We start from the raw sequence: 1,153,433 nt of genomic DNA on the forward strand, positions 1-1,153,433 counted from the left end.
CCTCCTTCAGATTTATTTTTGAAATAAAACAATGAGATCTACTCTAAGAGCAATTCCTTAAGGAGAAGATTTCAGGCTCAGGGTCCCCAGTAGAAGAGGAGTGTCTGTCTGCTCACAGCCCCAACCTGGGAACTGAAATTCCAGAAGAGAGAAGGGATTGCAGATATGATTGGCATTTTCTATTAGCTTGAAATAGAAAGTTCACAGTGTCTTAGGAAGCTCCCCTTTACTATACCAATTTCTCAGGGAATGCATTACAAAGGTATCAAGTTTTCCACCTAAATGACATAAATGTCCAGTTTTGGGTCTCCATGTGATGGGCTAGATGTGCCTGGCACTAGAAATAGCACAAATAGTAGAAATGGTTTCTAGCCCTGGGTCATGCTCTTTTCTCTCACCCTGATTTATTAATTATCTTGGATCTGATAAAATATGAATCTTTTCAAAGGGCGTGGGAAGAGGACATTAAGATATTAAGCTTTATTATTAGATGGTTTCAGGTTGTTATTACCCTGAAAATTGAACCCTTTTTACATGGCAGCCACTGACTTCATAAATTTTTGACCTCTCCTTAATAAGCAGTACTTGTGTAACCAGGCAGAGGACCAAAACTGTAATTTCACGTGTAGGAAATCTCCAGCCAGAGGCCTTGCATCAGTTTTATGCTGTGTGACTTCCTGGACTTGCAAGGAGTAGCTTCTGACATATTCTAGTCAGATGAGATCAAAATCAGGCCTATAATACATCAAGCAGTTCACTTTGCTGCCTGCACTTCTCTGTGTTGCAGTCTTAATTATGAAGTTAATATATTTATAAGGCAGACATGAATAAAATACTGTAGGAGAACTTGTGGCAGAATATTTTTCTTTAGAGAAAGTATATATGTGACATAAAATAGACACAATCACTTGACTAAATACCACAGTATTTCATAGAGGTATGAACATTAGTTCCATTATCAGTGGATTTTCATTTGTCTCATATAAATGATCTTGCAATTAGAAGTTATAAATGCTCTTCTCTGTACCTGTTGTCTAATGCTCCCACTATCCAGGTAAAATTTTCAGGAATACTGTTTTACCAGTAATTTGCAGATAGAGAAATTATACCTTCCCAATGAACAGGGACAACTAATGACATTTTTACAGACAAGGCCATGCAGTCTGACAAAATGTAGATATCTACATTCAAAAGAAGGAGTCAGAGAATCTGCTTTCCATCACTGCTTAACTCTGATGGCCAGAATGAAAACAGATAAGTGGGACAGCAAATCTTTAGCTGATTGATTGAGGACACTGGCACGGTGCATGTGAGATCTGGATTTTGATCAGTGTTCATTGGACTGTTTATGCCTTGTTACCTTCAGTGGTGTAAGTAAATAACAAACAAACAGATAAACAAGACCTGACCCTGAGAGCAGGCCGTGCTCTTCTGCTCAGATTAGCATCAAAAAACCAACAAGGACCACCACAGCCTCACAAAGACAGGATGATTATCTAACCCTGGGGTTACTGAGTGCCTAAATTTTGCCAACAAGGCGGTAAGGATGCTGCATTTGGGATTAGGGACCCTTCCTTCATCTGGAAATGAAGATGTATATTTGAACCCTTCTCCAGGGGCTGCCGAAGGAACTGAACCACAATTTCTGTACCTTATAGGCAGGATTTGTGCAAAAGAGGCAGACTTCTAACTTAGAAGTTTTGTGTTAACCAGAAGAGCAATTCTGAGGCTGGCTGTAACGCAGTGATACCTGATCTCTTGACCTTGAAAGAACAGAAATAGAAAATCTGACCCTTGTAACTAAGTCTTGTTTCCATACTGAGTTTGCAGGAGCATAGTCCCCTGCCTTGCAAGCCGTCAGCCTGTCTTCAGAAATGACATAGGGAGGCTGAACATCTGCCTACCTACTTTTATTTACCTTTATAGGGTGAAGGGGTATCTTCTTAGCCACTGGCATGCCTATATATTATTCATTACTGTGGTCTTGGATATAACCTGGTGTTAGATCTGATGTTTACATTTCAGCTGAGGTCTAGGAAGCTAAACCTTGGAACAGTATTATATTCTGCCACTGGAAACTGCAGTCTATAATAAGCTGAGGCTAATTTACCTTTCTATGGGAACTGCTGAGTCATGGCCTGAACCACTGATTGAGCACCTGAAGGAAAGCTCTGGTCGTCCCTGGCAGCACAAGCGGAAGGTGATTCACCTGTGTGACTGGAAGGGGTGGAGTTAGGCTGCACCCCTCTTAGATCTCATTTAAGGGCTGACTGCCACTGAGGAAGGTTCTCTGTTGGAGGTTCCTCCTTTTGGGAGTTCCTTCCATGGAAGCCTAGATCTCTGGAGATGGGTGAGCACTCGTTTCCCTTCTTTTTGTTTTGCTGGTCTCTTTTTTTACTTCCTTGTTTGCGCTGGTCTCTTTGCCTTTACAACCTTGTTTAGCTTGCTCAGAGCTTGAGCCAGGTGGCTTTGAGCTACATGAGAGCGTCTTTGTGTCAGTCTGAAGTTTGTAGCAGAAACATACTCAACTGAGGATTACTCTATAACTTAATGCGCTTCTACCAAGTTGCTGAAAAGTAGATGTATGAATGAGTTTTTTGGTAGTAAAATTTCTGATTTAAAAAATAACCTTTAGAGATCTTGGCCTGCCTACTCTAAAGAAAAGTAACTTGAAATAGGAGCTCTTCTGCTACTGAAGAACTTTCAGGAGCAGAAAAATGTAAGAAGAGCTTAACAGAAGAGAGATGAAAACTCCAATAGACTTGATTAGAAATCCTTTAGTTGGGCATCTTGTCAGTTATCATGTTACTGGCAGCAATCACTGTGAATACATCTAAATCTCCTTTCTTTCTTTCTCTCTGAACACTGTTACTTGTTTGGGTGTCTATTCATGCATAACATAGTAGCCCTAGGGTGCAATTAATTTTAGCATCTACAGAGTTTAGCATGACAAAAGCAGTGGCAGTGTCATCTGCTTACACATTTTATTGAAAAAAAAAAAAACCACCAAACCAAGGAAACAAATATATAAATTTATTTATGAGTAGTTTACACATGAAACAAATTATGTTTTCAAAAAAAAAAAAAAGTACAGTCTACTATACATATCTTTTGGAGAACTGCCTAGCAGAAGAGGTGTCTGGTTCTTGGGAAGAATGGAGCGAAAATAACTTCAAAAATAAACTAAGCATGATTGAAGTTGACTATCATTTTCAGGTTGCTACTTAACATAGGAACCTAATTTATATGCTCTTAAAGCTGATGTGGAAGATATGTTCTATAATTTAAGTTAACATATGATTCAGAAATGTTTTCTCTGTAAAACAAAGAAAACCCATATATCTGCTAAGTTTCAAGTTTTATATTAGCAATTTAAAAAACAATGATTTAAGAAAAAAAATCTTTATTGCAGCAGCAAATTCAGATTTTCTTCCCAAATTAATTAAGTGACGAATAGAAAACTATTGCAAAGCTAAATTACTTTTTTGCTTGTGGAGTGTGTAGCACTGTTATGGCCACCTTTGTGGCTGGCTGGTCCTTACTGACTTCTTGTAAAAGAAACAGTAATACCATCCTAAAGGTAAAATCTAACGCTCTAACAATTTTTGGAGTTTTCAAATTTTATTAGTATGTCTACATTAAGCAAAAAAGGTAGTTGTGGGATCACAGTTCTCTGTTCTTACCTCAACTTCTCAGATTACCTCTCTTGCCCTTTCACCAGCAGATCTGACGTTAGATGAGTCTTTCCACCTCACTGAGAGAACTTTTTCTTTCACCGTCCTGTTGGGGGAGCTAAATAGGTGAGTGAGTTTTGTTAGAACTACAGTCGTTTTTCCTTCTACTGTTGTTACTTGTAAAAGAATATTCTATCCATATAAGCTCATATTTATCTCCCTTTCTTACTCAATATACAGGAGGCCACATAGGGACATGTTTCCTACTGTTCCTAGCAGTCATGGACTGTCCTAACTAGTCATCTCATTCTATTTGGCTATTGTATGTAACAAAACAATGACTTGCAAGGGCATTGGAAGTTGTTCAAAACTGGTATGAAAACAGCTCAAACTGATCATTGAACTAGTCCAGGTAGTTTAAAAATTTTTCATTATAATTTATAATATAACACTTGCATCTTCTGAGGGGCTATGAACAAGTCAATGGCATATAATATAGTGATACTTCTAACTCTACTTTTCATTAATATTAAACGAAGAAAGTATTACTGTATGGTTAGCACTGCTAAAGCTGTAAGGGCCAGATGGAGCTCTTCACTAGAATACTCTGAAATACTAAGACTTAAGTAAATCATACAGTAAAAGCTTGTTAATTTTCATTCTGCTAATCTGCCCACTGCATAATTAGCACACACAAAACATTATCTTCTCAGCAAGGATTTTATGTTTCAGTTATGTTATGATTTTGAATTACTTCACAAGTTTTACAAGTTATAACACAGAAAATGTAGTATGACATAACATTATAATTATTAATTTTTTCTATGGCAGTATACATTATATAATTGTACAATAGTTACAATAGTACAATTATTATACAATTGCACCATCAGAAGTGAGCCACTGTTACTTTCATTGATTCTGAAGCACACCACTCACCATTTTATTTATTCTCCATAAATATTAATCAAGTGTGGATAAATGACAGTGGATGCCATTTTTTATCACGTGGAAGGGTTCAGTTCCATAACTTCATTTGCATTTCCGTGTCAGATGCCATTTTGTCAGACTGTCCCTCTGCTGCCATGTGTCTCACAGCAGCAAAATATCACAGTGCATTGGTGGGAAGATTCAACCTCTACTGTCATACCACAAGCATTTGCTTCTAGGCTAACATAATAAAATAGGAGGTATTACTTTCAGAGCAGCTCTCATATTTCCCTGTCAGTAAATACAGGCATCACCAGAAATTTCATCACCTTTCCGGTTAATCTCTCTTCAGTTTTTATCCATGAAATTATAAGACTGTGAAGATAAATTAATTTGAAGTTAATGGCAGCTGGTCTCATGCTATCTTCTTGTTCTAGTATCTGAGATACAGGAATTCACTTAGGAACTATGTTCTCTGATGCTCTAAGCACACATGGTAGGACTAGTTTTTCTTTACTGCAATTACCTAATGTTAGTAACTATATTGTAGACTACCAGCTAGAATACTAGATGATTTTCTTCAGAAGCAAGATGAGAATGACTTATCTGTTGAACTCTCATAGGAGGAACTGAAAATCATACCACTGGAGTTCTTCAGTCTTTTGAAGATGTAAGGGCAACTGATTTACCCATGTAAAAGTTTAATTATCATGCTGTTATGAGACTTGAATATTACTGGCTTTAAACCAGAGTACGCTTCTTTCAAACTCAAAATATTTTAATTATTTTCATTAATATAGCTGCCTCCAGGGAAGAGTTCTGTATTCACAGCTCATATTCTGATGGCTCAAATTTTAGATATAGAGTCCTTCCGCATCTGTCTGATTTCGACTGAGATACAATTATAGAGGGAAAAAAACAAACAGAATTTCAAGAGAAGTTTGAAATGTGGGTCTAGTTCTTCCATGACAATTACTCAGTGATTCATTACAGATTCTTTCATTTTCTCAGGAAAAACTAGGAAGATAGTGAGGAAAAAAATGAAAGTACTCTTCATAACTGTACCATAAAGTTCATTCAAAAATATAATGCTCTGATTATGCATGAGGCAAAAAAGTAGGGTCTTTGCACATCCTCAAAAATGTCTTCAGCAACTCTACTTAGATGATGGCAAGAAATTTGTCAACTGTGCTGAACTGTGTACTTTGCCAATTGGAATGGCATTTTGAAATCACAGGTTATTCAATAACATAGACAAGAAATTTAATATATTACTATGCATCTTGTAATAATATGTTCAAATGCATAAGACCTAAGAACATCAATAAGTCTGAGTGGTCATCTTTTCTCAAGAGAACTAAGTTCTCTTGGCTTTCTGTTAGTATATGCCCTCTTCTAGAGAAACTGTTGTCTGATAATGTCACTCTTGCTGTCCACATATTATACTGGAAGATGTTGTGGTAAGATAATCCAATCAGACCAAGTGCCCTCAGGTCTTGTACTGCTTGGGGAGCATTTTCACCATTTTGATAGAAAGTAGTGTAGAAAGTCCACAGGGTGCCTACTATTATTAGTAACTTTCCACGTGTGATTGGAAAAGGGAGCTAGAAAGAGCCTGTTATGTCAGCAAGGTGCTTTTTTGTTGTTGTTGTTTCTGAATCTGGAACCAATGGAGGCTAATTTTGAATGGGAATATCTATTCAGGGGCTTCATTACAGATTTCATGCCAAATACTGTGCTGCTCTTAGGGCTCTATTCAGCTGAAATGATACACTGACTTCTACGGATTTGGCTTTTGTACCTAAATGAGCCTTTCAGCAGGGAAACCACAAAGAGCAAAACCGCATCTTCACTGAAACAAGATGGTGTGCTCCTGGATGGGCTATATGTGTGTATGTACGTATACACACTTTACCTTTTATCAGTGGTCAAGGAATCAGAATTCTGGGAGAAATTGTGTTCCCAGGTAGCTATAGGTAATGTGGCTTAATTAAGAAAAAAGTGTCTTCTCTTTCAGCTAGTTTAATGACGGTGTATTCCTTTAACCATTGGCACAGAAGCTCAGCACAGACATACTCATTCCCACGTACTTGGATGAGATGCTGACCTATTGTACTCAAATATGATGCACATACTGATTCTCAGCATGCCAAAACTCATGCCCATCTGCTAGGATGGCACTATGCCCACTGCCAAGGTGGGACACATTCTCAAGAGTCCTAGGTGCCAATTGCCTATAAATTTAAAAGGATAGTTTAGAGAATACAAAAAGTGACACATTCTTTGTGTGTGTTCCTTGTGATGCTACAAGCTAATTGAAATGTTGCCTGTGCCTGGCAAAATTCTGCCAATTCTGCCTTAAAGAGATTATCATCAGAAGCATGGTTCCAGAAGCATTTTGTTGACAGAATTCTATACATGAAAAATATTCTTCAATTTTTCTAGGCAGAGTCAGCAACTGCAGGATAGTAACTCCCCAGAGTTGCCCTTATTTTTAAAAGTAAACCATTAGAGAACTGCTGAGGACATGAAAGCTAAGAATCAAATGTATGGGAAGAGGAAAAAAAGAAAAGCACACCCACTGCTGGAATATGAAGATTCATACAGCTGTGTCTCTCTTTCCTTAGCTCTCCTTGCTTTATTTTGGAAAAAGCAGTTTCTTTCAAATCAAAGTTGTTGCACACAAAACTCAATATGCAATCAGTCTGATTTGCAAAGAGACTATGTGTGTACTAAAACAAATTCCTGTGTTCCTCTCTGGAAAAAATAAAGAAATGGAATGGGGAACAGGAGGAATATAATTCTCAGAATATTTTAACTCATTTCACCTTTTTCCTTTTGCTTAGTCAGCTTTAAGGGTAGGAAGTTTTAGTTTGCTTAAGTCTTTAAACATTGAAATCTTAGCGTTTCTGGAAGAAAATAAATACCACACTTTGATATCGGATGTCGGGTTGTCAATACATTTACATCAGAAACATCCTTCATGAGAGATGGGAAGGAATGGGAAGTCACATAGGTTATGGCACTGCTTGTACATGCTAGGGGTGTCTGGAGAGGAAAAATAATGAAAAGTCAGTATGGATAAATGTAAGATGAAGCAATTATAAGCGAATCTTGTTGCTGAGTTGGGTCTGTGTTGCAAAATCACTATTACTCATCACCATCCAGGTCACTGCCTTCTCTGGTTCAGTAATAACACAGTTATGCCCCCAGGATGAGTCATGTTTGACATCTCAGTTGCACCTGTGGGGAAAGTGACACCCCATAGTGTGTCAGTTAACTTTGATGGGGGAGTCCACTGCCTTGCAGGAATATCTGACTCTGGGTATGTAGGCACTTCCAGTGCCTGCATCATAAATAGGTATTACTTTTGAAATCTGAAGGAGCTGAGGATTTTATCAGTATCATGTAGCTGACTGAAGTTATTCTTCAAAACTCTATTTTTCAAAGAATTTTGATCAAGTGATTGTGTTATTATTTTCAAACAAAGCAAGAAATACTATGATTTATTCATGTTAAGCATTTTAAGTTAGAATTTAGTTTGCACACAAGCACATATGTTTCTATATGTGTTTGTATACTCATCAAAGGAAAAAGATTGTTTTCTGCTATGGATTTTAGAATAAATATTGAAAAGCTTCAACTGCATGTGAACAGGGTGACATAGAATCACAGTATGGATTTGTTTGGAAGGAACTTTAAAAATTGTCTAGTTCCAGACTCTTGTCGTGGGCAGGGTTGCCACCCACCAGATCAGGATGCCCAGGGCCCCATCCAACCTGACCTTGAATGTCTCCAGGGATGGAGCATCTACAATTTTTCTGGGCAACCTGTTCTGCTGCCTCACCACTCTCTAAGTAAAAAATTTCTTCCTAACATCTAACCTAAATCTCCCCTCTTTAAGTTTAAAACCATTCCCCCTTGTCCAATCATTATCTGCTTGTGTAAAAAAATTGTTCTACTTCCTGCATATAAGCTCCTCTTAAGTACTGGAAGGTTGCAGTGAGGTCTCCCCAAAGTCTTCATTTCTTCAAGCTAATCAAGCCCTTCTCCTTCAGCTTTTCTTCATAGGAGAATTATTCCTTAGAATTCCAGCACCCTAAGCCCAAGCATTTAATTTTCACTTAAAAACATGACATTAAAAGTGAAATCATAACCCCAAATGTCTAATCTGTAAAGGCATTTAGGTTATAGCTTTAGCAAAGAGAATGAGGAATCCCTTAACTCCAGGTAGTCTTTCACCCATAACATGGAAAAGTGGAACTTATCTCACTTATCTACAGCAATAAGGGAAAAAATAACAATTTTTATCTTGTTGATACGTTAATTTGGCTTAGAAACTTTCGGAAACAAGTCTCAATTTCTTCTAACCCTCTGTTGACCATGTTGCACGCTTTGTGTTTTTAAATTTTGGAAGTACTACTAGCCATCTTTCTGGATTGGTTGCTGTAACCTGACATTAACACACATTATTGAGCTCAATTTGGGATTTACTGGATGAGATGTAATGGGCTGTGATTTACGCAGGTCAGGCTAATGTTCCCTTCTGGCCATCAAACCTTATGAATCTGATTTCCTCTGAAAGCTTTTGCTCTCATCAGAACATTATTTATAAAATAAAAACTGGAATCAGAAACAAGTTTGAAAAGAAACTGCTTACTTCTGATTTCTATTTCAGCTGCCCATCTTGGTGACAGCACAGACAAGATACAGAAAATAATCTGCACATTAAGCATGTATACTTAGCTAATTTTACAAATAGTTCTGAGGTTATATTTGTTATGACTGGCTTTTATATAATGAATGGGTTTATTTTCCCCTCTTTCTTCATCTTTACTTTCCTGCAAAGCAAAGACTGTGCAAGTGGTCTATATCCTCCAGTATATGGTATGTGCACAATTAACTGCAAGAAAAGAGCCAAGCCCACTAGGTAGCTGACAGCTGCTTGAATTCAGGTTGACACCTTTAAACAGGAATAGAGATAGCAAGCATATCCAATGTGGGGATGTCTCCATGGGGAATATGTTAGATTAGCTAGCTCAGTATGTAACTTCTGTTTGCATAAATTCAATCTACTGAGTATTTTATGGACCCGATTCTTTGAAGAACCAGACTGTTAGCATCTCCAGATCCCTCCCACTGAATATGAGGGAAAAATGAAGATAGCTGTATTACCTGGAGCATTTCCTCACATTTTCTGCTCTTGTGGATAAGGTCAATCACTTGTCACCAAGCTAATGGGAGAAAAGTCCTTTAGATGTTTAATTATGTTCACTGAGAAAGGAAGAAAATCAGACAGTGGACAAAAAGAGCACATAAATTGATCCACTGTCTAACCACAGTGAAGTAGGACTGCAGGAGTGAATTGAACAGCAATAGTTCGTGACTGGAAGAACTCCAGAAGGAATGCAGACATTAGCATGAAATAATTTAACTTTCAGTAAGTCCTTCTTCCTTCCGTTATTCCTCTCCTCTCCTTTTCCCTAATGCACAGTTATTGAGAAAAGAGTTCTAGAGCTGAAAACATTCAGAGTAAATCAAGAAGGGATGCCTGATTCATCTCTTCATGGTATGAGTCTTTCCAGCATCTACTGAGTACTGACAAACTTCAAAACACCACACTGAAAAAGAACAACCCAGCTCACTGTGCTGTCACTTCAATCATTATATTCAAATTAATCTTCTCAAAAAGTATCTAAGATTTCCTTGGTTGTTATGATATAGTTAGGAACTGGAACATGATTATCTTAAATCCTAATAAGGCTGGCATATCTGTTGCAAGTATTGAATTGGTACATGTTTAGCAGTCTTTGCCCTCGGAGTTTTGTGCTCTAAGGAAACAAGACAGCCAACAAGAGAGAAGGAAACAAATACCAACATTTCTGTCTGAGTGAATAAAACGCAAGGCATTAAGATTTTGAGCAGTTAGCAAATGACCATACAGGAATAGGTGGCAACTGTAAGATTTAATCCAGCTCTATGGTTACTCATGTCATCAGGAAAATGTGCTAGAAATGAAGTCATATGTTATACTGGTAGGAGACTGAAGATGTAGATCGTGGAAGTTTTGCTGTCTCTGATATCATACAATATGATTTCAGCAGAGACATATTATGATTTTTCTTCATAATTCCTTAAAAATGAAAAAAATGACTGTCGATAACTTTTCATAACCTCCAGGTTCAAATGCTGAATATTTCAGTCTCTGAACTCCTATTTTCAGCAAGAGTTGCTTGGGGGTTTAGGTGTTTTGTTCTTTTCTTTTGTAGAACTGAATGAGAGAATAAATCTGAATAGCTTAGTGGTCAAGAGCATAACCAAAATATATATTATGGGTATCCTAACTGTTAATGGCCATGACTAACTTAGTCAGTCCTCATAATTTTTGGCATGAAGTAGTCTTTGACTGATACAGAGTAGACTGCCTCGATTGGGCGCACAGAATAACCTAAAAGGTTTTAATCTATATTAAAATTCTTCAAGCCAGAACAGCTTTCCCAAATAATCGATTCTTTATTTGACCAATATGCATCCATTTTTTCCATGCGGATTTTGTTCTAAAAGCTGTAATTCCAGTATTTAAATGAATTACTTTCAATTCCATAGCAAATGGAAGTACTACAGAAAATCACATCTCACTTTTGGCTTGTACACGAAAATCTAAAAGCAACTAATCTTTGCTTTGCTGACTGATAGGAACAAAGCATTTCTAGAGGATGAGGGAATGCTTACTGTGTATGTGACTAGATGATTTATTTACTTCCTTACAGACTCCCAGTTTACTTTGTTGCTTCTAGTTCCTCTTTCTCTCTCTTTTTGTTGGACTGTAGGCATGACCTCTTTTTTCCTACGCTTTACTACACTGAGTCTACAGCAATGAACAGGGAGAGTGTTTGATGCTGATATTTGCAGTATGTGACACCTTTCTCTCTTACTCAGTAATGAGATAAGGTATGAAGTGTTATATTTAATATCACTGGGGAGGTATCTACACCAAGGGCTAGATCAGTACTGTTAATTTGGATCCCAGTAACATACCTCTAAAGAGAAAGAGGTGCCAAATCCATTTCACCCTATTAACCCCTTGTTACATCTGTTTGAGGTGGTTATTCTTCCATCTCTTTTTCTACTGTGGTGAGATGGTACAAATGGTTGCTGCTTTTTTATTTTGTATTTGCTCTCTTTCAGTGTGTTTTGCAGGAAAAATCTGAGAACCTGGATTCAGTTTTGTTTCTGCTGCTCAGTGTATAATATGCAGGGAGATAACTCCTATAGTACAGGATTTGGATGAAGGTAGTATTTATGGTCCTGTCCTCAGGCTTGCATATCAAGAAGACCTATGGGGACTCCTTAGCTACAGCTTTGTTCTAGACAGTGTGCTGAATGTAATTATACTGCAATTACATCAGTGTTGCCCTGGTAGTATGAAGGCATCTCTGATCCACACTGCTTGTAAATACTGATGTGTGACATGAAGTTTAGTTATCCTAACAACACATGATCACTTCGCTTTTCCTGAAGTCTCCCAATCAACCAAACCTATTGTAACAAAACAGCTGCTGAATGATTAAAAATGCCTGCATTAAAATCTGATCTTTAAAGTCACCGAAGATAGTTCTTTAAAAACAGTACATTTTAAGATGCTCGTAAAGCAATAGAGGAAGACTCAACGGGAACTAGTGATGTGGCAATTAGACTTGGAAAGACTGGCCTTGGCAGCACCTTGCTCTGCTGCCAGTAGTTGGCATGGTGTTGGGCAAACTAATGGGCCTCTGCTGTTAGAACACAGTAGTAAGAGATGCAGACAGAGAGCCACAGGCAAGCAACAGAGACTCTCTCACGCAAAGCTTGTCCCAGATACAAATGGCCTCATATTTGTGAATATGGAGGAGCTGAGAGCTTTCAGTGTACCATACATAAATTGTCCCCTGGATACTGAAAAGTCTGTCCTTTCCACCTGAAGCTGATAAAAATAATTTCCTAGATCCTGTTGCCTGTTCCTGTCCTGAAGGCATATCTAACAGCTGCTCTCCTGTAGACAGAATACTGCAGCTGTGGTTAGGGAAGGTACGACAGGAAATATAGACTGCATACATATGACAGGGGTCAGAGGTACATTTTCTAGGCACTGCAGTGCATGATGGAGCAATGCACAAAGTAAGAGGCATAGGACTGAATATGGGAACTGGACAGGTACTCATACCATCAGACTATTTGTGCTTACCACAAAAGGAGTGCACACACCTTCAATTTTTGCTTTGGGAATGATTATCGCTAACTCTGGGGTAATTACCTAAGTAATGATGATTATTATTATTGCCATCCATTGTCAGTAAGACAGAGATTTCTCTTTTATGCCCTCTCATCCGTTAGTTGCCTCTTCAGCAGCAGTATTTTCCAGTTATTAGCAGTGAGCGGGGAGGCACAGTTCTTTTCTAGAAGCTCTTTCTGAGAACTCAAGCAGCTTCCTGGCCTGATGACTGCTGCTTCTTCACTGTAACCCTGAAAAGCTTGTTGTGAGTCATATTATGCTTAGAGTCCACAGCCGACAGCACAGCCGGTGCATGGGACTTTCTCCTGACCTGAATTTTCTGATGAAGGGCCAGATATATTCATAAGTGCTGTGCTGACAAAAGCACAGGAAGTTCTTCATCTCCTTTCTCATCACGGGTAGAGGGGGTAGCCTGATGAAGGAGGAGAAAAGAAGAGGTAGTAGCCAAAAGGGGATGAAGGTCCTGACTCTCTCCATGAATTTATACGTCTCTTGGAGCTGTACCTTGGTAGGAGTGTAGCAGACTTGAAGGCTGCAAGAAGCGTTCTGCTTCTGCAGCCATGAGGAGACACTTGAATTAGTTTGTAGATAAATGAAATGGAGTATGGGGTAATCAAAGGTCATGATTTTCCAAGTCAGTTTCTTAAGGTTTGCAATCAAATCTGTTCTATGCAAACCAAATAGAGCTTTTACAGCTTGAGTCACTGCTTTCTGCAAAAAATCATAACAACACATGCCTTAAAATATCACAGGGAATACATTCCCCTGTTAAGATGCAACTTGAACTAACAATCTTATGCTTTCTTCCTAGGTTATAGTAACGAAATAGACCAAGATACCCACATCTTCAAGAGGGTCTTTAAGAGTTTTGAAAATTTATATAACAAGTTAAAGCATAGAAAAGAGGCTTTTTCTGCATATTTTAATGTAGATATAATCCCAAAATATGTGATCTAATGGTCATTTCCAGTGAAGAGCGTATTTCATATTTTATATACCTTGCAGCTACTGAAAGCATATCAATATTTATCTTTCAAAATACTAGTTAGGTTAGGGAAGGAAAAATAATTACCACAATTTGGGTTTCATCCTTTTCTTTTTTTCCTTTATTTTTTAAATTCGCTTTCATCCTCCAAATTTTCCATGATGAATTTGGATATCAGACTAATTGAAAGGGAACCAAACTTTTTCTTCACTGCCTGCAAGGAGGTCTTGATATTTCCTTTTGTTTTGTAACTGAATCTAACTAAAATGTGATTTTATACAGACTCCTTTTGTCAGACTTCACCAGTATTCTATCTAAACCGATCTGTGCACTCACAGTGAAGCTTCATTAAAGATCAGGCCAAGCAGTCTTTAAAAGTACAGGGTTTCAATGATAGACAGATGGTGGCTTTCATGATGTCAGGAAGTGTCAAATATTATGGTTGGCTGCAGAATGATGGCTACTTTCCAAACAGATTGAGAAACAGACAGAAAGAGCAAGAACACCATTTGTTGTATTTAGATACATTGTGAACAGAAGGAAGCAAGACAGAGCATACTTTTACACATCTTTTTTCCACTCCTTGTGAAAACAGTTTAAGATTTGTTATGTTATATTAGTCCTGTCATTATGCAAAACCATGTGAAAGCCAGAGATTTTTAAAAAATGTTTCCATTGTGACTTTCTGTGTTTTTATTTGCATTTCCATGAGTAATTTTTTTTGACATTATAGACAGATAGAAATATGTGATTCCTCCTATTTTTTTCTAGAGCAAAGCTGTGCTATTAAGATAATGTGCAAAAATATTATTTCAATTATTTATTTCTATTAATTTGCCTACTCTTCAGAGCCCTTGCTTGGGAAAGCACTCAATTAAATATTTAAACTATAATAACAGCTTCCATGTCAAATAAGGGTGCTTTTGCTCAGTATCTATGATGATGATTCTGGAACTGACATTTATAATGGTTTTGTAATATAATATGTGTCAATGACTGAGTAATAAGGATTTTAATAAAAACATTTGAAGATTGTGCAATGATCTGTGCTTAGGTAGCTTAAAATATGCAGAGCCTGAATGATATTAAAAATCAGAGATGACTGGGGTTTCTAAGACATGACACAATTCTTTTTATTTTTATTTTTCACAAAAAAAAAAGTTATAAAGATGGAATTCTGTTCTGGAATATTTTTTCACCATGGAATTCAATATGAGAGAAGCCAAAATGAGTAACCTTAATGCAGAAGAGGAATAGGGTGGGACAGGATAGGATAGCTGGAAAGAACCTAAAAAGATCACTGAGTTCATCTTCCTGATGACAACTTGTTTTATAATGTTTTCCTTTGTAGTCTATCAGGCCAGCAATTTTGTAGAGGAAACTGAATGTTCCTTATGGCTGTCATCTTGAAAAGTACACATCCTATATGACTTTTATATCCCCAGTACAATTACTGGAGTGCCTGTCTGCCCCTGTGTCTATAAGGAAGAGCAGTAAGGATCCTCCTTATATACACACATACAGGTTAACTAAATAACTGCAATTGCTGGTCCCTAGGCAGGGAGCTCAAGAAATGCCGTGTGTAACCTGGGAAACAGTTTAATTGAACCCCAAAAGTGGGATGGTGCAAACTAGCCTTTGCTTACTTGTGGCCTTGGTGAGGATGGCCTATTTGTTAGGTGGCTGAGCAATGGCTGATTAAAGGAAAGGGGAGGAACTGACTTAAGTGAGGAGGGAGAAAGAGGGGTCTTTATGGAAGAGACGTATAGAAGTTGGGAACTAGGACAGCTGCCCTGTGTGTGTTCGTGCTCTTTTTATTTATTTATGAGCTTTTCCGTGATACTATTTACTATTTATATAATCAGTCCTTTCTTCCTCATTGCTCTCACAGATAATCTGTTTCTGAATTATCAAAATACTTAGAAAATTCATGATTATGTTTAGAATAATTAAAGTCTTGTAAAAATAAATGACCATATTTGGGAATATTCCTTTTACTTATTCCCTGTTCAACTGTGGACTAGCAGAATCCATGGAACCAACATGTGAGAATAATTTTATACTTCCAAATTATATCAACATTTGCAAACAGCATATCAATTACAGTCCACAAGGAACCCCCTGAACCAGAATCCTGTTGCTCTGTGGAAAACAAAAACTGTAGACTGGAGCATGTTTCTGGCTTGTTGAAGTGTATTTTTTGATAAATAGTGCACAATAGTGGAGTTGAATTTTTATATTTTTCTGCTTTTGCCAAGTATGCTGTAGTACTCAGCAGTCCTCTCTTGGAGCACTGGATATATTTATTGTTTTTATTTTCCTTATTCTGGTACTTTTCTGTTACTGTAAGAATGCGATGTGAATTGCAGGCGGTTTTTATCTAATTCATTTTCATCTATAAACAAACACTGCATGAATAATACAAAAAATGTCCACAAATAATCATTAAAGCTCTTAAATGAATTATCTTTGCCCATCAACAGACAGTCCTTTCATATTCTATGTTGAAAGAACAATCAATTGAATTTTACTTTTAGCAGAAAGGTTTACAAAAAGCAATAATGTAAATTCTGTTTGCATGAGCATTTATAGAAGAATGATTTTGAGAGGGACCACACAAGTGTTTGAACAAGAAGTATTGTTTCTCACACTCACTCAGTTACAGAAGACAATGAGTATGACCTCATTTATCAAACCCGACTAAGTGATAAAGCTTGAATTTCAAATATTTGCAATCAGTACACAGTGTAAAAATTTAGTCTAAGAAATTACAGGCAAAGGATTACTCAGCACTACTGGCAAATATTAAATGAGTGGCACCAAGTTTTTAATTCAAACACTTAAAGAAAGCACCTAATAGCATCTCCTTTTTTTCATCTTTAAAACAGAGGGCTTTATAGATGAAAATTGGCTTCTGCCAAATTGCTTTCACAGAAATGTGACTTCCTCATTCATTGTTTTTACTCAAATTGCCTTAGTTAAGAAGCAAAATCTATTTCCTTGAATTTGATCTTGTTCACAGATTGAGTGTATCCAGGTTCGTCTTTATGGCTTTACCTCAGGTACACTCAGGCTGAGGGTATTCTGAGATAAACAACCTATGGTTGCTCCTGCAGTGCCTACTCTTGAGAAAAATCTTTCTCTGTGGACTGATTAGTGATGTCATTTGAACTCCTTTATTTAGCATATGGATGTTGATCAAGATTTCAGGTTTTTTACTTTGTTTCCCAGTGATTGGTAATGAGATGATTTAGTGGTTGCATCAGTTCTAAATAAATACTGAAAGTAATACTAAAGCAGCATACTAAAAGGTGTATTAATAGATTTTGGTTCGTTAAAGGAATATCATGATGATTGATCTAAAGCATTAATTTGTCTCCAGTTTAGTGTTGAAAATAACTGAGTTGAACCTCTTTTCTGTGAAGGAGCTTCTCTCTCAAGCTGTGAATTCAATAAAATATAAGAAAAAGATTTGCTGAATGGGTGTCTGAAAAATGTTGATCAACTGAGCATTTGGAATATCAAGTCTTATATACCATCTTTTATATGTAAGTCCTATATTCCCATTGCAATTATGGTCTATGCAAATAGGAAAGAAGAGCAGATTAGCTGGCTAAAGTTTTTGACGCTGTCTTTAATATTATTTGGATAAAACAGCATGGTCATGATCATGTTTCTAGAGATCAGTTGTAAAACTGAGTGTTAAATGCACCAACAGCATAACTGTCAAAGGCTGTGAAAATATGTACAGTTGGTTCCTTAAATGTATTTCTTGTTTGTGAGTGTGGTCAGTGTTTTTCTTAATGGGCTACATAAAGGGCCAGGACCCACCTTTGACCTTTGCTCATCACAGCACAATGTGTAGCAGTAACTGCTGAAGTACAGAATTAGGAAGCAAAGCAGTCTTGACAAGGAAAGAAGCAACTTGTGAAAGCAAAACAGAATAAATGAATCAGGAACACGTGCACTCAAGAAAGAATATTCAACTATATAAACAGAGGTTGGTGAACTTGTTCAGGATCAGTTTGGAAAATGATCAGGAAACAGTAAACTGAGCATTGGCCAACGGTATTGTGCTGTTGGAGAAAGGTATTAGTCTAGATTGTGTGACAAACTGTCCAACAAAAATGCCAAGTATTTGAACCAAATCCTGTTGTAGTTGGTGCTAACAGAGCTTTGTCTTTACCTGTGTACAGTTTTAGATAAGAAGATTCAAATGGGAAGGAGTCAAAATGAGTCTAAACCAGTTTGTTAAACATTGGGAACAAAAAGATGAAAGAGTGGGGTTAGTCACAGAATCACAGAATGTCAGGGATTGGAAAGTACCTCAAAAGATCATCTAGTCCAATATCCCTGCTGGAGCAGGAACACCTAGACCCAGTTCAGCCTGGGGAAGTCTGGCAAGATGGGAATCAGGATAAAAGCTTTTAAATTAATTCAAAAAAATCATCTTTCTATAGGGAGGATAGGACAAGAGGTAGGTTTGATTTTCTAAGTTTAGCTTAGACCTTTTATTTTTTATTTTTTTAAGTTTCCATCAAGTAAAGCCCACACAGCTTTTCTGGGGGTGCAAGTGGGTTATTACTTACTAGTTGAAAAAGATGTACAAATGCTTCCCTCTCCTAAGGAGCAAAAAGCAGCCACAGACCACCCGAGATCTCTTCAGACTGTACTTTTTGCTGGCTGTTATGACTGTCCTGTTCCAACTTGGACATACCAGGATACAGTTGAATGTTATGAAGTTTTTGTTAAGAGGGGCTATCTGTATTAACGGATATTAAAGGTAGCTCAATTTCACATTATCTGATTGCAGAAAAAGTACATTGACTAAACAAATTCAGAAGTTTTCAGTTTACCAGCTGCTTTTTCTGAGAGCATATTTCCTTGCAGACTTTTTCAATAGCTATCAAGTTTGTGCAAAATTTAAATAAATGGTTCTGCACAAAAATGGTGCCATCCTTCATGGAACTGCATCAGTGATAGGTCAAATTTATTTTACTCTGTAGCATGATTTTAATATAATTCTGGCCTGCTTTAGGCATAATCAAGTCTTCTGTTGAAAGAGCTCTTGTAAGGAGCAATTAAACATTAGTACTTTAGCTTCCATATTAAATTATATCTTGGAATTTAAGTATCTGAGAATCATCTTAAATCTCAGCTTGAATTTTAGGTGGTATTGTAACTGCAATTTATATTCATAAGTTCATAAGTTCATAAGGTTGGAAAGGACCTATAAGATCATCTAGTCCAACCATCCTCCTATCACTATCTCTACCCAACTACTAAATTAAGTCCTTTAGCACCTCATCTAAATGCTTCTTGAACAGCGCTAGGGATGGTGCCTCAACCACCTCCCTAGGCAGGCCATTCCAGTGCCTGACCACTCTTTCAGAGAAAAAATGTTTCCTCAGGTCTAATCTAAATCTTCCCCAGTGCAACTTGTGGCCATTCCTTCTCGTCCTGTCGTTATTTATCGGGAGAAGAGGCCCACCCCCTCCTCACCACAACCCCCCTTCAGGAAGTGGTAGAGTGCAATAAGGTCTCCTCTGAGCCTCCTCTTCTCCAGACTAAACAGTCCCAGCTCCCTCAGCCGCTCCTCATAAGACTTGTGCTCCAGACCCCTCACCAGTTTTGTTGCCCTTCTCTGAACACGCTCACCCAAAGAGGAAGCACAATAACTGATTACCTGTGTGACCTGGTGTAGGGAACCTGTTGATCTCTTGAGGTCCCTTCCAACCCCTATGATTCTGTGATGGTTCTATGATAATGTCCCAGACATGCTTATTGAGTCCACTTCTGATTTGATGGTATTTACTGTCATGTTTCCAGTCATTAGAAAGTTTATACTAGCCTTGTTGAGACTTTGATGGAAAGTAATTTTACCTGTAATTTTTTTTTAATTGTGGATGATATAACCAAACCCGTGACTGCTACATCATCCAGGGGCAGGTTCAGAAATAATTTCAACAAAGGCATCAATATACAAGTTTGAGATAGAAGGAAAGCTGTCCAACTTTCCTAGTCTGTTCAGTATGGAATTTCTTGTTTTCTAGCATGAGATATCTGTGTTAAGTCAACAAAGTGCTAACTTCTCTAGAGGCTATTCTAATTTCTTAGCTGGGAATTCTAGTTCTCTTATCCCTTATATTCAGCTTTAGCTTTTATTTCTGAATATCATCCCATTTTTCTTAAATTTATTAATTTTAATCCTTTTACATTTTCAATTAAGATATACCAGCATTTTAGCTACCTCGGGACATAAGACTGAGAACAGGAGGAAAAAAAGTACATCATCCTGGTGAATTTACTATTAGAACAGCTTGGGAGAGGCATAATTACTGTAGTCCTATCGAAGCTTAACATAGCTGCAAAACACTAAGGATGGCATTTAGCTGAAATGTTTCTCTGTAGAATTTCACTGCTTTACTTTTATTCACAGCTAAAAGCTTAGCTGATAGCAACCTGTGCCATACTTAATGAAAACTGAAAATTTACATTGCATATTGTCCTTTAGGGTAAAAAAAAAATTAAAACATCAACTTTATCTGCAAAGATGGTTTAATTTCAGCTGCTGCATTTAAGGAGAAAAGTGTGTGCAATGCATATATATTTTTGATGTGCCTCTGTCCCCAAAGAATGGATGAAAGAATGTTTTTGGGCATGGATCTGTTTGGATTTTTGGTTTTTTTTTTGATAAGAATTATGATATTTTGTTGTTTGAACTAAACTGAACCATGAGCACGGATTTATATGCAGTGTGCAAACTGAGTGATGACATCATTAAGAAATTCTACTGAAAAGAGATAGATCAGTGGATTATTAAAGGAGCTTCTTACTTGAGTAGTGTAGAAGAAGATCCCAGCAAATGATTTCACTCTGGGAGTCATCCTGTATTTTGTGGCTTTTGTTCCTGACTATGACTGACAGAGCTGATACAGCAGTAAATAGTGATCCAGGGAGTGAATTTCAACTTTCTGAAAAAATTTCAATACTTCAGTGGTTGTTCCCTGGTCAGCTAATTTCTATGTCACTAAGAAAAATTCCTGCACAGATGCCTTAACAAAGGGCAATGCCTGTATCAGTTCTTTCTCTTGCGCCTCTCAGAACAATTTTTGCGTCTTTATTTCTGTGAACAGAAAGTGGTGGTGATGTCATTTGCTAATCACCTCTAACTTAAAGTGCGTGCAAAAGACCCACTACATCTTGTGTGCAGCTCTCAGGAGTTGTCCTTTACCACCAAAACTTCATTATGTCTTGGCCATATTTTCTACCAGAATAATTTGGCCTTAAATGTACTTTCTCTAGTACAAGGATAATGTAATGAAGAGGAACATAAAGATCTGGAGAATAAAGTATGGAAATATATGAAATGTTCTTGTTGTTTTTTTGTTTGTTTGTTTGTTTTTTAATTACTGTTGTGTATCTCATATCTTTCATTTGCTATGTGGTAATAATCTGTTTTGCCAGGACTCCAGACATTACTTTGCTGATACCTCAGTTCTACAGGAATGATTCTGACCTGTAGATATAGTAGACTTGCTAGCAAATGCCTTATTTCCCAGAGTCAGTGGTTGACAACGCAGGCTTTCCACTGTTTGAAGCTGCTTTTTGGTTTATATATTTTCTCCTGAACACCTTCAAAGAACAAGAAGCTCCTCTCATGGGAGAACTTTTGTCTTCTCCTGGATGTCTTGTACAAGGTACCATTCACTCTGAATAGCAAGTAAATGTTTTTTGAATTCCTTAAATCCTTTTAATATAAGATCAGGAAAATATGTAAGAGAACAGATTAAAAGCAAGGGAAATATATTTTAAAATGTGAAGGCATGAAACCTACTCACATCACTGAGAATTCCAAAACCATAATCAGACCATCAGACACATAGATTCAGTGTTCATATCAGTGCTCCATTCTTCAGATATAATCGTACGTACAGTATACCTTCTACATTATCTCTTCCAGAGCATCTCAACCCATTCTAGTTAAACACCTGGGGCCCTTGATTTTATACAGGATTAGTTTCTATACAAGTGAAAATCCAGGCTGGTCAATATGGAGCTAGACATCTGTAGGAAAGGAAATCTGTAGAAAGAAACCATTCTTAGCTCATTTCCATCAAACAGCCTATGCCTCTTCTCAAAAACTTCTCTTGACTTTTTTTCCTGAGACAGCATATCCTTTGAGTATCAAAGACTGCTTTCCACATAGAAGGGCAATTCTGGCCAATATTATTGCTGGAGCTACAAAAGATAGGTGAAACTCCAGATGTGGGTTGAGAATGTATTTCACAAAGTTAATGATACCTGCTATGTTGCCATCTTCCTGTAGGAACCATGCATGACATAGCATTAACAGAGATGACAGTTCTAGTTATGAATTACACTGCTAGGATAAGAGCAATCTTTACATTTAATTTCTCAGAGATTTCTATGTCCTAGCTTGTGACTGCTTTCTTTTCCTACATCAGTCATGACGTCCTTCCATAAAATGTGAGATACGTTTAGGATTAGTCCCTCTGCAGTTAGCTTTGCATAAGAAAACAAAGAACTGAGCAAATATGCAGACATGAAAGATACCCAGTTGCCATCAAAGTTTATCATTTATAGCCAAGGTGGCCTTATGATTTAGGAAATGACCTGGCACTTGGGAGATACAGATTTAAATTCCATCAATGATTCTTTATTCCTGCTGCAAAATAACACATGTGCTACAAATTAGTGACATACTTAAGCACTTTGCTGCGTCCAAAGCTACAGACCTTGGGCAAATCACTTTCTCTGTCAGATTGTGCAATCTTTTATTCAGCTTGGTGAGCAGTTTCATATATAAGTAACATCATTGATTTTAATAAAGGTAGTCTTGATTTTAATAAAGTTAGTTGTGATAGTAACCACTTGTCAGCCTGAGGCCAGTATCTCACTCTCTTCATCTGTAAAATGGGGTACATTCTTTGACGCATCTCTCAGAAACCACACCATATTACAGACAGGTAAGTTTCAAATTCTCTCTCTCTCTCAAAGTATTTTCACCAGATTTTTCCATTCATGCTTTAAGCAGATTGTATTTTATTTTCTTTCATTGGATGGTGACATAAATAATGGCTTACTACCATACTTAAGAAAGATGAAGTGATATGATAAATGATTAAATAATTCATTGTAGAGGATTATGTTCGTTCTGTTTGCTATGAGTTTAAAACATATTCAAGAAAAAAATCTTCATGTCTCCCATAACGCCAAGCCAATCTGCTTTGTGTCCTCTTCCCCAGGACAGAAGCTACCCTGCAAAGGTTTGGAGAAGAGATGTTTTAAACAACAACAACAACAAAACCTGCGTTATTTATAATTTCTTATTTTTGTTTTTAACTGTGTCTTGTTCAATCTGTTACTTATTTTTTTATGACTTGGGATCTTTTATCATTTGAGCCCAATCAATTGAACTGTGTAAGGTAACCTATTCTGAGCTCCGTAGTGTTCCGTAAATGAGGACTCTTGATTAGGCAGTTTCTGAAAGAGAAAAGTTACAGAGTAGCTGTATTTAAACAAAAAGCAAAAGAGAATAAGTAAAAGAAGATAATTTGAACCCTGAATCGATACTTCAACTTCACTTGGCCCAGCCTTTTATTTAAAATACATGTGTACATATAAGTACTACTTCCTTTGTAATTATGATGGCTCATGATGTCAGAAGTGGATACTTGGTGGTATAGCAGGAGAGGCTGAACCTTCCCACCAATATTCCATTATATTTTGTTGCTGTGCAGCAAATGTTAGGAGAGGATAGTCTGACAAAATGGCGTCTGACACGGAAGTGTGTAGGATGCAGGCACTGAATTCCTCCCTGTAGAAAAAAATGGCACCCATTTACATTAATTGAACCTTGCTGAATGTTTATGGGACTGAACAGTGGATGTGATCACAGTGATGCAGTGGGTGGAGCATTTCAGCAGCGGTGACATTGACAGTAGGGCACTTGTGCTGCTGCAGAGTTTTACAAGTGCGGCATACATGCTCTAGCTCATTACTGGCAAAAATACACAACTAATGGTGGTGCTCATGTTCAAAAATAGCATTTTGTCGCTGAGAATTTTCTCTATCAAATAGTGTTGTGCTCTATTATAGTTTCCAAGGAAAACAATAGGAGGTATTTCATTTGGAGCAAGATAAGTACATTAGTGAATTATATTTGAGTTTCACTGTCCTCTTTTTTTCTTGTCAGAATGAACCAGAAGTGGCTGATTGCAGACTTGTCCTTCCAAATCATTACTAATTCCTTCAGAATATCCACACTAAAATAAAGTCTTTTCTTACACTGTTACTACTTCTAGTAGCCCCAGAGAGAAATTTTTGAATGTTGAAACTGTCAGAATAGAGTCAGTCATTAATCTGTCTAATTAAATGTTTTGGTCAAACACAGTAAACACTTGAGTGAACCTGGACAATTATGTTACAGAAAGGCTGGAATTTTAAAGGACAGAAAGACTGGAAGCACAAAAAGTGTCAAACATCACAGATGTGTTTTTGAAGAAACCAAATCGTCTTTGTGAACTTGACTCCTTCACTAATCTTTTAAAAATGTTAATCTCAAGGCTTGTAATGAAATTTGTTCCACTGTATGCAGTCATGTGCAGCCCTTCATCTAAAGTTATTTGGGCCAGTGGAATCTTTTGTCAGGCTGAACTCCTCTATTATCCTCTAGTACCTAGCTTAACCTTGCTACTCCTAACTGTGTTCCACTCTGTACAATTAGGCTTACTCCATCCACCCACTCCACTTGCTCTCACGTAGGTCTACAGAATGTCATGAGTGATGGATATTTGTCAGAAAAATACAAAAATAATTAGATCAGACTGCCATGGAAATTATGAGAAAACACCAGCCCCAGTGCAAACATCTGCACAGCATTCAGCAGCAAGGGCTTTTGACTCCAGAGCAAGAAAAAGAACAACAGGGAGATATGTATGAGTAGAGGATACAAGAGTATACAAGTTTGTGTAGAAGGTGCAAGAGAAGGCTGAGTATTGCTGCTCCTCCTTTGTGTTGACTGAGTAGAGAAGTGACAGTGCATAGTTTTTGCAAAAATTACTTGCCTCCCTTACCTTGTAGGAAGCAAGGGAGCTAAAGTTTGTTTATTTACATATACATATGTAGGCTGAAAGTGAGAATATTTGGTACAACTCTCACCTCTTGGGATCAAGAATGAAGTTTTCATTTGGTAATCATATTAGCATGGGCTAAAATCTGTTTGCAAGGGTATGGTGCTAAGGAAAGATGAGATATGCCATCATCTTGTCTCTGCGTATCTGCTTGTGGTCTCTTCCTGAACTAAAATCTCATCAAAGTTTACTGTATTAGTATAGACCTCAACTGTGATAAATATCCATTTCCTTTCTTGGGAAAGGAGTTTTCTGAGACTTGGCTAAGCAAAACTATGAATCCAGTGAAAAATATGAATACAAGGATATTTACAATGAACAGTTAACCTGGTAGTGATTCAGTGTAGCCTTGTAACCTGGTATTAGGAAGACACCTCTGCAAAACTACTCTTCCTCTAATAAATTATGTGTAAATATTATTACTGTATAAATTAAAGTTTTCCAGGCAAAACACATCCTGGCATCCCATTGTCCTCAGATGAGTTTTGTCTGCTTATGCTGTGATTGATTGTGCTCCATGATTCCATATGCTGCTTGCTGAGATTTTGCCTAACAAAGAACGTGATATTTTAAAAAAGCATTTATTAATATAAAACAGACAATGCCTGTGAAAATCCTATCCTGGTTGGAAGGGGCTTCTGAAAGCATTCTGTTCTAATGTCCCATCAAAAGGTTTGCATGAGGCTTGGGAACACCTAGGACAGAAATTCTACAGGTCTGTTGGACCATGTGCTGTTCCAAATCCTCCTGTACAAATTTTTTGCACAGCTTAACATTTTAAGTTACATTCTTTGGACATTGTTCTTTGACAGTTGATCTGTTAGAAGAGTCCAGCTCAGTCATCTCTGTAGCTATTTTTTGAGTAGTTATATGTGGCCACTAGAGTGTCTGTAATACAATATATTCTTCTCTAAGGACTGCAAAACAAGTATTAGCTAGAGAGCTTTTTCTTCAGAGCTCTGTGAGAATATATGAAACTCAGTCCTTAGCAGGATCTTCAAAACCTTACCTTTATTTTCTCTGAATTCTGGTGTTCACTTAAGGCTATTGTGTTTCTTTGCTCACATTATGTGCAGATTGTGCTTCAATCCTTTTAGGTACAAATTTACCCTACAACTTAGTCATCAAGCATTTAAGACAAAACTGTTCATCATAAACATTTGAGACAGTTATTTTAGTGATTATATATCAAAATAGAGCATTTGGAGAGAATGATATGGAAATGAGAGTGCTCCTGGGAAGAACTGGAGAATGCTATTAATTGCATTGATGAATAAGCATTCCCAAGTGTCTCTTGGGAAAATCATGGCTAGACATAGAAGTTTGGGTAAAAATATCTGAAATGCCTCAGCTGCCTAGCATATCTTCTATTCCTCCCTGCTAGTACTAGCATAAGAGGAAAGAGAGTCATGCTGCCAGACAAAACTACTGAGACAGAAGAAGGCTGCATGTTGGATTTTTTTTTTAGACAGCTGTCACCAGGTGATGCTGTTCATATGTTAGTCCCTAATGAATAAATAGCACATATGCTATTTTCAAATGTGTATATAAATATAGTTGAATATTTTAGTGTTTAGGAGTCAACTGTAGTAGTAAATGCAGCAGCATCAAGATGTCTTTGAGTTACCATGTCTGTTATTTACATGGGGCAAACAAAAACATCAGCTTACTCTCTCAAGTTTTCAATGAGAACTTGTTCAGAATTTAAAGGGCCTTTTCTCTGCTCACTCAGTTTTAGTTCTGTAACTCTTAAGCTAATTGTACAGAGTTCTTTTGGAGTCATAGTGGAAAATGAGCACTTACAGAGGGAGACCTACCTATGCCATTTCAGATGATAGTTTCACAGACATGAAACCACACAACCTTGTATCATCAAGAAGGGCAGTCCCGCCTTCTACCACTCTCCAGCTTCTTATTTTCAGATTTTGACTTGTCATTTATATTACTGTATGTAACTGTGGGCTACATCAGGAGTCCAATCTGGATTAGTCTTTTATTTGCCAGGATAATTTCAGTTTGGGTCAGTTGCCTGATCTGTTCATAACATTACTGTACTAACAATTATGACAGCACTAGGAGTGAGGATTTACAATGGTAATGGGTAACCCAAAAGGAATAACCTTAAAGAATGATGCTAGGCACCTCAGTTAGAGGGAGGTGAATCACCATCTGCATGCTACTGTTCGGCTAGTTTATGACTAGAGTTGCACCAGACACTTTGGAAAGTAAACTTACACGAAATGAACTCTGCTTGAAATAACCACCATGACTCACATTTTTGGGGACTACTTTTTTCTCTGAATCAGATAGCTTGATCCACTGATGTCTCTCATCTTTGTTCCTTGCATGTTTTAAGGGTTTCTTTTTTTTTTCCTTAAAGTTTAAAATCAATGCATGACTTCTCACTGGTATCAAAACTGAACAGAAAATAGGAAGGAAAAGGCAGAATTTTGACCAAACAGGCAAACGTTACCTTACATCTACACTTACAAGTTGAAGAGTGATTTTAAAATACTTTCATGACCTTCATAGTCAACTACCACTGAAAAATACTTTAATAAGTTCTGTATACCTACAATTGCTACTATTTACAGCTTTCTACTGGTGGGCTTGTAAATACTGAAGTATTGATCCTCTCTTTTTTTTTTTTTTTTTTTTTGGCGTAGTCACATGAATGACTGCACCAAATTTATGGCTTGGAACATTGCCTCTTTTGGAAGAGCTTATGTAAATGTGATGCTAATTTTTTAGTCTGTGTACAATCCTGTTTCTGTGTGTGTAGGAGGAATCAAGTTAAAAATAAATAAATAAATAAATTCATCCTTACTGTTAGCAGTCAGAACTCAATCCTCAAAACTTCTATATGTAAATTTTCTCAGGAACATAATGTCATTGTTTCTATAATGTTTTTAAGTGTTGTTTTATTGCCATATTTTTATACATCTATGTATTAAGGTTTTTTTATACATTCTCATGATCCTCTCACAAAATCTATTTATTTACAGGACAGTTAGAAATAATGCTGTTGTTTTAGCTCTTTTTTTTTTACGACTCCAGTATATCTCCTAAATAAAAAGATCTTTCCTCCTCAAGAACTTCAGGAAGGTGCATCCCAACTTGAAATGTTATATTATAAATGTCTCCGATACTTATATAATGTTTAAAATGCTTTATTCATTGTGAGCAAGTGGGACTGTTGTAAAAATTATCAAATACATAGTTCACTGAAAAACAATAAAATTACAAAGTTCCTTGAAAATATAGAGTAGAAAATATAGTAATAGTGAAACCTAAATATTATAGAAGCTATTAATCTTTAATCTTCACAAGCAAGAGTAAGAGTGAAAATAAAAGCTATCAAAAATATATAACATTTCATTTACCAATTCTTGAAAATTTATCATTTGCATTGTGATAGCTGATTCTTTACTGAAAGTCCCTGATCCTGTGGTACTTAGCTTTTATTTAAGAAAAGAAGTACGTTTCCAGATTTCATAGTTGCACAGAAAAGTCTGTAAAAGAGATCTGGATTCAATTCAGCATACTAGGAACCAACAGTTAGATACGAAAAGAAAGAGAGATTTAATGTCAATTTTCCGAGTTTTGAAATTTTCTCTAAGAGTTAAGGTTCTATATTGAAGTACTATGAATATTACTTCTGGTTCTACACTACAGAATAATGGTATCTCAGTGTAGTGTTAGCCGACTGCATTTTTAAGGCTGAGGGAACACAGAAGGAAAATCGCAGTATCATATAAAAATATAGGTTATAGGGAGTTTTGGAGGCCATCTGGTCCAGCCTTCTGCTTGGATCAGGGTTAATCTCAAATTGGATTATGATGTCCAGGGGCTTGTCCAACCAAGTTTTGAAAAGTCTCCAAGGACAGTTTCCCACTGCTTCTTGGACAACTTATTCTGATGCTCTTAATGTTCATAAATATATATTTTTTTCCTTAAATCCAGTTGGAATTTCTCTTCTGCCTATGAATCCTTTTCTTTAACTGCACTCTTGTGCAGTATCATCTCTGTGTTTTCTGTAACTACCCTTTTGGCAATTGTATACTCAAACAGCTGCCCCCAAAGGCTTCAGGCTTTCAAATCCAGTTTCCTCAGCTTTTTCCTTGTATGTCAGGGGCTCCAGCCCTCTCTAAATCATCATCAGTTTCCTCTGGATCTTTTCTAGTCTTTTGCTTTAGGGAGCCTGAAACCAGTCTGTGGACCTGACTTCACAAGGGCTGAGCAGTTGAAGATAATCACTAACCTTCAGCTGCTGGCAATGCTCTTGTCAGTACAGACCATTCTGTTGTGAGCCTTGCACTCTGCAAGGTGTACAACAGATTTGTGTTCAAGGTATTGTCTACTAGAACCACCAGGTCTGCTGCTGCAAACAAGCTTTTCTAGCCAGCTGGCTCCCAGACAGCATTGATGTTGTATCTCAGGTACATGAATTAGGCTTCTTCTTTGAGTTTCAAGGAGGTTTGTGTTGATCTATTTCTCTGTAAATGAATGCTGAGTTCTCCAGGTCATCTTCTTATCCTTCATGGCTTTCCTAGTGACCTTTAGGAGATTGAAGTGAGGCTGATTTTGTTTTTCTGAGTCTGTCAGAGTTCTTTCCTACCCCTCAAAAATTTTTGAAGCTGCTTGACAACAGCTGTGTTCCTGAATACCTCCATGTGTTTGCATTTTTTTTAAATTTCAGTGCAGTCAAGAATTTTCTTTATGGGCATACTGTCTCTATCTCTTTGATGCCTGCTTTTTTTTCTTGTCCGGATGAATAATTCTTGTGATTTGAAGAGGATGCCTTCAAAGCTTGATCCTCTCTCATAAGTCACATCTTTGGTCTCCAAAGAGTTCAAATTTTGTTCTCCTAAGAAGTGTATAATTTCTTCTAGCTTCTTAAAAACTTCATCTATTTCTTCTGTGTTCTCAGGAGCTCTGCGGCACACACCCACCACAATATTCCTCTTTCTGTCCTCTCTCCTAATCTTGATCCTAAGTCCTCCACATAAATCTCACCCGTCCTATAGAAGAGAAGCATGCATACACCACAACAGTTTGTTATGAAGAGTACAGAGCTGCTCCTCCACCTACCCTGACTTACCTCAAGAATCTGTATTGCAGATATTTATGGTGTTCCACGTCTCTATACTTTCTATGATACTATAAATCTGTAACTGCATACAGTCATTGCTGCTCCCTAAGCTGTGTGTATTACTATATACTTGCATTTGAGATGAGTTCTGAGAAGCCCTGTTTTCTTAAATAGAGTATAAGATCCTTCCTTGCAGCCCCATCTAGTATCTGATTCCTTAACCTGTTCACCCTCACTCTCCCAAACTTCAGTCCCTGTTATCCTAAAAATCTAACTTACATAGGATTGAACTCAGTAGAACAGAACTTATACCCATACATTATTAACTTTATTTTTAATTCATAAAGCATTGCATTTTGACTCTTTCTAGCTTTCTTTAAAACAAATATTACAATATGATGAAAAGAGACCCAAATTTATCTCAGATACAGTGGTAAAATACCTCTGATACTAAAGCAGCCATGCCAGGTCAAACTCTGACATGATATGTTGAATAAGCAAAGGGAAAATAAAAGATAATACATTATATATTAGAAAATGTATACTGGAAACTATTATTCTATGCTTGGAAAGCTTTGGGCATTTTTTAAAACGATGAATATCTCTGTCATTTTCAAAGATGATTTAAAGCAAAGTTTACTTGCAAGCTGTAACCTGAGACTGTTGTGAGTTATACCACTATTTTATTATTCTTAATAGCACCAAGTCAATCCACAGATATTTCATCCTGCAATTTTCTTCTGTTACGAAAATGCATAATGTTAATCTTTGTAATACTTCATAAACTGACCATAAACATTGGTTTATGGTCAGTTAATCATTGTATTACTTTGCTTTAGGTAATTTAGTACATTACCATAATGTAACAATCTACTTAATATAAATTTTAAAGTGAGCACAGTGTAAGTTGCAGGGCATTAATATCTTATATCTTCTAACCAGAAATTCAGAAACACAGCTAAAGTTTGGATGTGAATCAGATATTTTCTGCTTTGATTGAGTTAGTATTTGGCTTGGAGGAATACTGTAATTTTATGATGGTCACTACATTATTATTCACTATTACAGTATGCCTTACAGAAGGCATTTAGAAATCCCAAGAGGATTGGAGCAACCATCATGATACTGCAACATCATATGAGAAAATCTCCTTGAGCACTGCATGGTGTTCAAGTGAAAGGACTTTTTCACAAATACTGAAACATATAAAATCCCACTGAAACCAGTGAAGGTTTTAAAACCATTTCTATTTGGAGTCCGAATGAGAGACAGTAGTGCTAAGAAATAATGACATTCATGACTGTTTTAAACAAATGAATACAGTGGATGGAGGACGATGCCAAATTTGTACAACCTTGTCCTTGTGGAAGTCAATCCTGGGAATTTTAAACGCTATGTGTGTTGCTAGATACAGATACACCTGAATTGATGGATCTCAGCTATAACAACTACCAGAAATACGTAATGGACCACTGTGTTTCTTAGGGAAATCAGGTAATCAAAAAAAAAAAAGAAACTTCCAGGCAAACCAAAAAAACCTTTTAACATCTAAAAACAAATCTGAAAACAACACTACTTATGATTTTGAATAGTACAAGTAGTGACAGCTACTTTTCATTAACTATTTCTTAATTAAATCTCTGCACGTATGACACAGGAGTGTCTTCCTACACAGATGAAGAACACCCTCTCCCCTCCCTAAGAGGAGAATTTTGCAGAATATGGACCTTAGAAGAAGTAAAATAAAAAATGTAAAGGTTAAATATCATCTTAAAAATTATATCAGTATGATTTCTGCTGTGGTTAGAGGGTTAAATAAAACTTTTTTTTTTCTGTAAACAAAAGCAGATCTCATTTTCACAATTGTCTATTTTAAATGCAACTCAGGCATGAAAATATACTTTTCTCCTTAAAAAGAGGTTTATGATACATATCAAGAATACTATTGCTTCTTTATGTAGCTAATAATGAGTACTAATCTTAGCTGTATAACTAGCCTGCTCTATGTGTGAACTGATATAACACTGAGTTACAAGTCTTCATTTTAGCTTGAGGTTGTTGCATTTCAGAATGATGGAAGTAATTTGTACATTTGCAGAGCTAACCCTCTGCTGAAACTGGTACTGTTTACAATTAAATAGAAAGACATAGAAAATGGATCCAATCTCTTCCGACTACTACATGGAAAAGAATGAATTTTAGATATTAGGCTTGATTGCTGAAGACATGAAGCCAGCAAAATCATCATATTAATTATAAAGGATAACACACTACTATTAACTTAGTCTTTCAAAGAAACACAAACAATACTCATAGAAATCACACACTTCTGACAGAAATAATTGCTGCAAGGTTGACTGCTCTTGAGCCCTGAACAAAACCAAGCAAGCATATTTTTGCATTGCCTTGAAGTAGATGGAGAGGTAAATTGTGACTCTAAGATACAATGAGTTTCCTGGCTTTCCCTTTCAGCGCCTGAGCTCTTACATGCTGGTGCAACTAGGTCATGCAGTGCAAGATTCCCTGTTGTGGCTATTCTTTTTATTCGCCCTTATAGCTCCCCTGGGTATTAGTAATAAAGGAGTGTTTTATTCCTTTATTCTCCCTCCTATCCTGCATAGCCATGCAAACTGGGTCAAAATTTGGGACTGTAATTTATAAAATATCTGTGGATCACTGCAATACTTTGTGATCTACATAAGTTTAGCATGCCTGGAACTACATACAGCTTGAAAGCATTTTATCTGGGAGCAGGCATGGAGCAGTCTGAAGTGAAAAAGATCTTATTTTCTTAATCCTTTAGGAGAACCAAAACACTGAAATGGTTTTCATGGTAATCAAATTTACTGCATGTCTGTCACTACGTAGCAACGTTAACAGAGCTGAGATAATCAGTATGATTTCATACTTTATTGTAATGAGATTACACTGAAGTTTAGCTATTGTTCTGATTTACCAGATTCATTACATTTTATCTGGGGCTATTTACATTGCTTCTGCAATAAATGTCTATACATCTCTAAATGTATCCCGAATTTTAGATTTATATGAGTGTAGTTTTCCTCTGAAACAGTGTCTACTTTTGATTTTATTAATAAGTCAAAATACAGCTTCCTTAACTGTTTTCTGAAGTGTGCTTCTAACATACTCTCTGAAAAAGTTCAGTTATTTTAAAAAGTTGTTAATAGAAAAGAAACTCTCTCTATATATAAATATGTAATATTATACAAATATATATATAATATTGTCTCTAATTCTTTTAGACAGAGGTAAAGGCTGGATACTATTTTATATCCACCTTATCCTCAAATATTTGGAAATGTTTTAAATGGCATAAGAGGAAAGATTATGTGAACGTGTTAAATAGAAATATAACCAAAATGATATACAAGACTTGTGATGAAATATGATGCTGCTTTCACTTCAGTCATTCAAACAGTGGTAACAGTAAAAGTCCAGATGTGTCACATAATCCAAATGAAAACTGTATGGATTTTAAATCTAGAACTAAAGGGGTAGACCAAACATATTTTATTATTTTTTGCCTCTTCCTCTTGTGCATTCACATAAACATTGCTGAAGTCAATGTTCAGCTAATAGAACTCATACCAGAAGACCTTTCTATACTTTTTTAGCTGAAAGAATCTAATTCCCTTCCACCAGATATAAATTGGCCCTTCTTGCTGTGGGTGGTAGGCCACTGGGCTTCCCAGCAGCAGCTAAGCAGTCACTGCTTTCTTCTCTTTAAACCCTTGTGTCATATGTCAGGGTCTGCCTACGGCTGGACATACTGAGAGCTAAGTGCTGACTTGATATGCTTACGAAGACTGAATGTTCATCTCATGGATTTGTGGTAGCAAATCTGATGAGAGTCAGATAAAATCCCGCATGCCTGTGTAACTAGAGGCTGGAAATAGAATCAGTCTGAAAAATATTTTTTTCCAGTTAGAAAGTGTCAACTTCTCGAAAAGAACTATTGAAAACAGACATATTTTAGTAAGAAATAGTACAAGTCCTCATGGGAGATGGAGACTGAATAGCATAATTTCTGGTTTCAAAAAAATCTCCAAGTTTTCCCTCAAAAGAGCGGTTCACACAGTGCTGTAGACCAGAAATCAAAATGAACAAGAAAACCAGATTTAATCTGCCACTCTTAGCAATTATATGCAGGACACTGCCTACAAAGAATGTGACTTATTCTTGAAAAAGCTTTGAAAAATGGTTTGGGAGACCGAACGTCATTCTCCATTCAGAAACCTGCACTGGCCTAATCATGCTATCTCAAGAAATGAGTGAAGGGCAAACTCCCCCTGACTTCCCCTATGTGTTGCTACAGACTAGAAACAAAACTGGCATTTTTTTGGAGCAGCATCAATAGTCTGAATCCAAATTTTTATCCCTGGACCTGAAAATCCTGCAGAAACTACTGTGTCACATCTATTTCCAGCAATAAATGTCAGAACTAAAGGAGGTCTTGAGGCCTAGGAATGGGAGTGAAAAGAGAGGAGTGAAAATGAAGGTGGTTCTATCCAGGAAAGAACAAGGTGGATGTGCCTTAAAGATTCAATATAACCCTCCACTGGATATAGTGTTGGATACAAGGAAGTATAGCACTGCAAGGCAATCCATTCACAGGGACTAATCAAATGCATGTACATTTCTACATGGAATTATTGTCAACTAAATTAAAACAATACTCTTAATACTTTTTAAAGGGAGGGGAAACCAAAGTCCCGGCATGTGATCTGGTCTCTCTGCTAACTACAGATTTTCATGAAAATTTGATAAATACAACATTTTGGCTTCAGATATGTTGTTATTCAAGTGCAAACCTCTGAATCTGAGATAAGTAAGATTATCAGTGTATAACAGCCTTTTCCCTAGAACCTCCTGGGTAATGTGGGAAAAACTTGTCTAAATCAAGCTATTTGGGTACAATGAAACTCCCTGGCCACATCAACTATATAAACTGTGATGAGTTTTCCAATTTATTCACCCCATTCTCCACATACCCTTACTGATATTGGATTTTTTCTTTTTCCTGAAAATCCTGAAGTCTGTCTCTCTTCATCTCCATTCCTTATACCTTATAGCAAAAGAAGCTCTCTTCTCCAAAACATCCAAATGGAATAGTTTAGCAGTTGTTCCCTAGGTTAGGCTCACCTATAATCATTGAATGTGAAGTAATTCTCTCTCCTTCTGCTTGTGATACTACTCTCATACTGTCTTCCTTGTATATCCTCTTATTAGACACTTTTCTGTGTCCCATATATTTAGTAATTGGTTCTTTCTATGTTTACTTATATTGGAATTGGGATTTCTGTAATTAGTACCTGCTTGCAGGTGAAAATCTCAGCTATAATAGCAAGGCCTTTTAAATAAAAACAGTGTTTATCAGAGAGAAGGGAAAATTTCTTTAAAGCATTTAGATGAGAAAATGTAATGTTATCTCATCTCAAAAATAAAATAAAATAAAATAAAAAGTAGTCAATTGAATTTATTTAGAAATTGCACAGGGCTTGGGATTTTGTCATCCACAGTGAATTTCTGCCCAAATACATTCAAGCAGTGACTACAGAAAAAATAGTTTGTAGATGCTAATTAGAAATTTCTTTGTTTGGCAGGAAATTCTCTTAGTTTTCCACTCCCACTGAGCCTACCAGCTCTTGTGTGCCAGTTTGTGCATCACCAGAAATCTGAAACATTTTTTTATTCTATAATATAATATTTATTGTAAAATAATATCCCTAGAGACATGTAATGGCATGCAAATGTGCCACCAGTATCTCTTCAATAAGGAAAAGTGGTGCTTCAAGTTTAATACCTAATAAAACAAAGTTATGCATATCAATAAGAGTTATAGAAAGGATGGGAAGGCAGAAGGAGGTAAAAGAGAGACTTCTGGAAAGAAATTCCAGTCCCTGACCAAGGTGCCAAGTTGATCATTTCACTTCTTACCATGACACTATGGCAAGGAAATGAGAATAACATCATAGAAAAATAAAGATCTTTTTTTTTCTCCTTTTTTTCTTTGAATACCTTCTTTTCATCCATATGATCAAATCCATGATAAAATTCTGTTTCCTGAGAGTAACATGTAATGAAAAAGGCCAGCAGTGCACTCATTATGAATAAATTGCAAATAAATATGGCAGCTCTTTTGAAAGAGTATTTTTCTTGTTGACTTGACAAGGTAAAACCCTCCAACTCTAATACATTATGGTCTAGGTCTACTTTTTATAAAATACAATAAAAATGAGCTCAAACTTACTGTATTTTGTATTTTTCCTGATATATTTTAAAACTGCCACGTGTGTATACAAATAATTTCTCAGTGTTCAAGAGTTAAATCCTTGCCTCACAATGACAGTGGCAATAACAATAGTTAAATCGCTACATTCCATGGAAAATAAAGATGTTCTGTTACTTTCAGTAGGCACTGAGAGAATTGTGCATAGGTCACAGTATGTAAGCTATTAAGATCGAAGGCATCTGAACAAACAGCCTTGACTGCTTTTTAAAGGCTAAGCTGCACAATTTGTCTTTCATTAAGAGCTGTTGTGCAGTTTTGTGATTTGTAGCCAACTTAGCTGAGCTTCCAGAGTGTGTACTTCTATTTTGAGATCTTGTCAATAAACAAATAAAACATATGCTTCAGTGAGTCATCTTAGCAGAGCAAGCTATCACAAGAATCAGTTGACCTGCACTTCCTTCCTGCTACTGTATCTCTCTCTACCTTTTCTTGTTAGCACAAAGTGTGCCCCTGAACACCTCACGAAACAGAGAAGCCAGGGATGGGAAGACAAGGTCTCTTTCATCCATATGGCTTTATTTGTGTTCCGTTGGCACCGTTATAGTCATACAGTAACCAACACAAATTTTTAGTTTTATTATCACCTCTAAAAAGAGACAGAAATGTGAAAATTGAAGCCAGAAGGTTTGTATCACAGGATTAATTAGGCAGGGCCAAGTGGAGTCACACTCCTCCTGGCAGTGAGTGCCTCAAGAAGGTGCCTGCCTTCAATTATGAAGCGCACAAAGCAATTAAAACCCTGTTTCTTTTTCCTGAGGTGTTACTTGCTATTTGATAAACCTCTTTTTTTTCTTCTCTTTCCTTTTCTTTTTTTTAAATTCTCTGGAGATCTGAACTGGCTTGAGGTATAATCTACTAGGGTAGATATTCATGAAAAATTGATTTAGCTGGAACCTAAGTGCAATAGGTTTAAAATAAACCTGAAAGGAATGAACAATGTATATCTTGGCTGACATTTTATTGGCCATTTCTTTAACACACATACACTTTCCCCCCCCCCAACCTACACCCTCCCCACAAAAAAAGACCAGATAATTAAGGACTCGTATTATGGATCTCCAGGAAAGAATTTTGTCACTGGGACATATGAATCAAATCAGCCAGCCACACTATGCATTTCCTTAAGTTGTACAGCACTCTTGATTAACCTATTCCTCAGCACTATATATGGAAGATTTGAATGGAGGGGTTGTGTGCACACGTCACTTTTAAACATATATTTCAGGCAGCTGCCCTTTCTCGCCATTTAGAAATTAGTACTCTGTTTCACCTACACCTAGTTTATAGGATGTGATAGCCTTTTGCTGGATTTATGAGCCTCTTTGCTTTCTTGGTATTACCAAGAGTTCTGCTGCCATCACTGCCTCTGACCCTTTATACCAGGACTCGACATCTGATTTTGTGCAGCTGGATCCACATGTTAATGCTTTTGCCACATTCATTTCAAACACCAGCTAACTCCTTCCTCTCTAGTTATTCCCCATGATGGATAAATAATTCAAAGTATGATATAAACTATGGTGCATATCTGGTTTGAATAATGCTCTATCAAGACATGTTTGAGCTATAACAGTGACCTCATACTTCCTGTTGAGGAGGCAGAAGCAAAAGAATATTTAAATCAATAGAATAAGGGAGCCATAGCTGTGGCTGTCATAGTACATATGAGATTTCTTAACAAGTATCATGTGAAGAAAAAAAGAAATAACCATAAAATTTGACATTATAATGATACAAATAGTGGTCACTGGTTTGTTATTGTTTCTAACATTGGAATGCCTATTTTCTCAGACTTTCTCATTAATGCTGCTTAAGAAATAATTATATTTAAAAAAAAAGTAATGAGGAAGATTTTTTTCTCCCATTCTGCACTTTATTTTTATTATTCTCTAGTTTAAATATAACCCACAGAAGAATGAGAAAATTCTTTATAAAGGTCATTAAAATAATGCTGCTGGAACAAATCTTTAAGCAGGATCATCACTGAAATGGGAAGTCATGCATATGGAACACTTTTACTTGTAGTTCAGATTAAACAGTTGGCAAAATAAAGCTTCAGATTGCCAGACATTATGTGTCACTAGAAATCAATTCTGACAGATTTTATTGAGCTTTTTACCCATATTATTGCTGTTGTGATCTTTTTTTTTTTTTTTTTTTCAATTGAAAAAAAAGAAAAAGAGGATTGTCTTTATCATTACAGGTCAGCCCACTTGGCAAATGTTACTGTGTCACATGGCATACTTTTATACTGATTTTGATTTCATGTGCAAAGCATGTTTATCAGAGGTGAATGTCAAGAAGACAGTAGTTTCACATTTCTGAGACACTGACAGAATAGCTTAGTTACATTCTTTCATGGTTATTTTAGGACATTTTAAAAGTTTCAGTAATTCTATCATGCATATAAACCAAAATAAAACAGAAACTTTTTTTTCTTTCTTTCTATTCTTATTTCACTTTTGATTTATGAACTGTTACTATCTGGGGGGAGTAGAGCAAAATATATTCTTAAATTCTATTTGTTATCTTATCCCAAAGAAGCTTCATGACTGGTATAAAAATTTGGTGTCAGTGGATTTTGGAATAGGCTGACAAATTATCCGTAGCTTAGTTTCTTCACATAGATTGATATCTATGCATACACAAAAAGGTAGAACAATTTTTTAAAGAACTAGATTTTCACAACTTCTAGAGAATTATTGGCACAGTTTACTTAAGATGTGTAGTATATCTATCTATCTATCTATCTATCTATCTATCTATCTATCTATCTATCTATCTATCTATCTATCTATCTATCTATCTACCCACCTACCTACCTACCTACCTACCTGTCAGAACAACCACAGGAGAGAGAGAAAAATAGTACATGGTATTTACATTGTAAAATTAATTATGGTATTTACTGTCTTACTGCAAGAACTAGCTAGGATTAAGTTGCAATTCAAGATTCTTAAAAATTATTAAGGAAACTTTTTACATTCTTCATCCATAATAGCATTCATCCATAATAGCTGAGGGCAGAAGTATTCTAGGCTCCAAAGAGTGAGATAGATAGTCATACTAATGGTGAAAATATTTTCAACAGACTGGAAAGAAAAAGATAAAAAGAAAACACAATGAAGAATCAACTGTAGAAATACAAATAACAAAACAACAAGCTGGGAAATAGGCTGTGGGTCTTCTATTCACAGCTGCAGCTGGGTCAGAAGTGAGCTGAGTATTGCGTGTTTCACCTACTAACATCAAATCTTGGCTTTATAAAAGTATCACTGTACTTAGAACTGAGGCCTCATTGTGTGAAAATGATCAGTCTTGACGGTTTTCAGAAATAAAAACCACATTTTTAGGCATCCTGCTTGCTTTTGATCATCTTTCTTCCTTTCCCTAGTTTTTCTCTAGTCAGTTTTCAAAAATGAAGTTCAAAAAGCTCATTTTGGTAGGATGAAAATCATAAAATTGTTGAAGTTACAACTTGGTCTCTCTGGCTTCAGCATAAGGCTGCAGTCTTAAGTAAATGCACATCATCTTGTCAAATGCCTTCTGATGTCTCATACTGAAGAGATACAATAAGACAAATTATTAGGGATAAGAACGTAATAAAATACTCCCCCATTGTCCAAAATAACTAAGCAACTAAGCACAACCAACTAACAAACCAAAATCTAACAAAACCAAGACAGCTGTACTTTCATAACTCAGTTCCTGTCTCTGGATATTGCACCCTTCAGGGATATCTAAGTGTCCTGCTCATGTTTTCCTGTGAAAGAACTTACAACAAGAGCAGCAAATGTGGAGGGACTGTTCTAACCAACTTGTTGTTCCTTCATGATCAACCTATGGTCCTCTGCTGTTACATGAGAAAATATATCCACTGCGACATCAAAGTAAAGGTCACTGGTGGTATTTGAGGTGATCACAGTGGGCCATGAAATGGAAATGTGAAATAGACCTGTGTATGGTGTGAATATCTTCATTTTGTTTGTAGATAGATAGGATAAGATGCATTTTAGTTTTCACATATCTACGAAGAGGTACAGCCACTAGTTCATCCTTGCACTTAGAAGTTCACTGTGTGGGTTACACTTTTACAGTATGTGCATTGTATATCTACTTAAATTGAAAGACATGCTTCTTTTTAATAATACTAATAAAAGCAGCAATTATAAATTAATCTAGCATGTTTACCTGCAGATGAACTTTCTACACACATCATTAGAACTTTTTTTTATATTATAAGTAGCATTTTTGATAGATAAGGAGAATGAATTGACAGATTTAGCAGCTGCTAACACAAGGAAATCTACTTGTGCATATGGATGAGAAAGGGACACAAACAGAAGGAAGTCGGATGTTCAAGACAGGTCAATGGGAAATTCTTCCATGCTCCTTTATTTCAGATATTGATAAACATTAATCAAACTAAAGATCCTTAACAATAAGGATGCAAGCCTTGAGCACACAGAACTTTAACTGGTGAACAGCAGAGACATATGACAGGCAAATCTGCAAAGTATGTTACTTCTAACAATTTTTTTGAGAAAGAAATCAATGTACTCCAGGTCATTTTGGGGAGAATTTTAGCATGAAAAAAATTATAATTTTATATATCTTATTTTTTTCATAGTTCCAGTAAATAAAATTCAATGTAATTATTTGTTGAAGATAAAACCAAGCTCCTGAATTGAAGTATCTGATTTGAAAGTTGTCATGAGCTGAGAACTGTTTGTGTGTAAAGAACAAATCCATTCTCAAAACTATTTCTAGAAATTTATTTAGAATATTTAAATAATATTCTAAATAATATTATTCTAAATAATATTATTCATAATATAAATATATTAATAATTATTAAATCAATATTTAGAAATATTTCTAGAAATATTTTTGAGGACTTGACCTTTGTGATACTTTTTTGTTTCACTTTCTAAGAAAGGAAAATTAGCACTTTAATGTCATAAAAAGTAGTTTGTATAAGGTACATGGCTTCGTTGTAAACTAGAGAAATACTTGACAAAATATTTAATAAGTCAGACATTTCAATTGGAACAGGTTTAGATAAATTATTTCTAAAAATTAGGGCAATTTCGTTATATATAATTCTATTTCAGAAGTATTTGTGGTGAGTCAATGGAAGTGATGTTTAGAAAACTGAAGAGAGGTGTGCTTCATGGGCCATTTCAAGAGCCCTCTTGGAAACATAGTTCTAAGGTCCCCTCCCAGGATTTCACCAGTCTGTAGTAGAAAGACTGACCAGGAATTCCTAGTAACAAATTTGACAAAGCAAAATGTCTTTCTCACTGTTGATCTGGACAGTAAGAATTGCAAACAAGCTCAAGACATACTGCTATGTACTCCTCCTATTTCATTCTCCACTCGTAATATTAATTGATGAATTAAAGATGCTGAAGGAACACAGCAAATCATGGTGGTTTTGATACAATTAAACACTTTTTAAGAGCCTCGTTGAACTGTTGAACATACTATCTAAACTTTGCATTCTCTATCAAATATTTCTAGTATATTTTTATGTGTGGAAGAGTCAATTATAGCCACTATCAGACAGAATCTTTCAATTAATAAAAATGTTTAACATAGTTTTTGCTAGAGATCTCTAATTACAAGGTTTGATATCTACTACTTGTTATTAACGTGGCTTATTTACTTAGGCTTCTTTTGCACAACAATTTACATGTCCTTAGTTACTTCTAAGATCAAAAATAAGCCTAGCCCAGAAGCTGCAGATGTTAAGGTATGATAAATCAGTCATTAGAAGCCCTTGGTAATAGCAAGACTTTTTAATTGCTTGATGAACAGACGAGATAGTTTTCAGATTCCTATTTGTTATTTTTTAAATATGCATAAAACCCACATTATTTATTAATTATCCACTGTGGGATTGTGTTATTATTTTAAATTAAATTTAAAATTTAGTTAATAACTTGCTTTCTGTAGTCCCCGATCAGGATATGTTACTTCCATCATCTACTCAAACACTTAACAGTGCACTCAGAGGTGTCTGTAGTTTCAGCTTTACCTCATGATGCTAAGTGATGACCAACACCACATTTTAACTGTCCATTAACTGTTACCACCAATTTAAATTCTGGGAAAAGTTGCCTTTATATGTGAACTTCCTTCCTATGCTTTTATATAAAATACTATTGGTCTAATAATAAAACAAGTCCATTTTCTTTAATAAATTAAACAGGACTTCCATTGTCCTTTAATAGCAAGATAGGAAGTCCAAAACTTATTCTTAATCCCTTACAACTAGGGGAACATTAAAGTAGATGTAAATTCTCAAACTTAACGGTATTTTTGGTCAGTTATATAGAAAATTTTACTAAAATAATAGCATAGTATGCCACAGTTTTTAAGTAGATCCAGATGGGTCAACACAAGCTAATAAATTTTGATTGACTGATTGTTCTTCATTGGGGAATGAACAAACCATAGTGCCATGAAAAGGAGACATAAAATAAACTAAAATCATATCATTGAATGGTTTATTCTCATGTAGGAACTGTCTAATGGATAAAAAATAAATAACAACAATAATTTTCCTAAAGGTTTTCATCAGAAAAATCAATTGGACTGAGACACTAGGGAGTTATTATTATTATTTTTAAGCAAAAGTCTTATTGAAGGGAATTTGTTTTATAACTAAATGCCTTATAAAATTTCATTCCACAAAAAATAAATATCACAAAGAAAAGGCGAGTCTTGAGTTACATATATTTCTTAAACATAACTACGAAGTCAACTCATGACACCAAAAAATGACAACATTTTCTGATTTCCAATAACATTTTAACATAATCTTTTTTGATACATTCAACCAAAAAAACCCTACAAAGAAAACCAAATCTTACAAAAAGGCACAAGTATTTACAACTCATTTGATGATGACTTTTTTTTTTTTTTTTGGGGGGGGTGGGCGGTGTAATTTAAAAATATCTAAAGATTTATGCACATAAATAACAGAGATTACAAGTATAGATTATCCTATATGGCAATACCACAATTTCCAGTAGACAGCAGATTTTTTGTATTAGTGAATAATGGAGATATATATCTTCTTGTCAGGAAAACATGCTTATTGTGAAACAATTGCATAAATAATTGTTGTAGAAAACAAACCAAACCAACCAACCAAACAAACAAACAAAAACAGACCTTAGAAAGTCTTTCCACAAATTGAGCTGGAGAAAGCTTCGAGTGGCCATCCAGTACTCGAAGGGAGCCTGCAGAAAAGGTGGGAAGGGATTTTTTTATAAGGGTTAGTAGTGACAGGATGAGGGAAAATGGCTTTAAAATGGAAGAGGGTAGATTTAGACTATATATTAGGATTAACTTTACTGTGAGGGTGGCTAGATATTGGAACAGGTTGTCCAGTGAGGTAGTGAATGCCCCCTCCATGGAAAAATTCAAGGCACAGCTTGAATGGGACTTTGAGCAAACTGGTCTAGAAGGAGGCATCCTTGCCTATAGCAAATTGGAAGAGGATGATCTTTAAGGATCCCTTCCAAATCAAACTACCTATGATTCTATGATTCAGAATGTAAAATTATGTATGTATTTTAGGGGATAAAATAATCACTTTAGTACTGATTTGAAAATAACAGAACTTTGGAATAATTATTGGTGGAATAAATTGTGGGTACTTTTTCAGATATCAAAGCAGATGACAGTGAAGAGATAATAAAATATATTTAGGGAATATTCAAAGGGAAATTTTTAGTTAATAAGGCTTGCTTTAGCAGAACATTACTAAGGATTATGATTTACTCTGCTAAGTTTGACACCTTGGAAATTCATCTAACGAACAAAATTACTCAATATACATTCAAAATTTCAATGTATATTAAAAGAAAAATCTCATATATATATATATACATAGAATTGCAATTGCTTAATATGGACACTACAAACTGAGTTTGTTAAGGCTTGAATATATCTGCTTGATGTCATTTTTCATAATGGTTGTGGCTGTAATTAAAATAGTTACACATTTCTGTCTTGGTATCATACAGAGACATTTTATTACAGCGTTTCGTCCCATATTCTTCAGCTGACTGTTGATAGGACTGAGCAATCTGCCCACAGAAGTGTCAGCTTCTGCAGTTCTCCAAACACTGGCAACGTTTCTATTTTCCTTTGAGCACACTTGAACCCAAGCTCCCCTTACTACCACAATGCCTGGGAAGGCATGAGCTATGCTGCAGGCAAAGATTGCAGAACAAGGGACACGGGCCAGTGCTTTCTCTTCTGACAGTTGTGCCCTTTTTTCAGTGCTCATGCTTGATGTTTCTGCCCAGCAAACCCCTTTCCCAAACTGCAGCAGTGTTGTGCTGATGTAGGGTGGACAAAGAGTCAGGATCCCTCTTACAAGGCTGTACAGTGCAGGAATTACAGGCAAAAGAGCAACAGGTGCCCACGCTACTGCACTAGGGACATTCTTGACTTTAAGCACAAGCATAATGCCAGTTATCTGCAAATAAGTGAATAATAGGCAATGGACATTAGTGTTTTTACAAGGTACAGAGTATGAGTAATTTTATGTATGTGGTGAAATAGTTCTGCTTTATTTCAGGATTTTTTTCCTCTTTTCATGATATTTCATCACTTCTCATTTCCCTCAAAATTAGATTGTAAACTAAATTGTTCATTCTTTATTCCAGTCTCACAGAAAAAGAAAAAAAAAGCCAGCTATGTAAAGCAAATCTGCAAAATAAATATTGCTGGTGTGTACATAATGCATAGACTTCAATATACTGTTTATGCTTTTTAGCACATAGTTATGATATATTGGTGGAAATAAACTCAGTAATGTTGACAGAAGAACAAGAATGTTGTTTAATATACAAACAAAGAGAGCTAGATACGAGGCTTTGAAAATGAGCTTTTTTTTTTTTCAGAGAGAAAGGATATTTTCTTATCTTCATTCCAAAATATGGAATATAAATAAATAAAAAGTAACAAAGGATAAAAATCAGAAGTGCCTGTAAACATTCATCAGTGGATTTCTATAATTTAACTGCAAAACAGATGTCACTGGAGAGCTCTAAAATATTTGAGATTACTTTTGTTCTATAGGCCATCGGCACAATTCCATTCTTGTCCTCAGTGACAACTACACATTAATGAAATTTTCAGCAGTGGAAGAAACATAAACCTTCACTTGATGTTAGCATGTATAACCATTTTGCTATGATCTTCCTGGACAGGAACATTTTTTTCTCATTCTAAGATGAAAAGATTATCTTAGAATTGCTTAATGTGAAAGCTTATATTAAGCTAGTAGTGAGCATTCAACAATAAATCAGAGGGAAAAAAAGGATTTGAGTTAGAATTCTATAATTTGGTGAAAACAAGCAGTTCAGAATATCTTTTAATTTGAAAATGACTGATGCCTGTAATAGAACTTAAATTCCTCTTAATCTGCGTCAACACTATTGACAATTTTAGCAAAACCTTGAGCAATGTGACAGCAAAGGCACAAGAATATTGAGATTGAAAAAAAAAAAAGAATAACATGTATAATATTTGATAAATAATTAAGTATTTTGCTTAAGTTTTAGTCTTATCAAACCACAATATTATCTGAAATAATTATCCACACCCTAGTTTCTCACACACTGTAAGTGTAACAATAGTGTAGAATGCTCAGTCAAAAGGGACATTTTGGAGACTGGAGCATGGAAATTCAGAAACAGTAACTTATCTTTTAACCAAGAAAGCTCTCTTCTAGAGTACTCTGCTGATTAACAAAGCTGTCTGTGAAATTCATGATGCTACCACAAACTCAGAGTGGCAGAGGATAAAATGTCCATTTGGAGATCAGTAAATTTACTTTGCTGGCAAGAGGAATGCCTTTCGTCACTGAATAAATGTACTCTGAAATACATTAGAACTTACATTCTGCAGGCACAGTCTTTTTAAAATTTTTTTTTTGTACCAATTAGTATTTCATTTTAATTGCATGCCTGTATAATGCCTTGATAATATATGAGCAAGCTTATGGAAAGTTAAAAGAGAGTCAAAAACTGTCACTTTTCTAACAGGCAATGCTCTTGTTATTCTTTTTTTTTTTTATTTAAAAGTCAAATAAGAGGTTCCAAAGAAATCAGAAAATATTAGGAACAGCTTTGTTCTATCCTTGTTAGCATTATTGTAGCTGAGACAGCTATTAGATCTGGATAAAAACTTTGTAATTCTTCTAGTTGCTAGTGAGCATTTTGCCCACTTGACTCATTAATTTTATTGGATTGTTTTCTCCTGTTAGATTTTGTACATGTCTGTTGGAAAATCCTGGAGGGAAAGCTCCTTGTAGATCACAAAACTACTTATTATTGAAGTCTAGTGCACATCCTGTGTTCTCTGCATACTGCCTGACAACTTTATGTTGCAATCAAGAGTAAGTTTCAGGTGAAGTTTAGGATCCACTCAGTGATAATTCTTTGTCAGAAAAATAGTTAAAAGCAGCATTGGTTTGCTGTCAATCACATGTCTAAGATTGTAACTGAAATTATGAATTTATTTATTAGACTTAATGTATATGTTCATTGCCCCAGCCTATTTTTATTTTATTTTATTTTATTCAGAAACCTTGCTTATCATAACACATCTTGAAATAGCATTGGAAGGTTATATAACCAAACCTACTCTAAAAGGTGTCCTGCATAAGGGGTGACCAGCTGTATCTGCTTGAGCCAATATCTCCCTTGTCCCTGTCCTTGAATAGGGGACTTCTTGATCCATCCCTGTTAAATAGAGGGGAAACCACACTGATAGAAAACCAGTGACAGAATATTAGGAAGATGGTTCAATCTCTACTGTCATAACACTGTTCCACCTCTAAAGTCACTGACCAACATAATAAAATAAAAGGCATTACTTTTGAAACAGCCCTCATGAACTAAAAGCACTTTCTATGAGAACTGAAGGATAGCTTTTGGTCAGCTCACTGAACATCAGTATTTGCATTTACTGCTTTTAGAACACATGTACGCAGCAAAGGGACAAATTAAAGTTTTTTTTTCAGCTCAGGATAGGGCAACTGAATGCATCTGAATAGATGGTCTAAAAGGTTTGTTAAGGGTGTTACTTTTCCTGGGTAAATGGTACAGTAATAACCTATCCTTTTAGGAAAACGATGAAATAATCAATAAAACCCATGAAATATGTTGTTAAGCTCAAGAAGCTTCTTAAAGTAAATAATAAATAAATGACTAGTGATATAAGATAAGTAAATATACTTTAGTGATCTCTGTGAATTCTGCATAATAAAATAGTAGTAAATGAACTAAGTCTTGAAAACAATGGCTTATTCTTGGTTACACACATGCAGAATTTTGTGTAAATACATCTGCAAGAATTTCAGTGACTGTGTCTGTTCTGGAGATAAGTTGTTTGTTGTTGTTGTGTGTGGTTTTTTTTATTATTATTATTATTTGATCAATGTTGCAGAGTATAAAATGTCAGAACTATTATTTTCTATTAACTGTATCTGGCACTGGCATAAGCAGTCAACTTTGCCAAAGAGTTAAGTGGATGAAGTGAGAAAAAGAGAAGAAAATATTTGTCAAACTTACTAAAAACTTTACAATCTACATACAAAAAGACCTCATTTGCTTGCACTTTTTTGTTCAAAAAATAGTTTAGAAGAACAAAATCCTTTTGATATGGTTCAGATAAACAAAAATAATCTCACACATGTAAGGGTTTGAATGTCTGGCTCATCACAATTTTAATTGTAAATCCCAGGAAATGCAGAATATGAAAATTAAATTAGGAAGTGCTCAATGGATTGCAGAGTAGTAAATTTTATTAAATTTCTTTACAAAATAACATTTGGAAAATAATTTAATAACAAGCTGTATGTGTCTTACCAAGAAACAATGAGAAAGATTCAAGCAATTTTTAGTATACCTAGAATATTTTTACAATGTCTGGGGAGCTTAAGCAAAATCTAGCTAGAGAATTGATCAGAATCTATGGACTTTTAATCTTATACATCATCTGTGTATCAGTCATTGAAAATCTGATTTATGACAAGATATAGCATGATTATTTAAAGCTAACTTATACAAACACTTCATGTTAATATCACAAATTGTTTACAACACATTGAGAGTCACAATTTAGTGTTTGTCACAGATAACACACAGTTTCAACTTTTAATAAGCTACAGTATTCAATAACTGTATAGACTTGTGTAGTGTATTTATCAGAATCCATACCTTGTTGTCCAGATTTTTTCTAGTGTAGAAATCCACGTTAGAAGAAAAGGGTAAAATATGAAATTTAAGTATGAGGTTTTTGTATCAAGTATGTGGGACTTCAGCACTACACAAAGATTACAAAGTTTTTAGTAGGTTATCTTTGGAAACACAAAACAATTTTTTTTATTTTTTTTATAGTAAATCTATAAACAAGATATGAAAACAAATACAAGTTGAAAAATACGTTTGCTGATATCTCGGAACAAGTCTATAATATTAGATGTTATTCTTAATGAAATTTATGGGACTTTTGCCATTTGGATAAGTGAGAAGAGGATTTCTGGTTGGATGGGAAGATGATATTAAACCTGAATTTAATCATTCTGGTCGAATCAATATTGCAGAATTGCCTTTCCTGTTGCAGTTTAATGAAAGACACAACAAAGACAAAAACATGTCAATCTTACTTTCAGGTCAGTAATTATCATATAATGCAACTGTATTGTTTGCAAGCTAGACCTCCAAATCCTCCAAGTCTACAATTTCTGAATCTATTCCACTAGCAATTTGTGGCAATTTTTTTGAAGTCAATTTGTCATGTTAGCCCACTGGCTCAAACAGCAGAACTACTTCTGAAAAGAGTGAAAAATGCACAAGTATCTTCCTTCAGAATAAGAGAAAATTCCAATGTTAAATGGCAAAATCCCACTTATTTCTACAAGTTGAAGTTCAAAACAAGCCACAACAATTTTCAGGGCCCTTAGCTTTTGGTCTTGAAACAGCTGGAACCCTGCTTAAATTGATCCACTTGATTAATGTAATTAGTATGAAAAACTATATTATGAACAGAGAATTACCTAATGAATTATTTGTGATACTATCACTGTGTGCCTCCAGTTCAAGAAACCTTTTTTTTTTTTTAAGATAAAAAACAAAGAGAAAGGGAAAGAGAAAGGGAAGGAGAAAGGGAAAGAGAAAGGGAAGGAGAAAGGGAAGGAGAAAGGGAAAGGGAAAAGGAAAGGGAAAGGGAAAGGGAAAGGGAAAAGGAAAGGGAAAGGGAAAAGGAAAGGGAAAGGGAAAGGGAAAGGGAAAGGGAAAGGGAAAGGGAAAGGGAAAGGGAAAGGGAAAGGGAAAGGGAAAGGGAAAGAGAAAGAGAAAGAGAAAGAGAAAGAGAAAGAAAGAGGAAAAACTGTCTTAAATCTTGCAAAATCTTGATTTTAAGTCCTTGGCATTGCAAAGAAGAAAAACATCAAGTGAGACATCTTGTAGGTATCACTTGTACAAGCACACAATGATAGCTCAAGAAAACATTGATGTTAATGTTAATTGATGTCATCTGTTCAGAGTGTGTCACACAGAGGACTCACCCCTCACTGTCCTAGTGCCTTACTTAATGCCTGTACACTTCTCTGTGATTCACTGATCTTCCTTACATTCCTGAGGATCAGCAGAGTGAAGGAAAGCTTTTATTTCATGGCCCATTTCTTCCAGTATCCTTAGAATGATTTACCTCACTCACATTCTCACAGCAGCTATGGAGAAAAGAGAGTTGCAAACGAATCAGTATTTGCCATAGGTGGGTACACAGGTGCAAACACTGCAGCAACATTTTCCTGCTACAAACATTTTCTGATGAGCATGATAATCTTAGCTGATTAACAGGCACTTAGCTGACCCATTTGTATGGACTGAGAGTTGGGTCCTTCTGGACATAGAAGAGTTTTACAAGAGAATTAGTTAAATATGCTTTTTATGTAGGCAACTCCTTATCATTTGGAATTGGGTATTGTTCAGTTTTCAAACATTACTTTAAAAACAGTACCTGAAAGTTACCACCACTGCCTATAATACCAATAAAAAAGTAATGAATTAGATCTATACCTTGTTTTGATATGGAATATAATATTGAAAAATTAATAAACATAGGAAATGTTCCACAATAATCTTAGGTTTAGTAACTATCATCTTTTTACTTTTCAGCCATAGTCTCTTCTTCCCCCTTTCAATGCCTCCCAACTTTTCATTATGAATGATGGATTGTGGTGCACAAATCATGGTACCTGTTGCATAGCAAAGGTTGCTGCCTTACCAAAGGGTCTGAAGTTCCAGTGGAGAAGGACATTCCTACCAAAAGTTGCTGCTCTTTTCATCTGATTATGAAAAAAGTGTGATAAAAAAAATGCTATCATGTTTCCCTAAAACTGTTGTTATATCCATCCTCTTAACTGTACTAGGGATGGAGTCAGTCTGTTGTCTTTTTTTCTGGCAAATGAAAGCTCACTAAATACTCACAAAGGTGAAGAGATGTAGATCAGTTCTGCACTTCCTTGGAGGTTGCTTGCATACTGCATATTAGCATCAAACAGAACAAGATGCAATAGACTAAGGGAGGTATACGAAATCAGCTATGAGGTGAAACCTCAGTCTTCAGCCTTCGACTACAAAATCCCACCTCCCATTAGAGACTGTCCAGACAATATCCTGAGAGGAAAGAACTTTTAAAAGCAAACAAACAAAATGTAAAAGAGAATCACAGAATCACAGAATGGCCTGGGTTGAAAGGGACCTCACAGATCATCCAGTTTCAACGCCCCTGCCATCCTTATTTCTTCTTTGTCTCCAGCCATGCACATCCTTATGTATTCTGTGTTAAAACCAGAATCAACTATGCAGTATTTATAGTGATGTTACTCTCCTGATAAAGTATTACAGAGGCTGTGGCAACAATCTAGGGCTCAGCAGGGAAGCTGTAAGACAGCTATTTTTGTAATGTTTAAAATTATACTAAATTAATAAAAATAAAATCTCCTGCTGGGCTTCCAGTTTTAAATAGCACATTGTGGTGTAAATGATCAGAGCATCAGGGTTCCGTTAATTTAGTATATATTATAACAGTGAAGACATTAAAAGATCATAGCATTTTTCATTATAAAACAACTCTCTGTGAACTGGATGAATAATTTTATATTATGCTAGGAATTGCTAATATATTATCAATAGGATAGAGGGAAATGGGAAACCTGTATATGGAAATTTAAGGGTTTGAAGGCATAAATGTTTCAAATTCTGACAGGAAAGGCTCCTATTCCCAGATCTGAACAGTCTAACTTACTAAATTAGTGCCTCCTAATATTAGAACAGTCCTTTAAAAATAACTACATTTAATCTTCTATTAAAGCAAGATGAAAGATTTCCTAATAAAGAAAGAAAAAAATAATAAAGGAAAAAGGATTGCTTTAGAATTAGAGATCTTTTATTGTCTCATACCTGGCTGCAAAGTGGTTTTATAAACCCCTCCTCAAAAATAGTTGCCACCCAAGTCTTTTAGAATTGGAAATAAAATGCCCATTTACTTCACCTACAAAGAACATGCAGAGGGAATTAGTTGAAATCATTTAGTTATGTGTTGGACAACATGAAATGTTAATGGGAGTGTAAGATGAATATTATACAGAATAATAGAGAGATAGGTGATGACGTTTTCATGGACAGGAGGTAAAAACTCAAAATATTCGCTTAACAGAAAACCCTCATATAGTCTCTGCTTTCATTGTGGCTATTCATTCCTGGCTGAAAAGGATCAGAGTAACTGTAATCAAAATGGGCCACCAGCAACTACACTGTCTTGTGGGCTCTGACGAGATTAGACAGACAGATAAGAATACCAGTGCTTTGCATGTGCTTATTGCTACCACCCACAGGTGGAGCTGTGCCTAAAGAGAATAGGACATTCATAAGGAGAGTACAAGCACAGTCAGGCACTCGTCATCTTCCTTGTGGCAGTTTTTCTCACTCTTTGGCTTTAAAATGGTGAAAGTCACTGGCATTCTTGCCGAGCTAGCTGATACAATGCAACCTGAAACGTGTTTCTTGTGAAGTCATGAAAAAGTCCTTAGAAAAAGTACACCGACATCATATCAGCCTTGTGAAGAAAGCAAAGTTCATATTGCACTGTAAAATACTTAATATGTGTGTATCTTAAAATACTGAATCAGACTAGGAGCAAAATGACTGCAACTTCTTGAGATGCATTTTAGGCAGCAAATCACCAAAATAGTCACTCAAAGCGGCTCGCTTTTCCTAGAAACTCTGAGCCTGAGCAAAGCGCTTTCTAAGCCAGGTCAAGTACATTGCCGGCTCACTCAAGCTTTGATTAAGTGTGAGCTGATTTAGCACACTGTTGCATTCAATAAAAATCATAAAATTTAAATCAGTCTTGCTGTAGTGAACAAAACTGAACTTGAACTTCAGTATTTTTTTTTCATCACTAAGAATAAAAATTTCAAAAGCTGGAATTTTTAATAGACAAATGTAAAGTTTGGATAAAAGCTTTGGTAGTGGGGATGGATCTACATTCCCCTATCCACCATCCTAGTGGCACCACAGAAACCCAGTCTGTATATGCAAGAGCAGCTAATGAAATAGTGGTATGAAGAAGAGAAATAATTTGAAGCTGCGCTTCCTATACAGTATGTCAGCATCACGATTGTGGGTCAAAATTGTTAAGAAGTTGAATATGACTATTAGTCTGTGTGCATGAAAGAGCTCTGTTTGATTTTTGACTTTTGCTAAACTGACAAACCCAATATTTTCTGAAACAGAATTGTGTTTTATTAGCCAGCTCTAACACTGTTTTTATATAGCCTTTAAAAAATCTAGCCTTTTCCAGCTTCACCACTGATTCTGCAGAGATTTTTATTTATTTTTTTCTACAAGACAGTATCTCTGTACTTCCTTTTCAGCTGTTAGTGTGAGGACAGTGCATTTCCCTGCCCTTCCCTGGAGGGCTACAGAAAAGATAAACAGTTTTATTTTTAGTTTTTGTCTTTGATATATCTTTTGACTCATGCTTCATTCTTCTCATGTTTCTGGTAAGATGTCTTGATGTTTCTTTTAGAGAAAATCCATGTCTAAATAGGTGTCCATTCAAATTTAGTTAAATATATTGTTAAGAAACATCTAGTATTTGTGAATTAGTATTTAGAACTGAAATAATATTTACTGCTTTGAGTACAATAACAGGGAAAGTATTGATGCAATGTTGAAGTTTAGGCCAAACATTTATCAACGTAACTAGATAAAACTAAAAAAAGCACTAGGAATAGTTTACAACAGAAATGCAATCAATGGTAAGGGTCTGATGCACACCCTGGCTACTTTTGATTTTGAACACTGTCCTTTTCTGTTTGTGACTGTTACTCATGGAGACCATAGTCTTTGTGCCCTAGAGCCTCTCTTTCCTAATCACTTGCACAGTGTCTGCCATACTTTGTATACAACTGGAATACAAATAATTGCAAATAAGACATGCCCTTGTGAGCACACCGAAGGACAAGATTCTGTAGTAATCAGCTGCAGAAATGCACAGATGCATGGAGAAACTAGTTTACACCTTAGCCTGCAGGCAACACTGTAGAAGAAAGGAGTAACCTGTGAGATGGTGTATTTGATCTTCATAAAATATGACTTATCTTAAAAAGACCTTTAGCTCAGATGTTTCTTCCCAATGCATTTGTGATTTAGGCTTCTTCTACCTCACAGATTGATTCCCTGAGTCTCCACTATTATTTTGAAGAACTTTTTATTATTTTCCAACTCTTATTTGAAACTGCCTCCTTCCTTGTTCTGGCTTATATTCACATGGATTCCCTGTTATTAATTACAGATAATGTTTCTTCTCACACTTGACTGCAAAACCAGACTAAAATGGACATTTATTGAATAAAGACGCAATGCAATTCACTATCAGTTCATATGCTGCTTAGGCAGATTCTGAAGCCTTCCTTCCCCTCTCTACTGCCCCTTACTCCCTTTGACCATAATTTATTAAGTTCAGCAACTCTGTCCAAAATCTGAAACTGCAGCTCAGCAGTGCTAATTGCCAATTCTGTTATTAAAACTGTGATCCGCAATCCCTTGATGCAAAACCAAAGAGCAGCAAGACAAAAGAATCTTGTGCTCCCTCTAAATAAATAAATAAATAAATGAATAAATAAAACTGCCACTTCTACCAAAAACTATTACAAAAATCCAATAAATGGAAACAACAGCAAAGAGTATTTACATATTCTGGGGTTGTGATCCTGGAATTTTATTCAGTTTGGCATAAACACTGCAAGGAACTTAGAGGTAGCCAAAATTTAAAGAACAAAATTCAAGATGCCTATTTAGTTTTGAGGAATTCAAACCCAGAAAAATTGTGCTAAGAAAATATACAGAATTTTAGATAGCCCAGTGTTCTGGAGAATCACAGAAATAATTACAAACAAATATTCAGATTATATATTAAATTAAGATCTCCATGGAGGCAGAATCATATGAGACATTTACAAAATATGGTAAAATACTTGGTTTCTTCTGTCAAGAAGGAGTTTTGTTTGTGTAGAATGAATACAAGACTCACACAGGATTACTGCAAGTAAGAATAAAACATCTAGATAGAGCATAGCCAATAAAGTGCTGTGGAAATCTGAGAATCTGTTTCCAAATGACAGTATATTTGCAGAGTTTTGGCCAAACACAAAACAATCCCAAACCCTTTGGGATGTGGTGATAAAAATGATTACTTGCTTTCTGTATAGACATATAAAGTAGGGAAAATGTTCTATTCACTACTGAGCCTTGAAAAAGTAGGGAAGAGATGAAAAAGACAATAAACATATAGCATCACTTTCACATCAGAGAGAGATCATTTCTTGATTTCATCGAGGATCACTACTAAAATCCATACCTGTCCACTGTATTCACAGGTACCACAACAGATGATGAGATGATCTTGTATATCGATAACACGTTCTTATGACTATGTATGTACAAAGGAGACTGTGACAAACTGAGAAAGGACTTTGTGATTTTGAGTTACGGGAAGAGAAATGGAGGATAAAGTTCAATGCAGATGAATGGTACAGTAATATCCTTGGGGAAGAGAAGAAATATCTCTCATCACTGACTACTGGCTGGAAAGGTGAGCAGCCCTTACAAGAGTACACTCTGCTGCCATATCTCCTGATGCCTCTGCTCAGTCCAAGGGAAAGAAGGAATCCCAAGATACTTTCCTTCACCACAGACCTATACCCGAGCTCCTCTTCTGCCTCAGATACCTACTTCTGCTCCATGGACTGCAAAATAATATTCAGCATATTCTGTGTCATTCTCCCACTCCCTTCTCCTCTTAAAAAATACAAATAAAAAAGATAGCTGTGAAGCTGAAATTAGAATTTAGTATAAGCTATAAAGCTGAAGGACATTGCTATCAACTTAATACTTGATGATGTATTTGGTCACATCACTGAAAACCTTCAATATTGCAACTGTTTATTCCTGTCCAATTTACACTCTCTGGTGACCATTTCCATGAATAGTGGTATGCTACCCTTCATTCTTTGGGCTTACCTATTTATCTCCACCATCAGCTTTAACATGTTTTGGATCCTTACTTCTGATCTACTTTATTTCAAAAAGAAACTTGCTTTGAATAAATTATTTACCCAAGTTCAGACTTTCTGTTGTAGAATACCCATAAGCTAATTACAGCTTTGTCTAATTTATTTCTTTTTGAAAGTGTGAAGAATTTTGTATAAAGAATTTTAGCCCAATGCCTCAGTCAGGCAAGAACTTTAGTATCAAGTATCTTGAGGTCAGATGCAGAGGACCTACATCCAGACAAATTAGTGAACTTTTTTACAAATACAGAATTGGAAACCAAAAATATCACAGCAGTGATATTAGTTGGGGTAAAATAAGTCTGCATTTAAGTTAATGACCAAAGTTTTGGGAGACCAATGCTATATTGCTCACTCTTTGCAAAAATAATTATTCTTCATGAAAGTTAAATATTACTTGGTTAGAATAGACTCTATGACACTGAACAAATCTTGAGAAAAATGGCATCTAAATTCATCAAAATAATTCCAAAATTATTATTGGATTTTTTTTTCAAAACAAACAAAATAAAACAAAAAAACATTTTTTGTTGGTGTTAGAATTCTTTGAGTTGGAGCTCAATAATTTTCTCATTACATGAGCTCTTTAAAGAAGGCTAAAAACATATTTAACTTTGAAAATCTAGATTTATTGGTAATATAGATGAGAAATATATCTATAAAAATAGTGAGAAACTCAGGCTGACTAGGAAAGGCTGAAATAGAAAAGGCTTCATAAAGAGATCTCTGCCAAAATATCTCCCAGATTACTTTGTCACTGCATGGAGAGTCTATTGCAGCTTAGTTTCAGTCAACTTGTTGGCTTTTTGATTTACAGCAAACTGCACAGTAGTCTCTGATCCATGGGAACTTATTGTTTCTGCCATCTCTAAAGCCAAAGCTGTTTCATCATTGCCTTTCACAGCAGTATCCAACTATATCCTCAAGACACAGAGCCTCAGCTCTATTCCGTGACTCTCACCTCCCTGGCTTATTCTCTAAACCAGGAGTTTCTATCTTAAGTGGACCCTGTTACTCCTTGAGAATGAAGGAATCTCTTTACCTAACAAATAATAGTTTCTTTCCTCCCCATGGTGTACTCTCACTCAGTTGGCTTTTATTTTCTCAGAGTCCAAGTTCTGATAATGCCTGGATCTGTCTCCTTTTTCATAGCTTCCTGCTGAGTTTGTCTAAGAGGTGCTGGAGCTGTAAACACAGCTGTCTAAAGCACAGAGAAGCTTCCAGACATCAGAGGAGGCAAAATTGCTAAGCAGGAAAAGGATAATTCTGCTTTCAAAACTCTGAGATGAGATAGAGGCAAGGTAGTGAAGGGATAGAAAAGGCAAGGGGCATGCCAAAATCAGAGCCCTTTCATACAAGACACTCTGAACACCCAAATCATTACAAAATGCTCTTATTAAGTAAATAAGACTTTCACTATTTCTTCCCCACTCTGAATTTCCCCTCATAAAAATGGGAAGCAGCTTTGTATGCTCCTATTAAAATTTTCATAGAAAGCCCTTGGAATTGTTACTAGCATTCAAGTCTAAATAATGTAACAGACTTAGACCAAATAAGACTTAGTTAAACAGCTGCATAACCACAAAAGCATCCAAAAAGTTCAGTAGTCACAAGTTATATGAGACCACACAATATGTCCCATAGGTTACCCTTTCCCAGGAGAAAATTTCATGCTGTAGTTTGCATTCTGTGCACTAGACTAGATGACCTCTGAGAGAATACGAATGTATAAAGATGAGCCACATTTGCACCAAAAGGGATAATTAAAGAGAGGAAGGAAATTAAGCAAAGAAAAAACACACTGCAAAATTCAGAAAATCTACCTAATAGTGGAATAAATGGATTGAGGGATAAATGGTCTCCCAAGAGATACAACAGAAAGGCTATCTGCTTGGATTAGTACTAAATAGGACGAACAAAACACTAAAAATTGCATTGCAAGAAATAATTTTGCACTGACGAGGGAATGGTCAAGACAATCTAATAGTACTGTTCATTTCTAACCCACAAAACTACATGATAAATTATCATGAACAACACTTTTTGGTTCTCTCACTTTAGCACTCCTCTACAGTTGTACTTTTTAATCCTACCAAGAATTGCTTGTTATGTGGTATGAAACTGCTTCCAGTCCTTGATGAAGAGGAGAGTCTATAATATACTTTGGGAGGAGCATGTCTTTACTATCCTGAGGGTTTCTGGCTGTTCTAATATGTCAGAGGGAATGACTGTTCAAGCAGGTGTGATGTTCCAGCAGAGAGGCTGTATTTTCCTTCTTTTTCATTTGCTGCTTTAAAAGGAGTGTGCTACTGAAAGCTTTGCTGTTTTGAGGAAGTTGTTCCAATTGCTTGCAAATGCAGTGCTGGACTTAGAGAATCTGTTGACAAAGAAAATATAGATTTGTAGTTTTTGTTTCTGTTTTTCAAGGAAGAATGCCTCTTGGGAAACAGCCTTATGACAGCAGGCCAGAGGGGTGACATACGTGTGAACATATGTCACCACCCCCTGGGGTAACGTACATGCAAACATATGGCACTGCCCTCCTGGTGCCTATTAGCTGTCAACAGACACAGGAAGGACCTTGCCCTGGTTATGTTTTCTATCACCCATATGGTTTTCTATTGCTTCTGATAGCAGATAAATTACAACTACTTCCAAAAATTCTGTCTAATAATAGTTTGCATTTATTCCAAATATAGAGGCTTACTCTTTGCCTTTGGTACTTCCACAGGATTCATTGAGAACAAGCAACGTATTTTCATCTCACTGCAGGGGCTCTGATGAATTAAAATCAGAGGAAGGAGAGTTCTCTGCAAACACACAGCCAATGAGGGAAATAGTCAAAAGAGGACATGTAACTTAACCTCTGTAATCTCATTTCCACACTATCTACACACCACTGTGGTCAACAGAGGGAAATAACATAGTGGCTCTAGAGTTTCCCTGAAGACTTCTACAAAATTACAGTGTATCAAAAGAACAGTTGTAAGATAATAAAATGAAATTAATTAACATAAATATTCTTCTTCATCCAATGACAGATACATCTACTGGAATTTGTAATAGTCAAGGCTCCACTGGCAAAAGATGGGATCACTCTAGGTAATGCTGATGTTTATGTTATCAAAGCCTAGTTGCATAAACCAGGGAAAAAGAGAATTAAAGGAGTAGTTAGAAGTAGTTCTGAGTTTGCTTAATACTTTACTGTCTCTTTTCAGAATACCAACTCCACAGCTTACTACAATAAGCCAATCCTAAAGTGCAAGGACCCAAAATTTGGATTTGTGTAAAAGCATTATTGTAAGTTGTATTCCAAACTCAAAATAAATGGAAAACTTACAGCTGTCATTTTCCATAAAATCAACCTCCTCATCTCTTCCATTCCTCATCCCCAGATCTCAATCACACTATAGCAGTTAAAGCATCTTCCAAACATACTGATTGACTCATGGCTTCTTCTGAGAAAATATGAGAAAACAGAAGTTGACACGTATTGCACTAAAACAGGGGAGAATTTTTTTTTCTTGAAATGCAGATCTCAGCATAATGATGTATTTGTAGATTTGATCTCTCTGTTCTTTGAATGATGGGTACTTGAGCCATAGGAATTCATAGAAGCACAGAATGCACATCCAATCTAAGCCCTTGAGCTTAAAACCCTTCCCCCTTGTTCTGCTGCTGTCTACCTGTGTAAAAAGTCGATTCCCCTCCTTCATGAGGTGTGAACCTCATGAGGTGTGAACCTCATGAGCCCACCTTTTGAGCTTCTTGAGGTCCCTCTGGATTGCATCCCTCCCTTCTAGCACATCAACCTCACCACTCAGTGTGGTTTCATCAACAAACTTGCTGAGAGTGCACTTGAATTTTGTAGAATCATGCTAAGTGACTGTTCCAAATTAACTATTCCTAGCAAGTTAGAAATATCAACAATAAAACCTAACAGCAAATTTTTAGAACACGTTGATGGTATTGTCTTTTTCTTTCAGGTGAACAGAACTTTATGGCAGGAAGCAATGATAGGCTAATGTAAACAGCTTATTTTGCCTACCTTTGTACTTCAATACAGTAGTTCAATATAACCACATTTCTCCACAGACTCGTATTCTGTTATTGAAAGGTAATGGTGGGAACCAACTTAAGAACATGTAAAATGCAAGATTTTTTAATCAATGAGAAGCTATTAATTTAACCAAGCCTTCCTGTAATAATATTGAGACAGACTGGCTGCCTGGTTTTACATTATAGCTAGCTTTGCAATCTGTATGGAATCTAATGAGGTGTGTACTTTTTGTGAATTTATTGCTTGAGAGTAGTCCTTAGAAATTTAATGTTGCCAAAAACATAGTGTAACTCCTTGATTTTTGAAAGGTTGTTTGCTATGTCTACTTGGCCAACCTGATCTTCTATGATCTAGAGACCTGCCTGGTGGATGAGGGAAAGGCTTCCGACATGGTCTACCTTGACTTCAACAAAACCTTCAGCACTGTCTCCCATACAAATCTCTTGTAGAAGTTGGTAGCCCATGGCTTGAACATGTACACTCTTTGCTGGTTAAAGAGCTGTCTGGATGGCCAGGCCCAGAGGGTAGTGGTAAATGAAGTCACACCCAGCTGGTGACTGGTCATGAGTAGTGTTTCCCAGGGGTTGGTACTGGGGCCTGTCCTTTTCAGTATCTTTAATCATGACCTGGATGAGGTTGTTGAGAGCACCCTCAGTAAGTTTGCAGATGACACCAAGTTGCCTTGAAGTGTTGATCTGTCTGGGGTTAGCAAGGCCGTACAGGGGGTTCTGGAGCACAGGCCTTATGAGAAGCAGCTAAGGGAGCTGGGATTGTTCAGTCTGGAGAAGAGGAGGCTCAGGGGAGACCTTATCACTTTCTATAGCTACCTGAAGGGAGGTTTTAGTGAGCTGGGGGTTGTCCTCTCCTGTAACTAGTGATAGGACTAGAGGGAATGGCCTTAAGTTGTGCCAGGAGAGATTCATGTTGCACAGTAGGAAATACTACTTCTCTGAAAGAGTGGCATTGGAATGAGCTGCCCAGAGGGGTGGTAGAGTTGCCAACCCTGGAAGTGTTCAAGGAATGTTTAGACATAGTGTTGAGTGATGTGGTTTAGTGAGAACTATTGGTGATAGGCAGATGGTTGGACTGGTTGATTTTGTAGGGTTTTCTAACCTCAGTAATTCTATGATTCTATGTTATTGTATCAGTAAGAGTTGCTGGCTTTTTCTTATCACTGCACATGAAACTCATTTAGATGTTCTCAATTTGATCACATTAAGTCAGACCTGATGTCACCCAAAGCATCAGTGATCCAACCAACCAAGATACATTCTAGGAGAGTCAAAGTCCTGTGTAAGATATAACATTTGGTAGACTTAATGAAGTTATGTTGCATATGTATGGCCCAGTAATAATATGAATAATTAAGTGCCCAGATAAACACAGTGAGACTGAATATGTTTTTGACCCTAGTAGATAATTCGCATAGTAGTTAACTGAAATCTCAAAGGAAAATTCTGGAGTAGACAAATATTTAAGACCCATAGAAACTCAGTAGGCCTTTCTAATCTCAAAAATATGTCATAATCCTAACTTCATTATGCATCACTGCTGATTTCAGTAGAATTAGTTCACAGTTGTAGTCCAACGCACAGTTCAAATCTCTAACAATTAAAGAACTTGTTTCTTGCTTGTTGGTTAACTTAGGTTTATTTTAGTTATTTGATGTATTTTTTCTTTGCACTTTCTGGTATTATATCTAAATGTCTTCCATTAGTACATTAAGTAGTATGGATTAACCTCTGAAATACAGTACATACTCAAGAAAAGTAAAGAAAAAAAGCAAACTACTGGTGCGCAGAAAAAAAACAAACAGTTATTATACATTCCTCACTCTTGAATAGAGTTGAAAAGAAAAAATATTATCTTTTGTGAAAATGCCAGGATATTACAACTTTTTTTATCCTTCAGTAGAACAAAGCATACAAAATACAGACAGATAGATCCCCCTTCACCTTATTCGGGAGTATGTGTGAGTAAGGTAGTTTTAAACATTCTCTTGTAAATAAGAGACATAGATGAAATTTCTATAGATTAGCTACCAATGACAACAAAGTTTCAGCTGTTAAGTATATACACGTCAATCCATCATTTCACTGCTTTTTAAGTTCCAGTCTGAGCGATGAGCTTTTTGAATTTGTGATGGAATTGAAACCTCTCCTGGGGTCAGTGTGCTCCAGAGGATATTAGCCTTCTCACATAGCAGCAACACAGACAGTGCTAAGGAAAAGTTAAGACTTCTGTATATTTGGGGAAGTCACATATCATATAGTCTAAAGATTAATCATGCGTTATCTGAATATATTAGTTTGTGTTCCTTTACTACAATTCTACTACAATTTACAATCTACAGTCTACAATTTACTACAATTTAATACAATTGGAACACTTGTTTCTGTTAGACTAATAATAAAGACAACTTTGAGTTTTTTCAACGACAAATTCTAAAGTATTTTGCTATTATATAACATGTGAACCTAAAGCTTACACAAAATTATTTGAAAGCTGAAAGAATACTAAACTGTGGGCTTTACCTGTAATCAAAGGAAAAATTCCATTGAAGTAAAAGGCAGTTTTACTGCCAGTGTATTTTGGACCAGAAATTTATGCTTTAATTTGATTAGAACAGCTTGTTTGATTGAAGTTTATGCTCTTAAAGCCTCAAGTAAATCATTTAATCTCACTTCTCAAGGGAGAATATGCTACAGGCTGATCTACGTTCTGTTACCTGTATGTTTCTATACTCCTGATTTACAATTAATTTTAACTTAAAAATGGGGAAAGTCTGTTAGTGTCTGTTAGTGATTTTCAGTACATGGTCTTTGAAATCTCAAGTCATCCAAGTGCCTCCTAAATGTGATTTTAGAGCTTTTCCTTAAAAAATAAAATAAAATAAAAAATAAAAAAAGTAACAAAGAAAAATTGTGTGTTGCTACATTAGACAACAGCTCAGTGTAAAACAGTTTTCTCTGCACAATGTCTAGAGATCCGCAAACTGAATAATGTGCATACTGTTAATTTGCAAATTGAAATGTACATATAACCTGAATCTAAGTAATTCCAAAATTAACTCAGTGTTTTTTTCATTTTTATGATGTGTTATCAGTTTCAAACACTTCTAATAGAACATTAACAAAGATGATAAAAATAATTATTTAGTAAAAAATATGCTATTTGGTATAGTGCACTAATTTTTATCCCTTCAGATAAAGTGAATATAAAAACAAAAATGTAAAAGGACTTACTTAAATCATCACAATAGAAATAAATATCAAATAAGAATAACCTATGATTGTGTTTCATGGGGAAAGGAGACCTGAGGTGACTGGATACATACTCACTAGCTAACGGTGTATGACAAATGAAACATATTTAAGTAGCCTAATTTTCTTTCTGATTTAATAGGATCCAATAAATGGAAACTGTATGGCCAGAATAATGAAAAGAGCACAAAATTTATCTCATTTTGTTGCGTCCTCTCTGTGTTCTTTTGTCCTTTGATTGCACTGGTGGATAATATTATTTTGTTCCCAAGGAAATATGTCCCTTTGATTAGGTTGCAGATATTCTCTCATTTGTCACTGTTCTATCAAGCTATGCCATGTAACAGCAGGAACCCTTGATTATTTAATTGCTTGTAAGAACTCATTAAATCTTACTATCAATCATTGGACATATGGCAAATATCACCCAATGGCATGAGAGGTTTTAACAATGATCTGTCACTGGGGCATACCCTTTCTTTAGTATCACAGGCCCTTTGTTTAGTTCTCAGATCATAATAATTTTTAATTAATATTGATTTTTGAAAGTGTTCATGCAGTGGCCTAAATCTGTGGGTACAAGGATAACCTTCTAACAGGAACATTTACAATCCTATATAGTCAGAAATCACATATCAGAAAGTTTAAGCATTTTACAATGTTTTCACGATAGTGTTAGTCTGATGATAATCTAATTTCTTGTCAAAATGGATGTGGCTCATAAAGGAAAACATGTCATGCAGTAGGCATTGCATTGACACCTTCATGAAAGTCTATGAAGTACTTGTGGTGATATGAAGGAAAACATTTTATCAAAATATGGAACACTACACCTGTAAGCCAGTAGAGTTAGCAACCTACACAATTACTTGTTACTATAACAAAAATAAGTCAAAGAACTAGGATGAAATAATGTCAAATACTGTTCAGTTCCTTCACAGATGCCAAAGGTTTAGAGATTATAAAGGGAGAGATGAATTTGAATCATGAAAAAAATCTGTGTATGTAAATGCTATCCTGGATTTACCGAGCAGAATTTAGCCGTCATTCTTTGTAATCAGAGCTCTAGTGGCAATTAATTTCACCTAAAGAGACACAAAATAAGCAATGCCCTAAGGAGACATAACATTTCAGTGGTGAAATTTTACAACCACTGTCAGCTGAGCTACTTCAAATTTACAACCATAAAAGTTAGAATTACATTTGAACTTCTTTTCATGATAGACAATTCCTATTGCCCTGGACACAAAATGTTTTAGTGTTCTTTCTTACCTATGGAAACTATCCCAATGAACAAACTATAAGCTATGACTCAGGAGAGGCTTGTCTGGAAATCATTCAGTGATGAATATCTTAGCTTTACATAATGTTTTGTTTTGTAGTTTACATAAATATTTCGATACAACAATACAGACACAGTAATCACAAATTTCAGTGACTTCATAAGCATTCAGTTCATAAATTTCATCCTGATTCTCCCTAGATACTTATTGACTGTAAGAAATCTTTTGATTTCTTGTTCTCCACAACATTTTCTTGAAAATGACATTACTAGAAAATCAAAGGAAGGTAAAAAGTCACCACAAACAAAAAGCAACCACAACAAAAACCCAAACAAAGAAAACAAACTCTTATTTGGTCAGTATATTCAACAAAGCATTTGCCTGCATCTTCCTTATTTTGCCTATGCTCTTTCTTGGAGAGAAACCCTTGAGATCTAAGCAATTACTTTGTAATAACTTTATTTTTTCTTCTTTTTTATTCTTTTGATGACTCCGTTTACAAAACATGAAGAAAAATAAAAACATTTAAGAATACATCAACTGGAAGTTTTCTCTGAGTCTGGCTTCTAATCATGTATGCTGTATGTGGCACTGTATGCTCTTTTTTTGGTGTGTAGCTCCGTATTTTTTTATGACATGTAGGGTTTGCCATAGCAACAATTTAGGCTTGTGCATTGAAAGGTAAATTCTAAAATGTTATTTGAAGGTTCTTGGAATAAATTTTTGGATATGGATCACAGCCGGTGTCAATTGGGTTTGTGGTTTTGGTTTAGTGGGTAAGCTGCATAAATGCCAAAGTGGAGATTTGAGTCACCATAAATAAGTTCATAAGTTCATAAGTTCATAAGGTTGGAAAGGACCTACAAGATCATCTAGTCCAACCATCCTCCTATCACTAACTCTACCCAACTACTAAATTAAGTCCTTTAGCACCTCATCTAAACGCTTCTTGAACAGCGCTAGGGATGGTGCCTCACCCACCTCCCTAGGCAGGCCATTCCAGTGCCTGACCACTCTTTCAGAAAGGAAATGCTTCCTGAGGTCTAATCTAAATCTTCCCCGGCGCAACTTGTGGCCATTCCCTCTCGTCCTGTCATTACTTATCAGGGAGAAGAGGCCTACCCCCTCCTCACCACAACCCCCCTTCAGGAAGTGGTAGAGTGCAATAAGGTCTCCTCTGAGCCTCCTCTTCTCCAGACTGAACAATCCCAGCTCCCTCAGCCGCTCCTCATAAGACTTGTGCTCCAGACCCCTCACCAGTTTTGTTGCCCTTCTCTGAACACACTCCAGGGCCTCAATGTCCTTCTTGTAGTGAGGGGCCCAAAACTGAACACAGTACTCGAGGTGCGGCCGATCCAGAGCTGAGTACAGGGGGATGATCACCTCCCTGCTCCTGCTGGCTACACTATTTCTAATACAGGCCAGGATGCTGTTGGCCTTCTTGGCCACCTGGGCACACTGCCGGCTCATGTTGAGCCGAGCATCAACCAACACCCCCAGGTCCTTTTCCTCTCTAATAGTAAACAGCTATAGATGCTTTGCTTTAAAATAGAGAGAAAAAGAAGTTGTGAGAACAGAGAAAGATCAGCAGGACCTAATTACCTGAGATACATAACTACTTTTAGGCATGGAAATGATGAAGAAAAAAGACAGAAAAGGAAAAGAGACATTTTTGTTTTGTTAATATTTCAGAATTCATTTTCTTTCTTAGTGAACTACTACCTCTAAATGTTTTTGTGTATCCATCTCTGACATATTAATAGCAGTACCAGAAACACATCAGTCACTTGTTTTATGGTATGCTGTTTAAGGATTATAGCACAGTTTTTGCTATGAAAAATTACCAGTTTTGTGTTTTCATGAGCACGTTAAGATTCCCATGTCTTCACATAGTTATATTCATCTAAAATATATATTTATAATCTTAATTTCTTAATGTCTAACCTTCTTCCAAAGAGGAATGATCTATGTCTAAGTAAACATGCAGAATTGAATCATAGAATGGCTTTCTTTGGAAGGCACCTTAAAGGTAATCCAGTTCCAAGCCACCTACCATGGGCAGGAATCTCATATGTGCTTAACAACATTAAAGTAGTTTAAAGGATGTAAAAGAGCCATTCTCAGAACAACTTTCTAGGAATTCTCCATTAGCCTGTCTGAAAATTCCTCTTAGCTACCTATGGAAACTATCCCAATGAACAAACTATAAGCTATGACTCAGGAGAGGCTTGTCTGGAAATCATTCAGTGATGAATATCTTAGCTTTACATAATGTTTTGTTTTGTAGTTTACATAAATATTTCGATACAACAATACAGACACAGTAATCACAAATTTCAGTGACTTCATAAGCATTCAGTTCATAAATTTCATCCTGATTCTCCCTAGATACTTATTGACTGTAAGACATCAAGCAAATTCAGGTCTTCTGTTTTGAATTCTGAACATACTCAGGCTATTTGTTTTTTTTCTTTTTCAGAATTCAGAGAGACTAACAATTTCCATTTTGTCCCATGAGCCTATACCTTCATATTAGTGCTGCAATTTTGGCAGGGTTTTATTAACTGACATTTTGGGTATCAAAGATGGGCTAATGAAGTACTGCTTGGTATCATACCATTATCATAAAAACAGTTAACAGTTAAATTTTTAATTGAAATCAACCAACAACCAAACACCCAACTAGATAACTCTCAAATTTTGCATCATCATCTCAAAGTACTTGTTTACTACATCCCAACACAATTGCTTCCTTACTGTCTAGAAATTGGACAGACTTCTTTTCTTCTGTGTAAACAGTGGAATAGATCTTCACCATAAGATTTGAGATTATGCAAGGTACTTCTTTAACCAATTAAAGCAACTGGAAAAAATTTTACTTTCCTGAAAATAATATTTTAACCGAAGAACTTCACAGACTTAGTCTATAAATAAGAACTACAGTACATTACAGTAACTTCTTTACTTCCAAGATATGCTTGAACCAAGCACATTAGCTGAGGAGTAATGAATGATGCTTTAGGGTAATAGAATTATATATGTCCATGGTGATATTTTGGTGGAAGAGTACCAAAAACACTGAGATTATGCCACAAAGTACAGAAAGTCTTCCGGGAAGCAAATGAATAAGCTTTGCTATGTGAGTGTAGAATAAAACCCATTAAAACCCATTAAAGGAACCCAAACTGCAGACAAAAGGTAGAGGAGGATTGATTTGTTATAGCTGTAAAGGCAATACAATGTCCATTTATTAATTAAAAGTACATTTTATGTATTGTTTTGTGATAAATAGTTTGACTGTTTAGGTTAATTCCCTCAGAAATCCGCTGAAGGCTATTAACACTGGTAAATTATGCACTACTACTTTTTTCATTTCTGATAGACAGTTTTCACAAATATGCTCCATTTTATTTTCAGTTTTAAACAGTAGTTTTGTCTAATCATATTTGACATTTGATTATTGCCACTAAAATCTTCTTAGCCAGAGGAAAAAAAAAAAACCCTGAGCTTTCACAGTTTTAACTCTGCTCTTTCTCCTTATTTTCCTGTCAAACATACATACATAAGAAACACAGTTTCCTGTTTTGAAGGACTCCACTAAAAAGAAATAACGCACTGTTAACTTTATACTCAGATTTATACTCCTTTAACTTGAGGATCACAAATGAAGCAGCTTCTGCATATAAGAAATATTTAAATTATGATAATATTTTTAGATATAAAGAAATAGAAAGAGAATACTGAAGGTATACATGCATGAATAAATCTGTATTCCCTCATCAAAGTCCTGGGAAAAATATATCCGTCTCCTTTTCTTCTTGTAGGGTATTAACTAAATCAGCTATAGGTGAAAAAAGAAGAGCATTTTCAGAGAAATTCAGTTTCTTTGAATATATAATGTTTTCGGTCAAATATCTATATTTTTACATGCATATGTATAAATACAATATTTGTATTCTGATATAGACATGTCTATATACATTCTGTGTATTCTGAGTTCTTAGTAATGAGTTTGTTTCTGAATAAACCGGCATCTGTGTAATATTCAGGTAAACAAAAATCGATATGTTTGCATTTTCTATATATTTGGATGCTTGACCACAGGTATATATGAATGTGTATTGTATAGCTATGTTTGTGTGTGTGTGTGTGTGTTCTGAAAAATAGCTTTCTATTGTCACACTCTGACAGTGGTGATGGAGGGATACCTTTCTCTTTCCATAATTTCTAGAGGCATTTAAAGGGTTTGTTGTTTCAAATCAAGCAGCTATTCATAATAACTAACAATAAAATACAATCCATCACAGTTCTTCATGAGCAGAAGCTTTCACCTTGTGCATATTCTGTCAGGAAGGCAATTTAAAGCTTATAAACACAAATCATATCTTTGGGTTTTAACCACAGAACATTTACAAAGTACTGACTTACCACCTACAGTGTCTCAATATACAGCCAAGAAACAGAGCACTCCACCTGGAATAGCAGGAAAGAACATGAAGGAAGGACTTGGAGACAGTGTGGTTTTCTTAAGACTGAAGAGGTGTAGATGCATCAATTTATGGATAATGAATACATGGATATTATTCCTGAATCCTAGTCATGAAGATAGAGAGAAAAAGATGTTTGTTTCCTTGTGTTTATATCACAGTGTTTATTGGATATAATAATTAAAGGAGTTATTTTGGTGATAGGCATACCTGAAATATGCTTCTATATCTAGGAAGAAGATCTCTGTACCTCCTATTTACCCCTTTTTATGTATGCATTCTCTAATGGTGCTTGTGAGCTAATAACTACACTGACTAGGCCCACAATTGCTATAATACTATAGTATCTCTGCTCAGTTGATTAATTGGTTTAGTCTGTAAAACCAAACCAAAACTAAACTAAACCTAATATAAAAAAATGAAAGTCGCTTAGGAATAATGTAAAGAAATATTTATGCCTGTTTCCCAGAGGAAAATTGGAGCACAGAGATATTCTATTGTTTATGACTATTACAGCAGTTCAAGTGACTTAAAACATTTTGAAACAACTCTCTCAATGGGGTAGCTTAAAAGAGTGATCTTTTCACATCATCTATCTATCTATCTATCTATCTATCTATCTATCTATCTATCTATCTATCTATCTATCTATCTATCTATCTATCTATCTATCGCAACTCCTCTCTTAAGATTTCCTATCTTGGAAAGCTTGAAAGAATGGCAAAGGAAAGAAAGGCTTGAAAGAATATCATCTTCCCAGGGAACTAGTACCCATAAATTCATTAATCATTGTACAATCTCAACTGAGAGGAATCTCTGTAGGTTGACTAAACAAACCACCTGTTTGAAGCAGGGACAAAATAGAAGTTAGGTCCAGATACTAAGAGCATCATCTAACTGTGCTTTGGAGGTCTTGTGAAAAGTCCACAATGTTTTGGCAGCCTGTCCAGCACTTAGCTATCCTCACTGTGAAATCTTTTCCTTCCATAATTAATTTCCATTGCTGCTGCTTGTTATCACTGATGCTCGTCAGTTCATTGTGAAATCTCTGAGAAGAGACTACCTCTATCTCCATAATCATTCATTATGCAAGGAAACAAATCACCTTATTCTTCCCCAACAAAATAGGGTGACAGAAGATTATTTGAAATACAGTTAGTTTTATTTTTGGATAAATAATGTATTAAAGATCGCCTCCAGCAGGTTGAGGGAGGTGATCCTCCCCCTCTACTCTGCTCTGGTGAGGCCTCACCTGGTGTATTGTGTCCAGTTCTGGGCCCCCCAATACAAAAAAAAGACAGGGGTCTTCTCAAAAGAGTCCCCTGGAGGGCCACAAAGATAATAAAGCCCCTGAACTTAGAGGGCTGAGAGACCTGAGTCTGTTCAGCCTTGAACAAAGAAGACTCAGAGGGGATCTGATCCACGTCTATAAATATCTAAGGTGCAGGAGGCAAAAGGACAAGGCTGAATTGTTCTCTGCAGTGTGTGGTGACAGGACGAGGGGAATTGGCCACAAACTGAAGCATAGGAAGTTCCACACAAATGTGCATGGGAACTTCTTCCCAGTGCAGTGACGGAGCAGTGGCACAGCTGCACAGAGAGGTGGTGGAGTCTCCTTCTCTGGAGACGTTCCAGACTCGCCTGGACGCCTACCTGTGCAACCTGGGCTAGGGAGCTGCTTTGGCAGGGGGTTGGACTCCATGGTCTCTGGAGGTCCCTTCCAACCCCTACAGTTCTGTGATTCTGTGATTCTGTCCTTTTAGCATGAGATTACAGTCTGAAAATTACTAAATATACTTCATTGCCCATTAAGATTAAGGGAAATTTTAGCTTTCAAACTGAAATTAAAACAAACAAACAAATAGAAAATCGATTATTAATTGAAAATATAGGTGACTATGTAACAGAAAATTAGATAGTCATTGTAATGTCTAGTGAATTAATTATTAAAAATGGCATTGTTAGTTTTTCTAAAATATCAAAGTCAAGTTGATTTCAAAATGACATATTTAGCTTCACCAATAATTTGAATCATTTTGGGAATAATAACTCCCCCATACAACTGGCTTTTTCCTATCTATCTATCTATCTATCTATCTATCTATCTATCTATCTATCTATCTATCTATCTATCTATCTATTTTTCTGGCCATTTTTGCTCCGTATGCCCTTTGGCTTTGCTAAATGGCTGCATATTGGTTCTGCAATTGTCAGCTGTTACTAGTTTGTTTACACAACTGAATCAAGAACCCAAATGAATATTTTTTTGTTATGAAATGTTTTCCAAAATATTAAGCAGCCAACCAAAAGTGAAAAGGAATGGGTATTCTAAAATCTTGACCTTGATTAATGCTAGCAAATTATTTTAAAAATTCTAAATAAATGGAGCCTGGTGCCAGCTGGAGTGTTTTTAAATTACATATAACTCTAACCTTTCTTAATCTAACCTAAAAATATTTGTAGCTTCAATTCAATTCACGGTGATCCTGCCATGGATATGCAGTAGGATAATGTTTAAATCTTTCCTCCTTCAGAGAACCAAGGATAGGAAAGAAGAATTCAGAGAATGCCAGGAAAGGAGAAAAGGAAGGCCTGAATTCATTCAGTTTCTGTTGTTGATGTTTTTTTGTTTTGTTTTGTTTTTTAAGTGGAGACACATACAGAATCAGTATATTTACAGTGGAAGTTCTGAACTAGCACATATGGGCTGATAAATAAAGAAACAAAACTCAGAGACAACTGAGCTACTTCCATGTTGTAGAATGTACCTGCTCAGGGAAAAGACAGTGACTTGTTGTCATGAGAGCAGGGATAAGGATAGCTGGTACCGTGGAAGCAGCAACTTGGGACAAAAACAAGAAAAGAGAGGTAAATGTTGTATGTATATGGAACATAATCTCTCAAGCTTCAAGAAGCCTGATTTGTCTTATTCTCAATTTATGTAATCAGATATATGAGGTGAATTTGTAAAATTCTGCAGAAAGGAGATATTAGGAAACAGTAACAGAAAAGGCATAAAGTATGCTTTAGGATTTCAGGATGGGTTTTTTTTATGTTTAAAGTAAGTTACTTTTAACTACATTGTCATTTCCCATTAACCCAAAGAGTAGGCATTAAAAATATATATATCAACCAAAGAATAGAGTCACAGAGCATATAGGTTATTATATTAGGTAGCTTAGTTAAACACAACCAACTTTGGATCTTCTGTCCCATAGTTTACTTAAAAGATCTTGTTCTCTTTTTTGCCCCATAAGAATGTCTTGCACATACCAAATCTTTATCACCTTATGGCATGATCTAGTTCTTCAAAATCTGTGAGAAAACCCCCCACTTCATAACCTTTTCTAAAAGAGTAAATAAATAAACACAAGCAGGACTTTTCAGTGCAGCCAAAATATAAAACTGTCTGTTATATGCAAAGCACATCTTTAACGATGATTAAAAAGGAGCTAAACATCTCTATGGGAATTCTTAAAACACTTATCTCTTAGGCCCTTATTTAGTTTTGCAAGTCTTTGTTGTTTAACAAGCTAGAGAAATGGGTCATCTAATGTTATATTAATCAGCAAATTAATATTTTAATTTGATTTTCTTTATAGTTGAGATGCTTGCGGCATCTTCAGTGTTTTCTCTCTTTACATGCTGATGTTAAGGACTATCATTATCATAATGTACCTTGGGGTTGTGAGATAACAGGGTCCAGTGATAGCTCTATTCTTAGGAGAGTGGGAGGTTTATGATGACACTTATACATTTTAAATGACATATGGAGGCTCTCGTGTAATGAAATGTCTTACAGCTGAGTCATAGGCTTTTCTACATTGCACTTTTCAGTTCATATACTCGAAATCACTATTTTAAGGTCCAAGAATGTGATACATTTTGTCAATCTTTTGATAAGATCTTTTTCTTGTACTGAATATCTCCCTCATTCATTTTTCGTTGATTTTTTTTTAATTTTTTTTTTAAGAGTAGTTGTATTTTGAAGGCTTGTTAAATTGCAAGAGATGACTATGGTCAGATGAAAAAGAGAAAAAAAGAAATTAATTCGCTGTTTGATATTTAAGTTCTGGTTAAATATATTTTTTCAAATAATCAGTAAAGCAAATACAGAAGAGACACAAACTTTTATCTAGTACTGTGAGCTCTAATTACTTTTTGAGTTCTGCTTGGAAAAAATCAGAATTTGTGATTAGATTGGACCAGACTGTCTCTGGCCCTTCTGCATCTATAACAGCAGATGACAGTGAAAACTTTCTCCTATTTGCTGTCTTATGTACGACCTTATAACAGGTCAGAACAGTGCTGACGGAAATGGTCCACAGGTCACTCTTAGGTGAATACAAAGGAAGAAACAGTCTTTGTTCCTTTTACCTCCTTAGACAGTCACAATCTGACCTTCTCACCTTCTCCTTTCCCTCTAGACTTCATAATTGAGAATATTTACTGCATCAAAGATCTCATGCCCAGTACAGGCCCCCTCCCTCTGCTACAAATACACAAATCACATGTTCCAGTGCATGTTCGCTTTGGTCCAACGGTAAGTTACATGTCTGAGAGAGAAAAATATATTCTTGGTAATGCTTTCACCTATCAAGGTCAAAGAAAATCACATTTCATATTACAGTCATTTTATTGGCCATACTTCAGCACATCCACCAGAAGCAGATATGACTGTAAAATAGACAGTTATGATGTCTTGAGTTTCATTGTTTTGGTAATGCAGTCATTCACAAAAATACATTGAAATTCAGATTCTATTTATGTTTACAGTTATTCAGTTACAACTAAAATAAACGGACCCAACAGGAATATGAGTATAATGGCACTTTCCTTCTCTCCCTCTTCTCTCTCTTGCTTTTTAAAAATAACTTGAGACTTGGAATGTGAAATAATGTTTTAAACATTTCATAGAGGTAGATACTGGGTTGGGGGATTCAGTCATTGCTCTGAATATATCAGCATACTTATGTCCAGTAATAAGATTTTTCCCATTTCAGGACATTGCTGGAGATAAGTGTGCCTAGTTCTAACAAGCCTGAAATGGAGGTTTCAGAGACTAGAAATTGTGCTTGGGCCATTGTCTAGATGATTCTTACCAAAATATTGTGAAGTTAAAACCAATTCAAGAATATAAATGAATGTACTTCTACAATAATAGCTCGTATGTAATCAGATATGAGATCTATGAAAAAAAATAGTGGTGGTACAATGAAACCATTTTCACACTGTTTTTGATTGGTACTAGTTTCCTCTGAGAAAAGTACTATTTCACTTATTTTTCTTTTTGACAAAAGCTTGTAAGTTGGATAACAAACCTCCCAGTAGGTTTTGAACAAGGATGATGTTCAGAGCCAAATCCAATATCAAAATCCTTTTCAACTCAAGAGTAGTTTTTCTCCAGTTTTAGCATAGTAGACTTTTAAACAACTTCAGATGCATTTGGCTTCATTGTGAACATTTCTTGCATCTCCATGATAAGGTCAGTATTTTCTAGTATCAACAGAACTTGCTTCTGCTTCCAGTTACTCATCACTGAAAGTTCCAGGGAAAAGGTTTGACTTCCTATATGACTTTTAAGACCCTCCACAACAAATTGCATCTTTACTGAAAGACAGTCTGACCAGCATCCAGAACTTGTGAAAGAGAACGTTAATGGACTACTTGAGCACAGACAGAAGATGTCATAAAATTATGGGTGCTCCAGAAGTGAATACATGCAAAAATGAATGAAATGGTTTGCTTAAGGAAAACCAAATAACCTAAGCGGCCTGGCTACACTCCCATTTTTACAGTGAGTACAAAAACAAGTTGAGAAGATGCTTGCTTTAGCCACTTAAAATATAGATTGAAATTCCAATTTTTCTGTCCCAGAAGTACAGCAACATTTTTTCCTCTATTGATTATCATTCAACTTCAGTTGAAACAGTCCTGACTAAGATCAAAATCTCTTTGAAAAGCTGACTTTAAACCTAATGAAATACCAGCACCATTGCACTGTGCTATCATATAAGTATTTTTGGAATATGAAAGTAAATCAATATTAATAATATAAACCAGAATTTGATTGATTTTGCCATTAAATTATGTAATGATGAAAAGCCCATATCTAATGATTTTTGTTAAAGTCTGTAAGTAACATATTAATTAAACTGGATACATGAAAATATCTGAAGACATTTGTAAGACTTACTTGGGTCAACCAATTTTTAAAAGTAAAAGTTATACCATTAATAAATTGGAGAAGGAAGACAGTCATTAAGCAATAGGGATGAAAGTTACATGAAAGGATGATTATGAGAAATTCAGAGAAAAAAAAATTTGCAGTCTCCATCATTCTCTGTCTCTTAGAGTCTAATAAGTTAACTTATACTGACTGGCAAGAGAGGCGATAAAAACTGATAATTCTTTAAATGACACTAATTCCAGGATGTATGCAAAGCCTCAGCAATGCCTTAGCATCTATCAAGGACATATTAAATAACTCAAGATAGTGGATTAATATTGTGTAACCGTCTTCAGAAATTCTAAACCATCCATTCCAACATCCTTACTAGCATTGATTATGAACCATTGAATCAGTACTTTATGTTCATTTCCTTTCATTTACTTTATTTTACACCAGGGAGTATTTGCATTTGTACTGTATTTCTGCTTCAAGTCAAGAACGCTTTAAAATTCATACCTACCTTAATGCATTAGTAACTTTGGTTGCTTATTTTTATCTTTGACAACAATGTCCAACCCCCCTAAATGACAAAAATCCCTGTGATTTGATAACGAAAGTAATATATTAGAAGATAACTGGGAGCTAATTTCAAAGTTATCAGCTAAAATATACAAATAATATTCTAGTAATGCTTTCCAAAGTAAATTTAACAAAAGCAACACCAACAAAGTAAGGAATTAGAAAGCACACTGCAGTAATGAGTAAATCATTTTGAAAAAGAATCAAAATCACTATACAAAAGTGAAAACCACTAAGTCAATTCTTATTGTCAAGCCTAATGTGATCCAATGTACTGTAGTAAGGGAACAGGAAGGAAGTGTCTACACCACACGCTGAATTAAAGGGAATCAACCAGCCATTTACTTTCATTTATTTGGTAACCTTTATGATGAGATCATCAAATATATTATCTCCTCAGGAGTCATAGAACGCTACTATCTCATTCTCTTTTTTCTAGCCCACTCTTTCCTGTCTGATTTTACTGTCAGACTGTTCAATCTGTTTGCACGGGTTTGGGTTTGTTTACCTGTCTTTTAGGGGAAAGAATGTTTCTAACTTTTACATAGTAGAAAAATATAAATCTAAGTAATATTCTATCATATTAATATTAAGGGACTGTGAAGAATACTCTTGGATCTCTGAATATTACAATATGCAATTGTTACTTAACTAGGTTAACTGAGACCAATATGAAATTATTTTACTGAAAATAGAAAGAAACAAAAAGTTTCCTGCAAAAATAAAATGAATCACTCATGAGAAAACCACTGTGTTAAGCAGCCCCTTAGTATGCAAGTCCTCTACTGCTGAAGTAATTTTCTTCCTATGATGGGTCAGACAATCTGCATCTTTCTTCTTTCTCACTTCCAAAGAAGGAACCAGAGACAACAGCCTTAGATGCAGATTGATATTCTGTACTTACCTAAAAGTAAATGAACTGAATTTCATAATGAGAAAGGAGAGTTCTGTACTCTAAGTTGTTGTAACCAAAAATCAGTGGGCAGTAAATGACTCAATGGGTATCTGCAGATGAAGATGAATGATCTGTGCTACTTATCACTGACTTACTAAAACTTACCCAGAGCTTGTAAGAATATCCAAAAATATTTTATTTTGTCAGTGTAGTCCCCTTAGTACTCTTTTCTGTCTAGACAACACTTCCTATTGTGGTTTTGTAGTGAATCATGTTCACTCTCCAGGTGTTTATGCATGTATTGAATGCAATACATTAACTACTTAATCTTTGTAGTTTCCTTCGTCTTCTTCAAATCTACAGGAGTTCTTGTGCATTCAAAAACATGGCTATTTTTCTCAGTTATGGAAGTCAGTCCAAGTGAAGAAACTACCACACTTTTCAAATCTTATCTCAGTAATTTCAGAACGCTGCAGCAAGTTTTGAGAGGGTTTCCCTCTTAGGTTGTGTGTGTATGGTAAGATTAATTTGCATTTCACATTATCTTCAAGACTTGCACTCCTACATATATGATCTTTGTATTGAAATGTGAAAGGGATTGAAGAGATATTACATTGAAGGAATTCACTTATTTATTTAAGAACTGTGCTTAAATTAACTTCTCATAGTAGTAAACTGGTAGTATGAGTTCTGATCTTTAACTGCTTTCATGAAAGCAGCAACAAAACTTCAACTTTAAAATTCAATAAAGGCAAAAATTAAACAAAATAAAAGTTAGAAATGCATCATGTTTTTGTAACTCAGATTATTTTATTATGGAAGAAAGACACAGGTTAAGTTCTTCGTTTCATTTTTGGAATAATTTCAGGGGCTTATTTTCCTCTCTGAAACAGCTTCTGTACAATTCTTTATAGTTTTATCTTGGTAGTGGTGCTGACTATGTGTAACTGAACAGAGTTGGATATATATTTTTTTTAAGTTCATAGAATTTTCAAATTTTTGATCAAACACGGCCAAATTATTATTTTTGTTTTTTAATGTAGAAAACTTCCAATTACTGATGACTGAATTATTCACAATGTATAGATTATCTAAAATAGTATATTATGTTGTTATGTTCCAGATTGTTAAAGAACTTGAGTTCCTATGAATTAATTCACTGTTTTTATTAGATCTGTGAAGTTCGTGTACTAAACTTCAGTACATGTGGTAATTTGCTGTCAATTTACTTTGACTATTCACAATTTTGTAGAGCAAAACTGGCTAACTAAATAGTTTGTCTTTGTTTTGGCTTTCTAAGTAGGCAAATAATTTTTAAACACAAAAACAAATATTGCTCAGCCAATAAAAAATAATTCATACTCTTTCAGTGATTTCTGATTCCCTTCTTCCTCATATCTGTGCAACAACAAAGGTATCAGTGAACATTCAAAACAAAAAAAAATAAAAATAAAAAGCACACAGGAAGAAAGGATTTCCAATTGGTTACTTAAAAGTATTCCATTAGGTGTCAGCTGCCTACATTTCTAAGTATTATATCCCACAATAATGAATAAAGGACTTCCTAATAAAAGGAAGGCTTTTTAGAATGAATGTTATGAGTACCTACTGAAGACTAAGGTTAATTTTATACCTTACTTGAGCACTCTGGCTTGTAGAAACAGAAATAATTTGATTTAGGAATGGGTCGCTATCCTCAGACATGTAATATCCATCTGTCATATGAACAGTCATACTCAAGAGTGAATAAAATTTCTCTGACCAGATCAGAAGAAAATAACTGAGAATTTTTTTGATATTTGAGTTCTCCCCCAGCTGTGAAGACGTATTGAAGCAGCTCTACTTATAATACATTTGTCAGAATGCTAATTGGAAAAATGACTTCATAGTATGAGTCATACAGTCACCTCTGTAGACCTTATTAGATGTAAATGAGCAGACTGAAGGCCTGACTGAAGAGCAATCACTCTGAGCACAACCATATGTTGGTGAAGATCTCTCAGAAACAGGCTTATAGCCAACTTTGGGTACTTGCAAATGACTAGATGGAAGATGGAAGTCTTGGTGGCAGGAAATACATTAGAAATACTCATATATGTGTTCCCCTTCACAACTAAGGACAATTTAAAAATATATCTTCTTTTGAAACAGCAGATTTGTTATCTGGTCATTTTTAATACACTTGTAGTATTTTGAGGACAATGATTTGACATATAGCTCTGTGGTTTGTTGTAGGACAGATGATAGAACTGGTTAGAAATGTTTAGGAACACAACATATTTTTTCTATTCAGTGATGTCATTCTAGAGAGATATCAAAAATTATCTGCAATAATCACAATAAATTATTAGATGACAGTGAGTTACCTTTAGAAGATAGCTTTATGGAGCTATTCATGGAAAATGAGAGCTGTTTCCCATCTGATGTGATCTCCAGCTACAGAACTAGTGCAAAGAGAAAGACAATCTATTACCTCTTTTACTTATTTATTTATTTACTTAAATTGGAGAGGTTCCACTAGTAAGATAGCAGATTCAGAATGATTGAGGGAAATACTATTTGAAGACAATTCACAGTAAACAATACTTGATAATAAAAGCTAAATAGAAGCAATGAGGAATACCGATCACCTTTTGAACTCATCTAAATTTAATATAAACTTGGAATTAGTTTTGGGCTGACTTAAAATTTTTGATTAACAAATAGGGAATTAAATTATATTTATCTTTTCAGAGAAGTGAAAAAAGAATGTAGTCATTAAGATTTATGGAATAATCTCAACTAAAATTATTGACCTACAAGATTTTTATGATTACAGATGTGTCTTACCTTAAAAATATATTTTTGAAGCTGCAGATTAAAGGCATTTATGTAATTTTGAAAGTCTTATGATTTTGACCTTTATGAATTTTATTTCAGATACTCATATACAAGCAAACTTCGGAAAAAAAATGAAAAAAAAACCCACATCTTGCTTCTGTGTTACTGTGAACACAGTTCTTCTATTTGACCTTGAAATAAACAAGCATGAAGAAAACATTTTCTAAAACTGACATCTCACTACAACTAAGCAGAAATAGAATAAGAGACTTTTTAAAACCTACATTGTTACTACAACATCTAAACTAGCAGGTGAGGTTCAGAAAGCTATTTTAAGTAGAACTGCAAAGGCTGAAAATCTTGACATTCCCATCATCACCTGAGACAGTTATATCTACTAAACTACGCCTTTCTGCATGATGAAAAATAAATCTGAGACATGACCCTGAAGCACCAACCCCCCATAAACCTCTCCTCATGTGAGTTATGTTCTTCTAACAGAAATATTTCTATTGCTCTTCTCAGTATCATAATTGGTAGCATAGAGGTGAAAACCATCTCACAAAAATGGCCACAGTTCCTAAGTTCCCATATAAAAAGCATGTAAGTCACAAACAATTTGTAACAATACAAGAAAAAAAAACCAACACAAAAACTAGGAATCTAATACATTGGCCATTGAGAGAGAGAGGCCTCACATCCAAACAACACATGGATCTAGCTATACTTTACTTACCCAGGAGATAGAAACCAGTGACTAGAACACAAGACTGAAAAAAAAAATCACTATTTGAATGCATATAGTAACCTATGTATCTGTACCAAAACACCAGACATTTAGAAGTTCCTGCAATAATTTCATGAAAGTATTTGGGATTCACAGGAGATAATTTTCATTTTTCCTAAATTTCTGATCAGTTCCTAAAATATTCTGCTATTTCTATAGTTAACTTTGGATTTAAATCACAGAATCATAGAACAGCCTGTGTTGAAAAGGACCTCAAAAATCATATAGTTTCAACCCGCCTGCCATGGGAAGGGCTGCCAACCACTAGACCTGGCAGCCAAAAGTTGCATCCAGCCTTGCCTTGAATGCCTCCACCTCCCTGGGCAACCTGTTCCAGTGCATCAGCACCATCTAAGAGAAAAATAAATATATTTACATCGCTAAGATGACTGTAATCACCTAGGCAGGTACACATTCCTTTCTTCTCTAACTGTAACGAACTTTCACAACTGTGATGATCTATCTGAGATGCAGTATGGGTCAGTGGGAATGTCTGTATAAACAACCTGTAGAAAGGAACGTGAATTGCTTAAGACTAAATAATGTCTACTCAGGGTCATCAAAAGGCTACTAAATTTACAGATTAGTAGCTACTTGAAATGTATGCAGCTTTGCTCTTCGACCCTTGTGTAAAAGATATCTCTCATGTCATCCTATCAGTCATGAAATTGGTATGAAGCTTTGATCCCATAGAGTGCCCCAACATCAACTTGAGCTTGCTCACACTGGCTGGTCCAGGGGTGCTAGCAGAGAAAAGAGACATCTGACATCATGATGAAAAACATGAGAGGGTGACAACTGTCCCTGCTGTTGTTTATCAGTGAATAAAATTAAAAATTATCAGTACTACACCTTGTCTACAGGTGTTTTTTCTCTCCCTTTTGTTTATGCTTATATTTCTCATATTCTGTTTGGGCTTAATTATATAGGTAATCAGTGTGTTATAATCCAACATCCACAGAATTTTGTGCGGTGAAAACAACGAAATTACTGAGCCAAAAAGTTGTCATCTGAATATTTCTTCCTCATATATATATATATATATATATATATATATATGAATATTTCTTCCTTAGTTTTAACTCTCTTTGCACTACAGAGCAAATCTGGCATGCACAGCCAGTTTGACCCTGACTATTTCCAAATTCAAGAATTTTCTAGAGACAGACCAGGAATAAACAACATAGAAGGTTATATGAAAAAAATTGTTCTTTATGTCAGTACTACAACTATGTGTCGATATCACTCAGTCTTAGTACCACAACCCCTCTGGATAAAAATTTCTTTGTCCTTAGTATACCAACAAATTTGTTTTTTCCTTCCAGTGTTTGTCTTTGTGTCCATCATTAAATTATTAACAGTTCATAAATGGCAACATCATCATGGTTCTCTGAGGTAAAGTTTAGGATTATTTGTTCCCCAAACTGTGTTACAGATAACAGTACAGAAGGTAGTTATCTTATACAGAAGCTAGCCTCAGCAAACTTCCATTTTTTTCGGAAGTTACCTACTTTTTAATAGCATATTCTTCAGGTGTATTTCCACTTAGCCAGAGCAGAATTGAAATTTCAAATCAGCAGGTGGAATTTAGCCCCCCTGCTACAAATATGCGGACATCTACTCAGCACACTCTTTCTAAATTTGTAAACTTCTGGCACTATCAGTGTTGCTCAAAGCCCTTGAACTTCCATTAAATGGAAAAACAATGCTGTGCACAGAAGTGGATCAATATTTTGAGGCTAGCCCTTACAAATAGTTTCACAAGTCTCATGTAGCATCAGACACAGAAAATGAACTCTCCCTGTGATTTCAAGTTTTCTTCAGCCTGAACACTGACTCTATCAAATTTAAACAAATAAGGAAATGAAATGCAAAAAGCTAAAAAGTCATGAGCCAATAAAGATGTTAAGTAGATCTTTCTTCACATAACATATACTGTGGGTTGAATTTAACATTAAGTTATTGTATTATATAAACTGAAAATAGATCATAATACCTCCATAATCTATTTTAGATGTAAAGCACACCCTTAACTGTGGACCCACAAGTGATGTTTTCATAGAATAATACATAAAATTAATGGACATTTCAAGTATTTATAACATTTCTAAACTTTCGCAAATCAAGAGAAGGTAAAATATTAATTTAATACACAAACAAACAAAAAGAAAAGTAACCCTTATCAAAGTTTCACAGATCATACTGCATTTCAAATAACATTCCTCTTCATAACCTTGGCTAAATGCTTTCAAGTTCAAAGTAGTTTATTTTCTGGTAGTCCAACTTATTTCACAAATCTGCAAAATACCTCACATAACTGGCAGGCAGATACTACAGTTGGTATTACATATATTTTCCCCCCCTTGCCTGTCTGCTTGTTGTCTACAATAAGAAACAACATGGTATATGTATGCAAATTAATCTATGGAAGATAAGGTTATTCCCTCATTTCATCCACTTCACCGCATGGAAATGAAAGATCTTAAATACTGAAATCATGCTCACCCCAAGGCTTATAGACTTCTTTATGGCATATGTTTCCACATATATTGTTTAATTGCTTCTTTGTAGTAATTTTTGTTAAAGTTCCATTATGTAGTAATAATTTTATTGCTATATCAACACAAATGGAAATACTTGCTATAATTAATAAAAAGTGTTTTTTCAACATTTCCTTTTTTTCCTGTTTCTACATTACAGAACTACCCCAAACAGACAATTTCCCCAGCAAATGTCAGTTGGTATACTTCCAGACCTGTGGTAGAGGTGGTTTGCTCCTGTTCCCCAATTGGCTGCTAAATCTTGCTCCTTGCTCACTCCACTCCCCACACCCAAAAGCTGTTGCACATATGCCTGCCTCTTTACTCAGCTTATTCCATCACCCCAGCTCCCTGCCCTCAACCCCCCAGCAGAACCCATTGGTATTTATCTGGCAGAGCAAGGCTTGATGAGCTCCACAGATCTGGAGCTACAGTGCAGGGTTCAGAGCTGGTTTTAGGATGCAAAATTCCACTGAAACCAAAGGGATTTCTTCTGCTGAGTGGAAAGCATGCAGAAGGGTTTTCAGAATCAGGATCCTACGTACCGCACAAGAGCAGAAAAAGGAAAATAGAAATCTTTCCAATGAGTCTGTCTTCTTTGTAATATAAATCCATATAATGAAAGATCATTCACATCAGTGTAATTTTCTAATGTTTTGTACTTTAGTCTTATTTTTCATAGCAGATTCTCTGATTTATCCACTTTTCTTTTTTTTTTTTTTTTGTTTTGTTTGTTCCCTGTTTATTATTGGCATATATTTTTAGTATTTTTCCTTTGGATTTTTTTTTTTAAATTGACAAGATTTCATCTCTGTTTGTTAAAGAGAACCAGCTGTTTTCTTCAAAGATAATTTTCTGAAGCGGTTGTGTGCCATAATTATACTGCAATTACACAGCAATATCCATAAAAGAAAATGAGGATTCTATGTGTCCTTCTGACTCATTAGAAGTTGCAAAAATGATGGATGCTGTCTTTCTAGTTTGACTATTGCCCTCTGTTGGCAAACCCAAGTCTTGTCATGTCAGGAAAGAATGAAAGGTTTTCTCTTATCCCCTTTAAAAGTGGAAAATTTTCCGTTTTGGGGATGGAAACAGTGAAGCAATATTTAAATTAAAAAATATTTTCTAGGTGCATATTATAGAGAACACTTTGCAAGATTTAGTTAATGCTAGCAATAAATCAACATCATATATATTCTGCACTCTATTTTCTGACTAATTGTTATTTTTTACAGGTCAATTATTTGAGCAATCACCCTCCTTTTAAATCAGTCTCAGATTCATATAATTTCCTTACAAAAACCTTCAAACAATTGCTTGTTTTCAAATATGTAATCAGATTCCTTTTAGTTCTGTTCAGCTGCTCTGAAATGTGTTATCTGCTAAAAATCAAAAATATGATTCTATGGGTTTGGAATACCTAAGACATTTATGCTATTTATGTGAAAATAAATAAAACCAGAGACCTTTCTTTCCTTTGGATCAAATCTATTTCCATCGATAACAACAGTCTCAAGGGTTTCAGTTTGAAATAAGTTATCAAATTTTTGAGATGACAGAAGATAAATGTAGAAAGGGGGAAAGTGGTAATGAGGGAAAGTTTAAGGTTTTTTTGGTATTGCTTTTTTTCGTTGATGTTAATATTGACTAGAAATGTTTAATTAGTTTTCTAGATTTATTTTCTAGTTAGGGTTTAGGTGGATGATTTTAAAAGATCTTGCATGATGAGCCTGAGCCAAGTCTGAGAGAGACAATGAAAATACCTGAACTCACTTTCAACATACTCTTGTAGACTCCTGTCACAGCTGACACTTTGTCTCTTACCTTGACTTGTAAGAGACTTCTGGATGAGGCAGAATGTAAAGAAAAAAAAAGTTTTTTTAAAACCTTGTGAAGCTTAATGTGAGTTGCAAGTCAGGAGAGACTTATCAGCACATCCTCTTGCATTCTTTCAGTTTTGATCAGAAATGGATACTGATAGTATTTCAAAACATTTACTTTGGCTTGGGTGATGGGGAATATTCTGCACAAAAGTGATTATTAGTCTTCTAATGACTTTTAGAAAGGGGATCTTGTTTAAACATCAAAGTTAAACAAAACTCCTTTCAGTGAGTTAAAATAAAATAAAACTGAAATGAACACATTTTCAGTTATATTTTTGACTGGTATAGCATCTACAATGCATCTCTTAGATAGCATTTTTTTTTTAATTTATTTTTTGTAGAGACTCAGAATTAAAGTATTCCCTTAGACTTCATGTAAGGACCAGATTTTGTTAAGGCTAACACAATCACAGGACTAAATTTTCTAACATACTATTTATTTTTATGTTATTTTATTTTATTTGTTATTGATAAGTTAGGATGCTTTATAGTTCAATTGCTTCTTGTTTAGCATTACCAAATTGACCTAAAATTATTCTATTTTATCACATTCCTCACTTTTCTGAAACAAGTAATTCATGTTTCTTAGGATGTTTTTCCAATGAATTTAGATTTGTGCACTAAGACACAATGAAATTAAAAAGATACCTACATGAGAAAAAATTGAATTTTGGACAGATGCTACTTTTTAAAATGAGGAACTAGCTGTCTTCGCTCACTGCAAACATTCCATCAATTTTCTGTTTCTGTGTAGTGTAGTGGGTCTTCCAATATATCAGACAATTGCATAATTGCAGGACTCTGCTTTTCTTCCATCTAGTGATTGTTGATTGAACTGTCTTGATTAGCTTTCAGTACAAGGCTTGACAATGGTTCTACAATCATTCTGCATGGCTCAAACCAAGCAGTATGTTTCTTTGTTACAAGAAATACCTGATGAAGCGTATTGTTGCAGTCACAGTTTTTAATCTGCTAGCCTTGTAGAAGCCACCAGTTTCAGTGCCAAGTGATTTTTCTGCAGCTCCTTTCAAATTGTTTCTACAACCACTTTTTATTCAATACTTGATTTGGGGGAGTTTTCTTTTGTTACATTAATTATTTACAGGAACAAAATTAAAGCAACAACAACAAAAAAAAAAACCTCGAAATTCAAACAAACAAACAAACAGACAAGCTTAAAAACAAACCTCCAGTAATGAATAAATAAGAGTCATTTACTTCTGCAAGCTCAGTTTGAATGTATTTGGCGTGGTATACACTTAAAACATGAATATCACAGAATCACAGAATTGTAGGGGTTGGAAGGGACTTCTAGAGATCACCCAGTCCAACCCCCTGCCAAAGCAGCTCCCTAGCCCAGGTTGCACAGGTAGGCGTCCAGGCGGGTCTGGAACGTCTCCAGAGAAGGAGACTTCACCACCTCTCTGTGCAGCTGTGCCACTGCTCCGGCACTGCACTGGGAAGAAGTTCCCATGCACTTTCATGCAGAATTTCCTATGCTTCAGTTTGTGGCCAATTCCCCTCGTCCTGTCACCACACACTGCAGAGAACAATTCAGCCTTGTCCTTTTGCCTCCTGCACCTTAGATATTTATAGACATGGATCAGATCCCCTCTGAGTCTTCTTTGTTCAAGGCTGAACAGACCCAGGTCTCTCAGCCTTTCCTCATAAGTGAGGTGTTCCACACCTTTTATATATTTGTGGCCCTCTATTGGACACTATTGAGGAGATCCCTGTCTTTTTTGTACCAGGGAGTCAAGAACTGGACACAGTACTACAGGTGAGGCCTCACCAGGGCAGAGTAGATGGGGAGGATCACCTCCCTTGACCTGTTGGCCATGCTCCTTTTAATAGGAATAGATAGAAAATTATAATTCAGCCATCAATGCCACTCCACATTTTAAAATGTATCATAAAAAACAACAACAACAATAAAAACTGTTGCATATATATATGTCAGAAAAATATATGCAGCAGTTAGACTTTTCACTTTCTCTACATTCACAGACACTACCTTTTCCTTTGAATTGCAAATAATTAGAACAAGACATTATCTATCATCAAAACAGAGCTGAAAAAACATTGATCCAAAAGTCCTTTTAACCATCAGTATCTGATGCAGAACAGTGCTGAAGTTAAACATAGTTGTTCTAATAAATACTGAAATTTGTTTACAGGCTCCTATGTTTTCATAAATTCTCTTTTTTTGTTGTTGTCAAATTTTGCATGCATCTCAAAATAAGAAAGTTAAGAAAAAGTGACTGGGATATATACACTCTTGTTACTGTATAAAGGATTAGTAAGTGTCTTCACTTCAGAGATATGAAAGGACACCCTATTTCTTTAAGTATCACAGGCATCAGGGAGCAGAAATTCAGGCTCACTGACAAAGTTAGTAAGTGATGCTGTATATTTTTCACCAGTTTTATTGAGATGAATATACAAGTAATAAAGTTTTTCTGGAAAACATCTTACAGAAAACAATGTTGTCTAAATATTAGAAACTCATGACAGAGTGCTTCTGTATCCCCACACCTGAAATCCTCAATGGCAATTGTTTGAAGATGGAAGCAGTAAAATTAAAGTGTCAGATGTTTAGCTGATATATGTCATTGTAAGTGAGTTGACTTGGAACAAGTAAATGCCAATTTTCACCAGCTGAAAATGTGGTGAAGGTCTTCCCAGATAGATAGTTCCATACCTAAAATCTGTCATTTATACCCATAAATTATCTGCTTATAAATGAAAGATACCTTTTAACCCCTCTTAAGTGGAACTAGCAGTGATTCTTCTAGACGTATGACAATCTGTGTGCTATTCAACAGTTCAGGATACTTTAAAACATTTTATTTTTCCTTTTGAAAGTATGCAATACATACCGATTTTTTTACTATTTCTGACATCAGATTATTTTCAGTTTCTTTCTAAACTCTCTATTGCACTCATGTTGTGTACTTAATGATGTTATATATATGTACAGTACATTGCTCACAAACACCATTTGTTTCATTATTTCTGATTTAGCATTCAGATTTGTCTTTCAAATTCACAATTTCTGTCAACTGCAATCATTTTCTGCCTGCCTTTACACATAAGATCAATGCTTTTAAAGTTCAGGTTTCTGCGAATGTCATCCTGAACTTGATGATATTTCTGGTTCTTTATTGCCTTCTGACATATTAGTACACTTATGTACAATTTTTCTCCAATGCCTGAGGCTGAGCTGACTGAAGTGGTCCTTCAGCTGCATTCTGTCATCTGTGTGTTGACCATGACCTTCATGGTTTATTTATGATGAGGAGGTTATGTCTTTCCTACTCTAGCAGTGCTATTATACTGTGGTCCTTTACGAAGTTTCTTACTTCTGTAAGTGATTTGCAAACTTGCAGACTCCTTTGCAAGATATACTCCAGGAAATAATGGGAAGCTGTCCTGAACTTAAAAAAAAATAAACACAACAAAGCATTTATACTTATATATCCAGTATTCACATGCTGTCCTGCAAAATCAAACTGATAATGAACTGTTCTCCTTGCCATCTCTGGATCACATTACTGTACAGTGAATTCTTAGATGAGGTCTTTCTGTGAAGTTTGTATGATCTGATATCAGATATTCTCAATTAAGTATCACCAGGCTGAGTTATATTCTGTCCTGCAGATACTGAAAATTTCTATATGCTATAACTACTGAGTTATGCAAACTTCTGCATAGGTGTCATTAGTGTTTCCATGCATGGAGCCACGTGCATTTGAAGTTTTGTCTGGGATTTTGCTATTGTTTAAACTTACATTTACTTAATGAAAGTTCAGTGATCAGTGTTCAAATGCTGTACTGTGATATAATGTGGCCACAGCAACTGCCATTCACCTTGTTAAGAGAGCAAACACAAGACTTCTGTAGTAATAACTTGAAAAGTAAATAGGATGTAATGACACATCATTTTTGTGCAATTTCTCCCAGAGCAGTCTTCTACACATAGCTGCTTTGATACACTGGTCATCTAAACAGGCAGTTTGCTCCAAAAGTGATGTCTCCTATTTATTTCTACAAAAACTACTAGAGATATAAAGAGCAGAATAACACTGTTTGATAGAGCAAATGCTCAGCTACAAAATACTATTTTTCAACACAGTCACTACCGTTAGCTAAGTGTTTTCACCATCAATGAATGAGAACCTGCACTCATAAAGATCAGCAGAGGTGACACACCATTTCACAGCTGTTACGGTGCCATAATTTTTAGGAAAATGTTACCCAGGCAGTCCATCTTTCATTGGCCTAAACAGATGGAAGCTAGAAGATACCAAATCTGGACTATACAGTTGATGTGGTAAGACAGTCCTGCCAAGACTGGCCGTGTGCTTCAGAGTCTCCAAACTGATATAGTTCCTGGAGTTATCATGTTGCAAGAGAAAGTTTGTCTTGTCAGGTCTGTCTCTGGAAGTTTGAGCCTTGAGCTCAGTCAGCATTGCAATGTAGCAGTCAGAGTTGATAGTTCATCTGAATTCCAGGAAATCCAGAAGGATGATCCCTTTCCTATCCCAAAAGACAGTGCACATCACTTTACCTACAGAGGACTGCAATTTGAACTTTTTCTTTGATGGGGAATTTACATGTCACCATTCCTTGGACTGCCCATTTTGTCTCCTGCTCACTGTGACACCACTTCTTGTCGCAGGTAATGATGTGATCCAGAAAACTGTCACCTTCAGCCTCATGTTGGTTCAATAGGTCACAAATTTCTCATTTCTCTCAAATGTGCAAATGATGTTTTTTTCTATTTCTATGGGAGTGTTTGTGCGACCCATCTGGCATAAACTTTGTGCTTTTCCAACATTGCCACCATCATTTCCAGCTCATGGAAGCAGATATTCAATTCTGTACACAGTTCCCTAATTGTAATTCACCAATTTGTGTGGATGAGCTGATTGAAAAGCACTTCACATTGTGGAGTGACTGCTATGCATTGCTGTCCAGAACATAGCTTGTCTTTCACATCACCGTCACCAGTGCTGAAGTGTGCCACACACCAATTAACTGTGCTCACATCCACTGTTTGGTCTCTGTAAGTGTTCAGCAAGCTTGGACAAATGTCAGTGGGTGCAGTTTTTTCCATGCAGAGGAATTCAATTCTAGACCTTTGATTCATATGGACTGCAATGCCAGATGCCATTTTTTCAGACTAACCCTCTACTGCTATCTGACATATAGCAACAAAATGTAATGAAATATCAGAGGGAAGGTTCAGTCTCTACTGCCATACCACCAAAATCCTCCGCTGATGTCATGGGCCAATGTTATAACATAGGAGGCATTACTTTCAGACGAGCTCCTGTTCTTCCCTTTCATAGAAGATCGAAAGCATTACTCACAGTGTACCACTTCACTTTCTCTGTAAATCCACTCTAAATAAACTGTTGAAATGTAACTTGCAGTCACGAGGTTTTACTTATGAAACGGTTCTATATTTTACTCTCTGTAAGCCCTATGTTATATCTCAGGCACATGAAAAATTCATGAATGAGTTACTGCTCAGGAAAGAGAAGCCAGAGCAGAGTTACCATGGGTAGCTCTGTAAAATCATAGACTCAAAGTTCTACAGTTGACAAAAAAAAAAAAAAAACCCACCACCACCACCAACAAAAAAAACATAAACAAAACACAAATAATAATAATAATAATAAAAACTAAAACTAAACTCTGGAAACCACCGTGTCCTTTGAGAAAGGACAGAAAATGTCATATTGTCACTACATGACTGTGCACAGTACTGATCTCTGTATCAAGGATGTAATGGAGTTAACAAAGGTAAAAAGATTAACAAAAAATGATTGAGAACATGGTGCGGGTGTCTTGACAGAGACGGTCTAAGAAGGGTTAGGCCTTTTCAATTTGGAGCTCTAAGGATGAGCAAGGATATGACATGAGAAGGGCTATGATAGGTGATTGGAAAGATGAATGCAAATTACTGAAGACTTATGTATTTCCATGGCCTGTGCTGAACAGTGAGTGAGATGGACTTATGGATCAGCTCTGCTCAAAATCACATTTGTTTGAGCAACTGAAGGGATATCTTACTGCTGCAAAGTCTTGATTCCAGAAAAGTTCTATATAAATATCTGTGCTTCCTGTCCAAGCATCATTCAATTCAGAAACATCAGGGAAGATAAATTTATGCTCAAGAAGACTTTCTAAGAGACATTTTGGTGCTTATTTCTACCATTAATACACCAAATAAATTAGATGCATAATGAAATGTATTAAAAAATCATTTTGGATAGTTATTTTGTTATTTCCTGTTTGTTTTCTATCTTTTGTGTTCACAGTAGTGTAAAATATGATTGTCAAACTTCAAGCAAGCACTAGGGACTGTTTTAGGAAATTTATTTGAAAATCACTACTTCATTTTTACTTCTTCCTGCAGAAGCCTCTTGCTAGATGTTCCATTCAGAACATTAAAAACCAAAATAGTGTTATCTTGTCAGGGAAATCTCAATGTTTAAAATTATTTTGAATTCTTTTTAAAGTCTCATTATTTACATTTTGGCTAAAAAAAGTGTGCTGTATTCAGTATACAGACAATTCAAAAACAAAAAATGTTTCCATTTCATCTCCTTGTTATGGATTATGAAGCTAGTTCTAAACTTATTAAACTAAACTGGCACTGACCAAAATGCTTGCAATTAAAAGTAGGAGCTGCTTCATTTTAATTAACAACTAAAATTATTCCACACCAATGACAGGGTCTTTACCAACTCAAGAAGTACATTATCTGAAACTTCCAAACTATCCAGCCTCAGCATCTTAAAATAAGTATGATGTTTGGCAGAAAAGAAAAAGAAGCGGGAAACTGCAAAAATTTAGAAAAGAAATGCAAGAAAATTTCTTATAGTTTCTTTGAATTGCCATTGTAAGTCTATTTTGGTATGTACTTAAAACTACATTTCAGGATTCACCAGTCCTTTCATATCCCTAAGTAGTTTTACAAGCCTAGCAAAAGCCCTTATAAAGATTAGTCCACAGAAGAAGTCTTAATGATTGCTCAGATGCTTAATGTGTTTGATTTTCATCAGGTGCCACAGTTGCAGTAATAGTTGCAGAGAAAGAGCTTTATTCATGTTTTGTAAGAAAGGACAAAGCCACATGCTTATAAGAGTCATAGACTGCTATCTCTTAAGACACTGTCATGGCCAGGTAGATAATTAAAAAATAAATCTTTCAGAGAACGACATACAAGTATTTTAAACATAGAACTAATTGAGTTGTATATTCTCTTAGAGATTTGCTCATGTGGTCAAGTTTTCTTCTGCATATACATTTTACAGGAGCAGCTTTACAAGCAGCAGCTAATGGTAAATCTAGGTAAAACTAGGTTAGATATGCATGTTAGCAGAGTTGCATAAAAAAAAATTAAAAAAAAACAGCTATGACTTAGTTGTCAGAAGGAGATGTAACAACAAGGGAGATCATATCATAAACAACAACCAAAATATTTTCAATTTCATTTGAATTGTGAGTTGTATGTATGTAGAGGCTCTCTGAAATGATTTTTTTTTCCCATTTGATTTAGTAATTTAGCAGAAAACTTTTGAGGAACATTGCAAATGATGAGTTCTCATACAAAAAAAAAAAAATATATATATATATAGAGAGAGAGAGAGATAGAGAGGGAGAGAGAGAGAGAGAGAGAGACAAAAATAACCTTAAGCAATTTCAGTTATCAAGACTTACTTTGTATGGCACATCTAAAGGTGTGTGGATTAACATCAGATCTATAAGAAATGGAAGTGCGTGTCTTATTCTTGCCATCCCTGTATTTTTATCAGAAAGTCATTTAAAAAGTTATTGTTTATTTCTAAGTTTGATTCCCATGAAGTTATCATTTCTGGCTGCACCCTTCTCAAGGGCTATTATCATCCTTCTACACTTGAGTTTGTGGCTTGCATTACTGTTTGGTAAAATTATGAAAACTTGGAGACATTCCTGTAGCTGAGGATTTACCATACCTTAAGACTCATTCACAAAGACTTTCATTTCAGTTTTGCCATTCTATCACCGTCTAGGACAAGATCATCAAGTGGCAGATTACTTGGGGTTAATACCTTCTCAGTCTCTAGAAGACTGCATGACAAAGCTCTCACTGGTGTTGGCACTTGAATTAAGCTGAGTCTTTCTCTGGTTATGTGAAACATTTGATTGGCTGTCTGCAAAGCAGTTATTGCTCTTAGCTTCTTGTATTCAACTTCCCAAGTGAAACTGGAAGAGTCTCACAATAGCCAGTAAATCAAGCACTTTGCATCAAGCATCACAAACATGGGTCTGGACACTTGACAAGTTTATCTGACTTGTACAAAGCAACAATTTGAAGATACTCTATTCATATTGTACCCAATTCCTACTTGTTAATTTGAGGCAGATACTTTCAAAATTTTGCAGAAATGTTATTTTTCCATAATAATAGTTTTAAAATGTAAATATATTTTTATTTCTTGCTAAACATGTAACTGTAGGAAGAAATATAAAAGCGCAAGAAACATGTATCTGATACCATTCCAAGCAAAAGTAAAGCTGTTATTTATAGAAATCAGGGGAAAATGTTCTATCAGGAGAAACAACACATCAAAGTAATGAGGTAACAAATGCATACACAAGACTTTAGGGGACTTAATTTCAATATAGGGTTCCTGTGTGCACTTTGGAGGAAGTAGCACTACCTGGTAAAATGTACTCTTTGGGTTAGTCATATCTTAGAAGTTAATAGGGAATTAATCATCTGTACACTAGGGGAGAGTGGTTTGATCAATACAGAAAGTATAATCTTCACTGAGGCAACATATCTAATAAGTACATCTTGAATAAAATTCCTTCATACACTGACTCATTTTTCTTAAAACATGAAACCAATAAGCATTAGAATCTGTTTGGAGTGAGGGTGATCTCAGCAACACTTCTGACTGGTCTAACCAAAGTGTACCCATCTATACATCCACAGATATGCAATAAGCACATCTAATGCATTATTAACATGGAGCAAAATTAATAATGGACCAAGAATTAATCTTTCATGAGCAGCATGAAAGTCTGTTGTTATGCTTATAAAAATAATACAAAACTGCAGTTATCTAAATTAACAAAAAGAGTTAGACTTCCTTTTCAATCAAGTAACTACAAAAAAAATCATATAATTTGAGGCTATTTCACTGGGAGAGCAAATATTGTAAGTGGCATTTTTACACAAATTAATTGATGCATTCAAAGAAGGGAGTTATTAGTCTCAAAAGTGTGATGCAAATCCAAAAATATCCTTTGATTTATTCCCCATTTTTTCTTTCTTTTCTTAAAAATTATTTTTAATAACCATGTAGAATCTCAGTTGGAGTAGCAACTGAAGACTAACAGTAAAACCACGCTTTATTTAATATATTCAAGTGCACACAGAAGGATGATCAAGTTGATCTCTGAATGGCCTAGAGGTTATTAAGTAGTCAGAGAAGTTACTCTAATGATAGTTCCCTTGGGATCTACTAATAAACTTGAATACATTATATCACTGATGCACCTTCCATATTCTATAATAATGAAGGAAGAAATAGGTATAAATGTTGAAAGTTGTTTAGAGTGCTACAAATGAAAAAGATAATAAAACTATGACATTAGTTTTGCTCATACCTTGTTTAAGATTTAAGACAAAACAAAAAACAAACAAACAAAAAAGCAAATAAGTAGTAACAGAGACTGAAACAAATATCTCTGATCTGTCACTGGGAAAAATTATCTTACGACAACTGTGTGGCCCTTTTCTTGGCTATTCACCCTGTGCAAGGACAGATAACCTGCTCATCTAGAAGTCAGTGAAACACCAAAGATTGTAGATTACGTATTGAAGAAAATGCCAAAATTTATAATTTAACTCAATAGCCTGAACTCTAAATTCTTATCATTTACCTGCCTTTATAGCAACAGCCAAGAAAAGGCTGGAAGCTTTGAAGATAGAGTAGGGTGGAGAATCAAGTAAGGGAACTGCTACGGATATCCAGAAAGGAAATCTATTTGATGTCAGAAGTGGCAGAGCTGATGACTGTTCTTACAAAGTGAAAGAATCTCATGCCAGAGAAAAGTAAGGATCTTTGTAGTGGGGGAAAAGAGCTAGTAAATTGTAATAATAATAATAACAAAATTGATGAGGTTTAGTGAAGATAAAATTTTGACAGCGTAATGGATAGAGAGATCTGGAATAACAGTCATAAATCCCAGTTCACTATTCAGAGATGTTTAATATTCAGTTTACATATATAGAGATTTATACAACAAATTATTCCAGTGTCTTACTGTCTTTTACTGAACTTTTTATTACACAGTTTGCCTAAGAGCTCTGTGCAAATACTTGTTTAGGAAATGGATAAGAATGGGTTTTTAAAAGAAACTCACACTTTGGAGATTCTAAAAGAACGATCGTGAGCAGAACCACCCTTCCCTGGGTGATTTTTTGTTCCCATGAGGCAGGTGTATACACCACATGTGTTCCACTTCTTCAAACACAGATATTTCGATCATGAATGTGAATATTAATCACTCTATCTTAATTCTTAAATATTTAATGGTCCCAGATGAGTTTCTATAATGTATTTCTGAGGAAGACTATGGTTGGACTGCACAGGATAGAGATGCTCAGCGAGGGAGCTAAGTTTGCTGCAGCTCACAAGCAATTCAGAACTGTTTTACTACTCAGGCTCTGTTACATGACAGGCAAGGAAAGCTATGCTGGAATGGCAGACACCAATTAAATAAAATCAGCCAGAAGAAATGTGCACTACCATTGGCTCAGGTACACAAGAAGTACTATGGCTTTCAGGCTTGTGAAATATAGAGATTATGGAATTGTGATGACTGGCAGCACCTGCCATTGATAGAGTGGACTTATATACTTATTTGCAGCAGCAGCAGAATGCTATTTTTTTTATTTTTATTTTTTGTACTGCAGTGATCAGTAAAGAGCACTGTGATACTTTGTCACAAGTTATAGAAAGATGCATGTGCTACATCCTGCAAACATAAAACACAGCACTGAGATATGACTTATGCATATCTATAGATAACCACTGTTTCATTTTTCTGCAAAATCTCCATTAAGCTGGCTACGTAGTACCATGTTACTCTATTAAGCAATTATAAGGTACACAATAAAAAAGTGTGAATGGATGGAAATAACTGCAGTCAAAATTCAGTTTTAATTATTTAAATTACAACTACTAAGAAAGTGAGAGACAAAAATTCAGAAGATTATCATGTTGTTCAGTACCACAATCATCTTCACTATCTCATGCTGTGAAGAGCTTGTCCTGTCAAGTTGAGGTTAACAAACTCAGTAAGTGATGTAATATCTCGCTGTGCCTGTTTTAACAGCATCAAATATTATATAGTAACTATCATTTGCTGATAATTCTGAATGAGTCCCTTTAAATCCTGTACCCTGTATAATCTGATTTTTTTTAAATATTATTTTCAATAAATCAATCTCTTAATATAGTATGTCCTTTATATTACCATATCTTGCTTCTAAACAGGTTCCCTTTTTGTCTAATTTTAGATGAAGGCTGAGCCACATAATTTAAATCTTTCTGCTTAAAAATGAGTTCTATATGGAGGAACTTAACTTGCATGTAACCATGTCCAAATTAGTATATAAATAGAAAATTATGGTGTCCAAAGTCAGACTTTCCTTTTGGCCTTACTGGGGGGAAATGTCACTCAGAAGTTGGTAGACGCAACAGGAGGAAAGGATGAAGAATTACAATAACTGCCAGAAGCATGTGCATTGAAGAAGATATCAGGGCCCTGAATAGCTATAAGCTGGGCATTCAGATCTCAGCATTTTTCAGAGTATTTATGACGTCTTTTTCTCCACTCTTTGAGGAATGCACAAAATATTTTTTATTACTTGGGAGGATGGGACTGTTGAAAAATATATTAATTTACACACCAAAAACTTTTTTCTTCCATTTTCATCCCAAGGTTCAAGAACTTCTTTAAACCCCTTTTTTTTTTAAGCCTTTGAAGTGTGGCAGTGAGGTCAATGCGCTTAAGGAGGACACTAAAATGTTAAAACTGCTGTTTCAAAGAAGGCCATTTCCATTCTGATTTGAGTTTTCTTTAAATGCATATCACAGACTTGAGGAAAATGAATCAAAATTATTTACTGAGAGAAAACAACTAGAATTCCCCTAAATGCCAGCATTACAGACTACTTGGTTTGCTCCAAATATAATATTCAATGAGATATTACAATACATACATTTGAAAGTTACTCTACTCATTTTTTGCAAAATCTATATGCATAAATACATAGAATTAAGCATTAAATGTGATCAAAAGTCCATTTCAAATATATCTGTTTACACCAATGTGATATTTGTGTGGAATCTCCTACCTGAAAGAAAAATAGATACATTAAATATCCACCAAATCCTCTTTGAAAGAAAGAAGGTAAGAGGGAAACAAAATTAAATTTAAACACCCCAATTCAGTATTCAACTAACATTTAATATCTGAATTTGTACTTGGGTAGTTGGCTCTTGTAAGTGTTCTCTGAACAGAACAAAACAATCCATCTCTACATAACATAGAAGTGTCACTTAGAACAGCTGAGAGCTACCGACCTTGAAATAAAACACCCTCCTTTTCTCACAGAGCTATAACCCAGGAGGCTGAGTCAACTTGAAGCACTCTATCCCACTGCCTGATAGCCTACAGGTCAGCAAAGCATTCATCAGCTTTCCATCTGAAGTTTTGTTACTGTGAAAAACAAAGAGAACAGGATGCTCATTTATAGAGTCGTAGAATCACTAAGGTTGGGAAAGACCTCAAGATCATCCAGCCCATCTGTCCACCTACCACCAATGTATTTCCCCACTAAACCATATCCCTTAGTACCACATCTAAATTTACCTGAACACCTTCATAGACAGTGACTCCACCAGCTGCCTGAGCAGCCTGTTGCAGCAGCTGACCACTCTTTTGGAGAATAAATTTTTCCTAATATCCAACCTGAATCTCCCCTCTTGCAAACTTGAGGCCACTCCCTCTAGTCCTATCACTAGTTAAATGGGGGAAGAGGCCATTACCCACCATGTCACAACCTCATTTCAGGCAGATGTAGAAAGCAGTAAGATCTCTCCTGAGCCTTATCTTCTCCTGACTAAACAATCCCAGTTCCCTTAGCTTCTCCTCATAAGACTTGTGCTCCAGTCCCTTCACCAGCATTGTTAACTTTCTCTACACATGCCCCAGGCATCAATGTCTTTCTTGTAGTGAGGGGCCCAAAATGAAAGATGCAGACACACCAGAGCTGAGAACAGGAGGACTATCTCCCTCCTGATCCTGCTGGAAACACTATTTCTGATAAAAAGCCAGAATGTCCTTGACATTCTTGCTATCTGGGCACGCTACTGACTCATACTCAGACAAGAGTCAACCTACATCCCCAGATCCAATATCTCCACAAAGTGACATGTAACAATGTATGCCTTTTATCTAATGACAATATGTTGTGAAGTAGAGAAATGCAACTTTGAGAATGAATCCAAATACTTCTTTCATCCATATCCCCTGACTACTGGACTATACAATCAGCTGTACATTTAGGTCATTTCTGCAACCTAACACATAATTGATTTGTTTCTAGAGAGAAGGGAATTGAGTAGATGATCTAATCTCTAGGACTGTCTATAAAAAGACAACTGCACCACCACCTCAGTCTTTGTGCTTTAAAAGAAAGACGTGAACCTTACATCATTTTCATGAGTAAGGCAAAGATACACCCTTCTGAAAAAAAGGTGTCTGAGACTTCTGGTCCTCTAAACACAGAAGAAGGCAGGATTTACCACTTAACATTGTCATCAGAAACTCACTAGGTAAAAAATTTGGTCATTTGTTGGAATATTTCTTAATCTTAATCCCTTCCACTCCTTCCTTACACAAGGCCACTAACAGCAACTCCCTCATATGGAGTGCCAGGTATTCATGAAATCAGTACTGTAGCACTTGGTGCACGTTGCATCTCACTCATACAGAAGGATGGGATGGAAGTAACAGATCCTTAATACTAACCAGATAAAAGTAGACACGCTTGTATGTGTAACTCTTTCGAATGACTTTAGTGGTTCCCCTTAGTTCAGTTTTTTGATTCACAGTCACCTCTATCCAAACTTATAAATGAAGATCACCAGAACTGTGTAAATCCTAAGACTAAGGATCTGGAGTTTCTGTCATTGCTTGCTAATACAGCTTTATTTTACAGCATAAAATTAGAGTCTGACTTTATGAAATTCTGTCCTTTGCCTTTCTTTCCTCCTTCAAAGTGGGAGCGAGAGAGAGCAGGAGAGTAATTAAAATAATAATAATAATAATAATAAAAACAGAAATCAGAAGCATAACATTTCTTCCAATTTATTTTATGAATTTATACTTTACCAAGCATAAATATTCATCTTGAAACGCAGCCAACAAATATAATCTTAACTCCTTTTCTATCTTAATGTTGCTTAGTTTCTAACTGCAGGTGTTGTTTTTTTTCCTCCCCTACTACATTTTGAGAAGTTATCTGCTCTGTGCTTGTTGCATCCGAGTAACTTTACTGAGCTACTGAGTTCCTTTACACATACAGAAGTACAACATCACCTCATAAAACACTTCCAAGCTTCATCATCTGAGTAAAGATATGACAAGGCTGTTTATCAGTAGGTAATAAGACAGATAATTTAACTGTAGAAGCTCTAATTGGTCTAATTCACTAACTGACCTCTCACCACTTGATTCACTAGTACAATTGAGCTCTGATAAAGCCTTTAATTGTAAATTGCACACAGCTGTGAGCTGCTTCTCACGCTGGCACAAAAACACTATCATCGACTGTTTCATCTCTGCGACCTGCTAATTTGGAGCATATGTAACTGTTTTTAATGCTGAAGGCTTGACATACCACAAACAGCAGATGTTGCAGCTGCCCCTGAGACGCTTTATTTAATTCAATTACGTCTTTTGGAGATATGTAAAAAAGCTAGGCGAGATGAGAGAGGGCAGGAGAATGTTAAAAATGGAGCCCCTGGTTGAGGCCCAGGTGGCTCGATAGGCAAATGATTGGGTGAATGTCTAAATGATCTTTTTAATTGAGTAGACTGACGGCTAATCAGGGTCATGAAGTGTTATCACACTGATGAGCTGAGTGGAGCCCTGGGCTGCTCTGCAATTAATGCTGCTTTTGTGAAAGGAGAAAAAGGGAAGATAATGTATACCATCTGGCAATTGTTTATGATAAAAGCAGCAGTTTGCTACAAATTCAAGTTAAATGCTATTCATAGCATTATTTCTTCTGCTGCTGTGGAGGGCAAGGACATGGAGCTCAGGTCTTTGTCTGACTTTCTCATTCTCTTTCAACAAGCAAAACATTCATTTGCTTCCACGTGTGTTGTTATTAATTATTCGCCTGCTTGTTAACGTATGGCCTGAATGATGCTCTTGTCAGAGTACCATGAACAAGTTCAACAATCTATGTTTTGGATGCTTCATGCCAAAGCATCCGATTAAGTGAAAACAAAGAATGTCTGAATTTGTAGTTTAGAAACTGGAGAAAACAAGTTGGTTGTTTTGCTTGTGATGGGTACCCCACCTCCTCATCTCATTTTAAAGAGCTTTCCTCTCTGGCAGACACATATAAGTTTCAGAGAAAAGCATCTTTTGGAGAAAGAAGGGGGCAGCTGAAGTCTGTGAACACCTGTGCAAAGAGCTTTCTCTTGACATAAAAAGGCCAGATTTTATGAAAGAGGAATAACAGACAGCCAGTAATCCAAGGGTCTTGATTCTCTAGCAATTTTTAGAGTAGACAAATATTTATTATAAGATAGCACATAACTTAGAACTAACATCTCTATAAATAGAAGAGTATTCTGGTAATAGATACAAGCGTGTGACTGGTGGAAAATATAATCCTGACAAGCATTCTTTAGCTTTTAATTTAGTTGTAAGCTGGAAATAATATTGCTGGTTGCCTACCTAGAAGGGACATGTAGCAACTGAAGTTAGAGAAAATCAACCACGTGTAGTATCAAATTCTTACAAGTACCTAGAGATGAAAATATGAAGCTATGGCTTAGAACTTAGATGTTAAGAATTTATTTGTTTCTTAGGAATACGTTCTGAGAATCAAATGTTCAGATTCCATTCCAAGTTATGTCACAAATATATTGTTTGTCACTAAGCATGTGACTTATCTTGCATGTGCTTTATCAAACAGAGATCATAATTAGGAAATATCCAGTTTTACTTATCTTTTCTTTAAAACATATACTAATACTAACAGAGTGTCTGACCCTGTCACAGAGGATAGAAGAAACAGAACATTTTAAATTTGCTTTAGTGCTTTGTGGAGTCAGCATTGCTTTTGTTAATTTTGAACATTTTTAAAATGGGACTGAGTTTAAGCATTTCTATCTTTTATTGCTTTAAAGGAAGGTGCTGCTGGATTGTAGTCTAGTAAAAGGAAGCATAGCCCCAGAAGAAAAGAAGATTCAGCATTAGCCTCAAGCTTAGCTCTTAAGACTTTCTGTTAGGTTTTAGGTTCCGTGGAGGACAGGCAAAATATACCAGTAGCTATTTGTTTTCCTGTGTTATTTTCTGTGATTACTAGCTACTGCATACTGATGCAATGGCAGAAATGTTTAACAGGTACCATGTACTAACATCCACATACAGAAAATGAGAATGTCCTGCTAAACAGATTTTATTCTGTAGTTTTCATGCTTAGGACAGGCTTTCAAAGAAACCTGTAGTTATTGTTAATAGTCTTAAGTTGAAGTTATATACTACACTTTCCTTAGTGACATACCAACTTCTCCCTACTCTCTTCCAGATCCTTCACAGTTTAGAACTGGCTGGGAAACTGTTCTCTCTCAATGAAGGAAAGTTTTAGAAGATTATTTATTTCTTTTTCCTTGAACCAGGAGAATAACAACATCAAATCAAGTCAAAGGTAAACAGAAAGAAAAATAAATAAATAAAGAGTGGGGAGAAGGAAAAGGTCAGTACATTATAGTACAATCTAGGACAGGATTTGTCTATGTATTTATCTATTTATTTATTTACTCATCTAATGCTGGTGAAGAGATCCTGAGCTTCAGCTGACATAATCAACATAGAGCATTGTACATAAACCCACCACACCATCACAAATAGGCAGAAAAGAGAGTAGCATGATTTTGGGCTAGTATATTGAAATTGTCAGCAGAGGTAAGTTGTGTCTGTTCAAGAGCAGGATAACATAACCATACTCTTTTTAGATTTTGATTAGTCCATACTGCTCCATCCTGTATGTAAACAAGCAGTCACAGCCTCTTTGTGTGATCTAACCCCAAATTATTAATAACAATTGAATTGATTCTACAGTACTTAGTGAAATAAGGCACTTTGAATTTCCATTTGTACCCAGACTCTGTTCATAAATTTAAATATTTTATATGAGCCAAGCGAATAGTGAGCCAGTGCATTTGTCTTCTCTCTGATAAAAAAATCCTTGCCTTATTGAAATAGTATAGAAGGTATGATCTTAAAAATAATTTAAAAAGTTTAACTCTCAGCAAACTGTGTATTCTGAGAAAAACATTTCAGAAGAAAATTCTCAACTGTGTCCCTTCAACAACTGCTGTTCACTACTTGCACCACTATTGTGCTGGTACCAACAATAGCAGTGTGATTTTTTTTTTTTTTTTTTTTTTGTTGTTTTTCTGGACAACTGAAATAGAATACTGCCCTACTTTATTTTTCAAGAAATGCAGAAAGAGAAAACATCAGGGAGAAATACTGTGATAATAATATGTTGTGAGTTCTGTTGGGAAGAAGTGCCTGCTGAGGGTGTTTTGACAGTACAGATAGTTATCAGATATCATAGCAGGCAGCTACTCTTGTTAAGAAGATGGAAACAGACAGAAACTTTACTACTAACACTGTGCTTTAGAAGATAGCTCAAAATAATACTTAAGATACTCTTTGAGGCACTTTGAAATCACTGTATTAAGCTAAGAATTATGGATGAGTGCTGCTTTACTTTAGTTTAATAAAGGTATCACATTCTCTCAGACTAGTATTAGACACAATGAAAAAAGACATTATTTCCAACATTTAATATACTATATGAGCTCTCTTCCATAATCACAATTTCCTATCTCCTTTCTGATTTTTCAAATATAAAAAAGAATTTGTGATAAAACTTACTTTTGGAAGAGCTGAGGAGTTCTATATTTCATACATATTATGAGACTTTATGTGAATTCTACTGCTTTAATATGACTGTGATGTTACAGATCTTTTTTTCAGGATGACTGGGACTGCAAGAATAACCCAATTTTCAGCCTATGTGTACACACACACACACACACAGTATCTATATATACCTCTTGTAATAAAATAGATAATTTGTTTCAGCTCAAAGTAAAAGAGATAGAATGAATCCCTCTCAGCACTTTGAGTAGTTCCCTGGAAGTATAAATTCGAGTTTCAGGTTTTGTATCCTGGCACATTTGAATACTTTCTGAAACTTATTTCAATAAAAGAGGTTGAGAGAGAACTATCTGAAAATATTCCCTTCCAAAAATTTGGTCCAGGGACATTTTTAATATGTGCTCCCATTCACAGACTTGGGAAATGATTCTTAGGTTGTATTACAAATATTTATATAATAATAAAGCAGGATACTGTTTACAACCCATAGACCTGGCCAATGGGTTCATCAAAACCCTTCTTTCAGTTCAGAATTACTAACTGACAAATCATTTCTCCAAGCATTAGGTAGCCAATACTCTGATCTTAAAATTACCACTGCACGTGTCTATGTGAAGTGCCAGAGCACGATATAAGCAAGAGATTTAAAGAATATAATGTAATTATATGCTGGAATAAATTCCAAGCACATAATAAATCACATTCAGACTCCTGCTAGATACAGTATCTTCTCTAATAAAACCTCAGCAAACAGGAAATGTAAGGTAGACTTATACTTCCGTCCCTTTGAACTTGAGAAATGAAATATTTTTGCCATGTTTTCTTCCAAAATTACTTAGAAATGTGTGTTTAAAGTGAACATAAATGCCACATGATGAGGAAATATTTATGCTGTCTTTTTGCAGACACTTTACTGTGTTTCTTGGGATAATATCCTGGAAATTCTCTTGTCCCTCCGTTTAGAACGGACACCTAACTTTAACCTACTTTAGGCTTCTGACTAAGAGCATATTCAGAACAACTACAGAAAGTCGTACGAATACTCCCCGTGGTTCAAAATGCAAAAGGTAGCTTTGAAAAAAAATCTTCCTTGCTAAGTTTATGTATTCATCCAGTAAATTTAAATTGTGTAGAAAAAGGCCAATTATATTTTGCTATGCAAAGTATAATACTAATATAAATCCAGGAACAAAAATATCCAACTGTAAACACAGATTGATATAACTCAGACGTTCTAGTTGCTCTTGGAAACTTGAGTTTCACATAGGACTTATAAACTGTGTCATCATGACAAAAAACACCAGTAGATCCTGGACTTTTCTGCTGAGATGCTGTTTCAAGTTTATGCTAAAATAAAAGAGAACCATTTTCAAAGGCATAGTAGATGGTTCAGTGTTTTACTCCAGACAAAGAGAACACCTGAGATGATATTTTAAAAGATGGTTTAGGTACCTTGGAAAGATTTCCAAAGCCTCTAAAAAGAGATAGGGAAAATTAAATCGCTGACACCTGAGTGCTTTTGTACCTATGCAAGACAATTTAAGACTGTTCTTCTGCTAAAAAGGCTATTTACAGCTTCTCACTATCCCATGCCCATATACTTAATTGTATTTTTCCTGTCCTGGATCTAGACAACATGAAAAGGGTTTTTTTAATGGGATTTTTTTTAAGTTAGTCTGTGAGTACATGCATAGAAGAAAGTAGGATTGTTATGGACGTAAGGTACTTCCTAAGGTTGAAGAAAACAAAGAAAAATGGGACTGATTACACTTGGAGCTCTAAATTTCCTATGTTTCCTGGTACTAGCTAGGTCTTCAGAAGGGCTATTAAGCATGTATTGTGTATATTAATTAGGTACTAAGCATACTGCATATTTATACTAGATATACTTGAAGCTTTCTAGGTCTTTCAAGATTGTATGCTGCTAAACCCATTCTATTTTATCTTCAGCAATCAAGATTCTTTCTATTGACTTAGGCATTTGCTGAAATTAAAAAGAAATTTTTTTTTAAATGACTTAGAAAAAAAATAAGAGGAAGAGGAGGAGAGTCAGGAGGATCTAAAATGTGGATGGGTACCTAAGGAGAAATCCCAAGCAGCTTATGTATTTGTCCTCAATTCTCAAATGCACTGAACATTTTTTCAGTGTCTATTTCCATTTTGTGCTGCAATATGTTTTAAGATTAAACTTTTAATCTTTCTTAAAAAATAATTTAAAAAAATCCTGATTCTGATAAACAAAACACTATTCATTTTATCATTACCTTACAAGACAGTTCTCTTTTCATAAGGGAATTGAACTATTTCTCCTCAACATTTTCAAAATAAGTATAATTGAATTCACTTACATTTTACTTTCCTTCCACACAATTTTAAAGAAAAACATGTAATTATCAAAATATAATTTTTTATTTTACATTCTGAATTCCTCTTCCTACTATTTTTAAATGTAAGCTGACAAAGATGAAATATATATATTTTTCCATATAGCTTCAGCCTTTCTTTGCATTGAATAAAGTATTTCAAACTTTTTATGAATAATAACTCAGTTTTGATACGGGAACTAAAGTTTAAAGTCTTCATTCTCTGAACAAAACATGTGCATTTGAACGTCAACTGTTCTAGCATCTCTGGTCTGCTTAACTTTAAATCCAAACTTTCCTTCCATGTGTCTTAGCTGAAGCATAGATACAGGTTGTTTTAGTTTTGGAAATTAAGATTATTAATGTCTGAGCATAAAATCTGGATGTAGTAAAATGTAACAGTGTACAGAGTGCTAATGAGATTGCAAAGTAACTGCTCTCAGAAACATTTTTTTAGACAGAGATGGGATGTAAGCAACAAAAGTCTTGGAGAAAGTCAGCAGTATCAGACTGTTTTTCCAAGAGGGCTGAGGCTGGACTGCAGCAACATAAGGCAATATCAACTCCTGATTAGCCAGTTGCTAAAACAAATACAATCAGGGTCTTTGGGGACGCACATCTTGAGTCACTTCCACAAGAGATCACTGGCAGACACTTGCAGAGAATGTATACTCAATATTTATAAGAGGAATGAAGCCCAAAGTCTTGAATGATTTCTTGTCCAAAAGAAACTACACAATATCCAAATTCACATTATGAATGTGTTTTCAGACTATCGGAGTTTAAGTAAGTTTTTAAAAAATACTTAGAAGCAAAACAAATTAACTTTTTACAATAGACAATTTCTGTGATTTTCACTGTGTAGTTACCCTACTCCATTCCTTTTAGAGTTAACAATCAGGGGCTTGAACTGTCTGCCACCCTGCTAACGGTCTCAGTGGGATCACAGCTCTGCTCCCTACCATCCCCATTGATTCAACAAGGAGTTGGCTGGCCGCCCTCTCTCTCCCCTTAGTCATCCTGCAGTCTGGGGATGTATGATTTGCAGCAATGAGAGAGAGCTCATGCTAATGAACCCTTCTCATCATGTGGATCTTTATGCCTAATTCATCAGGCACTTTAGAGTGTGATCAACTCATCAACAGGCACACTGAATTTTTTAACTCAAGGCTGGCGTATGCTCTCTTTTCTGAGCACAACTGTGTTAAAGAGATTGAGTAGATCAAGTGCACATTTATAAAATGAAACATTAACAACACTTCAGCTGACTGACCTACTGCCTGATGGACTTCCTTCTGCCTACTTTCTGGGGGACCTTTTGTCGGGATGGGAGGGGAGGCTTGTCTGCTAAGCTCTGACTCTCTGGGACTCCTTGGAAAAGAGTCTCAGCACCAGTATCAGGCTCAAGGTACTGCCAGATTCACAGCTACACACAAAGAGGACAAATTTTGCCTCAGTTCTTCTACTGACTTTAGATCATTTATACTAATGTAGTAGTCCTTGAGTCTTCTCAACATTCTCTACTTTAGTCAACATTCATTGGAAAAAAAAATAAAAAGACTTTAAGATACAAGTAAACAATCTCAAACTATTAGAAAACTAATTGATTAGCAAGAAAAACAAAATATGCCTAGAAATAGAAAGAAAAAACTATCCTAGTTATTATCTTTAGACTCTCTTATAACCTTGAAAAGCAAGAATAAATTATATGTGTCTTTAGTTTTTGCAATTCAACAAAATATTTATTGAAACAGAAAAGGAAAAAAAATCTTGACCAAATCTTATAAAATTATATCCCTTCTCCCTCATCCCACAAAACCAAAAACTCTCACCAACCTTCACAAGGCAGAGTCTATATGAACTGATTTGTATGGCCTGCATATAGTTCTAGATTCTCCACGTTTTCTTGAAACACTTATTCCCTAGTAAATTAATCTATCCTTTGCTGCTGTTGTGGCTTGCAACTACAGCAAGGCAGCGGATCTTTGGAGGATGAATGTAAGGACAAGCACTTCTCTCAGGGTTCTGATCTGGTGCTAATACTTTGGCTGCTTAGTGTGGATAGCATAGATTGACAAGGACAAGATCAGAGCTTCTCCTCAGTTTCATAATACAAGACTGTATCATATATATGATATGTAAAACTTCCTATATGAAAGGAACATCTTCACATCCTTCTGAAATTATTAATTTCAAGAATTTCTACACTGACAAAGCACACAAAGACCAGTCTGAAAAAGAACCAGGCCCTGCTGATGAGGACCTGCTTGAAGTTAAGTATCTGATGATGGAAAACATGATCACTGCTGCCCACTGTATTCTCAGAATTCCCTTTCTGTCCTATTTTGGGGTCTGGGTGCCCAAACCGGCCAACACATTTTTCAAACCTGTTGAATTCCATCTGTCTTTCACTGCATCTTTTTCCCTTGTGGAAACATGAAGATTCAATTGATATTTGTCCTAGGAATGAAATCTTTATCTGTCTGGGTAGAGTCCTTTGAAGTTTCATAGTTTCAAATTTTATTCTGAGACAATCTGAAGAAGAACATGTGTTTTTCAAAATTATTTAAAAAAATGAAATAATTTTTAATTATTAAATTCACTAATTTTAGATTATATATATTATTATGGTGTGTCATCTATGGTTTAAAAACCTTGATTACATTTAGAAGTGCAGAGATCTTCAGGAAGGCATTTCTAAAAAGGTAGCTATAGAGACCTAATAGGAAAATCTGTTACTAGTTTTGTCTCACAGATCTGTCTCAATATGTTCTTTAAAACTTGAAATAACTTTTTATAATTTTGTCTGCAGAAGATCCAAGCTGAATCAGAACTGTTTGCAAAAGTTGAAGAAAAGCATTTAAGTCTACTTGGCATCATTTCAGTTCTTTACAAATCCATTACATGAAAAAAACCTCAGCTCTTGGGAGCTAAACTATTGTACTGAAGAGGAAGGTCTGACCCAGATATGAATTGTACCCATTATGTATAGACCATCGACTGACAAACAATTGAAAGTGTTCAGACTACCAACAAGAATAAAAAATAATATATATAAAAAAATTGGCCAAAAACTTTATAAAACATCTGAGAGGTAACAAAGAAGCAAGTGCTGTTTTACTGTTAACAGAAGGAGTCTTGCAGTTTTTACTTTGTTTTGTAACAACCTTAGTGGAATTCAAAAAACTAAGTAAGTAAATAAAGCACCTAGCTCTCACATATAATGCTTCTACTAAAGAAAGCCTAGAAAGTTACACAGTGATTCTGGCTGTATGATCTGGACCAATATAATCAGGTGAAGATCTGCATCATTCGTGAAAATGTTGCTAATGCAACATACCTTGTACATACCTTGAACATTTTTGTCTGACATTCATACTAAAATAAAATTTTGCTTTCCATTTCTCGCAGTTCAGAGTGGAGATAAAAACTACTGGAATCAGAGGAATCTTTCCACTGATTTCAATGGTATTTCATTCAACACTTTAAAAATAGCCTGGATTTTGTGTTCCAACGTATAAAGCAACCTAAGTTGCAAATTCCTTCTTTTTGAAGATGTTAATACCTTTCTGAAAAATAATAGAAACAAAATCTACAGGAAAATCTTGTTTGATTTTTTCCCTGTATAACTTCTCCCACTGCAGTCTAAAGCAGAGAATTAGCTGCAAGCTTTCAATGTGAGCATGATATCAAGCACCACAAATGTTCAGCTTAGAACTGTCAAGCCACACATAAAATATTGATACCTCACATTGGCAGGGTTAATACAGTGTTATTTTAATTGCAAACACGCTGTGGGTGATTAGTCAAACTTGGTGCGTCTTGAATCCTAAGATAAAGATGCCTTCTGGCTGGACCTCCTATGCAATTAGCACTATGACCCTCATGTGCTCTGCTCTGTTATTAATACGATTGGCCTAATATGAGATATCATTCATTAACCTGTTGTGAACCATCTCGGAAACCATCTTTGAATAATAGACTGCATTTCTAAATCCATTTACTCGCAGAGACAGAGAAAAGGATGAAGACAAGCTTTCTCCATTAGACTGATTGGTATAGTGTTAAGCGCAATATATAGTGTATGAAATTATGAAAGAGCAAATTAAATAATGGGGCATATCTGGCTCGTTAGTAATGGATGATCAGGTGCTCATTATGTTGAATTTCCACCCTGTTCATAAGATGAATGCACATGCCAGAACAGAAATATGCTAACTGACTCTGCCTGAAAATAAACTAATGTACATCTGGAAGTTCATTGTTTTGCCAGCTTACTACTGTTTGTGCTTGCTTTCTTTCATTCTTTTCTTCTCTCTTCCTTTACTTTGTTTTCTTTTTAAAGCAAGCAATGAGAATTTGAGTACTTTTATTAAACGTATACTTGCCTACATGTTAGTTATTCAAAAATGCTTACTATTATTAGCATTAGGTAACTAAATGAAAAAGAGAGATGTGTTTCAGTAGAGATATAAGGTCATAATCTTAGGGCCAGATCTTCAGCTACTAAAAGTCAGGTACTCTGCTGGCTTCAACAGAGTTATAATTTTTAAATCAACTGAGGAAAAAAAAAAACTACAGAAAAATAACATTATCAAAGGATAACCAGATTGTTAAGTGCAACTGACTTCCCTGGTTCAACATTTTGCTTTAATAGCACTATGCGAATTGAGTATTGCTGTTGTGTTCTTACCTGAAAGCTTGATCGTTTTGAATTGTTTACCCACCACACGCACATAACATTCTCCAATGTGCTTCCATTGTGTGAGGCCCTCCTGACTGTTCTTAAGACACAGCCTGAGAAGAGTGTAGAGTTTATCTGAGCTCCATCACAGAGGAGAGGATGATGTTAAACCACTGAAAGCAGGTTTCAGTGGGATGAAGGATGCTCCCTAGTTTCTGAACTCCTCTAGGAAGTGCTCACCAGTGGTTCTATGAAATGCCATGTACTTTCTCCTGCTCCATTATAAGGGGCCAGCTGTGCTCTGTGCACTGGCATGAGTGGTGCTGGGGTCGCAAATGTGTGGGGTGCATGCCAGCATGAGGATTCTCTCCAGCACAGCAAACACAATGCTGAGACTTGGCAGATAAGCATAGAAGAAAAAAAAAAGTAATTCTGCATAGCAGAAATCAGCATCCCTATTTCATAATCTACATTTGTTGTTTGAAGTCAGATGTTCAGTGTATCTCTACTAACACCTGAGCAAAATCTTTGTGTTTTTAAAGTGAGCCTTCCCACAATGACTATGTATGTATTCTAGTTATCCAGGATGGTATTTTTTTAAGGGTGTATCAGAGTCATTGCTTCTGACATCTGAGTACAAAACATTTGTTAAAGGAATAAATAGCATGTCCTCATCAAATGAGCACTGTGATATTTTCACAGAGGTTGCCAGGGCTGCTTAGAAAGGCAGACAGACGTATTGCTTAAATTAAACACAGTAAATTATGACTTTCTACTGAAATCAGCTGCTAATGACTTAAAACAATTGTTAATCATCTACTAACAACCTGGAGACCAGATCAACTGTTCAGAATTCTAGCAATACCACTGTGTTGAATTATTAAAGTTTTGTATCAAAGAATGAGCTTAAGTTGCTTTGGTCTTCTGTAAAAATTCCTCTGATCTTTGGCAATCATAATTTATTTACAGCTTCCATACGTTCTCCTTCTTTCACAAAGAAATAAGGTTTCTTAAGTATGGCCAGGAGGCACTGAATTTTCATATGTAGTACTGTCTTTCAGTTAGAAAGATAGCAAATTGCTGACTTGAAGGTTCAGCAGCCAGTTTTTCTGTGTGAAAGGCAGGTTATCTAAACATTTTCTTCCCCTGAGAGAGATATTCATAATATTTATTCTAAAATACAAATATTAGGGCTCTTTGCTCTATGTGAATTATCCTTAGGTATAGTAAATACAGTTCAGGTTAAAATAAAATCACAGCATAGCAACAGCTAATGTTTACTCTTACAAAAAGTACATGTGGAAATTATTGGAGGAAAATATTACAGAATTTATTAAAAACTCTCCCTTTTAGCTGGACAAGGAACATTTTAGTGTTTGGACTTGAACCCAAGTTGACTGTAACTGCATTGTGGCTCCCACAGAGTAGCTCTCTGTTTAATGTGGACATCTTCCCAAAAGTTGGGATTAGTTCATTTTGCAGAAAGCAGATTAATACCAAATGTCCAGGTTTATAAATTGCAGAGGACAGTATTTTTTTTTTCAGATCAGCTCCAATCTATCAACCAATGTCTTCACAGTCCTTTAGAGTCAAAGAGTGATAGGATCACCCGTTTATCAGTGTAACTTGTCTCTGTTAGACGTATAATTACTTGAAGAATCTGGTCAGCTAGAGTAAAAATGGAACCAAGGAAAGAAGAACGTATTTAATATGCCACAGCAGATCATACTTAAAACTGAAATACAATATTAAGTAGTGTATGGTACTACTTTACAAAAATGCATATAGAAATATATATTTTTACTTTTAAAGATAACTGACACTACATTATTACTTTGAAGCTACGTCCATCTGTTGATAGTACGTTCACAAAAGATATGCATAAAGACTTTATTTTCTTTGGAAGCAGGATATAGCAAATGTTTCAAGCAAAATGCTTGCCAAACTTTTTTTTTTTTTTTAAACAACTGCTCTCCTTTCTGACAATTTTTGTTTAAAGCTTCTTGTACCTAAGCAAATAAAAGGAACATGGTTTTTAGTTGCTTTGCCATTCAGTCACTAGATAGTAAGCCAACTGGAAGCAAACAAGAGATACTAAAATGGTTCTTACTAATTTTGTGTGGTCTGACTTATTCTTAGCATGGTTTGGTTATCCCAGAAGAAAAAAAATCACGAGGAGCCCCACTGGCTGTTTAGTTAGTATACTCCTTTATCAAACCAAAGTAACATAAAATGCCACTAGACTCTTTCTCAAACCCTTTTTCTTAAATGCTTAGCATTTTAGTCCTAAAGATAAGTTCTGTCTTCTGCCTTTTGTAGATTTTCTCACACAGTTAAACAATCTAATTATATGGGAGGATTGCTCTTAATTACAACTCCTACTGCAGTGCTCCTGGCCTGCTTATTTTCACTCTATAGTGTTCCTTGGGAATAAATGGCAACTATAAACACTTTCAGTTTGCTCTGCCTCTCAAGCAGTCTTACCCATAAGACAACCACAAAAGTGTTCACCTGTTTTTTTAGAGCAGAAATCCACTTTTCACTAAATCAACAGCTCTTGTCATGGACACCTGGGAAAGGCACATCATAAACATCAGCAGGCAGTGCCTTTTGCCTAACTCCAAGCATTCATGTAGCATGCATCTCTATAAATTTCTCTCACTGCACAATTCTTACTGAAATGCTAAGTCTCAATCCAGGAAAATTTCCACTGAGATAACAGCAATTAAATTCCCAGTGCAAAGAAAGCATGAACAAATCTAAATGCTCCTGTATAGTGCTCAGTTGAGGAAGGCAGCTTTAAATGGTTGAGAATCCTGTCAAATCAACATCAGTTCTCATCAGATCACTTTAACATGTTTCTCTTTGCAGTAACAAAACAAATTTCACTTTCTGCCACTTGCATTTTCCATCCTTAGAAAAAAACAATGCTACATGATTATTTTCAACCTTCAAAGACAGCAACTTCTCTCCAAACTTTTCCTACCAAAAAAATGTAAATATATATATACACATACACACACAAAAACAAACCGCTAAGCAAAATTAAATAGTAAAGATGTCAGGAGACTACACGTTCCCAAAAAACTTCTTCCTCTCAAAATTAAAGTTTTAAGAAAGTTAGGAGTAGCAGCTGAAGCTTAGAATGAATTCACTTTTAAATGTTATCTGTAACAACTATTTCACTGTCCTTCAGCACTCAATTACAAAACCACTTCTTATGATTCCCTATCTTAAAGCTGAATTACATATTTAAATCCTTTTATTCATGTATGCAAAATGTAAAAGATACTTTTTTTTTTAAATCCCTGCAAGAAAATGACCTTCATGAAGGTAGCTACCTTCAGATGCTGAAAAAAGTAGCAGCAGCTCTAACTGTAAAAATATGCACATAATTTTAGGGTTTTTTTTTCCAGTTCTCAAGAAATACACTTTTTAATATATGCTATTATATGATTACATGCAAAGAATTATATTTTATTTTACAATATGTAAGCATGCTGAGTTTATCAAAAGCAATCCTCAACACTTTTCCTTTCATTTGGGAAAATTAAAAGAGATATTTTAGAGCTAACTGTGCAATATTATTGTATCTTACATTTAGCTGAGAGAAAAATCAATGAGTTTAAGCTTTTAGAGAACATTTTGAAAAAAGTCTCCCTTCATATTTGAAGTATAGTACTTTGTTTGCATTCAAGACAAATATTCTGTTTAACAATGAATGAAATTAAAATTCCTCTGTCAACTCAAAGAGAACAGCCCTACTTGCAATTTTCACCCAGACAGACCAGAAAAGTGAGGTTTTTGACCAGATCTACTTTCACATACCATGAAATGCCAGATTTCTAGAAATCAGAACAACACACATGGACAGAGCAATAGTTGACATCAAAATCAGGTTAAAAAAAAATAAAGATATGACTCTTCCCTCACAAAAACTCCTAAATCCCTGACAATTTTTTGCAGATCAGCTACAAAAACCGTCTTCCCTGGAATACACATTACACTGAAGTTGAAAAATGTTTTATCTGAGTGTAATTTCTATATGAATCAAAATTGTTATCCATCTGAAATTCAGAGCCAGTATTGTTGTTTTCTATGTATATGCCAAAATGTAACTATAAAATAATGCATTTATATTGGCATACAAAAGAGAGATCATGTGGTTATTCAATTACTCCTGTTAGCAAAGGGATTGGTATCCAGATTAGGGCTAGGAAACATTTAAGCTTAAGTCCTTTCCATTCCCCTTCCCTTACTTTCGTTTCCTTTTTCCTTTCTTTTCCTTTACTTTCTTGTATGAGCTTTCTTGAATTTGAGACAAAATACTCCAAATCTTGTTCATAACACATAACATGTGCTTTAGTCTGACCTCAATTACAATCAATTTATGCAAGGGTAATTGTAGGAAAACTTTGAACCAAAGTTAAAGCTTTTTGAACTTGGTCACTTGATAGCAAACATTTGCATCATGATGCGTCATCACCACTTTATTAAACAAAGGTCATCTCATATGATCTCATATGCAGACTACCAAGAACCATCTTACATTTTTATTTTTTTTCCCCTCTGAAGTATGAGATATATGGATGGCTTTAGTTATTTAAAAAAAAACACTATCCCAAGTAGAGCACGGTCAGCATTAAAAGTTTACTGACTGTTTTTATGAATTGATTAAAGACAAAGCAAGCAAGAGGAGTTGGTCACATACAATACTGAGTTACATAAATTCATCAAATTAAAAGAATCCCAATTTCTCCCTATTTCACCAGTGAACTTTGTTAATATAACAAATTTGTATTAACAAATCTCAAAAGATTTGTTAAGAATAAGAACAACTTCAGATACTAAGTGTACAGGAGTCTGACACCGTCAAAGCCTTAGCAGTCAAAAGCTACACACATTAAACAATCTCTGTATAGGATGAGTGTCAAATAACTTCTGTCTTCAAAATCCCACGAATGTCAAAATTCATCACTGACCTATTACAGGAATGATATTTTCTTCCTGCTACTTATAACCTTGTTAACTTTTCCTACTATAATTTTGGTGGAAAGGTTTTATTTATTCTTTAAACTGAGTGAAGAGGAAAAAAATCCAAAAAACCATCTACGACAGCGTTTGTAAAATTAATAAGGAATTCAGGGAACCAAAACAAATTGTTAAAAAAAACAACCTGAGAAAAAAAATAATCAAATTTAAGCTTTTGATCATTTTTCAGCCATTTCTCTTGGGTCTGGGTTTTACCAACACATCCCTCCAGTAGTTTTACCACAAGGCAATAAAGCATTTCATTTATGATGACAAAGTAAATTATTCAATATAGAAATCCAGGTTTAAGGAATGTATTTTTTCCTCTTTAAATTTATGCAGTTGTATATATTTCCATGTTGCTATTTATCTGTCTAGTGAGATTTTCAAGTATATGAGTGCCTCCTAATGAGTAAAATAGTCAAAACAACAGTAACGTGGTATCTCCTTCCTTCTATCTTATCAGCTGATTAAACCTACATTTTCTTTTGCTTTTTTCCTAGTATCTGCCCAATGATTCTTTTTCCTCAAGACTCTTTCCAAACACATTCTGATACAAATTTCTTACCACTTAATTCTTAATTTTGATTACTTTATAGACAACTGTACAACAAATCAAAAATGTACTTCTTATTTCCTTTTGACAATAGTCAAATCTATGATGTCTTAAATTCCCTTTACTAGTAGAATTCTTGGAATATCTTTTGCACTAATTAGACTTCTAGATTTTTCTACTAAAATGGCTTAAAAAGTAGAAGTACAATTGGAAGCTAGAAAGATAAGGATCAACATTCCCATGTGACTCAAATAGGTTTCAGGAAGGTTTGTCATCAGCATTCTGATCAGTTACAGAATGCTATTACTTATTTTATCTCATACCCATTTGAACATGTAGTAACAGCAGTGCAGAATCTAAGCAGACTTGGGATATAAAACACTCCACTAAACTAAAGAAAAAACTATTTTTAAAATGATAAGAACATGTCAGCCTTTCCTCACATGATTCATTTTGTTTTCTTCAGGACCAAACTCAGCAGCTGTTTTCATCCAGATATTGAATTCCAGCAGGTATGGACTATTTAGAGAGAGGTGTTTGCAGCAGATGAAATTGGGTGTTGTCATAGGACGCTAACATGGGACAGCCATTGTCAGGATGCAGGTTTCAAAATTTACAGCAAGTTCTCATCAAGCTGATTTAAAAGGAGCAACTCAAGACTTTTGTTGTTCTGATGTGAGAAAGCATAGCAAAAAAAAAAACCCTTTATATTGTGCCTTTAGTGAAACTCCTGATATAGTTAATAGTGTGATCTACAGACATACTTGCATGTTCTAGAAGATGCGTAAAGACATCCAGTACAAAAATATACGCAAATACCATGGTCAGAGCTGAACATACATACATGAAAGTAGAGGAAGATCATTCTACAGCTAGTGAAATAGAGCTTTTATATTTTTAAATAAATATATGTAAATTTTATTGAAAAAATGATTAATTATTTTATCTTCTGTTTAACTCAAATCGCTTCTCCTTATTTAATCTCTCAGGAAAAAAAAAAAGAGAGGGATAAAATCTCTAATCTTTAATTTTTTCCTGTTCAGTAAGGAAGCATGAAAAATAAAAATTTAAAGAAAATATTTATTTTCATCTGCAGTTCATTACTTAAAATAAGGACTAAATTTTATTTGCAAATTAAAGAATTACAAGTATTGTTCCCTATGAGTTATCTTTAATAAAAGTTAGGTCTTTTTCCTCTGCTTCTACTTTAAGTAAAAAAAAAGTGCATTACAGGTGATAGTCTTCAAATGTTTCATCACTCAAATGTTTTATTATGAACAGTCTCATACTGCAAGACAAACTTTTTTTCTTTTCAGCTCAGGACTGTAAATCAGATAGGTATATTCTTGCTGGGATAGGTGATCTATAAAAATTCCGAGGGTTTTTTTTTTGGTAAGTAAGCTGAAGTAACAGATACCATTTTAAATATCACATCTTGTTTTATAGAGGAGTTGTACAATGGCATTGTTTGACAATGGCCATAATCCAGGTTACCACACATCTTCCAAGAAAGGAATTAGCTGTAGAAATCATTCCAAAATAAATAAATGTAATTTCTTTTACTATGACTGATACGCAGAATGGGATATAAGCAAGATTTCTTTTCCTGAAACAATTAACTCCCAAAACTAATTGATCTCTTTCAGATTTTAAGATCTTAAGAACAATTCAGAAAACAAGAAACTTCTTTAAGTTCCTGTCTCCGTTTCTTCCACTCCAAAATTATAGAAAGAATAAAGAAATTAAAGCACAGTCTTGCTGTTACTGTTTATTAAGTAATATCTTAACCTGGAAAAGGCAATAAATTTACTGCCTTGAGAAAAATCAGAGGCTCTGCATATATCACTCCTGTATATTCTTGGAACAGAAAACAGAATGCAAGCGTAAAGGGACGGCGGTGCAATAAGTTTCCCTTTTCTCAACATTTCCTACTCCCAGGGAAAAATTAAGTTGGATTATCAGTACACGTGTGCTTATATAATACTCCTGCAGAGAATATATGTTTCCTTAGAGGAATGGGCTGAATATAGCTTACTATAATTCTTATCACCATTACCACAGAATCCAGGTAGCTATTTTTCAGGTGTATCATCTGCAGTCACATTAGCATTTCATGAGACAGTGAGGAACCCTGATTGTTTCTGCAAGGCTATTAGACCATTTATATTTTATGTCAGACTTTAAAGTTGAGTCGTGTTTTTCAAGAATTTTTTTCAATAATGATTGACAGATTTTTGTTTTTATTTTTTCTTTGTTTGTTTTAAAGGAAAACAAAATTACAAAACAAAAAAATTGGATACACAAATTCAATGAGATACCTCTAAAACATATCTCAATTAGTATCTTGCCATAGCCTTCACTCCTCAAATAAGATGAGCAGAAAAATCACACTTTGATCCTGATCAAAGTCTTTTTTTATTAAAAGACTAGGGGAAGGTGAGAATTTTTATAGCAATAGAAGCAAACGGAAATTTTAGGCTCAGTTTCAACATGAACAGAAGGAGAGAAACCCTCATGGGATAATACCCATATAGGATTGAAATTTTATAGCTGTATTATTCCATAACAGTGTCCAGGCACCCCAACCAGGAGAAATGACTTTGGAACTCTGCTACAGTAGGGGCTCTCTAACTACAAATACAAAAAGCAGCTAATGTAGAGGGTTTTTTGTTTGTTTTTCCTCTTTTTACATTACAAGCATTTGTTCTCTTAGCACTGAAATTAAAGTCAAAATTGAAAGAAAGCTGAAATCTGAAAATATTAAGACTTTTTAGTAATAATTACCCCACAAAGTAAGTGATATCAGTGTTAGAGATGATACCTGTCAGAGAAGGTAATCTGTTAAAAAGTAGAAACCTTAGTTGTTCTTAAGACATAGAAAGAATTTAAGTTACTGATTGGGTGAACAGAAATTTGGAATTGATTTACTAGTTGGGAGTAAATGTTGAAGTACTTCAATTTTAATTTAAAAGTCACTAAGTGGAAAACTCCCATTTTCATCAAGAAAAACCTAAGCCTTTTTAAAATGTAAACCATAAATACAATTAAGACATTCTGGAAAAACTGAAAGTTTTCCCCTTTCTTGGAGTTCAGACTTGGATCTCAAGCTTTCCTACCTGTTACTCTACCCTTTCCAAAAGCATCAGAAGTTTTCAAGATAATTTTTCCTGAGACAAATGTTTTGCGTAGTTGAAAAAAAGCCACCTTGAAATGATTACCTATTTTCACACATATAAACTTCTGAGATACTCAGCCTCCACTGAAAACTACTGCTTCTTGAAAATAATTCAGTCTCATCTGTAGATAATGTGAAGAAAGAATTCCTGACTGGTAGTAGCTTTCCTCTAGAGTCATGACATCTCATGATCAAGCAGCAAGAGTAGTTCTCTCTCATCCACCTTCAAGGTTTCTCTCACTAAGAAACTATCAGCTGAGTTATCCTTCAGGTGGCTCCATTGAGCCTTAGTTCCACAATGAAAATAAGCTCATTCTTGTAAATTTTACATTATTCACAGTTTTTTATTTTATTTGAGAGGGAAGCAACACTTTATACACATAAAAGAGAGGCCATTAACAGAGCCAAAAAAAAAACCTTCAGTAATCATTTTTTTTAATCTTTCACTTGCAGTAAGTGATTTAGACTGTCCTATTCTAAAAAAAAAAACCATTATATTACTACAAAGTAAAAAAAAAAAGCCTGTTATGTCCACGAAAAAGGAGCAAGGCATAAGCCCACAGATTTAGTTTCCACACAAATTAGTTGTGCAGTTTATTTAAGAGTTTTCCTCATCACCAACTCCCTTGCTTTTTGGGGAAGCAGGTAGCTGATGTGTTTAGGTTTCAAAACATTTCATTATGATACTACTGCTAATTTAGACACTACCATTAATGATCAGCAACACTGTCCGTAGTTGCTGAAAAAATATATTTTTTTTTTGCTAGGTCCTAGGAAGATTTCATTTACCTCAGAAAAGCAGTGCAGAACAATCACACAGCTAAATGGTAACTGGAAAAGCTTAGCAAGAAGGTCCAGGGGAAAAAAATCACTGCTTGGTGCCATATTTCCTTAACTATAAATATATAACAGGAGAGCAGCACCTTCAGACATATGTTCACAGTGAAATTTGCTTTATGTTTTTAAAAAAATTGCATTTAAGGTATGTAGTTTAGTCAGAAATAATTATTCTCATACTAATTAGCTTCACTACTGAGATTTTAATATTTTTTTTAATACAAATATTTGACTAATAGACATGAAAGGTATTTATTTTCTCTTCACTTGGCTTTCTTTCCTAGGATTAGTATAACGTGACAGATGGCTGATGTCATCTTTACTTGGAAGAACTCAGCTGGCAATAATAGCATGGTACATTTCTGGGGATTTGCGGTACTGTATGTCATGAAGCGGTTTTCAACCAAAAAGAGTCCAAAAGGGAATTCCCAGAAGTAAATATCTGCCTATGATATCCTACTGAGTCTTGTTGATGCATCACAAACAGAAGGAAGCATAGAGCCTTTATAAAACTCCATAAATATTTACAATATTGTTGGAAATACATTGGAAATGCTACAGATTGCAAATGGTATGGGTCCCCTTGGCACTGTATCTTTAATATCGCTGTTGAGTGAGAACAACAAAAACTGGTGCTTTATATACATCAAAATCTGTTATGTATATATTTGAAGTTCAGTGATTTTTGTCACATCTGACATTTGTGTGTAATAGAGTGAAAGCATTAATATTATTAGAATATAGATACCACAGTTGATTGTTTTTCATTTTGCTAATGATTGCAGTGATGAGTAGACTAATGTCACGGTCGGAGGGTTAAAGCTAATGAGAGCTTTCTATCGCACCATTGATTAATAGTGGGTACCATACCAAAAGATTTTCAGACTCCTCTTTTACATAAAGAATGAAGGCACAAATGGGCTGACACCAGTTTAAACACTATCTACAAACATCACCTACAAACCTTCAGCCGTAATTATGCCTAGACATGATCAAAATTGTAAGAAAATATATAATATGTAAATTCTATCAGATTTAATTGAAACAGCTATGAATTTATAAACCTATATTTTCTCTATCTGCCCTATGCTAAGTTGTAATAGATTTTATATCCCTCTACCTAAAAGCATGTTGAAAAGGAGCTTTATCTACAGGTGCAAGAATGTCACCTTATAGCACAACATATTCTTTAATATTAAAAAAAAGATTCTTGCAATGGCTGATTTTGTAATTATACTTTAAATAGATTAACTCCAGTTGATATTTGCCACCCCTTAATCAAGGCTTCATTGTCTGGATTCCAAAGTAAATGCATTCACTGACATCCATAAAATTCTACTGCCTTCGTTCATGTGTTTTGATTTTTGTGAGGTGTGCTGTAGAGCTGGGTGTTGGATTTGGTGATTCTTGTGTTTCTTTCAGCTCAGAATACTCTATGATTCTACAATTCTATAACACTTTTTTTTTTTTTAATAAATATAAATGTAAAAGTGAAGACCTATATCCAGGACAAATTGCAAAATATTTTTATCAGTGATTTCTCACTTCAACAATATCTCCCACTCACCGCTATTACAATAATAAGAAAAAGTTAGCTTGGGAGATACTGGAAAAATAGATATTTAAATAAAATAAACTAATGTTACATTCAAATTTTCATATTGTTAAACAAGTTGTATATGTTGTTTTTACAGTCCAACTAAGTATTTTTCAAAATAGGTTCTGCTGCTTTCCTTTTAGCAAAGAACGTTGTGAGGCTATGACAGGTACAGCGCAAGAGAACTTAATGACTTAAAGCAGGTGTCTATACCTGTCATATTAGCCATTCCTTATGTGTCTGAGAAATGCTCTAATAAAATGTGACTGTGACAAATGAGTATTTTTATTCTTTATTCGTGTCTTATTAAGGAATAAAAGTTACAGTTAAGTTAAATCCTGATCTATCACCTGAACATTATAGCCAATGAATGATAATGAACACCTGATATCTATGTAGGTTTTACTCATTATGTGAACAAAACTGAAATAGAGGTCAGCCTTATAACACGCAGCATAAAGTTGTCCTGTTCCAATGCATTTATGTTGATGGGACACTGAAGAGGCCATCACGCCCCACAACACTGAAAATCGTAGGCTTGTAGCATTTTTAATGCTCTTTTGTGGTACTGTGTATTTCTTTCCAAAGCATGATTAAATAATCATAAGAACTCCTCTAAGGGCTAATCTGCGTTATTTCCCAGATTTTCACCTTGGGGACATATTGTCCCTTGTCACTGAAACCTCAGGGACAGAAGGGTACGCCACAGGGTGGCACAGCAGGAAGCTGAGATACTGATGAAACACTGTTCAGTTAATGAAGGCATGGCCCATGGCCTCTGCTGGTATGCCATATGTTTGAAGAAATGCTAATGACTACAATTCAAATACCTTTTTCATCTTAACTATATGTAAATGTGTTTATAAATGCTCTCTTATAAATATACTATCACATTTTTAAAAGCTAAGTACTAATGTTGCTTTCAACATCTATAATACACAATAATTAAAACTTTAGCAATTCTGCTTAATTATACCTTATGGGAAACTGTACAGTAATTTATAGAAATTAAGCAGAAAAACAAAGAACAGAAATAAAGCAGCAGTGGAAGAACAGAATAATAAATCACTTAGATCATTAATTTACAAAAACAAAATCATTGTGAAAAGACAACTTAGGGCCCAATTCTCAAGCAGCTGAGGTCTGCAAGGGGAAGATCAGTTATAAAACTCAAGGCATCCCATTAAAAAACTCCTTTAGTAAGTTGCTTTCTCTTCCATGCGACTTTCTTGAACTGTCAGATCATTTCTAAAGGAAAGCAAATACAACAACCATACAACAGTAGAACTAGAGATTTTATAGTAAAGAATTGTGTGATTTTAATTCAGCTCTTTTCTCTTTGCTTTGTTAAGACTCTATAACACTGCAGGTGATCATTAGCCACAAATGGCACATTGCAGTGAATCATCTCTACAAGTGGTCAAAAACATATCCACTGCAAAGGCAGAAATGCTATTCAGGGAGAGCAGTTGGTGACCAGGTTAGAACATGGGACAGAAATATTTTTGCTTCAAGACAGGACAACACGTTGCAGTCAAGTATTCCAAAGAAGCCCACTCACACTCCAGGCTAAGGCGTAATATTGGTAACCTTTGAATCTGCTACTCATTCAATTCCTTCTTATTTCCCTCATTTGTTTGTTTGTTTTTCAACTTAAGTTTCTGACCTAAGTCACTCAAATGCAAATACTGCTTTTAATATGTACTATAAAATTCAAACAACCTAAAACGAATAAAAGTTATCTATATTACTAGATCTGAGAACGGTGACTTACCACCCATCTCGCACAAGCAAACCCACAGAATTTAACTACTGCCTAACTTCATTTTCTAACTCCAAATACAGTTCAAATAATACAGAAACTTTCCTAGTGTGCAGTTATAGTTTATAGTTTTAAGGTAGAACATCTATTTTTAATGTTTACATATCTTTCTTTTACATCTTAAAAATTAAGGTGAAGGAGTTTTGTGAACAAACTTGTCCAACTTCAGATAGAATTATGCTATACAGGTGCTGATCTCGCAGTGGAAGATTTTTCCCACTTTTTACCAAAAATAAAAGGAAAAATAAAGTCAAAAAAGTATACTTAAATAACAGAGAGGAAATCTTAAAAAAAAAAAAAAGAAAAAACATTCTGCAATCTTCTAAGTTTAAAATTATGCAACAATTTGAAAAAAGATTTTCAGTAAAATGCTGGAACCTATTTTATAATCAGGGCACTGAACATCTTAACTTCTATAAAAGAGAATTTGAAAGCAGGCTTTACCGAGGAAGACACATTGAAGTAAGATATAATAATATCTACCTTTTCTGGGTTATTAAGTTGCTTCAATCAAGAGGCAGTTTTCTTCTGTATGTGCTCTTTTCAGTCAGGCAAGACGTCCTGTGAGGGTCAAGAATTAGTCCCTACATACTTGACACATATGCTCTGAATGTCTCATTTTTTAACCATTTACACTGACTGGTCTGCAAAGGTGTCACTCTCTTCTAGAAGGTTGGTGAGGCAGGGGTCTTTTGTTGTCCTTCTATACTGAAAAGGAATTTCACATTCTAGCTGTACTTTATTTACTGTGCTAATGGAACCTAAATTCATTCAGTGGAGGAGTAAAATGAATTTAGGTTCCATTACCACAGTAGGCTAACTCTAGCTCTCTAAAAAGGAAGATACATTCTTTTTTTTCCCCTGCTTCATGCAAAAGGAAGGAAAGAGGAAGAGACAAATGACTGCATTTTTTAGAATGGATAAGAGGTGGAAACTTGGCAATTTTGATAGAAATCAAAGCTTTAGATGACTGACCCTCAGAGTACTCAAGTATCATTCTGGGATTTGTCAAGGTGATCTTGGACATTTCCAGGCAGCTCTATTCACAGTGTAACTAACTGTGCATTTAAGAATTACATGAACAGAGAGAAATATTTGTCCTTCTGGTCTTTTTGCATTTCAACAACCCTAAGTGAGCACATACCAGGTACATCAAAATAGCCCTTACTGTATCAGTACGACAGAATTTTGATCCTCAGAAGAACACAGGAGACATGTGGTCCTGAAGCTCTATAATGAATGTATAGCACATCTCCAAGCATTAAGAAACTGTAACCTCCTATCTTCAATTTCATTGTTATTTCTGGGGTATTCAACTCTTGGAAAACTCTGGGGAAGAAGCCTAAATATTTGCACAAGCAATGCCTCCTTGGAGGAATGGGCTTACGGCTTACTAGACGTCATCAGTAGGTGATAAACACTAGACCAAATCCTCAGTCTTCCATTATAGAAATTTTAGTAACCTACTTTGCAGTTACTTGTAGAGATGCTGAAAAGCTGTCATACTTGGGGAAAAACCTTGCCTCAGCAGAGCAGTTCTTGGAACATCAATGACATTCTCAGTGAAACATCTGGATATAAGTAACATCAGAAAGAATATGAAGAAAAGTAGACTGCCCACCAGAGCATTGCTTCTTATTCCCTCTCTCAAGGTCTGTAAAGCTCAATTTCTCATTACTAGCACTCTTTAAAAACATCACCAAGCCTTTTTCAACCAAAGCCATCAAACATCATTAGCCACCATTTCTGAATTAGATAGGCAGTATGACCACTGGAAAAGAATCTAACTAAATTCCACTAAATTGGTGGGAGCCCTTCAATCTGATCATTAAGGTTAATGTGCAGACATATCTTTGCACAATCAGTCCAGCTATATCAACTGTTTTTGTTTCAGAAGAATAGCACAAAAGTTGGCTAATACTGGAATATTGTAAGAAACTTCTGGCCACACAGAATAGATTTTTGAACAAGAATAAAAATAAATTTAGCAGTTTCTGCCAAAACAATTACTTTAGAAGTAAAATTAAAAAATAATGATCTATAGGAATACTTTGATTATATAGAAACATCTCAAAAATTCTTCAGTTCTTGGTTATATATTATGTCAATTTTCAGTGAACTTGAAAGTAGAAATATTCTGCCAGCTTTATGCTTCAATATATCTAAAAAGTTTGATTCTGTCACAATGCTGTTTCTGACAGTTGTGTCTATAATTTATATTTAGAATCTTCCACAACAATTGTATTTTGAAGTGGTTATACAGAAAACTCTGGTACTAGAAGAGAATATTTTGAACTCTTAAAGCTTAAAATAGCTTTTCAAATTAGTATCAAAACTTTAAGGTTCACACCTGGATGCGACTTGGAAACTCTTCCATGAAAGAAGTACAGAAAAAAATCAGTTTTGCTAAAAAAAAATTGAAGTCTCAAGCATCTCACAAGGAAAAACACTGCATCATAACCTCCTGATTATTCAACAGTGATTTTTGTTGTTGTTAATTTGCTCACAGACTATATGAGAGGCTAACTCTAGAGTAATGGTAAGCTCAGTACAGCAAAAGATGCTGGTGCCTTGTGAACACCTTTTATTTATACTAGAAAAAGCTGCTTAAATACAAAAGAATATATAACTAGAAGATAGAAAGCAAACTATTGATAACAGAATAATTAGTACTCTCTTCTCTCTAACTTAGAGGACATTTAAGCTACAGCTTAAAAGCATTTTCATGCCGCCATTCCTTCACTTCTTCTAACACACACTGTGTACCCTTGCTTAGCCATACTTCATTTCACTATTGATAACCAGAAATCATCTCCCAGGAACTTGCTATAATTTCAAGGTTGTGTACAATACATTAACTAATCACACAGCTCCTAGATATTTATAACAACATAGCACAACTCTGAGATTGCATTTAAATGACAGACAGGCATGACTTCTGATGGGTTGTTTGTCAGTGCTGCTCAGCAAGAAAAATGCTACATTACACATTGCCAAAGTCACAATACTTCATTGGTTATGCTTCAGAGATAACAGAAAGCATACAACACTTAATCAGCGTTCACTGTTCCACAGGCTATATTAAATAATAATAACTGAGAAGTACTTCAGGAGGAAAAAAAGACTACAAAATTAATTACAGATTGCAAATACAATGCAAATGGATGCAAAAAAGACAAACAAATGTGCATTTTTCTACCAAACATGGACTTTATATGAAAAACTCAGACTCCCTGAGAAACAGGCCCACAGGTCAGGCCACATATTATCCAAACTGGTTCAGAACTAGGAAAAAGATGAGGATGTCCAAACATTAAATATAGAACTGCTTAAGTTGCTTATATGATTTCCATTGACAAACATACTCCAAATACATTCTCAGACAGTTTAGAATTGTTACATTCTATAAATATTCAATTTAAAAATGCTGAAAACAAGTATTTAGGTCTTCCCCCTGTTTTTGGAAATGGCTACAAAAAAGGAAATATGGATTTTTGAGTTGGAAAGCAGTAAAAATGACGTATGTAGAAACTATAGATAATGCTACTGAGCATGGATTTGTTTTCCTGTGAATAGAAGTATAGGCAAGCAGCTAGTCATTTTATGACAAAAGCTTCCTTTATTGAAGCTGTATTTTATCATGAATATTCAGTCAATAACCAGAAGCAAATATACATGTTTTCTAATCTATAGCTAGAAGTGTCTATCTTTATAAAGAGAAAACAAAGAACAGAAAATAATTCATAATATTTTCAAGAAATAACATTGCCCTTTCAATCTAAAGGAAATTATGATAGATAATAGTTCTCCTTACAATTGGAATGTGAATTATTTAATTAATTGTTCCTGTTCTATACTAAAGCACTAAATATGTTAGTAGGTTGATATGTATTTCAGTAAGTGTATCAGAAAATGTATCTTTTAAATTTAGGGCTATATCATTACCAGACTAAATTAGAAACTAGATTATTAATATTTAACGTATGTTAAAACATCTTGACACTTGTAAGCTTGACCACTGTCCCTCATTTAATGGTTTCATGAAATGCCTGTTTGTTGTTACCCCTTTTTGAAAATAAATGGGTCACCAGTAGAAAGACAAAAACAGAAAAGGTCCATCTTCATGAGAGCTCCAGAGCTTACTTTCTGCTGATCAAGCCAAGAAAAACCTCAGAAATGCTAGAGGAAAATCTAAAGTTTTCAAAACATGTCTAAAAACTGCTGCTGATTTTCAGTTCAAGGTAACTTAAAAAAAGCCAAAAAACATGTTAGAAGCTGTGGCATTTGCCACAGAAATTCAATCTCATCTTGAAGCAAGAAGCAGCTGTTTCTGAGAAACTATTTACCATAAGAGGCAAATGCATGCAGAAAAAGATTCTAATCTGGCATATGACATTATTGAATTATTTTTAAAATATCAGAAAAACAAAAATTAGCAGTAACACAAGCTGTCAGAGAAAAATGTTGACAGTGGGAAAAAGCCATTAGAAGAATGCTAAGTTAACAGGACCTTCCATAACAAAAGTGGAAGGTATAAGATATTCAATGAAACTTGTCTTCAAGATCAGGAAGAGCAAGCCTAAAGAATTAAAAAAAACCGTTTAGTGTCAAGGACGAAACTCTAGGTCAAATGTTGAAGAACCTAAAAAGTTCAGAAACAAAACTGGAACTTGTAAATGGATATTACTATTTAGAAATTGTGCCTACTTATCACAGATTTCTATTCTGTCTTTGAAAAGTGAACTGGAAAAGCTAAGTTAGCTAAATGTAACCTGTACAAGAAAAAAGGTTCTAACTTTGTGTCTTAGATGACAAAACATATATATATTAAGAAAATCTCCAGAAAAATTCTGATTCAAAAGCGATATTTTTTACTATCTCTAGTACTCAGTTTGAAAAAATTGAGGGGAGCAATCAACTTTAAACTGCCTCTCTTCAAAACATAGATTTCTAGTATGTTATTTAAAGTCCACAGGCCAAATTGTCTATCAATTAACTCTGACTTCAAAGAATCAGCAAAACTGCAGCTGCAATGAGTAGAAGCATGATAGGATGAAAATTTCCTTCCTTCTACATGGCTTTGAAAGATCCTCACATCCAAGGCCTCATTTCTGAAAAATGAAATAATGAACTGTGTAGAATCATGGAACCACTTGAATTAGAAGGGACCTTTAAAGATAATTGAGTCCAACGCTTCTGCAATGAGCAGGGACTACTACAACTAGATCTGACTGCTCAGAGTGCCATCCAGCCTGACCTTGAACATTTCCAAGGATGGGGCATCCACCACATCTCTAGGCAACATGCTTTCATGCCTCTCCACACTTACTGTAAAAAAAGCTTCCTTATATCCAGTCTAAATCTCCACTCTTTAGTCTAAAGCCATTTCCCCTCACCCTGTCACAACAGGCCCTGCCAAAGAGTCTATCCCCTTCTTTCTTATAGACACCTTTTAGACACTGGAAGGCTGCTCTGAGGCATCCCCAGAGCCTTCTCCAGACTGAACAGACCCAACTCTCTGCCTGTGCATTTCTGCTACTAACCAGTCTACATTTTTCCAACACAATAAAGGACACTGAACGACATACTAAAGTCCACACAAATATTGAAACTTAAGCATTTGTAAATAATGTCATGAATAAGGGCTCAGACATAAACAACAGTTAATTTCTTTTGACTGTGATGACTTCATAGTCCATCTTCAAACTTTCACATATGAAGAACCACTAATATCAAGAGTAAGTAGTCATTACTTGCTTACGACCTCCCCGTCCATGAAATTTTATAATTTTTCCTTCTATATAACTTTTGTCCAGGGTGTTTTTTTCCATTTTATGTTTGCTTTGTTTTAGAATTCTAATCTAGATTATTGTACCATGTCACAGTCTTCCTATATCATTGGATATCAATTAACTCTGACTTCAGAAAATCAGCAAAACTACAGCCTAGTTGCATGAAAGCTTTCACATCCTGATGTGTTCAGTGCTTGATTATATTCTTTTATTTGCGAATTCCTGCATGCATAATGGCTGACAAACATGCAAATTTCAATGCTATACTAAAAAAAGTACAGAAAATGTAGTGGGTGGCAGTTGAAATGTGTAATTTTTATTTTTGATATCTATAGTACTTTAATTTAGTTATCATAACTGCAGTAGCTTCTCTTTCAAATGCTTAACTGAAATCTTACAGAGAAAAGTTGACATCCAGTAAGAAATTGTCTTAGCATAGGGAAAGAAAGTCAAGTATAGCAAACAGCTAGAGCACTGACTTGCAAAAGGGTATCCACATTTGTTAGACTGCTGCAAAGTGTGTTAAGAACTAATGGAGAACATAGGAAAAACATAAGACAAGCTTGAGTGACATTCAACGTTCGGGTGGTTAAAGAGCAAAGCCATAAGAAAAACAAAAGTGATTGCCTGAGGTGAAAAGATTCTGTCAACATGAAAATAAATTAAAAAAACAATTTTACTCTTTACATTCATATTGAAGACTGTCATCATGATGCAACTGAACTCTTGAAAATCAAATCAATCAATTGTTGCAGCACTTGGTGGCAGAGCAAGATGCAGAAAATAAGAACTTGACAGACTGACCTACCTTTGCCCTGATGTTAACTTGTCAACATTCATGACCCCAGAAGGGTAAATCAGACAATTTATACATTATTCTTAACAGTGGTGACAGCTGCTGCCCTTTTTCTCACAAGGCATGAAAAATTAACTGACTTGATATCAGCATTATCATTACTACTCAAAACAAAATAATAGTCACCTAACATCATCTTCAAGAGATAGATAAAACCATTTTAAATCCAGAAAAATCCAGCCAATTCTTCGAAGTGCTAGTGCAGTTTCATTACACTACCAGCATATAAACAATGAACTGGTTATTGGGAAAGATGGCATTGGACAGGAGCATGACCTCTCTCTTCTGAGGTCTACAACTGTCATTAGAACTGAACAGAAATGACATCCAATGCATTGAAATGATACCACAAGCCTTCTGAGACATAGGAATTTCAAAAGACTGCCAAAACAGTGATAAACCACATCCCCAGTTGAGAGCAGGAAAAATGCTACCAATTTTCGATTTGGTAGCGAAGTCATAAAATTATAGAATATCCCAAACTGGAAAGGACCTACCAGGATTACTGAGTACAGAGCTCAGCAAATTCTGAACAAGAAAAGTAACATTTTCTCTTAACTTTGATGACAGAATCCTTCAGTAACTTCAAATGAATTCCAAAGAATAGAAAAGTCAAGTGTTAACTGGAAAAACTCTCAAACTCAGCTTGGTTCACTGGAGTGTGGCTAAAAGATGCAGTTGAGATTCTTAGCGTTTTACAAGTCTCCCAGTCTTACTGGCTGAGCATACTGAATCCTGAAAAGAGAGGAAGTCTACTAATTCCCAAATAAGGCAGAGATCTTTCAGGACCTTTCAGGTCCATCAGGACTTCAATATAATCTTCACTGGTATAACCCAAATCATTTTTTACATTTCTCTTACTGCAAACTGAAGCTGTGTATTTTAAGGCTTTAGGCACCTTAGTCCAACATGTGGATAGGCTATTCATTTTGGTGAGCTGCTGCTATTCAAGAACTCAGGTGAATTAATTGTTTCCAGTCGGGTATGCAGTATATGTAAAGGGTTTTATTCTTTTGTTAATCACAGAGAAAGCACAGTGAATAAGATGATTATGTCTTTAGAGGTAAAAAAGAACTAAAGCAATTGAGGGAGAATGTCTAGGCATATTAAAGAGCAATGTAACTAGGAAGCTCTAGAATTTCACATCTAAACAATTTGTTGAGGAGGCTGGCAATAAGCATGAAAAGAGAAAAATTTGGACAGATAAGCAGAGAAAACACATGGAATACTAGCTGTCAAACTACAGGAAGTATTTTAAACTACTGTTAGTAAATGCCTCAAACAGTACCCAGAACAGGAAAAAAAGAGTGCCATATATGTATGTATGGAAAGTATGCTAGCTCATTAGAGCAAGAAAGAGAATGGTTGTTACCGTATAAAAGATAAACTGATTATTGGAGCAGTTCTGCTGCTACCCTTCTTACAGAGGTGATAACTGTATGTGGAACCCACACACAGAATAGCTATATATTTATCCAAATAAGTCAGAACTGCTAGTCTAGAAAATATACAGAATGTCTCAACTAGCATTTGTAAGGTGGTTATTCAGTACAAAGACAACACGGTTCCTTAGTGGTAAATGTGACTGCTTTCATCTTTATTCCCTTTAACCCCTAGTTAAATTCAGGTCTGTCTCAAGAAGCTGGATGTAAAATACAACTGTAGTCGCTCAATAGCTAGAGATAACATGCTTCCCTTTCTCTAAAAAAGGGAAGGGAACTAGGAAAAGTAAATGCTTTTTGTTCTCACAAAGGCATCAGATGTTCTCATAGCACAAAACAGGAGGCAGAATGACCCATTGTATAACAGGAACATAAACTAGATGGATTTGAACTCATACAGAACAGACAGCTTTTGCTGTCTGGAACTGGTAGTATTTCAGTCCACCACTCCAACTCACCACCTCACTGTACCTTCCAACTGATACACATTTGACTCCTTTCAGATAGGAAGTTATCTGAAAGCATATTTGGTAATGATATACAAATAGGAACAATTGCATTCTGGATGGATTCAATATTCTACAGAGTAACAACTGCAAACTCTGTCGCTACCTACATGCAGACAGTCAAAAGCAGTCATATACAGCACATTCAGTAACACATTTTCCAGAATGTGTAAAGTAACAAATACAGGTAGACTCCAAGTATGGGATTTAGCAAATGAAAAGCCACAAGCACATGTGGTTCAATTTTTCTGTTGAAACACTAACTTATGATGTCCACTATAAATAAAATTGTGAAAACTTAAATCTTTCATATAATTTACACATTTTCAACTAATCAGAACTGTGTTTTATTGGCTGTGTTTTGTAAATGTTGAACATCAATCCTTTCTTGTACTTTTTTTTTTTTTTACATTCACCAACTGCTGAAGTCTTCATCTACCCTGCACAAATTATCCTTAGCAGCACGTAGGAAGCAATCAGCAAGGTGTAGTTGGCAACAGGTCTAATTTTCATTAGAAGATGGAGAGAGCCAGGGGACATGACATTTGTCCAACATAGTCAGGGAGGACTCTATGAGGAAAATTGACTCTGGAGGACTGTAGTCTTGCTGAGAACACACTGACAAAGGGAATGTGCAAGTGAGGTGGTTTTTGTTTGTTACTTTGTTATGTTGTTTTTATTAATTTGATGTTTTTCTTTGATCTTTAGGGTAATAAAAATACAAAATGTAGTATTAATTTAAAAGCACTTTAAAATGCCAGGAAACACATATGATTCTCCTGCTCTTGGTTAGCCTGAGTATAACAGAATGAAAAAAAAAAATCACAGCAACTCATCAAAGAAACTATCAGTGACAAACATGAAGGAAGAAGATATGAGATTTCTTTGGATGAAAGAAAATCCTGGTTAATTGAATAGTTGCACCCTAGTTAAATTTTTGAAGAAGCAATAGTATAAAACAAGGGCAGGGGAACAACCAACAGACTAACCTTGTAGGGCGAATGCCCTGAACAAATAGCACCCACACAATATAACAAAGATAGACAAAATATTTTTGGACAGATTATCCAGGTAGCATAAAGACAACCAATAAATTAGGAAGGGCTTACCTGTCACTGAAGGTTGAGGCTCGCCTGGAACACCATACAAAAGTGATCTCCAGCAAGAGAACCCTTCCCAGTGGTGGTCAGACCTTAAATGGGATCTGGGAAAGGTGGAGCCAGACTCCACCCCCTTCCAGTCACATGGGTGAATTGCCTTCACCTATGCTCCTACAGCTGACTCAGTGCTCACCTCAGGTGATCAATCAGTGGTTCAGGCCATGATTCAACAGTTCCCATACACACCTAAATTTTGATACTGAAATAAAACACAACATTTAAGAAACTGAATTCCTCAGGGTGTCTCCTGAAGTTGATTTAAGCCTCCTGAAGTTCTTAATTATCTTTTAAAAATTATTCTCTCTCCTCTGGAGTCTCAGTGTCTAGAACTTTCCCCATCGTGTCTTGTTATTTCTTGTTTCAGTTTTCCTTTGAATAATCACTCTGGTGCCTCCCTTCAGTGAGGAGTGTAATAAATTTTAAAGCATTAAGTAAGTGTATCACAAGGATTTTGTTTTCTCTAGAATTGTAAATACAAAGAACTCTTCTAAAAAAATTACTGCCCAGAAGGCTGTATTTTGTTTCCTTTTTAAATAATATATTTGATTGTTATAGGCCTTGGAATGAAGTTTCCTACTCTATTTCAACCCTAAAGTTGAAATACAAGTGCCTTGTTAGCTTTCAGAGTAATAACACATCTTTTTACTCCTACTCAATCAAAATTCCCAGCATAATCAACACTATAAGTTCAGATTTGAATATGGACTTGTAATGGTGTAGTGGCAACAGAACCAACGCAATAAGGTGCTACAAAGAAAGAAGAAAATGGAATACTCACCCACTGAAGATCAAGGCTTACAGGAAAAACTTCACAAAGAAGGGATCTCCAACAAGAGATCCTTCCTTAAGTGGCAGTCAGCCCTTAAATGAGGCCTAAGAGGAGTAGAACCTGGCCTTCACCCGTGTTCCCAGGGCTTTTCTCCAGGTTCCCAATCAGTGGTTCAGACCATGACATACCAGTTGCCATACAGACTTCAGTTGCTGATTAAAGGAATTGAACTGTATGTAGATCTTGAGAAATTATTATTTATGTATATCTTAAATATAATGTTCTCAAGCATATTAATATTCATGTATATTTACCTGAATGAGATCACTGGAGTACAGGTGAACAGCTGTTTTCATTGAGAGCTGTAGAAATGAAATACCAGATTGATTATCAGTGTACCTGTACCATAGCAGGGCATTGAACCCTTGTCTTATGAATGATGGGTTAACATTTGAACAATAGGAGGAGTATGTGACTACTGTCATTAAGTTACGCCTTTAATTTAAAAAGAAAAATAAAAGACTAATCCTTGTTCCTCCACAAAACATGCATCTCTTCAGGGGTGCTAAAGGTCTTCTATAAGCTTCTCAAAGAAATTCTCTCTTGAGGATTTTTGATGGGCCAGGTCTCTGGAATTCTAGGCAACTGACAGTTAACATAAATGTATGAAGAAAATGAACACTGAACGGTTAAGTTGTTGTGAACCTTTTTCTTTTTTTCTAAGCACTTTTATTTAAAGTCTAAAAATTATAAAATGTAACAGATCATAAACAATTGCATAAAGCTTTATTATTAGTTCATAAAAAATCAAATACTCTGATAAGAAACTTAGTGTGACTGCTTAATCAATACAGAGCTGCAAAGCTGGGATAGGAAAAGTGAAAAGAAAGAAAAAATACGAGTGGAATTGACACTATTCTTCACATAAAATCTCCAGCCAGAGAGAACTACTCTGAAGAGTTGACTTAGTTCAGAACAATTCATTCAGTCATGATTTTAGAAAAAGAGCACTCTTAAATAATTTTGAATCTTTTTTTTTTTTTCTTCATATACTACAGGACAATGAATTTCACAGAGGGCACTTCATTACTCTTTTAATCTCAAATTTCATGTAAAGTCAACTATATGTCACAGAAGTTCATTCTGTGAAATACTGGACAATTAAAAAATGATACAGCCGTCAGATATACTGACTACATAGAGAATTCAAGTTATAATTTCACCTTGTTTCAAGTGATTCCTTTATCCCTATATTTTCGTTTAACAATCTTTTACCTCAATTTTTTATTAGGATTTACATTACAAAGACTAAACAAGAATGGAGCACAGTTGCCATTCCTTATCATGATAGTCTGTTTATATCCCCAAATTACACTAACTCTTTGTGATTTTACAGTTACTTCAGCAATATGAGTTATTACATGATGAATTTTCTTGCCATATCCATACACAGAAAGATTCCTTCACAAATAGAGTTAATATTTCAGAATCTAAGTTTAACAGTTTTAGAGATCCCAATCAAAAGTCTTGAAAATAAAGAAATTAAACATGATTATTATGAAATTAACTGTCCATAGACAGAATATATTGTGGACCTTTACCAGCTTCATTGGCCGAGGTATAAGACTCTCCAGCTCAACCTCAAATCCTCATTAACAGAGCATGCATTGTATCCTCTATTCTCTTTGTTGCATGAAGTAAGGGAAATCAGAAAGAACAATGGTGTTAGTTAAAAAAAAACAAATACCAACAACGAGGTTTTGAAATGAACACTGCCAGTCCAAGCTTTCCAACTAATGATCTTTTTGTGGCATTATATTAACTTCAGTGAGCTGCCTTTGAAATTACACAGGTGATTCCACGAAATGAACCAATGGTAGAAACTGTAACAACAGCAAAACCTGCTAACCTTCAGTTCTATTTGATTAATTCATTCATTTTTCAATTCATGTCAACAGATTGAGGTTAAAATCTTTTTTGTATTCTTGAGTAAGTGCAGCAAAATTTCCTCTTTGCTTTCATATTAGTTGTGATGAACCTCTCTACTGCAATATATCTTTTATTTTACCAATGTAAGCATTGACCACACGTGAAAGGCTGAAAGGCAGTGAAATTATATAAGCAAATCTATTCTGAAAACAAACAGTATTGGAACAAAATGAAAGCAGCAAATAAATCTGATCCTCTTCTGCTTTCTAAAACTTTCTCAAGTTCTGAGAGGTACAAGAGAAATGCAATTAAAACAATTCACTAAGTGCTTTATTTGCCACCTGACATTCATTGAATACCTGCTGGTAAAAGTGAGTTTTTTTACTTGCAGATTTGCCATGATAGACTGGAATTATAAAAGTTCATGAGTGCTCCAGGAGCCACATGAGGATAAATATACATTCAATCAAATCAAATCAAATTTAGAAATACAGGGGTAAAAACTGAATTACTTTCAGGTTGTCCCACAGATATTTTTGTTTAATAGAACCAGGATAGTATATGAAGGCACTTTTGTTAAAAATGGAGTAAAGCTTATTATAAGTGATTCCACTATAGTATTGTTTACTATAAAAATGCAAGCTGTTACAATTTTCAAGTGTTTGTTATAGTGTTGGGTGGGTTTTTTTATTGTTTTTTGTTTGTATGTTTGTTTGTTTGTTTTTGTATTTCAGAACTTATCATAAAGAGAAGCTTATAGAATGTTATCTTCATTGATTTTTTTTTAATTGTCCTTTTTGAAGTTATTTTTTTATAGACTTATGGTGTGTTTGTGTGTGACCTATTCCTGTTTTTATAACATCAGATTTACTGGCTAATTTCAGTAAATATGACAAAAGAGATACCAAAGGTTTCATTTCATGGTCTGAGATAATTTGAGATATTCATGCTCCTCAGATCCCTCTCCATCATTTGTAGTGTGGTCATTAGATTCTCAAGACAGTTCTTTTGCCTTACTTATTTACTTTTGCTGAGTTCCACTAGTAACATAAGCTACTATACATTTGGGAAAAGAAAAAGGAACTTTGTAATGGCTAGTACTGAAAATGCTGGAGGTTGGTGGCCCTGCCTGTGGCAGGGGATTGGAACTTGATCCTTAGGGTCCTTCCAACACACACCATTCTATGGTTCGAAAAAGCCCATTCTTCCCAGGAGAGTGAGGATGGGAAAAGATAGAACAGGAAAAATAGAATAGAATAGAGATCATTTTTCTTTATTTCCATTGTTTATAAATTTCCTGGTAAAGGAATCAGAAAGTACAAGAGCAGCTGATACCTACAGGAAAGCCTAATGTAGCTGAGAGTTCAAGATTTGAACAAGTCCAGTTATAACTACTAATACGAGCAACTAATTATTACAGTACAGATTTGTTATTATCTTACAGAGTTCTTTCTATTTAAATGTATCTTCTTCCTTCTTAATGTCTTTTTTTTTTTTGTTGTTTTTTTTTGTTTGTTTGTTTTTAATAATGTGATCATAGCGGACAACTGAATATTCTAACAATGTCAGGCTCTATTTAATTGTTTGTTTGTTTAGTAGAGGGACATTTATAACTAATTCCCACACTGTTTACTAAAATTCACCTCATCATTTTGATCAAAGATACTGGAAGATCTACTATGTGATTGTCACTGGTTTATATACTCCATAAACTATATAACTCTATACCATAAAACCAGGTAACTGGATGGTGTAAAACAGAAACAGTCTCTAAATGCTGAAGTGTACATATAACTGACAGTGACTGTTCTTCCGGCCTTATATTTCAATGATCACTGAATTGATTTAAATTCAGGCATCAAGCACATGTCACAAGTTACCTTAAGAACAATGTAATTCAAGTGTAAAAGCTTTCTTGTATCAAGAAAAGGCAATTCAACAATACTAGTCAATTTTCAATGTTTTTACATCCAGTTTCTTGCAGATCTATAAAAGAACAGCTAAAAGTATAGATGATATCAGCAATACAGTTATGGTGAATGAAAGAGTACATGTAAAAACATAGAAATTACATATCTTGGTATACAAAAAAATTCAAATTGTCATTTGAGGATGTTAAACAGAGGCATGATACATAGACAGAAATTTATACCATTCTGATACAGATCTTTGACTTCATCTAAATACTTCCAAAATTTAAGAACTCAAAGTCAGGAATAAAACAGGTACTTGGAGTCATTGACAAATGTGGATCATTATGAAAAAATGTCAGAATTAGCTAAGTAAATTTCATAAACTAATTTATTTTATGTTAGTATTCTTCTGAACCAATTTAACTTGCTCAGTTTATAATGTCAGCATTTACAATGTCAATAAAAATATAGCGTTATCCTATAATGTTGGGCAGAGTTTCATTTCAGTAAATCAAAGAGATGCCACATTTTCATTTCAGCAAGTCATTCCTAGTAAAAACAAGGTCATTATAAAGTCATTCTTTAAACAGACTGACAGGAAGTAAATCCAAAATGACCCTGTAAGGATTTTAACTAGCATGTAGTAAAGACATAGGTAGGGTCTAAAATGGAGTGGAGATGAAAAATAATACCTTATCTAGTAAAATATTTTAAATCAACAACTGTCTCAGTTTCTAGATTTTCAGCAGGGAATGTTAAATTAAAACTAATCTAAAGACAAAGAATTAACATTAACTCTCCCTGTAAAATGTTAAACGCTTTTATGTGGACCATGCCAATTACATAAAAAAAGAAATGCAAAATAGATATTTTAAAGCTACAAGTTTCATTTAAACTTTGGGGGAAAAAAATGTTAAAAGTTGTTTTTTTTTTTTTCCCTCTAATGAAATGAGCTCTTTACATATAAATTATATTGTAATAACAGAGCTCCCTGGTGGAAAAGAGTTCCTTCTCCTGCTGGCAAAAATTAAAATAATCACAGATGGCTAATGATCAAAAATACTGACTGACAGCTCTGAAGTACAAGGCATAGATAATATTCTCAGAGCTACAATTTATTTATACTTAGAACTGGCTTTAGGCACCCACAATATCTGGGTTTATGATGTTCTATTATAAAAGAGATCTTTTAACCACCACTGCAGATCTGCTGCCAGGGTTTTCCTTCAGACTAAATTGATCTCCATAATTATTTTACCAATTTACTTGTATTCCAGTGTTATTGGAAATAATCTATTATAATTAACTATATTTGTTCAGACTTTAAAGATATATTGACTCCATTCTTTTTATTTGCATTATACTTACAATGTATATTTTCATTGGAGCAATTAGAAATACTGTATTATACTTCAGGACTCATTCACTGCAGAGGTCAGTAAGTGCAAAGAAAGGGTCTCAAAACATTTTAGTTTCCTGTATTTGAATAACGGTGTAAAAAGTGTCCCATCTTTCCGATAGTGTTCAAAAACTTACTAGGTCTTATTTCCATTTAGGTTAATTGAAATGTTTAATTGATTCCAACAGAAGCTAGACAAGTCTGTAGACAACTCTTGGTGTCTCAGATGTTATTATGTTAAAGTTCTACCAAACAGCGTGCTAAACACTTTGTAGAGCAGAAGCCTGTCTCCTATTTCAAATACTGTCAGTGTTGTAGGCTTGCATTAGTTCTTACTTTCCAGTAGGCATCCAGCATGCACCACCATGTTTCTAAGAGAAAGTGTGCCTTTCTAAAGTGTAATTTCCAGCTCTTCTAAACTAGACGAACTTGCTTAGCTTTTGCAGTTCATCTCCATAAGCACCCAAACCTTCATCACCAGATGACAGAACTTGCAGAAGTAATTGCTTAATAAACTTTTTGATTTTAAATTAACCATGAATTTTAAAGTCCAGCTATTGACTTCAGTGCTGACAGCCAGTAGCTCTTCTGGCATGGTGTATAGTCTCAGATGGTAATATTAGTTCACATTCTTTTTAGATGTCTGACTGGACCTCTGCTATATGAGCTGAAAGCTCTGGATATAAGAAGAATCATTTATCAACACAGCTGCTGTTATGCCAGGATAATGTAAATTTTACAATAACAGGCATGGAGCTGGAGTGATAATTAATGCAGGAACATTTCCCAACATAGACAGTGCTACTGTAGATAAATTGAGATTCATTTTAAGCAGGAATAATTTCAGCAAGTAACATATTACTTCCTCCAAACACAAGTGCAGTTTATAAGTTATAGACAGTCTGTGACTTACTAGCATTCCAGCAGCCACAAAGCATTCATTTGCTAGCTAGCTTGATACTGACATCCTAGGACAAAAGCTGGTATAGTAAGCAAGATTATGCAACTTAATTATCCTTACAAAAAAAAGTTTTCTTTCTTTTCTTTCTATTTTTTTTCCTACCTTCTTTTGATGAAAGATATGTTAGGAGTTACAAGTCTTCACAAAGCTGCACTTCTAAAGAGCATATATTCATTCAACCATTTTTGAAATTCAGTTACAGCCAACTACCACAAGTAAACTATTTCACTGAACTGAACAACAATAAACCAAAATTAGTAAAATTATTAAAAACTTGCCTGAGGCAACAGAAACTTTGGTGCTAATTTCCATTTGTTTCAAGTGCATTTGATGAATGATGTGACAAAAGAATCCTAATTAAAGTCAAAATCCTGAATACTAAATAAATTAGAAGTGCCACTACATTCATCTTCTACAATGATAATACTGCCTCTTCTGCTTCTTCTCTGTGCCCCTTTGCTTACATCTGTGGCAGTAATTCAGCAAAGGGCACTACCAGCACAGACAAGGGAATGAGTACTATTCCCCCAAAACAGAGAGATAATAGGACAGAATGCTCTGTTTCTCTTCACCACCTTCAGTTTACACAAAGAAAGCCTACCTGGAGAATTCAAGGTGGTTTTAGGAATTTCCTTTTCCTCTCATGACTTAAAACCTGATAAGCAGCACTGCGGTCTCTACTCTTCAATAGCCCTGTACAAGTTGCTTTGTTTATGGTTATTAATTTTTTATTTATTTTTTATTACAGGAGAATCATTAAGTACATATATACTTGGGATAATATATAATCTTAATGGACTGGGAAGGCAACACTGAAGGGATGAAATTCTATGGCTTGTGTCACACTAGCCAGGCAAGACTATCATAAATGACCTTAAAATCTATGAATCTTTCAAGGAGCTGCCCAATTCAATAAGCAGACTGGAATATGAATTATGACTCTCAGGAGACATTCTTCCCCTGCTACCTTTCTGTTCCAGAGAGTAACTCTGAAATACTTTAGGAGACGTTTACATCCACAGTGTGCCCAAGCAGAAGTCTCATCTTTTTCCATTTTCATTCCACTACTTCTTTCCCCTCAAATACACTAAAAATCTGCCAATGCAAACAGAAAACAGTGGTGCTTCACTGTCTCTAGCTCCCATCTGTACTAAGGCCTCTGACAAGATCAGTCCTATGAACAGGCTGTAGTCAACCAAGAATTCAGAGGCAGCTATGGAGTACAGTCTTCCAACTTTGACAGAGGCTAATAATGGAAGCCTATCAGAAAAATGTGAGAACATGACAAGCATGTAATATTTCTCCACGTGATTCTCCCAGATCACATCAATTTAGGTTCTGACTGGAGTTCATGTCTTAATATAGCTTATGATGTATTGTGTGTATGCATCATGCTCATAACTTCTCCAAAATGACAGAATATCCCACTGCTACAGTAACACAGGCCACAAACACAAGGTATTCTCTTTCAGCTTATCACAATGATACCCCACTTCCTGACTATTTTTAGATGTATGTTTTATTGTATTTTCTGTATGACAGACGAGCCAGAACCCTTCTCTTTTTTTCATATGAAATAAATCGTCACATTGGTTGTATGATTTTTTTTTCCAGAGGAAATGAAAGGATCATCATAATGAAAATGATAGATTGTTTGCTGATTGTTGTCTGATATATTTTAAGATCTGATTTGACTCCTAATCTAGCTAGTGAATTCTAATGGGCTACACTTTTTAAAAATTACTGCAAGTAAACACGCAGCTCGTATACACCCAGAATATAATTTCCACAACTCTTGTCAGCAAGTGAATTTTGTATCACTAATTTTCTCCTGTGAATTTTGAATGGGTCACTTTTTTTGAGTATTTCTTGATCCTAAATTTACTAGTGCTCATTTTGTTGATCACGCTGTATAATTGGACTAATTATCTTCTATAGGTATGCATACATATATTTAATAAATTGCATAAGAGAGATGTACCGAGACACATACTGTTTTGAAGTTATTTATTCAAGTGCCATGTTGCATATGGAAGATTGAATACTGTAGTAGTAACTCTTGAATTTATACTTCATGTTTAGGTACCAATAGTGAGTTATTTTGTTTTACTGTCACTCAAGAAAATGAACATTCTCAACACATTTTGAATGAGGAGAGAAGAATTAATCTTAATGCTTCTCTTGCACACAAACATCCTGTGATACAGATATATAACCTACAGTTTCTTGTATGCTAAAAAAATTCTTAAGAGCTTGTCAGTCATCAAGTTTTTCTTTCTTTTTTGAATGCATATTTATACTGAAGAACAAGGTAAGAAGGAGCAGTTTCAAAATGAGTGCTCCAATCTTCATAATTTATTAGTTTAGGTAGCAGCTTTGTAACAAAAACGTGAGCAAAACCAAAGACTTGTGAATAAACACAGTAGAAGAAGCTTTTTCATACGATATCCTACAGAATACTATATAGTTTAGCAAAGGCCCCTGCAAGATTTTACTTCTTAGGACTAGAGCAGGTTGCATGTGTACTCTACCGTCACTTTGACTTCATCATTGCTGACCTTGATACCTTCTGTCACTGTCTGCTGTGATCCCTGGGGGTTAAGTGCACAAAGGTTATCGACTTATATACATGTATATGAATTGTCATGTCTGGATTCTTAATAATTGATTGTCAAAGCACTTTTGCACAATGCACCTTGCCTTGTTGGCAGAACAAGTGCCAATGTTGAGCTGCTTTTCTTTGCAGTGAGCATCAACAAGCGTGATAAAACATAAAAAAACAAGCTTGTCAGTAATGACCCAGTTGGCGGCACACAGAAGTCTTGGCTAAAAAAATGGGGAGGAAACTTTTTCAAGTTTTTTGCCGTTTTGTGTGTGTGTGTGTGTGTGTTTTTGTTGTTTTTGGTTTTGCTTTTTTTAATTCATAGTACAAGCCATGGCCATCAGGAGAAATTGAGATTTGACTAACGATTTTCAAAGGAAATTATCTCCCTGGAAGGCTAGAAAAGTAAAAGATAGTCTTGTCAGAATTTTCAAAACAGATAAATGATCTGATATAATCTGTAAAATTCCTAATCTTAAGTAGTAGATTTCCAAGATGGTAGTTTTGCTAAGAACTCAAGTAGTAACTAATTATATTAATCAAATTCTAGTTATATTTCATTATAAATTAATAGAGAATAAATTAGAACAAAAATTCAATATGGAAAACTTTTTTTTCCTCTGGGAAAGACCAGATTACATGCAACTAGTGGCCTTGCATGTTGGTCAGGCTTAGAAAGTGAAGTTAACTGAATGACAATTTGAGAAATTTCTGGTGTGTGTCGGAAAGGTTACAATACATTGCTTAAGACAGGCTTTTTTGGGAGGGAGTGTTTTAACCTTTGAGACATAGCAAGGCATCTTTTTGTTGTCAGTGTCTCCTGGAGTTATAGTGTACTGACCATAAAAGAAATCCATAACATACTGGAAAGAACTGTATAATGTTTCCCTATCCTACAGGCTTATAACATCTTTTAGCACAACACAAGTGGAAATTTGGATATTTTATCAACTACTTCAACAAAGCAATCCATTTAAATAATGTGTTTCGAACTGTAGTCTATGGAGATAATCAGTAGCTTATTAACCTCAATCATAACAACACATTAACACTATCTGGTTTCATGTTGACTAATTTACAGAACAATGGGGAAGAGCACACAGCACATAAGACTGTTTCTAGCTCTTGGCACTGCATAATACAGTGACCCTCACTTGAAATGTCAGAGACTTAAAAAAAAGCTGTATCATATGATGAAGGAAGAGAGTAGAGGAAAGAGAATCATGTAATCAGAGAGTTAGTTAAAAAGTAAACACTTGTTAAACCCCTGGACAAAGTGAGATCATCATCAAATAGAAACCTAGAGCACAGAATAAAGGTCAGTTACCTTTTATGATGTTTGTGTAGCTTCAGTTAAACTAACAAGCAGCAGCGTGTGCTTAAGGTCATAGTTAAGCACTTTTGCCTTGATGAATGTGCTCTGTATTCAGTGCTTCCCTTTCAAGAGCATGGTCATATTGGAAGTCTGATCTACACGAAAACGGTAGACATCAGAAAAGGAAGCAATTTACTTGGGAAGTTACATCTTCACTTATTCATTTCAGATGGTAGCAGGAAATAATGAGTCTGATAATAAAATAACAGAAAAAAACCTACAAAAATGCAGTGGATAAGCCTTAAAAATAAAACAATTGGCTCTAATTTTGGAGAACAAAAGTGCAGATTCTGTCGCATCCTTTTTAGTTCCATGAAAAATAAACCAGAAAAATACTAATTTTGGACAACATTTTAAAAATTCTTGAAGAAGATAGTAGCTGGCCAGCCTAAAAGAGCAGAAGTGAAGCAAGATAGCTGATAAAAAAGCATATTTTCACTGAAACTTTTTAATAAATTAGTTCTTCCACAAAACTTTTCCATGCTGTCCAAACGATATTTTACCAAAATTGTTTTAACCTGAGTAAAAGAGTTAAAGTGTATATTGTGAATAACTTTTCTGCTTTGGCTGACAATCGTGATTAGAAACTCAAATCTAAAAATCTGTTTTTTCTGTCTTTGGTTTATTTATTTATTTATTTTCGCAGTGAAACAGGAGCCATCTCATCCTGTTATTTTAATCCAGATCAAAATATTAAGATATTTCAGGCTTTTATTTTTTTGTATTTTAAAAGGGTTGAAATTTAATGAAAATATTTTGCCTTCAATTATTTGCACATTAAAAATACACTTCCTGTAGCAGCACGTCCTAGCACTTGCTCTTAATGAACTTCTTACTTCTAACACATGAGAAACAGCCCAGTTTTAACCACTTCATTCATATGATTCCCACAAACAAAGCCACTGCATATTTAAAAAGAAAGGCACAAATTAAAAAAAAAAGAGGAAAATTAAAATAATTTCCTTACTTTGTAACGTAGGATATATATATATACCATATATATAATATTTCAAGAGAAAGGAAAGAAATTATGCCTTCTATATTATGGAATTAATTTTGCTAAAACTGTTTAAATGTGAAAATCAGTTGATGACAACTAAAAATTTATAATTAGAACCAGTTCTGCTATATCAAGCAGAAGTCCTAACTACTCTGCCTTTTAACTGAATTGTACCATTACATAACACGGTTTTAAGTGTATACTGCACCAAAAGTGGTCACTGAGGGGGAGGAAGAAATGGATTTATTGTATGATTTGCTGCAAATCACAGTTGAAAGGAAAATACTACTTTACAGTGGTAGTGCTGCTGCAGCTATGATGACCTAAAAACAAAGGTGAGTAGATCTTATTTGTAATAGTAGATCAACTGGTCAATCTGAAAAAAAGTAAAATTAGAAAAACAATGAGGACCAGCACTTCAGGTGTGAAATAGAAGGGAGAAAGTGTAATGTGCTATAAAAATATGTTTAAAATGGAAGAAGAATTCATGCTTCCTTCGTAACACAGGTTTCATAATATATATGAAAATTTCTTAAAATATTAACTTAGTTCAAAATTGCGGTGCATCTTCTTCTATTAAAGAAGCTGGAAGTAATACAGAGAATATTTCACCAAGAATTTACTTAATACATCATAATGATTTTGTAATGGCAGATTTAAAAGAGGAAGGAGAAAAATAGCATGAGTGGTAAGCAGCATTCAATGAAACTGAGAACAATAACTGAGATTGATGGAGAAGGACAAATCTCAGGATGCTGTGTAAATAATGGTAAAATTAAAATGAAGCTTAAGCCAACTATTCTTGACAAAATAAAACAATAAGGTTTTGGAGAAAAACTTAATCCAGCAAGACTCATTAGTTCAAAAATACAGATTCACAATTCTCAAGATGAAATTATTGCCATTTTGTTGCATGACTGGTACAACTAAAAATGGCTCAACAAAACAAAACAAAACAAAACTTCTCCACCTTATCCTGATAGCTTCAAGTCATTCTGACTCACTAACAATGTTTTTCTCCTCTATGTCATGGTCCTATCAGTCTTAAGTCACATTTGTGATGTTGTAGTAGCCTATCTGATAAAGCTCTGTTTTGATCCAGGTTCTAAATCTACTACCTAAGCAAGAAAAAGAAATAGTAATTCACATGGGCCACTGAACTTTGCACAGATACAATACATAATGTCAATGATCACACATGAGATATTTAGAATATTAGAATTCTCATACTAGAAAAATAAACTTGCAGAGCTGTGTCTCTGGAAGCAGCTGTCTACAGTTACGTATTTATACCTTCAAATTGTTTCACGATACTGCTCATAAATAAGCACAGGTTCACATAATCTAAAACTATATCTTCATTTTACAGCAGTGATGAAATTTGCAACTCGTTTAGTACGGTTGTACAATTTGAATATTACTGAAACTAATTGTGCCGTGAACAGATTCTACCGTTAATGCACATATGCTGGTCTGATCTGAAATAATGTGGAAAATGCATCTGATTATGCATTACTCTAGGCAAATATTGCCCATAAACTTAAGCAACTAAGATTTTATCTAAACGGCAAGCACAAAGTATAAAAACTGGAATTAGATTTCTGGATGTTATTTGGTATCTAACACTAACAAACTATGAAAATAGAGTGAAAACAAAAGCTGATCTGAACTCGTATCCTATTTTCCTGAATCTTAGTCCTTTATTGTACTATTTGCTTATATCGTTGAAGAATATCAGTTTTGATAAAATTTTAATGTGACTAAATAAAGAAATCATGTTTTTATTTAATGTTTATACTGTTATCTTAAGTATCATGCACACTGCCATGTAGTGACAAGACCAACTACACTTTGGCTTAGTTTCAACATAAAAATTAGAAGGTGTTGATTTTATTACCACTCTGGCAATATATGTGAAAAGATATTAATGAGTACAAGTGTCATGCTTACTCAAAAGTGTTCCTGAAGCCAGAGTGCTATTTTATCTGCTCTTAAAATTACCAGTAAGGAACAGAATAGGGCTATGTATTTTGATAAGCATCCTTTACCCTGTTCAACAAGGACAATTGAAAAGTCTACCTACTGTACTCAAAGATCTTATGTTGCATTTTTAAAATCTCATGACAAAAATAACTGAATTTCAATGGAAATTTTCAAGATAATCCAGAAAAAAAAATAGAAGGAATTGCACTATTTAGCTGAAGAATTTTTCAGTAGTCATGATAAACATTTCTTGAGAATTTATTTGGATTATTTGAAGAAATCCCAAGTACTCTGTACAATTAATTGGACAGAAATCACTATGAAACTATGTTTTCTTTAACAGAATGCTTCATATTTTTTCCTTAACAATTTTTTCAATCCCCTAGGAGAGTGAATTCAACAAGGAATTAGATGAGAATGGAAGCTTCTGCTTCAGAAAAGAGAATGGCAGCTAGACAACAGAAAACAGATGCCAATTATCTGCCAGTGTCTGCTATAGAACAAAACATTTTATGACATTTACTTTGCCTTAGCAAAGCTGCAGTTGATGTCAGAGAAGCACCAGTCAGCAGGTTCTGAAAGCAGGCTCTCCACAGCCCAGGATCTCAAATCATTTCTTACATTTTTCTAAAGATGACAGGATGAAAAATATTACTTTATATAACATAGCAACAAAGTTAGATGTATTAGCACAGTCTCAAGTAATGCTGTCTTACACTGTGAGACCAGACTCACTTAATAGACTAAGTGAAAATAGAATTTGTACTGCTTATACTTAGGAGCCACAGAATGGGATTTCTTTTGTCACATATTGAACAGGGAAGAATTCAAGCTGTGCAACAGAGAATAAAACCAGTCTTTAGCCACTGTATTATCTGTTTTATTTGGCCCAAGTAGCTATGTGTAAAGTGGACTAGCCTGCTTCTGACATCCAAAGAAAGAATACAGGAGTTAGTGGTACTACTTCAAGGTTAACTTAGCAGTAATTATTGAAAATAAATGTTAAGACAGACAGGGAGCAAACAATTATCTTAATTTAGGCTGACACTCAAAACTTTTAATGTCATTTGAAAGTAATTCTGTAACATTTTTATCCAGCAAATATTTTAGATGATTGCACTGTCAAAAATGGCCTACTGCTTATGATAAACCAATCAGCATGAACTATACAGACAAAATGTTCTTTGGAGGTGGAAATTATACTGATATCATGGAACAATACCAATTAAACCTTTATAGCAACCAACTAACTAGATCTTAGGTTAAGAGCTGTCCAAAGCACTGTATCTTGAAAAGCAGTGCTGGCAATGGAAGGCAATACAGTTTAACAATTTTGGCATAACAAGGGGAACATTATATGAAAATATATGAAAATTAACAAGAAAAAAAATCATATTTATTTATTAAATTTTAAAGAAATCATATGATGTAATGCTGCAATTTCTTTCCATTAAAAAAAATTATCACATACTCTTTTAGCTGAAGAATTCATTGTAATGGTGAAGGTGGTGAAGTTCAGACATGATTGAGGACAAGCATTTACATACGACTTATCAAACTCTGTATGTCACACAAGTCCTCATGCACCTGATTCATAAAATACATATTTTGAGGTATTCTTGATCACATCTGCCTTTAGTTCAAGAATCCTTTGTTATGATGGTCTTACTACAGCCCCATCAGAGACTATCACTCACATGTAACCAGCTCATTCTGCTCTTTCCGATCTTCATTCTAGAATACTAACAACTTCAAAGTACTATGACATCCCAACTACTTCATGCCCCAACCATCTCTCCAGCAGGGTACCTGGCTACAAGAATAAACTGCCAATTCTCATTCAAAATGCTTTTAATACAAAGGTCTTCGTGCTCAGTGTAAGCACATTAACAGTTTTGGAGACTGTGTTTTACAGAACTCAAGTAGAAAGAAGTCCCTGTCAGATTTTAGCACAGCTTTCTGGTAATCAATTGACATTATAAAATAAGTCATGACAGAGGACCAGATAGAACTGACCAAAGCAGCCCCAGGGTTGCATTATTGCAGCACAGTGCTGAAACCTATTGTTATTTCACAGGTAATTCACTATTATTTTTATTTATGTTGTGACTTAATGTTCCAAAGTATATTAAAAATACATTTTTATTAACATATAACAAAAATAGATATATAATCTCAATAATATTGACTTTTTTCAGATAAAAAGGAAAAATATTCTGCTAAGAATGTTGAGCTATGGCTCGACTAATTTTTTTATTTATAAAAAGAAAAGTATACTTTCTCTCCTACTTGTCAAGAATTCTGATTATAAGGAATCGCTCTGTCAATTATTACATTTCTCACAGATTTAAAGAGGGGGCTGAGCAGTGAAAAAAGAACCAAGACTGAACTAATCCTCCCTGGATGATGAGCCAGAATGTAGAAAAACAAGGGCTAAAGACTTGAGGAAGATTTAACAACGTCATGAGGAATGTTCTGTATTTCTGTGGCCCAATAGTGCATTTTTTTCTCCCATGAATAGTTCCACTGATTTCAGGTGAATAGTTCTTCAAAATTAAGCCACTGATGATTAATAAGTGTTTGAAAACAAGTCCAAAGCCACAGTCTTATTTTAAGTCCCAAAGACAGGTAGTTTCTATCTAACCTAATAGATCAGAACCTTGACTTGCTCATTAGTTGAGAACCTCTGCCCTTCTTATTAGGCCCAATTCTCTCAGATGAACTGTCAGTTAGAAGCTGTTAAATTGTACACAGGTAAAATTCCATGTCATTAATGAACCTGAGTGTTTAATGATTTTGGATGCATCAAGTTTACCCAACTTCTTAAAAGGTCTTTTCTCAAATATAATAATGGCGGTGGCACCAAGGATCATTTGCACAAAAGGTTGGTACTTCCCAATCCATCAAAACATCAGCTTTATGTAGTTACATGGTGAATTTGTGACAGTTTGTATTAGTTTCTTAAACAGTGGTTAGGATTGCTACTACTAATGCTGATAAGCAAGCAAATCAGGTTCACTGAGATTGGTAAGAGCTTTAAATAATTAAGGTCCACAAAGATTTTAGAATTCAGATCATTAGCTGCAGTATGCAGCTTTCTCACAATAAATGCTAGATTTTATTTAGAAACTTTATTTCTTCAAGTAAAAGTTAATAAGCCAGGAATGTTTTATTTAAACTCATGAACATCTACAAGTAATATTTTTATTTTAGTCTATTTTAAGCAGATGCAAAATCAAGCTTTATAATAGAAAAAGGAAGTTCTTGGCTGAAGTAACACAAGCATATTTGACACTTGATTCTACTATATTTTAATGGACAATTTTATCTGAACTTCCATATTCTCTCTGGTAGACAAGAGCCGAAGTGTTTAGCAGAACTGAACCTGTCAAACTACATAGTAGCCTCTATAAGGCAAAGGGAAGAGTAAATAAACATTCTTGTCCTGGGCTGGCAGAGATTTCATTTGAAATTTTTTTCCATAAGGAACATAGATAAGTAGAGTAAGAGATTTTTGAAGTAAAATTAGCTCAACCATAATCTAAGCACTGATTCCCACTCAAAATGTTTGTAGTCAGGTCTTATTGCTGTTACAGGTACAAATTTCTGACTTCCTTCAACCTTTGGTGCCAGCACAAAGGATCTTTGCTGTCTACAAGGAGTGGTGTCATATTAAAAAGTTGAGAAATTTAAACCCAAAACGCCATGTTTTACTCTCTAACAACAGGGATTGTCTGTTCTTCACTATTTAATCCTTTCTTAATTACAGCAAATTCAGGATAACAATAAATAGGTGATCTCCAGAAAAAAAAATATATATAATGTAAAGAAATACTCTTTAAAAACAAAACAAAAACAAAGAAAAAGGTGGAACACCATCAGGGTACACATAGAAGTTTTGCAGGAAAATATGTGAAGTTGCATACCTGTGGAGTACAACACATTCGTTTCAGCAGCTCTACATAAAGCCTAACTGCCAATGACATTTCAGCTAAGTCACTTTGCTCTCAAGTGATTAATATTCTGATATGCAAGCCTGACATATTTTCTGATATGCAGCCACCACAGCTGGACTGCAGTTCAACAGCTTACCCACCGGTCTAAGAGAGCACCTTACTGGAACTCTAAAATGAGAGATTTGAGAGGAGCTGAGTGATGTTTTAGGCAGTCTAGGAGTTTTGATACTTTCTATTATGGTGGCAGATATGACTTAAGAAAGAGAGAATGGCATTACAGACCTACATTTAAGTATTTTAAAACTCTTTCACTGCTCTAGGTCAGCCAACAGAATGGGTGGGAATCCTGTGTACTGAGTGACATATTGTCTTGCACCAAGTTTTATCAAACACAACTTTTCTCAGTTCTCGTAAAGAAAGAATACTCCTGGCCTTAGGACAGCCATTATTTTTGCCCATAATGTATCTGCTAGGTTAACCAAATTGGTAATACCAAATCATGAGTGTAAAGCTGCGCCATGCAGGACTGAACAATCTACTTTCTGAGAAACACCATTCTCATTCAAAAAATGTTTAGTTGAGATATTTGATTTTCTGATAGAGTTCCTGTATAAAGAACTCTTTCAAATACCATATCACTACTTTTGTTCTTGCAAAATGCTAAATAATTTGGTTCACATAGCTTGAGTTTGGTAAAGTCCAGACTTCAAGATCATTGAGAGAAAGCACCTCATTGGGCTGACAACGAAGCAAGAGCAGGCAGTTCCCACCTGGGTGGTTTGGTTTGTGTTTTTCTCTCAAAGGTAAAAAAATACTGCCTCAAAGAAGTTGTCTCCAAGTTCTTTATGCATCTACTCGCCTTTTTGCAAAGCCTAATATCGTTTTCCTAGTATTCTGAACTCACTAATATCAAGAATTGCCCTCAAATCAAGAACTTGCCTCTGTGAAAACAGTTTGTAAAAGCAGTAGTTTCCAGTCCTCTTCAATCTACTCTGAAGTTAGCACTGAAGGCACAGGGTAATCTGCACCAGGGAGATGTTCACCTTCTACATAAACTCAGAGAGATCTTTTTTGTTTACAAGCAGTATTATGCTGAGTGGCAGCAACTTTCCTCTTCATAGGGCAAAGGGCTGCTTTGAAACTATCTAACTTTTCCTATCTTTGTCATCCTGTTTTTCGTTTTTCTTTTATTATTAAAAAAAAAAATAAGCTTCCTGTATTGACACTTTTGTGTAGAAATGATTCCAGCTCACAAAAACATACATTTTAATATGAAAAAAAAATCTTTTTTTTCAATGTAGTCCATCTTGCTGCTTATGCCGTTCAGTTTTATCCTGATCATTATTACTCCTTATCCAAAGAAGAATATTCTTGGACAATTTATTTGCATCTCCATCTATACTGAAATTTGCTTTCACAGAATCTACCATTCTCTTCCATCATTCCTTCTTTCTTCAGATATCTAAAAATAACCTTGTTTCACCAAGCTTCTTGAGCTAAGTTTGTCAGCTATGTTTCTGATATCTAGATTCTCATAAAAAAAGAAGCAAAAAAATGTCTATATCACATTTAACTTCCCAGCATGAATTTTTTCCTTTTTTTTTTATCAAAAGAGAAAAAGAAAGAAGACATTTACAGTATGCACAAAGAATATTTCATCAGAATAAATACAATTGATTACAATAATGAATTTAACATGCTTCTTCATTCCTAGTGTTGTAAATTACAGAAGGAGAGAAAAAATTTGTGGTGTTTATCTCTGGTTTAAATATGCTACCTTTTGCAGAACACTTCATAATGTCAGGCCGGCATCAATATTTTGGCATTTTTCATGACAAAGAAATTCCATGTGAAGAAGGGGGAAAAGAAAGCTTCAGCTGATAGGAATCTGTAAGAGCATTTTCCTTTGTAACTTTTCCAATCTGACTGTTATTGTTTGCTGATTTGTGGAAATATACTACAGTTGCTCCCTCATCTCATTCAGTATGGCAATGAACAAAGTTTTCTTTTAGTTTTAGCACTGGTATTAATAAACAAGTTGAGAGATCACTTTTGGCATATTTCCTCCATGACAATGTTTTATTTATAGCTCTCTTCTACGCCACTATTTTATTTATGGTATTAAATATATAAAGAGATCATAATGCAGGGGGAAAAAAAAGACTATTATGGAAAAGCAAAAGCTGTTTTTGTCTAAGAGCTATGCTTATGAACAAGGCTACCTGGCTTAATACACACAGATATTTGACCATATACCAATCTTTTCTTCTTGTTCAATCACATACTTTATCTGTGTATCCTCACAGTGAATAAAATACAGCACAATTTCTAAGAATGTTACGTTAATCAGCTCTCATAACTTAGGAGTGAACGGTGTCCTGAGTTTTGTTTTTGAATCAGAGCCTCGAATATCTTTGCTGCCTGGCATTGCATTAGTATTAAACAAAGCATTTATCCCACATTATTATGTAACCATTGTTAATAATATATAAATACCTCAACTTTACCTTAGCCTAGTGCTATGTTTAGTACTGAACTCATTTTATTAACACTTTTTATTGGAGATGTTATTAAATCCATTCACTACCTTCTCTTTAAGGTGGTCAGCTCCTCCTAGTGGATACCTACAACATGCAACAAAATTTGTCCAGTCCTTGCTAAGTAGTGGAACAAAGGTGGAGCTCTAATTTATTTTTCCTCCTTAAAATATAGAAAGAAGGGGGGAAATAGCAGTTGTCAGTTAGAGTCTTATCACCAGAAAGGCCTCACGAAGCAAGTTTTGAGACAAAAAAAAAGAACAGTTTTTGTCTTTCACAACTTTTCAGTTATAAAACAGAAAAAATATATATATTTAATGTTACTTCTTGCATTAAAGCTTTCCATACTACTCATAGACTGAATCTTCTGAGTTATACCAATGTGAAAAGTCCATATTGGTTGATTACTCAGCTGCTTGCCTCTCAGCTTGGCAAACTTCTTGGGGAGTTTTGCAAAGATGAGCAGTAAAATCCAAACTTGTATAAAGTATGAAAGTTTGAAAAAATCTATTTGTAGCAATCTTTTCTTTTTAGACATTCCCTTAATTCAGCAGCACTGCTCATTCAAGTAGTTATGTGTGACTGCATGCTTATTGTAGGGAGGTCTCTGCCACTCAGCCAAGAGCACAGTTCTAATAATCTGCCTGTTTTTCCTTCCCCGTTTTTACTGCATAACTTGCTATTTCTGACATGATATTTCACCTGATGGAACTGCCCAGTAAAACTTTTGAACAACACCCAGTGTTGTCCCTATAGGTTTTTAGAATTTTCCCTTTCTTACTTGTGAGCACTTGCAAGAGAAAAATAGACTCTCCTCTTTTGTATCAACATCGAAGACTCAGGGAATGTTCAAATAAAAAAACACCTGTGAAGTGGCAAATTAGTGCAATGAAAGAACAGCTTACACAGTGCTACCTATATATTGAATTTATTACGTAAGATCTCAAGCTCAAAACTTAGCTATTCCCTGGTATGTAAATCTTTTTTTCAGAAAGAAATGAAGCATTGAAGACAAAATAGAAGAAGCTACAGAAGGATCCAATAATAACAAACTATCAAATGCATGGAAGAATGCAACCCATCCTGTGTAGCAAAGGGTAAACCATCTGCTGCCATTGTTCCAGCTATTCCATGCTATTCCAGCAATTATCAGATTTTAGGTTCTTACATAGAGGCTCTACTATCAGCTAATTGGTAAAGATGGTAAAGATGTGCTCTTGATGTCTATCCCTAAGTACTAGCAAAAATCCTGATTTTCAAAAGAAGGTATTTAATGCGTTCTGAGAAATAAAGCATCATGCTTCATACCAGGCACCTATGGAGAGAGCCAACCCAAATCAATAGCTAGGATCTTAGCAGGAGGTTTAAAACCCACGCACAGCACAGCAAGAAGACAAGCTTCATTTCTGATATATATACACAATACACTTAAGAAAGCCTACAGTCATTGAATCTTCTAGGATCAGTGTAATTAGCCTACTCAAGTATTTTGGTATTGTAAGACAGTCTTGTGTGCCAAAGCACATAGACAACAATTAGCCAATAATTTTCCATCTAATAGAAACTTGAAGGTACAAGCTTCAATATTAGTAAGAGAATACAGAAAAGAGATTTTCCCCTGGCCCCTTATGATTTTTGGAAAAAAAATATAAAATGGTGGGATATTGGTGATCTTGAACAAACTAATATAATTCTTAAATTCACATGTATTTGTAATGTTCTCTGCAACAATCTAGATACAGACATTGTCCAGAGCTTTACTGTTACACAAATTTCCTGGGTTTTTAACTTCTGTGTATATATACTTTTATATAAAGTCATATGATTAATAAATCTTTACGTAGTTGGCTTCAGGCCAATGCTGAAGAATGTTCACCTTAAAGTAACCCCTTGTTCTTTCTGTATCAACTTATTTTCAATTGAACAATTATTATTAGTTATTATACTGATGTCTTAATCTAAACTGAAATCAAGGACCTACTGCATTAAAGGTTGCCCATAAAATCTCTAAGTAGCAGTAATTGAAAAAAAAAATAGTTTGTAACTCATATAAGCAAGAGAGATGCATATGAAATTTATTCCTCTTCCTTTGGAAAGTGAGGTTCATGAAACTTGAGTTGAATTAAAATCTTTATTCTAACCTCTATCAAAAGACTTTTCAGCTCTTAAGGACTATTAATTATATTCATAGAGTTGCTTACAACAAGGACAGTTGTTCTATAAAATCGGTGTTTTTAAAAATGCATGCCAAGTTTGAATTAAAATCTGAAATTTTGTCTTTTCCAATAAAATTCACAGCTTGGATTTTAACTCAGGATTATCAAGTCTTTAATTAATCTGAACTTGGGAAAACAATTGAACAAACAAATCAGCTCTTTAAGAAAACACAGAACACATTAAAGACTGTGCAGATAGATAGTTTCAGAAACGGGGCAAAATCTATTCGTTTGCTAAGATACTGAAAATTCTTTTGAATCTGAATGTGGTCTCTGAAACCATTTCAATTGAAAAGAAAAAATAAAGATAAGAAAGAAAAGGGAGAAAAGAAAGAAAAGGAAGAAAAGAAAGAAGAAGAAGAAAGAAATTATGCAGTTTCAAGGAAAGCTTATAATGCATTTTGCTCAGCCCTTGAGTCAGGACAATTTCTAAAATAACAGAATTGCAACTGATTCAGAACACTCTGTAAAGGTCCCTGAATTCAATATACATTCTTTCACTGAATTCAATGGGCCTCATACGTATTGAGTCATAGCCTCTGTCACGCTCCAATATAAAGGAGGGAGACGAAGGTTCTTAGATTATGTATATACCCAGCGTGAGATTAAGAAGCAACGGTTCAGATGTTTGTCCGACCAGTTTATTACCACTATAAACCAGGGAGAAGGGGAAGGCGGACACTGTTAGGGTGATGGGGAAGGGAAGGCGAGCGATAGGAAAGATAGGAAGGAAGCAAGGGCTTGTACAAAGCAGGGATAGTCACCAGCCAGGATCCCAGGGGCGGTCCGGTTGCAAGCGGCTCCGACGGTCCGAAGCAGAAGAGCAGGGGCGGCAGAAGCGGGGAGAACAGCAGCAGCGACGGGCAGCCCTGAGCAGCAAGCAGCTGTCCATAGAAGCAGCACCAGGTCAGCACAGGAGGAGGGGTGCGGGGTCAGCACGGGAGAAGCGGCGAGGGGTCAACCCCCGGAGGGGCAGCAGCGAACAGTGATCAGCTCGTGAGGTCTCTCCAAAGAGAAGGCCTCTCCAGGAAGCAGCAGGCAGTGATCAGCTCGGGAGGTCTCTCCTAAGAGAAAGCTTCTCCAAGAGGAAGCCACTCCAGAGAAAACCCTCCAACTTCGTGGCTGCAGGACCCCTCTATTTATCTCCCAGATTTCTCCAGTCTACGTGACGAACCCCTCGAACCTCTCCTGCTTGGGCATCAGGCGGGTATCGCCTAAGATGGTTATCTCCCCCTGGAGATGAGTTCCATAAACGAGTGTTCTCCGGTCATTGAGCTGCAGTGTCAGGGGAGTATCACCTGAGATGGTTATCTTCCCTTGGAGGGGAGTTCCACAAAAGAGTGTTCAATGGCCACTGAGCTGCAGCTTAGGCCGCCCCAGGACATGCCCATCAGCTTGTCCCTGAGACAAAGGATTTCACAACCCTTTCCCAGGACTAACTTGGACATGTTCGGACATGTTCATCAGCAACCTTTGAGGCAATGGTAAAAGATATTAGTCTCTTACACCACCCCGTGACTCAAAGGTTGCTTAAAAATTGGGCACTGGTGATCCATGATGGTGAGAAAAAGATAGGAAGCAGAAGGGTAAAGGAGGGAGAGGTGTAGGGAATCAAAATGTTCATATAATTGTTACACACGTTTTTTTTAGTCTTGGTTACAATTGTTGCCCTGATATGTTTCACTTCATCAGCAGAGGAGGTTGTACAGTACATAGAAGATACCACATGATGTTCAAGTTTACAATTGAATAAAACAGGGTATCATACAAGGAACAAACATAAAGAGTTGCAATAACACACAATAAAAATCTGTTTAGCCTTGGGCCACCTGGGAGCCAGGAAGAGGTCAAGGTCTGGGCTTTTCCAAGTTTGGACAGGAACATGTGCTATTTTTCATATACCTTGAACAATTTGTTTGCATCAATCCCATTATCATTAATTTTAGACAAAAAGTAGAATAATATAATTTGCCACAGACACCCCCTTCTTCAGCTAGCAGGTAGTCCAGAACAATGCAATGCTGGAGTACTTCTGCCCGTGTCTGTGAGGCTTGATCTGCAATGAGATCAAGGGCATAACATTGGGCGGATTACCCCAACATAACATACCCCAGTCCAGTTTACAGGTAGTCGTTTATATGCATAATGAAAACAAATCAAATAATGTCCCTTCAGTGCTAGTTGTGAGCTTCCTAACATTCACCCTTCACCCCCCCGCTCACTTGAGAGGTGAAGGTTTCCTGATGACTCTGGTAGTTCTTCTGGTGCTGGAGAGGCAACTAGGACCTAGGGTTTTGCTTTCCTCAGATCTAGTTGGCCATCCAGTCACCAGCATTTCGAGCCTATCTGTTGCCAGTCCATCCATCAAATTTCGTGGAATGCCCTTTTTCCAGCCCAGAGTCCAAAGACCATTACGTTTATGATCAATGTTTCGCCTACCTGTTCTTAGTGGGCATGAAAGCTTTTCAGTCTCATTAAGCTTTGGGCTAGGTGGCCTGAGGACAAGTCTGGCTGCTGCAAGCCTTACTCCTCTTGGCTCAAATTTACTGGAGGAAGAAACCACTGGCCCATATTTTCTTCCATGATTAATTAACTCTTGGGCAACCTCCCCCCATGTCCATACTTTGCATCCTGACTGCAAATTATTAGAGGTTGCAGTTCCTTCTAACATTGCCCGGGTTCTTTCTCCCTGAGGCATAGCCTGTATCTTTCCTTGCAACTGTATGCCTATGGGTTTCAGTGATTCTGGAAGCCCCCTGATTAGAGGGGTCATTCTCTCAGGATCAGCAGGCAACATCATGGGAGATTCATGGTGTAACTGTAGCTTCCTGTCATACATCATTTGGAGACAGGCAGCCTTCTGAACATTCTCTACTAGTTGATCAACAGTTCCAGTAATGGCAAGGGGGTCTCCCCTTTCTAGGGGATTAAGACCACCTGCCCAATAGGCAGCTCTCTGTGTAAGGGACCAAGGAGCACGATTGTTACCAGTAGTTAAAAATACTCCTGGTCCCCAATAGCCTTCAGCCTCCTTTTCAGTTAAAAGTATCTGATCTCCACCTGTGAGGCTGACCCTCCATACGTACTCTGTTTCTGATTCTTTAGGAGAGCGGCCAAAATCTCTTTTCAATTTTGCTAGCTCAGTAGTAGAGAAAGGGATTTCTTTAACGTTCATTTGAGGATCTAAATCCTCGCTATTATCGTATGAATACTCAGTTTTTATTAAAGGACGCAACTGAGCTGGGGAGGCTTCTAACTTGTCTACACTTGCCATTATACCTTGCAGTTCCTCCCTTGGATATGTTTTTTCTTGAGATGCACTAGCACCACTGGCATCCTTACTCGTTAACACTTCCCTTAAAGCTATTTGCAACAGATCAGAATTATGTTTTTCTCTTTCTACTTGCTCTTCTAGGTTTACAATTTGATTTTGCAGAGCTTTTATCAATTCATGACTTACTTTAACTGATTCATGCAATGCTTGTAGAGCTTGGCTCTCTGTTTTAAGCTGCTGGTCGCGGAATTCTACAGCTGCAACCAGAGCTGAACCCAATACTGCACAAATAAATACCTTCCCTTTTCCAGCTCGGGTACGAGCATTCTTTTGCAGAACACTAATACGGTCAGAGACGCTCTGCACGTTATACCAGTTCTGCCGTGCCCAGTCTACCCCTGTTAAGGAGGGTTTAGCACCATGCTTTTCCAAAAGTTCAAATAATACACCTTCACAACTCATTGTGGCACTGTCACACATTTTCTCAATACCCACAAAAGGTCTACACCGAGGGAGAGAGGAGGTATTCAAAAGCACAACTAACACCTCACCCCCACCCAGGGAGGCACAACACACCTATCAAGCAAAGGTAAATACAGTTCCAATCACTCCTCCCTTGAGAGGAGCACACAAAAAGACAAAAGCTAAAAACAACACTTTCTAAGGTAAACAAACTTCTTGGAGAGGTACACAGTTCCCCACTACCCAAGAGGTGCACACGAAAAAGCTTTAGTTATCAAACACCAAATGCAGAGAGGTCTTCCCGAGGAAGCATGCACGTATTTCACAAGTCCTCGAGAGGTATACACAAAAACAGTAAAGTTTCAGAATTTGGAGCGGTCTTCCTGGAGAGGTGCCCACATCTAAGTTTTCAAAAATATCGCTCCTTGCAACTCCAGGAGGTACACACAGAAAAAGGTACCATTTTCACACTTAAGTTACCAGATTCAGAATTTAGAGCGATCTTCTTGGAGAGGTACACACATTTAAATGAAAAAAAAAAAATATCACTCCTCACAACTCCAAGAGGCACACACAGAAGAGGATTCAAATTATACCTGGAAGGACAACACTCTCACTGTCGGGTATCCTGCCGACTACGCCATTAAAAAATGTCACGCTCCAATATAAAGGAGGGAGACGAAGGTTCTTAGATTATGTATATACCCAGCGTGAGATTAAGAAGCAACGGTTCAGATGTTTGTCCGACCAGTTTATTACCACTATAAACCAGGGAGAAGGGGAAGGCGGACACTGTTAGGGTGATGGGGAAGGGAAGGCGAGCGATAGGAAAGATAGGAAGGAAGCAAGGGCTTGTACAAAGCAGGGATAGTCACCAGCCAGGATCCCAGGGGCGGTCCGGTTGCAAGCGGCTCCGACGGTCCGAAGCAGAAGAGCAGGGGCGGCAGAAGCGGGGAGAACAGCAGCAGCGACGGGCAGCCCTGAGCAGCAAGCAGCTGTCCATAGAAGCAGCACCAGGTCAGCACAGGAGGAGGGGTGCGGGGTCAGCACGGGAGAAGCGGCGAGGGGTCAACCCCCGGAGGGGCAGCAGCGAACAGTGATCAGCTCGTGAGGTCTCTCCAAAGAGAAGGCCTCTCCAGGAAGCAGCAGGCAGTGATCAGCTCGGGAGGTCTCTCCTAAGAGAAAGCTTCTCCAAGAGGAAGCCACTCCAGAGAAAACCCTCCAACTTCGTGGCTGCAGGACCCCTCTATTTATCTCCCAGATTTCTCCAGTCTACGTGACGAACCCCTCGAACCTCTCCTGCTTGGGCATCAGGCGGGTATCGCCTAAGATGGTTATCTCCCCCTGGAGATGAGTTCCATAAACGAGTGTTCTCCGGTCATTGAGCTGCAGTGTCAGGGGAGTATCACCTGAGATGGTTATCTTCCCTTGGAGGGGAGTTCCACAAAAGAGTGTTCAATGGCCACTGAGCTGCAGCTTAGGCCGCCCCAGGACATGCCCATCAGCTTGTCCCTGAGACAAAGGATTTCACAACCCTTTCCCAGGACTAACTTGGACATGTTCGGACATGTTCATCAGCAACCTTTGAGGCAATGGTAAAAGATATTAGTCTCTTACAGCCTCATACCTCAAAACTGTTTCTACAGAAAGAAAAAATTTCCTTTTACTTTCAATTAATCAGAGGACTAGGTGTAACTTACGGGTAAATTGGAGTTAGTTGTATGGAGTGACTTGGATCACTTGGAGAGGTCAGTTCAGATACAAACGTAGGTTTTAAAGCAGCCAAATGCAAGCTCTTCTATCTAGAAACAAAAAATAAGGAAAAGATAAGGAAATCTTTTGTTGGTAATAATGATTCTGTCACCAGATTAATAAAATTACTGTCATGGTAGGTGACTGGTAAATTGACATAGTCTTTAATAGATTTAAAAACAAGAAAATATTTGATAAAAGTGGTAAGATGACATTAATCATAATATTAATGGAATTCCGTGTTCAGAATTAGTACCTATAGTTCTAGAAGTTGAATATAATTATAGGTAGTAATAATATATTTCACTTAAAAATCTCTGACTTTGCAACAAGAGATGAATTCATAATAACTATTTGCTGAACCACAGGTTAGATTCAGGAGGTATCCCATCTAAAGAAGACCATACTGATGTAGAAGTTATCAGGTGAATGGTGTGGAAAATTGCTAGGGATGTTGCAATGAATCTACCACGGGTGAAGCTTTCTACATCCAATGTCACCAGTGAATCCCAGAGCTCTTTTTTCCAATTGCAGATGCACCCCACTGCCCTGAGTTCCTCCAGCCACAGAAGCCAGGTCACAAGACGCAAACTGAGATGCAGCATATGTAGAGGGCTGAACAAGATTAAGTGCCTGTGTGAATAATTTTGCTCTGCCTTAGGGATATGTTAAAGGTTTATAAGGGATGTGCTAGAAGCAGTTCATTTAGGCATCAAATAAATCAGGGTCTCATAAGGAGCTTATGCATGAGAGACCTCAAAGAGCTTGAGTACTGGGACAGTAACCAACACAGTATAGAAGCAGGTCTTCCTGGCCTTCACCAGGCTCTGTCAGCTGTGAACCAAGAGATCTCAGTAAATCCAGCCTAAGTCACTTGGTTCAGTGGCCACATTATGTCACATCCAGAAGACAGTATGGGAGGACATTCCTCATTATGAGACTCATCATAATGCAATGATAGTTGTCAGGATAGATGTTCAGGGATTTGATTTAGTAGTTCAGTGGGTAGGGATAGTGATAGGAGGATGGTTGGACTAGATTATCTTGTAGGTCTTTTCCAACCTTATGAACCTATGAACCTAGGATATGTCAGAAGGCTCTAGAACTTTTTCTGTGAGGACCAGGTACATTTTCATATGCCTGAGTCAGAACCTCAGGCACAGATCAAACACCCTGACAGGGCAAGGGAATTTTCCACCAACTTTCCATCATCACTGATGGAAAGGCTGTGCATACTGTTCCCCCAGAAGGATATCCAGTGAAACTATCAGGAGAGAAACATAAGTAATTCAAGTAAGAACTCAGGGAGTCATAGTTATAGTTAGGTATACATTTCTATTCTACTTTACCAATCCTTGTCATAATCAAAATGAATTACACAATGATGGAAAAAAAAAAAAAAAGCTAAAGCCACTAAACACATAAGAAAACCTAAAGGGCACTTAATAAAACTCTTTGATTTGCTATTTCAACTTTTAATATGCTCTATCATAATTAATTTTGATGATCTTAAGCTAAATTAAAAGCAGCAGGTAGCACTGCATGGAAGGAAAAGTATAAGGATACCTTAATGGAGCCACCCAACATAGAGCCCTGTAGGCAGCCATAACTTAATTTAAAAGCACACTTGATATGCAGCAATAGACCAAGTAAAATGGCAGGTGATCCTCAAAACAGAATAAGAAGTAGCTGTTGTATCCATCCTCAGCCACAGTAAAACTGTGTGAACACAGTGCTTTTCATTAAGCAATCAATAATATATTTTATTAGTTCCAGAACACTGCATACAGCCCACAAGAAGCAATCTCACTACACAGTTTTAAGTGTGAATACCACAATTAAACCAAGAAAGAATAAATTAGCTTTTTCTGAAATCTGGAAGTTTTTGAGTTGTAAAAGTCCAATTACAAATTAGCAAGCTGTGAATAATCAGATAAGAAAACCCCACAGTTTCAAAGCTGCATGAGCTTTACTTTTAAAATCCCCAGAGATTTATGAGGTTAAACAGTAATTGGTCGCAAATGAGACAACTGATGATAGCTAACATAGTTAGCTAAGAGTAACTGTTTTAGCTTTTAGTTTGGGGACTAATACTTGGCCTTTTGAGAACACCAAAATCTTTCTGTTTGAAAGATATAAAAATAACTAGTCAGCTTTATGTAATTCCAGTGTACCAACAAATACAGCTTTGTTTGGAAATATTTGATATCCTAGTCTCCCTCCAGTATAGCCGTTGACTTGATTTTTAAATGTATTTATCCACCTGCTACTATTAAATTCAGGGGCACTTGTTAAAAATGTTTGAAAATCTGGTTTTGTTACAGTGTTAGACTGGAGATAGTCATGTCTTCGATTGCACCAAAATCTAGATGTTAAGGACTTCTGAAAATCTTCCTGTATCCAAATCAGCATACTACTATACTACTCAACTTGTATATATTAATAATATTTTATATGGATAAGATGTAACTCTTCATTGCTCTATTATTCCATCACAGTGCTGTACTTAATAAGTTCTTAGAAGAATACAATTTTGTATATTGCTGTCCTTTTAATATGCAAAAATTGAACAGTGAATTTTTCATTCAGTTACAAACTCTCACTGAAGTGAATGACCCTTTAAAATATGATAGGAAACCAGACCACTCAGAATACGAGAGGCACATTTTAGTCTGGTTGCATCGGAAGTATTCAGGAGTAAGAGTGACTGCTGAGGAACATATTTCAGGGTTACAGAGCATCTGTATCCATGGGGATGATAGATCAAATTGTAAGCAAATTGACCCTATAAAGGACAAGCATAAAAATAAGAAAAGCTTCATAATCTAGACTTCTTAATCTATTTATTCAATCCTCTAAATGCTGTATAAAAAGAATTTTACGTATACATTGAATATGAGATGATTATTCAGAGACTGACAGACTAGATTCAAGATTTAGTCTTCTAAAAGCAGAAGAAAACATAGGATATATAGGGACACTGAGACCAAAGGAAAGGTATGGTTGCCGTCTAAGGAGCCGTGTTATATAAGTTCCCATATAACGATATCACAAGCAAAAAAAAAAAAAAAAAAAAAAGGGATGATCCAGCAGCTAGGACATTTGCCAAAGACTTAGAAGTCATGGGTTTATGCTTGTACTAAGCTATAAAATTTCAGCAATTGACTTTAAGGCACAAAAATCTGCTTTCATGCTGGTCAATAAGAATTTCAGCTAGACTCTTTTCTACTGTTTTGAGGAGGACTTGTCCAAACTGCTTACTGGTAACAGCCATTGGTCTAAACTCTTCCAAAGCATGCTTAACAATTAGCTAAGAAAATTTGAGATGATTCTGTCAAAAATTGTACCCAAGAGTATGCCAATAACAGGTAAACTTGCTGGACAACTGTGTGCTTTGTCTAAGCCTGAATCCCATCTCTAATTAATCTACTATTGCAGTTATATCCACTGATGAATGAAATGATGAAGGGGGGAGCTCTGAGTACTGTAACTTATTTCTGTGAAATAAGGAAAATATCAGTGATGTAGTCACGCACTCATGGATTACAAGACATTTAAACTTCTCTTAGATTCTGCATTTCCTATCACCAATTCTTCCTCACGGAGTAAAATACCAAAGGGCAAATATGAGCCCAATATTTACACATGTGTTTTGTACAACAAAGCACAGAAGTCCGCAATCACGTAGCCACGTAGGTAAATTGTGTTTTCACTGAGAAATGCGAGGTACATTTCCTCAGTTTCCACAGTTTCTCACTGGATCAACCAGCCTCTTGATAAGCTTGCCTTCAGACTATCCTTCACTTCAATAAACAGAACAAATCACATTTTGTAGGAACACAGAGGAATTCAGCCTCTCTAAAACTTGCCAAGAGAAAGATGGGTTTTTTTTTAATGGAATTTCAGTAGCAGTGCACTGCAGTTATACCCTGACTTTCAGAATAAATGAAAACTGGCAAACAGTTTTCAATGACATAAGTGATATTTGATTATTTGTCATTTCTGGAAAAAAATAAAATAGAACTAAGGTCACTTGATATAGGGAGTTACCTCTTAATCGATATTATTTCACCAAGAATTTTCAAAACTCACACTGGTATTACATTTCCGCATACTGTCACACCTCTAATACATAGAGTTACAGCAGTAGAAAAAAGTGATGTGACTGTTTAAACATTACTGTTTTTGCCACTAGTTTTCTTGGCAAACTTTGCTGATATTGCAGACTGAATCCATGCCGTGCAAATGATCCTCTATTTCAAAGATATCAGCTTTTAAATGAAGTTCATTTTCTTGCACAGATACAACATAAACAAAGGTTCTTAGACAACTCAACATTGAGACTGAAAAAATACTTTCAATCTGTGCTAGTTAGCATAAAACAACATTATGTTTCCCTGAATGGCTATACTAAACATTTAACAAAAAAAAAGTCTACATTTAGAAGGCATAATTTGACTGGTTTCAGTTGCAAAGCCTTCTGATTACTACTATTAAAAACTTACTCTGAATCATGCAAATTTCTGAAGAAAAAAGATGTATAGAAACAAAAAAATAACAATATCTCTTACATTTTTCATTAAATTATGTTTTTTTCCTACGAATTTGGGGAATTTTAGAAGCTTTTAAAATAAAAATCATTTTTAATTTCAAATTTATTCCCACTCTACATGTTGTCATTATTTTTTTTAATCACCATAATGAAGAGAAAATATAGCACAGTAAAATCAGGATTTAAAACACGGGGTAGAAAAGGCAGGAGATTAGTGGATCTTTACTAAATATAAGTATTTTTTTAGAACTATTTCTCTGTGAAGGAAGATTTTTAATTAATAACTCTACATTTGTGATTAAATTGAAAAGTCAGTTGCAATCAATACATAGGAAAACATTATAGTGCAAATTTTTTGCAGAACTTTCGTGTTTGTTTAAGGAAAGAAAAATATATCAGCTACCCTAAAACAATGACTAAAAAGCAATATTCTCCAGTATAGCATAGTAATCTCTGATGTCACTGCAGTTATCCAGCTGTAAATTTAGAATCACAGGATAACCGAGGATGTTCAAAGAAGAGCTCAGGTCTATCTAGCATCCTGCTGAAAGTAAGCTCAGTTCAAACAAGGCTGCTTTGGCTTTTATCCAAGAAATTCTTGAAGACTTCCAGGGATAGAATCTATCACTGACTTCTCTAAATAAAGACCTTCCTAAGACAGAGAGAATATTCTCCTCTGAGAAAACAATTTTTTTTTCTTTCCATTCATGACATACAAATGTACAGCTCCAGCTTGGTGCAATTCAGCAGCAGGTCTATTGTTTCTCTTCTAATACAAATAGACTAAGCACAGTCCATACTTTAGACTTTCCAGTGATTCTTAGATCAGCCTTATTTATTAGCCACTACATATCAACACCCTTAAGTTACTTGCAAGTCTCTCTTTCTAAAGGTGTGGCATTGAGAATTGACTGAAAAAGTAATCTTGCACAGGAGGACATGGTTTAACCTCTTCCTGGGTTTAAGAAATGTGGCTATTGGCTATGTAAGCATCCTTCCTTGGTGTGTCCATCATGGCCAACTCCAGATGTTGTGCATTGGAATATTGTAATATTTTAGGTATATTTCACCTAGATCATGGAGTCACACTACTCAGATTGTTGCTAAAGGTGAAAACATACTCAAGACTTACTGTCTTGGCATTCAAGGACATTCTTGTTGCATCCATAGGAAGAAGTAGAATCAAAGAATCACTGTACTGAGTTTATGTGGGAAGGTTTTGGTGAGGGGGTGTGAGAGGAGGAGGTGTGGGTCTGGAGGAAAGCCCTCTGGGAGAAGTACCCAGCTGCTCCATGTTAGGTCAGACCCAGCTCCAGTCAACTCTGGCCTCTAGCCAGAGCTCAGCCAGTGAACGACTCTGGGTGTGTCTCTGGAAGAACAGATTTAAGAACGTATTTAAGAAGCTGGAGAGGGGTCAGAAATGAGACACCAAGGTCTGTAGTGGAGCTTACGTAGGTATCTGTGTGAAACCACCACAATCATAGAATGGTTTGGGGTACAAGGAACCTTAAAAGTTCATCTAATTCAACTTTCCTGACATGGGCAGAAGCATCTTTCACTAGAACAGGTTGCTCAGAGTAATCATACCTGAAACATATTTGGAACTGTGCTTGAATACAAAAAATCCTGGACAACAGCTTGAGAAGGAACCAACTCAGTATCTTCTGATAACCTGTATCAGTATAATCTGATAACCTCCACAGCATGGTTATCAACCTGAAACTCATAAATAATACAATCTCCAGTTGAAATTTTCAGATCTGCTTTAATACAAATAATATATTTTCAAACTAACTGTTTTCTTTGGAACTTTCAGCTGAAAAATGTTATAATTTTCAAATTTTGGCTAGTCTGATTTTCATACATAAATAGAGGTATGGAAAACTGTAATGAGTTATATTCAGTAGCTTTATGGTAGTGTTATGTTTGATTTGTCTTTTCATAATGTTATCTCTTGAGATTGGTGTATATATGTGTGCATGTATGTATTTATATGTAGAGATATATTCATAGGTCATTCCAAAAGTAATGCTTCCTATTTATTTCCATGGAAACTGCAGCAGATACAAAGTGCACAATAACACTGTTGGATACAGCAAATTCTAAGCTACAAATAAGAATTTTTCAACATAATCAGCACTGTCTGATTCACCCAAATGAGCTCTTCATTTTGTGGTGTGTCAGCTGCACATGGCCATCCAGAATGTGGCTTGTTTTTCACACTGCTGTTACTACTGCTGAAACACACCACCCACAGCCTCACTGTACTCACATCCACTGTTTATCTCCATAAATATCCAGCAAGTATCAATGAGTGTCAATAGGTGGCATTTCTTCCACATAGAGAGATTCAGTTACTCCCCTTTGCTTCCTATGCACTCCCATGGCAGACACCATTTTGTCAGACTGTCCCACTGCTGCCATCGGTTGCATGGCAAAAAAATGTAATAGGATATTGGCAGGAAGGTTCAACTTCCACTGCCATACCACCAACATCTGCCACCTCTGATGTCGTGGGCCAACATAATAAAATAGGGAAGTATTAATTTCAGAGCAACCTTCATGTGTACATGTCTGTATATATATATATAATATTTAAAACAGTTCATAATCTGCTTACATTAATGTTGAGTAATACTCTAGGTGTCGTTATTCATGTAGTTAAAATGGGTATTAGTATTAAATTTAATTTTCCTGATACTGAATCAGCAACCTTTGTTAAAGTATCGAGGCTATGCAATGAGAAAAAAGTATGGATCATATTCCCTGGCAATACAGAGAGTTCAGGAAATGAAAAGTGCTTCAATCATATATAGCACAAAAATTAGAGCATTTTTAGTGCAGAAGCCTTGCACTTCAGTGACCTACTTACTAGTTATATTTTCATTGTTTTAAAGGCATTATGAATTAGAGTTCTGTAGTTTGAACGGCATTATACACATGAACTAGAACCCCTGTGCTTCAGTTAACCTTAAACAAGTTTCTAATAGCAAGACAGACAGATTTAATTGATATGGTGCCATTCCACAGTATCATACTACCAGAAAGAAGTAACAATATAGTAGAATATCGAAGCGACATAAGAAAGGTATCCTTTAGCTACTAAAGCTTCAGGAAAAAAAATAGTCAAACTTTAGAAGAAAACAGTGGTCTGCTCATCCTAAAAAATCAATTCATTAAAATTTTATCATTATTTTCAGCATTCTGTATTAAAAATCTGATGTTCTTCTATCAGTACCTGGAATAACTATTTTAACTGCTTCCGCAACTTGATGCTGTATGCACTGCAGCTCACAATGAAATCTTCATTCACTTCATTGTATTTCCATTTCTAACCAGCTTCACTGGAAATAAGCCTTCAAGGCAACAAATATTTGCATTCTTGTTTATGATATCAGCAGTTTCTTTCTGCCCTTTTGGAAATTACTACGGCCACAGCTTTAACTGAAACTGTACAAGAATGATTAAGTGATCCGTATGAACTCTATCCAAGTTCCACGAAGCCAGAGGGAGACTTTCAACAGTTCCCACAGGCTCATGATCTTTCAACTAGACGCCTTTATTTTGTTCTTTCCTTATTTTCAGTGCAAAGCAAATGGATTTGAAATCAAGTGTCAGAGGCCAGTATATGGCACCAGGTACATGCTATTTGATAGCAAAATCTATGCGTTATGAGGTTTTAATCTATCTTCTTTATGCAAATCAGATAGATTGATAAAATGCTCTGAAGCGATAAGATAATTCAGCCTGACAGCTGAAAGTCCTGTCAGCAGAGGCCCTGAAAATTGTCTGGCTGCCCCTTGAGAACAAGAGCAGGAACTCTGAAAACTGAGGAAGGAGTTCTAAAATCTCTGCTAATACCACTGACAAGAATTCTTTCATTTTGCTGGATGAGTTCACCTTAGCTTTGGTTGTCATTTCCACTATTGAACGATCTATATTCTGAAAAAGGATAACTACTTATTGATCCCAATGTCAGCAGCTTAAATGCCATTAGCTAGGAGCAGCAGCAGAAGGAAGGCTATGGCACCAATTCTGTAATCTCCTGGTATGCAAGGCTGCATCTCCTCCTATTCTGTCTAGGAAGGCTTGAGGCTCAGAATAACCATGGATCTTATAATCAATCATATCTCCATTGTTCTTTCTACTTTTAATTTAGTAGCAGGCAATACATGTCTAAGATACAGACTGTAGTGGACTATCAGGGTGCCTGAGCTATCTTCTTCTGTTGCTTGGGTATCACAAGCAGCAGTGTAGCTGCAGCAGCGTGGAACTTGGTGCAGGTCAATATTCCCTTAGGAGAAGGAAGGACACAAGGTTCTTCAAGTGCTTGCATTAACTCTTGTAAAGCTAATTCAATTATACTCTAAATTGCCTGGAAAAAAAAATCACATTGGAGATAGCACTGACTTGTGGACTCCAGGTCAATTGGTTTGTCAGTTCTTTCTGCTGAGATTAGCTTGAGATTTTCAATGAGTTTGTTATGAGTTAATTCTTTCTGTCCCAGGAATAGCTAAGAGTACACAGCCTGATTCCTCTCAAAAGAGTTAACAGCCTAATATTACAAACATATGCATCTAAAATATGAGAAGGTTGACTATAACCATGTCGAGTAATAAATATATTTTATGAGAATAGTTCTTGGCACTCTGAAGAATCAGCCCCCATTTTTGGCCTCCAGGAGATCAAAAAATTTCTAAATATCAACCTGTATTTATTCAAGATCCACATACGTGGTCTGAATCTGAGCTTGCTGCAATCCTGTCTCATTTCTAATTCAAAAGACCACTTCCTGGAAGATTTGAAAGGAAAACAATGAGGCATTTCCTTCCTCTTTCCTCCTTTGAATGTTTCCTATTGATTGCTTCAGTGAAATGCAAATTCAACAGCTAATTTCCTTCACAAAAAAAGTGTGTTTAACTTCACTGGGAGCTACAGATCTACACTTTCTCTCAGAATCCAATCCCATCAGGGAGGCAAGGGGAACTAGCAGATTCATGCCTCATATATGGGAGTTTTTCTCTCAGAATTGAATGAAAATTATTCTCTTGTAGCAATCAGAAGGGTTAAAGGTAAACATTTCTCTGCTTTTTACCACTTAGTCCATCTCCTGCATGAGAGCTTCTTTTGCACTGCTGAGTACAAAAAGTGCATCTGGAAAATGTCAACTAATGTATTTCCAAGTTATTACGTGAAAAGAAAAAAAACCCTGACTTTCTTTCTTTCTTTTTTTTTTTTTTTTAAACCTTCCAAGAAAATTCACTTCCGAGATCTGGCTTGAGAATGAACAGGAGACATTTCTCATCCAAAAATAATTTTATGAGAAAGGTTTAAATGTTTAGAAAATATGTTGGAACTGCAATTTCTCCCTTAACCAATAACCTCAATGATGGATTACATGACTGATAGAGTGAATATATGTGTATACACATGTACACACATCATTTCACTTGTTTACCTTTGTATCAAAAATAGAATGTTACAACATTTGTTTTATCATTTTCGATCTCCCCTGAGGCATTGTGACATTTGGTGCATTTATTTTTCCTGTTAAGAGATGATTCTTTAGTTCTTTGAAGCAGGTGCAGGAAGTATTTAGCAGAATGTTTACACTGTGACAACTATACATCGAGGGGGGGGAATAAGGGGGAGTGTGTGTGAACATGCACAGAAAGTCAGAAGTTGATTACATTTCTTACTTCTACACAGTCCAAACGTACAAGTTAGGGAGAATTTCTGTCCCCATTTCAGCTAATAACACAAACATCGATTTCAAAGGGACCAAAGGCATCTTGTCACTAACTTGACTTGAGCATCAAGTCACATATGTGTGAGTCCTCATGTATATGAGTAATCCTCTTACTGTTCAGCTTTGAACACTAAGCTTGAGGTTCTTCCTTGTAGTTAACAGAAAAAGGTAAATTCCTCCAAAATTCCTGTCAGGGAATCAAAAGTAAATTACTATTTTATGCCAGAAAACTTAAAAAACAAAGCTCTTTGTCTATGGAAAATATCTACGAACAAGCAGAGTTTTAGGTTAATCTCTGTGCTTTGGATGTTTATGCTCTTGTTGAACAAGTTTTATGGTCAGGAGCACGCAGAATAGGTAGACATTGATGAACTCCTGAACTCCAGTATTCTACATCCAACCTGAACAAAACTGGAATAGATGTATTAAAATAGGGCTGTGCATCTGTAATTATGTTTATCTAATTACATACCTCAATGCAAATGTCACAGATAGAAGAATCTGAAATAATTTTGCTTCTGACTTTAATGAAGAACACACTTCTATTTGATCTGTCCCAGTGATATTTTTTTTTCCAACACATCAATAATCTGATTATTCAGCAAATTTGTTATTTGTTACTTATACAAATTTGCAGTTAGAAATGATCACTGAAACAGTATCTTCTTTTTAAACTAGATGGCTACCAAGAAAATGCTTAATTTGGCAGTGATATTTATTAAGTATGCAAACGTATGAGGAATTCAAGTCACACAGCAGAGGCATCCACAGAAGACCAGTTCATATTACTGCCAATGAGAGTTAGAATTTTCTATTCTTCAAGCTCTGTTCAAGGGTTTTGCCACTAATCTTGACAAATCCATAATTTGTTTCAACACTCTGAAAGTAATACCTCCACTTTTATTGTTTGCTCATAATATCAGAAGGGGATAGTGGTGGTATGGCAGTATAGGTTGAACCATTCCACCAATATTCCATTACATTATTTTTTTGCCGTGTGACAGATAGCAGCAGAGGGGCAGTCTGACAGAATGCTGTCTGACATGGAAGTGCATATGAAGAAAAGGTGCGTCACTGAATTCTTCCATGAGGAAAAAATGGCACCCATTAACATTCACTGGTGCTTGCTGAATGTTTATGGTGACCAAATAGTGAATATGAACTCAGTGAGGTGGTGGGTGGTGTGTTTCAACTGTAGGCAACACCAGGTCAACTCTGCTGGTGCAGATTTTTAGGCTCTTGTTCACTGCTGGCAAAAATGCATAGTTAATAATGGTGACTACGTTGAAAAATAGTTTCTTGTAACTTAGAGTTTGCTCTATCAAATAGTGCTGTTGTACTCTTTGTATCTGTTGCAGTTGCCACAGAAATAAATAGGAGGCATGCCATTTGAAGTGATCTACATACTTGCTCTTGTTGACCTCTGAGATGATTAGCAGCAGAAGTTCATATTTAACAGGAGAAAAGCCAATCCTAGAATAATTTTCATCTTTCTAAATCAAATATAAGGATATATCAAATATAAGATAAGAACATCCTGTATTAATAATTTAGCCTGATGATATGACACTTTTTTTGGTGATATACTTTTTATGATATCAATGTTCTGATTTGTTATGAAAAGAATGTCAGACATAACATCCATAGACCTTACATATTTTTTAAAGGCAAAAGCAATACTTTGTAAATTATCCAGTTCTTTGCAGCATTCACCAGATTCCCAGGCATCCTCTTTGTTTCATGAAAGTTTTGGTATTGAATGGAGAAATATAATACAATATGTTGATAAAAATGTGTCCTTTGAATTTTAATCTTTTTGCAGAACACACACAGGAAAAGAAATTTGATTCCATGAAGGAAAAGCATTTTCTTTTTCCAGAGTGGAGCTAACTTTTGTTTATGTAAAACAACTGTTTCTTACCTCCTGAACTACTACTGGGAAGCCAAACCTTTTAAAGTATCTTCACCTGCTTTTCATGTCACTATTCAAAATCCTCATGTAGTACATCTCCAAATTCTGTTCTGAAGTAGCACCTAACAGATTAATACATGTAAGCATTAGTAACATCATGAGTGCCATGGTGTAACAGGGAGACAAGATCAAATATCAGAAACTGGGATTCTATCCTTTGCTTCGTCACTGACCAACACTATGATTTTAGGCCACTCAACTTTGATTTTCTGCCTTGCAATCAGTCATTAGTTCTTCTACTTAAAATACTCCACTGGGAAGGTAATATCTTCTGCTGGGTACAGTTACACAGTGTTTCACACGCTGCAGTTCCACATTTGAGTCTTTTAGACAAGGTAGTACTACAAATAAATCATAATAATAATATTCTTAATTGTGGTTAAGATTAAACCTAAAGTTACCTTATTGGAGTGTCATCCTGGTTCCTGTGATATTTGTCTGAACGCTTCTTCTTACGGTATAACACATGTGCTTCAACTCCATTGGTCAGCTTCTTCCTCTAATGCAGACAGCTTAATGGATTTTTCTTACGTACAGTACAGTTTGTTTCTTAGTATTAATTTCAACTTCAGGTTGTGCAAATTATGTCCTAGCTGGAAATTGAACCACGTTGACCACTGAAAAAGAAAAGCCTAATATATGACCTGTATTAGACAAATTTGCCCAGCCAGCAAAGTATGGTTGGATTGATTTTTCACCCTGCCAAAATGAGAGTTAGACAAGTTCTCCACCCAGTGGCTGGAAGCGTTAGTGAAAGCAAGGACATGACCCCCTGTATACCACTGCCTTCAACTCAGGCAAAAGGATACTTCCTTTGCTTAGACTTAAGAAATCTGTAAAACAAAAAATTTTATGGCAAAAATAGACATAAGTACAATAGAGCTAAATACTGATCCTTCCCTCTCTTCCCACAACTCTTCTTGGAATCAATGGAAGAAACAAAACATCGACACTACAATTTTCTATAGGATCTGCTTTTCAGAATGATTTATCATCGTGGGCTCAGAACTATTCTTTTTCATTTTTTAATTTGCTTGTTTGCCTTCAGCATAGAGCAGCAAGTCAGATATTCCCTCTTGCTATCAGCACGGGGGCAATTTTAAATCTTATCTGAGTTATTCAGATAAGATCTAGCAGCATTGAGAAGAATTTGCTTTATACCTACAGAATGTACAGACTGACAAATGATTGATTGTTGCTTCAGCATATGGATTCCTTTTCATCCTAATAGATAACTGTCTCACGTGTCTAAGATTGACTAATACTACAAAGCCCAAAATTTAGGAAGTGGCATTAGATGGGAAAGCTGCTTTGCAGAGGACATGCCTGACATATGGAATGGCTGCAGGACCAGAAACGCTTTGCTGTATTTTTACTTCAAGCTAAGAAGAACAGTGCAACTTATTTCTGTCTCTGGGAATCTCTTTCAGTGTCTCTCTCCTCAAACTACTAAAAAAACAAACACCTGTTCAAACACCTTTTTCCCTGAAAGAATTCCAAGGAAGGTAGAGATCTGGACAGATCAAATTTTGATAGTATACTAATCACAAAGAAAATCTGTTACTATTACTCAAGTAGATCTGCTGGGGGACTATGGGACTTCCCAAAACACTCTCTTCTAATACATACACACACACACACACACACATATATATAGTTTGCTTTCCTTACAAGACTACTGTATTTCCTAAGAATAACCTACTGATCAGTTATATAACTGCTTTTTCTAGTTTGTGACACGAGTCATTTCGCCATGCAAATGTTTCTGTGACTAGCCATCATTCACCACATTCCAGCTCCCCAAAATTGATATATATCTATTTTCCTGTTAAGCACTGCAGTGTTTTCCAAAATTTTGTTCTATCAAAAAACATCTTTCAGGCAATTATTTGTTTTATGCTATAATAAATAAGTTTTCAGTTGGCTGTTTTTTGTAAAGTATCCAGGAAACCTGAAATTGAAAGATATTTGTTGTTTTGTTTTTTTTTTTTAAACACAGTGAGTTTTGTGGATTTTTATATATATACAACACTGATGAGAGAAATTCTGGACAGAAATCTTACTGTACAGATTTTAATTGTAAAAGATTGCAGTGAAAGATGGAAGTAGCCTTACTTTGAATCCCTTTTTCCCATTTCTCCTAGAACCCAAATTATGATTCATTTCCTGCAGGATATTTAAAGTCTCTCCAATAATCAGGGAAAAGAGCAGAACAAATGCATTTAAGCTGACGTTTCATTTTGTACAGATTAAGCACAGCAAAGCATCAAGCTGATGGTGATTTCCAATGCAGAAAGGACTTAGTTTTCTGAAGATCTCTGATCCCCTCCTGACGCGAGGATGTCCAGTGTGTTACATCCTTCAAGGCTGGAAGCCCTTCATCAAGAACGAAAGTACATTGGTTTTTCAATCTGTTAGCCGACTTTACCACCTAGTGGCCGTACAGTAAAACATTTCAACCGAGTGCTAGCAATTAACTCTAAGAAGTAAATTGTATTGAAGAACAAATATTCAACCACAACGCTAAACTGGAATTAGGGCTATATAATTGCACAGGTTTTGCACTTCGGTGCAAGTTTGTCCTTCATTTCTGCCTGCCCCTTCTGTATCGCTCCCTTCCACATTTGACAGATACTAATGGTTGACATTCATTCCCTGCAATGTCTTTTCTAATTATCTCCAGGTGATAAAGTACTTCCCCTGCCTAATACAAATAACTGACTGAGCCTTGCCTGTTATGTTTTTTCCCCTTCTGTACATTAGTTTTAGTACAAATACACAGATGTCACATGTCTACAGATCAGAAAAAAAAAAACCTGAAAATGACACTATTCAACTTTATTTAAAAATATCAGTGTGACAAGCAAATTATTTAGTATAACTGACTCTGAAGTAAGAAATCAGATTTTATCAACAAATCCTTCTCAAAGATGTTTGCTCTAACATCTCAGTGAATTTGCTTCTCATTTGTAACAGAGTATGCATTTAACAAATTTTAGATAAAGCACTGGTCATATATCGTTTCTGAATTCAACTCTGTCTGTAGTTCAATTTGCTTGTCATTAAAACCTGGTCATTATTCTTAGCAATGCTTTGCAGAGTGCAACACCATAGAATACACCATATTTTTACAATCCTGTATTCAAAGACAAAAGCAAGCCACCATCGGGTCTCTGAGCCCCAAATAATATGTTGGTCAAATGACTTGTACATCACAGCAACAGTTGGGCTTATCACTAAATACAGATTGCTTCTACCCACAATGAACAGCTATAATACCAGAAAGACCTCCTACCCTCCTGGTAAAAAACAAAAAAAAAAAAAAACCAAAACACTTTCCTCTAAATTCCAAAGGGTTTCTGTCCATCTTATTAATTAATACAGTTTATTTTCATGATTGTCAGCTGCTGCTTCAGTCTTTGATTAGCTGGCTAGTTGTCTTTGATAGTGCCAGGTATTTTCTTTGTATCTGAATGTGAGTAGTGTGTACCATCAGAGACATCTGCTGTGCTGTCTTTATTTCTAAAACAGGGTTTCTATGGGTGCAGAGCTCCAATCTTGTTACCATTTCAACTTGATCTGCCCTGCTTTTGTGGAATTTGGTTCCTCTTGCCCTTCACAATCTTCCTACCTCTTCTTGCTCTCATACTAGAGATGAACTGACCTCTCAGAGATCCTATCCTGTTCAGAATACAGAGACAGGAGAAAACCTTTCACTTTCTTTGCTGGTTAGACTTTGATCAATATAGGCTCAACGAAGACAAGTAAGAAGAAATGGCAGGACATAAAAATAATAATTAAAACAACAACAACAACTACAAACTTGAGAAAGTTCTGACAACTTTCAAGAACTTTTGGTCTGTGGACTTGAAGAGAGAATTAATGAACTATCACTAAGCATTTATGAAAGTTAGCTATTATTTTGGAACAAGTCTGCCTAAGTCAGTTTAAGAAGTCTAAAATAAGACCTTCATGAGGGAGAGGGTGTTGATCCCAGCTCTCTGATAACAACAGCAGCTTACGAGGGAAACAGCAAGGAGCTACATCAGGGGAGGGTCAGACTGTATTAGAAATAAGTTCGTTGTGAACAGGCTGGTCAGGCACTGCAAGAGGGTACTCAGGGTGGTAGTCATGACCCCAAATCTGTTGAAATTCAAGAAGAAATTGGATGATGATCCCAGATAGACAGTTTAATGTTTTGTTAATCCTGTGTGAAGCCAGGAGTTGGGCTGGATCCTCGTACATCCCTTCTTACTCAGAAGATTCTAATTCTATTCTATCACCAATAAGCTCAGACTTGCAGAGCACCAAAAATGTTTGAATTGGTAAATCCATCAATTTAAAATTGCAGTTCATTTACAGAGGCAACACTGTTTCTTGATTGTATGATGAATAATATTTAAAAAAGAAAAAAAGAAAAGAAAAAGACAGAAGGTTAAAACTGAAACACTATTAATTTTGGAAGAAAGCAGTTATTTTCAACAGATGTTCTTACTTAAGCCTCTATTTTTGTTGAAAAGCAGGTATTATGTTAAATCAACATTTGTCTTTTTTCTCCATAAGTATCATCTCAAAAGCACTCAAGCACTAGCACAAAGCTGCTCCATCTTACTATTATCTTTTATCCAGGCAGATGCTTGGATTCTTTACACATTATTCTTTGGATTTGACACAATAATAGCAGAATACAACACAGACATAAACTTCATTCATAATTATACTGGATGAGAATAACTGAACTGTACCATTTCCTTAATATCTATATACCTGTATCAAGAAAAAAAAATAAAAGAGAAAGGAAAAAATAGCCAACAGATGATTATATCAATTAGAAATATTTTATAGTAATGACATCATCAACCTTCAACTGGGGGAAGAAGCAGCAGATTTTTGCACGTGGTTCTTATATACAAGCCACAATAAATAAATAATTGATGATACATAGAGTACAATACATCTCCCTGGAATCAATCACACTTAAGCTTGTGGAAGTTAGTACAATCAGCAACAGAGAGAATAGCTCAATACACTTGCTAGAAACTAGCCAGTTGCAAAACATCTGAATTAACAGGAGAGAAGAAGAAAAAAAAAAAAAAAGCCTTGGAAGCAAAGAGAAACATTTCTGCCCTTTGCAATATATATATATTTACTTAGAATTTCACACAAGTATCCATTCACACAAAGGAAAGGTGCATGAGTATATCCTTGCAGAGATTTTTCTATTAATATCTCCCATTTTTCTGTGACAGCCAAAGTGATTAATCCTGATTCATACTAGTACGTGGTGAGCAGGATTAACTAAAAACTCCCCCCAGCTAAAACCCCAAGGACAGAAGAATACCTATCCTGAAAATAGAACATCAGGTGAAAAAACTTACAGTGAAAATTGTTTCAGTTCTTTTTCTGTTACTCCTTTTATTAGAGACTGCACTTTTTTAAAAGCTTTTGCATCACATTAATATTCCCACGTTCACACATCTCTGCCTAGTAATGCTGATAACCTCCAGATGTCAGTATGGCTCCACTGCAATTCAACTCCCTTTATAAAGCCCTGAATTGAGCCAGAAAACGTTTAAATGTGACAGCGAATACGTTGCCTAGGGACCAGGACTTCAATATTCTAGTTTCTTAGCAATATTAAATATGATTTCTTCAAACAGTCTGTGTCATTTCCACAGGACTGATTATGAAAGTGATACCTTACAGGTGTTCTTTATACTATATGACCACTTGTTGGCATATAATTATTCCAGTAGAACTATGCAATTTGCCATGATATTTAACACAATTTTCACTCAAGAATAGCTGTAGCAGCAAAGCAAATGATCCACCCACCTTAAGCCAGTTACAAGTATCCATCCACGTTCTCCCCACCCAGATTAATCAAAGCAGCAGCAGCTGAACCAAACTATCCTGAGATTTCGCTTCTCTTACCTAAGCAAAAGTAATAACCAAAAGTGGTTGCATTAAAATATGAATTTCATTCATCTGTGTCCATTTATACCCAAACATCAATCTAGCAGCATAGTGCCAAAGACAGGAGGGCACAGGCAATTGTTTATTTTGTTTATCTTTAGGGAAGGTGACTTTAATTGACCTCTAATTAACACTTGGAAATACTTTTTCTGATACTAAGGCAATATGCAGAAGTATGCAGAAGGATCCTCTTTTCTGGTTTTTGGGCTTCCTTTATTTATTTATTTGTTTATTTTTAGCTTGGCTCTTCTCTATCCTAGTAGAAAGACACAGAATTTATCCCTTGTCCTATTACAACTTGAGAAGAAAGTGTGAGTTGAAGGGGTGTTCTGCACAGTCATTGAAAGGTGTGAGAAGGAAGATAGCTATATGAAAAAGCATAGGAAGATACTGAAAAGTTAACAAAAGTAGTTCTAAGAATTAAGGAAGAGAGGAAAGTGATTGGGCTCCAAATATTTTCAAAAGTTTCCATCCTTTCCCTACCTTGAACCCACCCTAAACCAAGACCTTGTTCTAACTCCTCCAGACCTGTTCTTTTCCTGCCCTTTTTCCAAAGCCTATCATAATGTCAAGAAGTACAATACAGATGAGCATTAGATTATTCTGGGATAACCTGTTGAAATATCCTGTGCTTATTCCTCTGTAACAGTGAGTATCTTCTATTTTGCATCTAAACAAGTCCCCCTTTCACATACCACAGCTCTCCACCAAGAATGTGTCAACACAGGTTCTTTCTGAGTTGTTTGTAAACTGTCTATAAACTGCTCTCAACTAAACAGAATCAAGTAAAATCAGCTCTGCTTAACTCTCAGAACCCACTTATCAAATTCACACAGAATTAAAATTCAAGTGCTTCTTTGTGACTCTTGTTTTATGGGGAAGACGAGTAGGTGATACTGGAAAAAAGGATGTATATTTTTGTTAAAATAAAAAATTAGAATGACTTTAAATAAATCAATTTGGTAATGTGATTGTTTTCAGGAATAATGTGCAAATAACTACTATTTAAAACAGCTAAATTCTACCTCAGAAATGCTCATCATTATAAAGTTACTGTACAATGAAAAATTTAGTTAAATACCTAAGGATGTTGTGGAGAGCAATTCTGTTGTTTATATATTTGTATGTTTTGTTTGTTTGTTTGTTTAAATGCTTTTTTATTATTTTTTTCTCCATTTTACTATCCAGAAAACAAATGCCCACTTCAGATTTAACAAGTCGGTCAAGGATTCTTGTTAGCAAAAGTCACTGATGATTTTCTCACATGGATCATGGTACATTAAACTGAATCTTCTTCATAGAATACTGTCTCCAAAAGATCAGTTTTTCAAAGAGACTTTAATAATATTTTGGCAGAATGTCTGTTCAGCAGGGGGTTCCTAGAATTTCAGACAATCCCAGGATTTAGAATTACTTCATTGCTTTCCTTTGAAGTAAAACAATAGTAGGTGGTTCACTGAAGCATCAATAATACTGCCTCAAAAGCTACACAGAAATCTTGAATAAAGCTGTAGAATAATTGGTACTTCCAAGGATATAATAAAAATTTCTAAGAGATACAGTCTCAGTCAAATATGTTAATTCATATTTCAAAATATCTCCAATTTATTTGCTTATCTCTGATAATCTGTCATTGTAACAGGGAAGGTGTCTCCCTACAAAACTCACAGGTAATATACTGAGACTTCTGTCAAAACTACAGAATGCTTAAATTGATGTTACAACAAACATACAATGTATAGCAAAATTCATGCTTAATTCTAAGAAAAGGAAAATTCTGAACTGCTTACAGTTAACTAACAAGTGGCATGCACGAGAAAAGCCATTTAAGGATTGATGCTGATAAAAGTGGAGGGTGGATCAGTGGGATAAACAAAACTCAAGTGGGAAAGGAGCTAGAGCTGGCTTGTATTTAAAAAGGGGCTATAGGAACTAAGTTTTTCCACAATTATTTTCTTATTTTTCTTCTTATATACAGTTTTCAGTGCAGTCTTGCTCCTATCTCAAAAAAAAAAAAAAAGTACTTTAGATTACATGAACTTCACAGAAAGCAATTGAAGGGGGAAAACTACAGAATTTGTTTGGGGGTTGAAAGTTTGTCATCAAAATGTTAGCTTTGAAGTAAGGATTCGTGTTAACAAAAAGGTTCATCATTTCAACTGGAGCCCTAGATCTGAAATCTGATGTAACTCAAGTGATCATATGTTAACCTAGACAAAATAAATGGGGACCAAACTTGTCTGTGCATCTGTACAACTTTAAAGTAGGCCTAGAGGTTCTGTCAATTAAAAAAAATAAAATAAAAACCTTCAAATTGGTTTAATCTGAGAACCAAAATTTGCTTTAAAAGATTAGTTTTACTATGAGCAATAATAATTTGGGGGTATATTCTTACTGAAGAATGGACAAAACATTTGATAGCTTAGGCGTTAAGTCATAAATTTTAATTTTCCTCGTCTGTAATCTTAAATTTTAGCTGCGTAGAGCTCTCCTAGGGACGAAACACAAGGTGAGACTTTAAACAGTTAATACTATACTTCCTAGAAACTAGGACAAAATTAGTGCTAACCAGAAAAAGAAAATGAATGTCACCTTTCTGGTGCTGGTGGTCTAACCTGTGTTGAAGACTTACTCATGAAGGGGCTACACTGCACAGATATGAGTTAGCATATCTTCACTAAAATTGAGGCTGCTTTGACCCTTGGTCTGCACCATTCTCAGTAATTCTATTGGTCTGCCAATCCTACCTAGAGGACAGTGTAAAAGAGGGAAACAATCCACCCTTCCCTTGAGGGAATGCGAAGGATAAAGGGAAATGTGCAGAGAAAGGGGGAGGGAAAAGAAAAAAAAATAAAAGAGGGAGAAAGGGAGAGGGAAAAAAAGGAATGGGAAAGGGAAAAGAGAGGGGAAACAGGAAAAGGGAAAACAATGGTGGGAAAACAAAGGCAAACTACGATCAAGGACGACACAGCTCTCATGAACCAGCTGTTCTCCAGATATGTTCTTACTTGGATGAATAAGTTTGTCACCTGGTTCCTCTGTCCACCACAGTGGCAGTCTTCCTTAGCTGAAGGGATAAGGGCCAAGGGAGTCATGAAGGCCAGGAATTTGCAGAGTATACATTTTCAAGACAGTAAAAAGTCTTCAGTGAAGGTTGAGAGAACTCCAAAGAGAGAAAAACAGTCTTTTGTTCTGGGGCTTATTTAATTAAATTTTATTTCTAGCACAATAATTTTGGCATGCTCCTCTTAACTTGACTCAGTCAGCTCAATCCATTGACTATGCTAATAAGTGCTTTTTCTGAGCCAGCTCTGTTTTTCATTCTTGACCCTTTGCTGAGTAGCGTAAACAATTTTACAGGCTAAATTGGACTTCAACTGCATTAGAAATTGAGAGCAAATACTTAAGTCATAAAGGAGAGGAGTCTCCAATCCAACCCATGAGTATACCAGCGATGCTTATGTGTACCCTTGGGTCTGTTGTAATACACAACAGGTTTATCAGATTTGGGATGATTTGGAAATATTCAAGCATGCCATTGCTCAGTGGAAAGCCCAGGTATTTTCATTTTCTGATATTTTGTTCCTTCTCACATTTGAAACTTAAAATGTCTCCAATAATCTTTAAAAAAGGAATTTCCAGATTTCAAGAGATCTCTCTCTCAGTTGAAGGCTTTGGAGATAAAAGCTAAATGCATTTCTATTCCTCCTATAATGTGCAATGACATGTATTTTAGGAATCACAGCTGTAATGTTGCTGAAGGATAGCTATATGCTACAGTGAAAATATTGGCTATTGAAATGTGAGCAGTAGCTCTTCCCTCTCTGGTACAGGCAGGGTTGCTATAAATAAAACATCTTTTGTCACTGCAGCATTTCTCTCCTTGCATAGAAAGCTCACATGAAATTTTTACTGCAGCTTGGATAGTGTCAAAGCTCTTGTACAGTGTTCTAAATGAGTAATTCATTATAATTAATCCACAAGGGATGTGCTTACTCCAGAACTGCTGGCCTTTTGATCTCAAAGAATATAACACTTTTGTAGTAGGGATGCCTCAAAGGCTGTAGTGCTTAAATAATACAATCCTTATGTCTACTGCCTCTTTAAAATCAAAAGGTTAATATTCTAAAGTGCTGTAATACTTAAAAACAATCTAAATAGTATCTAATTATAAAATAATTTTTAAATTGTGTACTAAAACTATAGATATGTGGAAATATATGAACTGATTTTAATGCCAATATTAACATCAAGATGCATTAGGTGTTTTACAGAAATATGCACCTCTTTTTTCACAGCCACCAGATGAGTATCTTTATTTTAAGCAACCTCACAGATAACTGGAGTTACTGATTTGACACTAATATATTTATGCTTTTATAAATATGGCTATTATATCCTTTAAAAATCTGGCAATAAAACTTATTACAGTGAAGAAAATTATTGCTTCTAAGGCAGAGAGTTCTGAAGTTCAAGATTTGTAGAAGGAAAAACATCCAGAATGACTTTGCTGTTCAAAATTACTGAGATGTTTCAGTATTACAAAGGGTTATGAAGAAATAAATCTCCACAGCCTTCTGTTTTTGCCTAGGGGACGCTGTTTGCACTTTTTGCTTTCAGAGAGGAGGTGGAGCAATCAAAATCAGAAGTCAATATTTCAGATAAAGGCTTACAGTCTCCTAGTTTTCAAGATTTTTTGAAAGATTGTAATTTAGCCTTTGAATGTTATATTATTTTGTGAACCTCTAGGCTTTATTCTTTTATTTTTTTTATTCTGATGGTTTTTAGTGATATGTGCAGAAATAAATGTATTTTTAGTCTCCTGTATGCACTGGAGAATCACTAATGTACTATCAGTGGATGCTTTCCCAATTTATTTTACTGACATATTTTGCTATGCTTTTTTAAGATACATAAACTAAACTCACACTACATATTAATATTAAAACAGGAAAAGAACAACTTAATAATAATAATAATAATAATGTTTTATATCTTTTTATTGGGAGTCAAAAGTAACTGCTGCCCAAAATTTGGATTTATTTCGCTCAGTTCTTAGAAAAAGCATTTTTTGTCTCCATTAGAGGGAAGACACTAACAAGTTTTGTCTGGTAAGCACAGTGCCAAGAAGAGATCACTTGCTTCCTTCTTTAGCCCTCAGACTGGACAAATTCTCATATCTTTAAGGAAAAATAAAACTGAGAGTACACACTCTATATCAGTGAGACAGAAGACCAAAGTGAAAGGAGCTCTTTGTTCTCCCTGAGACCCAGTATGGATAGTTCTTTATATCATATAAGACATATTTCATACGGCCTGTATCCACTCTCCATTGATTGTTCTTGCCCATATTCTAGTTAAAAGCATACATCATGCTTGACACAGAAAAAGCAATTAATTTCTTGGTATTTCTCTTTCCCTCAGGTTTAGTATCCTGGTGCCATGGGCTTGACTTGTGCCTCTGTCTCTACTTATCTGTCTTCCAAGAATACTCTCAGTGTTTTAAAATTCATTCGATCTTGAATTATTCATGCTTAGTGCATTGGTGACTTCTGTATCTTCACCGGTCTAGTCAAACAATGTTGTCTTAAAGACACAGAAAAAGGAGGTCAAATTCACACACCATTCCATGTACCCAGTAAGCTTTATAGCACAGAGAGAGCACATGCATTAGGAAGGTACAACAGGCATTGCTGTTGGCACGCAAACAGAAGGCAAGGGTGTTACCCTTCCTCTTTCTCCTCTTCTTTCTTCTAAATGAGGATTTCTTCATCTGCTAATGTCATGCAGAAAACACAGCTCTGTGCAGTGTCCAAAAAGCACCACTCTGGCCCCAAAAATATTGTACTGGTAGCCTATCATGACAAAATGTTTTCCAGCACAAAGGAACAAATATTGAGAAATACGTATCTCTCTTACGGTTTGTCCATTCGCGACTACTGTAGATTGAAGAAATTGTCTCCAGGGTCCAAAGAATTGCCAACTCTCAGCAGACTATATCTCTGATGGAATTTTGGTAACTGCTACGGCTTATTATGCAGTTATCTAATTAAGCAGGCACCTTTAGAGAGAGAAAAAAAAAAAGACCTTTCATTTAGCTCAAATACAAAAAATCAAATGAATACAAGGCACTAAATGGTATCCCAACATCTTTTCCTCAAATGAATGTAATATTATAGAAGATGTATAAGTCATTCTAAAATGAGATCTGTAATTGAAATGTGAATATAACATTATCCACTGTCATTTTCATTTAATTATTTTTCCTCTGTTTCAATAACAACAGTGAACTTACTTATTGAAACAACTGTGATTAGCTGCATCAATTTATTCCATTTGTATTATGCTCCTTGATACAGAAAGGGTCAGGTCATGCACTGTCTGTCAGCAACTGTTTAATATGTAAGATCTCCCATGATTTGAGAATATTAGTTTATCTGTTCCTAATATATTTTCCTTATTAAGCACGTGTATTTGTACTTCTTTTTAGTAAGAGACGTGATTTTGTTCTCAGTATACAACAATTTGTTAAGGAAATTACATTGCCAAGCAACATCATGTTATTAACATCTAAAAAAAAAAATGCAGTGGAGAACAGATTACCCCATGATGCAGGCAACTGACTCTCACATTGTAAGCCGTCCTATCTCTGAGAACTTGAATTCTTGTATTTCAGCAAAATGTGTGCATCCATCTTAATGTCTGCCTAATTCATGCTTTCTGATTATAGAACTGATCACCACACAAATCAATATTTTATTAATTTTATTAAGACTGAACATAAAGTTTCATAGAAGCAACCAGAGAAATAATCTTTATCTTTGAGGCAACTAATACATCACATGCACAATATTCCTCCTTTCACTTCAGCACTGCAGATACATTCTGAGACAACTTTTGATTCTTAAAATGTGAGACATTCATTTGGATTCATATTCTTTTTCAGTCAACGTATATATGAGAATTTGCTGCAGTTAATACTTTACTTTTGGATCTTAAACACAATCAGAAGTAATAAATGTAGTTGCAGATGTCCCAATATGTTGTTTTGTCAAGAAAAAATAAAAACCTGAGAACATTTTTTGTCAATTATGACATTCAAATGAGAAAAAATCTGTGAGTAGACCTAACTTAACTGTTTTCTCAGTGGTTTCTACACCCGAGAAGTATATTTGAATACAGAAAAGTATCTCATACCTCATCAGCCTTTTTTTTAATAGGCATAATGCATAATGAAATGCTGGAAAATTTCAAACATGTTCACACAGCACATGTTATGCAAGATATATAAATTACACATACACCCCTACCCAGAATTATTTCTGTATATTGATTCTTACTGTTGAATATACGTGAAAAGAAATGTACCAACATAGATAATCTTAGTTTCTGAGACTGAAGAGGCAAAAATCAATCCACTGATTTGTTGAGATAACACAAGCCAATATTATAGATGCATCTCTAAATGTTCTGAATGGTGAGACAGAAGTTTGAATATTAAGATATCATTCAGTTTAATAGAAAATACAGATTTCTGTGGAGCCTCTTTGAGAATGAAATCCTAACCCACCTGCTTTATACTTACTGATGGAGAAGATCACCTTTCTTTGTTAGCTATGAAGATGACCTCATTGCCCATTTTTCAGATGTGACAAGTCAAGGCCACTGTAGTTGGAAGTCCCTTCCCATACCTACCAGTTAAAGAATATCAGCACAGTGTTCTGTTATCCTTGCAATTAGATTGCACAAGTATCTTCAGTGGGGTTTGATTATGTGAGACAACATCTTTAAGTGCATTTCCTCAATTAGCAATTAGGAATTCTTTATTGTAGGACAATGAAATCATGCCTGAAGCTGAACATAACATGGGATGAGAATGGCTGGAAGACCATAGAGTTAATCGGAACCATGCAAAGCATTGATGCTTTGAATTAAATGCTTTCACCTCCATGTGGCGCTAAGCAAAACTTCACGATCAAAAACTATTAATACAGACACAAAGAGAACACCTAGGTAATACAGCTTTTCTGACTTGCCCTAGAAAGCTGCAGAAGCAAAACATTCTGATCTCATTTTGAATGTAGTAATGGCTATGCTTAAGGAGAAACCACACAAGTAGAAAAATCTCAGTGAGATATTCATAGACATTTCTATACATAAAATCAGCTGTGAACAGATGAACAATGACAGATTTCATTCTCCGCTAAGTTATTTCTATAAGAAATTCCTGAAAAGCCATGAATTTGTCAGAAATTATCATTTTTTGCTTGGTTCTATAGGATAGTAAAAACAAAAGTGGTGTTTTTGTTAATGATTATATGGTTTATAATAGAGTAAAAGAAGCATCCTGAGATGCTTAGACTTACTGGCTGGATAGAAAGCTATGTGATTGCTTGATTTTTTGTAAACATGTAATCCTATGAAGTATGAAAAAAAAAAAAGAAAGAAAAAAAAAAGGTCAAATCTTTCAGCTCTTCCAGTTTAATGCTCTCCCAGTTAGCATTTGCTGGCTATTGATATAGTTTTTCTAATTAAAAATATATGACAGTGTTTAGCATGTAGAATCCTTGGGGCATGATTGCTGAGTAGAAAGAAGTTTTCTACAGCTGTCAATGAAGTTGAATATAATCATTGTTCCCAGTGAAATCTGATTTATGTTTTGCTGAAGAGTTGCTGTTCAATCTTACTTGTTCAGGGAGAGCAGCATCATCATGCCGCTAAAACGGTCCTTTAAGAAAGGATCAAAATCTTAGCTCTGCTTTAACTTATTTTGAAACCACGTACTGAACCACAGAAAAACATCTTACACTCTTCCCAAGTGTTAGGAAATACAAACAAGCCCTTCTGCAGCTGCTTGAAGCGGTAATGGATCATTAAAATCATGCAATTCTTCTATTTATTTTTGGTTTGTACCTCTTTAGTAAGTTGTCTCCAAGTACTTTAGAAATCAAACCTGTAAATGCCTCTTATTCTAAAATAAACAGTACACAACATGCCACAAATGACATTTTGCAAGGCTCCAGGAGAGAGTAAAGTAGTACTGGCACAGTTTCCTTTTTTTGTCTAAATGCCATTGCACTGTTTGATATAGTAACAGAAATCACTTAGCCAGTTGGACAGCTCAGCAGGTCACTTTAGAAATTATTTTAAATCATTTTAGAAAAAAATGTTTCATGCTCACAGAAAAAAAAAAAAAAAGGAAAACACTCCCAAATGGTTCCTAATAGTTTACTTACTCAGCATTTCATTTGCCAAGATTATTGTCTATGTACATAATAAACGGAATTGCGTGTTGCAACGGTCTTATTTATTGATTCAAATGCATGAACAAATTACATATTTATTTTGGTGTTCTTCAGGTTTTTTGTCCACATCCTATACAGAACCCAAATATATGAAAAAATATCATGTATGTAATTCATGCGGTGTATACAAAGGTCATGCCAAAATTATTGCTCCTTGCCCACAGTAGGGCAAAACAAGAAGATAAGTACATCAAACATTCATGAACTGCTGCAGTTTTCAGTGAATTTTAAGAGTTCTGTTGCTTTCTTTGTCATGTAAAGCAGAAGTAGAAAAGCATTAGAGGACATAAAGCTGGAGGACCTGCTGATAATCAGAAAGCTGTTCTGCCATCCAGAAGGTCTTGGACAGGCTGAAGAACTGCACTGGCAGCAACTGGATGAAGTTCAACATGATGTTTTTCCACATGCTTGTGAACTTTCTCCAGAATGATGATCTGTACAAACACTAAGACAAGCCTGCCCCTATTTGAATTTCCTGTGGTGAGAAGCAGAGCTAACTAGATTTACAAGGAAAGCACACATTACAGTGCTAACGTAATCATATTGCTTTTGTCACTAGAGTTACTGTTCCTGTGTGATCTAGAGAAAAATTTAGAAGGCTTTTGTTTGTTTGTTTTAGGGGGAGCACACAACACATTTTAAACTCTAGCTTTCTGTTTCCAGTATTTTAACTTAAAAATATTGTGACATCTATATATTGTAACATGTTAAGAAAAGTTTTTAGGCACTATAGTTTCAAAGCGCTCAGGATCTTCAGATATTTTTAAGCAACCCATATAGGTACCTTTGTTGCATTCTGAATTAATAATCTCTTGAAGCATCTGAAACATCTGAAATCTATTATATCCCATCTAGTTGTGTCACTGCTCAGTACATTTCTTCCATGACTTCATATAATCATCAAGTTGTTTTAGGGAAATAAGTATTATTAGTTTTCCAACTAAATGTATGCTGTACTTACTTAAACATTTTTAAAATGAAAGAAATACCAACCAAACATTTTGGTAAAAACATAGACTCAAAATAGACTGCAGTAGACCACTGGCACATTGTGGGTTTCAAAACATGTACAATGACAGATGATAGCATGGAGGCATCTATAAGCTTTAGTTAGTTTTTATTAAATTGTTATGTTTTATTATCCAGAACCAACCATGAGAGAAAGCTTTTACCTTTCTCAGCCTGAAGCTAGAATTAAGATTTTAGCTTTAAAAAAAAATGGTGTTGTTCAGACATATATATCAATCTACTTGCTTATTGACCGTTTGAAAAACAGTAGTATTATTGAAGATACAATGTTCTTCCTATGAGGATTTTCCTTCTCTTCCTGTTTTAATATCATCATATAATTTTACCACAACTGGAGAGTAGCTACATTTTACAATACTCTTAATTTATTCAATAGCTGTTAGTGATACAGAAGCAGCACAACCATAAAACTCATCAGAATTTCTGACTATGAAAATTGTAATTTCCTTTTTTTTTTTATGTCTTTGGTATACAGTGTTCTAAATTATTACTGAATATTAATAGGCTTAAGAGAGGAGACTGATATAAGAGAGGAGACTGATATGTGAATGAACCTGGAAGAAACTTGCACAGGTTGCAAGAGATAATTCTACAGTGTCACTAAAAAGCAAGTTACCATACACCTGCTCTGCATGTCAGGTACTATTGTAGAATACAATATACATGCTTTAGTTGTTAAAAAAAAAAAAAAAAAAAGGAGACAACAAAAATTCCTGCTATTGCATGAATGAGCAAATTACTGATGAAGCACAAAGAGCTTTGATCAAGTGCTGGTATTAGACTAGAAATGGTATGTGAAGTCAGCTGGTTGTTGACATTTTTTATTGCCAGTACAGCAAAAAGGAGAAAACTAAGTTACTTATGAGAAAATTGCATCTAGTATTCTACAAGTATCTTAGAGCTATATTTGAAGACAATCTGTTACTCTTTTTCTACATATTTTATTATAAGGCATTAACTACAGTCACATGCCAGTGGCTGGTCTGCCTGCACAATTCTCAGAATATAGTTCCCAGATCATCTTCCGGTGGTGTTGGTTACTTTCATCAAAAGTGCTCTTTCATGAGTAGAGCAACACAGAGCTCTTTCTTGTTGGCCATTTCCAATAGAGCTTATTTACACATGAAAACCGTGAAGCTAAGTCTAAGTGAAGACAGGAAATGAGAATAAATCATTACTACACACTTTAAACGCATTTTAGATCTATCACATTTAGATCTCTCAGATTTAAAATGAACAAAAAAAAATTTCCTGCTATGACAGTCACAGATAGAACTTAAGACAACTGAGAATCATTCCAAGTTATTTCCAAATTCATACCCTTAATAACATCAACTTTACTCTCCAAAATTTCCACTTTTATATGTGCCCTGGAGCATTGTTAGGTTTTTGTTTTGTTCTAACAATGCTTATTTTTTATCCCTTCTATTTCTTTTTTTTTTTTTTTTTTTTTGCCTGATTACTACAGGAGAATGTTCCCAAGGGAAATATTTATTTATTTATTTCAGACATCTTGCTTTTTATGCTAAGGTTGCCATTTTTCAAGACCATGACTTACATATCTTCTCAATACTAATTTTAAAGGCAACATTTACTAAAATACTTTCATCTCTGCTAATTTTACTGCAAAGTCAGAATAGCCTTCTTCAAATTATGTGAAGATTCGTCACCTGGGAAACGGACTGAAGTGCTACTGTAACACTTTCTACTGTGTAACTAATGCAGCAAAAATGTTTATTCAATGATCAAAAAAGCCCAGACAGAATTCAGCAAGCATCAGGAGCACCGATTATTGTCTGAATAGTATGTAGTGATTAAAATCCATCCTTCCTTTAACAAAGGAAAAAATTAATAGAATTCAGAAAGAAATTGCCTTCATACTACCCATTTTAGAGGATTTTCGCTTCCATGTAGCACATATGAAGATGATGGTAGATGGAGAAAAACAATGGAGGAAAGAGTAGAACCACTACGGTTACATCCATGTGCTAAAAATTTTCCTTTGCTGAGAACATTTATCAAATATTTATACAAAAAGGTTGTGACTTCTGCCTTTTATAAGCGCTTTTACCATCCCTCTTCTTCATCCAGTCACTGCCTACTTATAGAGTGTCTTTTTGACGAGCATTTTACACAGAACTTGCCAGAAACCCTTGACATTGCTATCCTTTACCTAATCACACTACAGCATGAAGTTTTTGGTTGCAGTTTCTTCCACTAAATTACAATTCTTGTTTTTATAACAAGGGAAATACTGAAACTTCCTTTGTCACTAATTTATTCAATGACTCTCACAATTTCCAGTGAAGAAAAAAATAGAAAACTGAGATGAACCTTTTCTTTAATAGATTTCTCCAAAATTGCTGAATCCTATTTATTCCATAAAAACTACATGCAAACAGCACATTAACACTATTTGATTAAATTTTCAGTTACAAAACAAGAACACCACCATCACTAGAAATGAATGAAAGCCCGCATGCTATGCTTGCAAAATCTGCACGAGCAGAGGTGACTCACAGTCACTGTCACCACTGCTGAAAAGCACCACCACTGTCCCACTATGATCACTTTCACTGTTTGATCTCCATAAATGTTCAGCAAGAATCAATGGATATAAATAGGTGCAAATTTTTCTCATGGAGGAATTCAATTTCACAAAGTTGCCTCACATGCAATTCCATGACAGATGTCATTCTGTCAGAGTGCCCCTCTGCTGTCATTGTTGTACAGGAACAAAATGTAACAGGATATTGACAGGAAGGTTCAACTTCTACTGCCATACCACCAAAATCTACCTCTGATGTCGTGGAACAATACAAAAAAACATTATAACTATGTATATAATAGACACAGGCTAACAGTTTGGAGAAGGGCTTGAAGTTAAAGAAATATTTATATAAAATATTGAGCAATAAGAATTACTCCTGATTTCTCAGTTATATGAGAGTTTTCTAAATGATCCAGTTTGCCTCAGAGACAATTCAGAGCCAGGATGTAGCTTGTCGATTTGTAAGAGTCAGAAGGACTATAGAATAAACTCACTTTCTTGTCATGATGTGACAACATCTGTTGTGGAGATGATTAGTGCAGGCTGGTATCATAAGTTGGTAGCAAGAAATTTCATGTGTTTTTGAATACAGTGATACGACTCAGACTAACTTGCTAGGATTTTGAATGAAAATTAAAAAACAACAAAAAAACAAAACAGAAGTGAGACAATATCTTACTGAGATAACAGTTATGAGACTTTCAGACCTTTACAGATCTTTTCAGTGCCCTGGAAATCCACAGGCAGTACCTGTGGCATAAATAAATATATTGAATAAAGAGAGTACAGAATGTAGAAAACCTCACCTTTGGTTTTAGGGAACCTCACCTTTGGTGACACCTTTACAACACCAATAACTGCAATTATTAAGTGATTATTAAGTATAAACTCTGGCACAGCTTAATTTTTTTATGCAGTATAAACCAAGTAATTAGACTTCTCAACCTAAAATTCTCTAAATGATTGAAATCTGTAGCATAAAACTGAACCACTACAATCAATGTTTTATAAGAAACTATTAATTTATGCTAATCTCCATTTGAAGTAAGTTAAAGCATTTAGTAGCCTTATTTTATATTCCCATTATTTTCACTTGCTGCTAAACTAATGTAAATCTAGCCAGACACTAATAGCTGGACTTGATTCTTATATCACCAATAATACTAAGATAGTGCTTCCACTGTGCTTCATTGATTGACAAGATGAAAACAATGTTCCTTTAACTTGTAGAAAATAACTGCCTTTGAGAATCCTAATGGACTAGAATATGGTAGCCATGGCTTCACCACTCTCCCATTTACAGGGAATTGTTTTGGAATCTAGCACAGTTTTGGCCTGAAGTCCATATTTAATTATTATTTAATTATTAGTTATTTAATTAAGTCATTTTTTGTAACAGACCTGTGGTAGATAAAAGTGTTGATTATCTTACATTTAGGCTGACAAAGAGGGGTCTCCATTGAATACATGATTGCCAAGGAGATCCATTTCAACTGAAAAAAAAAAAGAATTTACAACTGTACTTTAATTATGAGAATTCAAAATAAATACACATTTTAATTCTATTAACTTCAGTTTGAAGGTGAATGATTTAATGACTTAATCAGAGAAGATAGCCAAATAATCAATCTGGGATAATTCATCTCATAGATTTTTAAAGAATCTTGTATTATGAACTAAGCTAGTTACCTTAGAGAAATGCTATTTTTGATATGGATTGAATCTGATGCCAGGCAGTCTGCTGTATGTAATCCTTAAACCTACTTTTCAAGATTTCTATAATTAAATAGATAAAAATGACAAAAATTTTTTTCCTAACAGATCTGAGCAGAAGAACGGCTTGTGAAATTTTATCCTACGTTTCTATATACTAAATTACAAAAAAAAAAAAGCCCTTACAAAAAAAAAAAAAAATGGAACTCAACTATTTAGTCAATCACCATTAATTCAATTACTTAAGCTGATTCATATGTGCACAGGTAGTCACAGTATCATCAGTTGAGCACAGTACACAAGATATCAAGGTGGTGATCAGAGATAGTACCCAAGAGAACAGCATGAAGCTGTGCCAAGGGATGTTCAGGTTGGAGATCAGGTTTTTTTTTTTTTACCAGAGGATGGTCAGGTGCTGGAACACGGTCTCAGTGGTCACAGCAACAAGACTGCTGGATTTCAAGAAGTGTTTGGAGATGCTCTCATATAGTTTGAATTTTACATGGTCCTGTACTGAGTAAAGAGATAACTCCACAAAATTACAGTTCCCTTCCTCCTGAGGATAATATCTGATTCTATGAGTTCAGCCATGTAAATGTGTCAGGCTATTAGAGCAAGTGAGTACCAGCAGAAAGTTATATCACCAGCATTGAATTTATCTTAATTATTACAAATATGCATTATGTGTATTAGTATGTCAGTATCTGATGTTTAAATACATTAACGACACATAAATACTGTTCCACAACATTGCTATACTATGAATTGGTGTAAAAAATCAAAGCAAATTAAAACTACACAAATTCACACCAATATGTTAAGAGAAAATTGGGTTGTAAATAAAAAAAATTGTAAATAAAGTTAAGAAATCCTAGATTTCCTAGATTTAAGAGACTGAAAGTGCTATATGACTCTTATTTAAGGTTTTCACTACAGATTAGCTAAATCTGAGATTATAAATGCAAAGATAGACTTGCTTTTATGGAAATAACAAATTTCTCTTTTCCTCTTCAATCTCTCTTCTACCAATTATGAAGATAATACTAGTTACTACATTTTGGTTTTAAAACCAATCAATTTTAGAGCTAAGAGAATTTACATCAGAGAATGATACTAGCTTTTATCAGCAAAATGGAATTATTGAATTGGAATATGGCAGATTCTATGCCTCACAGGAAAGACTACACAACATGAACTTTGGTTTTACAAACCATTCAGGTGCACATTTTATCTGTTCTCAACCCCCACTAGCTTCAAGAACATGAACACACATTTAATTGCTTTGTTGCATAAGGATAGGTTTAGACAAATGCTTGAAATAAAACATGTTTATTGACCATATACAATAAGAGTTATGATTTATCTTAACATGCTGAAATCTAAATTATTGGAGTTAAGAAATTCAGTGAGCTGTGCACCTGATGGCAAGGCAGAAAATAGTAACACGGTCAACGGTTGCAATGTAAATTGTTCCAACTTGTGAATCCAAGCAATTAAAATACCTGCATGCTTCTTCGTTTGAACTGAAGTTCCCTGGATGGCTGAAACTGTTCCTACATCTGCTGCACATATTTCCAATGACTGAAAAGGCTGATAACACTCTTTTCCTTAAGACTTCCCGAATCCAGGAACTTAAGAATATTGAACTCTTCTAATTAGAAGTCCTCCAAAGGTTTCCAATCACACTGAATAAAATTGCAAAGGTTAGTACTCTAAGATTGCTGTTTAAGAAGATGTTCTCACTGATGTAAAAGTTTATTTTTCTACATATTTAAAGGAACTGTATTTCCTTATTGCAATAAGTTAAGTTGTTCTGGAAATTTATCCAGGCTTACAGATGTTTTGAGGATAAGGGTCCTCAGGTACTGTCTTTGGATATGAACTGAGCTCTGTCATGTAAAGAGCGATGTTCAGTTGTGACAGTACAGAGGAATTACTGAGTACATGCTTAAACAGAAACTGTTCTATAGGAGCCTGAAAGCGTGTGCAGCAGGTCAGGAGCTAAGCAGCCGTGAAGTGAGGTTTCGGAGCTCCTTTGAAGATAAGTGGAAATACAAGAATTTATAAGACAGTAAATGCATACCCCACATTTAATGTAAGTAACAGTATTTCTTTACCCTTCACAGATACAAAGAATTCTTCTCTGTCAGTTTGCAAATAATGAGAACTATTGTTGATTCCCATTTCCATTAAGTAGGTCTTGAAGTTGTACAAGTGCTATTCTGAAAGTAATGCCTCTTACTTTATTATGTTGGCCCACGACATTAGAGGCAGATGGTGATACAGTAGAAGAGACTTAACCTTCCCACCAATATTCCATTACATTTTTGTTGCCATGTGACAAACAGCAGCAGAGGAGCAGTCTAACAAAACGGTGTCTGACATGGAAGTGGGTATAAAGCAAAGGTTCATCATTGAAATACTCCACGTGGAAAAAAGTTGCACCCAATGATATTCATCTACACTTGCTAAACATTTAGAGAAATCAAATGGTGAATTGATCACAGTGAGCTGGTAGGTGGTATGCTTCAGCAGTGGTGATGGTGACATGAAAGACACATTTTACACTGCAAAACTGTCGCATTATGAAATGAAGAGCACCTTGATCAGCTCATACACATAAATCAGCTAATGGTAGCAACTATGTAGAAACAATGTTTTACAGATGAGAATTTGCTCTATCAAATAGTGTTTGTGTACTCTTTTAATCTGTTGCAATTTCATGGAAGTAAATCAGAGGCATTAATTTCTGAGTGACATATGCATAATAAAAATTAAAGGAAATCAAAGTAGGCTGTTCATGCTAACATGCACTGCAAAACTCATGTTTTCTCTACTATATCCTGGTTCTTAAAATAATAAGATTAGTAAATAATGTTTGGGTTACATTCTAATATTCAGGCATGTATGTACAGGCAAATAAAATTTGCAAGCAGGTACACTGTCATGCATACACAAACACTGGAAAAGTTCAAATCTCAGTATTTAGTAAATGATATGAAACTGGGATGCTTTGAAAGCCATATACATTAATAAAAGTACTAATTAAAATTGAAAATAAAAACCTTAGTATGTTGTTTATAAATAAACAATCAAGTGTTTGCCACTTTCACACAATTCATATTACATGTTTACATTGCTATGAATATGTATATTTGCCTCCTTCATACATTATCTAACAATCCACTCTCCTCAATTTCACTGTTGCTGTACTATCTCAAATTCATTTCCAGTATGGCTTACAAGACTTCAAAGTTTGTGACAATTAAAGCTATTTACATCCACTTACTTGAAGCATGTCAGCATGACCAAAGCAAACATTTCAGTTTCTTTCTGAGCTTTAGACTATGCTAAGAATTTAATTTATAAAATATAATCATGCTAAGACTTAGATCAACTTTCAAATTGGTGAGTTATTAATTTATAGATATAAGGTCAGCTGGTTAAACATGATCAAAATATTTTCAAGGCTTGTCTGAGGAAAAGTTACAATCTCACATATACCATATTTCTTGAAATAATGAATATCCTGCAATTAGAGATATAGTAAGAACATTCAGCTGCTTAATCCAAGAAATTCCTGCCAAGCTATCTTTTTCATTTATAATAGCCTTTATTAATCTTTCCTGCAATTAATATTCCCCACAAAATGTCTGCTTTCATTTTTTCCACTCCTCAGTAGGCACAATTACATTACCACAAGGAAACAGGGAGTTTTCAAATTAGAAGCATGCACAGAATAAAAGTGTAGTCCACACCAAATATTCTAATGGAGTTCAGAATTCCTAAAATCTCTAATAAAGCTCAATTGTTTATTGTTCCTGGTCACTCATAGATAGCTCCTGAAACATATTCAATGAGCTGATTAGCACATTCACTATACCCTGTCTTCCAAGCCTATGGTTCCTAGTTCACAAAGTGATATTTACATTTTGGCACAGCTTCACAGAGAAACTTAGAAGCTGTGGTTAGTTGCATTTATGTTTTATGATCCTGGAAGCACAGCATCATCCATCGTTTTCAGCTGATGCCCTGAACAGTCTGCAGTAAGATGCACCTCAGAACAAGCTGCACCTCAGAACTTCACAACTTGCTTAAGGATTCAGCAACAAGCTCTGTGGATGCTCTGACACCTTTCTGTTCGAATGAAACCTTAAGCTTTTAATGTTGTTACCCTGGCACACCCATTCAGCCTGGTAGAGAATGACTATTGGGAATCAGGAGAGACTAAGCTATTAAAGAAAAAGAGAGCACACTCATTTTCAGGTCTATTTCCTTATGTTCTTATTAAAAAAAAAAAAAAAGCGATTCTAAAAGTTGCACTAAAACTTACTATGAAATCATCCCTTTCTTCCTTTTCCAACTAAAATGAATGGAGTAATATCTCACCTGTGAACTCTACAGCCAAAAGGCTTTCTTAATCTACCAGTCTTCTAGGCAAATTCCAGACTCACTGTATCTGCACATGGGGAGTAGCTAATATTGGACAAAATGATTACTTTATTCCCCTTCCTCCAGCAAGCATTCCTCTAGCACTGAAATCTTTAATTGTTCCAGATTTCTAAGACTGCAGTGTTGCAATACTGAGAGCTGTAACAACTTCAAGACTTGTAGAGAGACTTAAAGGAATCTGCTGTCAAAATAGGAAAGTGTTAAGTTCAATCACAAAAAAGAAACTTACTTCTCCCCTGCCTGTCATTATAGCTGTTAAGTGTGGAAATCTTCATGATGTGAGAAAATCTGAAGCAAAACAAAAAGAAAGTGAAATCTAGCATATTCAGCCTATTTCAGTGGATGACTTTTGGGTTTCTAATGCAATCATAGACCTTAAGTTTCAAGTAATGCCCCCACTTATTATATAAAATGCCCTATTTTATTCTTAGAATATTAGAAATAGTTGCCCGTTTAGTATTTTTACTTAGACTTCAGTCTACTCTTGAGCTAAATACATCAATAGTGTAGTTTCACTCCACTTAATGAGACCAAATCTCAAGCTGGATTTTTGTAATTCTTTCCTGACAAGACTTTCTGCAGGATAAACCAAGCAGCAATATTTATAGTTATCACTGAAAGTGCAGGATCAAAATTATAGTATTCAGTTAAAAGCTAGAGGCCTTTGGTTGAATTATTACATCTCTTTGTTTCAAAGATAACTGTTTGAATCTGACTCAGTGTCCTACTTCAGGAGTAAATAAAGACATATACTACTGAGGAATCATTTCAGTAAGATGGTATCACACTCTTCATTTATGAAGCAGAAAAATATATTATAATTCATTTATAATTTGTAGTGCTAGAAAATAATTTTGTTGTATGTGGCTTGTAATTTCACATTTCCAATTAGTACATGAATTTTTATTTTCATAAAAATATGCCTTTGTTTTATTTAAGACCTGATAAATTTTTTGTATCTACACAGATGGAAGAGTTAGCCACCCAAACCGCTCCATGCAAATCAAATCTTATTGCCACAAAAGAACTAGTACGAGCCAAGAAAAATTTTAAAATACTATATATACTGCTGGTGGCTAATACTGCCATCCAATTAGTCAAGCTTAAACTGTTGTAAAAAGGATAAAAGAAATAGGTCAAGCTATCCAAACAAGAAGAAAACCATTACAAAATGCACTTAGTCCACCTGTCTTCTTGGTCAGCCAACTCTATTAATCAGCTAATCAAAGGATTAAAAATAGCACAAGAATAGAGTTTTAAATAGAACCCCTTCAGACTTCCTACCTTCAAATCAGAACTCATAGTCATGAATGTTCATCCTTGTCTTTTGGGATCCAGAGCAGAAAACAGTCTATTTTCTAAAAATCAATTAGCACTGTTCAGGACTTTTCCTTAAAAAGCTCCAGCCAATGACAGGGAATCAATTTCTATAATTGTGAGCTATGATTAGGGCACCAGCCATGGAATAAGCCAAACGCATGTTGCTACACCTAGAATAACTTCACTTTCCCTAACAGAAAAGAAAAGGAAAAAGAGTAAGTGATAACAAAAACTGAGAACACTCACCAAGTATGAGAAAATATGAGCTATGCAATTAATCCACTGTCTCTAGTTATCCAGTGTAAAAGAACCACAATGCAGCAGCTATCTGCTTTTGAATTTTTAGAGCTTTGTATCAGAAGGAAATCATGGAAATGTTTATTACAGTCACATATCCATGTGAACCTAACTGCTATTTATTTACTTTCATAAATGCTATCTGCTTGCATGCAGAGCAGAGCTAGAAATCATGTTTTTACAAAGAGTAAATCTCTGTAAAAATATAATAATCCAATCTTCTGATACTATAAACACCTACCTGGAGTGCTACCACTTCAAACTCTGCTACTTATCTGTGTTAAGAGTATAATTCAAATACATTCTTAAGAAATAGATAGTGGCTAAAATCTGCAGATATTTGCAATGTGAAATACAAACATGGATGAAAACTTTAAACAGGCACTGAAAAATGGGGTTTGGTGCTATAAAGATATCATACTCTGCTGTAAAGCACCTTCAAGAATACCAACATATTCTGCAAGATTTATATATAATACTCATCAATATCCATGAAGAATATTTTTCCCTTCTTACAATTCATTAAGAAGTCTGCAATTTGCTCTCATCCATTTTATGGTCTGCAGTTGTTGTTATCACATAATCAAAGAATTGTAGGGGTTGGAAGGGACCTCCAGAGATCAGAGTCCAACCCCCTGTCAAAGCAGCTCCCTAGCCCAGGTTGCACAGGTAGGCGTCCAGGTGGGTCTGGAACGTCTCCAGAGAAGGAGACTCCACCACCTCTCTGTGCAGCTGTGCCACTGCTCCGTCACTGCACTGTGAGGAAGTTCCCATGCCCATTTGTGGAGAACTTCCTATAAATCAGTCTGTGGCCATTTCTCCTTTTCCTATTGCCACACGCTGCTGAGAAGAGTCCATTCTCGTCCCTTTGCATCCCACTTCTTAGATATTTATAGACGTTATAGATGTTACAGAGACCCCAAGCCTGATGGTATTCCTAATGTAAAATTATATAAACATAGAGAGAAATCATTTTCACCTTTGAAATAAAAGACTTGCATTGCCAGCTAGCCTTTGATCTAAACAGAAACTGAAGTGGTAAACTGTAGCTATTCAACATTCTGAAATTAGCAATATAGTAGGTTAAAGGTATTGTATCCAGACTATCACAGCATCTAAACTGCTTCCATCTTGTCTGTACCCTAGTTAGCTTTGAACCTAGCATACAAATTGTTTAAAAACAGACTAAATCAAATGAAAAATTATTAGAAAAGAAAAAGAAAACAAAACAAAGCATTTTGCTACAATCTGTGTTCTATAAACATCTTGCAAAATGCAGTTCCGATCTCCATCTCAAAAGCTTTCACAGAAGGCAGTACAGCAACTGATTAAATGTATGAAATAGCATCAGAATGAGGAATATCTAAGCATAATAGAGATCTTTGGCTTAGAAAATCAACAACCTCCTCTTTATCTATGACCTTCTATGATTTGTCTTCAAAAATTTTGGCCACTAGTTATGAATAGACACCAAACCAACTGCATCTCTGTTAGGCATGCTGTGCTCATTCTTTCATTACACCTTGCATAACTCTGATAACCACTTATTCTGTCCCCCTAAGTATCTAGTCCTCTTAGGCAATTTCTGCATCTTTCATTAGCTCTCTCTGCTGTGTCATCTGCAGCCTAAGCTACTATGTTTAGACAGCTCATTACCCATCTTGAAATGGGTTGATTCATACAGGGAAAGTGATTAGTATCTAGTGCTGAAAATCCTAGCTTGCTTTGAAATATATTAGACAACAGTTTTTCCAAAGAAGATATTACACCATGAATGTTCTGGCATAGACCAACTAAGATAAGCTACAACAGTGTTGCTGCCCATTTCCAGTTATTTACAAAATTGGGGTCTTTGTTGCAATTGTTTTTAATATTTTTCCTTCTTCAGTATTCTGAAAGTCAACAAGAAATTTATGGAAAATTCTCAGATATAATTCCTTCCCTACATTTCTCTCACATGCCCACTCTTACCAATAGGTGTCAATGCCCAGCGCCATCCATTGGGAGTTAAAATTAGCTGGCCAAAGCTCAGGCCAAAGAATTCTCAAGAAGTGTTTAGAATTTAGCATAAATGAATGATAACAACTGTCATATTAAATATATATATATATATATATATATATATATAAATCTTCTCTTATTAGGTCCTGGAGATTTGTCTGTGCAGTAAACTGCAACCAAAGACTACTAAACAGTCAGAGCTGTTACAGTAAAATTCCCCAACAACTTTTCTTGCTTCCCACCCACCTGTCACACAGATTGCAGCCATCAGAAAAGCTGTAAAAAGAACTAAATTGCTTAGGCAAGCTTTGCGTACTAAATGTAGAATGAAAAAAATCTGTGTTTCACTGCTAAGACACTCAAAAAGTGTTCTGAAATTGCAAACACTCATCAGCTTTAAACATACCGAAAACTTGAAAAACACAGTAGCTGTTCACTATCTTCAATATTCTTCTCTGATTCCAGAGAACACTGGAAGAAAAGAGCATTTGTTTGTTGTTTTTTATCATTAGTAGAGGATACAGCCGTGACCACTGGAGTGATGCAAGGGCCAGCAGTGCTTCTCAGCTGTGTAATTGTAGACACTTTAAGGAGCATTTACCTACTTTCCAGCTGCTTGTTCTTTTTTAAAGAAGAAAAAATGGCCATCTTATTATTAGTTTCCATTATACTTTATAAGTAAATGAGCCAAACTGCACATTTGGTGTTTCTACAAAAAGAAGGCAACAAGGTCAAGGAAATCAGCAGGGACAGTATCAAAATGTGACACAAACCTCCAGGCTACCAGCCAATTATCTAAGGACTAATCCTGATAATGCAGTGGCTCTTTCTTTTGGGTAGACACACTCAGCTAGGGCCCTCCTGTTCAAAGTCACTGAGGGTCAAACTACTGCTTCCAGGAAATGCTCTGATTCCAGGAGGCCGCTGATCTCAGCATTTTAAAAGATGTAGCCTTCTCTAGACATCTTTACAGAAAAAAAATAAATTAATTAATTAAAAGGTTAAACTAGAATCTTTCCTCCAGACCTCAATAACGTGCAAGCTTATGACTGTTGGAGGTAAATACAAAAATGAAACAGAGAGATAGTGTCTAGACTGGATTCACAGTGGCTACTTTGGAGAGATTACCCAAAATGCACATACACAGCATGCAAGAAACAAGAAAATGGCAGCTATGTGTGTATTCGTACTGTATGAGACTTGAATGCACAGTTCAGACTCCAGTGTAAACCAATAAATAACAATCGATGCTATTGACTGATATCAATGTTATAACAATCAAATGCAAATCAGTCCCTGGACCCCTGTCCCTTTCCATTATCATACATACCAGCCCAAGCTGTTTAGGTGGCTGGGCAGCTGCCTGGCATGCTATATTACAGAGAGAGATGGGATGCAGCACTGATGCTGTGGGACATCAGAGTCTTTAGGGCAGCTCCTTGATACAGACTTGCACTTCGGCCTCTGTCCTGTGAGTGTGACACACTCCTACATGCTTTTGCCCTAGGCAGATAATTCAAGGATTTGTAAAAGTTTTTAGCAGCATTCTCCTTCAGAGACTATTCTATAAAGTCTATATAAAATACAGAATATTCTATCCTTTATATAGATATCCTCTATCTATTGGTTTGGCACACACCATGCAGCTTTAAGCATTGCAGGCAGCAGACACAAGCATTAGATCTTTCTGCTCTAGAGAACTGGTAGCTTTGTTTTTTAACAATTTAATGAAGCACTTAATCTACTCTGGAGACCTGAACAGTGAAGAGTGGTCACAGATATGGACTGGTAAAACATAACCCTTCTCTGTAAATGATCTAAATGGCAGAAAGCAACCTGGGGTTAAAGCAAACAAACACATAGATCTATGGCTGCAAAATCATTGCACTGGAATTTTCATATTTGTATATATATGTACTTTTTTTTTGTCTATCTGGCACAAACAAATTAAAGTATTAAAGGTGATTGAGCTATTTTGAAGTTTGACAGTACACTCACACAACTGCAATAAGCAAGACAGCTGATTGTTGCATCATGAAATTGTGTATTTTTTAACTTCCCTTTTTCTCAAAAACGAAGACAATTATGCAAAAATGAATATCTAAGATAACGCACTAAAAATAAAATTCCTTCTTGGTTTACCTTGTATTACGTACAAACATTGCTTCTTATTAAATATTCCAGCAGGTATTCTAACATAAATTGTGAGTATCAACATATACATATTTTATTCACCAAAGTGATATATAGATACCCATTAGTTTTGTCCTCCCTATACTCTTTTGGTTTACATTTACTTGTGTGTTTCATCGTTTCTAAAATTAAGGTTCAGATAATTAGTTATTTGCTCTCATAGTTTATCAATGATCTGCAGTGTATTCATTCATTGTGACATTTGTTGGAATAATTAAAACCAGTAAAGGTAAAACTAACCCAAAGTGCTTTTCGAGGGGAAAAACTACTTTTGAGAAGATTCTATCAGGGCACATAAGTTCTGACACACAAAGCAAGTTTCATTCAGGGATTGAAGCCAAATAATGTCCATATAATGTTATGATTATTTGCCCTGGAGATCAGGGAATTTTAAAAATACATTTCTGTCACTGAATGGTAAAAAGAAGTGAGAAGAATTTCATTATTTACTAGCAATAAGTAGTACTTTTTGTTAGGTAAGCAGTACTAAAATCATAATGACAAGAAACTGTAGGCTACTATAAGATCATCTATATTATCTATATCCTCTCTAGCTAATCAGAAAACTGTCAGCAATCCTTTAATTTCTACATACACATCATAATGGATGCTCAAAGAGCTTTGTAAAATGAGAACTAAAAAATGAGGATAATTTTGGATTGTTTTTAAGAACACTGATGGAATGTCAAAGGAGTTGCACAATCTTCTAAATTTCTGACAACGGAAAAGAATCATCATTTATCATCATGCTTGAAATTCGTTTTTTTCCAAAATCTGCTGGTAAAGTAGACAGTGATGTGTATCTGTCTGGAAAACATATTTGCCTGATACCAAATAATCACTGCAAGTATAAATAAATACATACATAAATAAACACTGATGAATATGAAAGCTTTTTCACTCTTATATATGTGGAGATGAGTAGAAATTCAGTCAAAAATGTCAGCTAGTTTCTAATAATTCTAATAATTAAATAATAGCATTGTCCCAGCAACCTGATGCGTCATCTTTTGTTCATAGTGCACTGCATACTTCTGTTGAGAGACATGATAGATCTGATAGCTCATTTACATTTTAAAATTATTTCCCAAGGGACAAAGCTCCTAGCAGGGACTGAGAAAATGAAAATTTATTACTTCAAGTGAAAAAGTGGTAAAGCAGATAAAAGAAAAACAAGTTTTTTCAAACAACCTTGTCTAAATACCATGGTTAGATGGCATTTGCACTTACCTGTAATGAAGAAAATGTGGAAGTTAATGCCAAGGAATAATCTAAAGCTATATTGACTAAATGTCCAAGTTTTACATCTGAGAATCGTGTTGAACATTACATTGAGGATCATTTGAGGACGCACTGCCCTCAATCTGACATGAACATGAATAGGAAGTAGTTCCATGGAAAGTTTTATATCAACATAGGCCCCCATTCCAACAATAAGTCCATACAGACAGGTTCCCTGCGTAGGCAGCCTCAGATAATTTTCCAGGGCTCTATGCTGACATCTTCTTGTGTATAGATCACTGCAGAGCCAGGACTTTTACATTTAAGAAAGAAATAACCAATCAACTAAAACAAAACAGAACAGCAACAAAAACAAACAGGAAAAAAACCTGTTTGAACATATATATTGTTGGCAACAGACACTCTTCTTTTGCTCAAAACTGAGATGGTAACACTATGAATGAGTTAATTTTGTGCAGATATTCAGATACCTGAATATCTGATTTTCTTTTCCAGTTACAAGGACTTCACCAATATTGATCATTAGAAATCAGACAGGAAAACTGGATTTTTTTTTTTTTTGTCTTTATGCTGTTATTTTTCTTCAAAAGCTAAATAGGAAGTCTAGATTTTTATTATCATCAGACAAAATGCTGGAAGCTAGCATTGTTAACACTGTCTGAGTGAATAATTTTATGGACAATAATAATGTCTCTGTTTATTAAAGGAGCTATAAGATACCTGGAAAATAAATCTGTTTATTAAATGAAATGCTTTTCCACAGTTTCATTATTTGTCTGCTTTGAGTATGTGTTTGAACCAGTAGTTTATTCTTTTGACTTTATGGTCACCTACAAACTATTCTCAAACTAATTTCCTAGTGTTAATAAGCATTCTATAGACAAAAAAAACATTTAAATTCACAGTGAACAATCTGTAGAATGAAACAACATGGCAAGCAGATCCCCAAGATAGCAGTGTCTGGTCACATTCAATTCACTGCTAGTAAAGTGTGATGTCCATGGACTCAGTATTCCAGCTAGTAAGCCTTAATTATCCTCCAAATAAGACAGATCATCCTGTGTCCTCTTCAGAATGCATCACCCAACGTCCCTACTTTCAGGTTGGGTAATACTGGATCAAGCTTGGGTCTTCCTAAGCTAAACAACAACTAAACTCTAAGTGATCATTATTCCATCCATCTTAGACTGACCCAAATGGCCGTATTTCACTTTACACTGAAAAACACAGGAATTTTACTGTTTTCAAAGCCACTGACAAGTTAGTGCTTATAAGTTAGCACTTATAGAAGATATTCAATGCCAGTTTGTATAAAGAATCATATTATAAGTTAAGAGATGATCTTTACAGACCAGGTTTCAGGGAAGGTACCTAGGAAATGTGGAGAAGCCTGTACAGCTGCACTTTATACCACTTCTTCTTAAATAAGCAAGGCAATCAGCAGATTCTATTTGCAAGATCTAATGCCTTCTGTTTCTCAGCTACTTGGTCAAACACTCTCCTGCTATAATTATGATGAATTCTAAACAGCTTTTAAAAAACAAACAAACAAACAAAAAATTATGCTTACTTGTTCAAATGAGTTTGATGCCTCGAGAAGCAGCCACAAATGCTAGCATCAAGCTTGCCTCCCCATGTCCACATCAACACTGAAAGAAGAGATTTCACCAGAGTTCAAATCTATGCTTGACTGCTTGCAAAAGGAATCTTCTCTTCATTGACTGTAGAGAGAAACAAAGAAAATAAATTAAGGTTGCCTAAAATATGAACAGTCTAGCTACTATCTTTTCTTAACCAGGCACATTTCTTAAAGGAAAACACTGTTTATGTCATCTGAAAATATGCTTAGTTTTATTAATGTCCTTCATAGTTTAAGTTTGTTAACAAAAGATGTAGCAGTAGCCAGTAAATTATAAGGAAGAGTATGCTATTTTCAATTTTAATTTTTAATTGCATGCATATTCCTAAATTAGTTAATAAGTACGGCATCTGCTAAAACTGCAATTTATCTCTGAAAAATCCTCCTAAGTGCAATTGAAACTGATACATTTGAAAAGGCAAAGCCAAGATCATATTTTCATGTTTAACCCCATACAGGATGTTGGATTAAGTGCTATTAGCATACAGTGTGAGGTGTTTGCAGACAATGGTTTCTCATTTAGATGAATCGTTTTCAGGCCTGCCTGGATATTTTCCTCTCTCAATTATCCCAGTGAGATCTTACTAACTTAATTCTAAAGTTAATTTAACATGCATAGTTCCAATTATAGTTAAACACCAATATCTTTCATATAGATATGAAAGATATCTATATGAAACCTATCTTTCACCTATCTTTCATATAGATATTTATATCTTTATTAAATACATTTTTTAAAAGATTTGACAAAATGAATAAATCAAAATGCACTATAATTTGCTACTGAAAAATGTATCTCTTGGAAGTATCTTTATTAATTATTTTCAAAAACATAATCATAAATAGTGCAAAAAGTATAACCATATTTATACTGCATAGCAGAAAGAAGGGTGGAACAGATATCCAAGAAACAGCCTAATTAATAAAGATGACTCACATAAACATATTGACTTAAGGTGAATAAAGTAATCAACTCTAATCTATTCTATGATTGATGTGCCAGCCCCTAAAAAGTTCTTGTACACTAAGTACAGACTGAAAACAGACTGTACTTTCTAAATATTCTACAACTAGTTTAAGCCTGTACTATTTTTTACTGAGTCTATATCTCATGTAGAGTGATAGGAGAAAAAGAACAGGAGATTTCATGAGGATTAATATATTTTATGTCAGCTCATTGCTGTTCTGGCCTCCATTCACATGCAACATATCTCTTTGAGGATGCAATGAATCAAATGTGACAAAATGAAAGCCTTTGATGAATAGTTGACTTATTTGAAAGATGTCCATCATGCTATGTCCATTTGTAATGAAAAGAGTTCTGTGCAAACTTTCATTCAGGTCTATGCTAGCTTTGTCTGCTTAGGTACATCTAAGTGGTAACGAGAGGAAATAAGGAGAAGGTTTTAGTATGGAAAAGTCATAACACTTTGAATTACAAGCTCTTCAAGTGCTTTTGCAGTATTTTGCATTTGTTCAACTTTAAAAACAAATGAAAATACATTTAATGCAAAGTTTTAATCCAAGGTATTAGATTTTATCCTCTAGGCTCTTTGATGGCCAATTGGTAAACTCTTAGGAGAGGGGCAGAGAATAGAAGGCATTTAGCAAAAGTCAATGCATTGTAATCCCTTATCCAGTTTTAGGTCAGGACAAACATTTTAGGTCAAGGCCAACATTCAGAAAAGAGTAGAGAACAAATTTAAACAAAACAGGACATTACCTCTCAAGATTTCCTTTCACTGGTGCAAAGCAGAATGAACCAAGTTGAGAAACATAAGTCAGAAACGCCAGTAAAATCAAAACTGTCAAAACATTTAAATTTTCCTTTTGCTGTTAGAATTATTTGATTTTTTGTACCTTTTGAAAATGTGACATATAAATTTGAAAAGAACAAGCCAGTACATAAGTGACAGAAGAGTTAATGTAAAGCAACAAATAGTAATAAAGACCATAGAAGGAAAATCACTTCTAAGGAGGAGCATGAAACGATTTCAAAAAGTTTTTTTTTTTTTTTTTTTTTAAGACAGCTTACAGTAACACTGTTGGGATCTATTACTAAGAAATACTACAGTAATTTACTTTTAACGGTAAGATTCTGTAAAGGAATGCATGGGAAAAGGTTTATTCCTTGTAAATCTAAATGCCATGATTTTTCTTTCACTTGAGAGTCTTGAATATTTGATCTAATTCTTCCATTACCCTCCAGATTCTGTCAAGAAGTTGTCATCTGTCCCAATATTCTGTTCACACCTATTTGTGTCCACATCTAAGTATGCCTGAGAGGAATTTGATATATGCTCACCCATACAGCTTTTGCTGTTCCATTTACCCACAGACTATTTCAATGCCTGTGACAAGGTCCTCTTATTATCACTGTAACTCATGTGGTTTGTCTGCATTATCCATCCTGGGACTAGCAACTGAAGTCAGTCCAAACTGAGGTGCTCCATTCTGCAGTTTCACCTAGACTGTCTACAAGTATGTCCTGAGACTCAAAGATTTGCAGAGCCCTGGAGCTTCTTGCACACTGCAGCAATCAAGGCACTCTTAAATGCTCCAGGTGTGATACAAAGCTAAGACACTACCGAAAACTACAGAAATTTACCAATGGAGTTTTACAGGGGTACACCTGAAGTAGTGTAAATATAATCAGTAGGACTCAAAATACTATTTCTGAATCACATTACTACTTCTCTGTAGAGTATTATCAGGCATTCTGTATTTAATTTTCAGCAACAGTACCTAACTTACCCAATATATAGGACACTTATTGCCTCCTTACCAGAAGGATCAAACTTTCAGACATCACATGCAAAGAAAGATACTACTTCCTTCAGTAGATGGACATATCAGTCAAGACTAAAATTTTCTTTGGGAAGGAAAATAAAAAGACGAAAGGTTAGAAATGCTGAATGAGTCACAGTCAAAGGTATTCTGCATAGGCAAGCATGCCTAGAAACCCTTCAGAGTTAAAAATGTGTCAGAAAACTGCCTTTTAAAGAAAAATAAATATGAAGCCTCCTAAAAGATCTAATGTATTTTCTGAGAGCGTGTGGTCAAAAGTATGCCAAGAATCACTGAGCTGTACTTATCACCAAACTTGAGCGCACCCTGTAGTAATTCAATTAGAACAGGTTAACATGAAAGGGCTTTTAAGGAGAAAAGAAACCTACAACAAAAAAAAGATTATGTGGTTCAAAACCTAATCCTATTGTTGAAGCTTCCTCACAGAAAAGATCTATTGTTACCACCTTAGCAAAATGCTATCAATAAAACTTTTTTTTAATAAAAGAAATAAAAATAAATTGCTTTGCAGGCCCACAAAGACTTATAGGAATATTGATTCATCAGTCTTTGAAATACATTTTGAAAGCTTTTTGAATTAACCCTGAGAAACACAGTTCTGATTTCTGATACCAGCCAAGGAACCTGGTTTCCTCCAGTTTCAATATAACATTGATTTAACAAGACATTACTAAATAGACTCAAATTGAAAGACTCAGAATATTAGAAAAATTTATACCTAGAAAAAACTTCTAAAATCACAATTACAAAATGTCTTCAGTGAAGTTTTATAATTTATAAACAGACAGATGATCTTGTCTTGAACTAAAAGAGAAAACTGAAGAGAACACTATGTTTTCATTTAGACTGCTTTGAAGCAATTTGTGATGACTGAGGCATGTACATATGTGTCAAGGTTCAGTTCCACTCATTTCAAATGTGTTAATACGTCTCAATGTTTTCACATGTTTCACACAATAATCTTTCTCCTGTAACCTCCAATATGCTCAATTTATACACTTAACCTTCTCATCTGCTGAGGTCTTCGTCCAAGAATATTTTTCTAACAGTCTGAGGCCACTGACTTCAATAACAGTATGTATACAGAAACACAATATTCAAAAATCTACACATTATGCTGGCTGAGGTCTAAAAAAGTAGCATTTGAGAACTGTTAGTCACACCTGTTAGTGCATATTAGTCACCACTCTTCAGTACCAATCATATTAGGTACAAAAAATGCTTTTAAATCATGGGGGGGGGGGGGGGGGGGAAACACCACATTATTTAAAAACACAGACCCTTGATTGAAAATCACTTTCTTTCATTATTCAATCAGAAAGATTTTCACGAATCACATAATACAGTTTTTATCCAACAAAGCTTATCCTCAGATGAGAATGAACTGGGCACTTTTCATTTCTAGAGCCTATTATCCCAGCATGAAATCTGTAGAGTGCATAGAAAATAAAAGAGCAAGAGCTTTTCAAAATTATACATTTCTACTTTGAAAAAAATAGCAACATTTCAATTCCAGTCTTGGGTTCTGTTTATCCAAAGGTTATATAAAACATCAACTCATGAAGATTACACAAGCTTCAGAACTAGGCTTTATTATAACTTGTCTATAGGAATTATCTGAACTATTTTTTTTTTTGTTTTACTTAAACATCATGAGAAATTTTAAGATTTCTTCAAGAGGTTTTTCTTCTTGAACACTACAGCAAGATCATAGAGTCATAGAATGGCTTGAGTTGGAAAGGACCTTGAGGATCATCTACTTCCAAAATCCTTTCGTTTGCAGGGTTACCACACACTAGATCAGGTTACCCAAGGCCCCATCCATTGTGGCCTCTAATTCTTCCACTTCACATTTAAAAGTGAGTTTTTAATCTATCTATCAGAAGCACCATAGCTGTAATTGTGGGACCCAGCCTAACAGGACACTCAAAGAAAGAGTCACCTTGAGTTTTTATGTTGGCAGATTGTAGCAGCTGAGCAGATATGATATCATTAAGATATCAGGCTTTATCTAGGTATGTCATTACGCTTTCACTATGAGAGATAACTGGTCTCATAACACATCTAGCTAGCAGGCAAGTTGGATCATCAGGGTTCTCCGAGCTCCTGAGTCTCAACTAGTATTCTGCTTTCCAACATCACTCTGACGTGTCTCAACAAGATTTCCCCCATAACAATGCTCAGGAACAGCTGGGATGCCATATGCCAAAGGCAGCCCCCAGAAATCAATATATAAAGGGAAGGACCAAATAAGGGCTTGTCTCTGCATAATCCTCCAACAGTATTCCAGTAGGATTAAATACCTTAAACATTCCCATATGCCTGCATGCCACACCCTGATATTTATTTCATGCATTCTGAGTTTCACACAGTTCTCATGTTACTTCACGCTACTGACACTTTAAAATGATTCCCTTCACCCAAATGCACACACAATAATAATTTTCTCATTGAAGCCAAGGAAAAATACAAGGAAGATATAGCAGGGAATGATCTCTGCCTCTGTTTTATTAGAAGTACAAAAACAATGCACAGGCATTAGGTAATTATTTGCTTAATTACAGTACACAAAGTATAACTACAACAGAATGATAGGCATAGATCAGCCAGACCAGCTTTTGTTTTTGTACGAACTTGGGAGGTCAGGCAGGGGTTAGAAAAGGGAATATACTAAATGGGTTTTGGAACAATTTTAAGAACTATTGAAGAATCTTTTCAGAAATATTTAAAGAATAGTCCTCCACCCTCTTTTTTTTTTTTTTTTTTTTTTTCCTGACAGATTAAGCTTTGTTCTTAGAGGTAGAAAACGATCTCTAAAATATATATTTCTAAATCCTTTTGTTGTGAAGTACAACATGTAGAGCAAGGTACTTGGGAATGCCTTTGCCCTGATGTATCTAGATAGCACAGATTTAGGACTATGTACAGTTGTTTGCTCCTTATGCTAAGGAATTTAAAATAGCTCAGCAAACTTTAGTTTGCTACATAGTGGTATGCTGGTGAATAGCCAAGGCCATACATACAGTTGTGGAAAAGATAAAATCCAAAGTATGATGCTTGTATTGGTAACCATCTCAGAACTCAATTGTATTAAAATGTGGCTTCCACTCAACAGCATGACAGCAGTGACATGTCATGGAACCCTTCCTGTAAAGCTTTATCCAGTGATAATGAACATACTTGATATCAACCAACATTGTTTAAAGGACTATAGCTCATTCAGCTACTAGGAAAAATCTCTGCTGACATTGTATTTGACACAATTCTTACAGTTGTTACTGATTTTAACTATGAAAGGCACATAATGTGTGACTGAAGGCCCCAGCTGTGTATGCAAGCTGCTAGAAGAATATTTCTTTTCATGAGAGCTGTTTGGAATATTTACTGGTTTTCACAGCAGCATTTACTTTTTGTCAACTAGAAATTCCTAGGGAAAACCGGAGAACTAGTGAGAACTGACTCTACAGTAACAGTTTCGTTTGTCTCTCTGACAGAGATAACAAATCTCAGCTTCCCAGATACTAGGTCAGTGCTTCATATTTTATACTCTTTCACAGTGTTCTTAATGCTTTCTCAAATCTCCAGTGATATTCTTTCTGTAAACCCTTTTTGTAGCTACTATATAATTCTGTATGTAAAAATCAGGAGACACTGTCTTCAGTTGGCAAAGTCCTAACTGAACTGTATGGTCACATTCTCTATATTTCCTGTAAATAAATAAATAAATAAATAAATAAAGCTAAGAACAGCACTGATCAAGAATATCTCTGAAATCACACACTTTTATGGAGGGTGGCTGCACTGTCACCCCTATGAACTGCATTTCCCATTTTTGGAGCTGAGGGCAGAACTTGCCACTACCAGCAGGTTTAAAGTTTGTCCTTCTACTCATGCTCGGGCCATGAGTTTACAAAATTCATCTGTGGCATACCATAGGTTTACATTGGTTTTATTTGGAGTTCAGGATGTGAGCAAACATTTGCCACTTTGTAGTGCCGAGCATTTATTCAACATTATGGTATAGTAATATTCTGATTAAAACAAACTAAAACCATCAAATTATTCTTCCTGAAACATACATCTTGAAATTGCAACATTCTCAGTCCAAGCACTCTAAAAGCTATGCTACGAATACAAAATATATATTTTCTGTTTTGTACTTGAGTCTGTAGCATCCAAACACAAAGTGCTAAAGGAAGCAAGAAGGGAAATCTCAGATAATTTAATACTAATACACTATTTGGAGCATTGGTTATCATTTAGCTTTTAGAGAGAGAAAAAAAAAGCTTAAAAAAATCCACATTGTTATTATATATGTATATATATGCGATTTATAATTTTAAAGAAATACAAAAGAATTATTTCTAGGCTGAACTAGAAACTACAAGAAACTTTTTTATTAAATTAGTAACATTCAATTAACTGAACATGCATTTAAGAGAAAGACATTCAGATAATTGAGTAGATAAAGAACTAAGCAATCTGCCATCTACATTCCACTGCAGTTTTTTTTAATAAACTCAACTATGCCATTGATAAAAACCTGTACATCAACACTTTTTAGAATCAGTACCACACAGTGCCAGATTTCCAATAGACTAAAACACTTCAAAATAAGCGTCCTTTTCAGAGAAACTGACTGTTAAATTCAAGTTAATATTGTCTTTAACTTTGACACATTTCTTAAGTACAGAATAGGCCAATTGATAAAATCTGCTCATTTTTTATATCAGAAATTTGGCCCCTGACCAAGCTTTGAATGCCTCTCTATCTGATAAAAATGTAATTAATTAATATACAGTGACATTTCCTGACTCTGACACAAGGATGGCTGAATAATACATTTCACCAGCCAAGGTGACTTTGCCTGCAGCTTCTCTATGGAGACAGGTGGTACCCATTTGCTCCCGAGGCCTGCCTCTCTCCTCAACATTTTGTATCTACATGTATCTTGGACTCCTCTCCAGCTCACACTTTGATGTAATAACTTCACATTAAAAACTCCCTTCTACTTTCACATACCACATTCTTTAATGACCTTCCTTGCAGTCTGTCAATGAGTGATACTGGAATTTCTCAAAGCATTTATCCAGAATCTGACTAGGGTGAATGTGTGCCTAATCTATTCAATCTATATATTATTTGATCACATTTTCTGGAGTACTGAAATGCTCCTGTAGCCACATTATCACAAGATTAGCTAAACACTATGACTGGAATGTATATATCGGAAGTAATTTGTCATGTTTTAACCTGTCATGAGATCACTTAATAGGAAACTGAATAACCCACAAAGCTTAGCACTCTTTCAGACAAGTCAGCTGCTTGTGGCCACAGCAATATATTCATTGCCTGAGACAATACCTTCTAGGCACTCCTCTTCCTTACTCTTTAGTATGGTTACAAATTCACTTTGATATATTTTCTACACATGCCATATCCCCCACGCCTTGAAAGGACATGAACAGTATTTTCTAAAATGAAAATGGAAAGAATTTTTGCAATTGCTTTAATCTACTTTGAAATCAGACACGCAAAACAAAAAATGCAAGTGGTGAAAATATCATCATGTCTTCCTATCTACAAGCACTAAAAATTCATCATTAAATAAAGAAGTTCATCAGCAATCAGTTTTGTTCCACTCTATGACTAGAAGAGTATGAACCTAGCTTCAATGAAAGAATTGTGTTGTTCTGCTGCTTCTTTGCATTCTTATTTGCAAGCAATGCTTCTCTACATTGTCCAACAACTTAGCAGACTGACAGTTTCTATTTAACTCTAGGAAAATTGCATTGTCAGCTTTTCTGTCAGGGCTGACAGTAAAAAATATCCTATGTACCTTCTTATTACAAACATTTTAAGTAGTCCAGTCACTTCATGCAGAATTTTCCTATGTTATATTTAAAACATTACAACTAAAAAACAGGAAAAGATTAGTAACTTCCTCCCAGGTAAAACTTGCAAAACATTGATGATATTGAACCTCAGAAAAAAATGACAGGACTCAAGTTTGTCAAACAGAATTTAGATTGAAGTGATAAATTGGATACAACCAGGACACATGCTAAGATGCTGAAAGTTCATTGCTTACATTATTAAATTTTTGGAAAAGTCTGTGGCACGTTTATAACTCATAATTATAGTCTCCCAAACAATTCCCAGGTAGCGTTTTTAAGATAACGTTTCAAAAAAAGCAATAGAGGTGACACCACGCAATTTTGACGGACTTCCTCTAGCACAGTTCTTGGGCATTATGCCAACAGGATTGCATCTGCACACTCACGTATATCCTCACACAGTGCAGGAGGCATGGCACTGTGATATTTAAAAACATCTTATTTCTGAGATCACTTACTTTTTAACACAGCTGCACTCAGAATGAGAACCAAGACATCTTACATAGGAAAGAGGTTAAGTTTAGCACCACCAAAACCATCTAGGCAAGATGAGAGAAGGATCTGACTCTGACCGAATCATCCCACTGAGAAATATGAGAATTATGGCTGGTAGAGAAGACTGGGACAAAGAACTCATTGAGTACCTCAGCCTTCTTATCTGTTGTAGCCAGTTCTCCTTTCTCATTTATAAGAGGAGGTACTGAACTGATATCTGTTTAATCACTGGCCCACTATCGCCAAGTACAGTTAGAGGTCAGATTGGAGACATACTTGGTGCTTATCCTTAATTTAAAATGTATATGTATTTTATATATTTATATATTTTTATGTAACTTATACACAAACTAAGCTTTCAAAAACTATTGACCAGAGAGAGTTGTATAAAGGTCCATTTCAGAATAGCAACTATAAGAAATACAAGTGTTGAAAGCTTTGGTTTTATGCTTTCATGTGTCTGGGAAATTATTTTGTAAAATTGTATCACACTAGAGTCTGGAAGGAGAAAATGGAGAGATGTTACTGAGAAGCATAATAGAGTACTTAAAAGAGAGACAGAAAAAGAGCTGTGGCAGACTGCTAAAAGACAGTGTGAGTTTAAAGTGCTGGAGAGAAGGGGCTTAGGATATCTGGTAGAAGCAGATCAGGAGCGTGCAATACAAACGGAAATTAGAGACAGACAAAACCCATAAAGGCCTTAGACAGGCAGACTGATTTTCAAATGCTGTGAAAGTGACACTGGCTGAAGAGAATCAGGTTCTATTTTGTGGCAGTTCCTAGCCCATGAATCATCACTTCTCTTAAGACCACTTATCACTGTACTGTCTCGTTATTGCCCTCAGAGATGTCCTAGTGAAATTCTACCTGCTGTACATTTGCCAGCTGCAAATCTGTTGCTATTCAGCTGTAACAGTCCACAAAAGCAAGGTTACAGAAATGGAAATCACCTTCTCTGTGGCAATGGCCTTGTAGAATATGATACTTTAGCGTTGGGTTTCTGGTGCCTGCTCACGGTGAAGGGACATTGAGACCCGTGAAGAGGTTTAGAAATGTCTGTATATCACAGTGCAGCCTCTCTCTCAAGCTTCTTACCAGGACCTACATTTATTGTCTGCATCCTGACAGTGAATTGAGATGAAAAGTCTACAGGCCACCAAGACCTTCTCTATATAGCTCACTATCAGAACCAGGTACATGACCTACATGATGACCCGACGTACCTAAGAAGACTAACAGCTATCCTAGCTTCAATCTGAAGGAAAATTGTCCCCAGCACGATCCCGAGATGATATCAAAATTGCCAGATATGAGAATCGGGGTTTTCAGATGCTTAGGCACCCTTAATTTCATTGGTAGCTGCTGCAAACAACATATAATGACAATTAGTTATACAGAGATTGTTGATCTGAAAGCATTGGTAACAGGGCTTTTTTACACCTAAAGGCACAGCAGTATTTCATTATTTAAGAAGGCAAATCTAACTCAATAAGAGAAGGCTCCAGAGAGATCTGATATTGGCCTTTCAGTATCTAAAGGGGTACTATAAGAAGGTAGGGGACAGACTCTTTAGCAGTGTCTGTTGTGACTGAAAAAGGGGAACTGATTTCAAACTAAAAGAGGGTAGTTTTAGGCTGTCTGTAAGGAAGAAGTCTTTTATGATAAGGAGCCACTGGAACAGGGTGCCTGGGGAGACAGTGGTTGCCCCATCCTTGGAGACATTCAAGGCCAGACTAGAAGGGGCTCTGAGCAACTTAATCTAGCTGTGAATGTCTTTGTTCACTGCAGGGAGTGGAACTAGATGACCTTTAAAGATCCCCTCCAATTCAAATGATTATATGACTCTGAAAGATAAAAGGCATGTATGACAGTCAAACATACAGATGACTAGGCACAAAAACATATTCCCCTACATGACCTTTGCTAGCAACCTTCTGTTGGGGCAAGTGCACACTTGAAAATTTACTGGTGTGGTCTGACCCATACCATCTGCATTCTGCAACATAGTGCACCCTGGCATGTTTGCTTTACTAGTACAATCTTGGTCAGAGGGTCCAACCTTTGTAGAATAAATTCAATGAAAAACAGAAAGAGATGTAGTGGTATAGAAAGAATAATGGACTTGAGACACCATTCCAATACAAACAACTGACTGAGTCAGAGCAGTCTATTAGTCTTTTTAGTGTCATTTAGAGTACATGATCTGTTAAAGCTGTGAGCAAAATTATAATTTCTGTACACTTTAAAGTACAGGAACACTTATTTTGAAGAACAATATGGCCAGTCTTCTGATGCACTTCACAGAACGACAGAAAGGAAGAAAGAGAAACATCTTAAGTGTACTGTGTGTGTTAGAGGGAAAAAAAGCAGCGATGACATCACAAACCTAAAGGAAGAACTGAGCGAACAGAGTCACAATGAAACAGAGCTGTCTGTTTCATTGAAGGTGTGTCCTCCCTACATCCACAATGCTGTTACACACAGAGGGTCTGAACCACCCATAAATACATACAGTGAACATTTTTACAAAATACAACAGAGAGAACTAATTAACTAACTATATAAAAAGTTTAATAAAGTAATATTTTCCAACTTCTGATTTCTACACTAATCTTATAAGTCTCTCTTTTGATCATACTTTCTCTCTTGCCTTTTCTATGTAATGATTAATAACTACAAAGCAATCCAATTTCCTTACAATCACATTTCCAAGTAGATCTCAGGGGGGTCAAATTCTTTTAGTTGTGTGCTTTGTTGAGTGCAGCAGCCGTCTTTATTTTTGTTATGCCACAGGGCAGATGGCCTTTTTCCAAATCACCCCATATGTACTGGAAAAAGCATGGATACATTCCTCACATGCCAAATAAAGTAAGGATTAGCATGCAGAGTACAACTTTGCATCTTATTTTTCACAGCAAAGGGATTTACCCTTTTTTTTAATAGGTTAGCATCAGTTTTTTGATAATGAGAAATTTATGCTGCTTACCCACATCTGGTTTTTAACCTAAGACAAAAATTGTTACTGGAATGCTACATACATATCAGTAGTGTTATTTATATAATGGTCCACACTTGACCAGGGCTAAAGAGGAACAGCAAGCAAGGATGGGAAATCAGTCTAGAAAATATTAATCTATAGAAATTATCTATCGCCTTACAGAAGATATAGCTAGGATAAGAGGTTAATGAAGGGACAATTTATACCAACAAAAGATAAATCTCACTGAGACTATAAAGATATCATGTTTCTGTAAACCATATTCAAGGTTTACATGTCTAATGCTTTTCCTTGTACAAAACAAGGTACATAGTCTAGTTATTTCCAGTAATAGGAATTGAGCTACCTATGGTAAATGTTGAATGAGACATCAATATCTCGCTGTGATTCCTAGCTTGCATGGAAGATGAATGGCAGATTTCCATATAGAACACCAGATTTTAGACTGTGATACTGTTTTGTATTCTCCAGAGCAGATTCAGAACTGACTTGAAAAGAACTTTTTAGATACATAAAAGAATGAAGTCATATAGTATGTGGCATTCCAGGTTAATGATCTATATAATGATCCATCCACTGGTCTTTACTTCTTGAACTGAGTTTCAGAGAAGCAAGGACACATCAGCTAAGGTCAAGTTGCTTACCCAAATAAAAACATGGAGCTGGAGCCCAACAAAAATGTTGACAAGATCATCTTGGATTCGCTGATTTCCTAACTAAACAATTTCTAGATTAATGTTGCTAAACTATTTTCATTGAAATGCATTTTAACAAAACCAACAAAATTACAATGAACTAAAACATTTTAAAAAAAGATTTCTATTCTGAGTAGAAAATGTTTTCTGGAACTATTTTCTTCAGTTCATCTACTGTTAGAAACTGACTGATCAAAATTGCATGATGCAATGGCTGTTTCCCAGTACTAAATAACCAACAAAAACATATAATCAAAAAAAGAAATACTAACAATTGTTAGTATTTATTCTTTACAATTAAAATGATTAGAAAAGTTTTTAACCTTTTTCTGCTTAAACATCCAACAAAAAATATTCCTTAGTAACCTCTTAACAGATCTCTTCTTCGGAGGTACCTACCGACCAAAAGCTGAAAATCAAGGTGTTAGAAAAGAGTAAAAATCTTTTAAGTGCAATACCAAAATTAAAGCCATTATCCTGTTCAAAAAGCAGAGCTTGGAATGTGAAGAGCTCGAAGTACTGAGGTAAAATAGGAATAAGCTTTCAAATTCTTAGCAGACTGCCAGTGTGTTCTTATACATGCATAAGAGATATGTGAGAAGCTGAACTGAGCTCCCACTGTGCTATTAAAAAAACAGTGTACCAGAACGTAGGTTTAGTCAGTAGTAGTTGGAAAACATGGATCTATGGGAAATTGGCCATTTTCAATAAAACAAGTATAAAAATTGCTTACGGTTTAATTGATTCTATATCAAGTCCGCTATACCATATAAAGCATAAGTAAAGTGAGCTTAAACCAATAAATAATAAATATTGAAGTTATAGCCCTTAATTTGGCACTTGTCCTGCTCTGCATTTTACTTGCAGTAAATATAGGGATTTGTTTTGATAGATTTTCACATGTTGAATGGGACCTAATTAACCCTTGAATAACCCTTGTGTACTGCTGTGCTGGTCACTGAACAGCAGAATCACAATCTCTGATCTCATAGAGATGGCAAAGGAATTGTCCAAGTTCAAAGTCATATGATTAATACCACTATATCTGTTTGTATCTACTTACTTTTAAAAATGCACTTCCAAAGCAGAAAATTTCTGCATATCAAAAGAAGTTGAAGTCTTGTAAAATCTGAGCATGTTACAAGCAACCAGAATGGTATGAAGAACAACAGTAAAGATTTCTCCTCAGAAGTCTCCTGTGACGTCAAAGAAGAAAAAAATCTGATGGAAAATATCTATACCATCAAACTTATACTCTAGCACCTAAGAAGTCCACCTTCAGATCCAATAATTAGAGACCTACAGTTAAACAGCTCCTCACCTATTACAAAACACATTAATTCAGTATTTCCCAGACAGGATAATCTAGCATTCACCAAATGATAAAGACTATAACAAGTACAGATCATATTTTATTTTATTTTTACATTTCATAACTTATACATTATGTAACACATATAATGGGACATCTGATCTAACTTGGACCTCAACAGCAAAACTCCATGGATGAGTTCAGGGTTCAAGGGTTCATCCTGTCAAATGGCAGCTGAAGGCATGTAACCATATTAATTCATCATTGAACATTCCCTAACATAACACTCTCGTCTTGGGGGCAGTATTAGCTCAGGAGAAGCTCCACAGGAACACAGCCTGCTGATCAAAGCTTGACTTCAACCAGCCCTGTTTCAAGCCCACTAATAGAAAAACAAGACAATTCACATGTGCTCACATACATATTTTAACAAAGCAGTTATTATAAAATACATTTTAATAACTAACAAAGTCACTGATTTATCATCACTAGCATTTCTTATATGCGTATAACATTACACAAGGGAAATAACCCTGGCAGTATCTTCATACAAACCTCTCCAAGGAAACAGTATGGTATAGTTTTTCTATACATATTTTTTTCTCCAGAAACACTGCTAGTTTTAACTAATAATAATGGAAAAGGATAAAATTCTTGCCCAAAGGAGAAAGAAACTTACAGTTAATGGGCCATAAAAAAAACCATTGGCGATTTTCTTACAAGTCCCAGAGGAAATATATTTCAACAGTGTTTGTGGTCAATTTATTTATCTTTTATTAATATATTGTTTGTGATTTTCCAGAGGATTTAAATCATTTGTTTGCATAGCTCACACGTGCTGTGATTATATATACAGAATTTTGCCTGTGTGTGGTTAAATTTCTTATAGCTTTACAAAATTGTTGTCAGGTTTTTTAGGGTTAATTTTTCAGATCTAAGTGGTGGCCATAGATAAGACAACTAAAAACAGTTACTAGCTAATGAGAGATATCTTCCTCATATATAATTAAAATTACTGATGGTATATTAACTTAACATGTTTCACTATCTTCCAGCATTTCCTCTACTCCATATCCTCATTAGTGTGGCTGCTCATTTACCTTGATACTGTCCATGGATTATTATGCTTTTCAAAACTTCACAGCAAAAGTGGGGCTAAAGTACATGCAACTGAATGAGAACATACAGTGTTTCATGACATACACATACATGCTTTACAGTACGCATATATATATATAACTTTTTGTTGAGGTACTCAGCTCTGAAGTGGACACATTTCACACTGAAGTAGGCAACTGCCTGAGCTGGTTGAGGGGTAGACTTGTCAGAGAGTAGCTGCCAGGCACTGCATGCTTATGCATACATGTAATGCCAGGCACTACATGTATGGAAATAGCATCCTGATGTCACAGGGGTGGAACCAGGATCCCCACCCACATGTATAAAACCTGCCACTACAAAGCAGATAGAGCCAGGAGCAGCTCAAACAGGACATGGTATGGCAATTTGTGAGGGCACTTCACAAAGGGAAGGTAAGCAGAGAGGGCAGGAGGGAAGAGTTCCTCTGTTCACTCAGAAGACAGCTGATAGTCAACCTGGAGCGTGTATGGTTAACGGAATGAATAATGTCAAATAGTATTGTAGTTGAGACATTTCACAGATGGTATAGGTAGAGAGATTATCACAATGGAAGGAGACAATCAAAATAAAGGAAAATGCTCACCCATGTCCTAGGCTCACAGTAAGAAACTCCAAAGGAACGATCTCCAAAAAGAGAGCCTTCCCAGTGGTGGTCAGCCCTTAAATGGAGTCTAGGAGAGGTGCAGCCAGACTCCACCCCTTCCAGTTATACAGGTGAATTGCCTTCACCTGTGCTCCCACAGCTGACTCAGCGCTTGCCTCCAGTGATCAATCAATCATTCAGGCCATGATTCAATGATTCCCATACAGAGTGCCTACCTACAAATGTGTTGGTTCAAGTCTCTGGCTGTAACAAGTGTCTGAGCCTGTTGCTTTCACTGAAGTGCAGCAGGGATTCCACCTGAATGAGGTCTGAGCATGTGGATGATTGATATGGCTCATTGTGCCGATGAAGCTCAAGGAGGAATATCAGAAAGTGTGAGCAGGAGATAGATTGGTAGAGTAACTCACTGTTGAACTCACAAGAAAAGCACTGGCATGATACTCCCCAAACAGTGGGGAGGAGTGGAAACAGGTCTCAGCTTGGCCTCACAGGCAAAACATATCCTGATCTACCTCAGTTCCCCAGGTGCTGTAGTTGTGAGGCTCTGGAACTTGAGGGAGGAGTATATGATGTGGCAGGAGGTCCACCCTTGAGGTTGTCTAGAGTGGGGCAGTTGACACCACACCAAAAAGATTGCCTCTTCCAAGAAGGACAGAAGGGTGATTGTGGTAGGCAACCCCCTCCTGAGAGGAACAGAGGGCCCTGTACGTTGGCCCAACTTTATCCTCAGGGAAGCATGCTGCCCCCTTGGGCTTGGAAGAGGGATATTTCTAGGAAACTTCCTAGTTTGATTCGCCCCTCTTATTATTACCCTTAATTGATAGTTCAAGCTATCAGCAATAAAATCACTGAGAGAAGCCTGAGGATTGTCAACAAGAAATTCAAGGGGGACTGGGGCAGTTAGTAGTTGGAACAGGTGTACATGTTGGATTTTCCTCTATTCCTTCAGTGTCAGGAAAAGATACTGAAAGGAACAGGAAAACCCATCTCATAAATACATGGGTAAGAGGCTGGTGCAAATGCAAGAATTCTGATGTTTTTATTACCATGGAGCAGTTTACCCAGTACCTGACCTGATGCCTACAGATGGGTCTTAACCTGTCTCAAAGTGGGAAACACATCCTAGCCCAGGAGCTGGCAAGGCTTGTTGAAAGGGCTTTAAACAAAATATGAAGGGGGAAGGGCATAAAACCAGGCCTGCTAGAGATGAGCCTAGAGGAATTATGATGGGTCAGGCAAGGGGGCTCAGCTGAAGTGCATCTACATCAATGTATACAGCATGGGAAACAAACAGGAGGAGCTGGAAGCAATTGTGCAGCAGACAAACTGTGACTTAGTTACCATGATGGACACATGGTGGGAACACTTCCATTACAGGAATGCTGTGAGGGGTGGCTATAAGCTCTTCAGAAGGGACGGACAAATAGGAAGGAGTGGCTTTCTGTGTTAGAGAGTGCTTTGATATTGTTAAACTTGAGGCTGGGCATGATCAGGCTGAGTCTCTGTGAGTAAGTAACTTTCAAATAATAGAAGAAAAAAACATCACAAACACTGTAATTTAAAATAATTCAGATGCATTCCAGGATCTCCAAAGTAAATTTTGGCTTTACAGGTAGGGTAAAGTAGACTCTAACTTTCAGATATTATATGTATTGCTAAATCAAGACAGTCACTCTACAGAAATATAAACTTGAAGCACTTCACTGCAACATTCAATGCAAAATTGCTATAAAGACGCTGATTAGAGCAAGACTTAAACTCACTTCAGAGAGCAGTCAGGCCCTTCTACATTTCCAGAGTCTTCCTCCCTTCTTGTGCTGTTTCCACAGTACTTCATGACAGCCATTTTCCTTATTATTTTCCTGCCTATGAAGAATCTGTAATCTTAATGAAATGCACACACCCCTTCTGCTTTTCCCCTTGTTTTCACTGCAATGATGGCAGACAAGCAATTCCCACTTCAAATCTTAAGTCAATAATTAATGAACAGAACCAATTCCACATCTTGAGATTGGGAAGAGATCAGTGATTTGAGACCTCCAGGAAGTGTATCAGCATGATTTGTTTACTGGATCCTAGCAGTACCTAAAATAAAAAAAACAATGTCAGCAGGGATCCTATATTAATGTTGTTCTGTGTAGACATACATGTGTATTCACACATAAAAATGCACAAGACAAAAGTGAAAGTCTTTACTTTCTGTGCATCAGAGCATTGATTATTCTAGTATGATGAATAATTTGATTTAATTTGCTCATTAGTTTTGCTTAGGGATTTGAAGGTAGGTGAGATATAAATACTTTATATAGCTAAAGTCTAACACTGATTAAGTAGGACAATTCACCTCTTTCGCTATATTCATTGTCCTCAGCACTCGGAAATTACCAAGTCTCTGTCACTGCTACATGGGTTGGAGACAGAGCAAGACATTAAAGGGACTTGTTAATGTGGCAATGAAAGTGTGAAATTTCTTAATGTTCGGATTTCAAACAGAAGAAATAAACTGTGCTGTAAATTCTGCAGATTTCTGCTAGTAATTGCCCTAGAAGGAACTCTTGTTATAGCATATCTGACAAAGGTGTGAGAAGTTTCTATCAAAGTCATATTTTGGACAGCTTTTCCTATTCATGAGCAAATATAAGCAAATATATTTCTTACTAGATATTTCCTGTGAAATGCATTTCAAACTGCACACACATTTGAGCCAATAGCCTTATTTTCAAAAAATTTTTCATGGATGTCTATCTGTTAGTCAACCTGTAAAACTTTTCTCTTTAATCCTCATGACAGCATCTGGCTCCAAAAGTTTTGTTTGCCTCACCAAAAAAAAAAAAAAAAAAAGGGTGATGTTTGGAAGACATTTGGTATTGTAACTGTACAATAAGAAAATATAAAATCACTTCTAGTAAATATGATTTAAGATATTCCCCTCAAAAATAAGGACATATCACTGACTAAGGTTTGGAGAGACGGTGAATAAAGATTGTTCAGGATGAAGGGTTAGGCAAAAAAAGTTATGTGTTACAGCTCGTGCTTGATAACAAACAGTGGAGATTTCTGGCATATTCACAAACCTTTCCAAGGTCTGCTAGAAATGTTTGTTTTGCAGGAATATTTTCTACAATTTTAACTGCTCAAAAGACAGAATTTCTTTCCCAGGATGTTATAAAAACATCTTTGTTAACATTGTTAACTAAGGGGAAGTATAGGGACATAAGGGTCTAATAGTGATAAGAATTGCTATCTGCACCATCAGAATTTGGTTTCAGATTCACTTCAGATCACCACATCATTTCTATTTTCCTCAGAAGCCTAATGCATATAGGATAAGAATGCAAATGATTTTTCAGATATCAGCAGGTCTCATCATGCCTATCCCATCACCTCAGCCAACAGGAAAGGAGCAAGGAAATTTTCAGAGCTTGTTTTTTTTTGTTTTTCTTTTTTTAACTGCATATTTCAATGTTGCATTACAAAAGAAAAGCTACATCAAGATGACTGAATAAACACATAAAAATATTAATAATTGGCAGACTCTTATCTAAGTTTGCAGGTGGCCTAAGCAGGAAAATCAGGCAAAGCCAGACAGTAAAGAAGGTTCTAGGACTGGAACTATCTGCTCCTTAATTAACTTATCAAAAGCTCATTTTTTAGTCATCTATTAATAAGTCATTATTAGATATATGTGTCTGCATGGTACTTCTTTCAAAATGAGCTACAGAAACTTTCAAATAAGGGTAGGCTTCTCATGTTTCTTTGTCCTGTTTAGTTTTGTTGGAATTGTTGCTTAATTCTACATATTGTGCAAAAACAGTAAGAGAAACATTTCTGTGCTGCACTGTGCAAATCTGAGACTGTTGTTTCCTGTCAGAAAGCAGGGAAATCCCAGCCTTGAGTAGATGATTATATCACTTGGCAAATGACTTCATGTAAAATAAAAGGCAGATTTCATTTTCCACTATGCTGGATTCAAGCTAGGAGTTTAACAGTAGATCTTCTAGCTCTCTTGCCTTTCTCATTGCTGCTGGGCTGTTCTCAGGCATTATCTTTGATTTGACCAGAAATTAAACTTCAATCTGAGACATTCTGGCAGTCACTGAAACCAGCATTTTTATATGGAAATTCAAGTTACAATTGGAACTATTTTTTTGTCAAAACTATTCATGATACAATGCGATCAGCATATGACCAGATGCAAGAACATAACCTATTTCATTTCACATAAGTTATTAGTTCTCCCCTTCATCTCTTATCCCAACTGCACAGCACATCTTCCATCTGCTCCAGCCACCAGTGCAAAAATAACAGTAACATATTTTATTAGTTTGTCTTCTCCAGCCTTTTGAAATAAACTGTAATCACCTATGAAATGTGAGAAGTCCAGACTTCAGCCTGTCTTCTCTTACAGACATCTGATTACAGCACTGAGCAGTACACACTTCAGCAGTGATCAGAAATGCATTTCTCCCTTGATCCTTCTTTTAAGCATTACCTCCATGTTTGACATCAGATTCCCCACCCTGCGTCTGGGATCTACAGCTTATTGCAACACTCAGACAATCTTCCTCCTAACACAGCTGCTTCCCCTTGCTTCACTTCCCCCTTCATTTTTTTTCATCTACCCACAGCTCTGACTGGCATCTCTGTGGCACTACATCATACCATTAGGCTTCTCTCATCATTGCCATTGCATGTGCCAAGAAGACAAGAATCACAATGCTTTTGCATGCTCTGACAACTCCTTGTCTTATGTCTGGCTTTTATACATTAATACTTCTCTCTACATTTTTCCAGAGAGCATTTATCTTATCTGATATTTTTTAGTCACAAGAGTGACTAGACTGCATGAGAACAGCATATAAATTGATGCTTGGCTAACACCTAACTACTAATACTCTAAAGTAACGCAACTTCATTGAATATTATAATTAATGTACAGTTTATGAGTGTTCTACATTGTTCTTGCATATTAGTTGTTGTTACAGACAAAGTAAAAAGATCTTGGAAATTTCTGGTAATTTTTGAAGTGTCATATATACTCTGAATATATAGAATGTTCTGATAGAACATTCCTGTTTGAATTCAGGTTGTAAAAAGTCTCTTATTCAAGTAATGTTGTATAGAAAAGCCACTGAATGTTTTTACATTCATAAAGGATCTAAGGACAGACATTTAATTCACTAGGAGCCCTACAAAAGAAAAGCATTTATAATTTACTTTACAGATAGAAGCTACTTCACAATTTAAAAGCAATAGTTAAACATACAAAGAAGAAACAGGTATTATTTCCAGAGTATGCATGTTAAGAAAGAACGGATTTTTTCTAAGGGCTTCATTCTAAGCCAATCTCAGAAGGAAAGCCAGTACATCTCATTAATGAACTGCATTTTACTATAATTTTCTCATGAGATGAGAAAGAATACAATTTCAAAACTGTTAATAACTGAAAATAATAGTCTGAAAAGAGAATTGTTGTTGTGTTTTTTCACGGTTTTTTATTATTTTTTTTATTTTTTGGTTTGTATAATTCAAGCCTATAAAGTCTCAAGCTCCTCCAAAGACTTTGCTTTCCTCAGATGATAGAAAAAAATCTGTAGATTTTAGGAAGCACATCTACATAATAAGACAATATAAAGAGCCTACTCTGTTGCTTTAATCGCTAAAATAAACACTCCAAATAATCTTTGATGTGTTGCTGAATAGATAGATTCTGTAACTGATACTGGCTTATGATATCATGCCTGACATTCAGCACACCTGAAGTATTTGCTGTTAAAATAGAATCCTCATTTCATTTTATACCTGCAGCTCCATGTTTCATTGGTTCTCTTTCAATCAGAATGACAAAACTGATCACCCACCAAATTTTCTCAGTTCTTTCCAAGCTTATAAGTGAGATTTTAAAATCCATAATTAAACTGGTAGAAAAATAACAGAATCTCAGATTATGCAACAACTGAAGGCATATTGTGATATAATGTTTACCAGTACTATGACAAGAACTACTTTTTGTTTGTGTGTGTGCTGTTCCTTCTTTCCTTTCTCCTACAACCTGATATAATCAGACTAAATTAGAATTCAATAGCCCTGGTAAAGGGATGCAACATAAAGATCTGACCAAATATACTTTGAAATACCGCAAATATGGCACGAATTCAGGAAATGTATAAATTATGCATTCTTGTTTGAATTCCTCTTTTGATGTCTTTTCTCCTCAGTCCTCAAACACTTTGACTCCATGTTTTGCAGCACACTTTACACACAGTAATTTAATATTTCAGCATATACCACAGGTGCAATGCAGGGGGCTTTGTACTTCACTAGCTACAGTATCAAAAAAAGCCTGGTTGGATAAGGAGAAAGCGAGGCCCAGTATGGTCAACTGAAACCTAGATGCCAGTAAGTAAAATGTTCTGATTATAAGAAACTTTCCATTTTGAAAAGAACTATCACTGTGAAGTCTTTAGGGTTTTGGGGGGTGTTTGCTTCGGAAAATCGTAATACTATTTGAAGAAATCAAATAAGTTAAAATGTTAGATATGCTTTTGCCCTCAGCAGTTTCTTACAAGTTTAACAGTCTACTTCCTACACGAAGAAAAAACACAATATTTCAAAGACTTGGGAACTGCTGCAGTGGTTATTCAGGGCACTTCGTTACATAGCTCTTGAACATTATATAAACCAAGATGAAATTCCTGCCCTGAGGTTACAGCAAATTCCTTGCTGTTTTCAGAAAGTCAACAGACATGCTTGAAGTACAATTTGTATTTATATTGGGAAAAGAAAAAAATCATGAAGATCTGTACTGAGCCAAGCTATCATTCTGATAATCCTCTTCCTTCTGGTATGTAGACTTACACTCTTATAAGATTCAATTTGTTCTTAGTTTCTGATGAGAGATTCAGTTTAGAAAGCTGAAGAAATTAAATGTACTTGGTTTCCTATTTTTCTGAACATTTAACCTTTTTCTAGGTAAAATGTTGCACAGGTATAGTTTTAGGTTTGGAGCTATTTGGCAGAGATTTCCAAATATCATCACAGCTGCAAAAAAGAACATCGTATGTTCAGAAATTCTTTATATATGACTAGTAGCAATGTGAAAATCAACTTCACAGCTCTTGTGCTTAGCCCTGGAGGAGAGTCTTTAAAGCAAAACAGTTAGCTTTGCAGTGTAGTGCAAAAGTGCAGTACTGTTTTGCTGTGAATCATGCTGGATTCTAGGTCAAGATTTTAAACAGCACCTAATTCAGAGAAAGGAGAACAAGTAGAACAAAAATGTAAAAAAAATAAATAAATAAAAAATCCAGAAATAAAGGTAGGCTTAAGCTAATAGCAGTTTCAGATTGATAGGGTTAGTGAGTTTGGGCTACCCTTGCCAAACCCAGCAAAACGTCTCTGTAGTAAATTGTTAGACAGCTCTACAAAAGGACAGCCATTCACTTACTGTGCTCATAGAGAAGAGAGGAAAATGTTCTGAGCACACTGACCTTACTGAGAACCCACAGTAGCTTCAGACTTCCCTGAGTTATACCACTGACTCACTGTTCAGTAGACTAGCAGGCAACATTTCTCCAGAGATGATAGCTAAATGGTAAAGGTCCACACAGGCAAAGTTCTCAGGCCCTTAAAGGGGATATACCTTTTAGATATTTCCCCTCTCTAGAGATATATTCTGTAGCAATTATCTCTACATAGAATTATAGATTCCATAATGGCAGACTACAAAATTCTTAAATTTCACCTTGACTGTGAAAATCAGACAGTGCTTCTCATTTACTACATCGTTTTGGAGATTATTTGCCCTGCTGACCATACAGCATCATTGGTATAGCAATGAGCAAACAAAACCAAGCAAAATTTACACACTTGTGATTTAGTCAATATCCTGTTTAGCTATACCTCACTGCCAAGACTGGATTCATTTAACCTACTTTTTCAATTAACATTTCATACTGCAAATAGGAATTTCATACTGTAATAGGAAGAGAATTCATTTCTTTCACAGCAGAGTAGTTCTGTGGACTCTTTCTAAGCAGCAAACAAATCCATACAAATGCTCGTATCATAAGCATGAAATTGTAATGAGCCAGATATAGATTAGGCAGATGGTGTTAGTCAAAGAAGCTTGGACAAGAATTATGGCATAAACTTGATAGCAATACTTTAGTTCTTGTTATCTTTTTTTTCCCAGAGTACTGTTGCAACATCCAGACTGTTTTAGGGAATGGTAATTGTCATGTGCCTTTCCCTTCTGACTGGACGCTGTTTGGGAGAGCACAAAAAACACATCAAGTGACATGCTCCTCATTGAACAGTATGAACAATTTGGTTATGGAACAAGTCCACTGAGAAACAACTTTGGCTTGTTCAGGATAGCAGCAGATGTAGTCCTTCAATGCTAAATTAGGTATTGCAGAGCTTAATATTAATTATCTCGTCTGTGCTCCTCTGATTAAGTATCCTCTATATTTATCCTTCGTTTGGTCTGTCTGACTGCCTAGTTAACAGAGATTAAATTGCTTAGTATATACTTTTTCTTCCTACAAATGTGCAAAAAGCTAAATATTGCGTTTCTTTACAGTCGAAGAAACAGATTAAAAAAATAATAAAAATATAGCTTATTTTTTTAATCAAAAAGAAGAAAATATCTGTCTTAATTAATATTAATATAATTAAACAAAAATAGTTAATAACGTGCCTTTTCATCTGTAGAATTTCATCAAATTGTCTTTCAAAGGACATAAAGATCACTATATGCCAAATTAAGAGATGTCAAGAAGCTTGCCTTAATTCACCTAGTAGCTAGTGTAAAATATAAGGACAGAGTTCACCTCCCTGAAGCAGTCCAAAGGCCTGATCATGAAGTAACGCTGCTTTTAGTTTGTGCTAACTAATTATGACTTTGTTATAAACCCAATCACAACAGTTTTTCTCATCCTAGTACTATCTGCCCCCCAAAAACGTTTCCCTCCTAATAATAAACACCCCTCAAATAGTGGAATCCACACCGAGGTCTCCTCAGAGTCTTCTTCAGACTAAACGAGCCCAGCTCCATCAGCCTTTCTTCACAGGAGAGGTGCTCCAGCCCTCTGATCATCTTTGTGTCCCTCCTCTGGACACAGTGTATTTGCTTGTCTTTCTTGTGTGGGGTGGGCCCAGATCTGTATACAGTAACTCCAGATACTGCATAGATATCAATACAGGTGGAGACTCAGGAGGGCAGAGTACAGGAGGACAGTCACCTCCCTCTCCCTACTTATCACTCCTCTATGAATGGAGCCAGGACACAGTTGGCTTTTTGGGTTTCAAGAACATGCTGCTAGCTCATGTCCAGATTTTATCCACCACCAAGTAATTACCCAAAGGGCTGCTCAATGAGTTCTTACTAGTGCAATTAAATAAGAGTTTGTCTGAACATGAGCAGTTCTCCCATACACAGGTAGATGCATTAAAGTTTCTAGATTTAACAGTTAAATCTTGGAAACTTCAATTCTGTTTATTTGGTTATGGCAATAAACTTCAAGAATTCAGTTTACTATTTCCTGAAAACTTCTAAAACTGAGCCCTTCTGGGTAAGGGAAAGAAAAGCCACTAAGTGAGGATGTAATTCTTGTAAGTGGTCAAAATGATAAGAATGGTTTATAAATCTAAAGATTGAAAGTAAACAAAATATTCTAAGGCGGTTAAATAACAAAAAAAAAAAAAGATTCTCAGACTGTTCCTATAATTTGCGTATCTGTTTTCATTACTTCCAACTTGGCCAACAATAACATTCCTTTGTCTATTAAGGCAGCATCATAAATGAATGCAAATTTGAGAACACAGGATGCTACTGTCCAGGCCTGAAGGATACCTATGGAGGAAGAGCAGGAAGCAAGGCTAAGATACTAATGTAAAGAAGAGCATTTAAATGTTATCATGTCGAAGATCTAAAATAAATAAGTAAATACAGTAGAAGAAATAAAATATCCCTTGAAAGATAGCACAAGGGTATCAGATTTAGTGAACAACTGCACCAGTCAGACAACAATTGCAGGAAAGCATGGCTCAGACTGTATTTCCTATTATGCAAGAACAGGTGCAATAAGAAACAAACATAACTTTTCCTCATAGTGATTAAAACATTTGTTTTTCTATCACAAAAACAAAGAAAGTAATTACATCTATTTTAAATTCAGGACATAGATCTGACTTTACAATGCTAAAAGACACACAGATTCTTTTAAAATCATGAGTGTAAGATATCACAGATACAAATTTCACTAGGATTCCTCAAAAGTAGATAAGGCCACAAGTGGTGAGTTAAAAAAGTATTTTTCCAAAGCTCTTAACAGTAGTGATGTCCTGTGTACACAGTGTTCTTAATAATGAACTATACTTGTGAATAATTACTCTATCATTCTTGGGGTTTTTTGTTGATTTTTTTTTTGCTTGTTTTATAGGAGTACAAATTGTGGTGATAGGAAGAAGAGAAATGGTCACAAACTGATGTGTAGGAAATTCCACACAAAAGTGCCTAACAACTTCTTCACAGTGCAGGTGACAGAGCACTGGAACAGGCAGTCTAGGGAGGTTATGGAATCTCCTTCATGGAGATTCCATATGTGGCATCAAGTCACACAGAAACAAAAACAGGGACGAATATTGACCATTTGACTTGTACTGCTAGAGTTCTCTTCAGTGTACAACTCTATAAATTTTCCTTTTTTTTTTTTTCAGCAATAGAATATAATGGAATAAAGCAACAAAGGAATGGGAAGAATAAATTAATATGCATAGAAAAATGGAATCCAGTCTAAATAACAAGTACTGATGTTCCTGACTTTAACATGATCCTCCATTTCAATATGTAATCCATTGTTTCATTATGAAAGCAGAGAACATCAAACAAACTCTTCTCCCTCCAATAGATCACTTGGCTCACCTGGTCAAATCTGTTTATAGAACAAGACTTTGCCCTATATCTTCGAGGCTTATTTTCATTGGATTTTTTCAAAAGTATGAGGATATGAAAAGGCATTTTTGAAAAGCACCAGGGCTTCAGATCTGGAATGCATTCAAGAACATTTACTTAACAGGTTGAAGGACAAATAACTAAATTTTGATTTTGTAAGAAAAAGCAAGTGACTGTTTTGATCTTAATCATATGGTAATGAATTCTTTTGGATTTTTTGGTTTAAGGGTTCTCTTGTGAAGAAAGAAATGTAGGTACTGAAGAAGTCCAGAGTTATAAATACAGCTACTGATGAAAAGCTCTGAGCATCCTACTGAGTACATTCCAACCCTGTCCTAAACAGAAGTGAAGGAAACAGTATATAAAAATGTGTCAGTGCACAACTGTATGTTCCTTCAAGAAAACAATGTATATTAAACAAACAAACAAAAACCTTTAGCATGCTAAGTATATCTCTGTTCCCCAAATACCCATATGTATGTTTTTCAACGTACTTACTGATGTTTGAAAGTGTTGAGTCTCAACTGTGTCTACTGAATACAATGCATGTGTTAGCACAATTCAACATACAAGTCTATACAAGTCTAATAAGCTCTCACCCAATAGGCATGTGTGTAAGATGAAGAGTCTTTGCAACCAAAGAGCTGAGACAGATAGCAGTAATAAGATCACTCATCCTGAATGTGGGAGACCCAAATTCAAGCCACAAGTAAGCTGAAATACTTAGTCAGCATAATGACTACTCAACTATTCATGCTAGTCTTTCAGTGATTATCAAACTGAGGGGTGCAACTGAGAGAGCTCAAGTCAGACTACACAAGCTGAGCTTTTTCAGGAGTTGAAATTATGGTGATAGGAAGAAGAGAAATAGTCATAAACTGATGCATAGGAAGTTCTGTGCAAATGTGTGTAAGAACTTCTTCACAGTGCAGTGACAGAGCAGTGGCACAGCTGCACAGAGAGGTGGCGGACTCTCCTTCTCTGGAGATGTTCAAGACCCACCTGGACGCCTACCTGTGCAACCTGGGCTAGGGAGCTGCTTTGGCAGGAGGATTGTAGTAGATGATCTCTAGAGGTCCCTACAATTCTTTGATTCTGTGAAAGCAGTATGCAAGTATTTTCCAGTCTACTGAAGGAAAGGGAGGTTTGTCCTCCAACAGCATTTTTTTATTTTATTTTTTACAAACCCTTGGGTTTACTTTACTGGGTTCATTACTATGCTGATGCAGATGACAATAGAATTAAGCAAACTGATTACCTGACATTAAAATACATTTTTCCTATATAAACTGGGATATTTTAAACATCAGCAGAGCTGGAACTCCTTCTTTTTCCAAAATTCAGATTCATAGAATCTTAAGAAATGTATTTAAAATCTGAGATATTACTTATGTAAAGTGTTAATTATTTTTATATGGCTCTCAAATAGGAAGAACACACTGTATGCATAGAACAACATTTACCACGATAATCATAAATTATCAAATCATATTCATTATATACATCTTCATTATATAAATATAAATCTGCATTATGAACACATGAATAGGCTCATATAAATATACATATCTGTGTGTATGGAGAGAGAGAGAAATTATATAAATCAGCCATGTTCTATTACAAGAAATTATATTTTAAAAAAAGGCAAAACTTCAGCAAATGGGGGGGAACTGAGAAAAAATTAATCACTTTTCTTGTTTGTATTAGATTCAATAAGTTTTATTTAGGTGTCCAAAAGCTATATCATGAGGCTTCCTCCTTCAGTGTGCAGGTGAACTGTGTTTAGTTGGGCACCTATCTCCTATTTTGTTGACATGCTGTGCAACTTGAATTCATAGCTAATAATTCAAACACTTGTTGAAGCTGAAGTTAATTATTTTTGTGTGAATTTTCTGCTTTTAAAATATGATTACATCAGAAGGAAGATAAAGAGACATTATGCCCATAAAAATAATAATAATACCAAGAAGTGTTATTATTGGCAACTGGGTATAAATCCACTAGTACTTAACATAATTCAAGAATCCCACTTTGACAAGTCTGATTTTTCAGATAATATATTTTGTGATCTGTATAATCAAAATTCTGAAAATTAACAAAGTTAAAATTCAAGTCTCTGCTTCAAAGCAAAGAAGCATAATTGCTCACCAATTATTTATTTCAAATAGAATTGTCCAAAAGTCTCTTAGCAACTCAAAATTAATGAATAACAACTTTTTTCTCCCTGAATTTATAAAGTAGGAAAGTGCATTTTAAACCTCAAATCTGCCTATGCTTTAATTGAACAAAAGAGCTTTTTGCAGTGGAAAATGACCAAAAAAATGCTTTGAATGTGGGAACGACACTACTCTAAATGTGGGCATCTGTGCCATTTATAATGATCCAAGTATTCCTTGGATTAAGCATTAGAGCAGTTTAGACTACATTTGATGATAATCCACTAAGAACATGCAGGTTTCCCACAGGCACAAGAAATAAATGCAGACCACAAGTCTGAGGAACAAAGCATCAGTTTGTATTTTATGTAGGTGAAAGGCATCCCTGGAAATGGTCATAAACACAAGAAGCAAGAGTGCAGAAAAAAATCACTGTATGCTTTCTAAATCTGTCTTCCACATAAAACTGAAGTAACATTTTTGAAGTTGAAAAAAGAAAGATGTTTGCACTGCTATGATGTATAAAAGGAAACACTGGCAAGATACAGATCCTTTTTGGGAATAAATGCTATTTAAGATTTGCATCAGAATACTGCTCTGAGCACTGTATTCCAGGCAGCTGTTTCACATATAAATTAATCCATTAATACTAGTAATTTTACCATTCCTTTTCAAAATTCATCCCCACTCTTATGCTATCAGGGGCATAGCTGCCTACATGAATAAAAAAATGTAACTTCACTTAAAAAAAAAAAATCATTTTCAATTCAAGAAAAGATAAACTGGTAAGATGAACAAGCCTACGCAGATGGATATTTCCTTTGAAAACAAGGGAGCCAAGCCAAGGTCCCTATTTGACATAAATATATTTTTGGAAGAATGTAAAAATTCTTATTTGTACAACTTATGCATTTTTTCTTGAAAACATAATTCATGTCAAAAGTACATTATTTTTTTTAATTCAATCCCAACCTGCTCCTTTTATTCATTTTTTAAGATAGGATAGACTTGGTTTCCTCCCCTGCAATGACCCTTCATGTTCTCTATAGTTTCTATACAAACAGTACTTCAGATATTTCATGATTTTGCAATGAAATTAAAAAATGCTACAGTGTTTTAGACTTTGCAATACTGCTTTTGAAAACTCATAATACTGCTTTTCCAATAACTCTGGTATTATTTCATCATGTCTACATTCCTGCAGAAGTTCTTTTTAACATTGCAAACACGACATAGCATACAAGATCTCTGCATACACATTCACTATTTTAGTAAGACCTGGGTTTTTTGATAGTATCACATCATAGAAAATTTAATGAAACCATTCATGTGAATATAAGTACTCTTCATTAGGTAGACTCTTTCTAAGTTAAAGAAGTGATTTGAAAGATTTTTTTTTTTTGCTTTGATCCTTTAAAAATAAAAACAGATAGCTGGAGAGAGTTGTTTATAAATTCATGCTCTGCAATCATGCTGTGCTGAATTTCAAGCATCTCACCTATCATTTGAGAGAAATTATGGATAGCACTACCTCTAACCTGCACATAATAGATGTTATCAATTTCATGCATTTAAGAATAGTGAAATTAAGAAAAATGAACTTCTGGGGGAAGTTAATTCAAATATAATCAAGGAATTTGTTTTGTCTGCAGAATTCGTAGCTTTAGCAGCCTAATGGCTTTCTAGTAGCTTCACTCTAAATCAAGAAATGTTCAATATTGTGTAGCTAGATATTTATTGATCACTTCAGCTCTACTAGCTAACTGGATAACTTAGGGTGTTTGTTAGCTTCTCCCAAGGAGCAACATAAAAATAAAGTTCTTCATTAGATTGCACTACCTGTTTCTAGCAAACCACTAAGGCAGGATTATTTGTCCAATACAGACTATATTCATTCTTTTAGAGGCTCTCAAATCTTTTTAACTTCAAACGCTTATTCCATACAGCAGTCACATAGGTTGGAATCTATTCAGAGAGTGCCTGACTCTTTCAAATACCTTCATTCCGTTCTCTATGGCTATTACATGCATCCAATACGCAGAGCCAAATTACTTTATTCAGCCGAGAACAGCAAAGAAAGGAGATATATTATGCTTGAATCCCAAGAGAATTAAGTAGTTGGTTGTTATTTGTATTTTTGGCTTGGCTGCAAAGAATGTTACTTCTAGTATATGGAGGTAATAGATGCACAGTTGACATTCTGCAACATGATAGCACTGGACTTGCAAAAGAAACAGCAAAATAAGACAGAAAGAAAGAGAGACAAAGGCAGGCAGAAACAGTGGTTTGGAGGGCACACACATACAGAAAAGAAAAAATCTAAATCTCAAATCCGTCTCATATACAAAAAGATATGGAAAGAAGTTTACATTAAAAGAAAAAACTCTGTCTTTTGAATTCTCTTCAATATGTAATTCTACAGAAGAGTAGCAGAAATGAATGGGGAGCTATGAGTTGCTTGTAAGTATTGGAGCACAGTAAACCTCGGGAGCAGTCAACAAAATGAAGTAATTATTTACAACGTACATTCTCCACCTCAGAATTAAATTCTAGCTAGGTATATAAGCAGGAGAAGTGTCTTGTTCCAGAGTGAAAAAGGGGTCTATGTTTTTGTATTTGGGACTCCGAACAACAATTAGATGTTAATCAGAACAGACTCAGCTCATCACACAGACCACACATTTTGTACTAGGAGCTATTAAATTTCCTTACAAAACTACTTCAAATATGTTCTTTTACTGCTTACATTTGTAACTATGTTTTATAGTTCCACTGCTTCTGTCACTTGAAGAAAAGTAATTATATATGCACATTTTCTACACACATAAGGAAAAAAAAAAAAACCTCATGGTAACAGAATTGATGTGGGAGTTAAATAACTACCATAGGGATGCCTTGGAGTAAATGCCCCAAAAGAAAGCTGTGAAGCCAAGATAATGACAAATTATTTACATTGATTGAATTTACTTGACAAATTCAATCTGAAAGAGAGGGACAAGTTCCTGTGCTGCCATTAGAGTGTAAGGAAGAAAATGAGAAGATTCAAGAGGTGATTTCTCATTTTTCTGTTACAAGAAGGGTTAAAATGATGTGAACATCTGAGACTCTGCCTTTCACTCTAAGTATCACAACAATAGTCTGCCTCAGATTTCAATGACCCCAGCTCGAATTTTACACTATAATCTTCATGAAGTTCCATTCATAGCAGAATATGAGAGTTTTTTAAATTGTTTAAATTGCCTTGGAAAGCCAAAAGCTTTTCCAAGGTAAATGTGCACAACAATAGTAAAATAAAATAAAATAAAAAATTACACTGTGAAAGACAAAACATTTTCCAAAATGTATATTTGTAAAAACAATGTACAATTTCTAGTTGTTTGACCAGTTCCTGATAAATCACTGGGTCCTTCTATCCATTAACTTCCTTCAGTGAGCTGAAGATTTATCTATGAAAATATTATTATGTATTAGAATATTTCTCTTTATTTTACAGCTAAAAAGATTGATTAAAAAAATGTTAAAAGTCAGCTGTTGGTCACAGTAACACTGGATAAGAATTGGCAATCTAAAATAATACACAGTGAAGCTGAATAGCCACTTTCTAGTGAATGTTATTAAAATTTATTATTATTTCACGTTATTGTGCAAAGAACACTGTCTTAATGCCCCAAGCATTTCACTTCTGAAATTAGATTAGGAAGGGAGATAATCAGAGGAAGAGAACTTTACCTTAACCTTTACCCAAGAGGATGCCACAAGTGGCCACAAGTTGCACCGGGGAAGATTTAGATTAGACCTGAGGAAACATTTTTTTTCTGAAAGAGTGGTCAGGCACTGGAATGGCCTGCCTAGGGAGGTGGTTGAGGCACCGTCCCTAGCGCTGTTCAAGAAGCGTTTAGATGAGGTGCTAAGGGATTTGATTTAGTAGTTCAGTGGGTAGGGATGGTGATAGGAGGATGGTTGGACTAGATGATCTTATAGGTCCTTTCCAACCTAATGTACCTATGAACCTATGCAAGAAAATGTTGTATAGGTCACATTTTCTTGCAAATGACACATTTACTAGAGCAGCACACGTAAAAACACATGAAGTATCTACTTTCTTCCTAAAGTCACTTTCAGTTACATGTTTTCTTGTGTAAAATAAAAATCACAACTCATAGTGTTTTTGTTGCCATCTCCAAATAAACCTGTAAGCTACTTTACCGTAACTGCCACATGTCACCTTTGGACTTTGAGGGTAAATGTTAGGCCATACCAACAGGACAATATAGAACAACATATATCCAAAAAAATCAAATCTGTCTTTGTTGTAGTGTGTACAGAGAACAGGAGATAGAGACGTTCAGGAAATTTTAACAGGTAGCGTATAAATAAAAAGAAAATATAGGATAATTTGTCATGAAACAAATGCAGAATATGACAGAAATAAAATGGACAGAAACACAGAAAACAAGAAGAAGACAACAAAAATCAAGGTAAACAGTGGTGAGAGAAAGTTAGAGAGATATTCTCCTCCTTTGTTGGCGAAAATAGTGGTAGAATGGTTGTTCTTCAGAATCCCTTCCTGAAATAATCAGAATTTTTCAATATAGCATATACAGATATTAAAATGTAAATAATTATATTCAAACCTGAGACTTAAAGCAAAATGAATGGGCACAGAAATTAGACAAGGAAATTGAGTTGGGAAAAGGTAATTATTTATTATTTCTACATTTCCCCTTTACATGCCTTGGCATTGGAGAATGTTTCATAGCTGTTGTTTCTGAAAGAGAGAGAAGGCCAGCTAAGAAGTGAATGTTTTCTTTGGAACATATTTAATCAATCCACCCACCTTCACAGAGATAGCACCTAACACCTAAATATTTAAAAGCTAAGTACATAACAGATAAAATCATAACAATTGTATTGCATAACCTGAAGAATCAAGGATCATAACCATTTGGATGAAGTGATTATAGAATGAGTCAGACAGCTGAACCAGAGACCAGGCTTTCTAGTTGCAGGATCCCAAAGGTTGGACTCACTATAATGAGATCTGAATCAACTTTGATTATATTAAAAATTGAAATCAGATCTTAGATCTTCAAGTTGGCTTTTCTTATACTCGCACATAATAAGGCAAAAAGTAAAACATACATCCTAGCTCCAAATTCCAACCAAAGGAAAAGACATCACTATTAGGAATTATATTTACTTTACATAGTTTTAAAGGTTTAAAAACCAGATATCTGTTCTAAACCAAAGTAGTATAGACAACAGTCTGGCAAAACATAATCAACGTGACTGGATGCACCGCCCTTCTGTGCCCTAATTCTTGATTACGATAAGTTCTGTATCTGTGTTGTCACACCTTTTATCCTGTTTCCACAGGGAAACTCAAGTGTGGGCAATGAAAGAAGGAGATAACATGCTCTGACCAGATCACCTATTTAGACAAACAGGAGAATAGAAGCCCAGGCTACTTCAGAGCAACATCAGCCTATGTTTAGACTCTTCAACAACTGACTCCAGTTGGTAATTCAGACAAAGCACTCTCTAGTTAGTTTTTGTCACTAACTTGATCAAATTTCTAATAATTTTACTGTGTAAAGTTTGATAGCTTTTCTAATTTTAAGAGGCTGACTCAAGAAGAGTTTAACTTAGTACCTGTAGTTCTGTTGTTTCACCTCTAGATGTTTATAACACACAGATGGGCAACATCCTCCAAAAGTCTGTGGACAGAAGCAATTTCCTAACTTGACTGTACCTGTGTGGATCTTATCAGCACTGAGAATTCATTTCTTTTCTACCTTTATATGGAATATCATGCAAGGAACAGTGTTATATACAGATAGGAACAGTGTTTCTGTTACAGTGTTACAGACTAAGCAGGCCATATTCGTAACACAGGCAATGTGAGTTGTTAATTACTGTGCCTATTTCACAGATTTCTCAATGGAGATCAGGGTTTCCATCATCCTCATTCTCAAAAGACAGCACTTAAGCCAGGCTATCCAGCACTCCAGATGCAGGATTAAGGACATTAAAATGAATGAGGAAAATAAACAGCCTTATCACCCAATGATCCACAGCACAACTAAATTGCTCATCCAGTAGTGACTGCCTCTGCCAAACAGAAGACAAGCAGTGCATCCTCTGTCTAAATATGAGTTCATTTCCCACTCTGTCAAACCCTCTCTCACTTTTGTCTATTTAGAAGGAAAAGTCATTTCAAGTAAATTCAAATCTTGTCCTCTGTCGTGAGTTAAAAGAAATACAGTAATACAATCATAAAAGGTCCTTAAAATCACCTAGTTGCAGCCAGCCTTTCTGTCATTGGCAGGGATGACATCCACTAAATAAAGCTGCAAATAGCCCCATTCAACCTGGCCTTGAACATTTCCAGTGTTAGGGCATCAACAACTTGGGTAGTCTGTTCCACCCATACATTAAACGATTTCTAATTCTACATTTATCCTCATTTAGTTTAAAGCCATTATTACCTGTTCTATCACTACGTTCTCTGATAAAGACTCCCTCTCCAACTTTTCTGTATGACTGGAAAATTTCCATAAGGTTTCCACACAGAACTTGAAAGGAAATCGCCTTCCTATTTTCCTTCACCCCTCCTCTCCTTTCCGTATCTGAGGTTCCTTGCTAGGAATACCAGCACACTTCAGGCCACAACCATCAGACAAAGAAAATGAAGAATAAATTCATGATATTGAAGGATTGTATAGAGGTTACTGAAGACTATCATGTATATAAAAAAAGCTGCACAGTTATCAAAACTTAAGTGGAATGTGTAGTTACTTACTATTCTTCTGCAATGTTGCCTATATTTTTGAGGTATATACAGTGGATCTTCTCAGAGACACTATGATAAATGATTCCCAAAGACACTACTGTTAGAATACAGATACCTGTACACCCTAGATCAGAATACTACTAACAGAAGTCAGTCAAAGTCCAGTGGTATGGAGCCATTTTGTAAATAAAATGAAATAACTAACAACCAGGTGGATAGCACTTCGGGAACTAGGCAAAAATTATACAGTAAGAAAATTCTAGGCTTCCTAGAATACTTATAACTACTGAATGAGCTCTTATTTGCTGTTCAGACATTTCTGGCAGGAGCTGATAATGGGCATTTTCTTGCAGCAAATAACTATCATTATCAGAAACAAATGCTGTTAAACAGATGCTTTTGTATCACATTCTTTGTGGATGTTAGTAGCTTAAAAGATGAGATCTTTTGAAGATGACAGTGAATTTTTGCCTCACTGAGGTCGCACTAAAGTGCAAAAGAAGAAAAAGAACTGTATTTATGTACAGACTTGCCATGACATTTGGCATCCACTCTGTACAGGTGCTTAGGATTTCCAAGGTGCAGTATAGTAAAAATTCAGACCTAATCTAATATCTAAAGGAGATATTTGGATGCTACTTTAAGCTTCTGAAATTGACATAAGTTCAAGATTTTTAATGAACTCCATCTCCTAACACAAACATTCAGATTCCATCTATCACAGGCTTCTTAATTATATTAGTTTAATGAGATCAGTAAAAAGACTAGATATAGCTAAGAACAGAGCTACCACGTATTTGATCAGAAATAATATTTAAAAGAGAATATGACAGAGGGCAATAGAAATTACCTGCAACCTTTAAACATAATAAGAATAAAACAAAGGTCTGACAAGAAACCAGAAGTGAAATAGAAGACTGCTTGTAATTTTCTTTAAGGCAAGAAATAGATATGAGAATACAAACCATTTCTAAGCTACATATAACAAAGCACAAACTATTCTGTTTCTTACAGCAGAATAAGGGAAGGCAAGGACAGGAAAAAAAGTAAGATGACAATGTAAACATATTTTAGTCAAATATTTTTCTGGAAAGGCAAAAACTGGAAACATTGTTAGCCTCTCCCTCTCAATATGAAAAAATTAAGAGAAAAAGAAGAAAAAGGTTTATTTATTCTCAGTCTCCTTTCTCCATGTCTGTACTTTTATTAGGCACACCTAGTACTCAGTCTTCAGAAGTTTCAGTGAACTTATTAAGTGAGAGAGCTGAATTGTAAAAAAATCTCTTTCATCTTCCTGCCAAGAGTTCAGAATCACTCTGCTAAGCATGTGAAGGAAAAAAACTATTATTTTCAAGAGATGACTCTAAGCAGAAGTACTGTGAGTATCTTGGAAAACAAGTAAGTCAGATTATGTAATGCTGATGATGAGGGAGGGGTGAAAAAGATCCTGAACATAAATGTTAAGAAAATATTTCTAATAGTTTAAGTTGTTTGGCTTCTTTTTTTTTTTTTTTTTTTTTTTTTTTTTTTTTTTTAATAAGCAAGCAAGGCTTTGCACTTTCTTGCACACATAAGCTACCAAAATATTTGCTCTCAGATACTCAGGCATTTTTGAAAAATAAGAGGGTGGCTTTGAGTTATTTTGGTTTTGTTTATTTTTCCCTTTACACAAGTACAAATTAGTCTTCTCTCAGAAGACAGCACTGACATTTTTTTTTCTTCTTTCTCTTACATGCTTTTCAACTGCACAAAGAAAATGACTTTGTCAAAAAGATGAATAGATAATAGGAGAGGAAAGAAGTATATATTTGCCAATGACAATACATTTCTAGAAAACGTACTTAACCAACTTTGTATTTTTAATCATTAAAATAATCTGGCAGGATTTGAATAATGAAAGAGTCAATGTAGTGGACTTGAAATTTTCTATTACTTTGTTTTTATACCATGATGACTGGACTTTAGTATTTTTCAGCTTGGTAAGTCAATACAAAGTATTGCATATATTTGTTCTATTGTTCAGCAATGCACTCAAGCATAAGACAACATTTTAGGTATTTTTATGCACATAAGGTCGAGGATATTCCCACAGAACAGTACCAATGTCACTGTTGTGATGTGCTAAAGGGAGTTCTTTGTTGACAAAAGTCTGGCTGTAAACTGCAGAGAAAAGTCCAGGTTTTTTTTAATAGAATTCAAATTTCTGGCTATAGCTGAAACAGTTCTGACTTCATCAGGTAATCCCTGGGTAGATGAGCAAATATAATTTTAGCATTTCTGAAGTGATGTTTTCCTTTCTGAAAAAGAGTGTCTAAAATCTCTGAAGTATTTTACCAAAAAGAGATTGTCAGACATTCTATATATATTTTCTCATACAATACTGCTCTAAGCACTACATTTCCCTGTTTTTCTCTAGATACTTTTCAGAAACCTACTGCAGTATTTCTGGCAAATGTGAACCTTATTTTTGATTGCCTGAAAGGGAAGGTCATTCACTTGAATACAGTTATGAGTGAGTACTGTATACACAGAAACCTACTCCCTCAGTTCCTCTCTCTCACGCTAAAAGTACATTCTTAAATTAAAACTTCAGCAAAAGAAATACACATATTAAAAATAAGGAGTTGCAATAAAATAAAATCCAAATCTACATCTTTTCTCCTTTCCCTCCTCTCTCAGCATATTAAAACACACTTAACTGGCTTAAAAACTATTCCTTATTGTTTGACTTCCTTTTCTCTCAGAGAAATATTAGAATTATCAAATTCACTTTGAATGGTAACCAACACACCTAACTTAACCCATCTAAAATTCATGTAATATGCATGTAGTGCAAAACAATCAATAAATCTCCTCCCTCTATATTTATGAAAAGGAAAATTATCTTCAGGGATTGTGCAAATATCTCTGTCTCCTTAGGTGGTTCTGTATAAAATCCCAGATCTTCTCTCCACCCAAATATGACTCAGAATGCTAGCCTAACTGTGAATGCTCTTTCATGCACAAATCAGATGCAATTTGGATCACTTTGCATATTGCCTTATCTACCAGCTGGAAAGGTTCTTTCTGACATTTTTCACTGTGAATTTCTTCTTATTTCTTTGAAGCCCCTCCGCCACTTTCAGTTACAACTTCCTCTCAGGTGGGAAGACTCCCTGCCTGTACATAACACTATCACTACAGGTTCTGACCTACCTGAACTATAATATTCTCAGCAGATTGCATTCATTTAGAAGAACAGACTCTTGTGACAAGGAACTTCATGACTCACCAGCAGAAATATCCCCTGCACTTGCTTTCACTTTCATTATCATAATGAGCAAAACCAGGAAAATAACATAGGATCCACTCTACAGAACAGAATTCCAATATTCTCTGTCAGGGCTCTGACAGATGATTCAAACAAAAACAAAACAAAGAAGAAACAAACAAACAAAAAAAAGAAACCCTAAGACATGAATTATTTACATAAAGAGATCAACATCCTATCATTGTTCTCACCATTATTACGAGTTTGAATTACTGGAATGCAAAAGAATGTGTTCTCTAAAACCAAAGAACGAACTGTTTACTACTGAAGTATTGAACAAGAGGCAACATAAACATAAGACAATATTTGGCACTCTTTGTCCAAAATAATATAACTTTTGTCAATATTCTGACAACATCATAAGAAACAACATTTTAAAAATGAGCCACAAGAACGGTCTTGAGGAATTATAGATGCTATATGCTATTCTTGAAAAAAGTGAGAAAAAATTGTACAAGTATAAGCAGAAAATTAGTAAAAATTATTTTACACTCCAGATGAAAGTTAATTCAACTTCACGTTCAAGAACACTGAAAGGTGCTCAGGAGCACTAAGGCTTAATTCTTTGGTGATGGTTCAGAAACTATTATTTTCATTCAGAAGGTAATATACTGAGAAAAGAACATAGCCTTTGAATAGCACATTTGCAAATAAACTGATATAAAATAACATATACTTCATATAAATAACTTGCACACTTTTTCTGATAAGTCATATAAACTGGCACATCCTACCACATTAGAGAAAAATTGTTATTTTTTCCAATATATTAACGGCAAGATATTCTATTCTGGTACTTATTTCTGTTTGTAGTGTCTATTTGGTAGCAGTGAGAGAACAATGGGACTGGTCTAGATGCAGATATTTCTGGAACTCATAATCTTCATGTTTTCTTGTAAGTTGTTCAAATGTTAGTTTCCTCATTTATAAGACTGATATCTTCCTACCCTCTTGTCTTTTTCACTTTAAGCCATGCCACATGATGTTCCACTTTAGATAAAGAAAAGTTACATATGTAATATTAACCATGGATATTTTCCTTATTGTTTTTTCCACTATTTTTTCCACTGTGTTTATCACTGAAAATCTGCCAAATCCAAGCAAAGTATATCATGTTATTGTATATTTTGTAATAATTTGTAATATTAGACAATACTCAGCATGTTTACCTGCATTCTGGACTTCTTGAGAAGGAAAAGGGAAAAATTCATCACTTTGCCAAAATGAACTGTAAGAGACGATCATTACAGTTAAGTCCATAATAAAAGACTTTGCTGTAGCACTTTGAATTGAATTTCTTAAATTTCACCCCACTCAGTTTAGAGCCTTAATATTTAAATGAGTTACTTTTCAGTCACTGGCAGGTTAGTTTCCAGACTATTTTTTAAGAGACCTGGTAAAAATGATCATAGAAACCAAGGTTGGAAAAGATATTACCCTTGCTCTGTGCTATGAGAGCAAAAATTTTTTAAGAGAAACACTCTTTGATTACTATCCAATGGTTAGGGTAGTAAATCAATGAGTTCATTTTCTGTAAAGAGTTGTCTCAGTCTGGTTTCTCGAAAAAATACTTAATGCTACAGAAATTATGACTGCATGCTTCTGTTGGACTCTTCCTAAATCACAGAATCAGAGAATCGCAGAATTGTAGGGGTTGGAAGGGCCCTCTAGAAATCATCGAGTCCAACCTCCCTGCCAAAGCAGGCTTCCCAGACCAGGTTGCACAGGTAGGTGTCCAGACGGGTCTGGTTCCTTTCTGCCCAACTCTCCACCCCATTCAGGTCTCACTGAATGCCAGCACAGCCTTCTGTGCATTAGCCATTCCTCCCCGCTTCTTATCATCAGCAAAATAAAGTAAGCAGGTTTAAGGACAACTGTTGAAGATAAATAGCAAATGAGAGACTTTCAATCTTGAATATGCTTTGCACCTAGTAGTATCATGTTTGCTATAAAATTCATATAGGATTCTACATTCAGTCTGGAGACTAAATTCAGTCACTTGAGCTGAAGATAAGAACTGTTATTCATAGAGGTGGATCTTTCTAATCCTTTTAACCATCAACATTGTCAAAATATCAATTTACTGATATACTGATATGTCAAAAATAGGTAGAAGAGAAAAAGGGAAAGCAAAATCATAATATCAATTACGAAAATAGGAAATAACACTTTGCACATTCAAGTTGATAAATCTTATTAAGAAAAACAGATTTTTTTGGCAGCTTGCTGATGATAAGCATGACTTGAAGCTATTGATTTATACTAATGCCAAGGGTACCTGCTGCCAGTACTGTGTCAAGTGTTCCCATTGTAATAGGGCCAAGTCTGCATGCATATGCATTCATGTGCATCTATGTGTTGGCAAGAGCAGGTGTACATGTTTATCAGCTTTCTTTTATATTATCTGAAACTGCTCACATACAAGGACATTCTCTTTTTCATTTCAGTTATACAACTACTAGATTGATTTACGTTTAACACTGTATTTCTGACATGGTGATGTATGAAAGCTCAAAGTGAAACATTCCTTTTAGTCCATTGTATTTTGCAAAACACAGGAACTTTTTAAAAAGAGTTTGTCTATTTATTTTTGATTGGTCTGTTTTGTTCTGTGGAAATTGTCCTTTACCATGTGACAGGTGAAAAATAGAAGTAGAAACAGTCATCACTGACCAATTTCTTCAACCTTTTTTGAGGCTTGATTTGGGATTTCTTTTTGTGGTAATTGGTATGGTGATCAGTCCAACTTCTCTGTCAACTGTACCAGTAACAAGAATTAACACAGCAGGAATTATAAATATTTCCACCATTCAAGCAATCATTTCCAGTCAACAACACTCTGTTGTTTAGAGGGAATAATGACTTCCAGTAACTGTAGAGGTTTATAAAATCTGGCTGTCATGGTTTTATGATTTTTGGTATTGATATTCCACACCATAACATCATGTAGCGCATTAAGAACTAAAGAGTTAATGCTCCAGCTCCGTGCATCATCGATAGTTATGGGTATACCTGTCTCAGAAGAGAACTACGTTCCCCAGAGGGCTTTGTGTTGCTTTGTATTTTTGTTTTTCTGCTCAGAGGGAAAGATAAAAACTGTCTGCATGTCACGAGACGCTCTCTTCCCTTTGGGATCGACTCAGCAGTGGGTGCTCGCTGCCGTCTCACCTTCAGCGTTAGCGTAAGGCCTCTGGTTTATCAGATACTCTCTCTTGCTCATTTTATTTGATTTATTAGCTTCAATTCCAATTATATTGTATTATATTGTGTTATTTTGCTTTCTGATATCTTATTTAGTAAATTAGCTTTCCTCCTCAGATCGTTGCCGCTGTTTTGTTTCTAGGCCCATTTCCTTTTTCCCTTTCCCACTTCCCCTTTCCTGGGTCATTTGTCCATGGGTCCCCAGCACCAATCGTCACAGAACTGGGCCGAACCTGCCCGTAAACCGTTAACACTGGCGCTGAAAAAGAAACATATTTCTAACATTTTCTCAAACAGTAAGTGCTAAATGAAATCAAAAATCCAAAACCAGCATTTGTCAGAATGTGAAAAGGCTTGTGAGATGGAAAGTCTGTTACCTTCTGTTAAGTGCCTTCCTCACACTGGGGAACTTTATAAACAGCAGCTATGGAGAGATCTATGTTTGCCTCAATTCATGTATTCATAGGAATGGCTTTTCTTATTGATTTGTTATCTCATGTGGCAACATGAGATCATGAGATAAAAAATGTTTTTAGAATTAAAAAAAGAGCTTAATGAGAGATAAACTCTAATGAGAGAAGACTGGGAGACTAACACCACAGCACCAGAGTTATCCCTAACTGCTCCTTTAATCTTTCTCTAAGATTTTTTTTTTGCATGAACAAAGACAACAGAAAGAGAATGTATTATTCCTTAAACATGAATAAGGTGAAATAATCACATTAAAATATTTCAGTCACTGTAGAGTATGAGAGATGCTCTGCTTGAAATAATACCAGAGAGCCATTTGTTTGTCTTAATTTTACAAACTAAATATCACTATTCTCATTTACTTGTGCTCATAAAAACATACGTTTACTTGCATTGATGCAAAGCTAATTGTATAATCTACACAACACTATTGAATCAATGCAAGAGTACACAGTGGCTTCACCTGACACTATCTTCAGAATATGGTGTCCCAATAAAATAAATGCTTTTCAAAAGTATGAGAGGACGTACAGAAAGTCCCTTTCTGCCTCTACATCAAATTTCATAAACCTTACTATAAACTTATACAGCACATAGCCTTAGATAGTTGTCTCAGTAAATGTTCAACAGAGAAACAACACTTAAAGGAAGCAGAAGGGGACCTGGAGTCTGCACAGAAGCATAGATGAATGGAGCTTGAAGTTATATGAGACATAAACTAAACTGCTTAGTACCACTCTCCATGTAAAAAGTTAGATAAATGTCTATGGTGAGTAATCTTCTGACACATATTTTTTCTCCTGTTAACACTGTGCAACTCTTATCTGTGTAAGAGGTCTCTGCAGTATACCTGGAGGATGTTTAGAACAAAGAAATCCTACTGACATCGATTAAATTCCTATGCACAGAAGGGGTACAGAATGAGCAAAAGGAATTCTCAGGATAAATAGTAGTCTTAAAAATCAAGTTCAAGGAAGATGAACTTACCTTGTTCTACAGAGCAGAAGATTTATTTCAGACTTTATACATCTCACTGAAAGCCAAAGACTGCTCTGGGCTTTTACTTATTGTTGCTTTTTTAGGAACACTGAATCAGTTATATTTAGAGCCCGATCGCACAGCTTGCTGTCCAGCAAAGCAAGCACAGACTGTGTCCATGTACAGATGCACCAAACTGTAAAAACTCCAAATTGAGTAAGAATCATAAACATAATGTATAGCTGTGCATTTAGTTTGAAGTGCTCTTGGCAGAAAAGAATCAGGACACAACACTTATGTAACACCAGAGTACTTGCTCTTGTGTTTTGTCCCTTGGTGGTGATGAAGCAGCATAATCAAGCTTGATATAGTGCAAAGCATATTCATCCATTCAATATTACTCCCATCTGTCTTACTTAGGAATTTTCATTTGTGTGCTTTCCAGGATCAAGTGTATTCACCCAATATATGACAGAAATATTAGGGAAATTGAACCCTCCTAATGGTTGTCATCACCACTGATGCAATCCTAGTGTTTCATACAGACCTCCCTTGCTCCTATCTGCTGCAAAACACAGCAGTCAGAAAAACACTAAGATGTGAAAACAACAGCTGAACACAAATTAGAAAGATTGCTTTAAAGAGCATCTGTTAATGCAATTCACTTTGTCTCAAAGCTTCATAGTTAGATAAGTGCTTTTCTCTTCATCTGTGTTAGTACATTCATAGAATCATAAAAACATAGAATCACCAAGCTTGAAAAAGACCTCTAAGATCTTGCAGTCCAACCATCCACCTATCACAAATATTTCCCACTAAACCATGTCCCTCGGTACAGTATATAAACATTTCTTGAACACCTCCAAAGACTCCACCACCACCCTGGGCAGCCTTTTCCACTGCCTGACCACTCTTTCAGAGATTTTCCTAACATCCGACTTGAGCCTCCCCTGGTGCGACTCAAGGCCATCACCTCTAGTCCTGTTGCCAGTCACATGGGAGAAAAGGCTGACACCCGCCTCACCACAACCTCCCCTCAGGTAGTTGTAGAGAACTATAATGTCACTCTTTTCCAGACTGAACAATCTCAGCTCCCTCATAAGGCTTGTGTCCCAGACCCCTCACCAGCTTTGCTGCCTTTTTCTAAGCACACTCCAGGGCCTCAATGCTTTTTTTGTCTCAGTGTGATATTCCAGCATATCACAATCTCTGCAACTCATCCTCTGTAACTCACAACCATAATCAAAATGTTAAAATTAAGTACTCAGGTATCATCTAACAGAAATAAATAAGTAAACAAATAACATATCCATGAGGCTACATGGTCTTAAAGGGTACAAAAGAGATCTCTTCCATCTGCCACAGACTGGAATATTAAGAAATGTTTCAGGAGGCATTTCAAGTTTCAGGTTGAGCTTAGAAAGGACCTCTGGAGATCAAGTAAGCCCAACCTCCTAGCTCAAACAGGTTAATCTAGAGCATAATGCCCAGAATTGTGTCCAGATGTCTTTTGAATATCTCCAGGGACAGAGATCTCACAAGTTCTCTGAGCAGCCTGTTCCAGTCACCCTCACAGCAGAGAACTGAGAGACAGATTTCTCACTCGTCGCCTGCCTTGGCTGATGTATATCCAGTAGCAGTAACTGAGGATAAAAGAGGTGGTGGTAACTTCCATAAGTGCAAAATTCCCATCCTGCATGGGCAGTTCATTGTCATTAGTTTTAATGAGTTATTCAATGCACTTAAAAATATATCGCCATGACTGCAAGCCAAACCTTGGGGGTTCAACTCCCAACTTCAGTAGGCCAATTTGTTCACTTTCAAATGATGAAAAATCATTTTAAAAGCTTAATACAAAACAATAAATTATATAATCAGCTTCAGCTGTTTGCTATGCAATAAGAAATGTCCCAACAATAATCAGTATAATACATTATAACAGAAATGCTTAAAAAACCACAAGACTGAACTCACTGACATATGCCATATTTTAAAATCCAGCTAGTAGAGACTGGAGAGATAATGAACAACAACAACAAAAAATTTAAAGCTCAGATTTAGAAACTTTCTGGATTATCACACTGAGTGAGCTTCACTGACCACAGGGAAAATGCCTTTGCAATCTGTTAGGCAAAATACAGGGGTTTAAGGTCCCCATGTAATTCACAGAGAGATCAGGAGTCTTTGGAAGGCCAAGTCAACTCACTGAGAGGAATGGTGAGTGCAGATAGTATCAAGCACTCTGACCCATCCCCTCAGTTCATCTGTGTTTCAGTCTTTTTAATGGGGAAAACTGTGATTTTTATTTTATTTTTTTTTATCATTCAGAGAAACTAAATGAAGCTAAAATAACTAATGTTTAGAAACATTACTCTGAATACTACTAATTACATTCAGACAACTTATGGAGAAGGTCTGACAAAGAAATCATGCCTGTGATGGTCCTAAATGTGAAAATCTTTGTATCATTAGCCACAGGGCAAGAAAGGGACAAATTGAGTCATTTTTTCCACTTCATGTCACTGTCAACCACAGAACTGTTCCAAGCCATGTCCCCACTAATGAAAACACCGGAAGTTTTCATAAAATTTCCACCCTACATAACCACCTAGATGACAGCTGGCTTTTAAAAGCTCTCTGTCCCTACTAACATAAATGCATAACTCATAACCAAGGTTGATTAAATAGGTAATGGAACAAGGCATAGTGTGACACTGTACTGAAAGATGAGATGGCAAACACAAGTATTCAAACATGACTTCTAGCTCGTGGTAGATTAATCAGGTACCAATATGCATTATACTATTCATGTTACTTTAAATATTCTGCACATCTCCCATAAATCTTTTGTTCAGAATCCTTCTATGCATATATAGAAATGAATCATATCTCATTATTGGTGGCTATGCATTATTTGCTGAGCACACTATGTTTTAAATTGCAAAATCCATTTTTATTTTCTTTTTCATTTGTCACCTCCCCACTGGAAGAATGGTTTCCTGGAGCTTGTTCTGTTTTATGTCTGACAATATCAAGCTTACCTCCAATAAATTAGTATAAAAATTGAGTATAAATAATTACATTTACTTTAGGTCAGTGAACAATAACAGGATACAGAAAGCCTAGTTGCCATGCAACTTGTGCTACAAACCTGTCAGAGGTTTCTTGTTAGAAATACACATACACAAAGTAAGAAGGGGGAAATAACTCAATTTTTAGGGCTCAGATAATTTTGAAATAATTTTATGAATGTTTGGTTAAACAATCTTGATATGTCCTTAGTTGTCTGCCTTCTTGCAACACAGCAACATACTACATAGTGTTAGCCATTCTTTCTCCTGCTGTTAGGAGATTAGGAGATGGGTTTCATCACTGAGGTACTCTCCTCTTTAAATCTGAATTACCACGTCATTCTAATCAATGTATACATTCGACATTAAAGCATTAAAAGTGATCAGTATAAGCAAAGCAGAATGCCTTGTGTCACTTATGTGTTTGAAAAAAAATTAGAGAAGAAGGAAATACTCATAAAACCTGTATAAAGCAGAAAGGATGAGCATCATTTGCAGGACTAAAACATTCTTCAGGATGCTAACAGGAGATCTGTAAACATTTAAAAATGCTGCAAAGGAAAGGGATTAATAGAGTACAACTCTTTGGTTTTTACTTACAACACCTTGTATTAATTCCAAGTATGAAATGCAAAATGTTATCTATTGATTAAGGGATCCTATACATTATTGAAGCTTAACAGGAGGGCACATGAAATTCTCTCTTGATCAGGAATAAAACACTGACCTGATTTCAGCCCAATCAATTTCTTCTTATACTGCTGTAAAACTTGATGTTTCCCAGTCTTATTTCTCTGGGAGACTTTCAAACCACAGACAAACCCAGCCTCTGATCTGAAGAGATAAAATTATTAGAAAATTTAAGATGAAATCAAATATATTGCAACTGAACAAATGAAATATAAATTGTTGCTTTCAATCATCCTCTAGGTCATCTCCCAGTCTCTGTCCTTTCTATTGTTGTAACATGTAACATTTATTATACTTACAATATCTGCCCAAGCCATGGGCTGCCAGCTTCTTCAGGAAAATACTGTGGGAGAAAGCATCAAAGGCTTTGCTGAAGTCTCAGTAGAGACTATGTCAACAGTCTTTCCCTCATCCACCAAGTTGGTCACTCGATCTTAGAAGGAGATCAAGTTGGTCAAGCAGGACCCGCCTTTCATGAACCCATGCTGGTTGGGCCTGGATGTCCCACACTTGCCGTGTGATTGCACTCAAGATAATCTGATAATCTGGCTAATTTATAGAATGTATATTGGATTATGACAAGCAATGAGGAAATATTTATTTTAATTCCAATTATAATCTGGGTTAAATTCTGAACATCTGAAATCTCTCCAATGCTCTTACTAGAGAAATTAAAGACTTAAATACATTTTAAAAGGTAATTCCAAATTCTAATGTGCATTAAGTTAAAATATGGGTTCCATTATTGATATTACTAAATGCTCTTTACTTTTAACAGCAAGCCAACAAACAGTATGTCTGATCAATTAATGTCTTAGTGATGTCTGAACTATGTTAGATAATTGCCAAACTTTATATATTAGTGATGGAAAGAATTTGCACCACAGTAATGAAGTTAGATTTATAATGAACAAATTCATGAATGAAAAAGATCTGTTTCATATTTTATTTGATATGTTCTGAGTAAGAGTCATTTAACATTTACTGCATCTAGAGCCAGACCACAATGATACCATCATGTTACCTCTCTTGAGCAGACAGAACTTCAAGTGATACCCTAAATTATTCTTAAAATTGTAGAAAATATTATGCGATATGCAAAGTAAACATTTTATAGATAATTCACTTCCTTTGGCCTCACGAGGTTTGATAACCTTCAAGGACCCAGTGTGGAAAAGTAACAAAACCAGGGTAGCTCAAGAGCTCCAGCCCCACTGAATCACAACCAGGTGTACCATGGCCCTAGTTTGCAGGCTGATTTCCAGTCTGCCTTTGGCTGTTCCCATCCCCAGGGAGGTATCCAATGTCCAGGGCTGATGTTTTGTTGTCCTTAGCCCACTGATGGGATGCAGCCTGGTTGTGAGGCCCTGCCCTAGCAGCCTCAGAGAATCCCCAAGCCCCCGTCTCATACTGCACTTTGACACCACATCCCTGGAAAGCAACACTGAGCTAGGGTTTCTTTTCTTCCTCCCCTCCCTGCCTAGCTCACTAAGGAGATATCTTCTAATCTTTCATCGTGTACCTAAGCTTGTTTGCACATTTGGCCAAGTAAAGTTACTTAAGTCAGTCTTAGTTACTTCATAGTGCTTACCAACACTGCACATCCAAAGATGCACTGTAGCAAATTATGGGAACATCTAGTTTCAACCAAGTGTATGAAATTAAATGTAAGGCAAGGTTACAAGTCTGTGGAGGTAGGGCTCCATGGGATGATCATAAAGGGAGTCCCAGGAGGAATAAAGAAGATGCTGATGCATGTTCCATACCAGATACCAGCTGGCGGAGAGCAGTATAAAATTTAAACCAAGGAGAAAGGAACAGAAAAGCTGTATGCATTAAATTATAATTAAACTCTTTGCCCTTTTCTCCACTGGTGGGATTAATTCACCTCAAACATAAATCATTTCCAGCCAAGCAAAGGCTGGAAACTTCATGGAAAGCCCCAGGACAACTGAGCCTCAGATGAGGAATGACAGCTCACAGAAATAACTCCATTTTCTAGGGTTATTTTTAGTCCTGCAATCCAAAAGAGAAAATGTTTATAATTTGTAACAGCTGATATTCTGGCTGTGTTTGCACTCAGTATCACATCTAACTTCATCACTATCATAACAGGTAATGGTTATGAGGTAACGTCCAGGATGAAAACTCTAGATAACAAAAGCAGTTATAAGATCAACCTTTTAAAGAATGGTCTCATATAAACACATTCTTTCAAGTAAATGTACTACTTCACATTCATTCAAGTTAGAAAATTTCTGAATAAAAATCAAGTCCAAAAACTTGCTTCAAAACAAGATTTATTTAGAGATCTTTCTTTACATAACTAATTATTCAAAACATCATATGATAGTTACAGAATATTTTCATTTTTCTGAACTTCTAAATATGACTCAGAGCAAAGAAAGTATCATAAAGATGTATTTAAGTTTTACCACATCTTAATAACAATCTTAAGAACAATATGAACCTTCTTGCTACAGCAATAATAGAACTCTATTCATTTGGGAAAAAAAATTGCTCACTATACCTTAAAACAACCATTCAAATGAATAATGTACATATCTCTTCTGGAGAGAACCATTTAGAAACAAATTTGGACCTTTGGAATCCAGACAAAAAGAGTTAAGAATGAATCACCTGAAAACCATATAAGAATGTAGAAATGGCAGATGCAAAAAATGTCAGTGTTGACTTATTGCCCTGTTGGTGACAGTTACAATGGCTATTTTCAGTAGTTCAACTGTACAGCTTTTATATGTCTGTGAATATGTGGAAAGTACCAAAGCTTAACTAGTCAACAGCACTGAAGATTTGGTTACAGTTCACATCAGCAATTATTGAAGTCATTAAAGATCAACTTTCTGTGGCAAGGGCATTTGTAATAGGCAAGCATTTAACTTGGATATATGGATAATTCAAGGTGTTTTGCTGGTTTTATTAAAACAACAGATAAGTCATGATTCAAGGCCATACCTTTTTTTTTCTTTCTTAAGGAAAACAAAACATTACAATAGATATTTTTACTTTATTTAGAACTGTCTGGCCTTATTGGTGGCAAAGCACTGTGGCCCAACATCTCTACAGACCTTCCTGAAAATGTTTTTTAACATAATAGCTTCTGAGATTACATTCATTAATAGAGGAGAGTAGTTATATTGATTAGACTTCTCAGCCAGCTGCAAGGCAAAGAGAAATATAAAGAGTGTGAAGGAACACAACCAGCATAGCCAGCATCAATGAAATATAACAAGCAATCCAGCTGCTGAGAGTCCTAAAGACGTCTTCACCAGTTTTTGTATCTAAGAGAATGCAGGAATTCTACCTACTTTTCCACTGAAAGAGAACTGAAGTCATGAAATCTTCTTGTCATTATTTCAGATACATTCAGAGGCTAAAGAGACACTGGCCCAAATTCTACCTTATATATGTCACCTCCTCAACAAGAACTGTGTAGCAGTTTGTGAGAGTAACAAATGAGTTTATTTACATAAAATTTGAGAAATTGCTTGTTATTAATCAAATATTTCTGTGACATTACAGTGCTGACAGATGGATCCTTAAGTGTTATACAAGTTATTAACCAATTCTTGGAAAGACAGTATCCAGTATTTTGCTGACTAATCAGGAACAACCTACAAGTATAGCACTGAGAAGAGGTTAGTCAGGATCATCCTGAAGGTGATTTGTTTCAGATTTAGAGAGGGAGGAAGGAGCAGCAAAAGCAGGGTCTTGCTGAACCCTATGAAGAGGAAAAAGCTACATGTAGGAAAATGAATGAAGGCAACAGCTCTGTTCCATCCTCAAAATAGAGGCTGCAAGTTCAAACAGTATAGTCTGAGTCTGGATAATCTCAGCAATAGAAAACATGTAAAGGAATTTGAAGCTGAATGCAGATATTGTAAGAACAGAGAGAGCTTTGCTATCTGCTATTATTGTATATTCAGCAATGATGTGTAGGGGGGAATTTACTGCAATTTATTATTAGACTGAAATTAAATTCAAAGAATCATTGCTATCTATTCAATGCAAAGTGTAATCCAAAATATTCTGTGATGTTTGTACCACAAGAAGTTCTTCAAAACATTTCTCCTTTCCTAGTTACTAAGGCTAATATTATCTTCATAGGAATATCAAAGCCCCAAATCCATTCTCTCTTATAAGTGGCTCTGTTAAAGACAGTTGTTTCAAATACCAACATACCAACCCACATTTCCCCTACTGGGCAGGGAAAAGAAAGAGATTATGAGAGGAGATAAGTTATAAATTCCAAGTATAAATTAGATATCCTCTCTTCATTCTCAAATTACATGCCATTCATCTAAATATCTTTCTTTTTAATTCAACCCTCTGTATCCTCTCTATGATTATTTTAAGAATTGGAAATAAAAATGCTTAGAATTGCATTTGCTCACTCAAATTCAGTGTATAAAAGCTTGATGAAACAATAAATTAAAAAGGTTTAATCTGACAAATTGTTTCTGAAACTTCACTTTCATTTTAACCTGTCCTTTAATACAATGTATTAAATTGTTTTTAATAACACTAAACTTTTTCCTAACAAGAAATCAAATATCTCTTCCTGGCCAAAACAGTAAAAAAAACAACCCAGAACAATCTTACAGAAATCTAACCAATAAACAAATAAATAAACAGGATATTTTTTTCAGTGCGAGTACATTTACGTTGTTAGCACTATTTAGATCACATTACATGAATCAGATCCTACTGGATTTTTAAAATACTCAGATACTACAGAATGATGCATTCTGGTAGCAAACAAAATCTGTCAGAGGTACAAACAGTGCCAGGTTTTATGGATGTATCTCCTATGCCCCTCCACTGTTTGTTTGCCAAGCGTGTCAGAGGAGAAAGGAGCATATCAGAGCTAGGGAGCAATGCATGTGTGCCCTTAATTTACAGCAGGCCAGAAACTGCCTTATGGTGGGGCATGAACCACCACTGAAAACGAAATATCCAAAATGAGACCTATAGTAGGAGTCCAGGCAGTGTTTTTTGTTTCTTTTAATCAGTGCAACCCCAGTGCAAGACCTAACAAATTTCCCAAAGCACTTATTAAATCCTGATCACAGGGATAGTGCAAGACAGAAGAACGATTACAATATAGAAGAATATAAGATTGCCTATGGAAAAGTAAAACTAAGAAAACTTGGCTATTTTGTTTTGTTATGTTTAAATTATCCTATATATCTTTCTGAGGAAGAACTAGTCCACTACAGATCCATGAATTTGAAAGGCACTAAAAATGCTTGATCTGGACTTCTTTTCAGTAATCCTTTGGCTTTCACATCTTTGCCTTACATCTGCAATTTCCAGATCATTATACTATTGCCAAGCTATTGTATGTATTTCAGGATGCCAGCCAACTTCTAATAATGGCATCTTTAAGAGAGAGCTCTTGCAATGGTAAATTCTGTATTACATTCCTCATTTTGCCAATCAGTGATGTCAGTAATATCCTGTTCTTTAGGAACCCTAATTAAATTCTTTCACTGAAATAATCAACATTTGTGTTTACAACCACTTTACAAGTACAGTAATTCTTTGTCTGCCAGCTGTGAGAATTTCCTATCCTACCCTCTCACATTAGCAAACTGAAAGGGGAAAAGTTCATTCCACGCTTACATAATGAATTCATAATTGAAGTAGGTAACAGACACATTTTGCTTATAATACTAAAGCCTAAGCCACAAGCTAAGACAGCTTGGAATTAACCCAACTCAAATAAATAATTTAATAAATACATTCTTCATAATATGTCTTCAGGAACCACTGTAATTTAATTAATAGATTAAACAGCTAATCCACTCACTGATGCGGAAAGAACATGATCAGTCTTCATTTGGATCTAAATGAGACAAAACTAGAGAACAGTATACTTAATTAAAACTCTTTGCAGAACATTTGCATATGAGCAGGACTCTGGTTCATGATTTTTTAAAATATGTAATCAGCCATCAAAATTTGAAAAACTGTTTGCAAGATAAACTTCAGAGGATTTCAGAAGTGCACTTTCAGAAGTGCACTTCTGCTCTTCTTGCTACTAGCATTACACTATATAGGGCCATGAGCCTAGAACCAGTACGTATTTCTTCTGTAATGCAGACCATATTTGCTTAGCTTTAGCCTGAATCCACCTACAAGGAGAGGCAGTGCCCTACAGCAGAAGCCTGAAGAAAGAATCTGGGTAAGAAGAATGTAAGCTGCTAAAAAATACTGTATAGGAAATATGAAGCGCATAAACATGAGAACCCTTATTTGCCTGAGATTCATACCTTGGAATTGTCTTTTGAAATAAAAAAAATCTAAAAACTTTCCATATTTATGGAAAGACAATTTAGCATTCCTCTATTGTTTTCTATTCTAAATTCTGTAGGTTGCATGTATTAGAGTAGACGAGAAAAATGAAAGGAGGAAACAACTTCAACTATATCTTCGGATTCAAGCTAACTTGGAAAATTAAGAATCAGAGAAAGTTAGGATGAGAATTTTTAATCAGGAAAATTCTGTTGTTTTTTTTTTGTTTTGTTTTGTTTTTTTGGTTTTTTTTCTTGTTATCTCCTATTATCTGGGAAATCTCATGCACAGAAATGTTATCACTTCTCATGGAATCATAGAATGGTTCAGAATTCATAGAATCATGACATCTCCATGTCATGCTTTTATGAGCTGATAGTAAAATTTCCACAATTTCTTCTTTGAGCCATTAAGTCAACACATTATTTTTCTGTGACAGATTGGATGATGGTCCACACTACATCCAAGGATTTCTCTCTAGTCAAACATGCTCTACTTTAATTAAAGGTGTGATTTCAACTCCGTAAGACAAGAGATGTGATAAGCTTTCCTCTATAATTCAATTCGCACTTCACAGACATTTTTAAAGTCATATTCATCTCAGGTTAAATCAACACATGCCAAGATTGAACTGAGAGCAACCTCTAGATGGACTAATTCAAATCATTTTTAACCAATATGAAGCTACACTGGTAAAATTTCACAATGATTTTTTTCACTGACAAGGTGATATGTGCCTTTTAAATGTCAAAGTCAACTGTGGAAATCTGTATTTCTAAAAAGGTTGATGTAGAAAAGGTAGCACAGAAAAACAGAACAGCACTGTCTAAACAGCATAACAAAGATTTCCAGCTTGTACCATCTGAACCTTATTTCACAATTCTGTGGATATGCTTTTATTGTTCTACTTTTTATTCCACCAGCTGTGTCAAGTATTAAACAGTTGAATCCACCTACTACTAGAGCAATCTTTATATTCTGATACATGGGGATATAAATCCTTTCCCATTATCCTCTCCAATACTGCACACAACCTATAGTACAGTTTTAACCCACACAAGTTAGTATTACCCTAGCTGGCTCAGATATCAGCAATAGCATTGCTGTTAGAAAGAGAAGAGCTCAGGCCCACTCTGCAGGTAGAGAAACACTTCAGAAAGCTATGAACATATTCTTAGGAGTACCTAAAGCAATTAGGCCTACAGTAAATTTGAAATGATTCCTTCCAGTAAGTTTGAAATAAGTGCATGCATCTCGAAGGGAAAACAATAACAAAATATCAATAACAAAAATCCATTCACCTTACAGAGCCCAGTACAGCTGCCTTGGCAGTACCACTCTCAGGTTGAAAGCTCAGCTGATTCATCTTTGGCTGGAATTAGCTCCATTAAATTTATGTCAGAAGTGACTTAATGATATTCATCAAAGTTTTCCATCCTTTACCTACTTTCATGCAGTTGACATTACATTATGTTCACACTTCCTACAGCCAAGCTGACTTCTGAAATTCTTACAGGCAGAAAGATTGGCCTGTTTGCTCCTGAAAGAAAGATATCGTCAGAGGAATAAACACTATATGCTCTTATGCATAGCTTACTGTTCAACTGCAATTAGGAGGCTCTTAAGAAACTGTGCTGCATTGAGAAACCTCTGAAAAAACATGTTTTCCTGCTGTTATAAATCCCTTTATCAGGATGAATTTTAGTTTCATTTATTCTTACTGTCACCAGCACAAACATCCAGAGTGGGGAGCAGAAAATGTGCTATCAAAATAAATAAAATAAAATAAAACAAAACAAAACAAAACAAAACAAAATAAAATAAAATAAGGATGGATGGATGGATGGATGGATGGATGGATGGATGGATGGATGGATGGATGGATGGATGGATGGATGGATGGATGGATGGATGGATGGATGGATGGAGGGAGGGATGGATGGAGGGAGGGATGGATGGATGGAGGGATGGATGGATGGATGGATGGATGGATGGATGGATGGATGGATGGATGGATGGATGGATGGATGGATGGACGGACAGATAAAAGTGGTGCTCTGGCCTGGTCAGGCTATGCTTGTGATGCTAAGTTTCTACTGTAGCCTTTTCATGAGTTGTTCTCAGCAATTAAATTCCTGAGAACTCTCTGCCCAGAATAATGACCCATTTCTTCATAACATGACATGAAAGGGCTGGTATGACATCAGAGGCATTGAGAAGTGAAGAAAGGATGCAGGGAAGAGGCCACAACGAAAGGACACTGGAAGAAAGGGGCACAGGCTAACACTGGAGACCCCATATCTACAAGCCATTCAGTTGTGAAACTTGAAGGTCAGTTGAAGAGATGGAGACCCAGAGCTGAACAGAACTGGTTTTATGAGTAAGGAAGAAAACAAAGAAATAATAACTTATTTTAAAGGCACTATATACAGCAAATTCAAGTGTACCATGGAACTGCACACCGATGAAGATGTAGCAAAGGTATAGAAGTATGTTAGCAAATGTACAGAAAGATCAGAGATACCCAGCATGTAAGGCCCTGCATTACCTTCCTTTAAATTTTATTAAATTTTATTTTTATATTTAATATTTATCTGAGACATAAATAATAAAACCTATATTTTAGTTTTTATGCTCAACAGATGTAGAATTAATTTATAAACATAATAAGTTCCTCATATAATTAATTGCTATATAGTAATCCAGATGTCTTAAATTCTTTTGGGATTCATTCAAACTATCCCTGGTATCAAGTAATGAAGGGGCACAGAGTCAATACAAGTTAGACGGATCAGAGAGTATGTAAGCAAGGCATCGATGGCAAATAAAACGTTCACACAAATTTGTTAACATCCAGAATTCAAGTTTTCAGAGAAACTAAGAAAAATATTTTTATTCTAAACTAAATGGTCTATACATGAAAATCATGTTATATTTGTCCTCAGCTGAATAACAGCTTTAGCAAAATGTTGGATCTTAGCCTAACAGAAGGTGCCCTCTAGCACAGAAAGACAAAAATTGTATTCCTAATATTTTCTCTGGGCTGACTATGCCTCACTTTCAGGACCGAGCTATTTGTTTCCCCAGGCATAAAATTACCATAGGTACCATTTCAGTGTCAGACATTTGGATGCTCAGATACTCCAATGCTATTCCTTAGGGGGAAAATAGTGATTGGCAATTGAAGTTTCTGAAGCAGGATTTAACAGTACTGAGAAGCAGGAAGCATTCTTCCACTGACTGCTACTTGACTTCATTGTGAGAATAATTACAAGGCCACACACACATTTTCCTAGCATTCCCACCAGCACGCCAAAATCCTTTTCCAATTGCTGGTGAACATTTTTGCCTTTGAGTGGCTGGCTCCTCCTTGCTGACAAGCAAATATCCGTAAAGCAAAGCTTTCTGTAACCATTCAGTCTGATTTCATCACAGCTCAAAGACAAAGCACTTAACCAAGCACTTGGGATCCTAAAATGTTATGCGTGTACTTAAGAGATCAGCTCACAAAACCTTTCCTAACTTGTTTAGACACTCAAGACACCTTAACAATCTAGTTTCAGGCTTTTATCAGTTGGAGAAAATAATTATCTTCCAACAGGGTAAGAGTAAGGTTGATTTCCTGCCAATTTGCAGGAGTCTGGCTTTAGCCTCAGTGCTTGGTGAAGCACTTTGGAAGCATGGTGGGGATGACATGACTAGCATTTTTCTGCGGTTTGTGTTGTTCTTCTTTCAGCCATCACAGCTGCTGCCCGCCTGCCTGCATTTTCTGTTTTGCTATTTATAATGGAGAAATAATACAGCACTGGGTATTAGAATAAAGCCAGATTTGTGCCCAAACAACATTAAAAACTTCCCAAATCTCAAGATAAAACCATCATCTTCCTTTGGTTCACAACTTGAAATTTGAAGACAGATATTGAATCCATCCCCAGCTGTTTACAGAACTAATAACAAAGTCAGTGAAGATTCTGTAAATAGAAAAGAAGTCAGAATATGCTGTTTAGCTCTCTGAGTTTCATTTCTTAAACCCTGCCTTCCCTCCACAAGGAGCAATTTGAGTAAGTGCTTTCTCTGTAGGCTGTCTTTAATAGCCTTGTCAGGAAGCAAAAAGCAAAACAAACAAATGAAACAAACAATGCATTGAGAAATAATAGCTAATAAACAAGGAAGTGCAGCAATCTAATCTGATTGTATTTTCTGTTTTAATACACTGGGGACCAAATCCAGGAGTGATGTGAATTGGTTAAGACTGAAATTCATCCTACTACTTGTCAAGTATCTCTCAGTGAATCAAAGAGGCAATTGGAAAGGAAAAAAAATAGAAAAGAAAGAAAGAAAACAAATTCTAGTGGAATATTCACATATCAGTAATAGACATCACAAAGTTCCTGTTTTCAGGTAGGGGGCTTTTCTATATACAACATTCTAAAACACTGTAAGAAACAAAGATAAAAAACAAACAACAACAACAACAAAAAAAAAACCCACTACATACATATATATGTCTGATATATGTCTTTTTCTCAGTTTATGCACATATACACATTCGCATGATGAAATGTATATTTACAATTAAAGGTTTTGGTTCACTGTTCCCAGGCACTGGAACACCTTATACAGGCAATCTGCGTGTGGTCCATAAAGAAATGCATGATGCTGAACCAGCAATTCCAACACCTTTGTCAATGAACACAAGTTTCATGGAGAAATACAGCTGAATTAAGGCGTACCCCACATTCTTTCCAGCTTAAATTCTATTTAATCCATCCACCCATAATGTCATCAGCTGGTGTAACTTAATCAAATTTAGATTTTGAAGCTTTACTCATCATGCTATCCAAATGGAAAATAACTTCAAATTCTAAGCACTTAGCCAAATAAATGGGATTAAAAATTTTCTTTCTTTACTAATGCTCCCATATTTGGTAACAAAAATTTATTTCAACAGAGTGGTGGAAGATAGCAGAGAGAAAGTGGTGCATGCTGCCACTAAGAACTCCTTTTGGGATATGCATGTCATGATCAGCTTCCTGTCAGTACAGTTCTGTTGCATATCATATCTGCTTTGTCTTCTCTAATCTCTTTTCGCAATACTGTGTAATGATAATTTTTATCTCTTTCCTAATTCCCTAATAATAAAACAAAGCATTCAAGCAAAAAGAACTTGGCCTCTTACCATCTTTAATCTAATGGCTGTTGGCAACTCTTTTCTAGGTGAAGTCTTATCAGATACTGAGCAATTTTGATATCACACAGGAATAAAATGTTTCACTTTTTCTTCCTACAGTGGCCAGTCCTGGGAAGAAAAATAAATGTGCTTTCAGATACAGATGAGATAATGGCAATAATTTGTTTTGCCTCATTTGATATTTGCATTTTTTATGAATATTTCCCCTTTTATGTTGGTAGCATGTAAGTTCAGTCCTCTGAACAGAAATCAAAATCCTCTCAAGACTGGGCACCTATCAACATTCTGCCACAGTACATTGTCCTATCATTGTATTGCCTTTGACTTCACATAAAAATAGTCCACCATGATATAGCCTGTACTTTTGCAAATTCAGCTAATTTTAACAGCAACAATTTAGATTATTAATAAAATTAAAATATAAGAATTTATTCATGTAGAAATAAAAAATACCTGTCAAATTTATCTGTATAATAGCATCACATTTTTCCTTCTTTACTTCACAACACTTTCAATACTACATTAATGTTCTCAGGCTACTCTAAGAGTACTGGAAACAATTCCAGCCATCCAAAAAAAATAATTTTTGATCTCTCTGCAATAACTTTTGATACCAAACATGTTGTATATCAGCAGAATACAGCCTCCTCTTAATGAAACTAGTTCTAACAGAGAGGGTTGAAACCTGGCCCCAGATTCATCATACTTTTGTTTGTTTGTTTTTGTTTTGCTAATTCTTCCTTGGAAACCAGTCAGAAATCCATTCTTATTACATTACTAAATTTTTATGGTAGGAAATCTTACTGAATTATCAGTGAATTCTTGTGCTAAATTGCCTTTACAACAAAATATTTATAGCAATAATGCATAATCTCTCAGATTGACTGTTCTATGCATGTTCTTTTGCTCTCTCATAGACCCAGTTTGAAATAGGAAATATTGACTGGTATTCATGAGAGGAGTGTGACAGGCATATAGGTCTTTCTCTGTAGCGCACATTTTTAATTTCAGAATACAAATTGCCAGCCAGGCCAGACACTGAATAGTATGGATTCATTCAATGGCTTCTAATTATTTTTTCAAGTATCATTGGAAGTAGTCAAGCATAATAATTGCACTGAATGCTAAAGCATAGTCACTTTTGACTTAAAATTGAATGAAGGTCTGGAGGAGGAAGACAGAGAACAGTCAAATTTCTATCCTGTAACTTTTCTTTTGTTAAGTTTTATTTAAAATTTCAGCCAGCAAAGATGCCTGAACCCAAAGAACATTTCTAACTACAGCTTTATTGAACTCAAAGAACTGAAGTCATTGCTTAAATGTGTCCTCTCATTAAAACAAATACTTTAATTGACTATTCCCAGGGGACAGGACTTTAGTCAGGTTAGATATCAGGAAAAACTTTACACAAAGGGTTGTTAAGCACTGGAATAGGCTCCTCAGGGAGGTGATTTAGTCACCATCCCTGGATGTGTTTAAAATTCACTTGGATGTGGTGTACAGCAACATGATTTCGCAGTGGGTTGTCAGTTAGGGTAGTACGGTTAGGTTGCAGTTGGACTTGATGATCTTGAAGGTCTTTTCCAACCTGAGCAATTCTATGATTCTATGATTCTCCAAATGTGTAATCTGCTGTATGATACTCCTGTTACCTTTATTTCTGTCTTCCTACACCTAGGTGTTTCTCAAAAACTTTTTGCATCCATAGTTAGCAGTGAGAAACATTTCTTACATCTATAAGGTAAAACATAATATATTGGCCATTAAAACAAAATTTTCAGATCTATGCCATATCATATATATCCATATTCAGGCTTCTACATAAAATTGGCTTAAATTTTAATAGTGCTGAACATTTGTGACTCCTACTTACATTGGAAAGAATGTCAGAAAAATCATGCTACTTTTACTAAGACACCATATGTCACTGGGCTTACTCAAGGCACCTCTACAACAGAGGAATGGGATTTGTTGTACTTAAACCACCAGATGTTAAAACTGCCACAGTTGTTTGAGATGGATTAATTAAAGGGCTTTGGTGACAGAAGATCAAAGAAAACTACAGCTGTAATCCCTCCTACAGAATGTCCCCCACAGGCTTGGTTCAAGGGAGGCCACCTTCCTCTCTGTCTCACTGTTGATTACTCTTTATCAGAATTGGACAAAGGAAACAAAAGGTCATCTCTGGCAACATTCATACATCCTTTTCCTATCTGAGTCTAAATGAAATCATTGCTGGATATCTATAACAGGTTATCTTCTCGTTAGCTCACTTCCGTTTTATTCAAGAAATACTAATTCCATTTTGAAAACCATTTCCAAAGCTTTACAGAGAAAATCATACTGTGTACAGGCTACAGACATGCACAAAAAAGTTGAGAAATATCTCTGCCTTTCATGTAACACTCCTGTTACAATCAGGAAGACACTACATCTCAATAGCTAAAGAAAACTTTCAGTGCTATTGAAGCCTATAGAAGTCTTAAAAAATGTTAGTTATGTTCTTTCATATAATATATTTCTTTTGTTTTCCTTTACAATGGAAAAATTTCATAGCTAAATACTCCAGAATATCTTAAATCTACTTGAAATGTTTGGGTAAAAAATAGGAATTAGTGATTAATTATTAGTAGAGAAGTTCAGGCTGTGAAGAACTACATCATAGTTGCAGGGTTGCTAACTAAAGAATGTTTTGGAATCTTCATTATCTGAAGAACATAAAATTCTCTAGACTGGGACAACAAAAAAACACAAAAGGTACCTTTCCTTTCAAAATGAACTTACAAACTTAAAAGAAAACCCATCCATGTTCATTAAGAAAACTTTTTTCAAATAAAAAATATCTATTAGAACTTTAGTAATGAAAGTGCTCCTTCCATGAAAGGTGCTCTCACACTCACACACCTATTAATATTCTAAATAAAATTATTTCCTATTTTAATTAGGAAAAGAATTGTGAAACATGGGTTGTTGGGTTTTTTTCATTAATTCATCTAGAAACATTAATGAATTTCTCAGTCATTGTCATGGTCAGTTTCCACTTGTTTTCAAAGTAATCACAGTGTATTAGTATGTGGGAACTCTAAGTCTTTCCATGAATTTATATATGGGGACAACTCTGATAGCAATGCCTGCTATTTTATTACGTTGGCCCATGATGTCAGAGGTGGATGTTGGTGTTATGGCGGTAGAGTTTGAACCTTCCTGCCAATATTCCATTACATTTTGTTGCTGAGTGACAGATGGCAGCAGAATGGCAGTCTGACAAAATTGTGTCTGATATGTAAGCACTTATGAAGCAAGGTGTGGAACTGGATTCCTACATGAGGAAAAACATGCACCCACCGATGCTTGCTGAACATTTATGGAGAAAAAAAGAGTGGGTTATATGTTTCAGCAGTGGTGACTGCAATGTGAAAGATAAATCATGTTCTGGGTGGCCATGCACAGCTGTCACACCATGAAATGAGGAACATATTGATCAGCTCATCTGCACTGACTACAACCGGAGAACTGTATGGAGCTGAATATCACCTTCAACATGTTGGAAACAATGGAGGTAACACTGAAATATTGCAAAGTTTGTACTAGGTAGGTCTCATGAATGCTCACAAGAAGATGAAAAATAAAGAAATAACATTATACGCAAACTTGTATTCAACCAATAGAAAACTGCAGGTGGTAATTTCCTGGATTGCATCATTATCAGTGATGAGACATGGTGTCACCACTATGAGCTGAAGACAAACCAACAGTTCATGGAGTGGCAACACATGAATTCCCCCTTGAAGAAGTTCAATTTAAAGCCCTCAATGAGTAAGGTGATGTGCATTGGCTTTTGAGATTGGAAAGGGGTGATCATTCCTAATTTCCTGGAACCTGGACAAGTCATCAGTTCTGACCACTATATCACAATGCAGACTAAGCCGCATGAGGACTCTTGTTCACTGCTGATTTAAAAGCATAGCTAATGATACCTAATGGGGGTGACTATTCAGAAAAATAGTGTTTGGTAGCTGAGAATTTGCTCTATTAAATAGTGTTATTGACTTTTTTGTATCTATCTGTTGTAGTTTCCATGGAAATAAATAGGAGGCATTACTTTAGAAACAACTTTCATATTTTCATAATGTTTCACAGACATATACCTACAAATTTTGTAACCATCCAGATGGAAAAAGTCATCTACTGCCAAAAATACAGACTCTTAATAAACCTGTCTTCATGTTTCAAAATTTCCAAGGCAGAGAATGTAATGATAAACTTCTTAAAAGTATTTTGTCTTTAATTCTGTGGAAGAAGCAGCCTGCTGTTTTAATGAATAACCATTAAATGGTTGCTATGCTAGTGGATACTGATTTCAGCAGGGGCTACTTGTCACTTAGGTTGACATTTAATATCTGTTAAAGGATTCTCCTGCTGAGTGACTTAAGCACAAGCATTACATTAGGACTACAGCCAAGGTTGTTGGGATTAGTCATTTTCCTTGAAAATATCTTTCCATCAGCACTGTCAAAATCCAAAAATTAAAGCGAATTTTTGATTCAGTAACATTTGAATGAATTACTACATATTACATAAGCATGTGAAAGGCAACATTTAACTCCTTCCTACTGTTTTTTGCATTGTATACCCTATATGAAGTAACAGACCACCTGATGGAAAACAGTCTGCCCAACAGCATTGCCAATACACTCAGCAGTGCCACATCACTGGAATCATAGAGTCACTAAGGTTGGAAAAGAACTCCAAGGTCATCCAGTCCAACCATCCACCTATCACCAGTATTTTCCACTAAACCATGTCCCCCAGTAAAACATTTATACTGATCCACCTCTCTGGGCAAACCATTCCAGCACCTAACTCTCTTAGAGAAGTATTTCCTGATGTCCAACCTGAATTTCCCCTGGAACAACTAGTCCTATCCCTAGTTACATCAGAGAAGAGGCTGACTCCCACCTCATTATAACCTCCTTTCAGGCAGTTGTAGAGAGTGACAAGGTCTCCCCTGAGCCTCTTCCCCAGATAAAATAATCCCAGTTCCCTCAGTTGCTCCTCATAAGGCTTGTGCTCTAGACTCCTCGACAGCAATCCCAAGGAATGCAGCATACAGTACAATAACATAAAAAAGATAAAAGACTTCTGAAATTAGCCACATTTATTATCATTTTTCTTAGGTTGGTATAAGAGGAGGGGTATAAGTCTCACATATTTAAGGTAAATCACTGAACCACAAGTGTTAGGTGTTCAGAGTGAAAAAATAGTTCAACTTTCTCTTTTCACTTCTTTTGTGGAAAAGATCAGATGACCACCAGAGCTGTGAACCTTGTATTTAATGCTGTAATAGGATGTGTTTGTCTTGAAGTTAATGTTTTCTTGCACTACATTTTGTTCCCTAATTATGCCTCTCTTTGCCCAGAGTGACTGGGCTAGGTGGAGTTCTGAAAAGGTGCTGGGAAATTCCACAGTTCTGGTCTGCTCAAGGCAATGTAGGCTGCAAGCTGGGTGGGTAGGAAAGTTGCAGCAAAGACTTGGGAATTAAGTGCATACAGGTGGCCTCAGAGAAGAGTTAGAAAACAGATCATACTGCACAGTTTGCTGCTATACAGAAAGCTGAGTTGGCTGGACACAAGGACCTTCCTGAAATGCTCTGCTGTTCATAAACCCTTTAGCTCTGTTCCTCTCGGGAACCACTTTGACATTTCAAATTTGGGAGTTTCTGTTGCCTGTTTTGTTAAAATTGTTTTTTGACTTAGGATATCTTTTAGTCTTTAAAAGTCTCCTAGGACTACTGTGTGATGTGAAGATCTAGGCAGATCTACCTTAAAGCTGTGGTCACCTAGTGGGTCTGGTTAGAATTAGATTTAGTAACTGTCTACTTACTTTACCTATATCTGATAATACCTGCTATTATCTGCATTTTCCCATGTACATCTTGGATATGTCATACTTGACAACTAATTTACAGCTGACACTTCAAACTACATGGCAGGCTGCTTGCAAGTCAACCCTTGCCATTCTAAGTTCCTGCAAGGATTTAGCACAGGGCCTAAGAAAAAAAACATTGCCTTTTTTTTTCTTTTTTTTTCCTGTTTCCACTCTGTATAAGCATCAACATAAACTTCCTAAAGCTATGTTCTTCATTACTGTGCACTTCTGCAAAATTTGTATTAAGATCATGCTCATGTTAACATGAGTATCATTTGACTCACTTTGCACTGACATGAATGATGACAAAATAGCAGGCAGTGAAAAATCAGTTCTATAAATAGGTTTCCTAGGAATCTTCTGTCTAAGCTTTTCCAATATCAAATTAAAAAAAAAAGAAAAAAAAAGAAGTTTTTGAAACTTTTTCCTTCTTTTATTCCGTTTTCTAATAAGAGCTCTTCTGTAAATTCCCCCTTACCATTGAAGTTCTTACCAGAAGTCCACACAAGATCTCCTCATCACCATATATTGTAATCTCCTATAGCTATCTGCAGCTCAACAGACAAATGGGAATGGAAACTTTTATATAGAAATATATAAGTAAGATTTGTTTTCTGTCAACATCCAAGAAGTGAACTTCCGGAAATTTCGTAATGAAATATTGCCAGAAAGTCTGTTTTTTGTTTAGAACAAATAAAACATCTAAAAGCCCTAAGGAATACTGAAGATGAAAGGGTAAATTCCATTTCGGGACATGCTGCTTCTGATATTAACTTCATTTCATTACAACAGTTGAGAAAATTATTAAAGAGTTTGACATAAGGATATGTTACTGAGTTAAAGCAGTAAATCAGAGCACAATACTTTTTAAAACAGCATAATAAAGAATTAACAAGTCCTAAGTTGAACTGAATCGATGATGACCAAGAAGTTTTTTAGTATAACTCCACCAAAACAAACACATACAGTGAGCTTGTTTTGTTTTGTTTTCCTATTGTTCTATGTATTTTACAGCCTGAAATCATCACTACAACTCTGACGGTCTGATCTCTTACCAAAAAAAGCACATAGAGCCTCAGCATTAATTCAGTTGAAGTTTGTCATATCTATTAGAACAAAAGTAAAACAACACTGATACATGCATAGATTGTGCAATAATGGAAAATCCACCTCAGCACTATTCAGATGATTCCTTACGTAAACTTTTCAAAAATGAGCCCATTACTGTATTTGTCTAACTAGCTTTAAGGCAGATCTTGCTGCTCAGTTTATTTATTTATCAGTAGATCAAAATATCAAGAGTTATCTAAATCCAGAAATATGACCCTGGGCTAACACTCCTTGAGTCACTATTTTAAAATGTTTTAGGGAAAAGTATAATTGTAATTACCAGTCTCCTTAATATCTCAAAGCAGATGTGAATCATCGAATTATAACTTTGGATCACCTTTACTATTCCTTCAAAACCACTCTCTGATTTGGAGGAAAGCGTGTTCCTATGTAAGAATGTAAAACAAACTTGGTAAGCTTAAATGTCTGAGGCCAGACTCTTAACTGTGCAAGGACATCTTCAATTATATTTCTATGGCTTAATAAATAAATAAACAAACAAACAAAAATTTCAGGTGGACATTATGCTATGAAGTGGCCACAGATTTGTCACAGCTTACTCATTTTTATATTATTTCTTGGTCATTTGCTCTCATTTCTCATCCTTCTTGTTCTTTTTTTCTTTTATATGATTGGGATTTCTTTTTTTATTTTTAACAACAGATATAGAAAAGAGTATTTTTTTCATTTCTACATCATGAGTAGGAGGTAGGTGGGAACAAAAGATGATTTCTTAGGCACCTCAGCAGACCATTAAGCAAGTAATGAAATGTTTATCTGAATCCTCAGTGGACAAGCCCGCTGAAACATGTAATTAATCTGAATCTTCTGTTGAATCTAAAGTAACAGTCACTGTATGTATTGCCTGAGTGTTACTGAACAGATATTTTTTCTGTTTTAAACTACAATTACAAAGAGAGTTGAAATAAACAGTATCTAATTAACAAATCTGCACAGGAGAAACAAACTTATTGTGAAAATAAATGACTACAGAGCAGCATTTCAGTATTTTCCAAAACCAGAGCTCTGTGTTACATTAACACATTTTTGCACACTGCACTTCTCTGCTGAAGTACACCACTCTTAAAAGGCTTCTTGTGTGTTCTTATGGGCCCATTCCCCCTGGCACTAGGATTTTAATCCAAAACCCATTAAATCCAGTGGTACTCTGTTATTCACTTCACTGAGTCTTGGATCAAATTTCTACAGAAAGCAGAGAAAAAGGCTTCTGAATTTCTTGCAACACTCACATTACAAAAGCATTTCTATCTGTAGTACAAAGACACCCCAAAGGGCCAGATATGATTTGCAGTTTCTAATTATTTGTTCTAAGAAAGCTCTACATCTCATTTATTATATTTGTGTAATCTTCTCCTGAGAGCAGTCCCAACATGAGCAATGCTCTCCTTATTCATAACACTTCAGAAATGTGCTGGGCTATTGCCCCTTCCACCTCTGCATCCTCAGGGCACTGCTTGTCTCAAATTGTACTCCTGAGTGAATCTGGCCCTGAGCACTGTGTTAACAATATATTAGCTACGATCCGCATGTTATAACTCAAACAATCCCACGGTGCCCCTGGGCTTGCAGCTAAGCACTTTGCCATCTGAAGCACTCTTTCCATTAGTGATGGAGCTTGGGGTGTTGTTTTTTGGTTTGTTGTGGGTTTTTTTCTTTCTCTTTTCTTATGGCATGCAGCTCTGTCTTTTTTCTTTCCTTTTTCAACTTATGGTATCCTTAAGCTATGAAAAGATACAGGTTTGCTTTTTACATACAGTAAAGCTGCTGCTTTCAATGAATAGCTTGCAGTATATGGAAAAAAAAATACAAGGGTCACAAAGTGCCCCTTAGTGAAGCGTTTGTTGGTCAGCTGCCACACAAATATATTTCCAGTATCTCTCTTTCTGTTTGTCCTCAGAGTCTGTGCACTTTGAAAACTGCTGTTACTTTATATTTGATCTTGCAAGATTAGGAAGGTGGAATCCAGGAAGAATGCACACAAATGCTAATGATGGCTTGCCTGCAAATTCACAGCATTTGATTATACTTTTTTAACCACAAGCTCCCAGCATGTTTTGAAAACATTAATTAATTACCCATTCTGGGAGTCTCACACATATTATAGTCTAAGTCATGCAGCTGAGGAAACTGAGGTTCACCCAGTGTTTGTTGAGGCTGGGTACCCACCAGTCCCAGTGAATTGGAATTACAAGCATTCAGTACTGGCAAATACCTTCCCACAAGGTTACCCATTAAAAGCACTGCAGATTTGGAATAACCGAAGCTCTGACTCCCAGCCCCCACACTCATCAGATGATTGATTTTCCCACAATCAAAGAAAATTAAACAGTTGGCTTCAAACAACATAAGTAGTTTCAGACATTTCAGTTACTGACAATGGCCAAATCAATTACATGAGCTTTAATATAGAATAGCTAAAATTTATCATCACTGACCTAAAGGTTTTTGCTCCAAAAATAATGCCTCCTATTTATTTATATGGAAACTACAACAGACTCTAAGAGCACAATAGCACTATTTGACAGAGCACATTCTCAGATACAAAGCACTATTTCTGATAGTCACCACCATTAGCTATGCATTTTTCCAGAAATGAAGAAGAGCCTGCATGCCGTGCTCATAAAATCTGCACCAGTAGAGGTGACACGCTATCACAGCTGCAGAAATGCACCACCCACCACCTCACTGCACTCACATCCACTGCTTGTTCTCCATAAACCAAACATCACTGAATGTCAATAGGTGCCATTTTTTCTGCATGGAGAAATGCAGTGTCACCCCTCAGCTTCATACACACTTCCATATCAGACACCATTTTGTCAGACTCCCCCTCTGCTGCCATCTGTCATACAAAACAAACTGTAATGGAATATTGGCAAGAAGGTTCGATTTCTACTGCCATACTACCAACATTCACCTCTGACATGGTGGGCCAATATAATAAAACAAGATACTAATTTTGGAGCAGTTCTCATACTAGTAGAAACATCAAGAGAATGGAATTCTTTCTAAAAAGAAATATAAGTAAAAAAAAAAAACTGTATAGTCAGATTTAAAAAAAATAATAATACAATAACTGTTTTTTTTCTACCCTCTTTCTCACAACAATATTGCATGTTGTTGGCAAAATGCTTTTAGTTCTGCATATTCAGGAAGTTCCATAGTATTTCAGAACAGGGGAATTTCTGAGGAACTTTCTCCTTTTTAAGGCTAGACAATGGTACATTGGGTTTAGTTCCATTAATGTTTTAAGAAACAAGTAAAACACGGAGTAAAACCCTTCCTCGCCACCCTAGCAGCCTTAGTCCCATCTGTACTTCATTTCTTCAAGAGGCTGCTGTGGTTTCTAAAACCCACATCTGTGCATCTCAAGCTCAACCAGCTCTAAGGTCGGGAAAATCACTGAGGGATTTTAGGCATCTTCTCAGAGTCCTCTCATTAATGGTGGCCTCCCCAGTCTGATTCCATATGTGTGACTCCAGTTTCTTGCACAACTGAAACCCCTCTTTCAGGGCTGGTGGAAGCTGAGGGCAAGATAGTGTTGGTGTGTGAAGTGTGATGATCATCCACCTGTCAGGTGAAGGTCACAACTAATAGATAACAGCGCAGGCAATTTTGTGATACACACTGGAGAGACCTCCCCATGTAATCTTACAAAACAGGAAGAAGAATATGATTGGAATAAAGCCTAGGTTTTTGCTGTTCAGATCTGTGAAAGAACTTTATTGGTGGGGCTCAGAACATCGTTTTCTGCTCTTTTTCACACAGATTTTCAGGTACTGAAATTTTTCACTCTAGATATCACGTTAGACCAGAGAGAGAAAAAAAAAAAAAGATAACGTATTTGTTCTATGTGCATATATTTTAGATAAGAGGGTGGAAGATTTTTTAATATTTATTCATTTAAAAATGGAAGTGATTCCAGTCTTTGAATAAAAAATTGACTTCCTTTTTTGTCTGTCAGTGGAACACAAGAAAAGAAAGTAACCATCAAACTGATACTGGGACATATCGTTTCTACAAACCCAGGTTTGTAGAAAGTAACCCTTGCTACTTTGCTAGAACTGTAAAAGAGCAGTAAATGTGCTTCAAATATAGATGCTCGAATAGGATTATAAAGATGCAATTTGTTTGAAATATGAGGCCTCTGTGGTATGCAAGATTTCATGACAAATACAGTTTAAATATATTTTCACACTTTCACTGTGCTCCTACTATAGTTGCCTAAAACTGTCTCTTTAGACAGCTGGAGTTTTTATTTGGCACGTTTTTCCGTCCACGCTATCCCTTCTACCCTGGCACTGTTTACTGCTTTAGTAATAAAGGCAATATCATAGAGAGGTTCTGTAGCTCTTTTTACTTCCTCAATCAGAAAAAAATATGTGATTTCACCAGGTGATGAGCTATGGTAAACTTTTTCACTACTGCATGTGTGGGGAGAAGGAGTGGGAGGGTTGTACACAGTGGCAATTTTTAATAAAAGACAGACTGTGAATTTAAATGAATTCTTGTGCCATGAAGAATGTTACTTCATTTCTGTTCGTTATTTTAAAGCCCAGAAATTCCTTGAGCTATTTATTTTCTTCTCTATCTTATGAAATTTTTAGACTAGATAGCATGATTTCTACATCTTGCACAGCAGTGAGCACAGTACCAGTCTTAAGCAAATAAATAACAATAACACAAAATGCTATGCACATTGGAACACAGTTTCCTGGCTCTAAAGTGGAACCGTCAACATTTCAAAGGTCTGGAGGTTCTGTCTGTATAAGCGCGTTGAGTCAAAACAATTCTCCAGAGATTTACTTTTGAGCAAATGCATCTTCCCAGAATGTTTCAAACCCGACTGTGAAATCCAGACTTCAGGATATAATAGCTGGATATGAATTATTTCCAAATTTTCATTGCCTCAGAGTTTGGCCAGTTACAAAGAGAATACTTGAGCTGATGTCAGTAACACAAGAACATTTTCTATCATATTTTTAAAATGACAAAGCGTTGAGCCTTGGGAATATATATTTTGTTGTTAGTTGCTTAGAAAACTCACAGAATAACTGTAAAAATAAATAAACAGATAGCAACTGAAAATTAAGCAGAGTTTTCTGTTTTCTCTAGTCTCTGAATCAGAGACAAAACCTGTGGCTGCTCTGCGGAAAGTAACCAGGTAAATGTGACTAGAAAACAGAACAAATGAGCAAAAAAGACTGCATGTGATGCACTTAACCTCCATCATTCTTAAGTATGTGCATACGTAGTATGATTCTTAAAATGTATTCAAATTCCATACATTTGCTTTCTCTGTTTGTGAGACTGTTATGAAATATCCCTGACATCTACTGTTATTTCAATAGACAGATGGTATTGGCATCAGCACTGGAAAATAGGTATTTCCTGACAAACTTTTACCAAAATTCAAATATAACGCTAAAATTTAGTTCATTATTTTTTACAGAAACTTTTAAATCATGGTTGTTATGGTTACCTTATACTCCTTTTTGAAGACAACAAAGGTTTGTATACTACAGCGTCTAGATTTGATAAAACCTTCTCTCTTTTTTTTTTTCATTAATCATAATCTGACTAATGTAACATTTTTTTTATAAAATTATCTGCTTCATTCTGACAGGAGCAAACTTTGTTTCTAACCAAATATTCCCCCTGATGTCTACAGTGAAGTATTCACTTCATCTCCATATTCATTGCATTCTAATGGGACTGTAACATAATAAATAATCCCTCAGAAATACCCTAAATTCTACTCATCTGACAGTGGCAGACTTTCTTAGAATCTTGTTTGTTAAACAGCATTAACAAAAGAGGTATTCTTTCTCTTATAATTGTTATCGTTAATCTAATTTTATATTTGCATTATGTTATTAGTGAAAAGTTATAACATACTTTTCCCCTTTTCAGATTTGGTCTGTTGTTCATGCTGAATGTTCTGGAAGAGATCATTTTAATTTTAGAAATATAGCAGCAAAAATACACTTAACTTAAACTGACAGATATCTTAATGAAAAACTACAGAGAGAAAGGAAAATTCAGAAAACCATTACAGAGTATTACTGTCCCAATTCACTGTTTGAATAATTTTAAATAGTCAGCGTGAGTTGTAACTGAAATAAAAATGCAAAATTGTGCTGCACTTAACGGTGAATTTAAGAAACTGCATAAAATCTATATGCTGTCCAGAATGAATTTTTATAAGATTTGGAAAACTTCATTTGACAAAGCTCCGTTGAAAATCACAGTCTGAGCTACATTAATTTATACCTGAATAAATGAAAGGAATGTGTATGCTCATGCAAAGGTTACTAATGAGGTGATTTTCATCCCAGATAAATGTTATTTATTCTGGCATATATTGGATAGATACAAGGAATATATGCCACTTTGATTTTCTCCTGCACTGAGGATCAAAGTAAAACCAAAACATAGCTCTAATCATGCCCTCAGTTTTCAGAACTCCTTTCCACAGTAAAACCCATTCAAACACACACAAAAATCACATTCCAGACTCTTTTCCATTTATTTTTAAAATAAATTCTTTCCATTTTACTTTACTTTTAAAACTACACATTATTCTTGACTATATATCCAATGTTCATGCCATCAGTTCTCAGTTTCTACAACTCTGGTCTACAATGGGGCCTCTTCTAAATCAAAATCCTAGCATTCTAGCCAAAGAAGTTTCTTGTTAACAAAGCAACACTAGTATTTTAGAATATACACAAAAATTAAAGACAAATACAAAGCAAATGCATACCTCTTGGTTTTGGCTTCTTACAACATGGCATAATTCCCAATGAAGCATCTGAGTAGCAAATACTTTTTAACAGTCTGAGATTCCCAATAAGCACAAGAGAGACAAAAGATTTTTGCTAAGTCAGCATTTAATTATTAGCTTAAAATAAAAACCTGAATTCCCCATCAGAGACCCATGTCAGGCAAGCTGGGTTAGAGTGACCAATTGGTAACATACAATTTGTAAATTACATTCACAACTGCCAGTTTCTACTTAGCTCCAAATACCATGCATAAAATAGCAAAAGGTCCTTCCCATGGCACAGATTGCTTAACGGGCAGAGTTCACTCAAGCGCTCTCGGTACCACAAGATAGTTCTGGCATCTGCAGTGAGAAAGCCCCTGAGTCCAAGTAACTCTGTAGTCAGTGCGAAAAACACCCTGAGATATCCTTAAGGCAATCCCATTAGGTAATCCAATAGTTTTACTGAGCACAGGACATAGATGAATTACAGAAAAACACACTATAATTCCTGGCTAACTCATTAACATGTTAAATTAGTCTACTTGTTCTGTGGGAAATTTATGCAAGGAGTAGGGAGAGTAGGACAAAAAAATATATATCTGTTCTAGGAAAAAGAATAAAATAAGAAGAAAATCTGCAGACATTTGTGGCCTTACTACTGCTCTATGTTGTTCTGTATTTCACTTATCCAAGCAATAGAAATCAGAAGTAACAATGAAAATCTCAGCTCCTTCTACACGTTTTGTGGCTACTGATGACTCCTGGGAGACATGCCTTTCCTTATAAAGCTTCTCTAAAGACACCAGGCAGATGAGACTGGAAACACAGCAGCCTGCACAAAGGAAAAAATCTCTTCCCCCTTTTCCCTCTTTTGTGTAGCCATAAGAAACCAAAAGGCAGAAAAGAGTACTTGAATGCATTATTTTATTATGTCAGACACAAGAATAGGAAAGTTCTGAGTAAACACACACAAAGAAAATTCCAAAGCTTGGTGTCATTAAGAGGCCCAGTTTCCCCACTTCATGTGTCTGTATATCATTTCCCTTTACTACAAAGACTAAAGGCAGTACTGTGACTGTCAGTGTAGGAAACTGGAACAGCCACATTACCGGGCAATTGTTAGCTGCAGAAGAGCTTTGTTGGAGAGGCACGTACTTCATAGAAGAAAGCTCCCAGTGTTTTTAAGAATTTCCCTGTTGGCTAACACCATCAGCTTCATAAAAACCTGTTTTTTTGTGTTGTTTTTTTTTTTTTGTTTGTTTGTTTGTTTGTTTCTTTTAAGGAATAATTGTATTTAAATGCATAAAGAAGGAAGGTTTTGAGAGTACAGGATAAAGGTGTGTTTATTTTGTGCCTGATTTCTTCCTTACAAAGGACTTTGTGTTACTTGTGTAGTCATATAATAGTCTGGAAGGTAATAGAAAACCCCTGAATAGAAGGAAGAAGAATGGTATTATAACATGAAGACAAGCAAGGATTCAAGTGAAATACAAAGGAAGTACTGTGAAGGCCTGGTCGGTAACCTTGACGAAGTTTTACATCATCTGTATTTGATTCAGCTTCATGATTTATCTGTCCCCTGAAACAAAATGAATTCAGTAATGTTATTCTGAAAAAGGAAGTGTGCAAGAAAGAGGAAGAGGTGGGAGAGGGAAGGTCCAAATTCAGTAGTAAGACTTGCCTTTTCTTTTATCTCTTTCATTAGTACATAGTGTGCATTCTACTAAAGTATTGAATATGCCTCTGGAACTGCCATTTTGAAGACAGAAATGTGATCACGTAAGACTTAAGGCACACATAGAGCCCATTAGATCTGGTTCAAAACCACCTAGATATTTGGACACAAGCTCAGTTTTAGAAATCACAGCCTCCTCCCCAGTGCTCACCCCCCTCCAAAAAAAAAAAAAATCCTACAGAGTGCTTTAGCATAGTTTCATACTGAACCTGTGATTTTCAGTCTGTTAAAATAAGTCTGACCTTATTTCTGCTAGTCTTACAGTTTTCTAAATTGAATTCTGTTAGTTTTAAAATGAATGGGAGATGAAAAAGTTGGTTCTGGGCCAAAATCAACTTCTAGATCAATTAAATACGTTATGTAACACAGTCAGGATTTCATTCAACCTACTGTAAATACAAATGCCTACAGAATTCCTCTCAGAACTGGGATTTCAAAAGCAATCAGCCAACCAAGTTAACTTGAGTTAAATAGACAAAAGCCCTGCCTTCTTGGTTTCTTAGTTCACAGAGCAATTCCTAGGTAATGATGCAAACAGGTCTCACATAATGCTGCCTGTTCTGTGACTTCTGACCTCCATTCTTTGCTGCCCTGCCCTGGTACATTTTCCAGAATGAGCAGAAACCTTTGTCCCATACTTCTTTCAGAATTCCAAGTTTCCACAGGAATGGTGAGCAGATCTTTCATTTGTTTTGTTCATGGAAAAGTACCATTTTCTTTGACATACACCTAATGCTGACTGCAAATATTGTTTTTTGCTTTGGTGACTGTCCAGTCTAAATCTGTTGAGTACTTCAGGCTTAAAATAAACCCCTGGCAGGCTACGTAGTTGGGGATTCCTATATTCTGCCTGCAGAATCAAATCTTGTTAAGATTTGCTCAAAAATCAGAAATTATAATTCTTCTACTCTTCAACTATCAAAAGAAAACAGCATGCAGATGTTAGCATTTTCAGGTAGGAAACCTGGAAATACTGTACTTGGGCAATGCATCTAAATTATGTGAGAGTTTGCACTGCAAAATTTTGTGAAGAAAGGAAAAACTTGGAGATTTCTACCTATGACTACTTTTTTTTTTTAATCTCGAAGGAACACCTTACAATTCTCACTCCTTGACTTTATATGGCAGAGAAGAAGACCCTTTGGAGCACAGCACAAATGCTTTTTGCCTATGTATTAGTTATCTTCATGACAACCAGGGCATAGAAAGAGATGTTTTAGTCTTGTTCCACCACAAAGCTGGTCCTCATTCAGACATACAGTCTTGGCATATCTACATATACAAATGTTAAACATAAGGGAAATCCAGTGACAATATCATATCTGAATCTAAAGATGCTTTTTTGAAGGAAGATTCATTCATTCTTTATCCTAACAGTTATTTTTCAGCAATTTCATGTTGCCTATCCTGACTTCTAACATAACTTGATTTGGAACTACCCAATAAACCTCAGGAATTAATCTCAGAAAAAGCTTTGTGAGAGGCTAACCAGGCAGAACATCATTTCCAAAAGAAGTGAAGAAATTTCAACAGGTTGAACAAGAGTTCAAATTTGGCATGCTCCTATATTCACCAAGATTCAAAAGATTTAGACATCAAAGAATGAAGATCAGCATTCATTTCTGCATTTAGACTACAGTGAAATATTTTTTTAAATATAAAGTAGCATGGTTATATCCCAGGTTTCATTCCAAGAGTCCTGAGACTTGTTCTCTGAAGCAAACTGCTGCAGTGGCTGAAAATGTTACTGGACCCACTGCTTTCTCCTGTCTCTTTGCTTCTGATTGCTAAAGGCAAAATAGATGCCTACAGCTCAGCCACTCCGTTGGGTAGTTTTCAAATAAACTGACCTTTGCAAGTATCTTAAGGATGCATGTGAATGGCACCAGCTGAGACCTCAGCATGATCTTGGTACTGCTTAAGGGTATAACACTGAGCAGATGTGCAAGAAAATCAGCTGATACAGCTGCAGCTGAAACCACTGCATCAAGACAAAGAATGAAGGTAGGACAACAAGGGGCAGAGAACTATGGTGGCATAAGAAAACAACGCCGATCCCCAGATGTGCACTGCCTTTCCTCTGCAAACCTAATGGAGGATTTGCCTGAGTGAGCCCTCTTAAATTATCTCCACTTCAGTGGACAATTTAATATTTATACTGTTTATGCTCCAAAATATGTTGCAACTAAAATAGTCTAAGGACAGTGTGTGCAGGAACCTTAATAAACAGAACTGGGAGAAACAACTAGCCATCAGTAGGGGGAAATTCTGCAAAAGAGTATCTATCCACACAGCCCTTCATAAGGAAACCTCATAAGGATAGAACTTGGATAGAATCAAAGATATTCAGGCATAGCTTCTACAGACATGAAGCACTGGAAATTTCAAGTATTTCTGGTCATCAATCAGTTTATTAAAATAGGAACTACTTTAAAGAGAAGCTGTGTGAAAAACAGAATATTCAAGATGAAAAATAAGTGTTCCAAAAAGGAAGAAATGAATGTTCAGTCACTTTTTTTTGTTGTTGCTATTATTCCTGACAAAGTGGTTGAATTAGCTTGATGGTTGATATATTCCTGCAATTACTCAGTCTGGGAGGATCTTCTGGAGCAAGCCCACACTCAGAGCAGAGCCAAATTTGGTGTTGGATCTAACCTGAAAATTAGATCAGGTTGTTCATCTGCTATGAACGACCAAACAGTGTGAAGAGAATTAAAAACAAATAAATAAATAAAATAAAAATAAAAACCTATTTTTTAAGAGACAGCTTTCTAGCTTTCTTATCCTTCAAATGTAAATAACTGCGCATCTCCTTTATTTCATAGGAATACTCCATCAGAGTTGAAGAGACCAGGCTTCGTGCACCTGTTATTACTAAGGGCTTGATCTTAGAAAAGGAGAGTCCTGGAAGAATGAAGCTGGCAGATCAATGTGCACCACCCATCCTAACTTGAAACCACAGTGAACACAAGACACCTTCCCGTGAGGTAATTACAGTGTGCTGCTCTGCCTGGGACAGACCTTGAAAAGCATCTCTCACAGCACAGCTACAGCAGCACCTCGTCTTGGGATGACTCACTCCTGTTAGTCGAACTGAACTAAAAATATGGCTTATTTAGCATTTAATTAAAGGATTTAAATTAAACATATGTATATATAAATATTTTAAATAAAGAAAACAGCTGTGTATCACAGAGAGGAGCAAGAAGGGACCTGCCTCAGCAACTTTGCTTAAGCTTCTCAGGCTGCTTTTGTTCTGCTTTCTCTGAGATCACTATGCAAATGGAAACTCTTGTTCTGTGTTGTCAGTACAGACTTCCTCTTTATGCTTTTGGTAATGAGGTCAAAAAGTCAACAGAAAAGGGCTATGTTTGCCTGTAAGCTTCACTGAGAATTCAGTGGGCTGCTTAGGGGATAAAAACTATTCAGTGTTACACCATGGCCACACCTATCCACACCTGGGGACTAGGAGAGAAAATAAAGCTTTAGAATTCATGTTGTCATGCCATTGGCATGACTGATGCCAATAACAGAGTGCACAGTAAGATATTTACAGCCCTGATGTAACAAATCAGGGTTGGCAATGCCTGGGAAGTCTTATTTTTAGACTAACAATTCCACCTCAGACGTAATAGGACTCTTACTTTTATTAGGCCATTATTTGGAAGAAAAAAAAAGAAAGAAAGAAAGAAAAAAACCCTTCAAACAAAACAGACATTTAAAATCATATATGAGTAAGAATAATTGCTTTGCTGGATTAAACACTTTTTTTCTATATTTCTTGCCAATCTGAATTATTTAGCTACAAGCTCCAGTTCTAATCTCTCTACCTCTCTGAGAGCTGTTGATAATAGGTGATATTTCTGGCTCTCCAACTGCAATTAGGAATGTTATTCTTTCCGAAAGAAAGGGAAACATCTGTGCTTGTATCACATTTTGTTAACCACCTAGCAGCTGGATCACAGCACTAGAAACATAGTCCAGAAGCTCCAAGAGTCTCTAGAGAATTAGTGCCTAGAGAGCATAAAAAACTGACAAAAGTAGGGTACATAACTATGTCAGACTGTTTGGAAAATACCAGTAATTAGGGGTAGTTTTTCTGCTATAAACAAATGGACAATATAGCATGATAAACCAGGTATACAAGCAGACTGAAGAAATTAAATGGACCTAAATTGTATTGCAGGAATTTAAACTATGATGCAAAAAAACTCACTTCTTTTTTTTCTCCTCAAAATGAAGGCATATTTAAATTCTTTCCCAGAAGATTACTCAAGTCCTTTCTCCCGCACATCTTAGCTTTCTGAAAAATCTTCCTCAGAAGCTTTAAGTACCATTAGCTCTCTGCTAGCAGTCCCACCCCTCTGAAGAAATAACTCCCTGGTGATGGAAAGAAGCAGTTCAGTCGCAGCACGTGTTACGTCTTGCAAGGAGTATGATGACATGTAGCACAAGGGAGGCAGTCACTAAAGTTCAGCAGCTCTTTTCTTCTACATATATGATGTGGAAGCTGGAAGCTTATTCAGAACCCTACTCCAGACAAGATAGTCTGGCAGAGCATCTTTACCAGAAGCTTTATGATTTGATAGTCCTGCATGAGTCTAGTTTGATGGTTCTTAAGCCAGAATGTGAGCACTGATGGTTACTCTGATGCTTTCACGCTTTTTCATAGGTCAGTGAAGTTCACCAGACCCTTGACACCTCATTAAAACAGCCTATGTTTTATGCTTTCAAATGTTTAGTTTCCTGTTACTGTGACCTTAACAGAGACTTAATTTATATTTAGCATTATTTTAAGAATTCTTGCTTATAAGTTACCACTCTGTCATCCCAGACTTGACAGAATTCTCAAAAAGTTATTTCTCACACTTTAAAGCCTTAAATGAAACCGTTCTTTGGAATGCTACATAGAAGCTTTTATCTTCAGAGTGCATTGCGTCAAACTAAATAATAGAAAAATTAAGTGAGGTTATTTAGTCATTGTTTAAGCTCTGAAAATGTCTCACATAGGATTAACATTCTCCATAATGTAGTTTTGTACCTATGTATGTTCCAAATTAAATTAAAGAAACCCCTCTACCTCTCCACACCTTCACCTCTGAGGCATACTCAAAACAGAAATCTCCTCCTCCACACAAGTTGCATTCTTTACAATCCTTGTTCTAAAAGCAGTTTATCCCTTCCTGAGCAACTGCCTTTCCTGCAGTAGGATTTAGATTCACAGCAGTATAGATGACAGCAGCTCCTTCAGATGCACAGCTGGAGAGACATCACCTGCTGTGTGCAACCCAGGCCACACCAGTTGCCCAGTCTGAATGAACAGCTAAGTGAATACTTGGAAAGACGTGCACCGTCAGAGCAGTGACTCTGTGTGAAACCAAACCTTTCTTTTAGATAAAGCAGCAAGGAGCAAAGAGTTTCATTGCCCGCAAACAAGGAAAGACATTTCAAGGCAGTGCCTTCAAGATTTTCTACTTTTCTTTTCACCTTCGTAATGATCTAACTGAGGCAAGGTGTCAGAATTCTGTTTCCTCAGCCTCACTACATTCACAGTTTTTAAAGAATAGTACAGGTCTGCCAACTATACAGAACAATTTTGATTGGTGCACTGGGAATTTTACATACTACAGCAACATGGAATTGTACAGGGCCTGGTAGGAAATTATGGCAATATTTCCACAAACTTACTTTGGGATATCACTAGAAAGGGCTACACAGGGCATGCTTTATTTTTGGTGCTTAGCATAAATTACCCCCAAAATAATTTCTGCTGCTAATAATTTTGCTAATTATAACAACTTACTTATCCCGATTCCCCTACGCACAAATATATATATATATATATATATCATCCATCTTTGTATAATCTTGAAAAAAAGTACCTTAAATATGCTATTATTTTCCTAGCACAACTAATACGCATTCAGTATGAGAGAGGGATCAGCTCAGGCATATCCATTTACTTCTCTTTTGGAATGTGCCAAGAGGTCGGACAGTGCACAAAGGAAAGTAGTTTGTGGGTGTGACTTAACATTTGTAAACCCAACTCACTCATCTGTCTGCATTGCTCTCGTGTTCTGGATGTTCGTCATCCATATTTCAGCAACACCCAGCAGCCCCACACACAAACCAGAACTAAGTGCTGTATCTGCACAAAACAAACAAGGGGCCAACAAATTGTTTCAAAGGCTAAGTCAAGGCTCATCTTCTAGGTTAATTTTGCCTTTTTTGGGTGTGTGGTTTCTGTTTCTACATTAAGGCACAGTATTTCAGCTAATAATTCCAGGGAGGTCTATTTTTGAGATACTTCAGCAGCTTGGAAGTAGGACTTTGTTATCTTGTTATCTTAGTTCCATCCACTGTGGGTTGAAATCAACACACAGCTGTTTTTCAATTGATCTATTTTCACAAAACTAGGCAGGACTGTACAAAGCAGTTTGTTATTCCTAGCAGTAGTGCCACACACTGTTATTGTATAACCAATGGATACAGATTTTCTCAGCACAAAATACCCAAAAAATTCTAGTACTTAGTTACCACGAATGCCAAGAAAGTGAGTTAGGAACAGCAGTAGAAGAGAAAGACTAGCTTATTGGTGACTGGTTGCTTTCAAGCACTTCAGAAAATCATAAGGACATAACCAGGACAAAAATAATGCATGAGCATTTTTCCACACCTTGGTTTGGCACCTCAGACTTTTTTTTGCAAACATGACATTTCTACAAAAAGAATTATTACCATACTGCCATCCAAAATCCATCACACAGAGTGGCTGAGAATGCTATTCTGTAGGTTTTTCTTCATGAATAAAAACAAAGCTTCATTACAGTAAAGTAACTTTCCCTCCATGTCTACAAATTATTGCTGCGCAGGCCCTAGGCCAGATGGCATCATGCACTGCAAATGTCAAGGGTCACACAGACAATTGCATTCTAAGGTTTCAATTTGCTTTTCTAGCCTTTCATATTTGTATAATCTCCTGGGTCTGTGTCTCCTTAGATGTCTTGTAAGATTAGTTCATACGGTCATAACAAACAAGGTATTAAAACCCAGCATATTAAATGAACCTTTGACACCCCTTCTGAACACATAATGTAGAAAAAAAGGACAGTGAAGAAAACAAAGGCAAGGCGGAAACTCCCTGGATATTGTTTGAGATAAAGGGTCAGTGAAAAGACTTGTCAGTGTTTAAACCCATATGATGAAATATCTCAGTCCTGTTCTCCAAATCAGAATCTTGGCTGTGTTTTCAGAATAAATGCTACTTGACAAGAAAAAAATCTCCATTGTTTTCAGAAGTCAACCTCATCTGCTGCTTCCGATACCAAGACTGACTTCAGACTGTCCAGTATAGGTCCTTCCACATCCTACAAAACAAGGCTTGCTTCTCTTTCCCTGTTCATAGATCCAGAATTTTAGCTTCAGCAGACTTGTTCATGGCACTTCCATTAAAAATATCTATTTTATAAATACGGTCCTGACTCTTCACTAATCACATTAAATAACTTTAAATTTTAGAAGGACAAAATATATTTTGATTGGAACATCTATGCATGGACGCATATAATTCAAAAACTTGTATCATCTATTTAAAAGGTAGAAATAAATAATCAGAAAGAATGCACTAATATTGAAAACTACTGAGAACATCAATATGTCGATTTCCAATATGGCTTTCCATTCCACAAGATATCTACTGTGCATACATAGTTTGCACATACAGAAGTTCATAAACTCTGTCACAAACAGTAAGCAGATGGGTGAAATAATACTGGAACTCTGACATAGCTCATCTTTCTATCTGTGATTTAGAATGAAAAAAGACTGCATTTTTTTGTGTCACTGAAGAATTGGTTAGATATTTCTTGGATATGTGGCTACTTTCTGATATCTCTTCTAAACATTTCTGTCATTCTTCACTCATTCTTCACAGTGAATGTTATGTGCATTCCAATACTATATATAAACCACAAAACCCATGCCTGGAACATATATTTATAGCTATTTCGAAAGATGGCATATTTTCCACTGAAGTTACAGAACATCTTCTAAGGGCTTTCTGCTAAATGAAAAACTTGACCAGCTTAAGAGGAGTACAACTGTACTGTGAAATGGCAAGTATGTCTAATGTGGTCTAGTAGAACACTCAGAAAATCCTCTTTACAATCTGCTCTTTCTCCATTTTAAAAGAAGAGGGAAAAAAAACATATATAGAACAGAAGGTTTAGAAGTCACTTGTGATTGTATAAAGATATATATATAACCCCACTTATTTATAAATATATGGTTGCCAAAGCTCTACAGAGCCTCAAAAACAACTGCAGTCAAGAAACATTTCAGATTAATAGGCACCAGAAGATTTTTTGTTCACTACCATTTAATTAAAACCTGTATCATTGTTGCTATGATATTTTCATAGCAATACAAAACTGCTTGGAACACATGGTATAGATATGCGGAAACAGTAACTGTTTTCTTAGTTCTCTTCAAGTCTCACTGTTTTAATCTTGATGCCACAACAAATGCTACTTTGAAAGATAGATTGTGTATCAGCACAAGTATTATTTAATACAATAGATTCAGATGAAGGAAAACTGTACAGAACTTGTGGGTCTAAGAATATTTTTTTCAGAAAATATAACACAACTTTCAAGTGAGATGATAGCATTAAATATAATGGAACTTATACATTAATTTTAATATATATAGGTCACTCTGAAAGCAATTTCTCCTATTTAATTCCATGGAAAAGACAGCAGATATAAAGAGCATAATAATACTATTTGATAGAGCAAATTCTCAGTTACAAAATACTATTTCTCAACATAGTCACCACCATTAGCTGATTTGTATGGGTATGCATTTTGTCAGACTGCTCCTCTGCTGCCATCTGGCACAAAACAACAAAATATAATGGAATATTGGTGAGAAAGTTCAACCTCTATTGCCGTACCACCAATATCCACTTCTGATGTTTCAGGTCGACATAACAAAATAGGAAGCATTAATTTTGGAGCAGCCTTTGTAATAATAAGGTCTAAGTACTACTAAAGCAATCTGGGGAGAAAACAAAACAAAACAAAAAACAGCCTTTCACGTTTTGATTCCTGACGTGTTCAATCAAATATGAAATTGAATATTTTGTAAGCTAAGAGGAGCTATACTTAAGAAATATTCTCCACTCATAACCTAGCCAGTAGCCATAAATAAGGCCATCTGATTAAACAAGCAATTCTGGAAGTATCAGTCTGAATTTTAGTTACAAGCAAGACTAGTTCCATGTGGATTTGTAGCTCCTAGATGGCTGATACAGCTACAGAAGAAAGAAGCAAGACTCAATGAAGATTGTTTTGTGGTTTCATTACAGGATTTATATATTTTTCATAGGAACACGCTCTTCCAAATCTTTGAAGGACCTAAATTATACCTGAGAATTTGACAGCCCCTTTGCAGCCAGATGAAATCAACAAGGTTTAAAACTGACGAGAGTGCACCCACACACAGCATGAATTTTCAACACATCTTTCCCTGTCCTTATAAACTTGGTAAGGTTTAAGGTTTTAGTTGCAGAAAAACGATCAAAAAATATGCTTGATAAGGTAAATATCTACAAGAGCCTTTGTTCTCATTATTTCTCACAGTTGATGGAGTCCAATTTTTGCACATTAGGGGTGAATAACAATCATATATACCTTATCCAAGAAGATATCTTTGTAAAGAATATTTATGTCTGCTAATGTAGATTTATAAGTATTAACTGCTTATGTTACTAATTGCTGAAAGCTGACAAATATTACACAGGGAAATATTTGATTCCCTATGGAGATCTAAGGTACCTTCACAAGACAGAAAAAAATCTTCAAGCACAGATATGCTTTCCCTTCTGTTCATCTCCCTTCTTTACTGGACAGACTCCCCCTTGCACTGTCTTCCTTTCTCTGTCTCACAAAATCTGTAAGCCTGCATCCACCACTTGAGAAAACTTGGACAACTGGCAAATACGACCATTAGCTACCACATCAAGCATAATTATGGCACTGCTACCTTAAGCTCTCCGCCTGCTTCCTAACGTTTGCTATATACAGCTACTCTCTCCTTAGATTTGAAAACATCTCAGGCAGGCACTTTCTTTTCTTCTTTTTGCCTGTACAGTGTTTAGCTCAGTAGGCCTAAGTACATTGAGTGAGTTTTCCAGTGCCACCACAATATAAAATTATAATAATTGTTCCACGCATTTTCAGATCTTGCCTACTACTTGCTACATAAGCAAGTATTAATCAGCCCTAAATATATTGACCAGCAGTAGTTCTTTCCTTCTTGGACTGTACGTAATAATCTTCGGCTGTAAAATGTGTCATATCTAAACATTCACTTCATTAATTTCTTACTTCTTAGCTCATTCCATACCAGAAAAACACTTTGGTACAGATATTAAATAGAAAGTAATATGTTTAACATTTAAGACTGGTGTCATCTTTGTCATCTGAGCTATTCTGTAGTCATGAAATCCAAATTGTAAACAAATTTGCAGGCATTTTCAAGCTAGTATAGGAAGCACTCATGCCCTCTTAAAATGCAGGAACTAGATTAACCTCCATTTTTCACACCAGGAGGAATGCTGCCTTGGTCGGGCACACTCCAACCATACCACAAAGTTCAGCAGCAGCTGCTGATGTGAGGCTCTCACAGACAAAATCTCCCAAATATCTTCCAATTAGTTCACCTATACTCTTCCATATTTCTGCATCGCATTTGTCAGAATTCACTGCTGCAGCCCTGATAAGCTTCACTTAAATATTTCTGTCTCTCTTTATATACATCTTTCTCAGTAACAGACAAAAAAATCCACTTTCATTTTTTGCTCCCCCCCAAAAAACCTCAAAAGATAAATAAATTATTCCCAAGGATCTGTGATCTATAGAGATCAGAAATTACCTGGGCAATTCAATAGCCAAGAAAGAACAAGACATTTGAGAGAGGAAAAGGTTATGTGTATGGAGAACCATAGAAAGAAAATATTTATAGCTCTGTTGACTACATAAGGAAAATATGAACTTGAAAGAATCTAGGCAGAGTATACTGCCATTGATGAAAAAGTAGTCATTTCTTCCTGAATTAAAAAGATTTCTATGGTTAAAAGGAGAAGGGAAGGGAAGGGAAGGGAAGGGAAGGGAAGGGAAGGGAAGGGAAGGGAAGGGAAGGGAAGGGAAGGGAAGGGAAGGGAAGGGAAGGGAAGGGAAGGGAAGGGAAGGGAAGGGAAGGGAAGGGAAGGGAAGGGAAGGGAAGGGAAGGGAAGGGAAGGGAAGGGAAGGGAAGGGAAGGGAAGGGAAGGGAAGGGAAGGGAAGGGAAGGGAAGGGAAGGGAAGGGAATAAGAGAAAAAGAAAGAACTTAATTTCAACTAAGCTGTCCTCTTCCCATGTTTGAATTGTTACATCCATACACTCTGGGACTGAATGACTAGTGCACAGTTTGAGATCCTTCACAGGATAAAAGTAATCTGTTGCCAAATCTAAGAGAGGCTAAGACAGAAGATGTCCTCTTATAGAATTCACAGGAAGTTAGACCTAGAGATTATTTTGAGTGGACAGCAACAAGGGATCTGGATTCATATGTAACCTTCTCTATTTTGAGATATATATTTTCATAAACTACTTTAATTCATATGAGAATAACTCTACAAATTCTACTTGGTCATGAAGTGGCAGCTGCTTCTCTTCTAGAGCAATTTTTCTGAGCATGTTTCATTGGAATGATATCAGTGGCTGGTACATGGGCTCTGGTATAAGACTGATCTCAGGTGATGTCATGTCAAGAAAAAGGTGGTGATTCTAGGCTTCAAAGACAAAACACTAAAGACACACCAGAAAGAGGATATTACAGTCACTGATACATGGTTCCTAGGCAAAAACCTAACAAAATGGGTATTTGCTAATATCTGCATGCCCTGTCTCTTTATTTTTCTGGCTAAGGATAGGAAAAACTGCAGTCCTAATACAGAAAAATACAGAATTTGCTCAAGACGGAGACTGCAGAAATTACTGGTCTGTCGGGCAGCAGTAGTACAGCAAGACCAAACTAAAACTTTCCCCCTGCACTAGCCAGAGGGAAAGAACATTTCTACTCTTGGCATTTCACCTATTACATGATGTTGCTTGTTCCTGCTGTATCCTGGACACAGACATTGACTTTTGTGAGTCATCCTTGCTTCTTTATTCTCTAGAAAATGAGGGGGGAAAAGGTACAGCTGTTCAAATCAAGCAAGACCTAGTTAACACTTGTACTTTAGTAATGCTGTTATATAAAATACAGAGCTGTTTGGCATATAAGCAAGTTATGAGCACATCTGATTGAATGCCTGCAATCACATGATAGTTGTTACATAAGCAAAGTGAAGGCACCAAGCATCTAATTTTTTTTTTTGAAGCCTCCAAATAACCTTAATTCTGTTATCCTGCAGTTAACAGTAGCAATCAGCCGTACTTCGAAACACATTTTCCAAAGCAATCTGTAATTCATAATAAATTTTTTTCTAAGTTCGCAGTTTTCAACATACAGGACCTACTTTTTAGAGATGCATAACCACACTCACATAAAAAACTGAGTTATCTAAAGTCAGCGGAGAGGCATTTGAGGATAGAAGCTACTATTCACAAAGACAGCCTGGAAATGGGACATCAGGCATATGGTCCCTGTCCTTTCCATTCTGCAGCATCAGTCATTTATGATCAGTTAACTCGCATGAAGCATAAGGAGTACACTTTATCTGCTATGAATTAGTGAGTTCATTTGGTAGGATTTGCCCATATTAAGATCTCTACCCTACAGAAGGCAACTATTGACTTCAACTAGGACTGGAACATACATAGGATTAGATCTTACAAACCACCCTTTCCAATGGCAGTCAAAACTGAGATATGAGTTTATACTGGAATTAAATAGAAGACTGATGTAGGTAATAACCTACATCCATCCATTCCTAACAGATTCTTTGAATGACACAAAGCAGGCTACATCATAAATACACTGATTTTTTCCTCCTTCCTTTAAACACCCATAAGGTTAGGTACTTATGCATGCACACATATCTGTGCTGTGACAAAGGACTATCTTTTTCAGGTCTCATACAAAGAGATGTTAAGAATAGTATTTCAGTGTTTCCTTTGGGACAAGAATACTTGGAGCAGCAAGTACTTTTTATCAGCACAAGGAATTACATTCTGCATTTCATCATCTGTACTACTGATTGAACTGGTAGAAGATCAATCCAGTTAAAAAATAAAAATAAAAATGAGCAAAGAAATTACATCAAGCATGAGAAGAAAAAACAACAATAGGTAGAAATCGTTTTTGAACATTTCTACATTTTGTGATGGAACAAAGTAAGACTCACAAGCCTGATTTATATTCTGAGGATTGAAACCTAACCTACAGACCATCCTTCTTTGAAACACTTAAAGGGATCTCCTTGGTTTCCTTGCTTTTCTGCAGTATCAAACAGCAGGATTTTCTTAAGCTGTTCATTTAATAAATTCAATAAATAAATCATGCAGAGTAAATGCAACATACAGAGTTTACTGCTCCTCAATTTCAAAGCAGATACGATTGTCTAAAATAAAATAAACAGTTCTGAGATTGTTATCATATTAACAAGAACATGAAAAGCTAAATGAAAGATAATGTTTTGTAGATACTGTAAGTTTTTAAAAATTGTCTTTGGCTATCAAAGAAAGGCCTGCCTGCAGTTTCCTCAAATGCACAGGTCCTCAAAGCTTTCAACATACAAGGAGGATTCAGCTCTACACAGACCCAACGGCTTCCCGTGTATTCTTTCAAATAATAAGGGTGCGAAGAGCTGAGCCCACTGCAGAACCCACCCTGCATGAACAGCTCTTTACTGGCATAGTACTGCCCCGTGTTTGCACAAACCATCAAAATGAGAAAATAATTTACATGGGGAATCAGACTACTTAGCACTCAGAATCTACTACCTTAAGCAAGGTCTAGAAGCACTGTTGTAAAATTAAAATTGCCACCATTGCACCCTGCACAGCAGAGGGTAAGATGCTTGTAGGCACTCTGCTTTTATTATGAGGAAGATATCAAAACAAGCATTAGTTTGTATATCTAGATCCTAGGTATGTTTTCCTTTTGTATTTTAGCTCTAGGAACCAACCAGCAGCCTTTAATAAGAAGTCTGTTGAATGGCACACAAGCTTATTTCACAGCTGTGCTTCTGCACCACTTGTTCCCCTGATAGACTTTATTCTGCAGCCGTGGATACCATCCCTCCCACAGTACAGCCTGCAACTGAAGCTCAGCTTTTCTCTTCAGATCATTTTGCTATCTTGTGTTTGTAAGGCCACATGACAGACTACGAGCAAGTCAGCAGAACAATACAGACTTTATTTCACTTCCTTTAGGGTCATTATGAAATGGCATAATTACCTCATCAGGAGTGTAGTTGAAACCATAATAAAACAATGGATTTAATGAATTTTACATGTCGATTTCCTCATTGAACAGATAGCTCAGGGCTAGATCTTTATGCTGTTTATAACAGAACATGGAATTAATGAAAAACGGTAATCCTAACAATGTGTTTACTGTTTAAATTACTAAGAGTCTAAGCACTTTGCTTGCCCAGCATCCTATATCCTGTGACAATCTGTGTATAGAGATTTAAAAGAATTTTTGAGTTTGCCGTTTCCCCTACCCCAAATAATTTAATTGCATTGGAAGTTGAATAAATTGTTCTGTATCCATAATTAAATTCTTTCATTAAAGGCTCATTGTAGTTAAATCAGCCCATTACACAAAGCATATAAAGCAATGTATACGGAATGTCTTTGACGTTATTTCCAACCATGATTACAACTACAAGACTTAAAATAACAACAGTTACATGACTACCTTTCCTTAAGGTAAGAAAAATCAAGATGCACTGTGCAGTCGTGGGGAACCCCCAGGGAAACACTGCTTCCATCCCTTACTACAAAAACAGTAGCAGAAAAAAAATCCCACATTCACACCTTCGAGAGGAAGAAATGGTTATTTGGCTTTTCATAAACCACTATAAATACTGGGATTACGAATATTCATTAACAAGGAAAAAAAAAAAGGAATTAAAAAAAAATAAAAGCTTTAGTAGGACCAATGTTTAGTATGCAATATGCTTGTTAAATACTGGAGAAAAGAATCCTGAAGAAGTTACCTAATGATGCTGAAGGTCCTCAAGAATGGTTTATTCCTTTTCTTTTTGTTGCTTGTTTGAGCTGTATATACTGGTCCTCATGAACAGATGCATCTTTTAAGAAGGTATGCAGCCTTGATTTGCAAATAATCATTGCCCTGTTGTGATCATAAACCAGAGTATGCTAACAGTGTGAAGAATGAGGGGTTGACAGTAGTAGAACCTTTATTTCTCTAGCAGAGCACATTCCCCTTCCATGGCAAGACTGCTTGAAATTTTCTGGGAAAAGAGGTTCAAGTAAGGTCTTCTTGAACTCTAGAGAACATGCTTTATTTATGGGTCCTGGATTTGTTGTTTCGAACTTTATTCTTTTTTCTTAATCATTTTCTTTGGACAGAAAATATAACTATCAATGACACTAACACATTCAACAGCACTGTAGGATTAAGTTATCCTCAAAAAACCTTCTTTCCAAAAATAATCTAGTAAGGATAATAATAATTTCCTTGAAAATTTTGAAATCAGAGCCATTGTGAAAGAGATTTATGCAAAAGCATACTGTCTTTGCACACATTCTGACAGGCAGCTCTTCAGATTGGATGTGGTGATAGGTCTGCTGAGCCCATGGAATTGCAGCTGGGCAGCTGGCAAACGCTCATTACAGCTTTGAAAAATGGGTGTCAAAGATGTCAGCCTGGTGCTCCTGGCTGAACTCCAGCAAGACTCTCAACATCCAATCACTATTTTTCAGAGCCTGGAGGGAGGGGAGGGGGGTCCAGTAGTGGGAAAGTCCAAGCAGAAAGACAATGTTTCACTGCCTGGAATGGAAAGGTTTTAACATAAAGACAGAGTATGAAAAAAGTAAACACACTGAGAGATATTCTTATATGGGGTAAAATCCAGCTTGCACATTACATTCTTCTTGTTTGCTTTACTTGAGCTGTTTCCTTGTGACCAAGTCTAAGACAGCATGCTAAGCTCTGCAAGGACTTTCCTGGTATAAGCAGGCTTTGGTTGAACACTACAGCTTTTCATGTACTCTCCAGGACCAATTTAATCTCCTGTGAACATATCCCAGCAAATTACTGAAGCTCTCCCAACAGCCACGTTTTAGAGGTTTCAGGCAGGATGGATATTGCAGGAATGAGTCCTGTCCTCACTGCCTACCCTGGGCCCATGATGACCAGCATACCGTCATCTCTGCTACGGGCTCAGTCAGAGCTTCCAGAGAAATCTGGTGTCTGAGCAGTAACCACTGCAAGACCAGCTCACCAATCTGGTTCCCTGCTGAGCCTCAGAAATTATTATACTAGCATAAAGAAGGAGAAAGAAATAAATGAAAAAGAAGGGGAAATAGCAGAATCTTCCCTCTCTCTTTCTGAAAATAATTATGTAAATCTTCAGGTATTCTTTCAAAGCAAACTATGAGAAATAATTAGGTATGATGTGCCTCCTACAGATTTTGTAGGCCAAAAAGTTGGCTGTTGCTGCCAACACTGACCCTAGCACTGTCCAGGCTCCAGGAAGATCCACTTGTTCTTTAAGCTTATGGTGGTTCACAGATCATATAAAATGTTATTCAACAAGCAGAAGGCACTGGCCTTACTTCAATAGTTCTAGACTATATTCAAACTAGAAACCAGCCTTCTTCATATGACTATCTTGTTTAAATCGTTGTATGATTCAGCAGACCCCTCCCAGCCAAAACAGTCACTACTGGATTAAATTCCACATCAGTCATTGCCCCCAGACCCTTGCTTACATTGTTCAAATAGGTTAGGGGTAAAGATATTTCTCAGGAAAAATAAATAATATAAAGTAAAATAAAGTAAAAATAAATAAATAAATAAATAAATAAATAAATAAATAAATAAAATAATTAAAATATTTATTTGATGCCTAACCACCTACTTGAGTGTTGTGTGTAATTCAGGGGTAACAAGGTAGCATTCTTTAAAAAAAATGATCTTGAGTTAGTCATGTATATGAGCAAGTAAGGCAAAGAGGAAGCAGAACTTAACATAGTTTTGCAGCACTGAGCCTGTTTCCCTATGAACTTTACAATTCAAACAGCATGATGCGTTCATTCATTGGATAAATTGCCTTGAAATAACACCTTTTCACCCATGAGCTGTACACTGTGTAAACATCAGTTCTAAAACTCACGATGATTCCTACAAAAGAGAATGTTATGATCTGTTTTCCTCAAATACTGCTTTTTGTTAATCTTTCTTGAGAGAAGTCACAATAGATTTTACTTTTTTGAGATGTCAAGGGAAACAAAATATTCTACCCATTGTTTTCTTAGTCAGCCAGAACTATATAAAGCAATAGTCACATTAAACTATTTCAATACTGCAATAAAATAAAATTTTAACAGTAAAAAACAGGCACATAACTAGGTGCTGGCCCACGTGTATTCACAGTTCCTCTGAAGTCAAATAAATTACACCAATTTGTGGCATTTAATAAGTTACAATCTTTTTCTTTTTTTTTTTCAAATAACAGTAAAGCAGAAAGTGTGAGAGTTCTGAAAATTACAGAGTATTGCCAAGATTATGAGACTCAATGCATTTTACATGAACATGTACACATTTATGCAGATGGACTATGCATTGTTGGAACTTTGAAGTAGTATGAGTTAGATATTTGCTCTGAGCTTCCAGATTACTTTTCTACTATGGTTATGCTGTTCCTCAATTTCTTTGACCACATATAGAAAAAGAATTAATCATTATGAATTTGTCCCATAGCTGAAAAACATAACTTATCCTTTCTTGTTCCTATGCTAAGATTTTTCTTTTGTAGTGACTGAGTGATGACTTTTGTTGTTTTTTTTTTAATAGATACTTAAGCATCTGTGGTGAAATGTATTTCTAAAGTAAGTAGCAGCACAAGCTGGGTCTGGGGACAGACCACCAGTACGATGGACATAATTACTTCTACTGAATCAAAAGGAAATGAGATTATGTAATTGAAATATAAGAACAAAGGACGTTAATGCTCCAATTCTCTATTATGTGTGCCTTTATAAATCTAGATTTCACAATGTGATTAAAGACAGCCTAAAATATGAGTGTGTATAGCTTATTATACAAGTACATTTTGTCTGTATTTGAACTAAATGGCAGCCTTTGATTCTGTTTAATGACAAATCACTTTTAACTGAGAACAAAGAAGTCTAAATGTAATTACCACTTTGACACTGGTGATTTGTTTTAGGAGCTCCTGTCAAGTAATAAGAAAATAAATAAGTGAAATAGCTACAGTTTCTTTCAAGGAGCTTTTTATGTGCTTATTTACTGCTGCATTTTTTTAAGTCACTTCAGGTACAACAGATAAGAGGCCCTCTTCAGGCCCCACAGAAAATATCAAGGATGTTTGTACAAACTCTGTCTCCAAACCAGAAAATGTAATTAATATCTTCACAAAACAACGAAACCTGACAAGTCAAGATTCCTACTGGTATGAAAAATGTATTTTTCCAGGATTATTTCCACTCACTCAACTCAATTTTGGGGATATTTTATCCCAAATCAAATAATTCAGACATGGAAGCTTAGGAGAATTGGACATTCTAGCAGACTTCTGGAAATTCAAAGAGTGACAAAAACTGATGTCAAGGTGACTCTAAACTTTCCTAGCTTTGTTGATAAGTTAAGTAACCATTTCTGACTGCTAAAAATGGCTGCTAACTGACAAAATAAAGAAAAAAGAAAACCATCCTGCTGCTAAACTGATTGCAGAATTAGCTCAGATGGTATACTGTACTGGAAATGGGATATGAGGAGTTTTTCCAAAGTAACCATTGCTCAAGGACTGGTTGAGAATCATTCTGCTAGTGGGAGATGATAAGTGATTGCCCTTGCATCACTTGCACTTTATTTTTTCCTATTCCCACTTTATCTTGACCTACAAATTTGTCACATTTCTGCTCTTTCTGATTCAATCCCACATCCCATAGAGGAATGGGAGGAAACTGCTGAGAACAATTGTCTGGACACTAAGATGCCAGCCTATGTCTGCCCATCCACATCTGTTTACTACAGCTCATTGAACGAGGATAGAATTTTAAATGTAACCAAAGATGAGATTTGTGATTTTTAGGCACCGGACAGTAGAAAGGTCAATGTTAAATATTATCTATATGGCTGGAGAGTCATCATATTTTTTCAGTTTTCTTTTCCACAAGAATCATTATTCTGTATTGAAACTAGCTTCATTGTTTTGAAGAATTATTGTAATTGGGTATATTTTAAATTCTTTCCAAATATGTACACTGAATTGTAAGAGGGAAAAATTTATACCTTGTGCCTGTTACAATAAATACTGCATAATATATAAAAACGGCTACAGAAGTCTAGGAACATGTCTCAAACATTTATAATCCTTATGTTATGCAGCCATCCAAAGATGTTATACAAAACAAACTTATTATATCAACTTTTAATATCTTCCCCTTATGCCAGACTGCCAGTCATGCATATTTTTCTCTGTCTTGTGAGTCTTTGAAGCTGGACTGTTGAGTGAAGTAAATCCAAGCTTCTTTTTCCTTCCTCCTATTTTCCAATGACTGAAAGAATTTCTGTCAGAAAACTAGAAACAGATTTCTGATTTTATTATGCCCAAGTCTCCTGCTTTCATTTTAGTCTTTCCTGCGACTGATGCATGTCAGAAAACCAGAGACAGTTCTAATATTAAAAGTATATTAAAATAAATACTCCAAAACCAGATAATACTTTCTGTGGGACACTTTAAAGAAGTAGCATCACTGCTATCTTGTGTAGAACACAAACTTTGTAGAAGATAACACATTCCCTGAATATATTTGATTAAATTTTTTTAAGCACATTACTTCTGGTAGACATTTTGAGCAGCATCATTGGAGAAATGGAAAAGAGAACTACCATATAAGAAAGGCTGTGTTTTTCTTACCTAAATTTTCTTGTCTAAAAGTTCAGCATCTAATCCAAGCGTGTCACATCCTCACCTTTTATAATCAGCAGAAAACAATATCATTTTCTGTGTATTGTTTAAATACACTTATTTAAAACCACTACAGAATGGAGTCTAGCACTATATTTCTAATTGTGGAGAAAAATGCCACTTTTCACTGACTAGAGAAGTTGGCTTTCTAAACATTAAATGTCTTGTTCACATACTACTAGGCAGAAAAAAATGGAATGAGCTGTACTGAAAATTCCCACAGCTGAAGGTCCAAATACATCCCTGAATTTGCAGAGTTGGTATCATATTATAATCTGCCAGTCATTAAACATAACATTGTTTGCCAATTTGCTAAAGAAAACAAATCTATTGTAGTTTTACAAGCAGACCATTTCAAAGTTTATATAATGTAAACTAGTGGCGCTTGATTTGTTTTGATTTATAGATCAGTCCTTTGTTCTGTTTACAAATTGGCAAGGTCCATGCACATGGACTAGCATGTTTAGTTAAAACACTGTAGAAGACAGCAACATTTTTTAAGTTTTCAACAAATAGTATCATATGTCAACACAAATTTGACGTCATGGATATTAATCCATGGAGATTGGATTGGATAATAAAAAGAAAACAGGAAAATACCAAGTTACAAACAAACAAAAGAAAAACCTGAAATCCAGCAAAACTCAGGCTGTAGAATCACATTTCGAATCACATGTTTTTAAAGGTCTCCCTCTGGGACCATATATTTCCGTTTTCTCAATTTTTCTTTCTTCTGCAGAATCAGCAGGAGCATTTCCATTTCCCAGGATTGTTCCCAGACATTAACTTCCCTGGATAGTACTGCAGATCTCCAGTTTTGTTTCCAAAACATAGGAACTCTGGCTACTATCACTGCTTGTCCTCTGATTCCATGCAGAATATCCATCAGTTTGAGAGCATTTTGAGCTGCAGGTTACAGAAAAGTAGGGCAATGTTTCCTAATGAGATACCAGAAGGCAATTCCGTATGCAAAAGACACAGTGTGAGCTGAGCTACTTCCAGCGGGCTGCCCCTCTTTCAGCTTAGCAGAGTTAAGTGTAGTGTTTGTTCCACTCTGGGAAGCCTACATGCTGTAATGTGCAAGTTGACATTTAATCAGAGGGTTCCTTCAGACTACAGGTAATCATTTGTGTGCATTTTCTTTCACTCTCCCACTGAATACCTATCACTCATTTTATAATTAGATGACCACAATCTGTCCTCATATTTTACCTGTATTTCACATACATTTAATCAAGCTAGTCACCACTTCATTCAGTCTGCTCCTCCTGCATCAGAAATGAGTAGACCTTGAGACTTGATCCCTACACCAGCCCTGCTCATTTTTAGCATGTCACTTGTCTGAAATAGACAGGAATGGAGGTTTCTGGTGTAGCACCTTGAACACAACCCTCTAAGGTTTACTGGACAATTCCAAGGCAGACACTTAGAAGCATAAAGGTACTATCACACAAGATCACAGCCCAAACATTCCTGCCTCATGGAAACATATAGCAAAAAACACCACTCTCCAACCTTGTCCATCCATTGCAACAGCTCACTCCATGGAACTGAGACCATAATACTGGTTCCCAGAACAGTGCAGATTTTATGTTTAAGAGAGGGAGACTGGTATCAGACTATGCTCAAAATGTCAGCTTGGTTCTGAGACATCACCTGCTTCTGTAACTCCCAAACCACTGCCTAAAGTACAATTAATTTTTAAGTAGGTGGTAAACAAATGTTTCATAGCTTTTTTTTTTTTCTGTAACAATGCCTTCATTCAACTAACTGAGATTGTAAAAAGTTATTCTTCCCCTAATCTGAATAGGCTTTTAAGTACATGTGAGTTGGTCATTGAACAGCCCTTTAAGAGAAAGAAGAGATGGAGGTGACAGCTGTAGATTCACAAAAATCAACATGTATTTGAAACTTCTGTCCCATCATTAACTTCATAGGTGTTGTGCAATGGTGCATTTCCTACCCATTACTTTCTACAAGAAAAATATTTCTTAAAGGCTTTGATTTTGCATTCAAACATTCTAATCCATGAGGAGAATCTTCATGCCTGAAGGTACAAGACAAAGTAGGTAAGAAAGAGGCAAGACTGTTGAAAACTTGCATGCTTCTGCTAATACACAGGGCAAATCCAGCTCTCCTTTTACCACTGGCAGTGCTATAGATAGTCTAAATCTGCTACAGGCAATAAATTTGCTGTACACACTGCCATTTGGTACATGCTAGAAAACTCAGCTTGGGCTAAAATGAAAATAAATCAGTTTTATAAACTTACTATATTAAAATATTTCCTCCCAGAACACACAGTTTGATGGTACAGCTTGAAAAACTATACAACACCAAGTTCTATATATAAAAAAACCCTACATCACAAAACACAGTTGTCCACCAAAAATATCAGTCATAAATACAGGAAACTCAAGAGCTTCTCATGTTCAAGATCACAGCTTCAGATTTAGCATAGCTTTGGTTTTAAAGCAAAAATAGTCATTCTAAAAGGTTTCTGAAATAATACATTTGAAAGGAGAAGTACTTATGCAGGTGTCATGGCAACCCCCAAAATACAACCCAGATACAGCACTACTTTCACTGAAGTGTTTCATTTTCCTTCAGGTCTAAGAAATGTATACTAAATGCTTTTTGTATCACCAAACTAAGTGTAGTTTGCATCAATAATACACAGTACGACGCCTCTGAAGCTGGTCATTTCAGATTCCTGTGTAGACCTTCCACAACAGTTTGCTGCCTGACTAGATGACAGCATCAGATTAAAATGAGCGACAATATCCTTTACTCTTCTGTGAAGATCTGTTCTTCTGATGAATGACCAAAGTACAGACACAGTCACTCAGAAGCTGCACCCAGGGCACTGAGTGTTCACATAACACCTCCTGGCCACTGTCCCATAATGCTTTGTACCTCCTTCCACCGAGCATGATAAGCACCAGTACACAATGATGCTGTTCTCAGAATTAATTTCCGATCTACTTCACATTAAAAATCACTTTATTTTTAAAAGGGAGATAGCACCTAAGTTTGACAGATAAAGCTTAGTAACACAACATAAACCAGTAGTGTAAATGAGGAAAGCTGTCATGAAGCATTCGTATTTTTACTGCCTTAGAAAATTTCACTTGTCCTTCAGATTTCCAAAATCTTTAAAAAGCACCTGCTTATCAGCACATATTCTGTACCATAATGTAAGATCTCTGATACAGCACAATAACAGTTATTTCATTATAAGAATTACTTCTTATGAATTCACACATCACATAAAATCTGCAGGAGCCACTTGTAAATGAAATGCTCACTAAACACAGTTAATTTGTAATTGTTTTCCCTAAAGTCTTACTATAGCTAAATGCATCTCTGTCACTTATTTGGAAGAGATTAAAAGGTGAGCAGGAAAACCTTCTCTCCATTTTGCAGAGTGGCTTTCATATGCATAAACTACATTTACCTAATTTGAGAAACATCTTGACAACACGTACATTTCATATGCATAATATTTAATTTGGACAGCACCTACTTCTGCAGATCAAAAAGGGAAATACTCCTATATATGATGGAAAGAATTAAATGTTGGGTCAAAGCCACAAAAAAATAAGACAATTTTCTTCATTTTCATCTGCCATCATCTAATGCCTCTGAAATCCAAGAGAAACATAAGAAACCCCATAAGAGCGTATTTGGTCTTAAACTAAAGATTATCTAAAAGATAATTATTTTAAAAAATTATCTAAAAGTTTAATAAAAATTTTAATACAGTGCAAAATTAGACACATTCCTGTTACCTTATTTTCAGAATCTTTATTTCATGGGCAAAATGATTGCCTCACTTTTCACAGGTCTGTTTATGTTAGCTGTCATTCATCTGCAAGTTACAACATTTCTGTTATAACCCATTATCACTATTATGCAAAGTTAACATAGAGTGTTTCTCAAGTTCAATACATTAACAAAAACACACGTATGTACAGACATCAGTACACACCCATACCAGTATGTCAGTACACACGTTCCAGTACAATGAAGTCAATCAACTCAATAAGTTTGAGAGTTGTACACAAAGCAAAAATGGAAGGTTAGACAATTAAAATGCTGTTATTGGTCATTCACTGTTCATATGGTTATACTTTCAGTAAATATTCCCCTTTCTCCATAATATAATTCCAACAGAAAAAAAGAAAAAGAAAAAACAACTCCTGCCAGTAACTTCAAAGCATTTTTTTTTCATTAAGACCTAAATAGTTCCAAATCACTAAACTGCAGTTAATGCACAAACCCACAACGAAGGCTTACAATTTATTTTTGCATGCAGTATTGTTCTCTGCCTAGGTTAGGGTAGGAACCAGCACATTGCTTTCTAATTTCTGCATCTTTCTACATGTGAGATAATAAGATTCTGCATCACAAGAAAGAGTAAAAGTTGAACAGTATTATCCCAAATCCAGATGCTGTGTGAACAGAAACAAAATACTTATTACTGAAACGTCACAGCAATTAGTTATTTATAGACACCAATAAGATTTTGCCATCAGTATGAGAGCATACACTACAATGTTCTTTTTGAATAGTCCTTCAGAGCGCTTGAGAAATCTGTTTTACAATCGTGGACCACCATCCAGAGTCATGTATATGTGGATAGAAGAAAAATACAGCTGAGAAGTACACACATCACTGAAGGAATAAAGGATGTCTAATCACTTCCCAAATAAAAGCAGTGCTGAAGTGTTTTTGTGACTCCCACATTCATTCTAAGAGCTGTTCTTGAAGATGTATTACCTTCAAAGATACAACACTTTCTAAATGTGCTGCTATTCTTTTTAAGAGAATGATTTAAAGGAAAGGAAAACACACAAACCTGCCTGTACAAGCCAATAGCCAACAGCTACTAACCAAAAGGCAATTTGGGATCCCAAACAAACTCACACCTGTGCTTAGCTTTGGAGATGCTGCTTTTCCTTACTGTGAGGCCAAAAGAAAGTGCTAGTACCATTCTCTGCCTCACTGACACCTGGTAGGATCTTAGCCTCCTCAAAAAATGTCTCTACCTGACCATTTATTTATGCCAAGTTGTACACAGCTGTGCACTTGCTCCTTGCTTCACAGGAGCTTCAGGCAGAGCTCCCAGTCAGTTCTCAGGTCCCTGAGTTGGATTCTTTTTCCAGAAGATGAAAGATTTTCTGTCATTTGTCCCATAAGGCACAATTTCCTCACAAAATTTTAGTAAGGAATCAGTGGCACAGAAATTTCAGGCATAGGCATAGAGCTGTGGTGGCACATCATGAAATGATAATGTGGCCATGGGAACAATGCATCCACCAGCAGCTCTGCCATCAGTGTGCCACTGAGGCAGCATGACCCTCTGCCAAATCTAAAGGTATTTTGCCTCATAGACACAATAGACTCCTAGGGAAGCAGTATTTGATCCAGGCAGGAACAAATAAGTGCAGAGAATAACCACGGGTATTTGTCTCCTGTTTTTCTGCTGTTGGGATACAGTTCCACATTTTATACTCGCACTCCTAAAAGCACGCTGTATAAATAACAGCAGTGATAGTCCTGTGGAAACAAGTACATTTCATAAGAATGATGCTATGCTTTAAAGCTACGTAGCTCATGATGCAGACTTTGGGAAGTCTACTAGGCTCTTCCTCTCCCACTACATTCCATTTCTCAATTGCACTGAGCTACACTCTGCTCTTTAACATTTACTGATATGTCTGGGATTCATTTTAATGCAGTGTACAAAAAATATCAGTTAAGTGCAACTGTTTTTTTAAAAAAACTTTTCTCAACACTCTTAATTTTTGTAATTTGATATTTGGTCAGACTTTGACCTAGCTTTCACATCTGGATAAAACTCAGATTTGCATGACTGTCTGATAGATAATATATATCAGATTGGCTGTTGGATTTACCATTTTCAGAGCAGAAGTACTGATAAGACGTTATTCACCCAATAATTTCCTTCACTCTTTTTTGCCAAGCAACCTTCCTTCAGTGCCCATTTATATCTTTGAATTCAAGTATCTGCTTGAGATGCAAGTTCAATTTCATTTCTGCACTTCATGCACAGTGCTCACATAATGTCTTTATGTCCCACATAAATATGGGTCAATGTGACTATCAGCCATGGATATAATTTGATTATTTAATATTTGCATAAGGCTAATATTTGCATAAGAATAACATTTGCATGACACCTAGAACAGTGCTAGCAATAATGCCGTCAAAACAAAAGCTGAATGTAGTACTACCTCCACACATTCTTCAGTTCTTCTGCTGCCCTACAATAAAGACAAATTTCTAAATAGGAGACACTGTGGAGAATTTAAAGGCTAAGTCTTTGTCTTTCCTGTCATTATATACATTCCTGAAATAACTGTAAAATTAGAGGTTCTATTAAAAAAAAGATCCTATACAATTGTTCCAAGGAAAATGCATTGTGACATAAATTAAATATTAGATGCAAAGCTTTGCTGTGAGGCTACTGAGTCAGAAACAGAAATGCAGATAATTAATGAGAATGTCTGTCTTTGCGTGTGTGCTTCCCTCTCCAGTAAGAAACCATTAATCTTTAAACATGTATGAAAAGAATGCACAAGTCAGCACATAATACACACACACACACAAAAATTAAGGACACTAAATAAATTAAGGGCACAAGCAACCTATCTTTCACTTCATATTCCTCCAGACCACTTCTGCACAGTACCCTTTCTGGTCCTCTGGGACAGAGGACTGAGTAGAGTCCCAGCCTATATTCCAAACTATTTCAAAGTTTCAGAAGGACATACTAAGGTATTTTTGGCTTTAATGAACTTATTAAACATTTTATACTCTAGATAGACATGCTTAAACATTACAAATGTTGATGTGGAAGTCACATTTATGAACTGAGTCTTGTTAAGGCAACTATCTTACTCCTGGCAGCAACTTCTTACAGCTTCTTCCTTCCCAAAATGTTTGTACTGAGGAGGAGGTATATCCATACTTGGAAGTTAAACTAAGTATTTCAGTGAAACTAATTCTGATTGTAAAAATAAATATTAGGATGAAGGAACGTCAACATTTAAGTGCACTCTCTTCTTATCTCTCCCAAGATCTTCAAACACTTCAAAAACGTGACAGAGTCTGTTACACCCCAAAACATGCTTTGTGAGGTAGGTTTCCAAGCAGCTTATTGGAATATCCAATGAGTAACTAGGCTGTTGAAATGCCATAGTTCTTTCTCCATACCAAACATTAATCAGCTCACGAGGTAAAACACTTTCATTTTAAGCAATAACTCATGCTGAAAGTTTTTTTCCTAAGATCTATGTAACATTTAAGTCTTTCTATGTAGAAAGGCTCTCCCTTCACAAAAGGGCTATGTTGCACTTCACACACTTAGGGCAGAATATTTTGCTCAATTCTTTTAATTGCTTCCAGGATCTCCACCTGGATTTTCAGGAATGCAAGTTACATTTTCATTCCAGGTTGTAGTCATGAAGTTCTTCATTGTGAAATCGGTGTCTTTTCTCAAGAGCCCAAAGTCGAGCACGGTCACATGCCCTGTGTTCTTCCTCAATTGCCTTATGGACATAATGATTTGTATGCCCTGGTACTACAGCACCTCTTAAAGAGAAAGTCTCGTATGTATTTCATTTTCTTACTGAATTTCTCTCTGAAAGGAGGAACTATACTTTCTGCAGCTCACATTGAGTCACACAACCCCATTGGCCTCATCTCATACAAAGAAACATTTGAGTCAGTACTATCATGACTGACAGGTTAGACGTTTAAGGCACAAAGAGTAGGGTTGGCTAAAGATGCTTTGTCTTAACAGCTTTTCAATATCAGGGGAAAAAAGAATTTTGTTTCAAGAAGTGCCTGATATTTGCAATGTTTCACCTGATATACTTCAAGTTTATAAGCTTTTTGTGTACTTGAAGGTATGCATTAAGACATCATGAAAACCAGACTGTGGTTGGAGCTTTATGGTGTTAAAAACAGGGAAAAAACAGCTTTATATTCAAATTATAAAGGAAAAACGTGGCACAGGTGGAAAGCAGTTTCCATATGTCCCGACTTCATCCCAATCATAAGGTCATAAAAATGTAGCCCTAACAAATATATAAATGATCTGGGAATAATTTAGTGAGTATTTGTAATGCTGAAAATAAGAAAGGCCATTCACAGCTGAAAGAAATAGTAAAAAAGCAGGGGACATATGTACTCTAGACTACAGTGTTTCCTTAAATGCAATGAAAAGTTAAACATAGCTTCGGAATATTCCTTCTTAAGTCCATATTTCAGGTTAATGTAAACTAAGGAAGATATCTGAGAATTATCTAAGCAAAAAATGGGGAAAAAAATATTGTAGTTTTTTTTTTTCCTGCTGGTGCATATCTTTTTACATTAGATGCTTAAGCACTAAGCAGGCTTACCAGTAAAACTATTTGGCCAAAAGCTTATCAGACATCCTCTGATAATCAAATAAAATTCTAGTTGTTTAGGGCAATTGTGTGAAATATATTGAAATGGCCTCAAGTTGCACCAGGGGATGTTCATATTAGATATTAGGAAAAATGTATTCTCTGAAAGAGTGGTCAGGCATTAGAAAGGGCTACCCTTCCTAATCTATCCTATCCTATCTTATCTATTCTAGCCACCCTCCCTGGGGGTGTTGAGAAATGTGGAGATGAGGACTAAGTAACATGGTTTAGTTGCCAATATTGATGGTAGATGGAGAGTTGGACTAGATAATCTTGGAGATCTTTTCCAGCTTTGGTGATTCTGTGAAATAAACTGAAATCTTTCCTCCTGAAGTAGATAAAGACTTAAAGGTAATGAAAAAAAAATTGAGGAGAAAATGAGAAACTATTGAGTTACTGGATCCAATCTTCAGATGATAAGGTGATTCTATTATGGACAGCACTAGAGAAGCTTTGGCTTTATTTGTAATTTTATTTTGTTGCTTTCCCTTCACAGAAGACTTCAGAAGAGCACAGATTTCTTTTAGTTAACATCAGAATAATAATTTAAAAAGATTAAATCTCTAAAAATTCTGTGGGCATGAGAACTAATGTAAAGAGCTGAGAGTTATTTCAACAGGAACTGATACTCAACCGAAAACACAGCTGCAAAGTTTACATCTCACAGGACTGTAGAGAGCAGCTGCGTTTAAACCACCAGCCAGCAATTGCTTAGAAAGACAGCTCCAATAATTTGAGAACTGCATTAAAATCTGGTTGGTAAGAGCACATTCCTTAGCTGCCTTTCAGTTACCAACTTCTGTTACCTAAACAACATTTGAATAGTAATCACCCCAAAACTCATAGCTCAGAAGGATTTGGTGTACTCCTGGAATACTGATTTATCAAAGCCTTAGCTGGGAAGCACTATCTAAAGGATGGGCTTTCCCTAGTGAGTTTGAACAATTTAACATTTTGGAGTTTCTGAACAGTTTCTGCCTGCATTCTTTGCACCCATTCTGGAGTTTCTCAGATCCCTTTTGTGAGCTAATTCCACTTGCTAAACTGGAAAATAACCCAACAAAACCAAGTGAATCATTTTCTACTAAGTGATTGCATTGGCCAGTTTCATGAAGTGCCCTGCAAGTGTCAGAGCACCAGGGTCAGCATGCAGGAAACAGCAAGATGTGGAGCAACACATTCTCTTCGCAACAGAAATACAACACTGAAATAGCTCTGTTGATCACAAAGCAGCAACCTAAACCTAACTCTAACCAATTTTTTTCCTCTGAAATAAATACAGGCCAACAATCATAGTTCATATTTTCTTGGTCAAGGCAAATTCTTCTTATACTCTCCCAAGTCTCTAAGTTCAGGAAATACAAGTTGTCTTTTAGGAGAGATACTACTTAGCAGTTTCCAATTACTTAAAAGATCATTAGTTTTAATGGTTTCATCCCTTTGAGAGACTTACACTGATTGACTACAGTTACATGAGGATCAAAGTCTGGAACTTCAGTAATGTAATTACCAACACCTACAAACATAATCATGCTGCCAGTATATGACGAGAAACATATTTAAGCAAATAAAGTGTTGTTTTGATATGCATTGCTAACATAGTCTTATTTCTTTTGTTTTTCTTGATTCACTTATTTGGGTTTGGACAAGCAAAATAAAAAAGCCACCTGCACTAGAACATTTAGCAATTCAGATTTGCATGCAGCATGGACACAGAATAACAAATTAGAATATACTACTTTATATGTCAGGCTTACATAATTCTGAAAAATGGAATAAAATGTTCACTTATAGGTACATTCACATGATCAGTAAATGTGATATGGTTGTGAAACATTTAAAAGCAATGTGCTAGGAAATAAACAAAATATGAACACAGTGGTTGAAATACGAACATTTGTGAATAGTCAGTAATTAATGAGAAGCTCACAGTATTTACAAAACAGCTACTTTTTTTACCTTAGTATTATGAAAGTCATGGTCACAAGATTACTACAGAAATATTAGTAGAATTAGCATTTCAGTGCACACTTTAAAGCTAGACAGATTGCTGTTTCATTCCATAAAAGCTTTATTAAACATAATATTTTAAGCAACCTTCAATATGCCTTCCTTTTACACTGCCAAAATCACAGGTGCAGATCAAGTCATATTGTTAAGAATAGCAAAATCTGTTTTTGTAAAGCAGATCATTCTTATTTTTTTCCCTTTTACTATCTCACTGAATGGCACTTCTCTGTCTACTGTCCAAAGATACAATCTATTCTTGCTTTTTAGTTTTGCTAGTCTGCGTGGCTTTCATTACCAAAATAATCATCTACAACTCCAGGGTTTAATACAGAAGAACTAGAAAAAGACACTTCAGAAGTCTCTAGCAATTTAGAACAGAAAATACTGACTTAAATTTCAGACACATCTCAAAAAAACAGCATCACGTTAGAAGACAATGCTCAACTGCCAACCAAAACTCCAGCTAGGGTGAAATTCTGCAAGAAAGATTGGTCACAAAGGAAAGGACTGGAGTATGAATAATGGAAACAGTAATACATTTATAGCACATATGTTCTGCTCATCATGCCTATGCCACAAATGTTCATGATTAATGAAGAAGCTCCTGAAATCCAACTTCATCTTGCCTACTTTTTTGAGGAAATCCTTGCACAAAAAGCACTAACAGATTGGCCATCTTTCCTGAGTGATGTTACACACCATCTAAGATGCAGATCCTTCAGACTCTCACAATGTACTTGACCAAGCATGCAAATAGGTCAGCTGAGCCCTCATGAGCCCACTCTTGATCATTCTCTTGGAAAAAACATTTCTGTGCTCACAGCATGCTGATATCCACACTAGCAATAATAAAATGTTGAGTTATTCGGAGACTGTGTAATGTATGAAGACCTTTAGCAGCCATTAACTGAGAAGGTTTTTTGTTAGCTTATTTATGACTATAGTTATAACTTAAGGGATCATCCATCCAAATAATTTATGTCTATTATTGCCAGTGATTATAAATATGTATCGTAAAACAACTCCAGCATAATTAGCCAGTCCTATCTTCTATATCAGCCAAGCCAACAGGACAGAAAAATATGAAAAGCTTATTTTCAGTGTGATTTTGGAGCTGCATGAGTGGCTGATCATTAATAAATGATTACTGTCAGACTGTAATGATATACAGTTCACCATTTCATCCTATAGCATCGCAATTATGCTTTAAATTTATTTTTTCCAGGTTCATTCTCTCTATTCTATACTCTTAACCTTTGTTTCAAATGATAAACCCTGATCAGGTTAAGATAAGTTGGTTCAGTAGATATATACCCAATGTGAAAATATAGGAAAAAAAGAAAAAGAATTGGCTAGAATGAAGAGTTTACAGAAGCCTAGAAACATCTCTTGTTTCCCCTAGATTTACCAGAAAATATTTCTGGATTTGGAAAGGATGCTATTTCAGATTTGGCCAGTCCTGGATTCAGGAAAAGTGAGTGTTGGCTTCATGTCGACCCTGACTTCTGGCCTTCAGCTCCTAAGATCACAGAATCACAGAATTGTAGGGGTTGGAAGAGACCTCTAGAGATCATCAAGTCTAACCCCCCCAGATATTGGTCAAACATGAGTATGTGTATGGTTAGGGCAAAAATATTGGACTGTAGTAAGAATTACTCCTGCAAATTATTGGCGCAATATCTTAAATGGATTATGAAAATAGCTATATTTAGTCTGCAACTCTAAATGCTACATGCTTCCCTCACCATAGTAACAGAAACATTTCCTAAAAGAAAGAGGAAGGTTCTTGAATTTTGCAAAGGCTAAGAACAGCGGGGGGAGGGAAAGTGCTCATTTCACAAACTGAAGAACTTCAGATAGCAATTAAGAAAAAAATACTATAGTCATATTTATTCTGGGTAATGTTTTTGCCAATAAAGTGCTACGAGCTCATAGAGGCCTGTTATAGAAAGAATGAATATTCAATGAAAAAAATAAAACCTTTTTTTTCAAACCAAAGTTAGGTATCTGTGTAACGGAGATACATTTCATGGTATTCCAACAGCAGTAGTAAAGGAAGGTGGTTTTTTTTTTTTTTTTTGGTATCTTACCCTTCACAGACAGCAACTTAGCTATGCTGAAAACAGGAGTGGGAAAGAAAATACTGGATCTTCAGTATATCATGGCCACTTGGTGATGGCAGAATATTTGGTACAAGAACAGAAGGATTCTGCTGAACAGAATGAAGGTATAATAATGAAAAATAGGTCTTCACAATTGTCAGAATAAACACTGCTGGTAGAACAAAAGGATGATGCTGTTCGTGGCATTTTGATATCATGATCAGCTAGCATGATTTATGTTTCTCTGGTTTTCTCTGAGGAATTTCATAGAGAGACAGTCAACAACTTTTCCCCAGGAAGGGGAATTTTGCAACCCAGATGCAAGGTTTGCATTTATATTGTATCATTTGTAGCTCGGCAGGGCCACAAGCTAAAGTACAGGTAGTCTACAGATTAGAGCACAATGCCCCTGCTGCACAAAGGCAATACCAGCCTATTCTTTCTGCCTGCCTATATGTGGATGGCAACGCTGGCAGGCAAGGACAATACTGTTCTCTCTCCTCAGAAGGACAGATGGGATACAGGGGGTGCTCAGGCTTCTGGTAAGCCAAGGATCACTGACTGTGCCCTGTTGTACGTCACTGCTTGCGCTGAGCCTAAATCTGAACAAGAGCTTACAGACTTATCGCATGGGCACTGAGAGGGACCAGCTGTTCAGTACAACTGCAGATGTCTCCTGTGTAGTCCAATGAAAACCAAAGAGACAAAACCCATCCTGGGCAACTGTAACTTTGAACTTGTCTTAGCAATGCAATATTGATCAAGACACAGTCTTTTGCGTCATGAAATGTAAGACATTTTAGGGAAAAAAAATCATTTGTCTCATTCTTTCACATGCATCACAATGTTAATCATTAATTGCAGACAGGCTATGCAAAATAAATAAATAAATAAATAAACCCTCTAAGAAATACACATCAACTACTATTAATTTGGAGTAATGTGGTGGAGCTGATTATCCGTGTCTGACACTACATCCACAATCTGAACACAAAGCAGCATGACTCCAGTTAGCCTAAAAGAGGATTAGATTGTCTTATAGTATTGTATGTTATTATTACAGGATATATGATGAGTATGTAAAGAATTGGATCATGACCACATTACATACCCACTCCCAATGATTCTCTGTTTACCTGTGGACTATTATTAATTATCATCCCAAATTCTTTCCAACATATCTGTAGACCATTCATGGTTATTGTCTGTATAGTCCACATCTCATTAGTCCACATGCTTACCATTATTTATCATAATAATAAGCAGGAGAGACAGTCATGCTTCAGCGGTACAGATACCAAATACTTCAACTTCATTAACACTGCAGGACTAATAATGCCTTGCAGGAGACAGAGGTTTTGCTTGGCTTAGTGCTATCCTCAACAGCAAAAAGAAAGTGAGGTACAAGATGGTGAATGCACTTCCAATTATGCAATAATGCAATGTGGATCATTGTGCAAGACTTTTTCAGCTGAAAGATAAATAGGGCAAGGATATATTTCTACTAGAAGAGGAAGAAATGAAGTAACCTGTTCTTCTTTATTAAATTTCCTGTTAATATTGTTATGGTAATGAGGACAAAGATAATATTTGTAAATGAAAGTTCGTTGTAAATAGTCCTACAAACACTTCAGTTTTCCTTATAAATTCAGTGCATCGTAATCAAATCCGAACATGAAAATACTAGGCAACAGGACAGCCTGCATAGGCGTTTAGACTGCTGTAGAACTCACCTAATTAAAAATAAACACACAAATACTATAAACACCTTTCACAATGATGCTTTAGAATGGCACTTCTGTAAGGCACAAGTTCAAGTACCTATCCTCATTCTCTCTCTTATGTATAGCCAATGAGAGATCAGAAGCTTCCCAGACTTACAAAGATGAGAATATTCCCTTTCTACAGAAACGTGTCCTTAGTGAGAAGTCTGCCACACTAACACTACGATCCTCATTCTAAGACTGCAGAATCCATAAGATAAATAAACAAACAAACGTATGAATACATAAAACTCTCCTTAGCCAAAAGTATGGCTATTTGCAAGCTTGTTACCAAGGATTACTTCTGTAGAAGGCTCAGGCTATTTCAGCTTCTGCTACAAGCAGCACACTTCTTTGTGTATCAGAGCATAGTTTCACACTCTTAGTCACTCAGTCTAAGGAGCTGAAATTGATCTGACATTGCCTCCCAACCAGCTGGTGCATCCCTCCTTGCACAGACCCGATTCTAGTTCTATGGTACTTAGTACACTGGCAAGCCAAATTTGAAAGCTTTTGCTTTAGGGTTTTGTATTAGAGTACTATGTGCTACAGAGCCTCCAGAGAATATAGCAATCACAGCTTAGATAGCTGTTTAACATAGTGAATGTTATAAGAAGTGTTTGTCTTTTGCAAATATGCTTATCAGGAACTCAGTTCTGCATGTACTATATGCCACATGTGTTCATTTTCTCTTCTTGCCAGGAAAAGTAAACTGCAGAAAAACATATTGGCAGAAAAACTCATTTCAGAATTGCCCTGTATCATTTAGATGATAAAGGCTACATTTTTTTTTTCCAAAGAATAATCACTTTCAGTGACTGATTATAGTTTTCATGATAAAAATTCAAGATACTATTTCCATTCCATCCAAGAACAACTTGAGAAACATATTTCCAGAAATTAGCTCTGATTGTCCTTCTGTTCTTCTTTTATAAATGAATTTCAGCCTCGGATTTTTGTTTCTTTACATCACTCAGATCTTCAGATGTTTTATCATTCTTAATTTTGAGCAAGGCAGAACTGCTCGAGGATTAAATTTGATTTTCAAACACAGCAAAAATTAACATTTAGGAAATCTTTACTCTTGTTCACCAAACCACTAAATCAGCTCTATTTTCCAGTTTTAATGAGAACAGCTGACTTGAGAGGCAATTCCTAAATTTAGACTAAAAGTAAATTGCTTGAGAAATAATTAGGTATTATTATGTATTGTATGTTGCTTGTCATCCCACTCTTACTAGGGGTGCAGATAATTACATATTCATTTCAAAGTAACTGGCAATATATAGAATCCTAGAATAAAAAAGATCTGGCTTCTTTAACACAAAACCTCAGCATTCCAGATAACTTTTCAATCTTTGGAAGGTTAGATTCAAGATATCTTTATCTTGAAAGCCAAATTTCCATTTCCCTCCATTAATTTAAACAACTCAGGCCAATATAGAATTGCTTTGTTTTGTTTTCTGGCATTTTGCAGTATTAAATACATACACAGGTTCTGCACAGCATTGCAAACCCGAGCTCTCCAAGGCACATACAAACTTACACACATGCCAGATCCAACATGTTCATTAAAAGAATATTATGAAACCCACCTGTGCATATACAGGGGGTGCATTTGGATTTTCAGCTGGCTGTAGATCAGTCAGGTATTTAGACGTTCCAGCCAATGCACAGTTCTTGAATTCTACTTGAAGGAGGAAAAAAATATAGGGGGGTTGAAAAAGAATGAGAACAGTTGAGGAGATAAGGATATCCACACATCGATTATGAACACATACATATTATTTTCATGGAATTTCAGATTTAGTCTCTTCAAAGAGTGCAAATCTATTTCTCTACTACTGCTTGTGACAGTGCATCCCGCAAATTGACAGTATGCTTTGTAGAACATGCTTGAAATCTAAAAGCAACTTTATCCTGTGAGTTAACTCGACACATTTCACAAATTGTCCCATTTTTGAGTTAGTGCAAAATTAAGATGATGTGATCATCATCTCCTAGAGTAGTATGAAATAAGAATTTGCATTTATGTTGTTGAGAAAATAAGAAATCCATCCAGAAATGCTGTCACTTCTGTGAACACATCTACTAGGACAACCTTGCCTTTCAGAGGTTATAGAATCTGTGTTGACATGAAATGTGATAATACAAAAAAACATAGGTGTGAAATCAAAGAAAGCTTTAGTGCAAGGTCACAGCAATGTGTCAAATGCTGTTTTGGTACAAAAGTTAGAATTTCTTTGACATTCACTGCTGTCATTTGAAATGACAAAAAAAAAGTTACAAGTAGTCTCATTCAAACTGGAATAAATTCAGAAAATACAGAAAGGAGGATATTATTAGTGCCCCTGCAAGTATAGATAATCTGTGTTATCTTTCACGTCAGCATCTTCACATTCCAGGTCTTTGTAGTAACCCATAAATGATTTCCTATGACATTATCAATCAGTAACACAACACTATCAATAAAAAGTAACTTGATTATTCCTATCAGAGATATTTCCAGGACTATTATTAGAATTACATAACAGATACCCAAAATTCTGCACAGAGAACTTGTCCTACACAGCTCCTGAGTGGTAAGCACAGCCTCAGTCTGCCTCTGCTTTAGTAACCATGCAGCCCTGAATGAGCACCTCTGGCAAGTGAAGCTGGTTGTTACCTAGGAAAGAAACTAATAAAGGTTTAAACATAAACTGATTTAAGCAAAAGAAAAATGGTTGGATCCTTATGGCTCTATGCAAAGGGGAGGAAAGGCAGAAGACAATCAGAAAATGAAAATAACAAAGGTAATGGCAGTAAAGATTCTTTTTAACCCAGAATTGATCAAGGTTAAACACAGAATATTTTATCACATTTTCTTCCAGCCTGGTCGATTCTTTCATCCGTTTACTTCCTGGCCTCATAACAAATTGCAATTGAGGGATAGCGTGCAGTTGGGAACATGAGGATGGAGGAGACAGTGAGCTCACACAGGATTTTCTTAAAACAGACCGTGATGCTTAAACAAATTCATACATCTACAGACACTGTTTATTGCCTCTTTCCACAGCTCAGAGACAAGAGAGGCATTTCTCAGAATGAATCATCCACCTGCAAACGCCTCCCTTGCCTTAGCAATGGAGCCCCACTGCTTTCAGTAGTTTGGAGATGGTTTAACTCACTAATCTGGCAGAAGACTATGTAGCAAAACGAGTGACAGATTTGTGTCAGACGAAGACAGCCATCATGTGAAATCTCACCCTTAGTGTCTATTTATTACATACTTGTGAAATCTATTAATTTGTGGAGGTAGTATTCAAAAAAAGCAAAAGAGAAGCAGATTTTCCTCCTCATAATCTCTGAGAGATTTACATAGAATTTCCAGACCCTCATTTTGCACACATCTGAGCTTTAAAAACATGCAATCGATGAGGTGGGACACATCTAAGGAGCTCTGCCCTACACAGTGCCAACCCCTTGTCAACTGTGCTGCTTCACAGATGCCCATAGCACCTCTCCTCAACTTTGGACTGAGCTCTCCCTTCCTGAGCTGACTCCTGCAGAGAAGCCACCATCCTCTCCCTCTCCCTCTGGTGCTGAAAGAATTCAAGTTTTCATTCATGCAGGGAAACAGTGGTGTCAGCAACCATGGAAACTGGTCTGATGGGTTCACCAGTCATCCAAAAGGAGATTAAAAGACTGAAAAGATTAAAAATGAGTGAGAAGGGCATTTTTATCTGTTCAAATCAGTTTAAGTTAGATCACAAAGTGCTGTACCAGCTTGGGTAGATGGATCATCTAGTTTACCCTTGTGTAACATGGCATGGTGATGCTACACTGAACTTTGTATGCAGCACACTGAGATCTCAGATCCAAAGGAGTACCGAGTGCCAGTATTCTGGTATTAGGCTGATTTAAGGCTTAGTAATGTGAAATGCTGGCAGCCGATCATAAATGCCTCCACTTCTAAAGCCTCTACAGCAGCTGTCGAAAAACATAAAGGAAAAGCATACAGCTAAATTTTATCAGTTGAGGTGGGGGTAAGAGTTGTCACTAAAAGAACGTGGAGTGAGAACAAGAATTCTAACAAGCACATCAGCTAGGAAAGGCCAAATGTAGAATCATTTCTTTTTCTGAGCCTGGAATGTGACTTTTTGCCAGTTTTTAAAACATTTTTAACAACATGAGGGACTTTGGCACTTACAGAAAATGAGAAGCTTGAAGTCTGAGAAAATATTGCCTTTTCTTCAAGGGCAAACCTGCACTGAGTTGAAGGAAAGTCATTTAATCAAGATGCAAGGAGCTGCTGTGTGATGATCTCAGCAGAGCCTAAGGCCGTTCCATTTTAGTAAGCAGGCGTGTTGGGTCAGGTGTCTTACCTGCTTTTGAGACGTTACCTGCCCTTGTGTAACCCCTAATTATACATTTCAGTAAGAGTCTTCATAAACTACATTGCAGCTGGCACTGTTTAAGCATTGAAAAATTGTAAGTGGCTCAGGAACACATGCCTTTCTTTTGCATTTATCTTTCTTGTCTTTCCCCAACTTTTTCTTCCTCAATGCCCCCTACTTAATTTAAGCCGGATTAATCCTTAAGAAAACTTCCTTCCTTGGGGTACTACAGCCAGGAGAAACATAAATTAGAAGAATTTAAGAATCTAAGTTACAAAATAAATTAGAAATCTATGAGTGGTTAGAGCAAAGTAAAACCAGGATACTCTTGCAAGGCAGTAAGAGGAAGCAATTCACTTCCTAAAAACCTACTAGATGCTGACCATTTCCCTAGAAGTTGGACTCCATTCTTTTTGTATAGTACCACTTCATTTTGCAATACTATCATCTGGTTACTCAACAACGCAATGCAAGAGCATCACAATTTGATGCAAGACTTCTGCAACTTAGTTCAAAAGTACAAAGGTGTGCTAAGTTTCTTCACTTGACAACTTCCCACTCACAGACAAAAGAAACCAAACAACAGATGTTCATTAACAACAGTGTGGAAGTAGAGTCTTGTTATTCCAGCTGTCAAATTCAAGTTGCTCTTGAAATATGCAGAATAAATGATGGAATAAATTTCGAGTTCACAATACTAAATTCAGAGATGAATTTCTAGCTGAAACTAGAGTTTCAGCTCTTTGAGCCCATGACACTGAAAACTTTTGCTGGGACAAAGGATGTCTCAAAACAACCTTTTGTAACTGCACAGTCAAGTCTACTCTGAGGCCACAAGTAGCACATGCATTTGGCCTGACACTTAATTCTTATACGTTCCTCAAATGAAGGACTGCCAAAACGTGATTCTTATTCCAATTACAAACAAATGATTCTGCTTGAGGAACAATGGGTCTAACACCGAGTACTGACGTACTCCCAGGTGTATGCACCATACTCATACTTGGTACATGCCCATCTTTTTCTATGCTTTCCCTATTAATAGCATTAAAACAAAAGCAAATCAGGACACACCCACTCTGCTAGAAGGCAGCAGCCCACAGGTGATGACACAACTGTAGTAATTAGAAGGGTTTTGCCAATGTTTTGAAGGCCAGCCAAATATGTATGCATCCCTTCTAGTAACACCAGTGAAAGCAAAACAAGTTCAAAGCATTCATTCATCAGAAAAACAAATACTGCAGACTACTAAGTGAGGATTACCAAGAGAAATATTTAAATTTGTGAATATATATATACATATTTGTGTGTGTGCATAAGTACATTTATATAAGCATACTTGCTTGTATGTATTCATACACACAAAAATTGCCCATTCAAACAACAAACAAGAAGTCGAGACAATAAGTCTGTGACCAAAGACAGTGGTTTGCAAACAGATGATCAGGATAATGAGGAGCATCCATTTCTACAGTCTCTTGTCCTGCAGGCACCTGTGGAAGATGGACAAATGATTTAAATATTTCTTAAATTCAGAATAAAGGCATAGAGAATGGATGTTGGCTAGGGAAAAAAAAAGAAAAGAAAAATCTCATTAAAAAAAAAAAACAATGGAAAGATGAAGTGCTACAAGAAACAGTCTAAGGGGAAGAAAATCTACAATAGGTGTGATAGAAGGAATTACATATTAAACCAGTGTATCTTGGAAACACAATGTTAGCTTCAGAGGGGAAACAGGGACTCTCCTCTGTTTCAAATACTAAGGTGCTAACCACCAACTCTAAGTATCCCAAGGTTTCCATATGCAGCATAGGAACAAAGCCTTATTGTGGCAAATCATATATACCAGCATGCATAACTTGATTATGCTGTATGTATTATCAATAAAAAAATGAGACTGTAATTCCTGTATACACATGAAAACATACAAAGGAAAGGAATAAAAAACTGTGGGTTTGCAATCTCACTTTGGACTTGGCTCTTCCAAATAGTATCTGTGAAAGTCAAAATAGAACAAGCTAAAAAGGAAAAAGGCCACTCTTCACTCTTCCCAGAAAAGAAAAAAGGGAAGGGAAGGGGAGGGGAGGGAAGCCAAACAGTTCAAAGATGTGCTCATACTGTAGTATACAAGTTTGGATTCCCAGTCCACAGCACAGATCCTGACATGTCTTCAGACCAGACTCTAATTTTTCAACTCTGGACTTTCGACACATTTTCTCTTTCCTACCTCAAAAACCAAACAAAACTTTGTCAGATTTCATGCCTTTCAATAAAATATTTAGCTTTGATAAATCAATGTGTATTAAAACCAGCGCAATTCTAAACAGAGATTTCCTAACAGGTTCTTTTAATTCAGATATAATAACCACTGTGGAAATGATGAGGGAGATGTTAAGAGACTCAAAAAAACAACTAGCAGTCCAATTTTTTTTTTTTTATTAACTCTATTTAATTACATATTTTCACTTTGAAAATCTCACCTCTGGGGCACACATTTTCTACTTTTCTTTTACTTCCTTGCTGTTTTTCTCACTTGTCTAGACATTTCTATGTCTCCAATTGTTTTACATTACCCTTTTCAACTTTCATTAATATTCTCACTTCTCTGTCTCTTCTTTTCTCACTATCCTTGCCAATTTTTCTTTTCACACTGCACACTCTTTAATTGTGTACTGTATTCTCATCCTTCTCCAACTCACTATTTCTTCCCTTCTTCACTAATTTCAGTTCAGAGAATTGGGACAGATTACCTATCTAATCTCAAAGAGATAGGGAAGCTTTGCTGAAGAATAAATAGCTCATAGACATGAGGAAATGGAAATGTATATAGTGTAACATCAATATAATGTACACAGTCTTTAGCTGCCTTTGGTTACAGAACTAAAATATTCTTTAATGTTTCACTTCTCTTTTTAGGCGATTGTCACTTATTTTCTAATTAAAATTGGTGTCTTAGGATCTATTTTTTAAGGCCAAATCATAAACTGGAAGACATTTGAAATTTTTCATAAAATTTTGTGGGAACTTTTTTTCACCTTTAGATGTCAAAGTGGAAATCAAACTAAATTATTATACTAATGCAATACAGGATAATCAGCACTGGTCTGAATGTATCTTAATGCCTTATATCTTCACTTAAAGTTAAAGCCCCAGATACAGAGCATTTCAGTCTGGCTTGGGCAATATTGCACGTAACTGCAGTGCCTCTGTGGAAACATGAGCTGAGAGTATGTAGATGCATGAAGTAACACATTCAGTGAATCTACCAACTCCATTAGGTTCCTCCGAGACCTGAGATTTTGGCAACCTCCTCTCTTGCAACAATCTGACAATTGATGAAATGACAAACATCATTTCTAGCTTGCAATATTTGCTCCAACAATCTGTGCTAGAATTAATAATTATGCTGCACAATGCAGTCATTTTGTTTGTTTGTTTTATTACATGATACTACGCTGCAGGATAATTGCAGGATCAGCAAAGCTTATTCATTGATTTCTACATGACAAATCATTAATAGTGATAGACTTTCGATAATATGTCAGCAAGTACATAAGACTTTGTGGCTGTGAGGTAGCAAATGCCAAAAAAAGTTGCTCTCTGAGTGTCATGTAGAAAAGATATACTGTAGCTTCACGTTTGTTGCTGATAGACAGTTCCAATTATATATTTTACATAAGGAAATCATTCAAATCTCTGTTCAAGTTCAGATGTGAATTCAAAGAACTGCTTTGTTTTTTTTCCATTTGTGAGCAACATATTTTGAGAAAGTGATCAGAAAGTTCAATTTTTTTATCCTAAAATTAGTAACAACAAAAATTTCTAATGAATATGGTACAGAATATGAAGAGTGCAAAGGATGGACCACAAGAAAAGGGTGGACATTAATTTTTTTAAGTGGCTTAATCTGTCTGGCTAAGGCACTGGAATGCCAGAATGACATTTTATTTATAATGACACAAAGAACTAAGTGGCTAAAGACACATTGCAACATCTTATTTTTTAGAATAAAAATAAGTAAATAAATAACATAATAACAGATGCAACGCATTCTGGTCAACAGCGAGGATTTCCCAATATGGGTTGCAATTTTCTGTATCCTCTTTTGCCTTTTTCTCCTTGCTGTCAATCCACTGACACCCTGTAATGTGACCCCACTTTTAAGATAAGATAATGCTGAAGCAGAGCATGGACGTTACTATCTTCTTTTACTTAAGTTGCAAGAGGTCATTAGGGAGGATGTCAATACAGCGACAGTGATTGCCTAATCTGCATCCTCGATACTAACATAAAATATTTCTACAAACTGTCTTCTGCTCTGATATCACTTATCCTACTTTAGCACAGGGAGAAGATGTCCGTCAGAGCTTTGCAGATTAGATATTTTACCAATGCAGAGGGTGTAGGAGTTACAATTCATGTGCTGGTAGCTTTAATGCAACAAATTCAAGCAGTATCTTACTCAACCTCTGAGTGCATTTTTTGAGTCAATTTGATGTTATGCCTTTCAGGAACTAATCTTCTTGATACAAGAGTTATTCAACACCACACTGCCTGAGCTGAGCACCTTCTCCACTGAATGTTCCATGATCTGGAAGTCTCAGATACTGTTTGATCACTGCCACAGATATTCAGAAGACTGAGACATAATAAGGCTTTTAAAAACTAAGGGATCTGCCCTGCTTCAGAAAGCTCCATCAGTAGCAAATTAGCCATTGCCCTCTTAGGGCATATATAATCTTTTCAAAGCTATGTCATGTCACAGGTAGTTCAACTTCACAGGCTCTCCTCTAAAAGGGCCTACATCTCACTACAGCTGCTAAGTGTTGAATATAATGAGTAAATAGAGCTTTCAGAGATTTTAATTAAAAAGATTTCTAAAGTGTGAGGATGCACTTGAAATCTAACAAGCGAGATTTAATCTTCTCACCTTCAGTAATCACTTCACAACATGGGTGCTAATGAACAGCAAGGATGGGATATGCAGTTTTTAACCAATACAAACCAAGGAAAGAAAAGCAATATTTTCTCCTAAACAAGAACTGCACTGAAGACAACTATAATAAACTAAAAGATTTTGCAGTCGTTTTGGTGTGTCCCAAAGATTTTCACTGAGTCAACATTCCACTTAGTAACACTTCTTGTCAACCCTTCCCACTGCATTGCAATTTTTTTTTTCTACACATAGCTTGGCCAAAGAAAATGCCCGAGGCTCCAAACACATCAGTAGACTTGTCTGAGTACACAGACATTAGCAAAGGAAATCACACAAGTCCTTCAAAGAATCAGATCTTTTCTATTTCTGTATTTCTATTGGCAATGCTGCCCACAGCAGGGCAGATGAAATTAGATGATCTTTAAGGTCTTTTTAAACCCAGGCCATTCTGTGATTCCATTATTCTATTTAGTCTGACTGGATTCTTATTTCAAACCATCTAAAACATTGCATTTTCTAGCACGTGCCTTATCAATTCCTCTCAAGCAAACACAACAAAAGTGTCTTAAAATAAAGCAGATAGCCAGAAGCCTTTCAGTTCCATCCTGTACTGCATTGCCTCCAGTATAACCCAGAGAAGAAACTGGAAGAAAACAAACATACGCTTAACATTCTAGTAATCTGTGGCTGCTACAGAACTTTTGAACTGCAATTTCTCCTCCATAAATCCACAGGCAGCCATTACCACATCTAATAGGAAATGAAAAGTTGCCATTTTCTAGAAACATCTTAGAGCACTCCTTCACACCATCACCTGGATGACTGCTCCAAAAAGGCTCTGGGATCAAAAGGTATCAACCTCAGAATAGCCTGGTCGATAACACGTAAAGATATGCCTCTTGCCTCTTACTCTAGACATATACAAATCGTGGTCAGTGTCTATACATTATGAGAATCAGGGACCACCAATTGTGCCACACTGGAAACCTCAGGAGGGCACAGACACACACACACACACACACAAAAACATGTACTAGAACAGAGAGGCTTTGAAGTGTTCTAACACAATGTTGATTAAGGTTCGAGTTTGTGACATTTAAATAATGCATATATATTTAAAAATACATAGTAAAAAAAAAAAAAGAAGAAGAATATGAGCTTCATCTCTTCAATACCTTTACAGTACAAATTCCTCCAGAAATGAAGGGTTAAGAGAATTCTTTAACAACTGAAAGGAACAGAGCCCTTTTTTTTCTTTTGTTTCATTTATCTTCAGAGCAAACATTCAGAGGGAGATTAGTCCAGAAAAGCTGCACTTATAGTTTTAACAGTTTGAGTTCAAATGTACGTGGAGTACTTACCTTTCATCTCCTATTTCTTTGAAGTAATCTTAAATAGAAGATGTCTCTAGTAAGTGCAGACAAGAGCAACAAATTCCAGACTGAGCACTGAGAGAATTCCTATCATAAAATCTTCATCTACTTTTCTTTATAAGGGAGAAGTTAGTTCCATGTATTAATGCTTTTATTTCTAGAAGAGGTCCTCAGTAGTCTAAATACTACTTGTTTACAGTTGTGGGTATTACTAATGCAAGTAATTTAGCAGGGGATAAAAGCACTAAAAAAACAACAACAACAACAAAAAACACACAAAAAAAGTTTAATAACTAAATAACTTCCTTGTTGCATACGTTCTGCTCTGCATCTGCTGAGTCTCATATATAAATGAAGAACTATCCATCATTCCACAGATTAAATGTGAAGCACTTTGCATATACAAAGACTATGTTCGTACAAAGAAATGTCAGAACTATTTTTAGAGATCATACACAGAGTATAGATGGTCTTATGGTTCTTTTTCCTTACATATTTTTTAGAAGAAACTTTAGAGACAAATTTATTATTGTTAAGAGTCATTCTCTCCTTGATGAGAGTCTTCATATTTATCATGATACTAATATTAGATGTTTTTATTTCAATGTCTATGTAATGAATATTTAATCATTTCTATATATCAAATGTTCTAAATGGCTGATAAGTTTCTTCAGTACTAATATTATTTCAAGAGCTAATAGATTTCACTAGCATACTTCACTTGCAAGCAAGTGGAAATTACATCAGTATTTCATATGTATCTTCTTTCCATTTTCAGTTATGTGGATCTGTAACACCAGCTAATGCTAGGCAGAGTACTGTAGGCAGCTGGTTTGCATTTTTACATCTGTAAATCATTGAACCATGGAATGGTTTGCCTTGGAAAAGACCTTTAAAGACCATCCAGTCCAATGCTCCTGCTGCAGGCAGGGACATCTCTCGCTAGAGCACTAGAGTACATTGCTCAGCGTTCCATCCAGACTGGCTTTGAACACTTCCAGGGATGAACCATTCACAGCTTCTCTGGGTAGCCTTTTCCACTGCCTCACCGCTCTGAGTAAAGAATTTTTTTCCTTATAGCTAATCTAAACCTATTCTCTTTTAGTGTAAAACTATTACCACTTGTCCAGGGTACTATACATCCACACCCTAAAGTACTGAAAGGCTGCTGCACAGTCTCCTTGAAGCCTCCTTTTCTCCAGGCTGAGCAAGCTCAGCTCACTCAACCTGTCTTCATTGGAGAGGTGCTCCAGCCCTCTGGTCACCTTCACGGCCCTCCTCTGGACTTGCTCTAACAGGTCCATGTCTTTCTTGAGCTTTCTTACTGAGGAAATATCACAATGCCAATGGTTTGCATTGTTTTGAAGTTTGTTTATAAATTAACACTCAAAATCCTACAAAAATCTCAAGACACTTGGTTCACAAGTTAATTTATCAACATAATTAACCTGTGATAAAAAGTTAAGCTAATAGTCATTTTTTATTTTAATTGTAAAACTTTTCTAAGAGCAAATTCTATCACACAGTTGATGCTAGCTAGTTGATGCTCTGTCCCTTAACTTTGTTACTCATGAAAACATTTTAAAAACACAAACCTTATGCAGAGTGGTGAAAGAGGGAAACTGCAATCACAAAATACTTTCTAGAATCAGAAACCATTTCCTGCCCAGTTTCTCTGATGCACTTTAAATACATAGTAATATATAAAATTGAAATTTATTTATTTATTTATTATAAACAAAGAATAAAGGTATCTTGCTGTTTGATGTTAAGGACCCTAGATTCATAATTTAAAGAGAGAAATTAGCAAATGAAAGAAGATCTGAGTAAACTAGATATAAATCTCAGTTGCCATGGCAGACACATAGAGCGAAATGTAGCTCTTAGTCCTGGTGTGCCAAGGTAAATGTTTCACAGAATATTAGTCAGATACAGAGAGGGAACAGATAATAAAGACTGCTGGGGGTATCTGGAAATTCATGAAAAACAGTGCTAGAAAACACAGTAAGAAACTTTTCTTTCTTCCAAGTCTCATCAAGATCCATTATCACACAGATCTTGCTTGAGACAGGGAGGCAGCTAAACAGAAGTGCAGACACCCACATTTGTTACTCAAATCAGGAGTGTGCTTATGAAGCAAGTATCCCAATTGTACCCACTTCCTGTGCTTTCTTTTGCATTGCAAAACTACCTCAGAGCTTATGAAGATATTTCTTAGAAAATAAGCCAGAAGATACTCTTGGGGTGGGCACCTGATACATACTTCACTGAATGATCACCCTAAAGGACTAAACTAGAAACACCAAGATGTAAACTGTAATGTGCATACTATGGACATCAGTTTCTCCAACCAATTTGCCATAAAAGTCCACACATACTATGCTAACACCTAATATATGTATAGAATAGACATTTATAAATACATACTTGTGTATATGGTTATTTGAGATGATTTTATATATAAAATCTAGAAATCACCGAATCTTTCAGGAAACCCCAAACTTTAATCGTTAAGTGTGTGTTACAAAGATAATTGCAAGCAGTTATAGGTGTATTCTGATGCTCAGCTGTGACCAGTGTAGACTCTTCTCATCTGGGAGCATGAAGGCACAACTCTATTGAAACAGACATGATGACCACTTGTCACAACAGTTGGACTGAGGCAGAAACACACAAACAGAGGTAATGCAACCTCTTCTGACACTTGCACCCAGACAGACCTCCCAAGAAGCAATAGAGCTGCACAGATATTCAGTCTGAGATAGGTTGATGTATTCTCGAAAAAGCTGAAAAATTAACAGCCTCAAACTTCAAATCAATTAAGTCATTTTAAGGTGGGGTCTTGGTAATTTGAATTTGCCACCTACCCACTGAGCACTAACATGCATTTCTCAAAACACTTTCCTGGCATATTTTGTTCTGTGCTAGAGAAACACCTCTGGGAAATGGAAACATAAGACCTCCAGGCTGTTGATCTGAATTTTTAAAATAATAAAATGCTGTCATATTTGTTTTGTTTTTCCTTCTGATTTCCAATATGCAATAGTGCCCAGTTATTTGGGCATTTGATTAAACTCAGGGCAAACTTGGAAACACCTGATTTATTATGAATTTTAAGCAACATTCCTGTTTACAGTTCTCAGGCAGTTGAGACCACATTATGCTGCTGTTAAAGATGTCTGGATATGTGAAAGGAAAGATGCAAGGATGGTTCCTGACATCTGTGCTACCTTCTACAGAAAAAAGCAGTAATTAAAAAAAATCAGTCTAAACTTTGGTTTTTTTCCACTGAAAGCAGGTTTTGAACTTGGGAATCCTGGTGAATGATACTATTTATGAATGAAATGACATCCTTGTAGAAAGCTCATAGTGCCATAGCCTTTTCTCTGCATTTTAGCTCATGTACTGTTCTTGAAGGACTTTATCTTACAAAATTCTTTAAAAAATCCTGTACATGATACAAAAAAACATTTACTATCAGTGTGAACGTGTATGCAAATTTCTGATACCAGGTTGAGGCACAAACTATTCATGTCTTCCTTTTGTCCTCTACTTTAAAAAGGATCATGGGGTACAGATCTTGGGGCTGGAGATTTTATTCAAAAGTTTCTTCAGATTACCTTGCTGAACTCTTAATCCTACAGAAATTCAGTTTCCAGTCTCCAGTATTAGAGCAGCTGGAATGTGATATATCAATTACTCTACCAGGTCACTTAGTGAAGGTCCAGTGCAGTCCCCTTGAAGGTGACAGACATACACTGTGTATTTAAACAGAAACATAAATCTACGTTGTATACAACACTTACATTTATAGAAAAGCATAACTCCTCCTGGAGCTATACCTTCAGATTGAGCATGCAACAAACTCTTGAGTATTTAATTTTACATATGCTTTAAAAGACCATTTTCAGGTATTTAGGCCTAGACTTGAGCATTAAGTGTTTGCATACTGATTTCTATAATTCATATATTTATAGGGCAGAATTGTTACCAACAAATTCAAAGATCCTTTTATTGATATTCATGCTAAAATTTTGTTCAGGCTGAGCCACTTTGCCCTGGACTCCGTACTCCAAGAGAAGCTGCGCCATACAGTAATGGCTTCATGTTATATAATGGAGGCAGTGCTGCTACATTAACTACCTGATTATTCTTATAAGGTCATGCAGCCTCACTAAGTAACCATCAAGTTAAGAGGTGTCTTTCATGATGTACAAAATGAACTGTCATAATTTTTCTCTACATTTGGCCATAATAGCCTTCATTTCTGAGAAAATAACCCAATTTATTTGGAGATGTTCTTCATCACCACTGCAATAAAGAATTATTTAAAAAAATAACTTTCATATTTCTATCTAAAGTGTTTTTAAAGGTTAGCATAGAAATAATGGCCATGGTGTTCTGTGCTCAAAGGAAAAAAAGCAATTATGTTTAATTAGTATGATGAGTAATGGTTACGTAGATCAATGGTGCTGTCTAAAGTTCAGCTCACTCAATCTGTCCCAATTTGCGTGGCAATTACTTTTTCTGTGGACAGATAGCACCAGGTCATGACCTTTATAAATTAGGGTAATGGTACAATGGCTGTCTATATTATTGCCTGCTGAATGGTGTCTTGACAGGTGAAGGTAATTGTTAAATATACACAATTTTGAGAGCACTACAGCATAAGCAGAAGACAGGCCTAATGCACCAATATCTGACATCTTGCTTTAGTGAGAATAAGCAGTTCAGCATTTCAGAAGCCCTCTAGCATGCCAGAAGTTCTCAGTGGAAGCTGGAGCTGAAGGACAATGATGCCTCCAAAACCATTCTACGTGCTTTGGATGTGCCTTGTAGATGTAAGCTGTGGCCATTCTTCTCTAAAATTATCTAAAATTTCAATCTCCAGTGAATACTTACATAGGTATTTTGTCATTTACAAATTTATTTATATAAATAAATAACTTTCTCATCTGTTTATTTTGTTGTTTTTTTTTTTTTTTTATTCAGAAAGCCTTCAAATAATCTTTCTGGTACATCTACACAGCAGCAAAAGCAAAACCCTTACTGCTGTCACAAGTACTTAAAAATGCTTTTTGAGAGTTCTCACCTACAAAGAACGGAAAAGCACTGCTAAGCTTCTAGCTAATCAAAATAATCATTTAGTCTTTTAAGCAAGAAAAGGGGATGCTAATACTGCAAAATAACTTCTATTGTAAATGGTTGTACCGAACATCTCCTTTGTTGGTGAAACCCAATATAGTGGAAATACCATAGCCCACAACAGACATGGTATGATTCTCCACACTATCACTCAGTAATGTACTTTCACTGAGCTAACAGTATTCCAGCATATGGCATGGTGTGAAGCAGTTTACTAGTTTACTACTATCTTTAGAAAATTGATGTTTTTTAAAAACTCTACTTGCAGTGCATAATGTCTTTCTTTGGGATAGCTCATAGACAAGTAATGGTCTGATTTGGCAAGATTATGATTGGCAGAATTTTGCCTGTTCAAAACCAAGGACAATTTGCAGAATTAAATCCAGAAGTAATTGGAAGACAGACACTTTAATAAGCCTTTTATTTTACATTCATCTTTCTATCAAGGCAGAATATCAGATACCTCAACAGGACACCAATTCTTGTGAGATCTGTAAGTAATTTTCAATAGTAAACCATGGGTTCTTTTTTGCTGACAATTCATGCTGACAACAAGCCAAATATTTAGTTGCTTTTCCAAACATTGATATATAAAATTATTTGAGAGTCTCTTCAAATTCTTTCACTAACAGGAATAAGAAAAGGGTAAATTTATTTAATTTTCTCCTGTCAACAGATAAGTTTGCCTATGTGCTTGGGTCTCATCCAAAGATAGCATTCCAAAGTACTTCAGAGAACAATTCAAAATGATATTTTTCATTAAAATTATGGACTCAAAGATTAGTCAATGTGCTTGCATGAGACACTAGTCTCCCACTACCAGCTATGCATAACCAGGGTCCTGGTAGCTCTGCACAACATTGATACATCTGCTGTGAATACACTATAACATAAAGGAAGTTCAAATGCAGAACAAGGGGAACACTGAAGTGCAACTGTTCACTGCCACTGAAAGGTACAGGTCTTCCTCCTCCTTCCCATCTTTCTTTCCATCACAGCTCTGTGAGGTTCGAACAAAGCCCTAGTCTGATAGAGCCCATCTATCACTTCTAGTGCAATTTCTTCCTAGTTTCTCACAGAAGAAATATGAGCAACAGAAAATTAGTTTGAGGTAGACAAAATATGTCTTCCCTTTTTGAAGCAACTTTTTGAAGGACTGAAACATTTGAAATAATGTATTTGTCAAGTCTAACATTCTTTCCAAACAAGAATAGAAAATTAAAACAGATTGTTTTAAACCAAATTCGGCATGCTTAAGGATAATGAAAACTTTTAGATAAGCAAATGGTGTTTTAATTTAACCCAATTTTCAAGGCTTTAAATTGCATTTCCCTCTGAGTTTAAATCTTTGTACAAGCTAAGCATTTATCAGTTTTCTTAACAGATTCAACCTGTGTCTTTAGAAGTTGATTTTGATTTCCTATTGAGTATGACTTTGAAGATATCGACAGGTATTTCAGCACAACTGTCTCACCCTACTTCTAATTTAGGGCTGACCTTCCTTCCATCTGGATAATGTTCCACAGCCACTGAAGATTTCTGTGTTAGTTTTTCATCCCAGACTAAGGGAGCCCACAAAGCTGTGCAGCAGCAAGGACCCCATCAGGCTGCAGTGAATCATGTATCTCTAAAAATAATAAAATGAATTAAAAAAATAATCCTGAATGTTGCTAAACATGTTGAATATTTCATTATTGTTACTCAGTCTCTGTGTTCTCACACACAAAGGAGCTGACTCCAAAGAAGAGCAAAGGCAGCATCAAACAGGAATCATGCTCCCACATGTGCAGACAACACACATCCCAAACATAAAAATTAGCTCTTTGACCACAAGAGAACCCAGCCTGTGAGAGAAATCCTCTCAAAGAGCTGAGCTACCCAGCAGTGTTAGTAATGCCTGAAGAAAGAGCTATGGAGGAAACAAAAGGCTATTCCTTTTGAAGTTTAACTTTCACTTCCCTAAAGCTAGAACTATAATCTTCCATGGAGGTGCCTTGCAGCACAAAGATAAAGCTTTTTCTATGAGACAGCTCATCTGCAGCACTTCACAAAGATTATCTTGCTCTTTCCCTTCTTACCATCATGATGAACTCTTGGGACTGAGAAGTGGTCCTTTGCCACTAACAAGACTTCTGCACACTACAGAAAGCTTTAGGATTGATATTGGTGGAATCTACATCTATGGAACAATTCAGATGTAAACAACACCATGAGGAATTACTGACCCACTGAGTTTTGTCATTTTATGAAATATATAACACCAAGCCTCATGATAAAAATGACAAAGTAGACAGATATGTTGTAACCCTCTCAGCTTAGCAACCTTAAAACATTCTGACAGCTGCTCAGCCAGAAGTGATTTGATCAATGATATTAATGAGAAAATAGTTTGCAGTTAACAAAAGAAAATAAAAGTACGTAAGAACTAATGGAGCACAACCTACTTGTTCTTCACCATTGACTTTTACAAAATTCATTATTATGCATTCTTCAGCTATCAACTTTTGAGCTTCAGATATGAATGCATTTCCAATCACAAGTAGTTGATCTTTTTTTTTAATAAGTTTTAATGAAGTTCCTGCAGTCACGGAAAGTGAACTGCTTTTTCCTTACGTCCTTAGACCAGCTGCCAGGTTCAGTCTGTCTCTTACTGAAGTAGCTGCATCTCTTTGTGATCTTCACTCAACTTCTTGCAATTTCTAGTATCACACATCTCTAGTCTTGTCATGATCCTGTCTCTGGTGTTCTCTGCAGCAAGCCCCAGATAATTCCATAATGCTTACTCCTTTGTTTTTTTCCAAGTATTACAGCCTCCCCATGCTGCTAGTGACAGCATCTACTTTTCCACCTACTTGATTCTATTTAAGAAAAATGGACAATCAATGCAACAAGTATGATGTGTTTTACCTAACATAGAAATGACTCTTCTCTCATTTACTCAGCTCCAGCTGTTCACTGACAAGTCAATGTGAGCAGTCTCCATTTGTTCATGTTTAAATGAAAAGTCAGAACACACCTCACAATTTTCTTTTCTCTGACATTTTCTTTAGGATGCCAGCTCCTGAACATATGGGATAATATAAAAAGCTTGGCTATTTTTTTTTCCCTGAGAGATACGTACTCTGTTACTTGATTGCAAATAAAAAACTAAGAATTTGATTTATTAAAAGCTCAGAAACTAAAACTGAAAGATAACTAAACAAAACAAAACAAGAGTAGGACAGCATATTTTGACAACTATCTTAATATTTTTAATATGTGGCAAGAAAAATATGGAAGATCAATATGACCTTCCTATTCTTAAAAAAATAACTAAACTAAAGCTGACAAGTAAGACTACAGGTATCTCTATATAGAAGACTATGGAAAGGATAAACCCTTGTGACATGTATCACTCACTGAAATGCACATTGAGCTGCACATCAAACATTCAGTGATCTACACAGGTCTATTCTAGCTGCAGTATGAGTACACACTACGGGTGAAAAAACGACTAAACTGAAGTTGAAACTGAAGGGATGTCACAGTGAAAGATGGCAGTGGAATGCTCTGTGATTTACTACCTTCTGACACAACCGTTTCTTACATATGCTATTTTGTGCCTTTAGAAATGTTCGTTATCAGCTTCTGCCATTTTTATCAGCTGACATTTAAGATTCAGACAGTTGTGCCATTTAAAGACTCCCTGGAATAACATTCATGCTTTGTTGATCAGCACAAGAGATTTTATGTCCTTGACCTGATCAGTAGCTCTAGAAGGACTATTGGTTCTACTTCTCACAGGATAATCTGGTAAAGTGCATATATCTTCAGATATTTTGCAGCATTGCAAATCCATTATTCAGAAGAGTTTGACATATTTTCTTTTCTTTTCTTTTTTTTTTTTTTTTTTTTACTTAATCCAAAAAAATCAACAAACAAAAATAAAAGAACTAACGAATCAAATTCTTTGGAACTGTTAAATAATCCAGCATTGGTTATCAAGACAGAATACTTAGTCACGTCTACGTAGTATTTCATTTCACATTCCCTGTTAGATTTTCTTCATTTTTAATACAGAAAGCCTGACTGTAGTCTCAGTTTCCCATTGAGGTTATAACCAAGGGAATGATGTTATAACATATAGTTCATTAGAAGCAGATAATAGTGATATATTTTCCTCCTTAAATTTCATCTACGTCTTTCAATCACTTGCCAAGGCCACTTTGTATTAAATTCTAACTTGAGACCTATGCAATTAATCTTCAAACTATAACTGATTATAATGGTTGCCACCAGATACAGATGTCAAGGGATAGAATCATAGAATCACCAAGGTTGGAAAAGACCTCTAAGATCATCCAGTCCAACTGTCCACCTACCACCAATATTTCCCACTAAACCATGTCCCTCAGTACAACATTTAAACATTTCTTTAACACCTCCAAGGACAGTGACTCCATCACCTCCATGAGCAGCCCGCTCCAATGCCAGACCACACTCCCAGAGAAAAAGTATTTAACATCCAGCCTGAATCTCCCCTTATTCAATGTGGGGCCACTCCCACTAGTCCTATCACTAGTTACATGGGAGAAGAGGCCGACACCCACTTCACCACAACCACCCTTCTGGTAGTTGCAGAGAACAAGGTCCCCTGAGCCTCCTCTTCTTCAGATTAAGTAATCCCAGCTCACTCATCCATTCCTCAAAATGCTTGCGCTCCAGACCTGTTGCCTGTCATGTCTCCTGCACCAAATAATTCAGGGAATTGGGAAACAACAAAAAAGAGTACAAGGTGATTAATTGGAACAGGTAAGAAACAACTACAAGACTAAGCCGAGTTGCTCAGCTTCTGTAAACATTATACAAAAAGGCCAATTTGATAGAAATAGACCTTATTCTCCTTTTACACAACTGACTACACTGGAGTTACTCTGTTTTACAGAGTAGTTGCACAAGTCTAAAGCTCATGCCAATTAGATCAGAATCTGGCCAAATGCCTGCCAATGCAATAGCTTCAGCTTCTGGCTTAAATTGAAACGACAGATGTACTATCACATGGCAATCAGGAAATTTGTTCTGCTTTTTTTCCCAAATTGCTACTGACCCCAGCCATATCCTTATGTCAATAAGGAGGTGTGAAAACAGGAATCTGGGGAAAGAACATACTATTAATCAGCTAAGAATTTTTTTGTTTTGTTTTTTAAATTAGGTTTGTTCCAGAAAGACTTGAATATCTAGTAGCCTTGCTTCAAAACTATTTTACCTTGCTAAAAGCAGTTACCTAAAATTCTGAGTTCTTTCCCCAGGCAGTTTCTTCTATCTTTTATTTTAAACAAATAAATGGGAAGGGAAGGGAAGGGAAGGGAAGGGAAGGGAAGGGAAGGGAAGGGAAGGGAAGGGAAGGGAAGGGAAGGGAAGGGAAGGGAAGGGAAGGGAAGGGAAGGGAAGGGAAGGGAAGGGAAGGGAAGGGAAGGGAAGGGAAGGGAAGGGAAGGGAAGGGAAGGGAAGGGAAGGGAAGGGAAGGGAAGGGAAGGGAAGGGAAGGGAAGGGAAGGGAAGGGAAGGGAAGGGAAGGGAAGAAGCTTTTCAGACACAAAAGAAAGTTAAATGTACTGTAAATAACTAACCCATTTCATTCAGTCTATTCCACTGTGGCTAATTCCATCTTCCCAGCCAAAGAGATAAAAGATTGACTAATCTTCTTCAGCTGCAATGGGCTTTTATGACAGTTTCCATGTACTGGTCTGCTTCTGCAATGGAAGGGCTTCCAGACAGCACTGAAAGACTTCTGCTGGTTTCCCAAGTGATCCAACTCACTGACCCCACTAACAGAAAAACTAGCACAAAGCAAGATTTACCCTTTCAAAAAGTGAACACTTCTTCATGAGACTGAATACATGAGTCAGCAAAAGAAAAGGTTTACAGATCTTGAGACCAGGACAATTGTAGAATCACTTTGCTATTGGCGCTGTTGTAAAACTTGCTCCAGGTTCTGTTGAAAAAAACAGTTTTGTCCAAGATTTTTGTCTTTAAATATTCATGGCTAAAGCTCTCAGAACCAGAAAACTTTGTTTTCTATAGTAAACACAGATCTTGAATGGTACAAGGTCAGTACTTGGCTGCAAGCCACCTACAGAAAGTGGAGATTAAGTATTGCTTGTACTACACAGATGACCAACCTAAGAGGGAAAATAAATAACAACTGATTCTCATTAGTAGAGGCATAAGCATATCCCAGCTGAAAAACAGAAATCTAATGTTAGGTTAGCTACCCCTCTGCATGCTTCATAATGAGCCACTGCCAATGGCTCCACAGTGAGTATTTACAACTGCTTGAATAGCAGTTACTGACAAAAAAGTCAAAATTTGGGGATCGCAGTAAGCAACCTAAAGAGAGACAAGAATCACAAACTGCAGACTGAACACTAGGAAAGCTGTTATTTACTGACAGGATCATTCAGCACTAGGCAAATTATCCACAGTGGACTACTAAATCTCCATCCTTGGCAGTTTCTGAAATTCAGACACAGTCACAATTGACTGGACCAAGAGGTAGTAATAGTTCTTTAAGAGAAAAGTTGACCCTTCGAGAGGTCTTTTCCAATTTTGATATTATTCTGGGAAGCCTCGTTTAGAGATGATCAAAAAGATTTAACATGTTGTCAGAACAAGGTAAATCAAAGAGGAGCAATACATCCGAAAGCTGGGTGGGAAATGGCAGTGCTTCTGCCAGGCCATGGAAAGGCAGGCTCCAATGAAGTCAACAAGAGAGCAATAAATAAGGGAATGTGAGCCCTGAATAGGTGGAGACAAAGTAAAGGACTGATGTTGGGTAGAAAGGGTTTGAACCAGTACATGGTCAGTATTTCCTTGTGAGGCCCACTTGAAAAAGGAATAGGATGTAACAACCAAAGTTAATGACATGCAGCATATTGGCTGGTATAAAAGCTGCCTTACAAAACCTGTTTCTGACTAGAAGATTTGTTCAGCACCACCTGCAGGAAGTCTGGGAAGTGTTGGCTAGAACACCTACATGGGATGTTTTTCTTTCCAGAGATGGGGTTTAGGTCCACAAAATACTTCCTGAAAGAATCAAGATCAGTTTGACATTAATACCACTACTACAGTAAGTATGAGTCAAATCCAAAGGAATTATTTTTTCTAAGTTATAAACAAGGAATACTAAAGAAAAAATAGGGCATCCTTTATTGTTTAAATTGTTCCTACATAAAATCCATTTCAACTAAAAAATAATAACACCCAAAATAGCTGTTCTCCTTAGTGATATGAGAGCTTGTCAGCATTAGTTAACTGCCTGTCATGGAAAATATCATGTTTATCTCATTCATATAGATATCAACAACTAATTGCTTTTTCAGTGTTAATTCCAGATCTCCATTTCATTCAAATTACACTCTACGACCCAAACCAAGTGATCAAAGTGATCTTTCTGTTACACAGGTAGATAGTGATAGGACAAGGGGAAACGCATTTCAATAAAAGTCCAGGTTGGATGGGGCCCTGGACAATCTGATCTAGTACTGATCTAGCAATTGGCAACCCTGCCTGCAGCAGGGAGGTTGGAACCTGATGATTCTTGAGGTCCTCTTCAAATCCAAACCATTCTATGATTCTAACAGAAGCATGACAGGGCTTCTGAGACTCAGTCTAGCATTGAGTGATCTTCTAATGACGCAAAGCAGTCATATCAGCTGCTGTAGCACTGCTTTAGATGAGTGAACTGTTAAGTTGTCCCTGTTTCCTAAACATTTCTTCCATATACACTGGCAACTGCCTTATTGTGAGTAAGAACAGCAGTACTGGAAAACAGGAAACATTTCACTCATCTTCCGTGACTGTAAGTGAGAATTAGGAAGACTCAGTCCATTGAAACTGGAGTGCTGTAAAAAACAGTGGAGTTGGACCCAAGCCCAAACCAGTGTCCTTTTACAGTAATAGTACCAGCTGATGTTTTTTGTATTACATCAGTGTTTTTGTTTCATATGACTGTTACTACCCCATAACGTACTAACCACTATCATTTACGAAAATTAAGAACAATAAGCAAAGCAGAGGTCCATCCTTAGAGAACTGGACGTTCCGTGCTGACCTTCCTGCATGCAGGGAAGATAAAAAAAAAAAAAAAGGATTATTTCCAGCTAATTGTTTATGTCGTAGCCTTTGGCAGCTATGCCAGAACAAGCACTGTGTAACAGTTCTAAAAAGACCAAAACAAGAGAAATTACATGTTCAGCAGATCTTTGTTATTTGAGATCCAGTAGTGTGCTTTGTTTCCTTTTCAGCTGCATTTTAGGGTATTTTTTCAAAGGAAAAGAATCCTGTGAACAAAATATCTGGCTGACTAACAAAAGGGCTGCCAAGTCTGATCCACAGGTGATGAACACTTGGCCAGAAACCAAACTTATGCTAAAGATAATTAAAAAGGACAAAACTGTCCATCTGCTTGTTCCGTTAATATAGATGGAGTGTGAAAAGGTGCTAATAATCTCTAAAGAGAAATCCTTACATGACATGCTCAGACCAAATGTCCTGCAAAAAAACCTCTGCTATAAAAAATGAGTCAATGCAAAAGGTCTGTAAAAAGAATTCTAGCACAACACTAGTGTGAAGAACTCCCTCAAGTTTTCATGTTTAGTAACAATAAAAAAAAAAAAAGGTCAAATAGCCCAGATTCGACAAATTTGATCCTCAGATCTAACATCTTCTCTATTTTAACTGTAGTAGCTAAAGGGATAGCTAGGAAACTCTTAGGAATATAAATCAGCCAGGGACTATAATGTGTACTGAAATAGTATGCATGAGCATCTTCTAAGTCACAACATAGCTTGCATAAATGCAAGACCTCAAAGAGTTATGTATCAAGGAGAGATATAAATAATAAAACACCATAGCCATTTGAGTATGAGATTTTACATAACAGAGATTTAAACTTGGTCAGAAGTACAGCACTTATAACTAAACAGATTTTTTTTCCTTACTTGTCACATTCATACCAATTCATACTTCAAATTACCTAATAATTTGATAGTTATATTCTTGAACAGCAAGTAGGATACCCAAATTCCAATCCTTGCTTAAACTCAAACCACAGAGCTAGCCCCTCTGTCTGCATTTTACTGTACAGCTAAATCCCTCAGTCTCCTGCTGTCTAAAATGAAACCATGTGACCCTGCTGCATTCTCATACTCCATGCTTTATCCTACATCTATAATGCACTGGTTTGGGAAATCAAAGCTTACATCTTTGCTGAGTGAGATGCCCAAACAGGTCTGTGGTGGAGCATCTCAGCACAAGGGCAATGGAAGCAGCTGAGCACATGGTATAGAACAAAGGAGCAGCTAGCAGCTGCCTCTTTCAGCAGCAGCCTGTGGTTATTTCTCCTCAGCACTGTCCTAAAGCTATATCTTAAGTTCCATAACTATTTGAAATGTATGCATGGTGGTCTTTTTGTGTGTCAGTGTAAATAAATAAATAAATAAATAAATAACAGTGGTGCTAACCTTGTTCACTTTGCCTACCCCTTTCCTTCTGCCAGCACTAGCATTCAGGCAGACACGCACTGAGACACATTAGGAAACTCAACCTCTTGAGTTTGAATTTTCTTTTCAGTGCATCCCTTGTGATTTTGCACAGCTACAAACACAATCTAATAAATTCTAGGTTTTCTTCTAGTGGTTGAAGAGATTTGTATCAGGAAGTCCTCATCTCAGAACCTCAAACAATCTGTGAGTTTCTCCTACCAAATGCCTACAGATACCTTAAAAAACTCCTAGTGTCAGTAAAAGTTCAAAGCACTCAACTGAGGCAAGAACAAAGGCTTGAATCCAGCTATAGCAAAAGTGTCACAAAAACCAGCCACTATTAAGATGATTGGTTTCATCTCATAAGAGGATTAAATGGAGGTGAACTGATCTGTCTAAGCATACAACATTTGGCCAGACACATTTTTTCTGTTTCCCACAGTCACTGAGCAGTTTGCACCAGATCTCCATGAACCAAACTCAATGCTGTTCTGGTCCAAGTCACACTCAGTTGCACAGCAGGATACAATTACCTGTAATGCTGCCAGAGCAGCTACACTGAGAGTTTGGGCTACCCAACTCAAACCTTCTCCTAACAGCTTTTAACTCACAAATTTTTCCATTACTTCGTTTTTCTAAATTCCTTTAGAACTCTAAGGGATGTGAGCAAAGGAGGAAAGGAAGAAAGAAGGCTTGCAGTTGTTTCCCAAGAAACCAGCCCAAAAGTGGTAGCATTTCCTCAATTAGGGTTCATACTTTATAATGCTTTTGACAATGGTCTTCTAATACAGTAGCAAAGAACCGTGTGAATGGCAGTTCATTTGTACTGCACAGGTACCAGTCGGTTGCTAAAAGCAAGTAAGACTCATTCAGGTAGGTCTTTTCTGTGGCTGTACCCACACAAAGTAGCTACTCATTTAGGCAAGGTTAGTTAAGGGAAAGTAGTAGAGCAACATAAAGGGGGAAAAAAAGAGAATTTTAGGAAATTTTGGTTTCCAGAAAATTCGTCATCTGCATGCAAAGTGTAAATATGCCAACATTAGTGGAGACAGATATATTTCTTGGACTATATTAAAGCATTTTTATTTTATTTTCCAATTCTGGAACATTTCTGGAACAGACAAACCTTTATACTTTATCAAGCAAGCACAAAGCAGAAGACATGGCTTATGATTCTACTAATGAAGAGAATAACCTTAAAATGCAGTTTTCTTGAAAAGAAGAGTAAAGCTTAAGAACTCCAATACTCAGTCTGAGCACAAAAAGCAGCTTTTGTTTTCTGAAAAACAATTTATAATGTTACACATCCCTCAGGCTGGCTGTTAACTCTCATTTTTGAGAATAGCAAGGTTCTTATCTGTGGATATGCTCTGGGGAAGAAGGGCAAGGCTGGCTGGGTTTTTCTAAATGTGAGTTATCTTAGTGCATATGGCTAACTTACCAGAGGGCCTAACATGTTCCCTTAACCTCAGAAGGTCTGGGCTCACACAACCAGCTGCTCCTGAACTCCATAATTCCAGCTCAAAGCTATTTGTACAACTGAAAATGCAGAGCAAACACAGCAATCATATCCTTATCAGTTCTAGCACTCACAGCTGTGAATCTTTCATTTTTATTGCTGAACAGTATGGGCTTTATTTATTTTTTTTTAAGCCACTCTAATTAACTGAATCCAATGAACTATTTCCAAAGAATCTCCATCAGTAACCCAAGGGTTACTATTTCAACTAGAGAGCAATCTTAAAAACAGAGTCATCATTGGTGGAGAGAGATTAGCACGCCTCCAGCACCATGAGAATGCTGATAGCCAGAGGTATACGCACAGCAAGCACACGACTGTGGCATGAGAAACCAGCCAGGATTGCAAATAAGGTTACACTGCTAATGAGAAACCAGAGGAATCAGAGCACGAGGAAAAGCCAATTTACTATGCTTTCCTGTCTCAACACTGCTCAATTTAACTGCCTCAAAGGGCCAAGTACCTTCAAGTATGCCCATTAACAGCATTAAACTTGCTTCAAGCCTCTCTGGAAACTTTCTTCCCTCAAACCTATGTTCATAGCCTTTTGTTGTTGTTGTTGTTTTTCTTCTATATGTATAAAGCTGGTACTTGTATTTGATAAAAAAATGGAACATAAAAAAAGATTCACTGCTTGCAATATACTATACTCGTGTAATAAGCAAAGGCCTAGGCAAGATATACATTGTCTTCTAACTGCCCACAAAGTTTAACATTAAATATTCAGATAATAAAGAAATCTTTAATGCTGGAATTAACCCAATATTTTAAGTCCACACAGAAGGAGATAATTAACTGGAGTAAAAATATCTTAATGGTAAAACTCAAAACCTATAATAATACCTTAATTACATGAGCTATGATTTGCATCCTCACAGCCACAGAATATGTAAGAATGCTGCCAGTGAATGAAAGAAGAACCAGATAGCAAAAGAAAAAATGTCAGTTTTGTACCAGTGTTTTCCACTATATAATTTCTTTGTGAGATGGTATATCAGGATATGCTTTATTTTTATTTTGTGGTTAATTTGAGACCCCCAAAGTTATTAAATGTTCCTTGAAGTCTCTTCTGTTAGGCCTTAAATTGATATTTGTAATCTGAGACAATAACTAGAAGGGAAGAAGAACACAGTGTAAAGTGACATCAGATGTTCTCCAGTAGCTCACTCAGGGGAATAGGCAGAACAAGACGTGTGCACAGATCTCTTTTCACAAGCTTTTATATTACTGCAACACCAGCTCCATTTCTCTCTGTTAATTTTTCCCAGGAGAAAGAAAAACATTTTTCACGGTTATTGGTAAAATCCACCAGAGACTAAGCCTCAAAGACTCCTACTGAAATGATCATGCCATTTATGAAGCAGCTGATGGCAATACAAACTACTGGAGATTAAGATAGGACTAGGTTGTATTTATTGCTCCTCTGTAGGCTTCAGATGACAGATGAAACCAAACTGATCAAGGAAACTCCCTCACCACCCTCCACTACCTAGTATCTTCTTCACACTGAGCATGTCAGCTGACAAAGCTCCATGCCAGTCTCAGTACTTTAATAAATCTGATCTAGTCAAAGCTTTAACCTGATTTTACTCTTGCAGTGGGACCAAGGGACAGCTAGAAAGCCTGTGAGCAACCTCAGCCAATCTTTTTGAGGGTGAGGCAAGAAAAGTCTTAGTTAATTCACTGGTAGTCCCCAAAGATTACTTTCAAATGGTTAGACTGGAAGGTCAAATGAGTCTGGAAAGTTGACCAAAAAGCAGGCTACCACATATTGCTGAGCAGGGCTTAAAATCCAAACTCTGTGTAAAGTGTTTTCTTCATGTACGTGAATTCTGCAAACACTATTTAAATTGTTCTCGTTAATTTTCTATTTACCAAACTGCTGAAAAGCCAACTAAATTCATTACATTCTGGAAAAAATTACGGATGTATGATAATTAGAGCTACAGTTCGTCAAATGTTAATTGCCAGTGAGAACAAGACATCAGTTGACATACACTGACTTAGCTCCTTTTGAACACGTGAAGCAACACTGATTTATCCAAGCCAGGAATCTTCCTAGAGCTCAGACTTATTAAAATCCTTCTGCTTTCCTATCTTTTTCCTTAAACCTTTTAATAATTATGAACATCTTTCATCCAGTAACTTATCACAAAGTATTCATCACAAACATTATGTTTTCAACCAGCTACTGAATGACCACAAGAGAAAAGCTGTTGTTCTATTTCCTGCTGGGATGATTTTCCAGTTCAAAAAGCTTTTAGGAATGTGACTGCTCAGTTCAAGCACTTGTGCATATATTGACTTGCACAAATATTTGCACGCCAAAGTATATTGACAAGAATTCTCACAACCCATTCCCTATATTTTCCTAGCAAGGTTTCATTTAAAAAATAAAAAATAAAATAAAATAAAAAACACTACAAGCTAATTTGATCACAACGATTACTACTGGAACAAATCCAATTTACATGAAATATATTTGCTAATGCATTCTGCAGTAACTACCAGATGCTAATTTTAAGGCAGAGGCTGAAGTATAGACTGTAAAGAAATTAAAACTGCTAAGGAAGAGATAAATAGGTGATGCTTCTATAACATTTTCTTTTCTATCTAGAGTTGAAATCAGGGTAGGAACTGAACAAAATAGCATTTCTTGGTTAATTTTGTTCCAGACTGTAATATGGCCATTACACAGTACTGGACTGAACAACCCTAATGTCTTCAGGCTGCAGATAGAGTGATGCCTTCTCTCTATATATTCTTCCCCTTACTTCTAGTTGCATGTTCCTATGGTCACCCTGCAGCTGTTCTAGAACAAATTCACCTAGCCAAAAAACAAACAATTTCAACTTGTTAATTCATTAGGAAAAAAAAAAAACCTCATAAAAATAAACAAACCTCAATAGTGAATTCATGTGCCAACCACTGCCAGAGCAAATCAGGGTGAGAAGACAAATCCTTCTGGCTGGGAGCAGGGGATGAGCAGAAACAAGAGGAAGAAGAAAGGATGACCTTTCAGAAACAGCCACTGAATGGTTTGATGTTCATATCATTTTCCTGCATGAACAGTAGGCTACCAGAAAGGACTGTAGTCTTTTTTCTTACATATCTAATATCAGGAGCTGTGGTGCACACATGTTCAACGTAGACTCCCTTGCTAATATTAAATAGATGAAAACAAAGAAAACAAAAACAAAAACAGAACATATCTGGGAGATTCCCTTCTAAAATATTTGGAGTCACTCATGTTCATACAACAAAAGTCTTATGTATGGAACTCTGTTAGCATGACAGGTAAGGAGGCAATCTGCTAGAGTAGAAACTACACTGGAAATAAGGGCATTTCTTTCTTTTAAAATTAGTTACACTTCAGCATTTCCAATGTTGCTTTGATGTATTAAAATGTGCAAGATTCACATATACATCAGCAGTTATAATGCAGGTGTCACTCAAAACTAGCCAAGCATTTTTCCCCACCTCCTTATTTCCAAAGCCAAGAGAAACATCTCTCTAAGCATCATCACTTTTTGCTTGTTTTCAAGCAGAGCAGAAGTAGGTTTCCTTCACTGAGTCATGATAACTTAAAGTGATTCCTTTGCACCTGAAAAGCCTTTTGAAATAAAAATCCTCAATGCTGAAATTGTCCAGAGGGTACAAAACTGAAGAACAGACTGAGTGCTGCACAGAAAGCTAAGAGACAAAGTAGGTGATGAATTTTTTTTTTTACTTGCTCTGTGAAGCAGCTAATTGAGTAGAACATATGTACCAGCCACCCCAATACATTTAGTGCATGCTATTCCCATAGTAAATAAATGGAAGGAGAGAGAGAAAAGGAATCAATGAGCCAAACCCTCAATGAACTCAAATCTACAATAGCATGGTCACTTTCAGCTTTACCATAGAATTTATCCCAGCTGAAATTCAGGATTTTTTTGTTGTTGCAATTTTACACATTTTACACACAACACCGGGGTCAGTGCGGAGCTGCCCCTGCTCCTCCCAACCCATGCCACAGCATTCTCCCTGAGCTCAGGACTGTGAAGCCTTGCTATACACCAGGTGATGCTGATCAACCCAGGCTGCAGCCCAGATTCACCACTGACTGTATTGGCACAGTTCACAAGGAAACGTTTAGAGGTTAGGAAACCAATAGGTAGGTTTGTCCAGGAATTTGCTTAAACTGTTTTTGTCATCTAAGCTGTTGTGTGAAATTGCAGACTGAGAGAGGACGTAAGTCTCCATTGCCATGTTACTTTCTTAAAGACTTATCTGAGCAAAGTATTTGCAATGTTCATTATGACCAAACTGGGAATGCCTCTTGTTTGCAAAATCTTTTAAATTTTACTTTGTTTTTTCACATAAATTATTTCACAACATTTTCCAGATGATCTTGCAAAAAAAAAGAAGTGAGTCTTTGAGGGTCTATTTTTTGGAACAAAAAGATTGGATTTATGTTCCATTCTCTGAGTCTAAGCCATGTTTTTATTGAAAATTGAATTCAATTTAAAAGTTTGCTGCTTTAATTAACAAAATCAAAGTCCCCAAAATAATCCACAGATGCCTCCATTTACCATCTTCATTTAGCAACTCTTTTAAACCTCTTTGACACGTAAAATATTTTAAGGGCATCTAGCCTTTTTCCTTTCTTTAAAGTAGTCTTGCTGATGTGGCACTGCTTCCTGTAGAGTTCCCACAGCTATAACATGCCAAGTCGTGTGCCTATCCCAAATAACTTCTATATTCCACACACACACACACACAAAAATCTACTCTGTTCCAGTGGGATTACTCTGATACATCTCTCACGTACTAAAGGAGCCTGAGAGCATTCCTGAGGCACTGCACGTAGTCCCCTGGTGTGACACTGCTGCAGCTCGCTCCCAGTTTCACCAGGGATGGCTCCACCCTGTTCCAGTGTAATAGAGGTAAATTCATCAGGAAGGTGCCACAAACAAATTCCTTAGCACTGATGGCATCAGGGAGATGTGTCCTTAAGCACTTCATTATAATTAAGCCTGAAGTGCTTTCTTATAACATCCTTAGATCCTTTTCCTTGTAATGGGAAAAACAATTGTCGGCATTATTTGAACTTTAAAAGATAAGGCTTAGTTTTTCTGCACTTGGAGTTCAGGTATCACTTCCTTCAACATCTAAACGGTGTAGGGAGGAGACTAACACTTGATAACCTGACATCTGACATGCTAAGTCAGGATCGTGGAAAAAGGTGAAAATACATTTCTTTAATGAAAGAGTAGCTACTTAACACGCAGGTCGTTGAAGAGTGAGGACTGCCATTAAACTTGCATGTTGTAGAAAGAGTGGATCTTTAAGGATAACTTCAATCTTTATCTGTTCATTGTGTTTATCAGAAAAGCCCAATTCTGGATTCCATTTGACAAACAAACAGCTACTACTTATCAGGTTACTCCTGTTACTGATGTGACAAAATAATTCATAAAGGGATTTTTAACAGTATCTGATTTCCCTCCGGCTATTTGTAGTCAGTAGCACTAAGGGAGCAGCAGTATGAAAGAACTTAAGTTAGAAAATAAATGTAGTTAAATAACCAGATTATCTTTAAAAAACTTATATTGGAGAGTAACATTTCTACAGTAAGTCTGGAAAAAGTACAACTCTGCTTGTATTATCAAGGGAACCAGGAAAAAATAGTTGTTTTGAAGAGGCAGTTAAAATTTATTCTGTTGGTATATTAAAAGACCAATCTAAAATCTGAACTGAAAAATGTGAGAAAGACTTGTAGCATACCAAATTGATATTTGTTTAAATTAAGCTAGACACATAGCTGTCATCTTAATCTCCAAAATACTCCTGAAAAGATCTTTAGAACTATTGGACTAAATCCAATAAAGAGATCAGATGCGAAAGAAATACTCAAAAATGAAAGCTATAAATTTGACCGTACCCAACCAGGCCCCCCATGTGCTGCTTCTACTGAGGGTCTGGGATGAGCCCACAATACCAGGCCCCCATCCAAGCTGCACAGAGGTTACCACTCCTCCACAAATTCCCAACACATCTTGCCCACTTCATCAACCAATAGAACATTTATCTTATTCTGGCAGATTCAGATTTCCCTCAGAGAAAGTGAAGTTGCTGATATTTATTTATGGAGGCTTGTGGTTCTTATATTTAACATAACAGATAAGCGATTTGCCCACCGATTAAAACATAGATAGAGGAGCTAACATCCATATGGCTGTTTTTCATGAGAGTGCTTTTCTACACAGACCATTTTTGAACAGTTCTGGTTAAGCTGTGCCTCTCATTCAGAAGAAAATGCAATGTTCATGGGAGCAAGAAGGGACTGCAATTTCTTGTCAGACACTCACCTGGAAGAAGACAGGCTGCTGGCCAACCTTTATCTCTAGAGTAGCATGTGCATTTTAAATGACTTTCACTGTCACTGGATGAAATGACTGAACCATCTATAAAGGATTTATTTCCTAATTTCCAGGTCACATTTAGCCAGAAGTCCCCTTGAACTTGTATGCAGGAAAAGCCAAGGGAGGATTGTAGACCACTTCAGATGCTGGGCATTTATTCCCAGCCATATGATGTAGCAGTCACCATGCAGCTCATGTACAAGTAGGTTTAATGGGAACCTAAAACAGTGCATAATATATCTTTAAAGACTGCCAGATCTGGCAAGCACTCTTGCACTGGCCCTTCCCATGATTTTTTGCAATCTTTGACTATAAACGATCATAGCAAAGTAAAATGAAACCTACTCTGTTTAAGGTTCTCACACTTACATATGATATATAAAGATACATGCAACATTTCTCAGGCATGAAGACACAATTATAATTGCTTTAATAGAGTGACTTGAATTATTTAAACTTTTTGCCATAAATGAGAAGTAAAAAAGAAAATAAACATGAGACAGAATCTTCTTTTTTTCTCCCAGTGTAATATTTCATGTTAGAAAACTTAAACATTTATGGCTACTGGGAGAAGTAGAAATTATTTTCTGTCAAAATAGCCTTCCTACAGAAGAATACTTTGTTTTTTATAATTATCCCTAGAACAAACTACACTGAATACTTCAATTACTATTATTATTATTATTATTTAAAACTACAAAACCTATTCTTGTGCATTATCACCACTGGCAGATAAAGCACCATAGTTAGAAATTCAGCCTAGGCCATTTCTATTATTTTTACAAGGCTAAGATTTTGATTTTGATTGCTCCTTTTCTTTCATAAAATCAATTTAGTCAGGTTCTAAAATACTAAAAAACAAACAAACAAACAAACAAAAAAACTACTGAACTGATAGTTCACTGTCAGTACAACTTGGGAGACAAAAAAACTGAGCACAGCCCTGACAAAAAGGACTTAGGATTATTCACGGATGGCAAGATGGACAGGAGTGAGCAGAATGCCCTCACAGCTGAGAAAGTCAATTGTATCCTGTGCTGCATCAAAAGCAGCATGACCAGCAGATTGAGAAAACTGATCTAATCTCCACTGATAAGACCTCAATTGGAGTACTGCGACCACATATGGAGTTCCCAGTACAGGAGAGATGAGGACCTGTTGGAGTGCATCCAGAAGAAAGCCACAAAAAATGACCCAAGGGGTGGAACACCTCCCCTACGAGGACAGGTTGAGAGAGCTGAGGCTGTTCAGCCTGGAGAAGAGAAGGCTCGGGGAAGACCTGACAGTGGCCTTTCTGTGTCTAAGAGTTTTTGTACCCGATATCCCAACAGCACAAACCAATGTAAAACACTACTGGGACTTTTATTACCATAAAAAATGATAACACAGAGAAGGACTAAGTTTCCCAGATGAATCTTGCCTGATAATATCAGCTCACACTACTTTGGTGTGATTCTAAGTGCCCAAACAAGTGATCCATGAGCAGCACAGTGGATTAGTAAAGCAAGTAGTCTTTTCCTGAAGTCTTGAATGAAAAGAGTAGCTCCAAACAAGGACTTCAGCGACATTTGAGCTGTAGGGTCTCAGATTATCATAGTGAAGCCTCTTATCCCAGCTAGACCCTTGAATTGCCATTTCAGAATTTCTTCTTCCTCAACGTTATGCACTGAGGGTTTGGTAGTTCAGCACTGGCAACCTGAGATAGATACCTGCTCCGTGCACTATCTACGTGGGAGTTTCAGAGTCAATTAGAGGTGCTGCAAACAAACATTTGCTGAACTTTTACCTCTTACACAACATATTCTACATCCCTGCCAAACATTGCCTGCCTTGGCAGACAGGAATACATGCCTGCACCACAGCTTCTGCACTGCATGAGCTGACACTCCTGAGCTCCAGCCAGCAGGAAGCTCTCCCACTGTCCAGCATTTTCCCTCATCTACAACTAAAAGACGTGTTATTTCTTTTTAACCTACATAAAGTTGACTGTGGTAGTGAAACACTCCAAAAACAAGCATCAACACTACTCAAGTTAGATTTTTATTCTTGCCTTGCTATAATAGCCCTAACACTTCAGGTTTACAAACACAGAGACTGTAGTAGTAAATGCAACCTGCGTGGACTTGCCTGACTCAGCATGAATCTGACTTATGGCATTGTTGCAGTAATGCTTTAAGTGACAATGAGTAAGCCACATTCCCCGTTGCCAGTTCAGACTCATAACTAACTTTCAGCTGGAGCAGAATGCAGATTCAGTTCAGTTCCTCACTCAGGTACACTTGAGCAACCTGTAGCCTCTCTTCTGACTTCAGTATGAATTGTGTAAGTGCATGAAAGGGCACAGTAAAACAGATGGAGTTCAAATACCACAACTAGGTTAGAGATGCTGCATCACCTGCAGAGACAATCTAAATAGAGAGGCAGAGGGGATGGTAACACCTTCTGCAGGGTTCAGGACAGGTACTATTTAAAAATCATTATGTTTCATTACCAAGGTTTGTTTGTGGTTTTGTTCATTTTGGTTGTTTTAATCTGAAGACAAAGTTACAGTCACAAATCTCTTCATTATTCTTTACCACTTTGTTTAAAGGAGACAGACATATGCAAATGTCTCATACAGTCTCTACCAAGAAGCAGATATTGAAAGAAGCTTAGGATTGGAATTCCTGTTTGGAGAATGTGTTCTGTATACCTTTCAGTTATTTATGATCTATCCAGTTCTTTCCTCTTCAATCACACAGAAATCAACTCTCAACCAATTCTCTCCTCCCCTCAACAATTTGTTAGTTTGTTTTCCAATCTCAAACAGTATGCCTGGAGGTGATAGATGTGATTACAAATGCTATGACATTTACTTTTTTTGTTTCCTTGTTTTTGTTTTTAATGGAAGCAGTAATGAAGTATGAAGAACCTGTGAACCATTCAAGATCTCTTCAGACTAGATCTAGACCTCTAGTTACATAAATATGGAACTCAACATCAAATCTTTATTTGTAGTTGATAGATTGAACTCTAAAGATACTTGATTTTGAGGGAGTCGGACTCCCCAGAGATTGGAAAGAATCCTATTAATATGCAAGTTTCCTATCATTAGTTTCTCCACAACAGAAATTATATTTTCATCCTCCACATCAAGTTACTATACATAATATCTTTGTGTATACTGAAAGGGGAGGGGGATCTAAGAGACATAAAATCTTCACTACTTTGGTTGTATGGGTTAAATTTTATGTATTCTAAAAGATCCATCTTCATATACGTTTTAGTTTAGAGAGTTCACTTCTTGTGAATTTTAATGAAGTCTTTAAATTTTGCATTAGAGTACGTCTAAAAGATGGCTACAGTGATGAGAAGAACAGGTCAAGATTCCAGTATAAACTGCAGGAAAACTGCTTTGATAGAGTTACATAGAATCCTTTCTGCATTAAGTTCTCCTAATAACAAACCCTACCCTTTCAGGCATCAGATATTCTTTCAGATGAACAATTAATCCAGTTCAGTCATCTGTTTGTTTCCACCCTTCAGTATTCTCAGCTGAAAGTTCATTTCTGCACAGCCTTTTTCATGCAGCAGTTATTCTCAACTGATGAAAAATGTGTATATTTAAAAATAATCCTTTTTAACCGAGCATAGGGTAAAGGAGTCTTGTACAAGTGCACTAGCAGGTGAACAACATGCAAGTTGATGTGAGATGCCCGAGAGGCTTTTCTTTACCATTAATCACTGATAAGTCCATTTTTGTTACAGGCTTTACCAAGTGGGTAGGTAGCTTGGCAGATCTGAACACATGAATTAAAAGTCTTGGTATAAATAAACTATGTCCAGGATATGCCAGTGCCAACAGTTTCTCTTATAATTGCATTTTTACCTCAACTGATTTGCCAGCCATTAACAGTTCTGCCTCCCCTCTTTCTGACACTGACTTAATCCCTCAAGAAGACGGGTTGCTGCAAAAATTACTCTTGGCTCCAAGAAGGCAGCTGAAGACCTGAGTGCCCTTAAAAAAGAGCAGAGAGAATAATTCCTTCCCTAGGAGCAATAGCAATAATACATAGATATTTGCCTTTCTGTAGAAATGAAGGCTGGGGAGTTCCCTGGTGGGTAGCTGTTACCAGCCATATACTATCATTTCCCTCCAGACACCTCATCTCAGATCTACACAGATAACATGCGCTTCTCATTTAGTACATCCTCATTTACATAGAGAACAATGAATTACATTGACTCCAAGGTCTCAGCTATTTAAAAGAAAAACCAGACAAAGCCATGTTCACATGGCATGTGGCTGGCAAGACTTGCTTTGATGAAAACGCCTTGGATGCTTCCCATTATTTCATTTTTCCATAACCCTTACCAAGCTGTGCTGATGCCAGGTTCAATTAATCCATAACAAAAGGGCACAAGAGGCAAAAAATGAATTTAATAGCTATGTCACAAGCAGCTTCATTCCTCTCTTTGCAAGCACAATAGAATTCATGTCCCACTTTTCATACCGCAGAAACAAGTTAATTCCCTCCTACAGTGTGCTATTCTGGACCACAGTTCTGCCACGTGTGTTGAGGTAGAGCAGAAAACAGCAAAAGAAATCTGATAAGTATATCCCTTGACCAAGTAGCTATTACTTCACTGCTTTCTCTGTCTTACTTCTATTCAGCACGCACAAATACACAAAGGAAAAAAAAAAAAAGGGTGTTTCACCCCAGTGTGTTTTACATCTGATATTCATGATAAAGACCATAAAATGGCCTCAGCTTGAGCCTCAATGGAAGAGAGATCCTTCAAACTTCTGAGGCCAGCTTGTAGTTTACATTCAACCAACAGTTCCCAAACACAGCCATGCTTCTCAGAATCTTTAAGCTTTCAGTCTGGTGTCAGACTACAGTCTGTAATTAGGGATGCTTGTTTAGGAAAAACTACTCAAAAGCTGCCAAAAGCAGAAATCCTTCCCAGGTCTAATATGAAGCAAGCATGCGAACCTATGGAAGTTGATCAAAGAATGACCTTTTCCAGGTTCGTGCCATGCAGAAATGAAGTCCAAACTGGTCTGTATGAATAGCATATCCCTAACTGGCAGGCTGGGGGTCATCCACTTCTCTTTTGGACAAAGAGCAAGATATGTTATTTGACACCCCACAAACAGCTTACCTAACAAAACCCCATCTTCAACCTTTCCCATTTGCTTATGACTACCTTATTTACAATTCTTAGTTCTGTATTCAAGGAGAATGAAAAGCACTTTTGATAAAAGATCTCCAAGCTCATGTTGTTTGAGTAATGAGCAGGGACTAGGCAACAACCAGGACTGCTAACCAGATCAGTCGCAGTGGGAGTTAGCCCTCCCACTCCCCAGAAGGCTAAAGATAGGAGATATTTAATGAGGTTGGCAGCCACTACAACAATAGGGTGGGGAAAAATGCAATCACTAGCAACACACCGGCTTTAAAAAGCAAACACCCTGCGATGTACACACAAACAATGAGCCTCTTTCAGCTCTTCATAGCCCCTGGTTTTGGGCCTTGCACAGCCTGCTTCTCCTGCCATGACCACCTCGTTGCTGTAATCTGGCAGAGCTGTGCTGGGCATGCCACTGGACACTTCCTATCTACACCCAGCCACATCATACTGCCCACTGGCACAGTACTACACCAGCCACGATTTTATGAAGGGTACCACCCAACTCTGAATTGTAACACTTTTAATTAGAAGACAATTACTTCTTAAAAACATCACAGATTACATCTACAAGGCCCTGAGCATTGATAAGGATAAGAAGGGACAGCTGTGTGCTGGGACTAAGTTCTCAGATCATGGTGGAGTTTTGTTGTGATGCCTTCCACCTCACCAAGCTGGAAAGACAACCAACCCATATTAACAGCCTGCCAGCTCAGAGCATTCATCCCACACATGTTGTAGGGCAGTCCAGGAAGAAGTTATCTTCAGCACTGCTCTGGTACTCCCACATTCACCCAGACTGGGTGCCTGCCAGCGCTGGCTGGCACCAGCAGGATGATGCAGGGCAGGAAAAAGGGCCTAGATGGGTCACTCAGTATCAGCTTGCAACAGAATAAGTCTCAGAGCTGGACCGTCACTGCAGAAACCTGCAGACTAAGAAGGACTCCCAGCTACAGCTGACCTGTGTCTTATGGGACTGAAAAGCTGTTTAGGATGAAGTAGAATCACCATGCCATGTCCAAGAATTTTGCTACATACTGTAGTAGAGAAGTGCCATCCCAAAAGAGACTATTCATAACAACCAAGCAGGAAGCAGACTAATAAGTCTGTATTTACACATGTGCAAGGAGCCTGTCAGAGATCTGATCTGGCCACTATCAGATTGGAACACAGAGCTGGAAACCAACAGAGGCAGGCAGGTCCTGGGCTGCTCAGAGGAACTGAGGCCAGCCCCAAACCCAAGTGACAATAATTTCTGGAGGTGCTCTTTTCTAGGTGATAGATATTGCCTGGGCAAGGCAGCCACAATTGTCCATAAGCTCAATTACACTCAGACAAACCACTGCAGCCTCTCCTCATCCCTTCTCCACAATAAGGCACTGAGAAGAATTCTGAGAAGCAATACACTGGCATTTCCTTAAAGCAAAAGGTTTCCCAACACCAATATGTCCAGAAAGCAGAAGCCAGAACAGATGTCTTCAGGGAGGCATCTACAAAGGAAGCAAGTTTAAGAGAGCCCCCACAAGTTGGCCTTCATGCTACCTATTCAGCACCATGTTCTGCTCCTCCATTGAGTCCTGTTTCTTTCAAGGCAAAAGAAGAGATTTCACACTGCTAGCAGCATTTTCACTTCACAACCCTTTCATGACCTCCTCTGGTTGGCTTCTCTCTGAAAATTTGTACATTATGGCTTCAGGGATGTTGTTTTCTATTTGAGTTGTAAAAGTACTTGGAACGTGAAAATAAAATACGCATCCAAAATTTCACAAGCACTCCAAAACTCAAAAAAAAAAAAAAGTTTGTATAGATTTCTTTACATATTTCTTCATGTTTTTTTATGAATTTAACTGAGCAGTTCATAGTACATTTTGATGCTAAAAATTTTTTTCCTTCTACAATAAAATAAAAATATTTCTAATTGAAATTAGGCCCAGTTTAACCCAACTCCATGCTCTGTGAATACAAATCTGATTCAGAATTCCTTCACTCATTTTACTAAATAGTGATGCGGTTAAAAATCCTCTGTAAAGTCCCAGTGCAGCAGTATAAGTACTATGTAGAGGCTCTGAATTTTGAAGAGGTAAATTTCTGGGGTTGTACTATCTTAATGAAGGATTTGGAAACCAAGGCCCACATTCTCACTCTGTTGAGCCTCTGACAGTAACTGAAAGGCATAGTCCAGGTTAAAAGCCACAGACAAAATTAAAAGCTACGTCTGACAGCAGATGACCTGACATGGGCATACAAACTGTTATGAACTCCACGACCTCTTTGGGGGTTTTAGATGGGAGCAACATAATCATCATCTGTCACCTAATATTGACATTAAAAACCTCAAGAGAAAAACAGAAAAACGTGCTTAACATTCTTTTTACATGTAATGTGTGACAAGTCCAAAGATAGAGGAAGTTTAATTCTGCTGAATTGTTTTTTTCCTCCACTCAGTGCAAGCAGCTTTGTTCTGCCATCAGTACAGCATGTTCCTTCCTTGTTTCACTTTTTTTGTGCGTGTGTGTGCGTGAGTAGAAGGCACATAGGAAATTCTTAAAAACAGCACATGCTCACAAAAAAAAAAAAAAATCAGGGAGAACTGGCAGATATTTGTGCTTTCTGAGCATCAGTGGGGTTTTCTAGCTACAAATTCTTCAGATGTTATGGGATTGACAGAATCTATTCCAAGCTTGTTGTTTCCCCCCTCTTTTTCACAGATTTACAGTCGGTGGTGAATGCTATGTGTACCAGCCCAGCTGCTCTGCTCGAGCTATAAAACAGTTTTAGTCAGCTAACTGGATAAGAGAGCTTAAAATAGTACAGCCCTTTACTCTTTATCAGCTTAACATTTTCCAGTACACAACGTTAGAAGCTGAGAAATACAAAACAGCCTGTTCAAAATTTACATACATATTCTGGGGCATTATTTGATGTTGTTCTAATATGGGACTAAAAGAAAATAGGATTTAAACACTTTACATTGTCATTCTAAACAGTGACCAAAGATTCCGGCTGAGCTCTTTCCTATTACAGCAATTATTCGCTAATTAACAGACTGCAAGGATTTTGCCTTTCTTTCAGTTTTAGAAAATGCCCCATTGAGGATTTGTGCCTTGTGTCCTAAGCCAAGTTGTATTTTCTACTCTCTAGACACTGGAAAGAGCCTCAATGTTCACTCTTTGTCTGGTTTTAGATAAAAAGAGTGAGATTCCTTTATTCCTCATCTGCGTAGTTTGATATAGCAGTACGTGGCCAGCACTGAACCTCCAAGGTAAGCAACAAAGATTAAAACCTTCTCCAATTCTAATGATTGCAGAATAAAGTAGTATCAAATGACGGTTATTTTTAAGACCAGAATCATTTTGACATGTTGAATCTCTTAAATCCCCCGTGGCACCATGCCTCTTGGCAAAGTCTGCGATACAAGTCATGCCAATAAAGCTGTTTGAATTGGACTGCCTTTTTGCCCAATCCCTCTAAAACCATAGTAATTGGTTCAGTTATAGTTGCTTAGTTGCTTCACTGAGTGCTAAAGCTGCCAGCCAATCCCAACAGCACGTTTCAAGCCTGGCAAAATTAAATGCAAAGTAAATCTTCCTATTCATGTCACTGGCCTGGAAAGTTTATGCGTGACCATTTTGTCTGGTTTTCCATGTGTGTCCCAGGACTTGGTGGCCAGTGCCAACCAAACAAGCCAGAACAGGAGAAAGGTGCCTAGTTCCTATATGTTTAAGAGAAGAACAGAAAAAGAAAAAAGCTGATGAGCTCCATACCGAAGCAGATTGCACAAGTACAACTCAGAGATCCTTACAGGAAAAGACAAACATCTTGAAAGACAGAAAAATATTCCTTCAAAATCCAAACATCAGAAAAACAAAGGCAAAAACCTTAGGAAGCCACGGTTCAACTCGGATCTTGTGTCTTGTTGAACTATTTGGCTTAACAGCAGTTGTTATTTTCCTTACTTTATTCCATCACTGTCAGAGAATAAATATCAGTGTGCTCCTTAACCTGTGTAAAGTAGAAACATAGTTTGTGTTTTCTTCAGGCAGTTGGGTAGCTTTCTGTGACAGAAGTCTTGTATTAGAAACTGATATTTTCTGACTAAATATGGCTATATATATATATATTTAAATCAAAACCAAATATTAACATAAGTTGTAATTGTTCTCTACACAATTTTCAAGTGATATGTAAAAATATATTGCCATCTTCATGTTTGTTGTTGGGTTTTTTGTTTGTTTGTTTTTTAAATCACAGCACAAACAATATCACGTCTGTACCTCCAGTGCCAGGAATAAGACATCAGTAGTTCTTTAAATATCGAAACAATGACAATATTTTGGCTGATGACTGTGATCCCTATGAGAAAGGAATGCAGTTTATTTTCACAAGCCCACATTTAGAAGACAAAATAAAATATAATGAACTAGTTAAATTAATCCTTTGTCTTACATTGCACACTAGAAATTAAAAAGAGAGCTACAAATTGACATGAAGTAGTATGAATTATTCTTCCCTTTTATGGTCTTTGATTCTATCCTAAACAAAGGAAACCACATCCTTCCAGTTCTACCTTATTTGGAGTTGCTCAGTAATTTATCTCTTATGGAAGCCTGAGAAGGGCTGAAGACCCCAAGGATTCTGCAGGTGTAGTAAACTGCAGTGTCAAGCTTTTCTAACCTTCTACAGAAAACGTAGTTTTACTACAGAAATTTTGTTCTTCCCGTGTCTCTATCAAGAAGGTTCAACAACGTTTTAGCAATTAAAGAGTTTCTAACATAACTGATCTCCTAAGTGTTGGACATACGGATTTCCCCTGGCAAAGCTCCTAATGACGTACCAGTCTTACTGTAACTAGATACGACAGCAGAATAATTCCTCTTATGTGCTTTAATATGCAGCATGCATGACAGTCAGGATTCTAATCTCATTCAGAACTCACCTCTTCAATGATTACAGTACAGTTGGTATAACTAGGGCAATGCTTTTCCAAAAGCATGCCTCTGGACCCCTGAAATTATAATTTTTAATTAGAAAAGGCAGACTATCCATCTTTTAAAGACAGTTATGAATATGGAAACAGCAAATAGCTGTGTTCCATTCCCCAGTACTTACATTCAGGCCTTAGATGTATGTTATTCCAGTGAAATCACTATGAAAACTGGTTACAATCAGAGACCGATGCAAACACTTAGCATCTTCTAGCTCCTTGATTACCAGCATAATATTTTCTCCTGAACAACAGCAAAATGCAAAAATATACATCCTCAAACCAAATATTGGATTCCAGATCTTCAGCTTCAAAGTTTGTCTAACCTCTGTGACAGCCATTTGATCCTTGCTGACTTTGAATTACAGCTAACATGCAAAGCAAGCTCTGTGAGGAATGTGTGCTGACAGGATTTAGTTTAAGCAGCAAGTCTTTTTGTGCTTTTAAGCTTTTGTTCATAGATTAGTCAAAAGCATATGATGTAGTTGCATGCCATTCCTTACTTCCCATTTTACAGAAATGACACTACCTCAGGTTTATTGCAATTGATATGTATAGAGCATGGCATGTAGAATTAGTGATGAACCTTGTCTGTCCATCAATGGATAAGGAAAAATCAGAACAAAATGAAATAACTTGGCTACCAGTAAACAATTAGAAAGATATGCCTGAAGGTATAATGGGTATAAAGGGTACAATGACACTTGGAAAGGTAGAAGAGAGCTCTTCTTCCCAGCATGGTCTTGACATCCTTCAGTTAGGAAAGCAGTATAGATGACCAGTGCCTGAGATACAGCATAAAAGCTGTGTTCACATGTGTTTAAAAGTAAAATAAAAAGACCGAAAGTCAGTTTTTACAAGGAATCATGAAGCAGTTTGAAAATGATGATAGGGCAGGCTGTGCAGAGCGCTGCATGGCAGAGAGTAAGATGAAAGATTTATTCTATCACAGTGTGCTCCTTCTGCAGCCACATTCTTGTTGGTAACAGATGGAATATCAAGCATGCCTTGGGTGAGCTATGCTAACATTTAACATTTTGGAAACTGGTTTCCTTTAAGCTAGTTGTTCATGGAGCTATATGCAACAGTTGTAGCCTTAGAACAGTTTTTCCAAGTTGACTACAATCTTAGGCAGGGGGAAGCAGGAGAGGACTGCAGATGGGGCTCAGTAACACAGGAAACACAGTAACACATGAACACTAAGCAAGGAGAGAACTGAGATTAAGCTGATATAAATTTGGACTGGTTTAAACCAGCTAATACCTCTTTCTTCTCACTGGAACAAGAAGTGCCTATTGATACTGTGCATCAGAAACAAGCTTCAATTTCATAGCTTTTTCAATCAAATATCACTCTTCCAGCATATTTATTTTGATTTTTTATGTGTCTACTTTTAAATCTAAGGCATAAAATACAACAGGACTTACATTAAATCAGTTTACTCATTCCAGTGAAGATGCATTATGTAACAACATCTTTTGAAATTGGAGCAAAATTTGCTGTAAGACCCTTCTGAGATCCACTCTAATTTCCTCAGTATTTGCTCTATTTCTGTATAATGGAATTGTGCCAAAATAAAGGGTTTTTTTCCTGCTGTTGATGCTTAAGGGAGAAAAATAGCAAGCAAAAGAGCAGTGCAACAAAAGGCCCAAAATCAGGCACTACAAAGAGTATAGGCAGGATTCAGATAACATATTTCAGCACTGTAAAGGTACACAGATCAACAGAGCAACTCAAAGCACTTAAGCTAGGAATTTATGTTTCCTCTACAGTGAGTAGAAAGAAATGGATGCCTCTGAGGAACAACTCACGGTGTTTCAGGTTTTATACTGAGGCAGCTTTAGCCACAAACACAAGAGAAAATGAACTAGGCTATTAGATACGGAATCAATAGGGTAGGATCTAACTTTCAGTAAGTATAAAAAAATGCCACACATCAATACACAGCCAATGGGCATTAATTACTGCCTGTATTCTCTAATACAAGTCCCTAAAATTAAGTATAACAGAATTGTGAGAAAAGTTACTAGGTCATCCTTTCCTCCAGCATCACTGCCATGAGAACAAGCTGATGTAGCTCAAGATTCAGAACTTGTCTACACTGCCAAAGTGAACACTATAGCAATTCCACCAAGACAAAACCAAAGGTGCTCCCTGCAGACAGCACAGCACAGAGAGGCCAGCCTGTCAGTTGCACAGTCATACCCCCACAGCATTCAGCATGAAAAAGTACGTGACCAGTGACCACATATGATTTCCCAGCAACTCCCAGATGTGATCTGAAAGAATGAGTCAGAACCAGAACTAGGAAGTTAATTCAGCAGATTGAAGTAAGCATGTACCAAAGCTGTGGAAGTATTTTTCCCCAACAGCATTAAGACATCCTACAAGAGGGGCATCTATCACTGTTTCACTACTCTTAGAAGGGCTGGCTAGCTGAATAGTGGTAGCTGCTCTGCTGGGCATATTGCCCTTTGACATGATTAAGAAAACACTCAGCCATTCTCTGGAGATGAAATTTATATATGGTACTGACTGTTCAAAGCCCTTCTGACCTTCCACTGAGAAAACAAATACAAGTGCCAGAACACTACATCTGAACACACTCCAGGGACTGCTGGTTAGGTTTGTACCAGTGCTCCAGTGCAACAGTCATAAGGAGAGCTTGCAAGCAAATTATGAACATTTCTGCCCTACTGCTTTCCTTCCCTCCTCTTGGGAACAAGCGCAAGTCTGACGTGGACAGGGAAAAAAAACATCCCTGCCAGGGATAGAGTGTAAGGTAGCGTCCAGTCCTGGTTCACGTACCAGTATATTTGACCAATTACATGACAAACACCAAAGAGAATCTGTTCATCACATACGATAACCCTTAGAAGCTTGGCAGGTTCTTTTCATGTCATACGCTAGGAAGCAGCGTGCTGCCAGAGTGATTTCCTCATTCAAACTGATGCTGATGGGAAGGAAGAACATTTGGAAACAGAAGCAGAAAATCAGCAACCACTTGGTAAAGAAGTTTAACCAAAATCTTCTCTTGGATGTGTGTGTGTGGGGGGGGAGATGGTAAAACTTACTAGTTCTTTTTAAAATAGCATTCACAGCACTAATCAGAATGTCTATTTGCTTCTGAATTTCTAAGGGTAGTGTGACCCGCATTTTCTTTCTACTAAAATGATCTCCACTGCTGCTATCTCAGAAGCAGCTTGAAGAATGAAGGAAGTGCAACAACATGAGTTGACTGCTTGATTTTAACCCCAAACTTCATGTAAATGGTTTTGGTCTTTCTGCACAAAGATAGGAAAGTGCTCAGAGTGCACAAATCCAGCAGTACTAGAGCTGCATCTGTGCCTACGTTGAAGGAAAGAGGACATCTAACAACAGAAAAGCAAGGGTGACATGCACGGTAAGAAAATCAAAAGAGGACTGCACACAGTCAGATCCAGAAATCTGTACATTTAGGTATTCATGTCAGTCTTCATTGATAACCTTTATTGATAACAAGTTAAAATTAATCTGAGGATCAAGATACAGTTTATCGGGTTTGAAAATATTTTTTATGGCTTTATCTATAAGAACTACCATTGGGAATTTCTACATGTGTAATATTTTGTATACACATTTAGAAAACCTCTTAACTGGAGGCAATTATTTAAACTTGATTTTCCATAGAACCTCCTTGCAATTATTCCACTGTCAACACTTTCAGAAGGAAAAGGGGAAAGGTCAAAAGTCAGAAGCCAGTCACATGTTATCAAGAATGTCCTCTAGAGGCTTAGTCTGCTGAGAGCCTTACCTAATCCTTCCAAGGTATTCCTTAATGCTCACAAATCTGCACTGAACTCTGCAGGAAACTCCTATGCAGGATGTAACACCTACTTGAGCAGCTATTTATCACAGAAAAGACAAAATTAAAAAAAAATTTACACTTTCTACATACACTGAGATTTTATCCTCTTTATGTGGAATCTCTATAAGCATTACTCAAGTTTGGATATCAGATTTTTCTTCAAGTCAGTTTCCAAATCATACTTTCCCAATAGAGAATGAAAAAAAAAAAGAAAATTAATCTGTAATTTTCAGCCACAAAGGCTCCTGAAATAAGCAGCATACGCACGTCACACAGCAAGTTTGAAACACATCATCTACATCACATGTGGCTCCCAAATAAATTACCTGCACAGAAAACAGAGCCAGAACAAAGCAAGAAGCTACTATCCACCATAAGTTTTTTCTAGGACACACATGAAAAGTCATACAAAATGTTTTCAGACAATATTTAAATTTTCTCTCAGTTTCAGGATAAAAAATTTGGAAGGTTTAAAGGCCATCAAGAGCTGACCAAATATAACTGCCCTTACTCATTTTCATAAACCAAGGGATTATAAAACTACAGAATAAAATGACGTACAAAAAGGAGGTGAAGTGGAAAAAAAGGATTTCATTGAATGTTACCTGCTAAGAAAACATACGCATATAAAAGGCAGCCATAAACTGAATTCAACAGTAGAATCAAAAGAGGAGACTGCTTTTAGTCTAATTAAAACAAAGCTGTGTTGCAGTTAGACTTGTTCTCTTGCTTCCCTTGTAAGGCAGGCAGCATATTGTTCAGAGGAATAGACAGGGAAGCAAACATGGACTATCCATCCATTACCCCTACTGACAGGTATGTGTCCCAGCATGCAGCAAAATTACTACAGACTGGCCTCTTTACTTCCTGCTCTTGATGTGCTGTTAAAATATCACACTGTGTCCCAAACGCTGAAGAATTTAACTACACTTTTCTCCTGGTCTTCTGGTTTGTTTTGATTTTGTATACCTTTCTAATTCAAATCAGATTAAATTACGACTGCTAAACTGTATCTCTTGGGGGTTTTCAGCATGGTTAGCAGCTAATTAAGCAAATTTCTCCTTCAGCATTACTGAATTTTGCTCTTCTTTCCTCTGCATTATGGTTACAGTAGTCATGACCCAGCCAAGCCCCACAGCTTCCACCATTCCATTATGCAAGTTTACATAGGGCCAGTTACACTTTGTGTCTCATTTACTACTGCAGACACGTGCAGAGGCTCAGGAAGATTCCAGGAAGGTGTTTTATTGTCAGAGCAAGGAAGCAGAAGGTGTATTGAAGAGAATCTTGGGCATTTCCAGACTGCTGCTGGGCAAGAACTCCCTGCTGTTCTTTTCCCTGATGAGGCCTAGTTTTGACAAGTCTATAGATTCAATTTAATTCAATTCCTTGATTCATCCCCCTCACGAGCATGACCACATTGAGCTGGCTCTGGAAGCTTACTGCAACACCCACGTTTCTTGCTGTAAAAGGGTTTTCTGCTGTAGAAAGACTGGGAGGTAGCCCTGAGCTGGTATTTTTAGGCTTCACACAATTTATTTTTGGGGAATATCTACTGCCAGAACATTATTTTTATTTACCCTGGCTACATAAACAATTAGGTCCTCAGTGGGCAGTTTTGCTGCATATTGCTTTTGACTTACTTTTTCTTCCCTTGAATTTTGAAAGAACTAGAAAATAGAGAAAAAAAATTGGCATATTTACTTCTTAAGCACAGAAAAGGACTAAAAAATAAATAACCTTATAGGTATCATATGCAAATAATAGCATTTATGAAAACAGGAGTTTTTTAAATACTTGCAAAAAAAAGCAAACAAGCGTATTTGCATTTCCTGTCATTCCCACTATATAAATTCTAAAGTAATTCTTTCAGAATTTAATAAGATGAATATGAAGAGTATCAGGAAAAACAGTATATGAAACATATATGAAATTGAAAATCACTTACTTCATTTTCTAATAAACATTTTCTATTGTTGCAGAATTTCCTAGTTAGAGTATTGCTGGTAATTTTGACATCTGTTGAAAACAATATTGACAGAGTAAGATTTATATATATATATATATTTTTTTTTTCCCCTGTAAGAAAATAGGCCTCTGCATGTGTGTGTGTGTGTGTGTGTATGTGGAGGGGGGTTTAAGCTTATATATGATACAGTTCAGACACACATGCCTACAAGTAGGCACAAAGAACTGAAGTGATAGCTGTGTTACAGCTCACGTGCAGCCCAGAATTTGTTTGTGTGAGTAAAGAGAATCGAGCCTTAGAAGGAATTAAAAAAAAAAAAAAAAGAAAAAAGAACGAAAAGAAAGAAACTTGGTACCAGAACACAACCTAAGGTATTCAAGTGTCTGTTTTACTGGAAATGGAAAGTAAACAACTGTACATAAAGCATAGTGGCTTTTAGTAGTACCTCGTAATAAATACTTTCCTTCCAAGCCCAGCAAGAAACAGAAACGAACTGGCAAGATGATGAAATCCCTTTACACAAAGCATTTACGCTGAAAGCACAGGCAATAAAGAGAATGTCAACCGCAGCAGCTCCAACCTTGTTTGCCACTGGATTAACTAGAGAGCCAACAAGGACAATGACTCAACCATTCATGCCTATTAGGCTTGCTGTGAAAGGCTCCATTCACTCACCAGCTGGCATGACAGAAAGCTATCTAAAGATGTGAACAAGTGCAAGGGATAGAGGCAGCCTGGCCCCACAGCAATCTGAAACCAAAGCTGCAATTAATTATATATGGAATGTGGCCAGGCACTCCTGGCATTGTAATCAAATGAGACCACACAGAGAAAAGAATATCCTTCATCACCTAACATGCATTACAAAAAGACAGTTAAGGTTCTTGTGTTAAATTTATTTTAATTCTTTATGGTACTATTCATGTTGACAGGCTGTATAGCTTTATACCTCGAAGCTACAAGTTTGGTGCTTCTGCTATATCTCTATGTGCCTAACCGTTCCTCTTCCTCTAAAATCTTAATCCCCCGCTGCTCATCCTTTATTTTCTTGATTAATATTGCACTACTATTTTCAATATAATTATGTAACCATTTCATTCCTATTCAGAGGGTAGTGCTGTAAAAATCAATGAGAAGCTGAAAGGTTAAGCAGAAACAAAGTGGTCCACAGACTTTGAAGAATGGTTTACAGGTTATCTGAGGAGGGGATATTACTTCAAACATATTTCTACAGTGTCAGTATGGATGGAATTTCAAGATAGTAAAATGTTGAAAAATAATCGAACAAACGTTATTTTTAATGCAAAACTGTGATGGCAAAGTAAATTGTGTTAACAGTACAAGTGGCAAAGATGTACAGCTGCCTGCTTTATCATAAATTATGCACAACTAAGCTGAGAACCCTCAAAAAAAATACTGCTGCCATTCCCTGTTATGAAGACATCTTAAGCATTCACTGTGCAAAGAAATGTATGATTAAAAGGCATACTGGATGGCACAAAAGGCTGAACCAGACCCAATTTATTGTTTGCAGTTTGGCTCCTCTTTTACTGCTTAGCATACTTCTTGTTGGCAGATGTGATTTTTTGTGAACTGTCACTGTGTATTTTGACTCAAGGAAGAAGCAGGATGATTAAGTGTGCATTCATGGATATATACACACTGCTAAAATACTCAGAGAACCACATCTCTATATAGTGCAGCACATAACACAGCATCAGTTAGCATCTTTGAACAGTAAGCTGGGCTCCTAGGAATACTAGGCTTTATTTGAGGGCTTTTTTGTTGTTGTTGTTGTTATTGTTGTTGTTTTTTGGGGGGAGGGGGGCAGTAGCCCTGTGCAGGTAATGGCACAGGTAACAATGCCAGTGCAGAGAGAAGTAGGAGAAAAACACCCCTGGGGAATGAAGAGCCTCAAGCTGCAGTGGGAGCACATCTGGCTCAGTGCTCAGGCAGAAACCTGAAAGAAGGGGAAGGAGACACACAAAAGGAGCCTTCTGGCAGCAGATTAAATTTAAATCATCTTTCCTGTATTATAAAATCCTACATTTTCCTTAGAGCCAGAGAAATACAAGCACTTCCAGAGTGAGCAAATCCAGACACCCTCATCACATACAGAGGGGACTCATGCCCTGGGCACAGCTGAGTGCTCTGCAAGAGTTTCCAATAAATATACCTGTTGGTTGGTTGGTTGCTTTTCACCTGATACTGAGTATTTCTGGGGCAACCCAGGATTGCTCAACTGTGCAGGATTCCTCCTTGAAAGGTGAAGAAGTACTATCACCTTTCACAGATATAAGAAGGCTAAGGGATGTATTTTCAACAAGATTTCAGAAAAGTAAATAAACACCAAGTGGGATTTTCAAATGCCTGGAGGTAAAAGCATATAATGATCATGAAAGAGAGGGGAAAACAACAAGAGAAAATATCACTACAGATCCCAGGTGGCTAATAACCTGAATCAGTTGTGGTGGATTTGGAGCATATGGAAGAAAAGGATCACTGTAATCCTCTCCTCAGGGAACAGAAGCAACTTTTTGACTGTAGAAGTACCTATCTATTTACAGTCAACACGGAGGATACTTTCCCTGTTAAATAGGACAGCTTCCAATAACATGAAAAAACACTCATACCTGTTGTCCAGGGATTTTGGTAGAGAAGAATAAACAAACACAACCACACACACAACACAAATATTTCATTTCTAAAAATTAACAGATTGCCATTTTCAGCTGGGGTAACCAAACACTACTTTAGGATTAAAATTCTTAATGAGGTCAAACATAAAGTGTTAATATGACAGGTGAACAAAGCCAAATACATTAAGTGGAGAAGTCTGAATTTATAATGACTTACTGAAAAGAAAGTGCAACTGCTCATAGCAATTCTGGTAGGGATGAAGGGATAAAAAGAAGGCAGATAACACAAAATACAACATGAACTGGAACCAAACACCACCAAACACCTGAAGACATCATAGTTTGTCAGCAAAAGTCCTGTTTATATTAGATTCCAGCTTCTACAGTGCAAAATTAGCCACTGTCACCCATAAGACCAACAGTCACGCTGGACATGAGCCTAAGCTGCAGTGCTTTTGGATTCAGCTTCATGTACAATGCTGAGAGACCAGTTTTATGGCGGAAGGACTCCTCAGGAAATTCTGTAAATTTTATTGCTTTTTCAACATCTAATTTACAGCTACTTAATCATTTCTTTTTTTTTTTTCTATAAAAAAGTACACCATTTGTGAAGAAAAAAAACCCCACTGTTCTGTATCAATAAAACACTTTAAATTATTCTGTCAGCACTACTGCTGACAGTAATCCTTCCCTTAGTTTTCATAGAAATGCTTTCATTTGTTTTTGGGGGGTTTTGGTGGTCTGCATTTTTTTTTGTATGGTTGATTTTTTTTCTTTGTTTGTTATCAGTTCCAGACAAGTCTTTGTTTTCCTAGTGCCCCAGTGAAGGCACTCCAGGAGCACACGGTTAGGGCGCAAACAGGCAGCTCCCGTGGATGGACCATTCTCCCACCCTGAGCACATCCCATCTGCACACTGCCTTGGCCACAACTTACTGGCATTTAGGAGGCCGGTACACCCAACCCTGAATAATGGGTTTATAATATATAAGGAAGAAGAAAAGAAGTGTTAATGAGAAATCAGCTCATTGTCATCTCATTTTTTCCGCATATGCAGTTATTTGTCATTTGCCTATGTCCTCTGACTGACAACATCCATGCCAGCTGCTAGCTGAATGGGAGCTTTCCAGCAACGTTAAATAGACTGTTTGTCTTCATTAGTGCTTTGTACTAATTCATTCAGCGAGGGCTTGCAGACTGTCACTAGGCAGGCCCAGTCTTTCAAGTTCTCCTGTCATAGTCAGAGATGCACATTATACAAGACTTTCCCCTGCCTTTGTTAGTTTGGTGTAGAAGAATCTGTTTCTATTACCCTGAGGTAACAAAATACATTTTCAAGAAGGGTCTGCATAAAGTGACTTTCATTGATAAAGGGGATAATACCTTAAATGTTTCTGTAACCTACTATTCAATTTATTGTAATTTCAGGTGCAAGTAAGAGAAGAGGACTCAAGAGGGTCTTCTAGAAGATGACAAATACCAATCCATTCTTCAGATAAATAACTCACATCTGCATTTTGAGAAATATACAATCTGAGTTTTCATCTGAATTCCAAATTTCTACACACACCAAATAAAAATTCATCATACACAGACTTTTATTTAAAAAATCGTTGGAAATAAGGAACCTCCATACATGTACAATAACATCTGCATCCAAAAGCTGTGGCTAGATGCTTAGTTAAATGCTATGTATAAACACCTCATTAGCATTTATTTTTAAATCACTTAGTCTAATTTAATAATTTTTCAACAATATATTTTCAATGTGGAGGAGATAAATTATGTTTGCAGTAAATGAACTAAAGTACTTCAGGAAAAACAGCAAAAAGCAACAGATTTCATGTATCTGAAAATTAAAAATACATCTGTATTTCATGTTCTAGCCAAGGGCTTGAAGTTATGAGCCATGTAAAACAGTGTTTTATTCAACAAAAGGGCAATTTCAACATAAATAGTAGAAACACAAACTTCAGAACGTTTCCCAAGCTGTCCTCTCTCCCTTGGAGATGACACTGGAAGCCAGGTTTTTTTTACATATTTCTTATTTAGTGCATAAGCTAATTTTAGAAATACCATTTACAGCATTTTGGAATCACATTACAGTCTCATGTTCCTTTATTTCAGCATCAAAAAAGATACAAGCACTGAAACATGAGCTTCCTGCTGATGCTCAGCAGCATCAGAACAGCCATGTTAAACTCCCAATGGTTTAACCTCATGCTAGGTGAGGTTGATTCATTCTGGTTTCTTTAAAGATCACATAGGTTCATAGGTTCATTAGGTTAGAAAGGACCTACAAGATCATCTAGTCCAACCATCCTCCTATCACCATCCCTACCCACTGAACTACTAAATCAAATCCCTTAGCACCTCATCTGAACACTTCTTGAACAGCACGAGGGATGGTGCCTCAACCACCTCCCTAGGCAGGCCATTCCAGTTCACTTCACCTTCTCTACTAGAAATGAATTACATATGCAAAACTCAAGTTTTTATTACAAAAAACCCACAAAAACTTAAGATTCTCATGTTATGATTATTAAGCTCTGCAAATTTATTGTAATGAATCAAATCACAAAAGTAACATGAACAACTCCCTTCAGTCACAAAGGAACATCAAGTTCTCCCAGAGGAGATCCTGTATTGCACTGACTCTTAAGTGTCTCTCAACTGTCAGACTCATCTCTTCTGACAGAAGGTATGGAGTGCCCATTTCTAAGAGGATCTTACTTAATGTCCTATTAAACACAATAGGATATTGGCCAAAGAAAAGCAAAGTCTGAAGAGTTCTGATTGAAATTAATTTTAATTAGCAATTTAGGATTCATTTAAAAAATTATTTATAAAATATCTATTCTCCCATTATTTTCCACCATAGATGTAAGTCCTTAAGACAAAATACTTCAAGGTCTAAATCTTGGTTGTTGGAATACAGATTCATTATTATTAATTAGTTTTAGAAATTATTAACAATTACATACTTCTCTGTTTTGATAGTTAAAAAAATAGTTTAGCATAGAAACATAACCCTTAACCTGACTTTGAGATATCAAATTCTCTGTTCTGATCATCAGTGTGAAGGAGACAAACAGAATAAAGCTATTGCCAGGGATACCTTCCCAGCCCAAGCAGGATGATGGACATAAGGTCTGGCAGATGTCTAATTCTTTAATCTATAAAAGACTGTGAGATTGAGCAGTAGGAAGAAGGAAGGGGAATGACGAGCTAGAAAAATTGTAATGGCCATAAAATTTGTTGCCAAAATGTGCTGCTGATGTGAATAAAAAAATAATAGGGACTAGCATTAAAAAAAAAAAGTTTCACATCTAACTGCAAGTGTAGCAGGGCCTTAGGATAGTCTGCCTAGAAAAGTTATGGAATTCATGTCCTCCACAGTTTCAAAGAATACAACCGATAACTGCTGTAAAGCTTTAACAGAGCTGTACCTTTCACATGTTCCTACTTTCTCTGCGGTTACTGAAAATATTTGCATGTGAAAGTTGGAATATCCTTAAGTCACCTGAGTAACCTTAAGTCAGTAGGGACTATTCCCCAACAAGCCACGCCTACAGCGGGAATAAAAGAAAGTAGCCCAAGTTACTTTATACATATATATAGTGACAATTTACTTACACGACTGTATTGTAATTTGTTTCAGTAGAAAAGTGCAAAGCCAGCAATTCTATTATTAATTTATTTCCAACATTTTGATTATCATTTTTCCAATAGACAGTTTTCAGCAAAAAAAAAAAGCTGGTCTCATTCCCCAGCCATAATAAAGATGAAAAACAAGCAAATGAACAAAAAAAACCCTGAAACACTCAACACCAAACTCGACAGGGAAGAAACCAAGGAAATAAAACCACCACTCAAAAATACTGAACTGAAAAAATACTGAATACTGAACAAAAAGAGGATATTCATTCAGAAGAAATATATATCTGTGGCTTCAAAAAATCCTGTAAGTTAATTCTTCCGAAGAATGTTTCCCTATATTGTCATGAATATGCAATTCATCAGACATCTCTTAAGTCACAGATGCAAAACACTCCCTACAACCAACTGAAGGAGTGTCAAGGAAAATCAATTCCTGTGAAGGTTAAAATCCTCTAGAAAGTACTTAAAGATGGATAGGTGAACCAGAAGAACAAGCAGAAAAAAAAATGCAACTAGCTTTCCTCTAATAATCATTTCAAAAAATAACATTGGCCAGAACCATGTCACAAAAGATCCCTGGAAACCCCAGCAGCAAAGAATGTCAGAAGGAAGGGCTCAACATTCAAGACTTGGCAAAAATTTAACTTAAAAAGGTATAGTAATGACTGTGAAGTAACCTAGAAATTTAAGTGCTCACCCTTTCCCCCTTCTTCAGACAGGCTCCTTCAGGAAATGATAGCAAAAATGTCTAGTAAAATTATTTTTCCTCTTCTCTTTATTATGTACCTCACAATCATTTGCACCAAGACAACACTCTGGAGCATGATATTGCAAACAGTAGTAAGAATGCTTATCTGAGAACTCTGGGATAAGAGCTTCATCAACTGTCACTGTTCAACTGGAAGACAACCAGGAGCATACTGCACTGATTAAGCTTTCTAAGAATTCACTATAATTAAAAGTAAAGCAAAAATAAATAGTTCTACTGCTCCTAACTTCCTACATTGTTAACTAGGCTGTATTGCACGAGACCTAGAAAGTTGGACGAGGGCAATATATAAAACTATCCGCTCATCCTTAGCTACTTTGCTCCATTTATGAGTCAGCACCCTTCTGAGATAATGGTACACATAGTCAAGCAAACCTGCATTTACTACATAAGCACAATTAATTACTTCAGCACAAGGAGAGTGTTAATTCTGCTGTATGTGAAGGAATGTCAGTACTCATTTCTCAGCACAGTATTTCCTACAACTGCTTCTCGTGGCTTTCTTTCCCTACTCCTCAACTGAATGTCATTTGCCAAACCTGCTTAATTGCCAGCAATGGCTACACTCACAGTGATATATTCTAAGTGGAAACATCCTTACAAATGTCACAGTGCTGCTTTCTTATTGCTACCTGTGGAAAAACTGTTATTTCAGACAGTGGCTCCAATTACACTAACTGCAGAAATAAGAGCTCCAAACCTCCGACAGAGCTTCGTGTGATACAGTCTGATTCTTGCTACCCATCCGAAAGCTGTGCCTGCCACACTACATCATGCTATGCTGCCAGCAGAGCTCTCAGTAAGGTCAGTACATGGAGTACTTCACTGGGTCACATCCACATGTCAGAAAACCAGGAGCATTTTCATAGCCCATCATACAACAGCATGACTGTTGGAGCTACTACCCAATACAAGAACCTTCATCTGCCCTTTCCTTCAGAATGCAGGTCATTTTCTTGCAGGCAGGCAGGATTATTTAGCTATTATGTGTGGCAAGATGATTGAAAGCCTTGGAGCCCTACTTTTAGCAGGTCGGCCCTTGTGTTGCAAGGGGTGCCCTTAGGGATTCACATGCAAATAGCTTGAGAAATGACTGATGTGGATGAAGGGGGAGAAGGGGGTATTGCTGTTGACACAGCAAGGTCCCACATATCCATGAGAATACATATAGCATAAGAATTATACACATTTAGACTTCAGCATTATTCATACCCATCACATGTCACTATTGTATGAAAGCAAACCACAATCAGTGATTCAGCAACGTTGGACCTCCACACACACAGGCTCTCTTGCTGAATGCAAATGCAACAAACAATGAGTAATTTCAGCTCAGCTTTGTCCTCATTCTCCTTAGGAAGAAAAACTGGCTGTTCCACTCACACAGCATAAATGAAATATTTTCTGAAGTTCAACACCTAGAACTGCAACCAAAATTCTTACATTATTCTGCTCTCACTACAGCTGCTGTTTCACAGCATGCTGACACAGGGATGAACAGGCAAGATATGCTGTCGAGAGAAGAAAGTCGCCTAAATAACATCATTTCAGTCAGTTTTCTCTACATCAGACAGCCTTTGAAATCTTTGACTTTGTCGTTAACAGATGCTAAAGCTTTATGATAAACCTTGACCTCATATGTCCTGGGGGATTTCCTGACCTTGTAGATGATTTAATAGATATCAGCAGTGGGGAAAAAAAAGTGCTAGAAGTGCTCCCGAGTGCCAATAAGGAACATAAAAACTGGAACAGAACAGAAAGCAAAGTAGCTGAACAAAAGGAAAGGACCGATGTGGAAACCTAAACTAAATGCAATGCTAGCACTTTTTTCCACAGTGGTGGCTGACTAAATAATCTACCTACATAACAATCACTTGCATTCTAAAGAAAGAAACATCAAAGTTGTGAAATGAATCATTCCTAACTCATTGCAGTCAGGAGATCCAAGATAGCTGTGAGAAATATCGGGCAGCACAGTCTAGGCAATCATATTGGTCTGACTGGTGCTCACATTCAAGCCCCTCTTATGTCCCATAAGAAACAGTAGTTCATTTCTGTATGCCTAACTTCATGCAGGATTCATACTAAGGAATTCAGTACTGCTTTAATATTTTGAAGCATCTCCCTCCACCTTCCATTTTCTATTGTAACAAAATTTGGTATAGGAAATTTAGAAAGAAACAGCAGAAATTGAGGGTGGGGAGTGGAAATAGGATTAGAAGCCTGTAATATCAAAAGGCAGATACACCAGTTTTCAAATAAAAATAGACAGCAAGTAATTATTTGTCACAGCCACTCGTACAGAAAGAAAATAAAACCCTTAAGCTTAATTTGCAATTGTTAGTTTAAATACAAGAGGAAATTCGGAAGACAGTAAGAAAGAGATGAAACACAAAGTTAGACTTGCTTGGCAGACTGAAAAATCATGCCTGAAGGTTTCTCAGTGTAGGTACTGGCTAAGCACATGTCAGGGAGGGCTGAATCCACTTGACCTCGCATCAGCACACAGGCATGGACAATCTGGCCCCTGAGATTTCCCTCAATTCGCAGCTCAAGACTTTGTGTAAAGACAGAATGGAAACTGTCTTTATCTGAAGAGCTAAGCAAGATTCTGCTCTTCCTTTTTGATTAAGAGAACACAACAGGCCTGTTTCTGCAAATACAATATATTTTAAAACAGCCAAGAAGCTATTGCAACTCCCAGCACTGTAGCAGGAAGAGAATTATCATTTCTGCTGATTTCAAGTCATATTCTCTACCAGACACTCCTCATAGTCCAACAATACACATTTACTGTAAGCTGCAACTTTTACACAAAGCTTGCAGTGAAACCTCATCAAGGTATTAAAAAGATTGTCTTGAGGTCTTGAGAGGTAAGCATCCATGCCCAGGTGAAGCTAGGCAGTCTTTACACCAAGATCATTTGTTACGAGGGGAAAAAAAAGGCCAATACAATTGGTGGCTTTATTTCCTCCTTACACATTTTGAAATTATTCGCTTACACTTGGACCTCCTCAAAGAAGTATTCTGTCAGCCTTCATTAGTACTTGTAGGGCATTCACAATCGCTATTCCATTCCCAAAAGAGATTATTACTACCGTTACTTTTAAATCTTATCCAAACTAGACCTGTCAGATTAACCTTCCAAACAGGACTTAAGGTCTAACACATCTGAAGTCTTCCAATAAAACTTTCAAAATTCTTGCTGTTTACACAAAGAACATTTGCTTTCCTTTTCTGTCTGTTGTAGGTGCAGTTCCCAGCACTTTGAGGAACATCAACCAAGCTTTGACTGTTGGTTTCATGTCTTTTGCTGCTCTTTTCCTTCTGCCTTGACCTCCTGCCCCACCACTCACAGCAGATGTGCATTTCTCCTGGAATTCCAGCTCCAGACCACATCATTCACCTACATCAGAAGTCAGATGTTAAAAGGTCTGCCACCCTCCATTGTCCTACCTGAGCTTCAGTCCAGCCCCACATCTCCCCATCAGCACAAGATCTCCTTTCTCCTGACTCCTGTGAGCTTCTACTGCTTCAGCCCTTCTCTGCTCCCAGTCTGGTGGAGCATTTTTTCCACCAGGTCTGAAATCCCACACCATGAGAACATCCAGGAAGAAATATCCCACACTCCAATTACCCATACCATACATCAGTGGCTGAAACACCATCAACTCCAATGGAGTCCAGGTCCAGTCTACATTTGTAAACAAACTCCTGCATGACCACAAGAATTGGAGTCAGGCAAGCTTTTGTCTAAACACTGACACTGGTTGAGGATTTGATTGCTATCAAATACTTGCACTTAAAAGACTCCTCTGTGGGCAGACCATGTCTTTACTATGTGTTTGCAGGTAGGTAGTACTGTCTCCCTTATTTATTACATTACAGGACTGCATGAGGCCAGAAGTCAAAGTAATCTCTTTTTGCCTACGTTTTACTGTGTATGAAATATTCAGACATTTATAATTTAACTTGTTTTTCTTTTTTTCCAGCCATATAAGAAGTTCTTAATATTTTTCAGGATTCCCTTCCCAGTCACAAAAAAAAAAAAAACAAAAAAAACAACACACACACAGCTTCAATTTTTCCTTTTAGTATTATAAAAAAAAAAACCAGCATCCAATCCTACTGTTTTAAGACATTTATTAACATTAAATTTTTTTCATAGCCAAATTAAATCACTTAAACTTATTGTAGCACTATAATATTTGTTTTATATATTATATGGTTAAAAAAATAAAATCTCTGATGCTTTTATACCCTCTATACCAACACAAACACAGCTCTGCTAGGCAAAAAAAAAAATGATGTTTTCAGTTTGGTAAGTACTAGGGAAGTCTCTACTGTAAAAGCAATGGCTGTTCCAGATGCTCAGATCCAAATGTCATCAGCTGTTCCAGCCTTAAAGCAGAGGTCAGTGGTCTGCTAAGAATAGTGCATGAATAATTAATTGATCAAATAATTTACAGTGCAGAAATAAGGAACATAGTATATGCACCTGAAAAATTCAGAGTTCCCGTGAGAAGGAAGATGCACATCTTTTTAATCAAGATCCTCTTCGACAAAAGCCAATTTCTGCTTTTATGCTTTGCGAAAGTATCCTCAAAAACTCTCTGTACAGAGATTTTTAAAAGACCCATAGAAAAATAGAGAAAGAAATACTATATTTCTTCACACCTGCCTAGCTTATTCTTCTTGTCTGTGCTTGGGATGCATGAAGTGAGGGCTTTTTTGTTGTTGTTGTTGGGTTGTTTTTTAAATCTCAAACCTTATAGTGGTGAAAGATGATTCTGGAGCAGTGGGCAAACAGCATTCCACTTCTAAGGGAGTGGCATCTCTCCTAACATGGCTCTGGGCCCTCTAATTAGCAGAGGTGCAGAGAGGTGAAAGCCCATACCTTTCTCTGAGCCAGCCTACGAACTGGTAACTCAGTGCACAAGGGTTCCTATTGACAGCTCTCAGCCAGGAACTCCTTGGCATGCAGGCAGCACTGCATGGATAGTGCCTAAACTCAACTGCCCACGTATGCATGAAAAACGAAAACACAGGAGTAAATTGGCCAATCAGGATGCATTTATTGACTTTACACCTTTACAGAAATTTTGGTGAATTGCTTCATTTGAAATCAGTAGGTCCTCATCACAAGAAGAAATTGTCAAGGCTACAGAGCAAAAATAAAAGAGAAAATCCATGTCTGTTTACTGTTTCAGCAGTTATTAGAAATGAAAGCAAGATAAAAGCTTTTCTGAATCTGATCTGCTGCCAATTACTGCATTTTACATTAATCACCAGTTTCACCCTGTCACTATGCAACCTGTACTCAACATCACACACAAGTCTTATACGAGACCTTGGCCCTGCCACCCCTCATCTGTGACACGTTACTTTTAACAGCTGTCATGGCCAAATATTGCTGTTGATCATTTAAAGAAAATGCCTTCTGAGCAGAGCTTCCATGGTGAAGGCTCAGATCTTGCTTCTGAAATACATCTGTTGCATTTATGGCCTGGAGTACAAACACAAGCTCAGATCTCTCACTTGGGTCCCAGCCATAGTGCTACATGAGGCTGGGGATGTCAAGGTCTGGAACATACAGTGTTTTCCTTACAACTATTACACATGAAAAATACCACATTAGGCTGAAGAAAAAAAACAACCATCTTACACCTTAGGTTTACTGCCTGGCGTTGGAGTTAGGGAGGTGCACTGAAACAGCACACTCTCAGCTTCCCGACAGGACAACGGAAGACAAAAGCCCAACCTTACACTAATTATATGTTCCCGACTCAGGAAGAGGGATCTTTAAGGGCAAAACCAAACAGCAGTGATTCAGTGGTAGCAGCAGCATGCAACACTGTGGCCTTCTCTAGCGTGTTGATTAGTGTTTCCAGCTATGCATTAAATGCCAAAATATTCTGCTCATGTACTACTAATACTGACTTAAAGCTTAACCCAATAAAATGACAGAGCATGAAGGCACATTGCCTTGCTAAACAAATAGCATTTGTTCAACACAAGGTTGTTTCGTTTCTGTGGGCTTAGCAGTATCACTTAAGCACTATTCTTAAACTTGGAAAGTATTATTTCTGTTAGCAGAGAGCAGTATCTAGCAAGAACTATAACACTTCACACAGGAGACAAGTAGCAACTCGACAGGCCACTAACATGAAAACACATCATAAATTAGTTGCAAAATGAAGTCCCTCTGGATGCAGTGCCTGAGTGCATTTGTTTTGTAATTGATGTTGTAAATCCATACGGAATTATTCAGCCTTCCAGACTTAGCAAGGTTATTTTTTTGCAAACGATTTCTCATTGTTCCTGTTCTATTTTTTTTTCTTTTTCATAAAACAAAGACCCTGAAGTCTTAATTCATTATTTCTTAATTAAGCATCTAATGGCAATGATCTAGAAATCATGATTTGGTATGGCCAGAGACTCCAGATCACATCTCAGTGCTTATAATGGGAAAAACTTCTGGGCAGCTCAGACTGCACACTGTCATGAAATTCGTAAATCACTTTCTTGGGACACAAGAAAAAGGAAATTGATTTCTCTGATCACAGTTCCTGGATATTCCCCATGATCTTGATCTACAGAGCACAAAAGACAGAAATATAACACTCCAAACTATGTTCCCCAGCAACTTTACAAAAGGGAATACGCCAATGTAAGGCAAATGAAAAGTAAACACAATTCATTGACATCTGCAAAAACTTTTCAGTTTGAAGCGAAGGGGTTTGTTTGTTTGCATTCATATTTTATACATAGTTTGCAATGTTTGCCAATGTTGACATTCAGAGTAAATTGAAAGCAAACACTGGAGATCATTCACAAGCAACAACTTTTGATGCTAAAACGTGGGGGATTTGTATAGTTACTGCATGCAAAACCGAAGTCCCAGACTAAGTTAAGAGCCCAGCTGAAAAGACAGAAGAAGGAAAATAGATAATATTGCTGAGAAATTATTCAACACTTAAACACTTCTGATCCGCTACCCATGTGAATTATGTAACTCATCACAGCAGCTCAGCTTTCAAATATCAAAGGTTTCTGTCCCGTAGTAAAGCAGCAGCAGACCAAGGCCTTTTCCCAAAAATCAGGGAATACCTTTGAGAATTGACCATCTATTTGTGAAAAGTGGCTCAGGTAGCAACTCAGAGAAAAAGCTTCATACTCAGACTGCAGCCTGGGCTGCACATGGCCTGAAGCAGATCAGAACCTGAGACCCCAGCAGGGCCCAAGCACCCATAGGAGCACTCTTGAGGACCAAGCACGAGAGATGGGAGACAGGCAGAAATGCAGAGCTGTAGCACAGCCCTACTCTGGTCCTGCAGGCAGGATTTTCATTCATATACTCACTCCCTCCCCACCTCCTTCTTTCCAAGCACAAGAATGGGAAAGGAGCATTAGCCAAGCAAACTGTGTCCTCGCTGCAGGCACCACTACCAGAGGTGCACCACAGCAGGCAGCTTCACCACAAAGCAGACAGGAAATATTGGGGCTGCATCAGCCTGCGTAACCACACTTCCCAAAGTGCCATCCACAGAGTGCTCCAGCCACCCAACTCAGCTCAGGAGTGGGATGCTTGCTTGAACCACAGCCTACACTGCTGTATGAGCAGAAGCTACATGAAGGGAACACAGCACTCCAGACTGCTTTCAGTGCTGTCACAGAATGCAGTGATCAAGTTAGCTACATAAAGACTGTGGCTTGCAATTGAAAATAATATATATTTGTAATATAAATATATATATTTGTAATATGTAACATATATGTATTTACATAAGTATAAGCTATTGGTGCAGACATATATATGACTGTTTTGGATTTTGTTTAATTTTTTGAATATAAATAACTTCTTATCAGCATAAAACTGAAAATGTTTGTGTCTGCTATGAAAAAAAATCTTTATCAAAGGACAACATTTTTCAGGCACACCCAAAGAATAAACCCTACATAGCTCTGTGAATGTTGGAAGAGCCCAAACCCAAAAATAGAAAATGAAGCTTCAACGAAGAAAGGTGTAGATCAGAGATATCCATAGCATTCATAAATTGCAAGGAGGAGAGACTGTTGCTCATTTTCTTGAGGTTTCTGGGTAGCACAGAACTACCAAAGCTATGCAAATAATTTTGAAGCTGCCCTTGGTATGAATTTATTCTCACTGCAGAACTGCTATGTTTCAGCCTCTAATTCCATTCAACTCTATTAATAAATTCTCTTCAGAATTCTCATGAGAGACCTTGATTTTCCATAGAAAATTAACCAAGAAATACTATGTATTCATACACAGCTGTTTGCATGTATATGCACGTGAAATAATGCATGCTGAGATCCTGGGAGAAAAAAAAAACAAAACACCAACAAAAAAAGAAGTAATGCCTGGAAATAACTAGGAACTCTAGGTATTGAAGTCAGTTTGAGACAGAACAAGATAATATATAAAATTATATCATTGCAAGCTTAACTGAATTGGTATGTCTTCTCAATTTGCTTGTGAAAAAAATCATTTAGAAGCCACAATCACTGTCATACACAAAATAACCCACAAAAATTAATTTTTAGGAAATCTTGTCCTGTTGAATAAAAGGTTTGTATTCTTTTAGACTGAAGACACACCAGGTCTAGCTACTTTATATTACCTAAGAAAACTGGGGCTCAAGACTATTTGCCCCACAGACTCATTCTTCATTTTTCATCTAAATGAATTTCTGCATACATATACACAAATACAAAAACACACACGAAGGAAGTCAGCATTAGAATTACTTCAGTTGCCAAGAATTCAGATTTCTGTACTTCCCCTAATTCTACTTCTGTAGTTGCTGTACCAAGGAGGCAGCCAGCTGACCAAACAAAAAATACCCTTTGACCTTGAAGTCATCCTTTGTTTTTGATATTGCAGAACACATTCACTTTGGAAGCAGGTGGGGATTTTGGCTGATGCACGCTTAGATCGAATAGACATTTTCAGTCAGAAGGAACACCTGCTTCACACCTGCATCAAGTGGGAGGCAGTACCTTTAGGAAAAGCAGTTGGGCAAAGGGAAAAGTGGAAAAAAACACTGAAGAATTGAGATTTACAGTAAGAGCAACCATTCTGCAGGAAAGGCTGGCCTAAAACAGTCTTTATAGTCTTCCAAAATTATCTACTGTTGGCTACCATCCATCTTGAAAACACCACAAGCTTTCTCCAAGATGGAGAATTACCACACTGAGTCCATGGACACTAGACTCATGGAAATGTTTAGAAACCCCACCAACCTCAAAACAATTAACAAAACAGTAAGTTTCAATAGCAACAGCCTACACCTGGAAATGCTCTGCCTGATCATCACCCCTCAGCCTGCGGCACCAGACTGTACAATAGTTACGGGGAGAAAAGCATTGAAAACTTTACTCATGAATACCCACTTGTCTTCTTTATTGAGGTAGCTCATCATTTTGAGGGCTCTACTCCTGATCTCTGCACACCTATGAAATAGAAAAGAACTTCTATTTATAAAATCATATAATTTTATTTAATTAATAATATTTTATTTTTTTAATAATTTTTTTTAATTTTTTAATAAAATAATTTATTTTATTATTATTTAAGTGTACTCTCTAGTACACTTATTTTTGCAATGATATAAATTTCTCTTTGGAGGGATTTCCCACCACCAGACACCTATAGCACACTCGTAGAGCAGAGTATTCTGTCATGACTAACTGATTCAGTTTGACTTGCCTTTATCATCTACTTTCTTAATAGTTCTTTCAAGTGAATCTTGAAAAAAAAAATGGAAATCACATTCCTGTTATATAGTGTACTGTTGGAAGTATGTCTTTTGTGCTAGATTTATGACAATACAATTATCTATAGTTTCAAATCAAAACTGTAAGTAAAGAGCTGTAATGTAACAGCTAGAGGAAAGCAGAGTTTACTCTGACAACAAATGATTCTTCTTGAACTAAATCCTCTTCATATAAAAATGATAGTAATTAGCTGTCCTCTGGTTCTGTTCTGGATGCATCTTTATTTCATTTAACAGTGAGAACCTCAGCAGATCATAACTGATACAGTTTGAAGATAATCTTTACTCTCCATTAGCACAGTGAATATAAAATAATTAAAGTAAAAATGGCAAACACCTGGTCCAGGCCTTTTTAAATTCAGGGAAAACTTCCCCACTCATCAATCACTTCAGTAATAATACTTGCCAGAAAGACTGTTAGGAGACTAACTGAAGTTACAATTAAGGTTTAAATATATTAACTAAATTCAGCTGACTTTAAACACAGGTTTAAATGAGTTTTCTTGTCATGCCCACTACACTCCAAACCACTTCTTAGAGAACATCAGCCTAGATTTCCAGTTTATTAACACCAAGCCCTGCTACTATCCATACAGCAGCACAAATGAAAGCTCCGTGCCACATTCCCCATAAGGCTCTCAAAGATGGACTTGCCAAAGCACAGCTTGCTGAAGGCAGCCAGTGCTGCATTTCAAACTTTTTATTAACACGCATCTCAAATGAGAAATTAAATAAAAAACTATTTTTCTTTGACTGGAACTTGGAAAACAAATAAAGAGCTCAGACTAATTTTCTAGGTTATTTATTTTTAAATATCAAACTGCAAAAGGCTAGAAATTTATGATTGATATACACTTATAATTAATGAGAATAAGTCTTATTTTTGGTATTGTACAAATACAGTTTTCCCCAATTTTGGGAATATAATAATTCAAGCGAAGCAAACTTTTTATCTACTCAAGCAGATGAAAACTTGGAAAAATTTGTATTTTATCGAAACGTAATGTAGTTTTTATTGTAGAACCTTCCACAGACCTATATTTATGCAGGAGGTAAGTTTCCAGAAGCTTTACATTTCTGTTGGAAATACTTGGACTGAGTTCATTGGGATAGCCAAGACATCTGCCTAAGGCTGCAAATTTCATCAGGTTTACACCATCCTGGGACAGCAGCTAAAGGCAAGGCAGGGATAACTTAAGTGCTTGGTGCTGTTTGAATTATATTACGCTAGGCAAATGAACTGGGGACTTCCTGGATAGATTATTAAAAATAAGAGAGAGAGAGAAAATTATCTTTTTCTGAAATAGTCTTGTAATTGCCCTTCCTAGCAGTTCCACTACTGGTTGGAGTATTTTCCTGCAAAAACATGCTGTTTCTTTTTATGAAGATCTTATTATTTCACTTTTTTTCCAAGGATATCATCAACATTTATAACATTATCAGCCTTTAGCTCCATAAACAGCTGTGTACCAAATGCAAAGGCTGTGGTGTAGTTGCACATGGACTACTCATGCTGAATTATTGTCATTAGTCAGAGAAGGAAAAATCTCTGTAGCCTCAGCCATTCTTTTAACACGTCCAACATTGTTAGAGCTAACCTGCAGCTTGGTAATTGTGAGGAAACTGTACAAATGCACTCCTCATGCCAAGGATGTGACAAATTAGTTACTATCATGACTGTTTATACAGTCTTGCATATGTACTAGTATACATGCTAGCATTTGGTCTATGAATATTCTAATCTACTTCAGATTCAATTACTTGGTGACTTTGCAAATTGCTGCAAAGCTTATCAGGCATTACTTCCTTATTCTTGCTTTAACATCTGCATCACAGCTTATAAAATAGCAAGCCAAGCCAGTGTAAGCAAGAGTCACACAGGGCTGCGAAAGCCCTGCAAGACTACTTGTTATGACTTCCATCTCAATCCCAAAGCCTGGTTTGTTCAGCTTTAAGAGCTCCCTCAAACCTCTGAAATACCACAGGGGCTTTTCTAATTAACCCTTGGTTATATGACTATACATAATAAGCACCTGAAGGCTGCATTTCTCTTAGTTCAGACACCTTCAGGGAGACCCAAATTCCATCTCTTTCTTCCTGGAGCTGCTGGCAGATACTAGATAATGACTCTTCTGATCAGGCTCTTCTGGGATCTGCCAAGAGAGGAGTGCTGCTTTGCAATCCTAACAGCTGTCTCACAATATCACAATGCAGCCACAGGGCCAGGGGAGAAAAGGATTGGAAACAACTGTTAATGAAATTTACCATGGCAAAAGGTAACATTTCTCCCACTTTACCTGCCCCAAAACCTCTGACTTTACCATCAATGCCCTTATGAGTAGGAAACACATAGGAAATGAAGGGTTCTGGAGTGATCTGTGCCATAGATTAAAATCAACTAATTAGACTTGATAGGTACTTAAGAACTACTGTACATACCCTCGAAACATATCATCTGATGGGATTTTATTTAGTGTTTTTGCAACCCATGATATCCCCCAGGAGATTTTCTGCCTGAAAGCTTACCAGGCTCAAAAAAATATATATTTATATATATACACATATATATATAAAAGTAGTTTTGCTCACAGCTGAAGACAGGGACAGATTACTAACATCACCCAGGACAAGATGCCTTCCTCAACCTCAAGGAGCAGCATTTCAAAGAGACAAAGCTATCAGCTAGATAAACTAGACAATGTTTCAGAGATGAAATGTTGCCCTCCTTGGTAGGAAATTCACCTAAGTAGGGCGAAGTTTCAGCTTTACTGTGTGTTAATCATATATGTTTAGTGTTGATAGACATTAGCAAGAGCTACTTGGTTGTCGGGATTAGAGAAAGCATTAGAACAATTGAGCTTGCTGCTGGTTTACCACCCCTGTGATCAAAGCCATGAATTCAGGGCTATCACTGCATGAAGACCAGCCAAAACTCATTCTCTCTCCCTGGTGTAGTGCCTAAGAGGGAAAAGAATGTACTGCATATTAGCAGCGTGAACAGCTGGAAGAGATGAGCTACATTCCTAACAGTAACCCTTTACTCCAATTAAGTACCTTTCACCCAAACCATCTTCACAGAGAAAAGAATTACCCTGCTTCCACTGAAAGATAGACTAAGGAATGCACACTTGGTATAACTTGTTCAGAAGTCACACAGCAATATGTTTACACTGAATACTATGGGCATATGCCAAGCTGATTAAAGTTTTTTTTTCAGTTCGTGTGCCATGCTGAAAAAAAAAAGTAAGCTATGTGAGCATGTTAGGGCAGCACCAAGCCTGACTGAAGAGAGAAAGCCTTTCACCATGACTTTGTAGCCTTAGGCACAGTACTAACTCAGCTAACGTGGTCACTTGCTTTATAGGTAAAAATGTACGGGCAGATGTGCCTATATCTTCCCCTGCATCAAAAAATAGATAAGAAAGCAAGATTTTCAAACCAGACTGCTGAAAACAAGAGTTTGGCTACCAGATCAACTGAAGCCAGATTTTCACCATCAAGCTTTGACTTGCATTGGCACTAACCAAAAAATAATTTGATGGCATAACACGCAATGAACAGAAGTAGTTTTCAAGATAAACAGACCAGACCACACTGGGATCCAAGAGTAACTTCAGTGTCAATACTGTCACAAATATCAGAAGTTGCAAGGGACTTAAATTCATCCAAGAACCAACAGATTTACATCTGCACTATTGTATTAGGGAGGCTTTTTTAATTTAGACAGACAACAGATGCCAAAATGGGAAAATCCACTGCCAAGCACAGAACAAGTCAATTGAGTGAGCGTAATGTGCTCTAAGAAAAGAGATTTTTGAGAGAAACTCTTAAGTAACTATCAAGTGAGCTAGATGTCCTACTAGTCAGGAAGCTTGGCTCATTGCTAAAAATCCACTATGAACAACAATTGTTATGCCCATTGTTAAAAAACTCCACAAAAATCAAACAAATACTTCAGGTCATGGGAGTAGGAGTAGCAGCTGCACCACCTGGTCTCTACACTATTCCCTAAGCATTTGCAACTACCTTTACAAAGAAGATGGAAGTCAGAAGAATCACCATACTTTGATGACACTCTGATATAATTTAATTGAAGCATTACAGTTCATTTCTTCCTACCTCTCCCATCACATCTTCTGTGATTTTTATTGTTGAATAGTACAGCATCACTAAAATATCCAGTGTAAAACAAAACAAACAGCAACAACAAAAAACGCCGGTTAAACTGCAGCTATGCATAAGGTTTTGGCTTCAGAGCTAGACTTTGATGTGCACTGACCCCAAGGAAGAGTTCAGAGCTGCTTTAGCATGATTTACAAACAAGAATACAGCAGTGGTTAGCCTGATATGTGAAAAGTGGCCATGCTCACAAATAGAATAATGTTACCTGAAAGAAGTGACACATCAGAAAACTAGTGTACACAAAACAAACCCATCTTGTTAAGTGCAAGAACTTTCAGCTAAACTACAGTTATGTAACACACCTCCCTGCTAGAACCATAGTATTTTTTCATCCATACTTAGCTTCTCTCACTATGAACATGAGAAAAAGTATTTGCACCCCAATGAAGGGAGGAATTATTTACCTGAAGAATCTTTCATACCCTAAATTGGCAATGAAGTGTAAAAACAAACACAGATTTTCAGGAGGTAAAGAAAATAGGCACCACTGCTTCTCTGTACCCTTGCCAAGGAGAGTTTATGATTCAGAGGGCAACAAAGCCTTTGTGCACGAGCACCAGGTGCATTTTGGGACGCGTGCTATTCTGAACAGCACACGTCTCAGAGCAGTTCTGAGATGCCATAGTCCATCATGTCACCCTGAGTCACCTTGACATTTCTGAGATTATGCATCATTGAGATGATAGCCTCAAGGCTATAAACCTTCTTTTTAATACATTATTAATGATAACGTCTGTTACAGACTTACTGGATAGTCCTAACAACTTCCTTTCACTTAGAAATCTATCCCAAACTATCGCATGTACTTCACGCAGTGATATCCTGCAGGACAGTATTAGTGCTTTTCAGGATCACAGAAGTCTAGAGAGACTCCAATGTCTCAGAATTAGCTTCTGTCTACCCCAGAAATTGGAGGCTGGAGCCCCAGTTCAGCCCCTTAACCTACATACCAAAGGCTATGAGAACTACAAAGGCTTCAGTAGCTTGATAAAATACCAAATGCAGATCCTGGGATACTAAGCACAGTGTTGTTTCTGATAACCTCACTATTCATTCAAGTCACCAATGACACCTGTAGTGTAAGATATGAGCAACAAACCTATTCTACCTATAAACGCTTGCCCTGCTCTCAGATTGTACCTACAACTGAAGAGTAACATTAATAGCTCATAAAGCAGACAATGGCAATGAAGACTCTCTGCAGCATGATGCATGCTTCAGCTAGGCAAAAAAAATTAAAAAGAAAAAAAAAAGGAAGACTCTCTCCCAAATTACAGGTGGTTTCCAAGAGCAGAGACGGCCTCCTTCTGCAAAGCTCCACGTTCTCGGTACTAAGAACAAACTCTGAATAGTCAGCCAGTTTTTCCACCTACCCCTCCATTGGCTTAAAGGATTTTTTAAAGAGCTGAATCCACCCAGGGAGCATGAGGTCATGTATTTTATCCTTGAGATTTAGGGAGCTGGTTTTATTCTTGCTTAGGGTGGTGCCCACACATCCCGCCTCAATCCTTTTGAAGAATAAAGACAACTGTAAAAATATTCCCTCTCTCCATCTGTAATTAGAAGAAAAAACAGCATCACCATACACATCTTCCAGGGCTTTCTTAGTCAGTTTTCTCAGCTTCTCTGTTTGTGAGGAATAAACCTCCTCAGAACAGCACCAGCCAAATTCCTCCTGCTTGTACGTGCTTTGCTTACTTGTGGGCAGTGATATGAGGCTCTCTGATGTGGAGCCTCCCTTCTGCCTGCTTATTTATTTTTTTCAATCTACCTTAAATAAAGATCAGAAATTTCACAGACACCCCTTTTTTCTAAGTGGGTTAGCCCAGCCTACGTGTTACCAGCAGCAGTGCCTGCCTGAAAGTCTTTCATTATCACCTGAAAGTCAGCGTTATCTGAATATTAACAACATTACATGGATATTCATCTAATGCTTTGATAGCATTATCTCCCAAGCTCTCCTCTGTAGAAGCACATGGCTCACGCTCTGTTTTGCACATCAAAGGAAAGACGCCAATAGCACAGCTTTGAAAAAATGCCTCAAACCGGCCAAAGTACAGAATTCATAAGCAGACAAAGTGTTCTGTTTATCTGGCCGCTGGGTGCGGTCCAGGCGTGCTGTACAAGCGCAGATACGAAGGCAGTGCACGCCTGGCAGGAACACCCCTCTACTGCACTGACTCAGCGGAAAGCAGTGGGAAAGGAAACGTGCTCTTGGGTTTCCAGACCCCGCCAAAGCCCTGCTCCCCCTCCCTGCTGCTGTCAGAGGAAAGGGGCTCCACCAGAACATACACCCGCACACACACAAAGCAATAAATAATAATTAGAAACGATCAGGGGGAAAGGGGGAAAAATGTTACTTAGAAAGAGGAAAAAACAAAACAAAACCAACCCAGACTACACAGCATCAGAACACTTGACTTTCTTTGACCTCAAGCTGAGCCTGCTTTGTATCATAACTCAAGGAGGAGGGGATGAAGCCACACACCCTCCACCTCCCAGCAGGGACAAGAACCTGCTCCTCCTCCCTATGCTCTCTGCAGCTCCAGTATATGGGGTCAAAGGATGGGAGAACAGAACACACACAAGCTTCTATACATTTACATATATGTAAATGTACATGTACTATCACTAGAAGATTGCTTCTGAAAAGCTCTGGGCTGCACCAGCACTGGGCTAATTCCTGCAGCACGCTTCTGTCAGAGCTCAGAAATACAGGGTCAAAATATTTCTAACCCCTCCCCCCCCCAATATTACTCCATGAAGTCTCATTTGGGGTTTAGACAGCTTCCCAGTGGCTGCCAGGCAGTCTTTGCTCTACTCTATTTCCTCTGAAGTACAGTATTTGTTCAATACACGATGCGAGTAGTCACAGATGCAGTGTTTCAAGGAAAGAAAAAACAGCACCAGGAAATAAAGAGAGCAGCATCACTGCAGCTTTCTCTCTGCCTGTGTCTATTTTGCTCAGCAGAACACCACTTTCAGGTCCTGCTAATCAGCATTCATCAGTATAACACGATAACAGGGAGCAGCAAGAGCCCTAGAGGTATTTAGCTTCCTTCTCCTCCAAATCATGCTGCTTTTCAGTGGGTGTTTTCACAAGACAAGAGGGTGGTTCATGAAAATCTTGTCGATCAGCAGTGTGACTTTGGAGTGACTGTTGAAAACAAGAAAGGACAATAGAAATGCTGCATCTCTCAGGAGCTTCGCTCCTTTTCCTATCTGTCACATTCTAGATATGCGATTGTTCTTGTCTCATATCAAAAGAAAAGGTCTGCTAATGGGTATGGAGGATACAGAGAGAGTTTTGTAATGCTGTGAGCAGCCATAAAGGCTCAGAAAAGCAGCCACTGTGTTTATACCCTGGGAGCTCAGGGAGAGGAAGACAGTAGTTTGTTTTGTTTAAGGTGGAATGACTTTGGCACAGAACAGTTTTATTGTTGCTAATTTTTATACAATTAAAATCTTGCATATAAAGAAAAAAAATCAAGACAGCTACAATACAAACTTAGACAGCCAAACAGACTTTACATAGGCAAATTGCAGCATAAATATGCACGGATATGGTCACTATGCATAACAGAAAGTCCTTTTTTCCTTCTTTTGACAAAACATCACACGGTGTAGCGTTATTCTGAACCTTGCAGTTGTACAGGAATCTTGCAGAGCCAGATTCAGGCTGCACATTGCATATTACTGCAGTAACGTTATCTACTTCAGAAGTCTGCTTCTGCATAATGCCCAGCTTCCTCTCCTTTAAATTGCTCTCTTGTTTTCATCCATTCACCCATCCACAACTTCTTGGCACATTTTCAGTTTCCCTCCCCCACCCACCTCATTTATTTTTTATATTCAAGATAGGCTGTTTCAAGTTCTCACCTAAAGCTTCCTGTTTATTTTGTTTCAGGTTCACATTTGAGGTGGTCTCATTAAAATAAAAAGACTGACTTTGCAGCTGTTTTCAGATAAGAGTTACTTTGTGAAGTCAATGAGATTACAACTCCATTAACACTGTGCACCTCCAAGAGAATGACACCATTCTCCTAAAAGAAAGGGAGCACACAGTACTCATAGCACTTAACTACAGTCTCAGTTTTTAGATTAAAACCAGCTTCATAGCACATTTATTTACACATTTAAAGGTTTCCATAATACCCCAATACAAGAGTCTACAGAGGCATTAAAAAACAAAAGTCTTTTACCAGAAAGATCCCATAGCACAATTCTTCCTCCTAAAGAGATCTCAACAGAGCAAAGAAGATGTGTACATGTGTACAGTATTTCTAAGATGGCATGCCTGTTAAAGCAAGCAAATAAGCTATAGCTTGTCTCGTTTCACATGTATTCAATTGGTATGTTCAATGTGTGTTTGGGAATATATATCCTGATCAACTAGAGCACATCTAGGTAGAGAGCTGTGAAGCAACTTAAATGTTGTCAGCCTAGATATTAGCTGAGGAATAGCATCAGGTTAACATGGCTGTGCTGTTTGTCAGTAGAGCTAACAAGGCTTGTACTGTGCCATGTGGCCATATCAGCCACCTCAAAGCCAAACAAGGACTCTGAACTTCACTCCCAAGTGTGGCTACACCCAGGTGCTTGCCCTGAATTCTTGTTTGCTGATAGAGGAGGGCAAAGTACTTTGAGGAAGTTAAATCCTCTGTAGAAAGTCTTCCAAATTCACCAAGCTTTTCCACTGAGGCTAAAAACCCCAGAGGGTACTTAAACGAAATGAAGTAAAAGTCACTTGGCCAAGGAAAAACAAACAAACAAAAATACAAAAACATCTTTCACCTCAGATGGATCAACATACATTAAATCTTGATTTGTGGTGGTTTAAGGCAGGGTCATGTTTGTACACATACATATATACTCCTTATTCAAACCTACTTTCCACTGGTCAGAAGGTGATAAATAAGAGCATGTTTTGGCTTTAACTAGCTCAGATGCCACTACAACAACAACAAAAAAGAAAGCAAAGAAAAAAGAAAGAAAAGTTGTTGGCAGCTAAGTTAGCATAAGATAGACATGGTTTGGGAATTTTAAGTTTACAGAATTCTTAAGCGCTCATTACTGCTTGCTTCTTTCAAAGCTACAGGTTTGAGCCTTGAATTATTTCTATTTGCTACGCACATTTTATGTCATTTCTAGTAGGACACTAGAAAAAGCACAGAGGATGCTAGATGTAGCATAGCTTTGTCTGGAGCTTCCATAAATTGAAGTAACAGACAAATACAGCTGGGTACAAGCCAACATTTAACAAAGGTGTTGTTTCAGCAGCGCTTAAGTACAAAGCTGAACTAACAGGACTTCCTAATGCCAAGTAAAGCCATGCAGCACAAAAAGGCTGCCTACAGCGCTCCAACTCACATGATATGGGTAAACCTAACACAATCTCATCCATTCCAAGTTGGATTAACATTACTTTGAAGGCAGGATGTGACAAGATCAAAAATGACAACTGCATAAGCACAGAGCAATTTAACCCCCAGAACAGCCACATACATACTGCACAGACCTGTGTAAAAAAAATCTCTTGGAGATCAAGTCCAAGAACAAGTCCAAATCCAAGCATATATTTTAGATTAGTAGTGGCAACTAAATTGTGTATGACCTGCTAGTTACTGCAGGTCATTTATAGCTTATTTTTTCTCAAAATTAATGTGAAATGGGAAGACTCTCCCACAGACCTAGTAGCCATCTGGTGCTATTGCTGTACTTCATGAAAAATTCATTGCCACTTCATCATGGTGGAATATTTCAGAGACTGTAGCAATTTGTTTCATAAGCAGAATATTCTTCTCACTTCTGGTGTTTGCAAATCTGCTTCAGCATCACAATTCAATGGATTTTGTTCTTTCTGGCTTCATCCAATAGATTTCCAGCAACCTTGAAGGCAGCAGCAGCTGCTGAAGAATCATTGCTGTAGTAAAAGCTTTAAAAAATGGAAGAAGCACTCTGTTCTTCCCACCCTACCCCCACCCCCAAAAAAGGAAAAAAATAAATCAAAAAGTAGAAACCACTGCTTGTGAAATATGTCCATACATTAAGTGCTGCAGACACCAATTCAGCTGTTCAGTTCAAAACAGAGCTAACTGTGAAGTACTGTGCGTGTTAGATGGCACTCATTCTAGCTCTGAGAAATTCTAACTTTCTGTTATATTGTACTCCCAGGGAACTGTGCACTTAAACACTTCAGCAGGTTATGCAGCGAATGAGATAGAGCAGTTGAGTATGTGGGCTAAAGCCCTCCTTGTGAAGGCTGTGGGGAGCACTGGTAATGCAGTAAGCGACTGAACTCCCAGCTTGTAACCAAGCTTCTGGTGACAACACCTATCCTGATGCTGCCCTATACGACAGTGATACAAACACATCTGCTGTGTATTTTGTGAGTTTTTGGAGTGCTTATTAAGATCTCCATATTTACTTCCCTCCATCCCCCTCAGGCTAGTATGGAGAAGGCCAAAAGAATTTGGGAAACATAGCCAAGCTACTCCTTTAATTCAAATGAGACTGTTTGTGAGAGCTGGCAATACTTGAAAAGTGGGAGTAAAATATGTCCCCAACAATTCAATATGCAACAGGAAGAAGTTACTAAAACAGAGAAGGAAGTGAGTGAATATTCATAAGTTCTCATCAAAACTAAGATCAGCTTTTTAGGTTTTTTTTTCCTTTGACATCTGTGATTACGTTATCAGCCCGCACAAGGCTTCCATCTCCAGCTCCACATGTTATATCAGACATGAATATTCATATATGATAGTAGGCCACCTTTTTTTGTCTTAAGAAAATATCTTTACTCAAGCAAATTCTCAAGGCAATTTATCCTGGGAGTCAAAAACAGATTATATGACAAACCCAAATGTGCTACTTGATGAAATCTGGAAACTTGTAAACAGTGGAAGGGAAATGGGAACGGTGCCTGAATAGATAGGGATGGCTCTAGGGAGGTGAAGTCTCTAAAAGTCAGCATAAGATGCCAGAGGCAACAAACTTCTGCTGGTGTGAAGACAGCAATGGCAATTTTTTAAGAAAACCTGGATTTACTGCTAGATGGGCAGGAAGATATGGTGGCAACTGAAGCAGAACAGACCTTTATTGTCAAAGTTTGTTCTTCTGCCTTTGAGACTCCTATCTAAAAGCAGAGTCTGAGGTTAAACAGCATCTGTCTGGTCACGTGGACTCGTGCGACAAATGAGAGTGCCAAATCTGCAAACCAGTGCCATTGAAAGGCCACTCTTAGAAATCTTTAGAAGTTCAAGGTGATTGCAGGAGGGCTGTAATAGCTACGGAAAGGAAAAAAAAAAAGTCATTACTCCTCCAGAAGGATAAGGAGGACACTCTTGGTTAACCACTGACTTAATCACAGTCTCTGGAAAGACCAGGGAACAAGACTTCAAAACCATTTTCAAGCACACAGTGTACAAGAAAGTCCTGAGAAACAGGCAGCAGTTACCAGAAGAAAACTGTACTTGACTGATCTGATCTTTTCTTCTGATGAGAACAGTAATCCTAAGCAAAGGAAGAGCAGTGGATATAATTTACTGTTACTTTAGTAAAGCTTTCTGGTCACCTTGAGTATCCTGATTAGCCAGGTCAAAGGGGACATGGACTGAGAGGGTGGCATATAAAGGAAGTAGAGGACTGGCTGGATCATTAGGCTCAAAAAGGTCAGTAATCCAAAGCCCTTGGCAACCGGTTACAAGCAGCATTCCTCAGGGTAGATCCTGGGGCCTATCACATCTTACAGTGAGAGGACAAGAACTGTGCTGTTTAGCCTGAAGTGGTGGAGTTTAGGCTGAGTGGAGGGTGGAATTGTTGCTTCCTATTTTAAGAGCTGGTTATGAAAAAACATATCAGAGGTACAGAAAGGGAAGATGAGAATTGACAGGCATAAGGTTCAGCAGCAGAAATTCAGATGAAAGTAAGGAGGAAGGCAAAATAAACATGATCAAACACTATACCAGGCTGGCCGCAGAGGTGGTAGAATCTAAGCCCTTATAAACAACAAGTTTGACTCTGAGCAAGGTTCTCAGCAACCAGGCAACCTGGAAAAATGTGATTCTATGATCTTAAGTATCAAGATCCAGGCTGTTCTTATTCAGAAAGCAGGAAGATATTAAAGTACAACCACATACAAGCTATCTTTTATCTAAAAGGAGGAGAGAAGTAACATGCAGTAAGATTTTTAGAGGCACCCACTTTCCCCTACTTTCCTTTTTTTTTTTTTAAAACATAAAATTCCCATCTCTTGAAGATTCTGAGCAGAATCTACAGATACATCATAAATTGCCAACTTTACTTTCTTAAACTATGCACACTGCAGAACAGCTTGAACTTTCAGCTTTCTTGTATTACAGATTTGTGCATGAATTTCTGAAGATGAACTCAGTCAGTCAAACACATCCTCAACTAACAAGTTTAGAGGGAAGAGGTGTTCTGCTTTCAATCAATTCCTTTCTGCTTAGGACAGAAAGAGACTCTATTCACATATAACAAACTCCTCACTGCAGCACTACTAACAATTGCTGTGGCATAAGGTAGGTGCTTTAGTTAGTCATTGCTTCAAGCTGCTGAGATATATATTTCCCAGGGGACAGAGTAAAACCATTGCAACTGCACAGATTTTCAGTGCCTACTAACAATGCTCTCCAAAGCTATCTATACACTAATGTTGCTGACAGTTATGAGGATTGTCTTCCCCTCCCCCCCCCCAGTACTTCCTCTGAAATTTATTCACCCATTCTCCTCATCAAGGGACAAGTAATAAGGAAGCTTCAGCATGGTTTCCTAGGACACTTAAAGCTTATGGCATGAAAAAAATAAAAATTCAGGGCAATTAAAAAAAAACACACATGCCCATTGGAGTTTATCAGATTTAGATGACCATAATGAAGAAATTTCAGTAGTCAGTGGTGACCGTTCATCTTGCTTTATTACCAATAAGCTATGGCTGCTTCACTGTTCTGAAGGATGCTGGCCTTGCACAGGGCTACATAACACAGCAGCATCTGATCACCACCCTTAGTTTTCTTCTACTTTCCTTCATCCCTTACTGCTCTTTCCTATCCATCTCATTTAGACTAGAAGGCTGAGTACGGACATTTTGGCCTATGTTTGCACAACCCTTTTTATGAACACTCACTGCACATACAAGACAGCATATCAATTTGCAAATTAGACCAGTTAGGCAGCAGATTTCACATCCACACCACACTGTTTCTACTTCAAATTCTAACATTAAGTCATTCTTCTTCCTTATAAATTAAGGGTAATTCAACTACTGCCCCAATTCTAGTCATCAAAATGCAGCAGTGTAACACAAAGCTTCAGTAAGATAATATTCTCACATTCTGAAATAGAACTCTTCTCCCTTAAAAATAAATAAATGGAAAGAGAAACAGCTCAGAAATATTAAGCTGTCTAGTCAAAAGACAACAGGGATAAGATTTCAAGAGTCAAAAATCCTGTCCAAGGCAAGGTAACTGTTGCCTTCACAATCCTGAGAGTACTTAGGCTTAACTATCTCCATCTTTGTCAACTGTGGCTGCTTATTGGTATTCCCCGCGCTAAACAAGCTTGGTTAATAGCCTCAAGAGACGTATGTGTGATAAGCAGCATTTACTTAACAAGGTGATAGCCAGCAGGCTTCAGTGAGTTACTTATTTCTGCTCGTGCTGCAGCAGGCCTCAGATATTTTGTACAGATGCAAAGGAAGATGATAGGATCTGGTCCTCCTTAGCAGAAAGATTCTCTCACATAAGCTAAGAAGAAACAAGAATCTGAGTCAGCACCCACTGAAGCCAGTGGAAAGTCTCCCATCTTTTTGTATTCATTCTCCTGCTCTCCTTTTAAACTCAAGGCTCAATCCAGACATACGCAGGTAAATAAGAGACCAGTTTTATTTTGGGCTGAACATATTGACTTAGAATTTAAGTTTTGGCTTCTTCAGTTTATTTAATTTTGTTTTCCCTAGTGGAAGAAAGAAGGCAATCAGTTTAATAGGTTTTTTTTTTTTTGTTTTTTTTTACCTGTTTGGCTGCATATGGAGGTATTTCAGACACTTAACTGGCTTTTAAAAACTAATCCTCAAAAGCCTTCTCCCTACACACACACACAGTTTGTTCATAATATGACTAAGTTAGTTACAAGGAAGTATCTTCCAGCGCAGTAAATTTAAGCATTTACTTTTAAAGGGTCTTAGCTAAATTGAAACTGTTCACAAATAGATATCATTTTCAAGACTTATAAATTCTTAGTAGAACTTCATTAGCGTAGTACATAATTGTTCCTCATCACAGTTATGACAAAAATAGTATTGTCAGGCAAGTGCAAGAGCAAAGTGCTCAGATTGCATCCAAAAAACAGCAGTCACATTAGCTGAGGTGGCATGAGGCAGCATAACTGATATTTCAGTAACTCACTTTGCTTTTCATTAAGCAAGAAACGCTGATGCATGTAATCTGGCTGTCAGGTTTAGCCAGCTAAACAACTGTAGAATCATTTCCTTAACTTAAAAATGACTGTGCAAACAGTACTGGACACCATTAGTAGTCATCTGCTTGAGGCATATTAGGTAGGAATCCAGGGCATCAGTCCAGAGTCTATTGGAGATGTACAAAAAAGGACAGCCTCAAAATTCAAGCAAAGAGACAATATGCATATAGCTGTTTGTCTAAAGGAAACAGCCACAAACTGCAGCACAGGAGGTTCCTCACAAATGTGTGCAAGAACTTCTTTACGATGAGGGTGACAGAGCACTGGCATAAGCTGCCCAGTAGGATTGTGGAATCTCCTTCTCTGGAGATGTTCAAGACCCGCCTGGACGCCTACTTGTGCAACCTGGTGTAGGGAACCTGCTTTGGCAGGGGAGTTGGACTTGATCTCTTGAAGTCCCTTCCAACCCCTACGATTCTATGATTAACCCAAATTAACTAATTTAAGTGCACTGACTGAGGAAGAGTATTAAGTCCACAGCTTTCCTAAAGCCCACCTGCATCACCTTTCTCCAATTCAGACTTGGTTCTGTACCCATACACACTCCTGCAGTAGCTGGTCTTCCATTTGGGCCATCATACCTGCCTAAGCCCATCCTTTAGTGCTGCAGGAACAGCTTTGCCTGCACTATGCCCTGGCATGCATGTAGAGGAGGTGGCCAGGTGTGCCAGGTCTTTTATCCAGGTGTGCCACAGGCATCCGAAGAACATTCCAGTGAGTAATAACAGAGTTGGTCAGTAAATAAGGCTTGGATACAAGGCTCAAGTCTGTTGTATCCAACCCAGGAAGCAAGCAGACACAATGGAGCAGCTACACCAAGGTAGCAACAACTCACAGTTACTACAACTCTGTAAGCATCACAACACATGACAAGTTAAGGATGTTGAAAAAGAAAGCCAACTTCTTAGGCAGTGACAAAAGGACTCATCTGTACACACAAGCGGCTGTAGCCACACTTACAAATGTGCTGTAGGTCCTACACACACTGTAGAAGGAAAGAGATTTGTAGATCAGATTTGTTTCAAGGAGAAGTGACAATCTTCCCCTTGAAATTAATTTTTATAACTGTTTATCACCATTAATTTATATGATCAGATTCAGATCAGGCACGATGAGAAAGGCCCACTAGAATCACAGACATACTCAGGATAGACTAGTTAAACTGGAAGGTTCTTCCTTATCTGCAGCTTCAAGTTAAGGACAGAAGCATTTGTTGTGGTATAGTGTTCTAACTTCACTTACCTCACCAGCATAATTACACCAGCAGAAACACTCTGTTGTGATCAAGTCTACAACACTGGTACATGTAAAAACAATGCCAAGACGTCATTTTGCATCAGCGTTTTGCCAGGTAGAATTTCAAAGACAGAAACACCAAACCTGGCACTTGAGAAACAATGGGAGAGAGAACTACATACTTGTTGGATCTGGCTTTTTAATATTCTCTACCACAGAACGGTTGCTTACTACAAGAAGGACAGGGATATAAGATACTAAGAGACTGAATGCAACTCGGAGTAACAGCTGGGTACAGAAAGCAGGCAAGTCTCCCACGAGAAGGGATATGGGAGATATCCCCAAAGGCAATACTGATCCTTTATATTTGATCTTATGCCCACGTCATAATTTACACGTTGTTTTTCTGGCAAGGTGACAGGTCAGAGAACAAGCTGACTTCTCTGTCAGCAGGGTGGCTTGGCACAGGTACAAGAGGCAGATATCCTCACAACTGCTGTAAGAAAGCTCAGCAGAACACCTTGTTTACTTAACAAAGTGACATAAACTACACAACCGTGGCCTTTGTTCTTTCCTCCAGCTATCCCTGCTTTTTCTAAAGGCCCTCCCACTAATTTCAAGGCTAGAAAAGTAGCCTGTGAGCCTTAAAGCGAGTACTGCATCTTTTTAGTGTGGGCTGGGTAGCCACTAAGTAAGCATATAATCCTGATAAACCTGAAAATAATTGTTGGCAACAGCAATGTTCCTAGAAACTCCATTTGCGGCTGTCTGTATGTGTTTCACTACTGTTAATAGGTTTTGCTTTCAGAAGTTCAGTGCTCTGGAGAAAGTGGCCCTCATTCACAAAGTGCATGTGAACATCTCTCTCTTCAAGGGGGTTACTAAAGAATTAACAGATACTTGCAACGTCTGTTCCTTGTAATGATGTACATAGAGATCACAAAGACTTCTGTTGATTTTCTTAAGATGTGCTACAGGCATGAGCAGCAAGATCACGGCATCTATTAATCAATTCCACTGAAGATAAAGTCTTGATTTATAAAGGGTGACAGAAATACAATTACCTAATATGATAACAGACTAAGCAGAACATAGCTCAACTGAACTGTAAGATATTTGTCTGTATATCATAAGACAGGCAATTAGGATAATAAAGAGAATCACAACAGCTTTTATCATTATATTTTAAGTCACAGCAGGGTTGTTTTCAGTCATTTCAAAATATTTTTTTGGATAGTGAAATAAAGTGAAACAAATCACGGTACAATTGGCCAGATTTCAAATCAGGTCACATACCTCAACTAAGACTGTTCTTACTTTAGAGAATGCAACAAAATGTCAGCCTATCTATTTTTGTCTAGATAAATACACAACAAGCCAGACAGGACAAAAGGCTATGAGGGGGTAGGAAGTACAAGCTTTCATTATAAATGAAAATACAATTTTGTTTTCCACATCTAAAACAAGGTTTCAGAGAAAGCTGAGCAAAAGGAAGGATGAGGTACCTTCCAGCACCGTGGGATGCAGGAGTATATGCCTCAAGTCAGGGATCTTGCTGAGAGGATAAGGAAGGATGGTGTGTGCTGCAGGCAGTTCCACTGGCTGTGGGAACCACCGGGGAGGTCAGGCACCTTACAGCACCTCACAAGGGCAGCCCAAACTCACAAAACAGTGGCAACAGTGTTAATTTAGAAGGGAGTGAAAGATGCTGAAGCTTCCTTAAATACACACGCCCACATCCCTTTTGAACCCTAATAAATCTACACACAGGAAGTGAGACAATAGTCAACCATGAAAAAAGGTAACTCCTCTGCCTAAGTTCCAGTTTACATAGTCACCAGAGCAGTAAAGTCCAAAGTGATGACTCATTGTTCCCATAGGTTAGAGATGACCCAGCAGACAGCTCTCTTGGCCAGAGCATCTCCTCATACTGTGGGGAAGGCACCTGAACTGCCTAAAACACTTCGCAGACAATGGTGCCCTTATGGCCAGGAGTTTGTACACAGCCCAGCAAGTGTCTCCTGTTGCCTCTTCACCAGCCAGAAGGATGGAAGAAAGAGCAAAGCTGCCAAGGAAAAACAATTGCATCCTGCTCCTTAATATTGTTAGGAAACCTAATTGCCAAACTAAGAGTAGGACAGGTTAACAGCCATTACTGAGCCTTTGAAGAATTTATTTTTATCTCAATAGAAGCTACTGCTCACCTCCTCCTGAAAAGAGAATAAACAATCTGAATCACACAAATAATGGCTCATTTCAAATATTTGATTAAAAAAACCCAAAACATGTTAAAACTGGAAGTAATAGTGACTTACTCCTCATTGTCATCATGAGCTCTCATACCCATCTAAAATTCTCTAGGTGAAAATTGAGTTGATCAGAGATTTGTCAGTGAACAATAAGACTCAAGGAGCAACTAATTCTTGTCCTCAGCCAATACAAGGTCTCCAAGTTTTATCTTCCAGCCTTCAGAGAGGATCAACTTTCCTCATTCTTTTGGGCTTAAAAGATGAGGGGGGTGAGGGAGAGAGGGGAACACATAGCTCCAACTCAAAGAGTCATCACTTCTGATTGACTTTACACTTTTTGTACCCCAGAAATTATCATAATTATCATTATTCTTGTACCCCTAGAAATTATCATTTCTAGGGATTTTATTTAGTAGTTGGGTAGGGATAGTGATAGGAGGATGGTTGGACTAGATGATCTTGTAGATCCTTTCCAACCTTATGAACCTATGAATAAGAAACAAGGTTTATCCATACTCCAGAGTCTCCTTTTGCTGTCCAGATAACTGTTCTTAAACTTTCAGAGAGCTTTTTACATTACAGCATACAAAACTCCTCATTAGTTCTGGGGAAACAAGATTGCAGATGGATCGATGAATGAGACTAAATCACCAAAGGAAGAACTATAGTGGCTACATTCTCAGAAAACGAAGCATTTCCAAAAAATGTAAACACCTTGCTTTGAGATTGAAATAATACGCTATCAGTAGTCTGTACACTGATATAACAGAGGAAAGTACACATTAGAAGACATAAAAATAAACGATAGGAAACTTTAGTAGTCTAAGGGAGATATTCTTAAGAGGTGAACCCTTGCTCCTATGTCTCCTTCAAGAAATGCAGAGTTGAAATTACATGACCAATGACAGCTGTCTAGTAATTCTTCCAGAGTGTCTAATTTTTTTTTCCTTCAGAATTTCAAAATAAATCAAAACTATCCTTCTGCTGAGCTGTATACTTTGTGCATTCAGAGTTCTTTCACAGCAGCAGTATGAGCTTAAGATATTGCCACCATTCAGCGCCACTTATGAATCTGTGCATGGCATCCTGCAGTGTGCTGGCATACAAAGAGACAACTGAGTCTGAATTGATATGCTGGGGATAAAAAGGGGATAACCTGGACATTTTACTGAAGCCACATCAACTCACTTAAAGGTTTTTAATGCAGCTGTACCAGCAATTGTATTAACATCACTACAGGATATAAGGCAACACTTTACCAAACACTTTATGCCATGAAGCTATAGCAAACAATAAGTCAAAAATTATGGTAATGTACCTTCTAACTCATCTTAAGAATTTAAGTCCAAGATTGCACTTTCAAATTCCAGTCTTAATACTGGATTATGACATACCAAGCTGTTCTCCAAAGATTCAAAGAAGAACTTAAACAAGTTACTTTTAAGGATTAAAAAAAAAGAAATTCTAATACATTCTTAAAAAACCTGTAAAATTTGGCTGCAGAAATAGCTTTTATGCAAACAGTGTTCCCCTGGGATAAAGGGTATCCCATTGGTCTCATCACAGTGAAAGAGCTGTGGTGGAAAGGACAGTTTTTAAAACAACTGCAAGCCAAAAGAAAGTATCTACTAGGAGAAGATGAAGGATCTTACTGTAACAAGAACATGCATTTGGTTTTGTTGAAGTTCATATAATTGGCTTCAGCCCAGCAATCCAGCTTGTCCAGATCCCCCTGTAGGGTCTTTCTACTCCCAGGGAGATCAATACTTCTCCCCTAACTTGATGTCATCTGCAAACTTACTGAGGGTGCACTCAATCCCCTCATCCAGGTCATCAATAAAGGCATTAAACAGGGCTGGCCCCAATACCAGCAGCTGGGGAACACCATTCATGACCAGTCACCAGCTGAATTTAACTCAGTTAACTCAATTTTTCCACACTCAGTTCATCAAGAGATGGACTGTGTCACAGAACTGACACCAAGAACTAGGGTTCACATAAAACAAAGCACCAGCTCCTGTGTTCTATGACTGTGACTGGCCATGCTCACCACCAAAACCACCAATCACTGAAGGACAGGAACATCACTCTGCTTCTGTATTCCCTTTATGCAAGGGCCCAAGTCAAAGTCACTAGAATCAGTTTCCACAGGAGTTTTATCAGAGAAGTTAAGTATTTTCAAGTCCTCAAAGGTCAGACATGGCTCCTGGCTGCTCAGACAGAAATGCAATAGGGATGACATCCCTCCTCAGGCCCACAGACAGCAGCTCCAACACAGTCCTGGCCTCCAAGGGGTTTAGCTCAAAGTAATGCTGCTGACCTACCACAGAAATGCAACAAATGGCTCTGAACCTATCACCTAGTGCTACTACCTTTGTCCAGGGGCACTGTAAGAACTAAGCTATTGAAAATCACCAAGTAGAACAGACATACCTCTGTAATTTACCTTGCACAAGAACCAACCCACTTGCACCATCCTCTGGAGTACCACTAGTCTAAAAAAAAAACCCTGGAGTCACATGTTTACTGATATTAGCCTATTAGAGAGCAGTCAGCACGGCTTAGCAAACAGATAAAAAGTTCTGTAACTAAATGTAGCCCAGCACTTACCAAATAACATTTACATCCTCATTCAGTAGCAATTTTTCTTCAAGAATCTTTTAAATATTGCTGTGTTTTCCAGTAAGCCACATTTTTCTTCTTCCTTCATTCACATATCCCCACACTTTAGTTTGTAACAGTCACAGCAAGCTCAAGAAAAGTATCAAGGACCCAGTGAACGAGATCACGATGCATTTTAAAAGTAAGAAGAGCATTCACAAGATTTCCACCACAGAAACAAGTATCTCTGCCCAAACTATCCAAGTATGCTGACGCTGGTGTTATAGTCCTCTGTGAGAGCAAGCTCCTGTACCATTCTCCTCTTCCTCCAGAGGACTGAAAACTCATTGAATCACAGCACGCTCAACACTGCTAAGTGGTTGTGCCATGTCAGACATTATTATTTCACTGCCACAGGCCTGAGAAACAATAGATAAACACTTTCTACAGGTACCAATAGCAGAAGTGAAAGCAAGTTGCCAGGCAATACACAGCTTTCCAGCAAATGTATTAGTTCCAGTCTGGATGTCTTCACAATCAAGGATTAATTCACGCAAGACAGAGAGTCAACAGGATGTTTAGGGAAGCAGATAACATCTCCTTTAGAGTACACATACAGTTATTTTCTCACCACAGATAACTGATAGGAAATCATAGCAGCTGGTCTCCTGAGAGAAAAACTTAAGGAGTTACACCTTTGCTTTGCTTTCACAGGATGATATGGTGATTTCAAGAATGCAGATCTCTCACTCGTTCAGCATAACAACTTCCTTCTTAAGACGAGGCAAAGCAAAGACTAGCACTTTTCCCAGTCTACAGACATACACAACAAACTTACTCATTCAGAAAAAATCCACAGCCCTCAGAGCCATACTCCCACATCTCTGCTTTCTAGGCCTCTTCCTTCCTCACCTACTCCTCCCAGCATTTTAGCTTTGTTTCCTTTCCACTAATATGCAATTTCAGGACATTGCCTCTTATGGTTTTTAATTTCTTCAGCCAACAAAGAGCTTGACCAGTTAAATGCTTAAGAAGGCATCCTTGCCATTTTCACAAGGTAAGGACAAACAAAACCCCTTTTCATACAGCATTTTCAGGAGGTTAAAATATCCCAGAGAAAACAGTCAATCTTACCTTGTTAAACAGAAGGAAAACTGAAGGCCATCAGTCAGTTCATGATCTCTCTGCTCATATCACTCCATATTCATATCTTGCTTCTCTTCCCAGGCCACCTCCACACTACCTCACAGGGAACTTTCTTTTGGCAAGCCTCCTCCAACTACTGGAGTATGATTGCTTATAGACTTTTGATGGTCACATGGACTGATTGTAACCCCCAGCACCTACAGAAACAGGCACAGATGTTGCTAGACCAAATCACAGCATCAGGTGGTAGGTCAGGATTTACTTGCATTTATAAAAAAGACAAGGAAAAAAAATATTATCTAAAAGCATTTTTAATTGGCAGGTTTGTTGCACAATTCTACAGCCTTATCTCACTCCCACTTGAATGCAATGAAAAGTTACCTTTGCATACGTGACTAGTTTGATTGGAGCCATAAAACACCTGAAGAGGAAGTAATTTGGTTTACTGTTTTCTCTAGAGAGGATATCTGGACTTTGAAATGTGATATGCACATTGTGGGCAATAACAGCTCTCACTTCCATTTTTCTCAGTATATAGATACTACTTAACATATCAGTTCTTACATTTTCTTTCTATGAAAAGGATGATGATTTTACAGCATGCAGAAGGGCTGTGGTTAATTTGCTAAGAAAAAGGACTGTAGTATGCTCTCAGCTGCTGTAGATTGACACAGATTTCAAATGGCAGACACCTGCATTTTGCATCAAGGTAACTGGCACAGATTAGAGGCTATCATTTGGGATATAAGTATAGACAGTTGGTGTAAAAGGCAGGTGTCTATATTTGAGTTAATCAGCTTATGCCTCTGTATAGAAGATTGACATATGGTGATTTATCTGACCTACCTTAGAGCCTGCTACTCAATTAAGATAAAGTGTGCCCTAAACAAACACCTTTCAATCTATAGACAATGAAAATATCTAGAGGTGCACAGATCAGACATGAAGACCTAATTTTTAGAGGCTGAATGTTGGATAAAATGAATCCTGATTGTTGTATCTGTGGTACACTGAAAAAAGCACAGCACTGCTAATAAAAAAGCACTAGGCATATGGAAAGCTTTCCTTTGGGAGGTAAATAAGAAAACATGTGGAGTGGAAAGGTACTCTAAGCTCAACCCAAAGCTCTCGAAGTAAGTATGGATTTTCTGACACACAATAGATTACTATGGCTACTCCTACTTTCAGTGGGAAGGCCATTTGAAAGGAGAAGAGAAAAAAAATATATGCTCTGTTCAAAATGGGCTAGGTAAAGTAAGAGTGGAAAGCACATCCAGACCTCTGAGTGCATTCACTGGCACTCCAGATGTGCAAGAGCTGCTTTGTGCAGGCACGTATGCATGACTCCACTGAATGCAAAGGGAGAATAAAGCATTGCAGTTTCAAACAGTTGAATTCTATGTGCCCTGTGCAGAGGATAAGTGAATGCACAAAGAAAAAGAAATGATTTAGGTCACAGTAGAGCAACCATTAATACAGGATCTTTGTGTTAATGCTACCCTTATAGAAAAAAAGAAAAAGAAAAAAAGAAAAAGAAAAAAAGAAAATCAAACAAACACAAGCATTTATATGCAAAAAAATATTGTGCACAGGCAAGCCATACCCTCAGTGACCCTCAGGATAATCTAAGAGTTATATAGATGGGGTAAGCAACAACAAAAAACTCACGTCAGAGCCTTCTCCAAGGATTTCTGTTTGTTCATTTAAAACAAAGAAACAAACAGACAAAAATAATCCACCAGCTTGGAAGTTTTACAAACATGAGCTTTTCCACCTGACAGAGGAAACCCTGCATTTGACTTACATTATATATCATCACTGCCTGTAAAACATACTTGGGTAATCACAGGATTTGAAATTGCATGAAAGCAGCTAGGGATAGTCATATCCATGCTACTACTCTCTGTGTACAGCCAGTCCTACAACAGTTACTTCCTTTGCATCACTATGCTGACACTGATAGAGAACTCTGCTGGCTGTGCATGAGTTCTGCAAGCTCATGAGATGTGTGTCGGACTGATTTGCAAATACTAATGACTACAATTTTTAACTTAAGAAAAATTTTCAAAGCCTGCCACTTGTAACAGTGAGTTCACGCCGTTTCATTTCAATAAACAAAATTAACATTGAAAGGGAAAAGGCAGTGAAACACAATGAGCCTATTTTTCATTTATTTACATTCACTTCTAACATGTATTTTTATTTAATGTGGTAAAAGACAAAGTTAATACTTGGTGCCAAGTTCCAGACAAGTGTGAAATTTCAAGGCTTATTAGATTATTAAGCTTCTGAAATAAGGATTTATGATTGTAGAAGAAATGCTGACACAACCTGAACTCCGAGCAATAGCAAGTCATGTGAACAGCCCAGATTACCTTGCCCTAGTAAAATGAAGGGTTTAAAACAGAGCAAAAAGTTTCAAACCATTGTATTTCTAGTGCTGTCATGTTTGCAGTCAGGCTTGGGTTCAAACGATGTGAAAACATGAACCTATTTATATATTCCAGAGTTACACCCACAGAACAGAATCCTAGAGAAATTCTTGCACACAGGGCCTGCAAGAGTACAAGTAGAAGCACATGTAGGTATGTGTGTCTAGGGATATTATGAATGTAATCAACACGTAAAGCTCCATAATGCTGAAAATAATAAATTTTTGTGTAAGTGTAAGGGTGGAAAGTGCATTTTACATGGATTATCTGCCCTAGTTCCTGTTCTTATTTTTGGAAAGCAATCAGCTCTTCGTGAGAACTCAGCACCGTGCTGAGCCACCCTGGGGCTTTTCATGGCCCAGCCCTTCACTTTGCATTATCATCTGCTAGCAGCCACATCCTGTGCAGACTGATTCATTGCAGCCAAGAGAGGCAGGCAGAAACAGAAGACCCTCTGAATCCCAAGGTCTGAAGTCACTGTGAGATACTTACCTCGCTGTGCTATGTAAAATAAGGCTACCTTTCCCAAGGAATTACCAGGCGTTTTTGTTACTGGTTACTCCAAATGAAAGCATACTTTAAGATGATACATTATTTAAACTCACCATCTCTGATGGAAAACTTTCATATGCTTGCTCTGGAAGGCCATACAGTCACCACAATTTAATTCAAACGCAAAACCAAATATTTTTTGCTTAACAGCTATGGTCAAATACAAACAAAAATCAGGTAGAGATGATTGGCTTTATGAATATTTATTTACTGATGAATATGAAATCAATTATTATTGGCAGATATGCGAATTTTTTTTTGTTTTGTTTTCTCTGAAACTGCAGCTCATGGAGTCAGACAATACAATACATTAAACTTGTATTTTTAAACTCTCAAATATATTACTATTGAAATAGTATGTCTTCCTAACTCCCTGCTTCTGAACACACATTACAAGACAACTCAGAATCAAAATTACTTCTACGCTTCCTTTTCTGAAGTTACAGTCATTCTTTAACAGGAATAAAATGCCCTGAGCTCTCAGTGGGTGAGGACTCCAACCTGGAGCCCTGGCCATCAGCATTCACTCCAGGGCTTTACAAGCAGATGACCCAGCTTGAAGTGTTTGTTTTCAAGCTGCAGCAAACAGTTGAGTTTTCTTAGAGAATCTTTTCTGACAGCTCCTATCCTGATTACTGCAAGAGCAGGACATAGGCAGACACTGTACATAAACAAGTTACATGAGACTGGCAGAAATGCAGCTGCTGTACCATCCTGATGTCTGCAGTCCTACCACAGCACCAAGTGAGAGAAGCATATTGACACAGCAATAGGAGATCTGTCAAAAAGCATCAGTGTGGACACAGTCTGAGAGTCCCATTTATCTCCAGCTTAACACGAGTGATTACAGCTGAATTGCAGAGGCTTTAAATGTACAAGTCAATTTTCTAAGCTAATTAAAATGAGGGAGGCTAGAAGTCCCAAGGTTAGCACAATTCAGCTCCTACACAAAATAAAGTATGATTAAAAACATAATATATATATTCATATTATATTTGTATGTCATATATATATATGTATAATACCCAATTAAAATAGAAATTCATTAGGTGTAGTTCAGTGGAATTGTAACAGTCTATAGATTGCCATTTTACTTATGCCAATTCCAATATAATAAGAACAAAGCAAGGATAAACTGTTTTCAGGGACATTGTTACACGAATTTATGTTTCAGAGAATCAAAATTGTCTTTGAGGAAATGCACAGAAACAGCTTGGATGGCCAGATAAAATATACATTATGGATTTATAAATTCAGCATTACCATTTATAACTGCGGAGACATTATGCTGGCAGTCTGAGGACTATATCTTAGAGATCACCATGAAATCAGTGCCCACGCACGTGACAGTATCCGATAATTAGAAGGCCAGCAGAGTTCAGCTAATGATAGAAACAAGGATATATTTAGAATTTTTCCTTCTGTTATCTTCATCCACATTAGGCCAGCTTTACTAAAAGTCTGTTTTTAGCTAAACAAGTCAGAGGTGAACACTTTTTCCTGACCCTCTTGACCCACAAACCCATCCTTATGGCACCCAGCACAGAGATGCTCCAAGATCAAAGCCTGCCAAAGCCTCTGGGGCAAATGACATTGGCACAGAAAGAGATGGAAAAGCTGCAGTCTGAAAGAAATTATTCTTGTTTATCATTCATAAAATGGTAACAGAAGACAAGCGCCAGGGCTGCAGGACTAGTGGCTGTTTTGGACCACCTCATAGCTCCAGGCTTCATGCTTTCACCTCGCCTGAACTGGACTCTTGCTGTTCTTGGAAAAGACCCCAGACACGGCAGCTGGTATGCCAGCCAGTGTCCCCACACCCATGGGCCTGCCCTCTGTCAGCCTGACCAGAGATGAATGAGTGATTAGGAGGCTTTCTTAAATGAAGTATTGTTTCATTCAGTAATAGGAAAACGTCAGTGCATAAAAGAATAAAGATATACAACCAATTAAGCAGCCTAGAAGTATACGATTCCCTTAGCTTTCAATGTCTTGAACAACTAGTGAGACTCTACAGTTTCAAATACTCTCTTCCTGCATGCCCCCCAGCCAAAAACTGCACTCAGCCCCTCCCTGGAATGGGATCCTGGGCAGGCTGATCTAGCGGGTGGCAACCAGGGGATGGAACTAGATGGTCTTTAAGGTCCCTTCCAACTTAAGCCATTCTATCATATGATTCTCTTTTCTTTCCTAACATTCTATATTTCGTCATCTTCAGCTCTTCAGTCTGGAGGAGCAGCTGTGTAAATATAGCTGGAACTAAGAAGGGGTAATCTTGGTGGCTCAGAGATTAGCATCTTACCTTCCTGAGCTCTTTACAAGCAGGCACTTAGTCTGGAAGCAGTCTGGCCTCCCTGCCTAGGTTCTCAGATGCTGGGCTTGCCTTTCAATAAATTCAATGTATGAGAAGTGAATGAATGTGCATTCAGCTTGGCCAGGCAGTCATACCTCACATCAGTCACAGTGGAACAGGAGCTGACAAGGTAGGATGCTCCCATCTCTAGTTTGCTGCTTGGGATGTTTTGCCTTTTTTTTCTTTGTTTTCCTAGTTAAGTCTTGGAAACTACACTTCTACTTCATTACAGCTGATTTAAGAGAGCCATCTAACACTTCAAAGAAGGGCAAGCTAGCAGCTGTGCACTACATATTGATTCTGTTCTTAGACAGGAGGGATCTATGTAGCTCGTGTGGTAACCTCAAGAATCACCCTGCTGTGAAGTTCGGCTGCATATTTCCCTTCTGTTTCAAAACACACACGGTTTTATCCACACAGTTCTGCAGCATTGTGCAGTTTCTAAAAATAACCACAGCCTGCAGAATCCTGTGAGAGGAACAGGCCTTCACATCCATAGGTCAGTCAGGAGTCTAACAAAATGCTTTCCTCACCGCCCAGTCTAAACACACACGAGACCATGCCCACAGCTCCCCAGACATCCCTTCCTGCAGCAACAGCATTGGCTTTGGCTTGGGAACATGAGGCTGCTGGCTCCCAGAGCATGGCCATGAGCTGTGACCCTCTCAGATGAGTCACAGTGCAGGGACAACAATGTTCCAAAAAGCACCCAGCCATTCCTAGATTTCCCTCTCAAAACAAGCCAAAGGAACATAGCAATATGAGCAGATCCTTACTAACCTCCACGAACTAAGCTTGCATGCTACCTATATATGGTATACCCAGACTGCCTACATTTATTCACACTGTCCCTTATGAATTCCTTCTTTATAGTATCAATGCAGGATGACAGATCCTCGTTAGAAGCCACGAATTGCACCCTCTTCAACAAAGCTTCAGCCAACCTCTAATTAACACCCTGCTCTCTCATAAACAACTGACCCAAGACACAGGTAGATGCCATCACACAGCAGCTTTGGGACCCAGAAGGGTTCATCAGCCACTGACAGCTGCTTTCCATTCTGTGAGCGCTCCAGTACAGCCCCTGTAGGATTAGAGGCTGTACGAGGGAGGGGAGCATCTCACCAAGGCAGCTCGGGGAGCAGGGGGTGGCTGCGAGCACTGCTTGTCACATGGAAAGGATCAACTGGATCTCAACAAGAGGTGAAAATTCAGAGAAACTTCTCATCCATCACCTTGCTGGAGAAAACAGCATCTGTATTTTTCAAACGTAAACACACATTCAGTCCAACAACTTTCTTCAGTTTGAAAGGGTTGGAAGTCCATATAGTGCTAGGCAACTAGAAAACAGAGACCAGACCCCGAAGACTAGCCAACTTTAAATGATTTTATATCCATATACAGCTGAGGCAACAGCATAACGACCTTTGTAATTCCACAGCGGCAGCATTAAGATAACAAGAGCTCATGGCTTGTTTCTAACAGTGCTGCACCAACCTGAATGCAATCCCATGCCTTCTTAAAGTAGAAGCAGTTTCAGGTATTTACCATAGCCAGAACCTTGAAGAAAAGAGCATCATTTGAAGCAGATTTAGCAACGTTTAGCATTTGGCATAACTCCAGCACTGTAAGAAAATGACATTTACTTACTCCCTCAAAAATTTTCTGACACATACCAATAATGTGTTAAATGCTCTGTTGCAATCACTGCTTTGCTCACGACTGGTAACATTGTCATAGTAGTGCAGAAACAGTTTTGGAGGCACCACTACAGTCAGGTTTGAATGCTTTACTCAGGAGTTAACTGTAATACCACGGTCAAAGAGTTCGAATACAGTTATATCTTCAGTGTAACTCACTCCCCACTTGTTATTTTCTACTATTTCCAAGCCAAACACTACAAAAGAACAAGCAAGTCACTTAAAGAACACATTTCTCCACCTTCTCTAAACACTTCCTCCAAAGAAGAGTGCTGGGGTAAAGATCGGTCACCTCTTTGTAGTTAAAAACATTCACTGAAGCTACTAGACGTACAGGAGTAAGGACACTGTCACTGGTTAAAGACTAGCATGTTCAATATGCAGAACAAAATATGATTGCCTTTTTTATTTATTTATTTAATGCACCGTGCCTTTTCAACTGTTCCCAGTAGAAGTTTAATGAACATTGGAAGCAATAATTACTGTGTTTTATAGTTTGCTTCCTGAGTACAAAAACAAACAAAGCAACCAACCAGTCGCATCAGCTTTCTTAACCTAACAGTGCTATGCACGTGATAGGAAGAAAAGTGTTAGCCAGATGATAGCAATTACACCCTAGATTTACGAGGCTAAAGAACAAGCATCTCTCTTTCTCAAGATCCACTGTGAGCAACCTACATTTCTGAAGTGAACAGAACTGTGGGACAGGTTTGGACATTCTTATGCAAACTTAAATTTTGATTCACAGGCTTCTAAATTGAGACGTGTCGACTTCATTAGAGGCCTAATACTAATGAAAACTTTTATTGTGCCACATTCTGCTCCCTGCCCCAGAATCTAAGCAGGAAATTCACCCAAACATGTGAATCCTTCCAATATTTGAACCTGATATACAAAAATCAGGACAACCTGAACGTGCACAATAAATGCCCAACATTATCTACGCAATACTATACATAACACAAGGTATGTTCACTTAGATAAAGACTTCTTCAAACTGCAAGACCCACCACTTCAAAAAGGAGTTTGCATAGTTAGTATCTCTTCTATGAGCATACAGACACACCACTGATTGAAAGGTGTTAATGAGATACCTACAGTTTATAACACAGGGACATTTTTGACCCTCACCACATTCGTAAGATTTTGGTTTTCAACAGAAATATTTCTGTTGTTATTGGGATTAATTCGTGCACAGAGATCGAGGAGAACATATAATTGCAGCAAGTCAGACACCTTCTCTGTAGACTTGTTTTGAATTGTTTATTGAGGTTTAAGAAGTCATCCACATTTCTATAAATATAGACATTACTTGAGTAAGTGACTTACAATGTCACCAGTGCAGGTACATATATAACCAACATACAAAAGCTCCACTGGAAGCTACTTCAGTTTATTCAAAAAGGACCAAAATGTCATTAAAAAAAAAAAAACAGCTGTCACTTTCATTTATTGAAGACACTAAAGTGCATTTTTGGTTACCTCCTGGACAAACAGCTGCTGGTTAAAAAAATTTGATTTTTTTTTTCCCTAAAACATATCTAAGTTACATTGATTGACATTCAGGTTTGTAGCCGTCACCCTCCTGATACATGGCAGCAGGTAAGAAAGCATATCACACTGCCTGTTGAGTAAGAGGAGGAAAGAGTTTGCTTTTTTTTTTTTAATTTAATATTTCCAACAAAAGTTTAAAAGAGAATCTAACATTCTGATGAATTTTTACAGCACCACTAAAGTTAGTCCTAAAAATCCAGGCTCTGTTTTAGCCCTTTTAGTTGCTAACCAAGTATCTAAAGAGTCACTTGAAGCTCTGTACCAGTAAGAAAAACTACCCTCCCTTTTCTGTCAAGCACTATCCTGCCCAGTTAACACTGTTTGCACACTCTGTAAACAAGAACAGCTTAAAGCATAATTAAAGCAGAACACAGGCCCATCTTGAAAATCTTCTTCCCCCACTCCCTCCCTCCCAGTAGTGTCAAATGTTTTGAGTGTATAAAGCATTATTACATTCCTAACCACAAAATACTTTAATAAGAGTCACGATAAAAAAAGCATACGTTGAAGTGACATAGCAATACCACTTTAATAAAATGGGGTATTTTAAGGAGATACAAGAAGTGCTCTGCTAAGTTTAACTTCATCTTTACTTCATTACGATTTATTTTTATTGCCAAAAAAGTCACTAACAGAGCAAACATGTTGCGATGGCTAGAACCACAACAGCCTATGTTGTTCTTTACAGCTCCTTTACTGCAATTAATTTACTTTTGATTGGATAGATTGAGGACATAATACTCAACGTTCAAAAATAAGTTACTAATTTTGAGTATTAGCTTAAACCTGATTTGATGCACAAGGATGAATGGCTACTTCTGAAAAATAAAAATAAACCTTACACATGAGAAACATGCTATATGTTGGGAAATCACTTTTCCATGCTCCAACGTGCTGTTTACATTTTTTAACTTGTCAAAAAAAAAGTCTCTTCTATCGGTTGAAAAATCCACAGCACTTAAACTTCAAGTATTTGAACTGAACGTGAGTCAATTTCAAAAAGTGCCAAAAAAACAAAACAGAAAATAAACCACCCCTACACACGTAGCCAAGCTTCCATAGAAATCCCCAAACAAGATTAAAAAAAAAACCAGCCTCTTGAAATAATGGGTTACTAGCTTCATACATGTTTTTAAAGCTGTATAATGTTCACCTAAACACTCCACTTACGAGCATTAGAAGTTTAAAAAACACAGAACACCTTCAATGCAAATTGCTTGCTGAGGCACCCTCAAACATAGGAGCACAACACTAAGCAGAAAACCCTCGTCTTATTTGGCTATTTAGACATCCATGTCACATATACCCACCCATCCATCCATCCATTTCCTGATAGTATTACATCATCTATTAGGGCTTCTGAAATAATGCAGAGCCATAAACTCAGAAGAGACTATTTAAAAAATAAAATAAAGTTCCATGAGCGCACTGCCTTCCACAAGGCAAGGTTGTGCAACTGATTGTTTAACGTAACTAAGCTTAACGGCATCCAAACAAGCAGGCCTGGGTTTGGAAGCTGTCTTATGTCAAATTTTGACCACGTAACTACTCTGAAATAGGAAGGTCAAAACAGAACTCATCTCTTCTTTTTCTGCTGCCTCAACATCTTCCTTCGCTTAATTATCATATCGTATAGTTTTTCCAGTCCCTCTTTGAGTCCATCTCCGATGATTGCACAGGTTGGCTGCAAATGCCAGGGAGTCGAAGAACTCAGCTCGCTCATCGCTAACATCTTTTCGATTTCAGAAAGAGACAGAGAGTTTCTCAAGTCCTGCTTGTTAGCGACTATAAGGACAGGCACTCCTTGATTTTCAGATATCCTCGTGATTTTGTGCAGTTCCGTTTTGGCCTCCTCCATTCTCTCGACGTCGACGGAGTCCACCACAAACACAATACCATCGGTGCACCTCGTGTACGACTTCCACAGAGGCCGCAGCTTCTCCTGGCCGCCCACATCCCAGAAGTGAAACGTGACCGTTTTCGAGTTGCCCAGCGTCACTTTGATTTTCTCCGTATTAAATCCTTTCGTGGGGACGGTGTTGACGAACTCGTTGAACTGCAGCCTGTACAGCACGGTGGTCTTCCCAGCGGAGTCCAGCCCCAAGATCACAATATGGAAGCACTGGAAAGAAGGCAGGCTGGACAGGATCGGCGTCTGATCCGACAGTCCATTCCCCATCGCCGAGCGGCGAGGTGACAGCGCAATGCCGCTGCCACAACCACGGGCGGGGTCCAACGGCCGCACTCTGCTCCGATCCTGCGGCGACAAACGCAGCGTTACCCCAACCCGACCCGGGGCCGCCGCCGCCCCAACCGCAGGCAGCGAGACCGTAACCGCTCCGCGCCCAGCCCAGCCCGGCCCCGCGACGCCGCGGTGGCCGCTACCGACACCGCAACGCGGCGGGCACCCGCACTCCGTACCGCACAGCCCTACCCCTCTGGCCTACCGCTCGGCCCCGTCCCTCAGCACGGCCACGCTAAAGCCGCCAGCGCCTCCATGCCGCCTCCATGCTGCCACTGACACCACTGCCGAACCTCTGGCGGTAGAGCTGCGCCCGGCTCGCGCCTAGCCCCGTTCGCCCCGCCCCCCGGCCCTCATTGGTACGTCCGTGCGGAGAGGGCGGGGATAAAAGTGCGCCCCGCCTCGCCTATTGGCTGGCGCCGCCGGCCACTCATCGCAGACCCTGTTTCAGGGCCCTCACCCCACGAGTGGGGTGGTGGAGCCTTTCGCGGTCTCTCTGTGCCCTCCACCCGCAACGCGCCCGCTGAGCTGCATGAGCCCGTGGGCTGCGGCTGCTGTCACTCAAGCGGACGCCCCGCCCTAAGCGGTTGAGAAGCGGCTCGGTGGCGCCTCACAGCGCGTCGTCCCCTCCTCACACCGCAGCTCACCCTGCACCGCCCACGGGGGAAAGCCGGCGGCAACGCCCGGCAGCAGCAAGGCGTCCCCGGGTTGTGAGGGGGTGCTGCAGGCTATCCCGCCCTGCCAAAGGCCGCTGCCGTGGCGATGCCTTGTCGCTTAGCAACGTGCTGCACGCGCAGCCCCGCCTTTCCTCAGAGGGAGCCCCGCGGCGCTGCCCACGTGACCTGGCGCCCCACGTGACCTGCTGAGGGCGGCCGCCATGTTGAGCGCCGGCTGTGGGAGGTCTGTACCAACGTGGGGGTTACTTGCTTTAGCTGCTGAAGAAGAGGAGTATTTGAGGGTGTTCTGGCAATGACGCGTTCCTCCTTTGAAACCCTTGCGGTTTATGTTTTAAATGGCTGCTATGATGCGTGAAAGAACGAAGTTGTATAGCGAGACATGGTATGGCATCAGAAATGCCATAGACACATGTGTAGACACGCGTGGTTTGATGTTATTAGTGTGTTAAAATGCCCATCGGATTCCCACTCAAAATAGCGAAATCCTTGTGTGCTTACATTTGAGGTGGATGTTCCACCTTTGGTTGCTTGCCTACCTGTCTTCCAGAAGACCCTTTGGAGGAAGCAGCCTGTTTCTTTTGGAAAGTGACTCTACCCCTCCAGAAAAGCAGGGAGAAGTTCCTACTCTCAGCACCAACTATAAGGTTTCTCATTTAACACCATTTTTTCAATAGCTGTATGTAGCACTTAGAGCTGCATGGCCTACGAAGCACAGACAGAAATAGCAGCAGTAGTAAGTCTTTTGTTATTTCAGTAATTTGAAGTTGCTGCAAACTGGATAAAAACACTTTGTTAAGGGATGTTACCACGAATAACATACTTATTTGTAAAACCTGAGCAGCTGAAATAAATCAACCCGACCTTCCACTTATAAAATGGTTTACTTCTTTAAATTTTATTAGCCTATCAGATGTTTTAGCCTTCAAAACGTAAAACAGCTTTCACACGGTGTTAGAATAACCATCTGATTTGTAATTAATTCCACAAGGAGAGCATGGGCTTGCTAATACCTTTACTGGAAAGTTTGAATTTTTAACATAAAGTGCAGAAATACTGCCCTTATCTATTGCCTTGTTGGAAGTCAATGCGTAATAACATATTTCAGTGCCCTTGAAAAAGGAATGATGCAGAACCAGTGATTTTCTAGAGTATGGCATATCTGATATCTTAAAGAGTACGTGTTTCTTTGGAAGAAGAATTTTATGACATTGGGGAGATAATTAAAAGATTAAGATTGGAGAGGAATTTATAGCAAATTGAGTGTATCTGTGTTTATAAATACATACATCAAAATGATCCACTGCCTAAAAATTGACTGAAGAAGTCAGCTGTTCTGTTTCTCTTTCCTTTCCCTACAGTTAATTTATCTTATTCACCTGTTTTAACTTGCTGCAGACTGAATTATGAACTCTCTGGGGCAGGTACTATTCTTCATTGTGAGTCTTAGCATTTAGTGCCTTGATCTTAATTAATGCCTGTAGGCATTACTGCAAAACAGCTATTAAATAGCAATCCAAGTTGATCAGCTCCACCCATACACTTCATGGTACTGAAGAAGTCAAACGTGCAGACTGGGCAGGTATTCCAGGTGTTACAAAGAGAGTAATGGTATCTAAATGAGTGGGAGGGTAGGAAAGCTGACACATTCAGCCTTAGATAATTGAAGGTGAGGGTGAAGCAAGGCTTTAGAAACTTTGAATGAAGAAAGCGTATGGCAAGAAGTACACTACCTTCTCTAGTATGTAGTTGAATGGGGTATCTTATTTAAACAAGTAAAAAGAATTGCAAGGGACATTTATGAGGAAACAATGGAAAGAGCATCAAGCTGTGTGAAGCCTATAATACAAAATAATAAAGTACTCAATTTTAGTATTGAGCTGTTTCACGTACTGATCCTTACTTTTTTTGCTTCATATTTACCTTGAGTGCTATGAGTTTTGTTCTGACTAGGAGAGCTGTCATACAATAATGAGATCTCAACACCTCTGTTTTTGTGGAAGAGACACATTAATAGTCAAAAAAAAAGAATTCTAACTGTGTGGAAGCCAAGCAGTGTGTATAAAGTAAAATCAGCTGTGTTTCAGTATGATATAATGACACACCTAGGTGAGGGTGCAAAACAATACTTTTAAAATATAGCTTAGTTGTATAAGTTCAAAACTTTAACCTATTTCTCTTACATTATGCCCTAAATCTAAGATGATCAATAAAAATGGTTTTGGGTTGATATTCTGTAATTCTAAAATATCTGATTCCTGCCTAAAATATTACAGCCATTTTATCACAGGTTTTGAAAATCAGCAGTGACAATGAAACTGCTGACAAATTGGGAAACATGAAGTTTTGCTCTTGAGACAGTCTCTGAAATTAGCATACAAAATATTTTGCATTAAGAAGTCTTTTATCATCTTTCCTATGTCTACTGAATTCTTTTATGATAACTTGCAATTTGCATGAATTATTTTGCTTTGATTATTAAAAGTAGTTGGTGGTAGAAAGTCTAATTTATTTCCTCACAATAAATAACAAAACTTAGAGCAGCAGGAGCTGGAATTGCTGCGTGTTACGGTTTAAGTTACTACCCTGATTGGACCAGTTAATTAAATGTATCCAGTTATTAAATGTATGCCTTCACAAGATGCCTAACATTTACACTTTTCAGCTCTCATTTTCATGGACACATTGCCATGCAGCTGGCTAACCAACCAAAAGCCTTGTTCTGTGGCACTGATTCTGAACTGCATCTTGAATGCTGCTTAGGTGTATTAGCTAAAAAAAAAATTACACACGAAAACAAAACAGTACTAACTCATAGCTTTCCTTACTCCTGCTGAGAAGGTGATATGTCTCAGTGTGACTGATGTTATAATCTCCAGCCTCTGAGTTCTGTATGTTTCAGTCACTTCACCCTCCTATAGGACGGCTGTAGTGGCAGACACCAGGTCTGCAGAGCAGGGAGGGCCATGTGAACACTTGTTGTGTGGGTGGGTGCATGTGGGTAACACACCTTCCTGAGGTCAGGTGCAACTCAGCACGTTGGCAGTTTCTCCCCCAGGATCTGTATGCTAAGGACTTGTATCATCTAACTGCTGTACTGATTTTTCATTTACTGGGAGCAAACGATTGAAGGCTGAACGTTGATGCTGTGTTTACAGATGCAAACGTTATAATCACAGTATTTAAACCTAGGCATACAACTAGTTATGGGGCAGTTGAAGAAGAAAGCGTTGGTGCAGGCACCCCCAGTTTTCAGTCTCCATCTTCCTACCTTAACTCATCAGTTTGGGAGGTAATGCCGTGCAACTGAACAGACCGATCTACATGTGCCACTATATACGAGCATTATAGCCTTGGCTTGCATGTTTTCTTCAGTGGCTTCATACTGATAGGACTGTGCATGTATTTACCACAACAAACGTCTCACTCTCTACTCCACACTCCCCGCATTTGTGCCACCGTTTTATTTGTTTCCTAGAGCTACTGGCTTGAGGCAAACAGACTCTTTTACTGGCAGCACACAGCTACTGAATGCTACCACTCAAAAACATCATCAGTTATGGCACTGCTTCCAAGAGATAAATCTCTTTTCCCCAGCATTCTCCTCTTCCCTACAGAAACTGTGCTCTTTAAAGCATTTTTTAATGCCAGAGTTATCCTATTTAAAATCCTATCCAACTGAGGTATTACTATACACTGCCATCTCCTCACAATGCTTCCTTTGAAGAGGGTTGCACAATTTTTAAACGTATCATTTTTCCCTAATATAATACAAGCAGTTTGCAAGCAGATTAAAAGTTCTACAGTTTCAAATACAAGGGCAGTACCTGCTTTGCTCCTGCCTAACTTAACTTAATACGTGAAGATATTTTCCTGACTCCATAATAATAAAGATCCCTGTAGTAGATCAGATCCTGCTGTTTGCTCTGTGTTATTGCTAGCACAGGGCAATGATGAAGAAAACTAAACAAAAAACTGCAGTTACTTTTTTCCAAATAACTTCCTAAATATTTAGAATTTAACATTTAAAGAGTGGTGAAGTTTGCTGGATTTATAAAAGATGGGATAAACAGATTCTTACTAACAACTGAAGATTCATTTTTCTATGCATTTGTGTTTCAGTTGATAACTGTACTGGAGGAAGGACAGATGTTGTGTCAGGCTTTTCAAGGCTGATACTATTAAAATGTTTTGCTCTGCTGGATTTGGTAATTTCTTGTACAGTGTGAGCACAGGGCACATGTATGTGCTGATCATGAATTTTCACAAGATTTGCAGAAATGTTATTGTGTTTAAGACATCAGTGTCTCTGTTAAGACATTGTTTAGTACTTATAATAGATTATGAGGAGCTAGACATACAGATACACACTTGCCATGTACTGTTATGTAAGGTTGTTTCCATTGGGAGTCAAGCAAAAAAAGGAATATGGCATCTCATCATTTGGGCACATGTAACTAAGTGGTAGCTTGTAGGATTAAACACAATTTGAGCCACTTATTCTATAATAGTCCATTCACTTGCAACAGTTACTTATTTAAAATCATAGAATCAAATACGTGCTTTGTGTTTCTGTACCACATATATCCAAAAGCAAACTCAAAGATGGCAGACTCTGTTGTGAAAACAAGCAAGCTGTTGATCTGTGGTGACTTTATGCCAGTCAAGCCAAGAAAGGGAAATTCAATTGCTCTAAGATAGAGCAGCAGTAGATAAAAAAGAACACAGAGATTACAGTTAATGGAAATATTATTTTATAGAAGATATGCCTGAAGTCCCAGGAGGGCTTTGAAAAATCTGGTCTGTCTGCTTCAGCATGTAATGTTAAATGTAACATAGTGCTAATGTTGCATATATTCAGAGGCAACAACTAATATAAATCACTGTTGAGTCAACGCACCAACAATTTATTTCATGATCTCCAACCATTGCTGTATGACCTACCAGTTCTCCTAATAACAGGAGCTTACTAGTGCTCCTGATAAGTGCTGGTCATCTGTAGAAAAATATGTAGGGAATCTAGCTACTCTCTGGCATTCTGAAAGCATCTCTTTCTTAGATGAGTCAAAAAAAGACCTACTGCCTCTGCAGATAGAGTGTTGTTGCTTTAATTTGTCAAAGGAGGCAACAGTTTATTAGGAATTTCAGTCATAACTAAACACAGGTATAGTTGTAATTCATTTAATGACATAATTAATAGATTAAAAGTGTTCCTGAAGATAAACAGCACAAGGTATGCTTTCACAGATAATGCTGTTTTGTAAGCCATAGGTTTCTATGAGCACTCTGCTAGGCTCATCTTCCCCAGCACTTATTTCATTTCCCTGCAGCACTATTGTGCTAGCATTGATGGCTAGCATTAAAATCATACATCAGTCAGCAGAGCGTGATTCATAGAATCACTCAGGTTGGAAAAGACCTCAAAGATCGTCGAGTCCAACCACGACCTAACCATACTACCCTAACTTTAACAATCCTCGGCTAAATCATGTCCCTGAGCACCACATCCAAATGATTTTTAAACACATCCAGGGATGGTGACTCAACCACGTCCCTGGGGAACCTATTCCAGTGCTTAACAACCCTTTCTGTAAAGAACTGTTTCCTTATATCCAACCTGAACCACAGCTAAGCGTTCTAGATTGGATTTTTCTCAAGCTGAAGAGTGTTTTTGGCTGCAGGTGCTAAGAACTACAAAGTCTCAGTGCAACCGAAGGAGTTTTTTCCCCAGGGTCATTGACAGTTTCACCAGCCAGCTGAAACTGCTGCACTGAGGTTTTTTAGTCTCTCAGATGAGAACACAGTGGGTATCTGATACTTTGATAAGTACTGGATATTTGTTGCAGTTTCTAAAATTTCAGCCAAAAAAGAAAAAGCAGTTACTGTTCTCAGTAGCAATACTGAGAGTTCAAATGAGAAATCAGAGCCTGTTATTGTGTGCTACATAAACATAGTCCTAGGGTGCTCACAAGTATTATGCTTAGGTGGAGAAAAAAAAAGAGGAGGAAGAAACAAACAAAGAAAAAAGAAGGATTAAAGGGCAGGGAAGATAAACATTGTGTGGGTGGGGAGCTGGAAGTTCAACTCATTGCTCATCTGTACTTTAGAATTTTTAAGTCTTATCAGGTTAGCATTTCTTCTTTTTCCATTTACAGTAAAGCTGTTGATGGGATGCAGGATTGGGCCTGCTGTCTGCAGAAGTTTAGAAGCTGAGTCAATTGAAAATTGATTTGCAAACTAATCATAGGTGTGCTGGGCAGAATACTTTCCTTCATGCTCAAAGGTTTCAATTTTTGGATGGAAGCAACAGTAAACTCACTTTGAAGACCTTTGCTGTCTCTGCAAAATCATTTTTGCTTTCATCTTACACAGAGTATGATTCAAAGAAATTCAAAGAAACCACATTATACAGTACAGCTTCATAATATCGAGAAAGACCAGCGGTCTGTCAGAGAATTTGGCACCTTACAGTTGTTGCCACCAGAGTTATAAACTCTACTTATGTAGAAAACTGCCCCAAAAATAATAATTTTAAAATACGTACATTTTTATGCCTCATGTTGACATCACAGCTTTTTATCAGAATATAGTCTTCACCTATTCTGGTTTTCATGGCCACACCACTCTACTTAACAGGGTTTAAACAAGGGCTGGAAGGCAGAAAAATGGACATGCTAGAAGCAAATGTTCTTATTCCTCGTGTCAAAGTAAAGAGAAGCCTGAGGATTTTGCTGTTCCTTTGTAAACACAGCTGAGCCTCATCCCCTCTCACTTACCTTCCCCAGAGCAGCTGCTTCAGATCTGAAGAGGAATTCCTGTGGACCTAACACAGATGTACCTGCAGTCGTAACTTACAGGGTTCTCTGACAAGGCAGTCATGAACTGTGCTGCTGCTAGGGTGTTCATATCATCGTTTTTATTCCTCAACTGAGCTTGTTCCAGCCCTCTGTGCTGCCCCAGAACTCCCTTTAGTAAACCTGCCCAGCAGCATACAGAAGTCCCCAGGAAGGGGCTGGCAGCCTGTGGTGTCTGTTCTTGCTCTGAGCAGGTCTGTGCTGCTTGACAGTAATAACCCAGCAGCTGTCTGGATTATGATCAGTACATACAGGGTGACAGCACTGAGAAGTGACTCTGTTAGGTCAAGCATTGTGCAAACACCTGGCAATAGCACAGTTTAAATAAACAGTGGAAGGATGGAAGAAATCCTCATGTAATAGGTAGAGAAGGGAAGCACAGAAATTGAGTGATTTACTTCAGGTTACACAGGGACTCATGGGGAATACACGTTATGAGAGTCCTCGTCTGATGTTATACATGTGCAAAAATTGTCTACCACTTTTCTTCACACAGTTTTGGTAAAGGTCACCTGGAGCTTTGAGTACATCACAGTCATGCCCTCCTGACTGAGTTGAACAACTGATTTAAGAGCGAATGTGCTCTCATTGTGCTTCAGTGAAATCAAAGTTCCTTTGATTTTAGCAGCAAAAGTCCTACCCAGAACAAGGGAAAGGTGTATTATTTGTCTAAAGAGAAAATTACTCTCCATAAAAAAGGAAAAGCTATTATTTGTAAAGTCAGCATGTTAAGGTGTGATCTACCTCTGTTTTTCATTTATTTGTTTTATATATTTATACTCGATTCAATTTAGAAGTCTAACTACAGCAGTGTGCTGAGGAAATAGTTGTATTCTATAGCAATTTTTTTTCCTGTAGGGAAGTGGACACTGGAGAGCAACTTTCATCCATGTAAAATAAAATACTTGATTCTTTTTGCCTCCTTAGAACCTGTAAAAACGACAACTAGAAGATCACAGAGTAAGGGGTTAGTAACAAGAAATGTCCCTGTAGCCATTAGAGGTGTCTGACTACACCTCATAGGCTTTCTGTAGGATTCCTTAGTGCCACAGTCCCACTGTCTCCCATCATTATCGTTTTCTTATTATTGCAGGAGAAGCCTGTGTGAGTCTGAACTGGTAAGATAAACCACTCAATTGAATTTAGCTACCGTTAGCATCATCATTTACAGCAGATCTGTGGCAATAGAATGCTGTGTACTGTGGGTCAAAACAGCATTTAGAGCAGTGATCCCAGTGGCTGTCTCCTCTCCAGTGTTCAATCTGTAGTTATAGTCTAAAATTATGTATTTTATGTGAATGATCAGTACTGCGTGTAATATTGCAGTGTCCTGTTTACTCTAAGGACTCCTAATATGTTTTCTCTGCAATGAAACTGTATTAACATCAGAACAATGCTGCATTTTTGACCAGCAGAACACATGAATACTTGCTGGTTGGAAACGTAATGAAACTGCTAACTCAGGGTCTAAATTTGCTATGAGAAATAGGCTGAGAAAGCTGTTACTCCTTGATAATAATTCAAGACACAGCTTATTCTTGAAAGGACTTCACTGCATACATTTGCACATTTTTTCCTATTGATTCTGAAATGAATGTGTATTTGATATGTGTATTCATAAAGTTAACATGCTTAAATATTTTCTTGAAAATAGCTCAATTAGTATTTCCCAGCAGTCACAGTCCTGTCTTCTTCAGGGAGAGACAGAGAGAAGAAGCATAGCTTTGTATGTACTGCACACACATATATAGATGAAAAATAAACATTCTCACCCGCAAGTAAAACTCAGAACAATGTTACGAGCAGCTCTCGTGCTCAAAGCACAATTGCAAACATTGTTCAGTTATGAGCTCTCCATGTTCTTCTCAGCATCAGCAATCCGTGTGCCAAGACAATGCACTGAAGACCAAAATGCCTGGGCCGGGAGACCACAAAAGCTTCTCTGTCTTGTGTAGGGGAGCTGAAAACAGGCTTTCACAGTGCTGCAGCACATGCTGACAGCCTGCGTAGGGTTCAGAGCTGTCAGCATTCTGGCAGATGTTGATGTACAATGAGAGCAAGTCTTGTTTAATCCTTGGTTAAGGAGCTACTGTAACTGTTAATTTTCAGAAATGATCGTATTCATGTGTCAGAGACAGCCATGAGATAATCACAGACTGCTCAGTGGCCGTATGAAGTGTGCTAGCTGAGTCAATGAAGAGGACTTAGTGCTCTTTCCAGCAGGAGAAGGACATCTCTTCCACTCTTATAGATAAAAAGCCAGACCTATCCTATTTCCTCTAACCAAAAAAAAAGAATCATTCCTGTAGTCAAATCATTTTTGTAAGCAGGGAATTGTAAAACCTAATAATTAATAACGATTGTGGTGGTTCTTTTTTTAAAAGATGAAACAATATGCTTTTAAGTGCCCAGTTCTCAAATTCTCAGTTATTGGGAAGAATTAGCTTCAAAGTGACAAACAAACAAACAACCCCCCAGATTGCATTGTTCACCTAAAGATGAAAGTATCTACTGAGACATCAGTGGGTGCACTGAGCAATAATGTCACAGATAAGAAAATGAGTTTTGCATGTAACAAACTGCTTCATGATTTTATTTGAAGTGAAATGACATCCAGATACAGCCCAGTTATTTAAGAAAGGATTTAAATGAATGTTTAAAGCTGAAAAAAACTCCCTGAATTAACTGATTTAGCTTCTCTTTTTTTTTTTTTGTCAATGTTATTATGAGCTCAGACTAAATTCACTCTTTTGCATTACTCAGATTCAAAGTCACAATCATTTTTTAAAAAAGTAAAAAATAACTAAAATATTCTCCTTCCAAACTATCTTATGACAACAACAACAGAGTTGAAAAGCCTTCATTAAAAAGCCACACTGACATGATTTACTGCTGTACAAATTGTATAAAGCAAACATTCTAGGAAAAATGCTTAAAGCAATGCTGTAGATTTGTAGCAGGAGTTTTCCTAACAAACTTCATGCTGTGAAAGAACAAGGGACTGCTAAGTAAGGCAACCCAGACAAAGTATGGCTTAATTCCAATCTGGTTAAGGCAGAATAAGTATTTTTGAAGCATTTACTTCTCTTTCCACTAAAAAGTAGTGTCCTAAAATGTACTTGAGAGCTTCAATTAAAAAGATCTGGAGCTGGAAGCTGATTCGCATGGAGAAATCTAAAAGAAATGCATTAAAATGAGATAGATAGAATCTAAAAAAAAACCCAATAATTAAAAAAACAACCAACCATAGAACACCTTCATATTCTTACAAGTATACAGTCCTAAGCTCCAATGATAATATCTAGACCAAGGATAGGAAACAAACGTGTTAAGAACAGCTTTGTCAAAATACTCATCTCGTTTGCCCTCTGCCAGACAAAGCTCTGGAGCAGGCATCATCTGAAATTCTGCACCGGCCAAATTATGCACAAAATTATGCTGACCATACACTAAAGCAGCTTCTTTGGCATTGGTTTGAATTGTTAAGGGAAGGCAGAATTTGGCCCATTTCAGCATAGTCAAGCAAACTGATGCACAGCTTCTTTGTGAAGAATTCATAGGGTACATATTTCCTACACAAAAAGCCCCACCCACCTCGCCCAAAATCTTTTATCCTATCCAGTGCTGAGAATGGCTAAGTTATTCATATCATAATATCAAAGCTCAGCAAAGGGTAACAATATCTGCATCACGTTGTTGCATAAGCTTATGCTTAAAAATACTAGAAAATAATTGTGCACTCATGATTCTTTGGCTTGAAGCTGAAGCTCTCTTGGGTGGGTCAGTTCTTCCATTTGTTGGAGTCCCAGGCCAGGAACCAGCCTGTGAAGGTTGGGGGCTCATGCCCCTGCTTCACAATAACGATGGGGGTCCCCTTATCTCTGCCAGAAGGATCTGTTTCAATATAGCGTTTGGCTGAACACGGGGAAATAAAGCACATAAAAGATTAGTTAAATCATTTGGCATTAAAAAAATACATATGTTGAAAGCTCGAGAGAAAGAACCAGGGCTATTACGATAAAGTATTCAATTCAGTTGGCGATTTGTTGCCATTCCTTTGACTGTACGTTGTAGAGTTTGAGTTAGGAATATCAATGCAGTTTCTTTTTATGGAGCTCTCCAATACTCACTTGACAAAGCTCTGGTTAATTTTTCTCTTCGTAAATTTACAGATAAGAAAGATATATGAGTTTTAACTTCTAAAGGAGAAAATAATTTTATCCAGGATTAAATTCTCGTAAGCTCAGTAACTCTTTTAAACAACAATGTAAACAGAACTACATTTCTTCTTCAGTATCTTTTCATTTCTTTAGGCACTATTGATGCTACTTCACTCAGAATTCTGCCAAACTGATTGGATTTACCAGATTTAACTGATTCCTGTCGCTCAGTTTCATTAGCATCTTTCCCAATCCAGACAAAAACCTGCAAACAGAGGAGAGAAAGATTTAGCTTGTGTGTTTCTATTAGGATTTTACATGCAGTAGGCAAAATGCAAAAGAGTTGATTCCACTGGGAGAAATAATATATTCTATGAAAGTACTGCAGAGATACACAAGTCTCATAAACCACAATTAATGTGTGGTTTGTTTGTTTGTTTTCCCCTTTCTAGAGAATGTAGATCTATACTCAACAATTTCACCACTCTCTTGACACTGGAATGCCAGACTTGATGCACTCAGACAAAAGGAACTCTTAATTACCTTTTCCAAGGTCACCTTTTCCAAGTTTGCAAGGAAACTGCTCCTTAGGTACAGGTAAAAGCGCTGACCAGGAGCTCCTGGTCTCTGAATCAGGCATCAATTCTTGTGCCCTAAGACAGATGCTACTCAGAGTAATTGAATACTTCACCGAATAACCCAACTTTCAGAGCCTCAATCTGCAATCTCCTCTTTTCTTTCCTTTTCCTCTTCCTTATCCTTTTCCTTTCCTTCTTTCCTTTCTTTCTGCCAAGGATTCTTTTGGAAACCAGCTACTTTCCCCAGATTTCCACTCATATCTGAGTCAGTATATCCCAACACCTTCCCCACTAGCTCTTAATGCCATCCTCCCCTCTGCTCCATCTTGCACAGGCATTTGCACATTTCTTTGCATTTCCTAAAATCTCAACCTGTTTTCCTTGAAGGTTAGGATGAAGAAGACAGGAAAAGCATGATGTTCTCTTCATTCCCATCCAAGGTGCAGAGAAAGAATAGAATGCGAGACATAGATGTGCTATCCACACTCACACCAAGTTTGCCTGCTATGTAAAAATCGCTCAACATTTTCAGTTTTCTGTGAACCAAGGAAAATGATGGAGATTATTTCTGTCATCTTCACCCCATTTGTCCCATTCTCTAATAAGATTTTTCATAGGTGCTGCTGCTACATTGATGTAATGGCTTCTCTCTACCCTTTTTTTTTTCTTTGCAATAACCTTCTTTCTTAAAATTAATACATTTTAGGGATGAAATCAAGAACATTATCGAGAGCCTTAATCCTGGAGTTTGGCCTCCATTGGTTTTAGTGGGAAGCACCTGCTGTGGCGTCACATTATGCTTAGAAATTCAGTCACATATTGTTCACACTAGCACATCATAGAGCTCAAAAAATACAGCTCCCAGTGATGCAATTTAAAGAAAACAAAACCTCTTTCATTCTCAGAAATAGGATCTTTCATCTTACATGTGAAGTTATTAAGAATAAATTATTGTTACCACTAAAAAAAACAAAAAAACAAACAAAAAAAACCCCAGCTTACCTGTTCCCAAGCATCCAGTAACATGACATCATCTTCAGCCAAATCGTCCTGAGTGAATTCTCCTGGGACCTCCTCAATCTAAAAAGGGTACTCTGGTGGGTATTCTTTTTTTTTTGCTTTTGCTTTAATGACTTCTCAAGATATTCTGATTTTGGACAGACCACAGATTTTTTAGGAAGGATAATAGAAATTGTGACCAGTGTATTAGGACTGAGGTTTGCCAGAAGGAAAAGACAGGGAGATGTCCACAGTGCGACATGTACCAAACTAACGAAATCAATTTTACAGCTGATGTATTCATGCAGTTTACATTCATTAATAAAGAAACTCTGATTGGCAGTGGGTGAGCTGAGTGGTGAAATACACATGCAAGTAAGATTTCACTTGAAAATGAGACATGATAGTGAACTAAGCCATTAAGGATTAGCTCCCAGAGGAAATGCAGACTGCTTGCTTCTTCCAGGGATTTACAGGAAGATAAGAAAGCAGTTTAATTTTCATCTGTATGAGCAGGAGAGTTAATAACGTAGCTAACAGATAGCCTGCTAATTGTGAAGCTGTATCAAGCATTTGGCTATGCTTGGTCATGTAGGAACACTAGAGGGACTGGAATCAGGAACTAGGCAAACCCCTTGTCTTTTTGCATCTGCAGGCCTCTAGTCCCCAGCTGGAGCAGGCTGTGCAAACATCTCCAGTATTAATTCTTCTGTCTACTCTCTTTTCTGGGCTTGGATTGATTCAAAGTATCAAGCCTAAACTCTCTAGCTCTTTCTAAGCATACTAACTACACAAAGAAAAACCAGGTCCCCAAATTCATTTAATATCTGCTGGTTCCCAAGATAAAACATGCCACAAATTATACTATTAAAGAAAGGGGAAGGTATCCATCATGCACTTACAATAAATCTGCCAGTCTTATTAGAACAACCATATAAGCGAGGGGGATGATCTTCAGCCTTTGTCAGAAGCTGTGATGAAGTCTGATATTTTTTTTCACCTCCAAGTGCTTTCCAGAATTCCTCTGAAATATATAATACATAATTTATGTAGCAGTGGATTTAACATTTTGATACTAGTTCAAGAGTCCCTGAACAGTATCTTATTTGCTGCCTCAGAGATAAGTGTATTTGCTTACAGTTCTTCCTCCAGTTTGTCAGCATAACAATAAAGGTGTCATTTGCAGACTGACATGGCACAAAGTCTCGATCCCCTCCTAGTCACCAAGGGCTAAGAAAGGATCACACTGCTCTGCAGCCCTTGCTGCTGCCCTACAGACTTCCAGGGCATTGCACTACTTGTGCACCAGCCAATTCCAGATTTCCATTGTAAAATGTCGGGCTATATATTCGAAGGGAGAGAGTGAGCATATGGTTCTGCTTAGTTGTGAAAAACATTTAGGCCGTATTTCCATACAGCACTGTGTATCCTCAGCTGCCCATTAGAACCACATAGCTTCAAACCAACCTGGTTCCTGGCCTTCATTAATCTTAGCAGTCTGGCATTTAAGAACACTGGCAATGTACTGAGCTCCTTGTTCCTCTTCTTTATTTGCTCCTTTGCCCACCCAGGTGTAACCAGTGTTGTTTGGAAGTTTCAGAACAAAGGCATCGTTGGAATTCAGTGACACTGCGTCAACATCAACCTAGATCAAGAAAGACACTGTTTTACTCTCCCCATTTTCAAATAACACGGGTCACTATTTTGAATGTTTATATAATACATACTGATAGCCAGGTAGACATTATTCCCTTTCGTCTTTGAGATAGGTTGGTCACACAGAGCAGTGGTTTTAAAAGTTGTGTTCCTACCAGATGCGACTGTTCAACAGGGCAGCTCATGGCAGCTGTACCATTTTATTTAGCAGGTGACCTTACCTCAGCAATCCTGGTAACCGCCATCAGGTTCCTGCGGATTTGGAAGAGCCGTGTGGGTGGAGCAGGTTTCTGACCTTCCTTCTTGGATGTCCCGTTCTTGTAGACAATAAGTGGTTTATTTTTGAACAGGCTCAGTAAATGGGGAGGTTCTTTGCCCTGACTGACTCGAATCTGTACATATACAAAGAGACAAAAAAAAAAAAAGAAACAAAAGGACATAGGTGATTATTTTTAGCCTTCGTTGAATAGCATAGAGGATGTTAGCCAATAAAACTAGCAGTACTAGCAAATATAAGAAGTGGCAATCTGAGAAGCTCTAAAAATATAGTTCCAGACACATTAAACTTAGAGTATTTGTGAGATTTGTTGTCAATCACGCTAACACACAGACAGGATTCATACCTCTAACATAATGTCTTGCTGATTAAAATGTCTGCTATCTCTTGTAATAAGAAAATTGCTTTTTTTTTTTTCCAGAAGAACTGTCATTTCATAGAGTTTCGTAGTGTCACTTAATTCCACTAAAAAAAAGAACATGAAATTTTAGGGGCTGTGTATTTAAACACAAGAACGTGGTTGTTTATCCTGACTGTTTTTTTTGTGTGTATATTTATCTGTAATATGAAAAAGATGACCATGAATCCATCTTGCAGAGAATAACGTGGATGACCAAAGGGAACTTCCATTACAGATGCAAAAGACATTGTTGCCATCTCAAAGAACACTGAGCTATGAAGAACTGCTATTTTTAGGTTAATGTACTATAAAAGTTACTTGTGTACAACTGTTCTTTCTTTATGAAGGTAACATCTGTCTTTTCCCACCTAAGGAAACAAATTTGTGACAGCTAAAGACTATATTGTGTACAGATTTTCTATGCAGGTTCCCCTTGCTTTATACATAGATTCATAGATACATTAGGTTGGAAAGGACCTACAAGATCATCTAGTCCAACCATCCTCCTATCACCATCCCTACCCACTGAACTACTAAATCAAATCCCTTAGCACCTCATCTAAACACTTCTTGAACAGCGCTAGGGATGGTGCCTCAACCACCTCCTTAGGCAGGCCATTCCAGTGCCTGACCACTCTTTCAGGAAAAAAATGTTTCCTCAGGTCTAATCTAAATCTTCCCCGGCGCAACTTGTGGCCATTCCCTCTCGTCCTGTCATTATTTATCAGGGAGAAGAGGCCCACCCCCTCCTCACCACAACCCCCCTTCAGGAAGTGGCAGAGTGCAATAAGGTCTCCTCTGAGCCTCCTCTTCTCCAGACTAAACAATCCCAGCTCCCTCAGCCGCTCCTCAGAAGACTTGTGCTCCAGGCCCCTCACCAGTTTTGTTGCCCTTCTCTGAACACGCTCCAGGGCCTCAATGTCCTTCTTGTAGTGAGGGGCCCAAAACTGAACACAGTACTCGAGGTGCGGCCGTACCAGAGCTGAGTACAGGGGGATGATCACCTCCCTGCTCCTGCTGGCTACACTATTTCTAATACAGGCCAGGATGCTGTTGGCCTTCCTGGCCGCCTGGGCACACTGCTGGCTCATGTTGAGCCGAGCATCAACCAACACCCCCAGGTCCTTTTCCTCTCTACATTCTTCAAGCCATTCTGCCCCAAGCCTATAGCATTGCATGGGGTTATTGTGGCCAAAGTTCAGGACCCGGCACTTGGTCTTATTGAACCTCATCCCATTGAGCTCAGCCCAGCTGTTCAGCTTATCCAAATCCCTCTGAAGGGCCTCCCTACCCTCAGGCAGTTTGACACATCCTTCCCAGCTTGGTGTCATCTGCAAACTTACTGAGGGCACACTCAATCCCCTCATCTATAAATAAAGATATTAAACAAGATGGGCTCCAATACCGACCCTTGGGGGACACCACTCGTAACAGGACGCCAGCTGGACTTAACTCCATTAACCACTACCCTCTGGGCACGGCCCTCCAGCCAGTTCTCCACCCGGAGAAGAGTGAACCTGTCCACACCACGGGCTGCCAGTTTCCTCAGGAGAATACTGAGGGAGACCGTGTCAAAGGCCTTGCTGAAGTCCAGGTAGACTACATCAACAGCCTTTCCCTCATCTACCTGTCTGGTCACCCAGTCATAGAAGGAGATGAGGTTGGACAAGCACGACCTGCCCCTGGTGAACCCGTGCTGGCTGGGTCTGATCCCCTGGTTGCCATGCACGTGTCGTGTGATCTCCCTCAAGATCATCTGCTCCATAACTTTCCCTGATACCGAGGTCAGGCTGACAGGCCTGTAGTTCCCCGGGTCTTCCTTACGGCCTTTCTTGAAGATGGGAGTCACATCGGCAAGTCTCCAATCTTGTGGGACCTCTCCAGATAACCAGGAATGCTGATAGATGGCAGAAAGTGGCTCGGCAATCACCTCTGCCAGCTCCCTCAGCACCCTTGGGTGGATCCCATCTGGCCCCATGGACTTGTGGCAGTTCAGATGGAGGAGTAGATCTCTGACCACCTCTGCTTGAATCACAGGGGGTGCATTATGCACCCCGTCCCGGACTTCCAGGTCAGGGCAAGTACCATGTGGATAACTGTCCTGTCTATTAAAGACAGATGTGAAGAAGGCATTGAGAACCTCAGCCTTTTCCTTATCATCTGTGGTTACATTCCCTGCCTCATCAAGAAGAGAAGTTCTTAGTTCTTCTTTTGCTGTTAATATATTTATAAAAGGATTTCCTGTTCTCCTTTACAACAGTAGCCAGTCTAAGTTCGAGCTGAGCTTTTGCATTTCTAACTTTCTGCCTGCAAGTCTTGGCCAGTTCTCTGTAGTGTCCCCAAGTAGCCTGTCCCATCCTCCAGGGGCCATAGACTCTCTTTTTCTCTGAGTCTCAACAAAAGTTCCCGGTTCATCCACACTGGTCTTTTCCCCCTTCAGCTCAACTTACGGGACTCCGGGACAGCCTGCTCCTGTGCCTTTAAGATTTCCATCTTGAGGAGCATCCAGGCTTCCTGGACCCCTTTACCCCTCAGGAGCGAGTCCCAAGGGACCCTCGCAACAAGTGTCCTGAACAGGTCAAAGTCTGCCCCCGTTAAGTCCAAGGTAGCAGTTTTGCTAGTCACCCTCTTGACATCACCAAGAAATACAAGGAAAAGTGGCTTGTATCTTGCATGAGATGAAGGCAAAGGGAAGGATGACAGGAGAGAAAAGCTGAGCGGGGAGGGGGGAAGGAAAGGAAGTAAATGGAAAGCTGCCTGTCAGGAAGGCAGGGAAAGGCAGCAACACAGGGAGGAACCATGCCTGTCTTTTGGGGACCAACCTGCTGTGCTTCCTATGTGTGAAACACCCAGGGGATGTGGCAGTGCCAGGCCACTGAGGAGCTCGGTGTGAGCATGTGCAGAGCACCGGTGCCAGCCCCTGAGCCCTGCCTGGTGAGGCTGGAGGCAGCGGAGAGCCAAGGAAGGGCTGCTGCTGCTGGCAGGTCCTGCTGGGCCGCCCAGCAAGCGCTTCCAGCTGCTGCACTGCTGGACAGGCTAACATTACCCGACAGGGACACCTAACACGTGTGCTTGTGGATGCCAAGCTGCAAAACTGTGGCAGGATTTTACAATCGATAAACAACATGAACGAACAAACAACTAAAAACACGGAAGAAAAGCGCTGAGGGAAAAACATTCCAGCAAAGGAAGCGCAGCAGTGGCGTTTTAATAGTAATTTGTGCTGTAGTGCCATCTAGTGAGCAGAAATAGTATGCTTCAGACCTTTCAAACAATGCTTATACACGTTAAGTATAGGCAACGTATTCTAGGTAAGCATGCATATACATACAAATCCACACATGCATATTTACTTGTATGTATATGTATAAGCGTATACATGCCTACTTACAATTTATTACCTGTACACCTGTGTAGTTATACACATGCAGCTCTAATAAAACAGCTTCTTAATCATAATATTGCAGCTATTTAGTTATGATGTTATTATTACTGCAGTACTGATCATAGGTATAAGACTGCATTGCGCTGAGCTCTGTTCAAAGGCAGAACATATGTTAGGAGTACTTCACTGGAAGTATTTTAAAGTTTCCTTAGTATAATTGCAATAATAAATCACAACTGACTAATAGCCAAAAGTAGAGTCTGCCTTTTATGTTTACTGTACCTTGGTGGGTGGGGGAAACCCTTCTGTTGGTAATTTATGAATGAGAAATACAGAATTATTCCCTGCCTGTCCCTACTCATCTTCCTGCTTGAGCTCTTCTATGAAAATAGGCTTTCCACCTCTCCACCTACCCACCATTGGTTAACGTCAACAAGTAAGAAGTGTATTTGAAGATAAATACGAGGATCAAACAGTATTAGTTGTATGAAGAAAATAAAAGGGAAAAGCAGGGAAGGAAAAACAGATTTTGAACGGAGTTCAAGTAACTGGCAGCTTGGTTTCATCTGAACAAACGGGTAGAGGACAGAAAGACTGTGTGAATGCAAAGTCATTTGTTTTTTTAACTAAGGAGATACATCTATCTTCTGCAAGTAAGCTAAGTGCTATGAAAAAAAAGATCAGTATGGCAACATGCACAATTCCCTGCAGAGTGAGCTGGGAGGTAAATTTACAGTGCTTCGTGGCTAATCATCATGCCATTAAGCAGTTGTAAAATGCAAGTAATTTAAGGTAGTTTATGCACTGAATGGAAGTTAAATATCTTGATGCATGACAAATGTGTGCACAGAAGGAGACACGTTAGCAGTTGATATTCCCCATCTTCAAACACGACTCCTTTCAGCTCTCCTTTCTGCATCCATACTGTATGCTCTGTTCAGTGTCATCCCAAAGACACTAACCTGCACAGCCTGATCATTCAATGACCGGTCCAGCTGAACAGTCAGAAATGCAGATGCAGTCAGTTCATCTTTTGTAGCACAGGCTCCTTGCCTGAGGAAGACGTGGTTAAAAAAAATAAAATAATAATAATACAACGGTTGAGCCCAGTTTCAAAATGGTCTAGAGATTACACTGCATGTCCAATGTGTAGTAAATAACCTTGTATTTACATGTGGCTCTACTCTTCTCAACAGGACATAAAGTCAGTATGAAATAATACCCAGATACTGGAGATCTGTGCAAAGCTGTCTATGCATACCACGTGTAGATGATCTGCCCTTTAGGATAAGTGTAGAGGATGATGTAACAGTCACCACCATAGAACTGTCCATAGGACCCAGGTTCCACAGGAACTCTGCCACTGCTTTCCACACGCCAGATCTGGAGAAACAAAAATCACTGCAAAATGCTAACCTTCATCTTGAGACTCTTCAAGAGGCAATTTATTCTATCATACCTTGAGCAACATTTGCTTCTCTTCACAAACATATAGTATGTGACAAGAAAGATTCTTCACTGAAGTGTATGCTTGCATCCTACATTCTTTATTCTTTACATCATTATTCTACTGAATGAATAATGATCAACAAGCCACTGTAGTACACTTTTCTTTGTCTTGATGCTTTAACATCATCTCACAGTGCTGAATTGAACTTACTTTCTTAATGTCTTCAGGTGATAATGTAACAAGAATTGCACAACATTACGGTTTCCAGGAGAACTATAATAGTGTTTGGGAGAGGTAGTCAAGATAGAGTTTTGCAGAAACTCTAAAACACGCTGCTGAAATTATAAATAAAAAGTGCTTCAGATCTAAGCTGCTGTGGCTGAAATTTATGGGGATCCCAAGTATGAGGTCAGAAATGCAGAAAATAGGCCAATAAGACTGTGGGTATTTATTTCTTCTCTTACTTTCAGGATCCCAACATTCAGACCTTGTATTCAGCAAGGTGTACTGGTGCAGTACCAAATACCCTGTGTAATCCAAATATATTCCTTTGATTATACAAAAGACTTATCCAAAGAGATTTCAGTGGGATATGGATAGATTTAGAAGGACTCTAAAGCCATCATATTCTTTCAAAATCCAGGCTACCTGAGACACCTACTAGGCACAAAGAAGCAGACAGGATAGATACAAGATGTATGTAGATAAATGGATTGAATTTCTGACTCCAAAGGCAAGTTTTCCCATTCCAGATTTCAAGATGATGTGGGCTAGAAGTGTTCCTTTAGGATAGAGGTCATATTTAAAGTATTTCTTTTAGAAATATTTTATAAAAGGGGAGACATTTCTGCTCTTTGATTTCTTCTGATGACTGCTACAACATTTTTCATGAGCATAAAAATAACATTACATGCCAACATACTGCTGACAAAGAGATTCACTTTCCACTTCAAAGTTCCTTGTCTGCTATAGGAATAACCATTAACACAGTTTTACTCTACATTACAACTTAAATGGCAAAACATACAGCAGCAGTTTATCCTATTACAAATAACAGAAGAAATTGGGTAGGTGGAAATTGGACGGGTGTTAATTACAACACAGAAATTACCTGTACTTTCCCTGAGCCATCATCTATCATGTTATGTTGTGCAGCCATTTGTGGAGACTCGTGTAACTTGGTAGCATCAAATTCGATCTGCTCAATTTTAGCCACTCTCTCTGTGACATATACTTTGCCAAAGCCATCGCTTTGATCCTTATCCTTCCAGTCTTTGAAAAATTGTTTGAAAATTGGCGTTTCACCTCCCTCTGGAAGCACTTGAATCTGAAATGAAACAGGAAACTTGAGATGGAATGAGAACAAAGCTGGCACGGTTACTCAGACGAAAACACTTCTGAATAATTTGTCACTAAAACATTGCCCTGATTGACTTATACGCCCTTAAGAATATTTTTCTGCTGATTTAAAAACAAAGCTTTTAACAGAGTTCATTATCCGTTGGTGTCGTCTCATAAATAGATTGCACCTGTGTGTTGGCAGGGTAATTCATCCGCTGTATGAACGCTTCAGCATTCTTCATGGCAGCCTTTCTCTCCTGTGGGTTAGCATCTTTGCCTGGTTAAAAGATAAGGACAACAATGCATGAGAAAAGGCAATGAGCTCACTGACCCTGGAAAAACAAGATGCCCTTGAGCCAGATTCTTCAACATTTCTCATGCCTCCATCTTGACCAAATACAAAAGTAACAAGATCAACATGAAGTTGAACACCCAAAACAGTATGTTAATGCTTTTGAAAAAAATAGTTATTCTTTTGCTTTGTGTGTTTCTGTTGAAAAAAAAAAAAAAAAGCTATTCAAAATTCCTGCTAGGCTTAAGGTATACATCCAATGAGAATATCCGGGCTACTTTCTCCGAATCTTCCCCTCCTGTGCTTCAGTGTTAGATGAAACTGCTCTCCAGAACTGCCTTTCCTTCATTAGGCACCACCACAATTCTACTACTTCCTAGGAAATGAAACTCCCTTTCAGTCTGGCTGTGCAATTTACCACCACTCTTCCCCACCCATTCCTCCTTGCTCAGCTTTGTTCAGTATTAGACATCTCTGAAAGTCTCAGTGGGACGATTTTTTTTTGCATCAGTTCTGTGTTCCAGCTGCCTGTCAGTGACTATGCTTAAAGACTTCTCAGTCTACCGAGATGCTCTGATAAGCTATTCATTGTATTCAGTTTTGAATGAGACTATTAGCAAAGTAATTCACACTCCACAGCTTAGTGGTCTGAAGACTTCCAGCAGAGATGATAACTGCAGCCTCCCAGTGCCACGGTGAGACTTACAGATTAATGGTTTTTTTTCTGACACATTATCATTATCAGTGGTAGCAAAGTGAGGATACACAAAGAAACAGGTAGGGCCACATTCACAAGACCTACATTGTATATAACTACCTCACCCTATTGGTTTTGTTCTTCTAGGAGCTGTCAGTTGAAGAGGGAAAACCAGGAATCAGGCTCTGAGCACAGTGCCCCACCAAATGTTATTTTTTAAAGGTTACATCCCTGAATGCAAACAACTACTCAAGCAAAATGCTTACAGTACTTCCTGAATTCAGAAGTTTGACAACTGCATTGATTAATTACGTGCTATTTCACACAGTAGAAGAAAATGCAAATACAACAGAAGAATTAATACACTGCCTCAGACAGTAAAAATAAAAAGGGGGGGGGGGGGGGGGGAGATATTCAATGTTAAATGCGATAGCATCAACATAGCATTCCAAGTACAGTGTCCAGACCTAATTCACCAGTTCCCCTCCGGGAAAATGATCTGTTAAAATGACTGCAGATAGTCCTAGCAGCATCAATAGTAACTCAGAGAAATATTCAGGAGGAAAAAAACAAGCATGTTTTCAGTTGGTCCGTGGGAAATGGAGATGGTAATTATTACCTTTCAATTTCACACCTCCATGAATAAAGGTATGGAAATACAACACCTACTTGTTATCAAACCTTCAAAGCTCATATTTCTCCCAGAAGACAGAGATTTGATGGCAATACACAAAGCTCACAGGATTCTTGATTGTCTGCTTTGTAATTGCTGCTTAGGTAAGCATTTAAGCATTAAGCTTACAGATGCCTTAAAAATAGACATGGTCTTTGGGCAGGACACATTCTCAAAGCCCTTACTGATATGAGCAACCCTTGTCCATTGACCACACCAAAGCAGAACTGTGGGCTGTGTTCAGTCAGTATAAAGTTTTTGCTCTTCAGTGGATGCTGCACTGACTCCTTAGAACTGTGTTTCTTCTGCATTTTCAACAGAAGTGACCTCTTACCTTTCCACACAAAGATCTTCCTTGCAGCACCGTTGTCCAGGATGAAGCATTCCTCAGACAAAAGCATAGCCATAGAGAAGGGGTTTTCCTCTGCTACCACTGACAACTTCATGGATCCGCTTGCATCTGACACCTAAGGAACCAATAATTGCAACTTCAGATAAAATTCGGTTTTGGTCATAAAACTAATTTTCATTCCCCAAATTGCTATTAAAAAAAATCAGTTACTATTCCTGTTGTATCCTGCTGGAAAGTAAGGACAGTTAACAACCTTTTTAGTTCCATTTCATGTTACATCCAGCAGAGGGAGATGTAGTGTTAATTTTAGCGATCTCACAGCTTTTTCAAGTAAATAATTTTTTCTTACTGTCTCAACTCAAATGCATATACAGTGAACAGTTCACAGTTAAAAACATATGTTAATATCAACCTATCCAATGAGTTAGTGCCTCCTGACTTCGACACTCCGTTATATTGCAGCACTTCTGAATTTGGCTAACAGAGAACTGTTAGTAGAACCTCTTTGCTTAGAAGAATTCTGTGAGACTTCTCAGTATCCAAAATTCACTGCAAATACTCTACTGCAATCTTCACTTCTCAAGTACTGTTTTATTACAACATTTCGTTCCATGCATCTTATTTTTATTATTTATATTTATATATTTTTTTTTATTTTTTTAAGCCCCAAATGTGAGAAATACATGCTAGATTTTTTTTTTGCAAGGTTTATGGGATCTAACCACTAAAAATAGCCTTGTAAGGCCATTCTCACTTCTTTTCTCAAGAAGGCAAAAGAAAGGTGAGCACCATGAAAGAAAGAGAAAATCAAGAGATAAAAATAGTTTGTTGTTTCAATTCTGCAGCTTCTTGCAATGAATCCATACATTTTAATTTCAAAACAGGTTTCTTTTGTGAGAAAAGATGGAATACCAAAACCTGGATCTGATATTGGCACTGTCCCAGTCAGTGTTAACCCACTGGGGGTGAGAAAAGAGAAAAGGAACATTGCAAAAGGAAAGTGTCTTACGTTCAAATTCCTTTGGACTTTGATTTGAAAAATAAAACTGCCCATCTCTCAAGCTTTGCTGAGGATATATGACTATTAAAACTATCAGTTTTAAAACCAAGACAGGCAACACACTTTAAGATTTAAGGCCAGTTAATTGTTCTTTGACCTACAATGAATGGGTCTTAGGCCACGCTTAATTTATTTTCTGACTAAACAGGAAGGTAATCAATATTTTTTCCTCAGTTCAGCTGGGGTGTCTTGATACTGTGTGAGAACCTTGTCCGCTGGCTGCAAATCACCCAACACAACTGCAGTTCTGTAGGTGAAGCCAGAACTCCATATACTACAGTTCAATGTGCACGAAAACTGTTGAGTGTTCCCAATCCCCCTGAATAAAGCTACTTACCATATAGAGCTTAGCACTCTTCCGATTTGTAATATCAGCCATCTCATCGTCATCATCGTTACATTCAGGAAGCTCTGGCTTTTCTCCTAAGACCTATACAACAAGAGATTAATAAAATCAGTGCAGATAAGGTATAGGTTCTACAGTACAAACGCACACGTGCTGTCGTGTGTTGTTCCAGTAATTAATTAGCTGGCATCATCTTTACCCTAGATACAATCTAAATCGAAACCCATGGACGACTTCACCATTTTTTGGAATGGTTTCACTTGTGAAATGTTTGAGAATAAAATGAAAGCAAAGTGAAAGATATGAACTAAAGTTATCCTTAAAAATATTTCAATTGCTAATAAAATATTAGATTGTGAGTTCAAAAATCAACAGCCTTCCTACTGACACAGCAGATTTGCATATACCATGGAGTTGCATGCAAAAACATTGTAAATATTTGATAACAAGAAAGCCTGACAAAGCATATAGCTGCAAAGAACTTGAAAGAAAACAAATGTAGCATAAATGTTTTATAGAAATTTGCTATCTGTGGAGTCTTCCAACCTAGCAAAGCCAGCACACAGCCTTGTTAAGTGTGATTGCTCCAGTTTAATATAAAATAATTTCCTCGTGGCTCAAAGAATAGTGCCCTCAAAGTATAAGAAAGGCATCACTAGGAGCCCTTCAGTAGCATTCAGGCAGCATTCCCTGAATAAGCATTATGTGTCTGCAGGTTTATTCACGTGCAAGCCAAGCAAGGCCTGACTGCCATAGCAGTGCCACTGCACTGGTGAATGACCACCTGAAGGAGAATGGGCAGATGTGGCACACTGTCACAAGTTGTGTTTCCTGACAGTACAGTCAGCGCTTTCCATTGCCATGCATATGGAATACCCATGGCACCAGTTATGCTTTGTTGTAAGCTTCTTAAAGTGATATAAAACCTAGCAGTCTTACAATTTGTGCATGCACAGGAGTCTTTGAGAACTATACAAGTGCCACGCTGAATATTTGTGAGACAAAGTTAGGAGAAACCTGATGCTGTTTCTGAAAGCACCGTGACAGAAGCAGCCTCTCTGCCCACAGCATGAGCTGAGCACTCTGCTCTAGGAAACTAAATCAAACAGATGCTACAATTTAAAAATTCAGTTTTAAAATCGGCTCCAGCACTGTTTAGATTGCTGGCCTCACCTGCTGGTGTCCAAAATGTGCATCTCTGTCTCCCTAAACTAGAAGAAGATTTACTACCAGACCCCTGTAAGTCTTTTCAGTCCATCAGTACTGTCACAGTGACAGGGGACAAATATCTCAGTGGAAAGTGAGGACATCAGTCACGGTGTGAAACAGTCACACTGCGTGTGTGAAATGACAGTCTGAAATACACAGTCACCACACTGGTGACAACTTATGTCATTCCCAACGTGCATCAATTTAGATGCTTTGTTCTATAGACTGTAGGAGGACACGAACAACAGAAGGAAAACCAATGTGTCTGAACAGAAGGCAATTTATGCTGAAAAAAAAAATGTTTTGCCCCAAAGAAATTCCTCCTCAGGGTAGTTGCCTTCCCTCCTTCTAATGGAAATGTCCATGAGAAACACATGGCTGAGTCCACGCATTACCTGCATATCTGGCTGGATGTTGAGACAACTGGTAAATGCTGTTCTAATCAATAAGATTATGAAGAGCCTATCGAGTTGTGAACTGGTACTCCAGGATTGGGTCATATAATTACAGAAGCATATGGCTGGCTGAGGTGCAGCACCGGGTGCCCCACCTTTATGTAGCCACCCCTCATGTGATGCATCATAAAGAAAAGAGATCACGACAGCTGAGGTAGAGTCAAAGGCTCCTGAAGTGGTTCAGCATGGTTGACCTAACTCAACAATTTAAAGGATGTTGAATCTTATGGTCCTTATCAACATACGCTCTTAGTTTCACACACACTGTGTTGGCAACAAGCACAAAACCTTACATGTACAATTCTCCTATGCAGACAGCCCACCGAGTCACACTGACAGCCTAGAGCTGGTTCTCCAGGGCTGCTCACAGGTTTGGGGCCCCAACACGCACACCTACCCAAAATTGAGAACCACAGATCAAACGTACGGATCCCAAAACAGCAGTGCCCTCCTGGGGACACAAAATGGCTGAGCTACATTTACTCCTGGGCTTCCAACCATATCATCAATGCCAAACCACAGCTTTTGAAATTACACAGATTTTGTAACCATTTCTTTAATTTTTCATTATTTGATTGTTCTGATTATTGTTTACCATAGTAGAAATAATCTAAAGCATAACTGGGGGCCCTGAAAGCATAGTTGTGCCATAGTTGCCTCATTCTCTGGGCTTGGCGTCTTTAAAATCTTGCTTGATTTCAGAACCACAGAGACTCCTCACAACCCTTTTCCTGACCTGGCAGTGTCATATTAGGCTGTCAAATCCCTCCTCACCCTCCGCTGCTCCATCCCAGAGCAGTACCCATCCTGTCCCCACCACTGCTTCCTCCGGGTTTAACAGTATCCTAGAGAAAAACACAATCAGCTCTGGGCTCACTAGGGTGCACTCAGGCGTATTTCAGGTACTCTCACATACTACATTAGGTCATTCAACCACCCAAAGCTAAATCTACTAGTTATTTCAGAATAAGACATTCCCAAAGTTGGTTATGGCAGAGCTGTAGCCTGACACTAGCTCAGCTCTCAACGAGAGCATCTGACTGCAGACTTAACGTGTTTTACAATAAGTGTTCATGAATGCCACACTTTTACATCCTGTTTATCCTAGTGGAATAAAATAAAAGTCAATTTACATTACTTCTAAAAGCTTTCTTTTTTTTCATGTTGTTTTCTAAGTTTTGTTAAACTTTTGTGTAGACAGTGGTGGGTTAGTGGAAGAATATCTGTGGAGACCAAGAAAACAGCAGTTATTCTATGACTGCCCAACCAGTAAATGCAACATAGTCTATCCTGCCTGCAAAACTATAGTCCCATTACATCTCCTTGTGTGCATGTCTTCTGCACAAATCTGTACCCTCACAGAAGTATAAAATACAGAGCCAAAGTTTCTTCTGACAATGGAAATGACACTCTCTTACCCTCCAAAAGAATAGGAGGAATCACAGACAAAAGGTTATAACCTGTAGGAATGAGAAAAGGTAATTTTAAGTAAATCAAAAGAAGGAATTTGGTAAACACTGTCTTCACAACTGGAGAAGCCAGATCTGCGTCATAAAATAGGTGATACTGATTAAATGGGAGCAGGAAGTTTAAGGAGCTCAGTGAGGCTGAAAATCCAACAAGGAAAACAATGCTTGAAGAACAAGTCAAGTGAAGGTTAATTAAGAGAGCAAACCAGTTTCATACATACGTTGTGTACATTAGTGCTGTGTTTGTGTTTCTTCTAACTGCACAATTTGGATTAGGTTTCTGGGTCTGAAACTGAACTATTTGTTGTGGCTGTGATCCCAAGTTTGGATCTCAAAAAAACTCCCCTCTTTAAGAGTGAAGAGCAATAGAAAGAAAAGCAAGTGAGACATTTACAGAGCTTACGGCTCCTTTCAGAAAGCATCAGGCTTAGTACCTTGTCAATTACTTTCTTACATGCTTTGACATAAGTAAATACAACTGCTACTACCATCTCCAGGTATACGTGTACTTGTGACAGAGAATAAATCTTCCTTGCAGAATGATGGCTGAGTACTGCAGACACAGTGTGAACTCACTGGCAGATAAAAACTTGGGTTTTTACATTAACCTTCAAAACAAAGAAGAATATTACAAAGAATTCCCCTCTGAAATAAATATCACCTCGAATATCTACTCCAGTAATCAATAAGAGAAAAAATCCAGCTGAAAGGGGAAGACATAAAGGGGGTGATCCTGAGTATCAGCACAGATGTGTGCCTGAGGGGTATCATCGGGCAAAGGTGGCTTTAGGGCTTCTCTGCTAACATTGCTGGTTTCATCTATCACACTGCCTTACTGCTTCTCATTCCAGAAAATGATGACTGCAGCAGATACCTGCTCCAGACAAAAAGTACTTTTGACATTGGCCATGAATATGCTTATTTCACTGTTTTCTGTTTTTGTTTTTAATTGTAACCTAGAGCTCTTTCCATCTATCTGGGCAGACATAATCTTTCAAAAAAAATCACACTTCAATCAGAGAAAAAAAGAACAAAACATCTTTTGCTGAACTGCTCCCAGGTAGTCAGCAGGATTTCTGCCTGAAATTGCCTCTCACCGGCAACTGCCGCAACAGATGTCATTACATGCTCACCCTGAGCAGAGGACCTCCCACTGGTGCCAACGAAGATTGAGAATCAGATGGAAACGCCATAAGGTGCTGACAACCAGACAAAAGGATGCTTGCTGTTAACACACAGTTCTGGCATTTTGATCACTTGTTTGGTTTTACCTTGCAATTTATCAAAAGCACTTTCTGGTGTTAAGGTTTAAACTCGATCTGTATGTATTCAGGATGTTGCATAATAGCAAAACACATCAGCTGCTCGTGGCACTTTTGATGCAGAAATTGGTGCCTACGTTTCTATCCAGTTTCTGTTTTCTAGGGAATTTCAAATGCAAATCATAATTTTATTCATAGTTCTGTGTTCTGCTTCGTAAAAACAGGGCATTAAGCTTTGGCAGCTTATCATATAATATTTGCAACTTTGCATATCTCTAATAATTTGAATACAAAGCCTTGACTTCATGTGATAACGCTATTCTGACATCAATTTTCTGCTCTGTGAAACAGCCATGGAGTAACACATTCACAAAAGCTCACTGAGATCAGTCTGGAGAGAGCAACGTTTGACTCAGAGGTAAAGCAAGACAGCAAACCAGAGAGTGTTTTGATAAGAGATTTGCTAATTCTTCCTGCTAACTCTTAAAATAAATTAATTATGTACCAAAACACAAAAACAGAGAGCAAGAATGGATGTACAGGAGATACAGCCTAAACTCTGGAAACCATTCTCCCTGCTGGTTCAGGTGCCCTTGACTCACTGATTTCCAAAAGTTCCTATACCTCCTCTGATTTTGTGTGAGGTAGCCAAAGGTCCAATGAAGGGGGTCTTACTTACTGTAAGAAAAAAAAATCTCTTATTTCTTGAATACATGCTGGATTTCAGGAACAAATGTGTCTTACTGTATAAAAATCTCAAGACATTTTCAGTTCTTCTCCATGAAATCTCCTGATGCAATAAAGTACATAGAAGTAACTGCTAACAACTCTTTCCTTTGGTCTTGTCTTCTTAATTATGCTCATTTAATAACTGAAAATTATAGCATTTCTTCATCAGTAAATTTCTTAATAGCCTAGCACACAAAAGAAAAAAGCTGTTACAAATTCCATGAGTATTCTAACACGTAATTATAAGATTGTAATTGACTAACACGGCAGCACTACAAGTGCTATATCTGCAGAAAAAGAAAACAAATATGACAGATTTTCCCACCTACAAAAATGCAAATGAGAAAAGTCATAATTAAACTGCAAGCACTTGCAGCAGTTCATGCTGGTTCTAGTTATTCACTGAAATACTTTGTATAGAGGCAACTTTTCTAGCATAAGAAATCAGTTTTTCAACCATTTATTACTGAAGCTGTTCATAAAGAATTTAGCTCATGCCACGCAGAACAATATGCTGGAACATTTTCTGAAGTAAGTTCCTGATGCAGGCACTGAAATTTGCATTCAGAGGCTTGATTACAAGCCTGATTTTCAGAGGTACTTGCCACCTGCAGCTCCCATTCAGTTCCCTCTAAGCACCTGGCTTCAGACAGCCAGGTTTGAAAACTGCAGCTTGAAAAGCATGTCTGGTAACTCACAGCACTCCTGAGGGGTCCTCCTGGCCAGCCTCTGCCCTGCAGGGCAGAACCCCTGCTCATTTAGGCCTGGGGGAAATGCTGGGCCAGGTGATGAGCTGGAGAATCAGCTAAGCTATACTGAAGTCAACTCAGTCAAAGATCCAAGCCGTGTGCAGTTTTGAGTGCAGGTTGCACAACCGAGTCCTGTCAGGGCAAATTTTAATCAAAAAGCAGGAGTGTCCTTAATGAAGGTGAGATCCTCTGCCATGTGAGTGAAAACCAGGCTGCCTGCTTTTGGCAGCTTGCAGCTGGCTTCCTGCAGGGCAAGGGGTTTATACTCTGAATCCACAATTCTCATGAATTTAATATAACCGTGTAACAATTAAGCTTCCATATCTCTGATGGGAAAGGAAGTGCCTTGAATGTTATACATGCACGTATGCTAACTTTACTTGGTCTATTTTGAGTTCATATCCTCTCCATCAGCGTTCAAGAGACGAAGACCCAAATTCTATCCTTGCAGGCATGTGTGTATACCTCAGACCACTTCCTGAAGAAGCGTGTTCATCTTTCTGAGGTGTAAATATGCCACAAAGTTTTAAGTTTCAAATCAGCCTGAGAAAGTTGCCTCTGGGTCCAAGTAACATTTCTGTTGCTATTTTCTGTCCATCAGCGTTCTTAAGTCTTAATATTGCCATTAAAATTTAATTATCTTCTCTCTTCTGTGTGCATCTCACTGCCCAGCCAAGTCTTCTGAGGTTATCTAATCCAATCATCCACTTACCACCAATACTGCTCTCTGAACCATGCCCCTTAATGCTACATCTACACATTTCTTGAACACCTCCCTGGGCAGCCTGTTCCAGTCTTTCCTAATAAAATCCAACCTGAACCTCCCCTGGCACAACTTAAGGGCATTTCTTCTTGTCCTGTCATCCTTGAACACAATGGCATTCAGGAATTCTCAGGATTAAGTATTTCTTAGGAGTTTTAAAGGAAAAAAAAGGAGAAGAAGGCTGTGTTATCAGAAGGGACAAATAGGATCCCTCTGTTACTCAAAAAATATTTAAATAGGTGAATATTTACGGAAGTATTTTATGAAAAGTGAATTTACATCCATGTAATACAAGGCCCACAGAACAAAAAGAAGCACAGGACAAACACAAATGATAAGGACACAAAAGACATTGCTTTTTTTTTTCTAAAGGCAGAAGAGTCGTTTCATTTTCTTGTGGCTTTAAACCTCAGCAGTGAAGCTTCTCATGTTTCACTGTTTCAGCCGTGACAAAAATCAAACAAAACCCAAAAGTCTCATCAGTAAAAACTGCAATAATGCACAAGATTAAAAGCCAGGGCTTTAAGGGAATTATTTTAGGAAAACAATAAAACAGCCCAAAGGATCAGACAGCTTTGACTGTGTAGGAAACAAGAAGCATCTTGAAAGTGTGAGATCACAGAATCATTACGTTGGAAACATCACACAGATGATCCAGTCCAACCATCAACCCATGCCTGTATTAGTTTACCCTACCCTTTATTTGGCTCTTAGACCCTACAGACTGCTCTGCTCTGCCTCATATAGGCTGTCACTGAGGTGCACAGGAAGCTCAGCTATGTAGCTAGAACACTGCCAATCTAAAAATATTCAGGTGTGTAATATTTCAAATTACAGTAAAGTATGAAAGCAAATGTGTTAAGACTTTCTCTTCAACTTCATCTTAGCATATCAGCTCAAAATGTTGATGGGCAACGTGTGGAGGGCTGCACGCCTTCCATCTTTCCCTTGGGTGACTTGGAACAGAACGCTGTTCCTTGAATTACTGCAAGCAAAATCAGCTTTCTGGCCAGCTAAAAAACTTCCTGGCATTTCTGATTCCTTCTTTCTCCTGTTTGTCATTGCTCTGAAAACACAGACACAGTCTGCACTTTACTTGCCATATGTAGCCAACGACTTTACGGCAGAGAGGAAATAAGAGTACCTCAATCATTCACTCATCCCACTCACCATATGCTGAGTAATGGGAAATTGTTTGAAAAAAATAAATGGGAAATGTTTTTTGTTTTTTTTTATTTAGCTTCCTTAATTTGTCCTCTCTTCAGGACTAGAACAAGGGTTCAAATAACAATTAGAAAACTGTCTGTCCCCAGCACAGGCACCTGTTATTGTGGCTGCACTCAATTATCTCAGTGATCTGTTGGTACACAAATGTGATGTTGTGAAATCCCTGCTCACCACTGTGAGGAGTCAGGACAAGCCTCACTGCCAAAGCAGTGTCCAAGGCAGCTTCTGACAGGGCTAGAAACTGAGGATTTGGTCCTGAATTAGTTTTGAACTAATATATTTAGTGTTCTTTTTGGCTTAAAGAAAAAAATAAAAGAAGAAGTGGAGTTGGCTCCAACCCTAATGTGGTCACATGACAGTGACCAAACTGACTCATGATTGCCAAGATCTATTTTTGGATTGGTCCCATGCAGGTGACACAATTTGAGCATTCATGCCGAAGGCTCAGCAGAACGAGTAACTGTTGAGCTGTTTACATGTCAGAATCAGTGCAAAGTTGGCAGCCTGTGAATTCCACTACGGGCAGCAGCAACTGTGGGGAGCAGCCACAGTTACTGAGCAAAAGCAGCAGCAATTTCTCCACTTCAGTCACTTGATTTTTCAAATAACCAAGGCAGCCCTCCTATACAGCTCCTCCTATCTAAACCTGTCAGTACCTCACCTAAAACGCAAACACAGAGGTGAAACCAAGTGGATAAAATACCTCTGATGTGCTTGGTTGGGGAGTTTTAGCCTCATCTTCACAGTGGAAGAATTTCAGTTATTCTTGCAGCACCGTATGAGGCCCTCCATACACCCACAACAGGTCTGATGTCGCCATTTCCTGACTGTGAGCATAGGATGGTCATTGTGTGCTCCCAGGCAGCCCCTGGTCACAGCAGCAGGGGTTGCCACTGTCACAACCACTCACGTACCAGCTTCCAGCCGCTCTATACTCTCCTAGGGTGAGCAGGCTGCATGGGGCTGGCCTGCCACAGCAATTCATCCAGCCCTATAGCATGCTGCAGACAGATCTTTCCCATGGGCTAACTGTGAAAACAGGGCAGCCTGATCCCAGGTCCTTGCTGAAACAAAGCAGTTGGGAGAAGGCAACTGCCCTTGTCAGAACAGTTCACCTCGCCCACAGCTCCCAGGGGGAAAGTGGGCATCCAGGAACCGTGAGCCCATTGCTGCCTCTGCCTGTCCTGTGGCAGGAGAGAAATCTGTCAGGGTGTGCTGAATTGGCCTCTGCATCTTGCCTCAGTGGTGAGGTATAGCACAGTGGTCTTGCTTTACTATTTGGGAGCGACTGCTCTGTGCTTATGGAGTAGGGACAAGACCACCATCAGCTATTCACACTGGTACTTGGGGTGGGTTTGTTGGCTTCGCCTGCTGAACTGTATTTTAGCAGCACTGCACAAGCACATCAAGCCACCAGTATGGAAGCCAATGGATTTCCAGCTTACAGCTAGGGAGAATCATTCCTGTCATTTATCAGAGGAGGTAACTAGGAAATCTCATTCTCATTTCAGCTATACGCTAGATGAAAAAATGATTATTTAATAATACTCTCCCCTAGAAAAGAATACCTTTCTTTTCCCTAGGAAAGCTGAAGATTGAAAAAAAAAAAATCCACCAAGGACTGAAGTAGCATCTTCCCACCACTTGCCCATAACTTTCTGATGCCAAAGGAAGAAACAAGCCTAATGCCAATTCTGGAGCAGTCAGCCCAGGCAAACGCTACAGCAGGTTAGTGACAACAGTGCAGGAACAATGAGAAATCGGTGATGAACGCCCGGAACTGGATGCACAGGGCAAAAATAAGGATTAAGGATTAATAGGCTGTATATGTTCATTAGGTTAACAACCTCCTCGCTCATTAACAGCATGCTTCAGAGCTCATAGGGACTGTGACAGGCACAGCTGAGCTATGGGCACTGTGACATGGGCAGCACTAGGCAGCAAGCCCTGGCTGCTGATGGACTCACCTGAATTAAACTCATGACAGTGGCAGCAATGAAAGCCATGAACCTACTCACATGGCACTGTCATTCCTCTTCCTTCTACCATCACAACCTAAAAGGAGAAGCTGAAGTTTCTTCATACACTGTTGACCAAGTGGTGATTTACTCTGATACACTAATAAGGTACAGGATCATATCACAAACTTGGCACTTTTCCTGCTGTTACTCACTATCAAGGCTCTACAAAACAAGTTGCACACAGTTGGCAAGCAGGTACCAGGGTGGGGCCAGCACATCCTGGCCACACACATCCTTATGGGGTGTTGGCAGCAGCTCTCAGCCACCCGTGTCCTTGGAGGAACTGACATTGCAACTGCAGCTGAACGTGAGCCAGAAAAGAGGTGCAAAGTACAGCTGTTCTGATCCACACTCCCAACTCAACGTGAGCCTATTGGAAATCCCATGCAAGGCCTTGAGCAACAACCCCAAGATGGGCTTGGCCAGAGGAAACGTGCTTGCCAGCATTTTCCTGCAGTGCCACCCAGCCCAGACAGGCTGCAACCTGAGCACACACTGCACATTAGGAGCAGTACCGCAGCTTAACTCTCTGAGCTCCCTGGACTCCTTGCACAGCACAGGTTTTGAGCCCAATCCTGTGAAGCTCCTGAAGTATAACAGCATTTTTATTCACAGCGATGTCAGTAACTGCACATAAACAACACAATACCGTTATGAGCTCGTCCGGTTCACTTCCTTCTTCCACTGTGATTAATTTGGACCTCCCATTGCGTTCATTGTCCCGAATGCCAACTGCAACTTGAGTGGCCTTCAGTCGCTCGTATTTGTTGCACGAAGAGCCACACCACTGATAGATCTCCTAAAATAATTCAAAGCATATATATGTTAGCAATGCTTCAACACAGCAAAATTAAGAAATTTATTAATAATTATCTGACTGCAGCTAAACCATCACAATATCCGTGAAGTTACATTATTCAGCAGATCTTTAATGAGAAGTATTCCTAAGTCACCTGCAGTAACCAAGATATTTATGTAATATAATTTAGTATCTGCATAATAGGGGATCATTCAGTCTCAGAGTAGTCAGTTCTAATTTGACTGAGCTTTGTCCTAATTAGAGATATATCTCCAGCTATCTAAAGAATGCAAAATCTCCTAAATTTGCTGTAAATTGTTCTTATTTTATATCTGCTGCTCTCATTTCTGTCAAGAAACAGAATAATTTTAAAATCTCAAGGAAAATTCATTGTAACTGCACCCCAAAAGTAAAATTATATCTTTCAAATCATTCTTTATTTTGGTGACCTTTTGCTGTACAATACTTGTAATGCACTCAACTCAATTTGTCACTCGTTGCATCAAAGCTCCAAACCAGCTCAAGTGCAAATCAATGTCACAGGCATTTTCAATAAAAAGGCTTCCTCACTGGGAGATTTGTCCTTGGGGTACAGCTGATCCAGTGCTCATAAAAGTTTATTAACCTTGGATAAATGTGAGCTCTTCCGACTGTAGTTATCACAGTTGTCTTTATAAACGACTTACAGAGATGAGAAATACATCTTTTTTTATTATTATTACTATAACCAAGTTACTTAAAACAAGATGGGCATATACCTTCCTGCCTTAGGAACTGACTATAACACAGACAAAATACACATCTGTAAGGGACATCCGCACACAAAAAACACAGCAGCTAGGAGCAAACTACACAGAGCAATTCACTCAATAGGGATTGCCACCTTTACAGGGAGCTCCTCAAACATCACAGCAGTGGCTGTTCACTTCGAAGAGAAAACACTCTGGAGGCAGCAGCTGGCTCCTAAATACCTTATGTGCTCTTCATCTCATCTAGCTGAACAGGTAATGAGTAGGCAGGCCACCCCATGGAAAGGGCAACTGGTTCAGAACAGAGCATGTCTCCTGAGGCACCTCTCAGGAAGGAGGGCCACCAGAACCAGTGTAAGTCAGGTCACCTAACCCAGCCACACTGCAGATAGAGGAGCCTCAATTCTGCATGCCCCGTGCTTCATCCTATACACAAAGTGTTTAAGGATACAGAATTTAAATTCCAGTCTTGATGAAAAACAGAGGCAGAACATGAACTGCAGGTCCCCTAGAGGCTGAGCTAGGAGAAGATAAAGGATATGAATCAGCTTGGCTGGCTGTGTTTTTTCCTTCCCATCTTTTGGAAGAAAGTCATTTGATTTTTCTTGCCATGATTCAAGTAGCCCAAATAGTGCAACGATGAAGGTAAACATTTGTTTTCAGCTTTAAAAAGGGTGAACTGGTTTATGTTCCATTGCAGCGAAAATGTAAGAAATAATTCACAGAGGTTTAAGTTTTATTATACATATATATGCACCTCTATACAACTTAGATTTTAAATGAAAATCAATTTAATTCAGAAAAGCTTTGAGGTTTTTTTTCTTCCTATTACCATTATTTAATAGAACTTGAAAAGGTGGCTTGAGAGAAGTGGGAGAATAAGAACTGTTTCTCAGCACTAGCATACACAAACTTTTAATAGACAGCTACTAATCAGTGCCATCTGCGTGCAAACAGCACCAGTAACTTCTGATAATCACTTTTCAAAACCAGTTTGGACATATTCCAAAAACAAAACAAAACAAAATCCAGCAAAAAAACCAAAAAAACAACCAACAGCTGATAGATCTACAGCCAAACTCTTTTTCCTTCCTTCTGGAAGCTTCTCTCAGCAATGACACTTCGAGCTTATGTCATGGTCACACAGATTCCCAGAACTGGATTGCTTTCAACTTGTAGATGTTACACAGTTATGCTGTGGGGTTTTCAGCCCATATTTACCAACCTGGTTATAGGTTCAAGACCAAATAAAAGAAGTTTCCAAGTTCTGGTTTGAAGAACTGTCACACTTAAGTATCCAGAATCTACAGGCCCATTCTTGGCTTCAGGTCTAAAGCCTATCTTAAATCAGATCTGAAGTTTTTGACATTTCCATGAGAGAATATATGTGTAGATTCAGGGAAACAGAATTTCTAAGGCATTAACAAAAGATTATCTTAGTTGTATGGAAAAAGACAAAAGTTTCAACTCAAGCAGATCTTTTAATGTCACTGTTAGAGCAGTACTGCCTCAGCTATCCATTCCTAGGTTCTGTAAGGCTTCTCAAAACATAGACTTTGAGCTTTGGAGAATTTTACTACTCAAACTTAATTAATTCTCACCTTGGCCTACCTGCTAATTGAGCTTATTTGCAATTAGAGAAAATAGGATGCATGAGTGATATAAAAAAAATCCTGTTTATTGCTGTTATCTCCCACACCTTACAGAAGGAATAAGGAAGACAATAACATATAGAGAGGATGGGCAAATATTGTCTTATCTCAGTGTGTATGCTGAAATAGAGATTACTCATTCATAAAGGTTAAAAGTTCAGCAGCCTTCTCTTGGTCTTTCGGTAACAAAACAAGCAACCTCAAACAAATATTCTCATCTACAAAATATTTACTGACTACACAGGATATTGTGAGACTTAAATTGTCACTGCAAATTACAAAGACCTTTAGTTCTCAGACAGTAAATTCACATTTCCCTTTCTTAGCATCACCTAAAGGTCCCCCTGCACAGCACGTCCTGGCTAACTCACATTCACAGTGAACACACAGCCACCTCTCTCCCACTTTGCCTTCAGTAAGCGACTAAACTGAATTCTCTAAATTCACCAGCCCTACACTTCAGATCAGCTTTTCAGATCAAATTTTCTCCCACAGCATAAAAAATTTGCATCAACAAGCAGTATCTGAAAACATTCTACAACAGGAGTTCACAAATAGTAATTCTGCCCCTAAAGCTCTATTTTCCTTCCTTATTAAAAAATAAGTGCATATATTGGTTTAAAATGCTAGAGAAACAGGAGTCTGAAATTTTTCTGAGAACAAAGATAGCATTCCCTCCTAAAAATGACATCTAAATTTTGGGTACTGAGCATTTAATTTAATAGGAAGAATTGAGCTCCTTGAAGTTGTAAAAGTGTCCTAAGAGCACAATGTTTTATTGTATTAACCATGAGTACTAAAAAAAAAAATGTGAATTTCCATACTACAAGCCCTTATAAACTTTGGTTTAAATCCTTCTGATTTTTAAGTAAAAATCATTTTCTCAGTCATTTTGTGTCTCAATTTGGGCCTCATGACAGAAGTTCAGAGGGATATTTACACATTTGTTTTCTCTACACAGCTTATTTATTTCAGTCTTCAGTTAAATATTGAGCTTTTAACTATTTCAGAGGGGAGGAAAAAAGTTTGAAAACTAGAGTAACTTCTTGACAAGATTAATATTTAGATTTACATAAATATATATCCAGAGTCAGCTAGCTACCTAGCCACATCCAGCACACTACTGAGTTTTAACTTGTATGCTATTATTCATATACTTATTTTTAGTCATAAATATAAGCACTGAACTAGGGCTAAAAGATGGTATTTGGCTTTAATTCACTCAGTGCTTTGACAATTTCTTAGTCGCACTATACCTTCACTATTTTTAGCCTTGTTTTGCTAACCTTATTTTGAATTGGTAGGCTGACAGAAATTGTTTCCAAAATAACAAAAATAGACACCGAGTGTTCACTTGAAGAAAAGAAAAAAAGGAACTTCATTCATCAGTAATTCCTGTGCCAAGCCCAGTTTATTTTCAGAAAGTTGCAGTAGCAGCATTTCTTTTTTTTTCCCTCTTAATCTGATTAACAGAGTTTAAGAGAAGTGCTGTGGAAGAGACCTATTCTACCACCTGATATTGATGAGTGATATCAATATCCTTATGAGTTTGCAGCAGGACAGTTAGCAAGGAAAATGTTACAGTGAATAATCACAGTGATCACTCCATGGCTCCTGAGAGAGATCAGGAAAGTAAAATGGATCTGTGCCACAGACACTGTAGTCACGGCAAGGTCCCATCACATCTATATGTTTTGTAGGAAGGCAGTTGGGTTTTCTAGTTAAGAAGTAGCACCAAGGATCAGGAGTCAGGGGTTTTACTCATGACAGTCGCTGGGCTGGAGAGCAACCTTAAGAAAATCATATGATATTAGATATACACAGAACTTCCCCCCTTCCCGTTCCAAATCCAACTGGGATTTAGAGCTCAAAGAGGAAAAACGGCAACGTACCTATTTCAGAAGTAACATAAAAACAAACCTCTCCCTTCTAACACAGCCACCTCTGTATTTGAGTGGCAGCCAGCTTAGTTTGGCACAAGGGAAATACAGTCTGTGTTCCTGTGTCTTTCCAGTGAATCCTGACCAGGATGAAGAAAGCAAAAGCCAAGAAGCTTACATCAGAGAAAAACTAATTTTATTCTGGCTATAAACATGCTCTGAACATACACATTTCAATCCATATCTTCCCTGAAGTACCTAGTAATCTTCATAGCTGATTTCCATTCTCCTACAGGAATGGACACCAAACAGCTAAGCTAAGGAGTTTTCAAAAATAATTTAAAACTAAATCCTCAAAGCTTTAATTTTCTAGGAAAATATTTAAAATATGAAGTCTCACTAACCTTAAAATACTTAAAAATATAAGCTTTAAAGAAAGACTTTGAGCCAAGTATCATCAGACAATGCATCGCTGGAATTCTTTCTTGGCAAACCCTGATGTAAACTAAACCTGCACATCTTTGCCTACATCTATACTAAAACATGTTCCCATAATGCAATCACACCTCATTTAAGAAAATAAATCAATAAGTACCACTCTTTATTTTAAGAGTCAGCTTCTATAGAGTAGATGCTGCTTTGTCTGCATGACACAGCTTATTCTGACTTAATTTTCATCAGTCAGGATACTGTTTTCTGTTCCTCTGAACCAGGACATTAAGTACAGAGACACAGCTATGAAGCAGAGGGGCTTAGTGTAAGAAAAAACATTTCAGCTAAATATGCTCATTCGTTTAGAATACCATACTATGTTAACTTTATACTCACAGTTCCTGTAAGAGGACTAAAAAGCAAGAAAAGAAGACTTGTAAAGTTAATATTGCCTTAATTCCCTTTTTCTCTTAGGCTTAACTGCTTCTATTTTTGTATAGAATCTCATCAGAGCCTGGGAAAATAACCACATCACAAAGGTACCACAGTGGTTCAGTGTGTTAGAACAAAGTCTGATGAGGCCTGTAAAGAAAGGCAGGTCAGCAGGAGATGAGCAGTGGTGCAGGAGTGACCAAAGGAAGTGGTGCTCCTATTGGAAAAAGTGTTGCCATACAGAGCGGAGCTAGAGACAGCTTGAACACATGAATACTGGCAAAGTTTCTACACATCTTATCACGCCTGTATAGTTGCATCAAAATAACTGGCTTGCACTCATCTGAGATACCATTCATCACATCACACAACAGCTGCTCAGATACAGCAAGAGTTAATGACAGTTGAAGCAGTTCTTTGCTAAGATTTAATCTCTTAAAGTTCATAGACTGAATGGAAAGATAACACAAAATGAGAGCTTGCCAGTAGACTTGAGAAAACAAATTTATTACCTACAAAAATCAAAAATGCTCCCAATTCCTTCCTTTTTTTCCTTAGAATTACTTGTAAAACAAATGCACAGTACCTTTATGTTTGTAATTCAAACAAACAATTCTTGCAAGATTTAAATGGAGAGTTCTAATGCAAGAGTGTGGAGGTTTTGTTTTGTTTTAAAACCAGAAACGTGTGCTAAACCAAGAAAATAACTTCAACTTGTGGGAAAAATAACTGAGCAGTAAAATTGACAAGTGACTACAATACAGCAGTTTTCACTGTTTTTCAGGAATGGACAGATACATCATGAAGAATATTTAAGCTGAACAAGGCTAATGTAGGCTTCTGGAATGTTTTTCTCAATTTCTAAATTATTCAACATTTTTTCCTGTCTTGACTGTCGAATTCATTAGAAAGGCAAAGGGGAAAAAAAAACATTTCAGATATATATTGAATCTGCCTTTCATTTGTTAAAACAGTGCTACAGTGAAGCTACTGAAAGCTGTGGAGTTTTGATTATCCAAAATATACTCTGAATTCATTCAGTCAGAATGCAGCTTAGGCCACCACGAGCCTTGCCCTGGTATAGCTACAACAGAGTCTTTGTAATCAGCCTAGGAGTCTCCCACTTGATTCAACCAGAACAAATCGTCAGGATAAAAATAAGTACCACAGGCATACACTTACACTGTATTTATTTTCTTTCACATTTGTTTTAACAGCATGTTCTGGGAATATTTGTTGCTACACCACACTGCAAAAAAAGGAATAAGTGAAAGGAGTATATTCATTCTGAATGACAGTGTCTCAAATGGCAAGGTGTCTCAATTTCCTACAGCAGCAGGAAGAAAACTAACATAACTGAATTTTTGTGCATGCCCCCACAACCTGAAGGTATCAGAAGTTGTCTCAGCCTTAGAGATGCCTCTCTTTCAGCCATCTTTCTGCATACAAGTTAAGGTGGAGAGTGGAAAAAAGACAAAGACAGGTTTTCCAGTCCCTGAAAAGTTAGATAAACTACGAACCCTGAATACTCCAGCTGAAGAGAAAGAAAAGGCTGTAATATTTATTTTTCTCCTGATGACTTTGGGACCATAACAAGACATCCTCTGGAGGTTAAACTACTGAAACTGTAAAAATAATTGCCTCAGATTCACAGAAAAATATGACATGCCTCATTGCCAAGAAACACTGTGTACAGTTACAGCCACATTTTTAACCCATTAATAAGTCCATTAAGTTAATAAAGCACTAAAGTGGTTTAGTGCTTCAAGCTCTGCTACTTGTTTAACAGCCCCTGCTACAACACCAGCATTATTCTCTCAGCTGGGTGGAGATTGGAAAGAGGTTAGTTGCAGGAGAAACATAGGAATGAAAAACACAGAAAAAAAAGGACATGACTAGTTGAATGTGACAGTGCCAGGGAAAGCACCCAGAGAGAAACTTACAGGCAAGAAGGAAGGAAGATTACAGAATCAAAACTCACTGTTACAAGTTGCAGTGTGATGCTGAATCATACCCCAGTGTCATAACACTACAAAAAGCATATGTGTTCTGCTTTCTAACAATAAAAAAATAAATCAAGAAGCTAGTTTTATTCTTGTAATTCTTTTAATTTTTTAATAGACACCAAGTGCAGTTTTTATAAAAAGCAACTGCCATACAAAAGTGTTCCTGCTAGATTGTTCCTTCAAGTACCTTTATGGATGATAACATGGCTCTTACACTTGACATACCTGTTACGTCAGGAAGTCAAGTGAGACCATCCTGATAGATACATGACGACAACTTTACTCACTGTCATACTTTTGTCTTTGATATCATAATTTTTGACATACATTTTCAACTGTCTCTGCATTTTATCCAAGAAGCAAAGTGGCACAATACTAAAATAACAGTGCACACTTAATTCTTTTTTGTTTCCATTCCACAGCCATTTTCCTCACACTGTCATGCTGCTTAAAGAAATTCCTTGGTGATGAAGGGGAGAAACGTGGCTAATGAAAGCAGCTGGGAGATAGGCAAGCTGTGCCAGGGGTAAACAGGGACAGCACAGAACACAACTAGCTTACAGCCACCAGGAATCACCAAGCCTGTCCTTGTGCTGCTTAAGTGGGACGCAGTGAACTGCTCAGCACTCTCTGGCCAGGAAGACTGGATGGGAAACGTGGCAGAAGACCATGGCTTCTGAGAGGGCTATGTAACAGCCGTAACAGGACAGGATGCACTGAGCAATAGAAGCCAACAGGGTAAGGGCCACTTTACTCCAGGCCTGTGCAAAACCTGCTTGCAACTGCCTTGTACTTGCCCTGCCTGTCCTGTCACGACAGCAGCTCAACTTCCCAGATTGAGCATGGAGATGGCATGGACATTCCTCACAGAAGAAAATCAGAGTCTGACACCCTAGGCATGCTCCTGGATCACTCACTGCACAGAAGTGCTCTCACTGGCTACTGATTTCCCTTCTGTTAAAGACAGGGTTTCTCTGCCATCTGAAGCTATTTTCTTCTCTGGCCTTAGAAGCTCAAAGTAGGAAAGATAAAACCTGGGCAGGATAATTTAAGTGCTACAAGCACGATCTAGCAAGCAAGTATAGCTTCTCACATTAACCATGTTAACCATCAGAAATTCAACTGTAACCTCATACCAATATTTGTGTGCATTTACAGATAGCTAGTTCATAGAAAAATACACTATCACAGCAGAAATCTTAGGCAAGTTTTGTACCACATCTATTTCTCAACGGGCATTTCAGGGAGACTTCCATCTTCATCTTAAAATATATCAGATGTTGCCTTTTCATTTCTCAAGAAAGGTCTGGTTTACAAAGTAACCGATAATGAAATTGCTGCAAGTGGGTGACAATATTTTTTCCTTAGCTTGTTTATCCATCCAAGAAAACATATCCTCCTGCCACCACTGGCATAGCAAGGCTAAGCATTGTAATTAGTCATGTGTTATAACTGTCTCCCCATAGCCCAGTATAGTTCTAAAATGTTCACATCTAATCTTTCTTCCTAAAATGGCACAGGATTACATAATTAACGTGTCTTATCAGTCAGGAAATCAGAAACTAGAGCAACATTATACTAAGAAACTGTAAAGGCTGACAATGTACATTCAGTATAAAAAGAACCAAACAACAAGAATCTAAAGCATTACTATATTGAAATTGCTCAGTGACAGTGCTCTTCTCCCAGTACCTCTCACCAAGCTATACATCTAACACCCACAGTACATCTCAGCATCACTGTCGTGGCTGCACTATGCCTTCAGTAATTGCTTTAGGTGAACTGGGCAGGTCCAGCACAGTTAAGGGCCAAGAGAAGTCAAACTGAAGTACATACACCTTCCACTGTTTGTGGAAGGGTAACTCCAAACTACAGAACTCAAGCCCTGTAAAAGGGAGTAAGTAATTTAGCTCTTCTTTGCCTCCTTAATACAAAGTGACACGCAGAGACAACATTTTGGATACTGACCTCTTGCTCTTGTCTATTCTATATGCTCAGACCATGCATCACAGGAGGAAATGCTGTTTGCCATCTTATCTGAAGGCTGGTAAGCATGATTAGAATGTAGCAGATAATCACTAGGGCTAACTGATACCAATATCTTCATTCATCACAACGTGGGGGGGGCTTTTCAGAGCAAAAAGTAGAACTTGTGACAGGAGTTAAGAACTCTTCTCAGTGGATTAAGGAGCTCTTCTCAAACCTTGCTGAAACCACTGCCCACTTCCTTGTCAAGCAACTGCTGATGCATGAGCACATGAAAAAAATAATTCATCTGCAAGGTAGCATTTTGTACAGGTCAGCATATCAGACATGAGAATGACTTCAAACTGATTACTAACATCTAAAAAGTGTGAACTACCTGCCAGGTACTACCTGTAGTATCAAAAAGGTCACATGAGTTTTAAAGTGAAAGTACAATCCTCTAGGTCATCTGAAGCAAGCAGAATTGTCTTCCCTTGCCCGTCCATGCATTCCTGCACTAAGCTTCTCTAACTGCTTTTTATCAGAAAGTCCTTCCGTACAAGAGTGCTTCTCAAGATCTCTACTCAGTTATAAGCAATCTCTTGAAATACTCTGGCTTTACAACACATTTTATGACCAGCTTATTGTGACAATGTATCTTGCAGCTATTTCTTTAATAGACAAAATCAAAATTAAAAAAAATATATATGAGGAAGTGCTCTTAAGAGAAAAGTGTGTTCTGTTCTCAACCTTAGCACTGAAAGGACTCACTATGAACAGCTTAAGCTTAACACATGAGTAAAAATACCTTAAATTCCTTGAGTGGGAAATAACTATTTCCTGAGCAGTCCATGTGTACTTAAGGAACCATTTAAGGCAGTTTTGAGCTTTGAAAGTGTCACGACAACAAAAGTTAGTTCCTAGAGCAGCATCTTTTCTCCCCTGAAATGCACACTTATTTTTCAGTGCACATTGCTTTGGGAAAGACTTACATTTCCAAGGTCAATAATGAAACAATCTCCTTTGTTGAAGCTGGCCCAAGACAAGGGGACTTCTGTGGCTCTCACAACTCTCCGGCCCTTGATATGGAGAAGCCTCTGGGCACTCAGATCATTAGTAACAACGTGATTAAATCCAGAGGCAACACCACCTGCCTGAATAAAAACACAAAGCATCAAGCTTTACTTCAGCTTCATTTCCCAGAACTTACCTTCTTGCTGCAGCTGAGAAGCACTCACACAGTGAGCCAAAACTGTACACGTTTAACAGTGCTGACCACAGACCAGACAGACATAGGGAACACTTCTGCTGTTGAACTCTCAGGCCTTAACCTGAGGGAGCAGATGTCACCTTGCTTCAAAGGCATTTCATAAGAGTGGAGAAAAGGAAAGCACAGGATTCACTACGTTCTCCTATATAATTCAGGAGATGTTGCAATCCTAACCACCTCATCAAGACAAAAATTAGTAGGCTATCACATAACTGAGGAAAAACAGGTATGCATGGCTCCTTCATAGTTTTCTCAACTTTAAATCTCAGCAGTCCTGGTGCTTCGAGATTTCAGTTGTATGTAGAGGGAAAGGGCAATTGAATAGCAGGACTGTAATTTTCTGAGGGAATATCTGCAGCTTAGGAGATAAGCCAGCTAAGAGCACCAAACTAGGGGAAGCAAGACCAAATTATTGATTTAAACGCCTATAAACTAAGTTAAAGCCTAACTTATTCCTGTAAATTAGCTTAGCTATCTGCCTGCATGAGGCAACTTTCTCTACTCTTTCAGGAGAGAAAGTCCTTTGACTGGAGAGTAGTTTTCCTCCTGAAAGTACAAAGGGAAGAAAAAAGCAAGAGAATGAGCAGTTCACTGTCAAGCTCTCTTACTCAAGGAGAGCTAAAGAAAAATTCCACTAGGTTGTACAGACTGTGACAAATCACAAAGCTCCACAGTAAGGAAAATGGCTGAGTACATAATGTTCCCCATAGCACCCATTTGCACCCATACCTTCACTCTCAGAATACCTTAAATGTCTGAAAAGTATTTCCTTCTGAAATATCACTTGTAGTGACAGTTATTTCTAGATCTTCTTAAAACAGAAAATTTTCATGAGAAGTATGTGGAATTTTGTTAGTTACCTCAAAGAAAAAAAAAGTAGTAGGACTAGAAGAGCTGTTGTATTCAGCAAAAGCACCATTTTTAGATAAAAATGAGGTTTGAGTCTTTTCTGCTGTTCATGTTTTGTTGGTTTTTTTTTACCACTTAAGCACAGTGTGTTCTTCATTTGAAGAAAATGAGTCAGGTTACAGCATAGAAATGGTTTAGGAGACAGTAAATCTTGCAGAAACAGAGACCCATGAGCTCCCTTAGTCACAAGAGCATGCAACTTCATAGTCATTTGACTGGGAAGTATGGAAAGCATGCCTGGAAGAGGTCTGCACTTAGCAGGAGAACTGATAAACAAGCTGATACTCTCTATACATACACTGGGATTCTACAACAGAGTAGGTAGCTCAGATCTAAAACTACTAAGCATTGAAGAAACAATTTTTAATCTTTCAATAACAAAATATTTGATGTTAATTGAGGGGGGGAGTGTTGAAACATTAAAAAAAATGACAATGTGACAAGTGGCTCTTTACCTTGTATTTAATTCCTCCTTTGAAATAGCTCACAAACTCATTAGATTCATATCCTTGAATTTCTCTGCTCTGTACAGGCTTTCCTCCTAAGTAGTCATCCAGTTGAACAGTGAAGATAGCTGCAGCTGTACTTTCATCCTGAGTACATTCTTTCCCTGGAATAAGATCAAGTATTACATTGATTCTTTATAGACATAACTTTGAATTCAGTTGTAGAAATTATGTGACATTCTGCCTCCATCAGATTGCTGCAAGAAAGCACTACACATAACCTTGACCAGCAATCACATGGTCACTCATACAATTTATTAGCTACTTGAAGATCTGTCTTCAAAAGGGGGGCAATACAAAAATAGTCAAGTGCTTACACTCTATCTTTTTCAGAAAGAGTGAATTTTAAGTGAATATTGTGTGTGAGGTACTTTAACTGCAAACACCAGCAACAGTCAGGTCAAAGACCTGATTAGATGGTAAATTATATATCACATACTTATGCAAAGAGCAACTTGCCATGTTAAAAGAGAGTTAAGATAGAGTTAAAATAACTCCTGAAAGCAGTCTTATCAATATTATAAAATGCAAGCAAGCATGTTATTCTGAGATCTCTTAGATACAGGTAATACAGGTTCCTGGCATAGAGCTTCTGGCAGTCTGGATAGAGATCTCTCTCATGGGCTGTAGGAGAAGAGGAATCTGATGATCGTGTTGGTGTTCAAGGAAGCCCAATAAAACAAGAAGGATCAGAGATGCATTGACACAGCACGTCCATTTGTGCAAGCTTTTCTTCACCCACTGACACCTCTGCTCCTCCCTGGAACAGCCTCCCTGGACCACCACACCACTATGGCTTTTGTGGTGATACAGGTACACTAGTAGTCTCCAGGAAGAAAGTTTCTAGGACAAATAAAAAAGGGATGCTAAAGGAGGGAGGCATAGGGAAGAAAAGCACGAGGTCTGCCCAAATAAAGTAAAATTACTGAAAGCAGAACATATCACAGAAAAAGCCTGAAAGAAAAGTTACCATTACTCATTGGTAACACTGCTACATGGTCAAGTTCTTCTCTCTCAGTCTGAGGGTCTCCTTGAAGCTGGTGGTAAGGTGGAGTTTTGTTTGTTTGGGTTTAAATACACTTATTCACATCCATTAGGACTAAATCCCTATATCCTTCAGATTTACTGCTTGCAATTACACAATGGGGTTCAAGGTCCAAAGAAAAATGGCTCTGGAACAATGTTAGAGATAGTAGTTGTTACCAGGCTCATTCTCACAATTACCACAAAGTAAAACAGTCATGGAAAACCTGCTTTAAAAAAAAATGTATATAGATCAGTGAGCATCAATCCAAATCGACTTGTTCTAGCTGGGTTGAAAACAGGTTATATATGTTCATCATCCTATTCCCACTCAAACTCACTTCAGGAGTCATATTAGCATGTTAATACCAGTAATAGTATTAGTCAAAAAATTTTTTTGGAAACAAACATGAGATTTTCAAACTGTCAAATCCCTAAGATCTTGTATCTGGCAGAGATGATGTGCCAAAGTAGCTGTCACAAGGTATGCATGACAGTCTGTTTGCAGAGCTAGCAACCTTTCCATTGAGCAGTTTAGTTTTCTAATTGACAGCACAGGAATTGGGACACCTGAGTGACCAGAAACATTTTTTGGTTCCCAGCCTGAATGCATGTTACAGCTGCAGCATTCAGGTTTAATTTTAAAGCAAACAATAAAATTAGGTCCAGTCAATCTGTGAAGCTGAGCAATTGTAGTCCTACTAGTTTAATTTACTACTATTATTGAGGGAAAGTATAACTTTTTTCTAAAAATATAAAATACACAAGAAGTGTCTCAGCCTGTGTCCATACTCATGACAGCACTGTTTAAACCAACAGATCTCCCATTGGCTGACAAGTTTATGACTGTCTTTTACTATGGTCATATTTACAATTACATATAACAGTGAAACATAAGCATGGACAGCTATACACTTACAAAGACCTTTGACAACAACTTTATTTATAGGAACAGGTACCAGGGTGAGACAAGTAAGATACGGAAACTGACAGGAATTCTCTCCATCTCACAGTGTGACTGCGAATGACTGCTTCTACTGGTCACAGATCACTTATGGGAAGTCTTCAGAAAGAACCCCCTGACATCTCCCTTGCCCATAAGTTATAAAACATTTCCTTATAAGGGAGAAGTCTGGTGAGAATCCCAATGAAGAAGTGGTAAGAATCAAACAATACTACAAAAGTAACCCAGACTTTTGTCCCAGACATAACTACCCTTTCTTGTGTACCTTACGCAAAGCTTCGCAAGGCAGATCAGAGCTAACACAGCTTGCAGCAGTGTTTGTTATCTCCAGCCACTACTGGAGTGCTGCATGAGAAGGAAGGGATTTCCCAGCAGTTTGCCACACTACTGCCAAGCTGCCAGCTGTATAGGGATGTGTGCCCAGATTGCCCGAAGCTATTTACAACACCTGGGTATAAGAATGATACATGCAGTATGCACAACCAAGGGTCTTCAGCCAACTTGTAATTACTACAAGCATCAGTCACTGTTTTGGCTTCATATCTAGCTGCAATCCTTGCACACTTGAACACCCAAGTTGAAGTACCTCTAACTTTGTTAGCAATGGCACAACAAGACAAACCCTGCTTCTGACTAACAGCACTGCTGACATAGGGGCATCTGCCAGAAACTAATTTACGCTGCCATCCCTGATCATACTCTAGTCAGAGCCTAACTTACCCTGTGCACCAGCTGGATAACCAACAGCGAATGCACAGCTGAGCAAGCCTCAAACATTTATGCAGAACCAATCCCAGCAGATAAAACACAAAGAGATCCACAGGGGTTGAGACATGGTAACACTAATACACGTTGACTCATCTCCACAACACCTCTAGTTGCTCCCTACCACTACATGAAGTTGTAGCAATGTGAGGGTCGGTGACTTCTCCCAAATAACTCGCAATAGAACAAGAGGGAACAGCCTCACATTGCACCAGGGGAGGTTCAGGTTGGATATTAGGAAGAATTTACTCTCAGGAGCGGTTAGGTATTGGAACAGACTGCCCAGGGCATTCAAGGAAAGGAGAGATGTAGTACTTAGGGACATGGTTCAATGGGCATGGTGCTGATGGGCTGACTGTTTGACAAGATACTTTTAGAGGTCTTTTCCAGTCTTAATGATTTTATGATCTCTACATGCATCCATAGAGATGGCTGCCCACACGCTAACCTTACAATAACGGGAAAAGAAAGCAGCCTCAGGCTGTGGTCAGATGGGTGACTAGACAAGGAAGTCTGATAAGACTTCAGCAGATGAGGAAGAGACCTGAAACACATCCCATTTAGTGCACCCATGTGACAAGTATCTGTTCCACTGTTAGCTTTTTCTCAGCTGCTTTGGGAGGGGCTCTACAAGGCCATCAGCAATGTCAAAGGGAACCGGTTCTACAGAAAGCCCGGTGACTTCATCTCCAATCTTTAGCATCAGAAGATCAGTCTGGCTGGAAAAGGCAGCATCAGGACATCAAGAAGTGCAGCAGCACCAAAGGGAGAAGACTAAGACAAAGCTTTGGCAGAACCAAAGAAACTTCTCCATCCCGACAGAAGCAAGATTTCACTCTTGGTAAGACACACCCAAGACTTGAGTTTGACCCTTCACCACTTATCCAAACTCATACAAAGCACTCAAACACACACCTCACCGTCACAAGCACTGTCCTCACCCCCAGTGCCCCTTGGCAGCACAGCAGCGAGGTACGGCATCGCCCACACCCCATAATCCCGCTTCAACCTGCGTGCTCCAGGTTGCCCGGGCGCTCTCCGCTCAGGAACGCTGTCCCCCTACTCCGCCCCGTTCCGTTCCCCCTCCGCCTACCGAGCCAGTAGTGCAGGCGGTAAGCGGCGGCGGATCCGCGGCGGACGGTGTGCAGCACCAGGTAGGCGTCCCCGACGAAGAAGTCCCCATGGCGGCTGGGCGGCACCTGGACCAGCTCCAGCCGCTCCACACGCCACACCTGCAGCCCGCTCTCCTGCCCGGCGCCCTCGAAGGCCGGCGGGGGCCGCTCGGGAGCCATGGCGCGGAGCGGGACGGAGAGGAGCGAGCACCGATCGGCACAACCGCCTTTATAGCCCTGGGGCCGCCGCCTCCTCCCAGGGCGGAGCGGAGAGCAGCGCAGAGGACCGGCCCTCCCTCCCTCCCTCACTCCTGCTGGCAGCCCGCAGCTCGCGGATAGCATCATCCTGGCCCAGACTGTCTGGGCTCTGAGTTGAAAGGACTATCGAGCCCAACTCCTGGCTCCACGCAGTTGCACCTAAATCCAAACGCAGCTTGAAGCCTGGCAGCTTGGGACCGTGACCAGAACCAGGCAGTCAAAGTCTCCATTGCTACAACTGGATTGTTTTACTCCATTCGAAATGTAGAATCCAGTCATTTTATTTTGTTTGTCCACTATGGCCAGGATGCTGGCTGTGGGAGGTTATACTTGTTGGGAATCCCAGAGTTCATGTCTCCCTTTCTGGCATTTCTCCACATAGGCTTAACCCCTTTGGATTGCTGTTGTGCTATTTGCTACTTGTCTATCTCTGTTACAGGCGGTTGGTACCATGCTGGCAGGTCATTATGACATGAAAATTATAGCAGACTATTATTGCTTTCACCTGATATAGATAGGAGTTAGATCAATCAAGATGAGATACAGATAAAGTTCACACTGTCATAGAATCATAGAATATCCCAAGCTGGAAGGGACTCATAAGGATTATCAAGCCCAACTCCTGTCAGTTTGTCAGAAGATGTATTCCAGCACAAGTTGTGTTTAGGTGAAGCACCTTCCCTACCTAGCCAAATTCTCAAGCTCAGTAGTTCATGGTTTGGCAAATTATTAGAACAGGGCAGGTATTTACCTGCAGGCAGATCGGAGCTAACACAGTAACCAAGGCCAGGCACTGCTAAATGCAGTGAGGCAGATGGACTGTGGCAGCAAGTTAAAAGCAGCACTACAGTAAGAAATCCCTTTAAACCATTTTCCCTGCCTCCTTTTCATAGTCTGGTGTACAGTTTAGCTACTGAGGGAAGATGCTGTTACACAGTGTACTTTCCTCCACCCCCAGTTTTGGTAAGCATCCTTCCATCAGCTTGCCAGACAACTGTGCTTTATCCCCACTGTCACAAAAGGAAACCTGAAGGTGCTCTGCTTTGTTCAAGGTCCAGTTGAACATGGCACAGCTCACCACCAATGTTTTAACCTTCATTCTGCTAGGACTTTGGAACTACTGGTGCTGAGCCCACTTGATGAAGCACAGTGTGTCCCAAATGAAATACTTTTCTCCAGATTATTTGCCTTTTGAAGAAGAGGGAAAAAAGTAGGAAGAGCATTCAGAAAAAAAAAAAAAAAAAAAAAAAAAAGGAATTGAACAGGTTTGGTTTCAACGCATTACCAGATCTTCCAAAACATTCATGACTGATTTCTCAGGTTCACCCTTCCATTTATCTCACTTCTTTTGACTTTTACTCACGTACAGCGTACATTAGCTAGCTTTAGACAGTGCAGGCAGAACTCATCACAAAGACTAATATTAATTGTATGCATTCATTGTTTCTTCGGAATCTGGCAGCTTGCACTTTAGCAGTGTGCTGAGTTTGCCCAAATGTGAGCTCAGTCAGAGGAGCCTAGCACCATGCAGACTTATGTCTCCAGTCTGTCCTGCCTGTCTTCTGAAAAGCAAGGTATGCTGTGCACTGACTGCAGCTGTCTCTCATTTACATCTCCTTATCTCTATCATTTCTCAGCTGTAGCCCTGTTGCTGCCATGAGGTGCACATTAACGTTATTTGTTTAGCACTGACAGTGCTCAGTATCGTGCATCAGTGGACAGAGGTTAAAGACCCAAGAATATTTTAATTGCTTCATCTTGGAGAGAACTCTGTGGCACTAATCACACACAAAGGGTTTCAGCATTGATGGCAGAGTTTTCTCCTGCCTGTTTGTCTTACCAGGTTTATGTGGTCTGTAATGACTGCTAACAAAAAAATCTTGGGTTGTTTGTATTGTAAGCACAAAGATATTTGTTTATACAGCTCAATATTGCTTTCTGCAATCTCACTCCTGTTACGTATGTCTGCAATTCTATGACAGCTGTGCTGTCTTTTGTCTTGATATACTTCCATCTCTTTTTGTAGCAAAAATGCGCAGAGATACTGTTAATATTGCACAGACTTTCACAATATTTGAAATATTCAGAAGCTTTCTAACATGCAATTATTCAAAAGTGAAATTTTGGAAAAAAAATGAGGTTTATCCTAGAATTCATACTTTCAGAAGTAGTATTTTTGAATTACTTTTAACACATTTTGCCTGTTGCTTCATGTAGCAGTTGAGGTGAAGAGGGCTGAAAAGCTGTCATGGAAGTCACAGGTCAAACTGTGATTACTACACTGAAATTGCACTGGAGAAGAATTTCAGAATATTTAGGCATTATGAAGATTTCTGTTCTAGTTTCCTAAAGAATGTATTTTGCTGATGAACTATGTCTTTCCCAAAAGGATGGCAAAGGCATAGGGCTGTTTTAGCATTGGAGTAACAAGGGGCAATACTCGGGGGGAGTTTCAGGTTGCATATAAGAAACAATTTCTTCTCAGAAGGAGTGGTGAGGCATTGGAACAGGCTGCCCAGAGAGTGATGCAGTCACTGTCCTTAGCAGTGTTCAAGAAAAGGGTTAATGTGGCACTTAGGTACATGGTTTAGAGGACATCGTGGTGATGAGTTGACAGTTGGACTAGGTGATCATAGAGGTCTTTTCTAAGCTTTATGATTCTATATATGCAGGATGAGGGCATGAGTGTGTCCTGTGAAAATATGGAAAGCTGTATACCAAGTTCTCATTTTTTTATGACTTTTGGGATTGCAGGAAAGCAAGGCATTGCTTCCAGATGAAGCTGGAGGGCTCCCAGAAGCTGAACTCAATATTTCCCAGTAGGATTATCTTTCAGTATGGATTGCTTAAGTTTATGTCCTTCTACAGGTCAGATGGCCTGAACTGAATCACAGTTAGAGGAAGTAACAATGGAAAAAGCAAAGAGGAATTCAAAGAATCTTAGAAGCATTTGAGTTGGAAGGGACATTTAAAGGTCATCTAGTCCAACTCTTCTTCAATGAACAGGCTAGATCAGGTTGCTCAAGGTCCAGCCTGACCTTGAAAGTGTTCAGGGATGGGGCATCCACCACCTCTCTGGGCAGCCTATTCTTATAGTAAAAAAACATTTTTCTTATATCCAAATATGAGGAGAGAATATTTTAAAATGCCACGATTCTTTCCTTCTACAAAGCTGATATCCTCTTCACCACATATGCTAAATACTCTCCTGAACTCTGTGACCTCTCCTAAACAATAGGATTACATGGGTTTATTTTGTCATTTAGTTTCATGTTACAAAGATTGGTGTACACAAAATACATGTGTAAAAAGTGCATTCTTCTCCAAGCCAAAACAAGAGGTCAGACCTTGTTCTCATCTGTCCTGATCCTAAGTTACAGCTCAATCAAGTTATTTCAGATTCATCCAAAATGCAACATACCAGTTCACAGATGCAACCTACATTTTCATTTCCAATATACTTAAATAAATAAATAAATCAGTGGAATTGTGCAAGTGATGTATGTATGAAACTGTGTAACCAGAAGGAGAACTAAACCATACAGCTTTAAAAACCAAGTTATCAAAACCAGACTGTAGAGTTATGTTTCCTCTTGCTAATTCTTTCCATTCTCTCATCAGTCCCTCATTAGCCCCATTTCAATAGGAGAGGCTTTAACAAAACCATTACATTCCAAAAGAAGACTGAAAGCTGGCTTTCCTCCTAACTGGCAAAGCTCTAGTCATGAGGCTACCAAAGGACAGGCATGCAGAATCCCAGGACTGTGCATGTGCAGCAGCAGAAGAGCTCTGACTCTTCAAATTCACTCTTCATCAATGGTGTTGTGAAAGTAGGGCATGCCAGGGAAAAATCTGGATGTTGGCTTCACTCAAAGAATTTGGGGAAAAAAAACCCAAAACTTTTATTACTGGGCTACAGAGAAGTGAAATGTTCATTATGGGGTATACTACAGCTCTATCTCCATTATTCCCCAGAAATACTTAAAAAGCAGCATAATCAGAATTTCTTGATCAAACTGTTATATGTTATTACTTATATCCTAAGTCACAATATATTTTATCTCAAGAAGTCAGAGATAAGGAATTGAAGCCCTCCTTCCAAGAAACAGGTCTCCTTATGCTTATGTGATCTGGTATTTCACTGCATGGTCACGGGAATAGACAAGGTTCAGAAATACATTCTTAGATTCATCACTTTACTTGCCTTGACTATCTAGACAGATCAGCCGTCCACATTTCCTTCTTATTTGGTTTACCATAGCAATAAATCTTTCTGTTCTGTATGGATACGTCTCAGTATATTTCACCAAAATAACCCCACTGATCCTTCAGTTGTTTCAACATATTTAGATATAGCGGCCCCAAGTTTGAAGGGGAAACACTCCAGCTCTTTGCAAAGAGGAACATTCAAGTTTGCAAAGAATCAGTACTTTTTGATTGGAAATGGAAAAAGGAAAGACTGCTCTCTGTTAAGAAGGTTTCATAATATTAGGCCTATAATTATATTTCCCAGAAGGTTTAAGTAAGCCTAGGTTTTCTATCAGTTTTATGACTTTAAATCAGTTGATAAATTTGACCATTGCTATGAAAACAGTTTCTCTGTCTTTGATCAATTTCAAAAGTATTTCTGGAATTTGACTGACCATTGCTTTGTGAAACAAGATTCCCCATGAAAAAGGATTTCCATTCATGTCATTTACATGGTGCACAAAAGGTTATAGTCTGTCATGTGGCAGATGCCAGTATCAGCTGATTGCTTCAGCTCTTCCACTTGCTTTGCATAAATGGAAGTGGCACTGTGTCTGATGCACTTTTTTACACTACAAAAGATAGGCATGGCATTACTTTGCATTCCAAGGAATGGAAAGCAGTAGGGCTTTAAATCCCTTGATTTCTTTGTTTCTTGTGTAAAAGTTCAAATTTCAGCCTAAAAGGACTATGTGCGAGTTAGTTACAGAATTGACAACTTGTAGTGTCATAGAGTGAAATTCATCTACTTCCTATTTGACAATAACGTCATTTTGGTCTGGTGTATAATTCCAGAATAACCTTCTGAGTCTGAAGATGTTTTAAGTGAAGTTCCCTATTCTTACGTTGCAGATTTATCTTTGAATTCTTGGAAAATGGACAAGCAAACTGCCACAGTTCCTTTTTACATCAGTAGGATAATTAAAGCTGAAAGCATCTAAGTAAATCTGAGGAAAAAAATCTTAAAGAAATAAGCAATAATTGCAGAAAGCACAATTATCTTCTAGACCTATCGATTAAATATTCAACACCCATTAAGGTCTACTCTCCAACAGGACAGCATAAATATGTGGAGGGATTGTTTGAAGGACTGGATACAATAAGCTAAAGGCTAAATTGGTTTCATACTACCCAAGAACAACACACCTCAGACTTAAGAATTTTGTTGCCATTGTCAGCTATTATGAGTTATCCAAGTTTAATTATGCAAGCACTAAGCACTAGCATCACTAACAAGTGTCCTGTAATAATTTATTTAAATTAATATTCTCAGCATTTTTTCATTTTGAAGAGGACAGGAAATAATCCTTCATCACCCATCCTAAATAGAGCAGCTTATACAATCACTGAAATTAACTGGGGAGCTGCCCATTGAGTTTAATAGATGCAAAAGCAAAGCAGTCTGAAGTAGATGGAAAACGCACATCAATTTCAGTTTCTACATCAGTCACCCAGTTTATAAAACTCATTCTTTCCTTTTTCTTTGAAAGACTGAAACTATACTAATTCTCTAAAAAGCTGCTGAGATCTGCATCATGCTGGAGACAGCTTCTAAAATAGTCACTCTTTGGTAGTGCATGTTTAAGATGAGCTCTTGGTGTTGCTCAAGTAGTCTACAAGATCTATTTTAAATTAGAGCATGCAACTGATTCCTGTTTCAATAGTCTGAGACATACTTACTGGAAAAGGTCTCAACCTCTCTGTTTTCATGCATAGAAATCCTGGTGGTGCTTCAACATTAAGAGTCGTACTGTAAATGTAACATTTATTTCAAAGCCGATTTCTTAAATCCTTCTTAAAGGCCATGATGCAACATTGTGTTAGTGGGTTTTGTTTTGTTTTGTTTTGTTTTGTTTTGCCATGTATTAGAAAGGTTTTATTATAAAGAGGCCTGAAGAGCACATTTCCTATCAACTAAAGTCTGAACAACAAATCATACAAACCCCTCAGCCTTAGACTCCAAGGTAAAAATCTATCAGTAGATTTTCTTAACATTTGGTTTTAAGGAGGCTATTTTTATATGAAAGGTATGTCTTCAGGGTTCAGATACATTATCTTGGCAGACCATGTTCTGCTGACTCTTATTCCAACACAACTGTTCCCTAGCAATGAGCAGATACCAGATAAATAAAGCATGAGGTAAAATACAAAATTGATGTGAGGCAGTGAAGTGCACAGAAAATTTATCTGTACTTAATCCCAGCTACCATTAGGCACAGTTCCCAAAATAAATGCTCTGACTTGCAAACAAACAAACAACTAATTAATCCAATATTTAACTTCCCCATGCTTTTTTCTTGTTGCTAAATAAAATATATACTTTGCCCTCCAGAATAAGACAGAATTTTAACAGCCACAAAGCACTTTTTAGTTTCTCCTCCAAATCAGTGGCTGAGGTACCTCTTTTCCGTAGGCCTCCTGTTTATCCTTCGAGTGGAAATCCATCCCACTATCCTGATGCAATGCTCTGAGGTCTCTGTGCTCTCCTGTCCAGTATTTCCAAGCTCTGTTCCAGAGCTTTCTTGACTAGATCTGCCTAGAAATCAAACAGAAATGTCATTTCTATCCCAACCATTCCCTCTCTTAGTTTTTGTAGATATGAATTCCAGGAGCACATTTCTGAAATTTCCACTTTCCACAAAAGATCCCCAAAGAATAGTGGGGGATGCCAACTATTAGGAGACCTACAGTGTTCTGTAACTGTGATAATCAGCGTGGTGCCAGAAAATAAATAAATAGATAAAAAAGATCATTACTGTCAGTAAATACATTTGATAATTTTCTGTCATTTTTCTATAGTGACACATCAACACAGCACTATGCTTGTTGCCATACACTTGGAATTCTAGATCTGCAAGTCACTTAAGGCTTTGTCCAGCTCTTGCTATATTCAAGAGAAATGTTTTGCTCACTCAGTACAATGTAGCCAACATTATGCCACTACACAGCTCTTGTATGCTTGGCCTTGTGTTCCACATTGGGTATACCAAGCCAGCTTTTAGAGACATGATTGGAGAGGAATGAGCACACTGATAGGCAATTTTAAAGTACACCAGCCCATGATATTCCCTTTCCTTCCATGCCTTTTCTATGACAAAACATTTTCTCAGTTGGTAAAACAAAAATCTCTTAGGTATTCTTGGCTTTCTCTGGCAATAGCTTCTTTAGCTTCTTCCACTAGTAGCACTTTTTATTCTTCATTTTCAAAGACATAGAACTGTCAAAAACAAACAAACAAACAACAACAACAAAAACAGCAAAAAACAAAACAAACAACAAAAAAAGAGCCAAAAACCCAATTATCTTCTCAGCAACACATGTATGGGAATGAATCTATTTATGGCCATGTGTTTTGACTTTTCACTGTCTGCCATGTGATTGTTGTTCTCTCATTCACCACCTGAAATGAACATTCAAGGAACATTAGCACTGCTTACATACTGTCTTTCTCAACTGTAGAGGAAGCAAATGAAAATAAGCTGTAGAAATTTTGTTTTCTTTTCTTCTTAAGAAATAAAATAGAATAGGTAAAAATAGACAGCTAAGGAAAATGGTACAGATAAGTTTAATTTCAGTGGTTGCTACATGACAGACACTTCCTTGCTTTATTTTCCAACCAAGAAAAGGCCTCCATGGTGGGAAAGTAGAACACAATGTTTATAAATCTTTTTGTTCTAAACAGTTGCAGAGTAGGCCTTGTTATCACGCTATGCCTGTTGGTTTGTGACTTGAGGAAATCACATGGTAGTAAAACTGAAGAGTCTCTTTATTAAAAGAGCAATTTACAGGCATCCTGCTGCCACAGCAGCCTTTCCGGCTGATGGCATCCCACTGCTTCTTCCGAGGCCTTCAACCTGAGGATTTCAACTCCCTTCTCTCCAGCCTCCACTTTACCTATTGCAAAATGTGTGCAAAATTCAATCAGAACACTCTCAGCACCTTCTGAGCGATTTGTCATGGGTGGTAAAGTAAAAGAAGACATTGGTTTTATGTAAATAAAAAGTCATCCCAGAACATTTTTCACTTAGGTCTCTCTAATTCAGTTACTATGGCACACCTCTCCTGTGTAGTTCTTAATACAGAGTTAGTATCTTTTTTTAAAAGAAATTCCTTATTTACAGAAAACTATGTTTTCATTCCTTGTATAAAATAAATAGCATATATCTGTATTGTGCTAGGTAACTGTAATTGTGTTACTTTGGTAATAAAATCATTCCACTGCTATCAGCACAACCTGATAAAGTATAATGCTCTAAGGAAAGTTTTATGGAGCAGAGAAGCATCTGGCAGAAAAATATTATTTATATTTTTTTCCAGTAATGCTGATTTTAATTTTAGCCAATAGAAGACTTTTTATTGTAAAAAAAAACCTGCTATGTTTACCAGATTTTATAAATCAGACCTCAGAAAGTTCTTAATAAATTAATAATAATTATTTAAACTCAGATTGTCATTTTATTGTTGTTCGGGTTGGTTGTTTCATGTCTTTATTTTTTTTTAACATTGCTTTGTTCAGCAGGAAAGGCATTAAGTTTGGTATTTCAAAGGCTTAGAATGACAAGGGTGTTAAGAATTTAAATGTGGCCACTAAGACCTGCCTACAGTTCATTTACTATCTACGCACTTTGTGTATGTCCAATTTTTCAAATGTACACCTTTGCGATGGGGGGAAGCTAAAGGGAAGGGTTTTATATAGTTGAATTTGGGTGTACTTCATAGCAAAAGAAATATAAACAAAGTTGAGGAGAGATTGAAATATCTTAGTTTAGAATTAGGAGCCTTGTGTATAATTCAAACACTGGCTTTAATCTGCATGGCAATCATTCACATGAGTAGGATCTCATTTCCAGAAATCAAAGGACACAAGGTTAAATCCAGCCCCAGAGTAGCTTTAGAGGTAACACTGAATCTGAAGTACATTACTGCAGAGAGAACAGTGTCCTGAACAGAGACACTGAAATCTTTCTGTTTCATTTAAATATCAGAGTTTTGATAAACAGATACTGGTCATCACTCTCATGCTGAGCTAGGAGGTGTCCAAGCTGCAGTCGACTGTGTGCCCAAATAACCAACAAAGCTGTCTGCAAAGTTTACTGTGTACCCTCTCAATGAGAATGAGAAAGTAAAAAGGATTAAGAGATTTTCCTTCAACTGCTGAAGCATGAGAACACCACTTTTGCCAGCCTTTGATACAAAAAAATATTTTCTTTGAGCTTTAAGAACTTTGTGAAGAGTGTCAGTGGAGATGGAGATCACCCTGAACAGTAAATATCTCAGGCCTTCTTTATGCTCTGAAGTGACTTGGGTGTGTAGCAGAGATGCTAAGTGAGGGCAGCATGGGAAGCCGCCAGAGCAGCTTCCCTGAGCTCCTACAAACCACTGCAGTGGGCAGTGGCCCTTGGAGATGCAGCAAGAGGCAAAACTAATTCCTAAATCTTCATACTGTACAGCATCATCACCAGATCCTTCAGACCAAGCCAGCGCATTGTTCTGGTAAGCCTGGAAGAGCAGTGGGACTGCCTGAAGGCATGCACAGCTGAGTGGGTGCATTATTGCCTCTCATAGCAGAAGTGCTGTGTGTGAATACTGAGCATTAAATCCACATGGGAATTTGGAAGTTAAATATCCGACCTATTCAGAGCAATTATGATCTTCAAGCTACTGTAGTTTTGGAGAAAATGGAAAAATTAGTGTTCTTAACAGGAGTTGTTGACTTCTTGTGTATGTATATTACATATAATAAATGGATATACTATGTTTAATAATTATATCAAAGTGCTTGAACAAACCAAGCATTTTCAAGGAACTCTTAGGTCCACAGCTCTCTCTCTGTATATCTGTTACAGTGCATTTGACAGTAAACAGCATTAGCCAGGCATAAATTTATTGCAAATACCTCATTTTCCTTAATAGCTTTTGTATCCCAGAGGCTCCAGCAACCTGCACCCTTCTCACTTATGAGCAGCCCTGTGAATGTTCCTGGCTTATCTAATGGAAGTCGGCAGTTGCACAAGCCAGGAAATGCCCATTTGTAACATGAATCTGTCTCATCCCTCACTGCCAGTAAGCAGAAGGGCTGACCTTGTCTTGTGAGAACAAAGGTAGAATTCTGTCATCGATCCACAAGAGATCCAGGCCCTACCCTCTGAAATTTGCTAGCCGTTGAATTTGTACTAAATCCTTGCATTTGCCATGCATGATAGTACAGAGAAAGCATCATTGGCTAGAATGGGTTTGTCTGGCATTAAGAAAATAGGGAACTTCAAAGGCAGGGAAATTTCTCAGGGACTTTATTCTTTCAAAACCCAGGTTTGGGGAACTCCATATTTCAAACTAAACTAGTGTTTGGTAATACAACACAGTTCCTCCCTGACTGGTAGGAAGATGTGTTTAACAAAAAACATATCTTCCTTTTTTTAATATTAATATCCTAAAAAAGTTTTCACTAAGGACTGCATCTGGCAAATTCTGGAAAAAAGCTGAACTCCACAACAGTATGCAGACAGCAATGAGATCATCGCTGAAGGATTTGTCTCTAGTGTCCCAAGATATTCACAATGGTGTATAAATCATTGTCTTTTGGACAAAGGACAAAACAATCCAATATACAATTTTCTTTCACTAGATCACTACCAGGAGTGTATTTTCTTTGTGGCTCACTCACAGTCTAAATCTAGAGATTTGAATCCAAATCTAGTACTGGGTGTGCCCCCAGACCCCTCAGCAATGTACACTATGACTTAAAATTTCATCATCTCCATACCTTGTTTTTGAAAGGAATTGAAATTTCCTGACTGCATTGAACTTCAGCACTCAGCCCAGACTCAGCACTCGATCAGAGCCAGCACCAAAGCAAGTATTTCTATGGAAAGATGAAGAAGCACAAGAGGGTTAATTTTGGCACAGTCTGCCAATTACCAGCTTACAGGTAGAGAGGGAAGGCATCTTCCAAAGCAAGCTCATGATGGTACTCAGCCTCTTCAGTTCTCAAGAGTAGGATGGGCTATGCTATTTATTTAGCCTCCAAATGACGGAGAGACTGGAAGAGAAAAGAATTAATTAATTAGAAGAGTCAGTATGTAATTTTTACTAATGTGTATAGACAGATACAGAAAGTAATTTTAAGAATTAATAATGCCGTCCTCCATGTCATTTCAAAAATTAGAGCTTAAGGGAAAGAAATTACTCGCTAATAAAACCAAAGTGCATTTAGTTCCATGCTGATATTTACAAAAACAAAACAAAACAAAAAAAAAACACAGATATTCCACTAAAATATTTGAATGCAATTGATGAAGGGAGCTCTCTATGACAGCTTTTTGTGGTGCTTGAAGGACCCAGACCTGCTTTGTTACAGTGAGTCAGCACTCTCAGAGAGCTCATACCTGACCTGACAAGACAACACAGACACAGCTCAGGACTGCTGGTATCTGCTGGTATCTTCCATAGAATTTGCAGATGTACAGATTTCAGAGAGCCAGAATGCTGGTACGTTAGCATGGATATGGTTGTTCATTGCTTTCTCTTCAACATCCTCATGTTCAATCTGGGATTTCTGTAAAAGGAAAGACATTGTCATTTAAGTGCAGGCATCGCCCTATAAGGTCACATCGGGCCAGTATCAAATACCATGTAAGAATTACAGCAAAGTGGTTTCATCAGAGAGATCAGTGTTCCCCCTTTGAGATGGTTGTTCTAGACCAGGTGGAAGCAGAAAGTGGTACATTTCACAAACATTTTTCTGTTCCTTCCAGGACAAACAGGCATGGGAGATGCTGAAGTCTGCTGTAAGGTGTCAGCAGCCTGGAAACACTGAAGAGATACACTGGAAGTTTGAAAACTAATCTCCTAACATGTTAAAAAGCAGTTCTGTTTCCATCTGCCTTAGAATGCCACTCACTACAGCCCTGCTTCGAGCAGTGGTTACTCCACACAACCACTTGTGGCCTCTTTCAGAGAGTGAGGTGGCTGTACTGTGCACTCCAGCCTTAATGATCCATCAGTGTCTTAGCCAAGAAGAAAATTTTGCTTATCTCAAATACCATTCATTTCTTGTGTCTTAGGTGCTAGAGTGATTGGAAAAAAATATTCTGATTGCCTCAAGATATCTTCCACACACACGCAAGAAAAATATAGAAACATTTCAGGCAAAATGATCCAAAATGAATTCAACTGATCATAAGACAGACTAAAATGAATAGATGCATTTTATTTAAAAATATATTATTTTATAATACATGAATTACTCATCTTTCTTAGTTTAATAGCAACTACCTGTATCAAAATGAAGCCTATAAGCAAAATTAATGGTGCTAGGTCTTAGTTAAGTAATCTGATGATATTCTGGCCAAATGTGAGTGCATATTGAACTAATAAGAACCAGTTCTGGAAGACATAGCTGTTTGTACAGCACTTCTTTTGTTTTCAGCATCACAATATTCAGAGCTGCTTTCTTCAGCCTCATTTCTCACCCTTTGGGAATGTCTTTGCTAAAACCAGAACATAAAATAGAGCCATTCAAGAGATCTAACAAGAGGTAATTATAGAGAGCTCTGTTTATAAGAGCAGAAAACTGTACTCAAACGGATGTAGTTCTCCAAAAAATATAAGTGACTCCACTGAAGATCAGCATTCTAACCAGCATATTTTTGTTATGTCATCTAGCTCATACTAATGCAGCAGTCTCTGAGGCAATACTATACTGCCCTGCAAGGATAAAGTAAGCCTGTGTAAGTTAGGGTCATTCTGGATGCTGTAAGGATCTCACTTGGTGGTAAACTTTCTCTGCTGTGGACTAGCTCGAGGAAAGGCCAGCACTTTTTGCTCTGGCTGAAAAAAGGCTCGTCTATTCATTTTAACTGGGTGCCAGAGTCCACTCAGTCCCTCCCAAACCAATGGGATTACAGCTTCTGACATCACCCATCAGTTTTTTTCTCATCTAATGCCACTGAACAGCAACAATTAGTTTGGCCTTTGGATAACACAGGATCCAGCACCCTTTTTCTAGCACAGTGAACACTTAATCTTTGCCTGTCTCTTCCTGCTTGCAGCTGGCACAGCTTTTTCTCCACAGGAGAAGCACCACATCACCAACTGTACCTCCTAGAGCAGAAAAGCAGAGGTACATTAAAGTTAACACCATTATGGTTAATAAGAGTTAGAATCAAAATTATATTCTTGAAACACTGAAGAAAACTGAAGGTTTGTATCCCTAACTTCTCCAGAATGGTGCCACTTTCATTAGGACTTCTCAGTTGTCCCATAAATATCACCTACTCTGTGATCCAGAACACTGAAATCAATGTAATTCAGGAGTTAAAAATAAAAATAAAAAAAAATGAAGATAACAATAACAAAATAATTATAAAATATTTTGTCAAAGAGAAAAGCAGAAAGTATTTTTAATCTAACTAATAGTAAATAAAGCAGATTAAGGTGCCCACGGATTCTTTGCTAACAGAAACCTAGGATCCCACTTGCTTTTGCAATGTCTTGTATATAACAAACATCCTTTCAGAGTCTTTTTGCCTTCCTTTCTGTTGTTCATGTCCCAGAACTGAAAACTCTAAGCAAACTACAGGGCAAGCTGTCAAATTCTACGATTTGAAAAAGCTATGTTTATAGTTAATCAGATAGGATTTCAGAAAAGGAGCACTCCAACCTCCATGATAAAGATTATAAGCAAAAAAAAAACAGTTTCCTCTGTCTAAGGTCTTGCTGTGAAAGTACAGTAACGGTGTTTGTGCTACAGGGCACATGGGTGTGTTTGTATTTTAACTACTACATAATTTATTATTATTTGCAACTAAGCTATCCATAAAAGAGGTAAAGCTATAGCAACTACTGTAATGGGCTGACATCCCATTTATGGACTCATTACTACAGCAGGATTGCAAACATGGATTGTTTTATCTACAAGGAGAAGGCACACACTGAACTTTGCCCAGATGCCTAAGAATAAGCCACAATTAAAAGGTGGAAATTGACATCTTACCAGCAGTGTACATCTGTACATCAGCAAGGAGATTTTTGAGCTAGTAGTCCTACCTGTATCAAGTATCTTTAAAACAAAATGTATTTGCATAAATTCTGTGAAATAGTTCCAGTCTGTAATTTAGAGCTTGGAAGGGGACTTTCTCTAATACTGAAATTCAGGGAAAGATTTGCTGTTGAGTTGTTGAGCTTCATCTGAGGCCACTTATTCCTTCTACACAAGTCAGTAGAGACTTACCAATGCTTAAAAGCTTTTATTTTAACTCCAAATCTAAAGGATCTCTGGAATATCTTGCCACAAGATTTAGAAAATTAATTACATACTGCACCTGAAAATAAAAATATGCTGTAACACCTGATAAGCCATCATACCCAGAAAAAAAATAAAAAAATCCAAGTTAACAAAAAAATAAACCTTAAAGATTGGATTTAGGTAAAATAAAAAATATACATTCTTAACAGTTGTAGCATTTCTGTTCAAAAAATGAAAGATTGAGGAGATTTAGTCAACTATTCCATATAAGTCAAACTGCAGGGCAAAAAAGATCTGCATTCTTTTACCCTAAACTTCTTGGAGTCAACGAATCATTACAGTTGCAAAAGAACTCTAAGATCATAAAGTCCAACTATCAGCCCATCACCACCATGCGTACTAACCATATCCCAAAATGCCACACCTACCCTTTCCTTGAACACCTCCAGGAATGGTGACTCTACCACCTCTCTGGGCAGCCCATTCCAGTGCCTCACCACCCTTTCTGCGAAGTTTTTCCTAGTATCCAACGTGAACCTCCACTGGTGCAACTTAAAATCATTACTTCTCACCCTATCACTGCTACCTGGGAGAAGAGGCTGACGCCCACCATACTTTAAACTTCTTCCAGGGTGTTACAGAGAGCAAAGGGACTTTCCTGAACCATCTCTTCTCCATACCAAACAATCCCAGTTCCCTCAGGCACTCACTATTAGATTTGTGCTCCAGACACTTCACAGCTTTGCTGGCCTCCTTTGTACACCCTCCAGGGCCTCTATGTCTTTCATGTAATAAGGGACTCAAAACTGAACACAGTACTCAAATTGAGGCCTCACCAGTGCCAGTTAAACAGGTTGATTGCCTCCCTAGTCCTGCTGACTACACAATTTCTGATACAAGCCAGGATGTTGTTGGCCTTCTTGGCCACCTGAGCACACTGTTGGCTCATGTTTGGATGACTGCTGACTAATACTCCCAGATCCCTTTCCTCCATGCAGCTTTCTAGCCACTCTTCCCCAAGCCTGTAACATTGCATGGGATTGTTGTAATCAAAGTGCAGGACCTGACACTTGGTGGTGTTGAACCTCAGTCCAACAATCCAGCCTATCTAGATCTCTCCGTAGGGCCTTCCTACCCTCAGGCAGATCAGCACTTCCTCCCAGGTTGGTGTCATCTGCAAACATTTTCATTTATATAACTCCTGTCACCATGGCCCCAATCTCAGAGGAGTCCAGTGTCTGGCTGTTAAAATACAGATGAGAAAAAGTAACAGAAATGGAACCCTCTTCTAGAAAAATGAGCTGTAATACTTAAAATATAGTGCATATAGTTCCCTGTAATAAATATATTGCATTCTTTCCCTCACAGAGTTCTTTGCATTATTTTTCAAACCTTTCTGTTAAACTTAATTAATTATTAACATACCTTTCAGTCCAGCGCACTATAATGAGCTTAAGAGATTTCTGTTTCTGGAGAGCCTCTGAGAAGGTTAAAAACAAGGCTGAAACAAGGGGATTATTTAACATCAGAGATATTTTTTCAAATACCCATTATTGTCGTTTGGTAGTAAAAGTGATCTAAAGAGCTGGTGACATTCTTTGCAAGATGCAAGAGAAAACTATAAGTTTGGTTGCTGGCAGCACTCTTCTTTACAAAACCAGGCAAGTGTAGAACAAGATAACACACTAGCACCTTAGTCTTAAAATTCTTATGAGACAAGGTGTCTAAAAAGAGTAAGTTTGCTTAGCAAACTTGGTGTGGATCAATCATGTTGAACTGCAATGCTAGGCATGCAGATTTCATTGGTTGTTTTCCTTGATCTACACAGGTTGGAATAGGCATTACAAAACTGTTACTTTCACAAGATAGAAAACTGATCACCATGACGCACTACAGGTGTCCTTCTCATTTGCATGAATAGGAAGTTAAGTTTCTTCAGTTAACTGAAGAAGATGAAAATTAAAAAATATAAATAAATAAAATTATATAAAATTGTGCAGGTTTGGCAGCAGGATGACTGTCCTGTGAAGTGAGAGAGGGAGCACAAATGCTGCACAGGTTACATGCTGGAAACTTGATGTGTTATAATTAATGTTTAATTGTAGATTGAGATTGACCAGTGCACACTGGAAGTATATAGGAGGGAATTACACAAAAAGGAGACTGCACTCTAGCAATTCACATTTCTTACTTGCTGCCTTTCTCTTAATACACTTATTTTTCAGGTGTTTTTTGTTTGTTTGCTTTACTGCTTGATTTCTAATTTCTATTTTATGAAGTATTTCCCGCTGACCTGAAAAGTGAAAAGGGGACTTCCTATCTGAGCAAATACAGGGGTTGTTGCATAACAGGTAAATCACATCAAAATAAAAAAATTAACACCTCAGTTACTGATTTTTTGTTTTGTGTATGTGTTTGCGTGGGAGTGAGTGTTTAAGTGTACACTTTAGAATTTTGGGCCAAAGTAGCAAGTCTTCAAGTACATTTTTTATTTAGCAATCTTGCACTGAGTTTACTAATTTCCTTTTAAATTCCTGATAATACATCACTAAGTGTTTTCCCCAGGGAAAAACATTGGGGGTAGGGGCAAGAGTAAGATTTCCTGTATCGGCAAGTCTTTAGTTCAACCAAATTTCTACAGAATCACTGTATGTCCTACAGTTGCTATCACTAAGAAGCCTGAAGCTTTAGTTGGCTGAAAATCCAGTGGCATGTCTCAGCAATTAGGCCATGCATGCTATTCTACTTCAGACTTCAGTGTGGAGACCTCTGGGCCAAGTTCTGAGAAGAGTCTGAGGAGATGTCATCAGGAACTTAATTAGGAATTCATGTTTGCTTTTTCCATTTCCTTCCAGATATGTTGACTTATCTATCACCACTGGATTCACTGAAGTGGAATTACACCAAAGGAAAATTGTCAGAGATTTAAGCACTGACAGTTGGTCCTGTAATCCGCAAAGTGCTTGATGCATAGTGAGAATCTGAATCTGGATTTCACATTCACAGCTAAATGCCTTGGCCATGTAGTTATTGGACTTTCTGGAATCAACTGTTGGAGCCTGCTGAAGCAATAGTTTGCTCCTGATTGGAGAATCGTAGTTGGAAAAGTTCTGAAACCTAATCATTTTCTAAGAGCTAAATGCTGTACATTTCCTTGCTATTGTCAAACTATCCTAAGTTCTGACCTTAGGAGTACAACATTAAAGACACAAAACAAATGTGCATTTTTCCTCCCACCCAGCTTCAACTTCTTTTGTAAATTTGCACAGTCAAGACTTGAGAAAAAATGACACATTTACTTCAAGTGAAAGGTTTTATTTAATAGGCTTTAAGAAATTAATCGCAGATATGGAAACTTGATCATTGTGTAATTAAGCTGAGTTTTCCTTGAGACAAAACATTATCGGGCAAATTTCTTTTGGCAGTAATAGCTAACTAGAAGTCTGTTTTTAATTAACTTAGGTGAACTCAAAAACAAGAAAATTAAATCCTTGCTCAAGCAGTTTGGCAAACAAATGAGCACACAATTTTTACTCTCACAAGGAGAGCAGGAGGAAAAAATACTTACTGTTTTCCGTGGAAACATAACACTGGCTATATGCCATCCATGTGGCATGCCAATAAATGATATGCTCAGATACAAATGTTTGCTTTTGAAAGTAGTAAAATTTTTTCTTTATTTTCATAGTTTTGATTCTTACTTTAGAAATAATAAATTTGCTGAATTACTCTGTGGGGAAGATTCTCAAAAGGGGCTGAGAAGGGAGGAGATGGGAAGCTTTGTAACTAAAAGTTAATTTAGTGTGGATAGAGTACTGAATCTTAATAAAAGGTTCTTCTCTCTCCTAACATATCATCTGATTTTAAAAGATTCAAAAAAAAATCTTAAAAAATAGGGAAAAGAAATAATTTAGATGGAAAGTCTCCCTTCCTTCCTTAACAGTTTTAAAGTTAAATGCACACATGCACCAATTTTTACTTATTTTCTTATTTGTTTGCATTAATCCAAGTTGAAGCTTGGATTTTTTTTTTTTCATTTTCCTTCCATGTTTTCTGAACATGATCTGATTTCCATCTTGAAAATGGGATATTTGCTTGTCACATTTTGCACAGCAGTAAGTACAAGAAACTGGTCTCAATAAGGGCTATTAATGTAAAAAATACTGTAAAGTCCTTTCATTGTGCATGTCAAAGAATTCAGCTGGTATCCACTAATCTGTGGAAAGCAGAGGAAAATATGCCATAGAGGTAAAGATGAACTGATCAGCTCTGATGTCTGCACTTCAGTCTGTTCTGACAAAATGAAGCTACCTTATCAGTTACAGAGCAGATTAAAACAGAAAGCTCCAAGCCTAGATTAATCAGATATCCTAAAGGAAGGCCTTTTGAAATAATTCATGACTAACACAGAGTTATGTAACAAAGTTAGATCCTAGCTTCTGGGTGTTCTGGGTTTTGTTTGTTTGTTTTGTTTTTCTTTTCTGCTGGTGAGACTGACATCTAGTGGTTTCATCAATTGATCCCCAAACATTTATTAATTTCAAGCAGTCTTTGCTTTATGAGAGCACTTGCTTATAGTTACGTGGTTTGGGGTCTTTATATGCACCAATCTTTATAATTCTTCACAAGCATCATTTTTGTCTGATAAGGGCTGATCTGTGGAATAGAAATGACTAACTGAGGCAAGTCTTTTCTTTTCTGGAAAAAAAGCACCCTGGACCTAACCTTGGAAAGCTGTTGCATGTCTACTGACTCAGAGATCACTTTCTGCCGCAGTTTCTCTTATCTGCTCCTTGTGGATTCTGAGAAGAGTTAGATGATCTACAGAGCCATGTCTTTCACTAAAGGATAAGAAACAAATGGAAATATGACTTTACCAATGAAACTGTGTTTCTGAATGAGTCTTTGGGGAGTCAGCTTGCAGAAGATAAAGTTTTAAGTCTAAATTTTAAACAGCCTTTTCTTGTTTTGCAGCTAAACAGAGATGCTAGCAGATTCACTAGGCCAGATTTAGATACAAATAAAAATAGGGACTTGCCAAGGTTGGCAACCAGCTGTGTGAAAGAGCAGCCAAGGCTTCTACCTTGTGCCAGAACTGTAATAACCCAGACTTTGTACTGTTACTGCTGCTGTCATTGTGCGACGGGTATTTATACATCTGCTCCTATGTATGAATCTGGAGCAGAAAGGTGCAGATCTGCTGAGGCCCTGGAGCATGTTCAGAGAGGGTCAACAAAGCTCGTGAGGGGTCTGGAGCACAGGTCTTATGAAAAGTAGCTGAGGGAACTTATTTAGTCTAGAGAAGAGGAGGCTCAGGGGAGACCTTATTGCTCTCTACATCTACCCAAAAGGAGGTCGTGGAGAAATGGCAGTTGGCCTCTTGTCCTGAGTAACTAGCAATAGGACTAGAGGGAATGGCCTCAAGTTGCACCAGGGGAGGTTCAGGTTGGACATTAGTAAAACTTCTTCAAAAGGATGGAGAGGCATTGGAACAGGCCACTCGGGGAAGTGGTCTCCATCCCTGGAATTGTTCAAGAAACATTCAGATGTTGTACTGAGGGATATGGTTTAGAGGGAAGTACTGGTGATAGGTGGATGGTTGGACTGAGTGATCTTGAATGCCTTTTCCAACCTCAGTGACTGTATGATTCTATGCCTCTTCTTCCCAGCACTCCTCTCTCCCTGTGACAACATCAATCCAACAGTCTGGAGGCAACAAAATCTGAAGTTTACCTTCACTGCCAAGAAGTCCCAAAGCCATGCAATACTTTTCAGGGTCATAAATGTAACTCTTCTTTTCATGCACCAGAATGCATAGATCGCTGACTTTCTAGTCACACGAATACCCACCACTCTCTTATCTCTCAGTACCTCTATCTGCTTTCTCCAGCTCCAGTTTTCTCCTGAAAGCAAAGTTTTACAGTCAGATGAAATGTCTTTTTTTTTCCAAACTTAAAATGTTCCCATGAAAGCAATGTTATTCTATGATTTCCCATTAATTTCACAACAAAAAGGCTGTGTGTTTCCATGTACCTCAGTTCTACCAGCTTTGTTACCACTGATTTTCTGTGCATATATATATATATTTTTGTAGCTTAGAAACTAAAACTCCTTCATCTGAAGTACATACAGATCCATATGCACAGAAATGAATAAAGAATCCTAATGAGATTCACTGCACAGGAAAGACAGATACCACTCACCGCTCTGCAAAAACAGGGACTTCCTGACAAACTTCAAACGCTGTATCACAGGACCTTTCTCTTTCTTCTTTTCTAGGAGAAGTTAAGCAAAGAGATCAACTTGCAGCACACCCTCATTCACAGAGTTGTTTATTCTTCCATTGTACAAAAGCACTGGAATATATAGTCTACCCATCTGTGTTGCTAAGAAACAGGGCCCTGTTGCCTTGGGACTTGATTCAGAATTCAAAAATGAAAATCGTGTCTCAGTAGACTGCATAAAATCAGCTTGAAACCTAGCAACAAGGCCACAAGTTCAATGTGATTCTCTCACATGTTAGAAAACAAGGATATTAGAATGAAAATTTTACTAAGGGAAGAAAACGTTAATTTGAAAACAAAATAGAGCGGTTGTACTACCAATTATCCTAAGGGATGCACCCACCTTTTTGCTAAACATACTTTTATAAGATATGATGCTTTGCTACTTTGTGCTCTGAGTAAATTCATATTTATTGTAATAAGTGAATACAAAGCAGAAGCACTATTTACAGAAAAACTATTTCCTGAATGTTCAGCTTGTGCAGTATGAAAACATGAGAGTCAGGACAGCAGAATTCATGCCCAGTTTCCAGAAATAATTGAATAGTTATTGCACATGTCTTGAAATGACTACTGTTAAAAAGGCATGGATTGTAACTCAGGGCAATTACTTAACTGCATATATTTTACATCACTCAGCTTTTGTGTATTTGCTTACGTGCAAATTAAGTATAAATAAGAACACAATTCAACTATATATTTGTAAATGCGTTGGAGTACTCTTTCACCCTAACATATGGTAATTACATGCTATTAAAAAAATGTATTGGTTTAATCAGCTACTTCATTATAAAATCTGTTCCCCCTGGTTGCAGAACTACATTACACAGCTGAAACTTTGTCCAGAACTCTGGCAAAGTCAGCCAACCCTGAGCTGAGTTATAGTTCTCAGCTGAGTAAACATGGCTCAGTTGCTTGTTTTTCTTTTTTGATGTTTCATCATGAAATCACAAAGAGCTATTCTTCAGCTATGAGATGTGACTTTACATAGTGGATTTAACTGGAGACTTAGGAGGAAGAAAAGTTTGGTTGCGACAAATCAACTGCTGCCACCTGAATATTTTCACATTTGTTTTTCCTTGTTTTTATTCCTAAAAGTATGGAAAATGGGAGGGGAAGTGGGGGAAAGAGGATTTTGTTTGTTTGTTTCTGACTTTGCAGCACTTTCATGCAGCTTCATCAACATTTCTAAGTTGCAGTTGATTAGAGCATGGGCCAAAAGAGGGGTTATTTGTTTGTTTTGGGGGGAAGGGGGGGGGGAAGGGTTTGCTTGCTCGCTTGCTTTGGAAAGGCACTGAGATCCTTTAGGGAGTTTGCAATGACACAGCGATTTTTTCCGTAGTATTAAGAAAACAAACATTTATTTGGGTTTCAGCTGAAAAGGAAGCTGGAAGTTGTAGCTGAAATTTGTGGTAGATTTACAGAAAGCTCTCACAGTGACTTTAAAGTAAATGGTAAGGTATATTTGCATGATCCTTTGCAAGTCTATACTCTAGAGATATCTGCAGTTTCACTGAAGGGAAAATGTCAAACTATTTCCTTGAGAAAATAAAATCATACTGCATTGCCAGTAGATGGCAGCATGCTACCTGCTTTACAAGGAAAGGGCACCTGCTCTATTAAGAGTAAGAGGGCTTGAAATTTTCCTGCACAACACCACCTCATGTTTTCAGCTAAATATAAGCCCTCCGTAGACTTAAATAAGATTAAGGAGACCTTAAGAATACAAGCTAGGAAAAGCAGTAAAGCTAGCTGGGATCCAGTCTGAGCCGCAGAATCTTCTTAGTGACAAGCAAGCACAGATGGAATATAACACCCAGATTTAACCTCGAAAACTGTAACCAACAGTAGCTATATGCTCTATCATGAAAGAAGGGATTTCAAATAAATAAATAGGTGAATAAATAAAATCTGACCATCCACTATTTTTTATCCTACTCTCTTGCCATTTATATTTTATTCAATTGCCATATCACAAAGAAATACACAACCAAAACCTAGACTGTAAGAAAAACCCAGCACTTGACAGGGTCATCAGCATGACCTTTTGAGCAATTAGTGTTCTTCAACATTTTTTAGGATTTTTTTTTTAACTTTAATTGCTTAAAATTCCCAAGGTTGAAAGAGAGAGGAGATTTGCTTCCGATTTTGACAACAGACAAACAGTCCTTATCACCAGCCTTCAGCCAATGGTGGAAATAAAATGTTTAGTTTCCTTAGGCTGTCAGGCTTCTGCCCCAGTGACTTACATTTTTCCTGTATTTCTCTGGCAGCTGAGCCAAATAGTTTCAGGGCCCATGTTTGCAGTACTATAACAATGCTCCAGTGATAACTCAGGAACATCAGGAAGATGCCAGTAGGTATTTTCAGTTCTGATGTAGTTTTCACACTTGTTCAGAATGCATGGCCATCAAGGTTGGTGTAAAAGCAATGTGAATCAGAATTAATTATTTAACCATGCTGAAACAACAGAAAGGAAAATTAGATTACCGAGGTTTGCATTACTGTATAATGTTATAATCAGTATGTAAAAACAGGGAAATATCATTTTTTCCTCATCTAGGACACAGAATGGCGTTTGAGGGCAAATGTTGGCTTAGTGTTTCCTTTCTATAACTCATGTAAGTAAGGAACAATCCTGCAGATTTTATTAATCCATTTCTTACTCCTGAAATCTTGTTAGTGACTGAGTAGAATAAATCCTGGTTTACCCTAAAATAGCTGTTTCATTTCCTTATTGTGAGTAGCTGTCCATCAAGCACAAGAATTAGTGGAGAGTCTCCCCCCTGCAGAGCGACTCTGAAAGATCCCAGCAAACTCCAGGATCAGTGCCTACGGGGTCCAGGTCAAGGTGACACATCCATTTCAGCTCATTAACCTTCACATTGGGCAACATGCAAACGCTACTCTATTGAATTCAAGTGCTGGAGTGAAGAAGTGCAAGCCAGCTCAGAACTATTTTAGGCTTCTCTATGCTACTCAAGGAGTTGTGAAGATAATTCCTTACCATTCCTTACACAGAGATGAAAAAAACCCACTCAAAACTAGACAGGGACAACTTCTATTTCTTAAAAATACAACAGCAAAAATAGCTGGGTTACCTGGAATAGCAAAACCAGTAAAATTATATATTAATTCAAAACCTAAAACTGTCTCCTACACTTGCCAAATTTTAGTCCCCACAAATTTCTTCTTTTACCTGGCTATGCCTTAAAAATCTCCAATATTGTTTACCTTAAAATACTGTATGACACAGAACTAAAAGTCTCACCTGCTTTTGTTATGAGAGCTATCAGATTGTTTTCCAGAAAATTTAGAAAGTGATTAATTAAAAAATCAAAAACTGGTTTTGTCTTCTCTAATTCATTATGAACTGAATAGAAAATAACCACACAATAGTCAGCAATAGTTATTACAATCTGCAATGTTGTTCCAATAAAAATTAAGTTAGACAGCAATTTTTCCCACCTCCTATATCTCCCCTTTCACTAAGAATAACAAATGTAATTGTGTTTATATGTATGAAGTCAGCTTATACATATTTCGTAATTCTGTAGTTTAAAACAATTACCACTGCATGGTGTCAGCCTAATAAGTCAAGTTACAGCCTTAGTTTTTATCACCAAATTCTAAATCTCTCACTAATAGGATTTAGCATACCTAAATTGCTGACAAAACTAAAACAGGGATTCTATTGATGCCATTTATAGCAGTTTCTGCTGAAGTCATGATGTACCCTTTTCTGAGATTGATTCCAGTGGGATTTGATTCCTTGAATTTTGGATTAATCAAGTCCTAGAAACTATACTAGATAGGCAACAGTGGCTCTACATATATTGATTATATGAATTTGTTTAAAAAATTGAACATATTTCTTATGAGCCAGCTAACTTTGCCATTACACTTCTATCATTTATTTTCCTTGTCAACCCCCTTCAAAATTCTTAGCTTTAATCCAACCACTACTGAAATCAGATAGCCTTTTTCAGAAATTTCTGTAATATCTGTAAGACTAGGAAACCACCAGTCTAAAAGACTGGGAAAAGAAAAAATCACCAGAACGACAGACTTTACATTTGTGTAGATGATATGAAAGGAATAACGTCTCTCATTTGAGTGCACTGATACAGTCAGTTTTTGCACTTATACAGCATATAGTTTGTTCTACATCTGCTAGAAGAAAAATAAAATAACATCATAAATCTGTTGTTAAATAATTTGTATGAGACTGATCCTCTCATGGGTGACAATTTTCAGTTGTTGCAATTCCATTTTAATATACTGATCACACAGTTTAGAGCCCCAAAGTCATGTTAACAATACCCTAAACTAAATACTTGCTATTAGCTGTTTTTTATTTTCATGTTTACAATGCTACAGTCCTCCAGCTCGGGTGCACAGATTCTTTCAACAAGGAAATACCCTTTTATGCTGTACTTGTTCAGCTCCCAGTGACAATACCCCACTGTAGGACTGTAGCTTTTGCACTCCATTACACCATATACCAATACCTACCTCCCACTGGCAAAGAAACACAAAATTGAAACGCTTGAAGTTATCCATTCTTTAAGATGAGTCAGCTAATTCAATTAAGGAGACCACCTGGAGACTAGGCGTGTTTTTCTTTAAAGGAGTGCTGGGACAGTACATGTAGGAAAAAGCCTTGACTTAATTTATTTAGAAATATTTTATCTGAGAAAGGAATGGGACTAGAGTAAGAAGATTGCAGTTTGTTCTCGATAGTGATTTATAGGAAAATTCATACTGCTACTTCTTCCACTTTTTTCCCCTTTCTGCTTTGCTAATCTGCCATTTTTGCCCCTTCTTCTATATGGTTTCCCTGAGGTGCCATCATCTTGGCTGCTGGGCCCAGCTGCACTCTGAGGTGTGACACAATCTTTGGGCTGACAGTAAAATTTACCACACAAACTAATACATTAAAGTACACCTAATTCCTTATAGTCCAAGGTTAGCAAGCCATTAAAATGAAACCAAGCAAACTTATTTTTTGGTTAAGATAACAGTGTATATCTTATTACACATATTAGTATATGCTCTAATAACTGGAAGATATCTGTCCTAAGTTAAACAATACCATAAATGTGAGGTCCTGCAATTTCTACATTCCTATTCAGAGAAAAACACGTAACAGATGGGACATGAGGAAACAGGCTTCACTGCAACATTCATACTCAACAAAAGAATTGAATGAATTAAAACATAACATATGAACTGTGTATGAAACACACACCTTCAGAACGTAATATAGGTTCGTTCTCTTCTACAGATATTGAATATCTGCAAAAACTATGAAGTCATTTAATTGGCAGTGCACTCCCTGAGCTGAATAGTGAAGGGGCAGGAAATAATATCATTAAGTACATGGAAATACAAGACTCTAAACTCTTTAAAGAAACCACAGTAAACACAAATGGGCCTCCAGACTTCAGTTTCCTTAAGCTTTATAGAAGTGTGCATCTATCACAGCACTGTAGTACTGGCCTGCTTCTGTAAATAAAGAGCAATGCAGAACAGTTCATAATCTCATGAAAATATATCCAAGAAGAGTATTTCCCTTAAAAAAAAGAAAAGAAACAGCACACCTTAAATGCAGCATGCCAGGCTCACTGAGCTTAAAGATTCAAAAGTTTAGGTATTTAAATCCATTGTCTACCAGGGTAGTTTCTCAGACTTCCCTTGTTAGTGTAATTTAAAATTTAACTTAATTTTAACTTATTTACCATTTATGGGTATGTCTCATTTAAATGGTTTATACTTGGAAATAATATAGTAACTGGGAATAACCTTAAGCAACTATGGAATACCCTCAATACTGCTTCAACTTTGGGCATAGGATCATAATATGAAGTTTTAAAAAGACTTTCAGAGAACTACTCCAACATCTGCTTTTGAAACAGGATTTTCATATCACATCACATCAGCTCTGGCCTTGCTAATCCCAAAGTCTCCAAGGATAAAAATTCTACAAACTCTTCTGGGTCATCATCATACAAGATGCATATTGTATATTGAGTACTGTATCCATGCCCATCCAGCCTAATCTTGAACATCTCCAGGTACCACTTCTTTGGACAAACTGCTTCAGTGCTGCACTATCCTTATCTTAAAATAATTCTCTTGTATTCAGTCTTAATCTCACCTCTTTTCATTTGAAACCTTTCCCCTTGTTCTGTCACAACAGACTCCATCCACAACATCCTTCTTGCCTTCAGATACAGAAAGGCTGCTATCATGTCTCCCCTGTCTTCACCAGGCTGAACAGCTCCACTTCTTTCCGCCTGTCCCCACTAATTGGTGGGGAGATGCTCCACCACCAGTGTCACCTAAATTCTGAGATAAAACTATGTGGACTTGAATATTTAAGACCCAAAGGCTTTCAACCCTAGTGCACCTTGGGCACTTGACCTTTACCTTGCAGTGTCACTCTGCTGTGTAACTACAGCAACACATCTGTCTTGGGCACCCTATTTCTTTTAATTAGTTTTTCACATGATCCACTGGAGTCTTGCAAATCAAATCCTGAATATCCAGGTCTCATCATTCAATATGCTCTAAGTCAGCCTTGCAGTTTTTCTACCTGACTTGGAGGTACTAGAATGCTGCGCAATACAGTTCCTAAACTGTTCCTCTGGACATACCCTACTGATTCTTCAAGACTCATAAAACAGATATAATTGTATTCTCTTACATCCATGAAAACTTGCAAGTCTGATGGAGGGGCATCTGAATATCTATGAGAGGGACACAGACAGTATCTACTAGGGACACAGCATGTTTAACAGGCTGTGAAATAGGAAGAGGAATTCGTGAGCTGCAAAAAAAGCCAGGGATGAAGGCAGCAGTACAAGAAAGAACTGTAGACACAGAAGTATGTTCCAGATGGAGCATCTGAGACCGGTTTTGATTAGCACAGTATTCTGACTTCATGCAGTCCGTGAACAGGATAAAGCCCTACTTGTTCCATGAAAGAGGTAGGGAACTCGTACATATTTTTGCAAATTGTTTTTGAAATACAGTTTCAAATTACTACCTTGTCCTCATTTGCTAAATAAAATGAGGATTATTTCCCTAGCAGGAAACTCATCTCTTAAACAGCAGATAAAATTTACTAGAAATCAGTAAACTGCTTAACAAAGAAAATTCATTAATTACATAATAGGGCTTTTCCTCTTTCAAATTAATTTTCCAGTAATCCTCATATTTCTCTAGCAGATGAGAATAATTATTTTGGCTCTGCTGAATAACCTTAAGCCATTACATTCATTTAGCTAAGCACAGTTCTATTAAACAGACAAATGAACATTGACTTTGTAATGAAGATCTGCATTTCTGAATGCTTTTTATTGTAAATACAGAATTCTACTGTTAGATGCTGCATATTATTTCAATTAGCCTGGACTCTTTCAGGTAAATTGACTAATCGTTTTCCAACACACACAATTATGAACTGCACAATAAGGTGTTAAAAGTTCTGAATTCCCAAGATTCTTTTGTACAGCATTTCAGAAGCTAAGTGTAATGTACATTATTATACAGGTGCTAATAAATGTACACTGCTTCCAAAGGCTTAGTAGCAACTCAAATAGATGATTTTATGCACAGCTCTAAATCACTTGTTCATTTATAAATTGAAATCATTAATTCAACAGCTATATTACAATAATGTGTCACACCATAGGACTTAAAATACATTTTTATTAAGGTGGATGGAGTTTGCCCTCATTACTCAATATGCTTACACAGACAAAAAAAGGAGAGGAAAATAATGATAATTAATCAGATTAGGTGAAGTAGACTGGTGCATAAAGAAGCCTCGAATTTGGTTATAAATACCTTTCAGCCAACACTCAGATGTTCTCTTTTTGTTCTCATAATCCTTTTCCTTCTGGAGTGTTTGCTGAAAGCACTTTTACACTTATAAAAAAAGACCTTTATATTGGAGCTCCTTTCCAACAGAAGGGTGAATACAGATAGCTTCTACAACCCTCTGAAGAAATACCACTTTTGACCTTTTCTCTCTTCATTTTTTATACTTCTCTTTCTGTCTTAGTTTTAGACCTTTGCTTTTTGTTGTTGTTGTTTGATTGTTTTACTTTATTTTCTCCCACCAAACAGCAAGTAGGTAGATAGAGCACCTTCTGGTGGCTCTGGAGAGGCCGGGCACCTTTATTTCATGACTAAACTGGATGTTAAAAAATTAAAGTGTGTGGCTTTGGCTAAAGTGCGGCTTCTGAAACTACCTTCATGGCTCAGAGATACAGGAACTATTAAAGATGCAGGAAGAGGAAGCGTATAGGAAGCTATCCTTCACAACACTTTGTCCCATACAAGACATTTTTTCAAAGAAAATCAGATTTTACAATTGTTCCAAGTGCACCTTGTAGGAAGCCATTGGAGTCTGATCCTTTCTCACCTCAAAGACAGTGATGCCACATAGGGCTGGTGAACACTTTGTACATAAAACTGTGTATGTGCTATGCCTTAATAGTGTTGCATGCCTCTCCTCCTTACTCTCAGATGTTTCACATCAGCTGCACGGTTCTCTTTGAAAGGAGGAACAGCTTGTTAGAGTGATCACTGATTTGATTATAACAAGAAAACAGTCAAAAAGGCATTATTATTATTATTTGCTGTTTAACTAAGGCTCACGTAGCAATTAGTAACTAATTTATGAAAGGAGAGATCAAATTTATTGCTTGGTGAAATCTAAACATTATTATATACACTTTCTGAATAAATGCAAGCTTAATTAGACAGGTAAAAGCCTTACTGATTCAAATTGCTTGCTCTAAAATATGAATCTTCACAGTACAGCACTCCTTATAGAGTACTCTTAGTTGTCTTGGCCAAAGACTAGCAAAAATGTCAGAAGATAAGGTTATCTACTGAGCACCTTTATTTATAAAATTTTATGAAAGCTATTTAAATTGAAATAAAACAGGATAGCATCTTTGGCACACAAAAGATTACTTTGGAGTATCAATGTGCAAAGTAAGAAATCTTCCACTGTAACTAAAATGATCATACATGCTCATAATAACAGAGATCAAAGAAAAATCAAGATTCTTTTGTAGCAAGAAGTTTTAGATCTTGTATGCCCACTGACTGACAGATGGCCTTTAATAAGGGTTGATGTAGAGGGTTAGATGTTAAAAGCCACAGTAGCATGGCAGAGTTTAGTGAAAGCTGGGAGTGCAATCACAGAAAGTCTGGAATCCATACTGAGATGTGTCAGCTGGCAAAGGTTATCTGTGAGTGTAACACTCCCTAGATGCAATTTGAGCTGCAGTTCTTTTATCAAGCGACCAGCTACAAATATCCCTCACTTTAAGAGGCAAGCAATTCCTGTTCTGCTAGGCTTCAGATATTTCAAATACTCCAAAATGTTTACTCAGTGCTTTGTCTCGAAAACAAAAACAAACAAACAACAACAACAACAACAACAAAACACATGGTAAATATGGAAAAGGACAATCACTGGTTATCTACCAATAATCATCTAGAAACTCATAACAGTTTTTATGACAAACAGAAAGTGGCACGGCAGAGAATGCTGCCTGGAGTCTCTGTGGGTTCAAATCAATGTGAACAAGGATAGCTGAAGGTACAGATGGAGAAGCTATAGACAGAGTTTTGAAGAGCTGCTTCTTTCTTGAATTGGAAGCTCTCACTATTCCTATTAGAATAAAATAGAGTAGAGGAGAGCAAAGATTAAAATGTTCTTTTATAGGCTTCTGTGCTGATGTTTCTGGCACTGGATAAGCCACTCTTCATCTGCATGGTATGCCTGAAGAGTGAGGTAACTACGAAAAAAAAAGCTATAAATATGGACATGCAGTTAAGTGTTGCCAGAATGAATATCAGTACCTGAAAGTTTCATTTTTATTTTCAGTTCACTTTCCCAAGAATAACAGTGTTTACTCTCTGAGTTGAAAAATACTGTTGCTCAGTTAGTTCCCTCTGATTAAGCAGAGAACTAGAAATTAGCAGTCTTAACAGTAAACACTACAGTATGTTGATATATCACAGGTGTGAAATACACGGAAAGGTACAGATTTATTTTGAATATTCAACTTCAGAAGACACAAGTACTATAAACATCCATAAGGAATATGCTACCTAAATGGTGAGCTGTCATGACACCATCCTGGAACAAATTTCATTGCCACGGAATAACCAGGATAAAGCCACAGGAACTTTTTATTTTCTTTGTCTCTGAATCTACAAAGCTCATAATGGCAACAAATTCACTTGCTGACATGGTCAGCATTAATTAATTTAAGGATCAATAGCATTAATTAATTTAAGAATCAACATTTCCATCTCAATTAATTCTCATTTCTGCCTGTAAAATGTAGAATTCCTGAAGTCTTTGGTCTACATAGTAACACTGCCTTCGGCTGCCACTCTCCTCTGCATGGAACAAGACAGACATTTCTCCTTATAGATAGATATTGAAAAGCAAACTGCAGATGGATTGAGTTACCATCTACTGCTCCTATTTCAAGATAGTAAAAAAAAAAATAAAATACTTACCTTCTGCCCATTTTCCAGCTTTGGGAGTATGTTTCTGGTCTCCAGGAAAAATGAAAAGAAAATCTAACCAACCATAAAAAAACCTCAACCCTAAACAATCAAAACAAACAAACAAAAATAAAACAAACCACAACAGATTAAAAAGTGTTGTTTCACTTTAGGCAAAGAGTATCCCTCTCACTTCCTCACCCCATCTCTGCTGCAAAATACATAGTTATAGAGACTTTTTTTTGTTGGGATGCTGAGATAGGTGAAGAGTTTTTCAGAACTGTGAGTCTTAGGAAAGGTCAGAGACTTTTAGTCTGTTTTATTTCATTCACGCCTAGGTTTGTGCTAGGTTCAGCTAATAATATAAATGCAACTGGATATGTGATGCTGACATTAATGTAAAGAACAAATACAGAACCCACCAGAGAACTTGCTATGCCTCCTCTCCCTTTGGCAGGGAGGGAAAAGGGGCAGAGCTGAAATGATAGCTACTGTTTCTTAGAGAAGTGTTTCTGACAAGGTTGGACCATCAAGAAATCAGGAATGAAAGAATGAAGAAGTAGCAGGCTCAGTCACTCAGACAAGGTCACCATTCTGGGGGATAAAGCTATAGGTTCCCTTTACTGAGACTGTCTCTTCCTATGTATCTCTAGTGCCATCTTTTTCCTGAGTCTACTACTCAGATACAGTCAAGGGCAGTTACCCTTGTACTTTTCATGAACTGCCTGTCCCAGTCAGGCATGTAAGTGCAGTCAAAAGAATGCAGGATACACAACTATATCTCCATAGCATTTCACACATAATCAAAAGCAACTTATTCTTGTATAGTGTCCAAGGCTTGAGACTAAATGTGTTACATCGGAGTCAAATATGCTCCCCACATGATTACTCAGTAATAGACAGAAATAAGAATCTATCAATCCTCTTTGTGGCAAATCAGTGGATATGATGGTTGCAGTTTGGTGCTGCTTTCAATGCCTTTTCAACACACTGCTATTTCTATTCCACTCAGGACTTAAGAACATCTCAAATGTAACAGCTGGATAAATGTGGACCATCTTGCATTTACCTACCACATGTGACTGCTGTTGGCAGCAGATAAAGAAAGTAATTGAATTTCCAAAATCTGCATATAGCCCCAATCAGTTTGGTCCAGCTCTGTTAAGTCTCTTCAATCATAGCTGAAATGTGATTAAGGAGAAATCAGCCTCACTTCTCTCACTACTAAGATAACATTTGTTTGATATCATCTGGCCAAGGCTTTATAGTGGTGGTCCTCTTCATCTGTTAGTTGCCATGGGCTACTGAGACCGTACACACACTATATCTTACTTATAAAACAGCACACACAGCTCCTTACAAAGGAAATCAGTTGAGAATGCACAGATCCGTGCTGGTAGGGCCAAACACATAGTAGCCAGAGTAAATGAAGTTCACCGATAGGTCTATATTATTTATTTAGCATTTACAGAACTAGTCCAGGAAAATTGAATAGCATAGCAGTAGAATTCCACAGCAATTAACTTACATTGAGAAATCTTACTAGTCTCCATTTTGCCCCATTGCTTGACCCCAGGCACTACTTTTCCAAAGATTTAAATCAATTTTGGATTATATCTTGATATCATGTAAAGTAAAAATAATTAAAAATAAAATTCTGAGAAGTTTGGTGCCTTGCAACTTTAGGTAGCCATTTCTTATTAACTATAAGTAAATTTGGTATGTAATAACTTTTTTCTCCTATGAAGAACACAGCAAACAATGACTAGGCAATAAACAGTAGAATTGCAGATGACTTTTTTTGCATTCATACAGAAGTTCCACATGGAAGGACTAAATATTTTGATTGACTTTTACTTCTATTAATAATCTTTTGGAAATAGAAATCAAGGTACACTGATTTCCTGGAGCCTTAGAAAAGAGTGATAAAGACATACCTTCCTGATGAACTGAAAAGTAGAGAAGAATAATTCAGACACACCAAAGTCAGTAAGCCCCAGCCAAGAGGAAAGTCCTTTCTAGGAACTGGGAAACAAAAATAAAGTTGCTACAAATATCTGCCCACAGCAGTGTAGAAATATCCTCTATAGATGCTAAAATAGAAGCTTGTGATTCTGTATTGACTTCTTTGCATAAGGAAACATCTCACATTTTCCTCCTAACTCTCCCTTCGGTTTGTTTCAGCTTAATAAGTGGTAACTAGACACGCCCTTCAGAGTCTCAACTGAAGTCACCTCAACAGACCAACCCAAGTGAAGTTGTCAAGCACCATGCCACATACTTGTTCATCTCAGGTGAACATCTAACTGCCCCAAAGCTGAACATAAAGTCTCTTGCTCTTGCCTGGCATTCTGTTCGCTTACTATTCAAGACAAGACAACAACTCAATGGACCTTTGCACTGCCCCTCTTTAACTATTTTATGTTCTGATTATTCAAAAGTGTTAGTGAAGTCAGTTGCTACACCAATAATGCAAGAATTCATGTGATGCTGTAGGACAAACTGACATATTTAATAGTGAACATTTATGTAAGTATTGCTGGGCATCTGCAACATTTGATACTTTCAAGTATTCCTGTTTTATGAAGCAGTTTTGTAGCACATCTAGTTCTCCTCCAAGTGACATTTAAGAGCCAAAAAAGCCAACCATTTTCCTCAGAAAACAAATGAATAAAAAAAAATAGAAATTGTTCAAATATTGTTGTTGAAATACATTCTCACTCCAGTAACCCAGGCACAACAACTGCCCTGGCACAACTCAAAGGGCAGGAAATTCTTTAAACAACACATCTTGAGATTCTGGTATTACCATGTCAGGAGTTAATAGGATGACTCTAAAAAAGAGCATAACTTGTTTGCTTTCACACACGGCTTGAAGCTTCCTATCCACTGAATAATAAATCTAGAATTTCACACAGAATGTATTTAGATAGAATACTCCATGGACAAGATATATGCATATAGATAAGCAGGATCATACTTTTCAGTTCTGTGAGAAGAAAAAAAAACAACCCACAAGATCTGGAACTTACATTAAGCAAGCTGAAAATCACAGCATAATCTTTATGTTGCTTTTAAGTTCACTACAGGTTTTATCCTGTGTGAATTTCAAAATAGATCAACTATCTTTCCACCTTTCAAAGCCAGGAAGTTTTCTAGGCATAACATGATTAACTGAATAGTTGGAACTTCCCAAGTCAAAGGTTTTAGAATTAATTTTCTTAAAAGATTTATGTCAGGTCACTGGTTTACATCCAACCAGTTCACAGCTGAGTAGTTCCTGTTTTTGCCTATCTATGCAAACTTGAAATCCACATAAATAAGCCTTGTGAACATCAGAAAGTTCTGTTTTGTTTTTACAATTCCATGGCAAAGGACACTTCAAAAATTAGTTACCAACATCCCTACTCATTGTGACTCAGAACACCTATAAAAATCAACTTAGTCTGTGGTGATAATGCAGTATCTGTGATAATTTTTTTTTTTAACTTCCTGAGAAGGCACAGGGCATCCACCACCACTACAGAAAAACTGTTCCAGTGCTGCACTACCCTTATCATAACAAATATTCTTCCTTTTTTCCAAGCTAAATCTTCCTTCTTTTAGTTTGAAACTATCTCCCCTTGTCCTATTATAATAGACCCTGCTATCATGTCTCCCCAGAGCCTTCTTTGCAACAGGCTAAACAGCCTCAGCTCTTTCAGCCTGTTCTCATACCAGATGTATTCCATCCCTTGGATCATTTTTGAGGCCCTCCTCTGGATGCACTCTGGAGATGCTTCACATTTCTCATGTACCAAGGACTCCACATCTGGACACAGTATTCCAGGTGAAGCCTCACTAGCACAGAGTGGCAGGATCACCTCACCTCCTTCACCCTGCTGGCCACGCTTCTTTTGATGCAATTCAGAATACTGTTGGCTTCCTGGACTGCAAGGGCACATCAGTGGCTTATGCACAGCTGCCACAGTGCTGTGCTCTATCCTTTCATTCCCCCATATGTACTGCTGTGGGGGTTGCAACTCAGGTGCAAGACCTTACACTTCACCTTGGCACACTGCTAGAGCCTGTCCAGGTCTCTCAGAATGCCATGCCATCCCATCCCTTGGCCACATCATCCACAAATTTGCTGGGGTTGCACTCAATCCCAATGTCAATGTCATTGATGAAGAAGTTAAAGTTCACTGGTTCCAGCACAGTTCCTGAGGGAAACCACTTATCACTGATGTCCATTTGGACTAAGAGCCACCACTCCAAGTACAATGTTGCAACCAGTTCCAAATCTGATGAACAGTGCACCCATCAATTCATTCTTTCCAATTTGGAGAGAAGGATGTTATGGGGGGAGAGGGATGACACCATATCCAAGGCCTTAGAGATGATGTCAGTGGCTCTTCCCTTGTCCACTGATGCAGTTACACAGTCACAAAAAGCCACGAGGTTGGTCAGGCAGGACCTACCCTTGACGAAGCCATCCTGGTTATCCCATATCAGCTTCATCAGCTTCTCCTTTTCCATATGCCTTAGCATAGTTTTCAGTAGGATCTCCTCCATGATTTTCCCTGTCAGAAGTGAGTCTAACAACTCAGTAGTTCTTTGGGTCAACCTTTCTATGCTTCTTACCGAATATATCAAATAAGCATATTCAGTTTTGCATAAAAGAAATGCTACTTCACTGAAAAATACTCTCTGATCCCTAATTCTGGCCTAATAGTAACAAAATACTTTTGTTTTTAGGATAGATAATTTTCCAAGTTTGTTTATGAACTTTATCCATGCATACAATTTAACTTACAGAGTAGCCACACAGTTTTGAACTGTTACATAAATAGTTTTAAGAAACTTCATTATTTTCTTAATTTCTATTAAAAAAAAAGAATTAATACAACTATTTTACAACAAGTTTGTAATTCTCCATGAGATAATTATGATATTTGCTCTAAGGTGTCCTTATAAGTATTGCTATTCACTGTTACCAGCGGTGTAAATAAATAAAATACATATTAGACTAGCACAAATTAATATAGCAAGTCTAAGAAAGAACTTGGAATTTGAAATTTAGTCTTCAAGACAAAATCAGCTTTGTTTTTAAGAGTAAATGGCATATTGTAGAGGGTGTTAGGTACCTGATGTCACAGCACAAATCAGTAAATCAAGGAGAGCATCGCACTGCAGACTTTCCAGAGCTAGACTCGCTCGATTTAGTTCTCTATAAAATTTCTGCAAGTTAGTATTTCTAATGCCTCAGTACTGCCTCAGTACCACTGACATTTAATGATGTTAAAATCTGCCTCCAGATGCAGTAGGAGCTCTTGCATGTCTCTTAGCCTAAGACTGTAACAGCATCCTTTTGGGGCAGCTCATTCACTCCTTGATATTTCTGTAAGACAGCCAGAGGGCACTGACATTGTATTGTTACAAGGTGTGCTGACAACGAAGTTAATCTACACACATTTTATTAAAAAAAAATGCTTTTGAGACACAGAACGTCTTAATCAATAGTGCAAGTCTATACCATCACTTTTATGCTCACCTTGGCATGTCCTCCTACTTTCCTTTTTATTTTCTTCCCCCCTCAAGTTCGATGAATGCTTAACATACTCCTTGCCCACATCACATTTTTTCTAATACACAACTATTTCACACCACGAGCACCTTCAACTCCCTTCTCTTTATATGACACACACAGACTCTGAGATGCAGGTGTCCCAGAGCCACATAGGGTCATAGGAATATTTTGTTCCTTTCCCAGTAAAGCTAACCATTCTGCTTGCTGCTTTATGGCCACAGCAGAGCATTGAAACTATGTTCCCAGAGAACAACCTCCAATACTAAGTTATCTTTTATTAGTTATTGCTACTCAGAAGTGCCCTTCACATATAGTAGGAAAAGGCAATAACCTTAACATTTATTATTTGCATTTATCAAAGTAAAATTTTATCCGCCACTTTACCACCCAGCCATTCACTATACCACTTCATGGCTCACTCCAATTTGACTAACTTGAATAATTTGAATCTTCAGCAAGTTCTCATTTTCCTATTCAATTTTTTCCTAGCTCACTTATGCCTATATTGAACAGTGCAGGTGCAGATTCCTGTTTTTCCTTTTCTTCTTATAATAACTAATCATTTTTGTCTAATGCTTTTTCAAGTATTATAAACAGTTATTATCCTACAACAACTCAATTTCTGGAGGAACATCTGGAGCTAAGACCAGAACATTAGTCACAAGAAGCTGGTGCTCAGCTCCAATTGCAATTTACTTCCAGGTGCCTGAGGAGTTCCACATGGCAAAAAAAACCCACAAAATTATGTCTCAGCATTTTCATAATCCTTTTGGAAATGAACTATTGGGTATCCGAATCATCTCCAAAAAAGATGCAGAAATATAGAACACTGTGGTAGGCTAAGATACAGCTGGGCTTCGTCTGCTGGATATTCTCCCACGTGCCCCAACATCCTTCTGTGATATGGTTCCCTACAAGATTTAGGAGCAGTTTTCACTTGGGTATGTGGCCAAAGGAAAAGAGGAAGATATCCTATCACTTTTTATTTGATGAATATGGGGATTATAGGTATGTCACTGGATAAAATATAGTGCAAAGTCCAGGACAAGAACTAGATAGTTTCAACTAAACGTTTACATAGAAGTAGACTGTAAATCCAAGCTTGTACATCATCCCTGGAACATAAGACTCTTCAAACAAAGTGCTCTTTTAAGTTTTTTCTTATCAATTTGAAGCTCACTGCAGCTCTCTGATGCAGAGGAGTGAACATGTCACTTCTGCTTTTAGGCAGATCTTCAGAGTCAGTACTGTAATAGCATTCAACAATATTCAAGGGCTACGCTACTTCGTTGATGTCCAGCAATTTTGCCTACATCCCCTACCTGTATTCCATTAAGAAAGGAAAATACTTTTGGTGGAAGAGTAAATATTCCCAGCCAAAAATCTGCTGGCACACACTAATTGAAATTTGAAGCCAATACTAAAGTGATGAGGAATAAAGTTTGTCAGAGTTTCAAGGGAGTGTTTTTCATTTCAAATGTTTAAAAATGCAAAAAACAAACAAACACATTTCAAATGTTTTCATTACATATTGGATGAGCCTGTTTCAGAACAAACACGCTTAACAGGATGCAGATTCCTTTTTTAAAGAGTTCTGGTAAAACAGACCCATTATCTGAGAAATATGGAGTCCATCTGCTTTGCTAATCCCTCATTATTTTGTTCTTCGAGGAAAGAGAATGATTTTGACCCAGAAAACACTCTTCATTTAATTACCTTTTCTTTGGGAGAGAGGAAAGAAACACCACAGTCCAAATCAAACATTTTCAGTTATCAAATTTCTTTCTAACACACGGTGCCAGTGACTGTTTCTTTTAAATAAAGTTTAGATATTACTCAGTAATGGAGAAATTTCAAAATATTTTCAGTAAGGATAATACATTGGACAGCTTGGAGAATAATCTTATTCTGTACCATATTTGATCACAGTTCTTCCAACTAAAGTCTGCTGGAACAGGGGAGCCAAGTTGGGCAATAGACCTGAGGTACTGTTGAAACTCTTTGGATTATAGACAGCATACGAAGTTTGTCTATTATCTTTTCTGAAATAGGAGAGAACTAATCAAAAATGCAGAAAGTTCAGAGAATGTATAGATCAGCCCCAAAGCAACAAAGATATAAAGATGAAGTACTCTGAGTCTAGGAAGAAATCAGTACATTACTTCAGCCTATCAAGAATTTGGGTCCCAGTGGGAGGAACAAATATATATTGTCTCTTCAGTGGAGGAAGAGAGGGCACAGAGGCTGATGCTACTCCATTCTTGATGACAAGAATAGTGTAGAAGTGGTCATTCTCTGTCATTATAGCTTGTGAAGTAGTGGGAATGCGTTGCATTTGAGAAATCATGTATTAGGAGGTACCAAGCAAATATATTGTGAATGAATTAACTATAGGAAAATACTGTTTGTGGGAAAAGCAAACAGGGCAATTAACAGCTTCAAAGATGAGTTAATGAGTAACAGGTCCTGATTATCTGTATGCGCATCAGAGAAGCCCACAGATCAGCAGTAACCTGATGCACGTGTTTGGTGGGTTTCTATCCCACTTCCCCAGCAACAATCTCTACTGCAACACCTCTTGACACCTAGCTTTCTTTCCAAACAATGTTTCTTTCCAACATCCTCCACCTTCCCTTTCTTGCATGAGCAACCCAGTTGTCCTTTATGTCTTCACCTCCAAGGCCATCTAGTCCCGTGGGTCACACACCATGCAGGGACATAGCTGTGCTATGGGCATCCTCTGAGGCTGACTTCATGTTCTGCTGCCCACACAGCTGCCAGCTGCCTCAGTGAGCAACACAGCTTTTTTGCCTCTGGTAAGAGTGGAAAGGAGTGGAAAGCAAATGAAAATGCTTAGCAGGACATATGAGGCCTAAGCACTCTACATATACAAGAGCTTCTCAAAAAATAATTCCTCCTATTTTATTATGTTGTCCCCAAAACATCAGAGGCAGATTGCAGTGGTTTGGCAAGTAGGGGTTAAACCTTTCAGCCAAAACTCTATTAAATTTTGTTGCCATGTGACAGATGGCAGCAGAGGGACAGTCTGACAAAAATGGAATTTGACATACAAAGCAAAGGTGTGTCATTGAATTCCTTCACGCAGAAAACATGCACCAACTGACATTCAGTGATGCTTGCTGAGCATTTACAGAGATCAAAGAGTGGATGTGAGCATGGTGAGGTGGTGGGTGGTTTATTTCAGCAGTGGTGACAGCAACACAAAAGACAAGCCACGTTCTTGATGGCAATGCAGATTTCTACAACCGGGGCAGGCAGGCATTAGCTCACCACTGGTGAAAATGCATAGCTAATGATGGTGGCTACAATAAGAAATACTATTTAATAGCTGAGAATTTGCTTTGTCAAAAAATGTTACTGTGCTCTTTGCATCTGTTGTTTCCATGAAATAAGAGGTGTTACTTTCAGAGCAACCTACATTCAAAGAAATAAAATGACTTCCTTCCAGGCAGCTTTCCATCCAATTCTTTTTCCTGTCTCTTTTCAAAGTAAATCTAAGTGTATAAACAGTTTAGAATTACAATACAACATCCAAAGAACTTGGAAAGCAATTTCTCAGTGAGACCTGCAAAGCTGAGGAGACTTCTTTATAACATCTCATGTTTATGCTGTAGATGAAATATGGCTTTGTATAATTCTCCACCTATGATCAGATGTAACACCACAATGGGTCACTTAGTTGAATTACCATTTACTTGGAAAAAACAGAAAACTTATCATTCAGTTTCTGTTTGTAAATAGTGCCAGAGTAGTGTCAATCTATATTTCTTTCTTTTCACATGCCCCTTTCCTTCAAGTATTTGAATTAATCATCACATTTCCTTATTTTTCATGAAGATGAATAAAAGGTTAAAACTGTTCTACATCTGCTTCAGTGTAGAGTCACATTCAACAGCTCACTTAGATTCAATAAGATCTTGTTTTGTGAGTACATAAGATAAATAGTATAAGTCAGCCCTTCATGGTTGATTAATCACACACAGACATGAGCTAATTACAGTTACAAAGGAGTGCATGCAAAAGCACAAAAGAAAACATTCCTGGAATATTTCTTTCAAGTAAAGTTATAAAATAAATCTTCAACCATCTCCAAGAAAATCAGTTATACGCGTACTTATTAAAAGATGATTACAGAAAGCGCAAGCTTTTCTCAACCATGCATTCCTGTAAGCTAGCATATGAGATGCAATCCAAGGGGCTTGCATGCTCAGGATACATGGTAAATGTTCACGTCAACACAGTTTAGATATTCTCTTTGTGGCTGCTACATAACCAACAACAGAAAAAACAAGTCTACTAGACAGGCCTCTTTTTGTAGGACCCAGAACCACTTTCCTGGTTCATTCCTTCCATAATCACACAACATCTTATTGCTTTCCACTCTTTCCCTTCCACACTGCAGAGACTGTCTCCACCTTACACAGCCCAGAACACCCCATGCTTTCAGTACCACATTAATGGCCCAGCAGCCATTTTCTATGTCCTTTCACTTCTGAAATGCTTTCTCAGGTTAAAAGATCTGTGCGCTAGTAGAGCTCTGCCAACAAAATCTTACAGAAAGCATGAAGCATTTGATTTTTGAAAGAATTCAGGTTTGGCACTCAGTTCCACCTCCACTGCTTGCTTGGGTTTTAATGCTCCCAAACCTCTATGTCAGAGTTCAAAAGATGAATGACCAAATAACAGGATGGCCTGAAAGTGATACAGAAAATTAGAAAAATTTGGAAGTCATAAAACTGAGAAGTCATACTGAGATAAGGGATGCCAGAACTGATGCTCTCCCAAAATATGAGAGCATCACTGCAGACAGCTGTGAATAACTACAACTAGCAACTTCCCACATTAATTTTAGAATAGTCTTATGCTGCTTTTACTGTTGCTGCCAGAAATTGCCCCACCAATGAAAAATTGTGACAGAAACTTTATGTTTAAAGATTATAGATGAGATATTTAACATGCATAGCACCTGGGATCTGGTTGAATGAGGACTGCACACTGCAAATGCTCAAGGGGATCTATTAGCAGCAATGCCCTGCAGTGAGAGTACCCAACAAGGTAACAAAATCATTTGTAATAAGGATATTGCCAAGAAAAAAAATAAATCATTAATGTGCTCCTGCTGTGCTAGGAGTATTCATGACTTATAGAGAGACAGCAGTCGTAACTGGGAAGCAGGAGGGAAACAAGGGATCCTTTTTACAAGACTGATGGTGTTATTTCACACCAACCAGGTATAGAGGGAGAGTAAAACCAATATGTGTAATGACATCTCACTAGAGACACTATTTATGCTGTGTTAAAGGAATTCAAATGCTGAATTTCAATAACCAACCACCAAGGAAGTATGTAGCAAGAACAATACATTAAAAGACTTGAGGCTTAGTTCATCTTCCAGGCATACTGTCACTAAAAAGATGCTTATCCTATAGAAGCAATGAGATTTGATAGGTGTTTGATCTTCATGAATCTTTCAACCTCTATATGATCGTGGTGTAGAGTTCAGCAGGGGTTTGACACGAGCAAGAAAACTCCAGATTCAGTGGCTCCTGCCTCAGAGTCATTATTCATCTGTATAGGATCAAGAGTGAAATTCCAGTCCTAGACTAAAAAAAAATAAAAATAAAAAATCACAATTTCAGATGCTTTTATTGAACCGGTCAGACCCAGTCTCAGAATCCTTTCTGAACGTGGGAGTCAAGTCTCATGAAAATGAAAGAACTCCTAATCAACACTAGTGAGCATTTGATCAGAAACTGAAAGGAGAGGAAACTAACGTTATACTTCAATTTTTTCTTAAGTTACAACACTTCTGACAGTAAAAACATGCAACCAGCAACTGAATTTTTTCTGATAAACTATTTTTCATTGGCCTACATTTCAGAATGCCTTTTGATAGTAGAAAGATAATGATTTCCTGGCAATTACAGGCTTCTGAAGATTTTGACTATCTGCTTCACAGAGAATTACTTAAATTTGCTAATGTTTACCAAATGTTTCTGAACCCTCTGAAGGAAAGCTTTAGATAAGGTGACAGTATTGCTGCTCTTCAGCTGATAGCTTAACTTGGGATTTGCCTTGATGCTGAACAGAACATTCAGCACAAAGATGTAAAGCTTCCACATTTAAAGATTCAACCTTACTTCTTAAGCAAAAGAAGGAAAAGAAAGTTGATATTCATTATTTTTAACCCCCTGATGATGATGATAGATGCAGTTAAGAAGAGTTTTCTTCCTCGGTGCTGAGGAAGGAAACATTCTGATTTGACAGCATCTCTCAATAGCATGCTTTGAAAATGGTCCTGGGAGAGGCCATTTACTGATTCCAGAAGCTCAGCATTTACATTAACAGGAAATACACCCCAAGATGATCTGCTGTAAGTGACTAGCTAGTGCCAGGAAATTAAGTGTACTGCTTTATGTATTCTAGTCTGGGGTTTAAGACTTCAGATAAAGAGTGATTCCCTTTATGGAGGAACATGAAATTTCTCATTCTCCATTCCTCTTGAGCATTTTGTTCCTCTTTTTTTTCCCAGAGCTCTAGTGTTTTTTTCCTGTTCATTCATTCAGTTATGTCAAAATATATTAGCATTATTTTGAGATATTATAAACAGACTGAAAAGACCGATGCTTTCAGCATGCTCATTAAGTAGTTCAATAACTCCATTTAATTTTCTCTACTTTTATTCCTGGAGTACAGTATGCTAGCCATTGTCTTCCACTTCCCTACCCACTGAGTCTGGAAAAGGCAAAACACTGAGTAAAAATATTGAGTGAAATAGTTTTTGCAACCAGCACAACATATAATATCATTTTTAATCATTTATATGGCAAAGATGATCAAAAAAGCCCAACATTCATTTCTGGTTTACATTAATTTCTCTTAGAAAACATGAAATTCTTTTAACATCTTTTTTTTTTCTTCTTAAACTTCTGCAGCTCTTCAACATACAGGACTAGTACATTAATTCAAGTGGTTACACACAATAGTTTCAGAGCTTGGTGCTTCTGCTATATTACCCCTCCAATCTTCCTGCTAGTTATTAATGATAAAGCAATATGCCTAGTGTCTACTGCTGAATGACAGTACAGGACAGACTTAGACACACTGATGGAAGCCCAGTGAAGGGCCACAAAACTTACTGTGAGACTGGAGCATCTTCAGTATGAGAAGTGTCTGAAAGAGCTGCGACTGTTTAGCCTGCACAAAAAGCTCAGGCAGATCTTATTCGTGTGGAGATAACAGATTGTTCTCCAGGCAGCTTCAAAGTTTCCTGCATCAGGGCTGCTTGTGGCAATTAGAAGACAAATGTTTCGTGCAGCTCTGTTGTTTCCAAAGTAGTATCTCATCAACATTTTCTGTATTTTGACTGATCTATATTTAAATCACTCCCCTACCCTGACAATTCCAAGGTCTTGGATGGAGAGAGTCATATTGAAACTTTCATGCTGTAGTTTAGCCATCAACAAAGCAAACTTTGACAATGTGTTAAGTAATCCCTGGCAGTTGTTCACGAAGTAACATTCTGCAAGTCCTAAAATAAGAAGCAAAATGGAAAGAAACAATTGAACCATGTTGATTAAGGAAAAAGAACAAAGAAAAACAACAAAAAGATTCAGCTTTCACTTAGTTATTTTTGCTAAGATGAAGACATCTTCCAGACAGCTGTCTTTTTTATTGCATTACACAAACCTGTGATCAGATGAAAATCTGAAGGCTGAGGTGCTTTCTTTTGTATAACACATTTAGCAACCCAGTTTGCGATAGCATTTCTACAGACATTTTTTCCATTTGTAATCTGAATGCATATTCAAGAACATATGCAAAATTTTGTTAATAAGCAGTAGCAGAACTAAGTCCTTAAAGATGAAGTTGGAACAAAACCATTAAAATTTATCATCATATAAGAGCAGACACTGGATTCCGGCCTACCTTCAATATTAAGGCATAAGCCAAATAGAAAAATAATGGACATCCATGTAGTCTGCCATTCTATTTTCTGTTTAACGCTTTTGACCAGAAAGCTGACAGAGTATATCCAATAAGCAATTACCTATATTGTAACAGTCATAAGGCAAATGACAGCTCCAAAAGGAAGATTCCACAAAGAATATTGTATTTCAGAGTTCCACCACAAGTATCACCAGGGAAACAAGAATATTAAGGAAACTGCAAAATGTTAGGAATAAGGAAAGAGGACAGAAAACAGCTGTGGAAATAAAATATCCTCTCTACAAATAAGTTTTTTTTTATGTTATCTTACAATTCTTTTATGTATGGCAGTATCTGCTTGAGGCAGTGCAGATGAATATACTCCCAACATACCAGCTGTTGCTCTACAGTTAGACGTGCTATTTTATGTCAGGCAATAGTTAGGTTTATAAGAAGCCTCCACACAGTTTTTTGGAATAGGTGGCTCAATGGGATTCCATTGCCAGAAGCAGAAAGATCAAATATACTATCTCAAATTATAATTACCAACTTACATTGCAGAAGCAAGAATTAAACTCACAGTCAAGAACAATAGGATGCAGAGGCAATAATCCCACCCTGTGCAGCCACCCTGCTGACTCTTCTTAACCACAATTAAATGGGTAGATATCTGTTAAACACTTTGGTATGTGGTAACCAGCCACATCCACTAACCAGGCTTGATGTGAGGGGGTGAGCACCTCGGTGAGAAATCTGATTAGTAGGAGGTATTTTAAAAACATTTCATTGAAAGTTTTGAACAAGCCAACCCCACTGTGCAACATTATTCTCATGCCCTCTTGGGATTGCAAATAAAGCAAGAGTAGTTACAGCTATAAAAATTTACCATCTAATTACAATGCAGCAAAAGAATTGAATTTCCTTTAGTGACAATACTCAATTTGAATCATACTAGCATCATCATAAGGGGGGAAAAACTATAATGCTCCCTATAGAACTATAGTACTCATGTTTTTCAACACAGCTACCAAACATGGGAATGCACTCAGGCAAAGCCAAGTTATCAGCCAATGGGAAACTATTTGTTGCACACGAAGATGGCCAACCAATTGGCATGAGTATGACAACATTCAGACTGCAAAAACATAAGGACTTTTGAATATACAAGCTAGCACACTGCTGTAAAAATCATGTCTTACATGTATATGTGTTTATTGTCCTAAAGGGTTTACTAGGGTATGGATAACTTTTTTCCAGGTGTTTTGGCTCAATCTCTTTGAACAGTGTCACCTGTGCTCTAGCACTGTCAAATCTCATGGCTTTCTGCATTCATATTTGAAAGATGTTTTGACAAAACAACAAACATACCTATGTGAAAAGCTATTCTAAAGGCTCACATCTGCAATAGCAGAGCATGAAGGGATATGTCAATAAGAAAGCTTGTCAGAGAGATTAAATCAAATGTGTTTTACATGTAAATCTGATACTAGATTGGTAGGAGCCTATGCCTTTTATTGTCCCCATGTTTTCAGCTAGTGATTTGGTAGCTTGTTTCTAAACATAACCTAAACTTTTGTACATAAATAAAACAAGATTTGAGTTCACCACTGAGCTGGCAACCAGCACAAAATCAGCAGGCAAACTGCTCTATTGTTCTCAATCCTGGAACTGGGCAACAGAAAGGCTTCAAAGATAAACTGTACAGAGAAAATTATCACAGATAGAGTAGTAAGAGCAATTAAATCTCCATGCAGCATCTTCTTACAACTCTTCAAATTCATACAGATACAATAACAAATTCAGAAGATTCAGCTCCACATAAGCACAGGAAGTTACTTGCAAGAGCAGGATCCTGCTATCTTCTTCTTCAGCTGTACTTCGTTGCAGAGAAGAAGATACATGGCCCTGACCACAGAAATTAAAAAGAATATTGTACCACACACTCTTCCACTACTGTGTAATATATCTCTTTCCTTCTCATTCAAAAAGATGAACTGCACTGCATCTGTGACTTGTACTCTTGATTTAAAATACCCCTTTTAAAACTTGAAGACAAGTTATGTTTCTTGATTCCACTAAGTGGAAGCAATTTGATTTTTCTTGTGGAGAATAACTCTGATACTGTTTACAGGGATATGTGGGGTAAATAACTCACAAGGATGGTACTCCACAAAGAGATAGTATAGGGAATGGTATATTTTAAGTAGTTCTATATAAACAGTATACAAATAATACAAAAGAGAAGATGGCTCACCTTTAGGATGACAAGGCTCGCAGGGGACTCCACGTGGGAAGTGGTTCCCTGGTAGTGGTGAGCCCTTAAATGGGGTTTGGGAGAGGTGGAACCAGACTCCACCCCTTCCACTCACACAGGTATATCACCTCCACCTGTGCCCCCATGGCTGACTCAGTGCTCACCTCAGGTGACCAATCAGTGGTTCAGGCTGTGATTCAGCAGTTCCCATACAGATACAATAGCTGTTCTGCCTGTTTATGGGATCTGAGGGATCACAGTAAAAAAAATCTGTCTTACAGTAACTTATTTTTGTGATAATACCTGTTCAAATCTACTCCTCATGTTGTATTTCTTATATCAAGCTTAATTTTAAGAAGTATAATTAGTAACATGTGAGCTAAGTCATCAATCAATTATGAGAAATCTAATTTTCTGTAACAATGGCTTTAGGAAACTGGTACCATATACAGACAGAATAGCCATTAGCATATGTAAATGGAAAGACATGGAAAAGAAGATGAGACCTGTCTGTGGCTCTGAAATTATCAGTCTCCAAGACAAGATAAAAGAACAACTTCCCTGTGGGAGACAATGACTTACTTCTTCATGACAGTTATTTAATGCCAATGTAATTCATTCAGATAATAAATAAGAGGAGTTCCCCTGAGCCTGATTACTTGTATAATGTTTCTCCTTCAAATAATTATATGAGAATGAGAAGCTGAGCTGGTGTGTGAGGAAGCAAAGTAACTTCACCACCCACCAGTTCTTCCCATATGGTTGGCTGCTCACCTGGGCAATTGGCAATGGCTCCGTGGCTGATTACAGAGCTTCTCACCTGCAGACTGCTCAACAAACAAATTGCACAGCTGGCTACTCCTTCCAAAATGTATACAAAATTGAGTAATAACCACTTATATTACAGTCAAGTATCAGCTTGAGTATCCTCTCAATCTTTGATCTCTCTAATATTCCAGCACACTTGTTTGAAATTTGATTAACAAGACCCTGAAGCGGACATAGACTAAAAGACAGGCAGAAATACAGCCCAAATAATTTTGTTTCCTTAAGAAATCATACTTAAAATCCATGTTAATATTCTTGGAAGAATAATCTATTCCTCAGCAGAGCTTTATTTCATTCCTCCAGATCTGAGGAATACTCCAGAATACTGACTTTCCTATTTAGTCAGTAGGATACTGAGCCACTGCTATCCTGCCCATACTAGATGCAAAGGAGCACACAGTTCTATCCTGTAGTTCAATTGCTCCTCTCCCATGCATTTCTGGATATGAAAGGCAGTAACTGTTCTAACAAAGAGCTCACTACACATTATTAATTCTCATGTGTCACACAAAAGAATAATGAAATCCCTTCTCAAACAAACTCATATGAAAGCATGCATTCATTACTAATGAACATGGCAACAGATGGCCATTTAAAATGACTGAGTGGACATAATTATGCATATTAAAGGTTAACATCAATAGAGATCCCATACACTGAGAAGTGTACAGCCATACACAAATAAATCAGGTTAACTTTTTAACTCAAAATCTGAGGGAAAAATTCTGCTAGTACAGAGACAAAAGAAAACTTGACAACTGTTTCTAGCCCTGAAGCATTTCAGATCTATTATTAGTCATCAGAAGATTTTTGCCCTGTTCTAAGACCCGCCACTCCTGTATACAGCTTCAGATAAGTCACTATCATGGTTTTCAGGGAAAAAATATATGAACGTCCTGTTAAAACATCATTACTCACTTTAAACTAGCTAACATGGAGAAACAAGGAAATACACATTTGGACCAAAAGGAAGCTCCTGTTAGTACATTTCACCACAACTTTAAGAGAACTAAAACTGTAATTAGAGGTATCATCTCATAAACTTAGAGACAATAAACAGGAAATAAGACTCCAGCATTTGCTGGGTAGTTAAATACTTTAATAACATTTGTGAAAAATATCACAACAGTGATTTAGCACTAATACATCTCCAAATGCAAAACATCTATTCTCATCCTCACTGAAAGTAGTGAGAAAATTGCCATTAATTTCTGCATAAACAGAAATGTTTCAAGTAATGAAAAAGTCAGAGGCACTCACAGCATGACTCAGCCAGAACACTACAAGACTTAAGAACAGTTTACAGGGTTTTTTTCTTCAATCTACCATTCATAAATAAATAGTGTGCCAACATAAGCATAAAAGCATATACACATAAATTTAGGACATATTTTTCTTCATCTAGAATGGTGCTTTAAAGTCTTCTTTATTCTGTCTAACATCTAACAGTGGGAGAACAGTAAATACTTTTTATAATATCAAAGTATATAAGAACTTTCACACGTAGTTATGAGCAGAAGTTTATGATTTTTATAAATTCTCCCTGAAACTCCACACTAATCACAACATTAAACCTTAATATTGAAAACATTCAGTGTGACACAGTAAGAAGATAAAGACTGTTCCCTAGGATTCAGTCCTTCCCAGAAGACACCAAGTAGGCAATAGCTAGCTGAGCATTTTATACCAAGGTGACAGAAGTCCTTCAGCTATTTCCAAATTCACTCTAAAGCCACTTTCAACATGTAAGAGCTATGTAAAAGTATTTTATGCAACTCTGCCTTCTCTTATACACGTTTATATGTTGCTACTTCTACTTACATATGTAAGCAAAAGATTTTTTACATACAGATAAGAGATGAAGGACTTCATTTACTCATTAATGTTTCTAACATATTTACTGAAAGATTAAAATTAAGCCTACGAATAGTGCACAATAGAGTATCAATATTCTACCTCCGACTTAGTCAAGGAAAGCTGGATTGAAAGCTACCATTATTGCCTGAAGATCATCATTAAAGCTGCTTTTTAAATGATACCTGTAACATAATGGAAAGCACAGCAACAAAGCCCCAAGCTACTGAAAACGAGGATAAACTAAAATACAGCAGCTACAAACACAGAAACAAAGACTCTGCATACCCTTAGAAGGCCTCAGGCAGGTAAGAAACTTAAACAAATAACCTTTATATTTACTGCCAACCCTTAAAGGAGGTCTGGGAAGGCATAGATCCTGGCTGCATCCCCTCTGGTCACTCAGGTGCATTGCATGCACCTGAGCTTCCCCTTAGTTGGCTCTGCTTTCCCCCCAGGTGCTCAATCACTGTTTCAAGCCCTGACTTAGCACTTCAGCTACAACACTCTTCACAAGCAGCTACTTGTGCTCTAAAACCTTGCAGTATTTTATGCCTTCTGCATTTCTACTTAGTTCTATTTAGAAAGAGCTTTTAAGAAATTGAAAATGTTGCCAAAGAGTGTTTTTCTTCTTAAAGGATAAGGTTCTGATCTGGTTTGATCTAGTTTTATCTGTACTGATATCTGAGTAAAGAATGCTATCAATATTAAAGAATGGCTTTCATTTTTATAATGTGTTCAGACATTTAGGCTATAGCAACTCAGGATATTTTTGCTTTCTATGAAAATGAAATCACTGCACACAGTCATCTCTTTGACCACTTCAAATTATGTCTGGCTTAGAAATTCAGAAAAAACAAGAGATATTCCTATATAAGTAATGTAAGAGATCTTGTCTGACCAATGAAAAAAGGTCTTTAAATTGGATTGCAAAAAAAAACCCAAAAAACCAACAACAAAAAACATTCTGTTTCACATTTCATATATATCAAGGGGATTCAGTCTTCAAGATTCTTCCAAAAATCCCATTCTTTAAATGATGATTATACTTTTCTCCGTAATTGCTTATATAGAAATAGTCTAAATATGAGGGTGGAAGTGGGGAATGAGTTCATTCAGTTCCAGACATATGGCAGCCTGATGAACCTCCAGTAAGATGCACTTGGAAGGGAGGAAGAATTATTTCATTGCAGGATGCTGCTGTAGCTCTGTAAGCATGATTAACATGAACCAGAAAGTTTTTAAGAAAAATGTGCATTCTTACATTTTTTGTAGAATTTTGGCCCAAAGCAGTCTCTCTGCTTGAGAAAATACAACAGATTTTGGCCTTGAGATATGTTGTTTGCAAGTATTCCTGGAGGCAGCTAAGCTTTCCGTATAAAAGGTTCTCTTTTGAATTTTTACAAAGAAATAAGCATTTTAAAAAGAGAAAACCATAATACTATCAATAAGAGAATTGTAGCTCTTCTTTTGTTATCGTACTGCTATGAGAAATGTCATACTTCTAGTTCCTTATTTTGTATTTTTTTTTGTTGATTTTCCCAAGTGTGTATTTGAAAAACCCACAATATCAGAGCTTTCTAAAAAAATAACAAGAAAAAGAAACCCAGATGCTTTTATCTTCAAGCAATAAGATCTCACTGTCTTTCAGCCGTCTCATTGATAATTTTTTTAATGTCTTTAATGTTTATTCATCAAGCTTTTGTGTCACTCCTTTCTGGTATTGAAAATTGCCTTTAGAGCTACCTCAGAAATGACCACAAATGTCCATGCACAAGCACACACATGCAGCCCTCTCTGTAGGCTCCCAGTGGGGAATGTCACACCACAATATTCCCTGACAGAATATTAGCAAAAATCTACAAAACCTATCTTCTGATTTATGGTGGGATTCCTTAGAAGCAAACATTTTGCAGGCACATTCTAGTAGTTTGTCTTCATTTATGGAGATACGTCTAGGCAGCTATTACTATTCTGCAAGCTATATGAAAAAATCAATCAAATTTACATATACAATTAAAACCACTGAATTTGCACTTATACGTTAAGCTGAAAGCAAACTGCAAGCAGTTGCTAACATTCACTGAAAGATGTGAATTCAGCCTTAGAACAAGGCACAAGGTCTCATGTGAAACTTAATTATTGCACTTGTGCACAGAAACATTTTTCACAATTTTGAGTCACTAATATTCCACATCAGACTAACCATATTGTGTTAGCTATGCTTTTATTTAGACATACTTCCACAGAATGGAGATGCAGACTTAACATTTAATTTGGATAGAATAGCCCCAAAGTGAAATTACAGCTGAAAGATCAGATCTACCACTTTTATTCCCAGTGGGCAACAAATCTGCAATATTTGAAACTTAATATTTTTCTATAATATTAGCCAGATTATCTAGCAATAACTGATAATCCTTTGCTCAGATACTGAAAAGTCCAGGAACAATTACAGAAAGTATTAAATATGGGAACTTTTCAAAATCTAACAAATAAAACCAAGGAAATAGTTAAGTAATTTGAAATGGACTGTCGTAGAACAAGATCAGATTAGAGAAAATCTAAACAAATTGGGCATACACAAATCTATGGGACCTGGTGAGATACAGTCTCATGTGCTGAGGGAGTTGGGCAATGCCTCAATTATCTTTGTGAGGTTGTGGCCACCAGGAGAACTGGAGAAATGCAAGTGTCTCTCCTGCTCTTGAGAACTGTAAGAAGAACAAGATAGGAACTGCAGGCCAGTCAGCACTCCCCTAATTCCTGAGAAGGTGATGAAGCCAGCCATTCTGGAAACCATTTCCAAACTCATCAAGGACAACATGACTGAGCAGAGTCAGCAGGGATTTGTGTCTACAGCATAGACATTTTCAGTCAGGCTAGATGAACATCATCTGAAGTGGCATAGCAACTCAACTTTGGCTTCTACAGTGGCCTACAGTTGAGCATTATTCACTTCAAAGATGGCAAGGAAAAGAAGAATGAACTGGTTCCATAATCCTTGCTCTGTTTCACATTAAGAGTGAGACTGAAATGCTGGATTAATACTGCCAGAGCTAATGATGTAACTATTTTGTGACTCACAAAAGCTACAAAGAAGTACAATTTTCTTATAGAGGGCTCTTGTATTTGCAGAGAGTTTATAGTATCCTACAAACATAAGAAGCAATATATTAAAATTTGTTGCCTGCAATGTGTCTACACCAAACACAAAATTGCATGACATAATGCAGTAAAATATTCTACATAAATGCTTTAGGCAGATTAACAGTTTAAGACACAGGAGAAAAAATAAATCTCCTATATCAATATGTATGCTTTATATGTGAAAGGTAAACACATACATGTATATATGTGTGTGTACTTCATGTATATTTGTATACATAAGTCATAAGAACTACTTCAGACCTTAAAGCATTGGAAGAAGTCTCAGACAAGTGGAAATAAAACGTAATATCAGGAAAATAGAAGGAAAATCCTGAGTTTAACTGTTTTCTAGTTTGCACACTAAATGGTGTTCAGTGGTCTGGAATATTCAAAATTGCCCTGACTTCTGTTAGGCAGAGAGCAGGGAAACAGTGGTCAATTTACAGAGCTGGCCAGAAGACAAAATGTTGTAAAATGTGCACAGTGTGAGTGACAAATAATATCTGACAATTCCTTCTCCTGCTTCCTCCCACCCCACCCCACCCCACCCCAAGTCCATTCTTGCCATTATCATGTCTACTTATTAAAGTGCATGAGTACACACATACACACTAAAGAGATTAGATCACCGAAACAAGATGAGAAATCCCAGATGCAAGCCACGGATGCTCTCCATTTATACATAAAAGACAACCCCTTGGGGAATCTAACAGCTTTTCAATTGCAAAACGTTTAATGGTTCAGAGAGGATGAGGATCTTAATCCTGCAAACACTTAAAAGTACTGCAGTGTAAGCTGTTAAATAGTCCAAAGAAGTCAAGTGTGTAAAACTAAGTATGTAATTTAGTTGCAAATTTAAGGTCTTAGAACACTACAGAATGTAATGCTTAAAGAAAAAAAAAGGAAAGAGGATAGGAAAGGAAAAAGGAAAGGAAAAAAGAGGAGGGGAGAGGGAGAGGGAGAGGGAGAGGGAGAGGGAGAGGGAGAGGGAGAGGGAGAGGGAGAGGGAGAGGGAGAGGGAGAGGGAGAGGGAGAGGGAGAGGGAGAGGGAGAGGGAGAGGGAGAGGGAGAGGGAGAGGAGGGGAGAGGAGGGGAGAGGAGGGGAGAGGAGGGGAGAGGAGGGGAGAGGAGGGGAGAGGAGGGGAGAGGAGGGGAGAGGAGGGGAGAGGAGGGGAGAGGAAAAAGAAAAGAGGAAAAAGAAAAGAGGAAAAAGAAAAGAAAGGAAAAAGAAAAGAGAAAAAAGAAAAGAAAAGAAAAAGAAAAGAGAAAAAAGAAAAGAAAAGAAAAGAAAAGAAAAGAAAAGAAAAGAAAAGAAAAGAAAAGAAAAGAAAAGAAAAGAAAAGAAAAGAAAAGAAAAGAAAAGAAAAGAAAAGAAAAGAAAAGAAAAGAAAAGAAAAGAAAAGAAAAGAAAAGAAAAGAAAAGAAAAGAAAAGAAAAGAAAAGAAAAGAAAAGAAAAGAAAAAAAGAAAAGAAAAGAAAAAACCAACTTTCAGTATATTTTTCCTTAGCAATATCACACAAAGCAGGAAGAGATAATCACAGCTTGAAAATATTTTAGTAGAATTCTTGTAAAACCTAAGATTACACTCAGAAGGGACAACTGTCATAACCTTTACATCCACAGATGCTGAAAAGATGCTGGTGGTCTATGGATTATCTTCAAATACAAAATACTAAGGCTCCAGTTGAACAGCAGGACATTCGTTCTTAGCACAGCAGTAAGGCAGGGAACAGAGGTAAGAACATCAGTAACAGTCATAGATCCATAGAAGAAGAATTCCTAGTTTTACAAACCAGCAGATGCATGTAATATATGTACACTTAATCTGTATAATCAAAGGAAAAAGATGTCAGATAAGGACTAGCTGATTATATTGCCTTTCCAGAGGGCTCAGACACTGGATGTTTTAAATTCAGTAAGCCTGCTCTTAATGGGCTGTGGAGTTTGAAATGACCCCTCATCTTCAAACTACAGGAAAACTGGCTCCTGCATATGCAGGGGTGCTTTGAGAAGAGAAGCCAAGGAGGTTATTAAGTACTAAGTGGGAAAAAAAAAAACTACGAAGAACATCCCCTACTTAAAAATATGTTTAGTTCTAAGACTTTGACACAAGTCAAATAATCATCTCTCTGCCTCCTCTACAGTATTGTCATTCTTCTTAACTAAGACTCTGTTTCTATGTAAGTCTAAATTAGTATGAAGACAAAAATAAAGAGATCTTAAGCGACCTCCTTTGTTGTGTATGTCTAGATACAGCAGCAAGAAAGACAGGAAGTATTTAATTATACTGATCAGCCTAATTCTGTGTTCAGTTTTGAGCAAGTCACTTCAGGTTAATAAACAATCACATCACATTTGCTTTCAGATGAAGTTAGGGAACAGCACTGACTGGGACTATTGCTCTTTTCATTTGAATACAGAGGGCATCTGCTAGGAATAGTCCTACTGTGACACAGTAGATGTGTTTGAGATATCTGCTATCTGTTGATCTGTACATTAAGCTATAAACTGTGATATTATATGTTCTGACAAGGTATTCATAAGCATTATGAATATAATACATTTCAGGACAGGCTACAAAACAAAATTTTAAGAGATGTTTGAGGACACTCAGAAGATATGAGAATTTTTATTATCCAGTGTTCTTCATTAGATTCTGTTTTGCTCTTACATCTGTAACTGTATTTGAAATTTAATAGTAGATTCTGCAAAAGGCAAGAATTAAGTGCAGAGGAAAACTAGGAACACCCAAGCAGGACTGCAAGGAAACCCATTTACATGTGAATTTTTTCTAATTACTACAACTATATAAAATCCTATAATTCCTGCTCAAAGTACAGTTTCTATCAGCACAAAGCCACATAGTTCAGTGGGACCAAATCAGTGGGACTGCTACAACACTAAGCATTTACCCTCCTTGAAATTTCTTCTCACTTTCTTTTCTCAACTTGCCTTTAGACATTGCTGTAGTATAACAGAATAATTTGTCTCTGCTTTTTACGATATTTCTGGTATTTTCTACGATTATTTCATCTGACAGTTTCAGCAAATGGTTTGGTGAATGCATTCTCCTGGTGAATGCTCCTGGATGGTCTTCGAACCACACACTGAAGGAGTTGAAAACTGAATGATAGCCTAACAGGAGACTATTAGTAATAATAAAGTTATTTCATTTTAGTTTTTCAGGCTCATAAATAAATATATTTGGATCATAGGCTGAAAAAGAATGTTCTGCTACTGACAGTGACACAGTATTTCTGTATCTCCTTAAAATAAAGTAGCTCAAAGTTGTTCCAGCTGATGAATTGCACTTAATAGAAAATCTGAGATATAGCAGGAAATAAGACTTTGCTTCAGAAGCACTTTACCTTTCTGCTGCTGACAGGAAAGAAACAAGTTCGTGGCTTTGTTCTGTTCACCTGACAAAACCTGCAGATTTTTGTCAGAACCACATTTCTTCATCAGAAAAAGCACAAGCTGCTGACAAGTCTCCTGAACACTTTCAAGTTTGAAAGAATGCTGTATGCAACTAAGTAGATGAGGACGTGAAGTTCTTGGTTATGTCAAGGACATCCATACTGTAAAATACTTCTGTTCCAGCAATGACACTCAATATCTTTTTCTTTATCAGTTACATATCCATTTACTTAATAATTACTTTTATTTTAGGTAATACATTGTTATTTCTAGATATAAATAGCTGATATACTGCTGTAAACTATTTGGTGCACTGTAAATATAAAATCTATGAAGTCTATAAAGATAATATCTTTGTTAGTATATAGGAGATAATTAGCCCCAAGAGGTTGAAATAAAAAGTCCTTGCTTAAGGAACACAAAGAAGGAGGTAACTGCCTGCTTACCAAATACCAAATGTAACAAGTTAATCAGGATTTCCCTTTATCCGGACCATAGGTATTAACACAGCATCTTTGAAAACAGTGATCTGATTCAGAAAGGGTGTGTTTTTAATTTGGAAAAAAAAAAAAAAGTGTTATAATTATAGGTTTTGTAGGATTAAAGCAGAGATAAATGTCTACAGACAGTTCATGTAGAAGAGGCAACTTGGGGGAAGCCAATAGACTACACCCTTGCTCTAACTGGAGATACAAAGTAGGTAGAGTTTTTTGTTTTTATTTTTTTATTTTTATTTTTTTTTAGGTAGTAGTACCATCTCTGTCTAAATTTCACTGCTGAAGTTATTGCTTTATTCATTACTGATCTATGTAGTCTTTGGTATAAAAAATATACTATAAGGAAAACTGCCAGAAGAACTTCTTTACCATAGTTCCTTATAGTTCCCATCCAATGAGAATTGATCTCCCAACCAGAATCTCTCTCTATAGCTTTCCATCCTGAAACTTCCTGTTGCTTCTCATTGTTAGCTTCACAGCTTAAGGCTCTTCTGAATGTTAAATGCACACTGCCAATTCAGACTTCAGTAGGTGAAACAGGTGCACAAAAAAACTAAAGGCACTGCCCTGAACATACTTGCCAACAAGATGATCATTGAATAGAGTTTTAGTCCAGAGGAATCCCTGAATGCTCAAGGGATGCTTTCCAATCTTTCATAATAAACTTACAATCTGTAGTAAAAGCAAAATCTATGATGTTCCACAGGGAAAGAACAGAATGAGAAATACAGTGAAAACAAACCAAATCCAGCACCAGGAGTAATGGTTATAATTCCTTCAGCAGTGGGGAATTGGTAGAGGCATTTAATTCTCTATTCTCCATTGTGTGTGGATCACAATTATACCGTAAAATATCCTATTAACAATATGATTCAGAGAAGAAAGTCTTTTCTAACTTTAAATATTGTGATTTGTTTCATCCTGAGAGTATTAGTAAAACCCATGCCACCTCTCAGACAGATTAGCACCACTTTGCCTCTTTATATCAGTTTCCAAAGAATCTAATACATAAATCTTCTATGCAGAGTGGTTATGGAATCTACACCTTGTAGAATTTCTTAATTGGGAAACTCTTTGCACTAGTAAACTTAGCCAGTTTAGTCAGAATACACAAAAAAGTAAGTAAGGTATAAATATGACAAAGTTGTAAACTGATAAACATGGCAAAAAAAGAGAGGGTAGCAGACCTGATGCTAGAGGCTTTGCAGCCCAGCAGCTGAAGGGTCCTTTTATCCTCAGATACAAAATTGGGAAAGTGCATATATGTGGGCATGATCTGACTGTCAGCATCAATTTCAGTCTTTGGCAAAGCCTGTATGAAGAATACAAACATTGATCCCAAGATGCATTGGTTTCACTGGGGATTTTGTTAGCAGCTTTGCTCTGTTTTTCTTTTTCTCTTGGATTCATAAAAATGTATTTGCTTTAGAACTCCTCCTCTTCCTTTTCCCCCTGTAATACTTCCTAGTGTGCCACATACACTTCAGCTCATAAGGAATAATCTAACTAGCAACAGTTTTTTAACATATTGTTTACTGCTACTTTGATATGAAGTCTGTGACTTGTTCTTCTGTCAGTATATTTCTGTCATTTCTAGTCATGCTTTTTGTTTTTTAAAGCATTTTTTTTTAAAACAATGGTGTTAACCTAAAAATTCAGATAGCCAAACCATCAGAGGGAAGTTAACAGAGCGACAGAAATTGTTTCTTTAAACAACAGATGATAAAAAAAAAAATCACAATTTGCTGGGCCAAGAAAGTGCCATCTGCAGTCAGATATCTTACTCCCATTCAAGGAAAACAAATAATTTTATCCTACAGACAGGAAACATTATTGTGAGGCGGGGAGAATACATACATACACTAACAGCTCAGATGTCTTCCAAAAACATTTTTCAAAACTCAGAACAAACTGTTTTGTTGGAAGTGAGATCTCTATGAGATATGTTTAAATTTCATTATAAATCAAAACTTCTTAACATCTCCAGTCTTACACCTGAGCACGAGCCTGCAGGAGATATTTCCTTTCTCTACAATGCAGGAAAGGCTTAACACAAGACACAAGCTAACAGCGTAGCACTAAAAGCTGAGGAAAACTTGCTTATCTGTGTTCCTTCTTTCATGATCCTCAGCTGTACACTCCCTCCTCAAGACAGGAATCAGACACTTCATAACAAAGCAAAAGAATGTGCTTTGTCTGCTTTGGTGAATGTATATTTTCCTTACCAAGCTAGCCACACTTTATTTATTTGTATATTCACTGGTATTAGACAACAACCAAGTTAGCATGTATCTCTACCAATGGTGCTGAGTTGGTGTTTGGCCACAGCTAGAGCTGCCTGCTCTGTGGCCTTCCTGATGCTTAACCAAGTAAGCCAGGTCTACATATAAGGTAAAAACCACAACAAGAAGTGATAGGCTCAAAAAGAACAAAGAGAGCTGTTAACACTGCAGTATGGGAGGTTGTTTTAAATCCCCCTTCTTCTTGAGAGATTTCACCAAAACACATTTTAGTGTTTGTAGAACCAAAGCCTTTGTTACTAACAAAAGTAACTGGAGAATTTGAGAAAAATATTTCATTATTTGTTCATCATCATTCTTGAATAGTTCAAGAATATTTTTTCTCACTTGCATTTCAGAAAAAAACATAATTTAGTCAAGAATTCTATTCACTTATATTAATTTATAGTTGACAGATACGGAATATAGTAGTGCAAAAATAAATACACTATGTCAGTAAGACTTAAAGTATATGGTTACTTACAAAACCAGTTCTTTGGTCATGTTCACGGTGTTTCTATACAGGGCAAAGAACTAATTCTATGTTTTCTCCACATTTTTTTAAAAAACCTACAAGTTATTAGGTTGTATGTACACAAACACATCATGTGAGATAGAGAAGAAATAATAGTTCTGAATTGTATCACACCAATGCGATCAATATAATTACATCATTGCTGCAGTTCAGTATGGGTAAAACAAAGATTAACCCATTAACATTCCACCAGTGAAGGGACTTCTCAGACTTCAAACTATTCAGTACATTCTGAAAAAAATACAGCTAATAGACCTTTGAGTTAAATTTCAAGCAACACAAAAGTACTTGTGAACCATAAAAGAGTAAGGGGCTGATTAAAACTAAAACTGAAGTTAATGGAAAGCCTAACACTGATTTTCTTTGGCTCTCAATAGCCCCTCTAAGTACTAGAGACAGATTTCCCCTAATATATATTAAAACTCATACTGCTTATCCAAACCAAATTACATTAGATTTTTATACGGAAGTCCTTTACTGCATAAGTCAAATGCAGTACATGCAGGAGGTCAAATACGAAAGAGAATGAGGAGCTAAAACATATTGAGTATGTCATTACTTCTGAAAGCTAAACAGACTGTCAACACTGAGTACATTTACAGGGCAGATTTAAAAATCCCCTCTCCAATTTTTAAATGCATTTAGAAAAACAAATGCCACTCAAAAGCCATGCAGTTATCAGAAAAAAAAAAGGAAAAAAAAAAGACTCCAGTGAAATAAATATACCAGTTTTAACCTCTTGCAAACATGTAAAGCTTCCTGCAGAATGATCAAAATAAAATAAATAAACGTGTATGACTCTTACTGACTCTCTCTATCTATTTATTTGGTGTCAAATATAGAAATAGGACACAGAACCAAACATCTCATTCTGAACTAGAACTGCCAGTTGATGGGTCTTAGTGATGTTTTGGGACATTCGTTTCAGAACTGCTCTTAAATCAAATAAATCTTAGCTAAGAGTCACACAACCCACAGTTTAAAGGGAAGTCTGGAATTTGACTTTAATGACAGAATTGATTAGATTAGACAATGAATGTTAGCAATCTATTGTTTCTGAAAGGATAAATTCACTTACCATTCACATATAAACTGTCCCAGCTGAAAAAAAAAAAAATTACAAACAGAAAGGACGAATAACATGAAAGGGCAAATGCAAGAAAACTCATCATTCTCAGATGCTTTTGGATCTGGCCAGAGCTGTGGGATATCTCTCAGCCATCTGCTCCTTAAAGGAGAGACATTATCTGCTGAAGGCAACTCTTTCCAAACATCCAGTGTTTGAATTACTACAGCAACCCTTTGAAGCTTTGCAGGAAGATCTCTCCCAGCTTCCAATTTCTGCTCACAGCTTTATTTGGAGTTACTATCCATGTTCTGTCTCTGCACAGATAACAAATATGACAACACAGGCTTAAAGGGCTTATTCAGATTTACTTCGCCTACCATAGCAGACAAGATTAATGGTATAGCACAGAGATTTGTTTAAGACAGACTTCCATTTGTGCTCACAATTTAAAAGAAAAGGCTTATATTAAATCAGATGCAGTGGGCAATTCTAGCTTAATTGGATTCTTCTGTAATTGTTCACCTTTATTTACAAAACACCTCAAAGAACCGCCAAGTGTCAGAGTAGGGTGCTTGTCACTCAAGACAACATCCACTCACACAACTGCTGCCCTCAGCTCTCAGTTTGTGTCCTGCTCCCGTGCACCAGCATTCCCACCAATCACTTGTTCTTCCACCTAGCCTACCACAAGTGCTGCCTTTGTTCTACATGATCACCTTATTTACTTTACTTATTTAGTTGTTTACTTTGGAATTTAGGGCTTAGATGTATCTATACATAACATTAAGTCAAATACTTTTAAAACGCAGAGATGATTTTTCCTTTCCAGTTCACACCCAAACATCTTTCACAAGTATTTGCACCTGTACACAAATTGGCAAATACTGCTGATGGGTATTCCTAAGGCGGTTACCAAAAATGCTTAAGGCATTTAAGGTATTTGCAAATCCAAGTAGAGATAATATAATCTTTGTTAAATACAATATAAGATGTGTATTTTGCATATATATTGATGATGCAGTTAGACAGCTCACTCTACCATGTTGCCAATAGAAGTGGCAGATACAGTAAGAAGTTGCTATGCTGGTTGTATTGAGAGAAAGTCTGTTTTTTCTTCATGTTTTATGAAGGGTTCCATTACATGTATACACACATTGGAGCTGCACAGTCATGGACTTATACAGACAACCATTAAATCAGTTCAACCAAAGTGCAATACTTAAGACTTAGTATTAAGTAAAGCCACCTTCTTTTTATCTGAATTTTTAAACTTCTGCAATGACTGTTTTCAGTCCTAAGTCCCTGCTCCTTGTCACCCAACACATCCACTTTCTCCTGTTTATCACCATCCTCTTCCCTCTTCAAGAAATCAGTCCTTTGCCAGTGAAAGCACTTCTGCTCCACCTTTGTTCCAAGCAGAGTACAGCTCATTCATAGACATAACTAAGAGTCCACCTTAAATTAAATATGTATTTAAAAGCTTCAAGGAACAGACTTACACTGCTGGATTGCTGGATTGCCCTGGGATAATTTTTAGAGCTAATCTAACCTCTCTCTATAATTACTCATCCAATTTGTTTTTGGAAAATGCTGCTTTGTGTCACAGTGTCTAAGTGCTCTGTTGCATCAATACTACTGCTGCCAACTTTGTGTTTTTGGAAAACTGTAAACTGCCTACAACAGTGATGTTCTGGACTACATAATCATGCACATCACCTTAAATTCTTCCTCCATTTTACAACCTTGTTTTATCCACCCAAACACCCTGTTACTTACTTGTATGCTGCAAAACTGGAACATGACTTCATAGCACATCTTGAATGAAGGGTGTTTTCCATAGTGCAAATCTGTTTTACACTGCTTTAATATGCTTTAATAAAACAATGTCAATGTATTACTGTGGAAAGCATTTTCAAATTCCAGCCTGCTGGAAACATCTACGCTGTTAGAAGCCTGACCTAGAATTACTTCCTTTTTTTTTACAGAAATTGACAGTCACTGACACAACTGTCCCCGTGAGAGCCGAATACAATCTTTGTCAGCTCTTTCAACCCCAATATGCTATCGCTCCGCTGTTGCTGCAAGAGTCTTCAAGACTGACAGTGGCCGAGGGATCCAGTAGAGGAAAACCAGGCAGAAAAGATGAAAGGTTTCTTTACTCCAGCAGCCATTATTGTCACCTCTTTTGTCTCCTGCATGATCCATGACTAAAGGTGTTAATCCTTCTGTAAATACCACTCCATCATGATTAAGAGCAGTCAAAGAAGCAGCCCAATGTTTAAATTTTGTCAAAGCTTCACAGTGACTCTTTCTAGTTCTTTATTTTGTAATTGGTTTGGTAAAATACCTCATGCTTTCCTTTTGCCTTTTTAAATAGATGCTGCGGGAAATTTTCAGATGAATACAAACTTCTAGGATAAAACTTTATCATATTTGGTTAAGAGTACAAAAAGTCATCGAGACAGTTATGAAAATTAATCATTAAAATTGCCTGAATGCTTAAGAGAAATATATCTGCCTCAGGAAAACGACAGAAATGAAAAACAGAATTCAACTTCAGACTGTAATAGGAGTGCCTTTTAAAAGGCTGCTGCACCCAAAGCAGAGGATGGAGACGGCCCATCCCACAGTGCTGTACCTCTGTCCTGTTCCTGCCACGGGGCCTTATGAAGAGACACTGCACTACAAAGGGCAACCACACCTTCACCTCCTGGAGGCAGTCCTTGCCCAACACCTCTTGCAGAGCTTCAGTGGCTTTAAGTATGCTGTGTGTGTGTAGGGCTTGGGTGTACTCCCCTGTGACGATGTCATTTATTTATCTGAGTGAGGTCTATGCCTAGATGATAGATGCCTAGGGATGCCTAGGGAGCATCCATGGGCTACAAAGATAGGGAAGGAGCTAGGGGGAGAGATGTGAGAGGAGTGTCTCAGGTCTCTTGGGCTGCTAAGCCCATAGCAGGCTGAAGGGAGGCCACATGGAGGCTGCAGCTCCTCACAGCTCTGCTCTCAGTGCCAGCAACAGGACCTGAGGGAACAGCATGGAGCTGTGTCAGGGGAGGGGCAGTTGGCGGTTAGGGAAAGGATCTGCACCAGAGGGTAGTGGGCATGGAATGGGCTGTCCTGGGTCACAGTCCCAAGTGCTAGAGTTCAAGGAACATTTGGACAACACTTTCAGACATAGTCTGATTTTCAGGTGGTCCCATATGGAGCCTGGAGTTGGACTTGGTGATCCTTGTCAGTCCACTCCAGCTTGGGATATTCTGTTATCCTGTGATTCACAAGAGAGAGTGAAACATCTCTATGGCCTGCTGTATGGCCTTGTGTGCGGGCAGTACTTAGGTACTTAGAACAGCCTGGAGACTTGCAGAAAAAATACCAAAAAAATTATCAAACCTTAGACACTGAGCTATCTGCCAAACATTTCCATAGAGAAACATCTCCCAGCAAGCCTAGAAACTTGGATGATTTGAAACCACTGCCTCCTTTCTGAGTTAATGGTGTCCAACATAGGATTTCAGAGTTATGAAGGACCATCATAAAGTGTTCTGGGTGACCTATGGAAATGGCCACAGCAATAAGAGCAAGCAATCTGAAACTGGCTCTTTTCCAGCCTTTAACCGCACGTAAGAAGACAAACAGAGCTGTGCGTTGGAGATGAGGATACTGACCGCCTCCGAGAGACCCCAGACCACAACCACGGAGCACAACAGCCCCAAGCACAACCCGGACGGGGCCGGCACGGAGGCGGGCTGAGGGACGGGCCCTCCTCACGAGGACCCCCCGAGGGAGGGGCCGCATTAAGGCGGGGATGGGCGCCCGCGGTGCTCAGAACCGCGACGGCAGCGGAGCGGGAAGCGATGGCGGGGGGCGCCCGCCTGTGGCTGTGCGCGGCCGTGCTGGGCTGCCTGGCGGCGGCGAGACCCCGCCGGAGAGGTAAGCGGGGCCGGAGAGGGGCATGGCCAAGAGGGATCGCCGGCTGTGCGGATGCGGAGTTTAGACTGAGGTGTGAAAAGTGTTTTAACACCCTTTCTGATAATGCGATATTAACGCGTGCGTGCTGATTGTTTCCTTCCCCCCTTCCTTGAGCAGGAGTGCTTCGTTCCTCAGCGTTGCAATATTCTCATTGCAAAAACGTGTGTAATCATGCTTTTCTTAACGTTTCTCATCCAAACCAAGGGTGTGCTTGTGGTAGTTACATTTGTTTTTTATATTTCGCTTTTAAAATGTTACCCTAAGTAAGTATTTCAGAATAACTGATTTCAAAAGTCGCCTTCTTTCTAATCTGATATTTTGTTGGAGTTTAAATCCACAAATGTGTTTGAGCTCTCCGCTGCTAGAGACAGTCTAAGCTCTAACTTATGCTGTGGGATGCTGATACACTACTTCCTCTGCAGTCGGTATCACAGAATCACAAGGTTGGAAACATCCTACAAGATCATCCAGTCCAACCGTCCTTGTAGATGTAAGAGAAAGGACACTCGGGATCAGAGTGGGCACAGAGAATCACAGAATGTCGTGAGATGGAAGGGACCCACGAGGATCATTGAGTCCAACTCCTATTGGTTGTGTTTGTTCATTCATACTCGTTGGCCAGGTCCTGGCCTTTAGAGAGCAGAAGGTACAAACTGAGCCCAAACTGCTGTGGCACCGGTCCCTGCTTTGCAGTGCTCCCTGCAAGCTGTGCCCTTCTCTGATTCACACCCAACTGCCCCTGAAAGCTCCCTGTCAGGGGCACAGCCAGAGAGCAGATGGAAACCATGTATCAGCACTTCCCTCAGTGCTTTGGAGGCAGTCACAGAATCATAGGAAGGCTTGGGTTGGAAGGGACCTTAAAGGTGACCCAGCTCCAGCCCCACTGCCATGGGCAGGTTTGCCACCCACCAGATCAGGCTGCCCAAGGCCCCATCCAGCCTGGCCTTGAACGCCTCCAGGAGTGGGATAACTTCTCTGGACAAACTGTGCCAGAGCCTCACCACTCTGTGAGAAAATAATTTTTCCTAAAACCAAAACTAAATGTCCCTTCTTCTAGCTTAAAGCTGTTTCCCCTTGTCCTGTCACTATCTGCTTGTGTAATAAGTCAGTCCCCCCTGACGATTGTAAGCCTCCCTAAGGTACTGGAAGGCCATAGTGGGGTTGCCCATTGGGCCTTCTCCAAGCTAAACAAGCCCAGCTCCCTCAACCTTTCTTCGTAGGAGAGGTGCTCCAGTCCTCTGATCATCTTAGTGTCCCTCATCTGGGCCCGCTCCAACAGTTCCACATCCTTCTAGTGCTGGAGGCCTCAGGCATGGGTACAGTACACCAGATGGGGCCTCATAATGGCAGAGAGTGACAATGATTTCCCTCTTTCTGCTGGCCACCCCTTTTTTGATGCAGCCCAGGAAACAGTTGGCCTTCTGGGCTGGAAGAGCACACTCCTGGCTCATGCCAATCCTCTAATTGACCAGGACCCCAAAGATCTGTCAGTGGTGCTCAGCCTAGTGTCCTGCCTAAAAATTTATATATTGTGTCTAGATTGTGTTTAGAAGACAGTGCCCCAGAAAACAGTTGACACTGTCACTTCAGAGATTTAATCTCTCTCTCCCCAAAATACTTGCTTTATAATCTGTTCAGACAGATAACTAGAAAAATCTGCCTAATATGGAAAGCAACCAGGAAAATCTCAGAATAACCCACTGTAAAATAATGTGAAGTTTAGGACTGAACAGCAGAGATGCATTGTCTAAAACAATTCATTGTGAATTGAGGTTTTATCTACAGCTCAGGTTTTCATAACTCGGGACTGGATTTAATAATGAGGTCTCCATCTTTCAGTTGAGAGCAGTAGCCTAGATTCAGCAAAACACTTTCTGTTACTCATCTTGTACCTCAGTGCTAGCCTTCTATTTAAGATGTGGTGAAAGTTAGTCATTTCTGGGTTAGGGTCACATTTCTCAGAATGTGGCAGGACCAGTTCGATCTGGGATAGATGCAGGCAACACTCTCTGTATTAATGATCAGGAAATGGTTAATAGGTAATCAGATTCTTCTTGGCATGTAGGAACCACTGTTAAAGAGCAACGGAGAGCTGTAAGACCCCACCATATGATGATGGTGGGAAGAAGCACTAAGTATGATAAATAAACTCAAATTCTAGGGTAACAGGTACATATTTTCTCAAGATAGGTTGCTTTTTTGACTTACTGGGCTGAAAATTTAAAGGTTTAATATTTCATAGACAAAACTTATCTGGAACATTACAGCAAGATTGGTCATTCTGAGAGTGCAGTTTGAAAAAAAAAAAAAAAAAGACAGACTGCTTATGTCAATATTAGCTTTTATAAATCCTGAAAAAGGAAGTGAAGATTTCAGTGGAAAATTTAGCCAGCCCTCCTCTTAAAAGTCTGTGATACAAGTGGGTTTGGTCTACAGGGGTTAACTTTCTCACAGTGAAAATAACACTATTATTTTTGTATTTATGTTTCAAATAAATACAACAGTTGTATCTGTTGTTGGTAGAGTTAGGCAGCACAGCAGTTATACGCTCAGATAGGAATATTGTAGTCTGTATTACTGATGATGGCTGTTATTTTCAGTTGTTTTGCAGAGAAGGTGAGGAAAAAAAAATGAAGCAGTGCTAGACAACATGAGATTTCAAAAGAAACAGCTACGGAAATACTAGCATACTTCTAAAAAGGGGGGAAAATATATGAAGAGCTGTGTGACATTTTGAAGTGATGTGCATAATAATAAAAAACGTATAATTTGATCTTTAGTAAGATTTATAACCCTATTACAAGTGAGTACAGTCAGCTGTTTTAGAGATCTATCAAAAGATGATCTAATTAAACTGCAGAGGAAAAAAAATAAAGACTTGTCTCATGTCTAGCTTGATTTATTAATGGAAGACTTAAGAGATATTAATTGTTTCAGGAGTGTTTCAGTAACAGGAAAGAAAACTAATGAGAGTGCTGTATGGAAGGTGGAATTCCAATAAAAAATAGAAGACAGGAAGAAACTTTCACCATGGTTCGTAAACTGCTTGAGCTGAAGCTTGCTTGGAAAAACACTTCAATAACACACATGACTGACCTTTGATTCTTCAAGGGCTTTTCTTCAAATTCCAGTGAGGGATAAATTCTCAATAAGGTCAACTTGTATGGACATGAATTGCCTACAGGCTATGACAAGCAACTCAGAAGCGCAGTGGTGGCACAGTCAATCACATTGACTTCCATCTGCCCTTAGAGGGTAGAAGATAAAGCTATTGTTACCTGCTTGGGTAGCCTAAAGCCATATCAGATTAAATCTCTAGTCTTTGAAAGTCTATAGGAACCTCATACTGTGTGTGAAAGAAATGAGATCTGTTGTTTTGCTAGGGCATCTTCTACATTCAGAGGGGGATATTGTTTGATTTAGAAACTGTCTTAAAATAGTGGTTATCTGAACAGTGATATGAGAGAATGTGCAGTAATGCATCTAGCACAATTTAAACCAAAATGCTTTTCTAATCAGTGACACATTTACACCAAGCAATATGTGGGACAAATATAAAAAGCTCTGGGTGTGAGAACTGAGGAATAGAGTAATAATATTCAAAATGCAATGTTATGTTTATTTACAGTTGTATTTTTTTTAATTCATCCATACTTTGACTTCCCAAACAGATCCCCTAGAAATTGTAGGGTTCAGTTTTATTTCTGAAGGAGTCCGTATTTTTAAAACAGGTTGCTGTGACTTTTTCAGATGCTGACCCCTGATTTTACCTACCAGCAATTCTGAGGTTAATTTGAAGACATAAGTTCACTTAGATGTCCAAAAACCTGTCAGTTTTATTTATTGCATGCCAGTCATGCAAATCTATGATTAAGTATCTATCAATTTCCATACCTTTACTATAATTAGATTTTATACATGCAAACTCTATGTAACTGTAGCATCCATCCATTTGAGGGAATCCTTCATTTAATACACAGGAGCCCTGTGAAGTCTTAGCCTATTTGCAAAAGGAAGATTCTTGAACAGACCTTTCTCATCATGAAGTAAGATTTTGTTCCTCTCGTATATAATACACGCCATTTTTCTTCAGGTTGTTAGGTTTCATAATCGATAAAAAGTCAAAATCCAGAAAGTGCTGACTGTTTAAATTATAAATACTTAACGTGCATGTTAATTTTTCATTTATTGTCTTCTTAAACAAGGGAATATTACTATGTGATGAATTTATTAAAGTTTAGAGTGTTAATGTAGTCATTTGTTGTTGTTATTAAGTTTTCACTATGTTGCTTAGTAAAAGTTATCTCATAGCATGTCATCCTATCTCCATATTGTCTGGTAAAAAAAAAAACACCACACCCTTGATCTCTAACATATTTGTTAAACATTTCATTTTAATGCTCTTGCTCCACAGTTCTTGAATGCCATCCTGGTGGACATCAGATCCTGCAGAACCCATACCGAAGTGTTGATTTTGATTCATCCCACCTCCAGCAGTCAGCTATTCAGGATTTAATATGCGACCATTCCCTAGCGCCAGGATGGTATCGCTTTATGATTTTTGATAAGCCTGCTGAGATGCCGACCAAGTGTGTGGAGGTATTATTGCACCTCGTTTATGAAGAATATACAAATCATTTCATAAGAATGATTACAATTATGGAGGCTAATGTGAAAAAATGCAGAGCACCTTTTCTCTGAATGTGACAATATTAAAATGTGTTAATTGGACGATAAAATTTATGTGTTGAAAAATATTACACTGAATGGAGTATGGCAAAGAGTAACTTATGTCACTCTGAAAGCACCCAAAACCTGTTGTTCTAGTCCCTTCTAAAGGTGATTTTCTCAGTGCTGGCATAGCAGGGCCATCCTGTTTTAAAGCTGCAGCTGTGTGATGGGCAATCTGTTCCTGAAACTGCATGAAAGCGGTATAAAGACTTGAAGCCATATGATCTCAGTAATTATGGAGCTTTTAAAGTGATCATATTAGAAATAAGAGATTACTCCTAAAATGACTGGAACTAACAGAGCTAACTGCTAATTAGTTTCCTTGTCATCTGCAACTCCACTGATATTTGAGAACTATTTAGAACATATAGTTCTCTGGACTTCAGATGCTTGATTTTGGAACTATTTCAATATCTTTTTAGTAGTTACATTTTACAGGGATATATTTTTGTGGCTCCCTGTTTGAAAATGTTTCCTTATTTTAAAAAAGTGTCGCTATCATTAGGATATTTTATCTGTGATCCTGTGATTTTATGCTGAATTGAAATTGCCTGGGCTCAGTCTCTTTAAAACAAAAAAACAAACCAAAACAAAAAACCTCAACAAAAAAATTCTTTAAAAGAAATGCAAAACAGTTAAAATACCATACAAAAATTACACTGAGTTTAGAACTATATTGCAGTGACTTCTATTATATGGGCTGTTGTACTGAAAAAAGCTTGAGCAAAGTGTGTTTCCTGAAGGACTTTTTCAGTTAGATTTAATATGAACAAATTAACTTAATAATAGTATTTCTCTCAAAACAGACACTTCTTCACAAAGAGTTAGCATGATAAAGCAGGAAAAAAACCCTGTGTTTCTCAGAAAAGGAGCGAGCATGAAGTAGTATTTAAATTTCAGACCAAGTGGTGTAAAGATGACATGATTTGAGTCCTACATGGTAGCATTCCTGATCTGAAGACCTCAAATAGCCACAGTGGTGTCAGGAGGATGGGGGGCTATTTCATAGCACTGTTCACATCTTAACAGAAAGCACTGAGCAAGAGTTCTGTATGGGAGAGAGGGAGCAGTGGCTCTCCTACATCACCTGTTGTGTTGGCCTCTGAACCACGGACCTTGTGAAGTCCTCTGCTTCATAAACACAAACAGATTTATGGTTGCAGAAGGTGTGGTGGCTGCTAGTTAAGTTCTTCAGACACTAAATTGTATTCTGCGTATAGAAAGAGATTTCATGACTCTCATATAAGGACTTAAGTCTCTTTTATGTGTATTTGTATTCAGATTTGAGGGTGTTAAAAAGCAAGCGCTCAGTTACACCATCTGAACTTATTCTAAGTGCTAATGCAGGAACATGAGGATTAAATATATATGTACATTAACTATTTTCTGATGTATTTTCTCTGGTGTTTCAGATGAATCACTGCGGTACTCAAGCCCCTGTCTGGTTGTCTCTGAAGGAGTCAGAATCCATGCCTCGTCCTGGTGAGATCAGGCAGCTCTCAGCCTGTGCGACATGGAAGTTTTTCTTCAGCACTTCCAAAGACTGCTGCCTTTTTCGAATCCCTGTCAGTGTGAGGAACTGTGGAGATTTCTTTGTTTACTTACTACAGCCCACTCAAGGATGCATGGGATATTGTGCAGAAGGTGAGAAAGTATGTACTCAGACTCAGTTAAGAGCATATATTTCTAAGTGTGTTTTCCAACTGAACAGCAGCGTTAACTGTTTCTTTCATTTTAACCTTCTTAAAAAGAAGTCTGACACATCTTCAGATGCCTAACATATCACTGGATGTTCTCTGGTGTTTGATCACTTTATAGTTATTCAAAAATAGCTGAAAATAACATAGAATCAGTAACTGATGTTTCTGTGAAAATATGGTATTTTGTAGGATATTTTCCTGATTGTGTCTGGCAATAGTCACACATGCTAAAATTTTCTGTTGTGATAGAGCAGTAATTTCTCAGGGTAAGGTGAATTCACACCACCCCTCTTTAGTTTTATATTTACATTCAATTTTTATTCAAAGACCTAAAAATAAGGGTTTTTTTTTTTTCATATAGTCAGATGGGGATGTAAGACACATCTGGAAGTCAAAATTCAGGCTGCCTGTATTGGCACTCATATTGTGTGTATCTCCATTACAGAATGTCCGTAGAGTTATACGTAAATGTAAATTTTAAGAAACTGACCAAAATAAGTTTGTATCAGTTATTGTTTATTTTCATTAGGAATATTTTTCTTAGTATAATTCTTCTAAAGAAGTTACAGATTTTGTTAGTGACAAGTCAGTGTAGGAGATTCTTATCAGTTCCTGTAACATACTGTTGGTGAAAATGCTTGCAATACTTTTATGCAGGATATATTGTCTTGCTCTAAGTCATGATCTCTATTACCAACTGCTTGCAAAATCTTAATAGCAAAACTGCTGGTAGTTCTTACGTTGCTTTATGGCCCATCATTATCCCTTTGGGATCAATTGTTAAGTAATTTCCTAGAAAAAAAAAAAAAGCTAGAAATAGGACATTTCAGAGTGCAGGTGGCTGAAGTGATGAAGAAATCCTGCAGAATGTGACTTTGCATTTGCTTTGGGTGATGCATTCATGAGAAGAAAGAATAAAATTGGTAGGCAGCAGGCTAGCAAATTGTTACTGCTTTAAAACAAAATAGGCAAGAAACTTGGTTGGCTCTGGTGACTACTCTTGTCTGAAGCCATTTATTTAAAATGGTATTTTTCATGCTAAGTGTTTTGTATTTTTGTGCTGCTTTTTATATCTAGGTTACTGTATGTAATATATTTTCTCTATAATACTTGATAGCTGTGAACACTGGATGCAGATTTTCAGGCAATCATTCCTGGGCAATACCAAAGTGTGAAACATCAAAATCTACTTTTAATTCTTTTTAATGAACAAGGATTTCAATTTTGCTGTTTTTAACTTAGATTCTTTTTATTCCTGTTCAAAATATACAGATAGCTTCTTGTTTAATCAAAATTCCATTGGTGGTGGGTTTTTTTGTTTTGTTTGTTTGTTTGTTTGAATGATGTTCAAAATAGCAAAAAATAAGAGTATGCAAGTATAGATGTTGCTGAGTCCCATATAGGAAAGACTTTTTTTTTCACCTATGTAAATGTGCACTGATTTTGACTGTCAATGATTATATTTAACAATTAAGTATTCAGATGTGGATTCTGAGAGACAAAGTATGCATTTGAGAGAATCGTTTAATTCCTTTTTATTCATTAGTAACATCTCTAGGTATCTGCTATGTACATCCACATTAAAGATGTAGAAGTGGTAAAACGTTCTGCACTGTTGCTCTTTCAACTTGTCATTTAACTTGTGTTTTCTGGCTTATGGTTTTCTACTGACTGCTACCGTAATTGTATATGAATCAGATCATAAAATTTTTTTCTGCTCTGATAGATTTTATTTCCATTAGTGTCTTATAATATGATGCGTTTTTTCTTGTTGTTTTTGTTGATTTTTTAATATATATATATTTTAATAATATTGGGCAGTGTTATAATAGCATTGGTATAGGAATAATCTGTATGTGTGTTAATATACGAGTTAGGAACTATTTATAGTTGTTGCAGATACAAAGCCACAGACCTGTGATCCCCAGGAAATGGAAATTCGAGGTGTCTGTAGCAGTAAGTATTTTCTTTGGATTTATTTATTTTTTTTAAAGATTTTTCTTTGCATCCATGACTCAGTCATGTCAACTTGTAGTTATATGTTGTCTTCAATAAAACAGTTCATGTTATTAACTTGGTCTAATGTAAAATGAGCAGTTTGAATATAACTGCAATTTCAAAAGTAGGTTTTCAGCAGAATGTTTGGAATAAGTACAAAAGTTTTAAAAATAATTTAAATCACTTTGATTTGCAAATGAATTTTGTATCTGACTCCCGATGAATCATGGTGTTGCTTATTCTTTACCTTCTTATATAGGCCATCCTATTTTTTAATTTGTAAGCAGAAAAAATATTTTTGTGTGTCAGCAAAATTCCTTTGGTTGTTACTCTCTCCTATTTGTTAAGACAGTTCACTGCATTTAATTCCCTCAGTATATTTTTCTTCTTCAGCACCTCTGTATGGTCTATAATATAATCAGTTTTACTCATTTTATCAATAAATACAACACACATTTTCTCTGACTCTCTAAACAACTTCTTAAAGACTTTCATGCATCAGAAGAGGTAAGTATTATTATTATAAGGATTTTAACTGATACAGTGTATGGCAGTGTTGTTTCACCCAATGTCATTTGCGCTTTTTATTCTGTGCAAAAACAACATTTTTGTTTAACTAGGTAAGGTGGCTCCTTCAACATCTCCATCTGTGTTACCACCACTACCAGCCATTCCTGAGATTGCAGCAGAGTTGATCAAAGGGGGTATTTACCTGAGGTGTACCTTTGGCATTCCTTTTGCAAACAACTCAGTCGGATTCACTGTGACTTGGTCAAGACTTTCTCCTGAAGGCATCAAAGAAGAGCTGAAACAGGAGACAACAGTTCATGCATTCTCACTCTTGGAGTTAGATGGGATAAATATCAGACTTGGAGAAAGGGTATGTTACAAGTTGTTATAATCTCTTCTTATATCTGTTATGTCTAAAGGCTTATGATTTCATAAATGCTCAGCAGATACTAACAGTTGTTAGAGTTGGAGTGCCAGCATTTTGCTGTTTAATTTCTCTTGGCAGAAGTGAACTGCCTCTATTTTTTGTTTACATCAACACTGCCCCTACAAAGTGGAGATGTCACAAAATATGTCAGTAATTATCACTGCCATTAATGTTTTGAGAATGTCTCAGTGCACTATACCATGCCTCCAACTGATGTTTATTCAAGTTGAATCTTTTTCACTTTCTACTAGAATTCTGTTTGATACTGTAAATAAAGAGGATTTGGAATGTAACAATCTTAAGTGAGTGGCAAAATGAGTTGTGAGAAACTGTGCTGTTGATTAAGCTGATGGATTTCTCAGAATCAATGATGAGCCACTTCTTGATGGCTTTGTGTCTAGGATCAGATATACATAGTTTAATCTCCACCATCCCCCCCCAAAAAAAAACAACAGTGTGAGTGATTGCATTAATTAATTGCAAATTTTGTTGGTAGCAGAAAGAATATCTATGTTCACAGGATAACGTTTTGAAAAGTTAAAGCATTGGAAAGTCAATAAGCTTTCCACATGCACGTACCAAAATACAGTTAAGCTTTCCTGGCCAAAATGAAAAACAAATAAACATGTAGTGTGTGTATTAATACCCAAATGAGTAGTGTTTTCCCAAGCTGTTTTATGTTGACAGGGTTATGGGGCTCAAGTAAAAAGCAGGCTGCTTGAATAGTTTAAGTAGTAATTGCTAATGCTCAAATATCCTTTGAAGAATTTGTGAATAGTTGCCTGATAGTGTTAGGTCAGTGACAGACAAAAGAAAGGGCACAGTTATAAACTAGTACTGTTGTGTTTAATTCTTGGTTTTCTCAAGGTCTCAGATAACACGTGTGGTCATTCCATCTCAAAAAAGAACACAGCAAAATGAGCAAACCAAACAGAAACAGCATCGAAAACACTATGTAGCAGCATGGAGATGGTTCAGTGGAGGGAAATCACAATAAGCTTAGCTTGGAAAAGAATTCAGGCCCATAACACTGGGAAAAAGTTGCAGTGAGAAGAGAGGAAGAGGTGATGATTGTTTTGCGTAATCTATGATTGAATGGTTATTCAACAAAATTAAAAGGCAACAAACAAGAACAGACAAAAAAGAAGTAAAAAATGGGAAAGTGTAAATGCATGTCCACAATCTATAATGTGCAGAAATACTCCAGAAGGGATTAGTTAAATCTGTGGAAATTTAGGTGCTTGGTATACATGATGTTTCGTATGCCAGGAAGAGATCTTAGAATACTCAATCTAATTCAATCAATTAAACAGCACCATTGACAGTTGGTAACTTTGGATGCAGACAGGTGCTTGGGCTTAACAAGTTCATCAAGCTGACACAATATGGCTGAGTTTTATATTCACATGAGCATTTCCTACCACAAATATATTGTACTGCGTTGATCTTGTTCTACAGGTCTACTGTAGCAGTTCTGCTTTCTTCATGGAGAGGCCAAGTGTACAGAGCAGTCCAGTTGAGAGCAAGGAATTTTTTGCTGGCATTAAGGTAATGTGAAAAGAAAACTACTTTTTGTAGTTGGAGTCTTTCTGAGTATCAGTTCAGCATGTATGTAACTATCCATACATTTTCTTTGGGTGTACTAGAACATTATATGAGTAGATAGTTTGAAGATCTATGTGATTATCTTATGCTCTGTTAAGAACTTGTAGGATGCTGAACAAAAGCTGGTGAATTATAATAGCCACAACAGATAGTGAATCCCCTGACCATGTGGTACTCAAAATACATTAATTATCAATTTAACAAAGCATGTTAGCTGTAGTGAACTCAGATTTGTCAAGTAGTGAACAAACAAACATGTTTCTATGTTTCCCTTGAGATACAGGAAGACTGAATCAGCAACTTGTGCAAGATATAACAACCCAGTAAAAGCCTTGACCTCCAGCAACTAAAGTAGACTTCAGTACATCCTCTGTATTTGTAAACTAACCAGGGCCATGGCTCAGACTTCAGCTCTGACTTGCTTTTGACCATTTAGCTGCTTCTACCCTCTCTCACAATTTTAGACTATGCCAACTGTTCTCCCAGAGCGTGACTTACAGAACCTAGGTCAAGGTCTTTTCCCATCTGGCCATGGGGTGAGGGAAGGTTCAGACCAACCTGCTTTGGGCTTAGACTGGGACTCTGGGAAAAGCTTCTATCATGTAGGCATGAGCTGTGCCATGCCAGTTGGTTAACGGTGGAGAACAGGTCCAAAAGAAAACTACCTTAGTTTTAGCTGTAGGCAACACTCTGTTTGTTGGCCAGGAATGGGACTCTTCACACACATTTTGTGAAAATTCCTGTTGACTTGAGTGAGGATTTGCCGCTCATCAAATTAAGTGCATGCTTATGTTTCTGCAGATTCAGGGCCTAGATTAATCTCATTTCATAGGTTACTGCTGCCTGATCAGTAAGGGTGCTGTAGTTCACAAATGATGCTGGCATTTTAAGTATACTTTCTTCTGTGCTAGGTACATCCAGAAGTGTATGATATATCAGAAGATGGCAAGGAATACAGTCTGTCAATAGAAAGCAGAATCCCTATTCCTTGTCCTGAATTTAACCAGGTTGAAAGTGACTGCAAAATATCACTAAGATTGAATACTGTTGATGAAGGCAAGTGTTATCCTGATTTGTGTGTGTGTGTGTTGCATTTTTATGTTTATTGTGTTTTTCTAAATATTCCCTCTGATTTGCCTCCTTGGAGAATCTGGTATAATGTAATATAGTTTCTAAAATGTTAAAACAAAATACTCAAAAGCTGTATGTATTACTGTTGCAAGTATGGAAGAATATGGCCATAATCCATTACTTGTTGAGGTTAGAAGGTTGCTTTGGTTGCTGTATGTATCAGAGCCATATTCTTTGACTTACATAGAAAGAATATCCTAATGTTTATGAAGTTTTTGGTTTTATCACTTATTTAAATGTATTTACTTACTGTCTTTTAAGTATTGAATATACAGTCATGAAGTACTCAGGTTTTACTGTCTTTTTCTGTTGTACTTTGCTATGCCCAATTCGTATGAACATCAGGGGGATCCTTGCCTATTCAGACAGTGATCTACAGTACTACCACAGTTTTCATTTGGCTATCAATGTAGAAAATTAAAACAATTTTCTTGTGTGTGTGTGTAGGGAGGGGGCTTTCCATGATCAAACTCTAGGAAAATGCTCAGTTACTTTCATTTATGAGAAGAAAAATCTCTGCTATTTATAAATAAATTAGTATTTATATTAACAGTAATATACAAGATATATATTGATCAGAGGAAAACTCACTAATGATGTGTTTTCATTAAAACAGGTAAAGAGCAGTTAGGTTTAAACTTGGCTCTTTCTTCTTGTCACGTGGATCTTCTCCAGAAACCCTGCAGTAATGGAATCTGTAGTCAAGCTATAATTTATTTCACTGCTGTGACAGACTTCATGCAGGATGGAGACAGAATTACCAGAATTACAGTCGAACCTATATCCAGTGAGAATTTCCTGTGGAATGGCTATGTTCCAGAAAGCACAAAGGTTGAAAATTTTCACGTTAAGTGCTGTAAAACCAACAAGGCTTGATCTAAATTAAGTTTCTATTTCAGTTGTGAAGTAGTAATCAATTTTCCATCGGTTTATTTTCATTCAAATGCTGCATTTTCATTTGGATTAAGTTTCTTATATTTGAATTTTAATATAACTACTTAGATATAATATAACCTGATTTATGAAATAAATCAATGACGTAATATAAATAATGTGCCTAAGTCTAACTGATACCATTTACTATGCACATTTTTGTTTTGAAGATTACAGTAAAGGATCTACCAACTGCCTACTGCTACTCATTTACTGACCCTCATATAATTACATTTGATGGAAGGTAATCATTGGATTATTGCTTTTAATTTCAAGGGTTTTTGTTGTTGTTTATTTCTTAGTTTATGCTAGTGATGCAAGCTGTAGTTGTCTAAAGTTGTGCTATATAGTTCACACTCCTTCTTTGATAATAGGATAAGCATGCACCAGTTGGTTAAAGCTTATTAGTCCTATTTATATTGTTTATATTTGAAAATACGAGCTTTAGGTTGTGGCAAAAGGAAGAAGCAAATGGACTATTACCCATTTTAGAGGAGTAGAATATGCCAAGAGAGGAATAATAGATGTACAGTATGAATATGAAAGATGGAAATATTATTAAATATGATCAATGATAAATGATTGAATTGATAAAGCCGTTCTAATGCAGAAGTATTTTCAGTCTGCACTGTAGTTTTCACATTTCTGGTATACTTATCTGAATCCCTGTAAGGATCAAGTTGCTAGAAGCTATCTTCTGTCAGTGTGACATTGTGATGAGTTCATTAATGTCACTGACAGCAATTTATTCGCTTCCGTCACTTGCAGCTTCTTCCAAAGCTTCTTTCCAAAGGGAAGACAGCTTCCTTAGCCACAGCTGGCATGGTTTATGTATGCTTCTGTCTTTCAAAGTGTTTCTAATTCAGGGAAGAGTTCAAAACAAATACAGGTTCCACATATGGGAATTGTATATTCCCTGCTCAGCAGAAGCATGTTTCTTCAAATGACAGGGTGAGAGGAAGAGGATACATTGCCTCCAAATAAGTGTGTTTGACCCACAACACGTTCTTTCTTGTGAATTGGAAAGAAAAAAAGATGGGTTGTAATGGATGCTCTGATAGCACTGTGACTAATGATAGTAATAATGTCACAGGAGTTACACTGATTTGCAGTTCTTTCTTCAGTTTTTTTTTTTTCCTTTCTGGGTCTTTTAACCATCAACACATTGTGATCAAGCCTTCTTATGATGCAGTGATTTACTGTGATATATTCCTGCTGGAAGATGGTGCTGCTGGGGAATAACTTTCTTTCTAAGGATAAAATGTTGCTAATTTATTTTACGAACTGGGGAAATAAACAGAAAGGGAACTGTCCCTGCTGAATTACAGGTGATTGCATGTAGTCCCAGCAGTTGGCCATCTGCAATTTGTCTGCTAGGCCATTAAACAGAAGGCAAATCACCATTCTGCAATTAACTGTCAAATGCCATTTAGAGCCAAGAGATTGTTAAACATGCTGCAAAAGTTTGTACTTTTTCTTCCTCTCTTTTTTTTTTTCTCCCCTTCTTCTCACCACTGAATCATTAAATTGGCTATTCTGACCTTGCTTCAGGGAACAAATGGCTAACCCTTAGGGGAAAAAAAAAAACGAAGTCACCTTTTATGGTTTTCATCTTAAATTGTTTCCAAATCTTTGGGGATAGGCATTCTCCATTGTAATAAAGCAGACCTTTTTAAAAGTATCTGACTTTCTAAATCATTCGTCAAGGGTACTTGTACAGTCTTCAGCACCTGCACCTCACATGCACACAGTCAAACATCTTCTTGCTCTTGCTGGGTATTTGCATTGCAGTAGAAACACAAAGGCTAAGAAGCATCCCCTGATTGCCTGTTAGAGTACACATAAGCACAATTAAAATACATCAAAGAATGGTAGTGGCTTCATGATTACCTTTCCATTCACAAACATTGTCTACATATTCCACTCATGATCCTTCTCTTCTTTTTCTGCTGGTTCTGGTTTTAAATTTTTGTTTTAGAGCTGCACAAAAGAAGATATGATAGTATTTGTTCAGAACAAAGTTGCACATATGTTTATGAACTGTACTCCTGTATTTTTTTCCTGATGCATGTAAATGTATTGTAAAGCCTACCAAATATTAGAAGTCTGTTTTAAGTTGCCTACACCTGGTGATGTTATAGCCAAAGTGAAATCACATGCTTTTCTTTTGATTCCAGAGTCTATGATAATTTTAAAACAGGAACGTTTGTTCTCTACAAGAGTACAGCTCGAGATTTTGAAGTTCATGTTCGCCAGTGGGACTGTGGAAGTCTTCAGCATCCAGCATCCTGTAACTGTGGCTTTGTTGCCAAAGAAGGAAGTGATATAATTGCATTTGACATGTGCAGCGGTCAGCTACATGAGTCACAGCCACACTTATCTATAATAAGTAGAGACACAACAGGAAGCAATGTCAGAATCACTGAATCCTACCTAGGAAGAAAAGTAACAGTAAGTACATATAACTTTTGGATGCAGTAGTTATTCCAGTAATTATTTTTACCAGTTCACACCAGCTTTAGAACTAAAACATACTTTATTTTTTGCAATTAAACAATGGCATAATGTTTATTTTTGGTTGTAGTACTTTGGCCAGAGCTTTGCTTTTAAATGATGTTTGAAATGAAGCAGAATGTTTCCACTGCTGTTAATCATACTCTTGGTCTGAAACACAAGCCATAAAAACAGGCCATTTCATCTTGGGTTTGTCTATTCGTATAAGATACTTGGGTTTTATAGATACTAATTATGAAGGGAACGTTAGGCAATAGAGAAGTGAAATTTCTCACTTTTAGAGGTAAGGATACTAAAAAACAGGAAAAGTAAGTGACTTGTTTGGAGCTGTGCACCAAGTTAATAGAAACAGCATTTGAACTGGGAAGTGAAAATCTTGTGTTGTCACCTCAGCTTTTCAATTGTCTATGAATTCTCATGTATGATTAGCTTTTCTTTCTCCTTTATGTGCAAATGAGTTTATTATTCTTTGACTGCTTTTTTTTTCTTTTTTCGTTTCCATGGAGTAAAAGTGTAGCTGGATTGTATTCTTAATTCTTCAGATTAGTAAACTAAAAATTTATTTCCTCTCAGTCTATTTTTAAGATGTCAGTATTTCTGCTGAGCATTGTGAAACAAAATAGTGAATTTTTGAGACTACTAAAAAAAACCTAGGATCACATTTTCAGGTAGAAAATTATTCTATATTAAGCTACTAACACGTAGAATCATGTAACTGGCAAAAAGGAAATGAGAAATGTGCTCCCAAAAAGTCAGTTCGTATTACCAGAATTGTCCCTTTCCATCTGGAGAGTAAGTTGCATTTTTCCTTTGCCCACCTACTCTTTAATTCTCTGTGGTTTTGCAGTCATTCACCTTCCACTCTTTACCTGCTAATGATGGATGAAGTTTATTGGGCCACAGTGCACCACCTAGTTGCTTTCTGCGGTGCACAGGTTTTGTATTTACAACTCTACACCAAAGGGAATAACAAAAGTTGTCTGATTCAGAATAGTCGGAGCCAGAACTTAATGGGATCTCTTTATATGCATTGCTTTGCATCCTTGTCAATGAACGTACCTGATTTTATTAGGGAAAATAAGAATAATTATATCATCCATCTCTTTTTAGGTTTTGTTTTCTTCTGGAGCTTTCATTCGTTCTGATGTGAGTGAATGGGGAATGAGCATAACACTTAGGGCGCCCAGTTCGGATTACAGAAATACAGTGGGGCTCTGTGGCACCTTTGATGGAAGTGCAGAGAATGACTATCACACTACTAATGGGGTTGAAATCCCAAACAATTCTGATGCTCCTTTTTCTTTTATAAAGGAATGGAGGTAATAAAATACTTTTTCAATCACATGGCATCATTTTTGGTTCAGTCTCACCTTTACTGTCTTTAAAAACTTGTTGAAATAAAAGTTTTTAAGTTAATAACTGAGTACATTGAGACTGAAGAGCCAAATTTGTATTTAAGTAGTAAGTATGATGTAAGATGAGTTTTAGTAAGTTTTGAACAAATCATCAGAAAATATCTGCCTTCTTATCTTTTTTTTCCTAGTATAACTTATTCTCATGTTTTTTTTGCAATTTAACTGAGATGCAGTTTAACCATATGCTGTAGATTCTGTAATCTATAAGGATGAAACAATAGGCAAAACAGGCACAGATTATTAAGACAGCAAAAATGTATAGATAAACTGAGATAGAGTATCTTCTTTTTCTTCTCTAGAATTCCACCAGGAGGTAGCTTGTTTGACAGGACACCTGCTTCATTGCCATCTTATAGGAAAACAGATTTCTGTGACTGCACACTTGAAGATGCTGAGTTAGATCAATCAGTGGATAAACTACAGACAGTTTCTAAATTGGAACTTCCCCTGTCTTGTAAAGACAGTGAAAACAGTAGATTTCTGTCTTTGATACCAGGACTGGATGTTACTGCTGAGTATCTCAGTCCTGCTGATCTTGTCAAAGGCTTAAACAAACGTTCATCTGTACATGAAATGAATTCCTCTACACTTCTGCAGAAGGAGGATAATCAAACTAAACTTCACAAATCATCATCAGTGTACACGCATGTCTCTAAAACCTCAGAAATAAGTTCTGCTATAGAAAGAGAAGAAACTTCAAGCTCAGACATTAAAAGAATTCCTCACAGTTACAGTAGTCTTCACAAAAGTCAATCTGTTACAGGCAGAAGGAAGCGACAAAGTTATTATGAATATCATCCAGTATTTCTGTTCCAAAGTCTCAGCCAAACGGATTTAGAGGGGTATAGGTACTTTTTCCCAGAAGACCACACTGCTGACAAAGACAAGAAGTTTCTTCCTTCGTGGCCCACACCTTCTGGCCTCACTGAGTCTGGCGCTCTGGGTCTGTGCCAGCAGGCAATAGCTAATTCCACTATAGGAAGAGCTTGTGGTGGTCTCCTTGGCAGGAGAACGGAAGATGCAGTCAATATCTGTGTGAAGGATTTACTGTTGAAAGATGACCTCAGATGGGCAGAAGCTTCTCTAGCTCTTTTAGAGAATGAATGTGAGAAGAGAGTTTTAGAAGAAATCAGCTACAATCCACAGGAACTTCAAGGGTTTATTGAGAGCCTGCTTACTGCACTGAAGTGTCCCAGTCTGTGCAGTGGTAATGGAGAATGTATGGAATGGGGTTGTGCATGCTTTCAAGGCTATGGTTCATACGACTGCAGTATACTGTCTGGTAGGTGGAAAAAACAATGAGATTTTCTGAAATAACTGTCTCCATGTTTGTGCAACATACGTTTCACTTCACTGTTTCTCTCTCCTGCTTTTATTTTTTTCTCTCCTTGCACTGACAGGGATTCCCTGTGGTGGGCCTGTTCATTATCCAGCAGTCTAGCTCCAATTTAATACAGCCATTATTGTTTTCTATTTAGCCTTCTTGTTTCCCAAGGGGAAAACATGGGCTTAGTTTATGGTATGTCAATTTTAAAAATTTACAACTCGGTTTGCAATCCAGAGTACTGCCTCAAGAGATTAGTGTTTCCACATGCTGTCTTCTTCAGGGAGATCTGCCACATCCATACACTCCTGCAGCCCTTATTAACTGGAAGTGGAATGTTCTTGGCAATGTTACATCTTCGTAAACTGCTAAATGTGGAAGCAGAACTGATGGTGAAGAAAAAAGTTTACCAAGTTTACAAGTTGTTTTCATTAAGTAAGGCATTGACTGAAAATGCAGATAAGCAGATTACACACTGAAAATATGAGAAGTACTAGAAAATTCAAAACTCTTTTCAAGAAAGAAAAAACAAAAAAAGTTAATATTTTATTCTGTAATAGTATTTTTGTCTTAGTAACCTATTTAAAGTAAGTAGAAGAAGAAGTAAGAGTAACAAAAAAAAATCTGCTTCCTCTTTAAATCAAGTAGATGGGATTTGCTTTTAGAGAAAATATCTGAGTAGTTTAAACTCCATCAGTTTTTCATGAACCACACTCCATCTGTGATGTTTTTTGTTTAGGCTTTAAACAATGCTTTTCCATTATAAATTATTACAAGTAACTTTCAGTTTCCTATAACTAAAGCCTGAGATTCATTTGCATTTATACTGGAAGTGTGATGTATAGAATCATAGATGAGAAAATAGATGGCATATTCACAAGAGTTTCTTATCACCTGGATGTTTCACCTGCTTTATAAAACTGAAGTTCCAAGAGAAGACTTGGCTTAGCTTTGAAGGTAAAATTCAAATGTTACTGTTTGTACCTTTTCTCTGCTGACTCCAGATTTTGTTATTCACAGTTTTCTTAGTTGGGTAGAGAAATAAACTTTATTGTCTAAAGTAAATGCATATGAATTAGTTCATTATACTGATCTTTATTGTCTAATCTCTACTTCTAAGACCAAGCTCCAGAAATTACAGAGCTGGGAAATGCTGGGCTATGTGATATTCGTCAGTATGACTGCACATCAGTGAGGGCTTTTGGACATGGCTTCAGGGAGTCATCAAATCTGAAGTGTGAAATTATCAGATTGCATGTAAGTCTCCTTGTATAGTAATAATTCTGTTTAAATCTCTCTGTGAATGAGGAAGAACTATTTAATCATTTTTGTTGGTACAACCCAATGCTTTAGAGGAAGCTAAAGGCAGAGGCACTCAGCACTTTGCAGCAGACACTCAAGTCTTTGCAGGATTGCAATTTACTCAGTGATAAAAGTATGGAACATAATGGGAATGTTCAGCAGCCAAGAGGGAGATAACAGCAAACAGCAGCTATCCATCTGGAAAGGGCAAAGGGAGTCCTATTGGTAGCAGCCAGTACGTTGCTCATTCTTTCTATTTTTTTTTTAAGTGCTGATGGAGAGGAAGTGAAGTACCAGTCCTTTGAAAAAGGACAGCAAGGTTAAATACATTACTAGATTTCTGTCTCAAACCCAACGCTCAAAATAGCCCTTTTATAAACAGAATGAGTCTGTTACAAAAAAAGAAAATGGCATTTTTGAGATCTTGTCGATTTCCTAGGGGCAGAATACCATGGCTATTTAATAATGTCAGCTCTATCCCCTACGTTTAAACAGAAGATTCAAAATACTACACTGTAATGTCAGAGTAGTCTGTACAGACAGCATGCTGTTAGTCAGACCTAGAATTTGCAAAGCAAAATTAAAAGCTGATTTATAAGTGTTAGCCTGAAGCGAACAATCTGTGATTACAAGTTTTTACACCATATAAGACATTCAAATAAAAAAGAACTCACAATTGAAACTGGTTTTCACTTGTGGGGACTGGGGGGAGAGGATGACAAAAGGGAAAACATTCAGTGGAACTTAATGTTCCTGAGGAAAAAAAGCTTTCCTTAGTTCTAGTGGATGCTAAGATTAAGCAGTGTGGGTTACAGATCTTTTCCTTGTGCACAACATTTATCCACTCATCTGCAAGTTCGCTTGAAATGGGAAAGTTATGAGTATAGGTTGAGATAATTTTATACCATCTCACAGACAATTGTTAGGAGTTCGATTGCAACAATTTGAATGGTCTCAGTATTAACTCATGGCAAGATACGCTGATACAACACTCTTTGTGGTAGTATTCATGGCTCTGAACTACACAGACTTTCTAGATAATCACTGTTATTGATGACCTTCTTTGTTGTTTTTAATTTTTTTTCTATTTTGATTTTTTTTTTTAATTTTCTTCCTGAAACTACCAAGGAAAGTAGGTTTGTTTCCTATTAATTTTCTGACTGAAAGAGTAACAGAATCACAGAACTGTAGGGGTTGGAAAGGACTTCCAGAGATCATGGAGTCCAACCCCCTGCCAAAGCAGCTCCCTAGCCCAGGTTGCACAGGTAGGTGTCCAGGCGGGTCTGGAACGTCTCCAGAGAAGGAAACTCCACCACCTCTCTGTGCAGCTCTGCCACTGCTCCGTCACTGCACTGGGAAGAAGTTCCCATGCACATAATGGAAGCTTTGGGCAAATGCCAGTGGAGTTACAACATACAGAACTCCTTGTAGGTATTTTTAGCTAAATTTAACTGATCAAAATTTCATAGAAGCATTTTGGCAGAGTTTAGAGCTCATACACAGACAATTTCTTGTTTCCTATCTTTTTTGCAAATTACAAATTACTTCTTCACAGTCTGTCCTACCATGCACAGTGCTATAAGAGATGATTCAGAGAATTCTGCATTGGAGTACTTCTTAGGTGCATAACTAGTGCACATCTCTTGGTAGAGGTTTGGGCAGGGCACAACCAAGTAGTTTATGATTACACAGTGCCAGAATTTACTTCGATTTTGTAAAAGACAGGAATGTGCATAAAGTCCCAAAACTGAAACACGATTTTAGTTCCTTTTCATTTACATTGAACTGCAGAAGTATGAACTTTGCTCTAGTAGATTTGGAGATTTAAAACTGATTTTTGAAAGATAATATTTCTGAAAAAAAAATCAGAATGTTCCTTAAACAGATAACAAAAAGCTTCTGGAAAAATAGACTGCATCACATTTCATAGCTTCAGTGATCTCAAAATCTTATATTTATAAATGCTTAGTTTTTACATTTTTACTCAGCCCTACCATTAATTTCTTAACTCAGTACTCCTTACATCAGGGTTGGGGTTAAATTAATGTTTCAGTTGGTTCCACTAACTGAAAAAATAGCCAACTCTGTAAAACTTACTTAAGCTCAACATGATTTTGATCTTTCTGTTCTCTTGATTCCTAATCTACCTAACTTTATTTTCAATATGCTGAGCCCTGCTTCATATTGTGATCCATACTTCTATCACCTAGTATTACCATCCCTGTTCTGTTATCTTGAGCTCTCAAGACAGATTGTTGGGTGACTTGCCCTTACGGTAGTTTAGAAGAGAAATGTACAGGGTTAATGGTGTAATCTGTTCATTTGTGCAGGAATTTAGTGGCTAACTGCCAGTATCTGCTGGCACCCAAAATCATAGCTGAGCATTGCCAGAACCTTCATCCATTCATTTGACTAAAGCTTATCCTCTTCTGGGGGCTATAAAGGCACTGCTGTATCAGATTGGTGCCACTTAGAGGATCACCCACTGCTTTACTCTCCCGTCACTCTCCAGATGGAAGAATTCTTCCTGGCAATATTGTGCCAAAGTGCTATGCATCAGGAAAGACTTCTCGTGCTTCACATTCACAGGCTCAGGTAGAAATCTACTTGTGGAAAAACAAAAAAAAGGCATTTACTATTTCCTACAGCAATCTAATCCAGAGACAGCAGACACATCGAAATGCTGAGCATTGCATGATTTTTCTTTGATAAAGGTATTTTCATATTCCATTTCACTTAAAAAAGAATCTTTGTCTTAAAATTTAGTATAGAGATAGCCAGTGGATTCCTGGAGAGCCTCTAATTATGTCAGCTGCCTTCCAAAATGTCAGGACTGTCGACTGCGAGTTACCAGATAATGGCCCACAGTCTGATGTCATGGATCTGGTTGATGATAAACCCATTGCCTGGTGGAAAATAAAGGTATATTTAAATATTCACTTACAATTATTAAGATAATACATTGCACAGATACTGTTCTTTTTTAATGATACTATGGGTGGAACTCATCTTGCTTAACACAATGTCTCATTTCATCTCTTAAGCTTAAATATTGATACAGTTGATTAGATTTTTACTGAATATTATGAGAGTTTAAACAGCTAACCGTAATGCCTGTCACTGAATTGAATCCCATGACAGCAATTAGTGCTGCTAGATGTTGATACCTATATTGGTTAAACTATTTTTACTCCATGTCATGCAGATTTCTAATGATGGAATTCTATATAGCAATTCTAAAACAGTGATAATATATGATGGAGCCTGCCAGACATGTGAACTACAGGAATCTGGATTATGTGCACTAAAGGTATATATTTCATTCTTCTATGTGTATTACAAAATTATGCATCTCTTTAGGTAGAAAGAAACCAAGACAAATCATCAGAACACATCCTGTTCTCATTTACAACAGGGATTTTTCATGCCTAGAAATGAAAAACACTGAAAGAGAAGCTTGGAAGAGACAAATTTGAATTAAAAAAACCCAAAAAACGAACAAATCAAAACCACTGTATATAACAAATAAAGCCAAAGCCATTTGATTAGTTCTAAAATTAGAATGTAGAATTAGATATGATTAGGATTAGATCTGTTAGATTTGGATACTTCACAAAGACAAAATTTTACAAATACGCAATTCTGTGCTGTACTATTTGACAACTGACAATCAGTGAATCACATTGTCATTTCTGTAAAAGGAGAAAACGTGCAACATAGATGGACTCTGTTATGGTGAAGGTGACACGAATCCAACCAGCCCTTGTTTACTCTGCAGACCTGACACATCGAGGTTAACTTGGACAGTTGTTGAAAGTAAGTTCTAAATAGTTCTGATTTTTGTCTGATTTTTTTTCTTCTTTAAGTAGCCAGAAGTTTAGGCTCTACTGAGTTTCAATTTCAGTTGTAAAGTTATCTAATGTATAATGCCAGCAATGTAGCTCTGCATAAGCTAGAGAACAAGCAGCATTTCTGTGTACACGTATCTATGAAAAAGCTGTTTTATACAAGATTTTGTTCCAAAGGCTCTTTGACTTATACCAAACAAAAGGTGAACACAAGAAACTAGATTAAAAGGCAAGTCATGTTAATTAACCACTTAATATTTGGACATAATTCACACCACGTGCATAGATTGTGTGGCCTAAGCAAATACTTCAGTGTATATTTAAGAATCTCATACTTCAGTCCAATTAGAAACCGTACCGTGAAAAGAGGACCTTCATGTACAGTTTCCATTTTCTGTCTCTCCATAGTACAAAGTTCGGGCCCAGAAGCTGTAGCTCTTTGAGTTCAGACCTTAATGACTGGATAGATAAATCAAATTGATCCTGTTGTCAGATGGGATGTGGCTTGTGGCTTTATGATAGCCATCCAGCTTTCCCTGTCAACACAAGTCCATCATATCTCAAATACAATAATTCCATCAGTGTTTCATGAGGGAAGTGCTTGCAAGACTGTGCCTGTATTAGTGTGGCTCTTGTATGAATGGGACTTCTTGTGACTGTCTCAATCTCTTCCTAGTTTTAACTCCTACTGAAAGCCAAGATAGTTACCCTGTTTCAAAAGAATGAAATCTGAACTTGTTCAGCAGTTGCAGAGTGAAGAGATTTCTATGTTAGAGCCATAAACTAAAATTCAATATTACAGGAGTCAGAAACAAAAGAATGTAAAACAGAAGCAATTCCCCAAAACAAAGGAACGCAACCTTTTCTCCAGGCTGGATGACATCAGAAACAGGGTGTAATAATCTTAAGTGCTGAGGCATTGAATACAAATTCTTCTCCCTTTGTGTTTGTGGGTTTTTTTTCTGTATTTTTTTGCCACAGTTGATGGGTTCCTGCTCAGTGTCACTTCACAGTAAACCTTAACAATCTTAATCCCCTTCCTACATCCCAACTTCAAAGCTTGCACTCGCCCCAGGGCTCCCATTTCTCTCTGCTTCCCATTGATCTTTAACTGAACTGGTGCTGGTGGTTTTCCCTGTTTGTTTTTACCTAGTGTCTCTAGATATCTAACAACTGCTGCTCCTGCCAAAGGATTCCAGCAGTGCAGGTGTTGTTAATAGACTTTTTCAGACTTAACAGTTGTGAGTAGGCTATATGGTTGAAATGCTTCCAAGGAACAGTGAGTACCTTACCTATTCTATCACCACATACTCAGTTTTCTAAGATGCTCACTTCAGCTCGTTCCCAAGTAGTGCGTGACCAACTCTGCTCATTTCTTAAACACCAAGAACGTTTGAGATTTATGACTTTCTGTACTTTCATTTTTAAACTGCAACACTTTATAAAAACAATGTTAATTTCAATAAATTCTGGGGCATTTTTCTATGTAAATGCAACCAATCTTTACAAGCTCTTACATACAGTAAGTAATTTCTTATTAATATTTTTACAATTACAATGAAACTGTCTGTTTTTTTTTCTTGTGCTGTTCAAATGATGTTAGAATGTAAAAGAAGTAGTCACATATGTCTTCCTTACCAGAAAGATATGTTCCTTTTAAATTTTTATAAATATATTGCAACTTTTGCCTAAAAGAGAAAATATCTCCTTTGTTGCAGACAACCAGCCTCCAGTGCTTGAAACTTTTCAGGGTATCCTACAGACTTTTTATGGAGAAGATTTTGTATATCAGTTTTTGGCTTCAGATCCAGAGGGCTCTGCTATTCTTTTCACATTGGAGTCTGGTCCTGAAGGTGCCAGTCTTTCCCCATCAGGTCTCCTTTTGTGGAAAGCTGTGTCAAAGAATCCCCCTAAATTAACATTTTCTTTGACAGATGACTGCAATGCGGAGACTAAGGTAGAAATAGAGGTAATTAATATTACAGTAAAATGACACATGCTAGTAAGATGTTACAGTATCTAATTACTACATTCAGTGCTAGTTCATAAAAAGAGAAAACTGTCTTATTTGTGTTGTTTTGTAGGTCAGGGTAAATTCCTGTGATTGTCTAAATAATGGCTCGTGTGTGACAGACATTAATTTCCCACCTGGAAGTGGGAGATACCTGTGTGTGTGTGTGGCTGGATTTGAAGGTGATCTCTGTCAAGTGAATACTGACGACTGCAGACTCAATCAGTGTGGTATTGGCAAATGTGTGGATGGAATAAACAGCTATTACTGTGAATGTCCACCTGAACTTCAAGGTAAACTACTGCATTATGTATTCTCATGTAGATTTTCTGTTTTCCTCTGATGAGTATGGTAAAACAGGAATGTCAGGTTTTGTCCCAGCACACCTGCAGATAAATGGAGTCCACAGAGCCCATCCTCTTTGTATTCTGCAATAAGCAAGATACTCAGAACGTGGTAAAAAAATGTTTACAACAAACATAGTCAGCTGTACTTACTAGATGTACTGAAATGTTTGTATGTACTTAATATGTGCACTTCTTTGTATTTTAGCCAATGTGTTTATTCTGCTTTTATAATTTATAAAAATACTGTCAAAGTCTGGTGACAGCAGTATTATAAAAATCTCTGTTTGAATGCAGGTGAAAATTGTCAAGATGACATAGATGAATGTGTATCCAATCCTTGCTTCCCTGGAGTATTTTGCTTCAATACTTTTGGTTCTTACTATTGTGGTTCATGCCCAAATAATCTACATGGAGATGGGAAGTCATGCTACGGTAATATGATCTGTTTTTCAGAAGAATACTATTATTATAATCAAACAAGATATCCCTGGGTTTGAAATGTTCCTAACAGTAAATTATAACTCTACAGCAGTCAGCAGAAAAGATCTCTCTGACTGCTGGCTCCTGAGACAAAATCTGTATTGGTCACAGTATCAGAATGTAGTGCGTCACATGGTTGTGAACTCCTTTTTAGAATGATTAGAAGAAAATAACTACCAAATAAATGCCCACAGTCCTTTATGTAATACCAGGAACCTGTGCAGTGTATTTTTCTCTTATTTTCATAATACGAGTAACTATTGACAAAATGTTTTGCTTTTAGGCTGCCTGACATAGAACTATTTATTCAGATCAGGACACTTGAGGAATCAGGTGCTTAACATTAATTTACCGTCTGCTGTTATGCAATTTCTGAATAACTTGTGTTTTTAACTCTGTGGCAAATCTTTAAGAAACGTATTTTGCTCTTCATCTGCTGTATGAATGTTGAGTTACTTTTTCTATTGGAATTCTGTAATTTATTTGCTATTGAAATAAAAATATCTATTAATGTGCCTTCTCGTTTTTTTTTGTTTTAGAAACCTTTGAAAACATTTCTGTTGAAAGAAAAGATTCCACAGGAGAAGTTGGAGAGAATAAAGGTGATTTTATTTCATGAAAACAGTGAAATTTCTGATTCACGTGCTGATAAGAATATAGCTGTGAAGTTAAAGGTTTTAGTCAGCTTTATGTTATTCGTGTTAATTTTTCAGTTTAACTAAAATTAATTACTTGGTTTGCATTCTTACTTCTGATCTTACAGTTGACACTGAAATGTCAATATCAATAAATCCCTTAGGTCAGTCAAGTCATTTCGTTGACAGTGTGATGTATGACATTCTTACTGCTGCCTTTTGTTTTTGTGACTAACCACTGACGTACAATAGGTAACATGGGGATAGGGACATCTGTTATTTGAGATAAGCAAAAGTTTATGGCATTATGTTGAATGCCATTTTCATACTTTAATTCAAAAGAAAGGAGAAGAGTATGGCAAATGAAGGTTCTTAATTCTAAAACTCCTTAAACACTATTGCTGGCATTTCCAGCTCTGTGCCTGCTGGGGTGTTGTTCACAGAGAATTCTCCTTGGGTGTCTTTTTCTTCATCTCTGAATTATTAGCAGGGGAGGGAAATGTTCTCTCGCTCAATTGCCGATGCTGGATAATTCTTCATCAGCTGCTTCTAATGCTTTGTTTTTCAGCAGTGGGAAGTGTAGCACTTTGCAGTAAGATTCGGGGAAGTTTAACCTTTGGTTTACAGTTTTCTAATACTGTCCCAAAGGACAGGTCTTAAGTTGTTGAACAGTTTCCTCCAACTTCATTCCTGCTCAAACCCATAGTGCTAAAAGCCCATTGAATGCCTTCTGCCATTTTGGGATTACAATGCCATACTCCTTTCTACAATCCACCAGAGCACCCACATTTTCTGGGCAGAATATGGACCGTTTTTCATTCATCTTGCATTACTATCTGATAGAAGGTTGAGTCCATCTTCGTCATTGAAAACACATACTTAATATTCCACTAATAAAATTCCACATACAGAAACTATGAAAATGAAGAAAAATGTTCAGAGGATTATCAGAGAGCTCTGAGATAACTGAAGTAATTAAGTAAACAAAAACATGATAATACTTTGCTACAAGGTGATGAATTATTCATATAAAAATACTATATGTGATGCATCAGTAAGTGTAAGTGGGTAAGTATATACTGTGACTAAATATCTGCTTCCAGACTCTAGGTTTATTACCTACAGTTAGACACACAGGTGAACAGTAAGCAGTATCTTTTGTTTAAATACCACTGTGGTAATCTGCAGTTACCTGTTGGCATGGCACTAGTAATTGGCTCTGCCAGTAAAGTTATTTGTTGATCCAATATCCAAAAATCCCTGTCTGCCTACTCCAAAAGGCCATGATGAGGGTGGGAAATGGTGTAACCAGAGTACCTTCATCTGCCAGTTCAGATTTATGTCCTACTGCAAACATTTATTCTGTTGTAGTGTATGGGAGGAAGTATGGAATGAATGGAATATGTGTTTTCCTGTTCAGAAGACATTCTTCATCCTTGGAAGAAAAAAAGTCCTGTAACATTTCTATACATCTTTTCTCCTTTTTCTCTAACATTCTATAGGTTTTGAACAGTCATCATTTGACAAGGTCTTGAGCTCTGTTCCCAGTTCTACAGATGTCCCCAAAAGATTTATATCTACAGAAATGGCCAATACTAGCACTCTATCAGTCTCCAGATCAAGAAAAGTCACTACTGACAAGTCAAATAACTCTCAAAGAAGTGCTTCTGTACAACCAGATGTTACTGAAAGCATTGCTCATGCTCTTGGTAGCACCAGGGGACACCTTACGGACACAGAAGGGGCTTCTCCAGAAAACACAGCAATGTCAGCTTCTTCAAGGAGCCGTGCTGTATCAGCTGAGAAGAAAACAAGGGCACAAGTTGAGGCCTACAGTCACTGGGAGACTAGCAAGAAGGCTTCTCTTAGCAGTAGAACAGATACAAGCAAAGGACTTTCTTCTCTGCCACACAAAGTATTTAAAGGTGGAAATGCTCACAGAGTTCAGCACTTGTTAGCCAAGCATAGAACAAGTCCTTTACCTTTTGCTCTTGTTGAAGTGACAGTGCCACCAGAAATGCTTCCCGAAGATTCAGACGAAACAGTGCTTCCTAAAGCAGTAACCTGTGCTGATCTACCTTGTTTTCCTGGAGTACCTTGTGAGCCAAGTCAAGATGATAGAGTCAAGTGTGGTCGTTGTCCTTACGGTTATTATGGAGATGGCTTCACTTGTAGAGGTATTGCAAATGACTACTAAATGCTGAGCAGAATTTTTTGATATATAGGTCACTCTGAAAGTAATTCTTCCTATTTATTTCCATGGAACATGGCAATTACAACAGATACAAAGAACACAATAACACTATTTGACAGAGCAAATTCTCAGCTACAAAACAATAGTCACCACCATTAGCTATGCATTTTTGCCAGCAATGAACAACGTGCCACACTCATATTATATCTGCAGAGGTGACCCACTGTTTCAGAGCTGCTTTGATGGCTTCCTTGCTAGGAAAATGTTGTCCATGCAGTTAGTCTTTCATTGGCCCAAATAGATGGAAATTAGAAGGTGCCAAATCTGAATTTTACAGTGGGTGTGATAAGTCAGTCCTGCCAAGAATGGCAGTGTGCTCCATGGTCTTCAAACTGGTATAGAGCCTGGAGTTACCATGTTGCAAAAAAAAAGTTGTCCTCTTCTCTGTCCTGACTGAAATTTTGAGCCTTCAGCTCAGTTAGTATCATGATCTAGCAGTCAGAGTTGATGATTTGTCTGGGTTCCAGGAAATCCAGAAGGATCACCCCTTTCCTATCCCAGAAGACAGTGAATATCACTTTACTCACTGAGGGCTGCATCTTGAACATTTCCTTCAATGGGGAACTCGTTTGTTGCCACTCCATGAACTGCTGGTGTGACGCCAGCTCGTAGTGATGACACCGTGTCTTGTCATTGGTAATGATGTGCTACAGAAAACTGTCATCCTCAGCCTTGTATTGGTTCAGTAGGTCCTGACAAACTTACATACGGTGTTCTTCCTGTTCCATGTGAGCATTTGTGGGACCTGAATTGCACAAACTTTGCAATATTTTAATGTTGCCACCATCATTTCCAACACATAGAAGCCAGTATTCAGATTCATACACAGTTCCCTGGTTGGAATCTGGCAGTTCACATGGATGAGCTAATCAAGACACTCTTCTTGTTGTACAGTGACAGCTCTGTATGGCTGTCCAGAACGTGGCTTGTCCTTCATGTCTCTGTAACACTACTGAAACTTACCACTCACTGCTACACTGTGCTCTCATGCATTGTTTGGTCTCCAAAAGAATCAGCAAACGTCAATGAATGTCAGTGGGTGCTATTTTTTCCACATGGAGGAATTCAGTGACACACCTGTGCTTAATATGAGCTTCCATGTCAGATGCCATTTTGTCATACTGTCCCTCTTCTGCCATCTGTCACACAGCAACAAATCTAATGGAACATTGTTGGGAAGGTTCAGCCTTACTGCCTCACCACCATCTGCCTCTGACATTGTGGGCCAACATAATATAGTAGGAGGCATTACTTTCAGAACAGCTCTTGTATTCTAACTTGAAAGTACATTGTTAATATGGGATTGATAAAATGCATATAGAATTGAATTCCCTTATTAATTTTTACATAGCTAACAAGCTTTCAGTTGGGGATGCATTTAAAAACATTCTTTCTGATGTATCTCAGGCTCCCCACTTAACGATCAGGGACTTAACTGATTCTCTGTGATATGTTTATTATGCTAAGCAGGACATAGTTATGCTGAAATGTCACTCTTGGTTTCTTTATTCCTCTGACTGTTTTCTTAATTGCCTTTTCAGCAATATGTAGACAAACATGTGGCAAAAATATGGAGTGCGTGGCACCCAATATTTGCAAATGCAAGCCTGGTTATGCTGGTTATAACTGTCAGATAGGTGGGTATGGCATTTTGATTTAGCCCATGGTAGTTCATATAAGTGAGTTAATGATTAAGATGACTTGATTTTGAACAGCTCTATGCAGACCTGATTGCAAAAACCACGGAAAGTGCATTAAGCCCAATGTCTGTGAGTGTCTACCAGGTTACAGTGGCTCCACTTGTGAAGAAGGTAAACATTATTTTCTACTTTTGAATCCATAAATACCCCATGGTTGCTGTTAGTGACTTTCATAACTGTTCATTCTGACAGGAATGCTAATAGAGATTCCTGTGTTCAGTAAGTGATGACAACAAAATATCATACTTTAACTTATGCCTCCCCAGCAGATCCATGGATAGAATCCATTCCCTGTAACCTAGGTGCAATTGCTTAGGTATTGCCATCCCTAAATTGATGCATCCAAATCTCAGTTCCTTTGAGGAAGAGGGTAAGAATACAAAAGGATGTCTCAGACAGCCCTCTGAATTCTCTATAATTCAGCTTCTGAATAATTCATTGTAAATACTTTCTTCTCTGTAATGACTGTATAGAGAATACAGGTTGTCTCCAGGTGGTGACCCAGTCTGATTTCTCATGATTTACTTCCCTGTAAGGACAGGAAACAGCAGCTGTTAACTGTATCCTCTGAGGAAGAGTTCCTAACAGCAGGACATGGTGACACCCAGCTCTGTGTCACAGTAATAGCTAGGATGTTCTAAGTGGAAGGGAGATCTGGATTCCGGTCAGATCACCCCAAAACAGTTTCCCAATCACCAGGCATTATGATATTCCTAGTAAGCTCACTTAGCTTGTCCTTTTGCTAAAGCTTGACCAGTCCATGCATCTTTTTACATGTGCTTTCTTGGACAACTTAATTCTGTTTTCACAGCACACTGTAAACCACCCTGCAAAAATGGAGGCACGTGCTTGGCCAGAAATCTCTGTACCTGCCCCTATGGTTTTGTAGGACCAAGATGTGATACGAGTAAGTAAAAAAATTGTAAGCAAAAAATACAGAAAATTCTCCCTGGTCATTAGGAATAGCAAAGCAAGTTATGGCTTAAATTTCTGATGTAGTTTGTGTGAGACCACTGTCATGCTTGGGCTTTATGACCATCAGTTGGATAGTATTTGTCTATAACTTTTGAAAACACAACAGATTATAAAAATTGCAAGTAGTTTTTAAGCTATGAATAGGAACATAGAAACATGGAATTTGTTGACCACAGAATACTACCTTCAGAACAAACATAGGTGATTAACGTTGTTAATAGATTGTTAGGTTAAAATGGTTAATGCTGAGGTATGTTCAGAAATTGAAGTCCGTGAATGGTGGGCCAGAAAAACCGTGCTACCAACATAACGAATTCAGAAGCACACTGTGGGGTGTCAGTCTATTCAACAACTCCTCTTCCACTAGTGAAATTGGGAAATTTCCACTGTTAATATCTGGTAAAGAACTAAAAAATGAAGTACAGATAAACTGTAACATATCCTTTTTTTCCCCCCTCTTTGACTGATGGATGGTAGTGATCTGCAACAGACACTGTGAAAATGGTGGTGAATGTATCACTCCAGACATCTGCCAGTGTAAATCTGGATGGTATGGACCTACATGCAGTACAGGTAACGAGACAGACCCCACTGCGAACTCCTGCAAGTTCCACGTTCCTGGGAGGCATCTCATAAACTGAAATTGAGTCCCATGCAGTTCAGACAGCAGTACAGGGTGGCTGCTTAATGCCACAGAGCCCCCACACCCCTCTTGTTTCTTTGTGCTACTTCTGATGCCAAGTAGCAGCTCTAGAATACCCATCTCAAATTTTTGGGTAGAGATTAAGTGAATAGTGTAACCTGAACTCATCTGGAGTATTTACTCCCAGTCCTCACAACAGAAGCAGATATTTTATGGATTTCATTTTGTTGTCATGGTTCTCACTTTTCCTGACCCTATTTCTGCAGCTGTGTGTGACCCTGTGTGTCTCAATGGTGGTTCCTGTACTAAGCCGGGTGTTTGCCTCTGCCCACATGGATTTTTTGGAGCCCAGTGTCAGAATGGTAATCTTTTTCCTCCTATTTCCTGTCATTATGAGGTGATCAGTAAGAAAGCATTATTAAGCTTAAGACAGATTTCATAATCGTGTCCTCAGAGAAGTAGTGTACAACATAAATATATGTATGTAAAGATTTTATGGCTGATCAGGATTTTAGGTTGCACTGATTTCCTGGAAGTATGTTGCAACAAAAGCAAATAAAAACAACAGTTTTTCTCCTTTGTATCTTCCAGCTATCTGCAGCCCTCCTTGCAAGAATGGTGGTCACTGCATCAGAAACAACATTTGTACTTGTCCTCATGGTTACACAGGCCAAAGATGTGAAAAAAGTAAGCCAGTATGGAAATCCTTCCACAGCGTGAAAGTAACCAATAAATTACTCTGTAAACCATTAGAAGTATTTAACAGCAAATGTTTTCATTTTAAGGTGTCTGTGAGCCGAGGTGCATGAACGGGGGAAGGTGCATAGGGCACAATGTTTGCTCTTGTCCTTCAGGGTGGGGTGGAAAAAGATGTGACACACGTAAGTATCATGTAGTTAACAGGAGAACCATGCCTTAAAAGTAATATATGGTTAAAGGACAGCTCTGTCAGCAGATAATATGAATTTATTGCCAAAGAGCTCTTAAATATACACATATTGACAAATAGTGATCTGTAACTTGGCAGCAAAATGTTGAATGGGGAACTAATACCATACAACTCAGGCTAAATCATGAGACCAAAATAGCGTTTTAATTCTTGAGTGATATATATTTGTTTCTTTCTCCATTCTTGTCTAAATAAGATGCATCTGTATTTTTGACTACGTACAGCTGCAAAGAACTGGGTCAGTAAAATGAAAAAAAAAAAGGGTTTATATTATAGGACATAAAAAAAGAGACCACAGAAAGAACTACAGTGAAACATTAGAGAGCTGTGGAAACAGTGGGAAATGATTGGAATAGAAAATGCAACGGGCATAAATCCTGTAGGAAAGATAAAAAAGGACTGTGATAGTAGCACAGCTGTGGATTGCCTTGAATCTTGATGAAGTTATAGATGGCACGTAAATAAAATGTGGCAGCTTGGATAAAGGCACAGTTTGTGTGAAAATCAGCATGAGCATGGATGGTAGAAATACAGTGGATAAAATGTGTCTGTCATATCACCCCACCTGAGGCTCAGGTACTGATACAGACAGTGGGGTCTCTGATGGCATGGATGAAAAACAATTTTCCCTGTGTTATTTCCTGTAATTATTGGAATGTCGTATTGAAACAAAAAAATTATCACCCATATTGACAAGGGTTAGATATTCTTGGACTCTACGGAAAAGAGATTTCATCATCATAAGATCAGTTATCAGTGAGAAATAGTGTTTTAGAGTATGGTTTTATAAACAGAGAACGTGCAGGAAAGTGGTTCATAGAAAATAAGGTGATGCGACTCATGCGTATGCAGTCAGCATCTAGTGAGCTGAAACGTAAATAAAAAGGAAAAGTTATTACGTGGAATATAACTAAACTTTGTGATGATGGTTCTTGTGCAGCAGTCTGTCTTCAGGAATGTAGGAACGGTGGAGAGTGCATTGGACCGAGTACGTGCCATTGCCCCGCACAGTGGGAAGGAATCCAATGTCAAACACGTAAGAATGATGTGGCCTGCAATGTACACTTTGTTTCTGCACTGTTAGAATGCTTCAGAAATGCACAGTACCTGCAAGTCCTGTTCCTTGGCTGCATTTTACCACTGATCTGTGATATAGGCAGGACAGAGTGCAGAGTCCTGTGCCCATTCTGTCTAGAACACAAAGACAGTCTGAAACCACGGCTGTATGCAATGGATAGATGATATACTGCAGCAGCAGCCCTGAGAAGCCATTGCTCTGTACTGTTTTAAAACACACTTCACTCCTATGTCTCTGTCCATGTATTCCCATATTAAATTGCATCTTAGTATACAGAGATGGGATAGGCAAAAGAATACTGTTGGCTCCTCATCACCATGTAGCTGTTGCTGGATAACTAAAGCCACATATCCTTCTCGCTTGTGTTAGCTGTGTGCAATGAGAAGTGCCTGTTTGGAGGCAAGTGTGTGTCACCTAATGTGTGCTCCTGCCGGCCTGGTTACACCGGAGTCCTCTGTGGGAAGAAAGTTCAGGTAACTGCAGTGTTCTACTTTTGTCTTCGATGGTTCTCCTTTTAATTTCAGCAGGTTTTGATGTTTTTATGATGTAGAATTCATTTGGAGGAGCTGGAACATACCTAAATTTTGCACTGCTTGCTGATACTATTCTTCTACAATCATCTTTAATTACATGCCACAGTTCATACTAACAGTGTTTTCTTTTAAACACCACTCGGCTCCTTGGTCTCCTGCAGCAACCAAAACAGTGTAATCTATCTTTCTCATTTCTTTTCCTTTTAGTACTTTGCCACAGAGTCTTTTAATGTAAAACCTACACGGTGACTTCTAGCTATGCAAGTATTTCTTAGTGGGGAATAGTTAAAAAAAACAGGGAATACAACAACAGATTTCTACTTTGATCCAAGTTGAAACTATTAGGAGTTCAGATCTTTTTTTTTTTTTGATTGTTCTATTGTGTTGTAAAGGTTGTAAAAGCGAAGAGACCAGTGCAAATAAGGAGATGTTACAGAAGGAAGGAAAATGAGTGCTCACTCATCTCTGAAGATAGAGGTTCAGAGGGAAGGAACTCCACAAAGAAGGGATCTCCAGCAAAAGACCCTTCCTTAGTGGCAGTCAGCCCTTAAATGAGGTCTAAGAGAAGTGACCCCTTCTGGTCACACAGGTGAATCACATTCACCTGTGCTCCCAGGGCTGACCAGATCTTCCCTTCAGGTGCTCATTCAGTGGTTGAGGCTGTGACTCAGCAGTTCCCATAAACATGAACGATATACAGTGCCATTAACATGTCTGGTCAGATGTCAGATGATTTTCCACAGATGGGGTAAATATGTTTAAGAAAGCAAAAGAATAACTAACTGCTCATATATGCCTTGAAAATATAAAACCATACATCACAATCATTGTGAAGATAAAACTGTAATGTCTGTGGCATGGTTTCCAAATTGCAGCATAAAAAATGAAATAATTTAGATTTAAGTATTTGTATAAATATATCCTTCAAAGCATCAGCATTTTTTTCTTACTTGAGAACATACATTGCTGATCAGTCAGACAGTGCTGTACCTCTCACTGATAAAAATGGCACATTTTGTTTCTTAAATAAATGCAGGTACATTATGCACAGCCTGAACTTCATGTTGTGCTTCTCCATACTAGGAAAGCAGAGATTCATTAAAATTGCTTCTTAAACAGATAAATCCATCTGTTATATTTATTTATTTTTCCTTCCAAGGTACAAAGACATCGTGATTAAGGAAAGGAACTGTATCCATTAAATGCTGCCTGGATCTATGACACTTGAAAAAAGCAAGAAGTTTTGAAGGCATTCACAAATGTTATTTAAATGAGAAGAATATTGAGAATGTTTTTTAAAAAATCATGTTAGTTGTGAGTTTTGGAAGAGCTTCAGTACAGCAAACTTGTGGTCATTGTAAGATGTACACCTCTATAATTTTCAGCTACCTCAGAGCCTCTGATTCTTCACCAGATTCAGAGATTTCATGTATCATTCAAACCTCAAATTCTGCAGTCTGTTGATAGAGCCAACTGGACTATTTGTAAGCAAGATTGACATATCTGCTGAGCATCTCTAGGAAAGTAGGCAGCACATCATCTCTTGGGAATTGTACATTTTAAGTGTTGTTCACATAAGTGTTATTTGGATGCACACAGAAGGAAGAGCAGAGGTTTTGGTTTTTTTTTTCTGCTTGTATTTGGCAAAGGGACGAGGCTGGACTCTTCTCTGCAGTGTGTGGAGATAGGATGGGGGGAAATGGTCCCAAACTGAAGCATAGAAAGTTCCTCACAAATGTGCATGGGAACTTCTTCACAGTGCAGTGATGGAGCACTGGCACAGGCTGCACAGAGAGGTGGTGGAGTCTCCTTCTCTGGAGATGTTCCAGACCCGCCTCGTTATTTTTAATTTCATGAACCACATCCCATTTATAAGCCCTAGTTCTGAATAGGAAGAAAATCCTGCTCCTTTTGCCATTTTCTGACAGTGTGGGATGCCAGCTGCCACTCAGTGCTGTTAGAGCTTACATTTCTCCTCACCTTTCTGTAGACCACCTAATCTGTTCTGCAAAGTAAATTGGCATTTTCAAGCTCAGCGCCATTTCAGAATGATAATTTCTAAGCACCCAGTGTGTATTTCAAAAATGTTTTCAATCTTCCACTTGCACTGTAAGTTTCAGTGGCTCCGTAGCTTTTATCTTTAATCCAGCACCCAGGTGGCTGATAGCCAGTGCTGGGAACTGCTCCATTATTTAAAACATGCTTCACTTGGACTGTTTCCTTTCTCAGGGCTCACAAAGACCTCTATGAACAAAACCTGACTGGCTATTGGAACTGATGCCTCAGGCTGAAGTCTTGAATACACAGTATTTTTTAAATGTGGGGATGCTGATATTGCATAAGCTCATTTTGTAGCAACCCCCACTGCGTGCATCGTTTAGCTGCTCTGAAGAAAGAGGTGCCAGGAACAGTGCTTAGGTTAATGACTTTGTGCAGCCCTCTGTTCACAAAACTGAGCCAATACAAATGCCTTTCTAGGATTTCAGGCTAATAATAACTTCTACTGTATCCCATTGATTTTCATTGCTGCTAAAGGTAGAAGTAGCTTCTTTTATACCTTCCAAATGCAAGCTGAGTGAAGAAAAGCACATCCAGACTTTTGCTACACAGGTTAAAAGCTTGGTGCACATCTATGCTGTGTTCCATTAAGCACACAAAGCAGGAAAACTACAAGTTTTCCTGGCATTAGGCATAAGGACCCATTCTTCAAAACTTCCTCATAATTATGTGAAACTCTTGTTATTGCTGTCCATCATACATGAACCAGCATTGACTGAATGTAACAAGAAAGTAGGCCAGAAAGAGCCTGGGGGCTTGGAATGGGGCATCAGAGGGTCTGCTGCAGGACAACTTGAGCCAAGCTGAAATCTCTGACTCCAATTCGTAGCACATCAGGAAGGCTGCAGTAACAGGAAAGGGTTTTCATGTAAGAAAATCATTGTTACAGTGTGCATTCAAAGATTTCCTGTTCAAATGAACAGTCATAAGTCAGCAGAGAAAAGGTGGAGCAAGCAAAAAGTAAACTAAAACAAAATGGCATTCAAGAGTATTGTTCTCTTCACTGAATTTGCTGCATGATTTCCTTATATAATGATGTGTGTCATCTGGCTCTACCGAAATTGCTCTGCATGCCAGCAGAAGTGCCTTTCCTAAGGACAGATGAAACGTTGCCTATGATGTTTAAAATGCTGTGTAATGAGTATCTGCTGAAGGAAGTAGTCACACACATCACAGAAGAAACTACAGATCTTAGCAAGGACTTACTTCCTGCATTTATATGCATGCAACCCAAGATGTCAAAATAAATTAATAATTAAGCATTAACAGTGGGTTACATATATAGAATCATTTAGGTTAGGTTTTCAGTGACTAAAGAGGTTTATGCTGTTTCTCTTCTAAGAATGTGGCACGTGGCATTGTTGGTTTAGTTTGTTCAACTTTCTCTCACTGCTCAGTTTAGAAAAATCATTTAAGTGAACAACTGCTCTGCCCCACCTGGAGCACTGTGTCCAGTTCTGGGCTCCCCAGTACAGAAAAGACAGGAAGACACGCCTAGCCCCCAAAACAGCACGCTGCAACCAGGCAACAAGCACGGTCAGCTTTCCAGCGAGTGGGAGGGGATGGAGAAACAAACAAAAGAAAATAAACACTGACAGCTCTTCAAGTAGACGCACGTGCAACTCTGAAAACAGTCATTTGGATCTCATTTCTAATACATCATGAGTATGTGCGACTCTGAAATAACGACGAGGATATTCACTAAAAATATTGTGGAGATTTGAATGAATCGTCTGAAAAACAACAGGAGAAAAAAAAAAAAACATAGCAAAGCCCTCAGCCAGGAGAGGGCGCTCCGCCCAAGCTGTTTCTACATCACGCCTTCATCCGATAACTGCTTTATTCATTTTAACTACCTCTAAGCAGACAACTATTTAAATTAGCAGCTGTTGGAGCCTGTTCAGAAACACCAACTTCAGGTCTGCTGCACAGGCCTTTGTCTTTCGTGCCTATAATACCTCTTTGGGGTTCTAAGCACTGTCGTTGTCACTTTGGGCTTTATTACTGAAGTCAGGCTTTCCACGAGCAATGCTGAGATGCTGTGCCTCTGTGTGCTTACATATGCTCGTTTGCTCTGAAATCTTGGGGCTGATGCAATTTGTTTTGTTCATTCACTTCCCTACAACTAGCATTTCATTGCAGGTATTCTGCTTCTCTTCTGAATTTCTAAACTATGGCGATGAGTGAGTTGTGATACAGATACAGAATTTCAATGTCATAAAACCTCAAGAAGCACTGATGAAATCACAGAATTGTACGGGTTGGAAGGGACCTGTAGAGATCACGGAGTCCAACCCTCCTGCCAAAGCAGCTCCCTAGACCACGTTGTCCCATATCTTGTATTTCCAATCAGAGTTTGGTAGCCATCCCTGGAAAAATATGTCCTAACTCATTTTCCCTTGGAGAGTTACCACGTTTGCCATTATATAGATAACAGCCCAGTTCAACCTGCAGGATTTGGCAAAGCCTTCCTATGCTGTAGCTGTCAAGAAACAGGACAGGCAAAACATAGAACAGTGCCTGCTGAAGTCTCAGTCAGATCTGCAGCCCACTCAGAAAGCTGCAAAACCCACATCAGGCCAAAACACCCAGGAGGGAAATAAAAGCCTCAGCATCCTCCATGCAGGTGATCTGCAGCAAACAGGGCCCTAGGCCTGTAGTCCTCCACTACACTGCTCTTTCAGACACAATCTTGAATGTGAATCAACATTACATCTCTAGAAAGGAGAAAAAAGTCTGAAAATAATAATCAGATAGAAAAGCACACATCTGTTCCAAAGTATTTTATTTGAAGAGTAAATTTTACTTCAAGGTCAGCCCTATCACCCAAGACATAATAGTTCTGCTTATGAAGAAAAACGAGAACAGCAGAAAAACATAACACTACACACACAAGTAGAGTGCATCATATACTACACACAGCTGGATACTTTCAACAGCTTTATTACCACCAGCAATGCTCCTCTTTCACAGAGGAAAGCATTTACTTGATATACTAAAGACAAAAAGCTACCTGACATCAACTAGTTACCACTTAAGTTCTTCCCTATATCTTTCCCCATATTTCATCTCTGCACGAAGAGATGCAAGAAGAAAATGCAGCTCATCTCTGCTGAAGCTGTTTCATTCCTTCCTTTTCTTTGTGCACTGCAGACCAGAGTAGGGAAGTCGACATCTGCACACGTTTGGAGCTATACATTTCCCTCCATGTTGACAAGGTAGTTTACATACAGCTGAAATGAGACACCAGACACACAGTACATCTTCTGCACAACACAGGATCATTTTTCTTCTTTGTCTTACTGTACTAACAGAATAGTTCCCTGGTGAGCACAGTGGGACAGCATAAATAAAAGCACAATGGAAGAAACAAAAAGCAATGCCTCACAATTTATAGCCTCATGGCCTTCACTGGAATAGAGCGACGTACGTCTAGTCTTATTTGTGCTCCATTCCCCTTTTAAAATACCATCATTTCTGTTGTGTAAAGTTGGACTGGTTTTTAGATGGATAGCTCCACGAGAGTGAGGAGCAATGCAATGGAAAGCACAGCAATAATAGCAGGGCAGAAAAGTCCTAGACTGCAGTAAGCAAAGATAAGTGCTAACACAGTAGACACACAGAGACACAAACAAAACCAACAAAACAAACCACCACCCTTAGAGCAAATAGCAAGGTTCTCTAGTGAGATATTGTTGCCTCCACTGCCAACCCTTAAACAAGGTCTGGGAAGGAATGGATCCTGGCTCCACTCCTTCCAGCCTCTCAGGTGTACTGCCTGCACCTGAGCTCCCCTGGGCTGGCCTTGCCATCAGGAGCTCAATCACTGCTCCAAGCCCTGACTTAGAATTTCTGCTACAGGGAACAACAGCATTTTTTTGCTGAAACTTTTATAATAGCTGTTTTTCAGTTCTTTAGACTGGAATCTCAGGTTACAGAAAATATTTCAGAAATACAGTGTATTCAAAGTACTGAATCAGGCAACAACCAAGATCTGAACTTGAAGTCACTTGAGGTGGAAAAGTTTTGTCTTTCTGACCAAGCCAGAAAGCCATCTATTCCTGACACATACACATAGATCCCCAGTGTGCAGAAGAACTTCTCATCCACTGTTCTAAGACACTTTTCTAGCAGCTTTGTTAGACACTGAAGATTTGAACGCTTCTGTGTAAATCAAACAAGGAGAGAAGGGGATACAAGAAAAATGTCAGAAGTTATTTACCTAAGTGACATGCTCCACCGACCCATCCAGCTGGACAGCTACAAATCCCAGGAGCCACACAAGCTCCATTATTCCGGCAACCTTGAGGGCAAATTGCTAGAAGAAAAGAATGGGAAAGAGAGCAGGATGTATAAAACTGATATGAAAGAATCCTGACAGAATGAAATATTCAGGATGATACGAACCAAAATGGCAAAATACATTTTATTCCAGGTCAGATGCTCAACTAGTATTACTCCTAAAGGCATTTCCAGGACCATAGAAATGGAAATAAATAAAGTATACATATACCACGTAAGTATCTATAAAGTTCAAATGGCAATGTATGCACACTTTAACATGGAATAATTCACAGTATTCTTTCTGAATACAAACCAGCAACGCAGGCTCGATTCTGTCATAATGCAATGACATTTCTGTAGTTATCAGTCAATGAATCTTTTAAAATGTTCTGTCACTGCTGTTACATTTTTATTGATATATCCTGAGACAAAAAAAAAAAAAATCAAACAGCTGAGACTCTTTAAATCCAGAAAATTACTTCTGTTTTTACTACTTGAGTCTCATCAGGACTGATTCACAGGGCTTAGGTACGGTCAGCATTTCCATCAGCTGTGGCAGAGATGAAGCACGTGAGTTCAGTACTCACCTTCCTGACATCTTGATCCTGTCCAGCCAGAGGCACAAAGGCACTTCACGACCCCATTGACAGAGATGCACTCCCCGCCATTTTGGCAGCCCCCTTCACAGCTTACTGCAGAGAAACAGCATGATCAGTACATTCAGGAGCAGCACAGGCAGCTGAGCTATGATCTTTACTGACAGTTCCTACACTTAACAAGAGGGAGAGGGAGATTATTACTTTGACAAATGAAACTATGAGTACAGCCCAGGTACTTTACTAAAGGCCAAATAAGTGAGCCTCCTCACTTCAGAACTGTTCTACATATCAAAGCCCTGAAGGCCTCATTAATTAAGCATTATTTATGCCAGATGTATGATTAGTATCAACTGTGGACAGCAATACTGCCTTTGAAACATGGCATAACCACTGTTACGTACAATCAAATGCATCCTTTCACAAGAATGAGTGTAAATGTAGAAGACACTTTCAGTTTATGGAAGAGAAACAACTATCCTTCATTATAACAACAAATGGTCGGGATGTCTGCTCTATACTACACACCTAAGTTTAAATCTCTCTTCTAACACAAGTTATGAGCATGAATTCTGCACGTAGATTTTTGGTACAAATGCTGAGGCAATCAAAGTCAACATAAGTACAACCAGAAAAGCCCTTCAGAGATTGTTTCGTGTTTCTCTATCATACATTATGAGTTGCTGTTATTAATCATAGAATCATAAGAGAATCATCATTAATAGATCACAGAATCATCATTAATAACACTGCACTTTACAGCAAGCTTGCACAGGCTCATAACCCATTATATTCCAGCACATCCTTTGCCTCCAAGGGAGACCATAAGAAACAGTGGTACATTTACTCAGATAGATATCCAAGTCTTGCATATAGCATGAGCTATAAACAAACGAATCCCTGTTCTGTTTTCTCTGTTCAGCTTATCATCTTCCTTCTGATTCAGATGGTTCTGAAAAGGTTGAGTCCTCCCTTCTACAGAGATCCCACCAACCTACACTTCCAGCTGTTTTTTAAGAAATAAAAGGAATATAATCACATGTAATCACAGAATCACAGAATTGTAGGGGTTGGAAGGGAGCATCGAGTCCAACCCCCCGCCAAAGCAGCTCCCTAGCCCAGGTTGCACAGGTAGGCAATCAGGTGGGTCTTGAACATCTCGTAAGAAGGAGACTCCACCACCTCTCTGGGCAGCCTGTCATTGATTCAGTTTACCTCATCGTTGTTGGTACTCTTACTCTTAAACGTAACAGACAGCCCAACAAGAAGAGTGCAGAGAGATGCAGAATGGAGTCAAGTTCCTTCTCAGGTCTCCAGGAGGTTACACTCCAAGTAAACTCTTGGAGCTATTTCATATTAAGAAAGAAAGAAAGCAAATACCCACAGGATAAACATCATGAGTAAACAGAGACTCCAACAAGGTGCTTCTAGCTGCTCTGACCCAAGACAGAAGGAATGCTCATCAAGTTCTTAGCAACAGCCCAACTAATCTAGTGGCTGGACTCGATGATCTCTAGGGGTTCCTTCAACTCCTACAATTCTCTGATTCTGAAATTTAACAGTGCCTCTTCACTGAGAACTGCTGGCAAGTTTCAAAGACTCACAGAGAGGTTTTCTTACTGAAAGAAAAACAATACTTTCTTCTCATTCACTCTTTGAAATATGTTGCCTGAGTGCAAGCTCAAGTTATGGCAAATAACTGTAGGCAGTTTCACATATTAGCTAAACACAGTCCTGTAAACAGCAAAAAATATTCAGTCGTGCATATCCATTTTGATAATCTGATATTTTTGATAATAAGCCTGACTGTGTCTCCAGTGAATTTGAGAATAGGTTTCAAAACTGTTGAAAAAATCGTCAATCTTTTGCTATAGTTGCAGCTCCATTTTCAGCTGACATAAATACATGACCTGCAAATTTTCAAATGGAGTGTGTTGAGATGCAATCAGATATTCAGCTCAAAAATGTGATGGCATTTCTTTACGTGACCTTTATAAGATCTCTCTTACCAGAAGGAAATATTCCTCTCTTCACAATATTCATGTCATTGCTTTCTGGCTGTACGTACATATGTGAACAACTATTTCAAGGATGAAGCACAGTAAGAGTAAAGTTCCATCAAAAATCTCTGACAAACTCCTTGAGCACTCACTAAGAATTGCAGCCACTGCCATTGAAGCTGACAGATACATTAGTTTCATGAAAATAAGGTCAAGTATCCCACTAGTTTTATGATTTTATTGCTCTCTACATTTTAATAAAAAAAACTAAAAAAAAATGAAAGATGTTCCCTTGCTTATTAGCTATATTACATATGAAGGCTGCTCTAAAAGTAATGTCTCCTGTTTTATTATATTGGCCTACAATCAGAGGTGGATGTTGGTGATATGGCAGCAGAAGGTGAACCTTCCAATATTCCCTTACATTTGTTGTGTGAGAGGTGGCAGCAGAGGGGCAGTCTGACAAAATGGCATCTCACATGGAAGTGCATATGAAGCAAAGGTGTGTCACTGAACTCTGCCACGTGGAAAAAATGGCACCCACTGACATTCATCAGCATTTACTGAAGGTTTATGGAGACCAACGGTGGCTGTGAGCACAGTGAGGTGGTGGGTGGTGTGTTTAAGCACTGGCAACAGCGGGTCATCTCCACCGGTGCAGATTTTTGTAAGCATGGCATGCAGGTTCTTCTTCATCACTAGTGACAGTGCATAGCTAATGGTGTTGACTTATGTTGAAGAATAGTGTTTTAAAGCTGACAATTTGCTCTATCAAAGAGTGTGACTGTGCTCTTTGTACCTGCTGCAGTTTCTGTGGAAATAAATAGGAGGCATTACTTTCAGAGCGACCTATGTATTTTATATGTGGTCCGAGACAATTTCTCCTCATAGAACGTGGCCTAACAGGCTGAACATCCTTGCTTTAGGCCACATATTTTTTGACAGTAAAGTCAGAGGTTTAGGGAATTAAGGTCATTATTTCAAAGATTTGAGAAGTCCCAAATGCATTCATACTGTTCCCAAACACTGAGCCTTTCCATGCTAGCACTTGCTGTGTTTTACTCACCCTTATGACAGTATCTGCCCCCATAGCCAGGTGGACATCGGCATTTTCCAGGTCTCAGGCACTCTCCACCATTTTTGCATTTTGGATAACATGTTGCTGTAAGAAAGACAACAAACAAACCTACGTGAAGCTCATTGAAGCTAATGCTTGAATACATAAGAAATGTGCATTTTTTCAGTCTCCAAATAGGCAGTTTATGTTCACATTTCCTACAGTATGTTTGCTCTGCCATCCCACACTGCGCACAGAAGGCACCATTTTGAAGATTTAAACACTCAACACTAAGGAAGCATTTGTACTGTAGACAGAACAGAGGGCAGATGTGTATTAAAAAGATAAAGGAATACAGCAGGACTGTGATAGAAGCTTTTGATAATTTAAGGCAAGAAATGGCTGGGGAGAAAAGAGGTGATAAAAGAATGACCTGTGTGTCAGCCCAACTTTGCGAAATTCAAGGCAAGTCCAGTCTGACTGCAAATAAATTACCCAACACACAGCCCTCCTTTTGCTAGTACATCATTCCTCAATCAGATCGGCTTTCTGGGAGAACATCTGCTTATTCACACCCAAATTCTAGGACCCTTTGTGTTTCGGTGTATCATCTGAATTATCTGCAGATGCAAGATGAGTTCTGTACATCACATTACCTTATCCTTTTCCTGGATGAGTGAGAATTCTGAAACAGCAGGGAGAAAAAAGATGAGCGCTGAATAAGACCACTGCTTGGTGACAGTGTGAGGGCAAAATCCAGAGGATTTTTCATATTAACAACTGTAGAATGAATACTTGCATGCAAATAAAGGACATCGACATGTCTGAAAGGACCACTCAGCACGACACAGCTTATTTACAGGACACCTTTAGCTCATTGGAAATATCCCACAAGAGCTCTCAATTTGAGGAAAATCCTTTTTTGTGTGTGTTATTTCACAGGTTTACTGTGTTTGTCTCTGTCCCCCAAACATCCATATGGCAGAGGTATCAGAATATCAGTGTGGAGTTGCATACAGAGAGAAAGAGTGGCTCTCCCTTGAAGACCAAACAGTTAAATTTGGTATCACTAGCATGAAGAAAGCATAGCAAGTAGGAATCACTGGTGTGAAACAGGAAAGAAACCAAGAGAATAGCAATGAGATCCTAAAAGGACAGTATTGTGTATTATACAGTGCTGGGACCCTATTCTCATCAGCTAACTGTGGCCATTTGGCCAGTCAAATACTTTGATATATTTATAGGACAGTGCTGAAGACTCTTCACAAGGCTCCACTGTGCCAAAATATCCCAACTGTTCTCTGCCTTCCCTTAATAAGCCTGAGTGAATAGGAAGAACCTGATCTGCAGCTGCTCAACAGAGTAAAAGCTATTCTAGAAGCACCTGAAGTATTTTACAATACTTGTGTCCAGAGATGCAAGGACTCCTAATCTCACCTGTCTCTGCAATCCCATTTGGAGCAAAAAGGCTAAGTAGTAAAACTCTTCTTAAGTTCTCTGCTCAATCAGAGAGAATGAACTGTAGGAAAAGTCTTGCTCAGAATTTTTCTTCCATTATTTCCATGATAAGAAATTCCATGACTAAAATTATTCCAAAACCTGCACTAAGCAAAGATCTGCATATATTACTGGGTCCATTTAGCTTGCCACTATTTAAAAAAAAAAAAAAAAGAAAAGAAATTTAAATAATAATTCAATAAAAATTCAAATAATAGTTTGAAGACCATCTATTATAAAAATGAGCCATTTTTTTCCCCAAATAGTTTTTTCTTTTTGTTTGTTAGTTTAAATGATGGAACAGACCTTTCCATCTGTATTTCAAGAGGCAGTGAATGCAAGAGGCATCCCACTTTTTTTGTCCCACTCTTTCAAGACGATGATATTCACATTGAAAAGAAGCTCTACACACACACAGTCAGATAGATGTGTCTTGTCTTCCATTTGCACGATTTTTGTGAGTGAGAAAAGTTAATTCAGAAGATTATTTTTTTTATGGCGGAACAAGGGATGATGTCTCATTTCTCCCAAACTTTTTTTTTCTACATTGATGGCATCGCATTTCAAAGTTTAAAAGAGTTACACTTCAGATGAAGTGCTCTGAGAACAGGATATAGGATACAAAGCAAGGCAGTTTTTCTGATTACTGAGTGAAACTTTTCAAGACACCAATCAGAATGTGTGCGTGCTGTGCAGGCTCTCGGGAACGAACTTTCCACCCATCCCACCTTCACACTTCCCAGCGTGGCAGTGGGATATCCCAGCAACTGCTTGGCAGGTAACACCTGAGATATGAGCAGCTGTGTTTTTATGAGCACGATGTAGGCTGAATTAGCAAGGGATCCAGGGAGCAGCCTGCTTTCTGCACACGTTTTTGGCTTTTCCCCAGTGCTCGTCTCGCTGATCCCACCTAGAAACATCAGTTCGCGCTCCTTTCGTTTGGACAGCAGTCAAGCCTCAAAAGCACCTCTCCTCACGCAGTGCTCGCACATAGAGAAAAGGACAGAAACAAGCCAACGAGGAATCCTAGGACATTTAGGCAACTTTCAAGCGGCAAAACGTGACCTGCTGACTCCCAGCCCCTCAACCCCGCGCCCCGCCGTTACCGTGCTGGCAGAGCTCGCCCTCGTAGCCCTTGGAGCAGAGGCAGGTGCCGTTGCCGAGGCAAAGCCCGCCGTGCAGGCAGCGCGGGCTGCAGGCTGCGGCCGGGCCCCAGCCCAGGGGCCGGCCAGCTCCTCGGGAGTGCTGCGTGCCGCCGCCCCGCAGCCCGCACAGCATCAGCCACAGCCACAGCCACAGCCCCGGCACCAGGCGGGGTCCCCCGCCGCCCCCGGCCCGCCGCGCCATGGCCGGGATGCTCCGCTCGCCTCCCGCTCTCTGCCCTTTCTCCTCCCGCTCATTGACGCTCCCGTCGTTTTTCTCCTTTCGGTGTTCCTCCACTCCTCCCCCTTTCACCCCCACGTCAGGAGCCAGCCGGGGTTAAACCACCCAGTTGCTCACCAAGGAATTTCACTCGCTGCTTGTAAATCCCAGGGCTCAGTACTGGGACTGGCGCTCTTCATCAGTGGCATTCGCAGTGGGATTGGATGCGCCCTCAGCAAGTTTGTAGAGGTCCCAGGCTGTGTGGTGCAGTCAGCATGCCCAAGGAGCAGGATGCCATTCCGAGAGATCTAGGCAGGCTCCATCAGTGGGCTTAGGTGAACCTTATCAAGTTCAGCAAAGCCTCGTGCCTGGTTTGTTTGCAACTTCACTACCAATACAAGCTGAGGGATGTAAGGGTAGAGCACAGCCCTGCCTTTCGGCAAGGACTTGGGGGTACTGATGGGTGGCAGTGGGGCCAGCAATGTGCCTGCACAGCCCGGAAAGCCAACCCCACCCTGGGCGGCATTAAAAGAAACGTGGCCAGCAGGGCAAGGGAAGTGATCCTGCCCCTGTGCTGGTGAGGCTTAGACTGGAGTGCTGCATCCAGATGTGGAGTCCTCAGTACAGGAGTGACACAGACCTGCCAGGAGCATGTCCAGAGGAGTGTCACAGAAATGATCCAAGGGATGGAAAACCTCCCCCTTAAGGACAAGCTGAGAGCTGAGGCTGTTCAGCCTGCATCAGAGGAGGCTTCAGGGAGCCCTGAGAGCGGCCTTTCAGTACGTAAATGGGACACTAAGAAAGAAGGGGACAGAAGGGGACAGACTCTTTAGCAGGGTCTGTTGTGACAGGACAAGCCACAACTCTTGTAATGTAAGGGATCTCACACCTCTTCTAGACTGGAAACTCTAGCTTCTCCTCATTTTTATCTTGAAGGTCAATCTCAGGCACGAACACTGTGACATACTACTTCAGAGGTGATTTGTGGAAGGGAAAGGAGTGAGGTATTGAACTCGTTGCCGTTTTGCAGACAGGAAGAAGGGAAGGAATATGAATTTCAAGCTGACTCCTCACCTAGCATGAAGTCTTTAGGAATACATTGTTTAAATAACATACTGCAACACGTAAACACAAGTAAATGTTTTAGTTCAAATGAGAAAATATCTTCAGTTACAAGAACACACACACACAAAATAAAAAAAAAAAAAAAAAAGAAAAAAAAAGGAGAAAACATTTTCCCCCTCATTATTGCCCATCTTTCCTAAGCATTTCCTATCATTTTTAAGTATTTCACAGAGAAAGCACATGCTTTCAATGTCAAGATTGAGCCCAAGGGAGTTTTTTTCAGAAGAGTTTTATTGACTAATAGCAATAAAAAGACGGTAAAAGCACTTACACAAAGGATAGAGAAAACATACTTCTGCAGAAAAGTGAAATAAACCTCATGTCTCCTGTAAAACCAGGGAAAAAGCAAGCCTTACTCAAGCAGTGAAATTTGAGTTTGAAGATGAGTATGAAACACCTTGATATGTTGACTAGATGAAGCAGGAGTACGACCTAATAACTGAATTAACTTTGATGGGAAATTAAAGTTTGTAATTGTTGGATAGAATAAAAGGCAGAAAAAGCTGTTTCCGTCAGAAAAATTGATTGTGTATCTGTGAATACATGCTTCCTCGAGAGATGAAAATACAAAGGAAATCTGTTGCTAATATTACAGAGTGCTATCTTGCTTTTTAGGTACAAGTATATATAAAATATATAAAAGTACAAGAGCATACTTACCCTTTCAAACAACAAAGTGATGTGATAAATGATTAAGCAGGAGAAACCTGTATGTGCAGTACTTAATAACTGTCTAAAATGGGCACAAATTCTCCTCTTGCTTGTACCCAGGCAACCAGAGCAACTTCTAGGCAACTCCGATACAGTTATATTCATTGCTGATTTGCCAACAGTCTTTCAAGTAGTATTGATGCTGAAAAGAGAAAAAACACCATTGATGTAATTAGTTGTGCTTAAGTTGTCATAGTTTGCAAGTTTGCTATCTAGAATAAAAGTATCCACATCCTTTTCCTATTGCAGTTCCAGTTGTGTTTTCACATTCGGTATTCCCTCTTGTAAATGTAAGGGTAATTGGATTGTGCAGTTTGAGCACTCTAGGTGAAATTGTTTGCCAGATATATATTAGGGAATAAATTCTTCCTAAATGGAATAGTTCTGTTTATGCCAATCTCACAAGAGCTGGAAGAGAGAAAGACAGTGACTGAGGGCTACATTGTTCTCTGGGAACATCATAAATTTACAGTTTCTCGAGTTCTGCCAATAATTTTGACTGTATTGACTTCTTTGCATAATTATTTTTCTATTTTTGACTTTTCTCCTTATGACTGTTTAGCATGAAAGTGTGCATTTCTGATATTAACGCCCAGCAACAATTTGTTGAACCAAATTCTTCTCAAATTTTAATGACTTTTCTCATTATTCATTTCGGAAGTCTGATTTTTAAAGTGCTGTTTGTTTTCAGTCCCTTATCCCATCTTCTCTATTCCAGAAAGATGACTTATGGTAGCTCAGATTAATTAAGACCTTCCCCCTTCTTTCTCTTCTCTTTTCTTTTTTAATTGCATCTCTTTCCAGGTTTCATTTGAGGATCTTAAAGTAATTAATAAGAAAGGAAATAATCATAGTTTGAAATATGGCAGGTGCCCCTTCAATGGAGGTAATTAAATGCAAAGGCTGTATTAAATATGCTTGCCCAGGTGTTTCATTGAATGAAATAAATTTGTTTAAACATTTATCTTATGTAGGAAGGATTAGGCTGCTTCACCATCTTTGTGCATCTAAATTCATCTCAGGGCTTATCCAATTTGCTGAGTGCGTGTTTGCATTTTAAGGGGCCTTGCATCACATTAACAGGGGTTTTCACTGAAAACAGAAATGCCTCCAAGCATCAGGCATGTTTTAATCCTAGAAGCACAATCTGGTTAAAAGCAAAATGAAACAAAAAGTTGTAGTTAATGAGGTTGCTAACGGAGTTCACTTTGCACAAAGGAAGCTCACATTCGGTCATGTTCTTATTGTTACACTTGACTCTTAGCTTCAAACTGAAAAGCAGGTAAAGCGGTTTTAGAACCAGGGCATTCAGGGGCTCATCTCTTGTTCATTTAAGCAGTTAAGGAAGGATTGTGTACGTCCTTCTGTTTACTGGCTACCTGCATCATAAATAGTAATATTTAACAGCCTCACTGAGGGCGTTGCTCTCCAACCTAGAGAGTAAGGCAGTGATGTTGTCAAAATTGCTCTGTAACCCAAGCTAAGGACAGTATTTGCACCGTGGTGATACACAATAATAATACCTAAGTAGCTCATTAATTAGGTTTAATGAGGTGGGAAGTACTATTAGGAGGTATGCTACACAGCTAACTTCTTTCCCTTCACTGTGCAGCATGTGCAGACCAAAGCACTGCCTCAATCACAGCTGCACTGTTACAGTTGGACTCAGTGCTGTACTTAATCCTCTCTAATAATGTGTGTTGTCTGAATGCACCAACCTGATATTTCATATGTAAGTGTAGTAGCACAATTAATTAATTAATATGTAACTACTTTTCAACATAATTTGATCTCCATTCTGTCACATATAGATGAGCCATCGGGTAACAATACAGTTAAGTAGCTCTGTTCAAAGCTGTATCCCAGCTCAAATTCATGTCAAATCTTTCAGATAATAGGGAATTGTGATCAACATCAGTCTTCATTGTTGACAGTTCACATACTGAACTTACATCTTCCAGTGCTATTGGGCTACAGAGGTATTTGAGAAATATATATAATATAATTCTGCTAAAAGAAGTAAAATGATGAATGAATTTATCTCTAAACATGCCCATGTGTGAGTTAGATGAACAGAAGAATATATAATAATTTATATATGATATAAAAGGGCTGCTCTGAAAGTACTGCCTCCTATTTTGTTATGTTGTCCAATGACACCAGAGGCAGATGGTGGTATGGCAGTAGAGGTTGAACGGTCTTGCCGATATTTCATTACATTTTGTTTATGTGTGGAAATCATCTAGTCCAACAGTTGTTCAAGCAGGTTCCCTAGTGGAATTTCACAGGAAAATGTCTACGTGAGTTTTGAATATCTCCAGAGACAGAGACTCCACAACCTCCCCAGGCAGCTTATTCCAGTGCTCTGTTATCCTCAAAGTAAAGAATTTCTTTCTTATGTTCGTATAGAACTTACTGTGTTCTAGTTTGTGCATGTTGCCCCTTGTCATGTCACTGGGCAACACTGAAAAGAGCCTGACCCCATCCTCAACACCCATCTTTTAGACATTTATAAGCATTGATAAGATCCCTGCTCAGTCCTCTTTTCCAGGCTGCATAGTCACAGGGGTCTCAGCTTTCCCTCAGGAAGGAGATGCTTCAGGACCCTCATCATCTCTGTGGCCTTCTGCTGAACTCTCCTTAGAAGTTCCCCAACTTTCTTAAACTGGGGAGCCCAGAACTGCACACAGTACTCCAGATGTAGCCTCACTAAGACACGGTAGAGGGAGAGGATAACCTCCCTCAACCTGCTGGTCACAGTCCTTTTAATGCACCCCAGGATACCATTGTCCTTGTCAGTCACACAGGCACACTGACAGCTCACGGCTAAGCTGTTGTCCACCAAGACACCCAGCTCCTTTTCTGCAGAGCTCCCTTTCATCACTTCAGCCCCTCACTCTGTATGTAGGACTGTGCACTTGTCTTCCTTGAACCTCATGAAATCCTCTCCACCCGAATCTCCAGCCAGTCCAGGTCTTGCTGAACAGCCTTTGCTAAGCTTATCCTTGTCCTTTGTAAGCTTATCCCTCTATCGAGGGATAGAGTGCAAACTAAAATAGTTCTTCACTCTGATGAGGTATTTAAGTCAGCTTGCAAGCAGATGAAAAGAATTTGATTTTCTCACTACTCATGGGCTCCCAACCATGTCTCCTATAAATAAACAATTTTTTTTCGTTCACTGAATCTTATCTTTTGCCCTCAAAGATATTTGGCATAATATCCAATGAGAAGAATAATTGAATAGCACTTAGTGAAACTATTGAGTGTAACTCAGATACCACATCACTGAACATAGTATAAATACCAGAGACCTAATGTTCTGTAAATTAATTGAAGTGGAAAGTCCACATTCACAATTCATCCTGATAAACTCAGAGAAAATCTCAAGAGAGTAAATAACACCTCCCCCACCCAATATAGAGTAGTTAGTTTTTTATTGTACCCAAAGCTAAATCTCTGCTTCACATGATTCTGCTTTGTATCCATCAACTGTCCATATCAAATGTGATATTAATCATTTGGTATTTATATAGTTATTATTGTACTATAATCCCTGCACACTTTTTTGCTGATGTAAGTCAAAGTAACGCCACTCAAGCTGCCCTGGAGCAAAACCAGTGCCTGAGGAAGTATCCAAAGATTCATCTTTGGGACATAAAGATATCACTTTGTCTGACACAAAGATGTTGCCAACTTCATGGTGAATGTGTCTACTGTTCCACAGTGCTCAGCAACACAACCCAGCAATGTGGCACAGGAAATGGGTAAAAAAAGACCACATCTAATTGATATTTAGATATGGTAGGATGTAATTACTCATGCTGGAATTCATTCAAAGCATCAGCACTGTGAATGCTCCCTTATTGAAAAAAAGAAAAAAGAAATAAGTACAATCACTACTTTACTGCTCACAGACAGATACAACTTTAATTTGGCAACTGATAGTTAATAAATATGGTTTGATACATATTTCTATGTTTTTCATGTTGTTATGTCATTTTATCTCAAATCTACGTTTGACCAAAGAAAGTGGTAGCTCAAACAATTAACACATGGAAGCTTAGCAGCACTTGAGAAGTTTAAAGTTCATTATCAAATTGCCTGTTTCTATTAATTGTCACAGCACTTCTGAGGGATAATTAAATAACACCATCACTTCATAAATGGTGGGGCAACAGAAAGTTGTTAGGCACCTTCCATTTATATCTCCCATTGGAATGGATGCTGTACCACTGAGCAGAGGAGTGCAGAGCTGCTGCAAACAGGATTCTAGCTTGAAAGTCAGTGGGAATAAGCTCAGTGGAAGTATTTCAGACAACTGAAAATAAAATGTTGGTTGAATAAATCTGATGAAGGTAAACCCAATTAAAACCCAGCTGTTTAACACTTTCATATTGCACGTTGCTGTCCACCAATTTACAGGTAGGGTGGACATATGCTCTATGTCATCTTTTAGGAAAAGAGGATTCTAACAGTTTAAAAAAACGACTTGAAATCTGAAAATCAGCTCATATTTGGAGACAAGGGATTCCTTTTAAGACCCTATGCATTGTTGACTAAAGGAGTTTACAAAAATACTTCAGTGGCAGATATCAGTTATGTTATACAATAGACCACTTAATGTAGACTGTGATTGTAAGAAAATTAATTATTAGAGATGATAGACTTGATTATTTCAGGACTGTTGTTTTCTTTTTTATGATAGAACTTCTGAAATTGGATGCTTGCCATGATAAACTCGGCTTCTTACTGTCCTGACACCTTAAAACAATTCAGTCTGAAGATCACAAATCAATACACATTTGCAAGGAATAATGTAACAAAAAAAGTCATGATCTTTTCTGTAGATCGTAGATCTTTCTTTTCAGTTGCTTTGCAATGGCACTCAGAGGAGAAAATGGGTTGAAGATCACAGAAAAAGCGTCATTACTTTGCCTTCAGCCAGGTCACGGGGAGCATTCAAATGTTCCAGGCACAATTTACACTGACCTTTACACCCAGTGATCAATATGAAACATCAGTAATGTTTGACTCACCATTCAAAATGATATTTTTATTATACAAGAATACAAGGCTGATGGCTCTGAGGACACCTGGTTACTGCCTCCTTAGCCATCCAGCTCCAAACATCCCCAAAAGAAATAAGAACTCTTTGTTCATAACATCAACCTCTTAAGAAAGGTACTTCATTCTTCAGGAAGAAGGCAAGAGGTGTAAAAGACACTGTCAAAGCCTCAGTTGTTTACACTCGCATTAATTTTTCTCAGTGAAAAATCAAACACAAACTCCTCCTGAGCAGCGCAGTCAAAATCGGGTAGCAATCGTTTTGTATGCATAGAAGTCATTCCACAAAAACCCAGCTTTATTACCTAGTGCTAGCCAGCAGTAGGCTGATCCCACTGATACTGTGTATATTTATGTACACTATTTCTGTAAGTTATCATCAGTGCTGTAAGATAATGTGAGTAATCATTAGTAATATAAGTGGTACATGGCCAAAACCAAGTCGGACTGATTTTGAAGGTGTACCAAGCAAGGAAAGTCACAAAAGCTACAACTGTAAAAGTTTGGGTTTTTGTTCTGCTTATCAAGTAAGAGTAAAAATAGTCTAAGAGTGGAAGGAACTTTATTTACAGTTTTCTACTTCTAAGAACACCTTCACGGTACAATACAACATTCATGGCTGTTTTTCCTCTTACCGCTGTTATCTGTAAGCTGATGTGGAAGTCAGTGCACAATGCAGTCTAGCAAAGTGAATGGAGAAGTTATGGGAGTGTAAGATATTTTGTTTCCTTTGCAATCCCAGCATTCAGTATTGACCATTATGGATTTGCAATGGACTGAGATGAGAGTCGATATAGTACATCCCATTGTCTCTCTGGGACTTGAGGAGTGCTCAGATCTGGGCTGTTCACATTTCATGTATACAAGAGAGCTAAAGTAGAGAGTAAATACCTAAATGTCCTTCACTGACTTTAGCTCTACATCTATAGGATATTGTATGAGCTGCAACAGATGAATCTATTCAAACGTGCCTTAGACTTCTGCTGATTGTGGCTTTTTGACATCTCCCATCAAATAGCCAATAATTATGTATTTTTGGCATCCCTAAAAGTGCTTCCCATGTCTCTCAATTACTCACCCACAGCAGAATGGCTGCCTTTATTAGCTTCTGCATTGCTATGTCATTTGTGTTATTCCAGTGCCATGTGAAGTATGACTTCCTGCCATTTACTGGCTAAAGGCAGCTAGCTGCTTTTTCCCTGAGAGGCTTTTTTATCCACTAAACATACTAGAGTATGTGCTGACCAGAAGTAGTATTATTCTTTACTGTCAGTGCATTCACTGGTTTCTTTAGATACTCTTCACATCCAGTAAAATAGGTACTATAAATACTCAGCAACCATTGAGCTAAATTATAAAGTATAATTAGTAAGTATTTTCCAAGTACCAAATTCAAACAGCACATAACACATATTCAATGTGGACAAACAAAATACAGCCTAGAAGCACTCCCTGGGACCACTGTGTTTTACATGAGGTAGTAGTACACATGGCTGCCTCATGCTTATTGGTCTCCACCAGCAAAGAGCCATGTATGCTTTTAATATTCTGGTCTAGATGCAGCTTTGCAGTCTTAGCACTGCCCTAATGTGCTGTAAGGCCCCTGCCTTATGACCAAGCAAATTCAGTGATAACCCACTGCCTCACTTTAGTGGGATTTGAAAACAGAAAGTTCCTGATTCAACCCCAAGCAGAAGAGCCCTTGAGTTCAGTGGAATGGCAACCAGCCATTAATTATATGCCAAATCCTATTACAGTGTTTCTATCTTAAACACACAGGCATGGTATTGGGTTACATGTAGAAAGTACTAATTCCGTGGGTAGTGAAGATAGAAGTGCTTAGCATTCAGATAGCAAGGTATATTATAAAACACTGAATTACAAAGGTTAATGCAATGAGAGAATGCTGCAAACAGATTAATAGAGAACCGTTGAGAATAATGTGTGTTAAATGCAGCATCCATACGATTAGACGCTTCCTTCCTGGAGGCAGAGCAGCATTCTCTTCTCAAACTCTTTCAGCTAAGGACATTCCGCTGCTGTCTGTGTGTGTCAGATTAGGTAATAGGAAAAAAAACATTCAAAGTATGTTTTCTTTATTGCTGTTGCAGCTTTGAGGGATTCTTCATGGTCTGATGCAATTTGGGAAAAAGAAAGTAACCTCTGCCTTGTGGGGAGAATGAAGGAGCTCTGATTTACTGACTATGAACTTGATAGTTAAGGCATGAGGTGAGCACTACTGAACTGCTAAATAAGATTGATTTTAATCCCCAGTCCATTCTCATGGTAGTCAAGTTTTGCTCCTAAAATCAAGTTTACAGGCTGTAGCCTAGCACATAGACAACACAGGTATTAAAATTAGTACTCATAGCATTAATCATTTCCCCTACATTTTATAGGGGCAAGTCTTCAATGTAGGTAATAATCATTAAAAACAAAAAACAACAAATCTGTGCAGCAGAAGTAAATGTGCAGAAATGAGAAAACAAAAACCAAGTATTACAACACTTTATAACTAAGATAGCTAGGAAAAAAGACCAGCAATTCAGACACCTTTTAGAGGCAGTAAGTAGCCCTGCCAGTTGCCCAACTCAGAGTTCAGATGTGTATTCATTTTGCACATAATGGAGAGCGCTAATGGTACCTCCTATAACTCATCGATTTGGAGAATCTCCTCACGCATCTCACAGACAGCACACTAATACTTCTGCCTAGGAGCATACAATTTAACGTAGGCTAGAAACAAGATGGATATATATTTTTAAAGGTGATTTCTTACTTTCTTTTCTACATTTTGTTGGAACTAGAATTCTAGACCTCAGTTTGAGGTCACTCATGCCAAGTGTGAAGGATTCCAGTGCAACCTCTAGCACCTGTAAAACAACCACTGTCAACAAAAAAACCTGACACTAACAATACTTACTGCTTCATAGGATAAGCCCTTATAGCTTTTCAGAAGAAAACACAACAAAACCTGATTACAGCTTCAGTATATATATAGTGCATGCTGTAGAACCAAAACTCAGGGCTGCTTTCACCCAGACTGAGCCCAAGAGCTTCAAGCATTTCCATTGAGCAGTGCCAAGGGATTAGGAGCTGATAAGTGTTGCTGAACAAGTACATCTAATTGAAGCCTGCAGGAGCTAATTACTAGGGAGCTAATTACTAGCCATGCTAAATGAAGAGGCTCAGATGTTAAAGTGGGGTAAGGCTCAATTGTTTTAAAGCTGCGATGGAAATTTTAAGGAAATGGGAAAAATTACCCCTTCATGATCCTTCAAGGTCTGGAAAAAATCTATTTTCCTCTTGGGAAATTATTTCAGCTGTTAATTAATATTACAGGTAGAGATTTGTACTTTGGGGTTAGGAGTTATCTATCTATCTATCTATCTATCTATCTATCTATCTATCTATCTATCTATCTATCTATTTGGACTTAGATACCTTATTGACAGACCTTTTGGAGACATTTTGCCAGCTAAAATTAACCCAAATGAATTCTGATTTTGTGTTGATAACTGCCTGGAGGCTGTAGCTCTAGGTAAAGCCCTTGCTTACCTGTGCAGGTGGTATACATACAGCACTTACATTCAGGGCACCTGGCCCAATGAACTGAGTACAGTTGCTCCTGTTAATTAAACAAAAGACAGCAACCCATGCCTTGTCCTTGTTGATGCTCCATGGACATGATTTAAAGGAAGAGCCATACAAAAACATAAAAGCAAGATTAGGAAATGGAAGTTTTCCATAGCTGACTGCAGAATAGGATTTATATTGCCTGTCACTTGCATTTTAAGTTATCACCCCTGTAACTTTGGTAAGGCTTTGACATGGCTACATGTGGTGCTCTCATCCAGAGGCAAGAAAGATGCATTCGGCAGATGTGGAGACTGCCATGGAGTAAGAGCAGAACTGGTTAAAAACACTCCCAGCAGTCACCAGGAGCAGATACCAGGCACCTCAGAGAGGCTGTTTTGCAGAGGGTTCACTGGGATGGTGGTTCATAGGTCTGTACCTCAACCTAACCCCACATTTCCAGCAGCTGAAGCCTGAGAGGATTCAGCTATTTCACATGTATAAGAAAATTATATGCATGAAACCTGAGGAAATGGTGGGATTTTGTGCACCCAGCAGAAAAGGAGTAAAAAGTGATTTTGATCTTTGTTTGTATTTTGTGGTTTGGCTTGTGTAGTTTATGGCTAGCAGCATACCTAGCAGCTCCTGATGCTGCAGAAATAGAGTTCTTGTAACTCCATAGCAGTGTCCCCATGACAGCAAGCGTAGCATATTTTAGAAGTGTGCTTACATTCTCCTTGGGACTGCTGACTTCAGCTCCTAGCACAGTACAGATTTGGGAAAGCTCATATTTGCCTTTAGCCCCCCTTAGCCTGCTTCCCCATGGGCTGCAAATAATGTTTCTTACAAGGTGCAGCACTGAGGCTCACCTACGGGTCCCAAGGAATCTGGGGATTCCCTCCTATTCGAAAATTAAACGAGACCTGTTTAATCTTCTCCCACTTGATTTTCCACTTAATTAAATGATTCAAAGGAGGACCAATAACTGTGGTCTGAACAGTGAGGAGGTGCAGGCAGTATCTTCCATGATCAAAGGAGCCTGTAGGTTCACTCTTCTGAAGCAGCTGGTATTTTGGAACTTAAAAATGAAACATGCTGCCATGAAAAATGTGCATGCTCTGTTACTTGATAGCTTTTTCATCACTCTATGAGTACAAGACACACTTTCAGCCCGCTTACACCTTTGTGTCTTAGTAATGAAAGCCTATGTGGAGAGAAAAACAAAGTAGCTAAGCTTAGAAGGTAGTCGTTACTCTTTTTGTCAGTGGCTGCATCTCAGTGAACTTTCTAAGTAATACTTTTTTTTTCTTCTTCTTACTCCACAATTTTCTTACTTCACTGTCCATTGACACTGTGATTCCTTGTTGGGCTTTACAAAGAGCCAATGGTTGACCAAGAAGGGACAAAGGAGTTTTGTGAATCTGTGTTGAAATGAGGGGCTATGTCATTTTTAACTAAGTTTGAGAGGAGGAAAATGTCATCTAGGAACAAAAGGACCATGTTTAATCCATATGTCAAAGCCTAATAAATCTTGCCTTTGATTTTGTGATTTGTGAATGAATCAGTCAAATGGATGCTACATTCCTGAATGAACCCTTGTAGTTTTTATCCATTTGTGACACGAACATGCTTTCCTGAATGGGGTTCAGGAGGCACGTTCAGACAAAGAGCTGTTGAGGCCACTTTCATTTCCTTTCTCAAAAAGCCCAAGTTTGAAATGGTCTCCAGAGAAAATCAGAAAACAAGACTCCACACTTCCACAAAGTAAGCAGTGAAGCCCCTCAGCACCTGCAATTGGAGTCACACAGCTGGAGAAATAGAAGACAATATAGACAGAAGGTTTTCATTTGGGGTGTCTCACTGGAGTATTTCTGTCAGGTAAAAGCTCTTCAGAAGCTATGGGCCATTTGTTTTCTCCCTTGAACTTTCTGTAGGGCAAGTATATGTTCCCTGCTGCCCTTAGGAAGGCACTGGCTTTGCAGCTGGGGAAACAGGCAAAGCCAAGTGTTGCCACAGCACCTGTAGCTCTAATTCTCCCTTAGAAGGCTCCACTGAGAAGTGGAACACAGCTCTGTCCTTTTTTTGAGGTGACAGGCTGCAAATGTTGCTTCCAGAGAGCCCCGAGGAGAGCAGCAGTGCCAAGAGCAGCATTGCTTCTGCTTCTCGTGACCTCAGTGGAGGCAAGTTGATCAGGACACTGGGGAAGGAAGGCTTTGTCGCATGCTGCATTTAGAATCGTAGTATGGCTTGGGACCCTCTAGCTCCATCCCCCTGCCATGAGCAGGCTTGCATTCATTCACTGAATCCTGCACGATGCTTTTTTGCTGTAGTACTGCAGTACGTTCTCAGGTGCTTGAAACTCAGCACTGCAGGTCCTTTCCTGATTTTGGGATTTCACATGATGTCGCTGAGCTGCATCTTACATGAAATCACAAGGGAAGGAGTGTTTTGATGGTGGACTGTGGCTGGGACAAGGAGAGAGCAAAGCAGAGCCTCCAAATTGAAATGTGAAATCACATCTGTGGGTGAGACAGTGAATTCAAGACGATCCTAATAAAAAAGGGACTATTTGCTTTTAGCTCGGTTCAAGAGAAATGAATCTTATGCATAGGCTTGGCCTGGCTGGCTCATCTCAGCCTGCCTGTTTTCCTCAGAGCCATTGGACACCACTCACCAACACAGAAAATGAGGGAAAGGTTGAGGAGATATCAGGTCCTCACATGTGCTGCAAAAATTGGTGGCTATATAAAAGAGAAAGATCCAAAAAAGTATATTCATTGTAGGAAAGATAGAGCCAGAACATTGCTAGATTTATCTTTCTGACAAACTAATTACTTCTTTTAAGAAGGGCAGGAAGGAAAGTGTGACTATTAAAAAAGTGTTAAAAGAAGGAATACTAGGGGTTCTCAGATTTCCCAAACAAGCGATCCTCTAAGAAACAGAATTAAATTAGTGCCATAAAAAAATTCCACATTTCTGAGATTGTGGGCTTTTTATTTTTTTCCTACGGAAGACAGATTGAGAGGATACAGGCACAGTGCACTGATTAAGGGAAAACAGAAAGATTCTGCTCAGCAGATGTCTTATTAAAACCACAGCAGGCTTTAATCTGAAGTACAAACATTCAGAGCAGCCATGGTCTGAGTTTGACTTGCTTTGGCCACTAGTGCATACAATATTCTGGGCACAGCAGTGGGAAAGATGAAAGAAGTGGTACAGTCATTAAGGCACAAAGCAACTGCAAGGTAAACGCCGCTCTGTGAAAGGAAAAACACAGCTGCCCAGACAGTTTACCATCAAGAGGAGCTTAGGAGCTGGGCACAGCCCTTCCTGGTTGCTAGCACTCACTAGCATCCCAGAAAGGCCCAAGGGTGGGCTGATCTCCATCAGTGGCCCTCCACATGCAGCAGCCATTTTGGGTAAAGCAGGGGCACAAGCTGAGGCAGGTCAGTGGTGCAGCTCCACAGAGACGGTGCCAAGTGTGAGACACCAGGTAAGCTCATCACACAGCCACAGACTGGCACAGCAGGCTGACTTGAACTTAGCTCCAAGGCCAATGCGTGTCTGTGTGAAGAATTTCTGGCCTGAAAGACCACTAAGAAAGAAGACCTTAAGATCTATCAGTCGCTCATGTGTCACAAAAACAGAAGAAACTCTTCACCTTTCACTTTCACCATCTGTTAGCTGTACTAAAGTGCTCCGAGAGGCTTGTTCACGCAAAATTAAAAATAGCAATCCATTTTTGTCCAAAAGCTGGATAGATTTAAAAAGTTATTCCACAGTTCAACAGCTTGGAGTAGTGCAGCATAGCTGCAGGGCCAGGAACGAGACTTCTGTTAATTTACAGTTCAGTCATGGCAACAAGAAAAGCAAGTTTTCTAGCAAGAGATTTAGCAAAAACACAGCTACACTGTGTTGACACATCTATACAAACAGCTCTAGGTCTTGATTCAGTTAAGTTGGCTGCAGACAGTACATTGCATAAAGCCTGGTGAAGGGTTGGACCTACGTGGCAGAGCTTATAGATCCTTTTGAACATTTAGCCTAAGAAATGTATTTGTTTCTTGCTGTAAAGTAATTAAAATACGTTACAATTCTGTGGAAGGCTTGGATATATTATGGCACATTAACTCATCCAAGCATATGTTGCTTGACTATGTAAAACAGAATGGGAATTACGTCCTCAGTAAGAGCCCCCACAAATTTGTTATTTATGAAGGGGTGGATGCATGGCAAACAGAATGTTCCCTGTTATATTTAACAGTTTAGAAACCTAACTCACTTGGGGTTCTGCAAACAAAAGAAAATGGCACCGTCTACAGCTGCTGTGATTACGGGCAGGATTTTTGTTTTTTAAATTATTTTCTTTTCTCCAGCTTTCAGAATATGATCTTGCTGGAAATCTCACCAGGGAGTTTCATTAAATATTAACAGCGTGTAACACATACATGTATTATTCCAACAAAATGCAAAATGACCCAAGGGTACAAGGACGTGAGTGTGCTTATAAAACTGAGTAAAAACACGCACAAAGTCATTGCCTTCAATGCAGGCATGGATTAAGATTAAATAAACAAATGGCTTCTGTCTATGAATGTCAAATACCAAAACTGACAGGACCTGACAAGTGGAGTTTGTCACACTGAGTACAGCAGTTTCCTGGGGAGTGGCTCAAGGGACATTCCTGCAGGACGTGTGCCTGTCCCTCATGCCACCTCACACCAGTGGAGCATCCACAGGGACACTGGTAGCACCTGCTGGGGAAAGGCAGAAGCGTGCAAGAAGTTCTGGACACTCGGGGAGGACCACCATAGCTACTGTGTGCTGGTGAACACAAGTGGATGCTCTGAAACCAATCAATCCTGCCCAGTCCCTCAGTCCTCACAATTCCTGTGGTGAATTTGACAAGTCCACCAGATGAGCGGGCTTGAAGGTCCTCTGAACTGTAGCCAAGGGCTGTGTTGCAGTTGTCCAACAGGACTGTCATGTCACATACATGCCTAAAAGGAAGAGGTCAGAGTGTCTGGGCAGTACTTCACATTACATTACAACCACTGGGTTTTACTTCGTTTACTTGAACTCCCATTTCCCTCGTCCCCAGTTCCAGCTCCACACAGCTTCCGAGCAGAATGCAAACGTTATCACAGCTCTAGAGACACCAGCCTTCCCAGATCACATTAAAAGCATTAGCAGAATTATGACTGTTTCTCTCCCCTTCTCCATTTAAAAAAGATTTATCTGGCATCCACAACATTTGTCTTCAAAGGAAAACAGCTACTTACTTACATAAAATAAAAACTTTCCATAATTTTTGACCAAATATCTAAAAGGAAAAATGCAACATGAAATAACAAATCCAACTAAAAAAAAACCAAACCTGCTATTATTATTTTAAATATGAAATATCTTAAAGAATATACATTTTATGAAAAAATAACTTAATCAATTCAGGTAATATCACAGCACATTCTGAGTCCTCTTCTAACTACATTAAGTTTTGGTCTAGTCCATAACTAGTTTGTAGCAGAGCGATATCCATCCGCTGTTTAACTAGGCAGAGTGAGACATGAAAGGATGCTCCTGACTGAATGCTGTAGGTTTGCCAGAGATGCAGGAATAAGTTCAGCTAACAATCTTTTAAATGAAGTTTATTGACTTCAGATCGCTATGCAGAGCTGAAGCTCTGTTTGTAATTTGTATGGGTTCTGCATTCTGAATGCCTGCACAAGGCACATGCACTCACAACAATAAATGGAAACAGACAATATGGGATGTAATATCTTAAGCAATTTTCTGCCAGCAAAATGCATAACTATTTTCCTTGGAAAGGACAAATATTTAATGCAAGGAAACTAATTGTGAGACTGCTCTGCTGAAAAGTACTGCAGCACAGAGGTGACTGGGGAGGTTAAAAACCTGCAAGATGGAACTTTTTTCTTGAGTCTGTAAATGTGCCTTGTTGCTATCAAGTCATCAATTTCCAGATCCTAGGCATTTCTAATATTTGTTCACCTTCAGCATATTGTGCTAGCTGCCTGCCTGGACAGCCATCTCTTATGGTGCTCTTGACTTCAGCAACAACATCCTACCTGTGTATGACAGCGTAAGGCCTGGAAAGCAGTAAAATGCATTGCATGTATGAACACGTGGAAAGATTTCAGTCTGGATAACCAGAAAATACACAGTATATTTATACAAATGTCAACTTCACTATTCATTTTCAGCTAAACTACATTTCCAGCATCCTCCACCTGACACTGCCGTGGTTGTGACCTCCAGGCATGATTGTGTTTTTACTTAATACGCTTTCAGGTACAGCCTACCAGCCCGACATTTCCATCACACATGTTGCAAATGGGTAGATACCATTTGTAGCCAGGAGTAAGGCCAGAGGAGAGTGGGAAAGGCTGCTGAATAAACTAAATCAGGAAACCGTTCGGACAGCAGCTCTCCCAGATGAGGTGATGTATACCGACATGCAGGACCTGCCCTCAGCTCGGTATACTGTCACATGAAAACTTCAGTCTGTATGTCAGCACAGCTCAGACCATTAGCCATTTTTTCTCCAGTCACCCCTGTTCCAGGGGGAACATCTCTCTAGAGAGCGCTGGCTGATACAGTCATTATTTATCATCATGACATCCCTCCTGGGACGGTTAACAAATGAGTCCCACATGTCTCCTGAAAAATCTGTCAAGACCATCAGTATATTACAAAGAAGGCACAGACAGCCATGATATAATATCTCTTCCACACACACACACAAAAAAAAGTAAAATAAAAAAGAGTGTAGACGATGCAATATTAAAGCCTAACAGCTTATTCATCAGCAAAACAGAACACAGAAAAATAAAAGACAGTAATTGTTAGGCTCTGATATTATCAGTTCCCATTATTCATCATGGGTCTTTCATGCTTAATAGCTAGAACGTGTGCTTATATAGGCATATGTAGACACATGTGCATGCCGTCACAGCGCATCGGAGGTCGAAGTTATAGTGAACTTCTGTTCATCTGAGAGAAAAAAACCCTACAGAGAGCTGTCAGAGTGTCAGCAATGTTGGCACCCTTGCTCTTCAAATGTAGAGACGCAGTGTCTGCTCTCATTTTTAATTTAGCTGGATCCACAAGCCCCTCGGTCCAGCTTTGCCTAAGGAATTCCACACAAGCACCAGTGTTCTTTTGTTTGCCCAGTCCCCCCTGAGACTGTAACGGGTTAAAACTGAAACCTCAGTGTTGGGTAGGAAGAAGTTTAAACGTAACAACCCTTGAGCAAGAGCAATAAGAGAGCACTGATAGGCTGCCCTCAAGGAACAAGATGACTGCAGCTAGATAACAGCCAGAAGAAACTGGATCAGTTTCCTTCAATTAAGATGACTGAAAAGTGCAGTGAGGAAGGCCTTCATCTTTGAGACCCTCACCCACGACCATCAGGAGGCACTACACATGCTTTTGGGTCGGTGTCTATTAAAATGATTTCTCTGAACGAGTTGTAACCATCTGTCCCACTTCTCAGAAGCATAAAGAATTTGTTAAATATGCAGTCATTTCCCCCTATGCTCCATGCAAGTTATGTGGGGCTACCCCCCTTGCACCCAGCACGTGTGTGCAGCGCTGAATAATCAGACATGCTTTATAACCCATATATATCAAACTACAGAGTTTGATTCCACAACTAACCCCAGTGAGGAACCACAACGGGAACTGAAACTGCTTCTGGAGCCCTGCTCCTGCAGCAGGATAAAATTCATTTTAATCAGATCTTTCCTGGAAAGTTCCTCCTCTTCATTCCAATTTCAAATAAAACCTAAATATTTCCCACAAATACCAACTTCTAGCCAGCACTGATAATTTAATTCTAAGACTTAGGCACTGGAGCAGTAATCTGCAAATGTCTGCAGAAGGAGAAAGGATAAACAAGCCCATGTAAGAAAGATCAAGACATTGCAATGACAAAAGCCAGATACATCTCTGAGTCTCTGGGAGACTGTTTGATTCTGAGGTTTGTGGTGCACCAATAAGACAGCACTTCAAATGCATTTGGAAAAAAAAAAATAAATTAAAAGCCAGATAAAATCTTAAGCTGGGAATAGCTGTAAGCTTCAAACTGTCTTGAAAATGCATTTTCAAGACATATGACACTGCTTCCTTGTTATTCTGATTATTTTATGTTACTTTTAATTGAATTAGGGATGAAGAGGGTAACTTACCCTTCCCCCCATACCCTCTCACAGAGAAGTTGGGTTTTCCTATCTAGCTACTTGCAGTTCTATTAAAATTATCTTAATTGAACTCCTCTTTTTGCTGCATTTGAATGCTTTCCCCATGCATGCCACATTTAGGATTTCATTAGTGAGACCTTCAATTTTTCTAAATGTCTTAAAATCATCTGTTTTATTTGTCTATTTAAATGATTGAGAAAGGAGGACACTGGGGGATTTGTAACAGATAAAACCCAAACTGCTACATGATTCTTCTTTCCATGGAAAGAAAGTTAAAAAAAATCCACAATCAAAAGAATTATCTGAGTTGCAAAAATCAACTTTACAGCACTGTTTACTTCACAGTTCCTCCCTCTCACACCTACATGCTGATAGTACTGCTATGCAGGATCTCTTCAAGTTATTATGAATTCAGTTGAGAGGCAGTGATTCTCTGCACAATTTAATTTGTACAAGTTGCACAGCTTTCTATTACCAGTTGCCAAATGGAGAAGTACAGCATTTAAATCTGTTAAACAAGAAGCAATATTCTCTCTCAAGATTAAAGCACTGAAGCCAGAATTTGGATCAGATGTACTGACCGATCTTAAGCAAATAGCTTCATTTCCTAAAGTACTACATAAATGCAGATCTCATTAGCTTTCCATGGGATATTTAAACACTGGTCCATCTTATCAATACACTCAACCTACGTGCAGCATTTTAGTGCAAAGAACTAACAGAAGTAATGCATCACTTCTTCCCTCCTGATCGCTTCCATTGGGATACTGGATATACCCTTACAATAATAGTACCTTGTTTTCCAATGAGCATTTGCCAAAACACCTCTAAATTAATATGTCACATCAGCTCTGAGGTAAGTTATTTGCCCATTTGAGAGAAGGCTTTGTTTATAAAAGCACTATTTCAGTGATATTTTGTGTACTTACATATTCACATCTTTCATAAACCAACACCAACACTTCGCTCATTTAAGATCCAATGTATGAGTATTTGTTACACTTTTTCCAGGGATACTCAAAGCTGTCCAGTGAAGGCACTCATTGATCTCAGGTTAATGTTGCAGCACTACATGATCAGCAGTGATTAGTAGAAATAAAGATCTTCTATGTCTTTTTACGCCATCATCAGCTGCAAAGTCAGCTCTAAAGTCACCCGATGACATCACTACTCATATTCATACAATCTGAATCGATTCTTCAGAGCAAGATTTGCTTACTTCAGCTAATGAACAGTCAGAGACAAATGAAAAGTATTGTTGTACCTTCGAATGACAGATCCCCAAACAGCTGTTTTGGAACAGCATTATGCTAACGATCAATTTTCTGACCATTAGATTTCAGCAGAGCATTCACAGGCTTAAAGGCAAGACTGCAAATGCAATGGATCAGCAGCCCACATGGGAAATGGTGTGTATGTGTGCACACACAGGCTGAATCACCAACCGTCTCATACAGCCCAGTAATAAAGTAATTGCTCTTCTTGACATTTCAGATGAGATTTGGGTCAGATTCTGTACCGTCCCGCTTACGTCTCCTGGCAGTTCCTTGCACACTTCCATGCTTCACTCTGCTCCTGCTATCAATCAGCCATCCTAATGGAGTGAGCACTGCTGCTGCAAGGCAGTGCCATTGTTTGCAGCTTGCAGGAACCCACACCCAGGGACCATACATCCTTATGTGGTGCCTCTTCAATAACTAGCTGAAAGGAACAGATCAGGCTTGGGGGAAGGATAGGGAAAAAAACCAACACAAAATGACAACAAAAGACACCAACACAAACAAAAAAAAGCCTGAACAACTCCCACCCAACAGCAACAAACCTTGCACTGCTGCACCATAGTAATTCGTTACAGATCAGGCCCTGTGTCCAGTGGGATGAACACAACTGCTAGAGTCTCACAATAGCAGCTGTGAAATTAGAGTCAAATTTTCTTGGAGACACAGCAAGAAAAAATCTGGATTGCTGACATTAGTTCATGGACGAAAGATACTGATTATCAAGAAGTGTTAATGGATTTGAAATTCTACCCATTTCCTGTGGCTCAGTATCACAATACTAGCAGTACACAAAGGCTGTCCAGACTGTTTTCTCAAAACACAAAAACTTATATCCATGAATGTGCTTTGTGAAGCCCATCAGAAGCATATCTCATTGTCAGACATTACCCTGTAAGGTTATAGCACTGATAGAACCTATTATTCAAATAGCACAGGAGGGCAAATGGGAATAAAATAATCCAGCACAACACAGCCCTCATTAACTTAAAGTTCCAGAACAGATTGTCTGTTGTATGATCACTGCAAACATACCCTGCAGCATCAGAGATGTCCTTCCATGCCTTACAAATACCTGAGAACTAGGGAGGAATACATGTGAAACATTCAAGTATCAGCTCATTGCATTTGTTGCTTTATTATACATTTACTCTCTCCCAGAACACATTTCTTCCACTCAGCTATTAAGAACTAATTCCATCACTCCAGGCTATTTGCATTGGCCAGATATCCACTTACTACAAATTTAAGCATCTACAGAAAAGAGATGCAACCAGCACATGTAACTCTCAAATATATTCTTATTTATTCCACATAAAAATGCTTTTAGAAAATTGATTTGCATTAAGAGTAATGCTCAGCATATGTATCTTAGAGACTTTATATCATCATAATTCTCTGTAGCAAAAAAGTAAGAATATCCACATTTTCAAAATAAAGGGAGTTTGCTTTTTAGAAGTCACTATTTGAGAGACAGGGAACGATTTAAGGAATTTTTGGTTTATAATAGTGGGTCCAAGCCATTGAGCAACGCATCTGATTTTAAATAAATTACTAGACACAAGCTTCAGTCCGTTATCCAAGTGTGCACATTAAGAACTTCACAGGGAAGTCTGCCTGAGAAACAAGGTCCTCCCAGGCATGCGTCAGAGAATGTATTTAGGATAGAGTTCTCACTGTACTATTAACAACTCACTACTGCTGTCTAAGGAAGATGGTATTGATGAAGATCTCTAGTAGAGAACAGGGTCAAGAACTGATACAATACAGAAAGGTTTGCATAATGCTAAATAAGCTTTCAACGCATTTCCTGAAGGCACAGTGCCATCATGGATTAGAATTCTAGAGATCATTGAGTCCAACCCCCTGCCAAAGCAGCTCCCTAGCCCACACTGCACAGGTAGGCAGCCAGGTGGGTTTGAATGTCTCCAGAGGAGGAGAGTCCACATTGATTCACTGCTGATAACCATAGGCAGAGCACAAAGGCACTACATCAAAGAATTAGGCAGGGACTTAAGTAAAATAAAAACAGTTCAACTTGAATGTCAGACTCGGCTGTGGCATCCAGGTGGTCACAAGAAGAGTGAGGGAAGGGAAAACGGACTTTGAATGTGGTAAGCCTTCTGTAGCTGCACCGACACAGAGCAGGCTGCACGTCTTCCTGCTGCTGTTCAGATAAAACATACTCAAGTCTCATATGCTTCATAATCCTAAATGTGTGAAGGAGAGCATTTCACACATTCAGAGCGAAAGCCATACACTGCTTTTTTTTTTTTTTTGGATTAAATATCCATTTCCTTAGAACAGTTAACTGGAAAGCACTACTCCTTTCTGTAAGGTTATTTTTAGTGCTGGTTGAGTGGTGGTGGAGTGGCCGGGAAGGAAGAAGGATGGCAAGCTCCTCTCCTCGGGAAGCCCTTAGCTCCTCAAGCAGAACCTGAAGCACCCCAGCTCCCATTACAGCTGCGGCCGTGAGCACACAGCTAGGTCATGGCTCCACCTACTGAAGGAAGGCAACAGCACAGGCTGCGTCCACGAAATCCCCACAAGAATGGAAAATAAACTGTTCACAAGTTAGTCTGGCTTGTGTCACAGAGCAGGTGAATATTGGAACAGCAGCTCTGGCCTAACACTGGGCCAGGAGAGGCAGATAGTATGAAGTATGGAAACTACATTCTGCAACCACGTTTGGACTTGTGAGGTTTATTTTAACATTTCTTCACATATATGATGAAAAATTCACAACATCAGTGTCCGTGTGGGAAGTGAAATAGTTCCTGACTCATAACAGCACTGAGAGTGTCAACATGTTTAAATAGACTGAAGTTGAGTGAGCAAATTTGGCAGCCAGCTAGTAACATCCCTAAAAAGAAAACTGAAACAGATTCAGCATTTAAGAAACAATGCATATCCTGTAGAAAGTAAACATCCAAGAATTGTTATGAAAAACAGAGTCAGTAGGTTTTTAACCTATTGTTTTTCTAGACATTACCACCAAAGTAACTCTTACGTTATTCTTCTGACCACTATGAGAATGACAGCATTGTGATAAAGTGAGATAAAGGTAAATTATGTTTATTCTTCCACCTCAACTATACGGCTGTTGCAGCTACAAGCATTACTTCTCCCTGAAAACCTCCCAGGAAAGATACCCTTAACTGCAGTCAGTGAAATGTTACGTTACAGCAATGCTGAAGCTCCTTAATCAAGTTCTAGTTTTGCTGTATTAGGTGATCGACTGCCTCAAGAAAATTGACTGCCTCAAGAAAAAGTAGCTCCATTATGGAGCCGTGTCAGCTCCACAGAGCCCGTGACAGCTCATTAAACTGCGTGGCACCTGCTACCCATACACAGGAAACCTGAGTGAGGTGTCTCAGCTTTCAGGCTTAAGAAACACGGATTCCTGGAGGAAGAAAAAAAGAAAAACAAACAAAGACAAAACAAAGATGTAGATGGATCTTTACCTTATCTGACATCAAGAGACTTCCAGCAAAATTAAACGTGTGGTTTGGTATTCTTTACATTGCCAGATAGACATCATTTTCACACTTGAAGGCAATTAGTGTCATTCATCACTGGCGTACACAATCTTCCCTCAGGTGAACACATTAGCACAATAATGTCTCCTATGTACGTGCTCACTTACACGGTCGCATAGAAAGCTACATGAAATTTTCAGAAATAAAAGGAAAGCAAACCACAGCCAGCCAGAGAATCCTCCAAAATCATTCAGAAACTCATGCCACTGTCAGATCTTTGGAACTAAGTTATTTTAAGATATCAATCCCTCGCCTGTTACCTTGACAAATCTTTGTTACTAAGAAATTTGGGGTCTTTAAACTTGCCCAAATTCATATTTGCTTACCAATTCCCATCTAAATGTATTCTTCACACTCTTCAGAACATGACAAGACAGTGGTTGAAATTTGCCTGGCAGGAACTCCTTTCCACCTCTCTAAGCAGCCCTTACAGCGTTGTGTTTTAGGTTTGTGGCTTGGTATTGGTTTGAGCATTGGTAACACAGTGTTTTTGGCTAATGCTGAGCAGAGCTCACATAGCACTGAGGCTTCCTTTTTCATCACCTCCACCCCTTTTCTCCTTGCCCTACAGGAATTAAGACTGGGAAGGAGTGAAAGAAGCTGAGAGGGACATGCAGGACAGCTGAACCCCTGCTGAGGGATATTCCATATTGTACCACAAGGTCACGCTCAGCAATAAAAGCTTGGTGAAATTAGGACAAAGGGGGACACCAGGGTGATGGTGTTTGTCCTCCCATTGTGAGCACCTGCCTGCCAGCAGGAAATAAACTCCTGATTTACTTTTGCTTCTGCACACTGCTTTGCTTCACCTATTAAACTGACTATCTCAGCTCATGAGTTCGCTCAGTTTTGCCCTTCCAGTTCTCTCCCTCACCCCAGCAGGGTGGAGGTGAACAAGCAACTGGGTGAGGGCTCACCTGCCTGCTGGAGTCACCCCACCCAACAGCCTCAGCTTCTGACTCAGTTACTTCAGTAGTCCAAAGTCAGACAACAGTAAATCATTCACATATGCTGCTTTGCGCTCCACTTTATTACAGGGCCTAACACATTAAAGCACAATATCAAAAAAGGTAGACTGCAGAGTTTTTACACCACACAATGCCAATAATGATAGAAATTGAAATGACACCATTGAAGCTAGATGAAAACCTGCAGGAAAAGAACTGGGGATGAGGAAGAAGAATAAAGTCAGTTTTAAAGAAGATACATGACCCAGACTTCTTTTTAAATAGAAAATTTAATATCATTTTTTGAGTCAAACATTTGTTAAGAACCAAATATCCATAATGAAGTTAAATCCAGATTTTGAACCTCTAAATAATAAGATCCATTGTCTCAGTTAACTTGCATTAAGATAGCTCCTGTCTTACCTATGCCCAAATACTGCTTACAGTGTTTATTTATCATGCTGAAATTGGTAATTTGCCACACAGTTAGTTACAATAACAAGTTTACAATTTTAAGTTACAAAAATAGTTATAACTCATTAGTATTTCTATACACATTTCAAGCTATTGTATGCACACTCTGTACAGTGGGTGTTAACAGTGGTTAAGTTCACTTAAAAACAAAAAGCCCAAAATCACTCATGGTCAGACCCAAAATATGTAGGCACCGTAATGCTTTCATGTCTGCCAATGAACATCCCTACTCACACCAAGCAAAAAGCAGTTTCAGTATCTAAAAAACAAAGGCATCCACACTGCAAGGCCCTTACCACAGGGTTTCAAACTATGCCCTAGGGCTGGACACACCAGCTCTAACTGTACAGATTCCTTACACAGAACAGCTCCTGCCCTAAGGCAGAAAACAGGTTAGCACGACAAAAGGGGCAGCAGAGCAATCTCCTCCATCACCAGAATCTCCATCTAAAGGTTTTAAAAAAAAAAAAAAAGATGGCTTCTCAAGTAGACAAAGAGCAGATGTTTTTGCCATACCCAATAATGGCATTTAACATGTTTGATTGGATTTCAGAACAAGGGCTGTACTCATCTTGTTCACCCTTCCCTTTCAGAAGTGGTAAGCCTAGAAGCATTGCTAGGGTTTGGGGATTTTGTTAGAGGCAATCAAAAAAACGTAGTTCAGAGGTAAGTATTACTGCTAGCCTTAGTTACATCTTAAATACACGTCCAGCCCCACTGATGTGAAGGTTCGTGTAGGTGCCTGACTCATGAAATGGGTGACTTGCTTCAGAGATGCACTGATACCACACAGATACCCCACTACAGACTGCAGAGAGAGGGGAGGGGAAAACAGCAAAACCATAACAGAATCTCCCATCAGCTCTCCACCTCCTAAAAGAAAGCCTTAAATAGCAAGTGAGAAATAACATTTTTCCAGATCTAGAAATCTCTCTCATACTACTTCAAGCACCACCCTTCCCACCACGTGGGCACATTTCATTGTGATAGTTAAAGACCCTAACAGTTCAACCCAAGTGCTCAGAAATTCAGTGGCTAGCCACACACTAGAAAGCCTCGTCATGTTTGCAATGAATTGCTATGAAGAAGTTTATTTACCTCAAGGACTTCTGAGGACAAACTGAAACAAAAACTCTGTCAGCACAAGGCTGCAAAATATGCCACAATTAACATCAAGGTCAGGCACAAACCAGAAGTGCACTAAGAACTCAAAGCTATGCTATGCCGGGTAAGACATTTAATGCTTGTCTTCACATGAAGTTAGGAAGCAAGCAATTGCCCCATAAATACCAAGATGGAGAAACAAATCTTCAAGTTTTAGTGGCTCCATTCATTCATTCATTCTTTAAAACATCACACAATTAATTTTGTTCCGGGGGTCAGAATAGCAACGTAGCTAACATTTTTACTCATTGAAGTGTTTCATGATAGTCTAACTCAGAATTTTGAAATTTTATGGCTATTTTATATGGAATACATTAAGGTTTTGCTTTTTTTATTGTGCCATTACACTCCAGTACCTGTCAACACATAACTAACAGAGCTTTACTTTAAAGTGCAATAGGTTTTGCTACAGGAATTGCAACACAGTTCAAGTGAAAAGGACAGCAGAAATAAATCCCTTGAAACACAACAATACAATCTTGTCATGCATGGATTCGATTGTATTCTAAGATTAAGGGATAAATTAAAGTGAAAAAATAAGTTAATCCATCAGAAAGCATCTTACACAGTTGAAAAAAATCAGAAAAGACAATGGTTCTTCAAGCTGAGCTTCCAGAGAGAATTTAGAATTGGTACTATTTGGACCACAGTGAACCAGAAATAAATATGAAGTCATAACTCTCATTTAAATCCATTCTTTTTACAGCTTGTTTGCAAAACAATGGTTAACAACACGCTGTTATTGCGAGCACAAAGTAACATATTTCTGATGCTCCTGTAGCTGACAATGCAAAGATGCATCAATACTACCAGACTCTACTTCCAGGTAAGAGCTCTTCGTCATTAAGCGATCCCACCACAAATTAATAGTGTTAAAATGTACATTTATTAGGTATCCCAGGTGATAAACAGATATTAAAAATAATAATTCTCCCCCCCAAAACCATGGAAAGAGTAATCCCACTCCCCATTTTTTATTTTAAAGTAGGCAACACAGAGCATTTTAAGCTGTGGGAGATGCACAGATTAAGTATATATTTTGCTCAGCACGTCTGCCAAACTTTTTCAAATGTCAGTCTGAGTTGTGTCACAACACCACATAAGCAAGCAAAAAAATCCCTAAACACATGCCCATCCAAGCAGCATCTGCTACTTTGACCTAATCTACCTACTGTGACCAAGTAAGTACATAACTGTGCCATACAGGAATTTTAGATTATTTTCTCTCCTTTGAATAAAACCTTGGTTGTATAATAAATCTCCACCTAAGGCTGTTTTCTTTTTTTAGTACTTCAAAATTTAATAAGAAAAAAAATACATACAACAAACTCAAGGCTTAAATATTTGTGCATTGAGGAAACAATACTGCTTACTGCTTGACTTCAGATATGACATGGTTTAAAACAGACTTCTTCCCATATGCTCCAACAGAAATGAATCCTTCCACATCAGATAAAATACTAGATGTTACTTCTCTGCTTCTAGCCAGCTCCCTTCTAGCTTGTTCCTGAGTTATCAGCTGGATCTTGTCAGACTGTCAGACCAGTTTCTGCATGTGTTGTATCATCCACAACACTGAACCTGATCCACAGTCTAGGAAGACTAGGAGAGCCAGTTGAGAACTTGTTTGCCTAGTGATTACAAGACATAATGAAGATGTTTAAGTGCTTATTCTCGTATCTAACTTTCAAAACATAACTACAGCAGATCAGCAGAGCCAATTATTCCAGTACAGAAGTTCTTCTAAACTAAAACTCAACATTTGAGTCCTATCAAAAACTATAGGAAAGTGGCAGTTTATGTTCCAATACAATTGTTGGATTTTCCATAGTAATTTGGGATAAGTGCTCACTGCATTCAGACAGGGTTTGTTTGTTTTTTCCCCATACAGTTACTTTTATTTTTCTCCCCCTTAAAAAATAAATAAATCAGTCTTACCTAATTGATTTTCCCCACCACCTCCTTTGGGTCCACCTAAAGAACACCGATGAAGAATAATACAGACACGTAACTACACCAAATTACTGTGGCACGAAGGATCATGAGTTGCAAGAAGTTACTCAGTAGCCTTTTTCCATAGTGTTTATTGCTAATTCATTTTATATAGCTTATTTCCAGGTGATGGGCAGCATAAAAACCACAACATTTCAAAAATTTAGTATTCATTACAATGTAATGCCTCAAATGCACTTTCTTACAGCTTCATCTTACCTAATTCAGAATTAAAACAATCCTGATCCAGTTAATTAAAACATTTTGCACCTAGCCCTTAGAACAGTCGGTTTTCAGAAGTCAAGCAACCATGAACCTGAAATTGACAATTACTGCATTTGATAGAAACCCCAGAAATCCTCATTGTGCAAACTAAACCAATTAACCTATTCTTTATTAGTTTTGTTCTAAGTTAGCATTTATTCTTTCAGAAGGAGTTGTTTTATCCTAACTTTCACAAGTGATGTGAACTATGAGCACTCAGGAGACTCAGGTAACTACTGCACTGCTTACTGAGACTGTGCACTGCATACACATACCCCAAGGTATCAGCACTGACAAGTAGCTTAGATATACAGTATATCAAAACTATACAAATGCTGAAGGCTTACATCAAGTTGCCCAAAGCCACGCTCAAACAGCTTTCTGCTTAGTACCTAACTACACAATTCTGATTTTAATAGCTGGACTCAAAAGTTTAATTGAGAAACAAAAAATGGAATGACACCATTAAAGTCTTAACTCCTTCATTTTCCAGTCTTGAATTTTTCCTTTGTCAGCAGTGATTTTGGTGGGGATTTTTTTTTTTTTTAAACTTTGTTTTAAACCTGGCAACATACATTCTCCTTATAACATCCCAGAGATGGCAGGGGAGCAACATGAACAAGAAGATGCCACATTCTTGAAGTTGCACATTCAAGTATAGTGTCCTCCATGAGAGCTTTCCTGGCTTTCACAGACTGCGTGGCACTTCTGATCAAGTATAGCAAATGAAAAGTAGAATCCCAAACCAAAGAAATACTGCCACTGGTTTACTAATACCATTTTCACACCCAGGTCCCTCAAAGCAATCTTGTTACCTAAGTAGTTACACTGCAAGTCTGAAGAGTCAAATTCCAAGAAATGAAAATATAAACTTAAAAGTTATGAGTATCAATTCTTCTAAAATGCTCATTAGTGACACGTTTCACCTGAACAGACAAATACACAGTTACTCTAAATTGATATACCACACTGTAAAGAAAGGTCCCAATTCAGCTCAGGAATCTGTAATTCCCCCTCTCCCTCCAACCACACAACTTGACAGAAGTGTTTACAGTAATAGAAAGCAAACAGAAGGGGAAAACACAACATTTAACAAGTGCATCTATATACATTTTGAACCTTTTCTCTCCTTGCAATTAAAGTGAACAGGCCACCAGGTTTCTTATGCATTACATGCATGTATTCTCTCCTTTACAAAGTACCAGTCCTATTTAAAGGATTCTTCAAGCATCAAGAAGAGTCATTCCACACTAACCAACAGGTGCTTTTACTGTGGAGGCTGAAGTACATTTAAATATTCTGACTGGCCCAGCTGGTAGGTTGTGTTTCCTCCACAGTCCACATACTGGTATTTCTCTCGAGATATTTGCTCAGAGTGGCCCAAGTAAGAAGTTGTCACTGTCACTCTTAAAAACACAGAACAAAAGAGATGGTTGTTTAGTAAAGAGCTACAGAGTTCCCTATTCTAAAGACACTAAGTTTTTAAAGAGGTTTCTGAACAAAACACAATGTTAGGAACAAAGTTTTAAATAAAGTTAAAAATAATACCAGTTTACACAAGCTACAGATTTTCACCGTAGGATAAAAAAAGTGTCCCCTAAGCTGAGTTCTATTCAGAACTAAGAACACTAGAACAAAAAAACTAAGGACACTACACTAGGAAGTAAATTGATTTCATTTTATCTAAGATACATAGGCAACAGAATGAAACACTTCTGAATAACGTTTCAGTGAGGACTACACGGCTTTAGAATTGTTGCCAACGAATAGGAAATTTCCATACTTACTGCATCATCACTACTATGTTATGCACTTTGATTGATGCTAAAGTACAGAAGTCACTGCAAAAAAAACAAACAGCTATTAGATTTACATCAAACTCTTATAAACAGTTATCAAGAATTGTTGTTTCAACCAGAAATTCCACTGTCTGTACACACAGTCTGTAGAGTCATAATAATGACAGCTAAAGCACTTGCACTGTCCATGAGCATGTACTCAATCTAGGTCTATTTATATACACAGTCCTGCTTTTACAAGTATGTTCACATGTGCTTGCTTGCATGCAATGCTTGCCAACAAAAATGTCTTGTGAAACAACATCCACTTTGTCTTTCAGAAGCTACAAGCCAATCTGAAGAACTACATCACATCATGTCTTCCTTGGTGAAGAACTCTACTATAAAAGCACATGCAGCATCATTTGCTGCAATTTCATTTCACATGACTGGATTTAAACATAAAGAGGAAGTTTCAACACAAAAGATTGTTATTCTAGCTTCAGTAGACTTTCATGTAAGATCAGCAATTTCTATTAAAAAACATCCTGAGGGTTTATACTAGCTCCAAAAATATCACCAACTTAGAAAATCCCCAATGTCTTCTTACAATAATTCACTTCTCTACTATGCAAAGTGATCTTTGCAGATTGCAACATCAGATATTGTTTTCTTAAAATATAAACTTTACAGACTTTATTTTCTGAGCTGTACCTATGTAACAGTTACAGAAGCCACCTCTTGAAATTCAGCTTCAAGAACTGCTGCAAAACTCTCATAGCATTACTGAAGTTAAAGCAAAAGTACAGACTACAGAAGAAGCATTCAGAGGGCGAGCAGATCCACAAGATTCAGGAACTTATAACTACTAGCACATCTTTAAGAGGTGACAGAAATACAATGCTTTATATTTGTTTGAAGTTAGCCTCCACATCCCTGCCTCAAACCTGTTTCAACTTATTCCAACTCTTCAAAGCTGTAAGGTTCTCTTATAGCTTCCCACTCAAAAGGGCTGCCATCCACAACTGTACATATCATCAAAGCCTCAACAGTTAAGAGCCCAGACTGAACAGAAAGTTCTCCTGTGCTGAAATTAACTCAATACTTGGTATTGTTATCAAGATATATCAAGCTTTCAAGCTATGAACAAAAACAGCTTAAAGTTTAAATACAGGCTTATAAATATTGCTTACCACCATGTGTTCTGAAGCATCAAAAATAAGAGTTAGACTCTAACTTGTATAAAATTAAATACACGATTCCTCTACAACAGTAATTTATGGGAAACTGATTAGTGAATGTATTACAGGAGGATATTTATGTTCCCACTCCTGAAGCACCCAGCCTATGCTAGTACCAAGGCCTAAATTATAGCTGAAATAGAGATACCATTCAAAGTCCTGAGCCACGTACAGCTGGTCAGTATATGAAACCAACAAAAATGTTTTTTTCCAGTACTATTAAATTCATGCAAAAAAAAAAAAAAAAGGCAAATCTCTGTAAACATATTTTAGCTCTGAGCACCATCACAACTTTTACCAAGACACAGACATATATTTAGAGGCTGATATGCTTACAACATGTAGCTCATTTCATCTTGTATCACTGTGGGCACCATATAGTCAATCTAAAAAAGTAATAGAAAAAAAAAAAATCAACTGAGCACAGTTAGATATGATTAACATATACCCAAATTCAAAAGCCCATCCTATTTACCTGTTTCATATCCAGAGGACCAATGTTGGTGATGTTGTTTAGTCGTGCTTTGCCAATAACTGTTTTTGAAAACTGAACTTGGGCTGTGATGTTTGCTACTTCAACAGAATAATAGTTGTTGTTTGTTATATTTAGTGTGTTCTGTAAATAACAAAAAGAAGCAAACAAAAAACTTGAACTTCTCATTCTTTTTACCTCAAGGAGCATACATTTTTAAACTTATGTATAAAGCAATATCTGAAATTATGCAAGCATACTCTCCTGACTTCTGAGGCTTTCTTGGGGTGAGGTAGAAGGGAAACAACACTCAAGCCCCTTCTCAGGGGTACTGCTGCAGAAGTTTGCACTTCCCAGCTTCACAACTCCACTGATGACCTCCTTCTCCTACAAATACTGACCTTCATTCTATTCTCAGTTATCTCCATTAAATTTAACAATTTCAGGACCTTTCCTCCATATCTACTTTGTTTCATTTAAAGACACTCATGAAGAATTCCATCAAAACTGTATTGAAAGAACTCCTTAAATTATTTCCTACCCACCTCAAAACTTTTTCTTCAACATCAGTTTTGACAGATGTACAATACGAGCTGCCAAATGGCATTCCTGTATCCATATATCACCCATATTCCCAATATAACCAAAGGAACATCAAAGTGACAGTATACATGAAATCAGAAGACTCAGTGGTAGCCTACAACTACAGCTTTATTAGCTACAGCTATAGGAAACAGTCACAGCAATTCCAGTTACATTTCTCAAAACGCTCATTGTATGTGCTGGTATTTCTTAAGGCACTAAGTTCACCAGGTAGCCCACAATTTCCATGTATATTAAACTGCCCTAGAAGCATCTCTCATTGCACATATTGCAAACATCCAAACAGATGGACAGTCTTACCGTAATATTTAAATATATTATACGTCTGCCCTGCTCATAGTTGACATAAACTGACTTCACACCAATGTATTCAACACCGACTGAGCGAGGAAACAAGAAAAACACACCCAGTCCAGAAAGTAGGAGACATACAACTACAGAAGCAGTCACATAGAGCTCTCTGTGGGAAAAAAGAAAAGCACATTTTAGAGTTAAAAGCACATTAGAAGAAAATAACACCACTCTTCTTGTTCTAGTGATAAGGAACATGACTAAACAATACAACTAAGTTCAGCCCGTTTCCAACTTCCCCTAATCTCCAAAGGGGAGGATAAGAGGGGAAATCATGCTGTACTTCATCCCACGTCACAAATAAGAGATTATTTTCTAATATAAATACAAGAGTATAAGTCTCAAAACATGTGGTTATCTCAACATTCACAAATTTGAAATAAACAGTGGAGGAAAATGTTCATCTGCTTTAAGACAGAAGCACTTCCTTTAAAGCTTATTTATAGTAGAACCTACCTCATTCTGCAGGAATCTTTAGCACACTGTGCTTGTACCAAAACATACCAAGAATAACACTTGAGATCTTTGTCAAAAAAAAAAAAAACAAAAAAACCCCCACCACTTTCTGGGAAAGCGTAGGGAATATCTTAGAATCCTGCTATGAAACTGCAAATCTGCAGTTAACCTAACACAACAGGAGGAAGGGACTTCAAGCAATAAAAATACACAAAAGGCTCTGTATCAGCTGCAGTTTTTTCAAAGTCAGAACACCAAAGGAACTGGTGACATGATAAACACTGACATGAAGACATCACACAACATTACCAACTTTACAAGACACAGTTTGATGACTGTGCACACACCTATTACTGAACAACCCTCCCAAGAGCTAGGAGTGAAGGCTGATAGTACAAGCACAGTTCTTTCAATACCAAACGCAAGAAAACAAATATCCAGTGATAAGAAGAATCAAGCAAAACCACTCTCTCCCATAAAATGCTAGAAGAGAATGTGAATAATGTAGATTCATGTATCATAACTATTAACTTACGTTCTTCTTGGCCTTAGTCTCTGATCACTGTATGGAATTAATGCTACCAGCTGGTTTTCCTGCCCTAGAAATAAAAACACTGTTTCAGAATTTAAACAAAAAGTCATTACTTTTGTTATTACTTCAAACAAGGAGTGGCCTTCACAACTTCATAGCAGTAAGGATGAGCATTCACATTCCATTTAATGGCTCAAGCAGAACATTGCTGTAGCACCTGTACCCATACCACTTTCTGAAATAAGAGTAGACACCAACACCAAGAGGAAAAAAAAACCCACAAAGCTGATGAACACTAAAACAACATTAAAATCTGCCTCTGTGCTGCACTCATGCACAGAAGGCAAAGCACCTCTGGCACTTCCTTCTCTCTCTCTAGCAAATGGTGCCAGGTTTCAGCTCTCTCTGTTAGATTGTGCAAAGTCAGGAACCAAGAACACAAGCACAGAGGATCTATTGAAAAACACATGGATTACATCTATCTTTATGTATTTTGTGATTTCCCATAAAAGAAGATGTAACTGAGATTCATCTATACCAGTACAGAAGCCTACAAACTCTGATCTGCATTTGCAGACACGTGTAGAATTTGACCAGCACTATCACTTAGCAAATCACGCAGAAGTGATTTCAACCTGAATCACAAAGCTGAGCCTTTCCTAAGCATGCAGTTTAAAACAGATTTTCAGTTCAGTGACCTTGTACTGAAAAGTTAAAGCTGCCCAAGTACCAAAATGCAATTTCACGTGAGTACTGAGCAGAATAATCATCACAGTCCATACTGCAGTCTTCCATACTAGCCACACAGTGATTCAGAGAATGCTTAAATTTCTCATCTCTCCCTTGATAAAACCCAAATATGGTTTTTTTCTTAAAACTGAGGAATAATTAAAACAATAGTCTTATTTATTTCAATACCCCATTTGAAGTTCCAGTTTTAATCAAGCTATTTGACTAAAATTTATGAAAAACAAGCACTTATAATATTGTCAGAAGTTTAATAAATTATACGGTTTGTATCCAAAAATCTTCCAGCTAAAGAAATAACCTTTTGAACACAGAAATCCCACTATTGTAGAATTTTTCCTTGCACTACAATGAGTAAAAAAACTTGCCAATGGCATTATCAAATATTTCAAATAAGGAAGCAAACAAACTTACTTCTCCGCAGTCTTTTAGTTAAGATAATTTTTGTTGCATAACTTCACCGTGCTTCCTATTTGAAGGATTAGGAAGGACTCAAAGAATACACTGTTGCATAACATTTAACAGCTACTACATAAATCCCTTCTGATTATTTGCTGCTGTTTAAATATCCTGTGCCCCAACACTTCCCTCCAAGGGAGAAAGTTATTTGTGAACTATATGAAAACTTAACCCAACAGCACCACATGTATCTATGCCGCATCATCTCTGTACAGCAGTCAGTTTGCCCAAGTTGCAAGTTAAAACCAGTTCTTTGAGCTTTTACAACCAATGTTATGACTATTCTGGATAATTCTGGATAAGAGTTCTAACAAAAACAAAGCCTTCCATCAGCTCCTCCCACTGGTAAAGGCACAAGGCCGTGCCTCAGTACACTGTGCAGGAGAGAGTGGTGAATGCAGTTTCTGATACCCTGCATTTTCCCTTAAAAGGTCAATTTCTAAATAGCTATACAGAAGGATTATCACACAGGAAGGAATTGTAATAGAGCAGAATATTTTATTCAATGGAAAGTAAAGAATGAAGGCAGCAAGTAAACAAAATCATCAGTCACAAAGGCAAAGGTGCAACGTACTCCTTCCTGCAGCAGCCAGAGAATGTGTGTGCCTTCCATGCCCAGCGTGGGACAAAGGGAACATAAGCAAAGTGCAGGGCACTGAAAACAGCGATGGCAAAAAAAGTAGCTATGTACAATCAGGGAAAAGTGCTGTAAAGCTTTCAATTTCTCCCTGGTATACAACAAACCAAGATTTTAATCTCCCAGATGCTCTTAAAAAAAAAAAAAAACCCAAACAGTACCTTGCCTATCAAAATCCTACAGACGGAGCTTCTCCAAATGATAACCTGAAGCTGTGGCTTCAAGTAAGTTATGACTCTGGATGATGTTTGACATGCACAGGATTCACCTGTCAAACCAGTTGCTCAAGTGTTGAAAAACTTGACATCTCAGCATTTTTGTTTAAAATACATCTGTACTGAAAGCATTCTTTTTCTGCAATGCAAAACCAAGGGATGCCCCAGGCATACCAACCAGCCTGGAAAAACATGTCATGTTTTAGAACACATTTTTCAAACAAGTTCCTGAGATTTGGTATTCAGTACACAACTTTAAGAAGCAGGCAATTCTCCTCCAAGTTAGAACAATAGCACTCCTTATTAGGTCATGTTTTGGGTGAGTATTAACTACTAACTCTGCACACACAACCACCTGTTTTCAGAAGTGCTACTTGTTCTAAAACTGTCACACAGCTTATACCTCCACTGTCCTGCTGCCCTTATGCCAATACAACTGGCAAGTAAGGGAGGGGCAAGACTGCATTGTTCCTCACAAGTTTTGCCATAAATAACCTCATTTTTATTAATTCTGATTTTTTTTTTTACATTAAAACATCAGATCAGCTTTAATTTATTCAGGTCTACACTCTTCTCCACATGTCTAATGATATCTACATGTAGAAGCAATTGCAAGTATTGAAAACAACATTGTGTATTGCTTCAAATAGTTTACAATTGTTACTTACTAATTGTTAAAAAATAAAAGCTCAGCAAAGTCAACCTGCAAGAACTAGAGATTAAAGCTGAGAAGCAAGGCATACTGCATTGCTTTGACAGGGAAAGAGCTATAGCAGGTGGTAGTCAAAGTTGATTAGATATACATTTCATTCACACAGGGTGATAACACTAAAATGCCTAGTGCTAAAAAGAAGATGACTACAAAATATCTTCACTAGGGAGTTATTTGCTATGGCTTATTATAGTTACTACTGCACGCATCTACGAGGTAAATTTATGGCTTAAAAAGAAAGAAACAAAGGGAACTTACCTCGTGGAATTCTTCCCGTTCCCTGGCAGGTAGGACAAGTGACACTGTCCCTTCCTGTGAATTCCACATATGGAAACTGTGACACATCCCCACATCTGCCATCCTCATTGTGCGATTCTGAGTGAACTAACCCATTCCTCATATTATCCGACACTGTACCTCCATCATAGCCATCTTCCTTACACGTGTGTATTGGTAGGTGAGAAAGAGATTTCCCCATTTCTAAAATAAAAGGCAAAGGAAAGGTTAAACTAGGGTGGATGAGAGGCTCCCAAGGCAGAATAACCTTCTGCTGACAACAAGATACAGCAGTTAAGCAGCATCAGAAAAAATGCCACAGGACACATTGATCTCTATGCAATAATTTCAGGACTTAACATGCTCCAGAAACCAGGCTCATAATGTTCAGCAGAATCTGCACACGCAACTGAGCCAATTCTAAAAGGCTTTTTAGGGCAAACGTGTTCTGAGAACACAGAGTCAGCTAGCAATCTCCAGGCTAGAAAGATAGATCTTCAGACGTTTTACTGATTTTAACGCAAAAGAGGATTGATTTACAGTAAAACCAAGGGGAAGAAAGTGGGTTAATGCTGTTAATATGTAGCATTTCTAAAAGCCTGGTAAAATACTCATCACAAAAACAGTTTGTGCTACCTATGTGAACTTCATAATTTTCTCACAAATGTACCTCTTCAGCCACGCCACTGGAACTACCACAAAATACTTGAAACCAAAAGCCACAATGAAGTGGCAGAAGTGGCAATCTTTCTAATTTGCAACAGGTTTAGAACAACTCAGAGAAAATAAATATATATACACATCTGTCCAGGAATGGTAGTCAGCTGTCCAGCTTAAACCCTGTAACCTCTTATAACTACCCAAGAGAAACACTAAGCACACAGTTCACTGATGTCTTGGAGAACAAGGAGATTTAGAGCAAGTAGGCAGAACTTTGTTTTTTCCACTGCAATTGGAATTTTTGCTAGTAATAATCACACTGGCTCACCAAGAGAGGAAGCACAAGATCAAAAGATCAATGCAAGTCAGACTACTTCAATTACTTCAGACAGAAAAAGATCTAAACTACAGTGATAGTAACATAAGCCCAGCATTAATGCATTGCAGTGCCACAAAAGCTAGGTGAACGTAGGAGGAGAAATGTAATTGAGTTACTGGCAGCAGGTCCCAGTTACTGCTTCAGCAAACACATGATATTTTATTATTTTTTATTATAAGAGTAATAAAACCCATACAGAAGGAAAACTACTTATCCTTCTGTTACTACAGCAATTTTGAAACATCCTAAGTTGAGGGAGCCATTCAGTGTAATAGAAATTATCAAAGTGAAAATTGAAACTACTGAGCTATTGAAAAAAGCCTTCTGAAAAAGCAGTTGAAGTTATTCCATGCACGGTTTTGCTTCCTATTATCCCTGTAGCTGACCTATAGCCTTTTTGCCACAGAACTCAAGTCCTGCAGCTTAGGTAACAGCTGCCACATGTGTAGATCAGTCCCTGGTCCTGCTGCATTACCTCGTTCAATTTACCTATTCTACTAATGGGAGACAGGCTATGCCAACATAAACAAGCAAAGATAGAACAATAAAAACAACGTAGAATTAAAAACAGTTGTTGAGGATCCAGCATCCAATATACACGATTTTGTGAGTTTTATTTCATACCAGCTCTAGCTGAGACTGAACAGCCATTAGCAACTGAAGCACATAATCTACTTTTAGCTTTTTTCAACAGGAAGAGAGTTCACACACTTTCTGATCACACCATGATGTGAACTGAAGTGCAGCAAGCAAAGATAGCTGAAAATTCATTTCACACCCTTGATTTGAATTAAAACAGTAATGCAGATGTATCCTTCAATGCCAAGCACACAAGCTTCAATAATTAGAATTTAATAGCCTTTTTCTACCACCAGTGATTTAGGAAATTAATATCCCAGTTTGCAGATGAGAAAACTGGCAATTTCAAGTGAAACGCATTCCTCCAGCGTGTTCTCTTCACCACTCTCCAACCACACAAGGAGCACTGAACCTTACAACATCTGACCAACACTTAAGAACACCTTGTTCTTTTATCCAGTGCTTGTATGTCAGACAACAGTTCTGAGAAGGAGTTATCTTGGTATCTGACAGCTTCTGCACTGTCAACAAATTCTCACACCCTACTTTCTTTTCTTAAGAGCTGTGCTGGGACCCAGCCTCTCCCCTTGAAACTGATGCATAAACTCCAGTCTCCTTAAACTTCTGTAAATCTCCCTTGAATTCAGAGTTTGTCAAGAGAGAGCTTTGTAAATTAAAAAACAAAGTCATGATAAGGTGGTCTCAAGTAAGACTTCCCCCTTCACATAGCAGACATTCTCACACCACAGAACATAACACCGACAAAACCCAAACAGTGTGAAGCAAATAAAACAACCACATCCTGAGCTATGCATAACATTTTCAACACCCCCTTTTAGTTTCTGAGCTTGGTGAAGTCTTACAGACTTTGACTCAATTGCTGTAGCTCTCCAAAGGACTCTGGATGTCATTGCTACACTGTATATGCAAGCACATAAAGTTGAGGTTTGAAACCTACTTATTTTTCATAACCAAACAAGGCTCCTAAGCATGGCAATTCTCCGTGGATCCATCAGCTGTGGCTGAATCACTGCTAGCAATCAAAACACCGACGAGAGGCACGGCAATGACTTGGCACTCACAAACACGCTCCGCGTAGGCACAGCCTCCCACCAACTCTTAGTGACAAAGAGCCCTTCGCAAGACCGGCGTTTCCAAAAAGGAATCAGCAAGCCAAGCCCCTTCCCGACACCGCCACGCTCTGCAGCCGGCTGCTCTCGTTAACACAGCGAGCCGGGCCCCCCTTCAGCCCTGACCGGTGCTCAGCGCAGAGCGGCCTGGGGCAGCTCGGCCAAACACCGCGGGTCCGCCCGCACCGCACCGCACCGCACCGCCGCAGCTCTCCGACCGCCCCCGGCTGGGCCGCAGAAGCCCCAGGCCGCCTTCTGCTCGGCTCCCGCCCCAGGCCCGGCCGCCCTCCGGCTGCCCCCGTCCCCACCTGCTCGGAGGGCCGGGCCGGGCTGCGCCAAGCACCAGGGGATAGCAGGGCCAAAGGCTCCTAGCGCGACGCTGCTTCCCCGGCCCTGAAGCCGGATCCGGGCCGTGCGCAGGCGCGGGGGGCGGTGCTGCTGCGGGCGGGGAGCGCTTGTTTGGCGGCCGCTGCGCGCTGCTGCGGGCAGTGCAGGGCAAGGGACTGTGCTTGCTTCTTGTAGGCACTGCCATTGTTTTCTCTTCCCTGTTTGGTCGGTGGCAGTGGGGGGTGAATTACCCCACTGCGCTCCTGTGGAAACCAAGTGCTGTGCTGTGACAGGCCGGCGTGTAGACAGCAATAAATAGGCACCGTGCCTCTGTCAGAGGCGGCCATTTGGTTCTGTAATTCATCGCGTTGTATAAGGATCTTGCACAACACTTGTGTGTTCGGGGCATGAGCAGCGTGATGTTTTCCAAGCGTTTTGCCGGAGCAATACAAAGCATATTGGAATGGGATGAGCTTAAGGTTGTTGCTTGCTCTCTCCCTGTGTGCCGGCAGCTGGGCTGTGAAATGGCTGCCCAGGCAGACCGTGCGAGGGGTGTGGGGCAGCCAAGGGACACGAGGCTTTGCAGTGGGGTACAGCTGGGGATGAAGGAGTTTGGAGGAGTGCAGCCCAGCTTGGGAGCCTTGGGCTGACAGCAGAAATGGATCAGGCCTGAGGCTGTGGGAGGGAAAGCCTGGAGGAGGCCACGTACCAAAGTCCAAGAGCAAGCATAAGGGTGGACTTCAAGGAAGTCATCATTGTGACAGCATGGGGTGAGCATGAGGACAAGGCATGGTTCCAGGCTGCTCTGGATGCTGGGATGGGGCACATGGTCTCCAGGACCTGTCCAGAGCTGCTGCAGATATGAGCTGTGCTGGCAGTATCGCTCATGTTGGGCTCTGTGTCCAGGAAAGAATAGACAAAGAAAACAATTTACCTGCAAAATTGCTCAGAAAAAAATGGGTTTGCACATATCTTCACCTGAGCCAATGTCACCCTGTTTGTTTTCTTTATCCTTGGAACTTCCTGGTGTTTTCTGTTAGTTAAAAAGGTCTTGTTTAGCAATCATCCTCACTCCTGATTAGCCAATTTGTGTAAAGGAGAGGCCTGTGTGCGGCTTGCTGGTGATTCCACCTCTGCAATCAGGCATGGTCAAGCATCTGAAAGTAGTGGCAGAGCTGCCATGTCATGGTCCTTGTCCCTCTTGTAGACCTTCAGCCAAGACTTCTGCCAGTCTTCAAGGTTCCTGAAGTCCCCATCAATGCTGCCAGTGCAGTATGGGTGACCATGGTACTCTGTGGGGTTCCTAAATACAAAATTATATTGAAGAATCTTAGAACAGAGCCCTGGCTTGTTTGGAACCTATATGAACATGACATGTTCAGCAGCAAATTTCACATGATGTGAATTTCGTAAGCCTGGCTACTGGCTTCACTGGATATTGACTTCTGGTTCTGTCTCAAGTTTATATTGATCCACATCAAACAGTATCAGTTTACAGCTATCCAAACAGGAAATGAAAACACAGCCTTTACCTTTTGAATAGTATCAGACAATAATGTCAGTCAGACGCATTGATCTAACTCATTATACGACAGGAGACGTGAGAAGTAAGTATAACAGAAAGGTTTTTGGAATGGCTTTGGAAAGAAGTCACACTGAATTTCAACTACTCAGAGTTATTTAGTCTGACAAAGTATCTCAATAAAAATTTATTCTCTTAGCAAATTTGAAATACAGTACAGTCTTGGATCGAATTACATTTTTACACCTTTGATTGCAGCAGCTTTCATCCAACTCTGAAACTAATCTAGAAGGTCAAATGCGGGTCAGGATGTTATGTGGTTGTCTGAGACACTGTTTCTCTTTCCGTGATAGGTTCCAGCAGCTGAAATCTGCAGGAGATTTTGAGTCTGTTATTTTAAACAGTAGATTGTTTTGTATTAATGAGGATTCCAAACTGCCATAGCCTTTCCTTCTGTAGCTTTGATACGTGAAGAGGCCTTGCCTTTTCCTCCTCTCCTCTCCTCATTTGTTGTAGGCTAAATTAATGCAATAAGAACTGAGAGTAAGCAATAATATGAAGGCCCTGTAAAGTCTCACACTCACTATGCAAGTTTGAAAAATATGAGAAGTATGTGGTATTACTGATAACAAGTTGTACACATTAAATTACTGAAATGTGAGAAGAGATACTTGAAAGTGTTACTGAAGTGGGCCACTGAGCTTGGACTGATTGAAACAAAATACCTGTGGTTATAGAAGGGGTATTTTATACATTTTACACTGTACAGCATCCAGTATTGCCAGTTCCTGAAACTGATTGGATTTTGCTAACTACCACTGATTGGGATTGCATGCTTAAACACAGATACATAAATTAATGGGATTAAAACGCGTGATAGGCAAGTGGTGTACAGCATGAATGGCACTGTGAGGGGTATGAAATGGCAACAATCAAATGACAGGAACAGAGAATATGAGATCACCTTTGAACTGAGTTATTGGACAGCTGCATGCACTCTTGGTTCTCACAGATCACTAACCAGGTGCATTTTATACTTCTAGTAGCACATCAGTAAGGAAATCCAGGTGATGAATCAGCTTACAAGTGGAGTTTAGTGGCAGGGATTTGACAAGTGAGTCAAGCTCTTGCAAGAGCTGGAATTAACAATCTCTAGAGCAGTCAACTGCAGCAGTGTGCAGGCTCCCAGTGCATACCTGCATGACCTCAGATGTATGAGAAACAAATTAATTTTAGTTCTTCAACCCCATCACATTGCTTATCCAAAGAAATTTCATACTAATAGCATTTATTTCACCCATCAGAAATATAAGCTACTAGTTTGGTGAGCACTGAAGCTAGTGCAGTCTCATTTACCTCTCAGAGGAGTATTTACCCAAATTATAACAAAATAACTGCATACACCTCGCATCTTTTCCTGCAGAGTATTCTGACAGTAGCATGCACACTGCCACATTCACAAAGAGAATTTGATATAAGTTTCCTTACTGGATAGAAAGTTATTACACATTGACTTCCAAACATTCAGTCCCTTGTCTCTCTTCTGCTTGGTTATCTATCTTTACAAAATTTGTATAAACTTCCTTATCTCTCAGACTCAGCTGAAACTGTCACACACCTTCAAAGTTACTGAGTGATTGCATAGATTTTGTTTTCATACAGCCTGCCAGCCTGAAAATGCGTGGCATGCTATCTGAATGCTGAGCTAGATATGGCATTTTAACTCCGTTTTTATCTCCAACCTGTATCCTAACCTCCGCAAAAATCAAATGAAACCCAAAGGACCTAAGCAGCCAAAACCCATAAAAATAAAATAAATAAACAAATAAATAAATAAATAAGAAGCAACATAAAAGCAGTGATTTCTATCTAATCTAGAATATAAAGCGGCGATGTGGGAGAGTGTGGGTACTGACCAGTTGGTGATAGGAGAGACAGCACTTAAGAAAGCTTGTAACCACCAGTTTATCTAAGGCAAATCAGGCTTTGCAGAACTGTTACAGCTGCCTTTGTGGACTGCTTTCTTCCTCCATCTCTATCAGCCACAGGAGTAATTTTTTTAGACTTCTATCACCTGCTCATCATGACACCCAAGAGAAAATGGTGATACCCTTTACTCCGATTTTCTTTTTGAAAAACTCAGGAAAGTGAGGTTTAAGTTATCCTGATAAAAATTAAAAACAGCTACAATTTTTATTGATTTTGCCCTTGATTTATTACGAAGGCAACAGTCTTATTTTGTTCATAAATCATCCTAATCCCAGGATACATCAAACTGAGCTATACAATAGTTGCAATGCACATGTAGGTGTATGTAATCTGAGGCAACCCTACTCCAGGCACAGAACAATAGAATTCATGGCTCCTCCTGTTATTTGATCAGCAACATACCAGTCACTACACCCTAGTACAGCTGTGGCTGTACTGAATGTTAAGAATTAAAAATACGAAGATCAAAAAATTCCACTGTCTTAATTTGGTCCAGATTTTTAAAAGTTCTGTTTGTGAAACATCCCTTTTTCCCCCTGTGAAGAATTCTCTGTATTTCAGAATTGCTAATTTTAATGGTGTTTTGTGGTAAACACTTTTAGATGCATTTAATGCTTGAGCATAGTGTGTCAGATACTTTAATTGCTACGTATTTTCTGATGGTATGGCCTGTGCTCTGAGTTATTTTGCATGAATAAAACATAAACAGCCTTTTATAACTGATGTATTTCTGATATATTGCACAGCTACTGATAACTGTCATTCTTGCAACACTCCACAGTCTTCAGCAGTGTGTACTTTATAGTTTCTTCTTGTTCATTACATGTGTGCAAACCTTAGATTGTGCATTAGTTGACAAATGAGATGATTATATTCTGTAGATAGATGAAAATTGAATTAGAATTTGTGCCCAGTCCTCCACAATTCTGATGCTGTAGATTAACTATGGCTTGCTTACTGCATTGTGTGCTTCCAGTAGTTGGAGAAAAATAGCCCATCCTTACCCTGTTTGTATATTCTCACCTTCCTTTTAGAGAGGAAAACAAAACAAAACTGGAAATTCAAGAAGCTGGATATTGATGAGGAGAAACAAAAATGACAATAACTCACAGATCTAGACAAAGAGTAATAAATATTCCAATTAGTTGGGTGGAGGACCAAGTGATTATTGTTTAATGCTTACCAACATGGAATGATACCTACTGAACAGCCCCACTGATATTTGACTCATCTAGTTTACATGTGATCTGCGTTGCAATTTCTGACAGAGGAAAGTGCGAGTAAAGAGATTCTAGCTTTATTATTTCAAATTTGTGGCTTGACTAGCTTTAACCAAATGGGCTACATGCAGTTAAAACTTTTACTGGGAGGCTTTTACACTTGCTCATGATGTACAGTGGAATTAATGGAACATTTTGCCCTCTACCATTCGAATTTATTTGATTTTAAAATATATAAAATGTACTACTATAGATATTTGGGAAAAGTAATGACAGTTGTGTAAGTTTCTTATAACTTTGAGGAGAACTAACTTCCTGCATTAGGTAAGACGTGCAAGTGATGATAACCAGTTCCTCACTGGCTTTGTCAACACAGTATAATTAGTATTTTGTGATGCAATGAAATTTGTTTTGTGCTATTGTTATGCTGTTATGCAACTTTTTTGATAAACACACACACACAAATCCACTTGTACCTTTAAGGTTTCCATGTTCTTTCCCTAAAGCCTTTTGGGAGAAGTCTGGTATTCTCTTGCCTTTAAGGCTGGTTTGAAGATTCAGGAGCCAAATATAGAGCTTTGTACAATTCATGCCATCATTTATACATAGAAACTGGTCTATGGTATAAGCAGATAACTGAATATGCAGCATCAGGAACATGAGTATAAACAGATAACATTGAGGAAATTATTTCACACACAGCCTGAATACTTCCTGCCCCTGGCTCTCTGAGTTAAATGCTTTTTATAATAGATATTGCAACAGTAAATATAATATTCCTCAGTAGTATATGTCTATTCAGTATTCTACATAGTATAGAAAAATGATAGTTCAGTGATTATTTAAAATAATTTGAAGTTCCTTAGCCTGCCAGAAAACCCACCTGCAGATATGTAAGTATTTTTGGACTAATATTCAAAACATTGACAGTATAAAGGTCTCCTCTTCCCAGCCACAGACAGCCATGCTCAGCCCTTAGCCTCTTCTGAAAACCTGCCAGGTAAGGTGAGAGAAGATGTGATTGTTCAATTTATTTTTCTTCTGGGAAAATGGACTGAGGCAACCAGTTCACAGGGGCTTAATAAAAATATGTAAGTCTGTTTTAAGGGACCATTCAAAGATCAGTACTGTGCAAGTATGTTTTCTTTCTTCAGGAAAATACTTCAATAGTCAGATTTGCTGTACAAAAGCAGTTCCACTGTTTATGTTTCTATTCACAATAGAGTAATATGTTAGGCAGAATTTTAATGGTTACATATAGAAGAGATGAAATTAGAAATTAATATTTTGTCTCCTCATAATCAGAAAAATAATCTGTGACAGAAAACATGGTCATTTAATTGCAATGAAATTATCTTAATGAGTATAATCTGTTACGTCTGCTTTTTTGTCTACTTTTGCATTACTTTGAAACAGTATCCTATTAAAATGCTTTTCATTACTATCATGACAACGATGTCAAAACATTTGATTGGAAATTTAATCACCCTATTAGTGTCTAATGTTTTATTGCAAAAGTAGTTTGGCCTGAATGGCTTTTTTACAGAGTACTTCGCTACAGAGTAGTGTTTCTAGTCACTACATAATGAAGAAGTATTCATTCCTCTAATATGCAGCATAATTTTATTCATTTAAAAAAGTAGAGGATTCTATTGCAACAAAGAGCAATGCCATCTTTAAACAGGATAATATCACAATAAATTATCCTTTCATTCTTTCCTCTATGACACAGGAGATAACTTCTGTTGTTGCTGGATGCCACTATAGTGATATGAAGAATATGGGCTTACCTGCTTGAAGAGTAACTCCTTTATTTTGTTTTGTTTTGTTTTTTCCAAAAGATCCACTTAGAGATGAACACATTTAAAACCTGTTGAGGTGTGGAGGTTATTGGAATAACAAAGAAATTCTGGAAGGTCAATTTTTTTTAATGGAGGTATTCACAATTTGTTTAGAAAGTGAGAAAAATTCACTGCTGCACTGCTGCAATGCAGCCACTGAAATCTCTAATTCTGGGAAAGTTCATACTCAAAGCAGAGTGTTTGGAATTTCTGTGAGCAAGAAGGTTTTATCTCTCCATTGGTTTTAAGAGACTGGAGAACATTTTCCCAGACTGCCAATTTGATTTGTTCTTGTTTTGTGTTCTAAGAAGACCATTGTTCTCCAGGGAGGGCATGCAGCCAGTGCAAGGCTATATGGAACACGAGGATATCTAGCTAACAGCTTCTCAGCACAAAACAGAAGAATGAGAGGCAAGAAAAGCAATAAATTGAATATTCTGAGGAAGAGGAGATAAACAGGACAATAACAAATACGGGAATCCTTAGGTTGCTGACTGATAGGCCATTGGAGGACCTGCTGAAGCATAGCCTTGAAGAGGTTCAGCCAGAGCTGTGCCTCTGTTAAGAATAGGGAAAATGGGGTTATCATAGATACCTTAGGAATGAGGAAACTTTTAATTGGGTCTTTGAGAAGACTTGTGAAGTTCTGTAAAATTTACTGTGGCATGTTTTAATGATTGTGGGATTGAGCCGAACTTATGGCATGCTTAGGAAAGGGGTGAAATGTGGGGAAAGGAAGAGGTGGAGGTTGATCAGAAACAAGTGGGAAAAAGGAGAGAGAAGGAGGTAGGCGGGTTGGTTGCATTTGAGCAAGCCAGTAGCCAGTGAGTATGTCTGGCCAAGCCCTGTGCTTGATTGTCCCTGTGTTGTCCATTGTTTTATTAAACACTGTTATTCCTGTCTATTTATGAAGTGAATGTGCCTGGCTGACTGATTTTCGTGACAAGTTAGCTGGTGACTGGGACAGGAGTACCAGCTGCTGAATGCAGAGACCATTTGCCAAAGCGACCCATAGGTCTGGGAGCTGAAGGCCACAGAGCTAAATGCCAGAGATCCGCGTGCATATGTGAGATGTGCTAGCAAGCCCTGAGCCAAATTAGCTGGTAGGTTAGAATATGATCAACCACCTGAGGTGTTCATCTTAGCATGAGTGCCTTTGGTTCAAAATGGCTGCTGTGGGAGCAGGGGCGAGCACTGCTCTCCTCATGTTGGCCTTTGTTGCCAGATGTGGGTATCTGCATCTTTGGACTTCCTGACTGCTGTTGGATGTGGGAATGGAAATGGTGGTATGCACATCAACAGAAAAAAATTCCTGGGGTCTTGCAGCCCACATAGCTCAACTTCCCTTCAGCTTACCTTACCAGCCATCCTGATCTCCTTTTCCCCATGCTGGCTTTGTAGCCTACGTTATATCTACACTGTGTCTATTCTGTGTGCAAACATAAGATGAGCTGCATGTCAGCAACTTCAGAAAGCAGTCATCCGTATGGAGAAGTCTGTATATCTGCATTTTACAGCTTTGCTTCTTAGCACCTTCTCAGAGGTGGTAATATGATTTTATAAACATACATATACCACAGGATTTTAAAGTTTGACTTCTCAGAGAATAAATTAAGCTGATGTGCAAATGCAGTGAAGATTTCAGAAATGTCTATCTGAAATCTTAGTGCATTTGCAGGAGCTCTATTCATATATTACAGCTGCACATTGATTTAATATCTCATTTCAAGTCCACCTCATGGATCTCTGGGAATGACATAGCTTTTGCTGTCAATGTGATCAGGCTGAAAAGTTGCTTTTCTGTCTTCATTTTTGTTCCTGAAAATACACTTTTGACACTTGATTTGTGATAGCTGACACCTCGCAGCTGATATATGACTCAAGAGTTAAGAGGCACAGGGCCAGACAGAATGAGATAGCTATAATCTCTAAAACATACAACACTCTCTGACACCAAGTGTGAAAATCATCAGCGTGTATGTTCTGACATATGGAAAAAAAATACTAAAATGAAATGGAAATTTACTTGAATTTTGACTCAGAGCTTTCACATTTTTTTCCTTTTCTTTTCAAGGATGTAGAAAACAGAGTTATATTTCTATATTGTATTTTCTGTGTTTTGTATTCACTCCTGTGTTCCTACAGATACAAAACCCAAATTAAAGAAGGGGAAGAGCCACCAAAATACCGTAAAAAGTTCCATGAAAAAGCAACTAGAAATATATAGAGGAATATGAAAAAAAAAAAAGACAAAGAAACAAAGATAAATACATGATTATAAGCATCAGTGCAATCAAATCTGCTACATACGTTTTGAAAGCAGCCACACTCATGGTTTGGAGAGTGAAATTTGAGTGCATGGCAAAGGCTGTTTCAACATCCTTGAATTACAAAATTGTCATGATGTGTGAAAGAGATCCCCAACTACACAAAGGAAAAAAAAAGGTCAGAAAGTCAGAAGCCAAATTTAACTCCACTTTTGCTTATTTAGTTGCCTCATGGGTTAGAGATCAGAAGAGAGACCATATGTCATTACTGCCCCAAACTGATCAATAAAGCAAGTTTCAGTAGAAAGAGTAGACGCAAAGATATACCAGGTGGTTTGTTTCAGTTAAACATCCTTGAACAAGGACCAAAATCGACCACAGTGTCAGGGAAAAACTTGCTTCAGTCCAGTATGAGATCTATTTTTCATTTTGACGTAACAAAGAGAAGCAGAATTGTTTGGCTCACTAGAGCCTGGATTATGAAACTGAGATGTTTTATGATCCTGTTGGAATGGTGTCAGTCCCACTGAAGCTTACTACTAGCAGTAGGAAGAATACTGCTTTATAACTGTGTCTTAAAAACAAGGAAACTAGTGCAGTATTTTATGGAAGGTTCTCTTCTAGGACTGAATGGCAACTGTGCCATGCTCCCACCTGTTGTTAGATTTGAGTTATTTTGTTAAATTTTGAAGTTTTCGTAAGGGTTACAACATGCACGGATGTCCATTCTTTCTTGGTGCAAGTTTTTAAGTCCTGATACATAATAAGTTATACAATTATCTAGATGTAAGGGGCTTAAACTTGGCTATATTTGCTCTTGTGTAACAAAAGCTTCAGTAAACCAGGCTACTTAAACACATGTAAAGATGTCACTTCTCTTAGCAGCCTGGTTATAGCTTTGGAAAAGATTTTGAAATCTACTAGCAATTGTAAATCAATACATGCCGATTAAATGTACATTTGGCTGCCAGTTTTAATTTGTTCTGTATTTATTTTCTCAGGTTTGGCTGCTACCAGCTGTTTCATCTTTTATCAACCACAAGCAGCATAAACCTAACAATGAAAAATGATGCAAATGTAACGATCCTATTGATTGAACTAGAGATTCCTCTCCTTGAGAAAGATTGAGTGTACCTATTGAAACAGAAACCACTTAGGTAATGGACTTAGACAAGCTAAATAGCAACTAAAACTCCCACAGAATGGACAGCATGTTACATGTCTCATGGGGATATCCAGATAACAGTCCTTGTCAAAAGAACAGAACTTGTACAAAAGTTATACTTCAGAGAGGCTAAAAGTGCATCCTCATGGCCTTCACAGCTTGGAATAGTTCTGATAAATTAAGATGAATGTGGTTTCACTTCAAGGTACTGAGCACAGTTTATAGCTATGGTTTTCCTCAACCTTAAGGAAGATACAGGCTCTTCTTTCCCATCCCTTACTAGTTGCGTGTCTATGTTTCCTGTGGTTTGATTTCAACCTTAACCTGTTATCCTGGACAGCCAGAAGGCTGTGAATGCGCAGTGCTGTAGAGAACAGAAGTATTTCCCTTTAGGAGCAAATAGGGAATACTGCCTGAACACATTATCTACTGATGCATCTATATTGCCTGAAGGAAGTGCTATTGTTAATAAGTGACTAACTCAGCACCCAGCTCTCTACAGCCATTTCAAGATTCTGCTTTGTTATAAATGCTTCTGTAGACAATTGCATCGGCACAGGAAGTTACCACCTCTGTGATGCTATCCTGGTTTAAGTTAAAAAGTATGTTGGAATCTTTGGTTCATAAACTGGAAATAGCTTTCTGCTTTTATTATTTGCTACTTTAGCACAACATCTCTGCCTTCACTATTTCCCATTGCTGGAGGCAATTGGCTTGATCCTTTAATGCTCAGCCTCTTTTTTTTCCTCCCACTTGAACAAATTATCATTCTATTCATGTGTTCAAATGAAATTTTCTATCAGCCTTTTCAGAGTAATCATAATATCCAAGGCTGGAAGGGACCCACAAGGATCATTGATTCCTGCTACTGTTTTCGCACAGGACCACCCAAAATCTAAATCCTATGTCTGAGAGTGTTGGTCCAAACGCTTCTTAAAGTCTAGCAGCTTGGGCATATGACTATAACACTGGGCAACCTGTTCCAGGTTCTGATCACCCTCTCATGAAGGTGTATGTATATCTGTGTATATCCACACAGGCAATACGTTTAAGGTTCCTTCTTTCTTGGAAAACTATACTAAGGATAATTCCCAAAGAGCACTTGGAGGAAGCAACTCTCTTCTTACTTTCTGCTTCTTCATTAGCAAATATATGTTCTGCTGTTGTTGATATTCAACTAGAATATAAAAAGTCAATTTAAAAAAGATCAGTTTCATCACAGATCAAATTGCTTTATTGATTAAGACTGAGAGAAGCGTAACAGATCAGTGATGCAGAGAGCACAAAGCTGAACTGTGCCTATTTAAGGAAAATATTTTACCTCCAGAAGGTATGATTAATATTCAGCTTTCATTAACTGAAATAATACAGGTATATAATGTCCAAGAGGAGGCCAAACCATAAGCATTCTGCTGGATGTAACGACTGTACTATAAGTACCCCTAAGACCCAGTTTATCAGGGTTCATCAGTTCTGTTAAGACAGAGCTGGGGGCTCTGCATTGCCCTTCCCAGTGCACTTGGCTCCAGCAGGGTCAGAAACTGAGTGCAAAGCCAACTCTGCTTTCCACTGACACTGAACTCATGTCTTCTCCTAAAGAGAGCCTTTCAGCACGTCTGTAGGTAGACCTCTATACTGCATATCCAGGTTCCCACTGTACTGTGGCTGATCCAGTGAATTCTTCTGTAATTCCTCAGTATCACCTGTATGGATGGCCTTGCTCGTGTTTTTGGCATAGTTAATCACAATCAACTATGTTACTCACAAAAATAAAGTCGATTCTGTATTCCAGGTCAGGGTGCACATCTGGCACTTACTCATGCCCTCTTTCCAGATCATGTGATGCCTATCTTAGAGTTCCCTTTTGCTTAGCTGTATGATTATGACTCATTTATAGGTTCACATCCACTGTGCCTTACAGTAACCCACATATTATTCAGTGCTGTTACTTCATCAAAGTGCTTTTCAGAGCAATAAGACAGCCACAGCAAGTCAACATTCAGTCTTGAAGAGAAAAGCCTCATTGGTGCTAAATATTTTGTCTGCTTGTTCTGCTTTCCTGCTAGACTGCTTCCATTTTCTTACCCTGGCTTTGTATCTGAATTGCATCCTTATTATATCACTTAATCTTCATCAGTTTATCTCCATATTAAGAGTGTAAAGGCATCAGAAACACAGATACCTTTTAGCTACGTCTTTCCTGAAAAAGAAGTACCAAGGATGCAGACAACACATGGATTGTGGTGTGATGTTAAGGCCTCACTCAGTGACTCATGAAGTATTAACTAGATCAGACAGAACAAAGCTGGGCCTGAGCATAAGTGCATGGAATTATGGAAATGTGGTTTACAAATCGTTACAAAGGCCTTATTCTAATAAGCATGAAAATTAAAATAGATACAAAATGCTATATAGTACATCAGTTTCAATTACGTACAAATGGTTTCATTCAGAGCCTGGGGAAGAGCATGTGCAAACATATTTTTCAGCTCTGTATGAAGATATGATGACTGGGATAGAAAGGACCAACCCTTGATGAACTCTTTTAGGGTCTATCCTGATAAATTTTGTAAGTCACATTATTCCTAATCAATCAGTGTTACCGGTCAACTGTATAAAACAGAAAATGTGATTAACCATCAGTGAAACTGTATAGAGGCAATTTCACACTGTATTGCAAAGTGTACAAAATTCATAAATGATAAAAGAGAAAATAATGATTTTTTTTTTTGGTGTTTGCTTGTTTTCCTCCAGCAACAGGCACATCATAACTACACATTGTAAGAATATGGTCAAAGATTTTGATTGAAATATTGTTATCTATTATAACTCTTGATAAATTATTACACACGTGGAAGTAGTTGTATCTTAAAGTTTTCTTTCTGTCTAATAGTATTTGTAATTTCATAAGACATCCAGTGACTTGGATTTTCTGCACCATGCAGTTTCTACCAATAATCTCCCAAATTAATGCTTGACATCAAATAATCATTTATTCTCTGATGATGCTACTAGTTGGCAACTCAGTCTTCTACTGAAAAACAAAACAAAACAAAACAAATACTAAACAGAAAAACCCAGCACTTCAGTAGGTGAGAAACAGGCACAAGGCAATTGCCACCAGAGATCTTTTTAACTTTGGTTGATAGGGCATCAGTATATCCGATTGCTGAGCCTAATTATAGCAGTCAGGAAAGGTTTTGCTAAAACAAAGTCTAAGTTTGCAGATATAAAGGTAGCAAATAATGAGAGACTGCTCACAGGAAACAGCACTTACTTTGATAGAAGTGGGTTTAAAAATGTTTGCGTTGGTGAGAAACATTATAATAATTTGTTACATTTAAAACACATGAACATTGCAATTTCTACAGATCTTTTAAAAAACATGTGCCCATTTTTGGATCCAGTAAACTGAATATGGTTTACATCAGGTAAGACTTTATCCCATTTCTGAGATCTATATAGATGAAGTTGTAACTCAGAATAAAGGCTATGAAATTTCATACTGCTGTGCTTCTAAAGGTTTCTTACAGGAATAAATCAGTCCGGTATTTTAAATGCCATCTTTGACCGTTGTAACCCATCTGTCCCTGAGGGCCCATTATGTGAACAGCCTAAAGGCAGGTAAACCCATTCTCCTGAAATTCCAGAGCTCTCATGTAAAGAAATGGATGCTTTACACATTTTCATGTTTTTTTTTAAGTCTCACTGGGTGAATTCCTGACCCTATGCAAACCAGTGCCCAATCTCCAGTTGGCTACAAAGGTATTGGAGTACCACCAACTTTTGGAAACTTCTTTCAGTAATTTCAAACATTTATTTTGTTAACACTGTTCAGATATTGCTTCTCAAAATGACTTATTCCACTAAAAAATGTTCATAATTTTTGACATTATTACTACTGCTGTTATTTGTATGGCTCATAATATTTATAGTGTTTTATCAACACTATTTAAATGCATTACCACCACAAATAAAAACAAACCAAATAAAAACAAACAAACAAACAAAAAAAACAAACAAAAAAACACCTCTCTTGTTTCAGTAGACACATAAGTTGTCTATACTTTCGATACATCAGAAAACTTGAAACATTCTTTCTGAGAGCATATCATACAAATATTTTGTTCGGTACTTATATTAATACCTTACTACACTGGACTATGGCATGCTACTGCAGTGGGACACTGGACCCTGCTGGTTAGGTTCCAAAGCTCAGTATTTTAAAGAGCTAGTAATGATGTTGAGGCTCAGCCAAACACTTATGCCATCAAAATAGCAAATTCTTTACCTAAGTTCAGTCAAAAGGGAGCCTAACACAAACTAGAGGTTTCTTCCATTGGTGTTTGTGTACTATGTCTGCTTCAAAAGGGAGAACTGTATCTGGTGATACAATCAGCAGAACACTGTGGAAGTACAGAGCTTAAAACAAGAAAGCAAGCTTCCATTCAAAACTGAATTGTGAGTTGTCATGTGATTAAGATGTGAGACTGTTTCCACATTTAGGGAAGAAGTGTGTACAACGTGTGATCTTTCTTTCATTGTGTATAACTCATGTGATACAATTCATTCAGTTAATTTCTGGAAGTTCTGCTTTTCCTGTTGCTACTACAAATTCAAGTGTTGTTTTTTAAAGAAATTATTATTTTTCTAATTGAAAATATAAATATAAAATATAACATTGCTGTCGCCACCTTTTCAGAGAAGTAAAGAAAATTCAAGGATCAAAATCACAGATTTCCTAAATTAATATTTAAAATTGGTAACGTGTCACCAACTAAAGAATACAGTTAACACAGTGAGAAAAGGTAAAGAGAAGAACAAGGGTGCTGAAAGATACATGAGAAATAGAAAAGCAGATCAGAAACTGTTAGCATCAGAAAGAGAAAACAGATGAGTAATAGGAGAATATAAATTATGAATAATATGGTAATAATATACATAGAAGGAATAATTATTCAGTATATCTAGGAAATAAAATAAAATGAATTTATCAAGTGACAAGCTCAAAACAAATAGAAAGAGATGTTCCTTTGCAAAGTTCAAATTACTCTGAATAGATCGTTGCTATAGATTTTTAGGGATGCTAAAACTTTACAAAAGCAATTTAACACACTCAGAAAAATCCATCAAGTGTTATTTACCCGGATTAAGTTCACAGTGAAATTTCAGGAGGATGAGTTACCCACCTTTAAACTGATATGGTTTTATACTCTCAAGGCCAGATATGTTGCAGTGGTCCCAGATGGCATTTACAACATCAAAGTGATTTATTCCAGTAAGAAATCTTTATAGAAGAAGTACATTGCAAAATTTCATATTGTAGTCTAATTACAAGCTACTTACAAACCTACACTTTCTGGTTGAAGAAATCCTCAGCTGCAGAGCAATTTAAAAAAAATGACTTTATTGGAGAATTACCTCTGGATGTTTACCTTTCCCTCTGTCTTTGGCCACTGTTGAGGACAGGCTATAGACTAAGTGAACCTAATATGAGTACGACTATGTGGCTTGGATGTATATAAAGTGCAAGGTCATTCACAATCTCAGAAGCCATGATTATATATATTTCTATACACACACATATATATAATATTCTTGTAAAAGAGGTGACATTTCAAGAACGGCTTTTTTATTTGTTTTAATGCTCTGCTGGGTGGACTTCTAACAAATCTGCTGAGGTGGTCAACCTGTGTACTGACATAGCAAATGCTTATACATGAACTGCTATTAATTAATATGAGTTGTTCCACCAGAAAGTATTTGAGCCAGTGATGTTACCTGCATGCACAAAACCGCACGTAAGCATCTTGCAGGACAAAGATTTGGGGTAGTATTATCTACGGATGGTTCTATGAGGTCTGTGTCCGTCTGCTATGACCTATCCTGAGACTAACAACTCATTTTACATTAGCTACATTTCATCTTAACTAGCATTTATTGCTAGTCTGAGCAGGACTGGAAATGATGAAATGGGATATGACTTCTTAATGGGCCCATTTCACTTTCCAAAAGCTAGATATGCTAGTATTTATATTTTTTATACATTTATTTGAAATTCAATTCAAACTCATGCTATAGCTGTTTTTCCTTTATTATAAATAATCATGAAATATATAGCAATGATAATTGAATTAAATGAATATATGAATATTTTCATGATCTAATTCACTAACGCTCTTCTCAGGCCTGTTTTAATATGTCTTTCTTAACACCAAAGACTTCTCACTGCACTGAGAGGGGCATTCAGATTCCTCCATATGAGATCAATTCTCCCTATTAGCAATGCGTAACAGAAGCCAGAAATAAAGGGCCATTTTTCATATGTATGTAGCCTTTCCTTCCTGAACCCCAACACATGACTGTTAGTCTCCAGTCTATTCCTTTGAGAATGCTTAAGATTTTGAAAGTATAATTTAGGTAAATTAGTCAATCTTGTTTCACTGGAACCCCCACACCAATGGAGCAGAGGTACTAATTAAATGTTAGCCTCCTCAGGTATGATTCTGCCTTCAGGGAAGGGCTGAGATCACAGGTGTGAGAGTGTGCTTGATTTATCTTCCCTCTCCTGTCTCTACCCTTACCAAGCTGGTTATTTTGCCTCTAAATGTGGGTAGATTGCCAGCAGTTTGCTGTGGTGGGTTTTGTCTGGAGAGCCATATGACAGTAAGCAGATGTGTGTGCACAAAGCTGGGTTTGTTGGCACTGATGTGATTCTGTTTGTATGGGTGATTTCTGTTACAGGCAACAGTTTAGGTATGAAGTAATTTTGTAGACACATTTACTCAATGAATTTCTGGCTAAGCAGAAAAGTCATCAGTAGCATATAATATTCAATGCAAATATAAACTTGCTCATTCCTCTTTAGTCCTAGATGCATTTTATTTTTGCATTATAGTGGTTGGATGTTTGAAAATGAACGCTAACCAGGTAAAGCTGCTTATGAAGTGGATGAGCTGCCTTCAAAGTGTCAAGATGAGACAGAGAAACAAAAGATTAGGATCCCTGAGGCTTGTATGCTCAGAGTTGGGATACTGCAGACGTGTTCCTTTCTTCTTAAATACAGGTGGGTACAATGCTGTAAAGTTCAGCTTTGTACAGACTAGCAAATGCACTATGCTTCTTTCCTCACCTTCTAGTGTTACTTCTACAGGGCTGATACAGCTTTGGCTATACAAACTCTTCAACAGGACAGGTGGGAATGCAAATGGAACAGTACTGACCGTATTAAAGAAGTATTTCTGTGTGACCTACGCCTGGAGAACTAGCTACTACTAAATAGAAGACTTCCGAAGTTCTAAGCTAATACGTGGATTGTTCCAAAAATAGTGCCTTATATTTATTTCCATAAAAGCTGCAACAAAAGAGCACAATTACTCTATTTGACAGAGACATCTGCAGCTAAAAAACATTATTTTCCAACAATAACCACTACTAGCTATGTGGTTCGCAGCTGATGAACAAGAGCCTCTATGCTGTGATTGTAAGAGTCTATGTGGCCATTTGAAACATGGCTTATCTTTCTCAGCATTTTTGTCACTACTGAAACACACTGCCCACCACCTCACTGTGCTCACATCCACTCTTTGGTCTCCATCAGCATTCAGCAAGCATTGATGAATGTCAGTAGGTGCAGTTTGTTTCTCATGGAGGAATTCAGTGGCACACCTTTGCTTCACATGCATGTCCATGTCAGATACCATTCTGTCAGACCACCTCTCTACTGCTGTCTGTCACATGGCAACAAAATTTAACAGAATATTGGCAGGAAGGTTCAGTCTCTATTGCAATACCACCAAAATCCACCTCTGACATCGTGGGCGAATACAATAAAACAGGAGGCATTACTTTTGGACTAGCTCTCATGTAATCAAAGTCTTATTTCAGAAAGTAGCTACAGCATGTCTGTCTTGGTTTGCTAAGTATCCTTTTCTAATATTCTGGATGTATCTGCTATCTTCATAGTATAAATAGACTAAGAGACTAGATAAGGAGGAAAGTGTTGTGGAAGGAAAGGAAGTAGACAATATAAAAAATAATAATCTATTTAAAAAGTTTGTAGATTCTTTTGACTATAAAATCCAAACAAATCACATTTTAAGGTACTTTCTTGTGGCTGCTATACTTATTTTATGGAATATATAATATTTCTTCGATTTGCTTGCAATTTTGCATACTCACTGTAATTGGTTGGTTAAGATACTGTAATGCTCATATTCTGGATTTAAACTAAAATGCAAATTCCAATCCTTTGTTAAGTATAAGAGCCTTAGGGCAATCAATTAATATATAAAAAAGGTTGCTAGGCTAAAAACAATAATCTTGATAATGTAAATCAGAAATGAATACACTTCTGAAATACTTGAAATCAGTTAATGTTTACAGCTTTGTTCAATATTTGAAATCATTTCTGCTGAAGTTTGCCTGAACCACATGTTAGCAAGGTGACAACACGTGGGTTGCTTTCGATATTTGTTTTTAGTTTTTTGTTCTTATAGTTTTGCTCTATAATTGATCACAAGGAAGATGTGGGAGTCCTACAGCTCCCTGTAAACATCCCAGAAACAATTTCCAAGTATCATTGGTTCATCTTTCATGTATAGTTACACTATTACTGTGATACTCTGCATACTTAGATAAAAAGTCACAACAACTTTCTGAGGATGTTTTTTAGGGTCATAAATATTTCAAATTTCTAATAACTGTCAGAAAAAAAATGTTAACAAAGAAAAGTAATTAGAAGAGAAGAAAATACGGAGGAAGTTATATAAGGGCATTGGAAAACTCAGTAGGAGAAATGGGTTCTGATATTTTATTTCAGCTTTTTATGAAAGAATCAAGTCCGTATTTTATGGCGGTGGGCAAGACGGAAATATAGAAACTGCCATTTTTTTTTTCTAGTTTAGAAATGTTTTGGCAGGAGAATAAAAACCTTCAAAACAATTTGAAGAGACTTTCTATCTTTAATCATGGATGTGTCATAGCTTCATTTCAGTCTTACTGCATCCTTTTAGTGATTAGGTATATCAGAGTGTCTAAGACTCCATCAGAGCCATCTCTGTCTTCCTTACTGATTCCTCCCTTAGTCCGTAACATATTTTTTTCTCTCTTACTTTTTCATTTTTTTTTATGGTTAATCTGAACTGAAATGGGTTATCTGATTACGTATGAAATTTGAGATAAAATTTTTGAACAGAATATCAGTCCAGTTTTGAGAAGAAGAGGGAACTGAAAGAAGACTATAAAACATGGACAAGGGGAAGATTTCTAGAGATGCTGATACTGAGTTTGGGCAAAATGCCCTAAGCCTACCAGAAAAAACAGCTGTCTCTTTGAGTTTAGGGAAAAGATTCTTGGGAATGCCTCATTGTTCCACTAATCCATTGTTTTTTAGCATGTTTGAATGCAGATGGAGTAAATTTTAGCATTCTAAAAATACTTTATGGAGATTAATTCTATTTATTATATGCAATGTATGATGAACTTAACTCCTCTGTAAGCATTTCCTTCCCTGTTGCTTATTTCCACTGTGAGAAAAAGGTAATATACTTCATATTTGTGGTTATTTAGTATATTATCAGTTATTTATCAGTTATTTCAGGTTCTTCAGGAATTACAACTTCTCCTTGAGCCATTCATCTTGCTGTAGCAGAATCCCAGGTGGTATTCTAATCATCTTGGTTGTTTATTCTAAGTAATTATCTGCAGGGCACTGATACTGTGTATTTTGTATTTACATTCGCCCAGACAAGCACAGGCAGGAGAAAGTCTCAGCAATAATTATGGTTGCCAATGCCAATAAGGCCACATGGCTGGAACTGGAATGAGATATCCTATCTCTTACTAGTTGGGGACAGAAAGAAATTTCTTGTATTCAAGTGCTGTGTTTAAATTTTGAAATGCTTTATTTGTTCCTTATTGCCTATCTATGTAGCAAATACATTGGTGAGTGGAGTGGTTAGAATGTATTCTGTTTTTCAGTTCTTGTGCTATAACACAGGATATACAGTTGACTGAATATTAATAGAAACACGTATAAAAGTAAATATCTTAATTGAAGCACAGATGTGCTGCTCAACTGAGGAGGAAAAATATTTCAGACTTCATTGCTCAAATCAAAATTAATGTTCAAAAGTTTAAGATTTACTTACTGCTACATGGGAGCTCTTGATAGGGTCGTTACTGGAAGGCTTACTGTATAAGGAAGAATTTTGTAATAGCAGTTGTATGACTCTACATTAGAGCTTAATGGCAGGACCGAGGATTTTTTTTAAGACAATATGTGTGCATTTCTTTTCATTATTCATTTAGAAATTTAGCTGTTCCACTATTACTAATCCCATTAAAAATATAGAACAGTATTTAAATGAGAAGTCTTTATGCTGAAACTTCTGCCCACTGAGGTAAATCCATAAGAAAATAGTGACATTTGGCACTAGAATTATTGTTAGGTGCTTGTGTGCATACATTAAATTAATACTACTCAAACATTTTTTTGACACTGATATCTCATTAGATTTTAACAAAGAAATGAAGTTAAAATTTCCAGAAGCAGAGTTTGGCCCATCTTAGCACTTGAAAGATGCATAAAAGATAAATAAATCAAGACACAATATGGCCATGTTCTTTGTCAAGGATTTCGCCAAAGATTAATAATGACCTAATAAAATATGTCAGTCTTTGGATTTATATAAAGTGGGAACAAAGCTAACAAAACAGAAATGAAGATAATCGCCACTATTACTCTTATGTTTATTTTTTTAATATATATATTCTTGTACTCTGAGCACGACAATAACTAAAGCACTGTAATAAAACATAAATAGTGCTTAGCCACATTTACTGGAGGGATCTGAAAAGCAACAAATTAGTTGCAGTAGATTTATGCCATAGGACATGTTCTAGGATGCAATATCTGTGTCAGTTTATGTACAATGATGACGTGACTGCAATGTCAAGTAAAATAAATGCATCATCTTCAAGCTTCAATGTGTGAAGTGGCAGAATAATGAAATTTGAATACAAATATCTGCAATGTTTATCTTTATTTATCTTTTATCTTTATTTTGCAACCTAAATCAGGCACAAGTATGAGATAAAGCGGTTCAAACAAACGAAAACAACAGAAATGCACCCTGATCTATGAACTCTGCAAAGTTTTGCCTGACAAATCAGTTTGCTAGACCGAAGTGCTAAAAGTTTGTCAAGCCTGTGAGAAAAGGGAAGAGAAGTGAAGTATGGAAACGCTTTAGTAAAAAAATAAAAGGGTTATTGAATTAAATTGAATATGTCTGTTCTTTGAACTTACAAGACATGAAAATGTGTCAGTTCAATATAAACTAGTGCCTGATATCATTGTCACATAAAATGATCTCAGCTCTACCGGAGTTAAGCCTTTGGGGTCTGGTAAGACCTTATAATACTTGGTTTGGCCATAGTCTGTACCTTTATATTCTACACATGCACAGTTTATGGGGGCTGCTTTGGAGTATTCCTGTTAGAAGAGTCAAGAATTCAGAGATAAGTTGTTAGAGAACAGTCTTGCCAATCTGACTCAGGGCTAAGCTCTGAAAAGTGTAAGCTTTCCTGGGTTTAAATTTTAGAGCTAAGAACATGATAGGAATATGACAGCACTTAATAGTTATTTATGAGTTTTTTCGTAACTGAAGTCCTGCTGATTAAATTGTGAAGAGAGAAATTCAGTTAACAAGGTAAAGTGGACAAATGGGTTACACAGAGCCACCCTCTTGATTTTTCTTTCTCTCATTCTTTCATAAATAAATGAAGAAAATTTCAAGCTGTTTGTGCTCAGATCTTTAAGGTAATTTACAACATAAGCAATTGCATTTCTAATAGGATTGAGGGCATTTTTGCCCTGGGTTTTGAGGCCAATATTAACATTTCATAGTTCCTTTAATAACGAAAGGTACAACAGGGAAAACTGGTATCTATCTAATGAAAAAGAATATCTGGTGATTTCTATGAATAAACCAACAGCTCTTCTAAAGTGTGTAATGGCAAGCTGTAGAGTTAAATGAAAGCGAGCAATGCTCATTAGAGTGTGCTATGACACCTAGTTAGATTCATTAGTGCATAAACAAAGGTTTAAACTGCAGAAGACAGGAGCACAGTTTCATCTGCAGTGGGCTGCATTTGAACAAAAAGAAGGGGAATAATTATGAAAGAAAGTGTTATTGTTGAAGTGCCATGTGGGAAACTAACTTCTGCTACTGATTGCTCATCCTTAAAGTAAAATAAAATAAAAAATAAAAAAATACTTATATCCTCATCAACAGTAACATATTAAATACTAATATGAAGGAAATTTAGCACAAGAATTACTTGATGTTGTTTATGCTACTTCTTTTCTTGACTTGGACAAAATACAATGGCACAGTAGATTTCATTGTAATTTATTTTTGCATGTTTAAGCTGTAACATAATGTAAGATAATGGCATTGAATTTAATAATATAGCTGCAGTCCCAGCTCCTTACAACAGGAAGGGAGTTGCTGAGAACTCCTTTTGAATGGATTTCCTGCATTCGTGCCCGCAGCAGTGGGCAGGTTGTGCTCATGGGCACGCCACGTGCCAAAGGAGAGGCAGGAGACCCTGAGGCAGAGAAGAGAAGCTGAGCAGCTGGAGTTCCTACCTCATCTATGTCTTTTGGGGCACCCCTGCTGGGGAAGGATAATAGCAGAAAAGCAGAAGCAGCTGAGCACTGTAGAAGTTCCCTGTTTTCTTGCTGAATCTGTAGCTGTATGTGATTTTCCTCAGCTTTTCTAGAGGGGAACACTCACCATGGGGAACATGAGTTTCAGAGGATCCTCTTTACCCTGTGATCACTATAAGCCACCAGCAGTAACAATGCAGAAACTGTTCTCAAATTTTGTAGGCTACAGACTGTAGTACGTACACTGAACTAGCCTCAGTGATGGAAGCATTAACAATACAACTATAGTGCTGTCTGGAGTTTTGCTCTTCTTCCTAAGGATATTTTTATCTGTAGCTGCATACAGGGGGATAGTGAACTTATAATTGGCATTCCTGAATTATCTCTGGGTTAACTGGACTTAACAGCTATCGCAGAAGAGTTGCTGCACATCCAGGAGCCAACCCTGCAGTGCCTCCCACAGCAGCTGCTGCACACAGGGCTTTGCCATGTGGGAAGAACTGCTGCCTGGGCCTGGCTGCTGGAGCAGGAGCCTGTTCTTCAGGCAAGCATTTGGGAGAAGGTAATTGTGTGGGAGCTGTCATGTTTGAGTATTACTTCATCTCAATTAATAACATTTCTGATTTAACGAGTCCAGTGAGACTGGACTAATGCAAACCTTGGGCCTTTCCACTAGAAAATTCTCAGTGTTTTTCTTAGGCATTCTAAATCAGCACCATTTCCAGGGCTGAAGCTGAATTTCTATTGTAAACTTTGAAATGCTCCCAGTCAGTGTTGTCTGTCATATCACAGCTGTAAGAGTTTCCAAGTTGTCAGGCAAGTTCTGGGGTATCAGGTTTGAAGAAAGGCAAATGACGGGCTTGTTCTGTGATGCCCAGCACAAGAGTCTTATTTCATGCTGTTCTGTAGAAAAGCAAATATTGATGACTGCCTTAAGACAAAGAGAGGAGGAATTTTGATTGTTGGTCTTGGCAAACCAATAAAGGGATGCAAATAACCTGGGTAATACCAGGTTAGCTCCTAACACTGTAAATCAGCCCTTGTAATTTTGTACATAGGCTATTCTACACAATGCAACCCATTTTTCTATGAATATTGGGGAAATTGTTGTATATATATTTTCATAAATATTGTAAGGTTGCGCTTATATACACTATCTATTCATTCATTACTTCTATGTGAGTGTTAAAGCAGTAATGAAAGAATATTCCCAAGATGTTAAATAATGCATTACAGGATGTAATGTTGAGTTCTAGCTCTATATTGTGTTAGTCTTATGGAGTAAAATGACAGTGCCATTTTTTTTAAAATTTCACCTCAGTATCAATCATTTTACACTATATTATGTACTTCACTCATTCTATCCCTCGAGACTTTTTTAACCTTTTTATTTTTTTTTACAAACAGATGGCCTGGTTATATATTTATGCAAAGAGGGAGTGAACTGTCTACATTTTATTAGTAATTAGCATGAATCTTAAATGTTTTTAAAATCTTTATGTAGTAGTGCCTTTTTCTGATCTTATCTCCTATCACACTTACCAACAAGCAACATTATCTAGAAATAACGACGCATAGGCAGGAATATGGAAGGGGATTTGTTTCTTTAAACAGTATTTTTATAGAAAGGTTAAGATCTATGTTAAAACACTAGTGTGGCACTGGAGACCAAGGCTTGACAAAGAGGGGAACTACTGCTCTCAAGCAGATAATCTGTGCTATGTTTAAAGACAAAGCAAAAAGACAAAATCCCCACTGAAATTCCTGAGAATTCCGATTCATTTGTAAAAGATAAATCCGCGAGCTCAGCACTTTGTGCTGCTAACACAACTGGAGTGTAGCCAACATAAGCACAGAAAATACGAATGTTTTTTGAATCCAGCATTCTGGGAAACTTTCTTTCTGATTTTCCCCTCCTTTTTTATTTATTTATTTTTTTTTCCCAAAACCTTCAGCTACTTCAGGAGTCATCCTAAAAGCCATGTCTAGTGTGCCACAGTGGTGGGTCTAGAAAGCTTAATCCTTGCTAAATGAGTTCCGACTATAAAATTATCCAGTTTCATATGAATATAAAGATAATTGAAGTAGTCACTGTTGCACTGAGTAGGTAGTGTGAGTGAATATGTAATTTAATATAGGTAAATACAGGAATAAGCTGATGATTTAATGAAACAATATTATTCCTTTTACCAGAGACTCCAGAAGATGGAAGTTTATTTCTGTTTGTCTCAATTATTCACTTTTCCTGTCCTGCACAATATATGGCTTCCAACTAATGACCCTAACTCATTTAAGGATAAACAAGCACTACCTTCCTGTCTAGTCATGTATGGTATGCTATGACCTACCTTACAATTAAATTCATTTAAAAGCCATAGTTAAAGCTCAGGCTTCAGTTAACAAGGGTCACTCATAAAAACTAAAGCTAAACTTGGATAGATGACTTGCATCAGTTATCTTCTAGTGTAGTTCAAAAACCAAAACAACAAGGAAAAGATAATTGTTGAATATCTGAAAAAAAAATAATGATGCCTCTCCAGAAGACATCAAACACAGATGATAGTTAAAGAAATTCTCTCAAGGATTTTAGAATAGGCTGCTAGGCATAAATCAATATGACATTTAGTATTTTATGAATTAATATGAATAATTTTACTTCCATGCTGCAAATTACAAACATGTTTCATACATTTGAATAGTTCCATTGTAATCAAGCATTCTTGGAGAACAGACACATTTATAAGTATTATAATTAATAAGACCTGAGCTATTTTTATACTGACTACGGTTTTAGATATTGTAACTTATTGTGTTCATCAGCAAATTACCTTCCAGAGCATCATTGGAAAGTGCAGTGGTTTGGAGCATGAAGATGCAGTTAGATACAATAGCCCACAGATGGAGATGGTGCTTTCTTTTGATATTTGTCATTTTCAGAATGAATAACTCTATACATCTATATGCATAACTTCCTGGATGGAGATTTAAAATAGGAGGGGGTCTTAATGTTTATCACTAGATGAGGTTTTTTTCTAAAGAAATGCAAAGTAAAATCTATTGTAATATTTTTTCCTTGGAGCTTTATTAAAACCCATAATATGTTCTGAAAAGATTAAATAAAAGATTAAGTATTCTGTGAGATAGTATTTTCAGCTTTGAGTACAGGAAATGACATTTAATTTTAATATTCAGAGATAATAATTTATATATCAGGTACTTCAATTTTTGAATGAAAAAAAATGTTGAGAAAACAAATAGATGATAGTTTTGCCAGTTATGAGTGGTTTAATATTTATATATTCTTGGTCAGTTTCTCTTCTTTTCATTGCACTTTCTATCCTTCATGCCTTGTAACTCTGCCTCATGAAGCCCTCTGTCATCTATTCCCAGATAAATATTACCGTGTGGACCATTACACACTTTTATGGGATTTCTGCATGAAAAAGTGATTCTTTATGTATTCTGCTTTCATTTCATGCTATCTGAGGTTCTGTAATTCAATTAAATCCTTTAATCGGTGTTACTAAGAGAGGGCAAGTTTCCTCTGGTATATTTAAATTATTTAAAATTTGCTGTTCTTTCACACAGAGGTTTAGAAATCAATAGCTGGTACTGAAAGGAGAGATGATCTAGCATAGCAACTGCTTGCTGGAATCAAGAGAAAAAAAAAATATATTATATATATACATATATATATATTTTTTTTTTTTGGCATGTGATCAATGCTGCCTCAAGAACCTGCATTAACCACTGTGGGAATCACAGTGGAGAAGCATGTGCCTACAGTGTTTTCAATGCAAACTTGACTCAGAAAGGAGGATGCTTGGAGAATAAAGATGGCATGTTTGTAAGTTTTTGACCTGAATGCTGCTTCACAACAGAGATAAGTTTTTCTTGGGAGTCCTATAATCCCAAGCTTTTCCCAATCTTCAGATGTTCAAATTTCCACACAAACTGTCTTCTACATCATGATGCAACACTCGTGGCAGTGCTGATTATCGTATATTCTCCCTGTTTTGTGGGAAAGAATGGGAGAGGAGCATTCAAAAGGATGCTGATGTCCTTTCTATCGAATATGGGAATATGAGTATTTCCCCGCAGCAAGCAAATGCTGCAAAAAATGAGCAAACACAGCACTTTAAGCCATGCACTAGACATCTGCCAGCCGCTTCACACCTTGTCTGAGGTTTTTGCAGCATAATTAAGATATAACTTTCAGTGTTAAACACAGAAATTCTAAACATCTCCTAATGGCATTTCTTCAAAATTCCTCACCCCCGCAAGGAAACTTAATTCTGCCATCTATCAACAGAAAATCTTATCAGTGGTTAAAGCAATAGAGCAAGATGAATTATCAGAATCACCACATGGAAATAACAAATAACTGTCTTATGGATGTTAATAAGAAATGACTGTGAACCTCAAGGTCAACTAATGGGAACTTTAGGCATAATTAGTTAGCTTATTTTCATGCTTGTTGGTTTGATCATTGAAATCTTTTGCCAAAAATGTTGTTTGCTCATTTTTTTTCCTTGTAAATTAATGAGTTCTCCATATTTAGCTTCAAGTAAAGTCCCTAAGTAAAATTCTGAAATAAGCATTATGCTAGTCTAACATAAAGCTAGAGTGTGTAGGTTCACAACCTCTGTGGCCTTAACTGTAGCTTTAGAAGATCAACCACTCTTCTGAAAGTCTCTTTTTCCAGTCTTTGATGTAGCACCAATTTTCTCCTTGCTATTTACGAAGTAAACTATGGCCTTGTGTAACTGTAAAATAATCAAGCTGAAAGGCAGCTGGAGGAAAAGTACAGGAAGCCTGAAAGTTAGCAGCATGCTGGCATGGTGCCCGTTATGTGGGGAGTTTTTCACTCCCAGGACTTAAAAGCAGTCTATTAAAACTCTGCGGAAAGAAAGTGACCAAGCCTGACAATGAAATAGATGATGAAATGATTGGAACTGGTTGCTAAGCAATACAAATGTTTTTGCTAACTGGTGTACCTAAGTGGAGCGCATACATAACAACATCTCTGATCTACTAAAGCTACTAATTGCATTATTGGTTCTTAGCAGATGTATTGAGTATTTTCTTTAAAGAGTACAGTTACTTGTGGCTAAAGGGTTGCTTTTCAGTGGCTGTACTTAGCACTCACAACTCTATATCCTGTTAGCTGTTGTTTCTCTGAATTTTGTAAAGGGCAGAACAGTCATCTACGCTTGCAAGCTTAATTGAGCTGATGATCAGTGTCCAGAGGTTTCCAGATTTCCTTCAAAAGATGAGTATTTTAAGAAATAGCATTGTTTCTGAAATAATAAATGTGGTTAATTTTCCAAACTTCAGATTATTATGAACACCCAAAAATTGGAAGAGTTATTTGTAATGAATCAATGTTATCTGCTCACTCCTGGAACCACACATTATCTAAAATAGACAAAAGTGGGAAGAGGGCTATTTTAGACCACATCTCTATTAGTTGCTTCTGATGTGTGTCACATGGTTCCATAGCAGAGGGTCACTGTGTCTGAGAACAAAACAGGCATGTCCCTTTGCTTCTCAAGGGAAAGATGACTGGCTTGATAACATTACAACACTTCCATTTCATTGCTCTAGGATAGCAAACATATCACACAGCACTAAATCAAAGCATGCTTTCACATATTTCTATTTCACAAGGTGGTCTTTTGAGAAGAATTGCCTAAGTACAACTGTCTGTGAAAAAGATATAAGTAAGTGTTAGTTCTATAGATCATAAAGCACAGTTAGAATTAAGCTTTGCGAAATAAATAAATAAGTTCTAGAAACTTAAGAGGTCCTTCAATATTTAATATTATAAACTTATTTTTCTTAATGTTCTTCACACAAATTGAATGTAATCAACACATTCATTTCTGTTGAAAACAAAATTAGAATTGACCAGGATTGTATTAGTAAAATGAGTGAATCAGCACTGCCTGAAGTTATGGAACACTCTACTTCTGTTTCACGGTAATTAGCAGACCATCTGTGCCCATACAACTCTTCACAAACAAAATGTACTTTAAAACATCGACTTCCAGAGTTGGTTTCTGAGTTTGTTTCAACAGGAAGAATGTTACTAGGGCTGCTCTGAAAGTAATGCCTCCTATTTTATTACGCTGGCCCACAATGTCAGAAGTGGATGTCAGTGGTGTGGCAGTACAGGCTGAATGTTCCCACAAATACTCCATACATTTTGTTGTTATGTGACAGGTGGCGGCAGAAGGGCAGTCTGACAAAAAGATGTCTGACATGGAAGTGCATATGAAGCAAAGGTGTGGAAATCAATTCCTCCATGAAGAAAAAATGGCACCCATTGACATTCATCTGCACTTGATGAATGTTTCTGGAGCCCAAAGAGTGGATGTGAGCACAGTGAGGTGGTGGGTGTTGTGTTTCTGCAGTGGTGACAAAGATATGAAAGACAAACAATGTTCCAGATGGCCATACAGATTTTTACGAGTGCAGTACACAGGCTCTTGTTCATTGCTGGGGAAAATGCACAGCTAATGATTGTGACTATGTTAAGAAATAACATTTTGTAGCTGAGAATTTGCTCTCTCAAATAGTGTTATTGTGCTCTTTGCACCCAGTGTGTTTTCCATGGAAATAAATAGGAAGTCTTACTTTCAGAGCAACCTACATACATTCTGTCCACATATACCAATTTTTCTGACTCACTGATTGCTTTCTTAATACTTATTTTTAGATCTTTCCTTTTTCATTACATTTTTTTTCCTACAATTTACTACTTTGCTGTGCTTTAACTTCTGGTAGAAAAAGAGAGATCTGAAGAAAGTTAAAAATATAGACAGTATCTAAAGATACTCAAGTTTCTGAAACTTTTGTTTTCCCATCCTATTGCCTTTTATGTAACAATACACATGCATTTACACCAAGTTATTTCAGTGCAATTGTAAGCTGGAATTATTAAAACTTTACATTAATATGTTAAATGAAATTTAAGTTATGCCAGTTTTACATGCACCTGTCCTAAATAAAAGGAACAACCCAATCAGAACTGTAATCTGGATTCCAGACTTGTTTTTGTTGTTGTTGTTTTAAGCTTGCTCTTTGCTTTTTGATGAGGTAGTGATAATGAAATTAATTGTGCTTACTAGAGAACCATCTGTGACCAACTCTGTAGAAATAATGATCAGTTAATACTGTGAAAGCATAGCAGCAAACTTCCTTGGTAAAAAATGAATTGGCCAAAGCAAGGCAAGTGAAACCTTCTTCCAGAAAAAGAAATATGTAAATTATACCTAAGATAATCGAATGACTTACTGGTTTAAACAAGCAATCCACAAATATGTATTGCAGGAGTTAACTAAAGAATTTACTGATGCTATAAAACCTAGAATTGACACTTACTAAGTATCTAAATTAAACAGTCGTACGTGTAACAGATTCATATGAAAAGGCAGGGTGAGCAAGAACCAACTTATTCCAGTTGCATTGTGACCTTAAAGGTGATGGAGCCAATGCTTAGGATTTATGTGTATTTATTTATTAACTTTTGAGGAATTAGGGAATTTTTGGAGACTTTTAAGACACTTTACACTGCTTCCATGTTATTTTCAAGTGCAAAATTCTACAGGAAGCACTTGACAGAGTGACATTTCTTTACCTTCCTACACCTCTGGAGAAGGAGAGAAACTTGACATTTGAGGAGGAAGGAAGTCAACTATGAAGGGAACTTCTATGCCACTTGAACCTGTTTTGCTGTATTCATAAGCCAGCATCTGCTCTTGTAAATTGGCTAATTGTGTGTGCAAGCAGGTATTTACTAATTAGATGCTCAATTATCCATTTTGCTCAAACAATGGCCATTTGCATGTATAAAATTAAAGGTTTTATGGACAGCTATCTCATTCCCTGGTAATGAACATTAAGCAGGGACCATCTTAAAGACATCTATCAACATTTCAAGGCTTCAGGGAAGTCTAGGGGCCTGGAATTCTCTTATGAATAAATACTCTGTAGCATTGCTAATAATTAAAGTATATACGTGGCAACATTAATATCAGAATGTAGCAGAACCCAATATAAATGATAATTAGGAGAAATGACAGCTCAGCAAAAAGGAGTGATAGCATCATTAGTGCCACTAGGGGCTTTGTGAAGCATGCTTTCATTGTAGAGCTGTAGAAAAAGAGTGGGAAAGAACAGCCTTTGATTAAACCAGGTAGTTGTCCAGAAATTCAAACCATTCCTTATGTAGATTGATGTATTTTTTTTCATTTTGAAGGTATCTAATTGTGACTTTTATGAAAAAGTTTTCAATTAGCCATCATAAGTGCTTTTTGAAAATAGGACTTAATCCTGATACCAGAGCCTTTCTTCTACATTCTCCCCATATTGTGTTAAGAGAGTTACTTTAGAGTGTCACACTGATATCCATGAGGTCTTTTTAGAATACATTTAAGCTAAAAAGTAATGAACTACTCATTATGAGATACCATGTAGGGTTCTAGATCTCTCTCATTTCTTTCTGAGTCTATGGTGAGGATTTTGTCTGACTTACAGGGATGATATTAGTATTATCCTTGTTCATAAAGCAACTTTCTAATCTTTGAGGCAATTGTATAAGGAAAAAACGTAAGAAAAGCAACAAATAAAGTTGAAAATTGTTACTTTCTAGTCAGCATCATATTCATAACTTTTAACCCAAAACTCTAATCCCTTTATTAACTGTATCAAAATTGAATAAAAAATTAGGATATATAGCTGACAGTTCTGCCTTCTTTTTATATTAAAAAGTAATTGTACAATTCTCTATGCAACTTAGATCCTATAGACCCATTTCTGATCATGCTTGTTGATCTTGGTATGTGGTGTATGTAGAAGAAGAAAGAAAGAAAAAAGAAAAGGCTTTAACTGAAATCCCGGTTCCTTCCAGATCTCAGCTACTGAAACAATCTTCTTGATTCAATACAGCCTTTGAACAGGTCTGATATTTTTTCTGTATGTGTGATTGCTGCTGATAGAAGCCATGGAGAGAGCAATACTTGCTGCAGGCCCCTTCCGAATTGGGGGCCTTGCAACCTTATTAGTCCAGAGGATTTATTCTTCTATCTAAAGAGCAGTGAGCACCCCGTTCTTTAACCTTTAACTCTGTAGTCTGAGATTTTTCTAGGTGGCTTAAAACAAATAAATATCAACTTTAAAAGCCTGGAGTGTTACACTGAAAAAAATATTTGAGTTACTGTTCAGCTATTTGTATTATAAATAAGGTTATTAAACATGTATGTAGTGCGTTAGTCATTGATATTTATTACTTCATCTATTTTCTTGGCTTCTTAGACACGTGAATACATACCAGAGATAGCAGGAAGGAACGAATATCCTCAACAAAGCAACCAGAAATTTTGTTTTCAACTTCAGGGATGAGAAGTAGATGTCAATTCTTGTTTGGTTTTATAAATCTTGTTTTTTCTGTTTTTACTCAATTTTTGATAATGTTACTGATTTCAGTTGTAGCATTTTTTGTTAGAAGTTTTTGTAAGAGAGACAGGTTAGTTATTTTTGTCTTTCCTCTTAGCCATATCTATTCTTTCACAAGAAGCTTGTCACCGGTTTGCGGGACAGTTCGACCCAGTACCGTGACAATTGAGGCAGGGGACCCACGGGCCCACACCCCGGGGAAGGGGAAGGGGGAAAAGGGAAAAAGGAGAAGGGAGATGGGCCTAAGAACAAAACAGCGGCAATGATCTGAGGAGGAAAGCTAGTTTACTAAATAAGATATCAGGAAGCAAAATAACACAATATAATACAATATAATTGGAATTGAGGTTAATGAATCAAATAAAATGAGCAAGAGAGAGTGTCCGATAAACCGAAGGCCTTACGCTAACGCTGAAGGCGGACGGCTGCAACAAACACCCACTGCTGAGTCGATCCCGAAGGGAAGAAGAAAGTCCTGTGACTGCAAGTAGTTTTTATCTTTCCCTCTGAGCGTAAATACGTAAAAATGCAAAGCATCGCAAAGTCCTCTGGGGAATGCAGTTTTTCTCTTCTGAGACAGGTACACCCAGAACTATCGAGGATCCACAGAGCTGGAGCATTAACTCCTTAACTCCCAATACACCACATGATGCCATGATGTGGAATATCAATAATGCAACAAAAATCATAAAACCATAACAAAGCTGAATCCTCGCAGTATCATTTAAACACACAGAAAAATCAACTCTGGTCTGAATAAAATCTGTAAAAATTCACCAAGCATTTTGATAGCTGGGAAAAGAAAATTCCCTAAGGTTTTGGAAGACCCAGTCATATGAATAAACATGCACAATGATTTCTGCCTAGGGGATTTTAAAATACATAAATATAGCTCTATGCACAATCTTGCAACCATTTCTGCTGGGCTGTTTTTACTATGATTTATCATGTTATGGTAATATTTATGAGATACCACTTCACAGAATGACAGTACTCTTCCTGACAGTGAAATGCCTTTAAAGACTACTTGAACAAAAGGCTTACATATTCTACATAACCTAAAAACATCCTAAATACTCTATATTCACATTTCCACAATAATCCTATATAGATTTATATATTATATATTATATATCATGCAGAGTTCATTCTGTTTTGCTGATTGTTAGCTTAGATAACATGTTGAGTTCTGCTCAGTAGTGTTAAAATAGTACTCCGTTTTAATGCCACTGAATTTATATTTTTTTATGTTATGTCATGTTCTAGTCTAGTAGAAAATAGTATATTCTTTTGTACAGAAGACACTGTCATAGTAAAAGTGACAATAGAAAGCAAACAGAAAACTCACTGTTGAAATGCATACCTATGTTTTATGGGCATTCTCTCTTTTGATCCTTTCCCTTGGAACAGTGATATTTCCATTAAACTGAGCAAAAACCAGAGCGATGCAGTCTGCATTTGACAATTCCTGAGCAAACCAATGCAGAAAAGACTACAGTGTATTAAAAATGAACACTTCTAGTGCTCGTATCCAGTTCACATGTGTTAGTGATAAGCTGACCTTCTCACTAGGCCTCTTCCTTTCACAGGGCTAAAGAAAAGCTTATTCCACATAGCTATGTGAGAAGACTGGAGAGAAAAGTAGCACATCTGAAATGAGTGATGCTTTTTTTGTTCTTACCAAAACATTACTGACTTCTTGCAGCACACTGAAGGTTGCTGCTGGGGATACAGTGTTAACTTGCTACAGGCAAATCAAGGAAAAACTCCCTGCTCTTCTGCAACCAGACTGGATTTTTACAGTTCCTGACTGAGCTATGGATTAGACCATTTGCATCTTCAATATGCAATAGTTCACAGTAGATATAAGCCTTGTTTATTCTCCTTAAACTTTAGCCATGCTATTTATCTTGAATTAGGATTATCTGCATGTTTCCAAAGAAATGATGAGAGTAATGAGCAATTAGTCCATAGCAAGCCAGGTTTTCATTAAACTCTTTCCTTCTGTGTATATTTCTCCTACTATTAATAGAAACTGACCTTTATGTTTGGAATTGCCAACTCTCCAGAGGTGCTCAAGTCTTAAAGAAAAAAAAAAAAGACAATGTTTCAGTAGCTTATCCTTGTAAACACCTCTGCCACAACTGAGAAAAAAAGTACTCTGTTTATTAGTTAATTAATATTAAGAAGGTTCATTATCATTAATAAAGTTAATATCCAACTGTAGTTTTATATAGCCTTTACAAGTGCATTAATGGTGTTTAGTAAAGGTTCTTGTTTTCATAAATCAGAGTTTACAATGCTATAATTGACAGGTTTTTGTTTGTGAAATATTGGATGTGCTCTGAAAGACAGAGTTTCAGCTTTCTAGGTTGTTAAAGAAAAGTGCAAGACCAGTACAGAGCACTTTCCAGGAACTTTGATTCAGGACTATACAATCCACCCAGATTCTGTACCACCTCTCCTTTGAGATGTAGGGTTAAAATACTGACATTAACTTGGAATGAAACGATCTAGTTTGTCTGCCCTGTGGAACATAAGCTATCAGGGATATGTATGTATACATATATCATATTTATATATATGCCTTAGTAACCATACATTTAATTTTTCATGAAATTAATAAAATAATCTAATAGTTTAAAAATCTGTCTGTAATTCGTATTTCGTGGAGAAGTGGGTATGTTAAAATCATGCAGATACACAATCATAGAATCATAGAATATCCTGAGTTGTAAGAAAACCACAAATATCATTGATCACCACTGAGAGGAGATCAATGCCCATCTCTTTGCTCCCTGTCATGACGAAGCTGAAGGTCTCCCCTCAGTCTCCTCTAGGCCAAGGGACTTCAGCTGCTCCTCATACATCTTTCCCTCTAGACCCTTCTCTATCTTCATAGCCCTCCTCTGGATACTCTTTAATAGTTTTAAATACTTTTTGTATGGTGATGCCCAAATCTGTACACAGTACTCAAGGTCAGGCCTCACCAGTGTCATGTACAGTGGGACAATCACTTCCCTCAACCAGCTAACAATGTCATGCCTGATGCACCCCTGGTTGGCCCCATGGTTGGCCTTCCTTGCTGTCTGGGCACAATGTTGACTCATATTCAACCTGCTTTTGACCAAGACCCCCAAATCCCTTTTAGCAGAGCTGCTCTCCTGCGTATCATCCACCACTTTGTATGTGTAGCCACGTTTGCTTCATCCCAGGAGAAGAATCCAGTACTTGCACTTGTTAAAATTAATGTGGTTGCTGATTGTCTGGCTCTGTAATTTGTCTAGATCTCTCTGAAAGGCTTCTCCACCCCTGAGAGAATTAACAACTCCTTACAATTTAGTATTGTCAGCCAACTTACTCAAATCACTTTCCAGTCTTACATCCAAAACGTTTAGGAAAACATTAAAGAGAACTCAGCCAGCAGGATGAGGGAGGAGATTGTCCCCCTCTATTCTGCCCTCCTGAGGCCCCAGATAGATACTGGGTCAGGGCCTCCAACATAGGGAGGATGTGGAACTTTTGGAGAGGGTTCAGAGGAGGACCATGAGGATAACCCAAAGGCTGGAGAACTTATCCTATGAAGACAGTCTGAAGTAACTGCAATTGTTCAGCCTGGAAAAGAAAGGGCTAAGAGGAGACCTCATTATCTCCTTGAGGTTCCTTCCAAACCAAGCCATTTTATGATTCTATGATTTTATGAACTGTCCCTAAAATGGAGCCCTGGGGAACCCCACTAGTGACTTGCTACCAGTCTGATAGAACTCCATTTACTATAACCCTTTGACCCATCAAGCAATTGCTCACCCATCACATTATGTTTTTGTGTAGCTTTTTTGTATAGTTTATCCAAAAGGATACTGTGAGAAACAGTACTGAAAACTTTACTGAAATCCAAAACTATAACATCAACTGGCTTCCCTTGAAAAATTAGATTGCTGACCTTGTCATAAAAGGGAATTAAGTTTGTTAAACAGGACCTTCCCCTCATGAACCCATGTTGGCAGTGACCAATGACTATATTGTCCTTCAGGTGTTTTTCAATAACTCCCAGCATAATTTTCTCCATAATTTTACCAGGCACTGAAGTGAGACTGACAGGTCTGTAATTACCAGGCTCTTCATTCTTGCTCTTCTTGAAAACTGAAACAATGCTTGCAAGCTTCCAGTCAACTGGGGCCTCTCCAGATTCCCAAGACTGTTAAAAATAATTGAGAAATGTTTTGCGATGACATTGGTCAGCTCTCTGAGTACTATGGGATATATTGGGATATATCTGGCCCCATGGATATGCATGCATCCATGGTTAGCAGAAAATCCCACACAAGTTCAAGAATGGCTGAGAGTTGATCATCTGTGTAGTCGTGGTCCTTCAACTCAGAGGTCTCACAGGAGGTCTCATACTTCGAAAGCTGTTTTTATAAAAGTGATACTTTAGAAAGTAAAGGTTGAGAAGAATGAATGGATGCTTTGCTGAATTGTAACTATGCAGTCTTCTATATAGGGATTTCCATACTGCTTTTTTAAGGATAAGGTAGACTGAGCTGTCCTGTCTCGTGACTGTCATGGCTGTATGCTATACTATCACATTGGAAAAAGACATGTTCAATGATAGCTTCTTATTTTAAGGTTCAGAAAAGTGCAGATAAGCACTGTATTGCATCATGACATGGACAATGTAATGTCTCCATTGTACCTTTGTTTTTGCCTTAAACATTTCAAAGCAATCAGTCGTAGAGTTGTTTGTGCTGTGTCAACAGTGCTGGAAAATGAATAGATGGCAAACAGGAACACCAATTAATGTCTGTTGTGCTGGTGATTTCTTGAGTAGACTTCTGCTCACTGGAAATTGGAGTGAAGTAACTAATTAATGTCATATAAGACAAAGAATACGTAAAATAGTAATAACTTTGCTCATTTATCACAGATTTGCTGAAATAAGGTGAAAGCCTCCTTTATCCTACTCCAATGTGTTGAATTTCTTAGCTCCAAGACTAGGAGCACGTATCTTCTCTTTAAGTTCCACGAGGAACTTTGTTTCTTTGTTTGTTTTGCATTGCTACAAAAATTCTGGAAGGTTTCACAAGTTATTAACAGATTTAAGAAGGATTTTTCACTTGTTTCTTTGCAGACTCTTCCCCAAAACTGTTGATGCAATTTCTTTTCAGTTCTCATCCTTGATATCTCTAACAGGCCTGAAAAAACATAATGGTATTACAAGCACAGCTTGAAAGGCTGTTAGGTTTGTTTGGGATGAGATGATGATTTTGCAATAGCAGAATAGTGCAGGTTTCAGAGATGCCTGCAGGCTTGCTACTAGTGTGAAACACAAGAATGTCAATATTCATGAGACTTAAGATTACATGCCTTATATATATATATATTATAAACTATGGGTATATATAGATACGTAGAAAGAAAATGCACAGATTCCATTAAGGAGGATAATTCAGAATGCAAATGATATTAATGAGAATATTAGTAAACAATTCAAATATTTTGATTATTTGTGAGTGCAATGGCTAGGAATTGTCGTTTTCTCTCTTTTAAAAGTGGATGGCAGACAAACTAGAGCTTGTGTGAACTTAAGGGAAAACAGTTTCAGTCTAGGCTGCTCATTTTGTCAGTTTTCCCTTTCCTGGTCTCCCTATGAGCTGCTATTCAGGGCTGATCTCTGCATCAGCTATATCCCTGTTGTACACAGGCTACAAGTGCACTAAAAGGTAGACCAGCTTTCGTACATGCCTGAGAAATGACGTCTCAAGAAGATATCACTATTATTAGTGGGAAAAGAAAACACCGTTTAATTACTGAACATTAAGTACTGAACATACACATAACATCTGGGGAAAGTGAGTCTATTTTGTAGATACTGCTGATACCCTTAAAATTATGGCGTGATCAGCTTTGCATAGCCAAATGGGATGTAACTGACTTTGACCTAAATATTTGCTCTTTCTGACAAAAGTAGGAAGTTAGGAGGAAGTTATACTTTGACTGTTGTGTATTGTGTATGTTTCATCAAGAATATCTCTTTTAGAATCTGGATAAGTCATATCAGCTGCCCATTTTCGAGAACATGCTGTACAAGAAGCAGTTGTCACAATCAAACAAGTTGTCCAGAAAAGCTAGAATCTCCATTTCTGAAACCTGGTTAGACTCAACCTAGATTTGAAGTTGCCCTGCTTTGAGTAAGGAGCCTCAAAAGGTCCTCTTAACTTAAATAATTTTGTCAGTGTTTAGTGATATTTCAAAATCATAAAAAATGACCTGCTTCTCCATCTGAAGTGTTAGTTTTATATTTTTAACTAAAGAAATAATTTTAGATTCATTATCCCTCAGATTTAGTTCATCAGATAAGGTGAAACTTGCAAGAGTCTTTGTTTCTGTATCCTGTACTGAAGTCAGTTAAAGATGACTCTGCGCTCTGTACAGCGCTCACTAAATCCAAATACTGAAGTGTAACTTGAATACAACTTCTTATGTTGTACATAGCTTTTCTTAAATTTAATTAAAATAACATAAATTTTTCTAAAAGAAGTTTTTAATAATGAAAATTAAACTGCTTAGCTTAACAAACATTTTGATTACCCATCAGGTTAACATCTGAATCATTTTTAAGTAGTTATTGAAAATGCCATGTTTTGGACTGCAGTCTGTTTTATGTGATAAAATAGATTCTATTATTTAATTTATCACTGAAGTTTCTGAATGCCACTATAGACTGATCTTGTTATTGCAAGGCAAGCAATCAAGTTCACAATTACTCATGGATATTGGTGCTAAGCTTATATTTATACAAGCATTTGACATGGTAATCAATGTGATACCATGCAAGATTGATTAAAGTTGATCATGCCATAACTCATTTTTGCTTTGTGAAACAAATTTAGGGTAGACTGATGAAAGAAAGTGGCTTGGAACATTTAGAGTCCACTGGGTGTCCAGTATTCTTGTAGATATAGTCAATAAAAGTGGCATTGATTCACTGCTTTCCTCAGAGTGTACAGAAATAAAAGAAGTTGGAACAAATGTGGATCTTGCTGTAGCTGCTGCAAGTAAAGGTGACTATTGCGGAGCACTGAGGACACATAGTAACTTGCAGCTTTGCCTGTTTATTTCAGGTAGAACACTGAAGCAAGGCTCTGGGCACTCCTGTATTTGCCTAGCTTTGTCTCTTATCCGCGTCTGGAAAATATTTGCCTGAAAAGTCTTCTTTCTTCAGGCGTGAATCTTCTGACATCCAGGAAGGAAAACCCGCTACTTGAATTACCGCGAAAGGGAAACATAATAACTGTTGGCAGTGCTTCTGTAATACGAATATTCATCTTCCTAAGAAACACTTCTTAAGAAAACGCTTGTAGTGCTGTCATCGGCTGCTTAGTGAGTGCAGAAGTTGAGTGATTTACGCCAGTCCTGGCGAGCGCTGTGTTTTTGCCAGCCATCTGCCCCAGCTAATCTCCGAATTCCATCTCCAAACGGGGATGATTTACAACTTCCTTGATTAACGACATCTCTCATTTTCTTCCTAACGCGGAGCAATTAATCTCACCCCGTCCCTGGGGTCCACCGCAGTGATAGGTTTCGGGGGGGGGGGGAGAAACAGCAAAACTCCTCCTGGATGTGACACTTATTACTGCCCTGCTCTCTCGCCCTTCTCTCCGCGGCGGTGCGGAGTTACCCAGCGAGGTGCGCAGGTGCCGGTTCGGACCGGGCAAAGGGAGCGGGGCGGCCAGAGCTGCATTGCGGATGGAGCCGGCGACTCTCGGGAGGGGCGGGCGGCCGCGTGATGCCGGGGGGGGGGCGGGGGGGAAGGCGGTGAGTGCCCACGGAAGGGAACGTAGACGGCTCGGGGCACCGAGGGGCACGGAGCCTCCGCCCCGCCCCGTCGCGGGAGGAGGGCAGGGAGGGAAGAAGGGGGGCCCTGCGCGGAGCGGTGAGAGCTCTGTTTTGGTAAAGCAAATAATTAGTGTCTGAAGGACGCGAAACAGTAGGCTGGTTTTGTTCAGATCGCCGTGCGTCAGGAGCCGGGCTGGAGGTGCTGTCTGTGTGCCAGCAGCGTGCGCTGCTGTGATGCGGGAGGAGCGGCGGGCTCGGGAGCGCGGGGATGCGCATGGGCTCGGGCACATCCAGAGTGGTGAGGGATTGCTTCTGGAGCACCCTTAAACGACCCAAAGGAAAGTGAACGACAAGGTAGGGTGAAAAAATTCTCTGCTGTAGTTAACGCCGCTGGCGTCACGTGCGAGTTGATGGTGTTTACTTTTAGTAGCTCCTCGTTAAGCGCAGAGTGCGTCCGTGGAACGATGGAAAATGAAATAAAGGGTGTGGGTGCGGTTTGGTGGGGAGTGAGCACTGTTTGAGGTGTAATGCCAGGGCCGGGATGCTGCGTTTTGAGTTACAGTTCAGCCGTGCCTGCGTTTAGCAGTGGGTGCTTCAGCACTAGGCTCGATGGAGCTGCACTGAAGAAAGTTATTTAAGCAGATTGTTCCACTTTATTATAAAACCTCCGGGTTTTGAAACCAATCAGCTCATCACTTAGTTTGTAGGATAATGCAGTAAATTTATTCACTGTCTATATGTGGGTTAGAAGACCCATTCTGTCACTTCCTAATTTTTGGTGTCTTTTCTCATTGATCCTATTGAGAAATCCTTTTTTAAGTCATCTTTTTCCCTCTTTTTTTCATTTTTTTTAATTTTCCTGACAGATCTTGTGAAGGTTACCAATGACACAGAGGGACAAAGTTCATCGAAGTTGCTTGAGAATGATGTGTTGAAACTCGGAAGCAGGGGGTGTTTGAGGTTCATACATGTTGACCATCATTTGATGCTCTTTTCACTATTACTGATTCCATTTCAGAATGACTTGCTCTCTGTTAAGGCCATTGGCAGAGCATTAGATAAGCACTTCTGACTTATATAAAAAAGACTTGTGATTGCTTCATTTTAGACCTGTCCTGACCTGGTTTTAGGGCGAGGTGAGAGTAATGCAGTTTTTTCTGGTGAGGTGGAATTTGACCTTATCCAGATTTGTGGTCCATGGATTGCTCTGAAGGTTAATATTGTAGATGGTTTGTCTTTTTATGCTGAAGAATTTCGAGCATCTTTAGTACTATCAAAATATTCCTTGAGTTTTGTCATTTTACTGGGAAGTACAGAGCAGCAGAAATCCCAGAAAAACCCGGCACTTGATTCACATTTGTCTTCTCACAGTGTGCTTTTTATGATGAGGGGAAGTGGTGGAAAGCTGACAGTGATCATATTCTGATATGGTAATTCTGCAGATTGTATATCAAGTCAACACACCTTATACTGCAGTGGCCTTGAGTAGTGTTGCAGATGTCTGTAGGAATGAAGGAAAGGAACTGTGGTTACATGGATTAGCTCTTCATCAAATACACATGAGAGCAACAAAGTTTTTATTTGCATCCTACTGAAACACTAATGTGAAAAGAGGAGAAAGAAGTAATTTTAAACAGTTTGTACTTGATACCACAAGTCCTTTGCCTTACATGCTTAGCAGTTCCTTTGATAACTATTTAGTCAATGTCATGATTTGAATTCATTGGTATCTACTTCTCCTTTACCTCTTTAAATTGTAGAAGTGCAAGTCACTGCTTTATTGCATTTAATCAATAGTTAATCAGTGTGTTCAAATCATATTCAGAATGTAATCAGAAAGAGAAAGCATTTTAATCTTAACAGAGGCAAAACTATATTAAAATTAATTCTTATTTATAGCATAGTCACCTTCTCCAGCTCTTTTTCATTTGTGTTATAAGATGTCAGTATCTAATGGTATCAGGGGCAACTTGGATTTTTTTTCCTTTAGTAACATGAAAAAAAACCAACAGCCCAGCTTTCTGCATTCATTTTCTTAGTGCTTTCAACTTCTCCCAGCCAGTGTTGGCAACCAGGGTTAAATATAAGGTGAAGGTGGTGCAGGAAAAGATGAGCTGCAATGCTACTATGTACATACATCATGATTTCAATATGCTTTTCTGGACTGTTCTGACATGAAAGTTACCCCCTCTTCCAGAAGTAAAGTTATTCATGAGATGAGTTATTCGATATCTCCCCTGAGCTGTCGACTTTGCTTATCACAACCACAGCCTGTCAGAACTGTGTCCTGTCCTTAGGCTGCCGCAGGCAAGGAGGATGCTCCAGTAATATCAGAGGTGGTTTTCAGCTGTATTTTCATTTGCAAACTGTTAAAAATTCTCCATATGAAGTATGCAGACCTCTATACTACCATTAAACTTGCCGTTGGTAGGCCTTTTTTTCATAATTATGCATAGTAGCCTTCTTGGGAGTCAATAGCATGATATAGGCTAAATTTTTTCTGTTGTAAAATGTTGAAATACATTTGAACTTTCACATGGTTGACTCATGATATGTGGATGTGTAGCAGCCTTCTTGAAAATTCTGGATGAGAACCAAATCTCTGCAAAGGTGTCTTTTTTTGGGAAGGGGGCAGGAAGGAGAGAGGTTATAGTGATGGTGTTACGAGGTGATGAAATTGAGGCCTTGGAATGATGGTATAGTTAATTAGCCCTCATGTTCTTACCATATTTAAGTTTTGTTCTGTAATAGAAACTTAGGGGGTGGTTTAGAAATAAAGGAAATACTCACCTGGGCTGCCAATGTAGTGCAGCAATATAAATTTATAACTTCATTAGTTAGATATAATATATAAATATGTATATATATCTATATAATTTTATAACTTTATGACACCTGTGGAGAGGGGGCTTTGAAAGATCTAATCAAACATTAGTGTCATTGCAGAACTTGTGATGAGACAAAGTATTCTGATTGCTCACGTTTGAGAAGAAATTACTGAAAGTGGACCAAGTGCTGAGAATTAAGCCTGCCTTGCCCTAGGTACAGGGAGATGGTGTTTTGTTTTACCAAGTGAGATGAATGCCATGTAGGATATGGACTCCATCTGTGGCATTGCTAGGGGACTAGCAGCAGAGAAGTAGAACCTGAGGATAAAAGACATTTTAGCACAATAATAACCTGAATAAAGTTTACTTTCAGAAATTCACAGGATATTTCCCCATTAGAGTAAGTGGGTTCTGAAGCACTCACTGGCAGCAGAGAGGGGTAGGGTTTTATTACAGAAGTTTTGAGGTGAGATCTTTTACAGAAAAGTACATTTAGCAGTAGTATGGGCCCAGAGAAATGTTTGCATTTAGTGTCAAAGCTTGAAATGTCATGCCATGTAATGTTCCAATCAAGTTCCCCTTCAATCTGTTTAAAATGTGTTTTCAGATTTATTTATTTATTTATTTATTCTCTTGCCAATGTTTAACCCCTCTCAAGTGATTTCTCCTCTTCTATGTCAGGTTTAAGCTGCTTCTCTGTGCCTGAACAAGTTAAATCAGTGTTGTGTGCAGCCTGGCTCTCCATTTTTGTTGCTTTTGCTTTTCCTCCAGCACTTTAAAGTCAAGAGAGAGATGAATGCCTCTGCTCGCTCATAGATCGGACTGTGCTTGGGACTGGCTCCCTGCCTCTGTGGGACATGATGCACTCTTACCAATTCCCCTGAAATCATGGAATATTTAAATGCTTTCCAAAAAAATTGCTTTTTTTTTTTTTAATATGAATATTAAAAAACTAAAGTGTAGATATTTCCTGATATGCTTTTCTCACTCTAAAATACCAAGGGCAGATAGAAGAGATTTCTCAGAAGTCTGTGGAACTGAAACTCAGATATTGATAGCATCTTAAGAAGAACTTTAATGCCTGCAACAAAAAATACATATATATATTTTGTTAACTTCAATTAAACTGCTTACATTTCAGGTAATAACGCAAGCTTTTATATAGCTCCTACATTTTACTTAGTCATAGGTTCATTGAATGACTTAGGTTGGAAGGGGCCTTCAAGGTCATTCCCTCAGGCAGGTTTGCTGACCACCAGGTCAGGTGGCCCAGGGCTTCATCCAACTTGGCCTTGGATGCCTCCACAGATGGACCATCTATAGCTTCTCTGAGCAGTCTGTGCCAGTGCCTCAGAATTCTCTAAGTGAAAAACTTCCTCCAAACATTTAATCTAGATCTCTTTTCTTCCTGTTTACATTACCCCTTATCCTATCACTACGCTGCCTGATAAAGAATCTCACCCCATCTCTCCTGTAGGCCTCCTTTATGTACTGGAAAGCCACACTGAGGTCTCCCTGGAGCCTTCTTTTCTCCAGGCTGATCAAACCCAACTTCCTCAACTTTTCTTCATAGGAGAGGTGCTCCAGACCTCTGATCATCTTAATGGCTTTCCTCTGTATCTGATCCAAAAGCTCAATGTATTTCTTGTGCTGGGAGCCCTAGACATGCACGCAGTACTGCAGGTGAGATCTCACAAGAGCAGAGCAAAGGGGAGTAATCGCCTCTCTCACCCTGTTAACTATGCTTCTCGTGGTCCAGCCTGTGCTAGATCCAGTTTTATTGTCTTCTTACTATTTATACTGATTTTCTTCCCATTTTGATTCTTACTGATTGCTAATCTTTTTTTTTAATTTATTATTTTTTATTCATACTCATGTCTTTTTGTACTGGAATTCCCCAGAGCTAAGACAACAGAAAGTTTAGACATAAGAGTTGTAATGCTAACGTTTTTGATTTGTCAAGCTTCTATGTATGTAATGTTTCTATTATTATTGAATTGTCTGTGGGTAATTTACAAAAATATAATAATTGTATATTGTGAATGGTATTATATTGTTTTTTACTGTGCTAACTTCTGGGCAGTCATTCATGGAATGTTTAATATTAGTTGTGCCTAATAACATTAGAGGTAGGATGTAGAATGTGCCTGAGGGAGAAAATGAACGCATGGTTATTGCTTCAAATAATTAACAATATGAGTTCTTTACTATGCAAAATGTAAATTGTGTTATCGATCTGAAATGCCAACACTTACTTCAAAATCTCTGATGTTGTAGGGAGACAAAATTACGTTTTGTATTAAAAAAATTGAGGACTGTGTTAGTTGGAGTACCTAGATTCATTTCCAAAAAACATAAATTGCAGCTCATATTTATTAATCTTTTTTTTTTTTTTTTTGTGCCTACTACATGGAAGTCTTTGTATTTGTTCATTTCCAAAAAGAGAATGAAAGTGACCAGGAGCCTATCCTGCATAAGTCAAATAACAATTTTGCCATAATGTAACAGTCGCTTTGATATATACATAAGTTTTATATTCCTATCCTGAGGTTAGCCAGTATCATAAAAAATGTCAGAAATCTGTATTTTTCAAAATGAGCTTCGTATAAATTTCTGATTTCTGAGTTCTGCTTGTTTGTTTGTTTAAAATGTGCTATCTGAATCCTTTGACTGAAAATATCTCTCACTTTGATTTCACTGGGGCTTAGTCTGAATGTAGTGGTTTTGACTTCTCTCTGTCTTTGAATTTACTTCTGTCACTGAGAGTGAGATGCATTCTCTGATTGACTTTAATGTAAGACTGGATTCTAATAGTCCAATAACTGTGTAATTTGGTGTTGTTCCTCCAATTAGATACAAGAAGATTAATCTCAAAATAATAGCAAACAGGTCAAGACATTTTGAGAAATCCACTATAGTGACTATGTGATTATGTGAATTATTAGTTGCATGTAAATCTTCTTAAGGATGATGGATGGAAATCCCAGACAGAAACAGTGGTAACAATACACCTTTTGTGGTCTCTGAAATTAATTTAATAAATGTTTTCGAGATTGACTAATATACATGTAATGACTTTTTTGTTTAGGTCAATGTAAAGCTTAATGTATCCTGGAGATTAGTATTGATCAGGTAAAGCAAAGATCAATCCTAGATTTTGAGGTTCATTATACTTGGAAATAGAATGTGATACAAACATTACATATATGTTAGGCTGTAGTAAGCTTTTACAGTAATTATGGACAAATAAACTTTAAATTACTTGTATCATCTAAAAGTAAATAGAAAACTTGGTAAAAGATCAGTTGTATAAATAATCAGTGAAACTCCATATGTATTTTCTCAGTTTGAAGGGTATTCTTCAATTATTGAAGGGTATTCTTGAAATTAGTATTAGAGTTCCCTTTTGCTTCAGCACGAGAGGAATCTTTCTGTTTAAATTCATGAGCTGGGGCTGAGGAAAAGGTTAGTCTGTCTTTGTTTAGATATATATATACATATTTTATTGGTAAATTGTTTTCTGTCTTGGCTGTCTGTCTTAGATATTCTGGTCGAATTGAATTTGTGAAGCTGGAGAAGTACATGTGTAGAGAAGGGAAAGAGGTAAATTGCAGTACAATGTACCCTTCAAATATTGCATGGTAAGCGTAATTGATTTCACTGAAGGTGAACTACTGCCATTTGCTGGATAGGAAATATCCAGACAGAACGTGCAATATGTATATTTTAACAGATGTTTTTTTTTTTTCCTGATCTAAAATATCTGACCTGATATTTTACCATGTGTTAAAACAGAGTTGGAAATTCTGAAGATATTGGTTAAGAGCTTTCAAGAGAAGTAATTCTTTCTGAAAATCTCATTTTATCATAATGTCTGTTCTGTATGAAGTGAAATAGTGCAAACCGAGCTTTATCCAAGTTTCTTTGTAGAAGAAATCATGCTTTCCCCTCAGATTTTCATAACATGTTAAATATTTTTTTAATAAAAAGTAAATAATACTAATTATCTTTTACAAAAAGTAACCTTTGCCTTCAGAGAGCTTCAGATGGTTCACTGCAACAGACTGATATCAGTGTGATTATACTTTGCACTATAATCTGGACTTATATATCAAAATGATAGTTAAGCTATATATTAAAATGATTGATAGGTTATGCGTTTCAATTTATAAATGTTTATATATTTATAATTTTAATTATATATCTGAATGGAAGTTCATATAAATCAATTTTGGGAGCACTGTAGTCTTGACTTTGAAAATGAAAACTTAGTATCAACAGGTTGCATTTATCCATAAATGATCTTCATAGCTTCCTCACTGATAGATATTTGACTGTTAATAGAGTCATATTCTAGTTTATAATCTGAGAGGTCAAAATGCAGAAGTTAGAAAAACAAATTCCTAGGATATGGAAATCCTTTTACCAGAGCAGCTGATCTTATCAGTAGACTTCCTGAATTTCTCATTATTTATCAGAGTAAATCTGCAGCATATGTATTAATAAATCTGACATATTTATACCTGAAATAGCTAGCACTTTAAAATATATTGACAGGGATTTTTTTAGAGAGAAATCTAATACATGCTTTTTTCTGCTGCACTGAAATCAGCAAGTCCAATACGGTTATTTTGAATTTAGGAGATGAACAGACAAAAAATATATCTGGCAAGTGTTTTTCAGAAAAATAGCTATTAAAAATGTCTCAGAAAAGATGATTTTTCACATAGAAGTATTCCTCTTCTTACTCAAATATTTTGGATGAAATTTACAGAAGATTATTTTCCAATTAGCATTCCCAGGTGAAATAGGATTTAGGTCAATTTTATTGATTAGAAGAAATGTATCCAAAACTTATCTTAATGATTGCTGTTCTTCTTTAAATGCTTATGAAAGAAGATATTAGAATTAGTTAGGAATTGTTGTTCTTTATTCTCCCAAAATAATGACTCAATATAATGTTAACAGTTTCAGAATGGAAGTGAAAGTGAAAGAAAAATGGCAAGGAAGGTTATACTTTCTGTTTTGTGTGTGTTATTTATTTATTTTATGTAACTAATATATCTTGTTTGGAAAAAGTAATCATTCTCCATTATGCCCGACCTTTATATTAACACTTGTTCACTGCAGGAATTATTAAATTAAACACAGAAGACCTCTTCTACCTTGAGCTGCTTAATCATCCTATCCCTGCGGCATGTATAAGTCTGCCATAGCAACCTCTTCAGAGTATGGACTTCAAATGATAACGTGTATCAGATATCAGTCCTTTAATGATGCAGCCATCTGATCTTTCATATTTTTCTAATTGTTGATGGGTCAACTCAAATTAGGTCAGGCTTTTGCTGCAAGCTGACTTTGAGAAACTTTGGAATCAGTATGAAACTTGACCTACATTTCTGAACTGGGACTCCAGAAACTGGGCTGAAGAAAATCAGACTCTTCAGCCTTTTATCTGTGTGCATTTGCCTGCTGCTTTCATCTAATTCAAACAGTTCACATATTAAATATGAATTTTATTTCTTCTTTAGACTTATTACTAGATGTAATTAATTATAATTTATATTTGCATAAGAGCAGCAGAGGAGGGTTAAATTGCATGTAGTTAGGTGCGTATCTACACAAGAGTGTGTTGTATGTCTGAAAATTATTTGCAAATAAGTTTAAATGCTCTGTTGCCCTTCAGTAATGGAATTGAGCGTTTTTGAAGTAAAACCATATTTATTTTAAAAACTACAGATTATTATATCACTAATACTTTGCCATAAAACACTGCAGCTTTGACTGGTATCATGAGTCTCTTCCATAGTAGTTTGCATGAAGTCTGCCTCCAAATATGTTAGTAGGCTGCAATTCAGAAAGAAAACAGATCCCTATCCAGATCTTCCATCTTTTACAATCTTAACTATTGATCAGTTAATAATAAATTTGTCTGACATTGAGTCTGAACATTTTAGAGAAATTTCAGTTCATGGATACTTAGAATAAAATGAAGATTTAACAATAATAAAAGCAAGACCCTAGTGAGGTCTGTTGGTAGTATGGTTTGGTGTGTTGCTTTTACAACCAATAACATAACGCTACTTTTCTAAAGTGGAAACTATTTTCCATCACAAGAATACAGAAAAGTTTATGAAAGGAAAAGAAATACTTGCCCTTAGTGTAGTTTCTGTTTTGCTGATGTACTTCGCTGCTTTCCCTCTGAGTTTCTCCAGCTCTTCCATGATCATCTTGTATATCCCAACAACTCTTGCTTTTCTAAGCACACTGCATGAAAGGATGGCGTGTCCTCAGTTTTTGCCATATACCAGAACATGAAATGATCAAATGAGAGAGTGGTACTCAAGATTTTTGGCAAGGACTGACACCAGTATTTTGTTGTATTTTACAAACTGATCTAGTTAGACTTCACAGGCTTCCCATGAATGTGTATAAATATCCACATAAATGAAGAATCTCGGTGTAGAAAACATCCAGAGAACAAAAAATGTTGGGATAATACCACTGATACTAAAGAAATGGAAAGACTTTGATTAGACTGAATCATCCTGGACCACGCTTATGTACTCTTTAGACTGTATCTAATCCTTTCAATTGCACTGCTTTCTAAGCAAGTTTATTCTAATCTGCGATTTTTGATCTATGACAAATATGGTTTTGTTTTTGTTTAGGAAAGTTTAGTGCTCTTGTGATACTGTTTGTTTGTTTGTACTGATCTGAAGAAGCCGATTCTGACTTCAGCTTCTTAGTTCTTTGACATGCAAATAGCAATTTTGGTGATCCAGTATCAGCTTGCTCCACTTGCTGAATCATAGAAACAACAAGATGTTCGGCTAAAAGAGCAAGTGTTATAAATAATTGTGCTATAACCTACCTTGTATTATGAATTTGTGCCATTAGAGGAGAAGAATTACTTGAGGGGAAATGAATTAAATGTCTGCCACCTGAATAAAATGACTCCTAATGACTCCTATCTGAATGAATGGGTGCCCAAGCATAACTTGTCATAAAAGTGCTACTGATGAAACAAAGGCTTTTTTCTATTACTTTCTATTCTAATTTTTGCTAAATAAAACATACAGAAAATGAAGACAAAGACCACTGACTGTAATCATGTAAAAGTAAAATCAAGTTATTCAACTGATATGGCTAGAATCCATCTGTTGCTTAACTTTTCTGATTTTATTTAGCTTTTGCCATCTCTGTTTGCTTGTTTCTCATAAATAAAGAAACATTCTCACAGAAATGTAAATGGAAAATGTGCTTATGAGTAGAAAATTCCTCTGAAAGAGGATTATGGTACAAAGTAAAACGGAGTTTCTGCTTCCAGGCTTCATCAACTGTTTGGAACAAATTTTTCTTGAGGTTGCAGCTAAAACAATAATTTAACTAGTCTTGTTAAAGAGCTTTGTCTTAATAGACTTCCAAAAGAAATGAATAATTTATGTTAGAAATGGTTTAAAAGAGAGTTTTTAAGCTAACAGTCATTGGTAATCACATTTGTAAAATAGTTCTCCAATAGAAAATAATAGGCTACAATAGGAGAGCTAGTTGTCTGTTTCTGATATGTGAAACATATTCTTCACCTTCCGTGTTGTTACACTGTACTATTGACAAAGAGGCTTATATACTTTCAGTATTTAAATTTGAACTTGGACACTAAAGGATGTAAATAAGTGGAAGGAGTTAGGCTGCAGTTCAGGGTATCCAAAAAGGTGCAGTGTGACCACTTATCAGTTCTGATTAATACCACACTCCTTGCCTTGAATGCCTCCAGGGATGGGGTATGTGCAGCTTCTCTGGACAACCTGTTCCAGTGCATCACCACCCTCTGAGTGAAGAACTTCTTCCTAATATTTAAACTAAATGTCTCGTCTTAGTCCAAAACCATTCCCCCTTCTCCTATCACTATCAGCACATGTAAACAGTTGTTCCCCTTCCTGTTTATCCAGTCCCTTCAAGTACTGGAATGCTACAATGAGGTCTTCCCAGAGCCTTCTTTTCTCCACATTAAACAAGCCCAGTTCCCTCAACCTTTCTTCACAGGAGAGGTGCTCCAGCCCTCTGATCATTTTAGCGGCCCTCCTCTGGACCCATTCCAAGAGCTTTGTGTATTTTCTTGTGCTGGGAGCCCCAGTTCTAAATGCAGTACTCCAGATGGGGCCTCACAATAGCTGAGTAGAGGGGGACAATCACCTCTCTCTCCCTGCTGGCCACACCTTTTTTAAGGCAGCCCTGGATATAGTTGGCCTTTCGGGCTGCAAGCGCACACTGCTGGCTCATGTCCAGTTTCTCATTCACCAGTAGTAATAATAGGGGTCTGGCCAGAAAATGGAGGGCTATTTTATTTTACTTTGAACAGCTTGATAACTATTTTAATGTCCTCTAAATCACTTAATGGACACACAATTTTTTACAGTTCTTGGTACCTTGCAAAGAAGTTTCCTTCAACTCTTGTTACCCGGAAAAAATTTCAAGAAATGAATATGTATTTAGTATAAAGGAATTTTTAATACGTTTAATGCTCTCCATTGGTTGGATTTCATTTTTTTTATTTGTTGCTAGGTGGATTATACTGAAGTTACTAAAATGAAAAATCTAAACATTTTTACTTTAAGAAATGTTGGGGAATAGAAAGGAAAATGTAAGAGTATTTCTAGAGGATTAGCTGAAATTTTTCTGAAACTTTGCAACACTGGCAAATAATTGATTCTTAGGAATATAAGAAACAGAGGTGTCACAATGGGATCTTTTGTTTGGAGGAGACTGTTGGCTTTTCATAGTCAGCATTTTTGTTTTTTCCAAGTCTAGATTTCTGCTGGATCATCATGCTTAATGACTTACGCTTTACCAATATTTGTAATCCTCTTTTGCATTTGAACTTCAGAGTTTTGTGACAATGGATTCCACAAAATTGTTAAGTGTCTGTGGGCCTCTGTTCTTGGCTCTCTTTATGCATCTCTTACCCACGATGAAGACACTTTTTAAAAAAAAAGTCACTATATAACCTCTGAGATTTCATTTTTCACATACAACTAGGTGGTAAAAAATACAGCACAAATACCATGCTATTCTATTAAACACATAGAAGTTCTAAGGTATATTTTTGAATGTTTAGCTTTTCTTCATTCACATATATCTTTATAACTATAGCTATGTGCATATAGACTATATATATAGAATATATATATAGGTGTTCTGCAAATATATATATTGTGGATGTATATAATTATGCTTCCATATGGTCTTTTCATGAATTAATGTAGCTCTTTTACAGATAGAGATCCTGTGTCATTTATATCCTATCATTTTCTTTCTTCTACTATTACATATATGTGATTGAGCTCTAGTAACAGTCTATTTTAATTTTCTATGAATATATTACCATTTTACACACATGTGAGTGTATATACAGATGCTCACACGCATATGCATGCGAATTCACAAACTTCTGTTTTCAGTTTAGTGTTACTAAAGCAGCACAGACATATTTGATGTTAGCTTGACTACCAATTTTTATATATCCTGTTTAATCCACACAGCTGCCATATTTTTAGACCGGGCCATTTTGGTCTAATTTTTTAATTATTCTTCTCAAAATTATGATAGAATGGTAGGAGAGTTCATCCCAGTGTCACAGAATCCGTGGTTCATACTGAGATGCTTCAAAATAGCAGTTGGAAACAAAGATAATTTTTAATAGTTCTATATCCACATGAACAAGATCTGCAGTGCAACTTCTTTTCCTGGAGACAGGGACTTTCTTGGGCTCTGGAATATGTTTACTTCTAATAAGTTTAGACTCTGACTCTGTGATTTTAATCTCTACTTCATCAGGATAGAGCAACCATTCCTAATGAAGTATAATTTTGAAATACTTGTTGTGACAGAAGTTACAAAAAGGAAAATATAGTGGTCTGCACAACTTGATAAAATTCATGTCTTCACCTTTGGCCCTGGCTCTGGGCACTCCCCCAAAGAAATGCTTAATATGTTTTTCTCATCATTCTTGAGATATCCCTAAGTGATGTGAGAATTGCAGATTGAGAAACAGCACCTGTGTGTGTGTCTATTCATCAGAGGTGTAAACAGTGCCACTGAAATGTTTTGTTCATAAGCTGTGCTGCTTCAGTGAAGGTTTTGGCATGATCCATGGGAATCTGAGAGCACCTTCTGTGAATCCTCAGTGTGGGGCAGAGGGAACTTTCTCTGTCATTCCTGTCCTGGTTTTACGTACCAAGGCAGGAGGGACTTGATGGCACCAGAGAGCTTTGCAGGGGCTTTCAGTGAGGGGGAACGTTAGGCCTGGGTAAAAATTGTATGCTATTGAGTTTTGTCTAGCAGGTGCATACTTTGAGAGATCTGCCTTGTTGCATGTATGCAATATTAACACTGCTATTTCTCATGTGTTCAAATATTCAGAGGATTGCATCCATGTTTCATTCCCCACCCTTGATGGTTGTGTCTTTTGGTGTCCTTCCAAGCTGTGAATTTATAAGCGTTATTAAAACATGGCTGTTAGCCCGTGGTGGGTTAGGACATTCTTGCTTTTTGTTTTTCTAGCAGTCAAGAGCAACAAAGGGCCTCTGTGTGCTGAGTACACTTCAAGAAAGGATTTAGCTGTGACTTTCCAAATAAACAAAAAAGGATTGAAGCAATTTTTTTTCAGCTGAGAAGGCACGTCAACAGAATAAATACAATAAAAGGAGAATAATGCCCTGTGTATTTACACAAGCTAGAGGAGTTTTAAACATATGTTGAAATCTGAATGTCACTTTTCTTTCACAATATAGTTGGAGCTGATGAGAGGCACATGAGTTTGAGCTAATGTTACTTAGCCCTGCACTGCAGTGCTTCCAGCTGCAAGCTGTTGGAGAGGAAAACTAGGTGGTTTATTTATTGTTACTGTTATTTTGGGGGGAGAAATATATGCTTGGTAATACCCTGTTTTTATTTATTCTGGCCTCTTTTGCAGTGTTGATTATAATTAATGTTGAACTAGCGTACATCTGCCTTTGATTTTAAAAAGAATGAACTGGAAATCACTGGTTTGGCTTAAGTAATTGTGCTTTGTTTCATACTGAGAAAAGTTGCTGCTTCTTAGGAGAGGAACCAAATGTTTGCATATTTCCAGAAATAGTCCCATTTACTGGATGTGAATGCTTTTTTTTCTTTTTTTACTAATTTGTTCCAATAAAAATAATGCTGGCAACGCAGTCTGAAGATTTTTAGTAACAGTAGAAATACACATGCATATTATCTGTACTTGATTTTTATCTTGCCTACCAGCAAAAAAACTTATGCTTCCCAGTGTGATGTCTGTTAACAGGCTTTCGTCAGGGTAGCACAGAACTAAAGCCCTTGTAGGCAAATAGAAAGCCAAACACCTGAGGGGCTGGGGCTGATTGGTATTTCTTCTCTTAGACCCAGGAGTCGAGACTAAGCCAGAAATGCTGCACTGTCGTCATGGGCACTATTTTCTCCATAGTTTTTTTTTTTTTTATCTAAATGTGAAATTATGGGAAAAGGCAGAGAAGTTCAAGTAAGCTTTTGCTGCTTTGCTAGTCTGGGAATCCTTTTTATCTGCAAATACTTTTTCCTAGCTGTCATTTGAAATAATTAAAATAATTAAGATGGAGAAATGAAAGAGTCTTTGAATGTTTCTCATGTGAGAGATAGTTAAAAATATGACTCTAAATAAAGATTCTAGCATTTATTAAATCACACTGAACTGAAGTTGTAAGGGGAAAATCTAATATTTTTCTGCCAGGAGGTGGTGATTTTCCTGCATTTTGTATTAACTCCACGGAAATAGGCTTGTACTCTTGCTGGTTTTAGACTTGTGAAAATGAACGTGTTGCCTGAAGGTATTATGTGGCATATCTTTAAAGGTCCCTTGTGGCCCTCTTTGAATGAGATTAGCATCCTGCATTTGATTTAATTCAACCAGTTGTACAGAAAGTGCTGAGCACTGGTTAAACTCTAAATGAGACCTGAGCTATTTTCCATCTGTAGGCTATTCTTGCTACAAGTTTCCCTCTAACTTGAATACAAAATAGGATAAGAACAGCTAAAAACTAATTCTCTTCTGAAATTTTGTTACGTTACGTGATCATCTGATTTCAAGTTAAGTACTGTGTTAAGTTTGCCAAATCAGTCCATGCCTGGAATCTTGAAGAAGCTAGTGTTGCATCGCTAATCCTTCTTCAGCCTCATTAACCAAGCCAAGAACCTTGCTGTGAAAGAATGTTTTCTTAGTTGCTTTTCATCATACCTCTTGATTTTTTTTTTTATTTTTTTTTGCCCCTCAGTTCCCTGAGGTGTGATCTTGCTGCCATTTAATTGTCTCTCCAAGCCTCTCAGACCTCAAGTATGTGGATAGCTGACTCCTTTCATTCTTTTTCCAGCTCGCAGTACTGTACCTTGCTTCTTGACCTGTTGGCATGGACTGTGTGCCCCAAGAGTCCCATCAGCACTGCTGTCCTTAGCATGGTTTTTCAGGAAAAAATCAGTTTAATTTGCTTTAAAATCACAGGAGAAACATCCCATGAAGTCTCTCATCCTCAGAGTAATTTGCAACAGGCACAATCTGTCGCAAAGCATTAGTTGCACACATTCATACTGTGGTGCTAAGAAAAGAGCAAGTGAAAATACTGTTTTGGAAACAGTTTAGCTCCACAGTAAATCTGCTAGCATTTCTTTCATTCTGTACACTGTGTGGGCTATTACATAGATGCAATTGTTCAGAAATTAGGTTGCTCTCATTAATACTTTGAATCATAGAATGGCTTAAATTGAAAGGGATATTATAGGTCATCCAGTCCTAACCCCCTGCTATGCGCCGAGCTGTTACCTGTTAGATCAGCTGCCCAGGGCCCCATCTAACCTGGCCTTGAATGCATACAGGGATGGGGCATCTACAGCTTATCTGGGCAGTCTGTTCTGTTTAACTAAGGAGTGCTTTGTTACTGTCTGATTAAAGAATTTCCTCTGGACATCTAATTCAATACCATTCCCCTTGTCCTATCATTATTAGACTATGTAAGATGTTGGCCTCTCTCCTGTTTTAAAGTTACTTCTAGGTGCTGGAAGGCCTCAGCAGAGTCTGTGCAGAGACTTCGATTCTCCAAGTTGCATAGTATAAGTTACTTCAAGCCTTTTTCATATGAGAAGAGCTCCAGCCCTCTGATCATCATCATTATAACCCTCTTTAACCCTCTTTTGGACCCACTCCAATAGCTTCACATCTTGTGTTGGGGGCCCCAGATGTGGACACAGTACTCTATGTAACCCATGTTAAAGCCACTTTTCAAGCTTGTCCAGGCCCCTTTGGATGTCATCCCTTCCTTTTCTTCTATCAACTGCACCACTGAACTTAGTATCACCTGCAAACTTTCTGAGGTTGCACTCAATCACGCTCTTGTCATTGCATGGGTGAAATGCTTGGTCTCAGTTTAAACCAGTGATTGAGTACCTAGTGAGAAGATGCTCAATCCAGAGAAGCTCCCCAATCCAGGGGAGCTCAGGTGCAAGCAATGCATCTAAGTGACTTAGAAGGAGTGAGGCCAGGATCCACCTCTTCCCAGACCTCATTTAAAGGTTGGCAGTGGAGGCAAGACCATCTTGTCTAGACTTCTCTGTTTACCCAAGGACTGTGTGGGCCTTCTTAAGGAAGGTAGCTCCTTTCCCTGTTTTGGCTCCTACTGCTGTTACATCTGAGAAGACCATCCCTCAATTTGCTACTCCTCTTTCTCATAACAAAATAAAGATGTTGAAGAGCATTGGTCCTAAGACTGACCCATAGAGGACACCACTCATCCCTAGTCTCCACTTGGAGGTAGAACCATCAACCACAACTGTCTGGATGAAACAACTCAGTAAATTCCTTATTTACCGAATTTTTCATCCTTCAAATCCATTTCTCACCAGTTTAAAGAATCCTAAAATTTCAGGTATTTGATTCTTCTGCACCTGCAGTAAATGATTTTGATGTTGTATAAAATCAAGTCTTTTGCTGTGGGATGAAGACTCAGGGACATCTTCCACTAAGCAGTTGCCAAACCAACACCAAACCTGGCCTTCAACACTTCCAGAGATGGGACATTCACAGCTTCTTTGGGTAACCTATTCCACACCACCCTTATAATGAAGAATTTCTTCCCTATATGTAATTGAACTCCACTCTCTTTTAAAGTCATAACATTGTCCAATCAGTACCCTGATAAAGATCACTCCTCCCAGAGTTCTTTTAGGTACTGAAATCTTATTTTATAATAACCTACTTTTTTTTTTTTTAATAATTGTCATTGTCACTCTAAAATACTAATGTGTCATTCTACTTCCTTGACGTATGGGAGAAATACCTTTTGAACATTTCTGTCTTTTTGTCTTGAAAATAAGATCAAAGGGCACTCTACAATGTAATTTAGTTATTTTTTAAATCTAACCATGTTAACAACTTGAGTTCTGGAAGACAGTAGAATATTTAGTGTCCAGGCTTGGGGTCCTTAGTATGAGATGGATGCAAAGTGGTTGGAGCAGATTAGAGGAGTGCCACAAAGATGATCAGGAGGCTGGAAGGCTTCTCCTGTGATGAGAGGTTGAGGGTTTTGGAATTGTTTAGCTTGGAGAAGAGAAGGCTCCAGGGAGAGCTCGTTGCAATTTTTTTCAATATCTGAAAGGAGGTTACAAGCTGGAGGAGGACTGACTTTTTATGCAGGTAGATAGTGATAGAGGTGAAGGGGGAATGGATTTAAATTGGAAGAGGGAAGTTTTAGGTTAAAAGTTAGGAAGGAATTCTCTTTGTGCTCCATAGAAGAATGATCTCCTGTTGAGAGGATTCTGGATCCCTGATGGAACCGTTTGGAGGGTTTTGGGCTTTGTACTTTGAAAGCAGATTGTCTTTATCTTCTAGGTGTAAATGACAAGTTGATGTTGAGGCAGAGTCTTCACAGGTGTATTTCATTGTCAGCTCTCAGAATGTGTGAGGCTTCTTTCCTTAACAAATGACAACAAACCAGATTAAAAGCCTGTACATGGTGTTTGGTAACCATCTCTGAAACTTCCTGAGAGCTCTGTTACCCCTTAGTTGTGTGCTGAATTGTCTATAGTCCTTCAAGTTACAAAAATAAGTTATATCAATTTTTCAAGAAGGAAGGTGAAAATTGAAGTCTGTAATAATTTGGGAGCTGTCTTGATTTAACAAATGGTTGATTACTTGAATATGTGAGCTTGGCTGGGATCTTTTCTACCAAAGACAATTGTAATGTAAGTGTTCTTGTTTCTTCCTAAAAAAAATAAAGAAATAAAAGTTGTGCCAGAAATTGCAGATGATCGTGGATATTAATGTGTGTTTGACTGATCATATACAAGAGAGAGCATGTTATGACACATTCATGTAATTCAAAGGCTTTATTTTTAGTCTCATTTTTACAGTTGCTTTCACTATCTCTAGTACCAAATTTCATAATACATAAATTATTTAAGTGGTGCACCTTTTTTCCTGAAATATAAATTTGAGTATAAAATTTATTTTAATATCTTAATAGTATCACTTTTTAAGTCTGTAACACTTACTAGACCCAAATTCTGCTTACTTTCACTTTCAAGTTGTCTCTTTTTAGGAAATATAAAAAAATACTTTTTCATGACTGGAAACTTTTCTATTTTAGTTAGATTTTGATTTAATCAAAGCCATTTATATATTCCTCTTTTCTCCTTCTATTGCTTTAATCCAAGGTGTAAAGATCTGAATTGATATAAAATCTTACAGGAATTTTCAAAATCAATGTCATTGAATCTTAAGGCTTCCTACATTTGCCAGAAAGACAAAAAAAAAAAAACCTTGTGACCGTAATATTGAGTCTATTTGACACTCAAAACTGTTAAGTGTAGATCATCAATAAGATGACTGCTGTTACTTCAGAAATGACAGTGTATGCTCACTCCTGACTGTGACTTGTATTTAGCTTGAGAGACTTCTCAAGGAACTATTTTGTCCTACAAGTCCTCTTTTTAATTTGAATATTTTTCTCTCAGGAACAACACAATTTAAATATATAGCTGATATTGGGAAATATGAATTATGTTTCAGTGCATGTCACAACGGTTTTGCTGAAATTCCTTTTACTGTCTATGGAGAAAGATTTTTGCATAATGAATGCATTTAAAAGCTGTCTTTCAACTTGCAAAAACATTTAATTTGAATCTTTAAAAATGGGTCATGGCAAATAAATTTAATTAGGACATGCTGTCCCAGAAAAGCTCCTTCTTGACTTTGAGGATCTGGAACAAAAGTTGTCATTAGATAGCAGCTGACTACAAAAGAGAAGAGACAGCAGAATTTATATATATTTTTTTTGTTAGATTGATGTGTTTTCTAGAGTACATGTGCATGTGAGATCAAATTATAGCATATTTCAGTGCAAGAGGAGTAATATTATGTTAAACTTAGCAATGGAAAATTAGGCACTCATTGAATGCTAGCAGCGTTGAATTGATAAGTATTAGTAATGTGGTATGTAATCTTTAACACCGTTTAATACCTGTTCCCACACACCTCCCCACCCTAAAGTTTTCTATCTTCATAATATGGAAGTGAAAGAAAAACAATCAGATTGCACAGAAGCTTTCCTGGATTGTACTTAATCAAAGATCTAGACCTTTTCCATTGCCTTGCATGTAAATATGTATATACTATTTAACTATAAATATTATTTCAGATTGTATTCTTGTTTCAGATTACAGTGATATGGCCATTGAGAGTAACTCAGTGGAGTTCATTTAAAATCCACTGTGCTCCATGCTATAGTGGTGAAGTGTTTTCTTGGTTGTTTTGATTTGTTTTTTTTTTGTTTGTTTTTTTGAAAGATAGAAACAACGAACCAGGCATGTATAATTGAAGCAAAGTGCTTTTAAGATAGAGTACTACCTTGGTAGATATAATAAATACTGTTTCTCTCATTTTACTCTAAAAATAATTTAAAAAATGCATTTTTAATTGTGCATATAACTAGGTGGTTAGCTGACCAATTGCTCAGGCAAATATAAAACTAGTCTGTATCATAGTAATGATTGTAATGAAAGTGACTCCCAGGGGGTCTGTCTTGGAACCTGTGCTATTTAACATCATTATCAATGATCTAGAGAGTGGGATTGAGCGTGCATAAGGGATGCCATCCGAATGAACCTGGACAGAACTGAAAAGTAGGCCCATATAAACCTAGTGAGTTGCAACAAGGCCAAATGTCAGGTGTTGTACTTGTATTGGGGCAATTCCAAATATGTGTACAGAATGGGAGAAGGAGAAGAAGGACTAATTTAAAGCCTTATAAAGAAAGACTTGGAGGTTCTTGTAAACTAAAACACAATCAGAGAACTGGAGCACCTCTATTATGAAGAAAGGAAGAGAGATTATTCAAGTGGAAGGCAGGATGGAGATGTTGAGCAAGGCAGAGATCAAAGACAGGTCTGAAGAATGGGACTTAGTTTTTCCTGTCAGCTATGCTAATTTTTTTCTTAAATATAGATATTATTATTTGAATAGCACTTTCTACATTTTCTGGGTTCCTCGTGACTTTAAAATCTCTAAAGCTATATTACAATAACAACAACTTATGTCATTCAGTAGTATTTGGTCCTAGAACAGTTCCATGTGTAAGGTAGATCTTGGAGAAGTCTTAGATATCATATTGTGGTTTTGCTTCATGTGGGATTCTAAATTTTATCTAAATTTGTTCCATGATAAATGAATCTCATTAATACTTAGATATGCTTAAAATAGATTTGTAATTTTTATTTTTTTCTATTGAACTTCTTCATGGTAGGCAGGAATTTTGAATTTTTAAAAATTCTTTTTATGTCAAGCACAAGATGTGAGGACAATAATAACAGTCAAGTATTTTGCTTTTATAACTTTCACTTCTAAACAATATCATGGATAAAAGCAGAAGGCTCATAAATATTGCCATCATTGCAGAGGGAAGTATTGAGTAGTACAGGACAGTTACCAGAAGTATTGAGCTGTTTTAGTTTTTATATTTTTGGCTTTATGTCATGGATCATGGATGTTGTTAAATTAAAACATAAGATTATTTCTCCAAATTTATAATCTACACGTTGGATGCATTAGATTCTATTTCTCAAACCTTTTTATTAAGGGTTTAAAAACAGTACAACTTGATTGTAAATTTCTTTATCCGCTTTTCTATTAATATTTAGTGTCTATTTAGTACCCTATTGAACAGTGTACTACACGAATACCATACCCAAAGCTTGATTATGTTTTTTGATATTCAAGTTGCCATAGATTAAATTATGTCTTGAATTTTGGATTTGGCACTTTCTGCTAGTGTTTCATCTTTCCCTGAGCGCTGTTGTGAAGGGTTGTTCTCAGTTCTGATTGCAGTAGAACTTTGTGCTACCATTACGTGCCCCAAAGTTAGGAAGTTTAGTTTTACATCTGTTCTGAATCTGGATTGAGATACTTCTGGAAGTCTGAGTCTACTAAATACAAAACTGAAATGGTTAAAGTTTCCTGAGTGCAAGGCACAACAATTTTCAACAAGTGTTGTGATGTTAACTGATAGCTGAACTTGTGTGCAGAGATCTAACACCTGCATCAGTAATATTGTCAAATAATAGTAATTGCATATATAATCAAGGCAGTTTGAAATTCCAAAGGAAACATTAAATACATAGTATTCAGAACAAGACAGCAAGATTGTTAGCTTGATTTTTGGTTAATTTAGAGTAATGTTATTATTCTGTGATGACTGAACTTACTGGCTGTAGAGCATTACACTCATAGTATATTCAGCCCTGTTTTGGGCTCACTAGAACAATGAATGAATTAATTATTACACATTCTTCAGTACGTGTAGTTGTGTTTAGTGAGCTATCCAGTGCAAGATAAGAAATAATGGGTTCTCTAACACTCAAAGATTCTTGCTTTAATGAAAAACAGAGTGCTCATAAGCCAAACTTATTTTTGTAATTTAAATCTTTATTAAAACTCTGTGTAATAGAAGAAGATTCTTAATATGGCAGTGCAATGGAGTGTTCATAAGACAGCTTTATATTTTAAGCTTTGAGATGAGAATGCTTTCTCCTACTGGGCGCTGTGCAAGACTAAATCCAATATATGCAAAGGTAAATTGTCTTATGACCCTAATACTTCAACATCTTTAGGTCCACCAGCCATGTTTATGTGCACTTCTTAATTCCTTATTCCATGCCTTGCCTTGCTGCTAAAAAACTTAACTGAAGATGAAAAACAATTCTGTGTATGGCATTGTGCTAATATGAACTTGTGACTTTTTTATTACCTTTGTGTGGAGTGTTTTAGTCAAATTCAAGTATTGTTTGGTCCTATGATAAATATTCATCAGGGATGGTCTGTTTTGTTGCATGCATCTCAGGAATAACTTTATAAAGGTTGCTTCTACTTAGTGTGCTTGTTCAGCATGAAAACTCTTCAGTGGTGCTAGAGCAGTCTGTGTCTGCAGTGTATGTCCCACCTTGCATATTGTTGCAGGAAGTTGCTTGACCAAGGCTGGTGATGTGGAAAAAAAAAAGAGGCTTAATCTGGCAACACCAAACACACTGTTCCCAGCTGAGATTATTCTGTCAGCTTTTCTCAAATGTACAAAAGTAGCCAAGTTGATCTAAGTGACCATGGGGTTCCTTTGGTTTCACCATATCTGACTCAAGCCATCTCTTTCTGGACCCAGTCCTTGCTCTTCTTCCTGGTGATGTGTCATTTTGGGGGTGTCTCCTGTCTCCTTGACTGGGCAGCCATGGATCTACACAGATAAACACATTTCTGAATTAACAATATTGCAGTTAACTAAGTTGCATTGTGTTCTCTTCCCTGGAAGGCTGTCAGGTAACATGGCTATGTGCATGATGTATAAAGCCTTAAGGAACTGCACTATGCAGCTAGCTGTGGTATTTATTTCTTCCTTGACCAGTGTAGTGAAAGCATGGTAAAATTGAGTTGGATACAATGCTCATACAGAACTGGTTGCTGCTGGTACTGTAATTCAAAACGTTGTCATTCTATTGTCATTACTTGACTACTGAGTGATAAGAAAGTTGATTTGGAGTCCCCTGTTTGACATTCAGTGTACCTGTCAACAGTCCTCAGTGAAAAGCTTAAAATCATGTAGCATTTTGTGTAGATTGGCTGTGCACATTTGTAAAGGTAGGCAATCTGGCAGGTAATTCATAGTAAAGTAGATAGATATTTTTATGGAAATGATGATATTGTGTACCTTTTTCTCATTATTTAAAATTTGATTTTAAATGCATATGAAGACTTTGTCTTCACTAATGATTCCACTTACTGGAGAACTAATAGCGGAATATAGCTGTGCTCTAGGGCATTGGAAAATTGCCTGGAGTTTGCTATACATCTCAAGGCATTTTGACAAGATAAGTCTAGGGCTGTAGCAATTCCTGTGACAAATTCATATCACATTTATATATTACATTTCATAGGATAGAATTTACAGTTTCCACTTTTTTGATTATCTGTATGAATATGAATTAATCTTCCAAGACATTAATGATTGGTTATATGTAGGTAAAATATATTTTTCATTGTCTCTGAACAGTTTGTGTTAATGTGTAATGTCTCATATTACACTGATGTAGATTATTAGAATAAGAATAAAGAATTGAAATTATTATTATGAAATAAAAGAAAAAGTAGATAAAATTCAGAACACTGTCCTAGCATTGAAGTTGATGATTTCCTTTGAGGTTCCGTTTCACCCCAAAATGATTGAAGATATCCTATAGAGAGTTATAATATTTTGATTAATATTTTTTTGCTGTCTCAGATTAAAGGAACTTTTTTTCCAGAACGGTTTAGGAGAATATTTACCTCTCTCTCACCTCACATTTACTTTACATACTATTTTCTAATTCAAATCCCTTATTTTTAATTGAGGTAGTATCCTCTAGAGTGCAGTTCAGTAGTATATCTCAGATAGACAGTATGAACACTCTCCATTAGCCAAACTGTATGTCTATGGTTGTTCAGTAAGCTTCAGTGAACTCAGCAGATTTGCATGGGTACAGTAGAGATCGGAATTTGTTTAGTATTCTCAGTGTCTATTCTTTGAGAAGAATAGACTAATGTATTATTCACTTCTTTCATGGAATCACAAGACTGTGTAATGAAAGTGAACACTGTTACTGTTTTCTTGTTTTTTTTCTTTTTTTTCCTCACACGTGGTGAGCTGTTTAATTTTAAGTCCTTTGTATGTCCAACAACAGCAAAAAAGCTCTCACTAGGAGAATTAATTTGGGTTGGATATGCTAATTCTGTAGACAGAATAAGGCCGCACGCTCATACTAATCAGTTAAATCTTGAAAGGAGTTTCAGTAAAGTAAATACTCTAGGCTGAATACAGGAGCAATATTAGGTATGCACCATAACAGAAGAAAATTGCTATGGGCTATATTAGGTAAATGGGGACAATAAGTATTTCTAAGACTTCCCTAGGGAAAGAAAAGTATGGCCTAAATTTTCATTCTAACAAAAGAGAGAGAAAAAAACAAAACAAAACCAAAAACATCTTAATTCCTTGTGTTTTAAGTTAACGTTACTTTTCCAAGACTTGGTTGGAAGACCTTCCTTCCTTTTAGTTTAAGAAAATTAAGATTCACTGATACATTCACATTTTCTCACTCAAATTTCATGCTACTAATACAAGCCTGTCAAGCTGTTTTTCTTTTGATTTTATTGAACGCTACTTTAACCATGTGGTTTCAGATGCAGTTATCTATTTTTATATTACTTCTATTGTGCCCTAATGGTATATATGTCCATTCTTTCCTACGACATCTCTTGTGGAAGATTCTAATTTAAGAACATGTTAAACAAAATATGACTGTTGTCATAGAATGGCTTCTTCAGGCTTTATTTACTTGAAGTAGCTAAATATTTTGTGAGGGGCATTATATGTACCTAACATCACCACAGGCTTGTACTTTTGGAACCTTAATTAAATCAAACATGAGATTTGTTCTGTCTCTGCAATGAAAATGCCCATATTCCCTATGTGATGATGCATTCACTATATTCCAGCAGGTCTAGGGGCACATTTTCCTTCTCCAGATGAGCTATACTTTACCTGCCTGACAGTACCAGGAGAAAATATCCCTTTGGGGATATTTGTGTAGCTTTCTCCAGAAAGAGAGCAAACTTTACATTTCAGATAAAATTGAGAGCAAAGATACTCAAACAGAACAAAAAAGGCCTTTGGAATTCTGATGTACCCTCTGGGGGATGTTCTGGTCAGTCTTCTGTGTGGTGAGTGGGATGCCTATTTCTGGATCTAAGCTCAGGACCTGACCTACTTAAATAAACAAGGTGAAAGTAAAAACTATATATTAGTGATATTTACAGTTGCGTATGTATGTATATGTAATAGCTTTAGGTTCCCTGAATCTGTTAGGCTTGTAATAAAATATTTGTCTGGAATTACTGATGTTTAGCAAGTTAAATAGAGAAATCCTGATTGTGCTGCTTATACAAGGAGCATGTGCTCAGTATTTCCCTCATGTCCAGAACATGTCCGTATACATGCCAGTCTTTTCTGCAAGGATGAAAATTCCATGATTTCCAAGATAAATGGAAGTAGAATCTTGTAGTGTGTACTCTCCCATAATGACAGTTATGACCCCAAATAATGAAGTCTTTTTACCTCTTTGATGACTCTTCGCTATTGCTTTTACCTCTATGTTCAGCGCTACGTTCCTAATGACAGAAAACCAACACATTTTCAGTCTGTCCTTTTGAGGTAAAGAATTCCTCCTCACAATTTATCTCAAGGAAAGGTGCACCGAGGTGAATGTATAGATTATAAGACTTGACACACACCGTGATGAGTGTATATCATGCACCCCAAACGTGCTTCAAAAGCCCGTTTGTTATGAAGCTCACAACCTCTTTCTACTGAAGGTTTGATTTTGTGTTTTCATCCTTTCCTGTGGAGTGGTCAATCACAGTGACATTAGGTAGGATTTGGCCTTATTTACACCCTGTCTACTCATCTTGCTCCAGGAATTGCAAGAGGCAATTTTAAACATTAAAAATAACAAACAAAAAATGTCCTTGCAATGTTTTTCTGCAGTACTTGGCTTTTTCTGGTGAAAATGTGTAAATGTCATAGCCATTTATCTGCTCTTAGCATTTGCATGGACTACAGAGTACTATCACTATTTCTAGTAACTTCAGCAGTCATTTCTTTTATTAGAAACAATAGAACTAAATGATTCTTGATCATCAGTTTTTGGTAATTGTTTTATTTTTGCATATCTCACCCTACCCAGCTTCCAGATGTATGTCAGACTGCTGTATTCTGTTGCTGAGCCACACATCCAGAAAGTTTCTCTTTATATTGAAGAGGATATAGTACTACATAAAGATCTGACTGCCTAAATAGGATTTCTACAGACTCGGCTTGTGTCTGGCCTACATGTTGACTTGGAACTGTCAGTTTATAAACCCTGTTCATTATCTGGAATTGGATAGAAGTTACTGTATATCCTGAAAAATAATGACTGATATTCCCAAGGAATTGTGAAATAATTCTTTCAAATATCAGTTTTGTTGGTATTTTAGACAATAAAATGGCACATTTTGAATTTGTGCAAGATACTATGATTTTGGATGTTTGCTTGATCAAAAAGTGTTGTCTTTGAGTCTGGAAAAGAAAACAAGAACAAAAAGCTTATTCTTTCTTCAAACTATGAAAACAATGTGTTTACTTGTAATTTTTTTCTGAATTACTTACATGGATTTTTTTTTTTTGTGCTAACCAAACCTCTTTGTTTATAGATAAATTGAACAGCAGTCACTATTGTTTTTGTTGGAGAGCTGCTGTTTATGCTCTGTTCCTTTGGTGTAACAGAACTCTGTGCAGAATATGTTATATTTTCCTGCCTAAAAGATAAAAATTCCTCACAGGTGATCCTGAAGTGGTTTGTAGGTTTTACTCTCAGTTTCTCTAAGTTTAAATTAATGAGAGCTTGAAAACTGTTTAAAATGTTTTTATTGTTATGACAGCTGCTTCTGTCTCCTTTACATATTGCATGGGATTAAATTGCCTGGGGAAAAATGGTAGCAAGTTTCCAGCACAATGAAGCACAAAAAAGAATGTTCAAGTGAAGACTGATTTAATATTCTTCAACTGTGATAGGTTTTTTTTTCTTTTTTTAAGAAATGTCCATCAACCATAAATGAATTGCAATATGCAAAACTCAAATAAGATCTCAGTGCATATAGAAAGAAGAATGAAAGGGTATGAAAAGAAGTACAAACCTATTTGTGGTAAAAAAAAATCTATGTGTTATTTGTTTGTTACAAGTTTTTGTTTTCTGATGATACAGAACTGATGGATGTGTTTGGGTTTTCTCTTCTGGGGGCATGGGGATAAGAGTTGGGGAAAAGAAAGACTGAATTGTTTTAGTACTTTAATTGTGTGTCTGATCCAATATAAAACATGAAAAAGTCTGCAATGGCTGGAAGATCAAAGGAGTCATTTCTGCTGTTTCTTATTTGACTTTTTTTATCTTCCAGTAAACATAAGATTCTGAGAATTTCACTGCTCAGTGCTGTTCTAGGCTAGACTTGAGTTCTTCGTATTTTAAACACAAATGCAGTTAATTGGAACGGCACATGAAAATATTTATAGAACAGAAATTTGTCCATCCTAATGATGGTTGAGTCTTTTCCATCTTTCTAGTATTACATCCCTTTTCTTCTTCAGCCTTCTTCAATGTTCCTCTAGCTTCTTCCAGATTTCTGGGCACTTGGAGCTCTTGGCCATTCTTAACTGGCTCAGATGTCATCCTGGATTGTGTATGTTGTTATTTTTTTTCCATTAATAGTAATAGCCTTTGGTCTTTCCCAGTTTATTTCTTGTTAATGTTGGACATACACAGGAAGCCTCCCACAGGATGTTTAAATTAACTTAGTTGATAGAGACATTGACCTGCCTTCTGAGGTCTGCTTGGTTTTCTTTCTATCTTCATCTCTGTTTATACTTGCTATCATGTATTCTTTTTAGCCCTATGCCATTTACTTCATTATTTTAAAGTTTCAAAATTAACTTTTCTACTAGAGATAAGTCCCATGGCTGTAGAAAATAATAAGCTGTGTAATGGCTATATATATCTAAAACCAGTCTTAGTAACTACTGACAGTCTAAAATGTGATGAAGTATTTTCAGACAATGTTTCTTGGCATCTAATTTTTCAGAATTATTGATATTCATGGCTATCAAGTTTACCTGGCTAGTTTAAGATCATTTTTGTCGGTTTAGAAGGATATGTTTTGTTGATTTTTACTAATCTTGTGTTCCATTTCTCTTCAAATGTCCATGCATCAATGCCTACATCATATATTCTTGTTTCTGTTGTTTTCTAAACTATCAACATATTGAAAAAGTTACTGCAGGCTCATCCTATCATATAAGCTGCACAACAATCATACTGTTTTCTCAAATGTGCAAAGCTGTAAGGATCCAGCTGTGGGGAATTGTGCATCTCCATGCCTTGATCATTTATTAAGACAAAATGGGACAAAGGCTTCACACAGTACATTCCTGTATATCACTATTAGACTTTTATAAGAGGTTCCAGACTGTTTGGAGCCCAGAGACCTTCTCAATCCTATGCACGGATTGGATGCTTTCTTTAATTCTGCAGTGTACTGTGATCTTGTTTCTTTTATCTCTTGTTTCATTATATGCCATTCATTTAATTTAAAATATTTGATACACTGTGGACTATTTTCACTTATTTTTAATAATGAGAAAAAATAATTGCACAATAAAGTTACTAAACTAGTATATAACCTTTTTTTGTTGTTTTGTTTTTGAATACAGTGCTACAATAGGAATTCTTTTTTCCCTTAGCCTTTCAACTAAAATAGTAACAACTATGTATGTCAGGTTATAACATTTGTCCTTATCTTGAATTTTCAACCTTCTGATTGTTACACCTGGAGAGGTAAGAGTTAAATTTTGAGCAAAACATACAGTTGCAGACAATATTAAAAGCTTTAAGCCAGTAAAAAAGGACTCTGTGAGGTAGGCTCTTTTCACTGTTTTTTTTTTTTTAATTTTAATTACTTGCTAAAATGTTATGACTTTATACTACTTAACCAAGTTAAGAGCGCAGTAACTGCTCTTTACCCTTGTTCTAGTATAAGGGATCCCCAGGCAATCTTGCCAGCTGTTTAGTAGTGGCTGTTGGCAGTCTTTCCCTGCATCATGCTTTGTCTGATGGAATGATGCACAAGACTCAGCAAGATATTTAGGTTTAAAAAAAGTGTAGTTTGAAGAAAAACCAACACAGTTTATAATAATAGATCAAAGTTACAAAGAAACTAGAAGTTGTTTTAACAGTGTACATTACTCAACAGTAGTGAATCTCCCTATCATCTCCAATGTGTTATGCAGTTTTTGAGTTTGGTCAGTGTGACATGAAATGTGCTGAGCTATGCTCTGTTTTTCTGTTTCCAAATGTAAATACCTAGGGCAAGCTAGTTTCTTACCAGAAACAGTATGACTTGATCCCAGTTTTCATTTTGGATTTGATCCTTGTTCCCGGACGTTATACTGTTGGACATTATACATTAATATCTTTCCTCATCTTTCCCAAGTTTCTTAAAAATATTTATAGTGCCTTTCCTGATTTATGGCCTTAGCCTTTAGGGTGCTTTACCTCCAGCACTCTAAAGGCAGAATGCCTTCACAAATCGTTCTTCTAATTATTAATCATGTTACTCCTTTCAAATATTATAATGCTCGCTATTATTTTTTATAAGGAGAGATCTCTTCTCATTGTCTACAGTTTAGATGTCTGTAGCTGGGCCCTGTAAGCTCCATTACAGCTGGAGGCAAAGGAGAAAGTCAGTGTATGTTTTGTTTCTTGTAGCTATCTACTTGGAGAATGTCATACTTCATTCTTAAGCTGCATCAGCTATGAGACTATTTTAAGCATCTGCCATATCATGCCCATTTTTAGATTATGTGTGTGAGGCAGAATTAATCTAAAGGTGGCAGTGTTCACTGTTCAGCCTTCACTTGAGAGTTCTTAAACTTAGGCTGGCCCATTGCAGAAGCACTTGTTTTAGATGAGATTCAGCATTATCTTAGGAAATAGTGAGTCATATAAGCAAAGAATGCTGTATAAAATTCTAGAAATTGAACACTCAAAGCCAGAAATCAAATAAACAAATAGTCTAACCCAGGTTGGAAGAACTTCTTGGAATTAATGCTTCATCTTTTTGCTGTCCTTCATTGGACTTCCGTAGTTATGTGTGATATATATCTACCAGTTTGATTTGTTAACTTATGTGAGCCTAGGTTTCTGGATAATCTATGCCTTTCATTTTTTGATCATGGTGTTTTCCTTCTGTTCAATATCATTGTGGGGAAATAGTTATTACTACTCATTTCTCCTGGGTGATTTACAGAATTTATTTGGGCAAAAAAGGCATAGATTGAAATCTTCATTGAAGCATCTCAGTGAGCAGTCTCTTTTTCATCTTCCTAAATGTAACTTCCTAAAGTCCTGGCATTCCCAATCACCAGTGGCAGTAACTGCAGTGCAACAGCTAAAACTGAAGCCAAATGCTTGACTAAATCATAATGTACAGCTCACTCACCAGTAATTCCCAGATCTTGAATATCTATGAATAGTTTGTTTTAGGTTATAAGAAATATTAATCTCTAAATGAAGCTCTGAGATGCAAATAAGATGTGCTGAATAAATATCAATTATTATTAATTAAAATGCAAATGGATATGAGCACATCTGAGACAGTTTAAGTGGTCAAAATAAATTAAATAAAGGACAGGACACCAGTAATTAGACTTTTATAACTCACATGTAATATATTGCCATGATTACCGGACACACACATTGTAAAGCTCTGTGTTTGTCCTTCAGCTTTATGCTGTAGCCCTGGAACACTTCTTGTCTCCAGTGACTATTAATATTTAGGCACCACAATTCGTACTAAAATTTTATTAGGTGTGTTCTAATGATAACTTCTCAATGGCAGTAAATTTTAGCTGTATGACTTCAATTCATTTTAATGAATTCTATAGTTAAATCCCTGTATGTTGTCTAAAAAGCCTACTCTCACTTTCCAGAGCATAGTGTATCGGAATATTTTAGTTTACCACTTACAGAGCATATGTTTTCCAAGTTTATATAGGTTTTATATTTCAGTTCTGCACAGGGAACCCATTAAATCCTGTATGTGCAAATGCCAATCAAAGTATAAAAAAGACAATGTTTTTATTTTTTATTTATTTTTTTTTCTGCGCACTCATCTTAAGGGTGGTTTACAGCAACTTGTTTGTTTTAAAATTGGCGTCAGAACCAAAACAAAGTGTACTAGGCTTTTTGTGAAATGGACACAGTTGTAATGTGTTGTTAACTTTTAAATGTCCTTTGAGATGTAAATTTGTAGCAGTCTACTAGTGGGTCTGTAATAACAAAGAGAGATTGCTCTTAGTATAAAAAACATATTGGTAGAAGAATGCTTCATTGAGCCATATCTCTGTGTATGCATACACATAGCTAATTAATACTCAGTTTAGCCACATGTCAACATTTAACCCTTCATTATCTCTTTAGTTAGATTTTAAAAGCAATGAGTAAAATAAAAATAATTCAGGGACTTGGTAATCAGTAACCTGTCGTAGCACTGACATCTAGAAGGGAATAAGATAGAAATATAAATCGAATAACAGTACCCTACCTGCTAATAGCCACATCTTAAAGCAGATTTTTTTTAGCTATCGCTGATAACACAACTTTGCATCAAAAGGTAATTTTTTTAGTGAGTTCAACTGACTGTTCTGTAGAAGAGTTTGTTTTGATCTCCTTGTGGAACAGTATTGTGAAATGTAATCATGTACTATCTTTTCATAAGTAGTATGAATTAGTCTAGTAAGAATGAATATCCTTTTTTACATTTTTTTACATTTTCTCAACATCAAAATGGGAGATTATTTTAATGTTGTTAGAATTAATTAACATATATTTGGTAAATATAAGTTATAGTTCAAATCCTTGATGCATTTGAAATTACATTGAAACTGCAATGCAAAGAGTGGTATTTTATGGAGGACAATCTCCATAAATAGATTAAAAATTAAAAATGAAAAGGTGGGTTTTTTTTTTCAATTTCTGTCAATTGCTGTGGTAAAATGGGAAAGAATTATTGGGTGGAGTTCCACAGAAATGTTGCTGCTCTTTCCTGGAGCGAGCTATTCAGTAGCAACAAAACCAGATACAAAGCAGACTAGATAGTTATCTTGAATTATGATGATGTGAGGAAATGAAAAGGTATCGGAATTAAATATTTCATACCTTCATTCTTTATAAGTATTGAAAAGTATAAAGAAAAGGGAGATTTCAATAAAGTGCTCATTGTGAAAGCTGAGGCAGATCTTGGTTGACTGCCCTTTTCATTTATTGATGTTCGCCCTTCAAATAATTGGAATAGTGGTGTTTGTAAATTTTCACTAGTGTTTGCTTTTCCACCTGCTCTAAATAATAATAATAAAAGGCAGTGGATATCACTTTCATATTTAACTATTTTATTCATTTTATTTATACAAATAGGCAAATGGCATTACAGTCATGGAGACATGATAGGGCAGTTTGTGTGACTGGAATACTGTCATGGATGGTAACATACTTTTAAGGAAAGACAACAGTAAGGCAAGGTGGTGGAGTTTTGAAAGAACAACTGGAATTTACTGAGCTCTGCTTCGGGGGATGTATGACAAATAAGTGGAAAGTTTATGGGTGGTGAGTGAGGGGCAGGTGAATGTGGGTGACACAGTTGTGGGTGTTTATTGCCGGCCACCTGATGGGGAGAAGGAAGTTCATAAGGACTTCTACAGACAGCTGAAAGTAGCCTCATGATTACAGGCACTGGTTCTCATGGAAGACTTCAACCACTCTGCTTTTATTTTTGATGGAAATGCAACAATGCCAGGCACACACGGTCCAGGAGATTCCTGCAGTGTGTGGAAGATAGCACTCTGATGCAGGTGGAGGAAGAGCCAATGAGGAGAAGTGTGTTGCTGAATCTTGTTGGTACAAACAATGAGGGACTGGTTGGGAATGCGGATACTGGGGTTGAGAGGAGCCTCATGGAGAAGGATTTGGTAGTGTCCTTTCATGAAAAATTTAACATGAGCTGGCAAGATGTGCTTGCTGCCCAGAAGGCCAACTGTATCCTGGGTTACATCAAGAAAAGTGTGACCAGCATGTAAGGAGGTGATTCTGCCCCTATACTCTGCCCTTATGAGAACTCACCTGGAGTACTGCATATTGTGTTGGAGGCCCCCAACACAAGAAAGACCTTGAGGTGTTGGTGCATGTCTGGAGGAGGGCCATGAAGATGATCAGAGGGCTGGAGCATCTTCCCTACAAGGACGGGCCGACAGCTGGGTCTTTTCAGTTTGGAGAATAAAAGGCTCTGGGAGAACATTATATTGGCTTTCCAGTAACTGAAGGGGGCCTAAAGGAAAGCTGGAGAGGGGCTTTTTGTAAGGGCATGTAGTGACAGGTCAAGGGGAAACAGTTTTAAACTGGAAGAGGGTAGAGTTAGACTAGAAATTAGGAAGAAATTCTTTTCTGTGAGGGTGGTGAGCCACTGAAGCAGGTTGTGGATGCCCCCTCCTTGTAGGCATTCATGGCCAGGCTGGATGGGGTTTTGAGCATGGCCTAGTGGGAAGTGTCCCTGCCTATAGCAGAACAGTTGGAATTAGGTTATTTTAAAGATCCCTTCCAACTCAAACCATTCTGTGATTCTGTACTTACTGGAAGATTAAAACTAGTTATTTATTCTTGAAAATTTAAAGAAACTCAGTTATGAGATGAGTGTTGGGAGGAACCTGTATCTGCTATCATGTGTGTTTAAATCACTGGAGTTACACTTAAAATATAAGGGTTAGGATCATGAGTCACAACATTATGCATCTTTCTGCTTTTGAGAGAGGTAATGTTCTTCAAATGCAGCCCTCATGTGAGGCTTGATAGACCTCATAGCTGAAATCTGAAGCATTTCCACTTTGAGGAGGGAGTGAGAATCTGAACTTTTTCTTGTTGGTATGTATTTCTCTTTGATCAAATAGAAAGAGCTATAAATATTACAGTTACTGAATGAGAAAAGTATCTCATTCTTCAGATGTAAATTCACTTATTTTAAAATGCCAAGAATAGGAAATCTGTTACTTAGCAGAAACAATTTGATATGGTAAGGACTTGTCAGCATTTTATTACAGTTCCATTCCTCAGGGTATAAAAAATTGCTTCAAGCTGAAAGCTGGATTTGCAGTATCAGCCTTATGGCAAACTTGCATTATCGAGTTCACCTAAATTAGGCTAAACAAAGCAGAAATTGTGTGTCTTACTTCTGACCATTCTGTGTATATTACTGAAATGAACGTTTGTGTATAGCCAGCTTTTTACTGGGACTCATCTGAAACACATTTGATGTTTACTTTAAATGTCTGTCCATTATGGAAACAAAAAGTAAGTACTAACTTTAAGCTGTGGATGTGTTTTTTTTTTTTTAATTTATTTTTTATTTTTATTTTTTTGAGGGAGAGGGAGTTGGCTTTTACCTCTTCTTACCTCATCTGCATATTTGAGTTACTAATCAGACTTATACAGTTTGAACTAAAATTCTCTATATTAAACACGTTAGTCTGGAGTCTTAATGGATAGAGAAGTAGATTTTACATTTCTTTCTGTTACTAAAAGAGTTTTATTGCTTAATGGGTGTACCTATCTCTTAGTGCTAATACAGTAAAATAAAACAAAAGGATATTCCAGTTTCTTTTACAAGTTGGTGATTGCTCCAGGTTCCCCATTTGTGAATGGGCAGCATACTGTTACACAGGCAGCATTAGTTCCTGATAGTCCAGATATCTGCTTATTCTTTGTGAAGAAAAAAGTAAAGCTGTTTTGGCATTTTGAGACTTCAAATAAAGTTGTATTATTATAAAATAATAAGGAATAATTCAGATTGGAGAGTTGTGACAACAGTGAAAATAAACTCTCAATCCTTTCCGAAATTACTGTATTAATAGTATACATAGGTATCATTCTGTTGTTGGACCTTCCAGCAAAAAATATCTGATCTGATGGCATTGCTATTGACACCAATGACTTTATCTTATGTTGTACTACTATGAGGGTGGCAGGAGGAAATTATCAGTTTGGTGGGAAAAAAAATCATGAAGAATATTTAAGTGATTTTAATCTCAGAGTAACAATAAGGCTACGTGAGGGTGCAAAGTTCTCCGATCTGTACACTTTTTTTTTCTTCTTTTTTTTTATAATTAGATTGGGTAGAATCCTGGAGGTGAAAACTTGAGTTTTCTTGACATAATAAACATGGATATAGCTAATGAAAAGTTGTCTATATCACGATCCATCTTAACTTCAGCTTATTTTGCTCTTCTATGTCCTTTATAAGAGAGAGGTTACATGAACAACAAGGCTGAGGATGTTTCTAAACTCCAGCAAAGGAGTGGAATGGGCTAGACCTCAGCAGTAATGCAGAACAAATGGAGTAGAAGAGAATCACTGATAGAGACAATTGGTATTCTGTTTGGTGGACTTATATCTCCTAGCCAAAGAAACTTGGAGTTGTCATTGTATAAATTCAGAATAATTCAGTCTGTACTGTTCATTATGTAGTGCTAATGCATTATATTTTGTATATTGGATTCAGTCTATATTGATTGGTTGCCTGGGCTGGTTCATCTGTCTTCAAGTTGGAAGTTTTTTATATTTCAATATTCCTCTTTGAAGATGTAATTGTAATCACTTGGTGTAGCAATAGCTGACAGGTAGCAGATGTTTTAACTTTTCTTTTTGTTAGTTTAGGCTCAGACTGAAAATGGAAATCTCTTTCAGTATATCTGGAAATGTATGGGCAAGACTAAGCCGTGATTCAGAGGAATGTCCTTTTAAATTAGAGCTATGAAATGGATATAAGTAATGTGATCAGATGGCATAAATAAAAAGAGAAAGGGAGGAAAAAAGTTTAAAGACAGATGCCTGGTGGCAATTTTTCACATTCACAAAAATGTGTGGAATGACCTTCCAGACATGATTAAGCTCTGCAGACTAGAATATTGAGCCATTCAGGAAAATTAGAAGGCATCCAGGGGTATGTATGGCAAAGTAAACTTGGAAAAGAGGGAAGCCATTAAAATATGCTATATTCATACATACTTGGGTATATTGAATTTACTATTGACTGTTCATCATCTCAACACACTATTCATCAGTGCTGTCTCCTTAGTCATGTGTTGGAGAAGCTTGGATGGGCAATCTATTTAGTTTTTGCTGTTTGACCTTTTGCCTTCTTATTTGCAGGTTTCTTCTGAATTTACTGCACAGAGGATTCCCTTCCAGAAGTTGTTGTGATAGTGGAATCATGTCATTTGTAAAGTTCACTGTTAGCAGTGGAGAATGAATGTTTTACGTGGCAGAAAGGTAAGTTTAGCTTCTACTATTTACAACCCTTCAGTCCTGGAGGAATTCCATATAGAACACTTGTCTCTATTTTGGATGTCGACTGCACAATATTTAAAAGGTTTTTTTTAATCAGTGGCAGTTATTTTTGCTTAACAGATACATGATTTACAGATTGAATTACAAAGCTTTTCATTAAAGAGTCTTACAGGCAGACTGAAAAGGAGACAGGATTCTTACAAGGGGTACAGAAAACTGCAGTTTGTCTAAATTAAATGTAGAGAGCTACAGGTTTATACTTATACCGAATAAGAGAATGTATATATTTATATCTATTACTACTGATTTTTCAATGAGTGAAAAAGAATTCAAATAAATTTTATTTAACTGATTTTTTTCTGCTGTGTATGGCATATCTAGGCTCACAATAACTTGGACATTTCATTTTCAAAATCAGAAGGATGTAAACAGTTAAAATTATTTAATTTGGAGGGGAGGGTGGTTCATGTAAAATAAGCAGTGTATGTGATAGTGTAGCATTAGCAGTTGGTTATCCTAGCAAACAGATGTGTTGTCATTCGAAATTTATAGCAAAACCTGTACAATATTCCAAATTTGAAAATATTTGTTTATTGTCCTACGTAAATCAGATATCCTGTGTACTGTCATGATTATTCTAAAACCTCAGTGTTTTTCATTGTATTATTATTGTGTAATTTTGTAATTAGCAACAAAAACTGTGATAGCGTAACCAGAATTTTCAGATATTATCATGAGAAAAGGGAGGAAACGGAGTCTTTTTGATTGCTATATTGTATAAAAATAATTGGCTCATTATCATAATTATATTCTTGTTCATGATAGCAAGGTCAAATCAAATAATAGGGACAGTAGTATAATGTCAGTTTACAGATTGTGGAAGATATTAATTGAGGAAATGAGAGTTTGGTGCTTCTGAAAAGAGACAGCTGAACAGCAAACCCAGAGGACCGTCTCTATACTTCATATTCTTCACCATATGTAGTAGGACTTCCTAATTTGACCATGGACTTGAAAAGGACAAGAGATTGCATCTGATTCTGGTTTTCCTTTTCATTTCAACGTAATATAAAAAAGGAATGTGCATATTTTATTTTAATTTTTAATGCTTTTTTTCTTTAACAGAAACATTATACTCTGAACTCAAAATTATGTGAATGCTTATGTTAACACATAAAACAGACTTCAGTATTTAAAAACGTAAGTTCTAACAAACTTTCCTTGTTTGTTAGCATATGTAATTAGTGATTTCTGCAAAAGGATTTTGGCTGTTTTTTCCCCTTATCCCAGAAATCTTTAATGGTATGAGCAATTATGTGTTTTGACCTATTGAGCAGCGAAAAACAAATATTTTAGAAGGTTTAACTTCCTCCCAGAAAGAGTGCACAACGAGCTTAACATTGCTTCTAAACCAATAATTGATTAACTGGACAGTATTAGGGGACATTTTTATTATTCCACGCTATCACCTGAAATTACTAATAGAGAAGACAAAGTGATAAATGTGTTGAAAGAACTATGTTGAATATGTTATTTTATGCAATCCCCAGTAGTGTACCAGCATATGAAGAATAAAGACAAAATGTTAACTGCTGAATAAACATGAGAATTTTTTTTTGTTTGTTTCTGTGCAGAGCTACTGCTGTGGTATGTAGAAAAAATTTCTTCCAAGTTCTCCAGCTAACTTTGCCTTATCTAATTCGAATTTATATGTGTTAAGTAAATTTTTTGGATATAAGGATGAAATGATAATGCGCCTACAAATCAAGCATTCAGAATGTGTGTCAAATGACACAAATAATAATTTTTTCTTGAGTCTAATTAGCTGGTCTGTTTAACCTAAAGCTTCATAAAAATATCAGCTTGATGGACATATGGAGCTTGAAAACATCATCTGAACATTTGGGAAAAGTAAATGCTTGTTTCAAAAACTCAGAATTGAAACATCTCCTGGTTAACAAGATAAAGTTCTGCATCATATTGCCCTTAGTAGATATCTCAGTGAAGAGAGCACAGTGAGAGGGGTCTGGTAGGCACCTGGATGTGCTGTATCTTACGTCGCCTTCAGACTGACCAAGACTTACCCCTGAAAATATGAAATGGTGCTCACTGAAGGTGACTGTTTTTTGCTGAAGCAGATTACACATGCTTTGGAGTGATTGGAGATAATGCAGATTTCCAACTACATGAAAGGTTTCATTTTTTTCCATTGTGTTATAGAGAACAATGACCACATGGTAAAACTGTTTGATGTGGTTATGTTAAATATTTGGTTTGTGACACTGATATTTTTTGTTTGTTTGTTTGTTTTTATCCACTGAGTGGTTAGTGGTGTGTAAATCAAAAGAAATTTTTTTTTTTAAGACTACCCATACAAAAATTTAAAAATGAGGGAAGTGGATAGTTAGTTTAGTTAAAATTATGTGCTTAGTTAAATCCGTGCTTAGTTAAAATTATGTTGATTAAACAGATTTACATTGTAAATTGTCAAAAAGAAAGCATTTGGGTTCCAGCTGGTAATTAACCCCTGCCACCTCCTCCCCAGCTTCTCATCTTCTGTCAGGGGAGATGTTCTAGACAAGGAGCCTCGTCTGCCTTTTGTCCTCTTTAATTGCTTCTGTAATTGAATGGCCTGCTATATATGGGTGCATATGTATAATCAACATATATATCTGTAATGATTATGTATACATATATCCATTGCAATGGTTGTGACTCCATTTTTCCCTTCAGGAAGATGGTATTATACTGGAATTATTCCTATGGAACTACCGTGGATTGTATTTTGTAGGAATTCTGGGAAAGGAGAGGAAATGTCATTTTGGGGTTTTATTATTGAATTGCTATATTTTGCTTATTCTCAATTACTCTTAGTTTTTCCCTGTGAATATGTGGCAGGTGGTATTCTCCATGCCCAGACTGGGGTGCCATGACTTCTGGCAAGTGACTGCATCAATGCTCACTACAGATCTCTATTTATTATCCACCCATCAACTAAACCTACTCTCTAGGCTCTCAGTGAAGAGTATCCATTAAGCAGTGTAATCTGTTACTGTCCTCTCATCAGTACTGTGCCTTCACCCTGCTGACTTCTACTCTCTCTTTCCCCCTTCTGGACCTATGAGCCAGCACTGTGGAAACTAGCTCCCCCTCCCCCCAGCATCCTGCACATCATATTATTTTTCGCTGGCTGGCAGGAAGAATTATGCAGTGATATAGCAATACCTCAATGTGATGCATTTAATGGATGGCTAGGCTGTCAAATATTTGAAAGCAATGTAAGAAGAATGTTTCTTGCCAGTTTGAATAAGCATTGGGAAACTGGGGTTGGCAGTATGTGTTGGGATTCCCGGCTTCCTGGGGTGGCAGCTGCTTTCAGGAGCTTTGCAACTCAAAATTTAATTGTAGCATGGCTGTGCTTGTAAAAATGTCAATATTTTCCTGCTGTGTTGATGATAAATTTTAGTTCTTGGTGCAAAATGCCCCCTAATTAACCACTGGCATGTGTCTGTCCTCGGGAATGAAATCATTACTTTTTCAGAAAGGAAAGAAGAACTTCTTCACCAGTAGGAAGAATTGACAGCTGTGGTCAATCTCTTTGTTATTGCTAAGGTGGTTTTTGAAAAAAAAATGGGAAGCCAAATTAAGATTTATAAAAGCTGTATGCTAATTTTATTTTCTTATTGGTGTGATGTGTGGCTCTGTGTGGATGCACTGCTTCAGCTGAGTCACATTTCTTTGTCCTCAGAATCCTTCACAAGCAGTGCAAATAGACAGCCCAGAGAAACTTGTATGCTAGTAGAAGCTCAAAAGAGTTTTCCTAGACATTTACGGTGATGACATAATAAAGTCAGGAGAACTCAAAGTTTAATTAGAAATTACAATATAGGTGCTAATCATATGCTACTCTTAAACCATGGGAGATCTTTTCCCATATACATGGCCTACTTTGTCTAAGTAAGGAACTTTTAGGATGGGAAGTCCTGTACAATGCTGGTTAATACCTAAAATTTGTCACCAAAATTTGCACAGACCATTAGTCCTTATAGAATGCTTCTGATGCCTCCAAAATTGGTCTTTTGTTGTTGATGTTTAATATAGTTGCCTTAGCTTTGCTCCACAGTGAAAAACAGAAATGGTTCAAAATTATCTCAATAGAAGTGTTTTTCACTAAAAGGAGAAAAGTCTTAATGAGGGTGTCAGAAAATCTGAAATAGGATTGTTCTAGTCAGATACCAGAAATTATTATAATGAGGTTTTCCTGGATAACTTATTTACATAAATAGGAAATTGTTATTGCTATTATAAAAGAAAGACTTTGAGAAAAATTAATCAAAATTATTCTCCTTTTCTTTCATCATCATTATATATAAGATCTCATGTTTCTGAAATGTTAGAGCCTACCCTGGAGGAACAGAAGCTTTTGCACAGCTGGCACTAATGGTGCAGCAACCAGTGATTTGGAATTGCTTTTTCAGTAATAATGACCAATGGTGAATACATTGGTGCTCCTCGTTACTTTGTTTTTTGCTCTTTATCGTACGCATGCTACTCGGAAGACATGGTTTCATGTTGATGTAATAAGTATCTAAATTGTTTTTCCTGTTTTATGTGGGTATATTGTTAAGTATCCAGACTACTGTAAAACAAAGCAGCTTGAAACTTGGAAGTTGTTGCTAAGAATGTGTGATAATGTATAGATTTTTAAAGTAATTTTTAATTAATTGAAGTTTCCATTATTATTTTCTCCCACAGAAATATTTCTGGATTAGTTAACAATGTAGAATAGTAAAATAAATTCATAACTTATTTCCTAAGTGAAAAGTTTTGGTCAAGAATGATTTCTGACTCGTGGCAATTTCTATGTTTTGAATGATATTTTCCACAACAAAATGATTCCCCAGAAATAGAGTAGAGAGAGAAAAGCTTAAAGGCAAGTTGTACCGTTAGTGAGTGATGATACTTCTCTTTGGCAGCTCAGTCAGCTTTAATAATACAAGGCTCATGTGATTTATTATGGAGCTGAAATAGTATCTACTAATACAACTGTTTCTATAAAAAAAAATAAAGAAACTTATTAAATGGAAAAGACAATGTTTTATTAATTTTTCTTCATTTTATTTCTTGTGCCCTGCAGCTCTAATACAGCTGCTGTAAGTGCAAATACCAATGTACTTAATGGGGTAATTAAAGACAGTGGAGAAAAGTTATGTAATGGATACTTACTAAAACTAAAATGTATTCAAGCCATACCAAATGATATATTACACTACAGAATTGTCTCCCAAGGATGAAAAAGCATTGCACAGCACTTTTCAACTTGTTCTATTCTAAATCTGATCAGGAGAAATATGGCTCCTTCCTTAGCTCTATGAATTCTTGGTTCTTTCTTGTTATTTTACTTGAATAGGAACATTTATTCTTTTTCTCCATTATTAACTCAACTTCCCTATATATTTATAAAAAATCATGTACTGTAATCCTGTCTTGCAGATGCATTATTTGTAAGACCTATGCAGTTTGCAGAAAAGTTGCTTTGTCTCCAGATTGTATTCTGCTCTCTACAGTTTTTTTTTTTTGCAGAGCATACCTGAACATAGCTGAGGACAGAAGCCAAGAACACAATGCATTATATTGTGTAGGGAGGGAATCAGAAGTGACATGTTTAATATGCTCAGAAATCTGAGGCTAGGTAATTAAAGATTTTACTTTCTAAACCTGCAAGTTTTTGAAACTGGACTTTTATTTTTAAAAATAATGTGCAGCATTCTGGGACAAATTCCAATACAGTACCCTTCTCAAATTTTCCCATTGCTGTAATATTTGGGCTAATTGCTAGAATTATTTTCATTTAGTAACGAAGTGCAAAATTCAAGTGGGATAGCATTATAACCACAGCAATAAGATTATAAATTCTGATACATAATTCAATATATGTTTGGATGCAGATTTCTTTCATTTTAAAGATTGGAGCATAAGCTGGCTTTAATATTGAGAGAAATATGTCTTGGAGCACAATTTAATGCATGTTTCAAACAAATTGAAAAAATATTATGCAGAAATTGTACAGAATTTTTGGACTTAATGTCTTATTTTAGTAGATTGTGATACTGGATGTTCTGAAGGGTGTGTTCTGATGGCATATGACAATTTTACAGCTCTTACCACATCATTTTAGGTAGGATTCAGCAGCTACAGCCCAATAATGGTATCATTCACTGTCCTCTTCCTCTCAATCTTGATTTCTTACATTCAATTGCAGTCTAACAATTTATTTCCCTTTTCCACAACCCATCCCCCTCTTGTGGAGACAGTACTGGGAGCACAGGGGGCTGCTGCTCCAGGTGCACTTGACAGTGAGGGCAGCAACTGCCAGGAATAGGAATGTGTGTTCTTGGCTGTTGTAGCTAAGCTTCTCCTGCTGGCAGGATAGCACCTGCCTAATTAATCTGACACATGAGGTGGAGCATAATTGGTGTTAAGAAATCTTTGATCAGAGCTCTCCATTTACTCTCCCTCCTGGGAATTGCATAATTTGTGATTTTTAAACCTTTATTATATTTCTATATGTTTTCTTGTTTTGTGTGGGTCAAGAGGTATCTCTCTGATGCTAAACAATGCTTACTAAACTTCATGCTTCTCTAAGAATATCACAATAGTCTTTTGGAATTAATTTGTTAGTTCTTTATTTTATTTTTTCCAGAACTAGCATCTTGTTAATTCACCACTCCAAAGAAAGTGTCAAGGGAAATAACCCCAAAATCATCTCCCTAAGAGGCACACCAAGGAATGTGTTTGACTGTAGAATAGCTAGATTGAATGTGTAAAACTGGAGAGAATAACAGTAATTTAAAATGTGGTCTTCCAATTCTTAAATAATATCAATCTTAGTCATTATGCTGATAAACTATGTGTTTGAAGCCAAATTTTTAATTGAAGAGCCTTCTATGCACATTACAGAAACATTCTATAAGCGATCTATTTATTTTTATGAAAACCCCAGTCATTTTTTCCTATAATTTCAGAGGAAAAGTAGGAATTTTTGGAAAAATTAGTTTTCTTTTTCTTTTTCTTTTGAATTGTAGGGTTCATGGGAGGTTTTAAAAAAATTATAAGTCTTTGCTTTTAGTACTAAGGCATTTCTTGTGCTATTATATTTCATGTGCATTTCTTCCCTACCTCAAGTTGGTTTTGCTGGGATTTTGCTGTCTATTCTCATTTATGAATGCAGAAACATTCTTAAAAAATAATAAAAAAACCTTCTTCTTCATAGCATCTCCTAGATGTTACTGTATTTCATGCACAAAAATTTTGATTTGGAAGTATTTCCTGCTTACCTAATCTTTTTTACTGAGCTGATTCCTCCTTAAAAAAATAATCACTAGTTAAGATGTTCTATCAGTCTTAAGTGATGCAGTTTATTGTCCCCATCTGAAAATTTTGATAGATTTACTTAATTTACTCTGAGTTTCTCTTCTTGACTTTGACTCAGTGGCTCTTTGTGGCTAGAACTAAACTTGGTTTGAAAGTCTGTTACTAAAAGGTCACTGATGTATAAAAACTGGTCACTTAAAATTAGTCTACAAGATACCTCAGGTCTAATAACAATGATTTACAAAGAAATGTGTGACAAAGATGAGTAAAATAAGGCTTTTTTCAGACACCTAATGGAGTCTTCTGTGAAATTCAAAGTATGAGTTTAGCACTCCATGTTAGCAAACATGGAAGAGAAAACATGAAGAAAAATCAATTAAGTGGATTTAAAACTTGACTTGGTCATGCTTCAGAAAAAAAAGGAATGGAGAATGTTGAAATACTGCGGTGTTTCTATTGAAATAGATGGATATTTTATGTCTTATTCAGTAGCCTGACTTTGAGCTTCAAAATAAGTGTCTATGAAACCTGTGGAACAGATTAGTCCTGGGAATATTTTTAGACTTGCTGGTAACATGAATTTATACAGACAATGTATGACTCAATATAATCAAAGTCAAAACAATGTAGGTCATACTGTCAGAAGTTTCCTGGATCCTTGACCAGTGAAAGCACCAACTTTAGAGAGGAGTCAGGGCAGTTAAAGTAACTTGTGAGCTCCCATTGTGACAGAGTAGTTCAGTCTTTGGCCGTGAAGTAGAGCAGGAAGGTCTGAAAGTCGTCTTTAAGTAGAAAGATTGAGAGATGTGTTCTTTAGTCTGTGATGCTGATAATGGAAGAATTCCTGATGATTGATGTTTATAAGTTAAAAGGGTGCAGAAGAGTGAAGATGTAGGAAAAGGTCATCTAAACAGTACTTGATGAAACTTTCCAGAAAACCTGTCTATTCCATCAACAACAATCTTAATATTACTAGGTGCAGAATACATAAATCCTTTCAGAGGAGAAATAAATATTAGATGCTAAAAACATTTAGCCACAGTAAATGTGTTCCTGGAAGGTGTGTGCTGGAAAATGGATCATATTTAGTGGTTTGGAAATACTTGGGTGAATTTTAAGCTTCTGAAATAACAGTATAATGTTCTGGGCCTCTGATCCCTAGAAACCTGTGTAAAACTAGGGAAACTAGTATTTTGCATGTAATCACATATGCTCTATAGACATAGAAGTATCCATTGCAGTCTGCCTATGTTGTGATGGACACAGATACACAAATCAAGTTTTGACATTTATTCACTTTTGGATGTTCAACTTTTATTTTTATTTTTATTTTTAATTATTAAATATTATTATTACCTTCTGATGTAGAGCTTTATGTGTGGATTTTTGGTTATTTTTTAAAAAATATAAGTTATAGATGAGATAAGGCCTCCATGACTGGTCCATTGCTGATAAATACCTTGCAATATAGTCTTAGACTATCAGGTAAAACATAAGGTGTTCAGTTAATAGTGTTAACTGCCTCGATGGATATATGTATACCCATGTGCCAATCACTCAGCTCTGAAATCTACATTTCAGTCTGGGTTTGGAGAGTATTTGATTGTTTGTGACACACACATTTATAGGACTGCAGGGCTTCTGGATCAGAACAGCAATGAGTGGGAACAGTGCAGACTAGACCTGTTTTCAGTCTTTATGTTCTAGACTATATCTGAACGTAACTGTGCTCCCACTGATAAAGAGCTGAATAACAAATGAGCTAATTCAGCAGAATCATATTTCTATAATGAGACTGCACAGTTCGTTCTATTCTTTGCCTATGCAGTTGTCAGTATTTGTGTGTCAAACTGGCAGCATGGAAAAGATGTTGGAGACATCTTTTAACATCACGGAGATGTTGCATGTTTCTTGTCAAAGCTTTGTAAATGCTTCACAGACCAAAGAAGCAACTGGCTGAAGGGGAAGCTTGTGGGAAGCATAAGAACAAGAACTAGGGTGTTTTTTGAATTAAAGTGTTAAAGAACCTTAATTGCCATATAAGTAAATGTCATTTTTTTAATATGTATGTAATTCTTTTAGAAACAAGGAGAATACTCCAAATCTGAAAGGAAGAGAGTATGAGTTTAACCTACTTATCATATATGTTTGGCTGAGTGGATAATATGATACCTCTTTTTTCATTCCAAGAGAGTCTTGATATTTTCGGACAAGATTCCTCTGATTGGTTTTATGTACATCTAGCCAAAATGTATTGTATCCATCTTATTCATGAGTTCTTTATTAACAGTAATGAAGTATAGCTGAGATGTAGATGTCAGCGATGGATAATCACAGAATCACAGAATTCTGTGGGGGTTGGAAGGGATCTCTAGAGATCATGGAGTCCAACCCCCTGCCAAAGCAGCTCCCTAGCCCAGGTTGCACAGGTAGGCGTCCAGGCGGGTCTGGAAGGTCTCCAGAGAAGGAGACTCCACCACCTCTCTGTGCAGCTGTGCCACTGCTCCGTCACTGCACTGTGAGGAAGCTCCTATGGACATTTGTGCAGAACTTCCTGTGTATCCGTTTGTGGCTTTTTCCCCTTGTCCTATCACCACACACTGCTGAGAAGAGTCTAGCCTCATCCCTTTGCCTCCTGCTCCTTAGGTATATATAGACGTGGATCAGATTCCCTCTGAGTCTTCTTTTCTCAAGACTGAACAGACCCAGGTCTCTCAGCCTTTCCTCATAAGAAATGTGTTCCAGGCCCTTTATCATCTTTGTAGCCCTTTGCTGGACTCTTTCCAGGAGATCCCTGTCTTTTTTTTTTTTTGTATGAATAATGAATCCTATTCAAGAAATCTGCCAGAGAACACCCACAGGAAGTAAAATATTGCACATTTCCATTAAAGTGAATGTACTTTCTGAAATAGTTGTGAGAAAATTATATCCATTCTTCCCAGCATAGCAGCGTGAAAGTTCAAGCATTTCATTAGTGGGGGAAAAATATCATATGCATTGTATAGTTGACTGATTTATGCTGAGAAGTGCTGTTTATCTTAAAACAATCAGGGTGCAGGTCAGATTGGCTTGTGTAACTCTTCCTTTGTTCCAGAACATTCTGTTCAGATATGATTGGGCAGATATGTGCCTGAAAGATTTCTTTCTAACCGAAGCCAAGCAGACTTCTCCAGCTGTTGCCTATCCTGGGTACAGTGAATGCAGCTCTCTTAAATAGCATTAACCTTTAGCTGACATATTGGAGCTAGGGGAGAAAAGAATCGATTCATGATTTCTTAAGCTGTCTCCCTTCATGAATGCTGAATATTTTACTTACCTTTTCTTTTCTGACTTATTTGTGGTTCATAAAGAACTGGTTTTACAGGAAATAAGAAAAAATATTTCACAATTTTTTTTAAATGATAACTAACAAGCATACCCAGAGCCACAAACTTTAGTTAGTTTATAACTTTTGTTAAAAATCCCTCAAAAATTACATAACTTCTGCAAACAAAAACATTTGTTTGCTTTTTAACTGATAGAGTAACTCGGATAGACATTTGGTGAGTGTAATTCTTTATAAATCAATTTTTTACTTTTTTATTAGAGAGTGTTAGTGTCATTTATGCAATGCATTGAAATAGTGGTTCTCTAGTGACTTACTGAATGGGATTCTGGTACCTGTCAGTAGTGTTGTTTTTATCATCAAATGGGAAGTAGGCTTTTGTATCTTTTTGTATCAACTGGAAAGCTGATAAATTTAGTTTGAATTTAAATGAAGTAATAAATAAAAAATAAATAAATGAAAGTCTTCTAATAGCATTCTCAACTTAGTATTATAATGATGAAAATTCCTTTCCTCATCATATTGATATCAAAGTTTTTTTCCTAATTTTGTGAAGCAAGTAGGTAATTGTAGATGCAATTCAAAATGTAGGATTGAAGTAGCTGACAGTATTTATTCACTGACTTTACAAGTCATAACACTGAGTGGCTGGTTAAGGCTGTGAATATTTGTCTTAATGCATGATGATTGCACTTGTGGAGAGTCTTTTTTAATAACCTCTGGAAAACAGTAACTCTCAAGTTTCCATACTGGGTAGCAATATAAAGAGTTATAAAATTCTAGGATAATGTTGTTTTCTACTGTTTTGCTGAATAAAATAAAATAAATAATGTAGATCCTAATTCATCAGCTACTCATTGGAGCAGTTGATTTACCTCCATAACCTGCTTTACCACTTTGAGCCACTTTGTTATCATCTGAGACATAATGACTAAGAGTTTAGATAGTTTTCAGAGTTGTGGCAGAGAGTAAGGGAAGTGTTTCCAGTGATCTGCCATGGTATGTATTTTAAATTGTGTCATTAGATCTTTGGAATGTCCGTGGAAATTCCATTTCAAAAACCAACTAGCATTGATAGGACTGCTAGGTATTGAATTGGTTCATGGTTGTGTTCAGAACGATCATGAGAAAAAATGAAGTAATTTTTGTGGAGGTAGCTAAATAGTATAATGAGATTTCTGGGTTATTCTGGTCCCAGTTTTTTATACTTCCTTTTGGAATTTGCAAAGTAAATTGCTTATTTCAGAATTTGCAGGAATACTGAGCACCTGAGACTTTGTAAATGCTGTCAGTGCCTGTATATGCACAGACCATAATTTGGACCTGAAATTGCATGCCAAATTATTGCACCATTGAATTTATTTAATCTTCCATCACAAATGAACAGTCATCTTGCCATTAAAGGTAATGTGTCTTGCTGTGTTCCTTGGCATGAAGCTTAATCCTATCTGTGGAAGGAAGTTTGAAAGGACTGATGTAGTGCTTGCAGAGTTGCCAAGCGTGCTGTGCCTGCTGTGACCCCACTGTACCTGTCAGCCCTAATGGTCCAGGCACCAGGTTGTGATGTCAGGTGTTTGGCCGGCCTAAGGAAATGGCCAGCACTTGCATTGCTGGAAATATTCTGTCTTGCTATAGAGATCTGCTCCTGATGTGGTGTTGGCATCAGGTGGTCACTGCAATGTGCTGTGTGATGGCGTCACATTCCCTGTCACCCACAGACAATGGCACATGTCCCTGAAGCCATAGCATGCCTCCTCTTGGTGATCTCTCCATTTGCCTCCCCATTGTGCCACCACTGTTCCTCTCAGATCATGAGCTGAAAGTTGTGCTTTGAAGCAAGTACATGTTCATACACATCTAATGATTGTAAAGATAGGAAAAATAACTAAGGTTTTGCTGTAATTGTTAATGAATTAAGAAAAAAGGAGATGAAGGAACAATGAAAACAGATAATTTTTTTTTTTTTTTTGCAAGGACATAACTCAAAGCTTTAAACTGGAGAATTTAGGAAAGTGTTAACAAAAAGTTTTCAGTGGAAACTCTATTGTATAATCTAAAGAAGCATCTTCATGTTATATCTATAGCAAGACTGAATTACTGCAAGATTCTTTTATTCTGCCAGCCTTTGGAGTAAGGCAGCTACACAGTGAAGGACAGGCTGGCAGTAATTTCCAGCAAGTTTGAGCTTTTCTGTATCTTCATACATTAGGAACTTTTGAGAATGCCACTTTCCAGAATGCTTTATAGGAGGATCCAATTTCATATAATATTTCATCTTGTTTTTCTCTCTAAAACAGCTATTTTGTTGGTCTCAAATTCTATTTGCGTATAAATGTAAATATATATTCAACTTAAGCAAAGATTCTCTTATTTTGTTTCCTTTGATAATCCATTCTGTCTTCTTACTGTATTTAAGAAACAAGATGCATTTTTTTTATCTTGTGCACAGTATGATAACTGACTCTTGATGGATGTCCACAGCTGTTTGTAATGGGAAGACATATTCTTTCATTTCAGTATATACTTTACTTGGACTATAAATTAATTAAAGCACTGTATGATTCTACGGAACTTCTGTTCTTTTGAAGGCAAACACATATCAGGATCGGTTTTACTTCTATTCTGTGTACAGTTATTGCATAACTTAATGCTCATTTCTACCTTTTCTGATTGAATCAAGTAAGCCAGAGCTATAAATAAATGTTCTTTTGCTAGCAAAAGATGTTTTAATGGGGTTTAACTTTGTCTTTTTCCTCAGTAGCTCTTACAGTAAATTGTCTTATAATATATTCTTTCATACTTTTAATACTTTGATAAAAAAGTTTTATTGTGTATTAGGATACATATTCCATTTCCTCTTTCACTGTCTTGCCTCCCTCACACTCTTGATAATGGACTTAAAGATAAGATTAAGATAACAGCAAGATACACATGTGAAAACTCCAGGAATATCTTTCACTAACTCAGTGCCATGTTTGAACAGCCTTACCTTTTTTTTCTTGACACAATAAACTACAAAGTTAAAAGTGTCAATAAAATGATGGATTTGTATAATTCTATTCTCATTTATATGTGCTTTCATTTGTGTAAGAGTTGTTTATAAGTTGTAGAGGTAAGATGTAATTTTAACTGGATATTGTAAATATAGAATATAATATTAAAAATATTAAACGTTACTACTTCTAATTCTAGGGAGTTAACAAGGTTTATAAGTAGTTGAGAGACATGATTTGGCAGTCATTTATAATTTAGAATTCTCACATGTTGTATAAGAAATACTTGCCAAGTATATTGCTTAGTAACCTTGACTGGAAGATTTCACAACAGTGAATTTGGATTTATTCCCAGGTCCCTATTTTAACACTGAAGACAGTAGAAGCTGCTTGTTTATTAATATCTTAAACTGTAACCTATAGATTCAAGTTATTAAACACTGACTGAAAGATTACTGAAATTATTTCTCTGCATCTCATCAGCATTCTTGAGATGTTTATGCAGAATAATAAATAATGAGTTTGAAAAAAAAGTCTATAAAATACATAGCTATCATCAGTAAACTTAAACTCTAGTCAAGTGTGGAAGTATAGCTACTGAGAAGTAACACTGGCTGGTGCAAGCCACCTTTCTTTTCCATGAAGTTCCATGAGAGCCACCTATAATAAACAAAAAAACCATACTCTGAAACAAATCCAGAAATTCAAGTACTTTCTGTGCTCATTATCAATATTTATGATTTTCTGTTTCCTGTTGATAGTTGAACATTTTATTTATTTGAAATTCTAAACAAATTATAGTCTGATAAAATCAAACTGTTGATCACTGGTATTTCACTTTGACAATGCAGACTTGTAAAAGAGATCTCAAAGGAAAGTTTTCTTATTAAAAATACCTTTGAGTCATTTATAAGTATTCTAATAATGTTTATATTTCTTTTAAAGAAGAGTTCACTGCAGAATAGCCTGAACTAAATAACAGAAAAATCTGGGTTATGTGAAGAAAATCCTGTTGATTCAGATAACATTCATAGAAATTGAAGTTTATATATATTTTTTTTTAAATCAAGCTTTGACCAACATTTTTTTTTCTTTTCAGCAAAAAATGGATAAATGCCCAAGCTCTCACAAAGTGTTCTGGGCAAGTTAATTTTCAACTTTTCACACGTAGTTTGTAGATGCTAGTCATCAATGAACTCCCAGATTTAAGAGTCAGTCCAAAATTCAGTCTTTGGAGAGCTGTGTTTCAGAAAGAAAGTATCTGATGTGTATTCAGATTAATCTCTACTAGTGTGACATAGTCTTGATCTTCAAGTCTTGTAATAACTCAGTACATGTTAAAATCTTGTGATGAATGGCATAAAGTAGTCATCTAAAAAAATCTCACTCTCTTTAGTCGAGATAACTAAGAATAACCATAACGTGCTGTACTTTTGAGGTGTTCCACAAACATCAGGTTGTTTAGGTCATAATTTTAGTAAGATTTTACCTTCTTTTAAAGAGTTCTGTAATTCTTCCTAAAAATCATTTCTAGAGTCTTGTCAAACTCACCAACATGGTGATGGATCAGATTGCTGCCAGGGTTGTATAACATTTGCTGCGCAAAGGCAAAGCAAAAAGTTGTCCTTAGCTGGAAAGTAAAGTCTTACTTGATAAAGCTGAGTGCAGCCCCTCTCTATATTCAGCCCTATGTTAACGCAATAGCTAAGGAGAAGTAGAAGCAATAGAATAGCCCTGCCTGAACATGGGGCTGAATGATTGCTGCAGCCTCAGGGGTCTCATCTTGAAGTGGCCAGAACGGCTCTGCTCCCTTATAAAGGAGCAGACCTTTGTGGCCCTGACATTGAAGAAATGTTCAGTCAGCTCTAATGAAAACTACTGGTCTCAAAACTTGCACAGATTGAACAAATGTTGTTTCCAGAAGTACTTCTGGTCAGAACGTATAATTTTTTTTTTCTGCTGAAAATAATTGTATTCCAGATGTTTTATATACATTCAAAAATTATACTTATTCTTTCATACTGATAATAGCTTTTTGACAACATGTTTTTCAGATACAGAGTAAACCTTTCTTCTCTTCCCCCATAGTGTATCACAGATGGAATAAATGGGGCTGTAACTCCCATGGGTTTTTAAAAATTCCCTGCCACAGTTCAGTTATTGTGGCTGCATCATTGCCTTACTATTAAAACTGACTGACCCAGTCTGGCATACTGGATGTAAAGCCCTGCTAGATTAAACTGATAGCTTTGCTTAAAATCTCTTTATGGTTTGTTAATCACCAAAACAGAAGCTATAGTGTATTGTAAATATTTACTGGACTGAGAGTGCCGTGATGCCCAGATAATCTGACAGATTTGAGAGTAGTCAGCAGTTATTCCAAATCAAGAATCAGGTATATGTAGAAGTAACTGTACCAATAATTTTGATGTATCTAGTTCAGATATCTTTCAACTTGGTCAGAGTCTCTCTCCCTGGAGTGCAAGGAAAGATTAGAGGATTTACTTGTAATATGATAATGCTAAAATTATACAGGATTCCCTATTAAAATGATTTTTAAATGACAGGAAGGGTGATTAAGTGAAGTGACTAAAAGCTTTGACTGGAAATATGTTGTGTATGTTTCCTATTTTGTGTATTATGTATATTGGAACACAATGCAAATTTGTGAAAAGGCATCTGCTTATGCGCTTCTTTAATTTTTCTTCTACAAAAAAACATGCATGTGAATCTGTGAAAAGTATTTTAAAGACTTTTTACTTCTTTTTCTTCTTCTTTTTACAGAGTCAGTTTTTATTCTATAATTATGGTTTGCTGTCTTATTACTTATGTAAGTTGATATAAAGTTAAGTAAACTCTCATTCAATTTGGTTGTGTAGTTTGTTTCCTGCCAAAGTCTTTGTTTTGAAAACTTCAGTTGTGCTCTACCCTGCACCTTTCCTGGCACAATGAAAAATATCTGCAGGATGTTAATCTGTTAATCTTCCTGGAAAGCATATTAAAAGGAAATGGAGGCTATATTTAAAGCAGGAAAGGAAAGTGTTAACTGTAAGACTGTGTTAGTGAATTACAATTACAATGTAGAGTTAATTTGTCATTGCAAGAACAAAATTATAGCAGGGAAGTATCTTAGTAGAAAAATGCAAATTATACCATATAGTAAGATATGCATGTTGCTAATATAACTCATAGGCTGTATAAATGGCCAAGAAACAAAGGAATGGCTGTTTGCAAATTAGCTAGAGGCCTTTCTCTTAGGAGAGGATATGTTTATATAATAAAAGCATTTGTTAATGTTGAATATTTTGTTATATCAATTACAATTTGCTTTATCAGTTTATTATTTATTTTATTTTGTGCCCTCACTGTGGATAAATTTTAGTAAACAGAGTAAGCACTGCTATATTTCGTAATATCATTTCACTTCATAAATTAATAAATGATGAAAATAATGTGAATGATGATGCATTTTGAGATTAAAGTTTCAAACACTCTTAATATCCTTCTAAACAGTAAATTTTATGCAGTATTTGTCAAGGTATTTATTATAATTTTACATACTAATAAGAATTACTTTCTTGTCATGGATTCTTTCTTTAAGTTAGTTCCAGAAGGATATCAGAAAATTAATTGTTCTATTTTGATATCTCTGAATCTCTGAAAAGTCTTGAACTTTTCCTTCCCTATTAAGAAGTTCACTATGTCTTCTTTAACCCCATCAGAATGATCTGCAATACAACTTGGCAACCTTTCATAGTCTGAAAAATTATGTCTGGCTTTGTGACTTATGAAATATTCTTACTTATTCAGTTTTCCTCATATTGTCATTAAAATTCTTCTAAGGCTGGTGTAGCAATTTGTAATCAAGCAAAAAAAATAACATGGTGTTTTATGAACCTATCAATAATATGTCATTAATGTACAACTCTTTTTTTTTTTTTTCCTGTTTGATGGTTAGATCAGAATCTCTTCTAGAGTTGAAGAGAAGGACCAACTTCCTTTTAGCACCGTGCATGATCGCTTGTCATTAGGTGGGAGCTGCCAGACCTCCCTGGTGTCCCTTTGGTCAATCCACTGCCCCCTTAGCTCTTTCACTTCAGCATATGCCAGGGAGTCCACCACCCTCTGGCCCAGAACACGTGACAACAAAGCATCATTCTTTTGTGATATTTAACTGAAAACTTACTTTTGTGAACTTATTTTTTGTGACTTTTATGTTTTGAATAGCACAAGCACAGGCTTTGCACTTTTCCTGTGCTGATTTCCTGATTGGAAGTCTGTGTGACCTCCCACGCATATCAGCACTGGGGCTATTCCAGTGATTGTTCTGGATGGAGAGCTTAGGAGGAGTCCTCAATAAAGCTAATTTTCAGCAGATTAACCATGTATTTTCTGGATCTTCTGTGTTGCAGTTTATTTATGCAACCTACATTATATATTATGCAGATGTGAATTTAGAAATTACTTTAATTTTCTAATTAAGCAGGAAGCTGTGCAATGTTGACATAGAATCAAATGGAATTCCTAGAAATTTGAGGTTCCAGATTTTTACCCATTTCTCTAATGTTGTTGCTTACTGTTGCAGTAATAAGCTTTGGGCTTGTTTACCAGGAAGATGACAAGGATCTCGTCTGTAGATTTGAGAAGAGAATTAGTTCTGAAGCACTGAGTTTACTGTATGCTGAACAGTAATAAGCATTCATGCTAGTTCAGCTATGCTAATTCTTTCTAAGGTAGCATATATGTTCATGAATTACAAGACCTGCAGTCTTGTTCTGTCAGTAATACCGCTGAATCAGAAGAAATATCAGTAGATTGTAGGACTAAATGCAAACACTCTGGGACAAAACAGTCTTCAGCATCATTTAACTCCCTTTGATGGAAAAAAAATATAGTTTTGCAAAAGTTAGTTATTAAGCAAATATCACTATTAGGCACAACCAAGGCAAATAAAAATAAAGTAACAGTGCATTGTGTCAGACACATAATCTTAAGCTTCACTTGCTTAATTTAGCATTTCATCCCTAGAGTGGTGTTTATATTAGGCTTGCTGTTACAGTTTTTTCACACATGAGTCAGGGACTTATAGCATTGTCTTTATTAGGTGACTGCATGTAAACAAATAAATTTCTATTTTCTTTTTCATTTTCTTTATGTTAGTTAATTGTTTCAAATATGGAAGAAAACAGTTTTAAATGGGTAGGAGAGCAGTAGATTGGACCAAACCTGGAGAGTGGGAAAGTGAACAATGAAGGCATGTTTTCATTAGATTAGGAATATTATTCTTTGGGACTCAAGGTGCAAATTATGCTGTGCCAAAGTGTTCTTTTCAAACACACAAGATAAAATTTGCATATCTAAATTGGATCAGCTTGAATGGGCTTCCCTGCTGTCTCATCTCCTCAGCTGCAATCTTTCTGCAATGGCCTGCAGGTGGATCCAAATAATAATATTTAAGTCTAATTTTAAGAAAATAAATATATATTTTTAATTTTATATTTATTTTTTGCAGGGAACATCAACAAAAAAGCCTCATCTGAGTATAATCTACATGATAATAGGAAATTTAAATTTAACCCAGTTTGCATTGGCTTTAAGAATAATCTCCACTGGCTCTATGAAACCATTTTTTTTTTCAGTGTTAAAATATCAGTTTTTTTCTTTCTTTTTTGAACGCAAAATTTTACATAATATAATTTTTTTTTTTTAATGACGAATTAGGACAGTTTCACTACTGAAATGAAGGCAGAGAAAGACCATGCTAACATCCTTGGTCTATACTTTTGCATTTTTGTTCCTTTTTTAAAGTATAGGATTGCTGTACTGATTCTGATTTCTCTTATCCCTTTCCTTGAATTCCTTTTTCCTAACTTTGATGACATTTTATTACATTTATCTTTGAACTAAGTAAATATTTTCTTCCATTATAAAAATTCTATTTAATGGAATTTCCCAGTTATGACTTTTATTCAGTCTATACAGCTGTTCAATTTTATTTCTGTATTTTGTGTTCATTAGACAGTTTGACTTCTTTTATCTTAACAAAGGTAAGCTGTGAAAGAAATACTTTAATTTGTGTTGCTACAGTTCAAATTTATATATATTTTTAACTCCTACAATAGAGTTAAAGAGATCTAAGGGGTTAATTTTACACTGTTTCTGGATAGATATACTTCAGTATATATTTTAAATATATTTAGTGCAATCTTAAACTGTAACACTTTCTGTAGCTGACTGTAAAAAACAAAGAACAGATGACCAAGTTTATGTCAGTTCAGGTATGCTTGTGTTAAATAAGTTCATTATTTTCATGTAAGGAGAATGCTGTAAACAATGACCTTACGTTGTTTTTAATGAATAGCAGTAGCAGGCATGGCTTTGACATCAGGGGAGCTTCACCAGACCCTGTCCAGGGTGCTGAGCTTTGGAGCTGGTCTCAGTATTGTGAGTAGGGGTTTCAACTGAAACAGGCCGACTCAAAATGTTTGAACTACATTCTGCTGTAAATCAATGGACTAATGCAAAAATATATTCTAGTTTGTGCTGAGATATATATTTTTTCCTAATATAGATATTTTTTTCCTAGCAGCTGTTAGGATGCTGTGTTTTAGATTTATGAAAATACTAATATTAATAACACACACTTCTGTTTTCAGTTGAAACAGAGTTGATTTTCTTCATAGTGTTTGCTATGATGCTATGTTTTGGTTTTAGGAGAAAAAATACTTTGATAATACAGCAGTGTTTTAGTTGTTACAGAGCAGTGCTTACACGAAGCCAAAGACATTTCAACTTCTCATGCTGTCCTGCCAGCAATGGGGTACAGAGGAGCTGGGAGGGGACAGAACCAGGACAGCTGACTCCAAGTGAACAAATGGGTATACTGTATTACGTGGTGTCATGCTCAACAGTTAAACTGGGTAAGATTAGCTGGAGGGAGTGGTCACTGCTTGGGGACTGGCTCCATACTGGTCAGTGAGAGGTGAACAATTACATTATACATCACAATAGTATACTGTTTTATCATTATTATTGTTTAATATTATTACTTTCCTTTTATGTTCTTTTAAATGGTTTTTGTCTCAATCCACAGGTCTTTATTTTGCAACCCTTTCCCACATACTGCTGGGAGGAGGGAGTGACTAAGTGGCCATATAGTCCTGAGCTGCCTGCTGGGTTAAATGTAGAATATTAGAATTTTACAGAAAAGTGAAAGTTGATTTGTTGGTAGTTTAATAAAGGAATGATTAAAACTCAACATTAGTAATTTTTTGCTAGTTTACCTACTGACATGAACTCAGGTTGGTGTTTCTGTTCTTTTCTTTAGGAGACTTGGAGGCTCTATTAAGCTCAGGTTTTATACACATATTCTGATTTATCTTGATAGAATTTTTCTTTTTTTTTTTTTGCTAAGTTATATAAATTAGGATTACTTTGCATGCTGTAAAGATGATATTCTTATAGAACAATGAGAAAATAATTTCTAATTAATTTCTAATTAATATTTCTGATTTTAATATTATCACTGAACCTTTTTTTTCTTAAAAAAAATATTTGTGTGTGTATGAGTATGTGTACTTGTTGTTTGTTTGCTTTTCTGTTTGAGTAACATAATAACTCTCTTCTTGTATCTGAGTGAAATTCAAAGTGGTATTACTGAGCTAGAGCCCAAATAGCTGTCGGTGTCTGATTGATGAAGTCCTTCTCTTTTCCGTTACCACAATAAAAGATTAATCATGATGTTTCTTCAGAAACACTTAATTATCATTATGGGTGAAGAGGTGGGAAGAAATAGGAGATATGCCCCATTGACTGTTCTTCAACTTTAGACTTTGTTCTTTTTAGGTTTTTAGGGAATACAGTAAGGTCTTAATGCTTTCTTTTGTCTTTGCAGAGAACAATTTTATTTTAAAAAGAACATAAAATGCTAGTGTTTTTCAGAGAAGATTCTAACAATACTGGGATGGAGTGGGGAGGAGTGTGAGGATGTGTGGGTAGGGTTTTGATCACAACACAATGTGGTGCTGTAGTGCTCAGTTTGTTATTCAAAATGGACCAAGCAAGGAGGGCTATAGCTTCCCCAGGGAAGCTCCTTGTACATGGCATATATGCATTTAGAAAGTTTCTAGACTTGCCTGAATCAGCACTGTAGTTGACTGGCACAGCTGAGCTGGGTCAAGGGGAGAATGCAGCCCTTACTCTGGGCAGTAACAGTGTTGAGCTCTGGGCATTTGCTCTGTGGCAGCCTGCACTGCTCCTACCTTGGGCTCTCTGCTTCTGCCTGGCATTGTATCTCTGCATAACCAATGTTCCCCCATTAGCTCTATTAGTTTCTGTATTGGGGGGTTAACCAGATAGTTACAGACTACTGATCAAATCAGCCACCAACAATATCAGGGTATTTATAGAAGTTTCAGGTCATGTTCTCCTGTCTTGTTGATCCATGGCCTATACTAATGTTTATTACATTGAATACTTATTTCAACTACCTTTTATCTATAGCTTATTTACTCAACTCTTCATCAGGACAAGGTCATGATGCTCACTTGACACCTCATTATTTATTACTTTAACATAGGTGTAAATTTCCAGAGATAGCATCATGGTTCTTGCGTTGTAATTCTGAAAATACATGAATAGAATAATTCTGTGTTCATCTTTGAGATATTCTGAAATACCATGTTTGCTAAATTATATATGTGTCAAATCTTAGGCAAAAAAAATATCATAATATAATGATTTGTGATTAAATTTATGCTATTGTCTTTCTGGCTAACCCTTAGTCTTTTAAACTGCATTTACTGTTTATGACAATACTGAAGTGTTTCAGTATAGCAAACAGAACACTTGTATTAAATATCCTTTCCTATCTTCTTTTAGATCCATTCAATGTATTATCATAGGAGAGAATGTGGGTCCTTAGTTCTTTATGGAAATAGGGATACAGGAAGGCTAATTAAAAATGAAATACTTACTCTGCCATAAGACAAGGAATGTATTGAAAGTTTAACAATAACCTTTGCTAAAAATTGTATGTGTTTTGCTAAGAAATAATTTGTTCAGCCATGGAGAAATGAATTAGTCTCATCATGCACTAGCTATGCTGAATTGCAAAAGGAACACCAGACTTTGTTGCAGGAATTAAAACTCCATCAGTTGAGTTAATGAAGAGCATACAATGAATATGATCTCATTTGTGCAATGCATTTAAAATTAAAACCATTTAAGAACTGTTGCAAAAAATCATAATTTAGCAGGAAAAAAACAAACAATAAAGCAAATGTTTACTATTTATTTTAATTACTTACTGCTTAGAGGTATGCATTAAGTTTATTTATTGTTTGATTTCTAGTTCTTTCTTTTAATGGTTTAAGACTACAGTGGCTAATGGCCCGTTTTGAAATCAAATTATTGCAATTTTTTGTATTCCATTATGAAAAGCCAAAGAAAACCTTTTGAGATCATTTTATTTAGATATCATCTGAAGATCGCTATTTGAAATTGCAGGTTATCATAGGGAAGACAGTGTGATTGCTTACAAAGAAAACACTACAAAAGTCTTTTCTGTAAAACATTACTTCCTTTACATTTTCCTAGCACTTGGAGAAAGTAAGAAGTGCTCTTTTGGACAAAGACGAGGAATTTTCTTTTTTGTGTATGTGTAAGAGAGAGAGAGAAGGGTTGTCCTCCAAAAATCCAAACTACATATATGTATTTTTCCCTTTAGTAAAGCTTTGCTTTCATCTAAATTTAGAACATGAAGTTGGAAGTCCTGATAACAGAGACTAGGAGCTCACAGTGCATTTTACCAGTGCCTTTCAGAAATGAAAATTATATCTTGGCTAAGAGCTTAGAAATTCTGCCAAAATGCCTATAGCCAAATCAAGAATAATTTGTAGAGATCATGGTAGTTCAGATAACTCAATATAGATAAGTTTTACATTAAAAAAAAATCACAAAGTTGGCAGTCAATTGATATTTCTAGTTTATTGCCAGTAAGCCAATTGCTGGCTTACTTACAGAGGGAAATTGGTGTAGGCATATGCTCCTTTAAACTGTTTGACAGAATTAAGGGAATTCTTTTCTGAATCTTATCATTGTAATATTTTGCTACAGCAACCTTGTAATTTTACAGGAAAGTAGTATGTTGAATTCTACCATGTTATCCTAAGTGAGGTACTGTGTACCCTGCTATTCAGCAAGTTTCAATATTTAGGATGCATTCTAAATCATAGAAATAATAATAAAATATTAATAATTAAACTCCTCGAGCAGATATGGGCAGGCTTCTACATCTGCAACATGTATGACTGCATGTTGGTAAGAAGAATTGAAGCTGTGAGAGATTTTAACATACAATCATCCACCAAGCTCTTCAAAACAAATCATTTATAATGCTTTCTCTAACAGCTTTAGAAGTATGTAGAGCATGTTTGTCTGATTTTGTTTGTTTGTTTTGTTTTAATGATTGTAAAATTCTGGATGACGATTTTGTGATTGACACAAAACTTACTAAAATACCTTCTTTATACATAGAAATTATTTCCTATAGTTAATAGGTGTGATGGGGACATTAAAGTTGGAGTGTATTTAGAAGCATCTGTGGGCAACAGAGTTTGACCTACTGGTGAGAGTATTTTGGAAACATATGGTAAAAATTATCACTTTACTATCACTAGATGGGAAATCTCAAAGGAATAAGCTTCTGTTTAAGTATGGATATAAAAACCAGACAGGCACAGTTGCGTATGTTGTATCTGAATTTATATATGGATGTCAAGTGAATTTAAATTGTCAAAAATTGTGTTGATTTTTTGTTTATATATGTTTATATGCATACATACATATGTTGAGTTTGGAACATTTATATACATGTTATATATATATTTAAATATGTATATATAAATATTATACATGCATAAATAAATATTTATAGAATATACAGTAAAATGAAAGAATCAGAAATTATTCATAAAATCATAGAACCGTTTGAGTTGGAAAAAACCCTTAAAGGTCATCTAGTCCAACTCCCCTGCAATGAACAGGGATGCTACAGTCAGATAAGGTTGCTCAGAACCTTGTTCAACCTGACCTCATGTGTCTCCAAGGACTGGACATCCATGACCTCTCTGGACAACCTGTTCCTGCACTTCACCATTCTTAGTGTAAAAGACTTCTTCCTTATATCCAATATAAATCTCCCCTCCTTTAGTTTGAAATCATTTTCCTTTGTCCTGTCACAACAGACACTGCTATGGAGAGTCTGTGCCCTTCTTTCACTGGAGACATTGAAAGCTGCTATCAGGTCAGAGCCTTCTGTTCTCCAGGCTCAACAGCCCCAGATCTTATCCTTAGGATAACTCTAGGTAATAGTTTCTTACATAAAGTTTGCCTTTTGCTTTATGCATGATGTGCTTTTTCTTCTTTCTTTCCTGACTCTGATAAAACCTGAGTCATTTTCCCTGAACTAAGGCTGTTATTTTACCTGACCTCAGTATCATTCAGATGTTGCTGTTGTAAGTCAATAGGACTTAAACTTTTTCAGTGCTTCTCACTTCTAAGTTTCTTTGTCCTAAGGAAGTTATGGTCCACTCATCCAGCTGGATGCTAACAGCTGAATTCACTTTTGAATTAGATCCATCTGCTTTGAAATTTTCTTGTTCTTTTAGTCTCCATACTGTTTTTCATTCAGTGAAAAATTAATTGTCTTATATTCCACAGAGAGTATGTAGGTGCAACTATCAGTTACTTAGACCAGCGTTAGTTTCAAATTTTATGGAAGCAACTTGTGGAAGTACCAGCACTGCCATTAACAGTTAATTGGAAAGCTTTTCCTCTCATTTTTGAATATACAACTTTAATTGTGATTGGAGAAATCTGCCAATATCTTTTGTTACCACAGAAAAGAACAGTGGTCACAATTCAATGATTTTTTTTCCTGTCTTGAAAGTGTCACATCACCTTAAGCTTGGTTTGATCCCCCAGTGAAGCTCTAATTTTAATGCTAATGATGATAGTTTAGAGAAGATTTTTCTGTAGCACACAGACTGTGCTAAGTGCTTTGTGATCTGTATGCAGAAAATCCAATTATACGTGGTTGTGATGATATCTATTGCACATGCTTATGTTTGGCTATTTGCTTTCTTTTTGCCAGTGAAAAGCTGCTGCAATGGAATGTAGGTAAGGACAGTGCTGCAATAGCAGAGTAGGAAGAAAAGGCAGCACTTAGACGAATGGGAGGTTTTTTTTTGACACAGCTCAGCATTTCACATCTGGTTCTTAATGTTCAAGGTTAAATAGCGACATGGTTTTAAATGGTGTCATCTTTTTTATTAATATAGGCTTATAATTCATTTTGTTGCTTTCCTTTTATTTTGTAACTTGCTACAGAGTTGATTTCAATGACAGTAACGTATGCTTTTCAATAGAAAGACTGGTTGGTAGGAATAGGTATTAATTCCGACCTCATATCAAAATGGTGTCCGATGCTTTAATCGGTTCCCCCAAGTTATATTCCTCTTGTTTATTGATCAGTTGAAGTAAGCATAAAACACACACACTGTACTTTTGGACAGCTAATTTGGAACTCTTATGAAGTTAACAAATCATTATAAGCTATTTCCAACTATATATATTTGTCAGTACTTCTGAATCCATCAGTTTCTGGAAGCCATTAAAAATACTGGCTGATGGGAGAAAAAGAAATAAATAGCAGCCTTATTTAATTTTCTTACTAATTTGTATTAATTAGTTAACTTGAGAACTGATAACAATGTTTGAATGATTTATGTCTTGAAGAAGAAGACCACTTTTTCTCTCCTTGAAAATGGAAATTGACTTGTCAAACGTTTAGATGAAGAATGATCAATCAATAGGATTTTAATAAGGAGAAGGTTTAAAATTGACTGAGGGTGGCTTTTGTTTAAAGGTGATTTGGTATGTGCAAATTACTAAACTATCCCAGGAGAGGATTTTCAAAAGCAATAATGGGCACTGATTTTATTTGTTTGTGCCATTTTCTGTCTTTCTGTTCTCCTTGCCAGGGATTTCAGTACTTCTTGTTGTCTTTGAAATTTCCCTGTCTGCAATTCAAGTATTGTGTATATTCTACTCGTTTATTTTATACTTATCATATTTAACTGTTATTTTCTCCAGTGAGCAAATTGTTTGGATAAGTTTATTTATTTTCAATAAAAAATCATGTTCAGCATAGGGGCCAGCTTCTCCCATTGATTTAAAAATTTTTGAAAAGTATGTGAACACACTGGAGTAACAGAGCTGACTTGGAAAGCCCCATTGACATCCTTTGTTTTGGTTTCCTGTGTGTAAATTTAGTGCAGTGTGCTTGTTGACTGAGAACTGATTCTGTTTATTTTTCTCTATTAGTGAAGTCTGTAATGGTCTTTCTGAAAGTGAGGTAACTGAAGCTAGATTTCAAAAATGCTTCATTCTTTCAGAAGTCTTAATTACATGGGTAAACAAACCATAGATATGTGTCAAATGTGTTGAAAGACTAAAGAGAAAATAGTATACATGCAGAAATTCTGATTATTGCTACTTCCTCCATTAGGTTTCTTATCCCAATTCCAGTCTGCATTCTTAGCTCTTCCTGTCATTTGCTCTATACCAAGCTTTGAATTCTAGTGGCCTAAATGCTAACTTTATGTTTTAAGCTCACTTTTGTACCCAATTTTAAGATTTTTTCCCCTCAGCAACCTCTACTGAATTGCACACTGTTATCACAGTTTCAAAAAGATTTCTAACCAAGTGCAAACTTCTTTTCAGAGGTCGTAATGAAAAGAGGACATGGATCACTTCCGAAAAAAAAAAAAAAACAGAGTTCAAACATCCCACCCAAAGTACCAGTTGCCAAAAAAGTTTTTAAGTGACAAATGTCACCAATTTTATCATGAGAATATTTCTTTTTATATTAAAACAAGAAAGGAACTATGCTTCTCTTCTTCATTAAAAGGAATGGGACCAGACCGAAAGTAATTGTTGTGCTTTTTCTTATTCCTTTCATTATAGGATAAAGTTACTCTGAAATTGAGAATTTGGCAGTCTTAAACTGAGAAATGTATTTGAGAGAGAAATATATTTGAGCGAATCAGACCTCACTACAAAACCTAACCATAATTAGTATTGTGCTTGTTAATTTTTTATTTGATTTGAGTTACTTTTAGGTGTGGACTTTTCAAAAGAAAATTCAAGTACATGAGCTTACTCCATCAGGTTCTGACTAACTGAAAAGCTCAAAATGTCTTTCAGTAAGCTACTATACCAGTGCAGTTGGTTTTCTAATGAAAATGCGTGCTGCTTTTACTACTGATAGACAAGCTGCACCAGAAGTGACTAGAGATATCTGAATTGATGAGAAAAATTAAGAGCTTTATTTCCTGATAGAGATGACAGTTTCAAATAGGAACTTCAGAAATACTTTTGCATCCAGCCCTGACACTTGCCAAAGTTCTGCTTCATGCTGTCTGCTGCTGAAGGCAGTGCAGTCTGCATAGGAAGAACAGTATCCAGACTGTAGAGGCATAGTGGAACTAGTTAATTCAGTGTGACCTTCTGCAGTTCTCTAGCTTTATCTGCTAGCAAGCAGTTCTTCATATTCCTCCTTACCTCCTTACCTCCTTACCTCCTCCATTAAGATGTGCCTTCTTATAAAGAATGTTGGTTTTTTTACATGAAAAAAGTACCCCTTCCAGGCCAGGGGTATTGATTGTTCCCTACTGAAGGGGTTAATTAAAAATATTTTTGGCTCCAAAACTGCTTTAAACAAGCAATACATAAATAGATAAATCGTTTCAGTAATATCTAAATTGCATCCTTTTGAATCTGAGGAAAAATCCTTAAAAATGAAGGACTGGCTAGGCAAACTTTCACCAGTGTACTAGTTTTCAATTAGATTTTAAAGTAATGAATAAACAAACAGTGCAAAATAAAAGGGAAATCTATCAAAGAATAACTTATTTTCCTTAATAAAAAGAAAGCCTTTGTCAAATTAGAACTAGAGCATAGAATCACAGAGTGGCTTGTGTTGGAACGGACCCTTTAGATCTAATTCTAACTGCTCTGCTAGAGGCAGGGACACCTCCCACTAGACCAGGTTGCTCAGAGCTCCATGCTGCCCGGCCTTGAATGTCTCGAGTGTGGGAGCATCCACAGCCTCACTGGGCCACCCATTCCAGTGTCTCACCAACCTCTCAGCTGACACTCCCAAATCCTCAATCCATTCTCCACCCAACCTGTATCTGTGCTTAGGTTTACTCTGATACTGGCTCAGGACTTTGCGTTTGGCATTGCTGAACTTCATCGGGCTGGCATGGACCCACCTCTCAAACCTAAATAATATAAGATTTTCATATAGTGAAAATTTTAAAGTAATTATTTAAGAACACTGAAGAGTTTAATAATTTTTAGTGATTTCTCATGCATAATATTTTCTTACCTCTGCAAAACTTACATATATAACTTAAAAGTTTCCTGTTTTGTCCTGAAAATCTTCAAAAGAATGATATGTTTAAAATACATTGTGGCACTACTTTTGTTTTCCAAAGCCATTTCTCTGTCAAAAACAAAACATTGTGTGAGTAGTATGAAAGAGGCAAAAATCTGCTAATCTCTTTTTTTTTTTAATTACAAGTTTAAAAGAAAAAATATTTAATAATATCACTCTGTGAAAGGATAACATCAGTGTCTATTACCTGCTGTGAAAGAGTGAGAAATCCTTAAATAGTGTATTATGATGTGGTCAAGTGTGACACCTAGAGGCTATATGTTTAGGTTCCCTAAAGAATATTTTTTTCAGCTATGTTTTGTACCACATACTTCATTTTAGAATTCAGGAATGAATCTGCCAGGTTTCAATAGACAAAGTATGTTGTGATATATTCAAAGATTGTTCACACATATTGTATTTCTTGTGTCTTCCTTAATTAGGCTCCCTAGCTTTAATATAAAGAAAAATAATAGACCACTACTGAGCATACTGAGAAGTGCTCAAAACTCAACAGCCTGAAAATACCCTGTACTGTATTCTGGTCTGGAGTTTTGTAAAATTCTTGAAGGTCTTATATCAAGAGAATTATTTAAAAGCACTTTCACCTATAATAAAATGTGTGCAAACAAGTCAGGCAGGATCTTAAGAAATGCAGAGCTAGAAGTTTTGATGAGTGAGTTTATGCAGGGGAACAGAGAGAACACAAACTCATTTAAGTTGTTATTTGGGTTGTTTAGATGATGGAGCTGTCAAACTAAACAAGCATATATGGCAACACGCTCCATCTAATACCTTCTCTAAAAGTCAAGTGTACAGCCCTTACCGTGGATAATCCAAGAGCCCACTGCATCTGTACAGTGGATATATGCATGAGTGTCCTAATATCATGACTGAATCAGGTCAGTAGCTTAAAAATGTGGAACTCCTTTCAGAAATGGGTATCCATTGGTTACTGTTTGTAAGAAACTCATTAAAACCATATCCTGGGGTGTGGTATCTACTAGAGGGAAGGGACCCTATTGAGGGAAGGGGTTGTCCAACTCTGCTCTATGGCAGTGTGGCCTTGAACACTATCTGTAGTTTTGGGTCTCACAATATAAGAAAGGCATGAAACTATTAGAGAGCATCCAAGAGAGGGCAATAAAGATGGGTATGTGTCTAGGCAGGAAGATATATGAGGAGCAGTTGAGGTCCCTTGGTCTATGCAATTTGGAAGAAAGGAAACTGAGGGGAGGCCTTATGGTGGCCTACAAGTCCTCATGAGTGGAGTGGAAGAGCAGTGCTGCTTTCAGCTCTCTGGTGACAGTGATATGACTGAGGGGATGACATGGAATTGGGTATTAGGCGAAGATACTTCACCAGGAGAGTGGTTGGACCCTGGAACAGTCTCCCTTTGGCAATGATCAAATGATCCCTTTGGCACCAAGCCTTCTGGAATTCAAAAAGTATTTAGACAATGTTCTCAGATATAGGGTTTGAATTTTGGGTGGTTCTGTGTGGAAACAGGAGTAGTTGGATTTTATCATCTGTGTCCCTTCAACACAAGATGTTCTATTATTCTAATCCTTCTTTCTAAAGAGGTAGTCAACTTAGTTGTCTTTGGCAACACTTCTTTTCATAGCTATGTGAAGGGAGAAAGTCTTCTTTGATACAAATTTCAATAAGCAGAGATCAGGTTAGGAGAAATTTATATTTCCTAGATAGGAAATGAAACGATTTTCATTCTTTAGAATCTGTTTGAATTTTCTGATATTTGAGTATTCACACAACACAGACAATTTAGAGAGGAAAATGGAAGAGCTTGTAAAATATCTTCTATACATCTAAAAGAACAGACAAGCTTTACTGAAGTTACTGGCTTATGCAGGGCCTACGAAGTTAAAGGTGGACAAAAGAGATGCTGGGCATGCATCTTATTAAGTAATGTTGAGTCTAGAGGCTGATGTGCCATATGTATATTGTAACTTTTTTATGCCTTTTAATTTTACTATGTTTAGAAATACAATGTCTTCAGCACAGATCATAAGATGATCTTGAAGCTCTTAATCATGGGATTTCACAAACAGTGACAGGTTTATGAAATGGTACTGCCTGCTAGTACAGGAATATTCAAGTACTAGCAAGGAGATTCTGTTTGGCAGGCAACATTTCACACGCAGTAGCAATACAATTGGCATTTTATTCTCATTTCTATTTTCACTAAATAAAATATATGGTGCCTTTGTTTTTGTTTCTTGTTTTTTGTTTTTGTCATCCTCTGTTTAATGCTAGAATACATGAACAATGTAATTCTAAAATTTTATGACTAACGCTACCTTGTTTTCATAAATGTCTTTGAGATCAGCCATTTTTCCCTAGAAAATGAAGTGCTGACTTGTCATTCACTTATGAGAGCAGCTTACTTATTCCACATAGTTGCACTGCCTCAAATAAATAAATGTGTGTGAATAGTTTACCAAGATTCATTTGTTGATACTTTAAGGTACAGCGCTGACAATGTAATGTTACTGATACAGTGATTAATATTGATTGCAGTTTATTCCTGTGCTTTGTTGGAGCTTTCTTTTCAGAAGTACAAAATATGTATTTGTGAACGTCTAAACTGCAAATAATTGATAATTTATGATCATTAGATGAAATTTAGAATATGGGTTGTCACTGTGGGCTGGAAATTGTGGTTGCACAGGGGAAGGACCCTTGCCCACAGTGGGCAAATAGGTCAGAGTATATTGGGCACAATGACATGGGAAAGGCTGCCAGCAACTCTCTCATGTTATTACATTTGAAGCCTACAATCTGTATATACAGCCTCCTGTGTATGATGCCTAATTCCTGAGGATAAGTTAGGGTGTATGCAGGCATCCACCTACTCTCCTTTTGCTAGTGTTTTCCTGCTCTGATTAAAAGATGAATTTTCGGGCTGCAAAAATGACATAGCTCAGAGTTGAGTGTTAACCAAAGACAACTCTTCAAGAATCCTTACTGCTATTCTAGACAAACAATTACATCTACCAAATAAGTATTCCCAGTTATGCCTCCTTTGTTTCTCTCTGACATATTTCCAAACAATTTTAAGTGCATCATAGCTTTTGACCAATGAAGGTGAAATTAGTTTTCCATACTTTATTGATCTTTGTCAGAAAAAAAACAGACATAAAAAGTAATGCGCTAATATGAGTTTTTATAATCTATAATTTATCAAAAATTTAAAAGTACGTGCATTTGTTCTTGCATAAATACAAGAAAATGCTTGAGTGTTTGTGTATGTGTATTCACCCTTGCATGATATTGCTTTGTTCTGCTGTCAAAAAACACTTTGATTCATTGTGCTAACTACATGGATGATCTGTTTCTTGATGATGTTTCTGGACAATCTGACTCACGTACAAAATATTTTCACAGATTTTTTTTATACATTCATAGAAATTCTTGGTAGAATCTATTGCTATTAATAACACCGAACATGGTGCCTATACCCTTAGTCACCCCACGAATTTATCTTTTTCCTCCTGGTGTATATCTCCACCTAAAAAAGCCAACATCTTTAATCTTAATTTTTCAAAGGAGTGTATGAGTAATTTGTATTTTATTTTAACAGTACAAGTCAATAAAGTTGCCACAGATTTCCTGGTGGTCATAAAACTTTTTTAAGCCCTTAACTTTGTTGTCATATTTTTCAGAAATTATGAAGATTACACTATCTTCATTAGGTTGAATATTTGATACTTCCAATGTGGCATGAAAAATAGTGTGCACATGAATAACTTAACCTCACATTTACCTGTGGAATTGCTATAAGTCTATAAACTCTGTGGACATTGTTTTGACAGTAGTCTGTCTAGCTCAACAAAACACAGGATGAAGGGTTTTCCATGCTTCCTAAATTGAAGGCAGCATGATGTAGCAGAAGCAATTAAAATCTATTTCCAGAAGTGCTTTAGCTGAGGTTGCAAGTTCTGCATCAGGATGCTATAAATTTGTTAAGATCATGGCTTTCTATGTATCCCTTATCAACCTATAATCTCCTGATTGTTGCCTGTTTTTCAACAGCTGAGGAACAGTAATCCACACTTGCTTATCTCTCTTAATCACAGCCTCACAGTGCTAGAGCTCCCTGAGCCTTTAATTCCCTCTTAGAGGCGTAACAGAGTGGAAAGTAAACAAAGACGAATTTGCAACCTTCAACATTGCTAATTTGCTCTGATGTCAGAATATTTAAGCAGGCAAGGACTTGGGAATTATTTGATCATGGCTGATTTTAATCAAATGCATGTGAAAAGGCTGAGTCTGAGAAGGTTGTACAAAATGACAGGCGTCCCAGGAGAGGTTCACTGAAGGTTTCTTCTTTAAACAACAATAGCTCCATCCTTATAAAACTCTGGATCATGTGCTCCTGCAGTGTGTTTCTGTGGCTGCTTGCATTTTGAATGGAACTTTTTAGACACGGTAACGGTTTCCTTGAAAATCTCTCATTTGCTTTGCAGTTTATAGATGTCTGAAACCTGATCTTTAGGTGTTTGCTACTGCATCTGTTTGCAGGGCAGTGGGTGAGATAAGGATATTTTAAAAGCTATGTCTTTCTCCATGTTTTTGTATCGTCATGACAGCCTAATGTAACCTAAATACTTTCAGATGTAAAACTTAGTGTATGTTTAAAAAATGATTGATAACTTGATCTTCAAATTACTTTAAATTACACAGTTGACATTTTTGCATGTGTGTATGTGTACTGGATAGGAAGGGATGTTATTTTTCATTATATGTTACATGTAGTCTTCATATACCATAGAGATAATGTGCTTACACATGCATGCACAGTAGAGAGATGCATGTTATTACCTGAAACAGATTTGACAAATATGCAAATAAAGTTGTGGGTTGTTCTTTTGTTTTGTTATCCCTTTCATTTCCCTCTGTGGGCACTTAAATGTCTATTTAACGCATGAGTAACCACTTATTTTTTGTTGTTTACAAAATGCTCAATGCGGTATGTATGTTTCTTTCAGGACAAGTGTGCAATGCTTTCCTAATTAATATAATATTGCTTCTCTTCATTCTGGTTGCACGACTCGTGTTTCTGAAGCACGTCTGATGATGATTTCTTTTCTTCTTAGAGCGTGTCATTTGGGCTATTCCAGGGAGAGATGTCTGGGAAGCCAGGCTTTTGCAGTCACTCTGTGTTGAGATTACAGCGCCGGGTTATTTGTGTTCCTCCTCATCCCTGTTTCTCTCTGTCTTGCTCTCTCTCCAGCTGGTGTAAATGACTGCTGCCGCCTCCCAGCGCAAGATAACCTGCTCAGTCAGCTGGAGCCCCCTGCGGACAGCTGTCTCTCTTTTAGCTGATGGAAAACTGTTACTAACCGCTGAATGGAAGAGCGTGGAGCAGCAACCATACTAGCAGCAGCCGCTGTAGCGAGAGCAAGCAAGGACTCTATTGTTCCTGAGTGTTAAACAGTTTTTCCTTTGCAACTGACATGCACAAAAGCAAGAGAGAGGTTTCCGGTCCGCTTCTCCCTGCAAAGAAATTTTGAAGAGGGGAATATTGTTTGGAGAAGGTTTCACGGTCCCGCTGCGGGCTTTGGACGCGGGCTGCTGGAGCCATGGGGCTGAGCGACGGGAGCGTTGCTTTCCCCCGTGGGCCGGGGCTCTCCGCCCTGCCAGCCCGCTGTGTGGGAGTGCTGGTGGTCCTGCTGCTGGGGAGCTGGGGCACCCGGGCACAGAGCGAATTCCAAACTTCGTCCGTCTATCTGTGGAAGACCGGTAAGTAAGGATGCTGAACCAACATAGCAGCGTTGCGTTTAGTTGCTGTTGTAAGCAGTAACGTTCTTATGTGCTTTGTGTGTGTGGGGAGAGAAAGTTAAATGTGTTAGTAATGTTTATGTGTGGGATTCTAGGAAAACAGGCTGGGTGGCTTACCAGGATTCCATCAGCCAAGTAAATATGGCAATTAAAAAAACCCCACTCTTACGACCTTGTCAAGTGTCTTCTGGGTCTGTTGAGTTTTTTGATTTTATTTAGTAGCTCTGCTATTTACATACAACGCAAAGGTCAGGGCTCCAGCGCCTGCTCACAGTGGAAGGGACCATTTGTTACAGTTGGAGTCAGTGGTGTTAACGGTGCTCTAAAAATATTGGCTTTTCACAAAGAAGGATGTAACGCAGTGTGTCTAATCTTTATGCTGTGAGCTGACATGTAATATATTCAGTGTGGTAATTGACGGGGAGTTGGGTTTGTTAAATTTAGGTTTGTTGCTCGGTATATAGGACATGTGAAAGCTAATGATGGATTAGGTGAAATAATCCAACTGATGCCAGATCTCATAACCAAAGAGCCGAAGGCAAACAGGCTGCGTGGATTCAGCAACACACTAGATAGATAATTTCCTTTACTTTGGTGCTGATGAATTACATGTATGATTTAAAGATTGCAGTCATAACACTGTTCCTACCTTAACTTTGCTTTAAAAATGGAAAGGATCTATCTAATATCAGCATATTAAACTAATTCAGAATCAAAACATGGAGAAATATGTGTATTTTAGTTCCCTAATGTAGTGTTAGTTCCTGTGTAAGAATCCAAGTGTCCTTTAGGAAATGAAAAAAATTCAAGCCCAATAGTATTTCACATTGGCTTGGCAGTTGGCTTTTTTCCCTATACACTGACAGCAATAAGCCAATTCCAGAAGCAGACATTTGTTTAAAATTTGCTTTTCTATTAATTAATAAGGTAGTAAGAGAGTGCTAATTAATCATTTCTTTGAAAAACAAATTTGAGAATATGGTCTCTTTCCTGGATGGAGACTTCTGTCATGAAAACAGATCAATTCACAATCAGCAATATCCTGGATTTTTTCGGAGGCTCTATCCATACAGCAGCTCAAGCAAAGGATTAAAAGGAAATTCATTTAAACAAGAAGACAAGCCTTCTAATAATGCTAGAAAGAGAAATTTGAGGAAGGGAGAATCCTTTTAACTTTCACTTCCTTCTGAAAGATGAGTAACACAATGCTGATGACCTTTTTTTTCGTTCTTCTTTTTGAACCATTGAAACATTCCAAACATAATTTATGTTTTCATTACAGATTTTTAAGTACTTGATACACACTTAAACTTCTGCAACATTTATCTCTTTTATAGAAAAATGTAGTAATGATAGTAGCATTTTTCATTTAAGCAAGTTGCTAGACATTTTAGAATGAACTCTCCAGCATTTTATTGTCTCCATTTAATAAACTGTATTTAAAGATGTTAATAGTAACATAGATTGAGTATAATAACAATAGTTAACTGATATTTATGAAAACTAGCTCCCAATCTGCAATAGAGGTGCTCTATTTACTTTGCCTATAGCACACGTGCTCTGAAGTCATCAAAATCAGGAGAAAACTGGATTGTTTTTTGTTTCCTCCAAGTTTTTTCCCTTCTTAAGAACTTTTGTTTAGAACAAGTATGACATGTTGATGTTGTCTAGTGGACACCGAGTTTGTCCTTTTAAATATTTCTTTGTGATCTCTCTGCTCTCTTTAACCCACAATAAGGAGTAGTGTAAACATGTTCACTGTATCACTTTTAATATCGTAACTTCAGTGATTTGACAATAATGTGATGAAAAACAAGTCAGAGTGGTTCTTTTCTAACAATCAATGACAAGATAGAGTGAATAAGCTAGTGCATTAGAAGCCTAATTAAATCTTTGCGCTCCTTTTCTTTGCTATTCCTTTGAGTCAAAAACAAGAAAAAAAAGAGAAAAAAATGCCTTTGCATTTGCAGTGTACTTGTCATTTACACTGAAGGGTTGCTTAGTCTGATGAATATAGGCTATCTTTGTGCAGAAATGGACTTTTCAACAGAATGTATTACTTTTCAATTTCCCACACTTTATTATATTAGTCTTATGATCTATCAGGAATAAGAGTGGAAACAGAATAGCCTGTAGGAAGGATTTGGACTTTCTTGTGTAATATGATAAGCTTTTGCTTGTAATGAAGCACTATACCACTTCACTTGATTATAACCCTATTGCTTTTAGGGGTTGTTTGTATTTCTCCTGGGGAGAACTAGGCATTTCCATGCATCTAGAATTATTGATAAAATATCTTTTCAGCTTGGTCAAGTCATTTGTTACTGTATTGGTCTCTGATCTCACTCTCTCATTTCCCTCTCCCTTTTGCAGGAGAAAGAGGGTGCCAAAATCCCAGACAGTGATCAGGAATCCTCATATACTAAATGCTTTCAAGCAGTGTTTTTCTTTTAAGTTCATCACACAGATATTGTCTTAATCTGCTGGTTCTGTTCAAGTAGTATGTGAGTGGTTTTGATATCAGTAGGTGTCATATCTTTATGGTATAGTTTGTTTAGTCAGGATATTTAGTTGGATTTTGCTGATTCTTTTTTTCCCCCTCCTCTTTGTGTGGAGGTGTTAGAAATAGAGCTAGACAACAATTCATCAGTGATCTGAAAGGATATCTAGCACAAAGTGTTCACATTTCAGCTGATGTATTAGGGGAAATGATATAAAACTGAATTGATCTGTACTGAGTTCATTCAGCTGAGACAGTATTAACTTTCTGTGAATGCAATATAAGTCACAGGAATGTGTGGATAAGATTGTGTGTAGTAGATCAGCTGGATTTTCTTGTATATACAGGTGTGTGTGTGTGTGCCTTTTGGCACATGTTATTTGCAAAGTACTGAGTAGTGTGTGCAGTTCTGGGCTCCTCAGTGCAAGAAAGACAGGGAATGTCTAGGGAAAGTCCAGCAGAAAGCCACAGAGATGATGAGGGGCCTAGAGCATCTCCCTTCTGAGGAAAAGCTGAGAAACCGGAGGCTGTTCAGCCTGGACGAGATTGAGAGGACCTAATCAATGCTCATAAATATCTAATGGGCAGGAGCCAAGTAGATGAAGCCAGGCATTTTGAGTGGTCTGCAGTAACAGAACAAGGAGAAATGAGCACAAACTGGAACATATGAAGTTCCTTAAGAATGTGAGGAGAAACAGTTTACTTTGAGGGTGACAGAGCACTGGAAAGGGCTGACCAGAGGGGTTGTGAGGTCTTCTCTGGAGATATTCAAAACCTCCCTGGATGTTTTATTCTGCTGCCTACTCTATTAAACCTGTTTTAGCAGGGAATTGGGCTAGGTGATCTCAAGAGGTCCCTTCCAATCCTTATGATTCTGTGAAGAATGTTCGTTTACTGAGAAACATGCTGTTTTTGTTACTAAATTTAGTTTGGTACTAGCTTTTGTAACTGACTTGCATGTATCTGTTTTCTGTTTCTGAAGATTTTTTGAAAACATCACATAGTGTATGCTACTCTGTGACTTCTCTGCTGGCTCATTGCAGCGTGTTTGGTTAAGAATGCTAGTCATTAAACTTCAGGTTTCTTACCAAATGTTTGCATTCCATGCTGTGCAGACCTGGTATGTACATTTTCATCAGACAGAAATACGCAGCTGGCTTTGCCCAGTGACAAGGGAAATGAAACCATCTGGTTTATTACAATAAATCAAAGAAAAGTCTTCAACGGTGGAGAATATCTAGCTCTGTAAAGCAAAACGAAGAAACAGCTAGATCCCAGAGCTGAGCTGCTGTGTCTGTCTGCTTGATGATTTAAGGTAGAGAATAGCTGTTCTTGAATACTCATTGAAACAGAATTTAGTATACTGAGAGGCGGTGATTTCTCTGATGTGAGATGGCACACATTGCTGAATGTTGGAGTTATGAAATTGAAAAATATTTATCAACCAGGATGTTGAGCTCTTTATTAATGGTTATGTGAATTGCGACTGTATGAATTTCCTGAAAAATGTGGTGTGCAAATTTAGGAAAACAAAAAAACAATCTGTGTAGGTAAGAGTACGCTTATAGGAGGGATCTAAGATGTTCCCATGTGTTATGTTTTAAATTACTTCATCTTAAATGTAACAACAATAGCTCAGAAAACTTTAACAGAAATGTAAATGTTAAAGGAGTATCTGGATAATTCAGACCTTTGTGGATATTACAGAACTTTGCATACAAATCAAATGTAGAAAAGTTGTGAGCATACTGGGAACTTTATTGAGGCATGAAAGAATAATAAGGTTATGGTAAAAGTTTGAATTACACTTCTATTTTAAATGTTTTGGACCAACAACACTTGATCATTTATGATCTGTGTGTTAACAATAATCCAGTGATCTATTTCAAAATAAGGATTCTTTTTCTAGATCACTTGGAATCCCTGCTTGCATTGGATGGCCTGTTGTATTCGTCATTGATTGCACCTCTCAGAGCTGAATGATTTGTAATTAATTGCTTGGTTCAGGTTCACTGCTGTGTTTGACTTCTGTGGGTTCTTGAAATATTTCAAATCTCATTCTACTGTAACTGTTACAAAACTTTGAGTAATACTGTATGCATTAGAAAAAGAAAAAAAATTGTGTATCTGTGACCTGATATACTAAAAGGGTACTATTTCTATTAAATTTTATATCTGTTTTACTGTGTTATTTTCATATTCAAGGACAACTTATGTTCTTGTTTATACTGTCTGCCATAGTGTCAGATTTTGATCTGTCATTACACAAGGGTTAGTTCACAAGTGATGGCTCCTATTTTGTTATACTGGCCAATGATGTTAGAGGTTGATGTTGGTGGTGTGGCAGTAGAGGATGCACATTACATCTTGTTGTTGCATGAGAGATGGCAGCAGAGGGACAGTCTGACAAAATGGTGCTGACATGGAAGTAGGTATGAAGCACAGGAATGGACAAAAAATTACACCCGTTGACCTTTGTCAATGCTCGAATGTTAGTGGAGACCTGACAGTGGTTGTGAGCTCAGTGAGGTGATGAGTAGTGCATTTCAGCAGTGGTGTAAGCAACATAAAAGACAACCCTAACTCCAGATGGCCCTGCACTACTTTCACACCACAAAAGGAAGAGTGTCTTGTTCAGCTCATCTGTGCAAGTTGGTGGATTAAAACTGTCTGCAGATATGGATATCTGTTTCAGTGCATTGGAAAGGATGGTGGCAATGTTGGAATATCACAAAGTTTACAGGTGGGTCCCATGAGCAGGACCTATAGAAACAGAAAGAACAGTGTATGCAAGTTTGTCAGGACTTGTTGAACTAATAGAAGGCCTAAGGTGACTGTTTCCTGAATTGCATAACTAATGGTGATGAGACATTGTATTACCATTCTGAGCTGGAGTCAAAGTCCATGAGTGGCAAGAATGTGAATTTCTCATTGTTTTAAGATGTCCTCAGTGGGTAAAGTGGTGTGTGCTGACTTTTGGGATAGGAAAAGGATGATCCTTCTGGATTTCCTGGAATCTCAACTAATTACCAACTCTGACTGTGTGCTGTGTTCTGTTTAGTGCTGACTAAACAGAAGTCTTAACTTTCATTATCAGTTTAGATAAGAAGAAAACTTTTCTCTTGCAATGCAACAGTGCAAGGTGCTGTACCAATTGGAAGACTGGAGCATGTTGTCAATCTTGGCTGGGGTGTTCTTTGGCGTTCACCATATAATTTGTGTTTGGCACCTTCTGACTTCCATCTGTTTGAGCTGATGGAAGATGGACTGTGTGGGCAGTATTTTCTTAGCATTGATGCTGTCATAGCAGCTGTGAAATAGTGGGTCACGTCCACTGATGGAGATCTGAGTGTTATATGCAGGCTCTTGTTTATTGCTGATGTAGGTGTATAGCTAATGGTGGTGACAGTGTTGAAAAATAGTGTTTTGTAGCTGAAAATTTGCTCTATCAAATAGTGTTATTGTGCTCTTTGTAGCTGTTGCAATTTCCATGGAAATAAATAGGAATCATTACTTTTGGAGCAAGGAACTGGGGAGTAATAATTCTTAAGTAAAGGTTACCATAGTTGTCGCTCCTGGACAACAAGATGCATATTTTTCTTGATATTTATTTCATGATGCAGACCACATGTATACATTTTCTACGTGCAACTGACTAAGCATAAGCATTTCTAGCTACATCAAAATTCTTTTTTTCTACCCTGTTCCATTTATTTTTGTTAAATCAGCTGCTGCTGTGGTCTGTGATGTGCTGTCACCATTGGATGTAATGCCTGCCTACAGGTACTAATATAATTACTGAAGAGCTGCACAAAGTCAGCAACATTCGATCACACTGTAAAATTGTTTCTTCTGACAGTTTGAGGGAAGTAATGCATGCTATGCTCTTCAACTGGAAGATGCAGCATTGAGTTGATATCTCTGGAATAAAATAAGTCATATGATAAAATCCAGGATGTAATACCTTTGCCATCACTGACTAAATGCTACTGATCAAGTTCCAGGTAGGATAAATCAGTATAGCTCTGAATTATCTGGTCTATCTGCAGTTTTGTGATCACGAAGACTTCTTCTGGATAATAACTGCTGTTGTTTGTTTTCCATGTCTCTTTAACAACTAAGGTAAAACTTTAAATACACTTTTTGTGAATCACAGTGCCTTATTAGGCACTGTGATTCACAAAGGCAAAAAGTCTAAATCCTGAGAACTCTTATAAATCTATTATTTTATGTATGTGATTGCATCTCAGTATGGTAGGTAAGAACAGATCCTTAGGGAACAACTTGCTCAAAGTTCTCCTGGGAGACTGAAGGCTCAGCATTGTCAAATCAGTTCCTCATCCAACAGTTTTGATTGCTAATGTATGTGAACTTAACTGAGTAAAATATTTTTAATTTATTTTCTGCGTGTCCCTAGGACTGCATTTCTTTTTGCCTGACTGAGTGTTCCTAGATCACGTTAATGCCTGAGAGAGGGCACTTCCTAGGAATTCAGTCTAGTAGGCATTTCATAATGTTCCTAAAGGCATACAGACAGGCATGATCACAAAGGAAGAGTGAGAGAAATGAGCTATCTAATAGCTTTCTGGTTAAAGTGCTTACTTTTCAAGGGTTATGTCAACCTGTTTTCCAAAACTCCTCCATCTCGTAGTGTAAAATATCCTCATTTGTTTCAGCACTGTGGCTTTTCTTTTTCTTTTTTCTTTTTGTTTTGTTTTTGTTTTTGTTCGAGACCAGAGTAAAGAATTTTGCAGTAATTGCAACTCGAGATAAGGGACGGATAAGCCTATGTCAGTAAGGAGAAAACTCTTGATTTTAAAGAGATTATGAAGAAATGATCTGAAGAGGCAGATTAGATGTGAAGTCTCAGGGAAAACAGTGAATGAGAAAAGATCTTTAACTTGAATTTTGACTGATGGGAAAGGAATTCATATGGTGTCCTTTGTAATCATGAAAGAGGGTGATGAGGACATGTGCAGTGGAAAATAGAGCTCTAGTTAGTATATTATGAACTTGATCTGGTGTCTAAGCATCCATGAGAATGAAAAGAGAACGTTAAGATTTTTAAAGTATCAATGGAAAAGGTGATTTGAGGATTTTATCTTGTTAATCCTTGCATTTAGTTACAGAGTAGACTAGATGCTACTTTTGTTAAAGTTCCATTTCAGAGAGTCATAGAATAGCTTGAGTTGGAGTGGACTCCAGAGCTCTTCTAGTTCAACCCCCCCCTGCCATGGGCAGGGTTGCTAACCCACAGGGTTACTGCCCAGGACTTTGTCCAACCTGGCCTTGAACAGATCCAGGATTGGGGGGTTATCTGTGTTTTGAAGAACAAAAACTGTTTGAACACAAAGTGATAAAGATACAGAATTGACTTAAATATGAATGATCCAAGACTGAATGTGGTTAAGTGTTGGTTATATATGTATATATAAATTCATATAAATGACGATTAAATTTATCACTTTTATTTTGTTCTATAACATGCAGCTAAGCAACCATGTTGTTTATTGTCTGTCTCCCAGTTAAATCTGACTTTTATTTGGTCAAGGGATGGGTGGGCAGTTGTCTGTCTATGACTTGAATAAGAAAACATTAACTTGCTTATACATGCACACCATCTTATTCTTTGCCCTCATTTATAAAATATTCCTTGAAATATTTTATTCAACAAATTGTGCTATGCAAGTAGTAAGTCTGAACAATGTGATTTTCAGTGCAGTCTCACAATGAAACATTTGTCAGAGAACTCATCTAAAGCATGCTTTAAAAATATATTTTAAATATTTTTAGTAATTTGTTTAACAAAATCAGAGTAAATATTTGTATGTGTAAAAAAAATAAATAAAAATAAAAAAAATTGAAGAAAACCCTACATTATTTCTTATGCTGTTACTTTGCCATATGTGAAATAGGGTTACAGAAAAAAGTTGATACTGTAATCCTGTTCTTTATGTAAGTCATACACTCTGGGCTATTGCTGGACAGCATTTTGAAGTGGTTGGCAATGTACGAAATGGTAGTGGGTCATGTACTGACAGCTGAGGATGTTTGAGCTGAAGATGGATTCTTTTTAGTGGGTACCTTGGAGTGCGTATGCTAACTGGATATGCTGAATCCCTCGGTATATGAGGATACTGGAATAAGGAAAGCCTCATCATTTATATATATTTTTTTCTTCTTAGGCTGACCCCACCACTGTTGGGTTAACTCTGTTTATTGGTATCTTATTCACAAGAACTTAGCTTTACAGTTTGCCACTCCTCTTGATGTGCTTTTTTGTAGTATTTATCTACTCATTTTTTCTGATTCCAGAACCATTTATCTTTCGACATTGTTCTGATTTAACAGAAAGCACAGTTCACATAATATAAAGGTTAATATTCTCAAAGACAAGTAGTAATTTATATTCTGATGTAACATTTCTCATGTTGTAAATTAAATCGTGTATTCAATTAAGTACTGCTGCTGATAACTAATTTCTAGTGTATAGATAATGCATTCATTTTGTTTATTGAAAGTCCTTTACTGTATTCACAAAGTTTCTTCATTATATATGTTGTTTGTTTTCTTTTGTTTTCTCTGTGATGTGTTTTCTGATCACAAACAAGGCCTCTAGGCCTTGGGAGACAGACATTTCACTCCCAGGGTGTGGGAGGCCCTTTTCTGGATTTCTGTTCAATCAAAATATTTGTTTCTCTTCCTTACACTTGTAACAGTAGGAAAAAAAAAAGTTACTGAAGTGGGTAAAAATATTTGATTTCAGACTGTCAGAATTTGAAGATCCAGTTGTTTTGTGTGATGCCTCAGAGGAGGCACTGGAATGGTATAGGCTAAAGTTGAAAGAACAGTAATATTGACTTAATTTTATTTATTTGTTTTTTTAAATCTATTTCTGCCTAGTGAGGCAGTAAAAACATCGAGAGTTACTAAAATAATTGAAGAATTAGAAAAGATAAATATCCTGAACCCTTCAAAAATCTTATTAACTTGTAAAAGCTTTTATTTTTTTATTTTATTTTATCAAACTGAGTTTCCCTGTCAGGAAAGTCATGAGATCTTCTTAAATAAGATTTTAACTTGTCTCAATTAGTATACTGAACTGAATACAAGTAAAATGAAAGCTAATGTGAGCTGTTTTGTTACCACTATCATAAACTACCCTAGAAGCTCCTTAATTTATCACTTTCATGTGGATACTATGCAGCATTAAATGTGTCACTGCCTGAGATTTCACACAAAATCCTGGAGACATTCACTGTAACCACCAGTGGACTCTCAGCATCAGTTACCACTGCGCTAGTCCATGGTATCTGCTTTTGGAGCTTAATCTGTGTGTGTGTGTTTCCAAGGTTGTGTTGGTATCTTTATGTTGAAGGAATATAATGGGAAAAACTGTTCATAGGTTCATAGGTTCATAAGGTTGGAAAGGACCTACAAGATCATCTAGTCCAACCATCCTCCTATCACTATCCCTACCCAACTACTAAATCAAATCCTTTAGCACCTCATCTAAACGCTTCTTGAACAGCGCTAGGGATGGTGCCTCAACCACCTCCCTAGGCAGGCCATTCCAGTGCTTGAAACGTTTTTTTTCTGAAAGAGTGGTCCTGTTGTTTGGGTGAGCCTGGTGCTTAGCCACAGCCCTTACTGACTTGCCCAAGTGGAGAATGGTGCTCCTGGAAACAGCTAGCTTTCAAATGTCCAAATACTGGTAAGAGTTTTCCATAGATATTTTGAAGGAGATAATAACTTTTGTGTATGTTCTTTAGACTGCACAACGATATATATATATTTTAATAATATTAATTGGAAATGGTTTCTAATGTAATGAGGCATACTTTTTAAAACATTTTAAAAGATTGATGACATCTGCGAAGCCTATGACAAATTTCTTAATGAGGTATTATTACTTTCTACTTCCTGTATTATGCAAAATGAAATGTTTATATTACTGAGCAATAATGTAACTCTCCCTATGTGTGCTGGGGAATAGCTATTTTACCACTAAGCCATTAGAGAAATAAAGAACAGAACAGAGAGAGATTGTTTTATAATGACTTTTGTGTTTGTACAGTGCCTAGCACAATTGAGTTCTCTTCAATTGTTGGTGTTCCTGTGTACCACAGCTTGATACAAAATTATATAATTAAGACTTGTTAAAGAGGCTGTTTACAAAGATACAAAGATAAATTATTAACATTGTAATAGAACGTTCAAGTAACTTCAGTTGACAAAAGTATTTTGAATAGCTGATACCCAAGATGTCATACTAGAAGACAATAGAAGAGAAAATTGTTTTTGGGGAAAACAGTGCTATGAAAAACCTTGGCTATGGTTTTTTCTATCAGTTTCAATGTGTGTTTTTGGGAGAAAGATATTTTCAGCAGAAAAAATTCCTAGAAAAAGAAACATTAAAATATTGGCACATTGGCAGATTTGCCAGTCATCCCTTCTTCTATCTATGCAGCAAAACTCTTGTTTAATATGAATGTTTGATTATACTAAATGGAGTTGTCTTTTGATATTGTTACTATACATTTCCCAAGTTATCATCACCTTAGCACATGTGTAGTATTTGTTATGTGCAAGATAAGAAGAATAATATGGAAGAGATTAGGATGTTACATGGGTGAAGAGTAAGCAACTAGTAGTTACTTTCTGTCCAATGAAGAAATTATGAGATTAAGAAACTCAAGAGGCTGAGAGAAGAAAGCAATTGCAATGTGAAAAGATAACTTATGTTAGTTATAAAATATGTTTTTCTAGTGAATCTGTTCTGAATATATTTTCTCATGGCATTTCCAATAATACATACCTATGTGTTCATGCTTGTGCATGTAGATGTGTGTGTGATAGTCTAAAACAATTACTGAATGTTGTTGTATGGGTTCAATGGTACTACCTTAAAATACATGTAATGATGAGAGATTATCTAAGTCTTTGCAGTCTAACTGCAGCGCATCTTGAATCTTTTTTCTCATCTAATGACAGAAACATAATGTTAATTTCATAAAACAAGCTAATGGTTTATTCTAGCTTTGCTAGCTCTGGCTATAACTTACAGGAATAGTTGAAAATTGTCAGTGTAACCATTTCTTTTTTTGTAAACCTAAATGATAGACAGTAGCATTCAAAACTTTAACTTGTTCCTGTTAAGATAATCTCTTGCATGGCATCAAGTATATGAAAGGAGGAAGAGAGAGAGTGATAAAGCAGCTGAGCATACAAGGAAGATTTGTTGTCTTTAACTTGACATGGATGAATGGCTTGTGGCTCTCCATTTTTCAATTTGATTTATGATTATGAACACCTTGGACACCTGAACCATAAAACCAGGAATTTCAAGTTATTTTCTATAATGTGTCTTTGTAAGGAGAAATCTATGGACTGTGCTGCATGAAAGTTTCTACAAAACTCCAATAAGTAGCTGCCATGATGGACTTCTGTAGGTAACTTAAATATTTACTAGTGACATTGAGTTCTACTGAGCCTGCATGTGTACAAAATTATAGCTGAGTCTTGGTTCCACTTTTATAGCACAGATTTAAGCTATTTTGTTTGATCAATTATCAATTAAATGTGATGGAAATAACTAATATCCACACACCAAAATTATTAATAAGAAAATGTTTATTTTAAGGTGTCATCTTTTTGGTCTTTTTCTCATCTTTTCTGTAAAGGAAATTCATATTTTTGCTCCGAGGACGTTATATAGTAAATGTCTTCTCCCAAAAATATTGAATTTCTCTTGAGCAATGTACTACCTAGCTTCTCTCTTAACACAAAAGTTAAGACCTTTATAGAAGGGTTTATAAACTACAGCTGAAGTTGGGTAGTAAGGATATTACCTTTTGGAAGCAGAAGTAGATTTTTCACAACTTTGTCACTGTTGTTGTTTTGTAGCTTTTTTAATTATTATTATTGTTCTTTGTGCTCACTATTATTTATTTATTTAGAGCATGAAATAACAATTTAGCGAACTAGAAACAACTACCATACAAACAGAAAAGATCTATCTTAAAAATGACAAAATCTATTGATTTTAGAATGTCCTTATTTTTGTCATTTAAAAAAAAATAGCTATTTTTATACTGACAAGAAATCTTTAGTTTTAGACTAAAACAGATGAAGCTAGATGTGCGTCTTTGAGAATAACTTAAATACAGTTACTGATAATATGTAAATGATTGGGTGTAAGCTGCTGTTAAGGAAGTTGATAGGTTACTTGCTATTGAAGTCAGTTTCCCTGGCAAAGGTTCTAAGTCAATTTTTTTGGACCATGACATTCCTGCTTCTCTAAACTAAGGGCAGTCTTCCATGTGTGCTCATATTTTTCAAAATATATTGTTCTCTCAGCAAGTAAATGTGCTATTAACCACAAAGCTTATTGTTATCACACTGTGAATACTACGAATGGAATCCAGTCTCTCTGTAATCCCCTTAGAGCAATTAGAAACACTCCTAGAGTCAGGCATTCATTAAACAAAATATGGATGTAAGGACAAATTCAGGCGAAAAAAGGTGCAGCTGAAATGAAAGATAAATTATTAAAAGGAAGAGCCAAACAAACAAAATTTTCATTCCTGGGGTGCCTATATTATTTGCTAATGAATTTTGGTGTCGCAATTTCTTTTCAGTTTGAGAGGGATATTCCTCACCTTTTATGTAAATGTTACCACTTGAGAGATGCATACTTTGAAAAGGGAAGACTAATATATTAAGAACCTATAAAACAAGTGCGTCCTTTTTTCTTTGTAATGAATCAAAAAGTTACCTTTCTGTTAATTTGCTTTTTCAGAGCAAATATGTAAAAAGATACAAGTTATCATTGACTAAAGTTAATTAATTTTTTGGAATGCTGGGGAACTTGTTTAACCTAGAGAGGGAACGCAGCTTAAATTGGAAAGTAGAGCACCAAAGATAGTATGGCAATTTAAAAAATATATATTTGCGTTTAATCACTTTACCTGTGTCTGGAGCTAATAGACACAGAATTTGTCTAATTTTCTGTAGTAGGTCATAAGCAAGGAATCCATTTGAAGTAGTAGTGTGGCTTTTGGTTTTGAATTTTTAAAGTGAAGATGAAGAAGGTTCCCTGAAGAAAGAAACTCATTAAGAAAGCCAAGGGCCTTTTGGAGAATATGTTCTATTCAGGGTGTTTTTGTTCCCCACTATGTGTGTCTCAGAGCACGCTGCAGCTTCTAATGAAAAAATAATGCAGTTCATTAATCTGGAAAAACTTCTGAAAGTAGCTACATCTTCACAGTATTCTGGGAATTAGTTTGAACATAATTGGTTGGATGTCAATATTAAAAAGCTCTCTAATGAAAAAGGAAATGTTCAAACTATGATAGTTTTCTGCTTCTGATGAAAAATTTAATGAGGCTGAATAATTACCCTTTCTCCCTTTTTTTTTTTTCCCAGTCTGCCACGTCTTTCCCAAGCACTGCTTTACTTTTACTGTAAATATTTTAAACAGTAGGGTTTCTGTCATTGAAAGTGAAAGACTGCACTATTGTCTGCATGATGCACTATTTTATAGCTGACTTGCCTTTTTCTGTAATTCTCTTCTTCCCTTTGTGACTATATTCCTCAAGAAGTGTATTTGTCAGCTGTCATGCCCCTCAGCTATCACTTAGCTGAACTGTGCTTAGTGAACTCTAATCTTTCTTGATAAATCAACCTATTAGTGTTGTGTCAGGCAACACAGAATCTGCCATTTACATAATGGTTCCTCTAGTTGCTTTAATGTGACTTTTATATTCTATCTTCAGGTTGAGAATTACTTTCTTCTGAGATGTGATCATTGCCCAGATACATGTACTTCCCAATTACAGAGTTGATTGCTAATCACCCCTTTGAAAAAGTTGGATAGCACAAGAAAGTGGGGATTTCTCATGGGAAAACAATTCGTAGGAGGAGGGGGGGAAAAATCTATGAAACTGCATTGACACTTCACTGAGAGTGGTCAGGCACTGGAACAGGATCCCCAGAGCAGTGATTGTGGCAACAAGCCTGTCAGAGTTCAAGAAATGCTTGGGTACTGCTCTCGTGTGTAAGGTTTGAATTTTGGGTGCTACTATGTAGAGCCAGGAGTTGGATTTGACATTGCTGTGGGTCTCTTTCAAATCAGGATTTTCAATAATTATTGGAATGGAGGGCCTTTTCTCTTTGGAAGTGGTCACAGTGGTATAGTGTTTAGATGTGATGCAGACTATTGTCTTACATATTTTAGATAGCTGCGGTGCAGATCATTCAGTGGAGTTGTGAAGAGGATGAGAAGTGAAACATTCAGACTAGCTCTTTAAAATTCAGTTTTTGTATATAAGACTTGATGTCACGAAAAACGCTATTATGTTTTTAGTGGAAATTATACATTTGTAATTATTCACTGCAATTTCTTGTCTAATGTGTATTAGCTTTTTCATATCCTATCCATTTTCTATCTCAGTGGGTTAATGGATGCTGTATTGAGATGTTTGTTCCTGTGACCTTGGTCGTCGTTGCCCATTCAGTAACTGATCAGAATTCTGGAGAAGTCGTAGGTCCCTACTTCTGACAAGAAATAGTGGTTCACCTTTTGGTCAACTTCTATCAATGCAATTTCCAAGAGAAGAATAAGAAATTTCTTTTTTTCCCTTGTGCTTCCAATATCTGAGAATTTTTATCAAAGGTAAACTGAAATTATAGAACAAAGCCTGAACCATTTTGGTGATGGTATTCTAAATTTTTAAGTTACAAACTTTGAACATCAGTCACATCATGAAAGTGATGCAAAACTTGATTTGAATTTCCACAAAGACCTTTGGTTCTTCAGAAGACATTTACTGATTTTGTAGAGCCTGCGGTCTTGCATGTGACCTGGAATGCCAGATTAGGAAATTGATAAAGCTGAAAGTGGTTTGCTATGCTCTACTTCCCAGGCTACAAGCCACCTTGTCACATGTAGTGCTCATGATACCATCAAATATATGACACTGAGGCAACACCCTTTTCCCCACTGCATAAGAAGTTGAAGAACTTTTAGTGTAATCTGAATAAGCAAAATGTGACACACATTTACACAGTCTTTAAGCTTTTTCTTTTTGTTTTTGCTTTTTCCTAATTTCATTCAATTTAATAATTCTGTGAGGTTTCCCTTTTGATTGTGTTCAAGAGAAAAGGCAAATTTCTAGCAGGGCATCTAGCAAGAATATATTATCTACTATCAGGATCTCAGTTAACAGAGCATTTCTGTGGGATATTTTCATTGAGGAAATAAAATTTTATTTGTGACTTTAATGATGTGACTCAAGCTAACACTTCAGTGAGCACTCAACATCTGATCCTTATGTTCCAGATTTGAAGATAATCAGGTTGTGTTTCCTTGAGTGTAATTTTAGGCATTTACGGAGAAGATATTTAACTATTATTTTTTTTTAAATTTAATTTGGAAACAAATGTTTGATATTTAAATATATGTATATGTATTTTAATATCTATTAGGTGGATGGAAAAAGAGGAATACTTTCTCTGAGAAGTCTCCAAATGTGGTTTTTTTCCTTATTCTGACTCATATTTTATGCAAAATTTTGAAGTTTTATTATTTCTTTTTTTTCAATTCATATTTTGTAGTATTACTTTATTAATCTGCGCAGCTCTCAGTACACTGAGATCTTACCTATATTAAAGTTTAATATAGGTAAGGTTTAATATATAATGATGCAACTTTTCCCATAATGGAAGCCTTCTTCAAGTTTTATTCCTCCTTGTGTCACTGGCACTACTTTTATCTGCAAGAGTGTTCTGTAGAGCATCTTTCTGGAAGCTCATGAACTTTTATTTTCTTGGTAAATGTACAGAAACACACTCTGAATTACTTTAGATTTTTTTTCTTTTTCATTAGGAATGCAGGCTATATTCTTCCTTAACTTTTTCATCGCACCATCAGGGAGTTTTTAACAGTTTTTTGTTAGTTCCAGTTGTCACTGTACTTTGGTTGACATTTAAGATTTTATGAGTTGTGCACTTTTATGTACCTAACCTACTTCTGTCTCCTTTTTGCATCTCTCAGGACCACTGTCTTCTATAGAAATGAAGTAATGATAATGTTTTTTACTCATGTGGTTCATGCCACATCTGAAGTGAAAAAAATAATTTTAGATTTCTTCACGGCACAAGCAAAAAGGAATTTACTCCTCGTTTTTTGTTAAATAAATTGCTGAGACTTTATTCAGTTATAATACCTGCTATTTTGAATTTTTTTGGCCTGTCTGACTTTTGTGCTTCTGCTGTTGATTGTGATTCTCTATTTAGAACTTCTTATTGCTATTCCCTTTTTGAAGAAGAGAATGTCAGGTATGTTTGAAAATAACTGGTCTCAGGAAAAGCTTCAAAACAAGAGTGTATTGTTTTAAAGCACCTGTAATGGAAAAGCTTTCAAATGAAATCTAATTCATTGTAGCCTCTTATGAACAAAGGCAGTTTAGTAGATTCCAAGCTTCTTTTTTTATCAACACTGATAATATCGCATCAATCTTGAGTGCTGGCTAAGATGAAGAAATTGTTCCTACCAGCATAAAAGTACCTATTTTAAAGACTGTGCATGTACAATGACTTTGTGAATATTTCTTTTTATAATTTTCATCTTGTTTTTGTTCAATATTAAACTTGTTCTGTAGATGTTCCTCTTCAGTTTTTTAGTGCAATGTGAAAAGTTAAGCAATTTTTTTAACACAGGGCATAGCTGATAACACAGACTGTGAGGTGAGCACTGCACTTTCACTTCCATTCAAAATAGCTGGTAAAATATTCTGTACATTGTTTACAAGATACTCTATGACCCACTCATACATATGCACAGTATGTCTACTGAGGCTGGTGCAATTAAGAGATTCTTAGTTTACAACATACAAAACTTTATTTAGTACTGACATATTTGTACAAATGCACTTCAACAGTGCAGTCTGGTACTTTTGTTTTACAATACTCTTAATGTGTTTTGGTGATGAAATAAAAGTAGTCTATTGGAAATACTCGTGTCATTATGATACTAAGGAATTATTTAATAAAGTTTTCATTGCTGAAAGATCTTTGTTGTCTGTTTCTCACTGTCAGGATTTCTGACATTCTAACAGATTATTGTAATTTAGCAGATGACTCCAGATTCAATCTTTAATCACTAAATTCAAGCTGGAAGTTTGGAATTTATCCATTTCATTCTTAGCTATGGAATAACAATGAGACAGATGGATTCAGCTCTATTTCTTACAGTTACAAGATAGAACGCTGGTTCAGTAAAAACTACTGTGATATACAGCTAGTACTGTCACAACCTCGTGCAACATTTAAGGGATGCTCAAATAATTTCTAATTAATCTGATATGAGAAGAGGAAAGTTTAGCACCTAAGAATATAGAAAGAAATGTTACATTTAAAATAATCTTTTATATGGCTTTTCAACTTAGATATTGTGTAGTCTTTTTGTTGCTTGCAATTATAGTTCATGAAAATTTGAATTTTTTTGACAGTATGACAGGTATATTTAAAATATCCTGTATTCATATATTCATATATACCAAGTTGTTAAATGCAGAAGAATTTTGCTGTTAGTTGTTGTTGAAGTACATATGTTAAGTTTTTCAGTACAGTACCTTTGTTGAAACAGTCTTTGGCTCAGTTTCAAGTGAAACTTGCAGTATTACTAATGCTACTTTATCAGCATGTTGTTTTCAAACAGTGCTCTCTTTGTGTCAGAGTACTCTGCTGTTTGTTCAACTGTTTTTTTGACAGGTTGTTATAACTGCATCTCGGAATACAGAGGTAAAATGATGAGCTCTCCAAGTATCTGTCAAACACTGCTTGCTTCTGCTTTTAAACTGTAGAGTAACCTTTCTTCAGATTTTAGAAATCTGCTTGTATTTAGTGCTTTGTTATGAAAGATTTTACTAAGTAATAGATAAAAACTGTTTGACTGTAAGAGCAGTGTTCCTGATCAAACTTGTATTCTTTATGCTTCAGTGTTTTCAAGTATGAGTCTTAATTTCATTATCATTGATTCTGAGTGTGTTAGAAAGAAAAAAAGAGTTCTGTTGTCAAAGTCTGTATGTTCTGGCGTAATCTTTCTTCTACTGCTGTTTGTGTCCCAGAGAAGAATGTTGGCTGACTATCTGTGCTTGGAAGTGTAATTTTAAATTCTTGATTTATTCCTGTTGTGGAGAGAGATCGTTGTGGTGAATTAAAATAGTAATTCAGGGATTTTGGAAAACATTATCCTAAATGTAAAATGCTGAATTTATGTAAAGTATAAGCTTCTATTTCTGTTCTCTGGTCTATCTTCCCTAAACAAGGACATGATGATGGTAAATCATATTGCTTTACTTAAACTTGACTATCAAATAGTATTGTTATGCCAGAATACCTACTGGTGATAGATCATGCTAGGAGTAAAAAAATCAGAACAATTATTAGTGAAAGATGGATTTCATCTCTCTTCTTCTACCTCTGAAAGTGTGGTATTCTGGATACTCAATGTTTTGACCTGTATTAAAAAAAATATGCCATATGGTATTGCTTGTCTTTCCTGATTGGATGTAACACCAGATGTTACTCTGCAAATTCCTGAGTAGACATTATAGATTTTGTTTATAAATGTTCAGGCATTTACTTTCAGATTTGCTGGCAGAGTGGATTGCCTGAAAATTAGGTTATGATTTACTTGAAAATATGAGAGGGATCTAAGTATGGATTTTTATTTTTTTTTTAACTATGTAATTTCCATTAACTATTTGTAACCTTGTATGCTAAAGAAAAGCACGCGTGGTGACTTTTTTGTAAAGCATAGAACTTTTATTTTGCAAAGGTGCACATATCAAAGTAATTTGTATTTCAAAATAAACTACAAAAAGATCTCTTTATGGAGTCAAAATAATTATGGAGTTTTCTGTACCAGAGGTAGGATAGTAATAACGTTTAATATTCTACTGATTTTCATGCATCATACTCTGTTGTGAAAGCAGAGCCAGCAGAACTGATGGGTGACTTTGGAGGACTGAGAAAAATAGGGTATTCCCATATTTCCTTGAAAGTATGCAAATATTATGACACAGCAAAATTTCAAGCTGAGAGGCTGTCATGATTTTGTCTGGGATAGAGTTAACATTCTTCATAGAAGCTCTCATGCTGCCACGTTGTTGATTTTTTTGATGATAATAGTGATGATGCACTGTTTCTGTTGTTGCTGAGCAGTGTTTACACCAGGATCTGTTCAGTTTCTCATGTTGTCCTGCCAGTGAGGAGCTGGGAAGGGACAGAGGCAGGACAGCTGATTCAAACTGACTAAAGGGATGTTTGTATCAAGTGGTGTCATGCTGGACAATAAAAGCTGGGATAAAGAAAGAGAAAGGGGGAACTTTGAGAGTGACGGCATTTGTCTTTCAAAATGTCTTTCATGCACATTAATTTCCTGTTTTGCTTTGCTTTGTACGTGCAGCTTTTACTTTACTTAATTCGCTGGCTTTAGCTCAACCCACAAGTTCTCATGCTTCCTTTCCAGTTATTCCCATCATCTTACCTGGGGAAAGTAGATGAGTAGCTGCATTGTGCTGATCTGATGCTTGGGTTAAACCACAACACTTTCATGGTGGAGGTAGTTAGAAATCAAGATCTTTCTGTTGGTATTTTTTCTCAGGATATCACATTTCCCATGACTTGTCATACGCTCTTGTGTAAGACTCCAGGGTTCATGGAAAGAATTTTTACTCTTCATTTGTATCATAGGACAGTGTTTATAGTACAGTTGGAGGCTGTACTGTATACCATGAATTTTCAAGTCTATGTCTTTTTCTTTCCTGCATGCTGATGCGTGAGAACCAGTGTTCCCTTCCTCACTGGTCTTTGGTATTCCTCCCTTACAAAAGCCATAGCAGTTCTCTCACTGCTCTGTGTCCATCATAGTTTGTGGATGGTTTCTAACATTGTCATTCTAGTTGGATGGGTTATTGATGAAATTGCTGTTCAGATTGGATGACAATTTAATACAGTATGTGATAACTGGAATGAATGACCTTTGCTGCAATTGATGTTGGCCTTTCTCCCTGTTAAGTGACCGTTCAATTTATCTAACTTAAAGAAAATATTGCGAATGTTGAATGAACTGTCTTGGATGAAGATACCCACCATTCATCTTGAGAAGGTTGAGTGGGCATTGATAATCAGAAAAGGTCAAAGAGCATGATTTAAGATAGTGTAAGTCCAGTGTTCTTTTTGGAGGTAAAAGTGCACATTGTAACTAAGTATCCAAATGGGATATTGGGTCTGGTGTAGGCAAACCAGTGGTGGTCAAGACTGTTTTGTCACCCAGAGTGTCAGTTTCTAAGTGCTGAGCCAAATTGTTTTAGGCTTGTCTCCAGCTTTTACAGATGAAGTGCAATTGTTTAGTTGTATCATAAAGCTGTGTGGAACCTTTAGTACATATGTAACTACTATATCATAGAATTGAGAGAGAGAAATCATTATCTTTGGGGAAAATGGGTTGATATTGATCAGATAGAATGTGGCCTAAAGATGAATTTACACAGGCTCTTTTTTGAAGCTCTTCTCCTATTGCAGAAGTTAACACATTCACGTGGGGTTAACTACTACTGCTATGCTGAATCAGAAACAGTCAAAGGGAAATAAAGAGCAATCAATGTGCATGCTTTTCTTCAACCAATATTGATTTAAAGTATTAGGATTATTTTTTGTTTGATTATTCTGAATCAAAGTGTTGAATCTTGAAGTGCTTTGTCAGGGTATGGTTAACAGTGATTTTCTTCTCTCCTACTTTTGCTGTTGACCTAATCTCATGTATTGTCTATTTATCATAGTGTTACTTTCTTCTCATTTATTTAATTTAAATCTGACAAATTAGAGATCATGTTTCTTATATTTTGCTCTGTTCTAAGTACTAATTATGGCTGTATGACTTCTGGTGAGTTAGCACTTTAAGACTGAAATTTAAATGGGTGAAAACATTGTTTCAGAGTTGCATAAAAGACCCAGTATACTAAAAGGGTATACTGACAGCTTTCCACTCTAGGCATCTAAGGTATTTAGTTACTTTAGAAGTTTCACTATTTAGACACTAACAAGGTTTGTTGTATTTCTTCATATCATTAAGGTGATGTAATAAGGCTTTATTCATTTTCTCATACACTCAGGTAAAATTAAGTTTGCATTTATCATAGTATTGATACAAGTCTTGCAGAGGAGGGCTATGCTGAAATATATGTGACATATGACCTCATGTGAGTTGTCTTAATTGACCTGTATGAAATACTCTAGAATTAGAAATCACTTTTATTTTTTTTATCTTATCTTGGTCAGTCATAAATTAAACACATTATAAGATACACTGTAGCATATTTTATTTATTATAATATACCTTCATTCATTATGTATGACTGCAGTCATCTTTTCAGTGCCTATATACACACACGTGTATGTATGTTTGTTTGAGTGCACAGTGAGACTTGATTGAAATTTCATTATGAACTTGTTAACAGCTAGGTTAAAGATAGAGTATAGACTCTGGTTGTTAATTAGTTCCCAACAGCAAAATTATTAGTGCAGTAGGTCAGAATTACTACTGCCAAATGAAAGCTGCAATAATCAGTACTGTATCTGGGTCAGAGACCAATCCAGTCATAAATACCATGATTGCTTGGGTCTGGAGGGTGCAGGGCCAGTGTGAGCTGCTCTGCAAATCTGATGATTTAGAATTGTTCCTGTATTACTGATGAAACTATAGTCTGTATGTGAGCAGTAGCTGTTTCCCTGGCCCAAGTCCTTGCTGACACTGGAATATTGCTCATCATCAAGAATGATCAAGCATGAGGCAGCATGTTGCATAATGAATTGTCACCACTGAAGATGTGTGAACTGGCATGTTTGACTGCAGAAAACTGTGCTGATAAGGATCCTACTGCAGGAGATAGTAATTAACCATGAAAATTCCAGGAATAGCATCAAATGGATTCAAACTGAGTTAATGAATCAGACTGAGTTCTGGGCTGTCTTGTTCATGTGTTGTAAGGCTGTTCTTGTTGTTTTTGCTCATGCTTAATTCAAAATGAAAATAATAACTATACATGTACATATCCCTTTTTTGAACATGGACAGGGCATCCTGAAGCAATGCTTCTTATATCTTACTGATGTATCATCTAAATATCTGTTCATATAGTCACTTAAGAGTGAAAGGACAGAAGGAAAATGAGGCTGAAGCAGCTGTTCCTCTCAACGGGTCCCCCAAGCTGTGCAAAAAGAATAACTTTGTTCAGCCTCAAAGAAAAAAAAAAGTTGTGTAATATATCATTTCCATCAAGGTTGTTTTCCCTCTGAACATTAAATGTATTCTCACAGGAGAACGGTTGAGCATCTTCATCTATAAAGAAGAAACATAAAGATAGATTTCCCTTTCCTAAACGGATAGAAACCATGAGTCAAATTTCATCCTAGAAAATGTTGATAATAGTCCCATGGAAATTAAAAAGTGTATTGTAGGTGCAAGAAGTTAATTCAAAGAAATGTTTTGCTATTAGTTTGTTTTCAGTGTAATTTCTAATAATTTCATTTTCATTCTGTCTATTCATTTGAAATGAAGCAGTATTTTTCCCAGTGTTTCAAATAATAATAATATTAGAAGTATTTATATAATTCATTTGAATCTGCCTATCTGTTTTCTGTTCATTACAGTAGACCAGAGCTTTAAAGATGATGTCTCTTCTGACTTTTACTGTTTCCAGCTAAGATACACTAATGTCCGTGTATCAGTGCAACATCCTTTGGTTTGAAAATAGATTTTTTTTAATTACATTTAGTATGAATAAATATATATAAATCCTGTCCTTAAATTTCTAAATTAACAATAGTTCTACAACCATTTGAAATCATTTTGTGGAGTGTTAAACGTGATAATTAAAAAATATATGATGGTGTTTAACCAGAAAGCTGTGCTGTTACACATTCATTTTTCTACATGTTTTTTTCTTTGTGTTAAAGAGAAGTTCTTCACAAAGATCTTTTCTCGGTACTTCCCTTTCAACCAGTGGTCTCAGATGTAGTTTTGGTTTCCAATTTGCATTCATAAGCAGTATTTCTGATAAGGCTTTAGAAGTCGCTGAAAATAATGGAAAAATAATTATTATTTTAGTGCACTATTAATTTGCTTTCATATGCCAAATGTTCAACCAGCAGTAATATATTTTCATGTTTTGTTCCAAAGCCAAAATTTTATGGGTTCAAAATAATGTTCTCCAAACCAAATGTATTTGTCCCTTAATATTTTTGGTTTCAGTACACAGTCTTGACCCTTGATTTTCTTCCCTGTTTATTACTCATTTTTCAGTCTAACTGAGGTATTAATGATACTGGCTATATTAACAACACCTAAATGAGAATGGTTTTATTTCATGCTGTATTTCCTCAATTGATGTATGTACATTTGCCTTAATTGTTCTGGAATTTATGAATGCATTGCTTAGGAGATTTAATCTTCTAGACCTAAGATCTTATAAGTTCATACTATTTTAGAGTTAGTATGATTGATCTTTTCTCTGATGCAGGCTTGTGCTGGCCTGCTTCTTGACCTTGCTTTTGTTCCCTCTACCTTTTCTTTGTCCCTCTTTATCATAGTGCTGAAGGTGTACTCTTAAGTCTTCACCCTCAAGGTCCTATGGTGCTGATGCTTCATTTCCTCTTTAGAGATTCATTGTTCTGTTAGCCATCAGCTTAGTGTTGAAAGGCAGATGTGAACCACTTCTGTTTTCTATTTTTTCTTCTGTTAGGGCTAGGAATCAAGCCAAGGTCCTTTTACAGGGTAGTATTTAGTGCCCTATGACAAAAGGCTTGTGGAATTATTTTTAGTCCTGCCGTAGTTGCCATTCTCATATACTTATTTCTGATTAGTATGATTGAAATAGTGTAGTAAATGTAATGTCTCTGGAAATTAGTGATCTGGGATAGAACTCTTAAGATAGCAGTCCATACCCAGCCATTGTAGAATCCCTAGCCTTAGTAATTGCTGGAATTAATGGATGTTCTTACTTGCAGATTGGGAAGCTGGTAATGGATTACTCAACTAAGAAATAGTATAGGCGGAAAATATATGGGAAATAACATATGCTGTAATATTAATGAAAGCCCAGTTTAGAAATGACAGATCTTTTTATCTCAAAACATCTCTTTATAACTGTTGTCATAACTGTTTTAATATGGCTAGCTCTTATGCCTACCCTCAAGCAACAGCAGCAAATTTAAAGTTTTCTGTCATATTAGAATTAAATATCCAAGGTCAAAGAACTCAAAATGTAAAGTGAATTCTTAGACAAAAATGAATACACAACTTTTGAGCTGGGTTATATGTTTGCATGTCAACTTTCAAATCAGTATTTGGATCCATCTCAATTTTTATGAGTATGTGCTGATAAGGAGAAGCTATTGAATTGCACAAGCAAATGGCTTTGTCATGTGTTTCTGTTCTTCTTTCTTTGTAGCTTTTGGCTTCTCCAGAGCTTATATTTCTCATACAGTGTGTTTCTAGATAACTTACTCTTTTGTCATCTGTTTTGACTAATTTTGGAAAAGTTGAAGCTTCAAAGACAAAAATGTTCATTAAATTAAAAACAAACAAACAAAAAAGTATAAATATGATTATCCAGGGTGGAAAACTGCAAATCAGAGTCCACGCTGAGGGAAAACTTGGCTTTTGCATGTTTTGGTCATGCTTCTACATTTCCTGTCAGTTGTCTACCAGTTCTGTTTCATCATCTATCAATTCCATCTTACAGCTGGAATAAAGGACTTACCCTAAGTTCCCAGTTTGTATCTAATATTTCTTCATGGCTTCAAACTGTACCAAGGGAGATTCAGGCTGGACATTAGGAAATACTACTTCTCTGAAAGGGTGGTCAGGCACTGCCCAGAGAGGTGGTAGAGTCAGTGACCCTGGGCGGTGTTCAAGGAATGTTTGGATGTTGTGTTGAGGGACATGGTTTAGTGGGAGCTGTTGGTGATAATGGAACGATTGGACTAGATGATCTTTTAGGTCTTTTCCAACCTTGGTGATTCTATGATTCATTTAATCCTCTTAGTGTCTCTCCTTGGCCACCAACTGGTGATACTGCAAGTGAAAGACCCTGAGCCTGTGCTGTTGGGTGATGCTGGCTGTTGTCTGAGCTTGGTGCTGTGGACTCTGGTTCCTTTGTGCCTTTTTGGTGATGAAATTACTTAGAGGAAATCCTACTGATGGCTGGACTGGCCATGGCATCCCTTTTCCTCTCTCTCTGAGCCATTAGAGAATTGTTTTGTACTAGTGCCAGATTTGTAAGTTTCATCAAGAAGCTACTGGTACCCAAGAAGGAATAACACAACTTACAGTGGACACTTAACAATATGTGAAAAAACTGAAGAGCTCTGACAAAGCATACTGCATGCTTTGAATTGACCACTAATCTGCTGCTCCTCTTGGAGAAAAACTTTCTTCATGCTGTAATAGTTGCTCCCATGTCTAAGACATGCTTATGGAAATCAAAGAATTAATGGAGACAAACCAAGCAACTAACTGCTTACAAGGCTTCTACCAGGAAGAGCTAGAACTTACATGCTTCTGACCCACAGGTATCTTAAACCTAGAGTTCCATAGTGGTAAAGGTACTAATAACTACAGAGGCAAGTGGGCTGATATGTTAAACACTTGCAGTGTTTATACAAGTTACATCTTCTCTTCTGATTTTAAGGTAGGACTTGGTGCTATTCAGTGTATGTAAACATTGGTATTTGTCTGAACTGTGCGTGGTAGTGAAATGCAAAACTCTGAAGGAGAGCTGAGAAGACGTTTGACTTGAAGTTCCAAGCTACCTGTAGAATACTTCTTGGCACCAAATGTATTATCTAACGCTATGGCGTTACGTTGTAGATTTTTTTTCCCCCAATAATTTTTACATACATACATATCTAAATACAGATCTGTATTTGGTCTTGTTATAGAATGAGTCAGATCTTGTATTTAAAAAAATTAATGTAATGTGAAACAGTAATATTTAATTTATGAAAAACTTTTCATGGTACCACTATAGGTGTGCAAAGAGGAAAGGTCAGAAGGGGGGCGAAGTAAAACATTAAACTGTTAAAATAGAAAAGTTGGATACAAAGTAAAACAGGAAATTGGAGGTGAGAGGGAGGGGAAGTGAGGAGAGGGAATGAGGAGGGTAAAATAAAAAAGCAAAAGTACAATGAAAAATTTAATATGTTATCTGTTGACCCCTCAGGCTGCTACAGTTGCTTTGCTCTGATAGCTACCAGAAACAAACAAACAAAACAAAACAAAAAACAGAGGGATGAATTCTCCATCCTCGTGTTTGTTCTTTTGATGTGGGTATGATGGTGAGGTAAGGTTTTATTTTTTTTTTAAGCTCTCCTCATGGAGGTATCAGTTTGTATTCAGTGGCTGTAGGCTAGAAATGATTTCTTTAAGATGTGCCTTATTGTTTTCCAGTTAAGAGAAAATGTTTTCCTTTGTGACATTATTTCATACAAAACCAATACCATTGGCACCAAATGACATCTATGGCATTCTATATTGTAATACAGATACTGTGAAAAAGGATCTGAAAATGACTATCCTGATTAGAACTTGAGGTTCATAATTGGTGTCCAATAGCTAGTGGTGTGTCCAGGTAAATAGCATTTGATGTCCAATAGCATTTAATGTCATCTTTAATAATCTGAATGATGGGACAGTGGGAGCACTCATCACATTTGTAGATGATGCAAAAATGGAGGACTGCCTGATACACCGGAAGGAAATACTACCTGGGCAGGCTGGGAAATAGGCTGACAGGAATTTCTTGAAAAGGAGCATCACGCACCAGTGCATGCTGGTGGACCAACAGTCCGTAAAGCAGCTATGGAGAAAGGGAACTGGGGGCCCTGGTTGTCAGCAAGCTGAACTTTCACATTCAACGTTTCTGTTGTGGAAAGCTATTGAAGGCTGAGCTGCATAGGAGCAGTGCTGGCAGAAGGCTAATGGAAGTAATCCTTCCTCTCTTCTCAGCACTTATCATCTGGAGTGCTGGGATGAGTTCTAGGCTCCATGGTATGAGAGAAAAATTGACTTTTTGGAGAAAGTCCAGTGAAGAGTCGCTATGATGATGAAAGGTCTGGAACACCTCTCCTGTGAGAGAGGCTGAGACGCTTGGGGCTGTTCAGACTGGAGAATAGGAAGCTTGGGAGGGAATATTATCAATGTATATATGTAAATACCTGTAGGGAAGGAGCAGAGGGGGTGGAGCTAAGCTCTTTTTCAGTGGTTCCCAATTTCACAAAACATGAGAGGTTCCCTTTGAACATCAAGAAACACTTCTTTAAAGTAACTTAACACTGGTGCGGGCTGCCTGGATTAGCTGATTGTAAGCTCATGTCTATTCTATGAAGTGGCAAAAATTTTGCCTTTTTAATCACTCTGTACACCAAGTATTGCCTGGTTGTACATGTAGTGTGACTTCTTTCCAGTAAGTACTTCTACATAGCAACTAAATTGAAATGTGATTGGTCTGTTTAACCTGTTTTTATGTCTCTCTTCCTGCCTATTTTTAGGCATACTAAACATCTGTGTATACTGAAGTCTTCAAGTATTTTCCTCATTACATATACTTCTTTTTGCATGGCATATTGTATACAGTTGTTTCCTGAAAAAAAGTCACAGGTTTCTCTGAATGTAATGCCTCCTGTTTATTTCCATAACTACAACAGATTAAAATAACTCAATATTTTGAAATTTGGCAAAGCAAATTCTTAGTTATAAATCACTATTTTTCAATGTAGATTAGACATAAAGAAGGGAAGAATGTAAGCTTTTTTAAATAGGAATATGATGCCACATGTACTATACTTTATGATGGACTAGTTATTTCCACTTCAGCATTGCTTTTTAAACCTCCAACATTTCATCCTTGAATTATTTTATACGTGTAAAAATATGTCTGATTTCTGAGTTTTGTATCCATAAGTGCCTGAAAATATTGGAAAATCTTCATAATTATCAGAGCAGAACTACTAAAAGGCATAGTTATCCTAGTATTTGTTGTGTTCAGTATTGTAAATTATTAAATTCCATAATATACGTATATTCTATGTCTCTTAAAATCTATACTTACTAGGTTGAATTGAATTGGACATTTGACTGAAGAAAAATGATCAGTCATAGGATGTCTTCTCTCAAGAGTATGTTCTGAGCAGTACCTTCTGTTGATAGCATGAATGAACAGGATCGTATTGTTATTATTAGGCAGACATTAAGTAAATTTTTTTTTTGCAGCAGCTGACTGTGGAAGGAGAAATGCTACCTTGAATGAACTGTTTCTTTTCTGCAGCCTGGCCTCCTCCTTCTTAGCTGTGAAGGTGATAAATCACTCACTGAAACAACAGCAGGGATCCTTATTAATAATGACCTTCATCTTACTTGGCAGTTGCTCCAAGTGCAAATAACACAATAGTAGCATGGTGGTGTTTTGTTGTTGTTGTTTTGATTTTTAAACTGGAAATGATGTATATTTTCTGCTAAATAGAAATTTTGCCTAGAGCGAAGGGAGCCTTCTGTTGCCAGATTTAAGTTTTGACCTGAATTTGGTTTGGTCTTGGTGCTGCAAGTTTTGGACATGAGCTTGTAATACATAACTATGGGTGGGCAAAGGAGGAAGTGGGAAGGTCAGTCTGTGCTACTGTAAAGAGAATTAATTGCTGTTGACTTTTTAGTTACTGAAATTCATGAACTTACCCTTGTCATTCATTGGAGAGAAAGAATAAAATGGGATTTTTTTAAAGCAATGGATTCTTTTTAAAATCTTAAATCTTCTAAACCCTTTAGTAATATTTTTTTCTACCCTTTCTAAAATAAACAGTTTAGTTTTTCAAATTTTACTTTTTAGAGGAAAGCTACTTCTCTGAGGAAAAGTCCAGGCAAACGTGCAGAAGACAGGTAACAATATAAGCCAAATTCAACCATTCTGAGATATTTTATAAGCATTCTGAATCTTCCCATTGTCCTCTGACAATTAACCTTTTTATTTTGGGGTTGCCAGTTTGAGAGGCCTTTGTTTTTCAAGAGCAGTACAATAAGCTAGATATGATGCTCGTGGATGGACAAAGTAGATTATCATGAGTGTTTTAATTTGGAACAAAATTATGCTTTTCCACTGGGTTATGAGTTGAAAAACTCTTAACTGGAAATTCAGTTACACAGACTGATTTATTTTGAATGAAACTAAACCAAATGTTGTTCCTTAGGAGTGTGCTTGATGTGGTTCCTACTCCTAACCAGTATTTGATCCATGAGGCCATACCAGGGTTAGTTTTCTAAAAATGACAACAAAAATATTCTGCAGTTGACACTTTGTTTATTTAGAAACTTCAATTTCATCCTTACTAAGTGGAAGTACCATGTATAGGACTGGAATGAGTAATTCTGTGTTTGCTATAGGGTTATCCAATTTCTGAGATGTTACTTGAATACCTATGATGTAGAAGACTTAAAAAAGTAGATGTTTGCTTTGGCCAATAGTTCTGCTTACTGAGGAACTCATTACTTGATTCTCCAGTAGATTTGACTGGGTCACATGTCTTTGCTGCATTAAACTATTGTTGCAAATGGATGCCACCAAGATCTCTAAACTTCTTTTGATCCTTTTCCTCATTTTCTATGTGGAACTCAAAATGTGAGCTGCTAACTGCAAATGAGGACTTTTTATGGTCTGAACTTGATTTTACCTGTCTTCTTCAGAATTCATCAGTTACAGATCAGTGCAAGTAAGATGGGGAAGGGCAGTCTTTTTAATACAGCAGTTCATTCATTAGAAATACATGTACTTCTGGTTGACCTGGAAGTATACGTAAATCAAGGACAGCTCTGGGAGGATCATTTACTGGGTGAATACCCTTAATAGAAATTGCAAAGTGGTTCTGGTTTGTTGATTTTAGGTAGAGAATGTTATCTTCCAATTTCTGTAGTATAGGATAATGTAGTAAAGACAACCACAACTATTTTCCATGCATGAATGCATATCACATTTCACTGGTATTAAATGCTTTTTAGTAAAAAGTACTCTCCAGGTACTGAATGTTGTTATTCACCTGAAGGTGCTCAGGTGAATTAGAAAAAGATAGACAAAATGCAGAATGATCCTGAATTATCTTAATGAGCCTGTGGGTGAAAATGCCATTCAGTGTGTTGGGCACCTTTCCTAATTTAGTGTTGCTTTCAGCTGCAATGCAGTGTGAGCCACAGTACTGATCCCTGGCGTATGGTGCTTGATGCTGAACACCAGTTACAACTTAGATCACAGTTTACCAGTTTTTGAGCCCTGCAGTCTACTGTTTTCACACCATCTAGTAGTCTGTTTACTCAGTCCTCATCTCTTTAATTAGAATAGTGTGAGAATCAGTAAGAAAAGCCTTCCTGAAGTAGTCATATTGCAGTGCTTTCCCCTTATGTTTGTAACTGGACGTTTTGTCATAGGAATCTTTCCTTAAATCCATTTTGAATGTTCTTGTTACTGCCTTACATGTGTTTGTAAGCAGTGTTGAAGAAGTCTTCATGACTTTTCCTGTGACTACAGTGGGATGAGCCTATCTGTGTGTCCCTGCCCAGCATCAGCATTTTTCCTAGTCTTTCTCCAGTTTTATAAATCATAGTCAGTGGCCTCCATGTTGCATCTAGTCATTTTTTGATGCTCATAGGTGAACCCTATTTGCTCCATGTGTTTCAGTGTGTCCAGTTTCTCTGCATGGCTTCTGGCTTGTTATTCTCCACTTCTGGCTCTTGTTCTACTTCTTTGTGTACCATACTTGCTGTTATGGCCTGTGGAGACTAAGGCAACAAGAGGGTATTGAGATACATCAGATCCATTACTTACTATCCCACAATAAACCCACATTTTTCTCTGAACTACCTTTAGCTACTGTGTACTTGAATGAACTGATTTTAAACATGTTAAACACGGAACATATATAAATTAGGGCATATTTTATGTATACAGTGTGAATCTTGTTTTGGTAATTGAACGTTTTTCAGTTTGGTCAGTTAAATCTACACTATTTAGCAGCAATGCCCAATATTCAGTACTTTAACTGAACTTGAATATTACTGTAATCTTTGTATACTTTGAAAGATAATATTTTTATGCTTTATTCTGGTTTTTTTTTCAATGTCATTTAGCTCTCACATTTTCTCTGTTAAGCAGCACTTCCTTTTATTTTTTTTTATGTGAGCATTCACTTTTCCCGTGGAAAGTAATATACTAATTTAATTTAAATTGAGTGACAGCTGCATAATTCAGTTTTCTTTTCAAGTCCATGAAAATGAATAAACAAGGTAAGATATGTAGGAGCAGAATAGAATTTGCCAGGTTATAAGCAACGATAGTTACAATCCCTTATTGATATAATATTTATAACAATAGATTCAAAGATTTTCTGTGCATGTGTAAATCAGAATGATAAGACAAAATTCCAAAGTTTATTTATTTTTATCTTATTTCAGCATATGAAACTGGATCAGTAAAATAAAGCTTTCACTTATATTAAGGTTGCATTCAAATCAAAACAGAATTATTAACCTTTCTACTAATAAATATGTAAATAAGCCCGGAGTATTTGCATCTGGAAATCAGAATACCTAAATGACAAGATACATATAGGAGTACTGCTAATTGTGTGCTTTAATATAAAAGGAGAAAAGATAGCTTGTTAATGCTGTAGGTGAAACCAAGATTTAAATCAGAATTATTAAAGTTCAGTGGTATTCTGTTCTGTTTCCTGTTTCAGTTACAGAAAATTCAGCTTCTGTATCAAAGAGTGGGAGAGGACCATTTAAGAAATCTTTCAGGTTTCGATGGGTAGAATCCTATCTAATTTGTTGGCAAGTAACTCATAAACGTCTAACCAGTTAGTAGACCAGATTTTTTTAAATGTGAAGGAGTCATCTGTTTACACAAGAACAGTACCTATGCTGCTTTGCATTTTGTTCTTCCAAATGGTCAACTATTTCAATTTATCATCTCAAATGCTGCACAAGGTACTGAGGTCAAACACTGCCCACTGGTACTGCTCAATGTGAAGTATGGCAATATTTTGTTGAGGGAAGGCTTTATTTAAGGCTTAGAATTTGATTCATATGAATTTATGGAATCTGAGCATGGAGCACATGCTTCACTTGTTGATTAGTAGTTCTGTAAAGTCTTTGTGACTGTAGGAAGAAGTAAACCACACACTGGCCAACTCTTCATATATACTCTCATGCAGACTTTTTATCCTGCTAATTCCCTGACAAATGCCACTTCTTACATTGGATGTTTTCTAGTTAACCCAGAAAGTGATTCTGGAATGGAAATGAAAACACTGAAAAATTAAGCAATTGTGCAAGCTTGTGTCATGCTACATGAATAAATGTTTTTGAGCACGTGATATTGCCTAATACAGTTACATCATATGAAAAAAGGGCCCCCAGTATTTTCAAGGCTCAAATTTCCTATGCTAATTTCCTAATTCCAAGTCATCTGTTTTAAAAACAAGAAAGTGTATCAGAGCTTATAAGGTCTGCCTACAAATGATGATGGTATATACAGTTAAGCTTTGCAAGTTTAAACAGTAACAGGATCAATTTCAGGAAAGCCTTGTGGTATCAGGAATTATTTTCTATTGCACCTTGGATTTTGTTTAGATCCAGCACTATGAAAATTCTGTGAAGTCTATTTTCTGAATATCATCATAATTAATTCCAATTTAGGACAATTAGCATATATACACAGAAATCAGTGCATGGTATCTGTTTGCCAGCTGACCTGAAGCCAACATAGATTAAAGATCAAAAGTAGTCAAAAGGGAAACTGTGCACCATAATGAAATACTTCAGTGTGTTTTCTATTATGTGACTAACGAACCTTTAATTTTGTATAAGCTTGTTTACAATTGCAGCTTGATGTTTGATTCACAATTATGTGGTTTTGATAAGCAGAGGTAATTTAGACTGAGAGCTAACCATAAAATGTTTATCTTGAAAGTAAATATTATTTCAGATCCAGGTATAGTGAAACAGGAGTGTATTTTCAAAATTCATGTCAAGTCTTCATAAAACAAAATATATTAACATTTGCAGCATGAAATAAATTGCTTTCAACCATCCCATGAAAATAATTTTCTGTAATATTTGATCCTGTAATGTAAATTCTCATTTTGTCTGCTTCACCCACCTGTGAGAAGCTTTCAGCAATATGCAGAAAGATGTTTCATAATTTAGTAAAAAAAAAAAAATATATTGTTGAAATTGAGGATAAGTGATTTTTAAGCAGATGTTTACATGGACTATGTCTTAAGCTTTCCAGGTAACCATGGAATTTAAAATACTGAAAATAATGAAATTAATTTTTGTTAAGTACTAAGCTTTTCCCCTGGTAATTGTTTCTGGGAGTAACAAATCTTTGCCTATTTTGCCTTGGTGATCCATCATTTTACTTGTCATCTTAGAATTTTTAGAGTATAAGAAATTGCTAATGACAGCAAGATGAGAAAAAGATTTTTAGCTAAAATTATGATGTGGTATGCATGAGTATATATGTAGATTATAAGTGGTATCTTGATATTGTGATTTTATTGTATTCTTTACTGTAGCTACATTACCAAGTTTTAATAATATGTAGATGAGAACTTTCAGTGTTCTTCTCTAAGGAGGAAGCACTCTTAGTTTTACTGTAGAGAAGACTCTAAAGAGTAGGCTTTGTGGTTTAGTGTAATTTCTAGAGGAAAAAACCTAATTTTCAAGTCATCAGTAATTATCTGTGTCTGGAGAAGGAGCTGTTGTATTTTATTTCCTCCCATCTCAAGTTCAAAATCCATGAAACAAACATGAAATATTTTTTTCTCCTCCTACAAATAAAAATTGGCGAAAATAATCAGAGTTTTAAATTTGGCAAATAATGCAGTTCAGATGCAGATGGTGTATACCCTTTTAGAAAGTCAGTTATAATATGTCAAGTGTAAGCAGCAAAGTATCTGGCCCATTAACTTGCCCCAGAGAGAACTGTCGCGGGAGGGTCAAAATTAGCTATCATAATGTGGATGCACACCATTGAAGAGACATTTTCATAGCATGTTAAGTGAGCAACTAATGGAAACTCAATCTGTAGATAATATTGTGTTGTCCCCTTTTGACATATATTCTTTCAGTGAGGACTTGTGCTTTCCAGTTATGTGAAGATGATAATGTAGAATAGTGCAAATAGTAATGCTAATGTAGAACAGAAAATTCTTACCTCCTCGTTTTTTTTTAATCTGAAGTTACTTCTATTTACATTTTAGAGTTTGATCATTTCACGTTTTCTTTAAAAATACACCTCTTGCAGTCTTTGTTAGCAGTTTTATCTTCAAAAACACTGAAACTATTGTTTTTATGACTAGTCTTACAGAAAATTGCAAATGAGATGCCTGAAATATAAAAGCAAAAATCCCGCACCTTTACTGTACCTTAAGATCTTAGACACGTCTTAGTATTAATACAAACTTCCTTGCTGCTTTTTATATGTGTTCCACTAAAAGTGTCAAGGGGAAAAAAAGTGTGAATTTCTTCCTGTTGTAACACAGGAGAGATGAAAAAAAAAAAAAAAGAAAAGGTAAAAGACAAGGTCTTCCTTGCAAGATTGCAGTCGCACAGAGAAAATAGTTATGCATTGCATTTCTTCAGAACAGAACTGTACAGTCAGTGTGTTTTGGCAGATATGCTCCAAAGTCTTTCCACAGGCTTCAAGTAATTGGTGCAATAAGCTAAATACTTTGGAAGAGAGCAAGATAATTATGCAACTGGCTCCAACTTCAAGTCATCATACCATAATATCAGTGTTTTATTTTTAGATAATGATACTTACAATGCCTAATGGTTTGTGATGTTCTGGATTGTATGCCAGCATCATAAAAGGCATCATAAAGCAGTGAATGTTAGTTGCAGCTCCTACAACTTTAAACATATGCCTACTCTGGCTTCAGTTGTATTGCTTTAGGCCACCATTGGTGTATTCTGTGGCTTTGTGGGCTATTATTTTTGTTTAACATCATGACATTCCATGCTTAGATATGAGCATATACAGCTAAAATATAACCAAAGTAGTTTGTCTAATGTATAATGTACTTTTTTTTTAATTGTCCAACTTTACCTTCGGTGGTGCTTGGGCTAAAAATACTAAATTATAAAACAAAAGTAAATTATCATTAACAAAATGATATGCAGGCAGATTGATAATTATTTTTGCTCGAGTTTTTTAAATTTAGTTCAGGATAGAGAGAGACATATAAGTCTACTGATACTCATAAGGCTTCTGGTGTTTTTTGTGTTTTGATTAACTGCTGGTAAAAGAAAAATGGTGCAGAAAATTGTACTCAAGTCTTTTCCTTTTGTTTTGACATGGATTGCATTGAATTGCCCAGTGACTTAAATTTTCTGATACCAAAGGTTCAGGCTATTGTTTGCCCAATCCCTTCATGCATCACTTTCCCATGTGCATGATTGTTTGAGAAATAGACTTTTGTATCTGGACGTTATGTGCTTTGGGAGACTTAAACAGAAGGAGACTTGGATCAAGTTGAAGGAGAGAATGGATTGGGAGGAGTAAGGGAGTTTGCAAAGTAATGCTTACGTTCTGTGCTGGGACTTAGGAGAGCTAGGTTGATGCAGGAAAGCTCTGCAAGGCAGAGGCTGGCCACGACGCAGCCACAGTGGAGGTGTGGGTGGGAGACTGAGTGTTGTGTGCAGTTGGACTGTGGGCAAGGGCCCACCATTGGAACACTCCCCATGGGTAGGGCAGGTCCACATGTGTGGTTCTGATAATTGATCTACATTTTTGGTTTTCAATTTTACTGATACATTTTGATTTCAAGGCTCACGTGCACAGATTTGTTTTGGTTACTGGTATTTTATAACCATATAAGAGAGACTTCATTATATAACCATATAAGAGAGACTTCAAAGAGAATCCTTGTAAGAATAGCACCTCTTTGATGTGGCTCCCCCAGAGACTGTGTCCAAGAACATTGTGAATGGATAGTATAGGTAGTTGCTATTGAAGGAAAAGGCAAAAAACATGGGGTGGAGAACTGTTCAGCAGCTTTCAAGCATGAAAAATTAAGTACAGACTGGAAAGAAGAAAAGAGATAAACAGTTTGAATAATTTCGGCAACTACTGTTTTGTGTAGTGTTCCCAGAGAGTGTCTTCCAGAGGTATTGTAAGCCACAGAATACTTACTGTTCCCCAGCCTCACCTGACAGTATACTCAAGGAGCCTGGTATTTGCTCTGGGTCTTGTGGTGATGAAGCTCTGGAGATCTTTTCAGTAGTGGTGGATCTGTAGTTTGTGACATGTGTTCCTAGCACCCTTCAGACTTCATGAAGCCGTAAATTGACTGTATTGACTTTATTTCATATATAAAGTCAAGGATGCTGATGCTGCTGAGAAAATACAATAAAAATTATGATTTTGCAGCATTGTGTTTCATCTCTTCATTGTGTTGACTTTATTCAAGAGTCTACTTTGATTTTTTTTAATTGTGTTTTTATAAATCTGTATACCTCTTATCATTTATTAACTACTGATTATTAACTATGTAATATGAGTTAAAAAAAGCTATATGGCTGACTGAATCCCTAAGCTGAGTCATTTAGATAGCAAAACTGTTCTTTGAGAACCTCTCAGTATTAGTTATGACCCTGTAGTTACCACATTTGTTTCTCTAGCCTTTTAAAAGGCCCTTTTGATGAATGGGAATTTGTTTACAAGAACTTTATTGGAACAGCATGGCTCTGTGCCCTATACCACTGAAGAAAAAGGGACTTGTGAAATGTCTTATTAGTCCCTCACTGGATGACTGCAGCAGTTGCTTGACCTTCAGAGAAATGGGATGCTGCTGGTGCTCTCCAGAGGCTGACATTATTAGTGCTGGCTGACCTCAGGGAACTGGGTGACCTCCATTTCACTTTCCAATCTCCCAACATCAAAACAAAATAGTATTTTGCAGAGTAATGTGAATAAAAGACAAGGATGTTTGTTGTTATATATAGGGGAAGTGTAAAAGAGGCTGCTATAGGAACAGTGAAAAACACAATGCAATATAAACTCATCAAATAACAAATACGTCCACTACTTGGAGGGCAGTGGACATAAATATCATGATATATGCAAAAATAATTCTTAACTTTTAGGAATAGGATGGGTCATATCGTCTTCTATCAATTACGGAGTCGTCATTCCCATTCCATTCTTGGTATTACATGCTGTGTAGTCATCACATGCATGGCATTAAGTATTCTGTTTTTTAAATGAGTAGGTTACCTATTTTTTCTTACTGAGAAGAAAAACAAATAAAAGGCTGCAGACTTGAAATTTCAGGCTATTGCTAAAAAATCCCCTAATGATTCCACAAGTGAACACAAAAACATAATACGTGTATTTAACCACTACTGTTCTCAGCTCAGTGAAAAAAAAGTAACTCATCTATTATTTTCCTTATTATTAATAATGCTTGTAGTCAAAACCTGTACTTTTTCAAGATTTAAAAAAAAATCACTCAAAATTTTAGACATAAGATTTTCATGCACAGAAGCTTCTTATGTACTTTTCTTTGTAAGCTTGTATGTATGCATGCAGTACAATCCTGCATAACCACAGCATGATATCATCTAATGGTGTCAACAAAAATGAGACTAATTATTTTCTTTTACCTTGTCAGCAGCAAAGCCTGCTATTATTCAGTCTGTTTTTTTTTTTCTTTTTCACTATAGGTCACACTGGCTCATTTCTGGAAAATTAAGTTTTTGGTTAGTGATTTAAAAACTAGGACATGCTTGGTTTGCAATTACAAAGTTTCTGCATCTATCCTTAGTAAAGAATGCATAGTGGTAGTTATGGTGCTATTGAACATGCCTTGTCTTGTCTTCCTTCAGCTTTGCCTGCTGCTCTGGCAGGACTCTGGGAAGTTATTTAGAGGATTTATGGACCAAAGTCTCGAGAAATGGTGTAGGCATACGAATGTTACCAAGTGTTCTAGGGTATAACTTGAGAGTTGTTAAACACCACATGACTAAGAACATGTGTCACCCCTATACTGTCCATAACAGGATTAAAAATGTTTAAAAGTGTTTCCTACTCGGCAAACTGGAAAAGTCATCAAGTAAACTCCAGTGAGACTTGGAGCAGTACAAGTCTTTTGAACAGGCACCTCAGTTTCAAACAAATGATGGATTAACAGAATGTGTCAAATCTGCTTTTGATGTTGGGCTAATTAGCAGTTGCTATTTACCAATGTATTAAAGAAACTTGTTTTGATCCTGCTACTGGAAAGGCTGAATTATGTGGTTTATTGTTCAGGTCTACATGTCACATTAGATAAATTTGCTTTCTCTTACAATTCCGTAGGATGAAAAGCCAGGAAAAGTAAGCACATCCATTTGAGAGGCAAGCGTATGTTTTAGAATAATCTACTTTTCGAGGTAGCTAGCTCTGAGTCCTCTGCTGTACCCTACAGCTTCTAAGTCTCCTTCCCAACATGCTCTGGTAATGGTTCTACAAGTAAATTTCAGTAGGGTTGTTTATGTGAAATTTATTCAAACAGAGGTGTTGTGTTTTAGTATGTTGTATCACAGAAATAATCCTGCTTAGGGTCTTAACTTTTTCTTTATATCAACAGTCTGAAAGTCCTGATGTTTCTTTATGTAATCAAGCTACTCTGGTACTTTTACTTATGTGTGCATGCCTACATGTCTTGTTCTGTTTTCCTTTAGATTGCATAGGAACATTAAACTACTTTTCCTTTCAGGGGTCAAAGTATGTATTGTTTAGAGTTCAGTGAGACAGCGATCTTGTCAGAATATTGAAGCCAGAGATATTTTCAGATTGGAATAGATTCAGCTAATAAAATAACAGTGCTGACTTTTCTGACACTGAAAAGGAGTGATATATTGTAGTATAAATTGGACCTTGGCTCAGTACTGAATAACATCCATAATTGACCTTGGATCAAATAATTTTTGTAGGAGTGTGTGAGGAGGAAGTACTTCAAACTTGAGATGAACCTCTTTAGCAGCATTCTGGAAGGTTTACTAGCAGGTGGGGTGTAGGAGGGAAGCAATTATGTAACTGCGATCCATAAAGTGTATAATATACATATATGTATATTTTTTTCTGATGTTTCTAATAAATGAAAACAGCCAACAGTTAAATTTAATCTCTGTCATGGAACATTAAGAACAAATCCAAGTTGCATCATGGCTAAGTCAACAATCCATTTCATAACTGGAGTTTCAAGATTGAAGTAATTATTTTAGAAGTACACTTGGAGTTTGTGTTTTGTATGTAAATCTTTGGTACTGGAGCTACATTCAGAGCAAAAAGTTATTTCTCTTCAAACATATGTCTGCTTTGCAGGTGGAAATAGTCTGATGAGGCAGTCTGAATCTGTGGAAGTTGTATGAGCTGTATATAAACAGTTCATTTTTCTAAGAAGTGATTATGACTGTGGCAGTCATTTGTTCTTACCAAGCTACGTTCATGCTTTCTGTCTCCTTTACCCAAGAAACAATCAATGTTAATTGAGGACCTAGGAAGATCAGTGATGATGTTTCAGTAAGACCTTTGTTTACAGTCGAGTGTTGTGTTTATTTTTTTTATAAAGTAGATTTCTTAACTATCAAATTGCAGAGTGCAACAAGGAGACAGTTTAATCTTTCCTTTTCAATCCAGCTTTTTAATTAATATTAGGAGTAAGAACTCTAAGCAAGAGTGAGCAACAGAATGTAAATAAGGATTTCTATGCAGCAGAGAACAGGAAGACAGGAGTTTCATCCTGTATGTATGTGGATGTATGTGCCTCAAGAATAGGCAGTGATTGTAGGTTGCTGGGTCATTCTGGGGCTTTAGAGTCCCTAGGATGATCTGGCTAATGATTTCATGATCCCTTGTTGGCACACTTTCTCCCACATCTGAAGTCTTGCATTATTGAGTATCCTTATTTAAGATAATCATTGATGATGGCAGCTGCACTTAAAATGCTTTTAGGTGATGTGGAACTCAGGAATTTCAGATTCACTGCCTTACAGATTTTTTTCTTTTTTATTTTTTTACGGAAATAATGTATTTTAAAAGAATAAGGGAATTTTTTTTTACTTCTCTTTGAATATTATGAATTTAATACTGTGTAAATTCCTGCTTTCCAAATGCTTATTTCTTTTTGAAGGAACAGTCTCAGCACAAGCCAAATCTTTTCAAACAGAGATCAAAGACAATGAGTTGTGCTGAAATAAAAGTGCTGATGAGCTGAAAGCTGTTGAAGATCCTTGGGGTGTTTAGGCCTCTGCTACTTATATAAATATATATATATTTGTCATATGCATATATATTAAATGAGCCAAAAATAATGATCTCATAGGTGAAGAAAGTACTGGGTTCCGCATGTTAGTCAGGCACTATGAGGTGTACAGATACAAGAGTCTGAAAAAGAGATCCAGATACCTAAATATATGTATTACATAACTCACTTGGGACTCTGTTAATAAATAACTCATTCTTTTCAGAAAGTCCTATTTGATGTAATTCGTGTTTTGCAACAGAATTTTGTGCTCTGCAGAGAGGTGATAGCCTGCCCAGGCAACTAGAGTAGAACTGAAGAAATAAATAATCCATTAACCAAAGGCTATGATACGGATGGAAAGCACAAAGCCTATCCGTTTCAGATCCCATGAAGTGTATGTGTTCAGAAGCATGGAAAGATGTTACGTTGGCCTGAAGTAATGAAATTGCATATTGGGTTACATCTGGAAGCTCACTGTGCAGATGTATATGTTTCAAATAAAATAAAAATAAAATCAATTCCCAGTCTTCCTTTCTACAGCCATCTGCTTGTTGTTGACAGTCCCGTGAGGTAGCAGTAGATGTTTGTGAACATTTGTGGCAGTTAGATGCAGCTGGATCACTGTGTTCTTTGAGATGCGTTTTGCTGGATTTTGAACATTCAGCCCAAACTGTGTGTTTGAGTGTATGGGGTGCTTGTTGTTTTTAAATTTCTTGTTTTATTTACATACACAGAAATCCCATTTAATTGCAATAAATTTATGGAGTTGGAGCTTTCTCTGTGCTGATCTCACTCAGTAAATTATTAGTAACATGGGTAACTTTTGACTTCTGGACTGATGTTAGGAAGTTGTTCATTGTGTAGAAGGGTTTTTCCTTCAAGGTTTAAGGAGCTGGGAGACCTTGTTCAGAGCCTTCTATTGCTTAAAGGGGATGAACAGAATGGAAGCTATCTTTTTTACATAGTCTCATGGTGATGGGACAAGGAGAAATGTTTCTAAAGTAAAATTTATGTTCGTTGTTAAGAGAAAATTCTTTTTTCAGAGCGTGGTGAGTCACAGGCTGCCCATAGATTCTTCATCCCTGGAGGCATTCAGGGTTGCATGGGGCCCTGGACAGCCTGATCTGGTGGGTGGCAGCCCTGCCCTGCTCATGGCAGAGGGGTTGGAACTAGATGACCTTTAAGGTCCCTTCCAACCCAAGTCATTCTGTGATTCTATTATCAAACAGCTATTTTTATGCATCAAGAGAGTACTTAGCTTTTTGGTATGGGTGGCTCCAATAGGTAACACCCAGGAAGTGTCTGAGGATCCTGAGCTCAGTGTGAAAAGTGCCTTAGAAAAGTAAGGGAATGGAAACAAAGACAAGTGTTAAGGACTGACATGTTTTCTTCAGTTTGTGTATCTCTTGTGCTAAGTACCAATTATAGCTGTGTGTGGGCATGTGTGTGCTTCAACTGTTATCTAACCTGGAGAGCTGAATCATAAAACCAAAATAGCCCCCAAAGATATGTGGCTGTGTCTGAACTACTTGGCAGGTTGTGGGTTTCAACACTGGGTGCAGATCCTGCATAAATTGATCTGTATGGTTTGTTGCATTGTCTATTTTTTTTCTTTGTTCATAAGGGAATATCCAAAACATACTCTGACTTAGTTATCACAAAAGTAATCACAGTACAAAGAAGACATACAGTGTATGTGATAGCTGTTATTCAACCAAACTGTTGTTACATGACTTGTATTTTTAGAGACAAGGAAACAGCCAGATTCTTATTAGGAACTGCAGTGCAAATGGACAGAAAGCATTTAGGAGTTCATAACATTAGCACTATACCAGATGGTGTTCAAACTCATAAAAATAGACTCCAAAGCTATGATCCATATAAGTAAGAATCTGACAAACATGTAGAAGAGAATAAAACTTCTCACTGATAGCTCTTATTGTCCCATGACTGCTAAACATGATTGAAATGACAAGATCAGTGTCCAAAGACTAAAAGTGAAAATGTTAGAGGATGCACTTTACATACTTCTTACACTACTAAGAGAGGTGGAAGTCTGTAACAGTGTCAGCTGTAGAGAAACTGAAAAAGTTTTCTTTGCCCGTAGAGTCTGAATAGCATCTATGCAAAATAAACAAACAAAAACAGCAACGACAAAAAAAGACAAAATCCAACCAAACTTAGATGGAAAAAATGAAAAAAAAAAAAGCATAAATAAAAATAGATAATAAGATTGCAGATCAGCGGTCTCACTGGAATAAAATGAGGGACTTGTAAAGGAAAAAATAAGGTTTACAGTGCACGGTAGGAAGAAGGCCCCCATGGAATATAAAGCAACTGTAAAAGCACAAAGGGATAGAAAAGGAACCTTCTTTTACTGAATGATTTCAGGTTGATTAATCTGAACCTTCCCAATTTTCATAGCGATGTCAGGAAGTTGCTCGTCATGTAAATCAAAGTGCAAGGCTAGGAATACTGCACATGGAGGAAACAAAGTCTCTGTGGCAGATGGCCTCATGTTTTCAAAGGGTTCACAGGATCAAGAGGTTTATGGACTGAATTGCTGCCTACTTTATTTGGAAAATCCTCATTCCTTCTCTCGGACAAGATGACACTGAGAAAATCTTCAGGGCAACCTCACAATACGCTTGTTTGTGATTTGCCCTGCAAGTGTTTCTCAGTCCAAAATAGCAGGAGTTGGTCTCAAGTCCAAAGGCATAATTTTGTAACTGTGCAGCCTTTGAGGGTATGCTAATAACATGTATTTGCAGACTTACTGTTCATTTTATTTCATGCGATCCATTTTTGTTTAAATTCTTCAAGCTGATACAGCAACATGATTTCTAGAATTTGGGTTACTTTTCCCACAAACGCAGTTAATTTGAATAAAGTAATTCGTAAGCAAAGCAAGATAGCTACCATCAGTCATCCCTAATATATCAGTATACTTAAAAAGCCTGCAGCTGGCTTCAGACTTGATCGGGTTGTTGATATATCTAACTGTATTTGGGTCACAGTATGGCCATGATGAAGTCAAATAGTAAGATGATAGCGATAAGAGAAAGACTAATCACTTACCTAAATACAATTGAAAAGATGGCTTATGTACAAGCCATTGGTTTTCTGCCCTTTGATAAATGCATGTAACTTTCTTTTTTTTTTTATCCCAAGCTTAATCTGCTAATGGTCTTCACAGAAGGTGATTACTTTTTGGCCTGGTACATATTTGATTGGACTTCTGTTACAACAGCACTGATCGTAGCCTTTGGGACAGTCAGGTTGTCAAATCAAAATGTAGCAGTCATCTTCTTTTTTTGTAACAGAAGTCTCTCTAGTTTTTTTACATCAAACAAAACCAGCCTTTTCTGCAGTTTTCTTACTATCCTAAGGCTCTGAACCTTTCTTAACATAAAAAAGCATGAGTGCTGATGTTGAGCTTAGATTTTTTTCTTACAGAAAATACATATACACTTTCTGAACAGCTCAAGTGATCACAGCACCACTGTTCATGTGAAAGCTAAAAAAGCACTGCTATCCTATATACAAATCTCTTTTTAATCTCCTTTCCCCCTAAACTCAGCATTTTTAACAATGTAAGAAGCATATTTTCTCACCATTTAGTAACATTTGAAAGCCATTGAAGATTTGCATTTTGATCGCCATACGAGGAACAGAATATTTTTATGTCAAAGATTTAAATTGCAGTTTCAAAAAGCTAGCAGTAGATGCAAACAATGCTTAATGACAACAGAAATGTCAAAAGAGAGTGTTATGTGCAAAGGAATATTTTTGCAGATGGCCTTTCCTTTATTTAGCCTTCTGGGCATTATGTACTCATACAGTTTTTGGTTTTGAACAAATTCAGGAGGCCAATGTAATATCTTAAAAATGATGTCTTTAGGTATTTTAATTTTTGTGACAGTGCAAAATTGGTAATTATTTTAATTATTGCATTTTTTATTTTTATTATTTTTATTTCTCTATATATCTATATTTCTTAATATACCTTCATGATCATATAATACAAGAATCTAGTCATAAGCATGAAGATCTTCAACCTACCTGCAGGAAGTTTGAATAAGGTTGCTTTATTTACTCAAGCAAAGTGGTACCCAGGAGAGAATGTACTTCACCTTATGCTACAACACATTTTAAAAAAGAATCAGAACAGTACATGCAAAGAGTAACAACTAATGGTATTTGAACAGATGGACTGAAAATAGTCAAATATAAATATATTAGTTAGCAACAAACAGAAGTGGGGAAGGAGTCTTAAGAAAAGGCTTCCAGGTTTTGTACCAGGCCCAGTTAGGGCAAAGGGCCTTCCTTCAGAAAAATTCAGATGCTTCAAAAATTATTAAATATTTATATAGTAGAGTACATAAGATATTTGCTTGAAAAAGCAGAGTTCCGTGTTTGCTGACATTCCTACATCTTTGGTTTTTAGAAGAATACTGTGGGGAAAAAAAAACGGAGGAAGAAAATTGTACTCATATTGCACTGCAGTTCAAACTGCTCTGGATGCAAAAATAAAAAACTCTGCTTGTGCTATCTGCCCTATTTGAATGCTCAGGAGCAATGTGTTCTGTTCTTTGGACCAAACAGGTTCAGCTGCATTTTTGCCCTCACTGTACATGCAGTTTATTGATCGCTGCAAGGCCATTGAATCTTTGTATGTGAAGCACATGCATGATAGTAATATCTGCATTGATTACAAACAGGAAGAAGCAAAAGGTATTGTTAAAATCATGGCACAAATAGGCTTGGTTTCATCTCACTCTTACCCCTTTATCTTGCTACAGAATGAAATAATTATTTGGGGTTTCAAGCAAATTTGTCCTTATCTCAGAAATGAGAATGATAAAAAAAAATGCTTACTTAAATACATTTCTTTTTCCCATTTCTACCTTTTGTTGAATATGGGGAGATTGGAAAGAGAGGCAGGCTGTAACATTCTAAGAGTGCTTTGAACAGAAGTTTGTTCTCCCTCTGTCTTCTGCCACTGAATGCTACCGTATCCACCCAGACATGACCAGAATCCAATATATATCTATCAGCAGTACTTTTCCCAAATACTTATGTTTTCCTCTGCTTATGACTTCCATGTAGACTAAACTGTAGTTCTGGATAGAAATTACTTGTTGAATGCAGCAGCATTTCTCTGCTGTGGTGTGTGCCTTTCTTCTCCTCATGCAAATGCAGGGTCTGAGGCTGCTCATGTATAGCCCTGCTTCTTGAAGAAATCTGGACCCCATAGAGAGCTTCTGCACATCAGAAAATCCCAGACCAGCTTACCCCACAAGGCAGCCCTTCCTGAAAGGAAGATTACATTGAGAATTACAGAAGGTATTGAAGGAGTTGATTCAGTGTCATGGATTTGTTGCAGACGTGTTTTTGGCATGTTCCCTCTTCTCTGTTCTCTCTGTAATCTCATCTGCTCAATGACTTCAGTTGTCATCCACACAGCTCTGCTGGATGCTGCCTTTCACTTCTGACTCTTCTCACTCAGTCCCAGTGTTTTCTGCATTTTCTCTCTGTTTTCTCAGAGCAATGTAAGCTTGTCTATTCACTGTCAATGACACTATGCCAACCTAGGATCTGGTCCTTTCCTTGATCTTTGTATTGGTACTTCACTACTTATCCACTCTTAAAGCTGAAGTAGTATAAGCAATATGTTAAGTGATTTTCTAAACCATTTGATAACATCAAGTAATAAATTTGATATGGAATTCTGTAGAAAAAGTTTATTTTTAATCCACAGCATTTTCATCATTAGAAATCTACCATGTATGTTTCAAATCGTGGTGTTTCCTCATTAGGATTTCATGATACATTTTGTTTCAGCTGACATGTTTAAAATACCTATTGTTTATATTTATCTTCAAGTATGTATAATAGGCATAGAAAAAAATATGCTTGTTTCTATTTGTTTTTGTGGTTTCTGCAGTAAGAAATTTTTGTGTAAATAGGTTTAAGTGATATAATGAAGCAAGTGATTTAGCTAGACTTATCCTTTAAACTCTTACTGCATAAATATCAAGATTCCTTTATGATTGTGACAAGCTGCTAATTAAGTAATAACCTAATAACTTCAAAAATCAGTTATGTTGCTCCAACACTCTCTGACTCTTGCTAATTATAGCCCAATTAGTTCTTGTTTTACTGCCAAAACAAGCTCCTGAAGTGTTTCTCTTTAATGCTGCTAATATTTCTTCATAATATAAATTTCAGTGGTGTTATGCTTTCCTTTTCTTTCAGAAATCAAGTATATATTTTCCTCCATATTTTTAAGTGGAGCACAGAGGAGCAGAGTTTTAATTCTTTGATAGCAAACCTAGCGCTGCAGAATAGTAGATGAACAAATATAATGACATAAGTGTTCACTGCAAACAAAAAAAAGTTCTTCAGATTCAATAATCTGCTGATTTATTCAACCTTCTTAGTTTATTTAGAGACCAATTTATTTTGTTCTCACTATTTTAAGCTTCTGTGTTTCCAACTTCACTTACTAACAAAAAGAAACACTGCATGAATGAAGTAGCTTTCTTATATGAAGAAGGAAACTGGCATAGAAAATGGGCTCATCTGGGATTTACAAATATCTTTATTCATGCTTTTAAATAGAAACTATATGCAAAAATCAGTATAAATTTGATGAGATCATAAAAGATCAAATGCAGTTACAAGCTTGCTGGAAAGTCTGGCAAATAATAATTATTCTGAGAAGAGAAACGTGCATCAATCTAATCCCCTAAAATAATCTCCAAAATAATCCTGAAAATAACTTTTTTGAATTTGTACAAGGATAAAAAAGAGGTATTAGGTTAAATGCATATCATACAAAATCAGAGTAGATAAAATACTCTAAAGCAGTGGGAGCAATACAATTTTGATTCTTAAACTGTGTTGATGGCTGATAAATATATATGTTTACACATACGTAAATATGCATTGTTCTGCCTATCTAAATACCATAAACTTCTTGAAGCATTAGAAGCATTAAGAGCTTCTCTCCTTACAGAGTGAAAAGGTAGTTCAAAAAATAAAATCTAAATTCCTTCTATAGCGGCCTCTATTTTTATATCCAATGCACACTGATTGACTGAGAGCTTCCCAGAATTCCATACATACAGTGGCACTGCCAAAGCAATGGACAAAGTATTTTACTGGGACACATATTTTGAGTCACAGTGAGTGCTAGTGAGTAATTTATAAGTCAAAAGACATTATAAACATTTTAGCAATGCCAAAAGCATTTTTTTTCCACTTCTGTTGCATAACTTGTTAAGATTCATAGCACAAGATTCATTCTGTGTCATATTTCAAGATTCTGAAATTTGGGAAACCTCTGAAAGAGGAAGCAGGAGTTAGAGTGGCTGCTAATGTTTTGAGATTTTATTTCCAGTGTCCTGAAATGTGGAGAATCAACAAAAATACTTGGATTTTATGGTAGGATAGCTAGACTGACTTCAAAACTAAACAACAAGGCACAAATTTAGATGTAGTCTTTTTGGTTGGTTGGTTGTAGTTTCTTTTTGTCTGTTCATTTTTAAATGTATACCTCATACTATTTGGTAGGTTGACTATAAACAGAAACAGAATTTTGTCCCAAATATGTTTTCCAGCTAAAGAAACAATAAATATTGTATTAACGGTATTTAACAAAAGTGATTTCTAGTAGATGTTTTTCAGGAAGATTGTATAAAATTTATGCATTTTTGATCTCTGGGATGTTTCTATGAGTTGAAGTTTGGTTTGCTCATTGCATTAGCTGGATGGTTCAATGCATGCAGGTCCAATGCTGTTTAACTCATGCTCAAGTTTCACATGAGTTGTTAGCTGGCATTCCATGTTCTGAGGGAGTACTGACTGCAGTTTTCAGTTCTTTAGGGACTGGGGAGTATTGTAATTAGTTATTTTTAATTAAGCCATTACAGTGGATAAAGTCTAGCTTTATTATCTTTCATTGGCTGTTCTGAAGTAGTTAGTAGATATACAACACAACTGTGTCCTTCCTGATTTTCTTCAGCTAGCTTCCTTTGCATCCTTCAAGAGGACAGCTTGTGCAGCCTCTGTTAGCACACAAATATCTCTAAAATGTGCACTAATATCCATGTTACTTTACTTATATATGCAGGGATAAACCTCTGCAAAAGCTATGACCTGTTGCAGGATATTTTTGCATTCCTAAAGCTTAAAAAAAGAATTTTCCATTATGAACGAACAAAAAGTGGGTTTCTCTTTTCTTTCTTTTAAAAGATAGTAACTTTTTTAATATGAAAGATGTAGCAATTGGGCATTCATAAAACTACAGTACCATTCAAACTGAAAAGTTTGCAAACTGCAGTTAATGTCACCATTTTAAATGATGTGAGCAATGACACATTAGTGCATCTCATTTGCTCAATAGCATATGACAGGAACTTTGTGCTGATGCTGCTAATCAGAATGAATCGCACTCACTTTATATTCATGCTATAGTCACACAGAGAAATTCACAACAGGAACTGACTAATGTTATAACCTTGCACTCAGGTGCACTGCCAGGATTGAACTAAAAGGTGGAGAGTGCTAAGCATCCTGAGATGGTAGCCAATTAGCACGTTTTGCAATGTGGTCTTGCTGTCATAGGATGAGAGGTTTATTTCCATTAAATGGAAAATATTCAGGCTCCTTAAAGGCTTAGGTCTTCTGTGCTGCTTCATATTTCCTGAGTGGGGTATAATTAGACAAAATGCCTGTCATTCTCTGGAGTCTTAAAATACTCTGATTCTAGTTAGTGCCACATGTGTTTTTCATATTCATGGATTAAAATGGTAATGGATAGAAAATTATTTCATTATTTAGACCTGAGAGTCCTGCCTTCTTCCTAACCAATATTTGTTCTTTTCTCTCCCCATTTAGTAGGACATAAAATTAAAAGAACATGTTAGACCACTTAGTGTGTTGCTTATGTAATACTGAAATTTTATGATAAGAACTTTTTTCTTATTTTCTTGAAAGGCTTTCTCTTGACACTCTATAAGCAATTCCTTTCTGTCTGAAGTAGCACCTTCTGTATAAAAGATGTCCTTTCCCTGTGTTAAGACTGATAGATCTGGTATGCAGTCGACATCATGGGTTTTTCTTTATCTTATGAAGATATACGTGAAGATTTGCAGCGAGAAAGCAGAATTTTATTAATACGATATTTGGAAAGTAAATAATAGTTTTTAAAACTTCATGTAATATTGTTTTGAAACAGAAAGTGTTTAAAGCAGGGAAGTGTTTGACAGTAAGAGCTTAGCAGATTTCACAGAAGGAGGTATTTATATAGTTAATGAGACCAGCCAGAGTCAGGCTGGTCATAGCATGCCAACCCGACCAGTAATCCAGATTTTCCAGGAATATCATAGCACCCTGACAGTGGCAGTTTAAGTACACGAGTCTTTCCTTCGCTCCTCCAACCCCAAGTTGCCTTGTTGTTTTTCTACAGCTTTAATGTGTGTATTTGGCAGACAATTTTTAGGACAGTGATACACTTTTACACTTGTGGAGCAGATCAGTTTACTGATTGTGCTCCTACTGTGCTATTGTGGTGTTAGATGCTTTCTCTAGGTGAAATAGCTGACCTTGTCCTGAGCATTGGAGCAGGCTTAAAATAACAAGGCTGCATGGCATGAAGTCCTTCTGGTGTCTTTGAAGAAGGACATCAACAGAACAGGTAGGGAAGCCTCAGTCTGCACTGTGGCTTGTTTGAGAAGGCCTCTCATTTGAGTTAGATCTCTGTCTGCCCTCTCGTAGATCCCTGTCTGAAAGGAGCTGTGTCTTCACCAGGAGTTGTTCTTTAACCACAGTTGTAGCCAGCCAGGCACCTATGGCAGTGCTGCTATTGTAGCCATCCAGCACTCCCTTAGGTACCTGGCTACCCTGCCTGTGACAGTGTAATCTTGTAATTTTGTCTTGTAAGCTGTCCAAGTACTTACTAAGTAGGTGAGGGTTGGAGATCTGCCTGTTTTGGGCCTAACTTTTCACATGAAGGACATTCAAGGATCTAATGATTGAAGGGGAAGACTGGGAAGCAAACAGCACATTTGCTTACTTTACTTTGTACTGGGACTGAAGAGAGCTGTCTTGCAGAGCTGTTTTTAATGCATTCCAAGAACTGTAATAAATGTCTGACTATTGGAAGGGGATTTTCCTGGGATGTTAAGAGATGAAAGAAAATTTTCTTTATGAGACCATATGTATGAGATCAGAGAGCATGGGCTAACACCTCCTCTGTAATGGTTTGTTTTAAAGCTCTTAATCTGCGTGGTGGTTTAGGGAGGGTGTACAGCCCCTAGCTTTGAAAAAGTTATTTCCCCAGGAAAAGACTCAGGAGAAAGAAAGCATTTCTGGCTCTAGCATTAACTAATATTTATTTATTCATTTATTTGTATTAATGGGGGGAAAAAACTGACTGCTTACATTAAATACTGTGTGTTGTCTGCTGTGAGATGAGGTATCAATGGATAAAGAAAACTTGTGTGAATAGGAAAGAAAGGGTTATTAAGGCCAGATTGGATAACAGGTGGTAATTCATGCTGTTTGGGATCTGGGATGAGACAAATCCACCAGTATGTATGCAACGCCAGTTTGCTTCTCAACTGGGAATAAGGCCCATAGTTGATGACAGAACACTGTAAGTGACCTTGGTGGTATACTAGAAATGTTGAGGTTGCTGCTGTAAAATTTTGTGTCAGATAGGCACTAGTAGTGATGCCTAGGATCTCTGAGATGCAGCTCTGTGTCCTAGAGAGGCAGTTATAACTCAAGGACACAAAGCATGTAGAAGTACATGACTCCTTGTCACTGGAGTGTAGCTTGCACTGACTTGTGTTTGCTGCCTTAGCATACAGTATGTCTCGAAAGACAAACTTATTGAATGGCATCAGCTCTCTCTGAAGGGAGAGAGGAGGCAAAGTCTTGTTTGTCATCACTTTTCATCTTAAACATTTTTGAGAATACTGTTTTGGCCAATTGTGAGTGCCATCTGGGCCTTAAAAATAGAGGAATGCACACTGACTTGGGATAGACCTAAAGAACAGGATGAGAACATGAATGACCTATCCATTTTGTCTACTTCTGTAAACCGCTGGGAAATAAAATCTGTTTTGTAAGTAGTTGCCTGGCACTCTGAAAGTGTGTAGTTTCAAGTCAGAAAACCATTCTCTGTGTGAGCATTAATCATCCAGTATCTTGGACAAAAGCAAACTGAACTGTGCTCTTCTTGGTCAGAGATGAGAAGACAGCCTGATTCTTTTACTCATGTATACAGCAGAGAGAAACAGAAGTGTGAGGGCTTGCTGGAAGCAAAGTATGTGTTCTCTGAGGCTCTGGTGGTTACAACCAATGTATTTCATCTGACAGGTATTCTTTAATCGAGTAAGTTAACTTTTTAGCCAATTAAAAATACAATTACAAAACAGCAACAATTGAAACAAAATCAACTTTTGAGATGTTTATTCTTGATATGTATATATCTCATGGAATCTTTTTGTTGTATCTTCACTTTGAAAGCAGTTCTGAAAGAAATGCTTGTCAAATAATGGCACTGTGCACTTCCAGTGAATCAAAAATGTATAATGGTGGAATGAATTGTTTTTGTAACTGGTTCTTTCTGTATGACTAAACAAATTTTCAGGTACTTAGTTTGACACCATTCAAATGGGAATGACTTTGATTCGAGTTCTTGTAATTTCTAGGTTTATATGGGATGAAAATGAGTCAGTCTTATCATACTGCCAAAGCCTTTCATACAAACTAAAATCAGGACATCAGTACTGATTCTTGCAGCACTACTAAAATGTCATCATTCTCTGTTGGAGAAACTGGTATTTATATGCTGTTGTTTTCAAACCCTTACATTTCATAGAAACAAAGAGGAGCTGAAGAATAATACACCATTTTAATATAAGAAGTCTCAGATAATTTCTATTATGTAAAGAAAATGTGGAGTTCTTTTAAAGAAAATCTCTTGCATTTCCATCCTGATTTAGTCTTATTTCTGCTCTGTAAGTTATGCAATATGGTTGACATTTTTAGTTGCTGATAGTGAAAAGCCTATTGATGGTAAAAAGTGTTTGAAGTGAAACATGCAATTAATATTGAATTTGCTCAGATAATGTTCTATTTCTTACAGAGAAATTATGATAGCTTCTGATATCATTCCCAGTAGCAGAGGAAGATCTGTTAGCATCAGGATTAGTGTCTGAAAGTAAGATCTTAAAGGTCACCAAGGGAGTAGTAGAATCATTGTCTGAACTTCTATTGTTGGATTTTAGCTCTTAGTGTTTGAATTATTGAAAAAAGAGAACAGTAAAATAACAGATTTTTTTTCAAGCCTCTCACTGTAATGTGTGCATTTTATCTGCTTATTTAAAAACTAAAGTGCACTTTTCAGTAACTGCTATTGCTTTAAATATTTAATTCAAATCTATTAATATGTGTAAGTATATTTAGTTCATAAAATAATGCACTCTGTGATTTTAAATTAGTAGCGATTTGTCAACAGCACATATTTCATTTGACTTGCCCTCAGAAGACAAGAAGACAGACATTCCCTATAACATCTTTCAATCTGTGTCATATTTTACTGTTAGCATATATCATGACAGATTAGTTAGTAATAGTGAAAGAATGCTCCAAAGGACATTACGCTAGCCAAAAGTTTTGTGGCCCACTGACAGTGTTTTTCCTTTTGCTTTAACTCCTAACTTAAATGTAAGTGTAGATTTTCAACTGGTGCCTCATTTTTAATATATTGTTTGGTGCAAAAGGAGAATAAGGAACCCAAACCTCTCTCCTTCACACTATCCCAAAACTTCATTTGAAGCCTTAAGTTTTTTGGTAAATAGTACTTGTCCTATCCTAACCAAGTATCTGACATGGGAATCCAGCCCACCTGAGAATGAAAACAAAGTCTCTCTTCGGGTTATGAGTTTGTATTTACATAGTGCAAACATAATTTACATAAAGAAGGAATTTACTGTAGTAACACTGGTGCTTTAATGACTACTGCACCCTTTTTTTTTTTTAATAATATTTACAATTTAAATGGTCAAAAACTTACAGAGCTTTGTTGGATTTTATAAAAAAAAAAAAATCAAGTCATCTGAACATAGTAGAAATACTGATCAATTGATTGTGGATTACTAGCATTTTTTTCCTTTTTTGTTTGTAAAGTTTTTTTGTTGTTTTTTTTTTAGTGAAGCCCAGAAGGCTTCACAGAATTTCCACCAATAACTCTGAAAACTAGATAAGGTTGCTACTGTTACATATAAGAACAGATGTAATGTTATTTACTGGTGTCTGACCAATATCCTTTCCAGTCTCAAAAATCAGATAAATATGAACTTAGCATAGGCTGAGAGAGCTGGGAAAGAGAAGGCTCTGGAGAAACCTGAGAGTGACATTTCAGTATCTAAAGGGATCTGTAAAGAAAGAAGAGGACAGACTCTTTAGCAGGGTCTGTTGTTATAGGACTAGGGGAAATGGATTCAAATTTAAACTTGTGAAATTTCAAATGGATATAAGGAAGAAAGTTTTGCAATACGGGTGGTAAGGCACTGGAACAGGTCGCTTGGAGAGGCGATGGATGCTCCATTCCTGGAGACATTCAAGATCAGACTGTTCAGGGCTCAGAGCATCTGATCTAGCTGTTGGTGTCCCTTTCATTACAGGGGAGTTGGACTAGATAACCTTTAAGGGTCCCTTCCAACTCAAACCATGCTATGATACTATGAAATCAGGTTTCCTCCTGCTATGGATTCCAACTCTGGAATAAGTTTATCATCTTTAAAATCAGAGCTGGAAAGAAAAATGCAAAGTTTACTAATTACTATTTAGTTATTTGCCTCTAATAAGCAGATGCACATGGTTAAGCGTACATTTTATTCTCTTTGCTACCCAGATGACTTTTTCAGTGGTGCCATACTGGATTGGGCTTTATTTTTATCTATATTAATCAGTTGCCAAACAAACATCTAAGACCATTTTCTAGATGACTGTGACAGTTTTTCTCTCCAAGCGAGAGCTTAAATAGTATCATAAAATGGAGAAAACAAACAAACAAACAAAAGACAGTGGTATCAAGGATAAAGTAATGAAGATCAAACTAGGTAAGACAAATTTAGCTCCTGCATCTAATTTATCATTAGTTTATGGAAAACAGCTTCTCCTTGAGATAAATAATAAATCTTACATCTTAAGAGGGAACAAGATCTTCTTCAGTTCTCAAGTAAAATTGGAATTGAGTCAAATTTTACATTATAATGGAAATGTAAGCCAAATGCATGCGTGTCCCTGTTTGGACAAAATTTGTTCTTCCGTAGTGCAAATGAGATGGATAAGATTTTTATGGCTGCTTATGCAGCCTGGATAGATAATTACCTCTTACATATCCTCCAGGAAACAAAACAAAACAATGGCCATAAGATCACTACAAATGTCTTTTAAGACATTGAAATTCTCATAAGTTTTGGGTTGTTGTTTTTTTTTTTTACTTACAGAGCTCAGAAAACATTTTCATGCTAATGAGTTTTTAAAATCATTAGGGTTTCAGTCACTCTTACCTTTTTGTTGCCCTTTTGTAGAGAGTCTCCTTGAAACAAAATGACCTTTCTATTTTTGTTGGTTTTTTTTTCAGAGCCTTTTCAAGATTTTTTTTCAGAGTAATTCAGGCTGATAGGGATCTTAGCATCATCTACTTGGTAATAAGGGTGACTGTTTCTTTGTCCAACACAAACCTTCCTTTTCTGCTAGTTATCTCTGGTGAAGGCTGTTTAATTGAAGTCATCCCTTCTGAAAGATATCTATAGCCCAGTTCTTTATTGATTTTTGAAAGATCCGACCTGTTAAGATTTCCCTGCCAATGAGTTAACCTTCTTGCCTGAAGGTGAATTAAAATGGAAACTGACATTTATAATTTATTGAGTGATATAGCCAAAGGAGCTATGCTAAAGTGCTATACGTTAAGTCAGTCTTTTAAGTGGATAAGATTTGTTATTTAGGGTGATGAGCCTCCTTGTGCTGTGTAGCAATAGATCTTCACTCATTTGCAGTTGCTTTCTCAAATTGTTTTAAAATGAATACTCTTATGTCACAGAGACACTCTCAGATTTGTCACTCTCTCTTGAAGTTCTCTTGTAAAGTGACACCTGACCAATCTGGTGGCCTTTATAAGGAAGTGATGGCAACACTAGACGAAGGAAGAGCAACTGGGCTTGTCTACCTGGAAATGATCAAAGCCTTTGATATGATCTTGCACCATACCATAGCATTTTCTTACTGTCTACTTTCTAGGAGCATTTATTCATTCATTTATAGCTTCTTTTGGTCCTTATCTGGTATAAACTTTGCCATAGTTGTGTGGGGAACTGAGATTCAGGAGCATACATAATAAAATTATTTCTGGCTTATTGATACGTCTATGATTCTCTGAATCACTGAATGATTGAGTTTTGAAGATGCCTTTGGAGATCACCTTGTTCAGACCCTTAACTTATGAGGTCCACCTAGAACTGCTTGTCTAGGAACATGTCCAGATGTCTTTTAAAGATCTCCATGGAGGGAGACTCCATAGCTACTCTGGGCAACCCGTGCCAGAGCTCACTCATCCATAAAACAAAAAAGTGTTTCATGATGTTCATAGGTTCATAGGTTCATTAGGTTGGAAAGGACCTACAAGATCATCTAGTCCAACCATCCTCCTATCACTATCTCTACCCAACTACTAAATTAAGTCCTTTAGCACCTCATCTAAACGCTTCTTGAACAGCGCTAGGGATGGTGCCTCAACCACCTCCCTAGGCAGGTCATTCCAGTGCCTGACCACTCTTTCAGAGAAAAAGTGTTTCCTCAGATCTAATCTAAATCTTCCCCAGGGCAACTTGTGGCCATTCCCTCTTGTCCTGTCATTATTTATCAGGGAGAAGAGGCCCACCCCCTCCTCACCACAACCCCCCTTCAGGAAGTGGTAGAGTGCAATAAGGCCTCCTCTGAGCCTCCTCTTCTCCAGACTGAACAATCCCAGCTCCCTCAGCCGCTCCTCATAAGACTTGTGCTCCAGACCCCTCACCAGTTTTGTTGCCCTTCTCTGAACACGCTCCAGGGCCTCAATGTCCTTGTAGTGAGGGGCCCAAAACTGAACACAGTACTCGAGGTGCGGCCGTACCAGAGCTGAGTACAGGGGGATGATCACCTCCCTGCTCCTGCTGGCTACACTATTTCTAATACAGGCCAGGATGCCGTTGGCCTTCTTGGCCACCTGGGCACACTGCTGGCTCATGTTGAGCCGAGCATCAACCAACACCCCCAGGTCCTTTTCCTCTCTACATTCTTCAAGCCATTCTGCCCCAAGCCTCTAGCATTGCATGGGGTTATTGTGGCCAAAGTGCAGGACCCGGCACTTGGCCTTATTGAACCTCATCCCATTGAGCTCAGCCCAGCTATTCAGCCTATCCAGATCAAAAAATGTTCAGACTGGACTGTTTTTCAGTTTGTGCCAGTTGCCTCTTGTCCTGAGACTGGGAATTTCTGACAAGAGTGAGATTCCATCCTCTTTGCACCCAAACTTCAAGTATAGAAACCTGAACCCAGAGAACCTGGGTTTTATTTACTTTATCGTTTGCATGCCTTTCACAGAAGTATACCTGATAAAGGAAATACTTTCCCACTTATTATCTATATTGAATGGGCTTTTAGAGTTCTGGCTGGCTTTCTGAAAGACCAGAAATTGAATATTAATTTCCTTTTTCCTTTGAGTTACTATAACAGAATTTACAAGAGCTGCCTAATTCTCTGTTGCCTTGCTTTTCTTTATTCTCAGCCCACAGAAGGAATTTCTCTTTCCTCTATATTTTTTTTTCATTTACACAAGAGTTCTGTCAGACGTACATGATGTCAGGATAACCTTCATAAAACATCTTTTTTTTTCCCATCAAATTTTAAGGTTAAGAATATTGGCCTGAGAAATAGCTGAGTGATACCTTATGTTGCATGTTCTGTTTTTAGAGGCTTTTGTATTATCTGACAAAATCAGAGGTTTGCAGCATTTTTTGGGACATAATGTGAACCTGTTAAGGCAAGAACAGGAAGAAAATGTAATATTTGAGGACAGGAAGATAGTAGAGACATAAAATCATTTTGGAGGAAATTTCAGTTATGTTCCTCACCACTGAATTTTGAAAATGTAACCTAGTTTCCAAAAAACTGGCAAATTAATAGAAAAGACAAGAATTTTTTGATTGTGTTTACCTTTCCTGGAGAAACATGCAGTTTACCCCAGTGCTTTATTCCTTATTCAGTTCTCTTATGCCTTTTCTCTTTTTCACCATCTCTTAACTTGGGAGGATTTCCTCCAAAACAGTTGACAAAATGTTTCCAAATTTACATAACAATAAGGTGGTACTTTAAAAAGTAAATAATGTATGTAAAAATTCCCACCTACTATTTGGAGAAATGTCTATCAAGATTAAAAAAAAAATAACAGAAATAGTACTATTTTTTAGAAACATCTACCAAAATTCTGGTGTTAATTCTTATAAAATGACCTCTGTAACTTATCTTCAGAAATCAAAGGTAGTGCTAGCAAGGGAAATGCAATCATTTTTTGTGCTATAACGGGATACAATAGCAGAGTTCAGCCCTTGTGTCCCCATCTTCAGTTTCTTTAATGCACGAGTGTAATTTTAAGAACTCTCCCAGAAATTACTCACATTCTTATGATGCACTCCTAAAAATACCTGTATAATTTTAAATTTTTGTACTTGTGATCTGCTTCATTTTTAAAAGCATGTGTTGGGTTCTTGTAATAGATCAGTGTGATAATCCCAGGTTATATCATGTATATTTTAACAGAAGTCCCTACTGTGAAATGTACTATCAGTGATTAATTGGGAATTATCTTTAAAAGCCATAGTTATAACATGGTCTGAGATGCTAAAATGATACATTAATATTTCATAGAAGATATTGCTTATTTCTAAAGCAAAATTTTGACAAAAATGTATTTGTGTAGAGGAGTTTGATAGATATTGCCTACATCACAAAAAGATACAAAAGCTTTTTCTTTAATACTTTTGTGCAACACATTTGCCAGATGGAAATACATAATATTCAATTTTTAAAATTAATAATTTACCTCAGTTGTGTCTGGAATTAAAATGATCAATTTTAAAGTGCTCAAGTTGAAGCCATCATTTATTTTGCGTATGGTGCAGTGACTATTTTCATTCTATCCTGACAGAATTTCCTCAGAACAAATACAAATGTACCCCCTATCTGATGTGCACTGGCATCTGAACTTTGAATATGTACTCATTGCTGAGTTGATTTTCACTGTATAGACCTATGAGAAAGAAAACACCACTATTTTAGGGGAATGTTGCCATTGAAAATGAGTTTCACAGGAATTCAGCAAACTGCAGATGATAATGAATAATAAATGAACAGAGAATATGCTTGAGAGAATGTGCCTCAGCAAGAGATAGAGTCTTAGTGCACTTCAAAAGGTTTCACTTATTTTTTCTGTCCAATACATAGGCAATTTAAATAAGGAAATATTTAGAGGATATATATATATAATATATATATAATTGAAATATTCTATAATGTTCCGTGCTTAGAGGAGGCAGTTTCATTAAACTTTGCTTTGCTTGAACGAATTAGAAAAAAAAACAAAAATGAGGACAGATCCAGGACATTTTCTAAGCTATATACATGAAGTTCAGGTCTCCTATTTTCTTCCATTACTGCCAGAGAAAACAACTGTAAAGAATTTAAAGACATGAAAAACCTCTTTTTTGATCTTTGAATGTCTCTTAGGTCTCTTATGACCAGGCAGGTAGAGTGAAGATGCAGAGAAGTATTCATGCTGTACACTATGAATGAGACTTTTGTCAAGAGAGCAGTTCCCATCAGGAATTTTTGCTTTCTTATGAAAACACGACTTGCATCAGAATTAGGGTTTAGAGTGAAATGCAAGGCAAAGATATTGAGTAAACTGTATGCCTGAAGAAAGAAAATGATGGAAGGTGAATTTATTCATGCTTTACAGCTGTTTACTTCATGCATGCAGTTTTTCATTGACACAACTAAATGAATTTTAAAATTTGATGTTGTTGTCCTTGGTTTATGTAGAAGAAGGGGTAGTGCAAGGAGAGAAAAAATGGTGCATGTAGATCACCCAGCAGGCTGGGAGTACAACCCAAATCTTTTCCTGATTCGATGCAACTCAATTGCAGACTTCCTGCTACTTGTCTGACATTATACTGCACAGTAAGTCTGACCCTTTAAAACAGTCAGTGCCCACAAATATTACATGTAATTTCTGATGTCTGTCTGTAGTATCCTAGTTGAATACTCTGTGAAAAGCTGTTGCAGTACATTTCTTCATATCTCAGTCAGGGATGTTTTTGGCTTGTTTGCCCTTGGCAAATGCATGCAGAGTGGGACTGCACACTGAGTTCTGGCACAAGTGCCATAGACTGTGCTGATGGATGTGCCCCGTGGTAGCAGCAGCCCGGCAACCTGCACTTCTGGCTATCAGCAGCACAGCAGGAGGCTGTGATGAGCAAGGGGAGGAAATAAAAGGGCAGAAAATGACACACTGGCATAAAAACTGTATTATTTGCTTGGTCTTGATGCAAGCTGAAGCAGAAATGTTTGATCTTCACTTCTTAATGCATCAGCCTGTGTGTACTCACATTTTACAACTCAAATGGCAAAATTATTCATGAACTGATTTAAAGTCCCTGTAACCTGTAACAATCAGTATAACAGATTGTCATGAGATTGCACTGAACGCTGTATGGAAGTAAACTGTCCAGTAGTGCCCAACAATTAGTACTGCAACACATGTCATCAAAAGGAGTGTTGGTGGTTTTGCAACTGATGTAATTGGGGTTCACTCTAATGAAAAGTGAAGAGCAAGGCTCAGTTGTTTGATTAAGCACAAAAATCTCAGTTTCCATGTATGCTCACAATGACTATTATAGTTTCAGTTGAAATCTGCTGAATTTGCTTTGCAATTTGTGGGTTACTTGAAGGTAGAATCCTGACAGGGGAAACCATGAGTCTTGCTTCAAAAACAAAGGGGAAAACCTCAGATTAGTCTATACGAATCAAATCTTTAATGGACAGCAGATCCTGAATTGGTTTTCTCAAGAATGTGTGCTTTGTAGGTAGATTCTGATGCAGGAACACAAATAAGAATTTGTGATGATATTGTTGGTCAAATGACTATAGAATTTTTTGCTGTAAAATACTAATATTTACTCTTGATTGTAGTCTCTGTAATAATTGCAGTAACTACTGATTTCACAGATTTTCTCATAATTTACTTGCTGTTCATGGCATTGAATTGTTTTGTTTCTCCTTGCGTAGTACATAAGAAAAAATTAGGCAAATGTGGCATATTTCATAGTAGCTTTGTACAGGAGAAAAAATAAAAAAAGGAAAATCAAATCTTACACTTTTATTGGTACAATTTTTTTCTAAAATTTGTACCAATATTTTTACAGTGAAGTGTGTTGAAAATGCTGGGAACATGGATGAGTGCCAGGGAAAGCATCATAAATACACACCTATATACTCTTCTGTCTTCAGCCTTTCATTGCTGTAGGACGCGGGAACAGGGCTAGGAAGGTCTTTGGTCTGTCCAGGTGTAGCTCTGTTATGTCCTAGAGGAGATGCAGAGTAGCTTTCAAGTGTTAGTAATCATAAAACAAACTAAAAGAAAACAGACATGTGGGAGATGCATGCAAAGGTTAATGAAAACTTTCATCTAATTTATGAAGCCTATGAGAGTGTTACTATGTTTGATAAAGGTGTTGCCAGAAGAGTATTATCTGGCTTTTCAGACAGCATTGAAACTTGACAGAAAACAAGAGTTGGAGGAATATGCTGTTCTGGTTTAACACCACTTCTAATGTATCTAAGACATGTTCATAATCCAGCTTTATATGTAAACAGTCTAAAAGAAACTGTATTTGGCATCATACAATATCAGAAGTATTTATTGCAATATGACTAGTGGCTCGGAGCAGTTTTTTCTCTTTAGAGCACACTGCTTCAATTAAATATTCCTTTCGTGTGTTCATTCAATATTCATTTTGGCTGCTACTGCTATACTATGTAAATGAGAAATGAATAGTTAGAGAAACTAATGATAAAAAACTAAAAAATAAAAAAAAGTTTGGAGGAAGAACTGATTTAAAATCTGAATAATATTTTGGGAACTAGCTTTAGTTTATGATAAGCCTAAAGGAAAAGATTTCATTACAGGTTGTGACTGTAACAGAAAGCCAGATAGTTCTGCTGTGAGCTGTCAGCCTTTCATGTTTGCGTACATGCTAGAATATACGTCAAGTTATCATATTGCACCACTGCTGCAAGCTGGAGGCTCTCAATAACTTTGATGCACATAATGATTTTCAGGATGTTAGGCTTGCATACATTCACATTGCTTTGAGAAGAACTTTGATATGTGCTATGCAAAGTATGAGCCCTGATGCAGTTTATTTAAAGATTCAAATCTGCACAGCCAGAGCAAGAGAATAAATATGAAAAAGTGGCAAAGAGAAGGAAGTTTGTTTGTTCAAAGTGCTGTATTAAGTTTTCTGACCTGACTATCTAGGGGAGAAGAACATATTAAATAAAGAAGAAAATTATTGAGACAGTTTTGTTTCTTTATATATTTACTGTAGAAACTTTTTACTCTTTCCATCATGTAACAGATGAAAAATATTTCCGATCAGTACTGGGGGAAAGCACATTAAATTATATATATATATTTATGGAGCAAATTTGTTTAAGAGACATCAGTTTTCTAATACACAAAAGGAGTACTTGCTGGATTAAAACAAGTAAAATTGGTTTCATAGAATCATAAGGATTGCAAGAGATGTCTGGAGATCACTGAGTCCATCCTCCCACTGAAGCAGGTTCTCTAGAGTAAGTCGAACAGTAAAGTGTCCAGATTAATCTCAAATATCTCCAGAGAAGGAGACTTCACTTCTGGGCAGACTGTTCCAGGGCTCTGTCACCCTTAAAGTAAAGAAGTCCTTTTGCGTGCTTGTATGGAATTTCCTGTATTCCAGTTTTTTTCCATTGTTCATGGTCCTATTGCTGCACACCACTGAAAAGAGACCGGCCCCATCCATTTGACTCTCACTCTTTAGATGTTTATAAACATCTCAATGTTCTCCAAGCTGAACAATCCCAGATCTCTCAGCCTTTCCTTGTATGGGAGATTTTCCAGGACCTTAATCAAATTTGTTGCCCTTCACTGGACTCTCTCTAGGAGAAGCTTGTCTTTTTTGAATTGGAGAGCCTAGAACTGAGCACAGGACATGGGATGTGGCCTCACCAATGCAGAGTAGAGGGGGGTGATCACCACCCTCAACCTTATGGCCACACTCTTTTTAATGCACCCTAGGATACCATTGGCCTTCTTGGCCACCAGGGCACACTGCTGGCTCATGGCCAACCTGTTGTCCACCCAGACACCTAGGTTTTTCACATCAGATGTTCCAGCAGGTCAGCTCTTAAACTGAACTGGTGCATGTGGTTCTTCCTCCCCAGGTGCAAGACTCTACGGTTGCACTTGTCGAACCTCATCAGGTTCCTCTCTGCCCAGTTATTCCATGAATTGGTTAGGTTATAATACTGAACTGTCCAGTTAGGGAAACAGTGAGTGTAACACTTTTTGTGATTTTCGATGTCAGGATTCAGACTGGTATGGTTTCTCTTTAAGCTTATTTCATATCTGCTGTGTTCATGATTTTAAGTGATATTTCAAACCAAGGTTATGAATTGTATTATTTACTGTACTGTTACTAATAGCACGAACATCACGTTTATTTTCCCAATGGATGTTAATAGGGGAAAAAATGAAAGTGCCTAGACTTATAAAAGACCTTAATTATGTGCAAAGGTGCACATAGAAAGACTTCTGGTTGATTTTATAGACTTTCAAGTTTGCCTTTATCCCATTGTTTGAAAGTGTGCCTAGAAGGTTGGGGGAACAAAGTGAAATTTGTATTTTAGATTCATATACATTGCTGTATTTTTAATGTTAGTTTTTGTATTTCCTTGTTAACCTAGGGAATGCAAAAAACTTGCCCTTCAGATTCTGAAATTGAACTGCAGTGTCTTATACTCCAAGGAAATAAAAATGTTGACCTAGGTGTCATATCATTTGTAGGCATATTTGATTCTCCATTATCTTCCTCTGAATCTCAGACATAGCTGTGTTTTATTCTGTTAACCTCCTTTCCTTTTTTATCTCCCCTCCATATTCGAAATCCATTTTCTTTGATGCAAACATTACCTTGTATGTTCTTTTCAACCTCAGAGACATCTGGGAAAGACAAAAGCACTGACTGCAAACAACAGTCAAGGTGATCCATAGCACTCCAGTAGGGAAGATGCTGGTATGTGGAGCATGCAGCAAGTCCTACAGCTCTCAGGGAGCTCCCCATGGGTGGGAATGATGTGAGAATAAAGGTTTTGTTTATCAGTGTTCTGCTGCCTTGGTACTCCCGATAGTATAAATTATCGAATCCTTGTTTCCAAACACTGCCAGCTTGTCATGTTGGCAGCATCTCAGATTCTATATTAAAAACAAACAAACAAACAAACTAAAAGCTTATCAATAATTTATCTAGAAATGCAGCACTTTATTATATTACTTGTCATTGTGAAAGACAGCACGACTATATTAGTGAAGCCCACTTCCCTGCTTAGACTTTTGCGAATAGCTGCTGTCCGCGATAAAAACGTCCTTTGCAGCAATAGTTGTTTCTCCTACGTCACCATGATAATATAGGTGTGCTGTATCAACTTACATACATGATTTTTGCATTTTAATGTAACGAAGTGGATCTGCCAAGTGATTCTGGCTGCTGCTTTTGATACGGTTCTATTCTCAGTGGCCTGCTGCTGTTCGTTCTGCTCCTTGATGGCTGTGCTATCAGGATCTGCAGTTTGCATTTGTGCTTGTCTCCCGAGTCCTTCAAAGTCTCTTTGATCTGTGTCTTTCTGACCTCTCTTGAGATTTGCTGCTTACTCTTGAGCTGGATCTTGTAATACTCGTGTCCTTCTGTGTCCCAGCTCTGTGTCATCCACTTAACCTTCTTAGCCCTCTTCACAGCCTTCTCATAATACAAAGAAAATTTGAGGTCTCTACCACTGTGTACTAGCTTGTTTCTAAACTTAAGAAAAGTAGATTTCTGCTAATCAGTCTCCCAGTAGTCTCTCTAAATACAATCCTCTCAAAATACTAAAAACTAATCTGCTCATTGTCTTGTGCAGCCAGAGTCTCTCTGGCATTAAACTATTAATGCTACTTACAGACACCAAACTAGTAATACAAATGGGTCAAAACCAGTTCTTGCTGAAAGAACAGCAAAATCCAGCTGAAATCAGTGGTGCAAATCACTCTTGTTAAAAATGAGAGTAACATCTTGTTTGATGTTTTTTAGACTTTCATGGTTGCAAGTTTGACTTTTTTTGTTTGGAGGTAGTTTGGGGTTTTGTATTTTCATACTTGCATGGCGAAAAAAAGCTTAAGGCCTTATTTACCTGGGATTGAAGCTCAAAATACAGGTGTTTTTTTTTTTTTCCTTTCTTTCAAATAGTGTTAATTTTAATATCTGAAGTAATGTATAAGATACCAAATGCTATAATAGCTTTATTTCACCTCAGTTAGCTGCAAGATCATTGCTATTTTAGTGCAGTATTTGTCTTGATTTTTGACTCCACTGTGATTACTTCAAGGAATTCCAGTATAAACTTGAAGCAATGGCTAATTCACTTCCTTTCCTGCTCCCCAACAAAAATAAATGTTAATCCTCCAGAAGCTTAGGAGGAATCTTAATATTGTATTCTACAGTAATCTCTTTAGAAGACAAAGAATTACAAATGACATTTTAAACTCACTATGACTTCAGTGACAACTCCCAACAACAAAAAGGACACAAGCTTCCATTTTTTTCTGTATTTACCATTTGTCAAATCCAATTAAACGACATGCAGGTAATTGATGGTATTTTCTGGAGACAAGTCCAGCTCAGTCCAGATAAACTGCGACACACCAATCTGAGTTTGTTTAAAACAAAATCCCAAGAATGACTACTTCATGTTCACAGCAGCAGCTATCTCCCCACTACTAAACATACATCAAGTTGTCTGCTTGCAACTGGTTCAGCACACAGCAGGAACACCAAATGTGTGTGAGGACTGCTGCTGAGGGAAATAGAAAACCTAAGGAATATTCATAAAGAGCAAATTAAAACATTATATGAGGCCTTGATTAGTCTCGACAGCTTTCCTAAAGAGTTTCTATTGTTGTTGCTAGCGCTTAGCATCAGCTGAGGATTTGTGAAAGAGCAGCTGCCCCCACCCCCTGCAGACTTCATGAGATGGTGGAATGTTTTACTGTTCTTTCTCCTTTGCAGAGTTGTGTATCTTTGCTATATGAGCTTCTGCTAGATTATTTTTTTCCCAAAAATTCTCATGCAAAAATGTCTGCAGCCCATGATGAACACAAATCTTCTTGCTCCTGGCTGTCACTCTGTCTGTATTCCTGTTCTCTGCAGTCTTGTGTATGAATTTCAATCTACAGACCAGTTGCATGCATAGGAAAGTGTGTAAGTACTGCCTATACTAATGATTCATTATAAAAAATATGTTGCAGGAGTTCTGTATTTGATTATCTCATACCTCTAAATGATTTTGATCATTCAAAACCTGTTTTTGCTATTTTTTTTTCATCATATATTGAGAATGTTCAGTGCTGTGTTGACCAGCAGGCAAAGGAATTATGGAGGCATGTGCTGGGTGCTTTCTCTTCAATTTGTGGCAATGAAAACAAAAATTACAGTGGATTAGGATTACTTTGAGATGCATTTTTTGTTATGTGCATCAAATTGCAAAGCCACTTTACTCAGTTCAGAGACATTTATTTGCCTGCTTTTCTGTGATTACTTTCAAATGAGCCACGACTGGCATTGACCCTTGCAATGTCTTTGAGGACACTTAAGATGTGAATTAGCTTTGTAGGTTGGTTTTTCTCATCAGGGGAGAGAGATGGGCATCTGTAAAGGGAATTGCAGATGATCCTATCTTGTTTTACATGTTTTGTATTGCAGATGTAGGGTAACCAGAATCCTCTGGTAGGTGCTTGTGATTAAGAATAGTAACTCCTAGTTCTATAATCAGATGTGGAATAACTTTATGGGAGATTTCAAAGTTGTATGCAACTGAAAGCTGAAACTTTTGGCTAATGTGTGTTTCAGAAATGGCTTTTGTAAAAAAAAATGAAAAAAGATTTGCTATTTCTCAGAATAACGTTGAGCTAAGTTTCTGTTCATGCTGTTAGAAATGTTCACCTCCATTTTATTTTTTGTTTTTTATGGACTAAGGAAAGTAACAAAATGGGAGTTTCTCTTCCTATCTCTTCCTTCCTCCCCTTCCTTCATTCATCATTAAGACAATTAAATATTCTGGAATGAATTCACTTGAAGTTAACTTAAAACTTGCACTTCTTCTGAGTGAGCACTGAATACAAAAGTATTAACTTCTTCTTATTATTCTTAGTATTTTATTTTATAAATATTCTTCCAAACCACAAGGAGAATTTTGGCTAGCTGTGAAGAAGAGTACAACTTTCGATTTTTTTTTCTCCTTGGTCAAAGAAGTAGTTGGTAAAAACGATCTAAATAGGCATGGGAAACAGTGAGCATATAAAGGAAAGAAAGTTTGAGAGAATGAGGGGTATGGCAGGAGTAGATGGTCAGACTGTGGAAGAAGAGGGATTTCTGGGGACTTGAAGCCACAGAACAGAGTTTAATACCACTCAGATGGTAACCATGCAGGTGAGAAGCATAGTGTCACCCCTGAAGTTCAGCAAGCAGGAGAACTGTGTACAAGTCTTTCTCGATTTTGCTTTCAACTTTTTTTAACACCTGCTCCCTTCCCAAGTTTTTATTTTGTGTGTTTATCTAAATAAAGTTTTTATTTTAGTGCGGAAGCCCTTTAGTTTTTTAAGGGAGCTGACAGATGAGCGCCTATCCGAGTCCACCCAAAGCTGTGACTCAATTTTATTAAAATAAATGAGCAGTAGAGTGAGAATTTAAGGTGCTGGAATACTTATAGCCCCATACTTTAAACAGGTTATTTTGAATTTAAAATTAGGTATCAATTTATATGTAGATAAATAGGAGGATCCAATACAACACTAATACTAGCTACGTGTTTATAAACCTACATAAGCATAGAGGTGCTGCTTAGTTGTTTTCTCCGAGAGCCGCATCAATGTTGTTAGCTGGTACTCACTGACATGCTTTTATAAATTTGCATACTACTTTGCATCAAAAGCAGAATAATGCCATCTGTCCATCTACCTCATTGTTATTTTGGATAGAAAAGCTTATTCTAAAAAGAACGGTCTTTTATTTCTTTCCCAATCACGTCACTCACAGTTTTTGGTATTTTTTTATTTTTGGTATTATTTATTTTAAATATATTTATATTGCCAAAGGTAGTAGCCAGTGCATTAATGCTGAGATTTTTAGTAGTTGCATAAATATAAGCATGTCAGTGAGCTGGAATGAAAACACTAACATGTGAAGCATCGTTTTAGAGAGAGCTTTCTTGTATAATCAATAACTAGAAATTTGCTAGAATCCCCCACCCCAAACTGCAAAAAGAGGGGTTGCTTCAGTGAGTGCACATGGTATGCACAAGGTATAGTGATCTGTTAAGACAGAAATGTACAGTTTGCAAGCTGAGCTTTATTTCAGTCAGTATTGTTTTAATATTAAAGTTAATGGGGTTTTTTTGGTATTTTTTCTAGTTTCTTTCAGTGTTGGCAAGTATTCAAAGTGATATTCTGGAGAAACTCTGTAAATACACCTAAATTAAATAGAGCTATGATTATGTCATTTGTAGAAGGCTGGTTAGAGATAGATTAAGATAATCTTGTTGAAATGGAAACTGAAACGTATTTGAATTCAAAAAAATACTTATTTTTCTGTGTGTCTAGCTAAATTAATTCAAACTTTATCTGCAAGAAACAAGCAAAACATTATAATAACCTTAATGCTCAGGACTATAGGGTCAACAACTTTTCAGCTGCAGTGTGCCTTACCTCAGTGTCTGCCCAAAAATGGTATGATGAGAAACAGAGAATAAGTGTTGACATCAGTCCTTTCCCCAGTTTGATACTGAAGTTGATGTTGAGTAATCATTCCAGTTTGGGCTGGAAGGGGTCTTACATTCATCTAGTTCAAACACCTGCCTTGAGCAGGGACAGCTTCCTCTATATCCAGTGCCACCACAGTCACAGTAAAGAATTTATTCTTTATATTTGAGCAAGATTTTCCCTCTTTTAGTTTAAAACCACTACTCCTTGTCCTGCGACTGCACTGCCTGAGTCCCTCCCTATTTTTCCTGTAGGCCTGTTAAGGTACTGGAAGGCATATATAAGATCAGATCTATAAGATCTCTCTGAAGCCTTTTCTTCACCAGGCTGAACAGCTCTTTGTAGGAGAGGTGTTCCATCCCTCTGCTTATCCTCCTCACCCTCCTCTTGACTCGCTCCATCAGGTGCATGTACTTTGTATATTGAAGTAGAAAAGGACAATTATCTCCTGTGACCTGCTAGCTGCATTTCTTTTTATTCAGTCCAGGCTATGATTGTCTTTCTGATCTGCAATTGGTGATATTTGCATTAAAACTGGTGAGAGTTTTAAAGTTAATGGGAATCAGTATTGAAACAGAACTTCATATTCTTTCCAGTAATTAAAAGATAAACTGCTTTAAATAATTTGTATCAGCCATAATTAATTTAATTTACTGGTGTGCTGCACTAGAATTCATCTGTTGACCTCCTTTGGAAATAATAAAGTCTCCACCCTGCAATTCCCACAACTTTACTCACAAGTAGTCTTGGTACAGTCTCTGGGGTCATCTAGATGAATAAAGATTGAGTGGCCTGACCCAGATTTTTCATGGAACAGAAGCACTCAATAGTCAGAGGAAATGTATTCGAGGCAGCCAACTGTCTGCAGGTGGATGTCTTTTCTTTGTGAAATTGTTATTTTTTTTCTTTCTCAACTGCTCATGCTTTTCCTTTTTCACAGTAAGTCAATGCACAATGTGTAAATACCACTCTCCAGATTAGAACTTCATCAGGGGGAACTTAAAAAAAAATAAAATACAGTTCTTTATCATATGATTTGTGCAATTTTTGAGTAGAGCCTGATGAGTATTGCAGTTTTCAATAATAGAAAAAGCAGCCATATGAGCTTTCAAGGATATAGATTTTTATTGATCTGTCTGTCACTAATTATAGAAATGTGTGGGGTATTTATCATAGACCTTCAGGATTTAAAAAAAGCAATAACTTCTGTTCTTTGGAGAGTTGGTATGTCTCTGACTTAAGCATTTCTTATATATAACCATTTCACAGCTTGTCTGATACAAACACTCTTTCTTTTTGCTTTTCCTGTCACAGTTATAATAGAGAAAGAATAGCCATGGCCTACCTGAAATTACCTCTTTTGTCTTTTTTTCCAAAATGCGTAGTTGTGTTCTAATTATTTAACACAATACAGCAGAAAGAGAATGGATACAGAGGGAGTAAAATAGAAATGTGAAGCAAAAGCTAAAGCTAGGACAGTCCAAAAAAGAGTTTTTATGTGAGAGAAAATACTAGATTCATGCCTTGCATATAAGGACTTTGTCTCCTATTTTCCCAGTCAAAGCCACATCTGTGATAGCTCAGTACTTAGTTTTCTAATGAGATTAATTCCTTGGTAAATTCTTGAAATTAAATGTTCAGTTTGCCTAGGGTAAAAAGTGAAATCTATCCATAACCATAAGAGATGCAGAATAATCCAGTATTTGTTTTGCCTTTCTCCAAGCCTGAAGTTCTTATATTGGAAATACAAAACTGATTCCCTCAACTTGGATTCACACCGTGGTTGAAGAACAACTAGCCATGCAACATCAGTGTCTTCTCTTCTTTTCCAGGCCCGTGGGGGAGATGCATGGGAGATGAATGTGGTCCGGGTGGCATCCAGACTCGAGCAGTGTGGTGTGCCCATGTGGAGGGCTGGACAACGCTGCCCACCAACTGCAAGCAGCCAGAGCGGCCAGACAACCAGCAGAGCTGCTTCCGCGTCTGTGACTGGCACAAGGAGCTGTACGACTGGCAGATCGGCACGTGGAATCAGTGCCGGCCCGTCCTCTCCCGCAGCCATGAGAAGCCCCAGGAGTGCCTCAGAGGGGAGGATGGCATTCAGACAAGAGATATCACCTGCATCCAGAAGTCCAATGGGGTGCCTGCTGAGGATGTCATCTGTGAGTACTTTGAGCCCAAGCCCCGACAGGAGCAGGCATGCCTCATCCCGTGCCGGCAGGACTGCATTGTGGCTGAGTTTGCCCCTTGGACGGAGTGCTCTAAGACCTGTGGCAGTGGGCTTCAGCATCGAACTCGGCATGTGGTGGCCCCACCACAGTTTGGAGGGTCTGCTTGCCCAAACCTTACTGAATTTCAGGTCTGTCAGTCTAGCCCGTGTGCTGCTGAGGAAAGCCTCTACAGCCTAAATGTGGGACCATGGAGTGTGTGCTCAGTGCCCCATTCAAGACAAATACGGCAAGTAAGGAAACGAGGGAAGAGCAAAGACAAGGAAAAGGACAGAGAAAAGGCAGTTCGAGATCCTGAGGCTCGTGAGTTAATTAAGAAGAAGAGGAATCGAAACAGACAAAACAGACAGGACAACAAATATTGGGACATACAAATTGGGTATCAAACCAGGCAGGTTACATGCACACACAGAAATGGGAAAACAGCTGCTCTGAGGTAATCACTATTTCTTCACTAGCAGATCATTATTTGTCTCTATTAAATCTAAGGTAAAGCACACGTAAGTGCATGCTTATTTCACACAAGCTCAGTTTACCATGTGCACCATTTCCAGTATGAACATCCCCCATCAAGATAAAAACATTTCTTTGACAAGAAATGTTTAAACTGTGCTGGGGATCATATTAAGCATTACATGAACATGCACTATTAAACTGCGCTAAGTCCATATTCTTTGTCTGTCTACATGGTTTTCTCTCGAAAACTTGATGAAATTTATCAAATTTCAGCTACGTTTCTGTGGATTCAGGCAAGTTTTCACCTGCAGGTTTTAATGAGTCATGCATGTTTTGAACAGGTGGTGTTATTGCCTGCAAGGCACAAATGTTGTAGGAAAATGGATTGAATATGACATATGATAAAAGTGAAAAAGAGGAAGGAAGATGCTACTTGAGAATGAAGCGTTTGTCCAGTATCTTTTGTTTTGAAAAGGAACATGCAGTATTTTTTGTTCTTCTTTTTTCCAAAGGTGAAATTCCTAAAAGTGAGTGTGTGTAACTTCTGTGTACCATTTTCCACTTTTTTCTTTTGCTTCATCATCTTTTCCCTCTTATTTCCCAGCTCTAAACTCTTCAACTCACAGCTGTTTTTGTGTTTTCATTTTATTTATTTATTATTTTGCTTTTCAAGATTTTAGGCGGTTGCAGATGTTTCCATAATTCTTTCCATAGACTTCTGAGTACTTTTCTACAACCATATTATTTTACACTTGTTCATTTTATTTGATGTTTTCTTGCTAGCTCATGTTTTTCCCTCTTATCCCAGAACATCTTTGTCTAACTTGAAGTCTTTCAAACTCTTCTACCTTTTTCTCTCTATGATATGATTCTTTCTACTTTCTTCCCTCTAGTACAATAAGTGATCAATTAGTTTTACTTCAACTGTGAAATAAGATCCCTTGCTGAATCAGGTTGACACCCTTTTATGCTAGGTAGGCTTTTGTAAACTGTTTTCAAGGTATTTTCCTTTGGAGCTTCTGTTATGCCACTGTAATGTTCTGTCATAGAACATGATACTGGCTTCAACCTTTCCTACCAGAAGCCGTGTTACAGCTTTTCAAGTATGATAAACATATTTTTAATTATTTTTTTAAGTGTATTTAATCACAGAACTTCAAATTAATATTAAATTTCTCCATGGCTGAAGATCAGCGTGCAACTACAGACCACGCGCAGAAATATCTGTCAGTGTAAGTCCAGATGATTAATGCTAAAGAGCTGGAAAGTTTGAGTTGTTTAGTTGGGAGATATTATAACTGCATGAGGATGTGTGGTGTTTAATAGTAAGCAAAATCTTGTCACAATGAAGACTGGAATGGGTTAATCTCCATATATCATGGATGTAGAGAGAGAGTAAAAATGGTCTTAATCACTGTGAAACTGAATGAAATTAGACTGCCTTATACTAGACAAAGAGAAGCTCTGGAAAAGATTGCCTGGAGAATGTGTGGTGCTTCCATCTTTGAAGGTTTCTAGGAATAAATTAGAAACACATACCAGGAATGGTTAGGGAAGTGATCCTTGGATAACTCTGAGTTAGGGTAGAATAAGCGTCCATATGAGGAATCTCAAAAGCAGAGTGCTCAGGTTTTGACTGCAGCACAGTCTCAGTAGAGGTACAGAAATAAGTTACTCTTATTTCTTCCCTTCCTGGCCTCACATTATGCAGACCACGCTGTGCTGCAGCCCAAGAGTGTCATTACTCTTTAAATACAAAGAATAATTTATTAAACACACCAGTTGCTAGTAGCTAGCAGCCAGACATTCTGTTTGAAAGTCTCCAAGATTTTCTACATTTAAACAAATAATTCAGAACTACAATATTCTAGGGAAAAAATAAAAATAAAAAAGGAATTTGGTGGGGGGAGCCTTTCTGTGCTGAGATTCAGATAAATGACACAAGAAAGATAAAATATAATTGACAATTGATGACATACATTTCTCATCATCTTTATACTTGCTCTTGAATTCATTCAGATCAGTAATGCTGTCTTAATTGCAGACACCTCAGCATACCACATACGCACTATATATTCAGGCTGTAGCAGGGTAATGGATGAATTCTATTGCCTGAGGCAAAGAAACAATAGATGGGTACAATGTAGGAACAATTCTTCACAGGAGAGAAAATGATATAAATGATGCAGTGGATATTTTGATGTCTAATGAATACAATTTTATGTTGTAAATGTACAAAGGATTTATAATATAATAGTCTTCCCATCAAGTTCAGCATATAATCTTTCTTCCAGTTGCTTAGTGAAAACAAGAAAAAATGGTTAAATGACTCCTGTGAGAAATACTAGCATTGATACCTTCACTTTTAAAGACCAAACTATACGGCACCTATATATCTATCAGTTTCTTTTATTGTGTTCTCTACTCTGTGATCAAAAGCTTTTTTCTGTGGTTACCTTTCCAGAATATCAAACAATAGAATTATTTTTCTACCTGGGTTGTCAGTGCAGACAGCAAAAATGATTTTATAATCTCCGTCCATAGTAGGCATGTTACTAAGTAATATGACAAGTAAGTTGACTGGATAACCTGCTGTGCTCATGTGAAATACTCCTCAGCTTGAACAGTTCATTTTCAGTGAGTTTTGACTTTAGTAATCAGAAACAATCAGCCCCCTGGCAGCGTGACTGGAAAAAGAAAAACCCTCAGGCGAGTAATATTTTTGCAGAGGTAGCAAAATTGATATAGTATAAAAAGGGTTACAAAAAAACAAGTTTCAGAAGGATGCTCCAGAGAAAATGATTCTGTAAAGCTGTCAGCAAAACTTCAAAAAGGCAAATTCTCTGGACACATCAGCACACCAGTCATGGTAAAGAGAAGTGAAAAAGAGAAAATCAAAGTGTAATTTATACACTTTATTGCCAAGTGAACAATACATAGTCTCCTGTGAAGGATGAAATATTGGATTTTGTATTGCTCGTTCTGCAACAAGGTACATGTTACATGGCCTATATTTGCTTTTTGTTTCCTTCAGTCTGAAATTCTGGTGCATTGAAATTATTTCAAAAATAGAATTAGTGGAGAGAATTCAGTAATTAAAGGTGACTTCAAAATGACTGCCCTGGATATGTAACAGAGCTAAAAGAGTTAGTGCTGTTAGTGTAGAGGATTTATCCTCTGAAATGTTTCCTTGTTTCAGATGAAAGCAGAATTTGTCAGAGGTCCCACAGAGAGCCATTAGACTGAAAACTGGCAATATAGAGAAACATAGCTTGTGTGTAAAAATTTGAGTTACAACTGTTTGCACTATTGCAAGTTGTGATGTTTGTGTGTCGTGTTAAGCCTGCTGTTTTCTATTACAATCTATACTCTTTTCATTTGCTTCTACTTTACCAGAATTTTACCATTTAATCTCAAAAATTCCCTATCTTCCTGAGCAGTCTTTCAGAGAAAATGTGAGCAAAAATGATTTGGGTGTTTTTGTACAAGCCTAGGAAATAATATTTTGCATTTACGGTGTTTTAGCATTCACATGACCATTTCACTGAGAGGCTTTGCTAAGTAAGATCCTTCTAGACTGGCAAAAGGATATGGAATTTGGAATGACAGGAGCAGGTTATGGACATAAGCATTTGTAAATGTAGGAATATGGAACAGAATTACTGTTTCTTCTTGACTTGTATGTTTCTGTACTTCAGCAAAAAAATTGGAAATTCCCTGACCAAGCACATTAAGTTCCTCTCTAGTGGTTGGTCCATGCTTATGGTGACAGGCTGTGGCTGCCAGGAGGCAGTTCAAAAGGCTGCAGGTGGGAATGTATGTAAAAATAGTTCTGTTAAAGCTATGAGTAACTGTTAAAAAAACCCACAACCATTCTGGATTTTTTTTTTCATTTGTTTGAATGTCACTTATTGTCTTACTTAAGTTGGAAACAAGAAGCTCCTGTGTGCATGGGGATATAAATGGAGAAGTAGGAAATGGACTCCTGATGCTCTTTGGCTGCAGTTGTCCCTCAGAATGGTTACCAGTCCTGTGTCCCTTACAGCATCTCTGTAGCAGGGGCCTATTTGCGAAGCTGAACGTATTCAGTCTTGATGGCTTGAAGCATCAATGGAAAAATGCATTATTGCAAGAAACAACAGTAACATTTTGATTATACTCAGAACTTCTATTTCTTCGGTGGGAAATCATATGCAATGACAGTGGTGGGTAATAGTGGTAGGAAATAAAAGCATTCAAAATTTTAAAAATTCTGAAGTCCTCCTGGGCAGCTCAGTTTAGCTGCTTTATACATTTTAATAGTACAACCTTTTCGGATTTGTTTTATCTCTGTCCTCCTTGGAGAGTAATTATTTACTATTTCTTATACTCCTCACTCATTCTGTGCATTTGTACAATACCTAGTAAAATGTATCCACACCTCATACTGAATTACTCTCTCTTGGAATGGTATCATTGCTACACTTCACCAAATTCCATGTTTGGGCGAAATTGAGTTTTTGTTTCTTCCAATATTATAGCTGAGAGAACAGAAATGGTAATGGGGTAACAATTACTGTAGTGCCCTGCTGATTTCAGACACACTGATGTATATCAAGCCTGATTTGCCAGGTTACTTCATGTAGACCTGTACATTCATAAAGCAAATCCACAGTACTTGCTACTGACCATAAGTCTTAAGCTGAATACCCAAAGAATTGGAAAACGACTGATGAGCAAGTGATACTCGGAAAGCACTGGCTAAAAAAGAGACAGAATCTGATCCTCTAGGGTGACATTTTAATTTTATTGATCTTTCTCAGTCCTAACTCTGTGCTCATCTTTAGAATCATGCAACAAATTCCTCTTTCCACGATATGAGCTTTCGCTGTCCATTATGAATTGTGTAAAGACAGTGAGTTACAAAAAATACAGTTTAAACCTGTCACTTTCTTGATGATATTTATCTGGAGAAGGATGAAAGTTATCCTGAGGTATATGTTGTGATACAGAAAACAGAGATCATACAATACAGAAGCTTTGTTTTTTGGTCCCTGTAATATGACTATTGCTTAAAAACAGCCTGTAAACTAGCCTGTTCTCTGGGACTCTGTATGAGACAGAAGGCAGAAAGGGCAGCATGTGAAGGTGACAGAAGCAGTGGTGAAGAAGCTTCAGGGAGGCACACTGCAGGAGTCCAAAGGGTTGGATAGCAGTGCCAAGGGGGCTGGTGGAAGAGTTGAAAGTGCATAAACAAACTTCAGCTTGGTCATTGAGGACCTGGTGAAAGTATACATGTCTTCTTGTGTTTCTCTGAAAAGGCAGCTCTGTAGCCATTCTTGTAGTGGAAGTCTCCAGCCTCACCAAATTGTGAGAAGCTGTAGGTGGTTCAGTTGCAGAACATTTCTAAATATCCCATATTTGGATAGTGAGCTGTTTGCATTTGTCTTGATAAATTAACTTGGAATTAGTCAGAGCACACACTGTTAACAAATGCAGAAGAGAGAAGACAATTATCTTGGAAGAAAATACTCCTGATAACTAAAGGCTGAAAAGTAGTTGTCAGATGCATTGAGATATTTAATCGTAAAATTTATATTATAAGATAAACAGGCTGCAAACATAATTGCTTCCCTACCACTTTCCATTGTGTTTTTAGAATTTCCATGATTGTGAAAGTCAGAAGCCTCCTCATAGATTTTAATGTGATTTTGTTTGAGGCAGTAAATTCTGTGGATATGAATATTATTATTCAGTGGGTGTTTCTTTTTATTCTAAGTACCTGCTCCATCATCTTACCGAGGCTGCTGTTTTGACAGTGGCTTGTCAGTGCTGCTCTACATCTGACACACCACACCAAAATCTAGATTTAAGATGGAAATGTAATTGAAATACTGGCATCGAACCATTTATTTACCCACACTGTATTTTAAATCTTTTCATATAACGAACAGAGTTTTTGTTGTTTAGATATATGAAATTCATACTTTTTTTTTACAGGAAGCATCAAGATGGATGTTTTTTGAAATATATTTTTATTCAGATACAAATAATTAGTCTTACCTAGCAAGATAGAACTGTTCATAATATAATGAAAGACAGAATAGATACTCTGATAATCTCTCCTGGCCATAAATTCTACAAATGAACTAATTAATTCCCTGAATCTGATCTAAGTAGAATTTCTAGTCCTAATTTAGTAAGAGATTAAAGATCTCAGGGCCTAATTCTATTTATTACTGAGCATCTTAATAATATTCTTCTGCATTTGTGTGCATCTTTTCTGACTCACTGTAATAGAATAGGTATACTAATTGACTTCAATGCCAAAATAAATATGTAGGTTGCTCTGAAAGTAATGCCTTCTATTTATTTAAATGGAAACTGCAATCACTACCAATAGCTACAACGGGCACAATTACACTATTTGGTAGAGAAAATTCCTCAGCTACAAAACACTATTTTTAATGTAGTAACCACTTCCATGTCAGACGCCATTTTGTCAGATTGCCCCTCTGCTGTCATCTGTCACGTGACAACAAAATGTAACAGGGTATTTTTGGGCAGACTCAGCCTCTACTGACGTACCATGAACATCTGTCTGACATTGTGAGCCAACACAGTAAAATAGGAGGCATTACTTTCAGAGCATTTCTCATCCATACTCACACAATATGTAAAAGGTGATATTTTTAAAAAATATTTTACGTATAGAGTCATAGCATCTTTTGAGTTGGAAGAGACTTAAAGATCATGTAGTCCACCTCTCCTGTAGTGAACAGGGACACCTACAGCTAGATCAGGTTGTTCAGAGCCCTCATCCAACCTGACCATGAAATGTCTCTAGGGACATTCACCATCTCTCTGGACAACCTCTTCCTGTGCCTCATCACCCTTATTATAAAAAGCTTCTTCCATATTTCCAATTTAAATCTCCCCTCTTTTAGTTTGAAACCATTTCCACTTGTGCTACCACAACAAACCCTGCCAAAGGTTTGTTCTCTCTTTTAGCCCCCCTTTAGTTACTGAAATTCTGCTATCAGATCTCCCTGAAGCCTTCTCTGGGCTGAACAGCCCCAGCTGTCTCAGCCTGTCCTTGTAAGGGAGGTGTTCCATCCCTTGGGTCATTTTTTGTGGCCCTCTTTTGGGCATGTACCAGCAGGTCTGTGTCTCTTCTGTACTGAGTACTCCACATCTGATGCAGTACTCCATGTGAGGCCTCACAGGCACAGAGCAGAGAGGTAGGATCACCTCCCTTGCCCTGCTGGCCGTGTTTCTTTTGATGCAGTTATCACGTCACAGTCTTTGAATAGTCCCTCAGTAACACCATGGAATTAATTCTTTTATTCTTTTTATGATTTGACTGGTAAGCATAGGGGACATACAGTATTCTCTTGTTTTCTTCATAAGCTTTATAGTGTTGTGGTCCAACATGCTTGCAGAGCATCCTTCTAGATGGTACTGATAATAAAAAATCCAGTCTAGTTCCTAATATTGACCTCTTTATCCAGACATACAAACTAGAATTGTACAGTAATGTGGACAGACTACAGGAAGCAAATCAAAAATAAAACCTGAAGTAACTTATATTAGTAATACACTTCATATTATTTTAACTTCAATATTGAATAATAATATTCAAAAATTTTGGCTTTTTCTTTGCTAATAACTCCATGAATCTAACTGTTAGGGACAAAGTAAATGCTAATTAATGCCAAATTGGACTTCGCCTACCACCCACTCTCCCCCCCATAGAAAAGATTTAGTAAGTACTCTCTCTATACTATTGCCAAATAACCTCTTGTATCAATTTAAAAATTACTTGTAATGTGAGATGTGCATATGTGTCACTGTATTATTGGAATGTGAAAGATACTGCCTCTATCTACCCAGTTCCACTTTTTTGTCTGCTCAGAATCTTTTGGTATTTGCAACAGAAACACAGCAACTGTTACCACTTCTTGGGTGTAGTAGAAATTCTTGTTGTTTTACTTATATTAACCAATATATTTTCCTTCAACATAGCAATTGTATTTTCTATTTATTTTCTTATATTGCACAGGAAGCTGAAGTGATTTTGTTTTCTTCAAAACTTTTGACTGTATATATTTGTCAGCAGAATGAGTTAAACTATGAAAGAAACATGGGAATAGTGTTGTGAGAAGCACTTATCTGGACAGCATTTGGATTGTAAACAATTAAAAGAGGCCTTATTGTGTGATTCTAGCAGACCATTACACTGTGAGGTACTAACGTTTTCTCAGAACAATATACAGTGTGACCAAGTACAAACATTGCAGCTGTGGGAAAAATGAATCAGAACTATGTCATGAAGAATACTCATTACAATTGCCACCAGGAAAAAAATGCAGGCACATTTTCACTAACCTTTAGAGAAACAAGTGTGTTCCAACCTTAAACTAAACTCTCAAGAATGACTAGACTTTACAGTTTACATTTTTTATGTTTGCAGCAACTTTTGGGAGTGATCTGAATTATGGATTTAAATCAGTTTTCTACTATCCCTGCTGTCTAGCTCCTGTTCATTAAACAGAATTATATTTTTCATTTAATTTTATTTGTGAGAAAATAAACCGGGTTTTCTCTGTAGCAGAGTTTATAACAATCTATTTCAAAATCCAACTGGACCTTCGATGGAATAATGGTAGAAAGTTTGCATTTGTGTTATTTTAGTGATTAATGCATCCAATAGGCATGAAATTGTTGAGGAGAACAATGTGTAGAAAATATAATAGCTTCTTGTAATGAACTGGAACATTGTGTTTGTTTTTTGTTTCAATATATTTACTCTATAATCTCTACTATTTATAAGGAGCATATCTTAAAGTTCCATGGTGGTCAGACAAGGAAGTAGGAGGAGACACTGCATCAGCAATATTATAAGTCTAATCCCAAATAACTAAATTCAGCATGATTGTTGATGGATTTTCTTATGCATTCTTACTGGTGGAGTGATCATTCAAAGTTGCTGTAAAAAATTTCACACATGCTTATGTACATTAGTAACTAAAAGAGAAATGATTTAGAGTAAAATTAAGCGAAAAATAGAACATTCTTGTATTCAAATTCCATCTTCATTTTTTTCACTGTTTTAAGGATTCTCTGGGAGCTGGATCCATGTTCATTTGTGATTCTAGAATGTATTGCAATAGTCCTATGTGACCAGGTTAGAGTTTCTTTCTTTTTTTTTTTTATTTTTTTTTAATTGTACTTTTTATTTTGGAGAATTACAAATTGATCTTCTTTTCTTGTCAGAGACTTCCTCTAGATTTAGTTTGCCTTCAATCAAAAATATAATCTCTGTAAGCCCGCTTGAATTTGCGTGTACCGTGGTTTTCAAGTACGTATAGTGTTGGTATTCTTTAAGCCATTTGTCACAACTCCAAGTCTTTCTACAGGCAGATTTGTTTGGTTAAACGGTCTTATATGACAGTGGTTTTCATCTTATGGCTTGTGAAAAAGGTTGAACACCTTGACTAATGATACAGTGTCTGATGAGATCAGCCAGGAGTCAGGAGAGACTCTTAGTGTTCCTGATGATATCGTTGGTTAGGAGAGATGTCTGATTGTGTGCAGGACATGCAAAACTGGGATTGGGTCACTTAATTCTGCTCTAAGGGAGTCTAATGCGCTTTCATCAGTGTGCTAAAAAAGTATTTGCTTTTCTTCCTTAGTATATAGATTAAGCCACTTTAAAACCTGTTAAAGGATTCCAGATTCCTTAACCATGTTGACTGTGCTTTGAATTGAGCGTTCAGAAGAAGCTCCCTTTTTCTACTCTACTGCTGGATTACCTTATCTCATATTCAGTATGGGTTTCTCTGTGAGATAGCCTAGATTTTAGTCATCATTTTCACTTCTCTTTGAGACTTTAATTCATTCATTCAGTCTTGGGTGTTCAATTTTGTTATGTTGGTTGACTTGACTTTTGCTTTGGAATACAAGCAGAGCTTGTATTTTTATTATGAGCATGGAGTAACATTCTTCAAAATGAATGAAGTTTCTTTCGATTCTGAGGTTGAACTGCTCAGCAAACAGGGGAGAGCTGGATCTACATCCGTTCCTTTGATACCTCTAAGGATGTATGTTATCTAATCCCTGTGTTGCTTTGGTATGGTTTTTGACAACATAGATGCCTATTTGGGTGACTTTTGTGATATGCAGAGCTCTCCTGAGAGTTGTTAGATATAGCTGTGTCCCACATCTGGGCTGAGGAGCAGCCTGGATAAACCTGTAAGTATATCTATAGAGAACTCTAGAGCCTGAAGGCCAAAGGGCCCGTGGATGTAGTCCTCTACGACATCAAATACTGATCCAGTGTTAAAAGATAATAGTTTTCAATTTAAATGTAAAATTCTGCTGAAGTCCTTTCTATTACAGCTCTAACCCCTAGCTTTTGTTTCTTGCAAGTAAGAAAAGTTTATGTTGGTACCTGTTTCCCTGCTGAACCACAGCTATGCTGTTCATTTCAGAAGTATAGGAGTCTCTATATGTAATCAAATAGGAAATCAAATGAAGAAAAAAATAATATCAGAATTACAGGGGAATGTGTACAGTGATGGAAAGTAAGGAGTAGTAGCTCTGAATATGTCATTAAAGAAATACAACTTTGAATGCTGATATAGGTGAAGGAATGGAGAAGACATAGTAGAGTAGAACAGACAAAGAAAAAATGTTGAAGAGTTTGTTTGGCTTACAATGACCTTGTCAATTGAGCTGTATTACTTAATATTTCAGATAAAAACAGTAAATAGCAGTTCTTATTAAATTTCAGCACTGGGTAAATGAAATGAGTTTATTGCGAACAATGTTCTCTTCATTGTACAATTTAAATTTAAATTACAAATGCTGCATTGGAGCTCAGTAGCATTTGACCATGAAGAACAGTTGTTCTGGGAAAAACACCATACTGATCTTCAGAAAGATGTCTCCTTGGTTATAAACACACAGTCATTCGCATGCTGTTATATGTCTTTTCTCATTAACTCTTCAGTTATCAGTCCAACATTGTATGGAGGAAAAATCCATACCCTTACCTGTTAAGGAAGTTATGAATAGCTCATGGAATACAATGAGTTAGGTGCCTTGCTGAAAACATATTATTCTATATAAATTTAAAGATCAGTAAGTGTTCCCATGGTAATGCATTTGGCCTTATCTATTGGGAATAATAATAAAATATTTTTTCTAAGATTCTGTGAAAATAATAATAAGTAAAAACAATCCTAGTTGGATTTCTAGTTGAGATAATAGTCATTTCTTCCATAAATTTATATCCAACTTACAAAATAAATTTTGGGACTAAGACAATAAACACTTGAAAAGGTCATTAGCATATAAAACCAAATTATTCTGATTTTTAAAAATTGTAAAAGCATGGTTCAATCTAACAGAAATTTGGGGGGCTTTAGAAAGAATTGATCTTCTACTTGACTAAGGCATTTTATCACGCATGTAAAAACACAGTGAAAGGGCTACAAACTTGCTCATTAGTACACAGGTACTATGTTGCATTTGCTCCAGGCTTTTCCCTCTAACTTCATTCTCTGTGTGTCTCTAGCCTCAATTATCCCTGAAATGACTTCAAAATCCCCATGGGGAGTGTTCTTATCTGAAACAATGTTTAGTTTTTATTTATTGCTGCAAAGAGCAAGAGTGAGTCTACAGAACGTGACTAAACACAAATTCCTAACCACGCATCTCTAGAAGAGGTTGAGCAGCAGTTATGTTCTATATTTTGCCCTTTGAACCAACATCGTATTTTCTTCACTTCATTTATCTAATTCAAGTCATTGAGGTCAGGAATGGTGTCAGTGCTGGCTTAATAGGAGTAAGACTCATTCAACCCCTGTGAATTTTACTTGGTTTTGCCTTTTTTTTTTTTTTTCACACTGTCATCTACTGTTTATAAACCCTGAGCTTTGCTTCCCTGTCCTATTATGTTTAATTTTAAATGTTACTTCCTCAAAACACAGCCTTGTGTCAAACAGGATAGTACCCTGTACTCTGCCAAAAGACAGATACTTAAGACACTATATTTTGTCAGGACAGGTTTTCTTTTTTGTTGGTGTTCATGCTTTTTGATTGTTTTTTTTTTTTTATTGTTTTGGAAACAAATAGGGGAAAAAAATAACAATAATAAGATAGGCACACAGATCTGCATTAAAAGTAATTCCTCCTATTTTATTATGTTGGTCCACGACATCAGAGATAGATGATGGTGGTATTACAGTGGAGGTTAAACCTTCCTTCCAATATTCCATTATATTTTGTTGCTATGTAACCAGCGGCAACAGAAAGGAAGTCTGACATAACAGCATCTCACATGGAAGCACATATGAAAGAAGGTGTATCACTGAATTCCTGCATGAGGAAAAAATAGCACCCATTTACATTACTGAACACTTGCTGAAAGTTTATGGATACCAAACAGTGGATGTGAGCACAGAGAGGTGGTGGGTGGTGCATTTCAGCAGTGGTGACAGCGACAGTGGGTCATCTCCGCTGGTACAGATATTTATGAGTGTGGGATGCAGGCTCTTGTTCATCACTGGCAAAAATGCACAGTTAATGGTGGTTGCTATGTTAAAAATAATTTTTTGTAACTGAGAATTTGCTCTATGAAATAGTGTAATTGTGCTCCTTTCACTGTGGAAGTAAATAGGAGGCATTACTTTGGAAAGTCATATATATATTATGTATACACAAAACAAGTGGTGCACGAACAATTGCTCACCACTCACTGATAAATGTCCAACCAGTCTCCAAGCAGCTGCTGCCCCCCTGACCTAGTCCCCTCTGTTTTTCAAAGTTTCTTTTGCATGATGCCATATGGTACGGAATATTGCTTTGGCCACTTTAGGTCTCCGGTCCTGGTTCTGTCCCCCTCCCAGCTCTCTATGCCCCTCCAGCCCCCTTGCTGACAGGATAGTTTGAGAAGATGAGAAAATGAGACATTGTCAGCACTTCTTATCAACTAAAACATCAACATGTTATCAACATTATTTTTCTCCTAAAACCAAAAAATGGCAGTGTACCATACACAATGAAGAAACAACTTTGTTCCAGCTGAAACTGGGACACAGTCACTGCTTATTCCTTTCCCATGCACCCTCATCACTTTTCTTCCTTTTGATTTACACACAGATGTCATTCCTATAGACTGTGGGCCATCCATCTGAATTTTCCATTAAGTTCATTTAGCCCATGACTTTGGGCTTCCTCTGTCATAGCAGTATTTCAGAGCAGGAGAGATGATGTATGGTGTTGAACTGTTACTCACTGAATCCAATTCTACTTCTGTTAGAATTCATTCTTCTTTAACCTGGATTATTCTTACTCTAATACCATCAATAAGGCACATAACAATCATAGTAGTGATGATATGCAATATTATACAACTGCTAACTTCATACAATTCAAACTATTGGCCATTGTCACCCAACATCAAATCTCCTTCAGTTCCATGGCAGGATTCCCCATCCTTCCATGTTACCCACCACGTGCACCCATATCCTTGAGCAACGGCAATCCTATGAATAGACTTGCCTCCATGTGAGGCAGGAATAACACAGGCTGTTTCCCCAGCATGTCTTTTCATGTTCACTATGTGTTCTTGATTTCCTTCTACAGTATGTAAGAGGTTTGATTGGGCAGGACTAGCTCAATTGGCTAAGATACAGACTTGGTAAGTGTGTCTCCTAGTGTTTGAATGTCCCAGCACCCACTGCTCTCAGTGTGGTCTTTAGCAGTCCATTGTATTGTTCAGTTTTCCCAGAGGCTGGTTGGTGCATGATAGAGAATGTTATATCCCCACTCAGTGCCATGCGCTTTTGCCCAAGTGTCTATGAGGTTATTTTGGAAATGAATCCCGTTGACTGACTTACTTGTTTCTGAGGTGACGTGTTGCCATAAATCTTGTGTTTCAAGGTTCAGGATAATGTTTCAGGTGGTGGCATGGGGCATGGGGCATACCATTTTGAGCTCTATTGCAGTTAAATGTCTCATTTCTCCTGTCCATCAATCTTCCTAACAGACTGGTACACTTTGTGCTGTGGTGGAGGTTTCCCTTGTCACAAAAGGAAGCGATCTCTATATGAAGCCATTCAGGAATCACAGCCAGAGACAACTTCAGCATTTTTCACAGTTAGCTTCAGTGAAGAAAGAGAATTACTGTTATTATTTTTAGTAAAAACAAAACAAACAAACAAAAAAAAAACTTTCTGAGAATGAAAATTAGTCTTTCTCATGTAACACCTCTCCCAGTGAAAATTTGAAGTTGATGTGAAGCCCACAGCAGAAAATGATATATAACTAATTGATCTCTTTCCTTTTCACCAAAGCTCCTTTCCAGTGGCAATTTTGTGCACCTCCACTGGCAAGATGTATCTAAATAAAACTCAGCCTTGGTCACAGTGTGAGTAAAGAGATTGATTTTATCTGTCACATTAGAAACAAACCTGGAAGGATGTGATGATTTATAACCTGTTCACTAATTTGCAAATACTATCCACAGTAGAATCCATAAGGAATAGATCCATCCTCTAGTCATTAAAATGTTTTCCTTTGTAGATTTAGTCTAATAGCAGAAGTTTAGTAGCTTCTGTACTGAATTTGTCAGTAGTTATTGTACTCTTATGCGAGATGGGACTAGAGGAAAATGAAAAAAAAAGGCCACTGGGCAATGTCAAGGAACAATGTTCTCAGCAGATTTAAGTGTATTTCACTCTAAATAGGGTGTAGTTTCTGTTCTAAAGCATAGTAAATGGTGTATGTAATGTATAACTTTTGTTCTGTTTTGTTTTCCACCTTTCGTGTAATGAGAACATACAATTATTCTCCTTCTGAATAATCACATTTTGTTGATCAAGCCTAGGGGAATGCCCAGAATATACTGTTTAAACACTGTTTGGCTACTTCTTTTTGTCTGTTCCCTTTATATTCCTTCATTATCCAAAGTATATTAGGGATACTGTAGGGATAATGGCAAGTATATCTCCATCTAGTCTTTTCAGTATCCATATATTGACTGCAAGTGTGTCCAGCTCCTTTCAGAACCTGCTAACTCTGACTTTGAAACCAAGGTTTTCTGTTAGCAAGGTGTAGAAGTACTCTTAAACTGTGCAGAGTATTTTCATTTATCTTTTTGAATAGATCTGATAGTCTCATCAAGTATCTCTAGTTCTTGTATCATGAAGTTCTGTTAATAGCAGTGTAACATGATTCTGGCTATGTGTATGACAAAGTTTTTCACAACAGCAGAGTTATTGTTAGCATTAACCATTCTGTGTGATGGTGTGTGTTTGTTTGTTTTAATCAAAACAGTGAAAGAGTGAATTGTTACGATGATTATTGGAGTGGTACAGAATGGGTCATTTCATTGTGCCATCTGCAGATAAATCTTTTTCCTCTCTATCTTAGAAGCCAGAATTTTATTACAAAATAGACATAATATGTATAACCACATTGTAATTATAATTAAAGAGTTAAAGTTATGATCAGTTTAATTGTATTTTGGCATCAGTATTGCTCATTTTCCTATTGTGAATCAAGATTGAAAGTTAGAAATAGATTACTTAGAATATACCATTTAAAAACACAGAGGCATTTAGAAAGAGAAAATTTTGCTGACATTCTATGTAATATGTGATTAAAGCAATCGAAGAATGGAAATGATACGACAGATTTATGTGAACAGGGTATTAAGGCTATGGTTTCACTGTACCAGAGAAGGCTCTATTTTAAGGGAGAGGTTTCTATCATGCAGTATTACTGTGGCAATATACCAGCTGATAAGTGAGTCAACAGCTAGTGTCCAAATATTCAGTATATATGACTTGATTCTGCTATTGGTCTTAATTACCTTTTTTGTTCCAAGAAAATTAATTGTGAACAACAAAAAATGGAAAATAAGTTGTGAAAAAAGAATATATGTATATATTTTCTCTTTTTAACTTCATACATACTTAGAAGATTTGTATTTTAATATAAGACATGACAATGCTAACCATTCCTAATTATATAAATATATAATTTTTTAATTGGTTTGACAAAAAGTACTTTTACCTGACTTTGTCAGATTCTATACCTGTGGACTGGAATATAACAGCTTTATAAATATTTACTGACTTCGCTTGTTGCAACAGACAGCATTTTTCTGTAGGAGTTCATGTCTCTCTGGGCATTTGTATACTGAATATTGTAATGTTCTTTTTTTACAGCTTTTGCAAGCAAGACAAGTTGCCAATTACATTCCAGTCCTGTGTGATCACTAAGGAGTGCCAGGTGTCAGAATGGTCAGAATGGACCCCCTGCTCTAAAACCTGTTTTGACATGACAACCCCTAAAGGGAATCGTACAAGATCACGGACCATTAAGCAGCTCCCTATCGGCAGTGAAAGTGAATGCCCGCAATTAGAAGAAACAGAGCAGTGCATTTCCCAAGGAGATGGTGTAGCACCATGCATTACGTAAGTTGGTTCAGTTCAGTTCTCCCTATACTAAAATAAAGAATTTCAAGTAAGCATAGAGGGCTGAAGTCTGTAAATAGCAGCTATTATAGTGAAATCATTCCTTTCTCTAAATACAGGAACAAAACCCCCAATACTTATTTTTTCATTAGTTTTCACTTTTAAAAGAGAATATGTTTGTGTGTACACAGGCAGAGTCAAGATCATAATAAAGCAATTGTATTAATTTTCCAGTAATCTTCATACTTAACATTTATGCCACTATAGTTTTCTGAAGTATTCCATTGGAAGAAATGCTGACATAGAAAAAAGCTGAGAAATATCTCTTTAGCTGCCAGACTTTTTAATGAGACTCTTTAGAGGACAAGAAAAGGAAGACTGGGCCTTAAATGTAAAGTGGGAGAGCCTAACGTTATCAGTAAATAAAGTAACCCTGTTTAATGTATAGGAGAAATGACAGCAAGGACCTTACATTGAAGAGATTGCTTTAATATTTATCAAGATTACTATTAAAGTCCCAGCTGTGCTTTTACTGTACCAGACTAGCAGGGGGGGCTGAGGAAATGTCATTTGATGTTAAGCCATTTTGCATCTCCATCTTTGACTTGGTGTATATTTTTCCATTTGAGAGTTGAAATGTCATCTTTACCCTTCTCCAGGCCACACTGGGAAGCAGTTAGCTTGATTTAGTCTTAAAGTGATTGTTGGATAAAGAATTGTGTGGCATTTCTTGTGGTTCATAATCCTGACTGGGATTTTAGCTTCATGTAACAGAACTTCTTCCCTGTGCATTCACTGATTAGAAAGCTCACAGCTTCTCATCATTCATCAGTACCCGGCAAGCATGCTTCAGCACTGCAGAGAAACTATCTTCCTCTTGATAGTGAAAAAGGAACTACTGAAATGGTATCTGTAATAATAAAATCATATTATTATTCTGTTACCTTGATATTCATGAGAAACTTCTGTGTCTCTTATCAAAGATGAACTAGAGACTTGGACTTCCTTTTTTTGTGGGTTGTGTTTATATTTCTACCTCTCCTTTTCCATCTCTTATGTTTCTCAGCATGCACATTTATCTGTTATTTTGGTTTGTTTTATATAGACTGTCTAGTTCTAAATGAGTGTTGAAAGTCACTGTCTTTGCAGTTATCTTAGCTGAACATAGACCCATATTTCTCTGTATATGAAGTTTTTCTTCCTTCCAATAAAATATTTATATGTGCAATATGTTTCAGAAATTGGTCAGGAAAGATCTCTCTAAATAGTAATGATTTCAAAAGTCAAATAACAGAGGAAATGTTTCCACCCACATAAAATATCAATCTTAATGCATCTCTGTGTATGAGAAACTGTGAGCCTCAGGCCTTTTAGAAAACAGATAAAGATATAAAGGTGTTTGGGCTTGTATAATAATAACATAATCATATAATATGATGTATAAAAGATCTTCGTGATTTTTGAGAAGCTAATTCATTCAATTTGATCCAGGTATGGCTGGCGGACTACAGAGTGGACAGAGTGCCGCGTAGATCCCCTACTCAATCAACAGGATAAAAGGCGAGGAAATCAGACAGCACTGTGCGGAGGTGGCATTCAAACCCGGGAAATGTACTGTGTGCAAGCTAATGAAAATCTCCTCTCCTATTTAAATACCCTCAAGGAAAAAGAAGGTAAATTGAATTTACTTGCAATTCAATTAGTGTGAAATCAGAGCACTTCAACATTCCATTGCTCTTTGACAGCCGTTGTCTTCTATCACGAGTGCATTGTTACATCACAGGTTACAGAAATCCAAGCTTAAAAAAAACAACACAGAAAATACTAGTTTGAATAAAAATATTTAACTGCAGGGTAAGAGATTTCTTTATGCCGCAAATATTAGTTCCTAGGTATGAGTTACTTCTCCTTAATTTTTACTGAAAAACATTGTCTTATGAAGATATCTCTCAATTAGAAAACAAGTGAGAATGGAGGTCAGAAATACTGTTCCTTCTTCTACTGTTGTTCTCCTGTATGTCCTTATGCTACATGATGAACCTGCAAGGATTGAGATGAAGATGTAACATACCAATTCTGGAATGTAAACTCAATGTAGAAATGTGTGAAAATGTGACTAAATTTCATTCCCAGGGAATTCATTTTTTGTTTCTTGATTTGATCAGGATTTTAAGACACTTTGAGGTCTTTAGGCCAAATAATTTCATGTTTTTTTACACCAAACTGAGAGATTACTCTTTGTTACTGTGGCAGCCTATAGAGCTTCATCAGAAAATAGAGAGTAGCTTAGGAGAAATATTCTCTAATTAGTTTAGCAGTGTATTTACTGAGGAACAAAGCTCAAGTTTTTTTATGTTACTTCTGCATGATAATGCAGCACTATAAATTTAGGAATGTCAGTGACTTAAGCTAACCACATTTAGCTTGTTAATTAAATTTTATCTATTCTCTTCTGTAGCCATTTTGCAAAAACACACAAGAGCATTAAAATAAATAAATAAATACAGCCACATACTCCAGGAAAAGGGATATCCTTATAAGAGCCGTGTGTAATGCAGCATCTGGACCAGAGCTGAGCAAGTAACAGGGTAGCAAGGTTTCTGCTGAGAGTTAAAGGCACTCTCCAGCAGTTTGTGGTGAGTGCCGGTGCCTGAATCTCCTTCAGTACTTGGACTAGCAGGGTGTGACTTGTATGCTCAATGGGCTTCACATATGTATTTATTAAAGACGTTTTCAAGCTGCTTCATCTAATGCAAATCAAAATGCCCAGGGGTTTTTAGTAAATCGCCTCTGTGGAACAAAGTTTTGACACTTCTGCCACAGAGTAAAGAAGTAAGAACTTTCAGCTAAATAGAGGTAACAATGAAATCCGTGGCAGCTTACTGTTCAGTATGGTGATTAGGATTTGGGTAGGCTGTGAAGTCTCGCTGGCTTAGGCGGGTGTGAAATCGGCCCTTATCAGAGTGTGACAGGAAGGCGCAGAGCCCATCCAGAGGTAATCTCTACAGGCCCCAGAAAGCTGATTAAAATGTAGCTAGTCTTTGGATGCATAAACATGAGAACAATTTTGCAGGAGCTCAAACTCAGGATGAAGTGAATCTTCACTTACAAAGCAGCTCTGGGGTGTTTCCACGTGTGGAAGCACATTTAAGAGGTGCCTTTTCTTCACTCCTCCTTCCTGCTCCCCTCACACCGCAGATTCAAGGAGTGCCGGGGCTCCAGAGCTCTGGAAAACAAGCAAACCAGTGTATACTACTTGAAAACTAGGGGTAATTTGAGGATGGGACAAAGCAAGCAAGATGCCTGCTGGTGTTAGCTATGGGGAAACGCCTTCATTTCAGGGCAGTTTGCTGTTGCTAGTAGTTGATACTGTCTCAGTCAGGGTGCTTTGAAGACCTCCGTTCTCACATACTCATGGTAGCGTTTCCCTGTTATTTCAGAAAGTCAGTCACAGAGCAAGTCGAAGGCTAGTGCTGCACCTCTGCTATCCATCACTTTTGAAATAACAGGTAGGTAAATGAAGGCCTCTGACCTGGCCTTTCAGTCAAAAGTGTGACAAGGAGGCAGTGTCCCTTTTGGGGGAACTATGTTGGAAATATGTATAACTGACATGTTTAAGGAGCTCTAAAATAGTTTAATGAATTTATAGATTCATAGATACATTAGGTTGGAAAGGACCTACAAGATCATCTAGTCCAACCTCCTCCTATCACCATACCTACCCACTGAACTACTAAATCAAATCCCTTAGCACCTCATCTAAATGCTTCTTGAACAGAATTATGAATTATCAGAAAATTTAAAAACAATTTGAAAGTGTCAGGCCTGAATTTAAGCAACTGAAGTTCATTATCTCCTATCAGAATTTATAAATGTAGACTTGAGGAAGAAAAGGGAGTGCTGACAATTAGGTGACACTCAAGATTCCTGGAGTCCAGTGTCTTTCTGCCAACTACTTTAGTTGCTCCATCTCTTCACCTGCCCATTTAACTGGTTTGGTCAGGAAGTTTCTGTTAGAATAAGCATGTGACATAGACTGTGTCATCTTTTTCCAAGTACCATTAAAACTCATGGTGTAGAAAGAGGATGGGAAGAAAGTTCCTTTATGAGCACAAATTTACTCTGCATCTAGAAGCACTCAGTTCTTCTGTTAAACACAAAGAAACTGCTTATTTACATCCATAGAGTTATATCATTGTTAAAAGGATCACGTTCTGAGTTACTTGTCATTTGATTGCAGCATTTAATGTTGTTGAAAGACAGGGGAAGAATATGTACTACCTTGTTGCTGTTCATAATGTGTTCTGGGCTTGGATTTTTCTTGTTTTCCTTGAAGTGAGAGCTCTAGCTGGAGAAGCTTCCTTCTGTTGATTGCTGTGAAAGCAAATAACCAGGAAGGAAAATGAAGTTGTGTAAGCTTCTGCAGATGAAAACATTTTGAATAATTTAGAAAATAACTTTTGTCTCCTACTGTTGAATTCATTTGATTTAAAGGGACCACATAACTGACCTCAAGTAAGTCCTTTGGACATCAATGGTGTTCTTAAAACCAGCATTTCAAAAATATTTTATTATTTTGAGTGATTTATTGATACCACTTACAAGACCCTGAAGGACTTGTTGTTTACTCTACACTCTAATGAATGATGGAAAAGATAAATATTTTCAGTATGTGTTTTCATGAATAGTTTACGTACCACTCTTTGCTGGCAAAACCTAGAATTTTTACTGGATAAATATCTTCAAAAAGTTGAAATGGTATTCCTCTTGCTTAAGTTGATCTCTCTAATGCAAAGCACTGTCACAGTTCCTTATATTTTGTATTTTCTTGTCCATCTCAAGTTGGCGTGAATCCACCATGGCTTTTGTAATGAATTACTGCAGTAGCATGGTTGCACCTTCTCTTTTCAGACTCTTAGTCTGGCTCAGATATGAAAATCTACTATTTTAAGCTCCCAAAGCTTAAAGAGCTTTGTTACTTTTCTGAGCGTCATACAATTAACTAGTATGATAGTAAGTGTTTTATCCTGATGCATGCTGGAGATGAAGCAAGGCATTATTCTGAATGCTTTCTGAATGCTTTCCTTGTTCCCTGAGGCAAGACTTTGTCTCAGGGGTGTAATTGACTCTTAATTTCAATGGTCTCACTTGGAAAATTTCCTGATTAAATCAAAGTTTAAAAGTATGGTTAACATTCCTGATTTCCTTTTTTCCTTCTTCATTAAAAACTATTCAATATATACTCAACTGATGGCAAATTATGTTTGTTTATATCCATGTTTTACAGTAGATATGCATGTTGTACTGAATATTATACATTTTAGGAGTTTATGTCAAGTCTATCATAAAATTCAATTTTCTATCATAATGCTTAGTTCTAACATAGTGTTGTAAAAATGCTGGAATAATTTTTCCTGTTACTTTGTGTTAAGAGATTGGTAAACTGGAGGCAGTAATCTTTAATGACCACTTGCTGTCTTCATGCCTCCATTACATGGAGAAAAAGAGAGTAAAATTGTGCTAAAGGAGGACAAATAGGAAATGAGATTAGAGAATTGTGATGATTTTTCATTCTCTTTTCCCCTTAAAAAGTTAGAATTGAGTGCGTTTTCTTTAAGTGGAAAGATCATCTGCTTGGAAGGCCTGAATGGAAAAGGGGCACACATTTATAAATACTTAACTTGATGTTTTATTTAAAATTTTATCTGTTGTCACTGTTATCTTTTTTTCAGAACGATATTTTGTATCTTTTCTTCATTCCAATATAAAGTTATTTTAGAATACATTTAGTCACATAAGTCTTTCTATCAAGGGAGAATATTTGTAGGGGTGATAGAAAGATAATGAGGTAACTGTCCCATGGTGTTATCCAGAGGTAGTAGGATGAGAGTGCATAAAGTTTAGCAATTGCATGTTTCTTCAGCTGGCCAAAGAGGAAGAACGTGGCAAACTTCAGTCTGCATTCTAGCAGATATTCTCTGTTTAATCTAATATTTTGCCCTGTTCTGTATTTTGAAGGAGAGTTAAAATCTTTCTCATAATGAAGTGGTAAACGACGAATTCTGTGATTTCATTTGGCACATTACAGATAAGTCTGAATGTTTCTATAAAACAGGAATAGAAAAGAGTAAGATGTGTAAAGTATGGAAGAAACAGGCTGGCTGGATCTGTCACAGAGCATTACAGATCATTAAAAAGCAGAATAATCTCTCCCTTCACAGATGTCTTGATAGATTAATAATACTTTAATGAAAAGTCACTTATCTTGGGCAAAGTTTCAATATTTATACATATATTATGCATATATATATATTATATGCAAATGTATTTATGAACTGGAACTGCTACTGCACAAATCTGATTGCTGAGTGTGCACTTGGAGGTCTATAGCATAAAAGAAAAAAATTGTCATCATTTTAATTATTTTTCAGGTTATAGCTTATAAATAATCTTCTAATTATTCATGAACCATGCTTTTGAAGTTATAGTCTCATATAAGAGCAAAGGATTTATGCAGCTTTTTGTTCAGTTATTGAAGTGAAAATGTAACTCAGTAAGACAGCAGGATATCAGTTTACTCAGACAGCAGCGTGAACAACCATTGTTATAACATAATCTGTCCATTAAATGAAAGGTCTAAGTCCAAGAGGGTGCTGCAATATCTACAGTCTTCCTGATTCCACTTAATTGGATTTGTCTGTGGTCATGCCTCTGCGTGTTGTTGACTGACTTCTGTCTCCTTTTTTCAGTACAGGCATTTTACTTCATATCATTTCATCAAATTAAAATGATGAGATAGTATCCTTTCTCAGTGAAGGATGGTTCTGTCAATTTAGAGCTGAGCATCATGACTGGTGACATATGAGAAATGTGTTGACTTTTTTTTGACAGCCTCGAAGCCAGTGGACCGGAGGCTGTGTACAGGACCTCTTCCCAGCACCTCCCAGCTGTGCCATATCCCCTGTCCTACAGAGTGTGAGACCTCAGCATGGTCAGCCTGGGGACCATGCACCTATGAAAACTGTGATGATCCTCAGGCCAAGAAAGGTATGTAAATATCCAGTGGAGCCTTTAGTTTCAATTATTTCATATTCCTAAAACATTTCTGTCTATGCAAGCACCCTAATGTGTATGGTATATCCAGTTCCTCTAAGCATCGAAAAAAGTCATCAAATCAAGACTATATTTACACTATTTCTCCAGGAAAGCTTGCAAAAATGTAAACTGATAACCAGGCTCTCAAGGACAATTTGTACTGTTTCAGTTTGATTTCAGTTTTAAAGCTTATTCTCAGACAGAAAGGGTATAGTTTGAATATGTGTACAAAGCACAGTTCTGGCACTGTCTTAAAAGGAGGGCAGAAGCAGCCTCTGAAATGGATAGTGTTAAAGTTGGTAAAAAATTTATAGTTCAGTGACAGCTTAAGAATTCACTGATAAACAATGAAGCATGCACTGATAAAGAGCTGGGATCATTCACTGTTGATAAGAAATACTTTTCTTCTGATAGCAGTACCTCTGTGCTGGTTTCAGCTTTCACATATACTTTACAGTTCAATCCTGTGCAGAACATATTGTACTAGAGTAACATTAAATAGGAAGGCAAGAATACAATGACAAGGAATACATTTAAAAAGTCGTGTGGGTTTTTGGTCATAAATAAGAAAAACTGGTCTAGTTATTGTTGCAGTGTGATTATCTGACACAAGTTGAGAATCTGGATTTAGTTCCTTGAGTGAAAATGGTCATAAGAAAGGGCCATTCTGTATGTCCAGCTAAAGGACTAATGGTAATTGGCATGCTGATGTGGCTTCTATTTCTTGGTATGCTGCTAGCTGCATGTCAATCTGCGTGGCAAATGCAAGTCACACAGTATGTAATGTGATCAAACCTTGATAAATTCCAGAAAGAAAAAGCATTTTGTATTCAAATGTGAACAGCAGAACTGCTGGCTAGTTAGTTTTTGTTCAAATAAGAATGAAGTAGAGATTCAAAAGCTGGTATTTGACAGAAATAATTTTAACAGATCAATTATTTAGTGCTGTTTCTGTTTGGCTGTGGTTTCATGAACTTTTAATCTGCTACCCAACAGGGTAGTTTTACCTGCTTAAGATGATCAATAAACACAGAATCACAGAGTCATAGGGTTTGGAAGGGACCTCAGAAACTGTGGAAAATTATTGCTGGATTTGTTCCATCTGGTTAGCATATTTTGTCTAAAGAATGGCTTTTTCAGTATACCATCCTGAAAGTAAGGGACAAGGTGGCTCAACATCTTTGAGAAATGGCAAGCCAGAACCTAGTGAAGATTTGTTAAATGAGATGGATCCAGCAAGAGTTAGTAATAGAAAATTAATACAGTCTCCTGGGGAACATGTACATCTAGGACAAACAAGAGTTGAAGGCATCGCTTACTGAATATGCTCAAAATTTTGCAGGGAAACAGAACTGTACATTCAGGAGAGAGATAAAAATCTCTTCACATTGTTTTTATAACTGAATTACCTCACCATTTATATTCTCATGGATATTTCAGGCTTTAAACTAAGGAAACGGCGCATCACTAACGAGCCTACAGGAGGAACAGGAAACTGCCCTCACCTGCTGGAAGCCATCCCATGTGAGGAGCCCTCATGCTATGACTGGAGGATTGTGGGGCTGGAGGAGTGTGTTCCTGACAATGAGAAGCCATGTGGTCCGGGTACTCAGGTGCCTGTTGTCATCTGTGTCAATAGTGATGGTAAGATGCTTTTTCTCATGTTCCATAGCAGCCTAGAGTGAGTATGATAACATGCAGACTGAAATAGCATTTTTTTTTTCCTCAGCTTTCTTAGTCCTTAATAAGGCAGAGCCCTCTAGAAGAGATATGTCCTTTACTATTGGTGTAGCAGAAATGCTAAGTTATGGCTTGAACCAGTGATAGAGCACCCTGTAGGAAGGCAGGGCCAACCCAGGGGAGCTCAGGTGCGTGTAATGCACCTGATGACCTGAAATGGTGAAGCCAGGATCCATCCCTTCCCAGACCTCATTTAAATGTTGGCAGTGAAGGTGAGGGTATTTTGCTGCAGATCCCTGTATACCTGAGGTTTTCTGATGGTAATCAGCTATTTTTCTTTATTTTTGTGTCCCTGGCTGTTGCATTTGAGCAAATCCTTACTTCTTGTAGCCTAGGACCTTGCTGCTCTGCTGTCTTTGCTGTGCTTTCCGTTGTGTTATGATTGGTTAGGTAGTATGCTTAGGTAGTTGATTTAGATGTAAGCATTAATTTAAGCATAGATTTCATGATAATCAACCTACACAATGTAGATTTTCAGAGGTTCCCAGAGAGACTTTGAGAGAAGTATATTGAAAACAGCTACTTTTTTCTAGTAGATCAAGTGCATGCCTGCACTGACGTGATTGAGTTTTCTGATATAATCCCACTAATAAATCTGATCCACTGAGGCTAATACCAAATAAAGCATGAATTAGGTAATATATGTTGCTGTAAGCACAGTGGAAAGAAAAAAAATAACGTAGTTACTGAAAAGCATGGTTTGATGTGTGTTAAGTAGTTGATTTGACAGTCCAGGATGTCTTACGTCTTCAAGAGGTCAAAAAGAATACCATCGTTATTCAATTATCCTTCTGTGTGGGGAAAACAGATTTTGCATGACATAATCGTAAAAGCTAATTTTGAAAGCTGCTTACAGAATACTTTAATCTATGGAGGACTCAAGAATTACTGTTGGGAGAATATTCCTGATTCATTAGTAGTGTTATAGTCTGCTCAAATGTAGCATATGGATTACATTAATTGTACTGACTACAGAGTAGTTAAGTAAGAGACTTCTAACTCCCTGTAGAGTATTAAATAAGGAGACACCTCTGGTGTTTAACAACTGCACAGAACGCCTTGTAATTAGATTGGTCAGAAGTAACATGAGGTTATTATAGGGAGATTTCAATCTTAGGCTTTCATGATCAAAAACTTGGATTGTAAGTCTTTTGCTTTATGTTTCAAGGTAGTGTGATTTCCTGTCGGTTTTGAGTAGTGGTGTTTGATCAGGGTAGCTTTTTAATAAATTGTGATAAAAATGTATATATTAACTATAATTAATTATAACTATAATACATTTAGAGTATGCAATAAAGCTATTTTTAACTATATTTATGGATATAGTATCTCATCCTGATTCAAACTTACAGGATTTGTTCTCTGCAATGTAGAGAATTTGAATTTGGCCAAATTTGTCTCAGAAGATTTGTGGTTGCATTTTTTTTTCCCCAGTATTACTCTTTTTCTTTCTGTTTGAGTCTTTCTGAATTTCTTTTTGAGCAGCCCTTTGGAGAAGGACTTGGGAGTCCTGGTGGATGAGAAGCTGGACATAAACCAGCAGTGCACACTTGTGGTCTGGAAGGCTACTTATATCCTGGGTCCCATTAAAAAAGGAGTGGCCAGTAGGGAGAGGGAGGTGACTGTTTCCCTTTACTCAGCTCTTGTGAGGCCACATCTGGAGTACTGCATCGAGGCCTGGAGCCCCTGGCACAAGGAAGACAAAGTCCTTGGAATGGGTCCAGAGGAGTGTCACAAAGATGTTCAGAGTGGGAGCACTATGAAGAAAGATTGAGGGAACTGGACTTGTTTAGCTTGGAGAAGAGAAGGTTCTGGGGAGAGCTCATTGTGGCCTTCCAGTACTTGAAAAGAGTGTATAAGCAGGAGGGGGAATGACTGTTTACATAGGTTGATAGAGACAGGACAAGGGGAAACGGTTTTAAACTATGGCAGGGGAGATTTAGCTAAGATATCAGGAGGAAGTTTTTCACTCACTGTAACAGGTTGCCCAGGGAGGTTGTGGGTGCCCCGTCCCTGAAGGCATTCAAAGCAAGGCTGGATGTAGCTGTGGGTAGCCTTGTCTAGTGGTTGGTGACCCTGTCCACAGCAGGGAGGTTGAGAGTAGATGATCTCTGAAGTCATTTTCAACCGAGGACATTATTTTGTTCTATGAATTGAGTGGCAGTGTACATTACTGAAATTATATAGGCACTGTCTATATCAGCAGTCTGTTTTAGGACCAAGAATTCTAGCTTTGGCTATGTGCCTGTCAGTTTTTGAGATTAAACAGTTGTGAGCACAGTTTCAGTGACAGGATAAATCGTATCACAATTATAGTTATTTTTGCAAAGATCCAATCACCCACAAAGATGTATGCTCAGTATCTTGTGACAGAATGCAAAAGCAGTGGAGAATAACGTAGTGGATTTTCTCATCTCTTCATTGTAATCCTTTACTTCTCATAATAAAAGGTCTGTGCTGGGTCTGGTCTTGTTCACCATCTTCATCAATGACCTCCACCCTCAGCAAGTTTGCTGATGATACAAAGCTGGAAGGAATGGCTGACATGCTGTAAGGCTGTTCTGCTATTCAGTGAGAACTGGACAGGCTGGAAAATTGGGCAGAGAAGAAACAGATGAGGTTGAACAAGGGCAAGCGTAGAGTCTTGCATCTAGGAAGCAATAGCTGTATGCACCGGTACAGGTTGGGGGATGACCTGATGGAGAGGAGCTCCAAGAAGAGGGACCTGGGTGTCCTGGTAAACAACAGGTTGACCGTGAGCCAGCAGTGTGTCCTGGTGACCAAGAAGGCCAGTGGCATCCTGGAGTGCAGTAAAAAGAGTGTGGCCAGCAGGTCAAGGGAAGTGATCTGCCCCCGCCCTGCCCTCATGAGGCCTCACCTGGAGTACTGTGTCCAGTTCTGAGCTTTCTGGTACAAAAGAGACAGGGATCTCCTAGGAAGAGTCCAGCGGAGGGCTACAAAGGTGATAAAGGGCCTGGAACAGCTCCCTTAAGAGAAAAGGCTGAGAGACCTGGGTCTGTTCAGCCTTGAGAAAAGAAGACTCAGAAAGAATCTCATCCATGTCTATAAGTATCTAAGGAGTGGGAGGCAAAGGGATGAAGCTGAACTCTTCTCAGCAGTGTGTGGTAATAGGATGAGGGGAAATAGCCACAAACTTATGCATTGGAAGTTCCTCACAAACGTGTGTGGGAACTTCTTCACAGTGCAGGTGATGGAGTATTGGCACAGGCTGTGCAGAGAGGTGGTGGAGTCTCCTTCTCTGAAGATGTTCAAGACCCACCTGGACGTGTTCCTGTGCAACCTGGGCTAGGGAGCTGCTTTGGCAGAGGGTTGCACTGGATGATCTCTAGGGGTCCTTTCCAATCCCTACACTTCTGTGATGTTCATCAGTAATATCAAGCAGATTTTGCTTAGGACCCCATGAGAAAGAATAGCATAGTACAGTAGAAGCAAACAAAATAACTATCAACCAACCTTAGTTGGTTGGACTTTAGTCTGTCCCTCCAAGCTAGCTCTGATCTATCCATCTCCTTAATATGTCTCCTGCAGTACCCATCCACTGAAAATCCTGTAGGCTACTCTTAAGTATTCCTCTAAGCACACACCACCATCTCTTCCCAGGTAGCTCCCATCTAGTCCAACTCTGGCATATGTATCTCTCTTCAAATAGTGGTGTGAGCATCCAGATTGTGCTCTGTAAAGTGTGGGCAAGAAGCATCTTGCAATTTGGGTGGTTTTGCTGCAAGACAGCTTGCAGTAAAAAAGAGTTCAGAGAATGCCACTCTTGCAATGTCTAAACCATGGTTTCAATTAATCCTCATACAAAATTTGGAATAACAGTGAAGGAAGGTTTTTTTGATCACTTCTTGAAGACTTGTTGACTGTCAGTTAACGTGGTTCAATTAACTGAATAGACAATTTGTGTTGTCATATGTTACTATAATTTTGATCCAAACACAGGGAATTTCATTCAGTTTTGTGGGTGAGAATGATTGTGGAGAGAAACAATGTGTAGAAAGCACTAATTATGACATAAGTTAGCAGTGTTACTTATAATTAAGGTGTTCTTAAATCTACCTGGACATGAGAGGTTTGATAAAAGGAACTAAAGTATATTTAAACAGAGGTGGTTTTGTTTTGTTTTTCCCTGGGTTTTTATTTCATAAAATGAAAAAGGCTAGGGTTTTAATTTTCAGAATGTGTTGTTCTATAAATGTATTGCTCTCGTTTAAGATAAACTCCACGCTGATGCGTATCTTCCCTTTTTGTTAATTGTTGCATTATTATATGTGTTTAAAGCATAATTAGATGGGATAACATGTCTTGACCTCGGTGTTCTACTTTACAATTAGAATCAAATGGCAGTGTTTGTGAGGTTGCTTTATGTAATTGGAATAAGCTTCTCTCGTCAATTTCTTGTAAAGATAAGAGTCATTACAGCCTTTGAGACAGTACCAAACAATAGATTATCCTCCTGTGTTGTTGCTGGGGGCCTATGATTGTCATTCTCTTTCCACAGTGGATTGCAGTAATCAGGGTTTTCATTCAGGCTGAAAAAAATATGACAGTCAGTACCCCAGGTTGTCATTCCACAGGCTATAATAAATTTAGATGTATTTTATTATATAACTGGAACTGCAACATTTACTGTGGAAAGAACTTTCTCATAATATTTATTCTTAGTCAACCTTTCAGGGGATTTTACAAAGAAAGTCCATTCACCAAAAAAGCTCCTTTCACTTGTGGAAACTCTAAGATTGGTTAGAAATTGGTCATTTAAGTCATCTTAATAGTTAGAGAACTGTGTCTGAAGTGTCATGCTACAGATTAGATTTTAGTAGTGACAGAATTAGAGAGATTTTTTTTAATTGATTTTATTCCTGCATGTATACAAAGTATGCAAGACATACTTCCACCCATGCACACGAAAATCGTATACATGATTATTAAATTATTTAATGCCATTTAGAAAAAAAATATTTTACAGTAGATGAATTTGCTTTATTTCTCTGTAGCTATGGCAGTTTGTGAAAACGTTTCAAAAATATTTGTGTGATTTAAAGACTTTAATTTGTGTGATTTAAAGTGAGAAATCTGGCTAATTTTCTACTGCAACAGACACATTAATGTTAGTAGTATGTAAATGGAGCAAAATTAGTTCTGACAGCATTTCCTCCAAATCTATGAAATTACTTCTGCTGAAAATGTTTGCAGAATACTGGTTCACTCTATGTTTTTTAGGTTATCATCTTTGGGCTGAACTCAAGCACAGGTACCAGCAGTGACTATGGTGTCAGTAGTGTGTTTCTGATCTTCAGATACTATCCTGAAATTACTTACTCATTTTGTAGGAAGGTTTAAATAATATATCCGTTTACCATTTTTATAACATAATGGGCTTGCTATCACTGCATGTGTCTATTGATAAAATAGGTCTTATTTTCAAGGGCAGATTTCCTCTGGACCTTATTCAAGCTCAGTAATTTTTGGGTTAGCTCCACAGGGAAGGGGAAGAACTCTACTGTTTTTCTGTCTCTCAGCCATGAGTGATGGCTGACTTTGGGAGCGGGAGCCATGGCAACAGTAAGGCTCTGTGTATGTGCAAATACCTGCAACTCCTTGAAATAGTAAAATTGTTTCTGAAATTCTGTGTAGCTGAGGGCCACAAGTTCCTTTTTTGGTATCTGCCTGTACATGGGTGGCACAAGTCTGGTCTTTGTTACGATGGAATACAAGTTCAAAACTCTAGTAATATCAGTCTATGCTTATGTAACAAAGGTGAGCAGTTCCCTTTTTGTAATGGTAGCGTAATAATGGTGTTGGTAGTTTATAAAACATACAGAAGGCGAATGAACCTGTTTTGCTCAGATTAGATATGAAAAATAAAAATGTCAAACAGATTAAGTTAACTTCTTTGCATGGAGTGGCTCCAGTGCTGTGCAATCTGAAGAGCAGTGTATATTTCCTTTATTTCTCTTATTCAGCTAGCATGACTAACTAGGAGACTATAAGATGGTCCTATAGGAATTTATCACTTTATTTCTCTCTAGACCTAGAACCACTAATTTCTGAAATATTTGTTGTTTCTTTTATTGAATTTAATTTTGAAGAAAGCATGCGTCTTCATGCATTTTACATTCTCTTCTGTAGATTCCTGATTAATTCATTGTTAACATTTCATTTGTTAATTTTCAGCTTGTGGTTTTATGTCTTTTTACAATAGATATCTATTTAAATATATAATCTTCAGGAAATAAACTGGTCTTCTGGTGCAACCATTTTTACTTAAAATATTTTTGGATGGTTTAATATATCCTGTATACTAGAGTTTGGTATATGCTAAATGAGTAGCTGTTAGTCTTCATTCAATTTCATGAAGGGGAAATACTAAGACTCAATGGAAAGTTTATAGGGGTGCCTAGGTTTAAGACTCTATTTATTTTGCCATTTCTATTATGTGGATTGAAATAAGAAACCATCAGTCTAATTCATTTTTTGATGATTATTTAATAATAAATTACCTACTTTGTGTCACTTTATGATGTAGTCCTTTAAGGAGAATCAAGAACCAAATTCAAAAACTAATTACATTGAATTATTGAGTTAATACTGCAAGGGAACCAAGAACAGAATCTGGCCAATGCTCAGCAGTCAATTAGTCAAAAAATATGGTGGCTAATGACAGTTTCTTTCAGCACATACTGCAATACACTTACAGGAACCTGGTTATAGGTGCATTAGTCATCATTTCCCAATATTAATTTCTCAGCTAATGTCATTACAGAATTGATTTAAAAAGTTCTTTTCTGTCTGGCAGCTTTTGGGTTGACTCTCATGGGCATTTTAAAGAAATGTATGATGCATACTTTGTTCTTCACTGTAAACATACAAGATAGTGTATAATCATATCCTTTATTTGTTTTGGTTTGTCTGAAAACAACAAAAAGAGTATTTTTATTAGATGCAAACATCAGAGTTTGCTAGTGATGGTAAGATACGCTTTTTAAAGTTCTTAAAATTGGTATTCTTAGGGCACTGGAATGTTTCGGGGCATTGGATTTTTAAGGCATTTCTGCTGAACAGTATTTGCTTTATTTAATATAAAGGAAATACAAAGAGGATTTAGTGCACAGTACTGCTGAAACTATATGGAATCAGGAAGCTTTATAATCGATAATTCCTCTGTCAATGAAAGGTTGCATTTAATGTCATACCAATTCCTTTTCTGTCTCTTATCTTGACATTAGGGAAATGAACATATCCCTATTAAATTCCATATCACAACGGATGCTTTTAGTGTTTGTATAACAATGCAATTTCATTTTATGAGATGACTTAAATACCTTACTTACTTTCTCAGTATGTGTTATAGTTAGCCTGGAACACGATATGATGATTTCAGTTTAAGAGATAAGTTAAACAAAATGAAAGTTTCATCTAGGTAGTGCAATAAAGTGTTGCAACTGATGTCAGTACAGTAGATCTTTGTTTCCAGTTTGTCAAGTGAGTTTGAATACAGAGTTTAACTTGGTACAGACAATGCCTATAGTGACATGAATGTCCACAATATATATGATTAACTTTGTTTTTTAACTTAACCATCAGATATTTTTATTAGTTTTAATCAAATGATTTTATTAGTTTTAATCAAATGATTTGTTTAGTCAGATAATTTTGCTGAATTTTACATTGTTACTTATAAAGTGCTGTAACAGCTTTGTGGAGAAGTATGTACTCATGTACTTAAAACTTATTGGGTGACTGGAAATAGAGACTTCTGTACTGGGGGAAACACAAATAATTCCAAAATCTAATACAAAGAGTGCAACTACATGTTTCCTATGATGCATACTTCTAGTAATCTGCTTTTGGTTTTGATGGCACAACTGGATGGAAAAGCTGGAAGTTACAGTAACTGCTTGCGTTAGGAGTAGGCAAACTAGGAGGAGGGAATTTGATGCATAAGGTTTCGTTTTCATAGAAACCTGCATAGCAGAATCTTGGTCCTGATCAGACTTCAAGCTTTGTTGTAGTGAAAATACTGGAGTGGAAATTGTGGATGCATTTTAAAGTGTTTGGGTTTGGGGAGGGTCAGTTTTTTGCGTTATGTTATTTCCCTGTGCCCCTTTAAATTTTGCTGCAAGTATGTTAAGTAAATTAAAAAAAAAGGATTTATGACCTTTTGGATGGATTATCATTTCAGTCTCAGGTTTGCGTCATTAGTTAATTACTTAGAATCAGACTCAGAAAATAGTTTAAAAAAAATATATACTCATAGATGTTACATATAATACTAAAAAATATACTAACAATTTTATATATCTATAAAATAAATACCATTTTATTGGGAGATTTTATACAGTGCTAATAAGTAATATATATGGTAAAATGTTCTAGTACAGTATAATCTCATTAGATATTATGTAAGTCAATTTTTCATCCAGGGGAAAATAGAAGTTTCATAGGCCTAATTATATTTTTCTGATTTCCTGTGAACTAATGCTATATTTTCTTAATAAGTGTTGGAACTAATATGTTGATAAATGGTCACATTGAGACAGAATAAATATTTTATTATTTGTTCTTTAAGCCTTAAGTTGCTCCTTTTTTTTTTGACTTTTCTTTCAGATCTTAACATCTTAACTTGTGTTGAGCACTGATTAATATAAAAATCCTCTTACCAGCTGAGAAGTATTTGATTTCACAAAATGAGTGTTTCTAAGGCAATTGAAAGAGCCTGAAGATAATGTGTAAATGCCTCCACTTGAATAATTAAAACCACTTCAAACTAAGAATGAAACATACTCAGCTTCAATTATTATTCCAAAGCAGAGCATCTGAGGAGCACTCTCCAGTGTTCCCAGTGATCCTTTCCAGTTCTGGGGGATTGGTAGCTTTTGAGAGCTACGTACAGACGCAAGAGTGTTGCAGAGGGAAACATATTTATACGTAGGATCTGATGAAACAGGGAGAAAAAGAGGGAGAAACTGGAACTGATGAAGCAATGTTATTAAGAGCTGAGGAAAAGTTGTGTCCCTATTTTTTTTCCTGAACTTACTTGAAACAAAGTGAGAGAATGGAAAATATAGAATGTCTGTATACAGCCAAGACAAAAAGTAAATTTGGAGACAGATTCAGCCTGGTGACAGCGCAAGGATGGATTAGATGAGAACTTTTTGGGGCTGGGTAAAAGAGGCAGTAAGGTAGTTGACTAGGAGTAGCATCTGGAGAATGAGCATGGATAAGAAGCCTAAGAAATTCATTCTTTTTGGAGCTGGAATGCAATGTGTTATTCTACTCCTGCGTTTGTCTCATGAGATCTCTGGCCAGAGCAGTAGGTGTGTGGGGTCAGCCCAATACCTGTGGCAGAATTACTGTTCTTCATTTGGCTTCTGTTTTAAGCTAGAAAATTTGAAAGAAATATTAAGTCAAAATTAAGTAATGTAGGTTGCAAAGTGAAGACGCTGAGCAGTAGGAAATTTGGGTTGTTTCATCCTTAGGAGAATGTAGCAGATGAAGTCTTTAATTATTTAATTGTGCTTGCGTGATGTTTTCCCCTGCTACTAATTTGTGAAACATATATCTCCTTTGGGGATTAAGTGGGCATTTTGTAGTAATGAATGCTTTATCTTTTAGACAGCTAGCTTTGGTTGTCTCATTCTTCGAGGTTTAAATTTGTTCTCTTTTTCTTAAACATGGGCAAAATATAAATATTACTGACCCATCACAGATTAAGTGTTTGGAAAATAAAGGTAATACTGGGCATCTGATAGACATCGTAGAAAGATCTTAGGGAAAAAAATGCAGATTCTGTTTTAATAACAATTTTAATTAATGTATTGTAAACAAAGCATAGACCCAGGCGTTGAATGAAGACAGTAGAACTAAAAATACCAAATAGCTACTCATTAAGGAGCATCTAGTGTGCGAACTGAGGGAGGAAGTGACCCAGTGGAAAAACAAGAAGCACGTGATTACACTGTTTAAAAAAAAACAACAACAACAACAAAAAGCCTTATACAAAGGCAACTTTATTGCTAGCATTTACTACTGTTTAGCTTCCTGATGTAATATGGGAGTAATTCATGGCTTAGCATTGTAATGCTTTCCTTAGGAATTATTGGATATCTGGTATTATTTTAATGACTTGAGGCATAATTTATTTTTACTGATATTTTACTGATAAGTTTCTGAATTAGTAGTTTCAGAAGAGAGGGAGGGAGGAGAGAAAGCGCAGTGCTAACTGGATGCTTCTTACATTTTTGTGGAAGGCTTCTAGAAAGCCAATGAGACCTCTCTAGTAGAGAAAAGGAGCCTAATTTATCAGCAGGTTGCAATTGATTTCTCGAACAGATATAAATCTGTCAAATTTCTGTGACTCCTTAATGTTGCACAATTTTCCAAAACATAGAAGTTGTGTTATCTCTAGGTTCTCAAATGAGTTTCTGTTATTTTTAATTTTCCTGCATGGCAATGATTTTTCCTTAATTTAGCATACGTTTATAAGGTGTATTGCTGTTTACCTCTGATTGCTTTACTGAGAACTCTTTCTCTGAATACATATGCTGAGAGACTGGGAAAAAGAAAAACAGTAGAAGCATGGTTAGTTTTAGTCTTCTACAGAGGAATCAATTATGAAAATATTTCCAAAAGACAAGGTTAATTCACAGTCTGAGCAGCCTAAGGGCATGCTGTGCCTTCCACTTGTAATGATAAGAAGATATTCACTGCAGGATGGATAAAAAGATGTTCTCTGAAGACTAAATTTTATCTGCCAGTAGTAGGACACTGACAGAAGCATCCATGAAATTAATTATAAAACTATTCCTCAGAAATGTGTAAACATGACAGTGGCACTGATCTCCTTTACACCTCTTGAGTCCTCTGTTTTAACTGTGATTGAATTGAGCTGTCATATCACATACAGTGACAAGTCTCTAGAGTGACTAGCTATAGCTGAATGAATAACACAAAGAAAATGTTTATAATAATCTTTTAGTACATAAAATATTTCCTTATTCTCTTAACCTCCTTTTAAGTAACAGGTATATGTGAGTTGTAAGAAGGATCACATGTTTATGAATATCTAATTGTTAACTTAGTGCAAATCTGTGATTTTACAGCAGTAAGATACTAGATAATTGACAAACTGAAAACTTTATGTAATATTCTGTCAACTGTATGTCCTTAGTCATGCTTATCATCTGTGGATTATGCTTTTGCATTAGAGAGAAGAATAATATTTAAATATTGGAGGAAAATATTTGATGAAGTTGCTGTACTGGAGTATGTATGGATACGTTTGTGATGCAACATTATGATTTGTTGAGCTTAGATTTGTGAAGTTTTCCTCCAAAATTCATATTTATGCAGAATATTAGAAGCTTGAAGATCATAAAAGTTACAGATATTTAGCATTTCTCAGTGTAGAGACTGTTGAAAAGATTGACTGTGGCAAGCGCTGTCTTCTACTGATATTGGGGGAGCTGTCACACAGTTTTCATGCTATTGTTTTTGTAGTCTTGCCCATTATTTCTTTCTGATGCTTCTGTTCGTAACTCGGATCCCTGAATTTTAATCAAATTTAGAAGAACATCAGAATTAAGTCATTTTTGGTTGAACTGATTTGAAATCATTGACGTTCCATAGCTTTTTCACAGAACTGTTCTCTGCTCAGTCTAGAGCTTATTGGAGGAAGAGTGAAAGGTCTATAATAATAATTAAGTAAAATGCATGTTAAAATTTTGAAATTATACAGCTCTCTACATGTCCACATCTGATGCATTTAAGTTTGATGATATCCAGTGGAGAAATAATTCCAATTCATTTTATAAACAAACAGACATAGTGCTATGCTAAAATATTTGAAAATGCAAAATTCATCTAATACATCTTAAATCCATTACTAATGTTCAAAATTACACTGCTAAATTTTCTAGAATCCATCAAAGACATTTTTTTCTACATTGTTAAACATTGTAGAATTTCTGTAACACTTTACAAACAATTTGAGTGATTTATTTATTTATTGAACCCATAGTTTCGTATCTTTTTCTGGCTTTGTAAATTGTGGTTGGGCATGAGAAAGGCCGTATAATCTTGAGATCACCTGTATCTGTTTATGGCAAATTGGTGTTTTTGTCAAGTGTTCTTAGAAATACGCTATAAATTTTAAAGAGATCCATCCTTCCAGATTTTCACTGTCTTCTTATTTCCTTATAGCTCTTTCAGCACTTTTCCTCTCTTCTCCACTCTGCTTAAAATGGCCTATTGGTCTGACATATTGATCTCACTTGGTCCCAAGACTGATATTGATTTTTATTCTCAATGGTACCATAGCCTGTCATCAAAATTACTTTTTCTTTCATATCAAGATTGTTTGATTGGCTTATCTGATGCTGGAAGTCGACTGCATTTGGTTATGATCAATACAGTTGCGTTCTCTGTTCTTTATCATACTTAGTAAGACTACAGTAACAAATGAACCTTGAAAATGCTTCAAGTACCTGTCAAGAGGTAGGAAAAATCTTCTTTCTCTGGTTAGGGAATGTCTAGATTCTCCAAGAAGCTATTGAAAATACTGAATTGGCATTCTTGGGTTACGGGTGTTATTTTTTATGCCATTGCCTCAAAGCTTGCTGGTGAACAAGTCTAAGTAAGTTCCGGGCGAGGGTTGGGAAATCCTTTGTCTGAGGGACACATATGAATACATCCTGGGGCAAGGATAAAGAATAAGATACGCTGCAGCTCAGTGGCTGGAGAAGTCTTTTGTGTGGACTCATCTCAGGGGAGATAGCCAACTCAGGAGGTACTCACATGACTCTTACCCAAGCACCCAGGGTTGTCACATAGGCAGGAAAAAGAGGGATCAACAGCCATGAGGATGGGTGTTTGAGACAAAAGGATTTGAGGGGAACGATGAATATAGTCTTCATAAACTGCAGTAAAGGCCTTGGACACCATCCACTCTAAGATCCTCACAAACAATCTGTTGAGGTATGGACTGAGTGGGATCTTAACAATGTCTACAAATATCTGAAGGGAAAGTGCAAGGAAGTCAGAACAGACTCTTTTTAGTGGTGTCCTATACCAGAAAGTATGCAAATTAGGTGCAAAAGAGAATTAATTAAACCATATTAAATGCACATGTGACTTCTCTTACTAAAAATTAAAGTGTCCTAATCTCTGCTTATTAAGATGTTGTGCTTTCATTCTGAATGAGGATAGCCATATGAAATGTTACTACAGACCAACTAATCTTCAAATTTGTATTTTAATTAATTTGGATTAATTTTCAGTATTTCTATTTAGTTAAGTCTTTACTTTTTTTTTTTCAGTGAGACTCATAGTATTACCAACAGCCCATTCAAATATAGCCATTTGATAGATATTCAGTGGTATCAGAACTAGTAAAGATAATTTTTGACAGTGTGCATAATACAAAATAAGCACTGTGTTTTCTCAGTAACTTACCATGCAGTATGGAAGATAAAATGGCTGTTACTTATTAAGGCACTGTTAGTGCTGGACGATCCCTCTCTGTGCCTCTACATGTACAGTGGAGGAGCTGATCTCATGTATAAAAGTGGTATATGTATATTTCCTTTCTATCGGGAGCTTCGCATATTGCCAAGTGTATGATGTGGGGAATTGATACTGGTGCTCCTCTCACAACCAGTTAGGAAATTCTGTATATAAATATATGCAGAATAGAAAAAATCCCTATTTTTGGATGAAACATATATAATTTAGTTGTACAACCTGAGTAAATCTAGAAAAGAATTGTGGGGAAAAAAATGTAGGATACATAAATAAGTAAAACTTGAATATAGATACCACGGTGTTCTCCTTTTTAGGATGAAAAGAAAATTAGAACATTTTTTTCTTCTTTTTTATTTTAGTTTTCTTTGAGTAAAGAATTCAAAGGTAAATAAGTTTACACTTTTGTGGTAAAACGGTAAATCACGTGTTTTTCCCAGATAAGTGTCTCAGGTTACTGTACTAACATACATCTGAGTTAACAAAGTTATAGATTATTATTATTTTTCATACTGCTGTTTGGTCTGGCCTTCCTACATATGTGACAGACAGCACTGCATTCGATATTGGAAAAATATTATTTGAATTAAGATATACCATTCCTTTCCCTGATTTTATTTATCTGTCGAATTTAGTCTGCATCTACATGACTGTAATCCTGATAGATGACTCCAATATAAGGGGAGATACATATATTCTTCTGTTACCAGACATGAAAATGGGATTACTGGAGGCATTAATATTGCATCTGAATGTGTGAGTTCATTATTTTAAACCAGTTATGCCCAAAGAACTTCTAGAAACATTTTTTTATCTGAAACAATTTTAGAAAGAAATACACATTCTTCATTTGCTTCAGAACTGTCCTTTCCTGTCTTTCGTTATTTCAAAGTAAGGAACATTAACTCTGAGTTTGATTGTTCAACAGCTATGTATATGATGCAGGGCCCTACCTTTACCTGGTACATTAAGGAATACCGAACTTGATTTCTTAGTGAAGGATCACTTATCTTGAAAACCCGAGTGACTATAAGTTTAGATGAGCTAATGGACAGGAAAGACATTCTTGGAACTAGTGCTGTCTTATGTCAGCAACAGAACAGCTTTCAAATATTTCAGCTTCTCTATGAATCACCTGTGTTTTACAAGTATCTTACCTGTATCTGCATTCTTTCTACAGAGCTACTAATACACTGTATTGCGAGGAGGGATATAAAACATATTAGTATTTAAACTAGAGCAGAGGAGCAGTGGTAGCATTTATTAGTCTGCTTACATAGAAGCAACAGAAGTGCTTGGATACATCAGCTGGAACTAGACTTTTCCATCTCTATGGGGGTTCTTAAAGTCACTCTTTCCAAGGCCAACAGCATCCTGGCCTGTATTAGAAATAGTGTAGCCAGCAGGAGCAGGGAGGTGATCATCCCCCTGTACTCAGCTCTGGTACGGCCGCACCTCGAGTACTGTGTTCAGTTTTGGGCCCCTCACTACAAGAAGGACATTGAGGCCCTGGAGCGTGTTCAGAGAAGGGCAACAAAACTGGTGAGGGGCCTGGAGCACAAGTCTTATGAGGAGTGGCTGAGGGAGCTGGGATTGTTCAGTCTGGAGAAGAGGAGGCTCAGAGGAGACCTTATTGCACTCTACCACTTCCTGAAGGGGGGTTGTGGTGAGGAGGGGGTAGGTCTCTTCTCCCTGATAAGTAATGACAGGACGAGAGGGAATGGCCACAAGTTGCGCCGGGGAAGATTTAGATTAGACCTCAGGAAGCATTTCTTTTCTGAAAGAGTGGTCAGGCACTGGAATGGCCTGCCTAGGGAGGTGGTTGAGGCACCATCCCTAGAGCTGTTCAAGAAGCGTTTAGATGAGGTGCTAAAGGACTTAATTTAGTAGTTGGGTAGAGATAGTGATAGGAGGATGGTTGGACTAGATGATCTTATAGGTCCTTTCCAACCTTATGAACTTATGAACTTATGAATACTCAGTGAGGACTGTACATAGTCATTAATCATCAAGAAGTTACTACTGCTTGTAAAATTAGTGTTTCACATTTACATGCTTGGAAAATGTGGTGTTTTACTGAGATTTTTATTTCTTAGTTTTTTTTCTCAAGTATGTTTGCATGCTCTAATCCTTCCTTTAAGAAACACTAAATATGGTGGATTTCTAAACTCCCAGATATATTCCTTTTGGGTTGCATTTGTTCCTGCCATGGTAGTCTTTTTCCCTTGCAAGTGTTCGCTTTAAAAAATCCAAAAAACATTTTATAATTTAAGTTTGTTTTTTTGAAGGTAACTGTGTCTTCTATTTTGCATATGCATCTTCAATATTTGCATGGTGAAGAAGGAAACAACGGCCTTCCCTGTGTGTAGGTGTTCTGTATGTGCAATCACAATTAAACTATACAAAGGTTTATGAACTCGTGCTGGGAAGTTTATCATTTAAAATAAAATACAACATCATGAATTTCATAAACATGTATTTGTTTGAATAATGGACTCAACTGCTGTTTTCTTTTAGTAAGGAACAGTGTGACATTTCTTGAATTTCACATTGAAACCATAATGACAGCATATTAGCACACACACAACACATAAGCAGTTTACAGTTCAACATTATTTTCATATCCTTACACTGTTACAATAACTAACTTTCTTACATTTTTGCATAACCAGCAGATGTGAGAAACATTGGAGTATTTGTCTTCATCAAAATCAGTGCCATTTCTACTTAGGCATCTTAGAAGAAAATGACTTCAAGAATATTAACTATCAACTAATTAAGACATACTTAAGATTAAATGCAAATTCTACTTAGCAAAAGCAATTGAGAGAAAGGCATGTGATTAGGGAATTACCAACTGATTTAACACTTAGAGCAACAGAACCTAAGCAATAGAACTGAAAGCAGCAATCCTTGCTTTATAAGAATCACAGAATGGTAGGGGTTGGAAGAGATCCCTGGAGATCATCTGACTCAACTCTCTGATGAAGCTGATTCCCTAGAATAGATAGGTTACATGTGAGTGTGTCCAGGTAGGTTTTCAATATTTCCAGAGAACAAAACCAGTTCTACAGCCTCTATGGGCAGCTTGCTCTGGTGCTCTGTCACCCTCAAAACTTCTTTCTCATGTTTGTATGAAACTGCCTGTGTTCCAGTTTGTGCTCACTGCCACCTGTTCTTTTGCTGGACACCACTGAAAACAGCGTGGCCCCATCCACTTGATTCCTGTGTAGTATTTATAAACATTGTTAAGATTCCCTCCTCAGACTTCTATTTTAAAGGCTGAACAGTTCCAGATCTCTCAGCCTTTCTTTTGTAAAGGAGATTGTCAAGGCATGTACCTCATTCAGCAGCAGACACACATTTTCTCTGGTCTTCTTTTTGCTATTGACATACTTTAAAAAGCCTTTGTTGTTGTCCTTTACCTCTGTCAACACATTTAAGTCCAGGTGTGCCTTACCCTTCCTTGTCACAACCCTGCATGCCCAGACAATGTTCCTATATTCCTTCCACGTGGTCTGACCTTATTTCTGCACTCCATAAATCTTCCATTTGAGTTTTTCTGTGAATTCCTTGTTCATCCATGTGGGTCTTCTGCTCGACTTCTTACTCCTAGGGATACACTGATACTGAGCTTGAAAAAAGTGGTGATTAAATGTCTACCAATTCTCTTGCCCCCTCACCCCCCCTTACCTTCGAATGCCAGAATAGGATATCTCCAAGTAGGTCTTTGGAAAGGTCAAAATTGGCTCTCCTGAAATCCAGGGTTGCAATCCTACGTGTTGCCTTGTTTTTTCCATTTAAGATCCTGGACTCCATTGTTTCATGGTCACTGCTTCTAAAGCAGCCCCCAGCAACTCCACCACCTCACCTTGCTGGTCTGTCTTTGTGAGTTGTCCCTCCCCATCTCTGTGATCACGGTGAGGTCATGGCCCTGTGACAGCACACAGATGTATAATTTTTCCTGTTTGTTCCCCATGCTGAATTAATTGGTAGACAGATACTTCAGGGAAGAAAAGGGAGCAGAGGATGTAGGTGTCACTTGATGGATGCAAGAGGATACCCCATAGCTGTACACACTCTTGAGGTGACTGGCCTCTTCTGGCTCATGTCATGGGAAGCAGCTAAGGAATATTTGACTTTGTTCTGGTTGGCCTCATGTGAGTGTTGCCATTTTGCACCCCAGTCCCCGAGTCCTTCATTTTTAAGCCCACCTCACTAGGACAGCCTGATGTCACACATTGCCCTGCCTCTTCTATACAGGTGGATCCCATCTCTCCCTAAGAGATTATGATCTTCATAGTGTCTTTTATTATAAAATCCTAAATCCTGGTGCTGGCACCATCTACGTTACCAGGAATTGGTAAGCATTGTATGTATCTATTTCTGTCTTCCCTCTTTCCTCCAACTGGCAAATTGAAAGGAAGATAACTTGGGCACCAGTGCTTCACTTGCACTCCCAGGGACTCATAGTCTTTGATTCTGCCCATATTCCAGCTTCCAGTGTCATTCACGCCCATATGAAAGGACAATAGTGGATAGTATTCTGTGTTCTTGGTGCTGTACTCTTCTTGGCAATGTCCCAGAAGGCAGCAAACCTCTTAAGGCTCCTTGTCAGTCTGACAGAAGGGGACCTCAGTGCCAGAGAAAATATAAAAAAGTGACCCATCTTTTCACATCGAGTTTGTTGAAGTACTTTGAAACTAATGAAGTAGAACATATTGACAACATAATTTAAATGTTAACGTTGCTTGATGTTCAGTAGTTAGAGAGGTTTAAAACTTTCCAAGTAGCTGACAATTTAACAGCCTACCTCATGCAGAGAGATTTTTGTTTGACAGCTGGTCATCCTGCCGCTGAACAGAAAACAATTACAAATCGGCTGACATGGTGTTGCTATTTTATTTCATGCATGCTGCCCTTTTACTAGCACTAAAGCTTACACTGACATGCATTATCTTTGGAGTAGATATGAATAAACATTGTCAGAATGTTATGAATACTGCTGGGATTGATAAAACATTCAAGAGTTTCATGCCTATCAAAGTATGGTAGTATATATAAAGTACGGAACTGAATAAATTGTTACGTTATTCTGATACCACTGCATGTGCTAGTTGTTTTTGGTTTTTTTTTTCCTTTAAATACTCTTATTTAAGATTCCTGCACTGAACAAGACAGTCAATGATGATTGCATGTAAATATTATTGTTTACCTTTTTCATGGTTTGTTTGAGTAGGTTTGCAGGGATTAAATTCTAAATTCTCCCCACCGGAAAATCTGGGTCAGCCTTTTTCTATGTGTTTTAATTAGAGACTTGCACTATGAGAAAGACAGCTTTCCTCAGACAGTTTCTCCTGTGTAAGAAAGAATGAAAAAAAAAAAATCCAAACCTGCAGAACTGCTGCAACTTCTTGGTTTAGAAGGAAAAGTTAAATTGCTATAGCAGTTCACATGAGGCAGGCAGGATTTTTCCTTTATTGAGGACTGAGGACTGGCAATTGTTTAGTTGTGTGAACTGAATACGGTAATATTAGAAATGGAAATGATAATGTTAGTTTATTCAAGTGCTTGATTGCTATTTGTTTATTAGCAGCTACAAGGTTCCCTACTATCTGAAAATGTATGATTTTTAATGATTACTTCAATAGCTTTTCTGTAGTGTGAAGAATTGCCCATTTTGTATATGACTAGTCAGCCAACTTGCAGAAAGGGTTATTAGTAATGGAAGTCTCATAAAGAACTTCAGATTTGACCAAGTTTATATGTGTTCTCTGATTCCAGTGATTTGCTTGTTTTTTTTCCTCATAATTTTGAAGAATGTCAGCAAGAAAAAGACCCTTATTTGTGCTGCTTCTATTTGATACTATTTTAATGTACTTATGACGTACTTGTAATTCCAAGGCAATTGGTATTTTCTTGCTTATTTTGTCTTCTGAGTTGTAGCTAGAAGAGATATATCAGATAATTCACAACTGTAAGAAACTTTTTTTTAATGTATTTTTCACCCTCTTGTAGTCAAATTATCTTTGTACATAATGAACAGTGCAATAAATCATAAAACTGTAGCATATACAAACTCATTAGTGGAGAAGTATGCTCAAGTTGGAGTTGAGAGTTGAGGGGAAAGAAGAGAAAAGGAAGTTCTGAAAAGATGATACAGTGGCCTTCAAATACAAGGGGGTCTACAGGAAGGACGAGGAGGGACTCTGTCAGGGAGTACAGTACAAGGGCAAAGGGTAATTGCTTTAAAGTAGAAGAGGGTAGGTTTAGATTAGATATAAGGAAGAACTTCTTTACTCAGAAGGTGGTGTGACACTGGCACAGGCTGCCCAGAGAAGCTGTGGATTCTCCATCCCTGGAGACATTTGCAACTGGGTCAGGTGGGGCCCTGGACAGCCTGATATGGTGGGTGGTGTCCATGCACATAGTGGGGGGGGGGAGCTGTGAACCTACATGGTCTTTAAGGTCTTTTCCAACTCTGTGATTTCATGAAGTTGGTTCCATATGAAAAACAGAACAAACTACAAACCACCTGCTATTGTGTTCTTAATAGTAAGCATAAAGTTATATATAAGTCCTCATCTGAGAGAGATGCGTACTGTGTGAGAATTATTGTGTTTTTTTTCAACCTTTCCAAGCCATGAAAGAGGCAGAGTAAAACTTTCCTGATTATTCTTTTTATAATCAGGGAAGGAAGGAAGGAAGGAAATAGTAAATCAGATTTTAGTATCATATGATGTAGCTGCATGTTTTCCTGAAAAAAAAGGAAGCCTCCATGCTTAGTGGCATTAATGAAGTAAGTTGAGTAGTACCGAGGCCTTATTCACCCTCAAAAGTGGAACTTAAATCTCTGGGAGAACATTACCAAGAATTCTAGGTGCCCAGAAATTTTCCAGTAGATGGTGGGGAATGCATCCTGTTCAATGTCACTGGCAAGACAAGAAAACTGGTAATGGAGGCATCAGCTGAAAGACCAGTTACTGATATTGTTACCTATATATAATATAATTCAGTATATTCCCTAATGTATGTATAAGCAGTACATCCAGATTGTACTGTGCTTTGTACTGCTTATCCTTTCTATATTATTTTTACATTCTCTTTTTGTGTAGACTTAAAAACAGAACCTTTAGTAACACTAAGTTCCTGTGGTCCATTTTGTTTAAAAGCAGACTATCATTATGGCTACTAGAAGCCACAAAAACAAGATATTGCCCTTTTTATTTTCTTAGAGAAGCATTAGCAAATTTGAACACACTTGACTATGCAGTGCAGATGCTGAAGTCTGCAACTGTATCATTAAGGCTCAGTTGATGTCATTAATTGTTTTACAAACCTCAGAGTATAACTGCGTGATTTCTTTTACCACTGTGGTATTCTTTTCCTTCACTGATTTTTACAAGTATTTTAAAAATCACTTGCAATACTTGCAATGTTCAAAGTTCTCTATTGGTTTTGGTCCCATTTATTGTGATTCTATTGTCTGTGGTTTTGACTTTATTACAGCTCAGCCTTTCAGAGACTATGGTTGGCTTGCTGGTAGAGAATTCAGACCAAAATAATTACCTTACTGTGTAGGCTTCCAACAGCATTTTCGTGTTGATTTTTCTTTTCCAGTTGTTCTTCATGCCTCATTGAATCCAGCAGTGATTTTACTGTTCATTTTAAGGCTTTAAAATAATTTTGCCCTCTGTTAACCACTTGCCTTTCCATTTACTACAGGTCAGAATCTGACAGCATTTTTTTTCTGTGCACTGAAGCGTGATCATGTTAAAAGATGCACAAGAATCAAGATTTCCTGCTATGTCTCTCTAGTGTTACTAGCTCTAGGAATGCTTCACAGTGGAAAGATCTTGAACTATGTTACAAGAAACATTAATATCAGACACATTTTACAGATAAGCAAAAGATAAAAATAAAAAATAAAACACAAAATTGCATGATTTGATTGCACAGAACATTCTGTCCATATTGAAGCCCAAATATTAGCATCTAAAGTAAATTTTTGCATATTGTATCTTCTTAGTGAACGTAATCAAACAAGAACTGTGATATGAATATAGTCTGATACTTACAATGAGTTTCTCCAGCATGTTAGTCATAAGCAGTCTACTTTTAATCACTAAAATTTGCTTATGTAGAAGCTTAGATTTTTCTTAATTAAAGCAATCAAATATTTCAGCAGTTTACTCATGACTCCAGTGCATGCACACAAACTAAGAGATCTTTACTCCATAAAAAAGACCATAAGGAGTGTTTGTAGTGACTTTTGTATTCACACTGCTGTTTGTCAAGCTAGAGCCAGCGTAGCAGTTCAAAGAATATATTGGCAGTCTTTACTGATGGTACAAATCTATAAAAATCCCAGTTAAGATTTAAATAGTTTTTGACATTTAGTACCCTTAAAAAAGACAGCCTCTTTTACATCCTGCCATGCCTGCATGCAGTTAGTACAGTTCAGAGAATTTACACTAAAATGTGTCTGTTGCATGAGAGAAATATCATTCTGCTACATAAGCACAGTTTCCAAAGATGGATTACTTCTACCTTTGAGATTTTAATGAACAAATCAACTACTCAGTGGTGAACAGTTTCCTTATTTAATATTCTGTTTTCCTTTTTCTGGATTTTAGTTTTTGTCATTCTGTTGATTAGAACACAAGTAATTCAGGGGAGCGACCTTTTACTCATGTTTTTTTTTTAAGTTTTTCTTTGTCTCCTGTGAAACATAAATGTTTAGGCATAAAGTTCAAATAAAATATTAGACAGCTGATGAAAAGTTTTTTCCAAATGGGACTTTTTCCACGTCTTTAGCCTTTATATTGGCATTGCTCCTAGTAGTTGACTACACCTTGCACTTTATAAGGAAGGCAACAAAGGTCAAATTGTTCATAAAATCATTAGTGAAATGTCAGAAATGATTTAGTCTAAATATGATATTTCCTCAAAGAAATATGCATTATAAAATATTCCTTCCAGCTACATTTCTGTGCTGTTGCCTTCATCAGATAAGAATTGGATTGCTGACAAAAACTAAATGCTCATATGCAATGTATGTATTTCTAGACCATTTTCCCTGTAAAAGGAAAAGATAAGAGCTTTGCTTTGAGAGAGAGTGAATGATTTTTCATTTTAAGTATACAGTCATCAGGGTGAAACTAAAATTAACTCAATTTCTCATTGCAACCCAAAATTCAGCTTTAATTTTGCACTAAAGCTATCTTAGTTGGTAGGTGATAAATAAGCTTGATATTGTAACAGTAGCGTTTCTTGCAAGATAAGAAGGTGAATGTAGCATCTATTTCATTAAATATTACCTGGAGATGGAACAGTCTGAGAGTAAAGTTCAGCCTTTTTCTAGCTTCATTCTTCGTAAAAGAATTTTGCCATTTGCTCCTGGCTCTCGTACTTCACTCTATGCAGTGTGTCATTCTGATTTACTAGAAAGGAAATCATCCTATGTTGAAAACTAAGACTGTCAGAGATTCTTATCTTAGAGATTTTAAGACCTTCACAGAAGCTTGAAGATTCTGGTTAGATCACAGTTTTATGAATTTTATTTGTTAAGATGTAAAATCATAATTTGATGCTTGGGTAAAGTAGTATTTATAGATTTTTGGCTTTGTATACAGCAGTCATATTGCTCACTAATTAGCTTTTCAGAATCCAGGTGGTTTCTTTTATCACTGAGTGATGTATTTATTATTAAATAACAGAATATTTATTGATTATTTCCAACAGATATTTTGTCATATCAAAGACTTATTTCCATTGAAGATGTTGATGAGAAATTTTTTTTGTTGACATTAGCTATTAAAAATGATGTATCATTATAAATGCTATGATACATACAGTCCTGTTCAGTTCCATTGAGACCTCTTGCACTTCAGTAACACTTCTGTAGACAAATCATATCTCAGTAGAAGTTTTAATTCCCTAGTATGGAAAGGATAATGTAATAAATGACATGTAGATACTTTTGGTATGGCATGTTTTTCAGAAAACTTAAGGGAACGAAAAACATTTTCTATTTATAAGTGAGATTATCTCTTCCTGTGCTCAGCTTGTATGTGTTTCAAAGGGCCTCAGAAATCTATGGGCTCTCAGATGAGATGTTTTCAAAGTTCTCCTTGTAACTGATATTATCACAGAATTGAAGGGGTTGGGGACCTCTAGAGATCACCTAGTCCAATCCTCCTGCCACAGTAGCTCTCTAGACCAGGTTGCACAGGTAGGCATCTAGGCAGGTCTTGAATATCTCCAGAGGAGGAGACTCCACCACCTCTCTGTGCAGCTGTGCCACTGCTCCATCACTGCCCTGTGAAGAAGTTCCCACACACATTTGCAAGGAACTTCCAATGCATTGGTTTGTAACCATTTCTCCTAATCTTATTACCACACACTGCTGAGAAGAGTCCAACCTTGTCCCTTTGCCTCCCGCTCCTTAGATATTTATAGACATAGATCAGATCCCTTCTGAGTCTTCTTTTTTCAAGGCTGAACAGATCCAGGTGTTTCAGCCTTTCCTCACAAGCATTTCCAGGCCCTTTATCATTTTGTAGCTCTCCACTGGATTCTTTCTAGGAGATCCCTGTCTCCTTTGTACCGGAAAGCTCAGAACTGGACACAATACTCCAGGTGAGGCCTCACCAGAGCAGAGTAGAGGGGGACAACAACCTCCCTTGACCTGCTGGCCACTCTTTTTACTGCACTCCAGGATGCCATTGGCCTTCTTGGTCACCAGGACACACTGCTGGCTCACAGTCAACCTGTTGCCCACCTGGACACCCAGGTCCCTCTTCTCAGAGCTCCTCTCCATCAGGTCATCCCCCAACCTGTACCGGTACATACAGTTATTGCTTCCTAGGCGCAAGACTCTATGCTTGCCCTTGTTCAACCTCAACTATTTCTTCTCTGCCCAATTTTCCAGCCTGTCCATTTCTCACTGAATGGCAGCACAGCCTTACAGCATGTCAGCCATTCCTCCCAACTTTGTATCAGCAGCAACTTGATGAGGATATTATCTATTGGATTTACTCAATTCTCAGTGCTTTTAGTTGCCAGCAATTTCTGTAATTGGTTTGTAGGATAACAAAGCTATAACTCTAAGACAGTGGATCCAAACGTCTCACTCTTTAATTCAGTGTTTCTTTTATCTCCTCCAAAGTGAAGATTTATACTGAGCCTTTTGTTGTGGTCTGTGAGAAATTTTGACCATGGAATATGCAATTATTCCTTTATTCCTCACTTAATGCATATTAACAGATTTGATCAGGAAGTGATAATACACCATACAAAACTAAGCACTTTGTGATCGGATGCTGTGCAGAGAGTTCTTAAATACAGTGCTCCTGCAATTTATTTATTGAAAATAAAAGCAGTACTTGTATTTAAACACTAGGGAGTTTTTCATTAAACAATTTATACTAGTCTGGATTTCTTTATTATAATGAATGTTAAATTAAATTGATGTAACAGAATATAAATGCAGAAATCTTTTTATACTTCTGTGACAGTAATGTGTCTCTGGCTGGACTAATAAAAGATCTCTATAACTGAACAACTGTCTCTTGATTGCAGCTTACTGCAACTCCCAGTATTTATCCTTTAAATTTCAGGTGCACATCAAAATAAAGATATGAATATATTTATATTTAGATATGAATATATTCATAGATATAAATTTAGATATTAATATAAAAATGATATATAAATAGACATAAGTCTGATTCAAAGGATAAATTGCAGTTTATACAATTGGCTGATCTTTAGGTACTGATATTTTTCCCCTTCTCCCACAAATGGGGGTGAAGATGAGGCGATTAATGTATATGCACTTGCAAACTTGCTGTTTTCTATAGGTGTACTATTTACTCCTTTAGTCATATGTGAATTTTCTTCAAATCAAATATATAATAATAAAGCAAAAGCCTAAAGACCACCCGGGCTTCAGCAGAATATCAAATTAAGCTAGATTTGAGTGTGTCTGAGGCAGAGGAGACAAGTCATTGTAGTAAGAAATCTATTTATCTTGTTTATATAGAAGAACAGAATCTAATTTATTTGTGTGCCCATCTGGGCTAGATTGCTCATTTTAAGTTAATTTAACAAATGATAGACTGCTACTGGCCTTTTCTTTCCCAGGAGAAGAGGTTGACAGACAGCTGTGCAGAGATGCTATCTACCCAATCCCCGTTGTCTGCGAAGCTCCATGCCCAAAGGACTGTGTACTCAGCATGTGGTCCGCGTGGTCCTCCTGCTCACACACCTGCTCTGGCAAAACCACTGAAGGAAAGCAGATGCGTGCCCGCTCAATTCTGGCGTATGCAGGTGAAGGTAAGGTCACCTACTTTTGCAGACTATTGTCTGATTGTGAATACCCATCCATTTTTGTAATGCCATAGTAATTACTTGGTCAACAGAAACAAATTAGGTGAAACTGTGTTGTTATTGTCTTTTTAAACAATAGGAATGATATTTAAATGTTTATTCTAAACTTAATCGTGATACCTAAAGCTATTTTAAAGAAGAGATTTATTTTGTTAGTTACTGTTACTCCTTGTTACTGCTTTTCACATCTTTACATTTTTGATTTCAAATATTTGGTTTTCCTGTTTCCTATTAAAAATTAACAATGCAAATGATTTATCCTATGCAAATTACAATGAAATATATTTACAGATGACTGTTAATAATCAGGTTATAGATCCAATTTTGCAAATATAACTGCTGAAGAGATGGGAGTTTTGTTAAGATGCAAGTAAATGGCTCTTGTAGTTTAGCATGAACACATAATTGCTGCCACCACATTAACACTTCTATACATAGCAAAACTTTGGTGTCTTACCCTACTCAGTAGGTTTTGAGGGACATGAATCTTTTTTTGTCTCCTAAGTCACACCTCCCCTGGCCAGCAAGGAGGTGCTACTGCAATAGAATCATCCAATACTCAGAGGAATAATACACATCAATTATCATTTATTGAGTTAACAATAACTAATTTCTTAACAATAACTAATACTCTATTTGGAGGTAAAATTGGCTAATTTGCTAATTGACATGATTAAGTGCTAAAGGTATCAGAATATCAGGCAATGGCTACTGCAAAGAGTAAAAGAATAAAAGAAAAAAGAAAGAAAAGATAGAAAGTGGAGAAAGAGAGAGACACAGTAAAGCATGTAAAGTGGTTCACCACTCCTCAGTCCAACAATGTCTTGGTGTCAGATGCCGCTCTCCAAAGTTGTGTTGATCAGTTGTCAACTAATGACAACAGTTATAGTCCAGAGTGATTCAACCTACTCTTTTGGAGTGACAGCTTCTGACTTCAGAATCTCAGCAGATATCCTTTGTTCCCATCTTACAGGCCTTGTAAATAAAGTTGCCATATAAGAGGAAGCAAGGAGATGCCACCTTGTATCTTGCTGTCAAGAGATACAATGGTGTCATCTCCCAGTTTTCTGTAGCAAGCTGGAATCATTTGCTCACAGACCAAATCTTCATCCAATAAGCAGTCCTGGGCCCTCCCATTTGAAGGCAAGGAACTTTGAAGAAATGCTTTCAAATGTGAAACTGTCTACATAATGATGTTGATTGCCTTATGTTCATTTGAGACATTCCTTACCAGTCTGACATTTGGTTTTATTCTACAATCCTCATTCATGTGTATAGTTTCCATTCGTGTAAATGATCCTTCTTATGTATCTGAAGCAAATTGTGAAGAGAAGACTTAGCTGGATTATGAAAAAGAAGGAAGAGTTTTAGGTATAGACTCATTTCTATTCCTTGATAATTTTCTATACTTCCTACAACTTTTAATGAAGATGTGGAAGTAGTGAAGTCTTTCTGACAAGTGGAGAAGGAATCAAATAGGCCTCATTACAGATCAAAACACCTCTCCCCTTGGAAACACAGCTAATTTAATTGCCAAGATTATACTGCATGTTTGGCGTAATTCAGGTAATTGCAAAAAGGTTGTACAAGAGCAGACATTTTCATACACTTCTCTGAAAGGGACCTTTGTTAAGGGGCTATGAGAATTGTACTCATTTTAGTAAGTGATTCAAATAATAAATTACTTGGATTAATCTAAGCAACAAAGTAAAAATGCTGTTAAAATTAGAAAGCAAATTGTGTTTATGTTTTCTCTCTCTTTTTTTTTTATCATAGTGTGTCAAATAGATTCATTTTGAGGGGACTACAAGGCTGCATTTTCAGAGGATACTGTAAACAGATATATATCTACATGCTATTTACTTTTCCATGTAGGGCAGGAAAATAGATTTTCCATATGCATATGCATTACTGGAAATAAAAATTTAATGTCATGAATACCATGCCACACAAGCAAAAATGTTAATTAATCCAGAAAATGATTCCATGTTCGTATACTACTTCTTTTTTAAAACAAGCACTTGTTTTATTATGACTTTGGTACTTAACACAGCTCAGGATAATATACAAGATAAACAGATGCAGCAAAGCAGTGAAGTGTAGGCTGAATTTTAAGTGTAGGAATTTTACTTATGTCTGTTGTGCAATGGTCAGTATCAGCAGCAAGTTATGACTATCAAAATTGACAGGTCTCAAGTGGTTGGTAATGAAAAAATCCCTAAAATACTTCTGAGAAATTTAAGTTGTTACCTAGACATTGTAGTGCTTTGTTTTTCTTCTAAGCCTGATTTCTTCATCACTTTTCAGAGGTTAGATTATTCTGTAAGTTTTTAAGAATAGAAGTGATAGAATAGATTCTATTCACTATCTACTTATAGCAGTTCACTCACATCTTTCTCCTTTGCACTCTGTAAAAACAACAGAGAATAAAAACACATAAATAGAAGTTTGCTCCAGAAGTAACGTCTCCTATTTATTTCCTTGAAAACTAAACAGATACAAACAGAACAATAACACTGTTCGAAAACAAAACATTATTTTTCTTTATAGTTGCCGCCATTAGGTCTACATTTTCAACAGTGGTGAATAAAAGTCTGTATGGTGTGCTTGTAAACATCTGCTGTAGCACAGGTGACCCACTGTTTCACAGCTGGTTTGATGGTGTTGTTGCTAGGAAAATGTTGCCCATACAGTCCAGCTTTCATTTTGCTCACACCCACTATCTGTTTTCTGTTCAGCAAGCACTGATAGATGTCAATGGATTTAATTTTTTTCCACGTGGAGAAATTAAATAACTCATTTTTGATTCATATGCTCTTCCATGTCAGTCACCATTTTGTCAGACCACCCCTCTGCTGCCATCTGCTGCACAGTAACAAAAACAGAGTATTGGCAGGAAGGTTTATCCTCTTCTGCCATACAACCAACATCTGCCTTTGACATTGTGGAATAATAAGAATCTTTATTTTTGGAGCAGCTCTGTAAATAAAAGAGTCTTCCAAGGCTTAAGTGCAGTCAGAACTCTGGCTAGGTTGTACTTTTCACTTTTGCTTAAAAAAGCATTGGTTTGTGATTTTGTGTTTTATTTATTTATTTATTAGTGTATGTGTTTCACTGCAATTAGGCTTATTATCATGATGTTTTCACACAAATAGCCAACTGAATTCCATCATGCTGTTCTCTCACTTTCTCTCCTCAAAGGAAGAGGTGAGGGGAAAAAATATTATTAAAGTGTCATGGGTTGAGCTTAGGAAATGTTATTGTAGGAAAAAGATGAAAAAACAACCAAGGACCTTGCAGAAGCAAGGAAAGAGGAACCAATTATTCTGTTTCCTATCAGCAGTCAGTGTTTAGCCACATCTTGGGAAGCATAGCAATTGCTTAGGAGGACAGACATTTACATAAGCAGGCCCCCATTATTCCCCTTTCCCAAATTCTATTGCTGAACATGATCCCATATAATAAGGAATATCCTGCTGGTTGGTTTGGGACAACTGCTCCATCTCTTGCCTACCCCTTAGCAGCTTTGTTAGGGTTGGGAGTCAGCCTTGGTGCTGTGCCAGCACTGCTCTGTAGGCTCAAAAACAGTAGCTCTGGCCACACGTGCATAGCACAGCATTATATGAGCTGTTGTGCAGAAAGTCAGCTCCAACACATCTTTCTGCTCAAGTCTCTTACATCTTTTAGTCATTTGCTGAATATGAACTAACTGAATGACTATTAAACTTCAGAACTGCATGACAGAGATCAGTCATGTTTCCAAAACATAAAGCCCCAATTTCATATCTGAGGCTGGCAGGCCATTTTATGTTCTGTGTCAGAGAATATATTCATGTTTCTGAAAGTCTGTATCCTGCTGTTATAAATATATAGTCATCCTATTGCCAGTCATGGATAGTTCAGTCTACAAACCTAGCAAGTTCAAAGCGTACACAATGACTACTGAGATCCAGCTAAATTCTTGTTCATCGCAGTACTTAAACATGAACATATTATTGATGTTTTTGGGGGTCTGAAAATACATATTAAGAATTCTTGTATTTGGATGTTGGATTACTTCTTGCCACCATTTTCTATGTGTTCAGATTCTCTTCTTTATATGAAAGAATACTGCTTTTTTTGTTGTTTGTTTATGGTTGTTTTTTGTGTTTGTTTGGGGTTTTTTTGTTTGTTTGTTTTGCTTGTTACTACCGTGATAGATCCATGATATTTCACATTTAAGTCTTTAATTCTTGCTTCCCTTCAGTCTGTGCTGCTGAAGTGGTTTAAAGAATCCATTATGTTAGAGTAACTGGCCATCAAGAAAGAGACGCAGTATAATCTATTCCTGGATGACACAGAACAGAAATGCCTCAGTAGTGTTATAACAGTTCTTTAGTTACTAGAATAGCTTCACAGAAAATAAGTGAAATCATATGTAAATTGCACTAGTAAGAAAGTTGTTTAGAAAGCTCATCTACTGACTGTGTCTCTGGCCCCATGCTGCCTGCTCCTCCATCCAGAAACTACCCTCTGTTGTATGTGCTCTTACAAATGCTTCCTTCTCCAGAGCAATATCTCTTCTACGCGGTCAAACCATAAACTACAGAGCCTCAAACGCAGCATGTTGATGCTCAGTTGGAGTGGGATTATTCACATGCACCCACAGGGAAAGGGGAAGAGAGAGTAGTCTCTCTCCCCATTAGAACATTTTATACGTTTTGTGGGATGAATCCACATGGAAACTGGCATCAAAACAATTTTTGATATCTTTTCTGAGAGCGTTGTCCTTAACGTGAAGCTTTGAAGGGTGGAACCATTTATAAATTTCCCTGTCTGTGAGGGTACCCATGGTAATAACTCATTTGTGTTACTGTTCTCAGTGTTATCTGAATTTATCCTCTAGAGGTGCTAGATATTCATAGGTACCTCTGAAAGTAATGCCTCCTACCTATTTCCATGGAAACTGCAAAAGACAGAGTGAGAACAATGGCACTATTGAATAGAGAAAATGCTCACCAACTAAACTCTGTTCTTCAACACAGTCACCACCATTAGTGATTTCTGAAGATAAGCTGATTGAGGTGCCCTTCACTTCATGGTATGGCACCTTTACATGGCTGGTGTTTCACACTGCTGTCGCCACTGCTGAAGTGCTCCACTCACTGCCTCACTGTGCTCACGTCTGCTGCTCAGTGTCCATAAACATCTAGCAAGCATTGGTGAATGTCAGTGGATACTATTTTTTCCACATGGAGAAATTCAGTTCCACACCTTTGCTTCATGTGCACTTCCACTTGCCACATGGCAAAAACATGTAATGGAATATTGGTGGGAAGGTTTGGCCTCTATTACCACACCACCAACATCCAACTCTGATACTGTGGACCAACATAATAACACAGAGGCATTACTTTTAGAGCAGCCCTCCTACATCTTTGTGGTAGGATAAGAAACTCAAGTTTTTATCAGTAGTAAAAATATAATGCTGATTTTGGAAAAGTAAATATTTAAAAAAATCAAAATAAAAAAAAATAATCTAAATGAGAAGCTTAGTGCAATAAAACTGTCCTTCATTCTGTTTTATTTTGTTTGTTTGTTTGTTTTTGTTTGTTTGTTTTGGAAATGTACTTAAAGCAGTTATACATGTGCCATACACATTACACCTACATGTCATTATCTTCTGTGGCTACTGTATGTTCACAGATTACCAGGAAATTATGCCAGAAAGACTTCTCAGGTTGACCTCATATATATCACAAACTATGATGTGTCTCTGAATTAGGTAGCATAAAATATCAGTTGTCTGTCTAATCAGGTATTCTGTCTGATAGGCCAATAGCTCATGCATCTCATATATCTACAGGATTGTTTTACTGAACCTATAAGGAATATTTGGATCAAAGGAGTTCTTCTCAACTCTAGACAAATTCTGATTGACATGCTTTAAAATTTTATTACTGTTAAAATTCCAGTGCATTTTAACTTCATAGCTGTAAAAGAAATTATACTTAGGGTGTTTAAAATTGTTTATTCTTCTTGCTCTCTTTGGTTTTGTTTTTCTTTTCTGTATTTGTCTGTCTTGAAATAACAGCATTTTGTAATTAAATCTGAAAACAGAGAATTGAGTAATTGTTTTTCTAACAAATTCCCTATTCATCTAAGGATCAGTTTTGGATAAGACAAGGATATTTATGAGTTTTAACTGATTTCAACTGAAAAGTGAATACATTGAATATGTAATTTTAGAATTTAAAAATACATGAATTGTATTTTTCGTGACATCTCAGATGATATGATATTTACAGTTTCTTGGTTGCATTACTGTTTTCCAGCCCTAATTCAGAAGTTTAAAATCTCCCTATGGTAAAAAAATTCGAGAATCTAAGTTTTATCCTGTGATCTCATTAGATAATCCTTTTCCTCATGTTTACTGCAAAACTAAAAGTTCCACACAAGTAACTTTGGGTATAAAGCATTTTTGTCTCTTGTGTCAGTTACGGAGGTTGGAGTAATTGAAACAGCTGTTGTCTCTTGTATTATATTTACTAGTTTGTTTAATCACTTCCAATAATTAGTGCTTAAAACTCCTTCTCTCTTGCAAGTCTGTAGGGTAACCTAAATTTCAGTGGCAGGTCAGAAAAGCTAACGTGCTTCCTGATGCGTGCTTGGTATGATCATATGTTTTTCTCCTCAGAGAAAATAAATGTATATTTCATCCACAGGAGCTTATAAAAAGCTTCTCTTCCAGTTAACTTTCTTTTCTAAAAGACTGTTCTTGTCCCAAATTTTTGGATAGATTTTACTTGGTTTTCCATCATCTGGGGATTGGAGTCCCATTGTTCTTGTATAGGCCATGGATGTTTAAGTAAATTCTTAAACCTAGATTCTGTGTGTGTCTAGTAGCACCAGAGGAGTAGCAAACATGATTTGTACTCACAGTGCTAGGTATCTAGTGTCTTATGATCATGTCTAATAAGAAAGACCTCTTCTTGGCTTGTGCAGGACTGGGAGGCTAAATTAGCTTTGAAGAGTTTGAATGTAAGAAACTGAACACATCTGAAATTGGGTACAACAAAGATAGCATTATCTAAGCTTTTCTTCACAATTATGAACACATGAATGCATTTTATTCTTAACCTGCAACAGCCTTTGTTATCTCAGTCTGGACCTGAAATTGCCAGCTGTGCCATCCTCTTTGGTAATTACGTAACATGGATGAATATCCACTGGGAACTAGGACAAGAGCTCCAAAAATCTTTTTAATTGATCCATGAATTAGACATAAACCTTGGTTTCTAGACATACATAACTAGCACATTTAACCATTTCTTCCACTTAGAGCCTTCCTGTGTTATCTCTTACAACATCTTTTAGGGAACCACAAAATAAAAATTCTGTAGATTAACGAAAAAATATAAGGTAAAATAGCATGTCATATAATTTATGATTATTTTATCATGCTCATAATACGAATTTACATTTACTGTCCATTTATGTTTGTTCTTAAGTTTGCCAAAGTGAATATTGGGCATATGAAGAGAAGGAAGAAAAACAACACTTAATGAATGTGATTGACGTGATAAGATTTCATAAGTTTTGGTTTATTCGTTTGTTTTAATAAATCACTTTTTTTATTTTTTTTTTCTCCATTACATGAACTTATGCCCTATTTTATTGTTCCAGGAGGAGTACAGTGTCCAAATAGTAGTGCACTACAGGAAACACGCAGCTGTAACGAACACTCTTGCACTGTGTATCATTGGCAGACAGGCCCATGGGGACAGTGCATAGAGGATGCATCTGTGTCTGCTTTCAACTCCTCTGCCAGCTGGAACGGGGAGGCCACCTGTTCTGTGGGGATGCAGACAAGAAAAGTCATCTGTGTGAGGGTCAACGTGGGACAAGTGGGCCCAAAAAAGTAAAGATCTTAAAAAATTATCCTTTCCTACTTTAATTTGGATCTTGCTGGTCTGTATGTATACACTGAATGCACATGAGGACAAATGGCCCTCTTAATCTTTGTGCTCTTATGAGGGAACAATTTATATTTTAAAAATAGAAAACTAAAGCTCAGTGAAGGCATGTGTGTGGTGTGCAGGCAGTGTAGCAAGATTTCTGAGATGGTTCAGGTAGCTCAAAACAAGCAGTGTGCTATATGGATTAGAGTAGTTCCCTGCATAAACATTTTCTGGGGGTCTGATTACAGTGTAAACTATTGAATATCATATTCTCAGAAGCAAACTGTGGAGGTCAAGCACAGTAAAGCTTCCTTTCAGAATTTTTCCCCATATAGTTTTTGTTTGTTGTTGTTTTTTTTTTTTTTTTTTTTGCTAAGAGATTGCTTTAGCCCAGTGGTTTAATTTCTCAGCATTATTTATGACCAGGGTTAAGTACAGATTAGCTGCTAGTTAAATACATTTGATGATATCTCCATGCAGTTTGTCAATCTGTAAGTAGATCCTACTCAGGAGAGATTTAGGGCAGGAAGAGCTGAGAGCAGAAAGTTCATGAAGCAGCTGTTCTCACACAAAATACTTGCACGGTGCCAGCCATTCCTCGCATTATTCAGCAGTGGACTTATTCCTAATTTACTTTAAATGGAAATATGGGAAATAAAACCAGCCCATTCAGAAACCTAAATTGTTATATATATGCATTAAGTAGTGTTCTATTCAGTCATAATACCATTATATCTTTTATTTGTTATTCACTTTCCAGTTTAAAAAAACTCCAGTGATTTATTTTCCTTTTTAAATGTTAACATCTCTGCCTTTAGTATGACCTTAGATTTTAGAGGAGGACTGTTTTATTACATAAATGAATCAAGTGAAATGAGAAAAAAATTCTTGGCTTATCCTTCAAATTCTCACGCTGAAATCAGCAAGTCATTTTAAAGAACCAGACGTTTTACTTGACAATGTAAATAGGAACCTTGCTTTAAACTCCCCTTAATAAAAAAGATTACTGTGGTATGGTAGAATCAATATTATTGGCCTTATCTACCTCGCAAGTTATGGACTTTAGCTTGTATCTATTTTGTTTAATTTGACCTTGAGTTAGGAATGAAAAAAAAAAAATCAATATGTTGCTGTTAGCCACATATAGAATATACAAACAATGTATAAGATAGAAATTATGTCCTAATTGAACTAACTGTATAAGAGAAATTGTATTTTTTTTTTGAAAGATGAAGTTCTTATTGAAACAGTGAATGTATACAATTCACATTTTTCTGTGTGCTTATAATTTCTATTGTTCCTAAAGGAAAAAGCTGTTAGTAAGCCAATATTCAGTCCTCTTCAGAATCATTTTGAATTTCAATACTAGAGAAACACTCTGAAAATGTAGTTACTGTATGTCATTGGTGACAGATCATTTTGATTATATATAATATAATCTGGTTTTATGAATTTCATGCAAACAAAAAGGCAAAATTTGTGTTAAAAAGGTAGAGTTTATGAAGAGGTGGTGATACTTCACATTAGCATTTTAGGAGAGAAGAAAGAAAGGATAGAGATGTCATTATAAGAGGGCCTTACTACAGCCACAAAGTTGGTGCTGGTTCACAGTAAAACATCATATTTTGAGAATGGAACATGAATTACTCAGAGACAGACAATGAACAAATATTATTGCTGAAGAACTTTTTCCTGTGATGCTGCAACAGCAATTTTCTTCTCTTTTCCCCTATTCTTCCTCCCTTACTGACACAGGTGTAGTTCTATACTGGCAACAGAGACCACATTTTCTTCACAGTTTTTCATTAGATGTGCCAGTGTTTCCTCCAGCTTGGCAGAAAAGATGCCTCTGCTAGCTAACCATCCTGAGTTGATCCAATTCAATACAAAATTAGTATCTTATCACTTTGGTCCAAAATGCCTGGCAGCCAACGAGAGGAGAAAAGTAGTAATGTGTTTTTTTCTAATGAGCCAAGAGCTTCACAATGTAGAAGTGACGTTTTTCATACAATTTTATGCAATTTTCTGTCAGTCCGTGCTGTGCACTTTTAGGGCAATAGCCATTTTGAAATTATTTTAAATATCTGCAGCACTTCTGCAAGAGCTATTGCATCTTTCTGAAGATGTAACACAGTGTAGAGTGTTGATTTCTCTTAATGACAGAATGGGAACACTGAACCCAGGAAATGACCTGGGTTAATGAACCCCATATGTGACAGTTTAATAATCTCTTTTATATACTGATCAAGCTTCTTAAAACATGCAAGATTTTCTGTCCCTTCTGACAGTCTTTCACAGTCTCATTGATCAAACCTGTTTCAAACCCTTTCTGATTTCTGTCATAAGATCATGGCCAGCTTATACTTAAATGAGAGCTAACAATGATATTTATGTCAAATATGTCTTCTGCTAGAATTCTGGTAAATTTATGAAGAGCTATATATATGTATTTTTCTAAGCTCAGCAAGATGTCTGATCCTTACGGTAATTTAGAAAATTAAAAATAACACTCAAAAAGCAAAATCCTGGAATGATGAGGAAGGAACCATATTGTTGAGGTCTTTTTTGTTGTTGTTGTTGTTCAGTCTCCAGGTACAGAGTGCACCAGTTTTGGCTTGTTTCCACCAGATATATTTAATTTCTAACAGGTTTTGTTCCTGAGCTCTGTCCTGGAGAGTACTGAGCTACTAGCACTCCCCTTGTGTGCTTGCAGGCATCCAGTATCTCTTTTGATTCACTGTGTCACTGCAGAGTTACAATTTATTTGATGATGCATATGTATGTATGTATATATATTTTTTTTTTTCAGATGCCCTGAGAACCTCCGACCAGAAACAGTGAGGCCTTGTCTACTTCCCTGTAGGAAGGACTGTATTGTAACTCCGTTCAGTGACTGGACATTGTGTCCTTCTTCATGTCAGGAAGGTAATTTTATCCATTGTGTCCTAGAGTACAGATTTTAAGTAGTCAGACTAACAGTTGGTTTTGTCAGAATACTTATAAAGATCTCCTCCTGAAAGAAGATCAAACTGACAGAGCTGATACTGCAGCTGTAGGGAAAAAGAAGTGTTTCTGTTAGTGAAACAGTATAAAACCATTTTTCAGTAGCTTCTAAAACTCTTTATAAATTATAGTTACAGACTCTTGTCTTAAAAACCCATTCAAGAATGTCTTCCACTTTTATTTATTTTTATGCTACTAAACTCCCTTTTACATTTTCACCTGATAACTCATCATACAGTAAACATCTGTCTCTCTGTATATCACCAACAGAGATACTTCTACAACTGCAGAATTATATCTGAATGTATTTGGATGTATTATGAAGCACTTAGATTTTGTCTTTGAGATCACAAAACCTGAAACTGTACATCCAAAGATGCATATGTATATGATTTGATCCAACTTTTTCCTATCCTTACCCAAAGGGAAAATGAAGAAAAATGTAAAAAAATTAAGCTAATTCTTTTTTTATTTTACTCTTCTGATTTATACATGCATTGCAATATCACTTGCTTAATACACATGACAAAGCCCTTGAAAAGAGTGTGAGTCTCACTTGACTTTTCATTACATTATAATTGCATATATAGTGATAACTGGCTTTATATTGCCAACATTGTTCTGCCTTATCTCTTTTTCTCTTTTAAGCTAAAGAGGAATTATTTTACTAATATGTACCATTACAGACAAAGTCTGTAATAACTCTTGTTCCATGGGGTGCTAATCCCTGTGTGATGTGATGATTACTCACAGCTACCACATTATCAGGATGTAAGATACTGCTACATCAAATGTACACATTTCAAGTATCACAATCAGTTCCTTATGCTTTATGAAGGACATAAGCATAAGTCATTTTCACAGTAATTCATAGTGCCTCTTAGACCATTCTAACAAGTAACATGTTACAAAGATTAAATTTATACCCTTTGAAAAAGAACAGATAATTAATACTATTCAGTCTGAATCTATGAAATATTTGTTCATTATTAAATATTTGTTCTTTTACAGCAATACTAATGGATTAATTGTTCTTTCTAAAATGTTTTTGTTGGAGGTGATCATCTTGGACAAGTGTTGTCCTGTTCTCATTTCTGTGGACTTTAAGAAAATTCATTATAGAATGAGCATATCTTCATGAATATTGACTACAAACTAGGATGCATTCTGCTGGAAAGTAGTGTATTTTTTAACCAACATGGGCATTTTGTCTACTCTATGAGTCAAACAATATTTTCATACTACTATGCAATTTTTATTTCATGAGCTTTAACAATTTGTGTCAGCACTCCAGTCAGCAGCTTTGGGCTGCATGTCTGTCTTGTCCTTGTGCCAGCCCCTGGCTTCTCCTGGAGCTGACAGACTCAGGACCAGATACTTTCCTCTGTGCTGAAAAGCAGCCAAGAAATGGAGAACCACTGCCGGGGTTCTCCTACTGCTTGCTCCTAATTACGATTGCTTGGCTGTGGTCCAGTATGTTGCTGTGTTCAGACACACTGCAGCTGCTGTAGTAATTCACCAAAGCTGGTATCAACCCAGTCAGCCAAATGTCTGTGCTACAGCTCTCCAAGAAAAAAATAAAAAGAAAAAAGAAAAAAAGAAAAAATTTTACCTAGAAATATTTGCATATTACATATCACTATGAAATTAATATACATTCCAGGGGTTTCTCTTCATATTCTTCCAGAAGCGCTGATATCTGAAGTTGATTAAAATCGAAATTCCTCCAGAGATCATTTACTGTTTATCATTAATAATGAATTATTATAATAATTAAAAACTATAAATCCTAAATTTATTATAAGGGGGAAAAAAATAACAAACCTACAAAAATGTAGTGTGTGCTCTTCTGAAGTATTTTTTGTATACATAGCTAAGGCAATGCTTGTCCCAGATGGAAAATAAGAGTGTAGGGAGAAGAATTAAAGCCAAGACTGTGGAGAAGAATGTAAATCAAATTTGTTATATTTCTGGCTATGGAAATAAGGAAAAGACAATTAGATTTTCTGATTTAGTCTGTTAGTAAATGAAATATATATATATATATAATTTATCTCTTCTAACTTCTGTTTCTAGTTTTGCATGCCAATAATCAAAGCAAATTTATATTTTGAAGTGTATCAGCAAATTTTGCTGGTTAGTTTTGTTCTCTTAAACAGTGTTTATTCCTTTATTAAACAGCTGTATATTCATTTGTACAATATTACAGTTGTTTCTTTCTTTTTAGCTCTGCTTCTTGGTCTTTAGCTGAGATTAAAGAGTTTTATCTATTAGGGTAATTTTCTGCTTATGAATAAAATGCCATATCACTATCACAGTGATTGACTCAAATACCTGTTACATTAAAACTTATTTTTCCGTAATTATTACCATTCTTGTATAATACCAATAAAAACAATTTCTGCTGCTCTTTGCAGGTGATGTCATAGTAAAGAAACAATCCCATCACCGAGTCATTATCCAGCTGCCTGCTAATGGTGGTCGTGAGTGCCCGGACACTTTATTTGAGGAAAAGGAATGTGAAGCTTCTCCTGTCTGCTACAGCTACAGGTGGTGTTATTCAACATAATACAGCTTATGCATGATTTTTCAGCCTCTACCACCTGCTAAACTTTGTTGAGTTCCACTTCTTATGTACAATAATTTACATTATTAAATCAAGGTTTTTGAACAGATACGTAGACTCAGTTGGGCCCATAGAATATGGGGCCTGCTATTTGTTTCTTTTCCTTACTTAGGAAATCATAATTCTTTTTATTTTTTTTCATATTTCCTTTGCGCAAAAATTGCAACTAATAAGAATTACATTTCAAGATAAGTCTTTCCTGTCAATTATTTTGAAGTTCTATATTATAATTCCCTTTTAAATTACCTGAACCTGTGAAATGCAGCCTCTGTTTAAGAGAACTGAGTTGTACTACCATGAAGTAGGACTGTTTTCTTCATTTTCCATCCCCATCAAAGCTAAGATATCTGCCTATTGGTACATCCTCTAACATACACAATTCTTTGTGTTGATGTAATATTCACCAGAGAAAGCTGATAAAGGTTCATAACTGTTTAAAAACTTTTGGAGCAGTTTTGCAGTGTCTGTCTGAGTAGCATAGGAAAGTCTGGATGTACTTGACAAAATAATAAAGATGAGTATTTTTAAATTTGTATGTTTCAATTGGTAGCTAATGTTTTGTTTCTCCAGTGTATAGAGAAGAACCCTTGCTAATTCCCATGAAAGAACTCTGTTGTACAGGTACAAATAGAATTCAATTTTACTTTAGCCCCAACAGCTTCAGATTAAAGTAATATGTTGCTTTCATCATCTGGTAAAAACTGTCCTTGCAAATTCATTTTGAGGCAATATTCTAAGTAACTAAAAGATATGAAAATACGTAAAACAGCATAAAGAGGTCACCATAGTGAGGCTTCTAGACATCAAAGAAGTGAGTTTGAAAGCTTTTACTTGTCAGTACAAGAGTTAAAGTAATATCTTTTAAAATACTGTCTGTTTCTCATTGTTATTTTCAGTACATAATTTTACCAGAGCTAGTTCAAGATTATTTGCTAATTAGAAGTAAAGTTGCTTGTGAGAGGTAGATGAGGTAATTTAATGGCATACTATCATACTATCTTCTGTATATTTCCTTCTCTGTATTTGCACTTATTTCAGGTGGAAGACCCATAAGTGGCGCAGATGCCAGCTAGTACCATGGTATGTGCGCCAAGACAGTCCCGGAGCACATGAGACTTGTGGACCTGGTTTGCAAGCAAGAGGTTAGAACCTGTCAGTTATTCCTCCAAACTCTACAACTGTACAAATGTAGAAAATGACATAAAATTCAGTCATTGTATATTAACATTAATAATTTCTTGGGATCAGCAGAGGAAAATACTGAATACTGATATAGTAGGGTACAGCTTAACTGGTATTTGGCAGATGCTTTATTCATAAACTATCAAATTTAATTTATTTTTAAGTACAGATACTGTAGCAATGCTATTATTTGTTAAGTTTATTTCAACATCTTTTCCTGAAGCAAGTTTTGCAGAGGTGTTTGTGGAAAGTATTTTTTCAAGAATTTGAAAAGAAAGGGAGTTCATTTTAAATTCTTTTTATGATAAAAAAACATTGTCCAAATTCACTTGTGAAAATGTGACATTTTTCAAGTAATGATGTGGAGCCGTGTTTATGAGTATATCCATAAGAGCAAATATAAGACTTTTGTTCCCTGCAAGTGTTTTTCAAAGATGGAAGATGTAGGAGAACTTTACAGTAATTTTGGACTTGAAGATAGCTCTGAAGGTCCCAGTCATTCAGAGCAGGGTCAGTTTTTAAGTTAGACCTCACCCTGTCTGTGGCAGATTGAAAGAATCATGTCCCGTTGAGTGCTGAGCAACTCTAATGATGGAGATCACACAACCTCTTCAGGTGCTTGTTCCATTTCTTTTCTGTTTATTGGTTGTTTTTCCTACTATCTATTCTGACATTTCCCCTTCTACCATTTATATCTGTGATTCCTTATTCTTTCACTTCGTACCTCTGTGAAGAGTTTGATTCTCTATTTTTTATACCCTCCAATTGAGCATAAGGAAGGTAGCTGTAGAGAGCAACGGGAGCACAAGAAATGTAGGATTTAACCCCATTAAAGTTTGTGAGGTTTCTGCTATCCCATTTCTCAAGGCAGTCAATGTCTTCTGAACAGTGGCCTGACTCTTCATTTAAGTACTGACTGCTTCTCTCAAGCTGTTGCCCTCAAATACGCTGAGGGTGCTTTCTGTGTAGATTGTTATAGATGTTAAATAGAATTGGCCCTGGAATTAACCACTAATGTGTAGCTCTCTTGAACAGCTGCCAGTTGGATTTCAAATCTACTGATCCTTTCAGTCCAGTGACCCTGACATTTTTTTCCATCATTTGCATTTAATAAAAAATAATTTTAACAGCCAAATCCAGATTTATGGTCACCTATCTTCATAGAAAAAAAATATGTGGATTTATCAGAATTGTGTATGTGTGACTGTTTATAGTAAGGATATGTTTTTAGGTGTATTAAGTAAACTCAGTTTGAAAGTAATTGCAGTTCCCTCTTACTGTGTTATTGTAATTGAATTGCTTTGAACTACTAGTCACCTCTGAATTTCAGGAATGATTTTTCTTTTGCCTTTCTGAGTGAAAACTTATACATTATATTAAAGCAAGATTTGCTCAGCAGATTGTAGAATTCCTGATCAAGGACAATGTTAACTACAGAACTGAAATATAATGGTCATTAATTTTCTTGAAGTATTGAAGGAAGTTATGGTATAGTGAACTGGTAACTTCTATTGATTACTCAGAAGGTCTTATTGGAGATCAATTTAGAGCTTACCACAAAACAAAACCTGTACGTATTGCCTAAACTGCCAAGATGAATGTCTTCTGACTGTGATAATTCTTTCAGAGCTCTACAACTATTGTAGTGAGGGCTACTCTGACAGTATGTAGTTGTGTTGTAGTGCCTAAACATGACCACTTGGACTCCAACTTGTTAGTAATGAAGGCTAGTTAATTGTATTCTATTATTCTTATGCATCTTGAGAGTTTCAAGTTGTTTTTTTGTTGTTATTATTGTTGTTGTTGTTTAGTTGGCAGTTGTTGAGTTTTGTTATTGTTTATTTGCTTGTTTGTTTTTCAGCTACAATTCATTCATGTACAGCACACGCATACTGAGCAATACGTATTTTGGAATTAATGGGTATACCATTTTTAAAGCTGTTGAAACAGATTGGCAATATTTCCCTCTGGTACTTCATAGAGTTGATAGAATTTGATCTTACAAAGTATAACACACTGAAGCAGGTGTCTTATTCCTACAAGGAGATGTAATGGAGATAGCTCTCTAGGATTATGGGATGGAATGGTAGGATAAGCAATCATTAATTAAGAACCTTGGGAGCAGCTAAGCATGAAGGAAGTTGGTGTCTTTTGTAGAATTCAGTAAACGTTCCTGAGGTTAGGAGGAAATATTTTTATTTTCTTTTTTTAAGTGTACAAGTTATTTTAAAACTTATGAAGGAAGTTGAGAGTTCACTGATAAATGATTATTGTGCCTCAGACCAAGTATCTAAGTATTGTGGTGTTTACAATCATTAAAACCAGAGCCTTTTTTGGCCCAGTGTTTTTTATATTGATGTAAATGACAAAATTATTATAAAAGTTAAATTTAGAACACATTTGCATTATATATATCTCTGTTTTTTAATACCAACCAACGTGTTGAATAATCTAAATTGATATTCTATACAGGCTAAATAAAACTAGTACAGCTTTTATTTAAGTTAAGTAATTCTCCAAAATATTGATGTATTTAGTTTGCACTTCAGAAAATTGTATTTTGAACATGGATAATATGTCTAATTAGTTCTATATAGATTTTCTCCTACTCTGGGTATTAATATATAGCATCTCCTTTCACACAAATTTTTGCCGTGAAAATAGCCATGTAAATTTTTAGTAGTGCCCATTCATCTGCTTTTTTTCTCCTAAACAAGAGTGGATTCAATGCAGTGTGCTCAGAGAAGGGAGGCTGACCTGAATGCAATGCTGATTATGTTCTGCCCTAGGTGGTATTAGAAGGATTTCTCCAGAATCTGAAGGAAGACTTTGGAAGAGGCTTTGTCTCCTGCCCCTGTTTATTCTTAACTTCTTCCTGAGTACTTGGCTTCTCATAAATATAGTTTCTATAAGCTAAGGAAAACTTTTCATGATACCATGTTGCTAAAAGTTCTGTACTATACAACATTTATTTAAAATTTATATTTTTCTGATGTAGGTACAGAAAAAGCCAGACTGTGCAAATGCCATTATCTATCCCAAAATCAGGAAATGCTAAAGGCTGAAATATGAAATCTATTTGGCATATTTTGATACTGCATTTATAGTATAGTACTAGAATACTGACATTTTTTACAAATATTTAAGCATTCATTGCTGATTTTTGTAGAAATATTTACTATTTTTCAATATGTAGACATAGCAGAATTTCTTTTTCAATGGAAAAAGTTCTCTCTGAAATTTCTGATGCTTTTCAATGTTAAGATCACACATTCATTTCTAGTATGTAGATTGCTCCAAAAGAAATACCTCCTATTTACTTTCATGGAACCTTCAACATCTTCAAACAGCTTAGTAACACTATTTGATAGAGGAAATGTTCAGCTACAAAGCATTATTTTTCAAAATAAGCACCAATATTAGCTGCTTCATGCAGGTGAGCTGATAAAGATGCTCTTCATTTCGTGGCATGATAGCTGTGTATGGCTGTTAGGAACCTGGCTTGTCTCTTACATTGCTGTCACCACTGCTGAAATACACCACTCACCACTTCACTTTGTTCACATCCACTGTTTTATCTCCAGAATCATTCAGCAAGCATTGATGAATGTCAGTGAGTGCCATTTTGTTTCTGATTTGATTGTCTGCACAGGAATGCTGTAACACATATGGAAACAACAGATGTGTTAAATAAGAAAATGATAGGAAGGTATATATGCTTTCATTAGTACTTTATTTTCAACAAAATACTGCACTGTTTTGTACTGTTTGTATTTTAGTTAGAAAGATAATTACATCTGAAGTAAAATCTAAATGATAGAAATAAAATAATAAAAGCTCAATAAAAGCTACCGGTTAGGTGCCTGAATTTAAGTCTATGAATAAAGCTATAGCATATGCATGCCTTACTTTATACCACAGCTTTACTATTCACATTTCCATCTTCAGCCTTTTTTGTCACATTGGTCTTGCTTGGCAGGAGAGATAGTTGATTGAATCATAAAATACAGATTTGTGATTCATTGTTAAAGACAGCTCTGTTTCTAGCTGTCTCATATAATGAAGGTTTTGTTACAAATCATGTCAGTTTAAATGGACATGTCACAAAATTAGAACCTGGGTCAATGCAGAAGAAAGATAAGGTTTTTTTTGTTTGTTTGTTTTTTAATGAATAAATTTTATTTAGAAATGCTTAAAGAAAAAGTGTGTTAATTATTCATGCAAATTTTGGGAAACTTTTTTTCCTAAACCTAAGCATAGTAAGACAGCACTTAATACCTGAGAAAAAAATTTGTTGTTATAGTCATGAATCTACTTGAACAAGGTGGATAGCCATGATGATTGTGTTTAATTTTATGATGAATTAATATTTCCAATCATATCACTGGTAAAATGTCTTTTAAAAGTATATAAGGAGAGAACAGATGTATTCCATAATTGTAGTAACTTAAGACTTCAACTTTCTCTTGTTCAAAATACTCATGAGTGGGTGTTATGAAGGCATCAGCAATGAGTCTGAGACTTCCTCTTCTCTATTGATGAGCACAAAATATATAGAGAAAAGCCATATTTTACTGAAGCAGCATTTATTGCCACATGCTGTTTCTTAGTCAACAATAGTAAACTAATCAGGTGTCTTGATGAGTCATATGAAACATAGAAGGAGTAACACAACATGTTAGCAGACACAAAATACATAGTCTGGAATAATAGAACAAATGTTTTATGAAGTAAGGTTTCTAGTATTTAATGGTGATACAGGCTATAAAACTTAATGTGGAGCAGAGGAGAAATCTCCTCAGTTAGGATGTGCTAAGGAGACTGTTTTGTCATTCTTTTGGCTGACATTTATTAGCACATAGATAATTTCAAAGCAGAGGTATATTCAGTGAGCTTGATGAGCATATGAAGTTTGAAATTGTGAACAATTCAGGCAGTTTTACATTATTCTATATTTGTATCTTAATATGTTGGCAAACCTCAGCTCCAGCAAATTCTGAAGGAACTTGGAAATATAGTTCAAATTCCTTTTGAACCATGTAGGAAAGTCCATGGAACTTGCCTGCTAAAAAAGACTGTTTTGCCAGCAGCCATAGCAGATTTCAGCAGGGCTTGTTGGATCACATTCCAATGCTAGTGAAGAGGACACATAGCAGATACTGCTCTAGTGCCCTAACTGCAATAGCCTAATCACATCATGATGTATATGGATGAATGCACAGGGAAGGGCTACCCCAGTGACCGAAAAGAGATTTGCAAAAGGATGTGCAGCCTGCAGTCCTTGCCACCATAAATATTCCTCAGAGTTATGTAGAAGAAATGGGATGAAAACTGTGGAATCTGTCAGCAGATTCTCTAATAGCAAGAGAAAGGTTATTTATAAAACTTAAGCAGAAGCTTAAGTAAGCTTGCTGTCAGACAAAATATCTCTGAATGACTGTGCTTGATGTCACTGGGAATTGGACATTGTTAAAGGTCTGATCTTAAGGTCTTACCATTCTTCATTCATTGCACGTAAATAGTTGTTTGAAAGACCATGGAGTGGGGGAATAGGAGGAAGCTTCCCAGGATTGCCGCAAGCACATAAGTGGCCTTGCAGGCTTCTTTGAGCCGTGAGGAGGCTCAGGGTAGAATTGGTGGTCAAAAGCATTTTCCTCTCATTGTAAACACACAGCGACAGCAGCCTCCCTCTCTGGGCATCACTTACTTGGAGGGGACATTTGCTCTTGCGGCAATTTTGTACACTCATCAAAAGCACAATAAGAGAGACAAAATGACAAAAGTCTGCTGCTCTTTCATGGAGCTATAAGGTATCATATTTACTTCGCTGAGATTTTTCAGATAAGAGTGTCTGGTTCATATGACTGAAAATTCACTGCAGATAACAACAGGCAGCTTCAGTTTTCATACATGAGCATTTGGACAATAGTGCTCAAAGCTATTATTCCTATGAGAAATTAATGACTTATTGCCAAAACAAGACCTCAAATCTCCAGACAATCTCCTGAAAAGATTCAGCAGTAACACACTATCACTCTTTTTAAAGTCACATAAAGTACTCTTGCACTTGCATTTTCCCAATATTATTGTCACAGACTCCTGCTTAAGATACTTCATGATAGAAATATTGCACCTTGCAGTGACTAGTCTGTCATATCCAGCAGAAATAGAAACAAACATTGATGAAGTCATAGCCTATGCAACATTGATAGTAGCTATAAGAAAAAGTAGCATTTGGTGCAATTGTGTTTTGCTTTTCTAGAAATGAAACAATATTTTTGCTACTAAATATTTAACAAATTAAAAAATAGCACAATTATGGTGTAAGACGATATTAGAGCAGTTACATTTATAAAGCAGTGTAATTTCTAGGTATGTTTGAGGTCAGTAAATCTCACATCTCGATGTAATCTTCATGAGGTACATTAATGATAGGAGCAATGCTGTCAAGATTCTTGTATAAATTCACGCATAGCAAGACCTGTTCAAATACAGTCTTAGTGTTTGATTGTGCCACCAACCAATGTATTAGCCTGTCATCCCCCGTGACTTTCTGGAAACAATGCTATCAGATAACATTTTAATTACATCAAAATTCCTTGTCTAGAAAATTTTAACTGTTGTTTATTTCATACCCTTCTTCTGGGAGATAACAATCATTAAATGCCAAAATAATTTCCTAAATGAATAGTTTCATTGTTAAATTTGATTTTTCTATTAGCTGTACTCCCACTTTATGCTTTCACTTTAACAATTACTTGTGCTTAATTCAGTAATAGAAAAGCCACACTCTTTCTACTTACTGCTAATGTCTGTAATAAATGTGACATGGTTGTATAGGCCAAATAATTAGTTGGACACTGCATAGCTTTATAGTAGTTGAAGACACTGCCCTGTATAGTAAGTTAACCATTGATCTCAGTGACATTTACTCAATGTAATTAAAGAACCATGCATTTGTTCAAAGATGCAGGGTCATAGTTTGCCCAAATTAGCCTGTGAGTTGAAAAACTAAATTGTACTCTTAACATTTAAAAACCAGGATATTGTTGATGTCTGGCCAAAATAATTAATTGTATGTACACAGTTGTAAAAATCCCTACTTTAAATAACAGAAAAATACCCACTCTTCTAACTGTCACAAGGAGTTATAAACCTTTCAAATAGATACCTGAATCAGTAGAATAACAACGGTAAAATGTGTTCAGGTCCTGTCAAATAGAAATAATATGAATAGTTATGGACAGGCTCTGTGAAAATTAAGATTCAGGAATTGATTTGGAATGTCAAGCTGTCCTTTAATTTGTGTTGTTATTACGGTGAAATATTAGGTCTCAAGAATGAAGAGTTCTCCTTCTTTGATTGGTATAGTACAACTGACAATTTGAAAAAAAAAAATAAAAAATGAAAACAAACAACTCAGTGTTAATTCCCAGCAGAACTTCTCATCTGGGTCTCCTTGATGTAAATTAAATGCACTATACGTATCTGAAGAAAATTTAAAGCAGACTGAATACCTACTGTAGAGTAATGTTTAATAACCAAGGAAGTTGGAGTGAATATTGGCTTCAGAAAAACTCAGTTCAGCTACAAAGGAATTATGCTCTTCAGTTGACAGTGTTTATGGCCTATCAAAGAATTAGATGGAGAGGCGGTATCTAAAACGGCTGTTAAACTTTTGAGGTTGATTTTTATAAGTTATTGGATTAACCAGTGAACTTATTTAGTCCTTTGGTAAGTATAGTTCTCATTGCTAAAAAAGGCGGCCTATGTCTCTGAGAATGGAGTGAAGTTAATGTAATTAGTTTTGCTGATGTGAAAGCATGTTAAGGATAAGCATAAGACAGGATTTAGGTTTGACCTCTGCAAATTTCCACATAGTAGAACTTCTTGAACTGTTTTTACCTTAGGATATCTGTGTATATTATCGCACAAGTATCCAAAACCATAGTCCAGGCCTGCATTAGAAGATGCTGGTTTGACCTGTGGTTTTCCATAATATTTGTATAACTGTAGAAACCCTATGGAGTGTACAGTTCACACATCTTCAAAATAGTTATGTGGATTTTCAGTGTTTACATACTTACCTTTTCTCAGTGAATCATTACATCTGGGGAAAAAAATAAAAAAGGAGGTCTATTTGTATAAATCCACCAATAATAATAGGATTTGACAGATTAATTGTATTAGACAATGTACAGCTGGTTGATCTCCCAGTAAGCACAACTTAATGCCATACTGAACCTATAACAAACAGTGCTGGCAGCACTGAACCAAAGGGCAGTCAAGGATCAGAGAAGAGGTTTGCTTAGCATCTCTGGGAAAACAAACCTCCCTCCCTTTTATCGTTTTACCACAAAATTGTGGCAAAAGCAATTCACTTAGGACATTTGGATATTTTAGTAGGCACAGGGGTTTGGAAATAACCATTTGCATCATCATGTTCAGCTTATTACAGTCATCATGAAGTAAAAATTTAGTTTAGAACTGTCAAAAGATAAAAGCTTTTTTATCATGAAATAAAAGGGCAGGGAGGCTTGAACATGTCACAAAACCTTTGAAATTACCTTGGCAACAATCTTTAGAAAAAACAAACAAACAACCATGTTTTCTCATGTATTCTTCCTTCCTTTTTTTGGAAGGAAAAAATAATTTATTGCCAATTTTCTATTTTATTTTGAAAACTTGCTTTCAAACCCATTTTTTCTCTAGCACTTGAATGTGATTATACTTGGGAAGAAAAAAATTACTTTTTTTTTTAATTCACATATCAATAATACAATTACTGACAGTACTATTGAAGTACTATGTCTAAATTGTGGAGAAGAGTGTAAAATAAAACATTATATTCCTTCATATGCTTAGAGAATGGTATATTATGTTTGGATGCAGTGTTGCTACAGCAATTGGTGATCCAAATTACTTTCACAGTCATTATGAGATACTGCATACACTGTCTGCTGTGAAATGTGAAGAAGAATAATATGATTCTATTGTATGAACAAACAACTGGAAGTTCTCAATCTTGTTACTGCAAAATAACTTTTATGTTGTTTGGGGCAAGGAAATAAAATAAGATTTACACAGTGTTAGGTTAGAATAATAGATAAGCAACCATGTTAAAAACAACAACAAACAAGAAATTTTGTTAAAGACTATGAGAACAGGACAGCCCCATTCTTTTTAAATACTTCTATTTTACTACTTCGTTTAGTGTGACCCACATTTTTCTAAGAATCTCTTATTTTTTTTCATGTCAAAAACTTCTGTTTAGGTTGTGGCTCTCCTGTTATAAAAAGTTATGTTCCTGTTTTGTCGGTACTTCACACACAGCAAATATGATTTGTCTTTCAGTCTTCTTTCAAAAACAAAAATTGCTAAACAGTGTTGGGCAAGTCGCAAAATACTGTTGAAGGTGACCAAGTATTATCTAGAATATATTTCTAAATATTACGTCTTTCCTTTCTAAAGTATATGCTATTGGTACAGTTTTATTTCTTATGTGCTACACAGCTACTGAAAACAACACTACAAGCTTAATATCTGAATTATGGCTTTTCTCTGTAGGAACAATGTAATGATAATGTGAAAATGAGTATAACAGTTATTGATAACATGATGATAACATGGATAACATAACATTTACAGTTGTCAGTAAGATTTTTTTTCCTGCTATGTACTGATAAAGAAATAGTAACATAAAGAGAATCTCAAAAGAGTAATTCAGAAAGATGGAATGTATTAATTTAAGATATAGCTGATTACAAACGTTTGTTGTGTAGCTATTCTTGGCTTTCAATGTGATGTTATGTTAGCATGCTGTAGACTCACTAAATTATAGATGTTCATGAAAAACTGACGAACTAAATCCAGTTTCTTTTTGGCTTCCAGCAATTACTTGTCGCAGACAAGATGGAGGACAGGCTGACATCAGTGAGTGCCTTAAGTATGCTGGCCCCTTACCGTCCTTAACACAGACGTGTCAGATTCCCTGCCAAGATGATTGTCAGTTTACAAACTGGTCAAAGTTTTCTTCCTGCAATGGGGACTGTGGAGGAGTAAGGACAAGAAAACGCGCTCTTATTGGTAAGAGTAACAAGGAAAATAATACATCTTGTACTAACTGTTTTGATTAAAGCCTGCATTGCTGTGAGGTTCCCTTGTTATTCTTGGACATAGGGAAGTGGCTAGAGAGAAGTAAGAATAACACAGGAAGCAGGGATTACTTCTTTAAGAAGTACAGATGTGAAGTGCAAAGCAGACCATTTATTTTTCTGGAAAGTAAGTCAGCATTATCTGTAGTAAGGTGAAAAATAAGAATTAAACCAACAATATGATCCAGAGTCCAAAGAAATAAGTCTTGGCCAGCATTTTTTATGAGCCCTCCATTATCTCTATGCCAAAAGAGGCATAAATGTCTGTTATTTTAAAATTTTTTATACCTTATTTATTCTGCACTATGATTCTGCTGCCTGCCTTTATGCACAAATAGGTCAGGAAGGTGCAAGGAATTGCAGTATGGTTGTGGATGGAAGGGGCTTCTGGAGATCCTTTGTCAAACCCTCTTGCTCAAGCAGAGCCATTTACAATCATTTGCCCAGGGCAACATCCAGACAACTTCTGAAATATCTCCAAGGAGAGTGATTTCAGAGCCTCCCTGTGCAATCTGCACCAGTGTCCACCCCTGTGCAGTACAGAAGTGCTTCCTGATGGTCAGGTTTCCTCTTGTGTTCAATTTTTGTACCCATTGCCTCGACTTGGCATCACTGAAAAGAGCCTCACTCCATCTCCTTTGCACCTAACTTTCAGGTATTTGTAGAAGTTGATAATATTCCCTCTTAGCTTTATCTTCCCTAGGCTTGAACATTTCCAGGTCTCTCAGTGTTTCCTCACTGGAGAACACTATTAATATAAAACAGAGTGGCAACAGACCACTTATCTGCACTTGATTTACATGCATTGTTTAAAGTAAGAGTTTAGAGACAAGGTTTGCAATTTGTTTTGATTCCTCAGCAACCATAATTGTAAAAGCAAACTATGTCTTGAGAGAATTGTCTAACCAGATTGAATTTTCCCGTTTGACTTAGGTCTGCTTTTTGGGATTTTGTTTCTTCATACAGAACTGCAATTGAAAAAGTAAAACATTTGTTAAAATTCTCGTGGATCTTTTCATAGAAAGCCTTCTGAAAGCCCAGATTTTACCTTTTTTCTGTTATATATTTTATATTGTTGAGAGAGCAATCATTTATTCTTAATGAAATCAAGTACTCTTTCTCCTTCTTGTCTTGGCTACACCAAAACACCCCTCATGGATGATATTTTGTTGCCATAGAATTGCTACAGCAGTTAAATGCTTTTCAACCTATGGACATAGATTCAAATTTTTGTTCTTAAACTTTGGTTTACATCTTTTTGACTTCTTAGCTGCAATCATGAATGTTAAATTTATGATTAAGCCAGTCCTTCACTTAGCTGAATATTTTTTCTTTAGAGTTCTTTATGTTCTCACTTCTGTTACCTTCATCCAGTAGCTGAATACACTGCAAGAGGCAATCAACTGCTTAATTTCCTACTTTTTTTATTTTAGCTACAACTGAGAATACTGTTTTTTGGGAGATTTTTCTCTTTATTACTGACACACTTTTTCTGCCTTGTGATGCTCTGTTACTCTGTGTTTGAGACAGCGGTGTCCCTTGAAATTTCTTGAGATTTTACTTAACAGAATTAAAAGTTTATCCAGTGATGTTCAATCCTTTTCCAGAAACCTTTACTTGTTCCACGTGATAGACACAGTTCCACTTTGAAAAACATTTTTTCTTCAATTTCTTTTTTTAACCTGCTCTTTTACTTCTACATGAAATGAAGAGAGAAAAAAAAAACCTGTTTTATTTTCAAATTATAACTGAAACCTCAAGAGTAAGACTTGGCCTGTGTCACAGCACTATTTGCCAATTAGTCTGTGTTGTCTGTGGTGGAGGAAAGCTAGCTAAGGGGGGTGCCCATTAGCAGTTTCAGGAAGAATATGATAGCATAAAAACCCTATCAGTCACTTCATCCTGCTGTAAATCAGAAGATCTGTGAACAGTGAATAATTTATAATCTTCAAGAAGGTTCATTGTGACTGTCTTGCCAGATTTGCTTCTGCAAGAGGGGGAAAAATATATATATATTTTTTTTCAATTTTAAAATCAATGCAAGAAATATCCAAATATCTTACCACACTATCTATGCTCTGAGGTACTTCCCTGTCCTCAGTTAAGGTGCCTCTTCAGGCTTGCTAAAGCAGCGATATGTGCTGTGTTGTTACACCTATTGCAATGCAGTACACAGCTGCCACAAAGGTAACTGGGTGTGCATTTGTAACTATCAATAGGGAAAATGAGGGTTTCAAAGATAGGTGTATAATACAAAGTTGTGTTGTCAAAAGAAGAAATTGTTTCCTTCAAGTACCTTGTTATTATTTTAAACAAAAGTAGTAGTAAATATAATCATTAAAGATGCTGCTAAGTTCTGTCCAGTGCTTTTGAACAGCAAGGAAAATATTGCAGAATATTAATTTGTACTATCATTTAAGTAACAGGAATCTTCAAAACTGTTCTTCATAGACATTTATATGAATATTCATAAGTATTCTGTATGGAAAGGAAAATAGAACAAACTTCACCATAGAGAAGATTAAAAATAAATTTACTGGGAGCTGGGAGATGAGTTGATGTGTACACAGAGTTGAACAAGGAAAGTAAGATTAGGAGAAAAACATGAGCTAACAGAATGTGTTTTTACATTCATAGGAATGGTAAATATTAACAGATGTATGACAACAGGTAGTAAAATGAAAGGGTTTTCACATTTTGAAAGAAAGTACCAGTGTGCCAAAGCCAAACGTTACTTCCTTTTGCAATGTTCTTCACCTTGAAAAAATTTTATCCAGAGATAATTTTTTTATTGTACTGCACATTGCTTATGTAACAGAGGAAAAATCATATATTTATTTACTAACTTTTTCAAAATGTAACCCCCAAGAACATTTATCCAAAATGAACAAAAATATATGAATTCATCTTAAAAAGTGCTACCTATGTACAAACTCCAGGCATTCATTACTTAAGAGAAAAAAGTCATTAACCTAAAGAAAAAGTATTAATCTAACTAATTTTTGGAATGCATGTTTAATTTGAAGTACATACATTTGTAAACATTGGCCTGAGGTTTATCTTTTGTGGAGGATTTGTCTTAAGGATGGATAAATGACATTTTTTGGAGATGTAAACTGATACAGACTTTCTAAAATGGTTTTTTTTTTCTTTCTAGGAAAAAGTAAGAAAAAAGATAAATGCAAAAATTCTCAGTTATATCCTCTGTTTGAGAATCAGTTTTGTCCATGTGATAAATACAGCGCTCAGCCTGTGGGAAACTGGTCAGACTGTATTTTACCTGAGGGTAAAGTGGAAGTGTTGCTGGGAATGAAGGTGCAAGGAGACATTAAGGAATGTGGACAAGGCTATCGGTACCAGGCCATGGCATGCTATGATCAAAACAGCCGACTTGTGGAAACATCACGATGCAACAGTCATGGTATTTAAAGATCTCTTTGCTTTCATCTGTTTACTTATGTGCTTTATTCCATTTTTATCCGAACAGGTAGAATTAGCAGACTGATATCTATTTATTAGGGAGAATTTTATCACAAGATATCTTCAAGTACAATACACGTTTTATGTATTTCTGAAAAGAAGTTTCAGTGATGATCCACAAAACAATAAACTTTGTTTTTACTGATTGTTACAGTGTAATTTAAAATTAAATAACAGTAAATTAGTGACTAGGTATTTTAAGAAATTATGGCAAATGTTACCATTTTTCCTGATAACTGTTCTTGCAAATTTGAGAATAAGACACTTCTTAGGGTCAAATCCTCAGAAAATAAACAGGTACAGCACAGGACTGTTTTGAGGAGAATGAAAATATTTCCATGAATATGAATGAACTAAGAATCTTTAGATAACTTTAATCTCCTTAAATAGCCTTATCTCTACCCTCTCTACCCTCCTCAGCTCCTTAGCAGATATACTTTGAGCTGAGATCAACAGCGCATAACACTTTTTCTGCGTAATTCTGTCGTAGAAATGCAAGTTGCTTAAAGACTTTATATTCCTTGTATTCTCATTGCTCCTGGAGGGGAACACTCACCTTCCTGAAGTGGATGCATCTGTAGTGTTAGGATCAAAACTGGCACTTTCTGATTCTCAGTGAGCCAGAAATGTGCTAATTTACATCACTGGAGTTTCTGTGTTCATCTGTTCTCCTGCTTGCAGTGCAAAAATGAACTATTGGTTTGAAGAGCTGGGTGCCATTAAGAGGTCAGTGTAAGTTTAGTATGTTTAGTATATACATATATTCTAATAATGTTAAAATAAATATTGGAAATTTTATTTCTTTACCTGAATGAAGTTAGAATAGTTAATAGCAAAATATTTAAATTTCTTAAGGGGATTTTAATTAAAGCTATTAATTCCTGTTCAAAAGAAACTTCTGTGTATGAAGCCAAGCTGAGACCTCTCAGTGTTTAGGTAGAACAGTGAGCATTCACTTAATATCTCAAAGAAAAGCTGGAAGATCATTTTGTGAGGAATTTTCTCTCTTTTATTTTTACTCTTAATAATTTTTGTTTTTGCTGCTGTGAACTTATACTGAAGAAAATATATATCCAAAATTTGAATTTGGCTTACTTTTTTCAGGTAAGTGCTCCTTTACGTATGTCTCATTTTTGAATCACTGGAAAAGAATACCTGTCTTAAACTCTCGTGGGAAAGAAAATCTGAGTACACAATGTTCTTTAGTTAAATGTTCAACTGTTTTCTCTGTGTGCTGACGTCTGCAAGGAATTAAACCTGGTTTTGTCCTTTTGTATAGCTTAAAAAACACATCCTACACATTCTCAGTGAGACAGGGATCATTTGCCAGCTTTATGGGACCTAAAAACTGCCATCCCTAATGACCAGCAGCTGTGTGAGCACAGATCTGCCTGTGCTTGGTGGTTATCCTGAGGGAGTCAGGAAGGTCTTCAGAAGGTTAGTAGGGAAAGCTGAAAAAAGTGCTGTGAAACAATCTGAACTGTTCAGAAGTCACCAAAATACAATATTGAAATTTTTCTCTATTTCATGGTTGATTGTTTTTAACTAAATGTGACCCCATGTGAGAAAGTAGTATTCTTTCAGCATTTAGCCCAGAATGTCCTTGGTCAGTTAAAGGTGGAAAATAGTGAATGTGAATCCAGTGGGGCTGATGGCCTGATGGCAGTCATAATTGTTTACTTGAAGAATGTGGATATCAGGCTTTGTGACAATAGTCCAGGGAAAATGTAAGAGAAATAGAAGTCTAAGAGCAAATTGTAGGTGCTGTGCACAGTAAGGAATGTGCTCCTTTAGGTAACTTGCAAAAAGAAGTGGAAAATGTTCCTTAATGTTGATTGGGCTGCTTTCAAGCCCTGGCAGTGAATTCAGTAGCAGGCCACAGTGGTACAAAATGGGAAGTCATTTGAATATCTGCTTTCTGTTTTGCACTGGCCTCATAAATCCAAAGAAAGGTAAAAATACATACAAGAGTGGTGGTGAGAAGTTTGGTTATTCAAGACACCAAACTGCTTTGGAGAATTTTCTCAGGATATTACAGACTCAGGTTTCATACTACATAACTAGAGCTCGCTATGTTTCTATTATTCAATAGCGTTAATAGCAACAAATAGCATAAAACAGAGTTTCAAAATAATATGAGTAATAATAATAATAATAATAATAATGTTAGTAAAAAACTGTAGCAAGAATCAGAGAGAGAAAAAGGGGGAATGAAAAATGGAACAAAACCTTTTCTCAACCATCTTTCTTTACTGTTAAAACTCTTGATGACAATTTCCAGTCTAATGGATTTTATCAGTTAATGTCCTCTACACTCACAGTGACCACAATGAGTAATCAGTGGAAAAACTACTGACAGTGTATTGTTATTCTACTTGCTATACTCAGGGTTTCCACTTACATGCCATTAGCACTAGTAAGCTCCGGAGAGAATCTTCCCAAAATAGGATAGCTTTCTTTTTCTTTTTACAGTTTCCATTTTTCCCACTTTCCTGTCTGGACATCTGAAGACTTTTTGCTCTCTGTAAACTGGAAATGTTTTTGAGTCACTGCTGTGATTATTGTGGGATGGAAAGCCAGAATCCTTTGATGCTTTGATTTTTTTGTTTATTGTTGTCATTGTTTTGTTGTATTTTTCTCGTTTTTTTTTCTTTTAATTCTTTGATTTTTATTTTTCCCTGATGCATTACATGTTTTTGATACTGTAGCAGAAAGCATCTATGTGCATTTTCTCATCAGTTCCATTTGAAGGAAGAAGTGCCTTTATCTTATCCATGTTTTAATGTATGGGCAGGTGAAACTTGAAATTGCTGTTGAACTGGACTCTGTACATCCTAAAATTATTTTACAGGTATTTCAGGTGCACAGAAAATAAGATATTTAAACTGATTGATGCTAAGGAATTAAACTGATATTAAATTATAGTTTCCTTTCCAGTAGCTCTTTTAGAACAACATTCTATTATTGGTAGGTATTGTACATACTATTTCTAAGGGTTATCTGATTTATTGTCTGCCTTCAGCATTTTTCAGATTTAGCATACTTTTGCAGTTACAAAGGGGCTAGAACAGATGATATAGATGTTCCAATCTAATTTCAGCGTGTGTTTGCAGCCTTTTCTGAGTATCTGCTTTGTATTCATGGATTATGTTCCAATGATTTGTTTTATTTTGCTCAATGTGTATAAGCTGCTGTTTTGCCAGTTAAATCTTATTTTATGTCGTTCCAGCATTTATGATGGTTTTCTTGTTGTTTTTATGCCCTTGGTATATGTCAGTTCTTTAGTTTGACATCATCTCTAGACTTCATTGCACTCTGTATTTTTGTCTTTAAGAACAAACATAAAAGCTATGTTATGCCAAATCAACAAGGGACTTCTGTGGTATCACAATGGTTATCCCACCTGCTAGCAAATAAAAGTGTCTTGTGGCTTCCCATCAATCTACTTTTAGTTTTTCAAGCTAAAATTGACAGGACTCATAACTCAAAGTTGCTTGTGTTATTTTTGTAAATTCTAACGAAGTTGTTTATTTCCCTACAGAAATGATAGCACTGAATTTGTCACTAATTTTATAACTGGTCCAAAGAAGAATAAAGCTTGTCTGCTACGTTATCTGCTTTGTTCATAAATCAGTTTCACTGTTAGTTCTTATGAATCTGTTAACAGTTTCTTTTCGAAGTAGTACAGTATATACTCACAAATAGGATATGATTTGCAAATCAGCTTGAATTAAGAAAGAAATCAAGATGATTATTTAAAGATTATTTTTGTGTATTGCCCAACTTTTGCTTGAACTTCTGTTATCTTGGGACACTGAAATGATGCGACAATTGTACTTCACATTTGACAACGTCCTCTAAATCTGACAAAAGGGACAAACTATCCCCACACTGATGTTTTTAATATATCATGGAATATGTCATGCAGTGTGTTAACAAGACATAAAGAACTCAAGCTACTGCCATGTAAATTTGTGAAACCATGAGTAGGCCTGCATCGCATGTCATGCTGTTTTGAGTGGGAAGAATCAGAACACAGACCTGCACTGCAGTGCCAAAAATGAAATGCACAACATGTTTGTTTATAATCACAGTTCAGTTGACTTCCTCAGAAGAGAAAAGGTGAACAAGAACAGAGAATTAAATACTTCAGAGCTTTTTTTTACTGCTTGACACATCTTGTTTCAAAAGATTGGAGAAGAGGTAACTGAGTTTCATAGAAGCTGGGGATCTAAAGGGAGGGTATAACAGAAGGAAGACCCATATATTAGTACACTTGTAAGAGAGTTTGTGCAATAATTATGGTATTTTGAGTGCAGCTGTAAAATCACAAGTATGGACAGGTTTGTTAAAAATTCAGGAGTGACAATAACTCTGAGACAAGAAATGTAAAACATAGTTAAATAGTTAGCTCTTGTTGCTGTTTGCTGAAACTAGAGAAGGAGCAGAGGGAAGAGTCTAAAACAGTTCCTTAGCTTTCTGTAGATTAGAAAGTAATTCAAAACAAATCCCAAACAGCTAAAAACAGTCTTAAGTTTCTGCTGCAAAAGGACAAGATGGTTTTTCTTGTTTGTAACCAGCTTTTTTTTTTTTTTCCTAGTATTACACGTCTGATAATTTGATTTTCCTTTCATTTGTTTTTCCAACTTGGAGCTACGCTTATGTATAAAAGAGCTAGTACCATTCAGCAGCCATTTAAAATATTCTTGTTATTTTTCTGTCATATCAGTTCTGCAGTGTGTGGGCAGAAGCTAACAGCTGACATCTGACAGTGGATGTGGCATTGTCAGCTGAAAGTGATTACTGACCTGTTGTTTACCTGATCTCTTCAATGGAAGACATATACATTGCTCTTTCTTTGAATTCTGCTTTGTTTCATTGCTAATTTGGTAATATTAGTGGGGAAATGAAAAAATGTACAGCTGACTTGATACTCATGTGTGAGGTTTTGTGAGGCCTTTTTTCATTAGAAAAGCAGCAGTAGTTTTTCATAGCTTTCTCCCTGTCATCACTACTATTGCAGAGCTCTGTGAGGAATGACAGGCGTCTTCCAAAAGACTGTTTTCATGTATTCATGAAAAAAAATCAAAACAGTCTCTTTCTGGATCCTCTAAATCATATCTTGGATTTTTTTTGTAATGACAAAATCAAAAGCAGGCCACTGCCATGCTTTTGAACTATAATGTTTATTCAACAATATTTTTTCCCCCATCATAGGTTAGTTTTAAATCATGACCCACATAAGCTGAGAAGCACTTGCGCTAGTGTGTGTAGCAAAGGCAGACATAGAAGAACGTAGAATAGAAGCATGGCAAACAGATGCAGCATTTTTATATAGGTCGTATTACCCTTCTTAATTCATGTCAGTTTACTGTTAAGACCTTAGGCACAGTCAACCAGTACAGGATAGTTTGTCTGCTGCCTTATTAGTGTGAGATTATTTCCCCCTTTAGCGTTAATTAAATGAGATGCATTGATTTGTGCTGACTCTACAAAGCCCTCCATGGCTACAAGGCTTATGCAGAGGATTAGAGAGGCATATCTGTGTATCAGTGAATACTTCTACAACAGCTGCTGGGAATATCCATATGAATCAAGAAATTTTGTATTCGATTGCTTTTGTGTGTGATAGTAAAATCTCATAGATTGATAAGTGTCTATGTCGTCTAGGATAACAGTTAGAACTTGCTGTATTCACTTGTATTAGGACTTTGGAAAATCTTCTTGTACACTTCCAATATTCTAACCTGAAGAAATACAAATTTGCCAACAAAAAATAAGATTGTCAAAATTCAATTGTGACTTTCTGTTGTGTGTTTATTCTATAATTCATTTTTTTCCCATAAGAGCTCCTAATCCAATATGGCAATATGCTTAAGTTCTTAAACTGTTATTAGGGTACTTTGCAGTTTCATAGCATATATATCTTCTAAGAAATTTTTCTTTTCACATACAGGATACTGTGTTTGTCATGTTGTGTATTCTCTTGGGATATATGTACTACCTGTTGCCCTGCACCACAATTACTACATGGGCCTCTGCATTACAGTGCCAACATGTTTGGTCTGTCAACAGCACAGCGGTTTTGAGGCAGTCACACATTAACCCAAAGACCCGTGTTTAGTTCACCAGAGCCAGAAATGCTGGTTAAGCATTAGCAATTGCTTTCAGGTTTTAAGGCTTTGAAAGAGCAATCCTGGGGAAAAACAAACAAACAAAAAAAATAAGTATGGAGTGCAGTGTATTTTTCCATGGTTTATTCTTTTGTTTATTTTTTGTCCTGGAAGATGGGATCCTAGAACTTTGTGTTTCATGGCAAAAAACATACAAACAAACAAACAAAACTACCAAAACACTGCTGAAAGAAAAAAAACCCAAAAAAACTATGCTGAAGAACATAAATCATTATTTTGACATTGCAGTTTTTTTTCCTAAAAATATAAGGACATTTTCTTTGTGAAAGCAAAAACACAACTCTGTCAGTCCAAAGAACATAAGAGTAAATATAAAGACTTTCCAAGATACTCTTTATGTCAACGTTTTTTAATGTAAGTAGTTGGTCTGTTCTTATACACTGCAGATACAGTTTGTGTGGGAAAATTGGAATATAACCTACCTAACCTGCTTTGTTGTTAGACAAAGTGTGAAGTCTATTAAAGTTCCCCTATAGAAAGTGTCCAGCATATCTGTTAATTACTTGTTCTAGGAATGCAGGTTTTGTTACCAATTAGCAATGGGACAGTAAACCATTCCCTTTTAATAACGAATTCAGTTAATAATCTTAGCATTTTAAGGCATTTATTAAATTGTAGTTCAGTAATAAATCTTTAATGATAGATTAGCCATGTTCTCATTCATAGCAGACAAGTGACCATTTTGTAGCCTTGTGAAGTTCAGCTGATAGGAGATGAAACAATTGAGAAACTACTGCACTGAGAGAAGAGTAGAACTAAAGAGATGGATGTTTTTTTTCCAGTACCATTCTGGACCTTGCAGACAGAAGGCTCTGTACCACAGTATCCCAAGATTTCATCTTTCCGGTCTTCATATGTTACAGAGAATAGGAAGACCAGCAGGAAATGTGTAGTGAAGGACTTGAGTTGGGAGGAGGAGAAACTGCAGGCAGAACATGAACTTCAGATGTCCAGTGTATATATCTTTAGCCTTTGCTATGTTGGTCTGCTGTTTCATTCTCTCATCTTCTTAATTTATTTTCTTCTGGTTTTTTTCACAACCATTTCCCTGCTTTCATTCTTTTTTCTTCTCTCCACATTTATCCTGCTTTTGCTTGTTCTTTAAACCTCAAGGCTCTAGCGTGCAATTTGCTGCAATTGTATTACACACCCTGTATGTGTGATATAATTATGTGATATTCCACCATACAGACATCCCTCTGCCCTCGGGCTTTAGCAAACTGTTTCTTTAATATGCTTTTGCAGTGTCTAATACTAGGGGTACCCTCTCAAGGATGATTAAATCAGTAGGAACAAGACTGAAAACTGAAAAAGGCCCCATTTATGTCCTTTTCAAAAAAGGAGCTATGTTCTGCATCAGCAGGCTCATTTGCATGTAATCTTTCTTTTATTTTTTATTTTATTTTTATAATGTTTCTATGTTTTCAGTGTAATTCTCCTATATCACAATATACTCTCTTCTCACTAAAATGTTTACAGAATGGTCAAATTTTACAAATGCAAGTACCAGAAAGGTAATAAAAACAGTTCTACTCTAAAGGAAAACCAGCAAACCAACAAACAAAAAGAGTATAGATTTTCAAACTTCCTGAACATCTGTTTTCTTTGATTTGTGGGGTGATTACTATGACCTTCTGGGGATTGTTATCTTTTTTCATCCTAAAATTTTATGATATGTTGACATCAGATGCACAGAAGGCATCTTAGGTGATGACATGCTTCAGGGAAGCATTTTCTGAAACATGGCATTAGAAGAGTAGCAAATGGAGCAGGATATGTCATTTGGAACATGTAATGTTTATTATTCAGACATCTTCCTTGGACAAAAATCAGACACCAAATCAGAGGGATTTTTTTTTAATTCTTCAATTTCTCTCTTTGCTTCTCTGTTTTTATTTATGGGAATATTCTTAGTTCTGCTTCACTCTAATCAGGAGATACTTGAGTAGATTCTTGAGGGAATTTCATTCTGCTCATGCATCGCCAAGGTATTGCTTTGAGCAGAATGTCTGCATCTTTTCTCTTTTTGTTTTGTTTTCTCTTCCTATGCAGTATTTATCTTTACAATTTTCTTGACTATTTTCTCAGCTATTTTTTTTCCTCTTCCTTCCACTTGTCTTTATTTACTCTTTCCACCATTCTCCTTTAGTCTCTTCCTTCTCTAAACAGTGATAAAAGTATAGAATATTCCAGGTTGGAAGGAAACCACAAGGATAATTGTGTCCAGTTCCTGACTCCACACAGCATCACTTAAGAAACAAACCATTGTGGGGTGCCATGCTGTCAGACTGCTTCTCTGCTGCCATCTGTCACACAACAAAATGTAATGGAATATGGGTGGGAAGGTTTAACCTCTACTACCATACCTCCAGCATAATAAAATAGGTTACACTGCTTTTGAAGCAGGCCTCGTAGAATATATTTAAAGCAGTTTGAATTTATTTCATCCATGCAATAGTTACAGAGGCAAAAGTTTAATGAGTGGTAAATGGTATAACTGTGTTATAGTAGGTTTCTCCAGCACAAAAATGTAAGAAGTTATTTTGAGACTAAATGCGACATATCAGAATCACAAGCAAACTTGTGAAGAGGACTTAGATCTTCAGATATTTCCATTAGACAGTAAATATCACTGCTCCTTTTTTATTTAATTTCCTTCTTTTAACTTTGTTGCTGCTGTAAATTTTCATTCAGTAATTTCTTAATAGTAAATGGTTTTGTATAGAAGGTTTGTCTACTAATTTATGGTGAAGATACAGAGCTGGATATTTATGAAGTTCAGTGTAAAATAGGACTTAGCAGTCAGGTACATCTGATTTCTAAGAGTAACTCAGAGATGTGAGCTAAGGAGAAATGTAATCAATTTTGCATTTACTGCAGCAGAGCAATCTGTGTCACCACCTCCAATATGTAGTGATATGATCTTCAAAAATATACTCTGTCTAACACAGTGTACCTTTCATATGATATCACTGAACAATTGATGAGAGATACTTAATGAATATACTTGTAGTTCAAGCTAAATGCATTTGGACATATTAAGGAAGATACACTTAATGAACAAAAGTTCTGCAGTGCTCAGATGCAAAACAGGCTATGTATATTTAAACTCTTTAATATTTGAATGTTCCAAACAGACGAGAGCTAGCTAGAATAAAACCATCATCTAAATTTGGCTATAAAATATTCTGAATTATACTGTATGTTTAAAACAAACAAACAAACATGTTTTTGTGTTTAACACAGCTAGAAATAGATATATACAGATGAAATCTCTTAAAGGATTTAATTTATTATACATTATATGTGATTGTTTGGTATCGGCTGCTTTCAGAAGAGAAAGGTAAACTTTACTTCCAAGTATAAGTTAGAAACAAAGCTACTAAGATCAGCTGAGATGGAAATGACAGTGATTACATTCAACATAATAAAAAAGTCAGCTTATGTGAACAACATATGAAATGATGGCAATCATTTGAGAATAGTCTTACCCATGTAAGAATCAATTTTCCTGCTGTGTTTATTAAATATTTTAATTCCCTTTTATGTACACTAAGGGTTATTTAATTTTTTAAGTCAATATTTGCCAACAGTAAATGCATTCAATATCTGATACAGGAAAGGGGAGAGGAGAGTTCATTAAAGTTTAGGATATTGTTGTAGCAAAAATACTGCGAAGGCCAACTTTTTTTTCAGAGGTTTTGTATCTTCTGCTGTAATTATTGGCATAAATGACACGCTTCATAATGCTGTGGCATATGTTGCTTTTAAAGAAAGACATTTTCACTTACTCAGTGAATTGAGGCTTCATGTTACTCCCTACAGACCATGTCTTTCCCCTTTCCAGCCTCTCAGGGCTGATGACTTATCCAAACCAAACATCTGCTTTTCCATTCAGTGCAATTATTCAGTGTGTTAGCGGGGGCAGATGGTTGTTAATCGGCAGATCATTAATGTGGCAGACCACTCTCTCTTTCTAGCCTTAGAAAGGTCACAAGGTGTTAAGTTCCCTTGCTCTATACTGACATGAGATGAAATTTTTTTATTCAGTTGGATATATATATGTATTTTATAACTGCAACTTACTTTTTACAAGTATGGAGGAGGCTTTTAATTAAACCTTCTTTAGTTGAAAAATGAATTGCTTTCACAGTATAAGAATGTTAAAATGGGATGGGTTAGTGTCAATTACACTGTAGCTGTCAGAAATTTTGAATGCTGAACTCTGATGAATGTAAATCATAATCAGATAACAGTGAGGATGCTCAGCTGTTATTTTATCACAGTCTCCAGTTATGTGTCAATTTCTTGCAGAATTTAATTTAGCCCTAATGATGAAGAAATCTCTCTATTCACACAGTCCTGTCAAGTCAAACTTTGGACAATCTAAATGAACTAGACGAGGTCTTCAGGGATAAGTGGCAGAATGACATGCTGAAGAGATTTCACTTTCTTTTCCATTCACACAGGTTATATTGAGGAAGCCTGTATTATTCCATGTCCTTCAGACTGCAAGCTCAGTGAGTGGTCCAATTGGTCTCGCTGTAGTAAATCCTGTGGAAGTGGGGTAAAAGTTCGGTCAAAATGGCTCCGTGAAAAACCCTACAATGGTGGAAGACCCTGTCCCAAGCTAGATCATGTCAATCAGGTAATTTTATTTACATTTACATTACTGATGTAGTTTTTCCATACCTCAGAAAGCCCTTTTAGCTGTATTGGCAGGTTTTTTTTGTTTGTTTTTGGGTTTTTTTAAGTAGAAAAGCTACACAAATATGGGGCAGATGTAGGTAGATGGAGATTGCTATAATCTCCTCAGCTGGTGCAGGTTCTGCCTTCATTGTTCAATCATCTGCAAGAGTTCAGTACATAATCTGTACTGTAGAGACAATAAAATATTCTCTAACATAGATGCTGAAGACCATGTTTCTGAAGATGTTTCCTTACAATGGGTGAAGTGTTTCTTATTACTGGTGCCAAAACTACTAAGATTATTTTGGCATTTTAATCAGGTTTGATCTTTACCTTCCAAGTACACTTGTGCTGGCACAGCAGTTCAGGAGTGTGCTTCTGAAATCAATCTCCAAGTTGTCCCAATAACCACAGTTGATTTTCCATAGAAAACAGCCTGGCTGCCGAAACTGGTTCCTCTTCAAGTAGAACTAAGCCAGGAGATATGATTTTAGAGCACACTGGGAATGCTTTAATGAGAAATGAACTTATAGGCTGTGGGACTGAGTTTAGCACTAATCCAAATCAAACCCCTGAAGTTCATGCTCTGTTTGTTTGAAGAGTTTTAGAAAGGAAAAAAAAAATACCTTTTCAATTAACATGATTTTTTGAGCCCATTTATATTAAAATAGTTGTTGAATTTATTTTATCTTGCTGAGGTATGTTGAATGACCACATGATCTTCTCTGTAAATATTCAGAAGTTGGAAAAAAATGTGATATCAATCTACATTTGAATAAAGAGCGTGCACTTTATATTATCCTATTGACATTTTTCTGGCACAGAGTGAAATGGTGTGTTGATCTAATTTTCTACTTTAAGGAATTTAATTAGTTTTAATTTATGAAGTATGCATTAAACTTCAACTAATAAACTAAGTTTGTGATCTGGTCTAGCGGAACACAGACTAGAATGTGTGTTGCTGAATTTGGGTCAGCACATGAGAATTGTTTAAATTAAGAGTTTAATTAAATCAAGAGAATCGTTTAAATTAATCTTTCAACAGGAAGAAATACACAGTTTATATGAAAGTGTTTTCTTTCTGTAATACTCGTATAGAACATAACAGACTCGGTTTTTTTTTCATCATGGGAGTGATTTTGCTGAAGGTCTGTTGGCCTCTTACGTGCAACACTATTGCCCTCTACTGGTGCTTTGATTTATTGCGATGTGACATGATATTTTCTAAATAATAATAGATGATCCATAATGTAATTACTGTAAATATATATATATATACAGTACTTCATGAGAGAGTTCCACACATATTATAGTAATGTCAAAGAGTTTAGGGGATATATCTTTCAATTTAAAGTATATTCACTATCTGGACATCTCAGAAATACGCAAAGAATGTTCCTACAGTCTAGTTAGCAAGTAACAACAAGCTAGTTGATTAATCTAATCTAATCTAATCTAATCTAATCTAATCTAATCTAATCTAATCTAATCTAATCTAATCTAATATTCATTTGTCTGGAAAACTACTGAAGCTTTAGAATATTTATTTTGTATAATTGGTATTATACATATATATAAATATATAAAATAAGTTTATATGCACACATATACAACAGTGGTAAGATTGGATCTTTGGAGGCTTTAGATAGAGGGGAAATGATGTACAGAGGGGTTATACTGTAGGTAGAGAGCTAAGAAATATGATTTCTGAGGAATGCTTGCAATATGTAGTCTAGCTGATGGAAGAGAAGATGGTAGGGTGCATACTGGCAGTGCTGGCATGAGCATAAAAGGCTCTTTTAAAGGAGGAGGAAATAATCCATCTTCCATAACCATCATGAATAGTATAAAAAGCAGTAGGCTTAGAATGCTGCAAGCAGATTTGGTTCAAACCTTGGGAAAATTTTCTAATGGTAACACTAATGAAATGTGGGAATAAAGTGTTTAAGATGTCTGTTAAATCTTAAGAGCAGGTTACTCAACATCTACCAGGCTAACGTATGCATGACTGTTTTGGTAGGGACTGAGCACAGTGAATGGAAGATGCCTCATTTAGCCTGTTTCCTCCTATGTACTCCAGGGCCACTGATGCTAGATTGGCTCCCCAAACCATGTTCCAGATGAATGCAGCTTACTCTGCATTCTGTGAGGTTAGAAGTCATAGTAATATGACATAGCAATATACAGTCAGGATTATTCTAAGATTGCATCAGTGGCTTTCATAGGATTTCAACTGAAGAGGCTAATCTGAGACTGCTTAAGGAAATGAAAAGATAAAGGAATCCCTCTCCTCCATCCCTGGTATTATTTTATCACTTACACAGCAGATGGGTCTGCACTCCTTGTGCTAATCAATTGCTGTGGCCTGCGATCATAGTTACAGAAATGCAGGTAAGGTCAGGAGAACATCACTGAAAAAATACATAAATATGCCAATTTTATGTATTTTTTTTATGCCAAGCAGAGCAAGATATATACAGACATTTCCATGAATTAAGGCTTTACCATTTTCATTTTGGCAATCCTGAACAAAACAAATAAAGTGCCTTTTCTCAGGCACTTCATGAGAAGAGCAATTTTGAGACCACCTGTTAAGACTGAAAGTCTAGAAGTCTATGGGGCCAGAAGACAAGGATCCTGAAGTAGCTGGCTGATGTGGTTGTCAAGACACTCTCCATCATATTTGAAAAGTTGAAGTTGTCAGGCTAAATCCCAGGTGACTGGAAAAAGGGAAACATCACTCCCATTTTTAAGGGAGAAAGGAAGAAGATCTGGGGAACTACAGGCCAGTAAGCTTCATGTCTGTGCCTGGGACCTATCTTAAGGCAGATGTGAGATGAGGGGGTGATGCACAACAGCCAGCACAGCTTCAACAAGTGCACATTGCGCATGACCAATCTGGTGGCTTTCTGTGATGGAGTGATGGCATTGGTGGCAAAGGAATGACAACAGATGTCATCTACCTGAACTTGTGCAAGGCCTTTGAGTCTGTCCCATGCCACATCCTTGTCTCTAAATTGGAGAGACACGGATTTGAAAGATGAAGTGTTCAGTGGATAAGGATTTAATTGGATTATTGCAGCCACAAAGTCGTGGTCTATGGCTTTATGTCCAAGTGCATCCACACCACTATCTTCACATCTGAGTTAATGCCTGCATAGTTTACAGAAGGCCCAAATGTGCTGACTACTCTGGTTTTCTTGTTCATAGGCTTCTCATCTCTGCATAGTGATATCTCTGATTCTCTGCACATTCATTGTTCTGTGGATTCTATTTGTGATTGTAGGTTCATAAACCAACTGTTCTGTTATTTATTTTAAACAATGTTTTAAATTCCCTAGAAATTCTTGTTGTGATGAACTGATGCTCAGAATGACATGTAAAGTTAGCTGATGTAAGCTAAGTTTAAAGCAAAAGGCTTTAAGTGATCTATATCATAATTGCTAGTAGCTATGTTTTGTAAACCTCTATTTTCTCCTAAAGGAACCATCTTCATAAATGCCTCAAAAAATAATGAAGATCCCAGAGGAAAAAAAAAAAAAAAAAGCTATGTATTTTGATTGTCAGAAGTCATAGAGTATTATTTGGAAGGAAAACAAAATACTATTTAAGTACCTATGTACTCTAATCATTCTTTTTATCTTTTTTTCTTTCGGGTTCATGAAAATACTTTCTTCAGGCTCAGGTAAGAGATTTTAAAACAGTGAAATAACCTTAATATGGACTTCCTGACTGTACTTCAGTGCTTACATCATCTGCCTTAATTTTATTTTATTTTTTTCTATAATATAGAAAATTGGTATAATGTAGTATAAATTGAGCTCAACTCTCCTTGAAAGTAAAAAACAAAACAAAAAAAAAACAAACAAATAAGAAAAACAATGATACAACTAATAACAGTAGGAGAAAATTGTTGTGGAGGGATGTGAAGGAAAGAAGTAATGTTTTAGCAGTTTTAGCAGCATTTTTCCAAAAGATATGCCAGATAGCTAACTCAGTTACATTACAATTTTGGTATGTAAGACATGTTTATATTATTGTTGGAAATGGCATAGCATGGATGTAGCAACAAGGAAAAGCTGCAAATCTGTGCTTCCTGTAGATTTGTATCAAGTATTTTACCAATATTATTGTTACAGCCTTTAAATAATCAAGTTATGTAGATGTCAAATTAATTACGTTTGTTATTCTTATCAGAATTAACATAATGTTTTTGGGTTTTTTTTTTTTTTTTTTTTTTTTTTTTGCTTATATCTCGGTGTTATCACTGTTGCATACTTATTTTGACTGCATGCAACAAAACTGACACTCAATGTGGATTCCAGGTATATGAGGTAGTCCCATGCCACAGTGACTGCAGCCAATACATATGGGTTACTGAGCCCTGGAGTGTCTGCAAGGTGACTAATGTGGACTTAAAAGAGAATTGTGGAGAAGGTGTTCAAACAAGGAAAGTCAGGTAAAACAATATTGTTCCTTTTTCAATTTAAAGTACCTCTCAGCACATTTTGCTATATGGCTGTCATCTGTATAAAAAATAGATTTTGTCTCTTCAACTTTACTTCAGTTTTCATAGATTGATACCAAATTCTGTTACTTCGGTTATTTGATTTTTTGTGTGGAAAAAAAATGTTAAAATGCTTTAAAATATTGTGGATTATAGTCATTGCACAAAATCCATGGCAAATGCAGTTTATCTGCAGTTCCTTCTTCCAGATGCATGCTAAACACTGTGGATGGTCCTTCTGACACTGTAGAGGACTACCTGTGTGATCCTGAAGAGATGCCACTTGGTGCTAGAAAATGCACATTGCCATGTCCTGAAGACTGTGTCATGTCTGAATGGGGATCATGGTCTCGATGTTCTTTGGTGAGAAGAGTATCATATATGAATTATTGTGTTAAGATGCTGAACTGAGCACTGAGTACATATGCAAATATCTATACTTACCATCTTAAGTTATACTTAGCTGCAAATAAAGGTGTGCAGTAAAACTGTTCCCAGAAGTTCATCTTCATAAATAAAAATGTCATAAAAGGACCTTCTTCAGTATGGGGTAGGTTCTGTGTGGTGAAGTAACTTCATCCATAGTTTCTGCCTAGATTTGATCCTCTCCATAGCAGGAGAAGACAGCCAATGTATTGAAAATGCCACTATTCAGGAAAGAGCAAAGTTTGTAGTTCAACACAGAAAGATAATTTTGGATCTTTTCTCCCTTTCCTGCCAGGAATCTCCAAAGGAAGTGCCAAAAACTTAAAATCAAACATAAAAAGAAGTTTCAGACCCTCTGAGTATTTAGTCTGTGGTGTACTGCAGTAGGGCATTTGCAAAGTGAGCCTTTACATATCCAGTTTGTGAATGAAATAATTTCAAAGCACTATACCGAAATATGAACAAGTTGGGAAAATATCAAGGTGTTATCCAATTAAAGAATATTTCAGCTTGCTTGGTACACCGAAGTTAAACAGCTGATTAAATTCCTTCTGAAGTGAAAAGGAAATAATTTTTTAGGCAATGACACAAGCCTGACAATTTAAATTTACATTCAAGAGGTTACTTGAAAGGTTGTTATAAAACTGCATGGAAATGTATCAGGGTACCATAACATCAATGATGTTTCCAATTTCTCTTTCAAGCCATGCAATGGAAGCAGTGTTCGTGAAAGGTCATCAGAATTCCTGAGACAGCCAGTTGAAGGAAAGTCTTGTCCTGCTGCCACTGAGACAGAAGTCTGCACTTTGAACAAAAACTGCTACCACTATGACTACAACGTGACGGGTATTTGTGGTCTTATCATCTAGTGACATCATCAGACTATGACTTAGTTCCATTCACCTTACAGGAGAGTTTTTTTCAGCCTTCCATTCTTATGCAGAGTTGTGAGACTCATACTGAGAACTATTGCAGTCTGTTTGATTCATATAAAATGTTATTGAAGGCTGTGCAGCTGGGATGTAGGTTGCATGCTCTAACAGCAGGAAATTTATTTATATTACCATTTTGTTATTACTTCAAAATCTGTGCAGATCAAACTAAATATGAACAGTGTCTGCTTCCAGAAACAAGTAGCAGCTGGCTCCCTTCCGTGAGCTTTGCACGTGCAGAAGTTGCTATGGGGATTATTTTATGTCAACAGAATTAGAATTAAATGGGAGATGGGACCATTATGAGTTTTATCTAAAATGTCTGCTACCCTAATGAATTCCTTCTTTCCAGACTGGAGTACATGTCAGCTCAGTGAGAAGGCCGTCTGTGGTAACGGAATCAAAACACGAATGCTCGATTGTGTTCGCAGTGATGGCAAATCAGTTGACCTGAAGTACTGTGAAGAGGTAAGTGGGTACCTGTAAGGTCCTTTCTAGTAGTGCTAATTAATGCTGAGCCAACTACAATCTACAGCATATAACCCATCATTGCCAGCTGTTTCACAACACTATTCATGGGTTGTTAAGTACCTCTGAAATGAACTGTGCCATCAACAGTGATTTTTATACCATTTCCTTTTAAGTGCCTCCATGAAGGTATGCTAATTATTATGTCCTGAAGGAAATGACTTAGAAACAATAATTAATAAAATAGAATAAAGGCAATAAATCTTAATCAGTACACTAATTGTCATTCTAATTTGATATAATGTCTGCATGGAGCTTTGGACAGCTGCCAGTATCAATGAGTTACCCAGTGTGTTGGAAAATATTTCTCATGTGCCAGTCTGCAGCTGGGTTGAATGGTAACTTCTTGTACTCAGCTGTGCAACACAAAAGATACCCAGACTAGTGTGAAAAAAATGTGTAGTATGAAGGAAGTGATAACAAAATAGAAGCTCATATAGAGATGTAGAGACAAAATCACTTGTAATAGTAATCTAAGGTAGAATGCCCTTTGCAGCAGCTTTGGCACAAACAGCTTTTCTGTTGGACCTTCCTGACAAGGACACAGCTAGTTGCTAGTTTTCAGGATTTACCTGTAGAGAAAGGAATTTTTTCAGAAGCAAAGTCACTTATGTACTCCAGAGTATGGTTTCATAGAATCATAGAATTTCCAAAGTGGAAATTCCAAATTGGAAAAGACTTCCAAGATCATCCAGTAAAGGTTGGAAATTCTCCTCAGCCCTCCCCACACTGTTAATATGTTTGTAAAAATGTTTTTGTTTTTTTTCTTTTTACCCCAACAGACAAGTTCAGTTCAAGCCAGGCTTTTTCCTTTCTAATTTTCTCCCTGAATATCCTAACAACTTCATTGTACTCTCCCCAAGTTGCCCTTTTCCACAGGAGGTAGATTCTCTTTTTCTCCTGGAGGCTCAGGAAAAAAACCCTGTTCTTCCCTGCTGGCTTATCTTGTAGTACAGGGAGATACATCCAACCTGGCTTTAAACACCTCCACCGACAGAGCATCCTGTTCCAGCACCTCACCACTCTCTCAGTAAAAACTTCCCCCAACATCTAATCTAAATCTCCCTTCCTTTAGTTTAAAACCATTCCCCCTTGACCTATCATTATCTACCCATGTAAAAAGTTTATTTCCCTCATGTTTATAAACTCCCTTTAAATACTGGAAGGATGAAATGAGATCTTCATGCAGCCTTTTCTTTTCCAGGCTGAACAACCCCAGTTCCTTCAGCCCGTCTTCATAAAGAGAGGTGTTCCAGCTCTTAGATCATCTCTGTGGCCCTCCTCCATACTCTCTTCAAAAGCTCCACATCTTTCCTGTGCTGGCCCCAGATGTTAATGCAGGGGGGGACTCTCAAGGGCAGAGTAGAAGGGAACAATCACCTCCCTCACCCTGCTGGTTACCCATCTTCTGATGGAACCTAGAAGGCCAGGCTGCAAGCAGATGCTTCTAGCTCCTGTCCAGTTTTTAATAGGTTCATAGGTTCATAGATACATTAGGTTGGAAAGGACCTACAAGATCATCTAGTCCAACCATCCTCCTAACACCATCCCTACCCACTAAACTACTAAATCAAATCCCTTAGCACCTCATCTAAACGTTTCTTGAACAGCGCTAGGGACGGTGCCTCAACCACCTTCCTAGGCAGGCCATTCCAGTGCCTGACCACTCTTTCAGAGAAAAAAATGTTTCCTCAGTTCTAATCTAAATTTTCCCTGGTGCAACTTGTGGCCATCGACCAGGACTTCTCAGAAGGGTTACTCTCATGGAGTTCTTCTCCCAGTTTGTATACATATGTGGGATTACCTTGACCCAAGTGCAAAACCTTGCACTTTTCTCTGTTGAACCTCATAAGGTTCACAAGGGCCTACCATTGATTCAACCAAGCTCTCTCTGGATGACATCTCTTCTTTCTGCTGTATCAAGTGCACCTCTCAGCTTGGTGACATCAGCAGACTTGCTGAGAGGGCACCCAATCCCATCATCTACAACACTGATAAAGATGTTAAAACATTCTAGATCCAAGATGACCCCTGGAGGTCACTACTTGTTACCAGCCTCCACCTGGACATAGAACCATTGACCACAACCCTCTGGCAGTGACTTTCAAACCAATTCCTTGTCCACTGAATAGTTCATCCTTCAAATCCATATTTCCCAATTTAGAGATAATGGTGTGATGGAGGACCATGTCAAAGGCCATGCAGAAATCCAGATAGATATCATAAGTTGCCTTCCTTTTGTCACATTTACGATTGTTACTCCATCGTAGAAGTCCACCAGATCGGTCAGGCACGGTCTTCCCTTAATAAAGCAGTGCTGGCTGTCTCAGATCACCTACTTGTCCCTCATGTGCCTTAACATGTCTTTCAGCAGGATCTGTTCCATTACCTTCCTAAGCACAGTCTTGAGACTCACCTGGTCATAGTTCTCTGGGTCCTCCTTCCTCCCTTTCTTGTAAATGGGAGTGATATTTCCTTTTTTCCAGTCCCTGGGAACTTCATCTAACAGCCATGACTTTTCAAATATGATAGAGAACAGCCTGGTAACCACATCAGGAAGCTCTCTTAGGGCCCTGGGATGCTCGTCTTTCGGCCTCATACACTTATACACATTCAGTCTCATGAGTAAGTTTTGCACTTGCTCCACCTTTACAGCATGGGGGGGAGAGTTTGTTCCCTCAGTTCCCCCTAGAGATTCAGGTTCAGGGATGTGATAATCCTAGCTGACAGTAAAAACTGAAGCAAAGAACTCATTGAGTAGCTCAGCCTTCTCCATATCTGCTGTTACCAATTCTCCTTTCAGATTTACCAGAGGAAGTATGCTCTTTTTTGGCCTGTCTATTCTGACCTATGTACCTGTAGAATCCCTTTTTTGTTATGTTTTTGACATCCATTCAATTCCATCTGTGCTTTTCTTTCCTAATCCCATGCTGTCAAGACTGGACAGCATCCCCGTATTCTTCCCAGGTGACACATCCTTGCTTCCACTGCCTGTACTTACCTTCCTTTTCCCTCAGTTTGACCATCAGGTCCTTGCCAAACTGTGCCAGTTTCCTGTCTCCCCTGCTTGCTTTCTTATTCTGAGAGATGGAGAGCTCTTTCACTCTCAGAAAGGCATCCTTAGAGTAGCCAGCTTTGTTCCACACCTTAGTTTCTAAGTTTTCCCCAGAAGATCTCAACCAGAAATTCCTTAAAGAATTTGAAGTTCAGTCTCTTGAAGTTCAGGCTCCTGACTTCACCTTAGCCAGACCCACATTCCTCAAGGAACTCAGTCGGGACATGGCCACTGCAGTCCAGGCTGCTTCAGATCTTATTATCATTAGCAATCTGCTCCACACTGGTAAGCACCAGATCCAGCAACGCATCACCTCTGGTCAGTCTGTCCAGTGCTTGAACTAGAAAGTTATTGTCAACTGCAGAAGTTTCCTGGATTGCTTACAGTTTGCTGTGTTGTCTTGCCAGAAGATATCCAGGTGGTTGAAACTCCCCATCAGGATTAGAGCCTAGGAATGTGAAATTTCTTGTGGTTGAAACAGAAAGGTCTTATCAACTGGCTCCTCTTGATCAGATGGCCTGTAGTAAATGTTGACTATCAGCTGTCCTTTATTAGTCCTGTCCCTTATTTTAACCCACAGGCACTCAAGTCTGTGCCTGACTGTTTCTCAGAGGGAGCTCTTAGCAGTCTATTCACTCCTTAACATAAAGGGCAACTCACCTCCCCCTCCTACTTTGCCTATCCCTTCTAAAAGGCTTTTAGCCCTCAGTGGTGGTGTTCCAGTTATGTGAATCATTCCACTGTGTTTCTGTGATGGCAATAAGATCAAAGATTTCTGAGCACGTCATGGTTTCTAACTCTCCTTGCTTACTTCCCACACTTTCTGTGTTGGAGTTCTGGCTTTATGAACAGCTACTGTGACACAGTTTTATTTACTCTCTTGTTTTGCTGGACCATGTAGAGATATGTCTGTGTAAAAGTAAATCTCTAAAAAATTAGAAAAATTAGCATGTCACAATTACTCAGATTGTCTTTTTCCTTGAATATTTGAAAATCAAATCACCTAACACAGGTTGGTTCTGGTCATATTCAGATTTAGGGGCTTATTTTTATTCATTTATTTGCAATTAAATATCAGAAAAGACTAGAAACCAGCAATTTTTTCTGATAGCAGATACTAAACATTTTTGTTTTTATTGGCAAATTGTCTGACAGATTACATGATAAACCTCCAGCAGAGGTTAATCAGTCACATGAAATATACCTATAAGCAAATTTTTGATTATCACAGGGTTTATGGTACATGTTGGTCTGACAGTCAGCCTCCCCTGGTGTGTAGAGCCAAAAAGGAAGGACACCCAGTGCTAGTATTTGGTGCAACTCAAGTAATTGCCATTCTGTAATCAGAAACCACGACTCATCTATAACTTGTCCAGCAACCTTTTCAGATCATGTTTCCAAAATTTTTGCCAGCCACATTTTGCCAGCTACCACATCAAATTAGAGCAGACAAATTGTTCCTCAAATCCATTTCAGCAGCACCTCAGTGTATAACATATGCAGTTGGTAGATCCCTAGGGGAAGTCTGGCCTTCAGATTTCTACTCTTCACCTTTAATATCTTGGGATTTTGTTTCTCTAGCTGCCAAGGTTCTGCTGAGAAGGCCAGTCCTAAAAGAGAACAGCCTTATTTGTGTAATTGCCAGAAATCAGTTCAGTGGATTTTGAAACTTTGGTCAGAAGATGTGACTCAGAAACAGACTTCAAAGTCTTTTTTCTGGTTTACTAATTATCCAAACTCCAAACGACCCAAGAGTTTCAGATGATATGTGCAATAGCTGGATGGATAATCAAGGTTATGCTGTGCTACAGGAAAAAGCCATGCACTCGTTCTTCGATATATAGAGAAGAACAGAGGTCTAAAATCCCATTTGTCTCAATATACAGTACGATAAATGCAAATTTAAGACTTGGTGAGTCTACCAGGGCAAGACATTTCCAGTACTTGTAGTAGTTTATTTATGAAGTATATGTTAATGTTGTGCCTAATTATTGCTTTATGCTTGCATTTAAGTAGAAAATTGTGAGTTTATTTCCTTTATAATGCCTTAACTGCTAGTTTCATGCCATTAACCTTTGCAATTGTCAAAATTAATAGTTTTTGAAAAGCCTAGTTGGCTTTTTTAAAAGAAAAACAGCACATAGCAGGATTTATCTACTTAAAGATATCAGTAACCTTCTGGAATTCTGAAAGAACTCAATGACAATCAAGGTCCACTGATGAAGGCCAGTGAATACAACCATCTTTTATGCTGGGAAGCTGCAGATCTCTTCATATTAGCAGAACTGATTTTCATTCACTTTTTATATCATATTTTTTATAACTCCTTTTGAAGCTATGAAGGCTGCAGGGATTTTTATTGTCATGCTAATATTTATGCCATCAGTTATATTCCATCTTGTGTTATATATTCCCATGAGTATTAGCCAGAATATCTCTTCCTCCTTGATTAGGAGTTTATAAGGAGTTTATAAGAACATAGAAATGGCTTTAGCAAATCAGACTGGAGACTCATGCAGACCACTGTCTCTAAGCACAGACATAAAACTGGCACTTCCCTGTGAGGATTGCATCAATTTTTAGTGTTTGACTGAATTCAGCCACTAGAATCTAGTACAGAACCTACGTTTGGGAGAACATGTGAGTCTGTTCCCACATTCCCTTCTCTCATTCTCCTACACCATTTGCAGCTTTTGTATCAAAGGTACTGGTGACATCTTCTTGCAAAGCAAAGTTTTTCATAAAAGCATATACTGTATTTTTTTTAGAACAAGTCATTGTCATTGTCAGTTTAAATCAAGTCATTGTTTTTGCGTACAGTAGAACGGATGGCATTATTGTATGTAATAAGATTACAAACTGTGTTAAAAACAACAACAGAAGCCTACAGAGAAGCAAACAAGAGAGGTGGATGCCAAGAAAAGAATAAGGTAGAGAGACATATACAAGTTTCCATCTATTCTCTCATCCTCCACCTGTTGGACTGTGTTTACCAGATATGGTTTCTGAGTGTTTAAATCTTCAGATCACTCTTCCTTTAACTTAATCAGCCTCTTTTGAGCTCTTAAAAACTTGCTACATCTGCAAGGCCTTCTACAAACTGACTGTCAAATGTATGCTCAGGCTCTTCCTTTTTTTTAGTTTTTAACTTGGCTCCTTGCATCAGTTGCTAAGTAATACTAATTTCAGAATAACATTTTCTATGACAGAGGGCAGCCTTGAAATGAATTAAGCTGTTAATACCTGATAACTAAGTACATAATCCTATTTCAAAATACTTTAATGACACATCACAGATTTTGTTCCTTATCTATTGTATAGTTGAAGACTATAGGGCCTTCAATTGCATAATGCACCTAGAATTTAAGACAGGTCAGAGAGAAGCTTTCCTAGCTATAATCAGAATTAGAGAACATTTGAACAGCATCTCATTCTCTGTGCCTATGTTCTCTGCCAAGTGGTTGCAGATACTCAGCATATATGCTATCTCAGAAGAAAGATGTTAAATGTTAAAAAAGCCAGATATCCATCCTTGGAAGGGAGGAACTGCAGACAATAGGTTATATATTAACAAAACCTGGGAGGGGTGGACTTCTTAAATATTTTGTTCACTGCCCCAGTTCTGAGAAGGAATCAAATAGAAAAATGTGGCAGTACGGAGAGGTGGCTCTTGGTGGAGCCTGTAGCAATGGCACATCGCGTGCTGTCTTAACTCAGGAGTTGGAAACAATTAGACTGCTAGTTTTTAGTTGAGAGGAGAGTAACTGTTTAGCCAAATCTCCAAATCAGGAGAGAGGAGAGGACAGGCTGAGAGTTATGGCTCTGGGGAGATTTGATAGTGGCCTTTCAGTATCTGCATGGTGGGCTCTAAAGAAAGAAGGGAACATTGTCTTTAACAGTGTCTGCTGTGATAGGACAAGAGGAAATGGTTTCAAACTAAGGGGATATTTAGATTAGTGAAGCACTGGAACAGGTTGCTCAGAGAGGTAATGGTTGCCCCATCTATGAAGATATTCAAGATTTGATCTAGCTGTAGGTATCCCTGTTCATTGCAGGGGTGTTGAACTAGCTGACCTTTAAAAATCTCTCCCAACTCAAATGATTTTATGATGATTCTATGATGATCAGAAATAGTGTGGCCAGTCAGAGTAAGGAAGAGCCCCTTGTACACAGCACTTGTGAGACCACTCCTTGAATATCATATTCAGTTTTAGGCCCCTCACTACAAGAAGGACATAGGCTTGCTTGAGGGCATGCATGCAGAGAATAGCAATGAAGCTGCTGGAAGGACCAGAAAGCGGGACAAATGAGGAGTAACTGAGGGAACTGCAGTTTTTACTCTGTAGAAGAGAAGAGTGAGAGACCTCATTGCTCTTCACAGTTACCTGAAAGGAGGTTACAGGAATAAAGCGTCAGCTGTTTTTCTCATGTGCTGAGTGACAGTGTGTTAGGAAACAGTCTTGGAGTTTAGATTGGGTACCGATGAGTGATCAGGCATTGGAGCAGGCTGCCTAGGAAAGTGCTGGAATCCTCATCCTTGCAAATATCAAGGCGATATGGATATGGCAGAGATTTGATTTAGTGATGGGATTCATTCCATCAGGTTCATGACAGGACTTGAAGACTTTAAAGATATTTTCCAACCCACATTATTCTATGACTCTGTGAAATGAGATTTTAAATATCCTATTTTTTTTTTACTTTTTACTTAGGAATTATTTCATGTTTACTTAAAGTTTAGTTGTTTCAGATTCATACTGTCCAAATGCATACTCAGTAGTGATGGCACAGAGTGACTGTTACACGCTAACCATAGGATATTTTCTTTCAGCTTGGTTTGGAAAAGACATGGCAAATGAATATATCCTGTGTGGTGGAATGTCCTGTCAACTGTCAGCTCTCTGACTGGTCGTCTTGGTCTGACTGTTCTCAAACCTGTGGCCTTACAGGTCTGTATATAATCCTGGAATATTTTAAAGACAGAGTTTTCTTTCCCTTCCCCTTCTTGTTTCCATTTCCCTCCTCTTCCTCTTGCTTTTTCATTTTCCTTTTCCCTTACCTACATGAAGTTCTGTATTAACTCAGGGAAAAAACAGCAGCAAAATCCAGATGAAGAGTCCGAATCTCCACAGAAGTGCCACAAACATATTATCATCTTCAGAAGGAGTATTTTTCCCCAGGCTTTTGAACTGGGAAATTACTATTTTTTGCTATCACAGGAGTAATCTGAAATACTGATCAGACATCCTCCTTCATGCTGTACTGAACATAAAGTGTCTGACTCAGAAAATGTAAAGTAAGAAAATCCATGTAACAGGCAAGACCCAACAGATTTGCTTTACTGTCCAATTTGTCAAATATGAAAAAATTACATTATTTGAACACTATGCTTTTCTCCAACATAAAACCATCTTGAGGAATAAATCAGTCTAACCACTTTGCCATGACTTATATTGCTGTTTCTCATTTGCAGGAAAAATGATCAGAAGAAGGACCATAAATCAACCATTTCAGGGTGATGGGAGGCCTTGTCCTTCTCAGATGGAGCAATTCAAACCCTGTCCAGTACAGCCTTGTTATCGATGGCAGTATGGTCAATGGTCTGCATGCAAAGTAGAGGTAAAACCCATAATGGACTTTGAAATTACAGAGCTCACATATCTTAACATGTTTGAAATATGCCTAGATATCTGTTTCAAAGCATTGTAATGTTTACTTCAACATATATATAATGCATATACACGCACACATATAATTATATAATATATTATATATATATTTAATATGATATATTTATTTTGCTTATATATATTTATATATATATAAAAATTTTGAAGATTTACTTTTAGAGTTCATATTTGTCAACAGATTCAACAGTGTCCTACAGACATTCGAAGTACAAAGTTAAAGTTTGGTACCTCAGTGATATCTTTGCTTATAACTGAAAGTCTTACATTGCCAAAGAGTATATGTGGCAATAGATGAGTGTCCATATTGAAAGGATGAGATCTTCTCGAGATACTGCCATGATTGGAATTTAAAAGCACAATATCGCTCCATACATTAAGAAAGAATGGTGACAGCAGGTTATTTTTTTAGTTTCAAATATAAAGAACAATGTATTTTTCTTTTCCCTACTCAAATGCATATGCATTTTTGGCAAAAAAAAAAAAAAAAAGATAATAGGAGGCATGATTATATGTAGCTCTGATTCAGCCTTCTGACAATTTCCAATGTACAGCATTCATGTGTCCTCCTTCCCCAGGATGCTCAGTGTGGAGAGGGCACACGAGTGAGGAACATTTCCTGTGTGGTTTTTGATGGTTCCACTGAAGATGTGGGCAAAATAGTAGATGAAGAATTCTGTGGAGAGATAGAGCCTATTATAGATGGTAATAAGAAGATGGTACTTGAGGAAACTTGCACAGTCCCTTGTCCAGGTAAGAAAGCAATTCAAGCAAGCATTACATTTCAAAATTATTTGGTTTACTCCTTCAGATTATAGTTATCAGTGTTTAGGGTGAGCCACAGGCAATAAAACATTTTTCACTGATTTGCCAAATCCATCAAGTGACCAACTGAGTGACTCTAATGGTGGCTTCACTACTGCTTACTACTTGATTTTAAATTTTGCTGAGCATGAACCTGATCTTCAACAGACTCACATTTAGCCACTAAGGATAACTGCCCTATGGGGATGTGCTAATGATACATTCCAGCTAATGTTTCCAAAAGTCGGTACTTGCTTTCTTATTATGTATACATCAGTTCTTCAATTATTCATTTCTTCACATGCTTTCCTAATGTTGGCAAATAAAATACCTTCATTAATCAGGCATCTGGACAACACAGTACTGATCACATCTGTCATCAGTATAATACAAGGTAGCTTTAATTTTTAATAGCTCTTTCACTGAAATAATGAGAAGAGGTTTATTTATGAGCCTGTGTGTAGTCCATCTGATACTGCATGTTTTTTAAAATGGTCTGTTTATGTTATTTTGAAGATCTTAAATTTTCTTTAGCCAGTCTCACTAATTATCTCACTAGTAGTATTTTATTTTTTAGTTTTACTCCATAAAACAACATTTTGCGACATCTCTGTTATCCTATGCTGGAATAAGTGGAATAGGCATTTTAATCACCTTCCCATTTCCCATTCTTACAAAGAATGCTTCGGCAGTAGTTTCTACAGTCTGTTTAAAGTACTTCTGCATGGGGATATATGACAATCTTTTTAAAACCGAACAAAGCTTTCTCTTTCTAGAATCAAAGAGAAGTAATGACTAAGATGTGTAAAATTTGCCTAAGGTGCACAGCGTACAATATCCTAACATTCATTAAATCCAAACATTGTGTGGAGTATTATCATAAATTCAAAATGAGACTGACCTTAAAGGAATGCTACAGAAAACTATCCTGCTTTCTAACAAATAGATCTTTTTATTGTCATTATTATTTTCTGCCTCACAGATACTTAGGAATGCTCACAATATTTTCTTCTCTTTTGTATTAGTCACGTGTAAAAGTAGGAATTAAAGGAACTAGAGGGAATATTAACAAGAGGATTTGGGTAGTCTTTCTAAGGTGTACTCATTGCCAAAAGCTCTTTGCATGCATTGATAAGCTTTCATCTTCTAATAAAATGTACAGGGGACTGTTATTTGAAAGAGTGGTCAGAGTGGAGCCTTTGTCAGCTAACCTGTGTTAATGGCGAGGATCTCGGCTTTGGAGGCATACAAGTCCGATCCCGGGCAGTGATCATTCAGGATTTAGAGAATCAACATCTCTGTCCAGAACAAGCCTTGGAAACAAGATCGTGCAGTGGTAAGCACCAAAATACACATCACTCTTCCTGTAATAAAGAAATACAGAGCTACAGTATGTTTGTTTTCCTTTTGCTGAGCCTATCAAAGTTAGGAAAATATGGATTTGGTGGACATACAAATGCACTTAATTTTTTATTTCCAAATATCAACAGCTATGTACCAGAAAAAGTTAGAAAATTTAACTAATATATGTTACCACTTTGAACACATTTTTTAAATCATTTTTTTAATAATGAAATACCTTTTCAAGATTTGGGAAAATAAAGTAGTTGCCTTATCTGCTTGATAACTTCTTAATAAAATAGTAATCTTTATATTATGATACATAACCAAATTTCGAATCCTGTCTGCCATTTGAATTGTTTTTATCACGTGACAGTGACTAAAAAGTCTGTCTTACTGCTAGTGCTGGTCAAAATGTCTAAGAAAAGACATTCCCTGTCCATTTAGATGCCAGACAGATAACTCAAAAAGAAATCTTATTGGGCAACCAAGATAAAGAAAGACTTCATATTTTATTCCAGACTATGTGAGAAGTTTACAGCAGAGTGGAGATGTGAAGGCAGATACTGCCAAGCCTACTTTACCATACACTGAAATAGTGACTAAAGCACAGCTTTACCAAGAAAGAAAACTGACTTCTAAATGACTTCACACAGCAGATGGGCCACAGCCATTATGAGGTTGTCAGAAATGTTTGGTTTGCCCATTAACTACATTGGTCTTACTCCACGTGCAGTGTGTAGTGTATGAACATTACTGTTTAGTGTCCAGTTCTATTGTGAATGTATCCAGTAAGTACAGACCTCCATGAGTACAGTCACTTATCTGAGTTGCCAGGGGAGAGAAGGACAGCATAAAAGCCATTATACTTAATTTATGCTACTTGCAGCTAGTGGTAGGCTGAAGTCTGTAATTGAATCCCTTAAAAAAGTGAATGTTTTCTGTATAGATGGTCACTGCTATGAATACAAGTGGATGGCCAGCCCATGGAAAGGATCTTCTCGAACTGTGTGGTGCCAAAGGTCAGATGGCCTAAATGTCACAGGTAACTGTTTTACACACACACGAAAGCCTGGAAAAGAAGTGAATAATACATTGGTTTTTTTCCCCAAAAAATGAGACTTTTTTTTTTTTAAATAATCTGCTAAAAACACTTGTTCTTGTGTATGAATCAGTATACTGTTGTCTTGAATCATCATGTTTTTGTGTACTTTGGAAGACATCAGCTCTGTTCCAGAATTATATAGTATGTAATAGTAAAAGTAAATACAATTATTACCTTTTATATTTGACCTGGAATGTTGTACATTGTATATTTCTACAAACATCGATGCATTTATAAATTTCACATTTCAAGCCCTACAGCAGAGAGAACTTTTAGGTATTAATGTACAGTGAATATACAGAGGCAGAGATAGATGCAATGCTTGATGATAACAGACATATATCATATACATTCTGAAAATCATAAAAGATTTCATATAAGTTAATATAAATTTGTTACTTTACATCAATGACAGTAACATATAGCAGGATAGTTCAGTAAACAATGATTAGATTAAGTTTCTTTTGATGTAAACCAAAGTACAAAATATCTTGAATGAATGACTGAGGTGCCCAAATTCAAGAAAATACTCATACATATCTTATTCTTATGCATTTATTTATCAGAATTAGGAATTATTTTAATCCGAGTTGCTCATTTGTTGTTTAAACGATTTTGATATCAACTAAGGTGATTGTAAACACCCTCAATTCCAGCTACCATCTGGTCAGAGGGTACAAGTTCTAACTCATGGACTGCTCTCAATATTTCTTAGTGATGGAATATATCCTGACTATCTGTTTTGCTACTAAAACTAAAATCTTTACATTATTTTTAAAAGGTGTTGAAATATTATTTGGTAGCACAAAGTCTCTATTCTAAGTGTCATCTTGTGTTGAAAAAATTACTAAAATGCATCATCTTCATATCAGATGCAATAGGGCATTTTTAAGTCACAGTTTTCATTAATACAAATATATGAAATTGTCCATTAAATATTCTACAGAATTTTAAATTCCTCACCTTGGAGATTATGGACCTGAGATATTAAAATATGAAATAACAACAACAATAATAATAATAATAAATTCTTCTTGATTACCAAAAGAATATTATAACAAACAAATAAGAGTATTGAAATCACCTATTTACTAAGGAAAAGTGAGATATCTAGATCTGATCCATTTAGAATACTAGAGAAATATCTGATGAGCTACCCTATGCATTAGTATTGCTCAGCCTAGAAGAGATGGAAATTTCAAAGCAGATAATCTATCAGAAAGACAGATGGTAACAGATCAAAACTGAGAAGAGAATGGGTAGTCATGTGGCTAACTTACCTTATCAATTTGATTAAATGTCCCTAGTCATATTTATGAAATATTTGAGAATTCATTCATCTCAAAGAATTGTAATATTACATGAAAAGAGTGGGAATCTATAAAATTGAGTAATGAAATAAACTAAAAGTTATTAGAAATAGAAGTGCCAGTTCACATACTTATTTCCTGTAGTGTTGGCACTTTAGCAGAATACAATGCCTGCCTTGATAATCCAATTTCAGGAAAAACAAGAGAAAGATGGGAAGAGTTCTACTTTGAGACACTTTATAGATTATTGTGATAACAACAGGAACAAAAACCTATCATAGATAGGAGAAAATGGATCCATGAACCTTTCTAAATCCTGTCAAGACCTCCATGGGAACCTAACCTAGGTTGTATATTGTATCTCTTTTTTTTAGAATTTGTTCTGTATGTGGTTTTAAGCTATGATATTTTCTGATTCGAAATGATGGAAAAGGAAACAAATAGAAAATTCCAGAGACTGATCATCTGTTCCCATGCAGTACAAATCTATATTTTTTATATATTTAGGATTTATTTCAAAGAAAGCATTTAATTATAACGTTCTGTGAAAATTTCTCTGCATGAAATACATAATTATGAAGCAGATTTTAAATTCACATTCAGAATTTTTTTGAAGTGATTTGTATAAACTATAGTATTGAAAACCTCAAAGCGGTAGATATACAAATATGATTAATTTGAATAGAAATTGCTTAACTGGATCTAGAATCAACCCATATCTTAGATGACAGTACTTCTTTAATGCCTTCTTGCTTCACATCTGGCTTTGTGAAAGTGTGTTTAAATTCAGATATTGTAATCACGAGTCCTGCTGCTATTTTAAGGTATTTATTTATTTATTTATTTGTATAATACTATCATGCTGTATAGTTCTTCTTTACTTGAAGGTGTTGTTTCCCACAGGCAATGAAGCTACTGTTTCCTTCTTCAGATTGCTTGGATGACTGATACTTTATTACATAGATTCTCACAGGCATGTGATTTATATGCTAGGATGTACAATTTTCCTTTCTGAGGGTGAGAAAAACTGATGGCAACCAGCAGGGTTTACTTTGTTCCTCATCAGCCATCCTGTTAACAATTTGATCTATATAACCACATCTAACTTCATCTGCTATGATTGAGACCAACTTCAGCTATCAGGATTTCATCATCATATCACACCAGTATAAAAATATAGTTAATCTGGGAGATGAGAGATAAGATGTCCTGTTGCATTATAAATGTTAAAGTATGGACTGCATATCTTTCCAAAAGATGGAGGGAAACTCAGATACATTCAAACTGGTTCTAAATGCATCTTGAAGTCATACTGGCTGAAATGATAGTGAAAGCCTGATTGTGCGTATTGGTCCTTAACAATAACTGCACTGTAAATAAAGATGTAGCGACAAGAACTAAGACAGTATAGAAAGGAAAGAATCACTGATAACCATTTGCTATCATAGCATTAAGTATTGTTTCTTCACTTCTTAAAAAGTTATCTTAGACTGGCATGGAGTATGGCTTCATGAAAGGCAAAACTACAGCTTGTGTAAAATTAGCTAATGAGAAAAATCAGAAAACAACCTCATAAACTGAATAAATACTATGTTTTCAGTTTGGAAGGCAAAGATGTAGATCAAAAACATGCCTTTATTTTCCTTCTGGCACAGTTTTAATATGATAGTTATTAGGAGGGCCTGAGAAAAGCCAAATCTGTTTCTTCAAGAATAAGAGATTAAAACAATATTTTTCCTGTCTTTTTTTTTTTTTTTTTTGCAACCCAGCAAATGAAGAAAGTGAAAAAAAAAGATCATTCGTCAAATATTAGTTCTCTAAAATGCAAATGAATGGAAATCTATGTGCTGTATCCTTACTCCACCAATGATAAATACGTGAAACCAATTACTCTTCCCCTAGGATTAAGAGTAGGAGTCTTAAATCAACTTAATAATAAAATTGTAATCCACGACATACTGTAGAAAATAATGGCATCAGTATTTTCATCAGAGGAGAGATATTACCATGTCAAAATATGATCTTCTGTTCCACAGGAGGCTGCTTAGTGATGCGCCAACCAGATGCTGACAGGTCATGTAACCCACCATGCAGCCAACCCCACGCTTACTGCAGTGAGGTATGTGCTAATGCATCAGAGCAATAAACACCCCCCATGACAGCTTCCCACACGTCCCTCTGCATTACAAAGATTGTGCCAACCGATGTATTTTCAGAGATTTTGGTAATCACTGCTTTGATAAAATCAACCTCTCAATTAAATGTGGGATAATCTCTGCTCATTTGCTATGATCCCACATAAAAATATATGAAGAGGTACTCTTCAGGCTTGCACTCATCAAAACAATTTTCTCTTCCAGTCATTCTTGTTGTTGTGCCTTATAGCCCACAGAAAACTTGTTTTTCTGCTACACAGTGTAAAACACTTGTTCCCTACAGACTAGAACATGCAGTTGCGAAGATGGATACACTGAAGTAATGTCCTCCGATGGCACACTTGAACAGTGCACTCTCATCCCAGTGGTGGTGATTCCCACCATGGAGGACAAAAAGGGAGATGTGAAAACCAGTCGAGCTGTGAACCCTACCCAACCCTCCAGTAACCAGTCAGGACGAGGAAGGACCTGGTTTCTACAGCCTTTTGGGCCAGGTGAAGTCATGCAATGAGCAATTCATAATGCTAACTACTTCTGCAGGGCCTGGCATTCACATATTCATGATGACAGAAAAGAAAAATCCCCAAGTGTTCATTTTGAGAAGACAAACACCTGACTGAAAAGAGAGAAACAGACATTAGTGAACTCCTGCTATTCTCTGCTACCCCATGAATGCATCTCATGACATTTTGCATTCCAAGAGATTTCTTTTAATTCCTCATACTTGTTAAAATTCACAGACTCTATTCAAAATGTGTCTTTAGAAGGGCATTAACAGAAAAGGTAAAAGCTAGGATTATGCTACCATAATTGATAACGGCACTGAAAACAGAGTGAAGAGGTGGCACTGAAATCCGTAGAGGATAAGTGCTGCTTTAGGTTTGCAGTCATGGCATGAATCATAAAGAAATAGTAAGTATAGATATGGCATTTTTTTCTTCCATATCCATATCTAAACTAATTAATGTTAGACAAGAGCTAACAACAATATTTAGCATAGACATACTCTAAATCACTGTAGGAAACATTTGCTCACATTGACCATGTTCTTCAGAGCTGAACAAGCATTTGAGTGGTAAGAAATATGCTGTTATCCCACTAAAAATACTCAGTAAGGTCCATCTTGTAATCAGCTTTCAGTAAATATTTTCTGATACTATCAATGATATAAATAAAATTTTCAGTAACAAAATGCTTTCACAGAAGGAGATCTTATTCTTGTCCAAAATGGTAATTATACAGAGAACAACTAGTTATTTTATTGCCTTTTAAATCACATAGAACTAAATATTTTTACACATTTGTCTTAGTGTTCACTTCTTTTCAAAGCTTCCATGAAAGTTTTAAACCTGAAGATTAAAAACAGTATCTTTACTTGTGTAAACACTAAAATGCTGCAAATTGAGAGCAGCAATACTGAAACAGATTAAATCAAATTTCAGTTACAGATACTTCAGTCAGATCCCATTAGTCCTAGTAGTATTGACCGTTATTTGTACTTTTATATTATTCTTGATACCTGCAATAAAATGCTCTTTACTCCAATTAGTTAATACCTTATTACACAATAAAAATAATAATAAAAAAAGAAATTAAGATTTCCTGGTCGTCTTTAAAGAAAATGACATCTTAAGAAATGTGCTATATTTATTGACTCTAACTCCACATTAAAATGCCATGGGCTGTGTTGTAGCAGTCAGAGTGTTGACAATAAGCAAATGTCAGGTAGTTGCATTCAGCTGTATAGAAGATAGATGCTCATGTGAGTTCAGACATATTTTTGGAACAAGGAATAGTTGAGATATTTCATGAAACCTCATGAATGTTCCAGTGACTCCAGGTTTGACTTAATAAGGCAGCATAGCATAGTTCAAATAAAAACAGTGATACTCAATAGAACTAGTACTTGTTCCAGTGAAGGTATGAGCAAATGTCTAGAAAGAAATTATTTTACTTTACCTGCGATTTGTGACCAATTGTTTGCACTCCATTATTAGCTAACTATTAGAAAGGTTTGATTTACTTTACTACAATTATTCCTTTCCATGCAAACCGAGGTTTAAAATAATTCTTTAACAATCTTCAACAAACTATACTACAGTTCCAGAAAGGAAGGTTTTTATCCTCACAGCTGTCATTGCTAACATATCATGCCAAATAGATGAGTTTGAGACATCCATTCCCTCATACATCTAGAAATAATCCAGGGGATAGGAATAGTCCAGGGGAATTCAGAGTGCCTGAATTAGATGCCTGGATTTTTATAGTGTGACCTCATTAATAGGGTTAATATTCTGACAAAAATAAATGCATCCATACACAAGATAATGCCTTTACTTTCTTCAAGGAGATAATGTGGTTTTAAAACAAGCAAACTTAGAACAACCCCAAACACTTTACAACTGTTACACTTACCACTGGAAATAAACCAAGGGAAGAAAATCATCTGTACATTAATAGTGAAATATGAAATTTTCTCAGTCTTTGGATTTGTTCAATTTATCTATAATTGATCATTTTCCCTTATATGAGTTATTATCAGTTATAATGCCATTATGTACATTAATGTAGTGAAGCAATAATGTTTTTATTTTAGTCTCATCCAAGTTGTTTTTGACTCTAAGACTTTGCAGAAAGCCTAAGATTAACTGCACAATAGTTTGATGGTTACTCTGAATCTGGTTCTTATTTAAAAACATCAGCTGCATTGGTCATGCATTATGCCTCCAAAGAAGTATCAGGAAAGTATTTGATCAGAAAAAAAAAAAAGTAGCTGTGTTTGCTTATCATGATATTAAAAATATATACAAGGCTTCATGGAAGAACAATTTTGCCCCTTGTAAATGAAAAAAAAAACCCAAAAAACAGTATTTAATGGAATTTTCCTTGACAAGGCAACAAGCCCCCCATAAAAGAATGTTTTCAACGAACAGATTAGAAATGTGTGAGTCAAATAAAAGTGGCAAATCCAACAGCATAAACTGATATTGTGTTGCAACATACTAATTCAGGGTTGAGAACAAAACCTCATAAAGTCATGCCATTCTTCCCTTGGTTTTCCTAGGGCAAGCAAGTGCATCCAGAATCAAGGCAAAAAGAATAGTGGGATGTATACATCAGCCTGCAGGGATATCTTGTCTAAAATACAAACTGCTGAACATAAGATCTTATTAGATGCTAATAAGATGCAGATCTTATTAGCAACCATTGTTCTATTTCTGAGATTGAGTTATTATTTGGTGTTTTTTACTTATTTTGTTAGAGGAAGTGTTTTTTGTTTTTGTTTTTGTTTTTTTTTATAACAAAACTTGTACATGATATGAGATGAAATTGAAATGCATTACGTTTTGTTTAAAGTTATGTATCTTTATCTAAGCTATTGATGAGGTAAAACATGCTAAATTTATTTTAAAATGGAAAATTAAATAGCAGTGAGAATGAAAATAATAGGCAGATGGATTTCCCAGAGGTAGACTAGAAAGTGATGCTGCCTGTGTATGCCTGTGTTGAAGGGGTTCCCCTTTCCAGTGTGCCCAGGGGCTGTGTACCTTGGGGCTTAAACTTGCTGTCATGGTTTTGTCCCATGTCTCAGTACCATTAAGATTATCAGGTCTTTAGCTGAAAAGGAGAATAAAACAGCACAGATAAGCTATCACTCAATAGTTTACTCTCGTTAAGCTGTAATCGCTTGTGAAGACATTGATTTTGGATTATAAAAGTATTTCTAGGCCATATCAGAACTAATAATTCAGCAAGACTAACTGAAACACTACTGACTAACATTCATTCCTTTTAGATGGGAGGCTGAAGACCTGGGTTTATGGTGTAGCTGCTGGTGCATTTGTTTTACTCATCTTTATTGTTTCTATGATCTATCTAGCCTGGTGAGTTCTTTAATTATTTACCAACAAGCAGTCCCATGCAGACTGTAATAACGCAAGCATTTACAATTTGCAGCTTTAGGAACTGCAGGGAATTCTTCTGTAAACTGTAACATTTAAATTCCCATGTACTTTTGTCCAAGCTGAGGTTGATGGGCTCTGGTTGTAGCCAGAGTAATTGGTAAACGAACTGATAGACTGTCTTGAGATCAGGAGAACTTCTTGCAAATATGGTGTATCTTTGTGTATAGTTTATTTTCACTTAGTTTATCTCTGTTGAGAATGACCTACCCTGTACATGATAATTTCTTTGCAGCTCTATCATAAAATGCAGAGATAAATATGAAAAAGGAAACTTAAGAGTCAGGCACGTCTGATTTTGTATTTGATGGGATATAGAGAAATACAACCAAAACCAAAGAGGTTTTCTCAAGTGTTTTCATACATTATATCTTTTTTGAAAATATTACTGCATGAAAAAGAGAGGTTTTAGCAAAAGCAAATCATTTTTGAGAATGTTTTCCTTGAAGTTTATGGGATCCTGTTTCGAATTTCTGATCAGATGACTGTGAAGGTAGAAGGTGAGGGAAGTATCGTCTTAGATATCAAGATCTTGGCTGTACCACATAAGTTAACATTTGAGAGGCTTCTGGATTAGTTTATTTTTTAGTAAACTTTCTCCAAAATCTCACTTATATGTAGGTAGGAAAGAAAATATTTTGTTTTCTGAAGAAAAGAAAATCCATTAGCTTTCAACTTCACTGCAAATTCTTCAGGATGTGACCATTGCAAGCACCTTTAGCAACTGTTTTGGGAACAAAGATTTTGGTTTGGGCAGCCTGACTGACAAATCCAATAAAAGATCGTTGGATAAAACTGAGAATGCAGAGGCCTGTTTTATAGAAATGCTTACAGCATATACTCTAAAAGAAGGCCAGAACTAAGGCTCATATATTTTAACTAAAGATAAAATATGAATATTTTTATTTGGCTTGAAATTTTTTTAACACTATAGCAAATAAATTGAGAATACTGCTGGATTAAAACTAAGTCAAGGATAGACAGAATATGACCACATCCATGATACTTAAGACTGGTTTGATTTTAACATCTGGAGTTAACTTTAGTCACTCCAGAAACAATGAGATAAAACTAATCATAAGATGGAACTTTACTTTGGAAACTCTTGATATGTCAAGAGAATATTTTAGTCACATAATTTAAAAGAACCTGATTGATTGCTCCATTGATACACAACCACATATTGCACTGTAGCCTGTAGGCTTTTCTGAAGACAAACTGATCTTGCATGATTATGTGCCAAAAATTTCACCAAGTCACATCAGTACCACAACAGCCTGCTTCTGAACAACTGAACTTTGAATAACTGCTTTCGGTTGATAAAGAGGTCATTGATGAACCACACCAAAGTTTTAAGCGTATAGTTTTAAAATGATCAGCCAAATGTATTCTCTTAAAACAGTCATATTTCACTTAAGAATGAAATCTATCATTGCTGTTAGTCTTGTTCTATTTACAAAGTATCTTATTGTTTCAGCAAAAAGCCAAAGAAGCCCCAGAGAAGGCAGAACAACCGGCTGAAACCGTTAACCTTGGCTTACGATGGAGATGCAGATATGTAAAATATAACTTCTCACGGTGACAAATGGATTCTTAATTATTGGATTGAAATCAGAAGGTATCCAAAGCCACAGGGATTTTCTATGGAGTGGATTTAAGTGTTTTGACTTTTTTTTTTTTTTTTTGTTACTGCACTGTAGATAAAGATAGATGGATTTCATAATGCCTATGGATATTCAAGGCATTATTATTTAGACCATCAAAACTGAGAAATCTGGCAGAATCAATTTAATAGACACTACAATTGGAGATATTTGTGGTCTTTCTCCTCAATTTTACACGCTATAAGCACCACTTTTGTCTCTAGAATACTGAAACTGATGTTGTATTAACAGTTGAAAGCCCCTGCAACATTAACCAAGTATAATCAGTACGCATGAAGAGTTTGTACCAAGAGTTTGTATGACTCTTTATATTCAAGCAGAGCCCATATACTCAGTTGAAGAATATGTATTACTCTGTCAGATTATATACTTGTTAAAGAGCAATTTAGTGCTTACTACATTAACTTTTAACTGAGATTAACCCATGAGCAAGTTCAACACTTTGGCAGTTGATGACGACTTGTATTAAACCTGTATTTCAGAGGGCAATGACTCACTTGCAAAATTCTGCCCTGTTATCACTCCAAAATATAAAGGCCTCACATACACATCCGGAAAGGAGGCGTTCTCAGATTCAATATTTTCTAGCGGTTGCTGTCTGGAAAAAGAATACCCACTGTAAATGTTACAATACGTTTCTACTTTCTCTAACTCAAACTGTTGCCTACATCTTTTTGCTGCATGTAAGGCAATTTTTTGCACTATATTAGTGCAGCATGATATGCACTTAACTAGTATTGCCATAGTAACTGCCTCTTTTCAGAAAGGATGATGATGTATCTTGTGCAAGGAGTGTCAAGTAGACAGGTGTTGAATCCTGAAGAGAGTAGCGTTTGGTTCGGACTGCGACTGGATGGAATCGGCTAACGACACGTACCGTACACACCGATCCTCGTCACAGCGGCCGTTTGTGGTCTATATCATGGCAGTAATACAAGTGTCTAGTTTCTTGCCCCGCCTACCTATACAAGTATAGATTGTCCTGCTGGTTTCTAATTGTACTTTGAAGGCTGTTTATGTCTAGATTTTTTATATTTGTTAACTTTGTTAGAAAAAAAAAAGAAAAGAAAAAGAAAAGTGACCGCCCTCTAATATTGAGTGAAGTTATCTAAAAAGAAATTCTGATTGTTTGTTAGGTAAAAGGTTTTGCTTTTCTTTCTTCCACTAGTGAGAGCGTTTTCACTGTTGCTGACAGTGCAATACTCAGAGCCCTTTTTATCTTTTCTAATTAGGATAATTGGATAGACTTTTAATTATTCAGTTAAGCTCTGGAGTGTACTGGCAAGTAAACAGTAATAGTTCTGCCATTTTAATACTCACAACTTTTTAAAGAATTCTGGCAGTATAAAAGCTCACTGTTAACCTCTTCCATGCCTATGCCCTTTCAGTGTTTTGTTTCTGACATCAAGCTCATTGTCTTGCCGCTGTATCTACATGCCTGTTATAGATTCATGACCTGAGAAGGATTATTCTCATAAAATGGTTTCTGTGTGTATACATATAACTGACTGTGCCACTACTAAGCAATATAGTTACAAAACTTTGTCAGGCAACCTGTCAAAAATTGTTATATAAAGCTCAGCATTAGGTTCTCAGGTCTTTTTTATAACCTAAACCATTTCTGCCTACTCATCACACTAATTACTCAAGAAGCAACCATTCTTGTACATTTAGCAGCTTTGCAAACTTTGGCCCAGATTCGCTGAAATCAGTGACAACTCCCAGTGACATCTGAGGATGACATCAGTCCTTAAAATATCTATCTTTGTTCCATATGCATTTTGTGCAATCCGAGCAAAAATGATTCAATTTTCAGCTAATTTACATTACCAATGTGGAATTACTGCATTAAAAAAAAAAATAATAAAAGATCTTATTGCCACTGCATAAGTATTCTACTCAATAGGAATGGTAAGCAGAGAGGAACGATAGTAACCATCTTTTATACGTTTATTTTTTCATTTTATACCTTGATCCACAGCTGACGTGCCATGGCCCCCTACCTCAGTAGTGGTTTATTCATACATGTATTGCAGAACTAGGGGCTTCAGTCTTGCATTTCTCTGTGAAGATCCATAGGAAAGAAAGAAAAAGAAGAAAAAATAGCCCAAACAAATCTCAATTTAATTACTCAGGATTCTTGAGTAAGAAACAAGAAAAACCTATTTAATTCCTATTTTATCAGACATTCAAAAAAAAAAAAAGGATGAAAAAGTTATAAAGTTTTAAAGAACAGTAAATATGTGGAAAACCAAGCTTAATCATGATTCTTGTACTTTAAGAAGTCTGATTCTGTGTTACCGAATGGTATTGGACCAATAGGGAATTGAGAGAACAGGGTTTCTTTCAAAGGCAACGAGTCATCTTTATTTAATCTACTGGCTGGTCTTAGGAGGAGCTGTTGCCTAGTTCTTACCTTGAAGATTTCTATCTCCTAAATCTAAGAAGTTAAAAACACGAAGCTAAAGGTATGTCATCTCCTGTTTCTCAATATAAGGTATTTACAAATGAAGAAAGGGGGATAGTTTATTTAAGTACGTTTTGGCCTTTGCAATCCATGCAAGTATTTTAGTATGTTAATACATGTTTTATTGGTCAGTGAATTTTGCTGATGCACATCTGCATCACTAGTGCTGCATTTAAAAACTAGAGTGCATTTTTTATTTTACTTTTTACAAAGTGCACAGAAATATGAAGCCAGAATGGCTTCCCTCTTTATCAAGAAAAAAATATTAGTCTACAAGGAGGGCTGAAATTTTATGTTAAGCTAAATGTTGCAAAGGTGTCTAAGCCCTTTAGCACTGACACAGAAATAACTGAATTATCAGTATAGAATGAAAAGCAATTTGCTTTAAAAATCAGAGTGCTTCTACAAATCCAGTGCCTAAAGCAGCCACTACTGTAGATTGTTAGATTGTGAAAGTTTTCAGTGATCAAATAAACAGTACAGAAAATAGCAAAGAAGTAGACATTTTCCTGTTGATGTGGTGGTTTGTGTTTTCCTTTTTAAATCTAGATTACTGTGTTTCTAGATTACTGTGTCTGCTTTGAGTCCTGGACTAGTTCCTTTTTGAAGCTTCATTGCAACTGCATTAGCTTGTTTATATTTAGTATAAAGCATCCGTTTTGAAACTCCCTTTCTCCTGCCAAAATATAATAAAGTTTGTTTTCCAGTATTACAATCTGAAGAGACCAATTTAAAAGCTCTGTGTTAAATCACTGTAAAATATACCTTGAATTAAATGGAAATTGTCTTTTAACCTTTTGTAAATTGTGCTCACCCAAAGTTAAAAGTTTATTTTGCCTAACTTAATTTACTTGAATATTTATTTTGTAGAACAAGGAGGCAGCTTTGTCTGAGGAATGTTTACCTTTTTTTGTTAATGTTAATTTGTACATTGTGTAATGCATTTTTATTTTTTAAATTATGTATATTCTTTTGTTTTTTTCTGAAGCACAAAATGTTTACGTACAACTTCTGCAAATTTGTGTATATTGTCACTAAGCTTTATTCAGTTAATACAGATGACATGAAAATGTAATGTTCTTACATTTTCATCTGGGTTATTTTTACATAACTGTTGTATTGCTGACAATAAAAATAAACACAAAATCATTTCATGTCTTTTTCTAACTGATGAAGTATAGTCTTCTGTGACAGAGCAACAATAAAAACCAGGTCCCTAAAATATGGACACCCTTTAAACAGTCTCTCTTTTTTTTTTAAATATCATTTATCTTAAAGATACTTTCTGATATACAGTCAAAGCCCGTTCTTGCAGTCCTGTTGAAATAAGAGTTTATAACACATATTTTCTTGTTCAATAAATATCCAATAAATCATTTGTATTTTAATGTTCCTTAATTTATTGCCATTTTTTGATCAGGAAAAAATAACCTGTTTGTGGAGAATAAAGGGTAAATCCAGATTTTGCTGAAAGACAACTATTCATTCCAGTTAAGCTGAATCTGTCCCTGTTCCTATGAGAAAAAGAACAGGTAACAAAATCACCCTCCCCCAAGTGAACAAACATGCTCAATGCACTCAATGAATTTGTCACTTACCTCCCAGTGCTGAATAGCCAGTATCAAAGTCTATTTTTTTTCTACAATCAAGAATTTATTGTTGATTAACTAGAAAAAAAAAATTCACAGTTGTCTCATAACTATTCAAATTCTGTCTTTGTGTTTTCCAAACTATTTTTGTCATGTAAATTTCTGCAGAATATATTTACATACCAGCCAGATTTTATTAATTACCTTTCCAGTAATCCTTCACCGTTTGCCCTTAACAAGTTTTAAACCAACTTTGAGAGCATACAATTCTGATTTTATAGACAATTCAGGTTTTTCAGAAGTTCCTCCTATCCATATTATTTTCTTTTGCTGGAATCTACAGTAAAAGAATAGAAATGTGAAACTTGTTTTTCCACATGCAATTTAATTGATGAAAATTTTAGATAATGTAAAGCTGTTCAATCCTGTACAGGCAGAATTCTTCAAACAGTTTAAAAAGATACTTGGAAGAACAAAAGTTTATTTCTCATTTTAAATCTATGGAAGAGGATTACTTACTGCATACTAAGAAAAATCGTTAAGTTCATCACATTCAGTAAAGAAAACGTTTGGTAAAATTTTTGTATTTTGTTGCAAGACTTCTAGAGTAGTGGCTGAAATATTATTATTTAAAAATATTAGAATAATATAATTTATTTCAATAAAAGTATAATGAAAGGAGATGAATTGAGAGCTGAATCAGGAAGACTAGATAGGCGTTGTGCATATTTTTAGCCTTCTACTAACGTGAAGAGCTACAATAATGATCCTATGAATCTATCCTGCTGAAATAGGTCTGAGCTGAAGCAGACATTCAGGATCCATTCCGCATCACTAATCATAATTTGACTATGTAAAAGATTATTTCTGCATCTTCTGGCTGTTTGCTTAGACACACCAAAGCTGAATGTGTATCCAAATTGCAGTTAGTGACCAGGCAGATAAATGAACAGTTTCCATTTTGGGGGCGTGTCGAGTCTCTGCTTAACTGTTCATGGTTTAGCAGAGGGAGCAGGTGATTTATTTTACTTACCTTCGTTTGGCCATGCAGTGTTGTTCTCTGGTGACATGCTGGTGAAGAATATCCTATATCTTTGCCGAAATTTGCATTTTTCCTATGTTTTGCTTTGATCTAAAAGGTGAGAGGCATATTGTGAAGCAAGCCTTCAGCTATGTTTGGCAGATGTCTAGTATTCTTAGTTTTTATCCTTGTGTACTCTCCTGTCAGGCAACTTTTCAGTGGGAGATGGTTTAGCCTCACAAGAGCACAATTGGTCTATGAGTGGAATAGCATTCACACTGGTATCCATGCATGGCCGTAATTTAAGCTCACACTGTCAGCCTCATAGGTAAGCCATTCCTGCTGTTAATATTCTGAGCTGCCTTGACAAGTTGATACTGTTGGATGCTGCCTCATTCTGCTTGTCTCTTCTGGAGACAGCTTGATTAAGAATTTAGGTGCATCAGAAGTTTCTGGTGAATGGCTTAACCATGCAGACCTCTACCATGGACACTGTCAGCAAGAGTGGCAACTGCACACGTGGCTGCATTTGCAAGAGATTGAGTCATTAATTCCATATAGTCCTTATAAGCCTGTATTAGGATTCTTGTATCTGTTTTGGTCTGCTCAGAACAAGGGAGAGATCAGCAAGCTTAAGAGTTGGCTGGGGCTGAGAGGATACAGTGCACAAGGAAGCCTTGAGTCCTGCAGCTAAGATAACCACAGGAAAGCTAGCTACAGTCCTCTTTTGACCAAATGAGGGTCCTTAGCCAACATTTCCTCAGAGCAGTGACACACATCAGAGCAGTGACACACACTTACGGCTTCCAAAAGCCTGTGTTCAAACTGTTCTTCCACTTTCAGACAATGCTGCCCTCTAAAGCCACACATTTGTCATTAATGAACTTAAACTGCCTTGAGATTATGCATAGGGAGGTCACAGAATCACAGAACTGTAGAGGTTAGAAGGGACCTTTGGAGATCGTCACGTTCAAAGCAGGTTCCCTAGAGTAAGTTGCACAATAGTGTCCAGGCAGGTTTTGAATATCTCCAGAGAAGACTCCACAAATTCTCTGGGCAGTTTGTTCCAGTACTCCGTCACCCTCAAAGGTAACGAAGCTTTATTCATGTACAGAGGGAACTTACTGTGTTCCTATTAGTACCATTGTCCCTTGTCCCACCACCAGGCATCACCAAAAGAGCCTGAAATCATCCACTTCACAGTCACCATTTAGATACTTATTAGGATTGCTAAGATACCCTCAATCTTCTCTTCCCTGGGCTGAACAGTCTCAAGACTCTCAGCCTTTTCTCATAGGGGAGGTGCTCCAGGCCCCTCATCATCTCTGTGGCCTTCTGCTGGACTCTCTCTAGAAGTTCCCAATCTTTCTCGAATTGGGGAACCCAGAACTGCACACAGTTCTCCATACTCCACATATGTCCTCAAAAGGGCAGAGTAGAGGGGGAGGATCACCTCCCTTGACCTGTGGGCTACATTCTTTTCAATGTACGCTAGATCATTCCTATTCTTGACAAAATAAGTTGGAGATAGCCTTCCTGAAATTGATTCAATAATTTTACTTGAGACGCACCCTCAAAATAATTTTTTGCCTCCAAAGTGGAGTATTAAATAATATACATTGCTTCCACGTTAGCGATCCACTTTGGAGGGTAAAAGCAAGAACTGAGTCATGAGTGCTCTTATATCTGGGAACTCACAATCACTCAGTCCCTCTTCTTTCTGAGCATAGCACTCTGTGGGATTCCTGAGCACAGGGCTGCTTATAGGAGACAGTAAGGAGTAGATGGCACTTACCCTTTCATGGTCTTAGCAGATGTTTGTCATGTGTCCAGCACAGAGCCAATGTGGTATGATATTGATGCTTCATCGCTTCCTAAAAATCTCAGCTGTCCTGGCTTTTACTGCTAAGTAGTGAATGGTTCTGGCATTCATCATTCAGCAATAGTTAATGCTTTCCTGTTGGATATTTGAATGTCTGTATTTAGTACGGCTCCTTTTCACATATCTTGAAATGGCCCTTGCAGCTGCCCCTGAAGTGGTTTGCCATCTGTGAGTTGCGCTTTTTTTTTTTGTAATCCTCATCTCAGTAGGGTGTTTTAACAGTGAAATGGATGGATTTCCAAACACTAGAACAGATTTGGCAGTCTGAATGCTTGTCAGCAGCTACCGTGGTGGCATCCATTAAAGAATTCCTCTTTCCCTAATCATATGGTGACAATGACCAATGTTAGAACATTCCTAGCAAACTTCTCAGATGTATTGCTCATATCACACAAATTCCTCACAAGGTGCTGATTGACTTACTTTACCAAAGTGCAGCAATTACATAGGTTTCAAATCAAACACCTCAGCCATGAAGGCAAAGTGAGATCTCTGTCAGTCATGTTTGCAGACATCAAATGAGGACATATGGGGCAAACACTGACATATCATATGGGGAAAGAAAAAAAAGCCCTTCATTCACAACTCCTTTCACTTCTGAGTGAAAGTCAAAGTTCAGTACTTTTGTTTGAGGAGGCAGTGGCTCGCTTATGTATTTTATTTTTTAACAGGTTGTGTTTAGAACATAGCCCTGAAGTTTATTAGAATTTATGCTGGAATGGGAATAGTCAAATGAATGAGTTCCTATTTATTTCCAAAAATACCTTTTATAGTGTAATGTTTCTTTTAAACAAAGGCACTGCTTCTCAGTGAACATCAAATCAAGTTTGCTAGGCTACAAACGAGAGCTGACAAAAACAGTTACATTATAGTCATATATAGTCACAAATTCAGTACTGCATTTGAAAGTAAGTCTTACTTTTAATCCTTCCCTTAATAATTGTAGAAACAAACTAGCATGGTTTTATGATTTTTGGCATTGGTATTCCACATCATAACATCATGTAGTGCATTAAGAGTTAAAGAGTTAATGCTCCAGCTCCGTGGATCATCGATAGTTCCAGGTATACCTGTCTCAGAAGAGAAGAAGAACTACATTCCCCAGAGGACTTTGCGATGCTTTGTGTTTTTACACTCAGGGGAAAAGATAATAACTGTCTGCAGTCACGGGACACACTCTCTTTCCTTTGGGATTCACTCAGCAGTGGGTGTTTGTTGCAGCCGTCCGCCTTCAGCGTTAGCGTAAGGCCTTCGGTTTATTGGACTCTCTTGCTCATTGTATTTGATTCGTTAGCCTCAATTCCAACTATACTGTATTATATTGTGTTATCTTGCTTTCTGATACCTTATTTAATAAATTTGCTTTCCTCCTCAGATTGTTGCCTCTGTTTTGTTTTCTAGGCCCATCTCACTCTTTCCTTTCCCCCTTCCTCTTTCCTGGGGCTTGAGTCCGTGGGTCCCCCACACCAATTGTCACGGAACTGGGCCGAACCTGCCCGTAAACCGTTGAAACACATTTCTCTTCTTGCCTGCACATTATTAGCTCTGACTTAAATCTCAGCTTTTAGTTCATCTCTGTGGTGTAATTTGAACCTGTGACCAGATTTAGTTAACAGATTTGTGAATGCACATTCAGTTTGGTGATTTATATTCTTGACAGGTCATGGTTTATGAACTATAACTGCCTAATGAAGTCTTAAAAGCCTCTTCCAGACCAATCCCAAACTTATTTACACAACTTGTACCCACAGGAAGCATATACCGTCTGTCACAGAAAAACAAAGGATGACAGCTCCTGTATTGTGTCCTATTTTCATACTCAAGCTTGGTTTTCTTTAATGGCTTTTTTGCTATGTCCCCATTATGTCTATGTACTTGAAAAAAACAACAACAAAACAACAGGTTTTAAAACCTACCAGGAATTTTTCTCATTTTTTCACTGATTGCTGTCAAAGCCTTAATTCTCTTTTGATGTGTCGTCCCACTCTTAAGATAACAGTTCGAAAACAGTAGATACCAGATGAACTCTTACAAGCATTTGAAGGCATATTATCAAATGCAAAAATAGGCATATTTAAAAATTGATTTTTTTAGGTTGAAGTAATTTTCCCCTCTTTGTTCAATCAAATCTGCACTTACATGTTTGGAAATCTTAAGGATATTGAATTCTACATTTTTAAGGTTCAATCTCGTCATTTTATTGCTGTTATTTTCATCTCTTTCTCTCCTGTTTACTTTTTATACTTGCTTTGTGTTGATTTTCACTGTAAATTCATATTAAGAGCTGTCTCTTCTGTTTGTACACTTTTAGCACAATGGAGAGCACTGTCTTTGGAAACCTGACTGTGATGTGAAAATAAATATTGATTAACAACACATACTCAGTATCTATTATTTTTCCAATAAGCCTGGTTTGAAAGCTTGGTGAATTAGCTCTGAAGTGTTATCTACTTGTGAAGTCCTTGAAGACTTAGTCAACTGCAGAATTTCTGCTTAAGTTTCTGTTCCCACTAATACTTCCATGGTAGGAGGATTTTTTTTTCAAGTTCCTTATTACTGCATACATTATATTACCTTAAAAATATTTTAATGATCAGGCCTTTATTAATTTTCCTATAGATTATACCAACAACTTGAAATTGTGAGTAGTAGAGATTCTTTATTTTTAAAACAGTATTTCTGAGGTGCATGTCATCTTACACACAATAAAATATTTCTTAATTCAGGTAAATCTTCCATACCTAAGGTCTGGACAGGAATCTCCACGTGTATTTCAAATTTCAGTCTTGTTTATAGCACTGATATTACACAAAAGTTAATGATGAAAATCTCTTAAATCTGATTTGAAACAACATAAACTTTAAAACACTCCAGCTACTCAGCACTGAAAAATAGTAATTGAGTCATAGATTTTCTGTTTGAACTAGAGAGCTGAACTTGCATTTCCAGGAGGCTGAGGAGGACATGCACCCCTCTCATCTTCCCTTCACTGGCTTCTTCTGAAAGGACTGGTTCTTGCTGAAATAATTGTCTTCAAACAGACTCTGAGGGGCACAGAGGCAATAAGACTACTTCTTTGTTCCAAACCATAAAGTACTCATTATTAATACTGTCCCTGTGATCTACTATCAAAGAACCAACGTCACATAAATGCATGACTTCTAAGTTGGTCTGATGACCTGAGATAAAACAGTTTCTGTAGCTTAATGTTACCTGTTATTTTAAGGATTATAATGCTGTCTTCCTCAGTGCTCTGTTGTTTCAGTCTACAAGTAAAATAATGCTACAGAGCTCTTCATAAGAGTGGAAATTTGTGACGCAAGGTTGTGCTTAGCAAAGAAGAGGAAAAAAAATAATTAGCTAGCAGTTTTGTGACCGCATGAAGTTGAATTTAATGAACTGAAGAAAAAGCTTTCTGCAACATTAGAACAGCAGCTGGAGTTAAGCTTTACATTTCTGCTTAAATGGCCTCCTCTTACTAGTTGATGAGCAAAATGTTAGTAGCATTCTATTGTTTGGCTTTACAGAAACATAAAAGGAAGCTTTGCTGGCAAAGCAAAATATTACTTGTTAATCTCTAACTGGCTCTCCACTTAGTAATAGTACTAAAGAAGCTTTGACAAAAAGTTTAATTTCTCAAAATTGTAAACAAGTCTTTTCAGAAACAAAATATTATTTACATTACATATTACTGTAAACCACCCCTGTTAATGCTTTACCCAAAATTAAGTGGCACTGAAAACGACAAGACTTCCATCTGCCATCTTACATGAATGAAATGGCAATGCAATTTGTTTCTCCAGAATACTACACGGCCTTCAACAGAAGTCTGGCCACTATTTATTGCAACTGTACTTAAATGCTAATTACCATTCAAAATATATACATTAACTATATTAAACTATGTGTATAAGAAACATCTTCAATAAGACTGAAGATTTCTCCATCAGATTCACTGTACTTTAACTGTACACTAGATTGTTTTCAAAAGGGGGGGGGGGGGAGAATACTTTTAAAAAGACCTCTAATTCACTGTGTGCACATTTAAACCTTTCCATTCTCATTGCTTTTCAAAAAATAAAAAATAAAAAATCTTCAATTTACCACACAATCCTAAGGTCAGCAAAGGGAATTTGTTCACTCTACACTCAGCTGCACAGTGAAAGCTTTGCTCAATCTTGCATTTCTTAACCCCTTTAAAAAAATAAAAACAAAAAAGCGAAAACATCTTTCTCCTTTTTGTCTTGCTGCCAATATTGTACAAGCTAGACCCTCAGACACATGTCCATACACATGTTTCTGACTCATGTCCTGGAAGTATTTTGACTCAGCTGCTAAGAGCATTAGCAGAGCAGCACAAGTTGGATTAGCAGCTACAGAATCATGTCTCAAGATAATTAGCTTTGTTTGTCTTTCTTTGCATAGCACAGCCACAGTTTTACATAGGTGTAACAAGTTTCATGACACTATCATGATAATATAGTACGGAGGAAGACAGGTCTGGTATAACAGCAGAGCCCCTCAGCAGTGAAGACAGGATGCAGAGAATGCCAAAAGGAAAGGACACAGGCTGGCACTGGGGCCCCCACATCTATAATGCACTCAGCCATGGGCAGTTAAAGAAATGAAGAACTGAAGCTGAACAGAACTGGTTTTAGCAGTAAAAAAGGGAACAGACAAGTAATAATTTATGTAAAAGACACTATATAGCAAATTCACATGTGATAAGCAAAGGGGTGAAAGTGTGTTAACAAACAAAATTGACCACAAGGCAAATCAAGAGTGAAACAAAGAATCCATCAAGGTAAACATCATATTCTTCACAGCAAATGGTTCCAGATGCTAATCATCACCACTAATATAACCCCTCTGTTACCCCCCTTCACACCCCATACACACACCCCTATTGACACCAGGATAAAACCACCAAGCTTAATAATGACAAAATGGGCATAACACCTCAGAAGGGAGCAGGAGCTGTATAAGAATCTTTACTGCTTTTTCATTCTTAAACAGTCAGATCTGGACTACTAAGAGTCAGGCTGCTTCAAATTCAGTTATTCTAACAATAAGATTTGGCTTTTCTTGGATAAAAGGTGTACATTTTCTTTTCCCGCAAAGAGGTTTTGAGTGTAACTTAACTGCAACAGCAAAAAGATTTCTCAGGCAGAGGGATGAGAACAAAGGATATGTAAAGTCTTCAGACATTTTTAAGTTGCATGTATATCAATGTGCTCTCTTGGCATAACAAATTTAAATAAGAAACAAAAGCGTGAGAAATAGAAATGTTCTAGCTTCAAGTCTTTAGAGAGAAGTGTAAAAGGAAAGCAAGATTGTCATTACCTTAGGCATACATCTGGCCATTTTTAATAGAAAAACTCAAGATAGTTTAATATGAAAAAGAAACAAAAAATTAAAAATTACCAAATCTGGGCTGTGTGTAAATATGATGACAGAAAAAAGAAAAGTTGATAATATTGAAATGTGATGTAAGAAATACTTTAAATATGCACTGCCTTAAGCAAGGCTTTTATCTATATTGAGATGGCATATGTGTCAAAACTGAACTAATCATCTAGAAATATATTCAGTAAGGATGCAGAATTTGCTAATGCTATGAAAACACCTGAGCAGATGTAGGAAAGAGACCTATGGTCTAGTTGCTTAAGATAGTAATATTCCGAACAACAGAAACAAAAAGTGAATGGAATGAACTATAGAGTGTGTGAGTCACTGTGATACTACAGGATGCAGTGGGGGACAAATAAGAGTAAGAAAAATGTCATAAAGCAATGAGCCACAGAAAGATTTGATATGATAAAAGACAAAGTGTGTGCTGCAAGGCTTCCGTATTGCAAGAAGAAAGCAGAGTTATTTCAAAATAACTTACATCTGCAATGGGAAATAGTCAAACAGTGCCTTGAAATACAGAACCAAAGAAATGATGACGACAAGGACAGCATAAGCAAGGAATGACTTGCTTAGTAATAATATAGAATTTCTTAGGATTTAGATAAGAAGTGAGAAACTTGAAACAGCTATTTGAAGAACAACTAACAATGCCAGTTTTTATAACATCCAGGAGAGTTGGTTCATGTGTTCAGTCAAGCCAAGTATTTGGCACAGGACTTGCTAGGCAAGCAGTTGTATGTCAGACTCTGTATCTAGCAGATATAGATGGCTTTTTCTTCCACGAAGGAGACCAATTTGATTTTGAATGTATGTGATCTCCTAGCACCCACTGCTTTTCTAATGGCTCCAGTGTGCATGCGTATGAACCAAGGTATGCCTACAGAAGGCACCTTTGTAATACATTTATAAAAGATGAAAAGCAGGAGGTCCTACCTTTGCCTTCATCACAATATGATTCTTCCTTGGGCATCAGAGTAGCTTAGTGTGCACATTAAATGTTCCTGCCCACCAGCAGCATAGAGGAAAGGATCTTCTGATGTGAAGACAGCTGAAAAGACTCTTTTGAAAGAAGGATCTGAAAAAATGAGAAATAAGAAAAGAAGTAAATTCCAGCACATTTGAATATTCAGTCTATACTGAGAACAAGGCAAGTAAAAACATGCAACAGAAATGCATGAAAAAAAAAAAGAAACTGACTGATAAGTTATACAGCCTTTAAAAAACACCAGGACAAGAAAGATTCTGTAGAAATCACAAATATTTGTAAGACTGGAGCATGTTTTTTTCCAGGAAAGTAGTGTAAGTCTCATCTGGTGAATCATTCACAACAAAATGCCTGTAGCAGAGGAGCATGGCCTGACAGGCAGTGGTGCTAGGTAGGAAAAGCATTCAAGTTTCCATTGTTACACAGTGCTACACTGCTAAGAAAGTTGTGTAAAATTTACCATTATAACAGCATTTTTCAGTTATTACTATCTTTCTTTTCCCTTTCGTCCCTTACAGACTTCTTAAAACATTGAAAGATTGATTGCCCCAAGATATCACTGGCACAGCTCATCAAGGAGGCAGCAGGTTAAGAGAGCTTACAACAGGAAAGATAAATTTAGGAGGATAAGGATAAAAATTGAGAAGCAGAAACAGAACAGAACTGTAGCAATCAATTATCAATTTTATTTAGGGCATAATTCAGAACAATTTTATATCTAACCAATAGTCAGATTCTCAGCTGACCAGGGATATCATTTTATTTCATATGCTAATCTTCTAATGAAAGCATAGATATTCAGTATGTAAGACAGACTTAAAATATAGTGAAAGTACAACCTGAATATGTTACAGCATCAGCTGTGGATTAAAAAATAACTACATTCAGCCACTGCAGATTTTGAGCTTGGTTTGCACAAGATCTGCTTCCTGCAAACTAAATGCTATCCAAGTTGGCATCACCACATCAATATATCAAATTAAACTGACTTCTTAAATGAGCTTCTAATTTGTTGGCTGAAAGAAGAAAGTAAAAATGGCATGATCTGCCACATAATATTTCCCTTGTTGCCAGTCTACATCCAACCAATTTTACCTCATGGCATATACTGCCATGTTATGATGACTTAATAGTAGCGTATCTGAATTAGTTCAATTTTCCTGGCATTGTCTAGACTATAATTAGAGCAGGCTATTTCACGCATTGTACACTGGTTTTATAACAAACATATGTGAGACTTCTGGGATGGGAAATCTGATGCATTAATAAGTAAGCAAACAAAATTCAGCCAACACGTTGCTAGATTTCCGGACTTGGCCTTCATCTTAATCCAAAAGGGCAATGGAAATTTTCTGGAGACTTCAGAATAAAAACACGTATCTTCATCTGAATGACACTGTAATGCTGTGATGTGACAGAAAGCACAGCATTAATAGTAGGATAGCAAAGTCCTTGGCTACAGCAAAAAAAAAAGATTACACTCAAATACAGGAACAGTGCATCCTGTGTGGACACAGAAACAAAGGAAAAAAGGCTACTAACCCTCAGAAGGCCTCAGGTAGGCAGGAATTTCCAGCAAAACACCTTTGCCTCCACTGCCAACCGTTAAATGAGGTCTGGGAAGGGGTGGATCCTGGCTCCACCCCTTCCAGTCATTCAGGTACATTGCACTGCTCCTGAACTCCCCTTGGTTGGCCCTGCCTTCCTACCAGGCGCTCAATCACTGGTTCTAGCTGTGACTTAGCATTTCTGCTACAGACAGTGGTAAAAAATAATCCTATTTCATGATCTTTCAATAGCAACCACTCAAAAGCCTGTTTCTGTTTCTTCAGTTCTTCACTTCAATACTGTAAGATAAGATGTTACATCTCTAGTTTGATTATGTCCTCAGACCACCTGTAATAAAATCCTCATCGACAGTCTGGATTCTCATGTATTTGTCTCTCAGGAAAAGTAAAAAATTAAGTTGAGGTAAAATAAAGTTTGAATCTACAGAATAGGTCTACGCAACTCTGTTTCTCAGACCAATTTCTCCATGGTCTGGTGAGAACAGGGCAATGACACAGTGGTTGGGCACCAAAATGTAAGTCCAGATGTACAGTGAAAAAGAAGTATACCAGTGAAAGCCTACAGAAAACAAAGGTACAGCCAAAGCACTGAAACAATTTATGGGTTATAATACAGTTAGGAAAAAAGAAAAAAAAACTTAGGGGAAAAATGTTTTACTTATTAACTCAGCAAAAGGCTGGAGCATCAATAAAAACATTCTGGAAAGCATATAATGGCTGAAAACTCAAAGGATGAAAGAGATGTCAGCCTCACTGAATTAAGGATAAAGTTTCATGGTTCACTCTGTCTCCTACTAAGCTACAAAAAAAGACATTTAGGTAACCACAGAAACTTTACAAACTGTTCTAGCATGAAACTCACTAACTGTTAAAGATTACTTCTTTCTCATTGAAAAGAGGGAAGGGAAGGGAAGGGAAGGGAAGGGAAGGGAAGGGAAGGGAAGGGAAGGGAAGGGAAGGGAAGGGAAGGGAAGGGAAGGGAAGGGAAGGGAAGGGAAGGGAAGGGAAGGGAAGGGAAGGGAAGGGAAGGGAAGGGAAGGGAAGGGAAGGGAAGGGAAGGGAAGGGAAGGGAAGGGAAGGGAAGGGAAGGGAAGGGAAGGGGTAGCAAATTATAATGCCTGGTTACATGTCAAAAGCATCAGAATTTTCTCAAACAATAACAGGTTGGGAAGATCTTAAGTGACTCAGGAAACAAGTTGACAGATGGCATGAGAAAAGAAGCAACTGAGAATCAAATTGTTCACAGTCCCTTCTTGTATCCCACAGCATGCACTAGAAAATGCAGTTCCAAAGAGCACTGTGCTCTGAAGGGCAGAAAGATGCAATAGCATTATGAGATCCTGAAGAAACAGTGGGAAAAGCCAATTGGGCAGAAAGCCTGTCACAAAAACAATCTCAAGACTGTGTGTTTTTCTTGTCCATCACTAATGGTTGCTAGAGAAGAAACAGTGAGAAGTAGTAAGAACATGGACATACTGGTGCAAAATCCATAACTACCTCCCCCCAGAGACAATGACAGAGAATTTCATTCATCAGCTGTGATTGCAACACAAAATTCGCAGAGAATGGTATGGTATCTTGACAACTGCTTAATTTAGACAGAATAAATGAAGCATTTATTTTAATTACAAGGGAAGAAATAGTCATTAAAATCAACACCATAGAGGACCTTCTTTGCCTGATTTTATAACAGAATTAATTGCAAATTTTAAAATAATTTTTCTAAAGATTGTACCCTTCTTGACTATGAAAACTAGGTAATGTAAATATCCTTCCTCTCTTCATTCTTGTGAACAAGGTAGCCTAGCTATGCACAACAGAGATGCACACTCCACCCTGTAAGGACAGGCAGAGGTCATGCAGTGACTGTCGAGGATGGCTCACCTTGAGGCAGTCAGCATTTCCCCAGGCAACAGCCAGGCGTTCACAGAAGCACAGTACAGCCTCTACAGGGCACAAAGTCTGTCTCGGCCCTGAAGGCATTTCTGGTGGTGTTTAAAGGAGAGATAATGGAGAAAATGCAGCACTCTGAACACAAAATATGCCATGTTTTCAGTTCTAGATAAGACACCTAGTCATGGTTTGTTAGTAGCTCAGATGGACCCACATGACTCCAGAGAGTGCATTAGTGACTCAGGTACCCCCAGAAATGCAGGTGCTTTTCCAGACGTCATTGTAGTACTGACAAGTCTGCAAAATATTCACTGGAGTCTGTGAATGCTCTCTTAGACTTCGTATTTACATTCTATATGACTGATAACCTTTTCACAATCACATAATGACACTTGAATGTGCTTTTTCAAATATATAATGTATGGATATCCTTTTATGCAGTTCAGTAAACCCTGCTACCCCAGCCTTTTTTACTGCTGTGAAGGCAATAAGCCCAGTTATTAAAATCCTGTTGTGTGGACTATCTATATGTTCTTGCCTTATAAAAAGAACAAAGACCCAACAGTTTCAAACATTTTTCCCTTTTCCATTAAAGCCCCCTGAAGTCTGAAGTAAAAGCTATTTAATAAAGCTTCCTTCTGATGTTTTCAGCTCAAAAAAAAAAAAAAAAGGGGAAAAAAAAGAAGAAGAAGAAGAAAGGAGAAACTTCAGAAAAGTTTACTGGAACACTAGAATAAATTAAAGGTACATTTTTCTGTCACTTTTCTGATGTATATTAACGATTTTTACATTTCATCAGGCCAATTATCAAAAAGGAGAACTGTCACTGGACAAACTGAACCATAATGACTTCATCATTTAACAGGAACAGCATCTTTTCAAGTATTACCATGCAACTTTCATTTATTTGAATCAAAGTGGGACATCAAAGACATTAAATTAAGAGCAAAGGACTGTAATTAATGAAGCAATGATCCAAGAAAACTGATCAATCAAGCAGAGGTGCAAATTAAAGCAATAAGACTCTAGCAGAGTTTTTAATATAAGCATTAGGCACCAAAACATGAATTGTAGAAAACTTTGCAGAATCTTCCAAGTGCCAACTATAGCAATTTTTTCATTGCTGAAAATTTACTTATCATTTTAAACTGATCTGATCTATGTTTTAGGCTACTGGATCTATCACTGTGTTATAATGTTTTGGTACAAGGCCATGGAGAAAGAAGAAAATGGTTTATCAAAAATATTTCTACATACGTAAACTATTTTTAGTCTGTGTATGCCCAACATCTTTTTCAGAGGGAGTAGCTTTGGAAACAATATTAATAATGTTATTAATAAATAGCTATACAAAAATGCAAACAGTGTCACCAGGTGTCAGAGCTAGTGAGTTGATATCAGAGACTCAGGACGCATTCCCTAGCACAACACATTGGGACGTTGTTGAGATATATGGGTGATAACATATTTTCAAAGGAGCTTGTTTTCCCTTTGAACTCTTAATAGTAACGATGGCCATATTTTCATTCATAGAATAAAAGGAAGCAGCCAGTGTATAGGCGTTGCATCCAGTGTCAGCCTTGGCCATGCCTATCTATTTTATGGACCTGAAAAGTAGTCATGTCCACAGGACAAGTTGCTGGTCATTTGCTGAAATGGCAGGAAGATTATTTTTCATTTTTAAGCTTCATGTTACCAGTGAGGAGCTCTGCCTGCATTTACTGGCACCTTTCCCTTATCTCACAAATCAAATAATCTCTCTCAGAACTAAAACCACAACCACTAGCAAGCAAAATAACATCTCTTTTTACTGTCAGTATTAAGCGCCGTACAATTCAGAGTGAAAAGCCACAGTGATTAAACTGGGATTATTCGGAAGCCTGACATGTACAGGATTAAAATAAAGTCCAGGGAGTGACCTCCCTTGAAGCAAGGTGAGATGGGACAGTTGCTGCTATGCCTGGGCAGGATATAGCTGCCTTGTGCTGGAGGTTAGACCTAGGAAGGTTTACAGTGGGTTCACAACAGAGAAACACATGGGACAGTATCTTTGATACTCCCCTTAGGAAACATAAACCCCTACTGTATGTCAACTCTACAGATACTAACTTTTTTTGTTTTGTTACCCTTTCTTTATGCCAGCATTACTGCAAAGCACAACAGTGTTGGATGTGTGAATAACGAGTGGGACACACAATCGGATGGAAACTAAAGGGCTGAAGTGCCTATTCTGCACACTGCTTCATCCTGTAGCCCATTTTATTCCCACTTTTTATTTCTCTGGAGATGACACAGGAATTAAATTATGTCTCTGCTTTTGATAGATTGCAAAGCCATTGCTGAGCAACACAATGCGCTCCTATCTCCCCAACATATTACAGCAAGCAGCTGCTAAAATGAACTTAGTCGAGCTAGTCAGGGCATCACAGCACTGACACTGAACTGTGAGTTGGGCTTAAGTACGAAGAGAGAAGGGTATTTGGCACTAATAAAGAGACAGAGCTTGGACTCCTGGAAGTGTAGGCTTCGGAGCTTTGAGAGGAAAAAAGGCGGTCGTCGGGCCGCATTGCCTCAAGGAAAAGCGCCCACAAGGGTCTCGTTGGCGGGCGGCAGGAACGTCGTTCTACCGCAAGGTGGCGCTGCTGCCCCGCCGCTGCCTCAGCGCGGCCCATCGCTGTCCCCGTGCTGTTGTGGCCGACACGAGCCCGACCCCAGCCCCAACCCTTGTGCTCCTCTGCTGCTGATTCAGCAACGCCTGGAGATGCTGAGTGTAAATCAGCAGTGCGCAGACACCTCCCTTCTGAAATCAGACCAGCACACGTGGTGAAAGCCTACTTTAGAACGTAGCAATTTCAAGGGAACGCTGCAGTAACGTACTTTGAAAAGATGGGAGTAAAGACTGAAGGTGGAAGGAAATAGTGCAATGCAATTTTCTGAAGGAGCAGTACAATGCGCAGCACAGTTCACACCACTAAGAGCAGGAACAGTCATATGCACTACTTAGTAATTTCCATAGATAAATGGAAGAAAGGAGTAAGGACCAAAAGCGGGCTCACCAAATCAGCTATCCTGCTGAAACCTCACTCCAGGTCGGTGCATTGCACTTTCCTGGCACAAGAAGCATCAGGGTTAAACACACCTCCTTTTCCTCCTTTGTCTTTGTTGGTGTTTATTGCTGAACTTCAGCTTTTCCAGATGCACATCTCACATTTAACCTCCAGCTCTTGTTTTCTAGGCATATACCCTTATATTAAGGAAAAAATAATTAGCCAACATCTCTCTCCCCATCCCATTCAAGCCTAGCCTACATGGCCTTAAATAGACCATATTTATAAACCCAAATTAGCTAGTTCATTCATCCATCCATCCGTCTGTCCGTCCATTCATCCATCCCTCCCATAAGAAGAAAGTACTCCCACACTCCCCATTACCTTTTCAGGTTGAAGAAACATGTTTTTCTGTCCCCAGAATAAATGCAGTCAGTAATTTACATTTTCATATTGAATTCAGAGGAATTCAATGAAGAACGAAACAAAGGAAAATGACAAGGCTTCATGGAGAGTTTGAGGGAGTGGATTATTGAGCCTCAAGAGAAGAAGGCCGGCAGAGAATCTAATTGCTGTATTCCTCAAGCCTAAAAGGGTCTTAGAGAAGATACAGCCAAACTTTTCTGATAGTGTGTAGACATGAAAGGACAAAAGTTCAGAAAAATTCCGTCCTGATAGCTTTACCTGCTATGAAGGGCTGAGAATTCAAACATTTTATTAAACCAATAAACAATAAAATATTATATTTATATTAAAATATCCCATAAGTCTCTGGAACATAGTTTTAATATTGCTATTTACATCTTTAAATATGCTTTCAGAAATTGCACAGCTTTGTTAATACTGCTGCTAGGAAAGCTGTTTATAACCATGATTCTACTATGGTTCTTCTCAGCATTCTGAATATTTATACTAGTTGCTCCTCTGAACATTCTCTGGATCAGCATTCTTCTGGACATGGCAAGAGCTGCCCACTCTGTACCAAACATACACCCAGTCTTACCTTGCCCTATCCTTTCTTCACCCTACCCTCAAACACTACTTTGTATTTTTTCCTTTAAAAGCCCTTGAAAATACACTGAAAAGTGCTGAAAAGCCATCTAAAAAGGAATGAGCAGTCATTTTGGTAAAAACACGTAACTTCTCTACACTGTTAAACCACCTGGTGCTCCAAGGACAAAGAAGCCGTTCTGATAGTCGGCTTGTCAGCTCCTATCCATCCTGTGAACAAATAGCTCTTCGGGAAACTATTCCTTTGGCACCGACTTTGCCTCTCTCTAAAGAGGAGACATAATAGAATATCGTAAAAACGCCCTCTTTCAATCTCTCTTGAATTATTGTACACTCAAAATCTACTTGCTTTTCCTTTGTAACCCTCACTCTATTTCATGGGGCTCACAAAAGCATGCTGATTATGATTTGATTCCTCAGATCCCCTTTTCACCTGAGAATACCCTGTCTACAAGCAAGAGAGCACAAGGCTTGTCTACACAGAGACTGGTGTGCAGAGGCTGGGGCCTGCATTTGTGTTTGTGCGGTTTGTTAGCTATGCAATGACTCCTGGAAGCAGAGTTTGTACTAAAGATATCTCTAAGGTTTTACATACTTTCTTCTGGATATGCATTGTACTCCTTCAAAGGTAGAAGTGGAGTAAATGGCCATTTCCTAACCAAATTTTCAAGCAGGGCTTAATTTGCAAGAGGAAACTCAGTCTGCTTAAAATTGCCAGTGTTTGATGCTCTTACGTAACTCACCCTCAAAATCATTGGCACTCACTGGGATAAGTGCTCTGGCTAAGGTGAATTATTTTCTCAGAAGAGATGGCAGCAAGACTTTGTATCGGGGGGTTGAAGTGTTTCTCCCCAGCTGATCATTTTGCTATGTGTGTGTTATACTGGTGAATTCAAGCAGACTTTCCAGAAACAGATCGGAAATTTTGCGATAGAAATTCTTGGGAGGAGCCAGAAGGGATAGGTTTAGTCCTTACCCAGTATAGTCCTGCAAGATAAAACATGTTGTAAGATATATAAGATGCAGTGGTTTTTCAGGCCCAAATAGATTCATCGTAAGTTTACTCTGTAAAAAGGGTAATAAAATTGCTTTGCCACTTTATCTTTCTATTACAAATAACATTTGTAACCACACCTAACTGAAGGGTGACCTCAACTGTATGTCTGAAGTGAATGACAAGCTATGAGGAGGCTTGGATCTAGGAGGAATCCTCAGGAAAGTGGGCATCAGTTTCCCTGTCTGTGGTGATCCTTGAAGTCCATAGTGATCAGTGTTACATCTCTGTGACGAGAGCTCCTTTGTCCAGAGAATGGATATTGATGCATTTTGCAGTGTTCTTCTATAAATTGCATTCCTTGATTTTTCCTTTGATTTTTTTTGCATGTTTCCTAACGTGCAAGGAAAAACTTTAGAGGCCAAACTGAGGATAACACACCTATGTACTAACATAATAAGGACAAACACTCAGGTTTTCATTCCTTTTTAAGGCAATTGTTTTCTTGCTGAGTTGAATTAAATGAGTGAAAAAGAGATAACTACAGATGAATTTCAGCATCACTTAAAGAAAAGGCAATTTTCTAATACTAATACCTGTGGAGAAAAAAAAAGCTACAGAATATGAACTATATATCCCTTATTAATTGGAACTAAACAACAGTCAGAAAGCTGAGGACACTTTTATCAAGTGCTGGTAACTACCCTATAAGTTCCACAAGAGCGCAGTATGCACTTGACTTTGAGAAAGAAATGACACTGACTTGCTCATATGCCATCCTTTTACCTCATCCTTTCTTATTATTTTGCTCCAAAAAGGTAATGAATGCAAACAAACCCAGGCAGTGGGTAAAAGAGCAGCTCCAGGAAGCCCGGGCTGCTATGTTGCTCCAAGCTAACAATGTAGAAAGCAGCTACAAGAAGCACAGGGTAACTATTAAGGAAGGCTATATAAAAAATTGTGAAATATGGTTCACCATGCAGCTACTTAGGGATGTATTCGCTCGAAGGAAAGGGATGGTTTTTTTATTACTGGTATCACAGATATTCTGTGGAACACTTAAATACATATTTAGGCAATGAATACATGAAAATTCTTTTAGGTAGAATAGTTCAGTAATTATCTCAAGAGCACTGTAAAAATTAAGCTTGAGTAGGAAAAGGATTTTTTTTTTTGCGAGCATTATCAGTTCATGCATAAAATTGGTTTTGCGATTTTACTATTCTACAAGTTTTACATTAACTGCCCACAAAAAGATGGGTATGTCTATAGGCTTGTATAGGAAAAAAAAAAAAAAAGGAAAAGGATTTTAAATCCCATAACATTATTTTCTGAAAATTTCAGGAAAAACAAAACAAAAAAACAAAATAAGGCAACCAACAGCCCAATCCCCTTCCCTGTCCCCACTCCCCCCCCTCCAAAAAAAAAAATATATATATATATATATGAACAAGAATAGAAACCCCACCAGTTCTTAAGTCATGGAAAACTGGATTTTTTCAAATGCCCTTAGCTGCCTGCATTCTGCACTTCTATAAATCGTGTAATTCAAGTCAGAACTTTACGGAAACAATCACAACATTCCAATACTCAAGCAAAGTAGAATTACATGAGAAGTTGTGCTGTGTCATCCTGGAAGAAGGCAGAAGAGAATCCTCCTTACTAATGTGAAATAAAAAAATACCCACACCTTAATGGTTGCAACAACACTAAGAAAAACTCAGGTGTTTGGGGGAACTTTGCTCTATCTTTAGTTTAAAAAGTCAGATTAAACATTAAGTAAATCCCTGGCACCAAGCACAGCAGTCTGTGTCTACTACTGATGCTTTGATTTGGCTGATCCTGTGTAAGGGGCCATGTCGAGCATGGCTGAAATTCTTCTGATTTACATTGAAGCAGACAAAATGTCTGACTGTTAGCACTTTATTGCTAATGAACTGCCATACTGAACGTGGTTTTTCGCCACTACCCTGTTCTGTGAAAAGAACAGTTCAGCAGAGATTTAGAAAGATGCTGGGAGGCAGCAAGAAAAAAAAAAATCCCTCAAGCAAATATTTAAATACTTAGACTGCCTGGTGAATGAGATTTGTTCCATTTTGAAAGTGATTTAAAGTTGTCTATCATGACTGTCAATTAACTTCAGATCAGCTGCTAAACATCTGCAGATGACACATGGGCTCTTCGTTCCCATCAATGCATTTGGAAATCATGGTATTTAACGGTACTTGGGCATGACACTTGCACAGGCTTCCCCCCTGGCCCCTATACCTGCAGAGATAAACCTTCTGTTATATGTCTTTCAGATTCATTCTTCGATATTAACTTCCAGAACAAACAAATGAACAGTTAAGGGAGAACCACAGAGGAAATAAAACAGGGGTTTCTGATCTTTTTTCCTAAATCAGCAGAGGAGCTGTGCTACAAGAAGGGGGTCATCAGTGAAGAAGAAGCCATCTGGGCAGCTCTAGTCATCGACCAGTGTTCTGCCTCTCTGAGGTTAGGTCTCAAAGACTCAGACACAATCCTCATCAAAGAAATTTCAGATAAGATTTATGGTCCAGCAGAAATCTTGTCACATACCTTTTTTTTCTTTTTTTTTTTTTAAAGAAACTAATGATGCAAATAACTGTAATCTGCATCTCCCAGTCTGAAGACAGGATTTAGAAATAACTAGAGAAGACTTTTAACTGGACAGATAAATACACTTATATATGGTACTGTTTTCTTGCTAAATACTAAATATTTTTTTTTTTTTGCCTCAAGGCTCCCTTAAATGCCAGCACTGTACCAGGCCAAGATCACTAACAAGATCTGTGGATTTGTGTTAGCCCTTAGCTACCTGAGTGTTTAGGTCACCTAGTTTCACCACAGATAAGCAGCAGAGAAAAATACATACCTCCAGGGCCTTTGGATACACTTCAGTCAGTAACTGTGTTGTTTTTTATTTTATCATAATTGCAGGACATTTAAAAAAATGACAAATATATAGTAATGATTCATGTAATCTCCCTGTCATTCTTAAAATCAACTCAAATCTGTAAAATGCACATATTTTTCAAATGCAAAGCAAGAGTGTCCCTGGCATCTTTCCTCTCTTAAGTAAATTTTTTAAATGCAATTTTCTAAATATCTGATTAAGAAGTTTCACATTATATCACTCTCATTTAGATGCCCTTTGAGCTGGTAGGATTTACTTACTAATGTATTCTCATTCTCTTAGAAAGTTTATGGTTGACAGGTGCATTTGCTTTTCATAGTCCTTCCTTTACAGAAAGAAAAAAGAGCTCCATTACACATTCTAGGGAACTTTATATTACAAGTTACCACACTTTTGCAGTCACTAATAGTTTATTTCACTACCCCATTATTTCTGGCAGACTGCAAGCATTTGCAAGACTTGGGTGCAAGAGAACTTTGATTCCTGACAGATATATTGGGCTGGTGAGTAGACACTCACTGGGGATGATATATGAGCTAGCTAGAGGATTGTAGGGCAGTTGTCTATGTTTGACACTTATGAAATTGCATTGTAGGTAATGATACACTTCCCACCTGCCTACTAGCTATTTTCCAATCAATTTCAATCTGTTTCCCAGGATAGTTAAATGGTTTGTTTCTGTTTAACACATATATTCCCAGCTAATGGCATCTTCCTTCCTTTCTTGTCCTTAATAGGCTAAATAGTAGCCATAATTAAACTATAATATGACCAAATTAATTTTGTCTTTTAATAATCCTCTCTACTACTCACAGATATTCTGCAACAGTCTGTGATACTATGAGGAAAACAAAAGAAATGCACGAAAATTCATTATTCCCTAGACAATGTATACAGGACCATACATTCACTAGGAGAGTTTTCATGGCAGCATATTAGATTGTATTAGTTCTAACTTACAATGACATTCAAATAATAGCTTTACAAATAATAGAAACACCATTACTTTGTATAACAGAGAGATAGTGCATCAAACTTTTTTCCAAATGGGTCTCATTTGAGCCATTTATTTTTTGTGGCACTTTTGCAAGATGAGGATTTTGGGACACTAATTTTGCTTCTTCCGTATTTTGTACATTTTAACCATTCTTCAAGAGAAGATGAAAGAAATGGACCACGCTGTGTAACAAAGCATGGTACACTTCTAGGTTTGGACAGAAATGACATGGCATATTTTACTTGCTGTTCATGCATCATTTGCTTTATTTTGAGAAACTCTGTCCTTTCTGTTGATGCAGGATATCTATGTCATATGAAGTGTAAAAGGAAACTGTAGTTATCATTCAAATATGCTTGCTGTCTTACTAAGTGGAGAATGTTCTTTCTGTCGGATATTTTGGCTTCTGAAGGTTAAGGTCCTGGGGATTCTGCCAGAAGGTAGATGCTGGGCTGGCAGACGGTGTATACTTTCAGTCGTAGAGGTATTGTCCTTCACTACTTCTGGAAAGAAAATCTTTTGCAACAAACTTTTCCCTTGTCTTTTTCCACTTCCTTTGGGATATATTCCCTACCCCATCTAGAAAGTTTGGGATCTTATGCCCATCTTCTACTCTAGCTTTGTTTTTGTTCTGTATGACAAGTAGCAACAGCAGTGCTCTATGTTCTTTACTTCATTCTTCTGAGATATCAAAGCATTCCATTTGATCTAACACACCACTAATTTACTTTTCTCCTTACCTCCCATGCCACATTTCTGATCTATGTAACCAGCCTAATCCTAGCTGGGGGCAAATAAGGGCATATCTCTCTGAGACTGGATTATCAGCAAAGCTCTGACCTCAGGTTATTATGAGAGGATGCCTAACTGTGCTTCTCAGTTTCCTTGCCCTAGATAGTCTTGCAGGTGTGGGACACAAAAAAAGAAACTTAAGTGATGAGTGATCAATACTGGAAGAAAGGAAGGTGATGCTACAGCCAGAATCATCTGCTCTATGAAAAGAAAAATCATGGGATTCCCCCCCCCCCCAAAAAAAAAAAAACCCTAAAAAATAATGTTAAAACATAGACTTCAAAACGTTTTAATATAACAGTAAATCACTTTTCTCCTCTGAGTGTTGAATTCTATTATCATACATATCTGTAAGGATATTGGTGTCAGGGGGTCTTGTGTCCTGAAGATATTAACTAGAATAAATTGTACTTAAAGGGATATGCTTTAAGAAAATACATGCTCGCACAATGGGAGAGTATTGCAAGGGGGATGCTCACTGAAGCCTCAACTTTCCTTTATCAGTGATTTTCTTTACCTTCATGGTTCCTCCCATCTTAGGGAGGGAAAAATTCACACCAAATGGTTACTATCTGGAATTACTTCTACTGGTAAAAATGCACATTTGTGAAGTGGATCTCTCTGATTTTACTGTTACATACACCATTTGAGTCCAACACCTTCTGTCGTCTCCAACTAGACTTCTTGTTAGTTTGACAAGTAGCCTGAGAGCAATTTTTGTCTATTTTCCACTATCTGTTCTCACCTCACTGACTTCTGCTCAAGGCAACAGCACTATCTCAGCTTTAAAGACAGATGCTCAAATAATCAAATACCTAACCAGTCACACAGACTCATTTCAGCTAATTGCAAGCCTAATTTCAACTTCTTTTTTCAGAAACAAGCAACAACAAGAACTACAAAAACAAAACAAAAACTTATTTTCAAAATGAAAATGTAATTGCCTAGTCATGTGCACTTTCACTTTCCAGAAGTAATTATTACTGCTTCCTTATTAATTCTGGCAATTTAATACCTCCTAATGTGTAGAGCAGGTATAGAAAAAAAACACAAAACATATAATGAAGAAAACAACTCTATCCTTAGTACCTATAAGGACTGTCTTGAAGCAAGGACTGACCACAGAAAGTCATGTCCCTAGCTGTGACTGACGTCACACTAGCTGTGAGGCTGCACCTTCCTGATGGTGATTTTGCTGGCTTTAGTACAGTCTGTACCCTCCAGAAGTGCCACTTTACCTCTTCATCACTGATAGGTGAGTGGAATTTTCAGAAAGAGGAAAAAAGTAATTAAAAAAATAGCTCCTGTAAGAATGGATTTGGAAGAAAATATGTCTGGATATCAGATCTCTCTGTTTTTATAAGAACACTGTAAAAAAAATCTTACAAATTATATAATTGAAAATTTAGTACACAGGCGTGTCTCTGATGATATGTCACCATCAACATTCAATGACAAAAGAGAGAATTGTTCAACTAAACCATACTCCATCCAAGAGCCTCCAAGAGTTTGTAAGCATGTATTTCACAGTCTCCAGAACACAGCAGCAAATTTTCCATTCTTAATGGTTAGAATACGAAGGTAAAAAGGAGTAAGTGACTTACCTCGGAAGACAGAAATTTGTCCCAGATGCGTAAGAAAAGGCTGCAGCATTCCTTCTGTCTGAGTTTTTCATATAAGGTCATTTTCCCTCTTGATGTTGCATTTATTTTAGTAAGTTGAATCAACACTGTTCGGAAATCATTATATTGATCCAAATAAAAATTAAATTAGATTGAACTGAATAATTATCTTATTTTCCAAACTATAAAAATAATAAGTAAATCATAAACACTAAAAAATATAGGACAGAATGAGTAGTGCACATTTCTTGCTTCACTTGGGACAAAAAAGCATATAATATCAGTGAAGTGCTGGATTTCTTTTTATAAAATATGTTTTGCTAGGTTTATACTTATCTGATTTAACTTTCAGATACAAAATTTAAAATGCTTTCAATATTCCCTACTGATTTGCACAAGGCAGTAAGAACTAGAGCCAAAGAACTTCTTTAAAGTTAGTAGTTTGGCTTATGCATTGGCCAGTTTCTGTTCAAAGGTTCTTTGTGAATAATAAATCAAGTGAATAGCGTAGGAAAAATGACAATTCTTTTGGAAGAATGTGTATACTGCATTTTCTTTGAAAGAAAAAACAGTTTCCCCATTTTGAACCTGGTAAAATAAAGTAAAGTAGTTAATACTTCTCTCTATCACCACATATTTTTAGACTATTTGTTTTAATTTTCATATTTGATTGCTGGAAATAGTGCGATGAAAAGCAGCTTCTTTTTTAGAAGAATGAGTCTGCAGATAAGCAACCTGCAGCAGAATGAAGAACCAGCAAAATGAGAAAGAACATTCTGATGTAATCAAAAAGGCAGAGATTACACACAACTGTTTTTTAAAATTGTTGTTAAAGTAGAATTAAAAAAAGTAGCAGAGATCTCCTAGATACTTTTCTTGAGAAAGCACAGAAGTATATTTTCAGCACACCATTCTTCTACTGTATATATGCAGTGGCAGGGTAGAAGGAAGGTAAAAAAGCAAACCAGATGTTACAATCAAATTTGAAAGTAGAGGCTTCACATAAATAAACAAACATATACATATGTATATACAGTGATTTAGATTTTAAAATTATATATATATTACATAGTTATGCTGTAGTATTTTTGTATATTCTTAAAAAAAAACCCTATCTATTTCACAGTAAAACATTAGAAAAGTTTAAAACTGATGCATTAGCTAAATATATTAGAACTGGAAAATTTCAAAGCAAAATCTGAAATATTTAAATGTGAAATCTATCCTTCAACATCAGGGCAAAACTTGGTTAAATTAGACCCAAAATTAATAGTCTAGTTTCTGATGGGTGAGGTTTTTTTTGTTTGTTTGTTTTTTGCTAATTTATTTTTTCACTTGCTTGTTTGTTTTACCTTACATTTGTACCATTCAGAGCTGAAGAGCTGTATGAGATTTTTTTTCTAAATATCAAAGGCAATCTGTTCAAGAGCACTGCTTGTAGGGGTGTTCACTGCATTGTACAAAGATGCAGAAGAAGAGAAAACAACTAGAAACATGGAAAATGTGACCTAAATGCAACAGAAAACCTTGATTGCTTATTACAGAAAATGAATAAAGAGTGCTATCATGCTGGACACCAAGAACAAGAAAGGAAAGGGAATGAGCTCTATTATGTTGCCATGGAAGAACAGGTTTTTTTGCTAACGTTGACATCTGTATTAGGGAAACATCATCCATGAATTCTATAGGAACCTAGCAGAAAAATGAAATCAAAATGGTAGAAAGAGCTTATTTACAACTGATGTTTTATGCCATATTTTTAAAAAGATGCAAGCAGCCCTAAAAAAGAATGAAAATCAAAATGAATGAGAAGCAGTAGGTTGTTTGTCTCATTAACTGTGTGACAGAGCTGGGAAGTCACCTGTAAATACCCAATTAATCTGTCTCCAAAAGCAGAAAAGACAATGTAAACATGACATTGTCTATGTCTTTCAGCAAGAATCCAGGCTGGTAGAATGTGAGGAGAGTGGACAGGGGCAAAACTCTAAGGATGCTCATGAGCATCCAAACAGCTGGAATTGTTTTCTATTTGCTTTATGATAGCCTTCTCTTTCCAAACTTATAACTGATAGACTTTTAGACATATACAACTATTTTTTCTTCATGATTAAGTCTAGCTGGTGTTGGAGACAGTGGGGTTGAGGATGAAATCTACAAAGTTGCAGAGTTTCACACAGATGGCATGTTTAAAGCCACCTGTGAAGGAACATGAACTCTACAGATTTTCCTTCTCAGTTGCAAAGAAACAGCTTAGGGACTGGGCATGATGATCAAGAAAAAGTGCATAAAATCAGCCCATTCTCCAGCAGCTGAGACATACCCATCAGCTCTCAAGAAATGCTGAGCCATCAGGACAACAGGGCAGTCAAGACAATAACAAGAAGATGGCAGATCCTCACTAATGCAAGACTATTTTGTTTCTATACGGTGTTTAGATAGTCCTATAGTTGAGGTCAACCAATGTCGATGATTGCTGATATTAATTATGGAAAAGACTGACAAAGAGTAATCGTGATAGATCGTATAGACATAAAAATAGGCAGGATCTATACCACTAGATCAAGCTGCCCAGGGTCCCATCCAACCTGGTCTTGAATGTTCATAAGTTCATAAGTTCATAAGGTTGGAAAGGACCTATAAGATCATCTAGTCCAACCATCCTCCTATCACTATCTCTACCCAACTACTAAATTAAGTCCTTTAGCACCTCATCTAAACGCTTCTTGAACAGCGCTAGGGATGGTGCCTCAACCACCTCCCTAGGCAGGCCATTCCAGTGCCTGACCACTCTTTCAGAAAAGAAATGCTTCCTCAGGTCTAATCTAAATCTTCCCCAGCGCAACTTGTGGCCATTCCCCTCTCGTCCTGTCGTTATTTATCAGGGAGAAGAGGCCCACCCCCTCCTCACCACAACCCCCCTTCAGAAGTGGTAGAGTGCAATAAGGTCTCCTCTGAGCCTCCTCTTCTCCAGACTGAACAATCCCAGCTCCCTCAGCCGCTCATCATAAGACTTGTGCTCCAGACCCCTCACCAGTTTTGTTGCCCTTCTCTGAACACGCTCCAGGGCCTCAATGTCCTTCTTGTAGTGAGGGGCCCAAAACTGAACACAGTACTCGAGGTGCGGCCGTACCAGAGCTGAGTACAGGGGGATGATCACCTCCCTGCTCCTGCTGGCTACACTATGTCTAATACAGGCCAGGATGCTGTTGGCCTTCTTGGCCACCTGGGCACACTGCCGGCTCATGTTGAGCCGAGCATCAACCAACACCCCCAGGTCCTTTTCCTCTCTACATTCTTCAAGCCATTCTGCCCCAAGCCTATAGCATTGCATGAGGTTATTGTGGCCAAAGTGCAGGACCCGGCACTTGGTCTTATTGAACCTCATCCCATTTTGCTCAGCCCAGCTGTTCAGCCTATCCAAATCCCTCTGAAGGGCCTCCCTACCCTCAGGCAGTTTGACACATCCTCCCAGCTTTGTGTCATCTGCAAACTTACTGAGCGTACACTCAATTCCCTCGTCTAGGTCATCAATAAAGATATTAAACAAGATGGGCCCCAAAACTGACCCTTGGGGGACACCACTCATAACAGGACGCCAGCTGGACTTAACTCCATTAACCACTACCCTCTGGGCACGGCCCTCCAGCCAGTTCTCCACCCAGAGAAGAGTGAACCTGTCCACACCACGGGCTGCCAGTTTCCTTAGGAGAATACTGTGGGAGACCATGTCGAAGGCCTTGCTGAAGTCCAGGTAGACATCAACAGCCTTTCCCTCATCTACCTGTCTGGTCACCCAGTCATAGAAGGAGATGAGGTTGGACAAGCACGACCTGCCCCTGGTGAACCCGTGCTGGCTGGGTCTGATCCCTTTATTGCCATGCACGAGTCGTGTGATCTCCCTCAAGATCATCTGTTCCATAACTTTCCCTGATACCGAGGTCAGGCTGACAGGCCTGTAGTTCCCCGGGTCTTCCTTACGGCCTTTCTTGTAATGTCTTCAGAGACAGGGCACAAAGTATCTCTGGGGAACCTGTTCCAGTGCTGCAGCACTCTCTGAGTAAAAATTTTATCATAACATCTAAACTAAATCTGTAGTCTTTTAGTTTAGAGCCATTCTCCTTTCTCCTATAGTAATCAGACTGCAAAAAGTAGGTCTCCCTCCTGCTTGTAAGTTTCTCTCAAGTACTGGCAGATCACAGTGAGGTCTCCCCAGAGCCTTTTCTTTTCCAAGTTCAACAAGCCTATCTCAACCTTTCTTAATAGGAGAGGTACTCCAACCAACTGATCACCTTCATGGACTTCCTCTGGACTTGCTCCAACAGCTCCACATTGCTCCTGAACTTATGGCCCCTCAGGCTTGGATGCAGTACTCTCAAAGTGACCTCACCAGGCAGAGTAGAGGGGGACAATCACCTCCCCTGCCCTGCTGGTTTTGATGCAGCCCAGGATACTGTCAGCCTTCTGGGCTGCAACCACACACTATTGGCTCATGTCCAGCATTTAATCCATCAGGACTCCTAAGTCCTTCTTCGTAGGGCTGCTCTCAAATTCTCCCAGTCTGTGTTCATATCTGGGATTTCCTCAATCCAAGAGCTACACCTTCCACTAGGCTTAGCTAAACCTCATTAGATTCTTGTGTGTCCACTTTTCAAGTATGACCAGGACTCTCTGGGTGGTGTCCCAATCTTCGATTGTGTAAATTGCATCATTCAGTTTGGTGTCATCTGTAAACTTGCTGAAAGTACACTTAATCCCACTGTGACACTCATAAAGATATTGAAGAGCACTGAGCCCAAGATGGACCCTTGGGGGACACCACTTGTGACTGGCCTGACTGGCTTCATCTGGACACAGAGACATCGGCAACAAATCTCTGGCTATGACCATCCAACTAACCCTTTATCCACTGAATAGTCAAATCCATATATTTTCAATTTAGAGATAAGGATGCTGTATGGTACCATGTCAAAACTCTTGCACAAATCCAGGTTGATGACACCAGTTGCCCTTCCTTTGTCCATTGATGAAATCACTCCATCATATAAGGCCTGTCTTGTCCGGCCTTCTGTGTGCCAGACTGGTCAGGCACAATCTGCCTTTGTTGAAGACATGCTGGCTGTCATGGATCACCTCCACATCTCACACATGCCTTAAGATCTCTTCCAGGAATTTCTCTTCATGATATCCCTAGGCACAGACCTGAGTCTTATGGGATTGCAGTTCCCCAGGTCTTCCTTTCTGCCTTTCTTGAATATGGTAGTGACATTTCCCTTTTTCCAGTCACCAGGGACTTTACCCAACAGCCACAATTTTTCAAATATGATAGAGAGGGACTTGGCAATCACATCAGCCAGTTCCTTCAGGACCCTGGGATGCATGCTGTCTGTTCCCATAGATCTGAATACATTCTGCCTAATGACATGGTCTTGACTTGCTCTAATATTACACTGGGAGGGATTTTGCTCCCCTGGACCCCACTTAGAAGTTCTATGAGAGGCCTAAAAGAAGTTCTACTTAGGACTCTATGAGAGACCTACAAGTCTGATGGGCCATGAAGACCAAGAGAAAGAAATATAAATATGAATACATAGTTTAATGTAAAAGTTCACTGATATTTATTTAATAGGTTGTTTTTTGTCTTCCATGTGTATTAAAACTTGGACAACAAATGCCTTAAAAATATGTCCTACAGGCTGTTACTTATCAGTAGATCTACACTAGTAAAATAGAAAGATAATCCTTTGCAGGTCACCAATGCTATCTACAAACAAGGTTAACAACATAAGTAGGAAAACACATAGATTAAGTATTATAGTAGTAAAAAAGAAATAAAAATGTATTTTAATTCTGATTTTTAATTATATTAAATTTAAAAATGAATATTTGCTGGCATATTGGACCAGATCATGGTCCATGCATTTTCACTTGCTATTAAACTCAGAATTATTTTATTTTCATAAGCTAGCTTTAATAGATAATTTATTTCTTTATGCTTTTCACTTTTACAACCAGAGCTTGATTAGTTAAATTTTAACTCATTAAGAATTACTTTTCCTAATCCATAGTAACCAAGTCAATTAGAAAGGGTAATAATGGAAAGTAAGAATTCAAAAATAATGTGATAGGAACAAATTCAGTCAGTACACCAGGACAGGAATTTGTCTGATTTCAACTGAAAATTGCAATTGCAAAGTTGGTTCTTGGTCTGTACTGGTGTAGATTTCACCTAGTAGATTTATGTTTATTTGTTTAGGAATATAACTAACTTAAATCTTTTACTCTGTATGTCTCATGTTCAGACCCGAAAGATTCATAATTTTGGAATTATTTAAGGAAGACATAATAGAGTATAGAAGAAAAAATTATTTGTTTATTCATTATATAAATACTTACACTTAATTATTTTGATTCATTCCATCAGACAAAGTAAAACACCTGAGGCTAAGTTCCTCATATGAAATAATGTTCTTTTTCTCAGTACAGATAGAATGAAGAAAAGAACTAATTTGTTATGGACCATCATTTTTCCTTACCATTCATAATTGCTCTCAAATGTAACTAAATATATCTCCACATGCTTTACTTACTCTGTCTTTTAGAGGATTACACCTGGTCAGGCAAGGGACTTTGTAATTCTGCATTAGGTACTTCTCCCTCTGCTTGGCAGCAGCACAGCCCCTAGAAAGCTGTTTTGTTGCATATCTCAGTTCCTCCTGTCTCCCGTGCATCTGGGGGAGCAGTATTCTGTATGGCATATATTTTACTGAAATCAATTATTTTTAATAATTTCCAAGAGAATACAGTCACAATGAATAACCAACCACTCTCAACAATATTTTATCCACATTCTAGCACACCAAGAAATGCATATTTAATTCTACATAATTTTAGAAAAATACTCTAAAAAATAAAACAAACCACATGGCAATTTTTCACCAAGGATGCAGTCTCTGAATTAAACTCCAAGGAACAAACTCATGGAGTTGGAAATAATGGAGGATCAGATTACAGAGCAACTACTCAAATAACTTGTTGAGCCAGCTTACCTCTGTGATGGTCCTCAGGTCTCATGCAAACTCTTCTGAGTACTACCACATTTTGAAGGAACAGAAATGGTTTTAAATAACTGCAGAAAGTCATCCTTCTTGGAGAATAGTTTTCTTTACAACAGGAAATTTTTTAAAATGACAAATTACTAAAGAAAACCTAAATCATTTTCTGAATTTGTTCATACAAAAAAAAAAAAAAGAGCATAAAAAGAGGCATTATGAATTATCAAAATAATGACACCAGCACTTCTAGATTTGCTTTTCACATTTGCAAACTATCTTCTCAAAGTTCTCAAACACATAAAAATAGTATGTTCTTGGCTTCAAAAGTGCTTCATAGATAGCGAGAACATTTCAAAAAAAATTGCTCAAGCAGAGAACTGTTCCATGGCCTTTACAATGAAGTGATTTTGAACATGTCTGTCATTTTGGAAAATTTCTTTCTGAGATATCAAATCATCTCCCATTTCTAGCTCTAACAAGCATTAAAATCATCCTGGATCCTGCTTCAGGACCAGGTACCCACTCATTATGCAAAAAAGTTGTAGGCATTCATTTGGTATACTACCACATCTAGAACTTGTCTCTTTATATCTGTCTCCTTGTTCCTAAAATACAATCTCACATATATTGCGTGAGAAAATGTTATTACTGCTAAAAGGCATAATTTTGCTAATGAAATCTAAATATACATATCATTTCAGTTGAGGCAAATTTAGAGGCAAATTAATACCCATCTTCTTACTTACTTTGATGATGCAAAACTTTGACTAATATACAAAAGTTAGTATACATATATATATATATAAATAAATTGATTTCTTGAAACTAAATAATTTTTTAATGTGGAAGGGTAAAGAAAATCAGGAAGATTAAAATTGTAGATATATCCCATGCAAGTACATGACACATCTTGTATTATTTTTCCTAAAAGAGCTATTATTAGAAATGTAGCTCTTTGTGAATAAGTGTGGCAGATGGTGCATAGGAGTGAGTGGTGAGCAATTTACAGTAAACAAATTCTTTATTTCTGACGGGTCATGGGGAGAGATAACATGGTCCCCAATTTAATCAAGGAGTCATCTAGAAAACAGTGGCATTCGAATAATGATGGTGAAACATCTTTTTTTTTTTTTTCTAAAAAATAAAAACTAAAACAAAGAAATCTCTCAGATTCATAGAAACATTAAGGTTGGAAAAGATCACTAAAATCATCTAATCCAATAGTCAATCCATCACCACCATGTCCCCTAAATTGTGTCCCTCAGTGCTTCTACACAATTCTAGAACACTCCAAGGACAGTTTCTCCACCACTTTCCTGGGCAGCCTGTTCCAATGCATTACCACTTTTTCAAAGAACTAAAAAGCCTTTTCCCACAGAAATTTCCTATAGAGAGGATGTGCCTTCTGGGCCTGGTAGCATGATGAAATTTGTGAAGGTGCTCCAGCATGCTCAACATCTACTATTTAGAGCACTTTTGCAGGTTTAGTACCGCTGCACTTTGGTGCTTTGGTTTTACTAAGTCCTTTTCTTTTCAAATAAGATGATCTAAAACTATTGGAGACAATTCTCATCTATACTACAGATTTTTGAAACTGAACTCCCCTATACTGTATCAGTCTGAACATTCACTTATCTGCATGGTTCTGTTCTCTATCATAATATAATGTAGGTTTTACATTTCTAACATACCTTATCAATGCACTTGAGCCATTTTCAGCAAATTGCATGAAACTAACCCACCTATATCCCTGCTCAAGACAAATACAATCATCATCATGGTTCATCTTTGTTGATAGTTTGAGACAGCGTCTGACATACAAAGATGTAACTGTGACATCTCCCACAGTTACGAGTGTTACTGATGTAAGTAGTAATGGGAAGCAAAATCTAAAAGTTATGGCATGTTGATCGCTTAATCAAACATACTGTGACTGCTTCTTGTTCATGTATGTGTAATGCTCTGAAAACGCTGTCTTCACAGAGATATAGTGTTTTTATATTCATTAGTTTCATGTTTACTTTCCAATGCCTGTTTGACACGGTAGTGTTTGTAACTTGCATTACAAAGATCATAGAATACTAGAATCATAGAGTTACTTGGGTTGGAGGTGACCTTAAAGATCATTTAGTTTCAACCTTTCTTCCACGGGCAGAGCTGCCAGCTACTAGACCAGGTTGTCCAGGGCCTCATCCAACCTGGCCTTGAACTCCTTCAGGGATGCCAGGGATGAGGTATCAACAATTCTCTGGGCAGCCTGTTCCAGTGCTCCATCACATTCTGAATGAAAACATTTTCCCTAATACATAATCTAAATCTCTACTCTTTTAGTGTAAAAACATTTCCCCTTGTCCTATCTTCATCAGACCACAGAATAAGTCTGTCTCCCTCCTGATTATAATCTTGATTAAGTACTGGAAGTACTGGTTTAGTTTGGTTTGGCTACTGTTTCTTCTGAAGAGAAGTTTGGAGTGTTTCATATTTTACAGATTCTTCTGTGTTCTATTTAAAAGATTTACATCTAGAGCATCAGGCAGGTTTTCGATAAATGGTTGTCTTCTAAAAATACCAACATTATATTTTTGAGGGAGTATCATTCAATATTTCTTAATGCACTTATTCTGTTTTAGGTTTTCTTGGCCTTCTGACAGGTATCTGATTTGATATTTCCTGATATTGTAACACATGAATTACAAGATAAACGAATTTTAAGAAAATAAGTAATTTATTATCGCTTCTATGTCTATATTATCACAATATAGCTAATTTTTACTGTAATAATAAATTAATTATTGATTTGAAATCTATATGAATTTGCATTCTGAAGGGCTTGGTTCTTGGCTAGGAAGTACTGAATAACTACAAGCAATTAACTAGAAGACGCTGAAAATCATTGCTTATTGAAGCTGAAGATGAGAAAAACACACTGGCCAGGGGAACAACGGAGAAGGTCATTTAGATGAACAGTCATTACTGATATACAGATTCAGCCAATCACCTACACTTTGAGTCCATGAAAATTCTAGTCAAAAAATGAAACTTTTTCATAAGACCTTTGAATCCAAGAAAATCACCTTAATTTTTGTGAAGGAAAATTCTCCTGACCAATCTAAACAACAATATTTCCATAAAGAAATTATTATGTATACACATCTTAAAGAAGATAGATGAGCAATCATTTTAATATCAGCATTTTGTTACATAATATGCATCCAAGTCTAATAATAGAAGTACTGTTTGTAGAGTAAAAATTATATTCATTCTGCATAAATATATTTACACTAAGAGTTGTAATTACTGAAACACTATTTGAAATGAGATTTCTATGTACTTCTGCAATTCATGAAAAGCTTCTAAACAATACTGAAAGAGTGAAAGTAAATTAGTTGCACTTCAAATAACTGTTCTTGAATTCACAAGTGTTATAGAATGCCTAGACTTTGCAAAGGGCTTCACTGAAAATACTGCCTCCTCCTATTTCATTATAATGGCCCATGATATCAGAGGTGGACAATGATTTTATGGCAGTAGAAGTTAAACATTCCTACCAATATTTCAATATGTTTTGTTGTCATATGACAGATGGCAGCAGAGGGGCAGCTTGACAAAATGGCATCTGACATGGAAATGAGAATGAAGAAAAGGTGTATCACTGAATTACTTCAAACAGAAAAAATGGCACCTGCTGACATTCATAAATGCTTGCTGAATGTTTATGGAGATCAAACAGAGGATGTGAGCAAAGTGAGGTGGTAGATGATACATTTCAGCAGTGGCGACAGCAACAGTGAGTCACTTTCACTGGTGCAGAATTTTATGACCACGGTGGGCAGGCTCTTGTTCATCATTGACAAAAATGCTTAGCTGATGGTGGCAGCTGCATTGAAAAAAATAATGTTACGTAGCTGAGAACTTGCTTTAACAAATAGTGTTATTTTGCTCTTTGTATATGCTGTCAGTCCCAAGGAATTAAAAAGGAGGCATTACTTTCAGAGTAACCTACATAAAATATTCTATATCTTATAATTCTATATTTTTTATAATTCTATATTTTATAATTCTATATTTTATGTTATCTGCCATGGACATCTACGTCTCTTCTTTAGCAGCAAACATGATACAATTGTAGGTTCAAGAACGTAGATTTCGTGCTTTTTTCCTCCTTTTTTTCCTTTATTAAGAAGTTTTCTTAGCAGTTACTCATGTCAGTCAGATTTTGGGGCACAATAGCCAGGAATCCATGACTGCCTCCTTATCACATGATCAAGGCCTCTGAAGATACTCCCATCTGAATTAAAAAACTAATTGGAAATATAAAAGTATTTCTTAAAACCTTAGTAATGATACTCTCCCACTTTATATTATATAAATCAACTAGATCTTTTGAACTAATTGCTTACATGACACCAAATCATTTTAATTAGATCTAGTTCCTTGGTGTTGATCTGTTTTGGAGATGATGGTCATAACATCTCTATAAGCCTATTAAAACAAATTTCCAGTCTTGCATTTCCAGTTACATATTGTAGCTTGGTATGCAAATCATCTCTCTCACATACTTTCTCATACAAATATTTCTGCCTTTCTCAACATCCAGTGCCTAATAGTATAAAAAGAAAAAAGGAATGTTGAACTGACTTGTTATCAGAAGCCATCAGATGAACATATTGGTATTATTAATAATTGCTACATTGTTGCCTAAGGAGCCAGTTGCCAAAGGAATCATTAAACCCACTGATTTTGACTTCTGTAGAGGATTTCAGAAAATTACTTTTAATAGAAAAGTCTTTCATTTTATCCACAACATAGAAAAAAGCTAAACTAGGCAGAACAAATAGAACTTCTTTGAGATGTCTGATAGAAAATTCCCCTGGGTGAAAGCTTCAAATGGGTATAATAAATCTAGAGATTTAGAGGTATAAGGTTTTTTCATTCCATACACTTTGAAGGAAGAACAGTGAGGGGTATGAACAACATTCTTGCAAAGAATACATCTAAAACAGTATGAACGACAAAAAGACTACAATTACCTATGCGGGAGTAAAAACAAAAATTTGTCATGATGAATGTGTTAATTCACTACTGATATACACATGGTCAGAAATATAAAAGATAAGCTATGCCCTATTATCATCCTTAATGTTCTTCTTAAAATTTTTCCTATTCATCTTCTATGCTGTCCTCCATACAATCCTTGTATACTACACAGTATATTCTGTTACAGTCTGAAGACTCTCCTAAGCACAAAAATATTGGCTTACATCAAGATTAATTACTGTCAGCATACTAAGTGGCAGAGTAACAGAGAGGAGCTTTTGAAAACACACTTCTGTTAAAATGCCAGTCCTATCCCTTCTGCATTTCAGCCACCTTTTTCTCTTCATTCTCATTTTTTTCTCAGTTCCATTCTTGAACCAAGTGTTGACCAAACTCAAAGAAGACACTAACATGTTGAGATCAGGGCACTATGTAGCAAGCTCTCTGGGACTGACTTAATACCAGTTTTATTAATTTAACGAAGGCACTTCATTTTGAAATGCATGCCCATTGGCAATAAATATCATGTCACAAAAAGCAAATGTGGTTTTAGCAGAGTGCAATATTAGCCTAGTATGCAGCACTACTATCCCATCAACTACTGACTCAAAAAACATTAGTTATTTAGAAAACAACAAAAACAACAACAAAGAAGCAGAAGAAAATTACAGACCTAATAATTGGTTTGAAAATTATTGAGGAGGTTCAAAACAACAATTTTGACAATACATTCCACAAAAGAAAAAGCAGAAGAATTGAAACTGACAAAATCATTTTAGACTAATCTGAAAATATATACTTTCTTTGTCCAGACATTAGTTTTCAAAAAGTGATAACAACATATAGCAATAATTTCTTAATAATTGTTAAACTCATGTATTAAATAGTGGCACCATGTGAGAACATGCTACTCAAACCATCCCAGAGGGGTGCCATATTTATCTACAAGAATTCTTTAACTTATTCTATAACACAGACAGGATTAAGCTTCAAATGATATTGGCAGAAGCATTTGTAAAATTACAATATATTACAGAATGCTTTGAAACTATGACAAGTTAATAAATTTTTACCTTAAAAATAATTTAAGTTGTAAATGTTGAAGAGGTTATGGAAGAAAAATGACATTTTTCTTGCACAGAATTTGTGGTAACGGTATAGGAGAAAAGACTTGACTCTTAACAGGAAACAAAATAATTTCACCAAAACTTGTTAGTTATCAAAACCCAGTGAAACAAACATTGATATACTTTGTCCTTTTATAAATTACCATAACTGTTAAAGATGCTTTCATTTGCTTCCTTACTCTTTTCTTTGTATCAGCATCTCCTAAATGCAATATAAAATCTTTGTTCCATATTATGAAGCATTAAGCAATAAAAGGATATAAAACTTCCCAGTTCTCTATTGTAAAATCGACATAAAGAATATTTGCACCAAAAGATAAGTTCATATTAGTCCTAAGACAGATCATAACAGAGTGACTGTGCTGAAGCATGGATAAAAATGTCTGTAAAGACTACAGGTAAAAGTTAACAGAAAACAATTTCTGAAACCTTCAAGAGTCTGCAGACTTCCTGAGGTTAATTTCACTACACCCTACTTTGGACTTAAATGGTGTGAAATTTTTGTTATTGCCCTGAGAAGGCCTCAGCAGTCTGCAACATGTAGAAGCTTTCTAGTCTTCAGCTGCAAAATATTTTGTGTTTGGTTGTTTAATTTTGATTTTTACATTTGGGGCTTTTTTTTTATTTGTTTGGGGGTTTTTTTTTGCTCATAAGTTAATGAAAAAATTGTCCTTGGAAGCTGAAGAATTTCAAAGAAGTACTGTATATGTACCAAACTTCCTTGTCTTTTATATATTCAAACTTTTTTTTTTGTAAATTGTTGAAGCAGAAATATCATTAAGAAAAGACAATTCATACTCTTTGTAGAGACAAATGTTAAATAATCCTCACTGCTTTCAGAATCTTCTATTAGCACAGTTATGATCTCTAATATCTCAAAGCCAGATGTTTCCCAGTTGGATGGGGTTGGGCACAAAGCAGAGTTTTATGTGTTTAATTAATCTTAAATGGAAATTTTACTGATCTTCCAAAATGCTAAGAGAACTGTTTCAACATTTAAATTATTTTAACAATGAAGTTATTTCAACAATTTCTGCTATCAAACCCCTATTTCACATATGCTTCTTCTATAAGATGTATGTTTCTATATTATTATTATCTATACTATTCCTTCACTTTCAGTAGTATCTCAGGTGTTTATTTTTGTCAATACAGGAAAAAAGTATCAAGGTAGTATGAGTTACTTTGATATTACCTGCATCATCATGTGCTTTTTTTTCCCTACATTAGACTAGAGATAGTTCTTTGAGATGGAAATTTTTATTGGGCATTTTTTTTCTCTCAGGTTGAAAACATCAGTTCAGTTAATTAGATAAAAGGCAATACACTGATTTGACAAAGACTGCGGAGGGGATCCTCTTAGGTGACCATAGCTTGTCTGGTGACAAGAAGATAAGTAAATTTGGAATAGTTAGAAATGTCATATTTTGTTTCTGAATTAGCAGAGATTTTAATCTTTCACAATTCCACTGAATATTTGGATAATTCAGTTCTGTAATTATAAGTCTCTAAACTGTAGGTAAAATTTCTCTACCAGCTCTTGAAATTCAAGAAGAGTTTTAATTATTGTGGAACAATGTAAAACAGTGAAGCACATAATAATTACAACTGAGTATATATGTAAGGTGAAACTCCTATTATCAAGTTGTTCAGACTATTCCTTTTATTAAGCAACAGTAATTTTCTTTCAGCCACTGGGGGAGCATGCTCAATGCTTGATCTTCTTTTCTCCCTAAACATACACAAGACCTTCTTTGTGAGGTTTCTAGAAAACTGCCCAGCAACTCATGTTCCAAAGCTCATTTTGCAGAGCCAAAGAAAGTTTTTGTTTTCTACTTCCATCTGTCCAGAAAGATTCATGAATTATTCATGTGACAGGAGTTTGTTTCAAAAAAAAGACTACAAGCTTAATTTCTCAGTTTCTATATTTAGTGGGAGCTGGAGTGGTAGAAAGGAAGCCCTGTATGCATAAAAGCTGTTTTTAAGAGTATGCCATTTGAGAGTGTCATCTTTGTTGCTGCAAAATAGAAAGCATTGGCACTCATCCCAGTTATTTCTTTATAAATTGGAATTTCCCTTACTGTCCATAATTTTATTGTTTGGTTTTCACCTTCAAAACAGAAAAACAATACTATAGGTTAGCTGAAGCATCTCTGTTAGAAAAATACTTAATTTTCGATAGACAAGAACATCTCTCTTTCTCTTCTTTCTGTTGAGTCTTTCACTGTACGCCAGCATGAAACTCCAAGGACAAAGGATGATTTTGCTGCATTTATTGTATACCACTTAAAATGTTTCCTCTGTTACGGAGCTTTTAATTCCACCAGATTCCCTATTTTTATTTCTCATATAGCGTAATCAAGGTTTGGAAAGGGTAGCGATTGAAAGCCTTTCAGATCTCAGACTTGAAAGGTCTGTTTGCTGGAACTAACTAGAAGAGAGTTTTTACTATTTTCTATTTCATTTCTGGTATTTTAGAGAATGAGTGATGAGGAAATGAAAACACATCTAAGCATTTTAAGAATTACAGTATCTGTAATGAAGACAGTCTACAGTGCCTTATTACTTCCAACATATTTCATAAATTTATTCTACCCTTTATCTTGTCAACATTTCTGCAAATTTTTTCATACTTTGTCTGCACTCCAAATAAGAGGATTTTTCTTGATAAAAAGGGTAGAAAAACATCCATTCAACCAAATGAAGTTTTCAGCGTGGCTTGTATCACCAACCTCAATTGCCTTCAAAAGAAATCTGAATATATTTATTTTAGCAAAAAAAAGTAAAATTCTGAGTCTCTTGATATGTATTACTTACAATTTTTATCAAAGTAGCCCCAGTGGAGGTCATAACTTGTTACTTGTGCCATTCATTCTATAACAGAAAAAAGATACATCCAAAATAAATACAACACTTACCCATGTTATAAGTCACTGATTTGAACAAGATGCTGAACAATTCAAAACTATATCTGGACTCTAGAGAGTGTCTTTTGCACATATAAAATTAAAAAGAATGTGACATCATCAAAATAAATTCATCCTTCTCAAACGTGCATTTTAAACGGAATGGATATCTAGATACAAATAATGACTTTGTGCATGTGCTGTCCTGCATAATGGTCTCTGAAGTCAGGCAAGCTTTTCTAATGCCTCCTGACAATGCGATGATCTCCTAGCAAACGTTTTCCTGGGTTGCTTACCCTTCCAGAGACACTGAAAAGGAGACAGGTTGCCTGTTATTCCAGTCAGATTCCAGTGAGTTTATTGAGAAGAGAGAAATCCAGCTGCCAATTTGTAGAAACATGCCATTCAGCAGTTCTTGAGCTGTGGCAGGGATAGCTAACGGCACAGAGTTTGTTGGTAGGTTCTCATGCTTTGCAGGGTTGAGGGGAAGTCTCTGATGACTTGCTGAGTAAGAGAAAAAGGCCTATAAATCAGTAAAAGCCTTTGCAAATCTCCTTAAACACCGAAAGTCTTTAATTAGCCCCATCCTATGTGGCTTCTTTCCCTACAAGAAAAATGAGCACAACATATATTAGGAGACTGCCTGTGAGGATAATGGCCTCGTTTTCTCCTATGCATGATATAAACTTGCAGCATCTCTCCAGCGTGGGCACTGCAGGTCCTTCTGTTTAATATGATTGCTATTAACTCCCCTACACAGCAGCAGCAAGCTTTTCTAAAACATAGACACAAAAGTGATCTTACACAGCAGTTTCTCTGAATGTTTGACTCTTCCTGGGGAGCCACTGCATTGGACAGAACAGATACACTGTTCTCCTTGCCACCATCATACATCATCTACATCTTATAACCCTTTATTACATCTTCATGAAACAGTACAAAAATGGAATAGCTTACCAAACAGTAGTGGAAAAAAACAACCCAAATAGTGGAAAAACAAAAGCCAAACCAAGAGCTCAATTACACTGACCTAAAAACTCTCCTGCTACATAGTTCATGCATTAAGATGCAACTTCGCAAAAACAATTCCTGCTGTGTTATAATGTTCTTATTTTTTATTATTATTTTTTAAATTTCCCACTTGTCAGGCAGAAAGCCATGATGTGAATGTTGGAACATTATGAAAATGAATTCATAAACCAAGTCTATCTGCCAGAGCGTCCTTGCTAAATGCTGCAATGAGTGAGAAACTCAGCATGTGGCCAACCAAAACTGCATTATGAAATAAAATAAGAAAAAACAGCTAGGGAACAAGAGAGAAAAAAATATTTGTGATGTATATTTAATGATCATGCAGTTTCATACATGTAAGCTCCCTAGGGCCCAAAAAAGTTCTCTTGGTTCAAATCAGTAAGCTAGTAAAGACAAGACGAAAGAAGTAACAGCTCCCACACCACACATCTGATGAGAGTGGGCCTGTGAAACATGCAGCCCAGAAAGTCATTTATTTGGTGTGTCTGTAGCCAACATCCACAACTACTACAGCAGTACAAAAGTAGGAGTGGCAAGATCACAGAATCAGAGTCCATGTGGCCAGGCCCTGCTCCATCAGGGCCACTCATAGCACATGGGCTAGGCCCACGTTAAGGCACATTCTGAAGACTCCCCAGGAGGTATCCCCACATTCTCTGGGCAGCCTGTGCCAGTGCTCCAGCATCTGCACAGTACAGAAATGCTTCCTTATGTTCAAGAGATCCTGTGTTCTTATTCCAGTTTGTGTCCATTGCCTCTTGTCCTGGCACTGGGATCCACTGAAAAGAGCCTGGCTCTTCCTTCACTGCACCCTCTCTTCAGGTATTTTTAGACACCAATGAAATCCCTCTTGAGCCTTCTCTTTTCTGGGCTGAACAGTCCCCCACTCTCCCGGTCTTCCCTTGGAAAGGTGCTCCAGTCAATAATGACAGTCTTACTTCTGCTTCCTGAAGACTCTCTGGAGGACTAATGACATAATGCTGCCACTATCAAGATTTTCCCTCAGTGAAGGTAATGAAGCTAAACCTACAGGCTAACTGTAGCAAGCCATTTCCATAGGCATAAAGAAATGGGATCATGTTCATCATAGAGCTCAGTGCTCTGAATTTAACAAAAGACTATCAAATTTCAGCTGAACTCAATTAACAAGGGCTGTTGGGCTTGTGTTGTACAGGATTCATGCAGATTAGGGCAGAACCACTTCATTTGATGGACATTAACTCAGTCTTGCCTGCAAAGAAAAAAATTTCTAGACATTTGTTTTTTTAGAAGGAACATGTAAGAAGTGCTGTTACACCCTTGCACAGTTCTCTGCAGTACATTGCTTCAGCTCGTCCCTACATCTCTGCATGAGAGATATAAGAGTTAGAACAATCTGATGGATAGCAGATGATGCTATCTTTTTGGCAGGAACACAGTGCCTCAAGTAGGAAAGAAACTTTCAAGAGTATGTGACACTGTAGAATCATCACAGAATCATAGAGTAGCCTGGGTTGAAAAGGACCTCAAAGATCACTGAGTTTCAACCTCCTTGCCACAGGCAGGCTCACCAACCATCAGACCAGGCTGTCCACATCCAGCCTTGCCTTGAATGCCTCCAGAGATGGGGCATCCACAGCCTCTCTGGGCAGCCTGTTCCAGTGAGTGAAAATCTGAGTGAAAAACTTCCTCCTAATATCTTACTTAAAACTCCCATCTTAATACAATAACATTCCCCCTCATTCTACCACTATCAACCCATGATATAACCCCCCCCCCCCCCAGTTCACACACTTCCTTCAAGTACTGGAATGCCACAATGACATCTCCCTAGAGCCTTCTCTTCCCCAAGCTAAACAAGACCAATATTTCCCTCAATCTTTCCTCATAGGAAAGGTGCTCCAGCCCCCTGATCATTTTAGTGATGCTCCTCCAGACCCATTCCAAGAGATGTGCATCTTTCTTGTGCTGGGGCCCCCAGGCCTGGATGGACTACTCCAGATGAGGCCTCACAAAGAGCTGAGGGGGGGACAGTCACCTCCCTCTCCCTGCTGGATGTCTTCCTTTTTTTTTTTTTTTTTTTTTAAATGCAGCCCAGGATATAGATGGCCCTATAGTCTGTGAGCACACACTGCTGGCTCGCGCCCAGTTTCTTATCCACCAGGACCCCTGAGTCCTTCTCCACAGGGCTGCTCTCCAATTCTTCCCCCAGTCTGTATAAATACCTCAGATTGCCCCAGGTTAAGTGCAACATCTTGCACTTGGTTTTGTTGAACTTCATTAGGTTCACACAGGCACATTCTCCAGCCTGCCCTGCTCCCTCTGGATGACTTTCCTTCCCTCCAATGTATCAACTGCACCGCTCAGCTTGGTGTCACCTTCAAACTTGCTGAGGGCGCACTCAGAGTGTACATCCACTAAGTTCTACAGAGCCACTATGCTATGTGACCCAAAATGCTACAAGTCTTACTATTGTCATTAAACACTTACCATACTCCTCTGCCATCAATTTCTACACCTGGAGATCTTATCTGTCAGAGAAGAAGCATCTATTTCTCTTGTTATTGCGCATGAATTCAGGCTCATCAACTCTGCAACTTAATCAAGAGATAGTTAGAGATCCCAGTTTGTTTGATTGACAGTCACATGACCAGGTTTCTCCAATTAATTCTACCACTCATTAGTTAGTAGTAAGCAAAAAAACAAGTATTTTCATCCTGTGGATAACAACTACTAGCCTTTCCTTGATTGGTGCTGGTATTCCATCAAAGATGGAGAACATACCTGGATTGGCTGTCTTGGGTCATATCAACTTAATTTTGTACAATTAGGGATTTTAATTGGATCAGAATGTCCACAGATAATATTCATTTTACATTAACAAATTGAATCTTTATCATCTTCAACTAGACCTTTCGGATTCTTCTTGTATTTGTCTATTCAATATGCATCTTGCTGGCTAGACAGGCTTTTATATTTATTCTTATCACAATTTTTTTTTCCATTACATTTACTATAGTCTAAAAAGTAAACTGTCTATTTTAAATAGTTTTAATGTCCATTGGCATAATTTTTTAGTATTTATTACTCGTGAGCAAGTATTCACAGCTCTTTCATTCAGGATCAAGCAAAGGGCTCTGATCAGAATGGCTTTTCCAAGGTATTTTGCATCGAGGGCAGAGATGATGTCATTAAAGCAGCATAAACTAATCCAAGAACTCAGAAGTGCAAGGAAAACACTCAGTGACCTTTCAAACTGTACAATAATTTATCTAAAACAAATATTCTTTTAATTCTCTTTATATAGCAATCGCAAGAAAAGACTGGGCAGCTCGTAGGGGTTTATCTGCAGTAATTAAGCATATTGTTATCCTGAATTTCTTTTTCCATAGATCAGACCAGAAGTACAATTCACTGAGCTGGGAAAACACTTCAGGAAGGTCAAAAAATAAACCCATGCCATTTCCTTCACCTACTATTAAAGATGTATCAAACTACCCATGAACATTCATACTGTATATCATTGAACATGAATGGGCTCAATGACCTGTACAGAACAAGGGTATTGAGCAACCTATTAGACATGCTGACAAAAATACAATATTTGGGTCATATTATACAACATAAAAATAATTATTTCAGAGTTACACTAAAAGACAGCTTACTTAAAACCACAAACAACTTCTATTCGTCATAGGTCACTTTCCTAAAAGAGTAGGACATATATTTTTGTTTGTTGTTATTATTCTATTTAAATGCAGTTCTGAAATCTGTCTTACAGCCAGAAACTATATAAAGTTACACTTTGCACCTAAAACCAAGAGTGCATCCAACAACTTTTGTTGAATATTTTGTTTGTTTGCCCTTTCTTTTCCTATTCAATACTGGATTTTAAGTATTAAAAGCCCCCAGCTGAGCCTTATGTTTTTTCTTTCCTAACGTACTTGAAGATAAAACAACAACCTGGTATCAGGAAAAGCAGTTCTCATTGTTTGAGAGAAAAATTACAGAAAAAACAAAGATAAAAGGCAGCCAAAAAAGATTCTCCATAATAGTTTGATTCAGATTGGGTTTGGGATATGAACAGACCCTACTATACATTAATTTTGCTTTTAAGAAACTCTTTCATGCCAATATGTATCAACCTTTACCATTCTGACTGCTAAAGGACATACTTGAATGAATGAAAGCAAAACAGGAAATCTCATTAAATGTTGCCAGGAGCTTCAAATCATTATGAATTTTCCAACACAGTATCCAGTAATTATATTAGTTCCCCAATAATGTAGTTAAATGTCTCTCATTACAACTAATAGAGAAAAGTACAACAGATTACCCACTCTCACTGTTTTATGAAAAGAAAATGATGTTTGGTCAGTTCTGCTAACAGCTGAACGCATTGGTGTGCAAGAACAGTCACAAATGTCAGCACTGACCTTTCTGTGGGTCAGAATACTTTGTATAACCCCTTTCTTGGATACTTCTGCCTACATAAACTTCCAAACAGACCTAAAGAAAATTGTGTGAAGCTTTATATCCACAATAATTCTGATCATAAGTATTTCTAGCTAGCAAATCTGAATAAGTTGTTAACTTACTGTAAGCGTTGAGGTGGGAAGCATTCCCTGTGCTCCTGAGGTTTAAACCATCTCTGACCTTAAGGTCCACAGTTCTGGGGAGAGCTTTACACAAAAGTCACTCTTGTTATAAACTGCCATCAACAGGACAGTGTGCAGTCTTCACTGCTCACAATGAGGAGCATGCTGGGGGAAATCCAGAGAAACCTTCCAGGATTCACAATCAGTCTGGTCCCCCTGCCACAGAGCAATAAAATTCACATTATTGCTGTTATTATTATTACTGCTGTTATCCAGCTAAGAACAGTCAGAGCTAGCAGCGCTCCATATAACTTACTGCATTTGGCTCCAAGCTAGTAAGACATCCCACACAGACTGCACTGAGCCAGCTGGGGCAGAACTGCTATTGAGGTCTGGGCAGCTGATGTCTCACAGCATCTGTATTGTGAAATCTCAAAACTGGAACAAGTAAAACTAATTTTGAGGCATAAAATTAATGAGTATTCAATTCTGAACTCCAGTATGTCTCTGGGAGCTTGCTTCTAAGAAAATTAAAAATATATAGCTGTAGCAATAAAGGAATGTGCATTTTTAACACGCCAACGACATGCCTTTATGCAGAGGTCCTAAATTCATGATCATTGCCTAAAATGGGATAGCAGTGTTAAGATGTAACTAAAGGAGATTCATCTTTTCACAGTAGCAATTGAAGTCATAAATGCGGCACTAGAAGTCTGAAGCCAGAAACAGTAAGCGATTGCTGTTTCACCTCTTCCTTAACACTAGCTCTTGTGTGTCACTCACATGCTTCAGAGACCTCAGAGCTAGAGGCCATAGGGGGCATAAGATTGCTATTGCTATACTCATGCCTACAGACAAGAGAGCAAAGTGATCACTGCACTCAGCTTTTTGATGTGTATGTCCCACTCTCCATGTCCAGGGTGGAATACACTCAGTCCAATACTGCAGAAGGGCTCTGTTGTGCCTGACCAGAAGAGAAGCTACAATTGTTGGGCAAAATAGTTTGGAAGACACAGGAATATCTTCACACAGCCAAACCCTAGCACATTTTAGTATTTCATGCACTTAGCAAAAAAAAAAAAAAAAAAAGTTTTTCCAGCATGTTTTAAAAAGGCCTCCATCTAATAAGAAGGAAGCTACAGTAATACAGTGCTCATAGTAATATCAACAGCAATTACTATAAAGGAGACAGTTCTGTAACAAATAAAGCAATGATTTCTCTTCTAGAACTTTGCCTTGGCCATTTCAGAGCAGTGTCTTCAAATACTATGAAGACAAAAAAAGTTGATGATGTTAACTGACAGCTTTTTAAATATTTATGGCTAAATTAGCATCAGAGACAAACTGTGCATAGAAAGTGTAGCATAGGGGATACAACACATTTGAGAAGCACTGCACGAGGTGAGGTACAATTATTAGGAGCGGCGTGTTGCTATGAAAGTGATCTCACTGTGTGTGAGCAAAAAAAACTTGGCAAAACAGGTAAAAAAGACTAATTTGGTGTAATACAGTAAGCTTTCCTTTCATTTGCATAACATTCAATTCTGCCTTGACAGCAATTTTTCTGAGTGGCAAATAGCCTACCTGGAACAAGTTTGTTTAGAAAGATGGACACTGTGGATCGGAGAGTACTGCTGTGAAACTAGAGATTCTTATTGTGTTATGTCTTCCTGTTTAGGAACCACTATCTTCCATCCTGGCTGCTTTCTTACAAACACCACTTGCTTAATATTGCTGGGTGAAAACTGCACTCAATCTATCCCCTCAGAAACTTAAAGCCATGAATGGCTATTTACCAACTGACAGGATAGATTATCCAAAGTACTTCTTTTGTGACTGGACCCAGTCACAATACAAATTTTAGAGTGATCAAGAAAAATATGACCACTATTTAAATGTCAGTTTTGGAGAAAGTTAATGATATATTCAAGAGTCATGAAAAAGTCACCGAAGACAAATCTTCACAAAAAAGATGGGCTGTTAGAGCTAAGGAATGAACACTGTAAAGATCCACTGCTGAACACAAAAGCTTACAGAGTCCCCCAGCAGATATTTTGAATAATTCAAGTTATTCGTAGCCCTTCAAATGGCAGAAAATCACCTTTCAGAGTGACAGTGCCTGTGTGTGCATGCACATATTTATGTTTCTGGGGAGGAAAAAAGCTTCAGATCATAGAACTTAAATTAATATGCTTTACTCTCATTTAATTCAGCATTTCATAAGTGGGGCAGAACAGAATCTGCAGCCCATACAATTCCCAATAATTCAAAAGAAAAATCTAAATTCTCTTTATCATGAAAGGAACAGTGATGTAAGTGCCTGCAAATAGAATTATTTGTCAACAGTTGCACGCTCTCATAGAATGAAACCCAATTCAACATTCTCAAAGAAACCATATCCTTTTCTTTTGAGGAAAGATGGGAATAAAAATGAGTGCTGTACAGACTGATAAAGGGGAGCTATCACTTTCCAATAAGGTAAATGGCACAATCCTGATATCACAGTAATTTGGCATAAAACTGGTTTTCCCAGTAACATGAAAAGGACATTGTGTGTGGAGTCTCTTCCTGTTGATTCATTCCCCCTTTTCAGGCTCTGGCGCTGCTGAAACAGATTGTCTCCTCCTCACGCACAAACCCAAGTGACATCTGATTCACTCACTGGCAGCTGTTCAAGCCTATCTGGACAAGCAGGCCTCCGTGAACTGGGGACTGCAGTTTTTTCCACAGTGTTTATCAGCTGTTTTCATGCTGTTGAAACAATCTTGGCAATATCACTCACAGTAATCCCTCACCCCTTCGCGCCAATGTTGTTTTGAAACACAGCTCCCCCTGCTTCTAGGTGTGTTATCTCACAACACTTGTGTCTAAGAAGGCTGCGCAAATGATCACTTAAACTGCACTCCTCCAGCAATTCAATGTATGCAAAAATCAATGCCCTGTAAAAAACCTAACAATTTTTTTAATGCAATCAAGTTAACTAGCTGTCTATTTAAATTTATCATTTAAATCCTTGAAAAGCTAGGAGCCCACAAATGGCAAAATACCTCATACATTAACTAAATACTTTCCCTCTGAGCCATAGTCATATCCTCAGACGTCAGAAGCAACTTCGGAGGTTCTGTTATTCAATGAAACCCAATATCTTAAGCTTATGTAAGTAAGACAAACCACATGCTTGTGTCTGGACTGACAGTCTGTGGTAATAGTACAATTTTATGCATACATGAGGAGAGGAATTTCACTGATTTGTTCCTGCAGTTATAGCCAAGAGTTGGATATATAAAAAAAAAAAAGATGGCAAACAAAAACTGAAATAGCCTCAAAATGTCTCTGACTGATGTCTGTCTTACAACTTATTCTCTGAGGGAAGAAAATAGATCAATCCATACCTACATAAACCCCCTCCCCCCAGCACATGGAATAGTGTTTTATAATATGAATTAAATATTACCCAGTGAAGCTTTCTAACTGAGGATGAAAGTACAGCTTATTCTAAGCATTTAGTAAAGTGTCCATCTATTTCATACACATGCATCAATTCTTCAAAGCCACCACGAAACACAGCAGCAAACAAGATATAAGCAAGCTTAAACAGTAGCAAACAAACTCATTCAAAACTACAAAGGTTGGGTTAAAAAAAAACAAACATGGGTCAGTGCAGCGTTAGCAGCAGAAGAAAGAATTGATGTGACCGCACTGACAGATGTCCACGCTCAAAACACACAAAAAAACATACCTTCATAATTCAGTGGTTTGTGTATGAGATGACCAGTGCCAAAGAATGAAACTCGAGTTCTCTAGCTGCTCATGAAACCACACATTAACCACTTTCTTGATCACATGAGTGGTACAGAAATCCCAGCCAAGTATAAAATGCTTACTGACAAAACAGAATATAAACAGTATATACATCAGCTCTCCTAAACAACCCTTTAACAAATTAAAATGGTCATTTAACAATCAGTTAAACAAGTAGAAATATAATGGCAATATTCTAGTCAGAGAAGAAATTAAGTAGTAATATTCTACTTATTTTTCCAATAAGGAATATTTATTCCCAAGATTAAACAAAATACAGAAAATAAAACTTTTAGGTAAAAGGAAAACTCTTAACCATTAGAACATGATATACCTCTATTTATCACGCAGTACTCCAAATAGAGATAGCAAAAGATTTCTCCTATTATCAGTTAGGAAAGGCAGAACAACCAGTCTCTCCAGCCTTTGAGAAGATTGGCTGAGATTCTGATTCTAAGCAGCTGAAGAAAGCTCTCCATCCTAAACATCTTTCCCAGAGTACACGTTTAATGCATTTTCAAAGAAGAGCCCAGCAGTCACATTCGATGCCTGGTATTGACTAGCCCATACTTGTAACCTGACTGCAAAATCTTCCCTAATTTTCTACCCGAATCTTCCATTTAGAATAGAGCAGAAGTTCACCAAAAGCAAAATAATCCAAAGGAGACAGTCACATACAGTAAGCTAAGCAAGTACCAAGTACTGTTCCCAAGGGCCCTGAATTGAACACAAGAAAGACATGGAGGCCTTGAAACACATTCAGAGAAGGGCAACAAAGCTGGTGAGGGGTCTAGAGTGCAAGTTGCTCCCAACCCTGATGATTCTATAGGAACTGACTTAAAAGATCTTAAGTCTTTACAGTTTAATAATCTTTACAGCTTATGCATACTGGAATTTCTTATATGTTAGAATAGACAAATAGATTACCCTATCATACATTCAAATAAAGGGAAATATTTCATATTTATATGCTGTCAGCTCTTGAATACTTTCTATATGCCCCTTAATACGGTTGTTAAGGCTATTCCAAGTAGTTAGCAAGTGAGCAAGCATTACTAGAATATCTTTTCAGGTGTAATTACAGTATGTGCACACATGAGCATCTATAGCATAACAGGCATCTTGAGACCATGAACTCCACTTTAACAGTTCCTGGTGAAAAAATCTCTTATTTGAACTTCCATTCATAGTCAACTTCTCTGTCAGGTCTAAGTTACTTAGTTAAAATTAGCTTCAGGAAAGCAGTATAGCAATTAGCAAGTACAAGAGCTGGTTCCATGGGGAATTCAGAAATAAGAGTTTTCCTGCTCAGTTACATAGTGGCAGTATGAAAACCAAGATGTTTTAGTACTTGATGCTATTAACATTTTCTGCTGAATCCTCTTTACAGAAAGAAAAATTATTTTGTGTAGTGGCTGATGCAATTAAGAAATGCCTAATGCCAAAATAGAGGATTCAAGTAATTTCCCAAACTAGAATTTTGCAAAAACTAAAGTCAGAACCATACTAAGAAACATGCTGTTTCCTCAACACCTCATGCAGGTAAAGTTCTCACATTTTCATTTCTCCTTGTGAACTAATATGCTAAACAAACTGAGTATTTGTAATATGCCATTTCTCATAGTTGCAGCCCTACTATTCCATAGGAGTTGTTATGGACAGGTGTAATAAATATAAGTAAATTAGCCATAGAGCCATCATATATTGTCCTTAGTTACATGCAGCTGTTCAGTCACAGTGGATAATTAGCATACAAAAATAACTTCCTGTCAGGTTTTTTAGATCTATTGCTTCACCATAAATATAAGATGAATCAGCAGGTTGAATTACATTTGACATAAGAAAATAAATAGAAGAGCTAGTCTTTAAATGCAGAAGAATTATTCTGCCGCTTATCCTTCAACAACCCCTACAATCTACCTTGTAACTGTCTTGAAAAAGTTGATTTAGCAATACAAACATACTCTGTATATCCTATAAAGGACATACAAACCATTTCCTTCAATTAGGAAAGTTAAGAAGATAAACAGCAAGAGTTTTAAATTACCTTTTATACCAAATGGATATTGTGATTTTATTAGAGTTCTATCATAACAGAACTTCATTTTATGACATAAACATTTGACCACATACTAAAATATTTCTAAAATGAATACTTTCTGTCTAGACATTATGAAGTAGGTTACTCATATAACTATTGGAGCACTGCATTAGCAACTCTAAGAAGGCAGAACTTTCCTGTTGGCTCCTGTTTCCTCATGAAGGACAACCACATAAATTAAGACATTCTTCAAAGCGTAAATTGAAATTCTAGCTCCTACTACAAATTAAATCACCTTGTAATATGCTTTAAAAATAATACAATCTATTTTTTGTGGCACAAGGTTAAGAAGAAATCAAAGAAATAAGCACAAACATTATTACTGTGTAAGCCCAAGCACACTCCCATTACTATGAAACCAAGACCAACCAGCTCTGTATAGATACTCGTTAACATTGCAAACTGCTTCCAGTTTACAGAAATGGGAATGAAACGTTTGTCTACTTCAGAGAAGTCCATAGCAGAAAAGGCCTTGTAGATTCAGAAGAGTAGAATAGTATGGGGACCACTGTATTGATACAAATTATAAGACTACAATTGAATAAAGAATTTATGACTGTACATGCTTGCTCTATTGAAAGCATTGATTTCTTTACATATGCAAAACATTTAGGGAAGTGTAATGCTACAATGCAGTGAAAAGCACAGCAATAATATCAGCAAGGCCAAATGCAGCAGCTGGAGAACATACCAAAAAAAAAAGGGTAAAAAAACCACACACCCAAAACACCACTACACACCTTCAGAAGACCTCCTGTAGGTAGCAATCTCCAATGAGATACCCTCCACTCTCCCTGCCAACCCTTAAATGAGGTCTGGGAAGGGGTGGATCCTGGCTCAACCCTTTCCAGTCATTCAGGTGCATGCAATTCCCACCTGCCTTCCAACCAGGTGCTCACTCAGTGATTTAGGCCATGACTTAGTATTTCCACTATATTAAGGAATGCCAGCCTCTGCTAAAACAGAACCAATATATTTTATCTAACCAATGTTACTTAACATAAGTTAATAAATTAGCAATAAATTGAAGATGAAAAGTGCTGCCCATAACTATCAGCTTGGTACTCTTTCAAGTGATGACAAATCTAGCATCTTATCTCATAAAAAACAGTGGGCTCTGTCAGGAACAGATCCCCCAGTTGCAGGAAGAAAAGTGGCAAGAGAAGGGCAAAGGGGATGGATGTTGATAGTGCTCTGTCCCAGCCCTAACTGCTTTAGCATGCCTAATGCAAATGTCAAGCATAAACACTACGCTGCCAACAATATAGCTGGAGCAAACATGAGATTTGGGTTATGGCTGCACTGTGGGTGAAAACTGTACCATGTGAGTGGAGTCTCATTGTTAGGGTAGGGAAGATGGTATATACATAGTAAGAGAGGTGAGCTGAAGAACGTAGGTGGGGGGCAGCGTGCCCGGTTTCCTAATAACATTGTTGCTCAGCATGTTGTGACAAAGCAGTGGCTTGCTAAGCAAAGCTTGCAGAATGACAATCCACAGGTTGTTAGAACCATTCTGCTACAGTGATGTACAAACAGTGCCACAGCAAATTATGTTTTTCATAGGATACGGTACAGAATAATTTAGTATGGCAAAACACGACAGTTTATATAATAATCTGTTATATGAAATGTTTCACTGCTTGCCATGCTAGGATAGGTTGAACTCCAAAGAGTTTCTGGCAGCTTAGATTTTTCCCTGTTTTTTTTTTTTTGTCACTGCACCTTTCTTGACACTGCTCTGTTGTACTCTACTTCACCCATAGCTCTGCTTTTCCCCAAATTCATTGCTTCTATTACTTGTGCTTACATAACTTACCTTGTGTTGGCAGAGAAGAAGAATATACAGCTTCTTCCTCATGAGGTAGTCAGTAGTGTTTCAAAGATAAGCCAGGCACCCAAGGGTTGTAAATAAATGTCACTTCTGTCTTCAAAAGCCCTCCAAATGTGACATGTGCAATGCTTTTAGTCTCACTTGACCTGACCCAAGGGAAAGACGTCAGGAAGCCTCAGCTGAATCAGAGCTTCTGAGGCTAAAGCTTCACTGGAGAATTACCACCTTATGCTGTACTGCTGTTCTTTAACAAATGCTGAAACCTTAGGCTTCATTAAGATGTTATACATATGAACTCTCAAATGAATGATTGTCAAAAGATGAACGCATCTTAGTTGAAAAGCAGACTATGCAAGATGTAACCTAAAGCAAAAAATACAATTCCATAATGACAGTTCTCTTTTTCTTCCTTTCTAGACAAAATTAGCTCACAAGTCTTCATAGAAACACTGTAGATTGTATTTTGAGGTGGTTATATTTCTAACAGAGTATTTGCCTTGCATAGATTTAATGAAACACTAAGCAGGATCCTACACAAAAGCAGAGAATAGTGACCACTAATAGAAGGGCTCTGCAGCCAGCAGTTTCAACACAGTATGTGCACAGGGTGAGACAGGCAGCTCTTCAAAGAACAAAAGCTTACATTCGTTCTTCTGAAGAAAAGGATAGGCAAGGTAAATGCTTCAGCCACTGCTATCTATCAGAGTAAAACACTGATTAAAACATTATTTTCTATCTGAAATTATTTTTATTGGCAATTATCAAATGCTTCATCTGCAGTGAGATATAAAATAAAGATAGGAAAAAATAATTATCTTAATGCAAGTACAACAACCAAAGAGGAAGACAAGAAAAGTACACCCTTATCAGCGTTCTCTGGCCATAAACTCAAAGCCACAAGTTCTGTCTGGTGTATATTTAGGAGATTTTATCAATATTTTTTTAGAAATACCATGCAGGTATCATCTTGCAAGTTCAAGCTTGTGTGGTTTGTGATAAAGTCCAGAGGTAAGTCACTTTTCAGAGATACAGAACTGGTGGTCAGTGGAGCAGCACTTCTGCACAGAAGAAGAGCAGTTTTATTCCTCAGAATAGGAATAAAAAGGTCCTTAAATTTCTTGTCACTGCCAGAATTCAGTGACATTAAATTGTGTCAGCCTGAACAAGACAAGGGATATAATAAGGAGACAAGAGGAACACAAAATCATAATACCTAATTTGTAAAAGTGGCTTATCTCTCTAGTGAAAAAGTAATGGAGATTTCATAGTGACACTCAAAAATGTGGACTGGGTAAGGAGTAAATTACAAGAAACTCTAGATTTCTGACAGTAACTTCGATGATGGAAGCCGCAGTTGAAATAAAAAGAGAGTGAGAGAATATTCATTCTTGAGAAAAGTGGCCCTTAAATAGAAGCTGAAATTTTAATTGACTAGAATTCAATTCCTGAGGAACACCCTAATGAGAAAATGAATGGTTTTGAGGAAATGCTACACAGATGCTTCATCATATCAACTAAGTCTGTATACATCAGAGTTATTTTATATATATGTATGCACACTTTCTTCAGAAATTTTCAATATATATATTTAAAACAAGCAAAAACCCAACCTGTAGTCACTTTTAGAAAATGAACAGCAGCTGCACAGAGTTCTATTTTAAAATGTAGCGTCAGTGCGAACCCCTAGAGCTTTCCTTGACACCAGGACCCCAAGGCAACGTGTGGATTCTGCTCAAAGTTAGGAAATTGGATGCAGCATGAAGCTATGCAGCGGAAAGTTACATTTCTCTCATCTTCTCAAAGGGAAAACAGATACATTTGGAACTTATAAGCAAAGCATCTTTTTCCCCTTTCTATTTGTACAAATAAGCTGTTAAGTACATAAACATGAAATGATTTTTGCTGAATTATAGAATAATGCAGAATGGAAGGCAGCTTAAAAGGTCTCTATTTGAGCCTCCCGCTCAAAGAAGAGTCAGCTTGAGATGAGACCACGTTACTGAAGGTTTTCTCTCATAAGAATGGAGACTGCATAAACTATGTATCTATGAAAGCAAAGGAAACAACCTTAAGATTTATATTTACATACACACAAATACTGTATTTCATTGATACAGAGAGTTAGAAAAACAGCTTGTTCGAACAGATTTGGTATCAGTTATTAAAAGACATATTAGGTCTGTGATCTTAAACTTCACTCCAAGGTAGCCTCCTACTTATCTCTATGGACACTTCAACAGATATGAAGAGCACAGTGACACTATTTGATAGTGTGGGGTAAATAACTCCCAATGATAGCACTCCGCAAAGAGATAGTATAGGGGATGGTATATTTTAATTAGTTCTATAAAAACAGTATACAAATAATACAAAAGAGAAGATGGCTCACCTTTAGGATGACAAGGCTTGCAGGGGACTCCATGTGGGAGGGATCTCCAAGAAAAGATCCTTCCCTGGTAGTGGTCAGCCCTTAAATGGGGTTTGGGAGAGGTGGAACCAGGCTCCACCCCTTCCACTCACACAGGTATATCACCTCCACCTGTGGCCCCATGGCTGACTCGGTGCTCACCTCAGGTGACCAATCAGTGGTTCAGGCCGTGATTCAACTGTTCCCATACAATAGAGCAAATTCTCAGCAACTGAACACTATTTTTCAACACGGGCATGACCATTAGCTGTTCATTTTTTAAAGCTTGCATGTCACAATAACTGGGAAAGCATTGTTGCTGAAACATGCCATCCATGGCTTCAGAATCAAAGAATTGTAGGGGGCGTTGGGAAGGATCTCTAAAGACCAAGTCCAACTCCACTGCTAAACCAGTTTCTCTGCATTAGGTTGCACAGGAAGGAGTCCAGTTAGGTTTTGAATTTCTCCAGAGGAGACTCCACAGTGGCTCTGGGCAGCCTGTTCTTGTGCCCTGTTACTCTCACAGTAAACAAGTTCTTCCTCGTGATAGTATGGAACTTCCTGTATTCCAGTTTCTGCCCGTTACTCCTTGCTCTACTGCAGCATGACACCAAAAAGAGTCCACCCTCATTAACTCGACTCCCGCATTTTAGATATTTATAAACAATTATGACATCCCTTCACAGCCTTTTCTTTTACAGACCAAAGAGTCCCATGTATCAGCCTTTCCTTGTACAAGAGATGCTCCAGGCCCCCATTCATGTTTGCGGCTCTTGTGTGCTCACATCCACTGTTTGGTCTCCACAAACATTCAGCAAACATGAATGAATGTCATTGGGTGCTATTTTTTTCTGCATGGAGAATTTCAGTTGCACATCTCTGTTGCCAAAATCTCATTATGTTGGCCTGTGACAACAGAGGCAGATGTTGATGGTACGGCAGTAGAGGCTGCACCTTCCTGCCAGCGTTCTGTTACATTTTGTTGCTGTGAGTCAATGTAATGAAATAGGAGGCATTACTTTCAGAGTAGCACTCATGGAATCGTTTATAGAAGAGATAAATAAAGGTCAATTTTGCTTCCTCATACCATAGATAAAACATAGATACTAAAAGTAACTGAAGTACAATTCATAAGTGAAATACAATTCAAGTGTGTTATATTAATTTGACTTTCTGATGAGACAATAAATTTACCTAAAAATCAAAGTCTTTGAAATATAGTAGTACAAATTCAAAGGCAGTGCTATCACATTTGCTTTTTAACTACTGTCTTTCTTTAAATCTTCACTGCCAACTTTGACAAACAAGGAAAATTGGCTATTCCATCTTCAGGAGCTGCAATCACAAGGCATAGTGTTAGTCCTAGAGATATGCTCAGCTGTTTAGTCTTTTTGGTCTTCTGTGAGATTTCAAAATAGCAAAGCTGAGCGTGGTATTGAAAAAGTATGTATGGTTTTCTATTCTACATAATACCTGAACTGAATGTAATTTAATGTTTAAAAAAAACCCCAATATTCTGTCTACTGAGCTAAATTTCCAGACTGTATTCAGATATCTATACATATACTTGCAACAAGCTAATGGCACAACTGATTTTATTATCAGTTGTACAATCAAAACCTTGAGGAACCTCAAGCATTACTCTTCATTCTTACTATATGAGGTAGAAACAAGAGGCTACTTTTTCTAAATAAAATGCAAAATTAAAAATACACGCGTGTTTCCATTTTTGAAATAAAGCACGGGATACTGTAGGGCGAATACCCTGAAAGAATAGCACCCACACAATATAATGAAGGTGGACAGTATATTTTTGCATAGCTTATCCAGATGGTATAAAGCCAATCAGTAAATAAGGCTCACTGGGAACTCCACTTGGGAGGGATCTCCAACAAGAGATCCTTCCACAGTGGTGGTCAGCCCTTAAATGGGGACTGGGACAGGTGGAGCCAGACTCCACCCCTTCGAGTCACACAGGTGAATTGCCTTCTCCACTGCTCCTGTGGCTGACTCAGTGCTCGCCTCAGGTGATCGATCAGTGGTTCAGGCCGTGATTCAACAGTTCCCATACAGATACATTCATTTATTTTCCTTCACCATCCTAGGTGACTTCAACAGTAAACTATTCCACACTGTGCAGATCTGTTCAACATATGATCTGGAGGTAGCTGTTGTATTCTTTCCTTCCATATGTTAGTTACATTTTATGATTCTTAGACAATGAAGTTTTAAATAAAGAAGTAATATTGATGTTTACTGGTGAACATTGTCATTAGAGTTTCATGTGCCACTTGATCTTGCACTAACAAATAAAATACTGGAAATAAAATACTAAAATTAAAAACCAAACAATAAACTCTGCCCATGCTGCCAAGTAATATATCATAGGCTGAAGCCAAACCCTTGCTAGGTGCATTTAAGTTAGAATGGAATGAAAATTCACTTATTCTCATACAGTTTTACTGAATATATATATACATAAGTAAAGTAATAAATAGTTTTAAAATCATCTAAAACTTCTACTCAAGAATCTAACTGCTCAAACAAGAATATGATTGATACCACTGAGAAAATTACTTAGTAATTCAGTATTCCATGAAGTTATTTTAATTCTTATAAGATGTATACCTTCAGCCTCCTCTTGGACTCTAGCGACAATACGTTTTACTCTACTGGAAAACTCCACTCCTCTCTAAAGGTTAACAAGCAAGTGGGAAATTAGTTCCGCCCTGGAGTCCTATCAAAAAATACTTGAACATATCGTCTCCAGTATGCTAACAGAATTTACATCAAGTGAGCCTACATGATTTCAGTGGTGGCAGCATGCCAAGGCAAGAAGAAATCTTTGAAAAATAACAGTCTCAGACTATGGGGCAGAAGTGGAGTAGTTTGTCATAAATTTGTATTTACATTTGCTCAAAGAGCAGCAAGTAGAAAGTTTTCTGTGCTCTTCCTTCTTTAGTAAGAAACTACCTTTAATTGAGACTCTAGACAGCATGAGAGATTATTGCTACACAGTACTCACGTCTTCAGGGAAAAAAGATAACAGGCCTGATACGTCTAAGTCAAACAAGCTTAAAATTCCTACCCAGGTATGAATGGCAAAATCTGACCAGATTATCAACGATAATTAGAAAACATGGGTCTAACAGTCTAGTAGTCAATTAAAATTATGAATGGAAAAACATACTTGCTCAGCCTAAAGAACTATTGCTATTTCTAGTAACTCATCTGATGAGCCCAAGCCTTCATCATCATCATCATCTCTGTCTTGTTGCAGTACAGAGAATTCACTCCTGTTCATGCTCCCAATTAGGTCAAGCTCTGTTGGAAGAACTGAGCTAATAGGTGGATTATAGACATTATAGCTGCCTATCTGAATACATAAAGATGTAAAAACTATTAACTATTAAAATATTTATGGAAAGATGTAATTAAATATTTAATAAAGTATATTTTGTAGCAATATGTTCAAAATAAAATATCCAGTGCTGCATAAAGGAAAATCAAATATTTGTGACTGAAACAATGATCCTTAAAATAAATAGTAAGTATTGAAACTGGATGTACAGTTCAAACAATTAAAAGAAAAACATCCCAAAGTCTTTCTTGTAGCATAACTGTTATGGTCTAGGTTTTATAAAACCTTTTTCCTCAGCAGCTAATTAGTGTTTCATATTCCCCACGGGTTTTAAGCTCTCGCTAATGATTGCATCACGTAGCCTCTAAAATCTTCACAACAGATTGATGATTAAAGATGGAAGTTGTCTCTATATATTTTTCTTTCCAGATCACTGAAATTGGCTGGTTTTGAATCAATTTACACTGCAGCCCCAACTCGCAAACTATCTCTTGTCAGAACTCCTATGGGTATCACCTCCTATCTATAGAAATAAAAGCTCTAACTCTGATCAGGCAAAAGCTTTTCAGATCACAGTAATAAGGAATTTGTCTATAAGCCACAAATTACTATCCTTTATGTACTGGTGCTTTTTCAAGCCTTTTGGCTCCATTATGAGAATGAGGCTGTTTCTCCCTAACTCCATCCACCTGTTCAGTTATGTAGCAGAATGAAAACTGATTTCCATCGATGACAATCTCTGCAAATCTCATTTGGTACATTTTCATTGATATTCATAATAAATTCTGGTGGTAATGTTATATTGTAAAAGGGATATGCTTTATATTTCCAGAACAATTGTGACATTAATTGCTTTCAGCTGTAATTTCTTCTTTGTATAACTTCTAACCCCACATGCTTTGCTAGGATGCTACAGACTGCATTACCTTACCTGAAGGAATATAGGCAATGAAGTGCTATTGGCTTGTTAAAATACACTTCTATTCTATCACAAGATGGCAGATATAGTACATAAACTTTCAATAATATACTAAAACTTAAAATGATTAAATCAATGTGTACACACACTTAGCTACTGTCTTTACAGCATGGACCAGAAAAAAAATGGTCTCACTGTACCATTATCAGTGACTGCATTTGTGGTGTGCTAGTAGTTCATTGTTACAGCTCTTTCAAAACAACACAATTTGGAAAGAACAAAATTAATAAAAATTTGATCAGGCATAAAATGACTGCATTTTTTGGTTAAAGTGCAGGATGGTAGCACAGTATAGGTATGGCACAGCCTTTGTTTTTATTCAGCTATTTAGTATGCTGTAGGTATAAATGAGAGACTTAAACCAAACATCAACACCAAACCTTTTAGATGTTAATGTGATGATAGCTATGTTATTATGAGTTTAATGATATCTAGTGCACACAAGAATACATAGGTGTCATGCTGGGAAACCAATGATCTGGCTCTCATTTTGACTGCAGGCAAAGAATATCTCATCAAAGCTATAAATTTCATGAGTCTGTTCCCAAATTTAAAACCCGTAAGGAAATGGCTTTCATGGTTCAACAGTTTTAAAGGGTTGCTCTTACTCGGCTTTGTAACAAGGAAATTAATAGTTCTAAAACAAATCAGAATTATGCCATAGCTGCATGCATTTTCATGCTGTTGCCTTCAGCATTTTACTTCTTTTTCCAGATAGCATCACTGCAGAATCCACACTGAACACACTGTCGGGAAACATTTATTACCTGCTATGATTTTGCACACAGTCTTAGGTGAGAGAAGTTGTCTATTCATTGCTATGTAAAACTCATTTTCTTTAGGTCATGTGAAATAGAGCCAGTTTCTAATCAACCTTCACTTTCCAGAGTGTAAAACCTATCTAGCCTAATGTCAACAAGCGTTAGTTTCTGCAGTGTGATGCAGAGCAACCAATACAGAGGTGGAAGGCTTATGGGACTGCAATAACAAAGTAGTAGTTAAATGATAAAATTCTCTTCCAGTGTATTATATTTTGCTTTAAAAATTCTGACTGCATAAACACTGATTCTCCTGAGAATGAATAATCATATTTAAATCATTTTCTTAACGTAGAAGTATGACAACGCTCTCTAATGAGCAGAAAACAAATATTGTGCTTGGATCAGCTGCTGTATATCACATTTCATGCCTGTAATGCACTATGATCAGCCCTGTTTAGGAGAAAAACCATAAATGAGCACCACAAATCCAGCACAGCAATACATTTCAATATTTCATTGACAAAATACCAGGAATACTGTGAATCCTCATTTTAACCAGTAGGAAGGCACACATATAGTAGAAATAAAATACCAACATAAATTTCTTTTTGTGGAGTATCCTTATAATTGCACAACGTTTAAGATTCTATTTCAGATGAATAGCATCTGTATCAAAGTTAGCTTTGCTTTTTTAGCTAATGCCAAACACGTAGCATTCGGAATGAATGTGTGACAAGAGCAAAGGGGTATACTAAGGAAATCCATTTTAAATACTAGCAACCTACTGTATGTGTATCCATGACCCAACATAACACACACTTTTACAAATTAGAAAGGTTGTTGTGTGTGTGATTGCACAGAGTTCCCATGCCTCTCAGTGCTGACCCTGGATGGGGGAGAGGCAGGCCTACCAGGAAGTGGAAAGGTCAGAAATCCTTTCCAAAAACAAAAATTGTAGTAATAGACAAACCTGCTCATGTCTGAGGTTGAAGTGGTTGTGTGTAATAGCATAAAACAGCATTGGAGACTCAAAGATTCCCATATAGGCCACTGGTATTCCACTGGAGACAAAAAGCAAACATGGAGCAATGAACAGAAAACCAACAGCAATCCATCATGAACTGTACAAAAAGTGGTAAATTGGCTTTAATATGAGGAAAATGACAGTTTCTCCTCAAGCATGGAAAACGTGATTATCCCCTAAGCCACCCTAGAATAGCTATTACTGGGGTAAATGAGAAAACTGAGATTCCCAACTGGGGACAATCATCACTGTCGTTCTTGACAGCGATGGAATGACAAACAAATAGCTCTCAATCCAGACTTTCAGAGCAGCATGTGACTTCTACTATTCAAGGACAGCACAGGAGAAAGAAGTATAAAATAAAAAAAATATTAAAGCTGACTGGTCAGACACAAGTAATACGTGTGTCTGTGTATATTTACATGCAAGGAACGTACTGCCCTGTAAAAATGCCTGTAGTCACTTAAATTAAAGCTGTGTAAACTTTTGCTCATTGCATCCCCCTAAGCCTTTGAACATATTCTGATATGCTTTAAGCTTAATTCTACAGGAGATAAGACTGCATTTCATGTCCACATTAATGCAGCACGGACATACCTTTAATAAAAGGCACAATATTCCATACCAGATACTGCATAAAAAGTGTGCAATGAAATTCATACAATTAGATTAAAAATGTAAGAATATACAAAAAATCAGTTCAGCAGCAAATTTTAATTTGCTCTCCATCAAGGGAAATAAACTCATCTGTTGGAAAGGAGAGGAGAGGGGATAACAGTGCCAATAATTATTATTATTTTGCAGTTGAAAACCCTAATTTCTAGAATATTACAATTTTTTGTTAATTAAATGACTTAACCTAAGGACAAATTTCTATTTATCAACTCTAAATTTAGACTTCTGATGACATATGCTGGATTATTGTAGAAGTATGATTTATGTGGTTGCTCTTTCATGTAAAATTTTTAAGAATTTAGAAAATATACTGTAATATTGTAACATTAAGCTCTCCAGCATACAACAAAGAGAACCTTCCTCTACTTTTCAACATCTGTACTGACTTTCTCATTCAGATGTTTGAGGATCAAGTAATGTATTTTCATAAAAATATTGAAAAATAAATATCTACCTTTTTCATCTTAAGTGCCTGTACATTCCCATGCTGCCATATAGTCTAGAAAAAATTTGCTGCCAGGAAATGAATGAAAATAGACCATTCTCCAGGATTGAGACCATATTTGCTACTTTTGGATGATAATTTGGGTGGATAAACCCAAATTTGAAATCTGTTGAAGAGACGTGCATAATCGAAGCTCATGAATCAGAAAAGAATTTATAAAAGACATTGTTTGAGAATAGGTATGTTTCTTTTAACTATGAAACTATAATTTATATAGATCTGAGAAAATTGAATATTGACATCATTTACAATGTGATTTACCAGTCAATATAAAGAATTACAGTAATATGGAAGATTGGGAAAAGACATAAACTTCTTCAGTAGAAGGCACAGTTGTCCTACAGCAAGATAAACTGCCCTAAAGGAACTTGAGCAAGGTGTAGCTTTAATTCTGAAACAGAATAATATTCTTGTTTTCTTGACTGCAACAAGTGAAAGCATCAAGCTATAAACCTACATCTGAGTTTCTACTACTAACATTCCCATTTAAGAGATCTACACAGAGTTAAAAGCAGAAGTAAATCAGAAAGATTTTTTTTTAGGAAGAATTTTTTTTTATTTTAGATTTTCAGTATTCACTTAAGAACTGATGATGCAGAAAGAAATTATTTTATGCTGTTTAAATGCAAAGATTATTACAAAGGAATTAGAACTGGGTAAAATGGTCCAATCAAGACAAAATGTGGCATTCATTAACAGACAAAGATCATGTTTAGATGGAAAAGTTTTACATGGAGAAAAATAATGATACAATATGAAATAACTTAGAAATCACAGAAGGCATAAACATGTAAAACTGATTATATGTCAAAAAAACACTGTACAAACCACAAAATGTTTGCCTTCACCCAATCCCCAGCAACACTTATTTTAACTACTGTTAAGAAGAAATTTCAGAACTTCAGAACATAACATATATCTGACTTTTCAGTATCAAAGCTCTTGCTTAGAAATACCAAAATGTGTCTGACTTATAACTATCCTTTAAGGATAACATTGCTTGGTAGAATAAAAAAAAAATAATGCACTGTTTGCTTACTAAGTGTTTTTAGTGATGACTAACCCATCAGCTTTCTATACTATGTTCAAAAATCTTTTAGAATTCATTGGTACGGTGCTCAGTTCTGACAATTCAGCTTTTAATATAATCACAAATATCACCAGGAGCTATATCATTAATTTCCCAGTGTAAAATGAATTCAAATTTCAACGACTTTATTGAGAATTTTCTTGTTAATTTTACAAGGAGAAACTATAATCACTGTTACACAACTTGCAAATATTTAAAACAAGATCAGCAATCCCCTATTTTTTCGATTTTTTCTGTTCCAAATTCAGTTCCTGAGATGGATTTTCAGCCTCAGCTTCATTTTCATCTTCCTGAAAAAGAAAATGAAAAGCCAAACATCAATCAATTTACTGAAGTACACTTTTTATACTTACGCACATGCATAGAGTTTTGTACATGCTTTTGCTATCCTTCTCTTCACCAACAAGTATAAAAATAAACAAAAAATATCATATATTCAAGCATTTGTTTCTGCTCAATAGCTGAAATAAAAACACTCAAAATTTAAATAAGGCTAATCTTCGACTTTAATAGAAGATAATTTAAGAAATCTCAGGTATAGCCCTAACTAATGTGCAGGCTGGTTACATCAAGAAATTACTAAACCCTACACAAACAGCAAGATATCCAAACGTTTGCAGCAGACAGTACTTCACATCTTTCCTTTGTTCTTGACCAGAGGTTTCCACTAAATTATTTTCAAATGCAAGAACTTCCATCATTGTTCTAAAAATTACTTTTGAAAAGCATCTGCCATTGAAAAATGTTTCATTTTTTTGAGACCAGATACGTTTAGTTCACCCTTTGATAAAAGACAGTAAATTTAACTTCAGCGACACTTTATGTGCTGCAACACCGTATTTTTGTCCCATCTAGCATATTTTCTTGACAGGTCTGCCAATTTTCCAATTACTTGTACCACCATATGTTATCTGAAGATCAGTCAGGTCTAAAATAGGAAACATGAGCATGTCAGGCAGCAGCATGCTTACAATATTCTACAGCTTCAGTTCCAAGAGTTGGGCTCATAATTCATGATGGATTTAGCTGGATCACACTGAAAAAATGAAGTGACATCATACAGCCCATTTCCATAGGAACTGATACTATTTTGTGTCCAGTACTAAAATGTTACTTCCAAAATATAAATTACAAAAGTCTGAGAAAATTGTTTCATAAGGCAACTTGCAACCCATTATCACATCAAGAACAGCCACTGTCACACATTCAAAGTATGGCCAGTTCTCCTGCCTACATTTTAATTCACAATATAATTCAGAGAATCTTCCTCACTTTGTAAACTTAAAGGAAAGCAAACAAATAAATGTTTGGGAGTGAAAAAGTATTCTGACTGCTATAAGACCATTCTTCAATAGTCAATATTTGAGAAAGAGAAATGTCAGGGCCATTAGGTGGAACCCAAGAAACAAGGGTGTAGTTTCCAGCTTTAAATCAGCAAATTCATTCTTCTATGCAAATCTCCTTGCATCCTAGTCTTCCTTTCTCTACATCAAAGACTGTTTTGTAAGTATAATTATAATAAAGATTCAGAGATACAAAACATATAGGAAGATCATATGAATATCACAAAATAGAATAGGAGCAGAAAATCTTATTAAAAAATGTGGCCTCATAATATGTTACATAACATTAGAGTAAAAATGAAAAGCTCATTGTTACATTAAATAAGTGTATACTCCATTTTAATTCCAAATCAATTTCCCTTCCAGGATAGAGTAGGCTAACTAAAGGCTAAATGCTTTTCATAACTTCCTGGATTGCCATCTTTTCAATTATCTTTAAAAAACATAGTGACGTCTGTTGCTCTTCTATTTTGGTTGAGAAAACATGTCTATGCATGTGTGTGAAACCAAAGGTTATTGATTTCTTGAAATTACAAGTGTAGCATATATTCAAGAGAGCTTGATGCATATAGTACACCCATTGTAACAACTAAGGAGCAACATGTAGCTAAGCTCAGATGTCTGCTTACAGCAGAAGAGTATCATGGAATATAAAAGCCACTCACAGAAATTGTTGGCTCCTATAGAAAAGCAGCATGGTTCCTTCAGATCAGGCTTGTTAACAAAGGAACAGCAAGTCTGTACATTTCTGAAGATCGTTACCTATAGAAGTTGTATTTCTGCTGACCTCAATGCCAACTAATTCACCTCTCTAACACATGACCCGCTGTTATTCCAGAGTCCGTGTCCTCCTCCTTCATATAGGCAATGTAAACCCTACATGGTCATTCCTTCCCAGCACACTTAAGTTGGTGTTTAGGAGTTCCACTCACAAAGGAAGCATGAAGAAATTTCAGACAACAGAGAAAAGGACCTGTGCCTTGTCTTCTCTGCAGGAGGGCAAAGGGATAGAGGCTGAACATTAGCTTCCTTGGCTTATTTTTGGGACAAGAAGGTTTTATCCACTGAAGGAGGTTTTATAATAGAAACTGGCTTTGTGTAGACTTGAAATGTTTTAATTTTCTGCTCATAAGGTCATGCTTGCTATCTGGCAGATTTCCTAGTTTACAGCAGCAGCTGCAGTGCACTGTGTTTTCTGAGAAGCAGACATGATGGCTGACTGACTAAAGCAAGTCTAGGATTTGCTCTGCGTGAATACTAAAGACAGAAGCATCTGTTATGGGATATTTTGTAGTATCAGTGTTCTTTTTTTTATTCATCCCCTGCTGCTAAAACCAGGTAAAATGAATTAAAACTGGTAAAATATAGGTGAGTATGAATTGGATTTATGTGGGCAGACATCTATATTCAAGTCATTCAGGGCTCTGCCTGTTATGTTGTTATTTTTGTTATTTTGATATTTTTTTGAAAAAAAGAAAGCTACAAAAGCTTTCTGAACACACCCTACATTGGATATCTTAGCTTTTTGTTGAGGCACTTTTACCCCATCTCCATTTTCCAAGAACAGAAAGTGTCACATACTATTTTGAAATGGAAATCTAAGCTTAGAATCTCCAAAGATGGGTAATTTGTGCAAAATGAAAGATTATTCATCTTTCTTACACTATGCATTAACAAAGGGAGAAAATATTTTCGTTACATGCATCTTCATCCAGATCAGTTCCCTGTACATTACTGCATGAACAGAGGTATCACAACAAAAGAGATGGCAGAAATGGTTGTTGGGAGACACTGGAAAGAATGAGCTAACAATTCTAACACCCATTCAGCTTTAGGCCAGGAAAAAAAAAGTGATGGTGGTGGCCTGAAAATGACCAGCTCACTCATTACTGAAAATTATTAGAAAATTTTGAGACATTATCTCCTATGATATATAGGAAATGCAATATGACTGCCAGTAGTACATCTAGGAAGGATCTGCACTGGGAACACAAAGCATATACACCGACCATACTGAGAAGTGCAAAGTCACAATTCCTTCGGTTTGCTGACAATGTAAAACTTCTAAGTAATTTTTATTGTTTTTGTTAGTAACTCAAGAGGAATTGTGATGAATTCATGTGATACTGAATTGTAGTTTCTAATGTGATTAAAAATGTTTGAATTTTCAGCTAAGTAGCCTATGCAGCTTAATTATGAAGAAACGATGACTTACTGAAGATTAAACATATTTAATATATTTGCTTCACTAATTACCACTTACCATTATAAAGCTTTAAATTCTGAAGGAAAGCAAAGGAAAATATTTTATTTATTTTTGTTGTCACTTAAAAATAGTTGGTGATGGTAGTGTGTGAAGTTGGTATTACTGGTTTACATATTACTGAATATGCAGGTGAAATATCGAACTCCAGCTGCTGTTTCACAAATTCAGTTCATATTTTTCCTGTTAGTATCTCACATCTCTATTTTACACAGTTATTTACTTTGCTCTACTGACTAGTGCTTTCTGCCCTAAGAATCCTGAAACAGTTCTTTTGTTGTTAAAATGTTAAACCATCAAAGTAGATTTTGCTAACAGATGTCACAAATCAAAATCCTCTTGGTATCTTTTCTGACTGCAGCCAAATGTCAGTTCAAACCTTAAGTGGATTTTGAATACACTTACATAAAGTATGCACCAACACAGACCTGAAGATTTGTAAGAGTAATAAAGAGAAGTGAATCCCTCAAGATGCTGTTTACTACTATTACCAAGACTATCACTACTCTCACTGAAAAAGTGAATTCAAGAGCCCAAAGGTTATTTTCATGTTTAAATGAATTAAGTTTACTAGTCTGCAATTGTTCTTTCGGATTTACAAAAATAACAGTGATAAGGAAAAGAACTAACAGCTCTAAAAAGCTCTGTAAACTCAACCTCCTGAAAGGAAAAACAGTTTAGAAGCTTTTAAGTCACTGCTGCTAGACATCTCATGAGGAGAGACCTTCCACACCAGCCAATTTCTAAGTGGCCTTTACCAAGCTGGAAACATGGAAATGGATAAGATTATTTGGATGTCCTACTGATGATTTTAAATGTCCTGTGGGCACACTACTTAGTCTACACCTGGTAGCTGAGCATTATTGGGTCACAGAACCAGAATAGGGCCAAGAATTAAAAACTGAGAGCCCACAGTCTGCAACCTAAATCAAAGCAAATTATGAGAATATCGAGCATTTAGTGTCTTTGCTAAAGTTAACCAGAATATTCTGAAATTTAAAAGTGTTTAGGTGGCAAAAACCAGAGGGACCTGGCTGACTTTTATGTCCCAATTTGTGAAAATTTTGATTTGACAGTTGAGAGAGTGTGATTTTGTCCTATTACTTCATCCCCTTTGTAAACATGTTTAAGGTCAACTACAAATGCTATTATAGTTGACAAGCAGAGAACAGGAGGCCCCACGTGGAAAGTTATTTTTATAGTAATTATTCCAGAATATTCCCCTGTAGACAAATCTTGACTTAAAAACAAACAACCTCTAGAAACAGGGTTTTGAGTATCACTTTCTCTTCTTTTTCCCACTTCCATCCAACTGAAATGACTGTGAATTTCTCTTTATGTCATTAGTTACTTCTATGAAATCTGGAAGACAACAGTGAATGAGACAATTCTTAACTCTACAGGGGATCTGACAGTACTCTGTATGCAGAACAGATCCAACATCAATTAATTGTGCTAGGAAATGCACAGTTTCACAGATCTGTGCATTAAACCACACCTGCAATTTCTAAGGTTCTACTCCAAAGGTAGATAAAATTGTTGATATCTTTTGATAAAATAAAGTTGCTGGTTTTGTCCTGTGTGAAGTCTAAGCCTTTTTATAAATTTAATAAACACAGTATGATGTCAACTAACATCTGAATAAGTTAGAAAATGACCAACATAAAAAGTATGCTATTAAGTCAATAAATGTTTGATGGGTTCTCCATGCTTCCACATAAATTGGAAATACCATCTCAAAAATATTCAGAATCAAATTCAGACACTACTACTTTTCACATTAACTTAATCCAGAAGAGCTGTAATGTGACCAATACACAAAGCTTCAGTGAGGGTGGGCAGCTGGCCACAAGAAACATCAAGTACTTCTAACTCTAAAAAGTCTTGAAGCATCTGTCAGCAAATAATGACAAGAAAAAGATTTTGTTGTGAACTCAAGCATAATTATCTGGCAGACTCCAGAAGAACAAAGAATGCTCTTCAGTGTAAACATGGTCAGAAGCCCTGTGAGACCCTCTATATGGACATTTCCACCAAATTGCAGTCTGTACCCCTTGTTTGGTCACACCACAAATCCCACGCAAGTTCGAAATGGCCTCAGTGCCTGAGATGCCATCAGGAAGGTCTCTGCTGCCAGCGGAAAGAAAATGAGAATCTTCTCAAAGCTGCAGTTTTCCACACTCAGGTAGGTGGAAAGCAATCAGCCTAAATACTTGCCAACTATCAATCTAAATATTGGCTAATTCAGAAATACAAATAATAATAATAATAAAAAAAATCACTACGTACAATCAAACTGTGACAGTTCATAGATATTGTAGGTCATAGCTCACTGAGAGGATGTTTGCATACTAGCATTTTTAAAACAGCCCAGACAGGAAGTATTTCATTCACCTGCCTTGCAGATTCTTGCTAGCAAAACACTATCTGGAAGTAGGTAAAAATTACGAACTCTTTAAAAATACGTCAGGAAAAAGGGATTTTATAAACTACGACAGCTTTTCTTTCTGTAAGTTAAGCTCTTGCTTTCCAATGCAATAAGCCAAACTTGAAGGAAAAAAGAGTTTGCAGGGCTATAAACTAAGTCTTAAGTCAGCCTCTGTGTTAAATCAGCAAAAGGTAAGCAACCAACACTAAATCAGAAGTTATTTTTCTTCCAAAGCCCATGGTATGTGCTTGAAACGTATTGCTGACAACCCTTACAAAGAAGAGTGGTGCAAAAATACAGAGTACAACTGGAACATTTCTTTACAAAAGGATATTAGAAGCAAATATAAATTTCTCATGGTGGATGACAGTTTTCTGTCACTGCAGCCCTGCAGTGATAAGGCAGCTGTTTGTTTCCCAGGAAAAGGAGACCCTTGCTGCATGGATCATTTTCATACTGACAGCCTCGACAAGTTTGACATTTGCTTCATGAAGTATTCTGAAGCAGCCATCAAGAAAATGCACCCTCTGGGACCACTGGCAAGCTGACAGTCATACCTTTTAATGTGCCATCTCCATTAATTCTTACTGCTAAACCCCACCAAGTTCCTACGATGAAATCTCTGCTGATCGGCTAACATTAAAAAACGGAGGCTATCAACGAGCTAAGCATTATAATGTAAGTAAACATGACATCAATAAACTGGAAGCAGTTCCTCATCCCATTTTGTTGTAAAAACAGCGTCTGGAACTGCTGGGGGTTGTGGGGGGCTGTCCTTTCACGCAGCAGTGCAGGGCTCTGTACTCTAGGTGGCAATCCAAGACCAGGAGAACCGCTCTCACACTCCAGCTTTCCTTCAGAAGATACAAGCAGCTGCATGCTTATCACAGCCTCTTTCCTTTAACTTGTATTGGTACAAGAACTTGAAGGCTTTTGTAAATGGTTGTCAGTGTTTCGTGTTTTCTATTTCCTTGTTTCTAATTCTGATTATACAGAAAAATGTACCATCGCAAGAGTCCTTACAGCAGAATTGCATTTAATGTTTAGCACAGAAGTGGAATTTTATGCCAGATTTCCAATCCTCCATCTGTTTCCCTCCTTTTTAGGAAGCAACCGTTGCACTGAGTGGCCCCTTTGGCTGCCTGCCACTCCAGTTGGGATGCTCTTCAGGGCAGGTGGTGCTTGAAACCAAACCATTGTTTTACAAGTTCAGCTGGTTCTCCTTGAAGTACAGGAAAATGTCTCCTTTTTAAACAAATTGATTCTCTAAAGATTTCGGTTTGTGAACTTTACACTGTATCTATAAAAGCTAAGTATTACAAGCCTGAAATATCAACAATGTAATAGCTGGAAAGATACTTAAAGGGGATAGACTGTACTGGGCCTGTACCTGAAAGGACAGGCTTCCTTAATCACCACTCCCATCTCAGAAAGCATGCTCGTCTTTCGTTCCTGACTTTCATGTCTGACCTCATTGTGATTAAGATCCTTTCTAAAACAGATTGCTTACTCAATTACACCACTTACATCTGTGCATAAACTTATGTATGGTAATCACAATAACATTTTCATAATACAATCATTATTTTCATGAATTGTGAATTAAAAAGTTCCACTATATATACACTCATAATATGACTACAGAATATTCCAAACCCTAGAAATGTCTATTCTAATTAAACCAAGATTATTTTCAATATTTACCATTATATTCCTGCCATATTTACAGTATACACTTACCAAATCATAGGAAGCAAAACTTTTTGATGCTAAGAAATAAAATAGCATTTTCTTACAAGAGCGACATGAGAACAACAGGTTCTCAGCGATGAGAAATGAACAGTTCTTTTAAACATTTTTATTTCTAAGTGCAGTGCAATAATAAGCAAAGAAATTAAAAGTTTTTTGTTGTTGTTTTTTGCTGTTCAATTGTTAGGCTCTACATGTGAACTACCAATTGATATTAGAAGATCTTTTTCCCATGCTTTAACTATATATATTTTTTTAACAAATAATTTTGGGTATACACAGCCTTTTCTCAGGGGTTCTGAACATTATTTGCTCCCAAAGAGGTCTAAAACATATAACAGAAAACTATGCCCAAATGACTTCCACAAAAACGCTTTTGCAAACTACAGCCTAGAAATGTTACCTAGAGTCAAATACACCACACTAAACATCCGTGATGTACATGATTTGAACAGAAAGAAGAGAACTGCTGTGTGAAAGGAATACATTTATCTCAATAACAAAGAAAACCTCGACCTTAATGAAAATGTTTCAGGAAAGATGAGTGCTTTGCATGCTTCTGATCAAAATTAATTAGAGTTTTAATGTTTTACATTTTCACCATAATTCTTTAAATGGTGCATTTATTTCATAGTAATAAACACTCGGTTCATTAAGTAAAGTTCAAAATCTGTGTTACTCGCTACATTTAACAACCTTTGGCCCTCTTTTTCAGTATTTTTTGATTCAGGTTTCCAAAGCATTGAATAAGCAATTGAGGAACACAAATTTCATGACTCTGCATATTTAGGATTCTTATTTCATCTACAACAAAGGGCAATTAATCTACCATTCCATACTGAATTCCAACTTTAGCGAGCCATGATAGATACTGAAATGAACTTAAAGGAAATGCTTAATTAAATTATTGAAAAAAGCAAAACAGAAGGTTTTTTCTTTACGACTAAAGGAAATTAATTTTAAAAAGTGTGCTGCAGTATAATAAATTTGGAATTCATGAAAACATTTCTATAATTTGATAACTAACAGTTCAAAAATCTTTCTTTCTTTTTCATTTTATATTTCATCAGAGCACTTCACCTGAGTACAGCCATGAGATTTTGTTCAGGCTCAGGGCACAAAAGATGGATCTTTCGAAGGAGTTAAGAAGATAACACGGCCGATTGGACAACAGAGCAAATACTTAAATCTTAGTCATCTATTTAAAAAAATGGCTGTTAAAAATGTTGTGAAAATGCCTTTGTATTTACAATGCCTACTTTTAATGATAAGAAATTGCCAATAATAAATTATAGAAATGGAAAAAGCCATAGAAGTAGACAAGAGGATTAGCTGTGGCAACAAATAATACCTTTGCTACTGACCAAGATATCAGGCCTGGAAGAGAATTTACTTTTTGATTTTTAAACACAAGTCCTTTTCTTAGGTCTCCCAAAACACAAAGGGACATTCAAACCTCTAGTGACACAAACACATTATGACAGTTATGTTAATTACTTACAGTTTCATCCAACACTTCAATAGATTTCCATTACTACATTATTTCTGATAGCGTAGTCTTTACACAACAGTATTTAGATTTATAATAAAATAACTTGATAGAATAAATTCTGCACGGCAAAAGCAGAAAGTCTGCTTCTTTTTATAGTTATTTTGGCTGCCACACGTATGGTGCGTAGTAAAAAGGAACAGCACAGTTTACCACAAAATCAAGAAAAGGATTAAATTCAGAATTCAATGATTATAATAAGACAGATTTTTCAATGGCTTCAAAATCCACTGAATATAGTCCTTCAAAGAATGCTCTAGTCAAGGACCAGATCCATATCTTCACACTATCAATCCAGGTACAATCCCTCATGGAAGACCTACATTTTCCCTACCATTAGAATTAATTTAATCTAAATTAACATTGGAACTACAGACCTTCCTAAAAGTCAAAATCATTCCTTTATGAGATGTACATTTATACTTTAAATTACATAGGCTGTGGACCTTACATCAAATGGGGAAAGAAGTCTATGTTTCAGAAACTGGGATATAGTTTGTTTGGTAGCAAAAACAGATTAGTAAATTTCTTGCTATATTTTGACTTTATTTCTGTAATTGAAGGTAGCACTTACTGTTCTGATTCTGCAGTGATGCATGTACAGCCCTGTTTCATAGAGAGGAACACCTCAGCTGTATGTGAAGCATCAAAGGTGTATCGGTAATAAACTCATAATAAAGGTCAAATAAAAACTGTAACGTAATATACTGGTGTTTCAATAATTTCAAGCTCATCAGCATCTAAATAAAAGATTAATGTAATATGTTTAACAGTAGAATGAATTTCTCTTCAAACTCCACTTTGCATTTCCATTTGGGGTCTTCACATTTCCAGATGGGGTTTGGCACTGGCTCTAGCTGGGATGGAACTGACTTTTCCCACAGCAGCCCATACAGTGCTCTGCTCATGTATAGCTAGAGCAGCACGGATATTATGGCTGCTGCTGAACAGTGCTGGCATGGCACCAAGACTGGCTCTTCAACCTGAGCCAGTAGGCTGGGGGTGAACAAGAGCTGGTGAGGTGACATAGCAAGGGCGACTGATCCAAAGGGATATGCCTTACTGTATGGAGTTATGCTCTAAATAAATCTGAGATAGGGAAAGAGTGAGATGAAGGAGAAGGGGAGGGCTCTCGTTATGAAAGCATTGGTCTCCCCCAGCAATTGAGGCCATGTTTCTCAAGAAGTGGCTAAACATTGTTTGCTGATGTGAAGTAGAGAATAATTGTTTTCTTCTTTTGCTTGTGTCAGAACTTTGTTGTTGTTCTTTTTTTCTTTAATTCAACTGTCTTTATCTCGATTCTGAGTTTTCCTTTTTTCATCACATTTTCTCCTCATTATTCCAGGAATGGGAAGTGAGAGAGTGATGTAGTAGAACTGAGTTGCCCATCAGTTGTTAAACCATCACTGGTTTTAAAGCCAAATGCCGTTTAATTCAGTGGATACACAAGGGATGTTTTGGTCATTCGTCATGATACTGATGATGTTTCACTGCAGTTCTGTGAAGCCACAATCTGATGAAACTCATCCCACTGGAAGAAATGGAATGCCCAACCATTTAAGGTAATACCATAATCAAAACGATCCTTGAAAAATCTGCTCTGTTGAACTTGCCTTCAAACATCCTATGAAATCCTTCCCAAACCTTTTCTCTAGTGATATTTATATATTTTGAAGGCAAACAAACAAACAAGAAAAAAAAAAAAACACAACCAAATGAAGTCTAATTGTTTTTCAGCAGTTTAGAATCAAATTGACTGACACATTTTACTACTGTGGTCTCGGTGGTCACTGTGAAAAGAATCCCCTACTGTTTCATGGAACGTTTTCTTCTGATAAATCTAGTATTGTTTCAGTACACTACATCAAAGCCCTCTTGACACTTGACAACAGTTTGCTTACCCATCTCTTCCTGCCCTCCATCACATCACATGTAACTGTTAGAAGACTGGGAGACAAAATACTTTGTTGTGATTCAGTTACTGAAAAGCTGCACTTTAAAAGATTCCCAAAACCAGGAAAATTTGGCTATAAGTAATTAGTGTCAGCATATTTATGGTTCAAGAGCTCACAACAGAGCTCACATTATAAATCATTTATTATGTTTCCTTAAAATATTGAAGCCACAGTATAATTTATTGAAACTCCTGAAGGATATTGAACTTAATTCCTCAGAAGACTATTCATTCAGGAGGTGCTTGTTTGTTTTTTTTCCCCCCATTTTTCCATTATGATGCATCACAGTGCTTCCAAGACAAAATATTCTTCTCAACCATTAAAAGCCACAACATACAAACACATATACATGCATCATTACATTCAAGTCATCTGATCACTGAACTGAGTTGTGTATGGAATACAGTGTAGAACAAGGCCTCTATGAACAGAATACTGAATTTAAATAGATAAAGAAGGCATTTAAATTATGAGTATTTAAGAAGAAGATGAAGCTATTTTAAGATGGCTATTTTATCCTGAAGTCCTAGTGCTTCCAGACTGCTGCCTCTGAAGGGTTTCTGCCCAATGCTCAGCAGTTACTGCTCTGTTCCTTGTGCAACAGCTGCTCTCATAATAATGCTGTTGGTACTATCTATAAGACGTACGTGAACAATACTTATATATTTGCTCATTTTACTTTGTTTGCAACAGCAGAATAGGTAGCAGAAAATAAAGATTTGTAGTAAAAAAAAACAACAGTCTCATGCTCTCCTGAATTGATAGAATTCATAGAATTCCTTTTGCATGCTTTGTCTTAATTAGATGTACCTTGGATAATTTAAAATATTGAAACTCCAAAAGCTGGTAGCACTGCCATTTAAATCAGCATTTAAATTTAGAAACAAACATAACTATACTACTTCAAATACCAATGCAATTTAAAAATATGAAAGAATGTTAAGAAAATACAATGTGCTCTCTATTTTGATAGACAATAAATCAAGGATCTTGCTCTTCCTCTATTAATGGGTATTTCCCTTTGTCAGAACTTTCCTTAATGTCACTGACAGCCACTGGGACTGGACTGAAGTATCTTTAATTCATTTAATTTCAGCAAAACCTTTCAAGAGGAAGCTCTCTAAAAGGAAAACCTGAAAAGTGTCATTACCTTTTGCTTCTTTTGTCCTTTCAAAATCCTTAAACTGATCACAGAATCATATAATGGCTTGGATTGGAAGGGACTCTACCTTTTTCAAAGATATTTCAGTTCAATTTGATACAATGCAATACACTGACATAATAATTAATTATAATATCAATTAATAATCTAAGTCATGCCACATATTGTATAACCACATCTGGAGAGTCTGATCTTGTTAAGTCTAAAATTATAAAAGAAGAAAGGATAAGAAGAAGAACATCACAAAACTAAGTGGATCAGGATAATGGGCATGTATCTCACTTTTTTTTCTTTTTTGCTGAGTATGGCTGACACATTTAGAGTGACAGAAACATCACCAGAATGTATGTGAACTGCTAAATAATTTTACATTTCTTTATAAAATAACTATATTCACTGTACATAACAGATACTCAAAATCTGTTAGTTCTTTCAGGTGTTTTAGGAAAATAGTACTGAGGCTTAAGGAGTATAGCTGTTATAGCTGTTCTTTAGTGGGGAGAACCAAGTTCAGATCAAGGTGCAAACTCCCTGTGTAATGCTGAGAAAACTGCATGGTGAGATGGAAGATATCACTGGAGAAGGAGGAGGAAATGGAAGGGAGCTACATAACAGGATTTATAATCTATGGGACTATAGGAGTGTCACTAACAGAAACTGAGATATTAAAGTATGTGTCTAGAGTAAAGCAAGGTCTGAAATTCAGATGAGGATATCTTCAGCTACAATCTAAACTCCGACGTTTGTCCTCCTACTATACTATATATTTGGCCAGGGGAGGGAGAAGGAGGCATGGAAACTGAACTCACTGCTACATAAAATAACCTACTGGGAAAATGTGAATAATAATGCTTCCAATGTCAGGATGGAGCCTTATGCATGAAAAGATTTATGTAAGTGCTAAGTGCTGTCATTGTTATTACATTTAGAAAGTACAGAAGGCTTTAAAAGCATTAACTTTTCTACTGCAGAACATCATACGTTCTTTTTGAAACCAGTACAGAAGACGTAAAATGAGAGCACTTATTGCAAGAAACTGTCTGCTTCTAAATTCTGATGCATATTTTTTATCTCTAGGAAAAGTAAACAACCATTAATAGCAGGAATTTTATGATACAAAGCTCAGTAAAGTATGCAGCAAGCAATAAAGTATATGAAAAGCAGTTCTACTTCTCATAAACTTGCTTTTGACCAGAGAATTATTTAATTGGAAATATGCTTTGACAGCACTCAGAAGACAATGCAAAGAGAACCAACAAAACTGCCTGATATGGAATGATGAAAAGAGAATAGAGCCAATATTTAAAGCATAATGAAATAAGGAAGTAAATATATTGGGTGCTGGTAAATTGGCCAATGGGATCATATGAAATTGATGTGTCTTTTCAGGAGGACAAGAACCTGCTTTCCAAGGACAGCCAATATCCTAGCAGCATTTAAGTGGCAGTCAATACCTCCTCCCCTGTGAAGGATGCAGTGGTCAACTGAATTATATAAATTTTGATTGTTTTGGATTGAGTGATAGTAATTTTTAAGGTTGTGACTCAGGATTACATCTTTGAGTACACAAACTTTGGACATTACGTTTCTGACTATAAAATGCACCATTTTTGTCCTGTCTTCTGCTTGCATTTCAAACTTTGCTGTTTTCACAGCGGACAGCAGAAGTTTCGAGTAGCAGCATTTCATTTGCTCTATCAACACATCATTTCCAGAAACAGCGAGCATTGCTCACTGTTATATATAGAACCAATATACCCATTTTTTTTAACTGTATTTATTTATTTTCATTGAGAAAAATAGAATCAAGAATTTTCTTCCAAATATTTAAAACTTTATTGGAGTAATTGGTACTGCCTAAAAGGTTAAAATACTTGATATGAACAGAACTGTCATTAATACAGTATTTACATTTACAAAATGATTTCTGCATGGATGGGATTGTTCCAGGCTGAAACAACATTTTTAATACCATAAACAAACAAGAGATGAATGCACAAAATGAACTGTTTAACAGGGCTTTATGTACCCCTTGTGCATTGTATTTGAAAATGAACTCCTTAAACTCAGAGGCGGAGGGATTCTCTGTGGATTAGAAGAGAGCCCTGCAGTCCTTTCAGTAGCATCTTTTTATACAAAATTTGGCACTAACACTGTTTGCTTCAGCAAATGACTTCACGCTTTGTCCTTTTAATCCAATTTTCACCTTAATATAGACTAAACTGTAGTGAAAATACTGAACAAGGAAATGTTTTGTGTTGGAAATCTAAACCAGGCAGTAATCCAATCCCACAGTCAGTTCCTCATTAACAGAAGTCTAACCTACAGATACTCCATGCAAACTAGCTTTCAAAACTAGCTATGAGTGCATGCAATTATCACACAGACATGACTCAAAAGGGCAAGTAAGAGGTTAAGTCTGAGACAGAGAAAAGGAAGAGACAACTGAAAGCCACAATAATTGATTGTAATCCTTATCCCAACTGTTCTCCTCAAATCTGTACATTTTAACAGCCTCTGAGAGTATGAACTACCCCATTCAGCAATAGCTTCCTTCTAAGCAGGTACCTTCTCCTGTTTTTCAAAGACCAGACCATTTATACACATCTTAAATAACCCACTGCAGTAGATAGGAGCCCTTTTAAGGGGCTTATACATACTTTACAGTTGCATAAAACAGTGATTTCACATTAAATTAACATTGCTGTTTTTGCTCTGTCTTTCTTGGACTGATTTACCACAGATGAGAATTTGGAATACTGGAAACAACAGACAACTGTGGATTTCAGGGGCTTGCCAACTATGCATCCTGGTAAAGGAAGGCCAGAAAGACAGCATCACAGCATCTCCCTTGCAGAAGTTGTGCAGATCCAGTGATGATTCAAAAAGCGACATACCATCATCAGAACAGTAAGATTTTCACCAGAGGCTATTTAATTAAAAATAAACACATAAGCAACTTAAGTACAACGAAAGTACAGCATGTATATTCTACCATCAATATTCAGTGCCCCGTAAGTTTTATTCCTAGCAAAACTTTTATCTCTTTATACAGGTCCATGTCTAAGTCATGCCTTGGGCAGAATCAGGATACAGACCCAAACCAAAAGCAGATTTCAATGAACAAATGGATCACAGTCTTGCAAATCAGAATCTTCAGTGAGCACAAAGTAAGTAAACTGACTGCCAGAGCTCACTGGCAGCTCGCTGCAACAACCATCAACTCTAAACTGTGTCTCTCCTACTCGCCGCCACAGTAGGAGAACATGACAAATAAAAGCCATGGGCAGATAAATTAATTCTATTATAGGGCATGCATGCTAAATTCTCAACTGGATGTCACTGGCAAAAAGGAACCATGGAGTATTTTGTACAATTTGTGAAGCATTTTTGTAATGTAGTTTATTTTGCATAGCCATAATTGTCAGTTTTACACTTCACAGAATTGCTTCTTAATAAGTTCCACAATTTCTCACAAGATATAAGGATTTTGATTATATATGTAGGCCTTTCCAAAAAAAATGCTGCATTGGTTGCTCTGAAAGTAATGTCTCCTATTTACTTCCATGGAAAATACAACAGATACAAAGTGCACAGTAACACCATTTGATAGAGTAAAATCTCAGCTACAAAACTTTTATTTTTCAACATAGGCACCACCAGTAGCTATGCATTTTTACTTCGATGAACAAGAGCCTGCATGCCACGCTCACATAAATCTGAACCAGCACAGGTGACCTGCTGGTGCTGCCACCATGACTGAAACACACCACCCACCACCTCACTGTGCTCACAGCCACTCTTTGGTCTCCGTAAACATTCAGCAAGCATTGATGAATGTCAGTGGGTGCAATTTTCCCCACATGGAGGAATGCTTAACACACCTTTGCTTCATACGCACTCCCATATCAGACATCATTTTGTCAGGATGTCCCTCTTCTGCCATCTATTGCATGGCAACAAAATGTAATGGAATACTGGTGGGAAGGTTCAACCTTTACTCTCAAATCACCAGCAGCTGCCTCTGATATCATAGGCCAACATAATTAAATAGCAGGCATTACTTCAGAGTTGCCCTTGTAGAACATTTCAAAGTTAAATTGTGAGAAGCACAAAAGTGTACAGACAAAGAAGACCTAAAAAATGGAAAATATATTTCTTGGCTGTGTTCCTTCCAAGGTAGCTAGAACTACACTTTTCCTGCACTGATTTTCAGTAATACACTAGTAGGCTCACTTAATGAAAGGTATTTGCATTGTTAGTCTATGTAGAAATACAGGCTCTACTTGTGATTCTCTTTTTCTTGTCTTTTCTCTGAGTGACTGAGGTGAGGGCTAAGATTTTTATTTTGTCTGGATGGTTTCATTAAATGCAACACAGCCTGTTTTGAACCGATAGCTTTAGACAAAAGGAAGTGCCCAAAACATGTCTGAAAGTTGCACTATTTCTCTCCCAGAAGCTGTTTCCTTTCACTGCCTTGGCAACACATGCAGACCTTCACTCTTTGGTGAACATTTCACCATCTCTAGGCTTGTTTCCTTCCAGATTTCACAGTCTACTTCACAAAATTCTCATCACTTTCCCTGGGAAAATTTCTGAAGATCCTTAGGATAATGAAAATCTTGCTGTCTGTTCCTTTAGACACAGCTCTTCTCTCTTTGTTTCTGCTCCATTTCCTTTCTTAAAAGAACATCTCTTTTACAAGGACAGTGAAGAACTAACATCACACCATTGATAGATACAGTCAAAGTGGGTGACTGAGATGTCCCTAGAAGGAAATATCTGACAGCTAGTTTGCCTCTTTCACAAAAAACAACAAACAAACAAACAAACAAACAAAAAAAAACATGCTTTTTTTCCTTTAGATCTGACATTAAATGTCTTGGAAAAGAAAACAGCACTGAAGTCAAGGGGAGAACCAAAGACGTTTTCAATTGCCCACTCTAACAGAGACACTATTGTAATGTATTCTAACCAGGAAAAAATACCTTTGGTGTCCACTTTTACAGTTGACTTATGCATTGAATATTTCATTGATATTATTTTTAACTCATTCATACACTGTTATGGCCTTCTAAGCCAGAGTTCTGTTTTCTGAATGTATGGAATTATATTTATCCTCAGGTTTATTCTGTTCAGCAAGATAGATAGTTTATACACCTGACCAAGAATGATCATATGTCTTAAAATTGAACATTTCAGATGAAGGGATACAATACAGAAATAATTCTCCAACTTTGTGTTCATTTTTTTTCTGCTTTTGTTTGTTTGTTTTTGTTTTGTTTCTGTTTGCTTTATTTGCTTTTAAACATTTCCCCTGTCTATTTCATATTCTACAACAGCATTTGCCAGAATTTGGTTCTTATTCCCTACTTTTGTAGAGAATTTATCCGTGATTAAATCACTAATCCTTGCTTACAAGCATCTAATCACTGCCCATCCTAGTATTTTTTATCTTTATTTGTATTTTGTACCTTGAAAATTAAACTTCCTGTGTTTTCAAGCTGAAGGAATACAAAAATTTTAGTGCAGTTGGGATAGGTTTGAGCAGAGAACTCAAGTCTCATTGTAGTGCTGATAATCTGTTAGTTCTGCTATTGTCCCCAAGCCCTTTTGGACATTAGTTTCATAACCCAAACTTTTACATATTTTAGAACTCCCATCACATTAATATTTCATCAATCTGAAAAAAAGATTTAGATACTAATAGTGACAACGGAATCCTTTGACTCAGCTGTTACTGAGAAATACAGCAGGTTGTGATCACATTTGTAGCAGCCGTGATAATTTTATAACTGATTTCTATAGCTTAACTCACTCTGTTTTCACCACAACATGTACATATTCCCAGTAATCCAAAAATGTTAAATGCATAATGGAATTTCCTTTCTTTAAGGCATATGATTTCATAACCCATGGCAGGAAAGAATAAGAGTCAATTGACAACAAAATATGCCTGTCCAAACATTTGAAATGCCATATCTCTTCAATAGGTTGGCTTGCACATCATTCTGCTTTTTACAATGATGTTTATGAACCACTTATCTATCAGGCCCTTCAAAATCAATGAGTAGCTATTCTGCAGCCAACAACATTTTTCATGCTCTTAGAAAGACACGCTCAAGACATATACAGTCAAAAAAAACCCCAAAAATTAACACTTCAGAAAGCCCATTGTTCCACTGGGCTTCAAATGACACTTTCAAACAAGATTGGCTGACTTGCTGAAATTTCTAAGCCACACGCTTACAGCTTTCTGGAACACATGAAAAAGAGCAACATGACTGCATTTCTGATCAACGGTGGGCTTTCTTAATGGATTTTTATTTATCTTATTTATTTTTTGTGTGTGCTGGAAGATGCAAACCAAGCTCCTCATAGAGCATTCTGAAGATACGAATGCTCATGCATAAATTCAGAAGTCAACACCAGTCATTCAGAATCTACAGGACTATGTGATCCAGTAGCATTCTTGCTCTGGAAGTGTCATAGGACATTTGCAAATTATGAAGGTAGCAGCATTCATCTGAGCTTCATCCATCTGCCCTGAAGGAATCATATTTGTTCTACAAACATGAGCTATGCCCCACAGTTAGGGAAGGGATGAAGATAACTAAACATTTCTTAATACTTCAATTTCAAAGAAAAATAACCAAATTGTAATGAAGTTCACTCATCTAGTATTCTCAGAACAAAGGATACTGAGGCTTTTCCAGAGAAAGAAAAACCTCTGGTATTTACAGCTATATACATTGGAAAGCTCTGAAAAGAGGCCCTGTAGGATACTAAGATACTAGAATGCATCTTCATAGACAAATGCATCTAGCAGTCTAACTGATGACAAGACTGACTTTCAACAGGCATGAGTTCAAAGTTCAATGTAGACATATCCTCATATAGCATCTCTCTAAAACATCTGTTTCTGGTTTATTATTAAAAGAACAAACTACTTTGAGTTCTAAGCTTTAGTTTGCATTTAATTCCATGCAAGTGATTAAAAGCATACCCATACAGATGCAGACAGATCAATTTTTCAGTTTTATGATTCTGAATTGTTTTTTTTCTGCCTAGTTAAGGTTTATTTTCAACATCAGATGTCTTCCTTTGGACTAGAAAAAAACTGAGAGAAAAGATTTTACTCTTAAAAAAAAGTTTACCGTCTCAGTTAGAATAGCTGGAAAATGGATCAATTCAGACTTACTATTAACTTACTAACAATCTTCCTAAGAGGATAACCACGACAAACACAACTTGTTGTGTGCTGTCCAGACTTCAATAACGTCTCCATTGTCATGATATTTACAAATGAAATATGTAGAATGTATATATACAAATGCCATTGATGCCATTGTTTTTCTCTTATAAGCAGTAGAATATACCAGTTAAAGGAAGTTCTCAACCCACGTGTTGGCAGCTGTTTGGTTTGAAGTACTGTATTATCTAGGGGGACACTAGGCCGACAAAAATTTAGTGTACATGAACAACATAACCTTGAAAAATAAAAAGCCTAAAAACCTAAACAAAATGTGAAGACTGCTAACCAATTTGTTTATGTGCTTGACACAGAAAATCTTCCAATTTCAGCTGCAGTGACTTGGACTCCTCATACCTGTGTCTGAGCTCTCCAAGTCAGACTATTTACTTACACAAGATGCACTCCGTGGACAGTAAAGGGAAGATTCATCACCCTTACCGTGCACATTAATCTCAGGATGGGATGGTGGAACATTAAAGCAAGAACAGGTGGCAAGCAAATTGAGTCAGCCGTAACACTTTGTTACTACGAAGTGATCACTTTGGAGTAAATTCCACTCAGACTGTTATTAATCATAAATTCAGAGCTTGTAGAAACTGAAAATATTTACAAGTTTTAAAATTGCAATTATAACTAACTTTCAAGCTACTAATCATGCACTATTAAACAAGCTTTATTGCTTTATCACAGTAATTAATTTTTCTTTCATATTAATGACATTGTTATCATTCCTGCGATGCAAATGGAATTTAACTACACCTAATACTAAAAGATCATTTAGCTTATTCTTACTACTTAGCTTATTCTACTTTAGCTTAGTAGGCACAAATATATATCCTTACATTACTGATCTTCCTAACATGCTAATTACTTTCAACATGAAGGACTGCTTCCATGTGTTTTAGTCATGGCAAAGCAGGATTCATCAGATTGTCTTCTAATATCTGACTTTGTAAATAAAACAATTATCACATATCTAGACAGCATTCCAAACCTAAATTTTGAGTATATTCCATAAAATCACATTTTTCTATATGCTCCCTTTGATATACATGTACCTTACTACCACAGAGAATGTGTACCTTCAGATTGATACTAAAGCATTAACATTTGTTAGTGTTCTAGTAAAGTATCTGCAGAATTAGTATGAAGTTTACTGCAAGCTTGTTTTAACTTTCACTTGACCTTCACTTTTTTTTCAAAAAGAGATTTTTGTATTCATACATTCATTCTTGTTGAAGATGGGGTTAAACTTGTCACAAGCATTTTAATAAAATACCAAAGACCTCCTTTAATTTATGGCAGATATATTTTCAAGAAGGAAAATGCTGATATTATCTTGGTTATAAGCTTGCTGCTGAAATGATTTAGATATTCTTTTCCTTTCACACAGTATCAGTATAAAGCCTTTCTTTGCAAGCAATGAATTATAGTTGACACTTCAAACCTATTCTATCAGTATCTTCTAGTTCAGAAAAATGAGAAAACATAAATATTTATTCTATATATATAGAAGAGACAAAGGACTCTGATAAAAATGATCCATTATGGAACGATGAATAATTGTTACATGTGTCACACTTATAACAGCAAAGGGCAAAAAAATTTGCCACTTTTTAATATGAGGATTTCAGGTTATTGGGTAAACAAAAATATAGTCCTTTTATCGCACTGAACTGATAAGTGTTCAAGCCCAGTGATTTCTGATGACATTCACTTCATGACTACATGGATGACGAGGCTGATGCAGACCCTTGGTCTGATTTGATAGAGTCTATTAATGACATGCTTTAACAGTGGAAAAATATTTATGGAAACAGCTTATCATTCCTGAGGATATTAAGTGCAGTACTTCCACAGCTTAAGTTCAGCAGTTAATAAGGACTGGAATTCATTTGTTCAATTAAGTGATACTTTCACTCTCTTTCATCTTGTTCCTACTACTAATATATATCCAAGTGATTCTATAATTTTTCCTTTTGGATAGTGACAGTAGGGAAAAATAATTAAAAAAAAAGTAAAATTTCCAAATATTTGAAACAATATTATCTAATACTATCAGTCTTTTCATCAGTCTTTCCTTTTAAAAAGGGAAAAAAACAACCAAACACCAAAACAACCAGAACAACTATGAGCAACCCAAAAAAGCAGCAAACTTTGTGGGTTCCTTTGATCCATGTGTGATTTTTTGCTAGAAACTGAAGTTCTCTGAGGCAAAAAAAAAATAATAATAAAAGCTTTTCTTTTTGACTGAATGTTTCTAGCCATATAGCCTTGAATGTAAAATCTAAACAAAAGCACAATACAAATTCTGGAGTTAAAATTATATCAAAATGACAAGCTCTTTGGGCAAGATCACCATGAGAAAGGTATACTGTGTGTGTGTATTTAATTAAAATATATATAGATTAAGTGAAAATAAACTAGCATTAACTCAGTAAATAAAAATACTCTGCTGCTTATCTGGCTAAAATATGAACAGTGGTGAATTCTGGATTATCTATATGCTCAGAATGACAGTGCATCATTTTTGCCACTATTCCCATTTCAAGTACCACTCTTTCAACTACAAAGACTTTGCTAAAACAAGCAACATTTTGCAGATACCAACATCTAAAATTCTGCACATCATGCACAGACACAAATTATATTCTATGGGTGACTTCATTTTTAAATGCTGAGTTACTGAGATCTTTTTTCCACAGTTACCTATAAAAATAAAGACTGTCAGAAGATGATAGTAAAAGTAAGTATCTAAAATGAGAAAAAAATTTCTCTGCTCTTCTCATTATGCTTCCCACTTTGTCATATTTTGTCATTTCCTTTGGGTATTATACCTCTCAGAATCAAAACTACATCTGAATAAAAATACCTTTATTCTTGACTTTATGCTTAATTTTCTACATTTATCTAAGAAGATACTGTCTAAAGGTCTATCTTTATCCCCCTAAATTATGAATATTTATCTTTGTAATACCTACCCTATGTGATGAATATTAGATTAACTGAGTTTACCTATAGCGCATGCCTACTGAAAATTTGGAGAAAACTGCAGTCAAGTACAACTGAAGGTTTGGAAAACATCTGTTAAGGTGGAAGACAACTAGATCATAGTTCATAAGTCATACTGGAAAAAGAAAATCCCACAAATGAATGTTTGAATTATCTGAAAAAGGTTTACAATAGATAGAGGCTGGACTCAGAGTACAAGACAAACTAAGATTAATCACTGTTTTCTTTGAAGTGTTTTAAATGAATATGGACAGTAATTTTTTTTTTTTTGAAAGTGTACTCAAAATTACTATGGCATATCCTGCATAATAAATTAGAATGATTGGTAATTTTCAATCCTGACTTTCAAATTTATGAATCATACACAGCAAACACTGGTTACTGTGTTATAAACTTGAAATTATTAATTTTTAACACGCTTAAAAGCAACAAGTACAGAAGAAAAATATTGGGAATATTTCTGTTGTTATTCACATATACAGTCTTAAGGCAGCTTTCTACTCGGGCTGCTCAGATTGGAATTTCTGCTGTAAATCAAGACGAATCATTAATCAGAACCTACTACTTATGTTCACTCTCTTTTTCAAAGTGAATGTTCAGGCTAGGGTCCTATATTTGGCTGTGCTGCCACAGAACCACAGAGCAGCTCCAGGCACCGAAGTGAGCCAGCATCAAAACACATCTCTCTAGCCTCATCTGAGTGCTCTGAAACATCTTTTGCCAGTACCTTTTTCAGGAGACTGGCATGCTCTACAGAGTCTTAGACAAGTAATTTCACCCAGTTAACTTTTGCACTAGGCACATCCTCACTTCTTCTGTGTATACAGAGAATACAGAATATTACCAAAGTAGTACCTTGCAAGATGACACAAAAATATCCTTACAGGCAGAATTTGTATGCTGATTTCTGTTGCTGGCTAAAAACAATTTGAACAATAATCTTAACAAACAAACAAACAACAAGAAACAGAACCGGGCTGGATATAGGAAAACTAATATTATTTGAATATTACTTATATTCAAAGTCTCTGAGTTTAACTCTACTTTCAGTAACATTTTAACCATTTTAATATAAAAGAAAGTTTGTAACTAGAACATAGTATATGCCTTTCTGGGTACCCTATGTGATCCAGAGGTTTAGGAGAACTACAACAGCTCACTATGCATTTAAAAAAAAATAAAAGGTTAACTATAGGTAAACCATTCAACTAAGAAAGATTTAGTGGGTCAGTGAGGGATATGAATGATAATGCCATCTGCCAAGCTATTTTACAGTCTCCAGAAAATTGCCATTCAGTGTTAAACTAACATAAATTTAGTTTTAATTTGCTGTTAATTAAGGAAGATAAAGTATGTATAGCTACCAGAAAAATATAGATTTATAACAAGAAGAGTGAGTCTAATAAATAGCACATCACTCATCCTACTGTACTAAAATACTTTGGCAATATGAACTCCTCAATGCCTGCTAAATATTCAGCTTAAAAGTGAGAGTAATTTAAAGACACAATACTTTGATGAAGCAGCACTGCAACACTACTGGGATTGCACTGCAGTTCAGAGATAACCCTGAAACAACTGGGTAAGGAAAAATCTATATAACCTACGTTATTAATGACTTCTGAGTGACCTCTGCTTATCTTCACTACCTTAAGGATGACACTGAAATTTCCAACAGTGCCTAGTTTCATCATCTGAAATCTAGATTATAAAAACTTAAAAGAATATTCTAATATCTTTAACATGTCGTATTAAAATAAAAGTTTCTGAGATTATATATCTATATTTTATATATCTACAGAAACAATTACTGCTTTGTTTACACAGTACAATGTGAGTTATAATATTTACACTGCAAAAAATGACTAACATATTTATTTTGTTTTTCCATCAAATGTTACTGAAAAGAGAACAAACCATTCAGAAAAGAAATAAATTAAAAATAAAAGACTGTTTACACAAGCTATTGAAGAAAGGAGTTAAATTTACTTCCTTCCAGGAAAGAATTTCAGTGGTACATCACACATGCCTGTCAGCAAAAAAAAAAACAAAAAACAGTAACTTACACAACCTGGCATCATAACACTGCACAAATATATCAAAACACTCAGTGGCAGCCAACCAGACAGCATACACGGGTGCACTCGAGTCCATTGACATAAGTACAGCTATCAAAAATACAGCTGTAGGGAAACAGCCTTCAATTGTTAAATTTGCAGTTACTTTCTAGTTAAAATATGTTAGTTAAAAGTGTATTAGTTAAAAAACTATTTAAAGTTTGCTTCATTAGTATTTTTCACTGTCTCCCACTCTCTTCCTCCAGCTAAAAGCATTTTTTCATGACTTTATTATGTAGTTTAAGCTGAAAAAAATTACTATTCTTTCTTTCCTTTTTTTTTCTTAAAATAAAACCAACTGATTAGCATGCTAAAGACACAAAATATAACATCTTAACCAGATTAAATTTACAAAAATTAAAACAAATATTTTTTTGTGGGCAATGTATTAAAGAAAAATGATAAGTCATTAAATATACATCAGTTCTAATTTAATTGTTTCTTCTGTTCTTATTAATTTTTAAGATTATTTTAGATTAGTTTTTCAAATAACAATGAAGCTAGTAACATCCAATAAAAGAGATTCTTTTAATGAGAAATAACTATATATATTTCTAACTCATCTGTATTCAGAATATGAATTCAAATTTGTACACAAGTAATTCTAAATGCCACTGGCTTCCCACTTTCAATGCTGCTATTTTTCTAAAGAATGTATCCACAGATCAATGACCCATTCATAAGATCTGGAAATGCCAAAGCATAATACCCCAGGGAAAATACTGTTTTCACTTGACTTATAATAATCATTTTTTACAGCAAAAAGAAAGCCAGAAATCCTGAAATCGCTGAAGATGCCATACAGAGTCTCTATATATTTGGGAGGGAAAAAACAGTCATACAGAACTAATAATTTTTCACACATTAATTTCAAGATAAAGCCATGATAGAACGAATGAATCTCATAGATGAATGAACTGTTCATTTGGCAGTGTATATTGTCCAGGATTTTTTGCATATTTCATCCTTTTTCTGTTACTTTTTTATTAATTATGGCTACTTTGAATTCATGATCTCCAAAGTACACATCATGATGTACCAAGAATGCTGAACTTGTCACAGACATTCAAGTCATGTGGAGTGGCTGCTCACAGAGAAGACTTTTGATGCAACCCTGAACGTTTTCCTGCGGAGAACTTAAAGAAGTGGAGCAGACACAAGCTTCCCCTTCGCCTTATCAACATCTGACTTTCTTACGGAGGCATGCAAGTATGCACTTTTACTGAATACTGCTTGCTGCCTGGAGATTTTTTTCTAATCCTTCTTTCTTTTTGCTCCCCAAAGGAGAGTAAGATCACGGATTATTTAATCTATCTAACTTGCATATAGTGCTTTTGTCTACAGTCCATGTGTAGACTGTGCTGCCAATTTCTGAATTCAATTATTCGAGTACAAGAAGAAAAGATTATTTTCCACATTTCTTACACAGGTTTTATTTATTTATTATTTATTTTAGAAATATAGCTGAATGTCAACCAATAAAAGAGAATACTGCAGGGATTCTTAGCTTTTGACATTTTTAATTGCCTCTGCTTTGGTTATTACACAATAGATAGTTTTGTCATCTAAATATAATGTATCTTCGTAAAATCCTTTAAAATATTATTTCAAACCAATGAATGCCATTTTCTATTTGCTTTTAATTTTCTCTCAATAGTAAGTTCATCAGAGTGTAACAATTAATTAACTTAATTAAGCTAACTTAATTATGTTCTTTCATAGGTCAATATGTAGAGCTACTCAGATTAATAGCAGAGCTTGTAAAGTTAATCTTCTTGTATAATGCAAATGATGCCAAGTCATGTATTAAATACCTTCCTGAGTAACAGATGATATAGGACTAAATGTACTTTAAAGAAGGGCAGAGACTGTGAAAAGGTTAAATAAAGAAAAATGTCTTGGATTTGTGGAAATTTTAAACAGATCTAATTAATTTTTTACATTAATGATGTTCTTCCAAGAGAAAGCCTCACTCCATAAGGCCATTTACAGCTTAAATATACATAAATAAATGTTAACTTCAAAAGCAGAACCACATGACAACATTTTTCATCCAACTTACAACCTTTATGTTTCATTATTAAGAAGATCACATAAAACAGTCATGTGAAGAGACTAGGCAGAAAATATGAATTCTTAACTTCAGAGCATTTGCATGCTTACTCTATTTTCCAGTTTATTTTATAAAGGAATCACTTCAGTAGCCAAAGGTATTATGCTCTCTTCTCTGCTCATTATTAATTCACCTTTAACACAGTTGGACTCTAAGGCTTTTAGGCATATGGCTTAGCACTTTTGCTATGAAATATTAATGGGAACTACTGTAATCATAATAATTACTTGTAGAAGCATAAAAGGTAAAATCAAACAAATCTCCTGAGTGCCAAATGATCTGAATAGGTGACTGAACTCCTCTGTTAAATAAATGAGTTTCACAGTTGGAATCCATATTCTGTCATGAGGAATACAGGCCAAATCACCAAATTTCAGCCACATAACCAAATTTCAATCTTCTTTAGAATGAATCTGACTTAAGCCCGCAAAATATTCTAAACATACATAATATTCTAAACATACAGAGATTCCAGCTCTGTAGTCTATTGCAAGTAACCAGTAAATCAGCACTGACTTTTTTATTCAGAAATCAAAGCGTTTTCTATTTAAGTGTGTTGGGAAGAACAACATATTTATAGCAGCAACAGTCTGCCACAATTATTCCGTCAACTGAGTTCAAACTCAAAGCTACACAGAACAGAGAGAAGGTACTGCTAAGCCTACGATGTTTAGTAAGAAACGAACATCTGGGTTTTTTTTCACAAGCACAAGGATAACAGATTTGTATTTATACATACAGATATGCAAATATATGTTTTTTTTTTCTAATAAGACTGCATATCCTTCTAATAACAATAAATGAAGAAAATATCATGTGGGCATTATTACATACTACGCCATGGAATTATCTTTTATTCTTTCAAAACATGTCACATCAAACTTTCCTTATAAAGCAAACACCTCAGTGTAATAAAACAAAAGAATGGACTGGATGCGCTGCTAATGAAGTTTATGATTTCTTGACTTATTGTGTTTTTCTTGTTTTTCTTTTGTTTTGCTTTTAATCTATTTAGTAATGTCAACGGGACTTGCTAGAAAAAATGTCTAACCTGGAGATCAAGGAAGAAAGATATCTCACAAATAAATAAATAAAATAAAATAAGATGCAAATTGTGTTCATAAAAATAAACAAATGGTTGCTTTGCCTATATATGAAATAATACAGATGTCTCTCCCAGACTTTCTGAGAATAGTGTAATGAATTAAAATTGCTCAAATCATACTTCTGACTAAAATGTCTTAAGTATGGGACACATCTTTTCCTACAAATAAAACCACGATGCAGCTGTGCATTACTAATAGAAGAAGAATCTGCGCTCTTTCCAGATGTAGAGCAAGCACTGAACGCCTAATAGCCCATATGCAGATGAATCTTTCTTTAGTTCAGAATCCCACAGCTTTTTTGCACAACTTATGTAGTTTTAGAATTCAACACAGACGCGTGGGCTATTCACATTCATGTGCTACAATGATGTCATCAATATTTTACCTAAAATGCTCCATATATACACCTTTTCTGGGGGAAGAGAGGGGCTATGCAGAAAAGAGGATTGGTTGGTTATTATTTGATTTACTGAGCAGAACTAAATGTCATAAACAGAGAGAGTGGCACAGCATTTCATCTGTATCTGTACTGCTCCACCAATGCAGCCATCCAGAAAGACCATCTCTGTTAACCTTGATTAAAACACGTTGAATTGATTTGCCACCAGATCAGCAAAGAAATTAATGCATATAACTCATGTATTTCTGTTTTACTTCTAATTAAATAAGAGAATATGCCTCTCCTGAGACTCAGGTTTAAGGGAGCTGTCAAAACTTGTTTCTTCTTCCTTAGATAACCAGCACCTGGCACTGTCAACCCCAGCAGACTCAAGTGCTGCTTATGGGAAATGGTATCAAAATGCAGACCATCAATCTTGCTCAGATATTTTAACAATAAACTTCCACTTTACTTTCCTCAGTGTGATTGCGTATGCATCTATAGAGTAATACATTTTAGTAAATACACTGTGACAACGAACTGCAAGATGAACAATTGACTCCAGAGAACAGAATAAAAAGGCATATCCAAGCCGTGGCCTGCAGGCCCCATGGGGCCTGGCACGGCTCACAGCACGGCCCATTGTCTGGCAGCAGGTCTTCCCTATTGAGTGGCTAGGTGCACACCCATGGCCCTCAACAACCAAACAGTGTGCTGCTGGGATTGCTGCCTGGGCTGACACCAGCCCACGGGGAAAGCACAGTGCAGTGCTAACTCAAGCTGTGGCAAATGATCATATGTAGTCTGATATACTGGCTAAACACAGTCCTGTGAACAGTAAAAAATACGTAGCCTTGTTTTCAGCTCTGATACAGGAATTTGATAATAGATTTTAAGACTTCACAAAAAAAAATCATCAATTTATGTTTGTAACTGCATTTTCAGCTGGCATACATACATTACCCGCAAATTTTCAAATGGAAGGCACAGAGTTGAAATCAGATATCTAACTCAAAAATTAGTTCATGTCTCTTTATCAGACTTATATAAGCTCTCTCTTAAAAGAGAAAAATATCCATAGCTTCACAGTCACGTCTTATTCATGACATCCCTTTTGAGACAGCACATATGTGAGCACCCATTGTCAAGGATGAAGCATCGGAAGAATAAAATTTCATACCAAATCTCTGATGAGCACCGTAAGAACACACCAAAAATTGCAACCACTGCCATTGGACCAGCCTGATGCATTAGTTTCACAAACACAGGGTCAAATATCCGACTTGTTTTATGTTTTTATTGCTCTCTCTGCAGTATACATTATATATAAAAATATGATATATTTTAAAAGGGCTGCTCTGAAAGCAATGCCTGTTATTTTACTATCTTATCCCATCACTTCAGAGGTGGATGTTGGTGGAATGGCAGTAGAGGTTGAACCTTCCCACCTATATCCCATTACATTTTGTTGCCATGGCAGCAGAGGGGCAGTCTGTTAGAACAGCATCTGACATGGATGTGTGTATGAAGCAAAGATGCGTCACTGAATTCTGCCGTGAAAAAAAATTTGTGCCCACTGACGCTTGCATTTCATTGACACTTGCTGAACATTTATGGAGTCCAAACAGCAGATATGAGCATGCTGGTGCATTTCAGCAGTAGTGACGGTGCCAGTGGGTCACTTCCACTGGAGCAAGTTTAGACAAGCACGGCATCCTGCCTCTTGTTCATCACTGGTGAAAATGTATAGCTAACAGGGGTGACTATGTTGAAAAATACTGTTTTGTGAGTGGGAATTTGCTCTATCAATCAAGTAAAGTTACTGCGCTCACTGTATCAGTTGTAGTCCCCGAGGAAATAAATAGCAGGCATTACTTTTGGAGCAACCTATGTGGCCCAAGATGATTCCTCTTTACTCACTGAAGCCTAGGAAAGGCAAAAAGGTGGACACGCATGGAGTAAGGGTCAGGAAGTGCAATTTTTCAGCCTTTATAATTGCAGTATTATTCAAGCAAGTGCACTTGTACTTTCAAAGCATTTTAAAAGCTCTGAATCTGAGGTAATCAACACATCCAGAGATTTTCTTTCATTGGTTAATGGTAAAGAATTTGTGGTACCTCAGATACAGTTAAATATATTCACGGCATACTAACAATAGGGAGGCGCTGAATTTTGAAATGGTTGTAGGGACAAAATATTTACATAATTTAAGATTTTAGTGTAATTTTTAAAACTATGTAAATCAGTATCACACTTTACTAAAAGCAGTTATTTCACATTGCCCTAGTAAACAGCAAAGAAGGCCTCATTAGGTGACACTGAAATTCAGAAGATACGTGTTTATTCCTTTTCTCATGATTGAGCTTTTCTTTCATTTTTACTGTCGCATGCCACTTATTAAAAATGACAATAAAAAGAAACAGCATTAACTCATCAATCACACTGGAAATTTCTTTCTTACAGTATGGACACCAATTCAAGCATTCAGATCTGTGCAAATTACTTTTTACAAGAGATTCCAATTTTTGGAAACAAGGGCTAAGGAATATTTCTAACTTCAAACACAGTTTGGTTATTTTACAGTCTCAAGTGTTTAGCAATCTGAAGTACACACAATTTCCTGAATCCTTCACAGGCACAAAAATTTCACGGGTATGAAAGCTGAACTCTCAACACGCCGATTACTTAGGCAATAATTTTTGCCATATGCCACATCATTGGCCACTGTCCATGCCTCACACAGTTCCATTGATTTCAGAGCATGAAAGGAGGATGGCAAGAAGGGGGTAGAACCAGAAGCAAATCCCCTGCTGCTCTCTCGCTGAGAAAGGGCAGCCACAGAGAAAGAGAACCCAGCACTCAGCCATCATACTGACTAGCAGAACATCTGGACAGGCAAAGAGCCTCATCTAAGTGTCGAAATGACATCACACAAAGTTATTGAGTGTTTGAGTCAGACGGGACTATCCAAGAGGAAAATAAATTATTAGCAGGAAAAAAAAAATTGATTATATACACAACTGTAGCAATTCATGGGATTTGCCCGAGTTTTCCCCACTATAAATTGTACTCACATTTGCAAATCTGAGACAATTCTTTAGCACTACCTTCCATCTATTTCTTTGTCCCATCTATTCCATCCTCCTGAAATCCTTAATCTGACAGCTTTTTTCCCTTTACACCTCTTTTCTGTTTCCCTATATGCAGATGCATTTGATCATTTCATTAACAACCATCACCTTTCCATCAGTACTGTCTTTTGGGTCAAAGTCAGATGAGAACACATTATTACAGAAATAGTGCATCAGTTAACAGCTGTAGCTATTTCTGAATATTAATTAATTAAGCAAATACTGAAAAAAAATTATATATATACATATATATGAGAATGATGTACCAGGAGACTTCAAATAAAATTTAGAAAGGGATTTGTTGGAGTAAACACCTCTGCAAACACTTTTTTACTGTTGCTATTAGAGACATGTTTTTCAAGGTGTAATTCACAAACATTTGCTTACTGTGCTGACTTACCCACACGTTAACTTAGATGGGTTGTTTCACAGTGAGTTCTGAATTTGGGAATTCAGCATACTGGTTCTCCCCTCTCAAGGTTTCCTGCAAATCCAACCACAAAACTCTTTCTGACTCTCTCTGTTTTGATATGAAGTCTCATCTGTTATTAAACACACATAATACTTCATACCCCGTGTTCAGCAAAACAGCTTCACCATAAACTGAGATATTTACTCAAATGCAAAATGTGTGTTTCCATCTTTCACTTCTTTCACGTTTCCTCAATTTTAGTCTGCCCCACAGCATAGATGTACTCTTCATTGTGAAAAATCTTCTTTGGCTTTTACACCTCATTCACTTCATTCTTCTTTCCGCAGTACTTTTTTTTTTTTTTCATATTTATTTTTAAATATCAACTGTGCTCTACTTCTGAATTTCTCCAGAGCAAAAACTGAGATAAACTGTAAAACCTGAGTCTCAAGAGCCAGAATCCATGGCTCTCTATAGACTAAGATCCCTTTGCTACTCAAGGAAATTGAAATAAATATTACTAAAAGTTTATATTGCTCTATCCACAGGACGGTTTAGTTGTGATAATCTGATACAAAATGATACTCCAGGATAACTGATGTCATTATATAGACTGAAACCAGAAGACACTGTTAAGAATTCTTCCAGCCCTGCACTGAGGACTTGCCTCTTCTTCAGACAAAGTGAGAAGATCATCAGAGGAAAGGAAAAATCTGTGAAGGTATTTGATAATTATCTATAGGCTGCACAGGAGAAATGGTGAATGGCACTGTAATGGTTTTATTTCCTACTGCTAATATATCATATTCTCCTTTACAGGGAAGACTGTAGAGAAAGAAAATCTGAGAAAAAAAAAAGTCTTAACATTACCTTATATGTGACATATCTTTAACAACAATAAGTGAACTGATTAAGGAAGCCAAGATTAGGAATTATAAGGTTACTCCAAACAAAAGACTTATCTCATTAAATAAAATAACCTTTCCCTGAAAGGATTATTCTCATCATAAAATTAAGTTTAAAGTCTGAATTCAGCAGACAACTCTCTCCAGCTATCACGTACTGAGACAAGGATGCACTGCAGGGTGTGAAGAAGTCAGTCACAGGCTATGTTATGGAACTACCTTACAAGTCGGCACCTTTTCTTATAACAACAGGGTGTATGGCTCTATGCTCACACTACATCATTATCATCTAGCATCATTTTTTTTTTTTTTTTAAAAAGGTCACAATGAAAGGCATAATAATATTACCAAGGGCCTTTCCTTTGCACAACCCAGCAGTAAGCGATGTTTAAGTTTAATGAAAGATAACAAATGTTTACATCTACTTATGTTACTATACACACATTCTGCTTCTGTTTATTTAGTCTTATAAAGCTTCATTTGCTCAAATCTAACAGATTTCCTGATACTGTCATGGCTGTGTGAAAAATAGGAACAAAAAAAAAAATTATTTACCCTATTATTAATAATAAGAAACATTAAAAATGCACTAGTTGGAGAATACTTGGTTTACATAACAAAACTCTGGAAATTTACCCTGGTCTTGCATGTCAGTGGCATGGGAGCATAAAATTGAGCTTTAGCTTTTATGAAGTCTCTGCTACAAATAAAACAACACTAGGCATGAAAAACAGAGGCAAATGAGTATTCCCCAACAGTTAACCTTGGAACAGAATAGACACAGAAGGTCCTACCTCTTCTGGATGTTTCTGTGCCACCGATACCAGCTCTTCAGAGCTACTTCTTGAGGTAGAGGGTACCACATTACCTGGGGCCTCTGAGACCACCTCATTTGACGGCTCGGAGTCCTGAGGGCAACAGAGACAAATAGACCCCTCAGCAGCATGTTGGTGTGGTACCCCAAAAGGGAGAGACTTCTCATAGGAAGCGTGCTATACGCACAGAAAAACAAAGAATACTTGAAGTCTAAAACCTTGTTTTACTCTGGGCCAACTCCTTTACTCTAGAGACAAAAACATTTGTCATTTACTTTCTTAAAATGCTAATATTTTCCTTATAAGAGCATTCTAAGACTTAGCAAATAGCTATATATTATTTCAGAATTGTCAAGCTGTGGATGAGCATGCTTGTTTTGCCCATATTGACCCCTGCATTTCATCTCCTTGTTTATGATGGAGGTTTCTGCAAAACAGCTGGGACTATGTTAGAACAATCCAACATAAATATAGTTTATCAATTGCTGTAAACTGATATCGTGCATAAAAATATTAAAGCTAGAAAAAGTAGTAATTGATTGTCAATGTTAACACTACCGTCAAATAAATAAAATAAAAGCATTAGTTTATATTCTATTTTCTAAATTATCTTTATAGTGAAAATGTGATGCAGTGCTACTAAAATAGATCAGTCAAAACAAAAAACACTTTAATACCTCCACTGCTTCACAGTGGTTTTGATATCTGCATAGATTGAGATATTTTGCTATGGAGGAAAAAATCCATTAATCAGTACTATCTCTACTGTGCTTGTAATGCTCATTATGGAATAAGATTTTTTAGATGTCATCGCTTAGCAAGCAGAATACATGCTTTTGATGTACCACTTTCTCCCTATAGTCATTAATTGCAAGGAAATCAAGATTGCACTCTCGGAAACTGCAAGCTCCGAAGCTCATTATTAAGTTCTTCTGACATAACAACTTCTAAAATGTTAATTCAAACTTTATACTAATAATATTCAGCATTTGCAGTTTAGCGCAATGAATATGTTTGGACTGTTGGAAGAGGAAAAATGAATGCTGTAATCCAACACTCATTACTGAAAACCAGACTGAGAATCAGAGGGCATATGTAAAATACGTGGATGAAGTTGCAGGAGACCAGAAAGTAGGGAAAATTCCCTTGGGACTGGAGAGGGAGCTATGTAATATCTCTATTTGACATAACTTCTCAGGTTAGTCCCTGTCAAAAAAGCTTCTAAGTTTAAATGTTTCAAATAAAGCTCTTCATAACATTTTTGTTGCACTGCCTCTTTGTGACTCAGAATACTGTGGCCCATCCTGCCGTCTACCACCTTAAGTTGAAAGCTGAGTGACAGAAGGACTTTAAAGACAAAATCACATTTCAGTGATGAATAAAGAAATCCATCCATTAAAATGTTAATAACAAAGTCCCACTGAACAGTTTTTCTGGCATTAGCAAATGCAAAATGAGATGTTTTGGTAGAGCTACTATCCCAATTTTATGACAGGAATAGTTAAACACTACTTTGCTCAGTTTTCTCAAGTCCTCACAAGAATCACAGAATCACAGAATAGTAGGGGGTGGAAGGGACCTCTAGAGATTGTCTAGGTGGGTTATCAACATGATCCATAATATGGTGAATTACAAGGAGAAAAAGCTCAAGCACTCCGACAATAAATGTTTGATTTTTCTCTATCCATCACAAGAAAGCCCTGTGCTGTCTTTGCCACCTAAAACTTCCACACTCTGTTCACCCTTGCAGCTCCTGATTTTGCCTTAGTACATCCAGATTTGCACAGGCAAACGTCCCCACTCTTAACAGCCTCCTCATTTTGGTTCTTATATTACTATGATGACAAGACTATCTCTGCTTGCTGTTGGCCCAACTATCCATGAACTGATTCAGAGTACTGAACCATGCTATTTTGTTTTCTCCTTGAGGACTTGAAAGTTAAATCACTACCACATAATTTATCAGCTTGGTATGCTTCCAAGAGCTCTCCTGTGCTGCCTACAAATACACAAGTAACAACCACATCTGCTTGGAGAAAATGGTGTGCTTGTCCAAATTCTTTAGTTCAGTGATTTCTCTCCTTGAATTCTGACTGTCTTTTGTTCCTAAAAAAAGCTGTGGTATTATACCGGTGGCCATGTTTTTCTCTCACTTATATTTTTTGAAAGTAATAAGAAACAGGTTTCAAAACTCGTCAGTGCAGCAGTAATTTAGTAAGTATGTATTCCAATTTCATTCTTTTTTCCTCAACAGGACCTGAATGTCAAAGATGCTCTCCCCTCATCAAGTCTCATTATCATTTTCCCTGATCAGATCAGCCATACTTCTCCTTAGTTGTATAAAGGACAAGCTGGCCAATGTAATAGTCCATTTTTTAGGTGACGGATAGAAATCAAATTTATTTTGTTATTCAAAAAGAAATCAAAGAAAATGCTTCTCCATGTCCAGTTACATCAGTTTTGTCATCTCTTTTCTGTTGTCACTTCTGAGGAAAAATATTCAACGCCTAAACATTCATGTAAAAGGCAATCTATGTTGTTCTGAGGTAGTCAAGGAACATGGGAAATACAGGCTTTGGAAATAAACATATTCAGTAAGAGAATCATGATCCATTTGTGTAAGGTACAATGACAAAAATGCCACAAGGAGCAAGTGAGAACTTTTATAAAGCTTCTCAGTGTCAAATACAAAGCAAATAAGCAGTAGTTCTACTAACCACTTCTAGTACTGTGACTTACACTTGGACAGATGAAACCAAATTAAAAAGTATTAGCATTGTTTACATCTCTAAAGGAAAGAAATATCATCTGTTTCACTGTCCCCAAACAATTATTTTACCAAAGAAGTGTAAAATGGAAAAACGTGCTTAAAAATAAAATAAAATTTCTTGTCTTCTTCCTATTATTATTTATATCACAATATATAGATTGACTTTGCAAAAATGTCACCTCATTCTTTTTTCAAGGCCTTATATGATGAGAAATATGTCAATAGCACCTCTTATTTATTTGTAAGCCTCAAATATATTCACGAATGACGTGACTGTTCATGAATCCGTAAACTGCACAAGGGGAAGCACCACACATGCAGACATTCTATGGTTTATGCAAGAAAGGCAACTGTGTTTGGATCTATGTCTGCTTTGATACAACCTAAATATCCATGCATTTTAAGATACCATGAGAACATTGGCTTGAATCGAAGTTCTGAAAAAAAAAATACTATTTGCATTACTTGTTGATACAAACATAGTAAATTCAATATTCTAGTTCTGAGATCAAACATGCATGCTGGAGTCACAGCACCAGGTATATCTGCACCTTCTTGGCAGCAGACATAAAAGCATAATGTCTCAATTTGGCACCTTGGACCTTTTTTTTAATTCAGGTCAGTAGAGATCAAAGGTAAGAGGTGAAGAATTACTTTACCCAACTCTAAAGAAATTTCCTCAAAGTACTTAATTTTTTTTTCTCCTTTTCATGCTGTTTGGAGTGTTTGCTATTTGCATCCACTGCAATGGAAGTAAACATCGTTATCTTAGTTTCTGTCTTTTGCTATGCAGAATTAGCAGTGATATAATACACTGAAAAATCAATAGTGCATACAGAACAGATGGGGATTTCATTTGTGAGCTACATAAAAGTGATAGATTTCAGAGGAAAATATTTACATTTTATGCTATGCTGATGTTGTTGGTTTTTTGTTTGTTTTTCGAGTTCTAGTTTGAGGATTTTTTTAACTTTTTTTTTCTTTTAAAGTACAGATATTAAATACACAATACATACATATATATCTACATATGTATTGTATACATAAGTTCCATATATATACATACATGCTACATTCATTATGAATATTATGGAAACAAAATACTGTAACTGTTCACCCATTTATGTCGGAGACACAACAGATGTCAACTCATATGAAACAGAAGCTTTATGCAGACACTGATTTTGAAGAAAATGAAGAACTGATGTATAAAAAAGCATGCTTATAAGACTTTGCTATAAAGCGTGAGAAGTTGCATTTGAAACAAGATGATGGAAAAACTGCATTTTAAGATGGTATTTATACCCGCTGAGCATCAGTTACTTTGTCTGCAACTGCTACTTTAAAACAAAACTAAAACAAAAAGGAATCCAAACGAACCAACTCACAAGCCCCAAACCTTTTATGGATAAGTTAAAGCTGTCAGGTTTGAATATATTATGTTAACTCTGCATCACTTTTCATGTATCATTCTTTACCTTGGTCCAGTTGAAAATTACACAAGCCATAAATTAGCTTTAAACAAGCTTTGAATCAGCCTGGAACCAGTTTTCAAATTAAAGAGCCGTCAGTATATTACATGGTACTGTCATTTTATTACCCCAATCAATTCTATGTGGCCTGAGGTTGAAAGAAAATGGATGCTGTCTTCATTTGCAAAGGGTTTATCTCTTACACCAGGCTCTGAGAACATGACTGCAGTAATGAATTGGAAGCTAAAGTTACTAACAAAGACTTTTAACAGCAGCAAAGTAGAAATATTTGCCCCTCTTTAGACTTACAAAAAGAAGACAAAAAAAAATAAAAGCCCTTTTCAAAACACAACGTCAGATTCTTAAGGCTGAAGGACTATGGGAAGAAATGAGTCTACCTTTGCTGAAGTGCTGCAGTGCTGTGAGGCTCAGGGAGCACCATTTTCAGCGTGACATGGGAAACGCCTGGCTGGGTCAGACTGGGGTCCCAGGCAAGCCCAGGATGCAGGCAGGACATGATCCCAGCTGCTCCCACCGTTTCCCATTCTCTCTTACTCTCCACATGCTCACTTCGAAGGTCTTTTTGATATCTTAGGTAGAATATGGTAAAATCCAGTGAATACAAGGTATCTGTAATTCTCCACAGTTCATGGGCAAAGTAAAGCCCCAGCAGGAACACAGCTTATCTCAATCTCCTTACACATGCAAGATCAATCACTTTGTCACTGCCAGCAATTCTACCCAGCAACGGTTAATGAGGTAAGAATATGGGCTTTAAAACCCACACTCCTTATCTGTAAAATTTCCCTTCCCCCTCCTATTCTCCTTTGACACTTTCCTCGCGCTGATTTTGTTTCATATCCGACCATTTCCTCTCTTCCCCTGCCCTCTCCAAAGACACGAAATTACAGTGCAGCCTTTATGCAGGCTGCTAACCCCGGTGCACTCCTGTGCTTGTTCTTGGCTGTTTCTTCCCTCTCTTGAGGAGGGACGATGACTCCTTTGTCTGCACTCTGATAACATAACAGGCTCTCAGCAGACGGCTCAGCAACTGCTTCAGTTCAGGTAACAAACCTCAATTTGGATCTAGAACCGCTGCCCTCCTTAAAGGCAAAGATGAAAGAAAAATCTTTCATAATTCTCAGTTTTCCAAATACAGAACCTTCATTACAAACTTATACCTCATGCTATTTTTTTTTTTAATCAAAACGTGCAATACGGAAGACCTAATAAAGTTACAAGATGTCTGCACTAAATAGCAATCTGCTTCAATTTATTCTTCTAACTTTCTGTAAACTACAGCACAGACAACAGCAAGCTTGTATCTTCAAAATCTGCCCACATTTCCAGTTGTCAAAGGGCGATTCCCCTTCACAGCGGTTTAAAATAAAGATGTTACTATTACTAAAATCTTATTAAAAACATTTGAACAAAGTATGACAGGAAACAGGGCCATATGTTTGCTCAAGATTAATTCTTTAAATGGAAAAAAAACAAAACCAAAACACATCTACATATATTTAAGGGTAGAAAGAGCACTCTCAAAATAATGTTTTTCATATTTATTCTTCCAACTTTATCTTATGCAAATAGAAACAGCAAACAGCAGAACATTTTTCCATTTGAAGGTATCACCACTCACCTCCGGAATCTGAATCCACATTCCCTTTTTAATCAACACATTTTTCACATTTGCATTAAGTCAGTGTACTAATCCTACCTCTCTGCACAATGAATCTTTCCCTTCTAAAAATCAAACTCTCCCACATTTTTATATTTCCCTTTTACTCTCCCATCAATCGAAAGCTGTCTTTCAACACCTGCTTTTTATGACCCTGAAGTCTCTGAACAGCGTTGAAAAAAATCAACTGTTGAAATGCTGCAATTTTTAAAAATACATAAAAACTAGGATAAACCACTAAAGTATAGGTTTGTGACACTAATCTCATCTCTATCATGCAAAGGAGTACACCTTTCTTGTTACTGTCATGGTCTGAAGCCACTGATCACAGATACACTGTGGCTTAAGCTACTGGCAAAAATAATGATATAAAGATCTTGCATGATCAGAAAGTTATAGAATTTCTTCAATAAAAGGAAAAAGCCAATATCTATCCTTTCTGTGTTATATCTCCTATGTCTCATACATGGTAATAATCTGGTGTACCAGAGCAACATATTTCACATGAATACCTTTTTGCAGGCTACTGATACAATGGTCAGACAGCTATACTAAACAATTATCATTCCATATAACAGTAACTCAGTACTTTCCCAAGCTGCCCACCCACACGATTTCTGGCCCAAGCTGTTTGCTTTACCCCACTCCATCAGTCAGAGGGAAAGCAGACGTGAAGTTTGCTCATAATGCTTGGCTAACACTCTGCTCCAACCACAAGACTGAGTACTTGAGAAGATTTCTGCTCAAAATACAGCTGCTTTATTCGAACAAAAATAGAACATAGCTCAGAAAAGACTTTCTTTCAAGCAGACAATCTTCAATACTGTGCATCAGCATGCAGAGCGTGTCTGTCAGATGTCGGAACAAAGCTTTAAATTGTACCATCTAACTTAATTCTCAAGATAGGGTCAGCACATTCACAGGGCTTTTTTTTTTCCTTTGAGATGTCCTTAAAGTAATGTTTATTTAGCCTCTTAAATCTTAATCAGCACTGATTCTTGCTTTTCAGCTCCTTGAAGTCCAGATTTTCCCAACATAATGCAAAACAGAGCAATTTTAAAATGTGCGATTGCCGAAAGCATCACAAAATTGTCAAAGGCTACTTATCAAATCACAATCAGTTTTCATATCTTCTCACTTCCAGTTTTTCTCAGTAATAAGAAGAAATAAAGAAAGAGACTGCATAGTACATCATTTTGCACTCCGAGTTTATTACGTACATTTTATAGCTCTCTGAACTTTCCTCATACTGCATGCACTTATCTGCCTGTTGTTCAGTGCTTCATAACTGCTCTATCCTGCTCTGGGGGAAGGCTCTATGCGCCCTCTTCTTTACCACAGCCCAAGTTTTTAATTTGTACTGCTCTTCCCTGAGAGGCATTCTGTGTATTCCTCCACGTAGAAGACCTTTCACATTCCTAAGAATGTGTGCGTGTTCACATTTCTCCTTCTGTGCCAAGGTCTCCTCTTGCTATCCCATTAATTTCCCCCACCCCGTTTCTTTCCTTCTCTCTCTGGACCCCATCCCAAACGGCATCATCTTTTACTTACAACTGGTAAAGCAAACAACAAAAACATTTCTCCAAGGCTATGAAATAATTTAAAAGAAATGAATCCATCTATGTATAAGCACTTATATAAAAACATTTCTGTCATCCTTTTGAGATCTCTTTGTAATATGCATCAAGTTAAAAGACAAAAAAAATCCCCCAGATATACTTTAATGAGCTTCCACCAATTACGTTATGAATGTTATTTTGCAAGTGCCCCCAATTTATTCATTCATGATGGTCAGCAGAGTGCAGTAACTCAAGAATACCAAGTTAAGTTTAAGCTACTAATGGAAATACATACTCTTATTAATGCAAAGTAGCCAGCTGAAACATAGGGATGTTTAGTTCTGTCAGACTGAGCCACACTGACAATGGTCTGTTTACTCAAAAGGGAAGGAGCAGCCCATTTGGCACAGTTTCAGAGGTGACATTAATCAGCCATCTTCTGCTGAGCCTGCAGGAACTGAAAGGTCAAACCCATTGCTGCTGCTTGAAGGCATCCTCAAAAAGGCCTGGAAATTCCTCATTCTTCTCTAATTAAGAGCACTGAGAATGATATATAGAATGATGAGGCTAAATGAGCTCAAAATATAGATCTCACTCCCTGGTTTTAGGGGGCTTTAATATTTTCCTTTTTTTTTTTTTTTTTTGTCTTTTTGAAACAAAAATCTTTTTTATTTCTAATCTGTAGTTAAAAAGCACACACCAAGACCCTCTGCAATGTAACTGCTTAAATAACATTATAGACCAGGTTGTTTTAGTTAAAAACATTATGCACACAGTGCTTATACAAACACACAAATTACAAAATGTAATAACTGAACAGAATATAACTGTATATTACATTTTAGACTTTCTACCTTGAGACTACTGATATGCAGTTCCACAAAATCTCTTATTAAAATGGGAATGGAATAGTGTTTGTAGTCAATGAAACTAAAACACAAATAGCTTTGATACAGCAAATGTGAGAGTGATTTTAATAGTCATTTCATGCCTAAATTACTCTCTTTTGATGTTGCTTCTTCACATCTCCATGAAACATATATATCAAACATAAAAGTATTTACCCTTCTACTGCAATGATAAACATCAGACAGATCCCAAGCTCTGTGTGAGAGAGAAGAGTGTTCTAAAATGCAAATGTACCTCCTAAGTGCTGACATGGCCCCTCCTGAATCAGCTAGCACTACACGGCTGGCATCAGCACAACCCGGGGAAGGTGGCACACACTACCCTGATGAATATGAACAAGACTATGGAAAACACATAATAGAAGAAATTAAATATGCCAGACATGCGTTACTGTGGGCAGTAGAGCATGGAGGAAATTCTTGACTAGAATTACGGAGCTGATGAACTCAAAACAACACTACATTTCATGAAGCAAATTTTGGGCTTCGTTATGGTCCACTTTCAACAACCAACAAAATGCAATGCGACTGACAGAAATAATGAACAATAAGCCCTGACTGAATGAAAGAATAGGGCTTTCCCAATCCTCCTTTCCTAAAAAATAAGCAAGATAAAGGCACAAACAGGCACCAGAATATTCAAACAACGCATTTTCAAACAACATTCTGAAGTTATTAAGTTTTGAAGTTCAAGTATTGATAAGCGTCATCAGAAGATCAAAAAAGATTGAAGATTGAACTACACAAGCAAGTCCCAATACAACACACAGGGAGAGCCAAGACGTGCCATCACCAGCAGCTATTGTCATGCAGCAGGAACAGCCCTGGTCCTGAGGCTCAGCCAGACGTGTTGTACATATTTCAGAACATCACTGGTTTGGCCACACAGACTGAATGCTCATCTCCAGCTTTAGTATCCCCTGAAAAGAACCCATTTTGCACACTCTTGAGACTGCTCTGTAATGCAAACCAAAGTGTTCCAACTGGTGGCAACTGGGTGATTTGCTTCAAAAATGCATTCCCAAACTTAACGTAAATGGTAAGACAAATGCACACTAAAATACCTCTGGTTAGGATCCTGAAAATGAGCACACGAGCATGCAGAATCATTTCAGAATCTATTGACTAAGGAATAAAGTTCAGAATAATAGCCTACCTTAAATGCCACCTTTAATCTTGGATTATCACTGTTTCCTTCCTTCTGAAAGCTCATTGGGATCTACATCCCCCACCCCTCCCTTTCTTTTATTTTGTTTTGTATTGTTTCCCAAGTAAGAAAAAGGGACAGGCACATTTATATCTTTAATACCTTACTTATAGAAAAGGGTTGATTGATGTTGATTGCTTCCTTAAATTCACTGGTCATTCATACAACAGTCATAAGGTGGACACTGGCTGACATTCCTTTTCTGCTTAAGAGAGTCAAAACCGTATTTATCGAGAGATTACATAATTCATCTCAATGATGATCTCATGAGGCAAATTACTCATCTCATGAGGCAAATTACTTTGCATGGAAAAAGGATTCACTGGGTAAAATGACTCAGGATATATTAACTATATTCACTGAGGAAAAAGACAAATTATATTTTGAATACTGTCTTGTATCAAGGAACTGTACACAGGTTCTGTCTTTCCTGCACCCTGAAAGCACAAATAGGTCCATTCCTTGTGAGAGATTATGACAGATTGGCTAATCACATTTCCCACCTCTCAAACATGATTTCTGTTTTGTTTTAATTTGCTCATAATTAGCTTGAAATGTGGGTGATACTGAGTTTTCTAACACCTTTAAAATGTTCCTTACCACAGTTAATAAAAAGAGTTACTCAGAAAATCTTTTTGCTCTGAAGTTGCTCTGGTTTATACAAAAAAATTATCCTACGCAAGCAACAGAGACGCTGATAATATGTACTAGAAGAAAAGAATAGACCAAATTGAATATTCACTCAATACACAATTACTTGCAAGCATCAATATCTGATACGTATCCGTATTTATTGCACAGGACTGGTTAAGCATTTAACATCCATTATGCCAATCGCTGTATAAATCTGCTGATGCCCTTCTATTTCCAAAAATAAACACGCAATGTGATTAACTCACGCTAAGCACACTTCTGTGCCTTCCATAAATACTGACTTATCTTGTTATTTCCTTTTTGACACTTCTTTTCTGTGGCTATTTATATCACATTTGTCATGATACCATCTGCCCATCAGTCTTCACGAGACTAGGAGCTAGAAGAAACCTTGATATCTATAGATTCCAAGGCTTGCCATACACAATTTCTTTTTCTGGTATAGTTCAATGCAGTTGAAATACACTTACGACTTCTCAAACATCCTCAAAGGTGTTTCAAACCACTGAACCAGATAATAATTTTCAACTGTTACCAAAGACACACTTACAAAAATCTGAGATAAACTTAATTGCTGGCAGAACTTATCAATGCAATATGCATTTTAAAGGTTTTGTGAAAATCTTTTGAAAAGCCATCTTAAAATCCCACATAGTATTTGTGCACTTTCTTGGTAGAGCTAATTATAATGCTCTTGCGGTTATATTTCCACACAAGCTATTTGCTGAGCCAATTTTAAGAAGAAGGAACTTTTCTGCTACAGAATGCTAAAATTCAAGTGGTGAGGCACTCCTTTGCACAGAAAGTGGCTGACACAGCACAAATCAGCAATGCCCAGCTGTCTTCTGCAAAATGTGATTAAATGTGGCTGGCACTACAAGAATCTCTATTTGAGAACGGCAACAACCTCACAACCACTATCTAACACTACCACAAAAAGCAAATCTTGACTCTGCTAAAATTCATTACTTGCTTAGCACTTCATAAAATGGCTTTTTTTTTTGGTGGTGTTTTTTTTCCCCCCTCCCTCATGATTCAATATGATTGGATTTTGTATAGGCAGCATTAGTAATTTATACTGACGAGTGACATGTTACTTAAAGTTGCATACTCATCTGCATTTCTTTGAAAGCCTTTAAAATAAAAGCAGCCTTGAGAGTAAACACGAGTAGGTAATTAGGAAACTACAATACAAAGTTCAGATCCTATCCAGAGATTAACAATTAAAGATCTAATTCTTCCTCTAACATACAGGATTTGATTACAGGTGCTAAGTTAATTTTCAGGGTAATAAAGCTGGACCAGTTGTGAGGAATCAAGATACATAATTCTTCTTTAATTACATTCTTTCTAGTTCTGTGTAAGACATAAGGCAAGAAATATACATAACAGGCTTTCAGCAGCAACAGAACTCTACTTTGCAAAATTAGAATTGATAAGGATGTCACCAGAATTTAGACATACCCTGAACTTCTCAGGATAACTTTTGTTTAGTAATTGTAAAGCACACATCTCTTGCTACTTTCTGTTGACAGTCTTCAATTCTTGAATGAATATTCAAATTGTAAAAGATTATGTATATTGTATATGCCTTCACTACTGCCCTCCTGGCGCCTTGTCATCAAAGCCAAAAATTCAATCAAGGTTTGAAAAGTTAAAAAAAAAAAATGAAGTCAGTTACAGAGCTTTTTGCTCATTTTCAGATGCTTTCAGAATCAATGTGAGTTCCACTAACAAGTAAGTAACAGTCACAATTTCCAACCAGCTTGTAAACAGAAAATAGCAACAGTCAATTACAATTTATTGGCAAATTTGTTTATGATGCCACTATCAGTATGAAGACCCTAAAAATACTTTAAAGGCTCTGTCATTATTTTCGGAACTCTACAGAAAGGTAACTTATAATACTTTATCAGCTAAAATTTGATTACTTTCACATGCTTGTATTTTCCTTTTGCCACTTCATTTAGAAAGGAATGTAAAACTGACCAAACCTGGGTTTAAAACTGCTATCTCCACGTCATTTGCATTTCTGTGTATTACCTTCTGTGTGTAAAACACAACCACAAGGCTACTCAACAGCTGTAGATATCTAGAGATTAATTTTCAAAATCAAGTACCATGAAATCTCCAGTTACAAGAAGCAACCCTTCTCTCCTTCTCAGACAATACTCTTCCAACAGCCATCTCACATACTTTGAAAGCATGCACACCAGAGAGGAGTTATAAAATCCTCCCGTGCTTGGGTGATGCGCAGTGTTGAAAATGTATTCTCTTTCTTTTATTCTATTATGATGAGTTAGCATAAAGCTAAGTTTTGTGGATTTATAGGCACAATGCTAGCTGCTTTTTGGATTTTACCAATTGCAGACATGTCCCAGCTGAGACTCCCTGCCACTCAGCACTGTGGTAGTGAGCGACTTAGGCTGTAAATTCATTTTGTCATAGCTTAGGAAGTGTAAGACACAATTCAGTAGAGAAGCTATTTCCCAGATAAACCATTATTGTAAGCAGACTTTGTTACAAGCATAACCTAAAGAAGGTAAGGAGGAGTGGCAGTGTTTCTAACAGCTGCCCAGTAGAGATTTTCTGTCCTTAATTATTACCTCACGCTAGGTGATAATTATTCTATCAAAACTAAACCACATCTGAACTAGAGTTTTAGGTGCTTAAACACTAGATTGTGTTTATTCAGATTAGATGAATTAAAAATGTATCATCACTGTATTGTGTGGTTTAAATTACTGAGACTGGCACTTTACTAGTACCAGCTACTTTCTTAAATTGTCCACTAGAAACTAGACACGGATGGGTATCATATAAAGGCTTGGGTTGGAAGGGACATTAAAGGTCATCTAATTGCAACCCTCATGCCACGAGTAGGGTTGCAATCCACCATATCAGGCTGCCCAGGACCCTTCCAACCTGGCCTTGAACATCTTCATGGATGGGGCATCCAGCACTTCACTGAGCAGCCTGTTCCATCAACCTCACCGCCCTATAAGGCAAAAGTTTCTTCCAAACATGTAACATAAATCTACCCTCTTCTAGTTTAAAGCCATTCCCTCTCATCCCGTCACTATCAGATCACATAAAGAAGTCGGTCTCCCTTCCATTTATAAGCTCCCTTTAAGTATTGGAAGGCTGCAATGAGGTTTCCCAGGAGCCCTCTTTTCCCTAGGCAGAACAGGTCCTCAGCTTGTCTTCACAGGAGAGGTGCTCTGGCCCTTTGATCATTTTTGTGGCCCTCCTCTGGACATGTTCCAGCAGCTCTGTATCCTCCCTGTACTGGAGGCATCGGGCCTGGTCACGGTATTTAACAAAGGTATTCTAACAACAGTGAAAATTCATGACCAAGCTTGATTCTAATTGCAGCCACCCTTGTTTGTTTTCACCTCATTAACTATTTTTTAGTTACAATAAAGGAAAAAAGTAATACTTTGATTTTAAGACACTCACAAAGCCTCTTGAAAAATTAAATTGCTTCAATTTAACGGTAGTATAGGGTGTGTTTACTGACATCAAGAAGCACCACTCTTTTCAGTACTATTTGAAACATCCTTTTTTTTTCTGCTTTTGTCATAAAACATTTGACATAATGGAAAGCATTGGAATATACTATTGATTCTCCATTAAGAGAAAGTTGTAATAGTGTGCAAAGATTCAGTTTTGGAAAAGATTTTGAATTGTTGGGATATGAAAGAATATGAATGAAGCAGCAAGGGACTTCTTCAGTCTCCTAGATAAGAAAACCTATGGAGAAAATGAATCTTGGAACAATTTTTGGACTGAACACTATTAAAGTGGAGTTTTATTGACAAAATACCTATTTAAAACTGTTCTGCAGTTTAAATCTGGGATAATAGGCTCTCACCAAGCTTATTATAACTGTTCTTCTGTTTGTTTTTCAAAATATAATGTAAGAATAAAGTATATATTTCACTTTCCATTTCTAATTGGTGTCTTATTTTTTAAACATTTTAATTATTACTTATTGATCTATCCCAATGTCACACTTCAAAAGTAGAAATTCGTTTTTGTATTTGGAACAACTATGCTTCATTAATTTCTGGCTGGCATTAGATCTACTGCCCTCTGTGTAACCAGACAACAAGAGATTTGTTCAGAGAAGGTTATGAAAGAAAACACTGTAGTGTACTGCCCGTTATTCACTACACTTTCTGTTAAAGTAAAGCTGAACCTAGTAGAAAGCACAAACACTAGAAGTCTAAGATGAGGATACAGCATCCAGTAACATGGGGTGTTTAGAACTGATTGAATTGATTTTCTTGTAAAGAAGAACTCAACCATTAATTCCAAACATACTTTACAGTGCTTAAACTTCCCCCCCCCCCCCCGAAAACCTAAGCTTCCTCCTTATGCTATGGGAATCTTCTGGCAACTGAGTGCATCCGATTATTTGGATTCATTTGTGGATTTAATACCAACTAACTCTATCCTGAGCACATCCCTCTGTATAAATCGAGCTTCATCTTAAGTTAATTTCAAGGTTGATTATTTTTGGAACATTTTATGGTATAAATTATTCAATAGATAGATCTTTTATATTTATTTACTTGCCAGCAAGTAACAAAGGCTGTGCCAATTTATTTTTCTAAATATGATACCTGGGGAGCAAATGCTAGAACACACTTGGCAGCATTAACCAGCCAACTGATAAGAACTACCCTACACTGCAATTTTATGTTATTATTTTTTTTTTTTTTTTTGGACTCCCTGAACAGTCAAAATTCTTTCTGTGACAAGGTTTGGCATTACCAAAATTTTAAAACAGCACTGCTAAAGTTTCACTGTTTTACACATTTGGATAATTTTTTTCTTGTTTAATTTCAAGAAAATCATTCAGAGGTATCCAAGATTTGATGTCTCCTCCCAAATCTATGAAAACTACAACTTCAATGCAATTGTGTATTTTTCAGCATATATATATATATAAATAAATAAACATGTTTGTCTAGCTTTTATTGTATGACACAGAACGTGTCTCAACTTGGTTTGTATAACATCATTCAACTCAAGAAGTTTTAAAATATATGAACAAATACAAAAATGTTTGACTGTATTGTTCTTGATCAACATACAAAAAAAATAGGTCAAAATATAGATTCTACCTTTACAGATGTGGTCACTTACACTATGCAATTCATTATTCTGTAATACTAAGTTAAGCCTGTAAACTGTTGCATAAGGCATAACGGAAAAAAATCAATTTATGTTCTCTATCTATCAGCCAGCAGATTTGTTAGCAGTATTAGTCATTTTCCAGGTGCAGTGATGTTTGCCATGTTGGCAGAACATTTGCTTGTATGTTGTGTTCTCAAAACAAGATGCAGTGACTATATTATTACAAGCACTGCAGTCAGAATATGCAGTCAAGACAAGTTTCAGTTAATACAAAGGAACTTAAATAATACAGATTTTTAGGTGTATTTTTGGAAAGATGTATTTTAAATATAAGTACTTTTGCATTTAGTGATAACTACAAGAGTACTACAAAACATATTTAAGACATGATTAAGCACAAATATAACATTACCAGTCAGTGCCAACCTCGTATTTTGTATTCAAATAGTTTATAGATTCATAGATTCATAGATACATTAGGTTGGAAAGAACCTACAAGATCATCTAGTCCAACCATCCTCCCTGTCACCATCCCTACCCAACTACTAAATCAAATCCCTTAGCACCTCATCTAAACACTTCTTGAACAGCGCTAGGGATGGTGCCTCAACCACCTCCCTAGGCAGGCCATTCCAGTGCCTGACCACTCTTTCAGAGAAAAAATGTTTCCTCAAATCTAATCCAGAACCTAAAGACAGTATTTTCTTCTAACACTCAACCCAAATCATCCTCTTTCAGTGACCTCCAACAGCTACAAGGGAGAAGGCAGGAGTCCTAAAGAAAAAAAAAAAAAAACACAACTGGAATGTAAACTTATTGAAGGCTATAAATTCATGCACAGCCCCAGGAAGAATACATTGCTGCATGCAATCTTAATTTGGGTGTTTCCTACGTTTTAAGAGTTTGACATTGGGATTTCTTGGTTCTGCTGTTGCTTTCATTTATGAACACAGTTGTATGAAAGCATGGAAGTGTGAGTAAATACCCTCTGAAATAAAGGGAAAATTAAAATAAATAAATAAATAAAGACATAATGGAATTGACACCTGCACAACACAAGAATACATGAGAAACTACTACACTCCTCAGAGAACAACTTAAACATTCACACTGTTTTATTAGCATTAAATTCCATAGACTTAAAGAATTTAGGTTTTTGTTTTGTTTTGTTTTTCTGACTAAATTAAGATTTGAAAGCCAGATACACCAAAAGAAGTGATGCTGTTTTTGCTACTAAGTAAAAGAGTCCACAACTGCTTCCCAACATGGAAGGTGTACAAAAAAATATTACTCGCCCAGGCTGGTGTGTCACGGATTTGTAATTCCAGAAAATATTTACTGAGGGGTTTAGATGAGAATTCTATGCACATACTCTTACAATTTATTTCCACTGAAAGAATGCAATACTGTAAGAAGATGAAATAAAAGCAAACTAAACAGAAGTCTACGGGCAAGGCAGCTGATCTTGCAGCACTCAAATAATGACCTGACAAGTACACTCTGCAGCTTTTTGCAAAATTGATTGTACACAAAAATGAACAGATCGAAACCAAAGAAGTCAATGACTACAGTCACTGTAACTAGCATGATATAAAGTTTTTGCTGCCTTGGTACTTTGCAAAATTTTGAAATTGAAAGAGATACTTCAAACAGTGCTTTTTAAAAGGAAGGCAACAGATTCCTGAGTTCCCACATCTCGTAACAATGAGACCCCATAATGAGGCCCTTACATCACATCGTAAACACATGGGCAGGCCACATTAATTCTTAATGAATGCTACATCGTAATGATAAGTAATTAAATTTGCACTGTTTGTTTTTATTAAATTCAACTTCTACATGCTCTATATTCCTTCTGAATATCACTATTTGTAACTATCATGAAATTTAGGATTTAGTGTTGTTTGACAATACTTAAAACCACACCATAATTGTTTTGCCTGGCAGATGGATGATGTTACAGAAATGGAGAGCTTACAGGTTCACTTCAGCTTTCATGTGATGTAATGAAATCTCCAACATTTCTGAGATGAGAGACCTTGTCAGACTTCAGCAGTAAGCTTCACCCATTCCATAAAGCGACAGTGAGTATCACCAGCAGATAAGCTGTTGCTCTCATGCCCTACAGCAAAGTCTCTTCCTGTCTGTTGTTTGACAGGCAGGGTAACATGGGAATTCTTCCTCCACACTGGAGGAAGAACTGAAACAACTGTTGGAGAGTGCTGTAACCATTATGAGCAAAATAGAAGGAGCACGTCCACACTTGTGATAGACAGCAATGTAAAGCATATGTTTATTATCACTACATTACATCTCTTACACCACAGACATCTACAAGTGTTTAGTAAAATCTGAAAATAAAAAACACATTATTTGCTGTCAGTGCTACGTAGATCTTCTCAAACATGTAAAATGGAAAACTGTAATTAGAAGTAAAAACCATTAAACCATTTCATGCTATGTATGCACTACTGCCTTTCTTCATTGAATTAGTGTAATTTACTTACCAATTGTTTCCAAGGGCCAGGACTGCTGCAGAAGACATCACTGCAGAATTTTAAAACATATACACTAACAATGATTTAAATTGGATCGTAACAGATGAAAAACATTGAAGGAATGAAAACTAAACAATACTCTCCTTGGCAAAAGCTGGAAATTCAATCCTATTTTGCTGCTATAATCCGTACTAGAAACTTCACTGTGACATACCAAAAATTGGATTTAGTAAGTGACTGAGAGATTGAAATTGCTGGGAGCTCAAGCTTGCAATTCATCCATAGGTCAGGCAGAGTGCAGCAAACAAGCAACTTTCTCTACAGCTATCCTTACTCTATCTCTAAGTACACAGCTGAGGGACTACTCCCTCTAGCAAGGGGCAGAAAAAGCCTCATCAAATTGTGATAGATAACACAATTGTAAAACACATAGAAAACTGAATGCAGAAATGATTGAGTACATAAAGAAAGCCCTAACCTTCTAAAGTCATGTTCATGTTAAGGAAAGTTTGCAATGAGCATAACTCAAGATTAAATTGAATTTGTACAACATTATAGAGTAAAGCCAAGCAAATGCTCTTGAAAAACACTTGAAAACATAGAGAAAAATGTAGCTTTTTCAGAGAATTTCTTTGCACAGCTTTGTGAAAAAGCGATGTGAAAGTGGCTACCCAAAACCACAAGGAGTCCTCATAAGACAATTTTTCAGCACCTTTCATATACATTTTCACTCAAATGCCATTCAAATAGCCTAAATTTGAAAGTGTAAATGACTTTATTATTTAAATATACTCATTTAGAAGTCTCTATGGAATGAAATAGAAAATCAGATACAATAACAAGCACTTTTTTTTTTCATTTGTATCACTAGCATTATACAAAATACATTGTCAATCTAACAATAAACTTAATTTACTCTTCAGAACACTGTGTTTTTCAATTTAAAATTAACACATGCCCTTCACTAAAATGATGTCAATCATACTTAATTTACACAATAAAGTATTTTATATTTTTTATCTGGTACATAGTGTTATAATCTGAAAAAGAAAAAAACATTCAGAAGTTACAAACTCTGCTTTTTTTGAGTTTGTTTACTCAGAAGTCAAGGGAATTGGAGACGGAAATTCTAACTAATGTTATCAAGAACCCATTCTAGATTAAGCAGGCGATAAAAATTCAATAAGTTCAATTCACTCTTGGAATGTCCATTCCATGTAAGTGGTATTCAAGAAAGACTGCTTGATGTCCAAAAATAAAGTGGACAGCTCATTTCCGATGGCTGTCTTCATATTTCCTTACAGAAGAGCTTAAATAACTCCCCCACCATGTGAAATTGAGAACCATTTCTTCCCAAGTCAAAAACTATATTTGTACATTGGTATTTGTTTTTTTAGAGACACATCCACATATCCCAACACATAAGTTATGACAGCACCTCTGCACAGCTGTGTCCTTTTTAGTTGAAAATATTCTGCAAACACCAAGAAATAGCAGAACAAACTAAAATTCTAGACTTTTAAGATGTTTTTTAGACAAACAAGCAAACAACAAAACATTGATGTACCAGATGAATTTGCAAATCCAACTTTAAAAATTAAGTGTAAAGCGTATCTTCCCAGGTTAAGGTGATGACAGAAGAGAATGCCAGTACTAAGGAAACTTCTGTACAGAAAAGCAAAGAGGCACATCTTTATTTTTTAGTACTACAGAAGTGTAGTATTTCTGTCTATAATACTGAAGTGTAAAATCTGAATCTATGTCTGAAATTTAATTCTGACTTTAAAGTGCTATTATATATTTGTTCATGACATACTCATCAATATAAAATACTAACAAATTTCACAATTTTACCAGTAGTGGAAAATATAAACAAACAAACAAACCCCACTAAAATCAACAGATTTATTCAATTAAACCATCCTCATTTACTTTGAAAAAGATATATATTCTACCTCAGTTCTTAGAGGCTTTTGCTCTGTACTAATCCAAAAATTCTTCCACTTGTCTGTAGCATTACCAATCCTGACACAGTATTCTCATTCACTCCTTTCTCAGAGAGAACAGTACAATATGAACAGAAAACATGTAGCTCAGATAATAAAATTCTCTTTATTGATTATTTTCGTTTTGCATACATTCTGCTTTTTAACTTGTTTTACAGAGAATCTGAAATCATTATTATATGACCTTCTGCTTTTCAGAGTGGATCAATTAATAGCATTCCAACAAAAGCTGTAAGATGGCTAAAACTCCAACTACTTCACATGATGAATTAACTTACTTTGGAAGATGTAGAGTCACATTCCTGACAAATCCATCCGTAGCCAGTCTGCTTTGGAGACTTTTTCAAGGGAGGATCTAGACAGCCAAAATGGTAACAGAGTCTGCATTCATCACATCTGTGAAAGAAAAACATAATAAATATTTGTATATATAAATTGTATTTCCACATTATTTTACATTGAGCTTCTCTGCAATTCTGAGCGCAAGATTCTTTGATCCACTATCATGGTACAGAAAGTACATTTTCCACATGTGTATTTGTATTTTCAAATGCCAATTACCTTCTGTCAAATTTGGGATATTACAATACAGACACTCACGCATCACCTTCATCACTATCTTATATAAAGAATATTATTTAAGAGAGTTCCTAATTAAAGAAAAGAATATAGCCAGTTCATTTAGTCCTATTTTTTTATTAAACATAAAGTGGCAATATTGATATTTCATAGACATTTCAATTATCTATTTTTACAAGGCAAACAGTGAAATGCTACATATTCAATAATCCAAGTATATTTTACAGATATAAATTAGGTATTTTAAACTGTAACTACATAGTGAGTAAATAAAAGCGCAAAACATTTTTTTATTTTCTTTGAGTATGCTGGAAAGGGAGGACTGTTTAAACGGATTTCACTGTGATCTTTCAGTTATAAAACTCCCCAATGTACAAATAATACTTTAAATATATATATATATATATCTTTTTGTTACTGCTTTGTACTACATTTAGTCCAGATGTGAAGATCACAATGACCATCATAATTTCCTTGCTCACATATTCTTAATGTATCAGAATTGAAAAAATGCTATAACAAGTCCTTTATGAAAGGCTTTGCTCAAAAGGATAATATGCTCTAAAGGAGAAAAATATTCTAAAAGTAGATAGTATTTTCATACATCTTAAAGAAACTCACTTGATTTGCATATCCCCTACAGCCTTTTGTTTGAAAATTTCTTTATTTTCAGATTTACTTTGCAATATTCTCCTTCTGAAGTAGACTCTGTATTAATGCCAATGTAAATAATAAAAACATAGGAAATAAAGTGAATGTTTAAGAATTAAAATGTCTAATACTTTCCTTGTACTTTCTTTGCTTCCTTTGCCTCCTATTTCTCCACTACACTATGGTCATCGTCAGATAGAAGACAAAGGTGTTGTTATTAGGAACAAACAGAACATGCAGTGCATCACTGAAGAAGGATTCAAGTAACAGAGCATCTTGCTGTATTAACAGAAGAAAACAGATGACTTTTCTCCAGGAATTATTCTCCACATTAGAGAGAAGCAACTATTTTATGATGACAATTACCTTATCTAACTAATTATGTTTGTCTTTGTTGTCAAACCTATGCTTGCTTGGGAAGCCCTCTGTTTTTAGAAGTTATATACAAGACGCAAGCACTGGTGGAGGCCCTGTTTGTATTCTCTAATGCTAGTAGGAATTTGAAGCAAACCTGTCAACATTGTACATGTTTGGAATGATATGGTTTAGGTATTTTTAAAGATGAAAAAAAAAAAACAAAGAACATTACGAAGTATATCCTTTGGATTATTTAATAATAACTAAATATAATTCTAATTCCAAAACAAACAACACACTGAAAACTTAAACAAGGAAATCATTTTGTTCAGTTGTAATGTAGAAATATACTATTTAAATATATAAGTAGTTTTATTTCTTGTTAAAGTAACAAAAATGTTGAATTGGAGATGAGATTATACTCCTATATCTTAATGCCATATGTGACCTTCAACAAAAGATCAAACTTCCTTTCAGCCCCAATGTTAGGGATTTGATTTAGTAGTTGGGTAGGGATGGTGATAGGAGGATGGTTGGACTAGATGATCTTGTAGGTCCTTTCCAACCTTACGAACCTATGAACCTATAATGTTCTCTCTCATTTGTAAAGAAATACATTTTAATTAACCCACTTCTATATCCAGAATCTTGTTCACGTAAGTGCTTGCATATGAGCAGTGTTCACTGGAGCTCCGAAGCTTCCCTTCCAGTAAACTGTTTGGGATCCACTAACACAAAATAAAGACTCGCTATTTTTAATAAGCATGGAGTATTTTAGAATTAAATGCTAAAAAAAACTACATCTGGCTTCAAACAGCAGCAATTCAGGTGGATTTTTTTTCTGAAGTGACTGCCTATACAACAAACAGTTTACGTACTATGGTCAACAGAAACTGTTTCCTCTTCAGAATTACACTCTGCCATCTCTCCTCCACTTTTTTAAAATTTGGTACCCAGAATGTGGTATTTCCTAATTTCACCTTCAGCCAGATTTCAGAAGTACGCTGAAGAAGACAGCAAAGGCAAAGCTGAAATAACCAGAACACGGTGAAAGTGAACACAAAAGCTGCATTCTAAAACTGAGTGTTTTTAATCTGTTACTTTCATTACTTCAAGGTTGGGTAATTTGCAGTACAAAAATGGCATTTTCCTAGAATGAGTTAACACTTAGGAAAATATGCAGATACTAAATACCTTTCAGACACTAGATAGCTTCTATCTGCTTTTCCACAGCTGAGAAAATGGAAACAACAAAGCATATTCAAAAAATAAAAACTCGCGTGGCTAAAAATGAGACTGTGTCAAATATTTTGAAACAGTTTCTTTACATTGCTTTTTATTGGAATATCAATTCTGTATTGAGTAATTCGACTTCACATAACTTGAAGCTCTCAGAGCATGACATGGGGAATACTGGATGAATAAAGACTCTACCACGGTTAAAGATGATGTGGTAGCTGTTTGGCAAGCCTGTTGTCTGCTGACACTGAATTGGGACAAAAAGTGAAGCTCACACATATCTTAGTACAGAGAACAAAGCTGGTATTCATAATTCCTAATTCCAGAAGAAAACCTTAAACCTATGTCGAAAAAAAAGTAGTTTTAAACTAAGACTAAGCCTTGAAGAAAATATTACTGTGTTCCCTTGTCTAGAAGTATAAAATGACAGAAAATCCACCATCAGATTCAGAAAAAAAGAAATAGACTCAAAAGAATGAACACTTTCAAACTATCAGAGATTGAAATTGCAGGGTCACAAAAAGCGTCACACTGAGCCTCAAAGTCTTTCAGTATGTGTGCTCACCACCTGGACACTTACAGAGCAAAGGAGCTACACTGCATTTTCATTTACAAATACCATCCACTTCCATCCTGGGGATAGTTTGACAGAGTCAGTTTTAAAATATCAAGATGAGAGGAAAACAAATCAAAACAAAGAAACTCTTCAGCTTAAAAAAAACTCTTCACTTAAAAAAAAAAATCCAGCTAAAATTATTAACTTTGAAGATTCAAGGTCACATTTTCAAAACTGCCCTTAAATTAGCAAATGTTATTTGATATTTGTTTGTCATTGCTAAGTGTATAATCTAGAACTGCAATTAAGTGCCCAGTCATTTTCAGTGGTCTGGCTCGCAAATGGACCTAAAACTTTCTGAAAATCAGAGCACCGCACAATATAAGCTAAACTAACCTTCTAAATTATCTTTAACTGACAGATAATTGCTTACTATCAATGTTTTAACAAGCTTTAAATCACTTTATGCATCAAAATTAGAAATTGCTGTGTACCTCATTTCAGCAATTAATGAGGATAGATACATGCCCACTACGTACCAAGAAAATGGAGTGTGAAGAAGAAAGGTGAATTCTGATGCATTAAGTTAATAAATTAAATAACAACAAAAGAAAATATTTTTCACTTATACTATATAAAATGCAGATCAGCTACATCTTCACAGCAAGAAAGCCTGATTAGGCATTTCTATACCTGAAATATGTCTGCTTTGTTCTTTATTAAAGTGATCTCCATCTGTTCATGCCCTTGGATTTTTTTTTTTTTATTATTTTAGGCAGTACAGCTGGCTGTGCTCAAGCTCGACATAACTCTGTTTTCCTGTTCATAATTAACTAATTATCCACTAATCAATACTGTAGATACTGATTTTACAATGTAAATGAGATAAATGAGATAATGGCTGGAGTCAATCTCATTTTATTTACAAAGCTCAACATACACATCCAATTTCATTACATTGCATCTACCTACACAGGAGTGAACCTTATCAGTTGGCCTGCAGAAATCTTCATGGGAACACTGTGCTTTTACAGAGGAACTGCAAATGGAAAACGTGCCCATCACTGGCATGCTTCTAAGTCACCGGTTAATAAATGAAACCACAAAGAGCTGACTCAGCTAGAGTGAAGAAACTTATTTTGCATTCACAAGACAGCATCACTCACCTATAGCTGTAAAAATAATTACCTGCATGTCCCTGAAACACAACATTAACAAGCTAATCTTTAAATACAACTTTACAAATATGCTTCAGAGAGTACAGAAAATCTCTCATGTACGTACACATCACTGCATATTGTCTGCAGTGTCATGCCAAAAGGTACTATACTGATCAAAAGACAGAATAGATAAACTAACTCCTATTCATCATGACTGCTTGGAAAGATACATTATTGACAAGCCATCGTCAGCATTAAAATTAGAGAACTGGCCATTTAAGAGTTAGTCTGGCAAACTGAGAAATAATTAGATCAAAATTAGAAGTCATCTCATCCAGAATTCTTAAACTCTCAGAAGTGCAGTGGGTTGGGTGTGCATTAAATCTCTTGTTAGTGGGGCAGATTCAACACAATGGCTAATCCAGCACATGGCTGCGCTTGACACAACTACTGCTATGCATCTTTCCCTGTTGGTTTGTGCTTGACCTCATTTCTGACTGAAGGCTCTGAAGACCTGAGGAGCAGATGCTCCCTCTCAGGCACAGGCCTTCTGGTCCTTTTAATTCCTCAGTGCCTAAATGTTGGGCCATTGAGATTGCAAACAGCTGGAGACATGTGCAAAGAGTTCACGTCAGATTGCAGCACATTCCTGTGTTCAGACAAATATTTTAAATACATTTTAAATACAACAGTTTAAGGCATCATTTCTTTTTAGTGGTTGTATGATAAACCTGATGGAAAGGAGGTCACTTCCAACCTAAAATATTCTGTGATTCTGAGCACGTAAGCATTACAAAATGCCCCACAAAGTAAGCTCAAGTGAATTTCAACCACTGAACCCAAGATAAGTGACTTCAGGCTGTATAAGGTGAGCAGTGCCCCCATTACTCATTAATTATAATAGGAACAACAGACAAACTCTGAGAGATGGGAGTACTAACAAAGAGGTTATAACAGCAAATCCTACACGTGATGTTAAAGAAGTCCCTACCAGTGCCCTTATTTAAAGGAGAAAATTAATCAAAGATCTAATGGTAATATAACTCTACAACTGTACATTTACTGCAGCTATTAATGCTGTCTGCAAAGTTCATTCTTGGACTTCCCCACTGAGGGAAGGCCCTCAAAATATTTCTGTATTACAAAATATGTGGAAAGCATTCTTCCTTTTAGCTTTTTCTTCTGATATTTCTTAAAACAGCGCAAAGCTATTTCAAGTCTCGATATCTTGCTCTGCCATTCTACTCCAAAACTCTTCAATTCAGCTTCACAGATTTTGACAGAAATTGCTTTCACTTTGCTGTGACATGATATAGGTCAAACATGAAGGGAAGGAGATGCTGTGCTCTCATTCATACCCCTCATTTCAAATATAAGGTCTAGATCCTTTGCAACTCTTGCTTTCAAACTGAACAAACAAGTCAAGTTAAGCAGAAGAGAAAAACAAGAAAAAAAAATCCCTTGCCTACCAATGACATAAAAGCTTAAAATAGATGGGTCAAGTCATCTCGCAGTTTCTGGCCTACAGTTTTAAGAAATAATTAGCATCAGAGCAATTTAGAACAGTCCTCTCACATAGGCCTATAAAGCTTTAGGTGACTTTAGCATCTGGCATGTGGTGGATTCCAGCACTGAAATGAATGCACATGCACTGAATGCTGAATATGAAACAGGACAGAGCTCAGCGACACAGCCACCTGCAAGACAGGAACGGGTTATCTCAAACAGCCGCCTGTCTCCAAAGATGCTGCAAATTCCACTGGATATAATTCTGAGGACTGACATCCGTAGTCAGTCTTGCTCTGAGTAGGCAGTCAGGTCAGATGCCCTAAGTTTATCTACAATTCTATTGTTTTCATAATTTTGACTTAACAAAATACTCTTTCTGGGAAAGGTAATGATTACAGTATTACATAAAGTGATTAAAAGCCACTTGCAAACGTTTACTATGTTAGGTACAATCCAGTCATATAGAGACGAAGCCCCTACATTCCATAGATTTCTAACAGTAGATGAGACAGCAGATTCTCTTCTGTTACACACAGAAGTGAGAGGAGGCATGGCTACTGGAGACAGGTGAGAGAATATACCTGAAGCAGGATGATTATTACATTCTATGTCGTATATATATAAAGACATAGAATATAATGTACATGTCTCCTTCTGAAGACAGTATTTGGACAAAATATCTTCACAGAGCAACATGTTTTCTGATCCCTAGCTAACAGTAGTTTCAGGATATAGTATACCTAGATGATTTAGGATGTGGGAAACTGCACACTAACCTCTAGCTTACTCACTTTTTTAATCTAAATTCTCAAGGGCATTAATAAAATGACTGCTTTTTTTCTCTTTAACATATAACTTTGCTGGAAAACCTTCATACACTTAGATGATCTGTGCTATACTTTTCAGCGTCTGCTACGCTAAATTTTTAAGCAAATCATGTATTTAGCACTAGCTCTAATAAATGACAGCATGAATTTCTATGTCTTTGAAAGTTAGGAGAAAGTTCTACTTTAAAACAAAAAGCTAAATGAAAGCAAAAAGCTAATTTCAACCTTCTATCTATGAATTCAGAAGGAAAAAAACAACCACACTTATGCTGCTTCCACTCCCCCTCCACCCAAGATGCTTACAATTAGGCAACCTGAACACTGAATATTTCATTTTAACATTACTGAAAAATAGTGTCAATTCTTTATAAATGAGTGAAAGAAAATGAGCATTATCTGGCACATCTTTCTGTAGTTAAATTTATTATGCTAAACCCAGAACTGCCACCTTTCTTACTTGACTTTTAACGTTAAAATAAAGAGAAACAAACAAAAGCAAACCAAAATAAACCAACATGAAATCCAAAAACAATGACTACTTATGGGTAAAGACAGACTCTGAACTGTCTTTATGAGACACTTCTATGTAATCCAGATTTTTTCTCATTTGTCAGCAATTTATCTGTTTCATGAAACTTAGTTTGCAGATAAACGATTTATATGTATGCTATGAAGAAACTTTATTTACTATACCTGTAAGTGAACAGCTTCCTTTCAGCATGAAGTGTTCACCTCTCTCTCCCTCATAGTACTTCAAAACTACAAAACACAAGGCTTCATTAAATTATTTTCCAAAATTCAGTAAGGGCCCACTTAAACAAGAGGAAATGCTACATAAATACTACTTTAGATGTGTTTGTATTTTTGTTAATATTGCACTACTGTATAAAGATTATATTTACAGTATTTTTAAGTGCTAATTAAGTATTTCTGTGAAGTCAATTCCTCCAACACATATTAAGATAATGTTAGTCAAATTACAGCCCCCCAAAAAAGTGCAAAATACTTTCTTCCTTGGAAAGCACGAGAAATTCTGATAGGATCAGAATTACCTCCACCGACAAATAATACAGGTCTGCATCTACAGTGCCATTCTCAAGTGTTCAGAGTGCACTTAGTTAAACTGAATGGTGCACTGTATATGAACTGCAACAGAAACCTCATTATAGATGTGAAGGTAGCCAACATTTCTCTCAAAAAGTGAAATATTGAGTGTTAACATCTGGCTTTCCAGAAAAAGAGAGGCAAATGACATAATGAACCATATGATGATTATAGAAAGACTAAAAAGTAATCTAGTTAATGTCAGAAGAAAGTGCCAGAGAAAGCAAGCAATCCTATTCAGGTGCTCTCCTGGTGAACAAACATATAAAATACAGCCTGAAACTCCCTTGGGATTAACAAGCATGCCCAAGAGTAACAATTTCAAAATTGTTAGCATACATAAGTGTGGCCTTAAAAACCTTAAATAGCAGAATTTATTTAACCTTCCTTACTTCTCTAAAGCAGTTAGATGCAATTAATGCAAATCCTTCCTATTGCTTTTCTAAGTCATCTTGCTAAAGCATCTAACCAAACACGAAGAACAACTTTATGTTTTCCTTCTTTGCACCAACTTCCATCACCATTTCCCCAAGAATTTAGACTTTTGAAGACATGCATTCCCCAGTCTTTTCTAAATTAAAGAAATCCAAATATTTTAAGCTTTCTTCTTCATTTAGGTCTCTTGCAGTCTGCTCAACATTGACTCTGTGTTCTCTGGACTTTCTGTACATCTCTTGCTGAGGTGGACAGCACATGCTAGCTTTTTCAAGACCGTGATATCAACCTGAGCAATCGGGAGTACTTTCATGTGTTAAATATTATGAAATATCACTCTTCATACTCAAGTACAATCAGATTGATTCATAGAATCAGTTTGTTCTCAAAAATTATCCATTCCTCCTTCTTTGGAGGCCCACCTCCTAAATACTTATCTTTGTAAGATAACTACACACTAAATATAATTTCCCTTTCCTTTTCTTTACAGTATAGTAAAGAAAATTACTACGTTTCTTAACTAGTCTGCTTTCCTGGTAAGCTGCATATTTCACTGTAGTTTAATTAACAGAATATTTCCTTCGCTTACTTACCAGATCACACAGAAAGTATTTTCAAAGTCCTACTAAAGCCAAGCTATACTGCATTTATCATTCTCTCCTTCAGCAATGCTTTTAATTATGTTACTTTAATAACTGGCCGTAAATCACACTATATACTTTAATATTTCCCCCCCCCTAAACAGTAAATCAAATAGGCAAACATCTTTATTCCTCCCCACCCTGATAGCACAGTGTTGTGATGAAACTTTTTACTGTGCTTCAAAATTCCAGACAAGCAGTCACTAAACTTATTCAGGTTTTGGTTTTTTTTTTCTGAAAAGGACTTAAAAAAAAAATCAAATTTCCTGAATGAATCTATTTTCTAGTGCAAATTTCTTTACTTGAAAGGTGTCTTCGTGTATCTTGACAGTACAAAATGGTCAACATAGGTTTGACAAAAATCTTACTCTAACATCATCCCTCCCGTTTTAAAACAAAACGACGTGTTAGACATCAGGTTAATTTTTATTCAATATAATATTCAAACATGAAATGCCCTAGTAAGAGATGACTTTAAGTAAGTATACACAAGTTTGTATATTTCTCCTATTACTTATTACAACATTTAATTTCTTTCTTATGTTTAAAAATACTTTCAGACGGAAATGTGCCTTCAGAGATGACAAAAATCACCGTATCTCAAGAAATTCAAAGATTAGATGTCATCAAGTTACAAGTTTGATTGCCTCTGAGCAGAATTTTTCCAAGCAAGTTCAAGATGAAACCGATGAGATTGTCAATACATTGCTACTGTAGATTTTAGAACTGGATCAGTACCGTTTGAAGATGAAAATACTATGTCTGCATCTAGCAGGATATATATGGACGAAGACGAAGATCTCAGCAGTCACGCTGTGTGATCAGTTCTTCATTCCTTCCCCAACTTACACAACAGTTTCAGATTTGTATTTTGAGGAAATAAGCTTGTTCTGAACACTGCCAGGGAAGTAACTCAAATAAAACAATGTCAGTGTATCCTTAATATTTTCTCTTTCTTAAAAATATTCCACAATGCAATATAGGTATAGTTCTATTCACTCAATTGTCTGAAGTCAGAAACAATTAGTCCATTTTTCCGTGGTAAATCTATTCCTTGAGAATAGTAAGTCTCAAGTGTTTTACAGGTCTTGTTATCACTGAACATTTATTTCTTTTTTTTGGGAAACAGTCTTTCTTACAGTAGGGTCTATTGACAACATGATGTTCTATATAGAAATGTTCTCTTTAAACTGTATGTAAGTAGAGCAGCAGGCTGATGGCGAACCTTGTTTCATTCAGTATCACCACAGAGGAACACACAATATTTAAGTCCCACAGGCTTCTGTCACTCTTCAGTGAATTCAAGCATTGTATAACATCATTTACGAAGGAAGCACAGGGGAAAAAGACATTATTTAATAGGACAATTCTGACAAGACATTTATCCTTGATCTTTTAACAATGCACATATGAAATGTTCCTGATTAGTGCAAAAAAAAAAAAAAAATACGCAGGCAAATTAACTACCTTGTCAGTCCAAATAAGAAACCAATCAATTACATTCTATCCAAGCCTGACAAGCAAACTCAACTTTTTGTCATAATAAGCTTATAGTAGAGACAAGGTAGCTGTTCTCCTTTACTTTAGGTACTCTATTGACTGCTTAATCCACATTTAAAAATCATATTTATAAAAGAGGTTTCCAGGATTGCCTCCGAGGATGAGTTGTGGCAGAGTGGTGTCTCATGAAGGGTATCTACACAGTAAAGTGATAAGAAAAAAATATTAACATTTAAAGATCATAGCAGCTCTGCTCTGTCTTATGAAACATTTTAACATAACACTAGATTCAAGTAATGTGTATGCTCTGATCCAAATAGTATAAGACTCTCATAACAAACTACCAAGAGTTTGTAAGAGTCAGAACATTAAGTATAACATTGTTTTCATTTTTGCTCAATACAGCTCAAAGAATAAATGCAGTCCAATGCAATACAGATATTTATTTTTTTTCTTTTGAAATTATACTAGCAACATATTAATAGAAGTGGGCCCCATTGTGTAAACTTCCATTTTTCTCAAATTTGAAAGCCACTGTACAAACGTTTGTACATTTGTACACTAGCACTGGTACTGTTAGAACTTTAAAAATAATTAAAAAAAGCTAATAACATAGAACAGCTTTTGAAAGAAAATAAAAATTACGATTTATGACATTTCTTTCAAAATTTGTCTTACTAAATCAGTACACAGAATACTTTTATCACTTCTGAAACAATGCTTTTGAGGTAATAAATGATTTGAAAATCTCCACAGGTTTTTCTCCTGCTTGTAGTCCTTGTCTTTTGACACTCGTGACATATATCTTTTAAGTATGCAGGGTTTTTCTGCTTAGCTTTGTTTTATAAGTGATTTCAATTTTGAAGTGATATTTCACATTTAAGCTTTTTAGAACTATTAGCAATATAAGATATTAATATGACTGATAACACTATGATTTTCAGGAAAAAAGTCAACATTGTCTTTGAGCTGTGCTGGCATATCAAATACATGAGTTTTTTCAAAGAATGATCTATATGAAGCTTCCATTGCATTTTTTCCCCTACTTTGAAATTAATTATTGTAGAATTGTAAATTAAAATAATTCTAAAGTACTGTCATACTCTTATGAAATAAAAAAGTAATGATCTAAAGAACAGTAGGTATAGAGTTGCCACACATTCCAACAGCTCTTCGTAAAATTCGAGACTAAGTATTTTCAGAGTAAGAATTAAAGGCACAGAAAGTAAGTAGCATATGTAAATCCATTTCAATTCTTACTTCATCTCTTACTGGGGTCATGATCAGTTGTTTTTTTTTTTAAATCAGGTGTACTCAGCTGTACTGATGTATATACTCCAATTCTGAACTTTTTAAAAGCTGAGCTGCAAAAAAGTACTTTTTACAATCATTTAATTGCAATCCCCCTTCTTTAGCTAGTTCAACCATCTTTATTCCAAATCATCTCAAGAGTAAATGATGTTGATGAGAGTAGGCATACAAGGGGAGAAAAATGAAGGGCAGCCTCAGCACGCAATTCAAGATAACCATAAGGTCTTTGTACTTAGGAAGCTTGAACAGACTGTGTACCTACACTAGTGATTCCTGCATTATTTCCTTAATGTTTTACTTTTATTGAGAGAAGTATAGAATCACAGAACTGTGTGAGTTGGAAGGGCTAGATGACCTTTAAGGGTCCCAACACCTCCACAGGCTGCTTGGAGCCCAATGTGCTGAGATGTTTTAACAGATATTATAATATTAAAAGCAGTTTTCTTTTTTAACTGGTTGAGTGATGTTACTATTTCTATGCTTTTAAAATTAGTCAACGTCATTCATTGTGTGATTTAGGGTTACCTTCATCCCTCTCACTTCTGAAGAATTATTTAGGTAAGGAAACAATACCAACTACATTTATCAAGGTTTCAAGCCAGCAACAATTTAGTAAATGGCAAAGGAATATAAATGGATAAATGCAATAGTTTCCTTCAGCTTGTAACCCACAAGTTCAGCTGATAAAACTATTGATTTTCTCAAACTACTTACTAAAAGTTTTTTCTGGGATTTCTCACGTTTCACTTCAGTTCCATTCTCCTCTTTTGCTTTTTTCACATCCCTACATTCCATTTTCTGACTCCCTCAGATGCAAAGAACAGATCTTATTCCTATATTCTTAACTAATCGCCAGCACTCAGTCAATTATGATTAAATACACTGCAAAGGCTTTGCACTGAATTGAGCTTTCTAGACACCCATTCCCACTTCTACTGACGGCAGCACCCAGAGGTGCTTGCATTTTCACACTTAGTTGAGAAAAGGATTTATGAACATAAAAATCTAAAATGAAAACAGTGTGCAAAACTGGACAGCTTTCCAATCTTTCTGAAAAGCAGATGCAACAAGTATCTGATAGAAAATAAGCATCCAACATAACAGTAACAGTTGTTTTCAACAAGGAGGTTCTCAATTGTGTTGTCTGGTCTCTTAGAAGATTTGTTATTTACCAGCTGTCCTTTGCTCCAGGTCAAAGAGAACTACAGGAGCCCTTTCCATCAAGTACTAGAAAGAGTAAACCACATCCACAACTCTCATTCTTCTCCTAAACTACACATAGCCAGAGTTTCATTCCTTTTTCTCAATTAAGCAAACATTATGATGTAGTAGGGACTCTAAGCACATGTGCAGATTTCCTTTCTAAAGGAATTTAAAGCACAAGAGACATACACAAAAAAAATTTAATAAGGGGTTGCCAAAGGCTGTTGTTCACTTTTGTCAAAGTTACTGAAAAGTGTAAGTTGCAAACAAATGTTTATGCTAGTAAGATTTGATGATTCTTGTCGGGTTTTTTTTAGCCTTCTTCATACTTGCTTTCATCAATTCAAATATTTTCCAAGAACAGTGCTTTTCACTGTTAAGTGGGCACAAGCATAAGATATTTACAACCACAATGCAGGTTCAATCTATCTTCAGTTATTTTCAAAGATTTGAAGGTAAGAAGCTGTTTCAGCGTGCCATATGAATTCTGAACCTTCCCACCTTGAAGTTCTATCAAGCTTAAAGAGGTTTTTGGGACAGTAGTCCTGGTACAGATGAAAACTCTTCTATAATGAATTATGATGGTACTGAAAGAGGTAGAAAAGTCAAGATATTTACCTACAGGAAATGCTGACAAAGACTAATTCTATAAAACAAGGAACCGTGTCTACAGTAAAGAACAAACCATTTGAAGGTGATACAAGTAGTATGCATCTTTAGAACTGGTCTGCTCAACATAAATCTCTTTATCTCAGGTATTAATGTGAACCCACTGCTCTATTAAATACATGAGAGTCACAGAGCTCTATTGAGTGGAATGAAAAACAAAGAGGAGGAGAAAGACTCCCAAAAAATAACATGCAAAGTGTCTTCTAGTCAATACAAATTAGACTCTTCTCAGCATCGATCAGGTTATAAATGTTTACGCTCCACAAATGCTTACACATTTCTACTTGCTATAATATCTAGTCACTAACTGGCAAAAAAGTTATCTGCAGGGCAAAACACCACAGCATCTGGGACAGAAAAGCTTTGCTTCATTCTCATATCTGGTACACTGGAGTATAAATAGTACATTTAGAAGTGGTCACTTTTATGACTGATGTAAACAAAAGTATCATTAGTCACTACCTGCACTTGAAAACAAGTGAATCACACAATTTCAATTTATTTCAGAGCACAGTAGGTATCACATATCCTATTCAAAAGAGTAAGTATTGGTATCACATATCTGAAATTATTTCATTTAGTAAGAAAAGTGTCATTTTCCTTCATTCTGCAATGTCTTTTTGAATACAGGCTTCTAAGAATCCATGAAGAAAAAAAGATTCAGTCAATACACTCAATACTCTACATGAAACCCAGCTTTCTCTTTTAAGAGACTGCATTTACAGACCTTGTCACAACAAGGTCCTTGATGTTATCAAAGTAATTTTCAAGATACTTTAATCATTGGCAAAATTCAGTAACCTGACAAGAGAAATTTGGGCCAGGAAGATTTCAGTAACTTGAAAGGAAGGTTATTGACTGATGTAATTTCATTTGGATGTGACTGAATCCAATTGATTTTTTTTTTTTTGCAATGCATATCTTCCCTCTGCAGCTGTCTCTATCTGATTTAGTGTGCAAGTGCAAGGAGTGACTACTCTTTCCACTTCAAGCAAAACTCTTCTTTCCTCCTGCTATTATTTAGAATGAGCACACAAGGAAAGCATTTTCAAGCTTAATCTCTGTACACTCTGTAAGAAAAAAAAACACATTCATTTGAATGCTAGGCCATGAATTTAACTGTCTTGTGACTGCCAGCATATTCAAGTAGTTAGAAAAACAAACTTATTTTTTATTAAAATTCTGAGTTAGGGTCGTAAAACATGAAGTCATATCACAGTACCATATTAATTCTCAGTCCCAACTATGCAGTACCATGTAATCTAAAATCTTTAACAGATGGTGTATATTTTCCGTTCAGATGCTTTCTATAGAAAAAACTACTTTGCATGCAACAAGCATAAATCTATAAACACATGATATGCATGAAATCAAATCTTCCCATACAGGTTTGACTTACAACATTTCTAATAAAAAGGAGGCATGCTAGGCGAAACTTCACAACTAAAGTTAGGTTTAAAAAGCATAAACCTTAGGGGGAAAAATGTGGCATAGATGCAGAGTTAACGACTATAGGAGAAGTGTAGGAGTCACTACAGAATCAGTGTGTGTGTAGCATGGTGTGCTGCAAAACACAAGATATCTTGGTAACGTTTCATCAGAATTGAAGGGAAAATAGACTGACACTAATATGAACCTCAAACTCAGTGCTTTGAATTTAAGTGTATTCTCTTATGACACCATTTTGTCTAAAACTGAGTACAATTTTTCAACTTTTTTTTCTTTAAGATGAGAACATTCACTTCCTTATTCACCGGAAAAATTTAAGAATGCTGGTAAAGAAAAAATTATCGTATGTAGAAGAAAGAACACCATAATGTTCAATCAATATTGCAAATACTCAATCTGAAGAAACCTGTGACTAAACTCCTCATGTGCACTGATTACAATCTTCTGCTTGTTTCCAAATATTCAATCAGTGAGATATTGTCTCTATTGGAGTTCCCATAGTAATAATAAAATATTTAAAGGCCTGCATCATAATTTGACCCTCCAGAGGTACACTACAGCATCAAAATATTCTTCCAACACTATAACCTCTTTAAAATCAGGATTTAACTTCAGCCATTCTGTCTCTCATTCACAGTGATCTTTTTCAGATTAACTTGAATACCATAATCATTAATGAAACTAAATGTTAAACCTAAATTTTGCTTTAAGATAAACAATTTTATAGTTAAGGATATTTGTATATTCTAAAACGCTTTTCAATCTCCCATTTAATTGACTAATATTAGTCTTCTTTATTACATTGTGATACAGGGCACATTTGTCAATAGAACTGTAGTGCAAGTAAGTAAAAAGTAACCATGCTACAGTCAGTGAGAAACAACCAAAATTCTCCTGAAACAGCACCTTCTCCAAAGTACCTTCTTTACCCAATGCTCAGTTTTCTCAGCTTGTAGGCTGCCTTGATTTTGAAAATGAACAGATGCAAACTCTTATTAAATGAGTATTTATCTTGACAATAAAGTTACACAGTATGTTCAGTTATTTCAACCAACTAGACAGATATGCAAATATGCAAAAATAAACCAACAAAAGAAAAGCACAAATTCAAAAAGCTATTTAATCTAAGGAACAACACGCCAACTCGTCTTAAGGACAGAATGTTTTAATTCTGACTGCATGAAAATTGCTCTTTTATATCAAAACTCTGTACTTATTAGATAATCAGAATGCCTTTTCCAAGGTAATTCTGACCTCCCACGTAAGTAAAAAGGTAAAATTTTGCCATACAAGAAAGCCACTTGCTATTTCTTCTCACAGATTTGCTACTGATTTTCCCCTTGCTTTTCTTTCTATTTCAAGAAGACGGGATGAAATTAAACAAACAATTAGGAAAACATTTTCACTGAAGAATTAACTTAGCTTTTTTCTGTTCAAGTACCTTATTTTCTCCGACTGTCTGTGCACACAAAACATGCTTCACCAATTAAACATGACTACCTGGTTTAAAGACAAAATGTATAAGTTTCCTTCTGATAATCTAACAATTAAAATGGAGCTAAAAATTGAGTTCTGACAGTCCTTCCACACCTTTCCAACTTTTCTCTCAGGAATTGATATGAGTTCTGTTGCAATTCAGTTTTTATGCTTTAATCTATATTCTTGAAAGTTTTAAGAATTTCAAGAATCTGAAGTGGCAGGAACATTCAGGCTATCCTGAAGCAGAACACTCCCAACACATCTGTAGAAACATTTTCGCATAAAACCTACAACACATAACATCAACCGCTTAGTCTGCTTGATCCCAAAGTAGGCTAAACCAGCTCCAGGTCCTGACGATGATATTAACAAAAGGGAATCTTCTAAACAAAATAAGTTAATAGCATAACAAAATATTTAATATAAAAAATGAACAGAGGAGTTTGTTTTTAATTCAAAAATAGACTGAGAAAGAAATAAGGTGAAAAGTATACTGTTTTCAATCCAGCACATTAAATCAAGCCTGAAGAATTTTTCTGCTGGTATTAATGGGAAAATAGATAAAGTCATTTTTGTGGACTGCCATTTTATTAGCGGGGAGAGAAGAATTCAGATTGCAAAGATCTAAATTGTGTTGCAACATTTAAGTTTTAACAATGAACAGTCACTACTAATGAAAATACAGGCTTAAACTACTACACTAGACATCAGTTATCAACAATTATTGGTACCAGTGAAGCATTTAGATTCTTGTCAATGACTTCAAAATATTAAGAACCAAATATGACTATCAGAGTGCCACAATGTATGTTGGATTCTGGTTTCCAGCTCAACCACTCTATCAAAGAGAACTGTCCCACTGTATGCAATATGTGTCATGAAATACACAAATGTAAGCCCCTCTAGTTTCTAAAGTATCACCTTTTTACCAAGCTCCTGCACAGTATAGCACAGTGCCAAATCTACCCTATGCTTATTGCAACATCTGTGAAAAGCAGAAATCAAGACCAGGATTTATTTATAGTTTAGTTTCAGAAGGTTAACAACACTACTAAAACTTTATTGGAACACTGCACCCAGAGAACAAAGAAAGTATAGTACAGTCTCTTATCACTCTTACAATTTAAAAATTACAGAATATTTATTACTTCATCATAAACACTGTATAAAGCTCCATCATGGCATTTGAAGATGAAAACTTGGCTTTTTAAAGGAATTGTGCAGCAGAATCCTGCAGGTGGCTCTTACCAGGTGACAGAGGAAGGCCCATTCCACTCTACTGGAGATTAGGAAATCCAGCAGAAGGCCTGCTTGGATAAGCAAGAAGCTTTTTACTGAATTGAATACGCAAAATGAGCGATGGTAACACGTAAGAAATGGAACTAAGTGAAAATTACATAGCAGTATTAAGAGGTTGTTTGAATACTTCAGAGACAATATTCAGGTGGTACAATCTCAGATGAACCCAATGAGAAACAACAAAAGAGTTCTACAGGAAATTTAGCAATGAAAAGAAGTTCAGAGAAAATATGGATTGCATTTCAGTCGATAACACAGAAGGGCCTGATGAACTTTGTACTTTGATATCCTGGAGCTCAAAGCTTCAGTCTGCTCAGTGAAAATCTCCTCCCAGACTTCTCTGTACACCAAAAAGATATAGGAAAGAGAAGGACAGCAAATTGCAAGAAAACAACTCAGGCTTATGTTGAATATATTCCAATCCATGGGGATTTCAATGCAGCATTCTGAAAGGTGTGCCTGATATCTCTTGTCAGCTCCTGTGTAAAATCTAAACATCATCATGACAAGTAGTACAAAAAAACCTGCTAAGACACTTCCATCTTAAAGAGCTAAGACATACTCTTTATAAAGAGGTAGCAAACAGGACTGAGAAAGTCATAGGGTGGTCAGCCCCAACTCTCCATCAAGAAAGACCAAGAAGAATGTTCTTTCATGATCCATTTTCAAATACTTGAAGGACAAAAAACTAACCCGGAGTAGTCAGAAAAGACATAGGAAGTGTAGATGGGTTAGTCATTTTCAACTAACCTTATTTTTACTGCTTTCAATTACTGGCTACATGAAATGAGGAAAGAGAAGTGGTGGCGATGTAGTGAAACGTACAGCTAAAGCATTTGCAGTACTAAGTAGAAGACTAGATCCATACGCTGAAAGCCAGCTAGACTGCTGGGCTCAAAGAGCAGCACACAATAGCTTGGGATCTGGACGGTGTCCATTAACAGACAAAGAACCAAAGAGGTTGATTTGGAGGCTAATATAGATCACTGTCTTCATCAAAATTCACCATAAATTTACCCACTGCAAATCTGTGCAAGGTACTAATTTCGGAAGTGTTTTTGACATGCTGAACGGCAGAGCTTCAATCTAAAATCTGCTTGAGAACTCTGAGGCCTAGACCAGCAGAATATTATGAAATTCATTCAGAACTGTGAAATTCTACACCATGGAAGATTAACTCCACACATCATATAGTCTGAGAACCAACTGGCTAAGAAGCAACACTGTGAAAAGGAAGAGGAAGTTAAATACCAAAATGCAATTCAACAGAAGTAGAACCAGCAAAACAAGGGAGGCTATTACTTCTATCTTTCCAGTGCTAATGAAAGATCGCTTAAATTGCCAAAACAAGTTTCAGACAACCCACTTCAAGAGAGATGATGAAAAAACAGAGTCCACTTAACACTTACCAAGAGAGCACGAAAGGCTGAAGAATCTGGCATTACTTAGTCCAGGAAAGAGGATGCTATAAACTATAAAGTGAAGCAAGGGAATCCAATTGCAACCCAGAGCCACCTGAAGAGCAGTTACAATGACAGCATAGCCAGACTTTTCCCATTGTGGTTGATGACATGACAGGCACAAGTTTGGAAAGTTCAAAGTGGACGTTACAAAAACCTTCACATACTTGATCATAAGCACTGCAGCACTGGGACAGCTTATGCAGTAAGCCTGGGAGCTATTCAAGACTCAGCTTATCACAAACCACCTCTTCCACAGGGGATAACTCTCCCCCTCTGAAAGAGAGACAAAGCTCTATGACAGCCAGAGGTTCTTTTCAAAGAACTGTTATGTGGCTACCTTTCTCCTCTTGTGAAGTTAAATTATGAATAACATAACAGTTTCAATAATGACTATGCAATGTAGCTTTAGTTTTCACACATTCAGTTTGAGACATTAGCTCAACACTTTTCATACAAAATTCATCACCAGCTCCCCAAAATGCTTTGTGACCTTGGCTTCACAACAGCAAGGGGTCAGAAAAGAGCCTGCAGATCTGCAAGCTACCATATAGGAAGTAGTCAAGCAAGAAATTATGATAATTTGTACTCGATATTCTAAGCACTTTCATTTCAGGTGTTAGTACACTAATCTTTATATCAGTCATTACTTCCAAGTATTGCTGACTCCTGCGAGATCAGGATGGCAAGCAGCTACACTGAAAAAAAGAATCCTGTAATGCTCAGTATGTGGATTTCTGTCACTTGCTACAAATAGCACGAAATCTTTCTTTGCAGTTCTCCTGCAGAAAGCATCTGACTGTTCACATGCCAACACTTGATCTTTAAGAGGTGTCCAAGAGCGATTACATAATCAGTCCCATTTTGCAAAAGTAGTAAAACGATGTTTTAAAATTCAAAGGTACTTGTAAACAAAGACCCTTCTTTGACTGAAAAGCGATTTCATATTCTATTGAAAACTAGAAACTATAAACATTTTGCTCAATAAAAGCAAAAAACAACAACAACAAAAAAACGAACAGACCATGGGTTGAAACTTTGTATACAGATTTGTTTTATAGCTGTGACTGAATATAGTGCGTATTTGTAGCCATCCAAAACCAAAAGCCAACAAAAAAACACTCCAAGACTCAGAAGAACTGGTAATATCCTTGAATATTTACAAACCTAGAATAAAACACTTTACCTTTGAAATGGCCTAAACAAATAGTTTCTAGATGTATTTATAAATAAAATACAAAGTAAGCTAGAAAAGCATAGAAAAAGCAGTGTATTCACTTGTACAACACATGTACTTAATGCTGGGACTTTTTTTTCCCCCCTCAAAAGACCAGAATGTTCTTCCATACTGCTCAGATTGAAAGTGAATTGGCTTATTAACTGATACAGAAAAGCTGAGAAATATTTCAAAGCACATTTGCTTAACTTACAATGCAAACATTGTATACATTTCACTATAATTTGTTAATTCATTTTTAGCCTTCAGTTTAAAACTTTCTAAAACGCAAGTGAAATACACAATTATTAAATGCACAAAAGACACAAAAATTGCAGTTCTATTTCAAACTACTTCTGAGCATGCAATAATTAGTGAGAGTTGTTCAAATTAAGTCATAAGTTAACAAATAAATATACATTTACATCAGAATACAGCTATGTCCAGAAGTCATACATCGCTTACGAGAACAACTATTTAGACAAAGTATTTAGAGCAGCAATTTTTCAAATATGTCATATGGTGTTCTCTGTCATGGCTAAAAAAAAGTGCATGAAAATAAGATTCAGATGTCATTCATAAATTTTAAAAGCAATGAAAACTATTTGCATTGTAAACAGAAATTTGTTAATTATCAGTTCTTAAGATAATCAACAAAAGTGTACTAGGAAAATGCTCTAGTGCAACTGTATGATAGATATTATATCATCACTTCTAATAAAACTGAATATCAGTGAAATAATACCATGATGTACACTGTAACACATTTACTACCATTTTTCTTCCTCAAATAATATAAAATGGGCCCTTTGAGAAAAAATTGCCAGCAAAGTCTTTTGCAATTGAATATTACTTACAATAAGAGTATCAACAACAGGGTAGCTGAAGCATGAAGTGTGGCTTGTTTCAATTTAATCAAAATGTGGTAACTTCTTCACATAGAAAAAAAATTTTAATACATATTTTCATTATATTACTTACTGGCATAATCGGTATGAAACAAATCTAAAGCAAAACAAACCAGTAGAGTGAACCAATGGCTCACTGTATGCCATGCTGGGTGAAAAGCAAGTCAAATTATTTTTCCATTTCAACAGTTTCCTGAGTTTTTGTTACCTCTGTGGTTGGCCAACTTCAGCCAGATCTCTTTCACATTACAGTTCCCTTTGAAATATGCAAAAAAACAAACCCAACCCTCAATGTTCACTTAAGGTAGAAATGAAACTGCTTTTTAAAGTAAGTAGGAACAGGCTTAATTGTCTTTCTAATGATACATCTATACAAAATTCTGTCTTCAACACATGCCTATGGGGAGAAAAGTATTAAATATGAGAAGATTGGATGTCATTCTGCATGACATCGGAACTACAAAAATTTGGCCTTTTTCCTTGTTAATGGTCATCATTATTCTGTAATGCTTCTATACCCCTTTCTTCCTTATCACTGGTTTTGTTTCCTTTCAAGAAGCAAACAACACAGACATCAAATGATACACTGGAATAGCACATACACAAAAGGTTAAAAAAGAAAAAACAAAAAAAGGATTTATCTCAAGAAAATTGCCAAGTTCTGGAGTCTGTGAAATCTGTGATTGTGATAAACTGATTTCTGAAATCTCACCTTACAGGAAAAGAGAAAAATGAAAACATTCCAAATGAAGCCTAAACTATTTTTGAATTAGTTGGTGAAGGTAGATGAAAGGTACCATACAACATCAAAGAAAATATGTCAAAACTTGAAAACAAGGAGACTAGAAGTTCAGACAAAAAGCTTAGTCCTTATCTCCAAGTATCTTCAGTATTTTCAAAAGAAAATACCAGTATCAAAGAGAAGTTTTATAAGCATACTACATTTTCTCTGCTGCATACACATAAAGTTGCAAATTTAATATAATGTAACTTTGCAGTGACTCACTGTCCATCTCACCTCTAGTGACTACCACAGCAAACTGCTCTATTCAGCATAGGTTCCTGTCTACTACTCTGGCTCCCTGGGTTTTGAAGAGTCTCAGTACCTCTCGCTCTTCCAACCACAGCCCACACAGAGTTTTGTTTCTCTAAACAGCCTGACTTCTTTCTTGCAAGACCCAAAGTTCGAAAGTTTCAAAAAGGTGACATTTTGCAGCCTTTCCACAACTGTCTCAATTCTGTTTCTCTACACTTAGCATCCAAACTCAGATACTTCTCCAGCCCACTCATCAGAGTTTAACCACCATCTCTGTATTTGGCAGTGAGTACCAGTCTTTTTACCTGTATACACACAGCTCAAGGATTCACCTGCAACTCAAGGTCACATTTTATACAGCACATCTGCATGAGCTTGGCTTGGCTTTAATAAGTAAACAAGGTTAAGATGTTAAGAAATCAAACTGCTAGGTAATTAAAACATTTAATTGCATCTGTTGATTTGAAATAGTAAAAGGTATTGACTCAAGAAAAATAAATAAAAACAGCAATTCACTAAGATCAGGATCAGCTTCTTTCAAGGAGAAACAGGGCTTGAAACATCTTCACCTTACTAATGACTGCTTGTATTCAAAGATTCATCAGATGTCTGCATTTGCTCTAATATTCAAACCCAGGTTAACCCAGCAATGTGCTAATCTTCACCGTATGTAATCACCTATCTCATGTATATCACACTTGCAGCTCTCAATGACAAAAGATGGCCAAAGTGATGCAGAAGATGGAGAGAGACACACGACCACCGGTCAAGTTCACTGCTCCCTTTCACTCTTCTCATCTCATGTACACATGTCCAGTCTGATCTGAATTAAAGAGACCAAATACCAGTGGTAAGCTATTGATTCCAACTTCTCTTTTCTCTGTATGTCCTGTTGCAAACTGTATTGCAACTACAAGGACGAACACATTGAGCAGGCCCACAGTACACTATAAACATAGGGGATAGCAGACCTAAAAGAAGCTGTAACAAGCCTCTTGTAGTTCCAAGAAAACTGTTCTGCTCACAATACTCTTTAACATTTCCCTCCAATATTACAGATTTCATCAAACTGACACAGACATATTTCTCTTCTGTCTTCGGGAAAGAAAGGGAAATCTCTGATCAAATTCTTCAATTCACTTAAAAGCCTGCATGCATATAGGATAATATACTTGCCTAAATTTCAGAAACAGATCAACAAATAGCAATTTTGCCTGAAAACGTCCTGTGTAATGAAGGTGAAGTAGAGATACAAGAAACTTTTAGCTTGATTATAGTACTATAAGTAGTGAAGAATAGAAGTGGAGTGTGGGGGGTTTCAGTACTGCTATTATCACCAGTGCTTAGCATATCTAATTTTCATCTGTTCCAATGCCAGCTACAAACCTTCAGAGTAAGTTTTCATATGTTTCAGTTACGGACACTTCATTTGAGCATTTCACCATTTCACTTTTCACTGCCTGTAAGCAAGCACTTTATAATTCAGTCACTGTATAGAAGTATACTATACATTATTCATGACTCTGGAGAAACAGAGTGGGTAGCTTGCACTATTTCAGAAGCATAAACAGTAATATGAATTCATAAGAAGTGAATTGAAGCCAACATTCTAAAAGAACCACTGAAAACTTTAATTTAAAAATGTTTCCAAAAATTTTCCAAAAAGGCATTCAGCAGTGACTTCTCTAGTCAACCCCAGAAAACATTTTGTGACAGTAACAGAGACAAAAAGCCTCAAGTACAATGATCCAGAGAAGCTGAAGTACTATTTCCCCAAAGCTCTGGTGCCAAGCTCTGCTAGCAATTTGAACAAAAATGTTATATTCATCTTAAGAAATGGCATAAACAAAAATAGCATTCTGGAAACATCTGCACTTACAGGGCTGACAGAGAACATCAAATACCTGCGAGATGCTGAAAAAGGTAATAGCAGAAATACTTAACCAGAAACACAAGTTTTCCATTTCCCTGAGTATCTTATTAAATGTTACGTATTAGGTGCATTTTCAATTGATACATTTTCCTTATGTTGACAATATAATGTTTTGAATGCCATCACTTTAACTAATGAAGATATCTTCAAATAAACAATTACAAATGTAGTAGTCTGAGAAAGAGTACTTCAACTGATTTTAATATGAATTAATCTGCAGTGAAAATACTATGCTGCGTTTCAGAATTTTATCAGTCTTCATTACTAAAAAAAAATAATCATTTCATATTCATGGGTTAATATTAAATTTAGATGTAGAAATGATGAGAATGGGAATTTTTCTTAAGCATCTCATGAAACAGTAAAACTAATTTTGAATGAAATAGTAAGATATTATTTTCATAATTAGAATGAGACTAAGATATTTAAGTAGGACAAAGCAGATAAGTGATTAATTCAAGTTTCAGAATAAAGGACTTCAGTTTTTTAGAAATTTAATCTTTTGAGATTTCTGCACCAAGAAGGACCAACTGAAAAAGACTTAGTTACCAAGTACTATAAACTGCACTGAAATTTCCTTTCCCACAAATATGCAAAACACTGTTACAAACATACAGCAATTTTAATTATATAAATCTTATAATAAATCTTCTCTTTCAGAGAAGAATCCAGATGAAATGACAGCACACGTGAACCTGGGACAGGCCTCATAATTTGTAATCACCTTTACCAACCACTACACGCATACACATATGCTTACAACAATCTATACATACATACATACATATATACAGCAACATACAAGGTGAAAAAGAAACCACAATATTTTCAGCTCGGAAATTAATGGCTAACTCACAACAGTTGTTCAGATCAAGTCTTCAAAGAACTATGACGCCCATCAGAAAAAAAAATAAAATACTATGAGTACTCTCTTAAGACCCTCCACAGAAAACCAGTTCACCTGATCCCACCTGTGTCTGCAACACGAGAAATCCTCTCTTGCATCTATAAGGCTTGCTCCCATTTTGTGGGGTGACCCACTACCCACCAGAGAGGATCCCAAAGCTTACTTATAGGAACTGACAGGAATCCTCCTGTCCCCTCCCACCATTGTGTTCTCTGTCCATATCACCAGGTGCAACTTTCTCTTCTAGCACTCTGTACTAGGGACAAAATTTGGAACATTAGCTGGGCTTTTATTTATTGCTTCCTGGAGATAAGGAAACAGGCTACATTTTCTCTGTCATATACAACGTAAGACTCAGGGGGCGAGGGAGGAATGGTTTGCTTTGGTAGAGAATTTATACCTAAAATACCGTGTGCAGTTCCATGCTCCCCAAGGACAAGACACTGGACACACTGGAGTGAGCTCAAGAAAAGTACCTCAACAGGAATAAAAAGGACTGGAGCAACCGTCACAGAAGGGAAGTCTGAGACAGATGGGATTGTTCACAGTCTCAAAAAGAAAAAGCTCATTAGGAATCTCCTTGGTGTGAATAAACACCTGACGGGGAGGGACATACAGAGTCACACTTCCTGGTGGCACTGAATGAAAGGGCAAGAGGAACTAGGCACAAATTAAAATAGTGAAAAACCTAGCATAAGCAGCAGCATTTATTTTTGTTGTGTTTTTTTGTTTGCTTGCTTGACTGTGAAGGTCAAAAAAACAAGAAGCTACAGAAACTCCATCCATAGAGATACTGAAAACCCAGCCAGCCCCTGCCTGGCTGACCTTGCTCTGAGCAAGGGGCTGGGGACCAGTGCTAAAGGTCTCTTCCAATCACAGCTGTTCTGTGATTCAGCTCCTAATAAAAGCAAAAAAAGCCTTTCAAGAACTGAAGAAAATTGAAGTCCTACAGTTTACTTATTGTTCTTTAATGTGAAAAACTAAGATTACCACTGGAGTTTTAAAAGCCCGCTGGTTTTCTTATCTCTTTTTCACAGCCAGCATTATTAAAAGAACTGTCAGTAGGTACCAGCAGACGACAGGCTGTTTTTATGTAAATTTAAATAATTTTACTATGCCTGGTTACAAAATAACACTTTTTTCCCCCATTTCATCTGCTTTACATCTTAAGATATCAAGTTGCTGCTTTTCATATGCCAGTAATGGCATAAACTCTCCAAAATGCAAAAAATGTCAATTAAATACTAAACTGATGAACACAGCTTTAACTATTAAAACTAGCAATACTGATTTTACTCAAGCAAAATCTAAAATCTCAACAGATATAACATTTCTTTTAAATTGGACATTAAGCATCTTCTCCTCAAATGCATTTCTTAACACCCCTCTACAGACTCACATGCTTGGCAGTTACAATTACTTAGTCTTCATCAAGCCAGAAAAAAATCTAGAAATTGCTCTCTTTATCTGTCATTTATTATTAAACAGTCTTCAAAACTTATTAAGTAAGGCTATCCTTGCCAAAGTTTATCACATTATGTACTTTGTTTTTCTTTTTGAATATCTTCAACTCATTTATTTCTTTTCAAAGTGGATTTTTAGGTTACGCTGTGTACCACTGACAAACAGCTTCATCCTTGGTTCTCCAAATCTCAGCATCATTGAACAGTAATGCAAAAATACACCCCCTTAGGAAGTCATATCCAAAACAGTTCCTAGAGTGGAAAGGAGAAGTCCACTGAAATTCTGAAACTCATTGTCAAGGTCATAAAGACAGACTTTATTTTAATTGCCTTTTACCAAACACAAACAACAAGCCTGTGCTCCCTTGTGGTCATACTAATCAGCATGCACTGTGTTAGATGGAAAAATGCACAAGAATCTCATCCATTCACTTTTATATTCTATTTGCCTTAATTGCTGAGCAGAGACAGGGTATGAAATAAGTGGTCCATATCACAAGATCCGAAGAGACATCCATTTTGAGGCCTGGAAAGGCATAAAAGCAACATACTATTGAAAGAGAAGATTTAACTACTCTCCCTTTATTTCCCTAGGTAACAACATCAGGATCAGGTATAATTTGCCACTGAATTTCAGTAACAAGAACTCTTCAGAAAGGTCTTCAAATTTATGAGATTTTTAAATCCAAGGATAAAACTTAGCTGTAGTTTAGACTGAAGTGTGCACTTTTATTCATATAGTATTCTCTTACCAAATTATAATCAAGTTTCTGCTATGCAATTTTGGTACTGCTACTGCTAGTTTTTATTGCTGTATGAAACTGCAAACAGCTAGACTGCCAAAACAACTACATCACACATATTTCACTTTTAATTTCCTTTTGTAAGAAACAGATATGAAATTATTCTTTGGATATTACTGTCAAATATATAGCAACAAATTTTTTATCAATTAAGATACATACATTTTGATTTTTGCAATTAATTGAGAAAAGTCTATTAAAAATATTCTAATAATGCCTAAGTTAACTATCAGTCCACTGGTATCACTGAATTATCCTTGCATTTACTTCTGTCAGCTAAAACTGAACAACACTTCAAATATCAATACCCACTTGGCTATTATTATCATTAAAATTCCCTCTGATAAACGCAAACACCTCATCAGACACATTTTTACCATATGTAGGATGCTGAAGCTTTCATGAAAATTCTTTCAGATATTAGTTTTCCAAAGCTGTGTTCCATCATTAAAACCCAACTACACATAATAGCTTCAATGTGCAGAGTTAGTTGTCTCCGTTTGCTTTTAACTACAGATAGTTAAATTGAATACATTATTTTCATTTTACATTTCAATTAAAGAACTGAGGCTCTCTGCTCAGAAATTACGGAAGAATATTCTGACTTCTTGACTGGACAATAAATAAAATGACAGTAAACATGCTCCAACACCTGTGTTTTTTTCACGCAAGTCACTGGACAACTGCATCTCAAGTGCCCCCACAGAGAAACCTAATGACTTAAAGGGCAGCAATAATCATCCAACACATTAAATCTAGATGAGAGAAAAAAATAAAACAAAAACAAAAGCAGTGTTTTTCAAGGATGACAGTGTATATCGAGCTAGACAGAAGCAAGGTTTTTCATTAGTTCCAAAAGCTGACAAAGGATTCAGGAACCACACTTCAGACAAGTAATATTTCCTGTTCAAACATGCTTACATTTATTAGCTCAGATGCTGTATGGTATCGATGGGCAGTAGCTTTCTCACTCCATATGAACTTATCCATTTCCAAGTGACAATGCTGACCTTTCAGTGTAGTATAGCTGCTCATACTTTACTCTCTTCTCCAACAATTTAAAATAATAAATATCAAAAATGTCATGCAGAAAGAAGTGTACTGTGCTGTATAGCTCATGTATAAGGTCTCCGTGATCACTAATTAGAAAGGATGTTTTACTGAATTATCATACTTCGCATGCAATTACTGCAGAGCAACAACATGAATTAACCTTACAGAACAAGGCGCTCAATATTGTTGCTGGAGATGCACACATTTCCCTCCCCCCACAATCAGTAAAATTCAATATGAGAAACAATGGACATAGAATGGCTTTGTTTTTGTCTTTAAAAGAGAACAGTGATTCCTGTAATAGAATTCAAATGCTTGGCCACCCTTCCTCTACCTTCCTAACCTAACTTCTGTTTCCTTTTAATGAGAAAAGGGAAAGTCAGCAAAACAAAATGTCACCATTAAATCATTTCACAGCATTTTGTGTCAGAAATGTAATGGAAAATGCACACATCATGGGAAAGGTTACTGTTCTTCCAGAATATCTTTTCACTTGGTTCAGGGCGTATCTCTCTACATAACTGTGCAGGCACTTTTGATAGTTGTTCTCCCTAGGCTTAATTTGGCAGTTGAAGGATTGTGGCATTTTCAGGAAACCACTGTGCAGTGATTTTAGTGGTTATCTGGCTGAAAGTGATGGTATGATTTAGAATAATTACTTTGTTTACGTGCAATGGTAAAAGTCAGTTACGACATCAAACTCCAGTGTCAGCTTATATTTTACTGCATATTTCCCTAATATGGCAACACATCAAACCTCAAAGTCAGAATTACAGAAATTTATTGTTCATGTTCCTCAACAGCAAAGTACATATGCAATACAAGAGCACTGTTTATACTTTGTTTAACTGACAATTATGAGAAAAATAAAAATGCAAAGAGAAAAAGACGGTTTCAGCCAGTTAATCACTGAACTGAAAATTAATTTGTGCTTGACCTTTACATTGTTATAGTCACTGATATGAGAAAGGGAATAAAGTCGTACTAGAAAAGGCTTATTTTTCTTTTCCCCATTTCCTTTCTATAGTCTTTCTCTTAAAAGTTAAGTGAAGTCACCAGGCATTCCTCAACAGGAAGTCAAAGAAAGGTTTGAAAATTCAGCTGCAACCTTATTCAAGACAGCATGGCAATGTTATTGAATTGTTTTTTTTATACTGAGCTTCATATGACAATAACACCCAAAGAATATTTGTTCAAATAAGATAAAAAAAACACATTATGACGCAGATCAAATATTAAAAAAAATTAAAAGATTCAAAAGGTAATATGAGATTGATATAAAACAATGATGTGCTAAACACAGCAATACAGAATTCTCATCCTATGGAATCACACCTATGACTTTTTGAACAACAGAAGCAAATTAGTAGTTTTCATTGATATGAGAATGCAAAGTTAACACAACATATAGGTTATGGAAATGATCTCACTTGCCCCAAATAAGTCAGTTTTATTAATTGTATAGCAAAACAAAATCTGAATCTACCTTGGATACACATGATTTGGAAAAAAAAATACAATTGCAAAATGCATGCACAAGGAAACAGATTAAAAAATTACTCTAGTAGATTACCCAGTAGGTAATTTCAATGGCTGCAAGGACAGGGAAACAAAGAGCACCCACAGAGACAAAACTAAAAATGTAGTGAACACTAATATTATGCCAAAACAGAGGAACAACAAATAAAACCAAGAACTGCATTATTTGTTCAGAAAAAGCAAAGGAATTCTACAAAAAGATTAACATTAAACTTGTAAAATTCTCAAACTTCTAAATGGAAGCTTTTATGTGTAAATCATTTCAACTATATTAAATGTCCTTCTACAAAATATGAATTTCTCCTCTAACATATGGTGCAAAACAGCCTTCTTTTACCCAGTACATCATAGATCTAAAGAGGCATTGTAAGAGGAGCTTTTTAAATGTTTCCTTTACCATGGTTCTAAAAGTATTTTCTCCAGTATCCAGCTCTGAAACATCTTAGGTTACAGAATTATTAAGCTAAAAAAGAACAATAATAATGTATATATAAGTAGACTATCCACAGCTATCCAGAGATCACCAGATTCCACAATATAAAAAACTCCCAATTTAGTCCCAAATTAACAAGAAATCACACACATCTTTGTTCCACTGATTTATTAATGAAAATTTGTGCTATATGTCATTTTACTCATGTCAATAAAAACTAAGGTTAGAAAAATGACTCAAAAGATTTAAGCTCTCAGTACTCTTACCTACTTTTCACGTATGTACTTCCTCAATAATGTAAAAGATACATACTCTCTCATTTCACATCAAATTCTGAATACTGTAGATTATTTTTGCACTAATAACTCTGGCCTCCTACTATTAAAACCCCATACAGGTTATCTAACTACAGATCAAAGAGCAGAAGTATTGGGCAGCAGTAACAAAAGTAAGAAACAAACAACTGCATACTGGAATGAATTACTAGCATTTCATAATTCTCAATTCATAATTAACATTACACTTCCACGAACAGACAGTTACTTTTGAACACTGACTCTACAGATGCTCATTTGATGTGAATTGTGCCAAGCCAAAATTAAGGCTGTAACACAGTGTTCAAATGGCTATTGCTTTCTGCCACTGTCTTCTACCACGTTCTTTTAATACTTGAACACAAACATTCTGAGGTTATAAATTTCCTATGAGTTTCAGTTTCATGGTTTCTGTAACTATGCCTCAGTTTAGTAATGCAGAACAAGTGAACTGATAAAGAACTTGGCATTTGTTTTTTGAGCACTCTGTACTGTGAAATGCTCTGATGAGATAACCTTGATGCACTGAAAGTGACTGAAGCAGTTTGGCCAGAACAATAAAATATCTCACACATACAAATGCCAACTGAATTGGATTATTTGATACTTGTTTGATGCCCTAAGAAAAACATTCTTAAGAATACCCACAAAAATAAATGCTACTGACCCTATCAAGATAAATATTTTAATCTTTCGCAGCTAGAATGTATTAGTAGGAAGCAGGCTGGGAAATATTTTGCTAGGTCATCGGCCTCTGCTGTTACAGATAATGTAATTCCACATTCTCTGCATCTTGTTTTGTTAAAGTAATTTTAATCTTCTGCAGAGGCACCTCACTCACAGGCTTTTTTTTTTTTTTTTTTTTTTTTTTTTAAAGAACTCACTACTTAAAGCAAAGATAATCAACAGAGCCTGAGTATTATGTTTTCTAATTCTTTGGATCTCAGGAGTTTCAAAAAGGTATGGAGGCCTCTGATCCATGTATTCCTTACGGCAATCAGAAAAATAATATAAATCCTGAAACACCTAGCTGTTTTGGGAACAGATGATGATTGTCAAATATAGTGTAAAGCTCTAATGTACAAATCTGTGATTGCAGCACAGACTTGATCATGCAGCTGCAGCCAGGGAGGAAAGGGTAACTATTTCTGCAAATTCACCAATCAAGAAAGGTAAAATATTGTTAGTAGAACAGAAAGTAATTCTGCAGAAAGACCTGCCTGAATTTCTCTTTGCAAGCAGTAAAAACATACTACTTCTGAAGTTCACAGTACAAGTCCACAAACATTTAGGATCAAGAGACTAAATACCAATACCAAGATCTCCTGATAATTAAATGTCTGAATCAAACTTGCACCTGAATAGTGCAGAAACTCCCACTGCACAGTGGAAGATTAAAGCACAATAAAGAGATTAAAGTCCAGTATTCCATTACTTTGGAGTCACTGGCCTATAGCTTTTAAATAGATAGGCAGATGGACATATCAATATATAGCTAGATCTTGCACTAAACTTCAAGAGGGGTTGATCACTAAACAGACTGGGAAATAACTGGAAGAAAAACAAGTAGCCATGAAAAAATAATCCTTGATCGACTGCATGAAATAAAATCAAAACAAACAATACTGGGAAATAAAAAATAAAAATTCATTTGGTAATGGCAATACTGAAAAATCATGTCAATGTCACAATCATACTGCAATAGGGTTTGAAAACTTTAACAGTGAGAGACGCAAGTATGCATTTTTCTTCCATTATACATATTCAAGAAAACTTAATTTCTTCACAATATTTTAACATGAAATTTTGTAAAAATTTAAATGTTATTAAAAAAAAGAAATTCACAGAAATCATCTTTTTTCTAAAAACTACAATGATCACTGTTTTCTGCATCTGAACTTGAACACAGGTAGGCAGAATAATCTTCCATTCAATTTCACACTGTCTTGAAAAAATGAGATTTAATAGCATAATTTAGACAAAAATAACATTAGATGATCTTGTATGTATTGCCTTATCCAGCTTTCCTATTTCTAATAATACAGAATTGAATGGAAACAAGTCTCTTAATCTAGAGAGTATCTCTAAAGTTTCCACTTTGGGTCATTTCTGGGAAGATTGTCTTTAAGATCACAATAATATAGTGTCAAGAATTAAACTACAGGTGAAAAATGAAATTAATTAACTGAAAATCTGAGTTCATATACGTAAGTGGCATGAGTTTCCCCAAAATTTTACCTGTTAGACAATGTCAGGGCAGATAAATAATCCAGGCTTCACTCCAGGTTTTGCTTTCTCATTTACATGAAACAAGCATGCATATTAAAGAAACCAATTAGGTAGCACAGTTAAATAGACTGGTTCCTAATTAATTCAACATTCAAGAGCCTACCATGGATATCTTGAAGTAAAACTTCAAATATTCCAGGTATATGCAGCTTTTAGGGCTAGGTAACTCTGCATATATGTGTTCACTTGCTATCTAGCATCAAAAGAAATACCTTTGAGAAGGCAGTAAAACGAAATAAATGAAAGAGAAGAAAAAAAGATATGGCAGGTGACTTAAGCAATTAGAAAAGTTAACATGTAGAATGAATGCCCATAAATTATGTAGCAGAAATAAACTACACTACCAAATATTAAGCTTCCCTTCATTCAAGTATTTCATTCCAGTTAGATAATGCATTTATAATCCTCTGTAAAACCTAAGACTGTTGCAAATTGTGGATGAATTAACTAATATTTTCCTTGTAATTAATTTCTACATTAACAGCCTTAAACTATTGTAAATCATACTATTTCAATTACTGTGATAGATCGTTAATTTTTGTTGCAGTGCATTTAAAGTAATTCATTATTAATGTGCTTGTTCTGAAAAACTTCAGCTCATGCAGAGCTTCAAAACTGGCACCTGACTAACAGCTAAGGAGCAAATCCTTAACTTAGAGGCTGATAGGCACCTCAACATGGAAAGGAGAGAAAAAAAATGTAAAGACATACTTATGCAAGACAAATGAAATTAACAAAACGTGGTGAGCAACAGTTTTTCAGAGTAAACATCTTCAGAAGACTCTGAAGAACCTAAAATATACTTCTGTTAAAAAAAATAGAATTAAAGGAAGTAACTCTGTGCAGCTAAGGACTCGGTTCTTTATCCAGTACCAATTATCCAAAATACAATACAAATATTTGTAGCACCACTACTACAGATTTGCAGTCATTCTGTGACTTGATGACTCTGAGATAGGACAAACTTTAGAGTTAAATTTTTCAGAGATGTTTTCTCCTTTAGTATGCCAATGTATGCTTTCATCTTCCTACTACTCACCTTCCCCTTTAAGACATGCCTTGATACAGTGACTGCACAGGTAGAATACCATAATTTACCTGAACCACGTGAAAGTAGTTTCCGATTTACTTAATTTCAAGTAAGCATCTGCATTAAAACCGAACACTATATACATGCTTAAGAGCTAACTAGCCAATTTTACACTTTTTGGAATACAATAATCAGAATTCAAATCTCTTTGCAAAAAGTTTGGTTGCATATATTTTTCAGACAGAACCATAGACTATGTTACATCCGGGTATGCTATCAAAAGGAATGAGAAAATCTAACTTAAATAACAGTGAAGTGTAAAAAGTCAACATAAAAGATGTTCAGAATTAGAGGCAGTATACTTTCTCTAAGTCGTGATATAAAGAAATCTAAAGCCTTTAAAGATATCTCTTTAATCTGGCAAGTGTAGCTACAACTTGGTCTCATATTTTAATTTTCTTCTACTTTTCACAAATCAAGTATTTGAATGTCAGCTTTGTTCTTTCTTTTTTAATGTACTATATTGCTAAACACTTTCCAAGCACACCATTGAGGTAAAAACTAAAAGCTACTTTTTTTTTTTTTTGTTTGTATGTTTTGAATAGCAGCTGTTAATCTTAATTTTCTTATTTTACCAAAACAGATTAGACAGTAATACCATGCTGGAAGCACTTTGTGCATACAGTGGCACAATTACTTTCTCATAGAGAATGATGCAAAACAGAAGGCAAGCTTTATCTATTACATCCTGAGCAATACTTTATCAATGTTTCTACTAACATATAGTTAAATTATCAATAAAGCTACTAGACAGTATCATAAGCACTTTGTAAATATCTGCACTCATGAGTTAGCGAGTTATTAGGTTGACTTAAAAAAAAAAAAAAGATACCTAAGTATCAAGAATCTTTTCTGTAAGTTCTATGATTCATTGACTGTAATAAACGGTTAAGGAAAAGCATTAAACATAATGTCTCCCCTATAGACAACTTACTAGGATTTACAAAATGAAACAAAAGAAAAGCATTGTTACAGAAATGTTTTTTAAAACAAACAGTAGTGTTCACATCTGGAAACAAATATAGCCTTTCACACTGCTTTATGAATGTGTTAGAGAGAAGTTCTTATGTATCGTATCAAGCTTTAGAAACTCTTCTATTTCAAAATGTGTCTTCCATTCCAAGCAAACATTTTCAGTATTTGATTACTCCTTAAGACTGAACAGTAAATGGTTGTAAGTAGTCTCTGGTTTCCCTATGCTTTCGTTTTAAGTGTCCATTGTAACTTCCTCTACCAAATTCTTATCCCTCTGACAAAATGCATGCATGCCTTGCATCAAATCTATCTGCATCTTTTATTAAATATTTAAAAAACACTACATTTTAATACTATTCTTCTCAAAATACAGTTCACTTGAATAAAAAGATATTCAAAATTCACAATTCCCTAATCAATAATATGGCTTCTTTACTATCATTGAATCATAGAATGGCTTGGGTAGGTAGAGGCCTCAAAGCTCCCAAGCCCTCTGCCAGAGGCAGGGTGTCCAATCAGTAGGTAAGTACTAGATCAGGTTACCCAAGGCCAAATCCAATCTGGTCTTAAACACATCCAGGGATGGGGCATCCACAGTGTCTCAGGGTAACCTGTTCCAGCAATCTCACCACTCCCTCAGTAAAAAGCATCCCCCTGATATCTAATCTAAATGTCCCCTCCTTTATTGTACAATCATTTCCCCTTGCCCTAACAATATCCACCCACGTAAAAAGTTGTTTTCCCTCATGTTTATAAACTCCCTTTAAACACTGGATGGCCACAGTGAGGTCTCCCTTACAATTACGATAGGTTAAACTTATTTGAGTGAATTACTTTGATTAATTTTTTGCTGTCCAATAAACCTTGTAACTCACAACTGTTCCACTGATTTTGTAACAGGCCAAAACTACACAAGTACTTTTTTCAGTAAAAATAATGTATTTAAAAATGTATATAATAAATTTATTTTAAAAAAAGGTATTGCAAAAGGATTTTGAGATTGATCCACTCATTTGGTGGACAAAACCAGCAAATGTGAACTTTTAATAATAGTGCATATCTGTATTAGAAACATCTATGTATGAAATCTGACAGTGGTGATTAAAAATACAGTCTTCACATTTCCACAAATTATATGGCAACTACTGATGCACAGAAGTAATTACACATTAACATGTGCCAATATGGTTTAAAAAAAGCTAACAAATACAGATTACTCCAATAACTTTTTTGGTACATAGCTGTAGTCAATAAGGTAAACTTCAGCCAATTAAATGAACTACTATAATTTATGTGAATGAAACCTGCCTTTTCAGGAAGAGTTTCACATCATTTTACAATTATTTAAACACTTTGTATCCAGATGAACAGCAGGTTAAGTAAAGACAGACAATGAATAATCCTGCAGCCATTCCCTACTGCAAATAAGCATCTAAAATTGAGATTAAAAAAAAACCTGAATCTCCATTTGTCAAATAGTAATAGCTAGTTGAAGAATTTAATATTTTTTTAATTTCAGATTTCGTAATAAATATTCATCTTTGTTCAAGAAATGTGTTCAGTATTTTACAAAACCCACTCAGTCGTGGCTGAAAGATTGTGCTGGCAAATTAGCAGCCAATAAGCGTTTAACTACAGTTCAGAAACCACTTAATTATAAGCAGCTTTCTGTTTGATGATGTCTTAAACTCGAAAACATTTGCCAAAGTGCAAACGGTATACAAGCAAGGGGCCTCAGGTCTGAATTACCTCACAAAACTCCACATGTGACAAAGAAAGCAATTTATGTTTTGGACATGGAAGAGGGAGTGTTTAGCATTGCAAACTTTAACATAAGAGAAATAACTGCTTATTTTCCTCTAATCTCTGCTCAGTTGGCAGTAAAAAGTGAGACATCTATGTAAATTTTAGAACATAACATTTCTGAAAAATAGATTGTTCCTGAATCATGCAATTAGCTCTCTCTCAGGTAACATAAGCTAGAAAAGCTGGAAGGCCCCATCAAGATAATTCCCCAAACCTGCAGTTTCAGCAGTTATATATTTTCATTTAACTTACTGATCAAACTACACATTAAAAAAAAAAAATTCTCTACAACATCCTCCCTAACCTCCTTTTTCTTCATGGAAGACAAGGTAAAAACAAAATCCAGTAATGACGAAGTATTTGCTGAGTGAAAGATAGAGATGATGAAAAAAATAAAAATTTTCTGAGAAACATTTGTCTGCAACAACAATAATGCCAAAATATCTCCTTCTTAGAAAGAATGCTATGGACTTAGATTTAAAATAACACTAATTTACTTCTAAGACTAATTATGAAGACAGTTTATAATAGAATTTGTTAGGGTTTGACATAGAGTATGCTTATTTTTGGTCAGTTTGAATTATTACTAAAAGGTTACTATTATGTAATAAAGCAAGACATAACATAAAATTTCTGTTATAGTTTTAATTTTCAGCCTAAGTATATGGCTCTAGAAAGCACTTTATCTCCTTCACATTCTCACTTCTGCTACAGACTTGCAGAAAAAGCCTTATGAAGAAAATTAACTCACTGCCATTTTTTCAGTAAGGCATGGTACATGTTTCCAAGATTCCTTTTAACAATCAAACAGACTTCCAGCATTGCTGATTTCTTGCCAACTGTTGTGAGAGTAGGGCTAAAGAAAGACATTTTCCTGTTGCAAAGAGTTAAAATTATTGCCACCAATGACCATGTTTCTGTATTAACTGTTGGGATACCCTGCTCCTATTTCACTCTAGTCCAGGGAAGAAACTAGGAGACCAACTGAGCTGTAGGGTACCTTCACAACATATGAGGTACTGATGAGGCCCTAGGAGTACTCCAATTCAAAAGAGTCCTGCCCCTAGAAGAAATAACTGCATGCACCAGAACAGTTTAGGGCCGGACGCACTGGAAAGGAGCTCTGCAGAGAAGGCCATGAGCCAGCAGTGTGCCCTTGTTGCCAAGAAGGCCAACAGTATCCCAGGGTGCATAAAAAAAGAGTGGCCAGCAGGCTGAGGGAGGTAATCTTCCCCTTGCTACTATGCCCTGGAAAATTCAAGTCTAGAGAACTGTGTCCAGTTCAGGGTTCTTCAGTTCAAGAAAGACAGGGAAATTCTGGAGAGAGTCCAGTAGAGGACCACGAAGATGGTTAGGGGCCTGGAGCAGCTCCCTTAAGAGGAACAGCTTAGAAACCTGGAACTGTTCAGCCTGGAGAAGAGAACACTGAAAATGGATCATTATCAATACTTAACCCTTTCTGAAGTATAGGTGTCAAGAGGATGTGGCAAGCCTCTTTGTGGTGGCACCCAGTAATAGCACAAGGGAAAATAGGCACAAACTGGAACACAAGAAGTTCAATATAAAGAACTTCTTTACTTTGAGGGTGAGAGAGCAAGCTGAAGCAAGCTGATCAGAGAGGCTGAGGAGACACCTCTGGAGATGTTCAAAACCCACCTGGACACCTTCCTGTGCAACCTACTGAAGCAAAGCTGCTTTAGCGGGGGGTTGGACTTGATGACCTCCAGAGGCCCCTTTCAAGCCCTATGATTTTGTGAACCTGTGAAACTGCATCAACTTCTACAGTACAAGATATACTATGATCACAGTATAAAATAAGCTAATCTCATCAGAATATATCTGTATCTGGAATATATCCTAATTCTATCGCTACCATTTGCCTGCATTTATCACTGATTCTGAATTTCCCCATCACTGATTCCTTGAATGAAATAAAAAATACATTTTAGAATAAACCCTACAGTGAAAAATACCAATTATATTGGTCCTGAAAGGGGAGATCTTTTCCGTAAAAATCTAAGTGAATCATAAAGGACTTAAGTATAACACTGTTTTTTATCTGAATTTATCACAAGATCATTTTAATTAATGTTCAGTAGATTCAATTAGAATCTGTTTTCGGGTTGCTAAGCTCCATTATTCTTCTTTCAATAATTAGAGCAGTTTCTACAGCTTCACAAAGAGGTCAGAAAGCCAGATATAAGTTGAAATCAGCAAAAGTTGTGGTCAACAGTAGCTGCCACTGAATAGCCATTCTACACTTTAATTAGATTTCTGCACCTACTAAAACACCGTTCAAGAGGGGTTTTTTTTCCAGCTCTGTTTCAGATAAGGAATATGATTATCAAATACTTTTATAAGCTGTATTAATGGAGGTAGCATTAATACATTTTTTAAAACATGAATTACTCATAATCCACACTTTAAATCATAAACCTGTTGATGATACTAATTTAATTATTCTTTAGATAGTCCTGTAGCTTTACTATCATTAAATTGCTGGTTTAGCTTTCTGACCCACTGTAAAACATTGACAACTCACACTGACAAGAGAAAATTAAATTCCTTTGTGTTAGAAAAACAGATTACCTTGGTTATATACATCTTAATCCACACTGTAAACATGTTTGTCAGGTCAATAAGTGAATCAAGTCAATGTTTCTGAACTAATGTCTCCCTTAAATATTTTACAAGCGTATTTTCTCAATGAAACCATGAAGACAAACTAATGAAGATGGAACTTTAATCCCTCATAAGCTTAGATCATCAAACCTACCTGACTAGATTCTCATTGTCTCCAGTCCCTTTGCATGTAGCACATTCAGTCCTTAAGTCCTCTGACTTGGGCTTCTTTTGCAGAACAGATTGCCGTTGTCTTCTTTCTCTGGGAATCCGTTCCTGTCATAACAGGAGACAGAAGAAAGGAATGGGGGGAAAGAAGGGGAAGAAAGCAAATATTTTCAATTACAGTAATGAAAGTAACATTTCAACCCAAAGTTTAATTTTTTTGTGAAAGTGTTTAAAACAAACAAACAAAAATAAATAAATAAATCAAAACACTATATTCCAACCTCAGGTTTTTCTTCTTCTGGCACAAAGCTTCGTTTTCGTCCTCTAGTTCTCTAGAAGAAAATACATTTAGATTTCAATACAAAGTAACACAATGTTTTTGCTATTTATTTATTAACCAAAACATTAACAAAACATACCACATGAAATCATTTAAAGAATTAGCTAGAGATCTACTGAGGGATATCTTCAATATCATATGTTAGAGAAAGGTACAAAACTGGCCTAAAAGTAAATATAAATAATATTGTTGAGTTGTGCATGTGGAGTCATACTTTGAAGAACACTAACTTCAGAATTATAAGTCTCATAAATTTGTTCCAGAAACTAGACAATTACAAAATGCATGAATTTAAATTCAATATGAATCCTTTACTACAGTAAATTGATACATGTTATCAGGGTACAAAGAAATTTACCTTATTGTTTGCCTGTGATTACAAGACCTCATGCACCCTAAGCTGTTTTTTGTTTGGTTTTCTTTTTTTTTTGTTACTATGGAATATTGTATAGCTTTTTTTAAATTTTTTCATACGTATTAAAAATTGGTGCTTTAAACCCATAATACACTATTAAACTGGCCTTTTGTAATCTAATTTATATTTCAGTAAAGGATATGCTTTTGTACAGTGTTTTCAATATAAACTAGGAAACTAAATTCTGAAAAACATTTTATCAGCTTTCCTTCATATATACTGAAGTATGCAATAGGAGAGATGAAAACAGCTATATGGCAGATCGTTTTCCAATCTTGTCAATTCTATGATTCTATACTAAGGAAGATGGTTGGGTGGGCAAATACTGGTGATGGACAGTTGGACTAGGTGATCCTGGAGTTCTTTTCCAGCATTAACTATATGTTAATATAAAAATAGTACAAAACAGATTAGAAAAGCAGTATGAAAAGCAGAATATCAGTATTGCATTTGGCCAAAAGAATAAAATGCCTATGGTGTTAAGGAAGTCATACTAAAAAGTAACGTCTCCATAAAGTAAAGCAACAAACAAAGGTTTAAAAACAAATATAAGTAACTACATGTAACACAGAAGTAAGTGTCGTTTCACTCTGTAACAGCACCAATATAAACTGCCATAACTTGGTAGTATCGCACTTGATTTAATAAGGAATGAAAATCAGAACAGTAGTAGAAAACATAAGAGACAAGCTACTTAATGTTTGATACTTCAAAATTAGTTATAAAAAGAACTTCATAATGCTTACTTTTCTTGGAGAACTTAGAAAGTCACTTGTCATGTGACCAAAAAATGCAGTCTACTTTTTCATTTCACTTATTAATTTTTAACACAGCTACTTTTGATGTCAGAATGGATAAAATTAGTGAACAAAATCTTAGAACAATTAAGAAGTAGCTGGACTGTAAAACAAAATTCAAAGTCAATAATATACTGCTTCTCCTGTTTAGTCAGGGATTACTATGTTTTTTTAAGGATTTTTCCTAGTTTCACAATAAAACCATTCAGTACTTTAAACTATTATTTATCATATAATTACATATTATATATTATATATAGTATAATTATAATAATATTATAATAATACTATATTATATTATTATACATTATAATAGTATACATTATATATTATTATATTATAATAGTATTATATTATAATAATATTACTTATAATATACTAATATATATTTAAACATAGCTACACTGTAAATAAAATTATCAGTTCAGCAGATATATACATCTCTACAAAAGAAGACTTTGACCTGCTTATGTTAATCAGATAGCGTTTGCAAAGGTTTTTTCTGTTTTTGAATAAGAGCTAACTTTGTAGTAAAAGGAACTTCAAACAAATGGACAACACTAATTTGTCTCCTTAGAAGACTAACACTGTTAAGATTTTCTTCCACATTTCCCTAAGGACAATTATTAAAAAACTGTAGGACAGTAAGAGCTTTGAATACTCTGAGAGTAACATTATTAACTTCCACAGATAAATGAAGATCCACAAAATGGAATGCTCTCACATTCTAAGCTTGCAGCTGCACGTATTGTGTTTAAGACAAATTATATCAGAAAAACAAAAGAGCCCAATAACAGCAAGAATTGTATTTCAAGTCATTTTTTTAGGAATTTCAAAGTAATACCTTACTTGGTCAATGCATAAACACACATAGGTCAGTATAAAAGTAATGCCTTCTATTTTACTCCATGGAAATTACAACTTAAACAAAGAGCACAATAACACTGTTTGATAGAGCAAATTCTCAGCTACAAAACAGTATTTTTCAACCCAGGCACCACCCAGTAGCTATGCATTTTTGTCTGCAATGAACAAGAGCCTGCATGCCACACTCCTAAAATTAAATCTCCACCAGCAAAGGTGATCCACTGTTGTTATCATCAATGCTGAAATGCACCACCCACTTCCTCACTGAGCTCATTACCACTGTTTGGTCTCCATAAACATTCAGCAAGCAGCAATGAATGTCAGTGAGCACCATTTTTTTCTAAGTGGAGAAATTCAATTTCACTCCTTTGCTTCATATACACTTCAACGTCAGTCATTTTGTCAGACTGTTCCTCTACTGCCAACTGCCTCAAAGCAATGAAACGTAATGGGATATTGGTGGCACGTCTCAGCCTCTACTGCCATACCACCAACATCTGCCTCTAACATTGTGGGCCAGAATAATAAAATAGGAGGCATTACTTCCAGAACACCCTTCATTATTTAAATAAGTTATGTTCAATTATTTATTACACATTTAGTAATAGTCACAATTGATGTGTACTGCTTTTCACAACTCAATTTCATGACAAACTTTTTTCCCTTCTGAAGTCTGTTAGAATTATATGTTGAGATGAAAAATCTAAACAGAAGTCAACAGAAAAGTTCAAAATGTACTATTAAAAAACAGCTGTTTTCCTAGATCATTGCTATTGGGCTACATTCATCTCAGACACATCTATACTATCTTTCCCAAGGATACTACTGAAAACTCTCCCTGCAGAAAAGAGCACAATAACAATTCAAATGGCATTAATCTCCACATGATGCCTTTTTCACTTGATTTCACAGTCCTGCAGGTTGAATCAAGGTGAGAGAGTAGAAAATGAGAATTGATAGGAGAAAGGTATCAGTGAACAACCCTCGCAATTTTCTCTCAACACATACTTATGAGTCCAAATCTGGAAGAATCAATTCATTACAAATATCTGAAATTGTTAATGTAGAATTAGAAATACTGATATAACATTCCATTTAAAATCTATTACAGATTTTATTTTTCTACCTTATGTTTTCTACCTTATATTCTACCTTATATGTTTACTAATGGCATGGCATACATTACTCATCACCTACGTACAAATACCTAAATTCACTGTAAATTATAGTTAGACCTAAAAAAGTTTTCTTCAGACATCAGCAAATTAACCACCAGCTTTACTACATCCAGACTCTGTCACAGTTGTATGAACATTTATGAACTCTGATAATTTCAAGCCCAATGTAGACCCCAATGAATGCAGCTGTGTAAAAAATGAGTAGCTACAAAAGTGCATACTGACGTACACAGTGTCCTTGTTTCTGATATTTAAGGCAAGAATTCATAATTATACAATTAGAATAATGTATAGATCCTGAAAACTAATATACTTTAGAAACAGTAACAATGAAATACTTTTAACCAAGTGGAATATACTGTACACTAATTACTATGTAAAAAAATAAGATGAAAACTAAATTAGAAAAGTAAAAATTATATTTTTATATGCTATCATAGGCATAGAAAAGAAGGAAAAAAAGTTGAGCTTCTTTCAGCCATCATTGTACTTTATGTCCAACTGTTGCATTCAGCAGCCTACTCTCATGGTTTGAAAGCTCACACATCAGCTTAGGGAATTCAAAATATCAGGACATAAATTGCTGAAAAAGCATTATACTGACACATGGAATGAATAATGAACATTGAACAAACAAAATGATCCCATATATTGTGGATCTAAGGCATGAGTGTTTCAGAACCAGGGGTACCTGTTAAGAAGGTATTAAAATAGACAAGAAATCAGTAGATAATGTGAATTCTAACCCACAGAAGGAAGTACTGTACTGAAAACACTTACTTAACAAAATCAGACAGCTAATAAACCTGCCCAAAATGGAACAACAAATGTTCAAAGAAAATTTGGCCAACAACAGGATCAGTTTTTCAACCGATAAGGAGGGAGAAACTTCTCTGAAGTCTTCAGGGAAAACTGATGTGGAATCTCTATTCTGGAGTTGGAAAAGCCATAATTTGGCTAAGTTTCACTTTCAAATGAGCTCCTTCATTCATAAGTAACTCAATAACAACATTCTTTATGTGTCATATTGTTGTCAAGAAATACACTGATTAAACAATTTTGAAAATTCTCAGAAAGAAATGAATTTGATACATGAAAGAACTGGAAGACTTCGGTAAAAGTCTAGGATCCTTACAGGATCCCACCCTTCAAATCAGTTCCACACACTGAAAGGAGATAATCTGTTTGCAAAGCAGTAAAGGAAACATAGCAGCAAAGAACCGCAGGAAAGGAAACAGACTGCCATCATTCATAGATGCAGCAAGCCAGTATGTTAGTTTGCAAATGTGAAAGCAGAACGTTGAATGTGACAGAACTGGTGCATACATGACCCCAAACCACCACGGCTGTCAGCAAACCACATCATTATCCCTCATTCCTTTGTCTGCAAGACAAAGCTTTAAACCCACTCAACCAAAGACAGCAGCAAAAAGAAGAATTCTCTCTTCGAGCATTTTTGCTCTCCCATGAAGAAAATCAGCAGGATTCAGAACTGTCCAAAAGGAGATGGCAATCCCCAAAAATCAAAAGTATGTGCAGTCCTGTTCAATACTGAGCATTTAATGAAATGTAACAAGAGGATAAAAACACAGGAGTTTTCAGCATTATAAAGAAATTGAAAAGAAATGAAACATTGGGATCATCTACGGTCAGCAGAAGTGGTCAGTAACAGATCAAGTGCAGGTAAATGAAAGCAAAATAGCATGGTTTTGACTTTGATCAGCTCACTTTGTTTTTTAGTAAATCACCGACAATTCTGAATGACAATTCCAGACAGTTGCTTGAGAAAATGTATTTAAACATGATGGGTGAGAGCACAACAATGTTTAAAAGCACTTAAGAGATGCCACAGCAGAAAGGTCTGCTCTGAGTTTCACCTTTTCTTACTATGTTAATTGGCTAGAATTTCTCTTAATGTTTGCACGCAAGCACTGCAAAGAGGCCCAGCACATCTGCTTATGCAGTTATATCTGTGCAAATTCGGAGGTTTTACTACATTTGCATTTACTGCTTCTGCTAGTGGAAAGGATAGATGATCTTTACTATGCTGGTACTTCTGTACCTTTTGGCTGTCAAAGAAGTAACACTACATAATTCATAGGGCTCCCTTTTGTTACTGAGTTGCTAATACCATTGATAGCGATCACACCATAAAATAATACTTTTCCATATGTTAGTGAGCACAGTAAATTTATTCAGAACTTCCTCCAAGTGCTCCCTCGGTTTTGAGGCACATGGTATCATGTAATGGTATCATGAGGAAGGTAGGCATTTCTGTCTGAGAATTTCATATAAGCAATACAAAACTAGTCACAAAAAAAGGGATTGCAATTGTAACCACATTCCTGCGCAGTTGAAACTGCACAGCTAATGTGAACTTCCACATTTGGTAAAGACAGTAATTTTTAATCCATATCCCCTTGTCTTCATAAAGAGTTCAATGTTGCCAATGTACTTTGCTAATGGAAAAGGTATAATTGAGATAGTTGCAGAAAAACCCTTTTGTCTATGTTTTGTTTAAAGGAAAAAAAAAAAACCATAGAACTACTGATAGAATCACACAGGCATAAAATTACTTTAAATAAAGGTAAGGACAGTTAATGTAGACACCAGATGGCACACTCGCTCAACAGAGATCAAAGAAAATACCTTGAATGGTAAATTTTGGCACTCATCAAAATATATCTCTGGAATAATTATTTAATTTTCTGTAAAGCTGGCAGTAATAAAAAGAGACCTGCCAGACAAAAGAAAAAAAAAAGAAATGGCAGTAAATCAATATATGATTAAAATAATAAATAAGTCAACCATGAAGCTTAATTACAGAGACTTAGAATTTGCTCTCCCTCTATTTAGTTTTCTTTCTTGTAAGAACTTCCATTATGCAGGATTTTTTTTTCCAGCATTCCTATCTCTATTCTGCCAAGTTGCACTATCTTTTGAAATTAACACCGAACGACAGTTTCTAAGAATTAAACATAAAAATGAGAATTAGAATTACTTTACATCTAAAAAGGCAAAAAAAACCCCAAAAACCTGAAAAAACAAGGCAGTTTGCAGACGTGAAATAAATTATTTACTGGAAAAGTTAACCTAAATGTCTATTTTCACAAGGCCTTACTTGAAAAACTGCCAGATATATATATCAAATATCGTTTGGAATATGCCCGTCGTTGCTACAGTAAAAATTAGTTATCTATGGATTTTGTTCCTTAACAATACTAAAACCAAACGACTCTTCCTTCCCCAACTCCAAGCACTCTTATATAGTCCACTCACTTCAAACACTGTTGAAGAGCTGCATTACTTTGTTTTACTTTCTCTCTTTCAAGCCCAAACAAATAGTTCAGCTATCTAAGTAACCATCAAGTATTCAGGTAGTTGGCAGGCTGCTAGATCTAGTTTCTACAGATTTTAATTGATACACCATAGATTTGCTTGATCTTTAGTATTTATTACTGAGGGGTAAAAAAGAATGTTGTAAATTACCTTCACTTCTAAATAAATACCTTTAGTTTCAGAAAACTGAGGAAATCCCGATTTAGTTCTTTTCACATGTTGAATTAGCAGCAATTTCCAAGCTGAATACTGTAAAGGGACTGCAACCAAATGACAGTTGCTTCATTTGGAATTCTACTCAAACTTCAGTGAGTTGACGAATCACTGACAACGTCAACTAATGTGACAGATAAGAGTTTTAATATTTTTTTATTTACTTTACGAAGCCCTAAGGAACCAAATTGAAATTGTTTTTCTATTTTCCTTCTGTAACCATCCCTTATTCAAAACTTGTATCTATGACATCACATAATTAAATTACACAATAGATGTTTGGAAATAACTTGCTTTAAATACTTCAGCTAAACACAAAATAACAATTGTTTATCTTTTAATATATGTGGGAAGAAAGAGAAAATAATTATTCATCTTTTTATAGTCAAACAAAAGCAAGAAATAGTAATTTATTGTAAATTATAAAATTTATTTATAAAACAATAGCAAAATACACAACAATTCCCTGTGCTGAATACGGTTTGTAGGTGCTTTGTCAGTATTTTTATTTTTTTTTAAACTAATCTACTTAAAGCGTTGCCCCTCAGGCACAGATTTGTTTTCTTTCATGTTCCAAAGAACGAACAGCATACTGCTGGCAAATAAAATAATTCCTTTCCCCAAAACACTGTGTTTTTACTGCTTAACAGAAAAGCCCCTGTCTGCTCACTGGATTTTATACAGTGATTACAGAAGAAGAAAAGTTATCAGATTTTCAGTTCTCAAGTAATGAAAATGAGAAAATCAGAAGATGGAATCATTTTTAAATCCCTCGAGAAACTATTTGATGTTCTAAATCCTTTACAAAAAGGCAACTTCTCCATTTCAACAGTGGGCAAATGTTTTCATTTAAAAAGAACTAAAAATGGAATCTATACACAAGAAAATGCTAATATGCTCATTAAAACTACCCCAGAATTACAAGAAAAAGCACTCCCTACCACCTCTTACAGCACATGGCCAGCCCCAGCTGCAGTTTTGCTTTAGAAAGATGTGTGTGTTTGTGACCTTTCTTACAGAAACTCCTTTATTCTGCCGAAGACAGTCTGAATACTAGATAAACAGGAAACTTCCAAGAAAAGGAACTATTGAAATTATACCTAGAGATTTTTGTTTGTTTGTTTCAAGGGACAGAAGCAGGTAATCATCTTGAAAAAAGTACAGTATCAGACTATTAAAATTATTTAACTGATGAGAACCTTGGTGAACAATCACCTGTGTTCTCTTTTTCATTTGAGGATATCAAAGCAAGTTGCAATTTATAAAAAGCTGATTTGTGTTAATAAGGATAATCTCATGAAGGCTCTCATAAACTGAACATACATAAATCTACAGAAGAACAGTACTAATCTCTCAGCTTACCCTCTAAAGCACTAGCTGTACCTCTTAGAAACATACACTATTAGTGTTTTCTTTTAATTTTTATAACAAAACCATCCAATGTGAAGAAACTATATGTTCTGAGAGCAAACATTAAAACATATCTTTTTAGTTGGTACAAAAAAAAAAGCAAAAACGTTTAGATAGTTCAGCTTATTCAAATTAGCTATTGGTTCCCTGAAATTCACTAGCAGTAATAATGATTCATGAAGCTTATATAAGTATGAAATTGGAATTACAAGGATTATGGATTTAAATAGAACTAGTTTGAAAAGTTATCTACTGAAATCCAGAAAATTGCTTAAACAATTATTAAAATTACTAAGTAAGGTTTGAATTTATAAGCAGTGTTTTTGCTTATACTTCTGTTTATATATTCATCTCTTACACACTAAAGACCTAACAGTCTATTCACATGCAATAAATACTTGTTTAGATTTTTAAATATACTGCTGAGCATTTATGCATAATCTTACAAAACCTTTTCAGACAAGTTAAAAGCAAGAAATAGATCATGAGCTTTAATTTCTCTTAAACATATAATATGCTACGCACACTCTTCAAAACATTGTAGTTCAAAGGGCTGCACGTTCTCACTGTTGTCTCATCTACTTTGAAATGGTTGCTCTTGATATAAATATCCTTTGATACAAATACCCCAAACCATTTGAACCCTAAGAGATTGAAATACTCAAGTAAATTTACAGAGTTATTTTAAAGAACTTACAAAAGATTAGGGTGCAAAATACTGCCCTGACAAAATTTAGAGAACTGCGCAAGCGAGAAGCTTGATCCTGGTTCTGAATAGTCTTCTCCAGTCATACTTCTCTCTCACTTCCAAATTCTAGAGAGACATTGAGTCCTCAATGTTACAATGAAGCTCTGAATAGCAGTATATCTCCCGTTACCATTGGTCTCTGGTCCCTTTGGTTCAGATCTACGATTAGGCTGAACAATGCAGTCCCAGTAGGAAACAAATTTTCATTAGTCTCCACCTCCCTCTCTACCAGCTGGGAAAGAAGTATAACTCAAAGTTCTTCCCAGACCAGCAATTATTTATGAGCCAAGCTTCTGCACAAGCATACTAAAGATACAAAGAAACAGCACCTCATTAACAATAACACAGAGAATCCTATTCTAAAACCCTGCTAAGAAGTATCTTGAGACACAGGTAAGGCTAAGCATTTAAGAGACTTAAAGCGAGAATACCCTGAAAATATTTCTAAGTTCAGAGAAAATAAAGTAAAAGAGATCACATGGGTTACAGAATTTAAACAGATATCCTATTTATTTTAAGAATAATGCAGAACAAAAATAGTGGAAAGTGTGCAAAAAAAAAAAACACCTAAATTTCTATTTTCTTCTAAAAAGAATTTATAAATATGTATTTACATACACACATGCACTTATACATATATATTTGCAGGATTTAAGTACACCTAAGTAGATTAGATAAGAAACAATAGTATAATACATAATATTTCTCAAATGTCATCTTATTTTTCATAGCCAGGTGGAAATGTGAGGGGAAAAAAAACATTACAGAAAAGGTAAAAAGCAATTATTCATGAAAAAGCCTGTATTTTATCCTATCTACCAAATATGAGTTGCAAGACAAATTAATAACAAAATTTAGTAAGTAACATCCAAACAAAACAAAAGCCTTTTCACAATTGAATCAATTGAAAACAAATTTATGCAAAACACATGGAAATTCCCTTATGAGCAACAAACATACAATTCAACAGTCTAATTGCACTTGTTGATTATAACTGTAAACAAAGATGATTGCACACTGTTAGGTAAGTGGGTCTGCCAATTTCTTGAATAACAAAATTAAATTGAATAAAATGTTCAGAGATATTAAGATGAGAGAACTGTGAAGTAAATATATTTTTAATTTATTCATTTTTTTCTTCCCTATTTTCATATTTACAAGTAAATACACAAAGGCTCCCCAAAGAGAGACCATATATCTGGTCGTTACTGTTAAGTTATACCATAGAGACATTCTCTCCATAATCAGATAAAACCTTTCCTTTCTAACAAGAAGGTAGCTGGGAATCCCATACAACGTAGAGATGTCTACTATGTCTTCCAAGATCAGCACTTCTCATTTTGTTATATCACCTAAACATATAAGACTCAAGAAAGAATTCAGCAGAGTTTAGAAAAAGAAATAAGCAAGGTATCAGGTGTGTGAAATTTCTCTTCCATGGTTAAGGAAAAGACAATGACAGTGAAACAAACAAAAAATGTCAACTACAGGAAATCTGAACAATCAGAGCTAAATAATCTGTAAGAGATAGGTTTATAACAGGATACCATATCTTCCAAATTTGTGTTCTGCATAACAGTAAAGAACTGGAGAGAACCGAAAGACACCCTAAAAATTCAACCAGAGGAACAAAGTCTTTATCAGACTGGTAGCCTTAATTCTTCCAGAGTGTAATGTTGTACTTTGCCAACATATTAGCCCACTAAGTAAATTTTATCTCCATGTCATAGAAATCCATGTGTGTTAATAGGGGAGTACTAGATCCCTGTGCAGCACCAGTGACACATCAAAGTGGAGGGAGCACTTAAGAACAGCTACACAAACTTCTCTACACTTAGCACAGATGAAACTTAGCCAGTATCACATATGCAGAGAAATAAAGTATCAACATTCCAGTCCGGTTCAGTCTAGTTCCAAGACTAATATAATAAGAAAGAAAGTGTTCAAAATCGAAGGCCTTACTCTAATCTACAGGCAAGACAACTGGAGAGCACACACTAGAGAGATGAGCAGAATGGATTCCCAGTCAGATTTATTTTTCTCTTCGAACAGGAAACGCAAATGGAATAATGAAGTCTTCTGGGAGCTGTAGTTCATTCTTTCTCTTCTGAGAAGGGTACACAGCTATGGACAGAACTACATCATTAACTAACTCCCAGCACACTATCTGATGTCATGATATGGAACACCAATAACAAAAAAAATAGAATCATGTCATAAAGCAAACTTGCTTTCCTATACATTCACAAATCCATACTATGCCTTACATCACACTTATATTACCAGTATGAACATCCTTCCTATAATACTTTGAGTTCTCTTCCCTACATTTGTGAATCCCTAACCCCTACCACTATATTAGGTTTAGAAATGGGAAAGAGAAAGAAGACAAATGGAAGGAGATGTAAAATGTGAAAACCAGATTAAGTCTCTCTTCTGCATGAAGAGCAAGGCTACAATCAATTTAACCGATCCAGACAACTGTTAAGAACCTATTGATTCTCACATGTAGGGAAGAAGGGAATTTTCACTGAGAAGAAAGGGGGCCACTCAGTTATTCATAAAATTTAATTTTTTGAACAGTCCAACTAGTTACAGCTAAATTACTTGTTTTCCCTTGAGTTAGGAGTTTGACTCAACGATCCTTTATGGACCCTTTTCAATTCAGGTTATTCTATGATTCTATCACTCTACTCTTAAAGCTCTTCTTAGTCACAGACTAGGAAAAGGAAGCTATTACGTAAACCAAAGCTGCAGCCCAAGCATAGAAAAAGTATAGAAATCTATTTAAAACAAACATTTAGGAGAAAAATACCCACTTAATACCATCAGGGTATACGCAGAGGAAGTATGGTGTATCTACTAGTACAAACATCAGAAGTCAGAAAATGCCTCTGAGGAAAATGAAGATCTAAACAATGTAAATAACTGCATGTTGGAGAAAGTATATTTAACCCAAAATTGAGTTGGTTTAGGTATCTTCTAAGATTGGTAGCATTCTGGAAGAACCACAGCCTACATATAAATACTACAAATATTAAAAGATTCACTGGAACATGAGTTATTCCCTAAACTCGACCAAAAAGTCCTTTGATAACATCTATGCACATTTTCTAAGTGATGTGACACATCACACATAGAAAAACCTTGTTTTATGAATAGAACAAAAGTTTAAGCACGAGAATACTGGAAAAACACAACAGAAATTAATGCAAAGTTCTACTCTCAAGTGAAAAAGGTCACATATTTCTTTAGTCTATGAAGCAAGAATTCTTCTATAAGCAAAATAAACTAAAGCAACCAAAAAAAAAAAGAAAGAAAAACACCACCAAAGAAAAATGAAAGAAAAAATATTTGCACAAGAAAACGCACAGTGACAAGGAAATGACATACAGTGTCTTGTGAAAATCAAAAAATATGCAGACAAGTTATCAGGTTATTCAGACATAAGAAATAAATTACTTTTCAATTGTAATATATATCTACCTGAGCACAGGTAAGAAGCCAGAATGACTTCTGGCTCACATCTTTGTTCAGCAGTACCCATCTGAGACTTAACCTGCTAAACAAGCTTTTGAAGTGAACGGTTAACTACCATGAAAACAGTGGTAAGAAGACAGACGTGCTGTTCCTCCTGATGAACAAAATGTGGACATCCAAACAGCTACTGTCGCCATGACAAACATGATGCAATGCTCCTGACAATTTGGGTAGGCAGGAGTGCCCCTAGCAACCAGCTGCTGATGGAGAGGATAAAACCCCCAAGAATTCCAAGGAAGAATCGGTACCCCTCCACTGAATTGCAGTCGTGACTGACTCACTGCCTCCCTACAGACCAAGAAGACTGCTAGTGCTGACTATGTACACCTTTTAAACAGTTTGCTAGGATTTCTGCCTTTACTGTTGCTGACTTCCCCATCTTTCTCACATTCCTTAGTAGCTTAGAATTTGTAATAAATCACTGGACAGTATTTGGCCTCGTTTGTTGCCTTAATCTTCTTCTGAGTATATAAATGTCAAACTATTGCCTCCAATAATTGGATCGAGACAGTGTATGAGAACAAAGTGCCTGTACTATTAAGGGAAAGAAAAACACTTGTAAAGCTTAAGCGCAAACAGAACCTTCTGTTTTTCTGCAATAAGCAAGGGCTTTAGTGATCAAGATGACTGGATAAGGTTGCACAACACTTCAGTTCAGAATTCTATCGCGCTATCTACAATCTATTAGTAATTATTTACTTCAGCAAAACTGCTTTTTTAACACACATAATAAAGCCTTATTCAACCTAAGTAATAAAACCTTCAAAATTCCCAAAAGATAAGTTACTTTAAACAAAACTACTATGAATACGAGCTATATAACAATAACTCAGCTCTTATTTACCGTATTTCTGATTGGAATTTTCTTCGGTTCTGGTGGCACATCCTGAGGAACAAATTTCACTGGTTCCTTAATCTGCCTCCGTGATCTTTTGGTCCCATCTGGTAAGGTTTCCATGGCAATATCAGCTTCCATGTCACTGCTACCTGCCTGGTCACACTCTGAGCACTGCCTGCAAAGTGAAAGATATTTTATTTAAAACTGCAGCCACAAAAGAGAACAAAAACAAATGTTCTGAGGTAGGGAAAAAAATTGTAAGAAGTGTTTGGGTTTGAAAGATGTAAATTAAAGTCAGTAAACCCAATGGCAACTAAAAAATCTCTCAAATGCATGATAATTTAGTCATCTGTGAATAAAAACATCAAGACTTATTCTGTTGCGGCGTTGTTTTTTTTTCTGACAGTACTCGCAGACTGAAAACCAAGCCTTTAGAAGATCCCATCTTATTTCAGTATTTATATGCTACTATATCACTATTTTTAACTGCATCCACTGATCTGCAATCTATTAATTATTGAAAATGCTGCTGTAGTTTAATCTCTACACTGCTTAAATCATTCTGATGAGAGCAGTCTTTAGTGGCAAGATTTAGAAAAAGGATTTAGAAAAAAATACCCATTTTGAAAATCAATTGTAAAATCTATTTCCTAAGGGAGAAAGTTCTAAATAAAAAAAATAAAAATAAAAAGGTTTTAAATTAAAACAACAGTTATGTATTAATAATCTTTGAATAATAAGTTGAAAAAAACATGCCTGTTGAGTTTCTGAGAAAGTGCCTAATCACAATCTGAACTTCAAAGTGCACACTGTCTGAGGAAATGCTATAGACAACCACCAAGATGGTATTAACAAGATAGGGAACTCATTAAGTTTTGTTCTCATTTGCAAAAATGACTCATTTTTTTGCAAAGTCATAAATGCAGATGGTAACTAAAAATATGTTAAATGAAAATTTAAAAATTATATCCACCAATAAAGGATTTGCATTTTTTCCTCACGTAATATTTTCAATTCCGCAAACTATGAATCCCTTCAAGCAAATTCTAATTCACCACTGTTTTTGTATATTCAAAATATTCCTTTAATTGTAACAGCTAAAATATAAAAATAGCCTGCTACTGATTAGCATTAAAAGGGATACATACGTTGTCTAAATCAAGTTGCAAATTTGCTCTGCAAGGAGACAAGCCAAAATAAATGTATTTAGTAATTTGTAGTTAAGTGTTAATAAACACTTGAGAGAAATGTTACCAAGATTAATAATTTCTTATCATTGAAGGAATTCAGACCAGTAAAAACAGAATACGTGATAGTGCTAGTGGCATTTGCTGATCTAGAAAAGCAGTACAACAAGGCAGACTGCAGGAGAGATATTGTGTGAAGACTTAATGGTCAAAACACAAGGAAGTCAGCCCTTTATTAACATTCCTGCATCAGTCACATTTCAGTGGAAAGCACAACTAAAATTATTTACTATGATCTGCTTACACAGATGTAAACAAGAGATATGAAGCTATTCCTAAAGTGCCATTTTCACCAATTCTCACAAAAAAAAAAAAAAAACAACTACATTATGGTAAAAGTATGCACTATGTGTATTATTATATTTTAAGGCACACTGTAATTAAAGAGCTGCATTAAAAATGAAGTTTTGTAAGAAAAAAACAGTAGTATGATCTTACAAAAATGTCTGTAGCTGGGAACCTGGTCTGTTGAATCTGACACTGAATCTGCTTAAAACATTCCCATTCTTTAGCTGTCTACTACTAAAAGGGAAAGACATTTTACTCCTCCATAAGCTCAAGCAATTACACAAAAAACAAACTATGCAGACCTGTAAAGTACTCTAGTTTCACTAGGGCCCTATTTAAACATATAAACATATTATAGTAATGTTGATGTTAATGGAGAAGATAATGAACATCCAAGAGATAAGACACTACCTGCAGATTTCTGAAATTCCATTTCTATGACCAAGGCTGCTCTGAAACAGGTGGTAAAAGTCTCACAGCAACCAAAAGAAAAAAAAAAGTTCTATAAAAAGAAAGCTGCAAGACCACAACAAGTTGGGAGGCAGGGGGTAAATACACAGAACAAAACCTTACTAATAAACCAAAGGTGAAGGAAAAAAAAGAGAAAGTTACAAACACGAACTTCCAAGGAAACTCTTCATTTACTGGAATAGCCTCTACTATCACAGGTAACTACATCTTATCAACCCTTTTATTAAGCAGTCAAGCTATCAAGTTGTTTTGTTGTTAGCTCCCACAGGATCCACAGAAAAGCTATTACAGAAATACAGTCTTCTAACTTGGAAACAATCTTCCTAACTTTCAGCTCATATTATGGTTTATTTCAACATGGTTCTTGAATTTAAAGCACTCCCTTCTTCCATTCTGCTATTTATTTCCAATATATTCATGGATAGCACAGAACTCCCGTTCCTACTCCAGCAGTGCTAAAGTCATGTTCGTTTTATTTTGTTTCAAGGACAATCAGTGAATTGAGAACCTATCACAACAGGTCATCTTTCCATCTGTTCAGACTATGTCTTAATTAGCAAGTATTGCCATGCAACACAAGAAACTTAATAGGAAAAACTGTGCAGAAGATTCTATTTCTGTACATGGCTTTTGTTTTCCTTTTAATCTGGATTTGCTTAATCTAGCCTCAGGGAAAATCAGTAGTTGAATGCAATAATCTTCTGGACACATCTGAAAAGAATGCAGTTACAGTGTTCCATGGTCCACAACATGAACCTCAAAGCAGCAAGTGATTTACTCCAAACTGCACATTAAAATGTTGAAATAGATTTGCCCCCCTGTAGAAAACAGGAGACAACAATAACTGAACAGAATGTTTTGGGTATACTATCAGTGTCTTAAAGCACCGCAGCACGGCTTAACAGAAGTCTCCTATACTTCAGAACAAATTCCCATAGTATAAGTAAGGTAAAATTCATTACATTATTGGACATCAAGTAATCATGACAAAAGAGACTTAACAGACGAAAGAGACGTTTTCAATAAAAACATACTCACAGAAGTATCACCTTACACTTGCCTTACATGATCATTAAGTCATAACTCTGAAAGCATTCATGTTGATCATAAATGGAAGCAAGAAAGTAGTATTATGTGAAAATAACAACAAAAAAGGTCTTCTACATCTTTTCAAAAGCAAGTATAAATGCCAAACTTAAACAAAAGTTAAATGAAGGCACTGCAACATCTTAGCCCCTGAGAAATAGCATTACTCAGATGTTCAGATTATCTAGTTATGTATTGGTCACACAAAGCACATTTCCCTTCAGCAAGAAAGATAACACTATAATGGTATTATCACCACAAAGTGTTATGAGCCTCATGCTCTAACTTGGGTTTATCTCATTCTGTATATGAATACTTACAAAGAAAACACTGTAGATTAGATGCCTGAGAGAAGTTATGGACTTCCTAAAAAGAAGTAAAAATCCATGTCTGGTAAATAACAACATGATTCCTAAAAATTACTAGAAATGTTTGATTCATTAAGTCTAAGTAATGTTTAGAAGGTTTATTTTAATTATAGAGATTGCTTTGGATTGAGCATTAAAAACAAAATACAGAAGAAAAAAGAAGTTGCATGTGTTTGTCAATTTTTAAATCTGACGCATGCTTGTGAGTTAGTACAACAACCTGTAGTAACAGAGAGACTTCCTCATTTAACAGAGCAAATAGATCTTTGTATTTCACTAGCAAATGACAGGAGCAGTAAATGAAAACACTTTATCAACTTTCAAAATTTATTAAGGGTCCAGGCTAACACTGAAACATTGCTTTTCATGTCCCTGCATGATGCAAGCGTTTTTGCATTGTCCAAATAACTAGTAGCAAATATATTTCTGAGCACAGATAGCTTCAAGTAGTGAATATAGTTTTGAACATAGGCAGCTTCATGATAAGTGTGGATGTTTTAATTTAGGGTAAGCACTGTAAGACCAAAGAGTGCCTTCTTCTCAAAAAGTTTTAGAAAATAATAGCATGAAAATACATTTTAACCTAGAAATAGATAAAAATGAAAAAGTTAAGACCTACATTACCAATAAAATAAGGAGGAGGAATATTCTGAAATTATTTTGTGAAGTGGGGATGAAAATAGAAGACCGAAAACCCCATTATTTCCCCTGACATTCAGTGCAAGCATTGACGTTGTGTTGCTTCCCTTATGCTGAAGCCTTATAAAACAAAAAATCCAAATGCAAGTTATGTACTGATGGATCTGGTATACAGAAATCTGTGAAACAATAATGAGAAAAGCTGTAGAAACTGAATGCTATCTCTTTATAAATGAAAGGTCATGAAGTTGAAGATCTTGCAAAGACAACATATAGGTAAACTTAACACAAACCTATTTTAGTAACAAACCCAACAACCTATTCACTGTATTACACAGAAAAACAGAAAAATACATTGTGACAGGTAATGTTATTCTAAACATTATGAAAAATTGAGGTCTTGTTCAAATGTAATATCCTAGAAGAATCACACTTGCCTAATAGTGCTATATTACATACTTTGTAATTTCATCATATAGTCAATTATAAAGGACTCACTCAGAACCTCAGAGAAGTTCTTAAAATCACAACAGGCTAATAGACAGGAAGAGGATTTGGAAGAAACAAAGATCCTCAGAGCACTGTGAAAAAGATAAACTTGAATCTTCTGAACTGACTGAAAAGTACAGTGTTCTTTGAGAAAATAGTTCTGTCCTTACTTGAAGAACAACAACTGTTCAGTAATTAGAGATTTTAATTAGGGAAAACAGGTCAGTTTGAGATAACAATCATCTCTTGAAATTTTTTGAAATAAATTAAACCACTCTGAGCTTATATGGACAAGAGCGTTAAGACTACAGCTATGCCCTAGAAATTTGAACAAACGTGATGAACAATATACTGGTATTGGGGAAAAAATGAAATAAAATAGAATGAAGCAGTCCTCCGAGATAAAAAGACAGCATATATTAACCAAAAACAGTTTTTCACAGAGCTTCAAATAATCTCTCTCAGAGAATAATTACAGAAAATTTGCCATTTGCAATGACCCAAACGTCCTTCAATTAGGACAAGTTGAAAAAAAATCTACATCAACTTGTATATGTAATATCACATTGCACACATTTATATCTAAACGTCCAATTTTTTACCATTATCAGACAACTTTGGGTAAGAAAAACAAGACAAGACCTACTGGCTAAGTATAAGCATTATGTTAAAAGAATTTATTTCTAAAATATACAAAGTGCAAGAGTGTTACATTGGAGAAAACTGTCAGGCTTCTGAGTGGGGAAAGTTCTTAGTTTTAAGCACTTGGAATATGTTTCTTATAAGTTGTGAGGCACTGTTACCAGAGATAAAAGATTTACTAGGATTTTGCCGAGTTTAAAATCACCACCTCCTTTTAATGTCTAGAAACACTCTGAAAACTAATTATAATTTTGGCTTTATTTAATTAATTAGTCCTTAAATATAACCAAGGTTTTAATCTTTCTCTTATATTTAATAGTCGATTTATTTCAACAATTCAAAAATCCATTTTTGTAAGCTGCAATATAAATTCCTAAAAAACAGTGAGCATGAAATGGACAAAAATAAAGAACAATTAACCAGTCTCCATATTGGCACACACACAAGCTGAAGCCTTTGGTATCCTCAAAAGTAACAAAAGACTAAGCATATGAAATAAACTCATGCTAAACTAACCAAAGATAAATAAATACCTAGGGATTAATTATATGACAGTTAATTTGTTGTCAAACCTCTTGTAAAGGCTTAAGTTAGTAATGATAAAGTAAACGATTAGCAATGATAATGGAAAACAAAAATCAAGAAAATTATTTTGAACTATTTCCTGTTATCAAAGTGGATTGAAGTATACTCTTCTTAACACTTTAAACAGAATATTTCAACCTGACTAACATTTTCAAGGAATTGCCCACAATAGCCATTTTTTTACTTAATCTTTTTGCCAAATTCATATTATATAGAAATATCTGAAAAGAATATAAAAAAATCTGCATTTTTATTCACTGCTTAATCAAAAGATTAAAAATTTATTCACAACAGTAGGAGGGAAAAACCTGCTGAACTCCAATTTAGATTAAGGATTCATTCAATGTGTTCTATACTCATCCTGGAAAGAATACATAAAGGCATGTAAATGATGAAAAGAATATAATCGATACAGATCAATTTTGCCTGCTATAATCTGTCTCTAGAATAAGTCTTAGCTAATTGGAAGTAAAAGCAATCTTTGTGATCTAAGGTATAACTGAAGCATGAATTAACAACAAAGATAAGTCAGAACTTTGAAATATCAGCATGATACCTGTCCTGTTCTGTCTTTAACACCTATTGAGTATTATAGTTTTACATCTTTGACCAATGGCTGTTAGTAAGTCTTTTCAACTCAAATTAAAAAGCAGAAGAAAAAAAAAATCAAGAACATTCTGTAAAAAATTTCCATGTAATGCTTCATAAATTTGACAGAAGATATGATCAAAATTCCCTCAAAATAGACAGATGTCCAAAAACACATACTCTATTGAGTCATTTAAGGGAAATTATGTCCAGAAAATATTTACTGAGTGAATCTTTCTAAGCTTTTCAGCTTTTAAAGCAAATCTCAAATTATTAAGTTTACCAGTATAAATTCAGGTTGTATCATATTATGACAAATCAAAGAAAAAAAAGATCTCCAATTTCAGATATCAGTCATCTTCATCTGCACACAATACATCATCAAAATAATGCAAAACTATTTAGATGCTCTATGTAAGTCTAAACAAAAATGTAAGTGACATATGAAGAAAAACAGAAGCAGAGTTTTCTTGATTATAATCATTACACTGCATTTGCTGAAGGAATGCTATACTGATCTGGCATCTTAACATCACCTAGTTGGCAATGATAATTCCTAGTGATGATGCACATTAACTTATTTCCAGATAAAAATCGCTTCTGACACATTTCAGAGCAGTTTAAAAACGTGTAGAACAGAGTAGTACACTAATTTTATGACATTCTGAAATCAGCAGCTCCACATACTAACAGTTACCTAACACAAGCTTTTGTTCTGCTCCACTCCTACAACTTAATTTAATGGAATGGAATTCCTAGATCTTAATTTATGGAAATGTAACTGTACTAAGTACAGTTACACATATACTTTTGCCATTGCAGAAGACAGAGTTAACCCAAGTGATTTCCTATATTGCAATAAAATTATCTACTACTAACAAGCTTACTTTTAATTACTTACAAGTATTTTCTTAAAGATCTAGACAGAAGAGTTGTGTATCTGGGCCCTGAGATAAACAGAAAACCAAGTTGTTCATTTCCTGTGGTTTTCCACTATTATTACATATTGTCAATCACAGAACACAAAAGCTAAGAAAATTACAGCAATAACCTATTTCTACTAGGCTAGTAATGAGAAATCTTTGCCACGTAACATTTTACTTCAATCATCACTGCCGAAAATAAAATAACCCACTGAAGATAGCAAAATTTAAAACACACAGAATTTGCTAGCTAGGTCATGTTTATGTCCTACTTTAAGCACAGATGTAACGTAAGATAAAACACCAATTGCATTCTTACCAGTAACTGTTCTTGGTCTTCCTTGGCATCCTTGTAAGAGGTGGATCCAGGCAACCAAGATGATAATGGAGTTTACAAGTGTCACACAGTAACAGTAGGTGTTGATCATGGTTCTTCTTGCAAATTCCACAACTTTTAATGTAGGCAGTAGAAAAGCATTACAATTACATTTGAAATTATGAAGAACAAATTACAGCTTCAATATCAGCATGTGGCAACTAATTTCATGTCAGTGCATAACTTTCTCTTATGAAGCTTCTACCGAAATACAGTAAAACATAAAAGGCACCTAATACAGTTAACAATAAAGAGATCTTAAAATGTCCTTCACAATTAGATTGAACTTTTAAAGTAAGCAATTGCTTGATACTCAGACAAAACATACCACTGGCAAACAGAAAATAATACTACCTTTGCCATCCGAATGATTGAAAGGAAAAATTATGCTGCTGTTATCAGTCTTAGCAATCGGACTTATTTCAATAATGCAAATACCTCAAAACATGTCTGAGCTGCTATTACACTAGGCAATATGCCAACTAATAGGAAAATACATTTTATTTTTGTTATCATACTGGAATTAACATTTTAGTTCAATTATTTCCAAAGGATTCAATGTTTATTGATGTCCTTATAGGACGAGCTAAATGACAATATTTTGAGTACAACGAAACTTGTAAAATGTAACTCCTATTATTTATTTATATGTTTAAATTGCCAAGCCCTCGCCCCACTCACATGTTCTCAAGATTTCAGCCTCTCACAGTACCAGAATAAACTTTTACAGATTCTTTGTTTCCCCTGCCAGCTGGGCAAGATATAATTCACATGCTGTGGTTAGAGGCATGGCTGTTGCCCTCTCCATAAACCACCAACTGACAATTCTCAGCTGGTAGCAAGAGAAATATGTTCAAGAGTACAGTCATGTTCTGGGATATCTTAGTATACATTCCACATTTCAGATTAGTTAAAACCTCGTCAGTAGCTCTGTAACATACAGTAGGTGAAATGAAGTGTGCAGAGACAAAATAAGTGACTATTTTCTTAGGAAAAAGTTAAAAAAAATCAATGGGGAAATTTGAAAAACAAGATAACCCAAAGCATTTGATAGTCCATGGACAAAAAGTAAATATTCTTATGGAATAAGTGTATAATGCAATCAGCCACTACGACTAGAACAGTATCAGCACTGTTTGCAAAATCAATGCAGACGATTGCATCAAAAAGCACAAGACAGCCAGTTACAATTTTTGTATAACACATTAAAAAAGACTATCAGTTGTAAAGAGTTACCTTTCCTCTTAAAGCACTGCTGTCATGTTAGCAAAAGAAAAGCTAACTGATATATGCTAAGGTGAATAATTATTTCCTCAACTTAGCCTTCAGAAGTAAACATTTAAGACAACTCTCAAGCATTTTGTTAATCAAAACTTAAACAATTTTCTCTTAATTTTTTCAAACTGCAACTTAATAGAATGATGGATCTATTCTATCAAGACTTCATTACTTGCCTATAAAGTACAGCTGGGAGCGTAGATGTCTTTTGTGTTCCTCCTTCCTTTTTACTTGGTTTTCTTTCCTTAGGAGCACGTAAAATTGCAGGTATGTTCAATTTCTATTGGATTTGAACAAATGCAGTACAATGAGTCTTGGGACTTTGAAAGAATATCATTTCAATCTCAGTGCATGAAGAACAGGACACTCACATTGAATAGGAAATGGCATAGCCAGCTATTTTACAAACAAAAGCAACTACAGATGTTTATATTACAAAATCATACAGAGGTAAAGTAATATTATACTCATTTCTCAATTCAGTAAGCACAATGAACTTCGAGCATTAAAAATAATAATTTCAAGCTTTAAGATAGAAGGACAAACACGTATAGGTCTACAAGTGGAAATAAGAAAGGCAAAATTCACAAAACTGACAGAATAACGCTAAAGCAATTTGCTTTTCGTCCAGCATCCTCACTACATTGGTACTCAATAGGTTAATTAGAAAAATTATCTTATTGGACCAAGCCTTCCACAAAGCAGACAAGATTCTCTTCGGATTTCTAGTAATCTGCAGTACGCTAGCTTCCCAGACAGCAGCCATCTATCAAAGTCATTTCTCAGCAGCCCCATGGGTCTGCATCTGTTCAACCAACTGGAAAAAAAGTCATGCAAGCAGTGCAAATGAATTCTACTTTCTTTTTTTTTTTTGTAACATTTGCACCAGGAAATATATTTGTGAACTTTTCTCAAAGCCACATTAAAAAGGAGATTAAAAATCTTTATCCAAGAGATGCAGTGTACTGCTTGAAGAATTTTTTCTTTACAAGTAGGAACAATAGACTGACAAAAAGAACAAGAAAAAAAAAACCAGTATAAACTATAGCTCTATAAACAAAGCGTAAGTTTCTTGAACAGCACCACAAACTCAACAGTACCAAAAGTAATCACAAAATTATGATCCAGTTCTATGTCTGCATTTTCACAATGAACTGTTTATTCAATCTTTTTTAAAATTGTAAGAGGAAATAACTTCAACCTCTCTCTGAAAGCTAAAATGTCCTCTGTTATTTAATACTTTTGTTATCAAAATAGTAGATACTGTATCTACATTTCTCCATGTGTACCAAAGGGAACAAAAAAATAACTATTGGCAACAGGAAGTAATCCAAATCTTCTGTTCTCCTATATTTTAAATTCATTTGACCAAATGCTCTACACTTTCCAGTTAGAAAAACATCATATACATACTGCATGTTATATAAGCCATCAAGTTCTCATACCATTTGAAGCCTGCAGTAAATAAAGACAATATTGAGAAAAAAATGGCAGGATTAAGCTGTGCTTCATGTTCAGTTTCTCACAGATGTCAAGTCAATCATTTCTAACAAACAGAAGAATTTTGCAAACAAGATCACTATTACAACATCATAATTAAACTACAGATTTCCAGTAGGTGAGTCGCATAAGTCTATAAATTTCAATCAGGAAATGTTATCCCCAGAGTGAAGCCTAGGTCTAATAAAATCAATTTATTTGGCCACAAAGGTGACAGACAGAACCAAAAAAGTTTTCTTGGAAAACTGGGTCCACCTATGAACTATAAAAACAAAATATAACCAACCTGGCCAATGATTCTACCAAGCAATGCCCAAATGCCTTGCCCTTCATTTCGTAGTTTTCCATTCATATTTTGGAGCTCTTCCAAGGATTCACAAAGCTGAGCAGTTGAAGAGAAAAACAACAGCTAAGAAAAATCATTAAGGCATATTTAATAAAATTCATTTATCTTCTATCCTATCAAAGGTGCATAACTTTATTGGAAGATTAAAAAAAATGAATGCATGTCAAAATAGCTGAGATCACTACAATCATACAGCAATTTAAAGTGAAAATGAGGGCAGCCACCTTTTTAAGACAATGATCTAAAGCATTTTAGAATAAAAAGAAGGTTCCATAAATACAATCAGAAAGTAAAGCTTAAAATACAGCTGTGTCTTATATGTATTGTCCCTATCACTTAAGCAGCAAAATTATAACAAGTAACCATCAAAATGAATTAAAGCTCTACATTATCATACAAAAGAATTTTCACTCAACTATTCTGGAGAAATCCTTTATCAAAAGGATGTAAGGAGAAAAAAAGGGATTTTTTTGGGGGGGGGCAAAGCAGCCACACAGCGTATACAACCTATTAATGGGGATAAAAGCCTCCCTTCTCCTTCAAACTCATTAATTCATAAAAGCCTGCTGCTTCATTCACATACATTCTTATTTAAAACACATACCAAATAGTTAAAACAAAAATAAAAAAAGAGTTAAAGAGTTAACAGCAACACTATCATTTGTTACCAGTAAATCATTAGTTCTTAGGATACTGAACTGAAAAAACTTGTATCACGTCATCTGCTATAGAAGTATTCCTATGTTCCATTTAAAACACTTAAATGTTAAAGAAATAATTACTGAGTAAAAGATATAATTAAAACTTTTTTTTTTAATGCACAACTGCTGTGTTAGAAATTTGGAGGAAAGGATTGTAAAACTATTGTCTCAAAGTCTCAAATGAAATGCATATCAAGAATGAAAACAAGAAGTGCTGATCTCTCAAGAGAGGGCCCTGTATGCAATTTGTTACAGGAACTATCTGTGGGGACAGCAAAAGAATCAGTGCACAGGCAATGTTGCTTCTTCCTGTATATTGAAGTAGGGAACCAATAACCACAGAAAATTTTTAAAAGAATTAATATTTTTAAGTACTACTTTAATTATTATATTATTTTTAACATTTCTTTAAAGAAAAAAGAAAATACTAACATTCATTCTAAGTTACTCTGTTTGGAAACTGAAATGCTATCAAAGTTAACAGCAGAAGTATTAAACAGTACAATGGTTTATTATCTTTTTTTTTCACCTTATTATACTCCACATGAAGTTTTTCTTGCTCATTTTCTAATTTGTCCTTGATATTCCTCTGCTCAGCCATATTCTCCTGGATTTGAATCATGCGCATATTTCTCTCTATTTAAAAGAAAATTTCATTATTTCCTAACCATAGCTACATTTTCAAGTTGGATACACAGTAAAAAACTGAAGCAACAAAAAGCACAAAACCATTTTAAAAAAGCACACAATTATAGGTTTATTACACAGCCTAAGCAGAATGAACAGTCCTAACATTTACTTTCTGCTGCATGAAAAAATGACATTCCACATGTAAGGAAAATATTAAAAAAGATACTAAAGGTACCTATGCTTGCAATCCCTCCTTAGGAAAGACACTACTACCTGTTTGTATGTGAAAGATGTTTTTCTTTTCCCAAACTTCTTTAAAAAGAATAGTCATTAACATTCTATATACTGGGCATAAGGTTTCTCACCTAAAATGAAAAAATAATTTCTATTTGCCTATTAACAAAGGAATACAAGGGAAAAAAAAGTACAAATACAGCAAAATGATTATTTTTCTCTGAGAAGAATAAGCAATTTTAATCCTTACCAAGGTAGTAATTGACAAAATCAGCAGTGAGGGCTGGTTGTTTATGTTTTCTTCTTCCATCAACACTGGAACTAGTATCTGAAGTATCAACTGGAAAAATGTCTGTACTAATTCCCATTAGTTCAGCTTTGCGCATGAGCTTGCGAATGGCTGAAGCACTGCTAGTAAGTGGTCGTGGTAGTTTCTCCCTGGGAACCCAGGCCTGTGGCCTGGTGGTACGAGCCAGCTCTGCCTTGGCACGATACTGCTGTAGTCTGGCATTGATTCGAGCCTACAACAAAAACTTCCATGAATTAAGAACATAAGGGAACAATTCAAAATCATTTTTGAGCTCCAGCATTTCTGAAAGCAAATGCATCTTACTTTCAGTTTAAAAGCTGAAGAACCTAATAAATGCTCTTTTAATTACAATATTTGGTCTCAAGAAATACACTGACATTTGATTTTACTTGAAAAAGCATACCTCAACAGCATTATCCTTTCACTAGGTTTTAGAAGAATCAAGATTCCTTGACGAGGTTACTTCATTAACATGAATTATAGCTGGCTTTCAGACAGTCCTTACCAAAAATAATGACTTGATGAACCCATGAAAACTCGATGGAAAAAAACCTCGGCTGACCTATCAAAAATACACTGAGCATGGCCAACAAGTCAAGGGTGTTGATTCTTCCCCTCTACTGCAGTGAGGCCACATCTGAAGAATTGTGTCCATTTCTGGGCTCCTCAATTCAAGAAAAAAAGGGAAACTCTAGACAGCTCAGAAAGGAATGAGAAGGATGATTAGGGGCCTGGAGCATCTCTCTTACGAGGAAAGGCTAAGAGACCTCCAGACTGTACAGTTGCAGAAGACTAAGGGGGAGGACAGGACAGCTGCCAAGAGATGGGGCCAGCCTCTTTTCAGCAGTGCCCAGCAACAGAACAAAAGGCAATGGGCACAAACTGGAACACTGCAAGTTTGATTCAAACATAATAAAGAACTTATTTACTTTGAGAGTGATAGAACAATAGAACAAGCAGCCCGGAGAGGTTGTGGACTCTCCATCTCTGAAAGTATTCAGAACCCACCTAGATGTTTTCCTGTGCAATCTACTGTATGGAACCTGCTTTAGTGGGCTGGTAAGACTAGATGATCTCCAGAGGTCCCTTCCAAACTCTATGATTCTGTGATTTATGTGAGCGGTAAAATTTGGTAAACAGTATTTTGCCATATTTGACTTTCTTTGTAGGAGCTCCTCTTCCGATGCCCTCTCTCCTTACTATTCTAAACTAGTTTATTATAATCTGCCAAAATCTTAACCCAGAGGGAACTGAAGTCAGCAAAAGCTCACAATACGTCTTGTTGATGACATCTGTATATTTGTGACCATCTGGGAGATCAGCTCCAGATCAATCAAGTTGTTGCTGACAGCTGGAAAAAACTGTCTTACGGGAACCCCATGCAGCAGCAAGTCTGGCAGAAAATTACATCAATATACAAACCTTCAGAGGCAAAACTTCAGCTATGACTTAGAAGTTGTTCATTTACCAGCATAAAGAAGCAGCTAAACCAATCTGACTACCCCACTGTATGGTATCAAATACTCCTGAGACGAAAGCAAAAATGTTTGCATTTATATATATGCCAGGTGTACTGAATATCTGATTACAAACAGCATTGTTGAAGCTATTGTTAAAGATACAGTTTATTACATTACCTCACTAGGTCTCAAACATTAATGACCAAGAAATATGAGAAATGTAACTTGCAGGCCAGTTTTAGGCCCAATGGCTTTTATCTAGAACATAAAGCAGTAAGCAAGAGATCTACCTGCATCTGCCACCTTACTTTATCCTTGAACAGAACAAACAAGTATGGCTTATATCTTCCTCAGTCTCGATGCTTCTTTACTTGATCATGCGCTCAGTCTGGAAAGTCTTGAGGTCATTTAATACGTAATACAACTGTATTCTCAGAACACAATTCCAGAAACAGCTGACAGAGCAGACTGACTAGCCTAAATGAAATTCTTAATTGTAAGCATGGATTTAAGCAATTTGAAGGATATGCTTTACTCAAGTAATGTACATTTCCTCTATTAATATAAAGGAAGTATTTCAACATGTAATATTTTCCAATAACAGTCCTAGACAGTTCCTATATTCTAAGGATTTTATTTCTTTGGGGACACAAGACTTGCCAAACTATTAGCTTAACTACTGCTGTCAGGGTTTCAAAGCATCAAGCATCACCTTTTTCTCCATATTTGAACAACTACATACATATTTATCAATATTTGTAAACCTTATTAAGCTTTAAAACTCACAAGGAAGCTTTTACTATGTGTGTATGTACACACATTACTTCTCAGACAAAAACTCTCCAGTAGATTTGACTATTTTTGTTGAAATAGGACTAACTTCCTCATGCACACAATGCACACGTGCAAGATAGGAATTTATGTGCACTTTGTGTCTGCTCCCCATTCACACATTTCTAGTATGTATTAAGAAATCTTTGCAGTTCTAAAAATGCCTAAGAACCACTCAAACAATTCTTTCATAAAAATCCCATGCTCATGGAGTCTTGCATTGGAGTAAAGAGTAAGAAGATAAGAAAATACAGAGAATTTACTAGCATTAGCAGCACCACATAACAAATGCAGAGCTCTAACCTAAGGCCTAAAAATAGAGGAAGCGTGAGCCCCGTTGGGCACACACTAGTTTAGCACAACCAATACCTACCACAATTATATGAATATCATACCACTACATAGTGGAGGCAACGTTATACTGGATTTCACATAACTGAGAGCTGAGAGTACTACACATTTATGTAACTTATTTTCAGTCAAGTCAGACCAAGCTCAACACCTCATAGAAGTATTTTATTCAAAATTCTTCTGTCATAGTGTTTGCTCATATTCATTCCCAAATGCATGAGTCATTTTAAATTTAAGTTTTCTTTGCCTATTTAAATATACTCGAAGAACTAGAAATATATATAGGCATATATATTTTAAATAAAGTATTTGATCATATGAAAATATATTTCTGGTTATTATACTATAGTTCTTCCTTCAGAAAAAATTTCTCTCTCCATAATTCCACTATTCTATTATTTACAAGGCATCTACCAAGGTCAACAACAAATTAGGTATAATTCCTTCAAATCACAAGCTGCTTTTCTTCATAGCTACTATTTTTCTTCACAAAATTCAGCACAGCCTCAGTAGTGAAAGTCAAGTAGGCCATAAATTTCTTACAGCAAGAAAAAAAATTAACTATACAAATACACTGAGGTACACAGATTCCCTTGGAAGGACTGAATTCTTAGTATCAGCATATATCAGTGGAGCTTATGCAGAAACTGTTCTGTGAGGTTCAGTCAGTAGACAGGGATACAGATACCACCCTTCAGATATCTCTTAGTAGTTCAGATGAAATATTTATTACATTTAAAAATAAACAACAACAAAACTCCTGCACGTAAAATTCTTGTAAGCCCTACATTAAGTGAAAAAGTGATCTTGCAAGAAAAATTCCCAGGCAAGCTAAACTCTTCAGCTAATTTCAAAATATTTTCACAGAAAACAAAAGTAGACTCTCATCAAATAATAATACAGAATTTTTTTTTTTTGTCTAGCTTGGGAGGAAAGCATTAAAAAAAAACAAACCAAGAATTGCAATGAAAATGTAATTACCATCTTTGGGCAAACAAATAAGATTTCTCATTTTAGTTAAAGATGGATTCTTAGCTGACAATAAGTTGATTGAGAATACTGCTCAGAAGCCCGAACCTGCATATAATTCACTGGTATGTGAACTACATGCCATCAATACATTTCACATTTAATTTCCTACAACAATAACAATTACCCATCCTCTTCCCTTCTCTCTAGTTTAGCATGGATGATTAATGCACATACATTTGTATAAGAAATATAATACCTGAGCTTCTGGTGAGAGCTGTTTTTCTCTTTCCTGCAAGGACATTTTACAGTAAGACTGTAATGCCAAGTAGTTTTTTCGTTTCCATTTTCTGTCTAACCTGTCCGCATGCTGTTTACAATAAGCAAAAAAAGGATCAGCTATATCCTGTTACAGAGAAAACAAAGGGGAAGGAACAAAAATAAATGTTAAAGACATAAAATGTCTAAAGTCTCCAAAAGGCACAGATACTGTGCCAACAGATCACGTGCTCAAATAAACATGATAGTTTTTTGAAAGTATGCATGTTTCTTTATCAATTTTGTCATGTCGATATAATTTACCATATAAAGTGACTTTCCATCATTTTCACTGCATGACCTCGAACATTTTTAAATGCATTATGTTAAGCAGTTAATACTGTACTGCTTCATCTCTGTGCTATTTTCTCATCCCCGAAAAAAAATTGCAAATTGTAAGTGCATTCCATATATAAATTTATTGCTAACTTCTCACTGCTTCACTGCATCATCTTTTGCACAAAATCCTGCAAGGGTCTGACAACTCAATAATATGGAAGTCAATAAATTTCATTTTCTCAAATGATTTTTTAGTGATTTTTGTCTGAAAAATAATCTGAGAGATTATTAAATGTTCCCATTTCTCCTCCTTAGTTCCATAAGATTAACACATTATCATGGTTGAAAGTTTATACCAACTTTTACATATGCAAACACTGCAAGTAGTTGACAAATATCTGAGCCATGAGGGATTCAGTCTAAAAAAAATACATTTCATTGCCAGCATATCTCCAAAACTGCAGAAACATCATAATAAATGAACAGATTAAGAAAAACTTGAAGCATACTTCCTACATTAGGATATAAAATCAAATAAAATAATTAGTCCATCAAACTTTCCTTCACTCCATCTACAATATGCAGAATAATAAAATCTGTATAGCTTTTTCTTACAAATAGATTTTTATTTTGATTTAGATCCTCAGAACGTGTACAACTTACTCTCAAAAATTAGCAGCTTCCTCAAATTAGATTTTTTGAGGTCTTGATTAAAAATATTTTAGTTTCAGAAAATGTATAAGAAAATTTTAAGGTAACAAGACAAGCAAATATATATGCCTAGAAAAAACTCAGGTAGTTTTTGAAGAATAAATATTTCATATAATTTATTAGGGAAAGGAACACTAGGTAACTTCATTCTTCCTATTTATCAGTCTCACAGATGCACATAATTTTGTAGACCCTTCAAGAGACACAACTAGGTAGTTACTTTTTTCATAAACAAAAGCTTTAGTGTCAATAGCACAGGAAGTGCTTATTTATGTATTGTCTGTGATACTTCCTAAGGCAGTAAGAAGTTAAACTGTGCAAGTGTGAACATGACAGGCTTAATCAAAAAGATAAAAATCAGAATGAAGTTTGGCAACCTGAAAGTACTTAAACTGTAAAAATGAATTCTAAATAACAGCTTTAAATCTGAATTGTTTTAATTATATTAAAAGGAAGATGACAGGTAAGAGCATGGATTAAAGTTTATCAGTGAGTTATAAATGTTTGCAATGGATTCTAATTCCTCAGAGTAATGTTACTACAAGGAAAGCCATACACGATTTAGAGGAAGCGCTGGAAAAAATGCACAAGAATAGAATTGCAGTTAATTTCTTAAGACAACTGAGACAGTTGTACTCTAGTAAATACAGAGAATACTACACTACATTGTGAAATGTCAACCTAGGTGAAGTTCAACAAACAGATTTAGAATTCATCCTTCATTTATCTACAGAATAATAAGCTGACTTTCGTATAACCTTCTTCATTCCTTTTTCCACCTCATTTCCAAAGATGCTGAGAGCTGAAGAATTTCACAAAGAACCCTCTTTGGACAGTTCCTTTGCTTGGCCTACCACTGTATTCAGAAATAGCGAATAAAAATGGCAGCATTTCAGGTCTTGCTCACAGGCTTTTCATGCAGGCCTCAGATTATGTTTTCCATAAGTACATCAGAACTACCTCTTCTGCTGCTGCTTCTGAGAGAAGGCCTTCTTTCTGAGCACAGGTGACGTGGAAATAAGCTCTGCACATCCCAGCATCACAACTGATGCATACTCCAGTTCTAGCAAAACGAGGATCTTCACAAAAACTGCATTCCTGAAAATGAAAGGGTGGAAAATGTCACAGTAAGTACTGCAGCTACGTTTTGCTTAATATTTCATAATTTACATCTTACATATAAATATCGAACAGGTTATGAGCTTACTCCTGTGTGTATTACTCCAAGTACACTGCTAACATAAGACAATATTTAAAGCTTCACTAATTCAAAACCCCAACGACTAACTTCATTTTCAACAAGCAATGGAAAAATGCTTAAACAACTTGAAGAACATATGGGATGAACTTATACACTCTGGATGACTGAAAGTCATAGATAACTCCATGGCTTTCCTTTGATAAACTATGAATGAGAAGCCAGTGTGTGACAATGGAAGAAAAAAAAAAATCAAGAAATGTAAATATCAATAAGTTTAGTTTACGATTCACTTAAAAACAGTATTAAGGCTTTGGCTACATGCATTCTAAGCACAGCTGTTTTCAGCACAGCAAACTGCTACCCACTAATGTGACCTGAAAAAAATAAACTTATTTTTCATCCAGATTAGTTCCTTGGTCTGGTTCACCATAAATTCATACTATTGGTGATAGCTGGACAGTGGGACTGGATATCTGCCAGGTCTTTCCCAACGTTGGTAATTCTATGATTCTATCACTGTGATTCTACAAACAGCTGTTCCAGCAAGCCACAGCAATGAGTGCCTAAGCAGGAACAAGCAAGTGGGAACAGCAGCTGCTTAAGCAGTGTGTAAAGATGACCTGAAATTATACAGTCATGCATTTCTTAATCTCTTGCATGATGTGTATGGAGCAAAGCTGTGAATCACCTACAGAAATTATCTCCATGCAGGTTAGACAACAACAGAGTGGAACTGCAAAGGAAATTCAGTGACATAAGAATCTCAAAACACTACATACACTTGCTTAAAAAGGCTCCCTTTATCTGTGCAACAATAACACAAAACAGAAAATAAACTAATTGAATCACAATTTATTATTTTAAACCAATACTCCAGGGGGAAATTTAGCTAAGCAAGCTGTAACTTCCACACCTGATGTAGCGAATAGGGATTGTTTACAATTCTGTGAGAGTAATGAATCCTCATCTGTGCAGTTCATTCAAGTTACTCACAGTAAGCCTTGCTCCTATAACGCTAATAAAAAGAAAATGTATGATTCGTTGCAATAACAAGGCTGTAAGACTTTCTACAGGGAAAAAGAAGGCAAAAAGTGTAAGCAAACTACCAAACATTTCTTAGCAATGTTAAACACCCCAACAGGCTCATGTTGAATGCCCTCCTAATACAAGTAAGTAACACACAGGCCATCCAAAGTGTTGTAACTTATTTTATACAGTTTCTATGTTTTTTGAACAGTTATTACATATTCCAATTTAGTATTCAACTTGACAAATTGACACCCTAGGAAACTTACAATGAATAAATTAAGCATTAGAGAATCAGTATCACAGCTGTCTTTCCTTACATTAGCCCAAAAAATATGGATTCTCCATGTCTTCAGGGCTGTAGCAACAATATTGAGCAAATAAATGTTGGTCTTTGGTCTTCACAATGATTTTCTAAATGTTTTCTGTGTGACCACTTTCGACCACAACTTACCATTATTACATTTCGACCATTTACACATAAAGAAACATTTAAATATTAGATACATTTTTCTGTTCAAGTTCAGAGTCCCATACCCTTATGTTGTTTTGGTGCTGGTGATGGAAGGTTAATACTGCTTCGTAGCAACCCTATACACTCTAGTTTATGATTACCAAGAACCTAAATTAATTCTTGCTGAATGTACATCTGTCTCTTTCTTAATCTACCTCAATTTCCTTCATTTCACATCCCACAAATCCTCTTCTCTCTCCGTCCACATTTTGGCAATCTGCCACTAACTGACTTTAAAAGAAGGTAACTGACACCTGTGTAAAAAAAATAAGGGAAACTGAGAAACAGCGAACAGAAATTACAGAAAATAACAATAAGGAAACAAATAGCTATTAGAAAAAAAAGGGAGGAAAGAGCAAAGTTGTAACAAACATGAACTTGATCTGCACTGGCTATTAGCACGAGGAATAACATTGGAAAGACATATGTTATTCTACGTAAAAATGTGAAATAGAGCTACTGGCAGGGAGCATATATCTTCTAAACTTACCTTGGCGCCATACTTTGAATAATTCATTTCTGTTAGCGTTACTGGCCGCAATTTGTCAATATCTCCAAATGCCACTCCCGGAACATAAAGGGCACAAACAATATGGACCCACCTAAAACAGAAAATAAATTTAGGTCACTGTTTTCAACATTTTTTTTCCCCATGCTGCGCTCACCATTTGCAAATTTTTAAGTACCATGCAAATGTTACAGATACTAGAAAAAGATTATCTAAATGAAAATACATTACAAGCAGGGAGAGAACGTGCATTTAGTATTTAAAAGCTAACAGTGAATAGCAGCAACAATTTTTGGTACAACTGTGATTGTTTTGCTTGTCAGGATCAACAGCAAGTTACCAGCATATTCTGTTTTGATGGTTCTTAAGTAGTGTTACACATCATTGTTTATGCTACGTTAAAATCATATAAAGATTTTGACATTATCTACAAAGACTGATGGGGTGAAATTGTGGAGGTGAAGTTGAAGGTACAAATTTATACCTCTAAGTCATTAACCCACTTCATCTTAAGGAACAAGATAGAAAATCTAATCAAAGCAAACCAATCAACTCATAGTGTTGTGTTTGACAACACTTTTCACCTTCATAATTAAAAGAAGTTTTTATACTATCATTAATCACATCAGTTTGAGGTGCTAGACAGTAAGTTCACTGTGCAACAAAAAAAATTAGAACAAAAATATATAAATGAAATATAAATTTAGATGCAGCAGCTACAATACTTCTACTTCATGGATGTCATTAGTACTATATGCACCCTTAGTAGAACACAACAACTAGTGGAATACTTAAAATCTGAAGATGAATTACAAAATTGTATTTAAATAACACGGTCCAGAGCTGACAGTACACTCACTAGCTGTCACAGAACAAGCTGAGACCTCTTGCTGTACAGAATAAAGTTCATGATGGCTTTTATTACAAAATAAATACTCCAACACCACAGCAGAACTCCCTACCTTAATATAATAAAACATGCAAAACCCTAAAACATGCAATACCCTAGACTATTCTCATTATTAAAAGAAAAGTTCATCTTCTGTCTATCTGCTTCCCCATAAAAGCAAAGGAGACAACATATTCCTCTCAGAGAATTACAGAATCTCCAAGATTGGAAAAGATCACTAAGATCACCTAATCCAACCGGTCACCTACCACTAATATTCTCCCCATTAAACCATGTCCCTCAGTGCAACATCTAAACATATCTTAACATCTCCAAGGATGGTGACTCAACCACCTCCCTCCCTGGACAGCCCTTTCCTGCACATAGCCTTCTTGGCTACCTGGACACATGGCTGCCTTGTGTTCAGCTGGGCATCAACCAACACCCCCTTGCAGCCTTGTAGCCACTCTGCCCCAAGCCTGTATGACTGCCTGAGGCTATTGTGGCTAAGGTACAGGAGCCAGCACTTAGTCTTGCTAAAGTTCACCCCACTGGTCTCAGCCCAACTATCCAGAATGCTCGGATCCCTCAGAAGGGCCTTTCTACCCCTAGGCAGACCAACACTCCAAACTTTGTGTCATCTGTAAACTTAAACCCCTTGCCCACGTCACCAATAAAGACATTCAACAAGACAGGTCGAAGTATTGACTCTTGGGAACACTACTTGTATCTGATCTCCAGTTGGATTTAATCCCATATACCACCACTTTCTGGGCCCATTCCTCCAGTCAGTTCTTTACCTAGCAAAGAGCATACCCTGTCCAAGCCACAGACAGTCAGCTTCCCCAGGAGAGTACTACGGGAGTCAGTGTCAAAGGCTTTGCTGAAGTTGCTGAAGCCTATGCAGAGACCACATCTACAGCCTTTTCCTCATTCACCAGGGGTGTCATTCAATTGTAGAAACCAAGCTGGTTGGTCAAGCAAGACTGGCTTTCCATGAACCCATGCCAGATGGGCTTGATCCCTCCCACTGTCCTGCACATGCCAAGTGATCACACTAAAAATGGTCTGTTCCATAACCTTCCCTGGCACAGAGACCAGGCTGACAGGTCTTACGACCCTTCTTGTAGATGGGAGTCACACTGGCAAGCCTCCAATTCTCTGAGACCTCTCTGGTTGCCCAGGACCATTGATAGATGGTGGAAAGTGGCTTGGCAATCACCTCTGGCACTCCCTCAGTGCCCTTGAGTAGATCCCATCTGAAGAGCAATGGAGGACCAGCCATACTCCGGGGTGTATCAGGCCCTGCACTGCCAGACAGTAAAGGGAAGGGATTGTCCCACTCTGCTCTCAGCAGTCACAACTTGAGTACTGTGTTCATGTTTGGGTACTACAATATAAGAAGGACATAAATTCGGGAGCATCTAAATGAGGGCTGCAAAAATTGGGAAGGGTTTCCAGGGAGAGACCGATGAGGAGCAGTTGATGTGACTTGGTTTATTCAGTCTAGAGCAGAGTGAGGTAAAACCTCATGACAACCTACAACATCCTCACAAGGAGAGCTAGGGTACAGGCACTTATCTTTTCTCTCTAGAGACGGGACCCAAGGAATAACACGGAGCTGCATCATGGAAGAGTCAGCTTGCTTATCGGGCTAAGCTTCCTCATCAGAGGGTGGTTGGGCCCTGGAACAGGCTGCCCAGGGCAGTAGTCATGGCCCAAGCCTACCGGAGTTCAAGAACTATAGAAGCATAGTCCATGATTTTCACTCTGCTCTTCCTTACCTTATGCAGAACTGGCTATAGCTTGGCCTAAACAACTACAGTAACTTGATGATATACTTTACAAAGAGTACTCATGCATTTAAATATTATTAACAGAATATCTTCATGAACACAATATATTCTTCTCTCACCTCTCACAATATATTCTTCTCATACTACCTTTTAATTAAAAAAAAAATCCACACAGAGTAATATCTGTAACCTTGAAATGCAGAGATTGCTCAGATCTTAACAAACATCTTGTAAATTCTGTAGGGCTTCTTTACTTTTGCATAAAAAGAAGTTACAAACCCTCACAATCGCTATTAAAAAATACATATACATTCAAGGCTCTGGTTAAAGATTCTGATAGTAAGTTAAGGATACTGACTTCCTTAAAACTTACCCTCTGAAGTTCAATATAAAGATACACATCTTCTACAAGCAGCTGCTTCTCAATTTAATTTGCACAGTTTTTTCATGCTCCAGTGGTGTATTAAATGCTACTGCACTCTATAGGAGTTTATCTACGGAAAACTCAACAGCTGGCTGTTTGCTTCATATTGACCTTCTCAAAATGTTTTAGTACATATCACCCAAGTATTACAGCATTACAGATGTAAACTGCCACACAAGTGTCTCATTTCTTTAGCTACCTTATGTGAACTCAGACCTGAATCTTTACTAAAAACCTACAGAAATCAGTCAAGTTCACAGCTGAAGTAATTTCAGCTGGTTTTAATAACAGTTTTAAATATTTTCCTGCTCATTTGTTTAGCTGCACATGTTTTAGAAGATTGTAATTAAGACAAATTGGGTAATCAAAGAAGAATAATCTTCCTTGTTACTTCACCATCCATTTTGCTTGGAGCAATGATAACAGATGTTGATTAAGTAAGAAGAAAAACTCTATCCCATAACAAGGGCAGAATTCATATACTTAGTTAATAGCATTTTGAGAAATAAAATTTCATAAATTCACATTTAAACTCACAAACTGAGAGGTTAATGTGAAAAGGCTTCTGTTGAGAAATTAAGCACCTAATTATTCTAATGATTCATGTAGGAACAAAAAAACAATTCTAACTTGATTATGAAGGGAAGCTGAATAGGTTTGGTTGCACTTTTCTGCAATTTCCATGCACTGATGTATATAAGGAAATATAGCAATGGATATGGTATTCATCCATAGCTTGTACTGTCCCATTCTCTAAAGATTTCAAATGTATTAATAAGTGATAGAAGAAAGAGATAATAGTATTATCTAGTATATGAGCCTACCCACCTGGGAGAGTAAGCCTCTCTTATTCATGACAGTCACATCACATTATCCAAACGTACAAAAATACAACAAGGATAATAAATTGACATGCTACTGTCCAGATAACCAAGCAGGCATACAATTTTGCACAAAGTATCAGCATCACAGATAAAACACTTCCCTGCCAATCAAAACATACAACCATCTCACAAAAAAAGAAATTCAAATGATGATGTTTAAAATGTTGTGTAACTTACAATTATATGTGAAATTACATAGGTAGCACTTAAACAGCCTTAAAAAACAAAGGAGAAAAAGACTGAAACATGTGTTGCCAAGCGATATTAATTCCAGTACTCCCTAATTGTTAGGCAATTGACTTCAGTCTTCAGTAACATTTTGTCCACACAGCAACATTATTAATGAACAGAGAAGCAAAATTCGTTTAACTGTTTTAACAGTTTTACTGCAGCTGCTCCAAAAGTAATACTTCCTATTTTATTATGTTGGCCCAGAACATCAGAGGTGAATGTTAGCAGTATGGCAGTAGAAGCTGAACCTTCCATGAATATTTCGTTACATTTTATGTCGTGTGACAGATGGCAGTAGAGGAGCAGTTTAACCTGTGTCTGAAGCAAAGGTGTGTCACTGAATTTCTCTGTGCAGAAGAAATGGCACCCATTATACATTAACTCCCATCAATGTCCTAACATTTACAGAGACCACACAGCGGATGTTAGCACACTGAGGCAGTGGGTGGTGAGTTCCAGCAGTGGGCCACTTCCACTGGTACAGAATTTTACAAGCACAGCATGCAGACTGTTGTTCACTGCTGGTCAAAACAAACAGCTAATGGTGGTATCTATACTAAAAAATACTGTTTTGTAGCTGAGAATTTTCTCTATCAAATAGTGTTATTCTGTTCTTTGTATCTGTTGTAATTTCCATGAAAATTATTAGGAGACATCACTTCCAGAGCAACATAAGAAAAATGCACAGACATTGCTTATTGTAAAGCTAATCAGAGATGGAAGACTGGAATTCCAAAAATATTTTAAAACAAGCACAACTTCAAATACATTCACAAAATTATTCATTGCAAGTCACAACTCATCTGTAAAAATTCCCCCAACCAACAGTACATTATTGTCTTGTACTTTCAGTGCTCCCCCTCATAAGATGTATGTAGAAGACATGGATTGAGGAAAAGTTTTAGCAAGGGTATCTGTAAAACACAGCTACAAACTGAAAAGCTGAGCTCAGTGTATACTCAATGCATGAAAGTAGTTGCTCTACAAAGATGATGTCAAACAAAGCTTTCCAAAATATAATCCAGAGCTCTGCTGATCTTTTAATGAGGAGAAGACCTGTACTGTTGCTGATACTGTAATGAACAAGTTTGCATAAGACAGGAATGGGAAAAAAATCTTTTGGCATACAAGTCAATTCAACATGAATTTATTTAAGTATAAAAAACTAAACTGTGAAGGCCATTATAACCAGTAGATGGAAAAAGACCAAGGATATGATATATTCTGTTATTTGCTACTATTAAAAATGTTGTTCTATAATATATAGCTTTGTGTAAATAGTAATGTGTTTATCAATTCACACTGAACAGCATCAAAGGTTTCATGCTAAGAGATTGAAATTACTGAATTTTAAAACATTTGTACTAATACTGAATAACTGAATTCCTTCCAATTCATCCAGTCATCAGTAAGATGTGTCTGCAGACTTTTACAGTCCTACATATCAAGTATATACTGTCAAATACAATTAAGAAGGCTGCTCTTCTCTCTGAAGAGCCCTAACAACTACTCAGATTGACTTCTTTCATTAACATGATAGATTAAAAGCTTATGAGAGGCCCAGCACCTGAAAGTTTTAGATATATTTCTACAAACTTCCCATTTACAAAACTGTAAAAGATATGGAAAAATAATTTTGTGATCTAAAAACATCATACATTCATTAACATCAGCCAAAAAGCAGACATGACTGATAACTCTGGTCTCTTCTTTACTGCAGAAAATAAGTTACCATTAACATCCACATCTTACTCTATTTTTTAGTATATGAATAAATGGAAGATACTGCATGAGAAAGATCTTCCACTACATCCAGACATCTCTACACACAAAATACATGCTGATTTCATGTTGGCTAACAGGTATTATCATTTCCTGAAGTAAGTGATTTATTGCTTCATTTAGTAACATCTGTTGCTCATAGATCAGTAAACCATCATGCTCAAATTCATGTTAAGACAACACCTCCCCAATTGGTGTGAAGAATATTAGGTGTGCAAAAAAAAAAAAAGACTGGGTGACTGACTATCCAGAGAGCAGCCAACTCAAAACTGAACTGAGAAAAAGGATATAAACAGTTTAGCGTATGACTCTACTGCCTACATGAACACCCTAGGTCAAAGTCCCACTTTTTAAATATATGCTGATATCAAATTTAGAATGACACTTCTCCAGCCTTACCTGCCTGCATCTGTCTCCTTGAAGATCCCATCTTGGTTAGGACACAATTCACAACTAGGTGTAACGCCACATTTGCATGCATCGCAAAACCAAGGTTCAGTGGAATTTTCTGAAGCTGAGCTCATGATAGAATCACTCTCCCCATCAACACCATAGCAACCTTCACACATAAGAAATGGAAGACAGTGTAAGGAAAGACAAGCAAGCATACAGCTCTTAGTTACAATTTTCACCAGGAAATATACACAAACTCAGTTTAAAGACAGTGAAAATCCCAGGGAAGTTTCTAATATTTTTGCAAGACTAATTTTTAGTGCAAAATTTATATTTTTACAGAGGCTCTAATTCTAAAACACGATACATTATATGGAAATGCCTTAGATCGAGTCCAAAAAATTGAAAGGAAAAGGTTTACATTTCTTTGTTCTTTTAGCCTATTCATTAAGAAGTGAAAAACTTAAGACTTAAACTGACAAAGATGAAGCAAGAAACAAAGCATTTTTTTCAATTAAAGAAATACATTTAAAGTTAAATATAACATTCTACTTAAAAATTTAAGAAATTCTGTAAAATATTGAAATACCTTAGTTCTTTAGACAATTCTTAGTGTCTTTAAACACTTATTATCCTCTAAAATCCTTTATACATCTTTCCTCCACTACAGCAATTCTGGAACCTTCTGCAGATCTACAAGTCCTCTTATGCAGCCTAGAAAGTCTGGTTTCAGTTCAATTAACAGTCTTACCATATTATAGTGTGCTTTCTTAAATTCTGAGGTACTAGCAGCATATGAAGGATCCATGTGTATCACTGGTCAGGTTCAAGGTTTGAGAGCATGTCCTGGGTTCAAGATATTCCTATCTTTCTTCCTCTCACTACCCTGAAATAAACTTTTTTCTTTTTTTTTTTTTTAAACAAGTTGATTATGCCAACAGTACGCAGTCAACAAATATCTATCCCACGTTTCTGACACATGAAGCATAAGTTTAAAAGACCTTTTGTAACTTTAAAGTATTATTTGACAAGCACAGATTGAGTTTCAACAGACCGCTTTGCTTAAAAAATGTTTTTATATATTCATCAATAATCATCTGTAGCTGACTTTAAATTACGATTAAATTCATTCAGTGTCTCAATTCTTTGGTATACTCTCACTCTCTCTCTCTCTCTCTCTATATATATATATATAGAGAGAGAGAGAGATAGATAGATAGATATATATAATCTTTAAGGTATCACTACATGCATAATCACCATAAGGTTAGGAAAACTGTTCTTCAAAATAAAGTTTGTTATTTCAATTTTGGACAAGAGTTAAGAGTGCTGTTACTGCTGTAAATGACAAAGGAAAGGAAATTCATGAAGCTTATCACCAAAAACTACACTTCTGCATATGCTACACTGAATATTTATCTGCTGCTCAGTATGAAAAAAATAAATTTCCCTGTCAACATTAAAGCAGACTTAACTGGAAGGTTAAATTCAGTTGTTTGCAAGATAAGAGTGATCAAGTAGCAATTTTGCTTGCAAAACAGTTAAATTCCTCAATTTTATAATTAAATAGCAACGTAATTTATTTGTTTGGTTCTCTACTGACTGTAATAAAATAGCAACACTGTCCTAACCCTCCATAGGACACGAATAGAGATAACAGACAACTACATTCAGAAAATAAGTAGTAAGACTATAGGTACCATTTAAGAACTACAGTCCTCCATTAGATCATGAGGTTCATCAATAAGTATTAAATTAAGAAAAAAAAATGTTGTTGCTGTTATTTTTTAGATGGGAAGTATTCCAGAATCAAGAGATAAATAATGCTTAGAAAAGCATTCACAGACAAGGTACATTAGGTATTAGAAATAATATACTGTCTAGCTCATTTATGAATTGATTGAATTTTCTTTATTATCCCAGCAGCTTTAAGGAGTATTCCAGAAAGTCATTTTTTAAGTTGTAATGCCACAGTCTTGAATAACTGCCAACAAAACTCCTGTTAAACAATCACATTAATGTGCAAACACATAGCCCACCAATATCATAAAGTCTAAATTTCTCATCAGCTAAGTCCTACAGACTGCTCTTAAAAAATTTTCCCCAAATATATTTATTAAAAATTATATAACAATGTAAGGAGAAATACTGTCATCAGTCAATACAGCAAAATAAGTTTATTCCAAATACTGATCCTTTTTCTACAATCAAGTGCAATTAGATTTCCTTTTCTAAATGAAGTGTCATCGGTCTACTAAAATTAGAATGGTGTCATACCTTCACTCTGAAGCATTTGCCTCGTTACACTTATCATTCATTTATAGCTAATAATTTTCCTCTTTCCTAGAAAACTTCTACATGCATTAGCTGTAATTATTCCCATCCTTATCATGCATGGTGACATCAAAATTGTTTTTTCTGTAACAACAAAAATCTAGGTCATTTTCTCACAAGGAGGCTTTCAGGATTTATAAGTCAATTTTTTTTTTTCCTTATTTGTACAACTGCCTTAGTGACAGCTTTAAAGACTTCAAGATCTCTAATAGACACAAGGAGGCATTTACTCTTTTCCCTGTGTGAAGAACAGAAACTGTTTTTACTTTTGTTGTCTCAAAGCTTGCTTCACTGGTTATAAGAGGCCTTTCTGGTTATAAGACTCCAACTGACAACTGCAAATAATATAGATGGCTGTCACAGTGCCTCAATGTCTCTGTTTATGGTTGTAAAGTTAAGCAGAAATAGGGGCAAGTAGTCTTTTTCGGGGTATGACTTGGAGAAGCTGATCACCATGAAGGACGATAATACATGTACATGGCACCAGAGGTGCTACTCCCTGCTGATTTATCTGTTGGGCCAGATGTGTTACACAAACAGAGAACAAAACTTAGAAATGGGGTCGGGCATAAATCAAACTAATAAACTTGTCGATAAGAAAGCAGGATGGACTTCCTGTTGTCCCAGCAAGAGAACCAAACAGATGTCTCTCTTAAACAAAATACCCACAGGAATGGTGAATGGCTCTCCACCTTCAAGGTTTGAAAATTTACAGCAAAACTAACCCTTAGGTTTAATCCTCTCAATAACCAGAGTTTGTACTGTGATGAATATGCATGTGCTATACCTTTAAATATGTATTCATTTCTCTCTTTGAACATCAGCATGTTTGGTGGAGCGATTCCGCATGTACCCAGCACTGTAACGGGGGGAATAGCTGCTTGACATACCTCAACGGTGTGTCGAGTTGCTCGGTTGGTTTCTCGGCACCACTAAACCAAAGACTTTGAAGAAGAGACTTCCCTGAGGGAGAAACCTCTTTGGCAGAACCCCCCCGCACGGTGCCTGCTTGCTGCGCCCCCATGGTGACCAGATGAATTCCTCAGTTCAACGCACTACGTACCTTGCTGGATTCACAGCGGTGATGCTCTCCCTCTCTCTCTCACTTTCTGTCAAGACTTCTTGCTTTCTCACCTCTTTTCTATTGCCCACCTTCCCTTCCCCATATCCCTACCCAACTACCAATTGTAATAAGCTGGTTGGGCTAACATTTGACCCACTGTGTCTTAATCTCGCCATTGGGTATACATATAAAGAACCTTGTCTCCCTCCTTTATTTTGGAGCGTGACACCCTGTCATTCTGCAAAACTTAAATATCAATGTCACAAGCAGCAAAAGGGATGGTCACTAGCTGGAGAAAATACACTAGATTTCAACTAAGGGATGATGTCCTTATTTCAGCTGGAACAGAGTTAGTTTTCTTACTAGTCGCTGGTATAGTGCTGTATTTAGGATCAGAATAACATCACACCAACGCTTTAGTAGTTACAGAGCAGTGCTTACACACAGGCCAAGGTCTTTCAACTACTCATGCTGACCTACCAGCAAATAGATGGGGGTGCACAAAGGAGTTGGCAGAAGACAGAACCAGGACTGCTGATCCAGACTGCCCTATACCACAGGGCATCGTGCTCAGCAATAAAACTGAGGGAGGGGGTAGCCAAGGTGGGCAGCTGCTGCTGCTGCTTGGGAGCTGGCTGGGCTTCAATCAGTTGGTGGCATGGAATTGCACTGTGCATCACCATATTTGTGTATTTTTTTATCAGTATTATTTTCCCTTCCTTTTCTGTCCTTCTAAATTATCACAACTCCCATTTTACCTCTCTACTGATGTATTTTCTCATTCTCTCAATCATTCTGTTTAGGAATGAGAGATGGAGTGAGCAAATGGCTTTGTGGTCCTGAGCTGCCTGACTTAAACCACAACAAGCAACAAACACACCAAAACCATCTTGTCTGTAAAGAGATGGAAAAAAGGAAATCTGGCTCATAATAATGCTAATGGCTGGCAAATAAAGCTATAGAAGCAAAAATACAACACAAAACAGTGTTCTACAGATTCTGACTCCAAAAAACAACAAAAAACAAAACAATTGTCATGAAACAGTGCAAGTAATTAAAAAATGCTGCATTCAGTTGTAGCTTTTTAAACCCACAATTATCAAGTCATTATCTTTAACCACGGGGAAAAGAACTTCACTGTGCAATGTCTGAGCAGTGGCATGGATCAATTTGAGTATGCTCCAAAATAATGCTGAACTCTTCAACAGTCCTGGCAAGTTTATTTTCTAGCAGAAGTTAACACTAATGTGCATAGACTAGTGAAGCACACAAATTTAAACTCAGCTTACTAAACATTTTCAAACAGGGATTCAGATAAAGCACAGTAAATCATTTCCAATCAAGTCTTGAGATTCAATAATTAAAAAAAAAACTGGGCAAAAACTCTTGATTTCATCTCAAGTAAAAGCCCAACATCTGCAAACTCTCAAAGGTTAAGAAAGCTGCTAAGTAGCAACAGCATTTAGAAAAAAAAAATTCCAATTCTCACATTTTCTCAGTATATTAGAGTTCAAATTTTCCTCTTGCTACCGTCAGCTGAAATACTAACTGCCAACTGAGAGCCTAAATTGATCAGATTAATATTACTTTTTAAAATGGTTAATGGAACGTTACATGTACATACAAACTGTGCACAATTTATCAAGTACATACAAATGAGCAAATACACTAAAAGGATTCATCAACTAACGCTGATGAAAAAGATGGATTTGCACTGCAGTTCTAAACTAAACCACACTTTTAATGGATGTCAATTAGTTCCAAATACCATTTTAACAACCATCCTAAAAGAGACACGTCTTTTTTTTAAGTTGAAAAACAAAAGAAGTGTTTTCTACTGTGGAGCCGTAACACAGCTTGTACATTAAATCAGACAGCATAGAAAGCATCTGATTAAAAAAAACCTAACAGCAATTTTTTCCAAGGCTTTATTTTACTGAAGTATTATCCTTCTATCTCAGACAATTAATTCTTTATTTCGTTTAAGGACCTTTAAAACTTTGAGGTGTAAAGAGCTTCAATTTATTATCATGTCCCTTTCCTTCCAGTGCCTTAGGTAGTATGACTACCTTGGGATTGGAAGGATAACATGGAAAAGATAGTACTTGCAACAGAAACAGTAGTTTTCAGTTATTAGAGTTACTGCACCTGGGATCAAGTCAGCATGAAGTGCACCATCTACCTCTTTCACCTGAAACTATGTCATTAAAAAAAAAAAACCACCACCAACATTTTAAATGCTTAGCTGAAAATGCATGCTTTTCTTCCTTAACATTCATAGAATTCTGAATTTTGGACCTTTGGACTATGAGAGAACCTCTTCTCAATCAGTGTTCATGAAGTGCCCATGTTTATGTATTTGTTATTATTCTGTCACTCCACATCAGCCATTTCCTTGAATGCTGCTTGCACTAAGCAATAAAACTATATGAGAGTAAAGCCCATGAATTTAATAAATATATGAAAGTCAAGAAGTTGAAATTCTCTTAACATTTACTCTTCCACAAAATCCATCCATGTATTGTGACTGCAGTTGTCTACTGACTGTAATTTCATAGAGAAAACTAATTTTGTTTCCTGATTTTAAGTCCACCATACACTGCCACTAGCTTATTTTTATGCATTATCATTAAAATGAAATTACAAACATTTTAAAATGCTAGCATTAAAACAAGTGTTCTGAAATGTATGCCACAGGGGGAAAAAAAGAAGACAGAATTAATTCTCTCCAAGGATAACTTTTTGCCAGTCAAACTGAATGTCTGCATATGCTAATAACAGCCACGTATATACTGAACTCTGATCTAATTATAAAGCTCAGGGAAGCATGAACTTAGGCAAACTGTAGGTTTTCAAAAATAAACTCCGTGAGATAACGATATTTTAAATATGTTACATTCAATCCTTAACTGGATCAGGAGTTCAGGATAAAGACATCAAGAGTGCACAATAAATTGAGAAGACTATTTGTATTTAATAAGGGAGAATGCTAGTATGCATAATGAATGTTTATACCAGATTTAAGCAGACCAACATAAACACCAAAATTAAAGCATATGGAGACTACACTACTGCTTTTAGCAAGTTAGGTTTTATTTTCCATCATACCCAGCACTGTAAAGGAAAAAAAACAGAGGCGATGGAAAAGTAACAACCAAAAAAAAGTGGAACTTCTCTTTCTTATTTAATTCTTAGCAAGTAACAAAAAAGCAATAGCTGGCAAGTGTACTACCTACAGTTATGTCATATCCTATGATATGCATCAGACATTCTTTTCAGACACACTGCAATCAATATGTCAAGTTGTCTGACATCACAGTTGGGGGTGTCCTGCCATTAGAAGACCTTACCACAAAAGCATTTATTCAAAGTGACAGATTACTCTCTAAGGATTTTTTTTTTTTTTTGTAAAAAGAAATGAGAATTATTTATATGCAGAAGTAAACATACAGTAACTGTGGAACTACAAATTCAAAGGATATTTTTTTTCTAGCAATATAAGCTGTTTTTTTCCCCCTTAGGATTGATATGTGAAATAAGCACAAATGTAGTTGATGAACATGATAATTTGCAGGCTGAACTTACATTCTCTATGGACAAAAAATGTCAAGTGTAAAACTGGATATTACTACATACATGTATACTGCTTGCATAGGCCATGGGGTAGGTATAGACTTATGTCATTTTTTTCCTAGTTATTTGCTCCTCAAAGGCTAAGGAATTATTGCCATCAGTCTTTCTGATGCAAACAAGTCATGCAGGCCACATATATAATACAAACAACACACAAAGGGTCACCCTGAATGGAAATAAATTTCTAGCAGTCTCAACATTTGTCAGTAATGCAAGCAGAAGAGTTAATTAAGCACCCACAATTTTATCTCCAAACTAGAATCTCCCTATACATCTTGGCCACATAATGTTTCTCCAGAGCTTTGATAAAGTTATTGGGAGCAAGTTATCACTCTTCTTTCCTATGGGAGACATCATGCAATTAACACAAGAGTGCGAATCAAAAGGAATACAAATTACTGAACAGGCAAATACTATACCAGGTATTTTCATGCCTGCACCAAATATTCAGGTGCATGTGTAATGACAGCATAGACAGAGGGAAGCTAGCTGTGCTAGAAAAGCCAAACTACATGGAGCAAGAGCAAAATGAGATCTGGACTGTCACAGGAGTTCAAGAGCTACAGTACCTCTTCAACACGGAGCAGTAAGCATCTTAAAATGAGGACTGAACTCCACCCACTGTTTACTGATTGGCATTAAGTAAAGAACTGAATCACAAATCGGTACATGAAAAATACTGTTTCGAAACCATTTTTCATGTGTGAAAACAAAAGAGAAATAGCAGATAAGCAGATAATGAAATAGCATTTCCTACACGAAAAGCCATGGACCAACGAACAACTCCAGCAAATTCTAGAAGGGTATAAATTACAGATTATATAAATATCTTTTACACCTTGAAGAACGAAGGTCTAATCCTTGAAGTTAAAATAAGGTAAAGTAGCCTATCTTATTTAAATAAAGAGAAGCCACAAATGGTACAGGGTAACAGAAATAAGAAGTTTTAATTAAGAAGAGAACTAAGTAGTCAAAAATACAGAACTTTAATTTTCAACAAAATGAGTATGCCTGTCTCACTAAGTACTTCACTTGCCATCCTCAAGAGCAAAAACATAATACAGCCTCACCTTTCTTGTAAGGCTGTTAAAATTCCACATGCTCATCTCAGGAAGCGATCATTTAAAAATTGGTGAAAACTTGACTATAAAAAGAGAACCATGTTTTCCTCCCCTTTGAGATCACCCTTTGACTTACCAATACATCAATAAATCACATGAAATTTGTCACAAACAAGTTAATACTTCAGAACAGTATTCATAGAAAATGTCACATAATTTCACTTGACTCCTCCCTCTATATACTGTAGGAAAGATCTCCTATATTTAGTATAAATGTGCACTAGATTTCAAAGCAACTAGCAAATCAGCAATTCAAGTATACTTTAGCTTTAAAATTGTCAGTGAAAATTATGAGGTCAAGACTAGTTGTTAAGTGCCACATCCAATTCTTCTCTACTTTCTTGGTACAGCAAAAATACATGCAAAGTCCCTTTCTTTTAGGAGACCTCCTATTCTTGTGATCTTCTATCCCACTGTGCAATCAAATTTGTATACTGAAAAAGGTAAGACAATTTCACCTGATATTAAATCCCAAAGCTTTGAAAATACAATCTATAGTCAGATGCATTGCAAAATGCCACTAATTCCACTGAAATATGCAGACCATGACCTATCCTGTACTTGCTTGTATTAGTTTTCCTAAAATAGATGAATGCAGTACTACAAAGAAACCATGTGGCACTAAAAAATATTACTCACCAGTTCAAAGGCTTAATTTTTTTTGAAGCAAGTCAAAATTCTATTAAAAGTGAAGCTTACGCTTTCCTCATGCATTAAGAATGAAGGAATTGTATTACCTTCATGTACTGTTATTCCACAGTTGTCACACTGGATTATTTCATCAGCATCTTCACTGTTATCTCCAAGACAAACGCAACAAATCAAAATATGGTCCATTTTCTGGGAACTCCAATTTTGGGACTTCTCAAGGATCAATGAGTCCTAATATCAAAAAATGAATGCATACAAATTATGACAGGAACTTCAATTTTATTCCAAACACAAGATCTGTTATATGGTTAATTTTGTGGAAAATAAAACAAATAAAAAAAGCCTTATATACTTCTTGACTGTTGTTGCCAAAACTCTTCATCCACAAAATTAAAAGCTGGTATGGATACAAACTGATCTTCCAACATTTGTAGTTCTGTTAATACTGAAATCATATATTTGACTTAAAATTACATTCTGTAAAAAGGAACACATGCAGAAAGCCATCTAAAAAGGAAAAGAGGGCCACGAAAGAGAAGGCAGCAACCTTCTATATCCTAACATTTAGAAAAGAAGATTCCCTTTGTTGGGAAAAAAATCATAATAAAAAACCAGACAAAATCTTCTTGTATTGCTATATTAAAATCTGAAAATAAAGAGCTAACAAAAGCCTGCCAAGTCTTCACTTAAATAAAGTATGACAATTTACTGACTCATTTGTTTTATTTTGTTATATGCAAAATTATATGCCTTTATGCAAAACTGTTTGATATATTAAAACAATTTATTTTCTTCTTATAGGATAAGCACAATAAAAGACCATCACTCATTTTAGCAACCTTTAAATGTACTACACCACTCAAACAATTTCCTCTTAACAAGGAATTTCTTTAAGCAAACAGAGCAGTGTCTCACAAACCAGATAAAGTTGGATGCAAATTCCCACTTCTTCCACAAACACCATCTTCTCAGCTTCTTATTATTTCAAGCACAAGGTATACTGACTGCCTCTTACACAAAATTTTCATGACTTACATAAATTTTCTTTCCTACACTAAAAGCAAAGAGAGCTTAAGCTACCTTCACTAGTGTACTCCATGTAGACTTACATGGACTAGAAACACTGCTGAAAGAAAAAATAAATAAATAGTACTTTCAGAGCACAGGCTGATAATTCAAGGCTAACTGGCATCCAGTCAATACATTGGAGGCCTGAGTGTTGCAGTGCCTTAGAAAGGGGAAAAAAATTAAGGTGGAAAGCTCCCTTTCAAGTATCTATTTGCACTCCATTCCCCCCCATTTATGAGTTAAAAAAAAAAAAAATAGTACCATTACAATGCTTTTATATCCATAGCAGATAAAAATTACTATGAATGGTAAGTGAAGCAGATATTCTTCCTCAAATATCTTAAATTATTACACTAATATATGCAATTATTATTCTATGGTAGTCTGTCAATCTGATACAGCATTTCTCTGCTCCGCTCAAAGTTTTCAATGAAGCCTTTCTCTACTTTTCTGTTTATCCAGAGCAGGTATTTGGGCTGCGGGAGGGATACATTTGCTTTTTCTAGCTGGCCTCAACTGGCTTATTCCAAATAAAAGTGGCTTGTTACAAAATTACTGAGGCAGGAAAGTTAAAAGATACTTGTATCTTTGGAACCTCTCATCTATTTTCTCTAAAGAGAACAAAGATGACCTAGAAAATACAAACCAAAAAATTCCACCTCCTCTAGAGGAGGAAAAGAGAAAGATAACATAACTGCTCATAAAATCATGCTTTTCCCCTACAGAGTACAGACTTCCTGAGCATTTCTTCCAACATCTTTCTTTTAGGAGGAAACTATGACGTACTTTTGATTCAAGCAAGAAACTCACGTCTCACCATTATTCATAGTAAACACACACTTCAGACAGGGAAACAGTAGTACCTACTCCCTAACTTTGTCAGATTCGGTAGAACCTGCTTGTTGGAGGCCTCTCACATGCCTACAGAAAGCTTTTTCTACAATACCTTTGACTTGAACTGTTACCTGGCTTAATTAACATAAACTTAAAAATAATTTTGTGATCTCTGCTGTCACAGAAGTCCGAAGTCTGGTAACCGAAAAAGAAACCCATTATAGTAAATGTAAAGTTACACTGTTAAGAAATAATAAAAAAAAATAGAAAATAAAAATAAACTGAGCAAAATTAAAAAAAAAAAGTGATGGAAGAGGTCATCACATTTGAATCTAGTTAGGATTCACAGCCATGTTGCTTTACATTACATGAAGATGGCCAACAGGTCAAATGCAGATCAGAGTAACTTTGTTTTCCGTGCAGGCAGAGAGGTAAACCTGAAGAAAAAGGCAGGAGGTGGGTGCTGCCACCTCCCAAACAATTCCTGTTCCCCATCCAAGGGACAGTAAGGACTTGATTCAAGCTATATACCTACTTATTTATAAACTCAATGAGAACTTCAAAATGATAATTATCACAGCCACCTCACTGGGAACAGAAGAAGCCCATGAAGTGGGAGAAATGTATAAAAACACAAAAGCGTCATTTATCTAATGATGCTTGACCTTACAAAAGAAAGCTACATTTGTCTGCCTCTGCTCAACATAGTAGGCAAGTACGGAGTATTTCATTTCAACACAGGTTAAAATTCTCTCTGTCCACAACTCAAAATACTTTAAATGCAGAAAAATGAAATAAAAACTGCACACGATTCAAAAAAGGAACTGGGCAAAGAATAGAAGAACACATACTAAGGACTCTAGTACAATATTCAGAGTCAACTGCCTGAACATTCTTTCACACCGTAATTATGTCTTCACATATCTGTTTTTCTAAGAACTTAGCTTCTGCAATGTAATGAGATTTTGCAAGGCAGTATTTTTATTCCACAGTACTGGCAATTATGCTGTTAAAAATACAGTTGGATATTAATCTAAAAATGAGTCTAGAATTAAGCCTACGGATACTGTTGCAAGACTCTTCCATAGAAGATCTGTTCACATAAAGCATTCAAGCTTTACAGTTAGAGAATTATAATGTGAACTTCAAAATTTCAAAGTTTGACTTTTATCTTATGATTAATGCCTTAAACTCAAGGAAGAACATATGCATACTAAGAAGCTTCCCACAAGATGCATTTTAAGATCACTCTGAGTTTCTGAAATAGGCTTCATTTTCCAAGTCAATGTAAATTAAGGACATATTCAAGAATATGTCCCTAAGAACCTAGGTTTACATTTTCAATCTGATATGGGAACCAATACTGGAAGGAAATTGTCCATCTCACAAAGATGATCCAGTTCTCATCACTGATATTTGTAAAACCCTTTCAGCTCCTGAGCAAAGACAGTATAGGTAATGACACAAGAATTACACAGGTTCATAACAAAAGAAACTGTAACCTGATCACGATAGAAAGATTTTTATCCCTGTCAAAACCAGCTGCAAAGACAAAACCATATCACAGGCCAGATTAGATGCATAACAACAGAGATCACAATAGATTATGTCTGCAGACATAAGATTAAAAATAATAAGAAAAGTACCCCCAAAAAAATAATAAGAAAAATACCCAAGAAGCATCTATAATAATAAATGACATCTCCAAGCACCACCATTCATTTAGACATAAAGCCAGTTAATATCTACAGAAAAATTAAAAAAAAAACACACTACAACCAAATATTTTTGAACCATTATTTGATTATCTCTTGTTATTAAAACTACACTCCTTGTTTGCAATTATACATATGTATGTATATAAATATATACAGCAACTTCTGGAACAAGACCACCAATTCCACTGATTATTTTGCCTAGCCCTCATTGAAATAAAGCCTAACTGAAGCAGCAAAACTCTGAATTGTTTTACACTTATGATTTATCAAATGTTTCATTAACACTGCAATTGTTTCCTGAAAAAGACATGTAAAATGTACAGTAACTCTTTTTCTTTGCTTAGGATTTTATGACTGGATGAGAAGTTAGACATCCTGACAACCTAGTCTCTTTTAGACGTTATGCCCATGGAAAAATTAAGGCAACTGTAAGGGAAAATAAAGTTTCACTGTTAGAGACTTACTGCACAATTTTCAGATTCTACAATTATAAAATAATGTAATGATTATGTGCCCAAATAATTCTTAGCACTATAAGAAATTACTTTACTTGTGTGCATTATATGCAAAACCAGCATGAATTATCATGATTATCCTTAGATACTAAAACCAACTGTGCATATTTATTTACTTAGAACTCTTCTATCAATGAACTTAGCATTCAGGCTTTGATGTTTATGACAAAGAAGAGCTGAGATAAAGAATAATCTATTATCTAGCTATTATGAGAACATGACAGATGTTATAAAAATTAGAAACACTACAGATGTGACACATCTTGCTTAAAGCATACCTACACATCTGTTACACGCTGACCCACAGATCAGACCTTGTATTTGCTTCAGAATTAATCCAATCCCACTTCCCATTAAAGCCAAGAGAACTCTGTCTATTGACTTTAATGGCAATGGATTGGCCAAATGGTCCAAGCAAGTCTATTTAATAGGCAGTGAGTGCTTATTTAGTCTAATTTTGCCACCTTGTTTATTCCTCTAAACACAATGGCAGCCAATCAGTTTAACTTCAAATTAACAGAACAGCACTGGGGAGTAGTTTCCATCTCTCAACAGATATATTATAGAAAGTTGGTTGCACTACCTCGTTGCTCTTGCTTTGTGAAAGAGCCAGGCTATCATTTGTCAGTTCCTCATCATCTGCATTATTTCTGTTAAGAACTTTACTCTTCTTCTTCTTGGATCCTCCATCACTAGCCGTGCTGCTATTATCTTCTTCGTTACCTTCCTCATCATTGTCATCCTCATCGCTTCCACTCCCATCATCTTCATCATCCTCATTATCTCCATCACTCCCTTCTTTTCGCAGTGCATTTTTTCCTTTTTTCTTCTCTGGAGTAGGCCGCCAGTCATTGTCATCTTCACTATCATAATCATCCATATCATTTAGTTCTTCCATCGATACAAAGTCCAGTAAAGGTCGGTTCCTGCGCAAATTCCACTTTTTTGGTTCACTCGCTTGTTCATCAGCCACAGGATCAGTTTCAGTTGCTTTCTCTTTTTCTTTCTTCTTTTTTGGCTTTTCTTCTTCATCTTCTTGCTCCTTCTTTTCAGTTTTAATTACCTCTTTGTCTGCTGTTGGCACTTGTTCTTCGGTGGAGCTCTTTGACTGTTGCTCTTCTACTTTCTCTTCTGCTGGTTCCTCCTCCAATATATTTTCTTCTGATTCAGTACAGGAACCTTCTCCACTGTCCTTTGATGCATCTTCACTTCCATGACCACTTCCTTCAGAATCTGTTGAGCATATGAAAATTTAAAAAGAAGTTCCGACACAAATGTACCCCCAAAAATAAAATCCGTTGAAGCAAGCTGCTAAACAAAAAAAAAAAAAAATGATGCATGTTCCTCCCTTATAAGGAAATCCACCTGTTTTTTTAATTGGTGTCCAAATACTGCTATTTCAAGTGGTATGTTGATAATCTGTTACATATGAGCACATTTTAAAATGGCAAAAAAGATGGTAAAATTTATTAAATGAGCATTAAACTTGAACTGCAGCTCATTTTGACAGTAAGTAAAGTGAAGTGTCATCTCAATGAAAGATTATTCAGGTTTTAATTGAGATTTTATTTTAATTGAGATGCTTTCTAAATGTTAAAATTTAGAAAAAAGAAGAGTTTATATAACAACTAATAAAAATATAGCTAATCCTATACTCTCATTACTGGAACAGGTTTATTTCAATGGTTTGGGGTTTCCTTCAATATTTCTTATAATCATATACAAACTGCTTCATTCAGCATTAAGTCTCTGCACAACAGTGCTTAAATTCTAAATCTGGACCACCCACACGATATTTTTCTGGGTGCATGAATTCACACAAGCCAATCTGTAAATGATCAAGGAACAAAGGAGGATTTATATGTAAAAGAAAAAAAGTCACAAAAATAAAAGCATCTGTAATACAAAATACACAAGAACTATTGAAAAAGATAAGTAAACTTGTTAAATGTTACAAAGATCATCCTCCTTGGCTGTCCTCTACCTTACAGCTTCCTACTGTAATACTTGTTTTAATGCAGAAAAACCCAAGAATAATTTAAAAATATATATGCATTTTCTTGATCCAATGTATGGATCAATTGTGCAATGACTATAGTTTTCAGTTTGTTCACAATCTTTCTCAACCCCTCATTGCACTGCCAGATGTTATTAAATAGATGGGGAGAAGAAACATTTGGTTATATGAACATGAAAAAATATATATCTGTATTCCCTTTACTTACCACACACAAAAAACACTAATTTTATCACCTTACCAAGAGAATTTCTGTGCATAAGCACCACTTTATAAAGCCAAACAAAGAAACAGTGGAGCCAATACACTTTCTAAGGTATGTACACTTTGAGATCATGCTGCACATTTCACACATGATGTTTATTCCCATCCATAGAATATGACTGACCAGTAACTCAGCTGTGACATGAATATATTAGCCAATTTTGGTTTTAAGTGTATACTTATATTTGGAAGTGGGAAGAATCTGACGAGGAGATTATGCAATTCTCAACAAGAGAAAGGACATCAGTTGGTACCACTACTGATCAGAACACTAATACTACCAGGTGAACGACAGTCCCCTTACAAGCTGATAAAAAGGGAGTCTTAATGAATGACTTTTACTCAGAGTAATTTAGTAGTTCCCTACCCTACAAGCTTTAACAATGGTAACTGAAGTACAAGAATAACTAAATCAGATTTTGAAATAGTGAATTTAGAGTGCCCAAGAAAGAAAAATAAGGTTAACTAATACGCAATATAGCAAATAATTCTTACATCATGATAGCTTTCTCTAGATTCCTATTTGCCAGATCTCATGACCACTTTAGAGGTAACTCAAAGTTAAACTATTACACTAGACATTTATGTTACAGATTAAATGCTAACTGTATGCTTGATAGCAAACTGTATTTTTATATTACAGTCTCTGACTGACAGTACACCAAAATAGTATAGAGTTTTGCAATGTTAAGAGTATTTTCAGAAGTTTCTATTGCCTTATACCAAAACAATAATTTGAGATTTATGGACATTTCAATTGTGTGGCTGTATTTCTGAACATGCTTAGATTTCTTCTGAATTCAAGCTTTCACTTCACTTTGGGGTAGAATTTTGGTCTGAGGATCATTTCCCTTATAAAAAGGCACAATTAACCAGCAGTGAATTCTGTACATCCATACTGCTATATTAAGAATATTCTCTAGCTGCTATATGCCGTACAAACAATATAAACCAGTAAACAAATAATCCTTAGTTTCATACACTTCTCACCTTCAAATTCTCTTTTTTGCCTCCATGTTACATTCTGTATTTTCTATCTGCGCATGCACATACCATAGATACCAATACTAAGGGACATCCCTATTTGAATGCATCTACTGTGATAGGTATTTCTCTAGAAAGAGCTGTTCTGTGATAACAGCTATTTTTGCAGCTGTTCTTCTGTCAGATGCACTTTCAGTTAGAAAGAGGCTATAATGTACAATTTTCTCCTTGAAAGAAATTCTTAAAGAATGGCTCTTTCAAATAGGAAACCATATTATGTCATCTCCTAAGGAAAGAGTCAAGCTACTCTAGGGCCAGATATACTGACAAATAGTGAAGAATACAGAGTTCTGCTGAGAATAAATATTAGAGATAACAGTTAGGAGAAAGGCATTATTTACTTCCATAGAAATTGTAGCTTTAACTGCTGAGCACAGAAGCAAGTCACAATCACACCCACAAGGGGTAACTAAGGAATTCTCCAGCACATAAAATTATGCTCCAGAATTAACATAGGAAAAAGAGTAATGAAGGTAAATAAAAACAGCTTCACATCAGCAGTTTACAAATGCATACTGTGCACAAGACTTCAGAGGAAAGATACTAGAGCAGTTTAAAAACAAACACCAGGATTTCTGTAGGGCCATTTTACAGGCAACTGAACACTGCGCTCTACGATTTACACATTTTAAGAGAATCCATACATACTGAGAGTGTGTGCTATACTACTGGAGTGGAAGGCTACTCACTTAGAGAAGACAGGTTGATTCTTCAACGTAGTATTTAGCTTAACAAACAACTATAAAAAGCAGCTTTAAGGACAAGCTAGCTAAAAGACATTGCAGACTCAGTTGTGGCTTTTACTCTTACATAGGCAAAGCCTAACAAATTTTGATAGTGTAAGAGAAGCATCTGGTGCTTTTTTCTTTTTTTTTTTTTGTCGTCAGCATGCTTCAGGGTACCCTCTTTACATGAGCAATACCAGAACAACAACAACAACAAAAGGGCTACAGGAGAGGTTCATTCTTCTGGAGGTAAAAACAGTTCAATTACCACAACCACTGTCAGTAGCCCCTTAATCTTCTCCGTCACAAGGTGAACAACAAATCCTTTGCATGAAGTTGAGAAATTACCTGGATATCTCAGCTAGAATCACACTTTGCACTGCACCTACAACCCCACAGCCAAGCTGCTCAGATGTGCTTTACCAAACATGGGTAAAAGAAGCTGTATTACCAAAATGTATGAACTAGAAATTAAAATTAATATTGAAGATTCCAAAATACCTTAAGGAAATGTTTAAACTAATGACAAAGCTCTGATATTAATAACTGAATGTAAAAAGTCAGGGAAAACCAGACCATACATGAAAATTTAAATGAACTTTTAAACTGCCATAGGCGGTGTTATGTAAGTGGCAAATTCTTGACCACAGTTATCTATTAGTATAAAATAATAGTTTCAGTATGCTCAAGCTGATAACCCACAAGTATAGTGAAAGCAGGAATGGAAGTGACTTGACAATTCATTTTGAACACCACTTCAAATAAGAGAATCTAGCACAGGTTAGGCTTGCGACACTGGCTTTTCTAAACTACTCTGAAAAAGATGAAGATAAGGTTACTTTAAATATTTAAACCCCAGTAGGCTATTAGCAATTCAATACTGTAATGCTGGCAGTTAAAAAAGTGGAACTGACTGAATGAGCATAGTTAACATAAAGAACAAAAATCACAACCAATTAAGATACCACTGCTCTGAGATGGGAAGTTCATTTCTAAAACAAGAGATAAAAAAAATAGCTAACCACACATGGAGGCTGGGGGACCAGGAAATGAAACCAATTACTCACCCACTATTAAAATTGTTTTAGAAGATGTATTTATTTAATAGGGAAAAAAAAAGAGAGAGGAAGAACAAAGTTGTTTTTAATAAGCAGTTTTCTCACTTCTACACTAACAGGGACATCACAGCATTTCACAGATAACTACTCAAATCTTAAAAGCACTCAAAACTGTAAGCTGCTAACTTTGTGCTGAGTCCATAGACACTGCCTCAATTTAGACTGCTGCAATACAGATGGAATTGGTTACCCCACCTCTTGAATTCAATTGACATTTCCCAGTTTCCAGCATGTTTTTCAACTGTCTTTTAAAGTTAAACTTTACTCATTTGGATGAAGTATTACATGCCCCATGATTTCCCTCAGCAAACTTTCACTGCTAAATATTTCATACAATTAGATTCCAATACAAGCTATTGCATAGTGAACTAGAACATACTTTTTTCCCCAGAAACACCTAGAAGCTTCACATTTTATAAGGGGGACATGATATATAGAGACTAATTCTCTGAGGCACTGTACCAAGTAGATGGCTGACAGTTGAAACATCCCATCCTCAATGAGAAGTGGACACACTGCAAACAAACCATCCCACCAAGTTAATAAAGCTCAGAAGAACATTCTCTACACCACACAAAATATGCAAGAAATGGGCATACACACAAAAAAATAAGAAAAAATAGAAGGAGATGCAAGAGAAAGCAAAGTAGAAGCGTTAAGTAGCTAAACAGGAGACCGCAAATACAAATTTGCATCCTGTCTCAAGACTTCATTGTCTTCATCAAGACAAACTGAACGAGTACAATGCTGTGAACCAGCCATGGTTCTGTAAGGGCAGACTGCAAAGATAGGGCACATAGGTCACAGCAGGAGAAAAAGAAAAACAATGTTACCTCATCATAAAACCCCTGCCCAAGTTGCCACAATGAAAGCCTTGATGATTGTTAGGAAACACTGCGAGGAACAGAAATCTCAGCATTTCCAAAGAAAACACAAGTTCAAAACACCAGTCAGTCACTCCAAAGTACCACTTCGAGTGGTAGATACATATAGGGATACCATATCTCACTTGGGATGAAGATAACCCAAAAGAACGTAACATCCATATTTCTCATCTTCTCAAATGGGAAAAAGCCCTTGGCAATTCCACTCAGAACTACACTCTAACACTGCAAAGTCTTAAAAATAGATTACAATAATTAAGATTGTGCAATTACTTGACAATTTACCTAACGATTAGCTCTGCAGTATTTTCTTTCTTGTCCTGTCTGCTAGAACATCCTACAAGACCATCCTGAACAACAGAACTCTTAGTGTCTTCATCAATATTTCAGCTGTGTTTATAGCATCTGCAATTTTACATTTTACAAACATTTTTATATGACATTATCTTGCATAGGAAAGAAACAGTGGAGGAGGAAACAAATTATAGAAAGAAAAGTATTTGCAACTTTTGATTTCCAAGTGTTTCAGAATACCCAATAGATGCATTTATATAAATCTTCACATGATTTAAACAGAGCTCCTATTGATCTCAATTAGGATAAGAGTCCATAGTATTTCTGCAAGTCAGGCTCCACTCTCAACACCAAAAAAAACCCAACCTGAAACATTTACAAATGCCCCAGAAACGAAGGTCCAGGTGACTAGTAGCAATAGCAACAGAATTCAGCTCTTTGAGGCTGAATTCAACTATACTTTTCTTAGTTGCACTGAGAAAGAGGTCTTTTAAATTCACATATCATGCTTGTTCGGGGACCAACTTTAGAAATAATTAATGAAGAAACAGTGAAAGAGGAGCTAGAAAAAAATTACTTAGCATTAAAATAATACAAAGCCAACAGGCCCGAAATTATTTCCATTGAATAACTTTACAATAACAGCTCTGAAACCAATTCCCTTGAACAGATGTTATAATTTTTCTTTAGAGTTATAAAGTCAATAATTGCCTGTTGGTGCGACCTAAATCCAAAAGAAAATACTGTAAGTAAGGAGCACATTTCCTATTGAAAATTTTGTAGTGAAAATGGATGGTGAGCTATTAGAAATACCTCCTGTAATGAAAAAGTCACTGAGACATCAGGATTCTGAATACAAAAATTCAGAAATTATAATTGCTTCCTATAAATACTAAGCATCAATTTATCAAATCCTTACTGCATCACTTATTCCCAGAAATCTGATAGAACATGCATAGAAATTTTAATGTGCAGGGTTCAGTCCTCCTAGACTTGCACACTATCATCTACTCCCACATATCACTTAACATTCTTAAGCTCATACATATGGATGCAACAAAATCAGCAGGGAGTAAACAACTTCAGAACTATTTTAATTCAATGTTTAGATAGCCCTTGAACCTTCAGCTGTCAAATATGCATCTTCTTTAATTTTAAAATTGCTTCTTATAGCTGCATTTATGAAACAAATAAAACATGCAATGCAGAGCGGAAGAATTATCATAGATAATGAATCTTTCTGAGCCATAAGCAGATTTAATGGTCATCTTCAATGGAGAAAGACCACCTACACCTTTGAATATTCCTGTCTGTAAGCAAAATGTACAATGAAATTCTGAACTCAATCAACCACTAAATACTGTATGCATACAGACCCTGATTTGCAACAGGCTGAACATGGAGCCTACTGAGAGAAGGAAAATGTCAACAACACTGACTATTGGAGAGCTACATATCATGCTTTGAAGGCTAAACACCAGAGGACAAAAGGAAAATCTCTTGTCTATCAGAATCCTACCAGCAGCAATCCAGAATTTGTCTAGTACGTGTTTTCATACACCAATCTTTTCTTTCCTACACATATATACATATAAACTTTGAAATGGTCAGTTTTATTTATCTAAGTAACTTTCTTTCAGTACTTAATCCATTCAGAGTAAACAGAAGAAGTACAAACAAATGTAAGAGTATTTTATACCAGCCTCATTTAAAATCACCATAGATGCCCTATTTCAAATATCTTCCAGATATCCTAATGAACTGTACGACAGGAACAACTTCTCATTCAGTTTAAAAAGCTGTATGTTTAATGACATCCGACATCCCAAAATCCCAGCTTCTCCAAACCCTCATAAAACTTTCCTTCCACACTAAAGAAAATCTTTGAGAAAAAAAAAGTGTAAAATGTCAAGCAACCCTGTTTCTAAAACATTTTCACTTAACGTTATTAAGCAAAATGAAGCTACACAAGATATACAGGCACAAAGAGTAACTAGTGGGGTTTTTCCACTAGTTTTTCAGTTGTGTCCATTCAATGAGGCATTAAACAAGATTCAACTTCCTCAAAATGCAACTGAAGTTGAAGTACACTCAGAGTTGGACACTGTTCCCCCATGTTGAAAGTTCAAGAGGGCATCAACCACAAAATAGTCCTCTCCATTCAGACAAAGGTGAAACAGAAAACTTTCATTACTTTCAAGTAAGGAATAGTTGCTTTCTAATCAAACAATATATTGTTCTGGATTACATGTCCATGTTCCACACTAATTCCAACACTCTTTTTCCCTTACACACAGTCCTCATCACTATTGCAAAAGAGCGATTTTATTCGGGAACTAAAGGAGGGATTAAAAAATCCCAAAGCAGAACTAAAGAGGTAAACAAAAAAGCTTCCAAAACTTTATACAGAACTGGTTCTGTAGAAATGATCACTAAGGCTTTTTTAAGTTCATTAATATAGAAGATCTTCGTAGATGATTAAAAGAAAAGTCTTTACATGGAGATGGGAAATGTTTTTGTAAGCAAAAGTCCATGAAAACATAGATCAGTGTCTCCAGTGCAAGAAGAAAGTACTGTTATTTGACAAGGTGTCATAATGCTTCCCTTACAACTTACATACACTGCTTTTCTTTGCTATTTCTCTGAGCATGACGTAAAACAGCTAGCATGCAGCTTTTAACAAACACGGTCCTGCCCCTTTTCTCCATCTCCTCTCTCTCCAGAAGAGCTGAATTTACACAGAAACAGAAAGTAGAAAAGATGCTGAGTATGTTCACTTCAAATATAGGAAGGCATAGAAAAAAGCACTGTATGAAAACATTCCAAGGCAAGGACATCCTTTTGGTATTAAATGCTTACACCTTTATGCACAACTATCACAGAGTATACTCTAAATCTGTTGTAAAAAATATTAGCAATAATAATAAGGAATAAAAACTTGAAGAGATTGTCTCTCTGTTTAAGATTTCCACTCAGAGTGCAATTAACCTTGAGAAATCAGGCAGGTTTCTCAGTCCTCAACAAATTCCTATCCAGACTCACTCAAAACAAAATGGCTTTATAGCAGTTACTCCCATACAGAAGAAACTAGTTTCCAAAATTGTGTTTAGACTGAAGAAATAAATAGCAATACACATAGCCATGACATTCAGTGCAGAAGGCACTGGAACGCTTCTCCCAAAACTTATTTGATAACTGAGTTTTCCACTGGGAAAATTTCCTTTCAACCAAAGCACAGTATGTTTTACTTGATCAGCTGTTTCCTATCTGCAGCACGGAATCTCCAGTTATCCAACTGAAGCACTTCCAGCAGCTCAAGTCCCAGCAGCTCGCTAATACCGCTCTACCTCCTGCATGACATCAAACCGTAGAACAAAAATGAGGTAATTCAACAGAGGCGATGAGGAAACATATTTACCTGAAGCATCTCCAACTTTAAAATCACTGTCATCAGAGCTATCATAATCTAAAGCTTCCAGCAGGGAAGCCGCCAGAGGCTTCACTTGTCTCCTCTTCGAGCTGCGGTCCACTGCAGAAAGAAGCACAGTACTCCTATTAGACGGCACAGCGAATACCCAGCGCGGTTAGACGTGCGGCGTTAACGCGACGGGGCAGCCCGAGCACAAGTACAGCCGGCACCGGCTCTAGGGGACGGGGGAACCAACCCCTACAGCCCGAGCACGGCACCGCGGGCACCGGTACCACCACCACCCCCGGGCCCGGGCTGGCGGAGGGAGCCGCTCCCCTGCAGCTCCTCCAGGCGTTCCGCGATGCAGCGCCGGAGGCACGGCGGGGCGGAGGGGGGACCGTGACCCGGGCAAGCCCGTCCCAGTCCCGCAGAATGCCTCCACGCTCTCCCCGGGGAAGGGGCGGGAGGAGCCGCTGAGGAGCACTTACTAAAGGCTGCGCAAGTGAGCGGCGGCCAGCGGGAACGCGTCCAGGCGGCGGCAGCGCGGCGCCGCCTCGGCCTCTCGGGTGCGGACCGCCGAACCTCGAGCCCCCTCCCCAGACAATGGGCACGGCGGCGACCCGGATGCAGACCCTCGCCCTCCCGCCGTCGGCACAACGGCGCATGTGCGAAAGCACCGCGTCTGCGCGGAGCGAAGTGAAGGCGAGAAGGAGGCGGGCGCTGCCCGTAGTCCGCCCGGTTGCAGTCCGGAACCTCGCCTCACCTGCGGAGTTGGATACGGGCTGGTACCGATATGTCCCTCAGTTCCCTCGTGTGGAAGGTGGTTTTTATTAAACAGCGGTGCTAAGTACGCGGAGAGCCGCGTGCCTGCAGGACTTGGTGCGGGAGTTGCTGCGGCAGCCTGCATCCTTGGCAATGAAACTGCAGTCAAGTAAATAAGCCAGCAAATAAACCTGATAAAAACTGAGGGGATGTTTTTGCATTGACCTCAAACTCAATTTGTAGTTAGAAAAATGGGGCAGCTTAAACAGCGATCTTGTGATTCAAGGTCTTGAAGATTAAAAGTATAGCAGTGGATTAGTGCAAGTAGGATCTGATAATTGTATGATAAAGGGTGAACAGGGTAGGGTTTGGCAAGCATGCCATGGTGAGATCCTGTGCTCCATTCACTAGGGCTCTGCCATCACCAGCTGAATACAGGCCCCCAGGCTGCTCTGTACTGCAAAGTAAAAATATGTATGTGGAAGAACGTGGGTGTTAGTCTTCTCTGAATACACCACTCCCCATTCTGGTTCTGTTATGTCTACCCAAATCCACTCTCTATCCAGATAGTCTTGTGTTTCTTTCAAAACTCTGATTACCTTCCCGTTCCATTAGGGGTTGTGTGTGTCTGTGTGTCTTAGCTTGTTGCTCCTGGAGTGTTGGGCTTTTTTTTTGTTTTGTTTTTTTCTATTAATTGGTATTCCCATCCCACTTCACATATAATTTCAGCCCTAATATGACAAGTGGAGGCACTTGCCCCCCGTCATCTGTAGACCCACACTGGCACATGCAGCCACAACTGGCAGGACAACTCTGAAAGATTACACGTAAGGATGGAGAAAGACCACTACACAGTGGTAGAAGAACTCTTCAATTCCTCTAAACATGAAAGCTGAAGTAGATATACATCAGAAGGTATGGATCATCTGGGTTTTGATTCGGCTCACTCAGGTGGTCTGCCATGACTATTCTAGTTCCTATCTACGCAGGCCTGGCAAGTCTGGGTGACCCAGAAGCTGATGTGGCTCTCTGCCCTCCTCCTCATCAGTCTCACTGTGCCCAGCCATGCCTTCTGCCCCTACTCATGCTCCTTCCAATGACTCAATCCCTCTCAGCCTATCTGCTTTATCTCAGCACCTAGCCTCAGTTACTCTTTCCTCTCCCAAATCTTTCTTTTCTCCCTATTTTTTCCCCTCCAGAGGAATATTCACACTTACTACTTCTGAAAATTTCACACACATGTTCTTTATTGTGTTCTGTAGTCAGCTTTCATGCTTCATCCACTCAACAGAAAAAAAAAATTCCTTAAGCTTCTGTAAACTACAAAGATAGGACTTAACAGCAAGTCCTTCTACAGTGATTTTAAGTATATAAAACTTACAGCACAGAAAATAGCTTATTAAAACCCACAGTCTGTGACATCATTCTGTGGAAATTTCTGGCTATTAAAACACCTACTGAACGATAAGTACCCCTTAGTAGATTTTAACCTCCTTTAGTTGATGCAGATTGTTTCAAGTAAGGGGAAAAGAAAGGAGGGCTCATGCTCTGAATGAAAGAAGCCTGCAGAGGAACTTTCTGATCTTTGGAATTCTTGTAAGGCCTTTGTCAATCTCAGCAGATAGCCAAGTATATTAAAATGTGCAGTTACCTTCCTGGTTCAAGAAATAAGGCGTTAATGGCACACTGCTGGGATCTGGGCACTGTATATGCCCATTAAATAGATGATAAATGTTGTCAGCTTAGCACCTTTGAATACTAGTCTCATACACACGCAGAAGATTATCTTAAAAGGTAATTTTTAGAGCAAAATTCTGAGGAGCTGAAATAGCACTCTGCTATGAAACTGTCATAGCAACTCTGTCACTAGCACAACATCTAAAAAAATTCTAGAAATGCTTCAGTACGTCAGGTCACGTCAAATACATCAGGTCTTTCAATTATCTCCACATTCCAATGGTTCTCTCCAGGTCTGTACTTCAGTGCACAGCCAGCTGCAAAAGCAGGTGTCTGAATCTCCATTTCAGTGCCGCTCTTCAACTGCTAGAGGAGAGAAAATAATATATTCTAACTGTACTTTTGCCCTAAGAAAAAAGAATCTTTGTTGTGATTCTGTAAAGACAATTTTAGAGGGAGTTATACAATACCAAATCAGCAGAGAATATGGTTGTACCCTTGTAAATTGCCTTAAAAATATCATCTTTAGTTTAATGAAAGTGTCATGTTTTCAAAGAAAGAAATACAATAATACAACATTTCTTTACCTAGAGAATAAACTGAAGAAAAGGTATGTTTTTAACTCATCAATCAACTGTGAATGGAGGAATAATATTATGAGGAACTGTATCTGTTTTTTTTTCCTGTCAGTGAGCAGACAGTTAAAGTCATGACCTACCTGTCGAAATCCAAACAGCAAACTCTTTTTTTATCCATCAAAACATCACCATATGTAGTAGGGAGACTGACCTTTTCAAGTACCTTCCCAAAGCGAATTGTTCCAGCTTTCACTCTTTAACTGCACCATTACAGCAAGCACCTCTCTGTGATCTCTGCTCTTTTATCTCATACTTTACGGCAAAATATAAAGAGAAAAAGACTGAATCAGATATATTTGCTATTTTAAATCAGAAGGAGAAGAAAATCAGCATCAATAGTCTATGAACAATAAGACTTTGAGATAATAAACTACAGATTTCTACATGGTTTACTGCAATCAAATACTGCCAGCAATGTTCCCTTCATGTACACCAATATTTCATGCACTCCTTAAGATAGTCTCAGTCTCAATTGATTAATTATGGATTTTGTTGAATATGTGGTATGCTTTCTGTAAAAGGTCTGGGAAAACTAAAAATTGGTCATATGTACCTGCAATAGAAAACTTTCTGAAATATGAGTAAGTAAATAAATACAGCATTAATATTGCAAGAGTTAAGAAATATTAGAAATAGGGCTTCTTATACCTTTAGTTCTGTGAGAACTGTCACACAGAGTAATGTATGTCTTTCATGTTTAGATGGTTTGCCCCATTCCCCCCTTTTACTTGCTGGTACGGGGTGCAGATGTTAAACCTAAGAGTTAGCAAAGATGGATTTGTCTATTACTGCTGCAGACAGTTACCATGTAAGTTGTCCATGCTCAGATGGACACTCACAAGCAGTCAACTCCTACTCTCTGTTCCCAGTGCTGAAATGCAGAGCTCAGCATGCCTCTGTGTGGAGTTCTAGTCCTTCAGTTCCTCTACCAAATTGTTATTTTAAGTTTTAAAAAATGCCATTTTGTAGATCTTTGTTATCTCAAGCTTGACAAAGCTAAAGCAGAGACCTTCCTCCTTTCTCCTGGGTCACTTTCCTCCTTTTGCAGACACAGTGACGCCACCCCTGTCGCTCATGTGCATGCAGAGGACATTATCCTCAACTCGACTTCTGCCACTGAAGGCATGTCTTAAAGATTCAATGCAAAACAATTCTAACATGCAGCTTTCCTATCTCCCCACTTAGCAAAAATTCGTGTCTAGGCTCATCTCCCTTTTCATTTACATCAATATTCCTTTCTCTGGTTTTTGAAAATGCAATTCTGATGTTGCCATATTTATTGTAATGATTTTTTCTCAGCTTCTACCATGTTACTTTTCCATTTTATCCCTCCAGTGATTTCCCCTCCTCTGCTGCATCTGTCATAAATTACTTGGGTTTGATTTCAATACACTTCACAGATTACTCTTTCCTTTGTCTGCTATTTATTTATGACAGATGACATGTGACATAGATATTTGTTTTGCACAGTGTATTGGCTCCTGTTCTTTGTTATATTTTAAGAAAACCATTTTTTTTCCCAAGCAGCCTTCATACTCAGAATGCATTCCATGTAAATACATGCAAACTCAGTTTGTGTTCCCTCTCAAAATACCCTTATACCACCACACTTCCCATAAACGTTGCAACCTTCAATGGATACCATCTCTCATACTGTCTCACAGTTTACTTTTACTGTTCTGTCATTGCTGTCCTTTTCTGTTTTTTGCCCTTTGCTTATATTTCCAATCTTAATAGTATCTTCAATAGTATTATTTAATATTGTTTATTTATTACTTACAATTTACATTTTAGCTCTGTTTTTCTCTCTATGATTTAAGTGGTGTAGCAGGATTTTGATTCGTGATTAAAGCTTGTAGACATAAAAGCTATGAAAGGAATAGTAATAATTTGTATTTAATTTTAATTTAATTCAATTTGATTTTCAGACAGCAAGCTCATCAAATAAGCTATATTTTCTTTGACTGTTAAGTGTACATAATTTTGCTATATAACAAAGGATAATAGTTAATACACAAATATTAAAGAATTAAACCATAGAGGTGTTGTATTAGATCAGATTCAGAGAAAGACAGGGAGAAGCAGGTACAGAACAAGTATATATGATACTATCTACTGATTTCCCAAATTCCAATTATTTTCAGCATTGAGACTTTCTTGATCCAGGTGTGCATTGTCCATTTAGTGGCTTGTAATGAGCCTTTCTTCTGAGGATCTTTCTCAAATAAAAGATTCCCTAAGAATCTTTTTTTTTATCTGTTTCACCGTGTTTTACCACCCACTGCCTCACTGCGTTCACATCCACTGTTCAGTCTCCATAAGCATTCAGCAAGTGTTGATGAATGTCAGTGAATGCAATTTTTTTCTGCAGGGAGGAATTCAGTGATACACCTTTGCCTCATACATACTTCCATGACAGATGCCATTTTGTTGGACTACCCCTCTGCTGCCATCTGGCAACAAAATGCAATGAGATACTGGCAGGAAGGTTCACCCTCTACTGCTACACCACCAATATTCTCCTCTGATGTTGTGGGCCATCATATTAAAATAAAAGGCATTACTTTCAGAGCAGTGCTTGTACATCCCTTATATAAAAGAAGAACAGCGTTGAAATGCAGACAAAATGTGCATTTAATTCAGTTGCCTAAGGATGGTTTGTTCTCTATTTCTTTCCTAGTAATTATTAACATTTTTTTTTCCCTTTGAGATATGGTGCGGACACTGATTGTTACACAGCAGTGAACCAAAACTTTCATGAAACAAATTCCAAGGTTCTATTCTTAAAACGAGACCAGTTGGCTCAGAGTCTATCATTTCATTTATGAAGTTAGGATTGCTTTTCCACAGGTTCATAAATTTCTTTACATTTATCTACACTGCATTTCACTTCCTTTGCATTTATCTTGATTGAATTTCATCTGGTATTTTATTTACTGCCCAGTCCTGTTAGAGAGTGTTTCAACTGTTCCATGCCTGAGTTATTTCAGAATTCTTGCAGTAGTGGTGGTTTCTTAGTATCTTATCTCAGTATTTTATCTTTTTTTCTTAATATTTTATTAGTAGCTGCTTCCACAGTAACTTCAAGTTCAGATAAATTTTCTGCTGAGCCTACTCCCACTAGAGAAGAGCATCTCTTCCACAGAGAACACTGGCAAGAAGAATTCATTTCCCTGTCTAAGGACACACTTCCTACCAACCATCAGTTGCCCCAATTTATTCTGGAATGTTTCTTCCTGGTTTTGAAATATGACTCACTTACAACTTGGATTCTTTCATCTAATGGATCTGCAAATTATTTTTCCATATCAACTAATAAATGGTATTTTTACATTCAATCTACTAGAGTTTTTGCTACATTTGTCTTGTTTTAAATGCAATTCCAGCTGCTTGAAGGATTTCTTATTTATAAGTCTCCTTAACCTTGCTAGACTGATTTCAACTTCCTTTCACACTTTTGCTGTCATTTCCATATGTGTTAAGCACTAATGCTGTGATTCCAGTATAGTATTCTCCAGTAGTTTATATGCCTATGGGAATCTATTTCCTTAAACCATCCTGCTCAGATATGTCATTAATAAGCTTCCTCATATTATCTAAGACCTTTCACTGTAGAATACATCCACTGTAGTTGTTGAGATTTGCTGCTTTTGTAGGAGTTCTGGGTAAGTGCATGGTCACTATCAGAGAAGAGCGATTCAGCTGTGAGATCTTGATTAGATCCTGCTAATTATTCGGTACAAAGGCTTGTATTTTTATATGTGGGCATACTACTTATTTCATGAAAGAGTCAGTCACAATGTCCAACACTTGCAGTTCTGTTTAAATCTCAGTGTCATGTTCACTGGATCTGACTGGGGATATATTAAGTCCCCCACTACAACAACTACTCGCCTAATTTTTCTCAAAATACTGCAGACAATGTCACCATCTTTTCTGATGATCATTAATAGAGCCCTAGTACTACATTTGTCCAATTCAGGCTTGGAGTTTAAATCTGTATAAATTCTAAGATACTCACTGAAGTGGTTGTTTCTTTCATTTGATTCTGATTTCTTGAATAT

At 36.7% G+C, this 1,153,433-nt stretch overlaps 8 protein-coding genes and 1 long non-coding RNA gene across 14 annotated transcripts; 2 read left to right on the forward strand and 7 right to left on the reverse strand.

Annotated features, from left to right (window-relative positions):
* Positions 1-157,812: 157,812 nt before the first annotated feature.
* On the reverse strand, positions 157,813-163,667 carry LOC136058910 (uncharacterized). Its single transcript, XM_065752693.1, has 2 exons — positions 163,654-163,667; positions 157,813-159,337 (listed from the first exon to the last, which is right to left on the reverse strand). The coding sequence occupies exons 1-2, from the start codon at positions 163,665-163,667 to the stop codon at positions 157,813-157,815; spliced, it is 1,539 nt and encodes a 512-aa protein (XP_065608765.1).
* Positions 163,668-412,565: 248,898 nt separating this feature from the next.
* Positions 412,566-415,412, reverse strand: ARL4A (ADP ribosylation factor like GTPase 4A). The gene is made up of 2 exons (XM_065753577.1): positions 415,318-415,412; positions 412,566-415,127 (listed from the first exon to the last, which is right to left on the reverse strand). The coding sequence occupies exon 2, from the start codon at positions 415,047-415,049 to the stop codon at positions 414,447-414,449; it is 603 nt and encodes a 200-aa protein (XP_065609649.1). The 5' UTR covers positions 415,050-415,127; positions 415,318-415,412; the 3' UTR covers positions 412,566-414,446.
* Positions 415,413-425,203: 9,791 nt separating this feature from the next.
* LOC136058636 (uncharacterized) lies at positions 425,204-843,338 on the reverse strand. The gene is made up of 2 exons (XR_010623141.1): positions 843,156-843,338; positions 425,204-425,726 (listed from the first exon to the last, which is right to left on the reverse strand). It is a non-coding gene; the product is annotated as an uncharacterized LOC136058636 (long non-coding RNA).
* SCIN (scinderin) lies at positions 425,735-466,838 on the reverse strand. Its single transcript, XM_065752257.1, has 16 exons — positions 466,636-466,838; positions 462,740-462,894; positions 461,098-461,259; positions 450,840-450,989; positions 440,298-440,390; positions 438,883-439,015; positions 437,075-437,163; positions 436,657-436,872; positions 435,357-435,478; positions 435,058-435,148; positions 430,255-430,425; positions 429,845-430,022; positions 429,280-429,401; positions 428,381-428,458; positions 427,005-427,065; positions 425,735-426,555 (listed from the first exon to the last, which is right to left on the reverse strand). Exons 1-16 carry the CDS (start codon positions 466,832-466,834, stop codon positions 426,422-426,424), a joined length of 2,154 nt encoding a protein of 717 aa, XP_065608329.1. The 5' UTR covers positions 466,835-466,838; the 3' UTR covers positions 425,735-426,421.
* Positions 531,496-567,833, forward strand: VWDE (von Willebrand factor D and EGF domains). The gene is made up of 31 exons (XM_065753575.1): positions 531,496-531,571; positions 536,025-536,209; positions 537,754-537,985; positions 539,932-539,997; positions 540,660-540,919; positions 542,435-542,524; positions 543,493-543,637; positions 544,329-544,543; positions 544,816-544,889; positions 546,823-547,096; positions 548,270-548,478; positions 548,874-549,856; positions 551,019-551,155; positions 553,967-554,122; positions 554,406-554,510; positions 554,902-555,016; positions 556,767-557,017; positions 557,133-557,352; positions 557,701-557,838; positions 558,426-558,488; positions 560,024-560,698; positions 562,317-562,412; positions 562,491-562,586; positions 563,287-563,382; positions 563,928-564,023; positions 564,360-564,455; positions 564,685-564,780; positions 564,879-564,974; positions 565,983-566,078; positions 566,490-566,593; positions 567,813-567,833. The coding sequence occupies exons 1-31, from the start codon at positions 531,496-531,498 to the stop codon at positions 567,831-567,833; spliced, it is 5,562 nt and encodes a 1,853-aa protein (XP_065609647.1).
* LOC136058613 (von Willebrand factor D and EGF domain-containing protein-like) lies at positions 571,483-579,522 on the reverse strand. Its single transcript, XM_065752226.1, has 5 exons — positions 579,252-579,522; positions 576,658-576,753; positions 573,583-573,687; positions 572,934-573,029; positions 571,483-571,944 (listed from the first exon to the last, which is right to left on the reverse strand). Exons 1-5 carry the CDS (start codon positions 579,490-579,492, stop codon positions 571,835-571,837), a joined length of 648 nt encoding a protein of 215 aa, XP_065608298.1. The 5' UTR covers positions 579,493-579,522; the 3' UTR covers positions 571,483-571,834.
* Positions 607,534-619,484, reverse strand: TMEM106B (transmembrane protein 106B). Its single transcript, XM_065752261.1, has 8 exons — positions 619,398-619,484; positions 616,324-616,545; positions 613,299-613,362; positions 612,257-612,416; positions 611,357-611,497; positions 611,218-611,267; positions 609,650-609,703; positions 607,534-609,268 (listed from the first exon to the last, which is right to left on the reverse strand). The coding sequence occupies exons 2-8, from the start codon at positions 616,541-616,543 to the stop codon at positions 609,130-609,132; spliced, it is 828 nt and encodes a 275-aa protein (XP_065608333.1). The 5' UTR covers positions 616,544-616,545; positions 619,398-619,484; the 3' UTR covers positions 607,534-609,129.
* On the forward strand, positions 659,470-922,356 carry THSD7A (thrombospondin type 1 domain containing 7A). Its single transcript, XM_065752262.1, has 30 exons — positions 659,470-659,488; positions 695,661-695,780; positions 730,247-730,755; positions 801,754-802,585; positions 818,826-819,074; positions 820,566-820,747; positions 825,966-826,121; positions 827,610-827,813; positions 853,596-853,787; positions 861,507-861,741; positions 864,591-864,706; positions 867,202-867,334; positions 868,449-868,552; positions 878,484-878,678; positions 881,904-882,167; positions 892,890-893,068; positions 896,789-896,794; positions 897,435-897,568; positions 897,826-897,979; positions 898,747-898,888; positions 899,327-899,442; positions 907,389-907,506; positions 908,031-908,176; positions 908,823-908,997; positions 910,211-910,384; positions 911,339-911,434; positions 914,841-914,923; positions 915,244-915,454; positions 918,757-918,844; positions 920,400-922,356. The coding sequence occupies exons 3-30, from the start codon at positions 730,596-730,598 to the stop codon at positions 920,482-920,484; spliced, it is 4,929 nt and encodes a 1,642-aa protein (XP_065608334.1). The 5' UTR covers positions 659,470-659,488; positions 695,661-695,780; positions 730,247-730,595; the 3' UTR covers positions 920,485-922,356.
* Positions 922,357-988,553: 66,197 nt separating this feature from the next.
* Positions 988,554-1,146,944, reverse strand: PHF14 (PHD finger protein 14). Of its 6 annotated transcripts, XM_065752250.1 has the most exons (20): positions 1,146,781-1,146,944; positions 1,146,302-1,146,412; positions 1,137,121-1,137,770; positions 1,132,489-1,132,633; positions 1,123,607-1,123,766; positions 1,117,184-1,117,295; positions 1,114,913-1,115,050; positions 1,112,904-1,113,050; positions 1,108,974-1,109,244; positions 1,108,389-1,108,495; positions 1,107,099-1,107,194; positions 1,105,497-1,105,592; positions 1,103,978-1,104,117; positions 1,096,339-1,096,507; positions 1,082,929-1,082,979; positions 1,082,634-1,082,755; positions 1,042,943-1,043,060; positions 1,022,744-1,022,857; positions 1,021,033-1,021,116; positions 989,273-989,360 (listed from the first exon to the last, which is right to left on the reverse strand). In XM_065752250.1, coding segments are annotated over exons 1-19 (2,820 nt in total). In that variant the 5' UTR covers positions 1,146,782-1,146,944; the 3' UTR covers positions 989,273-989,360; positions 1,021,033-1,021,044. The 6 variants fall into 6 exon arrangements, with proteins under 6 accessions (XP_065608321.1, XP_065608323.1, XP_065608322.1 ...); XM_065752249.1 differs by lacking the exon at positions 1,021,033-1,021,116 and having other exon boundaries at positions 988,554-989,360; XM_065752251.1 differs by lacking the exons at positions 1,021,033-1,021,116; positions 1,022,744-1,022,857 and having other exon boundaries at positions 988,555-989,360.
* Positions 1,146,945-1,153,433: the final 6,489 nt, after the last annotated feature.

The sequence above is a fragment of the Cyrtonyx montezumae genome, unplaced genomic scaffold (assembly GCF_038088225.1).
Source record: "Cyrtonyx montezumae isolate F1298 unplaced genomic scaffold, pur_monq_1.0 scaffold_8, whole genome shotgun sequence".
Lineage (NCBI taxonomy): Eukaryota > Metazoa > Chordata > Aves > Galliformes > Odontophoridae > Cyrtonyx > Cyrtonyx montezumae.

Excerpts from the sequence above, each read along its gene's own strand:
- ARL4A (XM_065753577.1), bottom strand. The coding sequence starts at position 415,049 with ATGGGGAATGGACTGTCGGATCAGACGCCGATCCTGTCCAGCCTGCCT.
- SCIN (XM_065752257.1), bottom strand. The coding sequence starts at position 466,834 with ATGGCTCCCGAGCGGCCCCCGCCGGCCTTCGAGGGCGCCGGGCAGGAG. Across the intron at positions 461,260-462,739 it reads AAGGAGGAATTAAATACAAG|GCAGGTGGTGTTGCCTCTGG; the intron begins GTAAAGAGCCAC and ends GTTTTTATTCAG. Across the intron at positions 439,016-440,297 it reads AGAGTGCTAAGCTCTATATG|GTGTCAGATGCAAGCGGATC; the intron begins GTAAGTAGCTTT and ends TTGGTTCCTTAG.
- VWDE (XM_065753575.1), top strand. The coding sequence starts at position 531,496 with ATGGCGGGGGGCGCCCGCCTGTGGCTGTGCGCGGCCGTGCTGGGCTGC. Across the intron at positions 564,024-564,359 it reads TGGACCTACATGCAGTACAG|CTGTGTGTGACCCTGTGTGT; the intron begins GTAACGAGACAG and ends CTATTTCTGCAG. Across the intron at positions 564,456-564,684 it reads TGGAGCCCAGTGTCAGAATG|CTATCTGCAGCCCTCCTTGC; the intron begins GTAATCTTTTTC and ends TGTATCTTCCAG.
- LOC136058613 (XM_065752226.1), bottom strand. The coding sequence starts at position 579,492 with ATGGCGCGGCGGGCCGGGGGCGGCGGGGGACCCCGCCTGGTGCCGGGG. Across the intron at positions 576,754-579,251 it reads GGGCGAGCTCTGCCAGCACG|CAACATGTTATCCAAAATGC; the intron begins GTAACGGCGGGG and ends TCTTTCTTACAG. Across the intron at positions 573,688-576,657 it reads GGGCAGATACTGTCATAAGG|TAAGCTGTGAAGGGGGCTGC; the intron begins GTGAGTAAAACA and ends GTTTCTCTGCAG.
- TMEM106B (XM_065752261.1), bottom strand. The coding sequence starts at position 616,543 with ATGGGGAAATCTCTTTCTCACCTACCAATACACACGTGTAAGGAAGAT. Across the intron at positions 613,363-616,323 it reads AACGGGAAGAATTCCACGAG|GGCAGGAAAACCAGCTGGTA; the intron begins GTAAGTTCCCTT and ends TTTTATTTCTAG. Across the intron at positions 612,417-613,298 it reads AGACTAAGGCCAAGAAGAAC|AGAGCTCTATGTGACTGCTT; the intron begins GTAAGTTAATAG and ends TTTTTCCCACAG.
- THSD7A (XM_065752262.1), top strand. The coding sequence starts at position 730,596 with ATGGGGCTGAGCGACGGGAGCGTTGCTTTCCCCCGTGGGCCGGGGCTC. Across the intron at positions 864,707-867,201 it reads TCCTTCTTCATGTCAGGAAG|GTGATGTCATAGTAAAGAAA; the intron begins GTAATTTTATCC and ends TGCTCTTTGCAG. Across the intron at positions 882,168-892,889 it reads ATCACGATGCAACAGTCATG|GTTATATTGAGGAAGCCTGT; the intron begins GTATTTAAAGAT and ends CCATTCACACAG.
- PHF14 (XM_065752249.1), bottom strand. Across the intron at positions 1,123,767-1,132,488 it reads TGGAATAACAGTACATGAAG|GTTGCTATGGTGTTGATGGG; the intron begins GTAATACAATTC and ends TTATGTGTGAAG. Across the intron at positions 1,108,496-1,108,973 it reads TTTTGTCAATTACTACCTTG|AGAGAAATATGCGCATGATT; the intron begins GTAAGGATTAAA and ends TCTTTTAAATAG.